The sequence below is a fragment of the Tursiops truncatus genome, chromosome 17 (genome assembly GCF_011762595.2).
Source record: "Tursiops truncatus isolate mTurTru1 chromosome 17, mTurTru1.mat.Y, whole genome shotgun sequence".
In the NCBI taxonomy this organism is placed as follows: Eukaryota; Metazoa; Chordata; class Mammalia; order Artiodactyla; family Delphinidae; genus Tursiops; species Tursiops truncatus.
In genome coordinates, this window is record NC_047050.1 from 26,188 (window position 1) to 1,179,620 (window position 1,153,433).

At 46.6% G+C, this 1,153,433-nt stretch overlaps 9 protein-coding genes, 7 long non-coding RNA genes and 4 pseudogenes across 49 annotated transcripts; 11 read left to right on the forward strand and 9 right to left on the reverse strand.

Annotated features, from left to right (window-relative positions):
* The first annotated feature begins 29,151 nt into the window (after positions 1-29,151).
* SPIDR (scaffold protein involved in DNA repair) lies at positions 29,152-413,110 on the forward strand. 13 transcript variants are annotated; one of them, XM_033842931.2, is made up of 24 exons: positions 29,152-29,256; positions 69,380-69,535; positions 70,185-70,251; positions 76,679-76,858; positions 79,360-79,517; positions 151,445-151,695; positions 164,575-164,675; positions 187,408-187,621; positions 278,371-278,566; positions 280,008-280,237; positions 337,908-338,048; positions 357,918-358,002; positions 358,948-359,091; positions 359,183-359,242; positions 360,598-360,802; positions 362,118-362,264; positions 374,962-375,055; positions 375,750-375,874; positions 376,124-376,177; positions 376,368-376,426; positions 380,336-400,983; positions 401,092-401,252; positions 407,243-407,531; positions 407,751-413,110. In XM_033842931.2, exons 1-21 carry the CDS (start codon positions 29,224-29,226, stop codon positions 380,498-380,500), a joined length of 2,865 nt encoding a protein of 954 aa, XP_033698822.1. In that variant the 5' UTR covers positions 29,152-29,223; the 3' UTR covers positions 380,501-400,983; positions 401,092-401,252; positions 407,243-407,531; positions 407,751-413,110. The 13 variants fall into 13 exon arrangements, with proteins under 13 accessions (XP_033698822.1, XP_073650477.1, XP_033698826.1 ...); XM_073794376.1 differs by lacking the exons at positions 376,368-376,426; positions 401,092-401,252; positions 407,243-407,531; positions 407,751-413,110 and adding an exon at positions 378,093-378,309 and having other exon boundaries at positions 380,336-380,495; XM_033842935.2 differs by lacking the exons at positions 376,368-376,426; positions 401,092-401,252; positions 407,243-407,531; positions 407,751-413,110 and adding an exon at positions 378,148-378,309 and having other exon boundaries at positions 375,750-375,864; positions 380,336-380,476.
* On the forward strand, positions 58,254-58,704 carry LOC109548328 (protein FAM136A pseudogene; annotated as a pseudogene).
* On the forward strand, positions 68,847-69,247 carry LOC101336130 (small ribosomal subunit protein eS26 pseudogene; annotated as a pseudogene).
* LOC109548329 (uncharacterized) lies at positions 121,774-132,497 on the reverse strand. The gene is made up of 3 exons (XR_002174426.3): positions 132,310-132,497; positions 129,494-131,017; positions 121,774-125,275 (listed from the first exon to the last, which is right to left on the reverse strand). It is a non-coding gene; the product is annotated as an uncharacterized lncRNA (long non-coding RNA).
* Positions 336,455-336,555, forward strand: LOC117308784 (U6 spliceosomal RNA; annotated as a pseudogene).
* LOC109548333 (mortality factor 4-like protein 1 pseudogene) lies at positions 353,454-355,770 on the reverse strand (annotated as a pseudogene).
* On the reverse strand, positions 381,774-382,818 carry CEBPD (CCAAT enhancer binding protein delta). The gene has a single exon (XM_019925379.3). The coding sequence runs from the start codon at positions 382,816-382,818 to the stop codon at positions 382,048-382,050; it is 771 nt and encodes a 256-aa protein (XP_019780938.1). The 3' UTR covers positions 381,774-382,047.
* Positions 412,195-562,727, reverse strand: PRKDC (protein kinase, DNA-activated, catalytic subunit). Of its 8 annotated transcripts, none has more exons than XM_033843197.2 (86): positions 562,557-562,725; positions 560,681-560,757; positions 560,486-560,578; positions 560,115-560,189; positions 559,257-559,365; positions 558,726-558,838; positions 558,535-558,634; positions 547,092-547,147; positions 546,980-547,010; positions 546,370-546,527; positions 543,070-543,216; positions 541,606-541,770; positions 540,769-540,937; positions 540,347-540,396; positions 539,616-539,741; positions 538,167-538,319; positions 536,655-536,770; positions 536,143-536,302; positions 535,358-535,444; positions 534,503-534,622; positions 533,976-534,135; positions 526,992-527,098; positions 525,064-525,154; positions 523,982-524,142; positions 523,171-523,323; positions 518,562-518,669; positions 515,954-516,180; positions 507,130-507,224; positions 505,652-505,751; positions 504,386-504,519; positions 500,508-500,759; positions 498,642-498,865; positions 497,867-498,075; positions 497,436-497,568; positions 496,855-497,013; positions 495,920-496,123; positions 489,866-490,051; positions 489,374-489,478; positions 488,400-488,567; positions 485,561-485,688; positions 482,207-482,414; positions 479,212-479,390; positions 477,818-477,986; positions 477,576-477,641; positions 476,456-476,528; positions 475,338-475,486; positions 473,654-473,788; positions 473,257-473,376; positions 471,238-471,381; positions 469,809-469,960; positions 469,176-469,307; positions 468,123-468,234; positions 466,201-466,325; positions 465,945-466,094; positions 464,706-464,879; positions 464,098-464,196; positions 462,885-463,092; positions 460,852-461,041; positions 459,818-460,036; positions 456,429-456,541; positions 454,474-454,605; positions 452,562-452,741; positions 450,003-450,208; positions 448,000-448,138; positions 446,999-447,187; positions 446,207-446,431; positions 445,342-445,450; positions 443,844-443,955; positions 433,845-434,019; positions 431,072-431,246; positions 429,694-429,887; positions 428,888-429,071; positions 428,114-428,274; positions 426,037-426,248; positions 425,019-425,106; positions 424,788-424,931; positions 421,373-421,577; positions 420,455-420,522; positions 419,738-419,958; positions 419,412-419,504; positions 417,308-417,397; positions 417,050-417,121; positions 416,769-416,970; positions 416,143-416,331; positions 415,405-415,544; positions 412,195-413,745 (listed from the first exon to the last, which is right to left on the reverse strand). In XM_033843197.2, exons 1-86 carry the CDS (start codon positions 562,708-562,710, stop codon positions 413,541-413,543), a joined length of 12,390 nt encoding a protein of 4,129 aa, XP_033699088.1. In that variant the 5' UTR covers positions 562,711-562,725; the 3' UTR covers positions 412,195-413,540. The 8 variants fall into 8 exon arrangements, 7 of the variants coding, with proteins under 7 accessions (XP_033699088.1, XP_033699087.1, XP_033699086.1 ...); XM_033843196.2 differs by having other exon boundaries at positions 429,694-429,884; positions 523,982-524,145; XM_033843195.2 differs by having other exon boundaries at positions 523,982-524,145.
* A 624-nt stretch (positions 562,728-563,351) lies between these two features.
* MCM4 (minichromosome maintenance complex component 4) lies at positions 563,352-575,650 on the forward strand. Its single transcript, XM_033843200.2, has 17 exons — positions 563,352-563,601; positions 563,752-563,821; positions 563,946-564,035; positions 564,158-564,321; positions 564,408-564,509; positions 565,361-565,456; positions 565,539-565,634; positions 566,995-567,133; positions 568,091-568,311; positions 569,801-569,921; positions 570,359-570,618; positions 570,935-571,300; positions 571,757-571,884; positions 572,596-572,803; positions 573,628-573,856; positions 574,243-574,376; positions 574,996-575,650. The coding sequence occupies exons 2-17, from the start codon at positions 563,758-563,760 to the stop codon at positions 575,086-575,088; spliced, it is 2,511 nt and encodes an 836-aa protein (XP_033699091.1). The 5' UTR covers positions 563,352-563,601; positions 563,752-563,757; the 3' UTR covers positions 575,089-575,650.
* A 17,893-nt stretch (positions 575,651-593,543) lies between these two features.
* Positions 593,544-596,224, reverse strand: LOC141276880 (uncharacterized). Its single transcript, XR_012327133.1, has 2 exons — positions 594,399-596,224; positions 593,544-594,277 (listed from the first exon to the last, which is right to left on the reverse strand). It is a non-coding gene; the product is annotated as an uncharacterized lncRNA (long non-coding RNA).
* UBE2V2 (ubiquitin conjugating enzyme E2 V2) lies at positions 596,101-629,331 on the forward strand. Of its 9 annotated transcripts, XR_012327132.1 has the most exons (6): positions 603,241-603,337; positions 612,866-613,014; positions 617,576-617,701; positions 624,567-625,121; positions 626,651-626,735; positions 628,368-629,331. XR_012327132.1 is itself a non-coding variant. In XM_004317586.4 (4 exons), exons 1-4 carry the CDS (start codon positions 596,214-596,216, stop codon positions 624,711-624,713), a joined length of 438 nt encoding a protein of 145 aa, XP_004317634.3. In that variant the 5' UTR covers positions 596,101-596,213; the 3' UTR covers positions 624,714-626,457. The 9 variants fall into 9 exon arrangements, 6 of the variants coding, with proteins under 6 accessions (XP_004317634.3, XP_033699092.1, XP_033699093.1 ...); XR_004522900.2 differs by having other exon boundaries at positions 626,651-629,331; XR_004522901.2 differs by lacking the exon at positions 626,651-626,735.
* A 91,483-nt stretch (positions 629,332-720,814) lies between these two features.
* Positions 720,815-734,000, forward strand: LOC141276881 (uncharacterized). Its single transcript, XM_073794383.1, has 2 exons — positions 720,815-720,892; positions 722,554-734,000. Exon 2 carries the CDS (start codon positions 726,200-726,202, stop codon positions 727,205-727,207), a length of 1,008 nt encoding a protein of 335 aa, XP_073650484.1. The 5' UTR covers positions 720,815-720,892; positions 722,554-726,199; the 3' UTR covers positions 727,208-734,000.
* A 19,043-nt stretch (positions 734,001-753,043) lies between these two features.
* Positions 753,044-759,684, reverse strand: LOC109548352 (uncharacterized). Its single transcript, XR_002174439.3, has 3 exons — positions 757,910-759,684; positions 755,205-755,319; positions 753,044-754,436 (listed from the first exon to the last, which is right to left on the reverse strand). It is a non-coding gene; the product is annotated as an uncharacterized lncRNA (long non-coding RNA).
* A 29,538-nt stretch (positions 759,685-789,222) lies between these two features.
* Positions 789,223-801,872, forward strand: LOC141276882 (uncharacterized). 2 transcript variants are annotated; one of them, XR_012327134.1, is made up of 4 exons: positions 789,223-790,202; positions 790,391-790,565; positions 791,523-791,584; positions 801,565-801,872. It is a non-coding gene; the product is annotated as an uncharacterized lncRNA (long non-coding RNA). The 2 variants fall into 2 exon arrangements; XR_012327135.1 differs by having other exon boundaries at positions 790,391-790,509.
* Positions 801,873-895,446: 93,574 nt separating this feature from the next.
* On the reverse strand, positions 895,447-913,387 carry LOC109548320 (uncharacterized). Of its 5 annotated transcripts, none has more exons than XR_012327137.1 (3): positions 909,722-913,387; positions 898,331-909,535; positions 895,447-897,505 (listed from the first exon to the last, which is right to left on the reverse strand). It is a non-coding gene; the product is annotated as an uncharacterized lncRNA (long non-coding RNA). The 5 variants fall into 5 exon arrangements; XR_002174414.3 differs by lacking the exon at positions 895,447-897,505 and having other exon boundaries at positions 901,201-909,535; positions 909,722-909,864; positions 909,952-913,387; XR_004522834.2 differs by lacking the exon at positions 895,447-897,505 and having other exon boundaries at positions 901,201-909,535; positions 909,722-909,864; positions 912,723-913,242.
* Positions 901,092-1,025,464, forward strand: LOC109548321 (uncharacterized). Its single transcript, XR_012327136.1, has 6 exons — positions 901,092-901,206; positions 972,262-972,348; positions 972,625-972,740; positions 973,360-977,692; positions 986,679-1,008,568; positions 1,009,470-1,025,464. It is a non-coding gene; the product is annotated as an uncharacterized lncRNA (long non-coding RNA).
* On the reverse strand, positions 915,022-924,781 carry CLXN (calaxin). 2 transcript variants are annotated; one of them, XM_019925371.3, is made up of 6 exons: positions 924,604-924,777; positions 920,477-920,635; positions 919,645-919,749; positions 918,826-918,977; positions 918,454-918,558; positions 915,022-915,584 (listed from the first exon to the last, which is right to left on the reverse strand). In XM_019925371.3, exons 1-6 carry the CDS (start codon positions 924,659-924,661, stop codon positions 915,525-915,527), a joined length of 639 nt encoding a protein of 212 aa, XP_019780930.2. In that variant the 5' UTR covers positions 924,662-924,777; the 3' UTR covers positions 915,022-915,524. The 2 variants fall into 2 exon arrangements, 1 of the variants encoding a protein (XP_019780930.2); XR_004522833.2 differs by having other exon boundaries at positions 915,542-915,584; positions 918,454-918,670; positions 924,604-924,781.
* Positions 977,846-982,210, forward strand: LOC109548322 (uncharacterized). Its single transcript, XR_002174419.3, has 2 exons — positions 977,846-981,240; positions 981,322-982,210. It is a non-coding gene; the product is annotated as an uncharacterized lncRNA (long non-coding RNA).
* Positions 1,025,465-1,042,598: 17,134 nt separating the features above from the next.
* Positions 1,042,599-1,046,192, reverse strand: SNAI2 (snail family transcriptional repressor 2). The gene is made up of 3 exons (XM_033843066.2): positions 1,046,060-1,046,192; positions 1,044,826-1,045,371; positions 1,042,599-1,043,886 (listed from the first exon to the last, which is right to left on the reverse strand). Exons 1-3 carry the CDS (start codon positions 1,046,136-1,046,138, stop codon positions 1,043,705-1,043,707), a joined length of 807 nt encoding a protein of 268 aa, XP_033698957.1. The 5' UTR covers positions 1,046,139-1,046,192; the 3' UTR covers positions 1,042,599-1,043,704.
* A 33,382-nt stretch (positions 1,046,193-1,079,574) lies between these two features.
* PPDPFL (pancreatic progenitor cell differentiation and proliferation factor like) lies at positions 1,079,575-1,089,057 on the forward strand. The gene is given in 6 exon segments (XM_033843067.2): positions 1,079,575-1,079,599; positions 1,079,602-1,079,628; positions 1,080,753-1,080,830; positions 1,080,933-1,081,016; positions 1,081,333-1,081,404; positions 1,084,780-1,089,057. Coding segments are annotated over 6 exon segments (291 nt in total). The 3' UTR covers positions 1,084,785-1,089,057.
* Positions 1,089,058-1,153,433: the final 64,376 nt, after the last annotated feature.

The window sequence follows — 1,153,433 nt, forward strand, 5'->3', positions numbered from 1 at the left end:
CGGCCTACACAGAGTGACTCCGAAGGGCTACAAGCCTGGATGTTGCTTAGCAACTAAGACCCTACTGCTGATCCAACAAAGGCCCTGATGCTGCTGCTACATCATGCCCTTACAGTGTCCCCAGCTAAGGGCCTGACGCTAGGCCTCACTCAGGCCCTGTCACTCTCCCTAAGTCAGGCTCTGACGCTGTCCCTACCTGAATCCTTGATACTGGTTCTAATTAAGGCCCTGATACTCTCAGTGACTAAGGTCTTGACACTATCCCTAGGTCATTTCCTGACATGATCCATAAACTTTACCCTAACCCTGTCCCTAGCAACTGTCCTGCCTCTTATGCTAACTGAAGCCCTTACTGTGCCTAACACAGACACTGAATTTAGGCCCAAGGCCAGGACACTGTCCCTAACTAAGGCCTAGATGCTCGTCCTAAATCCAGCCCAGAACTGTCCCTCACTAATGCCCTAACACTATTCCTAACTCAGGCCCTGACACGGTACCTAACAGAGGCTCTGATGCTAGTCCTAACGCAGGCCCTGACACTGTCTCTAACTAAGGCCCTGCTGCCCTCAATATCTAATGTCCTAACACTATCCTGAGCTACTATCCTGACCCACGTCTTACCAAGGTCCTGAAACTGTCCCTAAGTAAGCCCTGACGCTGTCCCTAAGTGAGGCCCTGAGGATGTCCCTAACAGAGGCCCTGAGAATGGCTTTTACGAAGACCCTAAGGCTGATCCTACAGAGGCCCTTATACTACTCCTACGTCATGCCCTGACACTGTCCCTCACTCAGGCCCTAAAGATAGGCCTCACGGGGCCCTGTCGCCATACCTTAATTAGGCTCTGATGCTGTCCCTACATCAAGACCTGACACTGATCCTGATTAAGGCCCTGACACTGTTCCTAACTAAGGCCCTGATGCTCTCAATAACTAAGGTCTTCACGCTATCCCTAGCTCATTTCCTGACACTATCCCTGGCCTGGAAGCTGACTCTATCCCGAGCTAACTTCCTGCCTCTTATCCTCAATGAAGTCCTAATGCTCTCCCTAAATAAGGCCCAGAGTAGTCCTAACTAAGGCCCTGACACTGTCTCTAACTAAGGCCCGGAATCTGTCCCTAATATAGGCCCTGCTACCGGTAATAACTAAAATCCGGACACTATCCGGAGCTAATATCCTGACCCATTCCTAACCAAGGGCCTGACACTGTCCCTAAGAAAGTCCTGTCGCTGTCCCTAAGTGAAGACCTAAGGCTGTGCCTAACTCAGGCCCTGAAGCTATGCCTACCTGAGGCCTTGTCGCTGTGACTACCTCAGGCCCTGATCATGTCTTTAACTAAGACCCTATTGCTGATCCAACAAAGGCCCTGATGCAGCTCCTACATCATGCCCTGACAGTGTCCCCAGCTAAGGGCCTGACGCTAGGCCTCACTCAGGCCCTGTCGCTCTCCCTAAGTCAGGCTCTGACGCTGTCCCTACCTGAAGCCATGATACTGGTTTTAAATAAGGCCCTGATACTCTCAGTGACTAAGGTCTTGACACTATCCCTAGGTCATTTCCTGACACGATCCATAAACTTTACGCTAACCCTGTCCCTAGCAACTGTCCTGCCTCTTACGCTAACTGAAGACCTTACACTGTGCTTAACACTGACCCTGAATTTAGGCCCAAGGCCCTGACACTGTCCCTAACTAAGGCCTAGATGCTCGTCCTAAATCCGGCCCAGAACTGTCCCTCACTAAAGCCCTAACACTATTCCTAACTCAGGCCCTGACACGGTACCTAACAGAGGCTCTTATGCTAGTCCTAACGCAGGCCCTGACACTGTCTCTAACTAAGGCCCTGCTGCCCTCAATATCTAATGTCCTGACACTATCCTGAACTAATTTCCTGACCAATCTCTTACCAAGGTCCTGAAACTGTCCCCAAGTAAGCCCTGACGCTGTCCCTAAGTGAGGCCCTGAGGCTGTCCCTAACAGAGGCCCTGATAATGGCTTTAGCAAAGCTCCTGAGGCTGATCCCACCGAGGCCCTTATGCTGCTCCTAAGTCATGCCCTGATACTGTCCCTAGCTAAGGCCCTGACGCTAGGCCTCACTCAAGCCCTGTCACTCTTCCTAAGTCCGGCTGTGAGGCTGTCCCTACCTGAAGCCCTGACACTGGTCCTAAATTCGACCCTGATGCTCTAAGTAACTAAGATCTTGGCACTATCCCTAGGTCATGTCCTGACACTATCCCTAGACCTTAACCTAACCTTGCCTTTAACTAAGGTCGAGTCTCCTATACTAACTATATCCCTGATGCTGTCCCTAACTATGGCCCCGAAATTGGTCCCGAGGCCGTGAACCTGTCCCTAACTGAGGCCTGGAGGCTGGTCCTAACTTAGGCCCTGACACAACACCTAACTCAGTACCTGACACTGTACCTTACAAAGGCTCTGATGCTCGTCCTAAGTCAGGCCCTGACACTGTCTCTAAGGCCCTGCGGCCATCAATATCTAAAGTCCTGACATTATCCTGAGCTAATATCCTGACCCATGTCTTACCAAGGTCCTGAAACTGTCCCAGAGTAAGCCCTGACCCTGTCCCTAAGTGACACCCTGAGGATGTCCCTAACAGACGCCCTGAGAATGTCTTTAACGAAGATCCCAATGCTGATCCTACAGAGGCCCTTATCCTGCTCCTAGGTCTTGCCCTGACACTGTCCCTCACTCAGGCCCTAGAGATAGGCCTCACTTAGGCCCTGTTGCCGTACCATAGTTAGGCTCTGACGCTACCCCTACATCAAGCCCTGACACTGGTCCTAACTAAGGCCCTGATGCTCTCAGTAACTAACATCCTCATGCTACCCCTAGCTCATTTCCTGACACTATCCCTGGCCTGGAAGCTGACTCTGTCCTGAGCTAATTTCCTGCCTCTTATCCTCACTGAAGCCTTAACGCTCTCCTTAACTAAGGCCCAGACTAGTCCTAACTAAGGCCCTGACACTGTCTCAAACTAAGGCCCGGAATCTGTCCCTAATATAGGCCCTGCTACCAGCAATAACTAAAATCCGGACACTATCCGGAGCTAATATCCTGACCCATTTCTAACCAAGGGCCTGACACTTTCCCTAAGAAAGCCCTGTCGCCGTCCCTAAGTGAAGGCCTGAGGCTGTGTCTAACTCAGGCCCTGAAGCTATGCCTACCTGAGGCCTTGTCGCTGTGACTACCTCAGGCCCTGATCATGTCTTTAACTAAGACCCTATTGCTGATCCAACAAAGGCCCTGAGTCTGCTCCTACATCATGCCCTGACAGTGTCTCCAGCTAAGGGCCTGACGCTAGGCCTCACTCAGGCCCTGTCGCTCTCCCTAAGTCAGGCTCTGACGCTGTCCCTACCTAAAGCCCTGACACTGGTCCTAAATTAGACAATGATGCTCTAAGTAGCTATTGCCTTGACACTATCCCTAGGTCATTTCCTGACGCTATCGCTAGACCTCAACCTAACCTTGTCTTTAGCTAATGTCGAGCCTCTTATGATAACTAAATCCCTGATGCTGTCCCTAACTAAGGCCCTGAGTTTAGTCCCGAGGCTGTGAACCTGTCCCTAACTGAGGCCTGGAGGCTGTCCTTAACAAAGGCCCTCAACTTATCTTTAACTGAGGCCCTTACACTCCCCCTAATTAAGGACTGAGGCTGTCTCTAACTAAGGCCCTGAGTCTGTCTTTAACTAGTGGCCTCACTCTTTCCCTAACAAAGGTCCTGACACAGTCCCTAACCAAGACCCTGATACGGTCCCTATAACTTGAGCTGTCCCTCATTAATGCCCTGATGCGGCCCGTAAATGATGTACTGAAGATGGCACTAAGGTCCAGACAATGTCACTAATGACCCAAAATGTCTCTTACTAAGGCCCTCAAATTACCTCTAACTGAGGCCCTAATGATGTCCATAACTAAGTCCCTGACACTATCTCTAACTAAGACCCTCAAGTTATCTTTAACTGAGGCCATGACAGTGTCCCTAATGAAGAACCTGTCACTGTCTCTAACTAAGGCCCTGAGTCTGTCTTTACCTAACGGCCTCACTCTTTCCCCAACTACTCCGTGACGCTGCCCCTACCCAAGGCCCTGACGGTGTGCCTAATTGCCTGAGCTGTCTTTCACTAATACCCTGACCCTGTCCATAACTAACGCCCTGATGATGTCCCTAATGAACAGCCTGAAGTGTCTCTTACTAAGGCCCTCAAGTTTTTCTCTGAGTCCCTGACACTCTCCCTAATTAAGGCCTTGACACTGTCTTTAAGAAACGGCCTGATACAGCTCCTACCTGAGATGCTGATGCCCTAAGACCTTGAAGTCTCTATCTGAGAAGCTGACACTGTCCGTAACTAATTTCCTGACTTTTTCCTTAACTAACATCCTAATTTTGTCCCTAAATAACGCCCTGACACTGGTCCTAACTACGGCCATGACGCTGACCGTATCTGACGATGTCCCTAATAGACTTAGATGTCCCTCACTGGGGTCCTGATCCTGTCCATTACTAAGGCCCTGAATATGTGCCTGAGGACGTCTCTGACCCTGTCCTAAGGCCCTGACCCTCTTCCTAACTAAGGGCCTTGATGCTGTCTCTACAGAAGGCCCTGACACTGCCCCTAAATAACGGCCTGACACTGGTCCCAAGTATGGACCTGATCCTGTCCATAACTAAGGCCCTGAAGATGTCCCTCATTAAGTCTCTGACACTGCCCTTAATAAGCCCCTGACACTGTCCCTAGCTAATGGCCTAAGCTGTAACTTACAAAGTCTCTAACACTATCCCCAAGACGCTGACACCCTCCCTAACTTAGGCTTTGATGCTGTCCCTTAGTGCCTAAGCGGTCACAAAATAACACCCTGATTCTCTTCCTAAGGCCCTGAATATACCCCTAAGAAAGTCTCTGTAGTGTCCCTAACTAACGGCCTACGCTGTCTCTTACGATGGCCCTCAAGTGATCGCTGAGGGCCTGACAACACTGTCCCTAACTAAGGCCCTGTTGCTGGCCCTAACTTACGTCCTGATGCTGAACCTAACTGAGGCCCTGATGCTCTTCCTAACTAAGGCCTTGATGCTGATTCTACCTGAGGCCCTAAAACTGTCCGTAACTAATGACCTGACTCTTACCCTAACTAACACCCTAATTCTGTCCTTCATTAATGCCCTGACACTGGTCGACACTACAGCCCTGATGCTGGCCCAATCTAAGGCCTTGACGATGTCCCTAATAGCCTTAGATGTCCCTCACTGTTGGCCTGACCCTGTCCCTCCCCAAGGCCCTGACCCTCTTCCTAACAAAGGCTGTGATGATGTCTCTACCTGAGGCACTGTCACTGTCTATAATAACGGCCGACTCTTTCCCTAACACCCTGATGCTGTCCCTAATTGAAGCCCTGAAGATGTCCTTAATACCCTTAGGTGTTCCTCTGTATCACCCTGATCCTGTCCATAACTAAGGCCCTGAATATGTCCCTAGGTAAGTCTCTGATGTTGTCCCTAACTAAGGCCCTGATGCTGTCTCTACCTCAGAATCTGAAATTCTAATGTCCTGACTCTCCCTAACTAACATCCTGACGCTGCCCCTAAGTGAGGCCTCACACCTTAACTAAGGACTTGCCGCTGTCCCTACCTAAAACCCTGACACTGTAACTAATGACCTCTTTCCCTAACTAACACCCTAGTTTTGGCCCTAACTAACGCCCTGACACTGGTTCTAATTATGGCCATGATGCTGGCTCTAAGGCCCTGAAGATATCCCTAAGTAACAGCCTGAACTGTGTCTAACTAAGGCTCTCACGTTATCTCTAAGTGAAGCACTGACACTGTCCCTAACTTAGGCCCTGATGCTGTCCCTTATAGTCTAAGCTGTCACTAAATAATGCCCTGATCCTGTCCATAACTAAGGCCCTGAATATGTCCCTAAGTGCATCTCTGACGATGTCCTTAACAGCCTGAACTCTCTTCAAGTTATCTCTGACACTGGCCCTTCCTAAGGCCTCACCCCAGGGCTGTCCCAGGCTGCTGGGCAGTTTTCTCTTGTCCGCATCTCTAGCCAGCTGCCTGCCATAAGCTACTCTAAGATTCTGCGATGCAGTGGTCCCACGTGGGATGTGCCTGTGTGGGCTCACCTGCGGGAGGAGAGTCATGGCCACTCCGCCCTCCAGGGGACTGCGGCTCACGGTAGGAGCCTCTCAGCCAGTGTCTGGACACAGGGTTCTGTGTCCTTGTTTGTTCTAAATCCCTTGGAGTTACCTCTAACATTTTTTAAATGGATATCCCCCTCAGCATATTTATAATTTAAATTATTTACCACATTAAAATCCAGGAATGACATTATTAGAATGAGCAGGAGAACACTGGATGTCCACCCCCCACAATGATCTATTACTTGGAGGATTTAAAATTCTAATGAGAAAACACTGACTCTCCTCACCCTCTTGGGCGTCAGCACAAGGCGGGAATCAGCTGCATCCTTTATTTATTCCTCTGATTTTCCAGAACCTTTCCTTCCAGGAGAAATCTCTGGGCTCTGCGGGAGCTGTGAGTGGTGGCCGTCAGATAAACCTGAGACTGAAAAGCAAGAGGAAGGGAGACAGAGGAAGAGATGAGAATAGGTGATGGGGAGAAGCAGGGGCATCCACGTTCAATCGCAGGCTGAGAGTCTGGGTTAGTCTCCAGCGAAGCTAAGGACCACCAGGGTCTGGCCCCACTGGCCTTGTCACCTGGTGTGGGGACTGGGGACAGCCAAACCACCATGGCCACTCTCAGAGAAATCAGGGAGGTGGGAGGGCACCCCTGAGAGCCAGATTGAAAATGGTCATGCTGTGAAATAATAAGATGCCCTTTCCGAAAAGTGAAGACGGTTCTCTTGGTTCTCAAAGACTTGCAAATACTGTGTCCTTCTGGAGGCATGATGAAGCCTTCAGCATTTGAGGGCAGTAATGGGAGTGCATCTGGGCTCAAAACCATCCAGCACTCACTCCCTGAGGGTGCTGAGGATGACCCGTGTCCACCCCTCGGGTGCTGTGGGGCCTGAAATCCCCTGATCACCGAGGACGGGAGGGGCCGCACAGACACTCCCCTGGACCACCGGGGGCTTGGCTGCTGGGCTAGTCCTTTATCAGATACATGGTTTGCAAACATCTTGGGCCATTTTGGATGGTGGATTATCTTATTCCTTGCTCCTTTTATACACAACTGTTTTTCACTTTGAGGAAATCCAATTCATCTATTTTGTCTTTTGTTGCTTGTGCTTTTGGTAGATCTAAGAAATCATGACCAAATCCAAGGTCATGAAGATTTACTCTCATGTTTTCTTCTAAGAGTTTTATAATTTTGGTGCTTGCATCTAGGCCTTTGGTCCATTTTGCATTAATTTTGTATATGGGGTGGGGGGAGGTAAGGGTCCAACTTTATTCTTCTGCATGTGGGTATCCTGTTGTTCCAGAACTTGTGCTCACTGTTTGGGTGAAAATACCTGCAAATGACGTGACCAACAAGGGCTTAATTCTAAAATATACAAAGAGCTCATACAACTCAAAAAAGAAAAAACATTAAAAAATAGGCAGAAGGTCTAAATAGACATTTCTCCAAAGACATACAGATTGCCAAGAGGCACCTGAAAAGACGCTCCACATCGCTAATCATTAGAGAATGCAAATCAAAGCTACAGTGAGTTATCACCTCGTAGTGGTCAGAATGGCCATAATTAAAATGTCTAGAAATAAATGCTGGAAGGGGTGTGGAGAAAAGGGGACCCTCCTACACTATTGGTGGGAATGTAAATTGATGCAGCCACTATGGAAAACAGTATGGAGGTTCCTCAAAAACTAAAAACAGAACTACCATATGAACCAGCAATCCCACTCCTGGGCACATATCCAGAAAAAACTATAATTTGAAAAGATACATGCACCCCAGCATTCACAGCAGCAGTATTCACAATAGCCAAGACATGGAAGCAACCTGAATGTCCCTCAGTAGATGAATGGATATAGAAGATGTGGTACATATATACAATGGAATATTATTCAGCCATAAACAGAATGAAATAATGCCATTTGCAGCTACATGGATGGACCTAGAGATTATCATACAAAGTGAAGTAAGTCAGACAGAGAACAACAAACACCATATGATATCACTTATATGTGGATTATAAAATGAGGCCCAAATGAACCTATCTACAGAACAGAAACAGACTCACAAATATAGAAAACAGACTTGCGGTTGTCAAGGGGAAGACAGGGGAGAGGGATGGATTGGGAGTATGGGATTAGTAGATGCAAATTATTATTTATAGGATGGATAAACAAGGTCTTACTGTACAGCACAGAGAACTGTATTCAATACCCTGTAATAAACCATAATGGAAAATAATATGAAAAATATGTATATATGAATCACTTTGCTGTACAGTAGAAATTAACACAACTTTGTAGGTCAACTATACTTCAGTATCAATTAGTTTGAAGGCACTTTTATAAATTAGGCCTTATTTCTCTTGTCCTTTCATCCTGGGACAAATGTGTAACAGAAACTAACCTGGATTACTCCGGGATGAACTCATATCACACAGAACTTTGTTGAACAAACCATGAATACCAGTTACACGATGGGATGTCCTGATCCAATATGAAGTTTGTAAACCTTGCATCAAGCCTGCAGAATCCACTAAATTTGGAAATTCAAACTGAAATGGAGCCACCTGTCGCATGACTTCTCCACAACTAGTTATACAACATCAATTGGAAACCATATACAATCAAATGGATGTAGACAGAAACAACTATAGCCTTTCTTTTTTTTCCTTTTAGATGAAGACGGTATTTAAGGTGATGTCTTGGGCCATTTCAGGATGTTACTCAATTTCCTGGGTATCTGCCATGCACACAGGAGGTACACATGTTAGTTAACTTGTTTGTGCAACTATATGAAGGTAGTTAATACCACAAAACTGTATACGTAAAGTGAATTAAATGCTAAAGTCGTGTTTTGTATTTTTAATGAAAATGAAAAAAAAGTGTAGCGCTGATATTTGTTACAAAAATAAACATTAAAAACATTCTTAGTGAACAAAGCCATACAGAAAAGGCCACCTAGATCCCATATTCATCTTGCCTGCTTCAAATCCATCACGGTCGTCCAAATGAGGGGGAAACTCAGTAATGGGTCCAGAAAAAGAAAACTGGATCAGGATGGAAAAAGACATTTTCATACAGTTGGGAGAGTAGGTGAAAGTTGAAGTGGGGCTGAGTATTAAATTATAATGTGGACATCAGGATTTCTTCATTTAGCGGTTATGTGCTGGTTCCGTGGGCAAAACACACTGAGCATTTTGTGTGAAGTGGCAAATGTGAGTACTTTTTGCCATTATTGCAATTTTTCTGTACATTTTAAATTACTGGAAAGTAAATTACTTTTCTAGACAACCATGTCAGTATCATGACAGAAAATCAGATAAGACAGACATCAAATTTTGTTATAGAGGCCAAGACTTACCCAGATCAAGTTCAACCAAAGTTGTGATACTTATTTCCCCTGTAGGAGTCTGCATGGTATTAAGAGGCACCGTGGGAAGAGTATATTAGTAGCTACCATGTCTTGGGTCCTGGGGATTACCTGGGGTACAGTAGAAACTGTGAGATTTTGGTATTGCAATTTTTCACATTACTTCAAAAAATATGTTAAAAGATAAATTCAGGGCTTCCCTGGTGGCGCAGTAGTTGAGAGTCCGCCTGCCGATGCAGGGGACACGGGTTCGTGCCCCAGTCCGGGAAGATCCCACGTGCCACGGAGTGGCTGGGCCCGTGAGCCATGGCCGCTGAGCCTGCGCCTCCGGAGCCTGTGCTCCGCAACGGGAGAGGCCACAACAGTGAGAGGTCCAAGTACCGAAATAAATAAATAAAATAAATTCAGTAAAGTTGCAAAATATGGAATCAATATACACAAATCAGCTTTGTTTCTATACACTAATAATGAACCACCAACAAGAAAAATTAAGAAAACAATCCCATTTACAATTCCATCAAAAAGAACGAACTATTTAGGAATAAATTTAACCAAGGACATGAAAGACCTATACTCAGAAAGCTATAAAGCATTGATAAAGAAACTGAAGACACAATGGAAAAGAATAAACTCAAGATGCTGGTGGATGCACGTACAACCAACTTTGGAAGACAGCTTGGCAGTTTTTTCCAAATCAAAAAGTCTCACCTTAGGATCCAGGAAGTGTACCTCTTGTATTTAGGCAACTGCTTTGAAAAACTGTGTTCAAACCAAAACTAGCATCAAGTAATGCACAGCAGCTCTATTCATAATCGCTAAAAACTTAGATATCAGGATGTCCTTCTGTAGATGAATTCATAAGCAAATTAGGGCACATACATGTCAAGGGGAGCAGAATACACCACCCCAAAATATGCTGCCCATTTGAAAACAGGATTATTTTGGACTGATTAATTTGAGAAACAGCAGACCCAGGAGAATCTTTCAAAACCAAGTGGAAAATACTCTTTTAGGAGAAAAATTTACATTTATTAAGGATATCTCCATTTGTAAGGGTATGTCCCTCTCTGGACCAGGAATTGAATGATGACTAAATATCAAGAAAAGCTTGTTGGGACTTCCCTGCTGGTCCTGTGGTTAAGACTCCATGCTCCCAATGCAGGGGACCAGGGTTCAATCCCTGATCAGGGAACTAGATCCCGCATGCTGCAATTAAGAGCCCGCATGCCGCAACTAAAGATTCCACAGGCCGCAACTAAGACCCGGCGCAGCCAAATAAATAAATGTTTAAAAAAAACAAAAAAGCTTGTCAATGAAATAGGCCTGGATGTAAATCTTTGTAACAACCAAACCCTTGTTTACTGGGCTTTGCCTAATAATATCCCTTAAATGGCTGCCTCCATTCCCTAACATCTTTCTTTTCTTCTCAGCAGAAGATAGCATTTAAGGTAGCAGCTTGGGCCATTTCAGTGACTCAGTTTTCCTGGGTATCTTTCAAGTATACAGGAGGTACACATGGTATATATTAAACTTCTGATTGTTTTCTCCAGTTTGTCTCTTTTTCATTACAAAGGAGATCTCAATAAAGAACATAGAAGTGTAGAGGGAAAATTATTTTTCCTCTCATATACATGCAGTGCGATAGTATTCAGAGATATAAAGGAATGGACCATCAACCCGTGCAAAAAAAAAACAATAGATGCACCTAACACATTGCTAAGTGAAAGATCCAGTCTGAAGAGCTACACACTGTATGACCTCCTTTATATGACATTCTAGAAAAGGCAAAACTGACATGGTAAGCAGTTTATGGAATATGTGGTTGAAATAGTCCATATGATACCTCAGTGGTGAATACCTGTCACTGCATTTGGCTACACCCACAGATTTTTACAACCCAACAAGTAAGTTACAATCTATCCAAACTTAGCTACCTAGGATATGGGAGTGTCAAAGACTGGAATACAGAATGTAACAAAGAAGCTAACTGATTCAGAAATGTATGAAAAAACTCGCTGTTGGTAGTGGGACAAATGGGCTGACCTAAGTTAACTTTGGAAATGTACAGAATCTGTAGGCCAAAGACAAAATGTGCCATACACACACAGTGGACTCTATGTTCTTTCCCAGGAGGGGTAGCAGCTAACAGTACTGAAACTACGATATCAGTCGTCAGATGGAACAAGCACTGAATGTAATAAATGACAAATGGTGGAAGCCAGGTTTCTTACCACTGGAGTTGGATGTTACAGTCAAACAAAGGGAGAAGGTTACAATATCCATGTCATAACAGATCCGGTTGGAGATATCAGTATAAACTCTCTTTAGCCTACACATAGTTCCACATGGAAATCTTTATAATTATGTGTATATGCAGCACAGGCTGGGATACATGCATATATTTCTATGTACTGTCAGCTGAGCATATTTAGCTCCCACATGTAAGTTTTTAATACCATTCGCTAATAAAAGGAACAAGGGCTCTTTGAAGAAAGGGCTGATGGTAGGACTGAGACAGTAAACATATGAAGCAGGATAATCTTAAAATATCAGAAAGTAAAGAAGTACCAAAAATTTTTAAAACCCACAAAAGGAAAATTATGTAAAATGAAAACAAGAGCAAATGGAGAAAGCTCTCAACAGCCAAAGCAAGAATGAACTAAGCAGTCTAATAATGTAGTGCTGGATTATAACCAAAAGTTTACAATAATTATTCACGTGTCCAAACTGGTAAAAATAAATTACATAGTTTTTGAAGAATGGTGTTAAATAGAAATCTCCTATGCAGAAAGCTTCTAAACAATGTATATAGCCACTCAGCTGTCCATCAAGGATGTGAAGCTAACCCTTCTCTCCTCAAGTGTGGCTTCTGCATTATGACTTCCTCCTACGTAAGACACACAGGATGGACATGGGAAAAAATTAACCTCACTGTGGTAAAACCTGACAAACGTTACCTCAGCTGGGTGACCAAAATTAAGAATATAAGGGAGAAGTTCCCTTAAGAGCCCGTCCTCTTGATATATAGTGAAGAGGAAGCACTTCACCTCTGTGGCCTGCTTTTTCAAAGCCAAGTCTAACCACGACAAAGCCACCAAGCAAATCCCAGCGCCCAGCAGTCTATACAATACCTGAGCAGCCCTCCTCCACGCTGTCAAGGTCATGGAAACAAGGAGAGTCTGAGCAACTGTCACAGCCCAGAAGAGACTAAACACACATGATGACCCCATGTCCTCTGAGATCCTGGAACAAGGAAAGGTATAACAAAGGGAACGTGAATAGGGACTTCAGTGAATAGTAAAGTATCAGTATTTGTTCATTATTTGTCATGGTTCTGTAGAAAATTAGACAGGAAAAATTAAACATCAAATAAGAGAAACCTACTGTAACAAACTGGAAATCTAGAGGAGAAGGGGGATTTCTTTGTAAAAACACATTACCAAAATGGACCCTAAATTAAGGAAAACACAAAAAGGCCAATTAACCACTGAGGAACCTCTTCCCCTACTGGCTATCCTATCACTGTTCCAGGCTTTCCCTCTCCCGGGACAGGGAAGGAGCAGGGACAGAGCTGTTTGCCAGCTCCCCTAGTATATGACCCCACCCAGGGTCTTCACCTCCCACAGCCACACCTACCCAGTGAGGACACCTGAGGAAGGGTCAGGGATTATTGACTCAGATGTATCAACCAGGACTTTTTCTTTTCCCGGCGACTGGACACACTTATGAAAGCAAAATAAATTAGTATTTATTGTAAGGGTAGAAATACATTAATACTTGCAAGTGGCAAGTTGAAGAATGGGTTTGGACCTGGCAGGTCCAGTGGATCACACTCTCTCAGAGTGACCTTGCTTCTCTCCAAACCTTTGTCCCGCTCAGTGCCTTTGGGGGACCCCATTCACAGGCACAGGCTCTCTCACTGCACTTGGGCCAACAGCAGTTCTAGGCTGACAACCACTCACCATCCATTTTCCGAGAAAGAGTTTCTCCTTTTCTTGGATTCCAAGAAAGTCATGGTTTTAAATGCCTTTGGTCTGGCTTGAGTTGCCTTCTCATCCTTGACCAATCACCAGAAGATGGAAAATGGGACTGGCTAGATGTGGGTTGTAAACCCATCTTCGAGCTGGGTGGAACATGGGGTCATCCTTCTGCAACTGTTTGGACTGGAAGCAGGTGAGATGTAATTCCCAAAGGAAAACTGAGGCCCTTGGGCCTGAGAACAGATGCTGGCCGGGAGAAAGCAACAGATTCTATGTCAATGACAGCTCACTGCACAGCACAGAATCTGACACAAAAGAAAGAAAGAGGTTCACTTAGGGTCAGGGGCTGCAGCGACTCATCCAGTGCTCTTACTGTCCCTCCCAAGACTGCAAGAAGTTCTTTCGCTTGCTGAAAAGTCAGGATCATTGGTGGTGGTAAACTCAAGTCTCTTTCCTTGGGCATCAGGTCCTCACATCTCAGAGGCTGGCCCAGAACAGCCCATGTGCCGTCAGAAGACACACACAACTCATTCCTGCCCCTGAGAGGTGGGAGCCCTGAGTTATGCCATCTCCCTGGTCATATTAATTGCCCATCCCTGAAAAACAATACTGCTCCTTTTCCAGTTTCTTCTCTCTCCTTTACTAAGAGGAAGAAACCAAATGCTAGGGTGGTAAGGAAACTCTTGTGCAATGAAGTAACGGGAGGCTCGAGAATTCTTCCATGCCATGGAACCCATAGTCGGCAGGCTTTCCAGAGGCCACATGGATGCATATGGCTCTTCAAGACAATGGCAGTGGCAGTGTAAACCTCACACTGGGAGGTCCAGTGGCTCCCATATCTTTGATTCTTAATGAATATGCATGTCAAAAGTTAGTAACGACTGAAAGGACAGAGGATTGCAGGGCCATGGTCTGCTGCATGGGTGTTGTGTCAGGGCCACACTCCAATGTCTAGAGGATTATTACCTCTCTTGGCAGCCTGTGAGGCCATGAGCAGGAGGCCTTTTTCTCAGCCACAGGCATGTTGGTAGTTGAAACTTCTCAAAGGAATGTCTACACTGCCCAGGTAGCTCTTGAATTGCCCGGCATCATGCTCAGCTCCGTAACTGTACATGAGGGCCTGACAATGCCCAGGCTGGACTGAGCTAGAGGACCACAGATGCCTGCCTGGATAGTCAGAGGTCGAGGGCTGTCCTGCCTGAGACTTGATCATCTATTCATGCCCACTCAGATGGGACAAAGGATGCCTCCAGTGCCAGGAGGGCCCCACCAGCCCTCAAGAGGGCAGCATCCGGGGGCTGGCAGGTCACTGCACCCAGTCCTGTATAAATCCACACATGTCCACTGAGTGCCCTCCTGTCTGGGCTGTGCTGGAACCTGGGACTGCCCAGGCAGAGTAGGGCCAGCATCACCCTTCCCAAGTAGGAGGGCAGAAGGAAACCATGCATGACTTCTGACACCCTCCCCAATCCTTGACAGAGGTTGAGGTGGATAAGAAACAGTCCGAGACAAGAACAGACATTTCATTCTTCTCTCAGAGCCCAGGACTTGGGGAAGGGAGGCCAGAAAAACAGTTATTCACCTCAGCTCCCTGACTCCTGTTTGACCCTGGGCAAGTCCTATCCATTCTGGAGGCTTCACAGAGAAGGAGAGGGGAGGGCAATGAGGGCCAACTGTGCTTAAACCTAACTCTAACCTTTACCCTAAGAACCCTAACCTCTAACCGTAACCCCCTAACAACCCTAGCCCCAGACCCCTAGACCCTCGCCACTGACCCCTAAACTCTCATCCCTGACCCTTTAACCACAACCCTCTACCCTGACTCTCCAACGATGACCCATAACCCTAAACCGTGACCGCTGAACCGTCACACTGACTCAGCCCCAGGCCTGAAGTCTGGCCTAGTGGGCGCCGAGGGATGACTGAATGAACTCTCAAATAAACCAAGGAATTACATCTTCCCGACCATGAATTTAGCAATGGTTTCTTAGATTTGACAGTAAAGCATAAGAAATGAAAGAAAAAATAGATACATTGGATTTCCTCAAAATTACAAACCTTTGTGCATCAAAAGAGGCTATCCAGAAAGTAAAGAGACAGCCCACAGAATGGAAGACAATATTGGCACATGATATATCTCATAAGACTCTTTACCTAGAATATACCCGGGACTTTTCCAACTCATCAACAGAAAGACAAACAATGAAATTTTTGAAACAGACAAATGGCTTGCATGGACTGCTCTCCAGGCAAGACATACAAACGGTCAACAAGGACATGAAAAGATGTCAAACATCAGTAGTCATAATGAAAATGCAAATTAAAGCCACAGTGTGATGCCCCTTCACACACACTAGAATAAAAACAAATTTTAAAATAAATTTTAAAATACGTAAATAAAAATAACAAATGTTGGCAACAATGTAGAGAAATTGGAACCCTTAAAAGTTACTTGTGGAGATGTACAATGGTGCATTCTATGTGTACAAACCTTTAGCATTTACTCAAAAATATAAAATATAATTACCATGTGGTTCAACAACTCCACCCCTAGATATATACCCCAAAAATGGAAAACAGGTGTTCAAACAAAAATTTGTACACCAGTTATTCATAGCAGCACTGTTCACAATAGCCCAGGGCAGGAAAGATTTAAATGTCCGTCAGCAGGTAAACGGATAAGCAAAATAAGGTAGATCCAGAAGCTGCATTATTCTGTCATGTAAAGGAATAAAGTAAGATTATACAGCCGCTGTGGAAAACTGTATGGTGGCTCCTCAGAAACATGGAAAATGTATGACCCCTTGATTCCACTCCAGGGTGTACATCCACAATATTAGAAAGCAAAGACTGGAACAGACATTTGTACCCCATATTCATAGCAACATTACTCACAATAGCCAAAAGGTGGAAGCAACACAACACATCCTTCAACAGATGAATGGATAAGTACAGTGTAGTATATACGCAATGGAATATGATTCAACCTTTAAAACTAAGGTAATTCTCAACATGCTACAATGTGGATGAACCTTGAAGTCATTATGCTAAGTGAAACCAGCCAGACACAAAAAGGACAAACGTTCTATGATTCTACTAGTATGAGGTATCCAGATAAGTCCAATCCAAAGACAAAGTAGAATAAGGTTGCCAGGGGTGGAGGGGAGTCAGTGTTTAATGGCTACGGTTTCACATGCGGAAAATAAAGTTCTGGAGGTGGATGGTGAGGATATTTTTACAACAATGTGAATGTACTTAAGGCCATAGAACTGTATACTTACAAATGGTTTAAATGGGGCTTCCCTCGTGGCACAGTGATTAAGAATCCGCCTGCCAATTGCAGGGGACACGGGTTCAAGCGCTGGTCCTGGAAGATCCTGAATACCGCAGAGCAACTAAGCCCACGAGCCACAGCTACTGAGCCCTCATGCCACAACTACTGAAACCCGTGCGCCTAGAGCCCGTGCTCCGTAACAAGAGAAGCCACCGCAATGAGAAGCCTGCACACGGCAACAAATAGTCCCGCTCGCCGCAACTAGAGAAAGCCTGTGTGCAGCAACAAAGACCCGACACAGTCAAAAAATAGAAAATAAAATAATTTTTTAAAAAGGTTTTAAAAAATGGTTTAAATGGCAAATGTTATGTGTTTTTAATCCCAATGGAAAAAATGAATGAAATAATGATCAATGTTACAAGGCGGATAAACAGTGAAAACGTCCCAAGTGAAAGAAGCCATACAGAAAACCCACCCAGATCATGCTCATCTTGTACATTTTCAATCCAGCCAGGTTTTTAAAGTGAGAAGCCCCAGTGATGGTTCCAAGAAGAGAAAACTGGATTCGAATGGAAAAATACATTTCCACAAAGCTGGGGCAGCTGGTGAAAGTTGAAGTGGGTCTGTGGATAGGATTATAATGTGGAAACCATAATTATTCCTCATTGTGGGGTTATGTGCTGGTTCCCTGGGATAGTGGCCCTCCCACTCTCACAGGGTAAAACAAATTGGAATATTTTGTGAATGTGGAAAACTTTATACTGCTATTTAAAGTTTTTTATACACTTGAAATTTACTAGAAAATAAAGTACTTATCAAAACAACCATGTCATACCAAGCCAGAAATACAGACATCAAACTCTGTTATAGAGGCCGAGCCCTACCCAGATCCAGTTCACCCACAGTGGGGATGCTAATCACCCTTGTAGGAGTCCACATACCACAAGAGGCACCATGGGAAGATTGTATTCGGAGCCACTATGTCGGGTGCTGTGGATGACCTGGATGTAGATGAAACAGTGGGATTTCTGAATTCTAGTTTTCCACATTCAACCACCAAATAACTGTTACAACTAAAAAATGAATTCAGTAAAGCTGCAGGATACAAAAAAAAAATCAATGCACAAAAATCATTTGTGATTCTATACACTGATAATGAACCATCAGAAAAAGAATTAAAAAAAAAAATCCTGGGCTTCCCTGGTGGCGCGGTGGTTGAGAGTCCGCCTGCCGATGCAGGGGACACGGGTTCGTGCCCCGGTCCGGGAAGATCCCACATGCCGCGGAGCAGCTGGGCCCATGAGCCATGGCCACTGAGCCTGCGCGTCCGGAGCCTGTGCTCCACAACGAGAGAGGCCACAACAGTGAGAGGCCCGCGTACCGCAAAAAAAAAAAAAAAAAAAAAAGAATACTGTGAAAATATGCATTCTAAGGCGGGACTTCCCTGGCCGTCCAGGGGTTGGAACTCTGCGCTCCCACTGCAGGGGGCGTGGGTTCGATCCCTGGTTGGGGAACTAAGATCCCGCATCCTGCATGCTACATGGTGTGGGCCAAAATTTTTTTTAATTTAAAAAAATATGCATTCTAGACAAATTAATGTACACATTCAACGCAATCCTTACCAAAAGTCCAATGACATTTTCCATAGAAACAGAACAAATAATCTTAAGTTGTGTGTGGAACCACAAAGGACCCAGAAGAGCCAAAGCGACCCTGAGGAAGGAGAACGGGCTGCAGGCGTCTCCCTCCCTGATTTCACACTAGATTACAAGGCTACAGTCCCCCAAAAAAGTGTGGAATTGGCACAAAAACAGGCACACAGACCAGAGGAACAGAGCAGAGAACCCAGGAATCAACCTACAGGTATGTGGTCAGTTAATTCACAAGGAAGGAGCCAAGAACATACACCAGGGCAAGGACAGTCCCCTCAATAAACGGTGCTGGGAAAACCAGACGCCACACGCCAAAGAACACCGCACTCTGTCTACACCACACACAAAAGGGGCCCAAAACCCAGTTTTCCACATCAAGCCCTTCCTCTCCTGGGTCCTCTGAAGACAGACACCCTCAGCGGTCAGCCACGCACAGGAACCTTCTGCCCACTTTTCCTCACCTTCTCCCTCAGCGGCATCACCTCCCGGCAGGTCCTAAGGAGACCAGGCTCCTGTCAGCATGAACTGGACCCCACAGTGTCCCAAAGCTGAAGCCCCAGCGGGTCCTGAGGAGACCCGGCTTCTGTTAGTGTGGACTCGACCCCGGCTTGTCCCGAAGCCTGGCCGTCAGCGTGGACTCAGCCCAGCGTGTTCTAGAAGCCAAAGCCCCAGCAGGTCCTGAGGAGACAGGGCTCCTCTCAGCATGAACATGAACAGTATGATCTGAACAGACATCCCGCCGAAAAAGATAAACAGATAGTAAAAGTCATACAGAAACAAGCTCAACATCATACCATTAGGGAACTACAAATTAAAATCATGAGCTATCACAGCACACCTATTAGGACTGCTAAGCTCCAAAAATATGACAATACCAATTGCTAGAGGGCGAGGAACAAAAGGAACTCTCCCTCATAGCTGGGGGGATGCATGTGCTGCCACTTTGTAAGACAATTTGGCAGTTTTTTCCAAAGCTAAACAAGTCTCACGTTGGGATCCAACAATCACACTTCCAGTATTTAGCCAACTGCTTTGAAAATCTATGTCCAAATGCAAACAAGGATGCAATTATGCACAGCAGCACTTCCATAATGGCTAAAAACTTGAAGAAATCAGGATACCCTTCAAAAGATGAATGCAGTAGAATATGCCACCCCAAAATATGTCTCTCTGGCATAAGGATTATTGGTCTGCTTTAAAAAAAAAAAAAAAAAGGGCTTCCCTGGTGGCTCAGTTGTTAAGAGTCCGCCTGCCGATTCAGGGGACACAGGTTTGAGCCCTGGTCTGGGAAGATCCCACATGCCGCAGAGCAACTAAGCCTGTGAGCCACAACTACTGAGCCTGTGCTCTAGAGCCCACGAGCCACAACTACTGAGCCCATGTGCCACAACTACTGAAGCCCGCACGCCTACAGCCTGTGCTCCGCGACAAGCAAATCCACCACAATGAGAAGCCCGCGCACCGCAATGAAGAGTAGCCCCTGCTTGCCACAACCAGAGAAAAGCCTGCACACAGCAACGAAGACCCAATGCAGCCAAAAATAAAATAAATTTTTAAAAAAATCTCAGAAAACTGAGATTGCCGTTTTATGAAGGACATTCACAACAGAGAAATCTCCATTTATGAGGGTATGTCCCTCTTTGCACCAAAAGTAGAGGAATAATCTTAAGTAACTCTTTCCAATGGGGAAGTCCTGACTTAAATGTGCAAACAGTCATACTCTTGTTTACTGTGCTGTGCATGATAACCTGCCATAACTGGCCTTCCCCCCTTCCCCAGCATCTTTCTTCTGTTTTTAGCTGAAGATGGTATTTAAAGGGATGGTTTTGGTCATTTCAGGGAGTGACTCAGTTTTCCGTGGTATCCCCCCCTGTATTCAGAAGGTATACATGTTATTAAACTTCTGCTTTTCTCCTGGTAATCTGTCTTTTATTGCAGGGGCAGGGGGGCCTCAACCAAAAACCTAGAAAAGTAGAGGGAAAATTGTTTTCCCTCCCATACACGTGTAGTGGAATACTACTCAGCAGAAAAGAATGCACCACCAACCTATGGAAAGACATGGATAAATCTTCACTATGTACTGCTAAGTGAAAGAATCCAGTCTGCGGAGGCTGCACACAGTATGACTCCATTGATGACATTCCGGGAAAGGCAAAGCTACGTAGATGATAAGCAGATCATGGGGTGGGGGTTTGAAGTAGTCCATGTGATACTCTAGGGTGGATACCTGTCACTATGCATTTGTCTAAGCCCACAGATGTGCATAGCCCAAGGGGCCAATCATAATCTATTCAAATTTAGTTATTTAGGATGTAGGAGTGTTGCAGGATGGAATACATAATGTCACAGAATCCAACTGTATTAGAAATATATGGAAACAACTCACTGTAGGGGATGGGATAAAAGGTGCTGACCTAAGTCACCTTTGGAAATGAATGGAATCTGCAGACTGAAGGCAAAATGGACCATATATAAACAGTGGGCTTTATTCTACGAAGTTCTTTCCAGGGTGTAGTAGCCAACAATTCTGAAACCTCTGCACATGTAACCTGGAAAGGAGCAATGCACAGATAAATGGCAGATGGTGGGAGCCATGTTCCTTGCTGTGGGAGTGGGAGGTTACAGATAAGCAAGGGGAGAGCCTCTGCCCTCGTAATCCTGGATCTGGGCTTCCTGGGAGGATGTTGACTGGCTGGGGGAAACACACAGATCTTCATGCTGGGAAGACCCTGCAGACATAGGAACTTCATGCCCCATCTTTCCACCCATACCTGCTGGAAACACTCAGCCCTCCATAATCAGTCAATTGCAGCGTTTAAGACATTCTCACCCCCAGGCAGATAAAGGAGCATGAGGGTCTTGCTTACCCCTAAGCCGTCCCAGAATCCAGGCCCTGGGGGTGGAGCTAGGTTGGGGGTTCCTGGGCCTCTGACCAGCAGGTGAGAGGAGGGAGGAACACTGGTTCTGAAGACAGAGGTTCCCCCAAGTCTGTGAGCCCAGGAGCCCCGGTGGGGTTCATTCCCAGTGCGGACATGGACGGGGCCTGCAGTGGTTCTCTGTTCCCCCTGGGCCCTTTGATGAAGCCGTGGCAACACTGGGCCCTGACGTCTCCTGGCGGTGTCTCAAACTCTGACACAGCGGTTTTACAAAGGAACAGGAGAATGGAGCTGAGCCCCTGATGGCCACTCCTTTCTGGATCTGAGTTGCTCCCAACAGGACCGCAGTCACCTGCATGTAGTCTGCTGTGACCTACCTGCCCCCACTGGCCTTTCCTCTCCCTCCCTGCGATGATTCCAGTGACATTTCCAGCCTGGATCCCTCTCCTAGGCCAGACACCTCTGTCCAGCCACTGCATCCCCATCTCCCTTGGGGGCTAACAGGCCCCTCAGAGGACTGGGCCAGCAGCTCCCCACACCCAGGAGCAGCCCCACCTTCCCAGGTTGCTGAGCCCAGGCACCGGGTGTAACCAAGCAGGACCCTACGGGGCCTTCCCAGGACAGACCCCTCCCCCATACCCTCTGCTGCAGGTCCTCTCTGAAGTACCTGGATAACAGTGTCTGATGCACGCTTCCTCCACCACCAAGTGGAAGAAATTAACTACTTGATGATCATGAACAGGTAGCCCCAGAGCTTCTGGCGCCTAAGAATTTATAATGTTAACCGCCTGTTACCTCACCATCAACCAGAGAATTGTGCACCAGCTGATCACATACCCTGCGACGCCCCTCCTTCACCTGGCCTTTAAAATTGCTTTGCTGAAATCCTTCAGGGTGTTTGCGGCTTTAGAGCACAAGCCACCTGGCCTCCTTGTATTGGCACTTTTACAATTAAAGCTGCACTTTCCTTCACCACACCTGGGGTCAGTAGACTGGCTTTACTGCACTCGGGCAAGCGGACCCAAGTTTGTTCGGTAACACTGGGGTCTCCCCAGCTCCCACTCTCCTTGTGCCCCAGTGACTTTCACCTGCTCCTCCAGAGTCTTCTTGCAGCAAAACTAGAAATGAAGTTTTCCCTCCCCTGAGAACAAGGAACAGCGAAGAGGCTAGAGAAGAAACATAACCTGGCCTGAAAGAGTTCATCACTCCTTGTTTTACTTTGTCACTCATTTGTAGTAACTAGATTTGTACTTTACAAGACTAACCTCACTCCCTGACACTATGTAATTTACATTCGGCTCCCATCACCCCTAACTCTGTGTGAGTTACATCCCCTGCCTCTCAATCCCTAACCTTATTATGTCCAGCACTTACATTCTATACGCCCCTCATAACAAATCACCCCTTATGGTTTTTGCATTTCAGAAACGAGGTTACCGCCAATAAACCAGAGGCAAACGGACGCAATTACAGACTGCCGGGCGGCCTGATGCCAACTGTGACTGTTTTGAAATGATGCAAAGGAAAGGAGGAATGCAAGACCTTCACTACTTTGATCCTTATCCTATACCCCGGACTGCGAGAGCCCCACATATAAAATCTTCCCTGATTCTCAAGGAGGGGGTGCCCAGTTCTTGAGGCGCTAGCCGGCTTTGTCTTCCTTTCTGCCTGGCAGAAAAATAAAGCCATCTCTCTCTTCCTCCAAAACCCATCTCCGTATTTCTGTTCAGCCTCGGTGCACAGGGAAGCCGAGATTTCGACAACAGTCTGTGGCCAGTTCCCACACTAATTCCCCTCTACACCCACAGCCCTGGCCCAAGCCCAAGCCCGATCTGGTGCCTGGTTCCTCCATCAGGCCTGACAAAGCTCCCTGCCCCACGGTGCGTCTCACATCCCACCCCAACGTGGTCTTTCTGAAGCATAAACGAGACTGACTCTTTCCCGCCTGTAATCCCCCAAATGTTTCCCCACTTTCACTAGGGTATCTGCCGGGAGGACATCTGCCAAGGCCCTGAGAGTCCCCGGCATCCCCACTAGGCTGCTGGCTCCTGAGTTCCCTGACAATGGGCACCTCAGCAGGCCGGGAGACATGGCAGGAAACCCCAGAACTGCTCACCTCAGGACGGGGCAGCAACTGCCATGGCCTCATCCAAGAGAGCAGAGGAGGCTTCCCCAGCTGGGACACAAACTCTGCACGAGTGGCCTCTCCTTGAGCCATTACATCACCTCGTGTGACTTGAGGGAAGGAAGGACCGAAGCACACTTGGTTCCTAAGGAGGATGGTATAGGCTCAGTCACGTCCCCCCAGATTCACATGCTGAATCCCTAACCCCCAGGACCCCAGGATGTGGCTGTATCTGGAGATAGGATTTTTAAAGAGGTGATCAACATAAAAATGAGGTCAGTAGGGTGGATCCTAATCCAATAGGATTGATGTCCTACGAGAAGAGATTAGGACACAGATGGGCACAGGGGGAGACCATGTGAGGACCTGGGGAGAAGATGGCTGTCTAAGCACCAAGGAGAGAGGCCTCAGGAGAAGCCTGAGCGTGCACACACCTTGATCTCTGACAGCATCCAGGACTGGGAGATAGGTCTGTTACCCAAGCTGCCCTGTCTGTGCTATTTGTTACGGCGGTCCTGAGCAGACTCACATGCAGGGTAACTCAGGGCTCAGACTGGACAGAGCCCACTCTCCATCCCCTGTACGTGAGTTACAGGAACCCCAGGAACTGAGGAGGGGGTCCCTGAGGGGAGGCACAAGATAGAAGATGCTAGGCATTAACATGGCTGCATTCACGTTAAACGTGCCTGAAGTCCAATCCCACGAGATGCTTTTGTCCTGTATGTACATCGGCACCTTCGGTCTGAACTGCAGATCTTGGGCTTCACCAGCTCCACTGAGAGCATTAGCTTCACCTGCTGTGGACTGTCTCCTATAGGATTTCCAGAGCCACAAAGCATCGAAGCTTCACAGGACCCAGTGTCTGTGAGCTACCGTCCAGGTGACCCTCACAACAGGGCCGCGCAGCTGCCCATCAGAACCCATTTCCCTTTTTCCTGTTCACAGCTACCCTGCACCTCCCAGCTTTCCCACCCCTTACAGCTGGGGCGCAGTTTCTCGCGTTACCAAGGGGAAGGGGTGAAGGTGGTGAGGGCCTTAGCCAGCCTGCATCCTAGGACGGAGGGCATGATGCCCACCTGGTCACCCCACCCTGCTGGTTGGAGCCCTCACCTGGAAGCAGGGAGGAGAAACAAGGGGGACAGAGCCTGGGACCTGACACCCACCTGCCCTGGAATCTCACAAGAAGGGGACAGAGACATCTTGAACTTCAGCCCAGTTCTGGGAGACACTTTGTTCCAGCAACAAACTTTTGCCTTAAAAGCCAAGGTGCTTTACAGACCCCTCCCCAGCTGTCACAGAAAGTCAGGCTTCATCTCATCACACTTTTCTCAAACCCCAGCTCACACTGAGACCTCCTCTCGGGTGATGGTGCTTCAGAGCAGCCTCTTTAAAAGATCCCTGGAGTTCAGCTCTCCCAGCCCTGCCTTCAGTTTAAGGGAGAAATTTCCTTGGCAAACCTTCTCAGTTTCCTTGACAACCAAGCTTCACAATGTCCCAAACTCTTCCCCTTCAAACATTCTTATTCTAGGCTGGATGAGCTTAAAGAGACAGTGCTGTCATCACGTGCCAGAAACCGATTCCCCCAAGCCCGTAGTTACTGGTTACATGATGCTATTGATGATAAAATCCCAGAAGAGCCAGCTTTGCAATATAACCATTTCTGGACTCGGCACTGGGTCCCTTTCAACGGACCGAGTGGAGTGGCTGTTTCCACGTGCCCCGTGTTGGAAGAGCTCACCTAATGCAGCCAGGACTTCATCCTTTCCAGGTGATTCCAGGGTCCTCACTCTGCCCAGACCCCACCCACATGGCTGCTGTCTGTGCCAGTCTATACGGGACCTTGGTAATCTCCTAAAATGAGGGTTATTTTATACACAGGTAATGGGTTGAATGCTGGCCCCAAAAGATGTGCCCCCCCAGAACACATGAACAGGACCATATCTGGGAAAAGCGTCTTTCTATATGTACTTAAGGATCTAGAGGTGAGGTCATCTTGGGTTAGGGTGGCCCTCAATCCAATTGAGAGAGTCCTTATGAGAGACAAAAGAGAAGAAACACAGACACAGAGGAGAAGCCATGTGAAGACAGAGGCAGAGATGGGAGGGATGCAGCCGCAAGCCTGGGAATGCCTGGAGACCCCAAAAGCTGGAAAAGGCAGGAAGAACCCTATCCTGGAGCCTTTGGAGAGACTTCTGTCCTGCAACACCTTGACCTCAGATGTCTGGTCTCCAGGACTGGGGGAGGATGAATTCCTGTTGTTTTAAACCACCCAGCTTGTGGTCATTTTTTACAGAAGCCACAGAACGGTCACACAGACCCTACTCTGTAGGATCCTGGAGTGCGGGTCTCATTAAAGACCGACAGAGGCTGGATTGCAGAACCCTTAGAGTCAGCATTGGGCCCCAGAAATCATAAAGCAGAGGCTGGACACCAGAATGATGAGGGGTCAGTCGGAAGCCCATCCCTAAGGGTGCTGGCTGCACATGGCCTCCCCAGGTTTTTATGCCTGTACATGTTGGGGATAAGTATTTCCATCCTGATTCAGGACCTCTGATGTCACCGTTCACATTGCTAATTAAGAACCCACTAGTTACACAGATGAAAACCCTATCAGAACACTTGCTCCAGTGGTAAACAATTCGGAAGTTGGTCAGAGGTGGGGAATCGTCTCCCATGCAGCCAGCAGCCCCCCCGCAAGGAGCATCCTCTTTGCAAAGCTGGGGGACCGTGCCGAGTAGTCTCTGAGTAAACGTGAGCTTGAGCCCCAGGCCAGCTGCTGCTGAACTGTTCCCACCCTTCCCAGGTAAAACACCTGAACGCGTGCAAGGACTTGAAAGCCTACAGGAAGGGCCGTGGAGCCACCCCACCACAGCACGCCGGCCGACTTGGTGTCTGCAGGCCAGCCAGGATGGTCCTGGCCCTGGGTGCTCTTCTGGAAGCTTTCCATTTCCCTGCCTGAGATACCCGTCCTGTCCCGGCCCCCACTGCTTTTTTCCTTCCTCACCTCTGCCCTGAGAGAAATTCCAACGGCAGTTACGGGTGACACACCCTCTTCTTTAGCAGGTGGCAGCCCGGCAACTCCTGCGGAAAGTCCAGCAGAGCCCCACTCACACGGAGCCACCCACAGAGCCGTGGGCCCTACTCCCTCCCACCATCCCAGCAGCAAAACTGCTGATAGGGCAGAGACTATGGCGTCAGGCACAGCTGCAGGGGCTCCTGCAGCCTGGAGCGGTGTTTATATTGACTTCAACCCAGGCACACCTGGGGAGGGCTGGCTGGCCGGGTCAGGCTGCCCAGGTCAGCCAATCCTCGCCCCTCAGGGGCTCAGAGTTGTAGAAAATGGGCCTTGCTGCACCGGCCAGGTCCAAGGAACAGGTGTTGCGTCCTGAAGGTCAGGATACACACGGGGCTGCAGCTCTGCTTGTTTTCTAATCATTTATTCTGGTCCATGAGTGGGAGAGAAAGTCAAGACCCTCTCCTAATGAGAGGAACCCAGGAGTCAGGGAGAGGAGGGGTGGTGGGTGAAAACAGAGGCCTGGTGCCCCAGCTGCAGTGGAAGCCTCTGGAAGACCCGGTGGAAGGAGGCCGCACAGAGTGAAGCCCAGGGTCACAGACCTGTCGGAGCGGCTGTTTGTTAGTTCAGGTCCTGCTCTGAGGTGCTCAGGGTCAGCTCTGACCAACAGGTGGGCTTGGGGTGCTCTGCAATGAGGGCTACGTGTACGGTTCCTGTGTGCCCAGCCTTGCTGGGTGCCTGCCCAGGTGAGCTCCATATCCAGGGAGGGGCCTGACCATGAGAGCCCCGTGGGCTGCTGGGTGCCTGCCCAGGTGAGCTCCATACCCTGGGAGGGGCCTGACCACGAGAGCCCCGTGGGCTGCTGGGTGCCTGCCCAGGTGAGCTCCATACCCTGGGAGGGGCCTGACCACGAGAGCCCCGTGGGCTGCTGGGTGCCTGCCCAGGTGAGCTCCATACCCTGGGAGGGGCCTGACCACGAGAGCCCCGTGGGCTGCTGGGTGCCTGCCCAGGTGAGCTCTGTACCCTGGGAGGGGCCTGACCACGAGAGCCCCGTGTTCTGGGAGGGGGAGGTGTGTATGGGCGTCCTCTCTGTACAGCCGGCACAGAGTTGCTTGGCTACTTTCCTGTGGGCAGCGCTGGGATGAGATGAGAACCAGGACATGCTGCGGGCTCCCTGAACCCCCATCCATCCAGGGTAATGAGGTCAGTAGGTGGGTGCTGGCCACTGTGCTGCGTGAGGGACGCCCCACGGGTACCTCTTGTTTCTTCCACCTGACACCACGGAGGCCTCCCCAGGACAGAGCAGACAGCCTGCCTGGGGCAGGTGGGAGCTCCTGGTGACCCTGCAGGGGACATGAGAGGGACGGACCAGGCAGGAGGGGGTGGGATCCCAGACAGAGCCATAGGGCTGGGGTCTGAGCTGAGAGTGGACGTGCAGGTGGTGCGTGTGATCCAGGAAAGCTGCCCTGGTGACATGAGGCTGATCCTGCTTCAGAGTGACAAGCCTTCCGGATGACCCCAGAACAGGATAGTGAGACGGATCCTGTTAGAAGAAGGTAAGTGAATCCCCCCAAGAGGAGGCTCTGCGAACTCGTCCTGGGAGGTGGGTGAAGGGAACAGGTGTGGAAGCTGCGGGGAGTGGGCAGTCCCCCTGGGCGGGCGGTGGGTGCAGACCCCACTCCGTGGCCTCACATCTGTGCTTCTGGCTGGATTACCTGGCTTCTCGGAGCCTCAGCTTCCCGGTCTGCTCATGGGGTGATGGTAGCATAGATTGACTAGTGATTTGCTCAGAACAGGGTAGAAAGGGGTCTAGTGGAAATTCCACAGAACACTGTCAGTATGGGTATCCAGGCCCTGTCAGTATGGGGATCCCCAGTCTTCAGGATCAGTCCGAGCAGACTTGCAGCAGAGCCTGGGGATGGGCTCCGTTTGGTGGGTCCCCCCGTTTCCTGAATCTCGGTAGAGGCAGCTCCACTGTGCAGTGGCAGGTTCATCCCACACCTGGAAGCATCCAGGCCTCAAGGTTCAGCAGTCCACGAGCCCTGTCTCTGGGCCCCCAGGAGGCAGAGGGGACAGGCCAGCGTCCTCTTCGATCCTCTTCCTGCCCAGAACATTCGAGGACCAGGCCGTCATTAGGGAGAAGCAGCGATTCTGGCGTCTCTGAACTTGAAAACTTCTGCTCTAGATACTAACCCCCAGCGCTCAAGTAGATGGGGAAATAACACCCCTGTCTCCGGTTATCCACGGCTGCAACCATTCCCTAAGCACGGTTTGCTGAATTCATAGCCCACTTCGGGTTACCGTTTATTTTTAAGGCCGGTCCTTGTCTGACAAAGCACACCACGTACGAGCTTTATTTGAAAAACCCCGCGCGGGTTTTTCAGCAGCTCCCTGACCAGGAGGCTACGGCAGCACTGCGGCCACTCCAGCGCGTGCTCTGCCGGACCCCGGCCCAGTTACAGGCAGGCCGAGCAGCGAAGGACAACCCGGACCTACGACTGGTGCCGGCGCCCGGTTCTCAGCGGCCGCAGTGTAGATCAGTGCCAGGAAGCGTGGGTAGCAGGGAAACCACGCCCCCGCGCGAGTGTCCGCCAATCGCAGAGTGCAGTGAGGCGCGGCGCGCTGGGAGGGCGGTGCGTCCGGAGAATCCCCGCCCCCAGCCCGAGCGTCCGCCAATCGCAGAACGTGGTGTGTCGCGGCGCGCCGAGTTGGTACGGGGACGCGCGGCCTTCCGGCGGCCTGAGGGGGTGGCACGCTCTGGAGGAGGCGGCGCGCGCGGAGATGCCCCGCGGAGACCAGTCTCGTGGCTCGAAGGTAGGCTGTGGGTCTCTGGGCGCCGTCTCCTTGGTTCCCCCACGTCGGCTTCGCCCGCGGGGCGCGTGTGGCTGGCCCCGGGCTGGTGGGCGGCCGGGGCGTCTGTGGCGTGGACGCAGCCCGCGTTGGAGGCGGGGCGGGAGGGGCCGCCTCCCTGGAGGGCGAGGGTCGCGGCTGCGGGGCGGCCGGAGCGAGTGAGCCCGGCCGTGTGGCCCGAGTCCACCTGGTGCTCGCGGGTCTCTGCTGGGCCGCAGGGCGACAGCGGCGTCCTGGGGTCCGGGAGGGCCTGCGTAGCCGCCGCGTCTGCGCCGCGCTGCCTCCCCTGCCACTTCCGACGCCGGAGCGGGAGCGTCTCGGCCGAGTCGGGCGCGGGGTCCGCCTGGTGACCACGCTGAGAGCGGCGCAGCTGCGTTCTGAGTGTCTTACGTTTGTCCTGCGTGTGCCCTTTACCTTTTGAAAGCGATTTCTGAGCTCCATGCTTACCGACATGCTTGTCTCGTCGTACTGAAAACTGAATGAAAGCAGACACTGACTCCTTTCTTGACTCCTCTTTTCTTACCAAAAAAGTTCCTGAAAAAATAGTCCGCGCACGCTGGTTCAGCCGCCGTCTCACTGCTGTGTCTCCTTGCCCCTGGAATATCATTGGTTGTCACACACGCTGTCAGTTTTGTGACTACCCATTTACGAAGTCCAGGAAGCCCATGACAAGCATACCTAACCCTGATTTCAAAAATACTAAAATGTGAAGAAAGAAAAAACCAAGGAATCAAGGAAGTATGTTAAATTGTTGAAGCCCATGTAACTTGTGAACTTGGTCACTGTAGCATTTGACACATTTGCCACTTGATTCTTTCCCTGTATTGCAACTGCTCATTTATTTCTCCTTTGCTGCCTTCCTGCCAGGTTCTGACTTCTGACTTTGCGCCTTTTTCCTCACTTTCCAAGTTTGTTCTGGGAAGTCTCACACATTGATGTTAGCTGTCCCTCTGTATGGACGATTTTCAGATGTGTATTTGACCTTTCCCTTGAGCGCGGTTTAAACGCAGTGCACCATGAAGTTGTCATTTTCTCGCCCTTAGTCCCCTGGGTGCCAGCACTTCCTCCTGTGTTGTGCTGCTCTCAGCCTGTTGACACTGATGCTCTCTAATTGCGATTGCAGGGTGCACTTCAGCAGAAACCGTCAGGAGACTTGGAGGAGCAAGGTTCATTCCTCACAGGTCCTGGAGGGTGCATGGTACACCCAAGGACCTCACGGTGAGGTTGGGGGGCGAGACACAGAGAGGGACGGCACACCTGGGGTCTGCCTTTATTAGGGTCTGGGGGTTAGGTGTCTAGAATTTCGGGGATTCATTCTTCGTTGGCTAATTTAAAGCAATAGCAGGGAGGGGGAAGCACGGTCACTCAAATGGTCAGTTATTTAGGTTACCAGGACTTGTTGAAAGAGGAACCTTCATGGGTGAGGGCAGCCTAGTTCCTTACCTGGTTGTTTTGCAAGTAGCTCTGGCATACAGCTGTAGATGCTTTTATTCAAGGTGGATTTCTTCTAAAGTGGATGCCACCTGGCAATCAGATGCTTAATGTCAGGCACTTACACTACATCCTCAGTTAGAAATCTTCATGTTTTTGACTTGATACTCACTTTTCCCTTCGTCATTCTATCAGTTTTCAAGACCTTATCACAGCACCTGTCATAATCCTTTGAACATATTAGATACTTAATAGATATCTGATGAATGAATGAAAGGAGAACTAGTATAGAAGGTTTGCAAGTATTGTAGGTATGAAGAAACATGGAGAAATACCCTGGTCAGAAGACTTGGGTACCAGTCTCAGCTCTACAGCTAACTAATTTTATAATTCTGGGCAAGCCATGTAGATCTTTCTGGACTCTTAAAATGGAAGTTGATATGTGCCTGAACTAACATCGTAGAATTGGGAATAGTATTGGGAAAGGACTGAGTTGATAGATAATAAAAGGAAGATGAGACTTAAGTACCTGAAATTGAAAGATGAAGAGGGAAGAGTCAGTGGTGACGCAAAACTTGAACCTGTGAAAAATGGGAAGCTTGGGGAGAGTTAGTTGCTTCTTACCTGATGTTAGGGAACTTAAGGCCCAGGGAGAGATTAGGCTCCAAGTTGCTCCACGGCTGGGTGTATTTTATTTCTTTCTTCCCTCCTGCCTTTGCCCCCTCACTGTCCTTTCAAGTGCTATGATTCTTATTCCCTTTAAGCTTTGTCTTCTCCCTTTGATAAATAGCCAGGAACGACCACAGGTACTCCCTTTACCTATCAGTTGCTTACCTTCTGAGATTTCCTGGTCCTCCCCTCACTCTCACAGTTCCTTCTGCCTCCTCAGACTGAATTATAGCTCTCCCCCTTCTCTTTCTCACTGAAAGGAAAACTATCTTGGTAAGGTCATAAAAGAAATAAAGGAACATCATATCTTTCTGATGACACCCTCCTTCTCTACTCCTTTGGGTCCCCATCAGAAAACCTTATTTTATTTCTGGTGCTTCTTTCATAATAACAAGGACATAGTAATTTTTAATTAAATGCAGTGTACGTGTCATTTCAAAGAAGTTGTTTATTTTTCAAGAAAGGGAAACATTGCTTCTTTGAAGCAGGATGGGGAGGAGCCAAGGATAGAATGAGGACCTGGCTTCTGTTACAGAAAGGGGCTAGTATTAGGTAATAGGAGTATTTTTCCTCTGAGACTATAGGGAAGAAGGAGAGCGCAGTAGATGGGAGGTCTGCTGAGTTTTATAGTGGCTTATTTTAACCTTAGAGAAGATGTGACGGCTTGCGCTATGATGGTGACAAGGAGAGGTAAAGGCAAGCACGGGTGTGGAACTTGTGTATGTAAGTGTGTGTGTGAGAGTAGAGGGGTAGGGAATGGTAAGAGTGTTTACCAGCATTGACCAAGGACAAGTAATAAGAAAATATGAAGAGGGCCACTCTCATTTGTGGGTCTTTTTATCCTAGCCTTGTGGGTTGGTGATTGGTAAAGTGAATTGGTAGAAGGGTAGGAGTCTTAATGCTTGAAAGGAAACACTGACGTACTTGGCCATAAGCATGCAGAATGGCAGGTGAGACATCATGATTAGGAGGAGGCTAGTGGCTGATACCGTGACTGGGCTTGAGACTTAGAAGTTCCAGTGATATTCCCAGGTTCTCAACCCGGTCGGAAAGCTCAGCTGCTGTTATGTGCCTTTGAGTTGAAGGTGCACGTGACAGTTATCGCTAGACACTTTTGTTAAAGTGAGATAATGCAGAATCAGTGGCTAGAATCTTTATTTCTGGAATTAGACATACTTGGGAGAAAATCCTGACATGTTGCTTACTAGCTCTCTGACCAGCACAATATACACAGCATTTCTAAGTTGTAGCTGCTTTGTCTATCAAATGGGGATAAGATAATACCGATCTTGCAAGGTTGGTATGAGGGTTAAATGATGAGAACTGCATGAAATGATGTACTGAGCGTATAGGCACTCGATTAATGTTAGTGATAATGAAAGCAATTAATAATAAAACACTATGATAATGAAAGAAATTTCTAGATGAGGACAGAGCTATTGTTCATCCTCTACTGTTTTGCCTTTAGATTTCTCCAGAATTGCTTCACTCAATTTGTTGAACAAGGAATAGGAAGAGGGCTTAGTTTTAAAGTTGTTCAGTGGTGGAGAGAGATTCTCTCATAGTTACCTTGGTAGGAGTATATTATGGTTCCAGTTTTAGCCCTTGGTAATCCCATTGGATGATTTACCAGTGGCTCTGCTTCTCAGAGTTGGACTCCTTAGTACTGATATCCTAGTCTAGACGTTGTCTTATCCTTAAAATGGAAGGAAAGGAGAACTAACATTTATTGAAGACTTTTCGTATGTCAGGTACTTCACATATATATTTCCTGTAAGGGGAAAAATATTTTCTTTTAAATCAAAATAATATGTGCTCATAGATAAAAAAAAGTAGTATGAAAAAATTTCTCATGAAAACCAGCAATTGTTGCCCTGCTCCTTCCTGCACTTAATCATGTTCCTGAAGGCAATCCCTGTTTAAAATTGAGGTAATCGTAGAATCACATAACAGTTGTAAGGAATTACAGACATCTCACGTATTCTTTATCTAGTTGGCCACAATGGTAACATTCTGCAAAACTGTAGTACGATATCACCACCAATGTATTGACATTAATACAATACAACCGTCTTATTCAAATCTCCCCAGGTGTGCATCTGTGTGTGTGTGTGTTTAGTTCTGTACAGTTGTATCACGTGTAGGTTCATGTATCTACTACCACAGTCAAGATACTGAACAGTTTCATCAGCATAGGATCCTTTTTATAATCACACCGACTCCCATTAACTCCCACCCCAAGCCCCTGGCAATCATTCATCTATTCATTATTTAAAAGTTTTTGTCATTTCAAAAATGTTATTGGGGGCTTTCCTGGTGGCGCAGTGGTTGAGAGTCCGCCTGCCGATGCAGGGAACACGGGTTCGTGCCCCAGTCCGGGAAGATCCCACATGCCGCGGAGCAACTAGGCCCGTGAGCCATGGCCACTGAGCCTGCGCGTCCGGAGCCTGTGCTCCGCAACGGGAGATGACACGACAGGGAGAGGCCCACGTATCGCAAACCAAACCAAACCGAACCAAACCAAACAAAACAAAACAAAAATGTTATTGGGATAGGATCATACAGTTTATAACCTTTTGACATTGTTTTCCTTATTTTTCTTCCCACTCAGCTTGTCTAGGTTGTGTATATCAGTAGCTTCTTCACTTTTATTGCTGAGTCGTAGTCCATGGAATGGACTACCACAGAATGGATGTACCACAGTTTCACTTAGCATTTTACCTGTTGAAGTACATCTGGGCTGTTTCCAGTTTCTGGCTATTAGAATAAAGCTGCTGTGAACACTTGTGTACAGGTGTTTTGGGGAACATATGTTTTTATTTCTCTAAGGTAAATGCCCAAGAGTGTAATTGCTGGGTCATATTGTAATTTGATGTTTAGTTTTATAAGAAACTAACAAACTTTTCTAGAGTGGCTGTACAATATTACACTGGCAATGTATGAGTGATTCAATTTCATAGATAATAAATTCATGCTTTTAGAGTACAGAATTCAGTGGTTTTTAGTATATTCACAAAGTTGTACAAATATTTCTTATTAGAGAATATTCTCATCACACTGAAAAGGAACTCCATGGCTGTTAGCAGTCATTCCACATTCTCTCCTTCCCCATCCCCCTGGCAACCACTAAGCTACTTTCCATCTGTATAGATTTGCCTATTCTGGACATTGCATATAAATGGAATAACATGGTCTTTTGAGACTGGCTTATTTCACTTAGCCTAACATTTTCAAGGTTCATCCATTGTTGTAGCATGTATCAGTACTTCATTCCCCTTTATGGTTGAATAATTTTTCATTGTATGGTATACGACATTAAAAAAATTCCATTCATCAGTTGATGGATATTTGGATTATTTACACTTTTTGGTTGTTATGAATGATGCTGCTATGATCGTTTGTGTACCAATTTTTGTGAAGATGAAAGTTTTCATTTACCTTGGATGTAAACCTACCAGTGGAATTGATGAGTCATATGGTAATTGTATGTTTAAATTTTGAGGAACTGCCAAACTGTTTTCCAAGTGGTTACATTTTTTAGTCTCACCAGCAAGGAATGAGGATTCTAATTTCTCCGCATGCTTGTCAATACTTGTTATTGCGTTCTTTTGACTTTAGCCATCTTAATGGGTAGAAAGTGGTATTTTATTGTTTTGGTTTTGATTTGCGTTTCCCTAATGACTAATTATGTTGAGTATCTTTTCACGTGCTTATTGGTCATTTGTGTATCTTCTTTGAAGAAATGTGTATTCAAATTACTTGCCCATGTTTTTTTTTAAATTTGGCCGTGTTGGATCTTCGTTGCTGCATGTGGGCTTTCTCAAGTTGTGGCAAGCAGGGGCTACTTTTCGTTGCGGTCTGCGGGCTTCTCATTGTGGCGGCTTCTCTTGCTGGGGAGCACAGGCTGTAGGTGCACGGGCTCTAGAGCGCAGGCTCAGTAGTTGTGGCGCACGGGCTTAGTTGCTTCGCGGCATGTGGGATCTTCCCGGACCAGGGCTCGAACCTGTGTCCCCTGCATTGGCAGGCGGATTCTTAACCACTGCGCCACCAAGGAAGCCCTTGCCCGTGTTTTAGTTGGATTTGTCTTTTTATTGTTGAATTGTAAGGGTTCTTTATAAATTCTCTATACAGTTTCCTTATCAGATATGTGGTTTGCAAATATTTTCTCCCACTCGGTGGGCTTGCTTTTCATTTTCTTAATGAGGTCATTTGAAGCACAAATGTTTAAAAGTTTTGATGAAGTCCAGTCTTTTTACTTTCGTTGCTTATGCTTTTGGTGCATATCTAAGAAATCACTTAGGTCATAAGTCATAAAGGTTTATTTGTATGTTTTTTTCTAAGAGTTTCTAGTTTTAGCTCTTACATTTAGGTCTGTGGTTCATTTGGAGTTAATTTTTGTATGTGGTGTAAGGAAAGGGTCTACCTTCATTCTTTTTTTTTTTTTGCGGTACACGGGCCTCTCACTGTTGTGGCCTCTCCCGTTGCGGAGCACAGGCTCCGGACGCTCAGGCTCAGCGGCCATGGCTCACGGGCCTAGCCGCTCCGCGGCATGTGGGATCTTCCCGGACCGGGGCACGAACCCGTGTCCCCTGCATCGGCAGGCGGACTCTCAACCACTGCGCCACCAGGGAAGCCCTACCTTCATTCTTTTGCATGTGGATATTCAGTTGTGCCAGTACCATTTGTTGAAAAGATTATTCTTTCTCCATTGAATTGTTTTTGCATTTTAAAATCAATTGACCACAAATGTAAGGATTTATTTCTTAAGTATGAATTCTGTTCCATTCATTTAGGTATTACCCTTATGCCGCTACCATACTTTCTTAATTACTGTAGCTTGGTAGTAAGTTTTGAAGTTAGGAAATGTCTAGCTTGAGTTCTGTTTCAAGATTGTTTAAATTATTCTGGGTTCCTAGCATTTTCATGTGAATAGTAACATCAGTCAATTTCTGCAAACAGCCATGTGGGATTTTTATTAGGTAACTCTGTAGGGAAATTGGAGAGTATTGCTGTCTTAACAGTATTAAGCTTTCCAAGCCACGAACGTGGGGTGTCTTTCCATTTTATTTAGCTCTTTCATTTCTTTTAACTATGTTTTGTAGTTTTCACTGTAGAAGTCTTGCACTTCCTTGATTAAACTTATTTCTAAGCATTCTATTCTTTTTGTTGCTATTAATGGAATTTTTAAAAAATTCGTTTTTTGTGTTGGTCATTGCTAGTGTATATAATTACACTTGATTTTTTTTAATATTCAGATTGTGTCTTGCAACTTTGCTGAAGTCATTTGTTCTAATTGTGTGTGTGTTTCTTAGGATTGTTTATATATAAGACCATATCATCTCTAAGGATTCAGAGATAGTTTTACCTCTTCCTTTCCAGTTTGGATGTCTTATTTCTTCTCCTTGCCTAATTGCCGTGGCTAGAACCTCTAGTACAATCTTGAATATAAGTGGTGAGAGCTCACATCCTTTTCTTGATCCTTATCTTAGGGAGAAAACATTCAGTAATTTATTATGTATGATGTTAGCTGTGAGTTCTATTTAGATATTCTTTATCGGATTGAGGAACTACTGTTCCATTGCAGGTATGTTGAGAATTACTATGGAAGGGTGTTGGCTTTTGTAAGTTTTTTTTCTGTTGATCCAATTTTTTCCTTTGTCCTTTATTAATATGGTATATTTATTGAGTTTTGGATGTTACATCAATCTTGCATTGCTGGAGGGAAAATCCCTATTGGCCGTGGTGTATAACCCTTTGCATATATTGCTGGATTCAGTATGCTAATATTTTGTTGAGGATTTTTGCAACTGTATTCATAAGTAATAATGGTCTAGTTTTTTCTTTTTGATGTCTTTGGTTTTGTTATAAGGATGTTTGGTTTCATAGTATGAGTTAGGAGTTTGTGAAGCATGGATATTAATGCATTTTTACGTTTGGCATAAGTTATTAGTGTAGTCGTCTGAGTCTTGCTTTTTCTTTGTGATAAGTTTCCAAATTACTGATTCAATCCATTTGTTATGTCTATTAAGTTTTTTAAAAAATTAATTAATTTATTTTGGCTGCGTTGGGTCTTCGTTGCTGAGTGCTGACTTTCTCCAGTTGCGGCGAGCGGGGGCTACTCTTCGTTGTGATGTGTGGGCTTCTCATTGTGGTGGCTTCTCATTGTGGTGGCTTCTCATTGCAGAGCACGGGCTCTAGGTGTGCGGGCTTCACTAGTTGTGGTACGCAGGCTCAGTAATTGTGTCTCACGGGCTCTAGAACACAGGCTCAGTAGTTGTGGCGCACAGGCTTAGTTGCTCTGCGGCATGTGGGATCTTCCCGGACCAGGGCTCGAACCCGTGTCCCCTGCATTGGCAGGTGGATTCTTAACCACTGCGCCACCAGGGAAGCCCTATTCAGTTTTTTAATTTCTACTTGAGTCAGTTTTGCTAGTTTGTGTCTTTCTTGGAGTGTGTGTATTGTATGGTAGTTACCTAATTTGTTGGCGTACAGTTTTTCATATTATTCCCTTATAGGGTTTCCTATAATCCTTTAGTGCTTTTTCTCTTTCATTTCTTGGTTTTGCAATTTGAATCTTCTCTCTTTCCCTCTTTTTTTTTCTTTTTGTGAGTTTAGCTAAAGGTTTGTCCGTTTTGGTCTTTTCAAGGAACCAACTTTTGGTTATATTTATATTCTTCATTATTTTGTTTTCTATTTTATTTCTGTCCTCATTTCCTTCCTTCTGCTTGCTTTGGGTTAGTTGCTCTTATCTTTCTAGTTTTCTAAGATTAGCGGTTAAGCTATTAATTTGAGGCCTTTTTAAAAATAGATATTTACAGCTATAAGTTTTTTTGTAAGCATTGCTTTTTTCTGCCTCTGCAAGTTTAATATATCTTATTTTTTTCATTTTTCTCATAATATCTTCTAATTTTTCTTGTTATTCTGTCTTTGATCCACTCGATATTTAGGAGTGTGTTGTTTAATTTCCATATTTTTGTGATTTTTGCAGTTGTATTTTTGTTGTTAGTTTCATTGTATTGTTGTGTAAGAATAGTAATATGCTCTCACTCCTTTACAATGTATTGAGGCTTGTTCTATTTACAAGAAGGTTTCATATGTATGTAAGGAGAATGTGTATTCTGCTCTTGTTTGTTTGAGGGGGTCTTCATGATTTCTTGTGGGTAGTCAGCTATTTTATTGGGGATCCTTTTACATGACGAGTCTTTTTTCTCTTGCTGCTTTTATGATTTCTCTTTGTCTTTTAGTAGACATGATGTGTTCAGGGTTGGTCTCTGAGTTTATCCTCAGAGTTTTTTGAGTTTCTTGGGTGTATAATCAACATTTCATCAAATTTGGGAAGTTTTTGGTCTGTATTTTTTCAGATACTCTTTCTACATCTTCCTTTTTTTCTGGGACTCATGCATATATTTGTATACCTGATGGTGTCCCACAGGTCTGTGAGGTTCTGTTCATTCTTTTTTTTTCTGCTCTTCATCTTGGATACTCTCAATTGTCCTGTTGTAAAGTTTGCTGACTTTTTCTTCTGCTAGCTCAAATCTGCTATAGAGCCTCTCTAGAGAACTTTTCATTTCAGTTATTGTACTATTCAGTTCTTGAATTTCTATTTGAGTGTAGTGGTTTCTTGCTTTCTTTCTAAAAAATAATTATGTCTTTATATTCTCTATTTGCTGGGCTATTTTATTTTAACTTTTTTAGACAATTTCCTTTTTTTTCTTTGAGCATATTTACAGAAGCTGATTTAAAGTCTTTGGTGAATCCAGCTTCTGGCCTCCCTCAGGTACAGTTTTTCTTGACTGCATTTTTCTTGTTATACCTTTCTGTTTCTTTGTATCTTACGATTTTTGGTTGAAACCAGACATTTAAAATATAATGCAACAACTCTGGACATTAAGTTCCCATCCCCTCCCCAGAGGTTTTTTAATTTGTTTGTTTTGCTATTTGTTTGTTTAATGACTTTCCTAAAGTTTCTTAAAGTTTGTAAAGTTCCTGTTTTCTGTAGGAAAAGGGGCATCTCCAACTTTTCCTGCTACCTCTAGGAGATGGGTCCATTAAGGGGCAAGGGGTGGATTGCCATCAAAGAGCTGGAAGTAAAGGAGCCTTGCTGTCCCAGCCCATGCCCTGCCCTGTGAACCCGGACCCATAAACTGCATAAAATGGAGTGTTGGTGGCTATTTGAGGCTTACAGTAAATGCCAAAAATTTGAGGAAAAAAATATTTCCTGTTTGTAGCTGCTGAACACACTACAGTGTTTGTTTACTTGTCTGTGAATTATTGGACAGATATTTCTTTAGATGCTTTGAGCCAATAAGTCTTTCATTCTTTACTGAAGAGCTCTGTGTGTGTTGAGGCGTGCCTGCTATAGTCTGGCAGTTTATAACTGACTTAACTTTCTCCTTGTGCAGGGCCTTGACATTATCCAGAGCTGAGATAGTGGGGCCTTCTCAGGTTTTTCCTGGGCATACACACAGCCCTGCAGATCAGGTAGCATTCCAGATCCCCTGGAACATGTCAGATCTTTTCAGTGCTGCCTGTGGACATCTTATTCTAAAGATATTCCTTCGTTAGCACTTTTGACTCTTTGGTCCCTGAAACGACTATTGCTGCCGCAGGCAGCTATAATATGAATTGCTGTCAATTGTTTTAGACAAATGCCCTGGTGATAGGACTTTCCCATTGAGTGAGCTGTGAGTCAGGTCGAACTAAGTTCTGTGAATAAGTTTTTTTTCTCAGGAGCTGCCAGGCAGTTCAGATAGTGATAATACTCTGTGGATAGGGCCTTTTGAGGACCTACAAACCCAGTTTGCTCTCTCCTCTGACTGCTGGGCTGCCAGTTTACACAGCTTATCCTGGTTATGAGGCTGCTGTTTTTCAAGGCTACTATGGAGCTAGAGAGGGGGCATGAGATGAGGGCAAATTAAAACACCAAAAAGTTCACTGTTCTTGTCGATATTAAGCTCCTTTTCTTGAGTGAATGCTGTTCAGATTATGAGCCTATGGTTAATTTCCAAAGTTTTGAAAAATTAAACTTTGACTATTTTTTCCCGCTGTTATTATTTCTTTTATGAAGGAGCAAGTTATTAGAGGTTCTTATTCTCTTATTCTGGAAGTTTGCTCATCAGGTTTTTTATTTTAGCCATTATGATAGGTGTGTGCTGATAACTCATTGTGGTTTTAATTTGTATTTCCATGATGGCTAATGATGTTGAACATGTTTTTATGTGATTATTTGCTATCTGTCTATCTTCTTTGGCAAAATACCTGTTCGTTTCTTTTACCAATTTTTAAATTGGATTTTTTGGGGTTATTGCTGAATTTTGAGAGCTTAAAAAATATTCTAGGTACTAGTCCCTTGTTGGACATGTTGTTGCCAAATATCTTCTGGCAGCAACATTTTAAAATTTTTACCATGTTCATTTGATAGTTGGTGCATTTGCTATCAAATCTGTAACAACTCTTTGCCTAGCTCTGGAACTCAAAAATTTTCTGTTTTTTTCTAACAGCTTTATAGTTTAATGTTTTACATTTAAATTTATGACATATTTTGAGTTAATTTTCATATAAGGTGTGAGGTTTAGGTTGAGGTTTTTTTTTTTTTCTTTTTTTGGTCTATGGACTTTCAGTTGTCCACTACCATTTATTGAAAGTCTGTTCCTTCTGCCATTGAATTGCTTTTGCATGTTTGTCATAAACCAATTGTGCAAATATGTGTGGGTTTATTTCTGGGTTTCTGAAGTGGTCCAGTCATCTATGTGTCTATCTCTTTGCCTACTAAGCCTTAACATTGGATAGAGTGACTTTCCACTTTATTCTTCTTCAAAACAGTTTTAGCTCTTCTAGGGCCTGTGGCTTTACCTGTAAGTTTTAAAATAGTTTGGCTATGTCTACAAAATACTTTCTGGAATTTTGATAGGAAATGAATTAAAGCTATCTGTCAATCTGGGGCAGATAGACATCTGTGAGTCTCCTAGTCCATGTCTCTCCATTTGTTAATCTTTGGGTTCTTTCATCAGCATTTTGAAATTTGTAGCATGCAGGTGCCATACATGTTTTGGTAACTTTATACTTAAGTATTTCATTTATTTTGGTGTGATTGTAAATTGTATTGTGCTTTTAATTCTAGTTTCTACATGTTTATTGTTAGTATTTAGAAATGGATTGGTTTTCGTGCATTCATGTTATATTCTGTAGCCTTGCTGAACTCAGCAAGGCTGGCTAGTACTTATTAGTACTAGCCATTTTTTTTGGTTAGATTTCTTGGGATTTTCTGTGTAGACTATCATATCTTTGTAGTTTTGTTTTATCTTTTTCAAGCTGTATATTCTCAAATCCACTGTTGTCCACTGCCGCCCCCCCACCCCTGTCCCATCTCCCTGCCTTATTGTAGCAGCTAGAACTTCCAGTACCATGTTGGATAAGAGTTATGAGAGTGGACATCCTTACTTGTTACTGATCTTAGGGGGAAAGCATTCATTCTTTCCTGGTTCAGTATGATGTGAGCTGAGGGTTTTTGGTAGTTGGTCTTAAGTTGAGAAAGTTTACTTTTATTTGTAGTTAGATTACAGTTTTATAATGAATTGGTATTGGATTTTATTATATGCATTTTTTGTGTGCCAGATGCTGCAGTTTGTCTTTTCAGCTTGTTGATATATGGTAGATTACATTGGGTGATTTTAAAAAAAATTGATCCATATATATTTTTTAATTAGTTAATTTATTCTTTTTGGCTGTGTTGGGTCTTTGTTGCTGCGTGTGGGCTTTTTCTAGTTGCGGCGAGCGGGAGCTACTCTTCGTTGAGGTGCTTGGGCTTCTCATTGCTGTGACTTCTCTTGTTCTGGAGCATGGGCTGTAGGTGCACAGGCTTCAGTAGTTGTGGCACGTGGGCTCAGCAGTTGTGGCTTGTGGGCTCTAGAGCACAGGCTCAGTAGTTGTGGTATGGGCTTAGTTGCAGGCTCACTAGTTGTGGTGCATGGGCTTAGTTGCGCTGCGGTGTGTGGGATCTTCCCGGAGCAGGGATCGAACCTGTGTCCCCTGCATTGGCAGGCGGATTCTCATACATTGGTTGATTTTTGAATGTTGAATCAGCCGTGCACACCTGAAATAAACCCCACTTGGCCTTGGTGTACATTTCTTTGTAAATGTTATTAGATTCCTTTTGCTGATATTCTGTTGAGTTTTTTTTGCATTTAAATTCATAAGAGACATTTGGTCTGTAGTTTTCTTTTTTATATTGTCTTTGCCTTACTCTTATCAGGGTAATGTTAGTTTCCTAAAATGAGTTTGGAAGTGTTCTTTCTTGTTTTATTTTCTGGAAGTTATTATAAAAAGTCGATGTTAATTCTTTGTTGAAGGTTTGTTAGAATTGTGTAATGAAATCACTTGGGCCTAGTGGTTTGTTTTCTGGGACTTTTAAACTTCAAATTCAATTTATTTGATGATTATAAGGTCTGTTTACATTATCTATTCTTGGTTGAGTTTTGGAAGTTGTGGTTTTTGAGGAATTGGTTGACTTATAAATTATTGAGTTTATGAGTGCAAAGTTTGTAGTGTTCCTTTATCTTTTTAATGGCTGTAGGATTTGTAGGGATATATTTTTTCAATGGCTGTAGGATTTGTAGTGATATCCCCTATTTCAAACTCATATTTGTCATTTGTGTCTTCTCTGTTTCTGTTTTTTGTCAGTCCTCATAGATGTGTATTAATTGTAATAATCTCTTGAAGGACTAGCTCTTGGTTTTATTGCTTTAAAAAATAGTTGTTTTCCTATTTTGAATTGAATTGATTCCTACTATTCTCTTCCTTTTGCTTGCTTTAGTTATTTTTTGTTCTTCTAGTTTCTTGAGGTTGGAATTTAGGTTATTGATTTGAGTTTTTTTCATTTCCAATGAAAATAAGTTGACCCTTGAACAGTGAGGAGTTTAGGAGGCTGATACCCTGTGCAGTTGAAAGTCCATGTATAACTTCACAGTTAGCCCTCTGTATCTGTGGTTCCACATCCATGGATTCCGCCACTTGTGGATCATGTGGTACTGGAGTAGGTATTTATTGAAAAAAATCCATGTGTAAGTGGACCCATGCAGTTCAAACCTCTGTTGTTCAAGGGTCAACTGTATTTAATGTTATGAATTTCCCTCTCAGATCTGTTTTAGCTGCATCCCATATATTTTGATTGCTGTTTCTTTTTTCATTTAATTTTGTATGTTTAAAAAAATCTGTTGAAGACTGTTTTACTCATGAATCAGAAACTTGTTATTTATTCATGTTTTTATCATTTATCTGTTTTGTTTTCATTATTGGTTTCTAATTTAATTCATTTATGATTAAGCCACACATTCTGTATGATTTCATTAAATTTATTCTCTGAATATGCTACATTTGGGTGAGTGTTCCTTTGTGTTTGGAAAAATAATATGTATTTTGTTTTTGTTGGGTGGTGTGCTCTCTTTGTGTCAGTTAGGTATTGTTAGGGTTTTTTTGTTTGTTTTGTTTTTTTGGTGAGATCTTGTATGACTTATATTGTTTTCTACCTAGAAGTTCTATCAGTTGCTGAGCATGGTGGGCAGGTGTCGAAATCCCCAACTGTAGTGGTGGATTTGTGTATTTATTCTTTCGGCTCTATCAGTTTTGTTTTATGCATTTTGAGGCTCTGTTGTTTGGTGTTTATAAAATTAGTAGTGTTGTATCTTTCTGTTGAATTTATTCTTTTATTGTTACATAATTTCTTTGTTTCTAGAAATTTCTTTTTGACCTGAGGTCTACTTTACTAGATACTAATATAGCCACTTTTGTTGTCAGTGTTTACTTGGCATATGTTTCTATTCATTTACTTTCAACCTCCCTATAGTGTTGAACTTGAAATTAGTTTCTTCCAAATAGCATGTGGTTGGTTCATGTTTTTTAATCTATGCTGCGAGGCTCTGTCTTTTGATGGATGTATTTAAGTCATTTACATGTAAGAGAAAATTATTGATATGTTAGTGTTCAAGTTTGCCATTTTGTTGTTTTCTTCCTGTTCTTTCCTTTCTCTTTTCTTCCGTTTTTGGAGTTACTTAAAAAATTTTAGGTTTCCATTTTGATTTATATATAGTTTTTCTTAGCTTTTTTGGTTGTATCATTTTCTCAATGGTTTTTCTAGATATACAGTAATATATGTGTAGCGTATCACAGTTTACATATGCAGCATTTTATCACTTCTAGTAAAATGTGGAAGCTTCACTTTCCATTTAGGCACCTTTAATGTAACCTAGTATTGTGGCTTTTATTTCATATTTCATATTCATTGACTATGATTTATACAGCTCTTGAGAAGGATTGTCTTTTGTATTTATCCATACTCCTGCAGTTTCTGTTTTTCCTTTTTCCACACTGCTCACAAGGTTTAAAAAAAATCATTTTCTACTGTTTGAGTACTTTCTTTCACCAATCTTTAAGTGTGTAACTGCTGGTTTCCAAATTCTTAAGTGGTTTTTCTTGGGGGGGGGGGCGGGTCTAAAATATCTTTATTTGATTGTTGAGCAGTTTACTGGATATCAGATTCTGGGTTGCTGTTATTTTCTTTAAGAACTGAAAAATAATTGCCCCACTTCATTCTGGCTCTAAGATTTCAGATGAGAATTCTGTCACTAGAATTGATGTCCCTGTATAGGCAGTATGTTATCATGGTTCTTTTCCAAACTTTTCTTTATCTTTAGAAGTTTAATTTTGATGTCTTGCTGTTGGTTTCTTTGGGTTTATCCTGTTTGGGGTTCTTTCAGCTTACTGTAGAAATATTATATCTTTTACCCAATGTAGGAAATTTTGAGCTGATATGTTTTAAAATACTTTGTCAGTTTAATTTCTTTTTCTTTGCCTCTTGGAACAGTGATATGAATGAAGAATCCTTTGTTATTGTCTCACAGGTCCCTGAGGCTCTATTCATTTTTCTTCACTATATTTTGTCTGAATCTGTTGTTCAGATTAGTTGAATTGTATTGATTGGCCTACAAATTATTGATTCTATCTTCTGTAGTTATGATTTTACTGTTGAGTCTACCCAGTAGGTTTTTTATTTTGGTAATTGTATTTTTCAGTTCTATAATTTCCATTTGGTCCTTTTTTATAATTTTTTCCTTTTTTTCTAGTTTTTCATTGTTTCAAGAGAACTTGCAGTTGATTATTGAAGTATTTTTATGACAGGTATTAAAAAATTCTTGTTAGATAGTTCCAGCACCAGATTGATTTGCTTGTTGGCATCAGTTGATTGTTTCTTTTTATTTGTTTTTTGATAGTATTGGTTCTTAGTATGAAGAACAATATTCAATTGTATTCTGGACATTTAGTCTATCTTAGGAGATGCTGGGTTCTACTTAAGTGTTTTATTGTTGCAGTATGCTGCTAAGATCAAGCACACAGGTCCTGACCTACTTTTGTGGATTGTGGTTCTAATGATAGTTTAATTTTTAGAGCCTTTGTGATGTTGTTTTGGTCTGCTCGGCATATCTAGTGCCAGTAACCTTAGGGAACAGAAGGGGGTTCCCCAGGCTGACCTGCTAGGGTCTCTTGGTGAAGGAGCAGAGAATCTCAGGCACACAGTGACCAAGAAGCTTCCCTTGTCAGGTTACTGCTATGTTGGGATCCCCCATGCCTCTGAGAGACAGAGAGTGATTCTTGGGTAATGTGTGAGTTGTCAAGAGATCTATCCTACTGACACCTAATCTCTCCACCTCTCTTCACTCTCTTCCTTGTCCTGGAATCTCTAATGGAAGGAGATCTGGGTCCATTGGGATTCCCTTGATCATTTATTATTGGCAGTGTTCCCAATTGCTCTCTCCCTCTGGTGGTGCTGGGCTTAGTTGATACTGTCAGAGAGATTCCTGTTTGATCAAGAGGAGGAATGAGCTAGGTTGGGGATGGGGAAACATGGGGTCTGGGTTACCTTCTATTGGGTGCTCGGACATAAGTCACCTTGTTACTCTGTTATTCCTTCAGTCTTGGGCTCCCAAACCAGCTTGCTATTTCTAGAATTCTTACCAGTCTCTATGTTATTTTCAGGGATTATAGTTGTTTTTAGTGGGGAGAAGCTGGGAGAAACAGATCTGTATCATCTTGTTTAGATCACAAGTTTGGAAATAACTAATTTTTAGCTGTTTTTCTCTGGCGTTTTATTTTCTTATTTTAAAAAACACATTAATTATCGGGTTGGCCAGAAGTTCCTTCAGTTTTTAAGTAAAAATAAAAGACACCTTTTTTATTTCACCAAGTACTTTACTGAACAACGTGTTCACCATTTTGTTCCACTACTTTCTGCCATTTTTCAGCCAACTTCATAATTCCTTCTTCCCACAACTTTTTATCTTTTTGAGCAGAGATCTGCTCCAGGTGCCTTTTTTTTTTTTTAAACCCCACATTTGTTTTTGTTTTTTTGTTTTTTTTGAGGTACGCGGGCCTCTCACTGTTGTGGCCTCTTCCGCTGCGGAGCACAGGCTCCGGACGCGCAGGCTCAGCGGCCATGGCTCACGGGCCCAGCCCCTCCGCGGCATGTGGGATCTTCCCGGACCGGGGCACGAACCCATGTCCCCTGCATCGGCAGGCGGACTCTCAACCACTGCGCCACCAGGGAAGCCCCCAACATTTGTTTATTTATTTTTGGCTGTGTTGAGTCTTTGTTTCTGTGTGTGGGCTTTCTCTAGTTGTGGCAAGCGGGGGCCACTCTTCATCGCGGTGCGTGGGCCTCTCACTATCGCGGCCTCTCTTGTTGCAGAGCACAGGCTCCAGACACGCAGGCTCAGTAGTTATGGCTCACGGGCCTAGTTGCTCCGCGGCATGTGTGATCTTCCCAGACCAGGGCTCGAACCTGTGTCCCCTGCATTAGCAGGCAGATTCTCAACGACTGCCTCATCAGGGAAGCCCTCCAGGTGCCTTTTACAGTCTTCCAGGGAATTGAAATTTTTTCTGTTAAGAGAATTTTGTGAAGACTAAAATAATTGGAAAGCCAAAGGTGCAATGTCTAGTAAACACAGTGGGTGTATTAGAACTTCCCAGCCGAACTTTAACAGTTTTTGCCTGTCATTAAAGAAATATGTGGTCTTGCGTTATCTTGAAGATTATGCTTTTTCTGTAGACTAATTCCAGACACTTTTCGTAGAGTGCTGCTTTCAGTTGGTCTCATGGGGAGCAGTACTTGTTGGAATTAATTGTTTGGTTTTCCAGAAGGAGGTTGTAGTAGAGGACTCCCTTCCAATCCCACTATATACACCATCTCATCTTCTTTGGATGAAGACCAGCCTTTAGTGTGGTTGGTGGAGGTTCATTTCAGTTGCCCTACTATCTCTTCTGTTCCACATCACTGTACAGTATCCATTTTCCATCACCCATCACAATTTGTTTTAAAAATGGAACTTTTTTTTACGTTTCAGTAGAAAATCGAATGTGGGAATATAGTTAAGAAAGTTTTTTTTTTACTTACGTGGAATCCAAACATCAAAGCAACTAACATAACCAAGCTGGTACAAATGCTTTTAACACTTGAATTGGATATTTTGAGTATGTCGGCTATCTCCCGCATGGTATAATGTTGATCTCAATTAATGTCTCGATTTCATCGCTGTCAACTGCAGCTGGTCTACCCATCTGTGGAGCGTCGTCCAGTGAGAAATCTCCAGCATGAAACTTCGCAAACCACTTTTGACACGTTCAATGAGTCACAGCACCTCTTCCATACACTACACAAATCTGTTCTTGCATTTCAGTTGAGTTTTTACCTTTATTGAAATAAAGCATAATATGCTGAAAATGTTGCTTTTTTCTTCTGTCTTCAATATTAAGATGGCTACACAAAAATTCACCAACTTTGGAAAGCTTTTTTTTTAATGCATGCTGATAGGACAACTGTTACAATACAGTCTAACAAAATTGTTTCAGATGAAGTTAAAGACAACTAAGTGCTACTACAGCCATTTTATGGAAGAAAACAAATGCACTTGGGCCCAACCCAAGATTTAATCTGTTGATTACCTAGTATGGCAGATGAGGACTTAGCTGTCTTATGTGAGCATTCCATATCTCTGTTATCCTTTGTTATTGTTACAGGTTTTTGCTAAACCAGAAATAAATATTACTACTATGATCACATAAATGTGGCCCATTGAAGACTGAAGTAGTGTACTTTGTTTCCTTCTTGTGCAACCATTATTTTAATGTAGTAAATCATTGCTACATGTTTTTCTTTACATCATTTTTTACTTAATTATAGGTAATTAAATTTTTTTTTTTTTTTTTTTTGCGGTACACGGGCCTCTCACTGTTGTAGCCTCTCCCGCTACGGAGCACAGGCTCCGGACGCGCAGGCTGAATGGCCATGGCTCACAGGCCCAGCCACTCGGCGGCATGTGGGATCCTCCCAGACCAGGGCACGAACCCGTGTCCCCTGCATCGGCAGGCGGACTCTCAACCCCTGCACCACCAGGGAAGCCTGTAATTAAAAATTTTTTATGCCTGTCCTTAGTCAGGCAATATGGCTTATTTCCTCCTTTTGCATGATATATTCTCCAGTATCTTCCTAATAAAGAGTGTGTTAAGAGTTTTTTTGAGTTCTGCATGTCTGAAAATTTCTTTATTTTGTTCCCATAGTTGATTAATAATTTGGCTGAGTAGAGAAATCTAGATTGAAAATCAGTTTTCCTCCGAATTTTTAAGGCATTGTTCCAGTGTCTTCTTATGTCCATTTCATCTTAAGTGACTCAATTTAATTAAAATATAAGTGCAGATGGAGTTGGAGCTAGATATATTCAAGGCCCACATACGTATTTAGGAAAAGCAAGTTAAAACTTGATTCAGTACTCTTAATGCTTGCTTCATAATTTGGGTTTTGATCAGGAAAGCTAATGGGTTGGGATGTAGGGAGAAAAGTTTGGAAGTGTGGAAGACATTCGGTGAAAGAGGTAGCTAAAGAAACTTAGGGAAGAAAAAGTATGAAGTGAGTAGTTAGGTTGTTTTCTTATGTTTGTTAACTTGCTCTGAAGTTCATAGTACAAGCATCATTGTATTTTTTTTCTTTTTAAAATTTATTTATTTATTTTAATATCTTTATTGGGGTATAATTGCTTTACAGTGTTGCGTTAGTTTCTGATGTATAACAAAGTGAAAGAGCTATATGTATACATATATCCCCATATCCCCTCCCTCTTGCGTCTGCCTCCCACCCTCCCTATCCACCCCCCAGGTGGTCACAAAGCACGGAGCTGATGTCCCTGTGCTCTGCGGCTGCTTCCCACTAGCTAGTTATTTTGCATTTGGTAGTATATATATGTCCATGCCACTCTCTCACTTCATCCCATCTTACCCTTCCCCTTCCCCATGTCCTCAAGTCCATTATCTACGTCTGCATCTTTATTCCTGTCTTGCCCCTAGGTTCTTCAGAACCATTTTTCTTTTTTCTTAGCTTCCATATATGTGTGTTAGCATCCGGTGTTTGATTTTTTCTTTCTGTCTTACTTCACTCTGTATAACAGACTCTAGGTCCATCTGTCTCACTAGAAATAACTCAGTTTTGTTTTTGTTTTTTTTCTAACTTACTTCACTCTGTACGTATGACAGACTCTAGGTCCATCCACCTAACTACAAATAACAATTTCATTTCTTTCTATGGCTGAGTAATATTCCATTGTATATATGTGCCACATCTTCTTTATTCATCTGTTGATGAACACTTAGGTTGCTTCCATGTCCTGGTTATTGTAAATAGTGCTGCAGTGAACACTGTGGTACATGACTCTTTCTGAATTATGGTTTTCTCAGGGTATATGCCCAGGAGTGGGATTGCTGGGTCATATGGTAGTTCTGTTTTTAGTTTTTTAAGGAACCTCCATACTATTCTCCATAGTGGCTGTATCAATTTACATTCCCACCAACAGTGCAAGAGGGTTCCCTTTTCTCCACACCCTCTCCAGCATTTATTGTTTCTAGATTTTCTGATGATGGCCCTTCTGACTGGTGTGAGGTGATTCCTCATTGTAGTTTTGATTTGCATTTCTCTGATGGTTAGTGATGTTGAGCATTCTTCATGTGTTTGTTGGCAATCTGTATATCTTCTTTGGAGAAATGTTTATTTAGGTCTTCTGCCCATTTTTGGATTGGGTTGTGTTTTTGATATTGAGCTGCATGAGGTGCTTGTATATTTTGGAGATTAATCCTTTGTCAGTTGCTTTGTTTGCAGATATTTTCTCATGCTTTGATTTAAAATCTTCATTAGCTTCTAGACGCTGCTCTTAGTTTGGGGGAACTATTTAAATAACCAGCAGGGGGAGTACTCAGTTCCTTTTGCAACAGGGACTCAAGCTGGAAAGATAGTTGGGATTTTAATATGTGCAGTTTAGAACAACAGTTTAAAATTTTTTTTGTTTTTTCTGATATTAAAAATAATATGCACCTATTGTAGAATAGCTATAAAAGAAAGAATACAATATAAAATAACACATGTAAATCTACAATCAGGTGATATAGGCACTTTCATGTATTTCCTGTTAAACTTTTTTCTCTCAATGCTTTTTTTTAAAGTTATTTTATAGATTTATTTATTTTTGGCTGCTTTGGGTCTTCATTTTTGTGCGCGGGCTTTCTCTAGTTGTGGCGAGTGGGGGCTATGCTCACTGCGGGCTTCTCATTGCAGTGGCTTCTCTTGTTTTGGAGCACGGGCTTTCGTAGTTGTGACATGAGGGCTCGAGAGCACAGAACTCAGTAGATGTGGCGCACGAGCTTAGTTGCTCCTTGGCATGTGGGATCTTTTTGGACCAGGGCTCAAACCCATGTCCCCTGCTTGGCAGGCGGATTCTTAACCACTGTACCACCAGGGAAGTCCTCAATGCTTATATCTACTGCAAAATTGATGTTAGTTTTAAAACTTAGGGTCGTTAGTATTACATAGATACTCTTTTGAAAATCAATCTGAATATTCTTTTCCATCCTGGTAAGGTCAGAAACAGAACATTTATTCTTGTGTATAAATAAGATTTCTATTGGTTTCTCATAAAGTTGTAGATTTTAATTTCTGTTCTTCTAAGGAGCAGAACCTCTAGAGCATCAGAAAATTCCTATTAAGCAAAGAAAGGCAGCAGAATACAATGTTGTCTATCTTAAGGATACAACTAAAACATATATAATCAGAAGATGCAAATAGGGCAGCAGTATATTAAAACAGTTGTGTCAGGTTGCTGGCTTGGTGCCTGGTACATAATTTAGTACTCAGTTTTTGGAATGGACAAATAGTGGAATAGGGTGATGCTTTTAAAAAATTTATTGTAATGTTAAGACAAATAAAAATGGAGTACTTTTGTAAAGATTGAAACACACATGAACAATTTCTTAAAAAGTTATGTGTAAGAAAGGTTGTCCAGTTGGTGTAGCTCTAGATTATCTCCTCTTAAAAGCTATGACCGAGAAAAACAGTACGTATTATCTACCCAATCTAATTTATTTATAGAAAGAAGAGAAACATACTTAGTGCCTGAGTTCTGGCCACAATTTTACTAAGATCTCAAAAATATTTATCTTTGAACATTCTGTATAAGTCTCTCCTTATTTTGAACCAGTTTTCTTGAATTCTGCATTCAGTTCTTGTCACTTACGCATTAAAATAACAGGTAACAAATGGACACTTATGAGTGTGGAGAAATCCATTAATCAAAGGGAAAACAGTTTTGAGGAGAGGTTAATGAAGAAATCAGATTGCAGTAGTTGAAGAAGAAAATCTTTGTGTTGACAAATCTCTATGTAAGTGTGCTGGGGAAGAGAAGGAGCAAGGGATAGCATGATGGGGTGAGAGAGAGTTAAAAAAAAAAAGTTAATGAGAAACTTGTGCGTGGTTGAATGATGGCCTAAGGGGTGGAACAGATTAAGATAGGAAACTTTGGAATCCTGAATGCAGTGTCTCATGACTGGCATCCTGTTCTTCATGTTGAGGATTTTCTTTTTATAGCCTCAAGCCACTGGGATGTAAAGCTTTCTGTTTCTTCCTCAGCCTTTTAAAAAATTCAGTAGAGACTATAGCATTTTTACTTTTTTACCCAACGTTGTGTATTTTACTGCAGCAGAATATTCCAGGCATGTGCAGAGAAGTTTGTTCTGTGTTTAGTTTCCCTGTATGGTAAAGCCATACAGGTTGGATTTTTTTTTTGGCTGCATTGGGTCTTCGTTGCTGTGCGTGGGCTTTCTCTAGTTGCGGTTAGCGGGGGCTTCTCTTGTTGCATAGCGTGGGTTCTAGGCGTTCAGGCTTCAGTAGTTGCGGCGCCTGGGCTCAGTAGTTGTGGCTCGTAGGCTCTAGACCGCAGGCTTAGTAGTTGTGGTGCACGGGCTTAGTTGCTCCATGGCATGTGGGATCTTCCCAGACCAGAGCTCGAACCTGTGTCCGCTGCATTGGCAGGTGGATTCTTAACCACTGCACCACCAGGGAAGTCCCTAGATGTTGGATTTTAATCCATTGTTCTTGGTGGTGGTTCTCAAACTTTAATAGTGCCTAACTCACCGGGGTGGTTGGTGGGCCTCTCATCACTTAAGATTCTAATTTGAGGTTTGAGTATCTACTATCTCTAAAAGCATACGTGGTGATTCTGATGTGCATCGCCCTTGATTGCATTTTAAAAATTGTGGTCAAATAGAATGAAATTAACTTTTTTAACAATTTTTAAGTCTATGGTCTGTGACATTAAGTACTTTCATGTTGTTCCGAAACTATCACCACCATCCATCTCCAGAACTTTCATCATCCCAAACTGAAATTATACCCATTAAACAACAACTCCTCATTTTCCCCTCCCCGCAGCCCCTGGGAACCACCATTCTACTTTATGTCTCTGAGTTTGATGACTCAAGGGACCTAATATAAGTGGAATCATAATTTTTGTCCTTTTGTGTCTGGCTTATTTCATTTAGCTTAATGTCTTGAAGGTTCTTCCATGTTGTATTGTGTGTCAGAATTTTTTTCTTTCTTCTGTTTTTTTTTTTTGTGGTACGCGGGCCTCTCACTGCTATGGCCTCTCCCGCTGCAGAGCACAGGGTCCGGACGCGCAGGCTCAGCGGCCATGGCTCATGGGCCCAGACGCTCTGTGGCATGTGGGATCCTCCCGGACCGGGGCACGAGCCCGCGTCCCCTGCATCGGCAGGCGGACTCTCAACCACTGCGCCACCAGGGAAGCCCCGAATTTTTTTCTTTCTTTAAGGCTGAATGTAGTCCATTGTATGTATATACCACATTTTGTTTATCATTCATCCATTGATGGACGTTTGGGTTGTTTCAGCCTTTTGGCTCTTGTGAATATGGCACTCTGAACATTGTTGGGGAAATATCTGTTTGAGTCTCTGCTTTCAATTCTTTTGGGTATATGCTGGATCATATGGTAATTATATTTTTAACTTTTGAGTAGCCACCATACTTTTATCCACAGTGACTGCATCGTTTTGCATTTCTGTCAGAATGTACCAGGGTTTCAGTTTTTCCATGTCCTTGCTAGGACTTCCTATTTTCTGTTTTTTTTTTAAAATTTTTTAAATTTTAACTTTTTTTAATAGTAGTCATTCCTAATGGGTGTGAAGTGGTATCTCATTGTGGTTTTGATTCACAATTCTCTCATGAATAATGATGTTGGGCACCTTTTCATGTGCTTATTAGCCATTTGTATATCTGCTTTGGAGAAATGTCTCTTTCAGGTCCTTTGCCCACTTAAAAATTGAGTTGTTGGTCTTTTTGTTGTTGAGTTGTTAGGCGTTCTTTATGTATTTTGGATATTAGTTCCTCATCAGATCTTGGATTGCATCTTAAGAAATGCTGGCTTGGGGTAAGGAGTTTGAATTGTGGAGTCAAACCAGCCTGTGTGTGAATCTTGGCTTGTGTGTAAGTTCCCTTGCATATTAAAACTGCCAGCTACCAATCTGGAGTGATCTACCTCTTTCTTTGGTCTCTCCTTGTCCTCTATGCATGGGCACCAGTTTCAGACTTCACTTGGGGACTCCTGAGGTCGCAAACCTACAATGTGTCAGGATTTCATTGCTTTTTAAGGCTGTGAATAGTTTTTATTTACATGTACATGCTTATTTTGTTTATCCGTTCATCCATTGGTGGACATTTGGGTTGTTTCCAGTTTTTAGTTATTGTGAATAATGTTATTTTGAACTTTGACATTTAAACATACATTTGAGGGACTTCCCTGGTGGTCCAGGGGGTACGACTGCACGCTCCCAACCCAGGGGGCCTGGGTTCGATCCCTGGTCAGGGAACTAGATCCTGCATGCATGCCGCGACAAAGGGTTCGCATGCGGCAACTAAGAAGTCTGTGCGCTGCAACTAAGGAGTCTGCATGTCACAGAGAAGATCCCGTGTGCTGCAGCTAAGACCTGGCACAGCCAAAATAAATAAGTAAATATTTAATTAAAAAAACCCAAACATCCATTTGAGTCCCTGCTTTCAGTTCTTTTGGGAAATCGAATTGCTCAGAAGTAGAATTGGTAGATCCTATGGTAATTCTATGTTTAATTTTTTGGAGGATCCACTGTACCATTTTCTATAGCAACTGTATCATATTGTACTTCTACCAGCAATGCACAGGGGTTCCAGTTTTTTCCATATCCTTGCCAATACTTATTACTTATTTATTTTTTGACAGTAACTATTATAATGGGTGGGAGTTGGTATCTCACATTGTGGTTTTGATTTGTGTTTCCCTAATGACTAATGATATCAAGCATCTTTTTATGTGACTGTTGGTCATTTGTATGCCCTCTTTGGAGAAATGTCTATCAGACTTTTACCGAGTTTTAAACTGAGTTGTTGAGTTGTGGGAGTTCTTCATATATTTTGGGTACTAGATTCTTAGTTGGATATGTGATTTGCAAATATTTTCTCCCATTATATGAATTGTCCTTCTGCTTTCTGAAAATATCTTTTGAAATTCATAAGTTTTAAATATTGATGAAGTTTAGTTTATTCATTTTTTGTTAACTGGTCCTTTTGTGTCATGTCTGAAACCGCTGCTTAGTAACTTCTGTTACTTTTTGTCAGACCCTTGACAGAAATCGTTTGACCACAGATGTATGGGTTTTTCTGGACTATGAATTCTGTTCCATTGACTGGGTGTGTTGTTATGCCTGTACCACAGTGATTTGATTACTGTTATTTTGTCATAAGTTTTGAAATTGGGATATGAGTTCCAGTCATGGAACTTTTGTGGTTTTCTCATAGAGTCAGGATGAGTTACATGTTTGGTATCAATGTGTGACTGTATAGGTGGGTTATTGTCAAGGAGGGAACCTCACCTGAGCCTTGGTGTCCAGAGTTTTTACTGGGGCTTTGCTATGGACTGCATATTTGTGTTCTCTATTCCCAGCCGCCATTCATATGTTGAAACCTAATCCTCAATGTGGTAGTATTTGGAGGTGGAGTCTTTGAAAAGTAAATAGGTCATGAGGGTGGAGCTCTCATGAATGGGATTAGTGCCCTTATAAAAGAGGTTCCAGAGAGATCCCTCCTCTCTTTAGCATCAGTGAGGAAGTGAGCCTTTGCCAGATTTCACCACTAACACTGAATCTGCTGACACCTTGATCTTGGACTTCCCAGCTCCTAGAACTTGAGAAGTGTTTGTTGTTTATAGGCTACCTACTTTATGGCATTTTGTTATAGTAGCCCGAACAGACTAAGGCTCCATTACGTAGACATAAATGGCTGATCTCAGTCTCCAGTTCTTCTGTGTGTGACTTAAAGCCTCCACTCTAAATCATACTGTCTTTCTGGTGTCACCAGCCCCCATGCTAACAGTATGGGGTGTGATTAGCCACCACCCTAAATCATATTATTGGACTGTCTGGTGTAACTGAAGCTCTCAGGCAAAGAAAGACACTTCTGTCAGCCATGGTATTCCAAGGGCATAGACATTACTTTCCAGAAGCCAAGGACAAAGGCTAAACTTGTTTGTTTGTTTGTTTTTTGGCCGCTCCGTGCAGCTTACAGGATCTTAGTTCTCTGAGTATAGATCAAACTCAGGCCCCAGCAGTGGAAGCACTGAGTCCTAATCACTGGACCACCAGGGAATTAATTCCCTAGCCTTCCTTTTAGGTGAGGTTAGATTCTTTACTCCATGTTTACTTTTTCAGTCTTTCCCTAATAGGTCTTTTACCCATGGTTGTCTTTCTTTTCACACCTTAAGAGCCCATGTTTATGACAAACACAAATCCTCTTCTCAGTCTGCAAATGTCTCTCCCTAATTCACATTCATGTGCCCTCATTTTGAAGTGAATTTGTGATTGCTGCCTTAACTCACAGAGTTACTATAAGGCTTCAGTGAGGGAAAGAAATTAAAAAGTGGTTTTTAGAATTAATTTCTGCAATCTTCGTACTGCCTCTGCATGTTTATACTAACTTCTGTTATTTTACTTCTCTGTATTGTGTTTTGTGACAGGTCTAATGATCATACTGATTTCTTGAGGACAGGGTTCATGATATTTCTCTGTGTTTTCTGTGCTTAAGTGATGACAAGCACTGGTTTGTTGAATTTAGTTTTCAATAATGCTAAAAATATATTGAAATTCCATTTGTTTTTAACCACCAGAGTGGCTGCATTTGGTTGTGCAGGTTGAAAACCACAGTGCCCGCAGAGGCCCTGTTCATAGTCATGTCCTGCAAAATTTGTATATTTATTATGCTACTCTTTCAGTAGATGGCAATAAAGCACCTTTTCTAATAAAATCAGTACGTTATGACAATTTCCAAATATATGGAAGTACAGTGACTTGATAAGGGAGTGTCTTTTTCTCCTTTGCAGAAAAATGTAGCCCTATTAAGAATATGGTCCTTGGGCTTAAACTAGCTTGAATTTTGATCCTGGCTTTACTATTTACAGATACATGGTCTTGAAAAATGTCTTCAACAGTTAGTTTCTTTGTCTGTGAAATGGAATTAATACTACTCATTTCAGCATAAAATATCACCTAGGATCTATATGAGGTAATAGACATGAAACATTTGCAGTGATGTCTGGCAGCTACTGAATTATCTTAGTCTGTTCAGGCTGCTGTAACAAAAATGCCATAGGCTAATGGTTTATAAACAACACAAATGTGTCACAGTTCTGGAGGCTGGGAAGTTCAAATTTAAGGTGCCAGTACATTCAGTGTTTGTTGAGGGCCCACTTCATGGTTCATAGCCATCTTCTTTTTGTCCACACATAGTGGATCTCTCTAGTACCTCTTATATAAGGGCACTAATCCCATTCGTGAGGGTTCCATCCTTGTGAACTAAGCACCTCCCGAAGTCCTCACCTCCAAATACCATCACATTGGGGATTAGGTTTCAACATATGAATTATAGGGGGGACACAGACATTCCATCTGTAGCATAAATATTCAGTTTGTGATAGCTAAACGATTTGCTTCTTTTCATTGGAGCTGGTTTTACTTTAGTAGTGTGTGATTACAGAGTTATATCTGAGGTGGTTTACAATTAGGTAAAAGTAATTTATTTACTTATTCGGTTGCATGAGGTCTTAGTTGTGGCAGGTGGGCTCCTTAGTTGCAGCTTGAGGGCTCCTTAGTTGTGGCTTGCCAGCTCCTTAGCTGTGGCATGCGAACTCTTAGTTGTGGCATGCATGTGGGGTCTAGTCCCCGGACCAGGGATCGAACCTGGGCCCCCTGCATTGGGAGCGCAGAGTCTTAATCACTGCACCACCAGGGAAGTCCCATAATTAGGTAAAATCTTAATTCGGGGGGGCGGGCTTGTGCGTGGGAGTCCATGTGGGCGCCTGCGTGGCAGGGAGCAGTGCAGGGTCGCTGTGGCGGAGCTGCAGCAGCTCTGGGTGCAGGAGGCAGTGGACTCTATGGTGATAAGTCTGGAGAGAGAACATCCGGAAGATGCAGGGCCTCATGTTCCGGTGCAGCGCTGCCTGCTGTGAGGACAACCAGGCATCCATGCAGCAAGCGCACCAGTGTATTGAGCGCTGCCATGCACCTCTGTCTCAAGCCCAGGCCCTGGTGACCAGCGAGTTGGAGAAGTTCCAGGAGCGCCTGGCCCGGTGCACAATGTATTGCAACAACAAAACCAAAGATTCAATGGATGTGGGGAGTAAATAGGTTCAGGTGAAGGGGCAGCTGGAGAGTTGCATGACCACGTGTGTGAATAGCCACGTGAACCTCATTCCAACCATGACCAAGAAGGTGAAGGAGTCTCTCTCATCCATTGGGAAATAGATGTCTGCTATTGGCCATTGGGGCTGAAGGCAGCAATCTATTTAAAAAGAGGAATGGGGATTTGGGTTTTCTAAGGAAAGTTTATGAATGAGGAAATTAAGGATGGCAGCAAGTTTAAGGCCTATATCACTTGCCTTTGGTCACTGGTTCCTTTGTGTTTGAAACCTAGAAAGTGAAGAAAACTGGTGCTAAAATTGGGGTCAGAGATAGCAAGGGAGAGTTTTTGTGAGCCTGAATTTCACGTGGCAAGTGCTTATCCTGGCAGCGGGGCGTCTCCCTTGTACCAAATCAGAGCCCTCCAAGGTACCAGATTCTCATAGTACACAGATACCAACAGGCTGGCACGTTTATCTGACCGGATTATGATCCAGTAGAGTGTGAGGAGAGGTGTTTCTATTTGTTGCCAATCTCCTGTTTACCGGAAGGATCACTACCACATTTTACACAAACTGGAAATAAAACAAAATCCACGAGGTCACTAATTTAGAATGGGAAAGGGGGCTTCCGGGGCTTTGTTTTGCGTGGTTTTGTCTTATATACAAGGGCATGAAGTTACTTTAAGATGTAGAGTTGGTAGAGGTGGTTTGGATAAAAGCTTTGAAAGGGTGCTTGTGGATGTTCATTTCTGGCCGTCAGGATGTGGATGCGCATTTCTTAAAATTCTCACACATGACATCTTTCAGCCTGGAGACGCTGCTAAATTATAAGAAGCGCTGTCACACTGGTAGGGGAAGCATGTTGCTGCAAATGGCATTATTTTATACTTTTTTAATGACTGAGTAGTATTTCATTGTAATTATATACCACATCTTCTTTATCTATTTGTCAGTGGACATTTAGGTTGCTTCCATGTCTTGGCTGTTGTAAATAGTGCTGCTATGAACACTGGGGTGCATGTATCTTTTTGAATTAGAATTTTCTCTGGATATATGTCCAGGAGTGGGATTGTTGGATCATATGGTAACTCTATTTTTAGTTTTTTAAGGCACCTCCATACTGTTTTCCATAGTGGCTGTACCAATTTACATTCCCACCAACAATGTAAGAGGGTTCCCTTTTCTCCACACCCCTCCAGCATTTATTATTTGTAGACTTTTTAATGGGATGGCCATTCTGAGCAGAGTGAGGTGATACCTTATTGTAGTTTTGATTTGCATTTCTCTGATAATTAGCAACGTTGAGCATCTTTTCATGTGCCTATCGGTCATCTGTATATCTTCTTAGGAGAAATGTCTATTTAGGTCTTCTGCCTGTTTTTTTTGATTGGGTTGTTTGGTTTTTTTGTTACTGAGTTATATGAGCCAATTGTATATTTTGGAAATTAAGCCCTTGTTGGTTGCATCGTTTGCAAATATTTTCTCCCTGCCCATAGTTTGTCTTTTCGTTTTGTTTATGGTTTCCTTTGCTGTGCAAAAGCTCATAAGTTTGATTAGGTCCCATTTGTTGATTTTTGTTTTTATTTGTATTGCCTTGGGAGACTGACCTAAGAAAACATTGCTACAGTTTATGTTAGAGAATGTTTTGCGTGTGTTCTCTTGTAGGAGTTTTGTGGTGTCCTATCTTAAGTATTTAAGACATTTTGAGTTCATTTTTGTGTATTGTGTGAGAGAGTGCTCTCACTTATTGGTTTACATGCGGCTGTCCAGCTTAACCAACGCCATTTGCCAAAGAGACTGTCTTTTTTCTGTTGTATATTCTTGCTTCCTTTGTCAAAGATTAAATGACCGTAGGTGTGTGGGTTTAATTCTGGGCTCTCCGTTCTGTTCCACTAATCCATATGTCTGTTTTTGTGGCAGTACCACGCTGTTTGATTACTGTAGTTTTGTGGTATTGTTTGAAGCCCGGGAGGGTTATGCCTCCAGCTTTGTTCTTTTTCCTCAGGATTGCTTTGGCAGTTCTGGGTCTTTCATGGTTCCATATAAATTTTAGGATTATTTGTTTTAGTTCTGTGAAGAATGTCACAGGTAATTTGATGGTAATCGCATTAAATCTGTAGATTGCTTCGGGTAGTATGGCCATTTTAACGATATTAATTCTTCCAATCCAAGAGCGTGGTGTATCTTTCAATTATCTTTAGCTTTCTTTATCAGTGTTTTATAGTTCTCAGTGTATAAGTCTTTCACTTCCTTGGTCAGTTTTATTCTAAGTATTTTATTATTTTTAATGAGATTTTAAAAGGGATTTTTTTTTTTTACTTTCCCTTTTTGATATTTCATTGTTAGTATAAAGAAATACAGTCAATTCCTGAATGTTAATTTTGTATCCTGCTACCTTGCTGAATTTATCATTTCTAGTGGTTTTTTTGTGGAGTCTTTAGCGTTTTCTACATATAGTATCATGTCATTTGCATAAAATGACAGTTTTATCTCTTCTCTTCCAGTTTGGTTACCTTTTGTTTCTTTTTCTTGTCTGATTGTTGTGGCTAGGACTTCCAATACTATGTTGAATAGAAGTGGTGAGAGTGGCCATTCTTGTCTTATTCCAGGAATCAGCAAAAAGGCTTTCAACTTTTCACCATTGAGTATTATGTTGGCTCTAGGTTTGTCACAAATAGCTTTTATTAAGCACCTTTTTAACTAATTGCTTTTAAGTTAAAGTCTATTATAATTTTATTCAGACTTCCATTTTCTGAAGAGTAGGCGGGTTAGGGTTGAACTGTAAGTGGAGATTTGGTTAGAGGGCTGTGAGGGAAGGAGGGACAAAGACTTGAATCTGTAGCCTTTGAAGGGGTCTTGCTGATAATCCTGCCTTTGCATGAGAATAAATTTATCACAGTTGGAGTTTATAGGTTGCTGTGCTTCAACTTCTCAACAGTGAGGAAGCAGGAATGGGAAAGAACCAACGCAAACTCATTGTTTGCTTTTGAGTGGGGAGCGATCAGTAAAATAAAATTGGACCCAGAGTGTGATATATTAGCAGCTGTCATTGTTTTATGTCTTTTAAGTCCTTAGATTAAGAGTAACGTCAGTGGAGCCATGTCAGTGGAGCCAAGAGTGGTTTTAGGCAGCCTGGCATGGGAACTTGGAAACCTCTGTTTCCAGCAGAGGAATTTTCCATTTCAGAAAAAAATAAGTTTCAGACTAATGGTATTCTGAGCTGGTGTACAGGGCTAGTGGAAAATAATTCTGCTTTTCTTTTCAAGTGTTGAAAATTAAATACATCACCATATTTCCAACATTGTTACGTTAAGAAGTTCCGGATTGTTGAGAAGAATGAGAAAAAGAGGGCTAGATTGCTAGAGATTAGGATTCTAGCATCAGAGTCTTATTAGAATAGCTGTAGTAAATTAGTCTGGTTTGTTTGAACAGTTTAGGTGTTTGATGACACCCAAACTAGGTGATTATTGTACTGTAAGTTTAAGCATAATTGTACATTCCAGACATTTACTACTTAGCCAAAGTACTCTTAAGTTTGAAAGTATATGAAAATTATACAAAATGTGGCAACCGTTTCCTTTATTTTCTCTGATGACAGAAGAAGAAATGAATTTAAACTGCTACATGATTTAATGCCTTTCTGACCGAAAACTTTAAAACACTGGAATGGCTATGGATTCTTTCCTGAAAAAACTCTTCCATGAATGGAAAAGATAGTATAGATATGAACTTCCTTAAATGAAGCAATGATTTAGGTGACTCCTAAACTTATTTAGCATATGCTGAAATTATTTAGCACACAAGGGATAAACCAGTAAGTTCTGGAAGCTAGCACTTTTAGAGTTTGCCACTTGTAGAGCGTAAGTTATAAGTGAATCCTGGTTTTGGGGTCATAGAAGACATAAACACATGAAAATAGCATTCTCTATTGTGGCAGTGGAGGTGCTATTGGAAGTGCTGATTTCCAAACGAGTGGTTCAAGGAGGATGACTGAGGGCTATAACAGTACAGGAGGATTCGTGAAGAAGGTAGTCCTTAGGCCAAATCCTGAGGGGTCCAGCAGGTCAGACTGAAAGAGAGTTGGAAAGACAGCCTGGCAGGAAACAAAGGAAAGGGCGAAGTTGTCTTGAACCTTATAGGCAGTTTTCAAAAATTTTGTTATGCTTTGTGAAAATTTATTTTACTTACATGTTTTTTCTCGGACTTGTTCTAATACCCTTTATTTTCTTATTTATTAACGTCTGTTGTCCCCACATCAGGAGGGTCGGTCTTTCTTAATCGGCATTGCCTGACTGTGAGAAAGATAAGAATGCTAGAGCACTGGTTATGGGGGCAGCTCATGGAATAGTGACTTTGACTCTGCAATAAACTGACCTTTTCCAATGAGTCATTTAATTCCCTTCTTCTTTATTTTTAATGTTTTTTTGAAATATTTATTTGGTTGCGCCGGATCTAAGTTGAGGCAGGCGGGCTCCTTAGTTGTGGCCTGTGAACTCTTAGTCGTGGCGTGCATGTGGGATCTACTTCCCTGACCAGGGATAGAACCCGGGCCCCCTGCATTGGGAGCATAGAATCTTATCCACTGCGCCACCAGGAAAGTCGCTTAATTCCCTTCTGCTCCTTAAACTGTCTGAGAGGCTGTAGAGTTCTAATCAGTAAGCTGCTTTTTGTTATTTTTCGAGGTTTGAAATATTATAGTTGGTCATTAGATTAAGACAGTATTTTATGAATCCTAGTGTATGAAAATATAAGCATCTTTATAAAAAATGTCTAAAGTACTTTCTCATATTAACTCTGCTGAATGTTAATCAGCTCTTCTTCTACCTTCCGTTATGGTGGTCTGTGGTACTACTATTTCACAGTATTGTCATTAGTGTCAGTTTTATCTTGGTAGTCATCTTGAGGTAAGTATATTTATTATTCTCATTTTACTGATACAGAAACTGGATCTTGGGAAGTGTCAGTGTAGCCAACCAGTAGCTCAGCGGTGACTCAGGCCAGGTCAGTCTGACGGCACAGCTTGAAGATGGGAGCTGAAAGGATTTGTGTGCTGCTTGTGGAATTTCCTGGATGTTTCTAAGCTTGAGGAGGATAATAACTCAGGACATTTGGAATTAGGACTAGCCTGGGAAATTGAGGATCTATGGGTAGCCATCACCAAAGTACATTTCTTCCTTTGTTCAAGTCCAAGACAGCTTTCTCCAGGAAACATCCTCTCAATCTATTTTTGAGCTCATTAGCCCAATTTAGGTCTGTTTCTTCCTCCACTCTAATTATATCCTTAGAACCCACGGTCTTTGAAGATGGAAACTGTCTTTAGCTGTATACCTTCAGAGGGCTCAGTGAATCGTTTCAGCTCAGTACGAATATTTACTGAGTATTGTGGTCCAGCTCTTTCAGTAGCTGGTGATTGAAGGCCAACTTCAGCTGGACAGAGGCACAGAAGATTGATGGGTTGGCTTGCAGTTGACAGCATCTGGGCACCTGGGCAGCTCAGGGACCTGACTTACAGCCTGGAGCATGATTTGTGCCTCTTTCTTTCTCAGGTTTCTTCATATTATAGGTTACAAGGTGGCTCACTGCTTTGGGGTCACACCCTTGGCCAAGTTGGGAAGAAGAGACTCTTCTCCAGTAGCCCCAGTTAGAAAAGTCCTGGAGAGGGCCTCTGACTGCCTCAACTTGGGTCCCATGGCATCCCTGGACCAGTTACTATGGCCAGGCTGATGTCCTATGATTATCCTTGGCCAGGTTGGGCGCCCAAAACTGTGGTGCTGGGAGTGTGTTTTGTCACTAGAAATGTGGATGGATGAGAAGGCTGAGTAGTGAAGTCGCCCTGTAAGCACCTGCTCTGTGGCTGAGTAAACACTGTGGAGAGAGAAATACACATGTTCTAGAGAGCTGTGGCAGAGGTATTGTTTATAAGGATAAGTAGATGAAATGGAAATGAGTTTAACACAGCTTAAGGGCTGTGTTTACGCTTAGGTTTATACTTGCTGACTTATTTACTTTAGATATTTTAGATTTTGTGACAGGTGTGGTAATAGTCAAGAAATTTGCATATTCATTCAAGAGTCATTTAGTGAGTACCTCAGTGGGGAGTGCTGTGCACTGGGGATAAGATGAAGAGGCATGAGACTCCTGCCCTCAGGAGCTCTTATTCTAGGGAAAGGAGTAGATGGGGCAGGAAACAGGCTGTTGTCCCAGAGGGAGGGATTAAGTGGAGGCATTGAGGGATAGTTCATGGAAAAGATGAGCCGGGATCCATGGCAGAGTTGGAGAGGCTAAAGGAAGAGGAGAGGTGATTTCTGGCAAAGAGTTCCATGGACGCAGGTGTGGTGTTGGAAATGCTCCACTTGGCAGCAGCAAGGGGAGTGGAACAGATTGGCTGGGGAAGCAGAAGGGGAGGCTGAAGAGTGCTGTTGAAGGCCAGGATAGTAGGTATCAGAACTTGGGCTCAGGACCTCGTGTCAGTGAATTTGTGGGAGGGTCTCTGTTGCCACTGCCTGAGCTGCTGGAGGGCAGAGTCTTTCTTGTTCGTCTTATATCCCTGGGGCCTGGCGGAGTGTCTGCCTGCAGTGGGCACTCAGTACATGTTTACTGACAGACTGAAGATGAGGACATTAGAATTCTGTCTTTTATGTTAAGTTAGAGGGTTCTAGTCCCTAAAGAATCTGAGTATGGATGAAATCCAGAGAAGCAAAGGATAAGTCAGATGCAACCAAAGCAGTGACAGGCCTGAGAAACGTTCTGTTGCCAGAGAGAAGGAGAAAACAAATGTGCAATTAACTTGAAAGGACAGGCTCTGAGCATCACAGTGCCTACCGACTAGCTGATGTGGTTAAAACTTTACATCTGTTCCTCATATTTGACAGGAACAGATTTGAGAGCCCACGGAGTCATTGTCTCTGCTTAATGTAGTTCAATTTCTGGGTGAAAAAGGGTTGACATCCTTCAAGTATGTGGCTAGAGCCATTGGGATACATTGGGATACATATATTATTCAGATACCCAAGGAAACTTCCTTTTTGGATTGTTAGATATCAGATTTGTTCCCCAAATTTATTACATGATATCCAAAACAATATTTAGAAATTTTCACTTCTTTCCAAGGGGAGTATCCCACAAATGTATAGTGGAATGCATTTGGTTTTATAGGGAGTAAAGTTTCAAAATGAGTAAATAAAATGCATAAGCATGGTGTACTTGAGAAATGAAAAATTGAGCGGAGCACCAATAAGAAGGAAAAGTGGTCTCTGAGGGGCTGATGTGGATAGTAAAGCAGTGAAGCAGAGTTTAACCATTTTGTGTTTTAATTGGTTGCTTTTTTCTGAAGTATGGTCTATTCAAAGTACAGTCAATCCTCATTTTTCAAAGATTCTGCATTTATGAAATCGCCTACTTGCTCAAATTTATTTGTAATCCCCAAATCAGTGCTCTTGGTGCTTTTATAGTCATTTGCAGGCATATGTAGAGCAGGGAAAATTTTGAGTCACCTGACACCCGTGTTTCCAACCGAGGTCCAAGGCCCCACTCTGTCTACTTGTTCTAGCTCTCACACTCTAAACGAGGGCCCTTTTCTTGGTCTTTTTAGTGCCACGTTTTTCACATTTTTGTGCTTCGTGTTGGTGATGTCACTGTTTAAAATGGCCCCCAAACATAGTGCTGTCTAGTGTTCCTAAGCGCAGGACATCTGTGATGTGCATTATGGAGAAAGTATGTGTGTTAGATAAGCTTTGTTCAGGCATGAGTTATAGTGCTGTTAGCCGTGAGTTCAATGTTAATGAATAAGCTGTATATATTAAATAAGGTGTCTTTAAACAGAAACACACAAAAAGTAAAGTTTCATATTGACAGGAACTATGCTGTATTCCCCGAGGAGCAGTGGTTCAGGATCTGCCAATTCGTTGTTTTTGGCAACTTTATAGAACATTAACTACTTTGAATAATGAGAATTGACTGTATTTGTTTCCTATTCTTCTTCCTGGCCTCAACCTGGGCTTATATAGTTATTTTGTGTGTGTGTGTGTGTGTGTGTGTGTGTGTGTGTGTGTGTGGAGGGTCGGGATAACTTTTTATTTTGACAAAATTTCAAACTTACAGGAAACTTGCAAGAATAACATAATGAGGTTCTTTCTAGTGGAACTATAAGTGGGTTAATAGTGTCCCCTGCAAAATTCATGTCCAGCCGGAACTTCAGAATATGACCTTATTTGGAGATGGGTGTTGGAAGATGTAATTAGTTACTATGAAGTCATACTGCATTAGGGTGGGCCCTAAATCCAGTGACTGGTGTCCTTATAAGAAGGGGAGAGGACACACAGAGATACACACAGGAGAGAATACCATGTGATGATGGAGGTGGAGATTGGCGTGATGCAGCTACAAGCCAAGGAACGCCAAGGATTGCTTAGAGCCACCAGAAACTAGAAAGAGGCAAGGAAAGATTCTTCCCTAGAGCCCCCAGAGGGACTAACACGTTCATTTTTGGACTTGAAGCCTCTAGAATTGTGAGAATAAATTTGTTGTCTCAAGCCACTGAGTTTGTGGTAACTGGTTATGTCAAACCCTAGGAAACTAGTACAGTAACCCTTTATTCTGATTCACCAATTTGTTATTATTGGTCTCTCTGTCTGTTTCCCTTTCTCTACATGTGTATATCTAATTTTTTTCTGTACTATTTCAGAGGAATTGAGAGACATAGTGAACCTGTACCCCAGAATGTTTAGTTCCTAGGTTAAGGACAGCTCTTACATAAGCATAGTATAATTACAAAACTAGGAAATTAAAAATTGATGAAATACTGTTATCTGATCAGTCGTATATGCTCAAATTTTATCAGTTGCCTAATAATGATCTGTTTTCCCTGGTCCAAGATCCAGTCCATGATCATATGTTCATTTTCTTTTCATGCCTCTTTAGCCCTGCATTAATCTGGGATAGTTCCTCAGACTTTCATTGTGTTTCTTGACCTTGCCATTGTTGAGGTGTATAGGCCAGTTATTGTGGGCTTGTTTGATATTTTCTCTGTTTAGATTTAGGGTATGCATTTTTGGTAGTAATACAGTGGAGGTTGTCCTGTATTCTGGTTGTTGCCTCATATTAAGAAGCATTTGATGCTGGTTTACATCAACATTCATGACTTGATTAAGATGGTGTCTGACAGGTTTCTCCACTGTAAAGTCACTGTTTTTCCCTTTGGAATTAATAAGTAATTTGAGGGGAATCATTTTGTGATCATGTATATATCCTCTTCATCCTCAAACTTTTACCCACTAGTTTTAGCATTCATTGATAATTTTGTAAATCCATCATTTATTTATTTGTTTATATCAATGTAGACTTACAGTCTTGTTTTATTCAGTAGGTTATAATCCTTTACTGTCATTATTTATTTGATGCTGGAATGTCCCACATTTGGCCAGTGAGAGCCCCTTCATTCAGGCTCATGTGTCCTTTTTACATGTTCTCATTATTCCTTGGGCACTTTCTCACTCTCTGGCTCAAGATATTTCAGGCTCATTTTGTCCTTCCCTGTCCCATCCCTGGTATCACCCACTTGGTTAAAGAGCTGACCTGGGCTGATTTAATGTATTAAAGAGGTATTCTGGAGTTAAAATGATATTTTCCACCTTCTTGAGGATAGATACCTCTTCCTCTTGCAGTCCTGTCCCACCATAGGAATTTCTGCATGAGAAGGAACATGCTTAGACCTGTTAAGTATTAAAATACCATCTATGTTATGGCTGAATTTATTTTTATGAATTTGTTCCCTTCTTCCTAGTTAAGAAAGTTTTAATGGTATATTTTAATCTTAATTTATTTTTTTAAACTACAATGGCACTGGATGAGGGATTTTATTTCTGATTCGGTGGTCAGCTCATAGTAGTTGACCTTAATTTGATTCCCAATGCAAATATAAAATTTTCCTTAAAATGCAAATTTAAAAACTTACAAAGTGAGTATTTGTCTGTCATAGACATTTAAAAAAACAAAATGGCTTGAGGAAAGAAGTCAGTGTTGTCACTGTTCCTGGATATAAACTCCTTGGCTCCTTTGGGTCTTCTAGGGTGGATCCCTTGCCCTTTCTATTTCTGGTGCATTCTCAGGCTGCCTGCTCCCCTTCCTGGTGAACACCAGATGTCTGTGCTCAGTCCTCCTTTGCTCCCTTGCTTCTCTCAGCTTCTTTCCTCTCAGATATGATACCATGCAGAACTTTGGAGTGTTCATTGTTTGTCCTCACACGCTTGTATTTTGGAGTTTGTTGTCTAGTTGTGTTGTCCACGTGCTTGTGGTTTTGCTATCTTGTGACTCTTTCTTTCTGTGGCGGTTCAGAGACATTTAAAAACTCTGCCAGTCCTCTCTTGCCTTCTCACTTCCAGGATGACCAAGAAAAGAAGGAACAATGGTCATGCCTAAAAGGGCCACAGACATGTGCAGCCTGTTCGCTGCACAACTGTTCGCGACGTGTGCCCAAGGACAAGGCTGTTAAGAAATTCGTCATTTGGAACATAGTAGAGGCCAAAGCTTTCAGGGACATTTCTGAAGCCAGTGTTTTTGATGCGTGTGCACTTCCCAGACTGTATGTGAAAGTACATAACTGCACGAGTTGTGCCATTCACTGCAAGGTAGTCAGAAATCATTCTCAGAAAGTCTGGAAGGACTAAACATCGTCACCTTGTTTTAGATCTGGGGGTGCTGCCCCACAGCCTCCACCAAAGCCCATGTAAGGAGCTAAGTCCTTAAAGACTGAAGAAATACTGTTCTTTGAAAAGACAATAAAATGGAAATTATACTTAAAATAAAATAAAAGCTATGCTGCCACCGATGCCATTTCTGGGCTTCCACAGTGTTACTGTATATTTAGTGAAGTTGATTTCACTGGTTTTTTTTTTCTTTGAAAACCATTTCTACAGAGAAAAAGAAATTGGGATGTAGAATACCCATCCTTTCCAGGAGAGAGTCCACTGCAGTGCAGACGAGCAGGTCTCAGGACCGTGGGGGCAGAAGCTTCCCTCTCTGAAGCATGGCTCAGGTGTGGAGAAGGATTTCAGGAGACTCCTGAGACTCTGGTAAAGTCATAATATTTTTTTCCCTGAAATGCTGAAGGGCAAATCTGAGATTCCTGAGAGTTCAGGCCCCTGTAATTATATTTCTTCAGAATTCCCTTCCTTATTTTCTTTCAGAACACTGTAATTGGTGTGTTACTTTTTTCTCCTCATCCTTGAATTCCTTAAAAATTGTGGCATAGCAGTATTCACCTCTTTCTGTCATGCAGAACCTTTGTACTTCTTTGTAAGTGAAGGATACATACTGAAAATGTTCTCAGAAGATGAAACTGTTGAGCATCCTTCTCTTTAAAAGAAGTATTTATGAAATGCTTACATATTTAGAATCTAATGGCAGCGAGATATTCTGGTTAATTTTGGTGTATGTGGTAACTTTGAAGTACTCAGCATAAGAAGGAGTACTCACCACTAAAGGTTAGACAGCTCAAGGTTAGATAGCTCTCTGTTTAGATTCTGGAAAAATACAAAAATGCACTGTAAGTATTTGCTTTGGGACTACTTGTTGGTAAATAAAGGAAAACAGGGGAATATGTTAAAGGGGTGTAGTGTAAGTTCTTGAATATTTTATGTAATATTGTTGGTTTTTAGCCCTGTCACATAAACTGCTACATCATCACTAATTATCATTATTGTTGTCATTATCTGCCTGCAGTCATTAACAGCTGAAAAGAAGACTACTACAGAAAAACACCTTGAATTATCCTCTGGACCCAAGACAGGTAATATTTTGTTGATTTCTTGGCAGAAAAGGTATAAGGCTAATGTATCCTCCTTTGATTTATTTGCTTTCTTTTAAAAAGATGTTTACATAGTTTGGGTAGGCTATATATTCATGGTTAAGAAAACACCCAAACAATGTAAAAAGGTATTGTTTTGAAAAAATCTCTCATCTTTGTCACCATCCACCCCATTTTTTCTGTGTCATGTAGGTAATTATTAAAATTTTTTGTCTCTTTCCTGGGTTCACTGTTATCAACAGAGCCCAGTAGGCAAGCTCAGGTTCATAGCTCCAGGGTTTTAAAAAGAATAATAAGATCATAATAAAGTTATGATCTATGATATAAGGACTATACTACTTAGTCAATGAAATTCTTACTTGGCAAATTAGTTAGGGAAGGCTTTCAGTTACAGATAGTAGGAAGTTGTATTGGAGTGTTTGAAGAGATGGGTTGAATTTATCCCCTGCAACAAGAAGGACAGGGGGCCAGACTCATTTTGAGTTCTGCTGCCTTAGTGTAGGGTTTGTTTTTGCAGTCGTGAGGTAGAGGCTGAATTCTCCAGGCTCAATTCTCAGGAAAAGTATAGGCTTGGAGGATTTTCTCCAAATGAACTTTTTCTCTGAGAAGGAGTACTCTCCCTAGGACCTCTGCCTTGGCCAGAGCCTTTTACATAGGGTCACCTCCACTAAAGGGACATCAGTGAAATTAAGGATTTTTAAACATGTATGTTGCTGCTCAAAGAAAATTGGGATTTTGTTAGGAAGAAGAGGGAGTGGATATCAGGGAGGCCACTGGTTCTGCTGCTACACTCAGTTACCCTCTGGGCAGGAAGGATGAGGGCTTGAGACTTCAGGGATCTCATCTGACCCTGAAGTGGCCTGACTGTATCTTGAGTGTGGGGTCTTGAGATAGCAAGCTAAACATGCTGAGCCTCAGTTTCTGCATCTGGAAAATAGGCCTAAGAATTGTGTATCTCATTGCGTTATTGTGAGTTTAAAAAATAATAATAATCAAAACGCCTAGTTCAAAGGTTTACACTTAGTAGGTGCTTAATGGCAGCAATTGCTGTTGTGTTTGATGGCAGAGTGGGAGAGCCGCTCAGAGTCCTGCGGGGTGGGGAAGCTTTCTGTGAGTAAGAGACTCAACACTTTAAGCTGTATTATTACTTCACTAACATTTAAGGGGGTTCTTTTTATGCAATTGAAGAATAAAATTCCCCTAATCTTTTTGATTCATAAAATGCTGTATTATAAAATACCATAGTCTTCTGATGGCGCTACAGAATTTAATTTTTAATATTATTAGTGCTGAATGTTGTGATTTTCAAAGATCAATTTAATTCTGATTTCTAAACTGTCATAATGTATGGAGAGAATAGTATAGTTGATCCTTGAATGACTGACATGGGGGGCTGGGGCGCTGACCCTCCACACAGTCAGAAATACGCCTGTAACTAACTTTACAGTCAGCTTTCCTTGTCCGCAGTTCTGCATCAGCGGATTCAACCTACTGCGGGTCATGCCGTACCGTAGTGCATATTTATCGAAAAAAATCTGTGTGTAAGTGGATCTGCGCAGGTCAAACCTGTGTTGTTCAAGGGTCAACTAACTATTTTCTTTTACAGATGTGGCTTCTATCTTTTTTTGGAGACTTAAAATTGGTGTAGTCAAATTTAACTTGGGGAGAGAGAAATATTAAATAAGCTGCTACCTTGTATTTAATTTCAAAAGGATCTTTTGAGATGATTTCCCATGCCAATATATTCAACCTAAAACCTACTCTGCTGTGCTCTCGATTCTGTGGAATGATCAGTAGATTCTCATGGGCTGAAAGAGCTTGTATCCATGTATAATTAATTTATTTACAGCATAAGCAGGTGGTTAAGAACAGAAAGTATTGTTAATAACTTAACAGAAGCTTACAAATAGAAATTGATAGAAAAGGGGACTCAAGGCATTTCCTAGAACTGGTTCATTTTAAAAACAGTAACTTCTAACATATTAGTTTAAGACAGGCTATTAACAAAACTTCTAGGATGTGGAAGTAATATTTTTATGAGAGCTGGGAAGCAGAAGTGGGGGAACATACTTTTGCAAAGTGTGCAAAAAAGGGGGAGACTCCATTTCCTTGTTTCCGCATCTCTATTTCCTTACCTGTAAGGCACTGAGAACCAGAGAAGGAAAGGGGAGGAAATGGAGGAGAAGAGAAGGGGTGAGAGAAGTGAGCAAATGAATGTTGGCAAAGGATCTCGCCAGAAGGTTTGAGGGACGTGGAAGAAGATAAAAACTTGAAATGAAAGAGGCTGGAACCTTTGTAGTTAGTGATTTTCTTTAAAAGGCAAAACTTTAAAAAAGTGTATTTACCAAGCAAAATGAAACTATGTAATAAAAAGAAGACAGTGTTTATTTTTTTTCTTGAAATACCCTGCAAAATATGTTCTCAAAATATTTATTTGTTATGGAGTCAGAAATCTCCTTGAGAAGCATTAGTAAATTTTTATGTATGTATTTATTATTATTATTTAAAAAAAATGTCTAGTCAGGTCTTCTGCCCATTTTTTAAAAAAATTCTTTTTTTTTTATTATTATATCTTTTTTTGGCTGCATCAGGTCTTAGTTGTGGCACGTGGGCTTCTCTGCAGTGTGGCGTGTGGGCTCTGTAGTTTGCGGCACGCAGGCTCTCTCATTGAGGTCCGCGAGCTCGGTGGTTGTGGCACGTGGGTTTAGTTGGCCCACGGCATGTGGGAATCTTAGTTCCCCAGCCAGGGATCAAACCTGCATCCCCTGCATTGGAAGGCAGATTCTTTACCACTGAACCACCAGGGAAGTCCCGCATTAGTAAATTTTTAAATTATTATTTCTTGATGTGCTTTTCTCCCTGTTGGACCATAGATTTTTTCAGGGCAGACCCTCCTCTATTGCTCATCTTTATATCCTAGGTGGCTAGGGCTAGGATATGGCTAGGGCTGCCATAATAAAATGCTACAAACTGGGTGTGTTTGTTTGTTTGTTGGGTTTTTTTTTTTGCAGTACGCGGGCCTCTCACTGTTGTGGCGTCTCCCGTTGCGGAGCACAGGCTCCGGATGCACAGGCTCAGCGGCCATGGCTCACGGGCCCAGCCGCTCCGCGGCATGTGGGATCTTTCCGGACTGGGGAACGAACCCGTGTCCCCTGCATCGGCAGGCGGACTCTCAACCACTGCGCCACCAGGGAAGCCCCAAACTGGGTGTTTTTAACAACAAAAACTTCTTATCTTGCAGTTGTGGAGGCTAGAAGTCTAAAGTGAAGGTATTGGCAGGGTTGCTTCCTTCTAGGATGTGCTCCAGGCTTCTTTCCTTGACTTGTAGGTGGCTGTCTTCTCCAAGTGTCTCTTTACTGTGTTTTCGCTCTCTGCATGTATGGTTCTGTGTTCAAATTTCTCCTTTTTGCAAGGACAGGTGTCATATTAGATTAGGGCCCACACTAATAATATCGCTTTAGACCCTATCTTCAAATAAGTTCCCATTCTTAGATGCTGGGGGTTAGAATTTTAACATATGAATGAGTTTTGGGGGGACACAATTCAGCCTATAACACCAAGTCCTAGCATAGTGCCTAGCACACGTTGGTCACCCAGAAATGTTTATAAATACATGGTAACTATTCTCATAGTCTGGCTGATGTTGTTCCTGGAATTTCGTTGGAATGAGCCTTGATTTCAAGGGCAACCCCTTTTTAGCAAGTAAAATGAATTACTGAGTAATAAATTCCTGGTAGAGGTTAACTATATAAATTATACAGTTAGGTGCCTATAATTTATAGGTTTATGAATTTGTTATATAATCTGAAAATAGTGATAACTTCCTGTCTTACTCCATTCAGGCTCTTATTGTATATAAGAAAAATACTGTAGACTGGGTGGCTTATAAACAAAAGAAATTTATTTCTCACAGTTCTGGGGGCGGAAAGTCAGGACATTGATTTAATGTCTGGCGAGGACTCGCTTCCTGGTTCATAGCACCTCCCTGCTGCATCCTCATAGGGTAGAAGAGGCTGGGGATCTCTCTGGGGCTTCTTTTGTAGGGCACTAATTCCATTCATGAGGGCTCCACCCTCATGATCTAATTACCCCCTAAAGGCCACACCTCTTAATACCATAACACTGGGATTTGGCTTCAATATGTGAGTTTTAGGGGAACACAAACATTCAGTCTGTAGCATTCTACTTTTTCTTTTTTGATTTACTTGTCCAGATGCATAATAATGAAAAAGATTGATAATGTCTTTGGCAAGTAAGTACACAGCTTAGTTTTATTAGCTCTTTAAATCAATATGAGTTCTTAGGTTATTGTGAATAGTTTATATTTAATTTTTTATTTTGAAGGATAGACAACTTTAGTAATTCTAGATGTTCATGGAACAAAGTAAGTGTTCAGTAAGTGTTTACTATTATTTCATGTTTTTGTGCCTTTGTAAATGTTGATTTTCCAGACATCGTTTTGTCAGTGAATCTTCCTTTCCTGATCAACATAAAGTGGAGCATCCACCTTTTTGGCGCCATCATCATTATACTGTGACATATCTCTAATACAGTATTTAATTTTTCTTTTCATGATCAACTAGTGTTGCCTTTCAGATCATGCATTCCTTGAGGGCAGGAATTTTCTTTCTTTTTTTTTTTTTTTTGTTTCCTCAAGGTTTACTATATCAGAGGTGTTATATAAATAGGTATTTAATGAAGTCATTTAACTTTTGAGCCTGTTTCCTCTTCTGTAAAACTCGAGTTATAATATCTAATCTCTAAACTTTATACTGTATTGAAATGTGACTAAGAGAGTTTTTTTTTTTTTGGTTTTAGCATTATAACTCACCTATCTACTCAATAGGAATAGAAAATTTGATTTTTATTAGATACCTATTCCTTTTCTGATCAAAATCAGTAAAATTTTCTGTTGGACTGCTGGTTCCATCGAGATAGAGTCGCCCTGTTCCTTCTAGGTTTCCTGTCTATCAGAATGGCTAAAATAAAATATAGTGACCACACCAAGTGCTGCTGCTGATGTGAAAAACTGGATCAGTCACACATTGCTGGTGGGACTATAAAATGGCACAGCCGCCCTGGAAAACAGTTCGGCAGTTCATTAACAAGACTAAACGCACAATTACCATACAGCCCAACAATTGCACCCTTAGACATTTATTCTGGAGAATGAAAGTTACAGTCACATAAAATGCTGTACACAGTGTTCATAGTGGCTTCATTTGTCATAGCCCCAAACTGGAAACAACCCAGATGTCCTTCCAGGGTAACTGATTAAACAAGCTGTGGTTCATCCACACCACAGAACACTGCTCAGTAATAAAAAGAAAGTGACTGGTGATACACACAACAGTCTGGTGAATGTCCAGGGAATAATGCTGAGCACAAAAAGCCTGTCCTAAAAGGTAACACAGGTGATTCCATTTATATATTATTCTTGAAATGACAAAATTATAGAAGTGCAAAACTGCCTTGTGGTTGCTAGGGATTGGGAATTGAGGTGGGGAGGGGAGTTATCCTCACAGGGATGGCAGTGTAAGATATCCTCACAGGGATGGAGTTCTCTATCTTGACTATCAGTATCGACATTCTGTGTTGTACTGTGGTGTTCATAATGTTACCATTGGAGGGATTGGGTGAAGCATACACGGGCCCTCTCTGTTATTTCTGACAGCTGTATGTGAACCAACTATTACCTCAAAATAAGTTTAATTAATTAAAATAGTTTGCTGTTAAGTATTTTAAGCAAACTGCTGTTACCAGGGCTCCTAGTATGGCAAAGGAAGCACACAGAAGCATTCCGATTACAGATAATTATTGGTGTGGTTTGTTTTGTGGTTTTTTTTTTTTTTTTTTTTTTTTGCGGTACGCGGGCCTCTCACTGTTGTGGCCTCTCCCGTTGCAGAGCACAGGCTCCGGACGCGCAGGCTCAGCGGCCATGGCTCACGGGCCCAGCCGCTCCGCGGCATGTGGGATCTTCCTGGACCAGGGCACGAACCCACGTCCCCTGCATCGGCAGGTGGACTCTCAACCACTGTGCCACTAGGGAAGCCCTGTTTTGTGTTTCCTTATGGCTTGATGAAATATTCTACGAAGTTTTATAGTTTTGTAATTATTCGAAGGTTATTTTTGAGTTTTCATTTGTGCTCCAGTCATTTTCCTTGTCTTTTATGACTTTTCTCAATCATTTTGACTTCTTTTTCTTCTTGTAATTTGGCTTTAATTCAAAGAATCTTAGCCAGGTTGTACATAGACCTTCAGTTCGGAAGATTTGAAATAAGACATTGCTTTCACTATCAGCAGAATATTGTATATTTGTGACTTCAGCAAAGTAACATGTATAAAACTTCATTTTGATCAATAACTGTATCAATTGGCCATTTTTATATTTTCCCTTTTTCTTTTGCAGAACCTACCACATCTAAGAGTACCAGTGGGCTTACAGCTATAACATGGAGTTCCAGTGGAAGTGATCTGTCAGATGAAGATAAAACAATTTTGAAATCACAGAGAGAGAATGGACATGGTTCTAGAATAGGCAGGTTTTATAGCAGGAATATTTTCTCTCCAGAAGATGGGGCCAGTGAAGGTAAATTGATAATTTTGTAAGAAATTTAGTTTCTGTTATAGATTAGATTTTAATAATGGAAGAAACTTACACTCATTTTCTAATATTGATACTTAGCATTTTTAAAAATAATACTGAGTCGCAGCCTCCCAGCCTTTTAGAAACATTTTCTCATAATATTTATCACAATAACTCTAAGAGATAAGTATTACCAGTATTATTTTTACAGTTAACAACTTAAGCTTGAACATGTTAGAACTGGTTGGATTCCACTTTGGGTCTCTTTGACCAAGCCAGTTCTCTGAAGTACAGGTACATGTTAGAGATATTGCAGGTTTGGTTCCCGACCACCGCAATAAAGTGAAAGTTGCAGCAAACCGAGTCACATGAATGTTTGGGTTCGCAGTGCACATACAAGTTATATTTACGTACTACTGTAGTCTATTAAGTGTGCAGCAGCATTATATCTAAAAAGAAATGCACGTACCCTAATTAAAAGGTACTTTATTGCAGAAAAAATGCTAACCATCATCGGAGCCTTCATTCAGCAAGTCGTGTATTTTTGCTGGTGGAGGATCTCGCTTTAGTGTTGACGGCTACTCACTGAAGGCTGGGGTTGGTGTGGCAGTTTCTTGAAATGAGGCAACAATGAAGTTTGCTGCATCGATCGACTCTTTCTTTCATAAACGATTTCTCTGGAGCTTGCTATGCTGCTCGATAGCATTTTAGCCACAGGAGAACTTCTTTCAAAATTGAAGTCAGTCCTCTCAAACCTTGCTGCTGGCTTTATCAACTAAGTTTTTGTAATGTTCTAAATCCTTTGTTGCCATTTCAACAGTCTTCACAGCCTCTTCACCAGGAGTAGATTCCATCTCAAGAAATCACTTTCTTTGCAGATCCATAAGCAGCAGCTCCTCACCTGTTAAGAGTTTTATCCTGAACTTGCAGCAATTCAGTCACATCTTCAGGCTCCACTTCTAGTTCTACTTCTCTTGTTATTTTCACCACATCTGCAGTCCTTCCTCCACTGAAGTCTTGAACCCCTCAAAGTCATCCATGAGGGTCAGAATCCACTTCTTCCAAACTCCTGTTACTGTGGACATTTTGACCTCTTCCCACTGAATGAATCACAGGTGTTGTTTTTTTTTTTTTTTTTTTTTTGCGGTACGCAGGCCTCTCACTGTTGTGGCCTCTCCTGTTGCGGAGCACAGGCTCTGGATGCGCAGGCTCAGCGGCCATGGCTCACGGGCCTAGCTGCTCCGCGGTATGTGGGATCTTCCCCGACCGGGGCACGAACCTGTGTCCCCTGCATCGGCAGGCGGACTTTCAACCACTGCGCCACCAGGGAAGCCCCACAGATGTTCTTAATGGCATCTAGAATGGAGAATCCTTTTCAGAAGGTTTTCAGGTGACTTTGCCCAGATCCATCAGAGGAATCACTGTCAATAGCAGCTATAGCCTTGCAAAATGAACTTCTTAAATAATAAGACTAGAAAGTTAAAATTATTCCTTGATCCATGGGCTGCAGAGTGGATGTTGTGTTAGCAGGCATGAAAACAACATTCATTCCATTGTACACCATCTTCATCAGAGCTCTTGGGTGACCAGGTGCATTGTCGATGAATATTAATATTTTGAGAGGAATCATTTTTTCTGAGGAGTAGGTCTCAACAGTGGACTTAAAATATTCAGTAAACTATGTTGTAAACAGATGTGCTGTCATCCAGACTTTGTTCTGTTTATAGAGCACAGGCAGAGTAGATTTAGCATAATTCTGAAGCGCCTTAGGATTTTCAGAATGGTCGATGCGCATTGGCTTAACTTCAAGTCACCAGCTGTTTTAGCCCGTAACAAGACAGTCAGCCTGTCCTTTGTAGCTTTGAAGCCAGGCACTGATTTCTCCTCTTTAGCTATGAATGTCCTAGATGGCATCTTCTTCTAGTAGAAGGCTGTTTCATCTGCGTTAAAAATCTGTTATTTAGTGTAACCACCGTCATGAATTATCTTTGCTAGATCATCTGGATGACCTGGTGCAGCCTCTACATCAACAGTCACTGCTTGACCTTGCACTTTTATGTCATGGAGATGACTTCTCTCCTTAAGCCTCATGAACCAACCTCTGCTAGCTTTAAACTTTTCTTCTGCACCTTCCTCACCTGTATCGGCCTTCATAGAATTGAGGAGAGTTAGGACCTTGCTCTGGATTAGGCTTTGGCTTAAGGGAATGTTGTTTCTGGTTTGATCTTCTATCCAGACCATTAAAACTTTCTCCATATCAACAATAATGCTGGAGAAACTCTAGAAGAATACAAAAACAACTAACAGAAGTAGTTACCTGAGAACTGGGGTAGGGGTAAGAGTTGGGAGAAATGGGATGTTTATAGATAAGAGTAGGAGTATACTTTCTGCTGTCTTTTAATATATTTTAAAACTGTTGAACAACATGGATCTTTTACAGCTATAGAGGAAGAATAGATTTCAAACACATTAAAGATATTTAAAATTAAAATTGTATTTTTTAGATGATCTCCAGGTTATTGACTGGGAGATTGACAGTGACAGGGAAGATACATGTGATGAATTTGAAGACCGTGAGAGTGTGGTGGAAATATCTGACCATGCTTCTTGTACAAGCAGTCGTTCTTTGACACCTCCAGAGATGCTGCTTGAACTTCCTAAGGTAAGAACGAATTGTTTCCAACTTTCCATTCTGTCTATGGCATTTGTTAGTCACAGCCTTTGGTGTTTTGTTTGAAACTCCTTCCTCAGGGACTACCACTTTGGACTCTGTGGATTATTTTGTTCTTTACCTCCTTTTCTCTAAATAACATGCTTGTAATGTGCTTTTTAAAAAAAATATATATTTATTTTACTTTTGGCTGCCTTGGGTCTTAGTTGCGGCCTGTGAGATCTTTTGTTGTGGTGCACCGGCTTCTCTCTAGTTGTGGCACATGGGCTCCAGAGTGCATGGGCTCTGTAGTTGTGGTGCACAGGCTCACTAGTTGCGGCTCGTGGACTTTAGTTGCCCCGCGGCATATGGGATCTTAGTTCCCTGACCAGGGATCAAACCCGTGTCCCCTGCATTGGAAGGCAGATTGCTAACCATTGGACCACCAGGGAAGTCCCTGTAATGTGCTTTTAAACGTGGATAAATACTGAGTACTTTTCTCCTCACCCACTCTCGCCTCTGCTACACATGGGACTTTCCCATCCCTCTGTTCCCCCAGGACAGATGTCTCATGGTCTGGTTACATTAGATTCAGCATTATGCAATTCTGAATAATAATATTCATAACAAGACAACTATTAATTGTGATTTTCCTTCCCACCTTTTCGTTTTTGTTGGAGTTAATCATTTGGGTTTTTGTTTGCCTAATTTTACTTATCATGAATAAAACTCTTAATTTTACTTATCATGAATAAAACTCTGATTTTTCACCATTGTTCAGTTCTCCCATTAAGATTTTCACACATAGCAGGCATTCTACTAGTTCTTTAAAAAAAAGTTTAAAAAATATTTTATTGAAGTATAGTTGATTTACAGTGTTGTGTTAATTTCTGCTGTATAGTAAAGTGATTCAGTTATATGTATTCTTTTTCATGTTCTTTTCCATTATGGTTTATCACAAGATACTGAATAGAGTTCCCTGTGCTCTACAGTAGGACCTTGTTGTTTATCCATCCTATATGTAACAGTTTGCCCCTGCTAATCCCAAACTCCCAATCCTTCCCTCCCCCACCCCTCCCCCTTGGCAACCACAGGTCTGTCCTCTATGTTTGTGAGTCTGTTTCTGTTTTGTAGATATGTTGATTTGTGTCATAGTTCGGATTCCACCTATAAGTGATATCATATGGTATTTGTCTTTGTCTGACTTACTTCACTTAGCATGATAATCTCTAGGTCCATCCATGTAGCTGCAAATGGCATTATTTCATTCTTTCTTATGGCTGAGTAGTATTCCATTGTAATTATATACCACATCTTCTTTATCCTTTCAGCATTCTATTCGTTTTGTTTTTATGGAGAACTGTTTCCCACAACCTCCTAGCCGCTCTAATTTCAACTCAGAGTCCTCTGTGCTTTGTGAATGTAGCCACCCTTGAGTCACCCTTCACCGTCTTTTGGGGGAATTCCCTTCACCTCGCTCCTGCATGGAGCAACTTTATCCTGGACTCCTCTTTCTTGGTTCTTACTCTCATTTTGATTGAGCACATCTTCCACTAGCTTCCAAGAAAGGATTTATGGAAGATAATTTTTTGAGACTTGTCATGTCAGAAGATGCATTCATCACACTTTAATGTGTGATTGAAAATTTATATAGAATTTTAGGTTGGAAATTATTTTTCTTTAGAATTTTGAAGGCATTGCTTCATTGTCTTCTAGTTCCAGAGTTGCTATCAAGAAGCCTGAAGCTCTTCTCACTCTTGATCTTTTAAGTTTTTCTTATTCCTTGTTTTAAACTGTTTGATTGTGATATGCCTATAGGTGTGGTTTTCTGCTTGGAGTTCGTCAAGCTTCTTGGATCTGTGGTTTGTCTGGGATCCCCAAGCTCACTTCTGGGTTCAGTGATTTGCTAGGAGGACACTCAGAACTTAGCATACAGTCATACTCACAGCTATGATTTATTACAGTGAAAAGATACAAAAGTAAAATCATCACTCTTCCAAGAGTCTTTTTCCAGTGGCGTCATACAGGGGATGCTTAACTGCTCCAGCAGAGAGTTTTGACAGTATATGTGCAGTGTTGTCTGCCGGGGGTGCTCATCGGTGACTCAGTGCCAACGGTTTTTATCAGGGGAGCTCTCTGCCTAACATGCGCCAGAATTTCAGTTTTCAGGATGGAAAACAGGTATTCAACATAAGCCATATTGTTTGCACAGGTTAGGCACAGGGAGATACTCTTATCATTGGGGAATGGTGGGAATCATCCTGAAATCTAAGTTCCCAGAGGTAGGCAAGGACCAACATTGTAAGCGGGGCTTTCTAGGGATACCTGTCTCGGGTCTGCTAAGTTAACTCTCCTCTTCACATGGGTTCAAAGGTTTCATCACATTTGGAGAGTTTTTTGCCTTTATTCAACACTTTTTTTTCTGACTCCCTTTTCCTTTCCTTCTGTGACAAATTATACGTATGTTATTTAGGCTCCTTGATATCGCGTCATGTATTATCGACACTGTGCTCATTTTTTCCCCTCTCTGTTTCATTTTGAGTGGTTTCTATTGCTATACCTTCAAGTTTGATAATCTTTTCTTCCTGTAGTGTCTAATCTGCTGTTAATACTATCCAGTGTATTTGTCAGCTCTAAAAGTTTGATATGTCATTTTATCTTGTCCATGTCTCTCCTTAACACGATCATACATTTGTCTGTGTTTTGAACATAAAGAGTATAATAGTTGTTTTAACGGCTTTTTCGGTAAATCTGTCATCTGTGTAATTTCTGTGTCTGTTTCTATTGATTGGTATTTCTTTTCATTATGGGTTGTATTTTTCTGCTTCTTTGTTTACATGCCTGGAAATTTTTCAGTAGATACCAAATATTTTGAATTCTATGTTGTTGGGTGCCGGATTTTTTTAAAAAATTATTTTAATTTTGGCTTTGTTCTGTGGTGCAGTTACCTGGAAACAGTTTCATCCTTTTAGGTGTTGCTTTATGATTTATTAGGTGGGTCTGGGGAAGTACACAGTCTTATATCCCACTACTGAAGCAAGACCTTCCTGAGGTCTGTGTAATTCTCTGAATTATGGGTTTTTTCCAGTCAGGTTAACGGTTACGGTTTCCTGACCCTGTGTGAATAGTGGGCACTGTTCTTCTAATACTTCCAAATGGTTCTTTCGCTGGTCTAGTGTTGTTTCTTTATATGCACATGCTGATCAGTACTCTTCTGTACACTTGAGGGGGATGATTGGGGTTCTCTGTGCAACTCTGGCTTTTCTGGTACTCTGTGCTATGAACTCTAGCTGCTTTTGTCTCCAGGGACTCTCAGCTCTGTCTCTTCAACTCAGGGAGCTCACCAGGTTCCACCTCAGTTCTCCCTCCCTACTGTGTGGTTTGGAAATTCTCTCAAGAAAGTAAGCTGGGGCAATTATAGAGCTCAGTTCGTTGTTTCCCAGCTTTCAGGGGTTAGTGTTCTTCTTGCCTGATGTCCCATGTCTTGAAAACCATTGTTTCAAGTATTTTGTCTCTTTTCTTTTCTTTTCTTTTTGATTGTTTCAGGCAGGAGGATAAATCCATTCCCTGTTATTCCATCATGGCCATCAACCTGATCTTTCCAGGCAGTCGAGCACATGAAAAGGTGCTCATCATCATTAGTCATTAGGGACATGCAAATCAAAACCATAATGAGATCTTACTATGTACCCATTAGTATGGCTGTTACCCATAAATGGGAAAAAAAGTGTTGAGGATGTGGAGAAATTGGAACCCTTGTGCACTACTGGTGGGAATGTAAAGTGATGCAGCCACTGTGGAAAACAGTTCGGTGGTTTCTCAAAAGTTAAAAATAGAATTACCATATGACCTAGTAATTTTGCTTCTGGACATATACCCAAAAGAATTGAAAGCAGGGACTCAGACACTTGTACATTGATGTTCATAGCAGCATTATTCACAATGGCCAAATGGTGGAAACAACCCAGATATCCATCAACAGATGAACGAATAAACAAAATGTGTGTGTATGTATATTGTCTACTAAAGAAATATTCACAGCATAAAAGTTGAGAGTTATGTTTTATTCGGCACGAATTTTTAGGACTTCAAGCCCGGGAGGCAGCATCTCAGGTAACCCTGAGAGAACTGCTCCGAGGAGGCGAGGGGGGGAGCCTGGTTATATCGGAGTTTTGCAACCAAGGGCAGGTGGTTAGAACGTCAAAAGATTATTTTTAATTAAAGTAAACTAGGCATCTCATGTAAAGGAATTTAACACTTTTCTATGTATGGGAAGATGAAAGAGTCTGGGCACACTGAAATCGTTCCTTTGATATATACCTCAGCTGTCTGGGGCCGGTATCCTGTGTTTTCATATCCTGAGTTCCCTCAGGGCTCACCACCTCACCGTAGGCTGGTGGCTGCAATCACTGATGACTGTGACATCCTTTGTTTACTGATATGCAGTCAGTATTCCATTTCTCAACATGTATGTATATTTTTGTATATATATCTACATATATGTATATGTATGTATATATGTATGTTACTGAACCAAACTTGGGTCCACTTGCCCACGTGTACTAAAGCCAATCTATTGACACTGGCTTGTGGTGAGGGAAAGTACAGTGTTTATTGCATGGCGCCCCAACATGGGGCTGAGCAAGGAGAACAGGTGGCTCATGCTCAAAAGACCCAGAGTCCCCAAAGGCTTTCGGGGAAAAGTTTTTAAAGACAGGGTGAGTGAGAGGGTTGCAGGGTGCCTGATCAGCTTGTGGACATTTTTCTGATTGGTTGGTGGTGAAGTAATCAGGAGTCACCATCATCACCCTTCTGGTTCCGTCCAGTCTGGGGCCTGTGTGCTTGTGGTCAGCATGCAGCTCACTTATTCCACCTGGTGGGGGTTTCAGTGTCAGCAGAACAGGTCAAGGACATGGCTCAGCATGTTATCTATAGCTGATGCGGAAGAACTAAAGGCCCTTCACTTTGTTTAATGGCTAAACTATTATTATTTTATCTTGCCTGACTGTTTTGCTTTGTTTCTTCGTTATCTCACATCTCGAATTAAATTTGTTCTTTGGAACTCGGGGAAGTCCTAGGAGGCTGAAGCTTTCCTACAAACAAGAGGCCGGGTACTCAGCAGTGTCCTGCTCTGTTTCGCCTACAGCAGGCTATTATTCAGCATTCAAAAGGAATGAAATTCTGATACATGGTACAATGTGGATGAAACTTGAAAACATTAAGCTATGTAAATTTTTTTTTTTTTTTTGCGGTACACGGGCCTCTCACCTTTGCAGCCTCTCCCGTTGCGGAGCACAGGCTCCGGACGCGCGGGCCCAGCGGCCATGGCTCACGGGCCCAGCCACTCCGTGGCATGTGGGATCCTCCCGGACCGGGGCACGAACCCGTGTCCCCTGCATCGGTAGGCGGACTCCCAACCGCTGCGCCACCAGGGAAGCCCTATGTAGATTTTTTTCTTGGCTTGTTTTTAGGGGAAATATTCTGTCACTTAAGGATATACTTATCCTTTGAAAGCTGCTGTAAATAACCACTTCTGAAGGACTGTAATGCTACATGGTAGAGATGCCGGGTGCTAGACTGAGTTTACTAACTCAGCAAACTCTTGCATACAGGTTTTGTAGTGCTTGCAATTCAAGTTTATACCTTGTTAAAATTACAAATTACAGTATGACACAGACTTTTCAGGGTTGCTCTTCAATAATAGAGTTGAGTTATAAGAAGTGAGTGGCAAGCCTCCATAGTTCTCCAAAAGTGTGTCTCTGGGTGGTAGGATTATTGGAGAAGTTTATTTTCTTTTTTGCTATATTTATTTCATAAATAAAAAAACAAAAGCACAACAGTCATTGGTTTTTCCCTCAAGGAAGACAGAGAATCAAATCACGTATAGTGAACATATACTGGGCCTTACATTGTACTAATTGCTTTATGTAAGTGTATTAGTCCCTTTGAGCTGCTGTAGCAAAAATACTACAGACTGGGTGGCTTAAGCAACAGAAATTTATTTCTGACAGTTTTGGAGGCTGGGAAGTTCCGCCATCTAGGAGCCAGCAGATACGGTTTCTGTTGAGGATCCATAGTTGTCTTCTCACTGTGTCCTCAAATGATGGAGTGGGTGAGGGGTCTCCCTGGGTCCTTTTAATAAGGGCATTAATCCCATTCAGGAGGGCTACACCTAAAGGCTTCACTTCCAAATACCATCACATTGGGGATTAGGTTTCAACATGCAGTTTATAGCAGTACATTTTCCATTTGAGCCTTAAAACAATCTTGTGAAGTCAATGCTGTTATGCCCAATTTTCAGACAGGAAACTGTTAGAAAATTATGTGACTGTGACCAAGTTATGTAGTAAACAAGGCAGCTGTGAAACCTTGCAACAAAAATATTCAGGTGTTGTTTGAATGCCTCAGAATCTACATAGATTGCTTTCTTATGTTGGAAGAAGCTTGCGCAGGGGCAGAACTTTGAAAGATATGGTCATAGAAAAGAGAAGACCTTGGCTTACTTTGTATTTAAAAATTCAAGACTTCTCTATGTAGTTTCTCATCAAGTACATTTGTCTTTATTAATAGTCATGTATGTTAAAAATATAACATACTACGTTGTCATTGAAAACTGACTCAAAAAATGGATTTCTCCAAGCAGGCATTGGGAGGCATTCCTATAATGTGGGAATTGTGGTTTGCCTAATCATAGCAGTGTTCTCTAGACCTTAACTCCTGCCTCCTTTTCTTCCTTTCTTTCCTCATACAGGAACAAAGATTCAATTATTTTCCTTATTTTCTTCAAGCTGTTCTTAAATCTTTTTCTAATGCTCTTGCTGTCCTGAATTCCATGGGGGTTTCCAGCTGCCTGATGACATCTTTGTGTGGATGTCCTAAAGTTACTGCAAGTCTAAGAGTCCGAAGTCCTGTCCCTCTTCCTTTTAACCCAGGCTCATCCTCTTCATGCGTTTTTGGGCCTAGTTCATCGTTTTTCTTTTTCACTGCCCAAATCTATTCATTATCAGGTCATGCAGATTTGGCCTCAAAACCACAGCATCCCCACCACTTCTGCCCTAAATTGGGCCCTTTCATCTGTTGTCCGTTTTGTTTCAGTTGCTTCATAACTGATTTCTTAGCTTACATCTTTTTGTTAGATTCATCTTAATAAACATTATGACCTTATCATTCACTTACTGAAACACTTTTCAATGGTACCCCATTGCCTGAAAGTCAAGGTCCATGTAACTCGACCTTTACAGTTTAGCCTCAGGCCCTTAAAATGAATGAGGTGGAGTATATACTATATGATTGTCTTTATATAAAATTCTAAAAAGTGCAGATGATTCTATAGTGAGAAAGCAGGTCAGTGGTTTATTGGGAATGAGGGTGGAGGAGACGGATGGATTACAATGGGACATGAGGAAAGTTCTGGGGGTGATGGAAATGTTTATCTTGATAATGGTAGTATTTTCACAGGAGTGTACATATGTCAAAACATTGAATAAATATGTGTAGTTTAGTGTGCTTAAGTTTTATACTTCATTAAAATTGATAAAACATTTTGTAAAGTATAAGAAAGATGTAGGTCTATGTGCTTATGAAATAATATTCAAAATACTTTGTTAAATGACAAAAACAGGATATAGAATACTTGTGTAGAAAAATGGAAAGAATGTATGTTTATATGGACTGTCTCTGGATTGAGGAAACTTTTTTCTTGTATGTTGTTTTGAATTTTGAACCATGTACATATATTGCTTGCATTAAAAAAAATTTTAAAGGACAGTTTACACTTCTATCCAGAATATAGTGAGAACTTCTACAGAACAGTAAAGAAAAGATAAATAGCCCAGTTGAAAATCAGGTGAAGGATAGGAAAGGGAAACCTGAATGACTAATGAGCATGTGAAAAGATGCTCAGTGTCACTAGTTGTATGAGAAGTGCAAATTAAAAATGAGATACTACATTTTCATCAGATTGCCAAAAAAAAAAGTCTGACAGTGCCTAATGTCAGGAGTGTGGCTCAATAGGAATAGTTGCTGTTGGAATGTAAATTGGTACAGCCATTAGTAAAGCTGAAGATGTTCATATTTTATCACCCCACAATTTTGTCTTAGATAAATATCCTTGATTTTTTTCAAAATGGCTTATGACCCATCAGTGGATGCTGTAATTGATTCAATGACTTAAAAATAGAGTGGAATAAAATAGACTACATTAGAATGTATGACAGTAAGAGTATTTTTTGTGAAACTCTAGGTTCAGATTTATTAGTATACATGTGTTGGATCACAATATGAATGTATGTTTTACTGTGGTTCTTGACCAAAAAGTTTGAAAGCCACTGTTCAGAGAAATTTTCACATATGCCCAAAGAAGATATGTACAAGAATATATGTTCAAGGACATTTATTTTAGTATTGTTTATAAGAGAAAGAAATGTAGGAAAGTAACCTAATTTTCTGTGAACACATGCAAATTGTGGTACATTTGTATAGTGGAGAGCTGTAGCTACCATCATGGTTAATGCTGAGGAAGTTAGCCAGCTTGCCGAAGGCTATGTGTAGTTTGATGCTACGTTACTTGAAGTTTACAAACATGCAGAACTGTAGTTCATACTGATAACGGGACAACCTTGGAGAAGAGGGAGGTTTTCGCTAGACCCATTTTTCAATCCTAAGGTAAGGTCACTTTGCACCATCATTCCCTACAGTGCAGCTATGGAAATGGGCTTGTACTGTACTTGTGTCTGTACTGGGACCATGCTTCCCATGGGCTGGTCCCAGCCATTGACTGAATATACCAGGGTTGTGACAACAGTCACACAGAACCGCTCGAGGGATGACTTTGAATTGAAGACAGCATCAGCTAAGCTAAAATCTCCTAGAGCTGTGCTGCAGTCAGAGACTCTTCTACCCTGTCCTCTTTCCTTCTCCTCCTCCTTTCATAGTTGTCAGACCTGCATTGTGGTCTTAAAGTTCTCCTTGACTCCTGCTTTCTCCCCTTTGTCCTTCACAGGTGTTTCCTCCAATAAATCTCTTCTGTAGCTGTTGCTGTCTTGGCATCTACCTTTCAAGAGACTTTAACTCATATATCTGCATACCCTCTGCCCAGTATCTTGCAGTCACATCAGCAGTTATTTCCTAATACTTCCCTATACTGATACCTAAAGCCATTCTCTTCTGTTCATTGACTATTTCAAGGAGGTCGAAAGAAGTAAAATGTGATGTGCAGTTTTTGTAGACTTGCGTCTACTTAACGTTTGTTTGTCTTTGAATTTCTGTAGCAGCATGCCCTGAGAACATCTGGTGGTGAAGTGGGCCAGTGAGCCTGGGAAGGGATGGCAGCCAATCAAGGCATCAATATCAACAAGTTACCATTGTGGGTAACTTAGTACTGCTGGAAACCTCTGGAAGCATCAGAATTATCCCACCAGAGGGGCAGGGAAGCTGGGGTATTTATGTACAGATGCCTTCATTCCTTGGCTGAGGGCTGCTCCGTGGTGGAGTTGGGGGATAGGAGTTTTTCCTAATTTTTACAGACTACTGAACAGGTGGAAAAAATGGGTTCCAGCAGCCAGATGAAGCCCTGATGCAAAGAAATGGGGGTGTTGGAAGTTGGAAATAGGGCCAGCATCACTGAAGACATAGGGGAGGAGTTGGGCGTTGACAGGGTCAGCTACAGTGTTAAAATGAGCCATGCACATTGATTAACACGGAGGGGGAAGACTTATACCATAATTAGGAATTTTATAACTATTACTTAGCTCTTCAGAAACAAAACCTCCCTTATATAACTCATGAGGCTATTACTTTTGCCTCTCATGCATGCTTGTAGAAATGGAATATATGGGGGGTGGGAGGATACTTACTCTACAGAAGAACTGTATTTTAACTGAGTGGGAAGCCTTGATTGTAATTCAGGTCTATCTTGAATTCCTTTCCCTGGGCGGAGTGAGGGATGTTTTTGAACTAGGAAACATATGCCTGTAAGCTTGATTCCACCAGTTCTCTGGAATAGAGTTCTACTAGTCCTATGTAAAGGTGACTGAACTCATAACAACAGCAGCAGCTAATATTGTGAGTGCTTCTGATGTGGGGCTCTCCTCTAAGTGCTTTGCTATATACATTAGCTTATTTAAACCTCACCATAACTCCGTGAGCTGGGAGCTATTATCATTCCTGTTTTCCAGATGAGGATTCTGAAGCACGGAGAGATTAAGTAATTTTCCTGTGGCTATAAGTGACTGAACCTAGATTCTAACTCAGGCACTCTGGCTTCAGAGCTCTGGTCCTGACATTGTTACAGTGTCAATTATAGTAGTAGCAATGATAACATTAATAACAATACAGTAACGCTGAGTTATTACTATATGCGAGGCCCTTTGGTAAGTGCTGATCATGTTGTGTAGATGTAGTTATTAGCCCCATTTTACAGATGAGGGAATCGAGACATAGCCAGTAAATAGCAGAATGAGGTTCCAACTAATGTAGTCTGATCCCAAATTCTCTTAATTACTTATGTTGTTTTTCTTGCAATATAGCGTACTTACATAACTTGGAAGAAAAGCATGATGAAAATCAAAGACCATAACTTCTGTTTCTAATGTTGCCCTTTAGGACATTTGACAAATGTGGTTGATTACTGGTGTTGCTTCCTATTGTTCAGTATTGCTGTCTGGGTTTTCAATTTATGTGTCTTTCAAGAACCATTCCTATAGAGGGCAGCAGAGATGCAGCAGTGGGTTTTCTATGTAATGCACATTTTTCTGGAAGTGTGAAGAAAATTGGATTTAGGTGAGCTTTGTTATGTAATTCTCTTGTACTTTATGTAGTGAGTCCTATGCAAATACAGGCTTGCAGACTTCATAAATATCAGATAACCCGAGTGAGGTTTGGGTTTTTGTTGAAGATGCGCAATAGAAGCTGAGTGGCTCAAACAAGATCTGAAAGCTGTAGTTTTAAGAGAAAGCAAATTTGTTTTTCAAATTTGAAATATGGATTCATTGTTATAAAACAGATGTTTTCTTTGTACTCTTAACAATAGGGGCAGAACAGATGATTCAGTATCTCACAGAATATGGAATATGGAAAAGTTTTAACAAAATTAGAATAAGCAAAATTTTATATTCTTACATGGGAGGATATTGAGAAAGTGATCTGGCAAACTTCAAATATATTTGTAAATTGAATGAGCATATTTGTAATTCTTTATATTTGTATGAAAGTTTGAAAGTAATACATTTAATTTCACTTTTAATCATTTTTAATGATGAATTAGAATAAAATGATGACTAAATATGTACTAACTGTTAATGTCTGAGAACTGTCCAATGTATACAACATGTATAGAGTTGAAATAATTAATCAAGATCAAAAGCACACATTTTAGAAACCCTCTCTAAAATATAATTATGTTTGTATAAAAATGACAATTTAGTGCTTGTAAAGGGAAATATATGGAGTTTTTAGTCTTGATGTTGTTTGATTATATTTTAAAGATTTCATTGTAGAAACATTACACTTAAGAAACAAATTCATACTGCAGTGTGTTCTTGTGGTAAAAAAAGGAGGACCCTTAGGAGTTGTATTGAGGAGCAGGTATCTTTTTTTGTTGTTACTTAATATTACAATTTTATGTGCATATATCTGTGATCTATCTGTTCATGATCTGAAAACATTATAGCATATTTTGGCTTTTATTCTCTTTAAGAAAGTGAGTATGTGCCAATATCATTTGTAGCATCTGTTTCAGAACTTAACATCCTTATTTTTCCACATCTCCCTTCTTAATTGGCTAAACTTGAGCTTATGACATAGCAGGACAGGGACTTCGTCATTTTTTTTTTTTTTTTTTTTTACTATAAATCTTCCTCCTATTTCGCTGTCACCCTGTCATCCCATTTCCCTTCATTTTCCTTTCATTGCCCAAATTCATTTGTTTTCTGGTATAAGAAGGAGCAGAATAGAAAAAGGACTGCTGTAGGAATTAATATTACACCTGTATAAATTTAAAAATAGTGAGTCATCATAGCGTGACTTTTATAGTCCTCTAGTTTTCTAATTAAAAAAAAAATCCTTAGGAGTTCCACTTTCAGTAATGACAGAGCAGCATGTGTCAGATTACTTTTCTTGCAAATAACAGTGACAAATTCTGGACATACAACGTGTATTAAATGTATTTTTGAAATAGAGTTTATAAAAATATAAAAAGAATATAAAAATATTTGAAGACACAGTAGAAGGGGAAGACAGCTTGCAGAAACTGGAGGGGTTGACACTTTGAAGATGAGAATGGCACAAACCAGGAGAGTTTTTCATTTTTCACTGCTTTTCACCCAGGGGCAGGCCCCCATCAGTGTTGTTCAGGGTGGCTAAACTTGGATAGAAATCACAACACAGAGTTTGGGGTGGCTGCAGGAGCTTAAAAGGTAGAGAGTGTAAAGTAGAACCTCCCAGCGAGAACTACAAATGCATATAAATCTTACAGGATATAAGAACTGCACAGATTTCAGTTGCTTTCCACCACATGGGAGAAAGCAGTGTGCAGAGTGAGTACAGCCGAGTTAACTGACATTTTAGCAAAAAAGTAAATACTCTTCAGAAGAGCATAATAGAACCCAGAGTCTAAAATAACCACTAATAATGACCAGGATACACTCCACATTTATTAGACAAACACAGATACATACACATGTAAACCAAGAAACATGTGACTTATACTTAAGTGAAAAGGCAATTAATTGAGACAGACCCTGATATGACTCATATATTAGAATTAGCAAGTCTTGTAATTCTGTTCTGGGACATAAAGAAAAATATGCACATGATGAATGCACAGACCAAAAAACTTGGCAGAAAAATAGGAATTGGAAAAAAGGAACCAAATGAAAATTCTATAATTAAATGTACAATACCTGAAATAAAACTTCCATTAGATGAGATTACAGAAGATTGGGAAAAAATAAAAGTCAGTGATCTTGATAGATCAGTGGAAATTATTCAATCTGAAAAAGTGGAAAAGGAGATTTTAGAAAATGAAGCTAGTCTCAGTGACTGGTAGGACAATGTAAAAAGGTCCAACAACACATGTTTAATGGAGTCCTTAAAGTGGCAGAGAGGAAAAATTGGAGCAAAAATTTTTGGAAAAATGATGGCTGATAATTTCCCCAAATTGGGGAAAGGCATATATTTACATATTCAAGATGCTCAGTGAATTTCAAACAAGATAAATACAAGAAAATACATTTAGTCACTTCATAGTCAAGATGTTGAAAATGATAGAGGAAATATCTTGAAAGCATCCTGAGAAATGGTACAGTGATAACAAATGGTCTCTACTACTTATCAGAAACAGTGCAGGCCAGCAGGCTACAGAACACGTTTAACGTGCTGGAAAAACAAAAGTCAACCCAAAATTCTATAATCAGTGAAAATAATCATTCAAGAATGAAGGCAGAGACCTTCAAGATGGAGGAGTAAGACGTGGAGATCACCTTCCTCCCCACAAATACATCAGAAATACATCTACATGTGGAACAACTCCTACAGAACACCTACTGAACGGTGGCAGAAGACCTCAGACTTCCCAAAAGGCAAGAAACTCCCCACATACCTGGGGAGGGCAAAAGAAAAAAGATAAAACAGAGACAAAAGAATAGGGGGGACGGAACCTGCACTTTGGAGAGGGAGCTGTGAAGGAGGAAAAGTTTCCACACACTAGGAAGCCCCTTCACTGGCAGAGATGGGGATGGGGCGGGGGGAAGCTTTGGAGCCATGAAGGAGAGCGCAGCAACAAGGGTGCAGAGGACAAAGCGGAGAGATTCCCACACACAGGATCGGTGCCGACCGGCACTCACCAGCCAGAGAGGCTTGTCTGCTCACCAGCCAGGACGGGTGGGGGCTGGGAGCTGAGGCTCGGGCTTTGGAGGTCAGATCCTAAAGAGAGGACTGGGATTGGATGCGTGAACACAGCCTGAAGGGGGCGAGTGCACCATAGCTAGCCGGGAGGGTGTCTGGGAAAGAGCCTGGACCTGCCAAAGAGGCAACAGACCATTGTTTTGGGGTGCGCGAGGAGAGGGGATTGAGAGCACCACCTAAATGAGCGGGAGCCGTGGCTATCAGCACGGACACCGGAGACAGGCATGAAACGCTAATGCTGCTGCTGCCGCCACAAAGAAGCCTGTGTGTGAGCACAGGTCACATCCACACCTCCCTTCGGGGGACCCTGTGCAGCCCGCCACTGCCAGGGTCCCGGGATCCAGGGACAACTTGCCTGGGAGAACACACGGCACGCCTCAGGCTGTTGCACCGTTACGTCAGCCTCTGCTGCAGCAGGCTCACCCCACATTCCGTACCCCTCCCTCCCCCCAGCCTGAGTGAGCCAGAGCCCTTGAATCAGCCACTCCTTTAACCCCCTTCTGTCTGGGTGAAGAACAAATGCCCTCAGGCGACCTACATGCAGAGGCGGGGCCAAATCCAAAGCTGAGCCCCGGGAGCTGTGAGAACAAAGAAGAGAAAGGGCAATCTCTCCCAGCAGCCTCAGGAGCAGTGGATTAAATCTCCACAGTCAACTTGATGTACCCTGCATCTGTGGAATGCCTGAATAGACAATGAATCATCCTAAAAATGAGGCGGTGGACTTTGGGAGCAACTACAGACTTGGGGTTTGTCTTCTGCATCTAATACGTTTCTAGTTTTATGTTTACCTTAGTTTAATACTTAGAGCTTATTATCATTGGTAGATTTGTTTACTGATTTGGGTGCTCTCAATTTTATATATATATTTTTTTCCTTTTTCTCTTTTTGTGTGTATGTGTATGCTTCTTTATGTGATTTTGTCTGTATAGGTTTGCTTTTATCATTTGTCCTAGGGTTCTGTCTATCGTTTTTTTTGGGGGGGGATAGTTTTTAGTGCTTGCTATCATTGGTGGATTTGTTTTTTGGTTTGGTTGCTCTCTTCTTTCTTTCATTTTTTAATTACTTTTTTATTTTTAACACTATTTTTTAATTTTTCATTTTAGGAACTTTATTTTATTTTTATTTATTTATTCATTTTTCTTTCTTTCTTTCTTTTTTCCCTCCCTTTTCTACTGAGCCGTGTGGCTGACAGGGTCTTGGTGCCCTGGCTGGGTGTCAGGCTTGAGCCTCTGAGGTGGGAGAGCCGAGTTCAGGACATTGGACCACCAGAGACCTCCCGGGCCCATGTAATATCAATCGGCCACAGCTCTCCCAGAGATCACCATCCCAATGCTAAGACCCAGCTCCACTCAATGACAAGCAACTTACAGTGCTACACACCCTATACCAAACAACTAACAGCCCCACACATTAGCAGAGGCTGCCTAAAATCATAGTAAGTTCACAGACACCCCAAAACACATCACCGGACATGGTCCTGCCCACCAGAAAGACAAGATCCAGCCTCATCCACCAGAACACAGGTACCAGTCCCCTCCACCAGAAAGCCTACCCAACCCACTAAACCAACCTTACCCACTGCGGGCAGACACCAAAAACAGTGGGAACTATGAACCTGAAACCTACAAAAAGAAGACCCCAAACACAGTAAGTTGGGCAAAATGAGAGGACAGAGAAATACACACCAGATGAAGGAGCAAGGTAAAAACCCACCAGACCAAACAAATGAAGAGGAAATAGGCAGTCTACCTGAAAAAGAGTTCAGAATAATGATAGTAAAGATGATGCAAAATCTTGGAAATAGAATGGATAAAATATAAGAAACGTTTAACAAGGACCTAGAAGAACTAAAGAGCAAACAAACAATGATGAACAACACAATAAATGAAATTAAAAATTCTCTAGTAGAAACCAGTAGCAGAGTAACTGAGGCAGAAGAATAGATAAGTAACCTGGAAGATAAAATAGTGGAAATAAGTACTACAGAGCAGAATAAAGAAAAAATAATGAAAAGAATTGACAGTCTCAGAGACCTCTGGGACAACATTAAACGCAACAACATTTGAATTATAGGGGTCCCAGAAGAAGAAGAGAAAAAGAAAGGGACTGAGAAAACATTTGAAGAGATTATAGTTGAAAACTTCCCTAATATAGTTGAAAACTTCCCTAATAAAGTTGGAAAAGAAATAGTCAAGTCCAGGAAGTGCAGAGTCCCATACATGATAAATCCAAGGAGAAACACACCAAGACGCATATTAATCAAACTATCAAAGATTAAATACAAAGTATTAACAGCAGCAAGAGAAAAGCAACAAATAACATACAAGGGAATCCCCATAAGGTTAACAGCTGATCTTTCAGCAGAAAGTCTGCAAGCTAGAAGGGAGCGGCAGGACATATTTAAAGTGATGAAAGGGAAAAACCTACAACCAAGATTACTCTACCCAGCAAGGATGTCATTCAGATTCGATGGAGAAATTAAAACCTTTACAGGAAAGCAAAGCTAAGACAATTCAGCACCACCAAAGCAGCTTTACAGCAAATGCTAAAGGAACTTCTCTAGGCAGGAAATACAAGAGAAGGAAAAGGCCTACAATAACAAACCCAAAACAGTTAAGAAGGTAGTAATAGAAACATACATATCGATAACTACCCTAAATGTAAATGGATTAAATGCTCCAACCAAAAGACATAGACTGGCTGAATGGTTACAAAAACAAGACCCATATATATGTTGTCTACAAGAGACCCACTTCTGACCTAGGGACACATACAGACTGAAAGTGAGGGGATGGAAAAATATATTCCATGCAAATAGAAATCAAAAAAAGGCTGGAGTAGCAATTCCCATATCAGACAAAGTAGACTTTAAAGACTATTACAAGAGACAGAGAAGGACGGTACATAATGATCAAGGGATCAATCCAAGAAGAAGATATAACAATTGTAAATATTTATGCACCCAACATAGGAACACCTCAGTACATAAGGCAAATGCTAACAGCCATAAAAGGGGAAATCGACAGTAACACAATCATAGTAGGGGACTTTAACACCCCACTTTCACCAATGGACATACCATCCCAAAGGAAAGTAAATAAGGAAACACAAGCTTTAAATTATACATTAAACAAGATGGACTTAATTGATATTTGTAGGACATTCCATCCAAAAACAACAGAAATAAACTTTCTTCTAAAGTGCTCATGGAACATTCTCCAGGATAGACCATATCTTGCGTCACAAATTAAGCCTTGGTAAATTTAAGAAAATGGAAGTATCTTTTCCTACCACAACACTATAAGACTAGATATCAATTACAGGAAAGAAACTGTAAAAAATACAAGCACATGGAGGCTAAAGAATACACTACTAAATAACCAAGAGATCACTGAAGAAATCAAAGAGGAAATTAAAAAATACCTTGAAAAAAAAATACCTTGAAACAAATAACAATGAAAACACGATAACCCAAAACCTATGGGATGCAGCAAAAGCAGTTCTAAGAAGGAAGTTTATAGTAATGCCATCCTACTTCAGGAAACAAGAAACATCTCAAGTAAACAATCTAACCTTACACCTAAAGCAGTTAGAGAAAGAAGAAAGAAAAAAACCCCAATGTTAGCAGAAGGAAAGCAATACTCAGTCCAGAAATAAATGAAACAGAAATGAAGGAAATAGCAAAGAGCAATAAAACTAAAAGCTGGTTCTTTGAGAAGATAAACAAAATTGATAAACCATTAATCAGACTCATCAAGAAAAAAAGAGAGAAGACTCAAATCAACAGAATTAGAAATGAAAAAAGAGAAGTTACAACTGACAGTGACTAAATACAAAAGATCATGAGAGACTACTACAAGTAGCTGTACGCCAATGAAATGGACAACCTGGAAGAAATGGACAAATTCTTAGAAAAGCACAAGCTTCTGAGACTGAACCAGGAAGAAATAGAAAATATAATTAGTTTGTTAGGGATTGCATTGAATCTGTGGATTGCTTTGGGTAATGTAGTCATTTTCACAATGTTGATTCTTCCAATCCAAGAACATGGTATCTCTCTCCATCTGTTTGTATCATTAATTTCTTTCATCAGTGTTTTAGAGTTTTCTGCATACAGGTCTTTTGTCTCCTTAGATAGGTTTATCCCTAGGTATTTTATTCTTTTTGTTGCAGTGGTAAATGGGAGTGTTTCCTTAATTTCTGTTTCAGATTTTTCATCATTAGTGTGTAGGAATGCAAGAGATTCCTGTGCATTAATTTTGTATCCTGCAACTTTACCAAGTACATTGATTAGCTCTAGTAGTTTTCCGGTGGCATCTTTAGGATTCTCTATGTATAGTATCATGTCATCTGCTAATAGTAACAGTTTTACTTCTTCTTTTCCAATTTGTATTCCCTTTATTTCTTTTTCTTCTCTGACTGCTGTGGCTAGGACTTCCAAAGCTATGTTGAATAAGAGTGGTGAGAGTGGACATCCTTGTCTTGTTCCTGGTCTTAGTGGAAATGCTTTCAGTTTTCCACCATTGAGTATGATGCTTGCTGTGGGTTTGTCATATATGGCCTTTATTATGTTGAGGTAGGTTCCCTCTGTGCCCATTTTCTGGAGAGTTTTTATCATAAATCAGTGTTCAGTTCTGTCAAAAGCTTTTTCTGCATCTATTGAAATGACCATATGGTTTTTACTCCTTAATTTGTTAATGTGGTGTATCACATTGATTAATTTGTGTATATTGAAGAATCCTTGCATCCCTGGGATAAATCCCACTTGATCATGGTGTATGATCCTTGTAATGGGCTGTTGGATTTTGTTTGCTAGTATTTTCTTCAGGATTTTTCCATCTGTGTTCATCAGTGTTAGTGGTCTATAGTTTTCATTTTTTGTGATATCTTTTTCTGGTTTTGGTATCAGGGTGATGGTGGCTTTGTAGAATGAATTTGGGAGTGTTTCTCCCTCTGCAATTTTTTGGAAGAGTTTGAGAAGGATTGGTGTTAGCTGTTTTCTAAATGTTTGATAGAAGTAGCCTCTGAAGCCATCTGGTCCTAGACTTCTGTTTTTTGGAAGATTTTAAATTATGGTTTCAATTTCATTACTTGTGATAGGTCTGTTTATATTTTCTAACTCTTCCTGGATCAGTCTTGGAAAATTTTACCTTTCCAAGAATTTGTCCATTTCTTTGTGGTTGTCCATTTTATTGGCATATAGCTGTTTGTAGTAGTCTCTTATAATCCTTTGTATTTCTGCAGTGTCAGTTGTGATTTCTCCTTTTTCATTTCTAATTTTATTGATTTGCATCATCTCCCTTGTTTTCTTGATGAGTCAGGCTAAGGGTTTATCAATTTGGTTTATCTTCTCAGAGAACCAGCTTTTAGTTTTATTGATCTTTGGTATTGTTTTCTTCATTTCTATTTCATTTATTTCTGCTCTGATCTTTATGATTTCTTTCCTTCTACTGACTTTGGGTTTTCTTTGTTCTTCTTTCTCTAGTTTTTAAGTGTATGGTTAGATTGTTTATTTGAGATTTTTCTTGTTTCTTGAGGTGAGCTTGAATTGCTATAAACTTCTCTCTTAGAACTGCTTTTGCTGTGTCCCATTGGTTTTGGGTCGTCCTGTTTTCGTTGTCATTTGTTTCTATGTTCTTTTTAAATTCTTCTTTGATTTCTTCAGTGATCTCTTGCTTATTTAGTAGTGCACTGTTTATTAGCTCCATGTATTTGTGTTTTTTACAGTTTTTTTTCCTGTAATTGATATCTAGTCTCATAGCATTGTGGTCAGAAAAGATGCTTGATGCTATTTCAATTTTCTTAAATTTTCCGAAGCTTGATTTGTGACCCAAGATGTGATCTATCCTGGAGAATGTTCCGTGTGCACTTGAGAAGAAAGAGTATTCTGCCACTTTTGGGTGGAATGTCCTATAAATATCAATTAATTCCATATTGTTTAATGTGTCACTTAAAGCTTATGTTTCCTTATTTATTTTCTGTTTGGTCTGTCCATTGGTGTAAGTGGGGTGTTAAAGTCCCCTACTGTTACTGTGTTACTGTCGATTTCCCCTTTTATGGCTGTTAGCATTTGCCTTATGTATTGAGGTGCTCCTGTGTTGGGCTCATAAACATTTATAATTGTTATATCTTCTTCTTGGATTGATCCTTTGATCATTATGTAATGTCCTTTTTTTTTATCTCTGATAACAATCTTTAAAGTCTATTTTATCTGATATAAGTATTGCTACTCCAGCTTTCTTTTGATTTCCATTTGCATGGAATATCTTTTTCCATCCCTTCACTTTCAGTCTGTATGTGTCCCTAGGTCTGAAGTGGGTCCCTTGTAGACAGCATATATATGGGTCTTGCTTTTGTATCCATTCAGCCAGTCTGTGTCTTTTGGTTGGGGCATTTAATCCATTTACATTCAGGGTGATTATCCATATGTATGTTCCTATTACCGTTTACTTAATTGTTTTGGGTTGTCTTTGTAGGTCTTTTCTTTCTCCTGTATTTCCTGCCTAGAGAAGTTCGTTTAGCATTTGTTGTAAAGCTTGTTTGGTGGTGCTGAATTCTCTTAACTTTTGTTTGTCTGAAAAGTTTTTGATTTCTCCATCAAATCTGAATGAGATCCTTCCTGGGTAGAGTAATGTTGGTTGTAGGTTTTTCTCTTTCATCACTTTAGGCATATCCTGCCACTCCCTTCTCGCCTGCAGAGTTTCTGCTGAAAAATCAGCTGATAACCTCATGGGGATTCCTTTGTATGTTATTTTTTGGTTTTCCTTTGCTGCTTTTAATATTTTTTCTTTGAATTTAATTTTTGTTAGTTTGATTAATATGTGTCTTGGTGTGTTTTTCCAAGAGTTTATCCTCTGTGTGACTCTCTCTACTTCCTGGACTTGGGTGACTATTTCCTTTCCCATAATAGGGAAGTTTGTTTGTTTTTTTTGTGTGTTTTTTTTTTTTTTTTTCAGTATACGGGCCTCTCACTGTTGTGGCCTCTCCCGTTGCCGAGCACAGGCTCCGGATGTGCAGGCTCAGCAGCCATGGCTCACGGGTCCAGCTGCTCCGCGGCATGTGGGATCTTCCCGGACCGGGGCACGAACCCGTGTCCCCTGCATCGGCAGGCGGACTCTCAACCACTGCACCACCAGGGAAGCCCCTAGGGAAGTTTTTGGCTATAATCTCTTTAAATATTTTCTCAGACTGTTTCTTTTTCTCTTCTTCTTCTGGGACCCCTATAGTTTGAATGTTGGTGTGTTTAGTGTTGTCCCTGAGGTCTCTGAGATTGTCTTCAGTTCTTTTCATTCTTTTTTCTTTATTCTGCTTCTTGGCAGTTATTTCCACCATTTTGTCTTCCAGCTCACTTATTCGTTCCTCTGCCTCAGTTATTCTGTTATTGACTCCTTCTAGTGTATTTTTCGTTTCACTTATTGTGTTGTTCATCTGTTTGTTTGTTCTTTAGTTCTTTTAGTTCTTTGTTAAACATTTCTTGTATTTTCTCAATCCATTCCTCCATTCTACTTTTGAGATTCTGGATCATCTTTACTATCATTACTCTGAATTCTTTTTCAGGTAGATTTCCTTTTTCCTCTTCATTTATTTGGTCTTGCAGGTTTTTACCTTGCTCCTTCATCTGTGACATATTTTTTTACCGTTTCATTTTTCTTTGTTGTTTTGTTTTTTTTTGTGAGTGGGATTGTGTTCCTGTCGTACTGTTTGTTTGGCTTGAGGCTTCCAACACTGGATTTTGTAGGCTATTGGGTAGAGCTCGGTCTTGGTGCTGAGATGAGGAACTCCATAAGACCTCACTTCAGTGAATATTCCCTGGGGTCTGAGGTTTTCTGTTAGTCCAGTGGTTTGGACTCGGAGCTCCCACTGCAGGAGCTCAGGCCAGCCCTGGGCTTATGAACCAAGATCCGTCAAGCCATGTGGGGCAGCAAAAAAAAAATAAAATTACACTAGGAAACTAACAGTTATGTTAGAAAGGATATAAAAATAATAATGTAGACGAATCGACAACTGGAAAGTACATCAGTACCACAATAGTAAAACAGAGGAGGAGGGAGAAGAAAAAACAAGCGGGGGAGGGGGAAAGGCCTTCGCTCTGGAGGTTGGGGCCTAAGCAAGGGTGAGGTCTGGGCAGTGGGCAGGGCCTATGCTTAGGACCCACAGGGCTGGAAAAGACCCTGGGGGCTGTGGGCGGTGGGGCTTAGGCTCAAGGAAAAGAAGGGGCCCAGGTATGCCCCCCACCCCTGGTCTCAGAGGGCAGGGGACCTCACCTGCGAGCCCAGCTTGCTTCCTGGGCTCGAGTGCTTGGGGCAGATACCCTCCTCTCCTCTCCTGCTCCTCTGGTCTGGGAGGATCCCTCTCACCTGCCTCTCCTGATCTCCCTCCTATGCCCCAAGGACCAGTGCAGTGGTGGGGTGGGGGGGGGGCTTGGAGGGCAGGGGACCCGCCTGGGAGCTCAGCAGGCTCCCTGGCCTGAGTGGGCGGGCCTATGCCCCTCTGCTCCTCTCCCGCTCCTCCTGGATGGCCCCTCCCACCTGCCTGTCCTGACCTCCCTCCTATGCGCCCAAGGACCCATGCGGCCTCGAGGGGGCTTTGGAGGGCAGGGTATCTGCCTGGGAGCTCAGCAGGCTCCCTGTGCCTGAGTGGGCAGGGCAATCGCCCTCTGCTCCTCTCCCATTCCTCCCAGAGGGCCCCTCCTGCCTGCGTCTCCTAATCTTCCCGGCCTCCCTCCTTTGCCCCCGGGACCCACGTGGCCTGGATGGGGCTTTGGGGGGATGGGTTACTGGCTTGGGAGCTCAGCATGCTCCCCGGCCCGAGTGGGTCAGGCAATTGCCCTCTGCTCCTCTCCCACTCTTCCCGGAGAGTCCCTCCCACCTGCTTCTGCTGATCTCCCTGGCCTCAGGGGCGCAGATCCTGTGTGGCCTCCACTTCTCCTCCCCTGTCAGTCCCCGTACGTACTACCAGTTCACTTTGGGGTTCTTCCCATCTCCTTGGGCGTCAGAGTCCCCACCCAGTGGCCAGCAGGTGCCCTAGTTTTGGGGAGAAGCTAACTCCTTATTCTTTTTATAGCTGAGTAGTATTCCATTGTGTGTGTGTGTACCACATCTTCTTTATCCATTCATCTGTTGATGGACACTTTGGTTGTTTACATGTCTTGGCAATTGTAAATAATGCTGCTATGAACATTGGGGTACATTATCTTTTTGCATTGGTGTTTTTGTTTTTTTCCGGATATATACCCAGGAGTGGAATTACTGGTCACACGGTAATTCTATTTTTAGTTTTTCTGAAACCTCCATACTGTTTTCCACAGTGGCTGTACCAATTTACATTCCTACGAACAGTGTACAAGGGTTCCCTTTTCTCTACATCCTCGGCAACATTTGTTATTTGTAGACTTATTGATGACAGCTATTCTGATAGGCGTGAGGTGATGTTTCATTGTGGTTTTGATTTGCATTTCCCTGATGATTAAGTGATGTTGAGCATCTTTTCATGTGCCTGTTGGCCATCTTCATCACCTTGTGACGAGGACTTTTTAAAAGATCTAGTCAACTTTCAGGTATGCAATACAGTATTTTTAACTACAGTCACCATGCTCTACATTATATCCCCATGACTTAATTATTTTATTACTGGAATTTTGTACCTTTGAACTCTGTTTATCCATTTCTCCCTCCCTCTGCTCCCCCTCCTTCAGCCCCTGCCTCTGATAACCACCAGTGTATTCTCTGTATCTGCAGCTTGGATTTTTTTTGTTCTTGTTGATGCTTTTAAACTACACATGTAAGTTAGATCCATAGTATTTGTCTTCCTGTAAGTTATTTAACTTAACTTACTGCCCTCAAGGTCCATGCATCTTGTTGCAGATGGCCACATTTCATTCTTTTTTAATGGAAGAATAGTATTCTGTTGTATATGTGTGTGTGTATAAACATATCACATCTTTTTAATGTATTCATGCATTGATGGATGCTTAGGTAGTTTCAATATCTTGACTATTGTAAATAATGCTGCAGTGAATGGGGCGGGGGGTGTATGTGTGCATATATCTTCTCAAATTAGTGTTTTTGTTTTCTTTGGATAGATACCCAGACGTGGGATTGCTGTAACTTTTAATTCCTTTCATGACTTTTTTACTATGTATTTTTTAGCTTCTCAGAGATTGCTCTAAAGCTTAACATGTACATCTTAATTTAGCTGACTCTTTCTCAGGTTATACCAATTTTATTCCAATGAGATATGGAAACATTACTTCTATGTAATTATTCTCTTTTACTCTTCTTGTGCTATTATTGTCATACATATTATATCTGTATATGTTATAAATCCATTAATAAATTGGTATAATTATTCATATAATTTATGTCTTTTACAGAAGTGGAGAGAAGAAAGGAGAGTGTATATTTATAGAGTGTTATGTGATCTTTCTTAGTTATCGTTTTTTGTCCTTTTCATTTGTTCTCATGGAATCACATTACCATCTAGTAACATTTCCTTGGTCATTGCAGCTTAGTTCCCACCTGCCTCCTTTGTATTATTGACAGGTATATTACATTTCTATATGTTATAGGTGCGATACAATTATATACGTACTATTTTATGCAGTTGGTTTTTATATCAGCTAAGAGAAAGAATACACATTATACTTTGAAAAAAATAAGTAATTACTTTCGTTGACACTGTTTTTTTCATGTGGATTTGTGTGGATTCTGAGGTCACTTGCTTTCAGCCTTAAAACCTTCCGTTAGTATATTTTATAAGGTGAGTCTGATACTGTTCATCAGTTTTTGTTTTCTGGGAATATTTTATTTTGCTTACATTTTTTTTTTTAGCAGATATTCATTTTAAATTATTTATTTATTTATTTATGGCTGTGTTGGGTCCTCGTCTCTGTGCGAGGGCTTTCTCCAGTTGCGGCAAGCTGGGGCCACTCTTCATTGTGGTGCGCGGGCCTCTCACTACCGTGGCCTCTCCCGTTGAGGAGCACAGGCTCCAGACGCGCAGGCTCAGCAGTTGTGGCTCACTGGCCCAGTTGCTTCACGGCACGTGGGATCCTCCCAGACCAGGGCTTGAACCCATGTCCCCTGCATCGGCAGGCAGACTGTCAACCACTGCGCCACCAGGGAAGCCCCTCACTTACGTTTTTGATAGTTATACTGTAGATAAAAATTTTGGTTGACAGTTGTTTTTTGTTTTTTTGTTTTTAACTCAACACTTTGAATATGTCATCTCTCAAAAGTCAGCTGTTAATCTTATGAAATTTCCCTTGTACATGACAAGTCATTTTCCTTTTGCTGCTTTTAGGATTTTTGTTTTTCTTTTTCTTTCAGCATTTTTATTACGATGTGTCTGGATGTGGATCCCTTTGTGTTTATCCTACTTGGAGTGTTGAGCTTCTTACATGTGTAGGTTTATGTTTTTAGTTAAATTTGAGAGATTAATGGCCATCACTTCTTGGAATTTTTTTCTGCTTCTCCCTCTTTTCTCTCTTCGTATTCCCATTACATGTATTTTGGTACATTTAATGGTATCCCACATTTCTCAGAGAGTTTGTTCATTTTTATTTTTTATCTCTGTTCTTCATATTGCATAATCTCTATTCATCAGTTTCTTCTTCTTCCAGTTTATATTTGCTATTAAGCTATTCTGGTGAATTTTTCATTTTAGCTATTGAACTTTTCAACCTCAAGATTTCTGTTTGGTTCTTTTTTCATCATACCTATCTTTACACTTAAAAACATGAGATATAACTGAAAGGCCCCAAATTTACCCATTGAAAATGTACAATTCAGTGATGTTTAGTTATATTAACAAGGTTGTGCAATTATCACCACTTTTTTCGTTTGTTTTTTGTTTTTTTTTTTTTGCGGTAGGCAGGCCTCTCACTGTTGTGGCCTCTCCCGCTGCGGAGCACAGGCCCTGGACGTGCAGGCTCAGCAGCCATGGCTCACGGGCCCAGCCGCTGCGCGGCATGTGGGATCTTCCCGGACCGGGGCACGAACCCGTGTCCCCTGCATCGGCAGGCGGACTCTCAACCACTGCGCCACCAGGGAAGCCCTTATCACCACTTTTTAATTCCAGAACATTTTTATTGTCTCAGAAAGAAAGTCTGCATTGATTAGCAGTCAGTCCCATTCCACCCCTCTCACATCCCCTAGAACTTTCTAATCTACATTCAGTCTCCAGGGATTTTCCTATTCTAAACTTTTTGTATAAATGGAGTCATAAATATTTGACCTTTTGTGTCTGGATTTTTTCACTAAGTACAATGTTTTCAAGGTTCACTCATGTTGTAGCATTGTCAGTATTTCATTATTTTTTATGGCTGAATAATATTCCATTGCACTGATATACCACATCAGTTGATAGACATTTGGATTTTTTCCACCTTTTGGCTGTTTATGAATACTGCTTGTCTATAATTAAAGTACAGGTTTTTCTGTGATCATGTTTTTGGTTCTCTTATGTATATACCTAGAAGTAGAATTGCTTGATCACATGGTCACTCTGGTTTGACTTTTGGGGGAACTGTCAGACTGCTTCCATAGTGGCTGCACATTTTACATCCCCACCAGCAATTTATGGACACTCCAGTTTCTCCATATCCTTGCCAACACAGCCATGTCCCTGAATTTTTTTCTTTTTTTTAATTTCTTTTAATAGCCACCCAGATGGGTGTGAAGTGGTATCTCATTTTGGTTTTTATTTGCACTTCTCTAATGGCTAATGGTTTTGAGCATCATTTCATGTGCTTATTGGCTATTTGTATATCTTTTTAATAATTTCTGTATTCAGTTTCTTTATTCCCTATTTCACTATTCTTTGGAATTTCTATTCAGATCCTTTATGCATTTTTCACTTGGCTTATTTGGGGTTTTTTTACTGTTGAGCTATGAGTTCTATATATATTGTATATGTAAGTGTTATCAGATACATGATTGGAAATATTTTCTCCCATATGTGAGTTATCTTTTCACTTCCTTGATACTGTCCTTGGTTGCATAAAGGTTTTTATTTTGAGGAAGTTCAGTTTATTATTTTTTTTTGATTCCTTGTGCTTTTTGTATCATATATAAAAAATGGTGTAATATAGTCATGAAGATTTGCACCTATGTTTTCTTCTTAGAATTTCTATAGTTTTACCTTTTAAATATTGATGTATGATCCTTTTTGAGTAAATTGTTCAGTTGGTGTTAGGTAGGGACAGATTTGTTCTTCTTCATGTGCATGTGCAATTGTCCCAGCAACATGTGTTGAAATACTATTCTTTCTCCATTTAAAGGTCATGGTATCCCTATCAAAAATCAGTTGAGGGCTTCCCTGGTGGCGCAGTGGTTGAGAGTCCGCCTGCCAATGCAGGGAACGCGGGATCGTGCCCCGGTCTGGGAAGTTCCCACATGCCGCGGAGCGGCTGGGCCCGTGAGCCATGGCCGCTGAGCCTGTGCGTCTGGAGCCTGTGCTCCGCAACGGGAGAGGCCACAACAGTGAGAGGCCCATGTACTGCCAAAAAAAAAAAAAAAAATCAGTTGACTATATATGTGTGGGTTTTATTCTGGATCTTAAATCCTTTTCTATTGGTCTGTATGTCCATCCTTATGACAGTTCCATCCTCTCTTGATTAGTGTAGTTTTGTAGTAGATTTTGAAATTGAGAAGTTGGAGTTCCTTAACTCTTTTCCTTTTTCAAGATTGTCCTGGCTATTCTGGGTCTGTTGCATCTCCATAGGTATTTTAAAGTGAGCTTTTCTATTTCTGTACTCTTCTGCCCCACTGCTCCCTGGGCAGGAGGGCCTGTTTCCCCATTCCGCTACTGATGTATGAGAGCAGAGGAGTGTTCCACATTGAAAGAGGTTACATCCTAGTAATGATTCACTAGTGATCAGGACCTGAAGATTTCAGGAGAGGGCATAGTTGGAAGATGTGTTGTTCTGCTCTTACGCCATGAAATTCCTAACAGTAAATTTCATGTGACCACAAAGTAGATTATCCATACATTCTCTTACAATGGTTATGACTTGAGGTCTTCAAACAAACAAACAAAATCTAACAACCTTTGAGAGAGTCATTGGAAGTTAGTGTTCACAAGCATTATAATGGAAGAAAAGTGTCATTAGTAGTGATATAACCGACATTAAACGGCATCAAGGAACCACAGCAGATGTATATTTTCTCAATACAATGTCCTAAGACCGTTGTGAGTAATAGCAGTATTGTTACCTTTCTCTTGGGTGGGCGTTATGAAATTAGTTATGCACGTATGACAGTAAAAACCACAGATATGATGTCTATGTTACACCGTGAAGAATGTTTATGTGCATGATTAGACAATCAATAAACACTAATTATCTGTTTTCTACCCCATTTTCGAAAACTTCGTGAATAAATGACTATAGCTCTCATGGGCCCAAGAATTTTGTAAAATCAATTATTTATTCAGACAGATGCCTTACAAAAATTATATGCTGAGGACCTTCACATATCCTAGTAGTGGCTCTGCTCAAGGGTACATTTGTAGGTGGAATCCCAGTTGTTGGTGGGATATCAGCCTTGGCATTCTTTTATTATGATCGATAGCTTACGTGAGAATAGGGAATGTTTTCATGAGTAAAGGACAGACAGTAATATCAGTTGAGCTTGCATTGTTTTACTTTAAATAACAATATTATTTATAGTGTATCTTCATGGGCACTGTGAGGAGTATGAGTGAAAATTTTCCTTAACTAGATCCGTGAACCTTGTCTCAGTATGACTGCCTATGAAGGGCCTGGACTGGGTAGAGAAGAGGAACTAGTGTTATGACGTTAATAATTACAACCTTGAATAGATAGGACTTATAGATTTAACACAAATAAACAGTAAAGTAGTTTAAAATGTAGTATTTACTTTTCATTTCTGTTTTAAATATTATTTGTAAGAAATGATTCACCACTCATAATTAATACTGGAGACAAATCATGGGATTACAGTTTTGGAACCTTAGAGATTTCGTTGGTGCCTTTCTTTTTTTTAAATAAAAAACAAACCAAAAGGGACTTCCCTGGTGGTGCAGTGGTTAAGAATCCACCTGCCAATGCAGGGGACAAGGGTTCGAGCCCTGGTCTCGGAATATCCCACATGCTGCAAAGCAACTAAGCCCATGAGCCACAACTACTGAGCCTGCGAGCCACAGGTATTGAGCCCACGTGCCACAATTACTGAAGCCAGTGTGCCTAGAGCCCATGCTCTGCAACAGTAGAAGCCACCTCAATGAGAAGCTCGTGCACTGCAATGAAGAGTAGCCCCCACTCGCTGCAACTAGAGAAAGCCCGTTCACAGCAACGAAGACCCAACACAACGAAAACTAAATAAATAAAATAAAATAATTTAAAAAAAAAACCAAAAATATTTGAGATTGGGCTTTGATAAGATTACTCCTTGTGTCTAATTTACCATGGTCCTATTTAGAATTCACCTACCATATTCCTATCAACTAATGTCTCATGCTCTTATTGAGAACTAATCTACCATGTGCCTATCAAGAACTAATTTACCGTTTCAATTTCAGTGCTTGTGATTGGTTTGTTCATATTTTCTATTTCTTGCTGGTTCAGTCTCGGAAGGTTGTTGAAACTGTGATTAAAAATCTTCCAACAAACAAAAGCCCAGGACCAGATGGCTTCATAGGCGAATTCTGTCAAACATTTAGAGAAGAGTTAACACCTGTCCTTCTCGAACTCTTCCAAAATATAGCAGAGGGAGGAACACTCCCAAACTCATTCTACGAGGCCACCATCACTCTGATACCAAAACCAGACAAAGATGTCACAAAGAAAGAAAACTATAGGCCAATATCACTGATGAACATAGATGCAAAAATCCTCAACAAAATACTAGCAAACAGAATCCAACAGAACATTAAAAGGATCATACACTATGATCAAGTGGGGTTTATCCCAGGAATGCAAGGATTCTTCAATATACATAAATCGAACACAATACACCACATTAACAAATTGAAGGATAAAAACCATAAGATCATCTCAATAGATGCAGAGAAAACTTTTGACAAAATTCAACACCGATTTATTATAAAAAGCCCTCCGTAAAGTAGGCATAGAGGGAACTTTCCTCAACATAATAAAGGCCGTATATGACAAACCCACAGCCAACATCGTCCTCAGTGGTGAAAAACAGAAAGCATTCCACTAAGATCAGGAACAAGACAAGGTTGCCCATTCTCACCACTGTTATTCAACATAGTTTTGGAAGCTTTAGCCACAGCAATCAGAGAAGAAAAAGAAATAAAAGGAATCCAAATCAGAAAAGAAGAAGTAAAGCTGTCACTGTTTGCAGATGACATGATACTATACATAGAGAATCCTAAAGATGCTACCAGAAAACTACTAGAGCTAATCAATGAATTTGGTAAAGTAGCAGGATACAAAGTTAATGCACAGAAATCTCTTGCATTCCTATACACTAATGATGAAAAATCTGAAAGTGAAATTAAGAAAACACTCCCACTTACCATTGCAACAAAAAGAATAAAATATCTAGGAATAAACCTACCTAAGGAGACAAAAGACCTGTATGCAGAAAATTGTAAGACACTGGCGAATGAAATTAAAGATGATACAAACAGATGGAGAGATATACCATGTTCTTGGATTGGAAGAATCAGCATTGTGAAAATGACTCCACTACCCAAAGCAATCTACAGATTCAATGCAAGCCCTATCAAACTACCACTGGCATTTTTCACAAAACTAGAACAAAAAAATTCACAATTTGTGTGGAAACACAAAATACCCCAAATAGCCAAAGCAATCTTGAGAAAGAAAAACAGAGCTGGAGGAATCAGGCTCCCTGACTTCAGACTATACTACAAAGCTACAGTAATCAAGACAGTATGGTACTGACACAAAAACAGAAATATAGATCAATGGAATAGGATAGAAAGCCCAGAGATAAACCCACACACATATGGTCACCTTATCTTTGATAAAGCAAGCAAGAATATACAGTGGAGAAAAGACAGCCTATTCAGTAAGTGGTGCTGGGAAAACTGGACAGCTACATGTAAAAGAATGAAATTAGAACACTCCCGAACACTATACACAAAAATGAACTCAAAATGGATTAAAGACCTAAATGTAAGGCCAGACACCATCAAACTCTTAGAGGATAACATAGGCAGAACCCTCTGTGACATAAATTGCAGCAAGATCCTTTTTGACCCACCTCCTAGAGAAATGGAAATAAAAACAAAAATAAACAAATGAGACCTAATGAAACTTAAAGGCTTTTGCACAGCAAAGGAAACCATAAGCAAGACCAAAAGACAACCCTCAGAATGGGAGAAAATATTTGCAAATGAAGCAACTGACAAAGGATTAATCTCCAAAACATACAAGCAACTCATGCAGCTCAATATCAAAAAAACAACCCATTCCAGAAATGGGCAGAAGACCTAAATAGACGTTTCTCCAAAGAAGATATACAGGTTGCCAACAAACACATGAAAGAATGGTCAGCATCATTAATCATTAGAAAAATGCAAATCAAAACTGCAGTGAGATATCATCTCACACTGGTCAGAATGGCCATCATCAAAAAATCTACAAACAAATGCTGGAGAGGGTGTGGAGAAAAGGGAACCCTCTTGCCCTGTTGGTGGGAATGTAAATTGATACAGCCACTATGGAGAACAGTACGGAGGTTCCTTAAAAAGCTAAAAATAGAACTATCATACGACCCAGCAATCCCACTACTGGGCATATACCCTGAGAAAACCATAATTTAAAAAGAGTCATGTACCAGAATGTTCATTGCAGCTCTATTTACAATAGCCAGGACATGGAAGCAACCTAAGTGTCCATCGACAGATGAATGGATAAAGAAGATGTGGCACATATATACAATGGAATATTACTCAGCCATAAAAAGGAACGAAACTGAGTTATTTACAGTGAGGTGGATGGACTTAGAGTCTGTCATACAGAGTGAAGTAAGTCAGAAAGAGAAAAACAAATACCGTATGCTAACACATATATATGGAATCTAAAAAAGAAAAAAGTGGTCAGAAGAACCTAGGGGCAAGACAGGAATAACGATGCAGACCTAGTAGAGAATGGACTTGAGGATACGGGGAGGGGGAAGGGTAAGCTGGGACAAAGTGATAGAGTGGCACGGACATAATATACACTACCAAACAAAAACAGATAGCTAGTGGGAAGCAGCCGCATAGCACAGGGAGACCAGCTCCGGTGCTTTGTGACCACCTAGAGTGGTGGGATAGGGAGAGTGGGAGGGAGGGAGATGCAAGAGGGAAGAGATATGGGGACATATGTATATGTATAGCTGATTCACTTTGTTATAAAGCAGAAACTAACACACCATTGTGAAGCAGTTATACTCCAATAAAGATGTTAAAAAAAACAAAAAAAACAAAAAAACTAATTTACCATGTTTCTATGAAGGTAGCCCAAGAAAAACAAATATTTGAAGGTGAAAAATTATCCACCATACTTTATATAAAGTTAAGCTATATTTTTCTTAATAATTTCCACACTTTTCTCATTTGTCTGCAGCAGATCAGTAGGTCTAGTACGGGGGGGCCTGTGAAAATGGATATTTATTTAAACAACCTACAAAATATAGTCTTTGCCATTTTTTGGACTTACTTAGAGAGATGAAATAAACAACCCATTGTTTTTATTTAAAACAGAACCAAAAAAAAAGCTTAAGTTCTATAATTCTTGATGATAACATAACTCTTCACATTCTTCTATTGCTGTTTTAATTATTATCCATGGATAAATATAGTTTTTGCATAGTTATAATCTAGTTGTGGTATCATTTTATGGTTTTTTTTCCAGTTTTTCATGTTTATCATTTTTAGTGATAGTTTTATATTACACCTTCTTTCTTTGCTTTCCAGCTGGATAAACAGTTTCTAACAAAGGGGGCTTGATCAGTGAATGCATATGTTTGTGGCATTGTCCTGTATGGCTGGAAGTTCTGAAGGGAAGATAAAACCATGTGTCTCAAAGAAGTTCAGTTTTTGACTTCTTAAAAACATGTGTATTATACATTAATAAAGCAATATTTAACCATTGTTTTCTTATTATAATTAGGAAATTATTATAAAATGTCTGTTTTTCCATGTAGAATGGAAGTTTCATAACTGGGGAAATTTGTCCTTTTTCATTCAGTACCTTGTTCCCAACCCCAAGTACAGGTACTTGATAAATACTTGCTAAATTATTATTTGTTGGATTGAATTAGCCAGTTTTTTGCTGTTATTAAAAGTGCCTGCATGTAGATGTGCATGTGTGTATATATACTATATATGCATATATGTGTACATACGAAATATATGCTTATCTTTTTTCTTTTTAATTATTTCCTTAACGGTAAAACCAATGAGAATAGAGACAGGACTGTGAATGAACTTATGCCTTAAAATATTGAACACATTATAAGTGTTTTCTGTAACCTCTCCTTGTTTTTTTTTTTTTTCCTGTCATCCATTTGTGTTTTTCACACATCTCATTTGGCATCTTGACTTTGCTAATAAGTGTTGTCAGAGATGAATGATACACAGACTGTTGTTAGGGAGCTTATGTCAAGTGAGAGATGTAGAAAAATTGACCCAAGCAAGCACTTAGGAGGAATATTTCATTTAGATTGAGAGTGGATTCCAGAGAAGGGGACTTCAGATCCAAGGCAAAGATAAACAGGTAGTAACCAATTGCACATCTTTGACAAAGAATGTGCTGTGTGTTTGCCAGAAGGCAGTGGCCCTCTTACTTTTGATCAACCAAATATTACAGAAGTCTAACTATTCGTATTGAAATCTTGCTCATGAGAAGGGTGATTTTGTATAGTTAGGGAGAGATTTCTGTGTTCTTATTTTTATGTAGAATAATCTGAATCTTAAAAAAGTTAAAGGGGTGGGGGCTTCCCTGGTGGCGCAGTGGTTGAGAATCTGCCTGCTAATGCAGGGGACACGGGTTCGAGCGCTGGTCTGGGAAGATCCCACATGCTGCGGAGCAGCTAAGCCCGTGCACCACAACTACTGAGCCTGGGCATCTGGAGCCTGTGCTCTGCAACAAGAGAGGCCGCGATAGTGAGAGGCCCATGCACCGCAATAGGGAGAGGCCCGCGCACCGCGATGAAGAGTGGCCCCCGCTTGCCACAACTAGAGAAAGCTCTCGCACAGAAACAAAGACCCAACCAACACAGCCAAAAATAAATTAGTTAATTTTTTTAAAAAAGCGTTAAAAAAAAAAGTTAAAGGGGCCCACTAATGTATGCTAGTCCCACTTAGGTTAAATGTTAATCATTCCATACCTTCAGCAAAGGAAATCTCTGGTGGTAAGAGGGCAAGACCAGGAAGCATCATGGATCAGCCCTATTCCTGAAGATTGGAAGTGGCAGCGTGAATAATTTTCTTTCTTTACATTTTACAGAATGGAGCAATAGTTGTTTTGATAAGTATTTAAAATTTTTAGTGAACTTGAATTTCTTGTTTACTTTTTGATTTCTTTTGCTTATATTTCTATATACTCATTTGGGGATATATAACATGGAGGAGTTTGCCAGACATTTATGGAGATACTTAAAAAATTATAAGTGCTTTTATAAAAGTATGCACACTGGGGACACGAAAAGTTGTTTTTCTGTGGGAGTTCTTTTATACTTTTTATATTAGTCAAAGTAATTATTGTTGAGATAAACATTCTATTCTGTTGTTTTAGAAAATAGAACATTTAAAATCCTTTACTATAGATACGTTACAATTTTTCCAAAGACAGCAACTTTGACTTAGAGAATAAAAGATTAGCTGCGGTTACATAGCTAATTAGTGGTAGAACCTGATTTGAATCCTGGACTGACTTAAAGCTTCTGCTCATTCGGCTGTGCCTGGCATCTTTTTGCTTATCCCACTTAATTCTCACTATAGTTGCACAAGGTATCTAGTAGTATTGTTGTTCTACAGAGAACTAAGCTGAAGACTTGAAAAACAATTTATCTAAGGATTTGGAGCTAGTAGGTGGAAGAGGTAGGTTTTAAATTCAGGTCTGTCTGTGTTCAGTATAATAAAAAATGTATCTGGTCCTTGTCCCCAGTTCCTGCTACAAAGCTTTAAAAAGCCTTGGAATTTTGAATGATAGGAGGATCTTTTTTATAGTAATGAGGTAGGCCTCTACATAGCTTTAGGTTGGAGACTGTTCACCAGAAGGACCACCATGCCTGGAGAGGATTGAGACTTTCAGCTGCCTGACCTTTAGTGGGACCAGTGATTTAATCAGTCATTCCTAAGTAATGAAATTCCAAAAAGCTTCTGGACACTGAAGCTAAGAGGCTCTTCCTGGTTAGTGAACACATCAATATGCTGGGAGGATGTCAGGCCCTGATCCCTCAGGGGCAGAGAATGGAAAATGCATCTGGTACCCTCCCAGGCTTCTCCTGATGTGTATCCTTTATAATAAAACTATAGTTGTTAAGTGTCATACTTTCCCTGAGTTCTGTAAGTTGTTGTAATGAATTATCGCATGTGAGGGGGTTGCAGGAATCCCTGAATTTGTAGTGAGTCAGCTCGATGATACCTGGAACTAGCAGCTCGTGTCAGGAGTACAGTCTTGTGGAGGACTAGCCCTCAAGGTGCGGGGTCTGGGCTGTCTTGGGTAGTTAGTATCAGAACTGAATTGCAGTGCACCATGTTGGAATAGTGGAGTTGAAACTGTGCTGATACACAGCTTTGCCCTGACATGTTTGCAAACATAATTTCATTGCAAGGCTGTGAAGTAGTGCAGTGTTCTCTTTCCAACTGTAAGTTTTATGTTCTTAAAGATCTCTCACAGGAGAAGAGTTTTTGTTTAAGTAACTTAAAACCTATAGGAAAAACAATACTGGCATGACTTCGGTTGCAGTTTAGGGCTTTTGGGGTATGTAGACATACCTGTTTTTTTGTTTATTTTAAAAAACCTTGAAGCAAAATAAAATATTTCACACATTTAAATTAGTATAATAATATGTTTTGTAATGCTAAGTTCTGTTTTCTTTTCCATTTTCAAAACTTTCTCAGTTAAAAAATGTTTTACTTTATTACAGGTAATTTTTATGCAAAGCAGAATTTTATTTTTCTACACGTGAACCTTCATCCCTGGTTTGTTTTTTGTCTAAGTTTTAAATTACTGTTACCAGCAAACTGTTTCCAGAGTCTCCAGTAACTTTTGTCTCTCATATTGCCAACTTAAGGGAATACTGTTATGTGCATCCAGGGAGTTTTTCCAAATTCCTTTTCTAAAGTTACATTGCCACCCATGATAACTTCCTGTCACAGCATATAGAAAGTATCAGTATTGTCTCACATGGCTTTATCAGCAGTTCCTATATGAATCTCTTATTCTCCAGTCCCTCCCCACCCCCCTTCTCTATCCTGCCTGCTACCATGGCAAAAAGGACATAAGAAAATCCTTCTTAGAGGTAGGTATACTTTGCTGTATCTTCCTCTGTCATTTCCAGATAGTGTTACCAATACGTTTTTTGCACTCTGCCTTCTATTTCATCCTCCCCCGCCACCCCATTTCTCACCCTCCATTCCTATTTCTAATGATCCTGAAAAGGATATTTTATATGAAATTTTGTATTTAGAGAAATTGTTATAGAAGTCTAACTATTTGTACTAAAATTTAGCATAAGGGGCTTTTGCTTAGCTTTGGAGATGTTTCTGTATGTTTATTTTCATACAGAATCATGAATCTTAGAGAAGTGAAAGCTCATGGATCCATGGTTGATAAGTGGAGGAGTTGTCTGGACAGAGAGAAGATGTACGGTTAGAAACAGCAGCCAGCTGCCAGCTCAGGGCTATTTCTTTGGCCTCACTGCTTTCCTCTCTGTAGAATTTCTGCCATATGTTATCTAATTATGATGGTAACGTAAGTTAGATTTTCTTCCTCATATTTCTGATTTGTCCTCTGTTGTGCTTTGAAGTAAGTCTGGATTTTGTATTTTTGAAGATAGTTTTTGGTATGCATTGTAAACTCTCTTTCTTACTATTACCTATCTTATGCCCACTGGTATTTCATCATTTACTTATCTTTAGTGCAGGTATCTATCTCGGCTGCCTTTCCTTTTCCTCCAGTAGGCTGTACTATACTAACATACTTACTGTGGGCATGATCCCTGCATGTGCTTGAAATCTGGTCACATTTTGAAAGAAACATTTCAGAATATATAGGTAATTTGTAAAAACCATATTTCTCAGTTTCATCTAAAGTTCAGTTGGATTGGAAATTGTTAAGACATACACACTTCAAGATCATTATCTAGCTGTCCTAACTTTATTGTACTAGTAAATATTAGGAATAATTATTAGGAATATTATTAGGAATAATTAATAAAAAAATAATAATGATATTAGGAATAATTAAGTGGATGCTATGTTATATGTTGACTTTACACCTAGGAAAAATTTTGAATTGTAGTCTTGTTTTGTTCATTGTTCAGTATGTCTTTTTCTTTTTCCTTTAAAAAAATTACCTAATGCAAATACTAGTATTTGAGGAGATAGAGCTCAGCTTTCCTCAGCTGGTTTCCCTAAAAAATTTATTTCCAATATAAAGATGATGGTACTAAAGTTAAGAAACAAATAGGAAAATCAAAGGTTTCCTTATTATTTCTAGTATTTTTGGCTCCAGGTATCTGAGAGTTGGATTTTCTCATATTCAAGAAGAGACTGAGAATGCCTTCATTAGTCTGAGATTTGGTTTATCATTCTTGATACCTAGCTCAGAGATTGGCATGTGATAAGTCTTCACCAAATGTTGACTGAATCAGGGAATTAATGAAGTTAGAACCAAGTATGTTACAAATCTCTCATGATGGAAACAAATCAGTGGTTGACCAGATTGGGGTAAGGGATTGACTACAAAGGAGAAACGTGAGTTTTCAAGGTGAGGGAGCTGTCCTTCCTGTACTGTGGCAATGCATACACAACTCGGCATTTGTTACAACCTATAGAACTGTGAACCCCAAAACGAATTTTACTCTGCACATTTAAATAAATCAGATAAATCAGGTTGTCAGGGGAACCCAAGACAGAATGCAGACTGTGGTGAATTATGTAACTTCACTCAAGGGTTTGAGGAAGAGTGTACTGATCTAAGTAACTTTGGCTGAATACCCTAAGGCTAAAAACAAAAAGAACTGGATACATACATTGTACTCTAGTCTATGTTTGTTTCTCACAGCTATGACTTAGCAGTTTTGAAAATACTTTGCATGTGTACTGTTGTTGAGCACATAAGTAAATATAACTCATATTGTAGATACTGAGAGCTGGGGGAGAATGAAGTTACAAATAAGCAGTGGGAAATGCTGACATGAACTCCATGGCTCCGTATTGGAGTTGAGTGTATCAGTTTGAACTTATGTGCTTTCTTTTAAAAAAAAAGTATAGATAGGTAGATAGATGCAAGAAGGAAGTATAGAAGTGTGTGTGTGTGTGTGTGTGTGTGTGTGTGTGTGTGTGTGTGTGTGTGTGTGTGTGTGTGTGTGTGTGTGTGTGTGTGTGTGTGTGTGTGTGTGTGTGTGTGTGTGTGTGTGTGTGTGTGTGTGTGTGTGTGTGTGAGAGATTTCCTGTCTCTTCCACTGAGGGGGCCCAGAAGCAGTGAGCAACAAGTAAACCTAGCGGCCCAGGTCATGGTTTTCAATACCGCACTCCAATAAAAGGAATCAGGACTCTTTAGAAAAAGTGGCTGAATCTGTGGCCAGGGCAGAGAAAACATAAGGTGAGCCTGGGGCATCTTTGGTTGTCAGAAAATAAGAAAGTATTCAAAAAAGAGTGTTGGGAGGAATGTCCAAAGGACATATTCACTCTGTAGTTAAAGCTGGAACAATTGGAGCAGTGAGGTAAGGAATGATAATATTGAATTATAACCCAAAGAATAAAATAAATATCCATGAGTCCATACTGGTACAGACACATGATCGAGTAAATAAATACATAAATAAATAAATAGAGAAAGAACAACTTAGAAAAGAATTTCAACAAATGTAGAAGGAATGAGGGAAATAGGAAGTCATCTTTAGACCAGAACAATAATAATTGCTGAGGGCAAGATCCATCAGAAAGTGTTAAAATCAGTGGGCAAGCTTTATGAGAAACAGGATAAATTTGTATGACTTTAAAATATTTCCCCCAAATATTTCTTAATTACACAGGGGAAAATAGTACTTTACATGTTGAACCCTGGCAGGCACCCCCTTAACCAAGTGATCAGTGTTACTGACATTGATATTATGTACCCTCTGATGTGATGAACTGAGGGCACACCACCACAAAGTTCCTGACTTCTGTCTAATCATGAGAAAATATTATGCAAATCCAAGTTGATTGACATTCTACAAAATAGCTGAACAATACTTCTCTAAGGTGCCAAGTTTGAAAGACAAGGAGAGAAGAACCATCACAGATGGGAGGAGAATTGGGAGACATGACAGTTAAATGCTGTGTGCGATCCTGGATTGGATCCTGAAACAGAAAGACTGGAGGAATCTGATTAAAGCCTGTAGTTTAATTAATAGGATGGTACCAATGTTAATTATTATTTTCCTAATTGTAGCATGGTTATATAAGATGTTAACCTTAGGGGAAGCTGGGTGAAGACTACATAGAAACTCTGTGTTATCTTTGTAACTCTCCTGTATGTCTAAAGTTTTATCAAAGCAGGAAGTTTAAAAAAAAATCCTTCCATTTAAAACGTTCTTCTTTTAATTGAGGTTGTCATCATCTTTTTATATTCATGTATATTTTCTAAGCACTGCCCTCATAGTTAGGTATAGATGTAGACACGTGCGTGTGTGCACGCGTGCGTGCACACACACAAGCAGGGAGGTTCATTTCTCTATCATTCTGTGTAGATGGAATAGTTTCTGAAGGATTATCAGAAGGTCTTTGCATAGAAATTTTATAATTTTTATGCCAAGGCTGTCTAAATTGTTGAAGTGCTTCTGTATAACATGGTGGAATGCCATAAGAGAGTGTACATCCTTATAGCAAATGTATAATATAAATGGTGATTTTATATAAAGTTAACTAATGTGTTTTAATTTGTTGGTTAGATGGTCATATCATAGAAATACAGAGTAGAACTGACTTTTTAATTATAGCAAAATTTTAAGCCTAGGCCTACTTCTAGATGCATTTTTGGTCCATGTATACTTAGTTATCAGTTAGTATCAAGATATTTAGATTAGTTTTAATATTCATCTGAGTCAGTCATATTTGGTTGAAAAAAGAAGCGTTTATTTGAAGGTAAACCATGCATATTTAAATTCTTTTTCTTTGACTTCCTGGGTTAGTATTAACTACAACTTACTTTAAACATAATTTGAAATAATTATGAACAAATAATTATGTTATAATTTTGAAAAAGTAAGGTTTAAAATACATTATAATTTTAAGACAGTAAGTGTTCAATATTCTTTAACGTTTTACTATGTTGAGAAAAATCATTTGACTATGTAATTCTGTTTTTATCTGGAGTCTAGGCCATAAAAATATCAGCATCAGAGCTAAAGACTTTATATGCTTGTTTGCTTTGACTTAGACATGGGATATGTGCTGCTGTAAGATGAGAGATCTATAAAAGTAGTAAATAATTAAGACTAAAAGCTAAAGGTTTAAGGGTGAATAAACATCTGTCATTTCATTGTTGACTTCTGCCAGTGTAGACTGCTGAATGTTTGTGGTTTGAATCTTGTTCACTCTGAGCATTCTAGGACTTGTGTGGGTTTCCCCCATATTAGGAGGTGATTGTGAACTGCTGTAGTTCGCGGTGAGATTGAACTATCCTAATGTTAGACCAAGGATGGCCTTTTTGGAGTAGGAGAAAAGGAGGATGGCAAAAACTAAAGGAAGACTAGTGTTTTTTTCTGAAAGAAAGTATATAGACTCGCTGCCACATTGTGTGTTCCTTGCCTTCTCATTTGCATCTTACCTTTGTGGATGAGTTAACGTAACCTGTATGGGAATGACATAACTTTAGTACCTCTTACCTGTTCTGACAGCATCGCGTAAGACGACTGAACCGTGGCCCACATTTTTCTCCAGGGCTTTCTGCGGAAGTGAGTCAATGCATTGTTTCTGGCTTTACTTGCTGTCCCTCCTACCATTGCCAGTGCAGGGTGCATTGGAATTTTCCAGGTAAATCATTAGAGGAGGAGGCACAGAGGAGGGCCAGAGTGGGGATTCACAGTGTTCTGGGAGGGGCCCAGAGGAAGTGTTGTGAAAGTGAACCAAATGGAGTAGGGGTTAAAAATTATCTGAATTTAAAATGTACCAAACACTGAAAAGCCCTCATCATATTTATCTTTTATCATCATATTTAAAAACCGATTAAAATGTGAGCTGAGATTATTTTTAGCGTGGATTTCAACACCTTTCTTTGTGCTTGTGCCAAGAACACAGTGTTCTGTTAAGTCTTCAGTGACGAAGGTTACTGGCTTGCTGCCAGCCAGGGTCAAGTTCATTCAGATAAGTTTCAGTGTAGATTCTAAACTGAGTGAGGAACACTCCTCTGTCTTGGCATGTTAGGTGGGTCTGGAGAATTAGTTGTTTTAAAACAAGATTATTAATATTTTTGTCTTTCAGAGGTGTGGTTTTTATGGCTTCATATACAAACAATGCTTTTGACACCGATATCACGTTCTTGTCTGTTTATTGACTCTCCGTGTCTGAATTGGTGAACTATCACTGCTCTCTTAACCATACCAGACACGTATCTAGTAGGTGCCACATGAAGTCTACTGTGCCATGGAAGGTGTTGCACTATGCCACTGAAGAAAGCACACAGTGTTCAGAAAGTGCTTTTCTCAGTCACATATGCAAATTAAAGCTGGAAGAGGTGGATTAGAAGCAAGAAAAATACTATCAAATATCCATCTTTAAGGATTTTATTCATCCTTTCACTCATTGGAATGAATGGTTCTTGCTTAGTTTCTTGGGTTTTTTCTCACTTACCAACTTTGTTTTCCACTGTCAGAAATGCCCTGACCCTTTTGTATTAAAAATGCAGTAAGTATACAGAAAGCTAATGATTAGAGCAGTTTTGTCTGAAAATTATACGTTTAAACAATTTTTTTCCAAAACTAATTTGCGTATGTGTAAGTGAGTGAGCAAACGTATCTTGCCTTATACTAGCTCACTAGATCCTCGGAAGTTTACTTTTTTTCTTTTTCATTCTAGTACTTAACCAAGGATATGAAGTTTCTGTTGATACTGATAAAGGTTTTAAAGAAGTCTTGCATTACTGTCGGAATATGTGATTTTGGGGGGTGATGTCTGCTAATATTTCTTTTTTTGTGATTGATCACTGCCCTATTCATTAATGCCTTTCTGGAATCTGGCAGGTTGCCTTGTCCTCAGCTGCTCACCATGTACTAACAGCTTGGCCAGTTAATGGATGACAGTCACATCACACATCAGACTTATGATGATGGGGCATTTAGGTATGGGAACATATTTTATATCAAAAAATAATCAAACAAAGCAAATAAATCATAAACATATGCTTTTACAGGCTTATATTAAGTATTTAAAACCAAACATGTTAGCAAAAGCTATAATATAAACATTTCTTTCAGGCATTTTTCTGCATGGGTTACTTTCGCTGGGCTTCCAGTAAAGCTTGAACAGAAGAAACTTTTTTTCCCCCATCAAATCTTCCTTTGGCAAAAATACTAATTTATTGCTCTTCCAAGGACCTTTGAACAGTATTAAATACTGTTAATGCAGATTGAATACACATAAATTTCTCAGAAAGCCTTAGAATGTTGAATGCTGGAAGGAGTATACTACTTCCTTCCCCTCCTTCCTCAGGAGACACGTCGTAGCGCTAGTCGAAAGCTAGGGTTTGGGTATCACGTCACCACAGTGCCCTTCTTGCTCCCAGTGTGTCCTTTGTCATAGCTCCCAGTAAGCACTGCCTTACGCGTCTTTCTCCCCAACTGGACTGAAGTTTCCTGAGGGCCTGGATCATCGTGAATGAGTGAGTAGAGGTAAGACAGGCAGATGGGTAGTGGCAGGGATTTTTTGAAAACACTGCTGGCAAGACTCATATACTCATGAGTTAAATACCTGTATCTGTGGTGAAAGCAGAACTAAATATAACTGTTTAAACATTCAATTCTCATGAAAATAGAATCGGTGATATTATATTTTTTATTCTGTATTTATTCCCTTAAATTTCTCTACTTTTATCAGACAGTTTTACGCCTATAATGAGGGTGACAGGATGAAGTTGAGGGATCAGAGCATGATTTCTCACTCTGAGTATCTGTCAGTACTGAAACTTTCATATCGTAGTGGAGGATGCTTAACAAAATATGTGTCCTGATACCATCGGAATTTTCATCTGTGAGAAAAACTAAGTGAAGAAAGATTCTGTACTTAATTAAGGAAAAGAGTTAAAGAAATGACTGTGTAATAAGCATGCATGATCACATGGCTTGGCCATTTGAAAATGTATTACCAAAATTTCATATGATAATTAAATTCCAAGTAGAGAGCTCATTAACAAAGCTAATGCGTCCCATAGGTTGAACGTGTGGTAATGATCTGTATAACGTATATTTCCAGGAGAAGTTGTAATGAAAAATATTCCTGAGTAGACAACACATTTGAGGTAGGTGGGGGCAGGGAAGGGTTGCATCTGATACCTAAAATAAGACCAGTATATACATAAAGCCCTAGAAAATTTGGATGTTGAACTTCAGTTTTTAAAACTTGTACAGTGAGGACATCTGCTGTTATGTGGGTTTCTAACTGATATGCAGAGTCCTAGAGGATCTTGCTTATGTATATTTTTGTCATTCAGTTTCCACAGTGGCCCTGTTGAGGTGGGCATTACTGTCTCTATTGTGCCTGTGGGAAAATTTGGCTGAGTCTCAAATTAAAACCTTGCCCAGCATTACTCTGCTGGTAAAGGGCAGATGAGGACAACAATGGAATCTTTGATTTAGATCCTAAGAGAAGAAGAATCTCCTTGTATTCTCATCAGTTTAAGTTGAGTGCTCATGTAAAAGGTTTTGATTCTTAAATAAGTAGGAAATTAAGGAATGGGGGAAATGTGAATTGATCAACGGGGATTGTAAGGGAACACATTAAACTTTCTATACTAACATGTTTCTTGTTCATCTTTTACTTAGAGTCTTCCATCCAAATTTCTGGGCCTTGACACACCTTGCTATTTGGATCTAAGGGAGGGAAAATCATTCCACTGTGTTTCCACGTCCCAACACCCACTCCCTAGCCACCAGTCAGAACTTGTGCTTATCTTGCCTGTGTTGGAGACGTCAGTGCACTGCTCTGCTCAGTGTGTATCTTATAGTTCTTAAAGATATCCCACTAGGTTCTAGGATGTCTACGTGAAAAAAGCACTGAGTGTGGAGGGGTTTAGGAAGGCCAAGAGAAGGAGGGCATTTGCTTAAGTCAAACTTCTTTCCTTTATCTTATTTTTACTGTATCATTTCACTTTGGTATGGGTTGCATTCTTTCTGTGGTATGATGGAGCAAGATAGCATTTATTTTCCTCACCATATGATTTCTGCTTCTTTTACTGAGCTGAGCTTCTAAGAAGGAAGGCTCAAAGAGCCTCAAACTCATTTCCATAAATATGTGCCTTTGTTTTTTTACTTATAAGAAAGAGATTTGAAATCTGGAATTTGGAGTTCTGAAAAAAATTTGGGGAGGAAATGAGAAAGGAAAGGCGATTTCTTATGTGTTGAGGATGTAGTGTTTTAAAGCTGCATTAAGGTTAGTAAATGATATTAGAGGACACTAAACATAAATACGCGTATCTGTGATTCAGTGCATTTGTGTTTACTCACTAAAATGTTCGTGGCTTACACGCATCTTATGCTGACAGTCTTTGCTCTCCACCCTGGTAAGAATCGCCATCCTTATTTATCAGATCTGTTAACAAGTAAACTGGGCTTTGGGCAGACCATTTCATTTTATTTTTTAATTTTAAAGAAATAAATATTGAGTGATTATCTTATTTTGTTCCCAAATAACTGTATGTCCAAAATGATAGGTTTACAGGTACGTTCACTCCTGAGTTTGGCCCATTTTCCTGTGGTGGCAGGAGACAGGACCTAACACAGATTTTCTTAATTTAAGATGAAGGTTTAAGGCTAAGATCTCCTTATATCTGCCTCACAGCAATCTTGTGAAGAGAAGATGATTAAATACATTCACACCTGTGCTCTCTGTAGTTGTCTGTAAATATGGAATGTCATTGGCTTAGATTGTCTCATAAGAATTTCTCAGTTCTAGAGCACTTTCTCACCTTTATATCAGTAGGAAATTTTTAAAGATTTTGTTGTCATGTAATATATTTCTTTCTTTTTTATGGGTTTTTGTCCTGCCCATAGTTATTTACGTTTAAGAAGTTAGGATGTAGGATACACACACACCTCTTTTTTTTGAGTTTTCTCTGCATTATTAACTGATAATCACAACTTTTCTATAGTCTCTCTAGCTGGAGGTAATTAGAATTAACATTTTTGTACAATTTATTTTCATCTTAAGACATTAACTCAGTGTGAGTGGGGTTTCCTGGACATCTGGTAATGAGAGTGAGGCATTTTACTTCTATAGATTTTTAGTAGAGTTCTGTTTTTATATTATTTGTGGCACATTAGATGAAGTATTCATATCACCTCTGTTATCATTGTGTTGGAACACTGTTAGTCCCAAACGTTGACAGCATCTCTCCTTTGGAAAGTACCACAGTCAAGGCGTCTGCTTGTTGGGAGCCCCAGGTCCCAGTTCTGTACGTCAGAGCGTGTGAAGGAGTCTGAGATGGCCTTCCTTTTTGGCTGTACGCACAGGGGCAAAATGGAAAAGAGACTTAATGAATACAGTATAGTGATTTTATGTCTTGCCTTTTCTTCAAGGATGAAGGTGGGGTATGAATTTAATTCTTTCTGTTTTCCTCGAAAATCAACTTAACCACTGCAGATAAACTTGAGATTAAATCTCAACTTTATGCCTTATAGAGTTTGTAAGTGTCCTACAGTTTAGTGTAGAGAGCATCCCACCTCTGAAGAAAGTACAGTAATTGTGGGTGTGTGTGTTTCATGTGTTTTTTTGTGTCTCAAGAATATATCATAAATGGTAGTTCTCATTTTGGAATGTACCACTAGCTTTCTCCTCCCAGGTATTCTTCCTTCTTCGAAATAACAAACCATAACAGTGTGATCAGGATTGGCTTTCATACTGAATCATATGGATGTATGTATATGTGTAAAACTGTTTGAAAGAGCCTGGAACACCTTTTTACAGAAATGGAGAGTGGCTTTCCCGGAAAACAGGCAACAAGAATCATTGCTGTGTGGCTGGTTATTTCTCATTAGTCCTTAAGCAGCCAAAGGATGTCACTGTCAAGCTGTGAATCAGTTTACTCTGCTCGTTCTGCTCACCTTGGAGCCTGGAGTCATTGATTCATCTGTATAGGAACAAGTCCCAGGGTGGGAGGCCTGTGGATGCTTGTGGACCAGGCAAGTGATACAAACCATTAGGCCCAGAGGGCCTGGCTGAGCACAAGAACTGTTAGTAAAGCTCTGGCCAGCTGTTGCCTTGCAGGAGTGTGACTGCAGCATTGCCAGATCCTCTCAGTTTCAAGAGAAGCTATCAGTCAGATCTGCCTGTGAAATCTCCCAATTTCTACATGTAGGCAACTAGTTCAAAGAAAAATAAAAACGAAAAATGAAAAACTCTGTAGGGCAAAAAGCAAAAATGAAAACTTCTCTGCTGGCTGCCGGTTTGCCTCCTGTGCTTTAAAGTATCTTCACAAGTTTGGCTTGTTTAGATTCCACATATAAGTGTGACGCCATGCAGTACTTGTCTTTGTCTGCCTGACTTATTTCACTTAGTGTAATGGCCTCAAGCTCCATCCATGTTGTCGCAAATGGCAAGATTGCATGGTCTTTATTGAGGCGTGGGCAGCCTCCTGTGTGCAGTTGCCACTTGTCTGCCCTCGTTGCAGGCCTGTGGCTGTTCTACTGGATGTGTCTTTGCTGTGTACAGCGCAGCGCTTCTGGCAAAAGAAGGAGTCCACAAATGTTTGGGCATGTTACCTCTAAAACTTTTCTTCTGCCAGAGAAGATCAGGTAAACACATATGGGTATTTCTGGAAGCATGAAGCTTCTTCTGGAGCATAGAGCTTTACAACAAGCTGTGGATGAATCTGCTCCATTCCGGCAATTACAGAGGTGGCTCTGCCTGGCCTCTTTCAGTACCAGGTTCACACAGTCCACATACCACAGGCAAGGACGGAAGCCTCCTCAATCCCAGAGTTCCCTTCCCCCAATCAGCAAACACTACTATTAAATTCTTCCAGAGATGTAAGTAAATGTATATGAAGATATGTCCCCTGACCTCTGTAAACAAATGACAGCATACTTGACACATAGCTCTGCACACGAAGTAACACACTTAGTGTGCCCAGACCCTTCCATAGTAGCTCAGGAAGTCTCCTTTTTACCGCTGTGGCACAGTGTCCGCACGTGGTGATACCGTCATCTATTTAGCTATTCCCCTGTGGGTGGACTTTCAGATTGTCTCCCATCTTTTACTTACGAAACAAAGCAACCCTTGTGCACATGCAATTTTGCACATGAAAATGCACATTTTTCCAAGTTCTATTTCTCTCCCTACTTCAAAACCTCTTTTACTATGTGTCCTCGATGTCTAGAAGAAGTAGTTTATTTTCCTAGAGTCGTTTTTCCATTTACTCCTATTTTAAGAGTCTTAAATATTATTCAGTGTAAACATTAAATAAATTGACTTGTCTGCCACTCTGGATTGTTAATGATGCTCTTACCTCATTCCTACAGAGACCAGAATGGATGGCCTGCTGTATTAACCTGTGTTTTAAAGATGTTCTTCCAGGCAAGGCACTGGAACTGGAGATGTAGATTGGATCGTGGGGAAAATTGACTGAATTCTGTAGCGCTGAGGGAGCGAACACACACACACACAGACACACACACACACACAGAGACACACACACACACACACACAGACACACACACACACAGAGACACACACACACACACACACACACACACACACACACACACACACACACCCTTGATAAAGTGGCAGAGGTACAGTGCCCCTGTAAAAAAACTTGATAGGAGCCAGAGCAAGATAAGCTACTGCCAGGCGGTATGGATGGAGAGGTCCTTGAGGCAGGTGGTAGCATGACAGTCATCAGAAAAGCCTTTGTGCAGCTGGCGCCACAAGGCTAAGGCACGTCTGCATGAGAGAGCAGTACACAGAGCCTGAGGTGGGACTAGACGGTGAGGAGTGCAGGCAGCTGACTCTCTGGTGTGGAGCTGGATTACGGGGTTTGAAGTATGAGTTCAGGGCCCAGGGAATGCTAAGTATTGGCCGTGAGCACTGGCACCAGGAGCTCCTGTATCCGGGACTGGGACAAGCGGCTGCTCTGGTTCCCGAGTGGGAGTTCCTGAGTCGGCCGAGTGGGGTGTTGGGGACTTCACTGGCATGTGCAGAGTGGGGCCAGTGTGTGCGTGGACAGAAGGGGAAGAAAAGAAAGCTCCAGGGAGGGGAGGTCAGGTTGGGAGACCAGTGTTTCTAATGACCCTGTTCTAGACAGAGTGTGCTTGGGAATGGAGAGAGGGAGGAGTATTAAGATTTATTGATGAATTAGTTTCAGTTTGGCTTGATGTCAAAGAGAACACAGAGTAAAAGATAAAATCATCATGCTGAGGCTGATACCCTGGAACACTGGCTGCCTGCGGGTGTAATGGAAATCTCAGAACGGGGTAACTCTGAAGGGGAAGGCTGTTAGTTCAGTCTTACCATGTGAGGTTGAGTGAGATATTCAAATATAAATGTCTCAGGCATTTGTAAAGATGAGTGAATTAGGGATAAAAAAGCAGGAGGCATAGATTTGGGAGTTGTCTATAATTTTTTGGTTCTTGGAATCTCAGGATTGAAAACTAAAATCTTTATATAGAGAGAACCCAAGTACCCAGTTTCTGATCAGTGCCATAAAATTCTTCCTTGATGACAAGTATCTTAATGCCAAGTTTTTGTGTTTTCTTTATAAATTGTGGTAGGTAGAATTCTAAAATGACCTCTGACATCCCCATTCCCGGCAGTACCCTGCATCATCCCTGCGACTGTGACTAGGATGGTATTTGCTCCCATGATTAGGTTTTGTTATGTAGCACAGTGGACTTGAAGACAAGAGTTGATCCTCAGTGGGCCTGACCTGATCCCATGAGCCCTTTAAATCTGGGTCTAGATGTCAGAGACTGAGGAAGTCAGAATTGGAAGCAGGAAAGGGATTTATGTAATATTGCTGGTTCACAGTTGGACGAGGCCACAGGGCAAGGTATGTGGCAGCATCTAGGAGCTCAGAGTGGACCCCGGCCAACAGCCAGCAAGGAAATAGAGACCTCAGTCATAAAGCCGAAAGGACCTGAATTCTGCCAACAAGAAAATGAGCTTAGAATTGGGTTTTTCTCCAGAGCCTCCAGGGGAGAAGTAAGCCCAGGCATACCTTGATTTCAGCTTTGTGAGCAGAGGACTCAGTTAAAGCAAGCAAGGGACTTCCCTGGCAGTCCAGTAGTTAGGACTCTGTGCTTCCACCGCAGGGGGCATGGGTTCGATCCCTGGTCGGGGAACTAAGATCCCACATGCCATGCGGTGCAGCCACAAGAAAACAAACCAAAAAAACCAAGCAAGACTTCTGGCCTGCAGAACTACTAGCTGATAAGCCTGTGTGACTACAGTCTCCTCAGTTTGTGGAAACTTGTTACACACGATAGAAAACTAACCTAAAGCTCGTGGACAGCATTCACAGGGCACAGGTAGTGTATGTTGTTACGTAAACCCACACGTTTAAGTGAGTGGGAGTATGTCAACATAAGGAAGTTAAATAGCTGGCAGAAACTCTGCTGCCGGCATCCCAGCACAGCGAAGGGTCATCTTCACTCTCCCTCCCTCCGGGAGCCCTCGCTGGCCCCCACCCCTGGGTCTGGTTTCGTGCCCTTCTTACATACCTTATAGCACTTTGTCCTTCCTCCTTCCATGGCATGTAGCACACTCTGTTGTAACAGATGATTCCCTGTCCATAACTAGCCCACGTCTGTCTTCGTGTTTGTGCTGCAGCGTCGAGCAGAGCACTTGTTGTTCACCAGTGTTTGTTAAGTGAATGAAGGTGAGAAAGGCAGGTGGAGATTGTAAGAACACAGTGATTCCAAAGCCAAATTAGAAATTCTAGGATGGTGATATCAGTGGTTATTAACAGAGTCAAAAGGAATTGAGACGTCGGAAAGGTGGTTTTGTGAGGGAGATCTCACTCTTGAGTGCAGGTCATTTAGAGTGAAATAGTATCAAACAAGATTTCGGAAATTAGGGTAAAAAGCAGGTCCTTGGTGCCTCACATCGTCTTGCAGAGGTGAACATGCTGTGGGTCTTGATAGAAAATCGACGTGGTCACACACTCTAGATACAGGAAAAGTCACATGTGGTCTTTTATGAAAAACTTAATACTCTCCTTCTTGTTAATACCACTATTAAATATTTTTAAAGCCTATTATTGACTAAAAACATATGCAATACTGTTTCTTGCTTAATGGTGGAAAAGGTCTGTTGTGCGAATATTTCTAAGCATCAGGAAAAGAATTCTGGACATGGTAAAAAAAAATTAAAAAGAGAGATGGGGGGGTGGGATATGAAGTTTCCATTGAGTTTCTGTTGTTTACAGATGGAGGAGATAGGATGATAATTTGTGTTAATTCATTTAATGCCAAGGAACTGACTAGTAGTGTGGTCTTTGTGACTTGGGTACATTTTACGGGCAAGTGGAAATAAACTCTAGAAGTTGCCATTTATTACAGAGACTAGACGCTTATTGTGTGAGGGTTTGTGTGTGAAGAGGGCAATGCAGGGCATTGTAAAATGAAGAGGAATCTGACCAGGACTCTTAACTGCCTAGGGGCAGATGAGTGAGAGTGGTCTTCCTCTGTCCCTTCAGTCAATATCATCACCATACATTTTTCCAGAAGAGCTTTCTGCAAGGAATAGAGGAGAACAGCAGCCCCTAACAGACATGATTTGACTTCTGTGGGTGAGCTTTACCCTAAACTGCATTGGCAAAGTTTCAAATTTATAACTAATGATAACCTGAATATACTATGTAAGGCTTTAAATAGATGTGAGACCACAAGTAGTTTCTTCAGTATTTTCTCAAGTTCTTAAGACACTTAATTCTCCCTCTTGACTTCCTCTTCATCTTAGAAACTGCAATTTCCTTTGTAGGAACAACTTCTTGCTGGGCACCACTGTCTTTGGCCACTTCTATCTTGGATGCCCTGTGTTTTCACCCAAAGTCATAACTGCATTGCAACACCAGGCCATTTCATCATCCTGTGAGTTGAGAAAGTCTAGCAGGAAATCACCAGTTGACTGTCCCCAGCACAAGCTTTTGTGTTTCTTGGTTGCTGTGTCATGATAGGCAGTTATGAAGGGGATGCTTTGTAGAAAGAACTTCTTTTCTAGGGTATATTTAAGAGTCTCATCATCTGAGGAACAAAATACATGTGGAAAGAAAATATTTTCACCATAGTCTGAAAAAGATCCCGTTCAGGGCTGTTTTCCTGTGGTCATATTAAATTCACTCATATTTAACAGTGACTCTTTTGGTTTGTCTATCTGTTTTTATGTTTTAAGGTATGTTACGTACACCCCCTGCCCCCTGCCATTATATGAGTGTCTTTTCCTTTAATAGAATGGAAGGTAGTCTCTATTTGTTTTATCTCCCATTCTCTTCTGTTTTCTACACTTCAAGTCTGCTGCGTTCTGTTAATCTCATCTTCTTTGCACAGGAGCTGATTTCACGATTATCTCCTGAAAAGGTGGTTTCCTAGATGTAACAATGGGTCAGAACAGAAGTGGTTAGCCTATCCTATGAGTAGTATCTAAAAATTTGGTTGCGGTCTCCTGGAGGGTCTTTTTGTGTGTGTGACATCTAATTTAGAAAGAAATCTGCTCTCCCCCCAAAGCAGAAGGAACCTCTTTAGTTTCCTTCTCTATTAACTGCAGAAGTGGTGCAAAGTTTATTTCCCCTTTGTTGCTGTTCAGATGGAACAGTTGCACCTAGGGCTCCCAACACTTCAGGGAAAGGTATATAGTGAAAAAAAATTGATTTCTGCTGTTGTTATTTAGAGGTCAAATAAAGAGAAGTTTTCAGTGAGTGAAGTGGTCAGAACTTACTTATTTCATATTCTCTCGCAGGAAATTTCTTTATGCCAGTCTGTACTCTTGGAGCCATGCATACAAAAACCAGGTTAGGCTTTCAAGCTCACAGTCTCAAAGAAGGACAGACATGTATACAAATAGTACATAGAAATAGAACTGGGTACAATATGTAGTGGTGGCAAAATGAAAAGCCCTTTGTGGGTTAGGAAGAACTCCATTGTAGGTACAAGCTAAAGCAATATGGGAACTGTTACTGGTGGACTCGCCGTGGTGGGTGTGTGGGTGCTCACTCATGATAGACGGTTGGGGTGGGGAGAAGGGTTTCATGGATGATGGATGCTGTAACAAAGTCTTCAGCATTGAATGAGAGTTTGCCAGGTAGAAAGGAAGGAGCAGGGGCATTCCAGGTAAAATAAATAGTATATTAAAGGAAGAAAGAAAAGAAAAGAATTCAGTAATTTGGTGTAGCTGAGTTAGGCTTTTTTATGAAAGAGCAATAGGAAATGAGCTTAGAGAATTAGGATCATGAGGGTATTGAATGCCAAATTATTTATTTGCCTTTTACTTATGTTTGCAAAAGACAGATTTCTTCATCAAAACAAAACAAAACTCTCACCTTTCTTGACTGTACTTCCCCTGCAGCCTCTGCCTCAACTCCTGTGTAAAGCAGAACTCCTTGAGACGTGTCTTTATGTTTCTGTCTCTAATGCCTCTTCTGTGCCTCTGGTCCAGCTTCTGCCCCTGGGCATGGTGCTCTTCCCCAGGGCCGCAAAGGTTCAGTCCAAAGGCAGACTTCACTCTCAGCCCACATGACTTAGCAGCGGCACTGGCACTGCTGACCACTTGCTCCTTCTTAAAAGCTACAACCAGAGATTTTCTTAAAAGGGACGAGAAAGGAAACCATTACAAGAGTATATATGTTGCTTCGTAAAATAGTTGTTTCAGTTGTAGACATACATGTCTTGCCAATTGAAATTTATGTTGTAGTCAAAAGTTTGAAATCATTTGCAAAATTAGACAGAGCATGAGAGTTAAGAACGTGGTGGACAGCATGGTTTCAGATGGGCCAGGCTGGGGTCCCAGTTGTCATTGTTCTACCTAGAAGCAACTTAACCTCTTTGGGCCTTCTCTGGAAAAGAATAGGAATAACTATCTCATAGGCATATAACAAGGATCAAAAGAGATCATGAAGATAAAGCCTCTGGGTTTTCTTCCCAAAAAAGCCAAAAGAGATCGGGAGAGCTGCTAAATAGATGGCGGTTAGAAATGCTCTGCCTAGAGCTTTCTGGGATGTGGTGGTCATATTTTTATCCCCGCTGCTTGTATCGTTGGCCCTCTGGCTCTGCTGTGCTGACCACAGGACAACTCCCCACAGATGGAGGGCTCCTTATTCCATCATATTTCTGCCTCCTGCTGTTGTCTTTGCTTAGAATTCACTCTTCTTTCCCACCTCCATCCCTGCCTGTGAAGTATCTACTCAATTTCAAGTCACCTTTTCTGGGAACACTTTCCCATCAACCTTCCTTGCCCATAAACTTGAGCCGTCGCTCCCTGTGAATCCTCCCATGACCCACACCTACTTTAACGCCTGTCACTCTTTATGTTACTAATGTTTGTCTTTCTGTTCCTTCTTCTATATTGCAGGTTTCTTGAGGCGAAGAAAAATGTTTTATTTATCCTTTGTCCCCAGCCCAGAACAATGCCTGGTACATGTTATTAATGTTTGTTGAGTGAGTAGGGATAGGAAGGCTTGTAATTTGCTAAGGCAGTGCTGGCCATTGGGATAAGTAAGATAATATACTATTTCTGTTCCTAAGAATCTTTTTTTTTTAAAGGAGTTCTCATTAGCTGCACTCTTTATTTTTTATTTTTATTTTTGGCTGTGTTGGGTCTTCGTTGCTGTGCACGGGCTTTCTCTAGTTGCAGCAAGCGGGGGCTACTCTTCGTTGAGGTGCACGGGCTTCTCATTGCGGTGGCTTCTCTTTGTTGCGGAGTACAGGCTCTAGGCGTGAGGGCTTCAGTAGTTGTAGCACGCGGGCTCAGTAGTTGTGGTGCATGGGCCTAGTTGCTCTGCGGCATGTGAGATCTTCCCAGACCAGGGCTCGAACCCGTGTCCCCTGCATTGGCAGGCGGATTCTTAACCACTGCGCCACCAGGGAAGCCCTATTCCTAAGAATCTTATAGTGCTTTTTATATTTCTTCATTTAATTCTCAAGGTAACATTGTGAAGTAGGTATTATTATTCCTCTTTTATAGTTTGAGATATTGAGGCTCAGAATGGTTAAAAAACTTGTCTAGGTTATACCACTAGTAGATACCGAAGCTAGAATTTACAACCGGGTCTCTCTGATTCAAGTGCCAGTTTTTTGTCTGCTGCATCAATATAAAGATGTCTTGTTCACATTTGTATTTCCTATATTGCCTAGAGCATTTCTTTGTATGTATGTGACAGTGAATTAAAATTTTTAAACTGAGTTTAGTGTCAAAAGTGAGCCATTTTGTGCCAGGAACAATAATTTTCCAAATCATATGTGATTTGAAAGAATTAACACAATGTCTAAAATTATTAGCTGGTGCTAGGTACTATGCTATGCACAAAGGAGATGAAAAGGAAGAGATACAATGGCTAGAATTGGAATAAGGGTCTTCGAGAACTTATTCATTAATTATCAAGCTCTAGTGACCTAACTATGGAAAATGGAGGTAAACATGACAGTATTCACATCACTGCTATGGAATGTATTCCTGAAATGGTATCATAAAACTTGATTAAAAATCTGCAGCTCATCAGAAAAAGAGTATTTCAAGTAGTGTTTCAGATAGTGCTGCTTGTTTCAAAGATAAATGAAGAAGATCACAACCTTCTCATAATCAGAAGGCTTAATTAAAAAAATCACGTTTGTTAAAAATTCCATAGACTGAAGGGTTTGGCCAAGATGGCGGAGTAGGAAGATCCTGAGCTCACCTCCTCCCACAGGCACTCCAACATTACAACTGTTTACGGAGCAGCTGTCGATGAGGACCATCTAAAGACTAGTGGAAAAGACTTTTCACAGCTAAAGGTAATAGAGAGAGAACCACACAAGGCTGGTAGGAGGGGTGGAGTCACGGTATAGTCCAGGCCCACAGCCCTGGGAGGGCAGCCACAGTCAGGAGGATAATCACAGTTGCAGCGGTTCTCCTCAAGGAGCTCCCCAGCTGGGGGTCCTGCACCAAGAAGGCAAGTCCCCAGAGTGCCTCTCTTTGAGGGACAGTGGAGCTTACTTTTGGGAGAGCCAGAGGGCTGTAGGAAACAGAGACTCTGCTCTTTAAGGGCACACACAAAATCTCATGTGCTGTGAGACCCAGTGCAGGGGCGGTAATTTGAAAGGAGCCTGGGTCAGACCCACTTGCTGATACTGGAGAGCCTCCTGTAGAGGCAGGAGGCAACTGGGATTCCTCCTGGGAACATAGATGCTGGTGGAAGCCCTTTTTGGGAGTGCATTCTCCCACGAGGACACTTGGTGCTGGCAGGGGCCATTTTGGAATCTTCCCTTTAGCTCATCAGTGCCAGAGGCTTACCTACCCATGAACCTGTCAGCACAAGCCCTGGGACCAAGCAGCAAGCTGCATGAGGACCCAGTCCTGTCCACCAGCAAGCCCAGGACTTGGCCTCACCCACTAGTGGGCTAGCAGCAGCCCCAGGGCTCCTGGGGCCTGCAGTCAGCCACCTGGGACCCAACCCCACCCACCAGGGAGCTGGCAGCAGCCCCAGGAACCCCCAGGCCATGCAGCCAGTCATTCCAGCACCCAGCCCCAGCTACCAGGATGCTGGCAGCCACTGCCAGTGCAGGACCTAGCAGCCAGCTGGGCCAGGGACCAGCTCCACCTACCAGTGTGCCCACAGTATTCACCTGCCATAACAGAAGGGCCCACACAGCTCACATAGGGGCCACCTCTAGAGCATATAGCTCTGGTGACCGGAGGAGGTGTGCTTCAGGGCCCCCCCCACAGGACATGTTCAACCTAAGGCCATTCATCCAAGATTAGGAAGCCTAACCAGCCTTTCTACTTAATACAAAGAAATAAAGAGAATTAGGCAAAATGAGAAGACAAAGGAAAATGTTCCAAACGAAGGAACCTCGGAAGAACTTAATGAAGTGGAGATAAGCAATCTACCCACTTAAGAGTTCAAGGTAATGATTATAAAGATGCTTACAGAACTGAGGAGAAGAATGGATGGACACAGGGAGTTTAACAAAGAGTTAGAAAATTTAAGGGAGAACCAAGCAGAGTTGAAGAATGTAATAGCTGAAATAAAAAATAGGCTAGAAGGAATCAACAGTAGATTATAGGATGCAGAGGAATGGATCAGTGAACTGGAAGACAGAGTAGTGGAAATCACTCAAGCTGAACAGAAAAAACATAATTTAAATGAGGATAGTTTAAGAGACCTCTGGAACAACATCACGTGTACTAACATTGTACACATTTGCATTTTAGGGATTCTAGAAGAAGAGAGAGAACTTATTTGAAGAAGTAGTAGCTGAAAACCCTCCTAACCTGGGAAAGGAGAGAGACATCTAGGTCCTGGAAGCAGAGTCCCAAACAAGATGAAGCCAAAGAGGTCCACACTATAACCTGTAGCAATTAAAATGACAAAAAAATAGAGAATATTAAAATCAGCAAGTGAAAAGTAACTAGTATGTACAAAGGAACTCCCATAAGATTATAAGTTGAGTTTCAGCATAAATTTGCAGGCCAGCGGAGAATGGCACATACATTCAAAATGATCAAAGGAAGAAACCTGACAACCAAGAGTACTCTACCCGGCAAGGTTTTCATTGAGATTTGAAGGAAAGGCAAAGAGTTTTACAGACAAGCAAAAGCTAATAGAATTCAGCACCACGAAAACAGTTTTACAAGAAATATTAAAGGTACTTCTCTAAGCAAAAAAAGGCCACAACTAAAAATATGAAAATTATGAAAGGAAGAAATAAAAAAAGATATAAACTGGCCCACTTTGAATATATTTCCGAATTGTTTAGATTTAATTATTTTGCCTTGTTTGTGCAGTTTTGAAGTCTAAGTGTCTAAGTTCTCTTTTGTTTTCCTTCTTTTTATGTCTGTCCAGCAAAAAGAGGATGTTTTCCTGTTTGTCTCCACCTTGGGCCTCTTTGTGATAGTTTACTTTTAGATGCTGTCCTCATTTTTAGCTGAGATTTAATCTTCTGATTTGTTCTGGACAACTCAGCTTTCCATTGTACCTAATTTAATCAAGGAGACAAGAAAGGCCATTTAAACAATAGACAACGCCTAATTTTAATAGATATGGTCAGGCGGATTTGTAGCTAAAACTGGTAGAAAATTCGCAAGGTATGTAATTCTCTTTATTTTGCTTTGTCTAGTTTAGAAGTTGTATATTTTTCTTTCTTTTTTACTTTGGTAAAATAGATCAAGACTTAATAGCTATTAAGAAAACAAACAAAAAAATTTTTTAGGGGCCTTTAAGAAAATAGCTGTAATTGTTTTATGTTTTCAAGCTGTTATAAATTTCTTGTTTTGCTTAGTTTCTTTTAGGATAGTTGTCATTAAATCAGTAAGTTGTGGATGATGAAGAAAGGAATTTATATAGATTTGGGGCACTTACAAGTATGGTTAAGAACTTCACACGATAGAAAAGCTTTTTTGTTTGACCTCATTCGAGGTCATGTATTACCTGAATGGTTAAGGTTCATGTTAATGCTGGTCCAGTGTCTCAGAAATTTGGATTAAATGTTTTTAATGTAGGACCCTTTCTATAAAAAAGCTCATTTCAAAACCTCTCAGTGATTTTTAGGGGCTTTAATTTTGTTAGGCATACTTTGAGATATTCATTGAGCAATACTGAATCCAGTTATTGGCTAAATTAAATGTTCTAAACTCTGATTGTAAGAACCAGTTGCAGGAAGTTATATGAGGATTCCACAGGAAAAAGATTATCTGTTGCTGGCTCTGAAGATGGGGGAGGCCATGTGGAAAGTCATGTAGGCTGGCAGTAGCCCCCAGCTGACTGCCAGCAAAAATTCAGGGACCTCAGTCCAAAAACTGCAAGGAACTGAATCTTCCACAACCATGCAAGCTGGGAAGAGGACCCTGAGCTCCATACGAGAAGCAGCCAGCCAGCATCTTGATTTACCCTTGGGGAACTCTGAGTAGAGAACTCAGCCTGCCATTCCTGGACTCTCTAAGTTGGTAGTGATTTGTTACGACGCAGTAGAAAACCCAGTGTAGGGGTATGTCAGCCAGTCTAGGGATGCCCAGTGCCAGTGAGCCAGCTTACCCTTGGATTTTCTCTTCATAACTTTTGGTATTATACTGAGGTCAGAGTGGGTATCAGCAAATACTAATTGAGTTTTAAAATTTATTTCTACTTCTAATTTAGGTGATTTGAGTTTTACTTTTATTATAGCATATTAAGGTACATTGAGTGATGAGGAAAGAGTTTTGGTATTCTCCTTGGTTTACTTTTTGTTTTATTATTTTTTAAATCCGTGGTTGTCTTTACCTAGAAAAGAAATTGAGAAAAACTATTTTTATTGAAGCTCAGTTGTTCTGGAATGGGATTGGCAGACTGTAGCTTGCAGGCGACGTCAAGCCCCTTGCCTGTCTTTGCAAATGAAGATTGATTGGAACGCAGCCGCCCTCACTGGCTTATGTGTTGTCTGTGGTGGTTCTCTAAGTCTTGAATATACATTATTAAAAGAAATATATCCAGGGGACTTCCTGGCGGTCCAGTAGTTAAGACTCCACCCTTCCAATGCAGAGGACGCATGTTTGATCCCTCGTCGGGGAACTAAGATCCCACATGCCACACAGTACAGCCAAAAAAAAAAACAAGAAAATCCAGCCACATCTGATTACCAGGATTGTGTAGACTAGTTTGTACCTCTTACTCTACTCAAATAATGGAAAGTGTATTAAAATTAATAAAATTCTATAAACTGTGTGTCTGGAGTCCCTAAGACCATCCCCAGATTTAGTGATTTGTTGGGAGGAATCATTGGGCTTGGAAGTTGTTATACTTGAGGCTAAGGTTTATTACAGCAAATGATCCCAAGCACAGTCCACAGGGGAAAGGTGTGTCAGGAGCATTTGGGGGAACCAGCTATGAGCTTCCAAGAGTGCTCACCCAGAGGCTGCACAGGACACGCTTAGTCCTCAAGCAGTGACTGTAGCAGCACGTGCAGAGTGTAGTAAGCTCACTGGTTCCTGGTGGGGTTTGGTCATGCTGGTAACCATGCTTGGTGACTGACTGTAGTGACCAAACCCAGTCGCTCAGAAGGAAAGCAGTGCTCACCATAAATTACATGGTTTGCAGAGACTGTCTATACACAGAATAGTACAGTGTGGCCAAGGTACTGAGTGTGCAGAATACTTCTACCAATTTGAATATTCCAAGAGATCAGTTCTCAGGTGCCAGTGAAGGGCCAGTGAGGAAAGCAGCCCTTCTGAGTGCACGTGGTTGGTTCAGCTCGACCGCTGACTTAATACTCCTGCACACTCCATAGTAAGTGTTCAGAAACATCCACAAAACTTTTGCTGGTTGTCAGTGTTCTGCTATACAGTGTTTTATATATATAGTTTCATGTATATATAAAATATTCTGCTAGTTCAACTGTATTTCAGATATGTTCTTTTAGTGAATTGATTATTTTGTCAGCATTATCTTTATTTTTCAAGTAAGAAAACCTACATGACTTCATGAATCAAGCCCAGCATAACTTTATAGTATCATGGGTCTTTAAAACTTCACCAAGATAAACATTGTTTTGTTTGAATTTACAGTTTAAACCAAGTGTCTTCTTAAGAGTGGACTACTTTGTTGTTTCTAGCTTTTAGAGACTGAAACAACCTGGTACTTCTTTTTCATAGTTCATGTTCTTGCATGAATGTTAAAGAGTAATCATTTTCAGAGCTGACTTATCTCCATAATATTGTTTTAGCTCATTGTGGTCAATAAAATTCCCAACAGTATGTTAAACATTATCTTTTAGTTATTGAAATAATGATGAAATGAGCATTATAAAACATTACACCTTTTAAAATCCTTGATATTAATATAAAGTGCTTGCTGTATCACCTTTATTGACCCTCATGTTATGGAAAAATACACAGGGCAAATTTCTTCTTTAGAGAGAATTCATTTTGCCTTTCTTCACTTCAGTAGCTGTTGAAATTAAATATGTGGACATATATATGTATGTGTATCTGTGTGTGTGTATATATGTTTTCCTCTATTCTTTTGGCTGGCATTATTTTCTAGACAGAGCCTGGTGTAGTGTGTTTAGAATCCTGTGTGGATAGTGGGGATTCCTGAGATTATTCACTTAACTTGTTGTGTGACTCTGGACGACTACATATAAATCATTTTATCTTCCTCTGTTTCAGTTTACCTAGTTTGCCCTCTTTCATCATGTTATATAAGATGTGGTCAGATGCTACCTGCCTGAAGTCTGATTGGGACCTTTTCAGCTAACCTCTGAAATAATTACTTTTAATTAATTAATTAATTAATTAATTTTTGGCTGCATTGGGTCTTCATTGCTGCGCGCAGGCTTTCTCTAGTTGTGGCGAGTTGGGGCTACTCTTTGTTGCGGTGCGCGGGCCTCTCATTGTGGTGGCTTCTCTTGTTGTGGAGCACGGGCTCTAGGCTCATGGGCTTCAGTAGTTGCAGCATGTGGGCTCAGTAGTTGTGGCGTGCAGGCTCAGTAGTTGTGGTGCATGGGCCTAGTTGCTCTGCAGCATGTGGGATCTTCCTGGACCAGGGCTGGAACCTGTGTCCCCTGCATTGGTAGGCGGATTCTTAACCACTGTGCCACCGGGGAAGTCCCTAAAATAATTGCTTTTAGATTTTCTTTACAGTGAGTGTTTTTGGCTTCACTGAATTGTGAACAAGTAGCTAGGTACAAATGTCTAAAGAGCAGAATCTATATTTTATTAATCTTTATAGTCCTCCTGTTGTCCAACACTGAGCCTTGCTGTTTCCTGGTTTAAACCCAAAGCAAACAAGGAGTGTGTGACTTTGATAGTCAATCAGAAATGCAGCTAGGAGCAGACTTGGGCATCACAGGTTTGAGACCAGCCAGCAGCCTTGTAAGTGGTGGGAAAGGAAGCCCATCTGGCACATGCAGAACTGCATACGTCCAAGTCCAAAATAATGGTTATCCACGAGAATAATTGTGAGTTGTCAAGAAAATATTAAACTCTCTTCAGCATATGATATTTTAGAAGATAGAAGTAGAAGAAATTATGGAAAACTACGGCCTCCTCCTAGAGATCACAGTATGGAAGGATGTATTAAAGGCCCCTGAGAAATCTCAGCACTTAATTTTATTCAACCATGTTTATTCAAATGGATTTGACTATGGAGCTCCCTTTTCTCTGAATGCCTGTTAACACCTCCTGGAACCCATGTTTGGAAGGTACGCCTTGGGCCCTGTGAGGCTGTGTAGTTGCTTTTCAGTGTTCTTGCTTTTGTTTATTCCCTTGTTCCTTAGGGCACTTACCTGGCTTATTTCCTTTGAAGCCTTCTACCGTCTCTAGGATCCTCCCTCCATTTCTTACAACCCATCTCCCCCCCCCCCCATTCTGCATTGTGTAGGATTTTATTTTGTTTTAGTTTAGTTTTTTTAAATTGAAGTGTGGTTGCTGTACAATATTATATAAGTTACAGGTATACGATGTAGTGATTGACAGTTTTTAAACGGTATACTCCATTTATAGTTATCATAACATATTGGCTATATTCCCCGTGCTGTACAGTATATCCTTATAGCTTATTTTAAACCTAATAGTCTGTGTAGGATTTTAATTCTTTGCCTTGAATAAAAGCAAAGCCTGACTCATAACCAGCAACAACCTGTGTCTTGCCTCTGGTTCTGTTTGCACAAATGAACAGATTAATCTTTTTGAGTATGCTGTCCTTTTTGCTTCCCTGTTAATTTTGAAGCCCCAGTTTTGAGTGTAGGTTTGAGTTGGATGCCCCTTAGCCTCCAGCTGACCAGGGATATGTGTGCCACCCCTGCCTGGGTCTGCCAGAAGGCCGTGTTGCAGAAAGACGTGAGCTGTGTCTTTCTCTGAACATATTTGAAACAGAGAGAATGGTCAGACAGGTTGTGTCACAGACTGCATCCATATTCCAGTCATATACTGTCTTCCTTGGAGGAAGGGTGCTTTTCTTTCTTCTCCTGTACTCACCCGCTGGGCCATGTGGTCCTGGTTCTGGGCGGATCTTTGCTGCGGGGCCCTCCTGGACCTGGGCCTGCAGGCAGGCGCTTCTCCACGCTCAGCTGCTACTCAGTGAACTTTGACTGACCCAGCAGGTTCCTTCTTGAGTGCTGCAGTTTCTCTTTCTTGCTCTTTGTCTTAGGATGAGCCTTTGCCCTGCTGTTTCTCATTTCCTCCTTGGGCTCCTCAGAGCAGGCACTTTGGACGTTAAGATGAGGTGGAATGGTGCTTTTGTGAACCCGTAAGATGAGGTGGAATGGTGCTTCTGTGAACCCATGTCGGTGTTCTGTCGTTCTCATTGGGCTGGAATTGGAGGTTGGAAACATTTGGTTTGGGGAAGGCAAGCCAAGTGGTTTACAGAGGTGTAACCATGGGTGTAGCTTGTTAAACCTGTTTACCTCAGAAAATATTTTTTTTCTTGAATGTGTGGGAAAATCTGTAGCTTTTGTTTCCCTCTTACTCGCTGGCAGTGCTTTTCATGGATAAAGTTTCAGTCACAAAAAGCTCACCGAGTAAACAGTGAAAGTGTATCCCCTATCAGTACTTTAAGACTCTGTTGTCTAGAATTTTGTTGCTTTTATTGAGTTTTAATCCCAGAAGAAAATAAAATACTGTTAGGAGCTGGGATTCTGATACACTCCTTCCATTCCTGGTGGTTTTGCTGCCCTTTTTCACACAACCAGTGTAGTTCTTGATAAATAGCCGGTGAACAGCCCACTGTTAATTACGGAGTGTGTGTGTGTGAGTGTGTGTGTGTGCGTGTTACGATTCTGCGGGAATTTAAAGACCACACAGATAAGGATTCTGGTGTCCCAGCCCCGCCCCCAGTACATCCACTGCACCCAGAATGATTTCTGATATTGACACGCAGCAGCATTCAACTACTTTGTTAAACAAATGAATTCCATTTTATAATTATGAGTGGAAATGAGAGCATTTGCTAACTAAATTTGTTGGCTTATCAGCTACCAGTACTCTTCATTCCCCTTAATTTTTAAGAGCACTCTTGGTTTTGGCGCTGTTACTTGTCACGGCTGCCATGGCGTACCTTCTTCAGCATATTTGCTGTTGCCCCCACCTTTTTTTTTTTGCGGTAGGCGGGCCTCTCACTGTTGTGGCCTCTCCCGTTGCGGAGCACAGGCTCCGGACGCGCAGGCTCAGCGGCCATGGCTCACGGGCCCAGCCACTCCGCGGCATGTGGGATCTTCCCAGACCGGGGCACGAACCCGTGTCCCCTGCATCGGCAGGTGAACTCTCAACCACTGCGCCACCAGGGCAGCCCCTGCCCCCACCGTTTAACCTTCTTAAAAACCTGGTGGTTGTTAGATTTAAAAGCTGCTCAGCAGGCAGGACCTTATACTTCTCTTGTTCTTTCCTTAAAATTCCCCTGGCTGTTCTCATTTGTACTGAGTTGAAGAAAGGGAGGCCCAACCAGGATAAACATGGTGAACTGGTCATAGCCTGGCCCTCGCTGATCCTCCCAGGGCAGGTCTGGGCTGGCCAGTAATTGGGTGGGAAGCCTCGGAGAGCAGAGGCAGTGCTGTCGGGTGTGGTTCTGCCACTTTGCAGGGCTAGCAGGCGCACAAGGTGCTTCCCTGGCCCCACTGGGGATGCCTTCTTGCCTGGGCTGAGACCAGGGCTCGAGGCTTGTGTTTTTATTTGAGCTGTTTTCTGTCCTGTAATTGGTTATCTCAAGGAATGATTTTAGTTTAGTTACCATCTTCCTTTTGTTTTACTAGCTGGGTGAGGCAAGTATTTAGCTACAGAGGCGTCATCTCAAAATGAAGAGGTTATCATTTATTATTGATATTCCACTGTTGCTCTTGGTGTGACCTTTCTATAAAGTTTAGAATTAAAAGCTTTAATTTCTGAAAGTTAGAGTGGTGTTTCATCTGGCTGATTGGTTTCATTTGCTTTACCCCAGAGGGTCCGCTTAATCTTGCAGTTAACTTCTTAACTTTGTTAGTGGATGCAATTTTTATCCAGGAGGACCCTACACATGTAGACGTTTATACATGGATTTAGATAAAGATTTGATGTATAGGAATTAGGACGCTTCAATTCAGGGGTAGCTCTTTACTTACAAAACCCTTTCCTGACCATTTCATGAAGAAAATTTGTAGATGGGATTATAGGTAGTAACTTCAGCGTAAAGAGTATCAGATGAATTGCATAGAATATGATGCTAATTAATTTTTTAAATTAAAAATTTATGATACTTATTTAAAATCTATTTTTTAAAGAAAAAGACAGTGATATTGTTGAATATCCACCTATTTAGAAAATTGTAGAATTTTTTTATTCCTGGTTTTCCAGCTGATTACAGCTCACATTTTATCCTTGTGAGCTGTGTGCTTCCCATTTTATCCTTGCTCTCCGCATCGCTCAGATGTTGTATGCACTGCCAGATAACTGGCAGATTTTTAGGGAGAGACAGTGGGGTCTTTTTATCATCTTGGCTGCACGGTATTATAGATTATTAAAATAAAGAATCCCTAAAAGTAATGGAAGTCGTGGAGCCATTGTGATTCCTACCATACAGTCTGTGGGAGGTTGTCTACGATGAGGTGGAAGTCATAAATGCACCTTAACTGGGTTCAAGGAGCCCAGAAATTAGAGTGCTGGCGGCCAGCTTGTCCTCACGCGTGTCCTCCATGAGGGCATCTTACAGGTCAATACCTTGGATTGTTTCTTCTCCAGTGGCCTCTTTGCCAAGCAGCTGAATTTCCAGCCTCCTGCTAGGTGGCTCTCTGTGTCTGTGCTAGTCCTGTGATTGTTTAAAACTCCGTGTATTCCAAAGAATTACCTTCTTTCTGCTGTTCTTTGTTCTTGAATGTGTCCTCTATTTCAGTTGGTAGCACCACTACCTTGACTGTCATGAAATTTGGCCTTTCCTAGTGCGTTACTTTAACCAACTGATTCTTAATCTGAAGTATTTCCAGTAGTGCTGTTTGGTTACCAAACAGTTTTAGAATAATAATTATTAAAGTAGTAGGCTGGGAATGAATTAACACTTGCCGGTGTGCTGAATTACTTTCAGCACATTAAAACGCTATAGTAACTTAATTTGCTAGAGCACTTCATCAGTGGGGCTGGGAATGGAAACAGGTCTGAAGGCATGGACTTCATCATTGACTCAGAGCAGTCACTGGTACCAAGAAGCCACATTGGAAGGATGTGAGTGAATTTGCCCCAGTTCATCATTATTCCAAGAAATAAATTTAGAACCTATTTCCCATTGATGATGGGTCATCTGATTTATCTTTTTGTAAGAGAACGTGTGTGCTCTGTCTATACACACACCCAATCTGTAGGGTTATGTTGCTATTGTCTCTTGCCTCCCAACATGAACTCTAAACTTCCATTTGTCTAGACTTGTCTGTGTATCTTGAATATCTATGGTACTTTGCTGCCTTATGTGCTTTCTTTTCTCTTTTCTCATCTTTATCTGTTAAGAATTTTTAAGAAATATCTCTTTATTTGATTTCAGGGTCTTTATGGAACTCTGTCCCATTAAACGTTCTCTCTTGCATAACACCTTACATGTAGTGTGTAGTTAATACATATTTGTTTAATGGAACATTTTCTGTACTTGGAGATATTTAGCAGATAGTTAATTTTCTTAGATGCAAGTAACAGAAAACAAACGAAGCTAGTTTAAGAGGAAAAGTAAATTTTTTGAAATTATGCTAGTATATCCTGTGGAATCTAAGGTAAAGCTGAAGGGTCTGAGCCGCAGGGAGATCGGGGAACCTCACTAGCAGGAACTCACGGATCTTTCCTTTAGAGAATTGTCAGTAGTGTGTCTCAGCTTCTACCTGTCAGACTCTGTATTTCTCAATTCAAGATCTGCAGAATCTGCTTGCCTCAGATCTGGTCAGTTGCCTACCTAAGGCCAGTCATAGTAGACACATGACTGTTCAGACATGGGAGGCCATCCCTGTGGCTGCTTGGAGGTGGATGGCTGTCCCCCGGTAGAAAGGCAGTTGTTCTCTGAAAGGAGGGGTCAGAAATAAATTGTAACGGATGTCTCCTACAATGGTATTTCTGACTTGTGGAAACTGAGCCAGTATGGGTTTGGTAGATTGCAGGTGACTTCAGCTGTGGTCAGGTTAGGGTGTTGTCCTTGCCTTTGCTGACTGATTTCATAGGAACTACTCGCTCATGTCTTAATCTTGTCACTTGTGATACTTAATCACTAATTCAGGAGACTCCTAGTTCTGAAGTTCATTGGGTCAGAGGAGAGAAAAAGTCATAATACTAATAATTTTGTTATGTTTTAAACATTAGCAAATTATGATCATAGCTACATAGTCACTCTTTGGTTCTGTGAATTTGACCACTGCAGTATTTTTTCTACTGCAAAGGATCCTAATTTTCTCTTCTGTATTATTTCTGTAAATGGGCTGTAAACCTGAAGGAAGTAATTGTGTATGAAAATTTTCAGAGGGCACCAGTTGGTTTCTTTCTTTCCAAAGAAAGCAGGAGAAAATCAGCCTCTCCGTCTGTCTCTCTGTGTCTTTCTCTCTCTCTCTCTCTCTCTCTCTCTCTCTCTCTCTCTCTCTCTCTCTCTCTCGTATTTTGCTGTGGCAGCCTGAGCAGACCAATACAGAGGGTGGTGCTGAGAAGTGTGGTGCTGCTGTAACAAATATCTTAAAATGGGGAAGTGGCTTTGGAACTGGCTGTGGGTAGAGGCTGGGAGAGTTTTGAGGTGCACAGAAGCAAAAACCGGGATTGCTGTGAAGGGACTGCTAAAGATGATTCTGGTGACAACTGAGAAAGGAGAAATGATTATAGTTTTGATACATTTGGTTAAATAATATATTAATTTCATCTGTTTCTTTTTATTTTCTTAATATGGCTACTAGAAATTTTAAAACTACATAACTTTCTTTCATTGGGCAACACTGAAATAGAGCTAACGTGTATGAACATGGATAAATATAAAAAAAAGATAATATTGATAGAAAAGTAGGTCATTCAGAGCTGTGCTCACAGGATACTGTTTAAAAATTTTATATGAAGTTTTGGGCTTCCCTGGTGGCGCGGTGGTTGAGAGTCCGCCTGCCGATGCAGGGGACGCGGGTTCGTGCCCCGGTCCGGGAAGATCCCACATGCTGCGGAGCGGCTGGGCCCATGAGCCATGGCCGCTGAGCCTGCGCGTCTGGAGCCTGTGCTCCGCAACGGGAGAGGCCACAACAGTGAGAGGCCCGTGTACCACAAAAAAAAAAAAAAAAAAAAAAAAATTATATAAAGTTTAAAAGCTTGCAAAATAATACTATAAAGTATTTATGTGTGTGTGTGGTAGAAAAAGGATAAAAACAAGATGTTAATGAAATGCCAAATTCAGGAGAGAGTTACCTCTAGGAAGGAGGAAAACTAGAACAGGAAGAGAGATATAGGAAATTACAACCGCATCATTAAAAAAACTGAAGAAAAATTTGTATTGTGTTAATATTTGGTGAAGGGTGATTGGGTAATGAAAACATGTATTTTTTATTATACTTTTCCATGTACTTAAATTATTTCATAATAAATAGTAAGTATCTCTAATTCTTGAAATATTTCTAGTAGAATTTTTCCATTTAACTAAGCGATGGGAGAGCCAGTGAAGTAACTTGTGCAACTGCAAAACAATAAAATAGCTGCGCTGTGATTGAGAACCAAGTCTTTCTTGGTCCAAAACTCATAGCCCTCCTTTCTCATTAATCAGATTCTACAGTATAAAGATAAAATGTAAACTGAAGCTTCTGAACCTGCAGGCTCCTCTGACCTGTCTTTGATTCTTCCCTTCTCCTCTCATCCCAGGTACATGCACCTCCGCATCCCTGCACACAGACACACCATGCACGAGCATTCATGCACACATTTGCACATGTGCACACCATCTTTGTGAAAGAATGTGAGTTCCTTACTGTCAGGCTGTGGCTAAGACAGCTAGTGTCTGGTGAGCTGTAGTTCCTCTCTGTGTCCATGTGAGGAAAGTTCCTCCACGTTCATCAGGATTTCAGGCTTGGGGGAGCAGTTCTAAAATAAAATATGCTGAAGTGTTGCCTCTTGCTCTCTTTTGCTAAAGATATTTGTTATGGCCTTTTGCTTCCTGTTAGAAATTAGAAATGCCTATGTGAAGAATACATGGTTTCCTTTGCTGGCTAAGGCATTAGTTGTCTTTTTGATTGGCTGCTGAAGACATTATTTGTTGTCTTCCTCATTGTCCTTTACATAGAGATCCTCTTAGGAATCAAGAAAAAAAACTTTCCAGAAAATAAATACAAAATTTAAAAATACAAAATTTGAAACATTTACCAGATGCTTAATGTGTTAGATGTGATTATTTCTCCAAATTGAAGATGAGGAAACAGGCATGGGAAAGTTAAATAAATTGCTTAAGATAACCTGCTGTTGAGGGCAGGGCTGAGCTTGAGATGATGTTGGGGTCATGTCTGTGCAATCTCTTTTTTCTCAAATCCAATCCACTTTTCTGTCTCTTCCCACCCGAATACAGGTTTAATGTTGGTGATATTCGTAAGGTTCCAATCTGAACCTTGTCTTCTTACTTTTACATAATTTCCACGGACAGTCTTTTCTAACTCTCATACCTTCATGCACTGTTTCTGTTCTTATGATTCCTGAACTTGTATTTCCGTGTCATATCCCTTTCTTAAAGCTCCAGACCCATAGAGCCGCTGCCTCTTGGTCAGTTTTACCTCAACTATTTCATAGGCATTGCAATATTAACATATCAAAGCCATATTTAGTATTAGCAACTATCCCTCTGCAGATATATTGGACATATAATATTTCCTGAATTCCCGTTCTTGATAAATGTACCTCTCTTGTTGCTCAAACCAGGTGCTTGGGGTCTCCTTTGACTCTGCTTTCACTTTCATTTCTAACATCTGGGAGTCCTTAAGTATTGTTATATCTCCTTCCTTATGTTCTTCCTAGTCCACTTCTCTCTACTCCCACTTCCCTCACATCTTCTTTATCTCTTGCTTTAATTATGGAAGAGCCTTCTAGCTAGCTGCTTTCCCTACTTGCCCATAGTAGAGTCAGTTCTTCAGATTGTTGTTTGGATGATCATTCCATATCAACATGTGACTTGGTTAGCCCCTGTTAAAACTGCCCGTGGCTCCCCCAGTGCCTCAGAATGAAGCTGCATGCCCTGCTCTGGTCTGCAAGGTGTTCAACAGCCCTCTCTCTTCTGCTGCTTGTAGATGTTCCTGCATGTGCTCTGTTCTCTCTGGCCTCATATTTGTGGTCTTCCTGTTCCTAGCCCCGAATGTACTTCCTTCTCTCTCTGCCTAATAACCTACACTTAGCATTCAGCTTTAGGTGGCAGATCCTGATTCAGGTGGTAGTTCTTTCCTTCTTCCCTTCTCCCTGTGCCCCACCTGGCTTTGTTTTCCTCTTGTTCCCGTAGAGCCTGAACAACACTTCAATTGCAGTACTTCCACCACATTGTTTTATGACTATTTCATTTTGACCTCCCCATCCCCACAAAGCCCTGTGTCCCCTTTGCTTCTGCATGTGAGTCCCCAGAACAGGCCACGTGTAGCTGGTTATTTGTTGACATTTTTCTAGGACAGTGGTTCTCAACTGGGGATGATTTTGCCCCCCAGAGGACATTTGGCAATGCCTGGAGACATTTTTGATAGTCATGATTGGTGGGGCATTGCTAATACATCTAGTGGGTAGTGGCCAGGGATGCTGCTAAACACCCTACAATGCACAGGACAGGACCCCACGTTATCCGGTGTGAAACGGCAACAGTGCTGAGGTTGAGAAGCCCTGCTCTAGCAGGAAGCGCAAAACTTCAGAGTACTAAAATAAAAGACATTCCATAACAAAAAGATGAAATTAAATTTGGAGTTCTCAAGTAATATATAAAACTTTTCAGTGTTGAGGAACTTAATTTTCAATGTAAACGACCCTGGTTCTTTTTGTGGCCTATTGTTAATATTTATTCGGAAGCTGTGTTTGGGGGGAAACGTGACCCTTGAGCTTATTAATGGGTTAGCAGTATTTAGTAATTAAACACTTTAGTAATGCAGTAATGTAGGCATGCAACTGAGATTGTGAAAAGGATAGTGGAACTAAGCTCTTCTTTTGAGAATTTTTTTCATTTACTTTTTCGTATTCTAAATGCGCCTGGTAACAGGTGACTACCCAAGCTGGTTTTTGGAGGAGATGTGGGGACGGGTGATGTCCTTTTTAAGCTCTTAAAAAGGTTTTAACTATAAAATCCTCAAAAAAAGACCAAATGTGGTAAACCTTTTGCCTTGCGTGTAGATTAGGAAATGATGAAAACCATAGTGCTAACCAACCTCCACACACGCACACACCCACACCCATGCACACACATATCCCCACAAATGATAACCCTCACCCACTTGTATCCTCTTCACTTGTTCTAGCCAAGTGCCTGCTATAATGCCAGTGACACAGTCCATGCTGACCATCAGTAGAAAGGGCGCCTCATGAGGGTCCCCATAGCTACACCATGAATTAACCGGGTAGAGAATCCATTCAACTAACTGTACAATTTACATTTAGTAAATTTAAAATTTAGTGTAGGTATTAAATTAGGAGGGGCTACTGATATACTGGAAAATTAGAATGTTGAAGGGTAAATTGTTGCTGACATTAGAACAATACGGGACTGACTTGCAAAACCAAATAATGGGAAAATAAAATACCTACCACACTTGAAAGTTTTAGCATGTGTCTGGGCAAAGACAGCAAACATTACAGAAGAATGTTTTCATTCTTTCCTCCAGGATTGGCTGTTGATATGACTTCTGTTTTATAATCTGGTTTTCAAAAAAAATTCTTATTTGGTAGTTCAGAAATTTGAGTAAAAGAAAGAATAGGAAATGTTAGGAAGAAGACTCAGTGATTCATTCTTTAAGTAGTTCCTGTTGATATTAGCAATTTCAAATTAGCCTCTTGAAAATATAATATTGTATTGGAATTGTGTGGGAAAAGTCCATTTTTCATCTTTATCGTTGGAGACTTCTTTGTTAAATTAAGTGGTTTTCACCTGAAGAGGCAATTTTCTTTATAGTTGGCTTTTAACAAATAGTGAATATTATTTACCCCACATTAAAATCAAAACAATACTTTTTTTCCAATAGGTGTTAGATTACAATGGCTAATGGCTATTCAGGTTGGTGTTAGGAGTTCAGTTTTTGAGACTGACATATGTGCGGCACATTTCTTTTAGTTTGTTGAAGGAAGATTGAGATATTTGTACTGAATTTGGTGGATTCTGTGAGATAGTGCCTGGCTTACAATTGATTTAATCTCTTGTCTTTGGGTATATGGCTTACTTAGTTTGGATTTTGTGTCAAAATAGAAGTTTAAGCTACAGATACTATATCTGCAAAGTTATTTCAATGAATATAGTCATAAGGGAATAGAATAATAGGCATGTATAAATGTGAATTTTAATAAAGAGGTCTCCAAATTTAATTGCATTTCTCTTAATTTTTTTTTTTCAGACAAATCCTACAGAAATTTTAGAGTATTCATCAGATAGTGAAAAAGATGATGAGTCGGAGAATGTCTTGTTCATTGATTCAGAATCCTCTCACAAATACCACATGGATTTCGGATCAGATGGAAGACAGGTTATGGAGAGACCGATAAACCCTAGGGTAAAATCTACAGAGGCCATTTTGCATACACCTCAGAAAGAGACAAAGCTTCCCAAGACTCCAGAAAATTCAGCAAAGAAGAAGAAGCTTTTAAGGTTATATTACACCTTTTTAAATACTTTTTTTTAAAAAAGTTTTTCTCTTTCTTAAAAAGCCCAAATACCTACAATGTTAATTTAAAAATACTTATTTACTTGGGAAGGAAGATTGACAGAATAGAATTATAATTCTGATAAGCAGTTATGAGTCCTAATTTCTGGAGATTGTTTATGGAATTGTTCATCCAAGTTGAGCATTCACTGTTTCAGTCATAACCAGCTTATGTGACTGCTTTCCTTAATGGAGATTGGTTGGTTGGGTTTATCAGATTTTATTGAGCACCCGTGTTCCAAGTGCTATCTTAGACAATTAAGACAAGTAAATGACTGTTCCTGTTTTTGAGTAAATTAGGTCTAAAAGAGGGAAATAGAAATATAGACTATTGAGATCACTTTTGTGATTGTGGTTGGCCAGGGAAACACTTAGAAATGCAAAGACTTACGGGCAAAGATTCATGGGCAAGAAACTGGCTGGTGTGTGTGTGAAGAACCATAGGGGCCAGGTCATGGAGGGCCCAGCAAGACGTGTGAAGGGGCCTGGGGTGTGCCATGTAGGGGGACGTGTCCCAACCCTGCGTTGTACATCATCTCTTTGTGTTTTAAATTAGAACAAAACAGTGAAAACAAAACCCCAGTGAAAGTGAGAAGGAGAACTTGTGGGAAACAGTGCCACAAAAGCAGACTCAGTGGACAGTTTCAAGGAAAAAGGAGTGTAGTAGAAAGTGTAAACATGGCGATGAAGAACACGGTTTTAGATCTGTTTAGGGTATGTCTGCGTCAAGGAGGGCAAGTACGATGCACACCAAGGAGAGCCCAATGACAGTGTCGGACAGTGTTGGTGGACTGGTCAGGGAGGAGGCGAGGGGCTCGAGTTGTGGAGATGGTGCTGTGACCCCTCTGCTAGAAGCTGGGATTCAAGGCAGGAGAGGGGTGGGGAGCTTAGGTTGCAAGTTTGATCAGGCTTGATTGGAATCCATTGTCTAAAGAGATCTCAGAGAAAAGGTGAGATGGATTTAGAGAATAATAGGGAAGACCCAGTGGAGGCAGAGAGGTTAGGAAGAATTACTCTCAGTGTCCAGGAAAGGAAGTGGGAGAGGGAGGCCTGTCTTGAATAAAGGAGTGGAGAGGAGAGTAAAAGGATGTGACCAAGTCTAGTGGGATGGACACAGCATGGTGAGTCAATTGATGCCTGTTCACTGTTTTGTTTTGTTTTTTTTAACATAAAACAAGACAGAAGGCCTTATGCCCGAAGTGAAGAAGTTACAGCCTCAAATGAATATGGTGATGGTTTGTAATAGCCTCTGGAGAAAACAGGAAAGGAAGCAAATAAAAGGGATTCGAATGTCTTTGTTGAAGTTGATCCTTTGCAATTAGAGAAGGTCATGTTCCCAACCCTGTTGGGGGCCTGCTGTGTGCCAAGCACTGTTTCATGTCCTGGAGGCACAGCAGTGAACAAAGGCAGTGAAAGCTCTACCTGTCCTGAGGGGAAGGCTGATGAGGAGCCAAGAAGTAAAGTAGACATCATGTCAAAAGGAAATAAACTGTATGGAGAAAAAGCAGAAAAAGAGGGACAGATGGCCAGGAGGAAGGGGAGGACGTTTCTATTTTAAACAGGGGATCAGGAAAGCCTCTGAGAATGTGACTTATTGAGCAGCTGGAGGAACAGAGCTGACATTTCCTGAGTTGAGGTAGGAGGCGGGTGAGGGGATCATATGGTTTGGTTTGGTTTTCCTTGGTGGGAATATCATGAGGCTTTTTTTAGGGAGATGAGGTTATTCGTCTTTTGCTTTCTCTGTACATTGACTGTACAAGTTCTTTTCACAGTTACTTGGGGTTTGAGTTTTTCATACTTCCAAACAAAAATTGGAGTTTCCCCACCATCTTTGCTGTTTGGCCTCAAATGCTTTTATACTTGTATGTATACATTTTGGGGGAGTGTATAAAAGTTTATATTTGTGTGGTCAATTCTGTAGGTCGGTCTTATTGTGTCAAGTTGCCTCCCAATTACTTTTTAAACTCATCATGAATTGAGTTTGAGACTGACTAGTCAGCATGGATTGAACCGTGGGGCTGCAGATGTGGAACAGAGTGTGGGATTGTCCACTGAGTATGATGAACCCCGTCAATAGAAGTCCTGAGAGTGATTGTGATATTGGACCATGAAATCTCGACTGGGTGAGGTCAGAATGAGAGCATGCAGGGTGTAGAGCACAAAGAGATGGGGTTGTGCCACCTGATTGTGAACTGGGGAGAGGTTGGCCAAACACTTCTGAAGTCATGACGCTAGAGGTCATGAGCTGAACAGGTAAGAATGACTGGTGCTCAGAAGTGAATTAATGGAGGGAGGCGGTTTGTAACCTTGAGGTTTAGAGGATGACCATGGGCGATGAGTGGCTGAGGTGAGGTGGAGGACACACAGTCTTGGAGGAGAGGACTTCAAGGAATGAGGAGGTTGAGGTATCAGAAGCCTGGCAGGGAACTGATATCGACAAGAATGGTGGCCTGCAGCCAGAAGATAAGGCCTCCAAAGAGTTGCTGGCACAGCTGTGGAGGTGCCTTCCCTGGGGTGAAGATGGTCTCTGTCCTGTCCTCCCCGCTTCCTGGAATATAAGGGGGGTGCAAGATGGCCTGGAATCCTCAGCGAGGAGCAGGCCTGCCCCTTCCAGGCCCTTCATGCCTGTCAGGTGGAGGGGAGGGAGAAAAGACAGCTGCTTTTTAAGGTCCCTGTCTCAGGGGAGGATCAGGAAGGTAAAGAGAACATGCGGAGAGGTTGAGGACACGGGTTTTGCTGGTGACTGAAGCAGCTCCAGCAATATGCACATGATTGTTTTCTTCTTGTGATTTCTAAGCGATAACTAAGAGATGTCTATTTTGTGGTTATTCTTTTAAAGTTACTGTGTTGAAGTACTAAAAGAGAGGTTGGTGTGATTTGGGTTGTCTGTCTCAGGCATCAAACTGGAAGACTTTCTGTTGACAGTAGGAGGAGCTTTACTGAACTGACCAAAAGGCCCATGATTGCCACAGGATCGCTGTTTGATGACCTGCTTCAGAAGCAGGGGAAAGGGTTACATGTTTTGGCTCATATGTGTTTAGAGCATCATGTTTTAGAGAGTTAAGAAAATCTCTTAGCTTGTTGTCTAGTAATGATTGAAGAAAGAGTTTCGCATTAAGTGTTTGATTTGTTGACGTGAAGTCTTATGAAAGTGCTGAGAATACAGACATCTTGATAATCCTCCCAGGGAAAGATCACCAACTTTTGTCATAGAAGTTCAACAGGGGGCCTGAGGAAAATAACACTGCTACTAAGGAGAAAAGCAGGTGTAGGTTATAGATTTTCATTATGTAGCATGAATATAGCAGTGATTAAAAGATTTTTTTTTTTTAACCTGATAAGGACTGGCTAGCAAGGATCAAGTTAAGTAGTTGGCATTTCAAGGCTGGAGAACACTCGTCCTCTCTCCCTGTGGTTTGCCCCACAGGGAAATATTAATTCAGTCTCTTTGGGCTTTCTTCCTTGTTTATTTTTATTTTTGATTCATGGCACTGTTTGAGGCATAACTAATGAAAGTCAGTGCAACATTGTTTTGCTATTTGAGTTATGTTGTCAGTAATAAAGCCATATTACCACAGTCGTACGATCAAGTTTTTTTTTCACAGTGTCTAATATATCTGACAGAGAGCAAAACTTGAAAATATTGTATACTATATTTATTTATTTTTTCTTCACCTATTCTTTACCTATTATAGCTTATTAAAAATATTATAATGATTTTTTTTTCTGGAACTTAGAATGTTTTTGAATCTTTATTCTTTTTCACTTCATACATTGTAGAAATGTTTAGCCTTGTTGAATTGATGCCAGTAATCTTCTCAGATACAGTACCAATCTGTTTATTTTATATAAAAGATAGACTATCTTAATTTGGTTAGTGAATTTATCTTTTTTTTTTCCCCACTCCACTGGTGTTTTGGATTTTATCTGTGACTAACTTAGCAGACTATATTGAAAAGAGTTAATTTGGAGGTTCCAGTCCAAGATGGCGGCATAGGAAGCTCCTGAACTCACTTTCTCCCATAGACATATTGAATCTACAGCTATACTCAAGGCAGTTCCCTCTAAAAGAAATCCAGAAATGGAGAGATTGTTATACATTGGGCAAATGAGAAAGTACGCCCGTTGAAATGGGTAGGAAAGGCTAAGACATGAGACACCCTCTCACCATAAACCCCACCCCAGTGACATACAATCAGTAGGGAACTTGTAACTCCTAGCTTCTCCGTGAGGAGCAAAGAATTTGGATCCAATATCTAGCACCCCAGCTTTTAAGACTTTCACTGGAGGCACTAGCCCCCATAACACCCAGCTCTGAAAGCCAAAGGGGCTTGTGTCCATGAGACCCACCAGACTATAGCAAACATAGAAACAGTTCTTAATGGGCTTGCTAGGACTCCCCGTGGCTATTCCTCCAGGGCTCAGCACACAGAGCTGACAGAAACACTCATCTCCCAGTCTTTGCCCAGAAGAGACCTATTTGCATATGTTAAAAGCTGCTGCCTGAGGATCAGGTTCTCATTTAGCACACATCTAGGGTGCTGACTGCCAGTCTCCTCAGAGGCGAGGGAGGCAGCGGGTACCATCTTCTTGCTGTCCCTCTACATCACGGTGGGTTGATGGTGTCTCCTAGAAGAGGCTTTTTCACATGTCTGGCATTCTGGTAGCAGCTTTTGCTGCTACCACCCAGGAGAAACACTTCTTGATTGCCTGTCTCTGATGGCTAGCAGGGCTGGCATTTGTGGATCCCACAGGAAAGTAGCAAACAAAGAAGCAGTTCTTTTCTGGCTATTCCCAAAGGGCTCCGCTTAGAGGGAGTAGGCAGAAATGCCCAGCTCCCAGTATTTTCTTTAAATAGGTTTCCCTGCCTACTTTAAAAACTGCTGACTGAGATTCTACCCTTTGGGACACTGATAGGTTTTGGTATACTCTCAACTTCTGGGAGCCACTGAGAACAAAGAAGGCAGCTTGGATGTTCACAAACGTTTCAGAGAACCAAGAACTCAGGCCAAGCTGAAGAATAAGGTTGTTCTCCTAAACACATAGAGTCAAGGAAAATGAAGAATAAGAGGAATATGTTCCAAAAAAAAAAAAAAAAAAAGAACAAGGAAAAACTCCAGAAACAGAGCTAATGAAAGAGAGATAAGTGATTTACCTGAAAAGAGTTCAAAATAATAGTCATAAAGATGCTCACTGAGGTTGGCAGAGTAATGCATCAACAAAGTGAGAATTGTAAGAGATAGAAGATAAAGTACCAAACAGAAATCACAAACCTGAAGAATGCAGTAACTGCACTGAAAAATTCAGTAGAGGTGTTCAACAGCAGACTAGATTAAGTGGAAGAATGGATTAGTGAACTCAAAGACAGGGCAGCAGAATTCATCCAAACAGAGGACCAAAAAGAGAAGGGAATGAAAAAGACTGAAGATACCTTCAGGGACTTAAAAGACACCATCAAGTGGACCAATATTTGCATTATAGGGGTCTCAGAAGGAGGAGAGAGAGAGAAACAGGCAGAAAGTTTATTCAAAGAAATAATGGCTGAAAACTTCCCTATTACAGGGAAAGAAACAGACACCTAGATCCAGGAAGTCCAGAAAGTTTTTAGTATGTTGACTCCAAACAGACTCACACCAAGACACATAAGTAAATTATTAAAAGTTAAAGAAGATCATCTTAAAAGCAGCAAGAGAAAATGAACATGTTACGTACCAGGGAACCCCAGTAACACCATCAGTGGATTTTTAGCACAATGTTGGCAGACAAGAAGGGTGTGGCATGATATATCCAATGTGCTAAAAGGGGGAAAAAATGCCAACCGAGAATACTTTACCCAGCAAAGTTGTCCTTCAGAGTTGAAGGAGAGATGAAGAGTTTTACAGATATGTAAAAGCTGAAGGAGTTCATCAACACTAATCTAGCCTTATAAGAAATGCTAAGGGACTTCTTCAAGCTGAAAAGAAGAGATGCTAAAGGTAACAGGAAACATGACAGAATAAATCTCACTGGTAAATGTAAATATATAGTTACATTCAGAATATTCTAATGATGTTATGGTGGAGGGTAAATCACTTCTAAATATAGTATGAAGATTAAAAGACAAAAATATTTAACTATAACTACAATAATTTGTTAATGGACAAATAAGGTAAAAGATGTAAATTGTGACATCAAAAACAAAATGTCAGAGTGGGGGAGAGTAAATATATAGAATTCTAGTATGCATTTGAACTTAAGTTGTTTTCAGCTTTAAGTAGACTGTTATAAATATAAGGTATATTATATAGCCTTGTGGTAACCACAGAGTAAAAACATATAATAGGTAACAAAAAAGTTAAAGAGAAAGGAATCAAAACACACCAGTATAGAAAATCAACAAATTAAAATGGAAGAGACAAAGAGAAGAAGAAAGGAACAAAGGTGTTACAGAAAGCCAAAAAGCAATTAACAAAATGGCAACAGTAAATCCATATTTATCAGTAATTATTTTAGATATAAATGGACTAAATTCTCCAATCAAAAGACAAAGGGTAGCTGAATGGACTTTTTTAAAAAGAGGCCCAACTAAGTGCTGCTTATAAGAGACTCACTTCACCCTTAAGGCCAGAAACAGACTGAAAATGAAGGGATGGAAAAACATATTCCATGAAAATGGAAACCTTAAAGAAAGCAGGGGTAGCTATGTGTATATCAGAGTGTATAGGCTTTGAGCCAAAAACTGTAACAAGAGGCAAGAAAAGTCGTTTCGTAATGATAAAGTCATCATAATGATAAAGTCATCAATTCATCAAGAGGATATAATAATTGTAAATACTTATGCACCAAGCATAGATATATAATGCAAATTTAACATACCTGAAGGGAGTTAGAAATACAATAATAGTAGGGGACATCAGTACCCCACTTTCAACAATGGATGGATCATCCAGAGAATCAATAAGGAAACATTGGACTTGGACATACTACATCACATGCATTTAACGTACATTTACAGGACATTCCATCCAAAAACAGCAGAATATACATACTTCTTAAAGCACATGAAACATTTCCAGGATAGATCATATGTTATGCTATAAAACAAGTTTTATTAGGTTTAAGAAGATTGAAATCATGTCAACCATGTTTTCCGACCACAGTGGTTTGAAACAAAACAATTACAGGAAGGAAGGAAACTGGAAAATTCACAAATAGATGGAGATTAAAAAAACATGCTCCTGAACAACCAGCGGATCAAAAAAGATATCAAAAGAGAAATAAAAAATACCTTGAGACAAATAAAAATGGAAAACCACATACCAGAATTAATATGAAGCAGCAAAAGCAGTTCTAAGAGGGAAGTTCATAGAGTTAAATGCCTACATTAAGGAAAAAGAAAGAAAGATACCAAATGAACAACCTAACTTTACACCTCAAAGAATCATGTAAAGAAGAACAAATTAAGCCCAAAGTTAGTAGAAGAAAGGAAATAATAAAAATCAGTTGGGAAATATATGATACAGATTGAAAAGACAATAGAAAAGATTAGTGGAAATGATTAATGATTAATGGTTTTTTGAAAAGCTAAACAAAATAGACAAACCTTTACCTAGATATAACAAAAAAGATAAAAGTCTCAAATAAAATTAGAAATAAGAAGGGAGTCATTACAACTGATATCACATAAATACAAAGGATCATGATAGACTACTATGAACAATTATACACCAACAAATTGGACAACCTAGAAGAAATGGGTAAGTCCTAGAAACATTCAACCTACCAAGACTGAATCAAGATGAAATAAAAAATCTGAACAGACAAACTACTAGTAAGGAGATTGAATCAGTAATCAAAAACCTCACAGCAAAGAAAAGTCTCGGAACAGACGGTTTCACTATTTAATTCTGTTTCATTTTCAATGATGAATTAATGCCAGTATTTCTCAAACTCTTTCAAAAAATAGAAGAGGAGAGAACACCTCCAAACTCAACAGCTCCAAACTCATTTTACATGTCCAGTATTACCCTGATACCAAAACCAGATGAGGACACTTCAAGAAAAGAAAATTACAGACCAATATCCTTAAAGAACATGGGCACAAAAATCCTCAATAAAGTGTTGGCAAACCAAGTTCAACAATATATTAAAAGGATTATATACCATGATCAATTGGGATTGATTCTAGGGATGCAAGGATTGTTCACCTTCCACAAATCAGTCAACACGATACATCATATTAACAAAATGGAGAAAAAAAATCATATGGTCATTTCAATAGATGCAGAAAATGCTTTGACAAATATCCGCATCCACTCATGAAAAAAATTTCAACTGGGTGTTAAGGGAATGTGCCACAACATAATAAAGGCCACAGAGCGCAAGCCCACAGCTGATACCTTACTCAACAGTGAAAAGGTCAACACTTTTCCTGTAATATCAGGAACAACAAGGATGCCACTCGCGTCACTTTTATTTAACATAGTACTGAAAATCCAAGCCAGAGTAATTAGGCGAGAAAGAGAAATAAAAGGCATCCAAATATCAGAATTAAAACTTGTTCACAGATGACATGACATTATACAGGAAAACCTAAAGACTCACCAAAAAACCGTTAGAAGTAATAAATGAATCCAGCAAAGGATACAAAAATCAGTATCGGCATACTTCATTTTATTATGTTTTGCTTCATTGCACTTTGCAAATATTGTGCATTTTTGTTTGTTTGTTTTACAAATTGAAGGTTTGTGGCAACCCTGTGTTTCTATGCCATTTTTCTAATAGCATTATTTTAAAATTAAGGTATGTACATTTTTTAAGACATAGTTGTACACTTAGTAGAGTGTACAGGGAAACCAAAAAGGTCGTGTGATTTGCTTTATTGTGATATTAAATTTATTGTGGTGGTCTGGAACTGAATCCCCAATATCTCTGTATACAAAAATCAGATGCATTTCTATATGCTAACCACAAACCTATCCAAAGTAGAAATTAAGAAAACAATCCTGTTTACAGTTGCATCAAAAAGTACTAAAATACCTGGGAATAAAGGTAAAAAATATCTCTACACTTAAAATTATAAGACATTGCTGAAAAAAATTGAGGAAGACAAAAGTAAATGGAAAGATATTCTGTGCTTATGGATTGAAAGAATTAATATGGTTAAAATGTCCATATTACCCAAAGCCATCTACAGATTGAATGCAACCCCTATCAAAATTCCAGTGGCATTTTTCACAGATATAGAACAAACAATCCTGAAATATATGTGGATCCACAAAGACCCCGAATAGCCAAAGCAATCTTGAGAAAGAACAACAAAGCTAGAGGCACCACACTTCCTAATTTCAAACTATATTACAAAGCAGTAGTAATCGAAAGAGTATGGTATTGGTATAAAACACACATATTTCAATGGAACATAATAGAGAGTCCAGAAATAAACCTGTGCGTATATAGTCAATTAACTTACAACAATGGAGGCGCAAATATACTATGGGTAGATGGTAGTCTCTTCGATAAATAGTGTTGGGAAAATTGTACAGCCACATGCAAAAGAATGAAACTGGACCCCTGTCTTACACCACACACAAAAACAACTCAAAATATATTAGACTTTAATGGACGACCTGAAAACATAAAAATCTTAGATGAAAACATGGGTGGTAATCTCCTTCACCTTGGTCCTGGTGATGAATTTTGGGGATTTAACACCAAAAGCAAAGGCAACAAAAGCAAAAATAAACAAATGGAACTACATCAAACTAAAAGGCTTCTGCACAGCAAAGGAAACCGTCACCAAAATGAAAAAGGCAGCCTATAGAATGGAAGAAACTATCTGCAAATCATATCTGATGAGGTTAATATCCAAAATACATAATGAACTCACACAACTCAATAGCAAAAATATCAAAGTCTGATTTTAAAAATGAGCAGAAGAACTGAATAGACATTTTTCCGAAGAAGACATCCAAGTGACCAAGTGACAGGTATGTGAAAAGGTGTTCAACATCAGTAATAATCACGGAAATGCAAGTCAAAACTCATTGAGATACCACCTCACGTCTGTCAGAATGGGTATCATTAAAAAGACAAGAGATGACAAGTGTTGACCAGGATGTAGAGAAAAGGGAACCCTCGTGTGCTGTTGGTGGGAGTGTAAAATGCTGCAGCTACTATGGAAAGCAGTACAGAGGTCCTAAGAAAATTAAAAATAGATCTGCCATACTATCCAGCAATCCCACTTCTGGGAATATTTTCATACAAAAGGGGTGCAAACTTGTAGTCATAGAGTGAATAAGTTAGGAGGGTCTAATGTACACATGGGGTGATGTTTATTCAGAACACTACCTGTACAACTGAAATTTGCTGAGAGTAGAATTTAAATGTTTACATGAAAAATAAAAAGATAAATATGTGAGGAGGTGGATCTGTCAATTGAGTAAATGGGGGGGGTCCTTTAACATGCACGCATGTATCCAGTGTCCACAGTGTACGCTGTAAATGCTTACAGATTCATTTGTCAAATATATCTCAATAAAATTGAAAAGAAAAAGAAAACAAAAAAAGAGTTAATTTGTATGTATTGTAGCAGAGCCTTCCTGAACCTTTTTTTTTTTTTTTAATGTACGAGAGGTTTTTTACTAGAATTATGATTGTTGACTAGAGGTCATGGTGTTTCCATTCCTAAGTCTGGTGCACCAGCTCAGAATTCCCTGCAGGTTCTTGGAGCAGAGGTATCCTGTGACCCTATGACTAAAACCAAGGTGGAAATGCAGATTCTCTATTGCGGTTTCAGATGCTCCCGCCTGTGGAGAACTCTTCTGCCTTCATTTTTACTCTTGCTCTCTATCTTTCATCCTGTAATTCCTGCAGTTTACTTGTGAGATTCTAGGGCTTGGCATTAACTATATACTTCTTTCAGATTGTATTTTGTCCTTTTTTTTCTTCTCTCTAAAGAAATCTCATAAGATTGAAAACCAACATTTGGCAAATAATTATCTAAACCATAGTTCAAAGAACACAGTGTGTTGCTTTTTTTCTTGTGTTTATTATAATGGGTTGGCCAAAAAGTTCATTCAGGGTTAGGATTAGTTCTTTAAGTAGTAAGTATTCTTTTTTTTTTTTGCAAACAAACTTTCATTATTCTAGTTCAGTCTTTCACAAACATACTATACAGAGTCTTATATGGTATAAAACAAAGGGAAACATCTCTGTCTATTCAATTTAACACAACACCAAAATAAAGCAATTAAGACTTTGGGGAATTAAGTAGTAAGTATTCTTGAAGAGGCAGTAGGTACATCATGAGTCTAAGCTTGTGATCTCTGGGGCCAGACTGCGTGGCATGCATCCAGCTGTGCCCTCAGCAGATGTCTCACCTGCAGTGCTGCGCACTCAGTGTCTCTGTTCATCATCTGTAAAATAAAGATGACAGTAGTACCTCCTTTTGTGGTGTTGTTTAGAGGGGGTGTATAAATGAGTTACTTCATGTAAACAGAATGATAAGAAGGGCTTGCATATATATAAAGTAGAGATTCTTTGGCATTTATGTGATTATGATAATTTTTTAAAAATTGCTGTTATATATACTGCTTGCACACACACGTATTCAGAAATAATTACTGCCTGTAGAAAAACAGCTACCTATAGGAAAACAAAGTAGCTGGTAGTGACAATATATATAATATGTTTTAAAGTAAGATCCTTCAATCATTGTGGAAAGAGCATAGGGTGCAAGTAAAAATCTAACAGAATCAGTAACACCAGTGACGAACATTTTTTGAAGATTTACTAAATGCCATACACTGTGCTCAGTTCTTTCTGTTTTCAAGAATGTTTCCTCATCTGGCTAGTTATACGATATTGGAGAATTTTCTTAACCTCTCTCTAAGCTCTGATTTTATAATGTATGAGGTGGGTATTGATGTCTGTTCTTTCTACCTCAAAGGGATATTATTAGAATAAAACGAGATAATGTAGTGAAATGATCAGTGAACATAATTTTATGAGATAATACATTGATAAATTATATAACATGTAGTCATAATGGTGATTAACAGCTGATCTTGATTTCTCTTAAGATCACAGATGTGTTAGGAGCTGCTGACTTCTGAGTATAGGTAGTTTACGAATTTAAAAAAATATGTGTTTATATGAATTTATAATTTATCTACCTACCTATCTATCTGTCTAGTCATTGATAGGTCAGGGCTCTTGTGAAGTGCCTGTATGTCCATTGTTATGAATTGTCTTCCTGTCATGCATGGAAGTTTTCTTCTTTGTATAATGTTGGTATCCTTGCTGTATGTTTATGATTAATACTCAATTATCTCTGTAGGCCAAGTAATGAGCCCATACCCAAATCCTTATTTGAGTGTTCTACCTATCAACAGTGTACAGGTTTTATTCTTGACTACAACTCTGAACCCATTTTACAATTATCTGTTTGCCCGTCTGCTGATCAGATTGTAAGGCCCACCGTGACATGGCTTATTGCCTTCTTTGTACCCTTGGCACCTGGTGCTTGGCTAGGTAGAGTAGGAAACACGTAATCAGGACATATATATGGAATAAGTAAACTAAGAAAGGATAGTCCGGAAGTCATACTGATCTCAGAGGAGCCCGTATTCCTAAGAATCAGAAAACTGATCTTCCGAGAAATCTTTAAAAAGGAGATTACTAACCTAGAAGGATTTGGCCTCTAGGAAGAGAGTGTATTGCCAAACAAGTTAAAATTTGAATGCTTTATTTGTGCCTGATTGGAGGGTATAAAATATAAATGTACCAACTATTCTGAAGCTTTTCTTTTAACTAAGCTTAATACATTATAATTTGTTGAACAGAGGCGGGCTAGCAGAAAGACTAAATGGACTGCAGAATCGAGAGAGATCTGCCGTTTCTTTGTGGAGACATCAGTATCTTTCTTACCAAAGGACACTTTCAGGTAAGGCTTGCACTGGCATCTGTGAGTAAAGAAAATGCCAGTTAAAAGTATTTTTACATTAAAATATATGAAGTTGATCATCACTATTTTTACACCTTTTTCTCTAGGTGTCCAAAGATCTGAGTGGGAGGGTTCTGTACTATACCTTTTTCTTGCTCTGTCCCAGTAGCTTTCAGACTTTTGTGGCTGTGACCCACAGTAAACAGTACATCTTACAGCATCTCCCAATACACACACGACATTCACACATATCACTCACACACACACACACACACCCCTGAAACAAACATTTAATAAACAACACCAAGCTCAGTGATGTACCAAAATCCTAGGCTCACTAAATTGGTGCAGAACCCTTCTAACGAGTTGCAACATTACAGTGAATGAACCAGATTGTCAAGCACAGAGCTGAGAGAGTGTCTTCTGGAGGCTGGACTAGAAAAATACCAAGACAAACTAGTGTGCCTGGGTGCCTGGACCGAGGGGAAAAGATGACCTTTTGTTTGGCTCATTGGCACCAAATAGCTTATTTGGAATGTTCCTTATGTTTTCTCTTCTTTAATTTGGGAATAGAGGGTATTCGTGATATTTAATTATACCATGAATAAAAGACAAAAAATAAAACAAAAAACCAGAGCCAAAAATTAACCCGTGAATTTGAAAATATGAATGTGACCATCTCTAATAGATTTTTCTGTTAGAAGTCTCTATATTTAGGAACTTGGGTTTTGTTTGTCTCTTACATGAATTTATTTTTCAGATCTGTGAATCCTCCCCTTGATGTCTTGTAATAAGTTGTGTCTTTTTCTTCACTTCTGATATAACTCATTATAAACATATATTAGGAGGAACATTTCACTATTTGATGTTTTGTTTCCTGTGTGGCCTGGCAGAAGAAGTTTCTTCTTTTAACATAAGAAAAGTTTTTTCTCATTTCTGTATGGGTATAGCGACTGAATAAATGAGAGAAAAACTCGAAAATATTAAGTAGAGATAACTCCCTGTCTCCCCAATCCCAAGAACTAAAATTTAGTAAACAGCTGAAATTCAGCGATGGATTTGTTAAAATATCTCTGTAATTAAACTCTCTAATCCTCTTAATTTCCCTGTCAAAAATGCGTATAACTGTAGACCCTTGCCTTATGAACTGTGCTAATAATAAACCAAACTGCATGGGAAGGATGTGCAGCTCTAGGACGGCCCTGGGACTTGGTAGACTGTGGGAACACAGAAGCACTGTCATTCTGAGGTTGGTTTCACTGCTGCCAGAGGATGTGCAGCTCTAGGACGGCCCTGGGACTTGGTAGACTGTGGAAACACAGAAGCACTGTCATTCTGAGGTTGGTTTCACTGCTGCCAGAGGATGTGCAGCTCTAGGACGGCCCTGGGACTTGGTAGACTGTGGGAACACAGAAGCACTGTCATTCTGAGGTTGGTTTCACTGCTGCCAGAGGATGTGCAGCTCTAGGACGGCCCTGGGACTTGGTAGACTGTGGAAACACAGAAGCACTGTCATTCTGAGGTTGGTTTCACTGCTGCCAGAGGATGTGCAGCTCTAGGACGGCCCTGGGACTTGGTAGACTGTGGGAACACAGAAGCACTGTCATTCTGAGGTTGGTTTCACTGCTGCCAGAGGATGTGCAGCTCTAGGACGGCCCTGGGACTTGGTAGACTGTGGAAACACAGAAGCACTGTCATTCTGAGGTTGGTTTCACTGCTGCCAGAGGATGTGCAGCTCTAGGATGGCCCTGGGACTTGGTAGACTGTGGAAACACAGAAGCACTGTCATTCTGAGGTTGGTTTCACTGCTGCCAGATCTGGAAGTTCAGAAGCAACCGAGAGCAGCAGCTTCTCCTCCCCCTTAGGGTGTGGGTGTACCTTTGGGTTTGCACAGTACCGCAGTCAGAATCCCGTCTTCTTCTCTTCAGACTCAAGAGCGTTATTGAGCTTTGGTTAATTTTGAATGACCAGGGCACTGTGTCGGGCTTGATTTTTCCTTCTTCTGATGGGTTTGAGAAGTCTAGGAGTTAGTAGTAATTTATGAACCACATCTTGGTTTTTGTTCTGAATATTAAGTATAGTATATCTCACTGAGTCTACCTTTATATTCCTCAGATATGAGAAATTATGGTTTACAAAATTAATCTGTAATTGTAATAATTTAGCCTGAGGCCTTTCTTCCCAAGTTTCTTAAATTTGAGGAGCATTATCTAATTATTCCACAGTTGAGAGGGACGTGGAGCCTGCTTACTAACTTGAAATATTTGAGTAGATGTCTTCAACACATCTTTCTGCCTTTTTTTTTTGTTTATTGCGGTACGCGGGCCTCCCACTGCCGCGGCCTCCCCCGTAGCGGAGCACAGGTTCCGGGACGCACAGGCTCAGCGGCCATGGCTCACGGGTCCAGCCGTTCTGCGGCATGTGGGATCTTCCCGGACCGGGGCACGAACCCACGTCCCCCACATCGACAGGCGGACTCCCAATCACTGCGCCACCAGGGAAGCCCTTTCTGCCTTTTAAAAAAAAACTTTTCATTTGGAGATAATTGTAGATTCACATTAAACTAATGCCATTCTAAGAAATAACACAGTGGCTGCTTGTGCCCCTCACCTCGTTCCACCAAGGCTGACGTTTTTCCTATGTCTAGTATGCTGGCACAACCAGGAATTGATCCAGATACAATTCACCAACCTTATTCAGGTTTTACCAGCGTATATGCACTCGTGTGTGTGTGTTTTGTTTATGTAATTTTATCACCTGGGTAGATTCATGTGCCCATTACCACAGTCAAGATACAGGACACTCATCATCAGGATCCCGCGGACTCCCTTTTAGCCACCTCTTCCCACCTAAAGCCTCGCAACCACCAGTGTGTTCACCATTGTCATCTCAGAAATGTTCCATAAATGAAATAATATGGTATGTAACCTTTGGGGAATTGACTTCTTCTCACTCAACACCATTCCCTTGAGATTTATCCAAGTTTGTGTGTATATCAGCAGTTAGTTCCTCTTACTCTGTGATATGGATGTACCACACTTTGTGCACCTGTGGAGGGACATTTAGACCTTACAAATAAAGGTGCTGTGAACAAGATTTTGAGTGAACATAGGTGTTTAATTTTCTGGTATAAATGATCAAGGGTGCAGTTGCTGGGTGTTATAGTAAGTGCTTGTCTAGTTTTGTAAGACGTTGCATATTAATATCAGATATTTCAGTGGGTATCTCTAGCACATGTTTCTGGCTTTAAGAAAAAAATTTTTTTAACACCTTTAGTTTGTGGATTTCAACTCTTCTTTTCTTCCCTCATGGATAGCTTACTTTTCTGGGCTGTTTTATAACTCTTACCATTTAATAATCAGTTTTGTTTACCTTGTTAGTACCTTCTAGTACATTTCAATATAAAAGACATACATCTCAAGGTTCTTAAAAGTTGAGTAAATTTTTATGTGTGCCTATTTTCTTGGTTTTTGTTGTAGTTGTTTTTTGATACAACTCAGGAGAGATTGAGCTTTGCTGTTGAAAGAACAGAGAGAAGCATGTGCACTGCACATGAAGGCCAATATAGATGGGTGTGTTGGATGAAACACAGAAGAGAAGGCAGAGGGTAGACCACTCAGGGCTTGGAGGCCACTCTTGGATTTTATTGCAATGTGATGCCTTGCAAATATGCAATTTAAAATATGGCTGTGGAATAGAGAATTGTGATTATAGAAACAAGAGAAAAATATTTCCTAGATTTCTTTTCAGGAACCATTTTATTTCTCTTCTTCCTATTTGAGGGGAAACAGTTTTCCAACACTAGTTTGCCATTTACCTGGATGGCAATGGTCAGTTTCTATTAAGTGATATTCAGAGTATTTCACATGTTTATCATCTCATTTAATCCTCACAGCCGACCTTTCAGTTAGGTTCTCTGATCCTATTTTAGAGACAGAGAGAATCTGGACAGGCAGGGTCCTGTGTCCTGGCTAGCAGGTGGCAGAGTCAGACTTATATCAAACAGTCTCCCTTGCTGGCCCGTGATCGTGGCCCATCTTGTTCTGGGTAGATTGCTGGGAAGGCAGATCCAGGCCCTGAGGACATGAGCCCATATTGTGCCCGACTTCTGTAGATGTGAGTGTAATGATTCCTTTGTCTGACCTCTGTTTAGTAACAGTGCAACAAATATTTTCACAATATGTTTGATATCTATGTTTTTAAGACTAATAATAGTTACAGATATTCTTGGATGAAAAAGAAACTGAACTTCTTATACTGTTCAGGAAGAGTGTAAAGAGAAAAAAAAGAAGAAAGAAGAAGTGCAACAAAAAAAATGATGGGTTTGAGATAAATTATTTTTCACAAGATTTTTGTTCGTAGAAGTTCTCTCTAAACTTCAGAAGGAAGAAGGGGGTGGATAAGAAAGGAGGGAAATCAATGAAGTGCAGTAGCAGTTACTGTCGTCCAAAGCAGAATTCTCTCTGGATTTCCTTGTTCGTCACCTTGCTGCCATTGAACGTGTTGGCAGTGCTCGCTGAGGGCGTGTGTGTGAGCACTGGCCTGTGAGGACAGATGTACTTTAGGTTTCTGTGCACGTGTATGTGTTTCAAAAGCAGTAAATGTGTCACCTCGAATTTAGATTGGTGGTATCAGAGCAAAGCATGAACCTAGTTATTCACATTGACATTAGCATTTAATAGCTTTTGGATTAAAAGGATTTTAATTTTTTTTTTTACCGTTTTGCCACTGAGTTGTGGTCAGCTGAAACTTTGTAAAGTGTAGGCCACAAAATACTGTAAATACCTCTGTCCGTGCCTTTTGCCAGCATTGCTCACCAGCATCCTGATACAACCACATGTGAAATCTTGCGTCCACATACAGTGCTAACCAGCCCTTGGGTGTCCCATATAGTTGGCAAACAGCCCCTGTGGGCTCACCTAGATGAAATACTGAGTTTCCTTAAAATATCAGTAAATTCACACAAGGCTGCCTGTCTGCCAGAGAATAATTATTTCCTTATTTTTCCCACCGTGATTTTTTCAAAATTACATTCACTACCTTACTGTTTTCCAGTGCCACATTTCATTACACACTCCACTGCCAGAGCTTTTGTTGTTGTTTTGTGGGGTGTTTGCTTTTTATTTGTTGTTGTTTCCTCCTCCAGAGAACAATCTCTAAATTCAGGGGAGGGGAGAATTTGCTGTTCATAATTTCTCCTTGGATTTCTGGATGCCAGACTTGAAAGTTTTTCAGAGATGATGCAAGTAGGTGAGACACTGGAGTTTAGACTGATGTAGATAATACAAGTGATGGCTCCCACTGAATGCGCCTCCTGCCAGGCCCTGAGTGAGGAGTGCACACAGCTCTCAGAGCAACCCTGTGGAGCTGCACTATGCCTTCCAAATCCTAAAAGTATCCAGACATTTTATTTTCTAGTCCCTAGAGTCAGAGATGATTTGTTAAGTGAAGAAAGCTGATTTGGAGGCAGGAGACAGGGCCTTACTCTTTAAATGTTAAGTTTTTCACTGCCTATTCTTGATAAAGGCTTTTTGGGGGGGGGTTGTTTAAGGTCACTTCAATTAGCTAATTAAAAAACACTGATTCTGCTCTAAATTGTATTGTAGAAGGTAAGCAACCAAGCAGTTTCAGTGTCTTTTTCTGTGAAATTGTCACGTACATCACTTGTGCAGAGGGACATTTTTTATGTGCCCATATTTCTGTGCTAATTTTAGTTATATGAAATAAATGTTATTCTCCCTCACTGCTAATTTTCTGGTGCTTAGAATCTGGTGGTGGAGATGGGATGGTAGCAAGAGACAGGCACAGGCAAGGAACTGGACACGTCATCTTTCATTTATTCCTTCCACAGGTGTTTATTGAGAGCCTGCTGTGTCCCAGACAATATACACCATTGTCACTACACTCGTGGAACTTTCATTGTGTTGAGTGAGATAGATGATAAGCAAAGGAAAAATATAGGTACAGGTTGGCACAGTGCAGGATCTGTGAGGCATTGTGGAGGGGCGCTGTGCTGGACAGGCCGCGGAGGAGAGCTTCACATTTACAGTGGATGCCTCCAGTCTCTGTCTAGTTTCCAGGCCAGAATATCAAAGAAATGTGGCTAAAGAGTTATGAAATAGTGGTTTTGTTACTTATTAATTTTTGCAAGAAAAATCATAATTTAACTGATTTTGAATAGCCCATATTTTTCTTGTTTCTATCTTTTTTCAGTTTTATCGAGATACAATTTTTTTCAGTTTTATTGAGAGATATTTTTCAGTTTTATTGAGATATAATCACTATAAGTGCAAGGTATAAAGCGTAATGATTTGATACACATATATGTATCATGACAAGTTTAATTAATATCCATCATCTCATATGCATACAAAAGAAAAGAGAAAGAAAAAATACACTTTTTCCCTCGTGATGAGAACTCTCAGGATCTATTAACAACTTCCCTACGTACCACACAGCAGCATTAACTTAGTCACCGTGCTGTACATCACATCCCTAGTACGTACTTATCTTAGAACTGGAAGTTTGTGCCTTTTGACCACCTTCCTCCAATTGCCCCTTCCTCCAACCCTGCTTCTAGTGACCGCAAATCTGATCTCTTTTTCTATCAGTTTGGTTTGTTGGTTTTTTTGTTTTTGTATGTGTGTTTTTTTAGATTAAAGTGAGATCTAAGTGAGATCATACTGTATTTGTCTTTCTCTGACTTAGCATGATGACTTCAGGGTCAATCCGTGTTGTTGGAAATGGCAGAACTTCTCTTTTATGCCTGAATAATAACATTCCTCTGTGTGTGTGTGTGTGTGTGTGTGTGATGTATACACACTGGGATATTTTATATATATGTAGTATATAAATATATATGTATATCTCTCTCACACTTTCTTTATCCATTCATCCATTGATAGATACTTTGGTTATTTCCACATCTTGGCTATTGTCAACAATGCTGCAGTGAACATGAGGGTGCAGCTCTTTGACATCGTGTTTTCATTTCTTTCTGATGTGTTCCCAGAACTAGAATTGCTGGATCATATGGTAGTTCTAATTTTTTGAGGATCCTCCATACTGTTTTCCACAGTGGCTGCACCAGTTTACATTCCCACCAACAGTGCACAAGGGTTCCTTTTTCTCCACATCCTAACCAGCATTTATCTGTCTTCTTGATGATAGCCATTCTGACATGTATGGAGTGATAGCCCATTGTGGTTTTGATTTGCATTTCTGTAATGATTAATGATGTCGAGTATCTTTCCATGTACTCATTGACCTGAATAGCCCATATTTTTTTTGTTTTTGTTTTTGTTTTGTTTTGTTTTGTTTTGTTTTGCGGTACGCAGGCCTCTCACTGCTGTGGCCTCTCCCGCCGCGGAGCACAGGCTCCAGATGCTGAATAGCCCATATTTTAAATATTTTTCCACTTGCACACAATCATTATAATTGAAAGGTTTTTTTTAAAGGTTATTATTGAAATTCAGTAGGGAGCAGTTTATTTGGTATACATTTTATTCAAGCAGAGAAATATAAAAGTACAATTTAAAGCTTTGGAAAATCTGGGATGCAACAGATTTTTTATTTTGAAGAACCTTTACCTTGTGAATATTTGCTTTTCTTAAATTATTATTTTGTGTTGAAATATATCACAAAGAAGATAATATAGAAAACGTAGATATATACCTTAACAAGTACTTGTAAAGCAAGTATCCCTATAACCATCGCTACTCAATAGAAATAGAGGTTTTCTGTTAATTTCAGGGTTTTTAGTTACTAGCGAAATACAGTGTATTGGTGCCTCATCTCTTTGTTTTATCATGACAGGTGGCCTTAATATTTTAACTTGTGTGTATTTGTTTTACTTTGTCTCTTATTTCTTTCATTCAAACTTTTATTAAGCAGCAAATGTGGGTTCATCACTGACAGATCTGACTCTGTCATAATCTTATAATTAATTTTTTCTTGCTTCCTTATTTAAAATTACTATTAAAGATTTATTCTTTAGAAGGAAACAAAACAGTATTTTACACTTGAAGATGTTTTAATAATGTCTATAAAATTTTACTTATTGAAGCACATTTTGGAAAATCAGACAAAAGAAACAAAGCCAAAGGGAATAAGGGTTACTTCGTCAAGCTCTAAAGGAGGGTAATTGCAGTGAGTATTCCTGAAGAATGTTGTATTTATACAGTTTCAAGAAAAATTAAAAGATATCATGTACCATTCCTTATTCTGATGATTATAATAAAATCTTCAGGATAGTGCTCCTGGGTACTTCTAATGCTTTTAGATTTTCTTCACATTATATAATAGTTTGGAAGTCTTAGTAAATACTATAAAATAAGTTGTACAAAAATGTTAACAAAGGTTATCATTGGAAAAGGTGTTGGGACAGGGTTTTAAAAAAATGTTCCTCTTATAAAAGAAGAAATTTGTTAAAATCAAATGTATTATTTTCACAATTAGAGAAGGGAGGAGAATGTGAAATAGAGAGTTCCACCCTGACTTTTCCTCAAGAAGTAGTAAAATTTATACTTTTGTGTCAGGATGTGAAAAGTTCAATAACGAGGCTGATTTTTCCAGTGAGACAGTTTTCACAAGGCAGAGTGTTAGTTGGCCCTTGCCCTCTAGCATAGTTAGCTCTGAGCACTCAGAGGCTTCCATCTCCAAGGCCACAGCGGGTCCCTAGGCACTGTTCCTTCTCTCCCTGCATGAACCTTACGTGGGCATCGCTGTGCCCCTGACACACGGGAAGCTTCTAACCTCCAGTGTAGTGGCGCCCGTGGAGCGGGGCTCACTCGGACTTGCTGGGAATTCGAAGCCAGAAATCTGGCCCCTTGCCTCTTCCTCACTGCTTTGCAGGGGCTCCTCTGAGGCCACGGAGCCCCCTGAAATGGGGTCATGTTCCAGACTCCCCACTTGAGTGGTCAGGAGAGAAAGCAGGAACAGCAGGGCAGCCTTTCCTGTACAGCGACAGCAGTGGAGCAGGAAGAGCCAGGACTTCGTGGAGACGCGCGTGTCTCCTTCCCAGTCACCTAGTTTCTTAATCGCTTTGATGCGGTACTTTCTCATAATGGAAGAGTGTCTTGGGTTAGGAAACGTTAGGCTGATTCTTTCTACCAAAGCAAGTTAGTTGGTAAACTAAGATCCCTCAGTTACTTGAAAAATAATTGTTAAAAAGATATATGATTTAGTCTAAGTCTTCTAATGTTCAGTGTTTAAAGCTAGGACATGAAGCATGTGGTTATCTGTTCATTTAATTTGGCTGACTTTTGTCAATATTTTATGCCTTTTAAATCTTTAGTTTCTGTGGGGACATGGGATTTTTTTTTGACATCTTTATTGGAGTATAATTGCTCCACAATAGTGTGTTAGTTGCTGCTTTAAAACAAAGTGAATCAGCTATACATATACATATGTTCCCATATCTCTTCCCTCTTGCGTCTCCCTCCCTCCCACCCTCCCTATCCCACCCCTCTAGGTGGTCACAAAGCACCGAACTGATCTCCCTGTGCTATGTGGCTGCTTCCCACTAGCTATCTATTTTACGTTTGGTAGTGTATGTAAACGACATGGGATTTTTGACACAATATGACAAGTTTAAAAACAATGCATGTCTGTTTAGATTTATGAAATGAGAATGACATGAAGCGGGTTGTATTTTTTAGTTCAGAGTCTTAGAAAACTCATTTAAAATGTTTTCTTAAACTCCTTGATCTACCTTACTTAACCACCCTTTGCTTCAAGTGAAGGGACACTGCTTGTGACCTACTCAGTGTGGGTCAGCCCCAGGTTGCTGGAGAGGTTTCACGCAGTTCCTTTTCTTAACTTCCCCTTTCCTCTGGGTCAAGGGAGCTGCCTCTGGATTGTCTCCAGCTCCCCTCTGACCAATAAAACCAGAAAGCCAATTAGGGTCTAAGCTTTATTTTCCCCCCTTTTTTTATATCCAGACCCACATTTCGGTACAGCAGTGGTATTTAATATTGTTCTTTGTAGTCATGGGCAGGAGGAATTCACATTAATACTCTTGAGTTATTTAAGTCAGGAAACAAAGTATGATACTAGTTTGCCCACTGTTAGAGATGTGATTTCATGTCCCAAATGACTATAATTTCCAGTGATCATTTTAAGTATAAGTTAACAGAAGAATAAAGAATTCATATGTGAATGAATTTCATAATACCAAGTTATTTCATAATTATGTTAAAAATAATGATGGGACCTGAGGAACAGAGGAAGGGATACTAATACCAAACTCAACTCTCCAGCTAACGTATCTGTCACCCCTTGGCTGCTTCTGCCACATCCATTTTTAATTCTTACGAGTTTTTCTACCTAAAAGTATATAAAATGAGGTTTGGTGATACAGCAGAATTAAATGATGCTTTCAGGTTCCCTCTAAATTTATTTAATCTGTGCTTTCTCCATTTCTTTTTACATGAAAAGAAAAATAGTAATTCTACAGATCGTTTTCTGATAGATCTGAGCTTTAAAAGAATCTTCATTTCTGTTTTCTGTTGTAAATGATCCAAAAATAAGACTGCACAGTTAGCCCATTCTAAATGAATTATACAGTGGGTAAAACGTGGTTCCCGTTGAATTCCACATGTGGTTCAGTGAATCAAAATTCATTCATAGAGTTAAATTGGGACCTCATTAATGACAAAAATTATCTATATGTTCAAAATTCTGGTTTTAACCTTTAGAAGAGTGTTGATATTGGCAAGGCAGGCTTTTCTCTGGCTCGCTCAACCAGTTGTCGTTTTTATTCTCCAGCCTAGTTCAGTATCGCACTGGCCTTTGTCCATGCTGTGAAATCTTGTGTGTGTCATCTTAACCTTTTCACCAGTCTAGTTTTCCACACTCCTTCAGCTCATTTTTACTTTCAAAGGGGTTATAATTTCCACTTGGGACGCTGGTGCCTGAAGGATGGCTGGCGTCAACAGGTGTTCCTCAGACTTCTGTCTTGGCCCTCTTCTCGTCCTGTGTCCCCTTCCTGGGTAATCTGGGGTCTCCATGCCACCTCCGCCAGGACTGCTAGGCGGTCTGGTAAGTCTGTCCTGTGGCCTTTCCTGGCCCAGCCTCAGCACCGCCTGCACCTAAGCGTCCTGCAGACCCAGCAGACTCAACGTGCCCCAGCACCTGCCTGCCCGGGCGCGTGAACTGCGCAGCCTTACATTGGGCTTTCTTGTACATTTTTTCAATCCATCCAGTCCCTAGATGCTAGTGATTCTACCTTAGAACTGCCTCTCAAGTCAGTCTCTCCATTGATCCCATCAACCACTAGTTCAGGCCCCTGTTCCCTTGGGCCTGGATTACTGTGTCAGTCTCCATCTGGTCTCCCTGCCACTGCCCTTTCCTCATTTTCAGACTATCAGAGTCATCTTCCTAAGAGGCAAATCTGATATCACTTGTCTGCTTTAAAAAACTTCCATTGACTGCCTCTTCTGTCAGAGTAAATATCCATCACCGTTAAAGTCTCTGGTGAGCATTCTTGGTCAGGGTCCCAGCCTACCTGACTGGTTATCTCTCACAACCCAACCCCTTGCTGTGCCACCTTGCACCCGTCACAGCGCTACATACCTCCTTCCTGTATCACCTGTGTCTTTCATGACATACACTTGACCACTAGGCCTAGTATACTTTTCTTTGTTTGTAGTTATACTTCTGGTATCCTATTGTATTGTAATTATATAAAGTATAGGTAAATCCTAACTCTGCAAAGTGCTACAAGGAAGTGTAGGGCTGACCTAGCAACCTGAGCCATGCTTGGTGACTCAGGATGTGTTTATGTAGTAAATAAATGGTGTCAGTGGTAAATTTTAAAATTCCACGTGACACCAGAGTGCAGAAATGGTCCCAACTCTGCCGGAAGTGAAGGCCCATGCAGGTCACTTGATCTGTGCCTGTTTCTTTACTGAGAAAATTTGACTTTGTCAACCCTTAGGTGATTTCTACTTTGGGATTCTGTGTTGCTCTTTTACCTGTCCCTGTCCAGTGTTCCTGTGTAAAGTCATTCTCAGAGTGCTTCCCCCTCCGGGTCCCTGAGTGTTTCACTTGTGATTGCACTCTCTGGTCTCTCCCTGCACGCCCTTTGAGAGATGATAACTTTTATGATATCATCTCATTTTCATCCGTGAGTTAATCTCTCTTCTTTTCCCTCTCCTCCCTGTTAGTGTTTGTTACAGTGTCCTTGGGAGGAGATAGCACCCAAGACCAAAATACCTACTTTTGTTTAGTAGTTGTGAATTCACTGTACTCCTCCTGGGACGTGTACTGCTCTGCCTAATTGTAGATTTTGCCTATTTTGACCTAATTTAAATGGACTTAACTGATGAATTAGAAGTTCTTCACTGGAATACCCTTTATTAATAGTTCTTAGAGAGTGAGAGGGGGTTGAGGGTTGATAGTGGAGGAAGTATCAAGAATAACATGGCAGGACTCGCCTGGAGGTGCAGTGGTTAAGAATCCGCCTGGTAACTCAGGGGTCACGGGTTCAAGCCCCGGTCTAGGAAGATCCCACATGCCACAAAGCAACTAAGCCCGTGCGCCACAACTACTGAGCCCGCGTGCCACAGCTGCTGAAGCCTGCACGCCTAGAGCCTGTGCTCCACAGCAAGAGAAGCCACCACAATGAGAAGCCCGTGCATCTCGCAACAAAGAGTAGCCCCTGTTTGCCGCAACTAGAGAAAGCCCGTGCGCAGCAACTAAGACCCAACACAGCCAGAATATAAATAAATAGATAGGTAGATAGATAAATAAATAAATAAAAAAGAATAACATGGCAGTAGGGACACCCTGGATTCTATCAGCACATCAGTAAGTGTATCTACAAGATTTACAGTGTGTTGCCCTGGCAGTGGGTATGCTCTTCTCTACAGATGCACATGCAATTCTGTCCTTCTTCAGGATTGCTTAGAAGAGGGTGGGTATGAGTTCCAAATTCTAGAGGGCTCTACTAACAACCCCCAATTAGTAATTTGCTATTTTGTAATTGGGTTCTTAAAATTTTTCTCATCGCATTTATTTACTTTTCAGCTGATGTTAAATTTATAGAGATATTTAACAGCCATATGACCTTTCTTAAGGTACTTTGGGGTTTTTTGGGGGCTGCGTTGGGTCCTCGTTGCTGCGTGTGGGCTTTCTCTAGTTGCAGTGAGTGGGGGCTACTCTTCATTGTGGTGCACAGGCTTCTCATTGCGGTGGCTTCTTTCATTGCAGAGCACGGGCTCTAGGCGCAGAGGCGTCAGTAGTTGCGGCACATGGGCTCAGTAGTTGCAGTATGCAGGTTCTAGGGAACGTGGGCTTCAGTAGTTGCGGTTCACAAGCTCTAGAGCGCCGGTTCAGTAGTTGTGGCACACGGGCTTAGTTTCTCCGTGGCATGTGGGATCATCCCGGACCAGGGATCGAACTCGTGTCCCCTGCATTGGCAGGCAGATTCTTAACCACTGCGCCACCAGGGAAGTCCCATGTGACCTTTTAAAAGTTGTTTTCAGTGTGATTTTTGGACACCATTTTAATCCTGTTTTCTGAGCCAAAAATATTACCTGCAGTACTATGAAATAAGGTTTTTAAATATGGAAGAGAAGACCTTTCTTTGTACTCAGAGTGGAAGGGGTCAGTTTGCACACTAGGTGGTCCCATACACACCACACCTTGGAAAAAAATTTTTTTTCTTTCTCTGTATAGCACAGGAAACTTTATTTATTTGCATCTTTATTGGGGTATAATTGCTTTACAATGGTGTGTTAGTTTCTGCTGTATAGCAAAGTGAATCAGTTATACGTATACATATATCACCATATCCCCTCTCTCTTGTGTCTCCCTCCCACCCTCCCTATCCCATCCCTCTAGGTGGTCACAAAGCACCGATCTGATCTCCCTGTGCTATGCGGCTGCTTCCCACTAGCTATCTATTTTATATTTACACCTTGGGAAATTTAACGTGTTATAAGCCCCTGTCTCAGCTTGGGCAGCCATAACAAAGTACCACAGACTGGGTGGCTTAAACAGCAGACATTATTGCTTACAGGTCTAGAGGCTGGAATTCTGAGATCAGGGTGCCTGCATGATCTGGTTCTGGTGAGGGCTCTCTTTCTGGCTTGTAGGCAGCTGCCATCTGGCTGTGCGCTCATGCAGAGAGAGAGAGAGAGAGAGAGGAAGAGAGAGAAATCCAGCTCTCTGCTTTCTCTTCTCGTAGGGACACTAATTCTATCGAATCAGTGCCCCTGTCCTTACGAGCTCATTTAACTTTAGTTTCTTCCTTAGAGGCCCCTTCTCTAACTATAGGTAGACTGGGGGGTTGCGGGGGGGGGCTTCAGCATACGAATTTTGAGGGCCAAAACATTCAGTCTATAACATTGTGCCCTTGGCCTTCCATAATTCATGTCCTCTCACATTCAAAATACGTTCATTCTACCCCAGCAGCCCCCAAAGTCTTACTCATTCCAGCATCAACTGTACAGTCCAAAGTTTCATCTAAATATCATCTAAATCAGATATGGGTGAGACTCAGGTCTGATTCATCCTGAGGCAAAATTCCACAACAACTGTGAGCCTGTGAAACCCAAGTTATGTGCTTCCAAATACAATGCTGGGTCAGGTACAGAGTAGACAATCCCGTTCCAAAAAGAAGAAATAGGAAGGAAGAAAGGGGTGATATGTCCCAAGCAAGTCCAAAAACTACCAAGGGAAGTTCTAGTAGATTTTAAGGCTCAAAGACAATGCTCTTTGGTTCCGTGCTCTGGCCTCCAGGTCCACTGGAGGGCAGTGTCGCCCCAGCTCTCTTGGGCCTCACCCAGGGCTCTCTGCAGAGGCGCCACCCCAGGCAGGGAGGGGCGGCCTCGCCCGCCCAAACCCTAGAGGCAGCCCTACCCTTTGAAACCCAGGAGAACATATCAGCCCTGCCCTGGGCCTGTGGCGAGAGTGCCAGCCCTTACGATCTCTGGATTGCCTTTAGGGTCATCCTTCCCTTTTTTGAAGGATGATGCATATTAGCAGAATGGTTCTTTTGCCCTGTTGGAAGTGTAACAGCCTTTCTTCATTTCCTCTGGTTTCTGTCTCCTTCAGTTCAAACTGGCAGTGTTTCTGCTCCTCTAATCACATAATCTCTTTAGTGAGTGATAGTTTAGCTACACCTTTGGCATCCTTTTCCAAACATGCTCTTTCATTTTTTTGCAATATGGACAGGCTGAGAATTTTACAAATCTTCCTTTTTGCAGAACAATTCCTTCTTCAGTCCATCTGTTTTCTTTTGCATTTTATTGTAAGAGGTCAGGAGGACTCAGGCCGTACCTTTAACATTTGCTTAGAAATCTCTTATAACTATCTAATCTCACGACTCACATGTTTCATCATCCATACGACACTAAAAAAAATTCAGTCAAGCTCTTTGCCATTTTATAATAAAAATTGCTGTCTTAGTTTGGGCTGCTGTAATAAAAATACCATAGACTGGGTGACTTAAACAACAGACATTTATTTCTAATAGCTCTGGGGGCTGGGAAGTCCAAATCCAAGGTACCAGCTGATTTGGTTCCTGGTGAGAGCCTCTTCCTAATTTGTAGATGGCTGCCTTCTGCTGTGTCCTCACGTGCTAAGAGAGAGATCCTCTCTCTTGTGTCTCTTCTTATAAGGGCACTAACCCCGTTCATGAGGGCACCACCTTCTTGGCCTAATTATCTCCAAACGGCCCCACCTCCAAACACAGTCAAATTAGGGATTAGGGTCTCAATATATAGATTTGGGGGGGACATAAACATTCAGTCCATAGCAATCACCTTTCCTCCAGTATCCAATAACTTGTTCCTCATTTCCGTTTGATACCTCACCAGAATCACCTTTAACATCCATATTTCTAGCAAGCACCCCAGACTCCTCCAGCCTCTGCCCATTACCCAGTTACAAAGCTCTTTCCACATTTTCAGGTATTTATTACAGCAGCATCCCACTTCATGGTACCAAAATCTGTCTTATTCGGCTTGGGCTGCCATAACAAATTACCATAGATGCGGGGCTTAAACAACAGACATTTATTTTCTCACAGTTCTAGAGGCTGGAAGTTCAAGATTGAGGTGCCACCATGGTCAGTTTCTAGTGAGAGCCCTCTTCCTGGCTTTTAGGTAGCAGCCATCTGGATGTGTGCTCACATGGCCTTTCTTCTGTGCTCAGCAGAGAGATGCAGGGAATCTCTTGGTGTCTCTTCTACTAAGGATACGCACTAATCCTGTCAGGTCAGGGCCCCACCCTGGTGCCCTCCTTCAGCCTTAATTACTTTCTTGGAGGCTCCATCTCCAAATACAGCCACACTGTGGTGACAGGGGTTCAACATGTGGATTTAGCGGGGGCACAGACACTCGGTCCAGAGCACTCCCTCTTCTCTGGTTTTGTATGAACTTTGCTTAGGGATCTGTTGCCTTCCTGGAGCCTTTGTATGCTTTTTCCTTACTTGGATTTCTTAAAAAATGGGACCTTCTGTTGCCCATTCACCCTCTACAGAACAATACAGGCTACCCCTGTAGAGCAAGTCATGGTGACATGCCTGGTGATAGCACTGTGACACTGTGATCCCAGGTGGCTGGTGTGCTCTGCTAAATTCTGTTTGTTCTCCTTGCTAGGGACTCTGATGAACATTACAGTCTCCTGGTTAGTATTATCTAGTCTTTTTTTTTTTTAAGAGTTGGGTTTCGGATTTCTGTTTCATGCTTAGAATTATTGTGGCTTTTGGCAGAGAATATTTTAAACTGGGTGAAAAGGCCAAAAAAAAAAATGTAGAATCAAGAAGTGAAAGCACAATTGTTTACAGTTCAGTAAGCAGTTGTGGTTAAGAAATGTGTCTGTTCATCATTGCCAGATGACTTAAAATTTTATGGGGGAGCATAAATTTTAAACAAAAAAGTGCTTTTACAGGGTAAAGATGTAAATTTCTTCAGAATTTAGTTTTTAGGTATTATAATCTAGACCTCCTGCTTAGAGCTTTATGAATTTTATTGTGAAATTATCTGTGAAATGAATCTCCTGGCAGCTTACAACATTTACTCAGAAACTAAAATTTTGATGTACCAAGCATTAATAATAATATAATAATGCAGTTAATTAGAGAGTCACTAACTGAATACTCACAGGCACATAATATTGCTGGGTGTTTGGGATCATTGGTAAAATTAAGCATAGTTGTAACCTTTCAAAAGAAAAGATAGTATAATTGTGTACAAATAAGTACAATTCAACTTTCAGTGCATAGTAATGAAAAAAAGCAGTGGTACAATACAGTGAATAGAAAAACCATCATTTGGATTTGATTTTGGACTGTATTGTTTATTTTTCTTTTTGGAGCATCACTTGAATTACAGTTTAATTTGCATCCTTTGGGTAAATATCAAAACCAATTGAGGTGAGGGAGGTAGGTCAAAACCATCTTGGTTGGCAGTGAAATCAAGAACAGAAAAATAGTCCCCAAAATTCTTTACATCAGTTTGTATTATTCGAGTTCATTCAGCTCTTATATATTTTATTGGTATTTATCCAAGTACAGCACAGAGTTCATGATTTAATAGACTAAATTATTCATTTCATGTGTTAAAATCTTGGTACAGTGGTACAGTGATGACATAAAGGAGAATGATCAACCCTGCTGAATGGAAAAGCAGAACTGTGGTTAGAGAATTCACCTGGGAGATGGTGGTGAAATGCTTTCTTAAAGTATGGGTATAGAAACAATGTAAAGATACTTGAGTAGAGTTGTGGAATTTGAGGGTAGAGCAGTGAGAAGTAACTGTTAACAAAGGTGTCTCTAAACAGTGGACGGTTGTCTGGATTACTCAGTGGTTGGCGCCTGAAGGATTCAAGAACAGAGGTGGCTGTCGTTAAATTTACATGTACCAGAGGGCCACTCTGGAGGGCCTTGTGTTAGGGCAGAGTAGTCAGGTACCAGACTGCGGAGGTCAGTTAGGGCCAGGCTGTAATAACTAAGAGGTATCTCAGCCTTAATAAATCCAACACTGATATCATGACACCACTGTTACCCCTGTCCCTTGCCCCTAACACACACACACACACACACACACACACACACACACACACACACACACACAGAGAGAGAGAGAGAGAGAGAGAGAGAGAGAGAGAGAGAGAGAGAGAGAGAGAGAAAGAAAGAAACCTGCTCCTCTGTCTGCACAGGAAGCAGGTGTACTTTAAACTCCCCTGATCTCCATCCCTGACCCTTGCTGTGCTGTCTTGCCCTCCTACCCCAATCTGTGTGTGTGTATGTGTGTGTGTACATGATGGGTGAGGACTGAGGAAAAAAGTAATGGTGGGCACCTGTTGATGATTTGGCCTGAAGAAGAGAAAAAGTACCAGTTTCAGAGAATAGTAGGACATATATTTTAAATCACGACGCTTTATGGATTAGCCTGTTAGAATATTTATGAAGATAAAGAGAGTAATCATACAGGGAGGATCCCAAATTACTCTGCAGTCATCGTGTGGATAATGAAGTGGAACAGCTTAAAGTTAGTGCAACAATTATATTATGAAAAGTATTTCATGATAAAAAATTACAGATGTTTCTGTCTCTATAGGAGGATGATTTCAGTATTTCTCCCCCCGTACTAACTTGCTTCACCTGGTACTTTCTTTTATAGTTTTTGTTAATTTCTTGTATAGTATTTTTTGTATAAGTATTCATGAATGTTTTCCTCACAATATATATTAATTCATCAGCATAACCCACTGAGGAGGATTGGAATTAACATGCATATAAATGGACCCTAGCCACCTGTGTATTTCAAATAAGTCATTTAAGCCAGGAATCAAAAATATATTTTATTCTTATATTACTTGCTCAATTCTTTTGTGGCCTCTTGCTCATTTAAAATCAAAGACTTTTTTTTTAGAGAAGTTTCCTGATAAAATAAATCACTCACTCATTCATGCATTCATTCATCAAATGTTAGCCTTTAAGTTAACTATTTGCCATTTTAACTACAGAGTGTTTCATCTGCTCGGCATATGTATGGATAGAAATTACTAGATCCTGTGGTGTATTTCCTCTGTGAATCGTCTGTTCCTGTGTCTTAACCACTTTCGTGCTGTGTTGATATCTGTGCTTTCCATTTGGTCTTCGGGGCACTTCTTCCTCAGCGTTTGGTTTCTGTCAAATTATACTCTTCCTTTTCAGTGTTGAAATCCTGACTGTGCCCAACCAGCGAGAAGCCTCACTTGAGTCCATTTCTCAACCTGGTGTGCTTTTTCTTTTTCTTTTTTTTTAAACATTTAAACAAGTCCGACGTTTGAGCATAATAAAATAGAGAAAAAAAGCATCCTCAGTTTCCTGTCTTTAACTGCCATTTACCCTTGAGACACTTCAAGTATAGGACTTGTGAGAATACTCAGTTTTGAGCATAAAATCTGCCAGTAATCCTCTCTAACCTTAAGAAAGTCATATGAGCAACTAACTTGTTCAGTTTTATTTGTCAAAAAGGGAGATTAATATCTTCCTTACCTATCGCATAGGGTTATTGTGGATCAAGTACCATAATAGATTTGAAAATGCCTTGAAAAGTTGATATTGTGACAGCGACTGATGACAGTGGCAGCCATTATTGTATGGGTGACAGACCAGGCCCTGCACTGTAGGCTTTCCGTTCTCTCTCTCTCAATGTTTGCAGTGTTCTAGACTATAGCTGATACTATCTCCATTTAAAAAGGAGGGTACTTGTAAGTGTAGATAAGGTATTTGAGGATTTCAGAGGGAAGGAATAGTTGCCTCTGGCTGAGATTCGGGAGACACTTCCTTGACAACATGAAACTTTGGCTGAGTCTCACAGCATTTATGGAAAACTTGTCCCACTGTCACAGAATGGCTTTTTTTTTTTTTTTTTTTTTTTTGCGGCACGCAGGCCTCTCACTGTTGTGGCCTCTCCCGTTGCCAAGCACAGGCTCCGGATGCGCAGGCTCAGCGGCCATGGCTTACGGGCCCAGCCGCTCCGCGGCATGTGGGATCTTCCCGGACCGGGGCACGAACCCGTGTCCCCTGCATCGGCAGGTGAACTCTCAACCACTGCGCCACCAGGGAAGCCCCAGAATGGCCTTTTATGTTTCCTCCATCTAACTGCAGAACAGTCTTCTTCGCTTGTAAAACCAGCATCTCTTGTGCTCAGATTGAAAGCTTGCATCGAATGCATAACTTGTCTTGGGTTGTCTCCCTCAGAGGAAGAGGACATTACGCTGCTTACTTTGTGCAGGGAAGGCAGACCACTGGCTTCTCCTCAGGCCTGTGTGGGAGCACATCCTGTGGGAGGGACTTCACGGTGCTTGGTGGAGAAGTGCTGTTCGCAGCCCTGTGTGCATCCAAGATAGCACTCCCAAACCTGTTTAGTCACCAAGCATGCTGTGGTGATGGTCAAATCAGGGTTCATAGTTATTAGATATTGTCAGGAGTTCTCATAAAAATCTTCAAAGAAACTGCAGTCAGTAGCAGTGTGACTCATCATAAATATATAGGTATTTCTGCTGTAATACTATTTATGTGTTTCTGTAGTGTCTTGCCTTTTGTAAAGTCTGTCAGGGTCTATGTGGACTGTAGGGTTGGGGGCAGACCGCTGAAAACCTATATCGCTTTTTAATCAGCCGCACATGCCAGTGATTGGTTACCCAAAGGGAGAACGGTGCTGCCCGGGCACCACTGGCCGCTTGAACTCCAGCAGGACAGTGGGTGCTGGAGAGCACGGGCCATGGGGCTCTGGACAGCGGCCGCTGCTGGTGGCCGAGGATAGTGTTGGGGGTAACCCCTGAGCACAGGTAAAAGTTTTAAAAACTCCTAAAGTATGTCCAGAAATTTGCCTGTGGCTAGTGCAGTCCCTACCACTAGGGCTTTTCCCTTTGCTGCCAGTGAGCTGAACTCTACCCACTGCATTGCTGCCCTGCCCAGGAAAAACGGTGTGCTCACCGCAGTGACCCCCACATATCCTGACTTCTTTTCCTGTTCACCAGCTGAGGTGAGCTGCTTTTAATTAAAAAGACACCTGTCGCGGCAGAGCAGGCTGAGTCTTCACTTCCTAGGCAGCACCGTTCTTTCCAGTGTGTTTTACTCTCCATAGTGACCAGCCCAGCTGAGCCAGCACAGCTTAGGATGTGCTTGGTCACATCCTTGCCCCTTCTGTTTCCTTCTTACCTTGAGAAACAGTCTCACGATAGACACATACTTAGAAATCATAGTTCCAGATAGTGCTCTGGGGAGATGCCATGACCTTGCTTCATACATGAACGCTTGCTGAAGGCACTCAGAGAGAGCAGGGCGTGGAAAACTTGGGGTCCAGGGGAAGATGACTAGAGAAAAGTGAAAGGGAGAAAGAAATGAAAACGAAATTAAACTATATAACTAAGGCGCTGGTACTGTTTAAATGTTAATTTTTATACTCACTGTTAACCAGTTAGCTAAAGTGGTAATGAAAGTCATATTGGTGTCTGTTATTAGCAAGGCACTGTACCGGACACTTCGGTTTTATCTCATTTAATTCATTTATTTTTTTTAACTAAAAAGCGGAGAGTAATAAAAAAAGTGTATTTACTACCTAGAATTAATAACACATATTAATCTTTTATAACAAACAATACGGCAGATAAGTTTGAAATCCCCTGGGTTCCCTTCCTGAGTCACACTCCTCTTTCTCGCGTGATTCAACAGTTACAACGAGTTTTCTGTGTGTCCTGCTAGTCCATATTTATGTACCTGTATGACATATGTACCTGTAACAATATTTTATTCTTTGTGTTCAAGAAAAATAACATTATGGGTGTTAGGCTGTACATACTGTTTACCCCTCTTGTATTTGAGATCTCTCCAAGCTGATATGTACAGATCAGGTCCATTCACATAAGCTTCTGTAGAGTGTCTCTTCCATGAACCCACCACAGTTTACCCATTGGCTATGGACTGATGCTGGGTTTCCTCCTCTTACAAACAACACTGAGATGTGCAGCCTTGTCTAGATCTCCTGGTGCATGTGACAGAGTTCCTGGGTACATCGCTGGGATTTCCAGGTTATAGGCTATGCACACTGTCAACTTTATCTATCTTACTTAATTCTTAAAAATGTTAATCGAGGCAGGTGGCATGATCCCCAGTTTACACATGAGAAAAATGAGGTGTTTAAATGCTGTGTAACTTGGCCAACTTAATTAATAAGAGACCCAGTGATTGAATCCAGATCGAATTCCACCCATTTAAATTTAGAGCCCTAACTCCCATCAGTCCACAGAAATCCTCAACTTTGAACGTCCACGATCGTTAGAATACTTGCAGCCGGCCAGTCATACTGTGTCATTTCAAAGTAGACAATCAGAGCAGGTAATGAGGTGGAGAGGACCCGGTCATACTCCTTCTGTTGTGATTTTTGAAAGGGTTCAAGTTTTGGAGTGAAAACATGCTTTGTGAAGTGATGGATCTGAGTTTCCCGTATGTGCAAGACTGTTTCTTTATGATAGAAAACTGTTTCTTACGTTGCTTAAAATGTACATATTAAATGCAACATGCAGGATATATTGATTTAAAAAAAAGATGTTACCATGAGCATGTTAGAGTCTGTATTTTACTTTTCAAAGTATCAATATATAGACCATTTTCTCCAGGTGAAGAAGGCTATCTGAAAGTGATTCTCTTTTTCATGATAATTTTATTCACACTTGGACCATATGTCTTTTAGACTTCATTTTTGCTTTTGTTCTTTTCTTCACCTTCTAGGTATAAAATCTGGTATATTAACTGTGAAAATTCTAGAGCTTCATGAGGAATGCACCATCCAAGTTGCAATGTGTGAGCAGTTATCGGGGCTGCAGGCTGACAGCTCTTCTCAGGGTGGGGCCCCTGGGACTGGCCTGAGGGTTCTCTTCGCCAAGGAGACTGCACGCTGCCTCCGGGGACTTCCACAAGACATCATCCGCATCTACCCTCCCTGGTGAGTGCAGAGAACTGATCCCCACAGTCCTCAACTGTGAGTTTGTCTCAAAAGACCTTTTTATCAGGAACATTTTTGTCACTTTATTATACAGTAATGCCAGGGGATGGAGCCAGGATTCGACATAGATTTTATGTAACAGAAGCTCTGAACTGTCTCTGATGGCTCGTTTGTATTTCTGGTAGCAAATTTTTGATAATTTGGCGGGGGTGGTGAGGTGGTGAGGGAGAAACAAGCACATCAAGATTCCTGCTTAAGTGGTGTGTTGTTATGAAATCTGGCTGTTTTTGTTTTTATCTTTCTTAGAAATATAATTTTCGTAAGAGTGATTATGTGACAATAGAATAATACACATTAATTTAATACTTCTTTGCTAATTACTTTAGGGGGATAAAAATCACGAATTAAGACATAATAGGGTTTGATCTTCAGGGGCATAAGTGGTCATTAGTGGATCAGAAATTATTTTTGAGGATACCATGTTTGTTTTCTTCTGCATAGGGCATTAATTTTTACCACCAAAAGAAGAGGGAAGGTTTGAGCAGACTTGTTTTAAGGGCTGTTAATTTTATTGACAGTTTTTAAGTTTCATTCATCTGTTAAATTCTTAGGTCTGAATTCAACTTAAAGATATTTAAGTTAAACTTCTTCCCCAGAGGAGGGATCTTTTCATTGTGTCCATAGTGAGTGATCATCAGTCTCTAATTAAATTCTTCCACAGACAGGCTGAGGATATCAGAGGGTAACTTGCATTACTTTATTTTATTTAAATTTCTAATACATTTTTAAATTGAACAATATAATATACAATATAGAATCGTACACAGATTATAAGTATACATTTCATCAAGTAATCACAAAGTGAATACATTTCTGTCCAGTCCAAGAAATAGAATGCAGTCCATACCTGAGACTGCAACACTCTCCCCTTTCCTTCCTCTTCCTCCTGCTCCGGGTGACCATGATCCTGACTTCTGATGCAGTAGACACCTTTGAATGTGGGTTTTGTGCTTCTCAATATATTGTTACCATAATAACTTGTAAAGCTTATAGCTGTTTCCACTGCTGACAGTTTCTCAGCAGTCACGTCAATACCACCGTCAACATTTTCATGACTGCACATTATAATTTCTTTACTCTTTCCATATTCTCAGCATATAGTATATATCCATTCTTTTGCTAACATAAATAACTCTTTAATAGATATTCATATATATGTATTTACATATTTCGGGTTATTTCTCAGAGTAGATTTTAGGAACTATTTTAATGGATTAAAGGATATACCTTTTTTTTTTGCTTTTAATTAATTTTTGTTGGAGTATAGTTGCTTTACAATGTTGTGTTAGTTTCTACTGCACAGCAAAATGAATCAGCTATACATATACATATATCCCCTCTTTTTTGGATTTCCTTCCCATTTAGGTCACCACAGTGCAGTAAGTAGAGTTCCCTGTGCTATATAGTATATTCTCATTAGTTGTCTATTTTATACATAGCATCAGTAGTGTATATGGGTCAATCCCAAAAGGGTATACATTTTGTTGTTGCTGTTACTGCTGTGATTTCTTGATACAGTTAAGTAAACTGTAAACCTCATAGTAGAGTACCTGCTGCTGAATACTCAAACTGAATACTTTCTCTTATATTTATTTACTGTTGACAGCTTCTCTTTTGCAAATTGTTTTTCTTAACTTCTACTCATATATTCATTGGGGCCCGGGGGATATTCTTATCAATTCATATGTCTGTTTTGTATAGTAAAACTTTTCTATTTATACAATTATGTTACTTATGATAACAATTTTGATTTTTCCTTCCTAATACTTATGCTTCTTTACCTGTTTCATGTCTTATTGCATTGGCTAGAACTTCCAAATCAAAACTTTTTCACTACTGTATTCCTAGTGACTAGAATAATGCTTGGCCTATGGTAGACATTCAATAACTATATGATTAATGTTGAGTATTAGATAATCATCAAGATGTTGTCAGTCTTGTTATGTTCCCTGTTTGAATGAGAGGGTGTATCAATGTATTTCATTGATTTGTACATTCGCTAAGAAGCATTTTTTGATGTTTACTTACTGTATAATAAGTCTTGTGCTAAATAATGGGTAAAACAGTATTCAAAATGAATGACAAATCGTCTCTGCCCTTAAGGGACTCACTTTATGGTGGAAGAGAAAGGTAAAATAAACATGTGATAAAGACTCTAGGAAGTATAGTAATAGAGGTCTGTACAAAGGATGTGAGAGCGGTGAAGAGGTAAGCATGACTGATAGGTCGGTAGCGGGGGGAGAGAGAGAGAGAGAGACAGAGAGAGAGAGACAGAGAGAGAGAGAGAGAGAGTGTGTGTGTGTGTGTGTGTGTGTGTATGGAAAGAACCAAAGAAGGGGCTGTGAGGGCATTTGCAGTAGAGGAGGCTGAATTAGCAAAGAACAAGAGGCCAGAGTGGCATGGTGTATGCAGGAATATACATAGTTCATATGGATGAAGGGGAATTCTGCAGCAGGAGTGGCAGCAAGTGAGGATGGAGAACATGTGTACAATGTTAAAGAGCTGGTGTGTTAAATCCTTCCTGCTGTCTAGGAAAGGAAGGATGTGGTCTTACTCACAGTTTGAAATTTGTGCAGGATAACTTAGAAGGAGGCCAGAGTAAAGGCATCCAGGAGACTTTGGGAGTAGCTCAAGTGTGCGGGAAGATGATGACTTGGACTAGGATGGTAAACAGTAGATTCAGTACGTATCTCAGAGTTGGCAGCACCAGGATGTGCTGATGGATTTGATGTGGTTTGTGAAGGAGAGACAAGAAACAAGATTCCTCTGAGTTTCTGGCTTGAGGAAACAAGTGAGTTAGGGCACCATGTAGTAAAATGGGGAGACTTGGGGCAGATTTTGATGGCACAGTCAGCAGTACCTTCTTGACACCAGCAATACCTAAAGCCCTGAGTAAACACAAGAGAGACTGTGGTGCCCAAAGAGAAACTGTCAGCTGGTCTGGTTTTCAGTGTAAGCCATGTGTGGTAACTGCCGAGGTAGAGCCCTCAGGCTTGTTCACAGCTGCTTTTGTTCCTGCTCCATCTTTGCCACCTGGGATTCTGTGAGATGAAGAAATTGCTAGGAGTAAAGCAATGCTGAAGGTGGAAGGTTTGTTTATAGGGTGAGATTATCTTCCTGTTATGACAGCCAGTCTTTTCCCACCAAAATTACAGAGTGTCTTCAGAGGAAATAAATAGAAAATAAATAAATAAATAATAATAAATAAATAAAATTAAAAAAATAATAATAAAATAAAAATAAAATAAATAAAATAAAAATAAATAAAAAATAAAAATAAAAAATAAATAAATAAATAATAAAAAGAAATAAATAGAAAAGGAAATAAATAGAAAACTACTGCAGTGTGAAAATGAAAAAATGAGCACCATGACAGTAATCTGGATAATCTGAAAAACTAGAGGGAGGAAGAGAAGGAAATCTGTCACTCATGCTTACATGAGAAAGAAGGAGAAGCAGGTGTCAGCTCTTGCTCCATGAGGCACTTTTCCATAGGGTCTTCATAGGAATATGACCAGAAGGCCTTGTGCTTAAATAACTTTGGGAAAGGCTGGTTAAATGCGTACTAGTTACTGTATTATAGGAGTGCTCAGAGTATCTAATATGAAAATGTGCATTATGATTCACAGTAGAGGGAAGCAGAAGAAGAGGGGAGCATACAAACAAGTGACCACTGTCTTCCTAGTCTAAGAAGGTGGATCAGGAGGGCAACTAAGGAGAGTGGTGTCTCAGAACATAGAGCAGGGAGTTCCAGGAACCCACACCTCCACCTAAACAGCTGCTGCACAGGCAGGAACCATGTGAAGTATGACTTTAGAATTCTATAGAGTTGAACATTTGTGGTCGAGGGAAGATTTTGGTAAAGAATACAGGGAGGGGGAAGGGTAAGCTGGGACGAAGTGAGAGAGTGGCATGGACATATACAGACTACCAAATGTAAAATAGATAGCTAGTGGGAAGCAGCTGCATAGCACAGGGAGATCAGCTCGGTGCTTTGTGACCACCTAAAGGGGTGGGATAGGGAGGGTGGGAGGGAGGGAGACGCAAGAGGGAGGGGATATGGGGACATATGTGTACATATAGCTGATTCACTTTGTTATAAAGCAGAAACTAACACACCATTGTAAAGCAATTATACTCCAATAAAGGTGTTAAAAAAAATGGGGAATTTCAGCTGCTGGTAGCAGCTACTGTCCCACATCACCCATCTCCACAATCCTGGTGCAGAATGCTAGAGCCAGGGTAGGCAGTATATCAGGGTTTGTACTGATTGCTGAATGAAGCTTTGATCACTGAGGCACTGGCGCAGAGGCTAGTGGACATTTTTCCAGACCCTTCACAGGCTGAAGTGGTTTCCAGGAGAGTTGAAGAGACAGTACATGTCTACCTCCCTGCTGTTTGGAACCAAACATTTAAGTGAATCTTTGTCAGGTCTAGCTGATGACAGAGACAATGAAACAAAAATACCACTTTGCTACACAAGACAAGGAGCACACAACTTACAAAATAGTATGGAAAATTCATAAATGGATGAATCCAGCTCTCAGTAAGTTAAGCTTCAGCAGCCCCTGTGGAATGGAAGAATTAAATTCCCCGAGTTACGCCATAATAATACTGAAATGTCCAATTTTCAACAAAAATTACAAAATATACAGAGAAACAGGGAAGAATTGGTGCATTCACAGGAAAAAAAATTGACATCGCTGAGGAAGCCCAGACATTGGAATTATTAGTCAGGTATGTGAAATCAACTGTCTTAAATATTTCCAGTGAGTTAAAGGTTTACTATATATTAAAAACTAAAGGAAATCAGGAAAATAATGTGTGAGCAAAATGAAAATATAAGTAAAGATAGAAAAATTATAAAAAGCAAAGAGAAATTCTGGAGCTGAAGAGTATTGGGTTGGCCAAAAAGTTTGTTCAGTTTTTTCCATAAGATGGCTCTAGTAGCGCTTAGTTGTCTTTTAACTTCATTCGAAACAATTTTGTTAGACTGTATGGTGATAGCTGTCATATCAGTGCATTTAAAAAAAACCTTACCAAAATTGGTGAGTTTTTGTGTAGCCATTTTAATATTGAAGATGGAGGAAAAAAGCAACATTTTTGGCATATTATGCTTTATCATTTCAAGAAAGGTAAAAACGCAAAAAAAGATTTGTGCAGTGTATGGAGAAGGTGTTGTGACTGATTGAACATGTCAAAGGTGGTTTGCGAAGTTTTGTGTTGGAGATTTCTCTCTGGATGATGCTCCATGGTTGAGTAGACCAGTTGAAGTTGACAGTGATCAAATCAAGAATACATTGTTAAATAAAGTTCTTGGTGAAAATGAAAAAATGTATCTTTTATTTTTACTTAAAAATCAAAGGAACTTTTTGGCCAACCCAAATACAATAACTTAAAATTTAAAACTCACTAGAGAGGTTCTACAACAGATTTAAACAAGTGAAACAAAAGATAAGTGAACTTGAAGATAAGACAATTGAACTTATATAGTCTGAGGAACAAAAAGAAAAATGAAAAGACCCTGAGAGACCTGTGGGATATGTCTTATCAAATAGAGAAACATGTGCATTATAGGAGTACTAGAAGAAGAGAGGAAACATCAGAAAAAGTATTTGAAGAAATAATGGGTGAACCCCCCCCCCGCCCCGACCCACATCTGATGAAAGACATAAATATACATATCCAGGGAGGTAAGTGATCTCCAAACACAATAAAATCAAAGAGATCGACACCAAGACATATTGTAGTGAAATTGTCAAAATCTAAAGACAAAAACTTTTGAAAGCAGAAATATAAAAGGAACTTGTCATGTACAAGGGATCCTCAATAATATTAAGAGCTGATATCTCATTGAAAACTGTGGGGTCATGGATGCGACTAGAGATTATCATACTAAGTAAGGTTAAGTCAGAGAAAGACATACCATATGATATCACTTACATGTGGAATCTAGAATACGGCACAAATGAACCTATTTACAAAACAAGCAAACTCACAGACATAGAGAACAGACTTGTGGTTACCAGGGGGGAGGCAGGGTGGGGGAGGGATGGACTGGGAGTTTGGGGTTAGTAGGTGCAAACTGTTACATACAGAATGGATAAACAGGGTCGTACTTTTTAGCACAGGGAACTGTATTCAATATCCTGTGATAAACCATAATGGAAAAGAACATAAAAAAGAATGTATATATGCGTATAACTGAGTCACTTTGTTGTACAGCAGAAATTAACACAGCATTGTAAGTCAACTAGATTTCAATAAAAAAGTAAGTAAAAAGTCTCATTTTAAATGGCATTTTGTTGATGACTACTAATGCTGAGCCTATGCATACTGTGTTTTTGTATATCATCTTTGAGAATTCCTGGAATAATGCCCACTTATAGGTAATGTATATCATTTTTATGTATTGTTGGAATTAATCTCCTAATATCTAGTTTAGAATTTTTGCATCGTATGCATGAGAGAAATTGGCCTACACTGTCCTTTCTTGTAATGTCCCTATTGGTTTCAAAATTATTAGGGCCTTATAAAATAAATTGGAACATGTTTAAAACAAACAAAAAAAACCCTGTGGGGTCAGAAAGCAGTTGATGACATATTTAAAACCAGAAAGGAAAAAAAAAAAACCAAACCTGTCAACCAAGAATTATCTCTCTGGTAAAACTACCCTTCAAGAATGAAAGAGAAATTAAGACATTTCCAGATATCAATAGCTGAACGGCATTTATTAGCAGTAGACCTACCTTAGGAGAAATACTAAAGGGAGTCCTTCAGGCTGAAACGAAAGGATACTAAACAGCAACTTGAGGACTTCCCTGGTGGTCCAGTGGTTAAGACTTTACCTTCCAATGCAGGGGGTGCGAGTTTGATCCTTGGTCAGAGAGCTACGATCCCACATGCCTCGCAGCCAAAAACCAAAACATAAAACAGAAGCAATATTGTAACAAATTCAGTAAAGACTTAAAAAAATTAAATGGTCCACATCAAAAAAATTCTAAAAAAAAAAAGAGGCAACTTGAACCCAAGAAAAAATGAAGAACATTGGGAAAAGTAACTACAAAGGTAAATATAAAAGGCAATGTTATTGTAATTTTGGTATTGTTTGTAATGTTCTCTTTCTCCTGTATGATTTAAGAGAAATATTCATATACTTTATAAATCTGTGTTAATGAGAATACAAAGTATACAGATGTTCATCTTGGTATTTTCCAAAATAGGTTGTTACACTTAGTAATTGTAATTCTAAGGTAAAAGTTAAGAAAATAACTCAAAAATGTAGACAAAGGGAAGAAATAATTAAAATAGCACAATACCAAAAAAAAAACCCACCTAAGTTAAAAAAAGAAAAGCAGTTATGAAGAAACTGAAGAACAAAAAGTAAAACATATAAGGCATACAGAAAACAATAGCTAAATGGTAGAAATAAAACCTTCCTTATCAGTAATCACATTAAATGTAAAACGATGAAACCGAACTATTAAAAGTTAGAGCCTAGCAGATTGCATTTACAAAAACAAAACAACAACAACAAAAAAACAGGTTTTATCTATGTGCTGTCTACAAGAAACTCGATTTGGATATAGGTCACAAAGTGGTTGAAAGTAAAACAAACAAATATATATCTCATACAAATAGTAACTAAAAGAGAACCTGGGCGGATGTATTATTGTCAGGAAAAATAGATTTTAAATTTAAAAGAAAGGTTATGAGAAATGAAGGATATTATATATTGGTAAAAGATTCAATATAACAATTCTAAACATACATGTACCTAACAAAGGAGCCCCAAAAATATATGAAGCAAAAATTGAAAGAATTGAAAATAGTCAAATCTACAGTAAATAGTTGGAGACTTCAGTATCCCACTTTCAATGATGAACAGAACGAACAGAAGGTCAATAAGGAAACAGAAGACTTGAATGACACAGTAAACCAGTTAGACCTAACAAGTATGTAGAGAGCACTCTTATCTCAAAACAGCAAAATATATATTCTTCTTAACTGTGCATAGAAGGTTCTCCAACTAAACCCAGATGTTAGGCCACAAAAGTTGTTACAGACTGAATTGTGTTCCCTTTAAATTCATATACTGAAGTTCTAACCCCCACTATACCTCACACTGTGACTATACAGCAAGTCCCCTACATATGACACGTTCGTAAGTCCAGTTTGCTCGTAAGTCCAACAAAGTTCGCCTAGGTATCCAAGTAACACAATCTGCTATATAGTACTGTACTTTAATAGGTTTATAATAGTTTTCACACAAATAACACATTAAAAAACGCAAAAAAACACCTTTTTAATCTTACAGTACAGTACCTTAAAAAGTACAGTAGTACAGTACAACAGCTGGCATCCAGGGGCTGGCATCGAGTGAACAGGCAAGAAGAGTTACTGACTGGAGGAGGGAGAGGTGGTGAGAGATGGTAGAGCTGAAGGATCGTCAGCAATAGCAGACGGAGGGCGACCTGCCATTTCATTCACGCCTGACACTGATGGCACAGGTTCTGGTTCCTTGCTGGATTCAATTCTGTCTACCCCATTGAAAAAGCAGTCCAGTGATGTCTGGGGAGTAGCTCTTTTTTTCTCGTCATAGATGATATGGTAGCACTGGATTGCATTCTGAATGGCTGCTGTGATCTTTGTGTACCGTTCTACGTTCGGGTCCTGTGCCTCAAAAACTAACAGTGCCTCCTCAAATAAAGAAAATCCCCTTGCCGTTTCCCGCGTTGCAGATCTCTTCTTAGCACTACCAGCTGCATCACCGCTGCTTTTACTCTTGCTTCCGGACATCCTGGGCTTGAAATAAAGATAGTATACCCTATATAGTACTGTACAGTAAGGTATGCAAAACCACAACCACTTGTAGAGGATGCACCCATATGACAGTGTACACCAGACATGTGAACTAACTTACGTGATTGGACGGACATGCAAATGCACGTTCGCATCTTTGAAAGTTCGCAAACTTGAAGGTTCATATGTAGGGCACTTACTGTACTAATTCCTTGCCCCTCTAGCTCTGTGATGTAGGCTAATTGTAAGTCCAGCCTTCAGGCAGCAGCTGGAAAAGTCAGGATATTAGATATGCAGGGGCAAGCTCTTCGATTGCCATGACCCTCCTTTTCCACAGGTGTGACAGAGCATTCATAGCTATCTCATTGGCTTTTTCAAGGAGACTGTGAAAGTGTCATGTGTAAGCACCCAGAAGGCTGCCAGTACGTAGTAGCAGCTCAAGAAATGGTATCTGAGGTGGAACTGTAATGATTAAGTGGGAAACACCAGTCAGTGGCATCTGAGTTCCCCACTCGTTGCCTTCTCTTTCTCCTCTCTGTTAGGCACCTCACCCCTCACTTATCTTAACTGCCCATCCCTGGACAATCGCCTCTACCCCAGTACTTCTGATTCTTCACGTACCTAAGTCAGCAGTTCACATTTATTTGTTTATGTATTCTGTCTTGTCCAAAATGGATTTTAAGTGGCCTTAAAAGTATAAGGTTTCAATGAATATGGAAATCTACATGCAAGAGAATCAAGCAAGCAGTGGTAAAGGAGGAGACTCACTCAACACTGAGGCTCAAGGCTCTGCATGCAGACTGACCCAGTACACATAAAAAGTACTGCCACGTCTGGCAGTGATCCCTTAGAAAAGTGTTCTTAAAAGGAAAAGGACACAGCTGTAATATAGAAATAAAACTAGAAATTATAGCAAATATAATAACCAGTTGAGTGGGGATTCTTTCTCTTAACATCTGTTTGTGCAAGCTGCCAGCGTAAGAGCTTAGCGCTATTCAGTGAGATTGTGGATTGTATAGTGTTTATCGGCTCTCTTATCTTGGGAATGTTTTGAGCATCTGTGAGCATAGTACCTAAATGAGTGAAATGGAGATAAAGATACCTCAAGGGGTATGTTAAACTTAATGAAACAGTGTGTCTGTTACTAGTGTCAGTAGGGTAGTCGCTCAGTGAATTTTAGCTATTTATTCACATTAATTGCTAGAGCTTTCTACAACACAGATGATTTTTTAAAAATCTGTTAGTGATATACTTAATGCAGGAGTACTTTTTAGGATATCTAGAGGAAAGCATAAAAGAGGAATAATTTTAAGCTAATCCTTGTTTGGCTGTCTCTTGATAAGTATTAGGTCGCAATGAGTTTAAAGTTATGCTGCTGACATATTTTCATTCTTTGTTTCATTCAGCAGATATTTTTAGAGTGGCCAGTGCTGGGGGTACAATCATGTCAGTACCATAACGGAGTTGCCACTGCAGTAGCGGTGACAGTCCTGTAAGCAGCCAGCCACAGCGTGGTGGGTGGGAGAATGTGCAGAGTCACAATCAGGAGCTCAGGAAGGCAGAGGGAGCCCTGAGACAGGCAGCCTCAGGACGGTAGAGCTGCGCAGAGGTCTGAAGCGTGAGCAGGAGGGTCCATCTAACTAGGATTGGGGGCAGTAACTCGCTCGAGGAGCCTGTGGAGGAGGCTGATTGTAGAGAGGAAGGGGTGTGGCGGTGGATGAAGCTAGCAGCATCTGGGCCCTGAAGGGCTTGTACTGCGTGCCAGGTACAGACTTAGTCTGGAAATTAAAGGAGGTAGCAGAGCACTTAATTAGGTCTGCATTTAGAAAATTCACCGGAAATACTGTGAAGAATTAGTTGGAGCAGGGGTGGGGCACTGTGCCTACTGACATGCACACTTCTGAGGAGGTTCTTGCAGTGAGAAGGTGAAGGGCAGTGAAAGGGCTAGCCAGTCCAGACAGCAGCCATGAGGAGAAGCAACTGGGCCCTGAGAGTACCAGGAGGATGAGTGGAGGGGAGACAACTCTCTTAGCCTGAAAATTTGGGTTTTCTAATCTCACAGACGGTAGCACCTGCACAAAGATAGAGAACAGGTGGGACAGACTCAGGATCGTCTCCGTTTCTGGTTAACAGAAATCAGCCAACTGCGTTAAGGTCAGCTGAGCTGAGGTTGATGCAAGTGGGGAGCCTAAGAGAGATGTGCGCCTGAACCGAGTGCCCACTCAGCTCTTCCCCTGCTGCTGTAACAAGTTACCGTAGACCGGGTGGCTAATGAACAACAGAAATACCTATTTCAAGAGTTCTGGGGGCTGGAAGTCCAGGTCAGGGCCTGGCAGATTCAGTGTCTGGTTAGGACTGTTCCCTGGCTCATCGATGGCCATCTTCTCCCTGTATCCTCACACGGCAGAAGGGGCTGGGGAGCTCTCTGGGGTCTCTTTAACAGGGCACTAATCTTATTTATGAGGGGTCCACTCTCATGACCTAATCACCTTTCAAAGATCTCACCTCCATCACTTTGGGCATTAGGAGGCAATGTGTAAATTTGGGAAGGATACAAACATTCAGCCTACAGCGGCACCACAGGCATACCGGCAGCAGAACCACGACTGCCCCAGAAAAGACATTCTGGGTGTACTCTCAACACACAGTCACTGTGGATGAAGTCCTTGAGGTTCTACCTGATAAAGTAGTAACATTTCTGAGTGTTACCAAGCATGTAATCCTCCATTAAAAAAGTGATCACAAAAAATACTCATAAAGTGGGATTGCAGTGTGGCATCAGATGGACCCACCAAGATAAACTCTCTATAAAATGTACAGCTGAATGATTTACCTAAGGTTATCAGCTGTAAACCTGTTGAGTATAGGGAAATATTTACCAAATAAGACAACTTTGGTTTTTCAATAATAGATCTGAAGCCATTTTTAATTAGCAGAGGCAGTAGCTCATCAAGGTCATTCCTAGCTTATGGTAATAAAATAATATGTAATTTGCTTTTGAATAGTTATTTCTATTTATTTTCGTTAGTGCAACATTCATCTCATCCCAAAGTGATATAAAGTCAGTGAGATAAAATCTTTAAAAGGATGTGGAACACAGTTTTGTTTTACGTTGCTAGAATGATCTGATCTGTTAGGAGACTGGTTTCTCCTGGCTTTGATGGCCACGTGGGTACAGCTTCTGTCACTGTGTCATAGACAGGTGTCTTTAATGAGTTCTGCAGCCCATACCACAACTGACTGAGAGGAGGAAAAGCAATGAGAGCTGCAGTTGATGCTCTTGCTGAGATTTCTCCTCCAGGTGGTACAATTCCTGTGCTGAACAGTGACTAGGAAACAGCCTGAAACTGCCTTGCTCTTCCAGAGCAGGAATGTGAGGGGTCTAGGGCAGTTTGTCACGAAGGAATTTGGTACAAATTGTAGCCGGAATTTTTAATAAGCTAATAGAATGTAACATAGGGGAAGTAAGGTTTACCAATTTAAAAAATTGCGCTCAAGAACTGAGCAGCACGTTTATTCCTAGGTATTTTATTCTTTTTGTTGCAATGGTAAATGGGAGTGTTTCCTTAATTTCACTTTCAGATTTTTCATCATTAGTTTGTAGGAATGCAAGAGATTTCTGTGCATTAATTTTATATCCTGCAACTTTACCAAATTCATTGATTAACTCTAGTAGTTTTCTGGTGGCATCTTTAGGATTCTCTATGTATAGTATCATGTCATCTGCAAACAGTGACAGTTTTACTTCTTTTCCAATTTGTATTCCTTTTATTTCTTTTTCTTCTCTGATTGCCGTGGCTAGGACTTCCAAAACGATGTTGAATAATAGTGGTGAGAGTGGACATCCTTTTCTTGTTCCTGATCTTAGAGGAAATGCTTTCAGTTTTTCACCATTGAGAATGATGTTTGCTGTGGGTTTGTCGTATATGGCCTTTATTATGTTGAGGTAGGTTCCCTCTATGCCCACTTTCTGGAGAGTTTTTTTTTTATCGTAAATGGGTGTTGAATTTTGTCAAAAGCTTTTTCTGCATCTATTGAGATGATCATATGGTTTTTCTTCTTCAATTTGTTAATATGGTGTATCACGTTGATTGATTTGCCTATATTGAAGAATCCTTGCATCCCTGGGATAAATCCCACTTGATCATGGTGTATGGTCCTTTTAATGTGTTGTTGGATTCTGTTTGCTAGTATTTTGTTGAGGATTTTTGCATCCATATTCATCAGTGATATTGGTCTGTAATTTTCTTTTTTTGTAGTATCTTTGTCTGGTTTTGGTATCAGGGTGATGGTGGCCTCATAAAATGAGTTTGGGAGTGTTCCTTCCTCTGCACTTTTTTGGAAGAGTTTGAGAAGGATGGGTGTTAGCTCTTCTCTAAATGTTTGATAGAATTCACCTGTGAAGCCATCTGGTCCTGAGCTTTTGTTTGTTGGAAGATTTTTAATCACAGTTTCAGTTTCATTACTTGTGGTTGGTCTGTTCATATTTTCTATTTCCTCCTGGTTCAGTCTTGGAAGGTTATACCTTTCTAAGAATTTGTCCATTTCTTCCAGATTGTCCATTTATTGGCATAGAGTTGCTTGTAGTAGTCTCTTAGGATGCTTTGTATTTCTGTGGTGTCTGTTGTAATTTCTCCTTTTTCATTTCTAATTTTATTGATTTGAGTCCTCTCTTTTTCTTGATGAGTCTGGCTAATGGTTTATCAATTTTGTTTATCTTCTCAAAGAACCAGCTTTTAGTTTTATTGATCTTTGCTATTGTTTTCTTTGTTTCTATTTCATTTATTTCTGCTCTGATCTTTATGATTTCTTTCCTTCTGCTAACTTTGGGTTTTGTTTGTTCTTCTTTCTCTTGTTCCTTTAGGTGTAAGGTTAGATTGTTTATTTGAGATTTTTCTTGTTTCTTGAGGTAGGCTTGTATAGCTATAAACTTCCCTCTTAGAGCTGCTTTTCTGCATCCCATAGGTTTTGGATCGTCGTGTTTTCATTGTCATTTGTCTCTAGGTATTTTTTGATTTCCTCTTTGATTTCTTCAGTGATCTCTTGGTTATTTAGTAACGTATTGTTTAGCCTCCATGTGTTTGTGTTTTTTATGTTTTTTCCCTGTAATTCATTTCTGATCTCATAGCGTTGTGGTCAGAAAAGATGTCTGATAATGATTTCAATTTTTTTAAACTTACTGATGAAAGAAATTAAAGATGATACCAATAGATGGAGAGATATACCATGTTCTTGGATTGGAAGAATCAATATTGTGAAAATGACTATACTACCCAAAGCAATCTACAGATTCAGTGCAATCCTTATCAAATTACCAATGGCATTTTTTGTGGAACTAGAACAAAAAAAATCTTAAAATTTGTATGGAGACACAAAAGACCCCGTATAGCCAAAGCAGTCAAGGGAAAAAAACAGAGCTGGAGGAATCAGACTCCCTGACTTCAGACTATACCGCAAAGCTACAGTATTCAAGACAATATGGTACTGGCACGAAAACAGAAACATAGATCAATGGAACAAGATAGAAAGCCCAGAGATAAACCCACACACCTGTGGTCAACTAATCTGTGACAAAGGAGGCAAGGATATACAATGGAGAAAAGACAGTCTCTTCAACAAGTGGTGCTGGGAAAACTGGACAGCTACATGTAAAAGAATGAAATTAGAACACTCCCTAACACCATACACAAAAATAAACTCAAAATGGATTAGAGACCTAAAGGTAAGACCAGACACCATAAAACCCTTAGAGGAAAACATATGAAGAACACTCTTTGACATAAATCACAGCAAGATCTTTTTTGACACACCTCCTAGAGTAATGGAAATAAAAACAAAAATAAACAAATGGGACCTAATGAAACTTCAAATCTTTTGCACAGCAAAGGAAACCATAAACAAGACAAAAAGACAACCCTCAGAATGGAAGAAAATATTTGCAAACGAATCAACGGACAAAGGATTAATCTCCAAAACATATACACAGCTCATGCAGCTCAATATTAAAAAAACAAAAAACCCAATCCAAAAATGGGCAGAAGACCTAAATAGACATTTCTCCAAAGGAGACATATGGATGGTCAAGAAGTACATGAAAAGCTGCTCAGCATCACTAATTATGAGAGAAATGCAAATCAAAACTACAATGAGGTATCACTTCATACCAGTTAGAATGGGCATCATCAGAAAATCTACAAACAGCAAATGCTGGAGAGGGTGTGGAGAAACGGGGAACCCTCTTGCACTGTTGGTGGGAATGTAAATTGATACAGCCACCATGAAGAGCAGTATGGAGTTTCCTTAAAAAACTAAATATAGAATTACCATATGATCCAGCAATCCCACTACTGGGCATATACCCAGAGAAAACCATAATTCAAAAAGACACATGCACCCCAATGTTCATTGCAGCACTATTTACAATAGCCAGGTCATGGAAGCAACCTAAATGCCCATCAACAGACGAATGGATAAAGAAGATGTACATATATACAATGGAATATTACTCAGCCATAAAAAGGAATGAAATTGGGTCATTTGTAGAGATGTGGATGGATCTAGAGACTGTCGTACAGAGTGAAGTAAGTCAGAAAAAGAAAAACAAATATCGTATATTAACGCATATATGTGGAACCTAGAAAAATGGTACAGGTGAACCGGTTTACAGGGCAGAAATTGAGACACAGATATAGAGAACAAACCTATGGACCCCAATGGGGGAAAGCAGCGGGGGGCTGGGGGTAGTGTGATGAATTGGGCGATTGAGATTGACATGTATACACTGATGTGTATAAAATTGATGACTAATAAGAATCTGCTGTATAAAAATTAAATTAAAAAAATTCAAAACTTCAAAAAAAATTAAATTAAAAAAAGAAACAACCGAGCAGCATTTGGGAAAATGGGTGAAGTCTGTCTAGAGCCCTCTGAGAACTGTGTTAGTTTCTTTAGTGTTTGCCATCTAGTTTCTCTTAGTTTGGTTTTTGTTTTGTTTTTTTTTTTAATGATGTGTGTTGGTCACCTGGCTTTATTCCAAGGCAGAAAGCTTAGGGTATTTCAAATTCCAAAGCATTGTGTCCCACTATGCTTTGAACTTTAAAACGAATCAGAGTAAAAAGAGAATGTGGCCATCAGCTTAAACAGGTGAATTCATTTTCATTTGAGGCTCAGGATGGAAGAAGAAGTAAAATAGTATCTTGGAGAATTTCTCCCCTTGTTTTACCAGTATTTGCGTTTTGAATCTACCTAATGAATTAAAATACATCCATTCACTCTTAATGGGAGCTGCTTGGTGCCAGATATTGTGCTAGGCAGTGAGGATTCAGAGGTCGAATATAAAGAAAGAGAAGTTGGATTTAGTATACAAAGTAGAAGATTAGGAAGAAAGTGATTTAAGCAGTTATTTTCTTTAAAATGTTATCAAACAGTGTTCATAGAATTGCTTAAATTCTATATCTAGATACAAACATGATTGTCTCTTAGTGTGAAAGTTAAATATTTGATTAGATGAGTACGTCCTAATTTAATAATTCAAGGGGGAAATGTCTAACATCCCTAGATGTAATAGCATGTGTCATTTTATTAACATGTAAGACTTGTACTTGAAACTCTCCAGTTCTTACAAAGAGGAAATTCTAAGCATTCTGTGCAGTAGTGTTAGTTGTGAGCTGGTGGATGATGTCAAATGTTAAATGGTCAACAGCTTCGTTCACATATTCCTTATTCTTCATTCTTTTTTTTTAATTGAAATATATTTGATGTATAACATTGTATAAACTTAAGATATACAACATGTTGATTTGATACACTTATATATTGCAGTATGATTGCCATTGTAGCAATAGTTAGCACCTCTGTCACTTCACATAATTATTCTTTCTTTTTAGTGGTAGGAATAATTAAGTTCAAGCCTCTTAGAAAGTTTGATGATTATAATACCATATGGTTGTCTGTAATCACTGTACTGTGCATTACATCTCTAGGATTTATTTACTACTCATTGTAAGTTTGTACCCTTAAACAGCATCTATCCCACCTACCCATTGTCCCCTGGTAACCACCATTTTACTGTCTGTTTTATGAGTTTGGCTTATTAGATTCCACATATAACTGATGTCATACAGTATTTGTCTTTGTTTGACTTATTTCACTTAGCATAATGCCTTCAAGTTTCGTCCCCGTTGTCACAAATGGCAGGATGTTCTTCTTTCTCACAGCTGAATAATGTTCCATTGTGTGTGTGTATGTGTATATATGTGTATGTACCCACCACATCTTCCTTATCCATTCATCTGTTGATGGGCACCTGGGTTGTTTCCACGTATTGGCTTTTGTAAATAATGCTGCAGTAAATATGGGCGTGCTATATTTCTTCAATATCATGTTTTAATTTCTTTGGGGTATATACCCAGAAGTGAAATTGCTGGATCATATGGTAGTTCTGTCTTTAAGTTTTTGAGGAACCTCCATACTGTTCTCCATAGTGCCTGCACCAATTTACATTCCCACAAACAGTGCAGGAGGGTTCGCTTTTCTCCACACCTTCTCCAGCATTTGTTATTTGTAGACTTTTTTTTTTTTTTTTTTTTTTTTTTTTGCGATACGCGGGCCTCTCACTGTTGTGGCCTCTCCCGTTGCAGAGCACAGGCTCTGGACGTGCAGGCTCAGTGGCCATGGCTCACGGGCCCTGCCGCTCCGTGGCATGTGGGATATTCCCAGACCGGGGCACGAACCCGTGTCCCCTGTATCGGCAGGCGGACTCTCAACCACTGCGCCACCAGGGAAGCCCTATTTGTAGACTTTTTAATGATGGCCATTCTGACTGGTGTGACGTGGTACCTTATTGTAGTTTTGATTTGCATTTCTCTAATAATTATCATTGATGAGCATCTTTTCAGGTGCCTATTGGCCCATCTGTATGTCTTCTTTGGAGAAATCTCTATTTAGGCCTTCTGCCCATTTTTTGATTAAGTTTGTTTTTTTGATATTGAGTTGTATGAGCTGTTGTATATTTTGGAAATCATGGGCTTGTCTGATTTTATTTTTTAAGATGTTGGGGGTAGGAGTTTATTAATTTATTTATTTTTGCTGTGTTGGGTCTTCGTTTCTGTGCGAGGGCTTTCTCTAGTTGTGGCAAGCGGGGGCCACTCTTCATTGTGGTGCACGGGCCTCTCTTGTTGTGGAGCGCAGGCTCCAGATGTGCAGGCTCAGTAGTTGTGGCTCACGGGCCTAGCTGCTCCGCGGCATGTGGGATCCTCCCAGACCAGGGCTCGAACCCGTGTCCCCTGCATTAGCAGGCAGATTCTCAAGCACTGCACCACCAGGGAAGCCCCAGGCTTGTCTGATTTTTGAACCGATTTTTAAATTATGTCTTTAGATCTTTGGTCAGTTATTTCCTTTAAAGTAAGCCTTATTATGTGTTGTTTTGTTTTACCTGTTAGAAATTCTTATATCATCTAGCATATATTAACTTTACCCCTTTTACCTCCTACTGTTCAACAGATTTAACAGAAAATGGCAGCATAAAAGATAACCTATGAAGCCAGTCCACACCCCAGACAGGGCAGGGTAATTGCTTCTCCTGATTCAATAAGACCTGAGTAATACTCCCTGTAGTACCAAGTAGTTCCCCTCTGCCGACCCTCAGCTCCCTGTAGCTGCCATCCTGAAAGCAATCAGCCTAGAGGAAGAGATAGACCATTTAGGATAAGTGGTCACACAAATTATTCCCCAAGGAGGTGAGCAAGAAGCTGAACTCTAAAGACAAGGCAAGGGAGTTGATAGACAATATACCATTGTTTTGTCTCTACAGAAGAAATTACGTGAGATGTATGTGTGTGTTCCTTTTTCTAAGGAGAGGATCCCTTTACATCCAGTTGTCATGATGGTCTGTGACCCAAAATAAAATCAACAATTGCTGCTGTAAGGCCATTGAGGCATGTTACAATCGTGACCTAAAACCCTTGCTCTCCTTCCCATCAGTCCAATGGCTCATGTACATTCTTAGAAGAAGTTAGGAGGCTGGTGGGGTAGAGTTGGAGTTTTACCTAGAAAAAGCTGTCAAACCTTGACCCCCCCCCCCGAATTTGAACCTGGTAAATTACCAAATAGAGCCTCCCACTAAAAATGTTGTTGCTTCTTTACCAAGTTATCAAACTATTTCTGTGATTGTCATTTCCAGAATAATTTGATTCAACTGGTTTTCAAGAATGAATTTATGTGGTTGGAAGTACAGGAGTTTGCCACAAAGGGAAGACAGACTGAATGCCTGGCACATGACCTGACACAAAGAAATCATTAGATAAAAGCGTGGAGAAGAAGTTCCGCTTTCTTTTCACCAAAGTCAGGAGCTGGATAGAAACAGTCGTAGTAGTGATAACAGTAACTTTTGGTGAGAGCTTACTTGTCTTGTAAGTTCTTTATATACATTAACACTTTGAGGGAAAAGGATACGTTCCCCCTGCAGCACTCAGTCTGTGGGGTGGGGGGATGGATGTTTGCTTACTGCTCTCTGGAGCTGCTGTGATTGGTTGGTAAGGTTTAAACAAGGTGGCCCATGTCACCTACGGTGAGCTCAGCTGCTCTTGTGTGTTGTGCCCCCATCACTGGCGCTGCCTCCACCCAGAGCAGAACACGGTAGGAGGGGCCATGACCCTGGCCCCTTTGTCCTCCTGTGCCTCCTGCTGTTGAGTCACTCAGAGCTTGATTGCCTCAGACTGGTGTGGCTGGGAGAGAGAGTCTTACAGTTCTAGACATATAGACGCCAAGGAGTCAAAACTAGGGGTCAGAAAACTGGTACTAGACACAGTTGTGATCCTTTATTAGGAAAGATTTGCTCTACTGGACAACGGTAGAAATTTGAATATGGACAACATTTTAGATTATAGTATTGTAGCAATGTCTAATTTCCTTAATATATTCATTGTTCTGTGGTTTTCCAAAGGAATGGCCTTGTTCTTAGGAATGAATACATCCAGTGGTATTTGAAATTAAATGACCATTCAACAAGCTGATTTGACAGTTTATGTAGAGAGGCAAAAGACCCAGAATAGCCAACACAGTATTGAAGGAGGAGAACAAGGTTGGAGGACTGACGCTGCCTGACATCAAGACTTACTTGAAGAACAAAACCTACAGTAATCAAGACAGTGTGGTATTGCTGAAAGAGTAGACAGATACATCAATGGAATGGAATAAAGAGCCCGGAAATAGACCCACAGATATATAGTCTAGTGATCTTTGACAGAGGAGAAAAGACAATACAGTGGAGCAAAGATAATCTCATCAACAAATGGTACTGGAACAACTGGAGATACATATGCAAAAAAAAAATAAATGTAGACACATGGTTTACATCCTTCATGAACGTTAACTAAAAATGAAATATAGACTTAGGTAAAATGTACACACCTCCTAGAAGATGACATAGGAGAAAACGTTGATGACCTTGATGTGGCAGTGACTTTTTAGATGCAACATCAGAGGTACGATCCATGAAAGAAAAAATGGATAAACTGGACATAATTAAAATTAAAAACTTTTGCTCTGTGAGAAACAATATCAAGAGAATGAGAAGATAGGCCACAGATTGGGAGAGAATATTTGCAAGTGACACATCTGATAAAGGACTGTTATCTAAAATTCCAAAGAACTCTTAAAACTCAACAATAAAAAAAAAAACAACCTAACTTAAAAATGGGCCAAAGAACTTAAAAGACACCTCACCAGAGAAAATATATACACAGCTGGCAAATAAATACATGAAAAGATGCTCTACATCATGTCGTCAGGGAAATGCAGATTCAAACAGCAGTGAGACACCACGACACACCTGTTAGACTGGCCAAAGCCCACACACTGACAGCACCCGACGCTGGTGGGGATGCAGAACGGTGCAGAGCCCCTGTGGCCAGTTTGGCAGTTTCTTACAAAATTAAACATAGCTTGGGCTTCCCTGTTGGCGCAGTGGTTAAGAATCTGCCTGCCAGTGCAGGGGACACGGGTTCGAGCCCTGGTCCGGGAAGATGCCACATGCCATGGAGCAACTAACCCCTGTGCCACGACTACTGAGCCTGTGCACCACAACTACTGAAGCCCGCGAGCCACAACTGCTGAAGCCCATGCGCCTAGAGCCCATGCTCTGCAACAAGAGAAGCCACTGCAGTGAGAAGCCTGTGCACCGCAACGAAGAGTAGCCCCTGCTCGCCGCAACTAGAGAAAGCCCGCGTGCAGCAACGAAGACCCAACACAGCCATAAATAAATAAATAAATAAATAAACAAACAAACAAATAAATACACCAATAAATAAATAAAATCTATTTTTTAAAAAAAACTTCTTTAAAAAAAAATTAAACACAGTCTTACCATACAGTCCAGCAGTCATGCTCCATAGTATTGATATTTGCCCAAAAGAGTTGAAAACTTATGTCCACATGAACACCTGCACACGGATGTTCATAGCAGCTTTATTCATAATTACCAAAACTTGGAAACAACCAAGACTTCCTTCAGTAGGTGAATGGATACATAAACTCTGGCTCATCGAGAAAATAGAATATTACTTGACACTAAAAGAATATGAACTATCAAGCCATGAACCTTATTGAGGAAGAACCTTAAATGCATATTACTAAGTGAAAGAAGCCAATTTAAAAAGGCTACAGACTGTATAATTCCAATTCTATGACATTCTGGAAAAGGCAGAAACTGTGGAGGCAGTAAAAAACTCATTGGTTGCCAGGTGTTATGGGAGAATAGGAGGAGCACGGAAGATTTTTAGGGCAGTAAAAATACACTATGTGATGCTGTAATGATGGGTACAGGTCATTCTTTATACCTTTGTCTGAATCCATAGGATATGCAACACCAAGAGTGAACCATACTGTAAGGATGATTATGATGTGTCAGTGTAGGCTGTAGCAAATGTACCACTTTTGCTGTAGCAAAAGTACCACTCTGTTGTAGCAGACGTACCACTCTGTTGGGGGCATGCTGATAATGGGGAAGCTGTGCATGTGTAGGGCCAGTGGGTATATGGAACGTCTCCGAGCTTTCCCTTCAGTTTTGCTATGACCTAAAAGTGATCTAAAAAAATTAAGTCTTAATAAAAAAAATTTTAACGACCATTATGTCTGTAGTTTACTCTCTGTGGTCGAGCAAAATAATTGTAATAGTAACTAACAACTGCAATGGTAGTAATGTGTATGTGCACATGTATTTGGAAAGGGTGACAAAGCAGCTCTGGTGAAAGAAAGGTTCACTGTCCACAAATCTAGGTCAGGAGTGCAAGGGTGTCTTGCATATTTTCTGTAAGTCTGAAAATATTTCAAAGGAAAATATTGAGGCAGAGAGGCTATCATAGAAAGCCACAAAACCTAGTTCCAGAGAGGAAAGAACGTAACTTAAATGGAAGTATGGGAGACTGGGGGTAGCTGCTCAGAGCAGTTTTCTTTGCTGTTTGTCTTGGTGTTCCAGAAGGGCACAGGGCAGGGGCTTACAGAGATTTAAAGTAATTTCATATCAAGGTCTCTGAGCATGCAACCACCTGCAGAGACATGGAAAGAAACTAGGCCACAGAAGGCCAGGCAGTATGGGAGGGGGCAAGGCCTCTCTACCTTTAACCACTGTGACGCCACTCCTGGTTAGTTCCAAGGATTCTTCAAGCCCAGAAGCCCTTGCTCCCTAACCTGGAACACAAGTAACTACACCCCTGTGCATCAGAGTTGTCCCCTCCCCATGCCACACGTGCAGAAACAGGACATGATGTGTTACAAGTGGCCCATGCTGCCCACACTGCTACTTGTATTCCTCCCAAGCTATAAAATCAACATCTTGCAAGACAGATGGGCTTCTCACCAAGGCTCTTTCCTCTAGAGAGGGGTTGGGTTTGAAAATCTCAGCTCTTTCATCTCTGAGAAACGGGTCAGCCACAGTGCATTTTAGCCCTAATGAATTCACCTCTTGCACCTGATGATTGGGGGGCAGTGGTTAGTATGGAGCCCCAAATCATAAGTGACAGGTGCCCGAGTCCTCACAGACTGTCTCTGCAGGATGGCTCTGTGATTCCCTTTCTTTTCAACCTTCACTTATTTTTTTACTCCCTGCCTGAGTTGTACAGAGACTTCCAGCTGGTTACCTGTTCACTTTTGGGTCCTTCTTCCTTCAAGCCGTTTGTGTCCCACTGCTAGCGTTGCCACAGCCCTGAGATAAATTCTGGAAGCATAGCTTTGGCCATGCTGCCCATCTGCCCAGAAATCTCAGGTAGCTCCTTGAGGTGCACAGCAGTAGAGCCTGCCTCTCAGTGTACAGGTTATGATTCCCTCATTCACCTTTTCCAAGTGCATTTTCTGTTGCTCTGCTGCTTGTTCTGTGGCCCATTTAATGAACCAATTCAATATTCCTGGTATTTCCCCTCCTCACTCTGCCTGGAGTGTCTTAACTCTTCATTGAAGACATGCTCATGAAGTTTGTTCTGACTCCTTCCAGCTGGATGGGCTCTTTCCAGTGATGAACCCTTGTGGTTTGTTCGTTTTTCAAAACTAGTGCCTTTCATACAAGATTCATCACATTCTCCTTAATTTAAGAGCTGTTATATAGGTTTGTCCTGTCCTGCTACTTTACGGATTGCTAGTGCTTTCAAGAGTGGGAATGTGGATATGGCACAGTGCTATGCAGAAAACAGATCTTCATTTATAGAATTGGCTAGAATTTGGAATGACATTGTAGAAAGACTCATTCCATTTAGGTTTACAGTTGTTTGTTACTTTTAAATCTATAACCAATAAGAAAATCAGAGTTTATGCCACACATACCACTATTAGCTGTTTTAAGATAGTATTTAAACAGATTTTTTAAATATATTTCCTGGAAAACATTTAAAAAAGAAAATTAATGCTATGGACTCCAAAATCAGGTTGTTCTTTTAAGTATTGTACTTTGTAAACACTTCAGGATCAAACAGGAAAATATTAAATGTGGCCATTTCTTAATAGTAATTTTAAGAAACCTTGCCTTTCTCTCCCTGACATTTTTAAGGCCTATTTATTTTTCAGTATTACTGTAAAATAAAAGGTGAAAACTATGGTACTGGTCCTAGGAGCAGAGGCCTGGAGCCTGGTGAGAGGTCAGCAGGCCCAGTGGTCTGCCCAGTCAGTGTAGGAGTGACGAGGGTCCACTTACTATGCTGAAGATGGCAAAGAAATCCTATTGTTTTTTTCCTCATTGGATTTAAAAATGGTCCATCTAATGACAATTCTTTAAGAATACCTTTTCATCCAGGAGTTGATATTTTAAGATTTTGGTCTTTTTTTATATTATTTTTGTGGTAAGATTTTCTTCCTTTAGTAGATAGATATTTACTATCTGGAGTTAAAAGCGAAAATCTTTTTTTTTTTCCAAGTTAACATAAAGCTTCATTCACTATTAAATAGAACATCCCTTTAAAACAATTTAATGTTCCCTTCAAGAAGCAGACTGGGGAGGAGTAAATTACAGAAGCATTCTTTAAAACGTCATCTTGGAAACATACATAAAATGGAAAATTGTTGTGTATGGTAATATATTGATACATGTGTGTCTTGTAGTCAGCTTTTAGGGTAATTCTTACTTACCAGCATCTGCAACTTGGAGAATGATTTTTTCCAGGTTCTGTTAGGCTGGCTGTAACTTTGCTCTCTGCCTGGCTATTTCCCGCCTGCTCTGCGATTCCCCACTGAGGGAGGGCCCTCTGGGCCAAGCCTCATCCCTGCGCTGGAACCATGTCCCTCTCGTGGTCCCTCCTGGATGCCTCAGTGGTGGTGCTCTCCTTTGCCATTTTGCCACTTGTATGTAGTACCAGGTAGATTAGAAGATTCAGGACATGTGTGTCATGGCATCTCTGAGACCAACTGCTTGGGCTCTGTGGTTCATTTTTAGGTGGTATTTGCTGGTTGCATTGGCCGTTCATTCATTTTCAGTCATTCTCAGATGGCTCTGACTTCAGACATGACTTTTTTGCTACGTCTCTGTAGTTTCATTTTTTAGTGAAAAACACTCTCCAAAAGGCTCCTGTGGGGGCGGGGAGAGGGGGGACGAATAATAAGGGATGAAGTATTTCTTTGCAGTTTTCCTATTTTAGAGGGGGTTTTTTTAGTAAGAATTAAAATTTTCTTTTTAAAGATGTCTTTTAGAATCAGTTGTTTAGTGAGAAGTCCATTTTTAAAAAACACACTTTATTTTTTAGAACAGTTTAGGGTCTATAGCAGAATTAAGCAGGAGATGCAGGGACTTCCCATTCACCACCTCCCCACACGCCCAGCCTCCCTCATGTCTGTTTTCCCCATCAGAGGGGTGCATTTCTTACAGCTGACAAACCTAGACGGACACACTATCGTCTCTCAACATCCACAGTTCATACTTGGGTTCGCTCTGGGTGTTGTACATTCTATAGATTTGAACAAATTTGGAAACTAACAAAATTTTGCAAATTTATATATATCCATATTTTTAGTGTAGTGTTTTCCAGAGATATAATAGACTCTAACCTGTTGTCAGAGTTATCATAAAGTGTCTTGTTTTGATGTTTGGACTATTGGTGAAGGACTTATGACCTGACCTAACTTCTTGTTAGGTTTATATTCCATGCAAATATATATATATATATTTTTTTGCGGTACGCAGGCCCTCTCACTGTTGTGGTCTCTCCCGTTGCGGAGCACAGGCTCCAGACACGCAGGCTCAGCGGCCATGGCTCACTGGCCCAGCCGCTCCACGGCATGTGGGATCTTCCCGGACCGGGGCACAAACCCGTGTCCCCTGCATCGGCAGGCGGACTCTCAACCACTGTGCTACCAGGGAAGCCCTGGATGGGTTTTTGATGAGATTGTGTTGAATCTTTAGATCAATTTGGAGAGCATTGCTATCTTAACAATATTGTCTTCCAATTTATGAATATGAACTGTCTTTCCATTTACTTAAAAATTATTTAGTTTCTCTCAACAGTCTTTTATAATTTTCCAGGTATAAATTTTGCACTTTCTTTAATTTATCCCTAAATATTTTAATTTTTAATGCTATTGTAAAGGAAACTTTTGTTTTTCATTTCATTTTCACATTGTACATTAGTATTGTGCAGAAGTATAATTTTTTTTGTTGACCTTGTATCCTGTAAGCTTGCTGAACTCATTTATTACTCTTAATAGTTTTGTAGAGGAGTCCTTAGAATATACAATATTATGTCATCTTCAAATAGAGAGTTTTACTTCTTTCTTTCCAATCAGGATGTATTTCTTTTTTTTTTTTCCTTCCCCACTTTCTTGACTAGAGCCTCTACTAGAGAGTTGAATAGAAGTGGCAAGAGCAGACATCTTTGTCCTTTTCTGGCTCTTAGGGTGAAACTCTTCACCATTCTATATGATGTAAGTCATAGGGTTTTTATAGACTCTGTTTATCAGATTGAGGAAGTTTTCCTCTTCCGAGTTTAATGAGTGTTTTTATTGTGAAAATGTGTTGGATTTTGTCAAATGCCTTTTCTCTGTCTTTTGAGATGATTGTATGGTTTTTGTCTTCTATTATTTTGATATGGTTGTTGTACATTAATTGATTTTCAGATGTTAAGCCAACCTAGCACTCCTGAGGTTAAGCCTGCTTACTATGGTATCTAATTCTTTTACTGTATTGCTACCAACCTAGCTCTCCTGAGGTTAAGCCTGCTTACTATGGTATCTAATTCTTTCTTTTACTGTATTGCTACCAACCTAGCACTCTGAGGTTAAGCCTGCTTACCTATGGTATATAATTCAACTCTTTTACTGTATTGCTACCAACCTAGCACTCCTGAGGTTGAGCCTGCTTACCTGTGGTATCTAATTCTTTCTTTTACTGTATTGCTACTAACCTAGCACTCCTGAGGTTAAGCCTGCTTACCTATGGTATATAATTCAACTCTTTTACTGTATTGCTGGGTTCACTTTGCTCATATTTTGCTGAGCAGCTTTGCATCTATATCCATAGGTGATATTGGTCTCTAGTTTTCTCTTATTGAAATGTGTTTAATTTTGGTAGGAGGTTACCATGGCCCTCATGGCTTAGGAAACCCCCATGCCAGGCCCCCAGGCTCTGGGGGTAGAGGGAAGCAGATACCACCCCAGCCACCACCTGGAATGCCTCATCCTAGACCTCCAGTGGTCATGTTCCTCCCCTCCCAGGGCCTCCATTTGGTTCTCCCTTGGGTTACCCACATCCGTTGCCTCCACATAGTATTCGTAGATCTCTGCCACTGATGCCCCCTTATAGATACTCTGGTCTTCCACGACCCCCACCCTATAGCTACCAGCGGCGGCCCTCCCTGTACCCAGACCCACTCCCTAGCCTCCACTTCCCCCGCATGGCCCTCTTCCAGGTCCTCTCCCTAAATAATGTCTCATTCTGTTTCCCCCTGTTATATCCTCCCGATATTTTTTTCAATTCTGTGGACCAATCAATGAATAAGCATTTAAATGACACTAGAGAAAATAATTTATGTTGTTGATTTATTGCTGCTATTCTTACAAAAGTGGAAGGATTGTAATCTAGCCTTTAGATACAAAGAATAGCCTTAAATTTCCAAAAAGTGGAACATGAAAGTGGAAAAATATCATGAGAATCATTCATCTATAAAATTAAACATTTGGGATAAATTATGCCATCATTCAGATACAGGTTGAGGAAAATCAATGGAAATCGTAATGATTTCTTTTTACCTGGAATAAATGTGAACTCAAAAAAAAAAGAAGTTTTAATAAATATGGAGTGCCTACTGATTATCAAATTCACTTTTCACATAACTTGTGTAAATATAGGTATGTAGTTTCACACCATTTGAATCCAAAATGGCAAACAAATTTGACATAGAACAAATCAGAAAGTGAAAATATAGAAGTCATAGTCTGGGAAGCCTCACGCTAAATAAAATTATAAAATGTTGGTTATTAAGAACTAAGGTATATTTCAGAATTTACTATATGCTGGGCAGTATTCTAAGTTCCTTTAAGGCATTTCATTTATTCAAGAATTCTATGACGTAAGTATATAAATTTAACTATTTTACAGGAGAGTAAATGTGGCAAGTAGATTTTAAATTTCTAATCTTAGTTCATTCAAGGAAAGATGAAATTTTGAAGCAAAATAGTGGATTAGGTTTTCTCACGTTTAGGGAGGTGGTTTTTGCTCTGACGAATGGCAAGTCTAGATTTCTGTAGGGTCACATTTAGGTGGCAGGCATCTACTGGCCTTATAGATTCAGTTGTAAAGTATTCCCTAATCACTTACTTTCTGGCAGCATTTGTAAAGGGTTGGTATTAACATTTGGTAGAATTTACCAGTGAATCCATCTGGGCCTGGGCTTTTGTTTGTAGGAAGTTTTAAAATTACTGACTCAATCTCCTTATTTGTTATAGCTATTCAAATTTTCTGTTTCTACCTGTAAGTTTTGGTAGTTTGTGACTTTCTGGGAATTTGTTCATATTATTTCATTTGTCTAGTTTATTGTTATAATTGTTCATACTATTCCCTTAGTGCATTCTGTATAATCCCTTTGCTTTCTGTAAAGTTGGTAGTGATTTCCCTGTTTCATTCCTGATTTTTGCCGTTTGAGTCTTCTCTCATTTTTTCATGGTCAGTCTAGCTAATGATTTGTCAATTTGGTCAGTCTTTCCAAGGAACCATCTTTGGGTTTTGCCAATTTAGTTTATTGTTTTTACATTCCCCATTTCACTTATTTGTGCCTAATCCTTGCCATTTTCTTCCTTCTGATTGTTTTGGGTTTAGTTTGCTTTTATTTTTGTTTTTTTAAATGTGGAAGGTGGGGTTGATTTGTATTCTTTTTAATATAGTTATTCACAAGTATAAATATTCCTCTGAACACTGCTTTATTTACATTTCATAAGTTTTGCTGTGTTGTGCTTTCCATTTCATACCTTTCAAAATATTTTCAAATTTCCCTTGTGATTTCTTCATTGAACTGTTGGTTATTTAGGATTGTGTTGTGGAAAATTCACAAATATGTGGAAATTAAACATGTCTTTGTGCTATTGATTTCTAATTTTATTTCATTGTGGTCAAAGAAGTTAGTTTGTATGATTTTGATCTTTTTAAGTTTACTGACCACATAGTTTGTCCTGGAGAATGTCTGTGCACACTTGTAAAGAATACATATTCTGTTGTGAAAGCTTTTATAATTTTTTCATTTAGCATAATTAGAGATTTTAATGGCTTAATCTTTTGGTAAGGCTTACTAGGATCATTAGTTCTGCAAGCGTAAAGGCTGTAGTGTAAATAGACACTGTATGTAAATACAGTGTTTCATGGGGTATTGGAGTATCTTTCTTACAGTCAGTCTGGTCAACAGACACCTGTTGTTCAGGCATCATTCTGTGTCCTAGCTATTGTAAATAGTGCTGCAATGAACCAGGCTAGTAAAGAAACTGCATAAGGCATAGTCTTCATTTGAAGAGCCTGTTCATTATGTTAACTTAACAAAGCGAACTGTGGTAATTACATACAGCACTTCCTTGCTGAAAAAAGGCATACATTTGTACAGCACAATGATTTAGAGGTACCCAAAGGAGAGTGAGTAAGCAAGGTGGGTACTGTTTTCTTTTCTGAATTGACTGTAATGTCAAGAATTAACTGTGACTTTCAGGGTTGAAAGAATAAGGACAAATGTTATGTGTTTACTCATCAAGGCTTGAGGAAGGATTGCTTGCTCTCTCTGACAGTTACAGGCCAAAGGGAGGCATATTGTTGGCCAGCTGATCTAACAGCTCTTCTGTATCATTCCACTAGTGAGGAACAAGCATAGTCATTGTCATGCGTTCCATCTTGAATAGTTGGGGTCAGCAGTTTCTTTATGAAAGCAACCTGGATTAAATGCACTCATCTATGATTAACACATCGTAATATTCAAATTGTAATTTATAAAGGCAAACCAGAACATTATTGAAAGCTAGCTTTTTTTAAAAAACAGCAATAATTCAAAACACTGCTTCAGCTGTGGGTTGCAGTAAATACTTCCAGTGTTTATAAACCTTTCCATACAGTGTCTAGGAAAATTCCCCATGTTCTGACTAATACAATAAGACCAGATTCCTTGACTATCACTGGAGGCGTATCCTAAACATTCTGTGCTGTGTTCTGGGCTCTTCCTCTGCTGCCTAAGGGAGAAAGTGTTATGTCGACCAGTGGAGGCGCGTCTGCCTCACCGATTTCACCTGTGTCGTGAGTGCTCATAGCGTGTGACCTACTCCATTATCTTTGCTGTGAGAGGGACATAATGAGAAGCATATCTTTTAAAAAAAATATTTATTTATTTATTTTGGCTGCGTCAGGTCTTAGGTTGCAGCACGTGGCATCTTTCGCTGTGGTGTGTGGGCTCTCCAGTTGTGACACGCGGGCTTAGTTGCCCCGCGGCACGTGGGATCTTAGTTCCCCGACCTCGAACCGGCGTCCCCTGCATTGCAAGACGGATTCTTAACCACTGGACCACCAGGGAAGTCCCGAGAAGAATATCTTTTGTAGCTGTACTCGTATAATTGCCGTGCCCTTACTTAGCTGGTTCATTCAAGTCCCAAATTCAGTGTCTCTTTATTTAGCATTTTGATAGATTCCAGAATAAATAATTTCTCAGCGTGAACCTCATTTAGTGTATTAAAGAAAACACTTGTATTGACCAGTAGTAGATTTTTAGTTATCATTTAGAAGAGAAGACTTCCATTTTCCTTTAGTAACTTCCAGTATCAGAAATTCCAGCTATTTTATAAGACAAACAACCAAAAAAGCATTTATATGGAGCAGTGAGCACCTTGAAGCTGTCTATCTAGGAGGTAATCAATAAATGCCTGTTGTCTGATGGAAAATCATTTTCATAAGACTAAATACAGGAGATTTGCAGAGCACACGACACATCGTTTGTCTGATGCAGGTATTCGTTGACCCACAACAGGGATATGTAACTAAGGGCGGGAGCTCTTAAAACGTTTTTGACTATTATATTTCTGGAAAATGGATTTATATCATCCATACGATAAGGTATATGTTTGCTTTAGAGCTGACTGAGAAAATGTCTTATAGTTTTAGGATTGCCTGTGAAACACTGTGCCACCCTGGGCCTGTTCTCACTCCTGGGGAGGAGGCTCCAAAGCCTGTGGAGGCTCTAGAACCTCTTCAGCTTCCTTGCCGGCCGTCTGAACATACTTGGAGAGCAAACAAGCCACTGTTGGCTTCCCCACCACTGCGACTAGAAGAAATATCCATGTTACCCCAGAGGTGTATTTCTGTGGCTTTCATCACCAGTTCATTCCAGCCTGTCAATGGCTGATTTGACAGAGCTTGGGAAGAAAATAGCACTGATTAGCCAAGAAAACATACAGTGTTCTGTGACAGTAGACATTGCCCCAACTTTAGCCAACTGTGTGTGGTGCTTACCCAGGAGACTGAGAAAATGTAGCTGGGTCAATGAAAAATTAAAACTTTTTTGGAAAAAGGAATTAAACCATTTACACTAGTAGTGGAGAATTCAGAGAACATTATATAACACTGTTTCAAAAGCATGGACCTGCCATGACCTAAGTGAAAAAGAAGGTCTAGTGACAGAACTAGAATTATGGCCCGGGTTTCCCAGCTGAGAATATTAGCATTTATTCTCTCTGAACCTACAGCTCTTGGTGAATTCCTTTTTTTTTGGCCATACCGTGCAGCATGCGGGGTCTTACTTCCCCAACCAGGGATTGAACCTGTGCCCCCTGCAGTGGAAGTGCAGTGGAATCTATAATTCTGTAACTTGGAGTGAATTGCATGGCTGATAGGCTAATATCACCAACACACCCTATTTAAAATACAGGAAAGGCAGAAGGAATATGATTTAACATGCATAAATATATAATGACACCCTGAGGAAAGAAGTATGCATAGGTATTAAGAGTTCTCACTTCCACAGTGGTTATGACGCACTCCATGGTCCATTTGCCCTGACAGCCAAAGTCTGGTACCTGGTGTGTTGAATATACTGCAGAGGTGCTGGCACAGCATGGCAGATGAGGAGGGCAAAACCAGTGCTGAGTGAATGCATTGTTACGCTTTCCTGACAGAAAGGGTTCCGTGGAATCACCCTGCTGCCCTGTGGCAGGTGATTCCTCAGGGTTGTTGTGGGACCTGGCAAGCGGGACTCTGACAGGGCAGTAGTGGTGTTGTAGCCTTTGCCACCACGATCCTGCTTGTGACCCACCGAACAAGCTCTGGATCAGGCTCTGTAAAGAATCAGACAAGCATTTTTTTTTTATAAGTCTTTATTGAATTTGTTACAATATTGCTTCTGTTTTATGTTTTCGGTTTTCTGGCTGCAAGGCATGTGGGATCTCAGCTCCCCGACCAGGATTGAACCACACCTCCTGCCTTGGAAAGCGAAGTCTTAAGCACTAGACCACCAGGGAAGTCCCCAGACAAGTATTTATAGGTGATTTATCATGTTCTCCTGGTTTTTGAGAGTCTCCTCTTTTCCAGGAAGCATTCAGCTGGGACACAGATATTCTCTGTCATTCTTTGTCCCCCGACCGTCTCTCTCTTGTTTTTTTTTTTTAATAAAATGTACAAATCTCTGTTATTTTAATTTTAATTTAATTTAATTTTTTTATTATTTTTGACTGTATTGGGTTTTCATTGCTGTGCGTGGGCTTTCTCTAGTTGTGGCGAGTGGAGGCTACTCTTTGTTGCGGTATGCAGGCTTCTTATTGCGGTGGCTTTTCTTGTTACGGAGCACAGGCTCTAGGCGCGTGGGCTTCAGTAATTGCGACACGTGGGCCCTAGAGTGCGTGGGCTTCAGTAGTTGTGGCGCGTGGGCCAGTAGTTGTGGCTCGTGGGCTCAGTAGTTGTGGCTCACGGGCTCCAGAACACAGGCTCAGTAGTTGTGGCACATGGGCTTAGTTGCTCCACAACATGTGGGACTTTCCCAGACTAGAGATCGAACCTGTGTCCCCTGCATTGGCAGGCGCATTCTCAACCACTGTACCACCAGGGAAGTCCCCCAATGGTCTCTGTCAGCTCTTCCATCATCTCCCTTTCCCCTTTGTGATCATCCGTCTAATCTTTGGTTCTTCATCAAGCAGTTTGGCTTACACTATTACCTGTCTTTGCTCCTGGGTCAAATGGACGTTGAGATGTGCCCTCGAGGACTAGTCCCAACTACCCAGCTAAGCAGTCATGGCCACCCACGAGTCAGTGTGAGCCATACCTCATGCCATCTCTGGGCACATTGGACCCAAGATGCACATGAAGCTCTGCTCATCTGTCAGGCCTTTTCTGAGGGGAGCTGCAAAGCTATAACACACGTATTTCCAGCTGCTACCCCATGTCATATCAGCCCATCTGAAAACTAGGCTTGACTTTTTTCCCTCCAGATTACTTGTCATGCAGACTTTCCCATGAGGCCATAAGTGTGGGTTGAGGGAAGGATGACAGGTATGGCAGGAGCAGGTAAAGTAAGCATGTGTTGCTTCCAGAATCCAACGGGCGATACTAAGATTTGTGCCCCTTTTTTGGTGGTAGTAGATGAAAAGTGCAACATTTTTTCACTTTGAAGGAAATACCTTAAAATGCCCCAGATCCTAGCACCACTGGAAATTTTACTCAGGAAGCAGCTCCTGAATTTTTCTAGTATTTTTCTTGTATCCACTGGTACACACTTGTATTACCAGCATGTCCTGGGGCCCCTTTTACTTCCTGCTCAAAGATCCTATCAGTATGGTGCCGTCTCACTGTGGGGCAGTGAGATGATGATGTTCCTGCAGACTGAGCTATGGTGCAGCGCCAGCGTTGGCATAGCACTAGGACAACAAGGTGGGAAGCACCCTGCTGCCTGCCAGGTGAAAGCAAGTAGCTTTCTGTTTTCTCTGCTGGTTGGAATAGGAAGACACACATGCACATTCACATTTTTCTCTCAAATCGGTAGCTGGAAATCAGGTCAGGGAATGGGTTGATTTGCTCAAGTATTGATAGAATCCACAACTGGATCTGCAACAGCAGTGGGAATTGCTCCCTGATTAAGCTTGTGATAATCCGCTGTCGTTCTCAAAGCTTGTCTGTCTTCTGCGGAGGCCCGATGCTCACAACAGGTGTGATAGGAATCACCAACCTGTATCTTTCAAGCCTCCAAGGGTGGTATTAATCTTTGTGATTCCTCAGAAGATGCAGTATTTCTTTCATTGTTATTTTGCAGGGAAGAGTTTTGGATTTCTTTCCAGCTCTTCTGATCACAGCAGTTCTCATTACATGAATCAAGGTGCAAAGGTGGAAGTTCTGCCGATTTCTGAGTATATGTTTCATCTACAAACTCAGAATCTGGGCAGATAATCATAAGAAAAACTCCATTTGTGTTTGTCACTCATAAAACCTTCAATTTAACCTGTAGAGCACAGAGGTATTAAGTCCTCAAGGATAAACATTAGATCAGGGACAGTGTCCAATAAATCCTGAAAGGTCTAGATTTCCCTTTCTACAATGCACAGTTGTCCCCAAAAGTTATACTTCAGGGAAGAGTAGTAAGAAGAGTTAAATGACATGATTATGGTATCAGTGAAGGGTTCTTTCCTAAAGGACCCAGCCACTCTTTGAGTTAGGGGCTCTAGGACAGCTCCTGACTCAGGCTGTGACCCAGAAGAGAGGCTCTGGACATTGTCATGCTTGATCAGACAGGACCTCTGTCACTTACCCTACAGATCAGATGGGAGTTTCTTAGGATTCTCAGCTCTTCTGGTCCTAGATATCTCTCATTAACTGTCTTCCACCAAATATCCCTATAGCTCAAATCATAACTTGGGTCCTTTTGGTTCTTACGTGTGCTCTGCCTCTGGATACTTAGCTCCGCTGCCTCAGCTTTTCCTTACCTCATTGAAATCAGGGAGCCTGTTTCAAGGGCAGCCTCTGCAGTACTGACCTTCTTCCCCAAGGCTCCCTGAGGGTAGAGTTAAGAGGTGGGTGAGCAGGACTCATGACAGATCTCCTCAGTCTTCCTCTTTCTGCCCCTGAGACATTTCTGGCAACTAGATATTCTGATTTCTATTCTGGGCTATTGTTGTGCCATGCAGAAGGCAGGAAGTTTGAGTTCCTTTGATTTAAGGCTTTTACAGGACAGTTCCCCTTACAGACAGACACTTGGGCAACTGTAATGAATTCCCAGTTTCATCCTTGGGATGCATTTATTAGTGACATATTACAGCACCTAATAGAAGCTAATCAAGTAACTTCCCTGAGTACTTTCTTGTCTGTTTTCTTATTTCCTCTTCAGATAACCTTCGTGGTATAAGTAGGACTAGATTCTTACAGATGAGGAAACAGATTCAGAAAAGGTAATTAACTTTTCTGGAGGCAGAACTAGGACTAGAACTTACATCCCTTTACTTCTTACCTTGTGCTCTTTCTTTGCAACATGCACCTTAATGAGAGGTGGGTAAGTTCACACATATAATATGGTACTCAGGCACACATGCGCCTCTATCCAGGAACTACAGTTTACAGTCATGCTAGATGTTGGTTGCTCCTAATAACAGCATGTATTATTAAGAATATATTTGCAAATACGATAACAAATACACTTGACAAAAATCTAGGAAGTTACAAATGAAAATTGTAAGAAGATTATATGTATGTTTGTTTTTTCTCTGTAATATTTACACCTTTCAGTTTCTATTTGTATACAATAATTCTCTGTAGAGAAAATGCATCTACTAATTTCTAAAGCATCCTTGAATGGGACTTTCATCTCTTTTTCCTGTGAGAGGGTTTGGAGACAGGTTGTGGGGTTGTTTAATTGAGGAAGGTCTGCTGGTTGAAGCCCAAACTATTTTGTCGTTCATCTTATCCCATGTGCATACTAATGCCTAAGGTGATCGGTCTGCTGGTGATTGTTGTTAAATCACTTTTTCCTTGTTTCTTTCTCCCAAGAAACAAACAAACAAAAATTTTGAACATTAGTGGTAAATATACTTCATAAAGCCAGCTCAGTGCCCCCAGTTCATCTTAACTGTCCATCTTTAAAGCATAACGTGGTGTTCTCAGTGTGATTTAGTGCAGGCCTCAGCTGTTATCTCATTTGAGGGGTTTTGCTGGAGGCTGGAGTTTCCCGACAGCCCTGACCGCAGAGAGGTGGAATGTGGGGCTGACGTCACAGCCGGTCCTGGGAATGTTTTGCATTCCTCTTCCTGGCAGTGGTCAGGTGGCTTCCAGCAAGAATGAAGGATAACAGCTTCCAAAGGAGAAAAAGAAGAGAGGAGGAAAAGAACAGTTTATAATCAGACTGTTGTGGGGGAGGCACTTTTATTCTGAGCCAAAACTGAAATTAGAAGCAGATGTCTTACATTCTGATGCGGCACGAATGTTAAATGCATTTTATTAATGACTGTAATAGCTGAGGTATTTGGCTTTTTATTGAACTAAAGTTTTGAAACTCTCTTTAAGAATTGTGGAAAAACAACTTCTCGTAGCTGACATTTTTAACTGCGAAAGCAGCTTTCTGACCGTAAAGGGGGAAAATGGCACACACAGACACGGGCGCTGTAGTTAATGGACAGGCTGTTTTAAAGTCTGTTAATCTAAAAAATAACTTCTGAAACATAAAATCTCTGTAACCTGTTAATGTATTTTGTGCTAATCAAATAATTTCGATCCACTAATTAGGGGAGAGAGATATTCTATTAAAATATCTGCCAGAAGTTTTTTTCCCCAAAATATTTACACTTCCACTGTTATTTCTGTGTATTATGTTACTGGCCAAGTCAGATATTCAAAACAAAACTTAGCAGACCCTTAATATAATAAACACAGGTTTTCCAAAGTCGTGCAACTCTGCAGTAGTGTGTGCCACAGAAAATTGGACAGTAACTGAGTTGAGTTTTAAATTTAATTTGTGTTTTCCTGTCTTCTAGGTACTGAAGTCTTTGTTCAGATTGGTTGTACTGGATTAGCAAATCACGATTTGTCTATGTGTTTTAAAATAAAATACTTCATTCTTTTTTTTTTTTTTTAACAATGCCTTTCAGTAGATTCTCACTTATTTTGAGGTAACAGCAGTTACATTAAAACAGTTCTCCAGTTTAGGTGAAATGTGTTTGAATACTTCCTGTTATACATTGAAATGGAAAGTTGGCTTCCTGTGTAGGTCATGTTGCTGGTGAGGAATTTCCAGAAATGTGGAGAAGTGCTGACTCATAGTGTACAATGGACTGATCCCACTGCAGTAAGGCTTGAGGGAGTTTTCTGAGCTCCTGGTTGAAGCAAGCAAAATATGCCTGTGTTAATGTGCTACTTTATTTTTAGATGTAGCAGTGGGGGTGGAGGAGAGGCTGTTGGTTGGGGTATGATCCTTGCTAATAGCTTTAAAATGACTAAAAGTTCTAGGGTTAGGTGTGTGTCTAAATGTGTTTTTCTGCAGTCTATTATTAGAGTTTGGAAAACAGGTTGTTTTTGTTATAGTTACCTTCCACTGTGCTCTGGGTGGGGGGGCGTCTTGCCCCACACTTGAACCCCATGCCCTCAGGCTGGGATGGTGACTGGCTGTGGGCTCTATAAAATGTTATGATGGTGGTGCCTGCATTGGGGGGATTGGTCCAGAAAAAGGTCTGTGGTATTGTGACCTTTATGTCCATGATCAGGAGTTCCTGAATCTAATGGTAACAGTTTCTTTAAAACTTTAAATATTAGCTGGCAGGAGTTAAGAGAAGAACTGGGATTTCTTGCGTTTAATGTGCCTGGCTCTGTCCTGGTGGTTTTACATTTGTTAAATTGTCTACATCTGAAGTTACTGGCTGAGATTTATTTTTCATTCATTTGGTATGGAGATGTCTGCTAGATTTGGGGGAGGGGGCTTTCTATAACAAAAATTCACTTCTAAACACAAATCTAATCTTATAAAGTTAATATATCCCAAATGTATTCATCCATCAATTCCACAGACACTCGCTGAATAACTGCTCTGTGCCAGGCTGGTTCTGCTGGGTGCTGGGTGCTGAGTACTGGGTGCTATGGAAAATGTGCTCCTTGTTCCCTTTTTGAGGGAAGAGGGGTGCTGCAGGCCCAGAGCAGGGAACACATGTTCATGATTGTGTGCAGCATTCCTTTATGGCTGTTATGGTAGAATTCTGCAGGTATAGTGAGGCGCACAAGGAAGGGGGATACTCAGATCTGTGCCAAATTCTGTGGGGTTGGTTTCTTTTGATACGGTTCTGAGGATGTCAGAGTTGATGGTTGAAAGTAATTTGAGTAGGCAGTGCGGAGAAAACAATCTGATAAGGGAGGCGAGGGAAATACTAATGTATGTGTGACAGGTACTAAGACTGCTTAAAAGGAAATTTAATAAACATGAATGATATCCTGCAGATCATTTCCTTCGTATACATACATACAGCTCACAGAACAGCATGACTGCCCTTTCTGTCTGAGGTCTGCCTTTCTCACACATTCCTAAGGAGTTTGAATGGCTGTTTGTTAACAAGTAATCATGGAATCATAGAACATGTCTTAAAACTGTTTCCTGTGATTTTGAGGTTTACAAAAGGAAGAACACGTGTTCTTCTTGTGAGCAGAGTCCCTGCCTTCAGGGAGGCACATGCGGCCCGCAGGCTCGGCCCGCAGGCTCGGCCCGCAGGTAAGCCCCACTGAGCAGTTGTTCTGGGTAGCTCTCCTTGTCTCACCTGAACACCACCCAGTATCACCTTCTGCTAAACAACGCAAAAGGAGTCATTGACCTGTTTTGAGGGGTACTTATGAGGAATTACGAACAGAATGAAATTCATATTTCAAAATGCAGGTATAGTCCTCTACCTTTCTAAGTGTGTGTTCTCTCATCACACGGCAGAGAAGACCCTTGCCAACCTCTGCTGGTGGTTGTGTGTGAGAACGGAGCGAGCACCAGCAGGTGCAGCCATCAGCTCTGATGCTGGAAGTGACGCAGGGGCACCTGGGGCCTGTCACACCATCCACACAGGATCCTCGGGTAATCTACAAAGCCCGGGGCCGGAATAATCACATATATAGGACTTCACATGTAATATGCTTTGTGTCCACTGTTCCCAATTACTCCCTGCAAGTCTAGGTACTAAATTGTGTAAACTACTTTTCTATGCATATCTCATAAGTGTGTAGAAGTTTAATGTTTGTTGACTGAATAAATGAAGTTGCTCTACTTTAAGGCAAAAGTACATTTTCTACTCTGTAAACTTTCATGTATATACACACATAATCCATGATATGCTTTTTTTTAAAACTGTGGTAAAATATATGTAACATAAAATTTACCATTTTAATATTTCTAGGTATATTCACTGGTATTAAGTACATTCATAATGTGGTGCAAGCATCTCCAATATATGGAACTTTTTCATCATCTCAAACGGAAACTCAGTACCCATTAAACAATAATTCCACATTCTGTCTCCCCAGCCAACACCTCTCCCCACCCAGCTCCCGGTAACCTCTGTTATACCTTCTGTCTCTGTAAATTTGCCTATTCTAGGTGACTCATATAAGTGGAGTCATACCCTGTTTGTCCCTGTGTGCCTGGCTTGTCTCACTTAGCATAATATATTCAGAGTTCATCCATGTTGTAGCATGTCAACATTTCATTCCTTTCTAAGGTTGAATAATATGCCATTGTATGGATGGACCACGTTTTGTTTATTCGTTCACCTGCTGGTGGACATTGGAGTTCTTTCCACCTTTCAGTTAGTGTGAATAATGCTGCTGTGAACATTGATGTACAACTGTGTTTCAGTCCCTGCTTTCAAGTCTTTTGAGTATATATCTAGGAGTGAAAATGGTAGACCATATGGTAATTCTATGTTTAATTTTTTGAGGAACTATCATAGTTTTGCACAGCAGCTATACCATGTTGCATTCCCACCAGCAATGCACAAGGGTTCCAGTTTCTTGACATCCTCACCAGTATTTGATATTTTCCTTTTTTTTTAAATCGCCATCCCAACAGGTGTGAGGTGGTGTTTCATCCTGGTTTTGATTCGCCTTTCCTTAATGACTAGTGATGTTGAGCACATTATCCACTTTTAAATTCTGAAATAGCCCCAGTAAACAATTAAAAGTCTGCAGCAAAGATGAAGAGTTCCTTATCAGACGTTCTTTACTGCAATTGCAGCCTTCCCAGCCCACAAACACAGTTTCTTGATGTAATTTGCATCTATGACTGAAGGCTGGGGCCACTGCTCTCAGGGCTTAGAAAAATAGAAAAGGTTCTTTTCCAATCAGGTAACTGTTGGACAACATGTTCTTTTGCTGCATTTATATCAAATTCATTAGGTATCCAAAATGATTATGTTCACTTTATACTGACTAGTTTTCTTAGAAAAACCAAGCCTTTAATTTAAAGCTATATGTAGGCATTAAATAATTGGGAAAAAAAGGTGTGTGTAGTGAGGACATACTAAAATCATGAAATCAATGAAATGTTTACTTATTTCTCTAGTAATTTTATGGTTTCATTATTTATATTTAATGCTTTATACATTTATATTTAATACTTTAATGTATTTTGGTGTGTAGTATGAGGTAAAGATCAATTTTAATATTTTCCAAATAATTTTATCAGCTTCACTTCCTGAATAGTTTTCCTCTGCTGACTCTAAATGCTTCTCTTATCACTCGTTATATTCCTGTGTATCCTAGGACTTATTTCTCTGCTCTGTATTCTGTTGTGTTGTGTTGTGTTGTGTTGAGAGCCTGAAAACCTTGCCATAAATCAGTGCCTTGCTTCTGTGTGTGTGAATAATTTATAAATAGATATGCTTGATTGGGGGACAGAATGTTTTAAAATTTAAAAACAAGGTACACAATCGATTTCAAAGACAACAACCAAGCTAGTCCATGAACACAACATCTGGCAGATTTTTGAATTTTACTCCTGCCATTGCACTTGACTCTTGTACTTTCAGCAGCACAGATTTCATCCCACCCTGCAGGAGGGGTAGTTACTGAAGGACAACCTGACTTCATTGCAGATACGTAGCCTCGTGCATGGACTTCACTGTGGAGGATCTACTGCTTGACACTCACTTTTCTTTGTTTCTCAGTTTTCTTGAGAAACTGTAAAAAGGAATTGTAGAGCAATATGCTTCTTGTAACATACAGGGAGACCTTTTTCTTTTTTTTTAAAGTACTGTAGTGATCAACTAGGTCTTTAAGGATCTGCTGGCTTGCTGATGATCAGTTTAACATGTGTAAGCGCCAAGGAAGGCAGGGCCCTGTTCAGGTCATCTTTTTACTTCGTATTGAAACCGGCACACGTTCTTTTAGTGGAGTATAGTTGATTTACAATGTTGTGTTAGTTTTTGCTGTACAGCAAAATGAGTCAGTTATACATATATACTTATTTAGGTCGTTACAGAGTATTGCGAAGAGTTCCCTGTGCTATATACACTACTATATATACTACTACATATGGTGTGTATGTGTCAGTCCCAGTCTCCCAATTTACCCCTCCCCCATTCCCCCTGGTAACCATACGTTTGAAATTGGCACACATTCTAAGGGTTTGGTATGAATGAAACAAAACTTAAATTGTTGAATTTTGTGCTTCTGTCAAGCAAGCTGAAGAGCGGTTTGTTCATTTTAGAATTTATCTTGAGAATCTTTGCTCCCTGAGTTTTTAGTCTCAGGACTTGGTGCTGGTTCCCGCCTCTCCCAGTCTAACCTGTGGCAGCCCAGGACAGCGTGCAGCAGATGGCATGAAAATTCTTGTTCCTTTGAAGAGAAGCTAATCATATGTAATGCTTCATGTGGGTTATTTCCTTTAATCCCTAATAGAAGTGTCAGGGAGACATGACTATCTTAAATTTGCAGATGGGGAAGCTGAAGGCAGGGAGTTGAGATCATTTGCTCAATGCCCAGCGCTAGTGAGGCTTGCAGAGCTGTGTGACAGGGCAGGTCGGAGTCCAGAGTGGAATTCTGGTTACCTGGCTTCAGAAAGGAGCCCCATCTTCGTCTTAGATTTGCTTTAGTGTTGAGCACAAAGAGAGCCTAGAATGTCAAGTTTTCTTGAGCTTTTTGTAGTCTGTTGATGAGAAGGGAAAATGTTAATGACCTTGAGAAAATTTAAACAAACTGGATGAGGCTCAAAGAGTTTTCTAGGGATGTGGCTGCAGCTTTACCTTTTCCTGACAGGCTATGCAATTTCCATATTAATGTGGACGTGGCCTTTTCAAGGCTTTGCTTTTTTAGGGGGAAAATGCATGGGTGGCATTTTGAGAATGACTCTTGGATCCAAGTCGTCTCCCAGCAGAGAGGCTCCTCAGAGTGGGTGTCAAATCAGAGGCAGAGCGGGTAGAATCCAGTAGAGGGCTGGCTCCAGGGACACATTGAGGGTGACCTCATTCAGTTCTGCTGTGGACATTTGATTAAGTTGCTTTGATGAATAAATAGTAATAACTATCTTCCTTGCCTTACTGCTTTCTCCTTAAGAGCAAATAATTAAAACCAGATATTTCTGTCTTGGGTGCTGTGCAACGTGCATTGCTGTAAGTGAAGGAAATACAGAATCTGCGAGGAGGATTTTAGAAAAAAATACCCAGACGTTTCTGTTGTTCTAACAGAGGGGAGATCCATTTTGTATTCGGAAGCATTCCAGTTAGCTTTTGTGGATAGAAATCTAATCGGCAAGATAGGGTAGCATTTTGTGTTAATGAAGGATGCGCCTAGATCTCAGAAATGTATGAGCAGGAGAAGACTTCTAGCCCTAAGAGGGTCGTGCTGTCCCCGCCCGCTCCTCGCTTAGATAAGCACACGCTTTGACTGGTCTGTGTGGCACTGTAACACGTGACTGTATGTACCTACGTGTGTTTACTTGCATGGTCTCTGTCCCCAGATTTGTGAGGAAAATAATAATTTAAAAATTCATTTATTTTCCACATCTGGTTGTCAGCAGCAGGAAGAGCCGCTGAAGGCTTGGTCAGAGCCAGCGTGGAAACGCGAGGGCCTGTGAGCTTTGGAGGGGGTGGGGGCGGGGGCTGTGCCCGGCTGCCAGAGTGGCCTTAGGCCGACCAGTCGCCCCTCCACTGTTTGCAGGGCTGGCTGGGCTGCAGATGTGTTCATGTCAAAAATCACAAAATACCACTGTGTTGTATGCACCATATTCTGTTGTTTTCTTTTTTAAAAAAAAGACAAAACTAGAAAGTATTTATTGAATTTTTAAAACATGATTTAAAAATCCATCTTTATATTATTATTTTTTAATCCTAAAAAGTGTTTTATTTACTGGATGTCCTTGTTTTTGGATAGTTTTTTTTTTCTTCCCTCCAGGTAGTAATGTTCTGTTTCTGACAAAGCTCTTTATTACATATTATTTGTGAAATCTACAGTAACCTAATGATGTTTCTGCCACATTGTTTTAAAAGCAAGATTTAAAATATAGAATCTTTTAAAGTTTTTTTGTTTTTGGTTTTTTTAATTAATTAATTAATTTATTTATTTATGGCTGCCTTGGGTCTTTGTTGCTGTGCACGGGCTTTCTCTAGTTGTGGCAAGCGGGGGCTGCTCTTAGTTGCGGTGCGGGGGCTTCTCACTGCGGTGGCTTCTCTTGCTGCAGAGCACGGGCTCTAGGCATGCGGGCTTCCATAGTTGTGGCTCATGGGCCCTAGAGCGCAGGCTCAGTACTTGTGGCACACGGGCTTAGTTGCTCCACGGCATGTGGGATCTTCCCGGACCAGGGCTCGAACCCCTGTCCCCTGCATTCGCAGGGGGATTCTTAACCACTGCGCCACCAGGGAAGTCCCTCTTTTAAGGTTATAAGGCAATTTTTTCTTTCACAATTTGAACCTTGGTACTAGTTTAGTGTATTTTCACCTAAATTCCATTTTATGAGCTTCCTGGTATTTTATTGAAAACCTGTTTCATTTTATTTGACCCTAACCAGATCAGTAAGATGGAGGCATTGCACACAGCTGGTGTTTGGTAGGATTGTGGCCACAAATGTCAGTTGTGTGACCTGAGAATCTGGCTTGGGAGTATGGAGGTTTGAAGACTGGGCTTAGGGGAAAAGACCTAGTGAACACAGAGACTTGGGAGCTGTGGCTTTAACACTTGAGCTGTTTCGACCCCCTTGGTTCAGCCGCCAGCCTCTGCTGGGGTTGCCAGTCCAGGGGCTGTTGTCCTTGGGCTTCCACTAACTCATGAACATGTTGGTTGGTGCTGCAGATTACTTTGATCCCTGGTGTGAATCAAATTGCAACCAGGTTTGCCACTGTTCTCTCTTTATTACACCATGCTGTGTAGCCTAAAGATGCCTCTCAGTTTTTCTTGTAATAGTAATAACACCATAAGTCGACTCAATAAGTTCTGACTTCCTCAGGAATACAGAAGTGCAGTGTGTGGACACCATCCATAACCTAGTTTCCTGGGGGTTACGGTTTTACTCTTTGACACTATTATGAAGCCTTTGCCAGAATTGTGGGCTCTCTTGTTTTCCTGTAGTTGAGTAAAGAGATGGCATCTTGTCCCATGAGACAGCACAGTGAAGACTGGTGTTGGTCTGATTCACAATCGTGAATCCCAGCAATGAAAGTCATTTTAGGGATCAGCTCACTGGAATTGACGTCTGAGTAGGGTTACCAAATTAGAGAGTACCCAGGTAAGTGTGAATTTCAGGTAAACTACAGGGCATATTCACACTAAAAAATTACTCATCATTTCTCTGAAGTTCACATTTAACTAGCCGTCCTATATTTTATTTGGTAAATCTGGCAACTGTTCACCTGAGGCTGAATTATATAAAATATTAAGAATTCATGCAAAATAATGTCCTTGTGGGGATGAGAAACATTGCCCCCTTCTTAGTCCTCACTTACACCTTGAAGGTAGGGAAGCCTTTACTTCGTGTTATCCCTTCTACACCCCCCTCCTATGCACTCAAGTTAGAATGTTTGTGAGGGGCCCTTGGCCCACTGTTTCACACGCCTGGCTTCTGTAGTCAACAGTGTCATGTAGGTAAGGCCCAGCCTTGGGCATCAGGCTGAGGTCCTGCCCTCTCCTGACCCCTCCTGGAACCGCAGACTCAGCCCTTGGGTTTGTCCCTGCTCAGGGGCTATCCCTGGCCAGCCAGAGGCACAAGAGACAGGCATGTAAACCTCCTGGCACATTTCAGGGGGTGCCTGGACCAAAGTAAGTGGGTGTCTTCCTTCCCTCAGGATCTGAGGGCCCGTATTAAGTTATTCTAGTGACGCAGAGAACGAGGGGGGGGCTGATAAGATGTCAGAGGTGGGTCACAGGCTGGAAGGAGGTTGGCGGAAGTAAGTAATTATTATTACTACCTTCTAAGACTTTGATAATCATTATCCAAAGGGGGAAGAGAGAGCCCCCAGTCCCTACCGGGGGTGCTGTCTGTGGGAATGCAGATGTTCCGCACAGGGTTTCTAGTATCATGTGAGTAAAGTTTAGTCTTTTATATGGACCTTTTACAGAAGGAAACTTTTATTTCCAAAGGCTGTCATTAGAGGTGCAAAGGCCACACTGTGAGTTAAGGTGACGCGCCCTGTTTTGAATTGGATTTCCTGCTACTTCTGATCGCAGGCATTCTTCCCGGACTAGAGTGAATTCAGGTCCAGTGTGTGCTTGTAAAACTGAATCCAGTCATTGTGTTTGTAGTTTGGCTTTGTGCCTGCTATTAAAGTACAGAGCAGACTTCAGCTAGTTACTCCCTCTGGTTCTGTGTTCTCCGCAAAGAGCAGGGAAAGGAAAGGGGAAAACCCAGAGGGTGACTGAGTTCATTTACATACAGAGCCAGAGGGCAGCCGTGTGCTGCCTCGTCATCACATGACTGTGGAGGATCCTGATATTCCGTTTACTGGAAGAGGAGACAGCCTGAAAAAACCCAGAACACAAAAACTGGTCTCTCTCTTTATGGTTCTCGGGTTAGCATTAGCAGCTGAGTAACGCACTTCTACTGTGTAACAAATGTAGGTGAAAAAAATAGAAGGTTTTGTATTTCTCCATCTTTTCAAAGTTTCGTGTATAAAGAAAGAACTGTAAGGGAGAGGTCACAAGGCAGGACGGTGGCACTGCTGGTTGGTCCAACCTGACTCTGCCCACTGAGCTGTCCTGGAGGGGCCCCAGGTCAGCAGGCTACCATCTGGATTTGTGGGTAAGATCTGCAGGGCTCACCCCTTCTACCTGGAGTGACAGAAAATATGATTCAGTCCTTTCAATGTAACTCCAAACAACCCATGATGACACTTGACAAAACTTGGCTGAGTGTGCATTAGAAAGGATTTTTCTTCATTAAATGTGAGGGGATCCAGAAGGACACAACGGCACCAGCCACCCTGGGTCCCCATAGGAATAAAGTATTGAGAGTCATTCCCCTGAGTTAAACTAAGAACCTCCTAATTTGGGGAAAGGACAGAAAGGGAGGATGGGCTGTTCAGCTGCTGCTCCAGATCTGCTCCCTCACTGAGGTGGTACCACATGGAGCTGAAATGAGGGCCGTGGTGACACCATGCTGCCCTGGTGACATTGCAGCCTCTGTATCTCTTGCTGCCCTGATTTTATTTAATTCTGGTCTGGCCCATCGGGCTAGAGCCAGATTACCTTTTCCTTAGACTTACTTTTCTATAAATGGAAGAGATTTGAGTGTTTAATTGAATAAATACCAGTAAATTTTGAGTTTTTTATTAGCGAAGAGCAAAGAGCCCTGCTACGTTTCTGCTACTTTGCTAGGTGCTAAGAGAAAATCAGAACGTCAGAGACACAGATTTTGGCCACTGGGAGCCTATGGTCTTCTTTTGGATAGAAACCCTAAAACACAGCAAACTGTCAGCTAGCAGCAGAATGTGGACAAAAAGCAAAAAACCCAGCTTCCTGCTTGGATGTTTTATGGAGATGGTACATTAAACCAGATGTGCAGAAATGAAGAAAATGGTTGACAAATTTCCCAAAGCTACCGTGGAGTGCTGTAGGGATGGTGCATCTGGATGCCCAGGAAGGATAACAAGATGAGTTTAAAAGGCCAAAATGAAGCAATCAAAAACAGGAATTCTGACTTCGTTTCTGGTCGGACATACAAGGAACTTGGAAGTCATCACTCCCATTTTCACAACAAGAAAAAAGCTGAAGAAACAAAACAACTCTTAGATCCAACAGAGAATTGAAGTCATAGGGCATATACCACTGCCCTCCAAATCAGAGAGACAGACAGGAAGGTGTAGAGACTCGCAGAAGCCCAGGAGCAAAAACATCCACTGGAACCAGAGCTGGGGTAACTGTAGTAGACAGACAGACTGCTGTGGGGACTCAGTGCTTGCGAGTTAAAGACTCCAGGGCCCCTGCCGTGGGTGCAGTTTTGTGAGGTTACCTCCCAGAGTCCTGCCAGGTGCTCACAGTGAAGATCAGAGAAAATTCCCCTCAGGCCCCTGGCATGGAGGGGGAAAGAAACCATTTTGAAAGGTGCCGGGGCACTCTGTACTTCTTAACAATTCCTGCCCTCCGGAAACTATTTAACCAGAGCCTCGCCTGCTGGGGTCTTATCAGAGCCCAGCAGACCTGGCGGGGAAGGGAGATACCCAACTCCAGGTTCCTCCAGTCTTCCTGTCTCACCTGAGGGGGGCAGGGAAGCTGAGAAGCCGTTGTGAAGGTCACAGTCCAGAGGCTCAGGCTTACTAACAGGCTGAGCCCTAATCATAGGCTCTAGAACATTTTCCCTAACCCCACACCTCACTACTTACTACATCAGGGCTCCTGTACAATGTCAGAGGAATAAAACTGAAAGAGCCACACATCTCAGACCTCATTTAAGAAGAAGCCTCCGGACCTCCCTGGTGGTCCAGTGGTTGAGAATCTGCCTTCCAGTGCAGGGGATGCAGGTTTGATCCCTGGTCGGGGAACTAAGATCCCAACATGCCACGGGGCAACTAAGCCCACGTGCCACAACTGGAGAGCCCACGTGCTGCAACTACAGAGCCCACATGCTGTGGCACCCACACGCCGCAACTACTGAACCTGTGTGCTCTGGAGCCTGTGCACTGCAACTAGATGGAAGCCCGCACACCACAAGAAAGAGCCCACGGGCTGCAACAAAAGGTCCTGCCTGCCACAACTGAAACCCGACACAGCCATAATTGAATGAAGAATGAGTGAATGAATGATTGTGTGTGTGTGTGTGTGTGTGTGTGTGTGTGTGTATTAAAAAGAAGAAGAAGCCTCTAGGGAAATGCAAAGACAACAAGGCAGACAAAAACAGCGACACCAGAGAAGGTTTTTGCTTACGGACGACTACAGCTACAGCAAGCAGTAAAGATAATGTAGCTCCTTATCAGGTAAGCATAAAGTCTCACGCTGAAGGCCTGCACACCTCAGTTCCTTTGACCCAGGACATCATATCTGGCTTTCAACAAAAAATTGCAGGGCATTCTAAAAGGCAAAAATCATAGTTTGAAGAAAAACAGAGCAAGCATTAGGACCAGACATAGATGTGGCAGAAATGTTGGAATTAATCAGACTAGGAATGTAAAACAGCAGTGATTAGTATGCTGGGGGGCTGTAAAGGAGAAAGTGGACAACATGCAAGAACAGATGGGTAGTGCAAGCCGAGAGATGGAAACTCGAAGAAAGAATCAAAAGGAGATGCTAGAAATCAGAAGCACTGTAACAGAATGAAGCGTGCCTTTGGTGGGCTCATCAGCCAGCTGAAGGTGGCCAAGGAAGCAGTCCATGAGCTGGAAGCAACGTCAATAGAACTTCCAAAACTGAAATGCAAAGAGAAAAAAGGAATGATAAAAAGGGAATATAATATTCAAGAACTGTGGGACAATGACAAAAGGTGTTTAGGTACAGGTGATGAGAACACCAGAGAAGAAAGAAAGGAAAGAAATATTTGAACCGATGTAATAACTGAGAGTTTTCCAAAATTAGGATAGGCAACCAACTACGGATCCAGGAAGCTCAGAGAACATCAAGCAGGATAAATAAAACGAAATCTATACCTAGGCATATCATATTCAAATGCAGAAAATCAAAGAAAAAAATCTTGAAAGAGTCCAAAGGGGTAAAAACACTTTACCTATAGAGAAGTAAGGATAAGAATTGCATCAGACTCCTTAGAAATTATGCAAGCAGGAAGAGGGTATAGTGAATTGTTTAAAGTATTGAAAGGAAAAAACACCAGTTCCAAATTCTAATCTAACAAAAGTATCCTTCAAAAATAAGAAAGAAATAAACACTAACTCAGACAAGCAAAATCTTAGGGAATTTGTTTACATTAGAGCTGCCTTGCCAGAAATGTTAGAAGAAATTCTTCAGAAAGAAGGAAAATGATATAGGTCAAATACTAGGATCTACATAAAGAAAGTAAGAGCATTAAACGTTCAATAAAATATATTTCTTAATTCATCTAACCGTTAACAGTTTGTTCAAAACAATAACAGAAAACACATATTCCGTGATTTTAGCTTATACGTAGTGAAATGAATGACAGCAATGCTATAAAGGACAGGAGGGTGGAACTGGAAATACTTTGTTATAAGGTATGTGCACCACCCATAAACCAATACTGTGTTATTTGAAAGTAGGTTGAATGAGTTGGAAATGTATATTGCAGACTCCAGGGTAACCACTGAAGTTTAAAAAGGAAGTATAATTAATATGCTAAAAGAAGAGAAAAATGAAATACCCAATTAAAACCACAGAAGGCAGAAAGAGTGCAGACAGTAATAGGAACAAAGGACAAGAGCAGCAAATAGAAAACATATAACAACTGTGGTAGATATTGATCCTATACAGTAGTCACTTCAAACATCAATGGGACTGCCCTGGCGGTCCAGTGGTTAAGACTTCGCCTTCCAATGCAGCGGGTGCGGGTTCGATCTCTGGTCGGGGAGCTAAGATCCCACATGCCTCACAGCCAAAAAACCAAAAGGTAAAACAAAAGCAGTGTTGTAACAAATTCAATAAAGACTTTAAAAAAAAAGGTCCACGTTAAAAAAAAAACAATCTAAAACAAAAAATCAGTGGTCTGAATTCATCAGTTAAAAGCCAGAGACTGACAGAGTGGGAAAAAAATAAGATATAAGTATATGTTGTCTATAAGAAACCCAGTTTAAATATAAAGACAGATTTAAAGTAAAAGGATGGCACTGTTGGTGGGAATGTAAATTGGTACAGCCACTATGGAAGCAGCATGGAGGCTCCTCAAAAAATTAAAGATAGAAATACCATGCAATCCAGCAGTCGTACTTCTGAAGAAAACAAAAACATTAATTTGAAAAGGTATGTGCACCCCAGTGTTCACTGTAGCATTATTTACAAAAGCTAAGACATGGAAGCAACATAAGTCACCATCAGTGGATGAATGGATAAAGAAGACGGGTTTGTGTGGGGGAGAGAGAGAGAGAGAGAGAGAGAGAGAGAGAGAGAGAGAGTGTGTGTGTGTGTGTGTGTGTGTTCCACACAAAATGGAATACTATTCAGCCATAAGAAAAAGAGGAAATCCTGCCATTTGTGAATACATGGGTGGACCTTTCAGATACTATGCTAAATCTGGTCAGACAAAGCAAGATAAATACCATATGATTTCACTTATATGTGGAATTTAAAAAGAACAACAAAACAAGCTCATAGAGAGAACAGATTGGTGGTTACCAGAGGCAGGAGGTGGGAACGGGAGAAAAAGATGGGGAGGGTTAAAATGTACAGACTTCCAGTTATGAAGTACATGAGTCCTGCAGGTGCAATGTACTGGCGTGGCGGCTACGGCTGATAACACTCTGCACCTTTGAAAATTGCTACAAGAGTAGATCATAAAGTTCTTGTCACAAGAACAAAAATTCTGTAACTATGTATGGTGACCAGTGTTAACTAGACTGATTGTGGTGATGATTTTGCAGTGTATATAAATATCTAATCATGTCACACACCTGAAACTAACCTAATGTTATATGTCAGTTATACCTCAATTTTCAAAAAAGTAAATGGATACAAAGAGCTAACACTTTTGAGTAGCTATGTTAATTTCAGACAAAACAGATTTCAACTTGAGGAAAATGATCAGAGATAAAGAGGAGCATCACTGTAGTTATAAAGAGATCAATTCTGCAAGAAGACATAACACTTCTTAAAAATCAAAATATGTAAGGCAAAAACTGACGGAACTGCAAGGGGAAAGAGAGGAATTCATTGTTACAGAGTTGCTGCAACTTAAATACCTGAGTGATACTCAAGAGAAAGCTCCAGGACCTTTGATGGGAGGGAGCACGGGCCAGTGACGGAGTGAGAAGGCCTGTGTTTCCAATGGGCAGTTCTGAAAGCAGCTTGAGGGATGAGCTAGAGGTGGGCAGAGACCATTGGGAAGGCTGTTGTGTGGGATGCCTTGGGGCTGGTATTTAAAGTTGGCAGTACTCCATCAGGGTTGTTTGGATGAGGAAGAGGAAGGGGTCTAAGACAGTTCCCAGATTCTGCATGGACAGCTGCGTGTTGGTGGGACTGTTAAGCAAGATAGGTGATGCTGAGGCCAGAGAAGACTTCTCATTCCATTTTGACAGGTTCATTTGAAATCCACGTGGTCTAGTCAGTTGTTAGAGTCCAATGCACATGAAGTATCCACACTGGAGATGCAAATCAGCAGGTCGGGCCGGAGCTGAGGGGCACGTGGCAGTTATGTGGAGTGAGGCTTATGGGGAAACGTGCAGAGAGGGGAGAGGAAGGAATGAAGGACCTTCAGAGGTGCCAGAGCAGGCGATGGCCGTCCAGTAGCCACGGGAGAGAAAATGGTCAACAGAGAGAGGAAATAAGCAAGTGCCCCTTTAGTCAGGGGTCATTGTGACTGGAGGTGTTTCAGTGGATGCCTTGGGGGAAACTGTACTATTGAAGGTTGAGGCAAACAATTATTCTTTCAAGGAGCTTGGCAAAGAAGAGACCTAAGAAGTGGCTGGTGGCTAGCAGGAATCACAGTAAAAAAGGCTTTTTTCTTTCCTTTAACTGGGAGAACTGTGGACATTTTTCCCCTGGAGGCAAGAAAACTTTGGATAGGAAGGGATTGAAGATAGAGAAGAGGCAGAGTTACGAGAGAAGGTTGGAGACAGAGCCGCATTGAGGTGTTTAGTCTTGGACAAGTGTACCGTCCCTTTTCCAAGTCAGGAGGATGGGGGATAGGAGGCATGTACTTTCTGAGAACAGATGCCATATTTTACTGATCTTTGTATCTCCATCAGCTATGACAGTGCTTGGAACACGATTGGCGTAAAAGTAATATTTGCTTAATGAATGGGTGGATCGGTTGGGTCTGGAGTTTGTAAGTGTTGGGATTTAGAAACCACACTTCATCCCCCTGAGATTGTGTGCAGTGCTTTTGCTAAGAGAAGGGGCTTGAGGGAAACGGTAAAGCCCAATAGAGCCTGTGGGGGATTTGCAAAGGGAGCTGAGGAGACATAAAAGGAGGTAATTTTGCTACATTGTCTCACTGTGTGACTTTTCTCTAGCACAGTCCAGATGTAAGGACAGAAACGGTAACAAAGTTGAGGGCTGGGTGGGGACTTTGCAGGGAGGAGCAGGGGCTGAGGACACCCAGCAGAAGCGACTGCGGACTGCCGGAGTCCAGGCAAAGCGAGGAGAGGGAGGCACCGGAAGCAGGCGCTCTGGGCTGGGCGAGCCGCCTCGAGGGCTGGGGTGGGGGGCGGGGGCTGCAGAGGCGGGCGGTAGCGCTGCGGCTGCGGCGTGGGCGCTTTGACAGCAGGCTTTTAGATGGTCATGCGCCTGGCAGTACTTGAGAATGAAAGACTGGATCAGGTGTAAGAACAAAGGTGGGAATCCTGGGCATATACCCTGAGAAAACCATCGTTCAAAACGAGTCATGTACCACGGTGTTCACTGCAGCTCTGTTTACAATCGCCAGGACGTGGGAGCAACCCAGGTGTCCATCGACAGACGAATGGATAAAGAAGATGTGGCACATACATACAATGGAATATTACCCAGCCATAGAAAGGAACGAAACTGAGTTATTTGTAGTGAGGTGGATGGACCTAGAGTCCATCAGACAGAGTGAAGTAAGTCAGAAAGAGAAAAACAAATACCATATGCTAACACACATATATGGAATCTAGGAAAAAAAAAAAAAGGTTATGCAGAACCTAGGGGCAGGACAGGAATAAAGACGCAGATGTAGAGAGTGGACTTGAGGACACGGGGAGGGAGAAGGGTAAGCTGGGACGAAGTGAGAGTGGCAGGGACATATATACACTACCAAACGTAAAATAGCTAGCTAGTGGGAAGCAGCCGCATAGCACAGGGAGATCAGCTCGGTGCTTTGTGACCACCTAGAGGGGTGGGATAGGGAGGGTGGGAGGGAGACGCAAGAGGGAGGGGATATGGGGACATATGTGTACATATAGCTGATTCACTTTGTTAGTCAGCAGAAACTAACATACCACTGTAAAGCAATTGTACTCCAATAAAGATGTTAAAAAAAAAAAAAGAATAAAGGTGGGAAAGTGATTGCAAGGCTGGAAAGAGATCTGACCCCAGAGAAGATTGTGAAGTCCTTCCTCACCTCCCTCCGCCTTGCTGTATGATATCTCACCCCACTTCACCCCTGTCACAGGACAAAGGGTCCGATAGTTGTTGAACTTGTCGATTGATTGAAGAAACTATGTACACTGAGCCATTACCTCCACTGTATAGTCACCTTTTATAACCGCAAATTATGAAATGACTAATTATGAAATGCAAGAGCTGTGTTCTGGCTGAACTCCCTGCTTTTTAAAAAATGGATTTCTACAAGTCTTAAGGGTCAAAGTGCGAGGAGTTCATGGCAGCTCTTTGGAGATCATTCCGATTCCTGCCCTGCAGTCCAGTGAAGTGGGGTTTGGTATTTTAACAGGCTAAGGGCCTTTGCTTTCCTCCTAAAGAATCCCTTTTTCCCAAGGGAAGCTGTCTGTTGGTGGTTTGATTGTTTATTCTCAGACCTTGAGCCCAGTTAGGACTGTCTGCCAGCAGCTGCATTTTCCCTCCAGGGTGGGGACCCTTCCCCTGCTAGTGCCCTAGACCAGCTTCCTCCTTCTCCTAATCCAGCTTCTAAAGGAAGCAGTTAAAAATTCTGTAGGCCTAAGACAGAGACTAAGAGGGAGAAGAGCACCCATGTTTTAGGGACGAGATAAGAAGAGAGTCAGAGGAATTGTGCAGAACGTAGCGCTCCAAACTGACTGCTTCATTCCCCCGGGTTAACGCTTGATAGCAGGTAAATAAACCCCGGAACTTGTTTGGCTCACTGAATGAGGGACTGTGCTGTGCTGAGATAAGGTTTGAATTTTAAACACTTTTATGGATAATATCATAAAAAGGTCATAAGGATAGCTTACGACCACAATTTTCTAATGAAACAGAGCCAGTAAAATTGTTCTCTAGGTTTCTCCTTTGAGAAAGCCAGCCTTCAGCAGAGGGGAAAATAAATGTTGGCATTACCCAAAAACCGTTGTGCTGACTTCTTGTAGTCAAATAGGGAAAGAAAACAGAGGAGTTATTTAAATTTATTTTTAAGTTTTACTTTAAAAAAGTATTCTTAGGGCTTCCCTGGTGGCGCAGTGGTTGAGAGTCCGCCTGCTGATGCAGGGGACACGGGTTCGTGCCCTGGGTCTGGGCGGATCCCACATGCCGCGGAGCGGCTGGGCCCGTGAGCCATGGCCGCTGAGCCTGCGCATCCGGAGCCTGTGCTCCACACCGGGAGAGGCCACAACAGTGAGAGCCCTGCGTACCGCAAAAAATAAAAAAATAAAAAAGTATTCTTAATTAGTATTTCTGTTACTACAGGATGATTTTTTTGAAAGCTCGCATTCCCAGAAAATGTCTTCAAACAGTGTCACAATCGTGAAGCTACAGGGAAGTCTTCTGAGCTCTGTTAGGCCCCAGCTCTCCCTGCCCCTGCAGCCGGGCGAGCGTCTGCTGCTTCCCACGGCTGAGGCCTGCCGCTGCCGCCGCCTCCGCATCAGGGCCTTCAGAACCAGAGCACCACTCCCAAGACACACCTCTCACCTGCACGGCTTACAGCCGCACCTGGACCACTTGCCATAGTCTATGGCAAGTCTCTGGCCTGTCTTTCCCCTCAGGGTCCCTAGAAAGTAGGTACCTTCAAGTCAGGAACCATCTTAGGAAACTTTGTGTCTGGGAAACAGTAGGTATTCATGAAGTAGTTATTAGGTGAATTAACGGGTAATGGAAATTAATTCTGATGAAATTAAATTGACACTTAACATTTAAATTAATGCTTTTGAAAGAAAATACTACAAACCTATCTTTGTACTGAATTGCATGAATGATCTCATTTAATCTTCACAGTAACCCTATGAGTTAGAAACGGGCATTACCCCTTTCTAGTAAGAGAGGAGCTTGCTCAAGCTGGTGCTGCCAATAGGAGGCGACCTGGGCTTCTGTCACAGTACTGTTTTTGAAGCAGTTTTCAAGTAGAATGAGCAGGAGAATTTTATAATACTGCACTTAAAGTGCTTTTCTTTATGTGAGTGTAAGCGACATTCAGAACCAGATGTTTGGCAGTTCGTGAGCACTTCAGTAAAAGCTCTGAAATGCAGCAATTTTATCTTATTTTTTCACAGTAATTAAAATTATTAGAAGAAAATGTGTTTGTGTATATATGTACAGATGCACGGGCATCACATGCATGCATCTGATCTTAACTGACAGGGGCCCGTGCATATTGTAGAAACCCCTCTCAAATCAGTTACACTCACGTGTTACATTGGTACAAAGAGCCCTCTTATCAAATGCAGGGGGTTAGAAAGATCTCAACAAGAAACTGAAGCAAAGTTTTCTTAATTTCTTTAGGAAGGAAATTTCTGTAAGCTTATCATGACTGTCATTTTCTAATGATCAAGGCTATTACAGAGGAATTGAGGGGTGGAGTGGGTGGGGTCTCAGTTGAGAGTGCGGGTGAGTGCAGACAAGGGGAGGCTCAGGAGACCTCCTGTGAGTTAGAGGAGGGCCCAGTGGTTGGAGGTGAGCAGGGTCCGCGGTTGGGGAAGGCTCACCTTTCCCTTGGAATGCGCAGGGCTGTTCTTCTCATTCCCACACAGTGGCCAGCGACATTTTTTGAAATGTAAATCAGATCATGTCTCTCCCCTGCTTAAAAACCTGGAGGCCTGGAGCTGATGAGAGAAGCACAGGGCAGAGATTTTCAAAGTTGCCTGTGTAAAGATAGTAGCTGAAGACTTGCCGGGGGAAGGAGATTGGGAGAGAAAAAGGTTTTGTGGAGACAGCACTTCTGCCTTATCAGCAGTGACTTTTGTATGAGAACCTGGATTGCTATCCTTTGGTTTATTCTTATATTTTTTGTACCTTCTTTTAAAAATTTACTTTTAATTAAACCTTCTGTATTTTGCAATCATTGTAGATTCAGAAGCCGTCGTAAGAAGTAATAGAGAGAAATTCAGTTTCCCCTAAGGGTAACATCTTGCCAAACTACAGTACAGTATAAACCAAGGCTATTGTTATTGATGCAGTCAAGATGCGGGACAGCTCCAGGACCCTCCCGTTTCTTTTACCCCAGTCCTCTCCTTAACCACTGGCAATTGCTAATCTGCTTTCCATTCTTACTATTTCTCATTTCAACAACATTATATAAATTGAATCATATTTCACTCACATGATTCTCTAGAGGTGCGTCCAAGTTGTTGCCTGTGTCGATATTTCCTTCGTTTTTACTTCTGAGGGGTCTTCCCTTGTGAGGGTGCACCAGAGTTGTTTATCCACCTGTTGAGGGTATCTGGCTCTTGTGAATGAAGCTGTTGTGAACATTGGTATACCAGTTTTTGTGTAAACATATGCATTCATCTCTCTGGGGTGAATATCAGAGTGTAATTATGGGATCTTATAAGTACTTATATGTTTAGTTTTTTTAATAAACTGAAAACTTTTTCAGACTGGCTGTGCCATTGTACATTCCCACCAGAAATGCATGAGTGGTCCAGTTTCTCCACATCCTGTCCAGTGTATCATGTTATCACTATTTTTATTTTAGCCATGTGCATAGTGATAGCTAATGTGGTTTAAATGTGCATTTCACTAATGACACTGAACATCTTTTGATGTGCTTGTTTTTGCCTCTTGGTGAAATGTATTCGTATCTTTTGCCTGTGTTCCAATTGGAATGTTTTCTAGTTACTGTTAAGATTTGAAGCTTCATCATATAGTCTAGGACTGCAAATCCTTAATCTCAGTTTCTAGTTTATCTTTTCAGCCTCTTAACACGGTCTTTCACAGAACAAAAATTTTTTATCTTAATGAAGTCCAGATTACCAAATTTTCCCTTTTCTGAATTGTGCTTTTCATGTCAAGTTTAACAAGTTTTTGCCTAGCCCTAGATTCCAAATATTTTCTCCTATGTTGTTTTATATTTAATTCAATGATATATTTGGAGTTATTTTTTATATAAGGTATGACACTTATAGTGGAGGTTCTTTTTTTGCCTATGGATGTCTAATTACTTCAGAACCAGTTGTTGAAAAGCTATCGTTTCTCCGTTGAATTATTTTTGCACCATTGTCAAAAATAACTTGAACATATGTGTGTGGATCTATTCCTGGGTTCTCTGTTCTGTTCACTGAGCTGTGTGTATGTCCCTCTGCCAGTACCATACAATCTTGACTACAGAAGCTCCATGATGTCTTGAAATCAGGGAGATCAGTTGTTAGCACTGCATTTTCCTTTTCCAAAACTACTTCAGCTGTTCTAGATAAACATTGCCTTTCCGCATAACTTTTAGAATAATTTTTGTCTGTATCTTTGAAAAACCTTGCCAGGATTTCAATAGGATTTATGTTGAACACGTATATCAATTTGGGAAGAGTTGACATCATTACTCTATGAAGTCTTTTAATCAGTGAACATAGTATGTCTCTGCATTTGTTTAATACTCCTTTGATTTCTTTCATCAGCATTTTGTAGCTTCAGCATGTAAGTCTTATACATGCTTTGTTAGATTTACACTGAAATATTTCTCTTTTTTTAGCAACTGTAAATAGTATTATATTTTATAATTTTAGTGTTATTACTAGTACATAGAAATACAATTAATGTTTGTATGTTGGTTTTGTGTCCTACAGCATTGCTAAGCTCATTTATTAGTCCTAGAATTTTTTTGTAAAATCCTTGGGAATTTATACATAGGCGGTCATGTCATCTGCAAGTAGGAACAGTTTGTCTTCCTTTATGATCTGTATGCCTTTTTTTCCTTTCCTTCCCTTATTGCAGTGGCTACAACCACTAGTGCTATGTTGCAAAAGAGCAGTAAGAGCATACATCCTTGCTTGTTCCTAATCTTAAGGGAAAACTTTTAGTTTTTCCCCGTTAAGTATAATGTTACCTATAGGTTTTTTGTTGATGCTCTTTATCAAGTTGAGGAAATTTCCCTTTATTTCTACTTTTCTGAGACTTTTCATCCTGAATGAGTGTTGAATCTTACCAGGTGGGTTTTCTGTATTGATCTATATGATCATGTGATTTTTCTTCTTTAGCATTTAATGTAGTAAATTATACTGATTGATTTTCAAGTGTTGAACCAGCTTTGCATCCCTGGAATAACCTCTGCTTGGTCATGGGGTGTATGTATTTGTGTGTGTGTGGTGTGTGTGTTTGTGTCTGTGTGTGTATAAATTTTTTGTTACATATTGCTGAATTCTATTTGCTATTAATTTGTTAAGAATTTTTACAGCTGTATTTATAAAGCATATTGGTCGGTAGTTTTCTTTTTTGTGTGTGTGCTGTGTTTGTTTTGTTCGTAGTATCAGGGTGATTCTACCTTCATGAAATGATTGAGAAGTGTTTCCCTCTACTCTTTTCTGAAAGATCGTGTAGAATAGGTGTTAATTTGTCTTCATATATTTGGTAGAATTCTCCAGTGAAACTGTCCAGATTTAGAGAGGTATTTTGGGGAGTTTTAAAATTACATTTTCAATTTTCTTACTCGTTATAAGTCTATTCAAATAATTATTTCATACTATCTGAGTTGTAGTAGTTTGTGTTTTCTCAAGGAATTGGTTAATCTCATTGAATCTGTCACACTTATGTGTGTAGAGTTGTGTGTAGTGTTCCCTTCCTCTCCTTTTGATGTCTGCTGAGTTATGTGCAGTCCCCTATTTCATTTCTGATACTGGTTAAGTTGTGTCTCCTCTGTTTGTCAGTTTTGCCTAAGGGTTTATTAACTTCATTGATTTTGTCCATGAACCAGTTCTTTGTTTTATTGATTTTCTCTTATTAAAAAATTTCAACGTCATTGATTTCTATTCTTATCTTGATTATTTCCTTTCCTCTGCTTGCTTGGGTTTATTTCGCTCTTCTTTTTGTAAGTCATTGAGGAGGGAGTTTTGATTATTGATTTGAAACTTTACTCATGTATGCGTTTGATGCTATAAAATTCCGTCTCGGCACTGCCTTAGCTGCATCTCACCAATTTTGTTGTGTAGTATTTTCATTTTTGTTCAGTAGAGCGTATTTTTCAGTCTCCCTTGAGACTTCCTGTTTAACTCATGGATTTTCTGGAAGTATGTTTGGTTTCCAAATGTTTGGAGATTTCCCTGTTATTTTTCTATTATTAATTAGAAGACGGAAGAAGTAGCTTTTGCTTTTGCCTTAAATTAAACTCCAGTAATCAATATGATAAAGGACAGATGCATGACACATGAAGTATACAGATTAAGTAAAATTGATAATTAAGTATATATTGCTTAGATCTGCTGTGCACATTAACACAAAGAGGGGAAGAATGTAGCTTAAAACATCAACTTTTTACATTATTCTGTTTAACAAAAATGATAAAAAGACTGATTAAAATTATTTTAAGAAACGCACGCCATCGTGTGTGTTGAAATATCCTAACTGTACTTTGTGTTTAAATATACATTGCCCAGGTTAAATTTCAAATGCATGCATCCCATAATTTTGATCATTCAGAAATACGAGGCTCCTATCTTCCAGCCCTTGGTTTAGAAACGTTAGATGGTCATGATCTAATCTAGGGAACTTATTACTTCCCTTTTTATTATCTTTTCTCTCCGCTTTGCTTTGACGTTCTCCCACTCTGTCCTTGGGATCATTATTTTATTGTCCTGAAGCACAGATTTCAGAAGACATTGTGTATACACTCTTAAGGAACAAAACTAGAAAATGAATCCAGCCATAGCACTCCATTACGTAAAATAACCATTCCGGGATAAGAAAGACTTGCTGAAGGAATTGAGAAAAATTCATTCCAACATGTATCCGTTGATGCGTACTATGTGCCTGGCACTTAGTGCATTCCAAATGAGGTGAAAGAAATAGAAGGCGTCATTCCAGTCCCTCACATCACTAAAATCTCATTGGGGTGCATCCTAGAGAAGGAACTGGGGAGATGGGTGCTTGCCTGTAGTGATGTGGTCTAGTAATTGGTCCCTGAACAGTTTAGTAACATGATAAGAATGTTTTTTTAATTTTGTACCCCTGGTAGCTAGAGTATAATAGGGCTCAGATCCTGTCCTATACACACTGCATTTGCATGGAGGTGACAGTGGCTGGGATTGGGGGTCAGTGCACGTGCACTCTTTGGACTGTGTGTGGTCCCATGAAGGGAGACCCTTGGTTTGCTATGTATAGCCTGTCTCCTCTCAGTGGACAGTGAGGCATTCTTGAGGCGTTGGGCGTCAGGGCGCTCTGTGTATGTGCATGTTTACTACATTTGGTGAAGGTAACAGTAGTATGGAGAGAACATGACCCCGTCACTTAGAGCAAAGCAGTCAGGCACAGTTCTCATCTGTCAAGTAAGAACATAACAGCACCCTCTCCACCTTGATAGGGTTGTTAGGAGAACTAATAGAGGAATAGAAGCAAAAATCTTAGACAAGCAGAGATGGCTCAGCATGTTCATGAGTTTCACGTGACCACATCCTAAAGCTCCCTGAAGACCCCACCCGCTCCTGCTGCATTGTCTGTTGTCAGCCAGGGACAGCTTTTGTCTCTGCTAAGCCAGAGGGGACAGCTAATGAAAACAAACCCCTAGGCCTAGTGACCTCAACTGTGATCTGGGGGCAAGCGGAGATCAGATGGGTTCCGAGGGAGCTGCGCGTGTGTGTGTGTGTGTGTGTGTGTGTGTGTGTGTGTGTGTGTGTGAGAGTCTGGTTCATTCTGCATGATGCTTGTCCCATGTGGGTTCCCAGCCTGCCTCCACCACTCTGCCCCCACTGGCCTTTGTCCTGGGGAGATACTGGGTATAATCTCGTGCTCTAACTGCAGGATGAGCAGCCTCCCAAGCCAGAACTGTCATCTGGGACCTAGATATTTGGGCTGAAAAATCCTGGCTTTTGTTTTCTGGAGCACATGCGTGTTACGTAACATATCTGGCCTTCGCATTACTTGAAGCATGAAGTCCTCTGGTTAGACATAAACAAATAATGTCCACACTACATGTTGTAATTTAAACCTGTAGGTGAGAGTTTGGGACTAGAAATCACAGGTGGTAGGAATAAAGCTTATTAATTTTAAATTAGAGTTTTTGAATGTCCCTGACTTTGCTCTCTCAACCCAAAGTATGCACCCTAAAGTATGAATGGGTTGTTTCCCAAAAGTTCCTGTCTTAGAACTTGGAATGCATTTGCCCAAAGAACAGTAATAGAAATCATGGCTCCATTCCCAGGCCAGCTCCCAAAAGTCTGTTTCACCCTAATGCATTCTAACATTTTACTGATGATGGAACTTGAGCTCCCCTTACCCACATTTATAACATTATTTCTCTGAGAAAAAGAACTTTGAATCCAAGTTCAGACACTATGGACATAAGTCCATGGGAGTGGGGAGAAAAAGAGGGGAAGGAGAGAATCTGGTATCTGAAGGCTGGCATGTCTTAATAAATTGGAGAAACATTTCTGAACACTGAGAGACAGGTCTTTATGCCTTTTCTGAGGGGATACCTGTCCAGACCAGCACTGCTTCTCTGTTCTGAGCTGGTAACAAAAGGGCAGTCTCAGGGCGATGGCAAATGGGAAACGGTGAGGAATAATATCTAAATATTGTCTAAATAGTGGCAGATCTGTACATTTGTTTGGTTATTTCCTAAATTGGAGGCAGCTGAGAAACTGGTTGTACAATCTTTGATGTATGTGTTTCTCATTTTTAAAGCCTGTTGACTGCATCATTGTCACCATATTAATTTGTAAATAATGGAAGGCGGAACAAACATTGGCTTATTAACACTTCCATGTAGCCTGGATGCCACACTACATGACTGTCTTTCAGATTCTTAATTTAGCTTGCTGACCAGCATTGTGTATAGGTTCACTTGTTTGAAGATATGAACCTTTGGTGTATTCCTAGAGACACCTAAGGTCTCTTTAGGTATGTACCAAACTTTTGAATTCTTTAATTGGTTTAAAGAAGCCAGCTTTATACTTTACTTTGATGCTTCTGTTACTGTGTTGGTACATTTCTGATATTCTTAAAAACAGAGATCTTTAACTTTGACACAAATATTCATATCATGCAAATGTAAAAGTTAGATTTTGAGCCTTTACGTAGCTCCAGTTGAACACGAAATATTCTTCCCCCAAAGAGGAAAAGTTCCACAGTGTCTTAATTCTGGTAAGATACTAGTAAATAATGAGCAAGTTAGGGCTACACTCAGCACTTGTCTTTACAAACCCAGTTCTGGATAAGTACAAGCTCTGCTGTTTTTAAACCTAAAGAAGGGTTTGAATTCCACATTAACCTTGTAACAAGCCAGTGAAATATGCACCGGTGTATCTTTGTGCAGCATCTGACCCATATCTATAGATTCTAATATCCTTTGTGGTTGCTGGTGACGTGGTTTGTTTTAGGCTTTGAGGAATGTTTGCTCTTGTTTATTTCTCTAGTCTGGCACTAGTTTACTCTGGAGTGTCCCTTTAAACAATTAGCTGTATAACGTAAAAGGAAAATAAAAGCAATTTGGGCGTAAAGAGGTGAAAAAAGTCACCTGTATGAATAGTGGACATTTTAAAATTATACAGTTTTTTGGAATAATAACAATTCAGTACTGAAAAATGTGTTGCATTTAACTACCTATACCTATATCCTAGTGTGCCATCTGACTAAAACTGCATAGTATTTTTTTAAATCAATTTTACTCTGCCTGGATGTGACTGTCTAACTTAACTTGGCTGTATGCATGCCATTGGAAACAGTTGCTTTGCACAGCCCAGTTGACCTGAGCCCATTCTTCCTGAGCTTTGGGACCCCATGAGCCATCATCTGATCGTCCGGCGCCTCTGCTTCCCCATCTATAAAATGTCTGTAGTGGCATAAAGAAACAATTATGTGTTCTTCTAAGGCAGGGTGAGCTGACAACTGGGGAGATTTTCTGTCTTCTATGCAGTGGTAGTTGAGAAGACAGGGGTCACAGTACGGGTTGACGCAGAAGCATCCCCTGTGCTTGTTTGGAGGGAGTTTAAAGATGAAGCTGGGCGGCAGCAGTATATAGTGTTGCATTGTGAAGAAATAACGTGAAGTAAAATACAAAAGAAGTCTTCATAGCAAAAACTATATGGTAGCATCTTGTATCTTCCATCTGGGACCCAAATCCAAGTTTTCTCTTTCAGATCAGGTTGACTTTACCAAACACAGAAACTGTGGTTCTTGATTTTATGTAGCCAACTTCTGAAGAATAACATTTAATATAATGTTATTTGTTTAAAAGGGAAATGCTTATTCCCTTTGGGGAAAATAGACACAGATATAACTCTCAAAGTGGCAAAATTTCCTTGCTTATGTTGATAGGCCACACCTGATAAAATTGCAGACGATCTTATCAAAAGTGGTCATTCTTGTTGAGTGCACTAAAGAGCACTTCATAATTTCTCCTGGTATTGACACTCTTTCTTGGACTCTGACATGCATATGTCAATGTGAAACGACATTTGTTCAACTCTCCTGGTAGGAACTGTTGCTCTTTTGCCTTGTTGGGTATTGTTACAATCGTGACTGTCGTTTCCAAATCTATCTTTTCACACTTAGTACTGGTGAGCCAAGGGGAAGACCTCTCCACTGGTTGTGCAGATTCTTGGGGCCCAGCGTCTTTTCTAGAAGCCTTCAAGTTAGCCACTCAGAGTTCCATTTCTGTGTCTTTAGGGGCCAGGCAACCACGCTTATTCTTTTTTTTTCTCATCCAACTTGCAGCTCTTCTTGCATTTAGCAGTTTGCTTGGGATTCTCTCTTCCCTGAAAAGCCTTCCAGTTTCAGCCGAGGAGTTCAGACTATATAGGCGTTTTGCCAAAAATCTGGGTTTGCTCTGGGACACATGTTCAAGAAGCCCAGTGTAATTGCTTTTACATATTCCACGAGAATTACAGAATTACACAGCATATTCATATGCCTGCCTGCCTATTAATGATTTTTGTCTTCTTTCTACTTTTCTGGTTTTCCCAAGTTATCTATACGGACCATTTATGATTTTCGTAATCAGACAAAATGACTTTTTTCTTCCTGCTCTCCTGTCCTCCCTTTGTGTGTCTTGGGGTAATCTATCCATTCTTAAGTCTACGGCAGCGCCACATTTTACCACTTGAAGAGTTAATATCTGCGTGTGTTTTCTTTTGTTTTTTTTTTTAAATTAATTTATTTATTTTTGGCTGCGTTGGGTCTCTGTTGCTGCACACGGGATTTCTCTAGTTGCAGCGAGCGGGGGCTACTCTTCGTGCGGTGCGCGGGCTTCTCATTGCGGTGGCTTCTCCTGTTGCCGAGCACAGGCTCTAGGCGCACCGGCTTCAGTAGTTGTGGCGCGTGGGCTCTAGAGTGTAGGCTCAGTAGTTGCGGCACACGGGCTTAGTTGCTCCGCAGCATGTGGGATCCTCCCAGAGCAGGGCTCAAACCCATGTCCCCTGCATTGGCAGGCGGATCCTCAACCACTGCGCCACGGGAAGCCCTCTGCGTGTGTTTTCTTCTAAAGAAATAGGCATTTCACTTTAAATAGTCACTCTGGACTCTGCTGTAAAATGAAACAGCCAATTCTTTTGTGTCCGGAGGGTGTCCTTTCTAGGTCTTGTGTTAGATCCACTTAAGGCAGAATTAGTTCAAACCTAGTTTCTATTCCTGGCTTTGTAATCTTGGTATATTAACCTCTTTCCACCTCCGTTTCTTCACCTTTAAATTTGTGACACTAACAGCACCTCCTTTATAGGATGGGCTTAACAGCTCATCGAGGTGAAGCATGCAGAGTGCCTGGCGCAGTGCCTGGCTGAGGGCAAGTGCTTCATAAAACCTTCGCACTTGGCGGCTTGAACAGTTCATGCATTCAGATCCCACTTGAGGTGACCCCAGGCTGCCCCAGGCTGCACGATTAGGGCCTATGAAGTGTTGATATGCGTGGCTGCATATCAAATATAAGTGTTACTCAGTTCGAGTGTTGTGTTTGTTTTGTAGTTTCCACTTGGAGCATCCAAGCAGAATTACTGTCTCACATCTCGACTTGAGTCCCTACTTTTATCTTTTAACTTTTATACTAGCTTTAAAAGTGATTATTCTAAAAAAATAAAAAATAAAAAAAAAATTAAAAAAGTGATTATTCTACCACTTTGTTTAATTTGGTATCTTAGATATGATATAGAAAAATGATTTTCATAACTTTAAATATTGAAAAAGATACCTAATTATCCCACTATTATATTTAAACTACATAGATTTATTTTATTTTCACATAGTCTTTACTCATTTGTATCTTTTTTACTGTTGCAATTAAATTAACCATGGCATATTACATTTTTTACTTAATATTTCATTAAACATTTATTGTATGATTCTATAGTCTTTATATACAGTTTTAATACTTGTATGCCTTCATGTTTCTATCCCACAGATTATTGTTTAACCTCCTGTTAATATATTAAGGTTTTAGTATTAAATGTTACTAAGAGGAGAATAAAATTTCAAATAGGAAATTCTTTTTTCCATTTGGCTGAAAATTATATAAGCAGTATATACCAGAATGGTATTGATAAGGATCTGATATTTGTACTCGGATTTATTTTTTTCTATCTTGAAACTTTTTTCCCCTTCTAATATTAAATGATTTCCTTCTCTGAGTTTTCACATCCATGCACAGGTACAAATCTGTTTTCTTTTCCTCCTTGCTGGCTAATATGCAGTTTTAAGTGGGTAGTCATAGAATTGTAGGACTAGAAGGGACTTGTGGAGTCCAGCTTCTTGCCTCCAGACTGGGTGACGGTTGCTTGAGGCAGGTGAATATCTTTTTTATATCTTGAAAATCTCCTGGGAAAGAGATGTCAGAGCTCTCTGGAGCCATCGTTACATATTTTAAGTCATTTTTCTGCTTTTTTACATTTATCTTAGATCATATTCACTACAGTTTAAGCCACTATCACTTAGTAATAAATTGAGCACCTGCTACATGCAAGAGCCAAATATTATGTGCTGAGAAATATATAAATTAAAGTTGCAGCCCTGAAAGGCTATGCAAGCCGCTTTTGGAAATTGAATGGGCTCAAATACCCCAGTAAGGACAGTGGACTTTATTCTGTGTATTGGAGCCATCAAGGATATATTAGTGTAGATGTGACACTATGGAAGTTGTATTTTAATCTGTGGTTCTGGGCAGACAGGTTTCATTTATCACTCACTCAGCAAATATTTGTAAGAGACCTGATTTTATTTATACATACATGGATACTATATAAAGGGAAGACAGAATTTCTTTTCTCCTTCAAAGATTTTAAACACATGACTACATAAATAATTGAAGTGTAAGGCACTGAGTTCCATGCAGGTAATATAGACGGAACAGAGACTGCATTTACTGGTTACGATTAACTCTTGATGGCAGGCTTCCTAGAGAAGGTGGGGATTAAGCTGGTTTGGGAGGATAGGCAGTATGTCTAAAGAATGTGAATTCTGGACTCTGCCATTGCTTCCCACCTAGGAAAAGATTTTCATGCAGATTCCAAATGCCTAGGTGCTCAGAGAAATGGGCTGGAAATTGGTAAGCTAAGTTACAGTCATCACTTTGCCGTTAGTAGACTCTTTGTGTGACTTTTGGACAGTTCGCTAACTTCCTTGAAGTTTTGTTTTCTTATTTACGGAATGACTAGCTCAAACCTGATGATTTTTAAGTCAGTTTCTAGCTCTACTGAAGTTCTGTATGCAAAGTATAGTGGTTAAGAGAACAAATTTGATGCTAAACTGCCTCGTGTCCCAGATCAACCATTTCCCATGTCCTTGATTAGGCTCATTACTCTGCCTCTGTTTCCTCATCTGTAAAATGGGGATCCTCATAATACACTCTCACAGAGGGTTGGTATGAAGATGGAGAGTGCTTAGAGTAGTACTTGGCACAGACTAAGTGCTTAGTAAGTATCAGCTAGTTTTGGAGTGCAGTCAGGGAAGATGGCAGAGCAGGAAGCTCCAGGAATGTGTACCTCCACCAAAACAACAACTGAACTTTCGAAAATGTCTGAGGCAACTACTTTGGAACTTTGGGTCTAATAGAACACTTGCAGCATCCAGGGGAGAACTTGATGAAGACGCTTGTAAATTTCAGTAAGTTTTGGTTGAATTCAGCTTTCACACTGTAGCGGCTACCGTCCCCTACCCGCAGTCCCATGACAGTCAGCTGTCGGGTGAGAAGCATTCCTCATACAGCGTGCCGGTGCCACGGCAGGCAGTGAGGACTTTGTCCTCCAAAAATGAGCGTTGTGTGTTTTGATTGTTGATTGCTGCTTTTGATCACTGAGGGCATGACAGAGAGGTCAGCCGTTGTTTCATCCCACTGTGGGCTGAGGTGGCTGTCCAGATACGGGAGGATTTAAGAGACAGAACCTTTTTTCTTTTCCCTTTTTTCCCTCCACTCTTGGGAATCAGACATTTAAAGAATCCTTTGGTTAGGTCAGTGGCTGTCTGCAGAGATAAATGAAGAGAAACTCTATAGTTTCTCATACACAGCAAGAACACACAATTTGCAAAACTAGTTTGGAAGAGTCACAAAAAGATAGCTCGAGCCCTCAACAAACAAAAGTCATTCCTGAGTAGTGGGAAAATTAGATTTCTAGAGTTACAATAGCATAATACTCACAATATCCAGTTCTAAAGAAAAAACATACAAAGAAACAGGAAAGTATGACTCCTTCACAGGAAATAAGAATTTGACAGAAACCATCCCTGAGGAAGCACACACACTGGAATTATAAATCAGACTCTTTAAATCAACTGTCTTAAATATGTTCATTGAGCTACAATAGACCATGAACAAAGAATTAAATGGAAAACTATGTCTGAACAAAATGAAAATATCGATAAAGAGGTAGAAATTATATAAAAGAACCAAGCAGAAATTATGGAGCTGGAAAATACAAAACTGAAATGACAGACTCACCAGAGGAATTAAAGAGCACTTTGGACAAAAGATTAGCAAATTGAAAGGTAAGAAGGTTGGACTTACACAGTCTGAGGAACAGAGAGAAAAAAGAATGAAGAAAAATGAACAGAGCCTAAGAGACCTGTGAGACACCATCAGGTATAGCACCATACACATTATAGGACTATTGAAAGGAAAAGAGAGAAAGAAAGGGGCAGAGAAACATATTGGAAGGGATAATGACCCAAAACTTTCTAAATCTGAGGAAAGACGTGAATACACGTGTTCAAGAGCTCAGTGAACTCCAAGCAGGATATACACAGAGAGAGCCACACTGAAACACATTATAGTCAAATTGTCAAAACCCCAAAATAAAGAATTTTTAAAGCATCAAGAGAGAAGTGACTTATGTACAAGGGATCCTCAATAAGATTGAGAGCTGATTTCTCATCAGAAATAATGGTGCCAGGGGCAGTGAGATGACATTTTTAAAGTCCTGGAAGAAAAAAACTGTCTTTCAGGTATATCCTGAAAGATAGTATATACAACAAAATTATCTTTTAAGAATGAAGGCGAAATTGAGACATTTCCAAATAAACAAAAGCTGAGGGTGTTCATTACCAGTAGACTTGCTCTATAACGAATGCTAAAGTGGCTCCTTCAGGCTGATGTAAAAGGATACTTAACAGCATCTTGAAACCATAAGAAGAGATGAACACTGGTAAAGGTAACTACATAGGTAAATATAAAAGCCAGTATTACTGTATTATTGAAACTAATTTAAGATTATTCAAACCAGGTTGTTACATGTTTAAGATGCTAATTGTAATTTCCAAAGTAACTACTAAGAAGATTAAAAAGCACGGAACAGGAAAGAAGAGAATTAAAATGATACACTCCAAAAAAATCAACTGAACGTTTAAAAAGCAGTAATGGAGGAAATAAAGAATTAAAAAAATACACATAAAAAGAATAAAAAATCATACACATAAAAAGAAGAATAAAAAAACATTAGGAAAACAACTGATAAATGCCAGAAGCAAATCCATCTTTATCAGCAATCACATTAAATGTAAAGAAATGAAACTCAACTATTAAAAGGTAGAGATTGGCGGTCTGAATGTTTTTTAAAAAAGGATCCATCTATATACTGTCTACCAGAGGCTCAACTTAGATATTAAAACACAACGGAATTGAAAGTAAAAGGGTGGAATAAGATATTCCATGCAAATAGTAATCAGATGAGAGTGTGGGTGGCTATATTACTGTGAGACAATGTTGACTTTAAATCAGACAGGTTACAAGAGATAAGGAGAGACAGTATATGTTGATAAAAGTTTCAGTACATCAAGAAGAGATAACAATTATAAACATGTGCACCTAAAAAAATGTTCATGGATTGCACAACTGATAATATTATTAAGATGTCAGTACCACCCATAGCTATCCATAGATTCAGTACAATCCTTACCAAAATCCCACTGGTATTTATTTTTTTATAGAAATAGAAAAAAAATCTTAAAATTCATATGGGCCCTGAATAGCCAAAATAATCCTGAAAAAACTAAGAGGACTCACACTTCTTGATTTCAGAATTACCGCAAAGCTATAATAATCAAAACAGTGTGACGGTGGCATAAAGGTAGACATAGACCATGAGTAGAATAGAATATAAAACCCAAGGTAAACCCTTAAATATACGGTCAGTTGAATTTTGACAAAGGTGCCAAAACCATTCATGTGGAAATGATAGTCTTTTCAACAAACGATGCTGGGAAAACTGGATATCCATATGCAAAAGAATGAAGTTAAAATAGTCAAAGAATATGAATAAACGTTTTTTCAAAGAAGACGTGCAAGTGCCAGTAAGAGTAATGGGAATCAGACTACCTCTACTCAAATCTTGGTCCACCACTTATTAGCTGTGTATTCTTAGGCAATTACTGCACTTCTCTGTGTCTCAGGGGGCCTTCTTTGAGGTTAAAGGAGTTAATGAGTTGGAAAGTGAAATGTTGCCTGTGGTTGGTGCTCTCAGTTGCCATCATAAGCTTGGTCACATCAAGGTGCCAGGGTAGGAGTCTGAGCCTTGGTTCCAGTCCTGCCTTTTCACTCATCTGCTATGCAAATCACAGTCTTCACCTCTAAAATGGAGATGCTTCTGTGTATCCTACTTTTCTCCCAGGGTAGTTATAAGAATCAAATGAGATAATTTAAGGAAAAGTAATTTCTAAAATATTTGTTTAATTAATGTATAAAACATAAACATTATAATAATAAACATTATTATAATTATTAAGCACTACTATAATTAACATAACAACAGTACATGTTATTATTATGGTTTCCCTCTCCTAATAGACTAAGCTTTTTATTGAGTTAATCCTATTCTTATTTGTATCATTTGGTTTACTAATTTCTTGCATAAAATAAGTGCTCAGTAAATGTACTGGAGAAGAATTTAATTGAAATAATATAAAATTTGAAATTATATAAAATACTTGAATGTTATTTTGTTTTCCTGAGGTGATGCTGCAGCCTATTTGGAATTAATGTCAATAACCTATTTGGTCTGTTTTGATAAAGATGACTTAGATAATCTTTACCATTGTATTTATAGCTCATCAGAATGATAGTTTACAACCATAACGTGCAAATATCTTTAACTGTAAATTTTAGGGACTAAGAATTCAGTTGATCGATATTATCAATAATAAACTTGTAAAAGAAGATACAAACACTTGTACAATTGATTCCTATATTGTTTCCTTTGAAGATCCACTTTGCAAATGATAACTGTTTTAGAGACAAAAATGAGATAGGATAAAGGCTTCCATTCAGCCGAGTCTGTTCCCTCTTGCACTCTCATATACACGGACTCAGCATCTCTCCTGGAGCTGGAGCTCTGCCCTCCCGGCCCCCCATAACCCACTCAACAGAGTCCAGAAGGAGCGGAGCGTTAAGCAGTACCCTGTGGACAGAAGGAAATGACCCCATCATTGATGAAAACAAATCCTATGTGCTTGTCTTTGTATTAACAAACAAGAACGGTTTAAGTTTGTTAAGTAGAAGATCATTTATATTAAGTTTTCAGGTAACAAGTTTAACACAGGTTAGCCTGAAATATAAATGACTTGAGGTTCTATTTAAAATATGTCTAAATTGCAAAGTGGAGCTTCTGCACGATGAACTTACTTACTGCTTGTCTTGATCATCCCTCTAGGGCTCACAGAGTGCTGGGTAAGCTTGAGGAGACTTGGGAGTGTGGGTGGGTGTTTGTAGCTAAAAGGTATGTTTCAGGCTGTGTTACTAACCTTTCAGAATGAAGAGTGGATAGGGTAATGGCACAGTGACTGCTCTGTGGCCGTATACTCACCTTCAGGTCAGGCGTGCTCAGGAGTCCTCTGTGCTGACCTGGGAGCAGCCCTCTGACCCTGCCAAACACTCCCCTGCTCTGCAGGCACGTTTGTGGCACCTGAGACCAGGGCCAGGCAGCTCTCAGGAGGACACATTGTCGGATGGACCAAGTCTGGAGGAAGGTAACAGGAGCAAGTCAGAGGAGAAACAAAGGCCAGGAGGTTTTATCCCCTCCCCTGGGTTAATCCTCACCAAGACGGTAGCTTTCAGATAGTTGTAGAGTCTCAAGGGAAGTTTTCCTTTTCCTTTTCACAGTCTTACTTTCTAAGGGCCAGAAATTGTATTTTTTTTGTTTCTGGCTCGAGTTACTTTAGTATTTCTCACGGTTGGGTGAAGCTCACGTTGGGATACTGTTTTGACTTTAGCAGATGACACACCCTGCTCTGGTTTTGCTGTGCCCTGGTTGCTATGTGACATTTTGAGGTTTCTGCCATTCTTGTTGGTCCTAATTTCTTTTCCATGAAGATAAGTTGTGCCATTCAAGAGAAGTTGTGCTGCTGCTTCTTCTAAGAATGTTTTGATCCCAGAACATTCTTATTCCTTTTATGATTTAAAGCATGTCCTTTAACCAGTCTTGCACATTTATCTAGTTCACCTGAGGGTGCTTCTGTTTGAAGCTAGACTAAGTCCTGTTTGTGGTAATAATTAAATCTAGGCTTTGTGATTTTTGAGGACAGTCTTAATTTATTGATTCACTTATTTTAGTAGAGTGTCAGCTTCAGCTCTTCTGTGATCATTGTCTTCCCAAATCTCTTTGTCATTTAGTGTGAATCCTTTTGGTCTGAATTTAATAAATTTTCTACTGAAATTTTAGTTTGGGACATTTTGTGGATTTTATTTTATTTTTTAATTAAAAAATATGTGTTTATTATTTTTTATCATGTGTCTGTGCTTTAATCACATGCTATACATTAATTTAATGACTTGCCTATTTCCAAAGATTGAATGCTTACTTTAATTCTGTATTTGTCAATAATAGATTCCTATCCAATAGAAATTAATCAGTTATAGAGGAAGATGATGTGTTTCCTGGTTGCTTGTGCCACTTTTATATATTTCTAATACGTAAGGTGTTATCGCAATATGCAAATCCCCAACAACAGCTAGGAAAGGTTTTTTTTAAATTTAATTTATTTTTTTATACAGCAGGTTCTTATTAGTCATCAATTTTATACACATCAGTGTATACATGTCAATCCCAACCTCCCAGTTCATCCCACCACCCCCCGCCCCACCGCTTTCCCCCCTTGGTGTCCATACGTTTGTTCTCTACATCTGTGTCTCAAACTTCTGCCCTGCAAACCGGTTCATCTGTACCATTTTTCAAGGTTCCACATATATGCGTTAATATACGATATTTGTTTTTCTCTTTCTGACTTACTTCACTCTGTATGACAGTCTCTAGGTCCATCCACATCTCTACAAATGACCCAATTTCATTCCTTTTATGGCTGAGTAATATTCCATTGTATATATGTACCACATCTTCTTTATCCATTCGTCTGTCGACGGGCATTTAGGTTGCTTCCATGACCTGGCTATTGTAAATAGTGCTGCAGTGAACATTGGGGTGCCTGTGTCTTTTTGAATTATGGTTTTTTCTCTGGGTAAGTGCCCAGTAGTGGGATTGCTGGGTCATATGGTAATTCTATTTTTAGTGTTTTAAGGAACCTCCATACTGTTCTCCATAGTGGCTGTATCAATTTACATTCCCACCAACAGTGCAAGAGGGTTCCCTTTTCTCCACACCCTCTCCAGCATTGGTTGTTTGTAGATTTTCTGATGATGCCCATTCTAACTGGTGTGAGGTGATACCTCATTGTAGTTTTGATTTACATTTCTGTAATGATTAGTGATGTTGAGCAGCTTTTCATGTGCTTCTTGGCCATCTGTATGTCTTCTGCAGAAAAATGTCTGTTTAGGTCTTCTGCCCATTTTTGGATTGGGTTGTTCGTTTTTTTAATATTGAGCTGCATGAGCTGTTTATATTTATTTATTTATTTACTTACTTATTTATTTAGGCTGCGCCAGGTCTTCGTTGTGGCACTCGGGGATCTTTGCTGTGGCATGCAGGATCTTTTAGTTGCGGCACGCATGCAGGACCCGGGCCCCTTACGTTGGGAGCTCGGAGTCTTACCCACTGGACCACCAGGGAAGTCCCCATTTTGTGGATTTTACAAAAACATTTTTCAGTTCATTTGGTTTGTTTTTCTCCCTTTCTTTTCTAGGTATACTCAAATACTGTAATCTGTTCCTCATATTTTGTGCCATCTCAATTTTTATTTCTCTTTGTGAAATCAGAAGATTGAACCATTAAAATTTTTTTTACATATGAACACTGTCAGCTTTTGTTGGGATGACCTATATTATGTATGTATGGTGACCATTATTAGAATTCCTTTTAAAGAATGCTATTACCTTTCTGCCTTTGTTGGTTTTTAGTGATCTGAATCTAGTTGCAGATTATTAAGTTATTTGTATGAATAGGTACTATGATCATTCTTGATAAGGTGGGGTTTTTTAATCAACTTTTTATCTCAGTTGGAATAAAAAACCTAGACAGCAAGACAAGCTTAGCTGTTTTGACTGCTGTGGTTCTTCAGCCTATCCTGAGCCAGGTTTTCCTTCAGAGCTTTAGTGAAGGTGACCGTAAGGAAAAACCCATTCATTCGTCTGACTCCTGGCTTGTCTTGTGTATTGTGGCTTCATCTTTTTGTTTCTAAGTTTCCGTTTTCTTTGAAAGTGGTCTGCACAGTGAGGTTTGTGGTTATAAACATCGTAGAATTGAAGTAGGCTTTGTTACCTGTGCATTTGGAAAGTCATATATTTCTGATTAAAAATCATACACCAAAGATTTCTCAATTTTGATAGTAAAAAAGGCATCAATTTTTTCTTTAAATAACATTAAGTTGCATTTAAATTATAGTTTTAAATGGTTTGTTACTGGAAAGATACTATTTAAAAGTTTTCTAGAATGGACTAATTTTTATAAATCCAAGATCTTTGAAGAATAATAAACACCGTTAATATAAAGCATTTTAATGTACCAAATACTTTCATATCCATTATTGTCTTAAAATGGTCAAACATAAATGTCATTATCCCTCTCTACAAGACAAAAAGGATTCTGTTTAGGTGACGCGATCAAGATCATTTGGCTTTAAGTGACAAAATGGGACTTGAACACAAATCTATAGACTTCACGTTCTTGTTCTACCCGCCGTACCAAACTGCTGCTCTGAATAGACAGTTTTTACCTAGAAAGAAGCGTGGAATGGTGTGTTGAGAATTTCTGAAAAAGTGCATATTACTTGCTGACTTGTGACACTGCAGATGAGATGTGAGGGAGGCTCTGTTAACTCAGTCAGGTGAAGAAAAATGTTTGTCAAATTGTGATTTTCTCTGCAGCAATTGAGCTGTGGGCCCAGAGACATTAGGTATCATTTTTGTCTTTTTTTTCTGCTGCATGGAGTGAGATCTTTATTGTTAATACGAAGGCGAGAAAGCCCAGCCCTACGTGTCAACAAGTTAAAGCATTGAAATGCCACAGCTCACCAGATGTAATGGAGCTCGAACGAGGAAGTGCTGCTTTCCTACCAGTTCTGGCAAAGCCGGAAGGCTCCACCGAGAAGCTGCCTGCCTCTGTGCCAAGTCCTGACAGTGGAGCAGGTGTTCTGTAGGCAGAAAGAGCACGGTGAAGCCTGCCAGGCACTTGAGTAAAGATAAGAAGGTGTAATGGTCATATGTGTTTTTCTAGGAGTAGTAATCCTCAAAGTATCGTGGTGGGACCAGCAGCATCACCTTGGAACCTGTTAAAAATGCCAATTAGGTGGCCCCATCCCAGACCTACTAAATCAGAAACTCTGGGTGTGGGGCCAGCAGTCTGCTTAACGAGCCTGTGATTCTGATTCATGCTGAAGTTTAAAATGTTCTGTTCTGGAGTCACACGAGGAGATAAAGACTGTAAGATAAAGGTTTAAAACTGGCCTAGGAAAAGTAGTGCTGGCAACATATGAATACATTTAGTTTTATATTCAGGAGATACCTTATAACTCAGTGTGGAATGATCCTTAAAGATAGAGACCAGTCATAACTGATACTAAGGCATCTGGTTTCTGTCTGCACTATGCACTTCACTTGTTAATGCATATATTTAGATCTTGTTATAAAGATTTCTATTTCTGATTTTCAAGAAACAGAACTGAGTAGACCAGGTAGAATCCTTTACCCAGAAGCCGTACCTGTAGGAAGCCCAGCCGTAGCATTGTGCTGTGTTACCTAGTGGACTTTAATGAAGCAAAGTAGCTGAAAGCTGATAGTCTCCCTTCTGAATACTAGACTCACAGCCAACTCTGTAGAGATGATACTGTCATGGCACAAATCTAAACTTAGAGATAGGTAGACAGACGATAGAATTGGGATGCTGAGGAAGAGATGTGATGAGGGCATGTTGACTCTCAGCTAGTTGGGTTGGATGGATGGATAGATGGATGGAAGGAAAGATGGATGGATAGATAACAGAGGGAGGGAGAGAAGGAAGGAAGGAAAGGAAAGGGAGGGAGGGAGGGAGATGACAGAATTGAGATGCTGAGGAGGGATGAGGAACATGTCAACTTGTATTAGTTGGGTCAGTTTGGGCATATTTGAGAGTACTCATAGGGAAGTGGTCATCGCTTAGTTTCTTCAAGTAATGAGGCAGTTTATTGTTAAAGAAAAGATTGATTTAAGTGCTTATTTGTATCTATTAAAGAATACATTTTTATTGTGGAAAAAAAGACACAATAATAGAAGAAAATTAAAACTTAGCTGTATATATATAATCCTTTCATTTAAGGATAAATTGCTTAATATTCTGGTACAGTTCATTCCAGCACTTTCTCCTTATAAGAATATTATATTAATAATATATATGGTCCTACCATCTTGGAATCTCATAAGTCATATAGGCCTGAGTTTGTTTCTCTAATTCAACAATATAACAGGAGCTCCACCCACAGTGTCATTAAATACATTTTTTTGAATTAGGATTTTTAATGCTATCATTTGTATAGTGTTTTCTTGATTTATTTTTCTACTTTTTGTTAGAAAGTTAGATTCTTTGCTATATTTTGCTATAATAAATGAGTATGATTAATATTTTAGTGTGTAAGTGTTTTTCTCCACATCTCTGATTATTTCATTGGTATAGATGAAATAACATCTATACCAATAACAGTGACTTTGTCGAGTAAAAATGTATGAACATTTTTAAGGCCTTTAATTACCCAGTTGTGTATAGAAGTGAATATACTACCATGAACCCAGAGAAAACTGAATTTTTCTAAGGTATCCGATCTTCTACTGGGAAAATTGTTAACCTCTAGAGATTTTAAAAATAGTTAATGTATTAGGTACTATTTTATTTTATTTTAAAATTAAATTTCTTTTTTAAATATTTTATTTTATTTTATTTATTTATTTGGTTGTTCCGGGTCTTAGTTGTGGCCGGTGGGCTCCTTAGTTGCAGCTCACCAGCTCAGTTGCAGCACGTGTGCTCCTTAGATGCAGCAAGTGAACTCTTAGCTGCAGCATGCGAACTCTTAGTTGCGGCATACATGTTGGAACTAGTTCTCTGACCAGGGATTGAACCCGCGCCCCCTGTGTTGGGAGCATGGAGTCTTAACCACTGTGCCACCAGAGAAGTCCCTTAGGTACTACTTTAAATAGTAGCTAGTGTGTATGCCAAGCAGTGTATGTACTTGTCTCTTTGTGTGGCTTGTATATTGGAACATATATGTACCTAATCTCGCAGTAACAACATTAGGTAGGCATGATACCCATTTTAGCTATGAAAAAGTTAAAGTTCAGAAATTCAAAGTAATTTGGTGGAGATAAAATAGGCAATAGGTAGCAGAGCTAGAATTTAAACCCAGGTCAGTGTGACATCAGACTGTACTTCTCCTGCCTTGTTCTCCTTCTTTGCATTTTCTGTTACATTTTGGCAGAAGTTTTGTTACTGAATAAAAGTATGGGATTTGTGCCTTGAAAATAAACTTTACAGATTTTTCCCCTTTAAGTCAGTTAGGGCGGCTGGGAAGAGACTAGCAAAAACTATGAAAGAAAAGCCTTAGTGCGAAGGGATCTGCAACCTCACCCCCAACTCCTACCACAACTCTACTCCCACCCCAGGGGGAAAGCACCTCTGACTTCCTCCCATAGAGAGTCCAAACGGTGCTAAGAGACACCCAGAAGGTGGTGGTGACAAGAAGCAGAGAACTGGGGTAAGGAGATGAGAAACTCACCAACCGAAGCAACGCAAATCAGTCTTTGAAGGTCATCAAACAGTCCTAAGAGTTGGAGGCAGTGCTGGATGAAAACAGGCAAATGTCTTTCAGGGGGACCTTCAAGATGGCAGAGGAGTAAGATATGGAGATCACCTTCCTCCCCACAGATATATCAGAAATACTTCTACACGTGGAACAACGCCTACAGAACACTCACTGAATGCTGGCAGAAGACCTCAGACTTCCCAAAAGGCAAGAAACTCCCCACGTACCTGACTGTGTGGCTGACCGGCTCTTAGTGCTCCAGCCGGGTGTCAGGCCTGAGCCTCTGAGGTGGGAGAGCCAAGTTCAGGACATCGGACCACCGGAGACCTCGCGGCCCCATGTAATATCCATCGGTGAGAGCCCTCCCAGAGATCTCCGTCTCAACACTAAGACCCAGCTCCACCCAACAGCCAGCAAGCTCCAGTGCTGGAGAGCCCATGCCAAACAACTAGCAAGGCAGGAACACAACCCCACCCATTAGCAGAGAGGCTGCCTAAAATCATACTAAGTTCAGAGACTCCCCAAACCCGCCACCAGATGCGGCCCTGCCCACCAGAAAGACAAGATGCAGCCCCACCCACCAGAACACAGGCACTAGTCCCCTCCACCAGGAAGCCTACACAACCCACTGAACCAGCCTTAGCCACTGGGGGCAGACACCAAAAACAACGGGAACTGCAAACCTGCAGCCTGCGAAAAGAAGACCCCAAACACAGTAAGTTAAGCAAAATGGGAAGACAGAGAAATATGCAGTAGATGAAGGAGCAAGGTAAAAACCCAGCAGACCTAACAAATGAAGAGGAAGTAGGCAGTCTACCTGAAAAAGAATTCAGAGTAATGATAGTAAAGATGATCCAAAGTCTTGGAAATAGAATGGAGAAAATACAAGAAACGTTTAACAAGGACCTAGAAGAACTAAAGAGCAGACAAACATTGATGAACAACACAATAAATGAAATTAAAAGTTCTCTGGAAGGAAACAACAGCAGAATAACTGAGGCAGAAGAACGGATAAGTGACCTGGAAGATAAAATAGTGGAAATAACTACTGCAGAGCAGAATAAAGAAAAAAGAATGAAAAGAATTGAGGACAGTCTCAGAGACCTCTGGGACAACATTAAACGTACCAACATTTGGATTATAGGGATCCCAGAAGAAGAAGAGAAATAGAAAGGGACTGAGAACACACTTGAAGAGATTATAGTTGAAAACTTCACTAACATGGGAAAGGAAATCGTCAAGTCCAGGAAGCACAGAGAGTCCCATACAGGATAAATCCAAGGAGAAACACGCCAAGACATATTAATCAAACTATCAGAAGTTAAATACAAAGAAAAAATATTAAAAGCAGCAAGGGAAAAGCAACAAATAACATACAAGGGAATCCCCATAACGTTAACAGCTGATCTTTCAGCAGAAAGTCTGCAAGCCAGAAGGGAGCGGCAGGACATATTTAAAGTGATGAAAGGGAAAAACCTACAACCAAGATTACTCTACCCAACAAGGATCTCATTCAGATTTGACAGGGAAATTGAAACCTTTACAGACAAGCAAAAGTTATGAGAATTCAGCACCACCAAAGCAGCTTTACAGCAAATGCTAAAGGAACTTCTCTAGGCAGGAAACACAAGAGAAGGAAAAGACCTACAAAAACAAACCCATAACAATTAAGAAAATGGTAATAGGAGCATACATATCGATAATTACCTTAAATGTAAATGGGTTAAATGCTCCAACCAAAAGACATAGACTGGCTGAATGGATACAAAAACAACACCTATATATATTCTGTCTACAAGAGACCCACTTCAGACTTAGGGACACATACAGACTGAAAGTGAGGGGATGGAAAAAGATATTCCATGCAACTGGAAATCAGAAGAAAGCTGGAATAGCAATTCTCATATCAGACAAAATAGACTTTAAAATAAAGAATGTTACAAGAGACACGGAAGAACACTCCATAATGATCAAGGGATCAGTCCAAGAAGAAAATATAACAATTGAAAATATTTATGCACCCAACACAGGAGCCCCTCAATACATAAGGCAGATGCTAACAGCCATAAATGGGGAAATGGACAGTAACACAATCATAGTAGGGGACCTTAACACCCCACTTTCACCAATGGACAGTTCATCCAAAATGAAAATAAATAAGGAAACGCAAGCTATAAATGGCACATTAAATAAGATGGACTTAATTGATATTTACAGGTCATTCCATCCAAGAACAACAGAATACACATTCTTCTCAAGCTCTCATGGAACATTATCCAGGATAGATCATATCTTGGGTTACAAATCAAGCCTTGGTAAATTTAAGAAAATTGAAATCGTATCAAGTATCTTTTCCGACCACAACACTGTAAGACTGCATATCAGTTACAGGAAGAAAACTGTAAAAAATACAAGCACATGGAGGCTAAACAATACACTACTAAATAACCAAGAGATCATTGAAGAAATCAAAGAGGAAATCAAAAAATACCTAGAAACAAATGACAGTGAAAACACGACAACCCAAAACCTATGGGATGCAGCAAAAGCAGTTCTAAGAGGGAAGTTTATATCAATACAGTCCTACCTCAGGAAGCAAGAAAAATTTCAAATAAACAACCTAACCTTAAACCTAAAGCAATTATAGAAAGAAGAAGAAGAAAAAAAAACCCAACATTAGCAGAAGGAAAGAAATCATAAAGATTAGATCAGAAATAAATGAAAAAGAAATGAAGGAAACAGTAGCAAAGATCAGTAAAACTAAAAGCTGGTTCTTTGAGAAGATAAAATTGATAAACCATTAGCCAGACTCATCAAGACAAAAAGGGAGAAGACTCAAATCAATAGAATTAGAAATGAAAAAGGAGAAGTAACAGCTGACACTGCAGAAGTACAAAGGATCATGAGAGATTACTACAAGCAACTATATATGCCAATAAAATGGACAACTTGGAAGAAATGGACGAATTCTTACAAGAGCACAACCTTCCGAGACTGAACCAGGAAGAAATAGAAAATATGAACAGACCAATCACAAACACTGAAATTGAAACTGTGATTAAAAATCTTCCAACAAACAAAAGCCCAGGACCAGATGGCTTCACAGGCAAATTCTATCAAACATTTAGAGAAGAGCTAACACCTATCCTTCTCAAACTCTTCCAAAATATAGCAGAGGGAGGAACACTCCCAAACTCATTCTATGAGGCCACCATCACCCTGATACCAAAACCAGACAAAGAGGTCACAAAAAAGAAAACTACAGGCCAATATCACTGATAAGCACAGATGCAAAAATCCTCAGCAAAATACTAGCAAACAGAATCCAACAGCACATTAAAAGGATCATACACCATGATCAAGTGGGGTTTATCCCAAGAAGTCAAGGATTCTTCCAATATACGCAAATCAGTCAGTGTGATACACCATATTAACAAATTGAAGGAGAAAAACCATATGATAATATCAGTAGATGCAGAAAAAGCTTTCGACAAAATTCAACACCCATTTATGATAAAAACTCTCCAGAAAGTAGGCGTAGAGGGAACCTACCTCAACATAATAAAGGCCATATATGACAGACCCACAGCCAACATTGTTCTCAATGGTGAAAGACTGAAACCATTTCCTCTAAGATCAGAAAGAAGAAAAGGTTGCCCACTCTCACCATTGTTATTCAACATAGTTTTGGAAGTTTTAGCCACAGCAGTCAGAGAAGAAGAAGAAATAATAGGAATCCAAATTGGAAAAGAAGAAGTAAAATTGTCACGGTTTGCAGGTGACATGATACTATACATGGAGAATCCTAAAGATGCCACCAGAAAACTCCTAGAGCTAATCAGTGAATTTGGTGAAGTAGAAGGATGCAAAATTAATGCACAGAAACCTCTTGCATTTCTGTACACTAACAACGAAAAATCTGAAAGAGAAATTAAGGAAGCACCCCCTATATGCCACTGCAACAAAAAGAATAGAATACCTAGGAATAAACCTACCTATGGAGACAAAAAACCTGTATGCATAAAACTGTAAGGCACTGGTGAAAGAAATTAAAGATGATACCAACAGATGGAGAGATATACCATGTTCTGGGATTGGAAGAATCAATATTGTGAAAATGACTCCACTACCCAAAGCAATCTACAGATTTAGTGCAGTCCCTATCAAACTACCAACGGCTTTGTTCACAGTAGAACAAAAAATTTCACAATTTGTATGGAAACACAAAAGACCCCGAATAGCCAAAGATTGCTTTCTCAAAGCAATCTTGAGAAAGAAAAACGGAGCTGTAGGAATCAGACACCCTGACTTCAGACTCTACTACAAAGCTACAGGAATCAAGACAGTATGGTACTGGCACAGAAACAGAAATATAGATCAATGGACAGGATAGAAAGCCCAGAGATAAACCCAAGCACATATGGTCACCTATCTTTGCTAAAGGAGGCAAGGATATACAATGGAGAAAAGACAGCCTTTTCAATAAGTGGTGCTGGGAAAACTGGACAGCTACATATAAAAGAATGAAATCAGAACAATTCCTAACACCATACACAAAAGTAAACTCAAAATGGATTAAAGACCTAAATGTAAGGCCAGACGCTATAGAACTCTTAGAGGAAAACATAGGCAGAACCCTCTGTGACATAAATCACAGCAAGATCCTTTTTTTGACCCACCTCCTAGAGAAATGGAAATAAAAACAAAAGTAAACAGATGGGACCTAATGAAACTTAAAAGCTTTTGCACGGCAAAGGAAACTATAAACAAGACGAAAAGAGAACCGTCAGAATGGGAGAAAATCTTTGCAAACGAAGCAACTGACAAAGGATTAATCTCCAAAATTTACAAGCAGCTCATGCAGCTCAATATCAAAAAAACAAGCAACCCAATCCAAAAATGGGCAGAAGACCTAAATAGACTTTTCTCCAAAGAAGATATACAGTTTGCCAACAAACACATGAAAGGATGTTCAACATCACTAATCATTAGAGAAATGCAAATCGAAACTACAATGAGGGCTTCCCTGGTGGCGCAGTGGTTGAGAGTCCGCCTGCCGATGCAGGGGACACGGGTTTGTGCCCCGGTCTAGGAAGATCCCACATGCCGCGGAGTGTCTAGGCCTGTGAGCCATGGCCGCTGAGCCTGTGCGTCCGGAGCCTGTGCTCCGCAACGGGAGAGGCCACAGCAGTGAGAGGCCTGCGTACTCCAAAAAACAAACAAACAAACAAAAAAACTACAATGAGATATCGTCTCACACTGGTCAGAATGGCCATCATCAAAAATCTACAAACAATAAATGCTGGAGAGGGTGTGGAGAAAAGGGAACCGTCCTGCACTGTTGAGGGGAATGTAAATTGATACAGCCATTATGGAGAACAGTATGGAGGTTCCTTAAGAAACTAAAAGCAGAACTACCATACGACCCAGCAATCCCACTACTGGGCATATTCCCTGAGAAAACCATAATTCAAAAAGAGTCATTTGGGCTTCCCTGGTGGCGCAGTGGTTGAGAGCCTGCCTGCCGATGCAGGGGACGTGGGTTCATGCCCCGGTCTGGAAAGATCCCTCATGCCGTGGAGCGGCAGGGCCCGTGAGCCATGGCCGCTGAGCCTGCGCGTCCGGAACCTGTGCTCTGCAATGGGAGGGGCTGCAACAGTAAGAGGCACGCGTACCTCAAAAAAAAAAAAAAGAGTTATGTTCCACAATGTTCGTTGCAGCTCTATTCACAATAGCCAGGACGTGGAAGCAACCTACATGTCCATCAACAGATGAATGGATAAAGAAAATGTGGCACATATATACAATGGAATATTACTCAGCCATAAAAAGGAACGAAACTGAGTTATTTGTAGTGGGGTGGATGGACCTAGAGTCTATCTTACAGAGTGAAGTAAGTCAGAAAGAGAAAAACAAATACCATATGCTAACATGTATATATGGAATCCAAAAAAAAAAGTACTGAAAAACCTAGGGGCAGGACAGGAATAAAGATGCAGACATAGAGAATGGACTTGAGGACACAGGGAGGTGTAAGGGGAAGCTGGGATGAAGTGAGAGAGTGGCATGGACATATATACACTACCAGCTGTAAAACAGGTAGCTAGTGGGAAGCAGCCGCATGGCACAGGGAGATCAGTTCGGTGCTTTGTGACCACCTAGAGGGGTGGGATAGGGAGGGTGGGAGGGAGATGCAAGAGGGAGGAGATATGGGAATATATGTATATGTACAGGTGATTAACTTTGTTATACATCAGAAACTAAACATTGTTAAGCAACTATACTCCAGTAAAGATGTTAAAAAAAAAAAAAAGGAAAGTAAAGTTTACAACCACTCCCAGATATGTGATGGTTCTTTCTTTAAATTGCAATTTCCAGTGACCTGTGCCTGAGAAAGGAAATGGTCAAGTCAGAGACTTTTGTTAATCTAGAGAATTAGACTCCTGGTTTATAGAGGAAGTCTATTTCACATTTTATATTCTTCAGTGAATTCATCTTCAGTGTAGTTTACTGTTCACTTTTGAACGGAAATAAAGTGTTCCTCAACAATGTGTTTATTTGGATAAAAAGGGAATTAGACAGAGTCTACTCTGGGAATTTAAAATAACACACACAGTTATAAATGTCAGTGTTTTTATCAATTTTTTTAGATAAGGTGGGTATTTTTTGGGTAGGAAGCTAAAAGAAACAAAGTTGAACCTGGGAGATAAACCTTGGCAAATAAGAAGTTGAAAATAAAGGAAGTATAAACCTTGAACTTCTTATTTCTGAAATTGGCTTAATTCTTCATTTTAGAGATATTTTTTAGGACTTACGGTTTTAAATTTTTCTTAGAATAAATCTGACTTTTGGTGAGAGGAGGAGTGCCTGTTCACTCTGTAAGTAATTGAGAATGTGGGCAGGATAGTTGGTATTTTTAAAAATTCACGACAAACACTGTTAACATTGTCTTGTCACTGACTTGAGTTTCATGCAGGGGTTCAGATGCCGGTGTCTGGAGGAGGGAACTCAGATGGTTCAAAGCTTGTGCAGTTGCCTCAGAAGTCACTGGGGCATAATAGCCTTTTTCAAATCCTACGAGTTGATCAATCAGAAAGGGTTTACGAAGTAACTAGAATGTGGTTTACTGTCTGCCCTGAGAATCAAAATTCTCAGATAGCTGCATGGAACTTTCTGCAGTGATGGAAGCGTTCTCTGTGCTGCCCACTGTGGTACTGACCACATCAAATACTAGAAATGTGGCTTCTACAACTCAGGAAATGCATTTTAAGTTTTATTTTACTTCTTTTTATTTAAAATCAGTTAGCTACAAGGGCTACCTTAAAAGCACAGGTGTAGAAGGTGGCTCTGATGTTCTGTTTTCACCAGGGACCTTTTTGCATTAAATTTAACGTCCCTCCATTGCAGCTTGTCACACCGGCCTCCCACATCTCACGCTGTCCTGGTAGCTTCATCTGATCCTGTGGGCCAGCGACCGCCTGGCAGTTGTCACTCCCTTTCCCGCGCACTGGTCCCTCCAGGAAGGATGCAGGACCTTTCTTGCTGTATCCAAGTGGTGGGTCCCATCCTCCTTCCAGGGAAGAGAACAGACTGGCTTCATTTTTTACTTTTTAATTCTTTACACCGTTTTTTTCCTATAAATTAATTTTATTTATTTATTTATTTATTCATGTATGTATGTATGTATGGCTGCATTGGTTCTACTGCAGCACCAATGATGTTTTACTGCACTTAGTTGTTTCCTTCGTGTGTGTCCCTGTATGGACTGTAAGCCCTCTCAACTAGCCCCACACAATGGCTTGGCCTCCCGTGTCCGGAAGATGTGTGTACTAGACAGCTTTGTCCTCAGGCCAGTGGGGCTTCGAGTTGAGACTAAATTGTAAACAAAATTGATTGGTTTATCCCAAGTATGTCTTCAGTGGAAAGAAGAATTAAGTCTAGGTTACGTTTTTTTGACAACTACAGTTCTTAGTCTGACGTCTTTAGCTGACTAGCCATTAAAGGAGGGAAGGAAAGGAAGGAAAGAAAATACCTTCTATTTGTCTTGGTTTAGGTCACTGCATTTAATCCCTTAGTCATCCTTGCCACCTGCCAAATTTGGACACGTTCTTCCTAGACAGTAAACAAGCAAACTGATCTGATTTGTGATGTGAAATAAATATTGTTTGTTTTATGAGCTGATAATGGGGTATTTAACACTTTGGCAGTGTTGACAAGTGATAGCAAATGAAAAGATATTTCACTTGGTTTTCCTCTCTGCCCTTGGTGACATTAAAAGAAACAGTCTTGTTTCTTGTTTTACCTGAGTTCTGTATATAACACTCTCAGTAAAGAGCAGTGGAAATGGTTCTTCATGAAAGCAAACATTTGGACAAATTGTCATTTGTATTGAACATACAGGATTCTCTTTTTTTTCTTTTTTTTTCAAGTTTCCAAGAGAAACCATAGTGCTTGGACTCCACGGAAGACTGTTACTGTCTAGTTTTTTGTGTATTTTACCATGTGTGTGACTGTCCCACGTTGCAGCCCATCCTATTGCCATGGCTGCTGACTTGTCAAGGATGCTCTGAGAGTTTACTAGAAAGTAAACACACACTCTTCAACTTCCTTAACAGAAGAATCACTGTGAGTCCAGCATCATGATGATGTTCACTGGTGGTGTTGGTTGTGATGTGATTTATCAAGTGAGGTTTAACATCTTAAGTTTGTCTTATTTATTTGTTTGTGTTTGTTTATTTATGGCTTGTTGTGTCTTCTTTGCTGAGCGTGGGCTTTTCCTAGTTGCGGCGAGTGGGGGCTACTCTGTTGAGGTGCGCGGGCTTCTCATTGCGTTGGCTTCTCTTGTTGCGGAGCACGGGCTCTGGGTGCATGGGCTTCAGTAGTTGTGGCACACGGGCTCAGTAGTTGTGGCTCGTGGCCTCTAGAGCGCAGACTCAGTAGTTGTGGCCCACGGGCTTAGTTGCTCTGCAGCATGTGGGATCTTCCCAGACCAGGGCTCAAACCCATGTCCCCTGCATTGGCAGGCGGATTCTTACCTCTGCGCCACCAGGTAAGCCCCTTAGGTTTGTCTTTATTTTTAGTTAGATCTTCAGAAAAACTGGTTAAACTTGTTATAATATTAATCTGAATACATGCTCTGTAAACTTGCTTTTTGGTCATCACATAACATTTGTGGCAATAAGATAAGTAGAGAGGTGATAGTAGAGTCCACAGCAGTTAACACTGGCCTGCAGCATAAAAAGAAATAAAGAGGTCACACTCCCTAGGAGCATGACGCTGGTGCCATGTATATGGATGTTGAAAGGCTGTGACGTCCTTGGCCTCCTAACGAAGGAAACAGCATCTGTGTTTCTTCTGCAGAAGCTCAGTGAGGTAGTACTGAGAACTCTGCTTGTCACATGGAATTTGAGTTGTGGTCATTGCCACCAGGCAGCCCCGCAGGTGCCCCACCATCCCCTTCCCTGTGCCTTCACACACCCTCACCCAGGCAGCCCTTACCTGGTTACCTCTCCTGGGAAACCTTCCCTGTCTCCAGAGGGTCCTCCCTCGGGGTATCATATAACACCCTTTTCCTTTGCAGTAAACCTGTCCTCTCAGCCTTCTTGTCTCAGACTGGATTCCCAGTCCCCTGCCCCTTGCCTGGAATGTCATAGGTGTTGAGTAAAAACAGCAAAATGAACCAAATGGACCTAGATATGGGTTTTAAGGTCTATCCCAAATCCACTAGCCTTGCACATCTATTTGGTATAGGTATGTTTTTAATTTGGTTTAACCTTAATAGCCTCAAACAGGACTTTGAATTTGGCAGAACAGAGTTCTAATGTTAATATGTCTCTCTGTAAACTGTAAGGTTCTAAATACACACAGAAATCTTGTGCTATGTTCTTAACTTAGCAGTTAAAATAATATTACTTGATCGGGCTTCCCTGGTGGCACAGTGGTTGAGAGCCTGCCTGCCGATGCAGGGGATGCGGGTTCATGCCCCGGTCCGGGAAGATCCCACATGCCGCGGAGCGGCTGGGCCCGTGAGCCATGGCCGCTGAGCCTGCGCGTCCAGAGCCTGTGCTCCGCAACGGGAGGGGCCGCGGCGGTGAGAGGCCCGCGTACCGCAAAAAAAAAAGAATATTACTTGATCATATTTTTCAAATTAACTTGAAAGAAAAGGCTGGGCACGTATGACATCTTTCATCCATCCTGCTGTATCAGGACCTTCACAGTTGAGCCCAGTGGTACCCGATGCTGTGCCCCACCCCTGCCCTCTTGCTTTCTTGAACCTCTTCTTGCTGACTGTCACTCTGTGTCTGGCTTGCCTCTGTCTCTCCATGTCTCCTAATTGTTATTTCTAAGTTACCATACGTGTAGTCTATCGGCTTAAAATATTACCATTGCAAATTTGTCTTCTTGGTGGATTGTCCCTTTTAATCATTGTGTGATGTCCCTCTCTATCCCTGATAATTTTCTTTGCTCTAAAGCCTGCTTCATCTGATAGTAATTTCAACCATATTTATGTTAATGTTACATGATGGTTTTTCCCCCAGCCTTTTACTTTCATCCTACCTGTATCTTTATATTTGAAGTGAATTTCTTGTAGACAGCATAAAGATGGACCGTATTTTTTAATACACTCTGCTAATCTGTCTTTTAATTGCTTTTTTAGACCATATACACTTAATGTAATTATTGATATATTAAGACTTAAGTCTCCCTTTTTATTTCTCGTTTTCTCTGTGTTGTTCTCTGTTTTTCATTTCTCTGGGTTTTTCTTTTTCTCCTGGCATTATGTGGGTTGCTTGAACATGTTTTAGAATTTCATTTTAATTTATTTATAATGTTTTTGTGTTGTTATAGCTATGTTACTGGTTGCTCTAGGCATTACATTTTATATGCATAACTTATCAGTTTATGGGGTCAACATTTTGCCAGTTTGTGTGAAGTGTAGGAACCTTGCCTCTTATGTCCCTTTACTGTCCTCATTTACATGACTGTCTTAAATATTTCCTTTGCATACATTTAGAACCATATCAGACAGTGTTATAATTCTTGCTTCAACTCCAAATATAATTTCAAAAACTCAACAGGAGCAGGAAAGCCTATTTTATTTACCTGTATCTTTCCATTTTTATTTCTTCTTCCTCACACCTCTTGAGGTTCTGTTCATTGGTTTTTTTTGGTCTCTTTTTTCTTTGTTGTTTATATTTGGTAATTTATATTATTTTATCTTCACGTTCACTGATCCTTTTCTCTGCTCCCTTCATTCTGCTGTTGAACCCATCCAGTGAGTTTTATTTTCATTATTTTATTTCCTAGTTATAAAATTTCCGTTTAAGAAAATCTGTATCTTTGCTAAGACTTCCTGTTTCTTTGCTGAGACTTTCTGTTCTTTCATTTGTCTCATGTGCATTTGTAACTGTCACTGAAGCATGTTTGTAATGGCTGCTTTTGAATCTTTGTCAGGTAATTCTGACATCTGCGTCATCTTAACATTGTCATCTAGTCACTGTGTTTTTTCATTCAAGTGAGAATTTTCCTGGTTCTTAGTGTAACAGGTGGTTCTAGATGGTAACCTATACACGTTAGGTATTATGATACAAGATCCTGGATCTTATTTAAACCAGTTTTAGGTGGCTTTGTCTGGCACTGCTCTGAGAAGAGACGTTGGGAGGGTGGGGGGCTTCTTACTACCAGGTGGAGGGAGGCGTCAGGATTTCCTTCGTTACCGCTTCCCACGAGGCTGCCACTCACTGCAGTGGAGGAAGTGGGAGGGCCGGGTAGTGGTGAAAGTACTGACTCTGCTGGGCCACTGGACTCTGCTCCAAGGGGCGGGGAGTGAGACCCGGTTACGGGAGTGATGGGGGTGTGAGGGTGAGTGCCTCGTCTCACACCAGCCCAGCCGGCCTGCACAGACTCTTCATCACAGCCTGTCGAGGGGCATGTCCAGCCCCCACTTGCGCTTTGCCTGCTGTGTGTGGCAGTAGGTCACAGTTTTCCTGTGATATTTGCCAAGAGTAGTGATTTGCCTAGTGATTTCCTAGGACTTTTCTGTCTCGCTGGGCTGCCCCTTCCCTGTCCTTCCTTTCGAGGGTGCCTTTGTCGGCACCCATTGCTGTTTCTAGGCTGCAAAGAGGAAGCTCAGGAACTTGCTGCTCTGTCTGTCCTTGGGTCCCAGCTGGACAGCCTCCTCCTCTCCCCTTTCAGCTTCTTCTGCTCTTTCGTTTCTGTGCAGCACCAGGCATTTCCTTGTGTCTAACGGGAGAAATAGGGGAAAGTGTGTCTACTCCGTCTTCCTGTTAACCTTCCTGTTAAGCAGCGCTGCCTGTGTGAGGAATGAGCATTAGCTAGTCTGAGAGGAACCAGTAGCACATTGTCCTACTTCCACTTGAATGTGGGCCATTTCAGTGACTGTGGTCCGTTTGGTAGTGAAGGTGGAGCTCCTTTGGTGTCTGGTGTCATGTTTTCTGAAAGATGAGAGCTGTGAAGTGTCCGAAGGTCTTTCTTGTAACATTCACTTCAGTGTCGGGCAGCTGTGTGCCCCCCACCCCCCCGGCCAAGTACTTTCCCCGAGGGGCCCTGAGGCCACTGTCCAGCAGCCTGGGAGGCCCCGGGGGACCTCCAGCTCGAGCACTGCCGCCCCTTCCACCCCCACTCCTGACACAAGACTTGCTCAGAAGAGCAGAACCAGATGCACTGGCAGCTGCTCTAGGGCCTGTGTCCTTAGCCAGCAAGTCGTTGTCCTTTGTGATTTAGCAAGAAGGTGAGGGGAATCCAGCATTGCAGATAAACTTGTATTTGTATTTCTTTCCCTTTCCAGGCAAAAGCTTATTATCCCAAATGGAAGTTGCCCTGTTATTCTGAATACTTATTTTTGTCAGAAAGTTGTTGCCAAAGAAGATTCAAAAACAACACATGAAGTGCACAGTTGGGACACACCCCTTCCAAGAAGAAGCATCATTTTGGCCCAGATGTTTAGATTTAAGAGCCTGACAAATAACTCACCTGAAAACCAGGTAAACTATCACTGACTTAGAGGTTTTTTGCTTTGTAGTAATACTGCGTTTAAAGGCTTTGGAATTTATAGAGGTGATTACCTTTGGTCCTTTCCAAATATTCAGCAACTATATATGTAATCTTTAATTTATTAAAATATGAGTTTTCTTTTTTTTTCTCTTCTCATAATTGCCTAAGAATTTTATTTAAGCCTCTTTTATTTATTAAAAAAATCATGTTTTTCTTTTTCATAACATCTGTATCCCTTGGGATAAAAAGAGCTGCATAAACTTGAGGTTATACACTGGAGATTGCTTTTGGGAATTTTAGTGGCCCTGAGCCATGGTCATCCACCAAGATGAACTTGGGGAACCACTAAACTTCACTTGCGGCGGGCACAAAGGACACCCCCGGGACCACTCGGGCTCCAAGTGTCTGACTTCAGTGCGCCTGCCTCAGGGTCGCCTAGTTATCCCAGTCAGCGCAGAGCGGAATACTGAAGCTGACAGTGTGAAGGGACATCGGAAAGGAAAGGAAACGGACTTTGAACCTACTTGGTAGGTGTGGAGTTGAGCGGGAGCTCCCTTTGACTGTCAGAGCGTGTGTCTGGAGAGGATTATGTGAAAAGGAGGGCTGTCTAATCAATTTAATTGAACAGATGTAAAACACAGCTCAAAGTGCATTACTGCTTTAATGTACAGTTTTAGACAGCTATGTGATGTTCAATTCATGAGGTGTGTCTTCGTCTCACGTCAGTGCTAGCGGAGCGGCAGTAGGCTTAGTGGTTAAGCGTGTGGACTTTGGAACTAGGTGCCTAGTTCGGGTCCTGCCTCAGCCACTTGCTGTTGGGTGACCTTGGGTAAGACGCTGAACTCCTGTCTCAACATTCTCATCTGGCAAACAGTGGTAACTATGCAGCCTGCCTCCTTGGGTTGTGAGGTTAAATGTGTTTGTTACACAGCACCGTATGTAAAGAAAAGTGCTGCAATGTAGGAAGCATGGAGCACTCTAGAGGATGTTTATTTACTAGGATGTTTACTGGGATCATAAAGGTGTCGCGTGTTGCTCACGGGTGTGCAGAGTGCTAGCGCTTCATAATAACCCTAGTCATTCTTTTATTCTGTTTTGTAGTTTGTGCTATTGAGAGCGTTACCTCATAAAAGAAAATTTTTTAAATCACCATAAGGTGTTTTAATAGCAGTACTTTCTCCATGTTTTCAAATCCCCGAGGTGGTCTGTCCTCCTGCCGCTCCCCTGTTCCTCGACTCACCAGGCCTCCTCGGTCACGTTGGTGGCCCACGGATGGGAGCCCCGCGCCGTGGGCGTGCATCTGTCCTTGTCATTCCTTGAGTGTCCTGCAATCACACCCGATGCTTAGGGTTCCCCAAGCACGTTGGGATTTGGTATGTAGTGTGCCCTCGTGGGTCAGACTGGAATTGTTTCCTTTGCGTGTCTTGCCAGGTTATGTGTGGTGGTCACACCACCGTGGGCACAGACTGGACCCTCAGACACGAACAAGCAGAGCTGGGCTTCCCCGCCCGAGCTCCCCTGAGGGATTCTCTGCTGGATGCAGTCGAAAGCCAAGGAGTTGCCACCTGGTCGGGAGCCGGGGTCCGGGTGGTGGTGCAGAGAGTTTACTCTCTTCGCTGCAGGTGTCAGCAGGCAGATGGCACAGACCCTCCTGGAGTTCGGTGAGTGACGAAACACAGGTGCAGGCGCCCAGACTCACCTGGAGAAAGTGGAGGCTCTTCTCAGAGCAATTTCTTCACTGTATTCACCATGTACATGGGTTGTATTTGTTTGGTTGGTTTTTATTTACATCAGAATTTGGGACACATGGTATGACAGAGGATTTTGTCTGTTTGTAAAAAAAAGTCCTTACTGAAAAAGTTAGTCGCATTCACTTTTACCTTTAATAGTTCATGTTACTGAAAGTAATACAAGCACAAATGGTATTGTTATAAGAAAGCCAAGGCATGGTTACGTACTTAAAAAGACCACTGCAATAGCTATCGAGTTTTATGTCTTAAACACCTGAATAAGTAAGTGGCAGCTGGTAAATCTGTGGCTCCCAGATGGTGCTGTCACGTCTGCATCAGAGCTCTTGGCAGAACTTCTGCTGTGATGCAGACATTTTTTTACTGCCCTAACCAGTGAGGTGACCACTGACCACCACGTAGGAAATATGGCTAGTGGGACCGAGGAACTACATTTTAAATTTTATTTAAGTTTAGTTAACTTTATTTTAAAGTTTATGTGGATAGTGGCTGCCTTGGTACACAGGATGGCTAGGTAGCTACGAAAGCGAGGGCAAACCTGTGATTCAGAGTACTTTGCTCCAACAGATTGTGGGAATGGCATCTTTTCTACTGAGACTTAGGCTCCTCCTGGTTTTATTTGTTTTCAAATAGCTAGAGACACATCGCTGACTGGGAGTTTATTTATTTATGTCAGACTCTTCTGAGGTTATCTTTCTGTGTTAAATTGCCCTCGAAGCAGTAGGACAGATTTATAACAGAAGAGAAATGACAAGCTTAGACGCCAGTTCATCAAACAGTCATTTCGTCTCTCTACTATTAGGAGAACACTACTGAAGAAATAGTAATTCACAGTCATCCTATCCTTACAGTGCCTTCTGATATTTTTCAGAAAGAGCAAGCAGGAAGCACTGCCCTGTTAACCGTGAGTCCTCTTCTAGTGGACAGCAACTTATTTTAAAGTACCATGAATTTGAAAAAAGTCCCTTCAGGTGTAGAGTTAGAGAATGTTTCTTTTGGAATTATAGAAAAAATTTATTTTTATTTTGTTTGGAATATGCGTGTGTGTGAAACCATTCTATCCATCTTTAGGTCTCAACATGACCTGTAGCTGTCGACCAGTTTTGTGCTAGACTTAAACTTGTGTAGCTCTAAATAGGATCACCTGAGACAGTTACAGGCTAGACAGAGGGTTAGTCTTGCTTAGCTTTTTCCGCGGTCGGTAGCCGTGCTGGGCTCTAAGGCGGGAGTACCAAGTGAGCAGGGCGCGGGGCACCGCTGCAGGGGGGCGGGCACAGCCGGAGCTGAGGCGGCACAGCTGGCACTGAGCATCGCGCTCCTTGGAGGCCGTCCTCCAGCTCTGCGGCGGCACCTGTTTTACTTGTTGAGCAAAGAGAAGAAATTGGAAGGTAAGCTGCTGCCAGTGGTCGGCGTGTGAGTGCTTTGGGTTTGTGCCTTGTAATACACCTGGGACATATTGAATGAGACTGTGCTCGTGGTGGATTGAAGGCAGGGCAGGCATACCTCAAAAATAAGAAAACAGCATTGAGTTATTCAGATGGAATGCGCCTGCATCGTGGTGGGGGGCTTCTCGTTGCACACGTGAGGCTGTAAACAGAGGCTGGAGGACCTTAGCGCCATTTCACAGGTGAGGAAACGGGACCTCAGAGAGGTTCTTACTGCTGATAGTCATACAGGTGGATGATAGAAAAACATCACGAGGTATAGAATCCCCAAATGACAGTATTGTAGAGAATACGGGAGCTAAAAGAAAGGGAAGAATATTGAGTTAGAACCAAGCTGTGTTTAGAATACAGCTGACCCAGGGCTTAAGTCATCCTGGAAAGCCACTGCGGGAGCTGTGCATGAAAAGGAACCTTTGGACAGAGGCCATAGCGTTTGGCCTTGGGTTTGAGACAAGGCTTCTGAGATGTCTTTGGGGTACAAAAAGGTCTTATTGTATAACTGATCATTAGTTTTTTCTAGATTCATTTGCTATAATAATGATCAGGGTCTCCAGTTTACAAATCACATTAAGATAGAAGTAACATTACACTTAGCACCCTAGTGATTCTTTGCTGGTGTGTATAAGGCATCTCCTTGGGGAGTCCCTCAGCAGCACGTGTCCTGGTGTGGACCTTTACACCTGCATGTGCAACACGATACAAGAGGAGACACCATCAGAAGACTTAGGCGTATCGCCTAGGTCACCCTTTTCTACTTGAATTCTGCCTGTAACTTCCTGCCCGTCGGTAACTTGGGGCAGCTGTGCAGTGCACAGAGTCAGTCTTGTCCAGAGGCCCGAGCACAGCCAGCGCAGGAGGGAGGTTGAACAGTGAGGGCCGCTGACCTGCCGTCCCCTGCGTTACCTCACCTGCTTTACCTCAGAGACCTCTCTAGCCAGCAGTGAGCTGAAGACTACTCTGATCACTGTGTGTTTTCTACAGTCAGAAATGGCCGTGTCAGAATACATTAAGGCCTGTGCAAAGAGAGACGGCGCTGTCTTATGAGACTCTGCAGCCACGGTGATTCTCCCTTCCTGCCCAGAGCAGGCCAGGTGCCTCCCGAGGAAGCTGTGGTGACTTTTCGGTCTAACTTGGCACCTTGATCGTATCAAGCTAGTGCTCTAGCCGTGTCACTTTTATGAGATCAGTAAGAGCTTGTCTTCTGGCAGATAGCCCAATTTTTGTTAGCTTTGAAATCAAAAGAAATCTGAAGCCTGCCAGTCCTGAAGGGGGTCAGATAGATTCTGTCAAAAGGTTCATATTCTCTGAGCTGTGAAACAGTATCAGAAATACACTTCAGGTTTCAGAAATATAATAAGTAGGAGTCTCCGGTCCGTTGTTCTTCAGGATGACGTCCTTTAACTCAAGCTATTACAGAAAACATTTCTACTTGGTTTCTCAAGGTGTTATAGGTCAGCGTAACCAACACGAACTGAAGTTTTATAAACCCCTAAATCAAAGGTAACAAAAAACCAGTCCAGAGAACACTCCCTAAACAGTAAGCAAGGCAGTCTGTTCAGAGGCAAAACACACCTTTATCTAGATCCACTGCATATTGAATGAATATTATATAAACGCATGACTAATAAGACCATAGGCTTTTTAGCCCAAAGGGAGCACTGGTTTATACTGATGGAAACTGGGGCCAAGAAAAAGTACGTGGACTCCCTAGTGACCCCCTCCCTCCTGGCAGAGTGGAATCTAGACGGAACGGCCTTGCTCCAGGTCCATGGGGTTCGCCGTTAAACATTGCCTGTTTTCCTCCTTTCTGTGAAACCTTCACTTCCTTTGTCCTTGAGATATTTAACTTATTTTATCCCTCAGAGACGCACATTCTTTCTAGCCTGTCATTGCAGAAATACTTATTATGGGGGAGTTAGTCTTTTGTGAGGGCGTTGAATTCATAAAAATGGTCATGCATTTGGACAAACGCCTGGAGGGGACAGAACCTTCTTATTTAACTATTTTCTAGTTATCTTGCACTTCAGTTTTATGGAAATTCATTGAGCTGAACTCAGGAAAAATAGGCACATTTTCCTTCCTCTATACCTTGATGTTATTCTCTTTTCATCTTTTGACCCTTCCTTTAGTCTGTTGTCTTAATATTTCTTCTTCTTTTCACTAAGGAAAAAAAAAAAATCCACCGTTACCCTGGGCCAGATTCTGGGTCTGCATGGTTGACAAAAACAGGCATCATGCTGTGCTCATGGGGCATAGTCTGGTGAGGGTGTCCCACACAAAACAATTGAAAACAAATACATTTATGGTTTTAAGTTGTGGTCAGTGCTCTGGTGAGGAAAAAGTGGGATACTATGAGAGACAAGTGGAGAAGGGAAAGAGTTTACTTTGTGGATTCAAGCGCAGGTGTTCTAAGGCAGTACTATTTAAGTGACACTTGAAAGCTAAGTGGATGTTAGGTGAAAAGCAGATGAAATAGAGGGAGTGCCTTTGAGAGCTCCAAACAGGAGGGAGATGGTGGAGTGGCCAGCGTGCGTGGGCCATGGGCAGGAGCCAGCCCCAAACGAGGTGTACCCATCTGACAGACACTTCAGCTGTGGGATGGAAAGTGGTTTGGGGAAGAGGGGTTGTGGAGCAGGGCCCCAGTGGAAGCAGAGAGGCCGGGAAGAGGCGACTGCTGCATCCAGCACAGCCCAGGCTCCAAGTGTCACGCGGCACCACGGCAAAATGGAGGAACGTTTCTGATGCGTGTGGTGACTTGAGTGGAGGTAGGGGATTGAGTGGGGGCAGGGGGGATCGAGTGGGGGCAGGGGGGATCGAGTGGGGGTAGGGGGGATTGAGTGGGGGCAGGGGGGATCGAGTGGGGGCAGGGGGATCGAGTGGGGGCAGGGGGGATCGAGTGGGGGTAGGGGGGATCGAGTGGGGGTAGGGGGGATTGAGTGGGGGTAGGGGGGAAGGAAATATTAAGACCGATCCTCAGTTTGAGTGCTTGGTTGAGTGATGGGCCATTTACTGAGGTGAGAAAACTGGTTTGGAGGGAAGCTTGAGAATTCAGTTTGGGGCCTGTTTAGTTTGAGATTCCTATGAGACATGCAAGAAAGGATGTCAGATGAAAAGTCTGGATCTACAGATCTCACATTCAGAGAAGATTTTAGGTTGGAAATAAATATTGGGGGGTTTTCAGCCTACAGCTGGTCGGTCTGTATATTTGTATGTGCATTCGTTTTGTTGGCTAATTTGAAGAGGTTACGGTTGTCCATGGTGCTAAGTTCCAAAGGCCCTGGAGGGCCTGTAGTGAGAGGCAGATGCCCCAGCCCTCCTCCCTTTACCCCCTTCACAGCTGTTCTGTCCCAGCTGGAAACTGTCTAAAGCCAGGGCAGTGGATGAGAGCACATTAGGGAAATAGTAGACACAAAAGAAGGAAGAGGTGTAGCGTCAAGATCTAAGGTCCTGTAGCATTAGAGAATGGGTAGAAGAGGGACCACAGAGGAGCCTGGAGAGGAAGGGCTAGTCATGGCAGGCACTCAGCATGGTGGAGTGCCATGTGTGGTAGAGGGCAGCTGACGGGGTGCCTCAGAGAAGCCTAATAAGGTGACGGATGAAGCCGTGTGAAGTTCCTGGATGACTTTATGCACAGGAGTTGCTGGGGGTGGAGGTGGATGCTAGCTCCCTGGGCACGCAGGAGTGGGTGGGAAGTGGGGAGCGTGGACAGGTTTTGACAGCAAAGTTTTGTTGACGCAGAAGGGAGTGAGAATGCCCAGCATTCAACAGCACAGCAGAACCACAGTGCAGGCATTCTGTCTCTTGCTTCCAATGTTGGGACCAGTTTTCTTTCTTCTTTTTTTTTTTTAATTGAAGTATAGTTGATTTACAATGGTGTTAGTTTCAGGTATACAGCACAGTGATTCAGTTTTGTGTATATATATTCTTTTCCATATTCTTTTCCATTATGGTTTATTACAAGATACTGAATATAGTTCCCTGTGCTCTACAGTAGGTCCTTGTTGTTTATCTATTTTCTCTAGTGGTATGTATCTGTTAATTCCAAATTCCTAATGTTTCCCTCCCCCGCTTTCCCCTTTGGTAACCATAAATTTGTTTTGTATGTCTGTCTGTTTCTGTTTTGTAAATAAGTTCATTTGTATCATTTTTTTTAGATTTCAGTAGAACCAGTGTTCATAGTGGCACTATTTACAATAGTCAAGACTTGGAAGCAACCTAAATGTCTGTCAACAGATGAATGGATAAAGAAGGTGTGGTATATGTATACACAATGGAATACTACTCAGCCATAAAATAGAGTGAAATATTGCTATTTGCAGCAACATGGATGGACCTGGAGAATATCATACTAAGTGAAGTAAGTCAGACAGAGAAAGGCAAATACCATTTGTCTTTTGAAAATGCGTTGAGGTAGAGGCAGGTCGTCAGTGGAAGGAGCAGAAGGTCTAGATTCAGACTAGTCTTGGTTCAAATGCTGACTCCCCCACTTAGCAGGGAGACTTGGAGCAAATTGTGTTTCCTTATTTCTGAAATTGGAATTATAATACTGTCCATAATACAGGTTCATGATGAGGATTAAATGAGATCACATATGTAAAGCATTTACCACGATGCTTCCCATATACTAATAGCGCTCAGAGGGTGGCTCACTAGCTCTTGAAAAGCAAGCGTGAATACTTTAAAATTGTAAAATACTGATAAACAACATTGTACAGTAATAGAAACCTAACATAAGCAAAGAAAAGACATCTAGTTACGAATCAGCATTTGTGTTACTTTTGTGTCTGTTGTCTAGCTGCAGGGGAAGCTTGATTAAAGTGGTTTTACTTCCATGCTTTTGGCCACCCTCACCCTACTCATCAGCAAGGAGTTGAAGCTCATTTACTTTAGAAAACAAACATGTATGTGTATTCATATGTGAACTGTGACCCCTGCCTCTCAGTGATGGAAGTATAGAAGTTCCTCTGTAATAAACACATTCCAGCAATTGCCCGAGTGCCGCGTCCCCTGTTGGATGGTGCTGTTAACTACAGCTGGTCTAGTTTTGTCTTTTATCTGGAGCAACTAAAGACATCCCAGACTGCTGATGGTGGAAATGCAGAATGAGGAACTAGCAGGTAGTGGGTGGGATGATTCGAGCCCTTTGTTTGTGTTTGGACAGTAGAGAACGATTCTTGTCTCCAGCTTGCCAGGGCTCCGTTGAAAAGAAAGTCATCAGCTGTGTGCTCACCAGCTAGGTCTCCAGCTCTTATGAATTTTCACTTTCTTCCTGTTACCTGGTTGGATGATATGCTGGATTCATGTCTCTTGTGTGTGTGTATCAAGATGGAATGGCGTGGTGTTCTTCCTCCAGAACAGCAGTTATACATGTCAGCGGTGGAAGAGCCCAAAGGGAGGACGACAGTTCCTGCTCATCAGAGGCACACAGGCCACCCCACCTGCCCTCCTTTTGTGCCTGCCACACCCACCAGACTGTGCAGTGATTGCATTGATTGACCCGCTCAGCATCACATTTCTAAGGTTGTGATTTTACTTGTACTTTATTTCTTCATATTGTAGAAAAATTGGAATCACTCCTCTTCAATGATTTGAGTATTTTTATCGTGATGCAAAGGTATTTTAAGAGGAGAGCATCATTTTTTTAACGTGTCCTCATAAATGATGTCATAGCCCATTCCTCAGGTTTTTCTTAAGGTTTTTCTTGTTAGTCATTAACTCTGTGTTCATGAGTCTTAAATAAACCCTTTAATCTCAGCTTCCCAGCTCTTAACTTTTGCTTATTTCCTCTCTAAAATACCTCTTTTGTGATATCCCAAGGTCATTCAGCCCCATTTTCTTCTCAGTCCTCTCTTATTGCTGGTAATTCTGCTAATTGACATCCAGATCTTTTACATTCTTTGCCGTTCCTCCTGTCCACACTCTGAATTACTGTGAGGGGTAAAAATAGCATCAAGTCCATGGAATTACAGTTCTAGTCCTAGCTGTTCTTTAATGCGTACACAAACAGCTGTCAAAATTGGAAGTTGAAAAGAAGCTGAAAGAATCTGTCTTACTTCTACCTCTTTTTTAAAGAGCTTTATCAATACATAATTCACATGCTGTAAAAATTCACCCTTTTAAAGTGTACAGGTCAACAGTTTTTATTATATTTACAGAGTTGTTCAATCATGACCATATTCTAATGTTAGAACATTTTTGTGACCTCAAAAAGAAACTCCATACCAATTGGCTGCTGACTCCCCTTCTCCATGGCAACCACTACTCTGCTTTCTGTCTCTGGATTTATCTGTTTTGGAATAGTGCTGCTATGAACATTTGTGTCCAAGTTTTTTCTGTGGATGTAATTTTTCAGTTTTCTTGAGTATATATCTAGGAGTGGAATTGCTGGGTCATATGGTAACTCCTTTCTTTTTTAATTCTTTGAGGAATTAAAGTGTTTTCCAAAGAAACTGCACCATTTTACATTCCCACCAGCAATGTATGAGGGCTCCAATTTCTCCACGTCCTCTCGACACTTGTGATTGTCTTTTTTATTCTAGCCGTCCTAGTGGATATGAAGTAGTATCTCATTGTGGCTGTGATTTACATTTCCCTAAGGATTAATGATGTTGAGCATCTTCTCATATGCTTCTTGGCCATTTGCATACTTCTTTGGAGAAATGCCTGTTTAAGTCCTTTGCCCATTTTCTTAACTGGGTTATTTGTCCTTTTTTGTTGAATTATAAGCGTTCTTTAGTCTCATATATATGAGGTATGAGTCTCATATATGATTTGCACATATAAGTCTCATGTCATATATATGATTTGCAAATATTAATTCTGTAGTGGGTTTTTTTTCACTTTTTTTTATAGTGTTCTTTGAAGCACAAAGGTTTATAATTTTGGCGATGTCCAATTTATCTTTTTGTTCATTTGGTTGCTTGTGTCATATCTAAGCAACTGGTGTCATATCTAAGAAACTGTTTGGTGTCATATCTAAGAAATTGCCTAATCCAAGGTTATGAAGGTTTACTCCTGTATTTTCTTCAGAGTTTTATAGTTTTTACGCTTACATTTAGGTCTGTAGTCCATTTGAGAAATTTTTGTGTATGATGTAAGGCGGGGGTCCAGCCTCATTTTATTATTATTATTTTTTTTTTTATGCAGTACGCGGGCTTCTCACTGTTGTGGCCTGTCCCGTTGCGGAGCACAGGCTCTGGACGCGCAGTCTCAGCGGCCATGGCTCGCAGGCCCAGCCGCTCCACGGCATGTGGGATCTTCCCGGACCGGGGCACGAACCCGTGTCCCCTGCATCGGCAGGCAGACTCTCAACCACTGTGCCGCCAGGGAGGCCCTCCAGCCTCATTTTTACATGTGTGTATCCAGTTGTCCTAGCACTGTTTGCTAAAATGACTACTCTTTCTCCATGGAATTTTCTTGGCACCCTTGTCAAAAATCAATTGACCATACATAGAAGTGTTTTGACTCTCAGTTCTCCTCTATTGCTCTATCTGCATGTCTTTATGCCAGCACCACAATGATCTTAATTATCAATGCTATACCTTTATAGTATGTTTGGAAATCAGGGAGTGTGAGTCCTCTAACTTTATTTTTTCCAAGATTATGTTTGGAATTGTGAGCCTTTTATATTAACACATGACTTTTAGAATCAGCTTGTTAATTTTTATTTATTTTGCAGTAAACAAACTGGGTTTTTGATAGAGATTGTGTTGAATGTGTATGTCAATTTGAAGAGAATTGCTGTCTTATCAATACTTAGTCTTTGGATCCATAAACAAGGGATGTCTTCTCATTTAATTAGATCTTTAATTTCTTTCATCAGTGCTTTGTAGCTTTCAGCCTGCAAATCTTGCATTTCTTTTGTTAAATTTATACCTATTCTCTTTTTTTATGCTATTGTAAATGCAGTTGCTTCCTTAATTTCACTTCTGATTGTTTATTGCTAATGTGTAGATACGCAAGTGATTTTTATATATTGGCCTGTGTTCTAAAGTCTTGTTGAATTTGCTGTATTCGCTCTCATAGTCTTTTAGTGGATTCCTTAGGATTTTTCACACATAAAATCATGCAGTCTTCAGATAAAGATAGTTTTACTTCAAGATAGTTTTACTTCTTCATTTCCAATCTGGTTGTATCTTATTTCTTTTTCTTTCTTAATTGTCCTGGAAGCGCTTTTAATTGTCTTGAGGCAGAAAAATAGAAATGGCTATTTGAAGCTGTGGTGTTTTCACAGTAGCTCATCTTCCTACCCATTTTCCTCAGTCTCTTGAGGTCCTGTGGGGACTTCACTACCATCTTACACTACTTGCCTTGTGAAGTCTCTCTTGATCTCCCCCGTAGAAATAGCCTCTTCTTCAATGTGGTAGGATGAAAAAAAACCAAATTTTGGAAGCAGACAAACTTGGGTTTGAATCTGAACTCTGCCACCTGCTAGCTCTATGTTCTTGGTTAGAGATCGGTAGGCAGGTAGCTAGGTAGGCAGATAGATAGGTAGGTAGATAGGTAATCTTAACTCTCTTCATTTTCGTAACAGCCCCATGCAGTTAGCACCGTCACTGTCAGCCTTGCATGGTTGTTTTGAAGATTCAGTGAGATAACATTTATAAAATGCTTGATGCCAAGTAGACACTCTTAACACTATTTGCTTTATGATTATTACGGTCATTTGTATTGTGGTTAGGTATAGAGGTGTCAGTCTTTAAGGTTGTCAGCTCCTTGCAGGTAGGGGTTACGTGTAGGAGTATTTATTATTGCATCTTGTGCAAATATTGTGCCTATTATATATCCCTAAATATAGTTCAGTTTGATGTATTTCTTTTTGGTATTTATGGTAGTTTGTCTTTGTGTATCATTTCTCCCCTTCTAGATGAAACAAAATGGATCCATTTTCCTACGCTTTATCTCTTTTTTAAGCTTTTATCATTTTATTGGTCTGGTATCAGGTTACAGCTAGCTGATTGAAATTTGAAAGGTTTCAGAGTAAAATCAGAGCTGTGGATGATCTGAAAGCAGTATGTTCATGTTCTTTAAACACTGTGTAATACCAACCCCTATCATTGATCCAATTCATATTTGCTTATGAGATTATTTAATGCATATTTAATGAGCTTATTGATAGTATGAAATGGCAATGAAAGTTCCCTTGTTCTTTTTTTATGTATTAAACCAGTGATACACTTGAAAAAATCAAAAGGAATGGCAACAGCCTAGTGATGTGAGTACAGAAAATTATGAAAATAAAATTTTCATAACAGTATGAAGATAGCAAGAGTAATTTTCCAGATTCACAGCCAGATGACTATGCTGTGTGTATCCATAGTTCTGAGTTTGCATCTTAATCTGGCCTTGGTGATTTTCCAGCACCTGTTATCCATCAAGATCAAGAATGGTTTCAAGGTGGCCCTATATAAAAGGCATGGAATTTTCTGCCTGTTTCTGACCTCCTTTCCCTGGAAACTTTTGTTCCTAAAAGCGTCTGGAGACCTCTAATGGTCTGCACCGCCACCCTCCCGTGCCTGGAGCTGTGACCTGGAGCAGTACTGTGGTCACACTAGAACTTTCCTATGAGTCAGGTTGCGGCTCTAATGTGTGCTCTGAGACGACAGCACAGAGCAGAGCCACGGGAGACAGTGACAGCCTGCAGCTTGGGGTGGGGGGGGGGCGGCGGTGGTAGGCAGCCAAATGCAAGCACTGAGCACCACGTGCCTCGGCAGCCAAAGATGCGCAGACGGGTGAGGTCAAGAGTGAGAGCCAGCTGGGCTGCCGCAGTTCGCTGCCCCTTTCTCCCTGTTCGCGTCTGTCACGTGGACCTGTCTGCCCTGCCTCCCGGCTGCTGCTGGACCCAGAGCTGCTTGGGGCAGCCAGCTGGCAGTCTTGGCAGGCTTACCCTCGTTGTGCTCATTGCTTGGCCCTGAAGTTCTAATTAGCTTGAGCCTCATCAGCCCCATGTGCCACAGAAAATTGCAGCAAACATATCCTCCAAAACCATTCTTTGGAGGAGAGACTGTGATACATGAACAGGGACCCTTGTTTCTTCCAGACCATTGGCCTGGCAGCGATATCAGTGTTCTGAACCTTCACCCAGAAAGAGAGGGGCAGATGCAAGGGCATCTAGACAGGCGCTTGTCGTATAGTGAGGATGATGGCCAGGTGTTGTGCATTCTCTAGTACTTGTCAGTGCTTTCAGAAGCAGCCCATACATACCGTTTTTGAATGTCGCTTCTCTCGTTTAACCATCTGAGGTCAAGGACTGTGACTCATCTGGTTTTGGTACAGGACCACGAAGGTAGTGGACACACAGCAGTACGTGTGGATGGGGAAATGGAGTGGCGGGTGGGGACCTGAGGACATAGTATGTGGTTGTGTCCCCTTCCTTACTCAGGACTCACCAGGCTGTGGGGAGGTACCACATGTGCTGTCATTCCTCTAAGGAGACCGACAGGGAGGCTGGTGAGGTCAGAATCGCCAGGAACTCTGTGCTTTAAGAAAGATGGAAGGTGAGACGCTTGGACTCCGGGCCCCTGCAGGGTGGTCAGCGAGTGTAAAGGAGCAGGCGGAGGGCAAAGCAGAAGGGCCCTCAGGGAGGAGGCAAGGCGGGAATAAGAGCTGCGCTGGGGCGAGAATGTCCATAAAGAGAGAAAGAGTCCAGTTGAGAACGACTGAAAGGTTTCAAAGCATTTGTTACAATTCCTGCAGCGCTAAGGGAAATCAAGAAGAAATCAAGCGGCCACAGGTAGAAGATGAAAGGATGAAAACAGTATTTAACTAAATGAAACTTAATTAGCTGAGGAGGAAGGGACCCATGATATGAATTAAAGAAAGAAGAAGGTCTGCATTGTGCAGGGAAAGCTGGCGGGGTAAGGTGTCCCTGGTCTGGAGTAGCTCTGATTGTCTCACAGATGCTCTGTGGGGTCCTCGGCTGTGTCCTGGCCTGTCCCTCCTCTCTCTGCTGTGGAATCTGAATGCAGGTGTCAGAAGTTCCTGCAGGAGGGGACGAGCAGAGAGGACCAGGCTGGTTAAATGTTGGGGAGTGGAAAGAGAAGAGCGAAATAAGCGCCAGATTTCCCGATGTCTCACCACTTACACAGCCTTTTGGAACACTAAGAGGCGGCTTAGGCAGCTTTGCCCACGAATAAGTGACAGTGGAACACTGGCTGTGCAGGAGAACCACAGGCGTTCTTGGAAGGCCTGTCTTTCTGTGAGCTGTAGAGAAGTGGAAAACTGCAGTGACGGCAGAGACACCAGAAAAAGTTCCCTTTAAATCTTTTGCAAGCAAGTAATTCCAATTTTTATTCTGCTCATTAAGGCATCATCTTCTCTTCAGAAAAGATGAGAACGAGAGATTTCGTACGATGATGTACTTTGCACACCAGGGTTACTACATTTTGGGTAGCAAGTGCATTCATCGTGGTAGACTATCTGCCAATGTTCGTTTATGTTTAAATTTTGAATTTCTTCCAGGTGCTTCCTAAAGAAGAGTATCTGGTCTGTTTTGGAGGGTGGGTGGAAAGTAGGAGAGAGACTGACCCAAGGATTGAGGTGCAGCAATGATGCCCCATCCCAGGGGGCTGTCTGCCTTTTTTCCTGGCCATGTGACATCTGCAACTCTCCTGTCCCTTCTGGTTGGAGAGAGCATGCTCAGTTAACATTTAGTAAAAACAACACAAAGAGTGCATATTTGCATAGGGACATGCGTAAATGCCCCCGTAATAAACAGACTACCTGGAAGTTTACATGAGGAGAGGCTGTTTCCATCACTGCCTGGGGAGGAATTTGACATTGTGGGACCGGTACCCTGAATGCCTGTTAGAACAGGTGGACATCACCTTTTCTTTGAAAAGTTTTTTTGATTAAGGCGAAATTCACATAACATAAAATTAACCATTTTAAAGTGTACAACTCAGTGATATTTAGTACATTCACAGTGTTGTGCAGCCACTGTTTCTATTTAGTTCCAACACATTTTTTTTTAACGCAGATGGAAACCCTGCACCCATTAGCGGTCCCTCCCCGTAAACCTCCCCAACCCGGCCAGCCCCTGGCAACTGCAGGTCTGCTTTCTGTCTCTCCATCTCTACCTGTTCTGGACATTTCATGTAAATGGAGTCGTACAGTGTGTGGATTTTTGTGTCTGGTGTCTTTCACTCAGCATCATGTTTTCAAAGTTTGTCCATGATGGAGCCTTTGTCAGGGCTTCTTTCCTTTTTATGGCTGAATAATATTCCATTGTATAGATATATCAAATTTCATTTATCCATTCATCAGCTGATGGGCATTTGGGTTGTTTCCACTTTGGGCTATTATGAATGATGCTGCTGTGAACATCTTTCTAGAAGTCTTTCTGTGAACACGTTTTCATTTTTCTTGGGTATATCCCTAGGAGTTGAATTGCTGGGTTATATGGTAATTCTATGTTTAACTTTTTGAGGAACCACCAGAATATTCTCTGCAGCAGATGCACCATTTCATATTCCCTCCAGCTACGTATCAGGGCTGCAATTTCTCCACATCCTCCCTGACACTTGTTATTTTCTTTCTTTTAATAACAACTGTTTTAACTAGTGTGAAGAGATATTTTTACTTCTTCCTTTGCAATGTATTTGTCATTTGTTTCTCGTTCTTACCTAATTGCTCTGGGTAGAATTTCCAGTACAGCCTTAAACGCAGACAGCAGGAGAAGGTATCTTCATCGTGTTCCTGATCTTAGGGGAACTTCATCTTGCGCCACCAAGTCTGATGTTGTTTGTGGATTTTTCACGTATGTCCCGTGTCAGGTTGAGGAAGTTCCCTTCTGTTCCTAGTTTGTTGAGTGCTTTTATCATAAAAGAGTGTCGGATTTTGTCAAATGCTTTTTCTGCACAGCCTAATCCAACTTTTTTGGGATTACACATCATACGGTTAGGGATCAGAGAAGTTTACTAACATGGTGATTCTTAGTAGAGAAGGTGTTGTAACCAAATTATTAAAATAATTGCTTTGAGTCACCAGGTTATGGGACTACTTCTATTCCACTTGATCCTTCTTGGCAATAATCTTCTCTGTAATAGGAGTTTACAAACATGCACTTATCGTTGCTTTTTTAAAAATTGATTTTAATATACTTTTTATTTTAGAATAGTTTTAGATTTACAAAGATAATACAGAGAGTTCCACATACCCCATACCCAGTTTCCCCTATTTTTTTATTCAAGTATAGTTGATTGATAATATTGTATAAGTTTCAGGTGTGATTTCCCCTATCTTTAACATCATATATTATTATGATACAGTATCACATTTATTGAATCAATATTGATACTATTATTATCAACTGAAACTTATACTTTATTCACATTTCTTCAGATTTTCCCTAATGTCCTTTTTCTGTTCTAGGGTCCCATCCGCAGACCATACTACATTTAGTCGTCATGTCTTCTTAGGCTACTTTGGACTGTCAGTTTCATAGATCTGCTTTCTTTTGGTGACCTTGCCAGTTGTGAGGATTACTGGCTAGGTATTTTGTAGAATATCCCGTAATTTGTGTTTTTCTGATATTTAGGGTGGTATGAGTTTGGGAGAGGAAGATCACAGGTGAAGAGCCATTTTCGCCACATCATGCCAAGGGCACGTCCCGTCAGCACGACTTATCTCTGCTCTTGCTGACTTGATTACTGGTTAAGGTAGTGTTTATCAGGTCTCTACACTGTAACGTTACTTTTTAAAAAATTAACTTATGTTTTAACTCCTGTTCGATAATGTCCTGGGGACAGAGCTAGAGCATTCACTGTACGTCCCTTGGTATCTAAGGGAGTCTGAAGCAAGAGCATTTGTGACTTTGACAAGCTCAGGGCAGAGTGATGTACGAGCAAGATTCCCGAGTTGTCTTTGAAGTCATTTATTATTCGTGTTCACTTCTGCATCGAAGGTACTGAGTTGGGATTCTTCGCCCACAAACATAGTTGTATGGTGAGAAGAGCATTACTCTGGCCGTCAGAAGACCCGTTATCTCCCTTTAGAAGGTCAGGTGGGAACAGTGGGCCCGTGTTGCCAGGGTGCTGTTCAGTTAGGCAACCTTTATCAAGCCTCGTGTGGTACATCACCCTGCAGCGCAAAAAACGGCATTAACAGGAAAGAAACTAGAGCCCCGTCCTAAAATAACTACATGAACAAAAGTCACCTCCGTGCCCAGACTTGCCCTGGATGATCCTCAATGCATGTGGGGTAGGAAACTCTAAGGAGATGAGTGTCACGCCTGTGTCAGGGCATCTGCGCGCACACTCTCGGTGCCAGGAGCCTGCGTGGTTGAAGTATGCAGAGCCACGCGTGGTCCTCGGGGCAACTGTAGCATCTTCAGGGTGCGTGACAATCCTCAGAGGTTTCCTTTAGGCCACAGTGGACCTTAATGTCACAAGGAAGCTGTAAAAGTTGAGAGTGTGTGATGAAGGCAGGAGTTGGAGGAAGGAGATCATGCAGAGTTCGGGCTTTTATGTTTGAGATTTGTGTTTGAATCAGAATTCCTCCCATGTGTCATTTCTAGTTGATTTGTCCAGCTGGGCTTGGGTTTTTTTTAGTTAATAAAATATCTTCCTTTTCTTTATCTTCTGTAGCAGAGGTTTATGTATCAGTGACATCTTTTCTTGTCATCCAATTCAACCAAAATAATTTAGTTGTTTTTATTTAGTCTTGAAGGAAAACTAAACTGAGTTTATTCAAAATCTGAGTCACTTGAATTAAAGGTTTTTTTTCCTTCAGGTGCATACATTAACCCAAACTGTAATAAAATACGGCCAAGGATGATAGGCTGGGCAGTGAACATTTTCTAAATTTTAACAGGAGTTAATTTTTCTTTATATATCTATATTTTTTCATAGTTTAATTTTGTAAACGTGTTAGTACTTTTGCAAAAGAACATAAATAAATGTGTTGCTTTTCCATAATTACCTGGGAAGCAATTTATTACTCTACACAAAGTGTTATTTTTTAAAACCCATATGTATTGTATAAGAATTTTTATTTAGTTTAGGTGCTGTTTATTTTGTTGTTTAGTTGTTTTTTAAGAACAACTAAGTAAGTGACTTCAAAAGTAATGGTAATTATTTGATTCCGTTGGTCTTCAGCTTCATTCATGAGGACTTACCAGTTAGTTTGGGAGCCATCTCAGTGTCAGAAGTGGAACACTGTGCTGTCGTTTAAAAATAAGGACTGTGAAAGCTCTTTTGTATTAATATGGACTCATCTTCAGCATGCACTATTAAAACAAATGAACGAAGTCCAAAACAATATACAAAATGTACTACCATTTGGTTAAAACAAGTTTGGCGGGGGGTGCAGTATGCACCTAAATGTTTTATATGGATAAACTATTTCCGGAAGGATCCTCAAGAAGGGAGTAACTTTAGTTGTCCCAGGAGGAGAACTAGGTGGTCGGGGAAGGAAGGAGAGGTTTGAATTTGAATCATGTGAATGTATTACCTGATGTAAAATAAAACTCTTTTGATAAATTATCTAAGACAAAAGTTAGGGCCAGCTTTAGGTTTTGTTAATGGTTGAACCTCACCTTCATTTCTTCTAAGTAATGGAGTCAGTTTCATGTGGCTCTAAGACAAACTCGCACAGATGGGTCTTTGAATATTTCTTTCCAGGTGGTAGGAGTATTCAGCTTTGGTTTGGTTAATTTGTGTTTTCTGGTTTACATGTCTTTAAATAAAAATGTTATAGACTCATGGAGTCTTAAGAGTTGGATTGGCCCTTAGATACCAGTTGTAGATCATTGACTTGATGTTTTAGCCTTAGCTGTAGAGCGTTTGAGCTCTCATGGGGCAGACACATTGCTCTGCCTCAGCCATTCATGCATGTGAAGTTCTGTTCCAAGAAAGTTCTCTCCTATCTTGAGCCTAAATTTGTCCTCCTGCATCTTCTAACCCTTGGAACTGATGCGTCCTCTCAGGGTCCTGTAAAATTGATCTGTTTGCTTTTATGCACGACAGCCCCAAATGTGAAAATTACACACAAAAAACGTGCTTCTCATCATAATCATAGTTGTTTTCCTACATTAAAGCCTGGGAAGTTGTTGATGAGCTTCTCTGTCCTTGCTTTTTTTAAAAAAAAATTATTTCTGGCTGCGTTGGGTCTTTGTTGCTGCGCGCGGGCTTTCTCTAATTGTGGCGAGTGGGGGCTACTTTTCGGTGCGGTGTGTGGGCTTCTCCTTGTGGCGGCTTCTCTTGTTGCGGAGCACGGGCTCTAGGCGCGTGGGCTTCAGTAGTTGTGGCGCACGGGCTTAGTTGCTCCGCATCATGTGGGATCTTCCAGGACCACGGCGTGAACCCATGTCCCCTGCATTGGGAGGCGGGTTCTTAACCATTGCGCCACCAGGGAAGTCCTATGTCCTTGCTTTTGAAGTTGATTTTTTTTTGACCCAAATGCAACACCTTGTATTTATCTCTGTTAAGTTTCACTTTGGCAGATTCAGCCCATGAACCAATTCATTGTTTTAATCCTGATTCTGTCAACTAAAAATTATGTTATTTCTCCCCACTTTCTCTTTTAAGACTGATTTTTTTAGATCAGTTTTGGTTTTACAGCAAAATTGAGAGGAGAGTGCAGAGATTTCCTTTATACCTCTTTCCTCACATACATGTAGCCTCCTCCATATCAACATCATTCACCAGATGGTGCGTTTTTATCAAGGATGAACCTGCATTGACATGTCATAATCACCCAGAGTCCAGAGTTTACATTCAGGTTCACTCTTGGTGATGTACATTCATGGGTTCAAACAAAAGTATCATGACCTATATCCGTCATTATAATACACAGAATATTTTCACTGCTCTGAATATCCTCTGTGCTCTACCTGTTCATCTCCTCTGCCACACCCCTGACAACCACCAATCTTTTTATTGTCTCCATAGTTTTGTCTTTTCCAGAATGTCACATACAGTCTGCCCTTCTGTATCTGTAGGATGTAGAACCCGTGGATACAGAGGATCAGCTCTACTGTGTCATTTTATTTAAGGGACTTAAGCACCTGCAGATTTTGGTATCCATGGGGGTCCTGGAACCAATCCCCTCTTGATACCAAGGGGCAAATGTAGTTGGAATCATACATTATATACCCTTTTCAGATCAGGTTCTTAAACTTAGTAATATGCATTTAAGTTTCCTCTGTGTCTTTTCATGAATTGATAGTTCATTTCCTTTTAGCACTGAATAATATTCCATTGTCTGGATATACCACAGTTTATCCATTCACCTACTGAAGGGTGTCTTGGTTGTTCCCAAGTTTTAGGAATTATGAATAAAGCTGCTATAAACATCCGTGTGCAGGTTTTTTGGGGGGGGGGGGCAATAAATTTTCAGCTTTTTAAGGTAAATACCGAGGAGTATAATTGTTGGATCACGTCATGAAAGTAGGTTTCGTTTTGTAAGAAACTGCCGAACTGCCTCCCAAAGTGGCTGCACTGTCTTCTATTCCCACCAGCGGTGACTGACGACAGTTCCTTTGAGTCCACACACTCACCAGCATACGGTGTCAGTGCTCTGGGTTTTGGCCATTCTAAGAGGTATGTAGTAGTATCTCATTGCTGTCTTAATTTGCATTTCCCTGATGACATATGATGAGGAGCATCTTTCCATATGCTTGTGTGCCATCTGCATGTATATCTTCTCTGGTGAGCTGTTTTGTGTTCTTATTGTCAAGTTTTAATAGTTCTTTGTATATTTTGGATTACAGTCCTTTATCAGATGTGTCTTTTGCAGATATTTTCTCCCAGTCTGTGGCTGCCTTTTCATTCTCTGCATATTGTTTTTCTCAGAGCAGAAATTTTTAATTTTAATCAAGTCCAGCTCATCAGTTATTTCTTTCATGGATCATGTCTATGGTGGTGTATCTGAAAAGGTTATCACCATACCCAAGGACATCTAGATTTTCTCCTATGTTATCTTCTAGGAGTTTTATAGTTTTGCATTTCACATTTAGGCCTATGATCCATTTTGAGTTAATTTTTGTAAAGGGTATAAATTCTTCATCGAGATTCATTCTTTTGCATGTGGATGTCCAGTTGTTTCAGTACCATTTGTTAAAAAGACTGTCTTTGCTCCATTGTATTACCTTTGTTCCTTTGTCAAAGATCAGTTGACTCTATTTATAGGGATCTATCTCTTAGTTCTCTGTTCTGTTCCGTTGATCTATTTGTCCGTTCTTTCACCAGTACCACACTTTCACTAGTACTTAAGGGGGAAACTTAGATCATTTATTTTAGATTATTCTTCGTTTCTGAAATAATATGAAGCTAATACTGTAGCTTTATAGTAAGTCCTAAAGTTGAGTAGTGTCAGTCCTTCAACTTTGTTGTTCTTCAATATTGCGTTGGCTCTTCTAGGTCTTTTGCAGCTATATATAAACTTTAAAATCAGTTTGTCAGTATCCGCAAAATAACTTGCCAGGATTTCAATTGTGATTGCACTGAATCTATAGATCCAGTTGGGAAAAACTGACATCTTGACAATACTGGGTCTTCCTATCTGTGAACTTGGAATATCTCTCCATTTATTTCTTTGATTTCATTCATCAGATATTGGTAGTTTTCTTCATGTAAATCTTGTAATAAATTATTATACCTCAGTGTACCTATATATACCTAAGTATTTCATTTTGGGGGGTGCTGATGTAAATGGTAGTGTGGTTTTTTTGTTTGTTTGTTTTTTGCGGTACGCGGGCCTCTCACTGTTGTGGCCTCTGTCGTTGTGGAGCACAGGCTCCGGACGCGCAGGCTCAGCGGCCATGGCTCACGGGCCCAGCCGCTCCGCGGCATGTGGGATCTTCCCGGACCGGGGCACGAACCCGCGTCCCCTGCATCGGCAGGTGAACTCTCAACCACTGCGCCACCAGGGAAGCCCTCCAGGAGTTTTTGATTGATGCTTTCAGATTTTTTACATAGACGACGGTCAAGTCTGCAAACAAAGACAGTTTTATATCTTTCTTCCCAATCTGTATGCCTTTTATTTCCTTTTCCTGTGTTATGCATTAGCAAGTACTTCCAGCATAATGTTGAAAAGGGAATGGTGAGAGGGGACATCATTGCCTTTTACCTGTTCTTAGTGGGAAAGCTTCTAGTTTCTCACCATTGAGTATGATGTTAGCTGTAGGTTTTTTGAATAATCATCAAGTTGAGAACGTTCCCCTCTATTCCTAGTTTACTAAGAGCTTTTATCATCAGGAAATACCAGGTTTTGTCAAATGTTTATTCTGCATCTATTGATATGATCATGTAATTTTTCTTTTTTAGTCTGTTGATGTGATGGTTTGCATAAATTGACCTTCAAATGTTGAATCAGCCTTGCAAAACTGGGATAAATCCTGCTTGGTCATGGTACATAATTCCTTTTATACACTGTTGAATTTAATTTGCTAATATTTTGTTGAGGATTTTTGCATCTATGTGTTGAAGAGACATATTGGTTGGTAGTTTTCCTTTCTTGTAATACCTTTGTCTGGTTTTGGTATTAGGGTAATGCTGGCCTCATCGAATAAGCTAGGAAGTGTTCCTTCTGCTTTTATCCTCTGAAAAAGATTGCAGAGAATTGATATAATTTTTTTCTTAAATGTTTGGTCAAATTCACCAGTGAACCCATCTGAGCCTAGTGCTTTCTGTTTTGGAAGATTATTAATTATTAGTTCAATGTTTTTAAAAGATATAGGCTTGTTCAAATTATCTACTTCTTGTGTGAGTTTTGGCAGACTGTGTCTTTCAAGAAATTGGTCCATTTCATCTAGGTTATTAGATTTGTGGGCACAGAGTTGATTATAGTATTCCTTTAGTATCCTTTTAATTTTTTGTTTTAAATGGCCCTGACTTTTTTTTTTTTTTTTTTTTTTACGTTGCGTTGGGTCTTTGTTGCTGTGCGTGGGCTTTCCCTATTTGCAGCGAGCGGGAGCTACTCTAACTTGCAGTGCGTGGGCTTCTCATTGCGGTGGCTTCTCTTGTTGTGGAGCATGGGCTGTAGGTGCACGGGCTTCAGTAGTTGTGGCACACAGGCTCAGTAGTTGTGGCTCGTGGACTCTAGAGTGCAGGCTCAGTAGTTGTGGCACACGGGCTTAGTTGCTCCGCGGCATGTGGGATCTTTCCGAACCAGGGCTCGAACCCATGTCCTCTGCATTGGCAAGAAGGTTCTTAACCACTTGTGCCACCAGGGAAACCCTCCTTTTAATTTCCACGGAATATGTAGTGATGTCCCCTCTTTCATTTTGTTTTTTTTAAGTCTCTATTGAATTTGTTACAGTATTGCTTCTGTTTTACATTTTGGTTTTTTGGCTGTGAGGCCTGTGGGGTCTTAGCTCGGCGACCAGGGATCGAACCCACACCCCCTGCGTTGGAAGGCAAAGTCTTAACCACTGGACTGCCAGGGAAGTCCCCCCTCTTTCACTTGTGATATTTAGTCATTTGTGTTCTCTCTTCTTATTAGCCTGCCTAAAGGTTTATAGATTTTTTTTTTTTTTTTTTGGCCGTATGCGGGCCTCTCACTGTTGTGGCCTCTCCTGTTGCGGAGCACAGGCTCCGGATGTGCAGGCTCAGCGGCCATGGCTCACGGGCCTAGCCGCTCCACGGGATCCTCCCGGACCTGGGCACGAACCTGTGTCCCCTGCATCAGCAGGCGGACTCTGAACCACTGCGCCACCAGGGAAGCCCGAGGCTTATAGATTTTATTGATCTTTTCAAAGGATCAGCTTTGGTTTCATTGATTTTCTCTATTGATTTCCTTTCAGTTTCATTGATTTCTACTCTAATCTTTATTCTTTCTTTTATTTATTTATTATTTTTTTCCCCTGCTTACTTTGGATTTAGTTTGGTCTTTTTTTTCTAGTTTCCTAAGGTGGAAACTTAGATTATTGATTTTAGATGATTTTTCTTTTCTAATATATGCGTTCAGTAGTATAAATTTTCCTCTAAGCACTGTTTTTGCTGTATCCTACACATTTTGATAAGTTGTGTTTCCATTTTCATTTATTAAAAATTTTAAAATTTCTCTTGAGATTTCTTCTATGACTCGTGTTTTTTAAAAGTTTGTCTTAACCTATGGAATGGGAGAAAATATTTGCACATTATGCAGCTGACAAGGGATTAATTTCCAAAACATACATGCAGCTCAATATCAAAAAACAACCCAATCCAAAAACGGACAGAAGACCTAAATAGACATTTCTCCAAGGAAGACATACAGATAGCCAGCAGGCACATGAAAAGATGCTCAACATCGCTAATTATTAGAGAAATGCAAATCAGAACTACAATTAAGTATCAGCTCACAACAGTCAGAATGCCTGTCATCAAACAATCTACAGACAATAAATGCTGGAGAGGGTGTGGAGAAAAGGGAACCCTCTTGCACTATTGGTGGGAATGTAAATGTCACTCTGGAGAACAGTATGGAGGTTCCTTAAAAAACTAAAAACAGAGCTACCATATGATCCAGCCATCCCACTCCTGGGCATATATCCAGAAAAGATGAAAACTCTCTTTCGAAGAAATACATGCACCCCAGTGTTCAGAGCAGCACTGTTTACAGCAGCCAAGACACGGAAGCAGCAGATGAATGGATACAGAAGATGTGGTGCACATTACACAATGGGATATTACTTGGCCATAAAAAGATTGAAATAGTGCCATTTGCAGCAACATGGATGGACCTAGAGATTATCATACTAAGTGAAGTAGGTCAGACAAAGACAAATATCATATGATATCACATATATGGAATCTAATAAAAAACTGATACAAATGAACTTATTTATACAAATACACAATACAAAACAGAAATAGACTCACAGACATAGAAAAACAAACATATGGTCACCAGAGGGGGAAGATGGGGGGAGGGGTTTATATTTTTATATATATATATATATATATATATATATATATATATATATATATATATATATATAAAATAGATGAACAACAAGGACCTACTGTATAGCTCCGGGAACTGTCTTCAGTATTTTATAATAACCTATAATAGAAAAAGAATCTGAAAGAGTTATATATTCAGTTATATATAACCCAATCACTTTGCTATACACCTGAAACGTTGTAAATTACTATACTTCAATTTTTAAAAAAAGTTTGTCTTTCATCTCCATGTATTTTGAGATTTTTCGGTTATCTCTTCGCTATTGAATTCTAGTGTAATTCCACTGAGAGCGTACATTGTATAGTTTCTGTTTCTTTAAGCATGTTAAGATGTGTTCTGTGGCCCAGACTGTGGTTTGTCTTGGTGAATGTTCCATGTGGGCTTGAAAAGAATGTGTCCTCTGCAGTTGTGAGATGAAGTAGTCTATAGATACCACTTACGTCCAGTTGATTAACAGTGTTGTTGAGTTCAGCTATGACCTTGCTGATTTTCTACGAGCTGGATCTGTCCATTTCTGAGAGAGAGGTGGTAAAGGGTCCAGCCGTGATAGTGGATTCATCTGTTTCTCTTTGCAGTTCTGTTTTATCCCATGGAGTTTGATGCTCTGTTGTTAGGCACATACACATTAAGGATTGTTGCGTCCTCTTGGAGAATTGACCCCTTTATCGTTGTGAAATGTTCTTTGTCTGTGATAACTTTCCTCTGAAGTCTGCTCCGTCCGGAATTAAAGTCGTTTTTCCCGCTCTCTTTATGTACGTATTAGGGTGTTGTTTTCAGTATTGTGGTAGCATGTTACTATTACTGTGTTATTATGTCAGCATGGAATATTTTTCTTCATCCATTTACTTTTAATCCACTTTATATTTAAAGTGGGTTCTTTTTCTGTCTTTTGTGGCTTAATTGAGCATTTTATATGATAACATTTTCTCTCCTGTTTTTAGCACGTCGGTTATGCTTATATTTTTACTTTTTTTAGTGGTTGCGCTAGAGTTTGCAGTACACATTTACAGCAAATCCAAGTCCACTTTTAAATAACACGGATCACTTCTGGGTAGTGTGAGTACCTTATAAGAACAAGACAATCCTGATTCCATCCCCCACCCCATCCCTTGTATTGTTGCTGTCATTCATTTCACTTATGTGTAAACACACATAGGCATGTGTGTGTATGCGTAAGAAATATACATAAGCATACATAATTGAATACATTGTTGCTATTATTATTTCAAACAAACTGTTATCTGTTAGATCAATTAAGAATTAATATAAAAGTCTTTATTTTTACCTTCACTTATTCCTTCTTCAGTCCTCTTCCTTCATGTAGATCCGAGTTTCTGATCTATATCGTTCTCCTTCTCTCTAAAGAACTTGTATCATTTCTTGCAAGGCAGGTCTACTGGCAGCAGATTGCCCCAATTTTTGTTTGAGAAAGTCTTTATTTCTCCTTCACTTTTTAAGGATAATTTCACAGGGTACAGAATTCTGGGTTGGTGGGGCTTTTTTCTCTCAACACTTTCAATCTTTCACTCCACTCCCTTCTTGTTTGCATGGTTTCTTAGAAGTCAGGTGTAATTCTTACCTTTTTCCCTCTATAGAGAAGGTGGTTTTTTCCTCTAGCTTCTTTTGGGTTTTTTGTTTATTGTTCAGTTTTTGGCATTTATTCCTGCTTGGTGTTCTCTGAACTTCCTGGATCTGTGATTTGGTGCCTGACGTTAATTTGAGTGAGTACGTCAACTGAACGTGGAAATGGAGGTGATGACGGGAGACCCTGGAGGGGTGTCACACAGGCAGATGGAGTGTGGGACTGGGGTTTGGGAGGGGTGGTGATGACATAACGACTCAGAGTCTGTACTGCAGGGTAACATCTCAGGCCCCTAGTGTCAGCCCTGCATGTCCAGGGCAAAAAACCCTTTCATCCAGCAGAATCGTGCATTGAATAACATTTTCAGGGTATTCAAGGACGTGACAAAAAGGCCGGGGCAACACTCCCTAAGTTGTCAGTTGACATTGCAAGTAACCTCATACATTAAAAGGCTGGGTTAGGTCAAAACCTATGATACTATGAAATAATCCAGGCACTGTTTGTTTTATTCTTGGCCATGTTCATTTAGCCACATCTAGCAAAGACGGAGTAGAGAAACAGTTGTGGGTGCCAGACACCCAGATTCTTTATGCCACCAGCCAATGTGGTCTGAGGCGAGCTAAGGATCCTCGGAGCCCCACACAAGTATCTGTGAGATGAAATGATGGAAGGCTTCACCACAGCCCCTTCTAGCACTAACTAAAAGTCTGGGCGTTTTTAGCCGTGTAAAGAATTAAAATAGTGAGCATTTCTTTTTTTTTTTTTTTTTTGCGGTACGCAGGGCTCTCACAGTTGTGGCCTCTCCCGTTGTGGAGCGCAGGCTCAGCGGCCATGGCTCACGGGCCCAGCCGCTCCGCGGCATGTGGGATCTTCCTGGACCGGGGCACGAACCCGTGTCCCCTGCATCGGCAGGCGGACTCTCAACCACTGCACCACCAGGGAAGCCCTGTGAGCATTTCTTTATCAGATGATTGCTTCCTTTTGGAAAGCAGTCAGTAAGGAATTATTTACATTGAATTAAGAATTTAGAATATCTGATAAGGCATTAATTTATCTCAGATTTAATGATACATTTGCATGACAAAAACTTAAGTACTCAAAGTGTGTATGTGTGCTTAAGAAATTGCTCAGAGTACTCTAGCTCTGCTTTTGAAAGTTTTCTCTGCCTCCTATATGTTATAGAGCTAAATTAAAGATCATTCGGAAAATTGGCCTCATGCACTAATAGATCCTGTGGTCCTGCCCTCCCCGCCTCTGCTCAGTGGTCCCTGCACACACATCTCTGCCCATGCTGTTCAGTAAACAACTGAGAGAACCAAGCTCAGCCGGTTCATTCACAGAGTATTTGGAAAGGGCTGTCTGAGCAGCCTTGACACACTGGCTGAAGTGGGGTGAGAGGCAGTGTTGGTGTTTTCATTAGTTCTTTTTATAGCACTGAACCAGCTGTAGCTGGTTAACTCAAGCCTGGGCTCCTATTAGTGTACAGGTCTCTTACGCAGGATAAAGGGCTTCTGATGGAAACAGATTTTGTTACTCATGATACCACCGACTGTGTTTACATGAACTCACCCAGTCTGTCATGAGATGTGATTTAAAAGGGTTCCGTTAAAACACAGGAACTCCCTGAGTGCTCTTCAAATCACCCTTGAAAACAAAAATATAGATAGCTTTCCTTATTAAAGCAGCCATCCTTCACAGATCATGCTTCCCTTGGATGACGCTTTTGAAGAGAGCTAGGATGTTTTCCCATCAGTGTTATAAAAATTGGGTGGAGAAAGTTGTTTCTCCTCTGCCCACAGCAAGGAATCATCATCTTATAGGGGGCAGAGAATAATTTACCCAAGCATTTCTGGATAAGTTAAATAGAAGTGTTTGTATTGCTGTAGCTTTTCAAGGGGTGAACTCTGACTGAAGGCAAAATCTAACTTTTTAGACATCATTAATAGCTAGATGGAAATAGATGTATGTACATATATATTCATTTCTATCTATAGGAGTGGAAATGGGAAATAAAAACATTTTGAATGGAGAGTGTTTATTGGATTCTTGTGTGGCTTGTTTTGGGGATTAAAGGATAAACCAATTTAGCCAGTGTTCCGAAGTAGCCAAGAATCTGTGAGGCTCAGCTACTTCCTGGATCAGTTTCACCAGAAATTAGAAAATATAGTGTTCTGTTAAACCTGATTAATTGGCAGAAGTGAGCTGAGGCATTTGACATGATGAAGTCGTGAAAACACAAGGGCTGAGATTCTTCCTGTAACAGTTGTAGCAGCTGTTTGAGGAGACGCAGCCACCTCTCACAGGATCCAGAATTGTCCTTGATTCCTCCTGATGCTTTCTTCTTCCCCAGAACAAGGGTCTGACAGGCTCAGAGATTCAGTGGTTCCGTTTGTAGGGTGGTGCTAGGGGCTGGACTGTCATCCACCTCACAGGGTTGTTTAGGAGGTTAAATGAAGTAGCAGAGGTGAGGTGCCTGGCTCACGGTGGCGTTTCGTTTTGTTCTCATTTATAGAGCGGGGCTGGCAAGTGCAGTATTTTAGGCTGTCCCAGTCCCTCCCCTCAGCCTTTGTGGTGTGAAAGCAGCTCTGGGCAAGAACGCCTGAACAGATGGGCTGGTCCCAATGAAACTTTATTTACAAAGACAGGTGGCAGGAAGAATTTGGGCCACAGGCCATAGTTTGCCAACCCATGATCTATACAAAGAGGCGAATTTCTTTATGTCTCGCATTTATTTCCTTTGAAGGATAAAAGAGAATTTTCAGCCAGTGTTTACTATAGTTGTAACTTCCCACAGTGCTCATCAAGATAACACGTGAAGGTGTAAGTATATGCTTACGTATTTTTGAACTACATACAGAAAGAATGTGTAAAGTGCTTAATGAAGTAATATATTAATTTTCAGATAAAATGGTTCCTGTCACATGTGGTGAAATGATGTGACTGTAGAAATATCGGGATTCCTCTGTGTACTTGGCCTTCAGACGTTGAATTACAAAATGATAGAGGCAGCATAGCAAACTTAGGAGCCAAAGTAAGGTAAAAAAACCAAACCTTTATACCAGGATTTATGATTTGCCAGTGAGAGAATGAACGCGGGAAAATAGAAAGCCCAAGGAAAAAATGTAAATCAGAGTGTGGGTGGAAGCAGGGCTAATGCAGATTCGGAGAGAAGCAGTGGGGAGTGGGAAGGAGCCCAGGGTTTGTGCTTCCCGCGCCATCCCTGGCGCCCCGCGGTCTCCCGACCCAGGCAGGCGGAGGGCATCGCGGCTTCCTTGCCCTGTGGCGCGCGTGCGGTGTTTCTCGAGCTTCCGCGTCCGCCGGGCCAGGCCGCCGACTCACCTGGTCCACGGGTGGGCCGCGCCCTCCGGAGCACCGGGGCAGGGGGCCGCGCGGCCGCGCGCCACCCACACCGCGTCCGGGCTCACGCGCCGGGTGTGGGGCGGCGGCAGGTCGCAGAGAAGAGGCGCCCTCTCCTGCGCCTCGTTCTCGTCCCGGCGCTGTGGCCCGGCGCCTGGCCGAACGCTCGCAGCTGAGCCGGCACCACTGGTCCGCCCTTCCGGGGATGGAGATCAGCCCACCGCGTGTGCCCCGGGGGCTCAAAGGCAGGAGAGCAGCGGTCACCGCGTGGGAAGTCACCTGCCGCCCTCAGGGGTCGGCAGGGGTCGGAGCAAGCCTGGAGCCGACCCGGCGTCCGGAGGGGAGGGCCCGAGGCAGGGGAGGTGGGCCCGCGCCTCCCCGGCAGCCTCTGCATGACCCACAGGCCTTGAAACAGTGGGGACAGCAAAGGCCGCGGCCCCTGGCTTCAGGCTTTGAACTTACTCATTACGGTAGATTTGAAGGGAGGTCTGTCCTGGGGTCATACAAACAGTTCTTGAAAATAAGAATTTAGGCTTTTGTCTACAATTACATGGGTCTTACCTCCTCATAACTCCATATTTCATGTGCTAGTTAATGGATTTTTACAACCACACAAATAGTACTGCATATTTTTAAACCAGAAAGTAGCACAGAAAAGCACTGGATTCAGGAATCGTCACAATAGATACAGCAGGGCAAACGGTGAAAGACTACCTTTGTATCTCAAAAACAGGTTTAGATTTATTTGTTCCGATCATATGAAAAAGGAATGAAGGGCTGATGAAGAATTCTTACTTGATTTTTCAGGGTTCACAACTCATCAGAAATTCAGAGAATCAACATATGGTTTTCATTTATAATTGTACTTTATTTTCTGGAAGGCCAGTGAAATACAGCTCCTTGATTTATATGAAATTTACTCCGTGACAAGCTAAGTCTTTCTAGTGAGACCAGAATCCAGGATTCAGCCGTTACCTCGGGCTGATCTGAGAGAACTGAAGAGCCAAATGTTTTGTTGCTTTAGATTAGTTAAGTGATGATACCGTGAGCATTTATAATATTATTTTTAAATTGGCCTTGTGAGGTTTTAAGACACAGAACTGAATGTACTGCCAGATATTTTTGCAGGAGTCACAGATGTGAGAGAGAATTCTGCACACACAGCCCCCTCCCCAACACCCAAACAGAACATATTTTGCGTTAAACCCTTTGGAATGGACTATTTTTAGAAAAATGTCAGGGGGGTTAGGAAATGTTTTTTCACAACTTTTTTCATTACATCCCATTAACAAAGAAAAATTTACATTTTAATTTAATTGTGAGATGTCCTGTACTGTGATTGCTTCTACTGCTAGTGAAATGCCAAGTTGAACTACCATCCCATCTTCGTCAAACAAACAGCAGAGTTTTACCTACTCTGAAATTTGAGAGATAACACATGGTACCCAGGCGTGGGCCAGGCTTGGCAGGACTACACCACAAGCAGCATTGCTCAACATTGCACTCTGCACTGCTTGTGCTCACAGCCCATCTTGTGCATGAAATAATGTGACCATGGAAGTGACAGCCTGGTCCATTAATATTTTTGTGTAATTTTAACAGATAAAAGCAACACGGTGACATCTATAGAAAATTTCAAAATTTGCACTAATCGAAAAATTATTCTATTCACTGTATAATCATTTTGTATATTATCTTCTAGTCTTTTTTATAATACGTCTTTTAAGCTGAAGTTATGAAACATTTTGTTCTTAGCCCAAAGAATGTCAGCACACTGTAATCATTTTTACTGCCTCTGTGCAACATTTCAATTTGACTGTGTACACAAGGGAGAAGAAAGGAAACTTGTTTGAGAACCTACAGTATGCCAAGTGCTTGTGTTTTTGTTTGCTTGTTTGAGGGGCTAATTAAGCACATAAAATATCCATGCAGTACCTGCCAGTGGCACTCTGCACAGCAGTGATGGAAAAGGCCAGCACCTGGGAGAGGTGGGTGTGAGTTTTCCCATTGCTCAGAGGAGACCGCTAACAGGGCAGGAGGCCGGAGACTTGTCTGGGGCAGAGCTGGAACTCGGAACCGAGTCTGTGTGCCTCTGAGCAATTTGCTGTTCTAAATGTAGCAGCCAAGGTATTTCACATTCTGTAGCTACCACTGGTTATAGCATAAGCATGGTTACTCTCACTCACTCTGGTGCAGCCTGCACTGGCACTGATAATAGAAAAACTACAGGTAATATTTTTATTTGAAGTGTGAGCAGTTACTGTCAGCTGTCGAAACAGGTGGCTATAATCTGGTATTTGGAAAATTAACGTTGATAACATTGTTTCTTGATGTCTAGAACATTTTTAAACAAAAAGCCGGTCACGTATGCAGTCATAAAATTGCGTAAACTCTTTGATGAAGAAAGAAAGTAAAAGTCCCTGAGCATTTCATGTCACCTCTTGCAGCTTCTGGCCGTGTGGGTGGCAGTGCTTTTCTTAGGAAAGGGACAATAACAGGGCTAACAGCACCATGAAAACAAGGCCAATGCTACTACCTGTTGCTGGACCTCCGTGCCATGCTACCAGATGTGTATGAGATGATTTGAAAGATGGTTTTTTTTTTTTCCTTTTTAAGACTAGACAGGGACATGTTTCTTAAACACACACACACACACACACACACACACACACACGAACAGGTATAAAGATGTGGGAAAGTAGATTTCAAAGATGAAGGAAAAAGAGAGGGAAGAAACATCCCTTCTAGTCAGAGATCACTGTGTAGAACTATTTGTATATTAGGACTAAAATGTTACCACTTAGAGCAAACCCAGAAGAGAGAAAACATAGGCCTTGGCTTGAGTGTGCATGTCCTGTTTTGCCTCCGACGTGCGGATGCGTCTCCCTGACCTTCCTGGGCTGTGTGAGTTAGAGGAGGATGTGGCTGGGAGGCCCGTGCTGTCCTGGGTGAACAGGCACCGTCCCCGGCGGGGGCAGGAAGGTGCTGGTGAGACAGATACTCGGCTTCAGGTCTCACTGCTTCTCGTGTCCTGTGGGTCAGGGTTTATGGTAGAAGTAATGGTCATTTTCCTTATTGTACAGCAGAGCCCACAGGTGTATTTGGGGAGTGAATGCTGTAATTATGTTCAGTAGAGTTTTTCACATTGTGTTATCTCTGGTAGGTTTTTTGTTTTTTTCTTAATTAGAATTTTTGCTGAGATCATTGGAGAGTCACATGGAGTTATAAGAAGTGATGCAGTGTAGGTTCGCGTATGCTCCACACAGTTCCATCGCCACAAAATCCCTTCTGTTGCCCTTCCATAATCACACCCCCTTCCCTCTGTCCCACCTCCCTCCCGCCCCACCCCAGTGCCTGGCAGCCGCCCATCTGTTCTCCCTTTCTATCATGTTCTCCTTTCAAGAATCTTATGTAAGTGTTGTATAGATGTACAGTGTGTAATCTTTGAGGATTGGCCTTTTTCACGCAGCGTGGTTCCCTGGAGGTCCACCTGAGTTGTCTCTGAGTCAGTGGTGTCCGTCCCTATCTGGTGCTGAGTGTGCTCCTGGCTCTGGATGCCCTGCAGTTTGACCTAGCGTCTCACTGTTGGAGGACTTCAGGGCTGTTATGAATAAAGCTTCTGTGAGCGTCCGTGTGTACAGGCTTTTGTGTGAACCTGTTTTCGTTTCTCTGGGACAAACGCCCCGGAGTGCAGTTTCTGGGTGGTAGGTCAGTTACAGGTTCAGTTCGATGAGAAGCTGCCGCACTGTTCCAGAGTGGCTGCAGCATCTGCCTTCCCGCCAGCAGTGTGTGAGGGACCCAGTCTCTGAGCAGTGTCACCAGTGCTTGGCGCTGTCACTGTGTTGTATTCAGCCGTTTTGATTGGTGCTTCTGTGTTGAATTTTAAACCAAGAGTTTTGGATTTTTAGCACCTTTTATTTTCCCATGTTGGGGCATATCATGAACTACTTTAACAAATCTGAGTTTATCTTTCTGTGGGTCCCACTGGACTATAAAGCATCAATATAAGAAATTGTTTCATTCAGGTCTGCATCCCTCACATAGAAAGTGGGGCCAGGCTCAAGTGTGGCTGACGGGAGAGGAGAGGGGACAGAGAGAGCGAGCTGTCTACTGCCTGCATTCACCAGCACTATCAGCTAATATTCACTGAGCACGTTCAAAGTACACAGCAGCATCATGGCTTGAAAAAAGCATAGGGAACTTAAGTTAGAGATGATCACAGCTAGATTCTCCGCTAGAACCTAGATGCAAAAAACAAAGAAAAGAAACTTTTCCACGTACAAAAGTGAGAGAGAAAACTCTTCATGTTCTGAGTCTCTGTAACCCTCCAAGGGAAAACCTCTACTCCTTACCTACCTGAAGTCAGCAGAGGTGTTCACTGCAGGCACTGTTTCTCTTTGAGCGTCATGCTGCCTGCCTGGCACAGGAGAGCGTGCCCTCACCCGCCCGGGACCTGTGCTGGCAGTGCCAGCTGGATCCTGGTCCTGCAGCGTTGGCGGCCTCGTCTTTCACGAGGTATTATTTGTCGACAGGATTGCAGCCTCTGGTTTCTGCTTTGCAGTTTGTTAGCCACAGAAATGAAATAGCGGAGCATTCAATGGCTAGAGGAAAGTTTGCACCATCCATGGGGATAACTAGCAAGTTTCTAGTGAATCTCTTATATTTCTGGCTGTAAAAATTCAACACCTCGCCCCAGGAAAGCATATCTATCATCAGGTAACACTTTACTTGACAGTGGGACCCCAAAGTTTGCTGTGTCATCGGTTAAAAAGAGCTGTGGAAGAACTATAAGCAAGCATCAAATATTAAAAACCAGACTACCCTAAGAAGAGGCTACTTGAGCGAAGATGCCTCTGACCCCTGGGAGGGAGTTAGGAGGCCTGCACGCAGACCCACATCCCAGGGGGTGAAGATCCCAGCGGGGGCAGACACACTCGTGGGCTTTCTGTGCGGCCGCGGGCAAGGTAGCCCGTCCACAAAGGGAGCTGTTTCCCTGTGCGCGTGGAAATTGAGTCAGGAAAGCTTTCTAAGCAATTCGTGAATGCTGTACTGAGAAATGAGGTTAAATCTAAAACTGTAGCAATTTAGAAACATGTACGAGTAACAGAAGAGTAAAATAGTCATGCTAGTCAAGAAAAATATTATCCCATGTTGCTGTATGCTTTCAACTTACACAGTGCTGTATGTCAGTTGTATCTCAATAAAACTGGAAAAAATAAAGCTAAATAAAATGGAAAACTATTATTCCTTCCAGTGTAGCGCTGATCGCCAGATCTCTACCGAAGGCCTCAGCTTGCGGGCGAGGGGTCCTGGAATCCACATAACAGCTATCATTGTCTACATAGACTGAAATAATGTCTGCCACAGATACAAACTACTTTTTGAAAGTATGTAGATGTGACTTTTCTTTTTTTTAATTAACTGAAGTTCTTACTTTACTCACATTTCCTTAGATTTTTCCTTAATGTTTTTATTCTACCCCTGGACCCCATCCAGGGGCCACGTCACATTTAGTGGTCATGTCTCTTTAGCCTCCTCTGGGCTGTGATAGTTTTTCTCAGACTTTGCCAGTTTTTGATGCCTTGACAGTTTCGAGGGGCACCGGTCAGGTATTTTGTAGAATCCCCTGAACCGGAGGTTATCTGATTACTCAGGATTAGGCTGGGGTTTGTGGGTTCAGGGGAGGAAGCGCGCATTTTCGTCACACCGTATCAGGGTGCCTGCCGTCTGCATGCCCTGTCACTGTTGGCCTTGATTGCTGGCTGAGGTGGTCTCCACTGGGAGGTTACACCTCTCCCCTGCTCGCCCTGAAGTCCTTGGAAGGAAGTCAGTCTGTACAGCCGCCCCCTAAGGCGCGAGTTCTGACGTCCTCCGTGCCAGGGGAGTAATGATTCAGAGTTCCTCTGCAGAGCAGATTTCTCTTCTCCCTCACTTATTTTTTCAATTATTTAGATCAGTATGGACTCATGAATTTTTATTTTATATTTGGATTATAATCCAATACTGTTTTACTTACTTTGTTTGCTCAGATTGTTCCAGCTTTGGCCACTGAAGCGCTTTGCGCTGACTCCTGGTCTCTTTGATGTACTCCTGTCATTGTGGGTTTTGGGTTTGGCTTTGCTTTGTTTTCAGCATTTTCTTACTTCCTGACATTACATGATGCTCCAGGCTCATCTTGTTTGTTTCCTGCCCCAGGCCTAGAATCAGCCATATCTCCAAGGAGTTCCTTTTGTTGGAGAATGGTTTTGAGCCACAAAACACAGGAAGATTAAGAAAATACAAGTTCATTTTAAAGCGTTACGGGGTTGTGACCAGCTTCAGTAGTCATGGCCAGATAGAAGCTTCAGAAAGAGGAGCGCTCAGTTCTGGAATGTTTGATGTGTAGCTCTCACCACGGGCAGCATTGTCTGTAGCCCAAGGAAAAGGTCCTTCTCGCAAAATTGTTCTCTACGTAGAGCTTTCTTTAGCTTTTGTCCTCATTTCTGTCTCTGAGACAGTTTTCAGTATCATCCTCGACCTCTCTTTCCGTAGACAACACTTTTCTCACTGCTGTCACAAGGGTTTCTGGAGGAGTCTCGGTGTCTCTGCTGCGGATCCCGGCAGCCCCCCTCCCTGGTCTGCTTTGCTGGGCCTCTTAGCTGCGTGCCAGCGTCACCACGTCCCCGAACCATTTCAGGGTATTTCTGCACAGTAAGTCTCCTCTGAATGGTTTACCGTTTGTTTTATGAGACTCTGGCGCCTAGATGCTATGGTTTCTATGATCTGTGACTATGGTATTAAAAGAATGTGCATTCTCAGATACTTTTTAAAATATTGTTTGGCTGGATAAAAACTAGGTATTTTAGCTACTGGTTGCCAAATAGTAAGAGTCTTTTTTTTTTAGCATCACAAATACTGTTTTCATGAAAATTTGGGATTCTTAGCTGAGATGTATTTAGTGGTGGTTGTCTAATGAAAATTGTAGTAAGCAATAAGTAGAAGGAAAGAAAAAATTATCTGGGTACACCCTTCCTTTGTTGTGTGTGTCACTCATTTTCTCAGGACGTGTTTCCATGTAGATATTCTATAGTTCTTGACACGTAAGTAATGTTTTCTTGTATATTTTCTCCTAAGTCATCCCAACAATTATATATTAAAAGGCCCAGGTCAAAAATAATCACGGGGTCTCTGCTCTCAAGGGACTCCTGGTCTAGATACGTGAACTGGTACAGTCCTGATCTCACCTGTCTCTCAGAAACTTACAGTATTCTACAACAGTGAACACAGGTTTGTTTTGTTCATGCTTTTGTTTTTGCCTTTGTGATGGTCATTGATTTATCCAGGGAAGAGTGTATACCACTCCCTTCCCCCACGATCTACTTCTCGTTGGCATCTGCATAGTTGAAGGAGTTAGGCTCGGTGACAAAGGCATCTACTCAGCTTCACATAGACAGAAAGAGGTTTACCACAGGGTTTAGAAAGCTTATAGAAGCTTTGGGAAAAGTGAAGAAACAGACTCTGTGCTGGACCTTTAGGAAAGACTCTCAAAGCAATGCTGAAGAGCCAGGCCACCGTGAGAGCCGCTGCCCCTCCCGCAGCTGCACGTCTGTGCTCCAGCTCTCCACCAACTCCGCAGCCACTCCTGGTGGTGCCTCTTCTCTGCCTTTTGACCCTTCAGAGCAATTGCCCAGACCCTGAGATCTTTGTTAATGTCATGCTTGGCAGCAGAAGTGGCAAGATCAGACCCCTCTGCCTTGGCATCACTTCTGCCTTTGATTGACAGGTCCTAAGTTGCAGGAGGAACTCTAGCTGCAGGGAACTGGAGATGCATAGAGCTTTCTTCCAGCCTCTGGAGTCTAGGAAAGCCCAAAGAAGGCAATTGGAATCCTTCACATCTACCAAAGGAGTTGCAAAGAATCGAAAAGAGAGAAGTAAAAATGTGTGAAGGAAACACAGGCACACCTCGAAGACACTGAAGGTGCAGTTCCAGACCACCACAGTAAAGCAGATATCACAATAAAGCAAGTCACACGAATGTTTTGGTTTCCCAGTGCGTATAAAAGTTATGTTTACACTACACTGTTGTTTATTAAGTGTGCAACAGCATTATATCTAAAAAGAAATGCACGTACCCTAATTAAAAGGTACTTTATTGCAGAAAAAATGCTAACCATCATCGGAGCCTTCATTCAGCAAGTCGTGTATTTTTGCTGGTGGAGGATCTCGCTTCAGTGTTGACGGCTACTCACTGAAGGCTGGGGTTGGTGTGGCAGTTTCTTGAAATGAGGCAACAATGAAGTTTGCTGCATCGATCGACTCTTTCTTTCATAAACGATTTCTCTGGAGCTTGCTATGCTGCTCGATAGCACTTTAGCCACAGGAGAACTTCTTTCAAAATTGAAGTCAGTCCTCTCAAACCTTGCTGCTGCTTTATCAACTAAGTTTTTGTAATGTTCTAAATCCTTCGTTGCCATTTCAACAGTCTTCACAGCCTCTTCACCAGGAGTAGATTCCATCTCAAGAAATCACTTTCTTTGCAGATCCATAAGCAGCAGCTCCTCACCTGTTAAGAGTTTTATCCTGAGCTTGCAGCAATTCAGTCACATCTTCAGGCTCCACTTCTAGTTCTACCTCTCTTGTTATTTTCACCACATCTGCAGTCCTTCCTCCACTGAAGTCTTGAACCCCTCGAAGTCATCCATGAGGGTCAGAATCCACTTCTTCCAAACTCCTGTTACTGTGGACATTTTGACCTCTTCCCACTGAATGAATCACAGGTGTTGTTTTTTTTTTTTTTTTTTTGCGGTACGCAGGCCTCTCACTGTTGTGGCCTCTCCTGTTGCGGAGCACAGGCTCTGGATGCGCAGGCTCAGCGGCCATGGCTCACGGGCCTAGCTGCTCCGCGGTATGTGGGATCTTCCCCGACCGGGGCACGAACCTGTGTCCCCTGCATCGGCAGGCGGACTTTCAACCACTGCGCCACCAGGGAAGCCCCACAGATGTTCTTAATGGCATCTAGAATGGAGAATCCTTTTCAGAAGGTTTTCAGGTGACTTTGCCCAGATCCATCAGAGGAATCACTGTCAATAGCAGCTATAGCCTTGCAAAATGAACTTCTTAAATAATAAGACTAGAAAGTTAAAATTATTCCTTGATCCATGGGCTGCAGAGTGGATGTTGTGTTAGCAGGCATGAAAACAACATTCATTCCATTGTACACCATCTTCATCAGAGCTCTTGGGTGACCAGGTGCATTGTCGATGAATATTAATATTTTGAGAGGAATCATTTTTTCTGAGGAGTAGGTCTCAACAGTGGACTTAAAATATTCAGTAAACTATGTTGTAAACAGATGTGCTGTCATCCAGACTTTGTTCTGTTTATAGAGCACAGGCAGAGTAGATTTAGCATAATTCTGAAGCGCCTTAGGATTTTCAGAATGGTCGATGCGCATTGGCTTAACTTCAAGTCACCAGCTGTTTTAGCCCGTAACAAGACAGTCAGCCTGTCCTTTGTAGCTTTGAAGCCAGGCACTGATTTCTCCTCTTTAGCTATGAATGTCCTAGATGGCATCTTCTTCTAGTAGAAGGCTGTTTCATCTGCGTTAAAAATCTGTTATTTAGTGTAACCACCGTCATGAATTATCTTTGCTAGATCATCTGGATGACCTGGTGCAGCCTCTACATCAACAGTCACTGCTTGACCTTGCACTTTTATGTCATGGAGATGACTTCTCTCCTTAAGCCTCATGAACCAACCTCTGCTAGCTTTAAACTTTTCTTCTGCACCTTCCTCACCTGTATCAGCCTTCACAGAATTGAGGAGAGTTAAATCAGCAATAAGTCTGTTTCACTTTCTTACCATTTTGTGTGTTCACTGAAGTAGCACTTTTAATTTCCTTCAAGAACTTTTCCTTTGCATTCACAGCTTGGCTGTTTGGCTCAAGAGGCCCAGCTTCTGGCCTGTCTTGGCTTTCGACATGCCTTCCTCACTAAGTGTGATCACTTCTAGCTTTTGACTTGAAGTAAGAGATATGCAACTCTTCCTTTCACTTGAACACTTAGAGGACATTGTAGGGTTATTAACTGGCCTAATTTCAATATTGTTGTATCTCAGGGAAAAGAGAGGCATAAAGAAGGTAGAGAGACCGGGGAAATGGCCGTTGGTGGAGCAGAGTCAGAACACACAACATTTGTTGAATTTTCCATCTCATGGGTGCAGTTCGTGGCACCCCAAAACAACTACGATAGTAACATGAATGACGACTGATCACAGATCACCATAGAATAATACAATAGTAAATGAAAAGTGTGAAATATTACGAGAATTACCAAAAAGTGACACAGAGACACAAAGTGAGCAAATGCTGTTGGCAAGGTGGCACTGATAGATTTGCTTGACACTGGGTTGCTACAGACCTTCAATTTGTTTAAAAAAACGCAATATCTGCAAAGCACAATAAAGGTCAATAAAACGAGGTCTCCCTGTAGAGGAGAATAACAAAGCCCCACAGTCCTAAAATTTCATTTTAGAATGCCATTGCCATGGAATGCAGGGTGGGCAAAAAAAATTCTGTCGTTTAACTTAACGTTCTATCTTTTTAAAAGAATTCAGAGTCCCCAAATTTCTGGATACATTACTTGATAACAAGTATTAAAACTATAAAAATTTGGGACTTCCCTGGTGGTCCAGTGGTTAAGAATCCGCCTTCCAATGCAGGGGATGCGGGTTCGATCCCTGGTCGGGGAACTAAGATCCCACATGCTGCAGGGCAACTAAGCCCACGTGCTGCAAGTACTGAGCCCATGTGCTCTGGAGCCTGGGTGCCACAACTAAAGAGAAGCCCATGCGCTGCAACAAAGAGCCCGCATGCTGCAACAAAGATCCTGTGTGCCGCAACTAAGACCCAATGCAGCCAAAAAATTAATAAATAAAATAAATCTTTAAAAAACTGGAATTTTATGCTATAGACTACAAATGTTGAGCTTTGATGTAAAAGGGGAATTTAATTAGTAGATGCTGTTCATGATAATGGTGGTATGCATAGTTGAGGTTCACTTTAAAATTTTTTTGAAATAAGCAAATCTTAGTACAGACATATTTCATACATTAAGAAATTAAATAAATAAAATTAATCAATTCCCACTTTTCTCTGTGCTACTTGCTGCTCTGGTGCATAAACTTGTGTTATTTCTGAATGTTTTTTTAGTCCTGTGATGTCATAAAGATCATCATAGATTCTTTCCTGCTTTATATTTGAAGGAATATTCAGTGCAACAAATTTACTTGTGTGCCTGTTCTAGGTGAGACATTTTTAAAGATTTAATGCTCAATGGCAGTGGGATTATTAAATAGTTAGTGCTCCAGAGTAATAGTGTTAAGGTTTCATAGCTCTTGAAACTCTAGACTAACCCGTGGCGGCACTAAAGCAGGCACAGTGGGTGCCGCATGTGACTGAGAGCTGCTAGTCAGTGTTTAGCCTCGGGGGGTAGAAACCAACCCTGCAGGGGAGGGACCACGGAAGTGGGAAATCCCAGCCCTGGGGCTGTCTCAGCCTCTGCCAGCCCAGCACGTGCAGGACCTGGGTGAGAAGAATGAATTCCCTAAACGGCTTCTAGTTCAGTGGTGAACAGAAATGGGACACCGGCCTGCACTTTTGGGAGATCAAATCCAACCTGACCACAGCCTTTGGGGCGTAAGATCAGTGGCAGGTCTGTGTGGCAGCGTCAGGCTCAGCGTGGTGGTGTGGCCTACGTGGCATGTGCGCGCACGGATCAGCTTCCGTGGCCCTGGCTGAGGAGGCCCCCAGGCGTGCCCGGGTGTGGTGAGCGGTGACCCTGGGGAGGGCCCTGTGCCCTGAGCCAGCCCCCTGCTCCACCACTCTCAGCACCTCCTGCAGGGCAGCGTTGTTGCATTCTCTGAGACTTCTCATGAACAGTAACTCTTGTAAAATGTTAATGCTTTTCTCATTTTAAAAAAGGTTATTAAGAGAGGAAATTCAGTGAAGGCTGAAAAAGCAGTTGCGAATATGTGAGTCTGTTCATGGAAAACTCTAAAAAAAAATGTAATTTGGTGGAAGGCAAATTGTACAAATATTCCCAGGCTTTGTAATTTGGGAAATTATAAAGGTCTTGGAATGTATCTTATTCATACATGAGGAATCTGGCATATCAAATCTAGAATAGTCTCATTTGTTCTACTTTGTTCTCCTGCAGTGAAAATAACTGCCACGGTGTCGGTCTTCTCAGCCTGCATCTAACAGAGAGATAGCTGTCAAGGTATATAAAGGCCTTAAAACGTGGGTACTATGTACACTACCTGTGGGGGCGCTCCTCCTAAACAGAGTGCGTTATTAAGTCACATTCAGCCCATATATACTTACTTGTGATGGAAAGTACTAATATGCAGATGATTAATAGATACAATACCCTTTATTTTCTGTTCTGCTTTATGTAGTGTTCTCCATGTTTTTATAAGTGTGATCTTCTGTTTTAGAGGAAGCTGCAACTCCGTAGTTGAAATGTGTTTAGTATATTATATACAGAAGAAAAGCATTTGCCATGAAAAAGCTTTGAACTGTGTATTCAAAACATTAATAATGAAGAGTGTTATTCGCAATGGAAAGACTTTCCTTCCTGCCCCAGATGGAATGGTTGGTCAGCTCTATGCTGTCATGACCTGGTGGAGCAATACCTAACACATCCTTTCGGTTTATGAAAGGTTGGTTTTTTCCATGATATGTTTTATTCAACTGTATAAATTTTGGGGGGGGTCCGTCATGATAGTCAGTGACATGCAGACGCTTGTTAATCACACTGTTTAAACTCTAAGCACAGTGTCCGTGGAGTTCACATTTCTGGAACCTGTGGGCTCCACCCTCAGTCTGTCCTGGCAGGTCCTTGGCAGTGACTCCTGATAACACCAGCGCTGAGTCATGGCCAAGCCAGTGCCATGGGGTCACCAGGGAGCCAGGACCCTGGGGATTAAGCCTCCACTGCTGGCCTCCCTGGCCACCTGCTGGCAAGAGGGTGAGAGCACAGCCAAGCACGGTGTAGATCTGCATGGAGGCCGAGGTCGCTTCCCTCCTCTTTGTAGCTAAGGGCTCACAGTTGTTTGCTGTCCTTGCGGGAAGTGACACCGTGCTGTGTACGGAGGAACTTGGGTGGGGCATCAAGGTTACCTGGAGTGACTAGGACGGGAGGCCTAGGCAGAGCCCTTGGAGGAAGGGCCTGAATGAAGAGGCGGAGCCTGCCTGAAAAGCTTCCTGTGCCCCAGGAAGCAGAAAGGGAGCTGGCCTGGCGGGGCGGGGCTCTGCGGCCCCAGGGTCCTGACGGCAGAGCCGCCCTGAGGAGGCAGGCGGCTTCCGGTTCGGGCATGGGGTGGGTGGGCGGGCCTCGTCTGTGCTTAGAGAAGAGCGCTTTGGCTGTCCCGGGTCACAGGGCATGTGGCAGAGCAGGAACCCGAGGAGGTACAAGGCCATCTCAGGAATCCAGACAGGGGAGGCTGTGGTCTGGGCAAGTGTGCTGGTGAGGAAGTGGTGAAAAGTAGAGGGATCCAGGATCTGTTTCAAAGGTGCCGACGGCTGGATGTGCGATGATGGACGGGAGGGGAGTCGGGGATGATGGCGGGGCTGCTGGTTTGACGGCAGCTCGGTTACTGGGGCGGGTGACCCGGCAGGTGCTGGGTGGAAGTGGAGAGTCCCAGTGTGTCATTGGGATCAAGGTGCCCGTGAAACACTGGGCTGGAGAAAAACAGCTGGATGTGAGCACGCAGTGGGGGAGAGGTGAGGACATGAGAGCCAGGCCCTGTGCCCAGGAGGGAGCTATCTTCTTTATTCTTCACAAAAACACCATATGATAGGTAACATCTAGCTGTTAGAAGCAGATATTAATAAGCCGCTTTCTAAAGGTAAAGGGGTTTTCGGGGACTTCCCTGGCAGTCCAGCAGTTAAGGCTCTGCGCTTCCACTGCAGGGGGCGCTGGTTCTATCCCTGGTTGGGGAACTAAGATCCTGCCTGATAAGCAGTGCAGCAAAAAAAAAAATTATAGGGGTTTTCTCCTTTAATGTAACAGACCAATGAAACAGTAGAGAAAATCCCAAATATATATGGGAATTTCATAAATAATATACATATCTCAAAGCAATGGGGAGAGGTGAACCATACAGTAAATGGTGTAAGGACAGTAGATAAGTCATCTGGGGAAAAAAATTTCTTTCAGCCCCCACTAGAATAAACTACAAATGGAGCAAAGATTTTAAACATAAAAATTAAAACTGTAATAGTTCAAAAGAAATCGCAGGAAAATTATCTTCAAGTGGAAGTTTTCTAACTGTGACTTAACATCCAAAGGTCCCAAAAGAAAATAGTAATAAATCCTATTAAATCTGCATGGTAAAGTCAAAAGTTAAAGGGCAAACTGGGAACATGCTTTTGTAATCTGTAATACAGAGCGTCAGTCTCTCTGATAAACAAAGTGTGCACAGAAATTAATAGAGAAAAATCCTCCAACCCAAGAAGCAAAAGGATATGAACACACAGTTCACGGAAAACAAGAAGCAGATGAAAATATATTGTGTCTCATGATTAAAGAAATGCAGATTAACACTTTTATCAAATTCGCAGAAATCCAAAATTTTAGTGACATCTGTTTGGTGAGGCTGAGGGGAAATGTGCCTTTGCTCTAAATGGTGGAGGGAGAATAAGTTGTCACCACTCAGGGTAGAGAGGCCGTGGGGAGTGCGTGCACGTGAGTGTACGTGGTGTGCATGAGCAAAAGCATGGATTTTAAGCATGTTATGTCTTTAACCCAGCACTTCCTCTTCTTGGAATATATCCTACAGGTACACCTGCACACGTATGGAGTACAAGGTTATTCTTTGCCCTGTTGTTTATGATAGCAAATGTGGAAATAGCCTAAGTGGTCAGCACTAGAGGGTTAAAATGAAATCACATACAGTGGGATACTTACTGCATAGCTGTCTATGCTGCTATAAAAAAAAGAATGAGGAAGCACTGTGATCTGATACACAAACATCTATGACATTGGTTAAATACAAAAAGTAAGGAGCAGGGCGGTGTTTAAAACGTGCTGTATTCCTTGGAGATATATATGGGGGGGGGCAGGGGGAGAGAGAGAGAAACTCTGAAAGGACATGTAAAAAACAACAGTTCATTATCTATGAACTAGGGGGATGGAGGACCAGAATGTGGGGGGAAACGGTCTCACACCTCTGTGTACTTTTAAATTTTTAATTATATATTAGGAAAATAATAGGACTTTTTATACACAGTTATTGCTCTTGGAATTTCTAAACATTACAGCTGTTTTGGAAAGCAGTACATAACATATAGCAATGAAGATATATTCTTTAACCCAATAATTCTTAGAAATTTAATCCATGAGAAACACAAAAAAATCACAGATGCACACACTATTCTTCATAGTAGCAATGCCTGTAAGAATGGAAAAATAGAAGCAACGTCAGTATTCAGTATGAGGAGGATTATTTAATTATGACATATTCCATGGTATAATATCAAGCCACTGCATAACATAACGAAGAAGCCCACGTGGAAACACTCATTCAACAAGTATTTTCGTGCCTCCTCTGTCACATGCCGTTCTGGGTGTTAGGGACACAGCAATACGTAAGGCCAAAAAAGAGGAAGTGTATGCACCAATGGCACTTACATTAGATTGGGGAAGACTGGCCGCAATATAAGAAGGTAATAGTGGTTCTGACTTCAAGTAAACCTGGACGAGGGGATAGTGAAGATGGAGCGGTTGCTACTTTTACATAAGAATTGAGGAGAGCCTCGCTGAGAAGATAATATTTGAGTGAAAATCCCAAAGGAGGTGAGAGAACAAGCCATGAGGTGTTTGGGGAGAGTGTCCCAGGCAGCGGGGCGCGCATGCAAGGCTGTGAGGCAGATGAGGCTGTGTGTTTGCCAGATGGGGGAGGCCAGTGCACGAAGGTCTGGGCGGGCGGATCCGGCGAGGGTCTGGTCACGAGAAGGTCTGGAGAGCTATAGCAGGGCCTTTGATTCTTTTGTTTTGTTTTTTTAATATATATATAAGGTGTTTTTGTTTATTTATTTATTTTAATATTTATTTTGGCTGTGCTGGGTCTTAGTTGTGGCACACGGGATCTTCATAGCGGCATGTTTAGTTGCAGTGTGCAGACTCTTAGCTATGGCATGCATGTGGAATCTAGTCCCCCAGGGATTGAGCCCAGGGGGCCCCCCTGCATTGGGAGTATGGAGTCTTACCCCCTGGACCACCAATGAATGAATTGAAAATTTGACAAGGAATAGGATATTTACATGGTTTGAAAGTATCTCCCACACAATGTTTTTTTAATTTCAAAAGGAAAAAGTAACTTACAGTTGAGAAGCCTGACAGGCATTGCCTCAATTAAGTAATAAAACTGAACATCGTCACTATTGGGACCTACTGAAATAGCATGCCAACTGCTTAGAAGAATACAGCACCACTTCTGTGTTATCCTTACCAGTAATACATGAGCTGGATCTCATTATGAGAAAATATCAGAGAAACCCAAAGTGAGAGTTTGTGTACCACAAAATTACTGGCCTGTGTCCTTGGAGAATGTCAAGGTCATGAAAGTCAAGGAAGCCAAGGAGCCTTCTGGATCGCAGAGGATTAGAGGGGATGGCAGCTAAATGCAGCACGCAGTTCTGAGTTGTCTTCTGCTGCAAAGGGTGCGATGGACACAAACGGGTGAAGCACAGACGGGCCTGAGAGCTAGGAGGAGGGTAGACAGTGTTCATTTCCTCCCCTTTGTGGTCGTGTAGTGGTTGTTTATGCAGGAGAATTACATACGTAAATAACCTGTTTATTTATTACATACACAAATAACCTACATAAATAGGTTATTTATGTAGGAGAAAGTCCTTGTTTGTAGGATTGACCCTCACTTGAGAGTGAGTTGGGGGATAAGTGAGAGGAACAAGACCACAGTCTGCCCAGGGCTGCTGAATTGATTTGGTACATGTTGAGTAAAAACTTTCTTGGCTAAGATCCCTCCTTCCCTTCATTTATCTTGTTCTAATTTAGAACTTCACTAAGACACTGATGATTCAGGGGGAAAAAATGCTTTGTACTGTATTTAGACTTTTAGTAAATTTGAGATTGTGAGGCCTGTACTTTCTCGAAGACGACAGGAAAGTGGGCTGCAGAGCAGCAGCTGGGAGGAGACCACGCTGCGCTTCCAGGGTGCTCGTCTGCTGGTCCACACGCGAGAGCTGGTGCATGGAGGCGGCATAGACGCAGGAGGGATGCTCATCAGGGTGGGGCTGGGCGGTGGGTGTCCTGGCGCCCCGCCAGGTGGGACACTGAGGCTGGGAGGAGAGCCAGGTGTGGCTCACAGTCCTGCCACGAGGTGGATTCATACCTGAGCACCTTCCTTCCCTCTGGTATAAAGTTGTCTTCTGAAAGTGGTCCCTCGTCTGCTTTCTTGAGTACAGTAAACTGAATGTGGTTTAGTCTTTGAAATTGAAATGATGTCACTATCAAATATCCTAAAACAATTTTCTGTTGCTCAGTCATGGATGTTGTGTTCTTAGGATTGAGAACTTACAAAATCAACATTGATCTTTGAAAAACAAGAAAGCCTTTCATGGATGCCTTTTGCCGAGGTAGTTTGTGTTTTATTTGGTAAGGTCAGAGCAGGTAGAACATGTACCTCTGCTTCACAAACACAGATGATTTACAAGCTGCTGCATTAGACGGGACTGGTTTCTAGGCCAGTTAGTCAGCTTCTAGTGTGAAACCCTGACTCAGAAGCCCATCATCTAAGAATGAGTATGCTGTTCCTGCTGCGTCATGAGGCCCGATGCAGGTTGATTGACTCTCAGCTGGCTCCCTCACTTGAACCACAGAACCCTGAGGGTATTCCAGACTCTTCTCTTTCCTCCCAAGTCTGCACGTAACTAGTGTCACCTAGATGCACAGGAGGGTCGGATCTGTTGCATACAGTGCAGTCTTAGAGTGTCAGGGCTTCGCCCCCCACAGAGAACCCAGGTTAAGAAAGGCTGTGATGACTCTTGGTTGGTCAACATGCCATATGGCGATCCAGGGAAAGCCGTAAGATATGTGACTTACCTCGGCACTCCCAAAACATGTGCCCCACCTGGGCGCCTTCTTCCTTACTGTGCACTCAGTCACAGACCCTAGGCTCTTCAGGTTCAGTGGTGGATGGCCGTGGAAAAGTGGGAATACCAAATGACCCTCGTTTGAGAGTGATTAGGGGATAAATGAGAGAAAACGAGACCACAGTCTCCCCAGGGCTGTTCAGTTGATTTGGCACATTTTGAGTAAAAACTTTCTTAGCCAAGATCCCTTTTTCCCTTCGTATATCTTGTTCTAATTTAGAACTTGACCAGGACACTAAAACTCCTATCCTTTGTAGCAGTGTAAAGATCTCACCTTGTAAATTACCTGTATAAAGCATCTTAATACTGATTGTTGTCCATAAGAGTAGGAGCTACTTCTTATACCTTTTGTTCCTACAAAGCCTGAATAAATGCCTGTCAATTAATTCAACTTAGTGCACCAAGCACATATTGATCATCTATAATGCACAGCTAAGGGCTGCGATGGGTACATAGGGAATAAAAAGTATGATCCCATCCTCGAGAAACTTCCAGTCAAAAAGGAGAGAGAAGAGATCTACTCAAGTTTTTATAAGATAGAGTAGAATGTGATAGAAACTAAAATAAAGGCAAAAAATAAACCATTTTGCATACAAAGAAAAAGGAAGAATTGTTTACACTATGGAATGAGAAAAATCGTGAAAGAAATGGAATTTGAGTTTGACTTTGAAAAATGAGCGTCCTTAGACAAGTGGGGTGGTAGGGAACATCAGATTCGTTTAGAGGAAGGAATGGGAACCAGGTCTCAGGTGGGGCTGAGGCTGCAGGAGCTTGGTCTTGGACTCACACATGCATGCATCCGGAGACACGCAGGAATCACTGGGGTGCCCTGGAAGGCCCGTGACTAGTTGAGTGACATGACCAACTCTGTCCCTTAAGAAAGATTACTTTAGCAGCAACCTGCAGGAGTGGCCAGAGGGAAGAATGAGGTTAAAAGATGAGTTGGGAAACACCTGCCTAATCCGTGTAATAAGCAGAACAAGACAGCAAAACAGGAATGAGAAGGATGGATGATGTTAAGAAGATAAATATGGAGCAGATGGATTGGCTGCAGCAACTGGATGTGGAAAAACGGAAATAAAGATCACTGTCAAGTTTTGGAAGAGAGTGACCGGGAGAATGGTGGGGCCCAGTTACACAAAGAGGGAACACGCAGGAAGAGCCACAGGTTTGGACCAGAAGGTACAGAGCTTTAGGAGTCCTCTGCAGGATGATGGTAAAGTAATAGAACTAGATTAGAGGCGATTCTGGCCAGTTACCCTTGCTCAGTATTCATTGGACCTAAATAAATATAGCAGCAACTTTAGTCTGTATATCCTGGGAAGAATAGATGCATTTACACAACTCTTTGCTAATGATAGACCAAAACTCTGATTAAATCCTCTCGTTTGGTGAGTTCAGACTCTTTCTTTCTTTTTAAGACCTACACTCATATACTTCATTATTTTTTTAGATATCACTGGCATGATGTATATGTTCTTTTAAAATTTATAATACCTTATATTTGTGGTCAGCAGATTTTTGACAAGGGAGACAGACATTTCAACTGTAAAAGAATAGTAATTCCAACAGAAAGCACTGAGACAACTGGATATTCCCATTCAAAAGAGTTAAGTTGACCCCTGCCTCACACCATACACAAGAATTAATTCAAAATAGATCCTAGGCCTAAACCTAAGAACTAAAACTATAAAACTCAAAAGAAAACATAGGGATATCTTCATAAACATACATATTAGGTAATTGTTTCTTACCTATGGCACCAAAAGCATATATAACAAAAGAAAAATCCATAAATGGGGCTTCGTCAAAATAAAAACTTCCGTGCTTCAAAGGACATTGTCAAGAAAGTAATAGACGAGCCAGAGAACAGGAGAAACTGTTTTTTTTTTTTTTTTTTGGTGGTACGCGGGCCTCTCACTGCTGTGGCCTCTCTCGTTGCGGAGCACAGGCTCTGGACGCGCAGGCTCAGCGGCCGTGGCTCACGGGCCCAGCCGCTCCGCGGCATGTGGGATCTTCCCAGACCCGGGCTCGAACCCGTGTCCCCTGCATCGGCAGGCGGACTCTCAACCACTGCACCACCAGGGAAGCCCAGGAGAAACTTTTTGCAAATCACATATCTGATAGGGGACTTGTATCCAGAGTATATAAAAACTAATACCACTCAATATAAAAAGATAACCCAAATTAAAAAAATAGAGGATTTGAATGGACACTTCTCCAAAGAAGATGGCCACGAATCACTTGGTAATCAACATCATTAGCCATCTGGGAAATGCAAATCAAAACCACAGCGGCTACCACTTCACACCACTAGGATGGCTGTAATAAAAAAGACAGACAATAATAAGTGACGACAAGGATTTGGAGAAATTGGAGCCCCTCATACTGGCTGGTAAAATGGTACAGACACTTTGGAAAACAGCCTGGCAGTTCCTCGAAAAGCTAAACATAGCATTACCACATGATCCAGCAGTTCTACTCCTAGGTATAAACCCAAGAAAATTGAAAACATATATCTACATAACTTCTGCACTGACATTCATAGCAGTATTATTTATAAATGCAAAAGAGTGGAAACAACCCAAATGTTCATCACCTGATGGATGGATAAACAAAATGTGACATATCCATACAGTGGAATATTATTCAGCAACAGGCAGGAGTGCAGTGCTGGCACCTGCTACACCTTGGATGCAACTTGAAAATGTTATGCTGAGTAAAAGAAGCTAGTCTCAAAAGGCCACAACTTTCATGATTCCACTTATGTGACATATTCAGAACAGGCAAATCCGTAGAGACAGAAAGTAGATGGGTGTGTTGCCAGGTGCTTGGGGGAGAGGAGAACAGGGAGGCTGCATAACAGGTTGGGGTTTCCTTTTAGGGAAATATTCTGGGACTAGATAGTGCTGGTGGTTGCAGAACACATGCGTGTACTTAACGCCACCAAATTATACACTTGAAAATGGTGAAACTGGAAATTTTATGTGTATTTTGCCGCAGTATTTTTATTTGGATGAGTTTTATGGTATGTAAGTTAGGTCTCAAGCTGTTATAAAAATAAAAGGCATAGTAGCTTGATTATTACCAGGGAGCTATGCTGAGGGAAAAAATTCAAACCCAGAGATCATATACTAGATGATTCCATTTTTATAACATTTCAAAAGTGGCCACATTTAGAAATGGAAGACAGATTAGTGGCTTCTAGATGCTGGGGATGGAGGGTAGGGAGACAGAGGGAGGTGCGTGATAAAAGGCAGCCTGAGGGGTCCTTGTGGCGGTGGATACAGGATCCTCCACAGGTGATAAAACTTCACGGCACCACACACACACATACAGCCACCAGTGGGGTGGGTGAGACCTGAACCAGGTGGTGCTTGCAGCTGTGAGGTGTCTGGTGTGATGTCTTACTGTGCCAGTCAGGGCACAGTGTGCCACTGGGGGAAAGGGGCAGAGTGTGTGAGGGTCTCACACCTGCACGTGAAACTGCACTTCCCTCCGTCGAAATTTCAATTAACAAAAATGTGTAAGAGTAGCTATGTATCTTTGAAAACTTGTTCCGGAGGCAAACTTGTGTGAATGTATAAAACGTCCTCTTCTGACCTGTCTCGGCCCAGTCAAGTCTTATCTCCAGGAGTGGTAAAACCACAGTCCGAGTGCAGGACGCCAGTTATGTCCACATTATTTGTGTCCTCCTCAAAAGACCACGCTTGCAGCAGGGTTTGTTGTTTGGTTAATTTCAGCAATGCAGTATTTTCCAAAAATAAAGAGGAAGTGTAAGTGTGGAAAAGGCCTTTCTCAGGCTTCTTGCCATCCTTTAGTTAAGTGAGTTTTAGCAAAGAACGACTGTTAACTCCTTCTTGTTCACTGGTATTAGAAAGTTTCCGTGTCACACTTTTATTTTAGCAAAGAGGAAATATGATTTTTTTAATGAATAAAAACCCCATTTCTGTGCAGTAGAGATCATCCTGCTAACAGCTCATGTTAGAAAGATAAACAGGATTAGCTGTTTACTTTAGGAGCGTGGTCTGCTTGTTTTTCAGGAGGACACAGTGTCCTGCTGTATCTGGTTTCCCGTCTGCGCGCGGCTTGGAGCTGGGAAAGGCCCTGCCCCCTCCGCGCACCCTGCTCTTCGCCCTCTCCTCCCCTTCGGGGTCAGGTCCAAGCTCCCCTCCCAGTCTCTCTTCCCCTTTCTCTCTCTCCTGCTTCTTTTTCTCACTTCATCCTCGAATTTCTTCTGTTTCTTCCTTAGATTAGGGCTTAGTAAGGGCTTATAACATGGAGAGAAAGATCCTTGTTGATCTTCAGAGGCTGCTTCGGTTGACACTGACCTAGAATAAAACAGCCAGGCCTGACTCTGATTCCGGGAATTCTTGGTGGACTGCTCAGAACTGCTTCCATGACTCGTGTAAACATCCCACATGTCACTTCGTCTGCTTCTCTCTCGGAACACAAGCGTTCACAGACACACACGCACACATACCCATGTTCGCTGCTTCTTTCTTGCTTTTCTTAATTTATGTATCTATGATATTGAGCCAATGAATGAAAGGAGGGAAAGTAAATATTTTTGAAAAGTTGGGGAGGGGCATTTAAAGCTTCAAAGAGGGATTATCGTCTCACTAAAACCCCCTCTGTGAATCAACAGTTTTGTTTTCCTTATTTCTTGTGCTTTGTTCTGGTACTTTCACAGCCTAACAATACATGCATTTTTAGAATTTTTAAAATGTTCTTTAATTAGCATGATGAGGCGTTCAGCTGGTAAGAGAAGGAAGGAAGCATTCTTAAAGATAAACATTAACTGCACGATGGACTTTATACTTCCATCGTGATGTGGCCGGATGGAACCGTGCACCTCTTATCTGTATTGTTTTATGCTGCTGGGCATGTGCTGTGGAGTGTGGCTTCACTTGGCATCAGTTTTAGTCAGTTCTTCCAGCCTCACCCTCGTGGCTCAGAAATGCACAGAGTCGAGGAGCTGCAGCCGAGGGCTCTGGGGCCACGCGAGGTGTTGGTGATTCTCCATCGCTTTACCCAGAGAGGAGCTTTACTTACCATGACACTGGGGAGCTGGGTGGTGAGGACGGCACCACGAGGCGGATCACAAGCTGGTGTCAGGAGTGACGACGTCACGTCTGTGGCGGTGGGCCCTCTGCTGCTTCGAGCACGTTCCTCTGAGCCCCTTCACGCAGGAGATCAGCCCTTTTACAGAGGTGCACACACCTCCTACGGGCTCAGGAGAGCTGACAAGTGATGTGACGGGAAAAAACCACCTTCTTGTCGATTAAGTGTGTTTGTAACGAAGTGGATTTGCCTGGTGGGTGAAGGAAAGCACGACGCTGAGCGCAGATTAGGTGCAGGCTCTTCGCTAGGTGCCGAGCAGATAAAGTTGCCTGGATTTAAGGGTTCCAGAGCCGAAGCTCCCAGCAGCTGGCCACGTCCCCCAGCCGCAGAGCTGAGGCAGCCCCTCCCAGGCCGCTGCCGCCCAGCACCATGTGCTGAAAACCATGAACGTGGGTGAGGGGTTTTATTTGGTGACGGTCAGTGTTTTAGGCGTGGGTGGAACACTGATCTGAAATAAGTGGTGTTCGCCTGCCAGACTGTTACTGCGAGAGGTTTGAGCGGCGAACTCTCTCTCAGGGAGCGAAGTAGTTCTGAGGCTCTTACTCTTAACCACGGACATCCCCCTTCCTCCCTGGAGACGTTCTCTCTGTGCTGGTCTAGCGTTTACCTAAGCTGACCACTTCTGAAGACAGCAGTGTCCCTGTCAGGCGAGGCGTGGGACTCCCGGCACCAGGGCTCAGTATGTGCGGAAAGTCACCTGCAGCCAGAGCCCGAGGTTGCCCGTCGCCAGCAGCCCGGGCTGTGGAGTTGCTGGGGATCCTTGGCGTCCTGGCCGGAGGGCGAACGGACGCACCCAGCCTGCTTCCCCGAGCCGAGACCCCATCTTGTGAGCGCCGACCCCTGACGTGATCTTAAAATGTCGGGTCTCCTCGTCTCCATGTGGCTAGGCCGCAGCTCATCCAGTATTTCAGAGATACTTAGGGGCAGTGCTCGTGTCGGCTGCGTGTCCTGCTGGGCTCGGCCACTCTGCTACCTCAGGGCGGGGCCCGAGCGCCTCCCGTGTGGAACTGGAACCGTTTCACCTGGCGCAGACGAGGTAACTGACGTGGCGTCCAGAGCCGGCCCCCCGTGTCCACGGGGACGGGCAGCCAGGAGCTGGCTGGTGCTGGGGCAGGGCCAGGCCCAGCCCTCCGTGCCCTGCGGCGAGCCCTGTCCTCCCCCGGGCCCGTGTCGGTCAGCTCTGTCCGTGACCTCCCGGCTCAAGTCACTTGGCTGGTCTGGATTCCCTGGCTCCTCCGCTCTGAAATGAGACCCACGTCTGGGCTGCCCACACCCGGGGCTGCGCTTCATTCTCCACTCCACTCACCTCTTCAGAAATCTTAGGCCAGTGTAGACTCTTCCGGTCCCTTGTCCATCCCCCAAGACTGTGTGCTTCAGTCTCTGCCCTGAGATGTTGCCCTCACGCAGGCCCACCTGCTGACCGAGGCCAACGGGACGCACTCGCGTGACGGCTGGGGGGCGGGTGGGGCCACGTGATGACCGGACAGGCTGGTGCCTGACGATGAGTGTCGGCCACCCAGTACTGCCAGAGCCGCAGGCTTCTTAGGAAAACAGGAAACGAATTTTATATAAAATCCCTTAATTTTTAATATTTGCTGCTAATTTTTTAAAAAAATTTAACACTTTATAAACTAAAGAAAACACATGAGCCATTGGAGCTCAGCCTGTGAGTAGCACTTTGCAGGCCCCCTGTTTCCATCGATTAGGGCAGCGAACTCACACGCGGACCGCCGAGGCTCTGAAAGTGCTCGGTTCAAGCCAGCCTCCTGCCTGTGCCAGCGGTTGTATCTCTGAAACGGAGCATTTGGTCTAACGCCTGTTAGTGTCCCCCATGACTCGCCCGTGGCGGGAGGCGGGGGTGCTGGCTGGACCGGGCCAGCGATTCACCACTTGGGCCCAGGCAGCCCCCCACCGCCCACAAACAGGGAGCCCCCGGCACGGGCCTTTGCGCACAGCAGAGGCGCCCCTCCAGGGAGATGCCCTTGCCTCCTCCCCGTTCCCCATCCCGCCCCTTTACAAGTGCCTCGAGTTTTTAATTTTTCATAAACATAACTTTGATTTTAAATCAGGAGCAATGCATGGAAATACCCACAGAGTACATAGTCTTTCCCCTTATTACCACTTTCTCCCTGTCTTCTTTTTCTTTCTTTTGTATTATTTTCCAGCCTTCTTTCAACTTCTCAAACATGGAAAAGCTCGTTGCCATCCCAGGTTCTGTGTGTGCTGTGCTCTCTGCTCTAAGTGTGCTTCTTTCAACCCTGTGCAGGGTGGGCTTCTCTTTCTTCAGGACACAGCTTAAAGATCACCTCTTGTAAGGAGCCTTCCCTAACCACCTGGCCAGGCCATTCCACCCCAGTGCTTTCTCACAGGCTCTCTGTTATTTCCCTCCTGTAATCCCACAGCCTGTGATTGTATGTTTACCTGTGCCAGGCCTTTCCCTAGGGAGGTTCAGAGGGCACCTGCACAGGCCTGGGTCCGCAGCAGTCCTGCTGTGTTTAGCACATAAATAGACACCCCTAAGGCCAGGGCACTGTTTGGGGTACATTGACAACCCCGTATGTGCCACTGTTACTCAAAATCTTGTGACACTGATTTTGAGGCTCTGCAGCCCTCTAGACCTCGCTACATCAAGCGCTTCTGTGTCTGACCCAGTAATTTTGTATTTGGCTCAGTTCTTGTGTTCAAGCAAATCAAGATGTCTTTTAAGAAAAAAAGAACAGCTCTCACGTAAGTCTACAAACTCAGAGAGTTTCCAGATACTCTCAGAACCTGGAAATAATGGCTACAGAGCCATTGTGTTTTCTTACATGGCGCATGCTAACTATCCAGAGGATCTCTGCTTACACAGTGGATTCTCCCCTTCGCGGAGTTTCAACTGGAGAAAGCTGTAAAAAACAGTCATGTGAAGCCTCTGGAAATTGTCCTAAGGGCATACAGCAAATGGGGAAACATTCCTTCAATGGAACCAAGAAAATCTGATAAATCTCACTAAGAACAGTGAGTCTGTGGCCCTTGAGCCCTGACCGCCCCCCCAACCACTGCTACTCTGAGGCTTTACTCCAGGGAGTGCAGTCAAGAAGACAACCCCCTCCCCTCAACTCCCAGTCCAGGGCACATTTCACTCTAGGAGGGCTGCCCACTAGCATCCCTTATCCTCAGGCCCCTGTTGCAGAAGCTCAACCCCAGGTGTGGTGGGCCAAGAATACTGGCCCAGTTGTCCTACCCCAGCCCGCCACAGGATAGATGCACCACGCAGAGAGGCTAGCGTAGAAGACCAGCGCCACCCCCCCCCCCCCCGCACCCACTCTAGAGCAGAGGTGTCAGTCCAGGCAAAGGGGGCACTGCCCAGAGGGAGACAGGTTATGGCGAAGAAGAAGAGCTCTGTAGGGCTGCATGAGATGGCGGGAGAATTCCATGCCCATGAGTGTTGTTGAAAACAATGAGGATCTTGGTGGAGAGAGGTTCAGAGAGTGCTTGTAATTTCCTGACTCTTTATCAACAAGCAAAGAACAGAGCAATGAAAAGTTAGCAGAGAGAATCAGGGAAAAGAGACCACCAAGAGCCCTCCTGGAATCACAGTCAGACTTGAGAGACAGGAAGGGTGTGCTCTCAGGAGCACTGACAGCCCGCATGGGAAGGTTGGGGTACGAGCCTCACTTCCCCGAAGGCCTCAGGACCACCTCCAACCACACTAGATGAACAGTTGGCTGCTTTGAACCAGGGGCAGCTCTGGGAAGCCAGACTTTAAAATCGCACACAGGTCTGGCCGTCTGACCTGCCCAAGGCCACATCTTCACAGGTGTGATTAGGGAGGGGAAATATGAGCTCTGGCCAAAGGAGAGGGATGAGGACAAAAACCTGCACTCCTTGAACTATGAGATCAACCTCCAAGACACACATGTCCAGTGGTAAAGATTAAAAGTCTGACTGGCTAAGGATGCTCAAGCACAGCCTCTCACTAATAAGTGGCTTCGCTGACCTAGGGGCAGCCTCTGGGTAGCCATGTGAAAAGATGAAAACAAGAAGACAATCTGAGCAGGACCATCAGAGACTGCAGCCTGCAGGGAAGAGCTGTGCAGACAGTCACTGAGCAAGTGAGTAAACTACATCATCAACCCTTGGCGGAGAGGAGTCAAGGATCCAGAGTTGCCGCAATTTACTACCCAGCACGCCCAGTTGTCAACCAAAAATTGCAAGGTTTGCAGAGAAACAGGGAAGCATGACCTGTACATGAGGGAAAAAGCAGATGATAGAAGCCGCTTCTGAAGGGCCCAGTTGTTGGACTTAGCAGACAGAGATTTTAAAACAGCCATTATAAATACATTCAAAGAGCAGAGGGAACCATGTCTCCAGACTACAGTGTGTAGGTGACAGAGTCTAATCAAAAGGAGGATATCAGTAAAAAGACACAAACTGGAAAGAACCAAATGGAAACTCTGGAGTTGGAAAGTATAATAACTGATATGAAAAATTCACTAGATAGGCTCAACAGTAGATTTGAGCTGGAAGAAGAAAGAATCCATGGACTTGGATCTAGAATAATGGAGCTAGTGCAGCCCGAAGGAGAGACAGAATGAAAAGTGCTCACTTTGACAGCACTTACACCAAAATTGGAACATACAGAGAGTAGCATAGCCCCTGTGCACATGACATGCAGATTTGGGAAGCATTGCACATTTGTAAGCCCTTTGTCAAGCTTAAAACTCTGCCCCAAGAAAAGAGGATTGTAATTTCAATAGGATGTTAAAACTTAATCTCAAATTGATGACCGCAGAGTATTTTAGCAATTAAAAGAATGCGTGTGAAGACTTTTTAATAACTTAGTCTTTATGAAGAATTAAAACATACCATGATTATCTCTGCACTATTATGGAAATCTCACAAATGACAAATAAATATTCTAAGGGGAGAAAAGAATGAAGAACCTCAGAAATGTGGAACACCATTAAGTGCACCAATACACATGTAATGGGAGCGCCAGAAGGGCAGGGGAGTGGGGGAGGGAACAGAAAAGATATTTGGAGTAATAATGGCTGAAGATGGCTCAAATTGGACTGGAAAACTTTACACATCCAAGAAACTCTATGAACTTGTAGTAGGATAAACCTAAAAAGACCCGTACCCAAATGCGTCATAGTCAAAATGTTGAAAGCCAAAGATAAAGTCTTGAAAGCAGCAAGTGAAAAGTGACTCCTCGTGTAACAAGGGACTTCTCGTTAGAAACAGTGGAAGACTAGAAGGCAGTGGGACAATATTCAGAATTCTGGAAGAAACAAATAACTTACATCCCACTTTCTTTTTGACCTTTAAATCCTGAGGTTAAGTCAGTAGGATTGAACATTAATTTTTCTACTTTAGGCAACTCAGCTCCTCATTTTTGTAAAATCCAAAGGCCACCATTGTTCATCTTCATTTTGAAGTATTCTAGCTTTTCACTTGTTTGATCCAGACCTAATTATAAGCCACAGAACCCTACTCTTTGTGTAAAATTTTCTTTTTCCAGTCAACCATGAGAAATGAGTTTGTACTATATAAATGTCTTATAGCTACAACATATTAAATAATGTCACACATATGGAAATGTTAAGACTAATATATTTAAGATAGATAGGACATTCTTCTGGGTACCACCTGCTACATATTGCTCCTGAACAGACTAAAACCGTATGGGCATCAGGCGAGCAGTCAGGGATATTTCCTGGTGTTCTTGGGTATAAAATATCGTATTGCAAGAAGAATTGAACATAGTAATAATTGTATGTGATTTCAATGTATTTTTTTCTCCATAGATCTGATGAAGTAAATTTTAGAAAAGTTATTGCTAGCAACATTTTGGTGATAATTTTCAAGGAATACCTATTAATATCTTTGAATATTAGTGTTTGATAAAACATAATTTGAAATGTTTTAAATGGAAGTAGATTTCTGCGGTGGATCTACAGTGGATTTCTAGTGAAGGAGAAGGAAATTCTGGTCTCTGTACTGAATCAAAAACTGTCTCCTAAAAGAGCAAATGTGGATCCTTTTTTGTAGAGTCTGCCTTCTCGTGCAAGATGCCCTTGGACTCTTCAGTGAGGTGCACTCGGAGGGCGCCGTCCTGAAGGACAGGGAGTTGGAGGGCAAGTCCTGCAGGCTGGCGGGAATGAAGGTTCTGCAAAAGGTCACCAGAGGAAGGTGAGGACACCACAGTAGCATCCAGTTTGCTACAGTAACATCTGTAATTTCATTTTTAAAGACAATAAACTAGGATCCTAGAGTCTGCCTCTAAGACAAGGCCACGAGTTGGGTGGAGCCCATAAAGTACTTATGGAAGAAAAATTATCATTGACAACAAAAATAATTATGCAGGTTTAGTGATTCACAATTTTATTAAAATTAGGATTAAAAATGTCATATATATGTATTTTAATTCTAAAGTTTTTTCTTTATTTTTCCTTATCTGTACTAATAAGGCAGCTTTGCATGAGTCAGTTATGTAAGTGAAAATATAACTGAGTGAAAAGGCATTTTATAAGTGTTAAGCAAAACTCTTAATTTGTCACGTTTTTTGCTTTCCATAGCAAGAAAGCTTGTTTTCTGTCACGTTTCGTGGCTCCTCGCGCTAGATGTTTTGGGTGGCGGTGGTACATAGATCTGGCCCCAGCGTGGGTTGTTCCATTCCAGTGAGCATCTTAATCTATGAATTAGGGAGCAGAAGAAACCTTTTCGGTGGAACGATCCAGTCGTATAGAGAATTAGTGTAAACGGTGAATTTGGGTTTCTCTCATCATAGCCTCTTTCCTCAAGCAGTGTGTAATTTTAGCTGTCTTAATGCTACTGTCTTACTTAGAGCAACGTCTGAGCTTGTAACAGTGCGGGTGGGAGGAGCCCTTGGGAGGCTCTGTTGGGAGGCGCCGTTGGGCGTATGCGCTGCTCCTAGTCCAGTGGTCTGCATACCGGCCCTTCCGGCCGTGCTCCGTCCAAACTGACTGGCAGCCCGCTTTCCCCGGCCCCGCCCTGTGCCGCATGTGTCTCTCACGTGCCGCTGAGTGGCGGCTCCACCCAGGACCCTGTTTTCCTGAAGGACAGGCCCCTGTGAGCCCTGCATTGATTCATGTACACTCGGCTCGTAACAAATGCTTCGTTTTGCTTACAGGGAGGCTGTGTTACAGTGTAATTGCCTTATGGATTAGGGAGGGAGCTGCCCAGATATTTGGAAAGCTTAAGTGGGTCACATGAACCTTATCGTTTCGAAGGCTGAACCCCATGTAGTCCTCAGTTTCAGAATCACAGGCATCTGGAAAGACCGCGTGTAGTGGTGGTAAGTGAGGTGCTGCTGTGGCGTTGGCCTGACGGCGTTAACCCCACCGGGGCCGTGTAGACCTCCCTGACATACATTCGGCACCAGCCTCGCACCTGAGCACGCCGGGGTACTGGGGCTCCCCATCTCGGGCGCCTCAGTGGAGCCCCTCCAGCTGGCAGGTGTCCTGGTGTCCTGCAGGCCAGAGGAGTCCACTCCTGGGGACGTACTTCCTGCTGGCGACTGGGGGACCCAACTCCAGGGAAATACTCCTGGGGACTGACAGAGCCAGGAGGGGTCCAGGGGCTTTGCTCTAAAAAGTACATGCTTTGCTACCATGATGCTGTACAGCCATATGTGTACCTAATGTTTAATCTGGTTTTTGTGGGCTACACTGGAAGCCTTGCTACTATCTACAACATTGCCATAGGAAATGTTTTTTCCACGGGAAATGCACTGACTATTCTGAATAATTCATTTACAAACTTTTGGAACCCATCCATTTTTAAGTTGGACTAAAATTTGACTAAGTATTGGATACTTTTTTAGGTTGGAATTAATTTCTTTATCCTATGTGTTTAACTTTATTTTAGCATGCAACTATCCAAATAAATACTAAGATTGTCTTTTTGTTCTTTTGGAAGCTGTATTTCTTCAAAACAAATTATTAAATAGTTTTGGAATGCTGAATGTTATAATTGCCTATTAGTGACATCATCCACTGTCAGTCATCCATCCACGGCCCAGTAAACACAAATTGTCTCTTTTCTTCCCCCCCAATTATTGTGTTTCATAGCAACTCTCATAAACCTTAACAAAATACATTTCTGATAAACCTTAATGAAATACACTTAGTTCCCAGAATTCAAGCTAAAATGATTAATTATAATTATATAATTCCAATATCTAATATAGAAAATTATTTTTTGCCATTTGGAAGATAGTTTTACGTTTGGGCTGATCGTGGAGCCTTTGAAATCTTAACTCCCCGGTCTCATCTGGTCCACAGTCACAGTGACGGAAGTCACTGCTCCCTGTGGCGCTTTGGGTGGACTGGCGGCCTTGGGGCTGGGCCTGTGCAGGGCGTCCCACCCTGTTCACCTGCCGCCTTGGGAAGAGTTGCAGGAAAACAGCTGTCATGTCTGTCGCATTTCTCTGACCGCTTTTTGGAGTTGTGTGTCCATACTGACTCGTTAGGGTGAGAAGAGTCAGAAAAATACCCTGGATGTAAAGGAAAAGACCATTTTAAAACCACACTGCTGAGGCATGTGCCTCTCCCTGGCTCTCTGCGTCCCTGGAGGACTCCAGGCTGTTTGTCCAGGGGCTGAGGCGTGTCCCCTGACCTTTGTCCTCCCAGGTGGCCTCTGCAACAGTTTAGAGGTCAGACAGGCTGAAAACTCACTTTACTTTTGTGTCTTAGTTCTGTGTATGAGCTTTATCTTTTTATTGCTGATTATTATGTGCTCTTTTTTTTTATGTGATAGGGTAATACTGAGGGAAAAAAGATTTTCTGCAACATCTTAATCCTATAAGTATGGAAAATATAGTTAGCATATTTTTGGCGGGGGAGAGGAACCTCTTTCAATTCAAAGTCCTGCTAATACTGACGTTCCTACTTGTTAAAACAAAAGCCACTAATCTGTCTAAAATACATTATTAATGTATAAGTGACTATTTTATTTAGATCTCTTTAAGAGTAACGTACTGGAGAAGACTGTTGCAGAGCATTTAGTCAGCACTCACCGTATACAGAGGGGTCTATCTGAGTGCTGAGAATGACAGGGAAGCAACTAACAAGATCTTTGACCATGAATTGCCTCCTTTTGAACTGGAGACTAGACCTGCCCAGGGATCCTGGGCGGTTGTTGCTTTAAGTGATGGGGCCTTAAATGGCTGGTCTTTTCCTCAAATTGGTAAGATGTTATCTGTGAAGACATAAAAGTAGGATTAGGAGAAAGTATAATTCAGTCATCTGTTCGTTAAATATTTAGGACCTCTTTGTGCTATGCCCCTGGCTGGTTGCTGCTGTGCTAGAGTTTTGGGATTTATCTGAAACCACAATATACTGAAATAAAAAGTCAGCTAGACAAAGCCTTAAATCCTATTATTAGGGATTCTGCATTGATCCAAGAGAAAATTAGGGCCCCTAGGAGTTTTTGAGAGAAGAAGAGGTAATAAAAATGAAAATAGAGTTAAGATTATTCTACTCTTGTACTTTTAATAGATTTGAAATAGAAGGAGGGATTGGGCAGGGGTGCAGATTTGGAAACTTCTGCAGCAGTTGAGGGCAGGAGAAGGAAGAACGCATCACCACTGATTTTTAACTTCCAGTAGCTTCGGGGGCCAGGGGGGTGGGTGGCGCTCTCCTGGGAGCTGTGGTGATGCCAGGAGTGTAAAATAGCCCCTTTCTCCCAGAGCTCATGGACCAGCAGGAGAGCCAGGAGGAGGTCTCGAAAGACACCAACCGGCGAGTGCCAGTTACAGAGCAGCCACTTTGCCCGGCTCAGAGGGCGGGTTCAGATTTGGGAACCCTGGAGAGAACGGGAGGGGCCTGGGGCTGAGGACAGGAGGGCGGGAGGACACGCCCCCTGATCTAGCCGTCCACTCACCCCCTGGAGCGGGTCCATCTGGTCAGCTTTGAGGATAGAGTGAGGGGTTGGGCACGTCGAGGGGGGTGTATTTCAGAGAATGGTCCGATTAATAGTTACTGTTTAAATGCCAGCTTTTGTTTTAAAGGTAACAGATTAAGTACTGATAAACTTTAAGTTAGAAACCAGGCTTAGTTAGCATGATCACAAACTAACCCCATGGTCAGGAAACAGAAGGCCGTCGAAGCCCCCATGCTGCTCCCCAGCCCGGTGCCCTTAGGGCTGTTGGTCTGGCCCGGGGTTGGGGGGGGCGGGGGGGGGGGGGACAGAGCACTCTCCCGTTCTCCGGGTGGCGCCTTTGTCTCTTGCAGCCGCTGCTTTGGGTCCAGTGCTCAGGGCTGTGTGGGATTCTCAGGACCTGTGTCCCACCAGAGGGGTATATTGTCATGTAAACTTGAGTGACATTTTAGCAATAATACACAAGCGTTAACAGTGGTCTGAGGAGCCCTGGGATGGCTCCCCCAGCTGGCCTGTGCTGTGTCCCAGCTGCTCAGCTCTGAGTCCCAGCGGTTTCTTGACATGCAGACCTGGTCTTGCCCCTCTGCATGGTGTAGACCATTGTGGATTAGGACGCCTCGTGGCCAGTGTCTGAGGCTGGCCTTCCCATCATAACGCTCTGTTTCTCGCTCACCATTGTGTTTCCTGTATGTGGCTCAATTCCTGGCACTCGAGAGGCTCATAATAAGTATTTGTGGAATGCACATTCGTTGTCTGCTTGGGTTCATCTTAGATTCTCCTCAACGAGATTTGAATGTGTACACTTGTACTTTCTGAGCAGTAATTATTGGTGCTCAATTTTAGTGGGAAGAATAGAGACTAAGTTGGTCCCAAGACCAGTGTCCAGTGCAGGGTGAGGACCACGCCTTTTGTGCACCTTGGACTCAAGACCCTGGGTCCTCCTCACTAATAAGTCTAGTGGGTAACGCCTGAGGTTGTGAAAGCACTTTATCCAGGATGGGATCCCATCTTATGGAGGAGGGCCTGGATCAGGTGAGGGTGACTGGTCAGAGGTCAGGCTCCACTGTGACTTTGGGCACCAGGGCGTTGGTCTCCTGGGAGACCCTGTGTGACCCACGTACATGGAGGTACAGCAGAGGGAGTTTTTAGGGATCGTCCAGCACAAGTCGATGCGTGTGGGTTAGGGTCGTTGTGGAGGGATCATCTCAGTTGCTCCTTTAACAGGAAATAAGCAGTGGTGAGAGCTCTCCTGGGGAAAGAAACTTCAGTGGCAATTTCCTTCCTTTGATTTCCCCTCTTCAGAAAGGCTGCCTCTTAAAGAGACAGAATTCCCTTGGGGTTTGAGGTCCAGAATCTTTTTGCTCATTGCTGTGGTTGGAAATCCTCTTTTAAGGGGACATACTTAAGAATTCTTTCATCATTTTGAAAAATAAAATTGTTGCCGGTAGGTTCACCACCCAAGTTAATGGCAGGAGAGTAAAATGTCACCGAAAGAGAATGTACTAAATCCTGAAACCAGTGATGCTCAAAGAACTGCCCGAAAAGAACGAAGCACTGACCCGTGTGAAACATGGTGCTGAGTGAAAGAAGCCCACACAATAGGCCACACATTGTAGGATCCCGTTTATATGAAACGAACAGAACAGACAAGCCCATGGTGACAGGACGCAGGTTGGTGGTGGCCAGGAGGAGGGGAGCAGGGAGTGACCGCTGACGGGCACAGGGTCTGATGGGGTGATGGCGACATTCTGGGGCTAGACAGCACTGTGCATGTGCTAAATGCCGCTGAACTGTGCACTTCAAAATGGTTAATTTTATGTTGAGTGAATTTCACCTCAGTCCTTAAAGGGGGCGGGGATGAACTGACTGCCTAAAAAGTGTTTACACTGAGTTATAAAAACAACTACAAATGTTTCATAAGTCCAGTTGGAGAAGAACTGTTTCTAAATGAAACATCTGGGCATAATTTCACATATCTCAAAAAGACCCAACTAGGGAATAGGGGCTCAGAAAGCAAATGCCGATTATTTAACCTTAACCATAAGGGTTATTTTGGGGAAATTAGGATATATGTTTAGTAAAATGGGCACCCCTCTAAATCAGTCATTACCTTTATTGTTCAATGAACAATCCTTAAGAAAACTATTGTATATCTATCTACCTAATCAGTGGTAGAGACATTGACAAAGGGGAAAACCAGCAGATTACAAAAGGCCTGACACACCCACCAGGTTGATCACAGGAAGAGGAGGGAAGAGAACCGCAGACCTCCTGAAAGAGACCTTTGAGCTGTGTAGGCCAAGCGTTAACTGTTGTCAAGATTACTGATCTAATAGTGTTTCAAAAACTATCCAGGAAAAATAAATTCACCCTTCCCTCAGTTAGGTAAAGAAGTTCTGCTCTGACTGGTCCTTGCATGTCTCTCTCCATCAGTCATTCGTTAACACAGCACCTGGGTGTGGACGCAGGGATGAACTCACAGTTCAGTCTGACTTTCCAGTGGGGAAGCACTGACAGTCTAAGAAGATTTTTGCTGGAGTGGGTGGGGCTTCGCCGAGAAGACCTTCAGGGTGTGACTTGTAGGTTCATCTGGTTGCTAGGCAGACACCCATGGAAGAGCACGTTCCCACCCATAAGTTCATTCCTGTTATCTTCTGACCAAAAATAGACTGTCATGCTGGAGCCAAGTGTTATCTAGCCTGGTGTCCTCATGTCCTCCGTAGCAGTTAATAGAGCATTCAGTAAATACCTGACTAAGAAATGAAGTCTGAACCAAAGCAAACTGTGCCAGTAGCTCTTGGCCACATAAGACTTCTTTCAGTAGCAATCTCAGAAGCGGCTCAGGGCCACCCCCTTGCTCCACCACCTTCCCCCAGTGACTGGGGGACGGAGTAGAACCCAGTTCACTTGGGGTGATTTGGCTGTGTCGGCCTGGCTGACGCGAGGGGACTTGCTGTTCAGAAGCAAACCCAAAGCTTCTGGAGGGAGCGTCGCTGGTCACTGAACGGAGGCATCAGAGGGGAAGTTGGGGGCCTTGGAACCACTGCCCCTGAGTCGCATCTTGACCCTAAGTGGTCAGCAGGACGAGTAGCTCTGCCTCCCCCCGGGGTTGGGTGGTTTGATGAGCTCACACGCGGAAGCGGCCCTGCACACCCTAAAACATGCAGAAGTAGTGGTTCTTCCCTCCCTCCTCCTCCTCTGTTTCTCTTTTCTAATTAACTGAAAAGTAAAACTCTGGCCAACATTGATGTAAGTCTTTCTTGTCTTGTTTTTACAAATAAAACAGGAAGAGAAAGATGAGTAACTTAGAAGAACTATATAACTAGAAGTTGGGAGTGTTCCATTTTTTTCCAGGAAAGAAAATAAATCCAGTTGGAAATTGCTGGCCTTGTCAATTATCTGATGATAATGGGAGAGAATGGGTAATGAAGCCATTACCCAGTGGAGTTAAAAAGTACAGAGAGATTTAGTTAAAACAGGGATCAAAGAAACCAGAAGGAAGATCTGCTGATACAAGAACATAAAAGCAACTGCTCCCTGTCCCTCCAGGTTAGTAATTTATCTGGTGAATTCACCTGGCAGCACAGTAAGCCTGGAATTCAGCAAATGGGCAGGAATTTTTTTTTTTTTTTTTGCTTTTTCATTCATTCCTTCTCTTACAAATCTCAATACTCCCCCTCTCCCTGCACTATTCTCACAAAAATCATAATTACCTACCAGTAGGGGACCAGTAGTTTTAAAACTTTTGAACTTAAAAAAAATAGAATCCAAAGAGGAAGCTCCGTGTTAATAACAAACCAGTGTGGAGCTATTCTGTTCAAAATTGGGAGGTGGTGTGTCGGGCCACCCAGCCCCCAGCCAGCTCCTAGGGCCACGTGATTGGAAAGTAAGCATTGAGGACTGATTGCAGCTCTGAACATTGCACACATCAGTAAGGTTCTTTCTCTCCCTCTCTCGGGGTAACAGCCTGTGGCAGTAGCCGTTATTGTGAGGGCCCTGGGCCATGTGATTCAGAAGCTAAGTGGGGTGTTCCTTGTTAATCTCACATATGCAGTGCAAATACCTAATTATGCTTCATTAAGCGCCTTCTCAAATGTGCAGAGTCTTACGCATTTTATCATAGGTAGAGTACTCTTAAATCTTTATAAGTTGGCCAGTGAAATGCCTGTCTTTTCATGCGGGACACGGAAGAGGAAAGAAAAGAAGTTTCACTGTCACTGTAGCCCCTCTTTCCTTTCCTTCAACTCTCCAACTAGATGGCAGATTAGGTGGTGGCATCGTTCACTATAGTTCACTACAGGCATCACCCGTGATGCCACCGCCAAATTCAGGACAAAATAAATTAGTCTTTATTGAAAAACAAATTATTGTGTTGTTAAATAAAGACCCTCAAGCTCCTGAAACTAAGTAATAACTTGGCTGCACGTCTGTGAGGTGGGCCTGGAGCCCGGTCCGTCAGAGTCCAGCGCCTGCATCTTTGGTGCTACAGCCTACACGTAATTACTTACAGTTTTAGGGGAATTCATTTCTGTAAATTTCCCATTTGCTTTATAGTCATAATCCCCGGCCCTCAAGTCAGAAATCTGACCATTTCTTGTCAGGGGTGTTGATGTTAGATTCTTGGTGTTTTCCATTGTTTTTGTTAAGCAACAGCAGTGAGCCATCTGTGCTGGAATTATCTTGAGTGGCCAGGAGGAGCATCAGATCCGTAGGAAATAAGGACACTGGGGGCCTCAGGTCCAGTTCGGCATTTTTCTTTTCTGTTTACTTAGACACTTATTAATGAAAATACGACTTTTAAGAAAGATCATTTTCATTACTGTTTTTTTTTAAAGCAAGAGAATTTGCTCCTCTCCCTAGAATCACTGACAGTGGAGAGGATGGTCCCGAAGGCCCCTGGACCTGGACCGGGACTGCGTGTTGTGAGCAGCCTCAGATCAGGCACTTCAGCATTATGTGCAAGGGAGGTAGTAGGACAGCCGCTGCTCTCACTGGTTGCTGCTGTAAAAATAAGTCACACGAAGAGTAAAGGCAATTTAATACTCCCCTCTCCACTGGTGTTCACTCCACATCTTTCTCATGAACGTAGGCATGTCTGTAAACAAAGAAGAATGGTTGCTTTTCCCTTTGGTATCTTTAAGGGTGTCCCTTTCCAGTTTCTGCCTCTTCGCAGCAACAGACGTCAGTGTGTGCGCTCCTGTCTCCTTCTTTACGGTTCTTTATGGGGAAACACGACAGACGTATGGGCGATCCCCAGTTGCAGAGTGCAGTGAACGACTGGTAGGGCCACCCATGAAGCCACCACCAAATTCAAGGAACAAAATGTGCTGGGTGTCCAGGCATCACCCCCAGCGTGCTCCTCCTGGTGACGCCCCGTCCCCCCAAGATCACTGCAGTCCTCTGGTTTCCTCCGTGGTTTTCTTTATAGCGTTCCCAATGGGAACAGCAGGCTGTCTTTGGAAGAGTGCATGAAGGGAGGCTACTTCACATGTGAGCTCATGGTAATAGAATAGACTGAGAAGACAGGTTTGTCTCAGGTATCAGAGCGCACTGGTGATAGCGTTTGGTCGAAAGTATACGCATCTATCAGAAAACCTGGGCTGACAGATTTTATGTGGAATGTGGCTGTTCCTGCTTCCACACTGGTGAGTAGATCATGTGACACTTTTGAAATGATAAGGACCACCTGGGAATGAGACCAGCCTAAGAACTATCTGCAGTTCCAGATAGCAGCATGCAGCAAGAATTCCTTCCTTCCCTTGTAGCTGAGTGTGTGTGTGTGTGTGTGTGTGTGTGTGTGTGTGTGTGTGTGTGTGTGTCATTTCCTGCCGAGGTAGAACAGAAATGTGCAAAGAACTTGTTTTATGGGCTTCCCTGGTGGCGCAGTGGTTGAGAGTCCGCCTGCCGATGCAGGGGACATGGGTTCGTGCCCCAGTCCGGGAAGATCCCACATGCCGCGGAGCGGCTGGGCCCGTGAGCCATGGCCGCTGAGCCTGCGCGTCCGGAGCCTGTGCTCCGCAACGGGAGAGGCCACAACGGTGAGAGGCCCACGTACCTCAAAAAAAAAAAGAACTTGTTTTATAATACAAAGTTGCACTAGTTAATATTTTTATATCCTAGATCTTGAGGAAAGAATCTAGATTAGGAAAGATATTTTTTAATATTACTAGCAGATAGCCTACAAAATGTGAGGCCTTCCAAAGTTACAAATTTATCTTTTATAGTTATATAATTTAAGCAGTGGTTCAAAGAAATAGTGCAGAAGGCTTAATTTCAGGTGTGTGTCTTTAATTTCCTTTCTTCAGTTTCTCTATCTGTTGAATAAAATTTGAAAAATATTGTCCTGAAATTCATTGAACTAGCCTTGGAAAATGTTTAGTAATTCCCCACATCTATAAGGTATTTGTGGGATATTCTTAGCAGAGAGTGGTCCCTGAGGTCAGAATGCCTGACCGACATGATGCCATCACTGTCTAATTCAGAAACAGTGTCATCACCCCCAAAAGAAACGCCTTCCCCACGAGCAGTCACTCCCCACCCTCCAGCCCCTGGCAACCACTAATCTGCACTCTGTCTCTGTGAATTTGCATATACTGAACACTTCGTATAAAGGAATCATCCTGGCTTCTTCCACTGCGCATCATGTTTTCCAGGTTCATCCATGTTGTATCGTGTGTCAGTGCTTCACTCCTTTTTATGGCTGCCTGATGCTCTGTTGTATGGATGTACCAGACTTATCTATCCATTCATCAGTTGATGCACATTTGGCTTGCTTCCATGTTACTTTCTGGCTGTCATGAATAGTAATACTGCTATGAACATTCACGATGCACATATGGACATAAGTCTTCGGTTCTCTTGGGTAGATAGCTAGAAGTGGGATTGCTGGGTCGATGCCAAAGTGTTTTCCAAAGTGACTGCCCCATTTTCCTGTCTCACCAGCATAATGATGTAGTTTAGTCGCTGATTATCTAACCTCCTCAGGATCTCAAGGTTGCCATGGCTCCCATCAGTTTGCTCATGATCTCCTGGGCCATCTGGTAGTGTCTGCTCTGGCAGCCAAACCTCTGAAGGAAATGCATTTCAGTATCAAGGCAAAAGTTTGTTTAGTTGATTCGAGGTTGTCTCGTGTGTGTATGAGGGTGACATAAAAGGACGTAAGGTGACACAAGCTACCTTCTGGAAGACAGTCGAGGGCACAGAGGGAGACGGAGGGAGGGAGGCAGATGGTAGAGAGTGGATCTTGAGTGGCACACTTCCGGGCTTCATGGTCTCCAGGACTCCTTAATACTCGTCAAAATTACTGAGACCCCCAAGGAGATTTTTTAAATGTGGTTATATTGATCAATAACTACTATATTAGAAAATAAAATGGAAAAAATTAAATATTTATTAGTTCACCTAAAAATCCTAAAAATAAACCCATTAAATAATAACAAATAGAATTTTTATGAAAAATATTTTCTAAACCAAGACAACCTTAGTGAGAAGAGTAGCCTTATTTTATGTTCTCTGCAGATCTCTTTAATGTCTGGACTAACAGAAAACGATGGATTGTCATCTCTGCTCTGCATTCAGTCAGTCCTGTATTGTACATAGTGTAGCCTCTAGAAAACTCCACTGTACACTCACGAGAGAAGGGGAAGTAAGGTCTCAGGACATAGTTCTGGCCTTGCGGGTCCCTTGAAAGGGTCTTACAGACCCAGGGGTCTCCAGACCCCACTTTCAGAATCCCTGGTCTGAAATATTCCATCTCCAGGTAATCTGTCTTATTAGAAAGCCATGAGTACTACATAACAGTAGGTACAGAGAAATTAGCAACTGCACGGAAAAATTTTAGGAACATTTTACAACCAATATAAATGCTTCGTTTAAAAAAAATATTCTGAGATCTCTGAGGATGAATTAACTCAGTGAACAGGTTGCGTCCCATCTTGAGGGTGACGTCACCATTGTGGTTTAAATCTTCTGCAGCAAATTCCACCCCACCCACACCCAAAAGAAAGTGATTCAGGCAGTCTTAGATTATCCGGTGAAGATTTGGGAGTAGTTAGATGAGGCAGTATCAGATGGAAAAATAACTCAATAACATAGAAAACAGGCCTGGTGAGCAGGCGTGTCGGGGAACAACCTGGTGAGCTCAGGGAGAGCTCTCCGCCGGGCTTCCTCCCCATGGGCTGCAGCCGGGGGCCTGCTTCCAGGTGACACTGGCCGTCGCCCTCGGTACAGGGAGGCTGCGCCGGTCTATAAAATCAGTGTGAAATATGTGCATTCAGCATCCTTTCGGGTAGTGGTGAGGCCAGAGCCCCTGCTCCTTCCCCGTCTATCTCTGATGTTCCTAGAACTCCTCTTGCTGTCGTCCTCAGGCACACTCTGTTCTCGTGGCCTCTCCTTTGCGCCAGGCAGCCCTGCCGTGGCTGCCCCAGGACTAGCCCCGGTCCTCTTCCTCTTGTCAGAGCAGTCGAGAGCGTCGGGTTAAGGGTTAGAGGCTGCCTTTCTCAGCCAGAAATTCAGCAGTTGATGTGGGGTCTCGGCTTGATCGTTTTCCCTGGAGGGCAAACCTGGGCTCTCGTCCGTCCAGGAGAGACACCTGCATGTGGGCCTCATTTCAGACTCTTACGCTGAATTTGTGAGACTTTTTTCGGAGATGGCCTCAAGTCGGTCTCCTCCCTTTGTGACTCATTTGTGTATTTTCTACTTAGATTTTTACAGCTTCCAGAATATCCCACAAACAACAAAATGCAGGCAACAGAATGGGTTTTCTCATTCTAAGAAATCAGTAACTTTGCTCCAGGTAAGTATCTCTATCTGTGTACTAACACTTAATAATCTTTGCAGCACTTTTTTCTCTCTTAGGGAGCTGGTAATTATTAAAACAACAAATCAGGGCTTCCCTGGTGGCACAGTGGTTGGGAGTCCGCCTGCCGGTGCGGGGGACACGGGTTCGTGCCCCGGTCCGGGAAGATCCCACATGCCGCGGAGCGGCTGGGCCCGTGAGCCATGGCCGCTGGGCCTGCGCATCCGGAGCCTGTGCTCCGCAGCGGGAGGGGCCGCAGCAGTGAGAGGCCCGCGTACCACAAAAAAACAACAAAATAGAAAATGTTTTTGAAGTTAACTACAGTGCTCTGTATTTGTAATTTTTTTACTTGCAAATGAGTTGGAAAATGTTGTCTTGTTTTGTTTTAATCAATACCCCAAGGCCTTTGCGCATGAACAAGGTATTCAGCCAGCCAGGCTTGTGTCCCAGCCTGTAGAAGGCATGTGTCCCAGACGGCTGGCTGTTTCTAGCTACCTCGTGCTGCTGCACCCTCCCAGAAGGCCTGCTCCGCTCCCACCCGCCTCAGCCGCTGCAGGTTTAGAAGTGGGAGCATCAGAGTCCTGCAGGGAGCACAGCGGGGCCAGGAGGTTTCAGGACTCACCTGCAGTGCAGATGAAGGCGTCCGCTCTGCGCCCCATCAGGCTCCAGGCCCCCCAGAGCGAACACCCAGCTCCAGAAGCACGGGGAGTGGGAGCCCCGAGGCCTGGCCCTGAGGAGCAGTATTCCCGCTGACCTGCCACCTCTGCTGCGGTCCCAAGTCTCAAGCAGTCCGGTTAGATTCAAAGAGTGTGGTGCGGCCAGCCTCCTCCGGCTCTCCTGGGGGGTCTCCCCAAGTGAAGATGTGCGAGAAGGCACCTCTTAACACTTGCAGCAGCTGGTCACACTCAGAGGCGGCCTTTGCCTTGGAGAGAGTGGAAGAGCTGAGCCCGCCCTAGAGGAGGCCCTGGGTCCTGGGCCACAGGGACTGTCTGGGGGAGTGTGCTCGGCTCCCTCCAGGGCACTCCAGTCACCAGCCGCGTTTGCCTTCGCAAAGGTCACTTTTCAAGTTTACCCACCTTTCCCACTAGGAAAGTTCATCTTTAGGTAATTTTTCTAAAAGTCTAAGATTTAGTGAAGGCAGCTGCAGTAAAAGCCTGTTGGCAGATAGATTATGACCTGTTTCTTGAGGAAATTAAGGTATCCTTTCTCCATTATTTGCTCACAAGGTTATATGGAAGACAAAGAGTATTTGAAATTTAGACTTTCCCAGACTTAGCAAATAGATAATAAAAGTCTGACTCTCTCTCAGTAGTATTCTACCACTTTCTGAAGTCACCAAGACGGCCAGTCCAGTTGGTAAAAGCAGGCGTTTAGCTTCAAGCAGATGTGCAGAGAATGACTAGGGGGTGTGTTTGTTTTTTCTCTGCAAGTCCACCTGGATTAGTAGTTTTTGTTGTCCTGGCCCAGCTTTTCTTTGAGTAGTTTCATCATCGGGCTGGGGGGTGGGGAGGAAGACGGAAGAAATGAGAGAAATTGGTCTGCACGTGACCTTTAAGTGTCAGCCTTTTTCTCTTCAGCTTTGCCAGCGTTCTGTCGCCAGCATCACACCCTGACACTCTTCACGTGCTGTTTATCGTATTTGCTGTCCTGGATGTCCTCTCAGAGTTTTTTTTTCTATATCAGTGTGTTTGAAGTTAAATGTTAGATTCTGGTAGGGTACTTTAAAAGTACTAAATAGACTAACCATCGCAATAAGGCAAGGAAAAGGAAAAAGACAGAAAGGAAGAAATAAAACTGTCTCTACTTTGGATGACATGATGGTCTATGTCGAAAATCCCAAGGAATCTACAAAAGAAAAAAAAAATTCCTAAAACTAGTAAGTCAGTTCAGCAAAGTAGCAGCATACAAGATTAACATTCACAAGTCAGTCACATTTCTATATACTGGCAATGAACCCTTGAAAACCAAAATTAAAAATACAGCATTTACAGTTGCCCAAAAAGGAGTATTTAGGTATAAATCTAACAAAACATGTCAGGACTTGTATGCTGCAAACTACAAAACACTGATTAAAGAAATCAGAGAAGATCTAAATAAATGGAAAGGTGTCAATGTGCGTGGAGTGGAAGACTCAACATTGTAAAGATGCTATAGTTCTCCCCAAAAGATGGTATAGGCTTGACGCAAAACCCATTAAAGTCTCAGCAAAAATTTTCGTAGATATATCCAGGCCTACTCTAAACTTTTTTTTTCTTTTTGAAATTTAAGGAAAAAATTTATTGAAGATCTGAAAAACAATTTCTAAAATATTGACTTTTCCAGAAAACTAGCTACACAATGCATTGTGTCTATCATGTTAAAACGTGATTAGACACAAATATAAAAACCATGAAACAAGCCACCATTCTTTGACAATCTGAGCAAAGATAAAATGCCTAAGGAACAACATGAATGACTTGCAAAGGATGGGCTCTTCACTGTAAGCACCATGAAAAAGCGGGGAGCACAAATGGATGAGTGTTTTCAGTTATACACACTGAATTGAACTTTTGGCACTAGGAATCAGAGCATTTTGTCATATAGCATTAACACATATTGTAAAAGCGCGTAGTGTCAAAGGAATAGAACCACCAGCATTCAGACGCAGCTTTGGCAGCTAAGCAGTGAAACACTCTACAGTACGTCTCTCTGTTGTCCGTCATTGAAAACACTGGTAGCAACTTTGAAATAAAAAAAGAAAAAAAAAAAGAAAAAAAGGAGCTGTAACCCCTTTTATTTTCTGTTTAAAATCAAACAGAAAACAAACATCATTTCTGTTATACACTAACGTTTCCAAAGTACGTCATTTGTACAAGAGAAGGACTGACAAAAATGTGTTTACAGAGATCCAAACATGAGGGCGTACAAGCACCTCACACAGGTTTCCACTCGTACTCAGGAGGAGCCACTTCATAATCACTGGCACTAAACAGAGTTCTTTGCCAGGTGTTCTAGGAAATCATGAAGATAATTCAGTAATAAAGCAAGGCTCTTCTCATCCAGAGGTGTGTAGGCCAGCATTGCTCCAACACGTACAAATAATCTCAGTAGATGTGGCACTGCATGCACCTTGGACATGGCGCATCAGGGTGATCTGCAAGGATTTCAGCATACTGCGGTCTCTCATGTTTGCAGAGCAGCTGAGTGCCCAGCATTACACTGAAGTATTCCTTGATCCCTGCCACAACTTCATTAACAGCATACTCCTTATTTTCTGTGTTTCTTCAAGATGTCTTGTAGTTTGCAGAATCCTCTAGAATGGAATCCACATTCTTCTTGTCAGGAAGATAAAAGAGCTCTTTTTGCCAGGTAATTAAGTCCCGGTCTTCAACAAGCCATGGTTTTAGTTCTTCAGGAATCTTTACTTTAACTTCAACTCTGTTCATGAATGTTTCCTCATTTTCAACAGTAGAAGCTACTCGGGCCCTTTCCTCGCGAGGAGACTGAGGTGTCTCACTCGTACTACCACCGTCTCCATTTCCAGGTGTTTTCTGTTTGTTCTTTTTTGTTTTCACGCCAACATTTTTCTGTTGCAAACCAGAAGTCTTCCTTCCGGGGCAGCCCCTCTCATCTTGCCCTCTGCGTACTGCTTCTGATTGGCTTTGCTTGGAAATGCAAAGGAACTAGAGTAGATAAAACAGCTTTGAAAACAGGATAAAGTGGGAGAAATCACACCCAATTTCAAAACTTATGATATGGCTACAAGAAACTGCGGCATTGGTGGAGGGATGACTCTCTGATCAGTGGAGAGAACTTGGGAAGCGGCCTGTGGGATTATGGCCAAATGATTCCTGACCGAGGTGCAAACAAAGCAATTTGGTGGAGGAAGGATAGTCTTCAACTAACTGGACATATATGGGCAAAAAATTAATCTCAGCCTAAATCTCATACCTCACAATAGATCTTAGGTTTAAATATAAAACATAAAACTATAAAGAAAACCTTTGGGACTTATCGAGTAAAGAGTTCTGAGATGACAACAAAAAGCAAGACAAGCTACAGACCGTGAGAAAATACTTGCAAACCTTGTATCGTAGACTGTATAATGAAGTCTCAAAGCTCAACAGTAAACACACACACACACACACACACACACACACACACAAGCAGTCCAGGTAGAAAATGGGCAAAGGACATGAAGAGACGTTTCCAAAGAGGACATCACATGGCAGATAAACACATGGAAAGGTGTTCGACGTCACTGTTCTTAAGAAAAAGCACGTCAAGACCATGGTGAGATGTTACCATGCTCCTAAACAACTAAATGTGAAAACCTAAAGTGAACAACAGTGAGAGCACCGGGTGCCAGTGAGGATGTGAAGAAACCATCTCTCATATGTTGCAGGTGGGCGTGTAAGGTGGTGTGGCCCCCCAGGAGCAGAGTTGGCAGTTCCTTTAAAAACTGAACATACTTATCAGAGCAGCTGCACTCCTGGGCATTTATCCAGAGAAACAAATACCTGCATTCACACAAAAATCTGTACCCAAGTGTTTGTAATAGCCACAAACTGGAAACAGCCCAGATGTTCCTCAAAGGTGAATGGTAAACGAGCTGTGTCACATCCACACCATGGATAGCGCTCAGCAGTAAAAAGGGACAAGCTGCTGATGCCACAGCAGCTGGATGGATCTCAGATACATTGTGCTGAATGACAAAAGCCAACTCAACATGCCATGCACCACACGACTCTGTTTATGCAAGGTTCTCAGAAGTTGTGTGGGTGTGTATGAGACTGTATGAGTGCTGGTTATTCGTTCACCGAGTCTCCAACCCCTCATGTGGGCTGGCGCTTCGGTGCCTATCCTTCAGCGAGCTGTGTGGAAAGAAGCAGGATGTTCAGGGCAGGAGCGGGTGGATGATCCCCGGAAGAGAGGCGCAGCGGGCCCCCAGCGTCCACCCAGTGTCCAGCCAGCTGCCTCTGAACCTCAACTGGCCCTGGTCGCCCAGCCCTGTCCAGTCACCCACACAAAGAGCTGCTGTCAGGAGAGGGAGAGAGTGAATTTCCCTCGTGTGTCCCCCTTCGCTTACCACTTTTGTGCTTGATTTGGACCCAGAATCTTGGTGTTCGCTGTAGGCCACGCCCTGTGGGCCACAATTCTGTTGTGTTTGGTGTGAGGGGCTGAAAGACCGTGGGAAGCTTTGAGTCTTGTTCTCCGTGATGCTGAGACCCTCATTCTCAGTTCTGAGTGTTTCGACTTTGTTAACCGCTGGATCCTAAGCACTTAAAATAGTACTTGCTCTTAGGGCTTCCCTGGTGGCGCAGTGGTTGAGAGCCCGCCTGCCGATGCAGGGGACACAGGTTTGTGCCCCGGTCCCGGAGGATCCCGCATACCGCGGAGCGGCTGGGCCTGTGAGCCATGGCCGCTGAGCCTGCGCGTCTGGAGCCTGTGCTCCACAACGGGAGAGGCCACAGCAGTGAGAGGCCCGTGTACCACAAAAAAAAAAAATAGTACTTGCTCTTAAATGTTGAGAGAAATAAGAATATGTAACATTAATTATTAAGGCCACAAGCTTTTTAAAAAGTAAACAACATTATTATATATAAACATTGTTAAGGGACTTCCCTGGTAGTGCAGTGGTTAAGAATCTGCCTGCCAATGCAGGGGACACGCGTTCGAGCCCAGGTCCAGGAAGATCCCACATGCCGCGGAGCAACTAAGCCTGTGTGCCACAACTACTGAGCCTGCACTCTAGAGCCCGCAAGCCACAACTACTGAGCCCACGTGCCTAGAGCCCGTGCTCCGCAACAAGAGAAGCCACTGCAATGAGAAGCCCGCGCACAACGAAGAGTAGCCCCCGCTCGCTGCAACTAGAGAAAGCCACGTGCAGCAACAAAGACCCAACGATGAAGACCCAGTGCAGCCAAAAATAAAAATAAATAAATAAATAAATTGATTAAACATTGCTGAAACTTAAGGCAAAGTCTAAGAAGTCTTTATGATGTATATTCTTTTTTTTTTTTGCAACTAAAACAGGATTTTTAAAATTGTGGTAAAATGTACATTACATAAAATTTTCCACCTTAGCTATTTTTAAGTGGCACTAAGTACCTTCACATTGTTGTGCGACCGTCACTACCATCCACCTCCAGAACTTTCTCATCTTCCCAAAGTGAAGCTGTGTCCCCAGGAAGTACTAGCTCCCCAGCCCGTTAACCACTGTGTGTCTCTGTGAATTTGTTTGGTGTAGGGACCTCGTATAAGTGGACTCATACACTATTTGTCTTTTTGTGTCTGGCTATATTCTTTATTTTAGATAACTTATTGATAACTTTTTTATTCTATGAGTGACACATATCTGTTTTGCAAAATATAGGAAATACATAAACCAAAGGAAGAAAATAGACGTCACCTTTAAGTTCTACTCAGATAACCACTAACAACATTTTTTTATCTTTTAGAGAGAGAGAGACATTATAATTTGTTGTCTGCTTTTCACTTAGCAGGGTATCATGAATATGTTTCCATGTCCTTAAATATTTTCTGTGTAACCATTTCTCTTCCGCCTCTCTTCCAGGTATCACCTCATAATTTTTTATAGTTTTTTTAGTTGAAGTATAGTTGATTTACAGGTTTCAGGTGTACAGCAAAATGGTTCAGTTATACATGTACAGATATGTATATATTCTTTTTCAGATTTTTTCCATTATAGTTACTACAATATACTGAGTGTAGTTTCCTGTGCTATACCATAGGTCCTTGTTGTTTATTTTATATATAGTAGTGTGTGTCTGTCAGTCCCAAACTCCTAATTTATACCTCTCCCTTTCCTTTCTGGTAACCGTAAGCTTGTTGTCTATGTCTGTGAGTCTATTTCTGTTTTGTAAATAAGTTCATTTGTATCATTTTTTTACATTCCACATATAAGTGATATCATATGATATTTGTCCTTCTGTTTGTGACTTCCTTCACTTAGTATGTTGATTTCTAGGTCCATCCACGTTGCTGCAAATGGCATTATTTCATTCTTTTTTGTGCCTGAGTAGTATTCCATTGTATATGAGCACCACAGCTTCTTTATCCACTCCTCCATCGATGGACATTTAAGTTGCTTCCATGTCTTGGCTATTGTAAATTGTGCTGCGGTGAACATTGGGATGCATGTGTCTTTTCAAATTAGAGTTTTCTCCAGGTATATCAGAGGCATCATAATTTAATGAACAGTCTCCTTCCTGTTCTCGTGCAGTCAGGTTCCAAGGTCTGTCTGTCTGTGTGCCCGACTTCACCGTCCTGAATGGTGGCTCCTTGACGTTTGGCCTGGTGTCTGTGGAGCAGGTCTGCCTGTGAGCAGCTCACTGACCAGGCATCTCTTCTTTTTCCAGGATGACAGAGCTTTTCAGTTTGATTGACACCATGTGGCCTCCAGTGGCGCCTCTGAAAGCACCAGGCCACGGGCCAGCCTTCGAGGTAAGCCCAGCATTGCAGCGTCCCCCAACCCCACACCCCCCATCGCACCTGCTCTGTGGCCACCAGGCGCTGAGCCAGTGCCAGCCCACAGCGCACATCCCCAAGAAGCCCAGGTCCAGAGGGTACGAGCCGGTACAGAGATCCAGACCCACTCGCCTCGCTCACAGGCTGCGGCCTGGCTGCCTTCCACACGGTGCCGCGCGCATGCCTCCTGAGGTTACTTTACGTGACGCCTCTCGACCCCCATCGTCGAGGGCCACTGTGCACTGAGGGTCTCAGCCTCGTACCGAATAAGAAGCAGGTGGCTTCCCCGCCACCTTCCTGTCAGTAGTAGAACCAACACTTAGTTACCAATTAGAGCAAAAACTCAGTAAACAAAACCCATGGGTATCGGTTCAGCCGCCAGCTCAGCCAGGGGTTTCCCTTTCCTTCCTCATCACATTGCTTATGGCAGCCAGTTGCTCCCAGGTAGCAAAATCGAGCGATGAAAATGTGCCCCTACTCCCCGCCCTGAGCCCTGTCCAGCAGGCTGGCAGCGGCTGCTTTGGGCTTTAGTCCCCAAGCTGAGAACGGGGCTGCCGTGCTTGTGTGGTAGCTGACTTCCCCGCACAGGCCGAGACGGTGGCTGTGTCCTGTGCTAGGCCAGCAGCCTCGTGGTCAGGAATGCCATTTCTAGGTTACTTCCAGGGAGGACGTTTCTAAATGGTGTCTTCAGTGTACTCTGAAGAATAAACTTCTAAAATGAAATCTTGAATTGGTAATAAACTCAAAAGCACAGACGTTCTTATGCTTGTTTCCAGAGAGAAACAACATAACCCGTCTCTTACAGAGCCTTCCAGAGAAACAGCCTGCATCTGTGAATAAAGAGGTCTTTATTAAAGAGTAGATTTATATTAATAGTGTATTTGAGTCTTTTAACAACACATTCGCCTTCATTTTAAACAGGAAAAAACTCATCTGCCTCCTCCTAGCTTCTGTTACGTCCTCACTGCTCATCCAAACCTGGGACAAATTGATGCAATTGAAGAAGACTCTATTTCGAAGCTTTACCAGCCTCCGATTCCCCGCTTCTTAAGAGAAATTCTCCAGGTGGCGTCTTTGTTTGTACCCTGGTCTCAGTTACTTTGCTGTGTCCGTGAGCTTGGGGAGACATTCCTCTCTGTTTTCAATACCTTTCCAGACTGATGGCCCCTGTACCCGTTGCAGTTTCTATGCCAGAGTGATTTACCAAAGACCACAGGTAATCCATCTCTCTTTTCTCAAATCGTGTTGCATAGCTTATTAAAGGATAATCCCTCTCAGAAACTGCTGCAGTACCAAAAGAGAAAAACACTGTTGAACTTGAGCTGGGTGCACTCTGTGCTGACACGGTGGTCAGTCCATTCCTTGTGCAGGTGGGGCTGCAGCCCCTGGTGAAGCGCTGGGTGTGCAGCCGCCAGGGGGAACCCACCCGGCTCTCAGCCCGGGCATGTCGGCCCCTTTCTGACACAGGCAGGCTGTAGAAAGGAAGGAGCAGCTGAAGCCTCCTTTCCGGGGTGAAAGTAGGCGTCTCAGGATGGAGCTCAGCCATTTCTAAGGTCTCTTTCTTCCGCAGTCGAGAGGAGCCTGTGGTCTCTGGGAGACCTTAGGCAGCTCTCTGGGGCAGCACCCAAGTCAGAGGGCCGAGGCCAGGGGAGGGGTGCTCTCGGCCCACGAGTGCATGCCCTCAGTCCTGCAGGAGCCTCCACTGGACCTTAGCTCAGAGCTGGACAGCCGCGTGCCACAGCCACTCCCTGTTCGCTTGTAGGCACTCGAGAGAGAATCAGCACCTGTCCCGGAACTCGAGGGCTCTCATCTTCCTCCCTGTAACTTTCTCTAACTTCCTGTGTGTAATCACCCTCTCAACCACGTGAGCACTCTGCCCCACCCAAGTCACAGCTCCTGACCGTGCCGCCACCTCCTCCGCCCGGTCGTGTCAGCCGCCATGCCACGTGGGATCCGCAGCCTTCCTACAGGGGCCTTCCCAGCCAAACCCTTGTCCCCATTTGCATCTACTGGATCCTAATGGCAGAGTGGCATTATGTCCTAATCACCTCCCGAAGGCCCCATCTCCCATTACCATCACGTCACATTGGCGTGTAGGACTCCAACATATGAACTGGTGGGGCGGGGAGAGGCAGAGGAGGGGGACATAAACATTCAGTTCGTAACTATTCCTAACCCTTGGGAAGCTTGTATCTAGCAGGAAAGAAGAGTGTGTGTGCTGACGGTAAGGCAATGTGATGATACGTGAACACGTGGCATTGGGAGGAAGGGCATGGCTTCTTCCTGGTGGGTCAGAGGGCAGGCAGAGTGGAGCCAGGGACGGGCAGGTCTCCCCCCGCAAAGGAGCCCTTAAGCCAGCTGCAAGGTGGGAGCTCACGGGGCTCAGCCGTGTCCTGGGGGCTGCTGACCAAGACACACAAAGGGTATTGCATGTTTTGAAATACTTATTGAAATGATATCAGAAATTGTTAGTGTTAATAATACTCATCTAAGATTATTGCTTTTAAAAAATAATTTTGGCTCTAAGAAAAGCTTCTAAGTTAACAGCCTGACTGTGTCTTTGAATTATAGGTAAACAGTTCGCTTCTGGAGCCAAGGGAGCTGTGGCTGGTGGTGACCGACGTTACTCTGCAAACACAGGACGAGGGCTCGGGTCTCCCCAAAACCATGCCTGTGCGCGTGGCCCCCTCATGCGTGCTGGGCCAGGAAGTCCGGGACGCGCTCTCTGAGGCCACCTCCAAGAGCTTCTTCTTCAGGGATGCTCTCCGAGACCAGGGTATGCTTTCCTCTTGCTGACGGCTCTGATGTGGTGACTGAGAGATGCCAGAAAATGGCTTTGTGGATTCTTGATGTCTCTGTCTTGCTCTGGAAATGCAGGCCCCATCCCGAAGTCCACTGCGGACAAGACCCCTGTGATGGCCACATGGACAGAACCAGAACCCCCTGCATGCAGTGCCGGCACAGCAGCAGGAGATGCCAGTGGTCACTCAAGGGTGGTCTGTTGGGGTCACACTTTACAGGTGCAGAAGCCACCTGAAGCCGCTGCCTGGCGCATCACTTTTTAAAACAAATGAAAAGCTAGAACATTTAAATGCGTGCTTTCGTCCCTCAGTATCCACCCCTCTGCGGACACCAAGACCTGCAGGTGCTCAGGTCCCTTCTGTAAAATGGTGGTATCTGCATATGAGCTGCACACATCCTCCCATTTTTTTAAAAAAATAAATTTATTTATTTATTTTTGGCTGTGTTGGGTCTTCGTTGCTGTGCACGGGCTTTCTCTAGTTGCGGCGAGCGGGGGCTACCCTTTGTTGCCGTGCGTGGGCTTCTCATTGCGGTGGCTTCTCTTGTTGTGGAGCACGGGCTTTAGTAGTTGTGGCACATGGGCTCAGTAGTTGCTGCACACGGGCTCTAGAGTGCAGGCTCAGTAGTTGTGACCCATGGGCTTAGTTGCTCTGCAGCTTGTGGGATCTTCCCGGCCCAGGGCTCGAACCCGTGTCCCCTGCATTGGCAGGCAGATTCTTAACCACTGCGCCACCAGGGAAGCCCTCCTCCCACACTTTAAATCTTCTCCAGATCACTTACGATACCTAATACGATGTCAGTGCTGTGTAAATACTTGCCGGTGTGCAGCAAATTCAGATTTTGCTTTCTGGAACTTTTTTTCCAAATATTTTCCATCCACCGTTGTTTGAATCTGTGCTAGTTTGAATCTGCAGATGCAGAACCTGCAGATACAGAGACCTAACTGTATGCTTAGATTAGTCAGTACTTTTTTCCAGGAATCAAAGTAGGGTCCTGCTTAGACTGTATATTTTTCAGTGTATGTAACTTGCATGACACAGGATTTGCCTTTAGGAATGGAATTTGAACGCAGTGTTTGTGTGCTCTTACAGCTTAGTGCACAAGGCTTTGGGCTTCCTTTCTGCACGGTGCCGTGTCTCTGGACACACGGGGGCCGCACAGTGGTGCCCTTGGCTCCCCCAGTCCCCCCAGCTCCCAGGTGGCTGGCAGAGGACACATCTCTACTGGCAGGAGAACTCGCTTGTTTCGAACCTCAGAGCTGCAATAATCTGAAGTGTCTCTGTTGGCAGGTCAGCTTGTTTGTGTTGCTCGAACTGTCCTCCTGCTTCCAAAGCCCCAGCTGGGTGTGGCCTCTGGTGCCTGGGAGCTGACGAGCCCTGTGAGCCTCGATGAGCTGGATTCTGTCACTCGGGTCAACTCCATTTGCAGCGTCCAAGGTGGGTAGTCGATTTTGATGGAAGAGGTATTTGTATTTCCTTAAGTATCACACTTACCTTATATTCATTTGCTCATTTGTTCATCGAGTACTTGTTGCGTGCCTGACATTGGATGCGTGACAAAGACGCGACCAGAGACAGGACGGCAGCCTGCCGTGCTCTGAGTGCCTGTCGCCAGGACCTCACCTGTAGGAGGCACGGACAGGAGCCCTGAGCTGAGACGGCAGGGGAGGGGGGCTGGTCAGGTGCAGGGTGGGGGCAGGAGGAGAGCAGGGCTTACAAAGGCTGCTGACAGGGCAGGTGGATAAGCGCCAGAGTCTGGGAAGAGGCTGCAGGGGCATCTGGAGGGGCCGGAGGGGCTGCGGCCTCAGGTAGCACGCAGGGTGGGGGGCGAAACAGGGCAAGGAAGTAGATCTGCAGGTGGATTAGTCAGGAGGGAAACTGACAGGTAGGGTAACAAATTCAGTACAGGGGAGTGAGCCGTGGACGGAGGGCAGGAATGTCTGTGAAAGCAATTTGCTGAATTAATTTCCAAAAAGTACAGAAATTCCAAAAGTAACATTGATGGCCTGTCTCTTCCACCCTTGGACCACTAGATTCCTGAACCCCACTGTGGTTTTTATGAACAGCAAAAGCTGTGATGCCACTGATGCTTGAATCCACGGTCCCTGTGTGCTTGTGAGATTGAGCACGTGTTCATTGTGTTGAGGCCCTTTGGATTTTCCCTTCTTTGCGTTTCCTTTTACCGTTAGTACCGAAACATAACTGCTACAGCCTGGTGATCCTGAAGAAGGCAGGCTCTGTCACCTGTGTCCGGGTCCCCACTTTCTCATCTCTGCAACAGGGATAACAGGACTGACCCCAAAGCCTTGCTGAGGAGTAAATGAGCTGGTGGCGAAGGCGGACATTCAGTGCTCCGGGCGGCAGGCGGCCGGCCGGGGGCTGGAGGCAGTGACGGCAGGGCTGGGGCGCCAGGGCCCTCAGGATTGCTCTGGCAGAGTTGGTCAAGGCCTTCCAGACGGGTGAGGGCACGTGGAGAACGCCGGGCAGCCGTGAGAGCTTCGTGTGCTGGCGGCGCGGGGCTGTCGTGGGCAGGCTGGCCCTGTGCTGTGCTGCCGTCCCCGGCCGTGTTAACGAGGTGGGATGGTCAGATTTTTGTCTTAAATGAAGCGATTCTCTCAGCACCACGGATGGATCGACTGTGGTGCAAAGCGGGGGCTGGCTGTTGGCAGGAAGATGATTGCGCTGCTGTTTGGAGGAGCACGGGGGAGGTTGGCCGCGAGGCTGGAGGCCGAGAGGGCCGAACTCGAGCAGTCTCAGGCAGCCTGTCCACGGCCTGTGGTTTCCAGCCGCCCGCCGAGAGGCTCCCATCCCCTCACCTCTCTCAGAGCGGGGTCGCTCCCGGGCGCAGAGCAGGGAAGGATGAGGAAGCAGCCCCCAAGTGACAGTGCCCACCCCTCCCACTTTGGCTTTAGGAGACCACAGGCATCGCCACCACCCGAAACACCATTTTATGAGAAAGTGCACCTGAAGAGCTGGCTTCCTGAGGAGGGTTTGGAACCTGACCCACTCTTACCTGCAGCCAGGGAGTAAGAAGCACAGAGGTGCAAGCAGAGGAGAATGTGTAGACACTTGTAGGGACAGAGAGAAGACCCGAGTTTTCTGAAGACCCTAATATTTTTTGTTTTTGTTTTTTGGGGGTTTTTTTGCGGTACGCGGGCCTCTCACTGCTGTGGCCTCTCCCGTTGCGGAGCACAGGCTCCGGACGCGCAGGCTCAGCGGCCATGGCTCACGGGTCCAGCCGCTCCGCGGCATGTGGGATCTTCCCGGACCAGGGCACGAACCCGTGTCCCCTGCATCGTCAGGCGGACTCCCAACCACTGCGCCACCAGGGAAGCCCCTAATATTTTTAAAAAATAATAATTTATAGTGAGATTTACAGAACACAGACTTAACCATTTTAAAGTGAGAAGCTCAGTGGCAGTCCATTTACAGGGTTGTGCAACCACCTCCTATTTTACATTTTGGCTTTTGTCATCTGAGTGGCTTTGAAAACAAAGTGGCAGTCTGGTTTTCAATCACAGTGTCACTGAGATGAAACTCACCCTTTTAAAGTGTACAGCTCGCTGTTTCTAGTGTGCTCACACAGTTGTGCAAGCACGCCCACTGACTAGCCCCAGAGAGGAACCCGTGTCTGTCCGCAGTCATGCCCCGTCCCCGCCCAGCCCCTGGCTTCTGCTTCTCTACCTTCAGTCTCATGGACACGCAGATGAATCCTGCACTGTGTGCGCCTTGGTTTCTGGCTGCTTTCACTCAGCAGAACATTTTCGAGGCATTTCTCAGGCTGCATTCCTTTCTGTGGCTGAATATTCCATTGTATGGGTAGACCCTGTTTTGTTTAAACATTCATCAGTTGATGCACATTTTTTTTGATACTGTGATTCATGCTGCTGTGAATATTCATGTAAGGCCTTTGGGTGGACGTGTATTTTCCGCTCTTTGGGTGTATTCCTGTTGTTTCAGATGGTGTTCATGTGGGCCATGATCATAAGTAGAGAACAGCGGCAGAACCAGGAAGAAGCTGTGCTCCCTCCAGAGAAGGTAACCCTTCCGAGGGACAGAACTGAGGCTGAGATTGGGCCCTCCCGGCGCAGACAGCATGACCACAGGGCAGTGTCGGGGAAGCGTGGCCCACGGTGAGAGATCCAGTGTCCACTGTGGCCTCTCTGGAGAAGGGCAGTGTTGATGGAGGGTCTCTGGCCAGCAGCACCCGTGGAGCGACACCTGGGCAGTGGAGGGAGAGCTGGGCCAGCAAAGTCCTCCTCGTGCCCCCAGAGCAGAGCTCTGCGACAGGTCGCATCCCCTGTGCTTCACGTCCTCACCAGCATTTGGTGTTCGCAGGGCTTTAGATTTTAGATTGTCAGCCATTCTGACAGGTGTGTGATGGTGCCTCATTGCTATTTTAGTTTGCGTTTCCCTGACCACACGTGACGTGGAGCGACTTTCACGTGCTCATTTGCCATGCGTATATCTTCTGTGGTGAGGTGTCTGTGAAGCACTTTGGTCCATTTTTTATTCGGGTTGTTCATTTTCTTATTGTTGAGTTTTAAGAGTTTTTTCATATATTTTGGATAACAGCCCTTTGTCAGATAGGTCTTTTGCAAATATTTTTTCCTGTCCTTGGCTTGTCTCTTCATTTTCTTAACAGCGTCTGCAGACCAGTTTTAATTTTAATGAAGTCCAACATCAACTTGTTTTTTTCATGAATTGTGCTTTTGGTGAATCTAAACACTTGTTGTCTGATCCAAGGTCACCCAGATTTTCTCCTGTTTTCTTCTAGGAGTTGTACAGTTTTGCATTTTACACTTAAGTCTATGATCCATTTTCAGTTAAATTTTGTGAAAGGTGTAAGGTCTTTCTGGATTCATTTTTTTCCCATGTGTTTTGTCAGTTGTTCTGTCACTGTTGAAAAGGCTGTCCTTTCTCTATTGAAATGTCAAAGATCAGTCGACTATATTTATGTGGGTCTATTTCTAGGCTCTCTATTCTGTTGCACTGACTTATTTGTTCTCTCACTGCTACAACACTGTCCTGATTACGGCAGCGCTGGTGTGTGTAGTCCTCCAGCGTGTTCTTCATTATTGTCTTGGCTATTCTAGGTCTTTGTCTCTTCCACATAAACTTTAAAATCGGTTTGTTGGGGGCTTCCCTGGTGGCGCAGTGGTTGAGAGTCTGCCTGCCGATGCAGGGGACACGGGTTCGTGCCCCGGTCCGGGAAGATCCCACATGCCGCGGAGCGGCCGGGCCCGTGAGCCATGGCCGCTGGGCCTGCGCGTACGGAGCCTGTGCTCCACAACGGGAGAGGCCACAACGGTGAGAGGCCCGCGTACCGCAAAAAAAACACGGTTTGTTGGTATCCACAGAATAACTTGCTGGGATTTTGATTGGGATTGTGTCGAATCTGTAGAGCAACTTAGAGAAAATGTACATCTTAACGCTGTTGAGTCTCCGGTGCGTAAACATGGAGTATCTCACTGTTGATTTCTTTCAGCAGAGTTTTGTACTTTTCCTCATATAGATCTTGTACATATTTTGCTACACTTATACCTAAGTATTTCATTTATTTTAGCTAATGTAAATGGTGTTGTGTGTTTTTAATTTCAAATTCCCTCGTTTATTGTTAGTATATAGGAAAGCAATTGACTTTTGTATTTTAACCTTGTATCCTACAACCTAGCTACAAACATGTTTGTAGTTCTAGATTTTTTTGTTGTTGATTCTTTGGGATATTCTACAGAGAAAACTGTCATCTGTGGACAGGAGAGTGTTTTTCTTCATTCCCGACCTGTATACATTTTATTTCCTTTTCTGGCCTCTGGCATAAACTGGGACTCCCAGCACCAGGTTGCATAGAAGCAGTGAGAGGGGACTTCCTTGCCCTGTTGCTCATCTTAAGGAGAAAGCGTCAACTTTCTTTCTCACCATTAGGTAATGATGTTAGCTGTAGGGGGTTTGTTTGTTTGTTGTCTTTTCTGCTAAAGGTAATCTCTTTATTCCACACATTGAAGGAAAAGAACCCTGCTCTTCTCCTACTGCTCTCTTCCTTCCCCTGCAGTTGGTTCTGTGTGTTGCTAAGGTCAATACTGTCCTGTAGCTATAAAGCCTTGCACTTCGTCTACAGGTTGATCCTCAAAGATGAAAATCAATAAATGGTATTTTGGGACTTCCCTTGGTGGTTAAGACTTCGCCTTCCAGTGCAAGGGGTGTGGGTTCAATCCCTGGTTGGGGAGCTAAGATCCCACATGCCTCACTGCCAAAAAAACAAAACGTAACTCAGAAGCAATATTGTAACAAATTAAATAATGACTTTAAAAATGGTCCACATGAAAAAAATCTTTAAAAATGGTATTATGATTATATAAATACTTTTAGCTGAATGGGAAACTAGTCTACACACTCTAGTTCCTTTCTTCTATGGTTTTTTTCATGGAGTTTTATGTTGACTTTTATTTTCCTAGCACTGCCTGCCCTACACCCTAATTTTCTCCCAAATTCTCAAAAAACGGTGACAAATCTTTGGAGTCATCCTTTTCCTTTGTAATCTCCCTCCTGGAGCCTTCTGTCCCTCTGAACCAATCTTGACTAGTTGCTCTGTTGTCAGCTATTGTCCTGGGCCTCCCTTCTATTTATCATTTAGGTTCGATTCATTCTTTCCTAAATCACATAACTTCTTTATTGGTTTATTCTGTCTGTAGGTTTTTTGTAAATTTCTTTACCAAGTTGTGGAAACCCCCTCTAGGCTACTGGGAGTTTTTATCATGAATGGGTGTTGGATTTTCTCCAGCACTTTTTCTGCATCTATTGATATGATCATATGATTTTTCTTTAGTCTGTTGATATGATAAATTACAGTAATTGATTTTTTAAATACTGAACCAGCCTTATAAACCTGTAATAAATCCCATTTGGTCATGGTATAATCCTTTTTTTATATAGTTGGATTAGATTGCTAATATCTTGTTAAGGGCTTTTGTAACTATGTTCATGAGAGATATTGGTCTGTAGTTTTCCTTTCATGTAATGTCTTTATCTAGATTTGATACTAGGTGAATGCTGTCCTCAGAGGATGAGTTAGGAAGTATTCCTTCTGCTACTATCTTCATGGAAGAAATTATAGAGTATTGGTATAATTCCTTTCTTAAACGTTTGATAGAATTTATCAGTGAACCCATCTGGGCCTGGTGCTTTCTGTTTTGGAAGGTTATGCATTATTGATTCAATTGCTTTAATATAGGCCTACCTTGTTTTATTGAGCTTGGTAGATCCTGCATTTTTCACAAATTGAAGTTCTGTGGCATCCCTGTGTCAAGCGAGTCTTTCAGTGCTATTTTTCAACAGCATTTTGCTCACTTTGTGTCTTGGTGTCACGTTTTGGTAATTTGTGCAATATTTCAGATTTTTTCATTATGACTACGTTTGCTGTGGCGATCTGTGGTCAGTGATGTTTGATGCTACTGTTACAAAAACATCATGACTTGCTGAAGGCTCAGATGATGGTTAGCATAGTTTAGCAATTAAGTATTCTTTAATTAAGTGGGGTTTTTTAGACATAATGTATTTATTGCACACTTAATAGGCTACAGTATAGTGTAGACATAACTTTTATATGCACTGGGAACCTCCCAGATCCATGTGACTCGCTTTATGGCAGTATTCGCTTTATTGTGGTGAGTGGTCTGGATCCGAGCCCACAGTATCTCTGAGGTGTGCCCGTAGGTCTCGGCCTATTCAGATCACTAGTTTCTTCTTGTGGGAGTTTTTGCAGATTGTGTCTTTCAGGGAATTGGTCCATTTCACTTAAGTTATTGAATTTGGGTGCATAGAGTTATTTCTGACATTCCTTTATTATCCTTTTAATTATTCCTTTATTGTCCTTTTATTACTGATCCACGGGATCAGTAATGATGGCCCCTCTTTCATTTCTGATATAAATAATTTGTTTCTTCTCTCTTTTATCCTTGGTTATCCTAGCTAGAAGTTTATTAATTTTTATTGACCTTTTCAAAGAACCAACTTTTGGGTTTCTTGATTTTTTCCTACTGATTTCCTGTTTTCAATGTCATTGATTTCTGCTCTAATTTTTGTTATTGCTTATGTTCTCCCTACTTTGTGTTTTAGTTTGCTTATCTTTTTCTTGTTTCTTAAGATGAAAGCTTAGACTATCTATTTTAGATGTTTTCAAATATTTACATTTAGTGCTGTAAACTTCTCTAAGCACCGCTTTTGCTGCATCCCACAAGTTTTGATGTGTTTTTGTTTTCATTTAGTTCAAGGTATTTTTAAATTTCTCTTGAGATTTTTTCTTTGACCCACGTGTTATTTAGAAGTACATTGTTTAATCTCCAAATATTTGGGGGGTTTCCAGTTGTCTTTCTGTTATTGATTTCTGTTTAATTCCATCGTGGTTTAGGAGCATATTTAGTATGATTTTTATGCCTTTAAATGTGTTAAGGTGTGTTTGTGGCCCAGAATGTGGTCTGTCTGGATGAATGTCCCATGAGAGCTTGAGAGGAAGGTGTGTCCTTCTCTTGTCGGATGGAGGTGTCTGTAAACATCAGTCAGAACCGGGGAAGGTGCTACTCAGTTCAACTATGTCTTTATGATTTTCTGCCTGTGGATCTGTCGGTCACTGGTAAGGGGACTTGAAGTCTCCAAACACAATATATACAATACAGCCGTGGGCTTCCCTGGTGGCACAGTGGTTGAGAGTCCGCCTGCCGATGCGGGGGACACAGGTTTGTGCCCCGGTCCGGGAAGATCCCACGTGCCGCGGAGCGGCTGGGCCTGTGAGCCATGGCCGCTGAGCCTGCATGTCGGGCCTGTGCTCCGCTGAGCCTGTGCTCCGCAATGGGAGAGGACACAACGGTGAGAGGCCCGTGTACCGCAAAAAAAAAAAAAAAAAAAAACAATAAAATACAGCCATGGGTCTCTTTGTCTCCTCGCAGTTCTGTCAGTTGGCTTCACGTGGTTTTAGCAGCCTGTTGTCAGGCAGACACACATTAAGGACAGATACGTCTCCTGGGAGAACAGACCCCTTTCCCATGAGGTAACGCCCCTCTCGATCCCTGATGCCTTTCCTTGCTCCGAAGTCGGCTGTGTCTGAAATTAATGTGGCTCCAGTTTTCTCTTATTAGCATGAGCATAATATACCTTTTTCTGTCCCTTTGCTTTTCATCTCTGTGTGTCTTTGTGTTTGAAGCAGATTTCTTGTAGACACCGTAGAGATGGCTCACATTTTTTGTCCGCTCTTAAGAGGCTATTTCTTACATTTAGACCATTCACATTTAAAGTGAATATTTATATCATGGGGTTAAGATCTGTCACACGTATATTGTTTTCTGTTCCTGGCTCTTGTTTCTGTTTTCCATTCTCTTCCTGCCTTTTCTCATTCTTTTTTCCCGCATGGCTGCACCAGGCGGGATCTTAGTTCCCCGACCAGGGATGAAACCCAGGCCCTCGGCAGTGGAAGTGCCAGGTCCTAACCACTGGATGCCAGGGAAGTCCCTGCCATTTCTCATCTTGACTGAGCATTCTGTGTGATTCCATTTTCTCCTCTCAGTATGTCAGTTATACTTCTAGAAAAAATTTTTAGTAGTTGCCCTAGAGTTTGCAATGTACACTTAGAACCAGTCAAATCCACTTTCAGATAACACTGCCTGCTTCAGGGTGTAGCCACATTATCAGTCTCTCCCTCAGTCCCTTATAACAGCTGTCATTCACTTCACTTACAAGGCATAACACTGAACATCCTTGTTATAGATCAGTTTAGAACCACAAAGGTTAAAGATTTTACTTTACCCCCATTTATTCCTTTTCCAGTGCCCTTCTTTTCCTTTATGTAGGTCCAATTTCTGACCTGTATCATTTCATTACCTTCATTACCATTTTAACGTTGAGCAGTCTGGGGGTCTCTCTGAAGCTGTCCTGCAGGCGTGCAGGTGGGTCAGATGGATGTGTACAGACTGTTATCACAGCGCAGCCAGGTCCTCCGAGAAGGCCCAGCTAACTAGGGATTAAGAGAAGACGAAGCCCAGCTGCAAAAACCAGGGATTGGCCCAGCCTCCCACACAGGAGCCCCCAGCCAAGGCAGAGGCCATGCAGGAACCAGCTCCCAGATGGACACAGGGACGGGACCCCCTGCCCTCCAGCCAGCCGTGGGCTGGCCCAGACTGGATTCCATCAAATCCAGGATAGCCCCTCAGCCGTGCTGTGCTCTGCCCTGCCCAGCCTGCCTCAGGAGGGGCTCTCAGCTGGCCTCAGGGTCTCCCTCGGCCGCCTGGACCTGGCAGGACAGCAGGCGTGTTCCCTGAGCAGAGCTGGGATGGACGCAGGGAGTGGCCTGTGCGTCAGTCACTCGCTGAGAACCCGCAACACCTGCCAGGAAGACGTCTCCAGGAGGTGACGGCGCCCATGGCCTCCCTGCCCAAAAGGCGGCTCCAGAGCCGCGGGGACTTCCTTGCAGTCTCTTTTTGGGGACAGCTTTGCAGTTGGTTTTATCTTCCTTGCCCCACTTGACACTTTGTATCTGCCGCTTGCTGGTGGGCGGTGATCTTCCCTGCACTGTGCAGGGGGTGCGGTCACGCAGGGGGCAGAGTCCTGTCCTCAAACTGGGTGTCGACCTTGACCTAGTAGAAGGTCCTGAGCCCCAACTTCTTTCAGCCAGAAAGAAGGGTGGGGACAGTGTGGCAGAGAGCTGGCCGCCCACGAAGGATGGGCCGGAGTGCTTCCCATAGGACCCTCAGGAAGGACCTTTCACAAAGTCGTTTTCATAAACATGGGATACACCTTCCCAAGCCTAATTACAAGAGGTTTCTGTAAATGAGACAAAGAATGTAAAGGCTTTTAACAGCAAACTGCAGCAATTTGCCAGAATTCTCAAACCCTAACAACAGTTGTTGTTTTCCTTCTGATGCTTCTTTAAGTGAATGTCCTAGATACTAAAGGTTAATAGTACAATTCCCAGCTGTCCCCTGGGTTGCCAGGAGGGATTGCCAGTGGTGTGGAGACCCCAGGTGAAATGTATTTCCTCAGCCCGTGCCTCGTTCCCTAATTGGAAGGAAATTGCTTAATCCCATGTAAGTGTAAATGCTGTTAACACCCAAAGATATTCTAGGGTAAAGGGAACTGTGGTTTGTAGCAGTCTTCTTTTTCTTAATTCATTTAGCAGACCTGCCAAGGACTGTGTGAGCCTCTGTGCTGACACCCCCTGGGGTGGGAGCCCTCCCCGCAACCTGGACTCTTGACATTCATGAAGACACACCTTCGGCTGTATTATAAGCTCTTATTGGCTTAACTTTTCATTGCTTTGACTCAATCTTGATTAGATTTGCAAGAACAATGAAATTAGCTGGGCAGCCTTTTTAAAATCAAGCTGTATTATTTTCATTTTGCAAAAGCCATTCAAGGATGCACTGCATGAATGCATTTTGATAAACTGAGCCTACTTAGTTCTCATCATTCTGTTTTATTCTCTACAAATAAATTTTCTCCTAATGTTTGTTCTAGTGGAGAATGAAATTCTTTGCTCCAAGAGTGTGAAGGATGACTCTTCTATCTTTCTGGAAACTTAGGTCACATCTTACTTTTTTTAAAATGTCTAATTTCACCACTTTTCAACAAGGATGGTCTGTGATTTGCAGTGAATCTTGATGGTATGTACAATGCTTCACATTCCAAGAAAATCAGACCAACTCAGTCCCCTGTTTAAAATTCCTTTCTGTCTCCTCATCCCTTCCAAGACCAAGTCTGGAATCCCCAGCGAGACCCTGGATGGTCCTGGCCTGCCAGCCTGTGGACTTCACAGCGGTCTCACCTGCCTCTTTTTTCTGCCTGTTTGGCCTCCAGCCCCACCTCAGGGTGAAGAGTGGGCCTGTGCCTCTCCCTACCTGCAGCCCCTCCTCGGGTCCATTCTTTCGGGAAGTCTCCCCTGACACTTAGGCCAGCCTAGAGGCCTCTCTTTTGCACCTCTGAGGGGTCTTTTCCATTTCTCAATTTAGCATGTATTCCATGGTTTTCTTTAATAAACTGATTTTTTTTAGAGCAGTTTTGGGTTCACAGCAAAACCGAGCAGAAGGTACAGCGCTTTTCCGCGTTCCCCCACCCCCATACACACACAGCCTCGCCCGCTGTCAGCATCCCCCCTGGATCGTTGATGACCGTGATCGACACGCCATCATCATCCAGAGTCCATAGTTTACAGCAGGGTTCACTCTTGGTGTTGTCATTTTATGGATCTAGACACACTTCGGACATGTAGCCATCATTACAGCGTCATACAGAACAGTTTCCCTGGCCTAAAACCCTCTGCGCTCCACCTCCTCAGCCCTCTCTCCCGCTTAATACCCGGAAACCACTGATCTTTTCACCATCTGTATAGCTTTGCCTTTTCCAGTATGTCCTGTAGTTGGAATCATACAGTGTGTAGCCTTTTGAGCTTGGCTTTTTTCACTTAGTAATACGCATTTAAGGTCCCTTCATGTCTTTTCATGGCTCAAGAACTCATTTTTTAAAAATCATTGAATAACATTCCACTTTCTAGATAAACCAGAGCTTATGTATCCATCCAGCTACTGAAGGACATCTTGGTTGCTTCCATGTTTGGTAATCCTGAATAAAGCTGCTGTAAACATCACGTGCCGGTGTTGATGTGGACACACATTTTCAGCTCCTTTGTGTAAATACCAAGGAGCGAGATTGTTTGATTGTATGGTAAGACTGTGTTTAATTTTGTAAGAAGTTGCCAAACTGTCTTCCAAAGTGGCTGCACCATTTGCCTCCCCGCCAGCAGTGATGAGAGTTCCTGTTGCTCCACATCCTCACCAGCATTCGGTGCTGTCAGTGTGTGGGCTTTGGCCGTTCTCATAGGTGTGTCGCGGTGTCTCATTGCTGTGTTCATTTGCATGTCCCTCAAGACGTGATGCTGAACATCTTTTCACATGCTTTTCTCCTGTCTCTGTATCTTCTCTGGTGAGGTGTCTGTTCAAGTCTTTGGCCCAATTTTTAATCAGGTTATTCTGATTCTTATTGTTGAGGTTTTTTTGTTGTTGTTTTTTTTGGGGGGGGGGGGCTGTGCTGCGCGGCATATGGGATCTTAGTTTCCCAACCAGGGCTCGAACCCGTGCTCCCTGTATTGGAAAGAGGATTCTTAACCACTGGACCACCAGGGAAGTCCCTTTACTGTTGAGTTTTAAAAGTTCTACTATACTTTGGATGGCAGTCCTTGATCAGAGTGTCTTCTGCAGATATTTTCTCCCATATTTCATGATCTTTTTACTTGTTATTTATCTGCTTTTCCAGCCTGACTGTGGCATCCATGAAAGTGTAGATTGTGGCATCTACCCTATGTTCAAAGTGCTATGTGTCTGTCCCACACTAAAGAGCATTGTATATGTATTTGTTTGTTGAATAAATAAATCACAAACGTTGGAGTAAAAAAGAAATGAGGGAACCAGAGAAATCACATAAGAAGAGATACTGACAAACCAATAAGCATATTTCTCTTTCCATGTCGAAGAAGTGGAGCCTAAGCTGTGGAGTTCCAGCCTTACCGTCCAGCAGGCAGTGCTGCCTGTGAGCGTCAGTGCAGTGGGCGGGAGTGGGCGGCAGGGGTCGCAGGTTCTGTGGGAAGCACCTCTGAAAGGGGTCCCGCCATCTCTGTGCTCACGCGCTTGGACGCAGTAACCCCACCCCATGAGCGCATCCTAAGAGAAGGGTCCAGCACAGAAGGAGCCAGGTGGACAAATGCCCACCGCCTCGGGCTAGGCCAGTTTGGAGACCTGGTGTCCAGTCAGGAGAGTGGCCGAGAGAACCAGGACCTAAGGGGACAGCCATGCAGCAGCCTAAGGGCAGGACGAGACGGAGCAGGGATGGGGTGCTCGTCACGGCCTCAGAACATGCACGTTGGAAAAAGGCAAAAACGAAAATACTTGGTTAGTAATATGCCTGAGCTTTAAAACCTGCTCTTTGTTGTAATTTTGTGCCATGAATGGAAATTATAAAAAGCTTAGGAACATTTATATAAACTCACAAATGAGAAGCAAACCTGGAGCACCTCATGTTACCGTCTGTGACCTGAGGGGCAAAGAGAAGTTGGGGGACAGAGCCGCCTCTGAGCCCGGGTCTGCTTCCCTGGGCCTAGGCGCTGTGGTCGCCGTGGACGAGAGCACCGCCTGCTCGTGGCCTGCGTGTGACCTGTGTGGCGGTGAGAGACTGGAACGGAGGCCGGAAGACAGGTAGGGGCAGCAGCAGCAGCAGCCCAGGACCCCACTGCCTTGTGCCTCGGGCCAGGGGCCGGGCCCAGGGCACACGGAGGAGGCCGGGCGCCGTGTTTTCTCTCCTCACGACTGGGGTTCTGCGGTTCCCCGAGGCTCTTCCTGTCTTAAAAGAGAGAAGAGCCAGGTTTCCTCAGCTTCTTTGTTATCAGGCGGGAGAAAAAGAACTTGGGGCTAACACGAACGTGAGACACACTTGGTGACGGCACAGCCGACCTCTGCAAGCAGACATCCCTGCCCAGCCTTACCGCCCCCCACCCCGGGGCCCGTCCTCGGCACCGGTCCTCCGGCCCCCCCGTGACTGTCGGAGGCACGTGCACAGGGCGTGTCATCACGTTCCTGCTTCTTGACGCCTCACAGGTGGTGGCCTGGACAGGCCTACCTTGGAAGCAGGAAGAAGCAGAGACACTGGTGGTGGGAGCAGGTTTGCCGTCCGGCCCTTCCCCTTGTTGGCTGCGTGGCTCAGCCGGGGGGGGCCCCCACGCCAGGCGCTGCGACCGCGGAGCCCAGGCTGCTTGGGGCCTGTTCTAGGAGCCGGGTTTCTGAGCCCCCCTCTAACACGGCAGACGGACACTCGCTCGCGTGCAGGGAATGTCTGTGTGTCTGCCCGCCACCAGGCTCCCACGCTCTGTGCCTTCTTGTTTCCAAACAACAGGGGCGCCTTCTCCTGTGGGGACTGCTCCCGCGTGGTCACCTCTCCCCTCCTCAGAAGGCACCTGCAGGTCTTCCTGGACTGCCCCTTGCGACCCCAGTGCACAGTGAGGGTCAAGGTAGGAACAGGTGGGAGCTCGTGCATCCGCGTCCACCTACTGCGTGCCCCCTTCACCCGCGGCCGGGCCGGGGTGGCATCTCCTGCTCTTTTCCTGGGAAAGGGGACAGGGCTCCCCCGAGGGGCCGCAGCCCTCCCCTGTCTGACTTAAGGCTCTGCGATGGAAGCTGGTGGCTTCGAGTCACACATCAGGTCTCGGTGGGGGATCCTTCCGGTGAGCGGGGTGGGGGTCCTGACTCCGCCCGTGGCTGTTCTTGCAGCTGCTGCAGCACAGTATCTCTTCGCTCCTGAGGTTTGCCGCCTGCGAGGACGGGGTAAGTTGGGGCGCCCAGCCCAGGTGCGTGTCCTTACTCTCCTCCCCCGTGTCCCCTGGCTGCAAGGGCCCTCCATGTGCCACATGGAGCTGAGAGTCCGGACTCTCCCGAGACTCGGCTAGGCCTTCTGCTCCCTCTTCTGACTCACGCCCGCGTCTGCTAACAAGATCCTTTCCCTTTTGGAATCGAGGTTGTTTTCTGATCGGTCTTGCAGTAGACATACGAATCTGTCCCCCAGCTTTGATTATGGTAAGTCGGTCTTGAGGTTTCAGGTTAAACCTCCTGCCATGGTTTCACGTTAATAGGACAATTACCTGAGATGCACGTTTTTCTAAATTGCTGGGTCTCTAGTCTGAGTGCCTGGAAACTTGACTTTCACTTCTCACATCTGCCCTGTTACTGTGGTGAGCTTTGTAAAGAGGTGTGAGGTGTGCTCCTCAAAGAAAGCACCGCCTGAGCACACATACCTTACCTTTGGTCCTCACATAAACGAGAGAGGTCTGTCCTTGTCAGAGCCATTTGAAAGCCCCGCAAGTGGCCTGTGGAATCGCTGAGCCCTGGAGAGAGTGCTGTGTCTGTGCCCTGCTGGTATCCACATCCAGGTGGCAGATATGGGCCAGCTTGTGAGACTGCTGTGAAAGGGGAGGCTCACACTCGCAGAACTTTGTGATGGGTTCCCGAAGCGAAATGCCAGCTCTGATGCCAGCCCGAATTTGGAGGCTCCCAGGCTGCTCTCCCGGCCACTTGCCAGTCCTGTCCCAGCCCGTCCTGGGCTTGGGGTGTCGGGGGAGAAGCAGCCCTTAACACTCTTTCATGTGCACCGGATGTCAGAGTTCGGAGTAAATTGGAATGTGGACAAATCTGTGCACAGAACCTTTAAGGATCCCTGGTCTGACTGTGGTTCCAGCTCTCATTTCTGGCCTCGCGCATCTCTTGAGAGCAACTCGGTGACCCCCGCAGCGCAAACCTTTGTCCGGGGGGCTGCTGCGTGGTGGGGATTGATGTTTGAACCCTGCTGTAGGAGGGCTTATAGACACATGTGCCTGACTGTGTGACAGTCCGTGTCAGTAAGCGTGTGTGATGCCTGGGCACGGTGCTGCCCGCTGTCCCCGTGCTGCCTCACCTCCTCCCCAGCATCCCCGTGGGCGCAGCCCATGCTGCCCGGGAGGCGTCGGGGTAGGCCCGCGGCACGCTCCCTGCCGGATGCAGAGACACTGCAGAGCGGGGCCATCGCTCTGCTCACCACCTGCAGGGTAGCCAGCCCGGGTAGGGCCCCCAGGGGCCTTGTGTGTGTTGCGCTCTCGTGGAGTCCTGCGTTTCACGGGTGGCGAGGCCGCGGTTCCTGGGACTGCGGGTGCTTGGGTGAGGCCGATGGAGTGGGTTCCAAGGTGGGGCTGCAAACGGGCACTAAAGCCGGCAGATCCGGGTCATCGGAGAACACGTTCCTCTGGAGGATGCTGGGGGAGTGCTGCTTAAGAACAGAGCGAAACGAACCCAGCAGAGCGCGTGGCTGAACGCCTGGGGACGGCACCCAGAGCACCTGCCAGCCCTGCGGTTACTCAGGCACCTGCCTCCCCTGGGCCCCCAGCTCCAGGAGGGTGGCCCTCAGCCACCTGCTCCATCCAGGGACCTGGCAGGAACCCGCGTTCACGTGTCGCTTCGGGTGGAGGCAGGCTCTGCCTCCCCCACAGTAAACTCCTGCTGCTCCTAGAGACACAAGAGGCGGGCGTGCGGCCCAGTTGGCGAGCGCCTCGGTGACCCTGCGTGGCTGCCCTACTGTCAGAGGCGAGGCCGGTAGGACTGGGGGGGCGCCGAGCTCCTAACCCCCCGCTACCGCCCCCCGGTCTATGCCCGGTGGATTCTCAGGCTTTACGCTGACCTGGAGGGAAGCGGACACCTTCCTTCCTACCTGTAGGAGACCTCCCGGGGGCATCGGCCACGAGGCTCATCTGGATTCTGTCGGTTTTCAGGATGAGAAGGTACATCCGCCAAAATCCAGAGAATCAGATGACTTTACACGAGAACCGCGGCTCCACTCCCGGAACAAAATGTGCTGCTTCCGGGCCGGCACACACACGTGCCTTTAAAATAGAGGCACATTTTACACACGTGCGTTCGCATGACCGGCACATGTGAGTTTACTGGTGTGATTGTTTTAACTTCTCCGTCTTAACTTCTCCCCAATATAATGTATAGTGTAATGTCCATTTATAAACGAGACAGTTATTATCAAAAACTGTAGTTGCCAACCCTGACACTTTAAAAAGAGGGTTTCTGCAGACTTTTCTTCCAACGCCAAGGCCCGTGCTCGTACCCAGCCGCCTGGGCCCACACCCACGCGCAGGTGCAGCCCTCAGTAGCCAGCCCGGGTAGAAGCCCTGGGAGTGACCTTGACGTCTTGGCCGCGGGAGGCCTCCCCACTGTCCAGTCGCATCCTCTCCTTCCCTCTCTCTGCCTGCCTGGACTGGCGACTCTCAGCCCTGCTTCACCTGGCGTGCCACCAGGAAAGCCGCAGCTCCCTGCGAGCCACGGTGGGGAGGCCGTGCCTGTCTCGTACGCGGGAAGACAGCCACGGCGGTGAGCTGGCTTTAGGGCAGCGTCCACATCCCAGACCGATCTGGACACTTACTGCTTCAGAATGAGCCGTCTCAAGGCTCGGTGCCTCCACACCGACTCTGCACATAGACCTGCAGTCTGGACGAGGCTCCATGGGGCAGCAGCTGGTGCCCCAAAGCTGGGCTGGTGTCCCAGGAGGCCCTTCAGTCCCCGGCTGGCTGCTGTGCTCCTGTCGGCTGGGACCTTCCTGGGCTCTGGCCAGACACCCACACGGCCTGGACGCCCTCACAGCATGTGACTGGGTCCCGAGCCGGGCAGAAGATGGGCCCCGGTCCTGACAGAGCCTGGGACACACTCAGTGCCCCTCCCCTCCCACTCTGTTCACAAGAAGCCAGTTGGCCGCCCAGCCTGGATCCAGGGGTAGGGCAGCGAGGTGCCTGTCAAGGAGCTACAGACGTGCCAGCTTTGGCCATGTTGTCTGACACCCGCCCGCCCCCACCGAGTCCCCTCTGCCAAGACACTAATGGTGGAGGGGCGAGTTAGCAGTGAGCTCAGTCACCACAGACGCCCGTCAAGTGTCTGGCACAGAGGAGGGCTGAGAGGTACTCCTGACGTTACTCTGCAAGTGGCAGCAAAGGAGTTTCCGAAAGAACACGTGACCTTCTAGGGCTTCAGTCTCCAAAGACCAATAAACCTCTATTTTCAGCCCCACCCCCAAAAGAAACTGTTCTGAGGTGTGATCCACGGAGGCCAGGAGGGCACAGCACACCTTCCCAGCCTGCTCACCTGGGGCCCCTGCCGCCCGTGGCTCTACATTCCCGTGTAGAGATGAAACTTGCCCACAATTCACCAGTTCCCTAAGACAATTCGTCCAACAATGTGAAGGAAAGGCTTTCTGTGGCATAGGAAGAGGTGTTCAGCTCAGTGCAACTCTGGGAGAAATGGGATCCTGTTAAGGAGGGAAGTTTGGGGCAAAGGAAGTCCTTTGACCAGAAGTGTTGCTCAAGTGGGGAAGTGGGATGCAGCAGCAGGCGTGATGTGTGCCTCCTGCTGGGACGCAGGGCACGGCCCTTCCCATGTGTTTCCCCCCCGCCCCGTTTCTCTCCTAGGACGGCCAGCTGGGAGATGCACATCCTTGCACCCACTAACAAACATCGATCACAGATACTTTTAATGTTCTTGTGTAAAAACTAGCTCGGGGGCTTCCCTGGTGGTGCGGTGGTTGGGAATCCGCCTGCCGATGCGGGGGACACGGGTTTGTGCCCCGGTCCAGGAAGATCCCACATGCTGCGGAGCGGCTGGGCCCGTGAGCCATGGCCGCTGAGCCTGCGCGTCCAGAGCCTGTGCTCCGCAACGGGAGAGGCCACAACAGGGAGAGGCCCGCGTACCGCAAAAAAAAAAAAAAAAAAAAAAAACTCGGCTACCAGAAAAAAGCACTTCCTTCCTTTGCTTTTGCTGCAGCCTGTTCTCTCCTCTGGAGAGGGGTGGAGAGGGGTCATGGGCCGGGGAAGGGCCTAATGCTCTGTCTTTGGTGTCCTTAGCCGATGGGAACAGCACGCCCAGGGATGTTTGCTTTAACCAGCCTGCCTCTTATCCCTGCAGAGTTACGAGGTGAGGAGTGTCCTTGGAAAGGAGGTGGGGCCGATGACCTGTTTCGTCCGGTCCATCACCACCCGCCCGGCCAGCTGCGTGGGATTGGAGGAGGTGGAACTCCTGAGCGAGGGGGGAGCCTCTTCAGCACACGGGTGGCAGCCGCAGGATCCGTGAACTTTACAAAGTGGCTGCCAGTGGTGGTGGTTCGGTAGTTATTTGTTAACTCTAGGCAGAGTGAATGTCCTTTATGATCTTGAAGTGGAACTTCGATTGGGGCAAATGTTAGTAAAATGGCTTTGTAAACTGTAAATCAAAGTACTTCTTTCTGCAATGATATATATTTTTATTGCCTTTCTGCAAATTTAGAAACACGATAGAGCTTAAATAAGCTTGAGGTTTTCATTTTGTATTTACCTTAGACAATAATATAGTAGAAAAAGTTATTTTGTTCTACTGTAATTCTAAAGTGTTCAAATTTTACAATGATTCAACGTGTTTTTCTTATATTTCTTTTAACATTTCCCCAAAGAATTACCCTGCCGAGTGTAAACCTTTGTCCTCTATCGTCATATTACTGCTCTGCACAGTGTCCAGCCTAAGCGTTCTGCAGCTCAGTATTTTTTGGAAAATGTTCTGGGGAACTATGTCAGAGGTAAAACTGTTTCCCATAAAGTAGAGATAAAGTGACTGGCCTGATGGTAGCTCCTTACGGAGAGACTGACAGGTCTGGTTAGTCCTGCCGGGCACTGCGCAGGACTACGCTGCCGCAGGAGAGCTGGGGAATCGTTCACCTTGTTGGCAGAGATCTGAGTTAAAACTAAAACCACGGATTAATCTGGACACTACAAAGATTTCGCGTTTCCTCCCTTATGACAGTGTAATAATGACAGGCCACGGTTAACTAATTACATAATATAGACGTAGCAGCCCAGACCAAGGGAGGCTGCCTAGTACCCACTCTCATGGGGGAAAGGCAACGGCTTTATTTATTCGTCCAGATTCAGCCTTGAAGCATTACCAGTACCGGGAAGGTAGCCGATTTTAAGTAGCTTTGTGACCGTCCTTTCCATCTCCTATATGACTTCTGTACTTTATGCACTTTGAAAATCTACTTGAAGCTGTCTACAGGACTGAGGGAAGCGAAAGCAAATCCCATGAAAGCCAGAATGAGTGGGACTGGTTTTCGGATAACCTGAGCCCTCCTCTCCTTGCCCCCGACTCGAGGTGGGACCCGCTCCGGCCGGTTTCCGACACGTTCCCGGGGCGCCTTCCACCCGAGCGGGTCTCGCTCGGCAAGTTAACCGGCACGTCCGCAGGTGGAGTTTGGCCTGTTGGAGAAGCAAAGCGACGGTCCTTCCAGGAACCCGGCCCCGGGGCGCACACCAGCCAGACGCGCCCTCGCGCCCTCCCCGGCCAGTCCGGAGGGCCGCGAGGGCAGGAATCAAGGTGGGTCTAACACGCCTTTATTCTTACAAATACTGTAAAAATCAGTATAAAAAAGTGAGCATGCTCAGTCTTTTCCTCGTATCTACAGTACAAAGGTTTGTCCGAAAAGTCTCTCTAACGAATGTACCTTAGCTGCCTCCTCGGGCGTAGGATGCAGAGAAGCTGCCGTCACAGTAACTTAGGGTCCACGCGGCAGCTGTCCGAGTCCCGGCCCCGCCCGGGGGTCCGGCACGGCGGTTCCAGGCACTGCGGCCGCAGCCCGCACGCCCCCCGCGTCACCGCGCGTCCGCCGCCCCCGCGCCGGGCAAAAAGGGCGCGCCGGGCAGCTGCTTGAAGAAGCGCCGCAGGCCGGCCAGGTCCCGCGTGAGCTGCTCCACGCGCTGCTGTAGCTTCTCGTTCTCGGCCGAAAGCTCCACCAGCTTCTGCTGCATCTCCTGGTTGCGCCGCTTAGCCTTGTCGCGGCTCTTGCGCACGGCGATGTTGTTGCGCTCCCGCCGCTGCCGGTACTCGGGGCTGCCGCGGTCCGGGCCCCGCTTGCCCGCTGCCTTGTCGCGCGCCGCCCCGGGAGCTGGGGGCGCGGGGCTGCGGCGCGGCGGCTCGGGCGACGCGGGCGGAGTGGGCTGCGCGGCGGCCGCCAGGCTCACCACTGTCTGCGCGCACGCGGCCACCTGCGCGGGCAGCAGCGAGCCGGGCGCGTCGCCGTCGCCCCAGTCGGGCTCGCGCTTGAGCGGTCGCGGCGCGGGGCCGGGGCCCGCGGGGCGCGCGGGGCCCCCGGGCAGCAGCTCCAGGGCGCCCGCCTTGTGGTTGCTGTTGAAGAGGTCGGCGAAGAGCTCATCGTGGCACAGCTCCAGGGTGGGCACGGCGGCCATGGAGTCGATGTAGGCGCTGAAGTCGATAGCGCTCTCGTCGTCGTACATGGCGGGCGCGGCCGGCTCCGCTCCGCGACCCAGCTTCCCCGCGCGGCCGGGCTCGTAGAAGGCGGCGGGCTCCGCAGTCCAGGGCGCGCCGCGCGCCGGGCCGTCCAGGCTGAAGAGCGCGGCGCTCATGGCGGCGTCGGGCCGACGGCGAGCGCGGTCCTCGGGCGGGCCGGGCGCCGCCTTTTCTAGCCGGACTGACGCGCACGCCCCGCCCCGCCCCGGCCGCGGACCGCGGGACCCCCGCCCGCGCGCCTCCCCCGTGCTTCCTGCCCGCCGGCCCGGCCCGCGCGGCGCTGCCGGGAACGACCCTCCCTCGGCCGCGCCTCCTCCTTCCTGCTGGTGGGTCGGGGCCTCTGCGCCCGCGGAGTCGGGGCGGAACCAGAACGGGGCCCGGGCCAGCGCGCGGACTAGGGCCCGGGGGCGCTCCCCCGCGGCTTCAGGGAATTAGGGTCTCGCGGCTTCCGGATGGCGGGGTTGGAGACGCTGCCCCGCGGGGTTCCGCCGGGTCCGGGGGTCGCTCTCCAACCCCGCGCGCCTAGGGCCGGGGGAAGCCGGGAACCACGAGCGCGCGAGAGCTCCGCGCCCCCGGAAAGCCCACGAACGCCCGGGAGCTCCACACTCAGAGCCCCGGGAGCCCCGCGACCCCGACGCTGCTTCCAGGGACACTAGAGCAGTGCCATCTTGCGGTGATGTCTTACTTCAGTCCTGTCTTTAGTTCTAGGCTCTTTTTTTTTTTTAATGCTGTTCAGTATTATTCCAAAAAGAAGTGCCTTTGGATCCAAAGCAGTGGGGTGGGTCCCCTTTAGGAGGAAAATAAGCTTTATACTAGCAGCTCTGACACGGTGTTAACTCGCTAGCTCTTCACATTGTAAAATGCAGGTAAAGACTGAACTGGCTTTGTTGGTTAACGTTTCCTACAATTTGGGTCAGGCATTTCGGGTCACTTCTATTTTTCACATCACCGTCCCTGTTCGGACCTGGTCTCTGTCCACATCCTTTCTCATTTCGTTGCTTCCCGACACCAAACGCTCCACAAGCTCCACAGTGTTCCAGAGGTGACTTCTGATGACGGCACCATGGTATATACTGAATAGGTTTTCTAGGAGGACAGACATAATACGCTAGAATTACTCAGGAGCCGTGATGTGGATGTCACACGATTAATTATCTATTAAAGGTAAAACCCAGGAACACTTAGAGTGTGGTTCATGCACACCCAGAGGAAAGACATATCTATTTTGGAAGCCATAAAAACACTACTAAAGCCCTCCCCAGTCAGGGATTGCAAAATAAATACACAGAGAACCATATTCTCATGAAAATAATTCAGTGAGATGATTAGTAGATTCAGATGTCAAATTGGGATTGAGCTTGAAAGATGCTACGCCCATCTTTTTTTCAATGTATTAACTAGTAATGATAATGTTTAGATTTAAGAGTTTTCTTCCCTTTTACTGAAAAAGAGAAAGGAGAGGTCGTAGACCAGCAAAGTAGAGATTTGTCATGACGTTTAATGGCAAGTGAAAGACTATTAAAAATACAATAAAACAATTTAAAGTTTAGTTCTGTGACAGCAGTTGTCCATAGTCATTTCTTGAATGTCTCCACTTATTGTCTTTTCCTAACTCTACTGTTAATTTATCCGAGATAAATACAAAGTTGGTCATGATTCCTCATTGTTAGGAGTCTTGAGCCTGTGTTCTGAAAACTGTCTAAAGGAAGCAGTCAAATAAGAAAGTATTCCTTAAAAACGTCGGAGCCTTGGATTCACCCGTGTTTATGAGGACGTTGCTATGTTGAGCTTAGTTGAGTTGTTCAAATGCAGCACTTCACGTGGACTTTCTAAACACGTCCGTCCTTTAGAAACTCAGGAGGCTGGATGTGCTCCAGCTGTGGGACACTGTCGGGGTTAGGAAATCGGGCCGGCTCACTCATAACACGAAGGGGCCATACCTCAGTCCTCAAGAGGGACCACTTTCGGATGCTTCATACGGTGCAAGATATGGGGCAACAACAGTTCTCCAAATGAAAGTCTGGAACAGTGAAAATGTTTTTGAGCAATGCCAGTGTCAAGAGGAGGGAAATTGTGACTCTAGCGCCCTCTTCAGATGATGATTCTCAACTATCAGATTAGATACTTTTGTTCATCTTCTGGCTCAGGAATAATTTTAACTGTATGATATGTTCTCATGTGTTTTGTGTCAGACAATAGTGAGGTTACAAATACAGGCTTTTCGGATAAACCTGATTTCCAGTATTTTTTGTGTGTGTGGGAAAGGAAATATGAGGGCCAAAAGAATAAAGCCCCTGGGAATTAGGGTCACACATCCTTGGCAGTGCTTTATAAAGCCTGTGTATTTTACTAAAAGCCTACTGTGATGGGTAGAAAATTCTGCATTCACTTCAGCCTCTGGAATTTAAGAGACAGATCTCCCAGATTACAAAGTAGCCAGAGCTGAAAACAGTTATTTGATTCTGTGAGTCAGGTGTCCAACCTGCCATACAGTTGCACATGTTCCCAGTAATAGAACACAAGGAGGAGCGATTTGCCTTCCCAGCCTGTTATTCCTGTGAAGTGGATTCAGTCTCTCAGGCACACCTGTCAGCCCTGCCACAGCTCATTGGTAGTTTGATAGGAATGGTGCTGAATCTGTAGATTGCCTTGGGTAGTATGGTCATTTTAACAATACTGATTCTTCCCATCTGAGAACAAGGTACATCTTTCCATCTGTTTACGTCATCATCACATTCTTTCATCAACGTCTTACTTTTCAGATTATATGCCTTTTGCCTCCTTAGGTAGGTTTATTCCTAAGTATTTTATTCTTTTTGATGTGATGGTAAATGGGATTGTTTCTTTAATTTCTCTGAGATTTCATTGTTAGTGTATAGAACTGTAGCAGATTTCCATATATTTATTTTGTATCCTGTAACTTTACCAGATTCTTTGGTGAACTCTAAGAGTTTTCTGGTGGCATCTTTAGGATTTTCTCTGTATAGCAAATCGTGTCATTAGCAAACAGTGACAGTTTTGCTTCTTCCTTTCCTATTTGGACTCTTTCTTTTCTTTTTCTTCTCTGATTGCAGCGGGTAGGACTTCCAAAACTACGTTGAATAAAAGTGGTGAGAGTGGGCATCCTTGTCTTGTTCCTCATCTTAGAGGGAATGCTTTCATATCTCATAGTTGAGTGTGATGTTAACTGTGGGTTTGTCATATATGGCCTTTATTATGTTGAGGTAGGTTCCCTCTATGCCCGCTTTCTGGAGAGTTTTATCATAAATGGGTGTTGAATTTTATCAGAATCTTTTTCTGCATCTACTGAGATGATCGTATGGTTCTTCTTCTTCAATTTGTTAACCATGTTGATTTGTGGATATTGAAAAATCCTCGTATCCCTGGAATAAATCCCACTTGATCATGGTGTATGATCTTTTTAATATATTGTTGAATATGGTTTGCTGGTATTTTGTTGAGAATTTTTGCATCTGTGTTCATCAGTGATACTGGTTTTGTGATGTCTTTGGTTTTGGTGTCAGGGTGATGGTGGCCTCATAGAATGGGTTCGGAAGTGTTTCTTCCTCTGCAATTGTTCCTCTGCAATAGTTTCAGAAGGATAGGTGTTAACTCTTCTCTAAATGTTTGGTAGAATTTGCCTGTGAAGCCATCTGGTCCTGGACTTCTATTTGTTGGGAGTTTTTATTTTTTATTTATTCATTTTCTTAAATCTATTGTTTTGGCTGCATTGGGTCTTCGTTGCTGTGCTAGGGCTTTCTCTAGTTGCAGCGAGCGGGGGCTACTGTTCATTGCAGTGTGCAGGCTTGCGGTGGCTTCTCGTGTTGTGGAGCATGGGCTCTAGGCGCATGGGCTTCAGTAGTTGCAGCATGCGGGCTCAGTAGTTGTGGCACGTGGGCCTTAGAGTGCGTGAGCTTCATTAGTCGTGGTGCCTGGGCTCTAGGGCATGTGGGCTTTAGTAGTTGTGGCTCACGGGCTCTAGAACACAGGCTCAGTAGTTGTGGTGCACGGGCTTAGTTGCTCCGTGGCATGTGGGCTCTTCCCGGATGAGGGATCGAACCCGTGTCCCCTGCATTAACGGGTGGATTCTTAACCACTGGGCCACCAGGGAAGTCCCTGTTGAGAGTTTTTAAATCACAGTTTCAATTTCAGTACTTGTGACTGGTCTGTTCGTATTTTCTATTTCTTCCTGGTTCAGTCTTGGGAGAATTTATGAATTCTGGGTTGTCCATTTTATGGACGTATATTTGCTCATTGTAGTCTCTTACAATCTTTTCTATTTCTGTGGTGTCAATTGTAACTTCTCTTTTTCATTTCTGATCTTATTGATTTGGGCCTTCTCCCTTTTTTTCTTGAGGAGTCTGGCTAAAGGTTTATCAATTTTGTTTAGTTTTTCAGAGAACCAGCTTTTAGTTTCATTGATCTTTTCTGTTCTTTTTTTTAAATATTTTTATTGGAGTATAATTGCTTTACAATGGTGTGTGTGTTAGTTTCTGCTTTATAACAGAATGAATTAGTTATACATATACATATATCCTTGTATCCCCTCCATCCCCTCCCTCTTGCATCTCCCTCCCACCCTCCCTATCCCACCTCTCTAGGTGGTCACAAAGCATTGAGCTGATCTCCCTGTGCTATGTGGCTGCTTCCCACTAGCTACCTGTTTTACATTTGGTAGTGTATATATGTCCATGCCACTCTCTCACTTCGTCCCAGGTTACCCTTCCCCCTCCCCATGTCCTCAAATCCATTCTCTATGTCTGCATCTTTATTCCTGTCCTGCCCCTAGCTTCTTCAGAACCTTTTTTTTTTTTTAAGATTCTATATATATGTGGTCGTTAGCATATAGTATTTGTTTTTCTCTTTCTGACTTACTTCACTCTGTATGACAGACTCTGGGGTCCATCCACCTCACTACAAATAACTCAATTTCATTTCTTTTTATTGCTGAGTAATATGCCATTGTATATATGTGCCACATCTTCTTTATCCCTTTATCTGTCGATGGACACTTAGGTTGCTTCCATCTCCTGGCTATTGTAAATAGAGCTGCAATGAACATTTTGGTACATGATTCTTTTTGAATTATGGTTTTCTCAGGGTATGTGCCCAGTAGTGGGATTGCTGGGTCATATGGTAGTTTTATTTTTAGTTTCTTAAGGAACCTCCATACTGTTCTCCATAGTGGCTGTATCAGTTTACATTCCCACCAACAGTGCAAGAGGGTTCCCTTTGCTCCACACCCTCTCCAGCATTGGTTGTTTGTAGATTTTTTGATGATGGCCATTCTGACTGGTGTGAGGTGATACCTCATTGTAGTTTTGATTTGCATTTCTCTAATGATTAATGATGTTGAGCATCCTTTCATGTGTTTGTTGGCAATCTGTATACCTTCTTTGGAGAAATGTCTATTTAGGTCTTCTGCCCATTTTTGGATTGGGTTGTTTGTTTTTTTGATATTGAGCTGCATGAGCTGCTTGTAAATTTTGGAGATTAATCCTTTGTCATTTGCTTCATTTGCAAGTATTTTCTCCCATGCTAAGGGTTGTCTTTTCGTCCTGTTTATGATGTCCTTTGCTGTGCAAAAGCTGTGCCTATTTCCTCTTCATTTGTTTGGTCTGGTGGGTTTTTACCTTGCTCCTTCATCTGCTGTGTGTTTCTCTGTCTTCTCATTTGCTTAACTTACTGTGTTTGGGGTCTCCTTTTCACAGGCTGCAGGTTCATACTTCCCGTTGTTTTTGGTGTCTGCCCCCAGTGGCTAAGGTTGGTTCAGTGGGTTGTGTAGGCTTCCTGGTGAAGGGGTGCCTTCCTGGTGGAGGGGTGCCTTCTGGTGGATCAGGCTGGATCTTGTCTTTCTGTTGGGCAGGACCACTTCTGGTGGTGTGTTTTGGGGTGTCTGTGAACTTATTATGATTTTAGGCAGCCTCTCTGCTAATGGGTGGTGGTGTGTTCCTGTCTTGCTAGTTGTTTGGCATAGGGTGTCCTGCACCGTAGCTTGCTGGTTGTTGAGTGGAGCTGCGTCCTAGTGTTGAGATGGAGATCTCTGGGAGAGCTTTTGCTGTTTGATATTACGTGGAGCTGGGAGGTCTCTTGTGGACCAATGTCCTGAACTTGGCTCTCCCACCTCAGAGGCACAGCCCTGACGCCCAGCTGGAGCACGAAGACCCTGTCAGCCACATGGCTCAGAAAAGGGAGAAAGAAAGAGAGAAAGGGAGGAAGGAGGAAGGAAATAATAAAGTTATTAAAATAAAAAATAATTATTAAAAAAATTTTAATAAAAAAAGAAAAAACAAATGGACAGACAGAACCCTAGGGAAAATGGTAAAAGCAAACCTATACAGATAAAATCACACAAAGAAGCATACACATACACACAAAAAGAGAAAAAGGGGAAAAAAATATATATATATATATGTATCATTGCTCCCAAAGTCCACCTCCTCAATTTGGGATGATTCGTTGTCTATTCATGTATTCCACAGATGCGGGTACATCAAGTTGATTGTGGGGATTTAATCCGCTGCTCCTGAGGCTTCTGGGAGGGATTTCCCTTTCTCTTCTTTGTTCTCACAGCTCCCGGGGCTCAGCTTTGGATTTGGCCCAACCTCTGTGTAGGTCGCCGGAGGGCGTCTGTTCTTTGCTCAGACAGGACGGGGTTAAAGGAGCCACTGATTCGGGGGCTCTGGCTCACTCAGGCCGGGGGGAGGGAGGGGTATGGGTGCGGGGTGAGCCTGTGGCAGCAGAGGCCAGCGTGACGTTGCCCCAGCCTGAGGCGCGCCGTGCGCTCTCCTGGGGAAGTTGTCCCTGGATCCCGGGACCCTGGCAGTGGCGGGCTGCACAGGCTCCCCGGAAGGGGGGGTGTGAGAGTGACCTGTGCTCGCACACAGGCTTCTTGGTGGTGGCAGCAGCAGCCTTAGTGTCTCATGCCCGTCTCTGGGGTCTGCGCTGTTAGCCGCGGCTCGTGCCCGTCTCTGGAGCTCGTTTATGCGGTGCTCTGAACCCCCTCTCCTCGTGCACCCCGAAACAATGGTCTCTTGCCTCTTTGGCAGGTCCAGACTTTTCCTGGACTCCCTCCCGGCTAGCCGTGGCGCACTAACCCCCTGCAGGCTGTGTTCACGCCGCCAACCCCAGTCCTCTCCCTGCGCTCCGACCGAAGCCCGAGCCTCAGCTCCCAGTCCCGCCCGCCCCGGCGGGTGAGCAGACAAGCCTCTCGGGCTGGTGAGTGCCGGCTGGCACCCATCCTCTGTGCGGGAATCTCTCCGCTCTGCCCTCTGCACCCCTGTGACTGCACTCTCCTCCGCGGCTCTGAAGCTCCCCCCGCCAACCCCCGTCTCCACCAGTGATGGGGTTTCCTAGTGTATGGAAACCTTTCCTCCTTCACAGCTCCCTCCCGGAAGTGCAGGTCCCGTCCCTATTCTTTTGTCTCTGTTTATTCGTTTTTCTTTTGCCCTCTCCAGGTATGTGGGGAGTCTCTTGCCTTTTGGGAGGTCTGAGGTCTTCTGCCAGCGTTCAGTAGGTGTTCTGTAGGAGTTGTTCCACGTGTAGATGTATTTCTGATGTATGTGAGGGGAGGAAGGTGGTCTCCACGTCTTACTCCTCCATCTTGAAGGTCTCGTCTGTTGTTTTCTTCGTCTCTGCTTCATTTATTTCTGCTCTGATCTTTATGATTTCTTTCCTTCTGCTGACTTGGGTTTTGTTTGTTCTTCTTTCTCTAGTTGCTTTAGGTGTAAGGTTAGGTTGTTTATTTGAGATTTTCCTTGTTCTCTGAGGTAAGCTGTATCACTATAAGCTTCCCTCTTAGAACCACTTTTGCTGCGTTCCACAGGTTTTGGATCGTTGTGTTTTTGTTTTGTCTGTAGGTAGTTTTGATTTCCTCTTTAATCTATTCAATGATCCACTGGTTGTTTAGCAGCATAGTGTTTAGCTTCCACATGTTTGTGTTTTTTGCAATTTTTTTTCCTGTAGTTGATTTCTGGTCTCTGTACTGTTGCGTTTGGAAAAGATGCTTGATATGATTTCAGTTGTCTTAAATTTACCAAGGCTTATTTTGTGGCCTAGCATGTAATCTATCCTGGAGAATTTTCCATATGCACTTGAAAAGAATATGTATTCTGCTGCTTTAGGATGGAATGCTCTCTATATATGAATTAAGTCCATGTGGTCTAATGTGTTATTTAAGGCCTGTGTTTCCTGATGGATTTTCTGTCTGGATGATCTGTCCATTAATATAAGTGGGGTGTTAAAGTCCCCCACTAGTATTGTGTTACCATCAATTTCTCCTTTTATGTCTCTTAATATTTGCCTTATATTTAGGTGCCTCCCATATGTATATACAATTGTTGTATCTTCCTGGATGATCCCTTGATCATTATGTAGTGTCCCTCCTTGTCTCTTACAACAGTCTTTATCTTAAAGTCGATTTTGTCTCATGTAAGTATTACTACTCTGGCTTTCGATTGATTTCCACTTGCATGGAATACCTTTTTCCACTCCCTCACTTTCAGTCTGTATGTCTCTAGATCTGAAGTGAGTCTCTTGTAGGCAGAATATCAAGGGGTCTTGTTTTTGTGTCCATCAGCCACTCTGTGTCTTTTAGTTGGAGCATTTACTCTGTTGACATTTAAGGTAATCATCGATATGTATGTTCTCACTGCCATTTTGTTAATTGTTTTGGATTTGTGTAGGGTCGTTTTTCCCTTCTTTTGTTCTCTCTCATTTGATGACTAGCTTTACTGTTATGTTTGGTTTCCTTTTTCTTTTTTGGGTACATATCTATTATAGAGTTTGGGTTTGCAGTCACTGTGAGGTTTTGTATAGCAGTCTGTATGTATACATGATTGTTTTAAGTTGCTGATGGCTTAATTTCAAATGCATTTTGAAAACCCTGCATTTGTACTCTCCTCCCCTCCCAATTACTGTTTCTGCTTGCATATTTTATGTCTCATTGTTTTGTGTATCCCTTAACTGCTTACTGTGGAATAGAGACAGTCTTACTACTTTTTTCTTTTAACCTCCCTACTAGCTTGGTGTGTGGAGATTTCCTACCTTCACTGTATGTTTGCCTTTACTGGTGAGCTTTTTCATTTTGTAATTTTCTTGTTTCTAGTTGTGGCCTTTTCCTTTTCACCTAGAGAAGTTCTTTTAACATTTGTTGTAAAGCCAGTTTGATGGTACTGAACTCTTTCGGCTTTTGACTTCTCCATCAAATTTGAATGAGGGCCTTCCTGGATACATTATTCTTGGTTGTATTTTTTCCCCTTTCATCGCTTTAAATATATCCTGCCCCTCCCTTTTGGCCAGTAGAGTTTCTGCTGAAAAACGGGCTGTCAGCCTTATGGGAATTCCCTTGTATGTTATTTCTTATCCTCTTGCTGTTTTTAATATTCTCTCTTTATCTCTTTGTCACTTTATTTAGAGTGTGTCTTGTTGTCTTACTCTTTGGGTTCATCCTGTGTGGCAGTCTCTGTGCTTCCTGGACTTGGGTGACTTGTTCCTTTCCCAGGTTAGGGATGTTTTCAGCTATTATGTCTTAAACGTATGTTCTCAGGCTCTTTCTCTTATCTCCTTCTGGGGCCTCTATAATGCAAATATTAGTGTGTTTGATGTTGTCCCAGAGGTCTCTCAAACTGTCATTTCTTTTCATACTTTTTTTTTTTTGTTCAGTGGCAGTGATTTCCACTACTCTGTCTTCCAGCTCACTGATTTGCCCTTCTGTACTATTGATTTCTTCCAGTGTATTTTTCATTTCAGTTATCGTATTCTCCGTCTGTTTGGTTACTCTTTATGTTTTCTAACTCTTTGCTCAAAACCTCTAATTTCTCACTCTGTGCATTCTTTTCCCAAATTCTTTGATCATCTTTATGATTCTCACTCTGAACCCTTTCTTGGGTAGATTGCCTGTCTCTACAACACTTAGTTTTTCTTCTGGGGTTTTTTATCTTGTTCCTTCATCTGGAACATATTCCTCTGCTACCTCATTTTGTCCAAGTTGCTATTTGTATTTTTATGTTTGTGGTAAGTTACTTACATTTCTCAACCTTGGAGAAGTGGCCCTCTGTAGGAGACATCTTGTGTGTCCCAGCAGTGCACTGTCCTGCAGTGTCCTCCCATTACCTATATGTTCTAAGGGTTCCCCTAAGAGGGCTGCATGGGTCCTTCTGTTATGGTGGGCTGTGTGGGTGGTCTGGTGGGCTTGGTTGGCCCCTAGCCCGGTTGGTTGCCAGGACCTGCCTTGTGCAGAAGCTGCTGGCTGCCGTTTAGCGGGGCCTGGTCACGAGGCAGCTGGCTGCAGAACCCTAAGGGGCCCTGAGGCTAGTGCCGGCTCAGTGATGGGTACAGTCAGAGTCGCAAAGATTTAGGCCTGCCCATTGGAAACGGGCAGAGTTCACCCAATGGCAGGTGAACCCAGGTCCTGAGGTTAGTGCTGGACTATTGGGGTGGGGGGCAGGGGGGCTCCTGGTTCGTCAGTCACACAGTTAAGTATGCGGTGCAGGGTATGCATTGGCCTGTTGGTGGACAGGGCTGGGGCCAGATGGTCTCAGAGTAAGGTCTGGCCTGCTGTGGGCAGGCTGGGTCTGCAGGATTGAGGTTTTCTTTTGTCTGCCCCCTGGTGGATAAGGCTGGTCAAGAGGCTGGTGCAGGCTTCCTGGAGAGAAGGCCTAGTGCCTGCCTGCTGGTGGTGGAGCTGGGTCTTGGCCCTCTGGTGGGCAGGGCCATGGTTAGGCATGGCTGTGGGCTCAGGAAGTCTTCAGGCAACCTGTCTGCTGATGGGTGGGGCTATGTGCCCACCCAGTTAGTTGTCTGGCCTGAGGTGTCCCAGCACTGGAGCCTACAGGCTGTTGGGGCCAGGTCTCGGTGCTGATGAGCCAAGATGGCAACCACCAGCAGCAGTTCACACGGCAGAATGTTCCCAAATGTCTGCCACCAGTGTGTGTGTCCCATGGTGAGCCACACCCACCCCCCACCTCTGCAGGAGACTCTCCAAGACTGGCAGATGGGTCTGACCCAGGGTCCTCTCCGATTACTGCTTTTGCCCTGGTTCCTGGTATGTGTGAGACTTCGTGTGTGCCCTTTAAGAATGAAGTAATGAAGTCTCTGTTTTCCCCAGTCCTGTGGGGCTCCCAAAATTAAGCCCCTCTGGTCTTCAAAGCCAAAATGCTCTGGGGGCTTGTCTTCCTAGTGCAGGACGCCCGGGCTGGGGAGCCTGATGTAGGGCTCAGAACTCTCACTCCTGTGGGGGAACCTCTGTAATATAATTATTCTCCAGTTTGTGGGTCGCCCACCCAGGTGTGTGGGATTTGATTATATTCGTGAGTCCGTCCCTCCTATCCATCTGTCTCATTGTGGTTCCATCTTTGTCTTTAGTTGTAGAAGATCTTTTTTGGTAGCTTCCATTCTTCTTCATTGTTGGTGGCTCTGCAGATAGTTGTGATTCTGGAGTGCTCCTGAGAGGAGGGGAGCTCAGGGTCTTTGTACTCTGCCATCTCGGCCAGTCCCTCTACTGTAGTTTTTTGGTTTGTAGTTTCCGTGGGGTTCATATATGATGACCTGTAACTATACTTAAACAGGTAGTCCTTTTAAAGTTCATACGCATTCTAAAACATCTACATCTACATCCTTCCCCCACACTTTTTTAGATTTATTATTTATTATATTTTTATTTTTGGCTGTGTCAGGTCTTAGTTGCGGTACATGGGATCTTCATTGAGGCATGTGGGGTCTTTTGTGTGGTGCACGGGCTTCTCTCTACCTGTAGCGTGCAGGTTTTCTCTCTCTAGTCGTGGTGTGCCGGCTGCAGGGTGCACTGGCTCTGTAGTTGTGACGTGCGGGCTCCAGAGCACGTGGGTTCTGTAGTTTGTGGCATGTGGGCTCCAGGTGAGGCGTGCAAGCTCAGTAGCTGTGGCATGCGGGCTTAGTCGCACAGCGGCATGTGGGATCTTAAATCCCTGACCAGGGATCAAACCCGCATCTCCTGCATTTGTAAGCGGATTCTTTACCACTGGACCACCAGGGAAGTCCCAACACTTTGTGTTTTTGATGCCATATTTTACATCTTCATTTTTATCTTTACTGATTATTGTAGTTATACTTGATTTTACAAGTTTTTGTCTTTTAATCTTTGTACTAGCTTATTTAAGTGATTGATCCTCAGCCTGTAAATATATATTTGCCTTCACTAGTGGGATTTTTCCTTTCCTATAGATACTTACTCTTGTTATATAGCCTTTTCTTTCCCACTTAGAGAAGACCCTTTAACATTTCTTTTAGGGTTGCTTAGTATTGGTGAACTTTTTTAGTTTCTGCTTCTCTGGGAAGTGCTTTATCTCTCCTTCTGTTCTCAATGATAATGTTGCTGGGTAGAGTACCCTAGGTTGCATGTTTTTCCCTTTCAGCACTTTAAATATATCATGCCATTCCCTTCTGGCCACAGTTTCTGCAGAAAAATCAGCTGATAGCCTTATGGTGGTTCCCTTGTATATGCCTCTTTTTCTATTGCTGCCTTTAGATCTCTCTCTTTAACTTATTCCATTTCAATTATGATATGTCTTGGCATCAATCTATTTGTGTTCATCTTAATTGACACGCACTGTGCTTCCCATAACTGATTATGTTTCATTTCTCAGGCTTGTGAAGTTTTCAGCCATAATTTTATTAAGTGCATTTTGGACCCCCTTCTATCTCTCGCTCCTCCTTCAGGGGTGTGACCTGTATAACGTGAATGTTGGAAACACTTGATGTTATCCGAAATTCCCTTTCAGGTTTTTCTTTTTGTTGTTCTGATTGGGTTATTTCCATCTTCCAGCTCACTTATGCATTCTTCTGTATCACCTAATCTGCCGTTTATTCCTTCTGTTTTTCCTTTTAGTTACTGAATTATTAATTTCTCATTTTAAAAAATAATTTTCTAGTTAAAATTCTGTGTTCATCTCTTCTTTTTTGTTGGTTATCTGTTTTATACACACATCAGTGTATACATGTCCATCCCAATCTCCCAGTTCATCCCACCACCACACCCACCCCGCTTTCCCACCTCGGTGTCCATACGTTCTCTACGTCTGTGTCTCTATTTCTGCCCTGCAAACCAGTTCATCTATACCATTTTTCTAGATTCCACATATATGCTTTCATATACAATATTTGTTTTGCTTTTTCTGACTTCACTCTGTATGACAGTCTCTAGGTCCATCCACATCTCTACAAATGACCCAATTTCGTTCCTTTTTAGGGCTGAGTAATATTCCATTGTATATACGTACCACATCTTCCTAATCCATTTGCCATCGATGGGCAACCTGGTTGCTTCCATGACCTGGCTATTGTAAATACTGCTGCAGTGAATATTGGGGTGCGACTTTTTGAATTATGGTTTTCTCTGGGTATATGCCCAGTATTGGGAGTGCTGCGTCATGTGGTAGTTCTATTTTTAGTTTTTTAAGGAACCCTCCATACTGTTCTCTATAGTGGCTGTATCAATTTACATTCCCAACAGTGCAAGAGGGTTCCCTTTTCACCACACCCTCTCCAGCATTTGTTGTTTGTAGATTTTCTGATGATGCCCATTCTAACTGGTGTGAGGTGATACCTCACTGTAGTTTTGATTTGCATTTCTCTAATAATTAGTGGCGTTGAGCAGCTTTTCATGTGCCTCTTGGCCATCTGTATGTCTTCTTTGGAGAAATGTCTGTTTAGGTCTTCTGCCCATTTTTGGATTGGGGATTTTGTTTGTTTGTTTGTTTTTAATATTGAGCTTCATGAGTTGTGTATATATTTTGGAGGTTAATGCTCTGTCCGTTGATTCGTCTGCAGATATTTTCTCCCGTTCGGTAGGGCAGTCTTTTTCTCTTCTTTAGAGTTTCCTTTGCTGTGGAAAAGATTTTAAGTTTCATTAGGTCCCACTTGTTTATTTTTGGTTTTATATCCATTACTTTCGGAGGTGGGTCAAAAAAGATCTTGCTGTGATTTATGTCAGAGAGTTCTATGTTTTCCTCTAAGAGTTTTATAGTGTCCGGTCTTATATTTAGGTCTCTAATCCACTTTGAGTTGATTTTTGTGTATGGTGTTAGAGAGTGTTCTAATTTCATTCTTTTACATGTGGCTGTCCAGTTTTCCAAGCACCACTTATACAAGAGGCTGTCTTTTCTCCTTTGTATATCCTTGTCTCCTTTGTCATAGATTAGTTGACCACAGGTGCGTGGGTGTATCTCTGGGCTTTCTATCCTGTGCTATTGATCTGTATTTCTGTTTTTGTGCCAGTACCATATTGTCTTGATTACTGTAGCTTTGTAGTATAGTATGAAGTTAGGGAGTCTTGTTCTTCCAGCTCCGTTTTTTTCCCCTCAAGATTGCTTTGGCTACTCGGGGTCTCTTGTGTCTCCATACAGATTTTTAAGATTTTTTTGTTGTAGCTCTGTAAAAAAAAAAAAAAAAAAAAAAAAAAAATGCCATTGGTAATTTGATAGGGATTGCACTGAATCTGTAGATTGCTGTGGGTAGTAGAGTCATTTTCACAATATTGATTCTTCCAGTCCAAGAACGTGGTATATCTCTCCATCTGTGTCATCTTTGATTTCTTTCATCAGTGTCTTATACTTTTCTGAGTACAGGTCTTTTACCTCCTTAGGTAGGTTTATTCCTAGGTATTTTATTCTTTTTGCTGCAATGGTGAATAGGATTGTTTCCTTAATTTCCCTATCTGATCTTTCGTTGTTAGTGTATAGGGATGCAAGAGATTTCTGTGCATTAATTTTGTATCCTGCAACTTTACCAAATTCATTGATTAGCTCTAGTAGTTTTCTGGTGGCATCTTTATGACTCTACGTATAGAATCATGTCATCTGCAAACAGTGACAGTTTTACTTCTTTGTTTCCAATTTGGATTCTTTTCATTTCTTTTTCTTCTCTGATTGCCGTGGCTAGGACTTCCAAAACTATGTTGAATAATAGTGGCGAGAGTGGACATCCTTGTCTTGTTCCTGATCTTAGAGGAAATGCTTTCAGTTTTTCACTATTGAGGATGATGTTTGCTGTGGGTTTGTCGTACATGGCCTTTATTATGTTGAGGTAGGTTCCCTCTGTGTCCACTTTCTGGAGAGTTTTTATCGTAAATGGGTGTTGAATTTTGTTACAAGCTTTTTCTGCATCTACTGAGATGATCATATGGTTTTTATTCTTCAATTTGTTAATATGGTGTATCACATTGATTGATTTGAGTATATTGAAGAATCCTTGCATCCCTGGGATAAACCCCACTTGATCATGGTGTATGATCCGTTTAATGTGCTGTTGGATTCTGTTTGCTAGTATTTTTTGAGGATTTTTGCATCTATGTTCATCAGTGATATTGGCCTGTAGTTTTCTTTCTTTGTGACATCCTTGTCTGGTTTTGGTTTCAGCGTGATGGTGGCCTCGTAGAATGAGTTTGGGAGTCTTCCTCCCTAGGCAATTTTTTGGAAGAGTTTGAGAAGGATGGCTGTTAGCTCTTCTCTAAATGTTTGATAGAATTCACCTGTGAAGCCATCTGGTCCTGGACTTCTGTTTGCTGGAAGATCTTTAATCACTGTTTCAGCTTCATTACTTGTGACTGGTCTGTTCATATTTTCTATGGTCCAGTCTTGGAAGATTATACCTTTCTAAGAATTTGTCCATTTCTTCCAGGTTGTCCATTTTATTGGCATAGAGTTGCCTGTAGTAGTCTCTTAGGATGCTTTGTATTTCTGCGGTGTCTGTTGTAACGTTTCCTTTTTCATTTCTAATTTTATTGATTTGAGTCCTCTCTTTTTCTTGATGAGTCTGGCTAATGGTTTACCAATTTTGTTTATCTTCTCAAAGTACCAGCTTTTAGTTTTATTGATCTTTCCTATTGTTTTCTTTGTTTCTATTTCATTTATTTCTGCTCTGATCTTTATGATTTCTTTACTTTTGCTAACTTTGGGTTTTGTTTGTTCTTCTTTCTGTAGTTCCTTTAGGTGTAACGTCCAATTATTTATTTGAGATTTTTCTTGTTTCCTGAGGTAGGCTTGTATAGCTATAAACTTCCATCTTAGAACTGCTTTTGTTGCATCCCATAGGTTTTGGGTTGTCATGTTTCATTGTCATTTGTCTCTAGGTATTTTTTTGATTTCCTCTGATTTCTTCAGTGATCTCTTGGTTATTTAGTAATGCACTGTTCGGCCTCCATGTGTTTGTGTTTTTTATGTTTTTTTCCCCCTGTAATTGATATCTAATCTCATAGCGCTGTGGTCAGAAAAGATGCTTGATACGATTTCAATTTTCTTAAATTTACTGAGGCTTGATTTGTGGCCCAAGATATGATCTATCCTGGAGAATGTTCCTTGTGCACTTGAGAAGAAAGTGTAATCCGCTGTTTTAGGATAGAATGCCCTATAAATATCAATTAAATCTACCTGGTCTGTAGTGTCATTTAAAGCTTGTGTTTCCTTGTTAATTTTCTGTCCACTGGTGTAAGTGAGGTGTTAAAAGTCACCCACTATTACTGTGTTACTGTCGATTTCCTCTTTTATAGCTGTTAGCATTTGCGTTATGTATTGAGGTGCTCCTGTGTTGGGTGCATATATAATTGTTATATTTTCTTCTTGGATTGATCCCTTGATCATTATGTAGTGTCCTTCCTTGTCTCTTGTAACATTCTTTATTTGGAAGTCTATTTTATCTGATATGAGTATAGCTACTCCAGCTTTCTTTTGATGTCCGTTTGCCTGGAATATCTTTTTCCATCCCCTCACTTTGTCTTTATGTGTCCCTAGGTCTGAAGTGGGTCTCTTGTAGACAGCATATATATGGGTCTTGTTTTTGTATCTATTCAGCGAGCCTGTGTCTTTTGGTTGGAGCAATTAATCCGTTCACACTTAAGGTAATTATCGATACGTATGTTCCTATTACCATTTTCTTCATTGTTTTGGGTTTGTTTTTGTAGGTCCGTTTCTTCTCTTGTGTTTCCCACTTAGAGAAGTTCCTTTAGCATTTGTTGTGGAGCTGGTTTGGTGGTGCTGAATTCTTTTAGCTTTTGCTTGTTTGTAAAGCTTCTGATTTCTCCGTCAAGTTTGAATGAAATCCTTGCTGAGTAGAGTAATCTTGGTTGTAGGTTCTTCCCTTTCATCACTTTAAATGTATCCTGCCACTCCCTTCTGGTTTGTAGAGTTTCTGCTGAGAAATCAGGGGGTAACCTTATGGGACTCCTCTTGTATGTTGTCATTTTCCCCTTGTTGCTTTTAATAATTTTTCTTTAATTCTTGTCAGTCTGATTACTGTGTGTCTCAGCATGTTTCTCTTTGGGTTTGTCCTGCCTGGGACTCTGCGCTTCCTGGACTTGGGTGGCTGTTTCCTTTCCCAAGTCAGGGAAGTTTTTGACTATAATCTCTTCAAATCCCTCTCCCTCTCCCTCTCCCCCTCTCTCCCTCTTCTCCCTCTCTCCCCTCCTCCTCTGGGACCCCTATAATGCGAATATTGGTACATTTAATATTGTCCTAGAGGTTTCTCAGGCGGTCATTTCTTCTCATTCTTTTTTCTCTATTCTGTTCTGCAGCAGTGATTTCCACCATTCTGTCTTCCAGGTCACTTATCCTTTCTTCTGCCTCAGTTATTCTGCTGTTGATTCCTTCTAGTGTAGTTTTCAGTTATTGTATTGTTCATCTCTCTCTGTTTGTTTGTTCTTTAATTCTTCTAGGTCTTTGTTAAACGTTTCTTGCATCTTCTTGATCTTTGCCTCCATTCTTTTTCCGAGGTCCTGGATCATCTTCACTATCATTATTCTGAATTCTTTTTCTGAAAGGTTGCCTATCTCCACTTCATTTAGCTGTTTTCTGGGGTTTTGTCTTGTTCCTTCATCTGGTACATAGCCCTCTGCCTTTTCATCTTGTCTGTCTTTCTGTGAATGTGGTTTTCGTTCCACAGGCTGCAGGATTGTAGTTCTTCTTACTCCTGCCGTCTGCCCTCTGGTGGGTGAGGCTATCTAAGAGGCTTTTGCCAGCTTCCTCATGGGAGGGACTGGTGGTGGGTAGAGCTGGATGTTGCTCTGGTGGGCAGAGCTCAGTAAAACTTTAATACCCGTCTGCTGATGGGTGGGGCTGGGTTCCCTCGCTTTTGGTTGTTTGGCCTGAGGTGACCCAGCACTGGAGCCTAGGCTCTTCGGTGGGGCTAATGGTGGACTCTGGGAGGGCTCATGCCAAGGAGTACTTCCCAGAACTTCTGCCGCCAGTGTCCTTGTCCCCACAGTGAGCCACAGCCACCCCCCGCCTCTGCAGGAGACCCTCCAACACTAGCAGGTAGGTCTGGTTCAGTCTCCCCCAGGGTCACTGCTCCTTCCCCTGGGTCCCGATGCGCACACTACTTTGTGTGAGCCCTCCACGAGTGGAGTCTCTTGTTTCCCCCAGTCCTGTTGAAGTCCTGCAATCAAATTCCACGAACCTTCGAAGTCTGATTCTCTGAGAAATCCTCCTCCTGGTGCTGGACCCCCAGGTTGGGAAGCCTGACGTGGGGCTCAGAACCTTCACTCCAGTGGGTGGACTTCTGTGGTCTAAGTGTTCTCCAGTTGGTGAGTTGCCCACCCAGCAGTTATGGGATTTCATTTTATCATGATTGCACCCCTCCTACCGTCTCACTGCAGCTTCTCCTTTGTCTTTGGATGTGGGGTATCTTTTTTGGTGAGTTCCAGCGTCTTCCTGTCGATGATTGTTCAGCAGTTAGTTGTGATTCCGGTGCTCTCGTGAGAGTGAGTGCGCGTGCGTCCTTCTACTCTGCCATCTTGAACCAATCTCTGTTAGCATCCTTGCTCTTGATGCATTGAATCCTTGCTCTTTCTTTCAACTGAGATAAACTCTTCTGCTCATTTTGCTCATCTCTCTCTGTCTCTGTTAAATTAGGTGAAACGGTTACCTCTGGCGGTCTTGAAGAGGTGTCTTTATGTGGGACGCGCCCCTGGTACAGTTTGTGTGTGTCCAGTGGCTTTGGTGGGGGAGCTGAATTTGACTGGAACCTAAGCCATGTACTCTCTCACCGTGTGCTTAGCAGCTGTCAACTTGGTAGGTGGTGGGGCTTGAGACAGAGGAGCTGGAGCTGGAGCCAGGGGTGGGGTGAGGCCTGCGCTGGCTCAGCTCCCACTGAGTGCTCTCTCCCCTCCCAGTATTGGTACCCTCAGTCCCGGAGGGGACCAGTGTGGACCAAGCGGGGCTGGTGTGTGTGTGTGTGTGTGTGTGTGTGTGTGTGTGGCGGGGGGGCGGGGGGGCGGTTGGCAAGGGCCAGGGCATGGGGTGTGTGGTCTGGCTGCCGTCAGAGATCTGGTCTGCGTCTGATGCGCTGCCTTGTGCAATTGCCAGTAATGGCTGCCCCTTCCCTGCTCAGATGCCACTTAGGGTTTGAGCCACCACAGCAGTTTGTGGCCAGGCTTCTTCCTTGGTCGTGGCAGCTCTCACTCCATTGTGGAGCTGCAACACAATGCAGATGCTACTGGAGTGTTAGCTTGGTTCAGGCTGGGGTGCACACTGGGTTGGTCACAGGAAACCAGTCAGCCAGCAGTGCAGTTTCAATCTGCCGTCTCTGCCCAGCTTTGGGAGCCAGTAAAAATCCATGCACTCCGTACCAGCAGAGTTCCAGGCTTCCCACAGCCTTCCAGCCAGCCAAGGAGACTCGTCTTCCTGTTGCTGGACCCCAGGGCTGGGCACCCAATAGGTGGCTCCAACTTCCCACTCCCCAGGGAGGGTGTCTGCCCGAGTGAATCTCCCTTTTCCTCTGAGTCCCCTCCCACGGGCACAGGTCACCTGATCACGTCTCTTCCCTTCCCACCTGAAGAGTCACGGGGATCTTTCTTACAGACTTGGGTTGCACAGGAGTCTTTCTGCCAGTCTCCAGCTAGTTTCCAGTGACAGCTGCTCCACATGTAGATGCATTTTTGATGTGTTCACGAGGGGAGGGGAGCTCTGTGTCCTCCTCGTTCAGCATCTTGATTCGAGTCACTAGTATCAGCTTAAACTGTACTGTTCTACCTCTGAGATGTTTTATGTAAGCCCCATGGTAACCACAAAAGACAAAGAAAGAAAGGGGAAACAGAATATACCACCACAGAGAATAACAAATTTACAAAGGTAGGCAGAGATGGGCGGGGGGTGGGGGTGGGGGGTGCGCGGGGCACTGGGAGAGAAGCAACAGAAACACAAATCAACCAGAAAGCAAATGTTAAGGTGGCAGGAGTTAAGTCCTTACATATCAACAAATACTCTAAATGCAGATGGGCTGAACTCACCAATCAAAAGGCACCGAGTGGCTGGATATATTTTTAAAAAGACTCAACTGTATGCTGCCTACAAGAGTCCACTTGAGCCTTCAGGACGCATGTAGACTCAAAGTGACAGGACAGGAAGACGTATTCTGTGCAAGTGGAAACCAAAAGAAAACAAGGGTATCTATACTCTTATCAGACAAAACACTTACTTTATGACAAAATGGTAACAAGAGTCAAAGAAGGTCATCATTGTAAATGCTGTAAAGAGATCAATCCATCAAGTAGATGTAACAGTCATACGTATAAAGTATGTACGCACCCAGCATGGGAGGACCTGAATATGTTAGGCAAATACTAACAGAAATGAAGGGAAACCAGACAATAATACAATAATCATAGGAGACCTCAGTACCACACTTTGAACAAAGGATAGATAACCCAGAAAGAAATTCAACAAGGAAATAATGGACTTGAACCAAACATTAAGCCAAATGGACCTAAGAGATAGATAGATACCTCTAGAATATTCCATCCAACAGCAGCAGGATACGTTCTTATCAATGGCACATGGTACCCTCTCAAGGACATCATGTGACAGGGCATAAAACAAGTCTTAGAAAACCTACGATGACTGAAATCATATGAAGTATGTTTTCTGACCACCATGGTATGAAACTAGAAATCGAAAACATGAGAAGAGCTGAAAAATCTAGAAATATGTAGAAACTAAACAACACACTCCTGAACAAAGATTATCTCAAAACAAATGAAAATGGAAACAGCATACCCAAACGTACGGGACACTGCCAAAGCAGTTCAGTGAGGGAAGTTTAGTTAAAAATGCATATATTAACATTTTAAGATCACAAATAAACAGTACAACTTTATACCTTAAAGAACTAGAAAAAGAAGAATAAGAGCAAAGTTAACATAAGGAAGGAAATAATAAAGATCACAGCCAAAATAAAAGAAATAGAAATGAGTAAAATGATAGAAAAGATCAATAAGAGCTGGTTTTCCAAAAAGATAAAATTGACAAATCCTTAGTGGAACAAAGAAAAAAAGGGAGAAGACTCAAAATCAGAAATGTAAGAGAAGAAATTCAAATGGACACTAAAGAAATACACAGGATCATAAGGGACTACTAAGAACAAGTATACACCAACAAATTGGACAACCTAGAAGAAGCGGGTAAGTTCCTAGATTGATTCAACTTATCAAGACTGAACCAGAAAGAAAAAGTCTGAACAAGCCAATAATGAGTAAGGAGCTTGTATGAGTAATCAGAAATCTCCCAATACAGAAAACACCAGGACCAGATGGTTTCATTGGAGAATTCTACCAAACGTTTAGCGAAGAATTACCACCTACCATTCTCAAACGCTCCTGAAAAACTGAAGAGCAGGGAGCACTTCCAAACACATTCTACGAGGCCCAGCATTGCTCCGATACCATAGCCAGATAAGGACACTTCAAGAAAAGAGAACTCTAGACTAATACTCCTGATGAACACAGATGCAAAATTCCTCAACAAAATATTAGCAAACCAAATTCAAGAACTTATTAAAAGGATTATAAACCATGATCAAGTGAGATTTTTCCCTAGGATACAGGGCTGGTTCAACATACACAAATCAATCAATGCGATAAAACCACATTAACAGAATGAAAGGGAGCAGTCACACGCTCATCTCAACAGATGGGGATAGTGCACTTAACAAAATGCAGCATCATTTTATAATAGTAGACAGCTTCAGCATATTGGGGGTAGAAGGAAAATACCGCAACCTAATAAAAGCCATATGCAGTAAACCCACAGCTAAAATTGTGCTCAATGCGTAAAAAAAATTAAAGCCTTTACTCAAGATCAGTAACAAGACAAGGGTATCCACTCTCACAAATTGTTCAACGCAGTCCTAGCAGTCCTAGCTAGAGGAATCAAAGCAAGACCAAGAAAAGCTATCCAAATCTGAAAGAGAGCAGCAAAATTGTCACTGTTTGCAGGTGATATAATCTTATCTATTAAAAACCCCACAGACTCAACTTTAGAAACTACTGATATAATAAATGAACTCAGTAAATTTGCAAGATATAAAAATCAATACATAGAAATAAGCTTCATTTCTATACACTGAGAATGAAACATCAAAAACAATAAAATGCCTGGGAATAAATTTAACCAAGGAAGTGAATGAAAGATGTACAATGAAAATCAAAATTATAACTTTGCTGAAAGAAACCGAAGAAGACACGAACAAGTGGAGGGACATCCTGTGTTCATTCATCAGTTGGAAGAGTTCATATCGGTAGAATTTTCACGCTACCCAAAGCCGTCCATTCATTCAATGCAATCTCTATACAAATCTCAATGGCATTTTTCACAGAAAAAGGAAAAGATCCTAAAATTTGTATGAAACCACAAAAGACCCCAAATAGTGAAAGCAGTGATGAAAAAGAAAAACAAAACCAGATGTATCACACTTCCTGATTTCAAAGTATACTAGAAAGCAACAGTAAGTAAAACACTATGGGACTGGCATAAAAAGAGACACACAGACCAGTGGAACACAACAGTGACCTCAGAATTAACCCCCCACATATATGGTCAACTAATATTTGCTAAGGGAGCCAAGAATGTCCAATGGGAAAAGGAAAGTCTTTTCAACAAATAGTGTTGAGAAAAGTTAACAAACACATAAGAAAAATGAAACGGGACACCTATCTTACGCCACTCACAAAAATTAACTTGAAGTAGATTGAATACTCAAATGTTAAGACCTAAAATCATAAAACACTTAGAAGAAAACATAGGTGGTAAGCTCCTTGACAGCAGTCTTGGATTTGGCGACAAAAGCAAAAATAAACAAGTGAAACTACATTAAACTAAAAAGCTTCTGCACAGCAAAGGAAACCATCAACAAAAAAAGAGGCAACCTACCAAATGGGAGAAGTTATTTGCAAATTATATATTTGATCAGGGGCTAACATCCAAAATATGTAAAGAACTCATACAATTCAACAGCAGAAGAACAAACAATACAGTTTAAAGTGGGCAGAGGGAACCCTTGTGCACTGCTGGTGGGAATGTAAATTGGTGCAGCCACTGTAGAAAACAATATGGAGCTTCCTCAAATAACTAAAAACAGAGCTACCATACGATCCAGCAATTCAATTCTGGGTATTTATTAAAAGGAAATAAAACATTACCTTGAAAAGACGTACACACCCCCGTGTTTATCGTAGCATTATTTACAATAGCCAACACATGGAATATCCCATTAACGGACAAATGGATAAAGAAAAAGTGGTACAGGTACTCCCTGCTTTCCAAAAGTTTGCCTTATACCACTTTGCTTTTACAAAAGACTTACATCAGTACAGTAATGGCTTTTTTCATAAAGGCGAAAATCTTCTTTGGATTTCTTTTGGTTAGTGAAAACAGGTACTAATGTGGGACTTCTGTAAAAGCGGCATAATTTGAACTTCAGAAAAGCGGGGGATGCTCTTCTCTTTATACCATTTTGCTTAGGAAAGTTTTCACAGGAACGCTCTACTTTCGGATAGCAGGGCAAACTGTGTGTGCACGAATATTATTCAGCTGTAAAAAAGGAAATCTTGCCATTTGCGACAACACGGATGGACCTTGAGGGCACTACACTAAGTGAAATAAGTCAGACGTGGAAAGACAACCGTATGACCTCACTTACATGTGGCATGTAAAGCGAAACAAAACAAACTCCTATGTCAAACACACGCAGATTTGTGGTTGTCAGAGGTGGGGATCAAGGGATGGGCAAAATGGGTGAGTGGTCAAAAGGCACAAACTTGCAGTTATAAAGTCAGCCAGTCCCAGGGATGTAACACATGGCACGACAATAATAACACACGCAAACAAGGCTATGTACTGATCAGTCAACGAAACTGTTGTGACCAGAGGCCCCCAATAATCTAAACTATTTCCCCCTGGAGCACTGGTTCAGTATTCACCAGTTCAGTGTCTGTGTTGATGTTACAGAACGTCACTAGTGTGAGGAAAAAGAATCAACTATAATTTAAATAACTTAAAATCCAGGTGTTCAGTCACATCAGCCACATCTAAAGGGCTTGATGGCCAATGTGGCAGCCATACTGCACAGATTCAGAACATTTCCATCACTGCACGAAGTGGGTGTCAAGCAGTGCTGTTGTAGCGCATTACTCCTCTGGGCCTGGCCACAGGCAGCCTCTTCCTAGCGCCCTGGGTGCTGGTTCTCTCACTGTACACTGCGGACCTTTATATACAAACAAACATCGCCTTCCCTTCTCAGCTGGAAAGTCCTCGTGGCCGGCCTCTCATACAGTGCACGTCTGTGCCTCGCCCAGGGATCTGCAAATAGTAGTTCCACACAGGAGCTCTACAAGTTCCTGACAACCATGAGTCAGAGGAGATCACCTGAGCCATGTCATGGAGGATGGCAGAGTAGGGCCCTCTGAGAATCAGTACCTCCACTGAAGCTACCAACAAGCTGGCAGAATAATGGCAGAACCAACGTCTTTGGAATGCTGGATTCAGATCAGATACTTACAGAAGCCAGGGGAAGGAGCTGGGAAAACTCGGTGAGTGCAGTGGCGCTGTTGTGTACTCGCCTGCCACCCCAGCTCCCAGCTGCCAGCAGAGACCATGCCCCTGGTGTGGGTTGCCGGTTCTGGGCACAAGGGGTGGGGTGGCCATAGGGACCTTGCTCTTCTAAATGCACAAAAGTCGTTGTGCATTTGACCTGTCTGGTAGTGACCTGAGGGGCCGGCACAGAGCCTTCCCTTGCTTTGCTCTTTCAGCTCCAGCCACTTCCAGGAGGCACGAATCAAAAGCGTTTAAAGACTACCCATGCTATCCACGGGCAGCTGGGGCGAGCAGCAGACGGAACAACCACCTAGACGGGAGGAGGCTACGGAGGAGGGTCCTTGGGGGAACGAGGGCTTCAAAGGCTGCCTAGTGCATTTGCACGCCAAACCCTGACACGCGCTCAGAAGAGAACTGACAACACTGACGCTTACACCACTCCTTGGGCTCCAAGGTGAAAGCTGGAGTGGAGTCGCAGGCAGCCTGGCTGAGCACTGAAGGAGCAGCCCAAAACCAACCTGCAAAGTGCGGGAGGAGATCTTTTTGGTGCTGGGTGTTTAAGGAAATCTCGTAACTATATAAATAAATCTTGGTGTGTTACTCCTCTTTTTATTTATATGATTTAAAAGACAAGTGCATAAAACTAATTATAAATCTAATGTTAATGGGGATACAGTATTCTAAGATGTCACTTGTGATGGCAACAATAACAGCATCAAGTGGGGGAGAGGACGGAGCTGCACAGGAGCAGGGTTTTTGCGAAGCTGTTGGAACCAGTATCAATTCAAACTATATTGTTATCAATTCAGGATGTTAATTACAGTCATCAGAATAACCACTAAGAAAAAACTTAAAAACACACAGAAAAGGAAACAAGGTGGGAATTGAAATGATACATTAGCAAAACCGAATCAAACACAAAAGGAAACAGTTTTGGAAGAAATTGGGGGGAAAAGATGAAACTCGTAGAAAACAAATGGAAATAAGATAGAAATAGGTACTCCCTAATTTAGAAGTTGCTTTATATTTAAGCAGATTAAATTCACCAGAGGTACTGGCAACATGGATTATAAAAGCATAAGCCAATTATATACTATCTACAAGCGACTCATTTTAGAGCCAAAGTCACAAACGGATTGAAAGTACGGAAACATGTTTTCCACGCATTAATAACCAGTAGAAAGCTGGCATGATATGTATATAGCTGATTCACTGTTATACAGCAGAAACTAACAAACACACACCATTGTAAAGCAATTATACTCTAATAAAGATGTTTAAAAAACTAATAAAATAAAATGAAAACAAAACAAAAAAAGAAAGCTGGCATGGCTACTAGTATCAGGAAATAGACTCTTAAGTCACAACCTGTTACAGGAGACCAAAAAGGGGCATTATATACTGATAAAGTCAATCCATCAAGAAGACATCGCAATTATAAAGATACACACACCAAACAGCAGGACCCACCCCCACCCAAATCCAGGAAGCAAAGCTTGACAGAACTGAAGGGAGAAACAGACCTACATTAACAGCTGAAGACCTCAACACCCCAATTTCAATACTGGGCACACAGAACATCTAGACAGAAGAATAAGGGAAACAGGGGACCTGAACCCCACATACCAGCCAGACCTAACAGACACGCACAGAACTCTCCACCCACGACCACAGAGCACACTCCTCTCAGTGCACTGGAACATTCTCCAGGATAGACCACATGTTAGGCCACCAAACAAGTCTCCATAAATTGAGAAAGATTAAAATCTTACGAAATATCTTCTCTAACCAAATGCAATAAAGCTAGAGATCCATAAAGAAGGAAAAGTGAAAGATTCCAAATATGTGGAAATTAAACAACATAGTCTTAAGACAACCAAATCAAAAATGAAATCACGAGGAAAATTAGAAAACACTTTGAGACAAAGGAAAACAAAAACACAGCATACCAAAATTTAAGGAATGTAGCAAAAACAATGGTCAGACTTGTTGACAAAAATTCAGTCAACAATCAAATGAAGAAAGAAAAAAGGGAATTTTATTCAAGCCAAACTGAGGATTCTGAGAACTGTTCCACCTGTTTAGAAATCCAAGGCACAGTCAGACATTTTTGAGACGAAGGATCGTGTATATAACAATGACATACTGGTATTTTATAGAAACGCCACCACAATACATAGTCCAGGTAAGCACGTACAAAGGAGCAGCGTGTCACCGTGACCCCAACAGAGCTGGGAAAGAGTGCTATTCTTTCAAGAAGTTACACTGCTAGCATCAGAAGGAAAGGAACAGTGATCTCTGTGGTTGAGCGGCCGCTCCGCCTTTGAGGAGCTCTGGTCAATGTGCAATGCGACACGCACTGCACGTCAGGGGCGCACGGAGGAGACCCGGACACACACACAAGAAGAATTTTTACATCTTTCTTGTCCTGCCTTAAAATATAAATTGCATTTCACCACACTTTAGTGCCTACATTAAAAAAGAAAGATTGCAAATGAGTAACCTAACGCTACTCCTTTAGGAACTAAGGAAAGGAAGAGCAAACTCAACTCAATGCCAGTAAACTGAGAAAATAGTCAAGATTAGAAGCACAGATAAAACAGAGCACAGAAAAAGAGATGCAACAAAACCAAACATTGGTGCCTTGAAGAGCTCAACAAAATTGACACACCTCTTTCCAGACTGATTCAGAAAAAAAAGGAAAAAAAAAACCTCAAATAACTAATATCAAAAATGAAAGTGGGGGGCTTCCCTGGTGGCGCAGTGGTTGAGAGTCTGCCTGCTGATGCAGGGGACATGGGTTCGTGCCCCAGTCCGGGAAGATCCCACATGCCGCGGAGCGGCTGGGCCCGTAAGCCATGGCCGCTGAGCCTGCGCGTCTGGAGCCTGTGCTCTGCAACGGGAGAGGCCACAACGGTGAGAGGCCCGCATACCACCAAAAAAAAAAAAAAAGAAAAAAGTGGGGACATCATCTACCTTACAGAAATAAAAATGCCAACTTATCAAAAGTTCCTAGAAACATAAATCACCAAAACTGTCTCAAGTAATAGAAAATTTGAAGAGATCTGCAACAAGAGACTTCATCAGTAATAGAAAAAACCTCCCCAAAACAAAAGGATGGCTTTACTGGTGAATTGTACCAAACCCTGAAAGAATTAACACCAATCCTTCTCAAACTCTTCCAGAAAATATCAGAGAAGGGAACACTCCCGAACTCGTTCTATGAACCCAGCATTACCCTGATACCAAAGCCAGACAGACAGGCTCCGTAAGAGAATTATAGACTAATAACCCTTATGGGCACTGATGCAAAGATCCTCAACAAAATACGAGGAAATGGACTCCAACCTCAGAGTAAAAGGATTTCTCACCATGGCCAGGTGGGATTTGTCCCAGCACTGCAAGGGTGATTCAACATCTAGCATCAGGCTTCCCTGGTGGCGCAGCGGTTAAGAATCTGCCTGCCAATGCAGGGGACGCGGGTTCGAGCCCTGGCCTGGAAAGATCCAACATGCCACGGAGCAACTAAGCCCCTGCGCCACAACTACTGAGCCTGCGCTCTAGAGCCCACGAGCCACAACTACTGAGCCCATGCACCTAGAGCCCGTGCTCCGCAACAAAGAGTAGCCCCTGCTCGCCACAACCAGAGAAAAGCCCGCGTGCAGCAACGAAGACCCAACGCGGCCAAAAATTAAATTAAAAAGAAAATCTAGTATCGAATGTTGTAATATACAACTTTAACAAAGGAGAAAAAACACAGGTTCATCTCAACTGATGCAAAAAAAGTATTTGACAAAATTCAACACCATTTCACGATAAAAACACACAGCAAACTAAGACTAGAAGAGAACTTCTTCAGCACAACAAAGGACATTGCTGAAAACCCACAGATGACATCACACTCACTGGTGAAAGGTGAAAACGTTCCCCTGAGATCAGAAACAAGACAAGGATGCCCTCTTTCACCACTGCTATTCAACACTGTACTGGATGTTCTAGCCAGAGCAATCAGGCAAGAAAAAAAGAAAAAATATTCAAATTGGAAAAGCAGAAGTAAAACCGTCTCTATCATAGACAACATGATCCTGTATACGAGACGTCCCAAAGATAACAGAGAATAAGTACTAGAGCTAATAAATTAATCCAGCAAAGTTTCAAGAGAAAAGATCACCACACAAAGGCAGCTGTGTTCCTCTACACCAGCAATGACAATCCAAAAAGGAAACTGGGAAACTCTGTAAATACATAATATCTACAAATATACAGCAGCATCCAAAAGAATACTAAGAATAAATTTAAACAAGGAAACTGAAAAGTAGAAACATCAAAAACCAGTAAAAATGACAAAACACTGCTGAAAGAAATTAAAGACAAATAAAAGGAAAGACACTGTGTTCATGGACTGGAAGCCTTAATATTGTTAAATAGCAAAACTACCTAAAGCCACCTACAGATTCAGTGCAATCCCTATCAAAATTCCAATGGCCTTTGCTTTTTTGAAAAGCCAGTCCTTAAATTCTTCAATTTCATGATGTTCAAAGAGAATACGTACAAACCCCACAGCTGTGCTGTCACTTCAATATACAGACAATATTTCAAAGTTCACAAACACCTATCTTAGTGGAAGTTACTGGTCATTAATCAACAGCACTTCAAAAATTCTTGCAAGTTGATGAAATAATTTTTATTTTAGAAAGTGTTTACAGTTTACATCTTTACTCTTTCTCCACGATTTTATTTTGTCGATTGGAAGCTGTGTGTAGGCGTCCCGTCCTAAGGGAACTTGGAATTTTTTTGTTTTTTTTTCTTTAAATGTTTCAGGCACGCTGCGCAGCATGCTGGACGTCTCAGTTCCCCGACCAGGGATCGAACCCAAGCCCCCTGCAGTGGAAGCACGGAGTCTTAACCACTGGACCACTGGGGAAGTCCCCATAAACGTTTCTTATTAATGCCATAATGCATTCAACCTGTATCTATCAGAATAAGTTTGTCAAGTAATACAATGAAATAATTACAAGATGAAGTGTTTGCTTGTGAAACTGCATAAAAGCTATACACTACTTTGGGAAAAAAAACTTTTAATGTTCCTTAGTCTTAAGATTTACTATTTCCCAAAATCATACAAGAGTTTCTAACTAGAAATGTTTGAAAAAACAGTAACAAAAAGCTCAAAGCCCACCTGAAATCGGCTCCGGGTGAGGACAGAGGCCCTTCAAGTGCAGAGGAAGCTGCTTCTGTAACTTGGTCTGGCTGCTCTAGAACGCATGTGTTATCTCCAAATAAGGATTCATTTCAAACAGGGATTTCTTTTATTTTCCTAGAACCCAAATGCTTAGTGCTATCCCTACTTTCATACTTGGAATTTCTGAAGCTTTCCTGAGTCTGGGATGCAAAGCTCTTTCATCCACCTTCCCGTTGTGATCAGAGTAGCAAAAGTGAGTGCTGAGACCAAGGTTTTTCCCTCTCCTAAACACTTTCCCTTCTAGAGAACAGTTCTGTCATAAAATGTCAAAAATAGAAGAGAAAAATGTGAAAGGGAAAAACCTACAAAAATATCCTAAAATGTCAAATACAATCATTTCTAAATGTAATAAGCCATAATCATAGCCTGACCTTATTCCTGTGCTGCTAATATGACTCTCACAGAGTCTCCGGGACGAAGTCTTCCGGGTGTGATTTCCATGGCGCCGTGAGGCAGGTCGCAGAACGCTCACGTGCACAATGAACTACCACAGCTCTTGGTCCGCTCACAGCACTCGCGATCTGCTCCGGTCTTGATTCCGTGCTCTGCACAAGTCTGCCCTTCTACATCCATTTTAACCCTAACCTGATCTATGATTATGGCCTAGTCATTCACCCATGCCAGCATTCACTTCATCATGACCTGGATTAAACTCGGGATACAACTCTGGTGCTTCGGGACGATGAGCCCACTGATTGCCTGGATCAAAGTTTAGGACACTCTCTCCACACGCATGCCCCTTCTCTGCTGACTCCCCAGGACCTCACATCCAGGGCTCCCACCCTTCCCAAGTTCTGCCAAGGATGTTGGGGTCCGTTGCCTGGTCAATCAAGCACTTCACCTGGGCCTCTTCTGAAAGTCCACTGCCTGGCTCCTGGGCACGGATGTTGTGATCTCTGCTTCCTTGCGCTACAGCGATGTAATGCTCAAAGGCAGGCACCTTCTCATGGCCCAGAAGTAACTCATCACTGGAAAAAAGATTAAACAAACATGAAGACACAAACCACATATGATTTTTCCTGTCCAAACCAGACATTCCCTCTCACCACGCAGAATATTTTGTTGCTCATAACCTTAAAGCCAAGAGATTCGATCTGCAGGAAACCAGAACATGATAGATGCTGGGAACGCCTGTCTTCACGTGTCTGTGTGGACTCACTTTTACTTCGCTTGGGTTAGTACCCAGAATGGAATGCAGGGTCCTATGGTACCCCACGTTTAACTCTTTGAGGAACTGCCACACCTCCCCACAGTGGCTGCAGCATTTTACCTTCCCAGCAGAAACACCGAGGGCTTCGACTTCTCCAGCCCTCACAACAACTCGCTATGTTCCATTTTTTGATTCCAACAGTTCTAGTGGGTGTGAAGTGGAATCCCACTGCATTTATCTGATGACTAATGATGGTCAGCATCTTGCCATGTGCTTGTTGGCCATCTGTGTGTCTTCTTTAGAGCAACGTCCGTTCAGGTACTATGGTCATTTTTTAATTGGGTGGTCTTTTTATTATTCAGCGGTAAGGGTTTTTTTATGTATTCTGTACACAAGTCCCTTAGCAGCTGTATGACTTTCAAATGTTTTCTCCCATTCTGTGGGCTGTATTTTTACTTTCCTGATGGTAAGCACTAAAGTTTTCAATTTTGATTAATTTATCTGTTTTTTCCTTTTCTTGTTTGTGCTTTTCCTGTTATACTTAAGAGTGCCAAATTGTCACTGCCAAATCCCAGGTCCTAAAGATTTACCCGTGTTTCTTCCTAAGTATTTTACAGTTTTAGCTCTTACAGTTAGCTCTTTGATCCACTTTGAATTAACTTTGTATGTGGTGGGAGGTGGAGGTTCCACCTTCATTCCTTTGCCATTTGTTGGAAAGACCACCGAATGGTCTCGGCACCTTTGTCGAAAAACAACTGACCACAGACAGCCTTTTATTGTTAATTAAATGGGAAAGTCCAACTCTTTTTCCTTCTTGTGAATCATTTCTACAAATTCCTGTTTGTTTTAGACCTCAACCAGAAAAATGTGAAAGCTGTGTCAAAGGTAACCCGATTTGCACACTTGTTAGTGAGCCGCCACCGTGCTCTCCGCACCTCGGGGCTATGCCGCCAGGGTCCCATTTGTCCTGAGAAAGGACAAGAGTAAGTTTATTCTTGCTTTTTTTTTTTTTTTGTGGTACGCGGGTCTCTCGCTGTTGTGGCCTCTCCCGTTGCGGAGCACAGGTTCCGGATGCGCAGGCTCAGCGGCCATGGCTCACGGACCCAGCCGCTCCGCGGCATGTGGGATCTTCCCGGACCGGAGCACGAACCCGCGTCCCCTGCATCGGCAGGCGGACTCTCAACCACTGCGCCACCAGGGAAGCCCAAGAGTAAGTTTAAAACCTAAATCTCCTCGGGCAGGTAAAGATATTCATGCAACAGTCTAGGAATGCGGTGCAGGGACCCCAGGCAGACTGGGAAGGGCTCCAGAGTTAGGACCTTGCAGGGCGGTGGAGAGGCTGGCCTCCTCAGGCCGTGGCCCTCCGTCTGTCAGTGCCGACACCACAGGCCGAGGATAAACATATGGTGTTCATTGATTCTTCTGGAAACGCCAGCGTGTTGGTGTGTGTTTGTTTCTTCCACAAATAACGTCTTACCAGGTAATAACTGCTGGATTGGCACCTGCTAACTTTCTCTTAGCATGATGTATCTTCTGCCGGGGATACCAGTTTTTTTCAGTTACATTTATTTCTTGAATCCATGATCCTCCTTTTCTTAGCATTTTCTGTTCAAAATTCTAAAGGAAAGGAACATGATTGTTTTTTCTCTGCTTAACAGTATACATGATCACATTCACACAGATTCAACAAGTAACGATCTTAAAATAAACAGAATCTCTGACTGCGGAGGGCGCCGCAGCTTTTTACGCAAACTCTCACGGCAGCACAGATAACAGTGACCACGACCGTGAGGGTCTTACCCTTAGGCTTAAAGGATCCCTCCCTGTGGAGGGTGCCATTGCTGTGCTCCCTTTTGGGGGGCAATATCGTGATGAACCCTTGAGATTTAAGAAAGCACGATCTGTCTTTATGATCAAGGAGGACTTTGTGTGGAACAGATTTTAAACTAAAACTTGTCTCAGAGAAACCAAACCCACCATCACCAAAGGGTTAAAAATACTCTCAAGTCAGTTTCCTCCAAACAAAAGGAACGTCTCATCTGCTTTTCAAGCCAAGCCAATGATCCCAAGTGTTCCTTCTGAGAAAGTGCTGTACAAAACAGTAAGTATTTTAGTAATAAACACAACGCGACACATTCCCACCAGGTAACAGGAGATGTGGGTCAATCACAGGCACGCTGTAACAAAGGCACAAAGTGCGAAGAGACCACCGCACCTTCCAGTCAAAGGACGGCTCCTTCACAAACACGTCCATGGCGGTGGTGAGCAGGTCTGGGCGCGAGCGGAAAGCCCTCAGCGCACACACCATGGTGCTGCCCACGAGCCCCGTTTCTTTCAGTGGTAGCATCAGGGTGATGAACTGGCGAGTCAGACGGAAAGGCATCAGCTCAGGAACCGGCAGAAACTACAGAGAAAAGGACATGTGAGAAGCAGTGGATGCGAGGGAGGGCCCTTCCACGGCTGTCGCTCACGCGTGGGGAGCACACCAGCTCCTGCCACACGGATGTGAAGTCACTGTGCCCACGAGCAATGACACGGCCATGGAGACGGAGACTCGGAGCTTGATGTCAGGGAGGGTGTGCTTCACATCCACGCAGGATGTTTCCATGACGGGGCTTCATAGAACCTCCTCCCTTTTTACAGGATCACGTTTCTCTTAGCTCCGATTATCTAATCTATCAGCACACCTTCCACAACCTGTCTGCACAAGGCTGAAACACAGCTGAGATTTTCCCTTTCCACAAGAATGACAACGTCAACGACCATGCAAACCGACTGTATGCAGAGCGGTCGCAAAGCCCAAGGGCAACTCCAGCCCAGAGCGGAGAAGGGCACACTCACCTGGGTGGCTGATCCGAAAGCATGTCCGAAGTCGATCCCGATCACGCCGCCCGTCTCCAAGCTCACCATGAAGTTGTTCAGGTGCCTGTCTCCGATGCCCAAGATCCAGTGGCTGACGCACAGGAGCGCGTGGGAGCTGGCAAAGTGGTTGCGGAGAGCCAGGAAGGCCTCGGGGCCGGTGCTCATCTTCAGGAAGGCCCGCCTGCAGGGGGACAGCCGTGTGGCCTCTGCCCTCTGCCCCCGCCCCCAGCCCCCGTGAGCAAAGTCGGGAATACTCTTACTTTAAGAGATCGGCCGGCACTTTACTTTCTCTTTTTCTAAAAGATGTGACTGTTTCAGTGCGACTAGCTCCCCTATGATTTAATAATAGGAAATGTCCGATTAGAACGTCTCATGACTTGAAATTTAAACCTCTTTGTTATATTGAAGCTCGAATATCAGATAACAGCTAGATTTTGATGATCTGAGGCAACACTTGCTAAGAAACAAAAGTGAATACGCAACTTTGAGAAGGGTGAACTGGTCAGTGCAACACATACTTGAACATGAGCGCGTAGGCCCCAGGGTCACACCTTCCCGACATCCTCCTCAGCCAGTCTCTATACTCAGACGCTGGTGCCCGGGCGTCACTAACAAGTAGGGAAGAGAAATCAGCATTAGGAAGATGTCCAGGGTTGCTGATTTCAGAGGCAAACATCACCAGGAATTCACTGAAAAGTAGTGAAGAGTCAGGGAAAATAAACGTGACTTTAATCATATTTAATATTAGCACTGAACTCCAGCTACTCTGGGTCTAGGATTTCCACACACCATTATCCATTCTTAATCACTCCTCAAGAACCATGGCTATCTCCTGTGCAAAAGTTCAGGCGCAGAACCACCAGATACAATGAACGTCCCACTTCACACACAGGAACAAGATGAGCTGACGACGCAGGCATAGGGTCCCACACGCCTGACCCTGGGCGGGACCCCTCGCAGCAGGACAGCACCACGTGCAACTTGTTTAAAGCACGTAAATCACTAAAGAAGCAAAATGACCACAAGCTACTTGTTGAAGACAGCCTGTCTGCTTCTGTCATTAAACACTGCCACGCTTGTTTTTTCTTTTAAACCATTTCCAGTATGCAGACACAGACAAAATCCACAGCGAGTGCCAAAAAGTATCTTCTTCAATGACGATGGGTTTGAATTGAATTTGAAAAGCTTGTTTGCAATAACGTTTCACAGGCAAAAGGCAGTGTGGGGACAGGTGGAAACACTGTGTTACTTGTATGTTTAGCCACTTTTGCGTTTGCATCAAAAGTTTTAACAAGTTTTCCTTAAAAAAAAAAATAATAATAATAATCACTAAAGACAGAACAACTTCACAATATGTTTACTTAGTAGTTAAATCCCTTAAGGTGAATCTTTTCTGAGTTGCTACTATGTTAATTTCACAGAGACCACTCCATTTCCATCTAAATTCTCTCCTAGTTTCAACCGGATAAAAGTCTTTAGGTTGGAAAACTGCAACATGTAAATTAAGAAAAAAACAGCAATGATCTTAGGAATGGGGGCTTGAAGTGCCTTGTTTTAAAAAGGTAGTGGGAAGTAATGTATACAATTCCATATGTGAAAAGCACTTTATACTCCTTGGACACCTGTGTTTACCGGATGCCTTTCACTCTCTCCCATCTTACAAGTGGGAGGCGGGGGGCGGGGGCCGTGGGAACCGGGAAGGTCACTTGTGCGAGTGGCTCGGGCCCCCTGGGCGTCAGCACAAGCACAAGCGAGAGGGGGGACTCCTGGCCCCAGGGTGCCGGTGCTGCAGGGGCAGCAGGAACAACTTTAGGCAAAAGACTCAAGTGAATGGAAGTAACGGTAAACACTGCCCCACGTAGCAACTACTGTCCAGGAACGAGAGCGTGACCGATGAGAACCCGCGCAGGCGCTCTCAGGAAGGGGCAGGGGTCCAGTAAGGAGAATCTCCTCGCCCGCCAGCCTAACGCTGGTCCCCCAAACGTGCCAACCCTTGCTTCAAAACGGCTGTAAGCCATGCTGTCCTTAGTTTTCTTTACAGAAACAAGGAACAAATTTTGTTAAAAACTTCCTGATTGAAAAATAACATGCTCATCGTAGCAAACCTGGAAAATAAAAAAGGATAAAGGAAAACAGAAAAAGCACCTGATTCATGACCTGGACCTACTCGCCCACCTGCGCCCCCCACAGGCCGGGGCAGCCTCGCCTCTCCAGCCTCAGCTGCCTCGTCTGTACAAAGGTGACAAGGATACTCACCTTCTTGCTTTTTGTAAGAAATAAATGACTTCATACACATTAAGAACTGAGACTAGTGCCACAGAAAATGTATAATTAAATGTTAGCTGCTAACCTTACTGTTTTATTTTCCTCGAAGAGTCTTCTTCCCCAAAGTTAATCCTTTTTTAAAAATTGTGATAAAATATATGCAACTACTGTTTAGAACCCTGGACTCCATTTCCTTTGTTCACCCATGGAGAGGCAGATTAAAGTACAGGCCAGGTGGCGGCCAAGGGCGCCAATGAAAGGGCCTGAAAATTCAGGTCCCTGGAGGCGGGGTGGAGGTGACCTGTGGGCTGGGGCGGCCGGGCAGGGCCGGGGCAGGGCCCTGGGACTCCAGGTCACCTGGTGTAGGCCGCCTTCTCCTCCCGTGACATGCTGCTCAGAAGGAGTTCCTTCAAGGTGCAGGTGCTTTCGATCCATTCAATTAGCCCCAACCTGAAAGGAGAGAACAGTCATGAACACCCCTGCCCTCGCTTCTCTAGAACACAGTTCTTCCCTTTCTCCACAAGGATGAACATCATGGGCTGAGCAGCGTCTGTGCTGTTGGCCTCTGTCCCGTGACACCTAGAACCCGAACCGTCACGGGACCCCCTCCTCCCCTTCCCAACAAAACCCCTTCCGGTCCTGTGCCCCCTGCGCCCCCATCGCCCGCAGGGGGCTCTGCGCACCTGGAGGTCATGGGCACCACGCGGTAGGTGGTCACCTGCAGGCCCCTCTGGCCACAGGCGGCGTCGCGGGCGAGCACCCCGTTCATGACCTGCAGCAGCTGGCAGACGCGCTGGTCCTGCCGCAGGTCCTCCCCGCCCTTCACCAGGAAGGCGTACTCGCGCTCGTCGTGCCCGCGGACCACGATGCGCATTGGTCTCCTGAGCGAGGCCATCACTTTCACCTTTAAAGGTCAAACGAAACAGCGTTTTCAGATGGGCCCGGGTCTCATCACCAGAGGGGAGACGAGGCCTGGGGCACGCCCTCCAGGGACACAGGAGGGCAACAGAGCAAAGGACAAGCGAGGGCACTGAGTCTCCTGGTCCCTGTTCCTGCCCGGCTGCAGTGCCAAGAGGTGCCAGGTTCCCGGTGACAAGTGAAGAGCTTATAGACACGCGTCCTCGGGGACAAGCCACACACGACATGTCCACTCGCTACAGGCACTTAAGACTCGTACGTTTGTCACACACACACACACACACACACACACACAGAGTTTATTCTGCGAGTTCACTAGGTCCTTCAACATGACTGATGTTGAAAGACTGGAAACATTAAGGTCAGTAAATTCCCATCAGAAAACTTGTAACACAACCCTCAGAGAACCCCGTGCGCTTGAGACCGACATGGGGAGTGAGCTGCCTCTCCTGGAACCTGAGGAGCTGACGCCCAGCACCTACCCGCTCGTCGAAGCCGGCGATGCGGGCGTGGTACTCGGGCATCGGCTTCCCTCTGCCGTCGTACTGACCTGGGACAAACCACAGAAGCCTGACTCAGAGGCTGCACCCTGCATTTAAAACACACCCACTGGTCTAACAGGAGGGGAGTTTTAACTCCAAGTTTTCACTGGACGTATTTTTTTAAATGCTGCCATTTCTCAGTTTGACAGGCTAGTGGACGCCGCTTCCCGTTCGGGTGGAGCAGACAAAGGCAAACAGGGACGGCAGCGCCCCAGGCGAACACCCGTGCTGTTTCCAGCGGAGTCAAGCTGCATGTCAGGAGGCTCTGTTTTCGGTGGTTTTTTTGAAACTCATGGTATGTGATGCGCAGCTGTTAATAATAACAAAGGAAACTGTTTCTCCAAATCCCTTTCTCCCCACTGGAATAAGGACCTAAGTGACCACAGTGAAACACTCGGTCTGGCAAATTCCACGGTGAAGACAGGGCGGGTCCTCAGTGCCACTCTAGCGTCCCTCCTGCCGGCAGGTCGTGTACCATCATCTCGCTGCTTTAGGTGCGACCAGCGCACACCCCACAAAGCCGTGTGCAGGCACACCGCGTTTTACTGCACTTCTCAGATGCTGCAGTTCCTACCATGCGCGGGTAGGTTCAGAGGACATTACCAGCTACCGTTATTAGTAGGTGGACGTCTGAGCACTTGTCTTAACCAGGAATATGACTAGACGTTTAATAAGCGTACTACTCACAGTAATTATAGATTTTCCTAATGATGAAAAATATGTGGAATTTAAAATTCTTTTTAAAGAAAGAAAACTGTCAAGATCCCGATTTCACCATCTCAGAATCAAAAGTGCCGGCTGCAGCACGACTCTCCTCCAAGCACCCTCCTGCCCACCCCCGCCGCGCGGTGAACTCACCAGGAACCTCTAGCTCGGCCCTCAGGAACTCCGCCCTGAAGCTGCTCATCCAGGGCGAGCACTCCTTCAGGTTCCCTGGCGCCTTCGAGGCCCTGCTCATCCTCCCAAGCAGCGAGCTGGTGATGCTGCGGAAGTCCTGGAGCCTCATGCCAGGGAGCTTAGAGCCTCCTCTGCCGAAGTGGTCATCAAATTCTTTCCCAAAAGCCTGAAATTAATGATAATTTACCTGAAATATTAATGTTTAGCTGAACTTCTGAAAAAGTTCCAGGCTCACGAATCTTCATAATAAACAGGTGCTCAAGTTGTATTGGGTTTTTTCCTGCACTTTTAACTGACAGTTTCACTCTCCTTGAATGTTTCAACACTCTTAAAGCACAGTAGGCTGCCTTTGTTTTTGTCTTTGTGCGCCTTTGAGAAGATGGAAAGGATGACAGTCAGCGGTGACTTCTGAGCATAAATTCTTAATAAGGGCTTTAAACACATGGGGAAATCCTTTCACCTCTTGTGTCCGTTGTACAGCTGCTGATCTGCACCATCATGACAATGGGAGTAAGTAGGAACAAAGTACAAAATAAAGGACATAATTCAATGGAAATGAACAGCCCAGGGACTGCCCTGCTGGCGCGGTGGTTAAGAATCCGCCTGCTGATGCAGGGGACACGGATTCGAGCCCTGGTCCGGGAAGATCCCACATGCCGCGGAGCAACTAAGCCCGTGCACCACCACTACTGAGCCTGCACTCTAGAGCCCGTGCTCCACAACAAGAGAAGCCACCGCAATGAAAAGCCCGCGCACCGCAACAAAGAGCAGCGCCCGCTCACGACAACTCGAGAAAGCCCGCGCGCAACAACAAAGACCCAAACACAGCCAAAAACAAATAAACAAATTTTTAAAAAATGAACAGCCCAAAGTTCTTCCTCACAGCAAAGAGAAAAACATAAGAAAAAAACACTTTCCCTTAGTGAGGGTCTTTCAAGCCATTATTTTGGATCAAGAACCAGTATAAATAGCATTTGGGTAAGTTGTATTTCTAGAAGCGATTATTATTAGAAGTTCCCTATCCTGGAATATATCAAATCATTCTTTGTATTAGTTTCTACTCAAATATTTATTTAAATTATAACCCTGATATCAAAATTTAAAAAACAAGAAACAAGAGTATTACTAACAGTGACCTAAGGTGTCAAGATTCACCTGATCATCTATCTTTAATTAGAAATGTTTTCCCAAATGTAGAACTAACCCCACATCATGAGCCTGGGATAAATGAAATATAAGCTCTGTTTTAGACAATCCACTACAGGAAAATTAACATATATAAAACACAGTTCTTCCTTGGTCTATAAATGGACTGAAAGTATAGAAACAGTCTGCAATCCTTAGAATGAAGGGAAAGATCAATCCGCATTTCCCAGCATAACCAGCACCAGCACTGATCCAGACGGCACAACACCCCTAAGGGCCCCCTAGACTGAAACCTGAGGCAGTTCTGCTTTAGCGGATTAATATTTTAATTAACCGATGCAAACTGTGTGCTGATGTGGTGCGAAGCAGAAAGTTCCAGATGGACTGTCCCGGGTACTAGGAAGCAAGCTCTGGACAAACCGCGGCTGCAGCTGTGGGGGCACTTCTGCCGGGCTCGGCCCTGCTGGGCGCGCGGAGGGCTGAGCTTGGCCGGGACAAAGCCCGCCAGGCTGCGGTTTCCAGGGTGGGGCCAACAGGCAGGCCCCCACCCCCCCTCCGCAGGAAGCTCACGGCGACCCCTCTGCCGCCCTCTCGGTTGGCCCTGGGCCGGCCACGTGCTTAGCACAAGCGGCGTGGCTCAGAACAAGGCCTGGCGAGCCCCAGACCCTGGCCGATTTCACACGTCAAGCCTGTTGAGGCCGCCATCCCTGCTGCCCGCCCGCTGCCCGCCGCGGCTGCTCCTGCGCTGTGACCACAGAGGCTGGCGCGGCCCCAGCTGGGGACAGGGCGGACGCAAGCGCCTTCCCATCGACGGTTCCCGCTGTGGCCGCGGGCCCGCCGCCCTTCAGTACCTTCTCGGGACGTGGGTTGCCCGCTGGGGACCTGCAGTCACTGGGCAGCAGTGCTGTGAGGCTGACCTGATAGGACATGGGGTCGAACACGCGTCATAAAATGCAGTACGTGCCGAGGTTTAGGGTTTTACTGTCACTTGAGACACAGCCCGGGACACATTAGGCAGCAGGTAGTCCTGTCTGTTCCCACATTCAGACAGTTAAGGGAAGCTCCCCCAAGCAGGGACGACTCCCCCAGCCCTCCCTCTGGAGGTCAGAACCGTCCCCCGCCCGCGTATCCAGACAGAGACGCCAGAGGTGGGCTCCGCGGGCAGAGGTGAGTGGAGTCAGCCCTGCCCCCAAGTCTGACTCAGGAGGGCGCCCCGGAGTCACTGTGCCTACTGCACAGGAGCATCGCTCAGTGGACGAGGGACACACAGGCTGTGGAGCAACCCCCAGCACCCAGAGGGGAGGCACCGACACAGGCTGCAGCACGCGTGGCGCCGAGTGAAAGAAGCCGGGCCCCGCGGGACTTGTCCACGTGGAAGGTTGGGCAGGCGAGCCCCCGGGGGCCGGCAGAGCAGGGAGCGGCGGGAAAACAGCGAACCCTCGGGCATCGCACACTGACTGCACGCGCAACAGGGCGTGTGACCTATGTCTCGCTGAAGCACTTGGTACACCCCCAAGGGACAGAGACGCTCCTCTGCACCAGAGACGCGCGACTGGTGAGCACCGGGGCTCCTACACGCTCTAAAGCTTCTTGAGGTTTCGTGAACAGAAGCGGTTTCACCAAATTGTCAAAGCGAACTCAGCGTGACAAACGCAGGAGAGGTGCACACAGGTGCAGACGGAGGAGGCCCACCCCCGTCCCGGGGGTGGGGGGGCGGGGGTGGGGGTGGGAGGGGCCAGACCGGGGCAGGCGGGGAGCACCGCGTGCGTTCTCTCCCTTCCAAGTCTGGAGCAACTCTGAAACTGGAGCTCACGCTGACGCCACAGCTCTGTCCACACAGCACGTGTCAGGTGGCCCCGTGAACTCTCCGAGCCTTGGACAGAACTAAGTGCTCACAAAATGGTTACAACCTGCGGCAAATACAAACGTTTTCCTGGTCCGATACCCAAATCACTCTGAGGATTAAAAACATTAAACTACACACAACCTTCATATCTAAGAATCTGGCCATGAAGAACAGAATGTAACAGAAACCCTGAGGTTTTACCTGTGCCCCACTTGCCACTGTCTGACCTAACACACGCCATCAATATCTAACAGACACAAATCTAAGGGAAGTTTACAAATTCAACAGACATTTTAAAACCAGAAGTATTAACACACCAGCAAATAGAAGCCCTCGTCTTCATAAAGACTGTAATCACCAAGCGGCTGCCGCCCCCCCCCGCACCTGGATAAACCTCCTTCGAAAACTCCCGAGACCTGGAGCCTGTGGGTCTCCCAAGGCTGCGTACATTCTCTCATACATCTTCTCAAGGTTCTTCTTATTTACAGGGTTCTTTTCTAGTTCAAGCTTGACGTCCTCCGTCCAGTCCTGTGCAGAAAAAAAGACACGTCAAGTTGGACTGCAGGCAGGTTGCACTGAGCCCGTGTCTTACGTGCGGGAAGCTGTTAACGCTACCTTAAAGAGCATCTCAGGGCTGGAGAGCTGCTCCAGGGCGTTAATGAAGTCCTGAACCACTCCTTCTCGATCTAACTTAGCTTTAATCCTACAAAAAATGACCAGGTTTAGGTGCTCAAACATCTTCCAAAGATCAAGGCCTATAATTTTTATGCATATATAATTATATTTATATATAAAACAATACATAACCAACCACACAGTCTAGGGAAGGAGCAATTTAAAAATTATCTCCAAAACAGATGAAGCACAAAGTGTGTCCTGTATCAAGAGATGAGATGAAAGCAAATTCTCAACATTTTGGCGCCCACGATCTCAAGTTCAAAAGGCCCCGCTTCTCAACAAACTTTCAACATTTCTCTTTGCTTTCTTTCTTTCTAAGGAAGCGATCACGCGGCAGCTGCCTCTGCTGAGACACAGGAGGGCACCACAGGGTGGGTGGGTTGCACGGCTGGCCCATCGGCGAGCCGGGATGAGGGCTGTGCCCCCCAGCCTTGTCCCACTCTAAATAATGAGGCAAATCAGCTCTTGACAGAGAAGGGCAACTAAAATGCCGTGCATTTACCAAGGATTCTTTCTGAAGTAAAACACTGCTGCCGGCTCTGGCAACTGTCCTCACTTACAAATCAACTGAAGAAGCGAAAAGGACACCTGGGCAGTTTACTGACTTAACGAAGAAGGGGGGGCTTCCCGGAGATTTTAAATTACAGAACAATTTCAGGAACTGATTCCAAAAAGCATCTCATCTAGTCCGTCTCAACCAACAGATTACTAATGGTTAGCACAACCATCTCATGAATAACATTTTAAGATGAACTGTGTTTACAAAAGGAAATAAATTCTACAGCAAATAACACACCAGGGCAGATGCACCCAACAGACAGACATCTAGGCCTCCTGCCCTCCACGGCAGCTCTAATTCATCTGAGGACACACATAAGCGTCCCTGTGTCTGCTTTGACCACAGACGTTTCGATAACCTTTCAGTGTTGGATGGACCTAATTTTTCTTGTGTCACCTGGCCACAAAGTCCTTGTTCTTATGGCCAGCAGAAGTGTCTCTGAAGGCATAGCTTTCACTGCTTATCATGAACGGGTACACGATGGCCTGCGGGTAGTGGTCGGCGATGTCCGCTACGGTGCGCTGGACGGCGACCCCCTCCTCCTTGTCTAGCAAGGCCACCATGTGGCTGACCCAGCCGATGAAGTGCCAGCAAGGAATGGAAGAAATCTGAAACGGAGAGAAGTGAGTGATGAGCGGCACATGCAGCGCCCTCCCTTACAGAAGTGCGCTGTGTCCAGTATCAAAGCACAGCTGTATCTGCTACCGGCACTATAAAAACCGACAGACGTGTAGACAGAAAGTCTTCTCAGCCCTCTCGGTTCCGACCCACTGGGAACCATCGATTCTTCTGGGCCTTTTCAGGGCGTGTGCACGTGGACCCTTTCTTCAGAAGAATGGACCTGGAGGAGACTCGCTGTTGCTGGCTTTTCTTAGGTCTGCCTCACTCCTTTTAACAGCTGTACCATATTCTGCTTCATTTCACAAGGGCTCTATGATGAACTTTTAGGGTATCTGCAATTTTTGCTATCCAGATACTACAATGCACAACCCTATGTTTATCTCTTTGTACTTGTGCTATATACCCATAGGAGAAATTCCTAAATGAGTTCCTAAATTCCTTTTTACTTTTAATGTGAACCTTAACAACTGTAAAAAACATTGCTAAACTTCCCTCCAAGAAGATTTTTCAAATTTCCACTTCTAAAAGCGTAGTAGATCGACTACTTTCCAAAATCCTTTCCGACACTTGACGTGATCCATTTTTAAAATCTATTTTCAATCTGAGAAGTGAAAGACACCTGACTTTAACTTGCGCGTCTCATCACTAGCGAGGCTGGGCAGTCAGCGTTTACCTGCATTACGTGCTTTAACCACACGTGCGACGCCCCTTGCTACGAGTCTGTCTGTTGCAGACAGCGGAGACGCCTGCTCTCCATCTCCAGTATGTGTTGCAAATTTTTTCTCCCAGTTTTTTTTCTTAACTTTGTATATAGCATTTTTTTAACAATAGAAGCGTCAAGTTATTTTCCTCTATAGCTCCTGGGTTTTGTCTCGTAACTCCAAGACCATTTTCAGATTTTGCTCAGGTTTTCCTCTAATGCTTTTCCAGGTGTTTATTTCAAGATAAACTCCGCTGCACTTGGAATGCTGGTATAAAGCCAGGAAGGACGGGAGGCTTGGGGGCCCTCAGTGCAAGGCCAGCTGCCCATCTCAAGGGTCATGACAACATCAACCCACCACTCCGTTCGTTTCCACACAAACTCAAAATGCTATCTTTATCATATACAAGTATGATTTGGGGGAAGAAAAGAACCATAACTTACTGAAATATTTCTTTACTTATCTTTGACGAAAATGCATGTGTACCGCATTTCATACCGAATTTACTTTAATCTCCTGTATAGGACCTACTGAAAACCCTCACCTGTCCAAGCACACAGAGAACTGACTGCGGGCTCGGCGACCAGCACCGTCTACAGACCTGCTGTGCACCCCTTCCGAGCTATTACGTCATCAACTCAAAGCCTGGCCCTGTCTTCCAGTTAAACATCCACGAAGTCGCTAAGGAGGCTTTCTGATAACCCTCCCCTTTTTCCCCAATGCAGCCCCAGTGGAGAGGCCGGGATGGGGTGAGAGCGGGCAAGCGGGACGTGGGGCAGGAGCCCTGGGGGTTCCCGAGATGTGGAGCGTCGGGGGATGGCACCTGAAACGTCCCCCTTTTCTTGCTGCTGAACAGTGACCTGAGCATAAGGCCCCTGGACGTACAGACGCAGCTCAGCCCTGAGGGGCAGCCAGCTCCGGGTGGAGGGCTCGCCTCCTCCCGTCTCGGTCCTCGTTCAGACGCGGCCTTCGCGTCAACACCCACAGAGCAAAGTGGGTGCATGGGAACACTCCTTTACACGGTTTTCAATGACACATGTTGTTGGGATGGAGCAAAACTCAGTGGTTATGAAAAGCCATTAACACACGCACCCCACACAACACATCTGTTAGTTCGGTCAAGTCCCCTCCGCCAGAAGGAAGACACCGACCTCTCTGGTCATGAGGCTCAGGGTCTCCTCTGGATACAGCTCAACGATCTGGAGGAGTCTGGGGAACTTCAGCCTGGCCTCGCTGGAGTGTAACTTCAGAGCTTTCAGCATCTTGTCCACCACGAGGGCCGGATACGTGCGCAGTTCTGCAGCGTCCAGGACTACCGGGGACAGGAGAGGAGAGACGTGGTCACTACCCACACATAGACACGAGTGGCATGCTCAGCGCTGGCTGCTCTCCCCCGGGCTTCCTTTCTAACAACTACTGCAGCTCAGCAGACGGTCTCGGACTGCACGTAAGAGCTCCTCTCTGGGGCTTCCCTGGTGGCGCAGTGGTTGAGAGTCTGCCTGCCGATGCAGGAGACACAGGTTCGTGCGGTCCAGGAAGATCCCACATGCCGCGGAGCGGCTGGGCCCGTGAGCCTGCGCTCCGCAACGGAAGAGGCCGCAACAGTGAGAGGCCCGTGTACCGCAAAAAAAAAAAAAAAAGAGCTCCTCTCTGACGCTGACCTCTGCTACCGGGTGAAGTAGTTTGCTTCCTGGGCTGGAACACGAGGGGTGGCCACAGGAGCTGGTCAGACACGCACCAGGGAAGCAGAGGGAGGGAGGGACGGAGACGCCCAACTCCGGTCCCACACCGGCCGTGGGGCATGGCCATGCCACAGCCTCTTAAACAGACAAGCCGTCTCTTAGAACACATGCCATTGAAAAACACACAGGAGAGCACAGGACCCACAAGACCCTACATCTCCGGCGGGCATGAGCGGGGCTCACCGGGGGGGCCCTCCTCCTGCTTGCGGAGCCGCTGGTCACAGAACTCCCCCAGCGCCAGGTAAGCCGCCACCAGCCCGCATGCAGGCTCCTGGCCCCGCGCCGAGCACCCGGCCTCCTCCTGTGCTGCCGTCCGCACGGCCTCAGAAAGGTGGTGGAACGCTCCCTGGTACAGGCCTGCCGCAACCTGGAACGCAGAGACCCCGGCAGGCTGTGAGCGAGACCAAGCTTCCTGAAGACCCTGCCCCCCTGGGACCCGTCAGCCACCGGTAAACAGAAAGCCGCTCGAGGGCAGAGCCAGGTCTGCCTGGACTGGGAAAGAGACGCCGGCCCTACGCCATCTCGGCGCCTGAACACCAACACGCAGGGCGTGGCTCAGGAAGGGCTGGAGGCTGGGGACACAAGTGGCGCGGGGAGCACGTGGGAACTCACAAACACACAGAACCACCTGAGCAGTGCCAACAAAGCAGGTGCTACACAAAAAAGCAGAAAAGCTGGTTCTGCCCATAAGCTGGCGGGGCGTCTGAATGGCGGCCGGTGGTGAGATTCCACTAACAAGAGTCACGGGAGAACCGTCCACATCGAGCCAACACAGACTTCTCACTATTAACACTAAAAGAAGGGTGTCGTTCAAATCAACAGGAAACACGGGGAGTAGGTCATTTTTCCAATAAGAAACCTGACTGCGTGTAACTGTCGAATGTGTCTTGAAAACACAAAGCGAGACTTGTCATTTCTTTCATGTAGCGGAGCCTGCGCGGTCGAGACAAACACACGGCACGAAGCGCTCAGGCTCCCAGCGTCACTACCTTCTCTGCATCCTCTGAACTGGATCCCGAGAGCTCCACGACGCTCCTGGCCTTGCTCTCCTCGATCCCAGCGAGGCAGGTGGGCTCACTACTAAGAGCGTCGGCCATGATCTTGTACGCTGTGCCCACGAGAATGTAATGGTCACGGGACGCCACGACGTTTCTGCTCAAGTAGCTTGATGTGTTCTCACCTGCTGGATTACACACACGCACACAGGATTTTTTGAGAACTGAGTGAGTGACGTAAGTTACAAAGAAGATATTCATAGTGTTCAAAGGTTGTTTTCTATTAAACTAAAAGAAATCTTAAAGGTATAAGAAACTGACTTCAAACGTTGACTCGAGAATCTCTTGAACTCACATTAACGAACAATGTTCTTTGTCACCAGCGACCACGGCCCACCGAGGCTCAACAATTAAAACACCAAATAAACTTTCATTCAAGCATCACCCTTCTGCATTTTGTCCAAGCACTTCTTTGTGTTAGCAGAGAACAGAAAGTGTGCTTTCTAATGCATTCGTGCATGTACATCAGTAACGCTGATTTCTAAACTGATGCTGTGACCTACAGCTGACAAAGCAACAGAGACCACCGCAGTCCAAGGTCTAGTACTATGTCCGGCCGTGTGGCTCTGGGCAAGCCTACAGCGTGCAGAGGTCGAGAAGAGAAAGGGCCGTCACCCGGCAAGTCCTGCACGCACACCACCTGCCCCTCCAGGAGACGCTTACTTCACAGGGCCGTGACCGACGGCAGCCAGTCATTATCACGAGAACCGAGCGCCGTCTTCACGGCAGCAAACTCCTCCTGCCCCCCCCAGAAAAGCCTATAAAAAGAGCTGAGCAGTCACGGCGTCATTTTCCGATCCTGGGATCAACGTGGAAAATGCTTCCCCATCCTGCCCACGAGTCGGGCTCGGGACCAGCGGGAGGCCGCAGGAAAGCCCTGCCGTGCACCTGGGACGTGCACACGAGAGCCGGGACCCACACACGGGGTTCCCGCTCAGCCTTACAGGCCACGTCATCACAGACAGAAGAACTGAGGAGGAAAAAGGCTCTCATGGCTAATTGTTTGAGGCAGTTCTTGTATGTAAACATAAAGTTTTCAAAATAATTAAACTGTTACACCCAAAATTTGGCTAAGTCTTAAAGAGAACATTTTAGAACTTCAACTTTAGTTTACAGATGAAGAAACAAAAGCTCCAGGAGTCCCATGCGGTAGCATTACTGGACACACGGCACCTTGGCGCCGCATGTTCAATAAATACTTAATAAAAGTTTTACAAATTTAATTCCCAACTGTCAGATAAAGCAGCACAAAGGATACTGCGAGAAGACACACAGCCACAACACAAACTGTGGGAGGAGAAGAGCCTCGTACTCAGCAGGGGCACCGTCTTCAGCGCCGCGCAGAGCTGCTCGGGCGGGCGCTGGGCCCGGGCCCGGCCGTGGCTGAGCCGGCAGTAGCTCTGCACCCACTTCACGAGCCAGTCCTCCCGTGTTTTTGACTCTCTGTGCAGCTCCTTCAGCAGTTTCAAGGCAAGCGAGAAATTATTCTACACGGCGGAAGAGAGAAAGCAGAAAGATGACACAGGAGGATGATGAGAAGTCAAGTCGCTCTACGAGAGGAGCTTCTCGCTGGCCCGCAGTGACCCATCACCTTAGCTTTATCGTGGGGACAGATACACAGTCCAGAGTCTCCGGGACACTCACGCAGCAGGGCACCCACGGCTGCCGTCTGATTCCGGGACTCTGTCGTCCGCCAAGAAACCCTCCATCCACAGGCATCTGCTCCCCTCCCCCAGCCTCCAGAGACTACAGCCTTCTGCCCCGGGTCTGCCCATTCTGGACACTTCCTACCCAGGGAGTCAGCTGTGCTCTGACTTTGTGCCTGGTGGTGTGTATCAGAACTTCACCCCTTGCTGTGGCTGCGTAACACGCTACTGCATGCATAAACCACAGTTTATTTATCTGTTTATCTACTGATAAACCTTCGCATTGTTGCCACCTTTTGGCTATTCTGAATAATGCTCTTTTTTCTAATTTCAATGAACATAAAGGATCTGTATACAGATTTCTGTGTGGACGTTAAGTTTTCATTTCTCTTGGGTATATACCGAGGAGGGGCACTGCTGAGTCAAACGGTAACCCTCTGGCTTTTGGAGGAGCTGCCAGACTGATTTCCACGGTGGCTGCACTGCTCACCTCCCTGCACGGAGGGCCGTCCCTCTACTCCAGCCGTCCTGTGGGTGTGCGGCGGGACCTGGCTGTGGTTTGACCTACATCCTCCTGATGACTCGTGGTGCTGAGTGTCTTTTCTTTCCTTCTTTCTCCCTCTCTCCCTCTCTTTCTTTCTTTCTTTCGCCATGCCACACGGCTTGCGGGATCTTAAGTTCCCCAACCAGGGATCGAACCCGTGCCCCCTGCAGTGGAAGTGCGGAGTCCTAACCACTGGACCGCCAGCGAAGTGCCCTGAGTGTCTTTTCATGTGCGTACTGGCCACTTGTGTGTCTTCTTGTGAGAAATGTCTATTCAGATCCTTTGCCTGTTTTCTCACTGGGTTGTTTGACTTTGTGTTGTTTGGTTGTAAAGAGTTATTTATGTATTCTGGATAAGCGGACCCCTACCAGATACATGATTTCCAAATACTTTTTCCCATCATATGGGTTCTCTCTTCACTTTCTTGAGTGTGCCATTTGAGGCACAGAAGTTTTTAGTTTTAATATACGTGTCTCTGTTTTTTATTTAGTTGGTTGTTTGGGGATGTCTTTTACATCTGATTCTCTGCTGAGCTTCGAGGACACTGACGTCAGTCCTATGCGTCCTTGTTGCGACCCTTCCCACCACTCAGGCCGGAAGCCCAGCCACCCTGTCCTCCCTGCAGTCTCTGGCCTTATTACATCTGCGTATACGAGTGCGCATTCCACACAGTTCTCATGCCCACCAGCACGTCCAAGACGTTCGCTGACCTCCTAGTCTCCAGTCCCTAGTTCTGGGCCACATGCTCTACAACCCACCTCAAGCCAGCATCACGAGACCAGCCGTCCGCCCACGGCGGCGTCCACAATTCCCAGTTTCTCCCCTTGGGATTCTGTTTAAACGTATCTCCGTACCTTCCTCTCCTACCACCCCCAAATGCCCCCCCATGGGGCCCTCCTGCCCCCAGCAGCGGGGAGCACCCACTGCACCCCCGCCCCGGGATGCGCCCCTCGCTTCCTGCTGAGAGGCCACATGCACCGCCTCAGCCCCGGGCCCCGGCCACTCCCTGCTGCACCCGGAGCTGAGGGCATGGAGGGCGAAATGGCCAGGCCTGCTGGAAAACCAGCATCTCCTTTTTCTCTGCAGGAAACAGTGAGGGAAGACACTACCTGAGTCCAGAAAGTGGGGAGGGGGCACGACTTGAGACACCCACAGCATCCACAACTTCAAGGGGAGAGCCTGGGGAGACCAGGCGAGGGGGCAGGGCCTCCTCGGTGGAGCATCTGAGAGCATCTGAAGGCCAGCTCGTCCAGAACTGAACGCAGGGAACTGACAGAGTTATTACTTCCTTTATTCACTTAGGCTGCTGTTATGGGAAATATAAAAATTCCTGATACAAGACCCATCTCAAAGAAACACCTATAAATGAGCCTTTAAACCCACAAAACAAATATTAGTTATTTGTACTAGAATAATATTCTTTGCTTTATAATAGCAATCAATATAGGGTCATTAAAGCAGCAAGCTCCCCTAGTATATCCAAATATGATTTAATTACATGAAAAATATAATTTAATACAGTTGAAATGCTTATATGCGACTTTTAAGCAAACCACACTTTTATCAAGAAAGGACCTTATTATCAAACGATAGATTTCCACAAACTAAACCTAAATATAATTTGTTACTACCTGGCAAGCATTCATTTTGTTAAACAAGAGAAAACCTTTTCTTTATAAGTGAAGCAGAGAATAATCATTTTGAAATGATTAACAAGTGTATAATAAACTTTAGAGGCTTTCTGGAAATTTTTAAGTAAGTATTTCTTCAAGTGTACTTCCTTATAGAGAAAAAAAAATACTAACTACTCAACTATCTCTAAGCTTCAGATTTTAAAGAAAAGCTAAGTTTAAAGAACGCCAGTTTTGGATCGTCCGTGACCCGGGCGCGCCCACCTGCTTCCGTGCGCTCTCCACCATCTGCAGCCTCATGGAGAACCTGCAGCTGGCGATCAGAGACCGAGCAGCTTCCTCCGGAGCCTGCACGCCCGTCCCGTCCGCATCCTCACTCACACCACCATCGTCCGGAAGGAGAGTGAGCTTCTCCTCTATTTTGCTGAGAAAGAAACATCTACATGAAACGAAGAAAAATAAGAATTAATGCCGGACTCATAAAAGAAATCTCTGACATTCAGGAAGCTGCCGGACAGCATTCAGACAGAAATTCTACAGTTGTTAAAATTTTGCTCATTTTTTAGACTATAAATATACACTCTCAGAACTGGACTTAACCCCCATTTTAATTAACCAGCTCTTGGAAGATCACTGAGGGTATTTCAACACAATTTTCCAGACAGCATCTACTGCTTCCACCTCCACAAAGTAAAGTAGTCACACTCGCAACCTGCTCTCTTAACAAATGGACAGCACACCCCATGTTGAGTCAACACCATTTTTCTCCTTTCATCTCTGAATCTAAAGTCTTCGTCACATACGTGGACAGTGTCAAGCAGCGGGCAGGTTACCACCACCGAGAACAACGGCTGTATCACATGGACGACCAGAAGGTTATTCTTATTTGTATCATGATTTACATATTTGACTTGGTTCCCATGATTCTAGTTTCATTATTTTCATTGTCAGTAACACGGACAAAGGACCTGAACATACAAAATTCACCCCAATTAATAATCAACTAACTTTCTGTGCATCTGCGGACTAATTTCAATTTCTTAGAAACACTGTAGCCAGATAAACTAGCAAGTCTCACACCTCTCTTGCTTGTTTTTTTCATTTTTTCCCAACAAGCAGCCTCCCCAGCCACGGATCTGCTCCTGTGCTCCTGACCCCATGACCACCACGCAAGTGCCCACTTCCTTCCCAAGAGCTAAACAAGCAAAGGTGGTGGACCCTGGGTGCTGGGTAAACACCTGGAGAAGCAACGCGTGAACAGGAATGTCACCCTGCGGCGTGAACGAGGGCCTGGGCTCCCAGAAAGTGGGGCAGCAGGGGACAAGGACATGCCGTCACCAGCGAGAAGAGTGCATTCCACTCCACGAGGCAGAGTAGCCAGGAAGTCCCAGAGGGAGGGCACAGGTGAAACAAAGGTGGTATCCGCCATGCTCTTGTGTCAGCCCTTGGAGGAAGGAGCCCGGAAAGAGCCATCTTGGTAAAAGTGACAGAGCCCTGGCTCTGGTGAGGCCACAGGAGGCGCCACAGCCGCCCTTCCGCTGGTGACGGCTAGAAACGGGGTAGTATGCAATCACAACCACCCAGGGGTCTGAGGGTCAGCAAGAGACGGCCACCTTCAAGGACGCGGAGACCAGGAGAAGGTTCTGCCACCGTGGTGAGTGTCCTGCTTTTCTCTGTCTTCTCCCAGTTCTGCCACAAGGACAACCACAACGTGGAGCGTGGCAGCCTGAGTACGAAGACTCTGAAAGAAGCAAGCCCTGTTGTGTTGTGCCCGGAGGAACCAAAGGCTGCAAAGGGAACCCTGCAGGGGAGAGAGTGGACAAGGGAGCCTCTAGCTCCAAACAAGAAGCCGCGTGGGCCGTGGCTACCCCGCGACGGGCACGTGTGCAGGACTGACTTGAGAGCTGAACTGAAACCTGAGCCAGGAGAAAGCGAGAGCCCAGGTGCAAGTCTAAGGGGCTGGCTGCTGCAGGGTCAGAACAGCCCACGTCCCCTGGGAGCTGTAAAGGGGCTCAGTCTACACACTTTCTAGGACACAAGCCAAAATTCACCGAAATCCAAAGAACCCAAGAAAATGTGCCTGTTTTCAGTGACAAGGACAGTAAGCAGATGTCGACTCTGAGAAGACCAATAGGTCGGCAAAGGTCATACAAGGACCTTTAAACAGCTATTTTAACCATCTCTAAGGGGTCTAGAAAAATACACATGGAATAAACGAAAAGTAGGTATCTCAGCAGAGAGGGAGTGTAAAAAGAGCCAAATAGAAATTTTACTGAAAAGTACCTGGAATAAAACATTCACTAGACAGAATTAAAAGAGGAAACGACAGTGAGTTTGAAGACAGATCAATAGAAATGATCTAATCTGAAGAATAAAGAGAAAAAAGATTGAATGAAAGTGAACCTGTGGGACAATGCCAAAAGGGCTAATACATGTGTAACTGGCATCCCACAAACAAGAAAAATTGGGGCAAAAAAAATACTTGAAGAAACAATAACAGAAAATTTCCCAAATTTGGTGACATATATGTACAGATTCAAGAAGCTTGGTGAAGCTCAAACTGGATAAATTCAAAGAAAACCATACACAGACACATCATAATTAAACTGATAACCAACAATTAAAAAAACAATCTTGACACTGGCCCCCAAATATGACACATTACATATTGGGGAATAACCATTTGAACAAGCATGACCTTCCCTTTTGAAACATAGAGGACAAATGATCCCCCAGTACTCTATACCCCGAGAAAATATTCTTCAGGAATGAAGTGAAATAAAGACATCTCAGGCAAAGGAAAAGCAAGAGAATTCATCACAGGCAGACCTGAATTCCAAGAACTGCTAAAGGAAAATCTTCAGCTGAAGGGAAATATTAGAGGAAAACTTGGATCTTCAGGAACAAATGATAAGCATCAAAAATGGTGAGTGCAGGGCCTTCCCTGGTGGTCCAGTGGTTAAGACTCCGCCCTTCCACTGCAGGGGGCACGGGTTCAATCCTGGTTGGGGAACTAAGATCCCACATGCCATGCAGCATGGCCCGTCCGCAAAAAAAAAAAGGAAAGGAAAGGAAAGGAAAAAAGAAAGAGAGAGAGAGAGAAAGAAAGAAAAAGAAATGGTGAGTATAAAAGACTGTTCCTTGTAAGTTCTGAATCATGTTAGACTATTTAGAGCAAAAATATATTATCTGTTAATATTTTCACTGTTACTTCATGTATATATATATATACACACATATACACATGAAGTATATATATATATACACACACACATATACACATGAAGTATATATATATATACACACACATATACACACATATACACATGAAGTACACACGTCAATATGTCTTTACTGCAACATAAGCTAAAGTGCACATTTCATCAGGAAGACACAGCAATTATCAACATGTATGTGCCTAATAACTGATTATTAGGCAAACAGACAATTCTACAATCACAGTAGGAGGTTTTGAAATCCCAATCTCAACAGCAGATGGAACTAAACAAAAAAATCACTAAAGACATGGAAGACCTGAAAAACACAATTGACCACCTCGATCTAAATGAAAATTATAAACATTCTGCAGTCCAAGAACTGCAGAATACAGAGGATTTTCAAGTGCACATGGTATATTTACTAAAGTAGACCATACACTTGGTCATAAAACAAGTCTCAATAAATTTAAAAAGGCTGAAACCATACAGTGTGTGTTTATAACCACAAGGAGTTAATTCAGAAATCAATAAATAAGAGACACAGAAAACTCACTTCTAACTATTTCATGGATCAAAAACCGTGTGCCACAACTACTGAGCCTGCGCTCTAGAGCCTGCAAGCCACATCTACTGAAGCCACTAGGAGAAGCCACTGCAATGAGAAGCCCGCGCACCACAACGAAGAGTAGCCCCCGCTCGCCACAACTAGAGAAAGCCTGTGCACAGCAACAAAGACCCAACACAGCCAAAAATAAATAAATTTTTTAAAAAAGCAACATATTACATCATGAACACAGCAAAGACAAGTGATGTCACCACACCACAAACAGCAAAGATAAGTGACATCATCCAGATCGTGACACAGGTCATTCTCGACCTCGGTCCCCCTCACAGGAAAACCAACCAACAACTCTCAAGGACAAGACAGCACTGGGAAAATCCCACAACATGGGGATGAGGTGAAAACAGCCCCACACCCCAGGGACTGGGAGGGACCCCACTTGAAGGGTGCGAGAAGCCGCACTGGGACCGCAGCCAGGGCCCCCGAGTCTACGGTTTCTCCAGTGGGAAGAGGAAAGCCCAGGGCTGTGGGTCTCACCTCCCAGGCATCGCGGGGCTCAGGGTATGACAGAAGACGGGGTGGGGCTTACAGCTACCAGGGCTGGGATCCTGCCAGGCAGTCCCAGCAGAGCCCGAGCAGAAATGCTGACCAGTGGCTTCACGTGCCTGAGCCGACACGGTGGCCCAGTCTGACCAGGGAGCTGGGCAGGACGCGCGTCTGCCCAATTCAGGACCCAAACAACGAGCCTTGCTGGCCTGCAGCGTGTTCTGCCCTCTGCCTGGGCAGGGAGCTAATTCACAGCCCCACCCACCTGACTGGGAAACCCAGCTGGAGCTCGGGGTACCTGCATAGCCCACCCTGCGACCCTGCTCACAGCAGCACGTGCTCAGAGCGCCTGCCGGTGGACACAGCCAGGACTCCGGCCCAGCAGTCCAGGGAGCTTGGCTCACGGTTCTGCTCCATTTGGTTCCCAAACAAGAGTCTGGCCAGCCGGGGGCCTGCATGGTGGCCCCTCGCGCACGGGCAAGGAAACCAACCTGCCAAAGAGCCTTCAGCTCGCCTAGCCGGGGAACCTCACCAGAGCACGTGGGGAAACCCCACAGCCCAGTGTACAGTGGTGCTGGAGCCTCTCCCTTCCCGTCTGCAGAGTCAAACCGGTGGCCTGCCTAGCCAGGGAATTCGCTGTGCGGTCCCGCCTGATCTGGGTCCCCAAACGATGAGTTATGCTGGCCCTGGGGCCAGCTTGGCTGCCTCCCCCGAACCCCCGGGGCAGTACCCCACCTACTGCTGAGCATAGCACCCAGTCCCGGCCACCTAGGAAGCCTGACCAGAGAATGCAGGCAACACAGAGCCATGCTACAGCTGCGCTGGGGCAGGACCCCAGTCCTACCCAACTGTCCTGGGCCAGCGGCACCCTGACCCCCAACCTCAGAGCTCAGGCAGCAGCCTCACCCCAAATACACAACAGCAGGTCCCACCTGCCCAAGGAAGCTACCAGCTGGCACGTCCAGAGCCCCAGGCTGAGCTGACTGGTGAAAGACTATCTCTGCAAAGTCTGAACAAGACCATTTACTCAGATGCGTAGATACCAACATAGGGAACCAAGGATCACGAAAAATCAGCTAACTGTGATGCCACCCAAGGAGACTAACGAAGCTCCGTACCTGACCCTAAAGAATGGAGCTCTGTGAGCTGTGGACAAGAGTTCAGAATAGCCCACTTACAGAAGCTAGTGAGCTACAGGAAAGCACAGACGACTACGTGCCATTAGGAAAACAATGCATGAACAAAACGAGAGTTTAACAAAAAGACAAAAACCATCAAAAAACAGAAACAGGAATCCTGGAACTGAAGAATTCAACAGAGAGCTTCAAAAGCAGATTCAACCATGCAGCAGATTCAATGAAATTATCCAGTCAGGGGAGCAAAAGAAAACAGAATGAAAAAGAGTGTAGCAGCGTGTAAGAGAAACAACACACCCATTATAAAAATCCCAGAAGGAGAAGAGATAAAGAAAAAGACAAAGTACATTTAAAGCAATAATGGTTGAAAACTTCCCTAACCTGAGGAGAGATATGGACACCCACATCCTTGAATCCCAAAAGACCCCAACAATGCAGGGGGCCAGGGTTCGATCCCTGGTCAGGGAACTAGGTCCCACATGCTTGTGGCAATTAAGAGTTCGCGAGCCACAACTAAGGAGCCCACATGCTGCCACTAAGGAGCCCTCGAGCTGCAACTAAGAAGCCTGCCTGCCGTAACTAAGGAGCCTGCCTGCCGCAACTAAGGAGCCCACCTGCCGCAACTAAGGAGCCCACCTGCTGCAACGAAGACTCAGTGCAACCAAATAAATAAATAAATATTTGGAGGGGAAAAAAAAAAGAACCCAACTAGGTTGAATCCAAACAGGGGTACACCGAGACACATTACAACTGAAGTGTCCAAAGTCCAAGACAAAGACTTTTGGAAGCAGCAAGAGAAAGGCGACATGTCACACAAGGGAACCCTCCCACCCTCCACCCAGTAAGACTATAGGCAAAGTCCTCAAAAGAAACATTTCAGGACAGGAGAGAATGGGGTGATACATTCAAAATATTGAAAGAAAGAAAGAATTGTCAACCAAGAATACTGTATCTGGCAAAGCTGTCCTTCAGAAATGAAGAAGAGATAAACAAAAGCTGAGGGAGTCCATTACCAGACCTGCCTGCCTTACAAGAAAGCTAAAGGGAGTTCTTCAAGCAGAACTGTGATGTTAATTAACATCACAGAAACATATGAAGTTAGTATATAAGTCACTGGTAATGGCAAATATAAAACCAAAGTCGAATTCTCTAATATGGCAGTGGTGGTGTGTAATTCACTGACAACTCTAGTTTAAAACTTAAAAAACAAATGTATTAAATATAAACATAACTTCAATAATCTGGTATTGGATGCATGATATAAAAATATGTAGACTGTAACATCAATATCCTAAAATGTAAGAGGACACAAAAGCATAATAAAGTTTAAGAATGTTACCACAGTTAAGTTGTTATCAGCTTAAAATCAGGTGTTACAAGATAGTTTACGTGAGCCTTGTGGTAAACACAGGAAAAAACTATAGTAGTCACACAAAAGATCACGATAAAGAAGTCAAAGCACACCAAACAAAAAGTCATCCATCAAATCACACAAAAAGAGAACAGGGTAAGCAACAAGGGGTAATGAACCCACAAAACTGTCAGAGAACAATTAACAACAAAAATAGCAACAGTAAGCCTTACCTACTGATAATTACTTCAAATGTAAATGGTTTAGATTCTCCAAGCGATTAAAAAAAACAAGATCCAGGGAGTTACGTCTCGGTCCAGTGGTTAGGACCCCCAGCACTTTCACTGCCGTAGCCCAGGTTCAATCCCTGGTCAGGAACAAAGATCCCACAGGCCATGAGGCACGGGGCCGGAAGAAAAAAGAAAAAAAAAAGATCTCCAACGATATGCTGCCTACAATACACTCACTTTCGCTCTGAAGACACACTGACAAGAGTGGGAGAAATATTTCAAGCAAATGGTAACCTAAAAAAAGCAGGGGTAGCTATACTATACCAGACAAAATAGATTTTAAGCTAACAATGGTAAAAAGATACAAGGAAGGTAATTACATGATGATAAAGGGGCCAACTGCCAATCTGTCAAGAAAATACAACGATTGTAAATATTTATGCACCAAACAACGAAGTACCTAGGTATATAGGGCAAATACTAATAGAGCTAAAAGGAGAAATAAACAGCAATACAACAATAGTTGGGGGTTTTAATACCACTGTCAACAATGGACAGATCACCCAGACAGAAAATCAATAAGGAAATAGCAGATTTGAACAATATTATAGACACACACACACAATAAAACACAAAAACAACATGATCAGTTAAATAGATGCAGAAAAAGCATTTGGCAAAATTCAACACCATTCATGATAAAACAAAACTTTCAGAAAATCAGTATATGAACAGCAAATAACCAGAAAATACAATGCAAAAAACAACCCTCCGTTCACAACAGTGCTGAAAATACATACATACTCAGGAGCAAATCTAACAAAAGACAGCTAAGATCTCCAGATGGAAAAAATACAAATCTCTGAAATTAAAGAGGACCTAAATAAACGGAGAGACATGAATTGGAGAACTCTACACTGTTAAGACAGCAATTCCCAAAGTTGATCTAGAGGCAACAAAATCCCAAACTCTGTTTTTCTTTTTTCTCTGGTAGAAATTGATAAGCAGATACTCAAATGTATATAAAAATGTAAGCAACCTAAAATAAACAAAGCAGTTTTCATAAAGGAAACAAAGTTGGAGAACTCACCCTATCTGATTTAAGACTTACTATAAAGCATCAGTAATGAAGACAGTGTGATACTGTGAACAGATATGCATATAAATCAAGGAACAGAACAGAGCATTCAAACAGACCCACAGACATAACCGTCACTGACTTCCAGAAAAGGTGCCAAGGCAATTCAGTGACACAAAGTAAGACTTCTGAACAAACGGGACTGGACAACTAGCTGTCCATATGGAAAAAGTGAACATGGATCCCTACCTCATACCATCTACAAGAATTATCTTCCACGTGGGGCTTCCCTGGTGGCGCAGTGGTTGAGAGTCCACCTGCCGATGCAGGGGACGCGGGTTCATGCCCCGGTCCGGGAGGATCCCACATGCTGCGGAGCGGCTGGGCCCGTGAGCCATGGCCGCTGGGCCTGCGCGTCCAGAGCCTGTGCTCCGCAACGGGAGAGGGCGCAATGGTGAGAGGCCCGCGTACCGCAAAAAAAAAAAAAAAATCTTCCACTGGATCATAGACCTAAATGTAAGAACTAAAACTACAACATTTCTAGAAGGAAACACAGGAGGATAATTTTGCAAGATGAGCCTGGAGGGACTTCCCTGGTGGCACAGTGGTTAAGACCCCGTGCTCCCAATGCAGGGGGCTCGGGGTTTGATCCCTGGTCAGGGAACTAGATCCCACATGCATGCTGCAACTAAGGAGCTGGAAAGCCACAACTAAGGAGCCCACCTGCCGCAATAAGACCCGGCACAAGGCTGGTCTGGGCTAAAGTCATCCACAGACACAGAACACGGAGGAGTAGGTCTCATCAGAAGCAGGATACAGGCATGTCTCAAAACATCTCCCACACTGCTTGTTAGCTGCAGAGGAGAAAACAGGGCTTGTACACCAGCAAGACCAGACATAGTATTAACCAGGCAATCAACACCGCTACCACCAGTAAAAGGCAGGTGGACACTCTGCGCTTCCAGACGTGAAACCGCAGGACGAATACTCCATGTCAGTGGCATTCTGGCCATGGGTATTTCACCTGAAGATAATCAGGAGGACACACAGCCAAACCCAAACTGAAGAAGAGTCCCCAGAAGTGTCAGTGTCATGAGGACCTGTCCAGATTAGGGGAGACCAAAAAGATACATCAACTAGATGTGTACATGACTCTGCACTGGATCCTGTCTTAAAAGACAAATTGCTTTAAAGGACGTTAATGGGACAACTGACAGAACTGAAATTGAGGCTGTGGATTAAAATGAAAACAGAGAAGCTACTGTCGCACTGTGGTTCTAAGAATATACTCTTCTTCTTAGGAAAGGTACACCGATAAACAAAGAGGTAAAGAAACAGATGTATGCAACTTACCCTCAAATGGTTCCGAAAATAAATATATGTATGTGGAGAGAAAGAAAAAAATGCTAACGCGGCAACATGTTAAAAAATGTTAAAAAAAAAAAAGTGTATCTGGGTAAAAGGTACACAGGAGAGTTCTACTTTTCTTGTAACCTTTTTTATAGGTAAGAACTTGTCTCAAAATAAAAAGTAAAAAATTTGAAAAATAAAAAGTATAAAAAGTAAAATTTTAAAAAGCTGTAGTATCAGAGGAAACAGGGTCCAACGGCAAGAATGCCAAACGTGGGATCACAGTCCTTCAGTCCTACTGACTGTGTGTTTTTGAATAAAATAACTCACAACCGCTCTGGCTCTATTACCTCTTCTCCGACACATATAGTTAATACCTGCCTAGGATTAACCAGGGCCGTTACAGGTGAGGAAAAGAATCTCAGATCCGGCGAAGTGATGAATACAGCACGTAACAGAGCTGGGAGGTAGGAGGTGGGAGTGTCAAAAGTCCAGGTTATAATAACAGAATAACAAGAAGTTGTTAAGCAGTATCTTCTTTGCCGCCATGTCACTCGCCCACATTCAGCCCTGAGACAGGAGCAGAGGGGACGCCCCTGCCTTCTCTCCCCGCCCAGCACGGAATGGACCAGGGCACAAAGACGCACGGAGAGTACTGCCAGGACAACCTCAGTGCAAACTGGCCCACGAGGCTCAGACCCCACATTTGTCTAAACCACAGTTTGGGAGAAAAGCTATTCTGGCAACTTCAAAAAAGAAACCACCTTCAACTCAGAAGGCTCAGCATCTCACCGATTCGTGATGATGTCATCCCAGACGTTCATGGGGTCCATTTTAGCATCCGGGTATCTGCTTGTCCAGGTTTTTAGAAGCCTCTTAAGGGGAAGGTGAGATGACAAATTGCCTAAAAATAATATCAGAGTGTGACTATGTCCACGGCTCAGTGACCAGTCCACCTTACAAAGCGCAGCTGTCAAGTTTCTTGTCCAAATTTAAACGTTTTGTCTTATCTTTCACAACAGGAGCAAAAGCTACCATATTTTAAATATTCTGGCATTAAAACTCAATTTCTTCGGGCCATAGAGGGAAGATGAGGAAATAAACATACACAATTTTTACATTTAGCACAGCTCCACAATCCTCCATCCACGATTCCAAAATCTAAAAAGCACTGAAAACTGACATGTTTTTCACAGAGTTGCAGCCAATTTTCCTGTGTGCAAAATCTGATCTGAATCATCACAGGGCAACTTACAGTCTGTTTACGCCACTCGTGGCAACACCCACCCAGGCGGTGGACAGCCATCAGTCGTGGGCTGACGGGCCACTGCACACAAGGCCCAACCCAGTATGCACACTAGGTCGCTGGAGATAACCCCCAAAAGACCTGGCCTCGAGGGCTTCGGTAAAGGGATTCATGATAACCCTCATGAAATTTAAATTTCACACTGCTAATGTTTAAAGCTTTGGTTTTCTTTCAGCTTAAATCACAGTCCTGAGCTCAGAATCTGGATCCTTCATGTATTAGCTTAGGCAAGTTATTTAATCTCTGATGCCCTACAAAACGAGAAGAAAGGATCTACATCTCATAAGGCTGTTATAAAAACTAGAAAATGTAGAGAAAAGAGATCAACGTAGCTCCTGGGATAGTACATTGTTAATAATAGTGTACTTGAAACATCATTCTCCAAATTTAAAACAGAGAACAGCTAGGTAGATAGTTCTGAATACCAATTCTTATTAGTACTCTGAAAAGCCTACAAAACTGAAATTCAGATTTACAGTCAAGACGTTACCTCTGACTCTGGGTGGCCTCCCATCAGCACCAGGATAAAACCTACTCGTCGGCGGCACAAAGGCCTTCCAGGTCCGGGCATTGCCGCCCTCGGCCTCACCGTACCAGCTGGCACCCAGGACAGAAGCTCTGGCACCTCAGGGTCAGGCCGGTCCTCTGCGAGCTCCTCTCTCCCGACCACGCCCAACTCGGGGTCCTGCCGGCCGGGTGCTGTCACCCCAGTTTCTCATGGGGCCCTGGACCTGCCTCTGTCTCTGTGGGTGCCATGCGTCAGACCACTACTCCTTGGAAGCTTCTCCAGTGCCCAGAATCGCGCTTGACCATGTTAAACACTTACCTCAACAATCCCAAATACGTACATTTGTAAAATAAACCCAACGCAGTTTCTAACCCATACAGTAAGAAACATGTACTATCACTAGGCAAACAGATCAGAAGCCAAAGCTCTTCCGAAATTGTAAAAGAAAACCAAGGTAGGTATAAACTGAACGTTACCTTGTTTGCTAACAAAGCTGATGAACTCCTGGATTTCTATGAACGTCTGCACAGACTGCAACTTGGTGAGTCTACTTCTGTGTAAGAGGACATCAATACTAGCATAATTCTGAAAGAAGGTAGTTAGCACTGGTTACAAGTCAACTTACTGCGTTAGATTTTAACACAGTTCTCAACATGAAACAGCAGCTACCCTATAAACACATCAGTTACACAGGACGTCTCAGAGTGGTTAATAATTAGGTCATGGGAGCAATTAACAAGTGGTGTAATTTTCTTTTTTAATTTAGGTTTTCAACTGCATTTCAGTTCAACAAAATCAATAAAAGTAATACAATCGGGTACTGCTGCCTCTATTTGCCACCAATTCTTAAAAATCACAACATCCTATAATGTAAAACTGCCAACTACAGAAGCCAATCTTTCTTCTTCGATAAACTTCGAGTGTACTACTCAACCTCAAACACATTTGAAAAGTAGAATAAAGACAGTGACCGTCCATATATGGCAACGACAGATGTTCACAGACTCTACACAAGACACGGCTTTCACAACAGAACGAGCCGACACCAAAGGAGAACACAGAGCCGGGACTGGCGGGGCCTCTGCTCTCAGGCGCTCGTCCACAGAGAAAGGAAACCCCACGGGGACACAAGACGCGGAACTTTCTAAAACAGAGAAAGGCACTAAAAGGCCCCAGCACCAAGGCCGGTGTGCACAGGCCTCAGGGGAACAAGGACGCGAGGAGGGTGGGCCCGTCGCGCGGTCGGTCAGGGGAACCTGCTGCTGTGATTCCCACCCAGGAGTTTACCGATGTCAGAAAGGTCACAGAGGTGGCACACCCCCGGCTGGGATGTCATATTACCTGCAAAAACATCTGAATGCAGTTTCTGATGTAATACTCGGCCCTGTCGACGTCATCTTGCAGGAGGTAGAGGAGACTCAGCTCCTGGCTGTAGCGGAGCTCGAGCAGGGCCCTCCGCAGCTCCGAGGTCACCGCCTCGTCCACGAAGGTCAGCAGGGCCTGGTCACCCTCCCCACGGAGCAGGGCCTTGAGCCTGCTGCGGATCATGTGTGGCAGGCAGGTCTCCTGAGGAGCAAGAATCTCATCACCACGGCATCTCTGGTGTCATTTTATGGGTCCAGGTGCCGAAGTGACGGTGCTGAATGCGTCAAATGTTAAAGCACCTAAGGCTACAAACTTTAAAACAAGCTCATCTAAAGTGGTTCATTTTATAACCACAGAACACACAGGAACACGGTCTGCAGAAAATGGCAGCTACTCGTAGCTGAAAGACAACCGGACGTCTGGTACGAAGAGAGGGACCTCCAGGCACAGCCGAGGAGAGCAGTGCGGACGGGCAGGCGGGCCCAGCGAGACTGCAATGCCGCGCAGACACAACAGGAAATGTTCTCCTGGTGGTCACGCCAGGGATGCTGACGTTCATTTTTAAAGGCCTCCGCTCACTCTGAAAGGCTGAGCTAAAAGCGGTGAGCAGTTTATTATGCAGTTTGGGGGGTGTCTGGTCGTATAAATACCCTAATGCTGCACAACTACTGCCCTGTTTTTGAACACTTCTAAACAACCTGACTAATGAGAGCACACCTGACCATCTAAAACATTTATTTCCGTGACCTCAGACATGACCCCACACACCTGATAGAAGGGTTCACTCCACATCCTGCTGAGATCCGGGGCACCCTCGCCGTCAGCACTGGCCGTGGAGCAGTACGCCAGCGATTTCCATTCGGCAAGCTGGTTGTAACACTCGAGGGATGCAAGTTCCCAGAAGTCCTTCTCGGCTTCCGTGGGCTCACCGTCTGCCCACTCTTGTTTATTGAGGGCCTGGTAAGATTATTTTACAAAGTTGCAAACAGTACAAATGAAAACATTTGCACTGTAGGCTGTGTAACATTCGTACTAAGAACAACCATTTTCAGATTTATGACAAGAGGAGAAAAAAGGGAAAACAGAGTAACTTGAGTGGAATCTAATAGTCAAATGAGTATTAAAAACCCCAGCCAAGAGGGAACCACGTCTCTGGGAAACTTAACAATGAAGCCAGTGAATAAGCTGAAGACTTTAAATGACCCATAATTTGATGTAAATACTGTAGATTATTTACTACTTACAGAGTTCTTAGAATGGAAATTAGAAAATAAGACGTTTACAGAAAATTGCAGAAGATTCCACCACCTGGATCTCTCGCACAGGCCGCAGACCTGAACTCCAAGTATGTACCTGCTACACATCCACACTCGGCCACCGGTAGCTCAAACACAAACCTGAACTTCAGTCATGTTCCCAAAACCAACTCTTACCTACCTCTTTATAAATTTTTTACTTCCTGAATGAACACAATCTACTCAAATGGCAATTACATAATACCAGATACTGAAGTAACATCTTACAATTTTATCGTACTTGGTAAAACATGCTTTCTTTTATTCAGTGATGCTTTCTTAAAAAGAGTAAGGGATAACAATACTTAGCTCACATGCGGTTATTATGAAGCCATTTTCTGATGCTAATCTTTGTGTAAATTCTAAGGAATAAAAGCTGGAATACTTGAAGCTCTAAATTCTAAAGCTAACAATTTTTCCATTCAGAGAACGAAAGTGTTTAAGCAACTAGCACTTGCTAGAGACCAACTCTACCTCGTTATACAGCCGCGCAGCTTCAGAATAATCACTTCTCGCTTCTGCTAGTAACGCGTCCTGTGTGATCTGCTTTGTTCCTATCTCACTGCTGAAAATACCACGGAGGGTGTCATACTCTCCAATCGACCTGTACAGCCTATAAAACAAACCAAAAGAAGAAAAAAAGTCCAAATCAATGAATGCCCCAGTATTTTTTAAGTCTTTACTCTAATGAAATGATATTAAATCAAGATGTCATATGTTATAATTAACCAAAAAAGATACGTTATTCTTGTTTTGTAAAAATATGAAATCTTAAAAGTTTTGAAGTTACCATTAAGTTTTACTACTTTAGCCGTACTGAAGGCAGGAGTTATTCTACAGCGCATTTAAAGTAAAATCTGAAAATTACAGCTTTACAATGCGTAAGTTGACTCATTAAATGCGCCTGTTCTGTGTTAATTCATTGCTGAGACACTGCTCTTATCTGTGGTAACCTATCTGGAATCCTTGTCTAGTCCTAAAATTTGGAATGTAGTTAAGAACCCCAAAGCAGGTAAATTAGTCCTGGTCCTAGAGATGCCACGTTTTACTCCACGTTCTATGGTCTTCTCGATTCTACTGACAGCCTGGACACGGGCTAGAGCATTCATCTCTGCCGTTAACACAAACCTGCTGGTCCGTCAGCCAAGCTCCCCCTTTAAGGTAGTCTCAAGTGTTCAGTAAGTTCGTTCCCTTCTCTCTAGAGACTTCTTCCCACCTTCTGAGTCTCCACACAAATGTCCTCTCTTCCTAACCCTGCAGTCGCCTGACCACCGAGCTGAGGACCACTCCCCTCCTGGTCTTCCTGAGTTTGGTGCTTCCCTGGGTATGAAATTTCACGTGTTTATTACATCAAAAAAGCCCCACGGGTTCTCTTTCAGAGCCCACTGACTCCAAATTTAGACCAAAAAAATCTAATAGCTATAGCTCTCTTACTGCCCTGCTCATGGGGAGGTAAAGGTAACAAATCAGAGGCAGAGGTAGGGAGGTGGGAAAATAGCCCACGGCCCAGGAGTCCAAGAGGAGACGAAGCTACCAGCATTCTCCAGGAATTCAGAAAACACACCAGCCTTAGGTCCACCCTACACTGGCCCCCGGTCCCTGGACCACATACGCTGTACCGTGGTCAAAACAATGATGTGGGACTTCCCTGGTGGTCCAGTGGCAAAGACCCCGTGCTCCCAATGCACGGGGCCCGTGTTCAACCCCTGGTCTGGGAACTAGATCCCACATGCACGTCGCAACTAAGAGCGGGTTCGCATGCCACAACTAAAGATCCCGCACACTACAACGAAGAGCCGGCACAGCCAAATGAACCATTAAAAGTAAATAAATATTAAAAAAAAAAATTCTGTTTGAAAGGAATGCACAAACATAATATAAAAAGTGTGAGGAAGCATTAATAAAGCTAGAAAAAAAATGTTTAAAAGTTTAGGCCCTTAAAAGCTGTGTGCTTCGTTTATCCAGACAACACCCAAGACCCGAGACTCTGCCCCCTGAAATTCCCAAGCGCACAAGGCGTCACTACTGCCCATGGCCATGCCAGACACAAGAGGGTAAGAACGCCCACGGGCAGAAGCAGCCCCCGCAGAGGCCCTTCCTCCTGCCCAGGGTGCCGCCCGCGCCGCTGGCGGTGTCTAACCCGCGCTGTGCTGCTGCCGGCACCCGGCGCAGCGCCTCGCTACCCACCACGGCACTCAGTTCAGAGAGACAGGAGCGACCATGCAACAGCGGCGAGGCAAGAAACCCCGCTCTCACTTCCACTCTTACACCCAGAACCCGAAGACCTAAAAACCAGTGTTACAGAAAAGAAGCGCAAGTGAAATTTCACCCGAATCCAGCATCCTCAGAATTAGGCACTGGCTTTCTTATGATAAAGCCTCACGTAACCGAAACAGAATTTGTTTTTCCCAAATAAACGAAGTAACTGTATCAGATATATCGGCCTCGGCCCCAGCGGGGTCGGGGCCCAGGCGTACCTGGCGAGCTCCATCCATCTGCCGACGGTGGGGGAGAGGCCGGGCCTGCCCCGAGCGCGCTTGGCAGGAGGCTCCTGGGGCAGCAGGTGCAGCAGCGCTTCCTCCAGCAGGTGGATGGCCCCCGGCTGCTGCAGGCCCGCCAGGCCGGCGCTGCCGACCACGGCCGGGTCCAGGCTCAGCAGGTCGGTGTGTCTGCAGCTGACCTCCTGCGAAGACAGACACAGCAGCCCTCTAGCCCACGGCTCCCCAGCCACCTCTGCCAGCGAGGACCTCGTTCTGCTAAGCACGAAGGTCTGACATTCGTGGTGGAGAAAGCACAAGCTCCTCTGTGTGATTCTGTTAAGCCTTCCCCCACTTGCTCAGAGGAGGAAATGATCTCTCCTTACTGCACACTTCCAATCCAGGATTAATTGAGAGCAACAATGTCACTAGCGGACAGTGAGAGTTTTACACATTTGCTGTATGTCCAGACCACAACCGCAGCTTCCCGGAACGTATACCCTGGAGAGACGAGGAGAGCATCTGAGACACAAAGATCGCACACCCAGTCACTGCAGAGTAGGTGCGCTCACCCCCACTAGCTGGCAGCCTCCTCACGTCTCCCCACCCCGGGGGCTCACGTGCTCAGCAACACGGAATGGAGGGCTTCGGGAATTATCATGTTGACCTTTACTTTGTAACTCTCAATTTCAGAGTTCTGTATACGCAAAAATAACGAAAAGTGAGCCCCAAACCAATAGAGAGAACAGTATGGCTAGTAGGACAGCATCTCATGACGACAGACCTGCGTCTGCATGGACATGTGGAAGGGCACCTGCCTCCCGCCCTGCGAAGCTGCTGGGCCCGGAACCCTCACTGAGACTGACCGGCTACCACCGACCCAACTTGCATTCAACACCAGGGGTCTTGGAAGAACACAGATTCTCCAAAGCAAGCAAACAAACAAAAATGCTTGTCACTCTTAGCAGGAGCTAGTGGTACAGGAAAGAAAATCCAAACAAAATTCTATTTCCATGAACAACACAGCAGGACTTCCCTGCTGGCGCAGTGGTTAAGAATCCGCCTGCCAATGCAGGGGACACGGGTTCGAGCCCTGGTCCGGGAGGATCCCACGTGCCACGGAGCAACTAAGTCCGTGCACCACAACTACTCAGCCTGCGCTCTAGAGCCCGTGAGCCACAACTACTGAAGCCTGTGTGCTCCAGGGCCCGCGTGCTGCAACTACTGAAGCCTGCACGCCTACAGCCTGTGCTCCGCAACAAGAGAAGCCACTGCAATGAGAAGCCCACGCACCACAACTACTGAGCCTGCGCTCTAGAGCCTGCACGCCACAACTACTGAGCCCGCGCACCACAACTACTGAGCCCACTCACCACAACTACTGAAGCCCGCGCACCTAGAGCCCGTGCTCCACAACAAGAGAAGCCACCGCAATGAGCAGCCCGTGCACCTCAACCAAGAGTAGCTCCCCGCTCGCCGCAACTTGAGACAGCCCGCACGCAGCAACAAAGACCCAACACAGCAAAAAATAAATAAAATTAAATCTTTAAAAATCAAAATTGCTTCGGGATAAAATGTAAAGAGAAACTTATTTTGAAATACCGGCTGATTCAATATAACTTCTCAAGTCTTGTCTTTGGCATCACCAGGAGAAAACCAATGAAGGAATTCTACTTGTAAATTATAAACCAATAAAAATAGAGTATATAAAAACAAACTGTATTAACAGTTTCACGCTACAACAAAAAAGTACGAAGTAAGAATACTAAGTACTTCATCTCCGGATTTATTACCCAATCAGTTTGCAAACCAAAGCTACTGATAAATAACACTAAAGAATGTAATTTTTAAATTACTCCAGGGAGGTAACTAGTTACAAAAATACTGAAATGAATCCAACGGATTTTCTATTAGGGACTTTTGTAACGATCCATGGTTTGAACAGCAAAGAAAACATTTCTTACATGAAAGAGTAATCTTCCAGTAAGTGTGTTTAGTCCTACAAAAGTCTGTCTACACTAGTTCTCTGCTCGAAGAGCACAGCCTTCAAAGCCTTCTCTGAGGGCGGCCTCACAGCGCCCATGACAGTGCACAGCCCACCCCGGCCGAGAGGCGGCCTGCCGACCTGCCTCTCCTCGGCCTGCACCACCCCGGGCTTCTGCATCACTTGGCCCTCGTGCCCTTCCGCCTCTGCCTGTTTACCGCCTGGCCCGAGCCCGCCTGTGCCTCCGTCCCCTGCCCACAGCCAGGCACGGGCTGCACCCATGTCCCCAGAGGCCGGCAGGAGGACTGGGCGCCGCGCGACACGCAGGTGCGAGCAGAACACTGAGGGGACTGGCTGGTTTAAGACCTGAACAATTTTATGTCAAGTTTGATTTCATCACTCCATCATATGTAAGTTTTTTTTTAATACAAATAAATTGCGTCTAACCATCTGGGAGGAAGCGGCCCCATCACAGGACACGTGCTCTGTTAAAACCCTCGTTTCAACTAAGAAGCCAACGGAGTCGCTAGATGCCGGCGTGTGAAGGGCGGGAGACAGTGCGCGTGCGGCCTCACCTGGATACAGGACACAAGCGGAGGGAAGAAGAGGAAGGTGGTGCTGAGCAAGTGAGTGAAGTCCTGCAGCAGCTTCTGGGTGGCGCCACGCCTCTCAGACGCGGTCCTGTGCTTGTCCGTCTCCTTCAGGATCCCGGAGCACAGGCTGCTGAAGAGCTGCTTCGCGACGAGCGGATCCCTCTGTAGGACATTCCGGAGGAGCACAGACCGGGGTGACTCACCCACAGCACCGGAGCCGAACCCAAACACACAAGCCGCTGCCCACACGGCCACGCCGACAGCCGCAGCCGTCGACGGGGAGGATTCGGAACTTAACCCAGCACATCTGTTTGACACGTCTTATAAAAGGCACGATGGCACGGATTCCGGACCCAGAGTACAGACTCAGAAGCTGGCTCAAGTCCTGCGTGAGTCTGGACCTGCGGGTCCCTGCCCCGGGCCAGGGGGACATAGGGCTGTCCCTGGGGACTGACAGCAGCCTGGAGACATTGGAAAACGGCCCTGAGCTTAGACGACAGGCCAGAGCCCCGTCACCGTGGCCATTTAATCCCTTGACGCCAGCAGGAGCCGCCTCCGTCCTGCGTGGTGGGTGGCCAGACTGACGGACACAGCCCGTCCCTCCCGCTGTTCCCGGGCACAGACCCCAGTGCTGAGAATGGCTCCCAGCAGGCAGCGTCTACATTTTTAAAATGAAGGCATGAAAGCAAGAATAAATAAAATTTTAAAATTATTTTGTTTGGTAAAAGCTGTTTCTGAATAAAAACTATAATTTGATTTTTCTTTATTTTATGTTGGTCATTACTCTATTTTAGGTAATGTATTTGTCTTATAAAAAGTCATAATGGTTCTCATATAAAATTTTAGAAAATACGCATCAGGAAACAAGAAGAAAATAAATATTGCCCGTCGTTACACTCCACAGAGACGGTTACTGCCAGGTGGGCCTCTCACTCTGCTACGTGGGGTCCACTTAGTCTGTCAGGGGGCTTCCACGTCTACACCCACTGACTCTTGTGCACAAATTCCTTCCTCTACACGTGAATCTGCACGTGGGACAAGCGGCCCAGAACCTCACACACACACACAACAGTGCTGCAGCGAAGTGGTGGGACTCGCGCGTCTGTGATCCGGTCACACTGGGGGTTCACTCAGGTGCTCCGGTGACGTGAGCCGTCCCCACGGAGGGAAGCTGGGGGAGGGGACGCAGGACTTGGGCTATTTTTGCAAATTCCTGTCACTCTGTAATTATTTAAACAAAAATCTTACCAAGCAGTAATGGGCTACACAGACATAATCTATCACTATCATCAACATTAGTACTGCCAGTTAAGTGCTAAGGCATCATGTTTCAGCACCTATAGCATAGTCATATATTACATGATATATATGATACCCTTCGATTATAAACAGTACTTCAATTAAAGTCAAAGAAACCTTAATCAGACTTTGCAGGGATAAATATCCTGCTTCTGTCAGAGAATTCAGTGAGAAAACTTCACTCACTCCCAGTACACTTATCCCCTAATGTCTGAGAAAAGTACTCCCCGTCCCCGGCTAATAAGAGAATTACCAGAGAAGGATACTGATCCCACTGTCGCTCTCTCGATCCTCCCCCGAAAGAGGATTTTGTATAATCAATGATTTAAGTGACTTAGCAACTTACACACTGTTTCATTCCCACTGACATTACTGGTGAGAAAAACAGACTCAGTGTGTGACTGGCACACAGAGACACTGGGCCCAGAGCAAAGTGTCTCGATGGTACCCCGTGTCAGGGTCTCACAGAGCTAGGAAGCGGCAGAGCCATGACTCGGGACAAGGCCCTTCACTGAGCCCACCGTGTGGGACAAATCAGCACCTCTGCCCTGCACAGAGGCAGCCCTGCGAGCATGAGGTGGGTTCCAGCACCGACCTGGGCCACTGCCTGCAAGGGGGTGATAAGGCTGCTGTGCGGAATCTGGATGTCAGGAAGGTCTCCACGACGGTAACTTCTGTACAGGATGACGTGGGCCTCATGCTTCATTTTTAACTCACTCTTCATCTCCTATAGTCGTTAGCAACGGAGGAGGATTAGAATTCTCAGTTAAGAATACCAGTAGCCGGCTTCCCTGGTGGCGCAGTGGTTGGGAGTCCGCCTGCCGATGCAGGGGACGCGGGTTCGTGCCCCGGTCCGGGAAGATCCCACATGCCGCAGAGCGGCTGGGCCCGTGAGCCATGGCCGCTGAGCCTGCACGTCCGGAGCCTGTGCTCCGCAACGGGAGAGGCCACAGAAGTGAGAGGCCCGCATACCGCAAAAAAAAAAAGAATACCAGTAGCGTGTGAGCTATGAAACTGTCAGCGCCCACCACTAACAGAAAAGTGAATCAGGGACTTCCCTGGCGGTCCAGCGGTTAAGACTTTGCCTTCCAATGCAGGGGGTGCAGGTTCGATCCCTGGTCCCACATGCCTCGTGGCCAAAAAACCAAAACAGAAAACAGAAGCAATATTGTAATGAATTCAATAAAGACTTTAAAAATGGTCCTCATCAAAAAATCTCTTGCAAAAAAAAAAAGTGAATCAATGACAATTTCTAACCAAGACGGTTTAGTCACTACGCTTTACCAGTCTGGCAAATGATAAATCCAGAACAAAAACCACTGTCAGATGAACAGTGAAGATTATTTAAATATTTATTACAAAGAAATCTGAGTTTCTCTGAAATCAGAGAACTTGATTTAAAACTTTTTAAAGCCATAAACGAGAGGCTGTGTTTCCAGTCTGACAAACCTCGCGATGAGCCCCACCCTGCCGGCCCTGCTCTCCCCACACGGGGCCCACGCGACGCTGCCGGGAACGCACCTCTGCAGCTGCTCCCTCCGCAGGGACCGTCTCTGCGGAGCGCCCCGCCCCGGCCTCTTTAACAGGCTCCCCAGCGTGCTCATCTCCTGGTTAGTTTCCGGTGCTGCCCCTGCTTTCTGTCTGCTGTATGCACCGGACCACAGCTCTGCCATCAAGCACTCAGGTGACACGCCCCCAGCTGGCGAGCGCGCCCAACACCGAGCGCGGGTCATCCCCACCCTCTCCCTGAGACCCTCGGGGGTCAGCCCAGTGCCTATGCCCCCAAGCCCGCTCCTGGCTCCCCAGAAGCCCAGGCAGGATTCAGACTGAACGAGGGGCTCGCAGCTCAAACGCCTCCAGTGGAATGGGATTGGCGACAGGCCTGAAGTGTTGCATTAGTTGCGCTGGTTGCCACAGTTACAGGGATGAGAGGGAGGTGAAAGCACGTTTTCTTTCCACAGGAGACCCAGGGGAACCATTCGACCACCCCGTGCTCAAATTTGGAAGTTAAGTGGCTGAGGATTTAAGCTGAGTTAGAACAAGACAGGGCTTTCACTCAGAATCTGGCCCTGTAACAGCTGGGCATCATCACTGATCTGTATCTCGCACTGGAGCCAGGGCTACAAACTCTCCCGTCACATCCACATTTTGAGGAACGTCCAGCCACCGGTTCGTGCCACACGCGTGGCTGCAGCGGGCAGCTCAGCCCCAGCCCTTCTCCTCGCCCACCCCCGTGGCACCTCCAGCAGCACACCCCCTGCTCACAACGGCTTGCTGGTCCCGAGCTGGGTCAGGGCTCCGGCCTCGGCGTCGAGAGGGGCTGAAGCTGGGAGGCGGGACCCCAGGGGGACGGGCGGTCCCGTGAGGAGAAAGCCCGTCTGTCCAGAGAGAGCAGCCCCCGAGGGGAGGGCAGACCGGAGCAGCTCAGGGGACCCCCAGTGGGCTGCCGCCACAGTCGGACTCTAGACCGACAGGGAGCCTGTGTCCTTGGCACACGTCCTCTGACAGACAACAGCCATTTCTGATCAAATGCTAGAAAGAGACACAAACCTTCTCTCGCTTTTGCTCAGCCACACCTTTCCTGGCATAAATCAAACTCAGTTTTTCTCGGTCCTTTAGAAACCGTCTGCGTAATCGCAATATTTCTGCCCGATTGTCTGGACCTGAAGAACAGAAAACAGGCTGGTTATTCGCGGCCGACTTTGTCCTCCTCCCCAGAATCCCTGACACAAAAGCGAGGCTGTCTCTGAGCTCCATCTTTTACCTCCCCTTAGTTTTGTTCTCAAAACAAAGCCGCACAGGAAACCGCTGACCACTTCGGGAAGCTGGCGAACAGCAAGTCGTGCCGCCTCGGTGCCGACCGAGGGCCGTGCGGAGAGAACCGGCAGAGGCCAGACAGCACCCGGGGACAGCGGAGGGGGCTCGGGGACGCAAGGCTGGGGCAGAAACCCTGGGGGCTGTGAGGACTCCTGGAACCCGGGGCCGCCCCGGCACCAGGCCCTGGGCCTGCAGGCAGGAGGGTGGAGATCTGGCCTCTAGGGAACCAACCAGCACAAAAGGGGGGCTTCTGCGCCATGGTGGAGGCCAGTCAGCACACACCCAACATGCAGCTACCACTCCAGACACTGTTTATCGCCCTGGCTGGAACACAGCAAAAAGCCGAAAGTCACCAGTCGCTTGAGGAAAGCTTCAAATAGGAAAAACAGAACCAAACTATAGCAAAACAGCAAAAGCTGAAAGCAGGCCGTCTAGGAAAGAAATTCAAAAAATGATCTTTTATCAGAAAGAGTACATATTGCAACAGTGGACTGATGGGATGTTCAGAGACCAAAAAGGCTCATGGAAACTAAAAACAGGATGTCATCACTTGAAAGTATAGGTTAGAAGATAAGGTTAAAGACATGCCCCAGAATACAGAACGAAAAGGGTAAAAACAGGGACTTCCCTGGTGGTCCAGTGGTAAAGAATCCACCTTCCATGGCAGGGGACGCAGGTTCGATCCCTGGTCGGGGAACTAAGATCCTACATGTCGGGGCGGGGGGGTGGGCAACTAAGCCCACGCGCCTCAACAAGAGATCCCGTGTGCCTCAACGTCCCACATGCCACAACCAAGACCCAACGCAGCCAAAATTTAAAAATAAATAAATAAATAAAATATATTTTTTAAAAAGGGTAAAAACAGAAAATTGGATAATCCATTAGGTCTGATAGTCAAACAGAATCCCAAAAAGAGAAAACTGACACTTGGAAATCATCATCAAAATCATCCACGGGAGAGGACGGAACCCTTTTCATAATGGAAAAGAACACGAAAAAGAACGCATATACATACTTATACATGCGTAACTGAATCACTCTGCTGTACAGTAGAAATTAATGCAACGTTGTAAATCAACTATACTTCAATAAATTTTTTTAAAAAATAAATAAAATGTCTAGAGCAATGAAAAACAAAAACAAAACAAACAAAAAAAATCACCCAAGCAAAAATATTCCAGAACCGGAAACAGGAGTTAGCAGCCTGAAAGGGCCTTCCTCAGCCCAGGAAAATGGACTAAAACAGACCTGCACCTAAGGACCCTTTTGTGACGTTTCCTAAAACTGGTCTTAAAGAGAAGATCCTGAGAGCATCTCCAGAGTAAATATCCTGTCCTCACAAAGGACCATGACGAAGCCACACCAGGCTCCTCAGAGCCCAGAGCTCTGTCCCCACAAGCACCAGTGCCTGCAAAGCAGTGCATAGCATCGCGTCACAAGAGCCACCGTGCTGACCCCTACCCTGGAAGGTCTCCGGGGAGGTGCCCCCCAGGAGGACCAGACCGAGGAAGGACAGTCCGGGGCCAGCAGCCTGGACGCAGTACTCGGAGGCTCAAGGGAGATTTCACATAGACAACAGCTGTGCAACTCAGAGGACACTAGGGGACAAATATGTAGAAAGCCAAACATCTAAAGAAAATAGTCATGTACACAAGAAGCTGCTCCTGTAACTTTGTTTGAAATAATGAGCTAAAGAAAAAAAGAAAAGAAAAAAAAAGGAAAGGGGAAGAAAAGAAAAAAAAAAAACCCAAAATGTCAATAAACAGAGTATTGACAGTCTCTTGCATATTCATTCTACTGAATCCTATGCAATGATTTAAAATAAACTTGTGCCATGTGTATCAATATGGATAAACAATATTGAACAAAAAGTGTGCATGTAGAAAATAGAAACATTTTATAATATTTTATAAAACATGCAGAGCAATGCCTTACTTTTTTATGAATATAAGTTATGAATAAAAGTACATAAATTATCTGTGGAAATGAGCTACACAAAATTCAGGATTGAAGATTACCTCTGGGAAGATTATGGAGGGGAGTGAAATACAATTTGGGAGAGTTTTTCTTTAGGGTTTTTTTTTTAACTGAAGTAATTGTGGCAAAAGTTAAATTTGGTAAAGCCTGGCTGTGGATACAGGGATGTCAAATATATTATTTTTATTTTGTCTATATCTGAAATATTTCATAATTATAAAAATATAAATATGAAAAGAAGTCTGTTGGTTTAGAAACCTGAATGGCTGACACCTGGCAAATAAAGTTGGTAGAAGTAAAAAAAGAAAAAGAAAACAGTCATACACTCAATACCCTGTGATAGGCCATAACGGAAAAGAATATAAAAAAAGAGCATCTCTGTGTGTGTAAGCGAGTCACTGTGCCGTACAGCAGAGACCGGTGCAACACTGTAAATCAACTACACTTCAATAAAAAAGAAAGAAAGAAAGAAAGAAAGTAGCCATTAATACCCAGGAAAAATTACTGCACAAGAAAGGAAAACAGGCCCACGTGACCCCAGCTCAGGCGTGAACTGCTCAGGCACGTGCGTGAGCCCAGGGCTAGGGCACGCGCTTCCCACAAGTGGGTGCGGGGCGGGCGAGGGCTGGGGACGCAGAGCCAGAGAGAGTGACTGAGACCCAAAGGAAAGGGGCAATAAAAACGCCAACCGGAGCTGTAGAAGCCGCACGAGAGACCTGACCGAGGGCGGATGCCATCGCTTCCCGCGAGTCTGGGGCGGCTGGCCTGTCTGCTGGCTCCCCGCCTGAGCCGGGGCTCCTCCCAGGGCCCCCAGCCCACCCCGTCAGCCTCCTTACCTGCCCCCGCCCCGGCCCCGAGCTGACCGCCTGTGTCCTCACTCCCCACCGCCCAGGCCTGGCCTGACCCCTCTCCACCCCACCCGGACCTCAACTCTCTGAGGCTCAGCCTCTACACCCTACCTCCTCTTGTGACCCCTAAACTTCCAGAAAGTCACTAAGCGACGGAGCTGTGCCCACTTTACTCAACCACTTTCTGGACCCCGAACCGTGCTTCCACAGTGCTGGGCGCCACGCGGGGGCCGGGACGCGGGGACAGCCATAGGCTCACGGAGGCGCGCGTTTCAACACACCTCGGCGACCGCCTACCTTTTGCTCCGTTGTCCACCTCGTCCCCTGGGAGGCACAGCCTTTTCTTCCCGAAGTCGGGTCCCACTGACTTCGGGGCTGCCCCGCGCAACCCCTCAGGCCTCTTGTGGGCAAACAGCAAGGACGAGGACGAGGGCGATGACTCGGTGGCGGGGGCCGAGCCGTCCCCCAGCGGGTCAATGCTGCCCCCCGTCAGCCAGTGGCAGGAGCCTCTTCCCCCTGCAAACAGGCGTGACAGGCACGTCAGGGCAGCGGGGACACGCCGGGGACATGCCGCTCGAGAGCAGAGGCCGCCGCCTGGCAGCAGCGACCAAGACGGGAGCCGGCCAGGTCCCCGCGGGAAGACCCGGGCGGCGGGCTCCCGTGTCCTCAACGTGAGAAGCGGGAGACATGTCACCTGCTCCTAAGAATGATACTGTGTCTGCGACAAGGTACTAAGGTCCGTGATTTCTAGCATCAGTGTCGTAAAAGTTCCACACTAACTGTCCAAATCACTCCTATTTCTAGAACCAACAGAATGTGAAGAAATCCCATGAAGGAAAAGCACTGAAGAATTTACATAAAACCACTTGGGGATTTCACTCTACAACTTGTACTCTGCTGATCAAAGGAACCAGCTGACTCATTTGAGAAAGGAAAGTTTAATGAACTACAAACACAGTAGATGAATTTGGTTCAGCTCTGCTTTGCTTCTGAGGTAATAAGGGGTTTTAAACATGATGCACTGAACGAAACCAAAACGTATATGTACTAAGACTTTTCCTGCTTTCTCCAATCAGAAATAACCCTTTTCTTCCCTTTCTTGGCTGTGGTGGACACAGGACGGCCATCGGACTCCACGCTTCCAAGCGCCCAGCATGCCTGCTGGCTGAGCAGCCGTCCCCACCTCCACCCCCAGGACTGTCCCCACGGGACTCCTGCCCCCGCCCACCCCCCGAGTCTGCCCTCAGGAACTCAGCCCCCCTCCTCCTTCACGTCTTCTGGGGGGGGCCCCTGCTGCCCCGACGGCCGGCACCCCGCGGCAGACGCGTTACCTGCACTCTGTGTGGGTGTGAAGTCGAGCTGCTGCTGGGTGGCCCGGACCTGCCCGGCCAGCCCCCGCCGAGCCGAGAGGGGCCCATCCTGCGTCCAGGTCTGGAGCGCACTCTGGGAGGCCTGGGTCTCCAGGAACATCGGAGTGAGGACCGCGCTCCGACAGCGCCAGTCGGGATCAACAGAATACTCCTGCACAGGAGAGTTTCAGGTGAAGCAGTGGCCCTTCTCAGCAACACTCAAATGCTTTATTTAAAATCTAATGGTCCCATCAGCACATACGTACTATAACTTCGTGTGTCTCCGTGAGAAGTAGCTTAAGAACCTTTTCAAACTGAGTTTTAACGGAACAGTTATCTGCCAACTAGACAAGCCCATCAGTACTGGGGAGGAAAAAACCCTTTCCTACTCCTCCGCACTCTGCATCCAGAGGCTCACTCCCACCCTCGGGAAACGCCTCAGCTCCTCTGAGCACCCAGACCCGACCCGGCACCCAGACCGCCAGGCACTGGGGACACGGGGGTGGCAGGGCGGGCTCTGCTCCAGGAGCTCTGAGTCAACGTGCAAATCGCCACCGGGGCTGCTGGGCCGAGGCGCCAACGGGCATCTACGGGGGTGGCGGGAGGGGAGAGAGGAACAGCTACGTGGAGGCTGAAGGGACGAGGGTGCGCCGCGCGCAGGGTGACGCACAGGCGGTGTCTCAGGAAGAACGTGCGTGGATTCCAAATAACACCAGGAAGCCAGCACGCTGGTCGTCAGGGCAACGCTGACCAAAGCACAGCGAGACATCACCTTGCACCTGTCAGGATGGCTGTCATCAGAAGGGGGCCCTGTGCACTGCTGTTGGGGCTGTAAGCTGGTGCAGCCACCGTGGAAAACAGTGTGGAGCTTCCTCAGGAAACTAAAAATACAACTACCATACGATCCAGCAATTCCACGCCTGTGTATTTATCCAAAGAGAACAAAAACACTAATTTGAAAAGATACAGGCACCCTAGGACTTCCCTGGTGGCACAGTGGTTAAGAATCCGCCGGCCAGTGCAGGGAACACGGGTTTGAGCCCTGGTCCGGGAAGACCCCACATGCCGTGGAGCAACTAAGCCCGCGAGCCACAGCTACTGAGTCCGTGTGCCACAACTACTGAAGCCCGCGGGCCTAGAGCCCGTGCTCCGCAACGAGACACCACCGCAATGAGAAGCCCGCGCACCACAACAAAGAGTAGGCCCCACTCACCGCAATTAGAGAAAGACTGCGCGTGGCAACAAAGACCCAACGCAGCAAAAAAAAAAAAAAAAAAAAAAAAAGATACAGGCACCCTAACGTTCATAGCAGCACTATTTACAATAGCCTAGACATGGGAACAACCTAAGGGTCCATCGCCAGATGAATGGATAAAGAAGATGTGGTGTACGTACACACACACACACACACACACAGACACGCACACACAATGGAATACTGCTCAGCCCTGAAAAACAATGACATCCTGCCATTTGTCAACAACATGGATGGACCTTGAAGGCTACACGAAATAAGTCAGAGAGAAAGACAAATACTGTATGGTCTTATTCATATGTAGAATCTGGAACAAAAAACAAACCAAGCTTATAAAAACAGAGAGCAGACTGGTGGTGGTGAAGGGTAGGGGGTGGGAGAAATGGGTAAAGGGGGTCAAAAGATACAAACCTCCAGTTATAAAAGAAGTAAGTCCTAGGGTGCGATGTACACATGGTGACTACTGTTAACAACACTGTGCTGCGTATTTGAAAGCTGCTGAGAGAGTAGAGCTTGCAAGTTCTCATCACAAGAAGAAAATGTGTAACTGGGAGGTGACGGATGTTAACTGGATTTATTGTGGTGATGACTTTGTAATACATAGAAGCACCGAATCATTACCACATACACCTGAAACTAATCCAATGCTATACTTCATTTATACCTCAATTAAAGAAAAGAGAAAGACGTTTAACACTAGTGGACAATGTCTGCTGAGCAACAGGCAGGGAAAGCTCAGATCACAGGGGTGAGAGCTCACCTGAAACTCACACTCCGACAGAGGGTGCTCGAACACGGGACTGCGGAAGTCGGGGCTCACGCTGGTCATTTCAAGCAGAAAATCTGTCGCTAAACTTAAGAAGCGCACTTCTATCTTCGGAGAATATAAGGAATTTAGGGCCAGCAAGCGGTCCAAGGTGTTTGACGGCAACCTAGTTTCATGGCTCCAGAAGTTCCGAATCATTAATCTGAAGGGCAGAGAGGAAAGAAGAGAAGGAGGCCTGTACGTGTGCCCGGCAGGGAAGGCATCTCCCGCCGCCCCCCCCCCGCCCCCGCCAGAGCTCAACGCAGGGCAACCATAGGCAAAACTGTGTCAACAGGGTAAGCTGACTTACAAACAATGTATGTGCTGAAGGGGAGAAATATTCCAAAATGTTAGCATTATTTAGCAAGAGGTGAGACTAGGTGATGTTATTCTCATCTCTCTTACCTGGGAAGTTTTCAAAGATGAGAATACAACATTAGATATATTGAAACTGAGAAAACATTGAAAGAAATTACATATATAGTCCTTCATTGCCTTGCTAATAAGACAATTCACTCCAAAAGTCAGCGCTATACAATATTCAAAACATAATATGAATATAAAATATTCAAACCATTCTGGTTAAAAACCAGATTAGGCTTTATAATTTGTGAAGGTTTAAGAAATCCAAATACAATTTTTAATGAATTAAAAATTCCAACACAGTTAAAAGTCAGTTGATATACAGAATCATACAAAAAAGTCTACACTGCTCCTTGTGCAATGTAATGTAATTAGCCCTCGGGGAGAACAACTGCCCTCTCTCCACGTGTGATTACACTGTAGCATCCTCCAATCTCCAAGGTTTCAAACATGTCATCCGATACTGATACATACAGTGAGATCTCACTCTGGGTTAAACGGGAAACAATAACCCACTTTTTATTACAGATTTCTCATCTTGAAATGCTGTATGTCACGGCACAGCAGAGAGAGTGTGAACCCATGCCACTTTTTCAAGGCTTTTATGTTAAAGTAACGTGTCAGGATTTTTAGGTCTTAATATGATTTGAAATACATTTTTATTACACATTATGGAAGCAAGAGGCAGAGAAAACGCTGATACTGCAAATGTGCTTCCAACACCTCTGAAAGACCCCACACTGGCCAAGAACGAGACCCCCTGAGTACGCCCGCCCAGCCCAGCTGTTGCAGGAGGGGCACATACTGAAGGCCGGGATTCTCGTCGGTCAATCCTTGGATCAACACGTCTTTCGCCAACTTGAATACTTCTTGGGAGTCATCATCTGCCTGGCTCTCTGGATCTCTGAGAAAAGTAACAAAACGACAAATCCATTGATGCTCCTTCTGTTGCTTTTGTTCAACCCCAAGAGCACTGTCCAGAATTGAAGAAACAAAACCTGCCTCTTCCCGCGAACTTCCAAACCCACCCTCCAGCACCTGCACCCTGACACGGGCCCTTGGTGCGGCTGGGGGAACAGGGCCACAGAGACCCCATGAGGAATGGCGTGGTCGCAGCCCCAAAGGAGGAAACATCCCAGCAGCCCCTTTCCTTAATCTTGTCAGACTGTAAAGGGATAACTATGGAAACAAGTTACACTTTCAGCTCAACCCATAATGCCACGCTGTGAACATTTCCCACAGATAACACAAAATCAATTAAGGTAAGGATATATTTCAATACACTAAACTTGTTTCAGTTATTAATGACATATTTTTAAATACTTTATCATTCATCTTAATCGTTCCAGACTGCTAAAGGCACCCAAACGGTCCCCCAAAAACAGCGCCGTAAACTGTCAGAGCGGAGCTCACCGGTAGTTGTCGTGAACCCACATGAGGATACTGTACATCTGCTCCCGGCACAGAGCGGAGGGGTGAGACAGGAACTCCGCCACAGGGCTCAGGAGTCCCCGGAGCTCCACGGGCTTCAATCTTGCCATCAGCTTGTAAATTATGTCCAAACACACTTTCTGTCTCTCGTCGTCTCTACGGTAAGAGGGATTTTTAAAAACACACAAATTCGACAGTTGTTATTACTAGACTTTCAGATATGACAGGTAACTTTTTCTTTTTTGTGATGTTCTGTGTTTCAAAATATGATATTAGGGCTTCCCTGGTGGCACAGTGGTTGAGAGCCCGCCTGCCAATGCAGGGGACGCGGGTTTGTGCCCTGGTCCGGGAAGATCCCACATGCCGCGGAGCGGCTGGGCCCGTGAGCCATGGCCGCTGAGCCTGCACGTCCGGAGCCTGTGCTCCGCAACGGGAGAGGCCACAACAGTGAGAGGCCCGCGTACCGCAAAAAAACAAACAAAAATATATATATTATAGGTAATACTACACTTATATAAAAATTACATTCTTGAAAATAATTATCGCGGGCTAGATTATTAAAAGTGAATTAACAACATGGTATCTTGCCTGGATCCTAGAATAGAAAAAGGGCGTCAGTGAGGAAACTGCTGAATGCAAATAAAGTCCAGCCTTGTTCACAGATATGTACTAACGTTAACTCCTTGGTTGTGACAAACTCACCGTGATTATGTAAGATGGGGAACCTGGTGAAAGGTGTGTGGGAATCCTACGTACTATCTCTTACCTTTTCTGTAAAAATAAAATTATTCCAAAATAAAAAGTTCATTTTCAAAAACCCGGCGATGTCAAACAAAATAAGCTAAACAGAAAGGATGTTATGACTTTAAAAAATGGCTTCAAGTGCTAGTCACGCATTGGCGTGTCAAGCAGGGGGTTAAGTGCAGCCTGGGTCCTGACGGGGTGCACACCTGCTTCCTCGTGTGTCTTCCTGCTTAAATAAGCACCAGCTGAATGCTCTATACACAGCAGATACTTAGCAAGCACTGAATGGAGAAAATCAGGACACAACGACACGGTTCATCACTATGTAAAAACGTGCACACAGGCAAGACGAGAAAAGACGCAGATGCAGAGGGAACACACACCCACGTAGCGACAACCTACAAGTGCCTTGAGTGGAGGGGAACGGCTGAGCAAAGGGACGTTTTACGAGCCAGCTGCATCCGAGGACGCACTCACCTGTGCCTCATGAGCTGCGCGAAACCCCTGCTCTCTAACTGCAGGTACAGGTCCGCCCTCTCGTCTGCACGACACAGCACCACCTCCAGGCAGAGCGTCTTCATCACGCCGTGGGCCCGCGGCAGCAGGAGAAGCACGGAGCTCATGAACCTGGGCAGCGGGCAAGGTCGGTGAGGAGAGGTGGCGCTGACCCCCACCACCACCCCCATACCCCCCCGCCCCGAGGCAGGAGCAGGGAGGCGGCGCTGACCCCCACCTGTCGGCAAGAGGAGGGAAGTTCTTGGCGGCTCTGTTCAAGCACACGATGAATTTGTCCTCCGCCGTGTGCTGATGCCGCTTCAACTGCTTCACCACCATTTCACACACAGACTCCTCCAGCGTCTGAAAGATTAAGCTTTGTCTCAAATACACACCAGGTGGGAACTTCGGTTAAGTACAGCGGCACAAGGTGGAGGCCCCGGGGGGCTCTGAGCACTGGGCACCTCCGGAGGCTAGGGGGCTGTGGCCACATGCCAGGCATCAGAACGATCAAGATTATACTTCCTTCTGACACCAGAACGCTGCCAGCAAGTCATTTGAGAAGCTGAATGAAAACCAGTGACTCAACGGTGCTTAGTGTTCACGTCTCTGGTCAAACCAGTTTCAGAGAACTCGAGCTGCACGCGCCCTGCCCATCCCCCTGCACCTGCCTTCCCCCGCCACAGGTCCCCGGCTCCCCCACAGCCTGTGCCCACCAGGGAGCAAGTGCCCAGCCATAGAACACGGCACCCTGACGGCATGGAACAACGAGGGAGCACAAGGGGTGCTCGGGACCGGAGCCCACGGTCCAGGGGCCAGGCTGGTCAGTGGTCAGAACACGAGTGACCCCTACTTCTGTGTTCCACTCTGCTTTCCAAACTTCTACACTAAATCAATGATGCCATTTTATATTCAGAAAAGAACTATGTAAAACAAGAGGGTTTATCATTCCCATTAAGTTGAAATTTAAGTCATGAGAGATCAAGCCTGGACTCTGCCGTAATGTGCTCCACCCATGGTGAAAATTAAGCGTATTATGTAAATTGAAACCCACCATTAAAGGACATTAGAATCTTATCGTTACAAGATTGTGAATTTGAATACGTTTTTATTTTACAAAAATAGCTAGTAGTCCCCAAAATAAATTATAAGTGAAGTTTGATTTTCTTGGTGGGGGGAGGGCGTTCTATTTCCTTTTAGCTTAATTTAATTTTGCTAAATGTTCTAAATCCAAATAAATGCCTTACTGGTGAAATGGGCAGGGGTCCAATATACTGTGGGCGGTCTTGGTGCCCTCGGGACGCCCTGGCTTCTCCCAGGTCGCTCCTCGCCCTGGCTCCTTGCAGGAGGGGAGGGGACTGGAGACAGGAATTTGGGGACCACGAGCAAAGGCAGTTCTCAAGCCGTGAGGCCGGGGGAGCAGACACGGCAGTGAAGGAGAGGGCAGAGTGTCCTGCAGGCAGTGACAAAGGGCCGAGGACTGGTCCAGCGTGCCGTCCTGGGCAGGCTGCAACCCGGCGTCCTGTCACCGTGGGGGACAGCTCTGCAGGCCCAGCATGCTAAGCCACGGGGGACAGACACACGGTAGTAAGTCACAGCCTGCCATTTCCATACACGGCCCATGCGGTTCCACGCACGTCTTCATGATAACTTATGGAGAATGTGTGCCGTGCTTAAGAGACGCAACCAGGCCCTTCCCACAGTCGTGCAGAGTGGGCAGGGCAGAGATGGAGAGCCCTTCCCTGAGAAGCCCTCTCCTACCCAACAGCTACATTACGTCCAAAAGTACAAGGGGAGGGCTCTACCCGTTTACTTCGCCTGAACCACAGCAAGGCTCTACCAGGGCAGTTTCTCCAAAAGGGACTCCTGAGGCCAAGTTCAGAGGAGTGAAAGCTGCTTACATACTCATATCCTGATTTTTACAATAAAAAGAAAGTTACCACCTTCACATGCTTTGCCAAGTTTCCAAGAGTCCAAAATAAAAAAAAATCACGTCTTTTTAAAAAACTGAGCACTGTACATAGTAGGAAAGAGAGTAAAATCATAATAAATCCAGAATGCCCACTTTGGTTTCCTAGTGTAGAGGCTACAAGTATCAAGGGCCATGTCAAGTCAAAACTGAAAAACAAGTATTTATATAAAAGTGCACAACACACTCACCTTTTCTTTCCCGGTAAGGTATCGAAGAATAAGTCCCAGAACTTCTGCTGCTGCCGCGTACACCTCTTTATATTTGACAAAGGACATGTTATTGACCAAAGGTTGGAAGTATCTACGACAAATGTAGAAAGTAAGTAAGCATACCACCACCCATCCCGTTGTCTGACAGAAGCGTATCACGACTTCACTCCCCACACCCAGAGATGAATGGCACCTGAACAGCGGGCCCAGAACACCTGTGCGGCTCCAGGTGCAGAGGCATAGAAGCTCTGACACGGCCGTGGAGGCTCGGCCTGCCGGGCCTGCAGTGAAATCAGCTGCGACCTGAGATCTGACCCCGTTAGAAGTGTCTATACCACAGGAGAAGGACATGCAGAGACTCGGGGGTGGGGGGATGCTCCCCAGCCTCATGACAGCAGGACGTGAACTCAGAGAAGTCACTTGTCCAAAAAGTTAACCACTTCCCGTTGACCCTGTGTTGGGCCACACGTCCATCCGTGACACCAGGCGACTGGCGCCCCCAGTGCCGCAGAGGCTGACCCTGGAGCACCAATGAGAGAGCAAGAACTTCCAAAGAGACGGGAAACGTCGGCAGACAGGAACTCGACCAAGCAGCCAGCTCCTCTCTGTGCAGTTAGGACTGTCCCGCTAAAGCCCCTCCACGTGGACCCCCCGGGCGATGAGGGGCCGGAGGCTGCAGCGGTGGCAGAGCCACAGCGAAGGGCAGCAGGGCCCGGCCACCGGCTTCGCGGCCATGACCCTGACGTGAAGCTCTCCAGAGCTCATGCTGCTTTCAGGAATCAAGGGGGAAAATGTCGCTTTAGAAAGTAACAGAAAGAGCTAACACCGTGTCTGCCAAAACTGCGGGAAAAAATTACACTCATTGTTGAAAACTCACTTCCCTCATTCACTCCACTAACATATTTCTTCAAAATATTTTTAACATGGGTCCGAGTCCTTAAATTTACCAACATTAAACAATATTCCAGTCTCCAGTCCGATTCAGGTACACTCTAACCAAAAAAAAAAACAAGCCGAAAACACAATACTTACTTTACACTTTCTATGCCACATTTTGGGTCGTATGGAGGCAAGTCATTGGCCATTACAATTCCTAATAACTGAATTCCTATGGAATTGTCTTTAGAATTAGGGTCTTTACTGGAAAACTTTTCAAACATTAACCTGAAACATGAGCATAAAGGAACAGTATAACTCGTCACACATAAGAAGCCGGAAGACAAACATAAAACTTTCTGTGGCTAATTTTCAGGGTAAGAAATACTCCTTTTCCCACCCTCTTTGTTCACACCCAGGTTACTCTGCCTTTGCAACACAGGCACTAAGTACTAATTACCATCTAATTACTGGTCCTAATCTCCCCTCGGTTGACACCTTTCGGCAGTTTTAGTTTGCCCCAGGTTGTGCCGGCAGGAATCACCCCTGGGGGGCAGTGAAGGGCAGGGTAAACCCCACACCTGCAGACGATGGCCGCCCAGAGGTGCTTCTAGTAAGGAACGCGGAGCCTGCATTCATTAGTGGCAACATTCCACCTACCTGTAGATTCCACTTCGGATCACATTCCTCCTTCTACCCATTCAAGTAATTTTCACTGTAATCATCGCGCACAACGTGCTAGGTGTAAAAGATCTTTAAACGACACTGCAAAATCTAGTAGATTTATACCTGTAAGGGATGGATAAACAATCCTTCCAGCACTCAACAAGCGTCTTTATAATTTCAAGGTTATGTCGAAACACAGCTCTTTTTTGATGAAAAACGTGTTTCATTAGAAAATGAAGCAATCGATTTGCTAACACTTCATCTTTGGGGACCCCCTAAAAAGGTATAGAAATTCTATGTAAATACATAGCACTGCATTCTGGGAAAGCATTTTTTGACCCGAAAGTCGATTTATAAAAGAAAGCTGGCATTCAACGAGGAGTCTGCTTCATGGTTAAAAGCCACCTGTGCGACTGTAACTCGAAGGCTTTACCTAGCGGGCCTCCACCCAGCAGGCGGAGAGGCCACCAGGGCCCTGCAGCACCCCTGCCCCCACCAGACACTCGTACCCTCCCCAGGGCCTCTGCTGGGACCTCCCTATGGGGAAGATGCCCCCCACCCACCCACTGCGTTCCTCCCAACCCCAGGGTCCCACCAAACTGCTGGAGCCTTTCCGCTGGGGCTCCCTCTACCATGAGATGACACCCACATCTGTGCTGGCCCCCTGACCCTTGACCGGGGAGGCTGTTCCATGGGGTACAGGGAATGGGTGTCGTGGGGAGGGAAGACGCGCTTCCTCTGGTTTCAGCCTCTTGCTCAGACTACTGCAACGAGTGGTGAAAGGTTCACTGTGACTTTCACCCTGGCTGGTGCTCTAATCAGTTATCCTGACACCTGGCAGCTCACTCTCCTAGCCCAGCTGAACGCCTGACGTCTGAATCAACCTCTTTCAATGGCTCCTCAGTTAGACTTGGTTTGCTGCGAAATGAGACGGGCACATCCCGACACAAACACGTGGGACAGCTCCGTGGACACACGTTATGCTTAATTAGGGCCATTCCAAGACATCTTTCCATGAGGACTCTGGACACTATTAGTGCTGATGTCTTTAAGCCAGCGGGCAGAGCTCCAGCACACAGACCCACACTGCGCCAGGACTGGCCGGTGCCCTTCTCCAGGGGCACCTCCTTAGCAATCTCAGCCATCACAGGCCACCGTCACACTCTGGGAGTAGGGAGGCTGGCAAGACGAATGCCAGAGGCTCATGACCTCAGTCAGAGGAGGCGTTTTCAGAACCTCACACTCAGGGTCTACAGACGTTTATTTTACACGTACTTTTAATAAACCAATGATCAGTTTCCAAGTTCCTAGCAAGTTAAAGCAATGAGCAAAACAGCACAAATACCTGATAGCTTAAAACTAAAAGCAAGGCTGGAGGAATTAACGAAAGCCGACCAAACAAGACACAACTGAGGCAGTAAAACGAAGCCGCCTGGGACAGCAGCAGCGCAGACGGGCATGACCCAGGCTGGAAACACCGAGGACGGACAGGAGCCTGGATCACGCCCAGCGCTGCTCTGGGAGAGGACACCAAAGACGCATCTGCTCTCACCACAGGAGTTGCTACTCCCGTCCATGAAAGAACCGTGGCCACGATCTCAACCACCATGTAGTGGATCCCGCCCCCAACGTTGTTTTCAGAGACCACCAGCTGCAGCAGGGGGCCGATCCAGTGCTTTGCGTGAGGCCGGAAGACCTAGGTGAGAGTTCAAAGGTCACATGTCACAGGAATGCCCTGAGTAACCAAGACGTGAGTTCAGGAACATCATTCTACGTTACGACTCGACCTAAATTCAAAACAGGTGTAAATGCCAACAAGTATGCTGCTTAATTTGATTAGATTCTCAGCTGAAGCCTTTCCTCATGGGTCCTGAAAGCACAGCTCAAAGGAAATGGATTCTTACAGATCTGCTCTCTGCTTAAAACCCTTCTGCTATACCTACGCTCGGAGAAATAAAAACGAAGGCATTCTACACCAACCTCTCCCCATCTGAGCAACATGCAGCCCTGGAGGATCCGACTTTTACCGGCTGCAAATGCACAGGGTAAATTAGAAAGGAGAATATAAAAATTAGGTGCATGAGGCTAATTTGTTTTTTCATTTCTTCCCATGCTGTAGAAGTCGTTCTGCTACATCCTACACATGCCCAAGATCTCTGAGATCCTAAGCGTCTCCATACACTCAATTCCATTTAATCTATTTCAGAAATTGCAGACTGAAGCGTAACTCAGACTAGCAACCTTCTTCCCCTCTGCCACCTTCTTTTTCCAAATGTTTTCTCATCTGCTCTCACAGCTTAAATCTGTGTGGTCGCAAATTGTTTCTGCTCATGTACTCCATAGGTGTAAAAAAAGTTTACACTCTCCACGTATGTCTACTGGCTTATTTATAAATTTAAAATATAAACTTCTTTCCTATATTATTAAACTGTAAGAAAAGGACAAATTTAAGGCTCAAGCTTTAAAAACAGCTGTAAACACAAGTTCTCATCTTTCCTTCCACAGGACAATGGGCCCCCGCCGGTCCCGAGCTCTGGGAGTGTGCGATGCTGCAGCGCCACCTGCAGTGATTCCAGAGGCACCCCATGCCACACGTGTAAGCACAGCCTAGCAGCCCCCTTATCGAACCAAAAACCAGACACCAGCTCCCTTCTGCCAGCCATCAAGTCAGCACCTACAGCAGCACCAGCTGGAAATCATGTGTGAACCCCAAGTACTGTGGGCTGAACTGTGAGCCCCAAAAGGATGCCGAGGTCCTCCTAACTCCCCGTATCTGTAAATGTGACCTTATTTAGAAACGGGGTCTTGGAAGATCGTCGAGTTAAAAAGAAAGTCATCAGGGTGGGCCTTAACCCTAAGTAACAGCGTCTTTATGAAAAGGGAAACTTTTACACATGAGGCAGGTGTGCACACTGAGGGAGAATTCTCGACCACCCACAGGCCAAGAGATGCCCGCAGCCCCCAGCGGCTGGGAGAGGCCCAGTCACAGCTTCAGCAGCAACGACCCAGCCGACACCCTGGCCTTGGGCTTCTGGCTCCAGCGCAAATGGGCTCGTGGTTTCTGTTGCCTGAGCCCCGCAGCTAGAAATCAAGTGTTACCCTGAGGGAGGGGCCCTGCTGCAGCCCCAGGCCAGGCCTCTTCTCCGCTCGAGGGCCTTGAGGGCCTTGCCGTCTGCTGCCTGGGAGGGCCCTCCTCCCAGCCCCCTTCAGCGGCTCCCTCTGCCTTTGCACAGTCCCCTCTCCAAGGGATAAACACAGCAATGATATGCGTTACCGGGAATCTTTCCCCACTTTCTTTGCTGCTGTAAACCAGGAAGGCTGGCAGCCATAAGAAAACTGCCAACACATATACTTCCTAACACAGGTCACTTCTAACTCGAAAGAAGTTAATTTACGTGTTTTACAAGAAAATGATAGAAGAATGATGCTGCGCAAATAACACAAGTTGGCAAACTGATTCAGAGGATAACGCCATGCTCTGACCCTTTACATCTTTCTTCACTGTGGGTATTTTTTTTAAGTAGATGCATGTAATTGCAAAGAATTTTTAAAGAAATCATAAATTACTTACTTCCTCTGTATTAATAACAAGCTTGGCTAAGAAGAGACGGATATTTAATGATACTGATGGATTTCCTAGTTTGTCGTGAAGAAATTTCATCCATGGAGGAAGACTTCTTGGCACTGAACCCTGAAATAATACACTCAAAATTACTTCAGTTAAAAAAAAAAAAAAAATTACTTCAGTAAGGAAGTGGAACCAAACAGCTTCGTATTTTGACACTATGAGACAACAATGACAGGGCAGGAGACGAGTGACAAGACATCACGTGTCTGAGACGGAACCCGGTTTAGGCTTCGATGTGAACCGCTCGCTCTCAGCGTGACAGGGCGAGCAGCGGTGAGCGAGACCGGGAAGATCAGTGCGCCTGCGAACCCACACTGCAGCCCCGGCTCAGCCCAGGCACCTCTTCTGGCCGAGTGGCCTGCAGCCTCTGCATGTGCCGGACCAGGGCCGCCATGGGGGCCATGCACTCGTGCCGATTTAGCTCGTCCATCTCCAGCTCCAGCACGTCGCCTGGGACCTCGGGGTCTGGACGCTCCTGGGGAGGGAGAGGCCGGTGAGGTGGCGGCCCACAGCGCGCTGCTCCGAGAAGAGCTCTCACGCAGGGGACCTCACGTCTCCGCATGTCCTCGGGAAGTACCCCATCCCCCCGCCCCCGGCCACACTGGCTCTCCTCCAGGCTCGCGCTCAGGTCAGGGTGTCACTGCAGACACTGCTGCTTCGGACCAAGTTCAGTCGTGTGAGTCCCGACGGGCCCAGACCCTCTACATCTTGAGAGCCGCAGCCTGCATCATTCTTCGTTGCCACTTTATGTAGGAAGTAGAGCTACTGAAGTAGAATTATAGAATAAATTTTTACCGATTTTTCTCAGTACTTTGAAAAACTTTGTAAACTCCTTAATTTGCCCTAAAATTTCAATCAATAATAGAACAAAACTTTTAAAACATTCTTGATCCTTTTTAAGAAAAAAGAGCAGGAATAATCATTTTATAAGTGTGATGCTGAACTGAGGTTTTACATACACGTATGGTGTATTTCACACACACACAACTGATCTGGGTGGTTCCTAGCACAGATCGCTTCCAGGAAAGAACAGCGTAAGAAACGCTGAGAGCACAGTTTGGATAAAGGTCGGCCTAGGCTACTAAATGCTTGTGGAGAGTGGGCAGAAAAAGGAATAAAAAAGGCCCTAGTGAATTCCGTCATTCTGTCTGCCCTGGTGGCAGTAACTACTCCAGAACATCTCCCAAGACGGACAGCCCTGGACACGTACTCCTCTCACAACCTCCGTGCCCGTGGTGTCTGGCCCCAGGCGATGGGTAACGTCTACAAACTGGGGCAGAAGAGAGAGGCGGGGTGTCACGGGTTAGTGACAGCAGGCTCACTCAGCACCGAACAGTAACCGACACACAACCAGGGTCACGGGAGATGAGAGAGACAGGCGCACCCAGCAAGCCCCCCGGAGAGGCGGGAAAGGAGTGCGTGGCCACGGACGGCCGTACCTGGGCCCACTCAGCACGTGGGCGGCCAGAGCCACCGCCACGCGAGGGGCCGCTCACGGGGCAGGCTGCCTGCAGAGCTGGCACGGGGCAGGGGGTGGGAGGCGGGGTGGGGTGGGGGGGAGGGTTCCCTCTGAAAGAATGACCAGCGTGAGGTCAGCCCAAGCTAGAAACGGAGTGCTGTGCCGGAAAAGCGGCTCTGTGAGCTGTGGACGACCCCGCGAGCTGCTGGACCCCGGAAGAGAGACTGAGCTCAACCTCTCAAAGCAGCCGTCAGACCCAGTGCACCCCCTGCCCGTCACCAGAGCCCACCCTTCAGGGAGGAGGCTCTGCTCAGGCCGGGGCACTGACAGCAAACACCCCTCCCGGGGGCGGGAACGGACAACAGTCAGCCAGCGCGGTCAGCTCTCTCGGGAGGGCCTCACGCAGCTCTGATGCAAACACTGACCTGACCGCGGGAGGAGCCCGGCTAACGTGAACCCGCCCTGCATGCTGGCGGGGTCAGACGCTGAACCCCAGGACGAGAGGCCGGCGCCCTGCCGCCCCGAGGCTCCCCTTGCCCCCCAGACAACAATGTTCAGTAATCACCCGTCTCCAGAAACGGCCGGTGGTGGACTGAGGGTCTTGGGAGCCATACGAGTAGCTCTGAACTCCAGTACAAAAGTCGAACTGACTCATCTCCTCACTCAGGCTACTGTCTGCCAGATACGACAAGGAAGACATATAACACGGGCCGCCTGAAGCAAAAAAAGAAGGAACTACATTTACTCAAACTAGTAAGAAATGGGTTTCTCTACGCTCAAGTGATACCCGGATACCTGCACCGAAGGCGTTCATCAAACCTGCGGCTCTCACTCACCACCCGGATCCACAAGCAAAAGAGCCTGGGGGGACCTCCTTGCACTCTGTCCCCACTGAGCAGTTACTCTCTGCGGCAAACAAAGGCATGAAGTCGAACTAGATCCAGTTTTTGGATGTGATGCTAACAGAACTTCTTGCACTGAAAATTCTGATGATGTGCACTCTGCCCACAAAGCCTGACGTAAACGCTGCAAGAGATGCTGCTGAGAGCTAACTAATTCAAAGTATGTAAGGGACTTAACTGGTCCAGATTTTATCCTCAAATCAAGAAGAAAAAAAAAGCTATGAAGAAAATGAAGCAAAAAATTGAAACTAGGAGCGTGTGGAGGGAGAGAGAGTTGATTCTAAACAGGGAGGCTAGGAGAACTTCCTTCAGAGGAAGGGGCCATGCTGGCCTCTGGGGCCGAGATTAGTCCAGCTAGGGGAACAGCACAGCAAACGCCCTGGGGCGCAGGGAGCAGACATGGGTATAGCCGGGAGGTGGGAGCCGACGGGAGGTTTGGAGGAGAGGAGGGGCAGGATGGGACTGTACTTTCACACAGGGTTCTGAAAGTATCTAAATAACACACAAACATAATCCAAACACAAGCAAGTAAATGCAGGTCAATCTTGCTTTTGCTAAAAAAGCGTACCACATCTGAGCCCCCTCTGGCCACCTCGAGATGTTTCTGTGCTGTTAAAGTTTAACTAACTAACTGCATTTCTTTCAAAGTACAATTCCATTTGCCACTTGAAAATAAAAATTTTCAAATTCAGTTTCAACGTTGGGGTATTTAAAGTATTGTCTATTTATATAACAAATACCAACTACTGGAATCTTTCTCATCATTTTAAAAACGTCCTACCTGAGTCCCCATTTGCTGCTTCCCTGGCTTCTCTCCTAATTTCAATGTACCTCTTCTTTCTTTCCATAGGAACCTATTAGGCAAAAACAGACAATTTAAGATTTCTTAGAATCGTGGTCACATATTTCCTATTTTAGTAGCAATCTGGCAAAAATCACAAATATTAACTTTTAAGCAAAAACTTTAACCAAACTTAAAAGCACTGAAAACCCCCTACAAAGACAGGCGGGCGCCCTTCAGGAAGGCCCCCCACCCCAGCCGGGTGCCAGGAGCTGGTGCCCCCCTCGGGCTCTGGGACCCGCGTGGGCTGCACCCCTCCAGCCACAGGCCTGGGGACCCACCGTCTGCACTTATGAGCCTCAGCTCCCTGGACTGCACAGTCGTAACAGGTCACAGCACCTCACGGCTGCGGCGGAGTTCACAAGTAATGCACGGTTAAGTGTCTGAAGGCTTAACGGACGTGTGTGTTTATTATTTCATGTCTTTAGTTCTTTGAACACAGGCCTAGAAAGAACTTGCCAGTCTTGTTCCAAAAGGGCTCAAGGCGGGAAGCAAGCACTGGCCTGAACCTGTGAGCCACCAGGCAGATTACGAGGGGCGGAGGCCAGAACACCAGCCCGCCCCCCAGGCCCCGCTCGCTCTGCCCACCCTCCCGCCCACCGGGCTGTGAAAGGCTGCTGCCCCCCAGCCTCTGCTGAGCTTGACTGAGCCTGAGCTTGGCTCCTTTGCCAGAGCATCTTCCCAGCAAGACGTCTGCTCCCGGCGCCCGAGATGTGCCGACCCTCCCACCAGGGCCCCTAGGGCCTAACCCTGTATCGGGGTGGATCTCAACATCACTGACCAGAGGAACTTCAGAAAACAACTTCAGGGATGTGTCCTAAGAGCTCCTTTCAGTGGCATTTTCTCTCCTTTACAAGTTGAGGGAAAACCCGAGTCATGACCAATTTTTTGTAGTTGCCTGAGATTGTATCTCCGGTCAAACTGTAAGAAGCTGCCAGTGTTTACAGTGTACAGCAGACTTGAGTACTGGGCAGTTAATGTTCAGCGCAATGTGTGTGTTTCTCTATAAGCATTTGCTAAGTGTTCGTAGCCTGGAAACACCACGAAAACTTTCACTCACCTCCACTTCTATGGGAAACGTGTAGCAGCGCTTCAGGTCTATCAGATTTTCAAAAATGAGCAAGTTCTGTGAATGCAAAGCCCCACATGAAGATGCCTGAGTGCCAGGTGGTGATGCCGGGCGCTGACGCCACCCCGGGGTCCCGCCCTCCGCGTCCGCATGCAGGGCTGGAGGAGCACACCCACCGCGGCTCGGGCGGCGCAGACCCCGGGCAGCCCGGCCGGCAGTCGGGAGGGGCCTACCTTCTCCGGCTTCTCACTGAACAGGAAGCCCTGGTAAAACTTGAGCTCGGTGAAGACACAGCGGATGGCCGCGATGGCGCAGTTGTAGGCGGCACAGTGGTACAGCCGCCTGCGCTCCAGCAGCTGGGCCTCCCCCGCCATGTTCTCCGTGAAGGCGTCGTGGCACAGCCTGCGGGCAGCCGGGCGAGTGTCAGTCCATCCAGGGGGGTGAGCCGGTCCCACGGGCGCCCACACCCACACCTACCGGGGCTGCAACAAGCCGGGTGGGCAGTGGCCCAGCCTGAGGGGCAGGAAGGGCTCTACCAGGCGGGGCCTGAACTGACCCTGGGGAAGCAGCATACGGGCACTGTGAGGGCATGGAGGGGTGGCAGCGGCGGAGGCAGGGGTGGCTGCCACACCCAGGAGCCCGGTCTCGCCCTGCCAGCTGCGGCCAGCCACCGTGAGCACGTGAGCACGGTGTGCACGTGAGCACGGTGCAGTCAGAACACGGCCACCCCACATCTACGCTGCTGCCAGCTGCTCCACGGGGCCCAGGAAGCCGGAGCAGTTACTGCCCAGCCCTCGAGGGGAGAAGCCTGCCGGCCCCTGCTACTAGGACGCGGTCCCTCTGAAGGGCTTCAGGCTGGGAAACAAAACAATCAGGTTCCTGTAACATATGGACGGTCACTCTGGCAGCAGGGCTGAGAGCGGCAGGCCTCGGGGTGGGGAGACTTATTACGCAGGAGGCCACTGAGGCGCTTCACCAGCAACCCCAGTGCCACACGAGCCACTGGTTCCAGGAGCCCCGCGGACATAATCCACCAGCTCTGGGGCCGGCAGGGTGTGTGCAGAGGTTGAAGAGATTCAGAAGGAAAAATAACACGACCCCCAAGACGCTCATGGTGACAACGTCACCCACTGAGGAGGACATGCGAGGAGAGGGTTGGAGGAGCTGAAGGTGAGCCTGCAGAGACCTGGCACACCGGTGCCCGACACTCAGAGGAGCCTCACCAGAAGGCCGGCTTCGGAGGAAATGGATCTGACTACTCTGTGCGTTACGAAATGTCTGCTTAGAAGTATGTGACACTCCTTTAATTTTGAATGACAGAAAAAATAAAATACACTAAATCCCTCCTTACTGTGAATCATACCACTAGAAACATATCAAGCTATTGAGGGAGAAAAGACAGTAGGAAAAAACAGTAAAAGAAAAAGCTTTAATCTGCATAGAAGATGTGTCTAGGATAGAACGTTACCCAATAACATGCTGAATTAACGTCCATCTAAGTAGTCTGTACATAGGAAAACTATAAAAATTCGTTTAAACATTTATTCACATTATATACATGCATAAAAATATACGCATCACAGATATTAACAAATTAAATACAATCCGAAATTAAGTAAACCCTTACTTGATGAGGGTCTTTGTAAGCTCATTTCCTTCTGGGACACGCGAGCCGTGGAACACCTGATTAATTTTAGATTCCTTGGAGTGAACATCACCTTTCGGAAGACGAGAGTACATCACATCGAGCAGCTTATAGTAGCCCATCTTCTTGGTGATTTGAGTATCAAAGGAAGATTCATTCAGCTAAGAAAAGATAACATGAAAAGTATTTTACTGACTAAATGAAATTTAATACTCAACGCCCTTTACATTGAAAATAATTTTAACAAAGATGTTAAACCACTTCAACAAGAGGTAGCCCAAGAGCTAAAACGTGGATGCAAGTGTTGATGTGTTCTACTTAGTGTGGCAGCAAGTACTGACTTCATCTCAGTGAAACTCATTTGGGACTTCTGGCCTCCAAAGCTGTGAGAGGATAAACTTGTGCTCTAGGCCACCAAGCTTATGGTGATTTATTACGGCAGGTTAAGGAAACTAATACACATTTTGGTACCAAGAGCTGGAGCTCTACTGCAACAAATGAAAAAAATACGTTAAGTGGCTTTGGAATTGAGCAGAGGGTAGAGGTAGAAAAAATTTTTGCCACGCGTGACAGAAAAGGCCTAGCTTGCCCTGTAGAGACCACTGTTAGGAAATATCGACATTAAAGGCACTGCTGGCGAGGGCTCAGAAGGAAGTGAACAGAAAGCCAATGTTGTCTTAGGGAATGCCCGTCACCATAAACATATTTTTATTAGAAATATGGACATTAAAGTAGTTGCTGGTGAGGTCTCAAAAGGAAATAAGTACCAGATTTTTGGAAACTGGAGGACAGAGGATCCTTGTTAGGCGGCTAACAAGAAAACTTAGCTGAACAGTGTTCTGCAGTGCAGAAGGCAGAACTTGCAGGCTGTGCACTTGAACACTGAGCTGAGAGGATTTCCAAGTAAATTTGCTGGAGGTACTGCCTGGCTTCTCCTTTGCCGCTTATAATAGAATGTGAGGTGTGAGAAATTACTTGAGACAAAAACAGTCAAGCAAAAAGAACCAGAACTCGATGACCTGGGAAGTTCTCAGCCCGTGCAGACCGCAGAAGATGCTAGCATCAGGAGACTGGCTGCTGGGAAAGCATGCTTCGGCGAGAAGCCTGAGGGCATGGCTGAAGAAACGAAGCCTGTGGCTCACAGCTGCGCTCGGCCACCTCACAGAAGCCACGCACAGGGAAGGGACTCTCCTATCTCACAGAGGGAATCTCCAGAATAAGCATGAAAGAGACAGAAGGTTTCTGAGAATGTTACACCAGATGAACTGAAAGGGACAGAGACAAAATGAAATGGAAAAAAGGATGTTGTACTCCCCAAATTCTACAGGCAACAAACAAAGCTACTCAGCTGCAAACACCTGCTAACCTTCAAGAAAAAAGAAGAATGACTCCAAGGATGGAGTCTCTGCCCAGAAGGCAGAGCACCAGGCCACAGAGCATTATTCCCAGGTCTTGAAACCTAATGGATTTGCCCAGCCGGATTTTAAACTTGCTTTGGAAAACAGACTCCTTCCTTCCATTTCTCCTATTTGGAACAGGAATGTCTATAATTACCATCCTATGCCTGTCCCACCACTGTGTTTTGGAAGCAAATAATCTGTTTTCTAGTTTCACAGGTCCAAAAATGGAGAGAGGTTGGCCCCAAGATGGATCACACCCAAAACCTACCCATATCTGGTTTATATGATTTAGATGATGAGATTTGGGACTTTGTGCTAATAATATTTAGATGAGGTTTTGGACTTATAAGTTGATGTTGTAATGGGTTTAGACTGTGTCAGGCTGAATAAAGCCCCAAAAAGATACCCACATTCCAATGCCTCAGACCTGTGACTGTTACCTTGTACAACAGAAGGGATGAGACAGGTGAAATGAAGCAAAGGATTCTGAGAAGATTATCCAAGTGGGCCCGAAATGCAATCATATTTACAGGCAGGAGGCAGAGAGAGACTAGACAGAACTGCGGAAGCTGGAAGCACCTAAATGTCCATCGACAGAGGAGTGGATAGAGAAGCTGAAGCTGTGGTGCACAGATACGATGGAATACTACTCAGCCATGAAAAGAATGAAATAATGCCATTTGCAGCAACACGGATGGACCCAGACATAATCATACTAAGTGAAGTCAGACAAAGACAAACACCATGTGTATCACTTATATGTGGAATCTAAAGTATGACACAAATGAACTTAGTTACAAATCAGAAACAGACTCACAGGCACAGAGAACAGACTGGTGGTTACCAAGGGGGAGGGGAGGCGGAGCGGATAAATTGGGAGTTTGGGATTAGCAGATACAAACCACTACACATACAACAGATAAACAACAAGGACCTACTGTATAGCACAGGAAACATTCAGTACCTTGCAATAAACCATAATGGAAAAGAATTTGAAAAAGAATAGACACATGTACATGTATAACTGAAACACTTTGGTGTGCACCTGAAACTAACACAACACTGTAAGTCAACTACACTTCAATAAAAGAAGAAAAATGGCGGACTGTTTAAAACAGAAGAGGAGGACGACGAAGCCAAGTGACCTGAGAAGCACGGGAAGGGGCACCGTGGCCACGAGCCAAGGGGTGCTGGTGCCTCTGGAGGCTGTTGGCAGGGTGAGCAGTCTCCTCCCCAGAGCCTCCGGAGCAAGTGCAGCCCCAGGAAACGGTTTCTGATTTCTGGTCTCCAGAGAAGATACAGATTTTCTGATTTCTATTTCTATTCAGGTTCTGATTTCTATTTCTCCAGAGAAAATAAAGGCCTGTGGCTCTAAGCCACATCTGTGGTCCCCTGTGACAGCAGCCTGAGGAAACTAACGCAGACACCACGTGCCTGCAGGCTGAGACCAGGACATGGAGGCGACGCTCCCTGAGCTGCAGACGCCCCTGACTGAACACATGGCAGTTTCTAACGACACTGACCATGGAGACCTGTCAACTCTTATTAACATTCAATTTAATAACAGACTACGATACCTTTACAAATCTGGACTTCAACACATCAATGGCATCCACCACAATGCTGCTAAAGAAGTCTCTCAAAGCACTCAAGTCACAGTGCCACAACAGAGTGAGGAGAACGCGGTCCACAGTCGCTTGGCGGGTGACGCTGGGAAGGAGGTCATCCCTCCTGAACATCCCGTACACACTATCCAGAAGCCCTAACTGTGTTGCACATGAACTCCTAAGAAAAAGAGAAAATTACATGCACATTCAGGCTTGCAACAAATATTTCATGACGGCCTACTACATTCCAAGCAAAGTGAACACCAATGACTATGAATCAGAAAAATACCTTTAAAGATCATATGTATAAAAACCAGGAAATACAAGAAGCATTTATACATAGGTCATGTTATTTTACTCATCCCCAGAAATCCTCATGCCTATTTAGACATTAGGAAAAAGAATTTTTTTCATTTACTTTCAATATGGTCTTTCTGGAAGGCTTTGGAAGAGACTCAGCCTCGACACCATCATGTATCCCAGAACCTGAAACTCATGAATCCTGATCAGACAATTCCAGCCTCTTCCTCAGTAATGAACCACCATTCCTACTTGCCAGGCAGAGAAAATTCAGCTGGCCCTTTGTTTTCTCATCTGGGTAACACGGTATATGAATGATCACCTATACGATTCCGTCTATACATCTATTAATTAAGAATAGCGTTAGCTTCCCCGCCTATAAAAATAAGAGGTTAGGACTGAATGATCATTAAAATCCTTTCCAGTTCTAAAATCTCGATGCTCAGAAGTTAGCTATGACCCAGAGCAAAAATACTGGATTTGAACGTCATTCAGTCACAAAAATTTGAGGTTGCAGGACACCCCTAGATCTACATGGGCTCTGCAATATTCATCTGGACACTGTCCTAGATTTCAATTCTCTCAAGGAGCATCCTGCTTTGAGCACAGTGGAGATGCACAGCCCTTACACAGAAACCTAAAGGAAAGAGGAGGAAAAGGAAAAGAGCATAAATGGGCCAACAGATGGGTTTACTGAAAAATAAATGCAAATGAGCATTAAATATATGAATATATGTTCCATTTTACTCATAATAAAAGAAATACAAATTAGAGCAACACTGAGAAATCCTTTCTCCCCTATTAACGCTGGAGAAAATCCAAATGTTTGACAATATACTCTATTGGCAAGACTGTGATGAAACATACTTTCATCCACTGCTGGAAGGAATGCAAATAATACAGCCTCCAAAAGGGGATGTGGTGATATCTAGCAAAGTCACAAATGCATTTACCTTTTCACTCACATTTACAAATCCACTCCAAAGCTACACTGGCAAAATACAACATGACATGTGCACAGGGCTATTCGCTATGCCATTACTCTCATCAGCAAAAGACTGACCAAAAGCCCATCAGTAGGGGCTGCTTCAAAATACTTGGTATTTCCACACAGTGAATAATTACACAGTTGTTTAAAAAAAAAAAAAGGAAAGCAGAAGATCTCCACGTGCTGATTTAGCATGATCTGCAGAAAACATGAAGTAGAAAGAAAGGTGAAAGGACAGAAGACGATAGGAGAGGGAAGCAAGGCTCCTGAATGTAGCGCATTACGTACTTCTAACGTTCGAATCACGTATGTATTTTACATATTCAATAAGAAAATTAAGTCAAAAAAAAAAACACAAAAACTTCTAAGATCTGAAAATGAATTAAAGCATACCTAATGAATTGGTATAATAACTGCACATTGAAAAACACTTTCAAGTGATTCTGGAACACAAAATTTGACTGTATATCCTCAGAGAATATATTCTAAGTAAATTATAAATAAAATTTAAAATGTTAACTTCTTCCAGCTATGATTATTCTTAGTAGTAATACTGGTAGTGTTAGTTTTGAAAATATTTTATGTGTATTATAGGATAAAGCAATTAAATACTGGTGAAATGTTATTAAAAACAACACTGAACAGAAAATAATTAAAATCTACAATGTAAGGGAAAAATAATAAAAGTAATAAGAAACCCATAACGTTAAGATTGAAAGGAAAGTATCAGGATATTTTTCTTTTCCTTAAAACAAACAAAACTATTCCTCAGTACAGCACTAACCAGTAGTAGTGCTATAACCCAGTAGCACTAAGTTCGCCGAGGACCCAGCCTGTGGTCTCTAGGTGCCGTTTCACGGGGCTCTCTAGAGAAACAGCTTGACTCTGGGTCAAGGTGAGCCTGCGGTGATCTGCTGAGCCAGAAGACATGTATAAGACATCAGAGATTAAGGAAGGCTGCCCAAGAACCTAGGAGCCGGCCGCCATGGACTCCCACTGCCACAGATGGGAACGGTGTGAACATAAAAAAGAATAACAACTGCCACTGATTGAAATTTACTTGTTTTGTTTTTAAAAGTTCTAAAACTGAAAAATATTAACTAATTTTCACAGAGACAACTGTAGCATTGGAGTAAGTTTTAGAACTGGGATGTGGAAAATCCTCCAATTTTGTCTCTCTTTTTCAAAATTGTTTTGGCTGTTAAGGGGTATTTTGCATTTCCATATAAATATTAGGAACTGCCAGTCAATTCCTGTACCCGAAAAATGAGGCTTGCTGGAATCTGGATATGGAGTGCATTAAACCTAGCAATTTGAATAGAACTGCCATGTTAACAATATTGCATCTTCCAACTCATGAGCATGGACTATCTCTCCATTTACTTAGATCTTTAATTTTTTAATTTCCTTCAGCAATAGGTTGTAATTTTTGCTGTACAAGTCTTGTGCTTCTTGTGTCAAGTTTATTCCCAAGTGTTTTATTCTTTTTGGTGCCATTATGAATGGTATTACATTTGTAATTATAGTGTCAAACGTTCTCTGTTCATAAACAGAACTACCACTGACATTAGAATACTATGTATTCTGAATCCGACAAATTTTCTATGATTGTTTATTGGTTCGAACAGTTTCTTGTAGATCTTTAGGATTCTCTGCCTTGTGCCATCTGTGAGTAGAAACAGTTATACTTCTTTCTTTCCAAATTGACTGCCTTTTATTTCTTTTGCTTGCCTGACTGCAATGGCTAGAACCTCCAGGACTATGTTGGATAGAAAAGAACAGACGTCCTCGCCTTGTTCCCAACTTTGGAGGAAAATTCAGCCTTTCACTATTAACTATTTTGTTGGCTACTGGTTTTTCATAGATGATCTTTTGCAAGTTTTATCATCGATGAGTAAATGAGCACTGGATTTTGTCAAAACTTTATCTGCATCTACTGAAATAATGCACTCATCGTTTTCAAGAACAGAGATGATAATCTCCCACAGAAATAAAACACATATGGTTCCTGGAATCCCAGACGAGGAATGACTCACTTTCTGGCTATCTTCCTGAAAGTGGATTGAAATAACTCTTCCATAACATGCTGTTGCTCCCGACAAAGAATTTCTGTCATCAGCTCCAACAACACGGGACTCTGCGATAACTCCAATGCATCCAGAAGCTAGAGAAGAAACACACACCAATAATAATGACGATGATGATGATAATAATTGCATTGGATTTGTTTTTTGACAGTTCAAATAAAAAGGGAAAGCAAATTATAACAATTTCACAAAGATTAACAAATGCTAATATATGTCATTTTTGCAGCTATGGAATGCCTGGCATATAACAATGTTCGTTAAATATTTGAGTTTTGATTCTCTCAAAGTTTTGCAGATATTCTTCCTCCAACCGTGTTTGGGGCCCTCTCTTCACCTCCACAAGGCCTCTCCTCGGCTCTGGGCCCTCTGGGGGCGGCAGCGTGCGCCCTTCACACCACCCTCACTGCAGAGCACACACACTCCAGGCTGTGGGTCCAGTGTTCTCATCTCACCTCCCATCTTCCATCTCCATGTCCTTTTGCTCTACTCTCTAGGAGACAGCTGCAATCTTATCTTCCATTTGGTGAAGGTTTTTAAATTTTTCTTTTGTGTATCTAATTTCCAAGAGCGCTTTCTTGTTCTAGTTCATGCACTTGATATACTGTCTCTCCTCTCTGAAGCTGCTCTGAACAGTCTCTTCGACGTTCTTATCTCGACTTGTTGCCTCTGCTCCCTCTGAGTTCCTTTCTCCTGTTGGTTTACACCTTTCTTAGACTGGAATCTTTCTTCAAAGGTGCCGCGACTGTCTGCACTTGCATTTACGTTAAGGGAAAGTACTAAAGATCTACCCAGAACCTTTGTGGACGTGACAACCATCTGCTGGCAGATTGCTGGGGAGCAGGAAACTCAGATGGTACCAGCATGATGGTGCAGAAAGAACACACCATTCGACAGAGAAATGAGGAGGCTACCACGTCAACCAGGCCACCAGATGCGAGGTCGCTCACAAGGGGACGTGCACGACACCTGCCTCCAGGTGTGGGGTTGTTGCCAGAAGGGTTAGCCTGAATCTCACAGCCAAGCTTGAAGCCTAACTTCCAGTTTAGAGGAAACACAGAGGGTGAGGAAAGCCAAAACGCACCTCAAGGGAGCAATCAGACAAACAGGACAGCATCCGAGAGACGCGCTCGGGCTACTTCCAAAACCCAGTGTCGCAGAGAAATAAAAGGGATGGGGGTGAAGCAGTCCTGGATTTAAAGACACCAGAGACATGACATTCGAGCCAATCGTTAATTAGATCCTGGTTTGAAAAATCCAGCCAAACACAGGGACATCTGGAGAAACGTGACCGTGCACGAAACAGCACAGGGTCTGAGAGCAGCGAGAATTTTCTTGGGCCTGGTATCAGCGTGGTGCCTGCCTCCCAGGAACGGCTGCTGCAACATTCAGGAGTGAAGCACCAGGATGTCTGCAGCTAACTCGCAAGCGTTTCAGTCAGAACACACACGCACACACAGACAAAGCAAACCGGACAAAGAGTTAACTGCTGAATACAAGAGGCGGTTATATGGATGCTTGTTGACTATTCTTCCAACTTCTCTGCATGTTGGAAAGAAAAAAGTCACATCAGGGTAGGGAGGAGACAACCCACGTGGATGGGTGGTTTGTAAACAGCCTTTCCGTGTGGCTGCGTGGCTTCTGTACAGGATGGTGACTGGGTCCCACAGACCAGAGACCCAGGAATGAGCTGGAAACCTTTTAAGGCTAGACTCAGAATCACAAGCATCACTTCCACTGCATTATTTTCTTGTTACTAGTGAGTCCTTAAGGACAACCCATATGCAACAGGAGAAAAATCAGACTACGTTGCTCAAAATGTATGACGTCTCTTTTTTCCCCATGTGACGGAAAGTCACACCATAAAAACATGTGGACGGGATACACTGGTGCAGACATCCTTGGAGAGTATGTGTATCTCTACCCTGGCACTTATTACAGTGTGTTTTAATCATCGTTTCTTCCTTACTTTACTATAAGCTCCTTGAAAACAAGACAGTATCTTTATTATTGTTGAGGCCATCACGAGTATGGGCGACCACCACCTACCCTCTCTCCAATGGTGATTCTCTCGTTTTCCCTGCTGGCTGGCCCCTGAGTTTTAGCTGAGTATACTGCTGCCCAAAATAAGAACATTCACAGTCTCACTCGCTTGTATGTGGCAAGTGGGTTATCAGCAGAATTAATACGTGCAAGGTCTGGATTAAGCCCTTAAAGGAAAGGGATGCTCTCTCCTGCCCTCTCCTCCCTCCTGTTGGCTAGAACGGACAAGATAGGAGCTGGATCAGCCAACCTGGACAAGGTAGATGCTACGTGTGGGGGACAACAGAAAAGAAGAAGGTAAAGGAGACGGGGTCCCTGTAGAGGATCTAGAACTGTACAGGAGGGAGAGAACCTAGCTTCTTGGCTAAGCCCCCGGTGTTTCGGGAACTTACGCTGTATATTAACTAAGTGATACCCACTAGATATTTCTCAAATGACCACTAGTCAACTAAACTTCAGAAACTGCACCATAGGTGATATTCTATTTCTTAGCTCTCTTCGGTATTATTCTTCAAAGCTTATACATTACACATAAAATATTTCACAATTTTTAAATGGGAGAAAAATTAGCCCTAAAGGATTCAGGTACACATCGGCCCCCACAGACAAGCTTTCAAAATGAGTTAAAATGAATCCTTCGAGTTAGAACACTCTCTGACTCTGAATATTTCACTAACTTCTTTTCACCAAGAAATGTTAACAGGAAACAAGCAGTGCTTAATTTTAGTTGCAACTACTAAAAACTAACCTTTTTCATACAGTCCGCGTAGTTATTGTATCGCAGAGTCCCCGGGGGAAACTCTTCAGACTTCATAGGGAAATTAGAAACAATGAACTTCCCGAGAACGTGCTTCAGCTCCTGCAGATGGCCTCCAGTGAGACTGGTGAAGAATGGGAGCAGAATCACAGCCTGGCCCTGCAGAGCGAGCGCAACATGAGACTGGCTTAGGGATTCCACACAACGAGTGCAACGACTGCTTTCTAAAGACTGCGCCAAGAAAGCACCACACGTGTGCACTCCGGGCCCACTTCAGGACACCTCCTCGGCAGCGTCAAACCCACCAGCAAGACGCGGCCTGGCCCTCGGCTTCCACTCTCGGGCTCGCGGGCTGAGGCAGGGCTGTCCCGTGTGAGCACAGGACAGGGCAGCCTGACTCTGCGTGTGGATCTCCTCTGCAAACGCAGCCTCTACTAGAAGCGCGCTGCCTGAGTTCTGTGAGAAAAGACTATTGTGAATACCCTACGGGGCGACTGCGGAACTCAGGGCTTCAGAGCACTCGGTGTGCTTCCTTCCTCCCTTGGGTAGCAGGTCAGTTCCCAGACCTCCTCATGTTGAGAAATGTGAAACCTGACTAATCACATACAGCAGAAAATTCCAAAGAAATACCCTCATGATCCACTACAAAGATGGTTTTCAGGAAGGCCACACTTTACTGGAGTGTAAAATCTAATTACTACAGGACTTTAAAATTACAAAATCTGTTAAGTTCTTGACCCTAAAAGTAAGAGAGATATTTTCTGTTATTAATTAACAGAAAGATGACTGAGGGCCACAGAAGCTGGTGACGGGTACCCGGGCGTCACTGTGCTGGTCTCTCTGCTTCTGAATATGTCTGAAATTTTCCATAATAAGAAAACAGAAAATATCACAAATACACAAAAATACAGAACAGGAAAAAAAATGGAGAACATAATCTGAAAAACATCTTTTCAACCACTTACCTTTAAATGTAGACCCAAATTCGGATCAGCAAGTAGACTAACATACGTTGTAAAAACTTCTGGGAACGCACTGTGATTTGTATTAAAAGATACAGATGAATCAATCTAAAGGAGGGAAAATGAAAACACATTTCTACATTATGCCTCTAATTTCCTTTAATACATTTTTCCGTTTTTAAATTTCAGAAATGACCTATACATTTGTTCTTGGGCGCCAACAGCATTTCAACAATTCCTGTTCTGAAATATTTTAAAACTATCTGCTAAGACAATGCACGTAAAGCTACACTGAGAAGATAAAGAATAAGAAATGAAAATAAGAATAAAAGATAATTACGTAAAATAATGGAAAAGTATAAAATATAAAGTAATCAGCAATTGTCCAAGTTATTTTTTATTTGTCAAACCAATGAGCTTTTCAAGAAGCCTCCATCGAATTTTTAAAGACATAAGCGACAGACGCAGCTACATTTTCCAGGTCTCTCAGAATACCTGCAGAATTTTTGCCAGCAAGGTCAGCACGGCCATTTTGCTGTCCGGGGCAGCATCCCTGGCCCACCACGGGCCGCAGCTCCTCCAGCTCTGCAGGATGGCACCCACCAGTTCCAGGCCTTGGTGCTTCTGACTGGCTCGGTCCCGGAAGCTCTGATCCAACAGGCCATTCAGAACGGCGCTCACCTGAGACAGCGCGGGGTGAAGCAAGAACTCTTACCATCAAGGCTGACAGACACGCAACAGAATTTACTGTCATTTTTCAAAGCTATTCTTGGAAAATGAAGATGCTATTCCTAGAACAGCTGTTTACTTCACAACTCCTCATATCTGAAAACAGCACTTTAACATGTAAATTTTCCCACAAAGGCATACGGTGGTCCCCTTTATGAAATAATGCTTAAACTGCTATCTGTTGTTTTCTTGGTCGGGGCCATTCTCCATGGCAGGGGAAATCAGCTCTCTCTGGTCACCATCACCACCAGATGCACTCATACATGCACACACACACAGGCACGCACACAGGGACACACACACGCTTAGAAACAGCACACACACACGCACACACGGAAACGCACAGAGTGAAACACACACATGTACACGCACACAGGGACACATGGACACGGGCACACAAGGGCACAGGGAGGTACATGCACATCTCCTGTCCTACTGCCTTCCCAACAGTGATCTCCTAAATTCGGTTAGATTAATTCAATATTCCTGCTGTTGTGACAGGTAGCTCCGCTCACAGATGATCCGAGCTGAGTACTAGCACACATTTCCTTCCTCACATAACATTTTGATCTCCCTGAAGTGAGTACCTGACGCTTGAACAACTCGGGTTTGAACTGCGTGGGTGCACTTAACGTGGAAACGCGCGCTACGGCGCCGCGCCGTCTGCAGGAGGGGGATCCGTGGACACGAGGGCCGACTGTACAGACAGTTGTACGTGGACGTTCGCCTGGCAGAGGGACAGCACCCCAGCTCCCCCACCCCTTAGCTGTTCTCAACGTGACTGTCACTGTTGTCATCAAACTCTCCCAAATTCACTACGTCTTCTCTAGACGTGCAAACGCATCAGGGAGGCTGTGAGCCATCTCTGGGGCACCACCTCGGGAGGGTCAGGGACACCAGTCCGGGTCTTGAGTGGAGGTCACCACCCCCCGCCCCCAGGAGACTCGTCGGCAAACTTCCCGGACCCCACGCCCTCCTTTTTCCCAGCTTCTGCTCCATCTCGGTGGAGAACTTCCCCCGGCAGCTTCCCAGCAAGAGGAGCACAGGACACAGACCCCCATGGGGACCTGGCACACCTGAAACACCTGCACTCGGCTCTCACTCATAATCGTTAATCCTTCCCACTCAGGTGAGAAGTACTCTTTCCGAAACTGTGCACGAAATCTGGCTCACTGTCTCCCAGGCTGCACTCTGCTGTTGCAAACACAACCGTCATCCAGGTTCCTAATCCTTTTGAAAGACCTTTGGGTTTTTTCTCTTGTAGAAACTTTTCAGCATCTTCTCTCCTGGGGAACCCCTAAGGTTTCAAATTTTCAAGAAGTGTGCTCCGTGTGGAGCTGTTTCCATACAATGCACTGGACATTCGATGGCCTTTTCCATCTGAAACTCAGAATGGTCATTCCTGAAACGTTATCCATGAAGCCTCTACTTGGCTCGTCCTCTGTCAGGGGTGGAGGCCATGGAGCTGGACCTTGTAGATAGATTCCAAGTTTCCTCATCGCTTCTCCATTTTCTGATTTGTAACCTTACTCTACTCTCCATGAGAGTTCCTGAATTTTATCTTCCAAATCCACTTCATCCTTAATTTGTGATATGTATGTTTAATTCACAAATTTTCTTTCTTGTTCTCTGATATTCTTTCTCAATAGCGATTCTTGTTTCACGGATACAGTGTCTTCTCTCACCTCTGAAGTTTCTTTCTTTTTACACCCCATCTCACTGAATAATCTCTGTTTCAGGTGCCTTTTCCCTGCCCGTCCTTTCAGAAGCCCTGTCCTGAATAATCTCTGTTTCAAGTGCCTTTTCCCTGCCTGTCCTTTCAGAAGCCCTTTCCTGAATAATCTCTGTTTCAAGTGCTTTCTCCCTGCCTGTCCTTTCAGAAGCCCTTTCCTGGAGCGCCTGGTGCTTCACAGTGGTCGGTACCCACTGAGGAACGGACAGAAGCGTGAGCAGCGGGCAGGGCTCACCAGCAGCGAGGACACTGGAAGTAGATCTAGTTGGGCTGGGATAACGGTATCTTGATTTTCTCTTAGGCTTTTCAGCACAGTCTGAAATCCTGCCTGAGGGTGTATCTAGCTGACTGTGTTCTGAGAGCCAAATTGAAGAAAATGGCCTAACGCCTCAAGGTTCAGAACTTGGACGGGCTTTCACTTAATTCCCCAGAAGGTATCCTTACATCACAAAGGATCATAAAAAGACCACTAGTAACAATTATACACCAACAAACTGGACAACCTGGAAGAAACAAATAAATTCCTAGAAACAAACAACCTATCAAGGCAGAATCATGGAGAAATAATCTGAACAGACCAATTACTAGCAAGGAGACTGAATCAGTAATCAAAACATCCCAACAAACAAAAGTCCAGAATCAGATGGCTTCAATAGCGAATTCTACCGAAACAATCAAAGAAGAACACACACCTTCTCAAATTCTGCCAAAGAAGTGGGCGGGGAGGGGGGCACGGAGGAAGCACTTTCAAACTCATTTTACATGGCCAGCGTCACCCTGACACCAACACCAGACGAGGACACCTCAAGAAAAGAAAATTACAGGGAAATATCCCTGAGGAACACAGACGCAAATATCCTCAACAGAGTGTGAGCAAAGCAAATTCCACAGCACATTAGAAGGGCCACACACCGTGATCAAGCGGGGTTTACCCCAGGTACGCAAGGATGGTCCAGTGTCTGCAAATCAATCAAGGTGATACACCACAGTAACAAAACAGAGGTTAAAAATCATCGGATCATCTCAACAGATGCAGAAAAAGCATTTGACAAAACTCAACGTCCATTCATGATAAAAACTCTCAACAAACAGGTATAGAGGTAATGTACCTCAGCGTAATAAAGGCCATATATGACAAGTCCACAGCTAACATCATACTCAACAGTGGAAAGCTGTAAGCTTTTCCCCTAAGATCAGGAAAAAGACTAGGATGCCCACTCTCGCCACTTTCATTCAACACAATTTCAACATAATATTGGAAGTTCTAGTCATAGCAGTCAGACAAGAAAAAGAAATAAAAGGTATCCTTTCACTCAGAAAAAGCAGAACAGTCTCTATCTGGAGATGATAGGATATATAGAAAACCCTCAAGACTACCAAAAAACTGTTAAAACTAATCTAAAAATGTAGTGAAGATACAGGATACAAAATCAATATACAATTATAACATTCTACATAATAGTATGAATACATAATAGTTCTCAAAAAGATTTGAGAACATGAATAAATGTTTGGATAAATTGAGAGACATACTATAGAAAACGTGGCTTAATTTTTTTAAAGAGGTCACCTTGGTTTAAATATGCTCTATACACATTGTATCACCACTCAAAATCCCTGTATGTTGTGGAGAGGGCTGTAGGAAACTTGGCAAAATGATTCTAAATTTCACTTTAAAGAAAATGTGTAAGTATAGCTTGAAGAATTCTGAAAAACAAAGATACTAAGAAGGAACACTGCCTTACCAGATGTTAAAGTGTATTTTAAAATTGCTGAAATTAAAACAACGTGGTACTGGCTGAAAAACAGATAGGTAAGTAACAAATTAAACAACCTCCGACCTAAATTTGTATAGAGATTCGGATCTGAAAAAGTTAGAAACTTGAATTAATGAGGAAAATATCCATTTGTGAATGAATGTTTGTCCAATATATATCTATTTAGGAAAAAATATTTCTACAGTGCTGTTTGCATTACTTCCATTTGTTTAAAAAAGAAATTATAAAAGTAACAGAAGAAAACATGGGCAGATAGATTTTAGGGATAATACTGGGATGGAGAAAGGCTTTCTAAGTATGACATGAAAAACAGATCAACTGAAAAGAAGACTGGTATCTTCTTTAACTATAAAAAACCAAATACTTCTGTACGGAATAAACACTCCAACTGAGAAAGACAAATGGTCAGTAGGAAAAAGGACTTTCTGCATACATGACAGACAGAGGTCTGCTACACTTAGTATACAGAAATTTTACAAATTAATAAGAAAATACAGGGCTCCCCTGGTGGCGCAGTGGTTGAGAGTCCGCCTGCCAATGCAGGCAACGCGGGTTCGTGCCCTGGTCCGGGAGGATCCCGCATGCCGCGGAGCGGCTGGGCCCGTGAGCCATGGCCGCTGAGCCTGCGCATCCGGAGCCCGTGGTCCGCAACGGGAGAGGCCACAGCAGTGAGAGGCCCGCGCACCGCAAAAAAAAAAAAAAGAAAGAAAATACAACCCAAGAGAAAAATGGCAAAACACAAAACTACGGCATATACCAGAAACACGCTGGCTGCTCAAAAAAAATCAGTGTGAAACCAAGATCAGAAGAATTGAGGAACTAACGTTAAACTTGGGGATAAAAGTACAAAGTGGGATTCTCACCACTGGAGTAGTACAGTGCTTTTGCTATGGTTCAAAGCATTTCAAACTTCACTACGTTGCTTAAAGAAATACCTAGGTTATATACTTGATTCTAATCTTCACTAAAGATGTTTCTTTAGAAAAAAGGTATCTTTACCCTCAACTATGCCCAGGGTCCCCCAGACAAGAGGGTCTGCGCCTCCAGCCTCCTGCACCTCGCAAGGACAGGGAGAGCCCACGGGAGCCGGCTAACAGTCACCCGATTCCCCCACTGCTCCAGGCCGCCTGCACACCAAGGCCTCACTGCAGCCTTCTCGGACTCTGAAGTCTGTTACTGCTTGTCCTTTTGCTTTCTAGCTTCCAAAATGTTGTCACTCTTGTCTTTTCTCCTTTTCTGTATCCTTTAAGACTGTGCTTTCAAAAAAACAAAAAAACAAACCACACTGTAGAGGGAGCTAGGGAGGAGGTGGCGATAAATGAGTATGGTTTCTTCCCCGTAAGTCTGAAGAGCTTACAAGCTCGAAATGCTGTATTTCCTGAGTGTTGTGGGTCTACTGCGATTTTATTTCAAACTTCTAAAAATACAAACTTCTAGCGCAATCTACAAAATCTCCCCACAAGAGACAACAGCACCGCTCGGAACAAAGCTTATTAGCTCAGCAGGACATCATGCCTCTCCCTTAGGATGATCATTCCAACAGTTAGTTTTTGATTGTCTACCGACCAAGTTAAATTTCAAAATTTTGTGTTTAGCAAACAAATCAACTATATACTAAATACTGATCTGGAATTCCTTGGCGCAGTGGTTAAGAATCCGCCAGCCAATGCAGGGGACCCAGGTTCGAGCCCTAGTCCAGGAAGATCCCACACACCGCGGAACAACTAAGCCCACGCGCCACAACTACTCAGCCTGTGCTCTAGAGCCTGCGCGCCACAACTACTGGAGCCCACGCACCACAACTACTGAAGCCCACGGGCCTAGAGCCCGTGCTCTGCAACAAGAGAGGCCACCGCAATGAGAAGCCCGCGCACCGCTACAAAGAGTAGCCCCCGCTCGCCGCAACTAGAGAAAGCCCGCACACAGCAATGAAGACCCAACACAGCCATAAATAAATAAATAAATGTATTAAAAAAATATATTGATCTGCACAGGTTCAATCTGAGGGGGCAAAGGGACTACAGCAGGAACACGTGGGAAATGAGGACTCAGCCTCGAGACCATGGAAGCCATGAACAGGGAGGACTGCGGCACATCAGGACCAGCCGCGGCCGGTGGGAATGAAAAGGCAGGCCGGCCTTTCCAGGGATGGAACCCGTACCCCCTGCATTTGAATGCGAAGTCTTAACCACTGGACCAGCAGGGAAGTCCCTCACTTTGTTTTACTGATGTATTATTTCAGGCATACAGCAACCCTTTTATAAGCATTACTAAAGAAAATATACTGTATTAAAAGGAAAAATCCATTACCATTTTGGGATTATCCACAGATGATTTCATGAGCTCCAATACAGCAACATCTAGATTTTTCAACAGTTCAGTGTTGATTGTTTCTGAGAACAAGCTGTAGAAATACTGTCCGTGAGAGAAGCTGATGATGTTCCTCTGGGACCCTCCTGAGGATGGCATGGACACCACCGCCGTGTCCAGGAGAAGACCCACCAGGTGCTCACACTGTAAAGAGGAAAGAGAAGGGCTGTGGCACACGACTCCCCGGGCGGCTGTGAGCTCCGACAGCAGAGAACAGAGTCAGCAGGGGCCTGGTCCTGGGAGGCCTGGGTTGGTCTAACTGTAGGCGTTCAACATGGCTCCACTTTCCAGGTCTTACTTTGGGCGAGAACTCTCTCCCTGACCCACGTGTCTCCCAGTGCTCCACAGAATCTCGTGGCTGTGGCTTTGAGGGGAGAGTCTAGGAAGGCTGAGGATTGTTTGTACTCAGTGGACAAAGGGGCACGAGAAGGGGAGGTGGGTGCATTGCGGAACCACAGCTAGAGAGACTGTGAGGCCAGCCCTGCACAGCTCAGAAGGCCCTGAGCACTTTGTGGGGTGTCTGGAATGCTCCTCCAGGGCCTCTCCCACATCAGCCTCTGAAGAGTTGCCCAGGATGGAGGAAGCAGAGGCCACTGTGTCAACACAGGTCGGCTTTGCAGTCACAAATTGCTCTCTGCCTGAAGGCCTTTTGGAAATAAACTGGGATAGACAAAACTTCAGCTTAAGAAGGTCATTCTACTCCTTTTATATTAAAAATAAAAAAAAACTTTTAGAAAGTCATCTCTGGTAAATCAGGTAAAGTCCTTTTGCAGCTAGGAAGTTACCCAGCTAAATTCCCGTTTGCAGAGACGCTGCATGTGAGTGATGCCCGACATCACTGGGACCGCACACGTGCACACAGCTGTTTTTCCTACCTGTCCTCCACAAGCAAAGGCCAACTCCAGAAGTCCATTGGCGAGCCGCTTGCAGCTGGGGTCCAGTGAGGGCAGGCACTGCCCTTCGACTCCAGGTGCGATGCTTTTATAAACCAGGGAGAGAAGCTTTGTGCCGAGAGAATGCGGCTGATCTGCAGACTAGAATAAAGCAACACTGAAATACCCAACAGTGAGGTATGACATAGAAAAACACAATCTCACACCTTTCATTAATACAAATCCACGCTCACCAACACTGACCACTGCCTTCCAACTGTCAGGGACACTTTCACGCACCTCTGACTCCCGGCCACACAGGCACAAGAGCAGCTCGTGCCTAAAGGTCTTCAGAAGGTGCTGGAAATATTCAAGTGGCCTTTATTTTCATTTTACATGAATAAACTTTTACACTTACTGTCATATTTACACTCTAGGCAACACTGCCATGTGTGGAGCAAGTATTTCTCTAATTTCTATCTCGGCATGCTCTGTACGTTAACCGATATTTTAAAAAGGCTATAAATAAATCGACAACTGGCATAATGAGCTAAGAGAAACGTAAAACAAACTGGCACAGTTACCTGCGACGGCGCCATAACACGCAGAAAGCCAGCCCTGTGAAGCTGCTTCCAGGCCGACACGACGGACGCCAGCTCGGCCCGACTAGCGTGAGCGTCCAGGCCATAAAGGTCAACAGTGCAGAGCTCCTCAATGCTGGCCGTGCAGGGAAAACACAAGGAAACCAGGTGAGTGCCGGTCTCATGACGTTACAGGACACTGAAGACTGTGTGCGTCCTGCTGCAATGTATTTACTAGCTTCCCGGTGCCCCAGTCCACCGCAAGGTCCTGGACAGCAAACCCAGGTTAAGCAAACTAGGGTGCGTGCCAATGCCGCAGGGACCACTCGGTGCCACCCGCAGGCTGTCTGCTGCCCTGAGGGCTAAGCCATGGAGGGGCCTCTGTGCCCCGCCCTCACCCCCACCCCGCCCCGAGGCTGCCCTGGAAGCCCCACCTCCGTGTCGTGACCTCCTCCCTGAGGCATGCCTCCAGCGCAGCGCAGTGCGGGGACGTCTTCAGGGCCTTCAGAAGGCCCACGCACACACTGGGGAGGTGGTCCATCACCGGGAAGTCCCCGACGTTGAAGCCCACGCTCGAGGGCGCACACAGTGTTCTCACCAGGAGCTTCGTAAGGTCTGCGCTGCACGAATCCTTCCCAAGGAGCTGCACAGACACACCCATCGGTCAGCGTTGGGACTTTCACCGCAGTGGACGGCCCAACAAGCGGGAAGGATGGGGTGGGGCTCAGACAGCACACAGTTCAGGCTCTGCGGTCCCTAGGTCTCCGCCACGTGGACCTGACTGCCGTCACGGCGGAAGAGCAACCGTGGACCACACGTGGACAGGAGGGCCTGGAGGTGCCCCAGAGAAACCTTCACAGGGTGGCGCCGTGGGCTTCCAGCCCTGGCAGAGGCAGGGCCTGGCGCATAGCAGGCGCTGAGCGGGCACTGACGGGATGCGGGTCTCAGCCTCACAGACACATCTACAAATGCTGGCTGATGCGCATCTCGTCAGGCAGGTGCTTGATCACAGCATGACACACAGTAGCCAATGAACATCTAGGAAAACTGTGTCTTATGTGCACAGGGAGAATCTGAAGCACATGCAGAGTTTTATCGTTATTTTCAAGAAGAGACAACTCCTATAGCAAGGGAAAGTTCTAAGAAGGCCAGAACCACCAGTGGGTAGCCAAGCACAGGCCCCTTGATCAGGGCAGCGGGCGGGCCTACCTTCCAGCTGTCTGGGGAGGTGCCAAGCAGCGTTGTGGAGAACTCCAGGACCCGGACCACCACCGTGCATTTGCTGTAATTGTATCTTTCTGCCTCCTGTGGGCTGGGTCTGTCACCTGCGGCCCCGGCACCAAAGCACTTTTCTGCCGCCGTGATATCATGCAGAGCAATGCTTTCTAAGAAGAAAGCCACTGCTTTCCAAAGTGAAGACTGTGTTTCAGCACCTAGAAAAAATTGTATTAAAATGTTAACATACACTTCCTTCTAAACCCACTAAGATTAACGTAAAGTTCCGTCTTTAAGTATAGGTGTGATATACTTTCAGTCAAAATTTTAAAAGTTTTAATAAAAGCTGAATAAAACAGCACTTATTTCTTCTCATTTCAAAACACCACCTGAACAGAACTCAACTGCAGACTCGTACAGTAAGAACACACCTACGGAAGGTTAGGTCTTGGCTCTCAAACACTACCATGGGACCATAAATTAACATGATCTTTCTGAAGGGCTATTTGCCAAATCGTACTAAAAGCTTAAAAACACGTGCACACCAATTTCTATCAAAGGCTTAAAAGCTCATATGCTTTGATCCAGCACTGAAATTGTATCCTCGGGAAATAATGGCAGAATTGCAAAGATGTGCTTTGAAGATGTTAATTTTAGCATTGTTCTTAATAATAAAAAAATAGGAGCAGCCTAAATGTCCTTCAGAGGGCAACGGAGAGACACGCCACGGCAGTGGCCTTTACGCAGGAGGCTGCGACTGGCGTCCTATGGGATCAATTTCAGATCAACTCCCCAGCGGGTTTCTCCCAGAACTCGCGAGTGTGAGACACGCTCCGCCACAGGAAGGACGGACATGCTGTTCTCCACTCCGCAATCCGAGCACAGCTCACCGTTCTGGGGTAAAGGCAGGGGACACGTGACAACAATGGTGCACAAGCCAGGGGAGTGAACAAAGGTGGCGGCTGGTTAGGTCCTCTAGGGGACGGCTTCCAGGTCTTTGTTCTCCTTAGATTTAAGGAAGGCGATCAAACTGTCAACTGACAGGTCATTATGTATTCAAAAAACTGGGAGAAAATGTGTTCAGAACTGCATTCTCAAACACCAGAGACCCTGAACCCAACAGGCCAGGGGCCGTCTGACTCCTCCCAACCCCGTCACCTCTGACAGGCCTGCGGAGAGAAGAGCAGGCCCTCTGCTCAGACGCCGCCCCGGCTGGAAGGGAGACCCCCCCGCCCCGCCCCGCCCCCCCCCCCCACAAACAGTCATGCAAAGAGCACAGCCCATTCTGAGGGCAAGTCTGAGGCTCCGCCCACAGTACGGGGCGGCAGGAGAACGGCCAGCTGCTCCGAGAACCCTGAAGCAGAGAGCACACCTGCCAGGCGACAGCCAGCTCCAGGTGCTGCTTCCCAGGGGACACCATTCCCAGAGCCAGCGCCTGCCCTCGTGGGCCACCGGGGGCCCCAGGGGGACAGAGCCTGCCCAGCACTCACATCCCACCCGCCTGACGTCCTTTGCAAACAACACCGTCACTACAGCACTACAACAGAGAAGCTCCAGGGACAGAAAGATGCGAGAAAACTAAAGACCCGCTCCACAGAGACATGGCACAAGACCAGAGGGCCTCAGGAAAACCTCAGAAGGTTACTTTGCACAAGGGTCACTGAGAACCTGTGCACAGGGCAAGAAAGCAGCACAGACTCCGGGCGGGGAGCCCCCCACCCTCACTGTGAGCTCGGAGACGCAGGCAGAGCTGAAGAAATGACACCCCGTGATCCTGTCCAACCAAAACCCCACCCATCTTGGCCCCGGCATGGTTCCAGGCAGAGCCGGACGGTGCTGACCCAGGGAGGCTCTACCCACCCAGGAGCTGGGCGGCACCAAGGGTCCCTGCGCCCAGGAAGGTGTTGTAGCACTCCAGCGCAGCCAGCAGCACGTCCATCCACTGCAGCGTGGCACGCAGGCTGAACGGCCCGCGCAGCTGGCGGAGGGTGGGCTGGGTGAGGATGCCGGCTGGCGGACCGCAGGCTCCTCCGCCCTCAAATGCGTTTATGAGGAAGGAAATGCCTTCCTTCTGGATCAGGTCTCTCAGCCACAGGGAAGGGGATTTGTTGCCTTAAAAGAGAAATAAGATTAAAACACACATATAAATCACTTTCATGTAGTTAAAATCACTTGATCTAATCACTGTACCTAATTAAAAACAGCATCTCCCAATAATAAGAAACAAAAATTAAAAGTGTGGTATGCTAAAAATGTAATCAGACCAGAACAAGACAGGCAATATCACAATATTTCAAATAGTTTTCCATAAATGTCCCACATAAACGACCTACCAGTGCACTGAAATTCCAAAATGATCCAGGATAGTCTTATTTTGACCACAGCACTCACAACTTGCTCACTGTACTTACTGTCAAGAAAGTATTTCCACCAAAAGCCATTCTCTTCAGTTTCTTTAAACATTATTAACATAGTCGGATACCACCTGAATACCTATAAACTTCATACTCTTTCTCTTGCCTTTTCTCTTGAAAGTCATTATTGCTTTTTTTACGGAATAAACACAGAGCAGTCAGACACTCCAGCCCCTCTGCCTGTGCCACTGGCGGCCGCGGGGACCAGGCCTCGCCAGGCTGCTTCCTCGTCCACGGTGAGACGCACACAGTATCTACCTCTGAGGTTGTCACCAAGGCGAAGTGAACTGAAGCAGTTAATATCTGAAAAAGCACTTAGAATAGCATCTACCACGTGGTAAGTGCCGTGCTTATTAAATAAAAGAGTCAAATGATCTGCTTTTGAAAAGATATTTTTCTTTTAGGTATTAATCATTTTCTAAATTAAAGAAAAAAACATTAAAGTGTATTTTGTATGCTCTGAAATCAGTGGCTGTGAAAAGGTCAAGTCATTCTGACCCTAATGAAGGTACAGAAGAATCCAAAACAGTAATGTAATTCTGATGCAAAAGAAGAACTGGGGGCTCCCCTGGTGGTGCAGTGGTTAAGAATCCACCTGCCGATGCAGGGGACGTGCGTTCGAGCCCTGGTCTGGGAAGATCCCACGTGCCACGGAGCAACTAAGCCCATGAGCCACAACTACTGAGCCTGCGTCCTGGAGCCCGTGCACCACAACTACTGAGCCCGCGCTCTAGAGCCCGTGAGCCACAACTACTGAAGCCCGTGCGCCTAGAGCCCGTGCTCCACAACAGGAGAAGCCACCGCAATGAGAAGCCCGCGCACCACAACGAAGAGTAGCCCCCACTCTCCACAACTAGAGAAAGCCTGCACGCAGCAACAAAGACCCAATGTAGCCAAAAATAAATAAATAAATAAATTTATTTTAAAAAAAAGAAGAAATTTTTTTTTACTGTGTCAAAAATACCTCTCACAAGCTATATAAGTAAAAGACTAGTACCATGTTTTCAGGGGTTGTTTTAGAAGAAATATTAAACTTTCCATTATTTTCACTAAGAAGAAATGAATAAAACTGTAACCATGAGTGAAGAACACTACTATATTTAAATTCTACGTCGAATGCTAGCTAAGAGCAGCAGAAGAGGACGTGCAGAAAGGAAGGACCTGGGCAGACAGGTCTAGAGGGAAGCAAGACAAGCCGAGGATTGGGGGGGGGCCCTCCCCACTGTGAGGTGGTCTCTGTCTCTCTGCCTCTCCACCCAATCCGCCCCCACTCCCCGGTGTCGGCATCGGAAGGCCCCGACACGCAGCGGGGACACACCTGCACCTGTCATAACGTCCCATGGGTCTGGGTGTCCACATACCCGGCCCGACCACGCACACGGTACTACTGCAGGACACGGGACCTTGAAAATCACAGGGGCAAAGTCAAAGAAGAGGGCAGACACCCCACTGGAAGACACAGAAGAGGTGAGTCACGGTGGTAGCAGGGCAAGGTTCACCAGTACTCAGCATCCTGTGCTTACTAACAAAGACCACTCTGAGAGGCAGAGCGCTATTACTTCCCTGAAAGTATGTAGCAGGCAGCTACGAAGAAGAGCAGCGGAAACGTCTGCGATCAGCCAAGCTGACGCCGCTGGAACCGCGGGGCCTGCAGCCAGCAGTGCTACCTCCGCAGTCTGGGCCTTAGTTTCCTCTAAAAATAAGGAGAAGATGCCCCGCCCTCCATCCCATCCACTCTTCACTGACTTCGTTGTGAGAATGACAACAGGTAAAGCAAACTTGTTAACTAAAAGCAGTAAGCGTATATAAAATACTAATAATGTTTTTAAAACAATTCTCTACATTAAAAAACACAAATATACATTTCTACCATATACGTAAAATTATAGTCTAGTAGATAATTACATCCTCTGTATTTATATGGTATACGTAATGCATAGTATGAATACAATCACAACATACAGTATGCAGAATATATAGTATTTAACATAACGCATTCCACAGCATACATCATGTTCGAGCACAACACATGCAGCACCCTTCTAAGTCTCAGAATGACATGCAGTCATTTCCACCTGCTGCCCCTGAAGCAGCCCCGCAGAGGCCCTCCAAGCCCCTTGCTCAAGAGAACCAGCTCACGGTCCGCTGTGTGCGGGCACCTCCTCACCCAGATGCACATGCCCTGGTTCTGGACTAGTGCCCAGTGCACGTGAAGGGGAGCCAGGGCCGGAGTCTGTCCTGGGGCACAGCTTCCCCATGCCTGAGCTACCGAACCCCACACCTGAGCTACCAATACATTTATTCCTGAGAAATTTAGAAATTGTCTCAAGTCTCTTAAGTAGTTTAATGGTTTAGTACAGTAACGACTGAAAAGCATAGGTCCATTGCTTTCCTTTAATACCAAATGATCTGAGATCATTCAGACTTAGGAGTCTGGCAATTCCTTATTAATTACAGGCCAAAAAACACAACTGCATTACTTCATTAACTATTTTTTTAATATATATAACTGTTTTTTTTAAATTTATACTTGGCTGCATTGAGTCTGCTGCTGCACGTGGCTTGCTCTAGTTGTGGCGAGCAGGGGCTACTCTTCCTTGCGGTGCGTGGGCTTCTCATTGCGGTGGCTTCTCTTGTTGAGGAGCATGGGCTCTAGGCATGAGGGCTTCAGTAGTTGCAGCACGCAGGCTCAGCAGTTGTGGCTCGCAGGCTCTAGAGCACAAGCTCAGTAGTTGCGGCACACGGGCTCAGTAGTTGTGTCTTGCGAGCTCTAGAGCACAGGCTCAGTAGTTGTGGCGCACGGGCTTAGTTGCTCTGCGGCATGCGGGATCTTCCCGGACCAGGGCTCGAACCCGTGTCCCCTGCACTGGCAGGCAGATTCTTCACCACTGCGCCACCAGGGAAGTCCCGCTTCATTAACTATTAATAAGATCTCTAAACCTTAATTGAATATCGTGTTAACTACTATGGTCATCCAATCCTTCCTTCTTTCTTTTAAGTGGGACAGAAAAGCAAAGATGCGGAATAAAAGGTACTAGGAAATTCTAAGTTCACCTCTTCTGTATCGTCTAACATCAAAAGCATTTTTTTCTTTCCTTCTATAAATCTTTGAGAAATGTACAGCCATAATTTATCACCTGTCTTACAAATGATCTGTAATGATTATTTTTTGTACTTATTCTTTGTATGTATTAGAACGTACTTATTTTTTATATTTATTAGAACATATTACATTTATCTAAATAATGGAAATATCATGTTTTATATAAGTGCGTCTCTAAACTACTAGCAAAAGTCATTTATAGGGCATAAAGACCATCATACCTGGCAACAAAGGAACAAACTTATAAAAGAGTTCTATGGACTTGTGTCGACATTCTGTCTGGGGCCTCCCACAATTGGAGAAAAGCCACTGGACCACGTCTGATAAACACAAGGGTGCCGTAGGTGGAAAGCCTCTGCATGGAGAATACATGTATTTAATATTCACACTCCAACATTCAGCATTTAGCTGGCCCCAGAGTCTAAAAACCATACATTCAATTTTGCTACCCTGATACATGTAGAAACCATATTTAAAGGCATTCAATTTATTTTTAGTGTATTATCATTAGAATACAATCAAAACGTCACAGGTGAAATAGGTCCTAAATGCTGCCTTCCTTTTATTTTTTTAATTGAGGGAAAATTAAAAAGCATTTCTTAAAAGATCAGCACCAAGTCTTTGCATGTTCCCTTTTCAATGCACTGTAAACTGAAAGGGGGTTTAGGTTCTGAAGTAGTGCTTCTCAAACTGTGGTCCCTGGACCAGCTACATCAGTATTAGCTTGGCAGAAAGGCAAATTCTCAGCCCCACCCTAAACCTACTGAAGCCAATTCCAGAGCAAGGCCCAGCGACCTGTACTGTATGTAACCAGACCCCAAGGTAATTCTACTGCTCAAGTGTGAGCATGAATGACCTGGAGAGATGTCATACTCGCGGCAGAATCTGGAAGAATCAATTTTAAAACCACAGAGGGAGTATTAATGTCCAGTCTACAGGCTATGCTTCTGCAGAGTGGTGGGCGCCAGCAGACACCAGAGCCCCCAGACCCCTGCACAGACCTGGGGGAAGAGGCATGGCACACCCGCACCCCGTCTGAGAAAGAGACCTTGCCGGGATGGAAATGGGAGCAAAGACTGGAAACCACTGGGCAATAAGCCAGCCTTGGTTTTGAGTGGCTTTATTTCATAATCTGCAACCTCATTCTGTCAAAATCCTACTATTTCAATATTTTAGTTCTTACATTTCAAATCTACTCCATAACAAACAGCTCATGCAGATTCCAAGCAAATAATTCCACACCAAATTCGTATTCAGAATTAGTGCAGACAAATGTCTCAGTTACAAAGCTGATTTTCAAGTTGTATCCACTATCCCAACCAAGATGACACCTTAAACAAAGCACTTTCAAACATAAAACTTTTAAGTTACTTTGGAAAATTGACTCTTTATACTTCCACAAATTCCTCCTGGATTCTCCTGTGTTAACTGAGAATTAGTTTTATGTTCGGGGGAAAGAAAAAGAAAAAGGAAGCAACATCACCTACCGGGGACAGCGTCGCTTTTTTGCTTTGTTTAAAGAAACGTGCTTCTTCTCGACGATGCGCCCCAGGTGATCGATAGCATCGCAGCATTGCTGAACTGTACCTGCTCTCAACACAAACAGAGATTGCTGAAGGAGGTCTACAGCTGATCATCATTAACAAAGTAGTACTACAGGCTTATTGGCCTAGTTTTGTAATTAAAAAGGTGATTTTACAAAAGAGTGTTTTTCATCCCTCAAAATACAACACTGCACATCCAAATACAAAACCCATGTTTAAGATCGCAGGACAGCAAGGCACAGCCTTGCGTACAGGTCTGAGATGGAAGGGCTCTGCAGGTGTTACAAAACCCACAAAGCAGGCCAGAGCCCGTGCACCCCGCTGAAGGCTATTATTTCAGGGGGTCAGTTCCTTGACCCGCACTTTTCTCATGTAGGTTAAACTATATTACAGTTAATAATACAGCCACTGCAGGAGAAGAAGAGAAATAAAATAGTAAAACCATCTACAGGCGTCTAGGGTTATTCAGGAAAGGGGCCTCACACAGCCTATTTTGACCTCTGTTACCAAGGAAGTTTTCTTTCTACACTTTTTAACTATGGCAGTGATTTTTTAAAGAGTAAAATTTCATCTACGCCTTTTAGCTATGGCAGTGATTTTAAAAGAGTAAAATTTCACTTGTTGAGAAAATTCCCCTATATACGATGTCAAGATAAGGCAATTTTAAGCTAATGACGGCTGACGGCAGGACTGAATTTTAAGTGTTTTTGCTCATGAGTAGGGCTATCACCATGGAGGACAACAGAGCTTCAATCTGTCAAAAAATGAGAGACACCACCATTTGGCAAGTGAGAGGGGGTCCCCACGGCACCCGCTGCGAGAGCCACATCAGGGTCCACACGCCCCGGGCCAGACGCCCTGCAGACTGAGCGGGGAGATGCCAGGAAGTTTTCCAGCCCCAGAACTCCTGGGTAGTCCCGACAGCTTCTGGACAGAAGTTAACTGCAAAGACGATCATTTATTACTCTCTTTGCCACTTCAGCATATTTCTGACTTAGTATTTTAAAATGACGTCTTAGTTACTGTCAAAATAGCCTTATTACAATTCTGTAAGGAAACCTACTTTCTACCTTCTAGGTGTCATTAGTGAATTCAGAGACAAGGGCCAGCTTTCTTTAGCTCGTGTCAGCTGTGCCCTTTCACTGGAGCTTCACAGCAGGGCTGCCCCACCTGCCCTGGCCAGGATCCCTGACCAACCAGGGGTCAAGCTGAGTGGATGCCAGGGGACACGGCGAGTCGTAGAGGAGGCACTGAAGCCTCTTGTAACAAGCGGGTTTGAGGCAGCAGAGGGCCCCACCTCCCCTTCACTTATCACCCTAAACGGGGATGTGAGGAGAAGACAGCACCTTACGAGGGGGTGACCCAGGCCCCCGCATGGACAGGCTCGCTGCGCACACACAGAGAGCCCGAATGGGACCTACCCAAGGACCTCTCATCCGCATGTGCTAAGGCCAGGCTTTCCACGTATGTAACCAAGGCTTCAAACACAAACTGTTCTACCAGAGACTCTTCCTCCCTGAAAAATAAAGAATATTGAGCCTTATCTGAGAAGACAATAAAACAGAAACAATGACGGGAAAAAGTTATGTTATTAAAGAATACATACCTTAATGAAATTTGTCTTTAAAAATGCCGCAAATCTTTTAAAACATAAAACCTAAAACACTTCTGAAAGAAGAAAACCTGGTCAAAAACAGACCAAGAGGCACGGGCTTTTTTACTGTTACAAGCACCCTCCTCACCTGTGGACCTGCTCACAGCACATAACCTAAAACCTAAAGCCACTGTTCTGACCACACTCCACACACCTCATCAAAATTACATGTAGCAGAAAAGAAGACCTGGTACTACGTCCACATTTTTTTAAATAACGGAATTTTAAAAGTTCTCTACCGGGGCTTCCCTGGTGGCACAGTGGTTGAGGGTCTGCCTGCTAATGCAGGGGACGCGGGTTCGGGCCCTGGTCTGGGAGGATCCCACGTGCCGCGGAGCAACTAGGCCCGTGAGCCACAACTACTGAGCCTGTGCGTCTGAAGCCTGTGTTGCGCAACGGGAGAGGCCACAATAGTGAGAGGCCCACGCGCTGCGATGAAGAGTGGTCCCCGCTTGCCACAACTAGAGAGAGCCCTCGCACAGAAACTGAAACCCAACACAGCAAAAATAAATAAATTAAAAAAAAAAAAGTTCTCTACCTATCCAAAAGTAAGTTAACATCAACAGTCATCTCTGGGCCTTTTACAAGCATATCCGCCACATGTGAACAACTACCTGGACCACAATATCTGTGGACCAACCACTGACGTCACACTCATGGGTAGGTCACAGGCACAGGCCAGCCTCTCCCTGGAAAATCTGTTCCTCAGTGACACAAGACAGTGAATGATTAAGCACACAACGCCAGGCAGGGGCACTAAGGCTCATGGGCGCTCTAGCTGTGTGACCAAGTGCAGGGTCACTGCTCCACCTCTGAGGTGGTGATTTCCTGAAACAGGACCAGAGTGAGGAACCAGCAGGCGCTGGAGGGTGGGGGGGACTGAGAACAGGACCGCACACCGCTGTTTGGTTTGGGAGGACTATCACCCTAATTTTTTAAATTTGAATCCTAGAGGGGGACCCACAAGCTCCAAGTGCCCGCCACGACACCCCACCACACACCCAGATGTGACACTGACACTAAAGGGCATCGCGCTGTGGGCCACGAAGGCGGATGCAGCACAGGAGTCGGAGCGAGGGGCCAAGGCTCACCTGGAAGAGCGACGTGCGGCCAGACCATAGCAGGGGGGTTGGGGTCAGAGTCCCAGGCTGGCTACAGTAGCTTGTATCTTAGATGCCAAAACCATTTGAAGTAGCAAGGAGGAAATGACATGACCAAATGATACTCCAAATCCACGATCCCCAAGGAAAGCTCTCCAAAACAGTTCACGAGCTTGCAGGATGGAAGCACCCTAACTTGTACTTACATCACTCAACACACAATCCCTCGAACACGGTTCCCTCGGGCATCATTTCTCAAAGCCACCCGGAATGTAGTCCAGCAAATCCGAGCATCCGAGAAAGACGGCAACAGGGGAAAGGCAACAAGGCCCAACAGGACGGAGGGGGGAGCGCGCGGGCGCACAGTCGGGTCAGACAGGGTGGGCGAGTGGGGCGGAGAGGAGCTCTCCACCCCGACAGACCCAAAGGAGCCAGGCCCAACGACCCCCTGCGTGACGCTGCCCTCCAGCCCAGGTTCAGCCTGGACTGTCGACTGCGCTCACTGACCCCACGAGAGAATTCTGCTCTGACCTGCTCCTGACACCCAAGTCAGGCCACTGGGGTCTCAGAAGCAGAAACTAAAGGGCAGTCCACATTCTTGGACGGTACTTCTCCCCAATGTCAGTTGTGGGTCCACTTCACACATTTCTAGAGAGCTCGGCTTCCCAGGACTAACGATGGACTTTGTCAACCTAATTCCTTGGACCAGGCTCCTGTCCTCTGAGAAGCTGAAGCCAGTCTCTGTTCAGCAGTTTCCCAGGATCCTTTACCTGACAGTGAAAACACTGACCCAAACTTCCCTGGCCGTGTCTATGCCTAACAGCTGCTTTCCGAAACCAAGAGCACACCGATTAGGGTACATACCAATATACAGAGAATGAAACAAAACAGCAAAGCGAGGGAACAAGTGACATCCAAGTCAGGAGAAGGATTACCTTAGGGCAGGGCGGATCTAAAATACTGATAATGCTCCACTTCTAAAGCTAGGTGGTCAATATGCGGGCACTTCTGTTGCTATTATTATTATACAAACTTTACACATTTTAGGGCTCTCAAATTGAGGCATAACTGACATACGTTGCATCAGTTTCAGGTGCACAACGTAGCAGTTCGCTATTTGTACATGTTACACAACCATCACTGCGAGCCTAGTCAACCTCAGTCACCACACCTACTTACAACATGTTGTACCTTGTGATGAGAACTTTTAATATCTTCTCTCTCAGCAACTGCCATATATAGGATACAGTGTTATTAACTGTAGTCATCATGCTGTGCATTACTCCACCAGGACTGACTTCTTTTATAACTTAAAATTTGTAGCTTTTGATCCCCTTCACCCATTTCTCTGAGCCCCCAGCCCTGGCTTTAGCAACCACCAATCTGTTCTCTGTATCTATGAGCTTGTTTGTTTGCTGTTGTTGTTTACAATTTCATATATAAGTGAGATCACACAGTATCTGTCTTATTCTGTCTGACTTATCTCACTTAGCATAATGCCCACTAGGTCCATCCATGTTGTCACAAATGGCAAGATTTTCTTCTTTTTTCTGGCTGAGTAATATTCGTGTGTGTGTGTGTGTGCGTGTGTGTGTGTGTGTGTGTGTGTGTGTGTGTGTGTGAGATATTCTATATCCATTCATCTCTCAATAGGCGCTTAGGTGGCTTCCATGTCTTGCCTATTACAAATAATGCTGCAATGAACATGGGGGGCATAAATCTCCTCAAATTAGCGTTTTCATTTTCTTTGGATAAATACCCAGGGGTGGAATTGCTGCATTGTATGGTAGTTCTATTTTCAATTTTTTGAGGAACCTCCACACTATTTTCCACAGTGGCTACACAAATTTACATTCCCGTCAACAGTGCACAAGGGTTCCCTTTTCTCCACACCCTCACTAGCATTTGGTATTTGTAGACTTTTTGATGACGGCCATTCTGACCAGTGTGAGGTGATACCTCATTGTGGTTTTGATCTGCATTTCCCTGATGATTAGTGATGTTAAGCATCTTTTCACGTACCTGTTGGCCATTTCTATGTCTTTTTTGGGAAAATGTCTTGTCAGATATTTCTGCTCATTTTTCTAATCAGATTTTTTGCCATTGAGCTCTCTATATATTTTGGATATTAACCCTTTATTAGATATATGATTTGCAACTATATTCTCCCATTCAGTAGGTTGCCTTTTCATTTTGTTGACCGTTTGCTGTGCAGAAGTTTTTAGTTGGATGTAATCCCACTTGTCTATTTTTGCTTTTGGTGTCAGATTCAAAAAATCATCCCTAAGACCTATGTCAGGAAGCTTACCAGACCTACGTCAGGGAGCTTACCACCTATGTTTTCTTCTAGGAGTTTTATGGTTTCAGGTCTTACGTTCAAATCTTTACTCCATTTTGAGTTAGTTTTTGTGAATGGTGTAAGACAGGGGTCCAGTTCTCGCAACACCGTTTATTGAAGAGGCTGTCTTTCTCCACTGTGTATTCCTGGCTCCTCTGTCATAAAATTAATTGACCATAAGTGTGTGGATTTATTTCTGGGCATTCTGTTCTGTTCCAATGATCTATGTGACTGTATTTCTGCCAACACCATGTTGTTTTGATTACTATAACTTTGTACAGTAGTTGGAAATCAGGAAGTGTGATGCTTCCAGCCTTGTTCTTTTTCAGGATTGCTTTGACTTTTCAGGGTCTTTGTGGTTCCATACAAATTTTAGGACTGTTTGCCCTATTTCTGTGAAAAAAGCCATTGGAATTTTGATAGGGATTGCACTCAATCTGAAGATTGCTTTGGGTAGTGTGGAAATTTTAACAATATTAATTCTTCCAATCCATGAGCACAGAATATCTATTTATTTGTGTCTTCTTCAATTTCTGTCATCAATGTCTTACAGTTGTCAGTGTACAGGTCTTTCACCCCCTTGGTTAAATTTATCCCTAGGTATTTTATTCCTCTTGATACAGCTGTAAATGAGATTGTTTTCTTTTTCTTTTTCTTTTTTTTTTTTTTTTGGCTGCGTTGGGTCTTCTTTGTTGCTGCGCGTGGGCTTTCTCTAGTTGCGGTGAGCGGGGACTATTCTCTGTTGCGGTGCGCAGGCTTCTCACTGCAGTGGCTTCTCTTGTTGCAGAGCACAGGCTGTAGGCGTGCAGGCTTCAGTGGTTACAGCACGCAGGCCCTAGAGCACACAGGCTTCAGTAGTTGTGGCTCACGGGCTCTAGAGCACAAGCTCAGTAGTTGTGGCGCACAGGCTTAGTTGCTCCGCAGCATGTCGGATCTTCCCGGACTAGGGCTCGAACCCATGTCCCCTGCATTGGCAGGCGGATTCTTAACCACTGTGCCACTGGGGAAGTCCTGAGATTGTTTTCTTAATTTCAATTTCTGACTGTTCATTATGAGTACATAGACAGGCAACAGACTTTTGTATACTGATTTTGTATCCTGCAATTTTACTGAGTTTATTAGTTCTAACAGTTTTATTGGTGGAGTCTTTAGGGTTTTCTATCTGTAATATCATGTCATCTGCAAATAGTGACAATTTTACATGTTTTTAAACATTCTTCTATACACACAGGTTTCACAATTTAAAAAACTAAAAGGAAAAAACGTATCAAAATACCAAGGGCATTTTTCACAGGACTAGAATAATTTTAAATTTTGTATGGAAATACAAAAGACGCCAAATAGCCAAAACAATCTTGAGAAAGAATAACAGAGCTGGAGGCATCACGCTCCCTGACTTCAGACTATACCGTATGGTAATCAAAACAGCATGGTATTAGCACAAAACAGATGTATAGATCAATGGAACAGAGCAGAGAGCCCAGAAATAAGCTCACGCACTTATAGTCAATTAATCTATGACAAAGGAGGCAAGAATATACAATGCAGAAAAGACAGTCTCTTCAATAACTGGTGCTGGGAAAACCGGACAGCTACACGTAGAAGAATGAAATTAGAACATTCATTCTCTAACGGCATACAAAAAAATAAACTCAAAATGGATTAAACACCTAAGCGTACGACTGGAAACCTTAAAACTCCTAGAAGAAAATACAGACAGAACACTCTCTGACATAAATTGTAGCAATGTTTTCTGTCTCCTAAAGCAAAGAAAACAAAAAGAAACAAAGGAGGCCTAATTAAACCTAAAAACTTCTGCACAGCAAAGGAAACCATCAACAAAACAAAATGACAACCTACTGAACGGGAGAAAATATCTGCAAATGATAAGATGAATATAGGGCTAATATCCAAAATATACAAACAGCTCAAACAGCTCAGTATCAAAAAAACAAAGACCTGAATAGACATTTTTGCAAAGAAGACACACAGATAGCCAACAGGCATATGAAAAGACACTCAACATGGTTAATCATCAGGGAAGTACAATCAAAACCACAATGAGACATCACCTCACACGTGGCAGATGACTATCACCAAAAAGACCGCAAATAACAAGTACTGGCGAGGAAGCGGAGAAAAGTGCGCCTCATGCGCTGTGCGTGGGAATGTAAATTAGTGCAGCCACTGCGGAGAACAGTGTGGAGATTCCTCAAAAAACTAAAAATAGAGCTACCATACAGCCCAGCAATTCCACTCCTGGGTATTTATCCAAAAAACCCAAAAACACTTATTTGAAAAACTACATGCACCCCACTGTTCATAGCAGCACTATTCACAATTGCCAAGACATGGAAACAACCTAAGTGTCCATCAACAATGTGTCCAACAATGGATAAAGACGATGTGGTAAGGGACTTCCCTGGCAGTCCAGTGGTTAGGACTCCGTGCTTCCACTGCAGGGGGCACAGGTTAGATCCCTGGTCAGGCCGAAGAAATAAATAAATAAAAGATGTGGTAAATATATACAATGAATGTTACTCAGCCATAAAAAAGAATGAAAATAATTCCATTTGCAGCTACATGGATGGACCTACAGAGTATTATGCTTAGTGAAATACACCAGATGAATACTGTATGATACCACTTGTATGAGAACTCTAAAAAATAAAACAAACATATGTATATAACAAAACAGAACCAGACTCACAGATATAAAGAACAAATTAGTGGTTACCAGAGGGAAGGAGGAGGGGCAAAAAAGGGGTAGGGGACTTAGAGACACAAACTACTATGCATAAAACAGATAAGCAACAAGGATATAATGTACAGCACAGGAAAACAGCCAATATTTTATAATAACTATAAATGGAGCATAACCTTTAAAAATTGTGAATCACTACACTGTACACCTGAAACATACATTTTACATCAACTATACCTCAACTAAAAAAATCAACACAGTGGCTTCAAACTCCAGTCGATTTTTTTTTTCTTTGCGGCACGCGGGCCCCTCACCACTGCGGCCTGCCCCCCGCTGCCGTGTAGCACAGGCTCCGGACACGCAGGCCCAGTGGCCACGGCCCACGGGCCCAGTCGCTCGGCGGCAGGCAGGATCCCCCCAGACCGGGGCACGAACCCACGCCCCCTACATCAGCAGGGGGACCCCCAACCACTGCGCCACCAGGGAAGCCCTCCAGTCGATTTTCATACAAACGTGCACATGCCCACACACATGCAGAGACAGATTCCTATCCATCCAGCTATCCTCTCTCTATCCATCTACCACCGATCTATCCATCCATCCATCTAAAATCTATCTACTTATCATCCACCTACCTCTCCAACCATCATCCACCCATCCATCCATCATCCATCCATTGTCCGTCCACCCATCCATCTATCCACCCATCCATCATCCATCCATCCATCCACCATCCATCCATCTATCCACCCATCCATCCAACTAAAATCTATCTACTTATCATCCACCTACCTCTCCAACCATCATCCACCCATCCATCCATCATCCATCCATCTATCCACCCATCCATCATCCATCCATCCATCCACCCATCCATCCAACTAAAATCTATCTACTTATCATCCACCTACCTCTCCAACCATCATCCACCCATCCATCCATCATCCATCCATCTATCCACCCATCCATCATCCATCCATCCATCCACCCATCCATCCAACTAAAATCTATCTACTTATCATCCACCTACCTCTCCATCCATCATCCATCCCTCCATCATCCATCCATCATCTTATTTTCACAACTGCTCCCCTCATCACTAACCCAACTGCCAATTCCTGAGAGAAGCTATTCTGACCAAATGAGGTCAGATTCCTCATTATAAGGTTCCTTAGTAATCATGTACCACTACTTAATTTTTTTTTTCCCATGCTGCACAGTAGTGGGATCTTAGTTCCCCGACCAGGTATTGAACCCGGGCAGCCGGCAATGAAAGTGCAGTGTCCTAACCACTGGACCGCCAGGGAATTCCCTGTACCGCTACTTAAAAGCACTAATTCCAGCTACAGATTTTACCTTTATCTTTGTGATTGGTTGAATATTATCTACCTGTCTTTTTAAAATGCAGCCCTCACGAAGGGCTACATCTTTGTATCTCCAGCATTCGGCATGATGCCTGGCACATAACAGTCTGACCTAGCAAACAGTACTAAATGAACAAACGAACAAACACTACTACAACCTTACGTCAGGGACTATCTTGTTCTTGGACTGTGAAACCACCCCGTCACTGGTGTCCTGGCCCTCAGACCCACTCCCCACACAGCTACTGGCAGGAGAATTTGGGGAGGAGTCTAACCGTGCCGCTCCCTGCTCCCACTATCCAGGACTCGCTGTCTCTGGAAGTGGCCTTCACATCTTAACTCCACAAAGAGAGGCTCCTGGCCAGTCTCATTTCACTCCCTTCCAAACCTCAAACTCCACAGCAAGGAGTAGAAAATGACTTCGTCTCCGTACATACTGTCCTCTTAACTCTGCCCTGTCCCTCTGACCTGAAATGCTTGGGCCAGTTTCCACTCATCCCCTAAGCCTCATCCCAAGTATAAATGGGAACAGGAGGCCAGGAGGTACGGGGGCCAGGAGGTACGGGAGGCCAGGAGGTACAGGAGGCCAGGAGGTACAGGAGGCCAGGAGGTACAGGAAACCTCCCCCAACCTACTCAAACCATGTCAGACACCCCTCTTCTGTGCTTCAAAAGACTGTGCATTATGGCTCTTGCTGCACTTTCCAGACTGTGCACTATTGTGCTTCAATGTAGATCTCAACACGTTCTGAGCCTCTTCTTGAATGCAAACATCATTTTAATTCATTATTTAATCCCCAGAAAATAGCACAGCATCCAGCATGTTAACTATTTACTAAATGCTTGATATATGACTACATGGATACATAAACAGTGAGTCACTTTACAAAATCACTATTGAATATTTAGAGATCTTAGACCGCATGCCGTAACGAAAAGATCCCACAGGCCCCAACAAAGATCCCGTTTGCTGCAACTAAGACCCGACACAGCCAAAAAAAGAAAAGGAAAATAAATAAATATTTAAAAACAAAAAAAAGAAAATTTAAAGATCTTTACACCTTCCCTGTCAGGTAACTTACGTACCTGAATTCCCTGTAGATATTATTAAAAGCAAGTGATGCTCCCAGTCTCTTGAAAGCATTGGGGTGAAGTGCAAAGCTGTACAGTCGCTTGAAAAGTGATTTGGTGTTTACGGGACTGTTTTCCTGCTGCTGCGGTGTTGTCTGCTTAATGGACCATTTGAGGAATTCTTGAATACACCGACCACAAAAATCTCTTAAAGTACTGTCAAAGGGGTCCACAATTCCATCCTGAAACAAAGCATAAAATGACAACTGAATACCTTGGTCTGCCTCTGAGCATAAATGAAGTATGTTATGAAAATTAATTTAGAGCATTATTAAGGAAAAAAACAGACATTAGTCAAACCAATCTGTCTAGAATCTAGACTCTAATAACAAATTCCTTGTGACATAATGAAAAGTTTCTTCTAAACAAAGTAAGAAACTGAAAAATACATGAAAAAAAGAGAATACTTTAATTGTACAGCAACAAAGCAGACTTTCCTTCCCCTGAAGAAACACAGTGATTATATCCTAAAAACTTCTGTTGATTCTACCTCATAACATTATCTGAAATGCTTTATTTATTGAGGATAAATAGAGTAAGACCCTTGCAAGTTTCAAGGAAACTGTAACGCTACACAAAGAAAAATCATAGAGGTGTGGTTCTAAAAGTAGGACCTTCTATCAGAGCAGTCTCCAGAAAGGCACAGTCTCTAAATACTTGAAAAAACAGCTAAGGAAATTTGAGTGCTTTTGTTTCTCTCTTAGATCCACAAAGGAAAAGTTTAACTTGAGAAAGTACACGGAAACTGAAATAAGGGGATTCTTTCTAACATGCCTGGTTCCTTGCTACATGCAAAATCTTTGATCACAGTGCAAATTAGAATTCACGGAGGTGATGGTAATGCACCGCGGAAACGGGCAGAGGAGCGGACAGCAGGGACACAAGTGCACTGGAGTGCACCAGCCTCCACCTCCGCCTTCACCTTTTCTTTTCTTTCCGTAAACCCTCTCATGTTACATTTCCATTCCCACCTGCTTTTTTCCTGAAGCTCTGACTTAAGCTACCTTCAAGGATCAAAAGGGGAAAAGGAACAGCTAAGATAGAAACTTCAGAACAGAAACATTAGAATAAATCCGTCTGAATGAAATAAGCCACAAGTTAAATTTAATTAAATGGATCTGTCATAGACAGGTTTCACACTAGACACTGCAGGGAATTAAACCACAGGTACAATGATGTCATCATCCTAATTACAAATGTTCAGTAACTCCCACTGCCCACAAGTGGCAGCCAGTTAGGCAACCTCTGAGAGGGAAAGGAGCCGTGTTAGTAACTACACACACAACAGGGGCAACAGGGACAACAGGGCTGGCCTGGGCAAACTGCAACAGATAGTGGTCCTACATGCAACGACACACCTCATTTCAAACTTAACAGAAAGTGACCCACAGATTCAAACAAATCAGTCTGCAAAAACATGGGATTAAAGGATGTTTGTTTGCACAAACTTGCTATGTGTTCAACTGGGCATTTTTTTAAAAAATTTATTTATCTATTTTTGGCTGTGTTGGGTCTTTGTTGCTGCGCGCGGGCTTTCTCTAGTTGTGGCGAGCAGGGGCTACTCTTCCTTGCGGCGCATGGGCTTCTCGTTGCGGTGGCTTCTCTTGTTGCAGAGCATGGGCTCTAGGCACTCGGGCTTCAGTAGTTGTGGCTCGCAGGCTCAGTAGTTGTGGCTCGTGGGCTCTAGAGCGCAGGCTCAGTAGTTGTGGCACACGGGCTTAGTTGCTCTGCGGCATGTGGTATCTTCCTGGACCAGGGCTCGAACCCGTGTCCCCTGCGTTGGCAGGCGGATTCTGAACCACTGCACCACCAGGGAAGTCCCTCAACTGGGGATTTTGATTCCAAAGTCAGTATATGCCAAAACAAAAGTACGGGTTGAAATAATAGGTAAATATCAATTAAGATGATATTTAAAGAAATCAAATGTAGTTATTTGCACGAGTTCAGAATATTAAAATCAAATCAGTGTGGAAAGACAGTAAGGCTTTAGCCGACCTCACTGCCTCTGCCCGCAGTGAGCCAGTGACCCCACCCTAACAATTCCACCTCTGCTGTCTCAGGATAGTTCTATGTACACGGTGAACTGCGATGTCTAGGAGTTTTGAGTTGCTGAATCTGAATGCGGGAGAAAACAGAACCAGCTCAAAAAATTCCTTTTACTCTGAACTAGTATACTATAGTTAAAAAAAAAAAAAAAAGAGGATACTGCAACTCTGATAGAAGTCCAAGAACATTCTTATTCACCCTTTCCACCCTCAACACACACACACACACACCCACACCCACACAGCCTTAATGTAGATGAAGTTTGTCAAATTTATAACCATCCTCCCAAAAGGAACAAAACAAAAACATCTATGTGCTTGTAGCTATTTAAAAGTATCCCTTAATAAACAGCACCTTGTTCATTAAATGCCATCTCACCAAAACAAAAGAAAAGAGATGATCCAATCTAGCTAGATGTTACATTTTGATACCTTGACAGGCAGCTTTTCTCAAAGTTCTGAGTATTGATCACATATAACCAGTTGATGGGAATGGCAGGACAGGAACCATTACTCACCAGTATTGTTTCTAGTAAGGCAACAGTGTCCTGACTCTCAAATTTCTTATTGTTGGTGAACCAGTGAATCAGCTGCATAACTAGAGGTTCATACAGTTGCCTTGGCACCTGAAGGAGTAATAACATCAGAATTTACTTTTTTCATGTAAATTTTATATCAGAGACAGTTCCATTTATACGACAGGAGCAAAATTAAGCATAATACTACTGTGGTTATATTAGTTTCCTTCTCTAGTTAAATTCTGTGACGAACATGGTCTAACTTCTTCCTAAGAGTCCGGCAAAGAAAAAATACGCATCCCCAAACTTACTGTTCCTCTAACGAGGAGGGCAATTAGGGTCGACAGTGATGGTATTTATCATTCATCCTGATTAACCTGATCCTGAGCTAAACAGAAGGCATTCTGTTCACAACCCCGTGGGGACAAAGCAGAAAGCCAGGTCAGGGCTTCCCTCCGCGCAATAGTTGAGAGTCCGCCTGCCGATGCAGGGGACACGGGTTCGTGCCCCGGTCCGGGAAGATCCCACATGCCGCGGAGTGGCTGGGCCCGTGAGCCATGGCCGCTGAGCCTGCGCGTCCGGAGCCTGTGCTCCACAACGGGAGAGGCCACAGCAGTGAGAGGCCCGTGTACCGCAAAAAAAAAAAAAAAAAAAAAAAAAAGCCAGGTCAGCGTCCTCTGCATAGAGACTTCCAGGCTGTATCACAGAACAAGAGAAGAGGCACCTCCCCCTCGGCTGCCTGCCGAGAAAGAAGGGAAACTAGTCTTTACTCCGTGGAGATGCGGGTTCTCACCCTAACCTTCTCAGATGTAAATACAGTCTCTCCAGGGCCCAGAGAGCCCTGTGGGTGTCTGGCTCCTACAGTCTAGGGTGGCTCCCAGGCCTGGAGAGTTTTACTGTCCTTTTGGATCAGAGCAATTTCCTGAGACAAACGGTTATGCCTCTAACCCTCATTCTCTATGAACAGTAAATGTTCACAGCCCAAGTGAAGGGGAACATTCCCGATCTTCATGTCTCACAAGGCTGGCCCTACAGGAGCACTGAGAAATCCAGGGGAGTTCTACTTCCCCGCTGATACTCAGCTTAAGAACAAAGCACGTGGTACGGACACCACATCAAAAATCACGTGAGGGAGGTCCCTGGCAGTCCAGTGGGGGACCATGTACTTCCACTGCAGTGGGTGTGGGTTCCATCACTGGTCAGGGAACTAGGATCCCACATAACGCCTGCTGCGGCCAAAAAATAAAATAAAATTTAAAAATTAAAAAACAACAACAAAAATCACGTGAAATGTCTGGGGCTCAGACTAAACAACAAGTTCTCTTACACCTGGGTATTTCTCCAAAAAATATCTTTCTAAACTTTGAAGCAACTTTTAGACTTAATCAAAGTAAAAGAATCTTACCTTTTAGTTTGAAAATTTAACCTGGTCTTAAAGCATCACTTTTTTTCCCCCAAAAGAATTATTTTGTATTCTCAGAACATAAATTATATATATGTACACACACACCATTTATAGAACATGTAGAAAACCATCCAACTACAATCCTACATCCAAAAGGTAACCACTGTTAACATTCAAAACCACTGTTAACTCAGTGTATTTATACACATTTAAATATATGTATACACGTGTGTAAAAATATACACTTTTGTAACCACTTTTCTGCCCCTTAATTTTGAATACTTTTCATGTAAATACATAAGCTATATCAGCATCTTTATTAGATGCCTGCTATCTCATATATGGATAAACCATGGTCCAGTTTCCCAATCCTGTTGTTAGAAATGCAGTATTTCTAGTTTATGTCTGTCTTATACACACCACTCTGAACACCTCTCTGGACAAGGGCTGCTGTCCACACTCCCCCCTGCCAGGACTCACAAGCCCCTTTCCCTACAAGCTTGGCAGCACTAAACACTGCCAATTTTTAAAATATTTGACAACTGCTGCAATCCATACCATTTTAATTTGAATTTCCTTATCTACTAAAAAGGTTGAATATTTAAAACATATTTAATTGGCCATATGTACTTCTGTGTTCACGAGCTGCCCACTTTTGTTCTCTATCCATTTGCCCATTTTAAAATCTTATCATCTTCAGCACAACGTGGGAAAAAAAAAAATTTCCCTACATCATGTATATGTCAAAACTGTGGGTTTGTGCCATTCAGTGGTTTTAAATACTTATAAAGTCAGAACTATCAACACACTAACAGTTTTCTTCCACAGATCTCCCTTCAATACCTTGTATGAAAATTTCCCTTTCTACACAAACTGTATGGAAAGACACCTATAATGTAATGATAAAATCCACCCAAGCAGAAATCACATTTTACATAAAAGAAAGCATTTTTGAATGCTATAATCCTTTTTATCTGTAAAACAAAATTTATATGTATGCTTTTAAAAAATTTATATAAAATTTATACGTATGCTATGTTTTACAAAGATCTAGGAGTATATTCACCAAACTTTCGGCAGAGGATACACTGGCTTTTCCTGAGGAATAATGGTGGGAAAGGGGTGATGACATGGAGGTTCACTTTTAGCATCATATGTTTCTATATTAATTAGTATATTTTACCAATGAAAAAGACCATCCAAATCCAAAGACACAAACAGACATGCTATAATTCATCACATTTTTCTATAATATTTTTAGAGTTTATTTTTCCTTCTAAATCTTTTTAATTTGAAATTAACCTCTCATGTTAGTCAAATGCTATAATAGAATTTATTAAATGTTCCATTTCTCACTAACTTAAAAAGCTCCTTTTACCACACATACAGTATTTATGTGTACACATGGGTCCACTTGCCAACTGCCAGACAGTCCCACTGACGTATCTGTGCCCAAGTTCAATCCCATTATAATTAACGTGACTACTTCTTAATATCTGTTAGGGCAAGACACCCTTCAGTACCTGACCCTGCCAAAATTTTTCTTGGTTAGGCTCTAGCAATTATTCTTCCAGATTACTTTTGACGTTCAAAATGAAATTAATTCTGGGCTTTGCTGGAACAATACCAAACTTACTGAACGATTTGGAAAGAGCTCGAATTTTTTCAATACTGGTTCTTTTTTTTTTTTGGCCACGCCACCCAGCTTGCGGGATCTCAGTTCCCTGACCAGGGATCAAACCCGGGCTACCTGCAGGGGAAGTACCAAGTCCTAACCACTGGACTGCCAGGGAATTCCCTCAATATTGATTCTTCAGGTACACAGCACTTTCATTTTATATTCATAAAATATGTGTTTGCCTGGCACACTAAAGTTTATTCCTAGATGCTTTATTTTACTTTTTATTTTTTACACTGTGCCATGCAGCTTGCAGGATCTCAGTTCCCCAACCAGGGACTGAACCTGGGCCATAGCAGTGAAAGCCCAGAATCCTATCCACTAGGCCACAAGGGAACTCCCCCAGATGTTTTATTATTATTACATTTTTTGATGCTGTTATGAATGCTATGTTGTAAACACATTTTCCAAGTGGTCAAAGCTACAATAGAATATAAGACGTATTAGAACACTGATATATGAGAATTCTATTTTGTAATTCATCAGCTTTCTCCTTTATTAATTCTTAGATTTATCAGTTGATACTCTGGGCTTTCCATATTTTTTTAAAACTATATTCAAAATAATTTTTTTCCTTCCTTTCTCCGACGTCCCTGACCTCAGGGACCTCATGGCCTGATGAGAGACCCAGAGGTTAACCAGTGCAAATTAACTTATGAAACACAGACGAAGCCATTCTGAGCAACCACTCCATGCACAGGCCCGGGTCGGGGCTGGAGGTGCCTGTGAACAGGCCACGCCACGTCTCACCCCAGCACCCACCTCAGCCGAAGCACGAGGCGGCATCACTGCATCACGGCTGGGCAGGATTTGGCTGTGATATTCAGGTAAACATTCTTCATCATTTTTTTAAAGACAAAATTAAACGATTCCTGATTTACCAAAACAAAATACCTTCTTGGCCTATATGAAGAGAATCGTTGCTTATGAAACCTATTTCTGTGGTAAATTTCCAGTTTTACCCCAAAATCCTATTTAATCATGGTGCATTTTAAGGCACTACTGGATTCGTTCACATATATACTGAAGGATATTCCATGTATATTTATAGGTGAGTTTTTCATTTAGTTTTCTTTTTTATGCGTGCACCCTTATATCAGGGTTCTGCCAGCTTCATAAAATAAAGAATCTGAATGTCTTCCGTGTCCCAGCAGCAAAGGAGAATTCTGTCCAAAAAGCCCCGAGGAAGAGATGACCTGCTGACATCTCCAAGCGCCCCCGACTGCTGGCCACGGCCCCTCCTCTCTTCTTCACCCCTAAGTGACAGAGCCGGTAGTAAAATCAGCCTTAGGGGCTAGACTCTCGTAATTAATTCCTTAATTCCTTAATTAATTACTCTCCTAACTTAATTCCTTAGGGCCTATCCCTGAGGAATTAAGCCAGAGTCGGAAGGGCAGCAGCCAGGTAGCAGGTTTTCAAAGACCCCAGAGTGGTCCCAATGTGCAGCAAGCCTTGACCATCACTGAACTAGACAGGACTTTCTAACAAATGCTGCAACTGTTTCAAACTCAAAGTCATGCACTTACCTGATCTACATCACATGCCAGTCGAAGCAGCACAGGAAAAGTGCGCTTATAGAGCTGGTACATGGGTGGGGGGCCCAGGCCACTGTCAGGCATCTGAGTGGCTTTTCCCAGCATAAACATGACAATGCTGTGCAGAAGTTCACAGGCCGCAACCTGAAACAGGCCAGGGTGGACTTAACAAAGGTTAAGAGCATTTTGAAATGCTACACAATGTAGCCCTTTAGAAAGGAAACCTTCTGCAGCAGATAACTATCCCACCCAAAATAAATGAACGGCAAGTGGTACTTCTTGTGTAAAGTTCATGCTTCCGTTCACTTTGAGCTGGAGCCAACAGTGAAGAACTGAGATTTAAAAGATTTAGACATCAGGACTAGTACACCCCTAAGAAACATATCCATGCTGCCGTAACACAGAACTCTGCTTCATGTGTTAGCACATTTTCAACTGTCACTTTCAGTAAATACATTTTTAAAGCACGAATTTTGGAAATGTACAGATTAATATAAAGACTTGAGATAATCTGTTTCTAATCTCCCAGGTTGAAGAGAGAATCAAGCACAGACTAAAAATCACTTTTCAATGCCCTTTGTACTATTTTCTATTATGAAGAGTTCTGGTATATTAATGTTTTGCCAGGTTATCATCTATTATTCAGATAATTTATGTTTAACTTCCATTTTCCAAGGACACGTACTTCTGATAACTGAACAGTTTCCTGATTACTATACTAGAGAAAATACAAAATCCGTGAAACACAATACGTGTTTCCTAATGAATACACGTCTAACCACAGCAGGTGATCAGTGAGTACTTTGGTTTGTCTGTCAGCGGCCGAGAGCGCCAGCTCTGTGACACGTGGCAGGAATGGGTCCAGGTGGATGATGGGCTTCATGTCCGCGAAGGGCACCGCGAAGCCAAGCCTCCTCTCTCTGTCCCAGGCCACACAGCGCCTGGCTCTCTCCTCGGGGGACACTGCTGTCAGAGAGATGCAGAGCGCTTTCGGTCAGTCCCTCCTCGCTCCAGGACAGCCCCTGGCTCACCCCCTCCTGCTCTGTTTACCACACGTGTACAAACCACTACACACTGTTTCTGAATTTGACTTAAAGGCAAACTATTTTTAAACAAGTCTAATAGTCTGCAATGTTTAATTTCCAATTTCAGTAAGAGTTACTCTTCTGTGGAAAAATGATAAATGAACAATACTTTAATTAAGTATCTCCTCTTTATAGCACTTATTTTCCTAACAGCGGTTCTGACTTCTAAAATGCCAAAATCACCAATACATTTAATATGAAATTTTAAAGGTAAAAGTACCAATTTTTACTAATCAAACATGCTAATTCCGGGCTTCCCTGGTGGTGCAGTGTTTGAGAGTACACCTGCCAATGCAGGGGACACAGGTTCGTGCCCCGGTCCGGGAAGATCCCACATGCCGCGGAGCGGCTGGGCCCGTAAGCCATGGCCGCTGAGCCTGTGGGTCCGGAGCCTGTGCTCCGCAACGAGAGAGGCCACAACAGTGAGAGGCCTGCGTACCGCAAAAAAAAAAAAAAAAAAGCTAATTCCAATCAAAAACAACTTAAATTATCCAAATATTAAGGATATCAGGTTAAAAAAGATAACTTTGAACTCCTGACACAATGTTTAATATAAAGGTGCATCAAGCTAGATTCTGCTTCAAAAAGGAAAAGACATCAGACTCCAGTGAGCGAGCACAAAGAACCACACAGGCTGCAGGGCACAGTGGAAGTATCCACTCCATCAGGCAAAATATGGCTCTTCATAATCTTACCTGAAAACACATAAATGATATATAGGAGAAAATATCAGAACACACCATGACCTGTATGCATCCAAATACATCCATGGGGTTAATGTGCTTTAAGGAAAGGTCACCTGTTATGAGGTTTTTGCTGATCTGTCCCCCAAGACGGCCAAGCACTTGCACAACCTGAACCCGTATTTCTTCTAAGGACAGCGCTTCATGCTGCAAACATGGTGACAAGTTAAACATTAGAGAGAGTCATGAGCTGAAAGAAAAACTGCTCTACCACCCTCTCCATTGTTGACGCCTCCAATGGCTCATTATATCCTACACGGCACTGCAGTTAATTTTATTTTAAATTCATGAAAAGAAGCCACAGCTCTTCCAATTTTGCAGTTCTGTCCGTTTCCTAGACCATCGGTTCCAAAGTTTTGGCAAGAGCCTTCACACCCTTAAAAAATACTGACGCTCCCCAAAGAACTTCTGTTTATGTAGGTCGTATTTACCAGTATTTATCATAAGTTGAAACTTAGATATTATTTAAATAGTTATCATTTTATTTAAAAACACTGAACCCATGACATGTTAACAAACGATATGCTTTTAGGAAAAGTAACGATATATTCCAAATAAACAACCTCAGGCAAGTGGTACTGTTTCCCATTTTCACATTTGTGACAGACTTGCTGTTGGGCTGTAACTGGAAAAGGAGGAGTATTTTAGTAGTCTTTCTAGATAACTGGGGTTTTTCTCTGATACGGCTCCACAACTGCAGTGGAAGTTTCTTAAAGGCTGGTCACAAAGCAGACTCTGAGACCACAGCAGCGAAGACTATGGAGCCTCTACTACGTTAAAACCCACGGGCTTATCTTGCTCTCTGTGGATTTTCACCCACACGCAATTTGGGAAGATAACGTACTGTTCATCTGACAACAATGGTTCCCTGGGTCATGCAGATCTTCCACATGTTGATGCATTTCACTGTACATGTGAAAACATCACAGTCGTTAAGTACTGAGAAGCTGCCCAGCTCATGATGGTTACAAGTCTTGCAAAATTTTAATTTTCACTTAAAAGCTTGAATTGTGTCACTGGCAACCAATACTCTCAGAAGTTTTCTCTGAAGTGACAGGCTCGCTCTCTGTCTTGGAGAAAACGCCTGCGAGATACTGAGCAGCCAGGCTGTCTACCCCAGTAAACGGTGTTCACAAGGGAAGGGCTGCTCGGCGCACCCCTGCTCCAGCACACGGGATGGCACACAACGTGTGCTCAAGGGTCGAGGCTTAAGGAGGCGCTAGGGAACCAACGCACCACCCACCACTGCACAGTGCAAACGTCGACGCGTGAAAATACTGATAGTTCTGGCCTTGCACCCGGGGACCCCAGGGCCCACCTAGGGAAATGGGGTCCTGTGTCTGTAAAGAAATGTGCAAAACTAGAGGCACGCTCAAGTAACTTTACCTTCCTTTACTTATATGTGATAAGATAATTTAAAACCTTTAGACACCATTTCTAGTTTCATCCAGGTCTCCCCATCAAAAGCTGTCAAAAATATCGAGATGGGAGGAACTTTCCCTAGAGCTTGCAATATCAGTTCTAGATATTAAAAGTTTTTCAAATTTCCTTTTTCACATCATACTTAAAAATATTTTCCCTACACTAACTCAATTTTCTCTGTTTACATCATTTTTATCTGTCACATTATGTGCCACATCTAAAAAACTGGTCTCAAGAAATTATCACTGGAAAAAAAACATAAAACCTGCCATGAACTGAACTTGACAATATGTATTTCAGATTTAATCAGTAAATGAGTCAATCTTACATATCCATAATATCACTACTGCAATTGCTTATTCCAAACAAGAAAACAAGACAATAAACCCGTTAATATAGTTTACATTTTTACTGTAAATATATATTGAAATTATTTCTATATTGTACTCTAATTGATACGTAAGAACAACTAATATTTTAAGTGAAGACTTTTCCTTTTCACGAGCATTAGAATCTGGTCTCTCCGTTATTTAAGGTAAAGAGGATACAAAAGATTTCTTACCGATGAAACGTTCTTTGCCCTTTTCAGATGCTTTAACACATCTCTAGTAAATCCTTTCTGGGCGGCCCGAGAGAGTGCTGACACTTCCCAGTTATTCCTGGTCTCATCTATCAACAGTAAACAAAAGTCAATTTTAAACAGCACCATTCATTTATTTAATTAATACAAGGGAAAACACACTACACTGCTATAGAAAGACATTAAAATGCTAAAGTGAGATTAAAAATGAAATTTCTAGAACAACAATATTAACAGTGGTTATCTTAGTTTTAAATACCACTGCTGACTAAAAGAAACACAGTTCCTTGGAGAAGTGGCTGACTCCCAGGCTGGGTAGACTGTGCCGGTGAGAAGCGCCAGGAGGGGGCACTGCTCAGGGAGGGGCACACTCCCACGAGTCCCACACAAGTCACATCTGGGACAGGCTGTGCGCAGATATCAGTGGGAGCAGGAAAGGGCTGGACCCACTGAGAGTATAAGGATCCACAAGTCCCTCCTGACAGGCAGAAATAATGGGTGAAAAAAGTTACTTCTCACCGCAGAGTGCCAACTAGATAAAAGGAATCATGGAGCTGGAACATCACCATTGTGCCACTTTTAGAGTAATAATCAACTCAGAAGAATCACCAATGGACAGACACTAAAACCATCACGGTGAGACATCCCTGAGGAATCAGAACACTTACAGCTGTGAAGGAGCTGCCATTCGACAATCATAAACTTCTACAGAACTTGCACGTTTAGCACAAAACTTTCCCTCCCGAACCACTTCATGGTAAGGTACCGATCTGACGCCACCGCCCCTGAACGGTGCGGGTCCTAAAGGAGCCGGTCCCACGTGACAGCCACACCACAGCCCAGATGAGGGTGCCAAGCTGCAGACGCGGCCCCCAATCACCCCCACCCCCAGTCAGGCTCCACTCGGCCCTAACAACGTCTCAGCTTAGAACCACAGGTTACACTTAGTTGTCTTGTCTTTTTCATCTCCTTTAAGGGAAACAGTTCTTCAGTTTCCTGGAGTTTCATGACTTGGACATTTACAAAATTAGATGCCTCCATCTAGGTTTGTCTGATGTTTTATCATGACTGCGTTCAGGTTATAGAAACCATTTGCAGCGTCTCGCTAGTCCTTTATTAATAAAGCCCTTGCACCTGCACACTTTCTCTCAGTGGAGTCACACTTCTCCCAGTGCTGAGACAGCCTGGGAGGACCCTCACAGGGGCTATACCCCAGCACGCCTCTCCTGACCCCCAGAAGTGACACCCGCTGACAGCAGAGCCTGACTCCCCTCTGCTTTCTGTTTCCCATCTGTGAGTCTGCGGTGCAGGTTTGCTGCCCATGCCCCATGAGCTAGGCCCCAGGTGGGAACAATCACTAAGAACTGGGGTTTTGGTCTTGGACCTTCTGCAGGTGGATATTAGAAATCTACCCTCTGGTGGCCCCAGATGAAAAGAGGATCTGGTTTTTATTTAGTCTTTATTAAAATGTTTTGGAGCTCAAATTAGTTAAGAATTTTGTACACTGGGAAAAACAACTCTCTGAGATGTGGACTGGTCAAGTGTTTTTTATCTGTCTATGACTCAAACTGTGGGACTGAAGCCATAAACCCTCATGTGTCTGCGTGTCACCTAAGCCCCGAATTGAGAACAACCTGACTTCTCCTTGTGAGTGTGCTGTTCTCCTGTATTTGGAAAGTATTAAGAAATTAGATTATTAAGTCTCTTAAAGGAGCTCTGTTCTTATTTATACAGATAAATAAGCTTATATAAAATGAATATTCCTAAAATTATCTGAAAATTTAAAAATTGGACTTATAATACTTTAAATGTGCCAAACTTTAAAAAAAATGCTATACTCACTAACTCAGAAGCATTTCAGAAATCCATATTCACATAATAAAGGCACATCTTCAGTAAATGAGACAAATTTCATGATTTTAGTTTAAATAAATGTGTTTTCCTATCAGGGTTAAGTACAATACAAGCATACGTCTTATTCTACTTGGGTTTGTTTTTCCTATACTTACTTACATACTTATTATACTTATCCAGGCTTACAAAGCCAACAAGCTTTGTTATTATGGTACAAGACACACAAAATAACACCACCAACCGTCTACAGAATTTTTTCTTCATCTCAAACAGCCCTACATAACTTTTTTTTTTCTGGCGGTACGCGGGCCTCTCACCACTGTGGCCTTTTCTGTCGCAGAGCACAGGCTCCGGACACGCAGGCTCAGCGGCCATGGCTCACGGTCCCAGCCGCTCCGCAGCATGTGGGATCTTCCCGGACCGGGGCACGAACCCGTGTCCCCTGCATCGGCAGGCGGACTCTCAACCACTGCGCCACCACGGAAGCCCCCTACATAACTTTTAAGATCATGATAAATGCAGTAAGTTTATGTTCAACTAAACGGAATCACTGGACAAACTTTTTACTTCCCCAGTAATTACGTTTTGTAGCATGTCAACTGGAAGATAATTTCTATGATCTGCAGCCTTGAAACCTTGGACTGAGTTAATTAGTAAATCATCATTGAACACCCACGTAATTTCTAAGTAAAACAGAATACCGAAACACTGATTGCTAAGCAACATTTTTTTTTCTTTCTTTTTTTTGGCTATGCCGCGCAATTGGTGGGATCTTAGTTCCCCAACTGGGAATTGAACCCAGGCCCCCCTGCAGTGGAAGCGCCAAGTCCTAACCACTGGACTGTCAGGGAAGTCCCACTAGGCATCATTTCTAAGTCTGTGTGCTCTGCTTCCTGCTTTCTAGGCCATGAGGAGATGAGGCATGCTGCGTGTGGTACCACGCCGGATGGATGCAGCTGCAGGTGGGTGTCACGTGTGCTCACAAGCTCCGAGCCTGAGAAACTCCAAGACCTCAGCAGACACTTCTCAAAACCATCCAGTCCGCGTTTCCTCAGTCCAAGAGAAGTCTGGCAGAGAGTTGTAACTGATAAGCGGATGAGGCTGCAGTAGAAGTAGGAGGGCACGCTTCTGACTTTCAGGGAGGGTGAGCTGCTCTGCTGCTCACGAAGCAGCGAGTCTCGGCTTCTTGGTGTCCGGCCGTCTTTCCACAACCGGGACTCACTAAGACCTCACAGATTTTTGCTTTTGTGGGTTACAACTAGCAACAGTCAGCATACTGGAAGCAGAACCTACTTTTGTAAAGACCTACTGATCTATTTGAAGACTGCATGTTAACACACACGACACCTTAGTATTCCTCTGAAAACAGCTGGATCTCATGGACTCCCTGCAAGACCCGCTGTTTCAAGTTGTGTCAGTGGGTCCCAGAACATGACAAAACTTGGAAAGGTAACACCTGAGTCTGAGAAGAGGCTATGAAATGTGTTACATTCTTAGCAAAGTTCACTCAGTCTTAAAGGACGTGCTTCTCTGCCTTACTGATCAATGCCTTTGTCTGTAACAGGCAAAGTTACTCTTTACTTTCTGTGGAATCCACAAGGGAGCAAGGCTTGAATCTTATCAGAAGCACTTTGAGCGAAAGGCTCAGGCCTTGCACCTCTGTCAGAAGCGGCACAGAGCGGCACTGGGCTCTCAGCAAAGCACGTAAGGAGGCGTGCTGGCCACTGGCCCCACTGCTGGCCAGCAGGCTGACGACTGTCTGCCAGGGTCTCCACTGTAAAGCTGCCATCTGCACCCTTGGTGAGTAACATGTGTTGTGGGGTGAGGTAGGCAGGATTTTAAGGTAGCCCCATGACCCTCCCCAGTGTTACCCCTGTGACTGTGTTTCCTTACAGAACAAAGGCAGGTCTAATCTAATCACACGAGCCTCTTAAAAGCAGAGTTTCCTCCAGCGGATGCAGGAGGAAGGGGCACAGCCTCAGAGCCTAAGGATTCAAGGTGCACCGCTGGCTGTGAAGGTGGAGGGCCAAAGGCAAGGGGCGGGCCAAGCCGGGACCACCAGCCAGCAAGGAAATGGGGCCTTGGACGCCGCCGACACCCTGCATGAACCTGAGGGCCCTCCCCAGAGTGCCCGGAGAAGGGCCAGGCCGGCCCAGCCGGCCCCGAGCAGAGGAGCGGCTAAGCCCACCTAGGCTTCTGACCCAGAGGACGGGGAAACGACAGATGGTGTTTCAGCCGCTGGCCCCGTGGTGACTTGTTACACAGCGAGAAGAAGCACACGACGAGGCTTTCCGTCTACTCGCTGACTTGTAACTGTACACACGCAAGAGTCCTACAAGATTCAATGGATCTCGATCTCTTTCTGGGACACTCTGCCTCGATGCTCAGATTATCCCAAGTTGGCCCGTGACATTTCCCATCATTCTTAGAACACTTCCTTGATTTCTGCATGTTTCAGAAAACATAATATTCTAGGTTCCTCTTATACTTTCCCTGTGCAGGCTGGAAGCAGCCATTTCTCCAAAGCCACAACCTGGGGACTGGTTTTCTCGCTGCTACAAAGGTACCACTAGCCCCAGGCAGCCCCTTCCAACGGACAGAAGGACAACAGGTGTGCACCTTGCACGTTCCACTTCACCCACCCACACAGGTGTGCGGGCGCCTGTGCACATGTGCAGAAGCAGTGAGGCCCGGGACGGGAGGCAGGGCCCTTTAGCTCTTTCTCCCTCTCCCCTCATTGTCCTTGATCCAGCTGTTAATGTGGCTGACGTCCCGTATGCCGCCCTCCTCGCCTGCTTGGATACCCTGCCCCCCCGGTGCCCACCCTCCTCGGCACCGACCACTGGAGGAGGACCTCACTGGGAAGACGGCCACTCGCAATCAGAGAACGGAGCGGCTCCCGCTAACCACAGGCCCGTGGGCATGACCGTGACGGCACCACCTGCCATTGGTCCTGGGGGCCCCTCACGTTTGAGGACATCAGACAAGCCCAGCTGGAAGGACCTCCTCCCAAATCACGGCCCGCAACCTTCAACAACATCAACGTCATGAGAACTGTCCCACACGAAAGGACGCCCAGAGGCACGACAACTAAACGCAAGGCCCAGGCTGAATTCTGGCCCCGGAAAAACGCAGCTGGAAGCACAGCTACGAAGGAAGTTAATGGGGCAGCCGAGCCATGTGCACACGGGCTGCAGAGGAGGAGAGTGAGGCATCCATGTCACCCTTCCTGACCTTGACCACGACGACGCTGTGGTCACGCACAGGAAACACACATCGCAGTATTCAGGCATACACGTCTGTGATGCCTGCAACTTACTCACAAAAGGTTCGGGAAAAAACATCACGTATAAACACGCACACATATTGTCACACGATACAGAGAAAGCACATACAGTGACAAAGCAAGCGGGACACAATTGAGCTGCTAAACCTGCAGACAGAGCAGACAGGAGCTCTCTTCACTATGAATGCCACTGTTCTGGAAGTTTAGTATCGTATCAAAGAAAACATTTCTAAAAACAGTCTTTCAGGTTGTGGATTTTCTGCTGTTAGTTTACTTACTCTCTGCTTTTCCCTATCTCCTAATTACCTGGAAAACGACCATTTCTCAATAACTAAATTCTCTGCTTAAAGGATCACAGTAATGTCCCATATTAACTGAAAAGAAATACAAATCTTTTCAATGAGCTCACTGACAGAACTAAATTCAAAAGAGCAAATGAAAGGACCACAAAGATACCTACTAACAGATACATTCAATTCCTTTAACCATGTCCACGTGTGTTCAGTGAACTACTCAAATAGCAGCACTCCTTATAAGAAGTGAATTTTAAAAGCCTAAATAAGAGACAAACATCAACTAGTTTTTTTTCCCTAAATACTTATCCCGAAACTGTGACTCTTTCTTCATGAACTCTGAATATGCATTGAGGTGTCATAAAAACCAGACACAGTGAATGAAATTTGTCACACACTTTTCATTTACGGTTTCTAAACCAACAGTATTTGAGCTGAACAATAAAATAATGATTTACGTAGATGGAATTTTACGAATTAACACTTGATTTTCTACTTTGCTGGCAGGGGCATTTCAATTCTTACCAGTATTTCAGGGTTCTTCTCCAACATGAACCCTTCTTTTTGCTCATCTGATCACAATGTCCATTTCCACTCTGGTTCAAGGAAATTTGACCCCCCTCAATTCTATGTAATACTGTTCTTGGCTAGTACAACTTTGGCCTGGGGACTTCCCTGGTGACACAGTGAGTAGCAATCCACCTGCCAACAAAGGGGACATGGGTCGAGCCCTGGTCTGGGAAGATCCCACATGCCGTGGAGCAACTAAGCCCATGTGCCACAACTACTGAGCCTGCGCTCTAGAGCCCGCGAGCCACAACTACTGATGCCCCTGCGCCTAGAGCCCGTGCTCCGCAACAAGAGAAGCCACTGCAATGAGAAGCCCGCACATAGCAACGAAGGGTAGCTACTGCTCGCTGCAACCAGAGAAAGCCTGCACACAGCAATGAAGACCAACGCAGCCAAAAATAAATTAATTTTTTAAAAACCTCCAATCCATTAAAAAAAAAGAAAAGAAAAAAATTTTGCCTGGCCAGATGAATTTTTTCTTTGAATCTTTTCCCAAACCTACTTCTTGTATGACAATTCTTCTGAACTAACATTAGTACTAAATCAGTTATATCTGAAAAACCAATAAAAAATCAGGTGAGATTAGGTCAAAATACAAAATTACTATTGGATTTCCTTATAGTTTTGATTCCTGTTTGATTTGTCAAACAAAAGTGTCTTTGCAAGGCAGTATGTTAGAATCTATAAGGAGCTCAAAATATTTAAGACTGACTTCTTGCCCTTGGAAGATTTTATAAATCTTGGTAGGATGTAAGTGACTAAAATAAAAAGTAGGTTTAATACCTCAGTTATACTTCTTATGTCCCAATTATATTGAAATGAATTGGGGAGATCACAAAAATATCAAACATATTTTGAATATGTTGGGTTCAAATTTCAGAAGTTGCAAAAATGAAAATATGTAGTCTTATAGGTATCACATTGCCATGTTAAGATACATGTCAAAATTCTTCTAAACCTTACCTGATAAGGCTGAAGTTTTCAGATATCCATCAAGGCTGGGTAAAATGTCCTTATAATAGGGCTGAATTACATGTTTGCCGATGTAAACTGACCATTCTTCTAGGGCATTCAGGCCGACTTCTGCCAATGGGGTATAGCTCAGGCCCAGTTTAAAAGCCATCTGTATGTGAGTACAAACAAGGTAATGAAACACAAGGAATATGAGATTCAAAGAGGGTTTCTAACGGCAAGCCTTTCCTCTGCCAGAACCAGACAGGCTGGAGGGAAGGGTACACTGAGGCCCCCTCAGGAAGGCCTGCCGGGGGGTGTCACTGCACACCTGCAGCACAGAGAGGGCTGAATCCTCACCCCCCACCCCCAGGGGCCCTCAGAGAGGACCAGCCAGGGTCCCTCCCCAAAGCTGCTCAGTGGCAGAAGCAGAACATGAACCAGGGTGTCTGACGGGTGAGCGCCTGCTGGGACTGCCATGCTTTCCAGGAAACAGGACACTGCACAAGAGATGCGTCTGCTCGGGACGATGCACCCACCTGCAAGGCAGGGACATAGGCTCTGACATCAAGTTCGATGATGTCGTGTGGCAGGGACAGGACAAAGGTCAAACAGGAGGCCAGGAGTTCATCTTTGTACTGCTTCATTTTAACTGACACCTTAGCAAGAAAGACGACAAGAACATCAGTGCTGCACACCTGAAGAGAGCCTTCAATTTCACAATCAACTACAAGAAACCCTATTCGCAAATAGGGAAAATGATCACGGGGCCTTTATCTGACACAGCCACGTTCATTTAAAAAGTAAGCACTGATCTCCAGGAAAAGTTCATTTGTTGAGTACTTAATTTCCATTATGTGGAAGAGCTAAAGAATCTATTAACTTTGAGTTGTCATCACTCAATTTTAAGAAACCTCAGGGGACTCTGGAAGCACAGAGATATCCTCTGTTAGTGATTTTAACCCCTTAATCCCCACATGGATTAAGCAGCCCATTTTTAAGTAATTAGACCATTTATAGGATTTTTCTCAACATACATTTTTTTTAAACATCTTTATTGCATTATAACTGCTCTACAATGGTGTGTTAGTTTCTGCTGTGTAACAAAGTGAATCAGCTATACGTATACATCTATCCCCATATCTCCTCCCTCTTGCGTCTCCCTCCCACCCTCCCTATCCCACCCCTCTAGGTGGTCACAAAGCACCGAGCTGATCTCCCTGTGCTATGCGGCTGCTTCCCACTAGCTATCTATTTTACATTTGGTAGTGTATACATATGTCCATGCCACTCTCTCACTTCGTCCCAGCTTCCCCTTCCCCCTCCCTGTGTCCTCAAGTCCATTCAATTTTAAATAACCCATGACAACACTGGATAAATCATTTGAAAATTACCTCTTTACCAAATTTTGCAAACAAAGCAAAGCAAAAAGACTTTTCTGGGTCCTCAGAAGACTGTTTCTGACTCTTTGGACCAACACCCTGTCAAACAAAACAGGGAATTAGTTCAGTGAATGATAACCAGGTAATCCTGTGTCCTAATCCGGCAGTTCCCAGCCTTCCTTCCAAGGGGAACCCATTTTCATGTTGCTCAGGCCTCATGCAGAGGGGAAGTGAAATCAGCCCTGAAAACGTTTCAGGCGGAGGCCAGCGAGAAACCGAGTGGGAGGTGGGGGGGCTTGCCGGTCAAGACCCAAGGCCTAAGTCTGCTCCCTGCCCCGGGGTTCTGATGCGCACACCTGTGGGCTGAAACACTGCTCACGCCCAGAGCCCCCAGACACAAACCCAGGTCCTCTCCAACCTCACGTGCCACCAGATCCCCTGGGCGGCCTGGGCACAGGCTGCTGGGCGGCGGCCCAGAGCTCCTGACGAGGTGAGCCTGGAGAGGGTGTGAGTGGTGCTAGTGATGCCGGAGCCCCAGCACTCAGCACCCCATGAGAGCCCCTGCAGAGCCAACGTCATCAGCCAGGTGTTGTAAATCAAAACAGAAAATGCTACTGGTTAAACTTTAAAGAGTGTCATCCAATTGCCACTCACATTATGTCTTTCAAAATACAAATAAAATTAGTAGACTTTAAAACTGCAATATGCTATCATGTTGCATTTTAGAAGGTATTTACACACACTCATGCAACCTAAGAAACACAGGAATATTCAGTGTCCTTCAAAAAAACACTTACCTCAAAATATTTTATTTTCTTGGCATTTCTCACAGCGATAGATAGCAATTTGTAGAAACCACTAATGAATGGCAACCGTGTAGACTGCAGAATTAATTCATATGCAAAGGGGTATACCCATGGCTCAAAAAATTCTACATGTTTCTCAGGAAGAATCTCCCTGTAAAAACAAATGTAAAGCTCAATGTAGAAATTCTCATCATGTACTATTTTTATTCAGCTTTGGATATAAGAGACATAATCAAAACAAAATCATAATCTATGATTCCATTATATATCATTTTCAAGTATATCTATATTCTTTGTTTTCCCCACCTGAGGACCTTTTAAATGTATTTTTTTAAATAGATAAATCTCAGCTGCTACATTTAAATATATTTTAAGTTTCATACAAGCAATTTTAGATTTTAAGTCCTACTATTTCATTTCTTATATCTACATAAGTGATTTTCCTATATTACAGCCAATAATTGATAATTTCCACTCTTGAACAAATAGCATTTTTTAAATACCTGCAAAATTCCACCAGGTTGATGAAAGCTAAAAAATCTTTAGGTTTAGCAGGATGCAAGTTAGCAGCTGGATCTGAAGTCGGGCTCACCCAAAGGCCAGCAGCTTCATTTTCATGCTTAAAAATTAATGGCACCAAAAAAACACTGTTAACATTCAATCGTTCAACAAATGACTCAGCAAGTGACTCCACAGCCAAGGCCTGAGTCTTTGAGGAAGGAATGCAAAACTGAGGAGGTACAGACGGGCCTCGGAAGCTCACAGTAGGATCAAAATGACGGGACCACAGAACGCGTGGCACGGGCGGCCACAGGGGACACCGACGGGGGAATAAAGGTGCACACACAGAGAGACAGGGTAGGTGGGGACTACAACTTCTCACAGGAGCAGTGACGCCGGACAGAGGCAGAAGCTCACAACACAGAAAGGGTCAGTAATGACGTGTAGCTTTCAAAATGAGAAACAGAGGAACAGTTACTACTATTAGGTAACACAGAAATATTAACATGTTCAGTCTGTGTTTCAGATTCAGGTGGAAATGTCAAGGGCAAGGCTGGAGTCTAGACCCATTTGGGAAATGCTAATCTCAGACGCGACAGCTGACCCGGCGGACAGTGCAAGGGGAGCAGAAGACACAGAGACTAGGACATGTGCTCCAAAAGCAGGTGTGTGGCCGACAGTCTCGGGGAGGCCCTCTGGGCATGTTTATGAAATTATTTTAGACGTAAATAAATAAAAAGCCTTAAAGAGCAACAGACCACCCCCAGTGTCCCCTTCTCGTGTAAAGGCATCACGAGTGCAGCCAGGCTGACGAGGCCCAGGGCCCACCTCTGCCCCTGCAGGAACCCCTGACCAAGTGGCCTCGGGCTCGGCCATGGAAGCCAACAGGCAAAGTCGACTGAAGGAACCGTGGGCTCAGCAGCGAACTGAGTGTGTTCCACAGAGTCCACGCCCACTGACTCTAGCTTCATCACCTGAGTGTCTTATGATGAGGACTCCTCAGAGCGGACAGCAGCTCTGAGCCGGCAGCTTCACGCCAGGTCCCATCTTTGAGCCGGCCAGGAAAACTGCCTTAAGAACACAGGAGCAGGGAGTCTTCCCTGTCCGCCCTGGCCTACCTTCTACTGACTCCAGAGCACAGAGCTTGGAGCCTCCTCGGGTATCAACCAGAGGAACGCCAGGTTTCCCGATCCTACTGCAAAAGGCCACCTCTACACTAAGTAAGACTTGACTCTGCTATTGCTGAGGAATGAGTAACAATCCTAACAACTTTTTCCAAAGAGTCGCTTTAACTTACTAAACATATAAACTACTATCTAGTAGTTCTGAACAATCTAGTACAGAATATTTTCTACGCATTAGGCAATGCAAATAAAAAAGTATCAAGGACACGTATTAATGCTAATAAACCAATGTCCTGCGATGTCCACAGGTGTGAGATTTGCTCATACTGCAGCGGCAGAGGGAGTTAGTACAAAAAGGATACAAAATTATTACTGACAAGCCCTTCTAACCTCTTGTTCCCCAACACTCTGCTTTTCCAGTGTAAGATCCAATTTCTCGATAATCTTCAAAACTGATTTTACAAATTCATCATACAGCAAACGATTCAGACTTGGAAGGGAGGAATTCACAAAGAGAAATGCTTCATCTGCTAAAAGAGAATCCTTAAAATAAAGAAAATAATAAATTTCAACATACTGTGCCAAAAAGTATCAGTACCAGTATTAAATAAGCATTATGATACATAAAGATGTGTACGTATATTTAGGTATTATGGAAACTCCTGTGTAAACTATAGCAGATTTACCTCAAAGTTTTCAAGCTGGAAAATGTAGATTCCTTCCTAAATTATTAGGACAATACCATTTCAGTCAGATACGACTTACGCAGTCATGTAACAAACACAAACAGTAGTAAATGAGAAGATTTAGGCCAATCCTTGTCAAAGTATTTACCACATTAATGTGTGTGTGTGTGCGTGTGTGTGTGTACACACATCTGTATACTATACATGGTGTGTCTATGTGCAACTGCACATGCATGTACATACGCACATATACACGTGTGCACATATAAATACGCATGTACTCACAGATACATGCATGCATACATATGTACAAATATATATCTATTCTCAGAATGGATTTAAAGTATTATAATCTATTATTTCTTTAAAACTGAAATACTCTACCTTTCCAAAAATATGGACCAATTACTCTGCCTTTACTCAAATAGTCTATGAAACTTAACCTCAAAATGTATCTAACATCACATATAAGAAAGCATATTTTAGGTAAAATTATTAACACTGTTACACTATTTTACCTCAATAAGAAAAACTCCTAAGATTTTTCACAGGATAGGAACCATCTATTGACAAACACTGCTTTTCCTAGTCTATGAATGCTTTGTCAAAGACCATGTTAAACGGTGGCCAGAACCTGGCTTAGAGCAGACACCGCTGAAACACCTGCCAGAAACGTAGGAGGCGTGATTCTGACCGTGACAAACAGCCGTGCACCCACCTCCTTTGTACCTACTACATCAACCGGATTCACCTTCAGCTTTAGCAAATAAAAAGAGCACAGCTCTCCCGCGGTGATAACACTGCCTGCCATGTTCTTTTTATCCACCAGCCTGGGTCTGTCTGAAAGAACAACTCTGCACCAATTACACTCTGTATGCTGCTTCTTTGCTGAAACGAGGACTCAGCTATGGTAATTCATTAATTTTAAATGAGTTCTATGATTTTGTTCTTTTTATTTGATTTTTTTCAAGTCTCACTTTAACTATCCTAACTTACACTGTTTTAATTTTTCATTACCTGAAGTACTTAAAAAAAAAAAGCCCTATTGAAAGTTAGTAAAATACACTTCTGAAGTAATTCTTAGGTGTAAAACTATGGAAACTAGTAAAGAGGAACTAAGGTACTTCTGTGGCTTTAAAATGGTCGTTTTTACCATCATCTGGTCACAGCTCAGGAGATTTCTAAAAAGATCCAAATAGTCTCTGTAGGTGGGCACCCGCCATTTGCCGGTTCTAGCTTCCCCTGACACACGACAGTCCTCAGACTCGGGCTCAGCACCCTGGTGGAAAGACAAACATCCAACACTGAGGGCGGATCGGAGAACAGCAGCACTGCTGCACTTCTGCTTTCTGCTGTCAGAGTTCTCTAAGCTAAAAGAGCCCCCAGCTGCAGACCCTAATTTGCTTGAGGAAGATAGTATATTATGAAAGCATAATAAAAAGGCTGGGAAAAAGTCACAATTTTCTAACTAGGACTAAAACAGTGACGCACTAACAAGTGTTTCAAAACAATATCCAAGGTATGTGTTATGAATAATTTACCTCAACTTCTTATACAGAGCTCTCATCTCATCCTATTTCCTGTTAACTTAAAGTAACTAAGACATGCCTCCCATAATATACCTAAGTATTTTGTCCTACAGCTTCAAGAGAAAAAGATCCCTTTTTGTAAAAATGTATTTATAGTAGTAAGGTTATGTTTAAGGATGTCTCATAACCATCACCGGAAAAAGTACTTAGGTATTACAGCCTATACTTTCAAAATGTAGCTAATGGCTAATAACAAAAAAACCACTTTTGTATATTTAGACTAAAAACTCCAGCAACATCTTTAGCTTTCAAGATGACAAAAGACTAACTTTCAAATCATACATTCAGAATTTACCTTTTGAAGGATCACTGGTTTAGAACATATTCTGATTAAACCTTGATGCACTATAAAAAGAAAATGAAAACAAAAAAGAAAAATACACTGAAAAATATAACCACTCAATTAAAATGACAGCCATTATCTTTTTGAACATAACTTACCTCTCAAATTTTTCTCTAAGTTTGGTAATATCTTTAGTTTTAATTTTTTTTTCTTTTGTTTTAAATTTTAGACTATTAAGATTCAAAATCAAAAGAAAGGAAAAAAATTCAAAAAATGGATAGAAAAAGGATATTTTGGTCCACCAAAATATTAGGAGTTCTCCAAGAGGCATCAAAAGATACAAAAGAATTTGGCAACCAGATGTTCTTTATATCAAACAACATGTTAAGTATTAACCATTCATCATCCTCAAAACAAGTAAATTCCAAACTCACCCATAGTACTAATGCAATTCCAGAGAACTGGTCCTTTTTCTGCCAAGGCCAGGAAAACTTTCACTATGGCTTTACAACACACCAACTGCATTTTTGGACCGTACTGGGGGAAACTGTCTATCTGCACGACCACGAGGTGCTCCAGAACTGGCATGTGCACCTCAGGAACCTGCCAGAAAGGAGAGCACACGAAGAGCGAGGGCAGGCAATGAATAACTACAGGGACCATACAGACAGTCACAGTAAACACAATGCCATTAGACACGTATCAGATGAATGAAAAACCAGGATTATTACCTAATCTGCTAATTTGTTGCTGTAATTATCTAAAAAAAAAATCAGAGTAACTGTCTAAATGATACTTAAGGTGCAATTCTACCCCAAGCAGCAATCTTAATCTTTTAGAAAGATAAAAAGTAACAAATAATTTTTCCTACTTTGGGAACAAAAAGTCAAGTTTCATGGCAAAAACCGTACCGATACAAAATACTAGCTAAAAATGTCACCTGGGGGACTTCCCTGGTGCTCCAGTGGATAAGACTCCGTGCTCCCAATGCAAGGGGCCCAGGTTCAATCCCTATTCGGGGAACTAGACCCTACAGGCATGCCACAACTAGGGAGCCCGCCTGCTACAACTAAGGAGCCCACGTGCCACAACTAAGACCCGGTACAACCCAATAAATAAATATAAATAAAGATATTAGGAAAAAAAGGTCACCCTGCCCACAATGTGCCCCTACTGAATGCATATTAACTCCTGCTGCGCCATCAAATTACCTGAAGAACGGAGGTTAAACAGTCACAACTGTGCTCCGTTTAACCAACTATCTCACTCACCGTATCAAGGTGAAGCAAGACACTGGCAACAGACTGGAGGAAACTGGGCATCTGGTAGACGTGGTCCTCGGCCGTGTCTGTCTCGGTGAGGAACAGCTGCCGGCAGCGCTGAACAAGCTCCACGAACATGAAGCCAACGTCTTCTGCGTTTATAACCTTGCAAGGCTTTAGGGAAGGAAAACAAGCCTCTGTCAACCTTACCAACTTCAAAATAATGGTGTTTAAGGTGTCGTGTTAAGCCATGTTGTTATAAACTGAACGTTAACAAGCTTTTTAATGGAGAAGAAATGCAGATATAAAATACAGTGTATGTTCTACAGATGCTTTCTGAAATATCTGTAAGTACATTCTGCACAGCTATTAATACACAACACACCTACTGAACCCTGTGTTCTAGGCACTGGGAAGACAGTAGTTATCAAAGACAACTGGGTGCAGGCCCTCCCCAGAGGCCAGTCGCCCAGAGGAAGGGACAGACCCAAACCACGGAGGCACAGCACACGGCACCCAGAGGCACCTTCCTCACTCACGCACCCGGCTGTGCCGTCCTCCGCCCGGCCGCGTGCTCCCGAGGCCCCTTAGACTTCGGCTCGAGTCCCTCCTCCACGAGACTCTGGCCCCTGTATCTTTGCCGCGTCCTCTCCCTTCCTCCCTGTTGGCCATGCTCTGGCTACACTACGTCACCACAACGAACAAGTCCCAGCTGGCCAGACCTCAGGGTCTGAAGCTGTGAAGCCCAGGCTCTCGGTCACCTCTGAGCCTTCTCACACACTGTTTCTTCTGCCCTAAGTACACTGAAAGGAGCCGCAGAGACAAGTGGAGATAAAGGTTTATTTTTAAGGGGAAAGGATCATCTGGAAACAAATGAGGAAGCACGAGGGAAGGAGTGAGGAGTGGTGTGGAGGGCTGGAAACAGACGCACAGACCCTACAGCAGGGAAGCAGCCCTGGGAGGCAGATCTGCAGAGGCAGGGAGTGACGCCCTCTGTCGAGTGGAAGCACCCAAGGCGACGGTCAATGTCCCTAAACAGACCTCACGCAGGCACAGGGAGGGGTTCTCGCTAGCGCGCCAAGCGTCACCACCAAACTGCACCTCATCAACAACAGGCAGCGTGGCAGTGGGTAAAACGTGCTGTTTCTCATCTTCAGGTCGGAGTTATGTCTTGGTTCTGTCAACTGTTCGCTGTGTGCCCTTTCACGAGTTACCTAATTTCTCTGGGCCTCAGTTTCCTCACCAGTAAAGTGGAATCATATTCCTAAAAGCTTGTGGGAGAGTTATGAGTATTTGAGATAATACACATACAGAATCCTATTACAGAGCAGGCACTGAAAAAAACAAGTTAATAACAAAGCAAGTAAGAACAATATTTTCACAAGTGTGAGATGCTATTCAAAATACAATAAAGTACATTCCTTTAAACACTCAAGTGAAACTAAAAAGACAAGAGTAAATTAATGGGCATACCCCTGCAAAGAGTCCATATCCTCGAACGGCGATGGACAAGTCCTTGCTGTTTGCGTCCACGTTTCTGATGATGCCATAGAACTGCTCCATGAAGTACCGCAGCTTACTTCTGTGCGTCTCTGCGTTGTTCGCTACCATAAAAGAAAGCTGCAATGGCATAATGTTTACTTTAGAGACACTTTTACGAAAACAAAGGAATCTATCCAAATGTGAAAAGGCTAGAACTGCTGAGTAAGACATTACCAATGTGTTGTCACAGTTCCACAGTTGTTTTTACTCATAAAGAACCATTTCTTCCATCTGCTTGCTTAGTCTCCAACAGCTTCAGAAAAGGCACTTTCTCAAGTAAGCCTTTATTATACATGATGCTTTTACTAGAAAAAGGGACTGAAAGAGACCAGGAAGATGCAGGAAGACGTTTGCACAAAACACAGGCTCCGGACGAAAGCTCCCTGATGAAGCAGAAGGCATCTTTAGACTCATCTGTGACTCATGGTGACACAGAGCTGGGCAGCCCAGCGGCCGGTGAGTTCAGTCACCAACAGACTGGGACCCACAGGAGAGAACATGGGGATGGCTCAAAACTAAAAATCAGAAAGACAAGTGTCTTATGTGCCTTTCTGAGTACAGGTTTTTTACCTCCTTAGGTAGGTTTATTCTTCCTTAGGTAGGTATTTTATTCTTTTTGTTGCAATGCTGAATGGTATTGTTTCCTTAATTTCTCTTTCTGATCTTTTGTTGTTAGTGTATAGGAATGCAAGAGATTTCTGTGCATTAATTTTGTATCCTGCAACTTCACCAAATTCATTGATTAGCTCTAGTAGTTTTCTGGTGGCATCTTTAGGATTCTCTATGTATAGTATCATGTCATCTGCAAACAGTGACAGTTTTACTTCTTTTCCAATTTGTATACCTTTTATTTCCTTTTCTTCTCTGACTGCCGTGGCTAGAACTTCCAAAACTATGTTGAATAATAGTGGTGAGAGTGGACATGCTTGTCTTGTTCCTGATCTTAGAGGAAATGCTTTCAGTTTTTCACCGAGAATGACGTTTCCTGTGGGTTTGTCGTATATGGCCTTTATTATGTTGAGGTATGTTCCCTCTATACCCACTTTCTGGAGAGTTTTTATCATAAATAGGTGTTGAATTCTATCAAAAGCTTTTTCTGCATCTATTGAGATGATCATATGGTTTTTATTCTTCAATCTGTTAATGTGGTTTATCACATTGATTGATTTGCGTATACTGAAAAATCCTTGCATCCCTGGGATAAATCCCACTTCATCATGGTGTATGACACAAACAGATGGAGAGATATACCATGTTCTTGGATTGGAAGAATCAATATTGTGAAAATGACTATACTACCCAAAGCATTCTACAGATTCAATGCAATCCCTATCAAATTACCAGTGGCATTTTTTACAAAATTAGAACAAAAAAATCTTAAAATTTGTATGGAGACATAAAAGACCCCAAAGAGCCAAAACAGTCTTGAGAGAAAAAAAAACGGAGCTGGAGGAATCAGACTCCCAGACTTCAGACTATACTACAAAGCTACAGTAATCAAGATAATATGGTACTGGCACAAAAACAGAAATACAGATCAATGGAACAGGATAGAAAGCCCAGAGATAAACCCACGCACCTATGGTCAACTAATCTATGACAAAAGAGGCAAGAATATACAATGGAAAAAAGACAGTCTCTTCAATAAGTGGTGCTGGGAAAACTGGACAGCCACATGTATAAGAATGAAATTAGAACACTCCCTAACACCATACACAAAAATAAACTGGAAATGGATTAAAGACCGAAATATAAGACCAGACACTATAAAACTCTTGGAGGAAAACATAGGAAGAACACTCTTTGACATAAATCACAGCAAGATCTTTTTTGACCCACCTCCTAGAGTAATGGAAATAAAAACAAAAATAAACAAATGGGACCTAACGAAACTTAAAAGCTTTTGCACAGGGCTTCCCTGGTGGCGCAGTGGTTGAGGGTCCGCCTGCCGATGCAGGGGACACGGGTTTGTGCCCTGGTCTGGAAAGATCCGACATGCCCCGGAGCAGTTGGGCCTGTGAGCCATGGCCACTGAGCCCATGCGTCTGGAGCCTGTGCTCCGCAGCGGGAGAGGCCACAACAGTGAGAGGTACCACAAAAAAAAAAAAAAAAGAATGGCAAACCACTACAGGAAAAAAAGATCATCAACAGTCACCACAGAAATTCAAATTAAAATCACAGTAGGGTAACACTGTACACCCATCAGACGGGCTGAAATTAAAGACTGGCAATACTAGGTGCTGGCAAGATCGTGGGGTGGCTGGAACTTACCGGTGGGGATGGAAAACGGTGCAAACGGTTTGAAAAGGAGTTTAGCAGTCGCTCATAAACTGCAACCTATGCCTACCATGCACCCCAGCAAAGCCCCTTCTAGGTGTCTGCTCCAGAGCCATGAGAACAGTCGGCAAGGGTGCTGCTCACCAATGCCCTCAGCTGCTCCCGCTACAAGAGCCCCCGCAGCCCAACCCCTGGTAGCCATGCGTCTGCTGCTGCATCTGGGACTCTATTTCTGTTTTGTGGATGGGTTCATTTGTACCCTTTTTTAGATTCCACATGTAAGTGCTATTTTATGAAAAAATAAAATAAAATAAAATAAAGCAGTAAAACGCCCCAGGAGTCCCTACAGGAGCTGTGGGATATGCCTACAGCAGGACAGCAGCTGTGCCCCAGGTGTGTGAGGACTCCCAATGCCGCTCTTCAGAATGTCCATCAGCGCCGCCCCAGCCAGTCTCATTCCCACCACCAGCCCACCCCTTGGGTGTTTCCAGCTGCCACTGGGCACTCAGAACCACAGCACCTGCTCCTTGGCCAATGGAGACACCCAGCCACCTGCAGGCTCCCCCTGCACCCACACCCCGGCTGGACCTGGACCCCAGGGCAGGTGGGCTCATCTCCGTCACGAAGCCACAGAGACACAAGCATCTTGTCTTAACATGGCAGCTGACGCTGACCCCCACCCTCACTGGGCCACCGGCTCCAGGCAGCCCTGGCCTCCCAACCGTCTCTCCCTGCCGCCACTTCTTCTATCCAACCTTGGCTCTGAGGCCCTGATCCGATCTGGCATCTTCTGAGCTTTCTTCCAGACCTGCTGCCACCCATGCGGCTGACGGATAAGCATGCTTTTTCTTTAAGTACCACGGAAGCCAATGGATCAACTTGTATTTACTTTTCAAACGTTCACGCACAAGATTGGAATTTAATTTTGTGCATAGAAAGAATTTTAAACAGTACCTGTTTCAGGAAAGATTCCAAAGCTGAATATGCAGCTTTTTTCAATTCTGTATTTGTGTGGCTACACCATTTCGACAGTATTTCAAATAAGGAAACGTAGTTGTCCAGGAGGCAGGTGCTAAACTGAGATGCATGCAGGGTAAATATGGACAGGCCAGCTGCAAATGCAAAATACATCACGTTTAAAATAAGACGACAAAGGGCGGAACAAAGAGCTAAGAAAAAGCTTCAGGCACACGTCAAATTAAAACTGTGCTCACAAAGGAGGCTCCAGTGGTCCCCGAGACCTCTGATGCCTCCATCCTCCATCTGAATCGACAGGCCCGTGACTCCCAAAACAAAGGTCGGAAGTAGGATCAGGGTTTATTCAGATGAAGTCAGAATCAAACAATCTGGATCCCCTGAGAGTTGCTCTGAAGAGATTTTTTTCTGCAATCATGTGATCTAAGTGTGACCATCTCAACCAGCGCCCAAGAGGCCCCGTCATAACCACGTGGGAGCCTCACAGGTGTCATTGCACTGACTTTCACTCACAGTTTAAGCAAACATTCACTCAATGCACTAACTTAATAATCTGAAACATTCCACCTCATTAAATAAAGGATCTTACCCAAAGGCACCGCGTATCTCTTCAGATCAATCTATTAAAAAAAAAATTTACCATCAATGTTTGACAATCACAAGGCTCAGCTAAAAAGAATTAGAGGAACATTAAATCTCACCTGAGGACAGATTGCCTTTAGTGCAAAATCAAAAATCTCCCTTGAAGTCTGGGGATCTGGGGAAAAACAGAAAGCAGCCCTGTCACACAGCATCATCGTATCATCTGACCAAGCTCACAAGGTATTAAGACTAACAGCTCTGTTTCAGACAGCACGGCCTCCTCCTCCCTCACCTGGCTTCATCCGACGGACCCTTAAACACTCTGTCCCGCTTGTGCTCTGACAGCGACCGGCGCTGCCTGTGCTGAGCTGGACTCTGCTCTGGTCTCTTGGCATCAGCCTCCTCCAGAGGAGCCCCCCATCAGGCATCCTGCGGGCCTCTCTGCCCAGGCTCCCGAGCTGACCCTGCCCACACACACAGCTGTACACATCGCGTCTCGGGAGGCTGCCAAGGCCGCGTCCTGAGATCTCCTTTCTCCCACAGGACCCAGGCCTACGTGGTGCACGCACGCTAAGTGTGGGTGCTGCACAGCGGCCACAGCTACACACGTCCAGGACGAAAAGCCAGGTTCTGGCCTGCAGCTCAGTAAACAGTGCACGGACTTCAGCTGCTCACTGCCACCAAGAATCATGGCTCTCGGCGCTGCACTAACGCACACCTCAGCCGAAGAAGGCAGGCAGACCTCATAAACATCAAGGCCCAGACCTGTTCCTCACAGAAAAATCACCGCGCGGAAGCCCCTCTCACACTGACCCCGCATTCTATGCGACCTCACCCCTCCCCAGCACTCTGCAGCAGGCAGCCCAGCTCTCGTGACCCCGACCACAGCCGGCAGCCTGGACGCCCGGGAACCCACTGCTCCCGCTGCCCGGAACGTCCTCCCCAGCCCCTCCCCAGCCGGCCCCTCGCCACCCTGCAGGCCTTTGCCTCTCGTCACCTCCCCAGAAAGAACCGTGGGCTGTGCACCTCCTCCATCTCTCCATGCTCCAGATTCCCACCCACAGCACCCGGCGTGCATGCACAAATGAACCCTGAAATCTGCGGAGCTTGTGCTCCTCGTCTGTCTTCTCACCACGCTGAGCTCGCGATGGCAGGAACCCGGGGATTCCCATCTCTGAGCCCAGCACCCAATCCATCACTCTTCAGACAGAAGACACCCAGGAAAGACGTGCTCTATGAACAAATGTATTAGTACTGAGTACTAATACTAACCGCCTGAAGTTACATAATCACAGCGTGACCATAAACTGCAAATTTTAGCCTCATACCAAGGCTTAAATCCCAGTCCTGCCACGTGCTGGTTACATTAGTTTCCTGTCGCTGCTGTAACCAATTATCACAAACTCAGAGGCTTAAAACTACACAAACTTATTACCACACAGTTCTGGAGGTGAGAAATCTGAAACCAAGATCACAGCTACAAGTAGAAAACTCTCTGAAAACGCCCTGGGACCAGCAGGACAGACCATGCACAGCTGAAGGCAGAAAGGAGCACCCACGCAGAGGAGCCGGCGCAGCGTGGCCTCTGCTCCCCCAGCACTGCGACCGCAGGGTCCGGACCCACATCGGGCTCCCCAGCTGGAGACCCTGCACCCGCATGACGAGCCCCCAGAACATCCGGAGAGCCAGGGGACTGCAGGGAACGAGAGCCGCTCCCCCCGAGGCCCACAGCACAGGGGCTGCAGCTCGAAAAGCGCCTGGGTCTCCTCTCCCATGAAGGAGTGGCATGGACTCACTCCAAATCGTGTGCCAGAGGGGCAGGACTCTGCTGGCACGTTCTCAGGGTCCCCAGGGGCTGGCGGGCACCAGATGCTAGCTGTGGGAGCCCTGCCCTCCACCGAGCTGGCTGGGTACCACCAGCCCCTTTCTGACTCCCCATCTTACCCGTCAGCCCCGCTCACCCCACCCGGTTTCAGTTGCGGACCCACCATGGCCTGCGCTCCTCCCAAGCAGCCCCCGCCCCACCAGTCCTGGTGCATGCCCTCGGCCGGCACCAGAGCCCCTCCAAATCCACCCCTGCCTGGCCAGACACCTCTGGCCAGCACCAGCATCCCCCAACATGGCTCCTGCCCCAAAGGCTGGCCGCACACACCGGAGCACCAGCAACAGCTGCATCCGGGCCTCAGAGCCCAGCGCACACGGTAGCGCACGGGAGGCCAGCCTGGCCCGGCCACACAGGGGACGCTCCTGGGGCACCCGGCTCCAATGCAGTCTGGCGGCACTGCACTACCGGGCCCCACAGGGCACCTTCTATACCAAGACCAGGAAATGCAGCTGACCTACCAAATACACAGAAACAAACACACAGAATCAGGCAAGATGAGGAGCCGAAGGAACGTGTCCCCTCCTGCCCTGCTGACGGGAAAGTAAACTGCTGCAGCCACTGAGGAAAACTGTGCGGCGGCTCCCCAAAACTCAAAAATAAAACTACCACATGATCGAACTACAATCCTGCAGCCTGTGGAAGGAAAACCACATTCACAGAAAGACAGACAAAATGAAAAGGCAGAGAACTTTGTACCAGATGAAGAAACAAGACAAGACCCCAGGAAAACCACTAAATGAAGTGGAGATAGGCAACCTTCCAGAATAAAAATTCAAAATTATGACAGTGAAGATGACCCAGAAGCTCAGAAAAAGAATGGAGGCAAAGATGGAGAAGATGCAAGACATGTTTAACAAAGACGTAGAGCAATTAAAGAACAGAACCTAAAAGAATTAAAGAGCAAACAGACAGGGATGAGCAATACAGCAAGTGAAGTGGAAGGTACACTAGAAGGAATGAATAGCAGAATAACTGAGACAGAAGAACGGTAAGTGACCTGGAAGACAGAATGGTGGAATTCACTGCCACAGAACAGAACAAAGACAAAAGAATGAAAAGAAATGAAGACAGCCTAAGAGACCTCTGGGACAACATTAAATGCACCAACATTCACATAATAGGGGTCCCAGAAGGAGAAGAGAGAGAGAAAGGACCCGAGAAAATATCTGAAGAGATTGTAGTCGAAAACATCCCTAACATCGAAAAGGAAACAGCCACCCAATTCCAGGAAACGCACAGAGTCCCAGGCAGGATAAACCCAAGGAGAAACGTGCCGAGATTCATAGTAATCAAATGGACAAAAATTAAAGACAAAGAAAAATTATTGAAAGAAACAAGGGAAACCAACAAATAATATACAAGGGAACTCCCATAAGGTTAACAGCTGATTTCTCAGCAGAAACTCTACAAGCCAGAAGGGAGCGGCATGATATATTTACAGTGATGAAAAGGAAGAACCTACAACGAAGATTACTCTACCCAACAAGGATCTCATTCAGATTCGACGGAGAAATCAAAAGCTTTACAGACAAGCAAAAGCTAAGAGAATTTGGCATCACCAAACCAGCTGTACAACAAAGGCTAGAGGAACTTCTCTAAGTGGGAAACACAAGAGAAGAAGAGGACCTACAAAAACAAACCCATAACAAATAAGAAAATGGTTAAAGAACATGCATATCAATAATTACCTTAAGTGTGAATGGATTAAATGCTCCAACCAAAAGACACAGGCTCGCTAAATAGATACAAAAACAAGACCCATATATAAGCTGTCTACAAGAGACCCACCTCAGACCTAGGGATACATACAGACTGAAAGTGAGGGGATGTAAAAAGATATTCCATGCAAATGGAAATCGAAAGAAAACTGGGGTAGTAATACTCATATCAGATAAAATAGACTTTAAAATAAAGAATGTTACAAAGGACAAGGAAGGACACTACATAATGATCAAGGAATCAAACCAAGAAAAAGATATAACAATTATAAATATGTATGCACCCAACATAGGAGCACCTCAATCCATATGGCAAATGCTAAATAACAACCATGAAAAGAGAAATCGACAATATCACAGTAATAGTAGGGGACTTTAACACCCCACTTACACCAATGGGCAGATCAAACAGAAAATAAATAAGGAAACACAAGCTTTAAATGATACATTAAACAAGAGGGACTTAACTGATATTTATAGGAAATTCCATCCAAAAACAGCAGATTACACTTTCTTCTCAAGTGCACACGTAACATTCTCCAGGATAGATCACATCTTGGGTCACAAATCAAGCCTCGGTAAATTTAAGAAAACTGAAATAATATCAATCATCTTTTCTGACCGCAACTTTATGAGATTAGAAATCAATTACAGGGAAAAGAAACATAAAAAACACAAACACATGGAGATTGAACAATACATTACTAAATAACCAAGAGATCACTGAAGAAATCAAAGAGGAAATCAAAAAATACCTAGAGACAAATGACAGTGAAAACATGATGATCCAAAACCTATGGGATGCAGCTAAAGCAGTTCTAAGGGGGAAGTTTATAGCAATACAGGCCTACCCAGGAAACAAGAAAATTTTCAAATAAACAATCTAACCTTACACCTAAAGGAACTAGAGGAAGAACAAACAGAACCCAAAGTTAGTAGAAGGAAAGAAATCATAAAGATCAGAGTGGAAATAAATGAAACAGGAACAAAGAAAACAATAACAAAGATCAAGAAAACTAAAAGCTGGTTCTTTGAGAAGATAAACAAAATTGATAAACCTTTAGCCAGACTCATCAAAAAAAAGAGGAAGAAGACTCAAATCAATAAAATTAGAAATGAAAAAGCAGAAGTAACAACAGAAACAGCAGAAATACAAAGCATCATAAGAGACTACTACAAGCAACTCTATGCCAATAAAATGGACAACCTAGAAGAAATGGACAAATTCTCAGAAAGGTATAAACTTCCAAGACTGAACCAAGAAGCAATAGAAAATACGAACAGACCAATCACAAGTAATGAAACTGAAACTGTGATTAAAAATTTTCCAACAAACAAAAGTCCAGGACCAGATGGCTTCATAGGTGAATTCTATCAAACATTTAGAGAAGCGCTAACACCCATCCTTCTCAAACTCTTCCAAAAAACTGCAGAGGGAGGAAGACTTCCAAACTCATTCTATGAGGCCACCATCATGCTGATACCAAAACCAGACAAAGACACTACAAAAAAAGAAAATTACAGGCCAATATCACCGATGAATATAAATGCAAAAGTTCTCAACAAAATACTAGCAAACAGAATCCAACAACATATTGAAAGGATCATACACCATGATCAACTGGGATTTATCCCAGGGATGCAAGGATTCTTCAATATATGCAAATCTATCAATGTGATACACCATATCAACAAACTGAAGAATAAAAACCACATGATCATCTCAATAGATGCAGACAAAGCTTGTAACAAAATTCAACACTCATTTATGATAAAAACTCTCCAGAAAGTGGGCACAGAGGGAACCTACCTCAACATAATAAAGGCCATATATGACAAACCCACAGCAAACAGCTTTCTCAATGGTGAAAAACTGAAAGCATTTCCTCTAAGATCAGGAAAAAGACAAGAATGTCCATTCTCACCACTATTATTCAACATAGTTTGGAAGTCCTAGCCACAGCAATCAGAGAAGAAAAAATAAATAAAAGGAATACAAATTGGAAAAGAAGTAAAACTGTCACTGTTTGCAAATGACATCATACTATACATAGAGAATCCTAAAGATGCCACCAGAAAACTACTAGAGCTAATCAATGAATGTGGCAAAGTTGCAGGATATAAAATTAATACACAGAAATCTCTTGCATTCCTATATACTAACAACAAAAGGTCAGATAGAGAAGTCAAGGAAACAACACCATTCACCACTGCAACAAAAAGAATAAAATACCTAGGAATGAACCTGCCTAAGGAGGTAAAAGACCTGGTGTCAGAAAACTATAAGACACTGATGAAAGGACAAAGATGACACAAACAGATGGAGACATATATCACATTCTTGGATTAGAAGAATCAATATTGTGAAAATGACTACTACACCCAAAGCAATCTACAGATTCAATGCAACCCCTATCAAATTACCAGTGGCATTTTTTACAAAACTAGAACAAAAAATCTTAAAATGTGTATGGAGACATAAAAGACCCCGAATAGCCGAAGTAGTCTTGAGGGAAAAAAACTGAGCTGGAGGAATCAGGCTCCCGGACTTCAGACTATATTACAAAGCTACAGTAATCAAGACAATATGGTACTGGCACAAAAACAGAAATATAGGTCAATGCAACAGGATAGAAAGCCCAGAGATAAACACACACACCTATGGTCAACTAATATATAACAAAGGAGGCAAGGATATACAATGGAGAAAAGACAGCCTCTTCAATAAGTGGTGCTGGGAAAACTGGACAGCTACATGTAAAAGAATGAAATTAGAACACTCCCTAACACCATATACACAAATAAACTCAAAATGGATTAGAGACCTAAATGTAAAACCAGACACTAGAAAACTCTTAGAGAAAAACATCGGAAGAACACTCTTTGACATAAATCACAGCAAAATCTTTTTTGATCCACCTCCTAGAGTAATGGAAATAAAAACAAAAATAAACAAATGGGGCGTAATGAAACTTAAAAGCTTTTGCAAAACAAAGGAAACTACAAACAAGATGAAAAGACAACCCTCAGAATGGAAGAAAATATTTGCAAACGAATCAACAGACGAAGAGCATTAATCTCCAAAATATATAAACAGCTCATGCAGCTCAATACTTAAAAAAAATGAAAAACCCAATCCAAAAATGGGCAGAAGACCTAAATAAACATTTCTCCAAAGAAGACACACAGATGGCCAAGAGGCACATGAAAAGCTGCTCAATATCACTAATTATTAGAGAAATGTAAATCAAAACTACAATGAGGTATCACCTCACAACAATTAGAATGGGCACCATCAAAAAATCTACAAACAACAAATGCTGATGAGGGTGTGGAGAAAAGGGAACCCTCTTGCACTGTTGGTGGGAATGTAAATTGATACAGCCACTATGGAGAACAGTATGGAGGTGTCTTAAAAACTGAAAACAGAATTACCATATAAACCAGCAATCCCACTACTGGGCATATACCCAGAGAAAGCCATAATTCAAAAAGACACATGCACCCCAATGTTCATTGCAGCACTACTTACAATAGCCAGGTCATGGAAGCAACCTAAATGCTCATTGACAGACAAATGGATAAAGAAGATGTGGGGGCTTCCCTGGTGGCACAGTGGTTGAGAGCCCGCCTGCCAATGCAGGGGACACGGGTTTGTGCCCCGGTCCGGGAAGATCTCACATGCCGTGGAGTGGCTGGGCCTGTGAGCCACGGACGCTGAGCCTGGGTGTCCGGAGCCTGTGCGCCGCAACGGGAGAGGCCACAGCAGTGAGAGGCCCACGTACCGCAAAAAAAAAAAAAGAAAAAAGAAAAAAGATGTGGTACATATATATGAAATATTACTCAGCCATAAAAAGGAACAAACTTGGGTCATTTGTAGAGACGTGGATGGATCTAGAGACTGTCATACAGAGTGAAGTAAGTCAGAAAGAGAAAAACAAATATAGTATATTAATGCATATATGTGAACCTAGAAAAATGGTACAGATGAACTGGTTTGCAGGGCAGAAAGAGATAAAGACAGAGAACAAACGTACGGACACCAAGGGGGTACAGTGGCAGCGGGGTGGTGGTGGTGGTGGGATGAATTGGGAGATTGGGATTGACACATATACACCAATATGTATTAAATAGATAACTAATAAGAACCTGCTGTATAAAAAAATAAAATGCAAAAATTCAAAAAATAAATAACCACCACAGGATCCAGCAATTTCACTTCTGTGTATTTACCCAAAGAAAACGAAAATACTAATTAGAAAAAATATATGCACTCCAGTGTTCAAAACAGCATTATTTACAACAGCAAAATATGGAAGCAATCTAAGTGCCCATGGATAAATGAATGGATTAAAAAAAAGTGAATATTTATGTATATATACATATTTGTAGGAATACTATTCAGCCATAAGAAACAAAGAAGTCTTGCCATCTGCAACTACATGGATGGGCCTAGAGAGTATTATGCTAAGTGAAGTAAGTCACACAGAAAGACAAACACCACGTATTTGTCTCACTTATATGTGGAATCTAAAAAACAAATGAACAAACAAAACAGAAACAGACAGATACAGAGAGCAAACCGCATGTTGCCAGAGGGAACAGAGGTGGGAGGATGAGTGAAACAGGTGAAGGAGATTAAGAGCCACAAACTTCCCATTGTGAAGTCAGTCAGTCTCGAGGATGTGACACACAACATGGGGAATACAGTCAATAATATCATAATAGCTTCATTTGGTGACATATGGTTACTAGACTCGTCGAGGTGATCATTTCCAAAGGTATTTCATCGTCAGATCACTATGCTGTATGCCTGAAACTAACATAATATTGTATTGCAACTATACTTCATTTAAAAAAATAAAATAGGGAATTCCCTGACGGTTCAGCGGTTAGGACTCAGCACTTTCACTGCCAGGGCCCGAGTTCAATCCCTGGTCAGGGAACTTAGATGCTGCAAGCCATGAGGCACGGCCGGAAAAAAAAAAAAAAGGAAAAAATAAAATATAACATAAAGTCAAGGTGTCATCAGGATGTGTTCTTTCCTAGAGGCTTTCAGGGCTACCTTCACCTGACTCTAGAGGCCGCTCGCTCTCCTTGGCTCCAGGCCCCTTCTCCATCCTCAAAGCCAGCTTCTCCCGACACAGGGACCATGCAGCCTCCCTCACCCCTGTTTAAGTACCTTTGTGATCATACTGGGTCCACCTGGATAACCTCATGTCACAGTCAGGTGATGACCAACCTTAATCCCGTGTGCCACCTGACTCCCCTTTGTGATATAACCTAAGTCACAGGTGCTGCGATTAGAATGAGGACGTCTTTGGAAGCCATTATTCTGCCCACCTTGCTACTTGAGTGACTTTGGAGAAGTTTCTTAGTTCTAGTTTTCTGATCTATGAAAGAAAGATATTATCACCTACCTTAGTGAGTTATTTCAGGAATTTTCCTTGCAGTATGAATAGAATAATCTTTAGCACACGGTAAATAAGCAGTAAGTGCTATTATTTTTCTTGTTAGCCAAACGTCAATTAATATAGGAAGCAAGGACAAAAAGAAATAAGCAACATTACCTGCCACCACGGTCAAGTGACAAAATAAACATACAACCTGGTAGATTAAAAATACGCCACAGGGGCTTCCCTGGTGGCGCAGTGGTTGAGGGTCCGCCTGCCAATGCAGGGAACACGGGTTTGTGCCCCGGTCCAGGAGGATCCCACATGCCGCGGAGCGGCTGGGCCCGTGAGCCATGGCCGCTGGGCCTGCACGTCCGGAGCCTGTGCTCCACAGCAGGAGAGGCCACAACGGTGAGAGGCCCGCGTACCGAGAAAAATAAATAAATAAAATAAAATAAAATAAAATAAAATAAAATAAAATAAATAAATAAATAAAAATACGTCACAGAAAGTGCTGTCACAGAGAGGACTACAGAAGCCCAAGAAGTTACCCACACAGGGGGAGCATAAAGCCTTCAGAAAACAGATCTTTGAGCAGGAACCTGACAGGGTGGGAAGCTGGCCACAGACATGGATCAAAGAGAGAGGAGACCGAGGAAGGGAAAGCAGGTGGAGCTGCGCCAGTGTACCGGGTCAGAGGCAACAGAGACGGGGTGAACAGGAACACTAGGTGGAAACATCTGGAACTGCTGTTTTCACAGGCCAAAATCACTGGATACTGGCAATTTCTTAAGTTTCAATTTAATAAAAGCAAACACATGCTGGAGGTAGAAAAATTTGGCAATTATCTGAACAAAACACGGTAAGGAAGGGCAAACAGATTTTTTTCTTGTGAAGAATTTATGGGGTTTTGTCTTATAAAAAGAAATGAATTTCCTAAAGCTTACAATGCTGTCATAGCTAGATTATCCTCTAAACTTTTAATTTTGAGATACTATAGAACACTACTGACGGCTACGTAGAAAATTGTATTAAACACAGTTTAAAATCAATGGGTAAGGATGTCCCGCATAAGAATTACAAAATGCTAATGAAGGAAATCTGCGCTAAACAAGCGAAGAGGTGCACTGTGCTCTTGGACTGGAAGATTCAACGTGGTAAAGATATCAACTCTCCCCTAAGTGATCTACCGGTTTAGCACAACGACCATCAAAATCCAAGCAAGGCTTTTCAGACACAGACCAACTCATTTTAAGACTGACGTGGAAAAGCACAGACTTTATAACACCAAAATGATTTTTAGAAGGAAGAATAAAATGCGAGGACTTAACGGCACCCGACATTTAAGGCTCACTATATAGTTATATCAAAAAGACAGTGTGCTGTTGGCAGGGGAACAGACACACAGACCAACAGAAAAGAGAACCAAGGATTGACCCACACGAACTATTTTCTACACAGGCACGCAACGATTCAGTGACCTGGCAACGATCTCCTGGAGATGCCACCAAAATCACAGGCAACCCAAGAAAAAACAGATGAACTGGACTTCATCAAAATAAACAACTTTTGCACATCAAATGGCACAATCAACAGAGTGAAAAGGCAATCCATGGAACAGGAGAAAATATTTGCAAATCATGTATCTGATAAGGAACTGATATGCAGAATATACAAATAACCCCTACAACTCAGTAACAAAAAGTCAAATGATCTGACTCTTTAAATGGGCAAAGAACTTGAACAGACATCTCTCCCAAGAAGAGAGAGGGAGTGCAACGGGCACTTGTGAAAAAACTCAACACCATCAGCCATCAGGGAGATGCAGTGAGATACCACCGCACACCCACTACGATGGCTATGATCAAACAACAGAAAACAACAAGTACTGGTGAGGATGCAGAGAAACTGTGCATTGCTGGTGGGAACGTAAATTAGTGCAGCCCCTGTGGAAAACACTAAGGCGATTACTCGAAAAATTAAATATAGAACTACCACATGGTCCAGCAAGCCCACTTCTGGGGATATACCCCCAAAATGAAAGCAGGGACTTTAGGTATTTGCACACCCATTTTCCGGCAGCATTATTCACAAGTCAAAAAGTAGAAGCAACCCAAGTGTTCACTGAGAGGGGAGGAAGGAGGGGGAGGGGAGGAGGGAGCAGGGGGAGGGGAGGGGGGAGCAGGGGGAGGTGGCTGTGGCCATAAAAGGGGAGCATGAAGGATCCTCCTGGCGACGGGCTGCTCAGTATCCTGGCTGCCATGGTGCATACACGAGTCCACACCTGCTAAAACTGCACAAAACTAAACCCAACACACAAATGTCTGCACACCAAGCATGTGGAATCTGAGCAAGGCCCACAGATTTTATCAGGCTGTGCTATCGTGCTACAGCTATGACAGACGTCATCAGGAGACGCCGGGTGAAGGACACATGGAATCTCTCTACTGTCTCTCCCAGCCGCATGCGAATCCACATCTGGTATAAACGTTCAAAAACATACACAGTAATTCATTTTAGACCAGTAGCTTCTGAATAAAGAAACTCAAGCACCATCAAGCGATACCTTCTTCCATGGATTTAGTGAAGTTACACAGAAGCGAAGCCAGTCCCTTCAGACACCCTGCCAGAACCGGAAGTTTGGGCTCTCTCACTGTTGATGTCATCTGAAAGGAGAGTTTTAACACGATATCATTAAAAGAGAAAAATTCACCAGATATATGTAAGCAGAAAAGAAGATCATAAAGTTTATCATACCTGGGTCTTAAGTTCACCCAGAAAAGCCCGGAAGAGTTTATCTGAATTATTTACCATCTCACTAGGATGAACTTCGCCTAATACTCCTAGGAGTTCATATATCTTTTCTAAAACTGAAAGATAAATTTTAGACAAATTTAGGCCTAAAATCACTTAAATAAATTAAACAAAAATGCACAAATAAGAAAATGAAAGGATGTTCAGTTCAAAATAATTTCACGATAAGCCACACAAAATATCTAGTTTTATGTACTGAATCTTCCGTGATATGTTTTATGCAAATTTATTATTATAAACTAAATTACATTTGACACGCGTTGTGAGTTTTCCATTAAAAGAAATCTTTTGTAAAGATTACAATTTTTATAAGACTTCACACATTGTTTCTTGTCTCCATTTTGGTTTGTTTTCAGTAAAAAGAATTCATCTGTAAAGCACATAAATACCATGGCAGAGAAAACCTACGTTTTATGCTAATAACTGTTTAATTTGTTAAAATATTTTTTTAAATAACATTTAAACACAGCTCACCTGTATCTGGTATTTTTGTTTTCAATGCAAGTTCTCCATAGAACTTGCTAAATAACTCTCCAACTCTAAATTCATCCATGAGGCTCGAACTTCTCAAAGTCTGAAGTAACTGAAAGAACACAAGGTAGCTGAGTGTACAGAGGCAGCAGCAAAAAGGCTTCCATCTACCGCACCTGCTCATACACAGCGGACCTACACACCCACGTGTCTCTAGGGCACTCACTCTCCGCCTCTCAGGGCTCTTATCCAGCCACGTTATTTGGGAGGACGGGTTGAGGTGGGTGGTGAAAACACAGGGGCTACAAAGGGGAAGGGGAGGTAGAGTTAATTTCACCTTCCCAAGAAAGGTATACTATGACTAGACACATGTTCTCAGAGACATATTAAGACAAGGACCAACAAGACCCAAAGAAATTCTAAAAGAGAGACACATCTAAACAGATACCTAGATGAGAGTGAGCCCAATGACCACTTACACAGAACACACAGACCCATCCCAGTGTAAGGTTTTAGGAAAACATTCAAAGACACAATGAGATGAACTTTCGCAATTCTTAGCAGCGGTTAGGTTTTCACAGTAAGGGTAAGAGTAATGGAGGGGCAGTCAATTCCTTACACTCCGCGCTACCTTCCCTTCATACCCCTCACAACCGAACTTCTCCCTTTGCTACCCAGAAGGGTGTGAGGGCAAAATACCAAGGTTGTTACTGGGTGATGGCTGGGAAACATGCATCTTCTCCACACATCAATGTGATTCTACAACATCTCTCACCCAAAACACAACCCAAAACTCCAATTTTCAGCTCAAGATATATATTTAATAGAAAACACAAGCGCTTAGAAATATGTTTTAATTACCTTAATAAGAAGTTCTAGGGCTGGAATTTTACACTTAGCAGCTTTATCTTTTGTATAAACACTGGTACAAGTATTCTAGGTTTTAAAAGGAGACATAACAAAATCATCAATAAGACCTTAGTTCTTATAACTAAGACTTAACAGCTAAAACTACGCCTGGGAGGAGCAATACCCGTATATATTACAATTTAATACTTTCCACAAGGGCCTTAGCTCATTAAATTTTTTAAAAAATAGCCACTTAATTTCTAACACAATCAAGCAAAAATAAACTCCCCAACAAGAAAGGCAGAAATAAAATTAAGTTGAACTTAACATCATAAGTTAAAAAGGACATTGGTATATGACGAGGTATGTTTTTTCCCCCTTACCTTAACATCGAGAGAATAATGTGTGACCTTCTGGCCAATTTTCTCTAAGAAAACACATAAAAACTTTAGGGCTTCTTCTCTACAATCACGAAACTATAATAAAAAAATAAACATTACAGAAACACGGCTAAGAAAAAAAGTCACCTCAACGTGAAGGAATATACTAGAAGAGTAAAGTGAAAATCTTCAACTTACTTCATCAACGCTAAGTGATTTCCGAACAAATACAAGCAAACCAAAATCTTTGGAAAAAACTAAGGACGTGTGTAATGCTGGAAAAAACAAACAAACAAAACAAATAAGAGAGCTGCCAAGGTACTCCATAAACCCACCCTAAAGGTGTTGCTTGTTTCTCAATTCAGCCTCTTAAGTGATAAAACACTAGCCTAAGGCTGTCGTATTTTGACAAGGAAAATGGGAAATTCTAGATGTTCCACAGCAAAGAGGTAGGCAGAATAATGGCCCCAAAGATGGCAGAACCCTAATTCCTAGTGTCACACCTGTGAATATGCTACCTTTACATGGCGAATGAAAATCAGGTTGCTAATCAGCTGACCCTAAACTGGTGAGCACCCTGGGCCATCAGGTGGGCCCAATGCAATCACAAGGGCCCTCACAAGTGGGAGAGGGAGTAAGGAGAGGGAGTACAGGAAAGCAGGACAGATTCCAAGCATGTCACTTGACCCTCTGCTGCTGGCTTTGAAGATGGAGGAAGGGGGAGGGGGGCAGCGTAATCCAAGAAATGCAGGGGTCTTCCAGAAGCAAGGAACGCCAGCAAGGAAAAAGGGACCTCAGTGCTGCAACTGCAAGGAACTGAAGTCTGCTAACAACCTGAATGAAAAAGGGAAAGAATTCTCCCTCAGAGCCTTCAGAAAAAGGAAAGTGGCCCTACCTGCTGCCTTGGTTTCAGCTTGATGAGACCCGTGCTGGGCTTCCAACCACACAACTATAAGACTGACAAACCTGCGCTGTTGTAAACACCAAGCCAGTGGCACGTTTTAGCACCAACAGAAAACTAGTACACTCCCCTATAATCTCTCAAGTGAAAGGACACAGCCTGAATATGCAGAGTGAACCTGGGACTGCTTTACGAAACGTTACTAAAGGAACAAAAGTGAACTCCTAGAACTCAGACTAGAAAGCATTTACACGATGATGCTGCTGTTCGGTCATTAATTTCCCCATTAATACACCCCTGACAACATATAAGCACTGCACAGCATCTTCTTCAAGACTTTGCTTACTGTATTTCTCCACCTTATTCAACAATGACTTTCTTAGGAAGAAAATCTCATCTACCTTCTAATTAAGCGGACACAACATGAAGAGTCTGCTTACTTGCGGCTTTAAAAGGGAATAACACTGGGACTTCCCTGGTGGCGCAGTGGTCAAGCATCCGCCTGCCGACGCGGGTTCGAGCCCTGGGCCGGCCCGTGCGCCACAACTACTGAGCCTGCGCTCTAGAGCCCGCGCTCCACAACAAGAGAAGCCACCGCAGTGAGAAGCCCGTGCACAGCAACGAAGAGCAGCCCCCGCTCGCTGCAACTACAGAAAGCCCGCGCGCAGCAACGAAGACCCAACGCAGCCAAAAATAAAGAAATAAAAAATTAAGATTCACTTTCCCTTTTTTTAAAAAAAGGGAATATCACAGATGTTTTCACGCGATGACACATTTAAAAATGCTGAAATGAGGCACTTTTGCTGCAAAAGTAAAAGTTCTCATCTAGGTATTGCTAAAGAATTAAAAGAACAGCATGGCTTGCTTCTCAGCAAACACAGGGGTTTGGAAAAGGTGCTGGTGGGTTTAAGCGACACTGAGGTGGAAGAAAATACTCTCCTCTCGTTGTCCCTCCCCACCGCGGATAGCAATGATACCAAATTCGGATCATTTTCACCACCTTTGGTTTTAAAATACCTTTCCTCCGCCGTTAAGAAAAGAAGAAGCTGACAAACCACTTTTACACACGTCACGAATTCCGACCAGCCCGTTCAAGCACCGCCCGAGGCGCCCACGCCGGACCCGCAAGGGCTGCCGGGCTACGGGCTGTCGGAAGCCCGGAGCCGTACCCACCCAGCAGCGCAGGGCCGGAGCTCAGCACGCACTCCTGCCCCAGGCCCCGCAGCAGCTGACAACTGGCCATTGCCGCTCCGCAGCGGTCGGCCGCGGACAAGGACTCCTGTAACTGAAGCAGAGTACCCCTCACGCCAGACCCGGCGTCCGCCATGACGCCCAGCAACACCCACGCGTGCGCACACGACACCCGGGCCTTAAGTGCCTAGTGGAACGGGGCGGGGGCGGAACTTCCGGTGCGTGAGCACAGCTGTCCGGCCCGGAAGTGTCCCTGAGGCAGGGGGCGGGGTCCTGCGAGGGGCGGGGCCTTAGCGGGCTGAAGGGAGCGGGGTCCTCGGCGAGTGAGCACATCCGGCCCGGGCGCAGACGTGCCCCGGGGGCGAGCGCGGGCGCGAGCGCTGGAACCTTGTCGAAGACCATCGCGGAGGGAGCCCTCCCTGCAGGATCAACGGCTTAGACGTGCATTAAGATAGAGGCAGGCTTATGAATGTGTGGCCCACAGTACACTTAGCACAATACGTCAAAACTCGGGGAGAATCAGGAATCCAACCGCTCGACCTCCGGAAATAGATGCGGAGGACAGGTGGCGAATTGGAGTTGACTGAGTGCCCGAGGCAGAAAGAAACAGGCTACGGCTCGGGTCGGGAGCCACAGCTAGCACTTGATAAGGAGGGCCGGGGGCGGGGGGGGGGGGTGTCGTTTGGATTCCCAAGGAACACAGGAGCGGCTCCTCCTTAGGCACGCCCTGTAGAGGCCGGCCCCCGAACGCTGTCCGGCGGCCTCCGCAGATTTCCCGCGAAATCGCATTCCGGCTTTGGACAAGACCACCGGAGCGGGGGAGCCCCGAGCGAGTTGTGCGTCGGTGTCCCGCGAGGCGCGGGGCGGCCGTCAGGTCCCCCCTGCCGCTGCACAGTGGTGCCTCCCGGAAGCGGGGCTGCGCGAGGGCGCTGCTGCGATTGGTGGGCCGCCGCTGGGGGCGGAAACAACGGTGCCGCCGGCGGGAAACCTGGCCCCTGCTGAAGCGGAGCGGGAGCGCGACCCTTAGGTGGGGCTGGGTCCGGCCGGCTCGGAAGGCGGGGGTCTGCCGGGGTCGGCGGTGCTGGGGGGAGGGCCGAGGGGTGGGGGGCCGGAGCGAGGGGAGACGGGCGGGGGTCTTCAGGGAGCGCCCCCGCGAGCCCGCGTCTCTGTCGCGCAGCCCGCCATGTCGTCCCCGGCGTCCACTCCGAGCCGCCGCGGCTCCCGGCGGGCCGCCCCCGCTCAGCCACGTGAGTGTCCGCGTTCGGCCGTTCCCCGCGGGGTCCTCGGGGAGGCAGGGCGGGCGGTGCCGTGTTAGCCCCGTTCGGCCCCAGTGCCGCCCGCACCGACGCCGCCGTGCCCGTTCCCCCACAGGTCAGGACCCGCTGTCGTCGGGAGAGCCTCGGCCGCTGCCCGCGTCGCCCGGCGCAGAGCCCCGCAGCCCACCCCGCGCGCCGCCCGCAGGTGCGCTGCCCGCTCGGGCATGGGGGGCCCGCAGGGCCGGGGGGGCGGGGGGGGCCGGGCGGGGGGAGCGGACGTCCCGCAGGGGTCCTCGCCGTGCTCACCCCCGTGGACGCGGTCCCCAGCCGCCCCCTTGGACCTGGACGTGAGCTCGCCGCTGACCTACGGCACCCCCAGCTCACGGGTGGAGGGCACTCCGAGAAGCGGCGTGCGCGGCACGCCTGTGCGGCAGAGGCCCGACCTGGGCTCGGCGCGGAAAGGGCTGCAGGTGGACCTGCACTCGGACGGGGTGAGTGCGGGGCCGCTCGGGGCGCGGTGGGCCGCGCGAGGTGGGTCGTCCCCCGCAAACCTGCTCCCGTCGCCTTTCCTGTGCAGCCGGCCGCAGAGGATATAGTGGCGAGCGAGCAGTCTTTGGGCCAAAAACTCGTGATTTGGGGAACAGATGTAAATGTGGCAACGTGCAAAGAAAACTTTCAGGTGAGGTTCCATTCCTCGGGGCTCCGGAGATGAGGGGGAAAGTACTTGTCACCTCCATCCAAGTGACCCCGGTATTTAGGAGCAGATCTTCACGTGGCTCAGAATTGGTGGTGTCTTTTTCAGTTTTTAGGAAAAAGAAAAACACCTACGTTTGTCTCCAAATTCTGACATCGTTCCTAGTTCCTAGTTTCGTTTTTTTGAAGTATAGTTGACTTATAGTAATGCGGTAGTTTCGTGTGTACAGCAAAGTGACGTACAGCAAAGTGATTTGGTTATACTTCTCTTTCTGATTATGTCCCATTATAGGTTATTATAAGATTTTGAATGTAATTCTTCGGGCTGTACAGTAAATTCCTGTTGCTTTTCTACTTTACAGCTGGTAGTTTGTGTCTGTTAATCCCATACTTCTAATTGATCCCTCCTTCCCTCCCTCCCTCCCCCCTCCCCCTGCTCTTTGGTAACCATAAGTTTGTTTCCTGTGTCTGTGAGTCTGTATTGTATATGGATTCATTTGTGTTACTTTTTAGATTCCACGTGAAAATGATATATAGTATTTGCCTTCATCTGACCTATGTCACTAAGTATAATATCGTCTAGGTGCACCCATGTTACTGCAGATGGCAAATTTCATTCTCTTTTATGGCTGAGTAATATTCCATTATGTGTATACATATACAAATCTGTATATATCACACGTTCTTAAGCTAATTGTCTATAAATGGGCACTTGGGCTGTTTCCAGGTCTTAGCTAACTTGAAAAGATGAGTGGCCCCCAGCATTCATAACTTTTATTTTGAGTAGTTGCTGGTTCCTAACTGCATTAAGCTTACTGTTTCTCTCCCCACGCTAAGAGATTTCTTCAGCGTTTCATCGATCCTCTGGCTAGAGAAGAAGAAAGCATTGGCATAGACGTGACTGAGCCTCTGTACATGCAGCGACTTGGGGAGGTAATGAAATACACTAACCTGAATATTCAAACTAGGGGTTGAAATGGTTAGCAGGATATAATTTGTTTGTTCTGCCCTGTAGATTAACATTATTGGAGAGCCGTTTTTAAACGTAAACTGTGAACATATAAGATCATTCGACACAAATCTATACAGACAGCTCATCTGCTACCCACAGGTAACAATTTGCCGTTGAACTTGGGGGTCTGCAGTAAACATCTAGAAGATCTGCAGGGTTTCTGGACAGTAGGGTTTCCTTAGTAACAGAGAATATGCCTCCAAAGCACCTTTTGGGGGGCGGGGGTTGCCGCATGGCATGTGGGATCTTAGTTCCCCAACCAAGGATCGAACCCATGCCCTCTGCAGTGGAAGCGAGGAGCCCTGACCACTGGACCGCCAGGGAAGTCCCCCCAAACCTCTTAAAACCATGTTCTGTCTTCTTTAAGATGAACACTTTTCCACACGTTAACATTAGAAATCGGGGTGTGTGTTACTGTTGACGGCATGTCATCGTTTGGTTGGCAGCGTTTTTTAGTACATAAAACAGTGGTGACTCACAATTGACAGCTTGTTGGGTTTGATGACTTAAAACATATTAAACAAAAACACACACACCTGCCTTCTCTAACAGGTTGTGTTAACCATACTGCAGTCTGCTCTGGGCTTAAGCTCAGGCTTTATCAACAAAGCATCAGCTACGTTGATTCTAGCTTTAGGCTTTGGAGGCAGGCAGACTTGGTTTTAAATCTTGATTTTGCTGCTTAATAGCTGTGTAACCTTGGTCCCGTTCCTCAGCTTCCCAGAGGCTGTTTCCTTATCTGCAAAATGGGGAACAGGTGTTAACAAGTTGGAATAATTATGATTTAACCCATTTTGATATCATTCTGTTATGGAAGAAAAGTAAGACCTGAAAGTATGAGCTTCTGTTGCCAATTAAAAGCCTACAGTCATGCCAGCACATCCTGAAGGCACGATTATATGTCTTATCTCATTTTTTTTAATTAATGTATTTATTTTTGGCTGCATTGGGTCTTCATTGCTACGTGCAGGCTTTCTCTAGTTGAGGAGAGCGGGAGCTACTCTTGGTTGCGGTACGCAGGCTTCTCACTGCGGTGGCTCCTCTTGCTGTGGAGCACGGGCTCTAGGGGCGCGGGCTTCAGTAGTTGTGGCTCGTGGGCTCTAGAGCGCAGGCTCAGTAGTTGTGGTGCACGGGCTTAGTTGCTCCGCGGCACATGGGATCTTCCTGGACCAGGGCTCGAACCCGTGTCCCCTGCATTGGCAGGGGCATTCTTAAGCACTGCGCCACCAGGGAAGTCCATGTCTCATCTCATTTAACTCTAGTGAGAAGATGCAGAGGTGAGAGATTTCAGTGTGCCCAAGGGTTTACAAATATCATGTGTGATTTTACAGGGTAATGCTTTTGGATTATGCCATATTCTCTTTGTCTTTATGCCTTGCTAACATGAATTGCTTTATTAGATTTAACCCTAAGATAAAAATACAGACACAGCTTGGCACCGTTATATTTGTTTTTAAAGGAAGTTATCCCAACTTTCGACATGGCTGTCAATGAGATCTTCTTTGACCGCTATCCTGACTCAATCTTAGAACATCAGATTCAAGTAAGACCGTTCAACGCATTGAAGACTAAGAATATGAGGAACCTGAATCCAGAAGGTAATATTTTTTTCCAATTTAATGAGATATAGTTGACATATAGAAGATAACGTTTGTAATAGGCAGAGAGCACATTCCGTGAAAGTCACTTCATCAAGGAACTTTAAAGAAGTTGGTGACAGCGACGGTGGCGGACTGTGGGTTGACAGGAGCCAGTTGCAGGCTCAGTTACCCCATATGCTTCTGAACCCACCATACCTTTTTAACTAAACTGAAATTATATAAAAGGTGCTGTAACTCTTGATACTTTTCTATCTTAAGATGAACTGATCCAGTTATGATAGTTTTACAGTTATTTTACTAAGAAGGCAGTCCCTCAGAATCAAAGTAGAAGACAAGTATAAAATGTGATCCGTGCCTTGAAGCATAAGGAGGAAATCTAGTCTGGAAAGGAAGAGAAGAGGCAGAAGAACAGAGCAGGAGTGTCTCAGCCCAGGGAGAGACGGAGCGTGCTGGGCCCCAGTGGGAGGACTTTGTGGTGAAAGATTTGGAAAGCAGACTTGAAACATCCTATTACGTTATTTATTGGGGGAAATGCTATGTCAGGGGCCCCGGTTACTACTGGGACAGGTAAGTCTCTGAACCCTCCACGTATAGTGGGCGTGACTATGGAGAAGATTATCACGAGTGCGTGGGCTGTGACAGCCACTTCACAGGTCCGGTCGTCCCCAGGCAGCCTCGGGTCGGCCTAGCTCGGCAAGGGTCAGTAGACTTAAGGGGTTGAGAGGGAGCACACTGGTCACAGGAGGGACATCCCAGGCCAGAGCTGAGGGTACCCAGCGAGATGTTCGTGCTCTGGCCGTAGCGTCTCCCTGTGACCCCCGCCATCCCAGCACCTCCATTCCTCCAGTGAGGTTCTCCCAGGCTGGACAGCAGAGCCAGACCCGCCCCAGCTGGCCTCCAGCTTGGGGAGGCCCACGCCCAGCCGGGACAAGCTGCCCTCTCCCCGCCTTGCAGACATCGACCAGCTCATCGCCATCAGCGGCATGGTGATCAGGACGTCCCAGCTGATTCCAGAGATGCAGGAGGCCTTCTTCCAGTGCCAGGTGTGCGCCCAAACGGCCCGGGTGGAGATAGACCGCGGTCGCATCGCCGAGCCCTGCGTGTGTGAGCGCTGCCACACCAGCCACAGCATGGCGCTCATCCACAACCGCTCCGTCTTCTCCGACAAGCAAATGGTGCGTGGCCCCTGCCCCCCTCCACGTGCCCCATCCTCATTCTGCCCCAGCCAGGTCCTCAAAAGCCAGGTGTAACTTGTCCACTCATGCAGCCCTGAAACCATGCTTCCTGGTGGGTTGAGCAGCTTCATTCCTCCTCGGAGAGCAGGTGTGTTAGAGGGCGAAGCTGGGCACTCGGTGTGCCTGAGGCCCCAGCCTTGGGCCAGCAGCACTGCTGTACCGCCCATGGGCACCCGTGCGCTGTGTTCCACGCTTGTCATAGGGGAGGAGTGCATTCTCCAACTGAATATCTTAAGTTCAGTGTCATTCGTGATTTATTAAGTCAAATTTAACACGAGATGCTTCTACGGGAAATACTTAAGATTGTAGAATGTAAGGGTGTATACATTAAGAACAGTAAACGCCATTTGATTAAATTCTGACACTTGGCAGTTCTACCACGGGTAAAGAATGGACTGAGAAGTTTTGCCAAAGTTTTTCTCACAAACTATTGCCTAGGGAGTTCGACCTTCTAGCTCTTTATTCATGAAAAATTTTAAGATGCAGATTAAAATGCCAGAGAAAGGCAGAAAACCATTTATTTACTGCGATTGTAATGGTATAAAGGATGCATAAGGAGTGAAGAATTTTTTGATTTGTTTTAGTGTTTAAGTAATCTTAACTTTAAGTGGAGAGAATGAGTTCAAAGTATAGGACAAGAGATAGTTTCCCTTATTGGGAGTCATTAGGAGAACACTAACGCGTGTGAAAAGCGTCCACTTCCTTGCTGATGGAAGGGTCATCGAGGTGAGAAGCTTTCTCCGCACGTGGGCACCAGTTCCTGGGCCTGGGTGCTCCGAGGCTCTGCCGGCAGACTCGCTGCCGTCCTCCGGCTCCTCCAGGCCGCCTCGGGGCCCTTGCACTTGCTGTCCTGTTGCTGAGAGCACGTGGCCCCTCCCTGACAGCCTCCCCTCTGCCCGGTGGTCACCTGGTTTGAGAACGGCCTTCCCTGCCCTTGACGGTGGGAAGCGCAGCCTCCACCCCCGCCCCTTGCTCCCTCCTGTCTTCTGCCACCACGCCTGGCACTGCCAGGACTGTGTGTGTCCCTCCACTCTGGGGCAGAGTCCCCAGCACCCGGGACGGAGTGCTGTGGGTGAGTCGATGTCACCAGGAGGACAGGCAAGAGTTTGGGAGGCACGGTGACCTGAACGGGGGGTGCTTCTCCACCCAGAAGCGCACTGGGGGCAGCGTCCAGAAGGAACTAGAAACGCAAGCCGACGCAGATGCAGACATGCCCGCCACAGCCTTAATACGGGGAAAAACAGCCCTGGCATCCCCGCCCCCACACGGGGCAGCCTCTAAACGAACAACCGCCTCAGAATGCACGCCCTGGGTTTCCAGAGGTGGAAACAGAGCGAGGTCCCAGGGGCAGCAGAGGCGCTGCTGTCGGAGTGGCTGGGTGGGCAGAGCTCTGGGCCTATCCTGAGGCATCTGCCCCCCACCCTCTCAGATCAAGCTCCAGGAGTCCCCTGAAGACATGCCCGCGGGGCAGACGCCGCACACGGTCGTCCTCGCCGCTCACAATGACCTCGTGGACAAGGTCCAGCCTGGGGACAGAGTGCACGTCACAGGTGAGGGGCTCCAGAGTCAGCCCTGTGACCTGGTCGGGGATGCCTGGCCTGGGGCTGCTGTTCCCAGCGCCTGCCTTTGACCTCCGACATGGCCCCTGCCCAGACGGTAGGCAGTCTCCCTGTTATTGTCTGAAATAACTTGTGAGCGACCTTCAGTATTTGAGCTCTTCAGGTTTCCTTTCTAGAATAGGTTTTTGGTACGGGATTTAGGTACTTTCTTTCAGGTAGTTATTGGTAATTCCTTACATTCGGTTTAAGAGAAATGAAACTTCTGTTTCAAACTGCGATGCATCGAACACAGAGGTGAGCAGGTGGCGTGTGGAGGCAGTGGTCCCGGGTCAACCTCACTGGCTCTGCTCGGAGCCCCCTGGAGCCCTGCCTCCCCCGTGCTCCAGGCCGAGGTCGGGCAGGTGAGAGTGTGTCCTTTGTGCCCTCAGGCATCTACCGAGCGGTCCCCATTCGCGTCAATCCCAGAGTGAGCAACGTGAAGTCTGTCTACAAAACCCACATCGACGTTATTCACTATCGGAAAACCGACTCGAAGCGTCTGCACGGCCTCGACGAAGAAGCAGAGCAGAAACTTTTTTCAGAGAAGCGTGTGGAATTGCTTAAGGAGCTTTCCAGAAAACCAGACATTTATGAGAGACTCGCTTCCGCCTTGGCTCCGAGCATTTATGAGCATGAAGATATAAAGAAGGTAACAGACTGATGGGCTTCTCACTTGCGGCTGGGCTTGAGAGCTCTCGGGTCAGACAGTGTGGACACCCCGGAAAGGATGAGCCTCGGCCCGTTGGGCCGAGCAGGGCCCGCCGCCTGCCTTGGCTGTTGGTGCTGAGAATGGTCGGCATCCTCGTGTCGTTTCCAGGCACAGAAGCCGCCATGGGGTGGGTGGGGTCCGGGCCCCTATGGCATCCGTGCCCCAGAGCTGACTCGCAGCTGCTCCCGTCCTCTGATCTCTTCATTGTCGCCCTTTGTCCATCTGAGCACTGAGATCTGTCTGTCCGCCCGTCCAGGGAATCCTGCTTCAGCTCTTTGGCGGGACAAGAAAGGATTTCAGTCACACAGGAAGGGGCAAGTTCCGCGCCGAGATCAACATCCTGCTTTGCGGGGACCCAGGGACCAGCAAGTCCCAGCTGCTGCAGTACGTGTACAACCTGGTCCCCCGGGGCCAGTACACGTCCGGGAAGGGCTCAAGCGCCGTGGGCCTCACCGCCTACGTCATGAAGGACCCTGAGACACGGCAGCTCGTGCTGCAGACCGGCGCCCTGGTGCTGAGTGACAACGGCATCTGCTGCATCGATGAGTTCGACAAGATGAACGAGAGCACACGCTCTGTCCTGCACGAGGTCATGGAGCAGCAGACGCTCTCCATCGCCAAGGTCAGTCGCCCGTTCTGTCCCGGCGTGGACACAGTTGGGGTGTCGGGGGGCTTGAACCTCAGCATCTGTGGAACCTGCAGCTTGGGAAACTGGCCAACACTTCTCCTGTTAGGTCCCAGCTCCGTCTCAGTATTTTCCACAGGATCCTCTTTCCTCCTTTGTGCTGTCCTAACTCTCTCATGTGTGGTACTCGTAGAACTTGAGTTTGTCTTAATGCAAGGGGTTTGGTTACTGAAAAAGACGCAGTCGCAGCAAACGTTCATCTACAGCTCGGTCCTTGGCTTAACTCAGTGCTCAGGGCTGTCCCCTGGGGGACGCCTGTGCAGAAGTCACCTGTGCCGGGTGACGTGGCTCGTGGTGACGGCAGATCCCTGGCAGAGGGCACACGGGCGGAGGTGGCTCACAGTTCCTGCTGGCCTCGGGGCGAGGTTTCTAACCACACTGTCCCTCCACCAGGCTGGGATTATTTGTCAGCTTAACGCCCGCACCTCCATCCTGGCAGCCGCAAACCCTATCGAGTCTCAGTGGAATCCGAAAAAAACCACCATTGAGAACATCCAGCTGCCCCACACACTGTTGTCAAGGTACGAAAACACGTTTTCATAGAATAGATGGTCTCACTTTGCTCATCTGTGGAACGTTCAGGGTGAGCTTGAGAAGGAAATACAAGGCAGAGCCCAGCTGATGTCGTAAACTCTTCAGGCCAGCACAAAGCCTGCACATCTGCTTGGTCACGGGTTTTCCAGGCAAGGACGGTGTGTTTTTCTGCTCACCTTGATGCGTACTTGTTTTTTGGAGCAATTAGGGCCTTTCAGCTTCATCCTTTCAGAAACCCACCTCTCGCTGCTCTCGGTCTTAAAGCTGCTGTAGAGAATCAACAAAGTGCAGAGAGCGGTTTTACACAGTAGATAAGGGTCTGAAAATTAAACTTGTGGAAGGGGAGTCACGTAGTCCATACTTTTTCCTCAAAGATAGATATGTTTAGACTTTGATTACTTGACTGTTCTAACAGATAGTTCCTTCTCCCCAAAAGAGTTGAATGTATTTTCATTCGTATCTTCCGGTCTTCAGAATTACAGCAGCGTTTCCCTTGGGAGCATCTTGCTTCTGGCTCAGCTTTCAGTGCCCGGTATTCCCGGGCAGAAGGGGCCTGCGGGGCCGGGGTAGGGGAACCGGAGGCCCGGGCTCCTCAGGCCGCCTGGGCAGGACACGCCTGCCTCCCTTGCAGACCCCGGGGTCCACGCACAGGTACGTGGGTGTCCCAGTTGGGAAAACTGTTCACAATGTTTTCTCAGGTTTGACTTGATCTTCCTCATGCTGGACCCTCAGGACGAAGCGTATGACCGGCGTCTGGCTCACCACCTGGTGTCCCTGTACTTCCGGAGCGAGGAGCAGGCACAGGAGGAGGTCATGGACATGGCGGTGCTCAGGGACTACATCGCCTACGCGCGCAGTGCCGTCCTGCCGCGGCTGAGCCAGGACGCCAGCCAGGCCCTCATCGAGGTACCTGCGGCCCAGAGCGCAGCGGGGGGCTGCTCAGCCTCTAAAACAGCCTCTGAAACTTCTATGACTGTCTTCCCTCCTGTGTTGCAAAGTCGACTTTTCCAGATGTAGAAAGGGGGAGGATTCATTTCCACGCATTGTGCGCACTCTGTTTATATTTAAATACTTGTAAGCACAGTGTATTTAAGACCAGGGTGCCTGAGTTGAAATATAGGTGATGCTACTTAGTGACCTTGTAATTCTGGTCTATGGGCTGCATTTGCTCGTTTCTAAAAAATTAAGTATTTTAAGTACACTTCTTAGTACCTTTTAAGTGGGCAGCAGTGCATGATGACATATACCCAGTAGACATTGTGACACTAAGAAGGTTCCTGGTGCTTTGATGGGCTTTACATCCTGACAAAGCCCTGAAGATGCTCAAGTGAAAGTTACAAGTGATAACGCGGTTTTCCGTCTCTGTCATCTTGAAGGAGTTACGCCATCCACGTATGGGTTTAGACAATTTACCTCCTGCGTGTTGCCCCGCTAATCCTTGGCCTGCTCCTCGCAGGGGTGTAAACAAACAGACCAGAGTCCTCAGCTGCCCTTCCCAACGCCGTGTCCTCTGGGTGCCGGGCTTCGCACACCCTTGCTGCCCGGTCCCGTCCTGAAGCTTCACCCGCGCCTCCCCCAGACGAGGCTCGAGGCCCAAGGCTGCACCCGCTCTCGCTCCCCTCAGGACCTACCTGCCCAGGGGGTTATTTAACGGGAGCCCGACTGGCCAGAGTCCAGGCGCGACCCTCAGGTCATCGTGTGAGGAGTTGGCGTGTCCCCTGTCTCGCCAGGCTTACGTGGACATGAGGAAGGTGGGCAGCAGCCGAGGGATGGTGTCTGCGTACCCCCGACAGCTGGAGTCGCTGACCCGCTTGGCCGAAGCCCACGCCAAGGTGCGGTTTTCCAGCAAGGTGGAGGCGATCGACGTCGAGGAGGCCAAGCGCCTGCACCGGGAGGCCCTGAAGCAGTCGGCGACCGACCCGCGGACGGGCATCGTGGACATCTCCATCCTCACCACAGGTGGGGCTGCGCGGGCCCTCTGAGCACGTGACGGGGGTGCCGAGGAGGTAGATGTTGGCGCACGTGACCTGGTCCTGTCCTGCCCGCCCTCCAGGCACCAGGCCCCTGGAGGAGCGGTTCTTCCCCAGCGAGCGCGGCTCGCTTCTGTGCTCATTGCCTGGACTGTCTCAGTGGAAAGGAGCAGCTATAAATAAGCTCTTCAGAAACTGGGAACAGAATTCAGAACTTGCTCCGACTGTCCCCTAACCTTATTTGCTGACATGACTAAACATTTTTTTTTTTTTTAAGAGTATAGTTGATTTATGACTAAAGAAATATTAATGGAAGTTTGAAACACTTTTGCTTCCTTAGAGCAAAAACGTCTTCACTAATTTCTTTTAAATCAGGAATGAGTGCCACCTCTCGTAAACGGAAAGAAGAGTTAGCTGAAGCTTTGAAAAAGCTTATTTTATCCAAGGGCAGAACGCCAGCCCTGAAATACCAGCAACTTTTTGAAGATATTCGGGGACAGTCTGATATAGTAAGTGTTTATGTGTATATTTTGTTTAATAGAGTTTTCTTTTCCCTTGATGCTGCTTTAAAGTTTTTTTCTAATTTTTTTCCTTCGTTTGTAGTTTAAGTAATAAACTGTTTAAGTAGTTACAGATAAAGAAGAGAAGTGAGATCACCACCCACCATCAGGGAATGATTGCGATGAGAATTTTGTCGGGCTTTCAGTTTTCTGTGTGGATGTGGATGCATGGTTTTGAGCCGTGTCAGTTAGTACTCTTAGCTTCATCTGTGACGCAGAATCCACTTCACGACTTACGCACTTTATTTACCTCATGCCTCCCCCGTGAGTTACTTAACCATTTGGTGGGCACTTAGAGCATTTGCAGTCTCTTGCTGTTACAAGGAAAGCTGAGTTCATGGCAAGAGCTCTGCTGGTCGGGTCCAGCCTTGCCTGCTGCCCTAACGCCCTCCCTTCCTGGCCCTTCGCAGGAAACGTTTGCCACTCCCAAGACGGAACGTTAAGACGTGTGTACAGCCACCAGGAAGGAAGGAGACTCCGGTGGTTCTTTAACTTGGAAACCATTGTGTCTCTAAGTGGGGAGGGCAGCTCCACGTGTCCAATTCTTTTTCTCTTCTCTTCCCCAAAGGCAATCACCAAGGATATGTTTGAAGAAGCGCTGCGTGCCTTGGCGGATGATGACTTCTTGACGGTAACTGGGAAGACGGTGCGCCTGCTCTGAAGCCCCACGAGCAGCGCCGGTCACCGCCCCGCCGCCGGCGGGAGAAAGAGCCTCAAAGTCATTACTTGGCTGCATAAAAATTTTCTAACCGGGGTTCCGTTTTCTAGGGAAGCGTGTATGTTCATCTTTTTAACATTTTAAGTGAAGAGCACTGTGCCAGCTTATGAGCATGATACAGTACGACTGTTTTCTTCAAGTGCCGTTTGTTTAGCACCAGGTTTGAGCTGTGTGTAGGCACAGACAGCAGGGTGCCATCTTCTCTGGAGACAGCGGTCTGGGTCATGGTTTTGTGCTGGACTTTGTCGTGGCCATTGGAGATGCTCGGGTGTTCACATCCCTCCTGTGGGGAGGTGCACGCCAGCGCTGTCCCCACTGAGTCCTCAAGGCTTGTTCTCTTGGCGACATGAGGCTGGAAATGATGGGGTTCCGTGTCACTGCTTTCTACTGCTTCACCCTAATATGTAAAACTTTTTCCTCAATAAATGATAGAATGTAATACTTGGTTATCAGGCATTATTTTTCATTAAGAAAAAAGCTTTAATAAACACTGTTTTCATGGAAATCATGACAGTAAGTATTTTGTGTAAGTCATAAACTCACTAAGATATAATACATTTCATCTTATTCAAAAGTTATTTCAATTCTAGCAGTCATTCTCATAAAACCACCATAGGCTGAAATCTCAGGTGGAGGTAACTATGGTAACAAGTAATCCCTGGAACATTCAAGTCTCCATGAGTTTGGCCTTTTTTAGAATCAACATTCATTAGCAAAGCATTCATGGAAAGTGATAGATCTGAGTGTTTGAACAGCCTTAAAATGCTAATGTGGGCGTGGGATTCCGAGGTCATCTGAGCAGCTCCGGCGGTCCCCATTCTGTCCTGGGGGTCACGGTGCCTCAGCAGCAGTCAGGCTGGGGCATCACCAGAGGGTGCGAGAGACGAGTCTGAAATGAAAACCGCTGAATCTTCTGAGTAGAACTCTGTCCGGTGTGTGTGTGGACGCTGCTCACGCTTCCAGAATTGGGCCGAGAAGGGAGACCGTTGGGGAGAGGAGTCTGAGGCCACGCGCTGAGCGGTTCCCAGCCCGAGTTGCTCAAGGTGGCTGGTTCTCAGGCCACTGACGAGCTGTGGACAGCACACACTACACCGGGGCCCACAGTGTGCAGGGCGTTGTGAGGCCAAGTTCCCTGAACCAACTGGGAAATGTCTCAGGGCCACGGCGAGAGCTGATCTTTCCCCCAAACTGCATTCTGAGTAAGGTCACAAGAAGAGTGCCTTCTTGCACAATTACAAGCTAAGTGAGAGAGCACTGCTGCAGACTTCCCAGGTGGTCCAGTGGCTAAGACTTCCAGGTTCCCAATGCAGGGGGCCCGGGTTCGACCCCTGGTTGGGGAATTGGATCCCACATGCATGCCGCAACTGAAGATTCCCACACACGGCAAATGAAGATCCCGCGTGTCGCAACTAAGACCTGGCACGGTCAAAATAAATACTAAAAAAACCCAAAACAAACAGCATTGCTGCCATCAGGTTCTGGAGCTGCTTCCTTTACACAGTTCTGTAGATCATAGACGAGTGATACGGGAAATAAAGACAGGCTTTCACCAAAGTGAACCCTCCGCCTGCAGTCATGGCTAGAACATAGGAAGTTAAGTGACGAGTATGCTCAGTACCCGAACCTTCTGGGGCGCTCCTATCTGGTGACTAAGATGCTTTCCCCCTGAGGTAACACAGTAGTGATATTTTTTTAAACCTTGTTATTCAATACCAACATGGAACTTACGGCTGCAAATAAAGTTTGATTTTACGGGAATCTGAGTTGAATTAACATAATGAGGCTTCCGTTATGGTGGATCTAAACTTATTCAATTGGGTGCATTTCCGGTCACTTGTGGAATTGCGACGTGGTCTGGGGGGGCTCCGAGAGCCAGGAGGGGCTCATCCTGTCAGGGCAGAGCCGACAGATGCCTGTTGGGTGTCTGTAGGCAGCGGAGCAGGAGAGGAAGAGGGTGAGTCACGGGAGAGCTCTGCCCTTGGAGGCCGAGCCTCCGCACTTACCCTCAGGAGTATCGGGGCAGGAAAGATGGCACCTTCCCCGGCACCTTCCCGTTTGTAGAAGGTGGTTTGTTGGCACAGATGTGGGCTGCCCAGGCCAGATCCTGGCTCCTCTTCCTCCCAGTCTTCAGTGCTTACGACTGGCACATGGTCAGTGCCCGACCACGTTCCTGTGAACAAAATAAGTAGAATGTAGGTTTTTCTTATGAGGACAATACAATTCAGCTCAATTCCTACAAATATATGTTTTAAATGTTACAGTATAATGTAATTGCATTTAAATTTTTCCCTCCAATTTTGACCCTGAAAGATACCCAGACCTGCTAGTTGGAGCAGCCTTACCTGATTCACACACATACACAAGCCACTGTGCTCCCAGTATCCATCATAAATATAACCAACTCCACCCGAGGAATCAAACACCAGCAAGAATGAAGAAACCCAGAAGGTAATGACTCACTCTTAGCACAAGGTTAGGAAATATTTAGTTTAAGAAAGTGCTGTTACTTATTAAATTTGAGGTCATTTCTTAAAATGCCTCTGCAATTTAATTTTTTAAACTTTTTGAAATAAGTTTCAGGCTTACAAAAAAGGTTAGTAAAATTCCCATTTACCTTTCACTCAAATTCCTTTGTTACATTTCCTCGAACCTGCTTTTATCATTATCTATAAAGTTTTTTTAATTATTCGAGACTAACTTATAGACAGGATGCCCCTTTACTTATAAATACTTCCTAAAAACCATGCATATCCTAAAACAAGTAACCTTACTTTATATAATAACCACAAAATAATTTCATAACGATCGAAAAATTAAGGGATTTCCCTGGCTGTCCAGTGGTTAAGAATCATGCTTCCACTGCAGAGGGCACAGTTTCGATCCCTGGTTGGGGAACTAAGATCCCGCATGCCGCGTGGTGGCACGGCCAAAAAACATGAAATAATTTTTTTTTTAATTAATACTGTTACCCAATCTACAGACATTCCTATTTCATCAATTGTCTCAATGATGCTCATAGCAAAACTAAAAAAATACATGTTTCTGCTTCAGGATCACAAGCCACATTTTAAAAAAATATTTATTTATTTGTTTGCACTGGGTCTTAGTTGTGGCAGGTGGGCTCCTCAGTTGAGGCTCGAGGGCTCCTTTGTTGCGGCATGCGTGTGGGATCTAGTTCCCCGACCAGGGCTCGAACCCAGGCCCCCTGCACTGGGACCGTGGAGTCTGACCCACTGCACCACCAGGGAGGCCCCACAAGTTGCCCTCCTCAGCTGCCCGCTGCTGCCTGGGCCCCTTCAGGGCTTCCTACAACACCTGCCCCATGATCTGAGCTGCGACCCTTTCCTAAAGGGGCCCCTCCCTAACCACCTGCCCCAAAGAACAGAGCCAGCGGCCACCTGTGCCGCTCTTATTGTTACCCTGTTTGCTTTTCAGCACTTATCATGGTGGGAAATCGTCTCATATATGTATTTAAGAGTTTGCTGTTCGTCTGCTTCCATTAGCACAGAAGCTCCATGAAGGCAGGGACTTTTTCCAAGGCAACTACAAATTTTCCAGATAAAAAGAGAAATCTGTAAAACCTCCTGGGCCCCGTGGTCATTGCAGCATTATTCACGGCAGCAAGACATGGAGACAACCCGTGTGTCCACTGATGGATGACTGGGTAAAAAAGACGCGAAATTTCATATATATATACATATTTATATATATGTATGTGACTATACACACAACGGAATATTATTCAGCCATAAAAAGGAAGGAAATCCTGCCATTTGTGACAACATGGATGGACCTAGAGGGTATTATGCTAAGTGAGATAAGTCAGACAGACAAAGACTAATGCTGTTATGATCTCACTTACATGTGGAATCTAAAAACAAAAAACCTCAGGGGTGTTTATCCTTTGGATTCTCCTCTCACTGCTCTCTATTGTTGCAAATGGCAAGTTATAAACTTTAAAATCTGTTTCCCTTTCTTCCCAGGCTTTATCAGCCTCTGCAGAGACGGAGCGATGGACTCCGTGTTTTATTTAACAAACACGCCTCGCTCAGCCACGTGCCGTGTCCTCCCTTCCCAGCAGCCCCGCGGGGAAGTGCTGCTCCCATTCCACAGGCACATCTCTGCGGCCCCCAAACTGGGAGGGCTGGAGGAAGACACCGGTCCAGCTCTTTCCCCCGCGAAAGAGAATCCGCTGATGCAGCCGCCTCCCCTTGGCGGTGTCCTCGCGCTGAGGGCTGAAATGCAGGGCCGACCTCTGCAAGGGTAGGAGGCTGTCTGCCGGGAAGGCGCAGCCTTCCGCAGCGTCTGTTCCAGAACCACCTGGGAGCAGTGGGACAGGTGGGCCCTGCTTTGCCCCAACAGAACAGCATAGCCTTTACATGGAAGCATCTGATTCGGCGACGTTTTCGGCTTGTGACGTTCAGCAGCCCCCGACTTCTCTCCTGCTGCTCAGATGCCTGGGCTTCTGGCACAGGCTCTTCAACCTTCAGTGGGATTTCACAGGCAAAGTGTGTGATCTGATGGCTTGAAGTACTGTGAACCCTAAACACACAATCTCACAAAAATGAAAACAGTCTTTCCTTAGTTGGAAAATTATATTGTAACACAATATTATATAACATACAGCATCTGTGCTAAGGCTTCCTATAAGCTATCTGCTGTGATTATTTCAAACAGGGTTTACAGTAAAAGATCCCTGAAAACTGTTTCTACCTGATCAGATACATTCTGAACTTTTGAGGAACCAGAGGGCCAAACTCAAGCTCGGCGATGTGTATTTTAAGTGCATGAAACCTCTTCCCCTGAACCGTGGAGCTTTGCAAAGGGCTAAAGCGCTAGAGAATAATGATTTAATTGGCAACATGCTCCTCCTCAGGACTTGGGCATTATTATAGCAAAACCACGTTGGACTCAGGAATAAACTTTAATGACTGTTTCTTACAAGACTCCTGGAAATTAAAGAAGGATACAGTAAAGGCAGGCAAAGAAGTAGAAATTATGGTCACAGCGGAGAGCTCCAGCACCAGGCACAGCCCATCCTCGGTTACTCAGTAACCGTCGCCAAGCGTTGATAACATCGCTCCTTGTGACCCTACCCAATCCTCCCAGCTGCTCTGTCCCAGAACCTACACTTGCCGAATTATCCCAGCTGGCACTGTAACTCTGGAGTTTGCTGTCAAGATGCAAAATATCTGGAAGGACTTATACATCAAAACACTGTCAAATGTGAAATTTTGCTCAGAATGAACTTGTAAGTGAGAAGTGCCTTCAGAAGAAAAGATGCCAGGTTGGCGAATTATCAAGCGTGTGAAACACTCTGCTCACTTATTCTCAGTATCAGATTTCCAGATTGTAGATAATCCTACATAAACTCAACTTCTCATGGATAAAGAACAGACAGTTCCATGAAATAGGCTTTGACTGTGGGGTCCAGGTGCTTTCCAAACTGTTGATTTTACACATTAATGATTCTTTTAGAACAAGGTTAATGTCATGGTAAACTATTCTGTTGCTTAATTAGTAGCAGTTATTAAAGAAAATAGAACTTCATCCACCAAGGAAAGACTGATTCATGTTGTTGATAAGCCCGTGTGTTTAAAATAATAATAATTTGCTTTTACATCTTGTGCCCTCTGCATATTAACAACTAGATATGAAGGTTGCACAGATATATCAAATTTTTTATTGAGGTACAGTTGATTTACAATATCATTTTACCTTCAGGTGCACAACATAGTGATTCACAATTTTTAGAGGTTATGCTCCATTTATAGTTATTATAAAATACTGGCTATGTTCCTGTGCTGTACAGTATAATGTTAGCCTATTTACACATAGTAGTTTATGCCTCTAACTCTTCCATGACCCCTACTATGCCCCCCTCACTGGTAACCACTGGTTTGTTCTCTACATCTGTGAGTCTGTTTCTTTTTTGTTATAGTCACTAGTTTGTTTTACTTTTTAGAGTCATATAAATATCTCTGACTTATTTCACTCAGCATAAAACCCTCCAGGTCCATCCATGTTGCTGCAAATGGCAAGCTTTCATTCTTTTTCATAGCTGAGTAATACTCAATTGTCTGTTGAACGACACTTAGGTTGCTTCCATATCTTGGCTATTGTAAATAATGCTGTAGTGAATATTGGGGTGCATGTATCTTTTTCAATTAGTGTTTTTGTTTTCTTTTCAGGATATGTACCTGGAAGTGGAATTGCAGGCAGCTCTATGTTTAGTTTTTTGAGGCACCTCCAGGCTGTTTTCCACAGCAGCTGCACCAAGTTGCACTCCTACCAACAGTGCGCGGGGGCTTCTTTTCTCCACATCTTCACCAGCACTTGGCCGTTTGTTGTCTTTTTGATGACAGCCATTCTGACAGGTGTGAGGTGGTGTCTCGTTGTGGTTTTGATTGCATTTCCCTGATGATTAACCATGTCGAGCATCTTCTCATGTGCCTGTTGGCCATCTGTGTGTCTTCTTTGGAAAAATGTCTCAGATAAACTTAAGATGAAATATACATCAAAGAGGAGCAAAATAGAATTTTTTCCACTTTGTCCAACTCCAACGCCACTTAGGAGCAGAGCTCTTTGCCCCTGAATTTCAGATAATACTACAGACGCAGAAGCAGCAGCTGATCCGTGCGGGCAGCAAGGCACTCTCCTTCCCTGACTCTAAGGACAGAGCAGCATCTCTTCCTGCAGAAACAGCTTCCTGTTTGTGGGACCTACCACGTGCAGTCCTTCAATGACCCCCAAAGTTGCTTAGTAGGACCTTCATTCCTCAGGCTGGCAGGGGCCCGTGTCCAGCTCCCCAGCTGCTGTGGGCTGAATGTTGAGTCTCCCTAAAATTCCTACATTGAAGCTTAATGCCCAAAGTGATGGTATTAGCGGGTGGGCATATGGGAGGTGATTGCAGAGCCCCACAATGGGAGTACTGCCCTCATAACAGAGACCCGAGAGCGACCATCCCAAGAGGATACAGTTGGCTTTCTGCAACCCTGGGAGAGGGCTCTCACCAGCCCCTGAACCTGCTGGTGCCACGATCCTGGACTTGCCAGCCCCCAGAACCATGAAAGATAAGCTTCTGTCGCGTATAAGCCACCCATTCTCTGGTACTTTATTTTGTGATAGCAGTCCAAGTGGACGAAGGTGCCAACCTTCCTTCAGCTGCCCCCCATTCACCTCTGGGTGTGTCATGCTCCCCCTCACTTGGTGCTTCTGCACAAAATGCCTTCTCTGACCAACTCCCACCTGTTCTACAAAATCAGGAACCTTCTCCGGTCCTCCCACTGCCCTGCATCCTCCTCTCTGGGACGTTTGCTCTGCAGCACCGTGCTTTCTGTACCTGCTGCTGTGGGTCTCATCTTTCCTCCCCAGGACCCAGTGCAGGGCCTGAGTGCTTGATGGAAGTGGAATAAATACATAAATACGACTGGAATGCCATGAGCTCTTACTGAAATTCACTGTATGGAATATAAATAAAGCTCCTTGCTGTTGGTAAAAATTTTTAAAAGATGTAATCAAGACACCGAGACAGATAAAATGACAGTGTCAAAGGTTTTAACTTACTAGTTAATCAGAGAATCAATAAGAAATTACGACTGGGTCAAGTAAAAAATGGAAGAAAATTGGTATTAATTTATAAACTGAAGCAAAATGGGACTATACACAGGGAATAATCTATGGGAATCACTGGACACAATTTGTATTTCTATGGACAAAAATCATGGCCATTATTACCAGTTTTTTACAAATTAATGAGTTGTAAAATAGCTCAAAGACAGAAAAAAGAGCAGAGAACCTGCAGAATCAGGTCACCCAGACAACGTTTCCTTCACATACACCCAGTGCACTTCTCAGTTCATTTCAAAGTCTTTTACAATTTTTCCTTTTACTTCTTTAAGTCTGAAACTGTCAGAAGCATTAAAAAATTTCAAGTGTTGGGACTTCCCTGGTGGTCCAGTGGCTAGGACTCAGCACTCCCAATGCAGGGGGCCTGGGTGTGATCCCAGGTCAGGGAACTAGATCTCGCATGCATGCCACAACTATGAGCCTGTGTGCCACAACTACAGGCCTGCATGCCACAACTACAAGCCCACGTGCCACAACTATGAGCCCGCATGCCGCAAGTAAAAAAAAAAGAACGATCCCGCACACGGCAATAAAGATCCCACATGCCACAAATAAGACCCAGTGCAGTCAAATAAATAAATGAATTAATATTTTTTTAAAAAGTTGTTTAAAAAAAATTTCAAGTGTTGTATAAATGGCAAGAGCAGAGACAGTAATCGAAACATCTATTTCAACCATCAGAAGATACACTTAGTTCTGAAAATAGCATGTGAAAAAAGTACTCTACTTTAGATCAAGGTGGAAAAGAGAAAGCAAAGAGTGAAGTCACTGTAAGTTCAGAAGTATCTAAAATAATTAGACATATATACATACACATTACCCCTATGAAAGCCATTTATGAACTGGAAATAATCTAAAATATGTTTCATAAATCCTGCTGACATATCTTCAAGCATAAAATTATGGTTTGAATGGTAAAAAGAGGCTCTGTGCAAACCAACATGATGAGTGTCCTCAACTGTGCACGTTGAATTCTTAGACAGACAACAGGCAGGAGACGTCATTTGTGCTCAAAATTAGAGCACAGTCCAGTGACCTCACATGAGCATTCACAGCCTCCTGACTTGCCAACAAACAGACTATTCAGTTAGTTCTCGGGTTGTAAGTATTCTGTACGTGTGGTGGCTGTGTTTGCTGTCAGCCTGGTCAAGCTGGAACTGTGTTTCGTGGAATTCCGTTCCCTGGATTGTCTGGGCTGGGCTGGCCCAGGAGGCGTCTGCCGGAGACCAAGGGGCAGTAAGGGAGCAGCCGTTCCGTCAGCAGGTGCACTCCCCCCTGGGCCCAGAGCTGCCTGCTCACCTGTTGGCGGAGGAAGGCCCCTCCCCCAGGAGCAGCTGTGAGCACAGCCCCGATGGCAAGGGCACCGCCTTCCCCGCAGGTCCTGGCAACGCCCGTCTGCCCAAGCTGCTCTGCTGTCTGCTGACCTGCAGGGACACCACTGTATTTCCATCTTAAGGCTGCGTCTTCCAATCCATGAGCATGGGCTGACTTTCCATTTATGCATGTCTTCTTTAGTTTCTTTCAGCAATGTTTTCAACACTGCTCAGCGTACAAGCTTTTCTCCTCCTTGGTTAAATTTATTCCTATTTCTTATGCCATTATAAATGAAATGGTTTTCATAATTTCATCACAAATTGTTCACTGTTAGTGTATAGAAATGCAACTGACTTTTGTGTGTTGATTTTGTATCCTGCCACTTTGCTGAATTAGGTTCTTAGTTCCAAAAGTTTTTTTGTGTGTGGAAGTTTTAGGATTTTCTACAAGATCATGTCATCAGCAAACAGAGATAATTTTATTTATTTTTTTCCAATTTGGATAAGTTTTACCCCTTTATCTTGCCTAACTGTTCTAAAACTTCCAATAATGCATTAAATGGAAGCAGCAAAGTGAGCAACCTTATTGCTGATCTTATGGGAAAAGCTTTCAGTCTTTCACCACTGAGAATGTTGTTAGCTACAAGTTTTTCATATATGGCCTTATGATCTTGAGGAAGTTTCCTTCTATTTCTAGTTTTTTTGAGTGTTTTTATCACGGAAGGGTGTTAAATTTTGTCAAATGCTTTCACTGCATGAATAAGGATTACAATGTGATTTTTTTCCTTCATTCTATTAATGTGGTGTATCATGTGAACAAACTTTGCATTACTGGAATATAACCCAGTTAGTCATGGTGTATAATCCTTGTACTATGCTGCTGATTTCAGCTTATGGTATTTTGTTGAGAATTTTTACATCAATATCCGTAAGGGTTAATGGTCTGCCGTTTCCTATTCTTGCTGTCTTTGTCTGGCTTTGGTATCGTGTAATGCTGACATCACAGAATGCATTAGAAAGTGTTCCCTCCTCTTTAATTTTTGGGAAGCATTTGAGAGGATCGGCATTAATTCTTTAGATGTTTGGTAAAATTCACCAGTGAAGCCATCTGATCCAGGGCTTTTCTTTGTTAGGAAATTTTTTTATTACTGATTCAATCTTCTTACTGGTTACAGGTTTATTCAGAGTTTCTATTTCTTCATAATTCAGTTTCAGGAGATTGTGTGTTTCTAGGAATCTGTCCATTTCCTCTAGGTTACCTCATTTGTTAGTGTACAATTGTTCATAGCAGTCTCTTACAATCCTTTCTTATCTCTGTATAATCATTAGTTATATCCCCACTTTTATTTCTGATTTTAGTCATTTGAGTCTTCTTTTTTCCTTAGTCAGTCTAGCTAAAGTTTTGTCAGTTTTGTTTATCTTCTCAAAGAGCCATCTTCAGATTTCATTGGTTTTATTGTCTTCCTAGTCTCTATTTTGTTTTCCTACACTCTAATCTTTATTGTTTTGTTCCTGTTTCTTTCCTCTGTTAGCTTTGGGCTTAGTTTGCGCTTCCTTTGCTAGTCCCTTAAGCTGTATAATTGGGTTATTAATCTGAGATCTTTCTTCTTTTTTAATGTATGTGTTTACAGCTATACATTTCCCTCTTTACACCGCTTTCACCACATCCCGTTAAGTTTTGCTATACTGTATTCTTGGGAAATTAAAAAATTTCCCTTGTGATTGCTCTTTTGACACACTGGTTGTTTCAGAGTGTATTGTTTAATTTCTACATATTTGTGAATTATCCAGTTTTCCTTCTGTTAATGATTTAAGTTTCATTTCATTGTGATAAGAAAAGATACTCAGCATGATTCCAATCTTTTAAAAATTTGTTTGACTTATTTTGTGACAGACAGTCTATCCTGCAGACTGTTCCATGTGCATTTGAGAAAACCATGGGTGATGCTGTTGTTGAGTGAAGTGTCCTACTCGTCCACAGTATTGTTCAGTCTTCTATTTCTTTCCTGATCTTTTGCTTGGTGGTTGTCTCCATTATCAGAAGTGGTGTACTGAAGACTCCAACTGTTATACAGAACTGTTATTTCTGCTTTTAAGACACAAAGGAGGAGCTAGTGATGTAAACTTGATGCCCACTCAAAGAATGAGGAAGAAGGTGGTCTTCTCCCCCTCCCCACTTTTCCTTTGATGGTAAAAATGTAGCTCACTTAGTTCTCAGGGTGGAGCCCTCTTGCCTGCCCACTTGTAGCCTTCACAAGTGTCCTATACTAATCAGATCCACTGCTTACCTCCCACTCTGTCCCTCACTGAATTCTTTCTGTGCTGGGACATGAAGAACATGAGCTGCATTAATTCCTGAGACCAGTTGTGTGGTTTCAGTTGGAATGAGAAGACTGATGATTAATATTCCCCCAACATCACCCTGTTACCTCATCACCAGTCAGAAGAATGTCCATGAGCTGATCCCACACCCTGCAACCCTCACCCCTAATGTTGCCTTAAAAACCCTTCCCTGAGAGTCCTCAGGGAGTTTGGGTCCTTTGAGCACTAGCTGGCTGTTCTCCTTGCTTGGCGCCTGTGAGTAAACACTGTACTTTCCTTCACCACAACCAGGTAGATTGGCTTTGCTGCACATCAGGTGAGCAAACCAGAGTTCGGTTCAGTAACATAAGGATTAATTTAGGCTGATTTTTTTTTAAAATATTTTTTTGGCTGTGTTGGGTCTTAGTTGCAGCACGTGGGATCTTTGTCGAGGCATGCGAGATCTTTCATTGTGGCGTGCGGGTTTTCTCTCTCTAGTCGTGGTGTGCAGGCTCCAGGGCTCATGGGCTCGTAGTTGTGGTGTGCAGCCTCCAGAGCACGTGGGCTCTGTAATTTGCAGCATGCAGGCTCTCTCACTGAGGTGCGCAAGCTCAGTAGTTGTGGCGCATGGGATTAGTTGCCCTGCAGCATGTGGGATCTTAGTTCCCTGACCAGGGATCAAATCCATGTCCCCTGTATTGGGAGGCAGATTCTTTACCACTGGACCACCAGGGAAGTCCCTAGGATGATTATTTTTAAGGCCCAAAAGACTCAGGAAGAACCTCTGGCCTTTCCCCTAACTGCCTAAAGATATAGATAGAGGAACTTGTTCTAGGAAGAGTCCTGGAAGCAGACAAATGTCCAAAATTAAGAGAATGGCTTGATAATGTGATAAATATTTTAAAGCCTTTAAAATTATAATTATGAAGATTGAGTGGAAAAATATTTTTTACTGAAAGTAGTAAATAATATATAGAATATAAGAAGAATTATAAAAATGTTTATCTGAAAGGTGTATAAGAAACTAAAAGTAGGGACTTCCCTGGTAGCACAGTGGTTAAGACTCTGCGCTCCCAATGCAGGGGGCCCGGGTTTGATCCCTGGTCAGGGAACTAGATCCTGAATGCATGCTGCAGCTAAGAGTTCGCAAGCCACAACTAAGGAGCTGGCGAGCCACAACTAAGGAGCCCGCCTGCCACAACTAAGACCTGGTGCAACCGAATTGAAAAAAAAAAAAGAAACTAAAAGTGGATGTGTTAAAGAAATAGTCATGAATAAATTATTACAGAATTATTAACAAAATATTTTATGTTGCTATCTCTTTTCTTTAAAAAAGAAAAAGAGGGCTTCCCTGATGGCACAGTGGTTGAGAGTCTGCCTGCCGATGCAGGGGACGTGGGTTCGTGACCCAGTCCGGGAAGATCCCACATGCCGTGGAGCGGCTGGGCCCGTGAGCCATGGCTGCTGAGCCTGCACATCCGGAGCCTGTGCTCCGCAACGGGAGAGGCCACAACAGTGAGAGGCCCGCATAGCACACACACACAAAAAAAAAACAGAAAAAAAAAAAAGGAATTTACATATCTAGGAAATTTATGACTTTATGTCAGATCCTCCCTCTCAAGGAGTTCTATGTAACCCCGAGTCACCTCCCTACTTTTAGCATATGCAGTTCACATTATTTCAGTGGTTGTCCGTTCTTCCCAGCTATGGACTTAAAACTTCAAACATTACCAATGTTCCTCAGAATCCCCTTCATAGAAAAAAAAAAAAACAAGGGAGTAACAACAAATTCCATCTGTATTATCTTGGTTTTCATTACCTCCTGTTTATTTAGATTTAAGAATGCTCCAGCTGCTGAATGTGAGGAAGAAGAATGGACCCACTGAATGTGGACTTAACACCATGACAACCAGTCAGTATTCTAACAGGAGGAGGAGAATTGAGAGCGCCGACACGTTAATCTTGGCACTGTCGTGAAAACGCTTACTTACGGGGTTCTGGGTTTGAACAGTCAGCTCTCAGTACACAGTGAATAATGAGTCTACTTTCACCCTACCACTTTGCCTGCCAGGACACTTCAGAAAGGATGCACTACGTCTGGGGGTGGCTGGAATGGATAGCAGAAATTTGTAGTCCTTCCCCTGGGAGGTTGCTCTAGCAGAGCATAGCCAGCAATAATCCCTGTCCAAATCCCAGGTGATGGGATCTGATCAGCCTGACTGAGAACAGGGGAACCTCTAGAGGTACTGGCAAGAGACTGCAAGAAGCGGGCAGGGATGATGTTCAGCTGAGATGTACTGGGAAGGAAAGAGGTCCAAGTAGAAGCAATGGCCAGTGACAAGACCCTGGAGTGGTTGTGAATCTTCATTGTTGGAGGGATAGTGAGGAAGCACACGGGTTGGGTAAGAAAGAGCGAAGAGGAGAGGAGTAGGAGGTGAAGATGGGAGATAAGGGAGCAGACATGGCAATAGACCATGTAGAGCCTTCCAGGCCATTGCAAGAACTTCAGCTGAGTATGACGAAAGCCACTGGAGAATTTTTATTTTAAATAGTTTTTTTTTAAAGCAGTCTAGGTTCATAGCAAAACTGAGTGATTTCCCATATATGTCCCTCCCCCACACATGCATAGTGTCCCCCATTATCAACACCCCTGACCAGATGGTAAACTTGTTACAATAAACCTACACTGATGCATCATAATCACCCAAAGCCCACAGTTTATATTATGGTTCACTCTCTGTGTTGTACACTCCATGGGCTTGGACAAATGTATAATGACATGTATCCACCATTATAACATCATACAGAGTAGTTCCACTGCACTAAAAGTCCTCTGTGCTCTGCGTACTCATCCCTCCCTCTCCCGTAACTCCTAGCAACCACTGATCTTTTTATTGTCTCCTCAGTTGTGACTTTTCCAGAATGTCCTACAGTATGTAGCCTTTTTCAGATTAGCTTCCTTCACTTAATATACAGTAATATGCATTTGTTTCTTCCCTGTCTTTTCATGACTTCATAGCTCATTTTTTAAAGCACTGAATAATATTCCACTGTCTATATACTGTACATCACAGTTTATGTATCCATTCACCTACTAACATCTTGGCTGCTTCCAAGTTTTGGCAATCATGAATAAAGCTACTATAAACATTAATGTGTACGTTTTGAGTGAACATAAGTTTTCAACTCCTTTGGGTAAATATCAAGGAGCAAAACTGCTGGATTATATAGGAAGAGTATATTTAGTTTTGTAAGAAACTGCCAGACTGCTTCCAAAGTGACTGCACCAGTTTAAAATTTTTATTTATTTATTTACTTACTTGGCTGCATCGGGTCCTAGTTGTGGCATGTGGGCTCTTTGTTGCTGTGTGTGGGATCTTCCTTGCTGCATGCAGGATCTTTAGTTGTGGCATGCGAACGCTTAGTTGCATCATGCGGGATCTAGTTCCCCAACCAGGGATCAAACCCTGGCCCCCTGCGATGGGAGCACGGAGTCTTAACCACTGTGCCACCAGGGAAGCCCCGGATGCACCATTTTTCATCCTCACCAGCAACAAATGAGAATTCCTGTGGCTCCACATCCTCACTGGCATCTGGTGCTATCAGTGCTCTGGGTTTGGCCATTCTAATAGGTGTGTAGCAATATCTCATTACTGTTTTAGTTTGCCTTTCCCTGATGACATATGTTCTGCATCTTTTCATGTGCTATCTGCCATCAGTATTTCTTCTTTGGTGAGGTGTCTGCTAAGGTCTTTAGCTCACTTTTCAATCAGATTGTTTGTTTTCTTATTGTTGAGTTTTAAAAGTTCTTATAATTTGATAAGAGTCCTTTATGAGATGGGTCTTTTATAAATATTTCTCCTGTCTGTGGCTTGTCTTTTCATTCTCTTGACAGTGTTTTTTTTGCAAAGCAGAAAATTTTAACTTAAGTCCAGCTTATCAGTTCTTTCATGGATGGTACCTTCAGTGTCTTACCTAAAAAGTCATTGCCAAGCCCAAGGTCATCTAGGCTTTTTCCTATGTTAACTTCTAGGAATTTTATGGTATTGCATTATATACTTCAGTCTGTGATCCATTTCAAGTTAATATTTGTGAAGGGCATAAGGTCTGTGTCTAGAATCTTTTCTTTTTTTTGCACCTGGATGTTCAGTTGCTCAAGTATCATTTGTTGAAAAGACTACCTTTGCTCCATTGTATTGCCTTTGCTGCCTGTCAAAGATCAGTTGACTCTATTTATATAGGTCTATTTATGGACTCTCTATTCTGTTCGATTTATCAATTCTTTCACCAATACGATTTTGTCTTTGTCACAGAAGCTTCGTAGAAAGTCTTGAATTCAAACAGGGTCAGTCCTCCAACTTTGCTCTTTTCCTTTAATATTTTGTTGGCTACCCTGGGTCTTTGCCTCTTGGTATAAACTTTAGAATCAGGATACATACTGGGATTTTGATTGGGATCACACTGAATCTATAGATTAATTTGGAAAGAACTGACATCCTGATGATATTGAGTTTTCCTATCCAAGAACATGAAATATCTCTCCATTTATTTATTTCTTCTTTGATTTTGTTTATCAGAGTTTTGTAAGTTTACTCAGATAGACCTTATATGTAGTTAGGTTTGTAACTAAGTAATTTTGGGGGTGCTTATATTAGCACTGTTTTTAATTTCAAACTCCACTTGATCATTACTGATACATAGAAAAGTGATAGACTTTTGTATGATAACTTTGTATCCTGCAACCTTTCTATAATTGCTTATTAGTTCCAGATTTTCTTGTTGATTCTTTCAGATATTCTACATAGGAAATCATGTCATTGGCAAACAAATAAGTTTCTTTCTTTCTTCTCCAGTACAGTGTTGAAAAGGAGTGGTGAGAAGGGGCATCCTTGTCTTTTTCTTGATCTTAGTGGAAAATCTAGTTTGTTAGCTTTATCATGTCAGCTGTTGGCTTTTTGCAGATATTCTTCATCAGGTTGAGGAAGTCCCCTCTATTCCTATTTTACTGATAACTTTTGTCATGAATGAGTGTTGGATTTTATCATATGCTTTTCTGTATCTATTGATATGATCATGTGGCTTTTGTTTATAACCTATTGATATGATGAATTACATTGATTTTTGAATGTTGAAATAGCCTTGCATCCCTGAGATAAATCCCACTTGGTTATGGTGTGTAATTCTTTTTATACATTGTTGAATTCTATTTGCTAATTTTTTTTTTGTTTTTTGTTTGTTTGTTTTTGTGGCACACGGGCCTCTCACTGCTGTGGCCTCTTCCATTACGGTGCACAGGCTCTGGACACGCAGGCTCAGCGGCCATGGCTCACGGGCCCAGCCGCTCCGTGGCATGTGGGATCTTCCCAGACCGGGGCACGAGCCCGTGTCCCCTGCATCGGCAGGCGGACTCTCAACCACTGCGCCACCAGGGAAGCCCTATTTGCTAATATTTTGTTGAGGATTTTTGCATCTATGTTGAAGAGATAGATTGGTTTGTAGTTTTCTTTTCTTATAATGTCTTTGGTTTTGCTAGTAGGGTAATGCTGACCTCACAGAATGAGGTAGGAAGTATTCCCTCTGTTCTATCTTCTGAAAGAGTTTGTAGAGAATTGGTATAATTTTTTCCTTAAATGTCTGATAGAATTGACCAGTAAAATTGGTGGGCCTGGTGCTTTGTTTTGGAAAGTTACCGATTGTTGATTTTTCTTCTTTAGTGTATAGGTCTATAATATATAGAGAGACCTATGCGTACTATTTTGTCTGTAAGCTTTGGCAAATTGTATCTTTCAAGGAATTGGTCCATTTCATCTGGGTTGTAAAATTTGGGGCATAGATTTGTTCATAGTCTTCCTTTATTATCCTTTTAATGTCAATAGGATTTGTAGTGATGTGCCCTCTTTCATTTCTGGTATTAGTAATATGTGTCTTCTGTCTGTCTTGTTAGCCTGGCTAGAGGCTTATTGATCTTTTCAAAGAACCAGATTTTGGTTTTGTTGATTTTCTCTATGGATTTCCTGTTTTCAATTTCATTGCTTTCTACTCTTAATTTTTATTATTTCTTTACTTCTGCTTACTTTGGATTTAATTGGCTCTTTTTCTGGTTTCCTAAGGTGGAAGCTTAGATGAATGATTTCACTTCTCTCTTCTTTTCTAACATTGCATGCAATGCTCAAAATTTCCCTCTAAGTACTGCTTTCACTGTATCCCACAAATTTTGACAAGTTCTGTTTTCATTTTTTAAAAAGCTTTATAGCAATCCCAGGAATTCTCTGGCATTACAGTGGTTAGGACTCAGTACTTTCACTGCCAGGGCCTGGGTTCAATCCCTGGTCAGGGCACTGAGATCCCACAAGCCTCACAGCATTGCCAAAAAAAAAAAAAAAAAAGCTTTATACCAATCCGTATCAAAATACCAATGGCATTTTTCACAGAACTAGAATAATTCTAAAATTTGTATGGAATCAAAAAAAGACCTTGAATAGCCAAAGCAATCTTGAGAAAGAAGAACAGAGCTGGAGGCATCACACTCCTAGACTTCAGACTATACTACAGAGCTACATTAGTCAAAACAGTATGATGCTATCATTCAGTCCTCACCCATCAGTTGCTGATGAGGCAACTAAGATCTACAGAGGGCTGCACAGTTAGATAATGAAGACAGGATTAGTCCAGGTCTAACAATTTCCATTAAATGAGCTGTGTGGAAACACCAGTGTATGCGAGTAAGGTTTCCCTTTCTCCTGGACTGTCATCTGTCTCTCTGGTTTCCTCCTCTGTCCCTAACCCAGGGTCCACAAGGTAAAGGCACTTACAAACACCACTGGCTTACCAGTAGGCTGATGTACAGATGCTTCTGCCAAAACAGTGAGTCCAAATAAACTTTTTGACAAAACAAACACCAAAAACAGTATGAAATGAGCACAAAAACACGCACATAGATCCATGGGACAGAATGGAGAGCCCAGAAATAAACCATGCATTTGTGGTCAATTAATCTACAACAAAGAAGGTAAGAATATAACTGATTACCGTAATTGTACATTAGCTAACCTTACAAATACTGAGTAACCATTACCATGCATCAATAAGCTTCACTGACTCCCAAAATATGTGTAGACTGAATTACACACTTCTAAATGATACCAGAGACAAAGATGAAATCTCAAGAGAAATTTACAAAGTTTTCTTTTTTTAATTGAGGTATAGCTGATTTACAATATTGTATTAGTTTCAGGTGTACAACACAGTGATTCTAAATTTGTACATTATATGCCATTTAAAGTTATTATAAAACATTGGGTGTATTCCCTGTCCTGTACAATATTTGTACCTCTTAATCCCCTCCATCTTCTCTCTCCTCCCTCCTTCTCACCACTGGTAACCACTAGTTTGTTCTCTACATGTGAGAGTCTGTTTCTATTTTGTTACATTAATTCGTTTGTTTCATATTTTATTTTATTTTATTTTATTTGTAGTATGTGAGCCCCCACTGTTGTGGCCTCTCCCGTTGCGGAGCACAAGCTCCGGACGCGCAGGCTCAGCGGCCATGGCTCACGGGCCCAGCCGCTCCGCGGCATGTGGGATCTTCCTGAACTGGGGCACGAACCCATGTCCCCTGCATCGGCAGGCAGACTCTCAACCACTGCGCCACCAGGGAAGCCCTGTTTCATATTTTAGATTCCACACGCAAGTGAAAACATCAGAATATTTGTCTTTCTCTGTCTCGCTTCACTTAGCATAATACCCCCAAGTCCAACCATGTAGTTGACAACGCTAAAATTTCATTCTTTTTAACGGCTGAGTACTATTCCATTGTGTATATATATTCCACGTCTTCTTTATCCACTCATCTGCTGATGGGCACTTAGGCTGCTTCCACACCTTGGCGACTGTAAGAGAGTGTATTAGTTTCCCGCTGCTGCAGAACAAATGATGCCAAAACGTAGTGGCCGAAAACAACAAACATGTGTTATCTCATTTTCGGAGGGTCAGGAATCAGGCAACCTTTACCTGGGGTGCTCTGCCTCAAGGACTCTAGCAGAGTGGCCCTTAAGGTGTTGCCTGGGCCAAAGTGTCACCCGAAGACCTGAGTGGGGCGGATCTGCTTTCGAGCTCACCCCGCCATGTCTGTTGACAGGATTCAGCTCCTCAGGCTGTTGAACTGAGTGCTTCACTTCCTCAAGATTAGTTATTGGCCAGAGGCTGATGTTCCTCGCCATGTGGGCTTCTCTGTAAGGTAGCTGTCAAGATGAGAGCTGGCTTCCCTCAGAGGGAGCAAGAGAGCAAGGTATGCAAGCTAGCAGTCGTTTTTTACTTTCTGTTTTTTTCGGGGGCCTCACCACGCGGCTTGTGGGATGATCTTAGTTCCCCCACCCGGGATCCAACCCGGGCCCTGGGCAGTGGAAGTGCCGGGTCCTAACCCCTGGATCACCAGGGAAGTCCTTGCAATGTAGTCTTCTTAAACAAAATCTCAGAAGCAATACCCCACACTTCTATCTTATTTTATTCTTTCTTTTAAAATTGATTTTTATTGGCGTAGAGTCACTTTACCGTGTTGTTGGTTCCTTGCTGCACAGCAAGCTGAGTCAGTCATACGTACACGGATACCCACTCTTGCTTAGATTTCTGTAAGACATGGGCTGCTTCAGGAATTTGCGTGCATCCTGGCAGGGGCCACGCTAATCCTCCCTGCTCTGGTCCAATCTTAGGGTATGTGCCGCCGCAGTGGACACTGCCTTATCTTATTCACTGGAAGCTGGTCAGTAAACACAGCTCCCACAAAAGGCAGAGGAATATTAAAGAGCAAGGCATGAGGCCAAGAGAGGGCCACCGGGAGCCGCGGCAGAGGCTTCCCATCGCAGAGAGCAAACCGAACAGCGCCCGCTCAGCCGCTTCATTTTAGGGGGTGTGGCTGGGACCAAGCACTGACACCCCTTCCACGTTCAGAACCGAGCGGAGGGTCTGTCTCGTCCCCAAGCCTCCGCAGAGTGCAAGGGACGGGTAAACAGGGGTGCAGGACGGAGAGCAGCAGCCCACCCAGCAGGCCCACCGCCCGGCCACAGAACGAGCCCCACTAATGCGGGCCGGGGCGGGGAGAGGTCCGCGCGCCCCGGGGACGTCGTGGCCTCGGGGGTCGTCCCGGTCGTCCCCGCGGCCGCCCGAGCCGCGTGGGCAGCTCCGCCCTCTGGACGCAGTGATGCTCCCCAATCACTCACAAGCGGAAGGAACTTTCTAGACTCAGGCACAGACTTCTATCACGTTTCTCTCGCGAGCCTATCTCAAAGAAAGCACGAACAAGGTGGTTTAATTCTAGCGGCTCCTTAAACTTTTTGTCACTCCTTGAATCATTTTCAACGGAACCGTCAATGCCCCTGTCTGGTCAGGGCCTCATTTCCACACGCACTTCGTCGAACTCCACACAGACGCCACCCTCCCCCACGACCGAGGACGGCCCTCTGGGCGACGCTAGCGCACCTGCTCCGACGCACGCCTATGACGTCAGAGCCGGCGCGGGCTCTCGGAGCACGTTCCCCGCCTGGAGCATTCTGGCCTCGCGCTCTTCCTCTCTGTCATGGTGACTGACTCAAGTCTGTTCCCTGAGCTTAACCTGCACCCTCGCACTCTGATTTAGCGGGCCCGTCCCAGGAAGCCGGAAGCCGGAAGCCGGAAGCCGGAAGCCGGAAGCCGCGGGGCGGGTCCGCGTTGACGCGCCGGAAGCTGCGGGGCGGGAGCCTGGGGCCGGAAGCCGCGGGGCGGGCGGCGGCGCTCCCGGAGGTAGCGCGGACGTCGCGTGCGTCCGGGCGGTGCGTCGGGCTGCAGGAGAAGATGGCGGTCTCCACAGGTCAGTACGCTGCCGGGCCGCCTGCTTTTCCATCCCAGACCTCGCTGCGCCTCTGCGCACAGGTGGCGGCCGGCCTGGCGGTGTGGGAGAAGCCGGAGTAAGGGCCCCCGGCCGCCGGACTTTCCGCGGAGCGCAGCCGGAGCAGGGAGGGTCCTGGCGGCCGTCGGGGCGGCGGTCGTGCCCGCGCGTCGGCTACGTGCCTGGGGGCTGGGCTGGGCCGGGCCGGCTGGCCCGGGGCTCTGGCGGGCGGTGCGGGAGCGAGGAGGGGAGCCCGGGCGGGCCGCGTCCACCAGGGCGCGCGAGGCCTCGCGTGAGGGTCCTGGATGGAGCGGGTCCGACCCCCCGGCTCGCCCTGACGTGGGCGGAGGACAGGGCCGTTCTTACCGACTGAATGCGTGTGGTCTTTCTTTCGCTAGAGTGAAAAACTGAGGTGCAGACTAAATAGAAGCAAGGAGCTAGGTGAACGCTAATTGAAGAAAAAGCGGTTTCTTAGATTAGCTGTTCCGCTCTTCTCGTACTGAATACAGTTTTAGTTTCCTCTGAGCACAGACGTTGAAATTCGGTATTAACACTAAGGTTTTAGAAATTTGACCATTACAGAATGTTTAAAGGGGGACAGTTTTATTACTTAAAACGTTAAGACGTATGGTCTTTAATTTTTCTAATCATTATTGAACCGTGGCTGTGGAACAGTGTGGTTTTGTATTTCATGCCATCATTGCATAATAACACGAATTTTCAAGTCTTTGTGTACTTACGTGGAAGGCTTCGGTGTATGTTGTGATGGGTATTTTTAAGGTAGTGCCGTTCTCCCTTCATTTTAATGAAGAATTGCGTCTTTTGTATCGCATCTTTATTACGTACAGGTGTCAGGATAAGCTGTTTAACGATTTTAGCGTTGGGGAGCTATTTCGGTACACTTGAGGTCAGAGCTAGCTAGTAAAGCGTGGATGATTTAAAAAGTGACATTTTAGTGTTAAAACTTCACTGTCCTTGCTATTTGAAATCGAGTGTGCTTGTGCATTAAAACTCCATGTCTTTTTAAGAGTTGTGCTTCGTACCTGAAGGTTCTTGAAAATTTAGTAGTAAAGTGGTGTGTTTCAGTTTGACTGATAATCTTCATTTTGTGGATTTCACTTTTTTATTTAAATACAATTTTTCTCCCCTCTAACGTTGTACCTGTGAGAGAGTGTGGAAATATTTTGAAAAGACCAATGATTAGATTATGTTAATGGCAGGTGCCCTTTGCTAACCACAGTGAGTCATTTTTGGAAGTTGACTATGAATTATAAAGAAGTTGCTGAGAGATTACTAGCACGTTTATTGTACATTGGAAGCCTGTATTTTCTAGTTTATATTTCAGCATTCTAATTGTTACATTTACGCTGCTTTTAAATTTATGAGATTTGAAACCTGAGCATAATCAGAAAGAATATCTTTTAGGCAGTTAGTTGATGCTTTCTTAAATCACTGAAATTTGTTTTGAAACTGTTGTTAAAAATTGCCTTGGCGAATTTCATATACCGTTTATTCCTTTTCTGTGCTTTACAACATTGACACTATCGTCCAGCTTGGGGAGAGGGGAGTGCAGAAGCAGTTTTGGACTATGTTTCGAAACTATTTTTAAATTATATTTTCTCTTAGTTCTACTTTTGTATTGTTTGCCTCTTGGTAGCAAGGGAGGGAAACAGTACCCGTGTATTTGTGAAATAAATGTGATAAAGCTTGAAATTTTAAAATTAGGGTGTACTGTACATGTTTTTTTTGTTTTTTGTTTTTGCGGTACGCAGGCCTCTCCCTGCCGTGGCCTCTCCCGTTGTGGAGCACAGGCTCTGGACGCACAGGCCCAGCGGCCATGGCTCACGGGCCCAGCTGCTTCGCGGCATGTGGGATCCTCCCTGACTGGGGCACAAACCCGCGTCCCCTGCATCGGCAGGCGGACCCTCAACCACTGCGCCACCAGGGAAGTCCCATGATTTTTTATTTAAGCCAAAATAATCTTGATAAAAATAGCTCTTTAATAGTCCAAAAAGAAAAAGACACCTCACAGATATTTTTTAAAATTTTAACTAAAGCATTATATTTTAACTTGCATTTCCTAAATCATATGCTTTTAGTCTTTCTGTTACTGGAAGAAAAATTGGCAGGAAGAATTCTAACTAGACTGAGACCTCTAAGCTGACCATACCATTTGGTCCTCTTTGTTATGCAGTTGAGTAAACTGAGGCCTGAGGAAATATAAGGTTTTACATAGTTGGTTAGCAGTAGAGTCCAGATCAGAATCAGGTTTTTTACTCTCAGTCTAGTGCTTTTTCCATCATGAGCAGTTATGAATTTGGAATAATCCTGAAATCAGGAATCTTACTTCCTTTTAGGCTTGAGAGTGGCTTTCATACTTCTCTTCCTAGCAGAATCCTTGTTTCAGACTGTCAGATGCTTCTCGTGGACAGAAGTAGGGCTGTGGTGGAGACCCCACTGGCTAGGTTCCTCTTTCCCAAGAGACAGTCACCTCGGGGGTCAAGATGATTTCATAGGACACGGCTTAAGAAACACGACTCTTTGGGATAGAAATTTGTTAGTATATTTAGTACCTGTGATTCAAAAATTTAATCACATCTCAGCACTAAAAGAAGTATTAATGTTAGATTAAAAAGTGTGGTAAGTCTACGTAAGCCATATAGGTGGAAAACAACCACAGTGAAGCCTAATTACCTTTTTCAGAAGTGGGAAGCATTATGTTTACTGGAACAGGAACTGGGTTGGCTGTGTTTTGATTCCCCTGCTGCCCTGGTAGATTGCCATGCTAGGCGTGCAGTGAGTCTCATAAGCCTTGCTTTTCCGTCCCTTCTATGAAAAGTTTGGACTACATGATTTTGTTTGTTTTCCCCATCTTCGGGATGAAGATTTGTGGATATGGGCAGAACTTGGGAGTAGTAATAGAAGAAGAGATTTGCAGGTGTAAATCATAGAACCTGGAAATTAAACAATACAAGAGCTGAACTGTAATAGTCCAGGGTATTTCCCTCTTGAGACTTTAATAACAGGCCTGGTAGATTTGTCTATGTGAGTTAGGAACCTGGGTGCTCTTGATGTATGTTTGCTCTTGGTAATATCGTCAGGCAATACAACCTATCAGCAGTCCTCCCTTTGCGTGGTAGTTTGGGTGGCATACTGAAACTGTTCAGGGCAATCTTACTAAGTAAGAAGAATTATGATTATTCTGTGACCTTTGAAAATGTTTGCTGAAACATTGAAAATTCCTGGGGTTGCAAGCATATAGGAAAAATGGAAAAAATAGTAAAACTAACATTTGTTTAGCACACTGTAGTTTAAACGTGAGAGATTAAGAACTAGTGTTTTTGGTTATAAAACGCTTGTCAAGATTAGTTTGAACAATGCTTGCCTTATCTTTTTATCGTATAACTTATGTGGAACAAGTATCTTTTCTGTGCTTTGGTGAATTGTCATACTCCAAAATTTGGATCTGCTTCCAGTATTTTGTCATTTGTGCTTTCAGTGTTAGGAAATATCTCTGAGAGTTTCTTTATTGTGAAGTTTTTCACTTCCTCTGGGACACGGTCATCCTTTTCCTACATCTCTTTTCCTCATTTATGTCAATAAGCTCATGTTCACAGAATTCCTCTGCCTGCTCTTCCGGAGTCTCTCCAATGTTCCCACGGTCAAATTTCTTCTGTGGCTCTCTTTACATTTGTTCAGATTTCACTTCCCGTGTTGCCAGTTCTTGTTTCTTTGCTGGACTTTCACCTTTGTTGGCTATTTTTATGGACTGTCACTGGTAGACAAGGAGGCAACTCTATTCCATGCTTTGCTCTCTGTTAACTGAGTAAGAGAAGCGCAGTGAGCCTCAGGTACACACTGAAAGCTGTGAAGTGCTGGCTGCTGGTCGGGACTGCTCGTCTGTCACTCACATGGTGACCTGTGGACTGAGGAGCTAGCAGCCACGTGTGAGCTCTGTGCGCGTACTCATTGCGTACCATGGAGACTGGAGTCTGAACCCTGTTGTTGGGGGACTGGTGTCTCGCTAAACCGTGGTAACTGAAAGTCACGCGTGTGGAAACCATGAAAAGCGGAGATTGCCCATATGTGGAAACATCCACTTAGCAAGTATTTGGGGAGCTGTTTGACGCAAAACTTCAAAATGGATGTGAGGTATGTAGACTAGAACAAATGGAATGAAATCCAGTGTTCAAAAGTTTGTTTCAGGGGCTTCCCTGGTGGCGCAGTGGTTGAGAGTCCGCCTGCCGATGCAGGGGACGCGGGTTCGTGCCCCGGTCCAGGAAGATCCCACATGCCCTGCGCGTCCGGAGCCTGTGCTCCGCAACGGGAGAGGCCACAACAGTGAGAGGCCCGCGTATAAAAAAGTTTGTTTCAAAAATAGTTAACTGTTTTAAAAGAGCAGATGTATTTATAAGTAAATCTTTGAGATATTATTGTAAGATGGGACTTCAGGACTGGGTTTGGAAGTGTATTCTTGTTTACACAGTCTTTGCTGACTTGTGTAAGAGCAGATGTTATTTTCAGTTTAAGTTGGAACTCAGCAAAGTTTGAAACTACAGAAGGGGAGAGAGGTCCTTATGGCTTGTATAGGTCCTTACACATATATGGGAATAGTAGTGCTCATGGAAAGTACATTATGAATCATTTAGGCTCTAGGCAAAGTATATTTTATAGATGAGCGCTATCTAGATATGAAATGACTTTCACAAGATTATTTAGCTAGATGCTGAGTCCAGAGCTAGTTTCGTGATTACAGGTTCTTTGATTCTGCTTCTGTATCACGCTGTGTTCTATAAACTTTTTGGTTGCTTCATGTAAGTGGAATCATACAGCATTTGTCTTTGTGACTTATTTCTCACCATAATACTCTCTAGGTCCATCCATGTTGTCGCAGATGGCAAGATTTCATTCTTTTTTATGGCTGAATGGTATTACAGTGTATTTGTGTGTGTGTGTGTGTGTGTGTGCACGCACGTGTGTGCACCTTCCACATCATCTTTATCCATTCATGTATTGATGGGAACTTACGTTGCTTGCATATCTTGGCTATTGTGCATAATGCTGCAGTGAACATAAGGGTGCATATATCTTTTTGAAATAGTGCTTTTGTTCTCTTCGGATAAATAGCCAGGAGTAGAATTGCTGAATTGTATGGTAGCTCTATTTTTAATTTTTTGAGGGCCTTCCGTACTGTTTTCCATAGTGGCTGCACCAATTTACATTCCCACCAACAGTGCACAAGGGTTCCGTTTTCTCCACATTCTTGACAACTTGTTTTTTGTTGTCTTTTTGATGACAGCAGTTCTGACAGGTGTGAGGTGGTGTCTCATTGTGGTTTTGATTTGCATTTCCCTGATGATTAGTGATGTTGAGCACCGTCTTTTCACGTGCCTGTTGGCCATCTGTGTGTCTTTGGAAAGATGTCTTATTCAGATCCTCTGCCCATTTTTTAAATCAGGTTGCTTTTTTGGATGTTGAGTAGTATGAGTTCTTTGTATATTTTGGATATTAATCCCTTATCAGACGTAGTGTTTGCCAATGTCTTCTCCCATCCTGTTGGCTTCCTTTGTGTTATGTTGATAGTTTCCTCCACCGTGCCAAGCTTTTAGTTTGATGTAGTCTCATTTGCTTATTTTTGCTTTTTTTCCCCTTGCCTGAGGAGACATCCAAAAAATTATTGCTAAGACTGGTGTCAAAGAGCATACTGCCTAAGTTTTCTTCTAGAAATTTTAAGGCTTCAGGTGTTACATTTAAGTCGTTGATGGATTTTGAGTTTACTTTTGTGTGTGGTGTGAGGGAGTAGTCTGGTTTGATTCTTGTGCATGTAGCTGTCTGGTTTCCCCAGCACCATTTATTGAAGTCACTGTCTTCATTGTATGTTCTTGTCTCCTTTGTTGTAGATTAATTGCCCACATAAGTGTGGGTTCATTTCTGGTTTGCCCGTCTTAAAAAATTTGCGTTATTTGTCTCTTTATTGTTGAGTAGTAAGAGTTCTTATATATTCTAGATACAAGTTCCTTATTAGATGTACGGTTTGTAAATATTTTCTCTCTGTAGGTTTTTTGGTTTTTTTGATGGTATCCTTTGAAACCCCAAAGTTTTAAATTTTGATAAAGTCCAATTTATCTATTTTTTTCTACTTTATTAAGATGAAAAGTCTGGCTTTTGGTATGTACTTCATCGTCTACCTGACTCTTTGTTTTAAAAACATCATGTTGACATATGTAAGTTCTAAGTGATGGTCTGGTTATGATTATTATACAGGATTACCACATGACAGAGGGTAGGAGTCTAAGCCCTGCCTTGCCAGGTGTGAGGTTTAATGTTACATTAACAGAGTTATATAGCCAGATAGCAGGCATGCTTCAAGCAGTTTATTCTTTGTATGTAATTATGCCATAGATTTTTTTCAGTCTAGTGACTGGAATGTTACTGAAAAGTACCAACAATGCATAGCTTGGTTTACTGTTTGTTATTCATGGTAGTGTCACCTGCTAACTAAATTATCAGTTACAGCTTACTAAACAGTATTGATGTAAGTGGTTGTTTCCTGAGAGGATATACTTAAGTTATTGAAAAGTTTTAAATTTTCTCAAGTGTTCACCCTGCCAGCAGTGACTTGGCGGGATACTTCCTTTGCTTCTAACTGCAGCTCCCTGGTGCCACAGGAGAGCCCCTGTACCCTGTAGGTGGTCTCCGGGAGGGAGAGGGGGAGGTGTGCCAGTCCTCACTCCACTTGGAAGTTCCTGCTGGAGAGGAAGCAGAGTATGTTGTGGTTCACCTAGCTTTCTGCCACTCCCGAGCTTATTCTCAGGGAGGCATTCCTTCTGAGTTCTGAAGTAAACATTGCTCGCAGGTTTCCTGGAGAATATTAAGTAACTCGGTTCTCCCTGGTTAGTCTGCCTCATTGAGATAGCAGTAGTGTTCTGAGCAAAATCTCTTGAGGTAGCTTATTGCATTTGAATGCGTCCGCCTACGTGGTTGTCCTCACCCATCACCACCGCCAAGATGCTGGGGAAAGGATTCAGTGTTCAGAATCGGCATCACCTGCTTCAGGACTGGCCCGTGTGTGTCGACAGAAAGGTTGAAAGTAAGCGTCTGCCATAAACGCACCACGTGTTTATTGAGTGCCTCCGATGTTGTCATTTCCTTATGGTGCAGTTTCTATGTGAGTGATTTAATAATGAGAAAACAAATGGCTCAAGTCAAATCTAGCTTTCCCCCTTTGTGTATGATGATGTTTTACTTTTAAATTTTGTTTTGAGTTTACTTTTCTGAAGTGGAGCGGTACTAAAAGGGTATTTTGTGTTCAAATACTTTCATTAAATAAACACATGAAGCTGCATATTTTCTCCTTATCTGAGTTAGTATACAGCACATAGGCCGTAAGAAGAGTTGCAGAATTTTGGGAGAGTGGCTGGGGACAGAGTGGTTTTGGCTGTCACCTAAAGAGTACCAGTAGCATGGTTCACATTCTACTGCACATAATGCAGCTTCCATACCACGGGTTCGAGGCACTTTGCAAATCCTTTAATCCAGAGGATTTGTGTTTGAAGGTATAGTACAGATGCTTCAGATGTACGTTTGATTTGAAATTTTTTTCAGATTTATTTTCATCTGCCATATTTCATCAATTCTAAGACAAATTTTAATATCTGAAATGGATATATGGCTTCAAACAGTGATTTATTCCCATGATTTGGGGGCTGACTTTGTGGTTTTGCCAGTCTCCCTTCACCTGACGGTGGGCTGGGCCTTGTGCCCAGGTGCCTTGGTTCTAGTCCACATGGCCACTCCAGGTGCTCTGTTTGGACTTCCTCGCATCCCAGTAGTGTCTGGGAGGTCAGAATTTGTATGGTGGTTGGCTTCCAAGAAAACCAAACAGAAGCTATAGGGCTCTGACGAGGCTCGTCCCAGCCCAGAACCGCACTAGCATTGCGTTCTGTCAAACAAGTGGCAAGGCCAGCCCAGAGTCGGGGGGAGGGGAGTAGCCCTGGCCTCTGACCAGGAGGGCGCGTGCCTGGAGACAGGAGACAGGTTGTTCACAGCTGGCTACACTCCCTGTGCTTTGTTCTTGAGGGTGGATTTCACAGACTGGAGTATAAATCAAAGTGTATAAATATTTTAAAATTCTTGTTATATTTTGTCAAATTCCCTCTTCAGCAAGGTGTAGTCAATTTCCAGTGATGTGTAAGGATGGATAAATGTAGTCTATCCACTGTCTTGCCGGCATTGTGTTTACTGTGCTTTTAATTTTATTTTTTGATGGGAGTACAGTAATGTCATTTTTTTTTTAAAGGCTGCATGTTTTTCTTATTTTCTCTTTTGGTTCATTTTCTTTTTTTTTTTTAACATCTTTATTGGGGTATAATTGCTTTACAATGGTGTGTTAGTTTCTGCTGTATAACAAAGTGAATCAGTTATACATATACATATGTTCCCATATCGTTCCCTCTTGTGTCTCCCTCCCTCTGGTTCATTTTCTTGTTGGATTATCAGTTGTATTTCATATCTGTCTATGAAATACATATTATCCATTTACTACTTCAGTGTAACTGGTTATTGATGATATAGAGTTTTAATATTTTAAAAATCAACTTAAAATTTTTATACCTTATGTTTATTACTTTTTCCCTTTTGCTTTTTTTGCTTTTTGTTTTTGACTTCTTAGGAAAGGGTCATGTCTGATGTTCTGAAACAGTCCTCCAGATGGAATTCAGGAATCCTAAACTTGGGAGGAGCTTTAGGAATAACGTGGTTCCGCAAGGGTTCTGAAGCTGAGGATGGAGGTGGGGCAGAGACGTGGGGACAGGATTTCTCCTTTCTCTCCAGTCCAGCCGGACCCCTCCTGAAGTAGGCTTCGATGTGTGGGTCAGTGAGCTGGGTTGGGGTGGGCTCATGTAGTTTAGTCCCGCATTTTACATCAAAGTACGCAGAGTGGAAGAAAAAGACACTTTACCCAAAGTCACCTGTCTAGTTTTGTGATAGAGCAAAACTACTGCTTTAGGAAACTTTCCTGTTGCTTTTGTCATCTAAATGCCTCTCATACGCTGTGATTTCTGTGTCTTGCTGCCCTGATAGGCTGTCGACTCCATGAGGGCTGGGACTGTCAGTGTGAGATCCCACGGCCTAGCACAGTTTCTAGCTCGTGCTTGATGTTTAGTTTTGGTTATTGGAAATAAATAAAATCACAGAATTACAACAATAAAACGAACCACATTTTTCTTAGTGGAGGCATTTAAAGTTTTTTTCCCTGATTGCTCTTTCATCACAGCCGATGTTGTTCTCCCCTCTGCCCTCCTGTCCTTGAAGTCTGTGCTTAAACCCCTCCCTTGGTCTTCACCGCCGCAGGTGAAGTCTGAATTTGCAAGCACACCTGCCCTTCCAGGCAGTTTCTGGCTCTTTGCTCATTTATCCTCAACTGCCAGGATCTCCGTGAATGTTACCAGTTTCCTCCCAGAGTTGTACCAGTTTATGCCAACCTCAGCAGTGAATGAGCCTCCATCTCTACATCTTCGTCAAACCAAGTATTGCCAGACTTAATATTTGTCAGTCTGGTGGAGAGTCATTATGGTTTAATTCATGTTTCCCCTGATTACTGTTGAGGTTGAGCACCCTTTTTATATGTTTATTGTACATCCCTGTTTCCACTCCTGTGAACCTCCTTATTCACTGTTTTGTTTTCCTCGTTGAATCATAGGATGAATTCTTTGTATATTTTGGATGCTGACATTTCCTGGTTATGTTCCTCATAACAGTTTGTGGCTCTTTTGTCAAGTTGGTTTTTAAATTTTAGTCAAGTTTATCAATCTTCTGGTTTGTGCTTTTTTAAAAGAAATCCTTTCTTATATCCCAAGGTCGGAGGATATCATATATTTTCCTAAAGTCTTATGTTTTGCTCTTCACATTTAGGCATTTAATATGCCTAGGATTGATTTTCATGTATGCTGTGAGATAGGGATCGAATTTATTTTTCCATGTGGATAAAATTTTCTAACATCATTTACCGAACAGTCCAGTCCATTCTTTCCCTATTTTTTTGTTTTGAAATAATTTCAGGTTTGCAGAAAAGTTACATGAACAGTATGAGGAAATCCTACCCCATGCTAATTAAGATTTTTGCATGTGCTTGCGTGTGTACTCTCTTTCCCTCTTTCCCCGCCCCGCCACAGACACATTTTTTTTAATGAACCATTTGAGAATAAGTTATAGACATGCCCCTCTTCGCTGCTAAATACTTCACTGTGTATGTACTGAAGTCCAGGACGTTCTCTTACTTGACAATATAATTATCAAAATCAAAAAATTAACTTTGATACCGAACTTTTATCTCTGGGCCCTGTTCAGACTGCCAGTTTTCCGCTAATGTTCTTTAAAGCAAAATAATTACATATATATTTTTCTGGTACATGATTCAAGATTGGTCTTCTTTTAGTGTGGATTCCTGCTGACTCTTTCTTTCTTTCTTTCTTTTTTTTGATGTGGACCATTTTTTAAAGTTTTTATTGAATTTATTGCAGTATTGCTTCTGTTTTATGTTTTGGTTTTTTGGCCACAAGGTGTGTGGGATCCTAGCTCTGACCAGGGACCGAACCTGCACCCCCTGCTTTGGAAGGCAAAGTCTCAACCTCTGGATTGCCAGGAAAGTCCCCCTGCCGACTCTTAATGCTGCCTTTGTTACATATCCTGTTTTCATACATGGATGTATCTGTTTGGGGGCTTTCTTTTTCATTAGTTTGTCGATTCTTGCACTGACTTCACATTATCTTAATTACTTTCTTTGGCTGATGGGGAAGTCTTAATATCTAGGGAAGTTATCCCCTCTGTTTTCTTTTTCTTTAAAAGTTTTCTCCAAACTCCTGCTCCTTAAGTTTTCCATAAGAATATTAGGACTCTTTGTTCTGTTCCAAGAACAGTGCTATTGGAATTTCAGTTTAAATTGTAAGAATCTGTGGATTAGTTTGAGGAGAACTTATGTATTTGCAGTGAGTTTCTCATGTAGGCAGATGGCTCTGTTTATTCAGTTTTTTGACATTCTTTGCTTATGTTTTTTAATTTTCCCCACTGATGTCCTGAATATTTTCACCTACTCTCTTCCTGAATGGTTTCTTTTATGTTGCACCTGGAGAGTTTCTTCTTCAAGGAGACCTTCCTCGTCTGTTCTTTGGGGTTGGTTGTCCTTCCTAGGTGTCCCCAGAGGATGTTTTACTTTGTGTTGTTCTATCTCTTTAACTGTCCTCCTCTCATAGACTGTAAACTTCTTGAGGGCAAACAAAGGTTTTGGTCCTCCTGGTATCAAGTGCCTAGCATAGTAACTACGTCCAGTAGTCAAAGGTTTATTGAGTGAAGGGATGAATTAATGTAGAAGTAATGGATATGATCAAATAGGTTTCCCAGTGCTTTGATGCCTAATGCATGTTCCTCTACATGTGGTGTTTTCCTAATTTTGTTTCATCCCATTAAGGAAGAAAAGAATGTTAAAACCAAACAAATAATTTGAGTCTTAAATTTCTGAAAAATTAGAAAATATTATTCACAGAGAGCTTTTATAAATGCTTCTGTTAATATATAATTTTAAGCAATGCAAAATCAGAAGGTAAGTCCCTATTTCTTAGACTTGAATTTTAAAACTCTCTTTATGATGTTTTTGTTTATATAGTGAATTTCAACAGTATGTATATTTTGAAAAATATGTGTTTTAAGTCGTACACATTCTGAAGTTTCCCTGCTTTCTTTTTTATTTTCTGAAGTATGCAGTATACAGTAATGGAAACAGTTGTACTCATGCTGAGAAATGTGAATTTCACTTTTGACTCAGCTACTGGCTTGCCATGATCCTGAGTGAGTTACTTCATGTCTTTGATCTTTGTGAAAATGTGGATATATCTGCCCATCATACCTCAAAAGATATTTCCCTTATTCAGTTAGATGACTGTATGGGAAAGTACTTTGAAAAATACAAAATGACAGTTATATTATTTCCCTGGGTAGGGAAATATTTGCCTTCGCGCACACCCAGGTGTGTGATACATGGAAAGGCTCTTTTTACCAGCGTTCAGAGCAGGATTTATTTTTGGCAGTTGCCCCCACAGCTGGTCATGACATGTTCCTCCTCCCATCAGATTTGCAGGGCCAGGGATGTGCGTGCCATCCAGGACTGAGGGGAGGGAGTGAGAGTAATGGCGGGCAGCTTGGGCTTTGAGACTTGTTCCCTCCTCGCCTCCCCCACTTGCTCTCCATGTTTTCAGGGTGAACCTTGCAAAATCACTTTCTGTTGATCACAGAGATGCCTGAACATCAGCAGTTTCACTCGTGTGGCCCAACCTAGTAGTTTAAGCCTTAATTTTCTTACTTAGTGAAATGGTGATGTTAAAACAACATAAGGTAAAATTTAATGCTTCTGCCTGTAAAGCTTTTAGCAAATGTCTGTCACATAGGAGGTGCTCAATAAATATGTCCATTTTAACTAAGTCAGCCTGCTGGGAGTTTGCGGGGACTCCGAACTCCCAGAGTGGGATGGGAAGCAAGCACTCAGATTACAAGTGGGACTGTTCAGGAGTTCCATCTTAGCAGCGTGCCTCCTCAGGTGTGTCGAAGGGTGACAGAAGCCCAAGGGCCTAAGAGAACTCTGCAGGGGCAGTTACGCAGCCTGGCCGGCCCATAAGCTGGGCGCCCCGACACTGCCTCCCCTAACCTACCACCGCCACTCTGGGCGTGTAGTGCGGGGAGCTGGGGTGTTCGTGAGGACCAGCTACCTAGGGCTGGAAAGCAGATAAGATGGAAGAAATTCATTCTGTTTGTATGGGGGTTTTCCTTTCATTTCTGTAGGTGATGATGATTCACCTGGTCAAACAGTGTGAAAGGGTGTCCAGTGAAGTCCTGCCCACCCCGTTCCCCAACATGACTAATATTATTCGCCAGGACATTTAAAAATGGTACTTGATTATGCTTATATAGAAACATGTTTGTAAGTGAGGAAAAGAGCAAGTTACAAAATTATGAGTCATGATATCATTTGGGAAAAAACACAGAAACCATATATTACTATATATCAAAAGTAATCTGGAAAGAAAGAACACTGAAATGTTCATAGTTATTTATTTTGGGGTTTGCTACATCCCAGAGTGTAGAACTGGAATTCACCTGGCCCTCTTCAAAACTATACCACCTCATCTTTTTTTTTTTTTTTTTTTTAGTGTTATCAGAGCTTTCTTAATTTAGATGGTTGGTTGCAAAGTGATGTTAAATTTGCTTTGCTGTTATTTCTTATGTTTGTGTGGATAGATTGACAGATTTATTACTGTTTAAGGTTTTATTTGGGCTTTTTTCCTTATAACTGAAAAAAGTAAAAATATTTATGAGTTATAATTGGGAAATCCATGTTCCTAATAAACAGCATTTCAAGACTCATTCTAGTTTTTATTTGGCAGTGTTTATGCCTTTACTTTTGGTATTGTGGGAATTAAAGTTACATTTTTAGGAATCGGATAGCCTTGAGATTAAAAACTGGAAGCATGTTTTCTAGGTTGTTTGCATTCAGCATTTTGCTTTTGAATAATATTATTTTGGGTCTTACGTCTTATGAATGGAGGTTCATTGTAATGTAGTAAGGAGGAGACTAGATTAGTGGATGCCTGGAGACTTGGGTTTTTGACTTGGTTTGGTAACTAACTGGTAGTTAAGTGACTTTAGGATTATCACCTAACTTTTCCTGGTGAGAATTTTCTTTTCTCTAAAGAGTTAGGTTTTGGACTGGATGGTCTCTGAGGATTTTTTTCTTTTAATGAAGATCCCAGACTAAGGGATTAAAGTATTTAAAACTATTAAACAACAACAGTAATAACAACAACATGCACACATATACACGCATAGGAAAAAGGCAAGCAGAACTAATAGAAGGCGGCTCAGACATGGCAAGAGATCCAGAGGGCAGCTTATGTACACACTGCAACACTCACAGACCAACATCCCCATCTCGTGGTGTTTTCTCTTCACAGACATTAGTGCTTGGTTGAAATAAAACCAGAGTACTCTAGCCCTGAATTTAAAAATATAGCTCACTGGTGTTTGTTTTGAGTCTTATACTTTAAAAACAAAATAATCTTAGCTGCTATAATCTTTTAAATGTTAACATTGCCAATAACTGATCCATTAATCTTGGAACTGTTTCCCCAAATGCAGCATAGAGAAATGGTGAAAAGTTTAGCAGTCACTAGGTTTATCACTTTTATGGCACTTATGTAAAAAGAAACATTACTTTTACATTGTTTACTTTGTAGTTTTGGATGCGCATAAAGCTCACCTGACTGAATTGTTAATAAAAAGGAGGCAACAAAATTCAACACAAATTTAGAATTTTTCTTCGGGAATGACTTCATAATGGTAAGGGTAATCAGGGTCCTTTAAGAAGCCTTTAAAAAGCAAGTCAGTAGCAATAGATGGTGGAGATTCTGACTGTGCAGCTGCAGGGAAGAGCAGTTGTCCCAGTGTTATGTGCATAGAAACTTAGAGCTCAGGGGACTGTTTCCTGGGGGCCAACCTTCAGGACTGTACAGAGAGCTTGAATTCTCCCAAAACGTAGATGGAGGTGAATGGAAGTTTTTTGTAATTTTATTTAATATGGACACTAAACTGGTCATAGTCAACATTTATTCTGTTTAAGATAGATACCTTGTTTAATTTTCACAGTGGTTCTTTGGAGCAGAAGCCACCGTGGTCTCCCTTTTATAGATGAGAAAACGGGGCCGGGGCCCTTGTCTGGGAGGCAGCGGCTCTGGGAGCTGGCCTTGGGCAGCACCCACGATGCTGCCGGGATGGCTCGCTGTATAACCCACCGGTTAAGAGAGTGACTTTGGTCTAGAAACTGGGTTTTAATACTGGATCTGCCGCTTGTATGTGTGTGTGTGTGACCTTGGGTAGGTCACTTACTCTTCCAAACTTCAGTTTCTATAACTGTAAAATGAGTGCTTTTAGGATCAAATGGGATAATTTATTTAAAATAGCACACAGTGTACCCTGAACAAATGGTTATTACTAGTTATTGTAGTTGTGATAATGAGTACTCTTGTTTTTGTGATTTATAACAGCCCCATATTTCTGTGACCTAAGATTTTCAAGCCTTTTTTATGAAGCACAGTACATTAAGTGGCTAGTTTTTTTTTAATATAATTTATTTTATTTTTGGCTGCGTTGGGTCTTCATTGCGGTGCGCAGGCTTCTCATTGCGGTGGCTTCTCTTGTTGCGGAACACAGGCTCTAGGCGCACGGGCTTCAGTAGTTGTGGCTCGCAGGCTCAGTAGTTGTGGCGCACGGGCTTAGTTGCTCTGTGGCATGTGGGATCTTCCCGGACCAGGGATCGAACCCGTGTCCCCTGCATTGGCAGGCGGATTCATAACCACTGCACCACCAGGGAAGCCCCGTGGCTAGTGTTTTTAAGTTACAGTACTTATTGGCTTTCCATTATTTGTCCAGAAGCATTACTACAAATTAGTAACTGAAAGAGATGTTTTAGTTTCAGCAAGAGAGATAAGTTATACAAAATGACAGTCGCCTTAAAAGAGACGTCACTTTTTTTCCTGCCTCATGATTGTCTGTGTGCTTGCATGTGAGAGGGAGGGAAGGAGGGAGAGAGGCGGTGCTCCAGAGCCAGAAGGAGAGGGTCCTGATTTTTTTCAAGACTTGTGCAGTGGGCCTGGAGGGTGTTTCATGCTAGATGCTACTGAGAACACAGAAAACCACAGGGTCCATCCTCTAGAGAGGCCAGGCCAGTGATCCTAGGATAGGTTGTGATAAAGTGCACAAATCATGGTTGGTTCCAGGGGTTGGAGGTCAGAATGGTGGCAAAGACCAGGTTCAGTGAGAGTGAGGGAGTAGGGACCGTGAAAGGCTGGGGGTTCTAGGCAGAGAGGAACATTTCTGTGGTAAGACTTTAGAAATAAGTAGAATGAGGAGGTCTAAAGAAGTGGAGGTGTGAGAAAGGCTGTTGGATTGTGAAACTGTTGCTGGGTTGGGCCCAGATGAGAAGGACGTGTCTTAGGAAACATCCAGGAGGCTGGCTTTCCAGCCTCCAGCCTGCTGACGGGGGAGACGGGGCCCCCTGGTTATTAGGCAGCCAGCAGACTGGCTCAAGACCGAGGGTGGGGTCAGCATTCTCAAAATAGTACCTCTTAGTGCGTTTTTACAGATGGAACATAATTCTCTTCTTTGAAGATTACTGGAGAGTACATGCTAATGAAATGGAGCTTTTATGGACTTCCTGGTCACGCCTGTTTATTCGATGTCGTGTTCTTGGCTGAGGAACAGGAGTCTCAGTTATGGAAAAATAATGACTTACGATGATTCCCTTATGATTGATTTATGTCAGTTTAAAACTGATTGCTTAGGAATTTATATACATGTTCTGTACTGCTGTTAATGTTTGGAACAGTGCTTTCTTTAGCGTTTTCATTTTGAAGGGTTTTTAGAGTCAGCATTTTTGGGGGCAGAATGCTTTTTAAAGGGAATTTTGTCTTTTTGGGAAATAATTTTTAAAGGTTAATTTGGGAAAAGCTGAATTTGAATATGTGTAGCCCTTATAATTATGAGCTTTTTACATTTACATTGACATTCTTTTGTATAGGCGTTAAAGTTCCTCGTAATTTTCGCTTGTTGGAAGAACTTGAAGAAGGACAAAAAGGAGTAGGCGATGGTACGGTTAGCTGGGGCCTGGAAGATGATGAAGATATGACACTTACAAGGTGGACAGGCATGATTATTGGGCCACCAAGGGTCAGTGCTATAAATTACATATTTTTTTCTATTAATATTTATTGTCACTTTAGAGTAAGCATTTTATTTTATAATATTGATATTAAAATAAATAATTATGATAACTTTAACTGAAACACTTCCTCACCTTTTACTTATTTTGTATACATTTATTGATGCTTGATTTTCTGGAGGATTGGGGGGAAAAGACCGATACAATCATTGCTGCCAAAGTGTTTGCAGTTGAGTAGAGGAGAAGAAATGAAGACAAATGATAGATTCTGAATACGGCAGAGAAAGTTCACTGCGGGACTTTAGAATATGTTTCTTCTAGCTGGAATAATTGAGGAAAGCTGAACAGTGGAGGAAGTTGCCTTTGGAATGAGCCTTAAAGGACTGGCTGGTAGGATTTCAGAAGGTGGTGATGGGGATGGAGAACATTCCAGATAGAGAGGAGAAAAGGTGAGGAAATGGAGGGGTATTTGGGAAGAGCAAAGAGTGTATTTTGATGTAACATGTTACTAACCCGCTGTGTGTGTCATCAGGGTTTCTAAATTGGTTTGTGTTGAGTGCACATTGCTGTTGGCCAGTGACAGTTGACTCGCCATGGAAATGTTCTGGCCTCCATGTTTTCATCTATAAAATATGTAGACGAGGCTGATTCTTGCATGTTTTCTAGCATTGCTGGCAACAGACCTGTTGTTTTATTCTTAGGTCTTTCTCAAGTTTATGACTTTCTATTTTTACTCAAAATCTTTTTCAGACTCTGGGAAATTTTTTTCTGCGTTGCATTCCTTTACTCAAAGGCCCCATTTACTGCGCACCCTGCAGTGACTCTTGGAAATATGTATTGTATGTTTTTTGACTTGTTGGAAAGAACACAAATATGAAGGTTTTCTTAGTCTTTGGTTTTGTATATTGTTTGCTGCCTGTGATGGGAGCATTTCAACTGTTTTGCTGTTAGGTAGAGTTTAGATTTCCTCTTTATTTTTTCTAAAAGGAAAATGGTCAGGTAATTAGCAATGTTAACTTTAGAGAATGAATTAATGTATGTTTTGCATTTTCTGGTATTCCTTTGCAGAATTTGTGCACTCTGCTAAACTAACAAGTTGCCTCTTCCCTCCAGTGCTCTGATTTTTCCATAAGACATGTGAGGAAGGAAATAAAATCCTGATGGTTAGAATTCTTGATGTTTTATAACTTGGTATTTGTAATGAAAACCTTGATTTTCACTGCCTGTGAACAGTATCACCATATGGTCTTTTTGGTAAAAGTAAGTGCTTATAATAATGAGCATTCTTATCTAATGAACAGCTTGAAGATTGGACAGTCTGAACTGGGTGGAGTATACATTCGAAATGATTTACATTTGGTTTTTCTCCAGTCGCTACCTCTAAGAGACTTTAAGAGTGTTTTGGAGTTTGTGCATAAGACCCCCCATGATTTTGTGGGCTGCCCTGTAACCTAGTTCACAAGTCTCTCTCACCCGGTTGGGGTCATCAGCAGAACCCCCGAACTAGCTGTTTCCTGGTGTCACTGAACCACAGGAAGCTCGCTGGGTTGCTGTGCCCAGTGGGAGCCAAGGCTGCTGTAGGGTCGGATGGGGCTAGGCCTGCTTGCAGGGGGCGCAGAGACAGGATGCTGCCCCCTGCCGCTTTCTGCTGGTGGGGGTTGTCTTGGAGCCCCTTCCCCTTTCTGTGGAGCGGGAGGCACCCCTGAGAGGCCCTGTCCTTCCAGCCAGGCTTTCCAGCCAGGCTTCCCCGCCTGCTGAGGCCTGGGGGGCTGGGTGAGAGTGGGCGGTCCCAGCACTCATTCAGCTGCTCAGCTGCCTTTTAATAAAACCTGCAGGGGCGGCATCTCGGCTTAGTTGGTTTTTCTTTGGAAGGTGCCAGATTCAGAACAATTTTGTCCCCAGCTTTAGGGTAACAGGAGAATTCCTACCTCAGCATTCTGTTACTTGGTTAGTTGTTTCTCGGTTTTTTATATGTTTTTTATATGTTACTAAGATCCCTGGTTTTTTATGTTTTTCCACTATTTATTTGGATTTATATAATTAGCGATTTTGTTTTTCCATATATGTTTGTGTATTAAATTTTCTAAGCAGTATTTTTTAGCATTAGATGTTTAGTAACATTTCCAAGTTTCCTTATATGTATACTTACTTTAGAAGTTTTGAGAATTAAATGAATTAATAATTAGACAATAAGAGAGTATGTGTAGTACATAATTAATAAACATTAGTTCCTTTTACTACTCTCTTTGCTGTCACTCTTTTGTTAGACAACAGAAAGACTTGGCTGTTAATTTAAAATTCAAGGGTGATGAAATTAATCAAAGGTACCAAAAGTTAGGATGTTTAATCATTGTAGGCTAGCTTAGATTGAGGTATAATTTGCATATAGTGAAATGCATAGATATTACCATGATTTTCGACAAATGGAGCCTGTTACCCGCACCCATGTCAAGATACAGAACATGTCTGTGCCGCCAGAAATTCCCTGTGCCCCTCCCCGCCCTGCCCCAGTCACTACTCCCTACCTCCTAGAGTAGTCTTGTGTGTTGTAGGACTTCGTGCCAGTGGAATCGTGCAGTGTGTGTGCTTAGAGGCCCGCTTCTTTTGACTTGGCATATAACGTCTCGGGATCAGCTGTGTTGTTCCAAGAAGTGGGTAGTGGTGTGTTTCACAGAGATGCCACAGTGTGCTTATCGCTTCTCCTGATCACAGTACTCCCTGCCCATTACAAGTAAAGCTGCTGTGATTACAAGTCTTCTTGTGAACATAGGTTTGTTTCCATTTCTCTTGGATAAAATGCCTAGGAATGGAATTCCTACTTGGTGGGGGAGGTGTGTGCTTATTTATCTTTATAAGAAAATGCCATATTGTTTCCAAAATGATTATACCATTCCCTACAACCAGCAAAGTATGAGAGTTCTAGTTGTTTCCATGTACTTTGAGTATTTTTAACAATATGGAATTTGTCAGGGGCTATTTAAGAAAAATTTTTTTCCTTTTATTTCTTTTTTTATTGAAGTATAGTTTACAATGTTGTGTTAGTTTCAGGTGCACAGCAAAGTGATTCAGTTATACATACATATGTATCTATTTTTTTTCAGATTCTTTTCCCTGGTAGGTTATTACAAAATATTGAGTATCGTTTTCCCTGTGCTCTACAGTAGGTCCTTGTTGGTTATCTATTTTATGTATAGTAGTGTGTATCTGTTAACCCCAAACTCCTAATTTACCCCTCCCCCTGCCACTTTCCCCTTCGGTGACCATAAGTTTGCTTTTTATGTCTGTGAGTCTGTTTCTGTTTTGTATATAAGTTCATTTGTATCATTTAAAAAATTATTATTATTTTTAACGCAAGTTTTCTAGAGAGGCTGCTGTGCATGTGATTGGAGAACGACAGACCAGATGATTTCCTTGACCTTTAGTCCTGTTTAAACCTCTCCAGGTCCTGGGCATATTATTAATATATGTTTGCTGTTAAACTTGGATGAGTTTTATCCAGCTGTTTCTTTTTTAAAATATTGAAATATATAATAATATATGTATAAGATTGTTGTATACATTTTAAATTACGGTAGTTTAATAACCCAGACCTGACCTCCGCTTGGGAGAACTCTTACTTAAGGGAGAGGAAGCTGTGGATCAGTTGGGGTAAGTGAAATCTATAGATGGTTAACTTCTTTTTTCCCATGTTTATACAGGAATCAACAGGTATGAAATTTGTCACTTCCATTTATTTTTTTACTTTCTTGTTTTAATTGAACACTAATAAGTTTACCTAGTGAACAGAAGCCATAAGGATAAAGAAGAGTTAATTATAGGCATGAAAGTAAGCCTTGAAAAATCTAAAAGCATTAAGTCTGGTAGCTTTAAAGTGGCTGTTTTATAATATGGTAATGTTCAACTTCTCGATTAAGAAACCCTGTTTTTAAATGATGTGGAAAAATAAAAGTTGGGTATTGTATCTCTGAATTTAGATAATGGAATTTAATGGACAACAAAATTAATGAAGTAGTAATGTAAATGTAACTAACAAGAGGCATGAATTAATTGTTCTAGTGCTGGACAATGGTATAATATGGTGTTTATACCAGAAGATATATTGATTGCTGTATAAATGGGGTAACCATATAATTTATTGTCCAGCCAGACCCTTTTGAGAATGAAATGAAGTATTATTAATAATTAATACAGGAGCAGTAAGAATAAACAGAATTGTCCTGGAAAAATGGGAACCTTTATATATGTGTGACACAGGTCAAGCCACAATATGGACTTTTTAGTAAAATCTGAATTTAAGTGGTCTGTTTTTTCCTTTTAATTTGTTATAGGCATTGTCTGTGCCACAGAAGCAAGTTCTGATCATTTTGATGTTACTTTGTAGAATTATTTAATTTTGTGAAATCTCTACTTTTAAGTGTGCTTGCTGCCTTTTTTCTAGCCATATAGATCAAATAAATGCATAGAAAAGTAAATTCTTGGCCATACAAGTGGCCATATTAAGTACATTTACATTGTACTTTCCCTCTTGATCAGCACTTCAATATTATTATTATTATTTTTGCCTTCCAGACAAATTATGAAAACAGAATATATAGCCTGAAAGTAGAATGTGGACCTAAATACCCAGAAGCACCTCCATCAGTTAGATTTGTAACCAAAATTAATATGAACGGAGTAAATAATTCCAGTGGAATGGTAAGTTAAAGTAGTCATTTTATTCTTACATAACCTATAAATATATAGTCAGGAGAATGTTAAAACAACAACAACAAAAGGACCTTTGTTTAGCGGAAAGTCTAAAACAGTTTATCTCATGTTGTTTTTCTCTTTTGAATGGACCTTTCCTTAAGAACCTTTATGTACTAGCCTAGATAGAGGTGAGGGTTTTATTAATTGCTTCAGTAGTCATATTTCAGCTGAATCCTTGTTTGGTGATAAGAAAGTCATTATTTCTCTTTGAATTAACATTTTTCTTTAGGGTTAAGGTACATTGGTGAGATTAAAAGGATGGATATTCATGAAGAGGAGGTTTTTCTTTGAGGAACAAGTATGTCTGTACGGGAACAGACAGTCGTGGTTGAGCATGGTTGTTTAAAGCAAATAAATCAAAATGATGTGCTCTGCCTGACTCACAGAAGGAAGTGAGCGGAAATAATTTCCAGTACGAGTCTTAGGTTCATACGAGTACTAGAACTTGAAGCGAAGGCTCTTGAGGTGCCGTGTTGAGAGCACCCTCACATGCAGAATACGTGTTAGGAAGCATGATAACGTGATGATAGCATGAACATCATCTGTCATAGGAACAGAACGTTACCTTAACTTCTGTGTGCGCCTACTCATCCCATCCCCGTGTTCCCTTTCCCCAGCAATGGTAATTAACACCTGGAGCATTTCTTTTGTGTTCTGTCACTTTTTCTTTATAGTTTTAGCCCAGGTGTCACATCTGTACAGCTAGCCTTCCTTCCTCTCTCCCTCTTTCCTTCTCTTTCGTCCATCATCCATCCCACACCATGAGTTTATACCATCATCTCCAGTTCTGTTCCAACACTGCAGGGTGTTTTTCAGATTTCATCCTTTCTAAGCTTGTAGTTCTTGCCTTCAGTGGTGAGAAACCTGCTTTCTGTTGCCCAGTGTGTTTACCTGCATGTGCTCAGTCCCCCTGTGTGAAAGCACACTTCCAGCAGCAGGCTGGGTCCTGGACACACAGCTGGCCGTCCGGCCCCCACCCCACCCCAGGGCTCCAGGTGGGCTGGCTCCTCCCTGCTGGGTGCACCGGACAAAAGCATGACCCTGACTGGAGGAGCGCTATTGGGCATCTCAGCCCTGGACCTGCTGGGCCACTCCCATACCTCCCTGCGTGCGGTGCGTGCGGGGCGCCAGCCGGTGCTGGGCCCTGAGAGTCCTCCCTGCCCTGCCTGCTAGGGCATCAGTCCATGGACATTTATTGTACAATGTGTTGATGCGTTCAGGTGTATAATCATCTTATCTTGTGGTTTCTATCTTTACACGTGTTTCTTGTTTCTTGCCTACTTTTGAAATGGCCATTCTCGATTCTTTTCATTGTTTCTGTTCTTCCAGTGGTTATTCTAGAAATTACAGCATGCATGCTTAACTATTTCTGTGTCAGTAATATTAGGAGATGTGATGGAAGGAGGATTACAAAACAGTTTGAATTTACAGAAGGGATATTGTTTAGGGAATTTCTTTTATGACATACAATTTTGCCTTTATGAGGAAGACATTTTTGTGAAATTTCTTTACCAGGAATAGCTGTTCTTCACAACTGCTGGTTTGTTTTCATATTATAGACTCTGCAAATTAGGTAATTCATAGTGAGTTCTACATTGTTGTGGGAACTAGGAAATTCAGGATTAAATTTCAGACCTGCCTTACGAGCTCATCTGATCTCATTTTGGACATTATGCGTCCTTCTCTGCCTCTCCTCCTTAAACCCTCTAGCATTAAGGTCTGTTAGTCTTTGTTGAAAATGTAACTCGAGTCCGATTTTACTTTTCTCCTTACGTTGCCACCGAGTGAATATTAGCCATCATCTCTTGTCTGGGCCCTGCACAGCCTCTCTGATTCTCCTGCTTTACCTCCCCCAGTCTTTACAAAGCAAGCAGCAGAGGGATCTTTCTGAGGCACAGGTTGTGTCCTGTCGCTTCTGTGCTTTAAAATCCTGCAGTGGCTTCAGCCACACGTGCACACTCTCTGCCCTGGCTCCCTGGGGGCTCACGGTGCTCGCGGCCCTGCACACCTTTCCTTTCGCCTCAAGACCGTTGCACTTTCTGTGCTTCCAGGGTGGACATCCTTACGGACTCTTTCTTCACTTCGCTGTGTAAGTGTCACTCTCAGAGAGTTCTGTCCTGACTCCCAGTCTGAACTGTGTCTGTTTTGTTACTCTGCTACAGTCACTCTTTTATTCTTCCCCTTTGTAGCAGTTACTGTAAATTATCATTTTTCTCTTTGTTTTTATTTTTGGCGTTTTTAAAAGAATTGTTTCTAACACACAGGCAGGTTTTAGAGAATGATGTAACCAACATCCTCCACTTACCCTCCTCAAATCTTAACCTTTTTGTCTTATTTGTAACAGGTCTTTTTTTAAAGAAAGACTGCATTATACAGAGTTAACTTTGTGCCTTTCCCGGTTTCCCCTTTCTCTTTCCTCAGAGGTGGTTCCATCTCAGATTTGGCATTTATCGTTTCACGCATGGTTGTGTTTTTACTGTGCACGTTTGTGTATGCTTCTATGTTGTATCCCTTTTGTGTGGACTCATATGTCAGTGACTTTTTTTTTTTTTTTTTGCGGTACGCGGGCCTCTCACCGTTGTGGCCTCTCCCGCCGCGGAGCACAGGCTCCGGACGCGCAGGCTCAGCGGCCGCGGCTCACGGGCCCAGCTACTCCGCGGCATGTGGGATCTTCCCGGACTGGGGCACGAACCCGTGTCCCCTGCATCGGCAGGTGGACCCTCAACCACTGCGCCACCAGGGAGGCCCAAGCTCAGATTTTTTAAGATAAAAGTTTCTCCGTTAAATTGCTGTAGAACTCTCTAAAGGCTGCTCTGAATTTCTGTGTTTATCTTGTGGTGGACCAGTAAAAATCAGTGCAAGGCCTTGGGCTGTTCCGTGAAAGGTGATTTCAGTGGCCCTGCTCTAGGACGTTCACGTACAAGTAGGATGTCTGCTGAGGTGGGGTCTGGGTGAGGCTTGTCTTCAGCTTGACTGACTTCCGCCCGGGCTCTTCCAGGGTTGTCCATGTCTGTCATGCTCACTGTGTGTAAGTGCCTGGACTGTCCATCCCTACCAACGCTTCATATAGTCAGGCTGGAGTGGGGACCTGGAAGCAGAGAAATTAAGTCCTGGTTTAATTATTGGAGTGTAGGTGTTTGTATAGAGTGACTGGATTAGGCATCAGGTTTTCTTTTGATTGATATTCATTGTGGTTTGATTTGCATTCCCCTAGTTAGGCACCTTTTCACCTGCTTATTGGCCATTTTTTTTTACCCTCTTTGGAGAAATGTCTATTCAGAACTGTCTAAAACGACAAGGATTTATTGTCTCACAGTCTTTGTGGGCTGGGACTGTGGCCCAGGGCCTTTCACAGGGCTGCAGCCCACATGCCAGCCTGTGCTGTGGTCTCTGCTGAAAGCTCGACTGAGGAAGGATGCAGCCCTGGCCTCACTCACGTAGGTGTTGGCAGTAGTCAGGTTCTCAGTCAGCCTTCAGTTCCTTATACACTATAGCCAGAGGCCACAGAGCAGTTCACAGCACAGCAGCTGGTTTCCGTCTGCAAAGCAGGGGAGTGAAAGCAAGAAAGAGCAGGATGGAAGCTGGAGTATTTTTGTAGCTTAACGTCAGAAGTCATATCCCAGCGTTCTGTCCAGCCCACACTCCAGGGAGGGGTCACATAGGACGTGAATGTCAGGAGTTGAAGATCTTCGGGAACCATCACAAAAGCTGCTGTCTTAGTTTGACTGCTGTCACAGAAAGACCCTAAACTGGGGCTAGTTTGGACAGCAGAGATTATTTCTCACAGGCTGGAGGCTGGGAAGTCTGAGATCAGGGTTCCCACGTGGTTGGGTTCTGGTGAGGACCCTCCTTCTGGGCTGCAGATGACTGACTTCTTGCTGGGTCTTCACGGGGAGGACAGAGCAAGTTCCAGTCTCGTTCTCTCCTAATCCCATCGTGGTGGCTCCACCCTTGGGTCCTCACCTAAACCTATTGATAATTACTTCCCAAGGTCCTCAGCTCCTGGTACCTTCCCATGGTGGTCAGGGTTTCAGCGCATGAGTTTTGGGGGACACAAACATGCAGTCCATAACAGTTGTCTGCCGCGATCCACTTTGCCCACATTTTAATTGAGATATTGAGCCTTTATTATTAAGTTCTAAGAGTTCTTAGTTTACTGAACAAGAGCCCCTTGTCAGGTATATGATTTGCATGAATTTTGTTTCATTCTGTGGGTTGTCTCTTTGTTTTCTTGATGTTTTCAACACAAAAATTAAAAAATTTATATAGCCAATTTGTCTACTTTTTCTTTCATTGAAAGTATTTAGTTGTTATATCTAAGAAACCATTGTCAAATCCAATGTCACAGAGATTTACTCCTGTTTTTTTCTAAGAGTTTTATTGTTTCAGCTGTTAATTTAGGCCTTTGATCCATTTTGAGTTAAGGGTCCAGCTCCATTCCTTTGCATGTGAATGTCCAGTTGTCCCAACACCGTCTATTGAAGGGACTGTCCTTTCCCCATGGTTGACACACTTGTCAGAGATCTTTTGACTGTACGTGCATGGATTTACTTCTGGGTTCTCAGTTGTATTCCATTCCATTGATCTGCATTCTCAGTCGTTTTCCATTCCATTGATCTGTATGTCCATCCTTGTGTGAACACCACCCTTTGTTTTTGTTTGGTTTGGTTTGTTTGTTTGTTTTGGCCACCTGCGCGGCATGCGGGATCTTAGTTCACTGACCAGGGATCGAACCCATGCCCCCTGCAATGGAAGTGCAGTGTCTTAACCACTGGACCGCCAGGGAAGTCCCACACCCTTCTTGATTACTGTAGCTTTGTAGTAAGTGTTCTTTTTCATATTGTTTCGGCTATTCTGGGTTCCTTGCATTTCCATATGAATTAAAGGATCAGCTTGTCCAGCTCTGCAAAAAAGAAAAGAAAAGAAAGGGCAGTTGAAATTTTGATAGGGATTGTGTGAAATCTGTAGATCAATTTGAGGAGGATTGTCGACGACTTTAAGCGTTCTGATCCATGTACATGGGATACTTTTGTCAACAGTTTTTTTTTACAGTATTCAGTGTGCATGGCCTACACTTCTGTTTCTTATCCTGTTGTAAATGGCATTGTTTCCTTGAGTTGCTTTGCAGATCATTCATTGCAAGCACACAGATGAGGTTTTGTTTGTGGATCCTGTACCCTGCAGCCTTGCTCTACTCGTTTATTCCCTCCAGCAGGTGCAGTTCCTTTAATGGCTGCCTTAGGATCTGTGTACAAGGCCACGGCATCTGCGCATAGAGATGGTTTCACTTCTTTCTTTTCAAAACCTTTAATTTCATCTTCTTGCCTAGTTGCCTGGCCAGAGCCTCCAGTTCAGTGTTGAGTAGCAGTGATGGCAGCAGATGTCCTTGTCTTGTCTTATCGCAGGAGGAAAGCTTTCAGTCCTTCACCATTGAGTGTGCTGTTAGCTGTATATTTTTTGTAGGTGCTCTGTATTGGGTTGATATACCTAGTTTGTTGAGTGTTTTTATCATGAAAGGTTGTTGGATTTTGTCAAAGCTATTTTGTGTCTGTTGAGATAATCATGGTTTTTGCTCTCTGTTCTGTTAATATGGTGTATTACATTGATTGATTTTTATATATTGAACCAACCTTGCCCTACTGGGATAAATCCCACTTGGTTATGGTGCATAATCAAATTCTTTATATGTTGCTCAAGGTCAGCCATAGGTGAGAGTTTATGGCCTTCTCAGGTCTTTTGAGCCTGTACAGCCCTGCACATGTGTGTCTTCTAGATTCACAGGCGTGTGTTGGAACTTTTCAAAGCCTCACTGGACATCTCATTTCCCAGCTTTCCTGTGAAGTATTTGGTCACCTTCCTGCTTTCCTCTTACCACCTCCTCGCCCAGCAGAGGTGTAAACAGTTTAAGCAATTTCTTTAATTTAAAAATTTTTTTATTTTTTATTGAAGTATATAGTTGATTTACAGTATTATATTTGTTTCAGATGTACAACATAGTGATTCAGTGTTTTTATAAATTATACTACATTTAAAGTTATTACAATATAATGGTTATCTTTCCCTGTGTCGTGCAGTACATCCTTGTTGCTTATTTTGTACATAGTAGTTTGTGTCTCCGAGGTGTCACACAATTGACACTGGTTATTTTTGGCAAACACCAGGTGGAGGGGTGGGCCGGTGACTAGGTGGTCCTCCGTGGGTGAGTTCTGAGGTCAGACAAAGAGAAACCCCATGGGAGGGCTTTTCCAGGGAAACCGAGAGATGGCAGGCCGAGAGATGGCAGGTAGCTGGGGGTGAGGCTTTGAAGGAGCTCCAGCCCCATCCTGCCAGTTTCCTGCAGTGGAAGATGAATTTAGCACAGTGCGGAGAACACACGGGAGAGAGAGCTCTGAAAGCAGAGGTCAGGGTTCGCAGTTCTTTCCTTAATCCTGGTGGAGGTCATTGCCCAGACTTTGGGTCGTGGCATTGGGAATGGAGAGAGACCTCTGACCTTATCAAGAAGGAATTGGTAAATATGTTTACGTGTAGTTATTTTATATAACATTTGTTTATTTCTGGTGACCGAAGTTCCCTACACGTTTACAGAAAAGCACCACACGAAAAGGACACAATTTTTTAGGAAACACCTGTTGAAGAAGGAATATTTTCCCTAAGTATTATATGAACCAGTAGTTTCATAATGTTCGCTTTGTGAAAATAGAGCCAAGCTATGAATTTTTAGAAGTACTTCTCATCAAAGTGCGTCTAGTGAGTTGGTGGCCGACCCCGCTACACTCGGCAGCTGACTTTCCTCTTCTTCCCCTCCTTTCAGGTGGATGCACGGAGCATACCAGTGTTAGCAAAATGGCAGAACTCATACAGCATTAAAGTTGTACTTCAAGAGCTAAGACGTCTAATGATGTCCAAAGAAAATATGAAGCTTCCACAGCCACCAGAAGGACAAACATACAACAATTAATTTTAGTGGATTTAAAACTTGTCTTAAATCAACAACCTTCTATTCATGTTAATGTCTTGATTAAATATCACAATGCAAAATACCCACACATTAAGTAAGATAATTCCAGCTGGTAAACATGACCTGGACATCTGTAAGAGTATATTTAATATATGTACACCCATTATGTTTTCAGGTAACAGGAGGAAAATTCAGCACAGTTTTTTTTCTTGTTAAGGCACCGTCATTTAAGCATGAACCTGGAGTACTCAGAGTGGAACTCAGGTTTCCAGGTGGAAGAACAGCAAGAAGTGTCAGATGGCTGTGCAAGCAGATGTGTTTCTGAAGAGAAAGCCCAAGAAGGAAAACCCAGAATGGCGTGCTCTCGCTTAGTGAAAGAGCTTCCGTTGAAATGGTCTAAAGTGGCAGGTACAATGAATATTGTCACAAAACGTGTTCATTTTCGAAGCGGTATAGGTGCTGACTACTAGTAGTATCAAAAATACGTTCAGGATTGTTTTGATACCTGTATTTATAATAAAATTGTTGTGGGGAGGTGGACGGATTTCCGTTACAAGCTGTTCCTGGGTGTTCCATGTACCAGACGCGGTGAAGAGTTGTTTACAGTCTTTGTTGGACAAACCATGCATTTACATTTAAATGAAATCAACAAAAAGGAAATAGATATATGGATATGTGATTTTGAGATTAACGTTAGTCTTAAATTGTAAATAAAATGTGGAATGTGTCCTCAGAAACTGTGCCATTTCTGTTATATTGATGTGGTATGTATACAGTAACTTGCTGAGGTAGCAGAAATTGGAATTATTGTAGCCTTCCCCTATACACACCTTTTATTATTTATCCTATATTGTATACTTCTTGCAAATTGGAATTTGTGGAGTATTTAACAGTACAGATTACCTAATAAGTTTAATTTCTTGTTAGGAGAAGGAGGAATCCCAGGTATTATGTTTTGAAGTTGATTTCACCAGAAATATTGTTAAGAAAGATGTTTGAGTTCTAGCAGTTTTTATAGAATTAGAGAGCGCAAATTATCCAAACATACGTTCCAGTTTTTCTTCATAATATCTGCCCCCAGTGCTCTTCGCACTAGCTGGGGTTAGTTTTGTTCACTTATCCTTTGCCTTGGCAGCTACATAATTCTGAATTGAAAGTCCACCTGTGCTCCGCTTTACCAGAGTGACGAGGCTTTCGGATGCCGTTTTTCATCTCACAGCGCTTGGGTGTACTACTTTGTTGAAAATACTTCTCTCTTATGGGTTCTGTTTTCTGAATAAAATAGTAAGGTGGTCATGTAACAAGGACAGATTTCTCAACCCTGACATGTTTTTATCAAGTGCATTCAAAGTTAAAGCTCTGAGCTACCTTTTCTTGGCCAGTAATACTTTAAAGTCAGTGGCAGTTTATCTAAATTTGCTAATTTCAATATGGCTTTTTTTTTTTTTTGGCGGTACGCGGGCCTCTCACTGTTGTGGCCTCTCCCATTGCGGAGCACAGGCTCTGGACGTGCAGGCTCAGTGGCCACGGCTCACGGGCCCAGCCGCTCCGCGGCATGTGGGATCCTCCCGGACCGGGGCACGAACCCGTGTCCCCTGCATCGGCAGGCGGACTCTCAACCACTGCGCCACCAAGGAAGCCCTCAATATGGCTTTAATTATCAAAGATGTTTAAAGTGACACATAGAGAATGTATACATACAAATTAGTGCATGTGTAATTTATTAAAATAGGTTTGAAATGAACTATTACCTTGGCATACATTCTTAAAAATTTTAAGTGGTTGAGATTAAGTGGAATTACACTGATATCCTATGTGAGAGTGGTGGTTCCTGACAGTCTAAATCGGTCTCTAGTGACCCCTTCCCCACTGGGAGAGCGTGTCCTGTCATATGTGGGCGCTGATAACCATCTGAGTGCTGTACATTGTTTCTACAGTGGTGGGCTGAGAGCCTGGGCACCTTGACCTCTGGTCCACTCTCCTTTCCCCGCACCCGCTCTTGTGAAGGACTCCCCCCCACAGGTGTGTGTTGCCTTCGAAATTTGTTTGAAAGGCTAGCAGGTGAGACTGTAGGGGATGATCGTGTGTGAATAAAGATTGCAAAAGTAAAATATTTGTCCTGTTAGGTCAGTGTTATGCTTTAATGGTTTTAATTACTAATTTTCAGAATCCCTCCTTTAAAAATATTTTTTCTAGTATTTTAAAGTAATGGCATTTGTTGTTACAGGTTTATGTGTGACTTTTCAGGATTTTGGAACATAAACATTTATAAGAGGTGGTCAATGGTATTTGAGTTTTTTGGGTGTAAAATTTTTTTAAAAATTATAATTTTAAATTATCTTTTTAAAAGAATTTATCACACTTCAAATTTGAGTAAGTGCCTGGGGAGTGAATTAGTTTGACTTGCATATGGTTTATTAGTCTGGATTACTTAATACCAATTCATTAATTTAGCTTCTTCCCACTAAGTATATATTGTTATTGATGAATATGCATGAAATTCATATTGTTTTGAAAATTTAGAGTACATGGCTGGAAAATAGCAATGTGTTTCCCACCCTGGATTTGGTGGGAGACCATGTGGGCGGCTCTGGAAGACGCATCGTGGGGTATAGACTTTGGTCAAAGCTGTGCTCACTCTTCTCGTGGGTACACAGCCGTGCTTGCATGTACACGTTAAAGAGTGTAAATGCAGATGATGCTGTCTAGTGTCATGAATAACAATTTGGGGAGTTACTTAAGGAATTTTTTTCCCCCAGATTTTCTCGGTAAGTATATTTTTTAGACATATATGTGAAGCATTATAGTATAATTAATTGCTGGGAAGGATCTAAAAGGCACTGATTTCACTTTTCTGAGAAGTAACAATATGATTTTCCAGTAACAACTTGATTGGCTTTTGGTTGTGTTCACAAAAAGATTGCAGCTCCGAAGATTTTGGAAAGCATTTGTATTTTGTATATAAAACAGAAACATTATGAAAAGCAGTGGATGCAGCGTATTAACGGGCTTGATAGGAGCGTTAGCAGTTAATTCCTACCCAGTACTGTGTTTATTGACAAGCAAAATGTATGGAAATAGAATATCTTTTATGCTAAAATTAATATGCCTCTTTGAAGTTACTGAACAGTAGATGGAAATGTTATCATAGGTCATACTGAAAATGTTGGTTATTTTAAAAGTATAGTGGAATACTGAAAAGATACACCATAAGTATTTTCTGAAGAGAAAATTATTGAGGTATTTGCTGACACAGAAAATAAATGACAAGTCAAAACTGTCATCCTGTGAAATAAGGGAGTTTGAGGGAATCATGGAGTGAGTACGTGATTTTAAAGAATCACTGGATGTGAAGAGGTTGCCCATTGTGTTTACGTACATCTCTAACGGGACATTCTCACCTAAAAAATTCCTAAAGGTCCTCTGCATTTCATTTTTACATGTAGTCTAAAGATCAGTACAGAATTTTTTCTGCAACTTCATTTATGAAATCAGTGATAAAAGCCAGATAGATTTCACTTTCTTAACTTAGAAACATTCCAGGAATCATCCTTTCTCCAGTGGGTAGCTGACCAGATACCATGTAAGGATTGTGCAGTGGCCCCTCTGCTCCAGATGTAGACTTACCGTGTGAATTCTTTTATCTTGTCTTAGTTGAGTACTGAGCAGCTGCTTACATCTGTCTGAGATTTTGGCAGCCAAAAGATTATACAAAAGTAAAGGTAATATTCCACCTCCAAAGGAAGACTAATCTCTGGCACTGAGAAACCAATGAAGTGAGAAACGCCGTGGTCAGTAAAGAAGCAAATCTTTGAATTCATTGAGAGTGAAAACTGTTCCTTGTTTGTTCAGTGCAGTTGAGTAATTAAAATATTGTTCAGAGATTATGGGGAAACATTAAACAATGGAGTGTGTGTATTCTTCCTTCATCTGATATAATAGCTTTTTTTTTTTTAAACAGGCTTTTAACAATAGATAATTTTACAGAGTAATCTGGAAAATTAACAGTGTAATGTAAAGTGAGGTTTCGACAGGACACCTACATTAAAATGTAGTAAAATTAGTTATAATACTTAATGTCATGTTTTTTGGGTCCAAAGACTCTTCCAATCAACAAGCATGGTAATTGTGAATGCTTTATTACACAGGGTGAGATTTTATAGCCTTTGTAGTTTGTCAGCCCTTAATTTGAGGGAAAAAGGTAGATTTTCTCCACAGTGGATAACTGACAAAGAGAAATGTATTGTTTTACTGCTTCTCAAGCCACATTGTCCAAATAAGTAGTGATTGCCAGATGTCCAGATTATATCCACTATCATAAATTATCTTTTTATTGCTGTAATTTAAAAAATCATCTTAATACTCAAGTAAAAGTAATTGAGTTCACAAGAAAAGTAAAATATCTAATTGCCTGGGTTTCTTAATCTTGAGTAACATACGGACTTCTTTAAGGAGAACAATAATTCTTTTGGACTCAGTATTGTCTTGAATTATTTTTGTTAAAACATTGTTTAATGCATAAAATTGTATCAATGCAAATGTATAAACTTCTTAGCCCTATAAAATTATAAAGCAAATTAACACAATTACATAGTAATTAAAATGTAAAAGACTTTAATATTGAGGATGTTTTATTGAATTACTCTCTACTTGAAATGTAAATATTTTCGTCTCTTCTTGGCTTTTTGTTGTTGCCATGTCTATATTAGAGTGTGCGGCTGGACCTCAGATTTTTCTTACCTTTTCTCTCTTGACAAACTGGTACAAAAAACCTTTGTTGTGTTATCTGACCTTCATTTGGTATAAATACAGTTCCCTCATTAGGTCCCCCTCTGTTCTGTTCTGTTAACCAGAGAACTAAAATTCCTGAGTCTTGATTCAACTTTGAGACCACAGTTGTCTTAAACCCTTGATTCTTGAGAATTACTGTGCTACTCACTTTGCTGTGTTTGTGGCCCTGTATAGAAATAAAAATGATTTATGATTGGTGATGGTAGGTAAACTGATATAGTAAGATCATTTTAAATTTGGGTGACACATTTTAATCCGTTGGGTTTTAAAGCTTAGTGCTAAGAGGTGCTGAATACATTTATTGGTTTAGAAAATAAACTGCGGTTGAAAGTGGCTCCTTTCTCCGTTTGTGCCTCTGTACTGTCCATCGTCCTCTGGTGAATCTCCCGCACCTGTCGTCTCTCTAGCTCCCTTCTGTCAGCCTATGGCCACTGCTGTTCTTACGTTCTGTTGCTCTTTGAATGGATCCCTTTAAACCCCTTTTCCCCATCATTCTGGATGTGGTCCCCTCACATCAGCCCCAACCATGAATTTGAAGACTGCTTATGAGAGGTAGCTCGCCCGCTTGCTGTGCTCTGGCTCCTTCCTGCCTGTGCCCTTTGTTTACCACCTGTGCCCTCACTACCTGGGTCCTCTCCAACCTTCTCTATCCCTGATTTGCAGATCTTCTCCTCACCTGTCACCGTTGTCCTCCTTGACACAGTGTCCTTGTGTGTGATATTTTTGCTTCATTTGCCTCTGAGAGTTGATGTCCAAGCTGCCCATCACAGTAATAAAATTTTAATATTATTTATAAATGTATTCTAAGCATTTAATATTCTTTGAATTTAAAAATATCCCCAGAGTATATTTTTTGAAGCTAAACATCAGAATTTGGATGTTTTCTTATTTGAGATATTTAAGATTATGAGAAATACCATTTTTGAAAACAATGTATTTGTCTACAAAGAAGTGTTAGAATCATTTATTTGTATTAAAAATTGTTAAAATGACTGCCAGAAACTAGGTGACTTTTTATGCGATGCAGAATCTACTGAGTTCTGCTCAGCAGGCAGGTTGGAGTGTTTTCTTCAACCCTCCCTGTGTTAAGTCCTTGTGAGACTGCTGCTTTAGGACATAAAGGTAGACAATACCATGGAGGTGATAGGTAGGCGCCAGTTCTGTCAGCCTTGGTGATCGAGTGGGTGACAGAGTCTGTGGTCCTCCTCTGGGGCTCCTCACTGGCAGAACCCAAGCGCCGTTAGCAATGAGGTTCTAAGCCGAACCGGGTCTGTAAATTGATCAACGAAGAGCAGCAGAGAGGAAGCTGATGGAAATCCTAGGGCCCTCCACCCCGTGGCTTTGGACCACTTAGCCCTGTACCCTTCAGTTCCTTCTGAGAAGGTCATGCTTACCCCATAGAGTTGTGGTGTCATGAAACAATATGAATGGTTTTAATCACAATCAGAATGATTAATCAGTAAGTGGTAGCTTTTAAAAATGTTATTAATCGAAGAACATTCACTTAAATTATGTCAAGATATGCATTTGCATCAGGTTTGTCCTCCTGTGTAAAGGGTGGGCTAACTTTCCAAGAGGTTACGTGAGGTCATATAGGAGGCTTCATTAAGCCGCTTGTGCTTTCTGGACGAAATTAATTTCTGCTCCTGGTTGAAGGCAGACAGATGGGCTTCTGGGTGCTAGTGAGACCTGGCTTGCCTGTCACCCCTCCCCTGTCCAGCTGGGTGCAGTGGCCCTGGTGGATCCACCCCTGGATGGGCACCACTCCTGCCCTCCCACAGTCATGAGTGTTATCAGTGCATTTACGATTGTTTGCATTGTTGTTCTGACCAGTGCACGTTACAGGTGGTCCTGGAGGTGGTGTTGGTGTAGTTCATTCACGCACTCGTCTCACACAGGTGGGGCATACACCTCGCTGGCCCACCAGAAACACACACCTTGACCTGAATCTCAGAGTAGCCCTGCGGAGGCTGGACAGTCCCCCTTTGAGCTGACTTGGTGTGAAACGCTGCCGGGCTCCTTACGGGGGAGGTGGTGACCAACACCTCAGTTGCATCCTCTCGTGCCCCCGGGGAGGGTGCTTCTTGGAGCTGAAGCTCTGCTGCTCCCAGTGGCCCGCTGTATCCTAGCCTGGAGGTGTGGGGCCCAAGGCCAGCAGAGCCAGGAGAGGAGGTTCTGTCATACCTACACGTTCCTTGTTAAGTCGAGATGTAAATGACATACCATAAAATTCACCTTTTAAACTGTTCAGCCCAGTGGTTTTTACCATATCCACAAGATTGTGCAAACATCACCACTAATTCTAGAACATTCCAGAATGATGGCTATTTGGGCTGTTTCCGTATTTTGGCTGTGATAAGTAATGCTGTTACAAACATTTGTATATGTTTTTATGAGGACATATGTTTTCATTTCTCTTGGAATTGCCAAGTCATAAGGTAGCTGTGTTTAGTCATTTGAGGAGCTACCTGGCTGTTTTCCAAAGTAGTTGTGCCATTTTACATCTCTACCAGCAGTTCTCCGCATCCTCACCAGCACATTATTGTTTGGCTGTGATTCTAGCCATCCTAGTAGGTGTAAAGTGGTATTTCGCTGCGGTTTTCCCCAGTCACTAATGATGCTGAGCATCTTTTTACAAGATCACTGGCTATTTGTGTATTTAGAGAAATGTCTACTCAGGTCCTTTGCCCATATAAAAAATTGGTTTATTTGTAGTTTTATTGTTGAGTTGTAAGAGGTCTCATATATTCTGGATATTAGACCTGTATCAGATATATGGTTTGCAAATATTTTCTCCTGTTCTCTGGCCTGTCTTTTCACGTTTTTAAAATATTTATTTATTTACTTACTTTTGGCTGCATTTTTGGTCTTTGTTGCTGCGCGCGGCCTTTCTCTTGTTGCAGCGAGTGGGGGTTACTCTTTGTTGCAGTGCGCGGGCTTCTCGTTGCGGTGGCTTCTCTTGTTGCGGAGCACGGGCTCTAGGCTCGCAGGCTTCAGTAGTTGTGGCTCACGGGCTCCAGAGCGCAGGCTCAGTAGTTGTGGCGCACGGGCTCAGTAGTTGTGCCTCGTGGCCTCTAGAGCACAGACTCAGTAGTTGTGGCACACGGGCTTAGTTGCTCCATGGCATGTGGGATCTTCCCAGACCAGGGCTCGAACCCGTGTCCCCTGCGTTTGGCAGGCGGATTCTTAACCACTGCGCCACCGGGGAAGCCCCTCTTTTCACTTTTTTTGATACTATTTCTTTGATGCACAGATTTTTAAATTTTTATGCAACGTAATTTTTCTGTTGTTTTCTTTCGTTACTTGTAATTTTGATATTATGTCTAAGAAATCATTGCCTTGTCCAAGGTCATTGTGATGGTTAGTTGTGTTAACTGGGCTAGACTGTAGTAACCAGTTACTAAATCAAACACTAATCTGGGTCCTTTCAAGATATTTTGTAGATGTGATTAACATCTACGATCGTTGACGTTAAGTAGAGGAGCTTGCCCTCAATAATGTGACGAGACCTGATCCAGTCAATTGAAGGCCTCAAGAGCAAAAACTGAGGTTTCCTGGAGGAAAGTAAGTTCTGCTTCAAGACTGCAGTCAAGTCCTGCCTGAATTTCCCGCCTGCTGGCCTGTCCCCACAATTACTTAAGCCAATTCCTTAAAATAAATATCTATCTCTGTGTCTTATTCTTTCTTTATCTGCCTATCATTTATCTATGATCTCCTGTTGGTTCGTTCTGATACAGTGACAAAAATTTACATCTGTGTTTTCTTCTAAGAATTTATACTTTTAGCTTTTACATTTAGGCCTTTGATCTGTTTTGAGTTAATTTTTGTATTTTTGTATGTATAAATTTTGCACGTATATATATCCAGTCATCTCAGCACCATTTGTTGAATGGTCTTGTATGCTTGTCAAAAATCAGTTGACCATATTTATATATGGTTTTTTTTTTAACATCTTTATTGGGGTATAATTGCTTTACAATGGTGTGTTAGTTTCTGCTTTATAACGAAGTGAAATCAGTTATACATATTTATATGTTCCCATATCTCTTCCCTGTTGCATCTCCCTCCCTCCCACCCTCCCTATCCCACCCCTCCAGGCGGTCACAAAGCACCGAGCTGATATCCCTGTGCTATGCAGCCGCTTCCCACTAGCTACCTACCTTATGTTTGTTAGTGTATATATGTCCATGCCTCTCTCTCGCTTTGTCACAGCTCATCCTTCCCCTTCCCCATATCCTCAAGTCCATTCTCCAGTAGGTCTGTGTCTTTATTCCTGTTTTACCCCTAGGTTCTTCATGACATTTTTTTTTCTTAAATTCCATATATATGTGTTAGCATACGGTATTTGTCTTTCTCTTTCTGACTTACTTCAGTCTGTATGACAGTCTGTAGGTCCATCCACGTCTCTGCAAATGGCCCAATTTCATTTCTTTTTGTGGCTGGTTAATATTCCATTGTATGTATGTACCACATCTTTATCCATTCCTCTGTTGATGGACATTTAGGTTGCTGTCCTGGCTATTGTAAATAGTGCTGCAGTAAACATTGGGGTTGCATGTGTCTTTGAATTATGTATGGTTTTCTTTGGTTATATGCCCAGTAGTGGGATGGCTGGGTCGTATGGTAGTTCTATTTTTAGTTTTTGAAGGAACCTCCATACTGTTCTCCATAGTGGCTGTATCAACTTACATTCCCATTTTCATCCTTTTTTTAAAAAATTTTATTTAATTTTATTTATTTGGCTGCGTCAGGTCTTAGTCGCGGCACGCGGGATCTTCATCGTGGCATGCGAAATCTTTTGTTGCGGCGCATGGGCTTCCCTCTAGTTGTGGCGCTTGGGCTTAGTTGCCCTGCAGCATGTGGGATCTTAGTTCCCGGACGAGGGATGGAACCCGTGTCCCCTGCATTGTAAGGTGGATTCTGAACCACTGGACCACCAGGGAAGTCTCTCTTCCTTTTCTTATTAAAAAAAATATTTTTTTGGAGATCTAGATTTTACTGTGAGCAGTTATAGCGATTGTCAGGTTTTGTACCAATTATTTCTAGCAGTAACAATTCATTAAGAATTGGATAAAAGACCAGTTTGTATTTATGTTTTAACTAATCCAAGGGGGAATATTCTTGAAATGCTGTGTTATCCAGAACTGGTCCATGGGATTTTGTTCCTTCAGTCCTCAGTATACTTCTGAGCAGTGCATACTAACTTTCCATGAACTTGGTGGAGCTAATAAACTGTGGAGATCCAGTTGTTTCTAAGAGTCCAGTCAGTCTGAAAAAGCTACATACTGTATGATCCCAACTGTATGGCTTTCTGGTAAAGGCGAACAGTAAAAAGGTGAGTGGTTGCCAAGGGACTGGGGAGTGGCGGGGAGGTAGAGGGACGCCTAGGCGGAGCACAGGAGGTTTTTATGGCAGTCATACTGTCCGTAATGGTGTAGCCACGTCATTGTGTGTTTGTCACAGGCCATGAAATGTACAACACAGAGTGAACCCTCATGTAAACTTCGGACTTTAGTAAGTAATAATTAGGAGTGGTTCATCAGTTGTAGCAGATGTGCCACACTACCTAAGGCAAGATGCTAGTAATAGGAGAAACTGGGCTTCCCTGGTGGCGCAGTGGTTGAGAGTCCATCTGCCGATGCAGGGGACACGGGGTTGTGCCCCAGTCCGGGAAGATCCCGCATGCCGCGGAGCGGCTGGGCCCGTGAGCCATGGCCACTGAGCCTGCACATCCAGAGCCTGTGCTCCGCAGTGGGAGAGGCCTGCGTATCAAAAAAAAAAAAAAAAAAATAGAAACTGCAGGGAGAGCGGAAGTACACGGGTATTGTCTGTACATAAAAGTCCTAAGATTAGAGAAGAGAGATTGCAGGGAAAAATATCAAGTGTTTATTATAGTAAGATATAAATAATAAAACCAAACTTTTAGAGAGTAATTTTTTGAGATCCTTGTAATGTACGTGAGATTGATGTCTGGGAACTTCGCAGGTGAAGTCAGCAGTGGTAGAGACATACGTATTTTGTGGGTGTGTTTTAATTTGTATGTGAAGGTGTGGATTTTCTGAGTCACCGAGTGCAGCAGAGCTGCACCCTTGGCCACCACAGTAGCTCCTTGGCAGGGAGCCAGTCAGGCTCGCACAGTCCGAGGCCACAGCCAGGGGTGTGGGGTCCCCCAGCTGCATGTCCCCAGAGCCCAAGGCAGGAGTCCTGTACGAACCCTGCCCCTTGGGTGTCAGGCTGCAGAGGAAGGCATGAGGTTACTGCTGAAGCCAGAGCTGACTGGGTTCTGGAATAGGGAAGTGGCAGAGACAGTAAGAATATAGAGGCAGATAGCACGCTATACTGCTTGTCACGGTTAATAGCCTGGGCACTGTGTACTGTTGACCTTAGTGGGGAGTGGGGAGTGAATTGGCAGTGCTCAGGGTGGAGGGCCACTTAGAGAAAACCTGTTTTCTCTGTCCTGGTGGAGTTTGTAACAGCTGACAGTGACCACACTGACTTGACAATAAGGCTGGCGCAAGGCTCCCAGAGAGAAATCATCTGACATAACCCATCTTCATGTGCTACTTTCCAGAAAACTGCTCTGCTGTTCACAGGCACATGTGCTATCTTGGCCCTCTGGGAGCAAAGTTCGTTCACTTGACCAGAGGAGTTTTGCTAGTAGGCAGTTTTCTAAGAGAAATAGGACATTTGTTTATTTGTTTTACTGTTAGTTTAGCTAAATAAAAGCTGACAATTTGCAAACAGCAAAGTTGTTTCGTATCAGATACTTTATAGTTGTAAAAATGTGCAGACGTGTTTCATTACAATTGTCTGTCGTCATGTAGCACAGTAGAAACCAGGGAAGGGAGTCCAGACTGGGCAAAGCCAGTGTGTGTGTAAGAAACAAGGTGTCCTGAAAGATCAATTACAGGCCAAGTTCACATCCTCAGAGCATTTAGAGGCATTCCCTTTTTGACTCTGAAGGAGCACGGGTACCAACCTAGGTACCTAGAGCCCGGCTCACTTCCTTCCTAGCTCTGAGTTTGCTGGCGGAAGATCGAGGTGGATTCAACAGGGGAGCAGGGTGGGAATATGAAAGGTGAAGCCAGCCTTCTCCAGAGTGGAATGGGCCCAGTGGGCGCCCAAAGTGTCTGGTTGACCTTGTCAAGGGTGGTGTTGCAGCTGGAAGAAGACTGACCTTGCTGAGCAGAAGCCCACGTTGCTGGGCCCACGTACAGTCCTCACCCACTACAGTGGATGCTGCCTGCACACACCCACTGTCTGCACTGAGGTGGTGATGGCAGGCTAGCTGACCATTCTGTCTGCTTGGGTGTTTGGGCAATGTTCTCTGCTGGGCATTAACCTGTGATCAGTGATCTTCACGCCTTGTGCCCGCTCCCAGAGGTCCATCTACACGCCTCTCCTGACCCCTTGTCTGTGACCTCCTGTTGTGCTCCTGCCAGGCTCATCACCGGCCAGCGGGGCCCTTTGTCACTTCCCATAATCTTTTCAACAGAAGATTCTGGAACGATTGGTTACCCTTATGCAAAACTTCAACCCATACCTCACACCTAGAAGAAAGTTAATTCAAAATGGATCATAGAACGTGAAACCTATCAAACTTTCAGAAGAAAAAGTAGGAGAAAATCTTTAACTTTTGGGTGGACTAGGCAAAGTTTTCTTAGGTAACAAACCAAAAGCAGGATCCATAGAACAGAAGTTAAGAACTGAACTTCACTGAAATGAATAACTTATGCTTTTTGGAAGACTCTGTTAGAGAATGAAAAGACCAGCCATAGACTAGAAGAAAATATTTGCAAGTCACACATCTAATTGTGGTCCCCCAAAGATGTCTGTCCTCATCCCCCAAACTTGTGAAGATGTAATGTTACAAGGCAAAGGGGAGTCAGGTTGCAGACGGGATGAAGGTTGCTCATCAGCTGACTGTGAGATGAGGTTATCCTGGTGGGCCCATTATGATCACAAAGGTACTGAAACGTGGGTGAGGGAGGCAACACAGTCCCTGTGACAGGAGAGGCTGGCTTTGAGGATGGAGAAGGGGCCCGAGGCCAAGGAGAGCGAGCGGCCTCTAGAAGCTGGAAAAAGTAAGAAGACGGCTCCCTTAGAGCCTGCAGGAAACCTTGATTAAGCGCTCCCGAAACCTTAATTTTAGCCAAACAGTGAGACATTTCAGGCTTCTGACCTTCAGAACTGTAAGATAATAAACTTGTGTTGTTTTAAGCCCCTAAGTTTGTGGTGGTTTTGACAACAATTGGGAACTAATACACATATAAGACGTTAGTCCAGAAAATATATAGAACTCAAAACTTGCCAGTAAGAAAACAAACAACCCAATAAAAAGGCAAAAACTGAACAGACACTTCAGTAACAAAGAAATACAGATGGAAAATAAGCACATGATAAGATGGTCAACATCATTAATCATTAGGGAAATGCAAATAAAAACCAAATTGAGATACCGCTGTACACCTGTGAACGTCTTGAATTAAGATGCCCCAGGTGTTGGGGCAGACGTCAGTGAACTGGAGTTCTCATACGTTGCTGGTGGGTCTAAAATGGTGCATCTACTTCTGAAAATAGCTTGGCGGTTTCTTTAAAAGTTAAACACACATCTGCTATCTGACCTAGCGTTCCCATCCCTACGTATGTACTCAAGACAATGAAAAGCATATGTCCATACAAAGACATGAATACTCAGAATATTTGTAAGAGTCAAAAGCTGGAAACACCCAAATGTGTATCATCAAGTGAATGGGTGAACAAACTGTGTGTAACACCCATATGGTGGAATGCTATTCAGCAGTAAAAAGGAATTTCAAAATAATTAGGCTGAGTGAAAGAAGACAGAGTACATATCATATGTTTTTTTTTTTTAACATCTTTATTGGGGTATAATTGCTTTACAATGGTGTGTTAGTTTCTGCTTTATAACAAAGTGAATCAGTCATACATAAACATATGTTCCCATATGTCTTCCCATATGATTTTATTATATGAGGTTCTAGAAAATGCACTAATCTACCTTGACTACAGACCGACGGTTGCCTCGTGACGGGAGCATGAAGGAACTTGGGGATAATAGACATATTGTCTTGATTGTGGGGTGGTTTCATGTACGTACATGTGAGATTTACCAACTCGAACAACTCAGATGTGTGCTGTTTAACTTTATCCTCAATAAAGCTGTGAAAAGATGCAGAAAGGTTGAAAATAAAAGGAGGAAGACAATGCAAACAGTATACAAAGACAACTTGCTGAAGGTAAAGCAACCTGATCACTGGGAAACATCAACATCCTACATTTATACCCAGTTAAGCATAGCCTTGAAATAGGCACAGAAAAAAATTACAGAAAATTATAGCTCTTTACGAAAACAAAAGACATTCACGCTAACATATATCTCTCCCTGCAACCGATAGCACAGGCCATTAAGTTTATGGAAGATTTGAACATGACTAGCAAATGACCTAAAGGGCAAATGTAGAAAAGTGCACCCACCAACTGCAGGATAAACACTCCTTGGAAGCACCTCTTTGCCACTGAGTGTGCTCTTCAAGCACCGTGGAAATCATAACAGAATGATAGCCAGAGAATGATGAGATTAGACACTAGGTAACACTTGTGTAAATAACTGATGGGTGAATGGAAAAATCACAATGGAAAGTGGAAATATTTTGAGTTGAGTGATGACTAAAATACAAGTTAAAATCTGAGGGATGAAGCAAAACATTGCTAAGAAGAAAATATAGATTTAAAACATGTAAATTATGAACAGGTGAAACTTGATCATCTCAGCATTCATCTCAAGAAGTCATAGAAAGCAAAATTAAACTCAAGGAAAGCAGAAGGGAGGAAATAAAGATAAAAATAGACGTCAATAAATGAGAAAATAGAACCAACAAATCTAAGTTTGGTTCATTGTTAAGATGTCTAAAATTGGCAAGTCCTCATAAAGACAAAAGGGAAGGCACAAATAATATTAGAAATCAAAAAGAAGAAATCACCAGAGATCATGTGGATAAAGAAGATGATAAGGGATTTATGAACAACTTTATGCCAAGAAATTTGAAAACAAAAAATTTCTTTAAAAAAACCTTGATATCTACCTCACATTATGGAAGATTTAAATATGAAAGCCACGCAAATCTTGGGATAGGAAATGATTTCTTAAACGTTACACAAAAAAACACCATCCTTAAGAGATTGATAAATTTTATCTATTATGATTCTGGTTTATTAAAAGATACCATTAAGAAAATGAAAAGCCTGGCCATCATCAAAAAGTCCACAAATAATAAATGCTGGAGGGGGTGTGGAGTAACGGGAACCCTCCTACAATGTTGGTGGGAATGTAAATGCCACTATGGAAAACACCATGGAGGTTCCTCAAAAACTAAAAACAGAACTACCATATGAACCAGCAGTCCCCACTCCTGGGCATATATCTAGAAAAGACGAAAATGCTAATTTGAAAAGATACAGGCACCCCAGTGTTCATAGCAGCACTAAATAAATAGCCAAGACATTGAAGCAACCCAAGTGTCCTTCGACAGATGAACGGACAAAGGAGATGATGTAGCTAAATAAATAAATAGAGTATAACTGCCATAAAAAAGAATGAATTATTGCCATTTGCGGCAACATGGATGGACCTAGAGATGATCATACCAAGTGAAGCCAGAAAGACAGATACATGTGGAATCTAAAAACAATACAAATGAATTTATTTACAAAACAAAAACAGACTCACAGACATAAAAATCAAATTTATGGCTACCAAAGGAGAAGGGCAGGAGAGGGATAAATTAGGAGTTTGGGATCAACAGATACACACTACTATATAAAATAGATAAAAAGGATTTACCGTATAGCAGGGAACTATATTCAGTATCTTTTAATAGCCTGTAATGGAAAAGAATCAAAAAATATATATATAACCGAGTGTACTGTGTTGTACACCTGAAACACAATATTGTAAATGAACTATACTTCAATTAAAAAAAAAAAAGGCAAACTGAGTAGATGTTTGCATTGCAAATACTTAGAAAAAGAACTCAAATCTATAAGTAAAAATCCTATCAAATCAGTAAGAAAAAGACAACCCAATAGAAAAATGGGTATTAATCAACAAGTCACAAATGAGGACATCCAAATGGCCAAGAGAGTTATGAAAAGGTGCTTAACGAGTTATCACTGATACTTCCAGAGTGGTCAGAATTAAAAAGGGTGAGGTTGCAAAGCTCCCAGAAGTCTTACCCGCTGAGGGCGGGAACCCGCTGAGAGCAGAAGCGTGAACAGTCCCACTGGAAACTGCTTGGCATCATCTGTTGAAGTCAAGGCTACACCTACCCCAAGTCCCAGTCACTCATTCCTAAATATAAACCCAACAGCCGGGGAACAGGAAGGGGGGGAGGCGTGCATGGCGGATGAGCCCTGGGCAGAAAACACCCTGTGGTGCTTTCCTCCAAACTGTGCTCGGCACACACAAGAACGTGGATGAAGATACAAAAGTGTCGAATGAGAGAAGCAGGCCAGGAGTTCACATACTGTGTGATTCTATTTATGTTGTTCAAAAAAAAAAAAAAACAAAACCAAAGCTGACCTGTATTGTTTGACTCGTGATTATGTGGTAAAACTCTAAAGAAAAGCATGAATCTGGTTGTCATGTAGGTCAAGAGACGGTCATTGTGAACGGAGAAGTGATAATTCACTGAGCTGTAATGTTTGTTCTGTGTACTTTCTATGATTTTGATGTTTCACGATAGAAAAGCCTTTTTGAAAAAGGCTTTTACTCAATTAAGGGTTTTACTCAATTAAGAATTTACTTAATTCTGCACAGGTGCAAACGTAGTTGAGTGCTGCGTCTACGACGGCAAGCGTGCCACCTGTCCTGGTGGGCGAGGGATGGTGTGTGGTCACTGTCATGGGACAGTTTTCCCTAGGAGGCCACGGAGGCTGAGCAGGGGTCGTCGCTGGGAGCTCGAGGGCGTGCAGGTGCGAGGCCGAGCCCTCACTGCCGCCTGCATGTATTCAGCAGGCGTTCACGAGAGGCTGCGGATACAGATGGTGCCGTGGCGCCGAGCGAGGGGCGGGCAGGTGCGACAGAGGGTCTTGGGCATTTCCTGACCCTGTCCCCGGCCGGGTCGGCCGCTGTGCCTCAGCGCAGCCCAGGCTGGGAGGGCAGGTACACGTCGGGTCCAGGCCCAGCCGATGCTCCAGAAGAGTGGCCAGGAGGTGGGGGCCGGCTGCTCCGGTGCCCGTGACCTGAAGTTTGATTGAGGGGACGCTGATCAGGGTGACTCCCCGTGGCTTAGACCAGGGCCCAGAGGAAGCATCGTGCTGAGAGCCGGCTCTGCCGGTGTTCTCCAGGCTTGTGCGACCTAAAGGTCTTGAGCTGCTTCCGCAGATGCTTTGCAGTCAGGTGGCCTGCCGAGAAGTTTTATTTCTTCCAAATAGGGACAAACACAAAGTGAAGTCAGTGCTTTTGGGTATGGGGGTAAGGAGGACACAGATAATTAAATGCAAAACAGGGATCGCTACGTGGATTAACTGCCACGGCTTAAGGGGAGCTCAAGAAATAAAAGGGTTTTTTGGTACTGTTCTTCCAAGGAAAGAATTTGTAGTAATTTAATCATGTTCTGAAATGTTAATTTGAGCCCACTCATCAGACATCAAACTCATTTTAACAGATCCATTTATTAAATATTAGTACGTGGTTTCTAAACACCATTCTATACTTAGAAAATAAAAACAAAACACGGGCTCCTTAGAGACGCAGAGAAGATCCTTTCTTGTTGTGTTTACATACTATAAAGCCACATAAGTGTATTTAAAAGCCTACTATCGTGCGTTATTTGGTTTTCCATGTCAGACCGTACTGGTGCAGCCCATTCTGTAAGGGGCTCGATGCTCTCAACACATTCAGGTCGAGTTCTCATTCTGTCCATTGCTGGCAAAGCTGCAAAGAGTAAATCCGTGCAGGTACCTTCACGCGCGTGTGTGGCTGTGGAAGGGGCTCCCGTGGAAGTTCATGTCTCAGGATGGACCTGAGTCCCTCACGAGTGGGGGCTTTGGGCTCCTCTTCATGGCCGTCACCTTGGGGGTTTCTTCTGGGTATTCCCCTGTGTTTTTCTTTTTTAATCCTTTGCTTGTGTGTGTGTCTTTTTTTCATAGTGATTTGTAGGAACTGTTTATAAACGCATGGCTGCTAATCCACTGGTTTGACGGCCCTCCCTCTGCTGGCATCTGGTTGTCCACCAGACCTTAGCTGTCTGTCCAGCCCAGCATTTTTCTCTGACCTCTTGGTCCCACTGTCGCCCAGGTTTCCCCTCACACGGAGGATGGAGCGGGTGGTAGCTCTCCGGTGCCCACTTCCCAGGGCTGGCCCTTCCAGCCAAGGAGCTCTGTTCTCACACGGTTAGTTTGGTCACATTGTGGCTAAATGTTGGGGTGAGGAATAAATCCTGCTTTGACTTGAATGCGGACTCCTTTGTGGGAGGCCTGTGTCTGACGTGTCTCAGGCTCCGCGAGCCGGGGAAGATGGGTCAGGTGATGCGTGTTGTCTTCGCTTTCCGCGGGGGTCCCGTCCAGGAGGAACCCCAGCCCCTGAACTCTGTCCAGGATCGGGTTTCATCTCCTTGAGGACCAGGGTCCCTGGGCCTGGAAGCAGAGCAGGACTCGGGCCGTCGAGGGTGGATCCGCAGACTCACCAGCGGCCCTTTCTCCCTCTCCACGCGGCCTCTGAGTTCAGGATTAACCCGCATGCCCATGCTCTCCGCAGACACCTGTCCCCGCCCGCTGGGCGCCTGGGGCACCGGTGATGCCGCCGCCTGAGGCCCGAGACCCCCCCCCCCCGGCCCCACACTGTACCTTCTGAGGAAAATGTTGTCCTTTTTAGAATTCATAAACACCATTTTGGTCTCGTTTTGCTTTTTAATGGGGGTTACAAGAAATATGGCGTAAAGCTGGGAGTGCCGCAGGGTTAGGCCTGGCGCAGGGGTCCCGGTCCCTGTGGACACTGGGCCCTGGGGACCGGGAGGGGCCTTCCCGCTCACGCACCTGCCACCTGAGCCCGGGGGGTGACAGCTCTCGGGCAGGGGGTCCCGTTTAGTGCTGTGACTTGGAGAGCCTGACTCATCCCCCGGCGTCCCGGGGAGGAGCAAGGACACGGCAAGGTCACGCTGTCTTCACCACCGCCCCTGGGGCTCAGGAGTTGGAATCTGAGCTGGGGGAGGTCTTGGGCCCAGGTTTCCCGTCCTGGTGACCGGTCCCTGGGCTGAAGGTCGGGCCGAGGTCACGAGGATGGCCCCGCGGGGAGGGCGGTGACTAGGAACCAGCTGCAATGGGGGCGAGGCTTTCCGAAGCTCTCAGGGCACCTGTTCGCACATCCAGACTGTTTCTGCCTTTACTCTCAGGCTTGTGTGGAGCCGACAGAAACACGAGGTCTCAGGAACAGGCTTCAAAGTATGACGTGAATGAAACATGCCTTGTTTTAACAACTCTCTTAGTTCTTGTCATTGTAAATACTTGAGGGAACTTTTTTCAAACTGAGTTTCATCACATCTGGAAGCGGATTTCTTCTGTGTGTTAGGGGGCTCTTAGGATCAAGCTACTTTGAGAATGTGGAGGAGAAAGGTGATCTGCTGGAGTGGTGGGATGGTGAGTTGAAAGTTACTGTCATTCATGTTGGTTTTATTAGGGCAGGACTAATAAGACTGACAGCTTGAGAAATTGCGTTTTTCTTCTGTTTTAAAGGCAAGCGCTTTGTCTTGGCTGTATCAGGTGAGAATGTAGATCATCCCCCATAGTCTCCCTAACCCCCATGCTCCACATCATCTGTAACATTTTTATTTAATACTTAACAAAATATATCTAAATAGAAAAATGTCACTTTCATCGCATAACAAGTACCTTGAGACTTTTTCTCTCAGGTTACATTTAGTGTTAATGTTTGTTAAGTTCTGTTTGTCTCTTAATATGAAGTTGTGCTGTACTGGAATGTATTCCATAGAGGGGGTAGGATTTTCAGCAATAATTTAACCCTTTTTTCTTTTTTTAAAGAAGGATATTTATTTATTTTTGCTGTGTTGGGTCTTCGTTTCTGTGTTTGTTTCTCTAGTTGTGGCAACCGGGGGCCACTCTTCATTGCGGTGCGCGGGCCTCACTATCGCGGCCTCTCTTGTTGCGGAGCACAGGCTCCAGACGCGCAGGCTCAGTAGTTGTGGCTCACGGGCCAAGTTGCTACGCGGCATGTGGGATCCTCCCAGACCAGGGCTCGAACCCATGTCCCCTGCATCAGCAGGCAGATTCTCAACCACTGCGCCACCAGGGAAGCCCCTAACCCTTTTCTTAAGGCTTGTATGACATTGTGTTAACTGACAGATTCATTTTTGTATCAGAAAAGTGACAGTATTGATGTGCTTTTAAAATACTTTATATATGATTTTAAAAATCGAACTCATTATTTTCCAAATTACCACAGGAAAGAACACTTTGTGATCGGACTCAGTCAGTCAATGCTTGGATTTCAGGAACTTTTTTTGAGTTGGAGGAGAGGTATTTGTGTTTTGTTGACGTGGACATTTCTTTGAAATATTTTACTGTATTTGACAAACTCATACATTGTAAAGTTATCCATCCTCTGCAAACACCCAATTTCCCCAAAGGGTTTTACCAGAATGTTCCCACTTCCCAGCATGCGAATACGTGGGAGGGGACGAGCAGAGGACATTTTATATCGAGGAATGATTTTCTTCATTGTTTTATTCCTGAACGTGAGGCTTTTCTCTGTGATACCTACACCCTCCCTGGCTCCACAGGGCTGTCTGGGAGTCAGTGCAGGATAGAATCCTGTGCCTGGACGCACGTCCAGCTCTGTCCTGTGTCCACTGGACCAGGAAAGAAAGCGGGGACACGCAGAGCACTGCTGGGCAGTGGGGGCGATGTGGACCCTCAGACTCTGCAGCCCTTTCCGCCCACCAGTGCCCTTGGCTGAAGGAGGCTCCCCTATGGCCTCGATGTAAGTGGAATAGAAGCTAGTCTTTGTCTGTCTGAAGATTCTGAGGTTGAGTGTTAAATTCCTGGGTAAAAATGATGGAGACTGTCGGCCAGGAAAGCGTGTCTACACGTCAGCGGCAGCAGCAGCGACAGCGCAGGAGTCGGGATCCTCTTCATCCTTCGCTGGGTCACGTGAAGGGGGAGCAGCTTAGACATCGCGAACAGCACTCCCGTTTCTCGGATGAGGAAGGACAGTCGTGCGTTTCGCAGATAACAGTGTTTTAAATGAATTATTCCCTTTTAGGGGAATGTCGGGTGGCTGGAGCCCTTTGCCCTTAAACAAGGCCATGGGCCCCTCTGCCGACACCCCGCCCTCCTCACCCCCGGGCCTCAAGGAACAGGCCTCCCCGTCTGGCTCCTCTCCTTGCTAAGGCCTCCGCGTCTGGATTCCGACCCTCCGTCTAGGGAGACAGCTTTTCTAGAACAGCAGGGTGTTGACAGTCGAGTTCTCACAGAGCAAGCGTCCTCTGGACACCAAGGGTCCTGTGAGCAGTTCTAGTCTGTGGACTTGGTCCCCAAGGCTGCAGGCACCGCTGGGAAGTGCCCACGACCCCCGGGGACCCCTCGTAGGCCCAGTTCTGTGCCCTGGATTGAGACTGGGAAAGAGTCCAGAGCCACGTTAGAGAACTTTCGATTCTTCTCTAAGTCCCAACTTTCAGTCCCCAGGAAGCATTCTTAGGACCTGGGCTCAACCTCGCCCAAGACCAGAGGGTTCGGGAAGATGCCTTGGGTGTTTGCCTCAGCCCTGACGTATTTTGTTGTTGCTGGAGTGGGTATTCCTCCGAGATACTCACTGTATCAGACACACTCCCATCGTGGTCTCTGCTTCCCAGCACAGCCTGGGCTCCAGGGCTTCTGCTGGCAGCTTGCGGTGCCCTGGGCTGTGCAGCCACCAGCCCCGGGGTGGGCCCACGGGCAGTGACCCCCAGGCAGGGCCAGTGGGGGTCAGGCCACCGCGTGGAGGCCCGGGCCGACGCCACCCCCGGACGCCCGTTGGCCTGAGGGGCTGGGTGGTCGTTTAGCGTTGGCAGTCGGGTCTGAGAGCGGTGACCCCGGGCGACGCCCTCAGGCCCGCCCTGTGGAAGCAGCGTGGCACACACGGTGTCTGCGGAGGGCTCTGAGGCCGCCGGGGGACAGAGCCTCCGGACTAACCAGCTGCGGCACTTCTGCCCACAGGAGCGTCTCCCTGGCAGTTATGCTCAGGCTCCGGGATGGACCCCTTTCCCGTGCAGGGACACTGACCGAGCGTGTTGCATCGAGTGAACACATGGGAGGCCCGTGGGTGGTTCCGGGAAAGTGTTTGTCGTTTTCAGTTTTGCTATGGAGTCTCTGCCCCTGGAGAACCGCCACCCTGTCCTGGGTGGGGCTGTCAGCCCACGGGACCTGGTGGAAACAGAACCAGGCGTCTAAAGGGGGTTGAGTTCTGTGTTTGTTTACGCGGTTGGCTGATTTCAGTGTTCAGAGTCACGTGTTTTCGGTTGTGTTTTTAGAAAGCTTCAAGGTGCTTACTTGATTCAAAGGGAGATTTCAGCGAATGCTGTCACTACAGTGAAATCAGGGACCTTTTCTCTGCTTTGTCATCTTTTTACAGAAGTCACCCTGTAAAGTTTATTGAGCTGTTTCTGCCCAGGAATAGCTGTTTGGTTTAAGCTCCGGTCCTGTTGGTGTAGCTCTTGGGTGGGAGTCCCTCGGCACAAGGCCACGTTGGGGGGGCTCGGAGCTGGTAGCCCTGCCCCTCCTCGGGCCGTGGAGAGGGCTGTCACTCCTGTAGAGGAGCTGGGTGACGAGCTTTTCCCCCGTGTGGGACGGGTTCCTCTCCGGTGCCAGCTTGCAGGGGGACCATGTGCGTGGCCGTGACCTTGGGGGTGGTGGTTTGCCCCTGGACTCCCCGTTCCCTTTGAGGACTCGGGTCCCCGACGCATCTGTGATTAGGTGTCTCCCTCGTGACCCTAAACTTTGCAGGGACCAAGGTCTGGTTTGTCAGGGGTGTTGCAGGCTGGACTCCACCTTGTGGGTCTGCCTGCCTGCCCCCCCCCCCCGCCCCGCCCCGGGAGCAAGTTGGAGGGAGACGTCTGCACTGCCTGCACCAGGCCGCTGTCCTCCCCTGGCTTTGAGTCATCAGCAGAGGGCAGTACCTACCCTCGTAAAGAATGAAGGACCCAGTTCTGCAGGAAAGGCCGCCCATTCCACGTGGACAGATGCATCCAGATGGAGCTGGGGTGTTGCTGGTCTCACCTGCTCAGAAAACACCGTGCGGTTACACTCACTACGCTAACCTGCGGACGTGGGCCTCTCCTCACTAACCCTGTCTGCAGCTCTGGAGGGACGCCGCAGTGTCTCCACATAGAAACATGGGTGAAGCGCAGAGGGATCACACCAGTGTGGCTGAAGGTGGTCCTGAGGTGCAGCAGGAGGGTCCTGGTAAGTGAAGACTCTGACTCTCTCTAAAGGGTGGCTCAGACAAGTAGAGACCTGGGGGCCGCCCGCCCAGCCTGCTGGTGGCCAGGCTCTGAGGTCGGAGTGGGATCGGCTGGGGTGATGGGGGGACACCAGCCGCCATGGGGACTAAGCAGGCAATGTGCCGGTCGCTCTGCCTTCTCCACGCTTAGGACGACGCGTGCCCTCCTGTCCGGACGCTGGTCCCGGTGGCTGGGAGGGGACAGGACTGCCCATGGGGGCCCTGACCCGTCGGCCTTCACCCTCGCCTCCGTTCCAGTAACGCTTCTCACCTGGCTCTCAGTTCTCTTCCTTCCACGTGTGAAAGAGGCCCAGAGCGGGGGGAGGGGAGGGTCCCTGACCCGTTGGGCATCTCAGCTCTGCAACTGAGCTGTCGTCGGCGTGGAAACCGGGGCACTGCCTTCCTGCCCCTTTAGCCGCGCTGCAGGGGCCCGGCCCGCAGGTCTGAGTGGCCAGCGCTCGGGTGGGCCTCGCGGGAGCCCTTCGGGTGCCAGCCTGGCCGCACCGCGTTCCCCATCGGGAGTGACTCCGGGGTCTGGGAGCCGCCCTGCCTGCTGTGTCCCTGCCCCTGAGCCGGGCTGAGCACCGCCCATGGGGACAGGCCTGGCTTCCCACGTGGCGGACACGCCGCGAGGCCGAGAGTCAGCCAGTCGTGTGACATCATCAGTCACCCACATGGACACGGACGTATCTGGTTTTTCCCTGAGAGGACGTTTATGTCTTTTTATCTGAAGCCCAAGTGTGCCTGAGGCTCTCACACCATTTTATAAACCGGACTAGTTCCCTCCGTCTCCTGCACATGCTCCCGTGTTAATTCAGTTCCCAGACGTGACAGTCAGGGCGCAGCCCCGCCCGGGTGACACGGCCCCAGGAGCCCAGCCTCCCCCCACAGCTGTCCGCACACCTCTGCGTGTCGTCCACACTGCCTGCTGAGCACGGAGCGAGGTTTTCATTGGTATCTTTTCACATAGAAAAAATAATGAATTTGTCTCCGATCTTTCAAAAATGCCCGAGCTGCTTAAGCAACTGACACGCACTTTGGGCCTCCGTGCTTTTATGTGCAAAGTGAGGAGATGGGCTTCAGATCTTCTCGGGACCCAGGGGTTCAGTACCTCCCTGGAAGGGCTGTGGGGAGCAGGGCTGAGCGCCCAGGGCCCAGAGAAATCCTGCGTTTGCCTCTTCACACTTGAGCATCCAAGATGTTTCCCTGGAGGAAGGAAAGTGACTAGGTGGTTTCTGACATTGTATCAACATGCAATTAGAATGCTTTCTTAAAAAACTGAGGTGAAGTTCTGTACCACATCATTAACCATTTAAAAATGGACATTCAGCGGCATTTAGTACATTCACAGTGTTGTGCAGCCACCACCCCTACTTAGTCCCCAAATACTTCAGTCACCCCAGAGAAAACCCGGCCCACCTGCAGGCACTGTCCGTTGCCCTGGCAACCACCCGAGCACTTTCTGCCCCTGTGCCTTCCTTCACCGGCTCTGGATGTTCCGTATAACTGGGGTCATGCTGTATGAGGCCTTCTGTGTCTGACTTCCTTCCCCTGGCACCATGTTCAGGGTTCATCCGTGCTGTGCTGTGTCAGCCCGTTATTCCCTTTGTGGCTGAGTGATACTCCACCGTATGGACGGACCACGTTTGTTATCCGTCCGTCCATCGAGGGGCATCTGGGCTGCTTCCATCTTTGGATTACTGAGAGTGCTGCTGTGAACACGTGTGCACAGGAGTGTCTGCCCGTTTCCAGTTCTTTGGGGGCATCGGAACTGCAGTTTGCAAGTGAGTCCCTTGAGGGAGGGACCTGCCCATTTTGCCGGGTGCGTCACCCAGCGCAGGACACGCCCTTCTCCACTTGCTTGGTGCGCGCTCTTTAATCCATCTGCCTCGGTCTCACTGCTTCATTGGTCCTTCCTGGAAGGATCCTTTTGTGTTTCCAGTTACCAAATTTGCTGTCTTGTAGAAGCGCTCCTCTTAGCTGATGTATTTCCCCCAAATGCCTCACATTTCTAGTCTCGTTCGGAACTGTTTAAAGACAGTGACACCACCTAAGTTACTCTGGCCAGAGTGTTGGGCACACAGACCTCAGTCCCTCCAAGCTTTGGACACCCTGTCTTGCTTTCTTCTGGTAACTTGACCTTATTGTTCTTCTAAGCAATGAAAAAAAAGGTGGCTCAACAAATCTGGTGACTATTCGGACACTGAGTTTCAAGTTTCAGAAGCTCCCTTGGTTTCCTGTTTGGTCAGCTTGGAGGCCACCAAGGCAGAATAGAAACAACTGTTACAGATGCTCTTTCACATATTTATGGACGATTGTTTCTTGGGAGAGAATTGGAACCTCTCGGATGCACTCGTACTGGCGGATTTACTCTGTCCCGTCCTCCGTTCTTCTCTGAAGAGAGAAGTGGGAGAGGAGAGAGGAAGACTCGAGGACCCGGGGCTGCTGTCCTGAGAAGGTACTGGGCTCCTTCTTTTCCAGGGCTGCTGCCAGGCGCTATGAGGGTCTGGCCCGGACGCACAGCGAATTCACAGCCTGTCTGTTTACGTGCTGCATGCGGTCCCCACCAGACAGGAGAGGCGCCAGCAGCTACTTTCACGAGAGGTCGGAGGGCAAATGGCTGAGAAAGGCCACCTGACAGACCCCAGACCCCTGTGCCCACGCAGAGCAGATCAGGGAGGCCTGGGGAGGCCCGGACCTAAGAGGGGAACTTTCCCGTTGGAGACGCAGCCGGGCCGTTAGGAGGGCAGGGCTTTAGGACCCACAGCCCCGGGGGGGTCCCCCGCCCTCAGCTGGGAAAGGCCCGGCAGCGAAGAGTGAGGTGGGGGGCAGTGGGGGGTGACCAGAAACAGACTTCTGGGCCGTAAACTAACTGTAGGCCTCTTCCCCGCTGCAGCCTTGTCACCTCCAGCCCCTCGAGCTGGCGAAGAGCCAGTGGGGGGGCTGGAGATGGAGCCTCGCGGTCAGCTGCCCACAGCGGTGGAGGGCACCGGAGGAGGGTGGTCCTCACCCGACGTGTTCTGTCTCGGGGTGCTGCCCCATTCCTGGTCCCCTCGCCGGGGGCAGCAGGCCCTTCTGGGTGCTTTCTGCTCTGTGCCCACCATCTTCCCCAGCACCCAGCCTGGGGAAGGAGGCTGAGAAAGAACCCGAACCACTGTTGTGTGGGTCCAGGTGTCCCAGGGAGTTGCTTCCTTTCTACACCTTTCAGAGTCTTTTGTTTGTTTTACAGATAACGCCCAGGATTTGGGGCTTTCCTTAATGGGAGGGATAGGAAAAAGTATGTCTACTCCTTCTTTCTGAAAGAGGAAGTCTTAGAAAAGGATTTTTAAAAACTGAATTTGTACCCAAAAGTCTTACTAATCTCTGCAATTAATTATGATTATTTACCTGTAGATTCTTTGGAATTTTCTATGTAGACAACTCTTATCATTTGTACATATGAATAATCATCGTTTTGTCCTTCCTTTCTGCTTCTCTTACCTTTCTCTTTTTCCAGCTGTGCTGTGCTAAGATTTCTAGTTTGGTGTGGTAGAGCGGGCAGATCTTATTTCCCATCTTCAATTAAGTATCAATTAAGTGTCTTGTATGCTGTAGGTTTTTTGAAGAGACCCTTTATTGGATCAAGAAGTTTCTAGCATGTTCAGAATTTTATTTTGTTTTAAAATCATGAATAGATGTTGTTCTTACGAAAGTTTCCCCAGCATTTGTAGAGATGATCATATACCATTCTGTTGTTGGCTGATGTGGTAAATTACATCAATTGATTTTCTAATAATACATCAATCCTACATTATAGTTATAAACCCATATTATCTTTTATCTGAAGTAGTTTGTGTAGCCTTCGAATTTTTTATCCCTTTAATGTTTGCTCGAGCTTGCTGGTAAAAACTTACAGGTCTGGTGTTTTCACTATGAGAAGATTTTGAACTGTTCTTTCAATCTCTCTCTGCAGGCTATGTGGGGTGAATCAGATGGAGATGCTCACATCGCTTTTCACTTCAGACGTCCAGCCCTGAGAAGCTCTGCCCACTCTCCCAAAGCTCGTGTGAAAACACAAGATAGGGTAAGTGCTGGAAACGGAAGCGTTACCTCTGCATGACCCCTCTTGGTTTCCTCTACTGGGGGCAGAGCTTGACTGAGGTTAGGGCTGACCTCCCTTTCCTAGTCAACTTCTGTAACCTAGCAATGTGCGTTCCAATGGTGCTTTTGTTCTAAGAAAATTCTACCAGAGCAGAAAAGTTCGAGTTCTCAACACTATAATTTTCTTTTCATTTCGGGGGTTCCTAACTCCTTTCAAAATAAGAACTGCTTTGAGAGTTTTATCAGCTATGGGCTGCTTCCTAGAAAAACGCACACACATACACAAAATTCTGCATAGCAGGATTGATCACTGCTGGGGCTCCAAGGCGGCTGTGTGTTTCCTGTTCTCCCCCTTTCTCAGCGGGAGTGAGGTTTTATTTCTCTTTGGCATGCTGCATGTGTTAAGGGGGAAGATAGATGTCTAGGTCATGCATTCATAGGTCTCTGGGCCCTGAGAAGCCACACCTGCACCCGATGGCAAGGATGTCACCCAGGGGTGCTGGAGTTAAAGCTGATGGGGTGGCAGGTGAGTCCTCAGGGCTGCTCTCCCATGGGGAGGGGCTGCGGTATTCCCTCTGTTGGAAGGGGGTGGGTGTGGGTACCACTCATCCCCTGGCTGTTACACTGTATTCCTGCTTGTTAGATATGCTAGTTTTCCTCCCGACAAGCCTCTCACGGTGGGAAGCTACACGTCACTGCATGTGTAAGCTCAAGAGTGGGCGTGTGATGTGCTCTAGCCAGTGAAGTTAGGACGGAAGTGCCCCAGACAGACGCTTTTGCAGCGGGCCTGGGATCACCACCCTTATTCTTTGCCACGAAGTTGGACGTGCTTTGGGTGGTGGGCTCCACTGGCCTCAGTTCTGGGGCAGGATGGTGTGGAGCACGGCTGCAGCCAGTTCATCCCTGGATGAACACGTGGCCGTTACTGAAAGCCACTGGGATTTGGGGCTGTTTGTTGCTGCAGGAACATTTGTTTTTTATGAATGACACATCCTTCTTCTTCAATATCCAAGTCACTGCATTTCCAACTTTGCCGCCATGCTCTGCGCTCTGGGGACAGATCTCTGATCTCCGCTGACTGCCATCCACCAGGCTTCCTTGCCTTCAGCCGATGGGAGGTGCCGGCAGGATGTTGAAGGGCAGAGGCGAGAGAGCTTGGGCGTGTGTTCCCGGCTCCCTCCTTGCTAGGCGAGGCTGGAGATGCCTGTGTTTCTCCCCCTAAGACCTCGGCAGCCTGGTCACTGCGCCTCCCCGTGTCTTCAGAGCCCCCTGCTCTTCTGTGTCCGGTCACATCTTCTCGTTTCCCTTTGCCTCATCTCTTCACGGAGCTCTCTTGAGTCGTCCCCAAGCCCCGCCGGGCACGCTCGGGACGGGTGGAGCAGGTGGGAGCGAGGGCAGAGGCCACCCTCACTCCCGGGAAGGGCGGGAAGGGCGTCCGGGACGCCACCCCTGTCGGGGGAAGGGCTGGCCCCGACAGCGTCATCTTCGTGTGTATGTTATACCTCTGAGGACGTGTGCTGCAGCGATGAAATAGTCACAAATAAACGTTTGCCTGGAATTTGCAGTCATCCTCGTGGTGTTCTAAGTCCTGAAAAAGGGTCATTATCCCAAATTCTCAGGAAAGGAAACCGCCAGTTTGGGCACTTAATGACACGCAGGCCACCTGGAGTGCCCGCGTGTGGGCGGTGTTTACCGCCGTGGGAGCAGAATGTGAGCTGGCCGCTGGCCTCCGACGTCCCATCTGCTCCCCGAACCTGTCAGTGCGATGAGGTTTCACCCCCTTGGTTGTCTTCTGTTACGTGGCACGGTGGACCTTGAAATGAGGAGACTGGATGATCTGGGTGGTCCAGAGCTGGAGGTGCTGGGGTACCTATGCTGCTGGCTTCGGGGGCCTGGAGAGGGGCCGCCCCCCTCGTGGGTGCTGGGCCGACTGGGGACCAGCGAACCCACAGACACGGAGGGCAGCCTCCGGCGAGGAGCAGCCTGAGGGAAGGATGCCCGTCGTCCTTTCGGACTCGGGACTCTCCTCCGGGAAGCGAGCCTCCGCGGCCCCCGCTCCCCACTCGGGGCCACTTGGGGCGTGGCACCCGCCGCTGAAGAAGCCCGACAGGGGGAGCCGCACTCTGAGAAACTGCGGCGCACCTGGCCTCTGGGTCGGACAGGGTGTGCAGCCTCCTGTCCTGAGCTCCGAGCTCCGAGCCCTCGCTCAGTGGGGTCCAGGCCGTCGGCCCTTTGTCGCCGCGATGGGCCTTCCGCAGGGAGAGGCTGAGCCTCGCTTCAGCCGGTTCTCGTGAGAGAGGCTCGCCGTCTACACTGGCGAAGTCACTCGGAAGTCTGCGTCCTGCAGACGGCGGGCGGGTTTGTGAGGTTCTGGAACTTGGCATTTCTGACTTTTCCGGCTCGATAGCGGTTTGCACCGTTTGTGCACTTGGCTGTTTTGGACCCGTGCTGTGTCAGAGGTCTGCAGGAAGGGGCTCGTTTGAATCATTTGTTCAGATTCGTGTGTGTTGTCTGGTTGGTGGCAGGTCTTTTAAAGACGGTCTAATGCACACACAGAGGCCTCGGACACGGCCCAGGCACGTGAGAAATTAAAAATCCACAGTAAAAACAAACAGAAGCGTGACTGTGTCAGCTGTACGAATGGAATCTGGGGCCGAGTGATTGGCCTGCTCTGTGGAAGCACACGTGGGCTGTTGGCTGTGAGGTGGAACCTCGCCAGATGGCAGTCACATCAGGACGGCTACCAAACAGGAGTGAACCACGCACGTCGGTTTGATCTACCAAAGCAGTTTGCAGTGATACAGTGTTTTCTTTTCTTTTGAAAAAGTAACGAAAGCCATGTCACCCCCAGAATACTACGATTGGCTAATCTCTCGCAACTTTCTTGACTGTTCTTGGGAAGGAGAGCTCCTCTCTTGAAAGACCCCCTTTCCTGCATGAAGCCCGGATAAATCGCCACCATCAGGGAAAGCACAAAAGCGCTTTACAGAGAAGCTGCCTTGGAGGGGCCGCTGGTGGGGACGCGGCCATTCCCCAGCCCCTCCTCTGTGCGGGGCAACCGGCCGTCTCCCCAGCCGTGTTTTCTAGTAGGAGAAGGAGATTCCAGGCCGCAGGAAAGCTGACAGGGTTGGGAAACCAGTGGTGGACTTGTAGTAAGTCTTGGAAATACATTTATATCCTGGAAACGTTTCTGTTCACTGAAACTCTTTCAAAATGATGTGGCTAAAAGGCCGCCACACGCGTGTAATTGGATGTAGGGAAACCAGTCCCGGGACCATATAGGACTGTCACGGAGTCAGTTCTGATGGCGCGTGCTTCTCAGGTGGAGGCCCGGAAACTTTAAAAGGTGCTGAAGAAACTGTGGGGTGTTTGCATAACCTTGGGGTCGTGAAACGTTTGCTAAGCGAAACACAAAACCCAAAAACCGTCCAGGAATTGACGGACAGGCCTGACCGACAAAAACAAAACAAACCCAAAACACAAAGCACTGCTTGTTAGTGAGAAACACCACAAAGTTAAAACACCAGCCAAAGAGCAAGAGAAAATATCTGCCACACACAGTACAGAAAGAGAGTTACAGTCGTAATGTTCAAAGCGTTCACACAAACCAATCAGAAAAGGGCAAATAACAGAAGGAAGGGCAACATAAACTCCCAGAAAAAAAAAAACGAACGACCTACAAATACTGAAAAGATGCTTAAGCTTCCAGGTAATTAGGGAACTAACTGTAAATTAAAAATTCAGCATGATGCCATGTGGGACTGGTTAGATTGGTGGAAATTAAGAAGATAGAAATTATATCTGGGGTTGGTGGGGACACTCATATCCTGGCCATCACAATTTGGCAGGATCTAGAAAAATTAAAAATGTACATTTTTGACCCAGCCATCCCATGTTTGGAATACAGCTTGTGTGAATACCTGCATATGGACACGAGATGAACAAAAACTTAACTGTCCCCTGCAGGGTTACACAGTGAACGTTGGAATCAACCTCAGTGTCCGTTAGAGAATAGGCAGCAGCTTTCAGTGCACACATGTATCTTATGAAATACTATGGGGCACTGCAAAATGTCAATTAGAGATATAGATGCAAACATAGAAGATTCTCTACTGTATATTCAGTGAAATTCTTATTTACCTCAAAAACAGCACCCCAAACTGTAATGCACAAAGGATCTGGCAGCTGTAGGCGCTCAGTAATTATTGAATGAAACGTGTGTCAGTGGACGGTGGGCATCTGGGTGCGCACAGCCGCCACCCAGGGATGGGGTGGGACCCTTCGCACCGCATGCACTTCTGTGGTTCTCACGTTTCTGCTGTGAACGTTTTAAAAAAGTTGTGCCCTCCCAGTGAAGTGCTTTCACTGCAAAGATGGCTGCGTCAACGTGCAATATTAAGTTGTCTTTTTGGTAGCTTTTTAAAGTAATGGTGCCAGTGAACTCTGAGCAAATGTTATTTATTTTCCGTACCTCGGAGCTGGAAGGGTTGGGGTTAGGGCGCTGTTTCCTACTGTCTCCCCTTCCTCCCCTGCTCCCAGAGTCCCCTGAGGTCGTTTTGCTAAGATTCCCGACAGCTTCCCGGCCCCTGGGAGTGGCACGGGAGCTTCGAAGCAGGATGGTCGGCTGCGTCTCTACCCTTCTCGAAACCTTCTCTTGCCGTCCTCAAAAGCCCACATCCTGGTTTCTGTCTCTCTGCTGCTTTTCCTGTCCCTTTGCTGCTACTCTTTCCTGCTCCTTGGGTGTTAGTTTTCTTTAGGATTTGTGTTCAGACTCCTCTTACTTTCTGTGTTCTCTACACCCTTCCTGCATGACCCCATCCACTCTCATGGCTTAAATCCAATCTACGTGCTGTGTTTCCAGCCCAAACTATTCTGAGCGCCAAGCCTGGGCCTCCAGCTGTAACCGGCCGCCGTCACGTGGGTATGTCAGATTCAGCGTTTTCAGAATCAGACTCATTTTCTCCGAACCTGGACCAGGGCTCCCTTCTGTAAGCCCTGCTTTATGACGGGCAGCCCCCTCTGTCTGTTCAGAAACCTGGAATTTGCCCTCGATTTGTCCCTTCTGTTGCACGTCGCATCCAGTGGGAGATGAAGCCCAGCCCGGCCTCTGTGACTGACGGCGTGTGAACCAGCCTATGCTGTGCTCTCTGATCCCGAAGCCGCCGCCTTGGTTTAGGCCACGTGCTTGGCCTGGACAGCGGAGCGGTTTTCTCAGCCTTCCCTCTGCCTCCGGCCTCGCTTCTCGGGAACGCTTTTACTCCTTCCGCAAACCCATAGGTGCTTTTCACTTGGTTCAGGACGAAGCCCAAGGCTCGCCCCGCCGGGCGTCTGCATCGACTACCACCCGCGCGCCCTGCCGTGTCTTCGTTGCCTCCTCACCTTCACGCGGAAGATACCGCGGCTCCCTGACAGGCCATGTTCTCGGGCCACGCTTGTTCGTCCAGGGAGGCTTGTTGAACAACTGCCAAGCGCCAGGCTCTCGTCCTCGTGCTGCCCCGTGGGCGGGACCGTGTTCCCGGTCGGATTCTCATTAGAGAGACCCTGGCTCTCTCACTCGTCCCGAGGCGGGCTTGGCACCAGGTCTAGACGTGGCCCCGACCAAGGCCATGGGGTGCCCAGAGCCATGAGCAGGCAGGTCCTCGTGGAGGCGCCCGCTGCGTGTGTTCCGTGCTCGCGGCGCTGGGGGCTGAGACAGCGCACGGCCCGTGGGGTGAGGGCTGGCGCCTGAGGCCCGGGCAGGGGTGAGGTCGCCTTGCTGGACCTGGCACAGCTGCCTGTGGCGTCGGTGTTTTGGCCACTGTGGGGGAGCCTTTGGAGTCCTGAAGGGGCAGTTGGACTGTCACTGCTGCAGGGAGAGGGCTGCGGGGCGTAGGGACCCCTGGGGGGCTCTGTATTTATCTGCTTGGTTCACAGTGTCTGCAGGGTGTCAGCGGGAGTGACAGGGTCCAGCTGTGGGTGGAGCCGAGTGGAGGGACAGGGATAGAGATGCTGGGGATCCCAGCGGGCGGGGGGCGGAGGTGGAGGGACAGGGATGGAGATGGTGGGGGTCCCAGCAGGTGGGGGGTCGGGGAGGTGGAGGGACAGGGATGGAGATGCTGGGGGTCCCAGCGGGCGGGGGGAGGGGAGGGAGCGGCCAGAGGGGGGCGAGACCCGGGATCACCGCACCCACGCCACGGGTAGAGCACTCAGACCTTCGGAGGAGAAGGTGGGGAGAGGACAGCAGCGTACAAACAGGCAGGGGGCAGAGAGAACGAGGGGAAACGGGTGTGCGCGTGCGTGTCAGTGCTTCCAGATGCTGCTGAGATGCACGGTCGGCAGCCACAGATAACAGGCCACAGCGCTGGGGGTCCCAAGGCTGCAGGTGACCTTAAGGTTCTCCGTGGAGAAGTGGGGTGCGGGGCAGAGAGTGGACGTGAGCAAGCCCACACAGTGTGCAGGTCCGGGTCCGTCTGGGATGCAGCGCCCGGTGACATGAAGAAGACACCTCGTGGGGAAAGCTGGGAGGGAGAGGCCTGGCGGGTCCTGGGAGACGGGCCGAGGTCGGGGAGGCGGTCCACCTGCGGAGGTTTCCAGCTCCCCACCCTCGTGGAACTGCTTCTAATCATCCTGTAAGCCCCATTAGGCATTGCTGCCCCAGAAGCCTTTCTGGGTCCTTCCAGGCCCTCCCTGAGCTTCGCACACCTGTCACAGCGCCTGACACAGCGCCTGACAGCGCCTGGGCGTCCCCAGCATGGCTTCGGGCAGTTACCAGGTGCTCACGTGTGTGCAGGTCACCTCAACTCTGTTTCTCCTGAGATCCTGAACTCCTTGGGGCCAGGGCTGTGCTAGTGCAAACCCATTCGCTGCCCAGACACCAGGTTAGCTGGGTGGGGAGTGCACGGGTGGGTGGGCCCGCACTCCGAGTGAGCGCCCGGGGTCCCCACCGCACAGACGGTGTGTTTGCTCTCCCCACTGCGTCCTAGGCAGGGCGGGTGTTCGCAGGGCGCCCTCGTCCCAGGGAGTCCGGGGCTCCTGTTGGCTCCTCCCACCCTTGTGACATGACATAGGTTGGTCATTTGTGCTCTGTCCTCATTTTTCCAAATTATTCTCGTGTGAATGCCCCTCCCCGCACTTCACCTGGCCTCCCTGGGATGTTTCCAGCTTTGCTACGCCTTTCTTCGCGTGCAGAGCGTGGGCAGTAGCGAGGCAAGTGTGTGAGGGTGTTATGCAAGGTTGAGATTTCGCCTTGGGTACATTATGGAGAGATTGGTCAAAGGAGCAACTTGTAAATGAATTATGCTGAGTGTATGTAGTTAACGAAGGCGACCTGAAGGACCCTCTGACCCTGCAGGGACCAGAGGCACATCCTCGGCCTCCTAAAATGGGATCACGTCTCTGCTGGCCCACGATATCCTGAAGGTTGCTCTTCGTGCCCAGTTTTCTGATGTCGTGGAGGACCTTGCTGTGATCCCGAGGTGCCAGTTCGGCCAAGTGAAGACAAAGAGACATTTCAGTACAGCCTCCAGACGTTTATTTAGACTCAGAACTGCTTCTCCAAATTTGCGCGCTGTGTAACTCTGCAGATCTTCGAATGTATTTCTGTCACTGGCTCCCATAAGCCTGTGTTGTAACTTCTCTTCTTGTCCTGGGGAAGGAGTTGGGAAGGGCTTAGTTCTCTTTTTTGCCCCTTCCAGAGAACTGCCAAAATATTTTGACTCTCGCAGATGAAGTCAGTTTTAAATTGTGCTTCTCCTGAGGCTCGTTTGGAAGAAGACACAGCAGTTCTGAGAAACCAGCGGTAGGGCTGCCAAGTTGCCCTGTTTCCCTGGCCACGGCTTCGGCTTCCTCGCCTTGGGGTCGGTGAGAACCAAGCCCGTCTCCGCTGCCTGGAGAGGCTGGTCCAGCCCTTGGCCTTGCCCACCTAAGGCCTCTCCTCACCCGGCATCCTGGCTTCAGTTCGCTGGCAGCGGTCCGGGTCCAGGCCGAGCGTCTCTGTGGAGCCCGGGTTCTGCCGCCGCCTCTGTCCTTCCCAGGGTGCCCGGCCCTGCTGGCTGGGGGCACGTGGACGGCAGGGCTGCGTCCGGCTCTGGCTGGTCACACACGAGCAGAGGAGGTCAGAGCCGCCAGGACGGAGTGGCCGAGCAAAGAAACAGAGGCCTGACCTGGAGGCCGGACGGCCCTCGCGGGGCTGAGGGGGGGCGACGGTCTTGAAGGAAGTCTGCTGACGTTCAGGAAAGGGGAGGGAGGCCTCGCGGTGCCCGAGGTGTGGTCACCTGGTTTCCGACACAGGCAGGACACGTGTCCTCACACCCCAGACACACCTCTCGCTGAGAGAGAAACACACCAAAGCCCAGAAAGGTTAGATGCTGTGCACAGGGGCGGTGGCAGAACTCGAGGACAGACCCCTCCAGACCCCCCGGGAGCCCTTTTCCCGTCTCACCCCTGCACTTCACATCTCTTGGTTGAGTCCTGACAAAAGAGTAAAATGAAGTGTTTTGATTAAAATTTCTCATGAGTGTCCTTCGACAACAAAGTAATTTAAGTGTGAACACGAGCAGTCTCGTGGGTGAGCCTCTGCAGGCTGGGGGCCGTGGCACCGTCCACGGGGCTGCTCTGCACCCGTCCCCTGGGCTTGGCGCTGGGAACAAAGGGGGAAGGTCACTGTTCACTGTCTCCTGGGGGCAGGTCCGGAAGCGGGTCCTGGGTGCTGGGTGCTGGCACAGAGTTGGAGGGTTGGCAGAACGTACCAAGAGCATATCAAGAAGCAAAAGTAAAAGCACTTCAGTGTGTTTTGTGTAGTGTTTCCTCTGTTTTGGTAAGAACGCAATACACGAGCAGTATGAGCTACAAAATGCAGATTGTGTAATTTCTGTGGTTCCACATATGAATTAAATGCTCCTCTATTTGCAGGTAAAACTGGTATTCCACAATAAAAGGTAAGCAGTAAAATCCACGCGAATGATCAAAGTTGTAATGTTTGTTTACCTAGAATAACTTTAAATAGTAAATAACAAACATCATGACTAGTTGAGAGGGAGACTGTGGACAAAGGAAAAAGGTTGCCTATTTTAGTTCCTTTCGTGGCATTTTCCTTTTTCACCGGGGGTCTGCACAGTATGGAGCTGGCCCTGAGTGGACGGGTTTGCGGAAGGAAGAGGAGGCATTTATGTTTTGTTTGTGGACGTGTTGATTTTGAACTTGAGCAGTCTGGATTTTAGGAAAAAAGGTCTAGATTTGGGAGCCAGCAACAGTGTAGTTGGCAGTCAGGACCACGGGCTGGGATTATCCAGACCCCCTGTGGAGGGTGTGAGCCCGAGGCGGTGGCGCAGGAGCGGGACGCTGCCCTGGTGCGTGGCCCACGGAGCAGACAGCGCGGGCAGCTGGACAGCGAGCCGGGGGTGCCCTGAGAGGCCGTGGGTTCTCTGTCCAAGACTAGACTCTGCTCTAGTCTTTTAAGCAGGAAAAGAAGGATCCCTGAGTACCCATGGCTTGAGTAAAGTATCGCCCACCCATTCCAGGCAAGGAGGTAACTTCCTTCAGTCACCTGGAAGTGACCAGACTGGAGAACATCATCAGTTGTTATTAGAAATTCATTTGTTGCTGGACACTTAGGACGTTTCCACGTCTTGGCTGTTGTGAATAACACTGCTGTGAACCTGGGGGTGCGTGTATCTCTTTGAGATACTGATTTCGTTTCCTTTGGTAGATCTGCTTTTAATTTTTTGAGGAACCTCCATACTGTTCTCCATAGCAGCTGCACCAGTTTTACATTCCCACCAACAGTGCACAAGGGTTCCCGTTTTTCCACATTCTCACCAATACTTGTTATTTGTGGTTAACAGGTGTGAGGTGATATCTCATTGTGGTTTTCATTTGCGTTTCCCTGGTGATGAGTGATGTTGAGCACCTTTTCATATACTTGTTGGCTATTTGTGTGTCTTCTGTGGAAAAATGTCTATTCAGTTCCTTTGCTCATTTTTAAATCAGCTTGTTTAAACATTTTTTTGGCAGTTGAGTTGTATGAGTACCATATATATTTTGGATATTAACTCTTCATCAGATATATGGTTTGCAAATGTTTTCTCCCATTCTTTATGTTGCCTTTTCATTTTGTAGATGGCTTCCCTTGCTTTGCAGAAGCTTTTTAGTTTGATGTAGTCCCACTTGTTTATTTTTGCTTTTGTTGCCTGTGCTTTTGGTGTCATATCAAAAAAATCATTACCAAGACCAGTTTCAAGCTTTTAATTTATGTTTTCTTCTAGGAGTTTTCAGATTTCAGGTTCTACATTCAGGGGTCTTTAACACATTTTTGAGTTAATTTTGTGTATGGTGGTCCAGTTTCATTCTTTTTCATTTGCATGTGAATATCCAGTTTCCCCAACCCCATTTATTGAAGAGGGTACCCCTTCTACATTGTGTATTCTTGGCACCTTTGTTAACAATTAGCTGACCATGTAAGTGTGGGTTTATTTCTGGGCTCTCTATTCTGTTGCATTGGTCTATGTGTTTTTATGCCAGTACCATACTGTTTTGATTAATATAGCTTTGTAAGATGAATGGATAAAGAAAAGGTGGTATATATACACATTCAACAGAATATTGTTCAGGAATGAAAAATAAAGAAATCCTGCCATTTGCGACAACATGGATGGACTTGGAAGACATTACTCTAAGTGATATAAGCCAGACACAGAAAGACAAATATTTTTTTGACCTAACTTATATGTAGAATCTAAAAAAGTCTAACTCATAGAAGCAGGGAGCAGAATGGTGGATGCCAGGGACAGGGGATGAGGAAAAAGGGCACAAACTTTCAGTTATAAGATGAACAAGTTTTGAGGCTCTAATATAAAACATGATGACTATATTTGATAACACTGTATTAAAAAATTGAAATTTACTGAGAGTAGAACTTAAATGTTTTCACTGTAAAAAAAAAAAACACGTGAGGTGATGGCTGCGTTAATTAGCCTTACTGTAATAATCATTTCACAGTGTATACATATGTCATCACATTGTACACCTTAAATATATAGAATTTTTATTTGTCCATTATTCCTTAGTAAAGCTGGAAAAAATATGAAATGCTTAAAATACACATAAATAAGCCACAAAGTTTTATAAATCTAAAATGATGTCATACCATAGCACAATTAAAAAATGATTTTATGCTTGTGAAAAATGTTGTTATGAACAAATAGTATATTAGGCAGAAAGCTTCTTCCCCCTCACTCGACTGAGGACGAATGTGAGCCCCCCCAGGAATGAACTGATGTCTGTAAACTCGACCCAGCACAGGGCTTGACCCACGGCAGATGCTCAATAAATGACAGTTACTTTTGAGTGACTTGCACAGGGTTACATGACTATCGGTGCAAGACAGGGCTGGAGCCAGGCACCCCGTTTCTGTGCCATGCAGCATGACCTTCCTGGTTTGCTGAGGCTGAAAGGGAAAACAAGGTTGAGAAATCATGATGAGTAATACGTTAACCACACACTTTAGAGATTGCCAGGAACTCTTATTTGGATCATAGAGGTTAGGGACACAGACTCCAGAATCAGATTTTCTGAGCTTAAGTCCTGACTCTGTTGCTTCCTGGCTATATGTTGTTGGGAAAGTTACTAAACCTCTCTAGGATCTAGTAGATCATCTTTATAACAACGATAGTAATAGCACCTACTTCAACAGATGAGAGAGGTAATACTTGGAAAGTTCCTAGAAATATTGTTCAGCACAGAATAAGGAAATAATTAATGTTAGTCATTGTTGTTACTATATTCATTATTTCTTTTGTTCCTTACCCCATCCAGTGAGATAGGCAGGGTGTGTATTATTGCTCTCATTTTGCAGGTGGTTACATAACTTGCTCAAGGTCGTGAAGCCATAAAGGAAGGGCAGTCTCCTGACTCTTAATTCAGTGTCACAAATATTTTGGTGTTTGACTCTCTAAAGACAAGAGATAGATGGTGTGTCTCACTAAGGTGAGAGTAAACACAAAGTGTCGAGTGTTGAGTTTCCTTCTCTTCCAGGAACCATGCCCTCCCCGGGCCATGAGTTCCAGTTTCTCTCAAGCTGGGTGAACTTTCTGCTCGTCACGTTGTTCCTGCCAGACTCAGTCGTGAAACTAGTGCCGTAAGTTATACCCTGAAAAATGGTACTGTAGTCAGATGATTCGGGAAATAGAGCTCCAAGATTCCTATCTAGAAGTTCTAACAGTGCGTGTCAGTAAACCATAGGTTGAAAGTCATGTGGAATTTCATTAAACCCGGGGTTTCTCTGAGTCACTTGTCCACAGGACTCTGTTCCACGTTACGTCTGTTATTATCCTGCTAAACTAGTGCTGAGTGGCGTACGCCTTGGGAGAAGCAGTAGGCCTGATTCACCTCGTGTGCCGGAACCCAGATGTGCATGTTCATCCAACCGGCCGTTCATTCTGTGAAAGGTTGTGGCCAGTCTGCCACGTGCTAGGCCCCGTTCTAGACACCGGGAATGCTGCCGGGTGATGCGGGCATAGTCGCCGATGATAGGACACTCACAGCCTCATGGGCTTTCCAGGCACTGATAAGTAATCAAATAGAGTAAATGTACAATTAGGAACTTAGATCAGAATTACAGAGAACTATGTCCTATGGTAATTCTCCACAAAGGAAGTCAGTATATATGAGAGGGCAGGAGAGTGTTTTGGGAAGAGCGAGCCTTCTGGGCAAGAGAGGAACGTGGGCAGAGGAAGGCTGGTGGGGGCCGCGGTGACTGGAGCACGGGGGTGAGGTCGCGGCACTTGGGGTGGGGTGGGCACGTTGGAGTCACCTGGAAGGCCTTTAAAGTTCCTGATGTCCAGGCACTGCTCCAGACCAGTTAAGGTGGGATCCGGGCAGAGATATTTTTAAAAGCTTCCCAGGGACTTCTGCTTCCTGGAAGGTGGAGTAGGTGTACTTTCCCTTATTCCTCCTGTTAATTGCAACTGGGTATTTCAAAGGTGGCCTGATGACGAGTCAGGGCCTCCACTGTGGCCCAGTGGTCGCGAGCACCCTCCCTTGGTGTGGTGGAGACAGTGAGCCAGAACTCCCACCCCTCCAACAGCAGTGAGGACCCCTGCCTGCCGTGGGTGTCCATGGTAACCAGGTAGGGAGCCTGGGCTTCTAACTTTGTCTCCCAGCAATCGGACAGCACCCCGCACCGGCCCCCCTCCCCGGCTGGGATGGGGTCAGAGACGCCCAGCTGAAGTAGAGGCTCCCACAGGACCCAGGGGCTTCAGTAAAACATCATTCATCGTACCAGCTACCAGATGATCTCAAAGTGAACGGAAAATCAATGTGTGGCAAAACCAAGGTGATAAAGGTGTTAGAGTTATCTGTCAGAGAGGTGATGCCAGCAAGATGGGGGGCTGGGAATCCTGCCCAACTCCGCCCCACGCCCCACCCATCCACACACACGGATTCAACAGCACACGGGCAGATTCCCTTTTAAGAAATCTGGAAACTCATTGAGAGGCTTCTGTACCCTGGACAAGTATGAAATTGGCCACCTCAAAGCTGGAAGGGAAGTTTGAGACATCCTTGGGCCATCATCCCTCCCTGAACCCTGTGCTGTGCAGGAAGAAGGGACCCCCAGCTCCCAGCTGCTTCCCGCAGTGGGAGGCCTGGCGCAGATGTCCAGCTTCCCTGGGGCTGCCGGGCCTGGCTTCTGTCCTGCCTGCCTGGGAGTGTGGATGGGACCAGCATGCTCCAGCTGCCTGGGCGCTAGTGAGAAGAAGGTTTGGGTTAGCATGAAGGTTCAAGAGGCCCCCAGAGTCTCCGGCCAGGCTGGTGGCCGAGGGTCCTCTCTGTACTCTGGGTGCGGTCAGGCTGCGAAGACCAGGAGAGGCGACTGTTTTTTCTAATTCCAGATACCAACCAAGAGAGTCAAGGAGAGTGGAGAAGCAGGAACATGCGTCCCCAACAGAGGACCCAGATAAATCTTGCCGTCCGTAGCAGAGCCGTGCCAGAAGGTATTCTCACAAAGCAGCTCTAGGGTCTGCGGAGCCCCCCGAGTGGTGTGGGAGGCTGGCGGGAGTGAGGACCCTCCGGCACTCAGAGGATGCTCAGCGGCCGCCCTCCTCATGCCGACGGCATTTTATAACGAGCTCTCACCAGGGGTTTAATGAATAAGATGAATGACTTAATTACTCATGCAGCTCTCACTCAAGCTGTCACTTTTAAAATGGGGAGAAATCCACTTTTACCGTAAATTGGATAAACGGGGACATCAGCCTCTGGAACTATTGTGGAATTTTTCCTGCACATTTCACATGAAGCACAACAGAAAAGATTTAAAGATAAATGGTGGGACTAGCCTTGTTCTGAGTTGGCTGGGTTCCTGTCTTCCCCGTACTCTGAGCCTCCACTTGACTCTGAAAAATGGAAATTATAATACTTGTTCTATGTACAGGACGGTTGTGAAGGTCAAATAAGATAACGTGTGAAAATGCTTTGCAGACTATAAAAGTCATCTGCAGAGTCAGCTTTGCAATATCAGATCCCAGTTTGCATCGTGCATTTCCTTTTCTGTTAGTTACTTTCAAAGAATATGTCTGGAAGCGTATCAGAGAGCACGCTCAGTTTCTCAAATCCAGATGCATTTATTTTCTCATCATGCGGAGAAATGGCGTCTGATCCTTTACTCTCGCTGCGAGGGTGCCAGAGGGGTGCTGCCCCTGCTGTGTGTCTTCGCCGAGGGATGCAGTGTGTGCGGTAGGGGCTGTGAAGAGTGATAGGGTCAGAGCCAGCCTGCAGGGACCCTGGGGCTGATTTGGGAATTTAGTGCAGAAGCATGTTGGGCTGGATGGGGGAAGGGAGGAGGGGAGGTTGTGTGTGTGTGTGTGTGGTGCGTGCATATGTGAGCATGTGTGTGTGTGTGGTGTGTGTGTGTGTGAGGTGTGCTTATGTGAGCGTGTGGCTGTGTGTGGTGTGTAGTGTATACTTGTGTGTGTGTCCCTGTGCATGTGATGTGTGTGTGGTATTGGTGGTGGACATGATCCTGTAACTTAATTGAGCACTGAGACCTTAAGGCTCAGGTACCCAGATTCGTTTCCAGAAGGGTCCCCGTGATGGGCACACACGCCTCTGCCAGTTGGGCCCTTGGTGGCCCCAGCACGTTGCCTTGGTGACTTTCGCCGCATCAGTAACTACCGTACAGGGCCGGGTGCCCCACAAGCCCAGGGCTGCCCAGGGAAGATGCCCAGGTCTCTGGGGGGCATCAGGAAGGCTGCTCAGGGCAGGACCCCCACCCCAGGGAGGAGCTGGTCCCGTGGCGACTGTCACTCCACTTCGAGGCATGTGGGGAAGGGCGAGGGGGGGAAGAGGGGCCGGGTCCGCAGGCAGCGGTGGTGAGGCTGGCCTGCGGTGGCAGCGCCAGCTTGTGGGAGAGAGGGAATGAGTGGAGGGGAGGGTGGGCGGCCCAGTCCGGGGTCCTGCGCTTGGGAGGTGGAGGCTGGAGCCCAGCTCAGAGTCTGCGTTATCAAAACACCCTTAAACTGCTCCATGGCCCAACTATTTAATTTATGTTTGCTAATCCGCGTTCTAAATCTCCTTCTTTCTGGTGGGGGAGCTTTGAACAGACAGAAACCGTTTGCTCGGTCCTGCGGCACTGGATACAGGGCCCTGGGGAGACCGCAGCCTCATTTTTATCCTGACTTGAACGCTCACTGCAGTTACTGAAGCATGTTGACTCCCGCAGTGTTTGGTGAAGTATTGGGGTTGGTTGAATAATTTTCTCTGGCTGAAAGGGTTGGCTCTTAGGTACCACCTAGGTTCCTAATATCCTTATGAAAATGCACGAGAGTTTACTGTACAGCTGTTAATTTTTTAATCAAAAGACTTTGTTTTTATTTTGTTATTTAAAATAGAAAAAGCAGTTTGATCCCTTGCGGCCTGTTTGCCAAACATAACTTGTTTCCAAACTGCGATGATCTTGGAGCTGAACTACCACAAACAGTGTTTGGAACCAGTAAACTGTATTTATTTTTAGCTTTTAAACAGCCAAATAGTTTGCCCTCAATTTTCAGAGGAAAAAAATTCCCTTCTGGGCGAAGCTCTGTGCTTAGTGTCTCTGTGCCTGACTCTTCCCGTCCAGGCTCCAAATCATGGAAACAGAGGTTCCTAGTGATTCAGCCTTAATAACAGTGCTGGTGCTTATGAAATATCAGTTCCTGAAATTACAGCGAAGGATGTAGTTAGACTGGCCAAGTTTAGACAAGCCCATGAGACCACAGCCGCAGCACACGGTGTGAGCCGCACTGGGTCAGGGCAGCACCCCTCTGGTCGGGGTCCGTGCAGGCGTGCTCTCCGTGATGCTGGGTGCGTGGACTTGCACAAGACTTGCGCAAACAGGGCCATTGGTCAGAGCAGAAGCACTGCATGTCCTGAGCAGTCCTGAGCACCGTGGTCTAGACCCGTCCACGCGTGTCCATCCTTCAGCCGTGAGAGTGGGTGGGGACTGCAGGCTGATTTATTTGGGGACGGATGAGGCTGCGTTTACTCATGGGTGAGTTACCCCATCTCTCTGAGCCTCGGTTTTCTCATTTGTAAAAGTAATAATAGTACCTGCCTCATAGGGCTGTTGTGAAAAATAAAGTGTAAGTCTCTCCGGAAAGTATCAGGCACATACGCAACTATAAATTGCTGAGTATTTTTACTTCTGTTGTATCACACATCTTTTAGTTCACGCTAGCCTACTTATTTCTTGAAGGCTTCATGCAGAAGATAAGGAAGATCATGATTTTGAGCTTTAATGGTCCTGCTGGCCTCTTCCATGACTCAGAGAAACTTCTTAGCATCTCTGGTTCAACTTCAGCACCTGCCACATCATCTTGTCTGGAATTTGGGCGCTGAGCGTCAGTCAGGGTTCTGAGGGCTCCCCTGCAGGACGGCCCCAGCTCTTCTCATTTCTAGCACCAGGGCTTGGTACCAAGCAGGGGCATCTCCTCAGGGGCACCAGAAGGAGAGCCATCTGCGAGGTTCTCATCAGATGCAGAGGAGCAGGGACCCAGCAATGCCACTGGGGTTTCCATGGCTGCTTCCTGTTGTGACCGGGAGACCTCAGTGTGCTGGCGTGCCCTGCAGGAGATGCAAGGGACTGAGGTCAGGACCCAGGCTCGCCGTCTGCCAGGGCCTGGGTGACTGCCGGGGCTTGGCCTCCTGCTGGCCCCTGGGCTGCCGGTCTCGGCCCGAATGCCGGAGCCTCTGATGCTGCTGGGCCTGGGCCCGCTGCGGGCAGAGGCCCAGAGGCAGGGCGGGTGCGGTTACTGGAGTCACGCAGCTCCTCCTCTCCCGGAGCCTTTAACTACCCCAAGAACGATCCCAGCGAGCTGCTGTGACTCTGTTGCTGCGGCTGCAGCTCCAGCAGACTGTGCCCCGGGCAGCGTGTCAGCTGCTGGGCAGGATGACACGGCCAAGGCCAAAGTCGCACAGCTCGCGGCGGGGATGCCATGACTGCGGGTCTGCCTGGTTCCGACTGGTCAGGCCTTGAGCGAGGTGGTCGGGACCACCTGCTGGGGGAAGCCCCGTCCCTCGTGGTCCGAGCTCTGGGTCTAGGGCTGCCCGGCCCTGGGCGCAGAGGCGTCTGTGGGAGGGTGGCCTTCGTGTCTCAGTTGTGGGAGTGAGCGTGGTTGTGCACTGGTGATGTACAAGCTCTGGCTTTCCTTCTTATTTTCCCTTTTCCTGCTCTTGAAAATAAGAGTAAAGACAAGGATTTCGTCCTGGCAGCGTCCGCTGTGGTCACCCGAGTTCTGCGGTGGAGGTGAGACCTGGACCCTGATTTTCAAGGTCAACAGAGTGCGTGTGTCCGAACGCGTGTGTGCACGGTGTAGTGTGTGCGTGCGTGTATGCGTGCACATGGTATAATGTGTGAACACGTGTGAACGTGTATGCATGTGCATGGGTGTAATGTGTGTGCACGCGTGTGTGTGTGCCTGGTAAAGTTTGAGTTGTTGCCTGGCCCCTGTGGTGGTTCACGTTACGTGTAGTAAATACGTGTCTCTTAATACAGCCAAGCTGAGGCGCGTGGGTCTCCGGGGCTGTGAATGTAGTGGCATCTGGGTCGGATAAACAGCCCACGGGAAGGGGAACAGCTGGAGTTTGGGAAGACAGACCTCTTGAAATTGGGTGGGAGAAGCCAGTTTAGAAACCCCTGGGGAGCCCCTGGTCACGTCCCATGGCCCCCTGTCCTCTGGGACCTCTGTCAGCAGTGCATCAGGTATGCCTTTGTCTGCGTATCTGTGTGCGCGGTTCCCCCAACATTTTTTTTCTGCCTTGAATTACATGAAATCTCATCCTGTTGTAGATTTTTCACAGGTGTAGCTACATCTTTCTCTTCAAGTCCTTGGAAACTAGTCGTGTATGTCAGGAATGTCTCTGATTGGTCACGACCCTTTCTGTCCCTCTTCAACGCACAATTATTTCCTGTCGCTTTCTGGGATTAGCTCCTGTGAATAAAGGGTCTCTAGTGTAAAAGCAGAGTATTTACCTGAAGAAAACAAATGTGGATGAAAGGTGAGGTGGGGACCTTTCCCGCCGGACCATCGGTGTTTTACGGCGTCTGCGGTCTTGCTCTGGACGTGCAAGGCTCGTGCCGTCTTAGGAGCCCTGGGAAGGGGAGTAGTGTTCGGTTTCCGCTTCTGGTTCGGACCCTCCTCAGCTCCAGAGCAGACAGACTCCTGAGCAACTGCAGAAGTGCGTGCGCCGCGCTGTGGCCGGGGTCCCGCCTTGCCCGTCGCCGGTCCCTTGGCTGAGGGCGGGGCGGGGCGGGGGTGGGAGGGGGGCCTCGGTCTGGCCCCGCCCCGTGCCCTCTTTCTGGAGGACGATGTCCTGGGTTGAGATTCCGTGTTGACTGCACGTGAGGTTAGAACCGGCCATCATTACGAAGGCCGAGGGGACACTTCTGCTCGTGCCCTTTCCTGTGCCTGCGACTGAACGTCAGATTCCAAGGCCTTGCTCCTGCCAGACCTTTAGGGCTGAGGATTTGACGGAATTTTCCACGCACCCCTCCTCCAGAGCGCGCGCCCTCCCCCGTCCCTCCTGCAGGGGCTGTGGAGCCGGCGGTGGGCAAGGGCACTCCTGCCAGCCCCCCCTTCCCACAGCGACTCTGGGTGACAGCCGAGATGACCCACCATGCACTACAGCCGATGGCATGTGAAATGATTCTGTACCATTATTTATTCTCGTCGTGGGAAAATAGTTACGTTTGTTTCAGGAAGGCCTTGACATCTCTTACAAATTAATTTTTGTCTTTTATGCAGAAAACTATGTTTTGTTTTCAGTAAAGGCTTAAACTGGAGCTCACAGCTTGGCTCTCTGCTGTGACATTTGAGACTTGAGAAGTATAAATATTTTTTAAGGATATAACCAAGATAAGAAGAGTGCAGTTAAATGCACCATTAATGCTAGGAACAAAAAACCAGAGAGAAAAACACTTAATAAATCTTCTAATTGTTTGTGGTGACATGTGTCTAAAGAGCTTTTCTTCAGCCTTGACTTGTTTTATTACATTTGATTTAGTCAAAGCTGCATAGTTAGCCTAACCAAAGTGGGGGGAAAAAAAAACACTGCAAAGGACATGATGAAGAAAATGATTTTTTATAAAGCAGGCTTGAGGGACTTCCCTGGTGGTCCAGTGGTAAAGAATCCACCTTCCAATGCAGGGGATGTAGGTTCGATCCCTGGTTGGGGAACTAAGATCGCACATGCCGCGGGGCAACTAAGCCCGTGTGCCACAGCTACTGAGCTCACACGCCTCAATGAGAGAGACCACGTGCCGCAAACTACAGAACCCATGTGCCCTGGAGCTCGCATGCCACAACTTCAGAGCCCGTGTGCTGCAACTACTGAGCCCGTGTGCTCTGGTACCCAGGTGCCACAACTAGAGAGAGAAAGCCTGCACGCCACAACTAGAGAGAAGCCTGAGAGCCACAACTAGAGAGAAACCTGAGCAGACTGCGTGCCGTCACAAAAACATCCCTCGTGCCTCAACAAAGATCCCGTGTGCTGCAACTAAGACCAGATGCAGCTAAAAAAAAAAAGAAAAGCAGGCTTGAATAAAAGAAGACAAAATAACGTCATTTGCAGCAACACAGATGGACCTAGAGATTCTCATACTGAGTGAAGTAAGTCAGATAAAGACAAATATCATATTATATCGCTTATATGTGGGATCTATAAAAAGGGTACAAGTGAACTTATTTACAAAATAGAAATAGAGTCACAGATGTGGAAAACAAACTTATGGTTACGGGGGGTAAGGCTGGGAGAGGGATAAATTGGGAGATTGGGATTGACATATACACACTACCATATATAAAATAGATAACTAATAAGGACCTCCTGTATAGCACAGGGAACTCTACTCAGTACTCTGTAATGACCCATATGGGAAAAGAATCTAAAAAAGAGTGGATGTATGTATATGTATAACTGATTCACTTTGCTGCACACCTGAAACTAACAATATTGTAAATCAACTCTACTCCAATAAAAATAAAATAAAATAAAATTGGACTTTTGACTAAAAGAAAAAAAAGCAGGCTTGAAAAAATTCTTTTCATTATAAGAGAAGTTTTAATGCATAAGAGTTTGCTTTGATGCAAATATCTATTACAATTTTTTTAAAATAGAAAGTGGTTATTACATTGTATGTTCATAATAAAGAATTCAAAGGCTACCAATGAACAGAGAATTAACTAGGTCAAACCAAAAAAGCAGTCAAAGTGGTTCTGTTCCCAAGGTCCAGGAAATTTGAGAGAACCACTTATGACAGCTTTCCATTTTGTGGTCTTTCAGCTTAACCTCAAATTACAGCTCAGAACCAACATGGAAAGTAGAGCAGGATGGCTAAGAGGAGGGAAAGGGGAAAAATTAGGAATGACAACTACCATATTCTTGCAACTTATACTATTGAAAAGTTTTATGAATAATCAGGAAAACCAGGATAGAATCTGAAAAACTTTTTAAAAAGTATTTCTCAAAATGTTTATTTTATGCTATAGAGTTAATTATTGTGGCATCATATTATCACAGTTTCCCACTGCTGCTCTAACAGATTATCACAAACTGAGTGGTTTCAAACAACACAGATTCTCTTCCATTTCTATATGTCAGAAGCCAACAGGGCTCTTCCTGGGTATCCCATCTGGGAAGAGCTGTGTGTTTTGAGGGTAGTTTTTAGTCTATTTCTCATTCATTCATTCTTCCCCCACATTGAATGGAGATGTTCTGTGTGCCAGGCACCACGTTACCGAGGGTTCTGGAAGCACAGAGATGAATGGGATATACTCGAGGACCATTGCCTGTTGATGGGGCCTGTGAACACATGATTTCCCTGGAGCTTGCAGTAAATATTTGTTGAACCCTTGTTCTGTGCTCAGCACTGCTCTAGGTGTTGGGGATACAGCAGAGAACAAAATGGACATTTAACGTTTCTGTCTTCATAGAACTTACACTGTAGTCAGCAGTTACAACGTGAGGCCACAGGACACCGCCAGGTTGCCTGCTTCTGTCGGGAGGGGTTTCACAGAGGAGGCATCTCAACTTAAATGATTAGTAGGTCTGCCTTCTGTCTCTATATTTGGCCATTCTGGACATTTTCTATAAATAGAATCATACAATATGTGGTCTTCTATGGCTGGCTTCTTCCATGGAGCATAGTGCTTCAGAGGTTCATTTATGCTGTGGCATGGTACTTCACTCCTTTTTATGGCCGAATAATATTGTATAGATTTACCACAGTTTTGTGTATCCATTCATGAGTTAATGAGTGTTTGATCCGGTTCCACATTTTGGCTATTTTGCTACTGCTGCTATGAATATTCCTGTACAAGTTTTTGTGTGGATATATTTTCAGTTCTTGTGGGTATACACCAAGAGTGGAACTGCTGGGTCATGTGGTAATTCTATGCTTAGCATTTTGGGGAACTGCCAGACTGTTTTCCAAACTGACTGCACCATTTTGCATTCGTACCAGCAATGCACTGAGACTCCAGTTTCCCCACATCCTTGACAACACTTGTGATTGTCTGTCTTTTTCATTTTAGCCATCCTGATGGGTGTGTCCTGGTATCTCATTGTGGTTTGATTTGCATTTCCCTAATGACTAATGCTGTTGGGTACCTTTTCATGTGCTAATTGGCCGTTTGCATTTTTGCTTTGGAGAAGGATCTATTCAAATCCTTTGCCCATTTTGAAAATTGGGTTATTCATCAACTTCTTATTGCATTCTAAAAGTTTTTGTATATTCTGGATACATGTCCCTTATCAGATACATGATTTGCAAATGTTTTCTCTCAGTCTGTGGGCTGTCTTTTCACTTTCTTGATGGCGTCATTCGAAGCACAGAATTTGTTGATTTTGGTGAAGTCTAGTTTAGCGATCTTCTCTTTTCCCAGTTGTGCTTTTGATGTCAGACCTAAGAAATTACTGCTCCGTTCAAGATTATGATGATTTACTCTGATGTTTTAACAGTTTTATAGCATAATCTCTCATACTTAGGTCTGTGGTTCACTTGAGGTGGTTTTTGGTGGATGGTGTGAGATATGTCCTATTATTTTACCTAACATACTACATGATTTACTTGATTATTATGTTTATTGTGTATTGTGTATTATTGTGTATAGATGCTTTCCCATAGTAACTGCTTTTCCCCTCTTTGTTGCTGTTAGATCCTCAGTACCTAGAACATTGCTTGAAGTAAGTGCTCAGTCAGTATATATTTAATTTCTAAGCGACAATCTATGGGTAACAACACGATATTTTAGAAGAGGGGCTAGTGATAGTGCCAGGAAGGAGAGTCTGGCTGTAGTGAGAGGTTCTTATGAAGACCATTTGTTGCTCACTGAAGGGATTTATCTTGAACAGGAATCAGCAACTCAGACAAAGCCCCGGTGGAGGTACAGATTTCTGGAGGATAAACTTGTTTGGGGAAGAGGGCTTTTATCTGGTGGATTCTTTGTTCCACATTTATTTCTTTGAGTTTTTTTGTTATTTGAGTTTTTATGGATTCATTAGCACATACATGGATGGAGAGGGTAAGAGTATGGTACTCATCTTACTATACCGTATAGCTTCCTGGAAATTCTCTGAGGGGTATCTCCTTTAACTATAATGGACAACCGTAGAACCCTGAAAACTGGGTATTTTTCAAAAGACGCAGGGGATGGTATGCAAATTTTTCAGTTTTCCAGAGATGGACAATTAACGATTAAAGTTGATCTGTGACATTCAGCAGTTGTTTTCTGTGTATAAGGATGTTGAGGAGAGGCTTCTAGGGATAGAGAGGGGAGAGGTACATGTTCTCTGCCCTCAAAGAGCTCAGTCCCTTGAGAGAAGTATCTGCTGCTGTGATGCCACGCAGGGTTTGCTTATGCACAGAGGAGGTATAATACGTTATTGGTATTTATAGGATGAAGAAATACAGTCTCGGAAGGAACTCGAGAAAGCTTTCTGGAAAGTTCTTATTTGAGATGAACTTTGAAGAATGAGTAGCGTCACCTCCACAGAGTGGTGAAGAAGCAAGCGTGAGGATAAGGACCCAGTAGGGCCGGTGTGAGAGATGCCTGTGTGTGTGTGTGTGTGTGTGTGTGTGTGTGTGTGTGAGAGATGCCTGTGTGTGTGTGTGTGTGTGTGAGAGATGCCTGTGTGTGTGTGTGTGTGTGTGGGTGGGTGTGATGCCTGTGTGTGTGTGAGATGCCTGCGTGTGTGACACTTGGGATGCCGGCCACTGTCACATGCTAGGAATCACCTTTAAATTTTAGCCAGACGTTGAGGGTTTTCTAGGAAGATGCCTCCCTCAGAGGTGAGACCTTGGGTCTCGTCAGAGACCTGTTGGAAGGGTATGTTGGTAGGGACTCACAAATGTCTTAGGACGAAGACCCTTGAGCCGCCTTTGAGGCTACCAAAACCGAGGTCCAGCTGAAGAAGCCACGTTTCCCGAGGGAGGTGTCCTGGCCTGGCCCTCCTGTCCCTGTCCCCAGGGGCTTCCGGGTCCCTCGTGAAGGTTCCGCCCCAGCGTGTGTTATGTGGAAAGCAGGGAGCCCTGAAGGGCAGGCGGGCGGGATTCACATCAGCGCCTCTTCTGCTCATTTCTATGTCCCTGCGCGGGCTCCCCCGGTGGCAGGAGGGGGCAGCAGGCATCTGACCGCAGGTAGGAAGCTCGACTCTGCGAGGGGCCTGGGCGGAGAGGGGAGCCAGCCCGCAGGGGAGGGTGGGGCTGGAAGGAGGTGACGAAGGACAGGTGCCCAGGGCGGGGCTGTGGCGGCGTCGGGGGTGGGCAGCGGGCTGCAGTCCCCGAGGCCGGCAACCCTGTCGGGCTACGCGGCCTGCAGCTGCTCCAGCCCTGGTCCAAGGGGAGTGAGTCGGGCACTTTTCAGCTTCCTCTGCTATGTCCTAGGCCGTGTGATGGCCTCTCCTGGGATTGAAGGCAAGCAGAGGGGCGGGCACAGCACACAGCCTTGAAGTACCTGCGGGGTCACCCCGACGTGGTCAGCGCTTCTCCGGGTGGGGGGCTCCCTCTGACCCCGGACTCCTCTCCCGGGGCTCCCTGCGTTTTCCGGTACCTTCTCACGTCTGCAGAACATGTAAGGAAGAACTTCTCTTGCGAATAATCTTCCTTTGAAAATAGCTTGTATGTTGGGGTTCCCTGAAAGCGAGGTGCGGTTCCTTTCCTTTTCCTTTTGATGAAGGAGCCGACTGGGGCAGCACCAGAGAACAGGAAACTGCAGTTCTGAGGGGCTGGGAGGGCATACGGTGGCTGTTCAAAATTTAGAACATTGGTCATCCAATCTGAAGGCTTTACTGTAAATGGTGTATAAACGTGCAGCTTAATAGAGTTGAAACTGGGGACTGAGGGCTTAAGGGGATTCCAGGTAAGGTAATTCCTTCTTGGTGGAATGTCGTATGAATGTTCACAGCCACCTTCCAGAAGCTATCTCACCCTGTAGTCTCCCTCCAAAGACAATAATAATTTCCAGTCAGCAGAGCAGTGATTTAAAACATGATACGTAAATAAGTCATTACAAGCTAGACCAAGACCGCTGGCTGAAATGCACGTTCCCTAAGAAAATAGACTGGGAAAACTTTAAATAAAATACTTACCAGTCTTTTTAATGTTTTAATTGTTGGTTTGGTGCCAGTGTTTTTTTTCACTAGACAAACATTCAACCGTTAAAAATATGGTACCAGGGCTGTGCCTGGATGCGGGCCAGTAAACGTTTACAGGGCACCGCCGACGGGGCAGTGCTCCCAGGGTGGTTACGAGCGCGTTGCCTCGGCTTTGCGTTTTGAGGAGTTACAGGGCTGTCTCAGCCTTAGCTCCCCTCCCCCTTCCCCCGTTCTCTCCACTCCCCCCTCCCCCTTTCTTCCACGTGTTTGTTGAGTACTCACCACATCAGAGCAAGGAAGGTAAGGCCCCGCCTCCTTGGAGCTTACCTTCTGGAGAGTGAGAGAGAAAATTGGGTCAAGAAGTACATTCCAGGGCTTCCCTGGTGGCGCAGTGGTTGAGAGTCCGCCTGCCGATGCAGCGAACACGGGTTCGAGCCCCGGTCTGGGAAGATCCCACATGCCGCGGAGCAACTAGGCCCGTGAGCCACAACTACTGAGCCTGCGCATCTGGAGCCTGTGCTCCGCAACGAGAGGCCGCGATAGTGAGAGGCCCACGCACCGCGATGAAGAGCGGCCCCCGCTCGCCACAACTGGAGAAAGCCCTCGCACAGAAACGAAGACCCAACACAGCCAAATAAATAAATTAATTAATTATTTTTTTTTAAAAAGAAGTCATTCCAGACAGCGAGTGATGCTCTGATGACAAGGGGTGTAGAGAGATGGGAACCTCCCCCAGGTAGGCGGTGTGGGAATCATCCTCGTGGAATGTCCTGGAAGGGTTTCAAGGCTGTCCAGGCTGCCCCTCGAACAAGGCATGGTCTGCGTGAGGACAGCCCCCCCGATTTCTCCTCTGCCCTTCCTGCCACAGAGCCTGGTTTACTTCGGGGACAGGTGTGTCCTTTCCCACGTGGTGGAGGCCCCTATAGGTTTCCTGGTCGAGAAGTGGTACAGTTATCATCCCCACTCGACGCTGAGGAAACAGACTCAGGGACACCAGCCCCCACCCAGACAGCCGGGCTCCAAGGCGGCCGTGTCCACCCTCCGCCTCGGTCCCTTCACTCTTCAGATTCCTGACGCCCAGTCGCCGCAGGGTCCTCTGCGCTGGCATTTCTCCTGTGCTTATGTGGGGTGACCGTTCGGGACCGAATGGGAACAAAACCACGTCTAAGCGTCTGCAGACGTTCTCAGACCCGTTACTCACCCCAGAATCGGTGCGGCTGGACCGTGCAGGACTGGGGGTGGGAGGGGGCGGGTGATGGGAAGCCCGCATTCCCAGGGTGATGTGGAGGGAAGTTGTGTGCAAATCCGAGACCTGAGTCAGCAGCTGTGCGATTCTGCCCCACGTTCAGAGGGTGTGCTGGTGGGTGACCCGTGGGCCCACGTGATGAGCCGCGTGTGCTCTGGACGGGGCGGAAGGCCGGGTGGGGCCGTGTTTCTGCAGGATCCGCCACATCTGGGTCCTCCTGCGTCACAGAGCTGCGGGAATTGGGGTGACTGAAGTCTCCAGGTCCAGCGCCTGACAAGCCAGAGGCCCGCAGGCCCTGTCGGCACCTGGACGTTTGCATCCTTTGCCTCCCTTAAGAAAAGTTGGGGTCGTGCTATTTCTGAACCACACACTGTGGGCTGCACTGCACTGGGCTGATGATAAAACGTCGCCTGGGCAGTGTGGCTGCCGTCCGGGGTGGGATGCACTCTCACTCAGCCGAGGGGATTTATCCAAAGGTTGTGTTAAACGTCCTCCGAGCAGGACTGAGGTGGGTCCACAAGTCATCTGATTGAGGGGGGCCTGGTCTTGTAGCTGCTGCTTTGAGCTGAGCACACAGCAAAGTTGTTTGGGGGCATTTTATTTAAAAATGGAAATCTCGGGGAGGGTCATGCCCACATTCCCCCCCAATCACTCGGGCCAAGCGCGTCCCTATTCACACAGGGCAGGTGCGCCCTGGGTCAGCTGCTTGCTTTGGGTGGAGTCTAGACCCCTCCTCACTTAACGCACAGCCTTAGTTATGAAGGGCAGCACCGAGGCAGCACATCTGGACCGAATTAGCGAGGCTCCCGACATCGTCAGCTCTCCCTCATCAAGTCCCCGAGGAAGGAGAAGGCCTCCTTTTGTTGTTTATCAATTTGGTTATTATTTACTGTCTGCTCTTCAGGTGTCAGACTCTGGTGACATGAAAGCACAGTTTTCATGATCTACCCTGTGGGTGGATGTTTCTAATCGATACGAGAGAGTTTCCAAGTTTGTTTAGGGGCATTTCAGAGCTTTTACTTTGTCCACTTGAGTTTTTTAAAAAAGAAGTTTATTTATTTATTTGGTTGCACTGGGTCTTAGTTGTGGCTATCAGTCTCCTTAGTTGTGGCATGCGAACTCTTAGTTGTGGCATGCATGTGGGATCTAGTTTCCTGACCAGGGATCGAACCCGGGCCCCCTGCATTGGGAGCACGGAGTCTTATCCACTGCGCCACCAGGGAAGTCCCCACTTGATTTTTTATTAGCGCAGCATATGAAATCTTTGACCCGTCTCAACATTTTAAGTAAGGAAGTTTTCACGTCGCATGATGGACTGAAAAAAAACTAAAAGAGCCTAAATGCCTTTAAAAATGGCTTCCTAATATTATATGAAGACATATGAGCTCTTTTAGTGAAGGTGTTTCAGGTAAGCAATTTCGTAATTTGTCTTCTCCAAAGTAATAATTTCAGAAGAAGGTAAGTGAACTTATTTTTTGAACATTGGGCTATCTAAACGTGCTCCAGTGATGGAAACCCAGGCCATTAGACTCAGGACAGAAGTGAGAGCTGGACACAGCTGAGGGGGACACAGGCTGGTGTGGACAGAGGCAGGAAGGTCTCAGGTCCTGCTCACCAGATGCAGGGGACGCTGTCAGCAGCTGCTGGATGCCATGTCTGGCTCAGGACGCCGTGAGTCATCCAGATACGGCAGTTACCCCTTGGGCCCGAGTGGACGGCCCACCACTTCCGGGACTTCCTTTGGGTTATTCAGTTCCAAAGTTCTTTTCCCCTTTTCTTGGTCTAACTTTTAAATCCAAGTTTTTTATTACAAGTAATAATTCCTGTTAACAGTTTTAGATTATGTATTCATTCATCACATTAAAAAAAGAACTCAAAATTCTTTGCCAGGCAAGACATGTTTGTGTTTTATAGCTTTTGTTCTTGTGGTAGAAAACATGTAACATTAAGTTTGCCGTCTTAACCATTTTTCAATGTTCGGTTCAGTAGTGTTAAGTATATTCACAGTGTTGTGCAACAGATCTCCAGAACGTCTTCGTCTTGCAAAACAAACTCTGCCCACTAGACACTTACTCCCCTGCCCCAGCCCCGGCACCCACCGCTCTCCTTTCTGTTCCTATGAACCGGCACTTTGCAGACTTCACATAAATGGAAACGTACAGCAACTGTGCTTTTGTGTCTGGCTAATGTCACTGAGCATGGTGTCCTCAAGGTCCATCCACACTGCGGCGTGTGTCGGGATTCCCTTCCTTTCTAAGGCTGAGCAATACGCTGCCGTGTGTTCAGCCCACATTTCTTTAATCCGCGGCCCGCACCCGCCTCTTGGGGTGGGCACGGCCGTGCAGGCATCTCTGTAGCGATCAGGAGGCTGAGAGGCCGTGGTGCGTGGTAGGGCCAGTTTTGTCTGTGGGCCGTTTTCGTGCCCGTTCAGTTCAGTTAGGTCTTATTAACAAAAAAGTCAGCTTCTCGAGGACATTTTGTGCGGAGCGGTCAGCCTAGGTCCCCTAGACGCTTTCCCCAAACAGATCAAATCAAGGAAGCTGTGCTTGGGGACAGGAACTCGAAGACCGGGGCCGGCTCTGAGCAGTGGGTGGAGGCCCACGCCCCATGGCTGCGACACGAGGGCAGGGCGCGGGCGCCTCCACTCCCGCGCCACTTGTCTCGCTGGCGGCGTCAGGCGTTGGCCCATCCACTGCCCATGGGCGTCTTGCTCTGGTGCTGCTGGGTTTCACTGGGCCCTCTGGTAACGAATGTGGTGTTGTCCCTACCGCTGGTGGTCTGCCTGCAGCGATTCCGGGGAGTTTATTCCCGGCTTGCGCTGTGTTTGTAAACACTGGCCACTCCAAGGGGGTCACCCTGCGTGGAGAGGATGTCTTTACGCGGGTCATTGGGTGGCGTGTGCTGGGACCGCTTGCCTTTCCCGAGCCCCTGGGGCTCAGCTTGGCTGGCTCGTCCCTGGGTTTCACCTCCTGGTGGTCTGAATCCTAAGTTGCTTATTACGGCAGAATTGAGATATGTCTAAATGTTCGCAAAGCGCATTGTTTTGGAAGTTTTGGGTAGAAGAGGGACTTCTCTGTTTCTTTTTGTAATTTAATATTTTTCAGGCCACATGGTCTAGGGGTAGAAATGGTCACAAGGAGAGAAACTCAGTGAAACTTCCTATATATTTTCCGCACAATTACGGTGTGGGTTCTAGTTCATCCCCAATTCCCCAGCTGTTTCTGGGAGTCTCGTGGGCTGGGGTGCTGTGCTCTGAGCTGTCATTTCCCAGTTTCCTGCTCTGGTTTAGGGAGTTCCTCCCTCGGAGGTTCTGGGCCTGGGGCGTTTCTGGGCCCCTCCATCCAGCCTGCCCCAGACGGTTGTGGCCCACATGCCACGTGTAATATTAAAGGTCTAAATCAAAGCAACAGACAGGTACCAAATGTGCATGTTCTATTGTTTTATCCTGATAAATGTCTTCATAATGACAAGATAAAAATATATGTAAAGCTACAATTCTTATATGACTGAAAGAAAAATATCAAGGATGAATTTAATTATTCCACATAATAATATGTGGAATAATAATTATTATTATGTATGGGTGTTCTGTAGATGTTTGAATGAATAATCGAATAAAACATACACAATTAATACATAGCACAGGGCTTCCCTGGTGGCGCAGTGGTTAAGAATCTGCCTGCCAGTGCAGGGGACATGGGTTCGGGCCCTGGTCCGGGAAGATCCCACATGCCGCGGAGCAACTAAGCCCGTGCGCCACAACTACTGAGCCTGTGTTCTAGAGCCCACGAGCCACAACTACTGAGCCCGTGTTCACAACTACTGAAGCTTGTGCTCTAGAGCCCGCGAGCCACAACTACTGAGCCCGTGTGCTGCAACTACTGAAGGCCACGTGCTCTAGAGCCCGTGCTCTGCAACAAGAGAAGCCACCACAATGAGAAGCCCGTGCACTGCAACGAAGAGTAGCCCCCGCTCGCCACAACTAGAGAAAGCCCTTGCGCAGCAACAAAGACCCTACGCAGCCAAAAATAAATAAATACTTTTAAAAAGTAACACTGATTTAAAAAAAATACATATATATAACACATAAAATTTATTTTCTCTTGCCTAATTTCAGCTAAATCACGAATTATATACATCTAATAAATATTTTTACATAATTTGTGTTCAATTGACAGTAATGCTCTAAATGATTAAAATGGAAATATTTTATAAAAATATAAAACAAGTGTAAAATTATTAAAAATTAATATTTTCATGTTTTTGAAAAATCTTTTTTCTTTAAAATATTAAAGTGCAAATTTTAAAAATGAATATTCATCTTAAATCAAAATTATTGAAATGAAACTGAAAATTTAATTTTCAAAAGCCTGATGATGTTTTACGTACTTTTTGTCATATTTGTATTTTCATGAACATGAAACAATTTGTATTTCTAGCATTAAATGTCATCTCGTTGCTGATGTAAAGAATTGGTATTATGCTCGTGTGTTGTGTCTAGACCAACATGCATACGTTTACGAGTAATTTAAATGGTTTAAGATTGCGAGCTGTTTCTCAGTCACTGTGGTTTCTCAGCAGCGGTTGTGAGTACCATGCTGACATGTGGACCCCTCAGGATCTGTGAATAGACACCACAAGAAAAGCAAGAGAAGGGGCTCTTGGCGACCTGGGTGCTGCTGGGAATCTCTGCCATGTAAGGGTCTGCTGCGTTTATGCTGAGGCAGGATTGAAAAGGTAGGTTAACTTTCCACACGTGTGTGTAAAGTGTAAAGCGTTCTCACATCCAAGTGTCCCCCCTGTGTGCAAGGGCAGCCCCAAGCTGAGGGCAGCGGTCCAACCCGCAGACCGGCACAGCACCTGGACACAGCTGCCCTTCGTGCTGAGGTTGGTGGGCTGGAGCTGGGGAAGTGGCGACTGGGTCTGGCGGCACTGCATCCCTGGGGGACGGCGCTGGGCTGGACCTCGTGTGAATGATGTGGCCTCGGCGCTCGTCCTTCTTCAGTTTGTTTGCTGTTCACGATGGGCAGAGGTGGGTGCAGGCCCCTCTTGCCTGGTCTAGCTCCTGAGCGCTCGGTCTGAGGCTGTGCCAGAGTGGGGGAGGGTCTCCCTCCTTGACTGGTGTTTCATTCCTTTATAGACCAGTGTGGACGTGTGCCCTTGATGTCCTGAGGGAGTTGGACGAAACAGCTTTCGTTTCTACTTGGTCTGTGTTTCATTCCTCTCTCCCTGGGAGTCAGACATGAGCTGGGGAGCGGAGTGGAGGTACTGTGAGTAGCGTACATCGCTGTGCTGTCTGTACTCAAAGAAAGCTCACCTTCAACGTGTACTCGCTAGATTTGGGCCACCTCTGTGGACCTTGACTCTCTCCTCTCTTAAGAAGAAATCTTTCTTGGGCATCTTGACTCCTCAGGCAAATATCCCCCATGGGCTCTTCCATCTGTCTTCCCAAAATACACTAGACACCCACCCTAGAACTGCCTGATATGCCGCATCACATTTATATGCTGTTATAGCAATGGAAACCAGAGAGCATATAAACCAACAGTCTGGCATCCATGTAATATTTCTTTAATAAAATTCGTTAGAATTCTTAGCTTCGGGGAAATTTTCATTGTCTGTCTTCTTTTTCCTAGCGAAGGGATCTTTATATTCAGTATTAAGACTTTATATGTGCTATTTTATTTAATTTTCATGTTATCCCTGCAAGATAGTTGTGGTTTTCTCTACTTTACTTTTTTAGATGAGAAAATGAGTTTTATAGAACTTAAGTAATTTGCTGTTAGTAAGTGCCGACATGAGCATTTGAATACTGGTCTGTTTGATTTCAAAGTCTTTGTTTTTTGTGATAAACTACCTCCTGGTTTTCACTGCTGCAAGTAAAATTCTACTTAAACATTTTAAATGGGAACCAAAATGATTTCTTGTGATGGACTTTGGGGAGTGGACGAGCATCTGTAATTATCACCTTTGCCTCTTAGTGCTTCTGGCATCTGCAGGGCTCTTGGCATCTGTTGGCTGTTTTCCCTGGGGAGATATCATGGCTTGGGAACCTTAGTTTATGATTCATTAAAAACCAAAATAGCCATAATACAGGGTTCTGATTATGGGATAGATGCTGGTGAGAACATTAAGAGGACAGGACAGAAGACTGGGAGAACGCGATGATTGGTTGACTGTGCTATTCTTTTATTTTATTTTTATTATATATATATATATATATTTATTTATTTATTTATTTATTTATTGGCTGTGTTGGGTCTTCACGGCTGTGCGTGGCAAGTGGGGGCTACTCTTCCTTGCGGTGCCCAGGCTTCTCATTGTGGTGGCTTCTCTTGTCGTGGAGCACGGGCTGTAGGCGTGTGGGCTGCAGAAGTTGTGGCACGTAGGCTCAGTAGTTGTGGCTCGTGGGCTCTAGAGCCCAGGCTCAGTAGTTGTGGCACATGGGCCTAGTTGCTCCGCAGCATGTGGGATCTTCCTGGACCAGGGCTCGAACCCGTGTCCCCTGCATTGGCAGGCGGATTCTTAACCACTGCACCACCAGGGAAGTCCCCGTGCTATTCTTTTAAAACTCTAAATAGAGACTTGAAGAACAGTGAAGGGTTTGCTTATTTGGTTGTGGACGACAGGAAGCTGGTGGAGATATGGGTCATGTTGGACGAGATCATCTGAAAGGTAGTGTGATGAAAATCCAATAGGCCAAATTGGTAAATATTGTACTTTGTTTCAAAAGGTCGCTACACTAGAAGAAGTTCAAGAAATGTGAATGAAAGTGGTAAAATAAAAACAAGGACTGGGAGAGGGCTTACTAGTAGCAAAATGGTGGTCTGAGAAGCTCTGAGCTTCTGCTTCCCCATGGAAACACTGAAAGAAACAAACAGAAACTGTCTCAACCAGCTTTGTCAGGGCTCTGGAAAACAGCCAGTTTACAGCCACCAAGCAAACACCCAGTCAAGAAAAAGCCATATTCAAAGTGGTCAGGAAGTTTTGTGGTGTTCTTACTTACTGTTACCCGACTCCTTCCCTGGGGTGGTGGCAGGTTTGAAGCTGCAGCAGCCTAGTTCCCAGGTCCCTCCCTTAAACTGGAGGGAGAGAGCAGACTTTATTGGGAAATTACTGTTTGTCTATTCTAAACTGTGTGTGGGATACCTAAAAGACAAGGTGCCCATCTGTTTTGCCTAACTCAGAACTTAGAAGGAAAAACTGTGGGCAGTGCCCCCAACAGCCACACAGGTTCACAGATGCCTAGGGCAAGACATACAGTAGACAGTCTAGGGCCTGGGGGAGAAGGTGGAGTGAGACTCTGGAAATCAGGGCATTCAAAAGCAGCTGTGTAGGCAGGAGCATTAGAAATCCAAACGCATACCTTGGCGAGATGTGTGTTCAGAAAAGACACGAGAAGACATTAAGCTTTCACCTTGGGCGACTCCTAGGCTAAAGCAAGCCTGACTGAGTGTTGAAGGAGCTCCCCAGACAGAGCCAACTGATAAAGACTTGTGACATTCAAGGAAGACTCTCACGTTAGCTGAACACAGTGTAAAGGACAGACTCAGGTGATCACATGGGACGAAGACTAGTCTTTGCAAAAATAGTTTGGGAAAGTTTCAGAACTAATGGTCTACTGCAGGGTCAACACACAAAAAATTCCTGGAGAACGAGCGCAATCTTATTTCCAGAGATACTACACTGTAATATTAAAGGGCCCAGTTTTTAAGAAAAAATCACAAGGCATACAAAGAAACAGGAAAACATGGCATGTTCAGAGGGAAAACATTGACAGAAACTGTCTCTGAGGAAGCTCAAACATTGGACTTACTAGACAAAGACTTTAAAAAACTCTCCTAAATGTAGTCAAAGACCTAGAGGAAAACATGGAAAAAGAACTGAAAGAAATCAGGAAAATGGTGTGTGAACAAAATGAGAATATCCACAAGGAAGTAGAAATTATAAAAAAGACCAAACAGAAGTACCGGAGGTAAAAAGTACAATAAATGAAATGAAAAGTTTACTGCAGGAGTTCAATAATAGATTTGAGCAGGCAGAAGAATCAGTGAACTTGCAATAGGACAATTGAAATTATGGAGTCTGAGGAACAGGCAGAAAAGAGAATTTTAAAAAGTGAACAGAATCTAAGGGATCTATGTGATACTATAAGCAGAGCAATGTTTGCATTATGGAGGTCCCCAAATGAGAGAGTGAGAGAGAGAGACTACTTGAAGAAATAATGGCCAAACTCCCCAAGTTTAATGAAAGATGTGAATCTACAAATAAGAGAGCTCAATAACTCTGAGTTAGATAAACTCAGAGTGACTCACTGGGGATACACTGTAATCAAACTGTCAAAAGACACGGCAAAGAGTATCTTGAAAGCAGCAAGAAGAAAGCGACTCATTACGTACAAGGTATCCTCCATAAGATGATCAGCCTATTTCTCAGAAGAACTTTGGAGTCAGAAGGCAGTGGGATGATAAAGTGCTGAAAGAGAACTGTCAACCAAGAATGCTCTGTTTGGTAAAACTGTCCTTCCGAATGGGGAAGAAACTAACACATTCCCACACAAACAGAAGCTGAGGAGGTTCATTACAACTAGACCTGCCCCACCAGCAATGCTGATGGGATCTCAGGTTGAAATGCAAGGATGTTTGACAGTAAATTGTAGTCACAGGAAGATATAAAGATCTCTGGTACAGGTAAATACATGGCAAATGTGAACACCAGTATTACTGTAATTTTGGTTTATAACTCCACTATTTTCTACAGGGTTTAAAAGATAAATGCATAAGAATAAAAATCTATGTAAGTCATCACATGATGTATAAAGATGTAGTTTGTGACCTCAATAATCTGGAACTGTGGGGGGTAGAGTTTTTGTAGTGATTGAAGTTGATACCAAAATTTCAGATTTGATTGTCGTCACTTTAGGGTGCTAAATGTAATCCCCATGATAACCACAAAGAAAACAGCATAAAATATACAGAAAAGGAATCGAGAAAAGAATCAAAATGTCACTACAAAGAATCAACTAAACACAAAAGGCAGTAATGGAGGAAATGGGGGACAAAAAGTGATACGCGGTTTATAGGCACTAACGGCAAAATGGCAGAAGCAAGTCTTTCCTTATAAGCAACGACTTAAAATTTAAATGGACTAAACTTTCCAAACAGAAGGCAGAGATCAGCAGGATGAATTAAAAAAACAAAAACATGATCCAACTACATGCTCCCTTCCTGGGGCTCACTTTGGCTGTAAGGCCACACATAGGTTCGATGTGAAAGGATGGGGTGGGGTCAGTGTCATGGCAGCGTGAGTCATTCCTTTCTTCTCTCCCCGTTGATTTACAGTTAACTGGCCCCCCATGACTGAGCCTAACCGGCACATTACCCCAGGACACCTGGAAGCTTCTACCCACCTGTGCAAATGAAAGTCAGCAGACAGGCCTCAGTGGGGCCGTGGATCCAAGGGAGGGGGTGCGCCTGCCGCACTGCCGCATGTCATGATGGGGAAGGGCAGCCTCGGACTGTAGACCTGGGCAGCCATCTGTGGCTGACAGAGGATCCCTGGGGGTCCAGCCTGCCGCTGGGAAGTCGGGCCCCCCTTCAGGGCAGGGTAGAGATGGGCTTTGAGGGAGAGGGGGTGGAGGAACTCACCCCGTCAGCTTCCCTCCCCAGGGTGACGCTGCAAGGTGTCGGAGGTGACCTCTCTGGCCGAGAAGGTGGAAAGCGTGAGTGACCGTCTGGCTGACCCAGCTGTGCGGTTGCAGCTGGAGGGACCCGTTTCTCTCCTGCAGCACCTGGGTTTCTGAGGAGGGACGTCTGACTGGGGACGGAGAGAGACAGTATCAAACGGCACTGAAGGGGCGTGTCTCCTGCTCTCTGCTCCGGGATTCCGGCAGGAGGTCCACCCACTGGACCTCTGGCAGGGCTACTCGAGGGTCCCCTACTGGGCCCGTGGGGACCCCCAAAGCCCAGTGCCAAGTCCACTCCTATCCCCACTCCATGCCAGCTCCTGTGCACCACCCTCAGTGTATCCGCGGAGCTCCTCCAGGAGAAGCTGCAAGCCTGAGCTATAGCGCCACCTTCTGGGACACAAAAGAAAGGGTTCTAATTGCCAGCCTGTCGAATTGAGAGCAACAGTAAATATAGATTCTTAACTAAGAAAGGTGTCTGCTACTTCAAATGCGAAAGCAGAGGCACGTATAGTCAAGCACTATGAAAAACCAAGATAATATGGTATTAGGAAAAGAAAATGATGGGACTTCCCTGGTGGCACAGTGGCTAAGATTCCGCCTGCCAACGCAGGAGACACGGGTTCGAGCCCTGGTCCGGGAAGATCCCACATGCCGTGGAGCAACTAAGCCTGTGCTCCACAACTACTGAGCCTGTGTGCCACAACTATGGAAGCCTGCACACCTAGAGCCCACGAACCACAACTACTGAGCCTGTGCACCTAGATCCCGTGCTCCACAACAAAGAGAAGCCACTGCAATGAGAAGCCTGCGCACAGCGACGAAGAGTAGCCCCTGCTCGCCGCAACTAGAGAAAGCCCGTGAGCATCAACAAAGACCCAACTCAGCCAAAAATAAAGAAAGAAAGAAAAGAAAAGGAAAATGATAATTCTTCAGCAACTGAACTCAAGGGGTAGAATATTGCAATCTACCTGATAAAGAATTCAAAATAGCTGTTATTAAGAAATTCCATGAGCAACAAGAAAACCCAGGGAGGCAATTCAGTGAACTCAGGAATAAAATTAACAGAGGGTATCTTTACCAAAGACATTGGAATTATAAAAAAGAACCAAACAGAAATTCTGGAGCTGAAGAATTCAGTGAATGAGATGGAAGGGATAGCTGAGAGCTTCCCAAGCCTGGCGAGGAATTAGACGGCTCAGTGCGAGTCCATTAAGCTGGTAGAACACCTTACTATCTCAATACAAAAAGACCTTCTCGTTAGACACATTCTCATGAAACTCAAAAAGTCAATGATAAAGAAAGAATCTTGAAGGCAGCCAGTGAGAAAAAGAAAGTAACCTACACACGAGCCCCTGTTAGGCCAGGAGCAGATTTCTCAGCAGAAACCCCACAGGCCGGGAGAGAGTGGAATGACTTACTCAGAGTTGAAAGATAAAAGTTGCTAACCAAGAATACTTTATCAGGCAATGTTATTTTTCAGATATGAGGAGAAATAAAGGTTTTCCCAGAAGAACAAAAGCTGAGGGAGCTCACCACCACTAGACCTGCCCTGCAAGAAAGGCTGACAGGAGTTTTTCAAGCTAAAATGAAAAGACACTGAACAGTGACTTAAAAACACATGAAAGTACACGACACTGCAGTATAGGTGAAAAATAGGCCTTCAGAATTAGAAAACTGTAATTCTATGTTAGAATGGTGCATTAACCACTCAACTATTGTATAAAGATTAAAGAAACAGCATGAAAAATAACTACGGCTACTGTAATTTGTTAATGAATTCACAGCATAAAAAGATGTAAGTTGTGACATCAAAAAATATAAAAGGGTAAGAGTAAAAGGGTGGAGCCTTTATAGGTGAGTGAAGATGAATTGCTATCAGCATAAAATGCAGGGTTTTACCTATGAGGTGTTTTACGGTAACCACAGAGCCGTGCCCGCCGAGCCTCCCCAGGGGGCCACCTCCGGGTCCTGCCTCACGTCCCCGTGGATGGACCCATGGACAGACGCACAGATGGACTGTGCCACTGAGGCAGGGCAGCAGCTGGAAGCCTTGTGGGCGCTCCCTGCCCCACCCCAGTGAGAAGCACCCCCGTGCCCGGGCCTCCTGTCCCGGGGGCTCTGGGTCTGTCTCCACCTGCTTCGGGGCGGTGGTGAGACCAGCGTCGGCGGGGACAGGACAGTTGCCGTCAGCTGTACAGCCGCCCTGCGCCCATATTCCAGCCGCACAGAGCAGGCCGGAAAGGGCCCTCTGCCCTCCTCCTTCCTGGTCACCCCACCTCGGTTGTGGGCAGTGGGCTCCATGCTGGGCTACACCTGCGTAGGAATGGCCGCAGGGAATGACCGATTACACGGCCGGACTCTGGAGCCTCAGGCCACACATTTGAACTTGTCTCCTTCTGAGCAACTCCTCATTCCCGACTTTCTGGGATTTACTGTTTGCCTTTCAGCCACCGTTGCCGGGGGGTGGATAGCCGCTTGGGGGCAGGGCTGTCAGTCCTAGCTGACAAAGGCGCGCATGCGTGTATACACAGTGCGCATGTGCCTGCAGAGCCCCACGTGCACGTGCACACACGTGCGGCCGGGCCCGCGGCTGCGGAGCCGCCCTCGGTGTGGCCGGCCTCCAGCACCTGTACGCGTCTCGCTGCTCCGATGCGCCCGAGCACGCGGCCGTTCCGGCGAGGGGCAGCGTGCTGAGGACGCCCAGATGGCGGCTGCTTCTCACAGTGGACCCAGTCTGGGTCTTTCAGGGACGACGTCAGAGCGAGCTTCGCCGGCTGCGGGCTCGTTGGAGGCCTGGGGATGGATGAAGACCCTCCGCAGCAGCAGGACACGTGCCCGGGAGGTGATGGCTGGTCCTGTCCCAGTTTCAGGCTCCGAGGCCAGCGATGGGTGTGGCTGTGACTGTAGCTGAGCGCCTGACACGTGTAGTGGAACTTCTGGAACCGATCCAGGTTCAGGGTCTGGCTGATGAGGCCTCAGAACAGGCAGGTTTTCTTAATCAGCTGGAGTTGCACTTGACAGAAGTACCAGAAGTTCAGTCAGTCACCATGGGACAGCGGCTGTTTTTCCCTTTTCTCAAGACGTCCAGAGAGAGGCAGTCTGGGGCTGGCGTGGGCGCCGCGTCCTCTGCTCGCCCGTCCCCAGCCCCGCCCAGCGTGCGGTTTTTGTCCTGGTTCCAAGGATGCCGGCTGCATATCCAGACATCCCTTCTGTGCTCCAGGCAAGGGAGGAGGGCAGAAGGTGTTTGCCCGCTGGGCCCCTTTTCTTAGGAAAATGATGGCTTTATTGGAAGGGCCACTGAGTGGAATTCCATCTAATCACCCTGACAGGTCCCAGCCGACCCGGCTGCAAAGCGCTCTTCTGTTAGGATGGAAGGACAAAAGGACGGTGCTGAATTCCAGCAGGGTTCCTGACACATCCTTTAAATGCAGGCGCTGACCCAGGAAGTGGCGGCCTGTCCTTTCACATGTCAATTACACACTGACGTGAGTATATCAGTTATACATTACATATAATACTCTTCTGTGAGGACCCTCTAGTAAGTGCTAGCGACTGAAAATCTTTGCCGACCTCAGTGGGCCAGGCTGGGGGCTCCACGGGACAGAGGGGCAGGGCTCTCGGATGAGTAGGCAGGGCCGTTTTGGCAGAGACTGGGTGAGCATCGCCCGTGGTCCAGAGAAGGGGAGGTGGGCACGGCTTCGGGGGCTGGTGACTATTCCTGAGGTTCTAAAAAACGCAGCCATAAAGTTACTCAGTTTTCCGTCTGGCACAACCTAGAGGTAGAGGTGATTTCATTAAATGCATGGCCTTACAGGTTTCCAGGTGAAAGCGCGTTTGGACGAGCAGACAGAGGTTTGGGAATTGTCATCGACTATGTCGTTGCTGGTCACTCAGCAGCCGGACCAGATCTAAGCCCAGGTCTTTGGATTCTAAATTCAGGCCCCACTTCCATCCCAAGTGCCTCCTGCTTTAATTCACCCCTCTTGTCCTGCATCTCCATTTAATCCTTTAGGATTGGGAATTTGGAGCAGTTTTGAGAGAGAAAACGGCAAAAAGGAGGGCATTTTGTAACTCGGGAAGAGGCTGCCCTCTGCGTGTGCGGCCCTGAGGCCTGGGTGCTCATCCCCTCAGCTTCCCTCTGAGCCCCCCGCCCCTTCGTCCTCACATGCGTTGCTCCTTTTGAAAAAATATTCATTGTTCATTGTAAAGCTTATATTTTGCATGTTGAGCGTATTTTTTGTATCTGTCTCGAGAGAACGTCAGGTAAGGAGATCAAAGTTAGACAAGATCCCACTGTTTAGAAATAATCACTCAATTTGTTGACTGAACACTAGAACCTTCCTGTGTGTATATAAAATACGCAAATGCAGGCAGATAGATATTTACATACATAAGGTTATACCGTATTAGGTCTTGTTTCCTAGTTTTTCGTGCACCATCATGGCATGGACCTCCATCGGTGCCCACAGACCAGCTCTGCGCCATGAGTTTCTGGTGGTTGGGAGCCGAGCTGCCTGCTGCTTGGACCGGTTCCCGCACACCGGGTCCTAACTCACCTGGGCGTGGACGCACCTGCCCGCCCGTCCACTGGGCAGTGAACAGGGGTGGACCACGAGGGGGGTGGGCAGTGGCAGTGAGGACAGAGGTTTTCACGGACGCCTGGGAACACTGAGTCCTGACCACACTGTTTAGCTTTCCCTCCGGGGAGGGCGAGGGCCACAGTCCTAAAGTAAATGGAAGAGACTGGAGTTTAGAAAATATGACAGAGTTGAAAACTTAAAGCTGGATCACACAGGAACATCCCTTAGAAAAGAGCTGTTGGGACGAGGAGGTGTGTATACATTTCCGCAGCAGTTTACGATTTGGAGTCCCCCAGAGCCTGAATCCAGCCGGGGGTTGGGGGTGCCCCAGGCAGCGCTGTCGGGACTGGGGCTCAGCCGACGGGCATGGGGGCGCGTTGGGCCCTGAGAACCCGCGTTCACACGTCTGCTTCCGTTCAGTGTTTGTTTCAGGCTGACGTCAATGCCACGCGTGGAGCTTGGGCCCCTGACATCGACACGTGCCGCATCCCTGCTTTTCCTGTGGGTTGAAAAGCCACTGCAAACACAGCGCAGGGGCTCGGTTCATAGAGGCCAGAGCAGGCGTGGGGAAGCCGGTGGCCGGCTGCGAGGAGCGTCCTCCCCGCCCCCGGCAGCAGGGAGGGTCTGTGGCTCAGGGACCCCCTCGCCAGGGCCCTGGGACCTCGGGATGGTCCTGGGTGGAGAGGAAGCCGGGTTGCTGCCTGCAAACCTTCGTTCGTAAGCATTTCTGGTAAGGGCTTTCACAAGAAAGGATCTGAGTCCCCGGAGCTCACTTAATTGGTTGTGGTTTCTTTCTTCATTCTGGTAAAGTTTCAGCGTCATTTCATATTTGTAACTGTGTATTCTTTTTCTTAAGGAAGGGTCCCCACCTGCCTAAGATTCTAATCCCACAGAACCTGGAGCCCAGTGGCATGCGATGTTTGGCCAGTGCCATCCGTGCACGCCGCCCGGTGCCCCTCGGGCCCCTTGGGGTCCGGCACGGGGTTGCACACGGTGGGGAGCGGCCCACGTGCGCTGCTCGAGGAGATGAGCCCCCGGAACCCTCTTACCGAGCCTCGCCGGGTGCCCTCTGCTCTGGTGAAGCGTTTGCTCAGGAGAAGGAAGGATGGAGGGGGCGGTGTCTGGGGCTCCTGCTGGCGCTTGGGCCGAGGGCAGCGGGGACACCGCGGGAGTGGCCTTGGCCCCCGAGCTGAGGGGCTGGGTGCTCACAGCTGCCAGCACTTGAAGGGCTGATCTCTCCTGTGGCTCAGCCTTTCGGGTCACAGATCAGAAAACAGGTCCCGAGAGGTCACTGCCGGCTGGGGGCCAGGCAATTGGAAGCACGAGGGGCGGGTGGGTGCCGGCCAACGAGGACGAGCCCCCGCTTGTGGATTTCCGCTTTTATGTGGCAGCCCCGGGGATGCGGGGGGCCCCCGGGGGCGGGTGTGCGTGTCGCACACAGGCCAGGTGGGTCTCATGGTGCCCCTGTGCCCCTGTGCACCTTGCCCCGGCCCGCCCTCCCAGCCACGTGAACACGCATTGTCCTCGGCCCTATTTTCTGGCCACGGCGCCGAGGCTCCGAGTCCGGCGCGTGAGCCCAAGTGGCAGGGCTGGAAGCTGCGGCCTCGGCCGTGTCCCCAGCTCCCGCCTCACTCACCGTGGCCCCAGGAGCACCCCTCCCCTTGAGATGCGGTTATCGTGTTGACTGTGTCAGGAAGGAGCCAGCTGAAGGAGGCCCTTTCCAGGCCCACTGCTGAGAAGCCCCGGCTCCCCCTGAGTGGCCTGGTCGGTTTGCGCTGGGGAGCCTGTGATCAGATATATATCACAGGGTGTAGTGTGATGATAAGTAAGCTATTTTAGATAAATGTTTTCTAACTGCTCAGTGTGATCCAAGCAGCTCTTCTTTGCAAGAATTGGCAGGGCACAAAGGTGTTTTTAGTGTTCATCTTCTGTTTAAATAAGGTTAAAAATATTTTCTGAAATTTTTACTTGGAGGCCAAGAAATAAGTCCAGCTGTAGTAGAAAAAGGTCTTTTCTCCCTTCTGGGTGTGTCTTCATGAGAAGACTCCTGGGGCTTCTGAAGCTGGGGAGCCTGACTGGGCCTCAAGCCGGGCCGGGCCGTCAGGGACCCGCAGCAGGGCCTCCGTGCGGCCCGAGGCTCACGCTCGGTTCGTGTAAGATCGCGCACTTGCCATAAGAATGATGATGCCCGTGAGTAGCAGCCCCTGGATTGTGCTTCAAACGCCTGTGCCCTCTGTCAGGCCGGCAACGTGAGTGGATCCTCCAGGAGTCCCGCCGTCTTCTGGAAGCTTCTGGGCTACCTCCAGCTGACGCTTTGGGTAGACAACGCAGAGAGGGGCATTTGAGACATTCTTAGGGCCTCGGTTCCACCTGGTCAGCCGTCAGGGCCCCCGTGGGAAGCGTGGCTCTGGTGGCAGGAGAGATATTTCGGGTTCTGCCGTTTCCCCGGAGTGTGGTACGGAGGGGCCTCTCTGTGTTGGTCTGGTCACCATGGTAGCCGGCCGCCCCCACATCTGGACGTCTGGAACTCGTCACCCAAGAAGAGATAGAGCTTTTGGACGTTTCCAAGGTGGTCATCTGGTGAGTAATCCATCCTCTGGAACCGCGGCTAATCTTGACTGCAAAGCGATCAGGTTTGATCTTCTTACTGAGGAGACGTGAATTTCGGCCCCCGAGTGGGAGGCAGTTCTGTGCTGGTGGACCCTCCGGGCACGGCCCTCCGCCTGCCCCTCTGGGTCTGGCCTGCGGGGCAGTGGTCCCACAGCTCCAGGCTGGTCTGTGACGCCAGGTGACTCGTGTGTTCTGGTCCCAGACAGCGGCCTGTGGTGTGGACGGAGGTGCCCAGGGCAGTGGGCTCGTCCTCACTCTGACGTTCCATGGCCTGTGACGGGGGTGAATAAACTGCTTCGGGTCTGCTCCCTCTTTTGTGAAATGAGGGGCTTGAAGTGTCTCTGGGTTCATTTCTAACTACAGGTCTGCGTGCCTGATGAGGTGCCCTGTGCTGGGAGCTTTTGCTCAGTCAGTGTGATCTGCGTCCTTTCTGTGCTGCCACTGGGCCAGGGAATCTTCTGGGGTCCAGGTGACACAGCTAGACTGAGCACCAGAGGGTCTGAACCCATGTCTCGGCAGTGCTGGAGGGGGCTGAGGGCTGAGGGTCTCTCCAGCAGCCCGAGCATCTGCCTCCTGGTCCTGCGGGTGAGCTGGGCCCCCGCCGAGCGCCAGAAACCTCGACCTCGCAGCCCCACCCGTGTCCAGGGGCGTCTGGGCGCGTCTCTCCCGCAGAACCTGCTCGGTAGATCGACTTTCGAGGTCTCATCAAGTTGTGTCCCACGTGAGCCAGGCTGTCACCTTCCTTCAGGAGGGGCTGTGAGTAGGACGCACAGTGGGGAACGGGAGAACCTACGGTGAGCAGAGCACAGTGTCGTCATACAGCACAGGGCAGGAGGGTCGTGCAGGACAGCCAAGCACAGCCCCGTGCATGAGGACAGGACGGCGTAGAACGGTGGCCCGTGGCTCTGCGCCGCACTGCATGCGAGGGCCTCCTATACTGTGCTGCACTGCACTGGGCTGTACTGCCCCGCAGGACGCGGCCCGCACTGCACCGCACCAGCTTCCGCTGTGCTGCGTCATCCCGGACCATCTGGGCGGCGTGCGCTGCGTCGTGCTGTACTGTGCCGCACTGTGTGCACTGCACCGCAGTGGCCTGCACCACACTGCTGTGCTGCAGCCGTGCAGCATTACAGTAGACAGTGAAGCGCAGCCCAGTGTAGCAGGGCGCAGAGTCCCATACAGTCCAGGACAGCGGAGGAGAGGGCGGGACACTGTGTAGCGCAGCCCAGTGTAGCAGAGCGCAGTTAGTATATCGTCCGGGACAGGAGAGCACAGCTCACACAGGAAGCGCAGTGTGTGTGTGTGTGTGTGTGTGTGTGTGACACATCTCAACAGTGCACTGCGCGGTGTGTACTCTCAGGGCTCCCGCTCTCTCACGGCTGCATTAGCCGGTGAACCAGGTTCCTCCTGGTGGACCCCCAGGCTGCTCGTATGAAGAGCCCAGTCTGTGTGTGTCTGCACGTGTGAGTGATGGTTCCCCTGCACCCTGTCTCCCGAATGAGCACGAGGGCCTGGGGTCAGAAGGGCCTTCCTGGAAACCTCTCCAGCCCGGGTGCCGCGTGATGGGGGGCAGCTGGTGGGGTCCCGGGGCCGGAGAGGGTGCCCCATGGCCCAGCACGCAGGGCCACGTCCCACTCGGAGAACCTCAGTGGCCCCTTGGTGGGCCAGGCCCGTCCCGTCCTGTGCGGCCGCGGGCACAGCCTGGGTGCAGGGAGCCCAGATCTGCCATGTCAGCAGCTGCTCATCGGTCTGCCGAGAGCAAAGCCAGCTCTCAGGCAAACATTTCCTGCGCGGCCCGCGTGTTTGTTATACTTCCCTCGTCTGTTTATGAAGGCTGTGTCAGCCACACTGATTTACATAAACACTGCCGAGCTGGGGGTGGGTCTCCCCCCACGGGCAGCTGAGTACAAACAGCATTCTGCGGCTCTTACTCTTATTGTCTAAACACAGCAGATGTTGCTGAAATGACCCAACGAGGAAATACAACAAAGGAGACCATTTCAAGGGGGCTTTTGATTAAAATGCATTCCAGATTGACACAATGTTACGATATGATGGAATGGATCATTTAAATGTCAGAGTTGGCTCCTACGGAAAGCAAGCCCGATGCAAACTTTTGCAGCTTCCAGACCGTAAATGCCCGGGATGAGCGCCGCGCAGCTGTAAGCGAACCAGCTCTGTCAGGTGCCCTGCCCTCACCTATTTAGTTGTTTATTTGCACGTCCTGCGCTGCTGCCCTGGGGCAGCCTCCATCCTGGGCTCAATGGGGACGCAGAGCCCTGCCTGCCCCGGGGAGGCCCTTTGCCTTCCTTCCTCTGGGCCAGGCGGGTCCCCGGGTATAAGATGTGGTCTTGCTCCAGTGGGCCGCATGGCTAATTTGGAACTTCTCACTGATGCGATTCTGAGAATCAGGTGTTACAGTCTGAGGGGCTGTGGTTGGAGATGGTAGACAAGGGTCTGACCGATCCCTTGAGCTTTATTTTGGCCACCAGGGAATGTCTTTCAAAGAGTGTTGGCAAAATCCTGCCATTTCAGTCAGCAGAGGAGCAGCAGGGTTAACCCTTCCGTCGTGAGGGGCGACGTAATCCGCTTGGAGGCTGAGAGCGAGCCTCTGTACCATGGGTCCCAGGAAGCAGTGAAATGGAATACTTGGATTAGAGAAGGAGCCCTTGGCACGAGCTGGGGTGCCATGGGGACACTGGGCTGGTGAGCCCTGGTGGCGGCAGACCACCTAGTGCAAGGACCGCTGAGGTCCTTCCTGGGCTTCTGTGTCCGAGAGTGGCCTGAGCTGGAGACCTCGGGCCACTGCAGGTCGGGGCTGGCTGGGGATGGCCTCGCGTCCTGGTGTCGCTGTGTTTGCATCCTGTGTGTGGACAGGGCTTCTCGCTGCCGCTTGGGTTGTTGTGTCCAGATTTGAAATCGGGCTGCTTTTAAAAATTAAACTCTGCCAAGCTCTTAAAACAGCTTATCACATAGGAAATACCCTGTACCTGTGGCTGCTGTCTCTGAGTTTGTTTCTCACCACGTCACTCAGTCGCGTTTGTCACTGTGGATCAGAGCCGTCGGGAAGGCAGGACCAGCCCGGCATCTGTCTGAAGCCCTTCCGGCCGCAGAGGGCGTGGGGCTTGGTCTGGGGGCAGAGACCAGCGCCTAGATGTGCGGAGCCTTTGCAAAAGGAGACTCTGCAAAGGAAACAGGATTCATTCCTTTGGCTCAGGGCTCGTAAAGATGGCGGTGGGAACAGGACTCCTGATAGGTTAAAGGTTAGCCTACAACCTTTCTATAAGTTAATTCTATAGAATTTGGTGTTTGGTGCAGTGGCACGTTCGGGTCCATTTTGTAGGTGGAGAAATAAAGACCAGAGAGGCTAAGTGATTTTTCCAAGGTCATGCAGGCTGGGTTTGGCTCCTGTCCATACTGCCTTTTTCAGTGGACTCTGTGTGATCTCTGCTCCACTGCTGAGAAGAAAGACTATGGTATTTATCCCAAGCACACAGTTGGTTCAGTAGCTTTATGGAATGTTTATGAAGGATGAACAATTTCCAGCTGGAGGAAAGAGTAAGGAAGCAGTAAAAATGGCAAAATGCTTTTTTTTCCCCTGTATTCCCATTAGACTTTGGGCACCGATGAATTGTCATTAACTTTTTAAAAACTAAACTTCTTATTTTGAGATAATTGTAGGTTCACATGCACCCTTTACCCAGTTTCCCCCAATGGTGACATCTTGCAAAACTATAGAGCAATGTCGCACCCAAGATATTGACATTGATGCAAAATACAGAACGTCTCCATTGCCATAAAGACCCCTTGTCTCTCCATTTATAGCCGCATCTACAACCTTCCCCTATGCACTCACCTGAAAGGCGGTAACCACCCATCTGTTCTGTTTGCATAATTTTGTCATCAAGAATGTTATATAAATGGAATCGTATGGTGTGTAACATGTCTCCACTCTGAATTATTTCTAGGGGTTCATACAGGTTGCTATGTGCCCGAGTAGCTCATTCCCTTTTATGACTGAGCATTATTCCGTGATGTGAAAGGACCACATTTCCCTGGACTGTTCACCCAGTGAATGACACCTGGGTTACTTTCATGTTGGCTATTATAGATAAAGGTGTACATTTCTGTACGCTTGTACATTTCTCTAGAATGAGTGCCCAGGAGAGCAACTAAGTCATATGGTGGTTGCATGTTTAGTTTTGATGACAAGTGAAATTACAATGGAGCAATCAGTTCAGACGTACAAACATTGAGTCGGGTGGCCATTGGGGATCTGGTCTCAGACAGGTCTCTGCCCCACTGAGAAGCTGAACTTTCTCTGAACTGCACCAGGTCCAAGGACACCACCAGCCGTATTCAGAAGAGCACCCGCCAGCTGCACCCGTATGATCTCAAGGTGACTTGTGACTATGCGACCATTTCAGACCCCAGCCGACCCTGGCTTGACAAGCTGCCTTGCTTCTGACAAGCTCCAGTTGTAACTCTTCATGAACAGCTCATGGAACCAACTGGAACCTTGCTGTTTTTCCTTTATAAGCCTCCCCCATTTTGAAGTCAGGGGAACACGATTCAAGTGCTTCTTTTTTAAAATTAATTTTTATTGGAGTTTAGTTGATTTACAATGTTGTGTTAGTTTCAGGTGTACAGCAAAGTGAATCAGTTATGCATACACGTATATCCACTCTTTTTTAGATTCTATTCCCATATAGGTCAGTATTGAGTAGAGTTCCCTGTGCTGTCCAGTAGGTTCTTATTAGTTCTCTATTTTATGTATAGTAGTGCCTGTATGTCAATTCCAGTCTCCCAGTCTTGAACCTGTGTCTTGCAGGCTGCAGTCCTGCTAAACCTCAGAGAAACACCTGTTTATTTCAATCAGATCTCCATTTCTCAGATCTTGGCTAACAGTTTTTATTGTCAAACTCCTTTCCAGAGTGACTGTCGTTTTACGTCTCACCAGCAACATGTCAGTGGGCCAGTTTCTTGATACTCTTCCCAGCATTTAGCGTTATTGCTATTTAAAAAAAATTTTTTTAGCCATTCTGATAGGTGTGTAAAGCTGTGTCATTATAGTTGTTGATTTTTTTATTTTTTATTTTTATTTATTTTTGTGGTACGTGGGCCTCTCACTGTTGTGCCCTCTCCCGTTACGGAGCACAGGCTCCGGATGCGCAGGCTCAGTGGCCATGGCTCATGGGCCCAGCCGCTCCACGGCATGTGGGATCTTCCCGGACCGGGGCACGAACCCGCGTCGCCTGCATCGGCAGGCGGACTCTCAACCACTGCGCCACCAGGGAAGCCCGTTGTTGTTTTTTTAAAAAAATATATTTATTTATTTGACTGTGCCGGGCCTTAGTTGCAGTACGTGGGATCTTCACTGCGGCATGTGGGATCTTTAGTTGCAGCATGTGGACTCTTAATTGCGGCATGCCTGTGTTCCCCGACCAGGGATTGAACCCGGGCCCCCTGCATTGGGAGCGTGGAGTCTTACCCACTGGACCACCAGGAAAGTCCCTCTCATTATAGCTGTAACTTGCATTTCCCTGCTTTCTAATGATGTAGAACATTTTTCATGTGCTTATTTGCCGCTTCTGTATCTTCTTCAGTGAAATGTCTTTGTGTCTTTTGTGCATGTTCTGATGGATTTAAAATTTTTCTTTCTTTTTTTTAAACTGCTAAATTTTTTGACTTTAATATTCTTTCTCTCTTCTTTATATACCCTTTGACAGATATGCAGTTTGCAAATATTTTCTCCCAGTCTATAACTTGATTTTTCATTCTCTTATCAGTGTCTTTCACAGAGAAGAAGTTTTAAATTTTGATGCAGTCCAATTTAACACTGTCTAAATTGACCATGCTTTTGATATCAAGTTTGAGAACTCTTTGCCGAATACTAGATCATGAATACGTTCTCGTACGTTTTTCCTAAAAGTTTTATAGTTTTACACTTTAAGTCCACAACATATTCTGAGTTGGTTTTTGTATAAGGTATGAGACTTGAGTCTAGGCTCATTTCTTAGCAATGGACGCCCAATTGCCCCAACACCATCTGTGGATAAGCTGTGTTTATGCCATTTTGCAACTTGGTCAGAAATCAGTTGGACACAATTGTGTGGGTCTACTTCTGGGTTCTTCAGTCTGTCCCATTCATCTGTGTGTCTGTCCCTTCACTGACACCACACAGACTTGCTGACTGTAGTTATAAATCTTGAAACTGGGTACTGATTCCTCCCACCTGATTTTTCTTTTCCAAAACTGTAGCTATTCTGGTTCTTTTGTCTGTTCATATACATTTCTGAATGACTTTGTTTATATCTACAAAATATCTTGGTGAGATTATAATAGGAATCATTAAACCTGTATATCAGTTTTGGGGAGAATTGGCATCTTTTAACATTTGATTCTTCCAGTCCATCAACACCGTTATTTCTCTGTTTATTTAAATTTTGTTTGATTTCTTCATCAGCCGTTGTAATTTCTCTCATACAAGTCCTGTACATTTTTTGCTACATTAACACCTGAATATTTCTCTTTTTTTTTTGACCAATTGTAAATGGTATTGTATTTATAATTTAAGGGTCCTTGTGTTTATTGCTATTATGTAGAAATATAATTGATTTCTCTACGTTTATTCTATATCCAGTGACCTTGCTGAACTCACTTATTAATTCTAGGAATTTGTTTCTTTTCTTCAGATTCTTTGGGGTTTTCTATGTAGACCACCATGTCATCTGCAGGTAGGAACATTTTTATTTTTTCTTCTCTGATCTGTGTGCCTTTTAATTTTCTTTTCTTGACTTATTGCACTGGCTGTAACTTCAAGCACTGTGTTGACTAAGAGCATTAGAGTGGACATCTTTGTTCTGTTTACAATCTTAGGAAGAAAATGTTCGGTCATTTACTGTTAAGTGTAATATTAGCTGCAGGGTTTTGTAGATCTTCTTTATCAAGTAGAGAAAGTTTCTCTCTAGTCCTATTTTTCTGAGATTTAAAAAAAAATCATGAATGGGTATTGAATTTTATCAACTGATTTTTCTGCATTGATTGATACAATCATGTGATTTTTCTTGTTTAGTCTATGAATATGGTAGATTACAATGATTGATTTAAAAATACTGAACCAGCTTTTCATCCTTGAGGTAAAACCCACTTGGTCATTGTGTATAATTCTTTTTACATATTGCAGAATTCTATTTGCTGGTATTTTTAAAGGATTTTTACACTTATATTCATGAGAGATGTTAGTCTCTAGTTTTCTTTTTTTGTATGATGTTTGTCTACTTTTGAATTCAGAAGTATTCCCTTCTCTTCTATTTTCTGGAATGATTATGTAGAATTGGTAGTAATTCTTTAAGTATTTGGTAGAATTCTCCAGTGACACCATCTGAACCTGGAGATTTCTTTTTTGGGAGTTGCTAATTATAAATTAAAATTTCTTAATAGTTAAAGGGCTATTTGGAATAGTTATTTAATATTGAGTGAGTTGTGGTAGCTTGTGTTTTTCAAGAAAATGCTCCATTTCATCTAATTTGTCAGATGTATGCCTGTAGAGCTGTATTCCCTGATTATCCTCTAGATGTCTGCAGGGAAAGTGATATCTCCACCTCCTTCCTCATTTTGCTGTTTTGTGCTTTCTCCCTTTCTTCTTTATAAGTTTTGCTAGAGGTTTGCTAATTTTGTTGATGTTTTCAGAGTACCAACTCTTTGTTTCATTGATGTTATCTATTATTAAAAAACAATTTCACTGATTTCTGCTCTTATCATGATTATGTCCTTCCTTCTGCTTACTTTCAGTTTATTTTTTTCTTCTTCTAGGTTCTTGAGGTGAGAGATTAAACTATTGATTTGAAACTTTCCTTTTTTCTAATGTATGCATCTAGTGGTGTATATTTCCCTTCCGGCCCTGCTTTAGCTGTGTCCCACAAATTTTGATATATTGTAGTCTCAGTTTCACTGGGTTCAATGTATTATTTGATTTCCCTTGAGATTTCCTCTTTGACCCATGAGTTTTTAAAGGTGTTTTACAGGGTTTTTCATTTCTGAGCATTTGGATATTTTCTTGTTAATGATTTCTTGTCTTTTAACATTGGGATCAAAGAATATATGATTTCAATTCTTTAAAATTTGTTGAATTTTTTAAAATGGCACAGAATGTGGTCTCTCTTGGTGTATTTTCTCTGGGTCCTTAAAAAAATATGTGTTCTGGGGCTTCCCTGGTGGCGCAGTGGTTGAGAGTCCGCCTGCCGATGCAGGGGACACGGGTTCGTGCCCCGGTCTGGGAAGATCCCACATGCCGCGGAGCGGCTGGGCCCGTGAGCCATGACCACTGAGCCTGCGCGTCTGGAGCCTGTGCTCCGCAACGGGAGAGACCACAACGGTGAGAGGCCCGCGTACCGCAAAAAAATAAAAGTGTATTCTGTTGTTGTTGGGTGAAGTGTTCTACAAATGTTGATTAGAAACTGTATTAATGATGATCTTGATTTATTCCTTATCTTTGATGATTTTCTAATTCTTTTAACAATTGTTGAGAGACAGGTGTTGAAGTCTCCAACTATAATTATGGATTCGTTTATTTCTTTTCTCAGTTTGTCAGTTTTTGCTTCACATATTTTGTATCTGTATTGTTTGGTGCACACACACTTTTTCATGTCTTCTTGGTGGAGTGACCCTTTTATCATTACATAATGTCCCTCTTTGTCTCTGGTAATTTTCTTTGCTCTGAAGGCTACTTTATTGGAAATTAATATAGCCACTCCTACATTCTTTTGATTAATGTTTGCATGATATACCTTTGTACATCCTTTTACTTTCAATCTGACTGTATCATTAAGTTTGAAATGAGTTTCTTGTAGACAGGATATAGTTATGTTTAGACCATTTATGTTTAGACAAATAATAAGGTATTTATTAATATGTTAGAGTTTAAGACTGTCATTATTTTTGGTTGGTTTCTGTTTGTTCTCTCTGTTTTTTATTTCTCTGTTTTGTTTTTGCTTCCTTTCTGTGGGCTACCTGAACATTTTTTAGAATTCTATTTTGATTATCTATAGTGTTTTTGAGTGTATCCCTTTATATAGCATTTTAACTGCTTTGCACTATGTATTACATTTCATAACTTATCCCAATTTACTGGCTGTCATTTTGCCAGTGGAATGACTTGTGGAAATCTGCTTCCAATCCTTTCATCTTCCCATTTTTATAACACAATTATCTTAAAAATTTCCTCTGCATACATTTAGAGCCACATCAGACTGTTATAATTTTTGCTTCAATTGCATGATATGATATAATATAATATAATATTATATATAATATACTCAAGAGAAGAAAAGGTTGTTGTGTTTTCCCGTATTTGTGCTTAATGTGCTCTTTCTTCCTTCCTGACGTCCCAGGATTCCTTCTTTTATCATTTCCTTTCTGTTCAGAGAAATTCATTTAGCCATTCTTTCAGGGCAGGGCTGCTGATGACAACTTGTCTTGGTCTTCCTTCATTGGAGGGTTTTTGGTTTCCCTTCCATTCCTCAAGAACGTTTCACTGGATATAGAATTCCATTTGACAGTTATTTTCTTTCAGTTCTTGAATCATTTTGTGCCCTTTGCTCTGACTCCTCTGGTTTCTGATGAGAAATCTGTGATCATTTGGATTCCTTCCCACTATTGGTGAGGTGTGTTTTTTTCTGGATTCTTTCAAGGATTTTCTTTGCCTTAGTTTTCAGAAGTTTAATGCTGAGATGTCTTGGGTTTATCTTGTTTGGGATTTGCTTAGCTTCTTGTATCTGTAGGCTATGTCTTCTGCAAAATTTAAGACATTTTCAGCCATTTTCTTTGGGTATTTTTCAGGCCCACCCACTTTCTCCTCTGCTTCTCCAGTGACACAAATGTTAGATTTTTCGCTATAGTCTGAGGCTCTTACCTCTTTCCAGTCTGTGTTCTCTGTTATTCAGATGGGTGAATGCTGGTGATCTGTCCTCTGGTTCACGGACTCTTTCCTCCGTCCCCTCCATGTTGCTGTTGAGCACATTCATTGAGTTTTTAAATTTCAGTCACATTTTGCAGGCCTAAACTTTCCATTTGGTTCTTCTTTCTTCTGTTTCTTGCTGTGACTTACTGTCTCTTTGCTGAGACTATTTTTAATTGTTTCGAGCATGTTTCTATTTGCTCATTGAAGTATTTTTATGTTGGCTGCTTTAAAGTCTTTGCCAGAGAATTCTAACGTGTGTCATCTCTAGATGACATCTAGAGATTGACTTTCTTCATTCAGTCTGAGATCCTCTGCTTCTTGGTGTGAGGAGAGAATTAGATTGGAGCCTGAACACTGGTGGTCATGTTCGAGCCCTTTGGTTGCTGTGTGTTTCCTGACACTGGTCCAGTGGGGGCAGGAGGGTGCTTCCTCATTATTGTCAGGTGGGGTGATGTCCTGCATCCCCGCTCACTCTCCCTTGACACTGAGGGACATCCCATTATTGCTCTGGGAGAGGCCCAACTCCCCCGGGCCTCCATGGGTGTGTCGCCGGCTGTGAGGGGTAGGACTTCCCTCCCCACGCCCTGCCTTGACACCAGAGCAGGGGTGACTCCATTACTGCTGGGCTGTGGTGAAAGTCCTACTGTCCCCTGGGCCTCTTCTGGCACTAACCCACCTGGCAGAGGGAAGGTCCCTGGGACTGCAGGTCGGGGTGGAGGTCCAGGCTCCCCATGTGGTCTCCACTGACACCAACCTGGGGGCTGAGGTCCTGGGGTATCTCCTGGCAGCCAGGAGTGGGGAGCGTAGGCTCCTGACAGCCTAGGAGGGGGAGTGTAGCTCCTGACTAGGCCTCTGCTGGCATGGTATTGTGGAGGGACCATAGATTTTCCTGTGGTGCTTGGCTGGAACACAGTGGTTATTTTCTAAAAGTTCTCCTTCTTGCTGGGCTGCCCTTTGCCTGGCCCTTTGCCCAGAAAGAGCAGCTTCTGCGGAGGCTTCTTTGTCTGTGTCCGTTGGTATTCCCAGGTCACCAGCTTCTCTAGCTCCAACTCTGTGACATACGAGGCAGAGAGCAAAGCCAGGGACTCGGCGTGGTCATCCCTCAGGTCCCGAGGTCGCCGGCCAGTCTGGCCACTCCTCTCACTTCTCAGTTTCTTATACATAATGCCCAGTGTTTCCATCATACTTAGTGGGAGCAGGAGAGGAAAGTACACCTACTCCGTCTTCCCAGAAGCAGACGTCCTGTCATTAACTTTGAAATGTCTTTGCCAAATAACATAAACAGCAAGTGGAAAGCAGAAAGTCTGGGACTTTGTATGCAAATTCGTCACCGCAATCCAACGAGACCCACCTCCAGAGAGGACTTTGGATTCCTTTCTGGTTGCTTGTGGCGCTGAGGGTGCTGACGTTCTCTGGCTGTAGGCACTGAATTTCCACAGACTTAATTTATGTTGGGTTATTCTGGGACCCTTGCATTGAATTTCATCAGGATGGCCAAGGTGGCCAAAAGTGAATACAGGATCTGCAGCAAAGGGTGGCGACTTTCTGGGGCAGGGAGCCCAGGCCGTCAAGGCTCCAGGAAGGGCAGGGTCTGAGTTCTGAGCACAGAGATTTCCCAGTTAACATCATTACAGAGATGGGCTTAAGTGGCTGTTGCTGGAAGAGACGCATCAGTGGATTTCCTGTGGCGCCTCGTAATGAGCAGTGAGCTTGAGCCTGCTCAAAGGACAGCGTGGTCCTGGCTGGCGGACCGGCCCAGTGTTCAGGGAATCGCTACAGTGACAGATGCGGTTATAAAGTATCCGAGCAAAGAGATTAGTAAGTGCCCTCGGGTGATGAGGTGTTGCCGGATCCCTCCTGACGGGGAAGTGGTGTGAAGACAAGGGCACCTCCTGATGACTCTGCTAACAAGCTCCTGAGCCCGACTTTTCCGTTTGTGAGTTGTTTCTAACGGGGGATAGAAATGGAAACTATTTTTGGATCCAAAGGCTAGACAGATTTAGGAGTTCAGAATTCCTAAAAGCAAGACTAAGAGCTGGTTGAAGTAACAGTAGAAACGTAGATTATTTTAAAAGTCACCAATCCATCCGACCCACAGCAGCAAACACTCTGCTTCAAACTACTGCCTCCTTCACTCTGATGCTTCACCAGCCAGAAAACTTATACTTGGCGCATAAACGTCCCGAAGGCCCCAGTCCAAGCTGGCTCTGCTCACTCGTGACGTGGAATAAGGCTTTCTGGAACCACAGGCTCCCCTGATGTTCCAGGGCCTGGCCAGGGTCTGGCCCGGGGTAGGTGCTCAGGGGTGTTTATGAAGTGAATTGGCTGTGCTGGTACCTTTCCTCTATGTCCCTAAATCAATAGGAAGCTTCGAGTCTGTTTATATTTAATGGCTCTTGAAATTGGGTTGGCCTTGAGATGAGTAAAGACGTTTATTCAAGTTCAAGATCCTAGGTTTACTTTGCAGATAAGATCTGAGCTTTGGAAGTGACCTTGCATTATGGGACGTTATGGCTTGGCCTTAGAAGGACATTAAACCATGAACAATCCAATGTACGTATAACTAGCGGCCCCTCTTCGGCTGGATGTGTGTCACTGCTTACGGTGGCACATTAGACACTGTGTTAAATCCTATTTCAGCATCTTCTTGTATAATGTGCCTCGTGGTTTAAGTTGAGTTGCGTGTGTGGACATAAGTGGCCCTCTTTGTGGGTCAGTTGGAATTGGGTTCCACTGTGGACAAGGGGGCCATGCGGTCTCATTAACCGCACAGAGGGTTGTGAACGTGTCTCAGGGCTGCACCTGCTGTGAAGGAGGCTGAGGGCAGGGAGTGTTTGTAATTTGGCCTGTTGCTGCCCCCGGTGATATGGGGGTATGCTGATAAAAAAGAAGAGACGGTGATCCTCGGTGGGCAGTCTGCATTTTCTGCTACTTCCGCAGTGTGTGTTTACGTGCACCGTGTACACTGTCTGCGCCGGATTCCTTTCTTACAGCTTCTCAGCGTTCGTGCTGTGCGGGGCTCTGGTGGGACATCTCTGAATTTGCTTTTGTGATCAACCAAGACAGGAACATTAACTTGTTTGTACAGTTGTACGTCAACATCAGACTGAAAAACGGTCCTAGAGATACGTATTCTCAGAGAAACAGGACTTACCACACTCGATGCTGCGTCCCAGCTCACGCAGGTTGGAAGGGAGGTGGTGGGCACCAGGAAACACGGTCCATGCTGGTGCGTGTGGGGCCCTCTCCAACTGCACTGCAGGGACGTGACCTCGTCCCGGGGGCGGCGGTGTGCGGGACCCGTACATGGGAAGGGATCTGAAAACAAGGGCCTGACCAGGGCGCACTCAGGGCTGGTGCGCCTGCCTCTGGAGTGAGGTTTCCTTGTCTTTCTGAATCCTCCCCCCAGCCCCTCCCGACAGTGGCTTCTTTACCCCTTTCCTGTGTCTGATCTCATGGAGACCATGTGTGTGAGCATTTAAGCCCAAAGAAACGAGGTATAAAGAAAGTGGTCCCGCACCCCATCCCAGATCTCTGAGTTCTGCTGGTACCATCCAGTCCAATCCCGTGTTTCTCGGTGATGCGAGAATCTGCTGTGCTCACCAGCTGTCTCCTCCGTTTCCACGTCCTGCACCTTCCATATGAAGTGGGGTGGCTCGGGATGTCTGCCACAGCCGGATGGAAAGCATTTGTTGAAGTTGGCTACTTAAACCAAATGATGTGATCTCTTCTTTGTAGTTATAAGGCGTGTGAAGACAGACCATTGTACGTGTATAGATTTCAGGTTTGTGTGTTAGACGAGAATCTATGTTTTTAAATTTTTGCCGTGATGGAAAAAATAACTGCTAGTATCATTGAACACTGAAAAACCTGTCAGTGGAAAGCTTTACATGTGTTTGCAAACAGCCTCCGAATGTATTGGCTCAAACCAAGGGCCATTCGTCACTGGTCACGAGCCTCTGGGTTGGGCCCGGCTCGGCCGGTCTTGGGCTGGCTTGCTCGTGTGTCCGAGGTCCGCTGGTCCAGGAGGGGTCCACGTGGATGTCTACGGTTGACCAGCTGATGGCCAGGGCCGTGAGGCGGCGGGGCCACTGGGTGCTGGTCGTGCAGCAGGCCGGCCTCGGCATGTTCCCAGCACGGCGAGCGACGGGGCTTCTGGGGGGATACGAAGGTGCTACTCCCACCACTTTGTATTGGCTGGAAAGTCACAGGGCAGCCCAGATGCGGGAGGGGGCCGCCACCTCCCGGAGAGGGGGCCGCAGAGACACAGTGCGAAGGCCGATGTCCTGGGAGGGCAGCCGATGGTCATGTTTTTGCATCTGCCGCGCACGGGTAAGCTCTCTCAATCCGACCATCCTATGAGGAGCACCACTCGTATCCCTGTTTTACACACAAGGAAACGAAGGCTTACAGGGTGAAGTGAGTTTAAGTTTGTTCCAGATCCTACCTCTGAAAAATGGCAGAGCCGGGCCTCCCACTCGGGCGTTGTTGTTCCAGAGCCCTTCTCTCAGCTGTTCCCTCCAGCTTTAAACTAGGTATCGAGGGCGAGGGCAGCTCAGGTTGGGCTCACCGTCACAGAGCGAATTCCAGGTAGCGACGGGCAGGTCCTGCCGGTGTCAACGCCTGCCCGTTGGAAAGGGTCTTAGGAAACTAGGTGGCATGGAGGGTGAGCTGCGCGTGGCTCGCTGGGACACGGGGACACAGCCGTGTCCCTCCAGCACCGTCTCCAGGAGGAGCATCAGACACACTGAACACGGCTGGGTCCCGAGCGCCAAAACTGCGACCGTTTCAAATACCAAGGATCCCAAACGTGTGTCACCCAACAGATGTGCTCCGAGACTGTTCTGCATGTTGGTGGCGGGTCCGGTGATGCCCGTGGGCACAGATGGGACTTGAGAAGTAAACTGTCACCGGTAGCCAAGCCCGGACCCTGAGAACAGAGCGAACCCACTGAGGAAAGGTGGGGTGAGAGGGCGGCCATCTCCCCGGGGAGGCGGCCACCTGCCACCCGGTGTGTCTGGTCAGGGCCGGTGAGGCTCTGGTGAGGCCACCTGGTTTCACAAAGGTCCTGAGACTCAGAGAAACATGAGGACAGGAAGTCTCTGGCATCTTGGAGAAAACAAGCAAAGGGATGGATCTGTCTTTAGGGTGCCCGCGAGGCCAGCACAGCCCACCTGAAACGCACAGAAGGAGGAAGGGAGCATCCTCCCTCAGCCCCGGCTCTGCGCTGGTCCTGGGGGGTTGGAGCAGAGCCGCCACCCCTGCCCCACGCCTCCGGGCCTGGAGCCCCGGGATGAGGGTGCAGTCGTGGTGGTCGGGAGGGGGAGGGGCGTGATGGGGCTGAGCGGTGTCATCCCACCCGTCTGGGAGAGGACAAGCCGTGACCTTCGCGGAACGGTGACTGGCGGACAGGCGGGGTCATCGGTGTGAGTGTTTGTGTCCTGGGAGGACTGAGGACATCCCGGCCGGTGGCCACCAGGTGCCGACAGGCAATCGTGCCGAGACCTTCTCTCCACACTTGGCGGCTGGAAGCACCGCAGGGTTCCAGCGAGGCTCCCGCGGGTGCCAGGCGGCCTGGGCAGGGCGAGAGGATGCAGACGAGGCACGGGGGACCCTGTGCTCCGTGGCACCCCCTGCCCCCGCCCCACGTGCCTGACCTGCCCTCAACCTGAAACGGCTCTGGAGGGAGTGACTTTCTCAAACTTCTTCTGACTCAGATGAAACAACCTCCCTCCAGTAGTGTGATTTGAAAGAAGGGCTGCCCGAGAGTTCTTCCTGGGCCACAGGTGACCCGGGAGGGCGGGATGGGCTGGCGGCTGAGCCTGTGGACGAGACACGGTGGCAGACACGACCAAGTGGATCCGACTCGCCAGGCCAGATCCCGGGCGTCGGGGCAGGAGGTGTGGGGAGGGCTTGGCCCGGGGGAGCGTGAGCCCCAGCTGGGAGCCAGCCCCGGGGCCGGGGCATGCTGCACACCTTGCCCGCCGAGGGCTCAAGCTGCCCGGTGCCGCGGGCCCTTTTCCTTTCCCCCAGGACCGTCTTTGGGCACAAGGTTCTCTATCTACCGAGAGCTCGGTAAGAACTCCTGCGCAGTTCTTAAGAAAATCGGGACCTGAAGTGTTAGCGTTGCTATTTTCGTCTTAGTAACACCATGTCTTCAGTGCCCAGCACTCTCACCTGGAGAAGTGCTAGAACAGGTGAACGCACACAGAGCTCTGCTGACCGCAGCGTGTTGGGAGCTGGGTCGGTGTAGATGGACCAGGAAACCCTGGGGCTCAGGGGAACTTGTAGCCAAAGTGAAGCTAGAGGTGAAAATGAAGCTTCTCTGAGGAAAGGAACTTACTCACCATGAGTTTCCCTGTAGCATCACATGACAAAGTATATCACTGAAGCTGGAAAAGTGGGTGGAGGGGTGAACCCCAAGGGCGTCAGAAAGCAGAGCCCTGTGGCAATGTGTTTGGGGAGTGTTGGGTTGAGCAGATTGGGTCCCTTTTCTGTGGACACTCCCGCCCTCAGGTACATCGCGCCTTTTGGGAGGGGACATGGGATATGGCCCCGGGCCAGGGATGAGTGTAGGGGTACTGGATCAGTCCGTCTGCTTACGTCCAGGGTCTCCGGCCTCTGAGCTAGGTGGCCTTAGACAAGTGCTTTGATCCGAGCCCCGGTTTCCTTGTCCGTGAAAGGAGCGCAGCCGCAGCACTTACTTACGAAGGTCAGGTTGTGCGGAATTACTCCCTGCCTGGAGGTGGCGGAAGGCCTCGGTACCAAGTGCCCTGAGGGGTGAGTGCTCAGAGCTACCAAGTGCCCTGAGGGGTGAGTGCTCAGAGCTCCGTGAGTGGACGCCGTGCTGGCCCCAGCCAGAGAGCTGGGTGTGGCTGGTCTGAGGAGCGGGGCTTGGGAGTGTCCGTTGCTGGCTGGGGAGGGCCGATGGGGGTGTGGTGGCCCTGGGCGCTTCACTGTAACGAGATGGGTGAGCCTGGGGAGGAATCGGGACAGAGGGTGCCTTCCTCCAGCACTGAGCTGACCCTCCCCGGGCTGTTCGGTCAGAGAGCCTGTAAATTCCTTGCAGCTTAAGTAAGTCTGAGTAAGGCTTTCTGTTTCTGGCCGTGAGCGCCTTCGAGGATGGAGTGCTGGGGCAGAGTGGCTGGAGGGGTGCTGGGTGCTGGCAGTGGCCGGGCAGAAACACAGCCTGGCTCCCGGGTGGGGACACATGACCTCCGTCACTGCTTGACCTCTCTGCTTCTTAGCGCCCTCAAGGACAAAAGGGGGGAATCCACATCTTCTCTACCCCAACCTCACGGTTAGAGGAGGTACAGAGGAGAGAAGGGGTGTGAAAACACTCGGGAAGCAATCAGGTGTTCTGTAAAAGCAGGGCAGACACATTTATAGAATAGTGGAAACTCGACCACTTGATTTAAAGCCGGTGGTACATGATTTTTGGCTAATGCTAAAATAAGAACGTAAAAGCCAGCTGTCAAAATATTATAATTGGTTTCCGCCTAAAACTAAGGCCTTCAATTCTGTGGTGCTGTAGGTTTCAGGGCTTATCTGTGGATTTCTGCCATCCCGGAATACTGTATCCTAGTTAAAATCCTATAGTCCTGAGCATTTCAAAAGAGGCTCTGGAAAGTATTCGTGTATAAGCAGCAGCTTCACTGCTGGTAATTTTATTTCATGCTTTACATTTCCAAACTTTGTAAAATATTAGTCCTCATTTACAATCGACCAAGTGGACCAGGTACCATTTGATAAAAGGTAGTGAAATATTTACTTCAAGGTTTAAAGAGAAATAAATAGTTTTAGTGAACAGCGTGGTAGAAAGTTTTAAAAAGGAGAGCATCTACAAAAAACAGGAGGAAATTATGCGATGGCTTTAATGAAATTGGAGCTTTAAATTATTAGCAGGAATAATGATACCGTCTTTGGTGAGGACAACAGTTCTCCATGGGTTTTGTACTTCTACATGTCTTGCCAGGACACTCAGAGCCAGACCTGGCTGTCCTCCAGCTGGGCCATTTCTCTGCGTGGTCCACGCGAGTTACCTCAGCAGAGGGGCGGGGTCTCCCTCCAGGACTGAGAGGGGGCCGTACCGGGTGGGCCCCTACACCCAGTGGCTTCAGCCGCTGCAGAAGCCAGCACGTGTAAGACGTCCTTCCCCCACCCCTGTGGTCCTGGGGCTCGGGGGCCGCAACTGGGCTGCTGGCCGCATCCCGGGTGTTAGAGCCGGTGTCTCTGACCCCAGAGCTCAGGTCTTCTCAGCATCCCTGGGACGGAAACTTCTAAGGAGGTGAAACAGCTGTCCCTGACTCTCCACAGGTCTTGACAGTTTCCGCGACGTTGTGTTTGGTTGATTTCCATGAAAACTTCCTTGTGCAGGATTCAGTCCTGTGGCGTCTGTGGGCTCCTGGTGCTGGAAACCAGCAGAGGGAGCCCCGCTGATGACTGAGCTTCCCTGGCGGTGCCGGGCCTCTGCCCCGCACGTACGGTTGTCCCGCTGAGGGAGGCGTGGGCAGGGAACACTGGCCTCATTGACCTGGGCTTCAGGGCATCAAAGGTAAGAACGTCACATTTTCCGAGGGCACCTCCCAGGAAGGAGGAAGCCAGGGAACGGGCACGACCAACGCAGGAGCAGCTCAGAGTGGTGTTTTATCAATAAAGGGTTGTTCTGAAGTCGATAGCGCCCGACTTGTGAAAGGAGAGGTCCCGAATATAATAGAATATTTATCTTTGGAACTCTAGAACTTTCTCTTTCCTTGGACACCCCGCATGCTGTTAAGAAATGAGCTCCTGACTTGGGAATTATCTGACCTTGACTACGTCTAAAAACTTCAAAAGGGAAGTATGAGCGGGTCCGTGCGCTTTGCCTTGATGTCTTCTTGTCTGTACCGTCACCTGTCAGCTCTTCAGGTGACCAGCGCGTCCGGGGCTGACCGTCTGCCTGAGGCGAGGCCGGTTTCCCGGGAACGAGTCTCAGCTTCAGTATGTGACAATCTCAGAACCTTCTGTTTGTTTCTATAATAAAGCTTCGCTAGGTGGAAGCACAAAAGAAATACGTTCATTAAAATGAAGGAGAAATAGTTAACAACAGTTCAAAATTGTGTTTAAAACTTGCCGTATGGAGGGAAACCAAGCGGAGTATTATCAGTAAGGACGGTGACGATGACAGTTATTTCCACAGTGTCTGTTGTCGCTTGGATTTTCCTCGGAAGCCGGGGAGTCAGGTAGATTGTGCAGTGACATTACTCAGCTTCCAAAACCGGCTTTTCACTTCGCTCGTGAAGCAGCAGCTGCAACGAGGTGGCCTCTCGCCTGCGTGCCTTTCCGTTTTATCATTAGCTTTAATTTCCCACTCTACTTATCACGACTACCATCTTGTGTAAAAATACGGGACTCACATGGTAGAAGAATAAGAAAATACAGCCGGTCCCTAGGCAGGCTCAAATCTAATTTTCCCGCACACACAGTGTTATGAATAAAGGACTGTTTCCCTAGAAGAGGGCCTATGCCTAAAGTTTAAAGGGGAATGCCTTAGATTCCCGATAGACTCAGAAGCCATAGAGCTTTCAGAGGCACAGGCAGATCAGTCAAGGAGGGCAGTGCAGAGCTGGTTGTATATTGTTCGTTGTCATTTGACTTGTTCAGGTAGGGCTGCAGTATCCCCAGCAGAGAGGCTGGTCTTAATCCAGGAACTTTAGGAAACCCTGGGCGGGGCTGGTGGTCGAGCTAAGGAGTGGGCGGTGTGGCCAAGAAGAGTCATGAGGTGCCCTGAGCCCTGGGCTGCTCAGCGAGGGGCAGAATTAGGAGTGAGTCGTTGGAGGGTCCGGGGAGGCCGGTGTTGGTTTTACACAGACCCCCAGAGGGAGTCGGGCCGCGCAGATGTGGAGGGCCAAGGAGACAGGGAGGCCCCTCTCCTGGGTGGAGAATCCTCTGGAAAACTCCTGACTGCACGGCGAGCGTCCTGCAGACACGCTAAGTCGCCACCACGTTGGTGGTGCTGTGCTGGGTCCTCCCAGTGAGATACACAGGGATGCGGGGCTGCCCTTGGGGCTCTCAGGACGCCTCCTCCTGGTGAGCCACTGTGATTTGACATGAGGTTTTTTTCTCTCCACCACTTTGCTCCAACAGTTTCTGATATTTTCCACTCCTCTTAGTTTTGTCACCCAAAAGATACGTTTCCCTGACAGTAGAAGCTGTGTATCAGAAATTTGGCTTTTGTATTTTACCCCCAGCCACTTGCCATGGGACACACACACGCATGTTGTGACATTGGGAAAGTGCAGGTGAGCGCAACGTCACATGGCCCCCTGGGGATGGGGGACCGGCCTGGAGGCAGTCACAGGACTTGCGTGGCCAGTCTGAATTCCGAATTGGGTGCTTCGAGGTCCGGGTTGGGCTAGTTCAGAGGCATCGTGACCCCGGCCGGGTGCGGGGGTGGATCTCGGAAAGCCTCCCGCCTGGGGCTCAGCCACCCCGGCTGCACGACCGTAAACCACGCGAAGGGCACCACGGAGCCTTATTTACCGGCTCGTGTTTTTGGAAGAAAGGCGCAGAGCCTGGAAGTCAGCGGTGAGATGACGACCTCATGACGGCGTTTATCATTTCGGGTTAGATTGGCTTCTCCCAGCTCCCGGGGCACAGGCAGGACTCTGCATCTGCGGAAGTCTCCCCTTCCCCCGAAGCTGGATCACCGGTGGCGCGAGGCACGCGGCTTCCCGGGGGTGCCGGAGGGGGGAATAAAGACGCACTTGACTCCCATTTCACTTCATTCTCACCCCTTCCTCTCCCTCGGAGTTGAGTGGGTTAATTTTTACGGGGCTCCGGCTGGGTCCGGCTGGCACGTGGGCCCTCCCAGTGGCCTCCACGCAGGACCCTGGGGTGAGAACCATCTCAGGACCCTGCCCCCAGCGCCTCCTTTGGGGCCAGAAATTCCCGTCGTACCCAGGCCTCTGGGTTCAAGCTTTCAAGGGCTCCATTAACGCGTATTATCAGTTTATTTGAGAGACGTGACATACAGAATTCTTAACATTTAGCAAAGATTAACTGAGCACATCAGTCGGCCCTGGGAAGGTTGAGCAAAGGGGCCTGGTGAGTGTCCATGGGTGACGCAGCTCTGCCCACGGGCGCGTCCGTGTGCTAATGGACGGACACATGAGTGCTCATGTGTGAACGTGTGGGTGGGTGCCTGCGTGTGAATGTATGCATGTGTGCGTGTTGTGTGTACATGTGTGCGTGTGCACAAGTGCGTGCATGTGTGCATGGGTGTGAGTGTATACATGTGTGCCTGTGCCTGCAGGTGAACGTGTGTGTGTGTGAGTACACGTGTGTGCACGTGGGTGTGTACAGAGCAGTTGAGGTGGGTGGGAGAGATGGGGATGGAAGTGCTTCTAGGCTACAAAAGGCTTGAGATGTTTGATGCAAGTTAGGACTTGAGAGATTAAAAAAATCATAAATATATAGTTTTAAACAAAATCCAGAAAGTCAGAAAGTCGTGCGAGAGTAATCTTGGTGATCACCTGACCACCCGGGCTGGATACGGGAAAATTCCAGGGCTCTAGACGCTCACAGGGCCTTTATTTATTTTTTCCCAGAGTGAAGGCTGCTCTTGGCTCGGGGGACGTGAACAGCCCCCGGCCGCCTGGGGAGCCTCTCTCCTCCTCTGCAGTGTGGCGTCCCTGCCTTCACAGTTGCTCTCCCTGTCTCACAGCAGCTGCATCGTTACACTAACCCGGCGCCTGGAAAGAAGGATCAATCTACTGTGAGATTAACGATAATGCACTTGAATTTACATAACACGTCAAGTCGGCAGGGATCCCGCGGCGCCTCGCGCACCCTGCCCCCGCGGCCGCAGGGCGGGGGCACGCCGACTTCTGTTTACTTCGGGGCCACAGCAGCACGGGTCCCGACTCGACGGCCAAGGAGGACGAGATGCTCGACAGACTCTGGTCGTGGTTGAGCGTTTGCAGCACGCCAGCTCGGCAGCTTAGGAGATGTTCTTGTGCCTCAGTTTTGCAGATGAGGGTGGAGGCCGTGGAGTGCCACACGGGAGACCACGACCTCTGTGTAGGAAGGTCGCAGCCTGGCCTTTGTGGCCACAAGGAGCTGCTGCACAGCCCCGGGTGGCGGGCGGGCAGGAGACCACCCCCGGCTGGCCCTCCCCTGCTCCCCTGGTCAGGCACGCATCTTTCTGCTGTTTCCCCGGCTCACCATGTCCAGCTGCTCTGGGGCGGCGCATTCTGTTCTCTGCCTGGGGTTGTTTTGCCCAGAACTCACCCTCCACACGTCCCCTGGGCCACAAGCCAAGTGTCAGCTCGGTAGGAGGGCCTCCCCGACACCTGACCTCAGAGCTGGGAGCGACCTGAAATTATCTTGCTGCTACTGGTACACTGTGGTCCGTTTGCCCCACTAGAGCAGACAGGAGTCAGGGCTTCTGTCCCCTCCCTGCTGTGTCCTCAGTGCCTGGAACGGGTCTGAGGCATAGGAAGTGCTGGGTGCCTCACCTTTGCTGGAGGGGCGTGTGTGAGGTGACGGGGGTCTAGATGTGGCCGCTCGGGCCCTAGTCCGATGACACATTACTGGAGTAAATCGATTTTGTCTCAGAGAGGCCTGGCTTAGTTTAGGGTGTTTTGTTGTCGGGCCCTCGAGAGATGGAACCTCTCCTTTCCTTTCCCTTCGAGGAGGCGTTCTGATGTTTGCCGGGCGCGGGCAGGTGAGATAGGCCAGCCGCTCTGACGGGCTGGGGCAGCCAGCTCCCGACCCTGTTCGGAAACCCCCTCCACCCCAGATGGAGTCAGCCATGTGGCACGGTGTCCAGCCCAGACCTCCGGACAACAAGGCGGACAGGTGGAGGACACGTGCAAGCAGGTGGGCGGTGTTATATGGGGCTGTGCAGGTGCAGGGGGTCCTGGGGCGGCTTTGCGGTCCCCGCTGGGAAAAGGGGAGGGGGCTCCAGGCTGGGGGACAGCAGGAGGAGACAGGAACCCAGTGGCGCGTGAGCGCGCAGCGGGCAGGCTCTGGGTCCCTGCCGTCGAGAGGTGCGGAGGGGGGTCCGTGCCCTGGGCTGTGATCTCATGAGCAAGGCAGGGCCGGGCCTGGCCAGGAATTTTACGGAGGACCTCCCGGGAGCACCCGGGGTGCACAGGAAAGAGGCCGGTGATTCACTCTCTGGGAAGTCTTCCCTGACTCATTGTTGAGTCAGTGCTCCAGGACACAGCGTGGGGGGGTGTTTGCTCGCGTGTGAGTGGGAACGGCTCACTCTCTGGGAAAAGCAGAGGACGGAGTCCCTCTCACCCTCAGAGCGCTTGGTGGACGATACCCTCCTGCGGGTGCCCACGCGACCCCCTCTAGAAGAAGCGTTCAGCCGCCTGCTTCCCTGGAAATGCTCTCCTGGACCCTGCGTTCTGAGACGATGCTGGCCGCGTTTACATCACGGGGAAGCACACGCCTAGCTGTTTCTCTGCCCTGGGATACCTCTTGGTGGGGGGGGCAAGGTCACGTGCAATGGGATGCTTCTCAACAAATAAAACCCTTCGGAGCAAAGTGAGGGTGTCCAGCTGTCCACAGGAGGGTGCGCTGGGCCAGTGAGGGGAGGTGGCCTGGAGGAGAGGTGGGAGACAGGCCCTGCTAAAGGTCACAGCGTGGGGGGCCGTCCCTCTGTCTCCTGTTCTGCTTCTGCCTCTGTGAGCCCCGCATCTGAGCCGAAGCAGAGCCCTCTCTCTAACAAAGGTATTTCTTGATTATGTTGGTGAAGGTGACTCTGGCTGTGTCAGGAAAGCGCTCTGTAGTCAAGCCGTCTCTCCTCTGGGCTCGGCTGCCTCGGGCTTCACTGTGGACAGGCAGCCTCTGCGGGCATGCCTCGTCCTCTGGCCACGTAGCGGTGCGTGACGTTCAGCCCCCGCTGGGTGGTGAGCCTGCTTCCTGTGTTCTCAGCACTAGGGCGAGGGTGGGAGTGGGCACAGCTGGCCCCCACCTGAATCACGTCAGTCTGGAGGCCGCGGGTAACTTGTCTCTTTGACTCACTGGTCATCTCAGGGGAAGGAGTGAGATGGAAGTTTTTTACGGGTCCTGTCTTCAGTCAGCCAGCTTTTCCTGCTTGTTTTTTGTCTCTTTTTCTCCCTTAAATAAGGACGTATGCTTCATATCTTATCATGAAATAGTTTGATGTGCTCATTACTGGTAGGCATGTAACTAAGACTCACACGGCGGTGGTCACTTTTAGAGTGAACTGAAGAATCATCCTGGGACTCAGGATGCTAGATGCTGCAGATCACGGGCACGCGTGGGCGCGTGGTTGCGCTTCCCAGTGACTCTTCCTTCCTAAAGACCAGTCGCCCTCAAAGCCAAAATCAGGGAAGCGCAAGGCTCCAGAGCACCGTCTATGTTCAAGCGCAAGCAGATCGGTTCTCAGATGCAGATGGGACTTTCCTGGGACATCACCCAGCTGTGTACGGATACAGGCACTTGACGGTCCGCTGCATGGTTTTCACTCTGGTTTTTGTACGCCAAGTATCCGTAAGTCACGTTAGGGAGTTGGTGGTAAAAAATGAGTTTTCCACATTTCTTGACTTTTGTATGTTTGAATTGTGACTGTGTGATGAATATTCTTATCCATATGGAGAAATATCGAGAATTCTGCCTGTGGTAACTGGGCAAGTGTATGCAAACTTTCTGACACGCCAAGTCATAAATCTCTGCAAATTGAAACTGCGTGAAGCGTGGTCTAAGGCTCGGGTTTTACTTCCGCATTTTTACTCAGTGTTGTGACTCTGTCCTGGTGGGAGGTGCGCAGTCCTCAGCTCTGCCAGGTTCCTGGCGTAGAGGCTGCACGTGGAGATGCTGGTCAGTGTGGGGAGGGGTCCCGTCTGACAAGGGCAGCGCTGGGCGGTGAGAGGAACGCAGGGCCCAGCCCCGCTGACTGTGGGGCGGATCCTGCCTCCCCGCTCCCCGGTCCCACCAGCCCGCCCGCCCGCCCGCCCGCCTGCTCGGAGCCGAGGCCCACTGCCTGCAGCGAACCTATTTTGCAAACAGGACCTGGGGGAAAAGCCAGACGCGCCCAGGCCCTGCAGCGCGAGACGCAGAGCACAGGCTGCCCACAGCCCTTTTCTTAACGCTCGGGGGTTGCCCAGGCTGCACGTAGCCTCTCCGAAATTTCTTTCCTGCTCCTCATACAGAAAAACGTGTGTCTGTCAGGGTGGGTACCGCCCAGGGCCACCAGATGTCACTGCCACCAACCGGCTGCGCTCCGGGTGAGCGGGGCGCCAGGCGGGGCTGGAGCGCTTCCCGCGTGGCTTCGCGGGTGGACGCTTCGGGGACCGGGCGCCGGGGTGCGCCCCGCACCTGCCCCCGCGCCCCTGAGTCCGCGCCTGCCCCTCGCATTCGAGTCCCACCGCCAGTTTCCACTTTGCAGGAACGAAATGCAGGGCGGGAGTCAGCGAAGGGTCAGGGCTCGTTCTTCCTCCAGAGCCGGAAGGCTGAAGGCGCGGTGCCCTGGGTGGGGCCGTGGGCAGGTCCAGGGGTGGGTGCAGCGAAGCAGGGGGGCCTTAGAAGCCACAGTTAGTGTCACACAGCTGCAGGAGGCACACGGCCCCAGGGGAAGCCTTAGAAGGAGTAAGGTGAGGAACGACCAATCTTTTGGAAACACCTTCCCTTGGGACTAGGGTGGCGCCTCCGGGGAAGCGCGCTGTGGCCCTGGATGGTTGCAGGGGTTGCATGGGCCAGGGTTTGAATGAATTTTTCTGATAATTGTTTATATTTCCTGACTACATTCATTTTCTTTCTGGGTGCCACACAGCTTAGAATTTGTCCCTATCGTGTGCGCACAAACGCCCGCAGCTCGTACTGGAAGCGGTAGTTTGTGTGGGGGAGCGAACAGCCGCTTCCGTCCAGCTGCGCTGGGAAGCTCAGAGCTGCCAGGGCGGCGGCAGTGAAGCAGCAGCTCTGCATTTCCGTCCATGCGCTTAGTGCCCAGGGAGACGCTCGCTGTGTTTGGGACCCGAGGGTGGCGACTTCCGGTCTGTGATCTCAGGACCGTGAGGAAAGCCTGTCAGCGTGCTGGAGCGGCTCTTTCCCTTGGGAGCAAGCCTTTTGCTGCGGAGGAAGGAGACCCTTTTCTCCTGCCTGCCCCGCTGGGAGAGCAGGCCCCTGGGCTCGCGAGGCTTCAGTCTCCCATGGGCACGTGTGGAACGATTCCTTTTTTTCCGGTCCTGCTTGAAGGAGTTAGTTAGTCGGATGACGGCGTTCGGAGGTTTTACCCACGGTCGGTGTCTGAGCTGTGGCTAAGATGGTCTAAGTGGCCAGGGCGGAGAGGATGCCACAGGGAGAGGCGCCCTGGCCCAGAGCGAGGCTGTGGAGTAGCTCACTGGATGGGGAACAGCAAGAGTGGGGCTCAGGGATTAGCCAGTGCGGGGCGCTGACCACGGCCAGGTGACGCTTGAGGCTGGGGACACACCAGTGCCCACAGCAGACCGAGTCGCGGGCCTCCGTGGACTGCGTCTTCTGTGGGAAGAGACACGAGCCATGTAGGTGATGGTGGTGAGACACACCAGGGAGAGATGAAGCGGGAAGGGGCGGGAGTGTGGATGCCCCGGTCAGGGACAGTGTCCCTGCGGGACCTGAGAGAGTCAGCCCTGGAGGTGGCCTCGGGACCGCGCAGCCCAGGCGCCGAGGCAGGAGCCCGCTGGTGTCCCCGGGGGACCGCAGGAGGCCGAGATGGGGAGGCCGCCCAGATGGCCGCAAGCTCGCCGTGGTGCAGGCTCACTGGCTGTCACCCTGCTGGGACGGGCTCGGCAAAGGGCTGTGATGCTCTGGCTTCGGCCTGAAAACGTTAAAGTCATGTTGAGGACAGTCAAGGAGACAGAGGCCGAGGAAGCTGGCAAGGAGGCTGTGGCAACGGCCCAGGTGTGAGACGGTCAAACCGGGAGGTGGTGCTGAGAAGTGGTCGCTCTCCGGACGTATTTGGGCTGAATGTGGGCCGGGCCGGCCAGGACCAGCTCGAGAGGGTGGGTGGTGAGAAATTCATGAGCTCTGTCCCCAGAGGTTAAGCATCAGGGCTTGAATTCGTCCCGGGTGTGAGTATTTACGCCACGGAAATGAGCAAACCTACAAATCCAGGCGCTTTCCTGTCGGAGAGTGGGTCTCTTGGCCCGTTGTGGCGTGAGAGGGCAGGTGGCCGCCCGGGACCGCAGTCACCGGAGGGCTGAGGCAGGAGAGCCCGCAGGTGCGGGGCTCAGACGATGCAGGTGCTCGTCATGGGATAACCGTCCTTTCCACTCAGGTTGATGCCATCCTTTCTGGTCCGGGATTAAGAGCCAGCCCCGCTGCTGGGCCCACTTGCCCTCCCCTTGACACGCCAGTGACAGCCCGACCGTAGTTCTTCCAGCAGGGCAGCCGGTGCAGCCGGCCCACGGGGGCGTCTCTACAAATGCCCCCTCTGCGCACATTCTCACCTGCCTCTCGCCCTCCTCCATCCGACTCCGTCCTCCCGAGGGCACCAGTGTATCTAACGCTCTGCTCCCCAGCATTGCGGAGAATACCGCCCAGCGCCCCGCACAGCCCAGAGGGAGCGGTTTGGGCGCTGGCTGTGATTTGACTCGGACGCATCTGGTTTTCTCGGTTCGGCCTCTTTGTCATCGTGGACGCCAAGGTTAAGTTCTCGTCAGGCTGTACGGGCGGGCAGGCCTCAGCATCTAGGACAGCCCCGCTGCCCGGTCGCACGGGCAGAGCTGCAGCAACTCGGCGCACACAGCCTCCCTGTGGAGCTGACAGAAACACACTGGAAACTTTACAAGAGCTGACTTTTCTGTGAAGCGTCCAGACTTTCACCTGCTAGGCGGTCTGGCGCCATCCGTGGGGCCGTTCCAGCCCGAGCCGGAGCTCAGAGGTGCGGATCTGCAGGGAGGCGGCCAGGCCAGGAGCCGCGGAGGCCAGGCGCTGACTCACCCGTCTGGCCTTGACTCACTCGTGGACGGCAAATCCGTCTGAGAGTCTTGTGGGGATTGGGCACTGCCTTCTCGGGGAGCCCTGGCTGCTGGTCCTCGTCCCTTGAGGGGTGTTTGGGGAGGTGTGGGCGCGTGCTTGCTGTTCCTGATGCTGGGACAGTGCTGCTGCCATCAGCGGGCAGGCCGGGGGGGCACGCAGGGCCCTGCCCGCTGCGGCTTCAGCAGGAGCCCGGGCCCCGGCGGAGGGCGCGGGAGTGGACCCCGTGCATCGGCGCGGTGACAGCTCCATGGCGAGGGATGGGGACTGAAGGGTCCTGGAGCCCCCCCCCCGGTCTCTCGGGGGGAGGGGGGCTGTGCTTGGATCTCTCGGTGGTCATGGTCGGGCGGCTCAACCCCTCGGGCCTCCACGACGGCTGCACGGCCAAGAGGTCGGCGCACGCTCCCGAGGCCCAGCCTGTTGGGGCTTCTGAGCGGATGCAGGACGGAGGGCCAAGCATCCTCCTGGTGGGGCAGGAGGTGGGGCAGCTGCGGGTTCCTGCGGAGCCGACGCTGGGGACTCTCGAGGGAGCCGGGGGGCGGGCGGCTGTGCCCCCGGCCGGGGGGACTGGCCCTCCTGGGGTGGACGGCAGCCCCGGCGTTCGCGGGCGGGGATTCCAGCTCGTCTGAGTGGAGACTTGGGCCCCGAGAGGAAATCTGCTCGAGCATCTCGGGGGCCTGGGCTCTGCCATGGCCTCCGATGGTTCAGGGGAGGACCGAGCACCCTGGGCACCGGCCCTCTTGAGCTGCCCTGGGAGCCCTTCTGCCTGGTGTGCACCGGGGGTGATGGTTTGCTCTGTGTCAGCGTGACTGGGCCCCGGGGCCCCAGGTACCTGGTCAAACCTTGTTCTGAGCGTTCCTGGGCGGGGGTGTGTTTGGAGAGGTTAACATTTGAATCCTTTGAGTAATCAGATGGTTCTTCCGGAGGGTGGACCTCGTCAATCAGTAGAAAGAATAGAACAGAGGGCTGGCCTCCCCCGAGTAAGAGAAAATTCTCCTGCCTGGTGGCCTTTGGGTGTGGGGGGTCTTCCCTTCCTTGTTCCCCATCTGTTCGGCCCGTGGCCTTGAACTGGGACATTAGCTGTCTTCTCTGCAGGTTTGGGGCTCGCCAGCAGCTATAGTCACGTGAGCCAATTCCTTATAATTAATCTCTCTCGTTGTTATTATATATTAATATCAGCATTGGCATCGATACATGCATAGATACGTAGAGCGGATGTAGGTGCAGACAGCCTCCTGGCTCTGTCTCCTCGAGTTCCCTGACTGCTACGGCGTTCCGTTATCTCGCACGTGGGGGCCCCTTAGGGGGTGGGAGGCCGATGTGTCAAGTCCGTGGAGCCCTCAGCCTGGAAGGGCAGAAGCTGCTTTCAGGGCTTCACAGAGGGAGGGAGCTGCCAGCAGAACAGAGTGACCGCCCAGGCAGTGCTGTGAGCGGCTGCAGGTGCCGAGCGGTGCACAGGGCCACGTCCCCCTCCTCCCCACGACAGGGGCGCGATGAAGGCCACACCCCTCAGCTCGCCTTCCCTTGCTCGACAGAGAGGTCCTGGGTGGGGGGCACGCAGGTTCATCTGTGTGTGCAGGCTCGGGGCTTGTGAAAGAAAGATTCCGGAAGAGTATTTCGTATTACGTATCATTGCCACTATTATTTCTGTGTTTCATTCTACCTGTATTTAAAGAAAAGAGGACATAGGATTCAATGATCTGCATGTTTTCAGCAAAAGCACTTAAAATTTCCCCGTCTCTCAAATTGAAAATAGCTTTCACAATTCTCAGGTCAGAATATAATTACTCTGAACAAAACCTCACTTGTTCTGCCCAGCCCACCGTCTCTTGAGTTAAGCCTGGCGAATCTGGAGGTCGATGCAGCTGCAGGAAAGGTCACCTGGAGCCGCTGGCCCCTTGCACTTATGCAGAGCCTGTCATGCAGCCGGTAGCAAAGCTGCCTGCAGCCTGCGCACACGTAGATCCCCCCACCCCAGGCAAGGGCAGCATCTCTCAGGCACCGCATGACCAGAACACCACCCCACAGTCTCTTGGTTGAGAGAGGACAGGGGAGACTGTTTTCTCCGTTTCGAACTGAGAGGTGTTTCCTCACAGCCGTCAGTTCTCTGATTCTCTGACACCAGCTGGGCCAACAACTCAGTTCTGATGCCAATTCCTGTAGCGCGAGCAGACCCCGCGGGTAGGGGCTCAGTCCCACCAGGGCCCCCAGTGCAGACACAGGTTCAAAGGTGGCGCCCAGGCCCCCTCACTTCTGCCTGGACGACTTCAGATTTGGTGTTTCTGGCCACACCCGCCTCCCGAAATTGCCCAGGGCCTCACCAGAGTCACCTCATTAGCATAAATTTAGCTTTGCTCTAAAGGGCCTTGTTATGAATAACGAAAGACGCTCCCATCACTCAGGAAATTCCAAGGGTTTTCAGAGCTCTGTGCCAGGAACCTGGAAGGAGACCAGATGTGTGTTTCCTATTATACACCCAAACGAAGGCCGTTTCCCTTGCCCGGCACTGGTCACGATGGAATGAGGCCAGAGCCCTGGCTGGGGTGAGCAGGTCACTGCTCAGGGGAGGGGTTCTGGGGGGCCGTAAATGGCCTCCTCACGTTTTCTCGTCCCACAGAACGTACCCTCTGTATCTTCACTGACCAGTAAGATTTGTGTGAAGATGAAGTGTTCCAGTATGGCAGCCGCTGACCACGTGTGGTCACTGAGCACTGGATGTGTGGCTGGTGCACTGCAATGTTGTTATTTATCAGGATGACCGATTTATTTAATTCCAACCAGCTCAAGCCCCTGTAGCTCGTGGCTGTGTTATAAAGCTCTACACACAGACCCTCTGGAAATGACCCGAGACCTCATGGGGAGGGGACAGCTCCCCTGGGTCAGGAACAGCTCCATGCCCCTCATCTCTTACCTCGCTCCCTGGAACTGTAACCCAAAGTGAAGAGATGCCGGCATCCCTGGGCATGCTAAGTGTTGGACCCATCCATCTACTCATCCATTTATCCGTCCATCCATCGATCCATCCACCCACCCATCCATCCATTTATCCATCTGTCCGTCCTTCCATCCATCCATCCATTTATCCATCCATCCATCGATCCATCCACCCACCCATCCATCCATTTATCCATCTGTCCGTCCTTCCATCCATCCATCCATTTATCCATCCATCCATCGATCCATCCACCCACCCATCCATCCATTTATCCATCTGTCCGTCCTTCCATCCATCCATCCATCCATCCATCCATCCATCCACCCATCCATCCATCCATCCATCCATCCATCCATCCACCCATCCATCCATCCATCCACTTATCCATCTGTCCATCCATCCATCCATCCATCCATCCATCCATCCATCCACCCATCCATCCATCCATCCACCCATCCATCCATCCATCCATTTATCCATCCATCCACCCATCCATCCACCCATCCATTTATCCACCCACTCACCCATCCATTTATCCATCTATCCTTCCTTCCATCCATTTATCCATCCATCCATCCATCCACCCACCCATCCATCCATTTATCCATCTGTCCTTCCTTCCATCCATCCATCCATTTATCCATCCATCCATTTATCCATCCATCCGTCCATCCATCCATTCATCCATCCATTTACCCATCCATCCATTTATCCATCTATCCTTCCTTCCATCCATCCATCCATTTACCCATCCATCCATTTATCCATCCATCCACCCACCCATCCATCCATTTATCCATCTATCCTTCCTTCCATCCATCCATCCATTTATCCATCCATCCATCCATCCATTTACCCATCCATCCATTTATCCATCCATCCATCCATCCATCCATTTATCCATCTATCCTTCCTTCCATCCATCCATCCATTTATCCATCCACCCATCCATCCATTTATCCATCCATCCATCCATCCATCTATCCATCCATCCATCCACCCATCCATCCATCTTTGATATATGGGTGGGTAAATGGATGGATGGATAAATGGATCCATCTTTCAAATATTTCTTGAGCATATTCAACACTTGGTCAGATTCAGCACTTTTCCAGGTACATGAAGATTTTTAATTTAGAGTCACCCAGCAATTCTTGGTATAGATACAGAATCAAATTTCGTATAAGAGCAGAGTTAATAACTAAAATTATGTTTAAAAGTTCTCCTTCCCAAAGTGATGCCAATTGAGAGGGTGAGTCCAAGTGGGAGGAGGTAGGTGAGAAACAGGGTGAAGTGATGACACCAAGCGTTAAATGTGTGAAGGGCCCTCCCTGAGCGAGGTGGTGGCTGCCTGTAGCCTGGAGTCCTGTACCTGCAGCCTGAGTAAATGAGGTTCTCCCTCCACAGAGGAACGGGTGACTCTTGCCAAAGAGAGTGTGTTGGTGATGGAGGGCAGATTTAAGAAGCCAAGTTACTTCCCTCAAGTGAAAGTGTGGGTTAGAAGAGGCCGAGCAGGGGCCCTGGTGTGGAGTTCAGGAGGTGGACTGAAACGGAAGTCTCAGAGCAGTGAAAACGGAGACAGAAGAAGCCGTCAGACAGAGTCGGGCCACAGCACCCAGTGAGCGGCAGGCAGCCCTGGCCGGGGTCCCCTCCCGTCGGAGGTGTTTCTCCAGGGAGGAGCGGCTCAGAGGTCAGAAGGAGGCGGGCCAGGGCTGGGAGGGCTGGGGGAGCATTGCCCAGGGACTGCCTGGAGGAAGCACGTGCTGTGAGCCTGAGCCGGCTCCCCCCTGCCTGGCCGGGAACGGGGTCTTGCGGGGCGGGAACAGCTCTTCCCAGGAGGAGAAGCCGGGTGCAAGTGTAGCTGCACATTCTGTTCTGCGTGGTGGCCGGCGCTGGCCCGGGTCTAAATGAGCCGTGAGAAGGTGCTGGGCCAGGGCCCTTTGTGGGCGTCTTACCCTGTTCCTGCTGCTGCAACAAGTTAGCACAGACGGGGGTCTTGTAGACAGCAGAACCTTATGGCTCGCAGTCTGGAGGCTGCACGTCCATGGATAGATGTTACATCTAACGTACTAAATACATACACAGAGATATCTGTAAGTACATATAAAAATAGATAACGTTTGGAATGGAATACGTATATATCTCCAAGCAAAGTGCACTTCTCTCTGTGTAAGAAGCAGAGCCGGGTGTGTGGGTGGTTCGGCAGCTCCACACGCTGCCCGGAAACGGTTTGTCTGCAGTGGAATTCATGGATTCTTATATTTGCGTAGATTTTTTTGGTCTGATTTTTTCTAAACCTTTACAAGTTTACATAAGTATTTTGATCTAAGTCCCTTGAAGTCCCACTGTCATCAGAGTGCCTGCAGTTCCAGCTGCCCCCCCAGGTGGGGAGCCCTCCTCCCTCCAGCGCGTGCAGGCAGGGGGGGCAGGACGCATCAGGCCTCGGGGCTGTGACCCCAGCAAGCGGGCCGGGCTTCAGTGCCCAGATCTGGACGGATGGCAAGGGCAGGGGCGGGGAGCCTGTGCGCGAGAGGTTGGGGGGTGGACCCACAGGCAGGTGGCGGCAGGCGTGCAGCCGAGCTCCCGGCTGGTGCTGGGCCCCAGCTCCTGGGAAACAGATGGCCACAGGGAGGGGTCTCCGGGGGACGAGGGGTCTGCAAGGGCAGAGGTTCAGTCTTTCCTGGGGGCCAGGTTCTCAGCCTCTGATTCCTGACTTTCACAATCATGCTTCTTTTCTCACACGAGGCCCTTTCAAGTTGATTTCCATCCAAGAGGGAATGAAGGCAGTTAATGGTAATTTAGCAAAATGTTTAACTTCACGTGTGGGAGTGGAGTTTTAACGCCGGGGTTCCCGCTGGTTTCGGGGGTGGACTTCTGCCTGTCTGCACACACGCGCTTCTGGCCAGCCCACAGGTGCCTGCAGGACGAAACTTGTGCCTCGGCGATATTAACTGGGGGAGAATGCCCGGCTCCTCAAGGAATGTTTACTTGGGGGTCGGCTCGACTCTTTTTCCAGCAAACGGGGAAATGGGGGATGTGGGGTGGCCCAGGCAGCTGAGATCGGGGGCTCCTGAGGCCGCGGTCCAGGCCCTCTGCCAGCCAGGGTGGGGCTGCATCCCCCGCAGGCTCCCCGGGAACCCATGCCAGCGCTTTGTCAGCACCTGGGGGGAAGGGCTATTGATCGTGCTCTGCCTCTGTGGGTGGCCTGTCCCACAGGGGGCCTGTCCCGTCCAGGGCCAAAGCCCGTGTGAGTGAAAACACGCCAGCGCGGCTGTAGGAGAGGAGGCCAGGCGGCCTCTGGGGTCCCCGCCACAGCGTGGGACCATGGCTTCCCAGGGTGGAGGTGGCCCCCTTCCCCGGCATGGGGGCCTTGCCCTGGGCCTGGCCTGGACCTGCGCTTCTGGGAAGGGCCCTGTGGCTTTCCTTGCAGCTCGCGGCCGGGCCTGAGCTTTGACCGGCAGGGGAGCGTGGGGCCAGGAGCCCCTCCCCCGACATGCTCGCTGAGGCTGGAAATTCCTCTGGGGAAGAGTCCTTTCCAAGGAGCCCCACTTGGAGCCCTCAGGCTTCCTCTGGTAACTCATGAGAAATTTGTTACTGGATCTGCCCCCTCAGGGTTTTGAGTGTTAATGAAAAGGTTTTATTCTCAACCTTAAAATTATAAAACAGTCGCTAATTTTGTTTCAGGAAGCTTATGACTTTTAAGGATGAAGAGTCTTTCCTAAGAGTCGTGTGTCTGTGTGATCTGAGCACGTTGTGATCTTTCTGGACCTGAGATCACACTTCTGTAAGGAAGCAACCGTCCCAGATCCCTGCTTAGATGAACCGGGCCCAGACGTCGTGGACGCGTCTGCGGTTAGAGAGACAGTGCACACGTGACACTGCAGGAGAGAGGCTGATGGAGGACCACACAGAGTATAAATGGCTGGGATCAGGTGCTCTGAGAGCATCGCCGATGAAGGGTGGGATCCTGGAAAGATGAGCAGCAAAGCAAACAAACAGAAAAAGCTCTGCTCTGGCTGGGCAGGATTCCAGCCTCCCCGCTGCACTCGGTCTGTGTGGCCTCAGGGCAGGGCTGCACCTCTCTGATCCTGACGCACGGGGCCGGCGGCTTGTCAGGGGGCTCAGAGCAGTTATGAGGGTGTCGGGCTCACGGAAGGGGCCCCTACTTTTGCTAACGAGGTTTTCACCAGCCAATCCTGGTTCGCAGCAGTTTGGGTGACCCTTCCCTTAATGCAGGCTCAGTGCCGGCTCCAGATCCGGAAGCGGATCCGGGATGGCGGTGGAGGGCAGTCTGGCTCGCAGGTCGGGGGGACCACGGCCACGGTCCTCGGTCCCAGGAGAAGCCCGTGACTGCACAACACTGTGAGAAGCAAACAACCTGCTTCTTTTCTGTTGGCTCTGAAATCTGTGTGGATTTCGACAGAAGCACTAAATTTGAAAAAAGAAAAGAGGCACGTTATGTATTTTCAGGGTTTCAATGATTTACACATTTTTTTAAAAGGATTTAAAAAAGGTTCTGTTTTAAGGTGACCTTGGTTGGCATCATCGTCTCAAATGTTTCTGGTCTGAATGCAGCTTGAAAACACAAGATAGTCTGTAAAGCCTTCGGTGCCTGTCAGTCACCCCCCACCAACCTGGCCTGGAGCCCAGGACCCTGCATCGCCCTCGCCTTGGCCTCCGCAGCCGGCCTGGAGCTGCTGAGGTCAGAGCCTCTCGCACGGCGGCCTTGCCATCCTTGCAGGGGCCTCAGGGCAGGGGTAAAGCTACCCACGATTTCTTCCTTCTGCTCTCTAGACCTCTGCCGCTACTGTCTGCAGGTTCATACTTTGCAAACGTACCAAATAATGTAATCATTACATACTGCTTATTTTAACAGAAGAATTTGAAGTTGCCTAGGTTAAAGCTCACATACGACAGGACCATTCAAACAAGGGTAAGGACGGAGAAGCCAAAGGATGGGAAGGAGGACATCGCCATAATCGGAGACCTGTGCTGCTCTGAGCCTTAACTCAACTTTGAAACCGCTGGCAACCTGGGCAGATAGAGAGAGAGAGAGAAAAATTAACGAAAACACTGTGAGTCACGTGCTTTCCATCATATCATGTTACAAGGAGACCTGTTTGAGTCTTGACTTGCGTCCTCTCAGCTCTGAGAGGAATGTGTCACGTGCATCTCTATATAGGGGACGTTGATCACGTCCTGTTGAGTCTTCATGGGGATGATACAAGTGTTTCAGGGACTTTATTCTTCACATACCACTTTCTTACATGTTCCTTTGTCCGTCGCACTGAGAAGAGATGAGTGTGATCCTGGGGCCGCCTGATGCGTGAGCACAGCCCTGGTCCCCACCCGCCGATCTGCCCGGCACTGTCTGCTCCAATGCTTCACTGAGCAGGGTCTGCGATCGCCCCGACCTCTGACGGAGCTCCTCTGCTGTGTGGGATGCACCCTGTGTTGCAGCAGATGATCCCCAGAAGTGCAGCCCGTCAGCCACACCTGCACTGCGGGACCCACGAGTCCCGGCGCCCCCAACCTCGTGGTGCGAGCCCCAGGCAGGGGTGAGGCCGGGGGGCGTCTGTGCGGGCGGGGCGGGGGGGAGATCTGTTTGATGAGGGTACAGCCTGGCCCGTCCACGGTGCGACCAAGAGGGCTGGCTTTCTCAAAAAGCTGTGATTTACGAGAATTCAGATTTCGGTGGTTAACTCTGCTCTTGTGGATCCAGTATAGTGGGCTCACTTATTTTTCTTTCATACGACAAAACCCGTTCTCTACTTTGGAGGGATCCAGCCACCTGGTCCAAGGGAGCCGGTGGGCTGTTTAGAATAATTAAAAACAACTCCGTGGTGTGAGCTGCCCGAACCCCTGGCTGTCGGCCTGTCCCCAGCGCCCCCCTTCTGACCAGGCCCGCATGAGGGCAGCGGCTCACCGAGCCCACGCGGACTTGCCTGCCCCCTGGGTTCCCTGGGTGGGTCGCTCACACAGTCAGCTCTGTGCTCTGGAAACACCGCCACTTCACTGAGGGGCTGAGGGGCTCCCTAAAGCAGCTGCTGGTCACGCACCAGACCTGCCGGGGAGGAGGGGCGGGAGGCCGCGTGTGCAAAGCCCTGACCTTGAACCTCGGATTCGGTCGGCTGTGACTGACCACTGTGGTTCCTGCCCGACACGGGCCTCCTGACGTGCCCTCCGGAAATGGGACCCTGCTTCTGGGGGTGCCGCAGGGAGTGTGTGGGACTGGATGCTTCGGCGAAGACAGCACCAGCCATAAGAAGGCTGATCTCCACAACCCCAGGGCCTGCCTGATGGCCAGGGCACCTCTCAAGCCAACTGTGCCCTCAGACACATGGGGTCTGCAGTGGGCGAGCAGCCTGCTCCCAGGGTCTCTCCATGTGTCTGGAGCTGCTGCACCGGCGCAGAGGAAAGCCGTCCTCTATACCGTCCCCGCCAGCCCTTTCGGTAAAACTTTTACTGTGGTAAATATTTTAGGTTTTTCGAGCCAAGATGCAACTTTGAGGATATTATATAACTGCTTATATAAGGAGAGAGAAAACAAACGTCCACGATTTTTTTATTGACAAAATTCAAAATATAATCTTTGTGTACAATATTTTATAAGAAGGTCTGCTAACGAGAAGAACAGACTTCTTTCGTGGGAGGATAGCATTTCACCTGATGAGCTCACGGTCCGGGTTCTCTGCCACCAAAACTGACGGCAAGTGTCCATCTAGTTATGCAGACCTGGGATGAGATTTCACATATCTGGCCTTTGAAAATGTCTTTTCACACAGTCACTGACAAGTATTGATATTAATCCATGAGCACATGACTTCAATTGAACATATTCATTACTTGGAATGCATTTATTGAATTCAATTAAGTTCTTCTCTTGATTATGCTTGTATATTGCAGATTTATCACTTCCTATTGAAGTTGGGTGGAAGGCTCTCAGTTGCATAGTTTAATAGGTTTTAAAAAATAATTAATTTATTTATTTTGGCTGTGTTGGGTCTTTGTTGCTGCACACGGGCTTTCTCTACTTGTGGCAAGCGGGGGCTACTCTTTGTTGCAGTGTGTGGGTTTCTCTGTGGCGGCTTCTCTTGTTGCAGAGCACGGGCTCTAAGCACATGGGCTTCAGTAGCTGTGGCACGTGGGCTCAGCATTTGTGGCACATGGGCCCTAGAGCACAGGCTCAGTAGTTGTGGCGCACGGGGCTAGTTGCTCCGCGGCATGTGGGATCTTCCCAGACCAGGGCTCGAACCTGTGTCCCCTGCATTGGCAGGCGGATTCTTAACCACTGCGCCAACAAACCCTAATAGGTTTTTTAGAAGAAAATTATTTAATGAATATTTTCAAACATCACACAAAAATAAAGAAAATAATATAACAAACCACATTTATCTAGATTCTAAAATTATCAAAACTTTGCCATGTTTCCTTCCCTTATCATTTCTCTTCTTTTTCCTTTTCCTTTTCTTTTTAAAACATTTGGGAGCAAATCCCGAGCATCATGTCACTTTAATTCCCATGTATTTCAGTATTCATCTATAAAAATATAAAAATATATTCATCTATAAAAAATATGGCCCTTGTGTAGCTATTCTTTTAAACCAGGAAAAATAGAAATACTTCAAATCAGAAAACATATTATTTTCCTCTCTTGATATCAGTAATGTGGAGATTAAAGCAAGATCACAGTAGTTAAGAAAAGAATGAAGCTATATTTTCCTTGCATATCTGAGTGTATAAAGAATCAATCCCATTACCTTTATATGTCTTTTTAAAAATAATTTTTTATTTTGAAATAATTATAGATTCACAGGAAGTTGCATGGAAATGTGGAGATGTCCCCCGCACCCTTGATCCAGCCTCCTCCGATGCTGTCTTTATGCATAAATACAGTACAGTGTCAAACCCAGGAAGTCGTTGTGGGAACCATCTGTGAAGCTTATTCAGATTTCATTGGTTACATACACACTTGTGTGTGGGTATGTGTGTTTGGCTCTGTGCAATTTGATCATGTGTGTAGCTTTGTGTAACCACCACCACAATCAAGATGTCATCTTGTGTCATCACTGCAAGGCTGTCTTGTGCTATCCCATAATAGGCACAGCTACACGTCTATTTCTATCTCTAATCCTTAGCGACCACCATTCTCCCTCTCTGTAATTATTTCACAAATTTTCTATAAATGGGTTCATGCAATATGTATTTTTTTGAGACTGGCTTTTTTTACTCAACATCATGTCTTTGAGGTTCATTCTGACTGAGTGGTTTAATGGTTCTCTGTATTGTGGGTCAGTATCCCACAGTATTGATGTACTGCAGTTCATTGAACCACTCACCCATTGAAGGATATTGGGATAATGTTGAGTTTTGGACTACTATGAATAGAGCTGCTATCATTATTCACGTGCAAGTTTCTGTGTGAAAATAAATTTTCATTGTTCTTGGATACGTGCCCAAGAATGCACTTTGGGTCATGTGGTAATTTCACTTCTAGGTTCAAAAGGAACTGCCAATGCGTTTTCCAGAGTGGCCATACCATTTTGCATTCCCACCAGCAATGCATCAGTGACCCAGGTTCTCTGTATCTTTGCCAGCATTTGATGTTCACACCATTTTTACTGAGTCTTCTGAGAAGTAGGTAGTGATATCTCATGTTTTTACTTTGCATTTCTCTAGCGGCTAATGGTGATGAAAAACTTTTCATGGGCCTATTCACCATCTGTATGGCCGCTTCGGTGAAATGCTTCTTCATGTCTATTGAAGAAAACATTCCTATTGGAAATGTCTAATTTTCTAGTTGGATATTTCATTTTATTTAAGTTGAGGCTTGAGAGTTCTTTAGATAATCTAGGTACCAGTCCTTTGTTGATTATATGTTTTGTAAATATTTTCTCCCTTCTGTAGCTTGTCTTTTCATCCTTTTAACAGAATCTTCTGCAGAGCAAATGTTTGAAATGTCGATGAGGTCTATTTTATCAATTCTTTTTCCTTTTACACGTGACACTGTTGGGGTTAAGGGTAAGACAACTTTGCCTAGCACAAGGTCCTCCAAAATTTTCCCTAGAAGTTTTATAGTCCTATATTTTATATTTAAGTCCATGATCCATTCTAAGTTGACTTTTGTGTAAGGTGTTATGTTTTTGCCTATAGATGTCTAAATGCTCCAGCAATATTTGTTGAAAAGGCTTTCCTGGGACTTCCCTGGTGGTTCAGTGGTTAAGAATCTGCCTGCCAATGCACGGACACGGGTTTGATCCCTGGTCTGGGAAGATCCCACATGCCGCAAAGCAGTTAAGCCCGTGCGCCACAACTACTGAGCCTGCACTCTAGAGCCTGTGCTCCACAACAAGAGAAGTCACTGCCACGAGAAGCCCGCGCACTGCAACGAAGAGTAGCCCCTACTCGCCACAACTAGAGAAAGCCTGCGCACAGCAACAAAGACCCAACACAGTCAATAAATAAATAAATAAAATTAATAAAAAATAAGGAAATAAAAGAAAAAGTTAAAAAAAAAGGCTTTCCTTCCCTTGTTGAATTGCTTTTGCTCCTTTGCCAAGTATCAACTAGGAGTATTTGTGTGAATTTATTTCTGTGTTCTCTATTCTGTCCCACTGACGTATGTGTCTATCCCTCAGCCAACACCACACTCTCTTGATTGCTGTGGCTGTAGAGTGACCCCTAACATGGGGAAGAGTGATTCTTCTTACTTTATTCTACTTTTTGAAAATGAATTTGGCTCTTCTAGAACCAATCCTTGTTCGTATAATTTTGTCTATCTCTAAAACAAACCTTCCTGAGATTTTGTTGAAATTGCATTAAACCTGTATATAAATTTAGGAAAATTGACAACTTCTCTATGTTGAGTCCTTGTCTATGAGCACAATATGTCTATTCAAGTATTTATGACTTTTAAAATTTCTTTCATCATTACTTTCCAATTTTCATCATAACCCTATTCATGTTTTGTTGGATTTGTAGCTACGTGTTTAATTTTCTTTGAAGATATTATAATTGGCAGTGTTTTTAAAATTTTGATTTCAATTTGTTTGCTTTCAGTAGATAAAGGTGAAACTGATTTTTGTGTGCTGGTTTTGTATCCTGAAAGCTTATCAAAACTCACTTATTAGTTCTGTGAGTTCTCTTGGTAGATTCCTTAGGGTATTTACATAGACAGTCATGTCATCTGCAAATAGACACAGTTTTATTTCTTCCTTTCCAATCTGTACATCTTCTATTTCTTTGTCTTGCCTTATTGCATTGGCTGGAATGTGCAGAACTATGTTAAATGAGTGCTGAGATGAGGCATCCTGCATCGCCTCTGATCTTAGAGGGAAAGTGCTCAGTTTTTCAATAGGTATGATGTTAGTTGTAATATTCTACAGCTCTATCAGTTTCTGAGAGTGTGTGTTGTGGTCCCCAACTATAATTAGTTTATTTTTTTTCTTTCAGCTCTATTAGTTGAAGCTCTGGTGTTTCATGTATACAGGTTTAGAATTTCTATATATTCTTGAAGGATTGATGTAATGTTCCTCTTTTTACCCTAGTAATCTTCTTTGCTCTGAAATCTACTTTATCTGATATTAATGTAAGCTTTCCTATTTCTTAAAAATTCATGTTGCATCATATGTCCTTTCCTATCTTTTTCTTTTTTACGTCTTTATTGGAGTATAATTGCTTTACAATGGTGTGTTTCTGCTTTATAACAAAGTGAATCAGCTATACATATGCATATATCCCCGTATCTCTTCCCTCTCCTACCCTTTTAATTTAAACATACCTATGTTGTTATGTTTCAAGAGAGTGTGTTGTACTCATTTATTTGGGTCATGTTTCTTTTTTTTTAATCCAACATGTCAACCTGTGTGCTTTTCTTGGTGTATTTAGACGATTTACATTTAAAGTAACTATTGGGACTTCCCTGGTGGCACAGTGGTGAAGACTCTGCGCTCCCAATGCAGGGGGCCCATGTTCAATCACTGGTCAGGGAACTAGATCCCACATGCATGCTGCAACTAAGAGTTTGCATGCTGAGCCTGCCTGCCACAACTAAGGAGTCCTTGAGCCACAACTAAAGGACCTACAAGCTGCAACTAAGGAGCCCACCTGCCACAACAAAGACCCGGCACAGCCAAAAAAAAAAAAATTATTAATATGGTAGGGCCTAGGTCTGCTCTTTATTATTTCTTTCCTGTTTATTCTCTCTGTTTCTCACTTCTTTTGATTTATTGCTTTCCTATGTCTAATTTTAACATTTTTTTAGAATTCCTTGTTGACCTCTTTATAACATTTTTTTTATTTATAACATTTTTGAGCATATAACTTTGTACAGTGTTATTTCTTTTCTTTTTTAAAAAGCATGCTTATTGCCAGAAGAGAGACAGTTTATTTTTGATTCTCTGACTATTTATTTATTTTTGGCTGCATTGGGTCTTAGATGCGGCATGTGGGATCTTTCATTGCAGTGCGCCAGCTTCTCTCTAGTTGCGGTGTGTGGGCTTAGTTGCTCCGTGGCATGTGGCATCTTGGTTCCCTGACCAGCGATTGAACCCGCATCCCCTGCATTGGAAGGCGGGTTCTTAACCACTGGACCACCAGGGAAGCCCCTACAGTGTTATTTCTGATTGTTCTATGTATTACCGTATACTCATGTGACGTCACTGCTTACTGGTATTGACATTTTATCACTTTGAATGAAGCATAGACCTTACTTCAGTTAAGGTCCCTTTTCTTTCTCCAGTTTTAAAATATATTTGGCTTAAATATTTCCTTTACATACATTAGCACCATATCAAATGGTGTTATAAATTTTGCTTCAATAAAATATGATTAAAGTATCTCATCAAAAAATAGTCTATCATATTTACTTTTACTTTCAGTCTTTCTATTGCTCCTTTTTTTTCCTTGAAATTTCCAGCCTTCTTTTATTATCATTCTCTTTACTTTTGTAGAGCTTCATTTTGCCCGTCTTTAAAATAGGTCTGCTAGTGACAAATTATCTTAGTTTTCCTTTGTCTAAGAATTTTTTATTTCCTCTTCATTCTTTAAGTGTAGTTTACTCAGATATAAGATTCCAGTTGACAGTTCTTTCCTCTCAGCACTTGAAAATTGTTGTGCTTCTTCTTTCTGGTCTCCTAGGTTTCAGATGAGAAATCTGCTGCCGTAAATTCTTGTTCTTTCATAAGTAATGTGTCATTTCTCTCTGGCGGTTTTTAAGACTTTTTCTTCGTCTTTAGAAATTCCATTTTGATGTACTTGTGTGGATTTCTTTGGTTCATTACATTTAGGTTTCTCTCATCTTCTTGAATCTATAGTTTTATGTATTTTACCAAATTTGGAAAGTTTTTAGTCCCACATTCCCACCTCCCCTCCTTTGGGACTCTAATGATATAAATGTTGGATCTTTTAGAATCCCACAGACTCCGATAATCTGTTCATTTTTGAAGCCTATTTTTTCTCTGTTCAGATTGAGTAAATTCTAATGATTTGTCTTCAAGTTCACTGAGTGTGTTATCTCATTTCACCATTCAACTATTGAGTTTATCAACTAGTTTCAACATTTTGATTATTGTGTTTTTCTTTTCTGCTCTTTCCATTTAATTCTTTTTTATAACTTCATTTCTTTGCTGAGAATGTCTACGTTTGCATTTGTTTCAGGAGATTGTTTAGCAGGTAGTTTTCTGTTTAGGGTTAGCACATGGTGCTGGCCTACTGGTTCCGACATCAATTCACCTTTCAGAACGCTTGCTGTGCTCCTCTGGTCTGACATTCTTCTGGCACCGCTGGGGCTCCCTTTCAATCCCTGTTGGTGTTGCCCACAGGGATGGACAGCATTCTTCTGGGTTGCCTTGTGTTGCTGGGGCAGAAGCTCAGGAGCAGCTGGAGTGAGATTCCTCATGCAGTTGGGGGAGGGCTGGCCCTGCAGGTGGGCTGGCTTGGGGAGAGGAACTTGGGTTTCCTCTTTCCCAGGCCTCTGGCTAAAGAGAGAAGTGAGAAATGTTTTTCGTCCTTGCCTCTTGGTGGTTCTGAGTTGCAGTCTTCTCTGGCCCCTTAGTCCGAGACCTATGGCAGATAAAGGGAGCCTGGGGAGTCATATTGCTTTTCCTCAAGTCTCCAGTCAGCCCCCTTCTTTCTTTCCAGGCTTTAGGGTCCTTTTATCATTCTCTGTTGATAATTTCCAGGGTTATTTAGTTGCAGTTAGAGGACATAGCAGAGAAAAGTAGGCTTACACCATCCTGTTCCAGACCCAGAAAGCCTAAGTTGATTTTGTAATATGGAAATTTCCTTTACACTTGCAACAGGAATTGCTGCCATGGCTGTAGTGAGGGTCGAGAAGATGCACCTCCCTGGCGATACGTATGGGAATGGAGATTGTTTCTGGTTTTAAATTTTAACAACACAGAAAGTGTATAAAGCACCTTGACACTACTTGTGATTCCAACAACGTTAGCTGTTGATGAGATGACTTTACCGCATTACGAGTGTTATATATGAGCAGGGTTTTGCCGTGTAACTTTAGGTTGAATTTATTTAAAACATTATGAAACCTGCAGCAAGAGCTCATTTCCAAGACCATTCAGCGTTTGATAACAGTGCTTGTGGATGGTTCTTCCAACCATTAAGAAACTCCAGAACCCTTCCTGGCTCGAGCCCCAGGTCAGGCAGAGGCCCTTTTCCGTCTATTTCTGCTCCACAGCCTCATTTTCCCAGTGGGGCTGCTGGATGGTTGACAGGTCTCTGGGGATCAGAAGCCCTGGGTGTAAGGTCTGTTGGCTTCCATGGTGGGACACCCCCTGCATGGCTGATCTAAGCTCCCAGCGTGCTGTCACTCAGGAGGGCCATGAAGAGGTGGGCAGAGTAATCTGTCCCGGGTGGGAGAGAGAGCTGGCTTCAGCAAACTGTTGACCAAGACCCTCTGAGGAAACCTGGCTTCCGTGCCACACACATCAAACAGCTGCTGTGGGCATCGTGCTTCGAGGGCTGTTCACTTGCAGTCTGCCTCACCTTATAAGACGTGCACACATATGGGAAAGCTGCTTTCTGCATGATTTCACTTTAATAGAACAGAACAGGGGAAGAAATAAATCAGAGTTTTACTTTTCTGCACTGGGCCTGAAAAACTGGCTTAACCAATCCCACCGTTTTCTTTATATGCCAATATTTACTTTTGGAAGGACGAGCCCTGCACCCCGTGCGGTAGACAGTACCACCTATTAAGTAATGTTTCCTTATGGTATTTGCAGAGACATTAGCCTGGTTTGGGTTCCGAAAAAATGGCAAGTCTTCTTTTAAATGTCTTTTGTGCAGGCATTTGTGAATATATCAAAGTGATAAAGAAATCTGCTTCTTTGAAAGTTAGCATTACTCAGTCAACCGTGTGCTCCCCTGCCCACGAACAGATGCTCGTGGTGGCCCTGGAACATGCTTGCTGTGACCCGCACTCTCCGAACCTCCCCATTTTCGGTCCGCACGCCGCCCCCCAGCCGTCCCCCCTCCGTGCTCCTGCATGGTGGTCTGCACGTTTCACGGAGCAGGCCCCTCTGGGCTCTGGGTTTTGTGGGTCCTGCTATGCCCACTGCCCGCGCCTGCCCTCTGGGTTGGTGGAGGCCAGCGGGACCGGTGCCTGCCGGCCCAGATCAAAGGTGGCTATGGTCTCATGCCACTGGGGCCACCGTTCAGAGGCTCGAATCCAGATCAGGGTCTCTGAGTTCTGAGACCAGTTCCGAGTGGGAGGGGGTTCCTCACACCCACCAGCAATGCTCAGACACCAGCCGATGTCCTACAACTCAACTCAGTTCTGACACCACCTCCCCAGAGACAGAATCAGGGCCCACAGCTTGAGGCCCCCAAGGCAGACCCTCCCCACCTCAGGTGCCAGTCTCAGTGCAGGGTGTCACCTGTGCTTTTGACCCACTGTCTGTAAATACAAGTCAAGGGCTCCCAGGACCTCCTTCTCCATCCCCGTTAGCTGTGTGTTAACCTGCGGGGCCGGCGGCAAAGCTGGCCAGCCCAGAGCTGTCCAGCCCCCTCTCTTATTTTATTATTTCTTTTATTACTTCCCTGCGTTTATGTTAGGATGAGTGCACCACAGCCTGCTGCCCCATAGACACAGCCGTGGGGGAAGCTAACTGTATAGGCCAAGAGGTCGGGATCTGCTGCTGGCCGGGGAGCAGGGTCACCCCAGGCTGGGGGCCCTGAGCAAAGAGGACGAGCAATGCCCCCTCCCCAAACCGCGACCACCACAGCTGCACAGACGGGGCAGCTTCCAAAGGCTTCCTCTCCTCTTGTGGGATCTCTGGCCTTTAGACCTGGTGTCACTCCAGCTTTCCCGGCACAGGATGGGGCTGCCACTCCCCAGGGGCGAAGGCAGAGGACTGCTGGGCCCGCAGCCGATCTGGGTCCGCTCTTGCCTCTCCACCTTCGTCCCCTCATCCCGTCAAGGCCCCTCCCTTCACACCCCGTCCCTAGACCAGCACTGGAGGAGGAGTCTGGGGTTGTCAAAGTAGCCCCTAGGGTGTGGGGTCCAGATGGGGCTGCCGGGGGGTCCAGGAGGGAGGCTGGGGGCCAGGCTGAGCCCTGTGTGGGCACATGGCCCTGTCAGAGCCCGGCACGTGGAACCCTTGGTGTGATTTGAGGTGTAGCGAGGCTTTACCCAGGAATCCTCCCCTTGACCAGACATTCCTTTAACAAGACACAAAGCTTTCATTTCATAATTGGAGATAAAAATCTGAAACTGCAAATGCTTAGAGAATTACTGCCCTGGCCTGAAGGGGTTTGAGCTCCAGGATAAATATGTTGTTTTAATTTTAGAAAGGAGTTAGGAAGCAGGAAGCCCGTGGAGACAGGAGAGGGCAGGAGGGAGAAGCCTTTCAGAGGGAAGGAGGTGGGGTCGGGCCTGAGTTAAGTGCCCGTGTCTGCCCAAACCCCTGCTTTTCTAGACCTGCTCCCGGCCAACGGGAGCTGTGATTCAGGCTGTGTGGTGCTGGGTGGCCTCGGGACCGGGGTCACCGCGGGACTGGCCCCTCTGCCAGGAGAAGCCTCTGAGAAGAGTGCTTCTCGGTAGAAAAAGCCCCCAGGGCTACAAACAGTGAGGTTATAGGTGCAAGGGAGCCGCAGACACGCGGGCAGCGCATGTCAGAGCAACTACAGGGCCGGGGGTGGAGTTTGGGGCGTCCGGCCAAAGCGCGGCTGCCTCCCAGCCACCCAAGGGGATTGGTTCGTGCTGAGAAGCGCGGGAGGCGGCCGGGGGCTTCCAGGGAGGTGGAGCTGGCCGCAGCGCACAGCCTCGCGGGGCTGGACGGGGGCGAGCGCGGCCTGCATCCCGGCTGCGGGGGCAGCTGCAGGGCCGCCTCGACGCCCCGCCCCGAGGGGAGGCCGAGGCTGAGGCCAGAGCAGACGTTTCTAAGGACCCCAGCGAAACAAACAGAGGCTCCAGCCGACGTGCCCCTTATCAGGGGCCCTCAGGAAGGCAGAATCACGGACCTCGGGGTCAGGCTGGTCTCTGCGGGCGGCAACACCCCGGAAAGAAACTAAAGACACATGGTGCACGCTGAATCACATTTTTCTCAGACAGCACTTAACGTCAAAGAAAGTGGGAAAAAACAGGACCGGGTTAGTCTGATGCAGCACATTCTCTCGTCGTGATTGTCTCGGTTTCCTGGACTTCTCTTCTTACTTGGGACACGATGCTAAATGCTGTCATTTAGGATTCATTTCACAACAGAAACCTAAGTTCTCATCCGACCCAACTTCTTCCACCAGACAGAGTAACATGTGTTTCTCATAAAGTTGTACATATTTATCAAATATGTAAATTAACAAATAAATACCATACCCACTGTGCATTATATAAATGTGCATCAAATATCTTATATCCGATAGAGAACGCTCTCAGCAGAACGTGGGGAGAGGGCGGTGCCCAGGTCTGGGTCGGAGGACCCCGTCCCGCCCCCGTCCAGGCTGCTGGCCACTGGTTCCCTTGTCAGTGGGGGGTGGCTGGGACAGGTCACAGAGACCTCGAGTAGGCAGGACGCGCGGAGGGCAGGTGGGCGTGTGATCTCTGAGAGGCCCCAGCCCACCCGAGGAGTCCCACACCTGTTACTATTCACAGGGCGGAGCCTAGTGGGAAGGTTGACATAGTGCTTGAGACGGATGACCCACCGGTTAGGGTTGGTGTCGGGTCTGTTGGTAACTCGTAAGTAAACACAGAGTTCGATCCTGTCATCTGTGACCATTTCCTGATCAGTCCCCTCTGCACACTGCTGCTAAGGATTTCCTCCCTGGGGGAGCGCAGCCCCTGCCCCCAGGCCTCGCTAAACGCTGTCAGGAGCCCCACCCCTGCCCAGCCCCCTCTCCCCATTCCGTGGGTTTTCTCAGCCACTGCGGTCGGTTCTGCGTCATGGAACTCACATGTCAGAGTGAAGCCGTGATGAACCCCACCCAGTGCTCACAACAGCCGCTTTCTGTTCCAAAGGCTTTTCAAACGTTAACTTGCTCCACCTGCACAAAGCCCTGCAGGATGACGCCCTTATCACCCTCCTTCTGCACATGAAGGGAGCAAAGCCCGGAGAGGGCCCACCGCCTCAGGGCCAGAGCCACGAAGCAAAGCAGGGCGCCTGGCCAGCCCCCCTCCTGGGCTCACATCGAGGATGAGCGGCCCCGGGGAGGTCGGCGGCTCCTGGCTGCACGGCAGAGTGACCCCAGGAGACTCTGCAAATGAAACCTCCTGGGCCTCCAGCTGCGAGCCTGACTTAGTGGATCAGGGAATCTCGTCAGCATCCCTACTGTGTGCCCAGGACCGTGCTCTCTGCAGCACGATTCTGGGTGCACGGTAGGCTTCTGTGCACATGTGTGCAGACGGCCCAGCGGAGGCCTCGACCGCAGAGCCTCAGATGAGTCTGCGTCTGCAGATCAGATGACAAGCCCCGGCCAAGAGCTGTCACCGATCTTATCAGATACGGAAAGTTTCGACAATGGCGGGTGACTAATTTTAGGGAAACTTATTGTAATTTAAAAGGAAAACTTCTAAGCGCAAGGGCGGTTTCTTCCCAAGCACGTGCTTCCACGTTTGCCACCAGCCTGGTTACTGAATCCACACGCAGGGCGGGTGTGCCCGGCGTCCTCACTCCAGATCTCTCCTAGTGGGGAAGTGGCCTCAGAGTCACTTAAATCAACTCCCTCACCGAGCATCTAAATCGGATTCAAACTCTTTCCACCAAGGGCAGCAGCCGGTCCTCTCGGCGGCCCTGGCCTCCCCAGCGTGTGAGGGTTCTCGCTCCCGCCCCCCCTCCCCCGGCCAGAGCTGGACAAGACATTTAATGTAAATTCCTGCTCCCGGCACGTTTCCAGAGTTCGCATCTTTCTCTCTAACATCAGAGTAAAACCCCAAAAGCAAGAAAATCCCAGGGTAGCAGCTACCCAAGATTAATTTCCCCTTTGTGCTGGCCGTTCCCTCTGCCTCCAAGGGTTAAGTGTGTGGAGGGAAGGGTTGCTAGACTTTGTGTCTGTGCTTGGTGGGAACCATTAAATTACCGCGGGATGTTTTTGATTACACTACACATCAGTGCCTCGGCCGGCGGCCTGGAAGCCACATGTGCCCGCCGGCCGGCCCGCACCCCCCGTCCCTGCCCACGCTGGCTTGCGGGGGCCCCTCTGTGGCACTGAAACGCCGAGAATGGAGCTGGTGCCGGCCCAGGGAGAGGAAACGGCAGTAAAACCCAGAGCCACGCGGCTTCCTGGAGCCGGGACGCTGGGGTTGGCTTAACTGCTCTGAAATGAAAAGGATTCGGGGGGTTTTCAAGACGTCCCAGAGGTACACTTGCCAAGCCTAAAGTATCAGATTGAATTACAGTCTCTGATCCCGCCTCGCCCCGAGCTGGTCTGCTCTTTCCTCCTGGAGGTTTGTCCTCGGCTCCCGGCTGGGAGGAGGGAGGTGAGCGGTGGCGGGGGGGGGGGGCGCAGCTGAGGGCCCCCACCATGTGGAGGGGCCTGGGAGAGGGCATCGCCGAGGCCCCGGGGCCCCGAGGCTGCCCTTCCTCTGGGGCGGCATCCGTGTCGTTCGTCAGAGTCTCGGGGGGTCCCCGAAAGAACTGAGAAGCACCGATAGGGAAAACAGGAGTATGATCTCACCCTCAGTGGTTCTCCTGGGGGAGCGCATGGCTTTGGGAAGTGACTGAAGGGGCACAGGGAGGGTCTGAGCTCACTCAGGACCCGCCTGCCTCACTGAGTAACCGGCAGGGAAGCCGGGCCGAGGGCAGAGAGGACGCAGCGTGAGAAGCAGCACTGAGTCATGCGGGGAACCCTGGCCGCGATCAGTGCAAGGGATTGTTGGGGGCAGGCAGGGGAAGAGTCCCCCACACTGGGGAGGCGGTGCTGCCCCAGCTCACAGGGTGGGCGCTTCTCAGGCCAGCCCAGGGGACCAGGCTCACCTCGTCCGGGCCTCCCGAACGCCCGAGACTTTAGGCTCCTTTGCTGCCTCGTGGAACGGTGTCCTGGCGTGGCTCTGAAGGCCCCGGCCCCGGGGCGGGGGGGGGGGCACCTGAGGGTGCGTCCCTGCTGTGTGATGGACACTCAGAGTCTTCGAAGCATTTGTAGGGAAAGACAGCACTGAGATCTGTTTTGAGGACACTGGCAAGAAAAGTGATAGGAAGACAGAATCTCTGCCACCTGGGGTGCAATGAAGGCTCCTGGAGCCGTCAAGGTCAAGATGTAAGGAAAACGGGGCGAGTCCACGGGGCACGAGCCACCGTCGCGGCACGGGCTGTGCTGGGAGATGGTGTCCTTCCTGCACGCACGCTGATGACCAAGCTCGCGGACTCTCCTGTGGTGGGAGAATCATTGGCGCTTGGTGGTGGCCCTGTGACACGTGCGCCTTTGCCCGGGGACGGTCGTCTTGTCTCCCGTGTCCTCCTGCCTGATCTCTGGCTCTGCTCACCTCTGTAACCATGGGTTTGCCCCAGTGGGCCGCGAGGTCCCTTATGGTTTTGTTGTTGGTGGAGGTGTCACCGTGGTGGCAGCAGGAGGGTCCAGGTTCAACGCGTGCTGCCCCTGCTTCCGTGCAGACACAGGACACAGGGACCACGGTCGTCACGGGATGATGATCGATCCCAGGGCACAGCGTGGTTGTCAGGGTGAGGGCAGCAGTTGAACCGCACACGAGGGAAAGCACTGGGGTGAGTGTGTGTGGGGGTGGACGAAGCTTATGGGGTGACCTGGGTGCAGGAGGAACACTCACGTCACCGCCCCCGTTCCTGGCCTGTGCCGCATGGGTGAGGCTGCACCCACATGGCTCCTGGGGACACAGGCTGATGACCTCGTGGAGCACAGCTTCACTCCTGCCCACGTGGCCAGAAAGGGGCTCTGTGTCCTCCCCCTGCAGCAGGGCAGGGGGACAGAGCCAAAGGTGCCACCTGCTCCCTGGGGCTCGCAGTGGGCCTTTCACACACGTTGTTCAATGTAAACTGCACAAAAATTTCCTAGAGGATAATTATTATTCTCATTCTTTTAAATGATGGAACTAAAGCCCAGAAGTGTATTAGTTAACAGCAGCTGCTGTAATAATTAAGCCACTGAATGTATAAAGGTTTTAAAATGACAAAGGTTTATTTCTCATCTGTTTAAATCCCAAATGGGTATTCCTTCTCGAGGGAACTCTCTTCCAAGCCACACTTCAGAGACATGGCTCTCTTTGCTTGGGACCTGCCATTTTCTTTTAAGGTGCTTTGACCCCTAGGGTGAGATTGATTTAAAATTTGGTGAAAATGGCATTTTAGACCTGGAATGAACCATAGCAACAAATAGTCCAAACTCCATATTTTACTGATTAAGAAACAGGCACTTAAGGAGACTGAGAGATTGACCAAGGTCTCAGAATTAGGTTTTATAAAAATCAGCTCCTCAAAGCAGGAGGCATCACACTTCCTGATTTCAAGCTATACTGTAAAGCTATAGTAATCAAAACAGTATGGTATTGGCATAAAAACAGTCACATAGATCAATGAGACAAAATTGAGAGCCTGGAAATAAACTCAAGCATATAAAGTCAATTAATATTTGACAAGGGAGCCAAGAATGCTCACTGGAGAAAAGACAGTCTCTTTGATAAATGGTGCTGGGAAAATTGGATATTCACATGCAAAAGAATGAAACTAGACCTCAATCTTACACCAGTCACAAAAATTTACTCAAAATGAATTAAAGACTTAAACATAAGTCTCAAAACTGTGAAACTCCTAGAAGAAAACATAGGGAAAGATCTCCTTGACATGGGTCTTGGTAATGATTTCTTGAAGATCACACCTAAATCAGAAGCAACAAAATAAAAAAAGAAACAAGTGGGACTAAATCAAACTAAAGAGCTTCTGCACAGCAAAGGAAACCATCAACAAAGTAAAAAGGCAGCCTATGAAACGGGAAAAATATTTGCAAACCATATATCCGATAAGGGTTAATATCCAAAATATATAAAGAACTCATACATCTCAATAGCATCAAACCAAATAATCCAATTAAAAAATGGGCAGAGGATCTGAATAGACATTTTTGCAAAGAAGGCAGATGGCCAGCAGGTACCTGCACAGATGCCAACATCACCAATCACTAGGGAAATGCAAATCAATACCACGATGAACTATCACCTCACACCTGTCAGAATGGTTATCATCAAAAAGACAAGAAATAAAAAGTGTTGGCGAGGAAGTGGAGAAAAGGGAAGTCTTGTACAACTTTGGTGGGAATGTAAATTGGTGCAGTGACTGTGGAAAACAGTGTGGAGGTTCCTCAAAAGTGAAAAATAGCACTACCATATGATTCAACAATTCCACTTCTGGGTATTTATCCAAAGGCAATAGAAACAATAACTTAAAAATACATAAGCACCCCCATGTTCATTGTAACAGTATTTACAACTGCCAAGACGTGGAAGCTACCCAAGTGTCCACTGGTGGATGAGTGGATAAAGAAGTATTTATATATATATAATACAGTGGAATACTACTCAGCTATAAAAAATAGGAAATCCTACCATTTGCTACAAGACAGATGGACCTTGAGGGCATGATACCCAGTGAGACAAGTCAGAGAAAGGCAAATGCTGTGTGATGTTTCTTATACGTGGAATTTTAAAACAACAACAGCGACGATGACAACCCCCAACCCACCAAGCTGATAGAAAAAGAGATGAGACTGGGGGTCACCAGAGGCAGGGGGGAGGTGGAGGAAGGTGGTCCAAATGTACCAGCTTCAGTTCCAAGGTGAATAAGGACCAGGCGTGTGGTGCCTGCATGGGGACTACAGTTAGGGCTGCTCTGTGGTGTACAGGAAGGTGAGAGGGGACACCCTAACAGTCCTCGCCACAAGGAGAAATGTCTTTCTTTTCTCTTTATTGTATCTGTAGGGGATGATGGACTTTAGCTGAAGGAACTGTGATCACTTCACAGTGTATATAAGTCAAACCACTGTGCTGTACACCTTAAACATATGCGGTGCTGTAAGCCAATTATTTCTCAAGAAAACTGGAAAAATAGTCCTCTCAGATACAATTTAAAAATAAGACTCTTAGGTCTCTCTTTTTTTTAAAAAATAAATTTATTTATTTATTTTATTTTTGGCTGCGTTGGGTCTTTGTTGCTGCACGCGGGCTTTCTCTAGTTGCAGCGAGCGGGGGCTACTCTTCGGTGCAGTGCGCGGGCTTCTCATTGCAGTGGCTTCTCTTGTTGCGGAGCACGGGCTCTAGGCGCGCAGGCTTCAGCAGTTGTGGCACGTGGGCTTCAGTAGTTGTGGCACACAGGCTCAGTAGCTGTGGCGCACGGGCTTAGTTGCTCCCCAGCATGTGGGATCTTTCCAGACCAGGGATCGAATCCAAGTCTCCTGCATTGGCAGGCGGATTCTTAACCACTGTGCCACCAGGGAAGTCCTTAGGTCTCTTTTTTTAAAAAAATCAGTTCATGCATTTGGTTCTACAGATGCTAGTGAAAATTTGCTGAATGGGCCAAAATATAGATCAGATTTTTTCCTTCCTCAGTAAATTAAAAAACAGAGAACCACAAATTCAAATCAGCTCCTCTTTGTAGACATAAAGTGTGGGTTCAGAGCTCTTCAGGGCGGTGTGAATATCCCATAAGGAAGGGCAGTGCACGAGGCTGAAGGTGGTGATGACTTTCAAGAAGAAAATAGTGGGTGCTCTTGCCTCCCTAAATTTTCACCTTTCAAAATAGATGTTTCTGTCTGTCGACTAACAATGAGTGTTCCCAGTAGGTGGCAAGTGAGTTTTCTGATTAACGATCCAGAGGCAGATATGAGGCTGTGTCCCTTTGGTGCTCCGGCGGAGCCTGGGGCAGGCGGGGGGAGGGGGCCAGCAGGCCTCATCAGCTCCCAGGCCACCGCTTTGCGCACAGGAGGTGATGCCTGGCTTGCAGAACAGAGGTTGGTGAAGGAGAGGAGCTCGGCGCTTCTCAACAGAAAACAAGCGAAAAGATGAGTCACGGCGGTGCTGGTGCAAAGGCTGCACTCGGGGAGGGATGAAGGGGTGGCAGGCTGAATCTCACCCTCTGATTCACGTCCCGCTGAAACCAGTCCTCTCCTCAGGAGATTACAGCCCAGGCTCGCCGTCTCCACTGTGGAACGTGTGCTCGCTCACCAGCTGGACTTGAGCACGTGGTGCGGGTGACAGCGGCCCAGGGCCGGGAGTGACCAGAACCAAGGTCAGGTCGTGGCCTCCCAGCAGCGAGTCTATTTTTTATCCACACTCTCAACACCCACTTCCTACCGTCAAACAAAAGGTAGAAGAAAGAATACCACAGCTCAGAACCTTCACAACAGCAGCGTGGGATACCCACTAAAGCCCTGGAAACGGTCATCGCCGCCGTCACCGCACTGCGGACCAGCGTCTCCCTGCCAGGGCCGTGTGGCGGGCAGCCCTCCTGAAATCCGGCCTCGTGCTCAGAAGGCTGTCACCAAAGCGGATGTGTGCTTACGTTACTGGTGCAGACAGAAAGGCTGGTTTGCAGAATGAGTTTTTTAAGTGAGAGAAGTAATTTGTAAGAGGAAAAGTCACTGCTTTGAGCACGACTTTTGTTGTCATTTGTTGTGGTTGTCAAATCTACAGAAGTGCAAAAACTTGCAAAAACCCATGTTGAGCTGAGCTCTCCTGGAGGATGCGCAGCCTCCAGAAAGCCCTGTGTTTCCCTTTGCGCTAAGTGACAGATGGCCCTGCAGCCTCCGTTGGCAGAGGGGAGTGCACGTCTGAAGTTTGAAGCACTTGATTCTTATCAATTGTGTAGAGCAAAGTGGAAATAAATTACATGGATCTCAAGTAACTTCGTTTCCTGAGTTCTTTGGAGACGAGTGATTTCAGTGGAAATCTGAGGCTCTCCAGCCCAGCAAAGACAAGAAGCAGACACGCCACGGCTGAGGTGGAGAAGCCCAAGTACAGTGGAGTTTTTAGAGGGCTGTCTTTAGACAACACCAAAATTTCATTCTCACGTTCAGATCAGCTTCCTGGAAAAGGCAGCTGCTTTGCCGACAGTGAAGTCAGAGTAAAACACAGGTAGAGAGCAGGTGAGACACACGGCATCTTTCTCCTCAACTGTGAAAGTCTGGTGACCGATTGCCTTGTTGCTTTACTTACTTTTTACGATTTTATTTGGTTGGTGATATTATTTTCCTGGGGCTTGTTACAGTAAATGTACAATACTTTTTGTTTCTTTGGAGAATAAAATGCAAAACCCTTAGTTTCTAGACAGGAAAAAACAGGACGGCAGCAAAAGGCTGAGGTGTCATTTGACCCTCACGGGCTGGCGGCTTGTGGTCAAGAGCGCCTGGTGTGGGGCGGGTGCTGTTTCTGTCTCCACCCCCCCCCCCACCAACTTCTCCCAAACCGTACAAGCTTCAGAGGAATCCCTGGAGCTAAGGGACCAAGTCCTGGGGGCTTGGCAGTGGGGTGAAACTCTGGGAAAACCTCACAACAGGGCAGGCGGCCGCGTCCAGAAACAGCTCCACGGGGAGAGGGCTCCGGGGATGTTTTCTAATGTTGTCACAGACTTGGAATCAGCAAAACATGTCCTTTAAAGCAGATAATCTCTGGCTGCTGCGCTGTTTTTCATACAAAAACATTTTTATATGAAAAACTTCCTTTCATAAAAAAGTTACATATTTTCTCCAATAGTGCAAACAAGTAGCTGAGGTGTGAGCAGCAACAAACCCATATTTATTCTAAGAACTAATGTCGCTTCTCTTCACTTCCCTCCTTCTATTATAAAAGGACATCCATGATGACCGCCTGGGCCTGGGTATGTTTTTTTTAAAAAAAGATCCTTTTGCCTTAAATTCCATTAGTTTTTGAACCTCTGGAATTTCACAAGAGGTGTCAAATTCAGCTGACCCCAAACTTTTCACTTGAACAGAAATAGAGCCTGGAGGAGAAAGCCCTGCTGTGTGCGGGGTACACGACCCGTAAGAGGAATGACAAGAGGGTATTTTAAATGATCTTGTCCAAGCCCGGGGCCCTCGGGGTCTGCTTTTCCTCTGAGAGGGGCAGACAGGGCTTTGTTTTAGATTTGCCGTGGCTGCCGCATCATCATGCAAAACCAAACCTGACACAAGTTTCTTATTTACCAACAACGCTGGCCGACGGTGTGTGTGTGTGTGTGTGTGTGTGTGTGTGTGTGTGTGCGCGCGCGCGCGCACCCCACGACGGATCGGACCGGCCACTGTTTGCACGCCTTGCCTGCCCCGAGCAGGGATGGAGGCCGGCGCTCCAGGGCGGACGCGGCTGCTCCGACAGCCTTTTGAGACCCTTGCTTGGAGGACGCTTTCCGGTCTGAAGCGTCTGCTCAGAATGACCCCGGATGTGTCTGCTTCTTGGCCCGGCGCTTCTCGGCGACGCCGGGGGCGTGGAGGACAGGCTTCCTCCCTCGGGGCCGCGGGGACGGAAAGCTGCCTCGGTGCTCCGGAGCCGTCCAGCATCACGGGGGCCTGGGGGGGCGGCGCGCCGTGTGGGAAGCTCTGCGCCAAGGCCGCGAGCGGGTGCCCGGGGAGCACACGTGGTGGGACCGAGGAGGGGCGGGGTGAACTGGCCGCCGGCGTCTGGGCATGCTTAGCGGGGGAGCTGCCTCCGCAGCAGGCCCGGCACGTGTACTCTTCACCAAAGCGGCTCGGGGGCGGCACGCGCGAGCCTGCGCCCCAGGGAGGGCGGGGTGAGGGCCGCCCGCCTGGAGACGCCCCAGAGCTTTGGGGAGCTGGCCTGGGACTCCAGGGCTCCGCCAGCTGACCTCTGCGCTCGGAGGGCAGAGACGATTTTCTTTCCTCCTCCAAGAGAATGCTGCCTTCCTCGTATCTGCACAGAGACCGAGAGGGACCCTGCTAACCCGCCGCAGCTGTGCGGGGTCAGCCCTGCCTGAGGGGTCTGCCCGGGGCCAGGCTGGAAGGCGTGTGGCCCAGGTCTTGCGACCCCCTGTCCTCTGTGCCACATCCGTCTGACTTGTTGGGAGTTGCCTTTTCATACAGGGACATTCTTATGATTATGCAGAATATTCCGTGGCTTCCCGGGGCCTCCTGCCCCTCCCGGGATCTGAAATTGCACCTTGAGGGTCTCTTCCTCCAGCGAGTCTCCCCGCGACAGCTGTGCACGGGGAGGTGCCTGGAGGCTCTCGCAGAGCTGGCTGGGACCGGGGGCTGTGGAGGCATCACCCCGCTGTCACCGGCAGCCGAGGGTGGACACAGCTGCGGCACCGTGGGGAGAGCGCAGGGTGTGGGAACCACTCACCCATCACAGGCCTCTGTTGGGCCGTGCGTGCGTGCGTGTGTGCGTGCGTGTGTGTGTGCGTGTGTGTGTGTTACCGAACCCAGGTCCCGCTGCTCGCCGCTTGAAAGCCAATTCTCGAGAGACAAGGGTTGCTCGGAAAGGAAAGTTTGCTTTATTTCGGAGTCCGGCAGCCGGGGCAGAGGGTGGGCTCCTGTCTGAGAACCAGCTCCCGATGGCTGCTCAGGGGCCAGGGGCTTTTAAAGGGCAGTTTCGGGGTGTGCAGGCGGAGCGGGGGGCAGGACAGCGCAGTCAGCTCCTACAGTCGTCTTGAAATCGGGGATATGGTGGTCTGATCGGTGTCACCTTGGCTGTTTTAAGAACAGTTAACCCTTAGCTGCAGGGTTTGTTCCCGTTTCTTTGAGGCCAGTTCTCGGAATCGTGTGAAGTGGGACAGCGTATGGCGTGGCTTCAGTGTGGTCGTGATGCAGTCGACCTCCTCCACCTGGCGGGGGCTTCGGTGCAGCTCACGGGATGCGGCTCAGAATATGACCTGCAGCGCTTAAAGCAGAGCTAAAGGCCCTTGGCTGTGCTTGATGACTAAGCCATGATTGTTCGGTCTCCTCTGACTGTTTTCCTTCGTTTCTGCATTTTCTCCCTTCTCGGATTAAACTTACTCTTTGGCTAAAGGTTTCCCGCGGAGGACGTAGTGGTGGGGACAAGGGCCGTGGGGCCCTGCTCTGGTTCATGCGGACTCTGCCCCTCCGGTTCTCCAGCCAAGGTTTGGCACCCTGTGACGCGGGTGCTTGGAGGTGCCTGGTCGCGTGGCCCCGTTGCTGCTGCTCCGGGGAGATCCTGGGCAGCTGAAGGTGGGCCACGTCGGCTGCCCGTTCCCAGAGCCACCTGCCCCGTGAACCGGGACAGAGTTAATGGATAACGGCGCCCTTCCCCACCCTAATTCAGACGTTCCGCCACGAGCCTTCAGAGCTGGGCTGAGCTGGTCCACATATCGCTGTGTTTACCTGACCTAGTTAAACGGCTTGTGTTTTTAAAGGAGGAGCTGAATTCAAAGCTCTTCACCCCAGAATCACTGCACGTGAGGTGGGGAGGGATCCTCGGACTCCTTCTGGCTTTGTTCTGCAGCAGAGCCGTGCACCCCGGTGGCCAGAGCACAGGTGGAAGCCCACAGCGCCGGGGTCTGGTTCTCAGGTCTTAGCTGTGTGAACACCAAAGCACCTGCCATCTGTTTCTTTCTTTCTACACAGGGAATCGAGGCACTGGCCCCGGCTGCTCTAATGACCGCACGAGGCGGTGGGAGGGCCCGGCGCTGGCATCGTTGCCGCAGGATTACCATCTCTGGCGCACGCGAGTCTGCCGCCCTGTCTGGGCTCAGAGAGACGGGTGCAGGGCTGGCCTGGCCGCTCTGTGCTGTGTGCCCTGGAAGACGCCCTCAGGTCCTGCCCTTGGTGCTGTGATGGGACCAGATCACGGCACGAGCTGCCTCTTCTTCCTGTAGGAAGAAAACAAGTTTTAAAAAACTCAAGACCTGACATGATTTTGAAGCCAGGCTCTGCCCTGTCCTGTGAGACCCGTGGAATGTCCTGTGAGGTCTCGGCTTCCTCTTCTATAAAATGGGGGTCATGGCAGCCTCTTCCTGGGGGGTTGGCAGGAGTGGACCATTCCTGGGGCGGCCAGAGTCACTGTCTTTCCGGCAGCGTCCCCATCGTCTGCGGTGGGGCTCTGGGAGCTCCTGGCTCCTGGGGCATCAGCGCTCGGCTTCCTCGGGCTACACGGGGCCACAGTCTCAATCGGTTGGTCACTCTGTCACTTGGGTGCTGCCGCGGCTCCCACCCCCTCCCGCCCCATAGGCAGGAGGCCGGTCCCAGCCTCTCCTTCTTGGGTCCTGGCTCCTGACCAGGTGCTCAATAAATATTTGGTGAACGATGAATACGGAGGGAAAAGCCACTCCTGCTGCGTTTCTGGACTGTCCTCCATGCTGTAGCCTTGGGTCCATATCGCAGGCACTGGCTACGTGGCCCTCAGGCCTAGGGCCCCTGACGTGAGGTGGCCGCGCTGCCCCACCGTTCCAGTGATCTTCCTCTCTTATCAGGATGTGGTACAGGAATCTCACTGGCATGTTATCGTTTTCTTAATCACTACATCGTAATTCTAATGCCTTTTCCAAAGGGAGAAGTTTTTCACTGGCTGTGTCTGTATGAACGTGTGTATTGACATAAATAAGCTAAAGTTAAAGTTAAATCAGCTATTAAAAACTTACAAAAGCTCAGGCATGCCAGCTTGTATCCAGCCTTTAGAAGGTCTGCAAACTGAGGTGACGGGCTCTGCTCGCAGCTCACATCGCCGGGCTGCAGAGATGGCCCGTGGGAAAGCGCCTGAAAAAAATGTTAGGGCCTTTCTACCGGTGGAGAAAGGAGTGTGGACCCAGGAAGCCAGTTTGCACGCTCCCCTACCCACTGTCCCTGGAGCCCTCCCGCACCCCCCAAAGGTCCTGCTCCCCGCGTCCGCGGGCAACTGGAGGCCTGGCCAGTCACCCCACCTTCCCAGCACCCGGGGGACCTGGGATGTGCCGCACCGGCCTCACCCAGGAAGCCCAACACCTTCGCTCCCGGGCTCAGGGCTTCCCATGCGACTGCTGCGCACCTGACCTGACGCTCACCTGTGAGCACCGAGGCGCGGGCCTCCCTCCCCTTCCCCCTCCGCCCGGGTGAGCCCCCCACGCCGTGTCCCCCTGCGCCGGTCCCGTCGTCCGCCGGCGCCCCACAGCCGGGGGCCAGGGCCCCGCCGGCCTCCCCGCACCTGTCCCGGGACCGCCGCCCCCCGCCCGCCCGCCCGCCCGTGTCGCTGGCGCCGAGGCGCTCCTGGCTCTTGCACTCGGATGACTTGCGTTAACAGCTCATTTAGCGCCGCGGCCACGCGTGCCCGCGCTGCCTCCGCCCCCGTGGGCGCTGCAACCCGCGCCTTTACGAGACCGTTTCAAGGGCTCGCAGGCCCGGCCTCCCCCTCCGCCCGGCCCCTCCGCAGGCCTATCTGCGCTGCGATCTTGAGTCCTTGCAGGAAAGGAGCTATTTCTGGCCACCGGTCACTCCACCCAGGGCACTGGTCTCATCTAAGATTTACGGTGCTTTCCTGTGTGCGCCTGGGGATCAGGAAATCTGTTTGCTGTCACAGCAGACGCCTGGCTGCTGCCATGACATACTTGGCAGAGTTTTGGGACAACAATTTCTGTAGAATGTTGAGACACACATACAGGACATTTCTGATGCCCATGGACACATGCAACGCGCCCTTCATCCCTGGGATCTGACGTCTCCCAGGCTCCTCTGAGATGCTTCTTGGTGCTAACGCTGCGTCCGTGTCAGGAGCCTGTGTTTTGGGTTTGGGCCCCTTCCTGAGTTCTAACAGGGGAGGGTGCCTGCAGCTGGGGGACGGGGTGGCCCCTCCAGAGAATGGCAGAGAAGAGGGCTTTGACATCTGTCGGAGTTCTGTAAACTCTAGCTCTTCTCTCCTTTTGAAGAATTCCATGTCCCCCTTGCTTAGATTTCTAATATAGACGATGTTCCAGGATAACAGTAATACTCGGGCTTCTGCTTACAGAGAGGAGGCTAATCCCCGCGTGCAGAAGATGTGGAACGGGCGGACCTGGCGTGGGGCGGGAACTTGTGAGCCACGTGTGTGGACTCAGAAAGGGGCCCCAGATGAGCCCAAGCAGAGGGCTCGGGGGCGAGGGGTGGGGACCTGGGGGAGGGCAGGTCTTTTCTGGGCCGGCTTAGTGCAACCCGGGGGTTCCCATCTGCATCCCCACCAGCCCAGAGTAGCTCAGACCAGGATTGCCTGGACGGGGCCCGAATTCCTGCCTCCTCCGGCGCCTCACTGCGTCCTGGGGGGCTGGAAGCTGGCCCCTCCTGCGCCCCGGGAGACTAGCCCCGTCAGCAGTGGACTCCCTTGCGGGGTGGCCTGGGGGCACGGTCACCACCGTGTGCTTTGTTCTGCTGGCCGGTCATCTCCACGTTCTCTGACCACTTATCCACTCAAACCGAATGTCCCACCATGAGGTCACCTACCATTTGGCGAAAACCCCTGATTGTGCCCTCAAAATGAGTGTCTTTGGGGTGACCCCAACCCCTGAGGAGAGAGACAGAGGTGCCTGTTTCTCTGTGACGATGTAAACATGTTCCTGAGCCCGAGCTTGTGTCCCTGAGCTGACTAGCGGCGGCGCAGCACCCACCGGTGGCCTCGGTGTCACCGTCAGTGACCTGGTCCTCCTTCCCAGTGAGCTCTCAAGAGCTTTTGGCAAAACTGCCGCGTCAGCTCCGTCTCTGGGGCCCCGAGCCACCCTCTCTGCCCCTGCTTCCCACTCGGCCTCTTGGCTGGAGGCCGCCTCCTGTGCAGGTGCTTCCAAGGTGGGGCCACTTGACCCTCAGGCCAGGCTGTGTTTCTAACCGAGGAGTCGTCTACAAGTGGCTGAACGGCTGTCATCTACAGTGTCACCTGCTGAGAGCCTGGTGGTCTGTGCTCCTTGTATTGGGGACATAGCCGGGCAAACACCGGTGGGGTCTCTGGCCTGATGCGCAGGGGTCCAAGCTCCCAGGACCACCCAGCTCCTGTCTCCGGGGGTGAACGCTTGGAGTCCCTTTCACGGCCCCTCGCGTTTATTTTTCATGCTCTGTTAAGGCATATCGGTTCTTTCTGACCCATTCTTCCCTTTTCGCCCTCCTTCTCCTGCTGCCCTGGTCTGAACTCCTAACTGCTTCTCATCTCTTCACACCGCCCTCCCCCGTAACTCCCATCGCCTCTGCCCCGGCAGCTGGATGACTTCTCAGAAAGGGCAGATATGATCAACTTAACTATTTGGTCAGCAAGCGTGTACTGAGCACCTACTGTATGCCGGACACAGGGAAAAGTGCTGGGGCTGCAGAGAGAAGGAGCCAGCCTTAGACACCCCCAGAGACCCCCAGAGCTCACCATCTCCTCCACAGCGACCTGGACTAAAACACAGAGCGATCAACAGGTGCTGGGAGACAGAAACGCTGTGTCCTCTCGTCTGCCAGGTTAAACTCCCGTTCACCGTGGACCCCGAGCTCCCGCCACCTGGGCCCAGCCTGGCTTCCCGGCTTCCTCTGATCTGCTTCCTGTCTCTTCCTGAGCGGCCGCCCTTCCTGCCGTTCCGCTTCTGCCTTTTCTCTGCGTCGGCGATGCCCCACCCTGACCGCCACCGTCGGTTCAAGTTCTGTCTCGCCTCTAAACCGGAGCTTGTATTCAGAATCCCCCCACCTGTCTTCCTCAGACTTCCTGGCCTTTCGTTTGGGTCTCCTCCACGACATCGTCAGACACCATCAGCGCTGGAGCCGAGGGCCTCGTGCACCCACACGCCGTGGGCTCCCTAAGCACCAGGCCCCGTTCCTCACTGGGCAGCACTTTCGAGGGAATGGCTGATTCCAGGGCAAGGCTCCAGAGGGAGGAACCATCTCTGGGGCTGGTGGGGGGCTCACATCCAGGGTCCTTTCCAAGAAGAGGGTTCTGGACAGGACCCACGGTCCGAGAGAAGACAGGGCAGTGCAGCTGGAACGAGAGGCTGGTGCCTCTAACTGAGCGTATTTCCAGTGAGAATTCAGATATGGCTGCGTCTGGGACCCCAGAAGAAAAAGACCTTATTTTAAGTCGGTAAAGGGAATGACTCAACCCTGGTCTCAGGGTGAAAGGAGAATAGACCAGCCCAGGAGTGGAGGGAAGTGATGACCGGGTGACTTCTGGGACTCAGCTGAATTCTTTTAACCATCTACCTGAGTAAGGCAGTGTGGCCTTTCGCAGTCTCTGCTGTGTGCAGTATGTGTCCTGGCTTTTCTTCTCGCTCCTGGAGAAGGAGGTGGTAGAAAGCTGGGCCCCGGGGAGAGTGACACTGGAAAGGGTGGAGGTCATAGGGGTCATAGGAGCACAGAGGCGACCTCCTCACAGCTGGCTGGGAACCGGGTCCTCAGGACCTTCTAGGATGCATTTGGTTGCAAGTAATTGAAAGCCCACCTCAAAGTGGCGGGAAGAGTAAAGACAGGCATTTCTCATACTCTGAAAGGCCAAGGCAAGGGGCCCCATGTGGCAACTCCACTCCCTGGGCTTGACCCCGAACGGCAGCCAACCTGGGTGCCCACCTGGATGTGCGGGCGGCTGAAGGGAGTGGGTCAGCGCCTGTAGCCCGGCAGCGAGGCCTCGGTGTCTTCTAGCTGCTCCTCGGTCACAGGTTCAGTGCAGGCTGTCCTGGCATAGGGCACTCTGTGCAGGTTTGGAGAGATCGGGGGCCCCCTGTGCTGCTGGCCTGTTTCTGCACGTGGGTAGAGACACCATGGCCTGCCACAGAGGTGGTGTCCTCAGGGCTGGGCGTCCAGGGCCCGGACACCACCGTCGGGAGGGAGGGGAGGTGCCCAGGCCTCTGTGGCTGATGAGCAGAGAAGGCAGGGAAGGGGCCGAAGGCTGTGCCCCAGGCCGGCAGAGACGCGGGGCTGGGCCCTGCGGTGCTGTCCCCAGAGGCTGGCCCGGTCACCGTGCTGGGATAAACAGCTGTCCACGCAGTGCACTTATCTGCACACAGAGGGAGGCAGGCCCTGGGTGGGTGGAGCCAGACCTGCAGGTGGGCGGCTAAGAGCCGTCCAGAGGGCTGGCCTGTGGGAGGAGGTGGGACCACTGGGGCCTGGGAGCCGCTGGCCCGAGGCGCCGTAGGCGTGACTCCCGAGCTGAGCGGGGCCTCCTGTCGTGTGGGCGCGGGGGCGGGCCCTGCTGCTCTTCCTCTGGGCTGCGTGACTTGCTAAACTGCCTCTGGTTCAATCTGTATGAAGATAAACCACTGTTCCCAGGAAGCCTCACAAGGGGCGGAGGCAGTGGTGAGGGCCCCGTGGAGGCTTTGGGAAGCTGCTGGCCTCCTGCAGGCACCAGGCTCCCCCGGGGACACCACCCGGGCTCCGGGCTCCAGGCCTGACTCCGCGGCCAGTACAGCCCCTCCCAAGTGTGCCTCACCAGACGGTGCCCGTGGGGCCTGTGTTTCCTCTTTGGCATGCCGTCCCCTGTCCGTCTGCTTCCTGGGGTAAGGCCCCCCGGGGCTCCTGCAGCCGGCACTCGGGGGACCCACACCCCAGCCGCTTGCTGTCACATCCACTGGCTGAGCCGCCTGCTGTGCCTGGACATCACACCCCGTGCCCTGCATGGAGCCCGGCCTGTCGTCCTCGGGACCCTCTGGGCGCAGAGACCCCGGGGATCTCCGCGGAGGCTGTAGAGTGGCCCAGCTGCACGGTGTCCCCTGCTATGTTCTCAACCCCCATACGGTCACCTTGGGTCCACGGTCATCTGCCGTGATGGCTGTGGTGACGGCAGCATCAGTGAGCGATGAGGAGAGACCAGAGGCGCAGGAAACAATGACTAACGCGGGAAGAGCCGGTGGTGTCTGGACAGGCGGTGACCCACTGTCTTCTCAGGAACCTCAGTTGGCTTTGCGCGGGGACTGGCGCACTCACTTCTTCTCCAGGCTGGTGGGGCATCTGGGCCTGGAGGTCTGTGTGCAGGCGCTCCCGGGCAGTGCTGTCTGTTCCAAGCCCAGGGCCACCGTGCAGGCTGCGCTGTGTGTGTGTGAGACCTGCGCCCTGGCTGGGCGCCAAGGCCTCGCCTGGCCTGGGGGCACCCCCAGGAGTCTCATCCCCAGCTGCTGTCGGGAGGCTGACTCACTGGAGAAGCAGGAACCTGGGTGCACCTGCCTCTCGGGGGGCTCCTCCCTGTGTCTTCATCTGGGCCAGGTCAGGCCACACCTCCTTGGTGCAGGGCTGAGGCCACAATCTCAAGGGGTCATTCCCAAAGGACACCTACAAATGTCTAGGAACGTCTAGGAAGGTCTAGGAAGGTCTAGGAAGAAATGAACATTTACAGTGAGAAAACTTACAGGATCCTGATGTAGAAAAATTGAAATTCGTTTCAAAGTTGAATTTGGTTTAAGAATGCAAGGGAAGAAAGAGAAATGACAATCTCTCTCTGTCTCTTTGCCGTCTCTGTCCCTGCACACACATACATACAAATCCTACCCTCGAGTGCACGCACGCATGCACGCACGGACACAGACAGCTCCCCGTTGCAGGCCAGGCTGCGTGAGCGCTCACACCAGCCTTGGTGGTGAAGCCATGAGATGCTGTGCCCCCAGAGGCCACAGGGATTGCAGAAGGACGTGTGTGAGCACCTCACGCGTTCTTGTGACCTGAGGTTTATGGAAATGGAAACCACAGTCGAAAAGCCAATGTCACACTCATTCCTCCTTCCTTTTCTCCTTTAGAATAAATTCTTAGAATGTTTCATGGAGTAGCTGAGAAAATAAATGATTTCAATTTTATTTCCAGGAGGACAGAATGCACAGCAGGGGCGTCCAGGCTGCATGGGATCTGCCTGGGGGGTCCGGTCCCCCCCGGGCCAGAGCTCTGAGACGAGGCTCTGCGACGTCTTTTGTCTGTGACCGTTTTGGGCAACTGTGTGGATCCTCTGTCACTTGCCCATGTGACAGCTTCATTCACTGGTCCACTCCCATAAGGTGGTCAGATGTGCGTGCTCTACCGGGCTTCCTGCTCAAAGTGGACCCTCTGCTGGAGTGAAGGTGGCTGTGTATTTGGGGACAAAACCTTCCAAGGAAGCCAACAGTGAAGTGTTTGGCGTCTAAGGATCTCCTGCTCAGCGGTCTCCGCTGGGAAAGCCTCTCTGGCCATCCTGCCGGAGAGGGTCACGTGAAAACTGGTCCATGAGGGGCTGCTCTACTCCTGGGACTACCTGGACACAACCAGATTGAGGAGGCCGGGCCCCTGCCCTGGCGGTAGATGGTACGAGCATTCACTCAAGGCGCGTTCAGTGAGTCACTGCTGGCGCGGTGCTCTCGCGTAAACAGTGAATCCGCAGCACACGGCAGATGGACCAAAGTCTGTCCTTTTCAAACACAGCCGCCCTGTGCGGTGAGGCTGGGGTCGCAGGGCCCAGGCCTGCTGGGGCGGCCCCTCTTCCATCCAGGTCACTCTGATCCAGGCTCTGGCCTCCAGAGCTTGGTCCTCAGGGCAAGAGCCAGATGGGAACTCCGTACCTGACTGACTCAGCGCGGACGTCAGCCAGGGCGCTGCCTCCAGGACCGGCTTCGGGCAGGAATCTTCACGAGGCGCCGGCGAGCTCCGTCCTTGGCCGAGGCTCTGGGGCCAGAAGGCCTGGCATTTCCTGGGTCCGTTCACCAAGGGATCTGGCCGTCGGTTCACACTGATGGCCCCTCCTGTGCAGAAGGGCTGGAAGTTGGAGACGCGGTGCACGTCGAGCACTCTGAGCTCTGGGGGAGGCTGCTCTGCTCTCCTGACCCGAGTTCAGCGGCCTGTCGCTTATTTTATCTCCCCAAACAAAACAAATTTCTCTCCATTTTGTCCGATTTCCTACCAGATAGAATCTTTTGTTTTCACTTGCGGCCTCGACGGCTTCCAAGAATTTTTTCTTCTCCAGCCGCCCAGGGTTCCCGGCCCGTGGGCCGGCTCCAGCTGAGGGTGGGGATTCCCTCCTCTTCCTTCCCGGCTTTGTCCAGCTTCCTGCGGTCGGCTCGGGGCCTCGGCGTCTGGGGCGCGGCCGCACGTGCTCCAGCCCTGCGGAGGGGGTGCGGGAGGCCTCCTCCGATCCCTGCCCTCTGGCCGGAGCAGGTTGGCGCCGCGGGACCTCGCTCGGACTGCAGCGTCACCTGCTGTGGGAGGGAACTCCATCCAATTCTAGGGGGATGCCCGGGAAGATACCCAAGAAAATTAGGAGCCGCAGCCTTGTTCCAGCATCTTTTCAAATAGAGAGAGGGTTTCTCCCTTACAGTCCTTCCTCCAGACTGAGTTTTCATCCTAAATGAAATCTAATCGACTTGGGAACAAAAATCTTAAAACTCGACATGGCGACCGTCTTAACCACCAGCATCAAGTTTGAGGAAGGTGCCTTGGGACGGGAGCTGGGACCTGGCACCCCTCGGCCCTGCCTGTTCATCCATTCAAACAGCACTGGCTTCGTTCCCGCTGATGTCGGGCCAGAGCGTGAGGATCTTACAGAGAGAGAAAGATACAGTCGCTAGCCCTGTGGGCTGCTGTCCAGCGGGGAAGACAAGGTACTGAATAAGAAAAGCCAGGCTCGGCACAGGGCCTCCATCGAGGGCTGGAGAGCGAGTCCTCGAGGCTCCGCAGCCTCACGCGCCGGCCTGACCGCCCGGGGCCGCCGTGGACACGTGCGCGGATGCACAGCCTACCCAGCCGTGCCCGGTGGCACTTCGCTTACAGAGGTGGGTGGCAGGTGGGTTTACACTGTGGGCTGGAGCTTTGCCAGCCCCGATCAAAACAGCACAGGCGACTGAGAGAAGCGGGGCGTGTGTGCAGGCTGAGCACATGGAAAGGAATTTGATACTTTGCAGATCTGGGTGATGGGAAGAAAGTAGGTAAAGAGGGAGAAAAGAGCATCTGATTCAGGACGTGTTCCGAGGTGAAGCTGGACTGTTGTCTCTATTCCGGGAACGATGGAGCGTGTCTCATTGGGAAGCACAGCACAGGTGTGTTTGGGGCCTCCCCGCTGGCCGTGCTGTGGGCCTGGGTGGGCGCTGGGAGGCCAGTGCGGCTGTCCTGGGGGGGGGGCTGGCAACAGTGGACAAAGGCCATGGCTGTGCAGGTGGATGGAAGATCAAACCCAGGCAGTTCTCAGCATCAAACCATCAAGATCTGGGTGAGGGCGCAGGACGTGTCAGGATGACCCCCGGGGCCTGGCCTGCCCGGTGGGTGTGTCATTTCTGAGATAGAAAACAGAAGGGGGGCGTGGAGAATGGGGAGGCCTTGAGGTCCATATGGGGGTGCTGAGTTGGGTGGCTTCTGTTTATCCAAGGAGGCAAGAATGGGGGGAGGAGGGCGCCCCAGGAGGCCGCCCCCCGACCTCCTGTTCCAAGGTGGGTCCACCTCTACTTGGGACACTCGCCCCCTTCAGACTCCTCCCCCACACGCAGTTCGTGACCCAGTGACAGTAGCAGACTGAGACATCCCACCAGTGTGACCGAAACTCCCAATCCTCGCCTCTGCTATGGTTTCTCATTAGAAAATGGCTTTTGACATATATTTTGGGGAGGTTTGGCCTTTTGGAGTCAATCTCAGGCGCCGTCGGTTTCCGGGATAAGAGAGTGACAGGAAGACGGGCATCAGCCACGTGGTGTTCAGGACACGAAAGGCGGCATGACTTCCCTGGACCAAGGAGGCTGCTGAGACCGCCTGTGCACTCCATCCTTTCACACTGAGATCTGAATTCTGACCTGTTCAGAGGCTCAGCCTTCGGACACGATCTCCTCCCGCAGTCTCCTCCGCCTGGGAGCCCTCCGGCACCTGCACTGCAAATGGGACAGCATTCCGGATGGGCCAGGCGCCCTCCAGCCAGGTCAAGGGAGGGTGGCCCGGCGACCCGTGACGGGCTCCACGGGGGCCCCAGGCGGACCCCTGAGGTATCCGTCTGCAGGTGCGGTGTTGGGGTCAGGGGCTGGAGCCACCTGGGAGGGGTGGGGAGTGTGTGTGTGTTTGTGTGGTGATGTGGACCCCTGAAAACACAGTACTTGCCTAAAAACAGGAACTGCAACAAGAAACATTCCACCATCCACATACACAGAGAATAGATGTGCATAAAAAACATGAAATGCACTGTGTAAGAACACATTCAAGTAAGAAGAAATGCATTTTAGAGACACTGTCTTTGAAGGGAAAGGGGATGGGAGTGGGCAGGGGATACAGTGGGATTTAATAATCCCAGCCACGGGGCCTCGCATGGACCCAGTATGCTAATGTGCGGAGAAGAGGACACGACTGACTCCGCCCTCCCCCCCCAACCCCCGACACTGGAGAAACCCGTCCAGGCTTTTCTCCCGGGAATCTAATCCTTGCAGCAGGTGCTGGCGAGGATGTGGTGTGCTGTCCGTGGGAGCGTAAAACGATGCAGCTGCTGTGGAAAACAGTGTGGAGGCTCCTCAAAAACTAAAGGTGGAATCACCGTTTCCGTGGATCCAGCTACCCCGCTTCCGGAGATGTGCCCCTAAGAACCGAGAGCAGGGTCTAGAACAGAGGCTCCGCCCGCCGCTGCGTCCACAGCAGCACCGTTCACAGGGGCAAGCGGGGAGGAACCCTCTGCCCGCTAGGGACGAGCAGAACGTGGTCGATACGGGCGACGGAGTACCATTCAGCCCAGAAAGGAGGGGAGTGTGACGGGCTACAACACAGACGCCCCTCGGGGACGAGGGTGAAACCACCCAGGCATAGAGGGACAGATACTGTGTAATTCCACTTACAGGAGGTCCTGAGAGTCAAAACCACAGAGCCAGGAAGTGGGGCGGGGTGAGGGCTGCCGGGGATGGGAAGGGAGTGTTTCCTGGGGACACGGCTTCACTTCGGGAAGATGAGAAAGTCCTGGAGGTGGATGGTGGTGACGGCTGCACGACAGTGTGAAGGTACTTAGTGCCCCGTAGCCGTGCCCTTAACCTGGTTAAAATGGTGGACGTTACATCCTCCGTCCGTGGCCAGTGTAGTAAAACACTTGAACCAAAAGGCCCACCCCAAGCGTGCTTCACTGTTCCGGCGACGGCGTTCGGTCACCGCCCCTGCAGATCCCGGCGGATCCCAGGCCCCGAGTGACCGGTGGCCCCTTTGCCTGGAGCTCATTCGGGTCTGAGTGTGGGTGCCGCTTGCCACAGCTGGGCAGACGGCCCCCACCCTCTCCACTCCCCTGGGGCTCACGGACACTCCTGGCCCCGGCTGGCCCCCCAAAGCGGGACCCCCGGTGGCCGTCAGTAGGCGTCCTCTGTCGCAGGGCTGTTTTATTTTCTGAGGAAGCTCAGACTTTCAGCTGTTTAGGATGATAATAATCTTGCTTTCTGATACGTTCTCAGGGGAAAAAAATAATTTTGGCTATTTCTTTTCAACTTGGAATTTCTTTTGAAAAGTAGCCTCTGTAGCTGGCCCCGTTCCTCTGTGTGGGTAGAACCGTTTCACATCTGTCATGCTCTGTGCTGCGCTCCACTGGGACCGAGTGATTTATGAAGAACAGCCTGCAGCTCTGGGGCCTCCTCCGCGGAAGTGTGCAGAATAGGAGGCTGTTCTCCCCGAGGACCACGTGGGCACGGCATCCGCTCTCCTCCCTCCCCTACAGGTTGGGACCAAGCCCCTGGGAGGGGCCGTCCTGGGGGGAAGATGGAGAGAGTTGAAAGGAAGCCAAGATTCGAATTAGCGGAGCCCCGTCCCTGGTTGCTGCCTTTGTCTGGCTTGTGCCCAGCGGGGCCTGGGGTCCGGGGCTGCGCCCGCCGTGGGGAAGAAGTTCCGCTCCTGGAGGCTGTCACGTGGCGGCCTCGTTTCCAGGCTGCGCACCCACTGGCCTGCCCCAGGGCTGCCTGCTCCCACACCCACACCTCTGGGTGAACCCCAGGGACGCTCGTGGCTGTGTTGAGGGCCCGGGGCCCCTCTCCCCTCTTTGCGACGGCACCTGGCTTGGGCCCTCCTTCCCTGAGACCCTGTGCCGCATCTCAGAGGTGAGAGCAGAAGCCACTGGCCCTCCTGTGTCCTCCCGTCACCCGCCAGCAGCCGGGTGGCCAGGCGTCCTGAACTGGCTGCCGCTCGGGGGCGGCAGGCGCCCGCCCCCCGGCTCTCATCTCTGCGGCCAAAGCCAGAAAGGAAGGGCCCTGCTGGCCGCAGAAGGCCGTCAGCTTCAGCTAATTCGGGTCCTTTTTTGAACACATGGGAACCGAGGATCGCCAGGCCTGGCAGTTCTGAAAGAAGACTTTCTTTCCATTTTGGCAACTTGTCTGTTTAAAGACACTGCACTCTCGCTATTGGATAGGAAATAACTTCACAAAAACGCTTCTCCTGGGTCAATGAGCCCCAGCCTGGCCCTCCACCACCCACCTCTCAACAGAATTGGCCTCTTATCGATTTTCCCTTGGCCTCGGGTGTTAATTGTCACTAGGTCAGAGTATAAACTCTCTGGGGGACCCTGGCCTTGTAGGGATTTGACTGAAGATCAGAAACAAATTGCAGCGAAGTGCGAACTCCGGGCCGTGGCACCGAGGCTGGGCGTCAGGGGCGCCATCTCTGCCGCGGGGCGGCTGGCGCCTGGGCGGCCCGGCTGGGCGGCCTGTCGTCCTCGGGCTGTGTTTTCCTTGGGGGGTGGGAGGCCAGGGGAGGGGGGTTGCCCTTTGCCTCGTGATTTATACTTGGTCGGAGCAGCCTGGTTGCGCTTTCTTCCGGCTGGAATGTCTCTGATGCTGTTTCACTGCGAGGCCATCGGCTGGGCCACTGCAGAATGGCCCCAGGGACGCGGCGACCTCCCAGTCGGGTCATTTGTTCAGTAGAATTCTAAGCGTCTCTCTAACATCTGGGTCCTATTAATACCTTCAGAATATTGCCGTCAGCTTCGGGAAATCAGGAGATGCTTGGAGACAGGCTCAGCCCCAAATCCTGGGGTAGTTTTGACTCTTCTCCTTGCGATTCTTTTGGGTTTTGTGGGAGCATTCTCCCCCGCTCCCTGCTCTGTCCTGTCTCCTCTGCCGTCACACAGGTGGATATTCACCTCCCTCGGTGAACCCAGGGCCAGCTGGAGGCCCGCAGTGGACGGTGGGTCTGTGAGTACACAGAGAGGACAGGGTGCAGCACAGACACCCCGGCTGCACATGCCGGGCGGCGGGCAGGAGAAGGGCCGCCCTGCAAGGGCCCCGGAGCGCTGGGCTTCCAAGCCCCCATGAAGGTTTCCCAGCCTGCTGCGGGCCCTGGCCTGCCCTCCGAGGGCTGGAAGGCTGGCAGGAAGGACGGAGGGAGGGAGGAAAGGGCTTGAAGAGTTGGGTGCAGAGAAGTGATGGAAGTGAGGAGAATTTCTTAAAGAAAAGCAAAAACCTTTTGCAACATCTGGTCAGATGGAAACAAACTTGCATCAGTGAAAAGTGTGGTGTCTGGGGCAGGGTCTGCACGGAGACCTCAGGGGGTCGGGGAGGGGGCAGGGTGCAGGGTGCTGGGTGGGAAGTCAAGGGAGAAAAGCGTGAACCTGTGAATCCCACGAAGTGAATTAATCCACGGAGCCCCTTGGGGGCAGTCCCTGCGCGCAGACACAAGCCAGGCGTGATCGACCTGCAGGACCCAGGTTCCAGGAGGTTCTGTCTGCCGAGCGCCGGCTGCCGGCTGGGCCAGGAGAGCCTCCAGGCCCCAACTGAAAAAAATCTGTCTGTAATTATCTTTTTTTCTTTTTTTTTTTTTTTTGCGGTACGCGGGCCTCTCACTGTTGTGGCCTCTCCCGTTGCGGAGCACAGGCTCCGGACGCGCAGGCTCAGCGGCCATGGCTCACGGGCCCAGCCACTCTGCAGCATGTGGGATCTTCCCGGACCGGGGCACGAACCCGTGTCCCCTGCATCGGCAGGCGAACTCTCAACCACTGCACCACCAGGGAGGCCCCTGTCTATAATTATCTTAAAGGGGTAGAAGATAAATCTCTGCCTCTGAAAAGTACTGGGAACAATTCTGCCGACACGAGCGTCATCACTTGAAATTCTAATTCTCAGGGCTTGACCGGAGAATTGCAAGTCTGGGTAAAACCGAAGAGCAGTTTTCTCGTAAGTTCAGAGGAATGCCAGGCTCAGACAAGAACGGCTCCCCCAGCCCGGCACCCTGGACCAGGTCCGGGCAGCGCCCTGGACCGAGGACCGCCCCCTGCCCAGCCTCAGACAGCCTGCCGCCCCGTGGCCCAGCCGGGCCCTCAGACCCACCCTCCACCAGCGTCTGTCCTGTGAGCAAAAGCTTAAAAACCCCATCCACCGCGTGTTTGGGTTTATATCTTCTTTGCCTTTGTCAAAATTATGCAAAATCGCTCGGAGGACAAATAAGCAAATACAACTAACTGGGTGGGTCCTCGGGTCAGGAAATTCCTGAGCTCACGTGTCTGCTGGGAGGAGGGTCCCCAAAGGACGCTCTCGCACACGCTGCGTGCAGGCCCTGTGTTCGCCGGCTACAGCCCCACGCCCGTGCTGGGCCGTGTCTGCAGGCTGGATGCCCCACTCGGAGCCGGCAGACGTTCCGTGTCCCAGCAGCAAGCGACCCTCTGCTCACTTCCTCCCGGCGGGATGAGCCGACTGCCGGCATCTACTGCTCGCTCGGCGGGGTTTAGATGAGACTGAGATTCCTCCCACCTCCCTTCCAAGAGGCCGACGCTGGTGCAAGCTGTTTCCAGGCCAGGAGCTCCTGGGCTGGCGGGCGGTGCAGGTGAAGCGGAGAGGCAGCAGGGACGCCCATCACCTCGTGTGGTTTCCTGATCTTGGCACCCGAGGAAGCCCTCCCCCTCCCTCAGGGTCCTTACACCACGGAGAAGACGAGACAAGCCTGCAAGATTAAAAGGCAGCTTGCGTTCATTTGCAAAATGCACAAATTCTGGGCAGGGTCCCGCAAAGGCACACAGAGGCTGTTCTGCTGGGACAGGGGTGGCCCGTTTCTTCCACATGTGGTGGCTACCCCGTGACTCTGCCTGGAAAATGTGGGTCTGCCGTCCCAGCTGAGGAGCTCCCTGGGCTGAAACCCCAGGTGTCCACTCCCGTTAGCAGCTGGGGGGCCAGGAGCCCACGGGGGCCGCCGCTTTGGGTGTGGCCCCGTCTGATTCTCACAACACTGTGCTGTGCCCATGTCACTGACCAGGACACCGAGGCTCAGAAAGGTCGGGTGGCGGCTCAAAGGTCACCTGGGAGCAGGTGTAGCTGGGATTCGAAATGAGACCTCCAAGCCCACAAGGCTGTGCTCTGTGCAGACAGGCGTCCAGAGTTCTCCAGAGCAGGGGCTGGGAACGGCCACGTGGGACTTCAGGGGTTGTTGCGTTTTGCCCTTTGAGAGAATTGGGCTGTTTTTCACGTGCTCTCCTTCCTGCCACGTGATTTCTTTCGGTCAACGGCCCCTGTCCTCCCGGACATGGCCCCTATGACACGGCTGCTCCAGGCCCCGCATGCGCTCGGCCAGGCAGAGCTGCGGGGCGACTGCGGCCTCCACCCCCGACACACGTGCAAAGGCAGAACCGGCTCAGAAAGCGCCGGAGCTCGCCGTACAGGGCGTGAGCTGGACAGGGGCTGGGCCGGGATTCCTCAGCAGGTGGGCTGGCTGCTTCCTGGTCACTGTTGAAGTGACCCATCTCACGAGTCTTAAGGTCCACGGGTGTGTGTCTGTGGTCCTTTAACAGTGGCTCTGGGCCATCCCGTAGCGGAGCCTCTCACCTTGGCCCGTCTGAGCTTTCAGCTCGCTGTCTGCTCCGGTCTCACAGACCGGCGGGCAGCTCTGCGCGGTCACGGGCGGGGCGGGGACAGGCCTGCGGGCTTCTCTGCATCTCCGAGGCCAGTCTCAGGGGGACCCCTTCCCGGCCCCACCCAGCAGGCCCGGGGGATGCTGGCCGCCAGGTCCGCAGGCAGCCGTCCTGCAGGGACCTATTAATAGCTGGTTTCCAGCACATTCCCTGTAAAGTCGGGCCTCATTTTTAGCAGCCCCCCGTTACTCACAATTCTAGGAAAAGTTCCCTTTCACCGTCTTCCTGCCAGCGGACGGCTCAGCCCCCGCCCCCGCGCTCGGGGAGGGCGGCCCCTCCACAGGCTCCTCCCGGGGCACAGTCTGCCTGGGAGCCGCCCGGCTGAGCATCTGGGGGTGGTACCGGCCGGAGCCGGGCCTGCCCTGCCCAAGGTCACGTGGACTCCCCTGGAGTCCGGCTCATCGCACCTTCAGGCCCATCTGGGGACCAGCCCCTGCCCCGCCCAGTGCCCCCCCGCCCCCCGCTCTTAAGGCATAAGCCGGGTTAAGTCCCATTCGGATCAACAGCTCCCAGGGCCGGGCGTCTTGTGCCGAGCAAGTGTGGCCTCTGCGGCGCCGTGTCCAGCCGCGCTGACCTCAGCCCTGCTCTGGCGCCCGGCCCGGCTCTCCTGCTGTCCCCTCCATCTGGGGAGTTATCCCTCCACACAGCTGGGTTCTTTCCGGGCTCTGCTCTCAGGTCCCCTCTGAGAGAAGCCCCGGGACCCCCTGAAGCACAGGGGTGGCCCTCGGCCCTGGCACCCCTGCGCCTGCCGCTGGGCATCCGGCTTTGCCATCTGGCTCCCTGACACCACAGCACCCAAGCCGTCAAGGCGAGCCAGGGTCCCGCTGGGTCCCCAGGACACAGAGCTGTGCCCGCCTAGACATTTGATCCGGGACAGTTGATGAGCGCGCAGGAATGTGCCCGCGAGGGAGGGGGAGGGCAGTGTTTGCAGAGGGGCCGAGGCAGATGTGGGCTTCACACACACGCTGCCCCGAGGCAGGGCTTCCCGGCTCTGCCCTCACGCGATAGGACTTCCCTGGATTTGTCTTTGGTTTGCGTCGTGGTGGGCACTCATTAAAGAAGAGGACAGAATCCCCTGGAGCTGACGGGAAGGAGGGTGATTCCCCAACGTCTATGACGGCATCAGTCGAGCACCAGACGTGGCGTCAGACGCAAATCAATCTGACGTAGGTTTTAGGGGGCGGGGGACCCTGCTTTACTTCTAGCTCCGCTCTTGGGCCCCCAGATCCCCAGAAGGACTGAAGGACAGGAAACGTGGCGTCAGTAACTCGGTGTTACCGTCGGAGGGACCGGAGGCCGCGAGGCAGCTGTGCCTGTCACCGGCACCGCTCACAGCCACGCCACGGGCTGCAACGCTAGGACACGGAGGGCGGTTTTCCCAGGTCCCCCCCCAGCCTGAGCCCCCTGGGGCTGGAGCCACCGGCTGCCTGGGACGCTCTTCCCTGACTGCGAGGGAAGGGACACCAGCGTGGTCATCGGGGTCCTCGTCTCCGTGCCAAGGTGAGCCAGCATCGTCCCACACGCTCTTGAGAAGGGACGCGTTTCTGTATCAAGACACCACCTTCTCTTTTCAGGCAGCTAAAAGTGATCAACGTTAGAACGTCTCAAAAATACTGAGTAAAACCTTAGTGCTTTTACTCAATGCCCCTGTTTTCCTTTCTGGGTTAGCGAAGAACAAGCTTGCTCTCTCTCTCACTAATACTCGTGGCAGCTTTGTTGGGCCAGCTGCCAAGTCTGCTGGGACTGCAGATTGCTACGGAGTTTAGCAGTTACTAAGAAAGCGGCCATAGCGAGACGGGATGGGGTCCCGGGCGCTAGGACAACACTCGCCTTTTCTTCCAGGACGTCGTCTCCACGTCACGTGGACAAGCCTCTGGGGTTGAGTCAGGGGGAGCCGCCCACGGACGGAAGGCACAGCCTGGGGACCGTCCGAGCACTCGCACAGCCCCCAACGTGGACGTCCTCCCGCTGCGTTGAGGAAGGAGATCCTCGCCAGGCGCGGCAGGGGGCGGGGGGCAGCGCTGCCCCAGTGTCCGGGGGGCGTCTCTGCGGCCTCTGCAGGAGTTGAGGGCCGCTTCCCAGGCCTCCCAGGGCTACGGCTGGGTCGTCAGCTTAGCGGTGACGCTAAGTGGGGACGCTCCTCTGCAGGTGTGCTCAGGCCTCGTGGGGACTCATGGCCTGGGTTCCGCCTGCTGAGCCTCCCGGAGTCTGCGGGGCATCCCCTGCTCTCGGCCGACACACCAGGAGCCCCGACGGGAAACAAACAAGGCCAGAGCCGAGGGCGGGCGCTCTGACTCCTTGTCTCCTGCATTTAGGACCAGATGAGAGGCGCCTCTTCTGCCAACGCTGCTTCTGGCCAAAGGGACCCAAAGCTGTCGCTGGAATCAGACTCAGATGCAACGGCCGCTGCTGACACTGCCTTGACGGACGGCTAAGGCCAGCGAGGGAAGACCCTGGGCACTGAGTGATGGGCCAACGGGGCGTCACAACAGCGCCGGTCCCCTTACAAGCCGCCCACCCCTGTGCTTGTGTCCCTTTCCTCCTCCTTCCCCTGGAACTTGGACGCTTGGGCTCTGGAGACAGCAGATGTGGCTTTGACCCCAACGTGGCCCTTGTGGCCTTGGGCTGCTCTGCCCACCTCTCCAAGCCCCGGCTTTCTCACGGGTCACCTGCAGCGGCACCAGTGCCCCTCCCTCATGGCTAGGCGAGGCCGTCCCTGTAAATGTTCAGCACAGGCCAGGCACGTGCCAAGCATGCAGTGAGCATTGACTCGAGCCTAGTCTGGGGGCCGCACCTAAATCCACTTCACGAAATCTGAGCAACGATAAGCGAATCTCAAGGCACAAAGGAAACTCACAGTCGGGATGTATCAGCTATTCCTCATCGTAGGAAACACGGAGACGTTGCCAAATGGAATGCCGTTTGTCCAGGATCGTAATGAATAAACTTCTAGGAAAGTGGTTTTTGGAAGGTGGAGCTTGTAGCTCTTTATACAGCAACTTTACATTTGGACGTGTTTGGTGACGAGCTTTCTGGAATATGCTGTCCAGTTTCCTGCCTTCTTATGCACAGTGTCTGGGCCACAATCCGTCCGTTTCCTTCCGTCCGGGCGTGTCACCGGCACGTTCCTTTCAGTGCTCTGTGATCGGATGGAGGTGTGTGGAGTGCAGGGCTTGCTGCAAGCTCCGCTCATCTCCCCGCTTCTCCTCGAGGCGAGCTCCTCCCACCTGCTCTGAGCGGCCGGGGCTCGGGCTTGTACCTCCAAGGCTCCTTCCGGACGCGGCAGGCGAGCCTGCGTTGCCCCCAATGCTGTGACACACAAGAGGGCTCTGCAGAAGCAGGAAGATGTGAGGTCCTCTGGGGGGACTGCAGACATTTGGGAGATGCGAGAACGCAGGTCTCTGGGCCACTGACATTGTACTTTCCTCTTTTGCATCATTTTTAACCTTATATTTTCCAATTTTAATTTACTTCTTATCTTTCTTCACAAACACTTGGGAGGGACTAAACCTTCACTAAATGATGTGCTCTTAATGGATCTCAGGGTCTCTGTGGGCGGCGGGGACGGTTCGTCCTCAGCACCTGTGGGTGGACGTGAGGAGCAGAGTCGGGACTTGAAGCGCCCTGGACCAGTCCTGCAGGGGTTCTCTGGGCCACAGCAGCACTTACTTCGGCTCAGCCACACGAACACTTGACCCAAGGGTGACAGGCATGAGGGGCTCCGACACTTCCTCCAAATACGAACTGAGGGGTGAATCTGGGGGAGCTGAGTCAGACTTGCCCAGGGCTCTCTCTGCTCCCACATTGTTCAAACTCAAGGATGTTCAGAAAAAGTCATAGGAACGGCACCAACATTTTGTACTTAAAATAGAATCACGTATGCAATTACTGCAGAGTTTCTACATGTGTCCGATTTCCGACCCCTAGAATGGCCCAAATAGTAACTGTTAATTCAACATTAAATTCTCAACTTTGGAAGCATGAGTAAAATGCTCATATATAAGGAAGAAGCTTTGCCAGGAGGGGCTAGTCCACGATGGCGGCCCAGGAAAACCCTGAGCTCAGCTCCTTCACAGACCCCCCAGACCTGCAGCTTCACGGGGAACAGTTCCCTCTGAAAACGACCCGAGGGCAGCTCTTCCACAGCGAGGGGTAGAAGGACCCCTCCAGGCAGGTAGGCGGCGCAGAGCCTGGGCCTCGTTAGAACCCCCACACGTGGCTTGGCCGCCGAACGCCGGGAGGCCTTGCACGAATCTGTGGCTTTTCCCCAAGAGACGCGAGGGGCTCGTGCCCCGTGCCAGGCACCCTGGCCCTCGGGACCTGCGTGCAGAGACGGGCCCTGAAGACACCTGCCTGGGCTCTCGTGCAGGGGACCTGAGGGGCTGTGGGGAGCAGAGACTCCCTCACCCAGGACCAGCGCACGAGCAGCTGTTGGAAGAGCGCCTGGTCCATATGTGAGGGGGGTCATCGCTGAGCTCAGTGTCTGCCAACAGGCCTGCTGGGACTCTCTCCAGGGACGGAGGCGCCGGAGGGCACTTGTACCCTGAGCCTCCCCTCTGCTCCACGATGGCCGGAGGGACCACGCCGTCCACACCGGGATGCTCTGGGGGTCGGGGGGTGGCATTCCTGGGTCTCACGGCACCGGAACAATCAGAGATAGTTGTTGGCAGGCTCCCACCCCCGGGCACTGCACACACCCCCGTCTTCCTGTGAAAAAGGCCTGTTTACTTGTCCTGGAGCTTCAGCCCGAGGGGCTTCACTTTTGCCACCATGTAGGAGCTGAGAGGGCCCCCCATCCGTGTGCTCTCCCTTGGCCTCGCTGCAGTTCACGGTGCCTCCCAGACAGAAGTCCTGATCGTCCCACCTGTTCCCAGGGAACACTCCGGATCTCCGGGCCTGGAGGCCAGCAGAGATTCCACCTGCGACCCAACACGGACGCCTGGATTTGCAGCCTTTAAAAGCTGCTGCCTGAGAAACTGGCTTCTAATCGGCCCGAAACTACGTGCTGACTGAGATCCTCCCCCGGACACTGAGAGGTCTCGGCTCAGCCTTGACCCTGGACCTGTCAAGAATAAACCAGGCTACTTAGACAATCACACAGGTTCAGGAAACAACCAAGAACTGGGCAAGGTTCATCCCCCACGTGAGCCTCTCCTTCAAGACGGGGAGACGTGGCTGTCCTGTCTAACATGTAGAAACAAACAGAGAGATGATCAAAATGAGGAAACAGGGGAATGTGTTCCAAATGAAGGAACAAGATAAAACCTTAGAAAAACCTGTAATGAAATGGAGATAAGTAATTTACCTGATAAAAATTTCAAAGTAATGGTCATAAAGACGCTCACCAAACTCAGGAGAAGAACGGGTGACACTGTGAGAACTTCAACAAAGAGTGAGAAAATATAAGACAGTGCCACAGAGAAGTCCCAGAACTTGATAATTCCATAACTGAACTGAAAGATACACCAGAGGGGTTCAACAGCAGATGAGATGAAGCAGAAGACGTGACCAGTAAACGTGAAAGCAGGGCAGTGGAACTCACCCAATCAGAGCAGCAAAAAGAAAGAAGAAGAAAAAAGTGAAGATAACTTAAGGGGCTTACAGGACAGCAGCAAGTGGAATAATGTTCATATTATAGGAGCCCCAGAAGATGAAGAGAGAGAGAAACGGGCAGAAAATTATTTTAAGAAATAATGGCTGAAAATTTCCCTAACCTGGGGAGGGAAATAGATATCCAGGTACCAGAAGCACAGAGTTTCAAAAAATGAACCCAAAGAGACTCACAACAAGGCACATTATAAGTAAAGTGTCAAGAGTTAAAGATAGAGAATCTTAAAAGCCTGTAAGAGAAAAACAACTCGTTACATACAAGGGGACTCCCATAAAGCTATAAGTAGATTTTTCAGCAGAAACTCTGTAGGCCAAGAAAGGTGACAAGATATATTCAAAGTGCTGAAAGAAAGAAGCTCCCAACCAAGAATACTCTACCTAGCAAGGTTATCATTCAAAACTGAAGGAGAGAGAGAGAGTTTTCTAGACAAGCAAAAACCAAAGGAGTTCATCACCACTAAACCGACTGTACAGGAAATGTTAAAGGGAATTCTTCAAGCTGAAAAGAAAGGGCATTAATTAAATACAAGAAATACATGAAATTAAAAATCTCACTGGTAAATATACAGTAAAGGAAGTTTACCATCACTTATAAAGCTAGTATGAAGGTTAAAAGACAAGAGTAGTAAAAATAGCTATAACTATAATAATTAATTAAGGAATCCACAAAATAAAAAGATGTAAAATGTGACATCAGAAACATTAAAATGGGGTGGGGAGGAGTAAAAATGTAGAGGTTTAGAATAAGTTCAAGCTTAAATTGCTATCAACTAAAAACAGACTGTTATACATACAGGCTGTTTTATGTAAGCCTCATGGTAACCACAAGGTACACGCCTGTAGGAGATCCCCCAAAGATAACGAGGAACTTCTCTTGGAACTGCTTCTGCCGCACCCGTAAGTTTTGGTATGTTGTGTTTTCCTTTTCATTTGTCTCGAGATACTTTTTATTTCTCTTTTCATTTCTTCTTTGACCCGTGGGCTGTTCAGGAGCACATTGTTTCATCTGCACATGTTTGTGAATTTTCTAGTTTTCATCTTATAATTGATTCCTAGTTTCATACCACTGTGGTCAGAAAAGATGCTTGATATGATTTTGGTCTTCTTGTTTATTAAGACTTGTTCTGTGACCTAACACATAATCTATCCCAGAGAATGTTCCATTTGTCCTTGAAAGAATGTGAATTCTGCCGATATTGAATGGAATGTTCTGCAAATGTCTATAAGGTCTATCTGATCTAACGTGTAGTTTACATCTTACTGATTTTCTGTCTGGGTGACCTAGCTATTGTTGAAAGGGGCTATTGACATCCCCTATTATTATTGTACTTCTGTCTATTGCTGCCTTCATATCAATTAAAATTTGCTTTTTATATTTAGGTGCCCCTATGTTGGATGCATAAATGTTTAGCAAAGGTATATCCTATTGATGAATCGACCCCTTTGTTATGACCTTCCTATATAATGACCTTCTTTGTCTCTCATTACAGTCTTTGGTTTTAAAGTCTGTTTTGTCTGATATAAGTATAGTTACCCCTGCTTTATATTGGTTTCCATTGCAACCAGTTCTGTGATTTCTGTTTGGTTCTTTTTTATATTTCCTGTCTCTTTGTTTGAAATTCTCACTTTGCTCATCATGCATTGGTCTCCTGATCTTGATAAGCATCTTTATGATAGTTATTTTTTTATTATTATTTTTTTGCGGTAAGCGGGCCTCTCACTGTTGTGGCCTCTCCCGTTGCGGAGCACAGGCTCCGGACGCGCAAGCTCAGCGGCCATGGCTCACGGGCCCAGCCGCTCCGCGGCATGTGGGATCTTCTCCGACCGGGGCACGAACCCGCGTCCCCTGCATCGGCAGGCGGACTCTCCACCACTGCGCCCCCAGGGCAGCCCTATGATGGCCATTTTGAAGTCTCTATCGGGTAAGTCACTTGCCTCCATTTCATTAAGATCTGTTTCTGGATGTTTATGTTGTGCTTCTGTTTGAAACACATTCTCTTTTCTTCACGTTCCTTGACTCTCTGTGTTGGTTTCTGCTCGCTAGATAAAGCAGCCTCCCTCCCAGTCTTGACAGAATAGTCTAGTGTAGGAATTGAATTTCAGCAGTGAACTCAGCCCAAGCTCTTGTCTGCCTCTCGAACCTTTGTGATTGTCCTAACCACCTTCTTTATTCTCAGTCACTCCCAATAGTTGAGGGGGTGCCAAGACCCACTGGTGTCGCCAAGTAGAGAATCACATACCGCGCCTAGACACAAGCTGACTGGGAAGCAGACCCTCCGGCAGCAGCTGGGAATGTCCGTAGTTGAGCCCCTCCTGGGCAGCAAGTGGAAGGTGGGCATTTGGGGCTGCTCCCTCTGCACTGCACCCTGGGATGTGGCTGTGGGGAGTGGAGGTGGCCCTGTGCCAATAACTGCTTCTTTGTTACTGCCTGTGGGGCTCCTGAATGGAAGCCCCATTTCCACCAGACCCAGGGGATCGGGGGCCGTCTCTGGGGCAGCCGCAATCACTGAGGAGTCAGACGTGTACAAAGTCCTTCCAGGGAGACACTGAGGTCTTGGTGGGGAGGGCAGGGAGGCGTCTGCCGCTTCCCTGTTTCTGGGGAGGTTCGTAGCAGCCAGTCCCTATATGAGTGCCTAATTAGAAGCTCGACAAGTGTGCAGATGAGTCCCTTTCAGGGAGACACTGGGACACGGGTGTTTCTGTCAGCTGAGCCCTGGGGGCACAGCTCTGGTGAATGCTCACATGCAGTTAATTACTCCTTCCTTGTTTGTTACCGTCTTAACGATGCAATCCTCACTGCCTTCAGAGCAGGTGTTTTGGGGCCCGCCCCTTGGTGGGAGTCTTAAAAGTTGGGGTTCTAAATGTGGGGTCCCAACCCTTCCCTGCTCGGAAGGAGCTGGGCACTGGGGTCACCTCCTGATGTCACAGCCCGGGCTGTGGGGGTTCGTGGCATCTCAGCCTTTCCTACGCATCTCAGTGTGGGTGTTTCTTATTCGAGTGATGGTAGGAGTCGCTCGGCTGGTTTCTGTGTTTGATTCAGAGGAAGTTACTCCGTGTATAGCTGTTCCTTCAGTGGGTCTATGGGGGCAGGGCACTCAGGAGGCTCCGTGTTATCGCTTTGGTCGAAACCCTAACGTTCTCATACTAAACAGGGGTTACTTCTCCCTTCAAGGGGCTCACTGTGAAGCTGATGCCCGTGGAGACCGCCTGCTCCCTGGGCCCCACGGGGCAGCATACGTGTGGAACGATTTCTTGTGTGTTTTACTTAAGGGCTTTCCCTTGTGAGTTTTGGAGTGTTTGTGGATAAATGCAAGCCTGATGGGCCCTTTATATTTCAATAATGCAAGTAGCTGAGAAAGAAGGGCTGTAGCCGAGAAGCAGCAGATGAAAACTTGCAGACAAAGGGAATTGAATAGTCAATTCTTTCTCATGATTTCCCAAGCTAAGTAATGAGTGAAAGATAAACATAGTGTGCAAACAGTGAAAACCAAATTAGATTTGAGATTCCTGCCCCTTCTGATTTAATAATAAGTAATCCAAGCAGTTATCATTTGGGGGAGTAACGAAGCGACACTACAAAAACAAACGCTTTCTCCGGCCAGAGTCCTTTGTCCCCAGGCCACTGCGGTGAGGGCAGGGCTGCTGCCTGAGCCTCCAAGGAAACGACCACGCCTGGGAAATGACAGCCCTCCAGCAGGGAAGGAGGTCCTTGCAGCATCAGCATCCCCGCGAGGACAAGAAACTCGGAAAGCATTAGACACTCTGTGTCCCTAGGGGCTGGGGATCTGTGTCCAAAATCACCCCCAGGTCTTTTTCCTTTAAGCTCTTTTGAAAATGAAGAATAGGGCTTCCCTGGTGGCTCAGTGGTTAAGAATCCGCCTGCCAGTGCAGGGGAAACGGGTTCGAGCCTTGGGCTGGGAAGATCCCACGTGCCGTGGAGCAACTAAAGCCCGTGCGCCACAACTACTGAGCCTGCGCTCTAGAGCCCGCGAGCCACAACTACTGAGCCCGTGTGCTGCAGCTACTGAAGCCCACGTGCCTAGAGCCCGTGCTCCACAATAAGAGAAGCCACCGCAGTGAGAAGCCCGCGCACTGCAACAAACAGTAGCCCCTGCTCGCTGCAACTAGAGAAAGCCTGCGTGCAGCAACGAAGACCCAACGCAGTCAAAAATAAATAAATAAAAATTTTATAAAAAGAAAATGAAGAATAGATTTGCTTTTATTTTTCGCTTATTAGTATTTTTGTCTATGAAAGTGACTTTCTGAATGAAGATTGCGTGTCAGGTGTAGTTACGAGTCAAATTCCACATGATATCCTGTCGTTAGCTTACCCTGCAAGGTTCAGGCGACTTTGGAACGTGACAAAGCCCCTGGATCCAGGTTTGCTCTCTCCTACCTGTGTCCTGCCCCGTGGTCCTGTGTCCTGGCCGGGAAACAGCTCCGACGGCACCGCAGGCTGTCCTGGGAATTCAGCTGAGCCTCCAGCCCAGCCGGACCTGTGTGGAGGCCCAGGGATGTTAATCCGCGCAGGCCGCTGTCAGCGGATACAGAGCAAAAGCCGACTGCAGTGGTTTCCTGACGGCTCCTGCAAAGCTATCCCTGGGAAAATGAAACAGTGACCATTCTCATCTTGAGAAATAATCATCTCTGCTTCCTGACAGTGAAACACAGCCACCAGAACTGTGCTGTTGGAACTGTGGTTAAACAGAAAGTACTCCTTCTTTCATGGGCCTCTTCCCCTGCTGCAGGGCACAGTCTATGGCTATAATTTTTTTCAGGAGGGACAATTTGTCCAATTAATGCAATCTGATTAGGATAGAAGAATTTGCCACTGCCCTTAACAAGTACCGTTTAAATTAGCTGAGACTTTACTTTCCATACAGCTGCCGTATTTATACATCATCCACAGTTTACAGATTCGGGAACTGAGGTTCAGGCGGGCCGGGAGGCTGGGAGGCAGCAGAGGTGGGGTTTGAACCCCTGGCTCGGTCACACCGCCACGTTCCTTTGAGGGAGCCAGAAACTCAGGGCCCACGGGTCAGCCCTGGGCAGTGCCCACAGCTCAGAGCCTCCGGGCGGGGGTCCGGAGCCGCAGGTCCGCCAGGTGACCTGGGAATACTTTAGCGCCTTTCAATTTTGCTCAGACCTGAGAAGACGCACACCCCAAACGAGGCGAGTCCCGCGCGGTCTTCTGTCGGTTCTTTCCAGGGCGTCCTTCTGTCACTTGCACACGTGGGTGTTTAACAAACGCTCAGGAGCACAGGCTCGACGCCGCCCCGCCTGCGCGTCAGGCTGTGGAGGTGGTAAGGCCGCGTGCTGGGTGTCAGGCTGGGGACGGGGTGTGGGCAGGGTCAGGGCCGCAGAGGGTGAGGACCAAGTGGACGCCCCGCAGGCTGTGGGTCGGGAGTGGAAGGACAACTGGGCCGGGGGTTCTTTCAGGGGGAGCTGGTGATGGAGCGGATGCAGGACCGAGGGCAACGGCCACGGGGACTCCCAGGCTCTTTCTGCCGAGGTCAGGAAACGCTTTGGATGGGGTCATGGGCGGGGCGGGGCCGCGGTGCGCGGGGCGGGGCGGCGCGTGTCCAGGAGCGGCTGTGTATGAGGTCCCGGAGCTCCGCCTTCAGATGCAAGTTAACGATCTCACACTCCGCCCTTCTCAGTCGGGACAGCAAATAAAGCATGAGTGGGTGGACCAGGTGTGGACCAAGTGTGGAGGGTGTAGCTCAGAGCCCCCCCCACTCCTTTGTGATGCTGAGAAGCGCGGGCACGGAGCGCGTCTCCGCACGGTGTGTCCCGCGCGACTGCGCCCCGTCAGGCACTTTGGTGGCCACCGAGGCCTCTGCTGGAGGGAAATCCTCTTGTCCCCGCACTCGGACATGCTGTCAGCTCTGCGTCCCCGTCCCCAGCCTCACGCCAGGAGCCGCGAGCCTGTGCCTGCTTTCCTGTCGACCACACGGCCTCAGAGGGAGCCCCTGGGTGGTTAGAGACGAGGACCCTCCCGTCTGCGCAGCGCCTCGTCTGTGACCTTAGGCTCTGCCTTAAAACTGAGAACTAGCAAAAAAGAAAACGAAACAAGGCCTGGCAGCAAATGCCCAGCTGGACGAAGAGGGAGAGAGAAGGCGACCCAGCCGAGTCTGGCCCCAGCAGCGACCGCTCTACGAGCCAGGCCCCCTTCCCTGGCCCGGTTCCCCTGGAAGCTGGTTCCCGTCCTTCCCTGGAGGAGGAGACTGCCCACCGCGGGCAGGGCGGCGGGGGTTCCCGCTGAGCCTCCTGCTGCTTGGCTGGTGCCCCCCCCCCCCCCCGCCCGTTCACCACCGTTTGCAGGGAGATAAGCTGCCTTTTGTTAAGATGCAGGGGTGAGGATTTTGTTTAAAGGCGCTTTGTGAGAAATTGGTTTTGGTTTTCCTGCGAATGTTTGTCCACGTCCAGGGTGTGCTCCGTGGCACAGAGGAGGGCCCCGAGGAGCAGATCGCAGTTACAGCCATGAAATGAGCTAACCTCGGGTCAAGAAGTATAAATAAATATCCAGGCCCATGGCCTAGACCAGCCCTGAAACGACTGAATTACACATAAAGACTTCATTCAAGCCTTTCAGGACAAGATTGCAAAACCCCAAGTTTGCAGAGCCGCGAAGGGAGTCCAGTAAACAAACGCTGGGACAACACGGGCCCCGCGGCCCCCGCCTGCCTGACCGCTGGCCTCAGCTGGTTCCCAGTCCACAGCAGTGTCCAGGGTTTAGAACAAGATGTTTTGGGGAAGAATAAGAAACACTGATTTTAATCAGCCCGGGGGAAGGCAGGCAGCAGCGATGCTGCTTCTCCCGCAGCCTGTCCTGACGTCGGGGTGGGGGCCGTCTGGCTGCCCCCAGGCCCAGAGTCTGGACGCGCCTGTCCACCCCGGGCCGGTGGTTTCCAGAGACCCTCTAAGACGCCACTGGTCGAGATGCTTTGCTGGGGAGACGCCAGAGGACAAGACTCAGAGATTCTCATGGAGTTTGGGCAAATCTTAGAAATTAGGAAAGGACGTCTGAGGATTGGGCGGCAGGAAGAGGAAGATGGGATTTAAAGTATCTTGGGTCGTCATTGTGTTTGCTTAGGATTTGGGGTCACATCTTCAATCATAAGTTCAAGCTCTGTTCCGAGGACTTGGTCGGTGTTCAGTGTCTCAGGAATGGCTTTGTAAATGTTGACGGGGTGGGAAAGAAATGGTTCTGGAAAAAGGTCCATAAGCGAGTCTGTCACTGGATGTAAAGCGCATGTGTGGTTCATCCAGGCGACCCCTCATGGGTGCCGAGCCCGCCCCTCCTGGGCCTCTGTGGATGGTGACCCCTCCCCTGCTTCCCCGGGGAACCGTGTCCTGTGCTGCCTGCAGGGCCAAGGGGGGCAGGGGGTGCCCTGGGCAGCAGCTCAGCCTCAAGTGGGATGGGGGGGTGCTTCAGTCCGCGTCACCCTCGGGGAAGCAGCGCTGCGGTCGGAGCCCGCTGGGCTGCTGGCATTAACAGCTGAGGGTTGTGTCCTTGAAGTGAAATTAGAGCGAGAACTAAGGGTCTTCTGATCCACGTTTGAAGAATTAGAGACCATGCTTTCAGAAGTCCGCACAGAGCCCGCTGCCGCTCACGGGGTGTCCCACTTCCTGAAAGGTTATAACTCACGGCTTCTTGAAACACCGGTTTTGCATTTCTAATTTACTTCTCAACCGTTGATTTTGGAAAACAATATTGGAGAGAGAAATTTAAACTGATGTAAAGTATGGAAGAGTTTGTATTTGTGTCTAAAGATTTGTGATGTCACGTGCATATGTATTTAACTGAAATTTAAGACATTATCTGCGTGTCTGTCCGTCGGTCTGCCCATGTGTTTGTCCGTCTGGCTGTCTGTCTCACATACATACGCTCAAATGTGTTTGTAAAATGTAATTCTCAACCATTTAAACACAGCCAAACGATTTCACCAGTCACAAGCAAAAACGAGAAAGAGAGAGAGACGTTTAGCGTAAACTTTTATTTAGGAGCCATTTGGAACGTAGCCAGAGTTGCACCAATGCCCCGTTCAAACGTGTCCACGTGTCACAGCAACAGCCTTTACCGGGAAGGTGTGGAACCCAGGCCCACTTCATCCTCGTCGTGGCTCTTCACCACCTTTGATCTGGAGCAGTGTCTCTGTGTTGCCTTGACTTTTGGGGCCTTGACATTTAAAAAGAATGACTGCTAGTCATTTTCTAGAATTCCCCTCCGTTTGGGGTGATCCAGAGTTCCCTCGTGATTAGACCTGGTTTGTACATATTTTGGCCGGAATACCAAAGCAATGGTCCTATCCGGGGGCAGTCGATGTTGATTTTTCTCGTTACCAGTGACGGTGAGTTTGACCACGTAGTTAAGAAGCTCTATGCCAGCTTCCTCCCTTCTGGCTCTCTTTGTAGTGCTAAGTATTTGGTGTGGAGATGCCTTTGAAACTACTTAAAGTCTCACGCCTCACACACTGATGTTTCTTGCCAGGATAGCCGACAGGCGAGGGGTCTTTTTAATTCTTCCTGCATTTAGTAGCTGCTGTTCTGCTGCAAGGGAGTGCTTCCTCTTTCATGTAAGGTTTTTATTACGAAGGTGAGACCACACGGACTCCTGTTTCAGTCCGAGGGTTGTAGTTCATCACCATCACTTTTGTTCTGATGTTCAGATTGGCCCCCGTTTGGCCACTGAGAGCCCCGTCAAGGCGGCTTCCGCGTCCTTACCAAACGCCCGCACTTCCGCTCACCTTGTGCTTTCCCGGCCCTGCCCCCAGCCAGCCGCGTCTCCAGGGAGCCTGGTGCCCTTCAGGTGGAGAATTACATTTGGGGCCAAGAGCTGGGATTGGGGGTCGTCCTTGTCACCAGGGGTGACGGTGTGCAGACCCTTTTTGTGGGTGGCGTCACAGAGCCTCCACACACGCGTGTGTGTGCACGCGCTCATCGTACCCTTCCTGCGTTTGTCAGCTTGTGTTGGAACCCATGAGCTATGCTGATGCCTCACCTTTCAGGTTTTACGAGCCGTGTCTACATTGATAAACTGTCTCAATGAAAATTTCACACAATGTGATGGAAAACTTGTCACCCAGTGAAGAAGCCCTCTCGTGGGTGTCATGAGTGGGAAGTTTAAGAAGGAGAAGCTCATGACAGAGTTTTTCTCCTGTCTTTTGTTACATTATGTACATTGAAAACCCCTCAACATTATTGTGGTTAGACAGTTAGGGCGTGGTTGCCGTGGGGACGAGGGTCGTTGGCGGGGGTGTCTCGAGAAAGGGGAAGGTCTGCAGTCGTGGGGCGGGTGACAGCGAGCAGGGCCAGGCCTGAAGGACCTCGGGGTGTGCTCGGGTTTCTATGGAAACACAACATTTGTCTCCACAGTGTTTATGATTTTAAAGATTTTATGATCTAATTTGCTAACACCGTCGGGAGGTAGCCGGTGTTCCGTACACACACAGGAGAGGGGAAGGCCTTTCTGAATCACAGACACATAAACGCACTACATGGAGAGACAGAGACAGCTTAGAGCTTCAGTCTGAAATCTAGTCTGGAATCAAGGACAGACACAGACTTACAAATCCCGCTGGCCCACACTGGAGAGCTGTCGGTTCCCAGTGGGTGGGGGTCCTTCCCGGTCACCCTGAGCACAACATTGGGTGCTAGACCCCCTTTGGGTCTCCGGACCACCTGTCAGGATGGACACCAAGAGCCCTGAAGCCCGTAACCTGGGGGGGCATGGGGGCTCGGGGACACGAGAGGTCGGATCCAGGTCGAGAAGCTGGAACTGGGGGGCAGGGTCGTGGGGCAGTCAGGGGGCGATTCCACACGGCTGGGGCAGCAGGGAGGCAGGGGGGCGGATATCTGTGGAGGAAGGTGGACATGGTCCTGGTGTGAGAAGGGGGCAGGTCTCACCGAGTCCCCAGGGGAGGAAGGAGGAGAGGCGGCTCCAATCAGGACACGGGTGCTGTCGTGGATCCGTGTCCTGGAACACAAAAGCGGGAGGCATTTCTCAGGTGCCTCCAGGAGATGATGCCTGACGCTGTCATTATCTTCCAAACAAGGAAGACGTGGTAAAAGCGGAAGTCATCTTCATGCTAAGTCAAGACTTCAGCATTTTTCATTGATCCTTGAATTCTTTGCGATGTTATAAACTACTTGTGATTAATCCTCTTGTGTGAGAATAGAAACAGAATTTGGAAAAGTACTCACTGAATCCGCAACAGCAGTTTCTCTGTTGAAACAATATTGTCATTTATTGAGAAATTTGTTGCCTTGAGTGAAAGGATCGCAATCTGATGCAAAGCTGTGACTCCCCATTGCTAGATCTGGAGTCAGCCCTTCTTCTGGGTAATGAGAGTCTGACCTACTTTACATCATCCCCAAGAGACCCCACACACCCCAGCACTCAGCACAGCTCAGACCTTCAAAGGAAAACCACATCTCATAGTATGTACATTTCTGGGCATACATCTAGCTATTCAGAAGTGAACCTGACTTCGTAAGTAGCAAGGTCGTTTTTCCACAATATAACTTCCCCACCAGAAAGCTTTTCATCATTATTTTTCCTTAAGGGATTTCGTAACCAGATTAAATTATAGAAGCTCTTGATTTTGGGCAGCTGAACCTCTTCTGGATAAGAGGTTACATTAGAGGAACTCACAGGGAGAGACGTGGAAGGACGAATTCTGGGAAAGGGACCGTCTGAGGGCAGTGTCTGGGTTTAGAAAGGAAAGCATTTGTGAACCATTGGACCCGTAAACAGCACTGAAACCGTTCAGGAATAGTTTCTCCATTGACATTCGTGTGCCAACGAGGGGCAGTAAGTGCCCTTGCCCAGGGGCTGTCACCAGAGCTACAAGTGGCCATTGTGGAGTATGGGGAGCCCTGACGCAGCCAGCTCCACTCTGGTGGCCTCCCTGGAGGGCTGGCGCGATCCTCAGAGCTCTGTGGGACCAGCATCATCGTTTCAGTAAGGACGCAGAGCCTCAGGGCTTGGAGGCGACCCGGCCCAGGTTCCTGGGCCCAGTGCAGGTGTCAGGGTGCAGCTTCTTACCCCCAGCCCAGAGCTCTTCCCACCCCTGGGAGTTTGCCTGTGGGAGGAAGACCTCTGATGTTTGAAATGAGACATTGTAACTGAAGATTTAAAGGAAAGTTTGAAGTAATGAAGAAAGAGATCTCTGCCTTTCCCAGTGAGTGGGACGGGCAGCAGCTGTTACACTAGAGCAGAGAAGCAGGGATGGCGTTTCTTTATCTAGAAGAAGCGTGGCTCATCAGCGCCCAAGAGGCAAAGTCACCTGGCCAGCTGGGTGGCAGGTGTGGCAGGTGTGAGGGTGCAGACACTGTAGACCCCGGGCTGCCTGCCTGTCTTAACTACAGACCTTGGTGTGGCGTGGGGAGACCAGGTGCAGATCAGGGAGTGGGCGGGGCTTACAGTCTGGAGGGAGCTCCTGTACTGTGATTTGGTGGGAAGGACCTGGCCGGGCAGAACAGCAGCCGTAGGATGGCAGGCGTGACGACCGCAGTGGGCTCTGGGCGCAGGGGCTGTCCAGGCTGGCCCTGGTGGGCGAGGGCGGGTGGAGTAGCCCCGAGAGTGAGAGCCCTTTAGAGGAGGGGTCGGGGGTGGGTGTGCCAGGCGTTGGGCTGCCCCCAGAACAGGGTGCAGCACGTTGAGGACCCCGTCCTGCATGGCCCTGGGTGTTCCTCCTGCACACGCCCTGGGTGCAGCCTGACTGCACCGCCCGCTGCTTCCCTCCCGCTCCTCCCGTGAGTCCAGAGTTGCCAGGCGTCCCAGCGGTGCCCAGGACCCCACGCGGCCGCGGCGCCCCCCGGGTGCCTCCGCGCCCTTCACGCGCGCGGCTCGCAGCTGTAACCGCAGGAAGGAGGTGCAGGTTTGGGTCTTAGCAAGGCTAAAGGACATTGTTTGGCCAGTTCTTACCTGCTTTGTCCTTCTCTCTTTTCCACTTGACCTACAAAACTGGCGGCAAATCTACAGTGTGTAGGCAGAAGAAGAATCACCTTCCAAATGGTTGTGATGGGGATGGTGCCCCTGAGTCCCGCCGCCTGGGGATCAGTGTGAACGAGGCCATCGCTGGTCTTCCTAGGAGTGCAGGGTGGACAGGAAATGCCCCCACACTCTTCCAGGGAAGGAACCGGGTCGACGGCTGAACACCTACCTGGGTCTCGGCAGCCCTCAGGTAATGGGGAACTAAAACCTCTTGTTTTCTCTCTAGAGGCTTCCTTATAAAACTTTGTTACCTCTCATGCTGGCTGATCGTTGATGGTCGGAGAAGACCTTCACGGACACAACCAACCCAGTGTTGGGCCTGAGCTGTTAGGATTTCAGAACTTCCTGCAGCGCCCTTTCCGGGGGCTTCCCAGCAGAACGCTGTGACCTGACTGCGGTCAGTTAGACTCACTTGTTCGTGCATGCCCACTTTTTATTTTCCTTTACATGTGCCCGGGGAGGGGGCACAAGGCCAGGTCATGCAGTCTCCCCCTCCCCCTCCCCCTCCCTCCGGCTGACGCTTCCGCTTTCCCTATGAATATATTTTTCTCAGTATTACTTTCCATTTAGATTTTTCATTAAGTTTTTTTTTCTTTTTCTTTCTTTTAAAAATGTATCTTTCCTTTGACTCTTCTGGAGTACTTTACAGAGGAAAGCCAGGGAAACAGCAACATCTGTCAACAGGTCTTGAATTCTGAAGAATTTACTTTTCTTTCTTTCCTAAAATTTTATTGAAAGGACAATAGCAACGCTGATGATTTATTAGAAAAATACACGGATCACTTTTGGTGAAGGTTCCCATAGCCTCCTGCTTGATAAAGCTGTGGGGTGAAGCTCTGCGCAGGAGAATGTTTTGTTAGTAACCGAGAGTCAGAATTAAAGGGCTGAGTTGATCCTGAGGAAGAATCCAGCTTTATTTTTCCTTCTTCTCCCCACCCCCCATGAAGAGTTCATTCATTATAGCACTTCTTTGTAAAGTGATCTTTGTGTTCTTTTGAGCTTGAAATTATACTCGAATGTTCTTCTGGAATGTTTTCATTTTCCTTTAAAATAATAAATTTATTGACTCTCTGGAACTAAACTAAATTAGGCAGCATGGCTGGGGGGCGGGGGAGGGGCAGGGGGGCAAGCTGGATGTCGCGCCGGCCCTGGGGTTGTTGTTGCCGTAGTGAAGGCCCTGCCCCTGCTGGTGCTGCTTGGATGGGCTGCTTCAAACACCCCAAGCTCCCTCAGCAGCTGTGACGTGGCCTAGTCCACCCTTCAACCTCTGATGCGTTAGCTTTTTCCTCTGCGAAATGGGGATAATAATGATATCTAATCCACGGGATTGTTGGATCCGAAATAAATGCCCAGCATCTGATGAGCGCTCAGAGCTCACGGCTGTTTATTGAAGCGTGGCGGGGGTGCACCTGCACGGTTCACCAGGGAACCACACCCGTCATGGCAGGAAAACATGGCCTGTTCCATTCCATTCTAAGGTTATGCTATGTTATTCCAGAAAACCAGGGTCTGGCCGAGATGAGATCTTCTGCTGTGTGTGAAGGTAGAAAACGACAGGGAACCCGAGAATCGTGCCTGTGATGAAGGGAGGGGCTGCCTTCAAAATGCCCTACGTCACCTGTGTCACCTCCATCTCCTGCAACACCTGCGTGGTCCCCTGGCAGCCCAGCTGGCCCCTGAGGGTGTTTGCGCCCCACTGGGTGAATCCAGATGCTCTAGCGGGGGCTGGAGTTACTGGGCAGGGCCAGGTGTGTCCACGCCTGAGTCCCCATGGCCAGGGCTGGCCGCGGTCCTCCCCTCCGTGGACAGCAATGTTGCCCGTCTCCAGCAGTGTACCTGGAGGGGAACCGGAAACCCCTCTCTGTTGTGCCTCTTCTCCCGAGACATCCGAACGTCAGAGGGTGAGGGATCAATCTGTTTAAGCTCACCCTCTAGTGTACCCAGAGATTAAATAGTGCACAGAACGTACACCGGCCTTTCCAGCTAAAATAGATTTTAATATTTACAATGTTTGTCATGGAAGTTAAGATATAGGAATATTATGGAAGCAAATGTTAAACATCTTCAACATCAGCTTCTGTGCCTCTTTGCAGATGAGGTTCTGTTACAAGCTGACAACTTTACAGCTGCTCCTGTGAGCCGCCCATCGCCCCGGATGACCTCTCTCAAGGCACCATTCGCCTCTGGCCCCGATGCTCCGTGGGCGCCTCATGACTCACAGGGCTACACCTCGGCCACTGTGATGTCACTTTTAGGTCCCATTCTCAGGAGGTGTGGCCTAATTGGGAAGACAAGTAGGTGAGCCTGGTGACACAGAAGTATTACAGGAACAAAGGTCGGGGAAATGGTGGACATCACCGGGAGGGGACCACCAGGGGGACGTGCCGGGAGCTGGGGGTGGAGTTTGGGGCAGGGATGCTGGCGAGGGGACCATACCATTCCCGTCCCCACATCGTTCTGCCTCACTTGTGTGCCATCTTGTCCAGTGACAGGTGCAGGACACAGGAAGGGACCTGTTGGTGCCAGCACCCTGATGCTACCCTGCACCTGGGACTGAGCAGTACGGCCCTGACGCCCAGGCTTCTCGGGAGGGGCAGGAGGCCAGGTCAGTGTGGAGAGGCTGTGCTTTGCTCCCTCCTGCCGGGAAGATTAAAGGGCAAGGTAAATGCTGAAGTTCTCCAGGCCACGAACGCACCACCTGTTGTTAACACAGTTCCACCTCTGAGCTTCCAGACAACGTTCCCGTCTTCGGCGGCCAATGGAATGTGTCACCAACATGGGAACCATGTTATGTGTTTTATTGTAATGAGAAAACCTTCTGTTTCCCCAGAGAGTCCCAGGGAAACTGACAGAGATACAGTTTGTCTTTCCATTTGTGTGTCATCTTCAGTTTCTTTCTTTAGTGTTTCATCAGTCTTCCTAGTACAGGTCTTTTACCGCCTTACTTAGATTTATTCCCAGGTATTTTATTCTCTTTGGTACAACTGTAAATGGGATTCTTTTCTTAATTTCTCTTTCTGATAGTTCATTGTGTATAGAAACACAACAGATCTCTTGATATTAAGTTTGTATCCTGCAACTTTACCAAGTTCATTGACGAGTCCTGATAGTTTTTTGGTGGCATCTTTGGGATTTTCTATATATAGTAAGTACCATGTCATCTGCAAATAGTGACACTTTAAATTCTTACTTTCCAGTTTGGATTCCTTTTATTTCTTTTTCTTCTCTGATTGCTATGGCTGGGACTCCCAATACTAATTTGAATAAAAGTGGCCCACTGTCATCACTTTTACTCCATATCACTGGAAGTTCTAGCCACAGAAGCCAGACGAGACAGGCTTTCTGTCAAGTTGTTTTCCAAAAAGGTGCTACCATTTTACAATCCCACAGGTAGTGCGCGAGGCCCAGCTTCCCCACACCCTCACCTACACCTGTCATTGTCTGCCTTATTGATTTACCATCTTTGTGGTGTGAAATGATACCTCATTATGATTTCAGTTTATATTTTTCTTATGACTAATCATGTTGAGCATCTTTTTTTTTTTACATGTGCTTATTGGCTGTTTGCTTATTTTCTTTAGAGGAATATCTACTCAAACTTGTCTTGTTACTATTTAGATTCGAGAGTTCCCGACTTCAGCTGCCAATGGACCGTCTCATCAACTTGGAAACCATGTTATGTAAGTAAATATATATAAATCCTTGATATAAGTGCCTTATCACATTCAGGATTTGGAAATATTTTCTCTCTCTGTGGGCTGTCTTTTCACTTTTTGGCACACAAATGCTTTTGAAGCACGAGAGTTTTCAATTTTGATGAAGTTCAATGTACCTATTTTTTCTTTGTCACTCGTGCTTTTGGCATTATATCCAAGTCACAGACATCACAAGGAAAGAAAGGAACCACAGGCCTAACCAAGGTCATGAAGACTTGCTCCTCTGTTTTATTCTAGGAGTTTTGTAGTGTTAGCTCTCACATGTAGGTGTGTGATCCATTCTGAGACGATTTTTGTGTGTTGTGATGTAGAGGTCCTAGTCCATTTTTTTGATGTGTATATTCAGTTCCAGCAACAGTTGTTGAAAGGACTATTTATTCCCCCATTTAATTGTCTTGGCACCATGTCAAAAAACATTTGACCAAAAAACCCCACAAAAAAAACAAAAAACCCCAAAACCCAATTGACCATAGTTGTATGGGTCAAATTTTGCTTTCTCACTTCTATTCCATTATTCTATATGTCCACTATGCCAACATCACACTTGCTTCGTTATTGTAGCTTTGCAGTACGTTTTAAAATCAGGAAGTGTGATACTTTTAACTTTGTTCTACTTTTTCAACACTGTTTTGGCTATATTGCATCCCTTGCTTTGACATATACATTTTATGGTGAACTTGTCAATTTCTTCAAGAATCAAGCCGGGATTTTGTTGGGTATTGCAGTGAGTCTGCGGGTCCATCATTTTACTTTAAATTTATTGGTATTTTTGAATCTGAAGTGTGTCTCTTGCAGGCAGCATATAATTGGATCATGTTTTTTTTATTTCACTCTACCAGTGTCTTTCTTATGATTGATCTATTTGCATTTAATGCAGTTAATAATAAGGTAGACTTTACAGCTTCCATTTTGCTATTTATTTTCTTTATGTGTTATGTGCTTTTTGCTCTTTTTCTCCATTAATTTTAATTATTCACACAGTTGAAAACCACGTAGTCCAGAAATGTACCAACTTAATTTCAAAAGAATACAAAAGCTTTGCTCCAATATAACGATATGTCTTCCATCCTCCTTTGTGCCATTGCTGTCATATAAATTGCATCTTTATACATTACAAGCCCATCAGCACATTTTAGTAATTATTGCTTTATACAATTATCTTTTAAATCGTATGGTAAAGAAAAGAGTTACAAACAAAAATATATTTACACTGTCTTTTTAAAAATTTATTTATTTTTTGGCTGTGTTGGGTCTTTGTTGCTGTGCACGGGCTTTCTCTAGTTGCGGCGAGCAGGGGCTGCTCTTTGTTGCAGTGCATGGGCTTCTCACTGTGGTGGCTTCTCCTGTTGCGGAGCACGGGCTTTAGGTGCGCGGGCTTCTGTAGTTGTGGCACGTGGGGCCAGTAGTTGTGGCTCACGGGCTCTAGAGCACAGGCTCAGTAGTTGTGGCACACGGGCTTAGTTGCTCCGCAGCATGTGGGATCTTCCCGGACCAGGGCTTGAACCCGTATTCCCTGCATTGGCAGGCAGAGTCTTTACCACTGCACCACCAGGGAAGTCCCTACAATGTCTTTTATATTTACCAGTGTAGTTGACTTTTAATGTGCTCTTTTTTTCTTAATATGCCTTTGAGTTACCATCTCATGTCTTTTCATTTCAGCTTGGAACACTTCTTTTAGTATTTCTTGTAAGGCGGGACTGCTAGTGACAGATTCTCTCATTTATTGTTTATCTGGGAATGTCTTAATTTCTCCTTCATTTCTGAGGAATAGTTTTGCAGATGGAATTGAGTTTGCTAACTAGCTGATCTTAAAAAGGGTTGTTCTGAGCTGTCTGTGTGGTCCCCATGTAATCACACGGGTCCTTAAAAGTGGGTGAGGAGTAAAGAGAAGGTTGCGTGATGTGATGTAGGAAGGACCCAAACCTGCACTGCTGGCCTTGAGGATGGAGGGGCCGTGAGCCAAGGATGAGGGCAACCTGACCACAGATGGTCCCTAGATCCTGCAGAGAGAAATGCAGTGCTCCCACCATCTTGACTTTAACCCAGTGAGACCCGTGTCAAACTTCTGACCCGCAGAAATGTAAGATGATAAATTTGTGCAGTTTTAAGGCACTGGGTACGTGGTAATTTATTACAGAAGCAATAAGAAACGAATACAAGGGAGACTGGAATAGGCCAAGTTAAAACGCCACAAAGCTCACTGTTTTTACTGAAATTCAGCCATTTTTCTTGAATAAACACTCCCTGGATTGTTGTAATCCTTTGGATAATTTCCAGAGTTCTGAAAAGGTTGAGTTTGCACTTTTTCCCAGTGTTCTTGTTGCTTTTATGAAAGAGTGGATCTTTGGAGGTTCCTGTTGGCCTTTCCATAATTGGCTTTTATCAGGATAACAGTTTTAAAGTGGTGTTTGTTGAAGTGCTAGGAGGTCTGCAAGAAGTTTACAAAGGGCATTCGTTATAGGAGGTAAAGGATGATCAAGTGAGACTCCAGGCCTTTATCCAAAAACTAACTTAAAGCAACTCTGTTTTTATCTGTTTAACACACTGGGCTTCCATTTAAATTTTGTTTGAGCAGTTTTTTGTTAATTGAAAACAAACAAACAAATTTGAAAACCCTGCTCTATCCTCTTTCCCCATCTTTTCACTCACTCCTTGTAACCACAAATGAGACATGTTAAAAACTTGCAGGACAATCACTTCCTCTGCGGTGGCTGAGCTAGCTCACGGTGAGCTCTAAGCAGAGCTGCTGACAGCTGGCTCCAGATACGGGGATGCGGATACAAACAGGTCATCCCATGGAGCTGCCAGTCAGCATGACGGAGACGAAACTAGGATGTGCTAGGGTGAGAAATACCGACCCGAGTTGAAGCGGCGAGATAATAACGTGAGAAAAACAACAACTCCGAGATGTCAGGAACAATGGTCACATCCTACAAAATTCTAAAACCAGAGTCACTCACACGTGGAATGTTAGGGCTAATGGGTCCACAGAGGTCATGTGGTCCAGCCCCCAGGTTGCAGAACGAGGTGTGTGTTTTTAAGTCCATAATGAGTGGTGGTTTAACACAGCTCCACGAATTCCTGGAATGATTACAAAGAACCAGGCCAGAGTCCATGGTGAGGTGGAGAGCCTGCAGCTGAGGGTCTCGGGCAGGACAGGAGGGCTGAAGGCACCGCCCTGGAAGCAGATGTCTGTGACCAGGAGAAATATGGGACTGTGGCATTGTGGTCCATGAATTTCACCCTCAAACCTATTTAAATTCCATTTCTAATCAGCAGCTGTGTGACCTTGGGGCAACATAATTTAACATCTCTGAGCCTTGTTTTACTATTCTGAAAAGAAAGCAATACCTGTCTCTCAGGAGCAGGTGGGATAACACGTAGAAGTCTGGGCTGGGCACACAGTAGGGCTTCCTTTTCCGGTTGGATGATGTTTTGGTCAAAAATCCAATCACCGAAATTAGTGTCTGCTAGAAGAAGTGATGTGACATCATCTATGGTATCTATATATCTAGCCATTCCATTCAGGTAATAACTTCTGGATGGATTTCAGAGGAGTCTTTTATTTTCATAAGAATTAAGAGTTCGACTATCTGAAAAGATCACTGAAATAAGGTGTAAAAAAATCAATAAACAAGCCAATGATTCTCCTTCTCAACACGAGCCCAGGTGATGTTGGCTGGTTGATGCTTCCTGTGCTCACAGGGCTTCTCAACTGTGCCCTGCACCACCTTAGGGACACCTGGCAACGCACGGAGACACTTTTGGTTGTCGCAGCAGGGCAGGGGGTGAGCCTTCAGTGCTCGGGGCAGCCCCTCAACAAGGAGTTCTCTGGCCTGGAGCATCAGGAGAGCTGCTGTGAAGAAACCCAACCCCAGGGTCACCTAAGTTAATGGGACTGAGCGCCCGTATCACATGGTCCTCTTTGCTCCAACCCCCAGGCCTTTCCATCTGCAGCATCTTGAGCTCTCTGGACACCTGGGGAATCTATCAAACGCTCTGCCCCTCCGCCCTCCTGCAGCAGGTTGCTGAATTGGCTCATTAATTGACTCCGATTGTCTAGACAGCAAAACACCTCCTCGGGCCAGACCCACAGCCCCGTTAGGACTGGGGGCAGATCACCATCCCGCCAGCTTCTCTGTCCTCAGTTGGTGTAACATGATTGGGGTGGCTGGCTGGAGTAGGGAGGGGCCAGAGTCCTTGTCATCGGGGCTACAGGTCATAGGGAAGGGGTGGCTCGTGGTGAGGGGTTACTTTCTTCCTTTCCTGCGACACCTTCTCCTCCCAGCAGACGGGGACGAGCGAGGAACCGGATCTTTCAGCAGGTCTGGCACGTCCGTTCCGTGTCCCAGGTCAGCGCCTGCTGGGGCAGAAGCTCCATGACGCGCTCCCGTCCCACACGGACACTGGGGGCCGGCGGGGGCTGTAGGCAGGGAGACGCCGACCTCGAAGAGCTGGGGGTGGGAGCTGAGGGGAGGGAGGTCAGGCCTCGCGCGGCAGGAATGTCCCCGTCGGGGAGTCGTGCGAGGACATCGCCCACGTCCCCCGAGGGGCCCCCGGGGAGGCACGCGCGGGCCGTCTGAAGAACACAGGGGCCCGGCCCGCTGGTGCCCAGGACCTCGTCCCGTTCCCCAAACGGCGGAGGGGCGCAGAGGCAGGAGGGAGCCGCTCAGACGACACACGTGAGCCCGGCCTGCGGCTCTCCCGAGGCCGCGGCTCCCAGAGCTTCCGATTCCTGGCGGCGGCGCCGCCCAGCTCCCCGCGCGCAGGCGCCGCTGCGTCTCAGTAGGACGGGGTCTCCGAGCCGCAGCAGGAGGGTCCCGCCGCCCGGGCCCCACCGAAGGGCGGAGGCTGCCCCGGGAGCGAAGACGGGTGGGGTCAGGCCGCTGCAGGGGGCGGGGCTTCGGCTGGGCTCTGCAACACGCTGGCTGGATTGAATGAAAGAGCAGCGGAGCGAGGGGCTGAGCGCGCGCCCCTCCCCCGCCTCACCTGCGTGGGCGGCGGCCGAGGGGGGCGGATGCCCTTCTCTGCAGAACCTCCCGCTTCGCCTGTCTCGCCCTCACCCCCACTGTTCCCTGAAACAGGCCCGCGAGGAGCCCCCTCCCAGGACATTCCAGGGAATGTCCTGCTTTTGAAGGAATTTTAAGATTTCCTGTAATTCCAGCCATAAACCTGCTTCCCCATGGAGACTACGGCACCAGAAAAAGCTTCTTTATCTGGACGACAGAAAGCCTCGGGCTCCCCAGGGGACGCGGCTTCTCTTTCAGTTGTAAGGGTCACAGGGGACGTGAACTTGGTTAAGAACCACCGAACAGAGCGAGGTTCTCTCAGGAGGAGAAAGCCCAGGAGAACAGCTGCCTGTTCACAGCAAATACGTTCCTGAGAGATTGTCTCAAAGACGAACGCAAAGTATTATTTTCTGGCGTGAAGCCTTTGGACCACTGCCCAGATTTTCCGTAAAAGGTGTTTCTTTTTCAGTCTTAATCATTAGAACGGGAAGCAGGTCTATTAGCAGCTCGTAGAGTTATTGACACCGAGGCGACTGCGACTCCTTCTTTCAGCCTAGAGGACGTGTCCCTGACTTGGGAGTCGCACGTTCTAGGATGCGGGGTCGGGGTGGGTAAACCTTAGCTCTTCCGAAGAGCAGACACCAGGGCGTTGGGAAGGATCTAAGGGGACCCTCACTCTGTCTCCAAACGCACAAGACCCACAGGGAACCTTGTTGAAAACGTGGGCCCCGGGATGCCCCCCGACTCGAGACGCCGGGTTGCGTCCTCTGCTGAAATGCTCTGGGATTCGTCTTTTGAACAAGCTCCCAGGCCTGTGTCCCAGGTGGTACAGAGCCACCCAGGGAGGAGCCTGGAAGGCCCACGGCCTCACCCGACACCTTGCTTTACGTGGACATTGCTGCGGGCTGGGACGCCAGGCCATCGTGAGGGGACAGTCCATCCTCAGACCCGGCACGCTGCTCATTGTTTCATCCTGCCTCCCAGGAAGATTCCGTCTCATTTGTATTTTGAGGAGAAGAAGCTTAAAGCAGAATTTGAAGAAAGTTCCCAAGCTGATAACTTTGCAAAGAAGAAGAATTTTTTTTTTTTTTTTGCGGTACGCGGGCCTCTCGCTGTTGTGGCCTCTCCCGTTGCGGAGCACAGGCTCCGGACGCGCAGGCTCAGCGGCCATGGCTCACGGGCCCAGCCGCTCTGCGGCATGTGGGATCTGCGTCCCCTGCATCGGCAGGCAGACTCTCAACCACTGCGCCACCAGGGAAGCCCGAAGAAGAAGAATTTTTTAAACATAACTGTGATGCGCCGATTGAAGGCCTGCACTGATTCCTTGCAGGTTGGCAGCAGAGACCGGGTAGGGGGACTGCACCCCACCCACTGCAGGGCGGCCTTGGGGCCCCTCGGAGGCTGCATCCTGGACCTACTGACCTGTCCGGCTGGCACAGGGCCCGTCGGGGGGCCGCCCTCCAGACTCCCCCAGAGGCAGGCCTGTTGCTGAAGCGCTGCCGTCGGCAGTGGAGTCAAGACCCTGACTGGGCTCGGGCTGGGCTTTGTACCCGCCTTTCTGTTCTGAAATGACTTTTCTCCCCGCTGGTTTGGTCTTAATTCTGAAAATCGACATTTTCAACAGCAGAGGACAAAATAGGAAGAACAAAATATAAACAGTTACCATACTGGGTAAAGACGTTATTCTGGCGAGACTTAAATCAGAAGTTAGTTATCATTTTTAGAAAGCTGAGAAAAGTGGCTTTGACGGGAGAAGCTAACAGCAGTTTAGTTCGTTCCCTTCCTGAAGGCTCAGTCAAAACCTGCAGGACGTCGGCTGTGTGAACACTGGTGCCCCTGATGAACCGGAGCGTCCACGGGGTCGCTCCGTCCCCGCCGGGTCCCACAGCAGCCCGCCCCGCTTCTCACGGGGTCTGGATCTTTCCGGAGTGACCACCTGCTGGGCCGGCCTCCCTCTCAGCCCCATCAGCCTCAGCTCAGGATGCAGGGCCCGACTAGGCTGCTGCTCTGATCTGGGCCCAGCGGCCAGGGATGGGGGCGCCGTGCCTGCCCCCTCCTTTCGCTGCGGTAACGCTTTGCTAGCAGCCGGTATCTCGAAGTGTGGCAGAGCCGAGATTCAAGAATGATTCATAAAAAGAATCCCAGGCTGGGGCCGGTTCCCGTGGGAGTCCTGCGCTGTGTGGGAAAGTGCGGGGTGCCGGGCAGGGAGGGGTGTGAGGACCTGGCGGCAGCGAGGCCCAGACCTTTCTCGGCCGTCCTTGAATCTTGTCATCAAAAACGTTGGGGAACGTCCAAGCTGGGTATATCCAACACGTATCACAGTCAACATGTTGCAAGACAGGCACACAGAGGGGCTTTGGGAGCATTGTGGCAATCCATCCTTTAGAGACGGCTGTGTGCTTTAAGAATGAGTTTTTAGGGCTTCCCTGGTGGCGCAGTGGTTGAGAGTCCGCCTGCCGATGCAGGGGACGCGGGTTCGTGCCCTGGTCCGGGAGGATCCCACATGCCGCGGAGCGGCTGGGCCCGTGAGCCATGGCCGCTGAGCCTGCGCGTCCGGGGCCGGCCACAACAGTGAGAGGCCCGTGTACAGGAAAAAAAAAGAAAGAGTTTTTAAAGTTGCCATCAGGATGTGCTGGAAAACGGGCAGTGGTGGAAATTTGTTTTGTTTTATATTAAACATTTTTTATATTTAAAAATATATTTTAAATTTCAGCTGTTTGGTTCTTACTGTGAGATTTGGAACCTAGATGGTGGTTCTCTGAATAAAGATACTTTCCTGAGTTCCTAATTTCAGATTTGCTTTCACTTTGTTGTCATGCATGTGTTGGCAGAAATAACAGATGTTGATTAATTTTTATAAAAGAAATTAAACTGATTTTGCTTTCCTCTAAAGGCTTAGAATGATATTAAAACGTGGCTTACTATCCTCTGCACTTAAATAATAATACTTTATTGTCAGTGGGGAGCACTGCCTTGATCTGTCGTATGCGTCTGGCTTTTGTTATAAATTAATTTTGATTATGAGCTATGTGGGAAAGATCTAATTTTTTTCTCTATCTACTGTTCTGAATCCATCTTACTGACACTCTATAAATAAAACTGAATGGTGGGCCAATACCAGTGGAATTGCCATGTAAAACAATCCCAGCTCTCCTCTTACCTTAGCCTGGTTCCAGGGATAAACATCCTGGTTCACGTCCAAGTCTGTTCTCTCCTTTTTTGTGGCAACAGACACTTCACACATACATTTAAAGCGCGGGGTGTTTATTTATGCTAAGGTTCTGGGGAGTGCGTGGACTTGGGGGTCCCACTTGGCCCCGTGAGGGGTCCTCAGGGCAGCAGAGGGCCCCTCAGTCCAGCCCTTGGCCTACAGTCCTCGCCACACAGCAGATGCCCAGTAATATTTGTGGAGCAATTAGATGTAACGGTTGATGATTTCGTCCTGCAATCTGTCAGGTGATGGAGAAGTCGGGAACTTTGGGAAAAGTGGCTTAGTGAGCAGGCGGCTGGGGGCTCAGGTCTCTGCCTCTGCTCCCCCCCTCCCAGGCGCCCCCCTAGAGGAGGATTTCAAAGTGCTATTGAAGCCAACCTTAGTCTCTTTCTCTTTAAATAGCATGTACCTATATGTGTATGTATGCAGGTATGTCTGTAACACATGTGTAATGAAATAATATGCCCTATTTGCGTATCGCCTCTTGGAAAAGCCCCCCACGAGGGACACAAGAGAAGTCAGGGGCACAGCAGCCAGGGACCCGCTTTCTTTCAGGCCCCAGATTCTTCGGTTGAGGCTCATTTAAAAAATCCAGATGGACGACTTGGTTACTTTCGAAACTTAAAAAGGCTTAGGTTGCCTGCTCCTATGATCCTACTTTTCAAAAAAAAAAAATGCCCTAAAGAAAATAGAATGGTCTAACCATCAAGTTTTTTGTTGCGTTGCTATGTATTTTTTCATTCTATGAAACAGTATTAAATGTGATTGCTTTTATGCACTGCGATTACTTAGGCATCTTGACCCAATAAGTGTCATTTCTCAGGATGGACTCAGGCTGCGAGCCCAGCTTCCCTGCCTCTTGATAGCGTGAGAACGTTTCCCAGGGTGTTGGGCTGGGAGCCTCACCTGCTGTGCGCGCGTCACCTGGTGGCCGAGGCCCAGAGGTGGGGGAACCTGTTTATCGGGTGAGCTTCTAGGCAGGTGTGGACCGTGCTTTTCCCACGAAGCCGGCCCGGTCTGTGCAGGTGGATAATTAGTTCACAGGGTTGAATTTGGCTTCGGCACCTGCCAGGCTTTGAACTCTCGCTTCCCGAGGGCCTCTTGTCCTGGGATCAGATGCAGCGGAGGCTCTGTCCCCCGTGACTGTTTAACGAACTCACAGATCCAAACACCTTCTAGAAACATTCTGCGGAGGATGGAGCCAGGATGAGACGAAGGCCTCTGCCCTCCCAGGGCATCTGTGCTGCTCCGAGGAGGGGCCCGGCCTCAGGAGGTCCCAGCCTGTGCACGCGTGCGGCTGTCCTTGTGGTCCGTGAGGCATCTGTTTGTCCTGTGAAAATGCAGAAGAGTGTGGGGAGAACGCCCTGTTTGGGGAGCCTTTTTGCTCTCTTCCAAACTCGCGTTGCTGGGACAAGGGCTCAGCTCTGGGTCGTGATGGAGAGGACGAGGCTTTGCCTTGAGAACCCACACTTCTGGGGCTTCCAGGGGGTCTCAGCGAGAAAGACGACGCCCAGCACCAGCCGGAATGCCCCGTCCCAGAAACAGTCGGCCTCCGGTGGTTGGGGCCCTGGCTGCCCTGGGCTGAGGGATGCAGGTGGGGAGGCCAGAGCCTCTGGGGCCTCGCGGGGCCTCGCGGGCACTCGGGCTGCTGGTGCGTTTGGTTACTATGTTCCAACGTGTGTTGGAGAAAAGGACCCAAGTGAGATAACGTGACACCTTTGCAGGTGAACATCGGCTGAGACCCTTTTGTGTGTAGAATGTGAATTCCTTCATCACCCGGCTTTCCTGTGATGGCTACGTGATCTGTGTACGCCGATCGGGTCCCAACAAGCTGGCTGGGAAGTAGCCCGGGACAGAGTTCCTCCTCAAACCAAGTGTCTGGGGGCTTGGGTCCTTATCTTGTTTTGTTTTGGTCACACTGTGTTCTGTTTTTTAATAGCTGTGCTCTTGTGAGAAAAGCTATTTACCGAGGTCCTGGGCTTCTACAAAGCACCATTAAATGAATTATCTTATTAAAATCTCATAAGGAAACCCACGGAATAAGTACTTTTTAATTTCCCTGTTCTACGGGTGAAGGAACCTAGGCTAAAGGACTTCGATGGCCCAAGGCCACAGAGCCGACTCGTCTGGGCCAGACCCCACGTCGGGCTCAGCTCCCAGGGGCTCAGGCTGGGCCAGCCGGCCAACGAGGGGGGCTGCCCAGTGACGGCTCAGCTGGTTGGTGCCTCCCGGCCTCCTTTTCTACTCAAACAAACTAAATTTCAAACAGATATTTTGGGTGTATTTGATGCACATTTCTGTTCCTCTTGGTATTTATCTCCATTTCTTCGTGAGACCCTGACGGAGGAGGCTGATTCCTGGTGAGAAGGAGCCCGTGCCCGGAGCAGAATGTCCTGAAACCTCGGGTTTGGTTTTCCCGGGAGCGGGTGCAGAAGCCTTGCTCTGGGGTGGCTGCAGCTGCAGAATTGTCCCCCGTCCCCCTCTTCCTGTCCCCTCCCTGCCAAACACACTTGCTGAAGCCCTAACTCCCGGGTGACGGCATGTGCACATAACTTCCCCCTGGAGATGGTCTCTCCAGATGCATCGTGGGGGTGAGGCTTCGACAGTGGGCTTGGAGGAGGGACACACGTTCCGTCCATAGCGTGCTCCTTATGCTCTAAGTAGGTGGCTTTCTGAGGATCTGGGTTGGGTTCAGTAAGTCTCGCTCAGCAAACGTGTATGAAGCAGCCCACATGCCAGGCGAGGTATCGGGTAGCAGGCAGACGAGGGGAGAAGGCCGGTCCTCCCCGAGCTCATCCCCAGCAGTGGCCCCGTCGGACCACAGGCAGAGCTCGCCTCAGGCAGGTCAGCGATTCCCAGCCCCCCAAGCCCTGCCTACCCTTTAGAGAGGAGCTGGTCATCTGTCCTTTTATAGAAGAGGCCCGGGTGGTTTGGGCCCACGCGTGTGGGGTGTTTTCAGGCTGACTTAGGGTCAGGGTCAGCACCCTTCGACGAGTCCTGTAGTTTTAACCACGAGCCGCGTGTCAGGGCAGAGCCCTCAGCGCAGAACCAGGAAGCCCGGATTTACTCACTCGTCAGCTCTGTGACTTGGGCCAAGGACTGAATCAGCCCGAACATCTGTGTCCTCACGTGTTAAGTGGGGACAGAACACCTATCAGGAGGCAGTTTATGGGTCGAGTGGGGCCTGACGCCCAAAGAGCCATCCCCGTGGTCTCAGGTCAGCCCTGGGCACCGGCCCTGGTGCGAGGAACGGGGTATAGAAGGAAAACGTCTGTTCTTGTTTTACCTTCCCACGTTCCTGGTAGACTAGTCACAAGTGGGGTGCTGGGAGCAGATGTTATTTGGTGATACTCAGCATAGGTCTACCAACCCTTAGCGGCTCAACTGAAATCCTGTGAAATACTTTCTCGTTCGATTTCACTTTTCCTATTCAATGTTATGCGGGTAGGAACTCAAAGCAAAGGATGGAAGAGCCAGATGGGCTGTTTAATATCCTTGGAGCTCAGAAACGCCTTTGTCCTCAAAGCAAAGATTTTCCTGGACCGTTGGTTAGCAGAGAACAGAGACAGGGCCTTTGAGTATTCTGAGCAGTTTGAAGGAGATCAGCCCCGTAAATTTACTTTCCCTCAACCAAGCATTTGCTGACTCAGTTTTCCGTATAAACCTATTCCCACAAGAGTTAATGTCTTCTGTTTCTCCTGAATGCAAGCAATTCTACCATCAGTAAAGTAACAATGAGATTTTCACAGAGTCAGCGGCTTGTACATGTGGACCAATGGACTCCCGTGTCCAGGGGGCTGTGGGCATAGCTCTCTGACCCGAGCTCCTGGGCCTGGGTGGCAGGAGGGTCAGGGCTGCTGGTGTCTGGGGTGAGAGGGGCAGGTCGCAGCCCTCAAGGCACATTTGAGCGAGTCCAAAACTCACCCCTGGTCAGAGGGCATGTGCAGGGCAGACACCAGCCCTAAGCACGCCTGCTTGGGGTTCAGAGAACAGCAGAGGGTACACATAAGATGGGCACACTCTGTCCAAGAAGTCGTATGACTTTGAAGTCCCAGCTGCACTGATGAACAGACACAACAAGAGTGCAGGGCCGTGCTCTGGGATCGAGACACCCAGGAGGGCCTGGGCGGGGTCAGGGACCCCAGCCTCTCGGCCCTGCTGTCGCATCCGGCACCCCCAGACCAGCGGGGCACAGCCGGCACTCCCTGGTTTCTGACCGTGCGTCTCCACGCTGGCCCTGGAGTCGGCCGGGACTTGTTCGGGAGGCTGCCCAGCAGATCCCGGGGTTGTTTTGCCGCTGCTGTTTCCAGGAGAGCAGGCGGGCAGGTGCCCGTGCCCCTGGATGGCTCCAGGCCCTTGGGGCCCCTGTGGAACCTGCTGGTCCGCGTCAGGCTCTCCTGGCTCAGTCCGTCCCAGCCGGGCCACGCGGCCCTTGTGACGCCACAGCAGCACCTCCAGAGGGTTGCCCCCTGACCCCTCACCTGCGGCAGAGGGGGGGTCGTGGTCCTGGGGGACCTGGGACAGCTGTGTTCGGGAGTGTCTGCACCTCTGGCCCGAGTCCCCCTGCTCCCCGTACCCCCCAAGCCTGTTTCCCAGCCCGGGTTGGGGTCAGGGAGGGGTACACAGGGGGACCCCGCTGCCATCCACATCCTTCACCCCCCAGTTCACACGGGGTCCCCCGGCCCTGACCCCACCTTTCCGGGAGTGGCAGCAGGGGTCCTCCACCTGCACGGCCTCGGCCACTGGGGACGCAGGGACCTGGGGACACTAGCCGTGGGGAGATGGCTCCCGGAGAAGCTAGAGAGAGCCATTGGTTTCATGACGAACCTGAGGGAAAGTTGGCCGTTTTCCCCTTAAAACGGGCTTCGCTGGTGACCCTGAGCTGAGCATCTCTTGGGGCACTTTCTCTCTCTCTCTGTTTTTGAACGATGAATCCTCGCCGACCCTGTTCAGGACACAGGCCGCTGCTGCTGCCCGCCGCTGTCCCGGCCACCTCCCCGGGGCCCGACCCGCGGCAGCACCACAGTCCCCTGCGCCCCTCTCGCAGGAGGTGTCTGAGGCCGCGGGGTGGTGGGAGGCCCCGGGGGCAGCCCAGTGGGCTCCCCCGCCCCAGCTGCCCGAGGTCTCCAAAGACGCTGCCTGGCCCCGGGCCCTCCCTCACACAGCCTTGCGGTTTGAGGACAGCTGCGTTTTATTTAAACTTTAAATATAACTTCCCTCATGAACTGAAAGGGGAGTGATGAAGCAATGCAGTAGGTTTGAGTCCCGGCGTCGGGGGGCTATGAACTGAAAGGGAAGGGATGAAGCAGTCCCGGCATCGGGGGGCAGTGAGAGTGACCAGGATGCTCCCTGGAACCCAGAGTCCTGGCGGCCCCGTGGAGCAAAAGTCCCCCCCGCCCCCATAAAACCCACTTTCCCCGAGGTTTCCAGCAGGTGGCTTGGGACCTCGGGGTCACCGTGGGCTGCACCTGCTCTGAGAGGCGCCTCTGGGTTGCGGGCCCTGAGGCGGGAGAAGGCGTGGCCGGGGTGCTGGACTTGTCCCCGCGGGCTCTGTCCTCATCTTCAGAGCCGTTGTGACGCCTCCGCGTGGTACGTCAAATATTACTGGGGTCCAACTCTGGTGGGACACGAGGATTTTTGTTAGTTTCCCCCGAATACACTCTTCAGCGTTTCAGTTGATGAGACAAATTCTGAATTGCCTAATGCAACTTACCTAACACAAATTTTCTATCATGTGACAAAAATGAAAGAGAATGAAGAATTCCAATTTGCATATACAAACACATAACATTTACATAATATGGTTTTTAGAGTATATTAGACATTACAGAAAACCTACAATATAGAAACTCTTGATAAGAAAAAAATGTTATGACTTATTTTACCTTAGGGATTGAAAGATTAGGGTTCTTTTCATCTGCCTTGATTTGTCTGAAAGGCCTTGTACCCAAGAGCACAAAAGACACCGGAGTCTGAAGCCAACCCCTCGTGAAGTTGCTGGGCGAGCGCAGTCTCCAGATCAGACGTGCTCAGGAGGCCCCCGAGGTGGAGCCAAAAGTGAGAATTCCCCCCAGCTCCCTGTCTCCTCCCCCTTTGTATTAAGTATCGTTTAAAACCATCAGCAGCTTTTCCGGGCAACAAGTCAGCACGAAGCAGAAGGAGCCGTTTGGGAACCAGGGAAGGAAAACGTCCCTGTGACTCCTCCTGCATCCTCACCGGGAGAAGCCGGTCTCTGAAGTGTCGCTGTGTCACCGAGCCCCTCCCCACATGCGGCCCGGGGCCGGCCTCCAGCTCTCCGGACCCACAGGGCCTGACCTTTGCTGGGAGCACGGTGGGATGGGGAGGGTGTGGCAGCAGCCCTTCCCGGAGCCGCGGAAGGACGAGTCAGAGGACGGGACAGCGGGCGGTGCAGACATGTCTCAGAGGAAAGGCTGTTTCCAGCAGGTGTCGGTGCCCCTGCCTCGATGCGTAGGGGAACACAGTGTGCCTTTGTGAAGGGGAAACACTGCACCTTTATGCAGACCCGCCGGTCCAGAGGTCTGAGACGTATGGAAACAACGAGGGATTTAAACGAGAAGAAGAAGCCGCAGCCCCGGGGCCCGGCGGCAGGTGCAGGGCGGGGGGCTCCTTGCCCCCCGTGGCTGGGAGGCCTGCCTCCTGGGGGTCGGCCCTTCTGCAGGACCTCATCTGACCCTCTGTATTGGGATCAAGGCCCAGGCAGGGGCCAGGGCCCCACTGGGAAAGGGCAGGCTCGCTGTCCACAGCAGAGTAGGGGTGCAGAGCCTTTGGGGGCCTTGAAGGGCTGCATTTGGGTCGCAGCCACTCCTGGAGCCCACCCTCTGAGCCTGTGTCTCCCTGGGCCTCAGCTTGACACAAAGGAGGGCCGCTGGGTGCGGTGGACCCAGGTGACGGCCCCACCAGAGCTGCTTGGGCGAGTTGCTGGGCTCGGAGTCCGATGGCGTCAGCCGTGTCCTCTCGGGTCAGGCTCCTACCCTCTCTGCGCCCTAGTTTCTCGCCTGTGACCCGGTGCGGTGAGAGCGTGAGATGAGAAGATGCTGTGGCACAGCTGGAGCGGTGGGTCTAGACAGTGAACGGGAACAAAGGAGGAAGATTCCAGGGCCCGGCTGGGGGGCAGGACGCCAGGCACCGGGGCTGTGTTGGGGGAAGTGGGGCTCAAGCCCCGAACAGGGGGAAGATTCAGACGCTGAGCAGCTAATCAGGAAGGCGTCCGCCAGGGCTCAGGGCACGTGGGGCAAAGCCATGCCAGGAGCCCCCTGGACTCAGGGTCGTCACAGCGACGCTCGCCCAGGTTGCAGGAAGCGGTCATGATGGGAAAGACGCGACTATCTTGTGACCCAGCTCAGCACACAGCTGTACGTGCTGGTGTGACGATGAGCAAAGCTCAGGGAGTGAAATTCACAGAGAAATTAAAATACTTCAGTGCGATCAATAGCTTCACAAGTCATGAAAAATCCCTAAAAGAGCGAATGAGCCAAGTTCCCTCTTCTGCTTCACCGTGACACCCCCTTGTTCCAGCCCCACTTCACAGGAGAGAAAGTATTTGCTGAATCTGAGTTTTCTCTGAAAGTCAAGTCCTAATGAAAAATGGACACAGGACACAGAAGCAGCATTTATTCGTTTCCACTCAGGTTTCTGAGTCTTGGGCGAATGTTTTCTTTTAACTCAGAGGAATGTATACTGCCTTGGAAAAACATGTAAATGATGTCACTTTGCAGAATTTTTCAAAACACTGGAATTCTGCATGTGAGCGATTTTCTTAGGTTTTAGGTGAGAGCAAATTAACAATGAAAGATTTTAGGTATCTGATGTATTTCTTCAGCTCCCTATTAAAAATGTAGTGTGTTCCGGGCAGGGGTCAACCCCAGAGGGGAGGAGGGTCTGTGTGTGTCTCGTGTCGGGAGGCCCACCAGGCTGGGCTGTGGAAGCTGTGGTGGTGCGTAGCCTCGGGCCCTCAGCCCTACTGGGGCTTCACTCGATGGCCTGGCCGTCAGATGGGCCGTTTCCTTGCTGTGTGACCTGTGCCCGACCTCAACGTTCTGGCCTCACCTGTAACGTCGGAGGTGATGGCGTCCTCTGCCCCATAAGGTCCCTATGGGCTTAAGGAGGTGATGCGGGCCAACTGCCCTGGACGACAGCGGGCTGTGGTCCCGGAGGAGCTCGTCCCGGCCGGGGGCAGAGAGTGGACCTGTCCACCCACGTTGGGGGGGACCCTTAAGACCACTTGAGACCCACTGACGGGTCAAGGCCACTGGCAAATGGCCCATTGGAGATGCGCCGTGGGAGACTCAGGGCTTGGGGTGAGTCCTGGAGACACAGGGGACCACGCAGCGGTGGAGTCTTGCGGCCCGCGTGCTGCCCGGGGGCTCAGAGATGCGCGAGCTGATGCAGCGCTCATGGGAGAGCAAGCCCGCAAGCCCGGGGCTTCCGAGCACCCTGCACCCTCCCTTGGGAGCGGGGAGCGGTGGAGGGAAGCCTGGGAACAGGGAAGCTGACGTCCTCGCTCGCTGTTGCCGGTGGGCTTGGATCCCTGCGCGCACGGCTCCCCTTTCACGGAGCTGTCACCATTTCAAGGCGCTAATTAAGGTTTTACGAGTAGACGCGTTGGCCCTGAAGCCCTAGGGTAAAGCGCTGTCTGCGGGAAACCCAGGTCCGGGTTCAGACTTGGCTGCTCGGCCGCAGGCCCCCTCCCCCCAGGCCCAGGGCTCCTTTGAGTCCACATGCCGTTTCCGTCCACTCAAAGCAGCCGAGGGCGGGAGGTGGATGGAGTCTCCGTGGCACAGCTCACTGCCCCGGAACCCGCACGGCAGGGCGGGCGGCAGTCCTCCCCTGGGGGACGCGTGCTCGGCCGAGGGCCCAGGGGGCCTGTGCTCATGCGCCCACGGCGCTCACACCCGCCTGCTTTCTGAGGTGATCCGTGGGTTCAGTCTGTCTGAGAGTCTGGGTCTCCTGTTTTCTTGCCACTGTTGCCTACTACTCTGAGCATCGTTGGGGAGGTCAAGTGAAACCCTCCAGCCGATGGCTTAGTTCCAACATTTTTCACTATTTTCTTTGCATTGTGACTGCAGGAAGTGGGCTTTGGGCCTCTGTGTGCCGACGCCAGAAGGAAAGTTGGCTGAGCTATGTTTATAGGTCGTCTACTGGCTCTAGAAAAGTCTTTCGGGGGAGGGGAAGTGGCAGGAAGGTGGCATGGTTATCGATGGCATCTTTGTGGGCTAAAGCTCCAGGGGAAACCACAACACCGACCGCATGGGTGGGCCTGCAGACCACAGACCGAGAATAGACAGCCGACCGCTTCCTGACACGGCGGTTTGCCTCCTGGGGCTGGCGGGGGGGCTGGGCGGCCATGGACAGAAGGGCAGGGTCCACCTGGGCTTCCGCCTGCGCGGCATGCATGCTGACACCTGGGTCTCAGATTCCTCACGGGAGCCGCTGTGCGTGCCCAGCGGGAAGGAAGGTTCTGGGGCCCCGTCTCACCCACACTTCCAACCCAGAGAAGGAGGAGGCAGCCGGCTGCATGTGAAGAGCCCTCCGGAGATTTCCCTCCGTCAGGAGGACGTCTACTCTCTGTTCCGTTCCCGTCGTGACCCAGCGCGTAGGACACAGGTGCCGCCCCTGCTGCCTGTGCCTGATACGTCGTCGCCCTCAAGCGTGGGGCAGTGAGAGCGATCCTTCCCCTTGATCCGAACGCTAACGCAGCGTCCCTGTGCAGTCAGACTCGGCGCGAGGCGGGGGCTCACTTCTCAGCAGGCTCGCCCAGTGGATTCCTTTCTCATCTCTGCTCCCGGGAGGGGTCCTTTCCCGGTGGCGGAGATGCTGCCCCGGAGGAGGAGGTGAGGTGCCCCGGCCTGGCTCCCAGGTCCGTTTCCTTTTCCGCTGTTTGGCACACAGAAGCATTAGGAGTAAAACTCTGAAGCCGGTTGCTTTCAAATAAAGAGGGTTCAAAGCACGTCGGCCGTGGAAATCCACGCTCACTCATGTGTGCTGTCTCCCCCCGGATGACTGGTCCCCCATCAGGCTTTCAAGGCCCACGGGGCGTCTCCCCCGTGGTAAGAGTCTGAGAACCAGGCATTCTTTGTGAATGAGACAGGGAGCATCGTCCAGAACACAGCTGGCTTACAAACACCTGCCCTCCCTTCCACATCCTGCATGCAGGTACAAGTGAAGCTTTCAGCAAGCACAGAGCTATTTCCCAACAGCTGCGACAGGTAAAAACTGGCAGAATTTCCTGGCATGACTTGCCCCCTAATTGTCCTTCTAGCTGATACCTGTTCTGAGTTGCTCCAGGTGGATTTAGGAGAAAGCCCTCCTATGATCCTCCAACTACGAGGCATTCCAGTGGGCTTGCTTTTAAGCTTGGTGGTTGCACAGACCATACAGAGGGAATCAGAGAATCACAGGCCAAGTCGGAGGAGGCTTCCCAACACCCCGGGCAGAACAGGTGTATGCAAAGGTGGCTCTGACTTCCAGGAGACAGTGTCCGGGACCTGCAGGTCACAGCACGTAGTGAGATTTTCAAGAGTGAGGTGTAAAATTCCAAAGGTCTGGGTTCAGTTCAGATAAGCACCCACACGTTTGCATCTTCGGTTGAAACCTGCCTGAGACGTCTCAAACAGCCAGTTAAGTTGGGCTGGAAACCTCGCAGGAGCTCCATTTCTCCTGAGGCTTTTGGTGTTTCCTGTAAGAGTCAGCCCAGAACAGCCGTTCCAAGTCTGAGCCAAAGATGAAAAAGTCATGAAGCAGTGTCTCACTTTCTATTGTCTTGTGTTCAGAGGCTGTGCTCACTGGAGGGTCGGGGTGCTCTGTGCAGAGAGGAAGCCATAGCTCAGCCCGCAGGCTCCTGGCTGGGCTGGGAGCGGGCCCTCGCTTCCCCCAGGCCTCCCTGCCACGTGGTTATTTTCATTCCGAGAAAGGGAAAAAGTGGCCGGGCTGTGCAGCAGACCCTGATCGGTGCTGGGGGCCCTGTCTCTAGAAGTCCAGGGAATGACGGTGCTGGGCTGGGAATCCCCAGCACCTCCGGGCAGCTAGAGCGGACCGTGAATCACCCCTCAGGGCTGCGGAACGCAGCTCCTGGGTACTATACAGCAGTTCGCGGGGGTGGGGTGGGGGCAGGAGAGGACAGGAGGGGCCAGGGGTGCAGGGTCAGAGGCCCTCCTCTGTGCGACGGGCTGCTGTGAATTTGTGAGCAAAAGTCGTGAGTTTTCAGAGGTCATACAAACCCCAGAGGGACAGATGGTGAAACGTCTCCCGTAAAGCGTGTTCTTTCTCTCGAGTTTCTCGGGGGCTGGAGAGGGTGGGAGGGGAGTCAGAGGCTCCTGAGGTCGGGGTCTGGGCGGCAGCCACCAGGGCTGGCGGGGTCCAGGCTTGGCCATCGGGGACGCTCTGTGGCTGGACTCAGGGGGTCGTCCTGACTGATTCCCTGCCCTGGGGAGACGCTGACCCACCGCGGAGCAGACGCGTGTCCCGGGGTCGCCGTGGGCTGTGGCCTCTGCTGCCGGACGGAATCGACACCTGGCGCTTTGTCGACAGTGGGAACACTCAGCCCCCGTGAGGGAGCCGGGCGGGCTCCGAGGCTGGGCTCTGTGAGGCTGTCCTCGGCTTTGCAGAGAGCTTGGAGAGCACACGGACCCACAGGTTTTGGCCAGTGACTATCAGTAAGAGTAAAAGCCGCCCTGATTTTTGTTGGCGTGGACCAGCCATTCAGGAGATGCTAAGCCTGTGTCATTTTGAGTCTCTGGATAAAATGAGTGAGGCTGGGCCTGCCTGTAATTCCCACGTTGCTCGGGGTCCACAGGGCGGGGGGCAGCCGGGCTGGGAAGGCACTGCCTGACCCCCTCGCTTTCTAAAGCCCTGTTTGTTTACCCTTCACACATGGGTCTGTGCTGAGGCAGCCAGAGTGCGGTCTCACTTCTTTTTGCTGGAGAGTAAAAAGGGCCGACCTCACATGTTTATTATTGTGGAATTTTTCTCAGCAAAGCTGAAGAAATACATCAAGATAGTTTGCTCTCAGGGGACAGAGTTCAGACGTTTCACAACATATAAATAATTGTCCTTAACGCGAGCCACTTATTCTATGTCTTCTTTGTTTACGGAGAGTTTTCCTTATTGAATGATAAGACGACCAATGCTCAGCGTGTGGACTCCACGTCCAATCCTAGATTCTTGACCTCCCCTCCCGCATCTCGGGGCTGAGAAAATTCCTTGAAGGTGGTGACAAGATCTTTGCTGAGCCCACTGCGTGCCCACCACACACCGCAGGGCCCGGGTCAGGACAGGCCAGCGATGCCCACCTGGGCTGGCCCTCAGCACGTCCGGCCCCTGAACTCGGGTAACAGCTATTCCACTGTGCCACTTGAATTTGGAAGCCGAGGGGCCCCCAAGGAGTAGATGCCGTGAATTACTTTCTCCTGGAGACCCTTAATCCCAGGTCTTTTATAACTCACTGGCCATTTAGTCCCTGACTTGGAGCTTCTGTCAGCTTTTCTCACACTTTCTGGAAAAAGGCTGTTCCGTGGCCACTCCAGCCTCCCAGATTCCTGCGTCTCACAACGCCCAGAGGCGAGTCTGAACCGGCAGAGTCTCCGTGTCAGAGGCAGGCCGGTTCCCCCAGAACTCACATGTTCTCTCCGAAGATGTGCAGTATCTCTATGAGTCAGCAATTTTGCAAAAGTCGTGATTTAATTTAACAACATTGACTTTGGTTGCCCTGCCCACATAAAATGAACATTTTCTGAGCTCTGAAACGATTCTGGAGGTGGTTTCCTCTTTGCCTTATTTCACTAACCTTTCAGACTCAGATTTGGCACCGAGTAAGTTGCCCCGAAAGGCGGTGCTTCGGACAAGGAAACCCAGGAGGCATCCCTAAGCGCTTAGGGTCTACAGGCTCCAGGTTCTAAACAACCGATTACTTAGAAACGTTTCGGAACCGATCAGACTTGGTCCCACTGTCGCCAGCTCCCTGTCGTGTCCCTGTCTTATCCTGGTGTCCTCTGGAAACATGGAGCAAATCGCCCAACTCCCAGGACTGGTCTGCAGCACCACCTGGTGCACAGTAGGCGCTCAGCGTGGGCACACGGTAGGCGCTCAGCGTGGGCGCACGGTAGGCGCTCAGCGTGTGCACAGGGTAGGCGCTCAGCGTGGGCACACGGTAGGCGCTCAGTGTGGGCGCACGGTAGGTGCTCAGAGTGGGCACAGGATAGGCGCTCGGCGTGTGCACAGGGTAGGCGCTCAGCGTGGGCACAAGGTAGGCGCTCAGCGTGGGCACAAGGTAGGCGCTCAGCGTGGGCACACGGTAGGCGCTCGGCGTGGGCACAGGGTAGGCGCTCGGCGTGTGCACAGGATAGGCGCTCGGCGTGGGCACAGGGTAGGCGCTCGGCGTGGGCACAGGATAGGCGCTCGGCGTGGGCGCACGGTAGGCGCTCGGCGTGGGCGCAGGGTAGGCGCTCGGCGTGGGCGCACGGTAGGCGCTCAGCGTGGGCACAGGGTAGGCGCTCAGCGTGGGTGCACGGTAGGCGCTCAGCGTGGGCGCATGGTAGGCGCTCAGCGTGGGCACAGGGTAGGCGCTCGGCAGGGGCAATCTGACACGCTGCGCCGTTTACGCCCTGCCCTTTCTGCCCTCCCCGTGTTCCACCAGATCTAGGAAGTCGGATTCCTCCACCGTCAGTCCCAGCGTGCTCACAGTCAGCTGACTTTTCCTCCAAGAAGGAAGGGAGAACGGGGACAGTTGGATCCCAAGGTTTGGGACAAGGCTGCAGGGAGCAGAGCTGGGTCAGGCTGAATTTCCTGACGGGGCCACTGAGCAGGGACCCTGCACCTAATCCACAGCCCGGGAAGTCGGGGGCTCTGAGGTCTGTGCCTGGCTGGCTGATCTGGGCACAGAAGCCGGCTGACGGCGAGAGAATGGGAGTGTCCGGCCCCCAGGTTTAATAGGAGCAAGGGGCTCAGAGGCTCAGGGGGCTGGAGGGTTGGGGGGGATTTGTCCTGAGAGACCCTGGGAAGGCCCAGAGACCTGCTTTCCCCACGACGTGAGGAGTGGGCTTGTGAGGGGACCCCAGCATCCTTGAAGTCCCCACGGTGGCTCCTCTCTAAGGCTGGATCTCGCAGAGGGGACTGCAGCCCCTCAATTGGGAAACCTACATGTACGGGAGAAACTGGACTGGGGACCTCGGGGCCAAGCGGGGTGCATCTCCCAGTGCAGTGGAGCCCAAGCAGCAGTCAGAGCAGGTGGAACCTGTGGGCCTGGGTGCCCTGAGCTTCTGGATGCGAACGGGGGGAGGGGGATGCCAACAGAACTGCCCCTGATCTATGTAGGTTTTCCCACTCGAGCAGGCCGGGCGCCCAGGCACGCGGGACCACCAGCCCTCTGGGCCACCCACGGTGGCTGCGCTGCCACCCTGCCGTACGAGGTCCCTCCCGGCTCTGGCCCCCCTGCCCCCTCAGGGTGCCCCACGAGGTCACTTGTCCTGGGCTGGCTCTGACTGTGCACCTGCCCCTGGGGGTCTCCTCCTTTCTCTTCTTGCCCCGTTATTTTCACAGCGGATGTCACCGTCTGACATGCTGGGCACGTTTCCTGGTACTGACCACAGACTCTATGCTCGAGGAAGGTAGAATTCTTGTTTTGTTCACTGCTCTAAACAGTGCTGGATACATTCAAGGTGTCCACGATTAAATGAAGAAATCCTCACCTGTAATGGTAATTCCTCTCAACCAGAGAACAAAGCCTCTTTCCTTTAAAAAAAATATCCCAGGCTTTTCCCTCGAGATGAGCTTCTTATGTAGGACAGTCTTTGTCTCTTTTCTTTCTTTGGCCTTTAGTAGGTCTTTGATCCCAGCTCTCAGGGAACCAAAATGCAGACATTGGCAAAGAAGGAGGGCACACAGGGCTCAGAATGGCTGTTATCTCAGAGTTGAGGGCTAGCAAGTGCTGGTGAGGATGTGGGCAAAGGTGAGCCCTGGGTGCTGCTGGTGGGAATGTCAGTGTTGCAGCCACTGTGGAAACAGTACGGAGGATCCTCAGAGAACTAGAACTAGAACCACCATATGACCCAGCAGTTCCACTCCTGAGTTATCCTAAGGAAATGAAAACACCCACTCAAAAATATATCTCTTCATCGCAGCATCATTTACAATAGTCAAGACAGGGAAACAACCTAAGTGTCATAAATAGATGAATCAATAAAGAAAATGTGATACACACACACACACACACACACACACACACACACACACACTGAAATATTACTCAGCCAGAAAAAGAATGAAATCTTGCCACTTGCGACATCGTGGTTGGACCTTGAGGGTGTGATGCTAAGTGAAATAAGTCAGACACAAAGACAAATACTATGTGATCTCACTTACATGTGGAATCTAAAAAGCAAACCAAACCAAAACCCCAAAACCACCAAAAAAAAAAAAAAGAAGGAAAACCAAGCTGATAGAAAAAGAGATGAGACTGGGGGTCACCAGAGGCGGGGGAGGTGGAGGAAGGTGGTCCAAATGTACCAGCTTCAGTTCCAAGGTGAATAAGGACCAGGGCTATGATGCCAGCACGGCGGCTACAGTTAGGGCTGCTCTGTGGTGTACAGGAAGGTGAGAGGGGAAACCCTAACAGTTCTTGCCACAAGGAGAAAGTATTATTTTCTTTTTCTTTTTTTGGTATCTCTATGAAATGATAGATGTTAAGTAATTGGTAATTATTTCCCAATATATGCACGTCATGTCACTACTCTGTGCACCTTAACCTTATATGGTGCTGTATGTCAGTCACATCTCACTAAAACTGGAAAAAAAAACAAGATGAATATAGCAAAGCTTTGTAACTCTTTCTTTCTAGGGGTATTTCCTGGTGACACCTAACCTATTAACACTTGTTAAAAATCATCCCCATCGCACAAAGTTTCAGCTATGTCTCTATACACTAACAATAAACGATCTGCAAAGGAAATAAAGAAAATTCTATTTATAATAGCATCAGCAAGAATCAAATTACTTAGGGAAAACTTAAGTAAGGAGGAGAAAGTCTTGAACAGTGAAAACTACAAAATACTGTTAGAGGAAATTAAAGAACTCAGAAATAAATGGAAAGGTTCTGTGTTCGTGGGTTAGGAGACAATATTATTAAAGTAACAATTTATTGTTAATAAGTCAAATAAAATATGTCAATTCTACCCAAAGTATACGATGCAATCTCTATCAAACTCCCAGTAACTCTGCAGAATGAATAAACAAAATGCGGTATATACACCTGCTGGACTATTATTCAGCCATGAAAAGGAATGAAATCCTGACATGTACCATGGCATGGATGAAGCTCGAAGACATTTTGTTGGGTGAAATAAGCTGATGTTTGTACAAAACACAAATAGTTTATAATTTCATGTATAGGAAATATCTAGAAGAAACACTCACAGAGACAGAAAGTAGAGGGTGGGTGCCAGGGTCTGGAGAAGGGGGAGGGGGAGCTTGTGTTTACCGGGACAGAGGGTCAGTTTGGGCAGACGAGAAGTTCTGGGAATGGAGGCTGGTGACGGCTGCCCAACACTGTGAGTGTACTTCAGGCCCCTGAGCCGTGCACTTAAAAACTGTAAGTTTTCTGCGATGTGTGTTTGACCACAGTTAGAAAGAAATCATCTCGTCCCTGCATGGGAACCACGGGACCCGTGTGTGGGGAGTTCCACCCATGACCGCTGGGAAGTCGGTCCACATGGAGCCCCGCCACACGGGCTGCAGGGGAGCCCTGGGGCTGCTGGAGCCTCGGCCGTTCTAAATAAAGCAGATTCACTCAAGGGAAAAAAATGAGCTGCAATTGCAGAAAATTTTCCTGAACACACGATTACTGTATTAAGTTCCCCCCAACCATGAGCTCTTATTACGTGAGTCCTTTGCCCACGTCTGGAACTCTATCTTGTGGTCAAAAGGGGAAAATTTTGTTAAACGTTTGAGGCTATATATTGCATATAGGGAGAAAGAGGCCAACTTTTAAGAAGGGTCTCAAATCACTTAAAAAGTCACTATTCCTCACCCTCAGAGACACTGGGCAGAAATCGCCGAGTGGCTTTGACCGAGGCCCCCTCTTTCCCGGGGGGGCTCCGTTTTAAACCGCGTGGCCTCGGGGTTGCAGAGTGGGCGGGGCTTATAAACACCCACATTGCAGCGGCGTGTGCGTGAGGGAGCGCTTCCCCTCTGTGATAACAGCGGCGGGCCTGCTGTGAAGCCGGGCTCCGTAGGGGATTGGAAGTGCTTCTCACAGGGGAACCGCCTCCAGCCAGGGCCTTCGGAGTGCCATTCCCATGTACTCGCTGGAACCTTCCGGAAACCGCATTCCTCTTCGGTTGGGTTGAGCAATGTGATCTCTCCCAGCCAGAACGCTTCCCAGACCACCTCATCGCAGCCTGGGAACGGAATGTGACCAGGACGGGTTAACTCGCTGGGGCTCAGGGCTCCATTCCAGGCTGGGCCTGCAAGAGAGGAAAGGAAGGGTTTTTCTCCTGAGAGCAGTGTGGCAGGCCCCAGCGTATTTCAAAGGATTCAAACTCTAATCTGGGGACTAGGGGCTGGATTAGGAACACAATGACATCACCTCTCCCACAGCGTGGCTGGAGCTGGCCTGGATTTTAGGTGAGGCGGCATTTGACAAGTGTCAGAAAAATCCACAGGACTCTTACTGTCACTTTCGGAAAAGCTCAGACCAAAGGAAAGTAACTGTGAAAGAATGAGATGGTGACCCTGTGTTTTAAAATGCAATGGGAGAAAAAGGGAGGGAGGGAGGGAGGGAGAAAAAGAATACTCTTTGAGAAGCAAGGTAGGGATTTTGAATATCGCATGGTTTTGGATAAATGACTTTATTTATTTTAAACAATGCAGTGAAGCGAGGCTCCACCCCATCCCATGGCACGGCAGACGAGGCCAGGCAGGGCCCGGCACCAGGCCAGGGGCTCGGTGGGCGAGCCTCTGATCCTGGGTTGTCCTCATGTACTTGGTTGAGGATACGTGGGGAAGTTCCATAAGATGGAGGAGGGACAGTTCAAAGCTGGGTGGTCTCTGAAGGTCAGAGGTCCCACAGGTTTTATTTTTTCAGGGTATATTTGATCCAACTTCTATATAGTGTCAATTACAATTATTTCTCCCTGGACTGAATTGTAAACTGAAATCACGTTGGTTGTCAAAGATTTCTAGCCCAGAAGCCATGGAGAAAGCCCCGTTAGGGCCCGACATCCCCTGCGGTTGGTACTTTGACTTTGCGATCCGCTTCCTAGAATAATAACTGGAGACAGACAGGACGTCTGTGTGTAGAGTGACCGAGTCCAGCATGAGCTGGAAAGAACATGGCAGAGGGCAGCTGCTTCAGCCGCCAGCTCGGTCGGGTTTCCGCACAGGTCTTCCTCTATGATTTGGAGTTAGCCATTACTTATATTTACTCATGTCTCTCGGCGTCTCGGTCAGGGATGCGTCCTGCGTTTTTCTCGCTTTATCTCAGCGTCTCGGTCAGGGATGCGTCCTGCGTGTTTCTCGCTTTATCTCTCAGCGTCTCGGTCAGGGATGCGTCCTGCGTGTTTCTCGCTTTATCTCTCAGCGTCTCGGTCAGGGATGCGTCCTGTGTGTTTCTCGCTTTATCTCCCATCTTTTGAATGTAAGTCCTTTGGCAGTCATTTCAGCGAAGGCCTGTAGCCTCGTCTGAAAAAGCCTGTATCTCGCCCTCACTCCTGAATAATAGTTTAGCTACGCATGGAATTCGGGCCGATCATTTTCTCACAACACCTTGAGGATGTGACTCTGTCCACTTCCGGTGTCTTTCTTCTGAGGAATGTGCTCCTATTGCAGCATCTCTTCTCCGTGGCTACTTTGGACAATTTCTTCCTCTCCTTCGTCTTTTGAACATGGCGAAGCGTGGATTTCTTGTTCACCTTTCTGGGTGGATGTGGTGAGATTCTTCCCCCTGAGTGTTTTCCTTTGGAGTTGAAAGCTCTCGGGGACCTTCTCTGTAAAATACTGTCTTACCTCCACTCTCCGTGCCTTCCCCCCCGCCTCCTCTGATCTCGTTTTATCAGCGGAGAGATGGCATCCAGATGCGTCAGATGAAACACAGCCCGACTGCAGCCCGAATGAAGGAGAGGCAGTCATTCTTTCTCGTGGGACCGAGTGTCTGGGAGAGGGCAGGCCCATCCCGTTTCACTTTCTGCTTCGTCCTTCATGTGTTTGGAGACGCCAGCTCCGGCTGTGTCCACAGCCACATGGGAGGAGCTGGGAGGAGAATCCTGGGACCTTCGGCTGGCAGTCCTGCTTCTGCCTCATTGGACAGAGCTGGCCCCTGGGTCACCGCTTCGCTGAGGGAGGCTGGAGGGCATTTCCAGCTGGGCACATCGTGACCCCAACAAATGCGGACTCTGTGAGTAAGGACAGCAGAAGGGGAACTGTGTCTGCAACAAGCAAACCCTCCCAGGTGCATCAGGGTCTGGACTCCAACTCGGGGCTGACGACGCTGCTTTACATGACCGTCTTCTGTCTCTCGGCCCTGGGTGACGTCCTCGGACATGCGTTCAAGCTCACCAATTCTTTCTTCACCTACCTCTAACGTGGTTTAACCATGAATTTTACATTTTAATGACTGTTTCCCCACCGCCCCCCAAGGTTCTATTCTTTTAAATCTACCTATTCTTCTTTTAAAGTATCTTGTTATTTCTCTGTGGCTTCTATTCTTTCTGTGAAATTTTAAAACTATTTTTAACATTTAAAATATTTATTCTATAAGTTACTTGAGAAGATTGTTCTATCACTTCAGGTCTGCTGACTTGCTGTGATAAATACCTTCTCGTGTGTCGTGAGACGCTCCCGACGGAGCTTCTCTCTGCTGCCACCTGTGTGGTCTCGACGGAAAGCTTGTCCTTCTGAGCAGTCTTGTGCTTCTCGAGTCCTCAGGTTCTTGGACGTGTGGACCCCAGACCACAAAGGCCCTGTCACGAGGCCTCGTGGAACACCCAGAGTCCAGGCTGCGGGTGGGGCTGGGCGGGATTGCAGCTCATTTTGGCCCCTGTGTGGGGGCCCCCGATCCCCTCACATTGCCGCTAGCCCGTGACGATCTGAGTCAGCTGGGGCACAGAGGCTGGGGGGTTCTCAGGGAGAAAAAGTGCCGCAGAACATGGATCCAGTGGTGTATTCTGGGGAACAAAGTGAAGATGAGGTGAGGGACACGGAGCTGCAAACCAAAGGGGGCCAGGACACTCCCTCGTTTAGGCCCTGCACTCGGGACCAAGTTCCTGAACCGTCTCCTGCAGGGAGACATCTCAGGGATGCACAAGTAAGGGTTAATGCCCAGAATGAAAAATGAGGAACGTTTCGTCACCGTGACTTCCCTGTGTCTCTCCGAGCCTGTGACGGGCCCTCACCCCTGCCTCTGCCCTCTGACCACCCCCATGTCTGAGGCACCTGATGGTGTGCAAACACACAGCAAGTCAGCACGACACGACCAGAGGGCTTGGGGGCCTGGGAGGGGGCCTTGGCTTTCACAGAGCCCTTCATGGGGACGGGACCCGGGCTGTGTCTGCAAAGACAAGCTCTGCTCCCACATGCTTCCTTAGCCCCTGCTGGCCTCCAGCCTGGACATCTGCTGACTTCTTTTTTTTACAGAAAGGAGATACACAATCTTTTTCTTTTAATGTTTACACATAATATCTCCAGAATTTATCCTCTCTGTCTTGAATGACTTGCGAAGCAAAGCAGCTGTCCCTGGCGCCCTCCTGGGTTGTGTCACTCGCTCTGGCTCTCTTCACCAGAAGAACCTCTGAGTCACTCAGCTCATGTCGCTTTTGTTTTGTATCATGCAGATGTGGAAGCATCTTTGAGAGAGAGAGAGAGAGAGAAGGAAGGAAGAAAGAGAGAGAAAGAGAAAGGAAGGAAGAAAGGAGAGACGGAGGGAGGGAGGAAGTTTCCACATTCAGAACAGCTGAATCCTTCCCGCTCCCACCGTGCCTCCGTGTCCATCACGTAACTAAGAAACAAGGTGACGCTTAGATCCCTCACGATTTCCTAGAAGACAAAGCGGGCGTCCCTGTCAAGCACCGACCCCTGGGGGTAGCCCTGAGGGCCTTGCTAGCAGTGAGTACTGAGTCTGCACGTGAGCAGGGGCCTCACTTTGTCACCCCACGTGTGTCTTCAGAAGCTGCTAGATCTGCAGTAGAGACGAGGGAAGTTCGAGGTGGAGACGAGGGGGATTTGAGCTGAGGTGTGGGCAATGCTCACGAGGCCCCAACGCTGCTCAGAGGGACCTGGTTCCGGGCGTCTGTCCCCAGGGGCGTCCTGGCTTCAGGAGACCAGGTGGGTTCCCTGGCTCATCGGAGAATCTGGTGGGACGTGGTCATTCGTGTGGCTCAAAGGCTCCATCGATCCCTCTGCCTGAGAAAAAACAAACCCACCCTAATCACCTGGACCTAGAAGCAGGAGCTCCCGGAAGGAGAAAAGCAAAAGGCTGGTGTCCTCCACTCCCAGGAGAAAATCGTGGTCAGTCCCTTTCTCCTCCTTCACTGTCTTTCTTCCCGGGATCGTCCGCAGGTGAGCACATTTTAGGTCCCCTTGGCCAGAGGGCAATGGGGCCTTTTCAGTGTGGCTGGGGGAGAAGCGGCAGCAGCTGAGTAAGCCTGGGAGTCTCTGCTGGTGGAGGAGCTGGAAACGAACACGGACGCGATGGCAGGTGCCCCTGCGTCTCCTCCCCACCTGTTCAACAACCCAACCAATTTGTTTAAAGGAATATTTGGCAATTCACAAAGGAAATGTTTTACTTTGTCTACAGCTTAAAATGTACCTTCCCCCTGCCCCGGGAATGTGAGGTTCAGAGCCATCTTTGCCCGATGTGCACGTGTCATGATGGGTTTCCTAGAAGACAAAGGGCAGGGGCTGTGTCGTCTTCTGGGAGAAGAAATAATTCACGCTCCTGCATCCACCTGGCTGGACCCGGCGGGCATCGTGCTCAGAGAAGTAAGTCAGACAGGAAGACAAGCGCCCTGTGATCTCACGTATACGTGGAACCTAAATCACACAGCAAACTGGCGAACGTGACAAGTCAGAAGCAGACTCCCAGATATTTATTGTCCTTAGAGAATAAGCTAGTGGCTCCCAGCGGGGAGGAGGCGATGGGCAGTACGGGGCTAGGGCAGTTAAGAGCTGCAAACACTATGTACGAAATAAACAAGCTCCAAGGACACGCTGCACAGCAACGTGGGGAATGCAGCCAGCATTTTATAATAACTGTACATGGAGTAAATCTTGAAAAGCTGTGAATCACTGTCTTGTACAGCGATAACTTACAGGACACTGTACGCCAACGACACGCCAATGAGAACCCTCACCCTCTAGCTCCTCGGCCTTGGGAGGGTGCAGAGCCCAGGCTTCACGGGAGGAGCGTCACGATGTAAATGGGAGACACACGGCCGAGGAGACTCCCAGATGAAAGGAAGGCGAAACAGGAAATTCTAGCGCAAAGCTCTGTTCTCAAGCCCCATTGAAGGAAAACAGCCCAGTTAATGAGAGAGCTGAGCCTGCTTCATCCTGTATTTATCTTGGCCAGACACCAGTCCTCTTCTCTGCAGAGATCGGAGGAATCTGGGGAACTCCAATTACGGGCTGAGGCCCCGTCGGATGGCCGAGGCCACGCTGGGCCCAGCCTCTGTTCACAGCTCATGAAACAATTTCTTCCACATTCAATATTTTCATTTCGTGGTCCTTGAAAATGAAGTATGTTTTAATATAATTCTAGGCCTCGAGTTCAACAGATATGTTCTCAGTCTACAATGAAGGGATTGGATTCTCCGTGGAGCTGGTTGTAAGCAAGCATGTCCTTTACTGCACTTTAAAAAATATGACTTCTCTCCACCGAAGGGTGGCGAGTAAGGCATCACTCCTGGTGATTCGATGAGCTGTCTTATCTACCACGATTTCAAAGTGCTCAGAAGTACCATGTTGAACCAAAGGAAAAGAAAACAATATTGTATCTTCGAAAAGTTTTTATATGCGATGCAACCTCATTCCAGCTGACCATCTCAAGGCTCCTGAAGTGCAGGTGGCAAACCGCGCTCCTACGATCCTATGATAAATGGGGCTGTGAGTTAGAGAGAATAAAAGAATTTTCCTGAAGTCACATAATGGGAGCTCTGCCACTAGAACTTCCTGTTTCATTTCACATATTTCAAGCCCAAGGGGAGAGCCAATCCCCAGCACACAGATGACTTGTGCAGAGGAAATTTTGTCTATAAATACGATCCTTTAGAATTTCCCTCTCAGTTCTTGGTTTCTGTGTTTTTGTTACCAAACAATATAGAGATCAGTGGACAGAAAGTGTTGGTGACAAGAAGGCTGATTTTGGTCGTGTGACGCAGCCCTGCACGGGCCCAGGCTGCCCGAGGCCAAAGGCCCGCTCGCAGGAATGCATGAATGGCCACAAGGCCACGCCCGGGGCGTCGGTGCAGGGGGCCGTCCTCTGACACTGGAGACAGCAGCACGTCGTGGGAGGCCCTGGGAGGCTGACGCCACAGAGGCAGTGGGGGACGAGACGAACAGGTCACAAGGTGCTTGTGCTCACGGGGCAGCCCAGGGGCCCCTGCCGTCCCTGTGCCCTTCGTGTCCCGGGGATGCTGGGCCCATCCTGCTTCCGTCCCAGCCTTCGTCCCCTTGCGAGCGCAGAAGGAGGGGTTAGCGATGACGGGGCAGAGCGCCAGCCCGGCCTCAGGGAGGCCCCTGCAGGACCGGAGGGCTGGGCAGGGCGGGTGGGTGTCCTGCAGAGGCGCTGGACAGTGGGCGGGCCGGGTGGGTGCCACAGGTGACCTGCTGGGGAAGCCGGGGTGCCCCAGCACTGTGGGTACTGGCCCCAATCCCCCAACTCAGAGCGAGGCCCTGGCTACCGGGGGCTGGCAGGAAACAGTGCGGCATTCTGGGGAGAGTCTGGGTTTGGACTTTGGCCGCTTTCAATCTGGTCTCTGCCGTGGCAGTCTGTCCAGGTCTCCTTTGTAAACGGGGCTGACGGTGACGACCCCACAGGGTCGCTTGGACTCGAACGAGACGTGGGAAAGCCCAGCTTGCACAAGCGTCCTGTGAACGCTGGACCCTCCCCATGGTCGGGGTGGGGTCTGCCGGTGCTTGGCGAGGCTCTCGGCCTAGGGGGACCACAGTCCAGCAGGGCTGGGGGGTCAGGACCGACGTGGCCCGTGGGTGGTCCTTCCTGCCCTGACCTCCTTGCTAACCCTGCAAGGCCAGCATGGTCCTCGGGACCCGTGTGGAGGCTGTCCTGGTGGGGGAGGGCATGGGTGGCAGGAAATGCTGTGCTGGGGGCCGTGCGGTTAGGGCTGAGTGTGGAGCTGGGACCCTCCCGGGAACCGAAGGGCCCACGATCGGGGAGGGGAGGGGAGGGTCCTGTCAGCCTTCCTTCTCAGTGCCTGGAAATGCTCAGAGGGGCTGGTCTCTGGGTCCACAGCCCATCACTCGTAGCGTCGTCTTTGGTGCAGACTCTCCCTGGAAGCGCACGACCCTTTTAAATGTCATGTGCGGTTTGTCCAGAGACGGGCTGAGCAACGCTCTTTCCAGCTAATGACCAGGTTGAAGATGCCATCGCATGGCACGAGGACACACCTGCTCGGCCTGCAGGGCGCGGCCTTCCCCTGCAGCCCGGGAGAGGAGCAGGTGGGGCCGGCTCCTCCCTCACCCGTCACATCCTCCTGTTTGTGCCCACACGGCCCTCCTCCTCCCTGTAGGATCTGTTCTGCACGTGTTTACTGTCTGCCCACCTCCACTGGGGCGCAAGCTCTGTCCCACGGCGTAAGCGACATTTTCTGTTGTATTCAATGCTCAGACAGGACCCTGTCCAAAGTAGGAGGTCGACAAATATGAGCTGCATTTAAATGGTTTATGATGACCACTGGACACACAGTGGTGACGTGCAGCAAGGCATCGATCACCTAGGTGTCTAGGTTCGGGAGCAAGTCCTCCGGAAGAGGCCTCTGAGTCTGGGAGTGAAAAGCGCTCAGTGTCTGAAGTTCAGGAAGATGCTCTGTGCACGTGAAGCTCGACAGTGGGCGACTGGCTTCCAGGGGCAGGAACGTGCTGCGGCAGGTGTTGGGTCTGCTCCAGATGGTGGACAAGTCGGCAGAGGAGTCTCCAAGACGCACAGGATTGGGGGGTGACTTCAGCTGGATTGGGGGGTGCCCTGGGCTCCTGGGTGGGAGGCCCGGCTGGACAGGACGTGAGGGTTGGCTTCCTCCCCCTCCCCCAGGGGCTGCTCAGCTCTTCCATTTTGTCCTGAAGAGGCAAAGTGGTGCTGCCTTCAAAGTCCCACAGGAATCGATTTCTTTTTTAATATTTCCATATTACGCTTCCGCTAAGTTCCTTAGACAGCACGTGTGGATTCTTTCCCGCTCATAGACGGTTGCACTGGGAATATGCCTGCCTTTCCAAGAGAGACCCACACGTTTTCATCTTGTCACAGGGCTCTGAGCGTCTGGCACGCACACGGCTGCTCTTAGTTTCAAGTGCTTTTGTGTGAGAACACGAAGCGCAAATGCTACATGGAGAACAGGGTGTTTCGAGCCCGCTTCTGCTGTGTTACCTAAACTGCACTTGCAGATCTCGTAAGAGAGTCATCGGAAGGTGTTGGGAGCATCAGACACGTACGTGATTCCGCTTTACTTCTGGTGACAGAGCAAAGTCGGAAACGCAGGTGACATTGGAGGAGGCGGCCGAGGTAGGTCACGTGCCATTGTGGGCCGGGTGACGGCTCTGACCCGGCGCAGACGGGTTAGTTCCGGGGTGTCTCCTAACCGTGCCACCCTGGTTTCCACATTCGTGACCCAGGGAAGCCGAGTGTCTGATTGTGACGCAGGGTGGCTGCAGTCAATTGAGGGGCTGGACGGAGAGACCCGGGACCGGCCCGTGTGACAGTTACTCACGTTTGTTCCTGGATTTTGACGTAAAGCACATCCTCCCCTTTGATGCAATTGTGGCCACAACCCCGAGGGGCCCGCATCTCACTTCCAAAGCCAACTTGGTGGGAAGTGGATTTGGAACCCGCCCCTCAGAGCCCCTTTGAATCCTTCATTCTCAAAACACAGGCTTAAGGCACAAATTGAACGTGGTGCGGCCCAGGGCTGTCCCCTCAGAAGGACATAAATGCTCTCTTCATCAGAAGATGGCAAAGCCTAGGCTTCCTAGCACTCAGACGACATCCCGGACGTCGCACATCCCGGCTAGGACACGTCGGCACGAGGGGCGGGCTCCTCCGTGGGAGGGACGGGCTTTGCCAGCCTCGTGCCCACCCCGGGCCTCACGGTGCATCCAGGGAGCGGCTCCGACCCGACGGTGGACCCGCGAGAGGGACGCCCTGTTTTATCCCATGATGCACGTCTCCGTCTCGCTGCTCCCTCAGCCGACTCAGGAGGTTCACAGAGAGGGAACCAGATGTAACCTTCCTGATTTACCTGTGGAGCAAGCGTGGCTTCACCTCCTCTTCCAGGGAGCCCGTCCAGCAACAGGGCTGACGGAGGAGAGACGCCGGCCTGGCTGAGGTCCCGCTCCCCGCGCCCTGGGTGGCGCTGTCCTTCAGTCCCCTGGTCTGTGACAGGCCGTCAGGCAGGTGTGGGGCTGGTGAGTTTGGGCCTGCGGCACGTGCTCCGTTAACCTGGGCAGGTCACGGGCGAGGAAAGGGCTCAGGATGCGAAATGACGGCCAGAATCACAGACTGGGCAGCTGGGCCCCCATCCTTGTCTTAGACGCGGTGCCAGGCTCCCGGCAGGAGGAGCCTGACGCTGCGAGCAGGACCCGCGGTCGCCGTGTCAGGGCTGTCGTTCATTCCGACCTCGGTCCTGGAGTCTTTGCAGCTGAGCCAGAGACAAAGGCAGACACAGATGGACGTGGTAAAGGGGGAAGTGCCTCCCTTTGTACCCCATATAAAACCCACCAAGATAAAACACGTTTATTAAAATCACATGTCTATATCTCTCCCTAAGCACTAACTCGCTCTGAGGGTGAGTTCACAGCTCCTCGGGCTCATGTCTGGAGGGTCTGGGCCCCTGCCCCGCCCCTCGAGGTGCACGGGGCTCCCGTCCGGGTCAGCGGGCCCGGCAGCTGGTTTCTCAGCCCCGAGGTCATGGCCTCCACGCCGGTCTCTCCCTCCCTGGAAGCTATGAGGTCAGGGAAGGTCAAGGGGGGGGCTCGGCCCTGTGCTGGGAGCGCCCTGGCCTCCGCCCACCGGGTGCCGGCAGTACCCCCAGCCCTGGCGGGGACAAAATGTGTCCAGACTTTGCTAAGATTCCCGGGGCAAGGTCACCCAGAACTGAGAGCCCCGTGTTCAGAGTTTGGGGTCCCTGGCCTTTCCAGGGAGACTGGGGTGGAGGCCCAGCCTGGTGTGCAGGTGTGGGGAGGGTACAAGCGTGTATTTGAACATGAACAGAGCCCACGGCGCTGCGTTGCCTGCACGGTTGTTCACGTGGTCTGGAACACGGCTAACGTAGCGCGTTTGCAGCGGTCTTGCGCATCCACGGGCGTGTGGGACGCTGTTCTCACTTTTGTGTGTGATGCATCTAGTCCTTAGCCGTGTCCCCACCACCTCTCTAGAAAGAAGCTTCGCAGAAGGGGAAGATGACGGGTGTGAAGGAGGCCGCGTCCCTCACGGCCCCCAGCGCCCTGCTGTGGCTTCCCTGCAGCCTGGGGCATGTGTGCAGGGCTGGGCCCACCTCCCTCCACGGCTCCCGGGCACAAACAGGATGAGCAATGGGCACGAGGTGGGAAGGGGAGGAGGGCAGGTGCCCCAGAGTCAAAGCACTGCCCGGGATCCCTGTGCCAGCGCTGGGCCTCTGGTATGTGTGTCCCTGTGTGTGCACGTGTGTCTATGTGTCTGTGTCGATGTGTGTGTGCGTCTGTGTGTGCGTGTCTGTGTCCGTGTGCGTCTGTATGTCTCTCTCAGTGTGTGTGTGTGTCCTTGTGTGTAGGTCTGTGTGTGTGTGTCCATGTGTGTATATGTGTGTGTGTGTCCGTGTGTGTGTGTACACGCGTGTGCATGGTTTGGACCTGGCTGTGTAGGTTCTGGGCGGGCCTTCCCGTGCCCTCTGGGATCCAGAACAGAAAGGTGCCCTTGGGAACCACACGTAACTCGCTGGGAGGCAGAGCTGCTTTGTGGAGCTCCTTTCAAATGGGTTTTGTTTTGAATCTACAAGTTCATTCACATCCAATGACAGCAAATTCATAGATTGTGATGTCATGCGATTGAAACCAAAGGGCTGGAGAGGATGCTTCCTCCAGATGTGCTCCTGGCCGCAGGAGGCCCCTCCCCAGCTTCTTGGCTTTGCTCTTGGGCAGGGCTCCGGGCTGCACTGACAGCCTCACTTCCCTGGACGGGTTCTTCTCTATTTGACGGCCCCCCAGCCCAAGGCAGCCCTTGGTGACTACTCACACTGATAGCGTCAATTTATTTTCACACTGAAAAGGGAATGTGTCCTTCCAGTTCTAGAGACACCTACGTCGTCTGGGGCGGGCGGGGGGACGATGGGGGGAGCTGGTAGATCAGGAGCTCAGGGACGTGGCTCATCGCTCAGGGACGTGGCTCATCGCTTATGGTTTTAAAGTCTCTCTCAGCCTGCAGGGGCAGGCCCCCCCCAGCCTCGGCACTGACGTCCCCTGGCCCCTCAGCAGACTGCCGGCCTCTTCTCGTCACCGAGGATGGGGCTGTACTTCAGTGGCCCAGCGTCAGCATCCTTCATTCAGGCAGCTAAAGGAAGGATGTGCTTGAGGCCGATTTAGGGCTGGGGTGGGGGCACACTGGGCCTCGGGCCATTTTGCTACAAGAAGGGGACTTCGAACCCCGAGGACGGGAGGGCGTGCACCCCGCACCCCCGAGTCCACGGCTAGCCTGGCGTCCATGCTGCGCTCTGTGGACAGCACCACCCCCTCTCGGGCCTGCCTCGGGACCACGGTCACATCCAGTTTCCAGTGCGGAGTATTTTACGGCCAGAGAAAACCAGAGCCCGCCTCCCCCTGGTGTGATTCCCGAAGGACACCAACGTGTGGGTGTGTGAGCTCAACCACCAGACACGCGGGGTGGGATCTCATGATCCCATTAGGACACCAACAGAGAAGTGGCTTAGGAGTCAGACCCACTTCACGTGTGTCTCAGGGTGGACCCGGTGAGCTGAGTTCCCGGGAGGCCCAGCTGCACGCGCGCTCCGCACGCGGGGCCTCGCTGCCCGGAGCCCGCGGCCGGCTGGCCCCCTGCTTGCAGGCACCGCGGACGGCGTCCCTGTGCTTCTGCTCCGGTGCTGCCCGTCTGCACTAAACGGCTTGTCCTCCCGAAGGAAGACGGGACTTCTTGGGATCTGCCTGCACGTTCAGCTCTCGGACTGATGACGGACTCGATGACTTGCTGGTGAAAACCTGCTGAGAAAAGAATGAAGAGAGAAGCGAGGATGAGTCCCTCCCGTGAGAGCGTCCTGGCCGCTCCCGCCAGAGTCTCCGTGTGAAGAGCTGCGTGGTGATGAACCCGAGCAACCCGGGCACAGCGGAGATGCGGCGACTTCCAAACACAGAACGACACGATGGGTGACGGCGCCGTGGTCCAATCGGAGCACATCTTCCGCCTCGTCCTCTTTCCCCCCGGCTCCCGTTTTCCACTTCTTCCCGCAGGAAGGATGATGCTCCGCCTTTCGAGAACTCAGCTTTATTTAATGGACAGCTACTGCGCTCCTGCCGTGAGGTGCACACCACGTGCTCCGTGGGAGGCTGAACACCGTACAGGCTTCGGAAAGTTACACGAAGCTCGGCCTCAAGCTGTGTGCCCGCTCACTTGCTCACTCACACCTCCGACGCCCGTGTCAGCCGCCCGCTGGGCCAGGAGCTGTCACAGGCCCCGAAGACACACAGCTCCATGATTCGGGGCTCTGTCCGTTTTCCAGGCAGAAAGTCCTCTCCCCCGGGAGGCCGAGGCCGAGTCCACAAGGGCTGTTTGCAGGTCTGGGCCTGTTAGGAGAGCAGCAAGGGACAGCAGGGGCCCGGGGAGGTGGGGGGCAGAGGACCCTCAGCCGGCAGCCCCCGGCCAGCAGGAGGACAGGAGCCCAGCTCCGGGAGTGGGGCGGGCGGGGCATTCAGAAGGGCACCCTGGTCACGGCAGCAGGGTGACTGGCCTGGGGACGTATACTTGCCAGTGCGGCCCTGGCCTGGTGACCCCAGAGGCAGAGGAGGTGGGACCGGGCTGAGGGGACGTCCGACTGGAGGATGGAGAAGAAGCTGCAGGGGTGCCCAGGTGTTTCATTTGGCTGAGAAGAGACCGAAAATAGTGGGGCGACAAAAGGATGGAGGGATTCTGAGGGCAAGCTCTTCAGTCTGCAGTGCCCTGAGATGTCGGGAGTCACGGCAGCTCAACGGGGCTGGAGTCCTGGGAGGGAAGGTGAGGCTCCCCCAGCTGCTACCGACAAGTGGGCGTGGGCCAGGGGTCCTTGGGGAGGCTGGGAGGTCACTGGGGAGGCTGGGGGCGTCCCTCAGGAGGCCGTGGGTCGCTGGGGAGGGCGATAGACTTGCTTTGATTTTAAGGTTTGCCTAGAATTTACCTACTGAGAACAGGGAGAAGTTTACGCCTCCATCTAGGAATCAGGATCTGTAGAAGGACCACTGTCCAGGGCAAGATCTCAGAGAGGCTGCCCCCCGGGACACGGGGTCCCCCCCCAGGGCACAGAGTCCCCCCCAAAACAAAGTGCCCCCAGGACACAGTCCCCCCAGGACACAGAGTCCCCCCCAGGGCACAGAGTCCCCCCCCAGGGCACGGGGTCCCCCCCAGGACACAGAGTCCCCCCCAGGGCACAGAATTCCCCCCCCAGGACATGGAGTCCCTCCCCAGGGCACAGAGTCCCCCCCCAGGGCACAGAATCCCCCCCCAGGGCACAGAGTCCCCCCCCAGCACACGGAGTTCCCCCCAGGGCACGGAGTCCCCCCCCAGGGCACAGAATCCCCCCCAGGGCACAGAGTCCCCCCCCCAGGGCACAGAGTCCCCCCCCAGGACACAGAGTCCCCCTCAGGGCACAGAGTCCCCCCCAGGGCACAGAACCCCCCCCAGGACATGGGGTCCCCCCCCAGGGCACAGAACCCCCCCGGGTCACAGGGTTCCTCCTGGAGCGGGGATCTGTCTGCAGGTGAGGCTGTGATGGACAGGCCGTGGTGCTGAGGCTGCAGTGGCCCCACATGTCTCAACCGTGGGCAGGGCTGCCGCCCAGAGGTCTGTGATGGAAATCAGAGCAGACCCCTGAGAAGAGGAGGGAGTTAACTGGCTCTGAGCCTCGGGTCTGTGTCCTGGAGAGAGTAGTGTCGGTAGCCACTGCAGGGTCCAGTGGGCTGAGTGAGCTGAGTTTGGGAAGGAAGAGAATGCATTTGCTTGTCAAGGTCCTGCCTTTGCAACGATGTCTCTTTGCACCTGGAATAAAGCACCTGGGGCCCCAGGAAATGTCAAGATCACAGCTTTAAGTTTAAAGTCTTCAGTGTGAGCGGTTACACAAGATAATTGTGGAAGAGGACCGTGTGAGGGGGACAGACACCAGGATCTTAGCCTCAGGGTACGGCCACCATCGGGCGGGAGGGGAGCGAGAACCTTTAAAGGAAGGGTTGGGCCCACAGGAAGTGGCGTCGGGTAGAGACGGAGGTGGGGTGATGGCCAGCTCCGCACACAGAGACATAACAGGAGGCAGCACAGGCTTGCCAGCCGAAGTGCGGTGTTATATTTGAGTCCTGACTTCGGAGGAGACACAATCATCCCCTGGGAACCCTGAGCTGTGGGCTAAGGCAGCAGAGCAGGCAGGGCAGACAGGGACCAGCTCACGGGATTCTCCCATGAGGCTCTCCGGTAACCTTTCCACCGATGGACTCCAGAGCTCTGTGTTAGGAAGGGAAAGTCCTGCTGCCTAAAGAGTTTTTACTCTTTAGTTTCTATCTCAGAAGAAGGCACAGATAGAAGCAAGTGCCTTTCTTTAACTTCCGGGGTAATCTTCAGGTGCCCCGGACACACGCATGGGGATGTTTTGGGCTGAGGGGTAGGGCCTGTTCTTGGTGGTTCTATGAGAATTCCTCATCTCTTGTCTGGTTTAATGTTATTTTAAAATAGTGTTTGTGTTTAATCATGTTTCTGAGCTCTTGCTACCAGATTTTAACAGTCTGCTGCTATGAGCCAAGATAATTTGCTCAGATAATTGTTTCTGAAGCAGATCTTGTGCAAGACAGTTTGTGCTGGTGAAGCTGAGCTGTGCCTCTGCTGACTCGTGGCCAGACACCAAGAAGGACCCCAGCTGATGAGCAAAGTTGCACCCTTGCCAGGGACTGGATCTGAGGCCCATGTGGCCGTCCTCATGACTCAGAGGAGGTGGGACTCAGCGCTCGTGGGCGGCAGGGCTGGCGGGGCGCCGGCTCTCTGCTGCTGAGATAAGCAGTTCCTCTCTGGCCGGCAACATGTGCCTCCGGTCCCCGGGAAGGGGGCCCAGCTTCCTCTCCGGCACCCCTCCTCCCGGGCCCACTTCGTGGAGGCTCTTCCCTGGAAGAAGCACCGTCCACCCTGGGCTTTTGCTGCAGCCTTACCACTGGGGCCGCCCTAACTCGTCACCATTGGGTTGAGTCTGGAGCAGGGACAATAAAATTACTGAAGGAGGCCTGGGGGGCTCACCCAGACCCATCTCAGCTTGTGATGTTACAAGTTCTTGGAGTCGTGAATCTGGCAAAAAGCAGGGGAAAAAAAGAGATTTTAATCGGAACTACCATCAAGTTAAAAACAGTTTTCACCAAGCATGGCCACAGTCTGCTTGAAGCTGGTGGCTGGTAGGGACTTGTGCGAAAAAGAAACGGGATCCTGTCTTCTTTTTATTACAACTCGGCAGCGAGGACTGTGTAGGCGGCCGGCGATCAGAAATAAATGTCTGACTTGGATTCCGCACAACTGGGTCCGTCTCCAAAACACACTGCCTGCCCACTGGCCCAGCTCAGGTCCTGCAGGCACAGCAGAGGGGTGCAGTTTGGGGACTGGCCGCAGGGGCCCTCCAGGGCTGCGCTGGGAACCTGCTGGTGTGCAGGTCCCCTTGGTGAGCGGCGGCCTGCTCCGGTTCATTGTATTCCAGGAACACCACAACAGCACATCTAGTTTCTTTCATGTTTTTTCTGGGGCATTTTATTCTTTTATTCCTTCTGCTCCCCCTCTTTCTCTTTCCCTTGTTTTTACAATCTCCCTGTAATGACTAATTGGCAGTGTTTCCCGGCTTTTTTTTATGTTTCTCTTGCTCTGGTTACAAGTCGTACTAACCCAGCAATATCCGCAGGGACCAATAGACAGCCAACATTCCCGGTGATATACTGCTCTCCCTCTTCTTTAAAGTGTAGCACATTTACAAGGAAATGCACACGGCACGGGGCCCACTCCCGGGGTCGCCTGAGCTGCGCGCCCGCCGTCCCTGCTCTGCGCCCCCCTCCGCGCCCCCCTCCCCGCGCGCCCGCGGTCCCTCCTCCGCGCGCCGCCTCCGTGCGCCCGCGGGGCCGCCTCGGTGCCCGTTTACTGCGCGCGGCAGCCACTCTGGAGCCGCCGCACATCTGGATGAAGTCAGGCCCGCGCCCGGGCCGGCGCCCAGCCAGTCCCCACCCGCTGGATTTCCTGATGTAAACAGAGCGAGAGCACAGCAACTCTGCTGAATGTGTCATGCCGCGCGCTTTATCTGCTTGGGGTCAAAACGGAGACTTGGAAAAACAGAAGTGTTGCTTTGAATTTAAACAGCTAAGAGCCAGAGCCGAGACTGGTCTGCAGGGGGGAGGGCCAGCGCCTCCAGACCCCCCTCCCGCTTGTGTGCCTACTTGTTCCACTTTATGGTGATTTGGGGCTAATTTCATTATCTACAGCCAAATTGGAAACAAGATGCTGTTTCTGTTAATGGTGCCGAAGGCATGTGTGAATCTCTGTGCAGCGGGGAGAACTTTCCGACCGCCTCCCCAGCCCCACCCGCGGCCCCGGGAGCCTGCCGGCCCGCACTGCTCTGAAAGCGCGTTAAGACGCCGATTTTCCCAGACGGAAGCCCCCTGCCCCGTTTCTGAGAGAACGGCGTTGCTTTCTGTCGCTGAGCGCCGGCCAAGAATGCATTTCCTTCCTGGGTTCCCAGAAAGGCTCAGGGCTTGGGGCTGAAAGCACAGGTTTCCGACGCTGCACAGCGGGATGGGTGTGCTTCCTCTCCCGGTTTCTCCAGGAGGGAACTGCTCGCCTTACGCTGTTGTCTGCGCCAGCGTGTCTGGCTGGGGTCCTCATCTTCTCCCAGAGCTTTTGGTTCCTTCGCTCCTTCTCTGGCAGGGGATGAAGTCTTAAGGATTTGGGGTTCTGAACGTTCCTTAACTAGAAATCAGCCAACTGTGAACCAAGCCAAAGTCATTTTGAAAAGATGGTAAGGAGGGAAAATAGAAAACGATGGCGGAGCTTGTGTTGTCATCACCAGCAATTAAAATGAAATGCAGCCGGTTTCCACCTCAGTCCCGAACCATTTCAGCTGCAGCATAGGAAGATCTCCATCCCGGCCCTGAAGCAGGGACTCGTTTTGCAAAGTCTTTCGGTGGAACCGAGGAGGGGCCTGCTGGCATGTCTGAGGGCAGAGCGGGCGAGGCTGGGGCTGTCCAGGTAGGATTCCTCAGAGCAGCTTCGTGGGGAGGTTGGTCTAAATGTTTGAGGTCATCGGGACCCAGATGGCTGGACGTCAGGGCACCGGAATGTTGAAGGAGCCTCCGGTGCATCACTGTGCTTTGAGTAGGCTACCAGGGCGCTCCTTTTCCGCCCACAGACTGTATCTTGATGAAGTTGCCAGAAATTGGGCCAAGACTCGTGGAGAGAACCGAGGTCCAATTTGGCAAGGTGGCTGTTAGCGGCTCTGCCTGGTGGTTTGGTAAGGAGAAGGGGCCAAAACCCAGAGTGAAAACGAGGTTTGTTTAGAGCCTCCAAAGGCAAATGTAGGGTTTGCCCCACCCCTGTGCTCTCTTTATATGTTGAAATGCTGAGGGTAGGAATCTTCGGTGACTTCCTGCGATCACGGGGGTGTCCTGGGTTGAGGAGGCCTGGCTGGCAGTGCAGGACCTCTCAGTATAAAACAATTGCTTCTCCCTTTTCACACCGTTGGAGTTTTACAGAAGTACCACGGGACAGGCAGCAGGTTCAAAAGAGAAGAGACCAGCTTGGCCCCCCGGTTACCTACCTACTCCAGCCTCAGTTTGCTCATCTCTGATGTGGGATAACAAAATCTGCTTCTCCAGGCCAGTAGACGTTAAACTAGGTAATGCGTGTGAGGGCCTATATCAGTGCCTGTTAACCAGGGTTACCACACAAAGGCTTGCAGGGAGACTTCTATCCTGCAACTCTATTTTGTGTTTCTGTCTTTGTACTTCCTGACTATTACAGACACGGGACTTGAGAAGACATTTTGACCTCTTGTCCTTGAAGAGATTTCTTCCAAATCATTCCAAACACCCATCTTGCATTTTCTAGGAGCTCCTTGATTTCAGTTTGTTCCATCAACAAACCCGTCGTCAGACCGTCATCCTGATTCTTAGAGCCGGGACCCGTTCACTGTAAGCATAGCCTTGTCTGTGTGACGGGCTGGAGGTCCTCACCGAGCCCGTGGAGCTGCTGATCACGCTCGTCACACCCTCCTGCTGTGCACACGGGCCAGCAGGGACTGCTGTGTGCGGCGCCCGCGTGTGTGTGTGCCCGTCGAGGCCAATCGCACGGACACTCTCACGGCCACAGCTGTTTTTCTTTAATTGAATTTTTTATTAAGATGGTTGCAGACTCACGCGAAGCTGAGGGAGGCCACGTACTCTTTACCTGGTTTCCGCCAACGGTAACATTTTGCAAAACTACAGAAGGATACTCAGCTCGGACATGGATATCGACACAACTCACTCACTGCACTCCTGTGACTTGCACTCAGCGTGTGTTTATTTGTGCTACACGTAGTTTTATCCTGTGTGTGGGTCCTGTGGACACCGCTGCAGTCTGGACGCTAAAACATTTCCATCAACACAGGGCCCCTCCCTCTCTCCCTGCCCCTCCCCTCCTCCTGTCCCAATCTTTGGCAACCACTAATCTGTTCTCTATTTCTAAAATTCTGCCATGTGTATGATCTTTTCGGGATTGCTTCTCTCACTCAGTGAGAATTCCTTGGAGATTCACCCAAGTTGTTACATGTATCAGTAGTTTGTTCCTTTTTGTTGCTGAAGAATATTCCATGGTATGACTGTTCTGCAGTTTTTTATCCATTCACCTGCTGAAGGACATCTGGGCTGATTCCAGTTTTGGGCTATTACAAATAAAACTGGTATAATATTTCTGTACAGGATTTTGTGTGAACGTAAGTTTTCATTTCTCTGGTAAAAATGTCCAAAAGGACCACTGATGACTTGTATGGTAGTTCAATGCTTAATTTCATAAGAAAGTACCACATTGTTCTCAGGACTGGCTGCACCATTTTACATCCCTGCCAGCAATGTATGAATGACTCTGAGTTTCTCCACGTCCTGGCCAACATTTTAGCGTTCTGATAAGTGTGCGTGACCTCACTGTGGTTTAAATGTTCATCTCCCTAATGGCTAGTGACGTTGACTATCTTTTCATGTGCTTGTTTGCCATGTGTATATGCTCTTCAGTGAAACGTCTCTATGCCTTGTGCTCATTTTCTAATTGCATTGTTAGTTTTTTACTGTTAGGTTTTGAAAATTCTTTCCATATTCTAGATACTGATCCTTTGTCACATGCCGGATTTGCCAATGCCTCAGCCCCATCTGTAGCTCAGCTTTCCATCCTCTTCACATGGACTTTCACAGAGCAAAAATTTTTAATTTTGATGAGGTCCAGTGTACCCAATCTTCCTTTTATGGCAGTGCTTTTGGTGTCAAGTCTAAGAACTCGTTGCCTAACCTTAGATCCTGAAGATTTTCTCCTATGTCTTTTTATGAAAGTTTTATAGTTGTGCCTTTTACACTTAGGTCTATGATCGAGTTGGAATTAACTTCTGTATGAGTCCCCTCCCCTCCTGTCCAGTTTCATCAGTAGCACTTCTTGAGAAGGCCAGCTTTCCTTCATTGAATTACTTTTGCACCTTTGTCAAAACTCAGCTGAGAATATTTATCTGGCTCTATTTCTGTGCTCTCTCTTCTGGTCCATTGATCCACGCGTCTTCCCCTCTGCCAATACCACACTGTGATTTCTGTAGCTGTGTTATAAGACTTAATGTCAGATAAAGTGCTTCCTCCCTTCTTCTTCTTCTTTTTTAAGATTATTTTACCTTTGCCTGTGCCTTCCTATAACAATTTTAGAATAAGGTTGTCTATCTACAAAAAGTCTTGCTAGATTTGGATAGGAATTGCATTAAACCTGTGGACTCATTTGGGGACTTGACATCTTTGGTACGTTGAATTTTCCAATCCATGAACATGGTATGTCTCTCCATTTATTTATGTCTTCTTTTATTGGTTTCATTAGCATTTTTAATTTTTAGCATACCCTTTCTGTACATGTTTTGTTAAGTATATATCTAAGTGTTGCATTTTCTTTGCAGTGATTACAAATGGTAATTTGTTTTAAATTTAGTTAATTAATGTTCATTGTTACTATGTAGAAATGTGATTGCTTTTTGTGGGCTGATCTTGTATCCTGTAACCTTGCCGAACTTATTTTTTACTTCTAGGAATTTTTTTGTAGATTCTTTTGGATTTCTACAATAGACAGTCATGTCATCTACAAATACAGTTTAACTCTTCCTTCCTAATATGTATATCTTTTATTTTTCTTGCTATTGCAGTGGCAGAACTTCCAGTGCTATGCTGAATGCAAGTGGTAGAGCCTTGCCTTAGTCCTGATTTTAGTGGGAAAACATCCATTCTTTCATCATTAAGAATGTTAGCTGTAGATGCTCTTTATCATGTTGAGATAATTTCCCTCTATTTCTAACTTTCCTCTATTTTTATCATAAATGAGTGTAATGTTTTATTGAATGCTTTCTCTGCATCAAGTAATATGATTGTTTTTCTTTTGCTTGTTGATATGGTAGAATATATTGATTGATTTTCAAATACTGACTAGCCTTGCATACTTGGAATGATCCCACTTGGTCACTTTGTATCATTCTTTCTATATATTATTGGATTTAATTTGCTGATATTTCAGTGAGGATTTTTTTGTGTCTAAGTTCATTAGATATACTGATCTATAGTCTTATTTTATTTTCACTGTCTTTGTCTAGTTTTGGTTTCAGGATAATACTGGTATCAGAAAATGAGTTGGGAAGTGTTTCTTCCTTTTTCATTGTCTGGAAGAGATTGTGTACGATTAGTTTTAATTTTTCTTTAAGTGTTTGGTAGAATTCCTCCTAGTGAAACCATTTGTGAGGGAGATTGCTTTTTTTGTGTGTGTGGGGTGCAGCTTTTTAATTGTGAATTCAGTCTTTAATGGTTATAAGATTATTCAGATTGCCTATTTTGTCTTGGATGGCTTTTGGTGGTTTATAGTTTTCAAGGTCTATTTCTTCAAAGTCATAGAATTTATTTATATAAATTTGTTTAACAGTATTCCCTTATTATCTTTTAAATGACCACAGGATCTGTATTAATATTCCCTGTTTGTGATTTGTGTCTTCACTCTATTTTTTGTCAGTCTTGCTATAGGTTTGTCAGTTTTATTAGTTTTTTTCAATCAAATTAACTTTTTGTTTCATTGATTTTCTCTGTGTTTTCCTATTTTCAATTTCATTGATTTCTGTTTTTATATTATTTCCTTCCTCTTCTTCCTTCCTTCCTTTCTTTTCTTTCTTTCTTTCTCTTTTTCTCTTTCTTTCTTTCTTTCTTTCCTTCCTTCCTTCCTTCTCTCTCTCTCTCTCTCTCTCTCTTTCTTTCTTCTCTTTCCCTAGTTTCTTGAGGTAGACACTTAGGCATTTTCTGGTTTCTAATGTAAGTATGTAGTGCTATATATTTCCCTCTCATCACTGCCTTAACTGCATCCTACTGTTTTGAAATATTGTGTTTTTGTTTTCATTCTGTTCTACGGTTTTAAAAATAATTTCCTTTAAGACTTGTTTTGACCCATGGATTATTTAGAAGGTTTTTTTTTTGAGAGTTCCCTGTTGTCTTTGTGTTATTGGTTTCTAGTTTGTTTCTATTGGGGTGAAAGAATAGACTCTGTATGATTTTAGTTCTAAATTTGATTTTTTTTTTTTTTGCCCAACATATGGATTATCTTGGTGAATGTTCCATGTATATATAAAAATTTGTGTTCTACTGTTGTTATGTAGTTTGTTCTATAGAAGTCAGTTAGATCGTGGTAGACTTTATTGATCAGATCCTGTATATCCTTTCAGAATTTCTGCCCAGTGTTACTACCATCTGCTGAAACTGTCAACCATGTCTCTGGATTAGTGCATTTTCCCCGTCAGTTCTATCAACTGTTGTTTCATATATTTTGAGGCTCTGTTGTTTGCTGCAAATGTAATTAGTATTATTATTCTTTCCTGGTAGATTGATCTTCTTATCAATATATAGTGTCTTTGTCTCTAGTAACTTCCTTTGCTCTGAAGTCTACATTATCAGATATTAATAGAGCTACTACTGTTTTTTTTTAAAAAAATAATGTTTATATGTCTATTTTGATAGTTTTTGCTTTCAACCTGCCTATGTCATTAAATAAGAGAGGTTTTTTGTTAAGCAGCATACAGTTGGAGCATGTTTATTTTTCCAGTCTGCTAATCTATATCTTTTGATTAGTGTATTTGGACAATTTACATTTAAGGTGGTTATTGGTATGTAAGTGCTTAAAAGGACCATTTTATTATTTGTTTTCTCCAGCTCTGATCCTCTGTTTCTTTCTTCCTTTTTTTTCTGGTACATTAGCACTATTGTAGGATCCAAACTTGACTTATCTTTATTATTTTACTGCGCCTCTGTGTATAGTTTTTGTAGTGGTTGTTCTGGGTATTCAGATACACATATGTGACTTACAGTGCTCGACTGGTATCAATATTTTACCATTTTCAGTAGTGGAAACATCACTTCCATTTAGTCCCTTTTTCCTTCCTTGCTTTTAAATATTGTTTTCTTATGACTGAGAACGTGTTATGATTTCTGTTTTCTTATCAAACATCATTTATAAAACCCATTAGGAAAAGGATAATCTGTTGTTTGTACCCACTTCTACTCTTTCTGTTGCTCCTTCTTGCTTCCTGATCCTTTCTTCTGTCATTTCCTATCTGTGTGAAGTACCTTCTTTAGCCAGTTTTTAAGGGTAGGCCTGTTAATGACAAATTATTTAATTTTCCTATATTTGTTTTTATTTCTCTTCCATTCCTGAAGGAAAATTTTGCTGGGTACAGATTTAATGGTTGACAGTTCTTTTCTTTTGTCCTTTAAAAATATGATTTGAGGTTTGTTCAGCTTTTTGGATCTGTAGGCTTGTGTTCTTTGACAGATTTGTGAAGTTTTCAGTTATTATTTCTTTAAATATTCTTCAGCCACCTCCCTCCCTCCCCATCATTTTCCTGTGGGACTTTGTTGATACGAATGCTGGGTCTTTTGTCTCACAAGACCTTGAGGCTCTGTTCACTTTTTGTTTTTAAATCTGTTTTTTCTCTATTGTTCATTTTGGGTGAATTCTCTTGTTCTGTCCTAAAGTTACTGATTCAATCCTCTTTATCCCTGCTTTACTATTGAGCCCATCAAGCTAATTTTCATTTCTATTATTCTGTTTTTCAGTTGTATCATTTCCATTTGTTTTTTCTTTTTTATAACTGAATTATCAGTTTTTTTGGTTTTGTTTTGTTTTAATTTCTTTATTTTATTTATTTTTTGGCTGCGTTGGGTCTTCATTGCTGCAGGCAGGCTTTCTCTAGTTTAGCGCGCAGGGGCTACTCTTCGTTGTGGTGCACAGGCTTCTCATTGTGGTGGCTTCTCTTGTTGTGGAGCATGGGCTCTAGGTGTGCAGGCTTCAGTAGTTGCAGCATGTGGGCTCAGTAGTTGTGGCTCACGGGCTTAGTTGCCCTGTGGCATGTGGGATCTTCCCAGATCAGGGATTGAACCCGTGTCCCCTGCATTGGCAGGCAGATTCTTAACCACTGCGGCACCAGGGAATTCCATTTGGTTCTTTTTTATAACCTTTTTTCTTTTCCGAGATTTGTTTTTTCATTTGTTTCACGAGAATTTGTAATTGATTGTTGAAATAGTTTGACGACTGCTTTGAAGTCCTGGTCAGATGGTTCTATTTTCTGATTAATATCCTTGTTAGCGTCAGTCTACTGGTTTTTTCCCTTCAAGCTGTGTTTTCCTGGTTCTTGATGTGACAGGTGAGCTGCAGTTGCATCCCGGATGTTTTGTGTGTTACACAAGGAGTCTCTGGGCACCATTTAAGCCTTAGTTTCAGCAGACAATTGTGCTTTTAGGTTTGCCACAGAGTCTTACACTACCGTGGACTGAGGCTCCAATGGCAGCTTCATTTTCGCAGTCTTTGCAGTGTTGTTTGGCGAGGTGCATGGGGACCTGTTGGCAGGGCTGCCGTGAGGGGTCAAGGCATCACCCACGCTGAAGCCTCAGGACATGTCTCCTACTGTCATTATTGTGTGAATCTTTCTTCCAAAGTGTAATATGTTATATGTGTCCTACACTCAACCACCTATTAGATATTAAGAAAACTCTCTTTCCTCGTCTTGTTCAATAAAAAGAAATATAAACAAAAGTGCTAATCCTTCCTTCCATGCTCGACTGGACTTTCTGGTGGGAGAAGTCCCTGGGCTGGCTGGCCCTGAGGTTGGGAACCGGGGGTTTGAGGCTGACCGGTGAGCAGGGCCAGACAAGGGGGAACGGACAACTGAGGATAACGTAACAGGACGACGCAGGGTGTGGGGTCCGCCTCTCCCCATTAACTCCTCACCTCGGAGGTTATCCCGACGCTCTTGGATAAGGTGGGAGCCGGGTGGGACTCAGCTCAGGTACCTGGATGTTGGAGAAGGTTGGGAGAAAAATTGAAAATACGTACACTAGAACATGAGTTATAGCGGGTTGGGCATTCCATTCTTAGTTATGCCATCTTATCACTGTGCCAGGGAGACACAGAGGCCGTCCTACTGCTTCAAGCCCAGTGAATTACTAATTCTGCCTGGTGCAGAAAGATCAGAAACCACCGATCAGAAAATAACAAAGTTTAACGGAAGTAGTGGGAGATTAGATCAAATAGTAACAACTTCACATCCTGCCTAAGAGAAGTATTGACTGCAGCATCTTTTCTCATAGGTTCTGCTCTCAGAACCGTGTCCTGCCGGGCCCAGTGGACGGCGGGGGCCTGTCCTCAGGGGAGTGGAGGAAGGGGCTTCACACTGTGGCTTTGCCAGCAACAAGCCACGAGTGCGGGCAACTGGCATCTCACTAGAGGCAGGGCAGATGGGCATCTGAGAAAGGCGGCAGATTCCGCCCCTCTGGTAAGGATTCAGAATTTCTTTATTAAAAGTATTAGTAACAGCTAAACGAGGCCACATGTAAGGCTCTGACCCGAGATGCTCATTAGATGATGTAAGGTCCTCACTGTTACTGCTTTTGCTGGTGACTCAGCTGCTTCCCACGAGGAAGGAGGGGAGCTCTTCCGGCTGCGCCCGAGCAGGGGATGAGGAAGGGCCCTCGAGGCTCTGTGGCCATTCCCTGGAGGAAGGTGCTTCCTGCCCGATTGGTGACTGAAGCCTTGCAAATGCTCCCGCAGCCTGAGAGGCGGAGGCAGCGCAAGGGACTCCTCTGAGCCTCCTCGTCGTCACGATGAGATGACGTGTAGGTTTCAGACGCGAGCGTTCGGGCGCTGCGAGCGTTCGGGCGCTGCGAGCTCGTGGAAGGGTGAGTGGGGCAGCCCCGACTCCACGGCTCCCCACGGCTCAGGGTGGACTCACTGGCTGTGTGCATTGGCCAAACCCGGAGGAGCCCTGGGTGGTCGAGGACAGGCCCATCCATGCGTCCCCGGGGCCGGCTCAGGTATGGCTCGAAACTCAGGAGAAGGCAGAAGACGCAGCTTGCCCTGGGGGTATCCCGGGGGCGCTGGCAACCACGGTCTTCTCCCTGAAACCCGGAGGCTCCCAGGGTCGAACCCGAGGAGGAAGCGCCTCTCACCCTCGGGCTGCAGCCTGGCACGGGGCCCAGAGATGCTGCTTACAGCGTGAGGCGGGGGGCGCACAGCGGCGGCCGCCGGTCCCTGCGGCCCTGGGGCCGAGGGCCGTTGCCGGGGGCAGGGGTGCCGCATTCAGCAGCCCCACGTCCAGCCTGGTGAGGAAGGAGCCCTGGACTTACACACCGGGCCCACTGGCGGGCCTGGGCCACCCGGCTCGGGGTGTCCGTTCGGGTGACCCCTGCTCTACTCACTCAGCCAGCCTCTCCCTTTGTGGGCTCCTTGCATCTGGAGGTGGTTCTGGGACAGTGAGCTGGGTTCGGAGCACGAGTCCTGGGTCCTGGGTGTGGACCGAGGCCCCTCACTGCCTAACGGCCCCGCCTCGGAAACTCCAGCTTCAGCCGCCAGAAAGAGGAATTGGGGGGAAATTTGTAAAATTGTCTGACACTGAGGAAGTGCTCAATGAAAGCAAATTAATTGTTTTGACCCTGCCAACCCCCAGTGTTGCTACGAGGTCTTCTAGAAGTTTAATTCCCAACTCCTGTTAAATAGTATGTTTATCACCTTTATCATTATCATGTTATTTGTATGTTATTTACAACAGTTTCTTATTTGAGACGCTCCGCCCTGTCCGGACACAGAACTGAAGCCAGCATGATTTCGTGCTAGTCCTCTGATTTCACAGGATCATTTTATTTTTCCAGGAATCTCTTGCCCAAGCAAATGGCTTGACCATTCCTCCCGGGAACTTCCATGGAAGCGTCCACAGTCTCGCCCCGAGGGTCAGAGATCCGTCTCTGAAAGGCCTGGTCCTGCTGGGCCATTTATGGACAAATCCCACGTGGTCTCTCATCCTCACCGTCCCTGACCTGGGGACCAGGTCACACCTTCATTCACACCTGGGGACCCGGCCCTCTGGCCAAAGGACTCAGCTGGACAGGCCAGGCCAGCCCACCTGTCACCCTTGGCCTCTTCACAGACACACGCCTCCCGAGCTAGGGTCTCAAGGGGTCTGCAGCCTCCTGCCCTGGACGGTGGGGAAGCTCTGGGGGCCAGGCCAGGGGCCCAGCCCGAGTCTGACTCGGGGTCTCCTCTCCTGGGCCTTCAGAGGCACCCCCTGCTGGCGCTCCGTCTTCCTGGTGACGGTGAGAGACTGTTGTCCATGGCTGTGACCCCAGAGCCCCCAGATCGAGGAAGGGCTGCTTCACAGCCTCCCTGAGGGTTTCTCATGAAGCTCGTGGGCTGCAGCCCCTTCTCAGGCTGGCTGCCACAGGGCAGGTGTCCTGTAGGTGCCGGCGTGTCCCATCCCCAATAGCCTGCTCTCAGGAAGTTTCTTTTCCACCAGGAGGGACGTGCTGGCCCCACAGAGGTTGCCCAGTCTTCCTCCTCATGGCTTCTCCCGAGGAAGCACCGCATCTTCGTGCCAGAGGACGTCTGCCAGCTCCTCGTGTCTCCTGAGTCCCTGAGGGGAGGTGTGGGTCGGGCTGGGATCCTTGGCGCCTGCCTGACATGACCTGATTCGCTGACACGTGTTCAGCTGTTACGCAGGTGGCCTTTCTTGCAATGATGAAAGCATCCACACTGTCCTTCCTCTGTCTGTCTCTCCGTCCCTCTCCTTCTCTGTATTTTCCCGAGTCTTGTGCCATCAGGTAGCTATTAGGAAATCTGCTTGAGGAAAGCAGGCCCTTCTCAACTGTCATGAGTTTTATTTGGGTTACGTAACTTTTACTTGGGTCTTGGCCAAAGATCGCTTTTATTGGGAATAAGTTATTACCGCTAAGTAGTGCTTTCCTAATGCTTTTGGATACGTAAGAATCTTTATCAGAAGCAAACAGGACACCAGTAACTTTTGGTCCTTTCCAAATAAAATAACTTTGTCCAATTGTAGCAAGAATTTATTTCAGTGTTAGGACAAATTTTAATTGTGTTCTTTATAATTCGCTTATTTGTCCCTCAGAAGGGGTGATGGCCTGCAAGGACGTGTCACTAAATCAGATGTGGAAAACGTCTCCAGGTTTCGGGACAAAGGCATTTCCCACCCTGTTGGCATCAGGACCAAGGTGGGAATTTCGAGATGGGGTGACAGCAGGGAGGTCCTTGCTGGGCTCCTGGGGATGTAGAGAAGGGCCGTGTGAGCTCACCAGCTGGGACTCGACACCACAAACAGCGCATCCACCCAACAAAAACAAATCTCTGCTTTTGGAAACATCCTAAGTTATAGAAGCTCCGTGGCACTGAAAGCGAATAAAAATCCTTTAAAGAACAGAAGGAAATGAAGTTTTTCCAAATAATATCTCACATGATATCATCTAAACATGCTGGGTTGGGTTGTTCTCCTTGGCAATGGAGTTAATTTTAGTTTTTAAAATTCGTGGTTCATCTCCGGATCCCTTTCTGTCAGTTCAGGGTATCATCCCTTTGATTGCTACAGAATTTCTAAGATTCTTCATTTCCGATTCCAGGAGTTCTGGTTTTATTGCTGTAGAACAAAACAGCATTTGATGGATTTTTTCTTTCAAGAAATGTACAACCCATACTACATTCTTCCCCCTCATGAGTACATTCTCAGTACTTTGAGTTCAATGGCTGGGACTCTCTGAGTTGGAGGGAGCGGGGGCCCAGGTCAGCTGTGCCCGGGGTCCCTCCGGTGCAGGGTCAGAGGCCTGTTTCCCCGCCCACGCACTCACCACCCCTGGGGGATTAGATGTGGTGTCTGGCCGAGGCCTTGGCTACACGCGCACAGCAGAGCCCCTGCGCTGGCTGCTAAATGGAGGGCACCCCGGAAGGTTTACACTGACTGTGTGACCATCACACACGAGGTGCGTTGCTGAGAGCGAGGTCTGACTCACCAGCAGAGGCGTGGAGTCGGAAGCCTTTTCTCGGCGGCTTTGGACGGTCGCTTCGAAGGCAGCGTGACTGGGCAGCGTTGAAAGGTGCAGCCCCAAATGGCCGGACTGCGAGTTTGAAAGTGCCGCCCCCGCGGGACGGTGCCTGTTCAGATACACTCGACTGCTCCGTGACTGTTTGTGGCCAGTGTTGGATGGACTGTACCCACGTCCCTGTCTTTACCCACAGCCCCGTCGGGCACAGGCTGAAGTGATGCCCTGACTACAATTCTGTCTTTCCTGCTCCAGTGAAGGGGCAGATTCGGCCACGCTGCACACCTGGAGGTGAAGATGGAAAGGAAGTGCGCTGGCGCACAGCCCCTGAAACCCCGACTCCAGCAGGAGTGACGGGCGGAGGCTGGGTGTGCTGGGGCCTCTGCTGGGGCCACGTCCTTCCGGCTGTGGGTCAGGGTGCTTGGCTCTGCCGGGGTCTTTGCCCGGCAAGAGACCCCTGTGGCTCCGCGTCCCTCCCCGCTGGCGCCCCGGCAGCCCGAGAGGCGGCAGGTGGGGGCGGCCGGTGACTTCTGTCTGGGAGGACACAGCATAACTGCGCAGCGGGACAGGCTTTCGGCAAAGCAGAGGGAGGGCTGGCGTGGAGGGGTGAACGCTTAGGACCAAACGTAGTGGAAAGGGTGTGCTTATCACCCACACTTCACGGCCCCGACTGCCTCCTCACATCTAAGCTGGGGGCTGACAAACGCTCCATTGTGCGGGAATCTGGGTTAAGTCACCGCGGGCAGCTGACTTGGCTTCAGGACTTGGAAATGGCATTTCTCACCTCCTCCACACTGGTCTTTTCAGTTGCTTGCCAAGTTTAAGGGGGAAAAAAATCCCTTAATTCTGGTTAGAAGTGTTTCAAACGTTACATAAAGAGGCGCTTGGCTGGTTAACTGGCTAACTTCTGCCTAAGTTTCATCTCAGGAAGCATCTGAGCGAGCTCCCTAGGGCAGCGCTGCTAGGAAGCACTGAAGCCCCTCTGCACACTCAGGCCTCCGCAGGCCTGCTTTACGGCCTCGTTATTCTGCCTAAGAACCACCAGCATAAAAAATTACAAACACATTGTGTTTGCTGAAATATTCTGGTCTACGTTTGAAAAGGAGCAATAAATTCCAGTTTGCAAAATAAAGTTCTCTGAAGAGGATAGTTCTCTTCCTGTGTTTCAGGTTCCGCACTTTGGCCGCAAGTGAAGCTCAGAGTCGCGTTGGCGCGTGGGAAAAGCCAGCTCACGCCCGCGGTGCGACACTTCTGACCCTAACACGTGAACTGTTTTCATTTGTCTGTGAAATTAGGAAGCGCCGTGCCACTTTCTAATGGTTTTTTTTTTGGCTTCATATTTATGATTGTGTAGACGGAGAGGACAAATTCTACTCTCCGCTAACCATCTAGAGACCACGTTGAGATTTTAAACTATGAAAGTAGCTTTCAGTTTAGCCTGGTACCTGCAATTTGCAGGAAGAGTTGTGTGCCCTGTTCTGGTGAATTCAGGGGGTGCCACGATGGTGGGGAACACGGTTCTACGCCCGGCCTCAGAGCACGAGTGGAGAAGTTCTGCCTATAAAGAGGGTGGTCCCCTTGGAGGATGCCGCGTGACTGCCTCAAGTCGCAGGGTGAGCTCACCAGGTGCTGGGGTGAACCGCGCTGTGTCGGGGGAACGCTCTCTGGCTGCTGGGGCTTCGTGTCTGGGGCAGAGCCTGCTCCCGGGTGACGATGCCGGGATGCTCTCGCTGTGACGGACCCCATGCTTTCTGATACTCCTGAGCGGGGGGCAGGGGGCCGCCGTGTTTACACTCGGGGCGCCTGTCTCTCGCGGACCTGCCCGGCCACGCCCCGGAAGCTGCTCTGGAGCCACACCCTCCCGAGGCGCCGACTTCACCAGAGACTGTGAGGCTGGGGTGCGGCTGGTCCTCAGCCCCGCCTGCCCCTCCCCCTGCTCTCCCCTCCCCTCCCCCTCCCCTCCCCTCCCCTCCCCCTCCTCTCCCCTCCCCTCCCCTCCTCTCCCCCCTCCCCTCCCCTCCTCTCCCCCCTCCCCTCCCCTCCTCTCCCCCCTCCCCTCCCCTCCTCTCCCCCTCCCCTCCCCCTCCTCTCCCCCCTCCCCTCCCCCTGCCCCGTTCACCCTCCCAGTCGGGAGTTCACTCCCTCTAACTCGTTTTCTTGCTCTTTCGTTTAAAGCATGATTTGTTTTCTTAAGAATTCCTTCTGTAATGCTTGCAGCCTTGCGGCTAAAGCATCAGGCAGTGACTGCCGTGTGGAAAACTAGCGAAGGTAATTAAAGGCACACGAGTTTGTATTCTTTCCTCATAAAGACCAAATTATCCAGGCCCCTCTCTTTGGAGTCCCTGCATTTTCCTGCGGAGCAGAATATTACACTGCAGCTCCGCAGGGCCTTCCGGTGAGTCGGGCCTGGGCCGGGGCCTGGGCGGGTGGATGGACCCCTGGGCACCCGCGTCCTGTCAGTTCAGATAAACTGCTAGGTCCTGGTCCCAGACCCCGCATCTTCAAAGCGCAGTGTCGGGTTACATTTTATAAGTAGAAAGTCAGATTCAAAGACTTGCAGAAGATAGCCCAGTCTTAACTCGACACTTAAAGACGCGCTTTTGATATGCTTCGTTTTCACAGGCGCTCTCTGTAGGTCAGGGATTTAAACCCGGGACGGTTCCCGCCGGAGCCAGCCTGGATTCTAGCTGGGGTCACGGGCTCGGCCTTGCCACCCTCAGGGGCCCTGGGTTGGCCTGGGGACCCTGCGACTCGGAGCCCGTCCCCTCGTGGGAGCCGCTGCAGGGCCTGCGGGGTGAGCTCGTCTGAGCAGAGGCGTCTGAGGCGTCTTTACTGAAAGCCCATTTCACCCCAGCCCCCGGCTGGCCTCTCCACGGGGACAGAGACTGTTCTGTGGCCGAAGGGTCTCCCAGGGCAGACTTCCTTCACTTGGACGGATTCGGACTCCAGCCCAGCCCCTCCTGTTGGATCCTTGAGCAGCGTAATGGGATTGGATTGTGTGGTCCATCCTCTTCCAGAGAATCATGAGGCATTTCCCAGAACACTTGCTAAGACGAGCTTCCCCCTTAGCAGTGCCGTGGGCTAAGGACAGAACTGGGGGGGCCGGGCACCCCGCCAAGCCCCTCCTCCCGCGGGCCCAGCCGGCTCTGATGCAGGGAGCCTGCCCCGCCCTCTCCTCCCCCAGCCCCCGCCCTCATTAGGGAAATGCCGTGTTTTCTTTGCATTCCACCCCCCCCACCCCCCCCCCCACCCCCGCCTTGTCCATTTGAGCATTTTGGAAATCTGTCGGGGACTGTGGCAGATGGGGCTGAGGGCTGCGAGGGGAAGAAGAAGTAAAGGGAGTAAGTGTCAAGGAACTCATTGTCTGCTCTCCACCTGTTGTTACTCTGCTCCCAATCAACCTGCTCGCCAGGCTGGAGCCTGCGGCCATCTGGAAGCTCTGCTCTGTTTATAAACTTGGCACACGGCAAAGCACTCCCGGGCCTGACCTCCCACACGGATCTGGAAACAATTAGAGCAAAGATGACAGGCAGGCGGGGACGGCCCAGGGAGGGAGGGCGGCCGGAGGCCTAGGTCCCGGCGGAGCCGCCCGGGGTTGGGGAGAGGGGTGCTGGGGTGTGCGAGGCCAGGGTGGGTAGGGAGGCCTGGGTGGGGGAGGGAACCCGGGGCGGGGGCGGAGCTGGGAAGCCGCCGGCGGCTGTTTGCAGCCCCCCTGCCCCCAGCCCGCCCCTCACTGGGAGCTCGGAACCAGCCCATCGTGCAGGCAGAGCAGCAGGCCTTTCTGGTCCTCGTGAGAAAAACGTTGCACAGTCTCAGGTCATTTTTTAATTTCAGAAACACGTTCTTGAAAAGCACTTTTTAACCACAGGAAGTTTAAGCAGTGTGCAGTTTTGCCGCGGAAAAACTAAGAGATGCTCAAAGTGCAGGGGGCCGTTCTCTAACGGGCAGCCCTGGCAGGTCCCCTGTTGGGAGCTTCGAGTCCGGGAGCCGATTCAGGCCGGAGTCTGGGCCTCACGAGATGAATGAGTCTCTTCCTCTTCACTCAAGAAACACTTTTTTTCTCTCTCTTTCCCCCGCAGTTTTGAAATGTGATTCCGGCTCTGAGTGGATGCTCTTTTCACTCTCAGCTGGGTCTCTAACTCCTGAAACATTAATCTGTGGGAGCTGCTGGCAAACCAGTCACTGGCACAATTAACAAGCTCCTGGTTGGCCAGACGGCCTTGAGGAGGGGAGGTCCGGGCTGGGGGGCTCTGCCGAGCAGCGGGCACCAGGAGAGGTGGCCTCCCGCCTGGCCTCGGGGCCTGCTTCTGCAGCACCGGATCGCCTGGTCTCCCTGGATCCTGGGCCCCGAGGGCGTTCGCTAAGATCTCTGAAAATCGATCCATCCTGGAGGCGGTGTCAGCCCACGCCCAGGCCCCCTCTCCTCTCCACCTGCAGACCGTCCCCGCCATCCACGCTCCCTGCGCTGTCTTCTTTGCATAAGCGTGTTCTTTCGCACGCCCTGCTTCTGAACCGCTGTAGGACATGCACTGTCCCACGATGTGAAAAGACCATCCCGTGAGGCCCTGAGTGGAGTGCCCTGCTGCCCAAGGGCTGCCCCTCCGGGCAGGCTCCATGAGGCCCTGGAGACGGCCGATTTCATAAGCCAATTTTAGACTCTGAGTCTTGCTGCAAGTAGATTCATTGGAACTATAATATAAAATACTGTGTTTAGTTAACCCCTGTAAGCCGATCTCCTTGGTCTTTGTGAACTGGCTGGGCAGCTAAGGACCCACATTCCTTCCACAGTTAATAAAACTCCATATTTTTCTCTGTATTCATAAATTTAATCACACTCAGACCCACTTAATCTACGTTAGTTTTTGAAACTTTACCTAGATTAAAACACACATAGCCGCCCTCACCCCACCATGCAACACAATCGTCGTCTTTAGGGTAAAAGACATAAATTGGAAATTTTGCCAGTTTTTTCCTCCAGAAATCTTTGCAATTTTCTGACCTGGGGATCGTAGAGATGTAAATTGACCTGGTTACAATTCTTCCCAAGAAATACATTTACACTTTAAGTGCCTATATTTGTTCAACTTTATTAAAACAAAACAAAATACCCACCCCAACCAAAACAAACAAACAAAAAAACCAACCAACCAACCAAACATAAAAACCCAAGCCAGATCTAACTAACTTCATGCAGGACCCTTTGTAAATTCTTTGTAAATTCTTCACGACGCTCGCGTGTACCTGGGGAGAAACACCTTCTCAGAGACTGGAGGAGGTGGGCTGCCCATGGCCACCACGATGCTTCTTTCTGCTTCCTCTGCCCTCTCGGGGTGGATTTTGAAAATTAATGACATTTCTGTAAATCGTTTTGCTCTTTTTGATAGAAATAAATGCGGCTTCTCAGCATGAGAGCCTGGTCACCCAGCCAGCAGCCGACACCCCCTGCACTGCGGCCTTTCCTTGTCTGGAATCTTCTCCAAACAACAGTTATTCAAATGGTGCCTTAAAACCATCTTCCTGCTTGTAATTAGGAACACCAAGCGCCCTCTTCGTTAAAACGTTTATTTTCATTTCGAAGCGTGGTCGTCTGTCCTTCCCGTCTGAGCCCTTTGGGAGTCGGAGTCATTCCCGCTCACGGATGCGTTTGCCAGCCTCCCTCCTGGCTACATCTTCTTGCACTACTTGCCTTCACCGTCTTTTTTCCTGCCAAAATGAAAAACAAACAAACAACATGAAACCCGGACATATATTCTAAAGAGTTACTTTTTTCGATTTGATTGTTTCTTCAAATTTATAATACATTCTTACGATAACACTTTCCTTGAATGTTTGGTCCAAGGAAACCTTTAAGAAAGAGAGAGTTTTTGCAGCTTTCTCCTCCGGAATTAGCTGGTTTTCAAGTATCTGCTGGATCTGCAGAGGGAAGTGGCTCTGAAGCGACATCTCTTCCCCAGACACGCAGGTGAGCAGTGGGGACTAAGCTTCTAGAGCTGCGACCAAGCTTCTGTCTAGAACCTGGACCACGTTCTGGGCCTGCCGCATTTTCCCAGAGACGTTGCAGGGAGAAAGGTGGGTCCCGTCCCCTGTGTGTCCTGCGTGGTCTCTAGGGGATGTTTAGCCTTGAGATCATTTGACAGAGGATAGTCGTGCGCTCGTTCCTCGGCTGGGGTGTGAAGCGGTGACCGGGCCTCTGCCCGGATGGACTGGACGTGGCCTGGGTCATTGCCACGCCGGCCGTGCAGCCCCCTTAGACTTGCCTGTGATGCTGACGAAGACGTCCGAGGGCTCGTGTAAGCGTGGTCGGGGCCTGGCTGGCACCGAGCGCCAGGGACACCCCAGACGAGAGGGGGCGCCGGTGGTTACAGCAGGTGCAGCAGAGCCGTGTGAAGATGCCGACACAATGACTAGTGTGTCTCCTTGTCTGCCCTTCCGGAGGGTCCACGTCACGTCCGTGTGTCTGCACCGCCTGTTGTGGTCCCAGCACATGACCTGGGGAACCGCAGGCATTTACTGGGTATATATATATGCTCCAGGGACAAATGAATGGAGGGTCAGGTAACAGAAACTGGGGAGTATCTTACAGCTAAGGCAGCAGGGGAAGGCTGGGTGTCCTAGAGGGACCGTGCGTTCCAATAATAACCCCCTGCGCCAGCAAAGGAGCTGAAACACAGTCATGGATGCTACTTTCTTTGGAAGCAGAGTCAGGCCCACTGCTTGTGGTGGGCCTGAGGAGTTTTGTAACCGGGACAAGTTTCCCAGATATATTGTCATATCTACAAGCCTTACAACCTTAGAAGACGCTGCTTTAGATTCTGCAGGAAAAGAGCAGCCCCTGAACGAGAAGACGTCTTATTTTTGACAGTCAAATCCAAGTTTTATTTGGCAACTTAATTTGCTGAAAGCCAAGCTTTGTGGAGCGCGTGGGGGTGGGGTTGGAATCCCATAAGTTCTAAGTGCCTCAGCGCATCAAGGGTGGACGGCTCGGAGCTCAGGGTGTTGCCCGCAGTGAGGACGGTCAGGGTGCGGCAGCTCCCAGGAAAAGAGGGACCTTGCCCGGAGGTGAGGTAGCCTGGAAGCCGTGGGCTGGGTTTTCCTTGGAGCCCAGGGCCTCCCTCGGGTCGGCGGCTTTGGACATCCCCCCACGAGCAGAAGCCGCACGGCACATCCACGGGGACATGGGTGCTGCCCCTGGCCTGGCTGAGTCTTGCTGGAGGAGGGAGGGAGGGAGAGGGGGCAAGACCAGAAGGACTGACACCCCTGCCCCGAGCCCCAGTCACCCAGTTGGGAATGTTTTGAACAGCCCTGGTGGAGGTGCGCGTCAGCGGTCACAGACAGTGCTGTCGGTACTTCCCTGCTCACTGCTCTGGCCTTGACACCTTCTCACCCAGAGGGTGGGTCTCGCAGGGCAGGGACGGGCCAGCACGTGGGGGGGGCTGCTCAGAGAACAAAGGCCACATCCAAGCTCCTGGGGAAATGCTGGACGCATGTCTGTGGGAACCAGCGAGGCCCCGACCGGCCCAGCGATTCCCTTGGTCTGGTGCCGTTCTCGGGGCCGCAGTCAGGCTTCCAGCATCCTCGTGCATTTCCGGTCTGTTTTCCCTGCCCCTCCTTTATCAGGCCAGTCATGGCTTAGATTATGTGTGTTTGAACTTCTGGAGTCGGGTGGGCGTCTGCTCAGAGCCTGCCTGTCTCACAAGCCACAGTCCCTTTGGGAGAAGCGGCTCCAGTTCGCTGCCCTCCCCGAGAAGGTGGCTGTACCACTTGCCGCGTGACTCTAGTTTTCCCACTGGACGGTGGATCTGTGTCCCCACTGTCTGCGTCTGGGCTGTCCAGTGACTTGCTTGGTCTAATAGAATGTGTGCAATGTCCCAGTTCCAGGCCCAGCCCTCAAGGGTCTTGCGTGCATCCGCTCTCTGTCTTGGGACCCTGCCTTTGCCGTGAAGAAAAGGCCAGGCTGACCCACTGGAGCACAGGAGGCTACGTGGAGCTGAGCTGAGCCTGCCCGGCCCAGGGGACCCTCAGCTGACCGGCAGTGACAACAGATCGTGAGCCCACATTGAATCAGCTGAGCTCTGCCCGTGTCAGCAGCGTTCCAGCCACTCTGTGCACCCGTGACAAATGTGACTTGTTGCCTTTTGAAAGCATGGCGTTTTGGGGTGGCTGTCAGGCAGCGATAGCTGGCCGGTACAGTCAATAAACATCTTGTGCGGCTAAATCAGAAGGATCCTTCTCTCAGTCCTTGTAGCAGAGACTGTTATGTGTGCCCTTGTCATCGCGACGGTACAGCAGACGTTTCTCTCACCTCCTGGGCCACGTGACTGGTTCCAGCTCGTGGGATGCAGGCAGGAGGAATGTGGGCTCACCCACGCTTTCGGCCCCTGGGCTGGATGGAGAGGACACGTGGAGGGCGGCTGCTCCTCGGGGCGTGTGCCGCGGGCGGGGTGCGGGCAGGACGCTCACTCGGGCTGTGTCAAGTCGCTGAGCTCCTGGGCTGGATGGAGAGGACACGTGGGGGGCGGCTGCTCCTCGGGGCGTCTGCCGCGGGCAGGGTGCGGGCAGGACGCTCACTCGGACTGTGTCAAGTCGCTGAGCCCCGGGCTCTGCTGAGCAGCTGGGGCTGCCCCTCCCCGGCCCTGACCTCCTGGAACCTTGGAAGGCTCCCCCTCCTTGGTCACCCCCCGCCCCCTTGTTTCCGGGCCCGTACGCTGCAGTTTCCCCCGACACACGTGCTGGTGTGTCTCCATCGCTCTCGAGGAGATGAGGTCCAGAGGCCTTCTCTCGCTTTCCTGGACCATTTCCTGACGGCCCGCCTGACCCTCTGGCCCCCGCAGCCCCCACACTCCGTGCGTTTACAGAAACGCCCTCCTTCACTCTGACGGGTTCCGTCCGCTGTTCTCTCTGCTGGAAATACTCTTTCCGCTTTTGCTACCACTTTGGGTCGGGTCTGTCACCCATTTCAAGAACGCTGGCCCCGAGGTCGGGTGAAGAGCTGCCCGCAGGCTCCTGTGTCTGCCCCCATCAGAAGACTTCCTGCCGTCACGGCCCCGATCTCTCAGCAGCCGACCCCGGGCTCTAGCTGCGTCAGCCCGTGTGCTCGCATGCGTCTAAGTGCACACACGGGCGCATCTTCGGGGGGGAGCCTTGTAAGAGTGGGGAGCGAGAGTGCGTGACGTCCAGAATCAAACTCACCTTCAATGCCTGTAACTAAGGAGGACGGCGACCGGAAGGGTGGCCTGGCTCGATCCTCCTCGGAGATTCTCGGCACTCGGCCCCTCTGACGATTAGCTACTGACGGTTACAGGTAGGGAACAGCCCTCCTTCCAACGATGTTTCCTTCTATTATCATTAGTGATGAAAACTGGGTCTATCTCGCATATCACAGTGCAGGATCTGATGTTGTTTTCATGTGCACATAACCGCTCCGCAAAACCTCAAGCATTTTCTCTGCTCGAGTTGGCAGGTGAGAGGTTACATAAACTTGTGCCGGTGGAGAGGTTCCCAAAACAGCGTTGTTGACGCAGGGGGAACAGAGGGCAGGAGCGTGGGTGTCCGAGTTCCTTCTGCGGATGGAGTGGGCCCGCTGGTGTCTGGCCTTTATTACAGGCTGCTCTCCACCCGCAGGATAGCTCAGGAAGGTCCGGCGTTCTGCCCAAGGTCACACAGCAACTTGGGCCTGACTCTGTCTGAGAGCAGGTGTGGTGGTCTTTGCCAGGACCCCCCCCCCCCCATCTCTTGCACACCTTGTGCTCCTGGACGTGGGGACAGATCCCTGCTCACTCACCCTGACCAGTCCGGTGGTGACCACATGCCCAGAGGGTCTGGAGGGAGAGCATGGGCGCCCATCCTGTGGGGGGACTGTCCGGGCATCTGCCTCCCTGTGTGAGCCTGTCCTGCCTGTGTGCCGCCGCCCTGATTTCTGACCCCGCGGGGAGTGTCTGGGCACAGGGAATGGGGGTGGGGCGGGGGTCCCGCCGTCTCCGATGACAACGAGAGCAGCGGGGACCGATTGAGGGCTTCCTGTGCTCCCAGCGCGTCACCCGAACGGCCTCATCTAATCCCTGGGGGCACCACCAGGCAGGGGCAGGGGGTACGGGGTTCCAGGACCCCCCAGAACCCCCGCCCTCCTGCTCCCCTCCGGGTACCTGTCCGGGGGGGCTGTACCAGCGTTGACCCCCAGGTGGGCCCTGTGCGCGGAGCCCGGCCCCTTCCGCCCCCTGACGCCGGCTACTTCAGCTCCTCTGGAGACCACGTCTCACACCCTGTTGGGGCGGGCGTGTCGGCTGGAAGACACAGCAGGAGGCGGGACTGATCACGCGTGGAGTAAGGGACTCATCCTCGTGACCACAGACACGTGTGCTGGTGTCCAGTCATTGGTTTTTACTCCTAAATTCCTCACCACGTGTCTGTGTTGGTCACAGGCAGCGAAGGGCTTGGGAAGCGGAGGGTGAAGAGGCAGGGCCGCCCCCGGGGCCTGTGCATCCATCCTGCACGGGGAGGGCATGACCCCACCGCCATCCTTCCACTCTCGGCAGGCGGCCCTACGCCCCACGCGTCCTGTGCAGAGTCAGCTGAGATCCTGCAGAGTTTTCCTCTGCTTTTCAGCCACAGAACGTGAGGCGGAGGCCAGGAGCTGCCTGTCGGCCCACGGGGTTGTGGGGAGGCCTGGCTGCTGTCTGCAGAGAGGGGAGGAGGCCGGGCCAGCCCTCGGGCTGCCCACCGCCTGCCCGGCCGCCCGGCCGCCCTGTGTGTGTGGCCGCGGCGGGCGAGCTACTGGAGCCGCGGTCCCGCGGGCACCTGGGCACCGGTCGTGCCCCTTGGGCCCGGCCGCCAGGCAGCGCTGCTCCCGGATGGGTCCGGCTCCTCCCTGGGGATGGGCCTGACCCGAGGTCTCTCATCAGGACAACCTAGTGGCTCCTCACACGGGCTCAGGGCCCCTGGGCACCAAGCGGGTGACCTCGAGGAGTGATGCTCTCCAAGACTGGGCTTGGTCCGAGCATCCACACCGGCTCTGGGTCACGGCGGGGTCCGCGGAGAGAGCAGGGGCCACGGCTACGAGGAGCCTGGACACGCTGGGCCTGGCTCCGCCCCCAAGAGGCCGCTGCGAGGGTCCGGGAGGGCGCAGCGGCGTTGTGCACGGGGGCTGTTGCTGGAGATGGCGAGGTGCCTGAACGATGCTTATGGAAGATGTAGCTGGCGGACTTTGTCGATGGAGTCGTCGTGGAGGATGAGATGGGAGAAACCAGGGTGACCGGGGCGAGGCTGGGGGATGGGCCGTTCCCAGCAGGCTGCGTCAGGGCCCCAGTGAGAGCTTAGTAGGAATGGGGTACGTGGATCTGGGGTTTGGGGAGGGGTGGGGCTGGAGGTACCACGTTCACCATGGAATAGTTTTAAGGACGTGTAGACGGACTGGTAGGCGTGCGTCCTGCCTTTGCTCAGGCATCTCCAATCAATCATCAGTTCAACTGTCCAGTCATCGAGCACCTAGTACATGCAGTAATATTCCAGGAGCCCCCAAACTACTGTGGAATGAAGTTACATGCCAGTAACTTATAACATAACTCTTCCGCTCCTCAAAATAGCTTTACTTGGAACCCAGAAGTATCTCAGCAGTCTCAGTAAGGAGGGAAGTTTTCTCATCACGTAAACGTAGACACACAGGCGCGCAGGACAGCCCACCGCGAGGGCTTCCCGGCAGCCGGGGAGGTCGGGCGTGAACGGCACGACGAGCCACACGCACGGGACAAAGCGAGGGCCTGGGGTCGGGGGCGCTGCCTCGGGACCGACCTGGCACCAGTGGAGCTGGACTGGCCTGGCTCTGCCCCCTGCACTCGGATGCTCTTTACTGATAAAAAGAGAGGCTGGCCGACCATATAGGAAGCTGGCCATCACGCGGGCATGAGCCCTGGGTCACAGATTTTTCCGCAAAGAATACGTTTTTAAACGTTTTATTTTGGGATAATTAAAGAGTCACGTGCAATTGTGAGATAAAAGGCAGAAAACCCGTGCACCAGGGTAACGCCCCGTGAAACTATGGCCCCACAACTCCACGTCACAACATAAATACTGAGCTGTGCAGCTACTGATGTGCCCATCACCAGGGTTTGTTTATCTCTTTGTTTATCCCGTCACCAGGATCCCCGGGCTTCCCTTTGGGGTCACCGCCACCCCTGTCCCTGGCAACGGCCATCGCTTCTCCGTCTCTGTACGTTATACAGCAGGCATGGGACGTGTCCTCACTGAGCGTGATTCCGTGAGGCCCGTCCTCTTTGCCTGGATCTGCGCATCCTTTTCGTCTGAGCGCCTTCCGCGGTCTGGATGGAGCATCTTTTCTGCAACCACCATCTGCTGAAGGACCCCTGAGTTTGCTCCTGTTTTAGGCTCTTACAAAGAAAGCCTCTGTAAACATTCACGTACCAGTTTTCGTGTGAACATAAGTTTTCTAGGATTGAAAAAAGAAATCCTTTAAAACTCCTGAATACATGGTGGACGGGGCCCCCAGGGCACTACGGGAGGAGCGTGGAACCTGCCCAGGAGGGTCTACCTGCAGAGCCGCCGTCACAGGGAGCGGCCCCGTGAGCGCGTGCCTCTCAGCTTCTCTTCCTGTTGCCGAGACACCGTCCCCGGTGTCAACTGCGGACAGTCGGCCTGTGCTCCCAGGGCCCACGCGGAGAGTCAGCGGCCGAAGAGGCTCTTATTTCTGACTGCTCTGAGCTGGCACTGTCTTCAGAATGCCCTCAGGGTGGCAGAATCAAGTTATCACCTGAGGAAATAGTTCCTCTTTCCTGTGGCTCAAAAGTTTGAAATGTACCAACTTGAGAGAGTAGAACGTTGGGGACGTGGCCTTTCGGATTCTGCTATATTTGTAACAAAAGAGCCGTATTATTTTATTATTTTATTTTATAGTCACACCTGAGGCAAACATCCTTCTCTTCCCTGACGATGGCATTCAGACGAGATGACCCTCACTGCTGCTCAGACCACGAGGTGAGTGTCAGCGTCATTCCCATTTCACAGGGGACGTGGAGTCACTTTCGGAGTCACAGAGCTGGAGCAGGTGGGGGTGAGCTGGACCTGGGCGGCTTAAGGAAGGTCCAGGGAAGCCTTCCGTCCATGTGATGCCGGCTAGGACTTGCCGTTTGGATCCAGTGGTGGGATTCGCTGTGTAGGCGCTGCTGGGTGGCTGGTGTGCACCCGGCAGCGGGATCAGCCCCCTCCTGCTTTAGGACCAGGTCACCTCTCAGTAGTGGTCCTGAAAGCACAGCTACTTACATACCTACTGATACACAGGGCTCTTTGTCTGCCGAAAGGATATGAAAGTCAAAATACTTTTCCTGGAGCCGTCTGGTGGGTCGGCGTGGAGCGCACTGTGTCTCAGGACACGGTTCAGAGTTGCTTCCTCTCCCCTCTTGCCCCCATGCTGACCGCACACTTTCCTTCTCACTCACAGGAGGGGCTTCCTTCATGACCCGCCACTGCCCGTGGCATCCCCACAGCGTCCTCCTCCCGAGAGGGTTGCGGGCCCCCCCCAGGGGACTGCTTTTCTTGGAAATGGCTTCCACCTCGATTCTTGCTTCCCTGTTCCTCTGCTGTGTTGAGAGGATGGTAAGGGAGCCCTGGAGGGTGGGGCTCTGCTCTTAGGATGCTGCACGGCCTCGGGTCCGTGGCCTCTGCGTTTTTGCTCATCTGTCTGGGGCACAGGTACCTCCGCCCTGACCCGCAGTACCTGGGGCGGCTTTTGGTAGCCACAGGCCAGTGCTTGCGAGCCCGGACGTGGGCAGAGGGGACCACCCTCCCCTCGCCTCGTGGTCCAAGCACACACCCATGCAGCCTTTCCACGCTGCCCTTCACGTGGACACTCTTGCCCCTGGCTTCTGCACAGAGGTGAGTAAACGGTCTGTTAGTGTTTGTCGGTAGAAATTAGCTACTTTCCACCCTGAGATGTGGCCTCAGGAGAATAAATACCCTTTATCTCCAGATCGTAAGAGAATGGGTCCCTGCTGCATGGGAGGAATTTAGGGCCCCGTCCTGGAGGACCGGGCGGCGAACGAGCCCCCATGCTGCCCTTCTCACGGTTTCTCGGAGGCTCTTCTATCCCCGACTGTCCCGGGTGTGTCAGCGCTGAGCCTGGACACGGTTCTAACGTGGAGAACATGAAAAAAAAAGTTCTTGGCCAGATTAGTTTCCCAAATCCCTCTTTCCATGATTGAGAATAGTTTTGCTTTAACAAGCATTCTTTGCTCACGGCTCTGCTTCTCATCTGGCCCAGCCTCCCATGAAGTCATAACGTTGTGATATGGCGGTGGTTACCAAGATGGAAATGATTATGATATCGCAGGGGCGGCGAGCGTGCCCGCAGCGGCCAAGGCCACTGCGCCCTCAGCCACATCCCTCCCGTCTTCCCAGCCTGCCTCTGTCCGGAGCAGCTCGGGAAAGTTGCTCAGCCTCCCTTGATTCGGTTCCTGCAGTTTGACGGTTGTGACCTCAAAAGTTTGGACGACGGTTTCTGGACCAGCTGTTATCTGTCGTCTCTGGGGATTCTGGGCTCCCTCTGGGAACGGGATGAGACAAGCCTTTCTGGGACACCTTTCAAGTAGGGAAACTGGAGCACATGCTCTGAGGGAAGCCAGCTGCAGGGAATCTGGCAGAAGTGACCGTGTGCTTTGCTGAGAACAGGAACGGGGCCTGGCCGTGTGCTTGGATGAGTGGGAAAGGAAGGACAAGCAGGGAGAATGGAGGAGGGCGTTTCTATATTTAAGGTTAACCTTGGGGGAAAGGCCGCAGAGGAAGGAGACTGTGGCCACCGCACATTCAAGTCATTAAACTTTCTAGGAGATAGTTTAGCTCAACAAATTGAACCTGTTGGACGATAGTCCTTAAAAGAAAACAAAAGATGAGGTTTTCTTCATGAAGTAACAAGCAATGGAAGACGTTGCCGCTCTTACTGTTCTAACCCGATCTGTTCCCACACCGTTGTCACCATCGCCCTGGGCGACCGAAAACAAAAGCGGGCTGCTCTTCTCCTGGCCCCTGGGGTCTCCTTGCTCGAAGCCCCTCCGGTGGGTCTCCCTCCCGCCTCCTGGGCGAGGGCGCTGGGCGCCCACGGCTGCCTGAGCTCACAGCGAGGCTGGTTGTCCCAGCTCCTGGTAGAGCCCCAGGGCCACCTTCACACGAGGCTATTGCCCTGTACACGCCCCGCAGCCGTCGGAGACTTTCACAGAAACATCCAACTTGTTATCGACTGACTTCAGTTGGATGAGAGGGGGGTTGGGACCACTGTGGACACACATTTGCTTCTCAGGTGTCCACTGAAGGGAACGCACAACCTGCGAGTTTGAGCTATGTTTTATCCTGGGACCTTCCTGAGGACATAAGCCTGGGAAGCAGCCTCTCAGTAGGTGGGAAGGACGCTCCAAAGAGGTCAGGGAGGAGCCAGGATGTAGAGGAGTCTTTGGTGAAAGAAGTCTAGTCAGACAGCAAAAGATTTCTGCTAATCGCTGAAAACAGACATCCCCAGTTAATGATTTTAGTGCTTTTCTAGGTATGGGAAGGTGTGAGGGTCTGGGCTCATTGGAATTACTCTTGAGATGTGCCTCTTCACTTTCTAGGGCCAGTATCTGGAGCACAGAACGCTTCCTGTTTTTCTCCATCCTGGGTTCCCCTCGGGAATTCACGCACTTTGGGGACCCGACGGCAGGCGGCACGTGGTGTTTACTGGAAGGGCAGGCAACATTCTTTGTCCGCACAAGTAAAGGGACATCAACAAGACTGTAGGACAGGAGCTTTGGGGGCGTCAGGCCTGGTTCGGGATGTTCGATGACTGTCCCCGTGGAAGGTTCTTTAAACCATACCGTGAAGGCACGTGGGGAGAGTTCCACTCATTTCACCTCACATGAGAGTGAGTTTGGAGAAAATAACAGCCCTGGCGTGAGAAAACTGAAACATTGCTCAAGGACGTGGCAGATCTGTTTTCTGCATTGTCCTGTTGGCATATTTTGGTTCACATAGGCGGGATGTTAGGACTCTACCCTGTTGCCTGTGGGCTTGCGTTTATTGAGCCCACTGCCTTGGCACTGGGGGGCCTCGTGGGGTGCAGGAGGTCAGGGTCTGGGGGCTGTGAGTTGCGAGCCTTACTTCATGCTAACGGATCACTGGTAGCCTCCGTAGAGAAGACTCACGTTGTCCACGTGAGTGGACACAGCGGTGGCTCCACATCGCCGTTGGGCGGGAGAAGCTGACCAGGAGGCCAGCCCCCAGCGTGGCTCACAGGCCCGGCTACGTTTGGGAGCTGCTGATGGGGGCAGGCCGTGTCCATCCTGGAGCTGCTGGGGCGCGTGTGCTGAGGGAGCCTGACCGCTGCTATGGTTCACGTGCTTGGTGTCTTCCTGAATGTCCGTCTGCCACGAACAAGTGGATTTGACTTCCACTTTGCAAGACGCTCCCTGTGTCAAAAATCATTGCTGCTTCCCATTCGGTGGCCCCGAGGGTCAAACTGAATTTCTCCTGGGGGGGGAGAGTTTGAACCATCTGAATATTTTCTGCCCGGTGGTCCTGAAGCCTTCAAGGACAGGGATGCTGTGACGGCCAGCCTGTCCTTCCCAAGGCATGTTGATGGCCAGATGGGAGGTGGCCAGAGGTTGTGGAAAAGCCCCCAATGGCAGAAATGCAGTTGGGGGTCCGATCACGGTGGTGGGAGTGATTTCACAGCCAGTGGCCGGCCTCTCCTGCTCAGCTCTTCCCGTAGCCAGGTGGGGACACCTGGCGGGAACACGACACGGGCTGGTGTTGAGGCTAGGCTCTTCCCGAGTGAACAGAGAAGGGAGTGGATTTCGCCTTGAGTTCAGCCTCAAGGGGTGGGCTGGGCTCGGGGGCAGAGGTCCGGGCGTCAGCAGCGTCTGCCGGGCGGCCAGGGGCTGGACCTGCCATTCCTGCCCATGTGCAGTTCCCAAGGCTGCCCTTTATGCCTTCGGGGCATTTCTCCTTTCCCTCAGAGTAGCCTGTGGCCACCCCGTGCTGCACCATTGGCCCGGGCCGAGCAGCCCCTGTGCCCGTGGGGGCTGGGCACTCGGAGAAGCCCAGCGGATGAGCCTGGCTTCTCTGAGGACCCAGGCTGCCGGCTGGCCGGACGCAGAGCCCGAGGTGAGTGTCGCTCCCTGGGGCTGGACACGCAGTTCAGTGTCCAGAGACGGAAAGCGCAAAGTGACCTGTTCTACGCAGCATGTAGTCCGCTGCTCAGGCTGAGGCGTTAGTGCTTTAATGCCTCACTGTTTTACACCATTCGATGTCCACCTTCCCAGTGAGAAGCCACGGCCTGTATTCAGCCATTTCTTCCCGTGGTCACAGGTGAGACGACCAGTTGACCGAGGACGGATGTGGTTAGAAGGGCTCGTCTGCCACGTGGCTTCTCGAGGAAGGCCGTGCGTTGCTCACCTCCGTGGGAGCGTTGGGACCCCAGACGGTAGGATCGCAGGCCCTCCAGCTCTCGTGCGTCCGCGGTGGTTCTGGAAGCCGCGCTGTGAATCTCAGCCGCGCGCACGCTCTCTGGCCCTGCTCCAGGCCCACTTTTCTTCCATCCCTCCCCGTCCACATAGGCAAGTGCACAGATATGCAGTGGAGGTCGGCACCCGGCAATGACCTCTGATGCCATTTTAGTTAATCCCTGGCCTGGGAGGGTGCTGGTGCCTCACGTGGGTCCGTCTCCTGCCCGGAGCTCGGCCGAACCTGCTCAGGACAGTGTCCCACACGGGCTGTCTTTCCAGTTCTTTTTTTTCCCTAAAAATATATTTCAAGCATCTCCTCCTTCAAATCTAAGGGGAGTAGCAGTTACATTTTTTCACAGTGTGCACGTCTTAGTTGTGTTCCAGCTGTGGACGATCTCAGAAAAGAGCACCACGTCCTCCAGACGAGCCTGTGCCTTTGTCACCCCCTCCACCCACTGGTTGCTGTCCTGAAATTACTGCTCCGTGGGTGTCAGTTTCCCGCAGCACCAGGTCCGCACCCCCCTCTCGGCATCAGTCACCCTGGGAGGGGTGTGCCTTGTTTTCTCTCTTTTCAGAGGTGAGTTAAACACCCGGGAGCAGCTCACCAGGACGTTAAAGACCATCCTTCTGGGGTCATCAGCTCATCACCCGCCCACTACCACCTTTCTTGGTTTTCTTTCCTGGAAAGCAGCCAGGGGTGGGCAGCCAGCCACGGCCCCGCGAACGAGTGGGTGTCCATGCTGGGGTCCCGGCTGCCGGCACAGTCACCCTCCTGCAGCCTGTCCCCAGAGCCCCGTGTCCCCGGCAGGCGCCCACCTCTGTGCCTCCACTACATCAGATCTGACAGGGTCTCGGTCAGGTTCAGGGTCTCAGGGCCGACCCGAGGGCACCTGAGCGCGTTCGTGCGAGGGTCCGGACCAGGCGCTGGCGTGCGCACTGCCTGAGGAGGTGTGACGTGATGCCGGGAACCGTCGGTGCCTGCGTCGTTCCTGCTCGGCCCCTCCCCTGTCCTAACAGGCCGCACACACGCCCTGACTGCGTTGGCTGTCGGTCCCACTGGAAGTTCAGTCCCACTGGGGAGAGGCCTTGTCTCTGTGGCCACGGTGCCCAACAGCATGAGCCACGGCAGGCGCCCGGGACGGCTCTGGACAGAACAGATCCTGCCACATGGTACCAGGACCGCTGGGAAGGACCAGGCGACTCTGAACAGGGTCCAGGCAGAGGCTGGAGGACGGTTTTCTCAGGCGAGGGCAGCGCCTGGATGTCGTAGGTTGTGTGTTGAGACTTCTGGGGATGGGCGGGGCCTGGGGGGCTTTTCAGAGTCAGTTCTGGGGGGACATTGGCAACACCTTCGGTGTTAGTTGGAGACACAGAAGCTGGACGAAAGTCCCCCCAGGAATTCACGCCTGAGAGGAGCCAAGGGTGCAGGCAGAGCGAGATCCCAGGAGAAAGATGTTGCTGTCCATTCAAACCTGCATCGCGCCTGTGGCGGGCACGGAGGTCACGGGGCTTAGACAGGGTGCCCCCCACCCCAGGTGCTTATGGCCGACGTGGGAGAAATAGGTCAGTCACAGCCAATGACTGAGACGCAGCTTGAGAAGAACGTCTCATAATTCTGCAAAAACTCTGCACCCTCCTCCCAGAAGATGCACCTGTGAATGTGGATTTGTAGGCTATACGGGATTTCAGGGCCTCAGCCACACCCTGAAGGGTGTCCGGGCAGCTCGGGGCTGTGACAATGCAGCTTAATTCACGCCCCAAAGGCTCAGAGCAGCCCTGGGTCTCAGAGCCTCCTCGGGGCAGAGGGAAGGCCTGGTCGGAAGAGCTCACTGCGACCAGATGACCGGCCAGGTGCCACCCTGGGGGTGGACACCGCAGGGCATCCGGGGGAAATGGCCTCTGGCAGGGGCTCCACCGCACACAAAGGACGCCTCTGCGGAGGGCAGTCTGCTGGGCCTACCTGGTTCTTGGGAGCTGCTCACCCGCGGTCTCCCCTTCCAGGCGCCGGGCTGGCTCCCTGGAGACCCCAGGGCAACATCTCAGGCCCGGGTGTCCCGCGCTGCCTCTGCTCACCCTGTGTTCCTGGCCTGGCTCACGTGCCCACTACGTGGAGGGGCCCAGCCAGGTGGCATCTAGAAGCCCCCGTTCGTCCCCTGCCATCCTCAGAGCCCACCCACAGCCCACCTGCCCTCTTGGCGTGTCCACCAGGACACCTGACGGGAATTTCAGAGGTGGTCCCCCCCCCGGAATTCCCATTTCAGGAAATGAGACCACCACCCACTCAGTCCGAGCAGAGACAATAGGGCAGCTGTGAGCCCTTCCGTCCCCACCCTGCACGCCCAGCCGCTGACCGACCCGTTTCCTCTCCCTGCCGGTCCCCCCGCGCATCCTCACCGCCCGTCCGCTGCTGTCCGCGGGCTCACCCCGCCGGGCCTGGCCTGGCCGGCCCCCGCCCCCGCCCGGGGGTCTCCCTGCTTCCCTCCGGCCATCCACACCTCACGTCCGCACCCTGCAGAGGGACCTTCCGAAGCCCTCCCTGATCACAGACCCCGCAGTCGGCCCACGTTTCCTGACGGCACTCGGCCTCCTTGGTGGCCTTTGTCCTGGCTTCCGAGCTCGGCACAGCCCCCGCTTCCCTGCCCAACCGCACGCCCGTTTCCTTCCCCGGAGCATCAGCTGGTCCACCTCAGGCCCCGACGGCCCTGCTCTGCCCGGCCCTTCGTGTCCCCAGGAGCCGCCTCCTGGGAGCGCTGCTCTGAGCCCCCGGGGCCCCGTCCATGCTCTGCCCGGCAGCTCAGCACGTTCTTGCTGACTCTGCTCCGTTAGCATCTGCTCCCCGACGAGCATCCGCGCACGCGGTCCTATGCCAGCCCCGCCCCAGGACGGCACCTGGCCTTTCTAGAAGGGATGGCGAACGCCCCCCAGAGGCCCACGTGCCCACCTGCTCGCCGGCTGCAGCAGGCTCCTCCCGTGGCTGGCCGGCTGGAGCCCGAGGCCTCTGAGGAACCGGTTCCGGGGCCCCCAGGCCCAGGCCCCACATGGCCATGTGGTGGTGGCTGGCGTGGGCTGCAGGGTCCACACTGCCACCAGTGGGTCTGGGGGGGGCAGGCAGTATCTGTCTCCTCTGGCCCCCAGCAGTCAGGACGCAGTCCAGAGAGCCCAGGAGAAGCCCCCCTGGCCCCAGTCCACTTTGTGAGCAGGCATTTACATCTGGGGCTTGTTCCCCACTGGGATGAAGTGCTGACAAGGGAAGACCCGAGTTTGAAACTGGGCGCCAGCCCTGTGCGTGTGCTCCTGTGCACGTGTGCATGTGTGTGTGCATGTGTCCATGTGTGTATGCATGTGTGCTGGTGTGCATGCTTGTGTGCATGTGTGTGTGCATGTGTCCATGTGTGCTGGTGTGCATGCTTGTGTGCATGTGTGTGTCCATGTGTGTATGCATGTGTGCTGGTGTGCATGCTTGTGTGCATGTGTGTGTGCATGTGTCCATGTGTGCTGGTGTGCATGTGTGTGTGCATGTGTGTGTCCATGTGTCCATGTGTGTATGCATGTGTGCTCGTGTGCTGCCTGTGTGCATATGAGTGTGTCCATGTGTCCATGTGTGTATGCATGTGTGCTGGTGTGCATGCGTGTGTGCATGTGTGTGTCCATGTGTGCTCGTGTGCATGCGTGTGTGCATGTGTGTGTCCATGTGTGTGTGCATGTGTGCTCGTGTGCATGCTTGTGTGCATATGAGTGTGTCCATGTGTGTGCGCACATGTGCTCCTGTGTATGCATGTGTCTGAGTGTGAGCACGTGTGCCACGTGATGGGTGAGGACTGCGGGGAGGGAAGGGGAGTGGACAGCACAGGAAGCAGGGCTCTGGGCACTGAGGGAGGCCAGGCCTTGACGAGGGGCATCTGTGGGCGTCTGTGGGAGCCCAGGGGAGGACATAGGGGGCGGGGGAGGGAGGGGATGGCATAGACCCTGTCCTCCCCCCTCCCGCATGCCTGCCTCCAGCTTCCCCCCCTTCCCCCGGCTTCATGGTCCCCAGGCATGCTTCGTGCTTTTCTACCTCCTCCTCTCCGCCTCCATGGACTTCATTCGATTTTATTAATCACATCCCTGGAATGTAATTTTCAGTAACTCGTTGACTCAGATCTTATCAAACATGGCACATCCTAACTTCACAGCTGTTACAAGAAGGTGCAGTTTAGAGCCCGTGAGGTGGAGTGGAGAGGTCTGGGGTGGACGCCGGGGGCTGCCCACTCGCTCTGACCGGTGGTGAAGCCTCCAGGTGGGGTCTGCTGGCAGCGATGGACGGAAGGGCCCAGAGTCTCGTAGGCGAAAGGCTTTTGCCACCAGTGGGCTCTTTAGAATGTCCAGTGAGCGGAGAAGGTTCCGGGGGCTCCCAGATTGTTCCAAGCAAGAGCAGGTTTCACCGTATCCCCTGGCATCTCCTGTCCACGTGGCTCTCGCACAGTCTGGTCGCTGAGCCACCCCCGGCGCCCTGCAGAGTCGTAGACGCAGCCGTCTCTCCAGCGAGCCCTGATCCTGTCCTGGAGATGGCATTTAAGGCCAAGGTCTGGGGCCACTGGGGGACCTCTGCTTCTAACCCCTCTGCCCCCAGAGCAGGAAGAGTTGTCCGCAGTGACCCACGTACACGTGCTTGTCTGTAGGTGTGGCTGTGGGTGACCAGCTGTATCGTAGCGAGCAGAATGGGAGCTGCTGCTGGCCTGTCCAATTCCCACCCCCGTCACCTGCAGCCTCCTGAGATCCGGGTTCCCACGGTCTGCCGCCGGGCTCCTTAGCTGTGCTCCCCACACTGGATCCACCAAACTCCTGCAGACGTTTCGGCCTCAGGGTTTGTGTCTTCCCAGCTCTTTCTCCTTCTCATTGGCCCTGATTCCAGCCTCTTTCAAATCAAGCACCTCACCCACTCGTGCTCCCCACGTTTCCCGCGACTCGCTCACGAGATGGTTCACTTCTCCAGCCTCTTTGACACTCCCTTCTGCCCCCCAGGCTGTGGCCCTGGAGCTCTCCGTCCAGTGCAGGCCCCCGGCCATGGCGCCTGCGGAGACCTGACGCATAGCTGATCCAAACGGAGGTGCTCTGTGGGTGTAAAGATGGTAAAATGGCTCACCTGTAATCTTTCTATTGGTTACCTGCTGAAATGGTAACATTTTAGACACACGGGGTGAATAACACTTAAAGCGGATTTCACCTATTATGTTTTCGCTGTTTAGCGTGGCTACTGGAAAGCTTAGGTTACACCCGTGGCTTGTGTGTGGCTCACGTGAGATTCTGCTGGACAGAACCGCGTCTATCAGGCTGGACACGTCGGCCACCTCCTCCTTCGACACTTCCATTCTCAGTACCCCCTCTGCTCGAAACACACTCCCAACCGTTATTTATTTATGCACTTTGGCCTGAATTGCTTATCTTCCTAGGTTAAGTCAAGTAACCCCGTCTGAGTTTCCAGAGGTTGCGTGCTTACCTTCATCGTAGCACTTACAGCACGAAGTATTTTAACATGTTTGTCTTTCCTGTGAACAGGAACAGGGATTGTTTTGTTTATTTTTATCCCTCACACCTGCTGCATGCACCTGACAGGCAGCAGTACGTGTTGCAGAACTGAATTGTGGAGCACAGCCCCGGGTCTTAAGCAGGAAGCGGGCAGCCCGCTATCACTTTGAAGGTCGTAAAAGTTAAACACCGAAGCAATTGAACTTCACTATCGTATTAGCTCCGGCGTGTAAATACATACTCGCAGACTCATGAAAAATCAGTGAGAATTGATGATCCAGTGCGTGAACTAAGGCGTAGGTCTTGTTTACTTAATAAGTTAAGTCAGGCACCAGCCTTTGTCGAGAATCTACGCTGTACACGGGGCACTCACTGGCCCATTTCACCTACTTTTTGCAATCCTTCTGCTTAGAGCTGTAGTCAATTGTGTGGGCTGATTATTCCTTAAGATAATCTTAATTCCTTTATTATGTAAAGCCTAGTTGCTATTATTTAATAACTATGTAATAAAATTTGGAATTCTTGGTAAGGTAAATGTCCAAACATATGAAAAATATTTAAGCACACAAAGCTGGTATTTTGTTAAAAGTCGCAGACCGCTAGGTGCGCACGGGAGTCTGCTACAAGGTGGGCTTCGCTGCCATTGAGTCTCCTGTGAAGCACCTTTGCTTCTCTCCTGCCCGTCCTTCTGCCTGACCTTTGGACGAGCCCCTCCAGCTTTCTGACGGGGAGGCTGCCTTCCCCCACTCCTGTCCTTTTGGGGCCAGCCTTGACTTGGGGGGATAACAACCTCAGACCTCCCCCATCACCACATTTTGTTTGGGGATGGGCAGAGGGCTCGAGTGTGACTCGTACACATCTGACCCCGAACTGGCATCGCAAACTCTGAGGGTCAGCTTGGGGCACCTTCAGCTGCTGTCCTTGCTGTTTACGCCACCTTGAGTTGGGTTTCTGTCACGTGCATTCAAAGAAGGCCTGTGTCCTTCAAGCACAGGGACGGGGTCGCAGACAGACAGCAGAGCAGTCAAGTTTCAGGTCTCAGACTCGGGCAGTGTCCTCGTCTCTAAACGGGGAGCAATCACAGAAGCTGCTTCACGGGTTTTCCTGGGGGTTAAAGGAGCCGATGGGTGTAGGTGCTCAGCAATGCTGGCTGCAGAGGTGACGACGGTGGTGACGTTCTGATCACTCCTAGGGCCATTTCTAGGGTCTCTGAAGACCCCGAATTTCCTGGTCCAGCGTGGAGACTGTGGAAGCGTCAGGCGTGTCTTTTATAGTTTTTTGTCCCCAAGCACCCCCGTATGCCGCGAATCAAGGCCGACAGCCCGTCAGCACATAGGTCTGGAAGTTCACGCGCACCGCGGGTCGAGGCTCAGGTGGCGAACAGGACAATCTTTAAAGTCCCTATGATGATTCTCGCTGCAAAATCCAAGCCCAGAGCGATGTTTTGGTCATACGGACCACCTTCTGAAGATACTGAGTTGTAAAGTCTCACAAGTGACCGATGGTTCTGGCTTCTGTAACGAAAGGTTTATATATAAACTGCCGGGTGGGTTTTGGGGACGTGAAGTCCTTTCTCCTTTTGCAGGGTCCCACCCTGAAGACAGGCAGCCGCTCCCTGCCTGTGGATGGGTGACGGTTCGCATCTTCTTTGGGTGCAAGGTCTCTGCAGTACCGGGAGCTGGTGCAGCACAGGGATGAAGGACATTTTTGCTTTAAAACGTCCAGTTAGACAACAGCTGCCTTATCACAGGGGAGGCCCGGGGACTGACTGTGGGCAAGTAGCTGCGAAACGCGCCCTTTGGAGACAGAACCGTTGCATCATCCCTGCTGACGGCGACCTGAACGAAAGCTCTAGAAACCGCTTGGTTTGAGAAAGACCAGCCCCCTCCCCAAAGCTGCTGAACTGCCTCTTTGTCTTAAGTCTGTCGTCTTGATAAAGCTAAGCAGGAATTCAGACTTTTCGAGAGTTTCGTGTTTTTATCTTTCGAGTGATTGGAAGCCCTCTGGAGCGTATGCCTGGCCTTGCTCTTTGAAGGCTCCACGAAGCCTTTCCTCTGCTTATCTCCCTGGGAAATGTCAGCTGGATTTCTCTGGGCTCTGGGATCCCTCAACGTCCGCCAGGCACCAGGCAGAACGTCCAACGCTGCAGGCTCTGGGCTCTGCTCTTAATCCCGTGGGGCCGGGAGCGCCAGCCCCGAGGGGCCGTGGCAGCACCACGTGGCTCCGGGCCGTCCCCGGGTTTGGACCTGGGCTAACATGGCGGCATCGTCCTGTGACCCCCTCATTCCTCGGCCGCGAGGTGGGCGCCTGGCAGACGTGCTGGGCACAGCTCCCGGTTTCAGGGCCAGCCCGCTCCCCGGACGAGGCTTTAGGGACGTTTCCTGATGAGCAGAAACAAAGGGGGACGGAAAGAAAATACACAAAGGGGAGTTGAGACTTTGGCAAAGGACAGATGCTCTTCGCAGAATGAGAAGGAGACAGCTACCATTTCCCCTTGAACCTGCAGTGGTGCGGACACTGGTGCCTCTTTCACTTTCCAGACCAGGAGTGCGTCTTCTCCCCCCGTGGACATGTGAGCAGAGAGCGGCCGGGCAGGAGTCCCCAGGTCCGCGCAGCCCCGCGTGTTTCTGTGTGCAGGACACAAGTTACCTTACTCCTATGCACCTCATGCTAAAAGTTAATTCACCTTATCAGATTCTGTTTTCTGCTTTTTTTTAAAATTATTATTAATACAGCTGTTGGGACAGAAATTACATTTGCTCAAGCTCTGAATTCATTTAAACTTCACGAAGAAAGTCTAGAACTAAAGTGAGAATAAAATTACAGTTTTAAAATTCTTAAGACGGTAGAGCAAATAGGGGATCTCCTGGAAGCTGGGCCCCTGGTTTCTGAGACAGAAACCAACTTAGGGAAGAATGAATGACAATTGTACATGATTCCGATGACTGGCCCTTGGTGTGAGAAGTCTGATGAATGAGCCGCGATTTCAGTGAGTGCCTAAGGCATGAATGAGGTCCGCTGGGTGAAGCCCCAAACGGAGGAGGTTTCAAGCGCAGAGGGAAGGCTGCTGCTGTCTGTTTTACACTTGATTCCTCCCTGGTTTCCTTTTCTTTTTTTTTCCAAACCAGATTACTTTTGCATCCTTACTTGACTCTCGGTTATGGTAACAATGCTTGCAAAACTACAATTTTCATTTTATAGAATACTTCCACGTATATTATTTACTTAATTCTTACAGGGGTTGTATAATGCAGGTAGTTTAAATCTTATTTGACAGATTAAAAGCCAAATTCAAAGAAAAGCGCAGGTTAAAAGCCCAAGACACAGAGTCGTACACTCCTCACTTTCTGGGCTGGTCAGGGGATTCGGTTGTTCAAGACCTCCATTTCCGCATCCGTAAGGTGGGCGTCACAACACTGCTTCCATCCTGGGCAGCTTAGGGGCGGTGAACCAGACAAGCGGCTGCCTGGCTGTCCTTGTCCACACGCGTCACTGTCCTTTAAGAAGATGTCCTGCACGACGTCCAGGTCCAAGGCTGGGCTCCTTCCGGCGAGGTGCTTTCCCCCGACCCCCCGCTTCCGTGTCCTGGACCCTGGGGCTGACCTTCCTCTTCCTCTGCCCTGGGAGAGGGTGTGTGTGTCTGTGGCGGCCACACTCCTCTGGAGACCTTTGCTGCGAATAACTTGTGGGATAGACCCCACGGGCAGCAAGGCAGGGTTTTGAACACAGGCGGCGCTTTTAGGACTCGGGGTCCCTCCTGGGGCTTGGCTCGCCCTGTGGGTGGGTGGGCTTCCTGTCGCATCTGTGTCCTGGCCTTGGGGGGAGCCCAGGCCTGGGTGGGGGGCAGAGACACCCCACCTGGACATGTTTATGTGGAGACGATTCAACTCCTATCCAGCGGCTTATGTCCTCACAGACGAGGACGGTGCACAGGGACACCTTAGCAGCTGAATGATCGCATTTCGCTCGGGGCCTGGTCTCAGAAGGGATCCGTTCCCGCTGACGTCAGAGGAGGAAGTTAGGGCAACGGGGAGCACATGACGCACACCCCTGCCCGTCTGTCCCCCAGGGTCCTCGCGGGGATGGCACAAGGCTGTTCCCAGGACAGACGCAGCTCATCCGCGGTTTCTGGAACCTCCCCCGCCCCAGCCCATCTCTCCCAGGACTCAGCTCTGCGTGGGTGCTGTTTGCACAAGCTGCCCGCCTTCCACACGGAGGGAGGTTAAAGCCGGGTCACGGGAGGGGCTGGGCCTTAAACCCGCTTGCATCAGAGCAGTGCCGTCCCCGAAGTGTGGAGGAGAGCGGTCATCTGACCTTCCTGATGCCCAAGGAGAATGGCGGGAGGTGGAGGCTGGCGAGCCTCCCTCCTCCAGACTCGGCTCAGGCCCGTCCAGCCCCCGAGCAGGGGGCGTCGTGTGCCCAAGCTGGTGTGCGGGGTGAGATGCCCCAGGCCCCCTTCTCCTGCCCAGCCCTCGCCCCAGCCTGAACCCTTAGGCAGCGACGACGGCCCTCTGACCCTCTGTCCCTACATCGGTCCGCCTTGGTCCCAAGCCTGGGTGGGCAGCTTTGAACGTCCAGCTGTCGGCATGGTGCCCGGCCCACAGCTCGTCCTGGAAGGTGTGGACAGAAGGAGTGTGGCCAAGTGACCGACAGGTCGCCCAGGGGGATGAGGCCACCTGGCTGGTGTGGCAGGTAAGAAGGGGCTGGCACAGGTGCAGCCATTCCTCTGGGGACCTGGTCCCCTCTTCCTCGGGAAGGTGACCAGAAGAAGGTGCGGCAGGTGCCCGTCGTTCGAGGTGTCCCTCCCGCCGCCCCCCCGGCCCACCACTAACCCCCACACAAACCCCTGTGAGCGTTGGTGACGCCCTGGCATCCTCAGGGCCGCATCTGGGCTGTGGGGAGTGCACGTGTGTGTACGTGCACGGGTAGGTACACGAGGCGAGGCCATGGGACAAGGGGAAGGTCGCAAAACTGGTGAGTTTTCACTTCTCTTCTGATTCCTCCGCTTTCCTCTGACTCTGGGCCATTCTTGGGTGTGCAGGTGTCCCTCTGCCCTGGCGGGACTGTGGCCCCTGGAGCCTCAGGTCAGGCAGGTTCCCTGCCTCTCCTGGGTCTGGCCCACTCGGTGGCCTGGGGCGAGCTGTCCCCCCGACCTTCCCTCCGTCAGGGTTGACGTGTCCACCGCACGTGTGGTTCTGAGAGATCTGCCCTCCCCTGTGTAAGCAGCGACGTGCGGTGCACATTCACACAGAGAACCTGCACAAAGGCTTCAAGACCAGGCTCGGGTTTTGCACGTGAATTCTTTTCTGATGTTGTAGCATGTGACGTGTGCAGCTGCTGTTATATTTAGAAGGTGACGCCACGTTTGCAGGACCCTCTGCAATAGGGTGGCTGTAAGGAGGTGCAGCCAGGGGGAGGTGGCGGCGTCTTAGGACGCGGGTGAGGACAGAGGGACACGCTGGCGGTGGTCCTGGGTCCTGAGGAAGCTGGTCCCCTCCTGTCCCTGACGGGACGCCCGAACCATCTTGACTCCAGTTTCAACTTCCGCTCTTTCTTGCTGGTTTCAGGTGGTCAATCGCAGAGATCCAAAATTCACCCCAGAAATGCCAGGAAAAAAGCTGGGGGGAGGCTCACTGGCCAGTTCATCGCCGGCTGGTCATGGCAAGAATGTGGGCGAGGGGTGCAGTTCCAGGACTCTTTCAGACTTCAGGATTCATTGAAAAGTTTAAAATCACACGAGAAGCCTGCTTATGGGAAAAGCCTGTCTCACGCCGACGCCAGCTCCAGCCAGGAGCCGAGGGGAGCCGGGGATGGGGGGCGACTGCTCCTCTGTGTTCCGGGTCTTCCTCACACACACGCGGTGGGCAGGGGTGTCCCGGACACTGTGCTTCTGAGAACAGACACAGGAGGCAGGGCGGGTGCTGCGTGGCTGTGGAATCCAGAATACAGGCCGCTGTGTCGGCTGCTAAGTCTGTACACTGTGGTCCTGCAGGCGGGAAGGGCCGTCCTCCATCCCTGGTGGGGTTGGCGGGGGGGTCCACACCTTGTGATGACGGATGGAGCTGAGTATAAAGAGTTTCCCCCTCTTCCCTCCCTCCTGCCCGGAGCCCGGGGGCGGGTGGCCGGAGAGGGAGTCCCGGGGCTGCAGGTGGTGGGACTTTATCTGCTTCCTGAGTCAAGGACAGCAGGTGGCCTCCTCCTGCACAGATACTGGAGCCCAAATATTTCTTTTTAAGGAAAGCTTTCAAAGCCAAGCCGATTTGCTTCCGTCCCCCCGAAGGCCGGCGCCCTGAGTGCGTTTGCTACAGACTTTAATCCCACAGCCTCACGACAGCAGCACAATCCCTCGATTTGTTTTGGCTCAAACGTCCCCCTCAGTCAATAGTCTGAATCTTGGCAAGGAAAAGGGAGCCGGAGTCCAAGCCCTACGATTCGTAGTTTGCCACGCGAGGAGATGTGAGGTCTGTGTGCACGCCATGTGCGTGCGAGTGTGCGTGCACGTGTGAGTGTGCCCACTTACCTGCCGCCTTTCAAACAGCTCTGGAAACTGGGTTAGAAAATGCCTACCTTGAATATCTTTGGGGGGACGTGGGGGACAGGATGAGGAAGGACCAGGTGTCTACACTGGCTGCAGCAGGAGTGACCCTTGCATCAGGCTGGTGGGACTGGGCCCCCCCGAGCAGGGGGACTGAGGCATCGAGGGGAGAGGAGGTCCACACCCTCTGGGGTCCTTCACTCCTGCCATCAGCTCTCCAAGTCCCGCTGTCACCTGCCGACCTCTGTGCCGGTCAGACTCTGATAGGGACACGATTGCAGCCGATACTGGATTAGTTCCCTGAGCACTCGATCCAGCCACCGGATCCAGGAGAGCAGAGACGCTGTGGATGCACTCGCCACTGGGATGGAAGTCAGGGACGCTGGTCCAGACCCACCTTCATGAGGACCAGCGGCTCAGCCAGACTCAGGGACCGAGGCCACGCAGAAAGGCGTTTGATGGAGAATTGACGGTGTGACAATTACGACGGCCTTGGCTTTTTAGTGCCTCAAGTCATCAGCAAGCTTTTATTATCTGGACTGTTTGCACATGCCGAAGTACCTTTGAGGGAGCAAAACAAAACTTGCAAAGAGCTGAGGTTTGGTGCGAAATTACTAAAAGTGAAAAATACTTGGGGATTTTAGAAGACCCGTCAGAAAGCGGTCCTGTAACAACTGGTTTTATAAACTACCTTTGATCAGAAAGAAATAAGTATATAGAAATCTCAAGAATAAATTCGTTATTTTGAAATAATTTAAGGTCTCCATACCTACTTCTAAAATGTATCCAAAGATAAGAAACAATGTCCTCCAGTGAGATGAGAGGGTCAGGAAGGATTTCAAAACACCCATGGCTGAGTAGACCCACTAAAATCAAAGTAAAGACTGAATAATAAAATCACTATTACTTGCATTCCACTTTAAAGTTAAACATTCTTTAACATGCAAGTAAACTTGGGTCCCGAAACCAAAATTAAGTGGCGGCCCCACTTCTCTCGCTTTGTGAAGCCGTTTTTGGTGGTGTTGTTCTTTCTGATTGTAAAGAAGTAACATGTGCTATTGAAAGTTTAGGAAAGGCAGCATCAAAAGTAAGTTCAAATTCACTTCATCATTTTGAGAAAATGCACATTAGTCACACTCGGGGGATATTAATTCTGGACACACACACACGCACATTTTATTTGTGCCGAAGCGTGAACAAGCGTGTGTGTGTCTAACTATGGAATAGGAGTCCCTGCTTTGTCCACTACATCAGGCACAGTGTTTCCCGGGTCACTAGGTCCTGCTGAAGGCCGGAAGTGGGAAGTGGAGAGTCAGGACTCTGGTTTGTGGTGAGACGGAGGCCAAGCCCCCCCTCCCCACCGCTCTGCGTCCCCTGCGTCCAGCGTCCTTGTGACGGGGCCTTGTCCGTGGAGGTTGGGGAGACGTGGTGCGGATGGGCATGAGAGGCTCAGACCAAGCCTTGGACACTTGGTCCGGACGCTTGGCTGCGGCGACAGGGTCGGGGGCTGCACAAGGCCTCCCGTGCTGCACGGGCGTCGCTCACTCTTCCTTCTCCAAACCCCTCTCGCTTTCTGATATTTTTCTCTAAAACAAACAACACGCTCGCTGCTTTGTTTCCTTTACTGACCCAGAATGGATTCTGACACAGACCCACCGCAGGGAATCATCTTCGCTGAGCGTCCTCAGGTCACCTGCGTGGACAGTTCTTGTGTGACGACCGACTCGGACTAGCCTGCTGCCTCCCGTTACATTCCTGACCCTGCGTTTTAACAGCCTCACCCCTCTTCCACAGGGCCTGCTGGGCTGCTAGGGCTACATTCCTGCGATTTACACCTGGTTTCAGAAGCCGTTGGTGAGTTTCCTAACCCTGTGGACACAACACCGAGTTGGGGTCAGAGGTTTGTCCCGAGGGGAGTGCTGTGACCCCGTGGAATGGGTTCTGCAGCCGTGTGGGAGACGCCTAAAGGCCTGACCCGACGTTTGTGCGCCGTAACCTTGCACTTTACTTTCCAGACGAGGATTTCCGGGATGAAGGAAATCCAGTCAGTATCTACCATGACTTAACCCTTGGAACTGTGTCATCTGAAGAGATCCGAGTCTAGTATGAGATTCTCACTGATGGTGAAACAAACAAAGGCTGAAGCAAATAGATGCTTAATAATATTAACCAATTGATCATTATTAAGAATATTGATAAGAAATACTAAATAACAATAAATACAAAATAATTGATATTGGTAATAAATAACATGCTAAGCACTGTTCTTTTGAAAATAATTATTCTTTTCATAAATTTTTTATTTTAGAAAGGTCTAGTCTTAAGTTTACAGAAAAGTTTCCAGCTGGGTCTCGATGACCCCGTAGACCCTGCACGTGGCACCCCGTCACTAACACTGAGCTGATGTTGGCGCGTTCTTCTCTGAAGCCCGTACTTTATGCAGGTTCTCTTAGCTTTTGCGTAATGCCCTCCCGTCTACAAGACCCCAGTTGCTCAGACGCCCCTTGTTTGCTGGCAGCTCTGGGGAGGGCTAGTCAGGTATTTTTGTAGACTGTCCCTCTTTCTGGATTTGTCAGGTGTCTTTCTCATGATTAGGCTGGGGTTGTGGATTTTGGGAGGAAGACACAGCAGGAAAGGGTCCGTCTCGTCCCGTAACACCAAGGGCACACCTGCGGGATGACGGACAGGCCGCCCCTGAGGTTGAGCTGAGTGCATGGGGGGGCGTCTTTGTTGAGTTCTCTGCTGTGAGGTTAACTCCCCAAGTTCTGCACTTTCCATCCCGTGCTCTCTGGAGGGAACTCACTCTGCAAAGCCCCCGGGAAAGGATGGGGATCTACCCCACCCCACTGAGGGGGAGGTACCTGCATAAATTCCTGGCAGTTCTTGTCTATGAGGCGTCCATCTGTTCTCCACTTACTTAGACCTGCAACCACTTTTTTACATCATTGGGGGTCACGGACGTTTGGTTTCTGCTTTGAGTTGTTCTGTGGTTTGAATCGTTCTGGCCACTGGGACTGTCCACGGGCTCCTGTGTTTCTTTCTTCATAGCCCGTCATTGTGTCTTTTGTGCTGTCTTTTGTTGTTTTCTCACTTCACATGTCCTTACTCTCTGGGACACAAGAAGCTCGTGGCCTCGAGGCAGCGTTTCTGACGATCTCTGGCTCTTTCACTGAGATGTGAGAAACCAAGGTCTAGGCTCTAGGTGCACCCGGTGCTCCTGGGAGGTTACTGCTTCCAAACCCTCAGCTGCAGAGTAAGGAAGTGTGAGTGTGTAGTAACCCATGTCTGCAGACACGCATATTTCTATATGAAAGGGTCTGCATCTCGTTAAGCTAAACATGAGCCCATACTTAGGTCTCAGTCGGTCATCCTTTACCGTATGGAACATTCTAGGCTTCTCCCCTTGCTTGTCCAGTGGTGAGAAACCAGCCCCACGTCTGCCACCCACACTGTTCAGCTCCAGGCTCTGTGTGTAGCGGTTTCAGAGCTGTTAACCCGTCTGGGCTTCACTTCATCAACCAGAGCTCAGTTCTGTAACCAGAGAGTGTCTTCTACATTTTGTCTTACGGTCTCCGCTCGTTAATTAGGTGAATTATGTGAGCGCCACTTTTTCCTAAGCTCCTTTCACTGAAGTTGTTTTATACGTTCATAAAACACTTAGATTTGGGGGTCACATTCTGTATTTTGCCCTGAGATTCCCTGACCTCCTAAAGAGATTTTTCAAACTTCGCATAAACATTGCCGTGTGAATGTTCACTCCTGGTGCTATGAAATTCTGTGGGTTTTGATAAGTGGAGAGGATCATACACCCATCAACGTGGCACCATGGAGAATTCGTTCTCCACCTCACAGCACCCCTCCCAGGATCCACAGGCTCACCTTCCTACGGTTCCTCCTCCCAAACAGCTGGGATGACTGACTTGCTTTCTGGGGCTGTAGGATTACTGCCTTCGAATTGCATGTAAAAGGAACTCCAAAGTCTACAGAGTTTTCAAGCTGGCTTTTGTCACTTAGAAACTCGAGTTTCATCCATGCTGCCGTGTGGGTTGATACTCCGTTTCTTTTATCACAAGTAGTGTTCCCTCGGGTGTTTGCACCACGTCACTTTGAGGAGCATCTTGGCTGCTTCCATTTTTGGCGATTATGGTTAAAGCTGCTGTAAATGCTTGTGTGCACGTTTCTGTGGGCACAGGTTTCAGTTCAGTAGGAGAACAGTTGCTGGATTGTCCATAATGCTGTGTTTACGTTTATACGAAGTTGCCAACTGTCTTCCACCGTGGCTGCGTCGCTCGCATCTGTGACGTGTGACGTGGAATTCTTGTTGCTCCGCAACCTAACCCTGAGTTGTTACTGTTAGTTTTTGTTTCTTGTTTTTTTGGGGGTTTTAACCATTTAAATATGTGTGTAGTGGTGTTTCGTTCCTGCTTTAATTTTCAGTTTCCTAATGAGAAAAGATATAGAACATCTCTCCAGCACTTATTTGCCATTTGAGTATCTTCTTTGGTGAAGTGTTCAGTTGTTTGTTTGTTTATTGTTGAATTTTAAGAGTTCTTGGTGTACTTCGGGAACAGGCCTCTGTCAGACACGCATTTTGCAAAGATTTTCTCCTAGTCTGTGGCTTGACTTGTTATTCCCTTCACAGAGTATTTTGCAGAGAAAAGGTAATTAATGTTGATAAAGTCCAGTTTCAAAAATTTTTCTTTCATGAATCATCTTGCATGTCTATTGGGTTTTGTCTCATGTATGTTAAAGCCCTTTTACTAGGTCCGTAAGTATTTGGGATTGCAATGTTCCCTTGATGAACTGAGCGACTGAAGAACATTCTTTATCATTTCTTGTGAGGCAAGTTGGTTGGTGATGAGTTCTTTCAGGTTTTGTAGGTCTTAAAAGTCTTTGTTTAGCTTTTATTTTTGAAAGGCTGCCCTCCCCTCCCCTGAATAGAATTCTACGATGACAGTCTTTTGTTTCAGTATTTTAAATATGTTGCTTCACTGTCTTTTGCTTGCATTGCTTTTGGTTAGAAATCTGCTCTCATACTTATCTTTGGTCCTCAAAGTAACATGCCTTTTTTTTTTCTTTCTCAGTGCTTTGAAGATTTTCTCTTTATCAGGCAGCTGGGGGGCAGGTGGCAGCTGGGCCTTGGTCCTAATGGCCACACATGGCCACGGGAGCTGGGGCATCTCGCGATCCATGGCCTTTAAATTCAGTGAGTCGTGGTGTGTGCAGTGCACGTGGGGCAGCAGCGGCATCTCCCTGCTTGGTCTCAAGGAGGAAACGCTCGCTCCCCCGGGACTGGAGAGGAGCCCGAGAGAACCGGGGGGTGAAGCTGCTGGGCTGCAGCGTGGGTGCAGAGCTGTGCCCTCTCTCCCCGTTTCTTCGCGTTGCCTCCAGGGATGCCATTTTGTTTAACTGTATGATTTTGGAAACTAAACATCCCATGTAAAATTGGAGTCTCTTTTATCCCTTTTAAAATATTGAATTTTGAACCTCTAGCATCCAGTCTGTGATCTGTAAATACTATTTCCTAACAAAGGAGACCAGAGTTTCTTGGAGGATCAGCTGATTCCAGGTCTGGGGCAGGAAGAGCATGAGGTGAGGCCAGAAGACGTTGTCACTGAGGAAATCAAGGACATAAAGTCCCCTGGGATTGTATTGAGGGGCCCAGGGTCCAACCTGAAGATGGATGGTCCTTGGGTGGTTAGGGGTAGTAACTGTGACAGATAGGACCTTACCAGGCACTGCTCACGCCTCCTCCCCGACACCTGGGCTGTGACAGAAAGTCCTACTTGTTCTCTCAGTGGCTGAGCTCACTCCCCATCCTCTCTTGCCACCTGTGTCCCCAGATCAGCCCAAGAGCCCTGAAGGCGGGGATCCATCACTGGACCCTACATAGTCACTCAGCATATATGAGCTGAATGATAAGTAAGGCACAGAATAAGCCAGGATGCCCTGAGATGGTGACACCGAAGGGTCGAGGGGCTCTCACCCTTCCTTCAGGTCAGGGGACCCCTGGAGAGTGTCAGGGAGAAGCAGTCCTTTCCCTGCAGAAACAGTCACATGTTCACAGCGCAGACACGAAGCTCCCTCTGCACCCACGGAAGGGTCAGGACTCACTGTGATCCGTTCCCAGCACGGACCCACCAGCCACTTTCATAAAGCAAGAGTCACTGTGGCAGAGCTCTGCTACCCAGTCAAGCTGACACGTTAAAAAATTACCAAAAGAGAAAGAACCTGTGGAAGCGAATCTCTTAGGGTACGATTAGAAAGCATCTGATAAAAATGTCCTACTTTACCTTACGTGGTCCATAGTTTTGTCACATTTTGATGGATAGGTTAAAACTTGGAGCCTCTTTAAGTAACAGAAATCCCCGCTGATCTAGTGTCTTTATTTTTTTGCAATAAGATTTACTTAATTAAGCCTAAAGTTAAAATATGAAGGCTTGTCCAGAAAGCTTTAGCACGTTCCATTTCAGCGAGGTTTTTTAAGCTACAAAATGCTCATGTCTTAAGTACATTTGCAGCCAGCTTTTCAACACACACTTAGAAAAGGGTGTGGTGTAACCCCAAGAGAAGCAGACTCATTCAGTCTAAATACACACCATTCCTACTCTTTCACCCACATCTTGCCCAGCTTTTCCCTTTTTCTCTTGCATCCGATGGTTTATTGCTTAATTTTGATCTTGAGGTGTCAGCTGTGTCTGACAGCTGAGTCTTTCCATGTGCAAAACTGAAAGTGTATCTCGTTGCCAGGTTTGAACTCACAGAACTTTATCTATTGAATACATTCTAGCTGCTGTTAACTGCTATGGAAGTGACATCAGAGAGAAGGGGCTTATTCACATCGCAGAGACTCAAAGTAGGATGATTACACGAAGCCGGATGACCCTCTGGGTGTCTGTGCAACACCCAGCAGCTGGGCCCTCGGGTTTACATTTCATTTACATCAAAGGCCTAGACAAACCCAGAGCGATGTTCCCGGATGGATGGCTATCCTTTGATAAGGGCGTGTGGGGCGTGTCCTTGGCTGTTACAGAGTGTGTTTCAGGGTGGTTTTATGGAAGAAAATTGTATTAGAATGTTAGAGGACGTGGTTTCAAGTCACATTAGAAGATTGTGACTTTTCCCGTTAAAGCTGGTGAAGGCCTTGGGCGGCCCTGAACCCAGGTGGGAGGTGCTGCTTCGGTGACCCGTTCACACAGAACAGTGACCTTGACCTTCACCCACTCAGTATCCAGGTCACTTGTGTTCGGTTCTCTGTCACAGCGTCACCTACAGACAGTCCCGGGAAGACACACAATGTGTTGAAGGAGAAAACTCAGCACGGTGATGTCCCGTTGCTCTTTTGTTTGGGGGAGGGGCGGGGGTCAGATCAGCGAGACCCCCCGCCCCAGTGTCTGAGGCTGTCGTGTGTTGGGGGGAGGACGGAAGCCGGTATGAGACACCTACCTGCGCGTGGCTGCCTTTGACAGAGGGGGAGGGTCTCCTGAGCCTCACGACCGTGCCTGGGCCTGGGGGTTACTCCCCCCGTCCCCCGACTTGTCCGTCCTGCTCTTAGAGGCAAACTTTGAATCTGCACGAGATTAGCGACGTGCAGTCCGAGCGCTGAGCCTTGAGGGTTGTTTTCTGACTGTTTCTCTCATGCTGCACCTCCGTGCTGGGCCCAGCAGTGCGGCCCCTCACGTAGTGCCTCTGCCCTCCGGCCCTGCGATGCTATGGGAAAGAACCAACATTCTTCCCGTTATTTTAATTTTTTCTTTCATGTTCAGCATGAAGATTATGTTAGCTTTCGTTTTGCCTTTGCAAAATGAGCCTTTCTGTTTTCCTTCAAGGAAGATGTGTTACAGTTGGAAGTAAACTGATTTCTCATCATGTCGCCTTTCTTTTGAGAAGGGGGACTGTGGAAATTTTCAGTTATTTATTTGCTTGGGCAACTTTCAGTCTTTCCTCTTCCCCCCATGTCTCCCACAGAGAAGGCTGACAAACTCTAGGGAAAAGACACATAAAACTTTTAACATTAAATTTCTGAGTTTTTCCCCTGCACTTAAAAATCTTAGGATTGTTGTTCTTCGTGGGTTGATGGCCAAACAGTTCTTTAAAATTATAGCCTTTGCTTCCTGTTTTCCAGGGTTATCTGAAATCAACTCCTCAAATATAGACCAGTTGCAAAACACAGGCTTAAATTAGTCGGCTCGGGGCCCAGGGACGGTACTGTCCCAGGCAGGTGGCCCCGCTCGTGTGCGCAGATGCTGGACCACGTGGAACGGCCCGTGACCTGCCGAGGGCTGCGTCTCTGGTCCTGAAGCTGTAGCCGACTCCCCCCACCTGGAAGGGGGGCATCCCCTCCTTCCTTGACAGTCGTCCTGTCTGGTACAAAGAAGGAGGGTGTGGGAGTCCCTTCCACGTGCTCCCTGTGACGTGACCCTCCCTGGGCTGGAGGCGTCCTGGGGGTCCCCTCCGTGATATGTGTTCGTGGGGCCTCCTGCTGTGTCGGTGCCGCGGGCAGGACACATTTCCATGTCACTAGACGCCCCCAGGCACAGTCTCAGTCCCGTCCGAATACAGTAGCTGAACAAGTTCCTGTGCGGACGACGCCAGAGACGAGAGGGAGAAGCGGCCGCGTGCAGGGGAAGCCCGAGGACGCGGCTGGGGGTGAAGCCGTGCTCTGGCCTGCCTCTATAGCCAGACACCAAAGAGCCAGCCGGTTACCTTCCTCCACTGGACACGAGAGCACTGGCGGGCTGGCGGAGTGGATGGGCCCACACCACTCGTGGCAGCTCCCTTCCCTGATCGCACGGCCACTGGTCCAGCTGCAGACGGACACCGCCGACCAGGGACGGAAATGCACCTGCGGCCTTGCGGGCTCCTCGCCGCTGGTCTGCAGCACTTTGCTGCTCTGCGTCACGGGCCGCGTGCACCTGGCTGGGTGGTCCTCACACCAGACCCCGCCTGCCCATCACCAGGCTCAGGGCTCGGCGTGATGTGTGGAGGGTCCACTGGGCCACTGCCTACCCAGCACCCCTCAGCTCGGACACCCCACCCCCAGAGGGACGTCCGTGTCCCTCACGGTCACAGAGCTGCGTGTGTCACAATGAGCCATCCTCAGCGGGGCTCTCGGCTAATTCTGGGAGATGGCGCTCAGCTGGGGACTTTTGGCAAGGCCAATGGCCGTGCCGGTGGCCCGATGGCCGTGTTGGTGACCCCATGGCCGTGCCGGGGGCCCGATGGCCGTGCCGGTGACCCGATACCCGTGTCGGTGACCTGGTGGCTTGATGGCCATGCTGGTGGCCCGATGGCCGTGCTGGTGGCCTGATGGCCGTGTTGGTGACCCCATGGCCGTGCCGGTGGCCCGATGGCCATGCCGGTGGCCCGATTGCCATGCCGGTGGCCGATGACCGGAGTGCCCCTGACTCTGCCCCTCGGTGCCCACTGGTGACATTTCCACTTATTTCCATGATCTTGGAATCTAGCAACGGAATGCTTGTGTCTAAGTCTTTGCTTCCGATCCCTGGTTCATTTCTAGCTGAAAGTCTCAGGCCAGGAAGCCAGCAATAAACTCTCATGGTTCTGGGGGTCGCTTGGCCATGGGCGTGCCTGGCCCACCCTGCAGATGTGGCCTCCCACGACGGGGGTCGTCAGGAGCTGGCTGCCCCCCGAGGGCTGCCGGGAGGAGGAGGCATCTCCTTCCCTCCATTTCCCTCTCACCTGCCGGCCTTTGTGCCGCCTCTCAGGTCCCAGCCCAGGGGGACTCGGGGCCTAGGGAGGTGAGGCTGGGAGGGCCTCGCAGAAGAATTAGGAAGCCCTTGTCACCTCTCATCACTTTTAAGTAGTCCATTTCCCTGGAAACCCACGCATGTTGGACCAGACAAGCTGTCAGCCTCTGAGGGGCCTTTCTCTGATGCGCACGGCCTCTCCGCTGTTTACTTAGACCCTGCCCGACGGTCAGATTCTGTCAGACCCAGTGGTTCACGGGTTGTCTGCAAACCCTGCCACTCCCCTCAGGGGCATCACTGAAAGAAATAATGGTGAGAAAACACTCAAGGATGTGCAGGTTGACTGACCCCACAGCCGGGAGGGAAGGGGGCTGTGGCGTCCGGGACGAGCCGCCCTGCCACCCCGGGACCGGCCATCTTCTGCAGATGGAGGGGGGCATCCAGCGTCTGGGAGGAGAAGCAGGCCATTTGCCGTGTTTACATGGAGGCAGGAGGTCCACCTAAAGGAGCACGTGTGTCTGGAAAGAGAAGGAGTCGCTTCTGAGTACCACGGCAGCGTCACTATAGTTAAAATGTCTGGCAGAATTTCCACTATAAACTTATTTTCAGGGGTTTAGAACTCTGCCATAAAGACTTCAGGCTAGAGCTTGGCATCCCGGGTGCACCTGGGAACAAAGCTCGCTCCCTGCCGTGTCCTTGCAGCCCAGCTTCTGCTCTGCTCCCACCCTGTCTGCATCCTGGGGAGCCAGGGGCAGGCCAGAGTCCCCAGGGCAGTGAGAGGGCTCCGGTGCCCAGGAAGGAGAGTCTGGCCAGCAGCCCTTTACTGGATGTGAAGCTTGGTCTGCATACGACGCTTTCTCAGACGGTGTAAGTGGCTCCTGGGATCCCAGGGACTAAGGTCCAGATACCACTGGACACGGACATAGGTGGGAAAATGCAATTAGCCCCAAAGGCTGGTGTCTGGGAGCTGACACTTGGTACAGCCAGCGCCTCCGCGGCCCGTCCCCAGCAAGGCTGCCGCCCCGAGAGACTGAGCTCCCCGAGGAAAGAGCGGCGCTTTGTCTTTGATCCAGAAAGTGAACGATCAAAACAAAATTAGCAAATTCGGCACAGGGTTACAGGAAAATGGTCAGAATACGAGCAGAGCGCTTCCAGAGTTACTCTGCAGACAATCTTAGGCTAACAAAGCAAATTTCGAGGGAAATGTTTTTCTCTCATTTAATAAGAGCAGCACGTGGGGAATTTAATCAGCAAACACTCACGTTTGATGACCATCAGCCTAAACTGAGGGCCAGTCTGACGGTGAGCAAACCCTCGGCTGGTCTCCGGGACCAGCCCCCCCACCCCCGGGTGGGGCCCCTGAGGTGGTGCTAGTGTGTGAGACCGCATCTCTTCTGGTCCCAGCAGCTTCTGCTCTCCCACCATTAGATCGTCTCCGCTTCTGTTGCGTTCCCGCACCAGCTACAAATGGCGCCTTTTCCTTGAGTAATGGGCTGTCACCAGAGACATCCTGAGTAGTTACGGAAGAAGAAAGATTCTTCAGACAATACATCAGGAAGGTGAACAGAGCCTAGAAAATAGAGCCGAGGGCTTTGAAATTAGAAAAGAAAGCCACGGGGAACTCGAGGCCGTGCCCAGCTGGACGGACGTGCCCAGCTGGACGGAGTTGAGGGTCCCGGCCGTCCACGGGTTCAGCGGCCGTGGTGAGTGGTCGGGGTGAGTCCAGAGGTTAAGGAAGGGCCTCAGTCCTCAGTCACGGGTCGTGCTGGTCTCCAGCTAGTGTCACCTCAGCATCACCGTGTCGTTCCTACACTGGTCGATTGAATCTTACCAAAGGGAAAATGACTAGCCATCACCACTCACTCAATTTTGTCAGAAACAGGCCTGGCCTGATGTGCAGGACACAGGCTGGGCTCCCTAAGGAAGCAAGTCGCTGAGGAAATTGGCCCTTCGGTCTCAGCGGAGCCCAGAGCCTAAGAAAGGAAGAAACAAGAGGCGGGTCTGCTCTCCACGGCCCCGGCCTCAGCGTGGATCCCAGGGAGCAACGAGGGCTGGAGATGTCGTTTTAATTGCACGTTTACCTTCCTCCCAGGGCGTGTAAACCAGGTGAGCTTGAAAACAGTGACATTCACAGTTCCCTTCCAGGCCAGGGTGTGATGGTCGGATGAATCAGAATATTTTAAAAGAAATTAAGTGCATTGAAACACCCTCCTTATCTCATCAGGCACAAGGCTTTCTGGAGCAGTGAGACGTTGGTCGAGTGTCTGTTTAGTTTTGGAGACGAGTAGACACCCAAGGGGGTGCCCTGGGGAGTTGGCCGGACCCTCCCCTCCGACGACGCCTCCCGCACAGGGGCAGCTTCCTTGCCCTTCTCTCTGCTCTGCAGGCCCCTCAACATCCCGTAGGCACCATGGGCAGCAAGACCCATAAAGGCCCAGTAACTGTTACTTACAAGTGAAACAACAAGCCAGTGGACGAGGAGACGCCAGGCCGCGCCGGGGTGCTCGGCCACTTTACAGCTTGAACTGTTTCCTTCCCCGGTGTTAGAGGCCTGGACTTGAAGAGACCCAGCAGTTTGCAGACGCTGCCCTGATTCGGAAAGACAGCATCGCTGCACTTCCTTTGCACGTAACGATTGGTTCAGAAGCTTGCGGCTCATTCTGAACGAAGAGTCTTCAAGAGGGACATTAGAAACCTTTGATTTCATCTTTAAGTCCCACAGATTTATATCAGCTCCTTGCAGCCAGTAATCCTTCTCTCCCAGATTAAATGGGACATGTGTGCCTTACTCAGCAGAGCGGCCGAGAACACACAGAGCTCCTCCTATGAGCGGGAGATTAACAGCTTCCAACAACGCCTGCATTGACTTTTCCTCTTATTGACGTTGCTGGTTAAGCTCAGTCACCGTTGGTTTCTTTTTCTGTTTGGCTTTAATCCTGAGGTGTCCAGGCCCTCAGGCCATCCACAGTGGGGAAATCCACTTAGGATTTTTTTTTTTTTTTTTTTGTGGTTCGCGGGCCTCTCACTGTTGCGGCCTCTCCCGTTGCGGAGCACAGGCTCCGGACGCGCAGGCTCAGCGGCCATGGCTCACGGGCCCAGCCGCTCCGCGGCATGTGGGATCTTCCCGGACCGGGGCACAAACCTGTGTCCCCTGCATCAGCAGGCGGACTCTCAAGCACTGCACCACCAGGGAAGCCCAGGATGGGTTTTAAATACATTTTTTCTTGTTAAGTCACCAAGCTGGGCACAGGGTGGGTAGTTTCATCGGGGGTAAAGTTTTAGCAGTTGTACATCTGCACCCAGTCATGGGTAGTGACTTCATGGGTGGTAGTGGGTAGTGACTTCTCTCCGAGTAGGATGACGGGGTGGGGAGAGCTGTCTTGCTTTCAGGTAGAACTGACTGACTTTGGGATTGGATAAGAGTCCACATTTTTCACCCAAGAGCTGGGAGGGTGAGGAGGGGACGGGTGGGACATCCCAGTGCTTGACCAGAGGGGGCTTGTGGGTGTCAAGTTCCCACTGTGTTTTCTTTTCAATTTTAATGATTCTTATTTCTACTACACAACACGTCCCGTTTCACTTTGAGAACCGACCTGTAATTCTGTAATAAAGTGAAGCCCTTGTCCCAGGAAGGTGGCCTTGATTCCCAGAGCCCACCCCAAGCCCCCAGGGGCTGTGTCCCCTGCTCAGGACCCCGGCCTGTAACACAAGGGTCGCGCCACCCCCCGCTCGGCAGGCGTGGCCCAGCACCATCCTGGATCCCCCTCGTGACACCCGGACGCTCTGGTCCCCACAGGGCACGTGGCCCTGCAGCACACTGGCTCCACCAAAGCCGCCATGCAGTTATCTCCAGGGGCAGGTCCCCGGTGCCCAGGGCATGGTTCTCACGCCGGTGCCAGTGCTTCCTTGTATCTGGACGGGACCGTCCGCCACTGTTCTCCCAGGCTCACCTCCCCCTGTCCCAGCGCTGACTGGTGGCCATGCCACCTGTTCGCCTGTCTCTCCCCGACACACAGGCTCCCAGGCACTGATGGCAACTTGGGCAGTCACAGTCCTGCCGCAGTTAATTTTGTGCGGGTTTCTCTCCATCGCTGCCACACAGCCATCCTGTGCCCAATGCTTTGTGGTCACTGTCACCTGTCCAAGACACAGCGTGCATTTGTGGAGCAGGTGTGGAAGGGACTTCTGGGCGGGACGGGATGTGGGAGCTGGGTCCCACGTCAGTGATGGAGGCGCTGAACCTGGAAGGTTGAGTTCAGGTGCTCAGGCCCTGGGGAGCTCTGGGCTGCGTTGTGCGGACGTTGTCGATAAATGTCTCAGCAGAGCTGGCCGCACCCGTGAGCTTCGTTTTCTCCTCTTCTCGGACCCAGGCCTAAGTAGGGCAGACGCTCGGTTGGTTCAGCTGCATCTCTAGGAAGAAATGGTCCACACACACCTATAGAAAATTACAACATAAATGCTTTAAGTTTTCAGATATGAAATGTAAATTGCTTCCCTGGGAATCAGAGTTGAGATTAAGGATTGCATATTGCTAAAATATTGTGTTGTACCATGAATGTTTAATAATAGCTAATAATAGTTATCATTTATTTAGCCCCCTTTTTTTTTTGGTGCGGTGGGACTTTTTTCTTTATATAACATCTTTATTGGAGTATAATTGCTTTACAATGGTGTGTTAGTTTCTGCTTTATAACAAAGTTAATCAGTTATACATATACATATGTCCCTATATCTCTTCCCTCTTGCGTCTCCCTCCCTCCCACCCTCCCTATCCCACCCCTCTAGGTGGTCACAAAGCACCAAGCTGATCTCCCTGTGCTATGCGGCTGCTTCCCACTAGCTAGCTATTTTACGTTTGGTAGTGTATATATGTCCATGCCACTCTCTCACTTTGTCACAGCTTACCCTTCCCCCTCCCCATGTCCTCAAGTCCATTCTCTAGTAGGTCTGTGTCTTTATTCCCGTCTTGCCCCTAGGTTCTTCATGACCTTTTTTTTTTAGATACCATATATATGTGTTAGCATACGGTATTTGTTTTTCTCTTTCTGACTTACTTCACTCTGTATGACAGACTCTAGGTCCATCCACCTCACTACAAATAACTCAATTTCGTTTCTTTTTATGGCTGAGTAATATTCCATTGTATATATGTGCCACATCTTCTTTATCCATTCATCTGTTGATGGACACTTAGGTTGCTTCCATGTCCTGGCTATTGTAAATAGAGCTGCAATGAACATTGTGGTACATGACTCGTTTTGAATTATGGTTTCCTCAGGGTATATGCCCAGTAGTGGGATTGCTGGGTCATATGGTAGTTCTATTTTTAGCTTTTTAAGGAACCTCCGTACTGTTCTCCACAGTGGCTGTATCAATTTACATTCCCACCAACAGTTCAAGAGGGTTCCCTTTTCTCCCCACCCTCTCCAGCATTTATTGTTTGTAGATTTTTTGGTGATGGCCATTCTGACCGGTGTGAGATGATATCTCATTGTAGTTTTGATTTGCATTTCTCTAATGATTAGTGATGTTGAGCATCCTTTCATGTGTTTGTTGGCAATCTGTATACCTTCTTTGGAGAAATGTCTATTTAGGTCTTCTGCCCGTTTTTGGATTGGGTTGCTTGTTTTTTTGATATTGAGCTGCATGAGCTGCTTGTAAATTTTGGAGATTAATCCTTTGTCAGTTGCTTCATTTGCAAATATTTTCTCCCATTCTGAGGGTTGTCTTTTTGTCTTGTTTATGGTTTGCTATGCTGTGCAAAAGCGTTTAAGTTTCATTAGGTCCCATTTGTTTATTTTTGTTTTTATTTCCATTTCTCTAGGAGGTGGGAGGTGGTTCAAAAAGGATCTTGCTGTGATTTATGTCATACAGTGTTCTGCTATGTTTTCCTCTAAGAGTTTGATAGTGTCTGGCTTTACATTTAGGTCTTTAATCCATTTTGAGTTTACTTTTGTGTATGGTGTTAGGGAGTGTTCTAATTTCATTCTTTTACATGTAGCTGTTCAGTTTTCCCAGCACCATTTATTGAAGAGGCTCTCTTTTCTGCACTGAATATTCTTGCCTCTTTTATCAAAGATAAGGTGACCATATGTGCATGGGCTTATCTCTGGGCTTTCAATCCTGTTCCATTGATCTATGTTTCTGTTTTTGTGCCAGTACCATACTGTCTTGATTACTGTAGGTTTGAAGTATAGTCTGAAGTCAGGGAGCCTGATTCCTCCAGCTCCATTTTTCTTTTTCAAGATTACTTTGGCTATTCGGGGTCTTTTGTGTTTCCATACAAATTGTGAAATTTTTTGTTCTAGTTCTGTGAAAAATGCCATTGGTAGTTTGATATGGATTGCATTGAATCTGTAGATTGTTTTGGGTAATATAATCATTTTCACAATGTTGATTCTTCCAATCCAAGAACATGGTATATCTCTCCATCTATTTGTATCATCTTTAATTTCTTTCATTGGTGTCTTATAATTTTCTGTATACAGGTCTTTTGACTCCTTAGGTAGGTTTATTCCTAGATATTTTATTCTTTTTGTTGTAATGGTAAATGGGAGTGTTTTCTTAATTTCACTTTCAGATTCTTCATCCTTAGTGTATAGAAATGCAAGAGATTTCTGTGCATTAATTTTGTATCCTGCTACTTTACCAAATTCATCGATTAGCTCCAGTAGTTTTCTGGTAGCATCTTTAGGATTCTCTATGTATAGTATCATGTCATCTGCAAACAGTGACAGTTTTACTTCTTGTTTTCCAATTTGGATTCCTTTTATTTCTTTTTCTTCTCAGATTATTGTGGCTAAAACTTCCAAAACTATGTTGAATAATAGTGGTGAGAGTGGGCAACCTTGTCTTGTTCCTGATCTTAGTGGAAATGGTTTCAGTTTTTCACCATTGAGGATGATGTTGGCTGTGGGTTTGTCATATATGGCCTTTATTATGTTGAGGAAAGTTCCCTCTATGCCTACTTTCTGGAGAGTTTTTATCATAAATGGGTGTTGAATTTTGTCAAAAGCTTTCTCTGCATCTGTTGAGATGATCATACGTTTTTCTCCTTCAATTTGTTAATATGGTGTATCACATTGATTGATTTGTGTATATTGAAGAATCCTTGCATTCCTGGGATAAATCCCACTTGATCATGGTGTGTGATCCTTTTAATATGCTGTTGGATCCTGTTTGCTAGTATTTTGTTGTGGATTTTTGCATCTATGTTCATCAGGGATATTGGCCTGTAGTTTTCTTTCTTTGTGACATCCTTGTCTGGTTTTGGTATCAAGGTGATGGTGGCCTCGTAGAATGAGTTTGGGAGTGTTCCTCCCTCTGCTATATTTTGGAAGAGTTTGAGAACGATAGGTGTTAGATCTTCTCTAAAGTTTGATAGAATGCGCCTGTGAAGCCATCTGGTCCTGGGCTTTTGTTTGTTGGAAGATTTTTAATCACAGTTTCAATTTCAGTGCTGTGATTGGTCTGTTCATATTTTCTATTTCTTCCTGGTTCAGTCTCAGAAAGTTGTGCATTTCTAAGAATTTGTCCATTTTTTCCAGGTTGTCCATTTTATTGGCATATAGTTGCTTGTAGAAATCTCTCACGATTGTTTGTATTTTTGCAGTGTCAGTTGTTACTTCTCCTTTTTTATTTCTAATTCTATTGATTTGAGTCTTCTCTCTTTTTTCTTGATGATTCTGGGTAATGGTTTATCAATTTTGTTTATGCGTGTAGGTTACCTGAGGGCATCTGTTCTTCACTCAGACGGGACGGGGTTAAAGGAGCAGCTGCTTCGGGGGCTCTGGCTCACTCAGGCCGGGGGGAGGGAGGGGTGCGGATGCGGGGCAAACCTGCGTGACGTTGCACCAGCCTGAGGCTCACCGTGCGTCCTTCCGGGGAAGTTGTCCCTGGATGCCGGGACCCTGGCGGTGGCGGGCTGCTCAGGCTCCCCGGAAGAGGGGTGTGGAGAGTGACCTGTGCTCCCACACAGGCTTCTTGGTGGCGGCAGCAGCAGCCTTAGCATCTCATGCCCGTCTCTGGGGTCCGCGCTGTTAGCCGTGGCTCGCACCCGCCTCTGGAGCTCGTTTAGATGGTGCTCTGAACCCCCTCTCCTCCCGCACCCCGAAACAATTGTCTCTTGCCTATTTGGCAGGGCCAGACTTTTCCCTGGACTCCCTCCCGGCTAGCCGTGGTGCACTAACCCCTTCAGGCTATGTTCAAGCAGCCAACCCCAGTCCTCTCCCTGCGCTCCGACCGAAACCCGAGCCTCAGCTCCCAGCCCCGCCCACCCCGGCGGGTGAGCAGACAAGCCTCTCGGGCTGGTGAGTGCCGGTTGGCACCGATCCTCTGGGCGGGAATCTCTCCGCTTTGCCCTCCGCACCCCTGTGGCTGCACTCTCCTCCGCAGCCCCCAAGCTCCCCACTCCGCCACCCTCAGTGTCCGCCCGCGAAGGGGCTCCTAGTGTGTGGAAACCTTTCCTCCTTCACGGCTCCCTCCCAGAGGTGCAGGTCCCGTCCCTATCCTTTTGTCTCTGTTTATTCTTTTTTCTTTTGCCCTACCCAGGTATGGGGGGAGTTTCTTGCCTTTTGGGAGGTCTGAGGTCTTCTGCCAGTGTTCAGTAGTTGTTCTGTAGGAGTTGTTCCACGTGTAGATGTATTTCTGGTGTATCTGTGGGGAGGAAGGTGATCTCCGCGTCTTACTCTTCCGCCATCTTGAAGCTCCTCTCCCAGGTGGGACTTTTTAGCTCATTTTTACACAAGAAAATTGAAGCTTTTTCTGGGTAGAAACTGCTTAATCAACTTTTTGCCCAGAATGGTGCTTGACATACGTAAGGTGCTCAGTAAGGTAGTTAAACAAAGGATGGGATTTTTAATCACTGTTGATCCTGATGTACTGTAAGAATTGAATTTTTTTTCCCTTGAAGTCTGCCTGTGTCTCCAGATAGATGGCCTCTTTGTAACATCTCAGGCCCTAGTTCTTGGAGTAGAAATTCAGTATTGATCTTCAAGTTTTATGAAAGATATGTAAAAAGTAGAGAAGATTATCAAAGAAAATCATAAGGTAATACGAATATTAGTAATCTGAATATTGGAATGTAGGTTGAGCTAATTGGAGTTGTTTTAACCTAAAGGAGGAAAGGCTAAGGTTGCTTTCAAATATATGGATAACAAAGTAATTTATTTTTTGCAGAAAGTAGATTAAAAGAGAGAAGAACAGATCAAAAATTAAAACAGATTGTTTAAGAAAATCTGGTGGGGCTTCCCTGGTGGCGCTGTGGTTGAGAGTCCGCCTGCCGATGCAGGGGACGCGGGTTCGTGCCCTGGTCCGGGAAGATCCCACATGCCGTGGAGCGGCTGGGCCCGTGAGCCATGGCCGCTGAGCCTGCGCATCTGGAGTCTGTGCTCCACAACGGGAGAGGCCACAACAGTGAGAGGCCCGCATACTGCAAAAAAAAAAAAAAAAAGAAAGTCTGGTGGAATCTTCAACCTGGGCCGTAAGAAGAGAAGATACGCGATGGTTTGTCATTCTGATGAGGCCTTTCTGAGGTCTGTTCCAATACTAGAATTTGAAGATAGTTTTTGGTAAAATATTTTTTCCAGAAGAACGAATACAGTTTTCTTACATGTGGGTCACAGGCGATGATAAGTATTTGGTGGTTTCAAGACACAACCACAGTTACATTAGTAATAGTGGAAAAGTACACTTTTCTTACCCGAGTCATAAAAGCTGGAAAACTGCCAAGTACCTGTTAGCTGAGGAGGGAAGCTGATCCCAGGGCTCACTTCCTGCCGCCGGTGCCGTTTCCTACAGAAACAGAGGGCGCTGCCGCCTGCACGGCTCCTGGGCTGTCACATCAAGTCCGGGGCGGAAACAAAGACGATGCGCTGTTTGTTGATTTCTCTCCACCATCAAATGGCCAGTGGCCAGAAGGCGGCCCTGGCGAGCACGAGGAAAGGTTTGTGGTAAATAGTCCGCTTCCCTGCCCTGTTCTGACAACAGCACTCGCTGGGTTAGCTGGGGACGCTCAGATGAATAAGGTGTGCGGTCTGAACCGCTTTGAGTTTGTCCGAGGAATGCCACAAAAGTAAACTCTTGCTTAGTTGTTGTTGCTGTTTTTTTTTTTTTTTTTTTTTTGCGGTACGCGGGCCTCTCACTGTTGTGGCCTCTCCCGTTGCGGAGCACAGGCTCCGGACGCGCAGGCTCAGCGGCCATGGCTCACGGGCCCGTGAGCTGCTCCGCGGCATGTGGGATCTTCCCGGACCGGGGCACAAACGCACATCCCCTGCATCGGCAGGCGGACTCTCAACCACTGCGCCACCAGGGAAGCCCATTGCTTAGTTTTTAAACATTTTAAAAATTGACAACAAAATTTAAAACATAATACCTACCTTAAAGTATACAGAAATCACCCACAATTTCAACATCCCATAACATTTTCTTTTTTTAAAAAACTTTAATGTCAGATATTAAGTTCTGAAGAAAAAAGATAATAAAATAGCTCAATGTTGGAGAAAGATTGCATAGACATTCAATGGATATGGATGTGGAAGGTTCAGGGCAAGAGAGACTCTGGCCAGTGTTGTGTCCTGCTCTCAGCAGCTTCCCGGGCTGGGTGGGTGGCCACCCTCCAACCTCGGGTGCTGCTGGGCTCACCCAGGCGTCGGGGCCGTGACGGAACGTGAGTGGATGAGGAGCCGTCAGGGGACAGAGAGCCGTCCAGATCCAGGCTGGCCTAAGGCCACACTGAGGCTGCACAGCTGGCCCTCAGCATCTGTCCCAGGGGATTCACAGACCACCTTTGACTAAAGAAACAGGGGCAAGACGGAGCGCCTGGCACGTGGTGCTCGGGAGTGACTTACAAAGAGTATCACATGTAAGGAGAAAAACTCAAGGTCTCATACAAATACGTTTCCATTTAGGCTCAATTACTTTACATAATTGCCTTTCTTGTCGAGGCATGTGAAGAAGTCATTGGTTTTCTTTACCGTTTAGGGACCTGAAGTTACAATGAGTCAATAGCTTTCAGGGACAAGAATATTGTCTTGTGCTCCCTCCACTTCTCTCCTCCCTAAAAGCCAAAGCCCTCGAACAGATGTTACTCAGATTTTTCCAAAATGTAAATAAGTGACCCCTGGAGAAGGAGAAAATCATAGCATGGAAAGTTTTCAGGGAAAACGCTTTGTTTTTCAGAAAATTATACATGAAGGAAAATAATAAATGGGATTTAGGGTGAAAATATTTATGCAACTTTATAACATTCTCTTCCCGGCAGTACCGTAATAATGCTGATTTATCCTTTTGCCATTTTTGCTTTTGGTCACATCAGAAACTAGTCTGTGATCATTTGTTTCTGGCTTGAAACTCTGTTTTACTTTATATTAAAAGACTTGAAAAAACTCTCTTGCTTCTCACCATATTCCTGTTTCCATGACTACATCAGATGTTTTTTTAAGAAGTACCAGTATTTCTGAAAGTTGTACAGTGTTTTCAGTTGCACACCTAGGAAGCAATTATTGTTTTGGGAGAGGATTTGAAGCTTAAACTACCTTAATATTTGCCAGTAGGCTTTAAAATCTATGAATTCACTAAAAACCTTAGATATTATTTCCTCCTTCCTGAACATATAATTTTATTTTATTATTAGTATTTTTTAAATATTTATTTATTTGGCTGCACTGGGTCTTAGTTGCGGCCTGTGGGATTTTTTTTTTTTTTCAGTTGCGGCCTGCAGGATCTAGTTCCCCGACCGGGGATCGAACTGGGGCCCCCTGAATTGGGAGCATGGAGTCTTAACCACTAGCCCACCAGGTAAGTCCCCTGAACATATAACTTTAAACTGTAGTCAAACTCATGTTCTCTATAACCTGCCTGCATGTGTGTCAGCATCTTACCTGTGGAGAGATGCCGGCTTGTAATAGGGAAATAGGAACTCGGAAAGACAAGCCGTGGTGAGGGAACCTGTGACTAATCTGTAGCAAAGTGAGTCTGATGGTTTGAGCTAACTTGTGTCTGTCCTCCCACTGCCCCGAGAGTTGGGCCACCAGGAGACGAAGACAGTGGGTCCAATCAGGAGGCAGGAACTCGGCGCTGGACCCTGACCACGCTGCCCTCACGGTGGGTGGTGTGCGCCCCTCAGGGGGGAAGTTGGAGGGACGGAGGGGAAGTAAAAGAAAGACACAGAGATACAAGAAGGGAGGAACCAGTGCAAACGAGCTGCAGATCACGCTGGCCGTCCCGGGTCTCGCTGACCTCGGCAGACTCAGAGAGTCATATTTTATGTAGACGAACGTTTTCAACTTCTCCTGCGTCTCAGGAACAGGCAAATGTTTTTCCTTGAGGCTTGGTCAAGGCATTCTTTATATTCCTCAAAGTTTTATCATATTAATAGATGTCTTGTGGTGTGCTTGAGTTAATTGCGACGCTGTATTTTTCATTGTTAAAGAAAAAGGCATCTTTAGTTTTTGTCTGAACGTTTGACCCTCTGGCCTCTGATGCGGAAGCTTTCCTGACGCAGTCTGCACACAGCCCCGCTATATTTCAGAAGTAGAAGAGCATAACCAATTGAGTGGATGGGAAGTCACCGCGTCAAATATCATTATTAAACTGGATGGAGTGCCCTGCGTGCCCCTTTACTGGTGGATTCCTGTAGGGAGGGGGTCACCCTGGCGGTGAGTCCACATCTGCACCAGGCAGGCATCGTGGTGATACCCTTGTCCTGACCTCACTTTCCCAGTCCTTATTGAGGGTTTTATTGATTTAGAAAAGCACACTCAGATGGAGTTAAAGATAAAGCGAGGGGATGGAAACACACTGCTCAGAGCTGCTCTCGTGATGACGGGTGGGACGGGGCAGCTCCCCACACGTCGGGCGGCCCTGGGCCCTCGTCCCCCTGTGTGGCCCCGGGAGCCCCAGTGAGGTCGCAGGGACCCCGGTCACCTGCCTCTCAGGCTGAGAGCACTTGCCGGACAGTAACAGACAAAACCCGCAAATCTAAACACCGGCACCAAGCTCGGGCACCCAGCACGCGCAGGTCTCCGAGGCCCTGCAGGGTCATCTCACGGGGCAGTGGCCACATTTCATTCAATGACTGTGGTGTTTAAGTGGGACCAATAAAAAGAAAGTTTGATTACTTAAAGTCGGGCCAAACGTAGAATTAACAACCTTCCCATGAAAACAACATGAAGGTATAGAAACAGTGTCGAAGGAACTAAAACAGAGCAGAGAAAATGATATCAGAAAAGGATACACTGCTAACATCAGTCGTAACACAGATGAGAGCTAACAGCAGGCGCTGTGCTGAGGACACACCAAACCACGTGTATCACTGACTCTCCCCACAAAACAATCCTGGCAGCTCAATTCCACCTTCCCCAAGGTGGAGGCCCTCGCGGGGAGAGGAGATGGGGGCGGAGGGAGGGTCCTGGAGACACGGCCTTGGGCCCGGGCAGCTGTTTCAAGGCTCTTTCCAGGTGTGTCACCTTCTTTCTGTCCTCAGGTAGGGGCTGCAACAGACCGTCCTCTGGTGCAAAGCTGGCCCTGCCAACGTGCTGGTTGTTAATATTTTGATGGTTATTTAATTTTTTTTATTGTGTTTGCTTATTTTTTAATTGATGTACTTCCAGAGTCTTCTTGAGTTCTGCAGGTTTTCTCAAGTTCCTGTCCCTCTTCCTGAGCTAAGAACGAGGTCCTTGGACTCCATTCCTGCCTAGATTTTCTTTTACGTCTCCACGTGGAAAAAAGAGCAAAGCATGGAAGCCAGGAACCCCTCACTAAGTCCGATTCTCCACGACGTGCTGCTGTGGAGCAAGCCCCACCCCCCGTCCACTCCCGGGTGCCCCGTGTGGCAGCGGGTCTCAGCTCTGTTCAAACAGAATCTGCTCTCCTCTCGCGATTGTGGCAGGGTGTTTTTCACTTAAAAAAGCCTGGGAAGCGTTCGCTGCAGTTTTGGGGGAGATGCTCCTCTGCGCTGGCGGCTGTGAGAAGAGAAGCTGCTCTGAGTAAGCGGGCAGAGACTTTGTCAGGAGGACGGTTTCTGCAGAGAAGCCTCGTCTTCCAGGCCTCTCCTTCCAGCAGGCTGCTTAGTAAAGAGACAGGTGTGTGTGTGCACGTGTATAGGAAACAAACTGAGCCTTGGAGACCCCGCTTCCAGGAAACCTCCTTGCTGTGCTCGATGCCGAGAGAAAGTGACCTCTGATCACCTCTGCGGCGGATTTTTCAGCTCCCAGTGTCTGAGTGCTGGTAATAACGAAGCAGCCAGTTCTCAGCCTTGAACTCCCCACAGCCCTTTGAGTCTTCCTGGCTGCTCCTTGCCGGGCGGGAGAGAGGAATGCGGGCAGGCTGGTGCCTGCTCTGTGCGCTGAGGTCTGCGCAATGGCAGCCGCGCCGTGCAGCCCCTTCTCTGCGGCTTCCTGGTGGTGGCAGCAAGAAGCTGGACGGGCTTCTGGGCACATCTTGCGCTCCAGTCAAATGAGTGATTCCCTTCCAGCCCTGTAGGTTTTCAGGCAGCTCCCGACACCGGCTCTGGGTCTGGATGGGAGCTGTCCATCTGTGTGAAGCTGGGCAGCCCGTCCCTCTGCTCTGGGGGCAGCTCTGCCTGGTCCGTCCGGGAGCTGGGAGCGGGCGCCGTCTGCCCTGCTGCCCCGCCTCCCAGACACCTCCAGGCACCTGGGCTCTGATGTCCTGGGACACATGGGGAGCGCTCCTGGTGGGAGCTGTTGCTGCTTTTGACGTGTCCTTGTGGCCCGGTGGGCCGATGGCCGGGAGACGTGACTTTATAACATCTGGTGTCGTCTCTGCCGGGTGGGCACTAATGGCCGCGCTGGAATCGTTGAGCCTTTGTACCGGAGCACACGCTGCGCCATTAAAGCAAACCTGATGATCCAGCGCACGTCCCCAAGCCCCTGTCGCCCCAGAAGCTGCGGCGCTCGGGAAGCCCTGTGTCTCTTGCCCTTGAGCCAGACCCCTCCCAGTGGCCTCCACGCTCCCACATGGTTGCCTGTGAATGTCGTGGATCCTACGAAGCTGCAGTGACTCCAGGCCAGCGCCGGGACCCTGTCCGTGGGCGCCTCCCCGCGTGGCCCTTGCAGCTGAGGTCTGACCTGTCCGTGCCTCGGTTTACTCACCATTAATCATACCGTCTGCCTGTCCACTTCTGGGAAGGCTGTAAGATCACACGAAGTCGTGGGTGTAAAAGTGATTTGCAAAGTATAAAAGTGCCACTCAAATAACAAAAACCCTGCAGGTGCTGGGGTCAGGGCACAGGGTCAGGGAACCAGCCCCGCCGACTGTGACTGAGTGTGTGGGGCCTCAGTGAGCACTTCGGGGAACAGGCTTGGTTTCCTGCTGGCCGAGGCACCTGTGTAAGGAGCGTAGGTGCAGGGTGCTTGGACCACAGCGTCCTCAGACCAGCAGCGGTGCGCCCTCCTCACCAACACACACTGGACGCCTGTTACCTGGACGGCAGGTGCCTGTCGGTGCTGAAGCCGGTGAATACCAGCCCCTCACAGCCCTGTGTCCACCAGGCAGCGCCAATCTGGGAGTCAGGACAAAGGTGGTGTCAGGGATGCAAAGGACGGAGAAGGGAATCCCTGCCCACTTTCACTTTCAGTTTTGGTTCTTACTGATGCCTCTAGGGCCGCGGACCGTATCTGACGCATATCGTCGCGGACGGGTCGACCCTCCGTGGACAGAGGGAAGGTGGGTGAGCTTGGAGGATGGCTCACTGCCAGTGCCGATGTGAGTCACACTTTGGGGTGTGCCCAGGACGCCCTATTGCTTTGCAGTGTGCTCTGTACCCATAGTGCATGAGATGCGCATGCGTGTTGACTGTCGTTGCGGGAAAACCCCAGATCAACCTTAGATGCAACGTGGTCTTCAGGGAGCTGGTGGCCGCCTTGCGCTGCAGGTGGACGTGGTGGAGGTGACTTCCTCACGCGCATCAGCTCCTGAACGAAGATGTGGCTGGTTCTCCCATTTGGAGTTTGAAGCCTGTAGGGAAGGACCCAAATGGGTTTGGTTTTCTTTAGATCATAGCAATACTCGGGGGTCCGACTTTCCGAGGATCCAGACAACTCGCTACCGTCCGCGAGCCCTGCCAGGCTGCTTCTAGAACCTTCATACCAGGTGAGAGATTAACACAGTCACTTACCGGCCTGGGGTTGCAGGCGAATGAGGTACCTTTTGTCCTTGGGGAGCCTGTCTTTTGTCGGGTATGGGCACATACCAGCAAGAACTTGAACTCTGTCGGGTTGCCGGTGACGGGGTGATGGGGGCCCCCAGAGTTGCCTGAGAGACCCGGACAGAAGCAGGTCTGGGCATGAGATGGAGTGACGCAGGTGGAGCAAGGGCGAGGGAGGAAGAGAGTAGACGGTAAGGTCAGAACCAGCTGGTGACCTGGGAGAAAAGGAGGCAGTAGGATGCGGTAGCAGATGTATGTGCAGCGTGGAAGGTAAAGTGTAACGAGACGCGGTCTGAGAGGCAGGCCCTCAGGAGGCCGTGTGCGGAGGTTGAAACAGGTGAGGTGAAGACTCCGGAGGAGGGGTGGGGGCGCTGCTCCCCGAGAGGGCGAGAGGCTGGCGGAGACAGACCGTCCACACGAATGTCTGTCATTCTTGGGGCAGGAGATCTGGATTCTGGGAACATTGGGGGAAATGTTAGAGCCCCCCGGAGTCCGCGAGTTTGGTCTGAGAACAGTGTTCACGCATCCGTCACGTCACTGGGGGTGGCCACCCCCAGATGAGTGCGCTGCCGTGAGTTACGGGCCCAGGGAAGTCAGTTGGCAGACGAGGGCAAAGCTGAGGAGTGGGCCAGGCAGCGGCTCGGGGCTGACCCCTCTGCAGGACCGGGTAGGTCCACAGGGAGGGGGACCCCGGCGGGAAGGGAGGGGAGGAGGCGTGAGGCCCCGCAGGCCCGCAGGGGTGTCAGCTCCAGGGGCCCCTCGTCCTGGCAAAGCCCTGCCGGGTGGCCTCTCGGGTGCCCCAAGTTGCCGGAACACCTTCTAACCGGCCACAACAGTGCGTGTTTCTGAGAGAGTAACACACCCGCCAAGGAAGGGAGGCTGTTCTCAGGACGTGTGGCTTCTACCAGGTGATTTCGTATCTTGTTTACCTGCACATTCTCTGCCTTTAAAAGTTAAGATTTTGTGGCCAGCCGCGTGCTGAAAACGTGTGAGTTTGAAGCCCTTGACCTCATAACTTTACCCGGGGCCTGGATCAGTGGGATCACCGCCCTGGCGGCATAAATCCTGCAGTGCCCTCCCGCCAGCGGCAAGGCCTTTAAGTTTCCTAAGGATGCTAGTTTCTTAGCAGATTGTCCTAGGTTGTTCTAGTCCATAGAATAATCTTTATTGAACTCAAGTCTTACTTACTATGTACTTTACTTGGAGTCTATTTACTTTTGCTCCATTTGTGAAGATGTATTCCATGTAATAAACTTACACTGTGAACGTCAAATAAAGGCACTCAATCAGCTAGTATTCTTCTCTGGGCAAAGACATACATACTCATCCTAGTGAATTTTCCAGGTGCCCAAGTGTCCCTGGTTTACTGCTTTTTGTCTCTGAGGGACCATTTTTTAATAGATTAAAAAAATTTTATTTACTTATTTATTTATTTATGGCCGTGTTGGGTCTCCGTTGCTGTGCAGACTTTCTCTAGTTGCAGCGAGCGGGGGCTACTCTTCGTTGCGGTGCGCGGGCTTCTCATTGTGGCGGCTTCTCTTGTCATGGAGCACGGGCTGTAGGCACGTGGGCTTCAGTGGTTGTGGCACACGGGCTCAGTAGTTGTGGCTCGCGGGCTCTAGAGTGCAGGCTCAGTAGTTGTGGCTTGAAGGCTCTAGAGCACGGGCTCAGTAGTTGTGGTGCACGGGCTTAGTTGCTCCGTGGCATGTGGGATCTTCCCAGACCAGAGATAGAACCCATGTCCCCTGCATTGGCAGGTGGATTCTTAACCACTGTGCCACCAGGGAAGTCCACGAGTGACCATTTTTAATTTTGTTTGGTGACCACCATGAAAGGTCGCTGCTGACACCCCTGAAATGATGGGCAGAATTAACCACTGACCTCTGGTCCTGATCTCCCACAGTGAGTTGTGGGCTGTCAGGGCTGCCTTGGACCTCAGGGAGATAATTCTGTCATACTTTATGCTGTTGGGTACGTACTGGTGTCCCAACGACTTTCTCAGGAATCAGCGTCACCCTGGGCACACAAACTCACACAGAAAGAGGTTTTCCAACAACACAGGCCTTGGGATTCAGTCATCGACTCATTCAGCAGATATTTATTAAGCGCCAACTCTCTGAAAAGCCAGGAGGACAAGAGTGAATAAGACTGGTGAGATCTATGTGTTCATGGACGTACATTCTTGTAGAATGAAAAAAACCGTCAGATAATTAAATAGGAAATTAGAGAAAAGCAGAGACGGGCGGTGCGGTGGTGTGCGGTGCACTAAGCCCTGGCTTCCCTTCGGGGCGCTGAGGGGGGTTAGTAACTAGTGAGGCTGCAGCAAAGGGGTGGCTGATGGGACACTGTCTTCTAGGCTTTCATCCCTCCACTTAGCGCCACGTCTCCCATTTTCTCACAGCATAACTGATAGAAATGGGAAATCCTGCCCGAGGATCAAAGGCCTTTTGGAGGCAGCAGAGGGCTGGATGCGCATGTGCGTCAGGAACACGGGTCTCTGTCTGGTTTCTGATGTCACATCAGGGAGAGGAGAGCCCTCCCAGAGGGCTGAGCGGCCCTTCAACAAAGAACCACGACTCCCCCCCCAGGGTGGGTGGGTGTGAACACGCGGTGGCTCCTGGGTCCGCCAAGGGGACTCGGGTGGCAGCTGGAGGCTCTGGGGCTTCTGAGCACGGGGCCGGGAGGCTGGGGGAGCCGCGTGCCCAGGGATGGCCAAGGGTGGACAGGAGGGTGCCGGTGCGAGGGCTGGGCGGGTAGCGCCGGGGGTCCGGAGAGGCCTCTGCCGAGAGGAGCCCCGGGCACGCCTCCGCCCACGCCCCGTCCCGGAGCCGCCGCGGGCGTCACCCCCGCTGCACCCCGGGACCTGCGGGCGGAGGGCGCTCGGCTGTTCGGCAGCCGCGTGGCTTTCCTGCAGAGCCGGGACGTGTCCCGACCGCACCTGCAGGGCTCCCGTCCCGGGGCCGCGGCACTGGCTGCGCTGCACCTGCCGTGGGCGCGCCTGCCGCGGGGCCGCATACCTGGCGCTGGGCTGCAGGCCCCGGCCTGCTCTGCATCCTGCTGTGCCCGCGGTGGCGAGACTCTGCACGGCCAGGATTTCCTAGCCGGCACGGAAGCGGGGGGGGGGGGGGGTTCCCCCTCTGCCTCCCCCCGTGCATGGCCCATCGTGACCTCACCTTCGTCCTTCTGCTGCTGTCAGCTCCTCTGCTTATCGCGGCTTCTCAAGAGCGAACTGCTCAGACCCTAGAGGGTGGCCCTGGAGGAGGGGACACCAATCGCCAGGGAAGCAGGGCTTTGCTGAGGCTCTTTGGGGGCAGCTAGTCGTGCTTTCCTATCAGAACCCACACACAAGCTTTATGCAAAGTCAAGTGCTGTTTGCTCCTGGACCTTGAACGTTTTGGTAGTTTTTCTGGGCTCTGAGAGACATCTCCAGGCATGGGCTTGTTCGGGGCGACCGGGGGAGGGGTGCTGAGATGGAAGGAACAGCACACACCCGGGGGCAGCGTGCATGGCCGGAGGGGAGCGGGGACGCCGCTGAGGCTCCGAGGCCACTCCGAGCGCCTGTCCCGTGGACCAGGATTTGGCTGCAGGGTTTTCTGTCGTCCTGCTTCTGTGATGTGCCACAGTGACAGAGCAGCGGGAAGGCTTTCTGCTGAGGACAGAGCACCTGCCACTAGCTCTTCTGACCACAGCGGTGACTGCCTTGCACACAGTATTCGCCAGTGGTGGGAGTTTAACACCTCGTTTCCTGGTTGCAATTTTCCATGTGGGCATTTGTATGTCCTTCGTGCTCGTTGGATTTGTGGGGGCTGCAGGGCGCTAGAGCCCGCGGGGGCTGGGCGGGAGCTGGGGCGGAGCCGTGGAGGAAGCGTCCTATTTCACCCCTTTCTCCAAACGTCCTCTTGCTGGTAACCCCTCACACAGGGACCCTGTGTGTGTGTGTGTGTTTGTGTGTGTGTGTGCTGTGTGTGTGCATGCGTGTGCGTGTGTGCGTGTGTGGCTGGGCCATGTGGTGGGGACCGTGCAGGCCGATGAGGCTGGAGGGGGTGAAAGTTGACACCATGATGTGTGTCTTGGGGGAGGAGCATTTTCTTGCGGGATTAAATCTCGGCTGGAGGACACAGCAAACGCAGGGCCCTGTGGCTCGGCTCCCAGGGGAGGTCGGGACAGTGTGGGGACGTCAAGACACACGAGGGGTTTCTGGGGCGTCTGCAGAGGCCCCAGCATCTCCGTGCTCTTCTGTGGCTGCACCTGCGGGTGAGTGGCCGCCGGGCCACCTGGTCCATGTGGTGCTCTATTGGGGTGAAGCTTCCCAGTGTCGGGTTTACTGGCAGCCCCTCGAGGGCACAGCAGCTCCACCCTCCCCTGTCATAAGCCCCCATCCCCCCACATTCCAGTCCATCAGGACCATTCTCTTCGCTGTGTCTTTATTTTTGGCTGCGTTGGGTCTTCGTTGCTGTGCACGGGCTTTCTCTAGTTGTGGCGAGCGGGGGCTACTCTTTGTTGCGGTGCACGGGCTTCTCATTGCGGTGGCTTCTCTTGTTGCGGAGCACGGGCTCTAGGCTCACAGGCTTCAGTAGTTGTGGCACACGGGCTCAGTAGTTGTGGCACGTGGGCTCAGTAGTTGTGGCTCACGGGCTCAGTAGTTGTGGCTCATGGGCTCTAGAGCACAGGCTCAGTAGTTGTGGCACACGGGCTTAGTTGCTCTGTGGCATGTGGGATCTTCCTGGACCAGGGCTCAAATCCGTGTCCCCTGCATTGGCAGGCGGATTCTTAACCACCGTGCAGGGAAGTCCCCTCGCTGTGTCTTGACATAATTTCTGGCTGCAATCGATGCCGTTTTGCTTTTCAGAAAACGCCTTTGCGTGTGTGTACACTTAGGTTAATGTCTGGATGACTGTCCCCCGCCCACATTTTCTTGTTGCTGTTCTTTTAGGGCCCCTGCGATCAAATCAAACCTCAGTTTTCACTTCTCCAGGCCAAATACGTGATTCCTTTTGCTGCCTGTGGTGTGTTGTGAAATCCCCCCGGGGCCCCACTGGTCTCCAGGCGTGAAGCCGAGCGAGCTGCCCACACCTCGTGCGTCACTGTGGGACCAGCCCGGCGCGGCCGCGCGTCTGCATCCTAAGCAGCTTCCTGAGCTGTGGCCGCACCGGGGGCCATGCAGATGCTCTGCGGCCTCATTCCCCTTGCAGGCAGAGGGGCCGCCTCCCTCAGACCGGCGTTCGCTGGACCCTGGATGAGCCCCCGGGCCCCACACATGGCTCCCCGCACGGCCAGGCGCTCTGTCGTGCTTACCTGGGCCACTGCCCGTCACTCCTGCTGGCGCCGAGGGAGGGGCACGTCCACCCGAGAGATCTGTGCCACCTGCCCTGGGTTATAAGACGTGTGCCCGGGCTGGGGGGCCTGGGACCCCACTGAGCCAGGTGGCCCCGTCCTGCTCCCCGGAGCCTGTGCTCAGCTGCCCCTTCATGTCCCCCAGGACACGCATGTCCTCAACTGCCTGGCGGCCCCTTCCCCCGTTGTTCTCATCACTCAGTCCTTCCCTCCTGCCTCCCCCTCCCCCCATTCATCCTGCCCCCTGTGGGCTCTGGGGGATGGCTGTGCCCCCCCCCCCCCCGGACCTGTTCACACTTTTCAGGGCTGAGGATTCTTCCAAGCAGAGGAATTCAAGGGACCAGCTCAGGACGACCCTGCTTGTGAGCCTCACTGCACGGGGTTGCCTTGTCCGTCCTCTCTGAGATCGGCAGCTCTGGGTCCTCGCGGGGCGGGACCTCCACCCGGGGGTAGAGCCGCTTCCGCGGGATGGCCTTGAGGGTGGAGGCTGAGCCCCAGCCCCCTCGCCCTCACCCTCTCCTGGGGGGACACAGAGAAAGGCGGGAGGGGATGCCTCTCCTCACACCTGGAGGTGCCCCCAGGACGCCAGGCGAGGGCACAGCAGGCGGGGCCGAGGGCGAGCGTGCCAGCGTCTGAGGGAGGAGGCCTGCTGGGGGGCGCAGGTGCACGTGCGTGAACAGGCATGCCTGCACACACAAACACGCGTACACACAGACACATGCACACACGCATACGCAAGGCCACAGCTCACACTGGGACCAGAGACAAGCGCTCAGACCCACTCAGCAGTGACAGGGTCGGAGGTCAACGGCAGGTGCAGGAGGTTGTCCCTGGACGTCACCTGTCACCTGTGTGCTCCTGGGACGTGGCAGTGCTGAGGAGGGAGCTTGGGGAAGGAGAGTGTATCACCGTGTCGCCGAGTCACGTGCGGGGAAGGCATTTTCCATCCTGTCCGAGGATCCCACTGCCCCCGACACCGGCTCCTCCAGGCACCCCCCCGAGACGCCCACCCCTGCGGGGGCCCCTGCGAATGGGTCTGCCTGCTGAGGGTGACCGAGGAGCCCCGGCCTCACGGCCCCTCCCGAGAGCCCGGCGGGTCCAAGTCCCGCGTGGCTGAGTCCAGGGCCGACCTGGATGGAGCGTCTGTCCTGTGCCCGGTGCTCTCCAGGTACACCCCATCTGCCGCCTCCCTGGGTATCCACGCCCTGCGGGCGGGCATCCCTGTGGCCCAAATGCGTGCGTGGGGTGAAGTGAGGCCCGGAGGGACCTGGGGCCCTGGGACCGGGTGCGCAGAGGGGCTCCTGCCCGGTGCCCGACCAGAAGCGCATCTGCTGACCCTGGGGACGCAGGGGAGCCCCGGAGCTGGCAGGGCGGGGGCTCAGTGCCCCTCCAGCTCACCTGCACACCCCCCCCTCCCAGGCCCAGGCGCAGGGCTGCACCGCCTGCAGCTCTGTGTACTCCGGGAGAAAAGCCTCAGATCACAACCTCTGGATCCCGGGTCCCAGAATCGTCCCGATTTTGATTTTCTGTGACTACTCACCCCATCTGTACCTGAGGGACGTGACCACCTGGCATTCCTCCCCCGCAGCAGCAGGTCCCGACAGGGCTCGCCTGGAGCAGCCGCCCGGGTGGACCGCGGGCACCAAGATCACAGGGGGCGGGTGGGGCTGCCGGGAGACAGTCACCCGGCGGGGATGCAGCCCACCACCCCCGCCCTCCGGGGGTGCCGCACTGCCCAGCTGCCCAGGTGCAGCCCGCCGCCGGGAGCTCAGGGGAGGCGTGGCGTCAGAGGAGAGACCCAAGAGGAGCGTGAGGCCTCCCCGGCCGGCGGGCCGCAGGGCGCGGGGCCTGTGAGGGGCCGGCTCTGCCCCCCCTCCTGCAGGCCCCCTCTGCCCAGCAGGCCTGCCCCTCTCCTGGGCCTCTCCCGACACGGCAGACACAGGGCTCTGGGGCCCCGAGCTGGGCCACTCGGGTGGTTTGAAGGTCCGGCGGCTCCTGCCGCCTCGTCGTCACTCGCTGCCGTTGGGCGCCTTCTTTGCGCCCACACTTCCCTTCCCAGCCACTCCGTCCTGCCGGGGCCCTGGACCCAGCCCTGGAGCAGTTCCGCAGCCTCAGAGCCCCGTGGGATTTTTGACGGTGTAAGGTGCCCTGGCCATGCCCGCACCCTGCCCTTAGAGTCTAGCAGCCTCACCCCGGGGGGCTGGGAGCCCCCCTTCCAAGCGCTGGGGGCCTGAAGACGTCCCGCGCCTCCATTTCTGCCTCCTGTCCCCAGCTGTACTCGGTAGTTGCTTGTTTGCAAAACGGCCTCTGATTACAGGTCGGGATCGGGGCTGAGCGGCCCTTCAACAAAGAACCACGACTCCCCCCCCAGGGTGGGTGGGTGTGAACACGCGGTGGCTCCTGGGCCCGCCAAGGGGACTCGGGTGGCAGCTGGAGGCTCTGGGGCTTCTCAGCACGGGGCCGGGAGGCTGGGGGAGCCGCGTGCCCAGGGATGGCCAAGGGTGGATGGGAGGGTGCCGGTGCGAGGGCTGGGCGGGCAGCGCCGGGGGTCCGGTGAGGCCTCTGCCGAGAGGAGCCCCGGGCACGCCTCCGCCCACGCCCCGTCCCGGAGCCGCCGCGGGCGTCACCCCCGCTGCACCCCGGGACCTGCGGGCGGAGGGCGCTCGGCTGTTCGGCAGCCGCGTGGCTTTCCTGCAGAGCCGGGACGTGTCCCGACCGCACCTGCAGGGCTCCCGTCCCGGGGCCGCGGCACTGGCTGCGCTGCACCTGCCGTGGGCGCGCCTGCCGCGGGGCCGCATACCTGGCGCTGGGCTGCAGGCCCCGGCCTGCTCTGCATCCTGCTGTGCCCGCGGTGGCGAGACTCTGCACGGCCAGGATTTCCTAGCCGGCACGGAGCGGGGGGGGACGTGCCGCCCCTTAACTCTCCATCTTACCTGTTTTCTTTAAAACAAATTCACGCGGTGAAAACGGTGCTCCCAGTCAGGGAATGCCCTCCCCCAGCCCCTTCCTCCTGGCCCTCCTATCCCTCCATCGCCCCCTCCCCTCCTCCTTCTTTCTGAGACAACAGCGGCTCCGATTTCCTGGACTCTGTGCTCCCTGCAGGTGGGACAGTGGGACTCTTCTCACCTGGCTTGTGGTCTGCAGACACCGGACCTGGGGCACCGTGCCCAAATCCAGCAGGATGCTTTTCAGAGTCCTCGGCAAGAAGGAGGTGCATCCGCTTCCCAGCTGATGACTGACCCTAGTTTCTAGGGCTGCTGTGTTCTTTCCTGAATTTTACGAGTCAGAATCAGCATCAAGTCATATTTAGAAATGCAAGGAGGCAAGAAGCCTGTTCTGCACTTAATCAAACTTACCCTGTCCCAGTTAGGAACGTGGCAAGCAGCCCCAGGTGTGAACTTGGCCGGCTCGAGCTCACATAACTTGGACGCAGCTCGTGTTTACTCAGTGGGCTTTTGGGCTCTTGTGCTTTCATGCAGACCCTACAGCCTGTTAGTTCCTCTGTGATATCAGCACCTTAGAGCCGGCACCACAAGCACACTGAGCGCTGAGTGCGGTTTGTCAGGAAGAGACGTTAGCCGGACAGTGCTTGCTGTTTGGGGCTGGTGGCGTCTTGGGGTGAGAGGAAAATTCAAGGGGCTCGAATGTTCCTCTTGAAGGGAATGAAGTGCTGTATGTTTCTGTGAGTCTGTGATGAGGGTGGTGTGTGTGTGTGTGTTAATGGGGGGCAGTTTCGTTAAAACAGACTCCAAGCGTGTCATGTTCGTGAAAATCCTAGTGACGCTTCCTCTGGAGTTTTATCCTGGCTCCATGAGATTCATTTCTCTAAATACGTTAGATTATTGAAGGCATTTCTAGAGACATCCTTCATCTGCCTTTGGCTCCGTCACTTAAGCGATGCCCCACATTTGTCCACAGGGAGGACCCAGAGCTGGGTTCTTCAAGTCAAGGCTGCCTGTATTTTTTTTTTTTATAAATTTATTTATTTATTTGTTTTTATTTTTGGCTGTGTTGGGTCTTTGTTGCTGTGCGCGGGCTTTCTCTCCTTGTGGCGAGCAGGGGCTACTCTTCGTTGTGGTGCACAGGCTTCTCATTGCAGTGGCTTCTCTTGTTGCAGAACACGGGCTCTAGGCGCGCGGGCTTCAGTAGTTGTGGCTGACGGGCTCAGTACTTGTGGCTCGCGGGCTCAGTAGTTGTGGCGCACAGGTTTAGTTGCTCCGCGGCATGTGGGATCTTCCCAGACCAGGGCTAGAACCCGTCTCCCCTGCGTTGGCAGGCGGATTCTTAACCACTGCGCCACCAGGGAAGCCCTGCCTGTGCTCTTATTTATTCATCACCTACGAGCCCCTGGTGAGAACACTGGCCCTCATGTCCACCACATACCTTTATTAACCTCGTATTCATATCACACTTTACAGTTTACAGAACGGCACTGTAGGCTGATCCTTACTCATTCTCAAAGACCCTGTGAGGTGAAATGGAGGCAGAGAGAGTAGGCGCTGCTCCCGCTTTACCTGAGATGCACTTGTGGGGTAATGTGTAGCCTGAGATGCACCTGTGGGGTAATCTGTAGCCTGTGGGTCGGGAGACCGTGGGCCCAGCTTTGCAGGACAGCCCCAATCACACGGGCCTGATAGGACCACAGCTTCCCCTCTCAGTCTCGATGCACGGTGCACACTCTGGCCCCACCGTCCACAAACCACTCTGCGCTTCTGTCAGACGTTCAAGTCCACGTGGCCCGTGTCGGGCCGTCAGAGCATGACCGCAGGCGGGGCCTGGCGCAAACCCGCCCTTCCCCACAGCTGGGGTCCTTGGGCTGCTTCCCGGCCCTTGGCGAGAGCCACGTCACCACGTCTGCGTTTGCTGCTGGGTCCCGTGGCCTCGGCTCCTGACATCTGCTTCTCCGGATGGAAACCTCTCTACGCCGCCCTGGCCTCCGTGAGGGGCCCAGCCCCCCCATCCCAGAGGACTTCTGCCATCGCCCCCAGCAGCCCACAGTGGCCTCACCTCTCCTCCCACCCCGCCTTGTGCGTGGCTGCCCTCGTGACTGGGCGGGGCCCAGCCTAGTGTCCTGACTGCTCTTTGTTCCGGAAACGGGTGCCTTTACATGCAAATTGGAAATTCAATGAAAGAAAGAACATTCCCAGGTGTTTCTGACGTGAAGAGCCCTGGAGAGGCCCAGCGGTCCCCTCTGCGCGCATAAACCACGTGGCGGCCCGGTCGCCAGGAAGGGAAGCAGGAAGCCCCTGCAGGGAGCTGTCCTCGGTCACCCTGAGCAGCAAGGAGAGTGGACGTCCCCTTCCGCGACCGTGAGGGAAGGTTTACCCTTAGATCCAGGCAAGGGCTGAGTGTGGCCTGGCTCTGTATCACTTCGGTGCGCGGAGGAAGTTTCTTGATTTCCCTAAACCCTGACTCCCTCCATTGGAGGGACAGTGGATCTCGGATGAGACGGGAGGTCATGCCCTTGGTTGCCCCCAGGACTGAGTGGGAAGCGTGGGGTGATCGCGTAGCATTTAGCGTGACACCTCAAGCAAAAGTGCTCGTTGGGGTTTTGTGTGACGTGTCACTGAGATCACAGGGACTGTTATTCCTCTTCTGACCCCGTTGTATTCTAAAGGTTATTAAGGACCAGATGGATTCCATTAGCCTCTGGACGGGCCTGAGCTCCAGGCTGACCGCTCCCACTAGGAGGCGGTGGCTCGGCCCCTGCTGCCACTGGAGACAGGACGTGCCCATCTTTCTGCCTGCTCCGTCCCTGCTTGCCGCCCTGGGCTCTGAGCCACTGTGCCGTCGTCCACACCGAGACTTGGGGGTGGGGACAGGAAACGGGTGCACAAGGTCCAGGGCAGGATGACCTGGACGCCACCCAATTTTGTCAAATGCCCTCTGGGTGGACAGCCTCTCCCGCAGGGGTGCCGAGTCCGGCCAGGCAGCAGGAAGTGGAGACAGACAGGGGATGCGGGTCTCGGGGGAGGAGCGTTTTCCTGGCGGATTCAGTGGGCGGCACAGGGCACAGGAAGCCACGCTTGGGATGCAGGGACCTTGAGCGCTGCATGCCTTGGGGATGCGATGTGGAGTCCCCAGCCCGTCCCCAGCCCGTCCCCAGCCCGGCCGCCCCTCCTCTTACTGGAAAGTGGGCACCTCCTGGCTGGCTCTCAGGTGTGTTTGGGGACGGCTCCTCCTTCAGGGGTGACCGAGACTGGCGACGCTCCAGGAGGTCCTGTGCTCCACCTGGATGGAGCGCGGCCCCTGAGGTGGGGGACACATGCGACTTCAGCCCTTCTGGGCATTGCCAGGCGATTGCACAGTCAGTGCGTCGTAACGAGCGCTAGTCTGGGGACAAGCCTATTCCGTTGTGTATCTTTTACGGCAGCTGCATGTGAACCTTGACAACTGGGAGGGTTGGGGGCGGTGAGAAAACACATCAGGAAAGATACACTTGGAGGAACCTTCTCTAGACGCGGCTGTCTTCACAGTTTCCGAGCGTATGCGGTGGGAATTCCCTTGAACAATCTCCTTTCATTCAGTGACATAACTCGTGCTGGGCCGGGGGGAGGGGCTGTCGCAGGGATGCCTGGTGCTGTGGGGGCGGCAGGGGCGGCGCAGGGCGCGGAGCCCTCGTCGACACTGCGGACCGGGTGAGGCCAGGGGCTGACTTAGTCTTAGGCTGGGTTACCCCCCCTTCCCGGCTTAGCCCGAGGTGGGACTCGCAGGCAATTGCAGGCTTGACTTCTCACAAGTGCAATCTTGTTCCCAAAGATATTTGCAGGTTAAGAATGCAGGACTACCAGTTTTCAGTGATAGCTTTCAAATCCTGTAGTTGAAAAACAAAAGGATTGTTTCCCAAACAGAATCTCTCTGTGCTGCGTGGAGGCCACGCAGCCCCCCAGAGGGGCCTCCCACGGCGCGGGGGGCTGGTGGGAGGGGAGGGAAGCCCCACTCAGAGGAGCCAGTGAGAGGAAGGCTGCGTTCAACTCTCCAGGTTATGACCGCTTCCCGCAGCCTGACCCTGCCGCCCGAGGCAGGCACCGTGCCGAGCGGGCAGGATGGGCTGAGCCTGGGCGGAGGTCGGCAGCGGGGCCCAGCGCGGAGCTCGAGGACACAGGGGTCCTCAGAGGGACGCGGGTACTCGGATGAGCTGCCCCGGAGTCGAGTGACTCCTTGGTGCTAAACTCCTCTGAGTTACCACAGTGGTGGCATGAAGAGAGGCCGGGACTCTCGAGCAAGGTGCAGGGGGAGGCGACTGGGGCACATCTTGAAGAGGGGTTCAGGAGGCAGGGCATGCTCTGAGCTGCCCGGGGAGGCTGTGGCTTCTCCCTCAGGTGCTGGCATCCTCTTCAGTTCCACCACAGTTACGGAGAATTGTTTTAAAGGTTTTTTTAGTTTTAAATAAAGTCAAGTAATAAACAGGGTTATCCACGTGGAAGTCAATTTGTACCCAACCTACAACACGATGTTTAGGGACAGATGCAAAGCATTAGTTCTTTGCATCATGAGTTCAAATCACGGTCAGTTAGGGCCCACGCGTTGGCAAAGAAGTTAAAAGACGGTGCGGCACAGGGACGGGATCTGTCCTCACGCGTTGGCCCAGCCGGTCTTCCCGGAGGGTGTGAGGTCACATGTGCTGGAAATCTCAAAATGATGCAGGCCTGAAAGCCAGCATTCCTACTTCTACAAAGTTACCCCAAGTAAGTAAGCGACGATGCACGTGAAGAGATTTATCTACAAGGACAGTTCATTTCGGGAAGTATCTGTAACAGCAAAAATGTGGCCATATCCAAGCGCGAAGGGCAGGGAAAGAGCCTCACAAGCCCTTCTTTCTCAAGCTGCTACCTGACGCCCAGGGGCACCTGCTGGAGAGTGGGGGGCAGGGGGAAGGCAGGGCTGTCTCCAGGGCTTCCTGGCCAGTGGGTGCAGTGGGATGTGACCCCAGACGAGGGGCTGCACAAGGGGAGTCCCAGGTGTGGGGGGAATGCACTGAGGGGCAGGGCGGGGGATGGGGACCAAGAATGGGGTCCAGGTGGAGACACAGCGGAGCCAGACAGAGAGCGAGCTCCTCATCCGCTGGCAAGGGCGGCCTCCGGCTGACTCCAGAGGGAAGCTGAGAGCCGCACCCGGGCCTCACCCCTCAGGTCCAGGGAAGAGCACTCTTGCCTCTGCCCACCCACAGGTGGGTTTGCCTCCTGGTGCCTCGTGGTACTGTGCATCCCTGGTGTTTACCCAGGGCCGCTCTGGGCAGCGGGCTGTGCCCTCAGACGCCTCAAACAGTAACACAGATCGTATGCACACAGGCTCCGTGTCTCTGAGTCTCCCTCAGGGCCCAGCAGAAAGACGTTTCAACGCTAAATGCCAGAACCGTTGTGCTCTGGGTGCCACCTTGATCATTTCCTGCTCCAGAGGAAACTCAGTAGTTTCAGTGATTTTGTTTTAACATCTTTATTGGAGTATAATTGCTTTACAATGGTGTGTTCGCTTCTGCTTTATAACAGAGTGAATCAGCTGTACGTATACATATGTCTCCGTTGGACAGGGAGGGTGGGAGGAAGACACAGAGTTTCAGTGATTTTTAAACGCGTGCCCAGCATCTTTCTGACGTGAGGAAAATAACTCATGATGATATAGTCTCTCTATTCATTTCATTCATACAAACATTTTATGACAGTTATGTGTCAACAGACAGTCTAGGTGATACCTTGTCTCCGCAGTGTTCACTCGTCTGGCCAAACCCAACCACAGCTAATAAGGAACCCCTTGTCTTCGTCTATCTTAGTGGCGTCTTACGCCAAAGTTGAATGATACACGTTAGTCAGCCCTGACCCCTCTCACCAAACACGCAATTCACAACCACGTTCCGAGCTAAGCAGGAAAAATACACAACACGGATGAGGCTCCTTTTCTACTCACTTGAGACAACAAGACATTTAGGAATTCACACCTCGTTGAACTCGTTTGGATCTTTGAATACTTGGGCTTCAAATTCTTTCTGGTTCTGCAAAATGAAAGTGTTCAAATTAGTACAGACTTTCAAAAAAATAAACAAAAAATGTTCCTTAGGCCTCCTAACATCCGAAGAGACGGGCAGTGACCAAGGAGGAGTGGGGTCGGGGACCTGGGAGGGGCTGCGTGTTCACCCGCAGGCGTGGACTCTGCTCCAGCCCAGCGCTGGTTCTGGGCCCACAGGGTGGGCGAGACCACATGGCCTGGCTCCCAGGAGCCCCTGCCATGAGCTTAGGCTCTCAGCCAGGAGCCGGGAGCTCAGCTCACTGCAGTGGGGGCTGCAGGAGTGTGAGCGCATCAGGGGTCCAGGGGGCTCAGCACGAAAGGGAGATGCCTCCTGGCTCGGGAGGCTCTGGATGGAGAGCAGGGGGTGGGGGAGGGACGAGGTCGAGCGAGACAAGAACCCAAGGGCCTACCGCCTGGGCTTTCTCAGCAAGGTGGGGGTGACCTTGGCAAGAGCAGTTGCAAGAGGGGACGGGAAGAAGCGATGGTCGTGTAGGTCATAAACATGGACAATTCTTCCAAGACGCTTGGCTATGACAAAACAAGCCTTGGACAGGAAATAGAAGCAGGTGTGGAACTAGGGGAAGTTCTCTCCTTTGCTTCCCTCCCTCCCTCCCTTCCTTCCCTTTTGTTTGTCACATGTGACAGGTTTAGGTCTGTTTAAATTCTGATGGGAAGGTTTTAGTAGTGAGGAAGGAGGTTGAAGATGTAGGGTAAAGATGAAGGTAAATGATGGAGTTTCTGAGGAGATGGAAGGACATAGATCCAGGACTCTCCCTCAGGCACTTCTGAGATCTCTCCACCCATCCATCCACCCACCTTCCATCCAACTATCCACCTGTCCATCCACCCATCCACCCACCCATCCATCCACCCATCCACCCACCCGTCCACCCATCCACCCATCCATCCATCCACCCACCCTTCCATCCAGCTATCCATCTGTCCATCCACCCATCCACCCATCCATCCATCCATCCACCCATCCATCCATCCACCCATCCACCCACCCGTCCATCCATCCACCCGTCTATCCATCCACCCATCCACCCATCCATCCATCCACCCATCCACCCGTCCACCCATCCACGCACCCGTCCATCCATCCACCCATCCATCCATCCATCCACCCACCCGTCCATCCATCCACCCATCCATCCATCCACCCATCCACCCGTCCATCCATCCATCCACCCATCCACCTGTCCATCCATCCACCCGTCCACCCGTCCACCCATCCACCCACCCGTCCATCCATCCACCCATCCACCCGTCCATCCATCCACCCACCCGTCCACCCACCCACCCGTCCACCCATCCACCCGTCCACCCGTCCACCCACCCACCCGTCCATCCATCCACCCGTCCATCCATCCACCCATCCACCCGTCCATCCATCCACCCACCCGTCCATCCACCCACCCGTCCATCCACCCACCCGTCCATCCATCCACCCATCCACCCTTCCATCCACCCACCTGTCCATCCATCCATCCACTCAACATTTACTAGGGACCCACCATGTGCTACACACTACATGTGAGGAAATATGGTGAAAACCTCCCAAGTTCCTGCTTTAGGGACCTTACATCTACATGTCAAGACAGACAATAAGTGAGTAAATATATTCTGTGTGACGATAAGAACTGTGAAGAGAAAGAAGCAGGGTCGGGGATGGAGGGGAGGAGAAGTTAAGATGATCAACAGCATCTGAGCAGAGACTGAACGAGGCGAGGTCTGGAGGGAACATTCTGGACAGAGGTCACGGCGAGCACAAGGGCATCAGGGAGGCAGGGCAGGTGGCCGGGGGGGGGCTCCAGGGGAAGAGAGGACAGGACACAGCAGGAGACGTGGCTGGAAAGAGAGAAAGGGGCCTCGTGCAGACTTCAGGGCCCGCCGGGGAGGGGCTCGAGCACCAGAGGGGCCTGAGAGCCTTTGTGTTTTTACATATCCTGGATATTGTGGAGGGCAGTCAGTAGGGGGACAGCAGTGGAAGCATGACCTGGGCTGGGTGACTGATGACAGCGACTTGATGGGGGCTGGTGGCCAACAGACGTGGGAGAAGAGATTATATTCAAGGGTTTATTTTGAAAGAGTAGCGAAAAGTGTTACGAGAGAGAGGTTAAGGATGACTCCTAGGGTTTTGACTGAACACCTGAGTGCGGGGGGTGTCATTTATTGAGTTAGGGAAGACTGGGGGAGGGGCAAGTTTGGGAGAAAATCAAGAGTTTATTGAGATCATTTACTCCGTATGTTGAGAAGGCAGCTGGAGATACAGACTAGAGACTGGGGTGGGTGGGTATAGGGTAATATTTATATATCACATCCCTCCATCTGCCTAAAATCTTCCAACAAAACCTCGTGATCTTCAAGACAAAATCCAGCTCCGAGCTCCATGGACTTGGCCCTCTGTGTCTTCCCGCTTCATCATCAGTCTCATGAACCTAATACAGGTTCCTTTGTATCCCCCGCTTCCCTCGCTCATGCATGTCATTCTCTCTGCTTGGGCCCTTCTCCCCGGCTGACCGCTGTGTCCGCAAAGACCCGGGGACACTTCCTTGTCCTTCCAGCCATACCCCCATCTCCCTGCAGCCTGTTTCCGTGCTCCTTATTTATTTTTTTGGTTACACAGGCCTCTCACTGTTGTGGCCTCTCCCGTTGCGGAGCACAGGCTCCGGACGCACAGGCTCAGTGGCCATGGCTCACAGCCCAGCCACTCCGCGGCATGTGGGATCCTCCCGGACCGGGGCACGAACCCGTGTCCCCTGCACCGGCAGACGGACTCTCAACCACTGCGCCACCAGGGAAGCCCCCTACGTGACATTTTGGTCACTGTTCTGTGAATGTAGTGCCGTTACCTTTGGGTCAGGAAGACACGGTCCAAATGCTTCCAGCAGAAGAGTCTCCTCCCTCACAGCCTGTTCATAGTCTGCGAAGGACAGCTTCCCGTCGTGGTCGTGGTCCTGGGGGCAACCGGCCACACCGCAGTTAACATGGAAAACATCACAAACACACACTGTCTTCTCATGGCCCAGTGTTCACAAAGAAGACGTCAGAAAAGTATGAGGCTAAGTACTGAAATTGAAAGGAACTGTCATATTATGATAAAAGAGCACAGTCCGAGTGCTGTCTTTCACCAGGCAGGAAACTGAGAGTTACTCTGATTTGAGTTCTTATTTCTACCCCACATCTGTGGATTTCACGAGAAAACTCTAAATTACCCATCGTACCATTTTCTTCAGGGTTATTTCCACCAGGTCTTTGATTCCTTCGTCGGGGTCCTCCTCGGACGGCTGCTTCAGGAGGCTATCCTTCAGCATGTGGAACATCTCCTCCTTCGAGATGAAGCCGTCGCCGTTCAAGTCAAACACGTCAAAGCAATCTTCAAGAAAGAACCGGTACGAATGTGCTGCGGCCAGGAAGGCGGCCTTGGTTCTGATGGTGTTCAAGGCCCAGGGCTCCAGTGGTGTTTACATCAAGCCTCGGGCCTCAGGGCAATCAATTCCCCTAACAAATGCCTGATGTCCGCTTACTGAACATACTCAACAATCCTTAGAAAGTTTCCTACACTTAGCTTCAAAGAGCAGGCCAAGGAGCAACGACTTAACATTCTCATCGTGAAAACCTTGGAAAACGGATTGAACTGCGCCTCTTAAACAGAGTTCATTGGGATGAATTAGGAATTAACTAAGAATCAGAAACTTGAATCGATGTTGTATGATGACAATTTGAGTAACAAAATATGTAAAGCACTTACCACCTTCATACGTAAACGCATGCGTACATGGTCCGCACGTGCACCACCTGCCTGTGCGGTCTGGCTTGGCATGGATTCCGCCTCAGAACTTCTTGATTTGCCTTTTTATTAATTTTTTTCAACCCTTATTATTGACCTGAATTTGCTCTGTAAAAGAGGCTGATGGGAATTCACACCAAGCAAACAACACACAAACCCACCCCACTGGCTGGGCTGGAAGACATTGATGATTTTCACTCTTTCGAGGTACTTATCGTAAAGTGCAAACCAATAGGATAACACGAAGTCTTACATTTCATTTTCTCTTCCAGAGTTCCCCGAAGAAACACGGATAATCCATACACCCACTCTGATACAGCTATGCAACCATCATTGTCTTTGTCAAACCCTCGGAATACTAAAAAAAAAGAGAGAAGTAAAAAATGTGACACTTGTGCTGCGTTTCTATTCTCGGTGACGGACCCGCACAGGGCTACGCACTTCTGAAATTTAGGCGAAACCTCACGCCCATATGGTCCCATGTTCTCATTTGATAAAGGAGGAAACTAAGATGTCGTAACATCGGAAAACTCTTTTACTTAAGCGTTCACGTTTCCCTTCATACTTTGTGGGAACAAGTAAATTCTGAATAGCTAAATACATGAATCAACAGTGAACGTATACACATACAGGTACATTAAATTTGTTGATATATTAACATAAAACATATAATTTTATATTTTGTTACCCAAGAAAAGTACTGCTATTACATGATAGATAAGATTATATGTTAACTTTTATTGGAATACTCTTGATGATGTAAGGAAGTTTAAATGTCCTTTTAAAACGATTATTTATTGTTCTATTTACTAAGTAGGAATATAAATAGCTCGGGTTTTCTGATGTAAAGAAAGGAAACCTAGTTATTCAAGTTGACTTTGTCCTCTTCCTAAATCCACAGAAAGAGTGGTTGCTACCTTCTTCCCTACCGTGCTTCCCTATGAATGTAAAAATTAAACTTTTATGTTCAAATGGATTTGGAAACACAGAACGTGAAGCTTCCCGCCCAGAGTTTGTCCAAACTCCAAACTGTTTTTCCCAGTTATGGCTGGATTTGGCCCGTCTAGACACTGACGTCCGCTCACCTCTGTCCATGATCATGTCGTCCGTCATCCCAAATGTCACGTGCAGGATGTTCCGAAAGGCGTTCCGATCCAGCCCGACGTCCAAACCCTGCCGCTCTGTCACATCACCCACCAAGTTATAGAAAAGATTGATAAGGCATTTCACTTCAAATTTATTAACTGTGAAAGAATGAAATTGAGATGTAACAAAAACGCCTTTTAATCTTTAATGTCCAACTTAAACTTTGCACAAATGAGTTTTGTAGACAAACAACACTGGAATCATGAATGGGCAGCTGTCAACAGGAGACGGTTCTCTTTTGAGATTCATGACCCTCGAGTTACCAGAGGATGGTCACTACCCAGAAGTTCCCACTGAAGTGAGGGCAGCAGCCGTCCCTCCAAACAGATGTAAGTGCAGTCACAGTTAGAAAAAGGACGATAATGTTAGCCAGGTCGCCTGAATGCGGATTGTGGGGTCTGATTCTGAGTAACCATGGCGATGTTAAAAATGGTAGCTTTCCCCCAGCATTTTGATTACAGGCATTCGTGAGATTTGCAGTTTAACTCTTCCCTGGAAATAGATACCAGCCTCCCCCAAACCAGGCAACGACTTTCCTCTCACATTAGCCTTCGTGAAGCCGTGCGCCAGAGTTTGGAAAGCAGAGTCACCTGTTTTCCAATAAGGAAGGAGTTAAGCATATCCAGCACCCAGGAAGGTTCTCGCTGTGAGGGCTGGAAATGAACAGGCAGCCGTGCAGCAGCACTTCGGAGGAAGGACTTTTGTGTCTAAGGGGTGTGCACGCACAGGCCTGCTTGCACACACACGACTGCAGAGAGGGTGGTGCTGTTCACACTGAGCTAATTGTGTCCCATCGCTGTCCGAGGTGTGTAGGTGGAAGGATCAGTGTCTGGCATTAGAACATGAAGGTGAGTTTCAATACGAGGTAAAGGTGGAAGATGGGGAAGATCTTAGTTCAAAACAAGACAAAATTAAGGTTGAGTATTTTTAAAAGCAAGGACGGAAGCTGTGTGCATGTAAAGGAAAACAGCCCAAAGAAATGGATAAATCCCACCTCATCTTACAGGCCAGGAGAGGCTTGAGGGCGAGTTCCAGTTTCGGGTGCCACAATTTAAGACGAACATTGAAAACGTTGGAAAACAAATGATTTAGTAAATAAATTGATAAATAGTAGAAATAGTGTAATGGTTATAATTTTAAAAAGAGCCTTTACTTGCCACAGAAAACGGTATGAATGGTATGTCACTTCAAAAAAAAATTACACATAGAAATACTACAGAATCCAGTGATTCCACTTCTGGGTATTTGCCCCAAAGGATTGAAAGCAGGGACTCTGATACTTGTACACCATTATTCATAGCAGCAGTCGTCACAACAGCCAGAAGGTGGGAGCAATCCAGGTGTCCATGGGTGGATGAGTGGATGAATAAGATGTGGTCCATCCATACAATGGACCATGAGTCAGCATTAAAAAGGGAGGAAATCGTGACTCCTGCTACAACTTGCCTGACTCCTGACTACATCATGCTGAGTGAAACAAGCCAGATGAAAAAGGACAAATATTATTTGATTTCACTTATATGATGTACCCAGAGTGGTGAGATTCATAGAGACAAAAAGTAGACGGTGGGTGCCAGGGGCTGCGGGAGGGGGAAGTGGGGAGCAACAGTTTAATGGGGACAGAGTTTCAGCTGGAAAGATGAGAAAGTTCTGGAGATGGATGGTGGTGACAGCTGCACAATGTGAATGGACTTAGTGCCCCTGAGCGGTGCACTTAAAATAATTAAAATGGTCAATTTTATGTCATGTCTATGTAACCACAATAAAAAACTCTAAAAATAAAAAGTGATGTTAATGGCTGGGGAAGAAAACCTTGCATGAAGAATGATGCAGTCTGATCACATATATGAAATGCTAGCTGAGGGGATGTTGATTAGCCATTTCCCATCTCAGCTGAAATAAAAATGAAAGAGTATTAGCTCAATTTATTCCCCAAAAGATCCAAGATGGGTAATTTTTCCACAGGAAAAATTCTCTTGCTGAAATGTTTCTTATATCATGCCGCAACTAAAAGATCCACGTGCCGCAACTAAGACCCAGCGCAGCCAAATAAATAAATAAATAAATATTGGGAAAAAAGAATACTAAATGAAATTAAGGAAATTCGAGAATGGATTTTCATCTTTTTGTAAGGTGTAAGTCTGCTGTGCAGATCAGATCTGCAGAATGGTGGATTAACTAGACAAACATTTAAGATACTTTCTTCTTTGATTCTACAAAATCTATCCATTTCATCTTGGTGGGATTATCACCTGGCAACTAAAAGGAAATCTGACTTTAGAAGAAAGGTCCTCTGTTTAAAGAAACTCAAAATTATTATAATGCCCATGATTAGTCACTATTTCTATAGAATTTAACTGGTAATCATCAAGGTTCTTAAGGTTCACTTTAAAATTTTTATGTAGGACAAAAATCAAAAGAGTTGACTGGTTTTCTTGCTGTGTTTTCGCTTATCTTTTCCTTTTATAAATTTATTTTATTTTTGGCTGCGTTGGGTCTTCGTTGCTGTGCACAGGCTTTCTCTAGTTGCGGCGAGCAAGGGCTACTCTTCGTTGCAGTGCACGGGCTTCTCATTTCAGTGGATTCTCTTGTTGCGGAGCACAGGCTCTAGGTGCGCGGGCTTCAGTAGTCACGGCGCGAGGGCTCAGTAGTTGTGGCTCGCAGGCTCTAGAGCGCAGGCTCAGTAGTTGTGGCGCACGGGCTTAGTTGCTCCGCATGTGGGATCTTCCCGGACCAGGGCTTGAACCAGTGTCTCCTGCATTGGCAGGCAGATTCTTAACCACTGAGCCACCAGGGAAGCCCTCACATCTTTTAATATGTTCACAGAATATCTGCAATACATTGCAAACTCACTTGAACAGGAACTAAATCAAATTCAGTGTTCGTTGTGTATAGCAGTTATTGCACTGTTTATTTAAAATGTTTACTAGATGTTTAAGATCTGGCCTTTTCCCACAAATGAAAGTATTTTAAGAAAAACAACAGAACAAAACTCTCATCAGATTGTAATAACCATGATAATATCTTAAATTATAGGATGACTTTTTTTAGACGTAACTTTTATTTCCAGCACCATCCTGACAGGATTTCCTACCACTCATCATATAAGCTACTGAGTATGATTAGAAGGCACTAGATCCCATAATCTCTAGGACTACATGAGAACATGTTTGTTCTTTCTTTGCACAGTGGGAGCAGTCTTGGGATTATGGCTGTGGGATTATTGCAATAAGCACTCAACTTCTAAGATTTCTCGTCACATACCTCCCTCATCTAAGCCATATCCACAGCTTCCTTGCCCAAGCACAGTCCTGTTTTTCAGTCTGAATATAATTCTAAGGTTACCTGTGAAATTCTAGGACCACTTTTCAGACTATGTGTGAGATGGGAGCAGATGTCTTCAACAGGTGTCCATCTTGCCACCTGCCAAGTCTAATCCTTCACTTTGCTGGAAAGTTGGGTCTAGAGTTGGGAACAGATCCTTTACTGTGTGTTTAGCTTTGCTGAGCTTCTTGGACTCCAGGCACATTTCCTTGCTCTGAGATACAAGTTTCTGGGCCACTTCACCGTGTCTGTCCTAAGGATGTTCAACCCCTGATAACCACTTTCCCTTATAGGTCTCTTGGTAATTCCCAAAACTTGGACCTTGCCAGTTGATTTGCTCTAAGAAGAGCTGTTGGTTGGGCTACTTTTCTTGAGTTCGGTGGCTTTTAGTGCTTGTTTTCCACCTGTGTCTGAAGCTAAATCCACATGTGTCTCCAGGGTACATAAATCCCGTTTCTATAGCGTAAGGGTAAGTTAAGAGAAGGTTTGAGAAGCAAGTATGTGCGTGCGTGCGGGTACAGCACTAGATACCTGGATACTGGAAATGCGCCTTAAGATCATGGGCGCCAGGAGTGCCCGCCCCAAGGAGCTGATGTTGGTGTTCCCTTCCAGACTCCTCTTTAGGGTCGGGCGTGGAGAGGGCTCCGACTGCGCTCGGGCTCTGCAGGCGGAACAGTAGCACCGGGCAGGACAGGACCTGGCCCAGGAGCCTCTGCACACCCGGCACCTGATTCTTACTTACAGTGCTTGCAATTTTTAGTTAAGGAGTCCGTTAGCTTCTGCAGCTTCTTGCGGTTCATGCCGGCCGCTCAGGGAACCGGGTCGCGGCCCGTGTCCAGTGGGGCGGCTGCCGGGACCCTCGCGAGGCCTGGGCCTGGGGCTGCCGGCGAGTCTCCCCTGTGCGCGTGCGCGGTCCTAACACACGACGCGGCCATGGCAACGGCTTGGCGGCCGCCGATTGGCTGCCGGGCTGGGGTGGGCGTGATCCTAACCGGGCGACGAGCCATGGCAACGCCTGGGCGGCAGCTGATTGGCTCCCGGGCCGGCCGGCACTGTCTCCCTGGGAGGGCCGGCCAGGCGCGCTGCGACCGCGTTCCGACTGTGACGTCGGCGGGTGACCCTCCAGGTGTGGCTGGCTCGAGTTCACAACCCCTTTCATGAGATGCACCGTGAGTCCTCAGGGCTGAATTCTGTGGGGATGTCTTGGGTGGTGAGCGCGACACCAGGGAGGCTTCAGATCCTCAGCGAGGTCTGGGAACCCGGGGGTTGCAGGAATGAGCACGTGTGGTCCAGACGACGGCTTTTCGGGCGCGGGAGGGTGAGGGGCTCGCTCTCAGGTTGCCAGTCCTTTTGCCAGGAGGGAGTCTGCCACAGGATATCTTCAAGTTTTTGGTGATGCTGCAGAGACCAAGAGGCGCTTGGAGTAGTTCCCCGCCCCCTCATTCATTCTTGAGGTGGGGCTGGAGGCTGTCCGTGGAGTCTGGGGAGAGCCCCTGGCAACTTTTCAGCTTGTTAAAGAGGCAACCTCCCAAATAAAGACGAGCTGACAGCTGACACTAGCTCTGGGGTACAGCCTGACCTTGCTTTTCTGGAAAATATCTCAGTAAAATGGATCTTCTACTTATTTGAAAGACAGGTTCTTTGACTGCAAAGGCTAGTCCTTACGTCTTTACTATGAGAGGACTTTCTGCTCTTAACACAGATGAAACACCCTCTTTGAATTAAGACAGCGATAACATGGGTCAGCTCAGCCAGGAGCAAAAAACCTACAATATTCTCCCACATGTCACTTGTTTCGCTTCAGAAGGCAAAATGCTTTTGAATACAAATTATTCTATAGTGTGTGTACTGTCATTGTTAAACTGAAAGCAGAAAAATTCTGCCAGCGGTATGTAACAACCCCACATGAGGTCTCTGATTCTCTTTCCTTGTTTCATTTGTTTGTTGAATGGAGGACTGGGGTGCTGCTTGAATCCAGGGTCGAGGATGCTTGGGGAAGGCAGGCAGGCACTGTATGATCCTGAAGCAGGTTCCCTGAGAACTGTTAATTAATATGAAGTGATAGTGAATGTGAGATGGCCACCGTTAACGGTTAAGCGGTATTCCTGTTCGTGCCCTTGTCCGGCAGGTGCGGCGTTTCTAACAGGACTGTAGGGGACAGATGGAGATGGATGTATTCTGACACACGCACTGCGAGACCTTAGTGATCTGTCAGATGCCAGAGCCGTGGCAAATATTTAGTCCTTAGAGATCGTTGGGGTGCTCGTTAGAAAGGCAAGCAGCCCAAAGCGTGGCTGTCTGGGGCTAATAAGGGGAGCCGCTCCCGTCCCTACCAGGTGTGCTGAACAGACTCCCTGCCGGCGTGTCTGGGGAGCAACCTCCTCTCTGGGCGAGTTCAGGCGTCTGGGCAGACCTCATGCACTGGAAGCTTCTCGAGCACCTTTGGGGAGCAAATCCATTCTTCCTTCCTAAGCTTCAGGCCTGGGCCCCGCCATCTGTGTTCCCTTAAAGTGGAAAAGCCAGTGGAAGGGCAGAGCCACAGAAGGCTGATTAGGAGTCAGATCTGTTCTAGCAGCAGAGACCCTGCGCCTGCCGAGAAACCTTGGTGACCGTCCTACTCCCAGCTCCGCCTCCCCCCGGTCTTCCTTCTATGTTATTCTTTTAGCCAAAACTTTACAAATTCACCATAGCGTCTCTCTCATGTCTCTGAGAGCATTGTGGAACTGGCCTCACCATACGGTCTTGCAAACCTTTCTCAGGGAAAGCAGGCATTTACTAGGGGCGTCTTTTGTCCACATACTGGCAAACCTCAGAGCGTTCTCTACATTCTTGTGACATCCTGAACTTAATATTTTTAGACCCCAGAACGAGCTGTGGGCCTGATAGAGCCTGCTGAGTGCATCTCAGAGCCGGTGGTAATTTCTGTCCATAGACTTTGTTGCTTGTGGGGAGGAGATGCAGCATTGCGTCCCAAGGGCTTTTTCCAAGAGAGGCAATTAGGCCTGAACAGTTACCTCATATCGAATCAATCAGTAATAGAATAATCAAAAACTGGGCTGAATTTGTGCTGTGCATGAAGTGATCATAGAACTTTCCAAAGTTCAAGCAGCTTTGAGATGGGTGCTTTCGTGAACACAAAAGTACGTGAAAGTGACTATGAAAGTTATAACTGCTTCCTTTAATTTTGTGTGCAAACAGTTTTCTCTTAGACTCACAATTAATTGGAATTTTGCCATAATAAAGAGCTTGGACGTCGAATTGATGAAAGTGTTTCCCTCAGTGTGGACCTTTTATGATGGAGGCGTTTGGAAGCTGTGGGAAATGACATCACAGAATTGATTTCCAAGTACATTACAAGTCTATTATGAAATTACTTTAATGAAAGGAAAATAAAAGGTTAGTTATCTACATAATTTTTATTCATTTGTACCAGTTTTATGTTGTAGGGCGAGTAATGGGAAGTTCTGTGGGGACTTGAGCCAACCTTTCGGGCAGGTGACCCTCCTCTGGTCCCTCACCGCTTTCTCTCCCCTGTGCCGCTCCCCCAGCCCCCTGACAGCGCAAGGGGCGTCTCCCTCCAGGACTGCTGCCAGGCCTTCACTCCATCCCCTGAGGCCCCTCTTGTGAGTGAATCCCTCCTGCCTCTGTCCTCCTGCTTTGCCTCGGGACTACCCTTCCAGCGCTTGCCACGCTGAGTGATGACTCTCCTTCTCTGATCTCTCCTCCCCACTGGACTGTGAAGTACATGATCCCTCTCTCCTCACATTTGTGTCTGTTTTTATCTCTGAATCCCTTTGTCTGGCACCTGTCTGTCATCCTTCTGCATTTGCCAGTACAGCCCAGGCTCCGTGGTCCACACCCAGGGAGAGGAGTCGCCTGAGTGGGAGGAACCCCGAGCCCCTTCCTCCGCAGCCCCCGTCCTGGAGACCCCTGTGAATGTACAGCAGGGCCTTGTACAGAGGGCTGGGGAGCGAAGAAGACATTTTCCCAGTATACACACCAAACACTCACTGCTCTTAACACGTCTCTAGGTAATTTTTGGGAACCTTAAGCAAGTGAATGGTGGGGAAGGCAGACACCCGAGGTCTACTGAGGTTGGGGCCCTCACGTCTTACATATGCTTCTGATGCTGGAAACTACGGAGTGGCCTGTGATAAGTAAGTACTGTGACAGCAGTAATCAGTCAGCAGGTTGAGTAAGGGAGCTGACCCTCCAAGCCTCACGGAGCTGCCCATGATGTCCTGAGGAACCCACTGGGCTTCCTCCTGTGGCCCGCTGGGTCCCGGGCCCAGAGCCTGGCTCTGGCCACTGTGCTGTCTGAATCACCCTCCAGGGACTTGGGATCTGCCCAGGGCTCCCTTGCACCCGGTCCTACTGGGTCAGGATTGCCATCCTTCTTAAGTTTGGTCATTAGTGGGTGTGTAGTGCAGACCCCTTGTGGTTTTCATTTGCATTTCCCAATGACTACTGAATTGAATTTCTTTTTAATAGTAGGTTGTAAGTGTTCTTTATGTATTAGGAATGGAACACCGTTATCAGAATAGAGTCTGTGACTTTTATTCTTTTACTAGTGGCCTTTGAAAAGCGAAAGTTTTGAGTTTTGGTGAAGTTCAGTCTACCACAATTTAATTTTGTGGTTCATGCTTTTTGTGTGCTGCTTAAAAATATTTTCCTAATCCAAAACCGTAACGAGTTTTGTCCTGTATTGTTTACGTGGTTTATGGTTTTACCTCGTACATTTAGACCGCTGGTTTCCTTCAGTTAATTTTCGTATGTGTCTGAGGTAAGGGTTAATGTTCCCTATTTTTCATATGGGCACCTGATTTTTATAAAAGACTCTTCCTTTTCCATTGAATTATTCTGGCATTTTTGTCAAATACATCTCGTGGGCTTAGTTTTGGACTATCTATTCTGTTCCATTGATCACTGTGGCTGTTCTTTGGCCAGTATCACACTGTGTTCATTTCTGTAGTTTTATAGTGAATCTTCAAATCAGGGGGTGTAAATTCTGTAATGTTGTTCTTTTTCAAAATTGTTTTGATTAATTAACATTCTTTTCATTTCATATGACTTTTAGAATCAGCTTGTCAATTTCCAAAGAAACAAAATCCTGCTGAGGTGTTGCATCACACCTATTTGCATCACATCTATTTGCATCTATTGCATCTATTTGCATCTATTTGCATCACATCAATTTGGGTAGAATTGACGTCTTCACTAAGCTATTGCTTTTTCTGATCCATGGGCATGGTACGTCTCTCCATTTATGTAGGTCTTCATTACTTTCTCTCAGCATTGTTTTGAGGTTTTAAGTGTACACATCGGAGCATGTGTACATGTATTTATAGTATTTTTGATGCTAATATAAATGCAATGTTTAATATTGCAACTGTTCTTTGATAGTACATAAAATATAACTGATATGTGTACACGGATCTTGTATGCTGGAAACATGCTACACTCGTATATTCTTCCACTAGATTTTTTTTAGATTATTTAAGATTTTCTACATTGATGATCGTGTTCTCTACAAATAAAGGCATTTTTACTTCTTCTTTTCCAATCTGTATGCCTTTTTAAATCAGCATTGGGCACGTTCCCTCCAACACAGGGAACAAAGGGAGGTCCCTGCTTTTGCCCCCTTCCAGCGTGATGCTGAGGAGCGGTGGCGAGAGCGGACCCTCGCTTTGCTTCCTGTGTTGGAGGGAAGGTGCCCATTGTTCCGCATCACACGTGCTGTTTGCTGTAGCTTTCTCACAGATGTCCTACATTAGATTAGGAAGCGGTCATCTATTCCAAATTTCCTGAGCGTGTTTGTCATCAGTGGGTTGCTGAGTTTTTACTGCCCATCCACACCTCCCCCTGCCGGAAGTGGCACCAGCATCTGTTAGTTGAGCTGCACATCACAGAAAACGCAGGCAAAGCTGGAATGCCTGTCTCTGAGGAAAATAGATGACTCACAGCTCATCCTGGACCTTGAGAGTGTTTGCATTCTCTGCAGTGCTCTGAGCAGTAAGCATCAGTGCAGCACAGAAGGGTCCACCATCATGTCCCCACCCTCCCTCGTTGTGAATTATTGTCAAAGTTCCGTAGCATTTTAAGTCTCCGTTTTTATAAAGTTGACTACACTACTGACTTCGGTCATTTTGAACTGACTTCCTCACTGAAGCCTACAAATGACTGGCTTACTTGTCTGGTGCTGTCTCTATAGCCTCACTCAGGGGCTCTTGTTTTGTTTTTTCACTGTGGTCAGAGCTTCACAGCTTCACATTTTATTTTCAGTAGAACAGTCTTTTCATTTATTACTTCCTTTTGTGTGAGAATATACTTTCTTTGGCATTTCTATTATTTAGAGACTCAGCATTTTTCTCTTGAAACACAGTGGATCAAGCACCATAAGCTTAGACGTGTTAGACGTACATGGTGATGGTTAGCAGTGCACCCTTAATATTCCTCCTGGTCCTGTGGGGAGACCACCCTTCTCAGCCCTTCGCATCAAGACAGGACCATATCACCGGGTCCTGGCTAGCGGGACGCGGACAGAAGTGAGAGGGGCTGCCCCGGCCTGGCCACACCACTGATCTCTGCGTGGTCCCCTTCGAGCAGCTGGGCGGGGGTGGGGTACACATTTCCGGAGCCTGGGGCTCCGCGGTAAATCCTTGGAGGACAGACACTGCTTAGAGCGTCCTGGTCAGGGGCACCTTGTGTGGACACTGAGTGAGTGGAAGGTCTTCACTGCTCTACAGCGTTGGAGCTTGGGGTCGCATGTTACAGATCGCCTACCCTGAGCAATACACACCATCCAGCAAAGTGGGGCAGCCAGTCCCCCGACGGGAACGGGGTGCACGCCATCTTTAATGCTTCAACGAACATAGCTACTTTATGTGCATCTTCTGGTTGCGTTTGCTGAAGAATGAATGATTTATAATCTTGACATCCTGTCTCCAGAAGGAGCAAGTGTTGCCCCAAAGCTATTTGGCTTTTTTTCTCTTACTATGAAGCAATAGACCCCAAGTGAGATTTACAAATATTTCTCGTTAAGTTCATTAAAAATAAAGTACTCTGTTGAGTATTCCCAACCCTTAAATATCTTAAAAAATTGTAAATATTATTCTCTCCATTGTACGCGCTTACTTTTAATTGTCTTACGCTCATGCTGTCATTAGTTTATATTGTAAATCCCAGCGCACTGTCAGTTCAAGCTTCCTCTCCAACGATTCATTCGTAATCTCATAAATGGGAGAATCTTTCTAGTTTATAAATGTGTTTCTTTGTGGCCAGCTTCTTGCAGATCTGACCAGATCGTCCTACTCTCGGTGGGAGAGCTCCATGGGAGGGGGCCGGGCTCCTCTGTTCCCTGCTCGTGGGCTTGTGCCTTTTGTGTCACTGTTACCCTCAGATCGGGGTTTCTGCGAAGAAATGATTTCAACCTACTCGTCCTTTTTTTCAGGGCTAGTTCAGTCAAAACCAGAGAATTTAATCCCCAACTCCGCTTAACCAGGCTCATGTTTAAGGGCAATGCCCGTGACACTCTGGAAGCAGGGAAACAAATAAAGGGTCACATCCTCTCCCGCACGTCTCAGAATACTGCTCTTAGGACACGCATGTGACTGTCCTACAAACAGGAGAGCACATGGCCTTGAGAGCCTGCCCTGGAATACACGTTGTCACTTAAACAACAGCAACAAAAACTCATTCTAGTAATAACTCACGGTGGGACAGTTGTTTCTCAGTGACTTGTGAGAGCTGTTGCTACTTTTCTTTGTCCCTCTCGATGCTCTGAGGTGTCACACCTGAGCATGTAGCCTCGCCTATTACTTCAGACAGAAAATAGAGGTCATCCTTCACGAACTTTCTAAATTTTCACATCTTCCCCAGCTACCGTCAGGGAGTCCACCTACCCTTCCTTCCTGTGTCAGCAGAGGAAGTGTTTTCTCTTGGACAAGAAGAATCTTTATAATGTTTCCAAAAAGCACACCAAATTCCCTTCAGTTTTTTTAGCTTAAACTCACGTGTCCTTTTCAATGACATCCTTGAAAGTTTGGAAATAGGTTTTCTATTTTTTTCATCCCCATTGTTTCTGAGCATCTGCCTACCTTGAACCGTATTGTATTCTGCGAGGTGATATCACATCCTGTGCTGAAGAGAGATCCAGTTAAACAATAAAGAGTCCCAGCTAGAGCTTCAGTTATAATGACATCATGCGACATGTCAAAGTTTGGTTCGAGTTTGTAGATAATTAGTTTCCTACAATTTTCTGGCTGTTCGTCATCACTTTTTAGAGCTCGGTGGATTTCAGCCTCAAGATGAGAAGAACCTTCACTTTCTCTTTTACATCCCACAGTGGGTTTTACACCGAGTAGAAATAGCACAGCTTGCTACACTCGGAGGGTTAGAGCCAACGGATTCTTTCCTTTAATAAGATTTTACACATTTGAATTTACTTTGTGCAGGGAGCGCTTAGGAGGAATCAAATACATCCTTCTTCTCCTTCTTCTCCCCCTTCTCCTTCTCCTCCTCCTCCTTCGTCTTTGTTCATCCCTGGTGAAATCAGTTCCTGATTGAGGGCAAGTTCTGCTGCTGGCAGATCTCTTATAGCTCGCCTGACTGTTTGGGACTCACTGTAGGCAAAGGGCTCACGGGACCAAGCCTGCTGTTGATTCTGCTCCTTTCCCCAACGTCTCCAGCATTCGCCTATCAACTGACTCCATGTCAGTGAAACTTCACGATTGTTGTACTTTTTTGGATTCCCCTGAAACAGAACCATTCGGTTCAGACCTGGGAACCTATGAAACGAAGTGTGACTAACACTGATCTTAGAGCATGTGGTTAATGAGACCACTGTCTTAGGAGAGACAGGCTAAATCCCCGACTAAGAGCATTGTCTTATAATCACCGCGGCACTGACGGATTGGTTTTCTGAGGAAGGCAATGCTGCATTTGAGAAGCCGGCTTTGTGGCTGGGAGTGTCGATGCTGCTGGGAGTAGGGATGGGATGGGACCAGCAGGAGCTCAGGAGAGGAGAGGAGACGTCAGTCTCAGTAGAAAGAGAGTGATTCAGGTCGTCTCCTTGCGGTGGATGGAGGGCTGCTCTCAGGGATCGGCCGAGCTCTGGCGCATTCATTTCTCATTCAGTCTGAGGACTGAGACGTGGCCTCTCTTCGGTGGTCGGAGAACCTTGCATTTAGACAAAAGTGAGCCGGTTTGCAGAGCCTTGCACATTGATTCAGTTCTGCAGTGCTCCTTCTTGTTCTGGAAATCAAGTTCTTAAAAGTCTCTGTTTCAAAGTCTTGTTTCAGTCGTGGATGTGTATCGTTACGTGTGTGTGTCCACATAATCTGGTAATAGATGGTCAAGTCAGTCCGTATTTAGATTTAAAAATGGTTCATCTCCCCACTTCCTTTCTATGAGTAAAGCTCTGGGTCATGGAGAAATGCAGTGCAGGGAAGGGACTCGGAAACGCCCTTGGTGATGCCAGGGTCCTGGTCCCAACTTTGCGGAAGGTCTGGTGTGAGGCTTTGCTGCACCAACAATGCCAGCCCTAGTAGGAGAACTGTGAGTTTCGTATAAACAAATATATTTTGAGGCACTTTCGGAGTTATTCTCTTAAGAGTTGCTGAAAAATTGCTCTTTGATGAGAACCGCAAAGGGCAGTCTCTGCTCCCACCAGAGGGGTGTCCTCTCCAGCTGGCCCTGGGCGCCCTCACCGTCTCCCTCTCACGACAGGGCCCCGGCTTTCCTTCCAAGTGGGCGGTGGGTTGAACCCGGCTGGTCCCCCGTTCCCCTGCCACCTCTGACTTGCCGGGTCATCTCTGGGACAGAACTGCTTGGATGCGGGCCCTGGTCCTTCTCCTCTGAGGCCGCAGCCTTCTGAGCCTGCTGGGTCTTTGCGAGGCATCGCACAGATGTGTTTACATTTACAGCAGCGTTGGAAAGAGAGAAACTGTGAAACAGTCCAAATGTTGCCTCTAAGATGGTCACGAAATGCCTGGGTTTATTTTTCTCCTTGGCTCACTCAGAGAAACACAGATTTCCCCCAACCCGTGTGCCCTGAGCTGGGGCTCGGTGCCTCCTTTGTCTGGCCCGGGTCACAGCCACGTTCCTACAGCCCCTGGACCCCAGTCTGCTTCCTAGTCATTACTTTATTCCCTCCTCAGCGGTACCCTCGGAAGCATTTCCTGATCTTCTGGGGGGAGAAGCCCATGGTCAGAATAATGCACAAACCAGCCAATCAGAGGCAGGGCTGGACCTGAGCCAGGACTGCTCTGCATCCGCTACGCTGTCCCCGGGGCCACAGCTCTGTCATCCCGACTTCCTGCCGGACGCAAGGTCGGAGGCTCGCGTCCCCTCTGCTGACCTCAGCTGGCCCCTGTGTGGTGTGGACCCATCAGCCACTCCTTCACGGCTCAGCTGAGCCTGGGAGGCCCCCCAGAAAGTGGTGCACGCACAGCCCCCGTCTCTCCTCTTTACTCCTTTTCTGGGATGGAGAGTCTTCCTGTTGCCCGGACCCAGCTCTGTGGGGACGGAGGGGAATTCACGTGGAGGGTCTCAAGTCTGAAGGGTCCCAGCTCTGCGGGGACGGCGGGGAATTCACGTGGAGGGTCTCAGTCTCTGAAGTGTCCCGTGGAGCAGAGCCGCCCGCGGCTGGGAGCTCACCTCGGATCCAAGGGAAACCACCGTGTCTGTTTTAACCCGGCGGGTTGTTTCTGGGTCTCTGCCAGCTCAGCGTGCGGGTGGTGCTCTAAGACCTGCAGGAGACCAGCCACAAGTCACACGTGCACCATGTGAGAGCCTGACGGGCACCAGGGGTCAGGGGAGAGGCCTCCCGGGAAAAGAGGCCCCAGGGAACAGGGAAGGCGTCTGGAGGACACTGCAGAGAGGGGCAGCGGCGGCCGAGGCCCAGGCCTGTGGGGAGCGCTGCCCGGGGGCCGTGGGTGACAGCGGGGCTGAGCCAGCTGTGCCCACGACACCTTGCCCACGTCGCCATGGCTGAGAGCCGCAGCCCGCTGTCAGCTCCCGGGGCTGCGTTTGGTGATCTGGGCTCAGCTCAGCTCAGCATCCTCCCCCGTTTGCAAGAGCGGGAATGGGCGCCGCTGCCCCCAGCCCCGGCCACCCTGTCGCAGCAGGTCCGCGGCAGCACAGACCCGGAGGAGAAGTGGTACCTCCTTCCAGGGGACTTGGCCCTGCGGGGAGGGAGGAGGCAGGCTGGTGGCTTCCAGGGACCCCGCGGGATGTGGTCCCCTGGGGCTCGGCCACGCACGTTAGGAAACCCCCGAGGGCGAGGGGAGATAGGCGGCCTGGGTGACTCTTACATACAGGGCGCTGGGCGGCTGCCCTCCCCCAGGACCGTGTCCAGGGCTGAGACCCTTTCGGCCGCGTCCCGTGGTGCAGACCCGCTCGCCGGGCGGGAGACTGATTCCCGCGCCGCCCTGTGACCCCCTGGGACCGTGTGGCCGCAGGAGCCGTGAGGTCACACCGTCGCCCTGGGGACACGCTCACTTCCTCCCGCTGTGGGCTGGTGCGGAGAGAGGAACTGCTGAAAATAACCGGGAGGGAGGTCACCGAGGGAGAGTCGGCAGGCGGTCCCCGTGCTTCTACTAATGTGGACTTTCTCGGGCTCGAGGAAGTACTTGGTCTCAAAAATAGCCGGTGCTTTTCCAGGAGGAGCCTTGGAGCAGAGCGGTCCCCTGGGCCTGTGAGGCATCGCTCTCGCGGCCGGGCTGCCTCGGCCCTGCCCTGCGCTGCCCAGCTATTTGTGCCTGGGGCAGGGGACAGGGACCAGCAGGAAGGGAGAGCCCTTCCTCTCCTTGAGGAGGAATCAAGGGTGTTGAGCATCTGGAAACACAGCCGAGGGCCTGGACACGTCGGTTAAGGATAAAGGTTTCCTGAGAACAAATTCTGAGCTTGACTAATCGGAGTTTGCCAGCACTTATAACCAGGGCAGCGTGTTTTGACAGGTAGAAGCCTGGAGGTGGAGGGTAGGCACCAGAAAGGTGGCAGGAAACATCTACATCTTGCTTTCAAGAACAAGCTACGGTTATTCAATACTGACCGTGTGCCAGACAGCACTCTTGGCATTTTATCTGTTTTACAGCATCCGACCTCAGGTGAGCCCTGGGCGGTAGGTTGTTTTCCCCTCTGAGCTGCACTGGAGGAAGCTGAGGCCCGGAGAGGTGTGGTTGCTTCACGCCGGGGGCAAAGGGTGAGCTTCACCTCACAGGGGCTTTGTGTCCTTTCCAAGCGCACTGGTGGCTGTTCCTGTGCCACACGCGCGTGCGTACCTGTGCGTGTGTGCACGTGGATGCGTGTGTGTGTGCATGGTGCACTCTTGTATGATGCTTCTGATGGGCGTGCCTATGCCGGCATGACTGCAGGCGTGGTTTCACTGGCTCGCCCATCCCCAGGGGCCGCTTGTTCTCTGGTGCTGGTGCCTCGTGTGTCACCTGCCATTTCTTACTGGCCTGTGGTCTCTGGAAAGCCTTTCCCCTGGGAGACGGATGTGGTGGATGGCGCCTTCTGGGTAGAGAATGCTGTTTCCACAGGACGCACCGTGGAGTGTTTCCAGCGTGGGGGCTCACGGTGCAGCCCGGGTCCTGCTCCGAGCTGCTCTGTGGAGCCTTTGAGTTCTCGGCCGAGGGCAGGTTTAGTTTATGCTATTATATGCCTTGTCGAGCAGACTTCTTCCTGCCAGAGACGTTCAAGGCGAAGACCAGAATCTGAAAAGTAAACATCTATTTGTGAGGGCACATGAGCACACTTGATTACTTTGTATAGTTGATCACATTTTATATGATGTTTTAGACTCGACCTCACTTCGTGGCAAGGAATCCTCTTTTCTCAAACAGATCAAAAATTCATTGGTGTTTATAGCAAAACCTCATCGAGTCAGGCTGCCCCATGTCACACATCCTACGCAGTTACAATTTAAATTTCTAAAGATATGAAGAATTATTTGCTTAAAATGAACAACACACCCAAGGCTTGGGGCTACATAGACGCGTTTCTGTGTTCAGTTATGCTTTACGTGCAAATCTATGTGCTAATTACAGCACAGACTTAGTTCTTCATTCATATCCTCCAACCTTTTAATGGTTCAGATTACTACATGTGCAATTCCTGAAAAGATCTGACAGGAAAGCACTTTAAAGTTTATTATAATCCAAAATGTTTGTGTTTGGTATCTTACCCCTGCCTGTGGCCTCATCAGTGCCATTCATATGTCTGCTTTGGAATGCTTATCAGGTTCTATATTAATTATTTTCTTCTTATCTGCTTTCTCATAAACACTGTGACTCCATCAGTTATTCAGAAGGCCTAGCACAGTCCTCCCAGATGCTGGGGGACTCAGGGATCCTGCATCTTCCTGGCCCCTGGCAGTTGCTCAGACTTGGCTATTCATTCCGCCTGGAGGTGTAATTTGGTGCTTCTAGTTTCCAGAATAGATTTTATACAATCAATGTTAATTCTTCTATAAAGGTTTGGTAGCATTCCTCAGGGAAACTATCTGTGCCTGAAGAGTAACTTTTGGGGATGCTTTTAGTTACAAATTGGATTTCCTTAATAGTTAAGGAATAGCTTCCTTAAAAAGCTACTCAAATTCCATATGTCATAATGGGTAAGTTGTGGTCGTTTGTGCTTTTCAAGGAATCAGTCCACTCATCTAAGTTGTCACATTTATGTGTTTAGACTTGTCCATGTTACTCCCTTATTATCATTTTCATGTCTGCAGGATCTGTAGTAACATCCCCATTTCATGCCTGATTGGTAATTTGTGACCTCTCTCTCTCTCTCTCTCTCTCTCTTTTATTTTTTGTAAGTCTTATAGGAGGTTTGTCATGGTTGTTGATTTTTCAAAAAAACAAAACTTCTTATTTCATGGGTGTGCTCTATTGTTTTCATGCTTCTAATTTCTTTGGTTTCTGTCCTTGTCCTTCCATTTGCTTTGTTTACTTTGCCAGATTCTCGAGGTGGAAGCTTAGATCATTGACTTGGAAATTTCCCTCTTTTCTGAGGTAAGCATTTAGTGCTATGAATGTCCCTCCCAGCACTGCTTTAGCCACATCCCACACATTTTATTATGTGGCATTTTCATTCAGTTCAATGGACATTTTATTTGTCCTGAGATTTCCTCTTTGACCCATGGACTATTTAAAAGTGCATTGGTTAGTTTCCAAGTGTTTGGAGGTTATTTTCCATTTTGAATTTCTAGTTTGGCTCCATTGTGAACAGCAAGCATTCTGTATGATTTTAATTCTGTTAGATTTGTTGGCTTTGTTTTCTGACCAAGATATGGTCTCTCTTGATGTGTTGACTAGATCCTGTTGGTTGATGGTGCTGCTGAGTACTTCCGTATTCTTGGTGGTTTTCTGAATAGCTTTTCCATCAAGTGCACAGAGAGGTATGTTGAAGTCTCCAAATACTGTTGTGGGTTTGCTCTTTCTCCTTTCAGTTCTATCAGGTTTGTTTAAAAAATTATGCAGCCCTGTTGTTTGGTGCATACACATTTGGGATTGCTGTGTCTTCTTGGAGGCCTGACCCTTTTATCGTATTGCGCTATTCCTCTCTGTCACTCGTCATTTTCTTTGCTCTGACATCTCCATTAGCTGATATGAATATAGCTTTTGAGAGCTCCTTTCTTTTGATTAATGTTTGCATGATACATCTTTTTCTATATAGTTTCTTGAAGGCAATATATAGTTGTGTCACAATTTTCAATCCACTGGGCCAATCTTTGTCTCTTAAGTGCTGTATTTACATCATTTCACTTAATGTAATTATTAATTGTTATGGTTTAAACCTACCATTTCATTTTTCTTTTCAACTTATGTATATTTTTTCTTTTCTCTGTGTCCTTTTTTTCTGGCTTTCTCTGGGTTAGTTGAACATATTTTGGAGTTCCATTTTGATTTATCTCAGTGTTTTTAAATGTATCGCTTTCTGCAAGTTGTTGTCATTGTTGTTTTAATCCCTGTCTACGGGTGTCAATATTTTCCAGTTTGAATAAAGTCTGGAAACTTTACCTCCCTTTATATCCCATTTATAACCTTGTTTAAAATACAATTGTATTGTATATTTTCTCTACATATTTTTAGAGGCACATCAGAAAGTGTTACAACTTTTTGTTTTAACCATCAAGGGTAATTTAGAAAACTCAGTAGGAGAAGGATATGTATTGTCTAGATACATATTTTTACTCTTTGCATTGTTCTCATTTCCTGCCCTTCCAAGTTTCCCTCTTTCAGAAATTCCTTTCTGTCTAGAGAACTTCACTTAGCTCTTCTGTTGGGTTAGTTCTGCTAGCAGCAATTTTTTTCTTTATCTGAGAAAGTCTTTGAATTCCCTTCATTCTTGAAGGGTATTTTATGAGTATAGGAATCTAGGTTGATAGTTCTTTTACATCTTAAAAAATATTGTGGACTCTAATTTCTGGAGAGAACTTCACTCTCATTCAAATTGTTTTTCCCCTAGAGAAAAAGTGTTCTTTCTCCTGCTATTTTCAAGATTTTTTTCTTTGTCTTCACATTTTAGTAATGTGAATATGATGTTTCTTGGAATGGATGTCTTAGGGCTTATCCTGTTTGGGATTTTCTCAGCTTCTTGAATCTGTAGGATTATGTCTTTTGCCAGATTTGGAGATTTTGGAGTCATTATTTCATTGAATAGTTTTCCAGACACTTTCTTCCCCCTTTCTTTCAGGGACTCATGCCATGAATGTGAGAATTTTCTTTTAAATCTGCCTACAGTTCCCTGTGACTTTGTTCATCTTTTTCTTTTCTTTTTTCTACTTTTTTTGGTATTGTTCAGATTGGGTAATTTCTGTTGTTTACTGTCCAGTTAATGGATTCTTCCTTTGTCCTCATGTTGTTGAGTCCATATACTGAGTTTAAAATTTTTTTTTCAGTTATTGTATTTTTCTATTCTAAATTTCCTTTTGTTTTACTTTGTATCTTCTATTTGCTAAGACTTTCTGTTCTTTCATTTGTTTCCAGTGTGTTTGTACTTGCTCATTGAAGCACGTTTATGGTGGCTGCTTAAAAATCTTTGTCAGATAATTCTAACATCTTGGCATGTTGGTGTTGGTGTCTGTTGACTGTCTTATTTTTTATTCAGGTTGAAATTTTCTTGATTCTTGGTATAATGAGTGATTTTCAACTGAAATTTGGACATTTTGGGTATTATGTTATGAGATCTGAATTTTATTTAAACCTTCCATTTTAGCTGCATCACTCCAGCAGGGGGAAAGGGCCTCTGCCTGGGTCCTGCCAGATGAGGTTAGAAGTTCAGGGTCCCCCCTTGGCCTTCACTGGCACCTTCACTGGCACCAAGGGGGGAAAGGCTCCTTGTACAGCTGGTTAAATGTGGGAGTCTGGCTCCCACTAGGCCTCCAGCGACACCAGCCTGGCCTGGATGCTGAGGGTGCCTTGTTACTGCTCCCCACTTGGCTACACTGGCATCACCCCACTGGGGAGTGGGGGGGGTCTTCATACCCCCATTCAGGATGCAATTCCCAGCCCACTCATTACTTGGCCTTTTGTGACACACCCTGGCAAGGTGTCCAAGGCATCTCATTACACTTGGATGGAACAGGGAGCAGGCCCCTCCCTGTGCCTTTGCTGGTGGGGTTGGGGCCACAGTTTTCCTCTGGTGTTTGGCAAGAGTGGAGCACTTGTTGTCCAAACACTTTCCTTATTGACAGGCTGCCCCTTTTCCAGCCCCTTGGCTGGAGATGGCAGGCTTTCCTTGGGGCTTTTCTGGTTTGTGCCTGTTCACACTTCTGGGTGGCCAGTTCTTCAGCTCCGGGGCTGGGATACAAGGCAAAAAGGAAACCCATGGAATTCGCCACCGTCTCCCTTGGGTCCTGAGTTCTTGAGCGGCGTACCTTCTCCGCTCTACCTTTAGGTTTGTGTTGTATATACTGTTTATTTTTATTTGTACTTAGCAGGAAGAAAAGGGAAAAACATGTCTATTACATCTTTCTGGAAGCAGAAGTCCAATGGAAGGCTGCTAGATTTTTAGTTTCTATTTTAAAAATTTTACAAGCATCTTACTTATAGAAAGATTTTAGGACTCAGTATATTTGTGCGGTTTTCATAAAATGGCAACTCTCTTTTTCACACTCATATTTCCTCTGTGTGTACATTTAATATCATGCTATGTAATGCATATAGTATTATATTACATAATGTATTACTCTATATGTATTACATAAATTTAATGTATTATATACATTATAATACATAATATATAATTATAATATGTTATACATTAATTATATAATACATAGCTGTATTACTTTATATAATTCTGTATGTATTTTATGTAATACATACGCCACTACATGTATTTACATTATTGTGTATTATATATAGCAAACTGAGTCACCAATAAGCAGGTTTTGAGTCCTCCTTTGCCCGAGCTAGGAGCTGGGTGTCACAGAGCATGAGAGGCAGTTTGTTTGCCGGGAGGCCGTAACAATTGTCACAGACGTGTGTTTTCTCGCAGTTCTGGAGGCAGGAGTCTGAGATAAAGGGTTGGCGGGGCAGGTTTCTCCTGGGCTCATGGCTGGCCGTGTCCTCCTGCATCTTTACACGTCTCCCTCTGTATGTCTGGGTCCGAATCTCGTCTTCTTACAAGGACACGGTTCATGTTGTGTCAGGACCCACCCCCAGTGACCTCACTCTACCTTAATCATCTCTTTAAAGGCCTGTCTCCAAGTCATCCTCTTTGAGGTCCTGGGGTCAGGACTTCAGCACTGAGTGTCCAGGGCACCCCCGTCGGCCCCTGACGGGAGCCTGGGACACAGACAGCACAGGGAAGGCCGCAGCCTAGCCTGCCCACTGCTCCTGACTTGGACGCGGCGGCCAGGCCCGGGCTGCAGACAGGCTCCTGGCGGAGGTGGCCGTCAGGGCCGGGGCTCGAGGGAGGCTGGGCTGGCGTCACGAAGGGGCGAATTCCAGGCTGGAAGGGGCCTCTGCTCTCACTTGGTTCCACTTCCTGCTCCAAACAAACCACGACTTCTAACCTCCAGAGAAGGGAGCTGAGCCCCCAGGGGGTGTCCCCCCTACGGCGAAGGCTTCTGGAGTCCTTGCCTGTCCAGCAGCGCTCACGAGTGTGTTTCATGAAAGAATGATGGCTTCTTTTCACAGATTTTTAAGGAAATCGATTCTTACATTTTAATGAAAGAGAAAACAAATGATATGGTACATTTCAATAGACCTTCGTGTTAAGAATTCACATATCCTGGAGATATATTCTTGGTTGGTTTTTTTAATTGTTGTTTTTTATACTTAACATATGCTCTGAGATTTACCAATTGAATTTTCTTTGACCTCAAAAACCCACGTAAACCAAGACTCCGAGCACGAACTGCTTTTCTTCCTCCCCACTTCAAACAAATACACATCTTCTGTTGAATTCCAGCAGCCCAGTGGATTCTCCGAGCAGCAGTTGGTAGGAAAAAAAGAGCGGCATGAAAGCCTCCTACCAGACATGTTTAGCAAATGCTTTCTTATTTTAATTTCATCATGATTTATTGAAGCGTTCAAAGTTTGTCCTGGCGATGGGTCCCAGCCACCCCGGCCCAGGAGATAGGTGTCCTTGCTGACTCCCCCTGCATTTGGCAACCTGGTCGTGGCTCAGTTCTACTGCCCACCCTGCCCCCACCAAGGAAATAAGAGCACTGTGTATTCTAGGAAAAAAACACTCCTTTCAGAGTCTCCTCCTCCTGCGGCCTGTGCAGCGCGGGTGCTCTCGGGGGCCGGGAACAGAGTGGCCTTCTGTGGGCCACCAGCCGCAGACTGGCTGTCTGCGTGGGGAGTTCCTGCTGCTCCGGCCCAGCTGCCAGGCCCCTCCTGCTTGGCTGGGGAGCTGAACTGGCAACTCGGGAGCCCATAGCAGGAAGAGAGGGGCTTTCACTCCCTCCCTGATTGGACACACAGCTCGGCCTCTGGACGCGTGCTTCCCTGACGGCTCTCCGAGCAGCGACGGAGCAGCAGGCCTTCCTCCTGAACCAGCTGCCTGGGGAAGCAGATCCCAGAGGCGGGGCCGTGGCTGGGGGACTGTGCGCGTGCCTCCCCCTTGCTGGGGGTTCTGGGCACCGGTGGGGCCTTCTTCACGTTGGGTCTGCACGGTCCACCCTGGAGCCTCGGCCTGATTTCCAGGGCTGGCCGCCTGCGTGAGGATGCGGGGCTGCAGGGATGCGGGGCTGCAGGGATGCGGGGATGCAGGGCTGTGGGGATAGGGAGACACAAGGATGCGGGCATGTGGGCCCTGAACGCGGCCCTGCTCCATCTCCATGCCTGGGGCTGGGGATGAAGCCCCGCCAGCCCCTCTGCAGATGCCCGGCTCTGGGACTGGACCTCAACCCCGATGGCTACGGCTCTGAGCTGCCACTGGTGCTTAGCTGGCAGCTCCCCGGATTCTAAGGAGCTGGTGGGACCTGCATCAGAGCCTTCCTCGCTCCTTAGAACCGTCAAGGCCCCCAAGCCCTGACCCAGCAGGAGCTGCCTCTCACTGGTGCTGGGGAAGCCTCGGGAAGGGCATGTCTTGAAGGCTCCAGGTGTGGTTCTGGAAGCATTTATTTGGTGAATTCTGGTGTTCCGTGTGGCTCTGATACACGGGTGACTGGGAAGGAAAAGGCCAGAAGAGGAATACTGAGTCCAGCCTTGCATCTTCCTACTTGTGACGACACCGGAGCCCCACGGGGTGTGACCTTCGTTCCCACGGGACCCTCTCTGTCTGGACCTGAGGCCGGAGGAGGAACCAGAGGCAGGACCCTCAGCATAAAGGCTGAGCACCTTCACGGCTCAGCTAACAGTGCACCCCAAGGAGTCTTTATCCTGCCAGCCTGAGAGACCTAAATTCCAGAATTCTCTGCAGAGCCTGACACCTTGAGTGTCGAAAACACCTTTGTTAAAGTGAGTTCTTCCCCTAATCTCGCTCACGCACGCTCTGGGGAGGCACCCACGTCACATGTGCTGGACATTTCTCTTACCTGCACGTGGAGATGAGGTTGTGTCTTGGGCAGGAGCCTCGTTGTTGGATGTGAATAAGCACATATGATGTTCACTGGTCAAATTTTAGTAGGAAACAGAGTCATTTATACCTGCCCTTGAATGCCCAGGCAAAAATAAAAGAGGCAGACAAGGTGGCCCTGACCAGGCATGTTACCTGTGAGGCCCGCTGGTACGTGGGGACCCCAGACCTAGGGCATCTTGGCTCAAGTGTTTCACTTATTTATTCATTTTCTCTTTGTTTATTTGCATATTGCTTATGTGACTTGTTTGTTTAGGGGAGCTGGGCTGAGCTAATAATGACTTTGAATCATTTATTTAGGATAGATTGGTTGAATTATTAGCTTATTTACATGATGCCTCTCTGCTTCACTCAGAAAATCGGGAATTCATTCTGAGACTGGGAAAATATTAAGTCTTTACTTCTCAGAAATGCTGTGATTCTTGTTTGCAAAAGAACAAACTAAACCAGACAATCAAAAAGCAAAACCAAAACCCGCCCTGACTGTGACCAGAGGAGAAGGGTGGAGAGAGGAGGAGGCACTTTTGCTTTCAGGATAAATTAGACGCACTTTTCCTGTTCCTCCCACAAAGTACAGCTGAAATCGATGGGCTTTAAATGTCTAATACGTGAAGGGAGACTGAAAGTTGGAGACAGGTGGGTGGACAGGTAGGGACTTGGCATCAAGTCTTGAGAGCATCAGGGAGCAGGGGCCCCTGGTTTCCCTTCTCCTCGTATCCCAGACCTGGGGCAGAATAATCCAGAACCTGAGATGCAGATGAGGATCAGGGATGAGAGCCTTGCAGAACAGAGAGCTTTTAGAGGGCAACCACTGATTCCGCCCACACCCACACACACCAGCAAATGCTGAGAAGGGAGTCCAGTTGGAGGGGCCAGTTCTGAGTCATCAGAGTCCCAGGAGGACTGAGAAGCAGGGCAGGATGGAGGAGAAAGAGTGAAAATGTGAAAATACAGTGTGTTTTCCTTCTCTTATTGAGTTCTCCAAATTGTATTTGACAGTCTAAGCAAAAGTTATAAAACTTCTGCATGTGGCATTAAATGTGAGAAGAAGAAATATTTAAGATGATTATATTTTTAGTGAGGGAGGAAAGGGGATATAAAAATGATGTGACCTTTTTACACGTCACTCAAAAGTAAAACATCTACCCCGGGAGACTGTGGGAATTTCTATACGCCCACCACTGAAGGGCATACAAAGGGATACACTCCCACTGGAATTCTAAAATTAGGTTTAAGTGACCTACAGGAAGGCAGAAAAGGGAAAAAAAAAAAAAAAAAAAAAGAAAGAAAAACAGAATAAACTGAAAGAAATAAAATAACAGGCTTAAGGCTTAACAGTTCAATAATTGCATTAAATTTAAATGATCTAAGTGCATGAATTAAAAGAGATTGACACAGTGATTTTTTAAATGATCTAATTATATAATCCCTGCAAGAAACTCATTTCAAATGGGTGATATAGGTAAATTGAAAGAAAAAAGATGTATCATGCAAACATTAATCAAAAGGAGCTATCAAAGCTATATTCATATCAGTTAATGGAGATGTCAGAGCAAAGAAAATGACCAGTGACAGAGATAGTGCACTATGATAAAAGGGTCAGGCCACCAAGAAGACACAGCAATCCCAAATGTGTAAGCACCAAACAACAGGGCTGCATAATTTGTGAAACAAACTTGATAGAACTGAAGGGAGAAACAACAACCCCACAACGGTATTTGGAGACTTCAACATGCCTCTCTCTGCACTTGATGGAAAAGCTATTCAGAAAACCACCAAGAATATGGAAGTACTCAGCAGCACCATCAACCAACAGGATCTAGTCAACACATCAAGAGAAACCATATCTTGGTCAGAAAACAAAGCCAACAAATCTAACAGAATTAAAATCATACAGAATGCTTGCTGCCCACAATGGAGCCAAACTAGAAATCCAAAATGGGGGATATCTCCAAACACTTGGAAACTAACCAGTGTACTTTCAAATAGTCCATGGGTCAAAGAGGAAGTCTCAGGAGAAATAAAATGTCCATTGAACTGAATGAAAATGCCACATAATAAAATGTGTGGGATGTGGCTAAAGCAGCGCTGGGAGGGACATTCATAGCACGAAATGCTTACCTCAGAAAAGAGGGAAATTTCCAATTAGTGGACTAATTTCCACTTAGTCAGTGATCTAAGCTTCCACCTCAAGAACCTGGCAAAGTAAACAAAGCAAATGGAAGGAAAATGACAGAAACCAATGAAATTAGAAGCACGAAAACAATAAAGAAAACCCATGAAACAAGAAGGTTTTTCTTTGAAAAGATCAACAATCCTGACAAACCTCTAATAAGTCTTACCAAAAAAAAGAGAGAGAGAGAGCACAAATTACCAATATCAGGCATGAAATGGGGATGTTACTACAGATCCTGCAGACATCAGGATGATAATAAGGGAGTAACATGGACAAGTCTACACACATAAATGTGACAACTTAGATGAGTGGACTGATGCCTTGAAAAGCACAAATGACCACAACTTACCCTTATGACATATGGAATTTGAGTAGCCTTTCAACTATTAAAGAAGTCCAATTTCTAACTAAAAGCATCCCCAAAAGGTAATCTTCAGGCGTAAATAGTTTCCCTGAGGAATGCTACCAAACCTTTAGAGAAGAATTAACATTAATTGTTTAAACTCTATTCTGGAAAATAGAGGAGGAAAAAATTCTTCCCAATTCATCATACTTAAATCAAAACCAGACAAAACAGTACAACAAAAGAAAACTACAGACCCATATCCTTCATGGATACAGACTGAAAAAATCCTCAACAAAACTGTAGTAAATAAAATCAGAATTACATAAAATGAATTATACACCATAACATAGTGGAGAGGCAGAGCTGGTTCAGTATTCAAAAATAGATCTGGATTATACACCATACTAACAGGCTAAAGAAGAAAAATCACGTGTATATTAGTTGATATATTTAGAAAAAGTGGTGGTTTTGTGCTTTGGTTTTCCAAGATGTTGCGTTGGAGGGACTGCCTAAAGGTGCACGAGAACCTCCACGTTATTCCTCAGAACTGCATGTGAAGCGACACTTATTTCAAAATAAATATTGGCATTTAGTCAAAGACTGGTACTCTGATCAGTGCCAGTCCTTCAAACTCTGCTTTCTGGAGAAGCTCGGACTCACGTGTCCGGTGCAGGTACCTTGGCCGCAGGGACAGTGCGTGTTTTCTGAGTCATTAGGGAGCTTTTGCGTGCAAGTTAACCCTTGATTCAACCCTCATACGATGAGAATTCCAGAGGTCAGCTGCACTGACACTGCAGGTGTACCAATATCCAGGCCGTTTCCTTCTCCCTGATCATTCTCAGCATTCGTGTTACAACGTTCATCTTGAGCTGTCAGGTCCGGAGGGAGTCAAGGGCTGATGCGCCCTCCCAGTGTCTTTCCCTTAGGAGACAAACTCCTGTTTCCAGAAGCTGCCCCCGACCTGCACCCAGTGGCCGCTACGGGGTCCCGAGCCCTTGCCGGATTAGGCCAGCGGCCGTGTGCAGGAGGGTGGATGTCAGAAGTGCCTCCTGGGTAGGCCAAGGAGGAGTTTGACGAGAGAGGGGCCTTCCCCGGCCATGGCCCCGGTGCACGCTAAGCGCCTTGCCTTTGGGCCTGCAGCAGTTTCGTGGGTGAGCAGGTGAACCGCCCAGTTTAGGCAGGAGAGTGAGTGTCACCGTGGGTAATGCAACAGCCTCCTGGGGCCAGTGAGTGCAGGGCTGGGGTCTGAAGAGAATTTAAAAGCAGAACCGTCTTTTCTTTCAAAAGCCTCACTTTTGACAGGGGTTATTTTGTGGATCTGCACTGTCCAAGTAGCTGTTTTATTATATTAATTAGTTTGTTTGTTACTTATTATTTAACGGAAGGTAAGGCTTTCGGCTAGTGGGACTACTTGCTCTGGTGTTGGGACGGCGTTCAGATGCCTGGCCGGGTCCTGGGATGCTCAGCTGTTCGGAACCCAGGCTTGTCCTCTGGCCCGTGAGTAGCCCGGCAGCACGCACACGGGGCCAGGAGTCTGGCTGGGGCTACCTGCCCTGCAGAATCTCCATTTCCCTCTTGGTCTTTGAGATTTGTGGGCAGGGCCCTGACCACCCACGGATTCCCACACAGAAGTCCCTTTGTGGGCAAATAGCTAGTTATTTATAACTGTGGTCACAGATTTCTCAAAGAAGAATGCCAAGCTGTAGGACCCCTGTCTGGAAGAGAGAAAGGAAGCTGGGAAGCATGGGAAACGTGGTGAAAACCGTTTCCTTACACTGCATGTTAAGCAGAATATTGCATTTTATCCCACCTGTATCCCACCTGTCTGAGAGACCCCCGAGGAGTTGCTGGTCGGTTGGTTTGTGCATGGTATGCAGTAGGCACTCAATAAATGTTTGCCAGGCAGCTTGGGGGTGGGCCTGGCGTTTTCTCATGGCACCTAGTTATTATGGGGACTCAGAAGTGCAGACACGGCAGACTAACCATCATTTAAAAGCAGCAAAAGCCAAAGTTAACCCAGTTTTCTCCTATTATGCTCTTCAAAGCAGTTCTGGTTTGGCATCCGCATCTCTTATGGGAAAGGGTTTGGATGAAATCGTATTTTATCTGTAATTCTCCCCCATCTTAGGTTTGCAGGCAGGGCCCCCAGTCCCTGTGGGTCTCTGCCAGCCTAGCCTAAATAGGGCCTATTGTAGGTTTAAAACATGCATCAGAGCTTCAAATACAAGAGGAGCAGGAGAGACGCTTCTAAATTCTCATCAGTGTCTAAATGCATTTCAGTTTTTAAAAATAAATATAACGTGCGTGTGCGTGCGTGCGTGCGTATGTGTGTGTGTGAGCTTGTGCGCGCGTGCGTGCACCTGAGGAAGGGGCGGAAGGGACAGCCCCGAGACTTTCCGTCATTGGATCAGTCACCATTCCGTGTACCTGGTGATTAAACTATCACAGCACGACCCGTAGGGCGAACGCTCACGTCAACGTCACAGCAGTTTCTTTCTGAAAGTTTTCATACAAGGAAAAGTTGTTTAAGGCTGAGCCAGGTTGCCCGGCATGTTATGTATGTCTTCAGTTTTATTTATTTGTTTTGAATTTCATAGCTCCAGGGACCTCAGGCATTGAGCTAATTCCTAAGAAGGCCAGTGTGTTTCTCTGAGGGTTATTTCATGGTGGGAGAAGATTCTTAATAAATGGCGCACTCTGTGAAGTGTCTATGTTGTTGGTGGGCATTGAATAGTATTTTCACCCTCCTCAGAACTTGTTTCTCGTTTCAAAGCTGCAGGTCAGGCGATGTGCCTGATTCTCTCATCCTTTCACTCGTCTCCCTGCTTCTCAGGTAACACACAGGGGCCTTTGTCTTTGTCCTGTTGGTCCTTATCAGCACCTTAATTATTTAAATGAGGAACAGCAGTGTTATCTGGAAGGGACTCGTCAGGGTGCAATTCTTAGGCAAACCAAGGAAGGACAAACACTTCAGGGTCCTGGCCTAAGACTAATTTTACACAAAGAAATGTTTCTAGTCAAAGAATAGAAAAGGTATGTGTATGTATTTTCAAAGACACATGATTGTTTTTAAGATTTAAAAATAATTTTTAATTAATCTATAAAAGGACAGTGGTTCCATTTTACAAATACAGAGTGTGGGCAGCGTGATGTCATGTGACTTGCAGAAGGTCAAGCACGCACCAGCCCTGAGGGGGCGGCCGCTGGGTCTGTGCCCACCTGCACCTGCCAGGACCCTGACTTCCTCAGGTTTGCTACCCTCTGTGTAGAATGCCGAGTCCCTGATTTTGTCCTAAGAGCTGTCACTTCTACCGTAGGGGCGTTTATTGAAAAGGCCCACATTGCACCCAGAGCGCAGCCGGGGCTTCAGATGCCGCCTGAGCCCAGGTGACCGGCGTCCGTCCACAGCCCGCCCCGTCCACCCAGTACCTGGGGATCTGTGCCGCCGGTGGCTCCCCACTGCCTGTGTTCCGCCTGCTTTTCTGCTGCGACACACAGAGCCCCCTGTCACTGGGAAGGCTGAGCTGCTGTGGATGGTTCCCCGCCTGAGTCCTCAGCTGCAGAGCAGGGGAACTGCTCATTCCTGCTCCTCAGACTTGGGGTCACTCACGGAGTGACCAGCACAGGACCTGGAGCCCAGTGAGTGACTGACACGCAGCCCATCGCACCTGGAGGCCCTCAGCTCACCTCGCAAAGAAATGCTTCAGGCGGTGACATTCCATTCCAGAGATACTGCAATTCAAGTTCTAAACGGCTTCAAACTTCTCAGCATCCGTAGCCTCTTTATTGCCAAACAAAAACATTACACACGGAAAAGTATGAAATTGAAAGACCATAGCCAATAAAAATGACAATTTGTATGTCATTATTCAATAGTTTCGAAAGATGCTATCATTTTAACAGTCAGTGTTTAAAAATATCTTTCTATATACAGAGAACTCAATTTTCCTAGAGGTTTTAAAAGGACCCATAACTACAGTTTCTTCCTTATGTGGCTTCATCAGCTATGTTTTGGTCAACTTATAGATGATGTTTTTCAAATTCTCATAAATTCTTAAAATTGTTTCTTCTCTTGTATGTATGTCAGAAGTTTAGCAAAATAATGCATATTCAAGTTTGTGTGTGTGTGAATTTGTATAGAAATGCCAGGAAGGAGACATCTGTGTGTGTGTGCCCTTTTGAATTGTAAAGATGTCACATGAGCTTAAACCTCAAACTAACTCAGCAGGTGTTATAACTTTTGGATTATTCAGAACTCTGACTGCACTTGTAAGCCGTCTGATCCATCGTTATACTCGTTACAACATCCCAGTAGAAGCTTTAATAAGCTCTGTATAACCTGACTCATTTCTTTCTTAAGGGCTATGCAGCGAATCGGAACAATCTTCCAAACTCATTTTGACGAGGTTTGAATTTTGTATACATTTTCAATAATATTAAGCCGTGACTTCTTTGCACATTAGAAAAGTGTTTTAAAAACTTTTTACACACCCCAGGCAGATACCCTGGAACTATTTTGTAAACTTTCACAGTACACATTGCCGCGAGGACTAGGGTTTTTTTCCTCCCATCTTCGGGTATGTTTTGCCATCCTTTCTTGCCGTTGACTTGGCTGGAAGGCCAGCATCCAGCCTGTCATTTCACATGTTGTCACTGTGGTCCACAGCGCAAACATTTAATTTAGTTAATTTAATGCAGTTAATTTCATATTAAGCTAGTCGAGAGCATCATGTCTGTTTTTATAATGTCTCTTAAATATTGTTTTTAACCAGCAATTTATTACTAGTTTCCAAAGGAATTATTTTGCACCCAAATTGACGACACATTTCTTTTTTCTTCCTTGCTGGTAAGTATTTATTTATTGCAGTTTAGTTGATTTACAATGTCGTGTTAGTCTCAGGTGCACAGCAAAGTGAGTCAGTTATGCATAAACATATATCCATTCGTTTTTAGATTCTTTGCCCAAGTAGGTTATTACCGAGTATTGAATAGAGTTCCCTGTGCTTTCCAGTAGGTCCTTACCAGTTACCTATTTTATATAATGTAGTTGTGTTTATATGTTGATCCTGATCTCCTAATTTTTCCCTCCCCCGTTTCGCCTTTGGTAACCATAAGTTTGTTTTCTACGTCTGTGACTTGATTTATGTTTTGTAAATAAGTTCATTTGTACCATTTTTTTAAGATTCCACATGTAAGTGACATCCTATATTTGTCTTTCTCTTTTTACTTCACTTAGTATGATAATCTCTAGGTCCATCCATGTTGCGGCAAATGGCATTATTTCATTCTATTTTATGGCTGAGTAATATTCCATTGTATATATGTACCACATCTTCTTTATCCATTCATCTGTTGATGGACAGTTAGGTTGCTTCCGTGTCTTGACTATTGTAAATGGTGCTGCTATGAACATTGGGGTGCATGTATCATTTCGAATTATGGTTTTCTCCAGATATATGCCCAGGAGTAGAAATGCTGGATCACATGGTAGTTCTATTTTTAATTTTTCACGATACATTAAAAGTGCCTTGCATTTGATCTTGATTTACTCTAGAAGGTTGTGTGTCGGCTGGTTATTACACAGACCGCTGCTCAGAACATGCCCGGAGAAGGTTTCACTCCTGAGAGCAGCAGGGTGAGGACGTAGACTCTCAGTGCCTGGGTGTCCTCCTGGCGGGCAAGTGGGCAGTGAGGCTGAGCTGGGCAGGGACTGAGGGCCTCCAGGGGCCCAGGGCAACCCACCAGGGTCCCCAGCCTAACCTACCAGGGTCCCAGGGCAGTGCACCAGGGAAATGCACTGTCTGAAAATTGTAACCGGAGTATATCAATTTGTTTCAACATGGCAACTAAGAAAAACAACGGGTTCTACTGGAATCAGCAAAGGCTGGGGCATCAGATCCAGGTTCAAATCCTGCCTCTGTCACTTCTAAATACAACAAAATGTTTATATTATTATAATTGTTTTAGTTGGTGGATTGCATTTACCAGCCCATCCGAAATTTACAGGGTTTGGAGTATCAATTGAAGGCTGGCTATTCAAAACAATAAACAAAAACCATAAAGTTAGAGTGGTTTGTTACTAGTAAACAGAACTTTTGATTTTATTGATAGCCAGGTCTCTCTAAATACAACTGCTTCTTGTAGATACTTTGTCTTAAGACAAGCATTTAGGTTGTTTACATTTTGTGGGTTATTTTCTTTCCATTTTAGACTTGAGTTTATCATAGAAACAGAGCTAGAATGGTGGTTACTAGGGACCAGGAAAGTAGGGGAACAGGGAGAGGCTGGTGAAGGGCATAAACTTCCAGCTAAAAGCAGAATAATTTCTGAGGATTGAATGTAAAGCGTGGTGACTACCGTTGATCACGGTTTTGTATCGTTGAAATTTGCTAAGAGAGCAGAACTTAAAAGTCCTCACACACGAAGATACACGTGAGGTGACGGTTGCTAGTTAACCGCGTGCCGGAAGTCCTTTCACAGTGTACACGTGTATCAAATCACCACAGCGCACACTTTCAATATCTTACAGTTGCGTTAATTGTACCTCAATAAAGCTGAAATTTAAAAGACCAAGTTTAAACATCAAAAGAGAGACGAGCAGTATTGAAGCTCCTTCAAAGAATCGATGTTTTACGTGAGACCCTCACTCTACAGAACGGCTTGTAAACACCAGCTAAAGCAGGAGGCGTCTCTTTCAATTATTCCAAAAATTGTCTTCTTTGTTGTTTTTGCTCTTCATTTCCAAATTCTGTCCTCTGGACCGACCAAGGTCAAAGAGCACCAGGGAACAGACCAGCACTGGGAACTGGCTGGAGGAGAAGGCCTTTCCTGGGCACGGCTCGGTCCCAAGATTCACGGGAAGCTTTGGTTTCTTACACCTCTGTCACCCTCTCTGTCTTTCTTCAAGTGCTACCGTAAACACTTTAAACCCTGTGTCCTTCCTTCTCAAGTTTGCCCAGTTCCCACAGTTTGTCACCTTCTGCGCTTGTTTTGCTGTTGACCTTTGTCTCCTGGACTTGGGAACAAGAATCTAGGAACTCGAAGAAAGAACACAGATACTTTATTTTGCATCTTTCATTAAAAAAAACCCCTCAAAACATAATCTACTCTGTTGTTACCTTAAAAGCTTAAGGTGCAGTTACTATAATTGAATTTATGTAATTTAAATTAATCAATAGATTGGTTTTTCAGAACGTAGTCCATCTAAGTGGCATGTGGTCTGCAAGGCACTAAAGGAAATGGACATTTATCTTTCAAATGCTGTGTAATGTTCCCCTGTAACAGCTGAGGAGTGGCCCCGGGCAGGGCTCCTGCGGCCGTGTTTAATGCCTGGGCCCTCAGATATACCTCTTCTACTATGCGGCAGAAGAAACACTGGAAAATTCACGTCTAGTTTCGGGGGGACTACGAAATGGAAACTGTGTCTAACCGTTCCTCTTATTCAACCACAAAGGGTGTGGATCGCTATTTCATAACGGTCTGTTTGTTGGGTCAGAATCCCGTCTCCGGCAAGGGAAACATAAAATAAGAGCCATGGAGCATAGCCACGGAGCTGATGTGTTTATTCTGTGTAATACAATCAGTTCAACAAGAATTTTGAGCTGTTTTGTAAAATGTGGCCACTGTTTTCTTCTATTCCAAGTCTTCACTTCGGGGCTCTGTTTCCCCTCTAGCCGGGGTGGGGATGGAGTCTCTGCCGGGGGACCTTGGGCGCGTCACAGTGCTGTCCGAGGCTCTGAGCCCCTTCCCAGTTTCCCGTGTATCCGCGCGCCCTTGCGCATCTGCCCTGTCTCGCGGCGGCGGGCACCCTGGCCTCTGCGGTCGCCACCGCCGCCCCCAGAACAGTTTCTCCTGCATTTCCTCAATCCTGGAATGAATCCAGGGGACCTTGGGAGCCCTGGGAGCCGCTGTCCTCACAGCCGCTGCTCTCTCCAAATCAGGAAGGCTCCCCATGGCCACACCCCACACCTGGCGCGGCCACTGCCGCGCCTGGCAGGAGCCCCCAGGGTCCCCTTCGGAAGCTCCCTCTGCCCAGCCCGCCCGCTCCCTGCAGCTGTGCTCCGGCTCCGAGCTGGCATGGCTTCCCCAGGCCACGCTCTGCCGGGCCGCCTGGGGTCCCCTGGCCCCGCGGAGCTGCGCCCCTACTCCTGCAACCGAAGTGCCTCACGTGAAGGACGCTGGGAGCACCGCCCTGACCACCGGAGCAGGCAGAGTTCCTGGTAATTTGGTCCATCTGCCTCTCTTCTTACAATGAACGTACCCATTTGGAATAATCGGATGGTCTGCTCTCTTGCTGAGATTAGATCTGCTGGGGTGCTGGGCGGCTCTCAGTGCAGTTTGGATTTTCCAGGTGGTGGATAAGGAGACTCCAGGCGCTGTGGAGTCTGGGAGTTTGGTGGACGGGGTGGTACTGGCAGGTGCCAGAGGCGCTGAGGGCTGGGCTGCGGCTACGGGGCGTGAAGGAGGCTGCCGACCCCCTGAGGTCAGGGAAAAAGGCTAGCAGGTCCTGCTTTTTCTCCAGGGCCCCCACCTCCCCGGGGGACCCAGCTGCCAGGGAAAGTCAGGGGTCCAGGCGCTCGGTTAAGGCACGCAGTTGTGGCCTTTCCCGAGCCACGATGTCTGTCCTTCGAAGGTGAAACGGCAAAGGGAGTGGAGGCCTGAATGGAAGGCAGCTCTGCTCCTCAGAGAGCGGGGCCCAAAGGATTCGCCAGCTCGAGGGGACACAGGCGTCTTAGCTAGAAAGGAAACGTATGGTTAGAGGTTTGCCTGGCGAGTCCTCTTACAGTGGGAAGCACATTTATTTCACGCTCAGGATTTCTCATTTTACTGTCCGTAGAGATTTTTCACAATGACCTGATGTAATCGTGGTCATACTTTCCTAGCGTGTTGGCGCCTGGAGTGAAGTTGCGCACAGAATCATGTGTTGACTTATGCGTTCTCTCCAGATTTCTCATTTGACAAACTCCCACTTACAAAAAGACTATTCTTTTGCCCAAAGAGCCAGATACTCTTCGAAATACCACATTTTCTGTCCTAATCACAGACAACCGGTCTTCAGGAAGAGGCAAGAGAAATTAGTGGAGACTTTACTTGTTTCCCAGATAGAGACACACACTTAGGGCTTTGCAGTGTTCAAGGACGCAATGCCTGGCAGCAGTGTGTGCATCGTAAGCGTAACCCTGAGTTGCTTTCATGCCAGGGCTGTCTTCCAAGTCACTGTGTGTTGACCATCCATCCTGCTTCATATTTGTTCTGCTAGTTTTAAAGCAACATCCTCCTTGGAACACGCACTCGAACATTTAAAAGTCAAAGGACATGTGCAAAGGAGAAAGCCGCTGATCTGGATCGTCATAAGGAAAACAGCATGCACGTCACAGCCATGACACGGGCAGAGGCTGGGAGCCTGGGCTGAACACGTGACCTGCACGTTCCGAGTGCGAATTCAGCTCTCGGCCCGGGGAAGGCAGCATCGCAGCCTCAGCCTGTATCCCAGGACAGGTGTGCGTGAATCTTCTCGCTCGGGGGGTGCTACAGAAGCAGTTTTCTTCTCAATGGAGACTTAAAAAAAGAGGCAGATTTTCTCCCCTTGTCACAGAAAGACACTGCTGACATGTGACTTTTGGAATTAGGACCCAGAAGAATGAACAGAGGTCAAATGAATGGAACTGGAAGATTCCATTCTGGCCTTTTTGCCGCCTGAGCCATTAAAACAAATCCTTTTTTCTTAAAATTATTTGCAATAATCCACTGACTTCATGGAAGTTCAGCTGCTCACAGGCTTTATGGTGCTGTAAGAAAACAAGTTCATCACCTTCCTCCTTCAATATCACCTCACTTCCAGGGTCTTGTTTTCTTTTTCCAAACCTCCAGAGTGACCCAGGCAGAGATGTTTGTACTTTGCTAGGTCACGTGCAGCCTCTCTTTAGCTCTGTGGTGCGTTGTTACTTTCAAAGGCAATGTGTTGTAATTTCCTGCCTAATTCAAGTTGTATGAACTTTTCGCAGTCTTACTCTTTTGTTTCTCAGATATTTCAAGTGTTTCTCAAATAAATAATGTTAGAAAAAGAGAGCATGCGCAAACTTAGCTCCTTTACTGTCGCCGTGGTGCGTTCCTGCTGCAAGTGCAGCTCTCAACCCGGAGCAGCTTCTCTTTCTCGTCTGGAGAGAAAACCTGAAAATCTCCAGGTCTGAGAAACTTCAGGTCAAACATTTAAGAAAGAGTTTCCGTAAATATATTTTGATGAAGAGTTTCTCAAAGCTCTTTATACGTTTTCGAGAGAACCATTTCTTACAGTCACTAAGGCAGACTTTGTTCAAAGCTCCTCATAACTTTGCAAGACAAGGAAGTCGCTTTCACAGCCACGGAGGGAGCTCCCGGAAAGGCCTCTGACTTGGAGAGTATCACAGGGGCTTACTGGGCACTGGTTGAGGGCTCTGGTTTTAAGTGGACTCAGACAGGGCAGCCGGCTTCATCCCAGGTGCACACTCTCCCTCTACCTGTCCCCCACCTGTGTGGCAGCAGTATTTCGTTTGCTGGTTCATTATTTTACCTGGTTCCAGCGGGGGCTAAGGCGGACAGGCAGGCCCCGGCAGGGCAGGTGGAGGGGCCCGATGGGCTGGCCTCTCGTGCCCTGCTCACTGGCGATCGCTTCTCGGACCTGGGCTGGACTGGACTCTTGACTGAAGCCACCAATAGGGCACAGACCTAAGAAGCCAGTGATGAGAAAACGAGTCCAGCCCGGCAGACGGCAGCAGCCACGGTGGAGATGGGACTGAGTCAGCCTGCGACCTGCCGCCGTCTCCCGGCCATGGGACCACGGAGCTCAGGCTGGGAGAAAAGTCTGCTCAGACATTGATTTTGCTTTTCTCCCCAGTACTTTTTTTCTTCTTTTTCACGTCGTAGATTTAATTCAGGGGAAACACATGTAAAAGTTCCATGAGATAATTTATTATACAATATGCAAAACAGATACTATGTTCTTTTTCTTGCTGAAGCGCTTGCGTCTCTTATCTAGACTCACTGAAGATCCTCTGCAGTGTAATAAGTAATTACTTTTTAAGAATCTGCAAGTGATCGTCTACAGCTGCATAGTTGCACATATGTACCTATATGTATATAGAGTTAATATCTGCATGCGTGTAATTTCAAGGAAGAAGAATCTTCTAATCACGTTTATAAATTGAAGGCAGTAAAAGATGTTTAGCTAAGTTATCAGAGTGTCTGGCTCACCATACAGGAGCCACTTCAGAAGGACTTATGAAATGAATAAATATAGTCACCGGTGGGGATGAGACAAAGCATAAGCATTTCTGTTTTCAATTGAAATTTTTCTGTGGTGTTTATTTGGTGACATAGGAAAGCTTTTATGCTAGAATAAACAGTTAAGGGGGTATATTTGCAGGAAGAAAAAACATTCTACTTATTAAATGATTTTCAAGGGTCTGGAATCTCACAGGATGAAAAGCATAGAGACTGTTATTCAAGAAAGACACCCACACCCTCTACGTTATGTGTTTGCTGAACAGCTTCTTTCTGACATTAAAATAAAATCAAGCAAAAAACACGTGTAACAAAAGAGAGCGGAAAAGCAGGCAGACGGAGAACAAGACGCCACCTGTTGCTTAGGGAGCTGTTTCTGTGCGTTTAGCCCAGAGCACGTCTGCTGAGCTCGACTGCGTGTGACAAAAGTTAGAAAGATGCAAGTTCACTGCCTGGCTGCTGTACTTTGTATAAATGTGCCACTTGTGTTGGAATCTCAGGATTCTGCATGAAAAGGGACCTAAAATATGAATGAAAAGCTTTGACGTGGAGGCCTGTCTGGCACAGGGCTTGGTGCCTTCAAGCATGAATGAGATACTTACCGAGTGACGGAAGGAAGGAACGGCCGGGCTGCCCTCCTTTCACTCCGTCCACCTGCTGCCCCTGCGTGTGGACGTCACCCCCGCAGCCCCCCACCAAGCCTGGCGGTCATCCTGGGCGTCTGCGTCCCCAAACCCTCTGCCACCTTCAAGTTCCCCCAGAGAATTCCTCCCCTCCCATTGCCCAGCCTGGTCGGGAGCTGCTGTGATGCTTTCCTGCAGAGCACAGATCACACTTTGCAGTGAGGCGTGATGTCCGTGTCATTCGAATAATGCCATTTTACGAGCATGCGAGTCTCACGAAGGCAGGATGCTTTGCTCTCTGTTGTTTCTCTGGCACTTAGCACAGAGCTAGGCACATAGATCGTGCTCAATACGTATTTAAGAACGAATGAATGAATAAGATTGCTGTACCATTAGGGTCAAATTACAGTGGCCTGAGGCTCTTGCTTTCCCAGGCCCCTGGCAGGGCTACCTCAGCTCGTGGGTCTTAGCCCTCAAGTCTGTAAAAAATATCGACTGAAAAACAAGTTACAGGGCTTCCCTGGTGGTGCAGTGGTTAAGAATCCACCTGCCAATGCAGGGGACATGGGTTCGAGCCCTGGTCCAGGAAGATCCCACATGCCGCGGAGCAACTAAGCCCATGAGCCACAACTACTGAGCCTGTGCTCTAGAGCCCACGAGCCACAGCTACTGAGCCCACGTGCCACAACTGCTGAAGCCTGTGCGCCTAGAGCCCATGCTCTGCAATAAGAGAAGCCACCGCAGTCAGCCTGCGCACCGCAAAGAAGAGTAGCCCCCGCTCGCCACAACTAGAGAAAGCCCACACGCAGCAATAAAGACCCAATGCAGCCAAAAATAAAATAAATAAATTTATATAAAAAAAAACAAGCTACAGCTAACACCATACTTAGTGGTGAAACATTAAATGCCTTCTTCCAACGATTGAGACTAACATGAGGATATCTACTCTCATTACTTATATTCAACCTATTATTGGAGGTTGTAGCCAGTGCAGTAAGAAATATAAACACAAGGCGTATGATTGGAAAGGAAGAAGTAAAATTATTTCATTTGCAGGTGATGTGATGGTGGTTTACACAGATATACTAAACCTTCTCTGGAACCCATAGTGAATTCAGCAAGGTCACAGGATAACGCCTGGTTTTCAAAAATCAATTACATTATTTACCAGTAAGCAAAGAACTGGAAAACAGAACACAGATATCCCGTGTACACCACCAACACACCAAATACGACACAAGAGTAAGTTTAGGAAAAGACATGTGAATCCACCGCTGAGAGGAATGACAGAAGCCCTAAGTAAGTGGAGAATAATGCTCATGTTCATTGATTGGAGGACATTCTGTTGTTGATTTTCCTCAAATTGATATAGCGATCACACAGTCACAATCAAAATCTCAGGGGGCACTTTTCAAAAGAAATAGATCAGCTGATTCTAAAGTATATTTGGGAAAACACAGCACCTAAGAAAATCAGCACAAAGCCGACACGTGAAAACCATTGGAGGACTGACACTGTCTGATACGACTTTTCCTGTAGCTCTGTATTAATCGCGGTGGTGTGCTGTTGGCTTAAGAGTAGGCAGTCAGTGAAGACAGCAGAGAATTCAGGAGTGCGTCCGCCTGCACATGTCAACTGCTGTTTGACAGAGATGTCGAGAATATTCAGTGGGGGAAGTGAGCACTGGGGAGGGGTCTCCCGCAGGGTGGGCAGTTTTCTTCCTTTCCACCGTTCAGCCTGCCCCGTGGGGGAAGTGAGCACTGGGGAGGGGTCTCCTGCAGGGACGGGCAGTTTTCTTCCTTTCCACCGTTCAGCCCTACCCGTGGGGGAAGTGAGCACTGGGGAGGGGTCTCTTGCAGGGTGGGCAGTCTTCTTCCTTTCCACCGTTCAGCCCGCCCCCAAGCGCTCACGCCAGCCGTGGGGCTGCTCGGGAGATTTGGGCCGGAGGCAAAGCGAACCGTCAGACCTGTTTCCGTTCTGTTCTCCTTCCGTGTTGCTGACTAGGGCAGGTCTGGGGGTGCTGGTCACCCCTCTAACGGGGTCCTAAGCAGAGGCCAGGACGTGTTACTCTTTTCCTCTTTCTAAAATTCATCAGATTCTGACGGTTTTATTTATTTATTTATTTTATTAAATTTTTTGATTGAAGTGTAGTTGATTTACAATGCTGTGTTAGTTTCAGGTGTACAGCAAAGTGATTAAGGTATACATAGACATATATTTTTCAGGTTCTTTTCCATAATAGGTTATTGCAAAATACTGAGTATCGCTCCCTGTGCTCTAGATTCTGAGAGGTCTGATCTCATAACTTTCCTGCCTGGGCTGTGTATGCCCGTTCCATGTGCTTCCATGACCCCAAGCTGCTCCTTTTGGTGAAAATCCTTACGTTCCTGCTTCCTCTGAAAATATCACCCTGATTATATTTCTCTAAATACAACTTTATTTATCCTGCTTTCTTTTTAAAAAACTGTATCTTTTTTCTAAATGCAACTCAGAATATCATGTCTGTCAAATCCACGTGATCCAGAGTCAAGCTGGCGTCCATTGCATTCACTGCTTTGCCCCCAGCACCTCGACTGCCTCCCCGACATCTCCTCTCCTGGTCACTCACCCACTCCCTCACCCGTCACCTGCGAGTCCGTTCCATCCTCACCGCACACACCCCCCGTCACCCAGGTGGCGACGGGGTGCCTGTCTTTGTGCAGAATCTCAGCTTTCTCGGGATAGACCAAGCCGTGATGACTTCATTAGCAGGCACCTGCCGTCGTGTAAACAGTTAATGAGTCTTCACTGAAGGAAGGAAGGCAGGCAGAGTACTCAGCCGACACCACCGGCGCTGCCGGTGGCAAAGCCCTGGTGTCCTGTCCTGTGTGTAGCACGAGCTGGCGGCCCCTCTGTCCCTCCCTTAGAGGCCAGGTCTAGGCTCCTCTGGGGTCAGTGCCAGGCTCTGCATAACCCCGAGAGCCTGGCATGGTGTGGATTTGCCCAGAGGCCAACGCCCTTGTGCAGCCCCGGAGTCAGCTCGTCCCGTGTGGGGAGAAGGAAGGATGCTGACCATCTTCCAGGGAGCACGGGGGCCTGCGGGGAGACCCGCCAGGTGAGGAACAACGACGGGCACTTGGTAGAAGCTAACGTCTCCTGAGATGCCGAGGAGGCTGCTGAAAGGTAGCTGGCGGCTTCTGAAGCAGCTTTGGCCGCTCCCCCAGGTCGTCCGTTAGACTGAAAAATGAGGATGTTCACCCGTCGTCGACTCGCCAAAATGGCAATTTTGTAGACTTTACCCTCATTTTTACTTTCTATTTTTAAACATATTTGTAAATAAACTCATTGACTGTAATTGATTGATTGAAGTAGAGTTGACTTACAATATTCTATTAGTTTTTACTCTAATGTTTACTTTTCAGGGGTGAAACGACTCACAGAGTACCTGAGCTATTTTAAGGCTTAAGATATAAAAGTCCCTTTATCTTAGAAAGAAAAAAAAAAAGAGAAGGAAAGAAAAGACAAAAGAAAGAATGAAAGTGAATCGTTAGAACAGGAGGGAGCTCTGGCCCTTTTCCTGCGTGTGGCTTGGAGTGAGCTTCGAGCTGAGGCAGGAAGCTCTAGCGCAGGCTCTAGGGCTGGGGCACACGCGGCCTCCCTGCTTTCCCCGCCGCCCTCCTGGGCCCCAGCGTCCAGGAGGATGTGTGTCCTGTCTTCACATCTGAACTGTTTCCTCGAGTCTAGGGGCCCGAGCAGGGTGGCTGGGAGTGGGCAGAAGTACCAGGCCAGCCAGGACCCGGGTGGCGGCAGGGCCTGGGTGTGCCCGGCATGTTCCCTGACGGCTCCTGCCACGGGGCCTGCTCGCACAGCCAGGACCCGGGTGGCGGCGAGGCCTGGGTGTGCCCGGCATGTTCCCTGACGGCTCCTGCCATGGGGCCTGCTCTCGGTGGGTTACCCTGAACTGCGCCATCCTGGCTCACCCTGCAGTTTCCTTTTTGAGTCACTTTTCAGCTCAGAATGAATCACTCTCCTCCCTGCTTTCTCAGCCTTCCGTGCCTGCAGGCTCCGTGGCCAGTGGGAGGCAGAGAGTTTTCTGTGCGAGGAGAGCAGTTCAGCCAGGAGCCCCGTCCTCAGCTGCCAGCCGTCCAGGCCCCTGCGCACACGCCGTCCATGCACGGGGGTCAGCCTGGGGACAGTGCAGGGGCGGGTGGCCCAGCAGGCTCTGGGCGGACAGGAACACTCCCCTTCCCGTCTGCGTTTTTCTCTCAACTGAAAAGTCAGAAGCTCGTCCCCTGGGCTTTGTGAGAGGCGCTTTCAGTATCCTGGTGCCCCCGGGTGCTGGCTGTGCTCTGTCATCAGAAAAACGAGATGTCCCTAAAGTCAGTGGTCACTGGATTTGACCACAGGAATCTCCAAAAGCCTTGTCCATTTTCTCATAGTTTTGAAAAGTACATACTTACGAAGAATTTGGCTTTGAGTTGTTGCGTCCAGCTGCCTTTCTTTTATTCTGTTTCCCTCAGCTTTTAGCCCACAGACCCTGGTCAAAACTAAAAGTGCTGTTTCTACAAGGCAACTGCAGACAGGGTGCTCGCGGCCGGGAGCACAGAGGGCTCTTTGTGGGTCCCCGGCTCGGGTGGGTGTGACGGGGCGGCAGAGCCGGGACGGGCCTGGCCCTGGCTCGGCCCGCGGCAGCTCTTCCAGCGCCAGCGTCCTCAGGGAGCAGGGCCGGGGCCTCGGGCCTGAGAGAGGATGTGACTCATCCTTGGATCTGGAAGCTGGTGCCTCTGCCCTGTTGTTTGGCCAGTTCACGGGCTTTGGGGCTTCCCAGGGGAGCCGTCGGTGCTGAGAGGGAAGCGTTCTCGTGCTCTCGGCCCCGGCTTTCTCTTCCGAGTAACTGGGGACCCCCAGGAGGAAGGCAGCCTGCAGCCGCTGGGAGGGGAGCAGGGCACAGAGTGTCCAGGCCAGGCTCCCTCTCCTCTCCCATCACCCGACGACACTCTCTGGGTCCTGGGGAATGCTCCATTTGGGCAGGTCTCCAGGGGTTGTGTGCTGAGCGTGGGGCAGGCTGACCCCCAGGTGGGAAAGCCCGGGACACAGTGCCCCAGGGACTCTGAGTCTCGCTTCCAGCGGGTCCAGATCATCTCCAGTGCCTGTGCCCCCCAGCAGACCCTCCGCGACCCCAGCGCCGGAGGCAGAGTTGATTCACGTTCGCTGGACTGGACGGGAGCTCTGCGTGCCTGCGTCCTCGTCTCCTCCCTGCCCCTCATTCTTCGGGCCTGACTTCCTTTCCAGTTATTTCCATGCCCCCCCTCCTTTGCCAGTTGTTGAGATCTTAACCATTTTCCAAAGCCCATCTACTTCACAAGACTGTTGCCATCGCTCGGGTCAACGCGATCCCGTATTTGTTTCTTCCCCTTGGCGCCCGGGGTGGCCGTGCTCGCATGGGGGCAGGTGCGCCGCAGTCAGCTAGGTGAGGCCCCACGTACCCACCTCCTCTGTTGCTTGGAGCACAGGGCCCGGAACCTGGGAAGAGCTCCATCAGTGAGCATCCACGTGCCGGCCCAGGTGGCAGCATCCCGAGGACCCCCCAAGGAAAGACCAGATTTTAGCCTCAAAGAGGCAGCTCAGAGGCAAAACGAGCCTCAGGGAGCTAAGAGCGAGGGACCAGATCCTAAAGTGGCCTCCTGGCCGGAGGTGGGATGCTCACACGCACACACACGTGAGCACACGGCCCCCAGGCTCCTCCCTGGCTCTGAGATCCGTGGTGGAGGACCCCTGTGTAGGAGGCACATGGTCCAGCTGAGTGTCACCCGCTGGGATCTGGGATCTGCCATTTGTCTTGAAAGGCCAACACGATAGAGGCCTGGACCCCTGAACTTCGGGGGGCCCGACAGCAGGGGCACCGAGTGGAACAAAGGGCCTCCAGACGTGTGCGGGGGCTGCGTTTTGCCCACCTGGTGTCACGTTCCAGCCGCAGCAGGACAGACAGATGCCCGGCCAGGTGAGGAGATGCAATCTGCTCCCCTGGTGCGTCTGTTCCTGGATCGTGTGATGGGAGCAGATGCTGAGGCAACACGGCCGCAGGTGCAGAGAAAGGGGGAAAGCCCAGGCTCCGGAGTGAGTGCTACGGAGCCCAGGGCCTCCAGGGGTGGCTCGGTTTTCTAAGTGACGGATCTGAACTTTCTCGTGGCATAAACCCTCATCTGAGGGGCACTGTGTGTAAGAGGAAGCCTGGGCGGACCTTGGCGTCTGCAGACAGTGGCCCCCCCGGACCCCTAGTCTTTGCATCCTCCTGCGCGAGGGGTCTGCCCTGAGGCTGCCCCGCTCACCCTGATGCTGACGCTGATACTGTTGCTGTGGGCGGTGCCTGGCCGGACCCCACTGGCAGACGGCCTCGGTCAGGCAGGGCTGGGGGCTTATGATTCCTCACGCATCTCACCTGCACAGGAGGCCTGAATTTGCTCCTGAAGCAAGCCCACGGTTGCGTCCATGAGGGGTTTCACGCCCTGCCCTTTCCCTCGAGACGGCCCAGTGTCAACTGGACTGCACAGCCCTCGGGATCAGAGTTCAAAAGTTCCCTGATTGTCTCTCTAGTTGCTTTAATTCAAAAATTATTATTTAGCATCCTCTGCCGCTAGTCAGCACACTGTACGCTTAGGTGAGACGGCTTGCCTCTTGCATCACTTAAAAATACGAATGAAATTATTGAAAATAAGAAGCTGTTCCCGAGGTGAACCCTGGCCTCCAGCAGCTGCCGGGGACCCTCAGAGGGGAGATTCTAGCTCCGCAGAGGTGTTGCGTCTGGTCCCAGCAGGAGCGCGGCCGCCTCCTCCTGCGTCTCCGCATCCTGCTTCTGTTTATGAGGGTCATTGCTCTGCTGCGATGAACTGGCCCGTCCTTCCACCGTGAATGTGCCCTGGTTCACGTAAAGGCCGCGCTCAGGGCCCGAGGCTGCTCCCGCCTGCCTTCCTTGCTGCTCCCGAGGGCATGCTCTGAGGAGCTGCTCAAGATTTTTAAATGAAAATTCTTATTTCCATGATTGTAGACTCGCATCGTAGGCCTTATCCGGTTTCCCTCAACTTATAACATTTTGCAAGCTCTAGTTCTGCGACATCACAACCAGGGTGGTGACATTGATACAACCCACCAATCCTATTCAGATTTCTCCAGTTTTACTTCTACTCGTGTATGTGTGTGTCTGTCTGTATGTGCATGTGTGCATGGCGTGCGTGTGCATGTATATATGTGTGTATATGTGTGTATGTGTGTGTGTGTGTGGCTGTATACGTGTATGTGTGTATATGCATGTGTATGTGTGTGTGTTTGTTTAGGTCAGGTTCAAAAAGGTCACACCCGTGAGTAGAGAGATGACATGAACAAGGACAAATATAAAGAAGGACAGGACATAGAACGTCAGATTTGAAGGTGACACATACACCGAGGGAAGAAAACAGGAGAAACGTCAGACAGAGTCCTTAAACAAATACGTGAATCAAAGTGGCTCATGAACCGCACTTACGGGCGTCCACCAGCGCCATTCTGCAGTGGGTTTGCGTCATCACCCCCATTCTTCAGAGCAGAAGATGGAGGCCGGGAGAGCCAGGTCTGCCCATTGGGTTCACTTCGAGCCCAGTTCTGCTGCTCTAATGCGGTTCTAAAGCTGCCGTCTAAGGACCAGAAGAGCCATAGGAGAGCTCAGCCAGGGTTCAAGGTCCTCTGTGGTCCACCTGGTCGTCCTTCCCTCTCCCTAGCCCCTGATACTTTTACCGTCTCCATAGTTTTCACCTTTCCCAGGATATCATATTGTTGGAACCGTACCGTGTGTCGTCTTTTCAAATTGGCTTCTTTCCTCTGTGTCTTGCCACGGCTTGAGAGCGCCTTTCTTTTTAGCGCTGAATCACATTCCATTGTGTGGACGCCCCATGGTTTATTTATCTCCTCACCTCCTGAAGTTCAGTGAACATCCATCATCTCATATAGAGCCGGAAAAAAAGTACTTCTTTTTCCCCGTGATCAGAACTCTTAGGATTTACTTTCTTAACAGTCTTCATGTTCCATACCGCAGTGTTAACTGTAGTCACCACGCCGTGCATCCCCCGTCCTTATTCATCGCATAACTGGGCGTTCGTGCCCTTTGACCACCTTCCTTCAATTACCCTCCCCCCTCCCACCTCTGATAACCACGGATCTGAGGTTCGGATCTCTTTTTCTGTGGATTTGGTTTGTCTTTCTTTTCTTCCATTTTTTCAAGACTCCACATATAAATGAGATCATACAGTGTCTGTCTTTTTCTATCTGACATTTCATTTAGCATAAAGCCCTCCAGGTCCATCTGTGTTGTCACAGATAGCAGGATTTCCTTTTGTATGGCTGAATAATATTCTGACACACACTATCATCTATCTGTCTATCTCACATCTTCTTTGTCCATTCATCTGTTGATGGACACTTAGGTTGTTTCCGTGTCTTGGCTCTTGTGATTCATTTTGAGTTAATTTTCATGATGGTTATAAAGTCTGTGTCTGGAATCTTTTTTTTTTTTTTTGGCACACGGATGTCCAGTTGTTCCAGGACCATTTGTGAAAAGACTATCTTTTCTCACTGAATTGCCTTTGCCCCTTTGTCAAGGATCAGTTGACCACATTCATGTGGGTCTATTTCTGGGCTCTCTAACCTGTTCCAATTCATCTATCTGCCTGTTCTTTCACCAATACCACACTGTCTTGATTACTGTAGCTTCACAGTAAATCTTGAAGTCAGGTAGTGTCTATTCCCAGACTTGGCTCTCCTTCCGCACTGAGGTGTTATGTCAGATCTTTTGTCTTTCCATATAAACTTTAGAATCAGTCTGTGAATATCCACAAAATATCTTGTTGGGATTTTGCTTGGGACTGTATTTGGCATGGCCTTTGTCAAGTGCTGAAAAAAAGAATTGTCATCTGCAAATTCTATATCAACCAACTACTCTTCAAGAATGAAAGCACATGTTCAGATATATCAAGACATATTGGAAGAAGTAAAGCCTAGAAGAATATGTTTCCAAAATATAGTGGCCACAACCACTGTGGAAAACAGTCTGGAGGCTCTTCAAACATTTAAAAATAGAACTACCTTAAGACCTAGCAATCCCACTTGTTGGTATAAACCCAAAGGAAACGAAAACGGTGTTTCAAAGAGGTATCTGTGCCCTCAGGTTCATTGCAGCATTATTCACAATAGGCAAGATATGGAAACAACCTCAGTGCAGCCAGTGGATGGATGGACGGATAAAGAAGATGTGGTGTGTATACAATAGAACATCAGCCATGAGAAAGGAGGAAATCCCAGCTTTTGCCACAGCATGCAAGGACCTTGAGGACGTTATACGTCCTCAAGGTGCAATAAGACCGACAGAGAAAGACAAATACTGTGTGATATCACTTATACATGAAATCTGAGAAAGCTACACTCACAGAAATAGAGTCTGGAATAGTGGTTTCCAGGGACTGGGTTTGGGGTGAATGGGGAGATGTAGGTCAAAGTGTGCAAACTTCTAGTTTGAAGGTGAATAAGTTCTGGGGATCTAGTATACAGCACAGGGATTATAGTTAAGGATACTGTAGTATCCTTAACTATAAGGATAGTTATAGTTAAGGATAGACTTGAAAGTTAAGGATAGTTAGGAAAGTTAAGGAAAGTTAAGGATTAGTTAAGGATAGACTTGAAAGTTTCTAAGAGAGTAGATCTTTAATGCTCTCACCACAGAAGAGAAATGGTAGTTATGAAACATGATGGAGGTGACGGCTGGCACTATGGTGGTTGTCATTTTGCCACATGTAAGTGCATCAAATCAACACGTTCTACACCTGAAATGTATGCAATGTTATATACCAATTATGTCTCAGTAAACTGGGGGAAAAAGGCATATCTTGAAGCATAAAACTAGAAGAATATGTTTTCAAAAGACATATCCTAAGGAACGACTATTAGGAAATTCTCTAAACAGAAAGGAAATGATAAGGAAGGAAACTTGGGACATCAGGAAGGAAAGTAGAGCACGGTAAGAGCAAAACTATGGGTACGTACTGTAGGCTTTCCTTCTCGTCTTGAATTTTGTAAATTACGTTTGATGGTTGAAGCGAAGACTTTACCACTATCTTATGTGGTTCTAATTTTATGTAGAGTACACACATCAGATTATTCAATTGTGGAAATTAACACAACATTGTAAGTCAACAATACTTCAGTAAAATTTAAGAAAATAATTAAATTGTAAACGTGGGAGGATAAATGGAAGCGACGTGAAGCAAGCTTTCTCCACATCACGGAACTGGGCAGGTAATGGCACCAGCAAACTGGGACGGTGTGCAGTATGACACCTGCAATGACCATTAAATAGATACACTCAAAGCCACTAAAGATAAATAAAACTGGATTCCTAAAAAATGCCCAAGTAACCCAGCGGAACTCAGGAAAAAGAAAACAGAGAAACGGGCTGTTGTGGACCGAGTGTTTGTGTCCCCACTGGCCCCAAATTCATACGTTGAGATCTAATCTGCACCGTAATGGTATTTGGAGGTGGGGCCTCTAGCGGGAAAAGAAGTCATGGCTGTGGGGACTCCTGGTGGGATTAGTGCCCTTGTAAGAAGAGGCAGACAACCTGCTCCCTCTGCTCCTCCCTGGTAGGCACACAGAGGGAAGCTGGCCGTCTGCACCCTGGAAGAGGGTCCTCACTGGAAGATCACCATGCTGGCACCCTGATTTTGGCTTCCCCGCCATCAGGACTGTGAGAAGTAAACAAACAAATAAGCCACCCAGCCTATGGGACTTTGTTATACCAGCCTGAACCTACTAAAACACAGACAGTCACCAATGACAACAGGTAACCAGAGAGAACAAACAGAAAATAAAATGTCAGACTTACCCCAAGAACAGAAATTACATTACAGTTGATTGGTCTAAATACACCAAAGACAGACATTGACAACGTAGATGAAAAAACATGACCAAACTATACACTGGATATAAGAAACCTACTTCAAATATAGCAATATAGGCAGGTTGAAAGTAAAATGATAGTAAAGATATATCATGCAAATAGTATCTGAAAGAAATGAGGTTATATTAGCGACAGATATTATACTAATATCAGATTATATTATATTACTATCAGATATATCAGACTTCAGAACAAAGAAGATTACCTGAGGTAGAGGGAGTCACTATGTGACAGAAGAACCACCAGAAGTCCACCAGGAACACATCTCAATTCTGAATTTGTTTTCAATTTCACCAGTGTTGCTAATAATCACATAGCATGTCTTTTTCTTGTCAAAGAGAACTGAAACCCTTTTTTCTTCTCCCTCCCTCCCTCTCTCTCTCTCTCTATATATATGCATATGTAGATATGTAGTCTTCTATATATGTATCAGGATAAGCCCGTTTTTTATGGAGGAAGTAGGCATAAATATTAGCTCAGTGATCTGTATATACTTAGTGTGTTTAAATAATTTTGAGCTCTGGCTTTACATCTTTAGAAAATGGTATTGTTTCTGTAGACCAGCATTTTTTTTTGGCTCCAAGTATTAGTATAAGATATTTCTACTACTTCAGTCCTGTATGGGGGTATGGTGTGCACATGCACACACTCTCACACCCACATATTGGAGAATTCTTTGAGTTCCACGGTTGCTACCAAGATCCAGGGTCCAGACCACACGGGGTCTATATTATGCTGGCCAAGTGGATTGCTGTCTCTGACAGTAGGAAGATTGACTTTTAAAGAGAAAGACATCAAAAGGCATGTGGTCCCCTTCTCTCAAAACATGTTGAATATAGTTAGTGCACAAGGGATGAATGGAAATGAGTTTCGGGACTGATTTACCTTCAGTCTTTCTAGAAAAAGAGACATTTCGGCCATATTTGAATTGAAGTTAAATCAGCCCCACTCCCAAAACTCATTCATCTCACACACACACACACACACACACACACACACACACATTTTTATCCTCTTAACAAAGATTTATACACCATAAGCCTTCTTACCTAACAACTAACCTTGTCATAGTTTCCTAGTCATTTATTTGTGGATCAGGTTACCTGTTCAAGGTAAGACTGGACCAGGATGTCTTGATGAAAAATTGAAACTTGACTCGATGTATTTGAATCAATAAAGGAACAGGCATCAACGAGAATGTTGATACCTGATGTCACTGCAATTTTACGTAATTTTCCTCCTAAAATGCCACTAATAACTTGATAAGTATGTCATATTATGTGATGACAATGATGTCCTTACTTTCATTAAAAACAACCAAACTTCTTTATTATGGAATTGTCGTCATAGTGCCATTGTTGCTTTTACCTCTTGATCCCCCTCCCCCGTCTCTCTCCTCCCCTTCCCCCGTCTCTCTCCTCCCCTCCCCCCCCCGTCTCTCTCCTCCCCTCCCCCCCTCTCTGTTTCTGCTCTGCTATGTTTGCTCGCTGCTTTTATCTCTTAGATTCCACGTGTAAGTGAGATCACACAGTATTCGTCTTCCTCTCTGACTTATTTCACTCAGCATAATACCCTCTAGGTCCATCCATGTTGTTGCAAATGGCAAGGTGTCAGTCTTTTTTATGGCTGGGTAATATTCCATTGTGTATTTATACACCACATCTTCTTTATCCATTCATCCACTGATGGACACTTAGGTTGCTCCCATGTCTTGGTTATTACAAATAATGCTGCTATAGGGGTCCACGTATCTTTTCAAATTAGTATTTTCATTTTCTTTGGAAAAATACCCAGAAGAGGAACTGTTGGATCGTATTACGGTAGCTCTATTTTTAACTTTTTGAGGAACCTCCACACTGTTTTCCACAGCGGCTGCACCAATTTACATTCCCACCCACAGTGCACGAAGGTTCTCCTTTCTCCACACCCTCGGCGACATTTGTTGTTTGTTGTCTTTTTGATGACAGCCGTTCTGACAGGTGTGAGGTGGTGTCTCATTGTGCTTTTGACTTGCATTTCCCCTGATGATTAGTGATGTTGAGCATCTTCTCATGGGTCTCTTGCCATCTGTGTGTCATCTTTGGAAAGATGTCTATTCAGGTCCTATGCCCACTTTTAAAATGTATTCTGTACACGGTTCACTAACAACAAACTATCAGAAAGAGGAGTAAAGAAAACAATCCCATTTACAATCATACTGACGGGAAAAAATTACCCAGGAGTAAATCTAACTAAGGCGGTAAAAACCTGTACTTGGAAAAGGATAAGACACTGACGAGAGAAATTGAAGGCAACCCTAATGGAAAGATATACTGTGCTCAGATTTTGGCATTTATTGTTGTTATTAAAAATGTGAGAAGAAACAAAACTGGAAGGAGTATTTCTTTCATCTTTTGAAGAGAAAGGTGATATTAACCTGCAGAACAACCCAGAGTTGGAGTTGACGTCAAGAACCGCCTTCCCCCTCCCCCTTGTGTGACCTTGACCTTGTGCAGGTCACCTGACCCTGTAGGTGACAGTGACGGTGCTGAGGACGCAGACAGGACAACCATGAGGACTGAGAGAGGCCGGGCAGCCCTCATCACCAGATTTATCACCACTTTGAGATGTGCAAAGATTGGTCCTTCTTTCACCTATTTCTACCCAAGCAACTATGGTGGCAAAACACCTTACTTTATGTTTTCACCATTTTTACCTAATTCAGGGTGGCTTTACCTGATTGTATTCCAGCTTTCTGTAGACTTGTAATTTTCATTTCCGGTACTGCTTACATATTCTTCACCCTCTTGGCTTCGCCATGCATTTAATGGCTACCTGACTGGAAACAGAACAATCGTCCAGGGAACGGTAAAGTGGATGGTCAAGCAGTTTAGAGACTGACTTTCTACTGCATTACCCTGGTAAAATGTCAGATTTTCTCAAGACACGCAACACCTCCATTTCATGGACTATTAAAAAGGAAAATGTGCTTTCACTCATCCAGTTTCCTGTGTCCTCTCGTGCAGGCATGTCGAGCCATCGATCATTCCCTGCGGACGATCCCGGGTGGAAAGACTCGTGGGCGCTCGGGGACGTCCATCAGGCCGTCAAGGGTGAGGAGGAGGTGGGGGAGATGAGGGCCCGGCACCCTCCGCTTTGTAACAGGGTATGACTTCTCACGGTGTAACAGCGCACATTCATCCTGGGATGAATTTAACTCTGCTCTTTGTAGCAAAGAGGAAAGATAACCGTGGCGTGCCCCTCGCGTCTCCAGTTCCCAGACAAGGATGAGGCTGGCAGCTCGGGCGGGAATGTGGTTTCCTGGCCCCTTTGCCTCGACTCTAGGGAGTAACAGGAACGTGGTGTCTTATTCACACCCCGTCATCCAGGTTGTAGCAGGAGATTTCTTCCGTAGAGACGGCTCCTGGAGGAGCCCTGACCCATCAGCTGCCCTCTGGAAGAGCTGAGTGAGCGGAGAGTGAGCTGCCGGCTGGAAGGCTCCTAGGTGAGCCGTCGGGACCCTCCGACGTCAGCGCCGGGGTGGCGCCTGGTGGCCCCTGGTATGTGTGTGCCCCATGGACAGAGACGGATTTCCTGGTGTGCGGCACCCAGCGTGGTGCTGGCTGCTGGGGCCGCGCGTGCCTTTCCTGCGTGTCCCTGAGGAGTCTGAACGATTGGAGTGGAATTAGGGTCCAGGGGCCAGGGACCTGCTCATCCTCTCCCAGAAGCTTATACGCTCATCAGAAAGGTGGAACAATGTGAATGGTTAGAGATCTTCAACTTTCAAAGCCTCCCGTCCTCAGCAAGGTCAAGCGAGGCTGTGACAGACACCGGCATCTCCAGCTGGCCCGGCACCCACCAGTGCTGTCCACACCTCCCCGGGAAAGGTGTCCTGGGAGGAGAGGGCAGAATTGGCTGCGTGCCCTACAGCCCTGTCCCATTCCCCTCAGCCCTTCCCTGCCTGGGACAGGGAAGTGGTCCCGGAGGTGCTGAGTCATCACGAGGTGCCGCGGTGCAGGGGCGGAGGGTGCAGGTGGCCCAGGGGTATCGATCCCACCCTTTTCCCGTGAGAAGTAAGTTCATGTTTGCGTGGCCAGCTTGCCTTGTCTTTCTCTTCCTTGCAGCCAGACGCCTTCCTAAGGGTACCAGGGTCCTGCCTCAGCTGCTGCTTGCCCTCCTGTCCATGCTGTCTTACTGCAGTGTAGACGATGTGAGTTGTGCACGTGCATATACACTCACTGCCCTCCATCCTGCTGCAGGGTTCCCAGTGTGGACAATGTGGGCTGTGCAGAGCCCTTGCCCAGTGGTGTCTGGTGGCGCTGCCAGCCACTCTGGCCTTGGTTCTGTGCCGTTTGCAAGCCCATCTCGGGCGATGTCTTCACACACTCCTCTGCTGTCTTGGAACGGCTTCTTCCCGCCCCTCTCACCCCCACCCAGCCAGCACTTTGTGGCCTGGACGACTTCTCCTGATTCCCCGGAGCCTCAGTTTCCCTGTTGCTGTCAGGAAACGTAGACACAGAGCTCCCCGTGACCCTTGCTTTAAACTCTCACAGCAACATTTATTTTCCTTCAACATGTTCATCGTAGTTATAAGCAAATAATCCTTTGCGTGGTGGAAAGGTGATTTTTTTCCTTGTGCTTGGCTGCAAGAGAGCATGGGGCACGTGCTTTCGTGGGTGTGTTCGTCTGGCATGTGGCAGGGCACAGGGCACGTGAGGGGGACTTGAGAAGTGCATCAACCGGGGAGTAGTGGATCAGCTCGTGTGCAGTGAACTCGGCCACGTGTTCCTTAAACGCAGGGACCGCTGGGCGGACCTAAGAGCAGGAAACCAGCGCGAGTCACTCGGGCTGTGACGTTCCTAGTCTGCCCCCAGCGGGGCAGCTGACCTTGCCAGAGGCCGGCAGCCTGGGCACAGGGACAGGGCTCTGGCGGCAGGGAGGCCAGGGAGCGTGGGCCAGGGAGCTTCACGGGTGCAGTGGAGGAACACTAGACCCGGGCAGGTTCTCACGTGCTCACCTTGCGCCCGGTGGCCCCCTCCTTCCTGCTTCCTTGCTGACGCCTCCACAGCTGGGGCCGCCGTCTGCACTCTCAGCTCAGCTGGCCAGGGGGCCGCAGGGCTGCCCCAGGGCCACCACCGTGATTTACACCGCCACACATTCGTTCCACCTTCCAGGGAAAGTGGGATAGGATGAGACATAAAGAAACATTATTTCCCGAAGGTGGACTCCATTTCTTTAACCATGCCTAAGTGTCAAAAAATAACTTACGACCCCTCGGGGGCTGGTATTGTATTTCAGTGACTCTCCCGCTGTGACTGCTGTGTACACCCTAGAGCATCCCCCTCCCCCATGGGCGCACCCTGTGCACACACAGCTGTGTCCGCGAGCGGCAGGGCGGCGGGACGCCGTCACGCCGGGGGAGTGTCAGCGCGCGCCGCACGGGGTGAGGAAACCGTCCCGTTCGTGTTGTTCTTGTGATTGATTAAATCTGGCTTTTGTGAGCGCATAAAAAGTGAGGCAGTCGGGGGACTCTGGGCTCAGTGCAAATGTGAACTACCTCTGGCAGGTGCTTTCAGCCCTGAGAAGTCTGCCCGTTAACACGCAGGACGGCCATCCTGTGATGCCGCGATGCTCTGTCTGGGCCCCGGGGGCAGAGAACGGGGCCTCCGAGCATCCAAACAGGCGTGGGGACCACGGCGAGTCCTCCGCTTCCCCACATGCAGGAGCTGTCAGGGAAGCACGAGGTAAGATAAAATTGCATGTTTATTCGTTATTAAAAGAGACCAAAGAGTCTAGTCGCCGACTGTAGTTTCTATTATGGTATGGCAGTATCGTTTAGCCTTATTGTATCCGCTAATTAAAAGTTTTCTTACGTTTTCCGAAGGGGCAGCCCCAGAGAGTGCCTGGCCTGGATGTGAGACCCCAGGGGAGGCCTGGGGTTGTGGAGGGATGGGGGGGTCACGCGGTGTGCCCGGACAAGGGTGAGGCATGGTATTTAAGGGGACCCCAAAGAACAGACGACCCCCCTCAAACCTGGAGCCAAGATAAATAATAGTTAATGCAGTATTTAAAAAAAAATTCACGTAGGCAAACTACGGTGCGCTGGCCAGTCGCCTGTGGGTTTTTTTGTATTTTTATTTATTTATTTTTTTCAGTCATCTGTTTTTGTAAATAAAGTTTACTTGGAGCCCCAGGGCTGGGATGAGGGTGAGGCAGGGCCCTGAAAATGCAAGATGGGAGCCTGTCTTTATTCTAAGTAAATAGAAAAAAGTTTTCTTACATTTTCTGCTCTGATGGTGTTGAAAACAGGGGCTCTTCTGAAATTTTTGTGATTTACTTTAAAATAACCACGGGACAGAATCAAGAGCCCAGAAATAAACCCTAAGCACCTATAGACACAACTAGTGTTTGATAAGGGAGACAAGAACACTCAATGGAGAAAAGGCAGTCTCTTCTGTAGATGGTGCTAGGAAAATTGGATATTCACATGTAAAAGAAGGACCCCATCTTACACAAAAATTAACTAAAAATGGATTAAAGACTTAAATGTAAGACTCGACACCGTGAAACTCAGAAGAAAACATAGGAAAAAAATCTCCTTGACATGGGTCTTGGTAATGATTTCTTGGAAATCACACCTAAATCACAAGCAACAAAATAAAAAAGAAACAAGTGGTACTACATGAAACTAAAAAGCTTCTGCACAGCAAAGGAAACCATCAACAAAGTAAAAAGACAGCCTACCAAATGGGAAAAATATTTGCAAACCATATATTTGATATGGGATCATATCCAAAATATATAGAGAACTCATACAACTCAATAGCAACAAGTGAAATAATCCAATTAAAACATGGGCAGAAGATCGGAAGAGACATTCTTCCAAAGAAGGCATGCAGATGGCCAATAGGTACCTGCAAGGACGCTCAGCATCACTAATCATTAGGGAAATGCAAGTCAAGACCATCATGAGCTGGCACCGCACACCTGTCAGGATGCTCATCGTCAGAAAGACAAGAAATAACAAGGGCTGGCGAGGAAGTAGAGAAGAGGGAAGTCTTGTACAACGTTGGCGCAGCGACTGTGGAAAACAGTGTGGAAGTTCCTCGAAAAGTTAAAAATAGAGCTGCCTTAGGAGCCAGCAGCCCCACTTTGGGGTATTTATCCAAAGGAAAGGAAAGCACTACGTCGAAAATATATACGCACCCTGATGTTCACTGCAGCACCGTTTACAATAGCCGAGACATACAAACAGCCTAAGTGTCCCTCAGTGGATGAGTGGATAAAGAGGGTGTGTGGAGAGCACGTACACAACGGGACGCTGTTCCGCCACGAGGCAAAAGGAAATATTGCTGTTTGTCACAACATGGATGGGCCTTGAGGGAATTGTGTGAAACTAAGTGAAATAAGTCAGAGAGAAAGACAAATACTGTGTGACATCACTATATGTAGAATCTAAAAAATAAAAATTAAAAACCTCGCCGAACTGCTAGTGAGATGAGATTTGCAGTCTCCAGAGGCAGGGGAGAGGAGAGGGGTAACATTGGAGGAAGGTGGTCGGAATGAACAGACGTCCGGTTGCAGGAAGAATAGGACGAAGGCTGTGATGCCCAGCGCCGTGACCATAGTTTACACTCTGCCCTACGGTGTAGAGGAAAGCTGCTAAGAGAGGACATCCTAAGAGCTCTCATCACAAGGAGAAATGTAGTTTTTCTTTTTCTTCCTTTTCTATGTCTGTATGAGATGCTGACTGTTCAGTAAACTTACGTGATGATCATTTCACAATCTACGTAAGTCAGGTCATCACGTTGTACACCTCAAACTTACACAGCAATGCGCGTCAACGATTTCCCAGTAAAACTGGAAAAAGTAAGATAAAAAGGAAATCTGTCCTGTCCCCACATCTAGTCCCTTCCTCTCTCCGCAAAGCGTCAGACCCGGTCCCCTCCTCCGTCAGCCCCGCCAGTCCTCCGCGCGCCCTGAGCAACCCCAGGAGGCCCAGGCCCCTCTGAGGATGCGCACCGGCAGGCTTGCGCCCTGAATCTCTGAAAGCTCCACATCTTATCTAACTTTCACAGAACACGAAATATCACGTGGCTGTGAACTTGGGTCTGAGCCACAGCCCTGGCGTTAGGGATTCCACGCCGTGACAGAGGGAGAGAATTCCACCGTGAACGCGCGGATTCTGAGCAGATGCGGGAACAGCTGACCCGGGAGCCCGGGCTCCGAGCAGGTGGCGGATGCTCTGGACGCAGGGAGCCCGGTCGGAGGCACAGTGAGAGCAGCGGGTCAGGCCCTGCAGCGCCGGACGGCTGAGTCCACGCCTGCAAGCCGCTCCCCAGTGGAGCCCGGCCAGGGCGGATGGCTGCCAGACAGCCGGGCGGATGAGTCAGCCCCGGAAATAATCCGGCTGGGACCCAGTGGGACAGCAGAGAACAGAAGGGTCAGGAGCAACAGGTGGGCCGGCCCTCAGGAAGGGTTCAGGGACTCACAGCAGGTGGCGGGGGAATGAGGGCAGGGGGATGGGCACGTGGTGGGACCCCAGGAGGGGGGATGGGCAGGCGGCGGGGGGTGGGGGGGGTGGCAGGTGGGCGGGCCCAGCGGGTGTGGGACCTGCAGGCTTTCCTCGTGATTCTGGCTGCAGGTGCCTTCCCGGCACGTGAAGGCCAGTGGGGCCAAAGTGCACCTCATTCTTCCAGGTTATTGATCTGCTTTTAAAGGAAGGGGCTTGGGACACTGGACCGATATTCACTTTAAATTAACAGTTTAGGGCTTCTCTGTGTGATTTTCAAAGTGTCAAAGGGAAGCGCAGAGGATCAAGTTGTTCCAAAGAATGATGGGGCACCAGAAGAGCATAGGAAGGGCGGCCTGGACGGCGGCGGGGGTGGGCACTGCGCGCAGGTGCGCTGGCCGCTGGGCGGGCCGGGACCGTCCCGCGTGGGCTGGAGCTCGGGCGAGCACTCCGGTCTGCCTTCCACCCGAGCGGCTGCACGTGGCTGAGGCCCCCAGGCTCACTCTGGGGAGGGGCTGGCCCCGCCTGGCCCCATCGGGCAGGCCCTGCCTCGCCCTGGGGGGCGCGGGGCTGGGCAGGAGTTCGGGGCACACGGCCCTCAGCGGTGCTGTCTGCTCCGCCCCTGGAGCCCTTCCACGACCTGCTCAGCCCTGACTATGGGGCAAGAGTTAGTCTGCACCCGAGTCCCGGCATTTGTTCAGGCTTGCGACCTGCATGAGCTCCCCTGTCCTGGGCTGACTCCGTCTCTGCACTACAGTCGGGGCAGAGGAAGGGCTGGTGTTACTGGAAAGAAACCCTTTCCGGATGCCCAGCCCCGGCCCAGAGATGGTGCTGGTGTTCTTTCCTCCGCCTCGAGTTCCATCCACTTCAGCACGTGGCCCCTGGGGGCGGTCCAGGCCCCTCTGCATCCCTGTTGTAGCGTCGTCAGCACTGCCCAGGGGGCAGGGGGAGACAGGGTGAGGACGGTGGGAGAGCTGGTCCTGGGGTCGGGAGAAGGGGAGCGGCAGGAAGGGATGTGGGCGTGCACACATCTGCCAGAGGTGTGTGTCCTGTCTTCCAGACGCCTTGAGTCTGTGTTATCCCCATGGTGCCGGGCGAGGGCTCCTGCTTCAGGCCTCACTGACCAAAGGGTTTGAAGGATGCTGCAGCCCAAAGAAGGCCACTTTTCCAAGGAAGAATGAGAGGACTTGGGTGGCCAGCAGCGTCTGGAGTCAGGGGTGTCAGAAATGGCACCTGGGGGGCTTCCCCGGTGGTGCAGTGGTTGAGAATCTGCCTGCTAATGCAGGGGACACGGGTTCGAGCCCTGGTCTGGGAGGATCTCACATGCCGCGGAGCAACTAGGCCCGTGAGCCACAACTACTGAGCCTGCGCATCTGGAGCCTGTGCTCCGCAACAAGAGGGGCCGCGATAGTGAGAGGCCTGCGCACCGCGATGAAGAGTGGCCCCCACTTGCCGCACCTGGAGAAAGCCTGCACGCAGCAACAAAGACCCAACGCAGCCAAAAATAAATAAATAAATTTATTTTTTTAAAAAAGAAATGGCAGCCGGACCAGGACTCCAGGGAAGCTCTGGACAGAGGCCGGGTCTGGGTGGCCCAGAGGGAGGAGTGGCCCGCAGGGCTTGGCCGGGGCGCAGGCAGGGCCAGAGCCATCTCCTGGGGCAGCGCTGGGCCAGCTCTGTCTCGGGCCCGCCTGCAGATCCAAGTTTGCATTTTGACGGAACACAGGCCATCTCCTCCACCACGCAGTCTTCAAGGTCCCGTCCTCTTCACGGGTGTCCTTTCCACGCGCTCTGTCCCTGTGTCTGGCTTGTATTTACTCCTTGGACCCATCCTGGTGATGAGTGAGCTCAGCGAGGTGGTGGAGCTTCCATCCTCTTTCTTTGCTTTTCCTGCGTGAGGCGGAGTTGGCGTTCAGCTTGGACCCGCGCGGCTCTGCGTGACTTTCTCCAGGTGATCGTAGCTAGGCTTGTGGGATATCGGAGAAGGTTGGAGAAAGACAGAAAATCCGTGTGGAGTCCCGAGGTGCGTTCTGGGCTGCGATGCCGGCGGCGGTGCCACTTCTGTCCCTGAAGCCGCGGAAGGTGTTACAGAGCCTCTTCCTCCCCCTTGTTCCCGCCTGCTCACGGCCGCGTCAGTTGTTTCTGAAGCATCTTTCCACTTATGACCCCTCGTCCCGAAGCCTGTGGAAGGGGTTTGACGGAATTAATCTTCCTTTGTGTTTTGAAGGTTTCCGCCCTTTCCTGTCTTGTTTCCTGTTCTGGGTCCACGTCTCTCTCCCCCCTTCTTGCCTTCGGCGTCTTCTAGGCGGTTTTCGGCAATTCGTCTTTGCTTCCCAGTCTTAGCGAGCGTGACAGCGCACGGGGGGATGTTCAGGGAGACTTCGGGGTGGAGGGGAAGAGGCTGGAGGAAGGAGGGATGAGGCGTGGCCACCGCGGGTGGCAGAGGAGGGACGGCCTTCCGGGTTTGCCACGTCTGGTCGCAGAGTCACGTCGGGGTCCTGTGGGCCGTGGGCTCAGCCCCGGGTGAGGTGGGGGACTGGCACCTGCCAACGTTCCCTTTGTTCCTGCTGCCGACTCCATCTCCAACCGTAAGAAACACAAATTTTTAATTAGAAAGAACTGCATTAAGTAATGATCCTTGTGGGGGAAAATATCCGACTTTTGATTTTCATACATTTTCCAGAAGCTTAATTATAAGGAGTGTTAGCTCTTCGGGAAAAAACTTAGCAAAAATTTGAAAATATACCGAGTTTGCTCCCAAAGGCCCGGATGGAAGGGGCAGGGACCTCAGCTCACCCTGACGGCCCCTCCCACCCCCGGGGGCCTGTCCGAGATTTCCGCCTTCTCGGTGCTCCGGGGGCAACCCGGAGAGAGGAGCCTTCTAGACCAGCTTATAAAATGTGGATCCGCGTTACTGATCGATGAGTTTAAGGATTTTCTGACCGCCCGCGTCGAGCGTTGAGACCGCGTTTTCACGCCGGTGGTGGGTGGTGACTCACGCAGGCACAGGGGGGCGGCTCCAGGACGACAGCTGGCTGAGCCGTATTCCGCAGGGACACCGCGCGGGTCCATCTGGAGCGCGGCTCAAGCCGAAGTGGAGGGAGCCAGGTGTGGCTGTGCCTGGGAGCCAAGCCCCACGTTCACACGTGTCCGTGAGCTCCGGACTGGAGCGGGCAAGCTTCCTTCCCACCACACCTGGCTACGGGGCACAGGAAAAGCTGCACCTTGTCGCACAGCTGGGAGGTGGCGGCCCGTGCAGTTGCAGGACGTGGACCCGGCAGCGGCCACCTGGTCATCCCTGACCGCAGGGGGTCTCTGTTAGACTCTCCGCAGTTATGACACAGTGACTTCCCGGGCCAAACTTGATGCCAGAAATGTTCAAAATAAAGGGTCTGGAAGAGCCAGAATTTGATTTAAAAAGACCCGTGAGATCCGGTGGAGAGCACTGAGCAGGGACCTAAACGCCCCTAGACTTCTCCTCCGGCTGCCCACGGTGAGCTTTCCTAATAAACGAGTGTATGTAGCAGTGCCGTTCCATGATTTTACCTTAAAGTCTTAAATGTATTTTGTGTAGCGATGCACATGAAAGACACCTTGACAGAGGAAGGTGACCTAGTGGAGGATCCGTGAGGAAAGGCGGGGAGACGCTGTGCAGACGTGTCATCTCGCGCGGGCGTGTGTACCTGCAGGACTACTGGGCTTCTGTCGCCTGAGATGGGGGAACCGACAGGCTGTGTCCTGTCACCCCTCCCCTCGTGGCACCGAATGCACGTGACTGTCCCCGCAGGACAGAGAAAAGCCCCCCGACCCAGGGCACCTGCCTGCAGAGTGACAAGGCCACGCTGAAGGGCCCCCGGCAGGATAATCCCCCGCAGGGCGACATCCCCGCTTCCTCCCCTGAGCCCGCTGCTGCCGGAGGAGATGCTGGGTTACGCAGGGGTTCGGTACGATGTCCTGACACCTTGCTCTGAAGGCTTACTGGCCCCTGGCCGCTGCAGGTGGCTGGGAGGATGTGGGTCAGGCAGGGACAGGCATTTACCGCAAGACAGCGAGGGTGATGTGGACGGAAACGTGGGCGGAAAGGGGCTGCGCGACATGGAGGACATTGATTTTGCCTGCTCCAGAGGCTGCAGCGTGGCCCTGGTGGGCGGGGGCAGTGGCCCCAGCAAAGCCCATTCTGGGAAAATGTCCCGTCCTCTCCAGAGTCACCGGCGTGCCGGCAGGTCTCAGAGCAGTGCCCTGGCCAGCGCCCAGCCTTGCGGCTAGACCAGCAACGTGGCTGCGACCTCCTGTGCGTTTGTACTGGGTCCCACTGACTTGCCATCCAAGATCGGGTTTGAAAATGTATTTTTACATAATATCATCCAATCACTGTCTTCTTAAAGGTATGCGGCATCAAAGAATGCCATTGACTGTGATTTATAGCATGACGTTGAAAAAATGCAAATGTATTTGTACCTCTACTACTGGCTTGCTCTTTTCCTTTACACATAACGAGGGGTTCCGGGGGTAAGTGAGGGGGAGTCGGAACAAGAGACGGACCTCAAGGGAAGCAGAGTTTTCTTGATAACCAGAAATATTAGAACTTGGATCTGGGATTAATTATCTGAATCTTTTGAAAAATTATCGTTTTGATTCCTCATCTGAAAATCCTGAAATTCTACGGTCCCTTGAGGGTGTGAATCAAATAAGCAAAATGAAGTGGGTAAAACTCTTCGGATTTCTTGGGGAGAGAGGGCTGAGAAGGGCCTGCTTCCTGAAGACTCAGCCCCTCGGGGAGCGGCAGCCCTAATTCACAGCTGCCCTGCACCTGCCCCCAGCTGTTTGTGCTGGAAATGGTATGAACTAGTGACACTCAGATTTGTAACCTGGGGACTCGGGGGTGGGGGGTTAATTCTGTCCCTTGAGGGCTGCAGACACGCCTTTTTCTCATCTCCTAGCTTCCTTTACACTTAAGAGAAGATCACCATGTGCTTCTTTAAAGGAACCCTGGTCCAGGCGACGTAGCAGCTTCCCATTATGTGGCATCCTTCTCTGAGGCTTCTGTATCCCGTCATCATTGTATCTCTAACCTGATGACTTGATGCCAAACTTCCTAAAATGTGGCTTTACTCCCAGAATTTCAATGCAGTTGAGGCACTTAGTATCTCTTAACTCTGTTTCTACCATCTTCTTGTTCATCTGTTTTTGCCAGTATTTAGGAATAACAAAGGGTAATTCGAACGAGTGATGCTTGGTGTATACACATGCGGGGGAGGAGAACTGGAAAATAAATAGAACATGGACAAGAGGTGACAGGAACAGAAACATCATTCTTTACCTCATGTGACGGTTTTGGACACCAGCGGCATCAGTCTGAGACCTTGGACTGAGGTCTTGGATTCAAGGTTCTGTCTGCAGTTTCTAGACATTTGGATAGGTTTTATGATGTTATACTCTTCAAGGAATCGGGTCAAATTTCTTTCTATGCCACAGAGTCTATGTGGGAGTAGTTTATTCCCAAATACTTGCAGAGTGCCCAAGACAGCCCTTTCTTTTACATCTTAGAGCTGGCATTTGTATCCTAGAGATGGGTGCGTTGAGGAAGGACAGAGAGGAAAGTCCAGCTGATTGGCCTTCGTGTGAGCGCGTACAGCCTGTGTTGGGAGGAGACACATGTACGTGAAGCTATAAATATTCATGGTTTTTAAGTTTATGCCGTTTTTTTGTTTGTTTGGATTTTCCACATAGTTGATCATGTCAACTGTGAACAAGGTGGTCTTATTTCTTCCTTCCTAATCTGGATTTATTTCCCCAGCCCCTTGGGGTCAGGCTGGCTGGAGCTGGCTGGATTTGGGTCTTTCCCTTCCCCCGGGGCAGTTGGTCTCTGATAAACCCCAGCTGGTTAGACTCTGGTTAACTAGTTTTCCTTGAGGCCAGGCCTTGTTGAGAAGAACAGGGTGCTCTGGTGTTTTTCAGAGAGCTTTCGCCTCCCCCTTCCAGAAGCCCAGGGGACTTTTCTCTGCTTTTTACCGTGGGAACCCGGCCAGGATTCCACCACATCATGAGGCCTGGGGCTGGGGCCCCCTGGAGCGTTAACTCTCAGACTTGCCCACGTGGGGCCCCGGCTGTCCTTTCCTTGCGATCCAGGTCCTACTCTGGATCCACGGCAGTGTCTGCTCCTGTGCTCTGCTCCGGGAAAGAATGACCACCACGCTGGCCTGGACTCGCGCCGATGCCGTGTCCCCGCGAGGGATCCACGAGTACTTGCCATCCTTCAGTCTGTTCGGGTTGTCACTTGTACTGAGGATGGAGCCATGGCTTCCAAGGTCCTCACGTGGGAACCTGAAGCTGGAGGCCCGGGGGGCGGGGGGTTTACGTGGATTCCTGCAGCTGGTTAGTTTTCTGGACCTCACCCAGGTGACGCTCCCCTTCCCCAGAATTTCTAGGTGTGTGTCAAGTGCAGGACTGGTTCTTTCCCCACGGAAGCATGATAACAAGTTCAGTTAACACAGTGCTGAGCACACGTTCCTTCCTTCCTTCCTCCATCCGTGGAATGTGGCTCCTAAGTGCAGGCGCCGTTCTGGGTTCTGGAGTCATTGTGAGCAGGACAAACACAACTTTGCCCTCCAGAGGGGTCGCCCTGGTGGGTGGTGGGCAGCAATCACGGTGAATGAGGAAACACAGAGCGTGTTAGGTAGTGACACCTGCTGCGAAGCAGAATGAATCACGGGGAGAAGAGCAGGTTGGAGACCAGGGCTGTTCGGACCAGCCAGCCAGTGGCACTCTGTCCACAGGATGGCTCAAGCCACTCCTGAGAGCACGGAGGGGAGTGGGTGTGGGTGGGGGGAGATCGGTCATGAGGCCCATGGCCGGTGCCAAGACAGCCCGTGCAGGCTTGGAGCAGAGCGGAAGCAGTGATGGTTGTAGGAAGAGGACAGACTCTGGACGAACGCTGGTGGTGAGGATGGTTGTCAGGGATGCAGCTGCCGGCAGGGGCAAAGCCGTGCAGGTAGGGATGGGCAGGGACGGACTGCCTGTTACACACCTGCTCAGGTGGAGGCTGCGTGGCGATCGGAACTTTGGAGAATTCTGCCCTTAAACAGCCGTCCAGTCACGCAGACCCGTGGACGGCAGGCCTCTCCTTGGATCCACGTGCAGGATCATTTCAGACGACGTGACCAGCCGGGGTCAGGATGCCCCTCCGGAAACCGGCTTCAGCGTGAGTTCTCCAGGATGTAGCTATCGTCTTCTTGTTCTGCACGCCCTGCTGTCCTCAGCGTCTGCCCAGGACCAGCAGATCTGGCTGGCTCTGAGTCCTGCTGCCAACGAGGCTGCAGCCTTTTCCCTCATCTTAGAGGGACTGGTGTGGGGGGGGCATTTGTCCCCAGGGCATTGTGTCAGCTTGAGTGACGAGCCCGGGGGATGGTGACCTCAGAGGAGGACCCTGTGCTTGCCGGCTTGGACCGGGGTGATTCCGCCGCAGGCATGTCTGGGGTTGTCGCAGCTGGTGAGGGCTGGCGCCAGAGCACAGAGGCTGAGGACGCTGCTGACCCCGCTGAGACGCAGGACAACCCCCTTGAAGCATTACCTGCCCCAAAGGCCAGAAGGGACGAACCTGAGAAAATCAGGGCTGACCTGAGACGAGGTCCCTGCTGACCCCCTCGGAGGACAGACGGACACCTGAGACTAGATCCTATCTGGGAGGAGGGCAGAAGGGGGGCACCCACGTCTCCCACAGGCCTTCCTGCTGCTCCTGGCCACGCAGTCATCACTTCTCTCCAGACCACTGGGCAGCCTCCACTGGGCCCCCCTTATGCCCACCCCATAGGTGCCCGACGTCCACCTAGGAGGCAGGGGGAGACTCCCTCAGGTGCAGCTGAGAAACATTGAATAGCCTTCCTTTGAAGCTTCGAGCTTGGTTTAATGTCTACTGTGGAAAAGTGCAAGACAGAGACTCGGACCTTCAGCACCTAGGGCGTCTGTAGATGTTCCCAGGGGGATTCTCTCCAATCCAGGGGACACAGTCAAATTCCCGAGGGCTGATTTTGACCCATCCCTCGCTGGATGTGACTCCACCAAAGCCAGGAAACAGCTGCTGCCTGTGGTGCCTGGTGCCTGGGGAGCTCTGGAGAGCAGTGGGGAGCAGTGGGGAGCTCTAGGGAGCAGTGGGGAGCTCTGGGGAGGAGTAGGGAGCTCTGGGGAGCTCTGAGGAGCAGTGGGGAGCTCTGGAGAGCAGTGGGGAGCAGTGGGGAGCTCTAGGGAGCAGTGGGGAGCTCTGGGGAGCTCTGGGGAGCAGTGGGGAGCTCTGGGGAGCAGTGGGGAACTCTGGGGAGCTCTGAGGAGCAGTGGGGAGCAGTGGGGAGCTCTGGGGAGCAGTGGGGAGCTCTGGGGGGCTCTGGGGAGCAGTGGGGAGCTCTGGGGGACTCTGGGGAGCTCTGGGGAGCAGTGGGGAGCTCTGGGGAGCAGTGGGGAGCTCTGGGGGCTCTGGGGAGCAGTGGGGAGCAGTGGGGAGCTCTGGGGGGCTCTGGGGAGCAGTGGGGAGCTCTGGGGGTTCTGGGTAGCTCTGGGGGACTCTGGGGAGCTCTGGGGAGCAGTGGGGAGCAGTGAGGAACTCTGGGGAGCAGTGGGGAACTCTGGGGGCTCTGGGGAGCAGTGGGGTGACCAACTTCACCTCCTCTTCAGCACTTAAAGGTTAAAACCTGTAAATGGCAAGATTTTTCTTTCTTTCTCCTTCTGCTTATTTTTGAAGTGATGCCATGATGGGCACGCGGGGCCTGGGAGAGGCTGCTGGCTGGAGGCCGAGGGCGTCTCTGATGCAAACCTGAGGGCCTCCAGCACCTCACGCCCTTCTGCAAACATCAGCGCATGTCCAGGGCCATGTGCCCTTGTTGGCTGGCTCTCTGTGTTTGTACTTTCTCCCTCTCGACTGTGTTTTCTGTTCTGCTGCAGGCACGGGGCTCTTACTAGCCGAAATGGAAGAAAACTATTTAGTAAGCGTTTCTACCCCGGTTCTTCCAGAAGCAATTTGCGTCTCTGTGCTATTAGCTCGAATTCAGCTGAAGTCATTTGCCATCGGGGTTATTTTCCTGTTAACTCAAGAGAAACCCAACACTCCGGCCCCTCTGGGCTCTACACACCCCACTCCCTTGTTCCATGTTTAAAGATGTCAGATAAATCGTCCCGAGATCAAGAGAAATCAGCTGATGAAAACAACTCGATTTTGGTGAATCAATCTGTATGAATGACACAGAGAAAAATGCTAGACTTGAACATTTCTTTTCAGGATTTCATGATTCTTCCCTTTTTCATTTCCTGGGACTTCTCATCATGCTCTCGCTGCCGTAACATCATGATAATCGTTCTCATAGAGATGAGGTTTTATATCCAGGTCAGCCAAGACTCCCAAGCCAGTTGTAAATGCAGATGTTGCCCAAATTGTAATAGATACAAAAATAATTAGAAGACGAAGCATAAGGTCTCGAAGGCAGAAAAGAGGAGTGCGGAGGACACAGTGGGCAAGAAGGGAAGGCTTCTGGAGAGTGTGCGAGCTCTGTCTCTCATCGTCGCATCCTGGGTTTCCAACATCTGGAGGAAAGCTACTTTTCAGAGATTTATGTCTCTCCCTCTTTCTCTCTCTCCCTTTCTTCCCCTCTCTCTCTCTGTCTCCGTTTTTATATATATAAAAAAGAATTAAAAAGGACTTGAACATCTGGGTTTCCAACATCTGGAGGAAAGCTACTTTTCAGAGATTTATGTCTCTCTCTCTCTTTCTCTCTCTCCCTTTCTTCCTCTCTCTCTCTGTCTCCTTTTTTATATATATAAAAAAGAATTAAAAAGGACTTGAGATGACACTTTCTTTAAATAGTTTTATTTGTTACTTTGGATTTGAAAAGAAGTGCTGTGCTAAGCAGGACTGGACAGCATCTTGGAACAGGTGTCAGAGGCCGTAAAGGGAGAAGGTTCACAGCAGTCTGATGGGCAGCGCGGGGCCCCATTGGGAAAGAACAGGGAGGAATTGTTTAAAATCCCAAGAAAAAAAATAAACCTACCTATCTCAGAGGACTCAGGGCAAGTATTTCATTAGCTTTTTTTGTTCAGAAATATTACTTCTCACTCGATTTCATTCCCACCACTTTATTTTTGTTCAAAGTTGAAAGCAAACGAGTGCCTCTCAGTGTAGAGAAATGGAGTAGAGTGTAAGTCCCTGGATCCTGAAACAGTGCAGGTGGATTTCTCCTCCGATGAACTGTTCAGAAGAACACTGACACCTCACCAGGACTCAGCGGGTCCCCGTGAGCCCCGAGGGCATCAGAGCCGCGGACGAGGGCTCTCTGACCCTCAAACTGTCATGTGACCACTGGATCAAGGAAATCCTTCAGAGACATTCATTTAATAGCTGTAATTACAACTTAAAATGCAATAACACTGGGATAGTTTCCTAAGAGACTCAGTTAAACGTATGCTAAATTAATTGCATAAGTTGTAAGACTCTGAGTGCAGACTTTTATGTCAAATCCCAGTGCTAGGAATTTTGGGGTGATGGTGGACAGATGCAAAGAAAAAAGGCATAATGTCTCTCATTGAAGGAAGTTGGGTCCAGCAGGCTCAGGCCTGGCGAGGGGCTTCAGGGGCCTGGCAGGAAGAGACCCTCCCTTTCTGCTCTGTCCTGGGACAGCGTCCCACCCAGAGGCGGGTGGACGGGAGTAAAGGCCGGAGGTAAAGGCAGGAGGTCTGCACAGGGCAGTTGTCAGCCCCTTTCAGCCCCCCGTGTGCTGTCCTCCTTGGCTGGGAAAATAAAGCCTCAGAACGGCTGGAAATGAACACTTGGCCATCGAGTTGAATGAGAACTCTGCTGAAACATTGCCATTTTCCTCAATAATGGAGATTCCAAGTTATAATAAATGACTTTCCATTGCATACGTCAGTGGGAATGCACTGGTAGAAACTGGGTACAATAAATAAGCCACTGAGGAGGGACGTTTGACAGTCAGGCCCCAAACTGAAGAATCGTTTCACCACACTGCAATTCCGTTCTGTGCAGACATTGTAGATTTGTGCAAATTATGATGATAAAAAGTGCTGAATGAGACACCTTCAAATTTGTGTAAAGCAAGCACATCACGAAAAGAAAGTTTTGGGGAGTTTTGAAATTGTCTTTGTGAACAATGACTAATGACAGGAAAAGGAAAATGGCGGTCGGAAGGAAATACCCTCATTTGCCCGGTGATGTTTCTTTTTGGTTTGGCTTGAAATGTTTCCTTAGTATCACCTATAAGATGTTAGAAAATATCTACGTCTGGTTAAATTCAGATTTATTCGTGTGTTCTTCTTCAGTTTCCATGAGAATCCGTGTATGTAGAGAAATGCGTGTTTTCCTAGGCACGCATCACATCCGCTCTCCGCGAGGTCTGTTTCTCAGCGATCTGCTTTAACTACGCGACTAAAAGTGGGAGGTTTCAGAGCAAGAGACTCAAAATTTCCTCCTCTTGACCTTGTCCCTCGACGAAGGCCTTCGTGGTCTGTCTACCAACCAGCATCCTCGTCTGGTCTTTAGAACATCACATGGTTCACATTAGGACCCTTGACAATGTTCCTGAAGCCTGAGAACTCTTAGGCCTGGGTGTTTCTCTGAAAAGCAATACACAGCCACCTCCCAGAAAGGCCCTTAGTAACTTGGGGCAAAACTGAGCTCGGATAGGGACCGCTCTCTCTGTCTCTACCAGGCCAGATGCCGCTGGGGAGCCTGAGCCAGTTCTGATGCAGAAAAGTGAGACCCCTGAGGACAGTCCCCGCCCCCCCCAACAACTGAGCTTTTAATTGCTGTTACCCAGGGTCACCCAGCAAAAGGCAACCGCTTCCCCTCAGATGCTGCACACTTCCCTCTCCATGGTCCCTCCCCCTCTGGAATAACCCCCTCAAGGTTTTACACATGCTGTCTATAAATCTTGTTTTATTAGTTACAGTAACTAACATGTTTTTACTTTAATTGGATTTTTTATAGCGATAATTATAGATTCAAATCTGGCTGCAAGAAACAGTACAGAGAGATCCTTTCCACACATTTGTTTTTCCCCAGTGGTACCATTTTGGGAACTATAGTCTCTTATCCCAAGCAGGAGAGAGTGACGTGGATGCAGTCACCCATCTTACTCCCACTTCCCAGCTTCACCCGTGTTCCTGGTGTGTGTGCGCTAGGCTCCGTCCCATCCTATCGCTTGTGCGGCTTCTCAGCCCCACTCCTACCTGCCCAGCACCGTCATGGACCCACACGACCCCTCCTGTGGCTCTCACAGAGCCCGCATGACACCCACAGCCTCCTGCACTCCCCACTTCTGGCTCAGCCTGGGAAACAGCCATGTGCCCCACATTTTTCAGGGCTATAAAAACGGAATAGATAAATGCCTTGTGCACGTGGGTTGTATGATAGCTGAAGGTCCGGTTTTATAAGAAGCCGACACGCTGTGCCCCGAGTGGCTGCACATCCTCACGTTCCAGTAGCAACGTGTGAGGGGAGCGCCCTCCCTGGGGCTTGGGGCTGTCACTGGTTTTTATTTTAGCCACTCTGGTAGGTGACCTCTCACTACGGTTTTAATGTGCGTTTCCCTGAGGGCTAGGGATGGGCTGATCTACCATCTGTAGGTGGTCTTCAGTGGAATGTTTGTTCACGTCTCTCACCCAAACAACTTGGACTGTTTGCTTTAACATTGAGTTTCGAGAGCTTTTTATATATTCTGGATACAATCGTTTGTGGGTTATGTGTCAACATTGCTTCCAAGTCTTTACCTTACTGTTGTCAGCTCCCTCCTGGCTGATTGTAACTCGCCTTACAAGCTGAGTTAGGCATGACCTCTCCAGAGAAGCCTTCCCTGACCCTCCAGGCTGGGGAGGTGCCCCTTCTCAGGGCTCTCCCGACGCCGAGCCCACCGTGGTCTCTGAGCCCCGCCGACGTGGCCGGCTCCCCCAGGGCCGGTGCCACAGCCGTCATCCCCGTCGTGTCAGTTGCTTATTCGCTTATTTCCTCACTTAGATGATAAACTTTCCGAAGGCAGAAATTATGATTGACTCATTCCTACATCCCCAGAACTCTTTAACTATCAGACATGTAATCTTTGTTGAATGGCTAACTGGATTAATATAACCTCTCATTCAGCTTTTTTCTTCCCTTTCAAATTTCTGTCTTTTCCTGATTTGTTCTTTTCTTTTTGAATCTATTTCCTTTTATTTCCTCGTTACTGAATAAGGAATTCAAGAGAAGAATGAGATAGATATTTTTTTGAAAACCATTCTTCCTGTAGGAACTTGATTCAGGGAATGTATTTCCCAAAGATATACTTCCATTTACACACAATGAACAGTGTTCGCACCGTTCAGATAGGAAAGCTGGATTCCACTGGAGACCTTCTCAGGGACAGTCATCCAGGTGGGAAGGGGGTCTGCGAAGAGGCATAGCCACGCGTCCACGTCAGATGTGGATGTAACGTAAGTCCGTTTACTCAGAAGTACTTGCTGAGCGCCTTGGAAAAGTGGAGGTTAGAAAGGAAACGGATATATACATTGTCTATTAATGACACTTATAATGACTAAGTCAACTTCAAGCAAGTTTTACAGTCATATTCTTCAAATATGCATAAAGTCAGGTTAATTTCTCACCACGTCACATAAATTATGCCCAGAGGTCTAATAGGCTAGTTCTTACTAAGACATAGCTAAGAAAAGCAATAAAAGAAAACAAGGTTCTCTCACACAATAAGTAAGTTTAAACGATAAACTTAAGCTGTCCTTTGTTTTCCTCAGGAAGGTCAAGGAGTGATGATTTGAATCTCCTCTCTCGTGCCCCTTAAGTGTTCCCTTTATCTGTGGAAATGTTCTGGAAAATGACTATAGCCAGTCATGGAGGGCACTCGAGGGTGGTTTGTGCTACTTCAGTGAAGAACCTGATTGGTAAACTTCAAGGGAGGACCCTGGCCCAGAACTTTGAGGGCCGACACTTCCCGGCCTCCTGACCTGCTGGGGCAGTGGGTCCAGGAGGCCCAAAGCCAGCTCTGGGCAGATGGGAGACAGTCCCAGAATCCAGGGCTCCAACCGGGCTTGTGGGCCCTTGGGGACCTCCCAGCCCCGTCCTCGCGCCCGTCAGCTGAGTGTCATCAAACGCTGGCGGGGGGCGGGCTCTCCAGGGTGGCGGCGTGGAGGGGGCATTCCTGCTGCTCACGTGAGGCCCTGCCGGCCGGAGCCCCGGCCCCTACACCAGCTGTCGGCTGTTCTGAATTAAACTCACGCACGATGTTCCATAGACGCTCAGGGACCCCGGACAAAGTCGAGTTTGGGGGACTCGTCTCTTGATTTTGCAGTTGGAAGCATTTTGCAAACGTAATTTAAAACTGCAAGAAGCAGGCGATCCCTTCCTAACAAGCCTGAAGCTGTGCTGCTCCAGGGGACGCAAGATTCCACTAATGACAGAGGAATTCTGGCATCGCTTGCGGTATTTTTCAGATTTTTGGACTTGGAGCGAATTCCTAACAATTTGCTAACCTATTGATTGTTCGCATCCTGCCGTTCAGGAGAGAAATCCCTCCAGAGCACCACCCTGGCCGTCCGGGCCCCGTGGACACGGCGTGGTGTTTGTCGCTGGCGCCTTCCTTCCACGGGCCCGGGGCCAGTCCCCCAGAGTTCGCCGGCCGGGCGCTGGCCGCCCCACCTGTCACCCGGAGGCGTCCTTGGAGAGAAGCTGTCAGTGCACCTGCCCCTCCCCCCAACCCTCCCGGTAATTCACCTCCTAACCCAGCAAGAAAGGGCCTGAACCAACCGCCAGACATGCCTGCAGGCCATGGCCCCTGTCCTAACACAGGCTTTGAAACGATTCCCTGACACAGGGTTCCCAGGCTGGAACACAGCCAAGTGACTAAATTCATATAATTTAAAGAGCAGCGTGAATGACTAAGTGCAACAGAGGTCGGAAGACAGCAGCCCACACTGAGCTGCAAAATCCAGTGAGAGTCCACTTCCTGGGTGAGTGAAGCGAGCATCCTCGGGCAGGGCTGGCCTGCCGCCGCTGGGCTCTGAGAAGCATCAGGAAGGTCTGGGGCAGACGGGCCGGTGACGGGGCCCAGGGCCTCCCGGCCACATGGGCACCTTCCTCCAGGGAATCACCACCCTGTCGGGATCTGCTCAATGGCTCTTCCCGCCCAGCGATAGTAAAATAGCTGAGAATTATTTTCTAAAGCGTTTAGGTGGAATTGAGCATAAGTCGTTCTCGTGCTTTTAAAGGATAATAAGCGATTTGATTTTGTGTTGGACGTCGGGCTGTCGTCACCCCGAGATGCCCCCTGCTTGGGCACCTGAAGCTTGTGCGTTCTGCCTCGTGTTCCCGTCTACTATAGAAGGCCTTTCATTTTCCCGAAGTAGGCTTCCCTCCCCTTTTCAGGCAGGTTGAGACTTTCCCCTTCTCCGTTCCCCAAAGGCCTTGCAGGTACCACGTGTCAGCACCTTCCCCTGTGCCCTCCCACCCACCCAGGAGGGATTTGGTATCTGCAACAGTCAGCAGTGTTCAAACACTGAAGAAAGGGAAAACGCTGACATCTGATCCTTAAATATTGATACTCACTTGTTGATTCTACCTAGATTTCATAGTCTTTAAACTTCAAACCCAGAGAACCAGAATAGACTCCCAAAGAAGACATACAGATGGCCAACAGGCACATAACAAGATGCTCAACATTAATCATCAGGGAAATGCAGTCAAAACCACACTCAGACACCACCTCACGCCTGTCAGAATGGCTGTCATCAAAAAGACAACAAACAACAAGTGTAGGTGAGGCTGTGGCCCTGTGCACTGTTGGTGGGAATGTAAACCGGTGCAGCCGCTGTGGAAAACAGTGTAGAGGTGCCCCAAAAAGTTACAGCTAGAGCTACCATACCGTCCAGCAACTCCACCCCGGGTATTCATCCGAAGGACATGAAAACACTGTCTCAGAGAGACGTCTGTATCTTTGTGTTCCCTGCAGCATTATTCACAATAGCCAAGGTATGGGGACAACCTAAATAGTACTTCCCAAAGTGAAAATGAAAAAACTTGGAAGCATAACTTTTACACAGAAGTCATTTTATGAGCTGCGAAGCGAGTTCACCACGGGACCACCGACCTCTAAGACTGTAGACTGAATTTGAAGTCATCTCTTACTTATGTAGTACTTTCATAACATCTCAAACACATTAGGAGAATGAAATTAAAATGGAATCAAAGCTTCAGTGATCGCCCAGCTGTTTGAATACATCTAAACCACGTGCTCCTTCATTCCTGGTAACAGAAGGGTGAAGGCTGCTCGGTTTTGGCCTCGGAGGAGGGGGGTTGCTCCAGCTGAAAAGCAGGGGCTGTGAGCAGAGCGGAAGGGGATGGGCTCTGGTTTTGGACTCGTCAGCTTCGAGGTCTCTGCAGGCACGTGCTCTGGGTGGTCGGAGGCCCAGCTGGTTGGGGTGGAGCTGGCCGCAGCCCAAGGAGACAGACAGGCGCCTGGGGGCTTTGTCAAGACAGAGCGGACAGAACAGAGACTCGAATTGGAATTTGCATACACTGAGAAATTTGACAGGGACGTGGAAAACAATTCACTTTCCACAGATTGCACTGTCCATGAAGAAAGGAAACTGAAAGAGCGTCAGGAGTTTATTCGTCGAAAGTGGAGGCCGGTGTCCTGGATTCACTCCCTGGGGGACAGTTCTAACCTCCCTGCAGGTCCAGCTCGTTGTGCGAACTGACCGGTGTGTGGCCAAGACGAGATCTCCGTCAACCTGTGCCTCTAATCAGTGATATACTGTGGGGTTTCCGGGGGAAACTGAAAGAGAGAAGGTGGAGACTGTAATATTTTAAATGCATCAGAAAACTAGGCCTAGGGATCTCACTGATGGTCTCAATAGTCTGCTTCCTCTGACCAAGGAAGCAATTCTCTAATCCCTCAGTGGCTCATGAATGTAACAAGAAATCTAAACTTGACATTGCAGAGAAAAAAAGGCATTTTTAAAGGAAACACAGGAATTATGCTTTTTATAATACTGGACTTACTCGCTAATATATTGTTTAAAATCTTTGTGTCTGTCCATGGGAGAGATTGGTCTGAAAATGGCAACACATTTGTCGGCTTTTGGTATGAGATTTATGCTGGTCTCATAAGATGAGTTGACCGCTAGTCTCTGTTCTCTATTCTTTGAGAAAGTTTATGTAAAAACTGATGTTACTGCTCCCTGAAACATTTGCAAGAAATTACCGGTAAGTGGAATAACCATCAATCTCAACTTGGGCCCTACCTGGTTCTTTGCACTGAAGGAATTTGCCTAATTTCTGTGAGCCTCTGTCTCCGTATCTGCAAAGTTGATTTGATACCTAGTCAATTTCTGTTTAGACTCGTTGTGGAGATAATAAGTCCCTCTAGCTTTCCCTTACCTGTGGAAGCTTGCAGAGTGCCACGGAAACATGTCATAAACCTCTGTGAGGTCCTTGACAGTGTTTTGTTTTTAAACATCTTTATTGGAGTATAATTGCTTTACAAAGGTGTGTTAGTTGCTGCTGTATAACAAGGTGAATCAGCTATACGTATACATATATTCCCATATCTCCTCCCTCTTGCATCTCCCTCCCACCCTCCCTATCCCACCCTCTAGGTGGTCACAAAGCACCGAGCTGATCTCCCTGTGCTGTGCGGCTGCTTCCCACTAGCTATCTATTTTACATTTGGAAGTGTATATATGTCCATGCCACTCTCTCACTTCATCCCAGCTTACCCTTCCCCCTCCCCGTGTCCTCAAGCCCATTCTCTACGTCTGTGTCTTTATTCCCTGACAGTGTTTTACACAAGAAGGCAAGTGAGTAGACAGCAGAGGTCAGGAAGTCGACTCACAATCTACGGAGGGAAAATGCGTCCTCGGAAGGAGACAAATAGGAGTCGAAAGGGACCCTTGGCGGCAGTTGGCTGAGGACGCCGACGGCCTCCTTGCAGGGAACTGAGCCGGGTCCCCACTGTCCTGCTGGGTTCCTGAAGCCGGCGCCATCCCCTCCCGCCAAGAAAGGGGCCCGTGGGGACGCGTCCAGCCTCCGCGGCCCTCACGGGCGCTGAGCTGTCTGTCCCCCGGGGTCTGCGCGGAGGTGACCCCAGGACCACCGGCTGCTTCCTCTTTTGTGACTCTCCTCTTTTTTCTGACTCGACTTCCTACCTCCTCAGCATGTGTGGGGATCACATCCGAAGTCAACTCCACGCCCCGGCCCCGGCTCTGGGTCCGCCTCTGCGGGACCCGGGGTAGGATGTGCGTCCGCGCAGGGCAGGGCCGCCTTGGGCTGGGGACAGGGCGCCCCGCGTGGCCTTGCCGGCGGCTCAGGATTTCCTACTCTCTGCTCCGAGGCCACCCGAATGAAGGCGGCCGACTCGGGCGAAGCCTTGGTTGTTAAGGGATGTTTAGATTGAGCTCAGACTTGATTTCAGTTGGAGTGCCCCATCTTTAAACAAGTAACAGCTGAAAAATTTCCAAATGGATTGTTTTCAATAACTTGTAAACTATATCTCACAAATGCAGTTTGCAAAGGAATTTGCTAAACAGAGGTCTCTTTTGTTACCTCGGGAAAAGCATAGAGTTCACTCTGTAGAGTGTAAGATCCGTGAAATCGAAGCACGCCCCCCCCAAGTTTCCCTGCGAAGAGCTGCCCTTTCCACCAGCTGCCATGATTCAGCCCAAGAGGGATTATTCCAGAAAGCGCGTGCTGGAGGGGAGAGGCTGCAGGGAGCACATCGAGGATATCTGCTCACTCAGTTGTTCATCTGTTCACAGGGCATTAACTGAACTCCGAGTGTATGAAAGGTTTGGTTTCACTCAGATTGTGGGAAGATGGTGTGACGTAGTTTTGGGGACTCAGCTGGTTTGATTTATGCTGTCTGTTTTGTTTCGTTCTGTCTTATTTTCTGACCCACTAGTAAGCTGACTTGGAGGACCAGTCGTCCTGCAATTTGTCGCTGGACCGGAGAAGGGAAGGGGGGCCCTTGGCCCACCAGTTAGTGAGAGGGCATGAAAAGGGACCCTGCTGCGAGGACCGCCCCTTCCACTGTCGGGGTACGTGTGCCTGCCTGTATGCACGGTGCCCTTCTGTGGTAGGGTGGCATCGCAGAGCAAGCCACGTACGAGTTCTCGTGAGTTTGGGGCTGGGGTTGAGAGGATGCGGTTGGTGCCCTGCAGACCCGGCACCAGACTAGACTGGGGGGCCACCCGGCTGTCCCCGGTGCAGGGGTGCAGGGGCTGGGAAAACGGCCAGCTCGGCTCACAGCCCGGGAGGTGGCAGCTTGCCCCAGACAGGCCGGGGAGGTCCCCAGGGGCCCTGCCACGCTGGGCGCTGGGGCCAGCAGCGTCCTGAGATGTCAGCTGTGGGTGACAGGGAGGGAGAGCCCTGGCAGGTCTTGTCCTAACAGTTACATGTTTGTCTGGGACTCATGACTCAGAGGGTAGAACAATTACGAGGTCTCATCCGCCTAAGAGAGTGTCAAAAGTGCTCTCCTCTAAGGGGCAAATAGTAAGGACCACACCAGAGAGCTCTCTCTCTCTCTCTCTCTCTCTCTGTCTTTTCTGGGGGGTGGTGCTGCGAACTTGACCAGAATTGTTGGGCACCTGTTACCATGAGGGTGCACGTTACAAAAGGTTTTCCTCTCTGACCTCTGGAAAGATGGTATCTGTTGATAATACAGAGTTTCTGGAAGCATCTAGATCATTCATTTGAAGAACACTTGGATATGAGCAAGATATGTAAGAATGTTAGAATTTTTATTCCTGTACATTTTTCCTTTTAAAGGTGAATAAGAAAGTCTCACTGTTCTAAGGGAAAGAACAATGTTTGCTTTCAGTAATTTGATAAAATCGCTTGATTCCTTTTTCAGTGCTGAGCTAGACAACATGCCAAGAAGCGTAATTAACTGAATCAAGGGACACAAAGGGAAAGAATAAACATTTGTTCTGAGCAGGTGTTACGCAATCTGGACGCGTGCTGTCCACCAGGCGGGCGTGATGCGTCTTGTTGAGGTGGGTGCAAGGAACAGACTGTGGGTCACCCCGAGAATGCTGCTGCGCTCACACTCCAAAAACTGCAAGTATTTGCAAGGTACCACTCGGGCTGCGTACGTAGCAGCAGCATAGCTAGACTTGGAATGGAAATAAACCCTTATCACACAAGTACGCGTTAGTAAGGCCCAAACATGTTGTCGCGCGTTTATTTGGTTTTGAGTCAGTGTGTGTGTGTGTGTGTGTGTGTGTTCGTAGGATCTGAGATTGCCTGACAACCTTTGGAGATTTAGACTTTTCCCAGCACGTTCTGTAGCCGCGCTCGTTCGAAGCAATGGCTTGCTTTCTTAAAGAGATGCCTTTCTGCTGGTTGTGCTGTAAGTTGAGCCCGGAGGACCTCAGCGCAATTGTTCTGTCCTGCAGGGTTACATCCAGGCTTTTCCTTGCAGGACATTTTGTGTGCAGACCTTGTGTTGGAGAGCAGCCCGCACAGGACCAGGCTCCTGGCTCCTGAAGGCCGGGGGGGCTGCCGCAGACGCCCCGTCTGAAGGAGGCCTCACGACTTGGCGTTGGAGCTGCCCCTGGCCCCGGATGAGTCGACGGGACCTGGCAGAGTGTTTTGAGCGGCCCCCGTGTCTCTGTCCCGGTCGGCTGTGAAGCGTTCATTTCAGGACGGAGAGCCTTGCTCCTGAGCAGCTCTTTCCAAAATGTCTTTTAGTGTTTGGCAGGTGGTTGTACTGACTCAGGGCCCTCGTAAGAAAGTCGTCACCGACCCAGGGCGAGTCCCAAATGGAACCGAAGCGTGTTTCAGCATTGTTCTCCTTCCAAGAGGAGCTGGACGGCCTAGCACACGCATGTGGACAGCAGCTTGAGAGCTGAGCCCGGGAGGGAGCTGGGGTCCCGGCGGCCGCGCCCTGTGCCTGGCCTCTGACATAGCCTCTCCCCGGGCAGGTACCACCCAGGTCCCTCACCCAGCGTTTAACACTTCAGGTGCTGGATGTGACGAGCAGCTTCCCCCTTTACTCGCTGAGGAATGGAAACACGGTTTTAGCCTCACCTATGCCTCTGCGTCCTTATCTGAAGAATGGGTACGATGACAGCATCCAGCTGATAGGACGGAAGGGCTGGTGACGAATATTATTTATATCATTATTCTAGGGAGAAATGTAGTGTGATGACTGATAATGGGCTGCAAACACATTCAGTAAATAGATAATCCCCGATTCGTGATGATGTGACTTAGGACTTTTTGACTTTATGAGGGTGTGCAAGTGATAGACATTCAGTAGAAACCGTGCTTCAAATTTTGCTCTTTTCCAGGGTTACTAACGTTCTGTGGATGCTCTCACGTGAAGCCGGGCGGTGGCGGCCACGGCTCCCAGGCAGCCCGCAGCCGCTTCGGATGCTCTGAGCACAGTTCACGCAGCCGAGCTGAGCTACGAGGTCCAGGAGGTCGGGTAGTAAATGCATTTTTGACTTACAGTGTTTTCAACCTTTGATGGGTCGGTCGAGATGTAACCTCATCGTTAGTTGAGGGAGATCTGTACAACTAATTATGACCTTTTCCAAAGCTCACTCTGCACTGCCAATCTTTAGACCTTGTAATAGATAACATCTAAGTTCAAACATGCATTTATATTTTAAAAAATACTTCATACTGATGGGGCAACATATAATAACTTTCAGATGATTAGACTGTTCTGCTCGATCTAATAGATTTACAAACTATACATGAATCTTGCATTCTATCAGTCTGAAATGTCAAAGGAAATTCAGAGAGATTCGCACCTGAACTAATCTAAAATTTCATTGTTTTGAAAGGTAAGATATACTAGTTGGAACTAATACTAACTACACACGTACAGTTAGTACTCCACTGATGATAACTCTACTAATACTAAATTCAATTGGAGGATTAAAAGATAAAAGTTAGTATGAGGGCTTCCCTGGTGGCGCAGTGGTTGAGGGTCCGCGTGCCGATGCAGGGGACACGGGTTCGTGCCCCGGTCCGGGAAGATCCCACGTGCCGCGGAGCGGCTGGGCCCGTGAGCCATGGCCGCTGAGCCTGCGTGTCCGGAGCCTGTGCTCCGCAACGGGAGAGGCCACGACAGTGAGAGGCCCACGTACCGCAAAAAAAAAAGTTAGTATGAATACTTTGACACCAGAAATTATTTTCTTTTCCTTTCTCCTGGAGTCCTGAAAGCTCTGGATTGACTTCTTTATATAGAACTAATCTTAACTCCTGGAGGCGATGGAAATTGCAGCAGAAACGTGAGACGTGGAAGGTGAGGGGACACGGTTTGAAGCAGCAGAGAGGGTACTGCTTCCGTGTCCCCGAGGCCGCAGCACAGGGTGGGCAGAGGCGGCGAGAGGAGCAGAGGAGATGATGAGGTCTGTGGGGCACACCGGCCACTGCAAACAGGAGCTCAGTGAGTTTGCCCGGATGGGAAGCGGGTGTGTGGGGAGGGCGCAGAACAGCCCACGATCTCCGCCAGACGGGCAGAGCCCAGGGCTTCAAGTCAGCAGGTGCACAGATGATGTGGACCCAGGTGTGGGAGAGGAAACCTCCCACAGGTGAGAGCCCTGACCTGACGGACTCGCCCGGCTGTCATCATAGAAAGCACTGCTTTCCAAACCATTGTCATTGCTACTCCTTACTTGTATGTGTCTGTTTATACCTGGATGGTCACCATGAAGTGAAACAACAGCAATTCACACAAGAGGATGTGAATTAAGAGGATTTAAGTTGTAGGCTTTTTTCTCGCGGGTTCTGGGTTGTGTAAGGGTCTTACTTTATAATTCCTACACGTTGACTTTTATAATGACAAAAATCTACTATGGGGATTAAATCAGTGTGGGACATATATGGTAGGTTTCAGAAGAATCCAGTTCCTCGATCTTTAAATATATATTCAAATCTAATACGTGAACGGGGGACCCTCTGTTCTGACAGCCTCCCAGTTATGGGATGGGAATGTCTACTGTGTAGAAAAGACATTAGATTAACGAGTGACATTTTTTCTCGCTCTATTTCCTTTCCTCTAACTCCTCTGTCATGGAGATGCTGACAGGATATAGTGATGTCTTGTGATGGGAAACAACCAGGGCTAACGTTATCTCTCGTCCTGAAATACAACAGAAAAATCTCACCGTGGAGCCTTTCGGAGCAGAGCTTTGGGGCCGTGTCCACGCAGCAGAGAATGTGACTCCTGGGGGGGATTTCCAGCCCGGGGACATAGCAGTGCTGACCCCCTGCCCTGCGGGTGACCGGGGCCACCGGGTGATAAGACAGTCGCTCTGCACAGAGCTCTCTCCTCTGTACCCACCTCTGGACTGTCCCCTGTCACCCTTTGTGCTCTTTGCTTGGAGAATTTTGAACCCAGAGCAATTTCCTTTTAGCGGAAGTTCCCTGAACCCCTCTCTCTCTTTCACTCCTGAGTTGCCTCCTGAGGCAGAGGTGGGGACACTCTGGCCACGTGTGTTCCTGTCTCGCTGCCCCCCTCAGGGCCAGCAGCTTCTACCCACAGCTTTTTTTTTTTTTTTTTTTTTTGCAGGGGCCTCTCACTGTCGTGGCCTCTCTTGTTGCGGAGCACAGGCTCCAGACGTGCAGGCTCAGTAGTTGTGGCTCACGGGTCCAGTTGCTCCATGGCATGTGTGATCCTCCCAGACCAGGGCTGGAACCCATGTCCCCCGCATTGGCAGGCAGATTCTCAACCACTGTGCCACCAGGGAAGCCCGACCCACAGCTTTTAAAATAAATTCTCATTAATGTTTTGATAGAAGCTCCAAAAGGAGGAGGTTGGTGTCACCAGCAGAGAACATCCGTATCTGGTGAAGGAAATAGTTGGATTTTTCTTTGTAAAAATTGTTTTGATGGTCTAGCGAAAAACATGTTACTATCTTAAGAGAATTCATTATGTTTTTCATATCATGGGCTAGTTTTGTTAAAGCACGACGTGTATCAGGGGTTTTTTTCCTGATATGACACCGTTGTTAAAAGCACAGCCTGCAGGTCTGCATGGATCTGAGTTCAGTTCCTGGAGCACCTGCTTATGTCTTGTGTGAACGTGGGCAAGTCACTTCCATTCTGAAATGGGATGATAAGAGATTTTATCCTGCTGGGTTTTAGGAAATGAAACAAGATAATATCTCTAAATTGTTCAGCACGGATACTGGCGCATCATAAGCCGTAATCAATGTGAGACAACAACAGAACAGGTTTCCCTTTCCTGCCTTTTCAGTAATAGCCTGTATCTCCACAAGATGCTTCGCAATGACAAGCATTGTCATTATGATGCTGCTTTGCCTCCAGAGCAAGTTACCATGACACCGCTCATCTCTCCCTTTTATCTCCTGCGGTGACAAACTACAGCCGGGAAACCTGAGACATTTTCCATTGATTTCTGAGAGTCTAGGGTAGAAAGAAAACGTGAACTGAGTACTTATGAAAGGGGAGGTACGTCTGGATTTAGGGTCGTGCCCACCAAGCCGCATCTCCATCAGCTGGGTGACCCCAGCAGCTTCACACTCTGAGCTTTAACTTCTTCATCTGTGAGAACAGAGGAGAAGACCTCTTTTTCCAAATAAATGAAATTACATACATGAAAGCAGTCAGCATCACACTAAGGCACAGGGGGATTTTAATAAAACTTTCTTCCGTCCATCCACCTACCTATCCACGTATCTGCTGAGGGACCTCGGTGGTATTCAGGGAATATCAGGGACTCTGGAGGACATCTGTGCCCCGTCATCCCACCCCCACCGTGAATCAGAGGCTGAAGCCGCCTGAAAAGACACATCAGAGAACAAGAAGGTAAAACAGACTGTGACAGGCAGAGCGACGGCCCAACTGTGCCCACATCCTGATGCCCTGAACCAGGGAATATGTTATCCTACCTGGCAGAGGGCCTTGTAAAATGTGAGGGAGGATCCTGAGATGGAGAGATTCTCCTGGGCTGTCCTGGGGAGCCCAGTCTAATCACAGCCCCTTCAAAAGCAGGGCCTCTTCCCCAGCTGCCGTCAGAGAGAGACATGGGGAAACAGAGAGCCCGGCAGGAGCAGCGTGAAGCGCGAAGGGCTCGACTCACCATTGCAGACACCTGGTCAAACCCAGCCTTGATGTCCTGTGGAGATGTTTTAAAAATGTGATCTATAAATGCCCCTCCGCCACGTGGGTGGGCCTCGTCCAATCAGGTGAAGGCCTGACGAGAGAAAAGACTGAGGGCCCCCCTCGGGCAGCAGCAGCAGCTCCTCCCTGGGTCTCCAGGCTGCCGCCAGCCCCACACAACCAGGACTAAACAGCCTGTCCCTTACAGCACGCCTGCCTTCCTGCAAGCGAGAAGGATGCCCCTGGTCCTGCTTCCCGAGAACCGGAAAGGGGGCGTGGTCTGGGGGAGCAGGGATGCCTTCTCCCCGTCCGGGTCACAGGAGAACCAGAGCCGGAGTGCAGGCTCGGAAGCCCGGGGCGTCCAGCGAGGTGAGCACCATGGGTGGGAACAACAGGGCCTGAAGTCCCAGAGGGAGTGTGGGCGCAGCCTGGGGCCACGCACGTCCAAGCTGCTGGCCCCCAGACGGCCCCGTAGGGGTCGGGGCCCCCAGAGATGCTGGGGAGCTGACCCAGTCCCGCGGCGAGTCCTGGTGCCCGGTACGGCGTGGCGTTAGCACGAGGCACCTGTCCCGGAGCCACCCGCCGCCCCATGGCCACAGAGAAGGGTCCCAGCACAGTTCAGTGGCTGGCTTTGCACTTGGAGCTGTTTGGGGCAAATGAGAGCTTGCCCCCAAGGCTTTTAAGAGGCCCGGGGCGGGGCCACCTTCCCACGGGAGGCCTTCCCCACAGAACAGCCAGGCCAAGGGGTCAGCGCAAAGCCCAAGGCCTGGGGACAGCACGCAGTGTGCAGGGCTCTGGGACCACGGACCACGGACCACAGACGGCAGCCCGATTTCTCCCACCAACACGCCCGGCCCAGACACCCCACGCTGCCTCAGGGCACAGAGGCCTCAGGGCACTCAGGCCAGGCCCGCCTGCTTCCAGTGTGGCCCCGGGGGCAGAAGGGCTTGGCGGGGCCAGGTCGGCTCTGGGGGACTGTTGCGGTGAGGAAGCCGCAGTGCCCCCCCACCCCGGGCACAGGACATGTTCCACCCGCCGACAGCACCCTGGATGCGGCCGCACGGAGACTCTGCTCGGGGACGTCTTGTTTAAGGTCTCAGTGATGCCCCAGGAGGTTTGAAGAGAGTGGCCGGAATGTGCTTTCTCCACCCAGGCTCTATATCCACCCAGGAAAATGGCCTTTGACATTTACCAGCATAAAGATTTGTTCAACAAATAGCTGGAAAAAAATGAGATGTGAGGGCAACGCTGAAGTTCATGCAAAGATGATGTTGGCGGCAGGCTGGGGGCCCGGGGTCTCCCTGCAGAGGGTGGCTCGGTCCAGCCCTCACTCTCCGCCGTCACCCCGCTCCCAGCACCATCAGGGCACCGCCCCCCGGGATCTCCACACCCCCCTGCACCCACCTGCCTGAGGGGAGAGGAGGGCACGTCCTCCTCAGAGCTGCCCAGGCTCTGGGTGGGTGACCCCACCACTGTCCTTCTGTCCTTCTGTCCCTCCCTCTGCACACAAGTCAGGCACCTTCTGGAGACTCGCATGGGGTTGCTTGAAGCCATAGGAGTGTGTGTGTGTGCACGTGTCTGTGCATGTGTGTGCCATGTATGTACGCACACATATGTGTTTGCACGTGCATGTGTGTTTACACGTGTATGCGTGTGCACATGTGATTGCACGTGTGTATGTGTGTGCGTTTGCGCATGCATGTTTACGTGTGTGTGCTGTGTGCGTGCGTGTGTGTTTACGTGTGCGCTGTGTGTGCACACGTTTACGTGCATGTCGTGTGTGCGTGTGTTTACATGTGCACGTGTGTATGAATGCATGTGTGCCTGGGGAGGGCCCCGTGCCATGTCCATGACAGAGGGGCTCTGGGCGGATGCACTGGGCCGAGACCGTGGCAGCCCCTTGGCTGCCTCTCCCGGTCCTGCTTTAGCTGCTTCCATCCTGACTCTTTTCCTGGAGGAAAGGTGGAGCCCAAAGTGTCAGATTCCTTGTGGGCAACAGAGCAGCACTTTTTAAACAGGTGACACGGTATCACCATTCAAACCAACAACAGGGGATGATGGTCCTGCCGTGACATCGGCACATGGGAGGAGGGTCCAGTAGGGAGGACCTGGCCACTGGGGGGATCGCATCCTACCCGCAGGGGCCAGCTTCCTGCCACAATCCCGGGGCCAGAGCCAGGCCCAGCCGTGACCACACCCCCTTCCCACCTGGAAGATCAGGTGACAGGTGACTGTTCTTCTCCGCTCTGGCCTTCCCAGGGGCCTGCATTCCTCAGCACTGTGTCACCTCCTGGGCCAGGTAGGGTGGCCGCCCTGCTCTGTCTGGGCTGAGTCAGCGCTGGGCCCGCCCTGTGGCCTCCTGTCCCAGCCAGGCAGACTCAGGCATGAAGACCCGGGGGTTCAGGTGAGCTCTCTGAGAAGGACCAAAGTCTGCCCCCTTGGACTCTGATGACAGTCTTTAAAGTTTCAGAGGACATTAGCATAAAATGCCGGTGACCTTTCATGCAAACCTGTCTGAGGGTCGGTGGTCTGTACACGCCTTCTAGGAAGTTGGGGTCCTGGGGGTCCTCCACGTCCCGGCAGCCCCTCCCTCGACGACTGTGTGAAAGCAGCAGGTGCACTGTGTCCCCCCAGAAGGAGCTGACAGTGGCACCAGCCCCTCGCTCTGAGCTCTGGTCGTCAGCGAGCTGCCCCTCGTCTTTCCGGGGGGCGTCTTCCGGGGTCTCCACGCTGGATGGCCCATCCACCACTGTCAACACCCGGCTCAGCGCCCACGACCGACCACGTCCTTTCCTCGGTCCATGAGAAGATGCTGCCTGCTGCCCGGAGGGACGGGGAACCTTCTTTATTGCTGCGCCTGGGCAGTGCCCTGATCACACAGAAGCAAAGGCAACGGTAGGAAAGGGAGGGCTGCAAGGACCAGCCTTCCAAATGGCTACACAAGAAACGTCCCACTGCCCCAGTGTGGCATCCAGGCCGTGCACTGCCTGGTCACCTGTCCCCAGCCTTCCAGCCCACCTGTTCCCCCGCCTTCCAGCCCACCTGTTACCCCCTTCCAGCCCACCTGTCCCCCACCTTCCAACCCACCTGTTACCCCCTTTCCAGCCCACCTGTTACCCCCTTCCAGCCCACCTCTTACCCCCACTTCCAGCCCACCTCTCGCTTCCCTGCACCCTCTCCCGCCCACTCTGCTCCGTTCTGCTCTCTGAAACCCTTCGCACCACATCTTGGTCACGTCCCTCTTAACCATCTGAGATGTTTTCTTAATAGTCTTTATTATTTAGAGCAGTTTTAGATTCACACCAAAATTGAAAGGAAGGTGCAGAGATTTCCCAGGTGCCTCCCACCTCCTGCATCCCCCCCTGACCACATTATCCCCCAGTGTCAACATCCCCCCTAGGTGGTACATCTGTTACAATCCATTGACAGGTCATCATCGCCCAGATCTGTAGTTTACACTACACGAGGGCTCACTGTCGGTGGTGCACAGTCAGAGTTAAAACACCATGGCCTGGGACGTGCTTCAGGGCACCTCAGCTGTCATCTGCGCCAAGTGTCAGCAAGTGTTTGTTAGTTTGACTTTACTCTGTCTGCCCGCACCTTCCCCACACCTCCTGCTGTTTCTCCTTCCACACACAGTGTTGTCACTTGGGCCATCCAGATCTTAATCCCTTCCGTAACCCCATCGCACTCCGTAGATGAACTCTCTAGTGTGGTGGCCACTTGCCATAGGTGCTATCTCACTCCAAATAAATTAAAATTGAATTAAATCAACAATCTATCTCCTCAGTGGGACCAGCTGCATTTCATGTGGTCAACAGGTATGCGTGTAACAGCTACCGCATTGGTCAGACCATTCACATCACTGCAGAAACTTCTGTGGGGCAGCTTGCCATATATATATATATATATATCTCTTTTTAAATTTATTTATTTTATTATTTGTTTATTTATTTATTTTTGGCTGCGTTGGGTCTTCGTTGCTGCATGTGGGCTTCTTCTCGTTGGAGTGAGCGGGGGCTACTCTTCGTTTTGGTGTGTGAGCTTCTCACGCGGCGGCTTCTCTTATGGAGCACGGGCTCTAGGTGTGTGGGCTTCAGTAGTTGCTGCATGCAGGCTCAGTAGTCGTGGCTCATGGGCTTATTTGCTCCGCAGCATGTAGGATCTTCCCAGACCAGGGCTCAAACCCATGTCCCCTGCATTGGCAGGCGGATTCTTAACCACTGCACCACCAGGGAAGCCCAGGTTGCCATATATTTAAAGGTTACTATATATCATGATCTCTTAAAGGTGGCAGACAGATCAAAGTTTCCACATTCACCACCCTAGACAATGCATTTTAATATATTCACTTTCCTTTTTAATGTTACATAGTTAATAGATTGCCTGACAGCAGAATTTTTCTGGTGAGAGAGTGACCCTTCCATTTTGGTAGCATTTTCTTTCTTTCTTTTTTTCCTTCTTCTTGTTTATCAAACTAAATGAAGAGTGGTAAAACCTAAACGGTGTTTGTGCATTAAGTCCATACTTTAGAGCAGATGAAAGTTCTCTCCTAAAAAATGGGAAGACCAACTAGGAGCAGAGGCCATGGACGGATGCCGGGGCTTCGGGGCTGGAGAGGAAAGTTCAGACGTGTTTATTATCAGTTTGTAATTATTTGACTTCTGCTTTCACAGAGAAGTAGAAAGCAGCCCCCTTTTAAAGGAAGATGTAATTCACTGCAAGCTCTAAACTCTACCAAGCAGAAACAGCTGTGTCCACATGTTGCTTAAAAAGTATTTTCTAAGTAGTGACGCTAAAATTAAACTTTACGTTGGAAAGAAACCCACAGATGACTGAGGACCCTGGGCTTCCTCCACGCAGAGATGCCTTTGATTCCGCGAGAGCCATGAGGTGGGGAAGGGGCTCGCGTTGGCCACGGTGCCATCGGCCTTCCAGAGGTGGGAGATCGTGGTGGTCAGTGCAGAGTGAAGGGGATGGGTCCTCTTACTGGCGGTATCGCCAGCCTGACAGACCCCCTTACTGCAGGGGAAAGTCAGTAAATTTCTGAAAACTAGCTAGCACTCTTCTTATACTTGACATCTTAAGAGTTAGGAGACTGGGGCCATTTTTTGTAGTTTTTCTTCATTAAGATTAAAGTTACTTTCCTTGGGCTTTTGTACTGGGTTTGCTGCTTGTACGGGGAGGCTGGCTTTAGGAAGCACTGATCAAACGTGCTCAAAGGAGTGGATTCTTCGCCCCGTCTGCAAAGTGCTTCCCCAGGTCATATGGGAATAAACAGGTTTCGGTTGAGCAGCAAAGTGGCCAGGACGTGATATCATCTCTCCCTTTCACATCAGTGGCCCGGCAGCCACTTGTATTTTCTGTGGTTCTGCAGGGACTTACGAAGACCAGCAGAGCCGGGGTTACGTCACGTGTGGTCACTTAATGGACGATAATTTGTGGGGTTTGCAGGGCAAGGGCTTCACATGAAGATTGAAGCCCAGCTTTTTTCTTTTACTTTTTTTTGAGGTTACCAGTCCAGGGACTTGGTATTTCCAGACATACTTAATCCCGTCTTTTCTATTCCTGCCCGATTCACACACAGACGGCACGTTTAGCCTCTGCTGGCAGTAACTCGGCTCCTTTCGGCGTTTCCAGATAGTCTCAGAGGAGGACAGAGACAGAGGCATAGAGACCTGGTTTCCCAGGAAAACAGCTAAAACACGTAAGAATTAGCAAAGAAAATACACCCAGAACACCTGCTCCTCCAGGGTGGGTCCTCGCTCCCACCAGTGATATTCCGTAAGCAGCAACTTTGCTGAGACAAAATCATTATTCACCGAGTTTTAATCACTGGGATTTCGCAGTTGATGAACTCGTCGTGATCTCAAAGCTGAGTCGTGAGTTGGTTGTTTAAAGTCAGGGTTCTTTTCCTCGTGGAAATGAGGTTGCCAGTGGGCCCAGTGTACCCCCCAGTGAAGCAGGACTGGGCTCCCAGCTGCGCCCAGGGCCCCGCCACCAGGGAGCACCCCTCCTCTGAGCGCCAGGCCGGCAGCGGACTGGGCTGGGAAAGGGGGACCAGACGGGAGTCCTGAGGCCAGGCCCCTTCCAAGCGCTCCCAGAGCCGGATCCTGGGGAGGGGACCGTGGCGGGCTCCCTGGTGGCACTGACTTGGGGCTGGGTCTTGCCTGAATGGGTCCCTCCATGAAATGAGCTCCTAGGCCGGGTGGCCCGGGCCCCTGGGGGAAGAGGCAGCGTCCCCAAATCCCTCTCTGTCCCCTCCTGTCCCTCCCATGCCTCCGGCACTCCCTCAGAGCACCCTTCTGAAGCAGGCAGGGGAGGGGTGGACCCTGGCATCACACACCCCTCCCCCAACTCCAGCCACAAAGACTAAGAAAGTGTTAGAGAGAAAAGACGAAAATGAGCTTATTTGCCAGAAGGTTAAGGCAAAATCTTCATCCAGTGTACATGAGAAGCATATTTTAAGACGGCAGCTACAAAAATTCTACGATGAGTATTCCTTGTCATACTCCGATTGATTAGAAACCAATGTGATGACCACGGCACTGACTGCTCGCATGTAGAAGGGATGCTCTGTACTTTCTTACACATCACTCTCTCTACAGGGGTTGCCTTGGCTCTTCCAGGTAAGAGTGGAAATGATTCCAGGTATGAAGGTTTCCAGGCAGCTCTCTGAGCCCACAAGCAGGACAGGGAGGTCCCTGACATGGGAGCCCACCTGTGCTCAGACGTCCAAGGTGGGTGCGGACTGGCTGGGCCACCACCCTCGGGCCTGTGGGAGGAGAGGGTCCTGAGTCGGCCTGTCACGATGAGGCAGGAGCCACATCCACGACCTGACTGGGGGCAGGTGAGAAGGTGGGGTTTACAAGGGCCAGCTGACACCCTGGTCCGCTTGGCCGCTCTCTAGGGACTGCAGCCCGTGCGAGTGGATGGACAGGAGAAGAGAGCCGTGCGTGCTTAGAAATGCGCTTACGTCTTCCCGTTTCCTTTATAACTGGCTTTCTGGATGAAATCCACCCGCACTGTGGAGGAGAAGCACGGAGGGGGCTCGGGGCCCCTCCCCAAAGGAGGAGACCCAGGTGTGCTTATTCCCCCCGGGATGACACAGGCAGAAGGAGTGGCAGAAGTCCTGCCGACACCAAGAGGCCAGGGTGGGGCTGTCCTTCCCTCCCGCTGCCCCGGCGGAGACACCGTCAGAACGGTGCTCGCCCGTGCGTGCGCTGTGTCTTCACAGGGCGGAGACCCCTTCCCCACCTAGAGGCACGTGGGACCTCGCAGACCCTCCGACAGGCGCCCAGACCTGGCAGTGCTCTGCAGGTCCCAGCGCAGGAGCTGCCCCGGCACCTGCACACAGCGGGCCATACATTCAGCCACAAGCTACCACTCACCCCGGGACACGTCCCCTCTTTAGGGACAGCGACAGCGGGGCAGCAGCTGGGCTGTCTCGCCACAGTGCTTGTTGGCCTGGGACGCGTCCTCTGTCCCAGAATCCCTGAGGCCCCTCCCGTGCGGGGGCCCCTTCTGCACCCTCAGCCGCCCCAGACGGGTCGGGGCCCCAGTCGCCCCAGGCAGACCAACCAGACCAAACAAAGGCCACAGGGGCTCTGAGCTTAAACTGTCCTTGGAGCCAGAGCCAAGGACCTACTCAGGACCTGCTAGAACGCAGGGCTTGAACAGGACCCAGAGACTCCTGGTACCACAGACAAAACTCCAGGGAACAGTCCAAAGTCACCTGTCACACAAGAACCAAGAAACGCCACAAACCGAGGGAGGAAGGATGACCGACAGAGGCCGACACAGAGCAGAGGCCGACGTGGGGAGCAGCTGAGGAGAGATTAAAGTTGTCACCCTGAAAGCGCTTCCTGGGCAATTTCAAATCCTTCTGAAACTGATGAAAGGTAGAAATGGAAATTCTAGAAACAAAGAAAGAGAAGTTCTCAGTGGAAATTAGGAAGCCGAAAAGTGCAAGCAGCAAAAAGGTAAACCCCCCCCCGAGTGGGCAGAGCAGCACGGAGGCGACAGAGGGTAGAGGAGCCGCCGGACTTCGTGACGGATCAATAGTATTTGCCCATCTGCTCAGAGGAGCGAAAACAAATAGAAGAAACGCAGAGAGTCTCGGGAACCAGAGAACACAGCAAAAGGTCCAACATCCATACTATCCGGGCCCCGGAAGGAGAGGAGGAGAGCGGGGCTGGGAGAGTTGCAAAGCAATAACGGTGCAAACTTCCCAAATGTGAAAAGTGAAAGACATAAACCTACATTTTCAAAAAGCCGGGAAAACCTGAAATCGGAGGAATGCGTGGAAACCAATGCCGGGACAGATCACGTTATCAGTTTATATCACGTTAAACTGCTGAAAACAAAAAGCAAAGAAAAGAGTCCTAAAAGCCGCCAGAGGGAAAAACCAACTGGCACGAGAGCAGATTTCTGATCCGAAGTCCTGGAGACCGAGGGGAGCTGCACAGGCTCCTGTAATTGCTGAGAGAAAAGAGCGGAGACTACAACTTCTGTTATCTGCCAAAATGTCTTTCAGGAATGAAGGGGGATGGGAAGAAAACTCAGAGCACGTGTTGCTAGCAAACCAGTCCCTCGAGAGTGGACACTGAAAGTTCCCCAAGCGGAAGGGAAACGGTATTAAGAAATACTCAGAGCTTTAGAAGGAGGGGGTGAACCTCAGAATGGGTCAAAATGGAGGTAAATGGAGTAGATAATTCTTCTTGTGATTTACCTAAATCATACTTAATGATCGAGGCAAATTTTATCAAACCATCTGACAGGTTGAAGTAACACCTATGAGAACTGCATTGAAAGAGTGAGTGAGTCAAGGGGCCTGGGTGGAAGTGTGGCTTCCCCACTTCCCTGGAATTGGTACATTGTTGCCTCTGGCTGTGGCTGAGACAGCTTACCCGTGCAGATCGTGAGACTTGACGGGCACCCCCGAGAAAGACGTACAAGACAAAATCCTAAAAGTCACTCTGAAGAAATCAAGAGGAATTGATAAATTAGGCTTAGTCAAAATTAAGAACTTTTTTCTCTGTCAGAGACCCTGTGAAAAGCAATAAAAGACAGGATAACAATTTGGGGAAAATATTTGCCGCAAATGTTAGTATCTCGAATAGATGAAGAATTCTCAAAGCTCAACAGTAAAAACATAACTAATCAGATTAGACAACTGGTAGAAGATATGAAAACACCGATTCAGGGAAGACAAATTTGCACATGACAAGATGTCCCACATCACTAGCTATTGTGGAAATCAAACCACAGTGAGGTTCCCTATGAACGCGTTAGAATGGCTAGAACACACACCTGTGAGGACGTGGGGAGGCTGGCCCCTCACGCATCGCTGGTGGGAAAGTCCAGCGGCGCAGCCCCTCTGGAAACAGTGTAGCGGCTTCTTATGGAACTAAGCTTTCAACTGCCAGGCCGCCCAGCAAAGCCGCTCTTGGAGAAATGAAAACTTTTATCCACAAAAAATCTGTACCTGAATGTTTATAGCAACTTTACCTGCAATAGCTGAAAACAGGAACATCCCAGATGTCCTTCAATGGGTGAATGATTAAACGCACCATGATCCGTCTATACTGTGGAATTCCACTCAGCCGTGGAGGAGAATGAGCCACTGGTACGTAGAGTAGCTTGGATGGGTCCCCAGGGAATTGTGCTGAGTGAAAAAGGCGAATCCCAGCAGATTACACACTGTGTGATTCTATTCCTAAAACGTTCCCGAAATGGCAAACGTATGGAGATAGAAATATGTTAGTGATGGCATTGGGCCAGGGTAGGGGCAGGCGGAGTGTGGGGCGCGTATACAGATTACATGGTGACGGGAGGCAGTGTCCCTTCAGTGAGGGAACGTCTGCGTCTGCACGGTACTGGTGTCGGCATCCTGGTCCTGACACAGTATCTCAGTTTTGCAAGCGGTCACCTTTGGAAGAAACAGAGCCAAGTGTCCATGGGAACTTCCTGTATTATTTTCACAACTGCACATGAATCTACAATTATGCAAAATATTTAAGAAAAAGGATAGACCCAAATTTAATCCCAACTTAATAAAATTAATGGACCCAAAGGTTCGAACGCCATTAAGCATCTGGCTAGTATTTGCATCTTCTGTTAAAATCTGAATGCTTGAATTAATTTCTAAGCTGGTCGTATATAGCAACACATTAAGACTTGTTTGCTGTTTAGAAAACTACATTTTGTTTATAGATTTTTATATTAGTAACTCATCCACTTGGGCAACATGCCACATGAAAATTACACCTACAAGACAGCACTTAGAACAAGGATGGAAACAGTTAAATGTATCAAACTGTGCGTGGTCAGGGTGGTCAGTAGAATAAATATTGGGGTCTGAATTTCTTTTTTACAAGAGAAACACTTTAAATAAAAGAGGAAATTTAATTCGATTTGGAAAATATGTATCTCTTCAGTAAGATCCGTGCTGTTTAAAGCAAGAGTAAGGTTTCACTGGAAGGATTTTTTTCCTGCTTTGGCCCCATGACATTCAGTTGAAAGCATGACACACAGTATGTGGCAGTCTCGGAATCCAATGTGCTGTTTCTTTAAGCAACATACGTACGGGAGAAGGATTTGGCTAGTTGACAGTGAACCGAGGTAACAGTCAGTATAGTTTTGTTTATAGATGGAAACAGAAAACTTAAAGTGATCATTCGGTTGATGGAGTTTAATCAGTGTCTGAGGCTCACGTTTAGCTCTGGTCACTCCTTCAACCTCATTGGTCAACAGTGGCTGTACCTGGGGTCACACCATCCTCAGGCCCAGGGGTGGGCAGACAGGGGCTCACCCTCAAGTGCCCAGTGTTTCCAAGCTCATGTCAGCAATTTGTGTCACACACACACACACACACACACACACACACACACACAGTCGTGTCTCGGCCGACTTTCCTCTTCCAGCCAGCTCCACCACCAAACATTTGAAGACCGTGGCTACCGTAATTGAAAAGAACAGACTGGATGTATCAACTCAATGGGTTTTTATTCTAAACTGAGCAGTTAGCATATTACTCCAACCTCTTGTAGGTAAAAAGAAGCTATTTTTATATATAACGGTTACTGTTATAACTGTTGCATAACTGTTACTATTGACTCTTATTCGTAAGGTCTTTGCCCAGGAGGACTCAAAGGCTCAAGGAGAACGATCTATAGCAAGTTACATGCAAATCCAGCTGGCGAGTCTCACTGATTAACCAGGACCTCACCAAGGAAGCTTCCTCAACTTAGCAGCCAAGATTTAAAAAGAAAAAACATGTATACATAGCACAAATTCTTGCAGCATAGAATAAATATTATTTTAAAAATAATTTAGAATTTACCCCTTTAGCTCCATTCCCAAATGCATTAACTTTGAACCAAAATCATTAAACCTTCCAAAGTGATACGTAAACTAAAGATAACAGGAATTGGGCTGATTTGTAATCATACGCATCTGGGGATTTTCCCTGAGTCTTTAGTATACACTGACTTGGAAAGAAAGGAGAAGGGCCACCCAAAGAAGGATTTTCACGTTTAGACCCAACTTGCCTATTGGCTTTTCTATCCAGCATTCGTTCTTAATATTTTATCTTTAAGGTAAAGAATAGTTTTGACTACTTCGGGCCCCTCTATGAGTTTTTGTCCCTGCACCCTCTCCTGACCCACTATTTCGTGTTATCATAAGAGGTGAAATGAGTGGAGCGATTGATGAAGTGTCTGGACATCCTCCTTCTGTCCATGACTGCATCTCAGCGCTCAACACCTGCTCAGGAGAAGCCAAGGGACAGAGACGGAGGGCTTGGCCGGGGTCACTGGCTGCTCTCAGTGTCTGGAAAGCAGCATGGGTCCCGAGACCATCTTCTGATATCCGCCACTGAGCCCACAATTATTTTACATGGAAAACGTTTACGTGGCGCCCTGGCTTTGGGGTCTGGGAGCACACACAAGGGGCCTGTCCCCACCACCAGGTGTCTGCAGCATAGGTGACATGACGGCCCAGCAAGGACGCATCCCACACCCTGGGTCTTGAAGACGATGGAAAAATGGTCAAAACTCCCATAAGTTGCAAGGAATGCTACTTTTCCTTTTAATCTTCCCACCCATTCTTCAAAGGGAGGTGGGTGATGACCTGACCAGAAAGGATGCCGAAACCTCAGGGGTCCCCAGGCCCAGGCAGGCAGAAGGCGCCAGTGACGGAGGTTGGAGTGACACCCCGGGAAGGTCAGGGCCTCCGGGGCCGGGAGCTCACGCCGCTCTGAAAACTCTTTCAGTGACGTTTCGTAACAGTGTAGAGTCCAAGCAAATCGTGACTCCGAACAAGATTTCATATGTGGCCCTCACACGACCAAATCTCGATCCCTGTTTTAAGCAAAAACAGAGCAGAGAACAGTTTCACTGCCTTCGTTCACTCTCCCCACGAAGCAGCCCTGTATCATCACCGGCACTTTTACGTTTAATCCGAACAAAGTCTGAGAATGAAATACCGCCGTCCCCCTTCTACTGATGCAGAAACCAAGGCTCACAGGTAGGCGCGTGGCCTCGGTCCTACAGCGAGGAAGAAGGAGCTCACCCAGCGCAGCCTCCACGTTCTGGGCTCCGTGCTCTGCCTCAGCTCCACAGAGCCCCGGCACAGGGCTCGGCGGCTCGCAGGCACTGACCTGCTGCTTTTAAGGGGGGCAGTCTCAGAGGGGGACTGGGTCCTTGGGGTCCTGAACCAGAACCGGATGGCCCGGAGCTCCCACCCCAAGCCTGGCTGCCTGGAGGCCAGGCACGTATTTATCCCTCAGCATCTCATGCACAGGTGAGGGCCTTGGTCCAGGGCAGCCCGTGGACCCGCTGCCACCTGGCCATGACCTCTGCGGCCTTTGAAGAGCTGTGGGTACGGCCTGGGCTGCTCCTGGGGCGCCAACCAGAATCAGCTTTGGTCCATGCTTTTCTACCTCAACACTGAGTGCTGGAGTCCAGGGGACCCAGGATGGGCTCTGAGCTCTGCTCTTTACTTGCTGTGCGACTTTGGACAGTTTAGTCAAATACTTAAAATCTCGATGCTCTCAGGTAAAGTGGGCCTAGTTATATTTCCGACTTCCTTGGGTTGTCGTAAGGGTGAAATGAGATAATGCTTACGTTACTGGACCCAGGGCAGGGACAACCCCGTGCGGGTATAACCCAGAGCAGGTACGTAGCTCAAATAGGGTTTTCTGTAAACTTGATTCATAATAACAAGCATCAATAGAATTGATTTTATTTCACAGCCCATTCGGATCAAAGTCAGTCTAATTTAAGACCTATCTGCATCTACTCTGTTTCATAAGTAAAAGAAAATAAACCTGAATTGTATTAAGCATCTTACGGGAAAATGGTATCAGACATAAAAATGAATGCAGCTAGTTCTTGTTTTCACTCCACAAATCTTAGTTTGCACACTCAGGCCTCAGCGGTCTCTATTCCGACAGTGTTTGCTCCTTGACAGGTACGCCCATCACCCCAGCCCCTACCTCTGCTGCCATGTGGGCTTCTCCCTGTGTGTCCGTCTGTGTCCAAATGTCCCGCTTCTTATAAAGACACCAGGCATATTGGATTAGATCCTGCATGACCCAGAAAGACCTCATCGTAACTTGATTACGTCTGCAAAGACCCTGTTTCCACCAAGGTCCCAGCCACAGTTTCAGCGTTAGGATGGGCACACATCTTCCTGGGGTCACAGCTCGACCCACAAGCAGCAGACGCCCGACCCTCTTGGCCTCTAGAAGCTGTCGTTTCCCCTGAAGTGCGCCTTGTTAGGTGTTGAGACAGCCATGCCTGCTTGCTCCTTTTATTATTAATGTCGCATGGCCTGCCTTCTCCCACCTTTTAAGTTTCACGTGCCCGGGTCGCTGTATTTGGAGTGAACTCGTTACTGTTAGTCTGGGGGCTTACAGTGATGAAGGTTACCCATCACTCCTCACACGTCTGGCTGGGGGCCGGGGCGTTGCTCCGTGGGCTCCACACAGAATAGGGCACGTGGTCATCAACATGAGAGCGGCCCGGAGGCGCACCGGCCACTTCTCTGCACGGTGCCCGGCTGACGCACGCGCGTCCGAACAGCAACAAGGTTGGATGGTCTCATCCCTGCCCTGTGGGCTGCAGGGCAGCTGTGCTCTGCTCCCCACGTCGTCTCCGTCCTGGGGTCCGGGCTGAAGGGGCAGCCTCTCCCGACACCTGCACGCCACCCTCCAGGCCTGGATGTTGCAGCGAGCTGACGTCTCACCTCCTGCCCCGCACCTGGACGTGTGTATCCAGTTCCTCGGGATAACTCCAGGGCTGTTGGCCCTCTGTGCTCTCCAGGCCTGGTCGGTGTGCCGAGCAGCCCTCCTCTGCGATCGGGAGCTTGGCGGGTTCTCTGAGAATCCTCTGTAGGCCTCTCTCCCCTGCTGTTTGCTGGATGTGAACAGACACGGCTCTGTTTCGGTGAGTGGCTGGATCCCCCTGCAGCAGCACGGGCAGGCGGTGGACCGTCTCCTGGCTTCCTGCTGAGGCTCCACCGGCCCGGCAGGCGGCTTTCCACCCAGGAGACAGGACCCCGGACCAGCTGCCTCCTCACACAGCCTGTACCTGCTCTGGGGAAGCCACTGGCAGCCTCGCCCCAGAACATTCTGGGGGCGTGAGGAGAATTTCTTGTAGATGGCATATTGTTGGATTCTCTCTGTATCCTTTCTCGCCAATTCTGTCTTTTGTTGGGACCCTCAGAACCCCTAAGGGCTGTCATCCATGTGTAGGGCTCGGTGTGCCATTGCATCTGTTTCTCGTTCCTTGGTTTGCCTTTTCTTGCCTTTCTGTGGGTCACAAGAACACTTATAGGACTCCACTTTGATTTATTTATACTGCTCTTGAGTGTGTGTTAATTGCTGTAGTTATCACTGTACACGTAACAGATCGCGCCCACTGGCATCGATCTTTCAGCACCAAGGTGAAGTGTAGGCTTCCACGTGGGTCCCATCCACTGGCCTCCGCACTTTCACCCAACAGTTGTCTTCAGTATCACCTCCACACAGCCACTCAGCACCATATCACATGGAGGTTAGCAGACACGATTTAGGATCCCTGTGCTTACTCATTCCGGTGCTTTCTTCCCTTTCTGGTGTTACGAGCAGCCCGGTCCTGCCGCACTGTTTAGAGAACGTTCTTTACCTCTTCTTCAAGGGCTGGTTTGCTAACAGTCGTTTCCCTATGTTAGAGAAAACCTAAGTTGTTTCCCCTTCATTCCTGAAGGCTGTTTTCACTGGACATTGAATTCACGGTTCACATTTATTTTTTTCCGGTACTAAAAAAGGTTGTGTCAGTTCCTCTGACCCCCACGGTTCTGGACAAGAAGTCCGCTGTCATTGGAAATGTTGATACTTTGTAGACACTGTTCCCTCCTCTGCCGGCATCCACATTGTTTCATTCCTCTACTCTTCAGCAGTTTAACGTGATCTGTCCCGGCATTGGTTTCCACGCATTCCTCCGATTTCAGGTTTTCCCGGCTTTTTGAAAATGTAGGTTTATGTCTTTCACTATTCACATTTGGGAAGTTTGCACCGTTATTGCTTTGCAACTCTCCCAGCCCCGCTCTCCTCCTCTCCTTCCGGGGCCCGGATAGTATGGATGTTGGACCTTTTGCTGTGTTCTCTGGTTCCCGAGACTCTCTGCGTTTCTTCTATTTGTTTTCGCTCCTCTGAGCAGATGGGCAAATACTATTGATCCGTCACGAAGTCCGGCGGCTCCTCTACCCTCTGTCGCCTCCGTGCTGCTCTCTGCCCACTCGGGGTAGTTTTAGCTTTTTGCTGCTTGCACTTTTCGGCTTCCTAATTTCCACTGAGAACTTCTCTTTCTTCGTTTCTAGAATTTCCATTTCTACCTTTCATCAGTTTCAGAAGGATTTGAAATTGCCCAGGAAGCGCTTTCAGGGTGACAACTTTAATCTCTCCTCAGCTGCTCCCCACGTCGGCCTCTGCTCTGTGTCGGCCTCTGTCGGTCATCCTTCCTCCCTCGGTTTGTGGCGTTTCTTGGTTCTTGTGTGACAGGTGACTTTGGACTGTTCCCTGGAGTTTTGTCTGTGGTACCAGGAGTCTCTGGGTCCTGTTCAAGCCCTGCGTTCTAGCAGGTCCTGAGTAGGTCCTTGGCTCTGGCTCCAAGGACAGTTTAAGCTCAGAGCCCCTGTGGCCTTTGTTTGGTCTGGTTGGTCTGCCTGGGGCGACTGGGGCCCCGACCCGTCTGGGGCGGCTGAGGGTGCAGAAGGGGCCCCCGCACGGGAGGGGCCTAGGGACAGGGCCCTGGTGGGGAAGGAAGCCAGCTCCCTGCTCAGTCCTGTGGCCCCTCCCAGCCCCACAGGCAGGATGGGATGTGGAAGACCAAACGCCCTTTTGGCCAACTGGAAACACAGAGACGGACGGGGAGAAAGTGGTGTGTCCTCTGTTGGTGTTTGCCCGCCCTGGAGGACACGTTTCCAAAATGGTTTTCCGTCGTTTGGCCACCCCCTTCCAGGTTCTTGGCCGGGAGAAACCAGCCTTTACTGGAATTCCTTTTGTGCTGGTGGTGGTCCTGGACTGGAGGCCTCAGAAGCACCCTTTCTCAGAGGCTTGGGAGGCAGCGAGGGGGCCCAGGGGACTCCTGCCGTGTTGCCCTCGGGTCCTGAGCTTCTGGGCCGAATTCCTTCTTCCTTTCACCTCTCAGAGTCCTCATAGGCTTGTTTTTTGTGTAATGGCTTGTTTTTACCGGTGGGAGGGAGGGTCTGGTAGGAACAGGGCTTCTCTCCCTCTCTCTCTCTCTCTGCCTCAGAACCACTGACATCCCTGGGGCCGTTTTGTCCTGTTTTGCTCTGACAACCAACTATCCTGACATCCTTTGAGATGCCCTTCGCTCAGGTAACCGGGCAACAGCGCTCGAGTCTGGGAGGTGCGTGGCTGTGTTGGGGTCAGGTGGGGAGCCGTTCATCCTGAGGTCTTTCTGGGGGGAGCAGACGCTTCCTGTCTGCCAAGTGCTGGCTGCGGGGAGATCTCGTTAACGGAGGGAAATGAAGCCCTGACCACACACAGCTCACGAAGGGCTCATGCAAACCAAGAGTGTGACCCGATGCAGCCGGCAAAAAGTGAGTCGGGAAGAAAATAAGTAGGAAGGGGCTTTGGGCTTGGGCATCTCCTGAGGGCTGGAGATGACGCCGTGTGGCTGAGTTGCGTAAAAGGAAAATGCATGTTCTGCCCTCTGGTACTAGGCCTGTGCCACTGAGCACAGCGGCTCCAAGCCCTTTGGGACTTAGGAAGAGAGAGACATTTACACAGGACCGTCTGGTAAGGACACACTACGCGCTTGGGACCAAGTGAAATAACCAAGCACAGGGAGCTCAGGCGCTGTGTCCCTCCGGCCGCCACTTGTCACTGGTCCTCCCCGGGCTGAGGCTGTTCCTCTACAGGGAGCCTCTTGGTGGGGCAGAAGAGGAGGAAAGCTAAGTGAAGGGTAGACACCCACACGGCGATGGACAGATGCCCGTCGGCTTGTCGAGGGCTCGCTCACCTCTCCCAGCTTTCAGCAGCGTTGCCTGTTGAAGTCCTCAGGGATGTCCCCAGTGGTCTGGGCTTAGACACCGCACAGGACACGAGGACACAGGAGAGAGTGCTGGGGCCTCCATGAACTGGACCATATACTTATGCTCTAAAATGACAGGCCTACACTATCTAAAAACTTGCCTTATTGCACCTATAGCCAGTGCTTGGAAGTCACTCAGAACTCCTGCAGCGATTTGCATGATTAACTTCGCAGTATCTGTGACGCACATTTGCTGTGATTGTTTGATTTCAAAGCTGGGAAAGGAGCGGCCTCAGGAGGATTCAACGCTGCCTCTGTTCTTCAGGTGGCCTTTCCTGAAAGTGAGAATGACTGATTTCATGTCATGCAGGGTACAAGTTACCAGAGAGTAAAGGAAATGCTACTGTGAGCATAAATGTCATTAAGCATAGTGGCCATAGTGTGTTTATTGCCTGCAGGCCACTTTACATACATCTCTAATTCTCATAATTACTGTGCAAAAATAGTCATTTTTATGCTTAGTAAACAAATTCGGAAACAAGGTTTTGGGGAGAGTCAGTTACCTGCACAACAGCTAACAAGTGTTCAGACCGCAGCTCCAACCCGTGCATTTCTGACTCACTCCCGCTGTCCACACCCCAGCCGGCCCCTCCTTCCCTTCCTTCTTCTCTCCCCTCCTTCTCTCCCCTCCTTTCCAGCAAATCAACCAATCAATCAGCGAAAATCTACTGAATTGCTGATGTGATCCAAACACCACGTCAGACTCTTGGGATAAAAAACGACGACTACAGTCTCACTTTATCTCTCAATGAATTCTCACTCTAGTAGAGGACACACATGAAGGATAATAATTTCATTAAAATATCCACGTTAAAAAAAGGATAAAGTAGGGTGGTGGCTCAAAGAGGATCCCAGGTGGACAAGGAGAGGCGTGAGGAGGGTCCAGGGAGACCAGCTGCGGAGGGGAAGGCGCCAGCCTCACAGGAAGAAGGGGAGCGAGAGGCGGCGAGTGGGCGGGGGCAGTGGCGCGGCGCACGGCGGGTGGGAGCGAGCCTGGCCCACGTGGAACGGGCTGGGGTGCCCCGCCCCGTCCCCGCCTGTGACCAGAGGCATCTTCCTCCTCGTGCTTCAGTTTCCTCATCTGTCCAGAGGGGACTGTGAACAGCGGCGCCCGCCTCACAGGCCGACACAAAGATAAGCGAGTATCCGTAACTCCCTTGGAAGGGGCACATGGTACTTCGCGCAGAGAGCTTGGATTGAAAGGGTCTCGGCGGTCTGCAGAGGCTTTGTGGGCCGGGCACGGGCACAAGCACTCAGACTTGGACCTGGAAGAAAGGGGAGCCACGGAAGGGCTTATCCAGCGGGCTCAAGGCTCAGCCCTGCGTTTCGAAGACGGCAGGCCCGGGCGCTGGGAGTGGGTGTGGGCTGCCGGCCTTCCCAGTGCCCACCCGGAGGCTGCGCCCATCGTTACTTAGTTGAGAGTCTCCTCTTTTTGTAAATGCCCAAGTTTCCCCAAAATGGCCAGTTTAAAGGACGGCAGCCGTTTGGATGTGTGACTTAAACGCCACTTCGCGTACCCGTGTGGTTTCATGCCTCTCAACATCTGGAAAGGAAAGCTTGCCCGAAGACATGTTCGCCCTATTACAAACCTCCCCGGGCTTCAGAGTGTAGCAGAGAATTCAATCACATCCACGCTGAGACAGTGTAAGAACCTCTCTTTCATAGTGATGCATTTCAATGGAAAAATATATTCGTAAAGGAAAAGTTTGCTTCTTAAGCAAGTTACACTCGGCTTAGTTTTTAAAGTCAATTCTCAAACGAGTGTCCTGGTTCTTCTGAGTCTGTAAGCCCGAGTTGCTCTATGTCTTTCTTTTAACAGGGACCACTTTCAGAAAAAGTTTGGTATTACCTACAAAAAATGTCTCCCCTTTGCATATACACCCCACAGAAATGCATCCACACGGCAGCGAGAGATTTGTTCAAGGATATTCGTAGCACCGGCGTTTGTAGCAGCTCCTGGTTGGAAATAGCTCAGAAGTCCATTACAGCAAAATGGATATGTGCTTTGTGGGATCTGCACGCAGTGAGGTCTAAAAAAGCACTGAAATAGAATGAACAATAGCTACATTCAGGAGCGGGGTGAATCACAAACTGCATGTTGAAATAAGGAAGGCAGACACACACCAGAGAATATATACAGTACGATTCTATTTATATAAAGTAACAAACCAGGCAAACAAACTGGTGTTATAAATGTGGATTGCGGTTCCTTTTCGCGAGAAGGAGGTCGTCGTGATGGGGCAAATCACAGCGGGGGTTTCGGGCTTCTTGCTCTGCTCGGGGTCTGGATCCAGGCAGTGGTCACGTGGCTTTTCACTCTGTCCTCCCCGCTGACTCTGTCTCTCCCTGCGTCTCCCTCCGTCTTCATCCCCATCCCCACCCCGGTCCCATCTCCATCTCCATACCTTATCTACATCTGTATCTTTATCTGTATCTGTATCCATATCTGTGTTGTCACTCTTCTGTGCTTTATTTCAACGTTTTTTAAAGATAACATTCTAGTGATTTTATGCACATTTTTTAAGATTGTGAAAATGAAACCTGTATACACAGTGTTAGAAGATTAGAAAAAAGTCATAATTACTGAGCTCAAAGAATATTTTAACTTGATAGTTCAACATAAATTGTCAGCTCTCGAATGGCTGTAATGTACTGTAATTATACAGGAACTTTAGAATTGTCATAGTTCAGCATTCGACTCCATCTCCTTTCTTTCTTAGGCAACATTCTTTGAATAGAAAACAAATTCCGTAAACTGCTGGTGACTTATTACATTTTAAGTAAATGAACTAAAAAATATGAAAACATCCATCGCTCAGAGCTGAGACATATGAACTCTTTCCGTGTATGCAGGTCTGAAGTGTTAATATAGAGATCTCCGGTGTATACAGTGGTACATGGACGTCTATGATGTGTACACTGTGGTGACAGTGTTGTGACAGTATGTGTCGTGTTGCTCAGGTCACAATTACATCAAAGTTGCCCGCCCATCACAAGTTTTGGGCTAGTCTTTTTTTTTTTTTTTTTGCGGTATGCGGGCCTCTCACTGTTGTGGTCTCTCCTGTTGCGGAGCACAGGCTCCGGACATGCAGGCTTAGTGGCCATGGCTCACGGGCCCAGCCGCTCCGCGGCATGTGGGATCTTCCCAGACCGGGGCACGAACCCGTGTCCCCTGCATCGGCAGGCGGACTCTCAACCACTGCGCCACCAGGGAAGCCCAGGCTAGTCTTATACTGTTTGTAGTCTAAGCCAAATTAATCACATCTAGAAAGGATGAGAGGACTTGAATTTTGTGTGATCAGTTTTACACACACACACACACACACACACACACACACACACAGAGGAAAACCATCTCCAAATAAATGTACACGTGATTTAAACACAAGCGTTTGTCCAGGCATGAAAAGATTTAGGCTGTGGCATAGATAAAAAACCCATAAAGTTTCTATCCAATCCATGTTTTAAAATACAGGCTTCACTATAAAGAGCGTTTGTCTCCTAGACGGATTTGGTTCGCTCGAGGGTTCTCAGAGTGCCACATCTGGACCACTTTTGGTGTTCCTGATCTTTTTTAGAGCCATTTTGAGAGGTGGAGAATAGTAGCTCACTGAGTGATTAGTTTTGTGCTTTTATTTTTTAAACATGTATTATGGAAATTTTTAAGCATACACTGAAGTAGAGAAAACAGTATAATGAACTCGATTTTCCCAGCATGCAGCTTCAACGATTTTCAATATGTTGCCCATTTTATTTCCTGTGTGCCCCCTCCTCTTCGCCTGCCCGGGTTGCTGTCCCAGACCTCAGGAACGCCACCCTTCAGCTCCGGCATACGAGGCACCCTGTGCTCGCGGCTGCTTCTACCTCATCTCCTGAGTAATCCACTACGTGTTCTGTGAATATGCTCCAACACGAACAACTTCAGACCTGTATGCATTTGTAGGAAAATACAAATCAGGAACTTTAGAAACCTCCCAAAATATTGAGTCTCAAAATTTTTTTTCACATTAATAGAAAGTGTTTCTGGATTCTTGCTCGGTAACTTGGTTGCTAAGTCCAGCATATGCCCTTTGTAATGGTCTTCACACAGAGCTGATAGATTTAAAAAACTGACTTTTTTTCTAGGCTAAAAGTGAATGATGCGCATTTCACAGCATGGAAATAACAAATTACCCGTGGCTCCCTTTGGCAATATCCAGTGTTCACTCTTTATTATGTTTCCCTTCAGTTTTTTTTGTGAATGCATTTTACATAGTTAAGATCAGACTTCGTGTTCTATTATTTTTCAAAACTTGGATAATACCCAAGTTCTCCCTTTTAAAGGAAAAATGTGAGCCACCCACGGTATGCAGAGCCCCCACGCCGGGGCCCTAACCCTAATTACTTAAAAAACTAATTTGAGAGTAATTTACTTTAGAAACTAAATTTTTACCCTATGAATGTATCTTTCAAGTCAAAATTTCACTACGACAAAGAAGTTTTTATAACAGCGAGCATATGTTTTTAGACTCTAATCAGAAGTGAACTTCACTGAAGGGTGCCGGGCTCAGCAAAGCGCGCTTTGGAGACACTGGACGAGCCGCCGGGTAACTCATCACAGATGATTAAAGTTTATCTCCACCTTGAACCTGACCTTCTTCTCCTCAAGTAAACTCTTAGCCAGGCAGAAAACACGGCAAAGTGCCCTGTCCCGGGGCTGGGGGTCCGTGGAGGACCACGCCAGGAGGCGATGCCTCGCTGGGTCGTGGAGGGGCGGGGCTGCCGGTCGGGAAAGGCCGGTGGTGGGCCAGGCTGGCCGAGGTCAGCGCCTGGGACGGGCGCCATCAGCCAGCCCGCGCGCGGGGCGAGGTGGGGCTGGGCACCCGCTGGCAGGCGAGGCGTCCTGCACTTTCCTCCGAGCCGACGCAGCGGCTGACTAGCTTCGCGAGAGCGTGGTGGCCCCCGGCAGGGGTGGTGAGGGCGCTCCCCCCAGAGCCCCGCCCCGCCCGGCCCGGCCTGGGGTGGGGGGGGGCGGCCGGGGGGGTCGGTTGGAGTCACACCCGCCCCGGGGTGCCCACAGCGCTCCGCGGAGGCGCAGCAGCAGGGCCGGGCCGGGCGGGGCGGGGCCCGCGCGCCTCCTTCCCAGCCGCTGCCCCGAGCGGGGGGCGGAGCCGCGTGAGCTCGCGAGAACTCAGGCTTGCGAAGCTCTGGGCCCCAAGGCGAGAGCCCGCCGCAGCGTGGGGCTGGGGCTGCGGTTGGGGCTGCGGCGGGCAGGGCGCTCCTCCCCGGTGGGTGGGTCACTGGTCCCTCCGGCTCAAGCACACGGCCGCTGTAGTGGGGGAAGCAACGCGCGGGCCTGAAGAGCGAGCAACTGGCTTCGCACAACGCCTCCCGCGTCGCGGGCGCCCCTGGGCCCTTGCTGTCGGGGGCCGCCGTCTGGCACGTGCTGGAGCCGGGCTGCACCGCTCCTGGGGACAGAAGCCCTAGTTTGAACGAGCGGCGCATGCTTCACCATTTTCAAGGTTGTTTGCGTCCGAAGACTTTGAAAGGACCCTCTGTTGGGTCACGGGGGTGACTCGGTGTAAACGCCGTGTGGGGCTCAGCAGTGTGGCCGCATCTTCCTGGGCCGTCCTCCTGATGGCGTCAAAGCAGAGCCGGGAACAGCGTGGCCGTTGGGAACGGGCCTGCCTCTGGCCCCGGGTGGCCCGGCGGGAGGACACCGGCAGTCCCGGGGCGGGGGTCTTGTTGGTTCCGCGTGCCGGTCAGCAGAGCTCCCGTCCGTCCGCAGGCCTCGGGGTGGGGGGGCGGCTCCCACCCCACCGCCCACCCCAGCTCTGTGGGCCCGTCCTGGGATGATGGCCGTCCCCACAGCGAGGTTGTAAAGGGGCACAGTCACCGTGGAAAACAGTGTGGGGCGCCTCAGATGTTACAAACAGGCCTCCCACGCCGTCCAGCAGCTCCGCGCCTAGGCACATGCGCAAAGGAGGCGAACCCTCTCCCTCAGAAAGTGTGTCTGCCGCACCCCGTGTTCCCAACAACCTGTGTGGAAATACCTGTGTCCACTGGCGGATGAATGGGCACAGAAGGGACGGTATATATATCATGGTATATAGATATATCATGGAGTATTCTCAGCCATGAAAAGGATGATGGACACAGAAGGGACGGTATATATATATCATGGCGTATTCTCAGCCATGTAAAGGATGATGGGCACAGAAGGGGTGGTATATATATTTCATGGAATATTTTCAGCCATGTAAAGGAAGGAAACCTTGTCATCTGCGATAGCATAGAAGAACCTTGAGAACATTATGCTCAGTGAAATAAGTCAGAGAAAGACAAATACCTACGATCTCACTTATATGTGGAATCTAAACAAAACAAAAAAAACACCAAACTCATAGAAAAAGAGATCAGACTTGTGGTCACCAGAGGTAAGGGGTGGAAGGAGGGGGGTTGGATGAAGGTGGTCAAAAGGCACAAACTTCCAGTTACCAGGTAAAAAAGTTCTAGGGAAGTGACGTCCCACATGATAGACAGAATTAACACTGCTCTGTGTTATATGTGAAAGTCGGAAAGAGGGTAGCTCCCAAGAGTCCTCATCACAAGGAGAAAGTATTTTTCCTCTTTTCTTCTTTCTTTTTTATTGTATCTATATGAGGCGAGGGATGTTAGCTAACCCTGCTGTGATCATTTCACAACGTGTGTGAATCAAACCCTCAGGCTGAACGCCTCAAGCGTATGCTGAACGTATACAGTAATGCACGTCAGTTATTTCTCAATGAAACAGAAAAAGGGCTGCTGTGTTGTAAAGCTCTGCAGCCACACGTGGTGCTAACGTGGCAGGGATGCTGGAGCCAAGGGAGGGGCCGAGGCACTCCCCACCCCACCCCCCCACCCCCCACCCCCGTTTCCACCTCCCACTGAGAGGCGTGAGGAAAAGGAGCGCATGGGCCCCAGTGTAGCCAAGTGCAGATTCCCATGGGACCGGGACCAGGGAGCCTCTGCGGATGTGGATCTGCAGTCAGACGTCCCTCTGCAAAGACGTGTCCCGAGAACAGTCATGTCACGTGTGCAAACGCACTGACCCCTCATCAGCCCATCACCTTGTTCTTGCTTCTTGTCAGCGGAGAGATTCACTGAGATGTGTAATTCAGTATCAGACGCAAAGATAAGGTATAAGGACAAGCCCACCAGCTTTTGGGCTCTGCAAACTAAGGAAGATCATTTCCAAATAGCAATCTTGCCACTATTTATACTGAAAAAAAGCGCATTCTAAAGAATGAAGGCAGCTATGCGCTGGATAATCTTTCCGTTAGGTAAACAGTGTATTAAATTTAGGGTGAAAATATCAGGAAGGACATGCAGTCTGCTTCTGTAGAAAACGAAGGTAGAACACAGCTTCTTTTTAACGAGCTGCAGACACAAATTCGGCTGTTACGATATTGCACTTTGATGGTGCTGTTGCTTTATAGGGTTATGAGTTGATCCATGTCACATGTGACTCCGTGTAGAAAGTGACCTGTGCAGACAGGCTTCCAAGGGGCCGGATGAAGCTCCGTGCAGGGTCCTGCCATCCGCATTCTGTGCAGAGCTCACTCTGAAGGCGATCAATGGAATGCAGGACAGCCTCCGAGCCTAGATGCCTGGTGAGAACCGTGCTGGTTGAAAGTTTAGGAAGTTACTGAAGGGTTTCCTCAGAATTAGAATGTGGACAGGAGGAGGGGATAAGGTGAAGAGGAGAGATTTACCTCTGAGGTTGTGTTCTGCACTCCTTGGTGTCACTGTGTTCCCAGGCGCTGCCTCAAAGCAGCTTTAACACGGTCCCACACCAGCCTGTTACTCTCAGGGCACCTTTCAAAGTGAGAGTCACAAAGGAGATGTCCCACCTGCGTTCGGTTCACAGAGATTGCAGCCAGTTGGCCAGTTGGATTCCGTAACTAACAATTTCCTGGAAAAAAAAAGAGCCATGTTAGTATGTAAGAACAGTTGTCCTGTAAAAACACTGATGACAACAGGAATCTTCGGAAAGCGCATGTTAATTCTCTCAGAGTAGTAATTGCAGGGGGTTGTCTGTACATCATTCACTATTAGGTTTGGAAAAGTATCTCCCAGGAGGGATGGATACCCAACAGGGGCTGGAAGCTCCCTACGACACTTCAGTCTGGGGCTGTGATAGAAAAGCCCGGGAAGGTCTTTTGCTTTTACATCTAGGATTTTAGCAGGTTTGTCTCTGGCTCAGGCTTTTAGAGTGTAAAAAAATGTTTCTCAAGTGAATCTAAGTATCTACCAATCTAGTTCTAGTTCTAAAATGTTATCAAATTTCTTATAGATACATAGATAAAGTTAAATTATTTGTCTTTTACCATCTAACAAATGAAAGCCTGATGTGAAAAGAGGAGGTTAAGTAAGCCTTCTCCATCTGCATATGAAGACTAGCCTTGGCACGAAATTCCTTTCCCTTTAAAGGTTTCCCGGGGCAGGTCTCTCCTCCCTCCAGCTTCGTGTGGCCAGGCAGGCAGGAGCTAGGAGACCACAGGCAGGTGGCAGTTCACTTCTGTCTTTGGTAGAGTCCCAAGCCCCACAGGGTGCAGGGGTCCAGGAAAAAATGTAAAACCAGCCACCCAAGTCGAATGGAAAATTTCAGGAGGGTCGAAAACCATCAAGATGCAGACAGTCGACGGCTGAGGTGATGACTCAGAATGATCTTTCTGTTTACCTGTTTACCCAAAGCATTTTACCCATTCCTTAAGAAAAAGAAGAAAAAGGAAAATTCACAGGAAAAAAAAACAGTTGTTGATCTATTTGACAGACTGGATAGAGTATCAATTTGTTTAATTTACATCCATAGATTTAGCACGACCTATGTGAGCCGTGTGACACGATCTTGAAAGTTTCTTTTTTCCACTCCTTTTTCTTTGTGTCCTTTCTCAGAAATCATTAAAATGCCCATATTTACAAGGAAGTGGAAGCCATTATAGAACTCGAAATTGACTGGAGGGTAAATATTCAGATTCATTTGAGAAATATGTGTTCCCAGCGAGGAAGAGATACCCGTCATTCAGTTGCTGTGCGCTGTCATTCTGCTGAGGGATGCAGGAGGTGATGGCAGGATGTCAGCAGAGCTTCTGTGTTGGATTCTTGGGCTGCAGAGAGTGCCCAGGCACTGGCATTTACTCTTACGGACCTCATCGCTGGAAACGACCCAACGTAAATGTACGTGGGTTACTCACATCCCTACCCTCCCCCAGCCTCACGTGGGCCCCGAGTTACTGTCCTTCCTCCCCACCTTCCCAGCACCCCTCTTCCTGCAGGCAGTGGTCAGATAGGTCAGGGGTTGTTCTCCCTGAGGTCTTTCCCCGGGGAGAGCAGGGGCTGGCAGCCTACAGGACATCTCATCTGGCAGTGACCGTGACCCAGAGAGGCCGTGGGGTGTCCAGATCTCTGGTGTAAGAACTCCTGTCCAATACAGTAAAGAGACCATGAGAAGATTCAGTCTACATCGACGGGCCTGGGACCAGTGGAGTCTTTGTGAAGCATCTGAAGACACCTACTTTCTGGAGCACAGTGTGGGGGCCAGGAGGCGGTGTCAGTCTTGCCCGATGAACTCCAGGGGGGCGTCTGGAAAGAAGTGCAGGCAGCATCCGGGCCCATTTCAAGGAGAATCTTTCTCACTTGTTTCTCACACAGCTGGCTCTTCAATGACTAAGCTTTTCTTTGAAGAAAGGTTTCCTTGACCAAAAAAAAAAAAAAAAAAGATTCTAGAAATATTTGTGGATGCTTGGGACTGAATCTCAATGTCAGCTATTTTTTCCCCCTGGCTTTGCTGCTCCTCAGACTTTCTTATGGTATTTTTGGAATGAAACCACAGAGTCAGACTCCAGTGTGAAATCTCAAAGCCAAAATCGTCTGATACTTTTTCCCACAAGTGCGTTAGAACCACAGCAAATGAAAGGACTGCTCTTAGCAGGAGATGACCGAGGTAGTGGGACAGAATGTGAGGAAGATGAAGGTAGCTCGATGCCCCAGGGAGTTTGTCAGCTGGACGCCAGGCTGTCCTGGGCAGAGCCTGGGCTCCTGAATCCCCTGCGAGGGGCACCTGCAGGCGCAGCAGCTGCGGTTCTGTGAAAATGCACTGCTGTCTCCCTGGAAGGAGGACGCATGGAAAGCTGTGATATTTAATCACAGGCCCAAGAAGACAATCAAGTGTGAAGTTAGAACATCAGCCTGAAACCTTGTGTTGATACTGCATTACCTAAGCGTGCAGACCACAGACTTGCATTATTAGGCGTAGGTCTAAATTATTATTTGAATTTAGCAAAGGGAAACCAACAACGGCTGGTCAGTGTGCCTGCCCAGGGCCCCTGCCTGCCATGGTCCTTGCCGCTCTCCTGGCCCGAGTTACCCCGGAAGCCCACCCACTGGGCCTGGTGGGAGGGGTAGTTAAGAGAACTCCTGGTAGAATGCTACAAAATCTGTTTTTTTCCTTAAAAAGTTTTTTTTTTCTTCTTTAGTTCCTTTCTCTATAACTTGCTCTGGGCAAAATCCTCTCGTCAGGCTGTGGGATACATTCAAAATGAGCAGCAGAAATGACAACTTATCTTTATTTCAACATGGAAATGTGGTTTCTCCAGATGTTTCTAATGTTCCAAATAGGGATTTTCAAAGACTGAACGTTGCATCAAGGCTGCCAGCCTGAGAGACTCTACACAGTGACGGCGCTTCTGCAACACACACACACACGCACACACACTCATACACACGTGCGCACACACACGTACACGCCCCTGAAATGTAGATAGGAACTTAGATCTGTGCGCAAGTAGAGATGACTTGAGGGAGACACACTTTTTCTTCCTGGATGTAGTTCGACACAGACACTGGGCAGCTGCATTTTTTGAAGAACCATTAAGTGCACGAAAGAGCCTTAAACAATCCGGAGCATGTAGTGCTGGGTGAATCATCCCGAAAGCTGGTTTCCGAGACCACAGAAGGCAGGGGGACAAGCTGGGAGAGGCGCAGAGAGCCTGCAGCACACCACAGGAAAGTCCCATCTGCGGTCCCGCCCCCGCATGTACGGGGGAAGGAAAAGGTGGCAAGAGGGAGAGGCTGGAGACAGGGAGATAGAGCAGGCACGCGGGGCTGGAAACATGGCTTTAGTTAGAGCGTTTGCCGTTGTTTAATCATGATGAACTTTTCTGCCGGGGGCAGACCTGGAAACGGTGACCAGAGTGTGAGGGTTTGAAAAATGCACTGAGGTTGTGACAGCTGTTGGCTTCCCTGCCCCACGGGAGACAGCCGCTGATCGTACGTCGATGTTCATCTGTGATCTGCGCTGCTTGGCTTCAAGGTGTCTTAGAATACCTTTCCGGGCTTACAGTGAGAAGCTAAGTTATTCTCACAATCACCAGGTCACGGCTACCTTGGGACAAAATAGTCCTCCGTGCAGTAAAAACTTTCTGCTCATCTATTCGGCCCCAGGAACACGTAGGGTGTTGGGAGGTAAAAATGTGGTCCCAGTGTCGACCCTTAAAGAATTCACAGTCCGGTGAGGAGACGGGCACAGAGGCAAACAACTGTTGCGTGAACTGTGTGCGGTGTGCCGTGGGGATAAGAGCCCCGTGCAGGTCTGGGAAAGTCAGAGGAAGCTCTTTGGAAGAGGAGGCAGTTGAACTGGGTTCCAAGAACATGTGGGAATGAGCCAATGGACACAAGGTAGGAGGGGGACCAGCGGCAGGAGGTACAGGACGTTGCAGGGTTTAGTCTGTTTAGGAAACTATAGGAAACTGTTCAGTATTTCTGGAGCACACAAACATAACATCAATCATTTAGCCACTGAGCAATCAGTACAAGCTTATGGCTTTGGGTCGTGTCTCATGTTAAGAAGTTGCCTTTGGTGTCACGTGCTGAGGAAAGGTTTTCTTTTTCATGACTGTATTTTGCTATATCAGAGGCAGATAGAGAGCCTTCTCTGCCATCCTTTCCCCTGGTTAAAGAGCAGGGTGGGCTCTTTCCATGAGAGCATGGCAAACACATGATTGCTCATTCAATGAACTCATGTTTCCCCTGGAGTTGGGCCAGTGGGCCAGAACTGCTCTCATGTTAATTTTTCCTCATTCATGAGGATGGCGCCTAAAGCCACAGCCGTATCACATAGTCCCCGTTAGAGGGGTCCAGGCTTGGGTCAGAATTACTTGAATGTCCCCACATGATCCCCAAGTAGACAGTTGCTGGATTTTCGAAGATTCACTGATCTTGGGGTACAGGGTCTCCCATCCTCTTTCGGTGAGTTGGGATTCTGTGAACTATTGACAGATTATCCAACATGGCTGGTGAATTGGCCATGGTGTTCTTGTGGTAGAAATGTCAGTTTCCTGGGATCTCTTTATATATATTTAGTAAAAGCTATTTGTGACGACATATGAATTAAACAGCAGCTCACCACTTCTTCATGGTCTTCTGAGTGTTTACTTATTACTTGACAAAATGCAATATTGTGATTACTGGATAGAAAAAGCTCGTTTGGCCAATAAGAAACGGTATTGACGTGTTGATACGGTTTATCATATCATGAGCCCTTCTTTTAGCTGACGTCTTCTACAGATGCGTCTGGGGTTCGGATCCCACTGTGTTTGGTGGGATTCATGGCTGATAATGTTGAGCATTGGCTAATCTCAGTGTAAAAGCCATGAATAGTTTTATTTTTTTAAAGATTTATTTTATTCAGGTATAGTTGATTTACAATATTGTGTTAATTTCTACTGTACAGCAAAGTGATTCCGTTATACATTGATATACATTCTTTTCCATATTCTTTTATTTAGTTTTAACTTGTTATTGGAAAGAGAGTAAAACAGGGACCTGAACAGGTACGCGTCACGTTGTTTCTTCTCTTGTGAACAGTAAGGGTGGGAGGATGTCACTTCGCTGGATTAAGCAGGTTGGCTTTTAGGAAAAAGCCCAAATGGACACCAAGGATCACAGTATGTCAAACTCCAAGTAGGTTTGCTGCCAATGGTCAGCTCAGCTCCGCTGGTGAAGGGTGTGCTTGGCTTGGGAGGGACTCAGAGTGAAGCCCGTGGCCCGTGGGGCCTGTCGACCACCTCCGGAAAGCAAGCGGGCCAGCCCTCAGCCCTGCCTTCTCCTGGTTGGGGTTTTCTGGCGCCGGAAATGAATAAAGACTTTCTGAAGATGGAGTCATCTTCGTTGCCATGGCAGCTGCGCACGTGCTTCACTTCCAACCCAAGTGTCAGTATGTGCTGGTAACTCACTGCCCTTGTGCGGCGTCCAGCAAAGGCGGGGGAGGGTTGTCAGGTGGAATTCACACATTTGTGAAAAAAATAAGTGAGAAACCCATTTCTAATCTTCCTTTTCAACTCTGCTTCAAAATACTTCTCTCCTGCACATCATTTTAATCCTCCTGATTGAACGAAAATGATTTTGGTATTAAAAATCACTTTATCTTTTTTTTTTTTTTTTTTTTGCGTTACACGGGCCTCTCACTGTTGTGGCCTCTCCCGTTGCGGAGCACAGGCTCCGGACGCGCAGGCTCAGCGGCCACGGCTCACGGGCCCAGCCGCTCCGCGGCATGTGGGATCTTCCCGGACCGGGGCACGAACCCGCGTCCCCTGCATCGGCAGGTGGACTCTCAACCACTGCGCCACCAGGGAAGCCCTAAAAAAATCACTTTATCTTTGACATAGACCCAGATAACAGGTAAAGCACATGGAGAGAAAACACAACAGGAAGAGTCAGACTCGGTCACAGTGTTCTGTCCTTTGATTTTCCAAAGTGTTGATTTCTTCCCTGTTTGCAGAAGTCATCTATTCTCACATATAAGTGTGCACATTATATAAGGGTATCAGACAGGAGGTGAAAAGTTTCAAAGCTCTTGCCAAGCTCATTGGATGAAGAGCTTTTTGTATGTTTCTGTGGTTTTAAAGTCTGAGAAACCTCATCTTGACTTCTCAGCTTCTGGCGTTATTGTGGGTGGGGCTTTGAGGCTGGTGGGCCACTAGCTAGAGACTGATCCGTGATGATAAAAGGGTAGGTGCTCTGATCACATCCCTCTAAGGTGACTTTATTAACAGTGACAAGAGCAGGTGAGAAAGGCTGATGAAGAGGGAGGAGTGTCTCTCTCTAACAGACCCAGAGAGAATCACATTCTCGTTGACTTTCTTCTTCAAGTTCAACTCGAAGAAAAAAATGTGCTGAATCCGCTGTGCGCTCCTTACCCATCCGGACTCAGGAGCAGTCCACGCCGCAGCGAGGCCACATGTGGAGCCTGGACAGCCGGGCCCAGAGCCCCGGGAGCCCCACTGTGCTCTGTGCTGGGACCACGGACCAGAACGGCCTCGATTACAACGGGGCTGTGGCCGTCAGTTCTTTTTAAAACGTCATAACATTGATGTTTATGTTGTCCAACATCAATTTCCGAAGGACAAATGAAAAGGCAGCCCCTTCCTTGTTTAAGATCTGAAATTGAAAAAAGAGAATGGCTGTCTTTAAAATGGATCAGGACACCTTCCTGGAAAGTCGCCTGGGCTGTTCCACGTTGGCAGGAGAGAGGACCAAGCTGGCGTCCCCTGACGAGGCTCCCGCCCTGGGTCCGGCCAGCACCCTAGCAGCAGCTCCACCCCGGAGGCCTCCAGATCTTCCTAAATTGTAAAACTCCAAAAGTTACACTTTAGAATTGCCTTTTCTTCTAATTCTTTTTTATTGCCTCAGGAAAGCAGTAACACAAAAGATCCTTTTACATCTTCGATTTAAAACACAGAATCTAAGAGGGGCTTGTCTGGCTGGGTTCATGGAGGGAAATCTGTAGCTGATCAGTGTTTATCCCACCAGTAAAAGCCCAATTATTCCAAACGAGTTCATTCATTGTAGCTTATAAACGCAAGAAAATGATTTAAAAATACTAATACATGGGGAAAGATGCCTGGACTCTCACCCAGTTTAATTTTATAAGGAAATCTTTGCAGCGATGGTAGCTATCCTTTTCTTTCTCTTTCATTCCGTAAAATCGTTGCTATCGTGCAGGGAAGCTCTGCTCCCACCTCTCCTCCACTCTGAATTTTATACCGTATCTTTTCAGCTTGATTTCAAACTCTTTGAGAGCCGCTATGCTGTAGAGGAATTTATAAAGAGTTTGGAATCGTTCAGAACAGGTGTGTGCTGTTTCCTTCTCAGCTTTTCACTGGGAGGTCTTCTCCGATCCCCCTTTCTGTCAAGTGCCTAGTCCCTGCATTGCTCGGCGAATTGTAGGACGCAGTGAACGGCAGTGAGAGAGAGGATTCTGAACTCGTCCACGACCTGCAGCAGCCGGGCCTCTGACCCCTCCCTTCCCGGGACCCTGCCCTCCTCAGAGGTGGTCCCAGACCACCTGCCCCAGCCTCACCTGGGAGCCTGGGAGAAATGCAGGCTCTTGGGTCCCCTGCCAGCCCGCTGATGCCGAGCTCTGGGGGTGGGACCAGCAGTTTGTGTTTCCACCTACCTGATTCCGATGCTCTCTCAAGTCTGAGAGCCACCAAGCAGCCTGTGCTCCCCCAACCCTGCCACGGCCCCTGGAGGTTCCTTCCGCTCTGTCCACCTCACCCCCGATGCTGCGGAGACACGGGCTGGGCCTCTCCGTCTGTTGGTCTTCAGGACACGCGGAGGCTGGAAGGGCCTCTAGTTCCCCCAGAGCTATGGCAGATCCAGACATCACCCCCATTCCTGCTGCAGGAGACGGGAAGGGGGGCCGTGGTCAGCGTGCTTCAGTGGGGGACCAGGTGTGCGTTTTAGACCTGGACTCAGCAGAATGCCTTTACCCACAGTGCGTATAACTTACGATTGCGAGCAGGGCAGAGGAGCAAAGCCCGACGCGCACGCGGGACAAGCACAACTGGAGAAGGGCAGAACCGCGCAGCTCCACGGACGTGCTAACACCCAGGCGCCCTCTCTGCCTCTGCCCCTGGGTCAGCCCGCGGTGTCTGTCCCACCATCGGGGGGCAGACCTCCTAGCGACCAAGCAAAGCTCAGGTTAAGCAAGATGGGGCTGTCTGGACCCGACTGATGGCCACCTTGAAGAGGACGCCCACACTGGGCCAGTGCGGCGCCTGGTGATGCTTTACGGCATTTTGCACGGTATCACCCCCCGAACCTGATGTTGGTTCTTACCTATTTCTTTAGGTAATTCCTGCTGAATTTGCCCTGTTATGATTCAAACCTTACTTCATTTACATTCTATAGGCTTAGGACGACGTGATCTCCATTCTATGTGTTTTGACAAATAAGGTTTTAAAACAAGTTTACTCTATAAAATAAGAGAACCCAAGGTCATCAGTACATTGTCAATAATATGAAATTTCTTCACCAAACAGTAACTAACGTAAGAAATAGGGAATCCTTCATTACGCATACAGCTAACCCTTGAACAACGTGGGTGGAGGTGAGGGGTGCCGAACGCCCCACAGGTGAAAAATCTGTGTGTAACTTCACAGGTGGCCCCAGTACCTGTGGATTCAACCAGCCGCAGATCGTACGGTGCTGCAGTGTTTAGTGAAAACTATTCACTAATAAATGGACCCGTACAGCTCAAGCCCGTGTGCTTCAAGGATCAGCTGACTACTGTTACACGTTACTCATTCCACGAGACACTTCGCAAGGAAAACAATCCTCAACTTAATTATCTATCATCCTTTTATTGTATTTTGGATAAGTTTGGGTATTATGAAAGAAAAACATTTAAGAGAGGAAAGGGTTACTTGTCATCAGTTCAGAGAAAATACTTTTCTCCTAAGAATGTCTATTTGCAATTTTACATAAACATTAATCAGTAATACAGAATTAACTTAAAATGACATAGTAAAGGTAACGAGAGAAAACTAGAGAAAAAAATCCGTCAACTAATTTCCACTTGGCAGAAAGTCAAATACTTTTCAAAGATACAAGGTAATCAGGCAGGAAACGCCTCCGCAGCTGCTCCCCGAGGTGGCCACGGGCATCCCGGGAGGAGGCCCGGGGAGCTGCTGGGTGCTGAGGGCGCCCAGGCTGGACCCCACCTCTGGGTCCCGGGGGCCACCCCCAGGTCAGCCTTGCCAGTGTGGTTGCTTTTCTCCCTTTGGGGTGAAAGCACAGTTAGAAGCCTCTCTGCAGAGAGCAGGGCCCAGCCTTGGGGCGTGAGTGGAAGGAGCCGGTGTGTGCTTCTGGGCCCAAAGGTGGAGGAGGACTGAAGCCATAGTCAGAGCGTTAGAGCGTCACTCGCTGTGCAGATCAGGGGGCAGGTGGGTGGTATGGGCAGGGCGGCCGGGAGGAGAGGCGCCGCTTCCGTGGACGTCGTCTGCCGCCCTCAGCTTGTGCGGGGAGCGGGCGGGCCGGGAGCTGAGCGTGGTCACAGCCCGGCTCCTCGGGGTGAGGTTCCAGGATCAGCCTCGTGTCCATCACCTGGAAGCTGGCTCGAAATGCTCAGGCCCGCTCCCGACGCCCCACTGAGAGCCAGGGTGACCCCCCGCACACGGAGGTCTGACAGGTGGGGGCTCTGATGGGCCTCGGGGCCTGCAGCTCCGCGAGATTGTGTGGCCCGAGTGGTGGCCTCTTTCACCGTCTTTTCTGCCGGATCTGAATAAAAGCGCCGCACGCCACCGGAGAGCGCTAACCCTCTACGCGTCTGGTGGGTCGCTCAGAACTATAATGACCATTCGCTGTCTTTGTTAAAAGAGTGTCTCGCAATTTCACCTCATTTGAGTCTTTCCTTCCCACTTTTTAGAACCAGCCCTTGCTCCCTCCTGACTACGTAGGGGCACAAGTCCTTCCCTGGGAGGGCGGGTGTGGGGAGGTAAGTTCCAGCCCAGAATAAACCCCTGGAGAAAGTCATCCATCCTTCCCTGCCGCCCTAACTGTCCCTCGGCCGTTGTCTAAGAAAACTAGTTAGTGATAACTCGCAAATCGTCTCTACAGGTCATCTTCCCAAGCAACTGGCCGAGAGGGTTATAAGCACAGGAGCCTAATTAAGTGAGGGAGCGCCCAGAACATATAAGCACGCCGTCTCCTGCTGGCAGAAGACCTTCCACTCACGACTATAAATGCTTCGCCAGCCCCTCTGGGGTCCCGGGACGGGGACGTGGCGCCACGTCCTCCGCTGAAGCGCTCATTGTCTGCGGCCTGGACGAGGGCCAGGGCGGAAGGGTTGCCATGCGCGCTGCTTTTGACGCGCACCCGCCCACAGGGTAGCGATTACTTCCTGGACGCCCGAGGGGCCGGCCCCTCGCTTCGCACATAGCTCTGGCCCTGTGCTCGTGGACACACATTTATCCCTGAAAATTAAACCAGAGGGTTTCCCGTCCACCTGTGTCCGTCTCAGGTGAGTGGAATGCTTCTGTTCTCCATCTGCCTCTGGTGAGAAGATAAGAATGGGGGAGAAGCCGTCTCACTGGAGAACTCTTGCTTCCCGTGATGACAGAACACTCATGCGTAAGTGAATTTTGCTCGCAGTGTTTCCAGTATCCGAACCAGGGACAACTCCTCGGAAGTGGCTCTTAGCCAGAAGAGCCTTAGACTTTTCACAATTATAACTGCCTCATTACCCCAGAGTGTGCACATTTTAGTGGTGAAAGAAATGGTGCTTGACTTGGAAGCCTTTCTCGTCTGGGGAGATAAAAGCCGGGGTAAGGAACGTGGGTGTATGAGGGAACGGCCGTGGCCTTCAGAAGATGAAGTGTTAATGGCCCAGGATGGAGGCCAGCTGCCTCTCAGCTCGGGCGAGAGAGGAAACGGGCTTGCGGGGCCCCAGGAGGGCGCAGGGGAGCCGTCGGGGAGCGGGGCCTGCCGGCGGCCCTGGAAGAAAGGGGCCAGCAGGGCTTCTCGAACGGAGCTAGACGTGGTTGGGTAATTCCTGAATTACACCGGCTCCTAAAGGCAGCCCTGCACTGTTGAATCTGGGGGCCACGTCATCTTGGTCTTCTCAGTGGCCTCTGCTGTGTGCCTGCATCGTGGTGGCCATGGCCTGTGTGGCCCAGCGGGCCCTCCCTCCCCACAAGCAGCGGAAGAAGCAGGGTCTTGGGAGCCGGAAGAATCTGGGTTTGGATTTCAGTTTTGCAGCTCAAGGCCTCTTCTAACCCTGGCTCCATTTTCCAAACTCTCTGAGTTCAGTCTCTTTACCCGTAAAAGACCAGCAGCACCGAGAACCCGTGGCCGTTGGATGTGACCCAGGTGAGGTGGCATCAGGCTCGGGAGCAGGTGTAGCTCAATGCTGAGTAATAGCATCATGGGCTTGACCCTGTGCTGTACAAGGCCTGTCCGTGTCCGGCACTGTCAGTCCTGAGCGGGGACGCTAAGGATCCCGTCCTCTTATACACTTTAGGAAACAGGGCACTGAGGGGTTAAGTAAGTTGCATAAGGACATAAAGCCGATAATACAAACATATATGTTGCTTTTTAAAGCTGGAGCTCTTCCTACTGCACCACCCTGTCTCGTATTATAGGAAACAAATTCCAGACACTGAGTAGGCTTATTAGAACACGTCCCTATTACTAAAACCACAGTTTCCAAAGCTCAGGCTCTCAGAATGTCTATCAGACCTGGTCCCTGTGCCCTGCATTTGCCCTTTATCCACTGTTTGGCGCATCCTCCCTACTGGCAGCAGGATGTCATCACTAAGTTAGGAGACACACCAGCATATTTGCTTAGAGGAGCTCTCAAAAATTATCAAGACTCTTTGCAATAAAGGGGAATATGTTAAATTTAGTTTAGATCTGCAGGCTATATGTCACCAATTTCTATTATTTTATTCATTTATTCATTCAACAAACATGTGTTGATGTCTGTGTTCCAGCAGATGTGCTGGTTACTGGGAAATTATGCTTTAAGATGTTCTGTCTAGGGCTTCCCTGGTGGCACAGTGGTTGAGAGTCTGCCTGCCGATGCAGGGGACACGGGTTCGTGCCCCGGTCCAGGAAGATCCCACGTGCCGCAGAGCAGCTGGGCCCGTGAGCCATGGCTGCTGAGCCTGCGGGTCTGGAGCCTGTGCTCCGCAACGGGAGAGGCCACAACAGTCAGAGGCCCGCGTACCGCAAAAAAAAAAAAAAAAAAAAAATTCCTATTCGGGACTCCCCTGGTGGCACAGTGGTTAAGAATCTGCCTGCCAATGCAGGGGACATGGGTCCGATCCCTGGTCCGGGAAGATCCCACGTGCCGTGGAGCGATTAAGCCCATGCACCACAACTACTGAGCCCACGTGCCACAACTACTGAAGCCCACACGCCTAGAGCCCGTGCTCCACAACAAGAGAAGCCACCGCAGTGAGAAACCCGCACATCGCAACAAAGAGCAGCCCCCACTCGCCGCAACTAGAGAAAGCCTGCGTGCAGCAACAAAGACCCAACGCAGCCAAAAATAAATAAAAAATTAAATCTTTAAAAAAAAAAAGAACAAAACTGCCACGCAGTGAGATAAGCACCACATCGTAAATGATATAAATCTCTCAGAAAGGGTGAATTTGGAAAAGTATTCAAAGTATGTGACATCTGAGCCACGTCTTATGTATTAGAGGACGTGTAGTCAAAGACCTTGCAAAAATGCTAAAAGATCTAAAAAATGACTGAGCTGTATTTGTAGAAAATCTCAGTGTCTGATTGATGTCCCGTAATTCAGACTCATGTGACCTTAATGAAAGTAGAATATTTAAATCATGAATGAAGTGAGAATGGTGAGGACAAAGCAGAAATATATTGCAAAAATATTACCACTAATGCTTCACTAGGAAATTAAACGAATGAACAGACTTTTCCCTTTAGAAAATTATCTGTTTGCGTTTTGGACACTAAGAAACGACTTGCCTGTAGCTCTACTGACGAGGAAAGGAAAGTGGGCTGATGTGGTTCCTGGGAGGACGAACCAGATGTCTGCAGGGATGTGACTCACCCACACGTGTCCCTTGTGGGATATTTCTACGTATTACCTGGCCTGCAAACTTCCAGGTATCATTTATATGCCATATACACTAACTAAAGCCGTCTCTTTTTGACTTTAGATTGTCCCAGACAAGCTACCAGCCATTTCTTTTACATTTATAAATTGCTCTCCAAATAATTTTGTCTTTGAGATATATATCCTGAGATATGAAAAAAATTAAGCATAGAGTATTAAATTGAGGGGGTTTTTTTTTTAGTCACATGCACCCTCCTTATATATGTTGACTAAAATTTAAATGTAACACATAGTGGAATGTGTGTGAACATTAAGGGAATATATTGGTATTGCTAACATCTTTGAGATACTAGTTCTAGCTTTTATTTGCATCACAAGAACATTAGAAGGAAAAATAATTCTCCAAGTTCTGAGCAAACCAGAGAGAAGTGATTAATAGTGAAATAACCACACCACAGGTTTGGAGTTTGGGTTTAAACACACAGCTTGGTGGTTGTCACAGTGCCTGCGACACTTGGTTAACATCTTGACTTGTGAGTTCGTCCACGGCGTTTGGTAAGCATGTGCTTGTATGTGGTCTGGCTGGTCCTGCCCTGTTTGATTCAGTGCACGTTGGGTGTGGGTGGTGCCTCTTCAAAATACCATAAAGGGAAACTTAGCTCTGCACCGCTCAGACTGCAGCTTAGCTCATCCCACTAGACGTGGGGTTTCTTTGCACGGTTTAATCTTCCAACTTGTATAATTTATAATAAATCCATTTTTTCCTGATCTTTTCAAGCAGAAGTTCTATTTTTCTTCTTATATATCATTAAATATTTCTTTTAAAATCCTTAAACTGTTCTAGTGGCCTATGTGACAAGCACTGATTACAACAAGTAATTGTAATCTGATTTCATAAAGCCAAAACAATCAAGTCATCAAGAAGAAAAATTTTTGAAAAATATTCTTGACTATTAATAAGGAGAATATTTTTAGCACTCAGAAAGCATGATTTTTGTTAAAGAGATACTGCTAACAAACTCCCATTAGGACGTGGTCTTTCTGAATGTAACAGTATTATCTTAAGAGTAAAGAAAAAATACTGACCGATTGCTTTGCTATAATCAAACACATAAAACGACACTCACATGCATAATGAACACTATTCACTTTTTCTCTTATTAACAAACGAAACAGTTCTTCATGCAGCTCTTTGGTGGTACTAATCATGAAGTAAGCAAAGTCTCTGAAAGTATACAAACAATAGATTTTAAATCAAAAATGTTTATTGTAAAAAAGAACCTTGAAAATTGTTTTTTAAAAAAGAAACGTGAATTTCACAAGTCTTCAGGTTGTTTATAGGCATTAGCTATAGACAACTTCTCACTTTCATACAAAACTCATTCAATCATATAAAAATAAACACAAATTTACATGGACTCATCAACTATACAATTAATTAAAAAGGCAGTTGCAAAGAGTGCTGTGTGGATTGCATTTCTTGTATGCGTTTAAAATAGTTTAAGTACATCACAGAGTTTCTAAAAATCCTTTGTTGCACTTATTCCCATCGTTAGAAAATCATTAAAATTTAAAAAATTAAAATTTTTAGAAAATCATCAAAAATTCTTTAAAAAAGTATGACATGGAGCATATGCACCAGGAATGTTCAAAGCTAGTCTTTCCCGTCTCCCCCAAGGCACGTATAGTTATTGGCAAAAAAAAAAAAAAAAGAACAAAAACCCCCACTTTTAATACATTCTCCTGTGTTTTTTCTTCTTGTTCTTTCTTCCTCTCTCCCCCCCTCTCTCCCCCTCCCTCCCTCCCTTAAAAACACAGTTTAAAGCATGACCAGTAATCAAAACAGGCTTTAGCTCGAGGATGGTGACCTGACATCAGACACGTAATGAAGTAAACTCGGAATACTTTCTAAGGCACCTGAGATAGGGTCTGGCAGATTCTCCTCCTATAGGAAGTTCTATTACAAATTCCATTACAAGGCAACACTGTTCTTTTCAGTGAAATGATTTGGCAGCGATGTAAATCTTTGAATTCTTTCTTAGTAAGAAAAGATGCACAATGTGCTTTTTGCTTCATCTCTGAAGAGAAAGATTCTTGTCTTTTATCCTCTCCATCTAGCTGTCAGTAAATATATAGTAATGTTAAACTTCACATGGAAAGGATCAACTTGACACACATGGATGCCCGTGCTCTTGAAGCTCTGTGTGTGTGTGTGCGTGGGCGTGTGTGTGTGTGTGTGTATACATATTCTTTGGTCGGTAAGCACAAGAGAAAATGCCTTTGGACTTTTACTTGTCATTCGGAGGCGGAGTGAAGAAATGCCTTCTGCTTGAGTAAACATGGGTTGTGCCACTCAGTGTACCACACAGCAGCCCGATTCCTCGTGTTTGTGCAGAAGAGACATTCGGGAGAAGGTTTTGGAGCAGTTCTTGCACTGGTATTTCTTGACGTCCGAGTGTGTCTGCAGATGAGCCCTCAGATTTGACCTGTCTGCAAAGGCCCTGCTGCAGTGAGAGCAGGAGAAAGGCTTCTCCCCTGGGGAGTGGGACGGGGTGGGGGGGCGGGCGGGGGGAGAAAGAAAGACAATCAGTGTTTTCAGAGGAAACGCAAAGCCAGATAACGCTTATGAGCAACCACCACCTTTAGCCCAAAGCACGAGAAACAGCCACACTTGGTTCAAACCCTCCAGAACAGATACTTGTTTTAATATCTGGCCCTTTAAGACAAATGTGACTGTTGCATTAAAAAAAAAAAATCAAATTAAAAATAACTTAAGAATATGATTCCTGCCACCAGTCACGCAGGAATAATTCCTGTCGTCCCAGGGCTTCGCTTGTCAAGGCTCTCTGCTTCAGCAGGTGCAGCTAACGGTCAGCTCCTCCCCAAATTTCCCAACCTTTCCCCTTTTCCCTCCTTTCTTGTATGACAAAGCCTGGATAAACGCCTCGACTCCCTGAAGGGTAATTTTGTGCTAGGAATAGAAAATTCGGCAGCAAAAACAAAACAAAAGCAAACAACGGAAAGCAGTTCAGCTCTAACCATCCAGCTTGCTGTGGGGCGAGAGACAGCACAGCAAGAATGAAACCATCCAAACCCCAAACCCAACGCCTTCATCTCTCTGTCCCCCTGATCAATTGAGCGGGATAGCGCCGTTTGTACTTGCTGACTCTCGGGAGCCATTTCACAGAACACACATTCAAGCACATCTTTCCTGTTTTGCTAACTGATCTTTGAGACCAAACCTCCTGGATCTACTTTCCAAAGTCTAAATGCTTGTTTGCGGTCCCGGGAGCGGAGGGTGTTAGCAAGCAATGGAGCCCTTGGTGCTCTGACGATTTTTCGAGGCGTCAGGCAGTAGCTAAAAATGACCATCCATCATTAAAGGCCCCGTGTCGCCACTTAATGCAAATCCGACAGCCAGCCCAGAGCTTCCTTCGATCCATCAGTAACGTCCCTGACTAGGTTTTCTCTTACCAGTGTGAGTTCTAATGTGCCCTTGAAGTAGCCAGGGTCTGGAGAACGCCTTGCCGCAGATCTTGCAGACACAAGGTAACGTGTGGGTCCGGATGTGCATCTTGAGGGCGCCCAGGCTCACATACTCCTTGTCACAGTATTTGCAGCTGAAAGACTTCCTTGACTGGGCGTCACAGTGCAGCTGCTTGTGTTTGCCCAGCCCAGAGAAGGTCGAATAGGTTTTACTGCATAAATTGCACTGAAACTTTTCAGCTTCGATGGCATGGGGGTCTGAAAGCTTGGATTGTAATCTTTCCTCTTCATCGCTAATGGGACTTTCGGAGCCGCTGTGGTCCTTGGAAGAGGTGTCAGATGGCGGAGGGGGGCTCACTCGCCCCAAGGATGAGGGGTATCCCGACAGAGGAGAGAGGCCGGTGGGCAGCGGGGCGTGGAAGGGAGCTGCTGTGGTCCACACGGTGATGGGGCTGTAGGCTCCCGAGCTGAGGATCTCCGGCTGGGGGATGACAGGCACGGGGTAGCCCTCATAGAGATACGGGGAGATAATCACTGGGGAGGAGAGAGGAGGGGAGAGGAGAGTGAGCTGAAACGTAGCTTCAAAAACGCACGAAGAATCTGCTTGGCCACACGCGCGGGGCGTGCTTATGAGAAGACAGACTCTGTAAGAGGCGCAGGCGTTGGGAGGACATTTCTTTTCCACCGTTGCTGCTCGCGGCCACTGTCCTTAAGGCACGTCTGTGTCCCCGGCACACTGCGGTCAGCGAGCGCAGCCCAGCGAGGGGAAAACCTACCCACTCTTTTCAGAGATACAGAAAAGCTCTCTTCCATTTTATGCGTGGGCTGGTCGCAGGGCTTACGCCTGTGAGTACAAAGATCGGCGTAAATCACGCCGCTTTCTGCAGGAAAGGAGCCTTATTACATGGGGGAAAAAGCAGTAATTCAACGTTTACGCAGCGCTTCACCCACCCTCCACGTACTCATTATGCAAGTATGTACACGCTTTGGAACAGGACGATGGACGAGCCCAAGGAAGTTCTCCTAGCCAGTTCAGAGTTTGAAAGTTTTGAATTAAACCTGAGCCTGGATGATCAGAGGAATGACCGCTGTTTCGCGACCCTGTTTCGAGGCAAACAGCTCGGTCTCCAGCTCTTTTGTAACAGAAGCTGAGCGGACGCGCGCCCCTGCGTTTACCTATTTATAGATAGATGGAGATGCAGACATCGGGCCCCCCCTTTACCTGTGTGTGTGTCTAGCTCGCTGTAGTTGGGCTTCTTGGAGGCGTTGAAATGCTTCTTGACCAGGAATGAGCGCGGCATCCTGGCGGCGGCGCGGGGCGCGGGGCGCGGGACGCGCGGTCCTACAGCATCGCGGCCCCGGCAGGTGCGCGTGCGGCGCCGCCAGGTCGCGGGCTCCTCGCGGACTGAGCCCGCGGTGGCGGCGGGGAGGCCTTTTTTTCCTCTCTTTTGCGAGAAGGGTCCAATCACAGCCGAGAGGTTCAGATTTCAGCTCCTCCCTCTGGGACAGCTGTGAACAGAGGAAGAATCTGTTGTCAGACTAAGTTATTCTGGTTCCAAACGGGCTGTGCCCCGGATTTCAGTGGAGAGGAAAAAAGTGCTCGAGTCTTTTCAGCAGAAGTCATTTTCCTTCTTGCGCGCTAAGCCGGGCGTCCGTGCTCCGGGCGCGCCGGGTCCGCCTGGCCGGGCCTGACTTCCAGATGTGGGCTCCGCGCTGGCCGGGGAGGCCGGCCCCCGGGCCCTGGAGAGGTCCAGCTAGCCCGGGGACGGAACAGTTCGCTCCTGGCTTTTGAAAAGGGAAGGTAGCGGCGAGGACAAAGCCCCAGTGAGTGAGCGGCGGGCCCCGTAGGGGGCTTCCCGGGGCCTCGCGCTGAGGATGCGCTTCGCGTCTCGGAGGCTCTGCCGAGCCGGACGCGGCGCTTCCTCGGGAAATGGAGCGGCCGTGTCACCATGTTAGCCTCGGTGCCTGAAAGAAGCGCTCTGTAGCCCCTGAAGGACCCGCGTTCGGGGAGAAGTGGGGGCACCGCAGGGATGAGAGGGAAGGATGGGTGAATCTTAACATCTCCACAAAGATACATCTCTTGTATCTTTTCATGCATCACTATGTTTTTTTATGGAAAAAAAAAAAAGCCTGAATGGGCCCTTAGAGACAATTGTTTCAAACATTTACCTGCTTTTATATGGTGCTGTTTCTTTCAGTATAAAGCCATCAAACTTCATGTCTGCTGCTCCGCTGCATGGTGCTTTTAAAGAAAGGGTGCTTTCATGAGTACTGCTTGGTTAAGCTTTTAAGCTGGTCTAGTAACCAGCAAAAATACCTTGATTTTGTGTATGGTATTCAATCTGAAAATACTCTAAGGTGGCTCATTGTAAAAATGACATTTCAACCGTATTTTCAAACATCTCTGTCCCTTCCAGATTTTCTCCCCACCTTTTGCTTAGAGATTAAGGAAGGAACAAATTTGCAATCAGACCACCCTACTCCTGATTCGAACAGGTGCCAGGAGAAAAAAAAAGTGAAAAAATAACAGTGTGAAGTCAAGACTTGTAAGAGGGAAGCGCGTGGCAGGCCGCATAACTTCTTAATCTCGGGGCGAGGCAGCCGTGTGCGGGGCGGGGCGGGCACTCCGGATGCAGGAGCCCATTTTCAATGATCCCCCCCTCTTTTTTTTTCTCTCCCGACAGTCACTAGTTTAAACGCCAGAGAAAGGAATTTAGATGAATCTTTATGTTAGAAGGAGCGGTGTTCGTAGGCGCCAGGAAAATGTGAACATGCCTCAGATTTCTGCACAAACGGTAGACTGGAGGGGCCCTCACAGCACCGTTTCTGAGCCTCTGCTTTGGGGAGGGCCTGGTTTATTGGGGCAGGGGCCCTCCTCGCCCTTCCCAGCTGGTTCCTGCAGAAGCACTTGTGTTAGAGATGCGACCCCCTCGGGAAAACGCAGATGCCACGTGCTCTCCCGTCCTCACCGAGCTGCAGGTAGAGCCCGCGCACAACACTGAGCTGCGAAGGGCATCCGGTGTTTGTTTGCTGGTAATTACAGCACGAGATAACCTGCTAAAGTTGTGTATTCGAAGAATCCATTTTAAAAGCTGAGCAGCAATTCACTCCGCTAGGAACCCCCTGGAAGCTGGGTTACAGAAGCCTCATCGCGCGGACACCAGGCAGAGTCGGGAAGCGTTCCCGCACCCACTGGCAGGGAGTAGGGGTGTCAGGACCATCTGAGGAGCATCCTTACGCAGGTCTGCGGGCCCCGTGAGGCGGGGCCGCGCTCAGGTGAGTCAGGGCACAGGTGCTCCGCTCACACACCCACCGAGGGGCCAGCGGCGCCAGGCGAGGCAGTGAGGATGGAAGGATGGAGGCAGGCTGCCGGGACCCCCCCCCAAAGAACAGGACCCCCTAACAAGGAACCCGCTGCGGGGCTCTGCCACACCTGTGAAAGGTCCCCTCCTGTCGGCCAGCATCTGGCCTCGGTCACTGGCTAAAGGTGCTCTGGCCCAGGCATGGACTCTGGGCTTAAATGTGTCACTGGGGCAGCACACGCCCAAGTGGGTTTTGTTCTGCAAGAAAGCAGTCCTGGGTGGACGGCTCAGACTCTTGGGAGGAGGAGGAAAGACACTGGGGCTGAGATGTTACTGGGCCCAACAGTGTGTGTGTGGGGAGCTGGGGGCACATGTCAGCCCTTTGTGGGGCAGACACGTGAGGGGAGAAAGGACGGCCTGGGGGCAGCTTCTAGGCTCCCGGGCCCGACTCCCCCCAGGATCACGGTTCTCCTGGAGGAAGTGGGCCCTTAAAAATACCCCTCCCTGCGACTGAGCCCGCCGGGGGGGCTGCGCCTTCCCTGTGGTCTGTGGGACACGTGGGACCTTGGAAGCCCACGTGATCTAGTTTCTTAATTGTCGGGAAGGTTATTAGGATGGGCCCTGATGTGACTTACCTGACAGTCTCTTCTTTGCTCTGTTTTCTGAAGATGCTGACAGAGGTGACTTGTAGACCGCTTTGTAAAGGACAGGTCTGCGACCCCACGGTAGGGCCAGCCCTTCCCCGCAGGCTCCCCGTGCGGGTGGGACTTCTCCCGGACCCCGTCTTTTCCATGAAAGACATATTCTTGCCTCGCCAGATTGGGGAATAAATCAGATTCCTGAGGTTTGGGAACGCACCTCCGGTGTGTTAACTTTGCACAGGGACTTGTGCACATGGAGGTACGTAGGCATGTGGGGAGCAGTGCAGATCTGACTGAGTTTAGGAAACAAGTCCGGCACCAGAGGAAACCATGCTGGGCCGAGGCAGAGAACGGGCTCCGGAGACGGTCGTGTGTCTCCTGGCTTCGGTTTGTGGCCGGCACCCTGGAGCGGGTGGGGGAGGGATAATCTCCCTTGAAAGATATGCAGTCATGGAATGTCGTTGGTTTGACTGTGCTCTCTGGAGAATATGATCGTGCCTAGCTAATTTCTTAACTATTTAGATAGCAACAAAGTGGCTGTGATATGGAACTTTGAAGTCTGAATGACAAAGGCGTGAGGCCGCTCCTGGTTCGGCACGTACCTGTGTTTGTACACAGATGTGTATGCATTTGTGGTCCTAATTCATAATTTAACTCAGCTTCAGATAAAGTCAACCAGCCCCTGAAAGAGAAATAAGTATTTCCTTGGGTACCTGGGTATCTCTGTCTGTAAATTATGTTCGATACTCTTTCCTTATTTCTTTTCCAATGATATGGGGACAAATATTTCCCAGTGCAGAAGGGGAAATAATCAGAGTGAGTGTAGGATTCTGCTAATAGGTTCTGAGCTTCATGACATCCTCTGGGGATGTGGATAAAACTCATGTACACACGTATGTCTGCTCAGCGAGGTCAGCATGAGCCTCTGTGTGTGTGTGTGTGTGTGTGTGTGTGTGTGTGTGTGTGAAGGCAAGCTGTCAGGGTGTGCTGTATGGTGTGATGGCGCTCGTTCTTCCTGGGTGTCTCACAGCCGCGGGTTGTGTGTGTGTCCGCCTGGCTCCAATGCGGTGAGGTCAGAAGGGGCGCGCATCTAACACCGAACACAAAACCGTGCTGAACGCGGGAGCAGCTTTTAATGAGATGTATTGAATACTTTGTGTCGAATAACTTGTATGCAGCACCTCGTCTCAAGGCGCGGTTTTCGAACCCCCTTTACCTCTGGTGGCTGCACTGCAGTTAATGTGCCATTCAAGGTCAAAGACATCCACGCCCGCAGCGTCCTATCCGTACCTGCGGACGGGGCAGTTAGAGGAGCAGGAAGGACGGCAGAGAGCACGCTGGGGCTCCAGGATCTGTGGGCGCAGAGAGACACCTACTGGTGGAGTTGGGGAGACGCCCGGTTTCCTTTCCGATCGTCCTTTTCCATAATTCTCTGACAAGGCTGCCACCTCGGGGAAGGTGGACGCTTGGTCCGCACACCCAGGGCCTGAACCGAACTTCATTTTGCAGTTGCCCCAATTTCAGGCGAACATTATCTAAACCCTGAGTTTTTAATCTGTTCTTAATTAACAGTGACTTATTTGTGTTTGTAGAAACGCAGGTGATATTTACAAACGCACTATGCCGCTTAAAGGATGGTGAGTGACGGGGGAAGACTTTCATCAGGCTGGGCCGTCGTGAGGAAAGCATCGTATTGGAAACTCAGGGGCACCTCGGATGGTTGTTCGCTGGGCCCCTGATGACCCACAGGCAGAGGCTCAAAGGCGGGAACGAGCATCCCAGGGCATCAATGGCCACGATGGGGCAGATTCCCACTGTGCGTCCTCCTTCACGGCTGGGCACTCCGCTACCCACCTGGTCTGCTAAGTGGGCGAGACCCTGAGGCCAGGCAGTCTGTGGAGTGGAGGGTGATATACAGGCCGCGGTTCTAGAAGGTTCCATGTGAGCTGCCCACCGTGCTGGGCACTGCACACGCATGGCTCAGTTATTCCCCAAAGTAGCCAGCCCTGCAAGGGCAAGTGAGGAGAGGGAGATGCAGGGGTCAGGTCACACTGCTACTAGGGAACTGGGGCGGGGGTGGGCACTCGTCTCTAACGTGCTTACGTTCAAGCCCTACCTATCCCACTGCTCGGTTGTAACCATTTCTATCACAGGACTGAGTCAGAGCACGAAGAGTGTCTTCCCACAGTCTTCCTCCCTAGGGAATGTTTATAATCTTCCTATTTATCATCTTCCTGTGTCCGTTCCACCCACCACAGTCTGCGCTGTGCGTCTCCCTTTTTTCCTAAGTAACACCGGGGGCACAGTTGCTTCATTTCAAACTTGATATCATTTACCCCAGGCCTTGGGTGTGGCTTCTGGGAAGACATTGGACCAGAGTCCTGAGCACTTAGCTAAGGAGCTGCCGTGGTCTTTGCCCAAAAAGGAGACAACACTGATCGTCATTCTTATCCTATAAGCACCACGTGGCTTTCAAAACTGGAAGTGCCTGGAAGGGACTCCAGTCTTTAATGGGACTTTGTTGGGGAAATAAGCCCACCCGTAAAGAAACAGTGTTTCCAGCTATAATGGGGGTGCCCCACAGCCGGGAAGTCCTCTTTCTCTCCCTAAGTGTGCGCGCACGGGAGTGACACGCCCTCCTTGCCCCCAGCGTGGGGCGCTGCCGTGTCGTGGACATGGCTTGCTTGTACACGTGTGGGCAGGTTGGTCTGCACCCGCTTACTAGAAGGACTGAGGTGCTTCCTCGGGGACAACAGGGAGCCGGGCTCCCACTGGGAGCCTGTAAGAAACCCTGGGTCCCCGGGGAGGCTTCCGGCCACAGCCCAGTGCCAGCCAGGCCGCAGGAGAAGTGGGGGAGCCTGGTGGGTGGACCTGGAGAGGGACGGACTGGGAGGCCCTGGGCTCCTGAGGGAGGCGGAGCTGCTCCGGACCCCCCAGCGCAGAGCAGTTGAGGAGGTGTGAGCCCCGCTCCCGGGTCTGGCCGAGGACCCCACGGTGTCCACGCCTGAAGGGGTCTGGGCGCCGACTCCAGTGGGGGCCCGGTGGGAGTGCAGGCGCAGCTGGGGAACGAGGGTCTACCGGCTCTGGGGGCTGAAGTTGTCCCCAGCAGAGGCGGCGGCGAACAGACAGGCTCAGGGAGCCAGAGGGGGAGCAACCCGAGTCCCCTGGGCACCCACCCTGGCCCCGCAGAGCACACAGTAGGTCCGCAGAACGCCTTCCAGGTGCTCAGGTCCTGGATCAGTGCCGGTGTCACTGACATACTGAGCAGGAAGGGGGCAGTATGTGAGTGTCGCTGCCCGCCCGCCCCTGTGCCCAGATGCCCTGGCTTAGCCCCGGACCCGAGTCGCCCAGACATCCACCTGGGTATTCACGCCAAATCCTTTCAAAGAGCAGACTTTTCAAGACGATTAGAGACGCAAAGTCTAAATCACGCTCTGCTTATGATTTTCTCCCTTAATCGAGATCTGGGCCCACCTCCTGGCGAGCCATTTCCCAGAAACACGCGTCTGTCAGATCACGCGGTTGACACGAGGGTCCCGCCAGCTTCCCTGACACCTGTCCTCTGCGCCAGGACAGTGGCCGTCGCCAGCCAGGAAGACCCGGGCACACTGTTTGCAAGCCCCTGGGAAAGACACGTAGAGCCTTGTGGGCACTTGGGTCCACTGCTGACCAACTAGTTTGCCCGGATGGAAACCTCATTTCATATGCGGTGATTTTTTCAAAGTAGACATTTTCTTAAGTTATACCTGTTTCAAAAGAAACACACACATACCACGGGCAGAGCAATCTTTTCTAAACGTGCTCTGTGACCTGCGTTTAAAAGTAAAAGTCTTATCCTGAAGCCAGCATCATAATGGTGCTCCCTCCTCACCTTCAGACCTCGGGTGGAAACCTCTCGCTGGCGCTACGGAGTGACCGGTCCCCGTCGCCCACTGCCAGGGCAGGTGGTGGTCCAGTTCACGGGCAGCAGGAGAGCGTTAGCATCTATTATTAACTAGTATTAACACTGGAGCCTCCTTACTGCGACTCTGCCGCGGCTAGAGACCAACAGCTGATTGAAGAAGCCTAAGGCCTCTTAGAAGCCGGGTGGGTGGGGTTCTGCCCTCCAGCCCCTGGGCAGCCACACGGACCCGGACTCTACGGGGGGGATACATCACGAGGCAGAGGCACTGCGCAACCATCTAAGGTGATTATGGGTGGACGTCAAGGGCGTGAGAGTAATCCCGAGACGCCATGTTGTCGCGAACCTTTGGAATTCTGTTGTTGATGCTGAGTGATGACCCAGACCAGGAGCTGTGCTTCGGAAGGGTGACGGGAACTGAGGCTAGAGAGGAAGTTGAGGCGGAGACTCAGGGTCAGGGCAGAGCCTCGGGGATGGGGGGCCGCGCGCGCCCTCTGACTCTGGCCGGGAAGGCGAGGAGAGGTGTGAACCTTCTCAGCGTCACAGGGGATGAGGTCTGACACTACTGCTTCCTGGGGTAAAGCCCTGGCGGCAGCCTCCACAGCGCTGGGGGACAGGCCACCTTCTGCTGGGAAATGTAAGCTAGCAGCCTTTGCAGACTCTCCTCGAAAGCCGCTAAAGGCGTCAAAGTAGAAAGAAGGAACCGTTCTCTACTTCCAGGCTCTGGTGAAATCAGTGTCCTGGCCTCTGCTGCCTTCTCCGTCCCGGAAGCCGTCCAGTTTAATGCCTCTGCGTGGGCATCCCCTGCACATTTAATGTTGGTTTCATCCTTCCGCTCCCGTACATCAGGACAGATGTCCCCGTGCTTCGCGGAGACTGTGGGAAACAGCAGGTTCCGCTTAAAATGGCAAATGCATCCTCCGCCCCAGGAGAGACCCTCACTCATGGAAAGGGGAGGACAGAAGGTACAGGATGTCTTGGTTTCAGTAGTTTTAGGCCAAAGTGCAAAGGGAGACTTGGATCCCACACGCTGGAACATCCTCCACCTGGGGGAGAACTTACACAAGAAGGACCACAGTTCAACCTGGTTCCCCCGATGCTCGGTTTTCTCTCTGTGGTCGACTGAAAGGTGGCTCCCCTTGGCTCTAAGCTGCATTGGGGGAGCTCTGGAAACGGCCTGGTGGGTCTCCCCAGTCGGTGATACTCCCTGGTGTCAGCGAACGTGGGGATGAGGGTGATCGCAGAGGTGTGGGCGTGGTCCTGCTTCCCGCCACAGAGCACCCGACAAACCTGCGACTTTACAGGAACAGCCACTGGCCACGTGAGCCGGGGCGCATCCTCCCATCGACGGGACCCCCTCCGCCCAGTCCCTCCTGGGGGGACCGTCGGGCACCTGCAACCGTGCTGACTTCCCCGGGTACAGCACAATTCTCCCTCGTTTCCAAGATGAGGGTCAGCGTTTGTCAAGTTGCAGTAAGGAAGAAAAAGGACACAGGTCCCTGGGAGCCACGATCTTTAAACACACAGGCTGAGGCGGGGCGCCCTGAAACGGGAGGGCTCAGAGCCAGTGGTCCACGTCGTTCCCACGACAAGGATCCAAGCCACCCGTGTGTCAGGATAGAGACTCTGCACTGGAGGAAGATCACCCTGAGCCCCAGGAAGGCCCTGACTTGACACAACAATGTTGAAAATCAACATGGGTGACGCCCCAGGATTAAGTGTCGGACGGGAGGGGTGGGTGCCGTGCATGGAAGGTCCCCAGGACACAGAGCCCAGGGAGGCCTTCCCTGGAGGAGCCGGGGGGTGGGACCCCTCCCACAGGGAGTGGAAACCCAGCCACTGAAGGGCGGTACAGGGAACTTGAACGCACCGCTCAGCTGATGGCAGAGAACAAGTTTGGAAGCTGTGTACTGTGTGTTGTCTTCTGAGGGTGGGATTTTGCTGCTTTTTTTCCCTTTCTTTGTACTTGGAATAGAAATGTTGGCTACTTCCATCAGAAGTGAGTCAATGGATTCCAAAGTGAACTAAAAAATAATAATCTGGAAATTATAGGAAATGCTGTGCTCATCACCGTCATTTTCCCATGAGAACACGTGAATTGGTATGTTTTCAGGCGATTTCACCAGATACACCCACAATCAGCTCAGGCAGATGAACCGTTCAAACGAAGTATCAGCGTGACCGCTGGCACGTTAGGGTGAGGAGAGGCTCAGTTTTTGACTTGAAAAGGACGATTAAAGACGATTCATTATAACCCTTTGTTTTTAGGGGGATTATATTTTCTTAAGCTGTGTCAGCCTGGGGAGAAAAAGGGGTTTGAACAGAAGCACTTGAAGAGCGGTTCTCCTGCTTTGTCTCTCAAGCTATGTAGACAGGCTTCCTCTTGGAGAGCCCAGCTCCTGCCCGGAGTCCTGGGGCGCCTTCTTGTGCCTCCGTCTTGGTGGCCGTGTCCATGCCTCCAGTGTCCACCGAGGCCACTGACCACGCCTGCAGGTTGTGGAAGATATGGTGAAACTCCCTGGATGCCCCCGGCTCCCCTCCTGTCCGAGCCAGACGCGTCCCATTAGACGGCATCCAGCCTTCTCCAGTCCCAGTCCCGAACCTGGCCTCGTCTCCGCTGCGCAGACGACACAGCACTGGACGCAGCAGCCCCGGGCCTGGGGTTCCCCGCAGCCTCCCGTTTTCCATGCCCTTGACCCAGGCTGGAGAGGTGAGGGCGCGGGGGCTGCTCAGAGGACAAGCAGCTGACACACGCAGTGCCCAGCGCCAGATGTCCTTTCCTCCAGCGCACTGCACCGGCGCCTGCAGGTTCGCATCCTTCAGTTCTCTGTTCCCTGGAGGCTTCTTGTCCTTGATGCAAACAGACACCTGGAGGCATCCCTCCCGCCAGCAGGCAACTCCTGGTGATTGAGTGCCAAGATGGACAGAGCCCAGGGCCCTGAATCCCGCCTGCCGTCCCTCCTTCCTTCCTTCCCTCCTCCCTCTATCCCTCCCTATCTTTCCTTCCTTCCTTCCTTCTTTCTTTTTTTCTTCCTTCCTTCCTTTCTTTTTCTTTCTTTCCTTCTTTCTTTCCTTCCTTCCTTCTTTCTTTCTTTCTCTCTCTTTCTTTCTTTCTTTCTTCCTTCCTTCCTTCCTTCCTTTCTTTCTCTCTTTCTTTCCCTTCCTCCCTCTCTCCCTTCCTTCCTTCCTTCTTTCCTGCCTTCCTTCCTTCCTTCCTTCCTTCCTTCCTTCCTTCCTTCCCTCCTGGCTTCCTTCCTTCCTTCCCTCTTCCCTCCATCCCTCCCTATCTCTCTCCCCTTCTCTCTTTCTTTCTTTCTCTTTCTTTCTTCCTTCCTTTCCTTCCTTCCTTCTTTCATTCTTTCTCTTTCTTTCTTATGGATTTTATATCCTTATAAGAACCTGTGTATATATACATGCATATGTATTCTTTTTTTTAATAAGCACTTACTGAGTGCCTACCTTTAGCCAAGAACTGCACTAACTATATTTGTGAATCTTATTTAAATCTCCTAACAACTCTCTAGGACGGGTATATTTTACTACTTCACAGCTGATGACATTGAGAACTAGACTTCATACATATGGCCGCTGTTTTAAGTCTACTGGTTTGTATATTGCATGTTAGCAGAACGACCATTTATTGACCTCCAAGTATTTGGAAATCAGACAATAATAGCCCTCATGCAGACTGGGGTAACTGTGTTTGGTTAAGCGTGTAATAAAGGGTAATATGACCCAGCCTGAGTGCCCATTAAATGATGCAGTTTTTGAGTTCAAAAATGACTGCGGACTCTGAAGTTCAGTAGGTCTGGATCTGAATAGTGACTAGTGTACATACTAGCTGAGCGGCCTCGAGCTAGTTGTTTAATTCCCATTTACTCTTTGGTGAAATGGGAATATTGATGATTCTCTCTCAGAGTTGTTGTAAGGACTTGAGATGGTGCAGGTAAGGTGCTCACACAGTATTCAGCACATAGCAGTAATAACAAGGAAGGTCCTTTATTAAGTGGTTACCATGAGCTAGATATTGTGGAAGCCATTCAGCAGGTTTTATTTTGGTGAACCCTCTCCTAATCCCTTTAATCTCATCCTGATAAAGTCAGGATAAAACCCATTTTGCACATGGGTTGCCCAACAACCCATTGGTCCCGTAGGCAAGACTCGAATCCAGTTAGTCTGGCACGCCCTATGCTTCTCCTACCGTGAGACCCGCTACGGAGCAGTCGAATGAACAACCACTGCTGTTGTTAGAGCTCACAGTGCAGCACGCTTAAAAATGACATCACTTTTTGTTATAAAAACATTTTTAAAAGGAACTACTCTGGCCGTTCAAAACTCCAGCAACAGCAGTTTTGTTTTAGAAACACGATCATTGACCTTTTGGTGCCGTGACTCTAGGGTGACCCTGGGTTCCTTTTGGTTTTGTTTTGTTCTGTTTTGAAGCATCTTCTGACAGGCTGTGGTAGAAGTAATTCTGGGGCTTCTTTTAAATAAGGTCCTGCCTCCACTCCTACCGCCTTGGGTTCTCAGGTTGGTGTTTTTCTTACTGCACAAGAGGGCAGTGGATCTGAGCCAAGGAAAGCTATGGAGACCTCTGTCATTTCCCAGCCAAATCTGAACAGTACAGTAGATCCTTGTTACGACATGACTCATCCATGGATTTGGATATATTGCTGGTCAAGCTAAGTCTTCCAAACATAACAACGATACCTGCCAACGTCTCAAATAATACGGTTAGTCTATGATTCAATTATTAGTCCTATTTACTGGGGCTGGAGGTGTGACAGCCCTGAATGCATTGTTGGAATAGAGTTTCTTACACTGTAATAAGTAAGGTGGAGGGGGTAAGGGAGGGATAAATTTAATTTCCCCTTTGCTCTAACTTTCAAGGATGGAATTTATACTTTCTACATGAAGAGGTGTGTGGGGCTTCAGAAAGCTTGATGGATATATTAGTTCCTTACTTATTCAACGACTATGGCTTAGATGGCCAACATGTGCAGGGCCAGGTGTGAACAGTGGGGAGCAGAGAGCAGAGCTGATGGATCCCTGATCTCATGGGGCTTACGGTTTAGAGGGGGAGGGGTATCTCTTGCCCCTCAAGCATGAACTACAGATGAGGGCAGTTGTGGTGGGTGAAGGATGCTACAAGATTATTTAGCAGGAAATCAGATCTTCTTGGGAGTCGAGATACTTCTCTGCTGAGGTGATGTTTGAACTGAGTTCAGAGGGTCGAGGGGTGCCAGCTAAGTGAGACAGGGAAGGGGAGGAGGACATTCTGGAAGGACTAATAAGTGGCAGGGAGCAGACTGAACATCCAAAAACCAAAAGAGGCCCCTGTGTTGGAGGAAGGGACAGAAGAAAAAGCTGCAGATGAGGCCGAGTCTAGGACCATTGTCCTGAAAGGATCATCTATATTCTGAGATAAATGGTACGGCATTGGAGGAAAATTTGTGTGTAAATATGTATGTTGACATTTCGATAAACTATAAAATGGTCTTATGTTTAGAAATAAGCCACATTTCCAGCAGGCTAGCTTGATTAAAAATGAAAAGTAAAAGCCACCACCCCGACTTCTCTCTTCCACCTGCGCTTGTTTTTCTGTGTTGTTGGACATTCTGTCTGTGAGAGATGTCTTCCCAGCATCACTCATTGAAGAGGCTGTTCTTACCCCATTGTACATTCTTGGTTTCTCTTTCATAAATTAATTGACCATATATGCATGTGTTTATTTCTGGACTCTTTACTCTGTTCCATTGATATATATGTCTGTTTTTTTATGCCAATACCATGTTGTTTTGATTACTATATATCTAGAATATAGTTTGAAATCAAGGAGTGTGATACTGCAAGCTTTGTTCTTCTTTCTCAGGATTGCTTTAGCTATTCAGTGTCTTTTGTGGTTCCATACAAATTTTACAATTGTTTTTTCTCTTCCTGTGAAGAAAGCCATTGGAATTTTGATATTAATTGCACTGAATCTATAGATTGCTTTGGATAATATGGGCATTTTAACAGTATTAATTCTCCTAATCCATGGACATGGAATGTCTTTCAATTTCTTTCATCAGTGTCTTATAGTTCTCATTGTACAGCTCTTTTACCTTGTTAGTTAAACTTATTCCCAGATATTTTATTCTTTTCAATGCAATTCATCTACTCTAGTTTGAATGGCATTCATGCTGTGCATGTAATTCTATGTTGACAGGTTTTTTTTCCTCTCTGTTTTTTAGTAACTTACAGTTGTCTTTTTTGTTTGTTTGTTTACTAGTCAGATAGAGAGAAATAAACACCTGTGGTGTTGTTTATATTTTTAATACATCAAGCTAAACATACTCTTAACTAACAGTGAATATATTATTGATACAATGAACCAGTTCAGTTCAGTTAAAGGGTAAAGAAATGACAAGGCTGGTGGAAGGAAAACTCAGACGACTTGATACTTTGAAGTCTTTTAAGATTTAAGAACAGGTCTAGGGAGTCAAATGGGTAAGAAGTTGAAGGGATGGGGGTTATACTCAGAGGGGGGAAGCTTGGGTTAGTGATTGTGGAGAGGGGTCTCCATGCCATAGTGTCCTCTCCGTGGGGTGGGGTGTGAGCACAGTGAGGAACTGGGGGGGGGGGGGTGGGCAGACTCCCTGTGCAGCAGGAGGTGATGGGATTATTTGAGAGTTTTGAGATTTTGATTCTCTTGCTGTTTATTATTTTGTACAAAGAATGACAGTAGCATCTACCAGGCAGACATTTGGATAGATTTGAGTTTTCTACCATGCTGTAGTTTTCTCTTTCTTTTGGTAAGTCTGTTGTTTCACTAATCAATTTTTTTTTAAGCTGCCTTACCATCATAAAGTCCTCAAGGGAGTAAAGGAATCACTGCCAACACAACTACTTTTTTTCCTCTTTTTCTTGAGAAATATTTTTGGAAGGAGATACCTAGAAGGGAGGTTGTAGGTATTTTCCATCTTTCCATAGATGCATGTAGCTTTTGCTTTTTTAAAAAAACAGTTTTATTGAGGTATATATTTTACATCTCATAAAATTCAGCCATTCAAGGACTTTTAATAATCTTGCTGAGTGCTGCAGCCTCCGCCAGAAATCAGGCTTGCTTACAGCGTTTCCACACTCCCAGTAAGGTCTCTCGTGCTCCTGCCCACACCCACGGCTCCAGGCAGCCCCCAAGCTGCTTTCTGTCTCTAAGTTTTCCTTTCATGGGCATTTCGTAGACAGGGAACCACACCATATGCTGACTCTCGTATTTGCTTCTGTCACTTCACATAACTGTCTCGGAGGTTCATCAGTCTCGTAGCATGTGTCAGTACTTCATTCCTTTTTATTGCCAGATAATATTTCACTGTAAGGATACAACAAATTATTTAGCCATTCATCAATATGCTAATGGGGAACAGCTTACATCACTGTTTTGGGAACACTCTTTTCTAATATGGGCATTTAAAGCTAGATTCGAAAGCTAAGCCCTGTTTCAGTGTTTATCATAAATGCTGGTATGTTGTATTTTCATTCAGATCTACGTTGGCCGTTCGTTCACCTGTGTGTGGTGTGTGCTGTTTAGCAATCTATTGTTTGATTTCCAAATATTTGTGCTTTCCCTAAATTACCTTCGCTTTTTGATTTCTAATTTAACTCCATTGTGGTCAGAGAATATACTTTGTGTGATTTCAGTCCTTCTACCTTTATTAGGACTTGGTTTATGGCCGAGTCTAGGGTCTGTCTACTCTGCGACTCTTCCACGTGCGCTTGAAAACAATCTGTTCTAAGGTGTCTGCTCCTTCAAGCTGGTGTTCCTCTGCTATAGCTTTGCCAACTGTTAATTTTGCTGTGTGTGGGACAGAGTGTCCTGTTCCTTTGTGCGTCTTAAAATGTCTTGGTGAAAGCTGGACGTTTAGATATGTCAACTGAAAAAAAAAGCATAACCTAAAAGTTGAGAAATACGTTTTATTCAGTGGGCTTTCTGAGGACTATAGCCCGGCAGGCAGCCTCTCGCTAGCTCTGAGCGTCGGCTCGAAGAGGTCAGGGAGGAACCAGACATCTCAGGTTTTCTGTGCACGGGAAGAGAAAATCTGCTGTGATTTTAAAATCTGCTTTTAAAATCTGCTGTTTCCCTGCTTCCTGGAGCCTTGTCTTCCACTTTCTCAACGGAGCCACAGTTACTTATGATCTTATTTCCCTGAGACATTTTGTCCACATAAGAAGATTTATTTGGTGCCAACGGTTTCATCGGTCATTTTACTCTAAACACCTCACTCCGTCCTGATACTTAACAGCTCATGCGGCATCTATGCATTGACATAGTTTTGTGTAATGTTCACAGTCTGGGCTCGTCAGCAGATTCCGAGAACATTTCTGGTGGGAGTGCTGCCGAGGGGGTTTGCAGCCGTCCAATGGCAGCAAATCAGGAGATATAACACCCGTTTGTCTCATTAGTGATACTGAGTTTGATCACTTGATAATCATGTCACCATTTTAAAAACACCTTTCTCACTTGGTGGGCATCTGTAGGGGGCTCTCTGTGCAGAGGGCAGGGAAAGGAAAATGTCTTCCCTCTGCTCTCCTGGGTTCAATGACTGGGGCCTGCAAATCAAACTGATATAAGACAGATTAGCAATAGAGTTAATAGTTTTAATCGTTTTAATTACGTGTGTGCACCAAGAGTGAGCGGCTGGAGCTTGGGGCCTTTTGTGGCATCTGAGGCTGCACGATGGAGGGGCATTTTGGACTCTGGTCGGGGAAGGGAGGTCAGTTACTGGATGGGGTCAGGAACTGTGTGACAAACAAGAATTTTTTAGTAAGGTTTGTTATGCAGATTTGAGCGTGTGCTTTCCATGAATATCCCTTAAAAAAGGAAACTTAGGCTCTGTTTTCAGAGCTTCTCCTGCATCTGCTGTTTCTCAAAATAATCAGCTTAAAATAATCCTTATGCCAAAGAGGCATATTTTGGGGGACATATTCTGGTCCCCTTCAAGGGGGGCCATTCTTGATTAAAGGAAAGCAGAAGTATCCACCCATATGTGAGCGTGTGACTTCACATGTACAACCTTCATGGCTGATGGGTGGTGAGCTGGTGGGTGTGCGCCATCCTGGCTGCAGCGACAGCTCCCAGCTGGCCAGCCTGGGGCTTTGTGACAGGGCAGGGGCTCACGAGAGGAGACTTAGGTGCACAAGCACTTTCCAAGGCTCTGCCTGGGTGTAGTTTGCTACGGTCTCATACAACATGATATATCTAATCAAGTCAACACTAATATTAAATATGAATGGAGTAAATAATCCAATCCAAAGACAGACATTGCCAGAAAGGATAAGAAAATATTTAACCGTGCTCTCTAGAGAAGACGCCCTCAGATTCAAATGTGTGTAGAGGTTGGAATCTAAAAGATGGGAAAAAATACAGGATGCAAACAGCACCCATAAGAAAACTGGAGTGGCTACACAACCATCAGACAACATAGGCTTTAAAACAAAGACAGATGTTACTGGATATAAAGACGGAAGTTTTATTATAGAAGTGGTCCATCCATGCAGAAGTTATAGGAATTATAAATATATATGTACCTACCAACAGAGCCTTTACAGAAGAAGTGAAAGCACTTGACAAAATCCAACACCTTCTTATGATGAAGACATGCCACAAGCTAGACATGGATGGGATTTTCCTCAACACGATAAAGGAAATCTATTAAAAACCCCACAGCGAACATACTTAGGATGAGAGAATGGCTGTTTTTCCCGTAAGATCAGGAGCAATACAAGGGTGTCCACTCTCCTCACTTCCGCCCAACGTTGTATGGAGGTTCTGGCCGGGAAATTAGGCGAGAACAAGGCATCAGGATTAGAGAGGAAGAATTAAAACTGTCTCTACTTTGAGATGACATGATTTTGCTCCTAAAAAAATCCTAAGGAGTCCACCACAAAATAATTACAACTAGTAAACATGTTTGGCAAGCGTGCAGGACACAAGATCAATATACAAATATCGGTTGTCAATATACAAATAGTCTGTCTGTGAACCATGTGAAAATGAAGTTAACTTCATATTAGCATCAAAATGAATAAAATACTTGAGAATAAATAAACAAACAAACAAAAGACCTACAAAACGTTTACTCTGAAAATTACAAAACATTTTTGAAAAACAGAAAATCCCTCAATAAATGGACAGGTATTTTACTGTGAAACCATGAAAAGAAATATCTATTTGCGTGATATGTCTAAGCAAATGTCTGAGGACAGAAGATACACTTCCTAGGGCTGGAGGGCTTGAGGGTCGGGGATGACTGGTAACGAGAAGAGATGGTTGGGGACAGTGCTGTAAAGTGGACCATGGCTGCACAACCTGTGAATACGCTAAAAATCATTAAACAGGACACTCTGCATGGGTGAATTGTGTGACATAGGAATGACATCTCCCTAAAGCTACTATGCATTTTTTCTATATTATAAAAAAAGGTCACTCTAAACTAAAAATTTTTAGTAAGGAAATGTTACGTATAAATAAAAAAACTATTGAATATTTATATATAGGGTTATAAACTCATGCTGGGAACATGCTTATTTTATTTAAAATGGTCTTGAAAATTTGAAAAGTACAGGAAACTTAAAATACGTATGATGAACATAACTTGTAATTTCTCTCTTCTCTCGTGCTCTGCACTTTCCAGAATAAACTAGGAACCAGGATCAGGGATGCTATTCTGTCTCAGGGTGTCCATGTCTGAATTAGTTTTTCTGAATACATAAATAGATTTAGGAACAAATGGAAATCTCAACTGATACCAAAAAACAGCACTTGAGAAAATCAACACGTTACCATGATAGAAACTCAGGACGGACTGGGCTAGAGGGAGGTCTCTTCGCCCTGGTAATCATCAACCATGGGAAACCACAGCTGACGGCGTACCTGATGGCAGATGACTGAGGGCTTCCCCTAAGAACAAGAATGCAGGGCCTGAAGCGTTTCCTTAGCACCCGGACGCGGCTGACCCACAGACCTGCATTTGGCAACTTCCGTAAGATGAGAAAAGAGTAGAATTTCTCGATTTCACGATTGAGCCACAGTGTTGATCCTGATTGTAATTTATTCACAACCTACTAAGTTCTGTCAGGATTTAAATTATGTCCTAAGAGAAGGGCAGATGTACTCAGATGGAGACTTTGTCATGTGTTTCTGCGTTTCATCCCATGGGGGCCCCTGCAACCGGCACGGGAAGCCTTCCCTCGGGGTCCAGCCCGCCCAAAGGTCCTTCAACCACTGGACATGGCCAAAGGAATCAATTCCAATCCGATTTTCTTCCAGTTAAGATACGTTTTGTTTTTGAGTTTATTCTGAACTTTAAAAATCTTCCTACAGGATCAAGGCTGTGTTACAAATGCAAATATCACAAATATCACACGCAGGCAGGTGCTGTAGGGCTGGCGTCCAGGGACCAGAGCCACTTAGGTTCAGATGGAGTCAACGCAGTCCTTCCCACTGTTGGGTCTAATCCTGGTACCTCGTTGCTTTTGAGGGTTGTTCAAGGGAGACTGAAAGAATAGTGAAATCTTCGCAGGTACATCACATCAGAAGGGATGGGAGTTTTGTATAGAAGCAATGGGCTCCCCAAACACTTTGCACATTATTTTCAGCTTATCAGCTGGACGCACGGCAGGCTTAGCAAAACCGCCAGCCCTGGAGTTTCCCTGTTTGCCTTTAAAACAAATAAGTAACTACCAAGTGGGTTTCAGCTGGATGTCACTACTGTGACGAAGGCTGTCCCAAGTGTTTAATACGAAATCATCTGTCCTTCAAAAGGCTGGAGGACAGTAACATTTTAAAAGTAACCATTTTCCTTTTACGTTTTGGTGTATTTATTCTTTTATTTTGTTGTAATCTCTTGATGTATTAAGAAACCCTAAATTAATTGATTCCGATGTTAAGCAGCCCGGTGATATGTTTTCTGGATGTACTGTTTTTTGTTTATTTATTTGATGTTTTGTTAAAGGCTAAAAAATACCAGCTTTTAATGTTTTCCCCTAAAGCTAATAGTTTTACTGGGGATTCTTAGAAAAGAAAAAAATGCTACAGTCTATTATATTTATAAAAGATAAACTGTATTACATTTTTTTAAAGCATTGGCATTTTTTGAAAAATCTGAGAAATGGAGAAAAAATCTGTTACATTGCTACTAGCAGGCTAACAGAGCCTTTGTTAAATGTTTTGTTTTTTTTTTTTTTTTTTTTTTTTTTTTTTTTTGCGGTACGCGGGCCTCTCACTGTTGTGGCCTCTCCCGTTGCGGAGCACAGGCTCCGGACGCGCAGGCTCAGCGGCCATGGCTCACGGGCCCAGCCGCTGCGCGGCACGTGGGATGTTCCCGGACCGGGGCATGAACCCGTGTCCCCTGCATCGGCAGGTGGACTCTCAACCACTGCGCCACCAGGGAAGCCCTAAAATTTTATTGTATTAATTTTCAAACTCCTTTCTATGCACAATTTATACATGTTGAAATAATGCTGTCCAGGCAGAATTGTGTTCTGCTCTTTCCTTTAGCATCGCATCCTAAGGCTTTTCCTGCTATTCAGTCACCCTCAGGATCATAATTATAAATAAGAACACAAGATTCCATCATGTGGACGGATCCTAATGTGTTTTAGTATCTTCTGTCTCTGGAAATTTTGTTCTTTCCAGATGTTCACTGTTACAAATGATGCTACAATAAATATGTTTGATGACGTAGAAAATAGTCCTGGAAATGAAATTATTAGGCCACAGGCTATAAACATTTTCGTGGCTCATGATACAAATGTCATTTCCAGATACAAAACTGAAGCCATCTGTGTTCAGAGATGCAGCTTGTGGGCAAGTTCCTGCAGCCACACCGCCGTCCATGTGGGACAGTGTTGCTTTACAGCTGATGCTTCTTTAGTATACAAAAAATGCATATCGTGGTTTAAATTTTTATCAGATTCATTTAAGATGTCCAAGGCCATCAGCTAGTAGCAAAGTCGAGAATAGAACCCGGGTGTTTCTGATCACAGGGCTTATTTTATTGAAAACCATGCTGTATTTCTTCTGTGATCATTTCTATCCTCATGGATGAAATTGAAATAATAAACCTCGCCAGGCTGTGATAAGATGCACGAGGTGATATGTGTGGGGCTTTAGGGAGGGTCTAGGGCATGGAAATCCCTCAAACGATGGCACTGATTATTATTTTTGTGTGCAGCCCACTCTCATGAATATGTATATTTTCAATTTTCTCTATTTGTTCCAAAGAAGTTAGAAGCCCTTTGTTATAGATCTCTTTTATTATTTTTTTTATTAAAAAAAATTTTTAACATCTTTATTGGAGTATAGTTGCTTTACAATGGTGCGTTAGTTTCTGCTGTATAACGAAGTGAATCAGCTATACGTATACATATATCCCCATATCTCCTCCCTCTTGCATCTCCCTCCCACCTTCCCTATCCCACCCCTCTAGATGGTCACAAAGCACTGAGCTGATCTCCCTGTGCTGTGCGGCTGCTTCCCACTAGCTATCTATTTTACATTTGGTAGTGTACATATGTCCATGTCACTCTCTCACTTCGTCCCAGCTTACCAATCCCCCTCCCTGTGTCCTCAAGTCCATTCTCTAGTACGTCTGTGTCTTTATTCCTGTTCTGCCTCTATGTTCTGCATAACCATTTCGTTTTTAGAGTCCATATACATGTGTTAACTATGCAATGGAGCCAATGTTTATTGAATGTCTGCTCTGTGACCTTTCCCTGGAGACCTCAGACTCCACAGCTGGGCCACGTGCTTCTGTATCCTGCACTTCCCCTCCATGTGAGAGCCCTGCCTCCTGCCTGTGTGAAGTGAAAATATGAACAGACCAATAACAAGCACTGAAATTGAAACTGTGATTAAAAATCTTCCAAAAAACAAAAGCCCAGCACCAGATGGCTTCACAGGTGAATTCTATCAAACATTTAGAGAAGAGCTAACACGTATCCTTCTCAAACTCTTCCGAAATATAGCAGAGGGAGGAACACTCTCAAACTCATTCTACGAGGCCACCATCACCCTGATACCAAAACCAGACAAAGATGTCATAAAGAAAGAAAACTACAGGCCAATATCACTGATGAACATACATGCAAAAATCCTCAACAAAATACTAGCAAACAAAATCCAACAGCACATTAAAGGGATCATACACCATGATCAAGTGGGGTTTATCCCAGGAATGCAAGGATTCTTCAGTATATGTAAATCAATCAATGTGATACACCATGTTAACAAAATGAAGGATAAAAACCATATGATAGTCTCAATAGATGCAGAAAAAGCTTTTGACAAATTCAACACCAATTTGTGCTAAAAACCCTCCAGAAAGTAGGCATAGAGGGAACTTACGTCAACATAATAAAGGCCATATATGACAAACCCACAACCGGCATCATTCTCAATGGTGAAAAACTGAAACCATTTCCTCTAAGATCAGGAAGAAGACAAGGGTGCCCACTCTCACCACTGTTATTCAACATAGTTTTGGAAGTTTTAGCCACAGCAATCAGAGAAGAAAATAAATAAAAGGAATCCAAATCGGAAAAGAAGAAGTAAAATTGTCACTGTTTGCAGATGACATGATACTATATATAGAGAATCCTAAAGATGCCACCAGAAAACTACTAGAGCTAATCAATGAACTTGGTAAAGTTGCAGCATACAAAATTAATGCACAGAAATCTCTTGCATTCCTATACACTAATGATGAAAAATCTGAAAGAGAAATTAAGGAAACACTCCCATTTACCACTGCAACAAAAAGAATAAAATACCTAGGAATAAACCTACCTAAGGAGACAAAAGACCTGTATGCAGAAAACTATGACACTGATGGAAGAAATTAAAGATGACACAAACAGATGGAGAGATATACCATGTTCTTGGATTGGAAGAATTAACATTGTGAAAATGACTATACTACCAAAAGCAATCTACAGATTCAATGCAATCCCTGTCAAGCTACCAATGGCATTTTTCACAGAAGTAGAACAAAAAATTTCACAATTTGTATAGAAACACAAAAGACCCTGAATAGCCAAAGCAATCATGAGAAAGAAAAACGGAGCTGGAGGGATCTGGCTCCCAGACTATACTACAAAGCTACAGTAATCAAGACATTATGGTACTGGCACAAAAATAGAAATATAGATAAATGGAACAGGATAGAAAGCCCAGAGATAAACCCACACACATATGGTCACCTTATTTTTGATAAAGGATGTAAGAATATACAATGGAGAAAAGACAGCCTCTTCAATAAATGGTGCTTGGAAAACTGGACAGCTAGATGTAAAAGAATGAAATTAGAACACTCCCTAACACCATACACAAAAATAAACTCTAAGTGGATTAAAGACCTAAATGTAAGGCCAGACACTATAAAACTCTTAGAGGAAAACATAGGCAGGACACTCTATGACATAAATCACAGCAAGATCTTTTTTGACCCACATCCTAGAGAAATGGAAATAAAAACAAAAATAAACAAATAGGACCCAATGAAGCTTAAATGCTTTTGCACAGCAAAGGAAACCATAAACAAGACAAAAAGACAACTCTCAGAATGGAAGAAAGTATTTGTAAATGAAGCAACTGACAAAGGATTAATCTCCAAAATTTACAAGCAGCTCATGAGGCTCAATATCATAAAAACAAGCAACCCAATCCAAAAATGGGCAGAAGACCTAAATAGACTTTTCTCCAAAGAGGATATACAGTTTGCCAACAAACACATGAAAGGATGTTCAACATCACTAATCATTAGAGAAATGCAAATCAAAACTACAATGAGGGAGGTATCACCCCACACCAATCAGAGTGGCCATCATCAAAAAATCTACAAACCATAAATGCTGGAGAGGGTGTGGAGAAGAGGGAACCCTCTTGCACTGTTGGTGGGAATGTAAATTGATACAGCCACTATGGAGAACAGTATGGAGGGTCCTTAAAAAACAAAAAACAGAATTACCATACACCCAGCAATCCCACTGCTGGGCATATACCCTGAGGAAACCATAATTCAAAAAAAGTCATGTACCATAATGTTCATTGAGCACTATTTACAATAGCCATGTCATGGAAACAACCTAAGTGACCATCGACAGATGAATGGATAAAGAAGATGTGGCACATATATACAATGGAATATTACTCAGCCATAAAACGAAATGAAACTGAGTTATTTGTAGTGAAGTGGATGGACCTAGAGTCTGTTATACAGAGTGAAGTAAGTCAGAAAGAGAAAAACAAATACCGTATGCTAACACATATATATGGAATCTAAAAAAAAAAAAAAGTTTCCGGAGAACCTAGTGGCAGGACAGGAATAAAGATGCAGATGTAGAGAATGGACTTGAGGATACAGGGAGGGGGAATGGTAAGCTGGGACAAAGTGAGATAGTGGCATGGACATATATACACTACCAGCTGTAAAACAGATAGCTAGTGGGAAGCAGCCGCATAGCACAGGGAGATCAGCTCGGTGCTTTGTGACCACCTAGAGGGGTGGGATAGGGAGGGTGGGAGGGAGACGCAAGAGGGAGGGGGTATGGGGATATATGTATATGTATAGCTGATTCATTTCGTTATACAGCAGAAACTAACACAACAATGTAAGGCAACTACACTCCAATAAAGATGTTAAAAAAACAAAAACAAAACCAAAAAAAAAAACCCTCACCTTCCAAAGCAGTTTCCATGGAACCAAACAAAGAATAAGAAAGGATGCATATATACTCAGCTGCTTTCGGGGACAATGTCATAAGTCCACAGTTTTATATTCTGTTTCAAGTTAGAACTCTTTTAATATGTTGACTAGGAAAAGCATTCGGGCCAGATACAGACCCTAGAATATGCTAACATGTCTCCACTTGCAGCCATCATGTGCTAAAGATATTCATTCACTAACAAATATTATTGAGAACCCAATACATGCCAGTGTTTGAAGGTACATCGGTGAGAACTGTTGCTCAGAGAAGAAGGAAGAGAGAGGAAGGGACGGCCTGTGAACCCGAGCTGCGCCCACCAGGAGGCTGGGTGACCCGCGGGCAGCGTCTTGCTCCGTGAAATATGTGTCATTAGGCACACGTTGTAAGGATCCCGTGTCACCTGCGGTTTGGAGATGAGGACGCTGAAGGTGAGTTACAGAAAATATTTGCCCGAGGTCGTGTTTTCAGAAAGCAAGCTGACCTACGAGTTTCAAATCCCAGCTGCCCGTCACCTTCTCTTTCAACTGTCCTGTGACATCTGTATCAAACTCTAAATCAGTGAATGAAATCTCCATCCTTTTTGGTGGATGCAATCCATCTGGCGAATCAGTGGAATATAGGGCACATCTTGGTGATAGACCTTATCTTATAATTATATAAAATGTATAAATTTTTGTATATGAAAATATATTAAATGGAAAATAAAAAACATGAAGTAAAAAAGTGACTTAAAATATATGTGTAATTTGGGGGCAGTTCTTCCATTGCACATATTTTGTTATTTTAACTTTACATCAGTGACATTTTGACAAAAAATATCCTAAGAAATATACTAAAGACTGCCTTTAAGTAAGTAGCCCTGCTTAAAAATTAAAGAAATAAAAAGATAAAAATTAAAAAATTGAAAGTTTTCTTTATTGGAAAGCAAATGTCAGAAAAAAACCGTCATTCACTAGGGGAACAAAAGTTTATTTTCTGGGGAATGTTGGGTTCTTCACAGACTCTGCAGGTTCACATCCATTTTTAATGTCAGGCACACAGTGGCCAGAAGAGGGAGGTATGGGTCTACAATTAGTCCCAAACCAATAAAAATTAAGGGAAAATATTCTCACTCCCTTAATCCAAAAATCCATGCTGTAGTAGGTGAAATCTTTAAAAATATTTGTATTATATATATTGGGATCCACGATATTTGATTACTTTATTATGACAACGTATAGGAAATTTTTTTATAAACATGGATAACCTGTGTTTTAGGAAAAAATTAGGAAATGAGTGAGCTGGAAGAAAATGCTCTCTTTGATTTCTACAAGAAAAAATCCACTTTAATCCGGCTTTCAGGGCTTCAAGAGGCTTTCATTCCTGACTATTTCTGATAAAGTATATTTCTATGAACAAAACAGTTCTGCGTTTGGTGATTCTAAGCTAAGCAAGTGTGTCGAAAGTTGTAGAGAAGAAAACTGTCATAGCGTCATTTTATTTTTGAAGAGAAGAAGGAAGAAAACAAGAGGAACTTGGTCTCTGTGGTGATTCCTGCTTAGGCCCTGCGATGGGACGATGGGACGTCACCGTGGGGTCTGCCTGGGGCTGCAGCTCTGCTGCAGTAGCGTCCGTCACCAGCCCCTGGGGGCCCTTCACTTCACCCACTCAGCCCCAACATCCGGAACTGTGTCCTGAGCACAGACACACGTGGCAGCGGCCAGGACTCACCAATAAACAAAAACGGACCTGCCGGCCTGTATGACTCCATCCTCAGCCTCAAGCCTCAAGTTAAAACAGAAAAAAATCAGGTAGAGGGCAGGAAAAATCCATTGTTTTAACAGTGTATATGCAGACTGTGTATATGCAGATGTGTATATGTAGATGTGTATATGCAGACTGTATATGCAGATGTGTATATGCAGATGTGTATATGCAGATGTGTATATGCAGATGTGTATATGCAGACTGTGTATATGCAGATGTGTATATGCAGACTGTGTATATGCAGATGTGTATATGCAGACTGTGTATATGCAGATGTGTATATGCAGGCTGATGACGTCAGGTTGGCAGTTATTTGCTCAATATACAGAAATAAGAAACAGTTATGAAACTGGAGCCTTTTACAAACAACAGCTTCAGGGAGCATAAGGCAAAATGACGATGGATGGTCGGACCACTTAAACTGGTCATTTTCTTCCTTTAATTTACAGAAATAGCATTTTCATTATGTGATAAAATGGACTTCCTCTGTTTTCAACTTTAGAAATCATTATCTTCTGAAGGGTTAATATAAAAATAATTTAAGGTCCTGGATATGTTTTCACCATGGTGTAAAATAACAAGAAATGGTTTGTAGATTGTATATATTTCAGATGATAAACTTAGGTTTCCTCTGAAGTCTGTGGTTGAATCTGTATTTCTTCAGACACTGTAAATAGATTCCAAAGGGAGAAGCGTTAAAGATACAATTACTCATCACTAATCATCAAATATACATATTCATGTAGCTCTTTTGAGAAGCTCCAAGCACTTCATTCATAATATTTTTTATAGTTTTTGATGTTACTTAAAGTTTTGAGAAGTACTAATGTGAGACACAGGTTGCTTTTTTTTTTTTTTAATTTCAAAGATACAAAGTGAAATATTTTCTAATCCAATCACATCTCAGTTTACAAGGCAACCAGTCAACTGGGTACGATTAGAAATGTGTCTGTTCCAAAGCGATATCATATTTCAGACCCCAAATTGCACACTGAGTCATAAACATCATTTTATCATAAGACATTTAAAGATTTAACCACCAAAGAGAATCCAGAATGTCTGAAAGTACATCGTTTAAAATTAATGTTTATTATAAAAATAACTTTGGATGGATCTTACATCTAAATGTGAAATGTAAAGGTATAATACACCTAAATAAAAAAATATCTTTACAACCTTGGGATAGGCAAAGATTTCTTAGTGGGAGTACAAAAAGCACAAAACATAATTTTCTTAAATGATTAATTAGTCTTCAACAAAATTAAAACCTTCAGCCCACCAAAAGACATGATTAAGAAAAATTGGAAGGCAGCACAGAATGGAAGAAAATATTCACAAAGGAGAGAAGAATGTGTTCAAAATTTAAAAAGAGCTCCTACAAATCAATAATGAAGGGCAAACAACCCAATTACAAAGGAGCAATACACTTGAACAGACACTTTCTTTTCAGAAAAGAAAATACGGGGCCCATAAGCACAGGGAAAGGTGCTCAGCATCATCAATCATTAGGGAAATACAAACGCAAAGCATAATTGATACCATTTCACACCCAGTAGAATGGATAATATTAAAACCCCCGCCAATAACAAACACAAGGAAGTCAGCAGTTACTGGGCTCTCAGGTGTCGGAGAGAGTGTGAAATTTTACAGCTAGTTTAGAAAACTGGCTGCTTCTTATAAAATCAAACACGTACCTATTCCATGACCTGGCAATTCCGCTCCTAAGTATTTAGCCAAGAGAAATGAAAACACTGATCTACAAAAAGACTTGTAAACGTGCGTTCTTAGCAACTTCACTCATAACAGCTCAAAACTGGAAACCCCGAAAAGTCTGTCTACAGGAGAATGGACAAACACACTGTGATCAAATCACAGAAGGGAATGCTCCTCGGCAAGAAAAAGAATAAAGAATAATAAAGAAAACAAATAAAAGAATAAACTAGTTACACATGCAACAAAGTGGATGCATAAAAAAAGTGCTGAGTGATAAAAGCCATACACAAGAGAATACTTTATGTATGTCTCCATTTATATGAAATTAAAAATTATATGAAATTAAAAACAGGTGTCGCTAGTCTGTGGCGATGTCATTCTGAGCAATGGCTGTTTTGGGAGGATAGGATCAATTTGGGATGAAGGAACTTCCTGGGGTGATGGAAATACTGTATGTCTGGTTGGAATGGTGCTTACACACGTGTATACATTTACCCAAACTCACCCATTATGCACTTAAGGTATGTGCATTCCACTGTACATACATTTTACCTCAATACAAAGTAATGAAACTGAAAATAACAAAAACAATGAACATGCATCATTTCAACTTTCCCCAACTATAACTGTTAAAATTTAAAAACAGGTTTGAAAACATAATTATGCTCTTGAGCTTAGATTTGATTGGAGCAGAAGGTCTTCAAAATACCCTACAGGAGGGACAGGAAGGAAATGGCTATTTCTTAGCATTTATGCACCAAGTACCATGGTGGAACTTTTACGTACACCATCATGAGTCGTGTTTGCAGTAACCCAGGGCAGTTCCTTTGCTGACCCTCCACCCACAGATGAGAGGTAGCATCATGATGAGGTCACCTGCCAGAGACCAGCCGGCCAACGAGGGAACATTGGAATTCCACCTCACACCCCATCTCCTTTCCACGACACCAACGCCAGCTCCTTCCTGCTCCAAATAAGCCGCAGTTGTCGGAATCGCTGTGTTCCAAGAGAAAAAATATGTGTCCTTACATCCCTCTAGAACTCCTTCCTTTCTCTCTCTTTGGACCACCGTGAAACATTAATCTACCCGATCTCCTTGCACAGATTTGGAGCCATGCTGAAGACGTTCGGGAGAAGCTAAGACCAGAACCTTCAACGTAACTCACCGTCATCATTCAAGAAGCAGGTGTCACGTGGATGCCAATGGATTCTCCCAGCTTTCCTCCTAATTTTCTGGGGCAGGTTCCTTTCGTCCAGTGCGTTCTTTGAATGTTGGTGCTGGTGTCGCCTGTGTGCGTCCTTCCAGCCCTGGCTGGAGGCCCGTTACCCGTCTCCTGCCGGTGCCCTGTGTGCTCCAGGCACCTCCATACAAATATGTTTAAAACTGAACTCATCGAATTTTCCTAAAATGAGATGGTTTCTTTGTGTTTTCTACTTGGGAAATGTCTCGTCCTGTGAGCCATCCTTGGCTCCGTGGCCCGTTGGTTTCTGAGCCCCACAAACTTCACTTGTTAAAATGCTCTCATATTACTTCCCTCCTGAACACCCCCATCGCTGTTCTCATTTCCCTACCGAGCCCCCGCCAAGCCTCGCCCGGACCTCCGGGCACAGCCATCAGTGGCATCTGTACTGCAAACTTGTGGTTTCTGTTCTGAAGCCATGGACACATCCTCTTTCTTCCCACCTTTCTTTTACTTTGCTCCTCAAAAGCCACATCTTCTACATTCTTCTACTGTGCTGCTGGCACAGAGCCCTTCGGCTGGATTTCTAAGTGTGGACAGAGCTTGCCCTGGGCTCAGCCCTCCACATGCTTTGCGCCTCTCTGCACACATGTCACCAGGTAACCCCAGGCAGGCTCTTGGTGTTAAGTACCGTCTTCCATGAGTGACATCCTGAACTAGCCTCTCCAGCCCCAGCTCTGGCTCTGTCCTGAGCTCTGAATGACTGTGTCCCTCTGCAGTCGATTGTGCAACAGGCATCTCAGGGTTGTCCGGACTAGAATCCGAGCACAGGTGTGACGGAGATTGGAGCACTTCATCCCCCTGGCTCCATACTTTACAGTTAGCATGTTGCTTCCAGTGACTTCTAAAAAGTTACTTCAGCTACAAAGGTTTTGTCCTGTCATCACATGAGAAGGAGCTAGAAAAGAAAAACATTTTTATAATGTAATAAAGAGCCTTAAAGAAATCGCAGCCTCAGAAACCCCTTTATTCCAGAAAATTCCCTTCATGGGCTCCAGGGCGAGACACTCCCTCTGCATCTCCTCACACGATGAACCAAGGGTCTTCATCCTGAGCTTCCGTGAATGAGATGATCTCGACCCGTTGGACCATAAATAACCTTGGAGATATTCCTTCATCTCCTCACTGTGTCTCGTTGCCCAGTCGGAGTAATGATGTCGACAGAACAGCTATTATTGCGGCTCCGTCAGAAATGGACACGGTCCCGAGGACAGTGTCTTTCACCTGCTTTGAGTTGCATGAAGGTGGTGCAGACTCTATTTCCTGTCTCACTTTGACCCCTACACTTGTCCTCCTGTTCCCGGGTCCAGGTATATCCCATGCTGCTGGGGGAAGGGAGAGAGGGCAGAGTAAAATAGAAGGAAAACACTAACAACTTCGGCCCTAAATAAAGTGTGGATAAGCGTAGAGTGGTCACGAGGGAATGAGTCAGTGAGAGCAAAGGGGCCTTGACCAGAATTATGGAAACCTCAAAACATCTGCACACTTCCACTGGTAATCTGAAATGAGTGTGGATTCATGAAGGAGTCCAGAGTTTACCTTTGAGTTCAGTATTATAGATGCAAAACTAGAAGTTGTACCATAGATTGAAGCAATTCTGTTTTCAGCAAAAGTTTCACCAATATTTTCCCGAGATTGCAGGTAACACTATTGTTTTACAAACATTTACTATATAAGCACCTATAAGTCCACAACCTCTGCATGTTTTTGTGATTGAGGGCCTGCGTTTAAACACATACAGATGTAATACTTTAGAAAAACACTCTGTGACTCACATAACATTAACCGCTTGCGCCTTTCCGTATTTAATTATTTATAAATTGCCTTGAACGACAGATCTTGATTACATAAAACACTGTTATAATGTCATGATGGATTTGCAATGCAAGTAAGTTTTCTATGGCTCCTGGCAACGGCTTGGGAAAGTTCTGCCAACAGTACTTTTTTTCTCCCCTTCCTTTCTGGTGATGAAATTCATCAAAATACTTTGCCTTCCTTGGCTGAAATTCAAAATCCACTTGAGCTTTGGATCATCTGATAAAAGTTAATACTTCATCTGAAAGTTCAACAGAGTTTATTCTCATAAGAGAAAAAAAAAACAAAAACAAATGAGAAGTGAAAAAACACCATATTTGGAAACTATATCCTCAATTAGGCATGAAGAGTGAAAAGTACAATAAAATAAATACCACTGTTAAAACTATTCTTTCTTTTTAGGTGTAATTCTCAGAGTTAAAATTTTTATTTCAGGTAAAGAATACACAATCTAATACTTTCAACATGCTGTGTTCATTTGGACCCTTTGATAATTACTATGAGATGATTAAAATTGTATCTTTCGTCTCTACCTCTAAAGCTCATTGCTTCTCTGGTTTTAATTCTAAATAAGAAACTGTTTTGTCTGAGTTTAGTTGAAGGATCAGTGAAAAAATGACTGTAGTGTATGAAATTTTATGTCAGAAACTATGTATATTCTACTCCAGCAACAGCAGTGCCCAGATTTATGGGTAAAGATAAATCAAAATTGATATAATTCAGGATATTCAATTAAAGAGATAATTCATTCCATGTCTGAAATTAAAATTTTAGCGCTCAGCATACACTTTGTGTCTGGAATCTCACTTCACCTGGTAAGTTGTCTGAATGATCTCGTGATGTAATTGATGAGACTGATGGTTTGAACAGGTGATGCTCAAGGCTTCCTTCTGCCCCAGAATTGTCCCCATGTGAGTCTCAGTGTCTGCTTCCCAGGGAATCCAGCCAAGGGCAGGACGCCAGCAGGGCTGGGATTTCAGAGCTGGACCCCCCTTCAGCTGGCAGGCAGCTGTCTGGACCCCGTCTTTGGTGATGGGTGGAGCGCCCACATCACCTGGGAAACTCTTGCAGGTTGATATGGGCTGAGCTGTGTTCTCCCAGAATGCACATGTTGAAGTTCTAACCCCCAGGACCTCAGAGCATGATTGCATTTGGAGACAGAGTCTTTAAAGAAGTAACTAAGTTCAAATGTTGTCTTTAGGATGGGACCCTCATCCAATATGAGTGAGTTCTTATAAGAGAGCAGATTAGGACACAGGCACACATGGAGGAAGACCCTGTGAAGACACAGAGAGAAGCCGGCTGTCTACAAACTAAGGACAGAGGCCTCAGAAGAAACCAATGCTGCCCCCAGAACTGGGAGAAAATAAAGTATAAATTTCTATTGTTTAAGCCACCCTGTCTGTGGTGCTTTGTTACAGCGAGTCCAGCAGACTGAGACCTAGGGCAACTGTTACAGCCTCTACCTGTGAGGACCTGGTTGGGGGGCCGTGTGGAAGGTGAAGCTCTAGCATCCCTGGCAGTAGATTGTTGGACCTCGGAATGAGCTGACTGCAGCCGGATGTCATTCATATGTTGGGGAAACTCTGTGAAAGGAGGAGAGTGACTATTAACCAGTGTAAGTGGGATGGTAACAGGCAGCATGTGAAGGGTGTATCATCTTCTGCAACCGCCAGGCAGAGGGAGCTGAGGTGGCCGGGGGTAGGACGCTGGTGGCCCTGGTCCACAGCCCTTCTCCGGCACCACTAGACTCCGATGCTGTGAACTGTAAGCTCATCCTTCAGGGACTCAGGTAGGTTTCTTTTCCCGGGAAAACTCACAGGAGGAAGGTGAGGGGAATGGAGGATGATTCCCACCACGGCCAGGACCCACGCAGACTGCGTGCCTTTGGGAAGCACCTGCTGCACGTGTTCATTTGCAGCTATAGTTGTCAGAGGTGCCCAGTGTGTTTAATATGACATGTTCAATGGCCTGGATGTTACCGCGTGTTTGAGATCCCTCAAACATTTCATATTTCATGGCTGCAGCCGGGAATGAGGCAGAGGCGGTGGAGTCGCCCAGGTCTGCTCTCACGCTGCGCACTTGGTCAACCGTCTGACAGCGCAGCGTGGTAGGAAATCATCTACCAGCAAAACTCTCTTTCTTGCCACGAATTTCCATGCTCTACAGAGCAGCAATCAGATATCTATCTACTACTTCATCCATCGTCAATAAACCCAGGAGGAGTAATAGTGTCTCCCATGTGATAAATAGGTCACCTTTCAGAGAGGCTGCCGTTGACTTTAATTAGTACTTACTCTTTCTTAAGCCTCCCTTTCTCTTCCCTTAGTGAGGCATCCATTAGGTTTGAAGGGTGTCCTCAGAGTCGGGCTCTCTTCTTGTTATGATCGAAGAGAAATGTTTGCATAACTTAATTCTAGGACAAAAGACTTAGTGAAAATGTGGATGGACCTCACTTTAATACTGAGCTATTGAAAAACGACGTGACTCAGAAAACAGTCGGGTAAAAATTAGTCTTGTTACGTCATGCTTATGGTGTGGAAATCTGAGCCCTGTTATAGCATTTTAATTATTAGCCAAGGATGTAATTCTCATTACCATGCACAGGAGGAATAATACATTATTTTTTATCAGGTTTTCAGAACACGAACTGCTGTATGTGTCAGGTTTTGTACTGGGTGTTGCTAAAGGGAAAACGAATAGGGTACTCCCTGTCTTTGAGAAACTCGCATTCTAACAAATAACTCAATAAAGTGTGAGTGGTGTTACAATAGAAAGTTACAAAAACTAGTGTCAGGTGGGTAAAACCTTGGTGCCGCCAGCCAGGAGAGGGGCGCAGCGTAGTGGCCGGGGTGGTGCAGAGCTGGTGAGGAAAATGAGAGTTATCTCCCACTCACGTGTCTGTGACGGCGTCCAGTCCCCCGCAGAGCCCGGCGGGGTGCTGTCCCCAGAGGGGCTACTACCCGCCCCGCCCCCGTCAGACCAGCAGAGCCGAGGGCAGCGCCACATCCGGGCCCAGTCCTGCCGGGCCCAGGCCCACCTGGCAGGCTGGCATGGGCAAGGGGGGGGCCGGCGTGCAGGGCTCCTGCGGCTCCGCCTGCGGTGGCCTGGTGCCCACCTGCGTGTGCTCGCAGCTCCGCTCTATGCCTTGCAGGCGGTGAACACCCCTTCCCCTGCCGGGCAGCTGGTCTGTCCCGGATCTCGGCCAGTCGGCCCTTCCACGGTGTGCCTTTTCTGAAGAAGCTTTAGAACCACGTTTACCGTAAAGAAAGGTTGGAGAAGGCAGGCGGGTGAGTGATTGTCACAGCTGTGTTCACACTTCTTCTCTGACCTTTAGTGTTTCAGGTGGAGCAAGCTGTAGGCGTTGTTATGGTACTTGGTTATGTATTTTTTTCTTGTCTTTGCAAAGCAATTGCATGTTTTGTTCATTGCAATGTATTGGCAAGTTTGTGTAAACTCTTTAATTCTCTTTATGAGATTTATTACGTGGTAAATTATGCTGCGTTTTACACACACACACACACACACACACACACACACACACTCATGGGAAAAGGAAATTTCAGCGTTTTGTCACTGCCCCTGTTTTGCAGGCTGCTGGTCACCACTTCACTGGCCCTGCTCAGGGGACAATGGCATCGGCGCCTTCCATTGGATGCCTCTGGCCCCAAACCAGTATTATCGAAGTAAGTTGTACCAGCACCGGAGGGTACCCCCAGAGAATATGATCTGAGGAGATGTTTGTGGGATATTATTAACCTATGTATCATGTCCTGCTCAGAACTTAAGGGAGAAGAATGACAATTATTTGTCACAGTGAAGAAAACAGGAATAGACCTCATCAGAGACGGATCCGAATCAATGCGGTCAAGCCCCACTGCTTGCTTCAACTATGTTATGTTACGTCCATGAAACCACTGACACATAAATAAGTGACAATAAGCTTTTACTTCATAATTATGTTTTAATTTCATGTACCTTGCATTTAATAGGATATGTTAAAAACGGAAAATTTCACATAAATAAAATATTCATTTCTTAGAAAAGAGGAGTCACGTGACTCTGCCTCAGAGATTTTCTCATTTCCATTTTCTGCTGTGGGTAATAGGGCAGCTTCTACCTGACCAGTTTTTTTTTTTTATTTATCTATCCATCTGCGATTATTTATAGCTAAATAGAACATTGTAGCTTCTTAAAGAAATTTCAGAAATTTCATAAAATGAAACAATCATTTCAGAACCAAATTATCATTTAAGGGATGTATCCCAGCATGTAGAAAACTCTTATTTCAAGGGTTGTTTGTAGATAAGAGTTGGACACATTTATTGATTTATTCTTTTCACGGACAATAAATTTACATCCTTAGAAATTATTTTTATATCCTGATCTTTTAAAAGACTTACAGGTTTAAAATACAAGTATGATATGACAAATAAAATGTATATACCGTACAAATTAGTGTATATAATATACAAGAAATATTCCTAATATAGTACAATAATATTCATTCTTCATTTTGTGCTTCCTAAGATTTTGATTTTGATAACATTTATGATATATTTTAAATTCTACGTTTAATCTGTGGAGAGAGAGAGAGTTGTCCACCATGGAAAGAAATTTACTTTATGAATACAAATGTAATACGCATTATTCTGGAAGACTTTTAATAGGCTGATAATTTAATCAGATTTTCAATTCATGAATTCATGATCAGGATTAAATGATTTCAAACCATGCTGCTTGAGCGTTTATATATAAAAATTTGTGTTTGTTGTTTACTTGCTTGTTTATTATCCTCTGTTTCCTACAGAATCCAGTGTTTCTTCAGGCACCTCTCTAACTGGCTCTGATTCTGTTCACTTCGTAGATGATGACAAATCCCAGCAAGGTATGTCGTTTATTTCTTATCAGCATCACCCTCATTATTTCCCTTCGTTTTTCATCTCTCAAATGTGTTTGATAAGGGAGTAATGTGAATTTTATTTCATAGGGTTACCTGAAGTGGCAGAATCCACCTGGTAGTTTAAATCCTTTTTCCAGTCTGAACAGGCAGAGAAGACCAGTTTGCTTGTGGGTAAGTTTTAGCCTTTTCTGATAAGGATATTTCCTTTTCAGAATAGAACAATACGTGTCATAATTATCATGATAACCAATAAGGATAAAACCTAGTTGTCTCCTGGAAGGTAGTGAAGGCTTTGATATGAAGCGTACTTGAGGGTAAAGGTGGGGAAACCGTTTCTCCCTCCTTCTAGTTAAGCATCAGTCAGATCAGAGCACACTTTCTAATTCTATCTGTAGAGAAAAAACTGAAAACTCATATGCCGATTACCATGGTTTAGTGGGAATGGATCGGAGGCAAGGTTCTAAATTTGTTTTTCCAATACCTACAGGAACAAATAACAATTATCTACTCCAATATAAGGAATCACAGCTCCTCGGGGAAATGGCTGATCCCAGGACAGGTAAGAAAGAGTAAGAGACAAGCCTGGACTATTTCATGATGCCAAAAAGATAGAAATGCCCCTGAGATGATGGGGATGTGTCAAAATGACACAGGAATGAACTGGGTAAATCTGGGACTATTTCAGCAGTAAAATAATGATAATAATAGACAATTGCCTGTAGAATAAAATAAAGTCCACTTATCTATTTAGATATAAAAAATACTTGAATGAACAAATGAGAATGAACAAATGAGATATAAAAAATACTTGAATGAACAAATGAGAGAGAAAGAAAAGCTCTTTCTTGCAGTGGAATTCCAGTTTATAAACGTAGAAGGAATGATGGAGAATCGTTACATGACAAACACACCAGCAACAGTTGTTCCAGGCAAGAATTACCCCAGGGCTCTAAAATAAATGGGCACAAATGTGAGAAACAAGATATCACAGGCTCTCAGAGTATCTCCCCATAAAGTACCTAAGAATCACAAAGGGGAAAAATAGTAACTTTCTAACGGAAAAACCTGTCAGACGAGCCTCAACAAAAACAAACAGAAAACAGTGAGCCAGTTGCTGGCTGTCCTAGACAGTCCTGCTAGGTCCCACTGCTGGTCTGGACTGGGCTCTGGGCGCCAATTACCAGCCAGAAGATGGAATTTGTGCGTTTGTACACAACACGTTTTGAACTACTCTACTGAATAGCACAGTTGTTATTCTCATGGTTTCTAAAAAGTGACTGTGTTGATTTTTACACCCTTTACTAATGACTAGCTACTAATTGGGGTAAAAAGAGTAAGTAACAAGGCAGTCCATAGATTCTAATGTTAAAACATCAGTGTCTTGATACATTTTCCACAGAATCAACTAAAGAGGATACTTTGTAAAATCAAAGTAAGGCCAGTTGTTGAAAAGATGTATTCTTTACTCTATCAAGTATAGTGACTTGAATTATTTAGGTAAGAGTTTCATTTATTTTACGGTTTACCTCAATTGTAAAGACAACTTACAAAGAAGCTTTTCTCAGCTAATCACCTTTGACTTTGCAATTGAGTGGGCATTGTTGTAATAGCTGACTCTTCTAGGCAAAGAATTACTGTTCTTTGTAATTCTATGTAACAGCTAATGGGTGTTCCATCTGGCCGGCAGACCCCTCTCCTGGTCTTCTGACCAGATCAAGCAGATTCTCCTGGGGCTTTTTGTTTATTTGTTTATCCCCATTGGTGCTTCCTGACCGCTGTTCCCTCCAGTATTCAGTTTAGGATATATTAGGGAAAAATAAAACCAAGGGAACTCAGCTCTGTGTCCTTCCTACCATCTGAGGACCCCAGCCATTCCTCTCTTAGAGACTTCCGGTGCCTTTTCAATATATAATGTCAGGGGTTTTAGTTTTACTTACATCTATTCCATCAGAAATCTTTCTCTCTGTACTTTTGTCTTCAGAAATTTTCTACTTTTGCTTTTTATGTCTCCATATGAAGTTTGAAAATCTAGCCTTTTCCCCCTTATTTTTTCCAAAATGTTGTTGCTCTTCCATTGTGACTGCATAACTTTCAAGATTAACTTAGGGGGAACATCCATTCCTGTTGAATTAATTATTTTCCCCAAGATTAATGTGCTTTTCCACTGCTCGGGGCTTCATCTGCACCTCAGCTTTGTCTCAAAATTTTCCTCACATCGATCTGCATTTTGGGGGATGGTTGTGTTCGTAGATGTTTTATAATGTGTTTCCTTCCATCTCCGCCTCTCAATGCTTGTGTTTAGTGTGTTGCAGACTAAAGATTTCTGTATATTAATTTTCTATCTAGGTATGTTATGAATTCTCTTGTCACTTATAATAGTATTTCAGTAGATTTTTTTAAATTAACAATAAACAGTCATATAACCTGCAAATAAATTATTGTTTTGCCTTCTACCTTCTGGTTTTCGTATCCCATTTCTCCCTCATGTCCCGTTGTGTCGGCGGGTATATCCAGAGCAGTGCCAAATAACACGACCTTTACAGCTGAACTGCATGAGCTGGGGAGAGGATCTTTCACACTGTGTCCTTGAAAACACACTGACTTGCAACACTAGAACCCTTGGAGTGGCCATCAGGAAGCTTGTGGGCCTGTGACGGCCTGTGCCAAATGCTTTCTCACTAAGAGGGGAAAAAGCAAGAGACAGCCTTTCAGGAAAGCATGTCTGTATTTAATTGCTTTTTTAAAAGAAAAATGGATGCTAATGGTTTAAGTGCATTTCAAAATCCATGGAGTTAATTTTAATCCATGAGCGTATGACTCAGTTCATTTAATTATAAAATTGATCTATAATTTTCTTCTCTTGTGATACCATTTTGGAGTCCTAATGTTGGCCTTATGTCTTGTAAAGAATTTGCGATATTCTTTCTTTTTCTAAGTTCTGGAAAAGGTTAAAAGTGTTGGCATAATCTTTTCCCTAACGATTTGGTGTAATTATCCAGTAAAACCACCAGAAAGTGCAGCTTTTCAGAAACCACGTGAGGTTGCCAGGGGGCAGCTCTCAGAACAGTTTCTGCATGTCTATCCTCACTTCATCATCCTTACCCACTTCATACAGGTCATCACATTTATTTGCAGACAATTGATCAAAATAATCTCTTGGAATTCTTTTTTTTTTAAGTTAATTTATTTAATTTATTTATATTTGGCTGCGTTGGGTCTTCGTTGCTGCGCGTGGGCTTTCTCTAGTTGCGGCGAGTAGGGCCTACTCTTTGTTGAGGTGCGCGGGCTTCTCATTGAGGTGGCTTCTCTTGTTGCGGAGCACGGGCTCTAGGCATGTGGGCTTCAGTAGATGTGGCTCATGGGCTCAGTAGTTGTGGCTGGCAGGCTCTAGAGCACAGGCTGAGTAGTTGTGGCGCACGGGCTCCGTGGCATGTGGGATCTTCCCAGAACAGGGCTCGAACTCCTGTCCCCTGCACTGGCAGGTGGGTTTTAACCACTGTGCCACCAGGGAAGCCCTCTTGGAATTCTTTTAATTTGCAGGGTTGTCATACTCTCTCCATCATAATATGCCTTATTTTTAAGTATTTTATCCTTGTTTTCTTCACTGGATGGTAGATATTTGTATATTTTGTTGTTTATCACAAATAACCAGCTTGCATTAGGATTTTTAGTCCTACCCTTTCTATGATGATCTTGAATTCAGAAATATTTTCGCTCGTATTAATTATTGTTTTGATTTCCTTGTATTTATTTTGTTGTTCTGCTTTTTAAAAAAATTCTTCTGTTGGCACTTAGCTTATTTATTTTCATTCCATAAGAAAATTTTAAATATGGTGAGTATTTTTTAAAACTAAATTTATTTATTTATGCCTGCATTGGGTCTTCTTTGCTGTGAGCAACTGTGTAACGTATTGCTTTCATTTTTCTCTTGCAGCATAAACGTTACCACAAGTTTGGCAGCTAAAGCAACACCAACTCAGGACGTCCCAGTTTTCTGGGGGGGCAGGGGTCTCGGCAGTAGGTCCAGTGTCAGGGTCTCACAGGTGGGCCGTCCGCACTTCTGGAATCCTCCAAGCTGATGGAGACGCTTGGCAGAACCAGGCTCCTGTGGCTACAGCACGGCGGGGCCCCGTCCTGAAGCCACCTGTAGGCTGCGGCTCCATTTCCTGGTCCCTGGCTCCCGACAGCCCGTGAGCCTCACCCGCTTTGGGCCCCGTGCTCTGCGCCCCGGGCGAGCGGACACAAGAGTCCTCACTCAGTCCCGCCCTCATCACAACAAGGCCCTGGTCCCGGCTGTCTGAGGCTCTTTCCCACCAGCTGGGGACGCTTGTCCCGTTGAGAAAGGCTCTTGATGACCAAAGGCTCGATGACGTGGGTGACTGATAAACCTTTTCCTACCCTCGTGGTGGGTGTCATCTTGTGGCTGATGGGGGCTCATCCTACTGGTCCAGGTGGTGGCAGAGGGCGCCGTTAGCAGGTTGCTGAGTCAATGACCACTGCTGGTTTTTTCTGATCCTGCTTTGGCAGCGGACAGGCTCTGCCGTCTGAAGTGGTTTGTGCCTTGAGCGGGCGGTGCTGCGTTGGTCCAGCCCTTCCAAACCCCTATCGTAGCTTTAGCCCACTTATGTTGGGGGTTCAGTAATTCACTGGGATTTAGGGACAGAAGTATGGAACCAGGACCCCCCTCCCAGAAGCCCTGGGTCACGTCTCCTGGTCTAGAACTGTCTGTGTGTCTGTGATGCTTGACTTCACGTGCAGTTTGACTGGGATGTGGGGTAGTTTGCGGTTACCCGTTATTTGGTCAAACATTATTCTGGCTGATCCGTGAGGGTGTTTCTGGATGAGATGAACATTTTAACTGATAGACTGAGTAGAGCATCTGCCTCTCCCCCATGCGTGTGGCCTCACCCAACACACTGAGGGCCTGAGAGGAACAGAGGACCAGGAAGAGAGAATCCTCTCCCCTCCTGCCCTGGCCTCAGACGCTGGTCTTTTCCTGCCTTCAGACTCTGACTCACATGGGAATGTACGCCGTGGCCTCTGGGGCCTCCAGCCGACCCACCTGCAGGTCCTGGGACTTCTCAGCCTCCATATTCAGGGGGCCAGTTCCTTATTATAAGGAAATAGATGTTAAAAATCCTTTGCTGCTTCTTTTTTTTTTTTTTTTTGGCTGCGTTGGGTCTTAGCTGAGACACGCAGGATGTTCGTTGAGGCATGTGGGATCTTTCCACTGAGGTCCATGGGCTCCTCTGTAGTTGCAGCACGTGGGCTCAGTGGTTGTGGCACGCAGGCTTTGTTGCCCCTCAGCATGCAGGATCTTAGTTCCCTGACCAGGGATCAAGCCCATGTCCCCTGCATTGGAAGGTGGATTCTCTACCTCTGGACCAACAGGGAAGTCCCATAAATCCTTTGCTTCTGTTTCCCTGCGGAGCTCTGACCAGTACAGGACTCTCAGCAGGCTCAGGGGAAAACTCTTACCGTGTGACCAGCTGCTCGTGTGTCCTAACCGGGTGTTGGCCCGTCCACACAGTGAGCAGGGGACAGACTACGCTCTGTGGAAGGTACTGGGGGTGGCTTGTGAAAGAGCAGTCTTGCTGGGACCCTAAATGCCTCTGCAGTGGCCTGTGCCTGGGTCCTGACCCTCAGGGTTACAGGGTCACAGAAACACCCTTGGCATCCTGTGGTGCAGCAAAGGGGTTCATTCAAGGCTGACTCAAGCCCAGGGTCCTTTAACCCTATAAAGTACCCACTGCCTTTGGGGACACGTCTAACCTTGGGGACACGTCTAACCTTGACGACACTCATTTGAGGTTCTTGTTGAGTAGAGAGAAATCCTCCTGAAATATACGAATAACAACAACCACCGAAAAATTTAAAAGAGGGAAGAAAGAACAATGAAAGAAGGGAAGACACCTGGGTTCAGCAAGGAAAGCAAAATACTGAAACAGGTCCACATTTTGACTCAGTTAAAAACACAAAACTTATTAAAAGTCTTTGCTGAAAAGATCAAAAGCCTCTTCCGGGCTCCTGCGCCCCGCCCCCCGTGACGCAGATTCTGAATGAGATTTAATACGCGGTCCTATGCATCCAGCCTTCTTTCTGGGTCCACTTCAGTGCTCAGACTTACGGCGCTCCCTAAAACTTTAGGGGAGCTCCTGAATACAAAGTAGAAGACAAAGAGGATGCTCGTCTTAACCGTCGGGACTGTCCCCGTGGCTATGACACGCACGCCCCTGAAATCCCCCGCAGTGGGCATGGTTGCTCCCATGCAGTGAGTAATGAATAAAAATTAAACTAAGTCTTTGGCTGGAAAAACACAGGCGCCTTACAGCGGCGCACCGTAACCTCAGCACTGCAGCCCCTCGGGAAGGCCTCAAACACAGTGTTACTGAACTACTGACTCGGGTCCATCAGCGAGGGAAGATGTTCTGCTCTCACTGCCTCTCTCAGCCTCCCAGAGGCAGCCGCCTTCACCACTGAGCACACACCTGCGTGGTACCCACGGGAGCCCCCAGCTGGCACGGTGTTGCAGCAAGGTCCTACCTGCATCCACTGTTCAGACAAACAAATAAGAGGAGCTCATTGTCACTGTAAAGTGCCCTTTGTAACAGATATTTGTTTTCTTATTTCCAATCCTGAATTCAACCACTTATTTTATTAAGGTTACAATGCCTGTAGTTTTGTTTGTTTTCATTTGTGTGGAATGTTTTTTGTGCAAAACTTTTTGAGTTTCTTTGTTTTATGGGTATTGCTTATCTACCACTTAAAGGTAGATTTTACTTTGAATTCCAATTTGTCTTTTACCATATGAGCTTAGCCCAGTTACTTTTTTTTTTTTTCTTTGCGGTACGCGGGCCTGTCACTGTTGTGGCCTCTCCCGTTGCGGAGCACAGGCTCTGGACGCGCAGGCTCAGCGGCCATGGCTCACGGGCCCAGCCGCTCCGCGGCACGTGGGATCTTCCCGGACCGGGTCACGAACCCGCGTCCCCTGCACCGGCAGGCGGACTCTCAACCCCTGCGCCACCGGGGAAGCCCTACATTTGTTTATATACAGTGGATAGTTCGATGTTATTTCTTAGCTCACACGTTGGGCTGTGACTCCTGCTTTCCTAGATTTTAAAATAAATTTTACGTCAGTGGCTCACCGGATTCCCTTCTGTAAAAGTCTGCTCTGTGTCACTCCTTGCTCTAACGGCTAGCTAAGGCAATCGCAACTTTCACTGATGCTGTTTAGATGATACCTATTTGCTTTCTACTCTATGCAATGATGGAACTCATATAAATCTTCCTTAGTTAAAACCCGTGGGGCCACATGTTCAGAATTCAGCATTTTTAGAATTTTAGATGATGGCATAATGCTTACCTATGCATTGTATGCCAACATACAGACCTGAGCACGTTAATATTACAGCACGATCACACAGTGCAGGAAAAATGAGATTATAAGTAGCATCCCATTCAGATCAAGTTCTGAACTGAATGATTATCTAAGTAAGTTAGTATCTTGAGAATCAGGAATTAAGAATTTCAGAAAAAGGATTGTAGACCTTTGTACAATATCTTCTTCTGTTCTTCCCACCAAATGTATTTAACTGATTATGCTATTTTTCTTTGGTTTATCTTTATAATGTCAAATATACCTATATTTCTACCGTAGGCTTAGCAGCATTTAACTATATCTCTGTCAGTCAGCTATTTCTAAACATTGAGAAAACCAGAGCTATACAGAAACTCCTACATTCTTTCTCTTTCCGATTTTAGCCATTTTATATCATTTCTACATTGCTAAGATTACAATTCTTACATTTTTTTTTCTGTAACCATAATTACCAAATTTATTTCAGACTTTAGTCAAACAATTCACGGACTCAATTCTCAATGCTGGAATTTTGCCCTAATAACTTAATTCACTAATTGGTTGGCTGAAGTTCGTTCTCTGATAGTTTTCTGAAGATTGACTTGTAGGAAAAATGTTCCCTGGGCACTCGCACGCCTGTTTGTAACTCCGCCTTCGCACTTCCACTATCGTTTGTCTGTGCTTGGAATTCTTGGACCATTTTCCTTTCCCTGAGGACTCTGGCCATTGCTCTGAGGTGGCCTAGGCTTGAAGAATGTATGTATAGCTGAATCCTGCCTGTCTCTTTCTTTATAGGAAGGGTAACATTTTATGTAACTGTTCAAATTACTGTTTTTAAGTAAATTCATGAAGATATTTTTACAGTTGCTTGTTTTGTGTCATTTTACCCTCCTACATACACAGGGTTTATTTTAAATGTAAAGATTCCGGTAGTTCTTTACATCTGGAGATTGTTTTCTCATGGCTTATGAAATCGTGTTTTTGTTTCATTGTTCTAGTTCTTTCCTTGGACACACATGGATATTTGAGTTCCATTTTCCCCATTATTTTCATATTTTCTCATAATGCTTTTCCAAGATCAAAATATAACTTATATACCGTAAAATCTTCCCTTTTAAATTGTACAGTGAATTTTAGTATATTGACAAAGTTGTGTGACCATCACCACTCCCTAGTTCAAATTTCGTCACCCCCAAAATAAACCCCATACACGTTAGCACTCATCTCTCCTCACCCCGTCCACCCAGACCTTGGTACCTACAAATCTACCCTCTGTCCCGATGGATTTGCTTATTGGGGACATTATAAATGAGGGATACAATATATGAACTTCTGTGTCTGGCTTCTTTTGCTTCTCATAATGCTTTAAAGATTCTTCTGTATGGTTAGATGTATTTGTACTTTCTTCCTTTTTATGGCTGAATGTTACTCTATTTATGGATGGAGATACCAGTTTGTTTATTCATTCATCTGGGCTGTTTGCACTTTTTGATTATGAAAACACTACTATGAACATGCACGTACACATTTTTGTGCAAATATATGTTTTCATTTCTCTTGGTCACATGCCTAGGAATAGAATTGCTGGATCATATGATAACCCTATGTGAAGTGGTATCTCATTATAATTTTGATTTGCATTTCCCTAAAGACTAATGATGTCAACCATCTATTCACATGCTTGTTGGCCATTTTTGTATTGTTTTTGGAGAAATTTCTATTTAAATTCTTTATACACTTTTAATCGGGTTGTCTTTTTTTTATTGCTGAGTTGTAGCATCCTTTATGTATTTTGGTTACTAAGATTTGCAAATATATTCTCCCATTCTGTAGGTTGTCTTTTTACTTTGTTGATAATATCCTTTGAAGCACAAAAGTTTTATTTTAATAAAGTCCAATTTATCTTTAAAATGCTTTCTTGTTGCTAGTGGTTTTGGTGTCACGTGTAAGAGCTCATTGCATGATGAAGATTTATACCTGTGCTGCTTCTAAGAGCTGTGTGTCTTCTCAGGTCTTTCCTAGGCATGTGCTCTTATACACACAGCCTTCTAGCCTCCCAGGGACATAGCAAAGCTTTTCAAACATCTATAAACCCCTCTTTCCCCAGCTTTTCCTTTTAAGCTTTTTGGTGTTACTCTATTTTTCCCCCAACTATTATTCCCTGCCTCTGGTGGCTGCAATATTAAACAATGGCTTCTGATTCTTTTTGTCAAACAACTCCAAGGAAACTACTTCACACTGGGTGACGTCCTGCAGGGCAAGCTCTGAATCAGATCGACAGCCTTGGAAGTAGGGTCCTCCAGAGAACCAACAGACAATTAAAATCATCCCAATTCTTTGGAAATTCAGCTTTGAAGGACCTCAAAGTCTGTTGTATCTTCTCTCGTCACTGCAAGGCTTCTGGTTTTCCCCACGATGGCAGGTGTTTTCAAGGCTCGTACGGAACCTGGGAGAGGAATATGGGAATAAACTTCCACAAGTTCACATTCTTACCAATATTCAGTCTTTCTTTAAAAAAAATAAATGTTCTAGAGTGTTGCAAGCCTTTGGTTAATTTCCAAAGTTCTGAAAAAGTTGATTGGACCACTTTTGTGATTTTCCCATTGCTTTCACGAAAGTGAGTATTTTTGGAACTCCCTCATCTGCCATTTTCTCTGGCCTCACTTTGTACGTTGTTCCATGTAATGTCTGTTGCCATTTCATTTGCTTGTTTCTCTTCTTCTTCCCCTCCATGTTTTTTACTGTTTTTGTCACTTTTACTCTCCTTTAAGCTGTAACTAATTTGGTCTTGATTACCATCATGATTTTAATTTTTTCTTTCACCTGTGTTGATTTTGTTTCCTCTCTTTTGTTACATCTCTTAGCATCCTCAGCTCTTTTATCTGCTTTATCATGCTGCTATGGAGGACATATTTTCTTTTCTTTCTTTTTCCTTTCCTTTCCTCTTTCTTCTTTCTTTCACTTTTATTCATGTCAATAGATTTGGTCAAAATTTTCATCTGCCTTTTGGTGACATTGTTGCGGTTGTTGTATATTCTCAGACTACAATTTGTTTACAATACTCCTTTATTTCTTGGAGAAGATTTCAGATATTCTGAGCTTGTTCCTTTATATATTCTTACTCACTTTGGACAAATTAAGTTATTTCTAAACAAGTTTTTTGGGTTCATTTTTGGGGGCTTTGGGCAAGAGCTTCATGTGTGAATTGTGTGCTCTGGACAAACAGGAATTCTCCTTTATTCACCAGGTTTCGGATACGTGCGTGAGTCCTTAAAGCCATATTCTCCAACTTAAAATTCTCCCTGCAGCGCTGTTTGCGATACAAAGTATCTCTCCTCCATCCATGTTGTACCAACATGTTGTTCTTTCAAAATATGGCCTTTCCAGGTGATCTTTCCTTTGTCTGTCTCTGCTTTTTGAGACTCTGCACTAAAGATCAGGGACCTAATCCTTAACAGCCTCACGTCTATGACAGTTATTATTACAGTCAACATTTGCTGGTCTTGGACCCCAGGCTGCAACATTTCCCAGGCACAGAGGTGATCAGTTGACTTTTTCTGAAATTCCTGGCCCTCCTCTGAGTGTCTCCATGCACTTCTATTTCATCTTCACTAGTTTTTACTTTTTACCTTTCTTTCCTCGTTTTTTGTGGTCCCCGTGTTAAAAAGTGTCTTAATTTTACTGGAGACTGCTTATTCAGTTCTGTTGTTTCTCTGTCCTGTTTACCTTAGACAAATTCCGGGAGGACTATTGTAAGAGCATGACATCATGTTGCCACATTAAAACTGGCATTTCCATTCCCAGCTCATCTTAACTTCCTATACAACTGGAACAAGGATAATTAATTTTAGAATTTGCAATAAACATATGCATTTGCAATAAATATATGCATTTGCAATAAACATATGCAATATCATCACACTAGAATGCATGCTTAAAATACGGTTCACCACAGGATTAATTAATTGGAATTATCGGCTTAAAATATTTTGCTAGGTCCCTTAGGACCAATGATAATTATTTATAGAACATCTTTTCCAGGATAGAAGTTAAGGTTGCAATTAGACATTAAGTGGTTTACATGAAGACAAAACATATAAATCTAAGCTTATAGCACAGTTTGGCTTTGGATTTATAAATCTATAAATTCAGAATGCAGGGGTTGAATTTTCACCTTTAACACAATCTACGTAACTTGGAAGAATTTTCTGAACTTTATATCTCACTTCTCTAATCTTCAGGATAGGAGTAATTAAAAACAAACACCAAAACTGTCTTTTGGGTTTATTGTAATGATGTAATGAAATAGTGTACGCAAAGCTTCCAACACAGTGGCTGGCATGAAATAAATACTTCATGCATGTTAGTTGACTTATAGTTAGCTATTTTAATATACGTAGAACATACATAACAAGAGCATGTTCTAACCAAGTGGATTAATTAGCTAAAGAGAATTTTAGGTATGGAGTTTTCTATTTTTTTAATGGAAATATTTTTTAAATGTCATAAAATATTCTGAATATTTGAAGGAAGGCAATAGTGCTTTATTTCTTGCAGAGGCCTTGCTCATACATCCTTTGATCTCCATAGCAACCCAATGAGGTATGCAGATCAGATGGGAAGAGAAACAGTAGGAATACTAATATATTTCCCCATTTCTCTGTATGAAGCAGCTTGTGCTGACGAGCCCTTACCAGCATCACCTGAAGCTGGAGTCAACGTGGTGAAGAGGAGAATATTCTTGCTTTGGAGGCAGACAGACCCAGACCTGGAGTTTTCAGTCGTAGCTATGAGACCTTCAGCAGGTTCCCTGACACTTCTCCAGTGGTAACAAGACCATCTCATCCCAAAGGTTGTTCTGGGGATTGAGAAAATGATCAGTTACTTCCCCTTATTCCTCTGTGTTTTGGGCTGTTGATGGTTCCAAGGGAAACATATTTAAGTGATAATGTTCTTTACTGCCCCTAAGACTAGAGAAGCCATAGCTGAAGTGATTAGATGGATGGTGTCAGAGAATGTTAAGAGTTGCTCAGTACTTTTTAAATGTTATTGGTAATGCAGCCTGGGAGCTTCCTGAAGGGTGTTCACTGTTTCATGCCACTCTCAAGAGCTGGGTGGTGTCTAGTGAATGCTGTGGAATTAATACACTTGTGTGTAAGGGCCAAGGTTAGCTCAAGGTCATGACTAGGTTGAGGAAGCACAACTCCCAGGTGCTTCTACGTAGACGTTGAGTCTGGTGGGTGGTGGGTTTCACCTTGGAATAGCTGTTGGTTACTTCTGTGTGGGCGCGGGGAGGAAGGAGGGATTTCCTGGGCTTGTTTCCTATGGCTCCCTGACTAATTACCGCAGACTGGTGGTTTAAAACAACACAGACTTAGGGCTTCCCTGGTGGCGCAGTGGTTGAGGGTCCACCTGCTGATACAGGGGACACGGGTTCGTGCCCCGGTCCGGGAAGATCCCATGTGCCGCGGAGCGGCTGGGCCCATGAGCCATGGCCGCTGAGCCTGCGTGTCCGGAGCCTGTGCTCCGCAACGGGAGAGGCCACAGCAGTGAGAGGCCCGTGTACCGCAAAAATAATAAAAACAACAACAACAACAACAAAAACACAGACTTATACACTTATGGTTCTAGGGGTCAGAGGTCCAGAGCTAAACTCAAGAGGCTGGCAGGACTGTATTCCTTCTGGAGGCTCTGGGGAAGAATGGCTTCCTTGCCCTTTCAGCTCCTAGAGGCGTCCCCGTGCCTCAGCCCTGGCCGCCCTTCCCTGTGTCCAAACACAGCAGCAACGTGTTGAGGACTCACTAGGTATCATCTGCTCTCCCTCTCTGCATTCCGCTTCCAAGCGCCAGGACCCTTGTGATCACGTTAGAACCACGTGAACAATCCAGGACATTTTCCCATCTCCAGGTATTTAACTGAATCACATCTGCAAAGTCTCTTTCTGCCAATAAAGTCGCCTATTTTCAGGTCCCAGGGATCAGGATGTGAAGATCTTTAGGGGTCATCATCCTGCCTACCACAGAGCTCGCTGGCAAAGATGAATTACCTTAGAACACAGTCTGGGAGCAAGGTTAGGGCACTTTTGGCTCGACAGCAGGTACGGCCAGCTGCCTCCCCCTGCTTCTGGGAGACCCTCATTTATTTTCCTCCAAACAAAAGCTGCCGTGGTCAAGCTCTGAACCTCCTCATACACTTAAGAATCTGTGCTGCTGACACCCCTCACCTGCCAATGTATTTCTTCCAGTGGCCCAGGTTTAGCAAGTGGTTTATTCTTAAAGGGAGTTTAAAGGCAGTTGGAAGCAATTACCTCCTTGCAGTACTTTTCAGGAATATAATACCTTGAACAAAAAGAGGGGAGGGGAGGTTCTAGGGAAAAGAATGGTCTTTTAGGGCAGAGTCCTCTGTGGCGCGGTCTACCTTACTGTAGTAAGCGTCTCTCACCGAGTTCCGGATGGCTTGTCAATCGCCCTGTAAATTTAGCATCTTGCAGACTGCCAATCCCCCACGGAACACTGTCAATCAAGACAAGTGTGCCAGCTGCGCTTCTGCTTATGCCTCCTTCTCAGGTTGGCGCTTCCCGGTGATTAAACATGGTCAGAGCTGAGGATCTCTCAGCACTGAGCGTTCCAGTAACCGGGTAGGAAGCAAGCGCTTTCAGGATTCCTGGGAGAGTCTGAGACCCGGCATCAGCTTCTCTGCATGAAAAGCTGTCCAGAGCACACAGTTAAAGTACCATGTTTTCCCTTCTGTGCATCTGCCTTAGACCCTTGCAACCTCCTTCCTACTCGCGTTTCATTTCGTATGTATGTAGCATCCATGTCTGTATATGTGTATTCCACTGAGTCTGCTCAGACCTGCTCACACACACACACACACACACACACACACACACACAGCCATTCTCTCTCTCTTTAAAAAGCAGTGCTTTTAAGTCTCACTCCTTTTGCTTTACATCATAAAAAACAAGGTCAGGTTCAAGTTCCTGTGGAATGAAGCGTTTCTTTTCCCCTTATGTCAGGATCAACTCCAAGAATTCAAGGAGATTGGAGCTTAAGGCAGTTAGTCTGGGTGCACATAGTAAATTCCCCATGAGGCTAGTAATCGTGTTTGTTTGTTTAGCGTCAGAGAGTAAAGGAGGCAAGAGAAAACCAAACTGCTCTCCAGCGAGTAAGTTAACCCGACGGTTCTGCTTAATCTATCAAGGAAGACAGACTGTGTTACTCTGACCTGTTGCTTCTTTTTGCCAAAATGAGTTAACAATCCAATTACAAATCATCTGAAGTCAGTTTAAATGTGCTTTGCAAATGAGGTCAACACACTTTCAGTTTTGGGGGCGTTACAGGTACTCATTACGTCCAGACGGCTTTGGACTATATCAACTGCTAAGCTGTTTTATCTTAACCAGCCTTAAAATGATTAAAAGGAAATTTTCAAGGAATCTAAGAAAACCAAACTAAAAAAACAGAGCGTAAAATGGTGGTTACAGGGAGTTGTAGCTGGGGCAAGAGGAGAGATGCTTTAAGAGGACAAACTTGCAATGGGTAGTAGATAAGCCCTAGACATCTATGCCCAGCATAGTGAATACAGACGGCAGTACTGTATTAGAATCATCAGACTTGCCAAGAGAAGTGACCTTCATTGTTCCCACCACAAAAGAACTGATAATTATGTAACTTGATAGAAGTACTAATTACCGCTACAGTGGCAATCATACTATTATATATCTATCAAATCAACATGGTATGCACCTTAAACTTACCCAACATTTTACGTCAAATGTATTACAATAAAAAACAAATTGAAAGAATGTCAAGTCATTTTTTCAATTTTTCCTTCCTTCCAGAAGAATTTATTTCCCTTTTTATAAAAACCTGAAAACTCCCCTTATGTCTTTTCTTTCCCTTTCTTTTTCTTCATTCCTTCCTCCCTCCCTCCCTCCCTTTCTTTCTTTCTCTCCTTCTCTCTTCCTTTCTTCCTTCCTTCCTTTCTACCTTCCTTCCTTCCTTCCTTTCTTTCTTTCTTTGTTTTTCTCCTTCTCTCTTCCTTTCTTCCTTCCTTCCTTTCTTTCTACCTTCCTTCCTTTCTTTCTTTCTTTCTTTCTTTCTTTCTTTCTTTCTCTCTCTCTCTCTTTCCCTCCCTCCCTCCATCCCTCCCTCCCTCCCTCCTTCCCTCTCTTTCTTTCTTTACCACCTACTCTAAGACGTGCGCTGTATTAGCTTCTGAGAATAGAGAACTGAAGATACAACTTCAGGCTTTCAGGAGCTCCTATTCCAACTCTCAGTGGAGACAAATGTCGAAAAGCTAACTCAGGCTATGGTGGTTAATTTTACATGTGAACTTGACAGGATCGCAGATATTTGGCTACACGGTACTTCTGAGTGTGTCTGTGTCCTGGATGAACTTGGCATTTGCATGGGTGGGCTAAGTAAAAGTTTGCCTTCTCAGCGAGGGTGGGCCTCGTCCAATCTGCTGAAGGCCCAAGTGGAACGAAAAGACAGAGGAAGGGAGAATGCGGCCTTTACTTACTGACTGTGAAGCTGCCATTGGTGCCCCTGGATTCCAGGCCTTTGGACTCAAAATGAATTACACTCTGGCTTTCCTGGGCCACCAGCTTGCAGAAAGCAGACGGTGGGACTGCTTACCCTCCTTAATTGCAAGAGCCAGTTCCTTATAATAAACCTCTTCACAGTCAATCAATCCATCCATCCATCCATCTATCTATCTATCCTAGAGCAGTAGGGATAAATCAAAGACCCTCCTTGAGTTTTAACCTGCACAGAACATCCTCTCATGCTGTCTTCACATCTCAGGTCTTGCTTCTCAGTGTGGAGGCTTGGCCTCTTCTGTTTCCTCCTCTGAGGGAAGCCATTCTTCAGTCTGTCCCCACCCGCCTGTTCTTTACACCTGTTCCCATGGGTCCACCCCCTCTGTCTGGACTCTGTAATCTGAGCAGCACTTTTCCAAACTTCTCTGGGACAAGACAGTTGACGGAGGGCTTTGACCTTCCGAACAAGGTCCCAGTGGGGTGCTTCTGTCAGCAGGAGGGGACACACCACTTCCTTAGCTCCTGGCAGGGAATAAATGGAGTAAATGCATTCACACATGTTCCCTACCTGCCAGTCTGAGTATCGTTGCTGATCTGCAGACACAGGACAGTTCACACACAGATTATTAAAGGAAAAATTTCCTGAACAATCTTCAGAGATTCCAAGGCTCTATGTATAAAATAAGCAACAAAGACCTACTGTATAGCACAGGGAACTATATTCAATATCTTATAATGGAAAAGAAACTGAAAAATCACTTTGCTGTACACCTGAAACTAACACAACATTGTAAAGAAGCTATTCTTCCATTTAAAACGTATATGAAAAAGTATTTTCATTCAGTATAACACTTGCTACTCCTTTCTTGCTTCCAGACAAGGGCCTGAACCACTTGGCTGCGTGAGAAACAAGACCTAAAACGTTCCTTTGTGAACTAATTAAAGCACCTCTGCTTGGGGAGCATCTTTAATTTCACAAAGACCCGGTAGAAGCTCAGGAAGTTCAGTTTTTCCTGAGGTGGGAGCCCGCCCACCTTCTCTATCAGGTTGTCATTTTCATTTCTTCCCCTCTCTAGGCCGGAGGATTTGGAAGCTAAAAGGGTTAATAATAGCACTGGCCAGGTTCAACCTCCAGAAGCCAGGGAGAGGAGGTGGTGAAATGGTGATTTTCTTTATTTTAATGTAATTGACACATTTGATGTTACTAGTTTGTTTGAACTTTTCCAGACCGTTTACAAATAAACACTTTTTCTTTGGTAATGAATCTTGGAATAATTATATATTTCATCACTGCTCCACATTGCACACGGTGGGGTACCGCTTTTATAGGATATAATATGAAGGATGACTCCTGGGGTTCCTGCATGTATTATATTATGTAATCATTTATTTAAACATATTCATGCAGTTAAAAATGTATATTTAAAACATAAATAAGTACCAGTGGCAACATTCCTGGGGACGTTTGTTTGGCATTAACATTTAATAGTCTTCGGGGTTTTATTTCAGGTTTTTCTGTTTACTCTGATTTGTTTGTGTGCCAAAACTCCAAATAGTTCATAAAAGCATTGATCATGGGCCCTACTTCAGCTATTTTCAATATTTTAAAAATTACAGAATATGCGCAAGCCAAAAGCTCATTTGATATCTAGAGTTTGTATATTGCCAAAAATAACAGCAGATAGGATCAGCTAGGCTGGAGAAGCTCTGGAAAAGATGACGCCACCAAGCACAGATGAGTCGTTAAGGGCAGTTTACGATACAAGATTGTGTGATACCACAAGTTTTTAAAAATGGACGTAAGGGCACGGAGCACCGGGCAGAAGCTGTGTTCTGTTAACTTTCGTTAGGATGTTGCACTAGTCCTTGAACTTTTCGGGTCCACATTCCCCATTTGGTAAAAGGCAGAGTTCACGTTTTAATCTCCAGTGTCTCTTTTATTCTTAGCTTCTCAGGGTCGTGGGTAGCTCTCCTGGGTGGGGAGCTTTGTGGAGATAGCCTGGAGTAGCACATGGGAGCAGGGGCAGGGGGACCCTCTCTCTGGGAAGAACCGGGATGGAGAAAGGGGTTAGGGAGGAAGGGTTGTAGATGCAAAGGAGTGGACGTGTTTGGAGTCAAAGCATTGACCAGACATGGGCAGAAGTATACAGGGAGAGAAGGGACACAGTAACTGAAATCCATTTCTGAGGTAGGAATTAAATGAGAAGAGACATGAAGGAATCAGTGTACAAGGTTCAAGTTAATTCTAGCGCAGTTTTGACTTGGAGCTGAGCCCTTGAGTAACTATCTCATAGTGACTTCAGATGCAAAAATGAAGGGTTGGCACATAAATTTCAAAGTATCTAAGAATCACAAAGACTACTTATTAACAGAGGATATTTCAGGATCCCAGGACCAGGGATTCGGATTCAGCAGACCCAGGGGTAGGCTCAGGAATCTTCTCACATGACATCACATAATATTATATGTTGAGTTTAGAGCAAGGAAATTGGAGGAACCATTAGGGCTGACTTACGGGAGTATGAAATGTCCTTTGGCCCAAGCTGCTGAAGTGCTACTCATGGTTGTGATCATTACCTCTAGTATTTAAGGACACATGCTCGATTCTGTCCATATACACGTAGCTCTGTAATAGTCTCTGTACTTCTTTAAAAGATGTTAACATTGTCTAAACAAGTTAGAATGGGGAGATATTTCATAAAGGTAAAGCAAAAATCAAATCATTATTTTAATATCCTTTGACAAAGTCTCACATATCAAAATGACATTATTCTCTCAAATGTTGTAACTAAATTAGCGTGAACCAGTGTCACTGAGACACCTGTAGGTACTCCTCACTGTTTCAGTATCATTCTTCATCTTGTTCTTAGAATGCATTGTTACTGGAGCGTTTACTAAAGAGCTGCCGTACTCGTGTGTATCTCTGAAATGACTTCATATTTACGAAATAGTTATTTCTGGAATTAAAATCATGCGAAATTACGTAAGAGATAACCTCAAATGACTTCAGAATTCAGCTGGTCCAATTTAGCAAACGTGAGTTGACTTCTAACAGTTTGAGGGAAAGATGCGCTAAACACAAAAGAAAACACTGCTGGGCTCAAGTGCCCTCCTTCTTATCCTCTAGCCCAGAGAGTGAACCATAAAAGGATCGCTTCCACCGCTGATTGAAGAATGCAAGGCTGGTGATGCCTGGCACGTCCTATTCAATTTCCTGTACGTCTCCTGCAAAAGTCAGGTGAGTCCCGGTGAAAGACTGAACAGTTGCCGTAGTCGAAGCCACTGCAGGAACGCGCTGTGCCACTGAGGGGGCCTCTGATTTGTGCTACTGGTCTGGCCATCTTCTGGGTACTCATTACCAACGGTAAGGTTGATCAAGCGCGGGTTTCACCTGAGAAGGGTAAACATTCTGTTACATAGACTGAAGGTATGTCGATCGTTCTGACGTCCACAGGAAGCCCTGCTGGTTCATGGACATTTTGCTAAATGGACATGGTGAGCAGGAAGTGTTAGGTCCTGTGAACGCCTCAGAAAGCATGCAGGTAAACCCCAGTAAGATGCAAACACTTCATTAGTGAAGATCAGTGAAGATTAGAAGCCCAAAGATCTTAGGCAATTTAGGATAACCCTCTGAGGCAGGGGACAGCAAATCACAGCTCACGGGCAAGACTCTTATTTGGTGAATAAAGTTTTATTGGAACACAGCCATGCTCATCGACACATTATCTATGGCTCCTTTCAAGCTGTAAGAGCAGAGTTAAATGGTCGTGGCAGAGAACACATAGCCCACAATAGTAAAATATGTACTATGTGGTCCTGTAAGAAAAAAATTTGCTGGACCTTCCTATAAGATAAAGGACAGCTAGTTGTACCTGACATCCGCATTGGTGTGAAAAATTCAAAGCATTTAGAGAGCTTCTTTGGAATTTAGAGGTAGCATACAATGTATTTGGAAACATGGCTCTGATCTGTTTGTCAGAAGATATAAAAAGATTCAAGTTTTAGGAGGAGCGCAAGACAAGAATGGGCCCTATAGCAGGTCTGGGTTGCAATGCAAACTCTTCTGCCCCTTGGGTCACGAGAGTAGGCAGAAGACGCCAAGGTAAATCTAGAAACTCCCCTTTGATGGACAGTGATGCTTTGTGAAGCTCGGATGGAACAATTGGCGGGAGTTCTGGAGCTCTTTCAAAAGTAGCTGCTGCCACCATGCTACCGAAACTCGTGGAGACCGAGACATGGCTGGGCAACTCAAGGAGAAGCGCAGTGGAGCTAACCCTCATGAACTGGATATTATCGGATCCAACGATCCGTAAGCTTGAGTCAGTGCGGCGATAACCCGTCACATGACGGGTTAGGAATAGTGGTGTCAGGCCCATGCGGGTCTAGTGCTACTTTTCCTCTGAGGTACGTTCAAATCATAACCGTAGCAACAGACAGCTATCAACTGTATTTCCATATACAGGAAATGAACAATCTGAAAATGAAATGACGTAAACAATTTGGGGACGGGACCACGGAAAATAACAAGCACGTCTCATAATAAGTGTGAGGAGAAAAGAATACATTACTCTCAAAATCTTTTGGACCAAAACAAATTCCTTGAGTAAGAAGATAATATTAACAGATAATTGGGGATCAATAGTTATATCACTTGTTTCCAATTACATCTTGCAAAAATGGTGTTCCAAATCATGTCCTAAAAAAATGTATTTTCAAATCCAGTTAAAAGGTAGAGATACTTCTGCTGAAATTCACCCATGATTTCAAATTCATTGTAAACAGAGAAAACATTTCTCTCCTAAGGACTAAATAATTCCAAACTAATGATGCAATATTCTTTGTATCTCAAATTATACATGTTTTCAATTTTATTTTATTTAAATGTATTTATTTTTAGAGTTTTGTTGAAGAATAGCTGGCATACAATATACTGCACATACTTAAGATGAACAATTTGATGACCACTGACATGACTATTTGTTGTTGAAACCATCACTTTGGTCAGGTGAGTGAAGGTAACCATTTCTGTCACCACAGATTAACTTGCATTTTCTCAGTTTATGAACATGGGATCATAAAATATGTACTCCTTTTAGGGGGAGGGGGCCTGGGTTTTTTCATTCATCATCATTAACTTAAGATGTGTCCATATTGTTGAGTGAATCCATAGTTCATTCTATTTTATTGCTGAGTGATATTCTTTTGTATGAATTCACTGCAGTTTGGTTATTCATTCACCCACTGGTGGGCCCCTGAGTTGTTTTCAATTTGGGGCTGTTGTTCTTATAAATAATGCTGACATGAACATTTCTGTACAAATGTATTTTCCATCCTTCTGGATAAATACTCAGGAGCAGAATGGCTGGATCATGTGGTAGGTGACTAACATTTTAAAGAAATTTCTAAATTGGTTTCCAAAGTGGCTGTAACACTTTGCATCCCCACCAGCTCTGTGTGAGATGTCCCCTTCCTCATTTGTACGGTCAGACTTTGAACACTGGCCCTTCTAGTGAGTATGTAGTTGTATCACATCTTGGTTTGCATTTGTATCATGACTAAGGACGGTCAGCATCTTTTCATGTGCTTATTTGTATGCACATATCTTTTAAACTCTAGTGTTATTTATGTATTTTGTGTATTTTCATGGGTTGTTTATTTTTCATTGAAATTTGAGAGGATATATGTATGTGTGTATATATATATATATATATATATATATATATGTTTTTCTGAATACAAATCTTTAATAAGATATATCTGTTACAACTATTTTTTTTCAGTCCATGGCTTTTCTTTTCATTCTCTTAAGTGTCTTTTAAAGAGTAGAAGTTCCTAAGTGTAATGAAGTCCAAGTTACCCGTTGTTTCATTTTGTGGGTTGCGTCTTGGTGTACTTTCTAAAAAAAAGTTGCCAACTCCAGGTCATACATAATTTATCCCACATTTTCTTGTGAAAAGCTTTATAGTTCTTGGTTTTGCATTTTGTTCTATGACAATATTCTGGACATCAGTAATTAAAAGGATGTCTTGGCAAAATAGTCAAGTTTTCCTGACCTTTGATTTAATGTAAGATGCTTCTGGAAATGACTGGTAAATGCTGCCTATTACAGGCTTGATTTTAGAAATACTGACCCTTAGATAGTGTAGCATTGGGTTTGGTTTGTTGTTCTTATTTTTTTAATAAATAAAATAAAGCAAAACCCAAAACATACTTAACGGCTGTAGGTCGCTGTGAGTGTAAATGAACTAGTCAGGCAAAAACCTGCTACGCTTATGAAAATAAACACTCTACTGTTGCTCTCCAAAAATAGGTGTCTGAAAATGACACCTAGAAGGAAAAATAATCCAAAGAAAGGCAATCGAAATTACATCAATATCAATATCATAGACGCTTCTATGATTTAATTAAAACAGAGCTAATCTGTTTTATCCGGTTATACCGACTAGTAAAGGGACCAGAATGATCCAAGTTCTACCAAATAACTTCTTGTTAACTTATTCATTTCTAAAATTTTACTTAATGTGGTAGTAATGTACTCTTTTTAAAATGAAATAGTCCACAGAGGAAAAAAAAAAAAAGTCACCCTCTATTATATTCTAGGTGCAAATATGGACTTGGAGTAAAAAAAAAATCATCTAACATGGAAAGAAAGAGACTGAATAATGTAAATGAAAGTATAGAACCCAAATCGAGACCAAGGGACTAAAGTTTCACAAAATTCATGATTTTATGAAATGTGATACCACATGGAATTCTGCTGGTTAATCAGACCAATTTTTTCTTTAGCTTTATTTTTAAAATTATCCTTTAATTGCCTTAGTAGAAGGCATTTTGTATCGTTATAAAGTTAATTAACTTTTAGTGTCACGTAATTCAAAAATAGATGGTATTCTTTGCTTGCAGGAATATATTCCACGTAGTTGGAAAGATAGTAAACCACAGTTCAGCTTCCACTCCTCCTTTCCAGTCCACATAGGGGATTATTTTGGGGTTTCTAGTTTATCAACTCCTATTAAAAAAACCAAAGGTATCAACAGTATCCTGTATGGTGGTGACGGGGGCCGTCTCTGGCATCATTTTCATCTTAGAAAGCATCAGAGCCTTCAGATCCAAGTGCCTGTGCTTCCCTTGGCACTCGGCCATCGTCACCCTGGAAGAGAAGGTCGTCCAGCTTGTTTCATCTAGACTTTGAGGAAACAACGTGTTCACCTAGAAGTTTTAGGCAACACGGGCAATTCTCTGCGTGGTGTGGCTTGAGCCACCTTTGCCACATTGACTCAATGGTTGTAGGACCAAAGCCCCAGAACGAGGGCAAAGCACAGCTGGGCATGGAGCTCAGTGGGCTCCAAACCGTGCTCCTCAGACCGCAGTCACACCTGGAGGATCATCGGAAGCGCAGACCCTCAGACCTCCACCCACATCTAACAGATCGAGTCTGAATCTGCACTGCCAGGATCTGCCCTATAACCCGTGTGGGGTATTCTCACAGGCAAATGAGTGGGAGGAGAAGTTTCTTCCTGAGACCGGTCTGGCTTTATTAGGGGAGGTAGAAGCTATGTTTCTGTGACTCTTTCAGTGAGTCAGAAGCTGCTCAGTGTTTTCAAGGACCACTGGGCAGCAGTGGGGTTACAGCCTCGGGGCGACAGCCAGCATCTGTCGGGACTGTGGGCTCTGAGCCTGCGCTCGCCCTCCTTCCTATGCGGCGGCCCGCCCCACGCCGCCCAAGAGAGAAAAGTGGGGTTATTTAACCCAGAAATTCTTCCCTCGCTAGCAGAGTGAACACAGTAACAGCTATCACTTTAGTTTTTGTACGTGCCCGAGAAAATGTGAATTAAAGCTGGATGAACGTAACTTAGGAGAGTAATCGTTTCATATACATAAAAACCATGCTTACAGGGTGATATGTAAACACACCTTCTGCAGTTTCATGTGTTAATTTTTCATCTTTGGGGCACAGTCTTTTTAAAATAATGATCAGCTTTTGAAGTAGATTCTGATGCTTCGTCAGCAGGTTTTTGTTTTCCGGTTTCCAAAAGATTCGTGTCATCACTACTGTCTCATGGTGGATAATAATGGTGAAAACATATCTTGCGCAGGTTATACACAAATCATCAATATTTTGAGTACTCTAATATCTAATTTCTCATTAATATACACTTGAATTTTTGAGCTCTCTGACGCGCATCTTTTTATCCTTTAAAAGGGTTATCAAACTAAATGAAATAAATACAAAGTTACAGATTTTTAAAATAATTGAAAAAAACTGCTGTACCAAGAGTGTTCACTTTCCATCTTTTCTATGACAGGATTACTCAACTTCTATTACACACGTATTTTATGTGCCTATAAACCATAATTCCCAAGGATTCCCGTTGCCCGTCCCCCCACCCCACTTGTGCCCTGGCCCTTCACGCGGGCCAAGGCACAGCCCATGGAGCTGGAAGGGAACAGGCAGTGTCGTCAGCATCTCACTTGTCTCCTGCCTGCCACAAAGGCTAGAAGAAGCAAACCGTCTCTACAAACTACTTCCAACTGCTTATCATTTAATCAGCAAATGGGCCAGATGGGAAGGGTTAGCAAAAGAGGGTGAACGATCATTGTTTGTATTTCAGAATTAACCACATATTGAAACGAGATCTCTGATCACTGTACCTGCAGTTCATATACTCCTACATGAGACTCAGCAGAAGGAAAATACAAAATGGAGGTAATATATGAAACTAGCCTAGCCTTGAATATAATCATTATTAATAATATTATAAATATTATCATCCAAGAAGTGCGAGGCTGGTCATGATTCCAGAACAGTTGTGTAAAATGGGGCTATCGCAAGGAAGCACGGGAACCTGTCACCCTACTGACACCAACGCTAAGTCACGGCTGATTTTGGTCCAGTTACTGGTCCCCAGCACGAATCCTAAGCCCGGGTGATCTGACCTCAACGTAAACCACTTTCAGCTACCAAAGCAGCCCATTAAAAGACAGGGTGTCCTTGAAACTCAGCATGTTCCTATCTACTTCCTCCTTCACGGCGTCTTGGAAACCTGGAGCCGCTGAGCCTGATGGGCACTGTCCTTTGCAGCAATTAAACAGCACGTGAAGCCGTGGCTCACGTCCCTTTGACACACGTTACCCTGGTCATGAGTTCTTGGTGATTCATGTAAAACACTAAATATGCCTGCTGGTTTTAATTTTTAAACAAACCTATTCTGGCCAAGATTATTCTAACAGGATATAATATTTTCATGCCATATAAGAGCTTTACAATCAATGTGGCTTCAGAAGGTAGGCAGAATGTCCCATGTCTCATGAATGATATAAATAAATAAACGATCTATATAAATAAATGATATACATAAATAAATTACCTACCTCAAATAAAGAGTAAACTATTTCAAGGAAAGAAGGATTGCCACCTCCTTTCCAAAACTGTGGCTGCCAGTGTGAGTGCTACATATTGGTCAATGGACTCTGATGCTTTGTCATGTTTGGTCATTGCTTTACTTTGCATTTCTTTACAGATAAGCGAAGCTGAACAGCTTTTTATTTTGGTTTATGGGCCCCTTTTAAATGGCATCTTAGTATTTTCAATAATTAATTTGTAACAAGTTTTTTTTATTATTAAGGAAATCAAAGCGTATCATCTATGTTCTGTAAACGATTTTTCTCTAGTGTTTTCTTCTTCGTCTAGCTACCTTTACAGTTGGCAGAAGGCTAACATTTAGGTGTTCTACGTGGAGATTCTTCGTTGTGATTCTGAGTTTATATTTTAATGGGCCACTCTTCCCCTCGTATTAGAAATAGTCAAGAAAACTTTGTATTTTATTATCGTTGTGTCTTCAAGGTGTTACATTGCAATCTTTGATTAATTTGGAATATTTTCTCCCCCTTTAAGGGGAAAAAGCCTAGTTATTTTCTTCAATTTATTTGCAGAGCATGTTTATATTTAACATAACTTAATATGTTAAATTTATATTTAATATAATTATAAATATAACAGTTTATTTAATAAACCATAGATATTTGCAGTATACCTGCATCGTCTGACAAATCCCTGCCCGTATTTGTGTCTCTTTCAGATGCTCAAGGATGTTGTGCCACTTATGGGCCTGGTCCTGGACCACTGCCAAGACCACTACCATGAAGTACGTACGATTTTGCTTTTTTTTTCTTTTTTTTTTGAGGCACGCGGGCTTCTCACTGTTGTGGCCTCTCCCACTGTGGAGCACAGGCTCCGGACGCGCAGGCTCAGCGGCCATGGCTCACGGGCCCAGCCGCTCCGCGGCATGCGGGATCCTCCCGGACCGGGGCACGAACCCGTGTCCCCTGCATTGGCAGGCGGACTCTCAACCACTGCGCCACCAGGGAAGTCCTGTATGACCCCTTTTTAAACCTCGGGGAGATTTAAGGCGGCACCTGATCAAAGCTTTCGGAAAGACAAAGGCCTCTGAAGGACTCACGTGTGTGCCTCGTGACGTTCTGTTTAGAAATACACTTGTAAGCGTGTTAGGTGGAGCCCTACAGGAGCTCAAAGTAGAGAAGGCACATCTCAAAGCCATTTGTCCTTGGACCTTTGTTCTATTGGCATAAACCCCAATGCAATTCATAGAAAATTCACACAATTTCTAAGAGAATTGTTCTGATGGCAACTCCACTGCCTTGAACTTAAAAGCACAGGGAAGGTGCAAAGTGCAGAGAGGCCCTTGGAGCCCCAGCTGTTGATGGTCAGGAAGCAGGATGTGACTCCCAGAGAGAGACAGAAACAGAGAGAGATAGAGCCTAAGAAAGTCACATCATGCAGTCCTGGGCCCTAAGGCCCTAATCAAACACTGGTTTGATAAGGTCTTTGAACTAATCGAGCTGGAGGCCCTTGAGCTCCAGGCATGTTGACAGTGAGGTGCTCCTATGAAGCCTCCAGAAAAAGCAATTATAAAAGTGGATTTAAAAAAACATTTAAAGATGCTGGAGAGCATCCAAGAGAAAAAAAGAAAGAAACAAAGAAAGAAAGCCAAAGCAGTGTTTATTCTCAGAAGTGCACATGGAAGGAACCAGAGCTGTGAGTTTCTGGCTTTTTGGTGTAAGGCTGCTCCCAGGGCTCAGGCCTCTGGGCGAAGAAAACTGCAGCTCCCTGTCCAACGCTGGGAAAACAGTTAACATTCAAAGAGCAAGTATTAGCAGTGAGAGACCGCGTACGGCATGAAGCTTGAACTTGCTCAGAGGCGCAGAGGCGCTTCCAGAGGGCCCAGCAGAGAAGAGCCAGAAGCCGGGGGAAATGCAACGTAAAGCACAGTAACAGAAGGCTTGTGACTTTGCTGTCTTAAAATCAACTTTACTGAGGTATAATGTAAAACAAGAATATGTTCTATTTTAAATATAGCTCATCAACTTTAACAAATGCACACAGTCTAAATCGCTACCATCGACAGGATATGCAACATTTCCACCCCCCCAATTTCCTGTTGCTCCTTTACTCTGTGCCCACAAGGTCCTGGCCAGGTCTGATCTGCTTTATGTCACCATTGCTTTGTTTTTTTCTAGATTTCACAGATATACAGTCGTACACGGTTAGTAGTTTTTGGGTGTGGCGTCTGTAAGTTACTGTGATCCTTTTGAGACGTATGCGTGTCGTTGACTGTGTCAGTAGTTCATTCTTTTTATTCCTGTGGGTTTGTGTGCTGACATTGACTTACCCATTCATCAGTCTATGACACACTGGTGTTTTTTCTAGCTTTCTCTCATTTGAATAAACATTTGGGTACAAGTCATTACGTGGGCATGTTTTTATATCTCTCGGGTGAGTGGCTAGGAGCGTGAATACTGAGTCACGTGGAAAGTGTAGATCTAACTTTATAAAAACACAGCAATACAAGATGAACCACTACCACCACCTACCAAACTGCTTTCTCAAGTTGCTGAACCCTCTGGAATTCTCACAAACAATATACTAGAATTCCTGTTGCCCCACATTTTTGCCAACACTTGGTATTATCAGGTTTTTTTAGTCATTGTAATAAGTATTTAATTGCATCTCACTGTGGTTTTAATTTGTATTTCCCTTATGACTAATGATGTTGAATATTTTTTCATGTACTTCTTGTCCATTTGTATATCTTCTATGATGACATGTCTATTCAAACCTATTACACATGGAAAAATATTTTTGATTTTTTTTTTTGGAGGGGAGAGGATAAATGTACTAAAACTAATATAGAAATAACTTCCTGCTCTAACAATAGCTATGCTTTTTGCAGTGAGTACCTGGGATGTGTAAAAATGTTAAAGTTATCTTTTTCAAATAGAAAATATAAATATGTTAAACATTTTGAGCTGAACAAGGTCACCCAGGCTTAAACTTGTGTTTGTCACACTCCACTTGTAACTTTTCTACTGGATCCAAAGCCAATTGCCATGGACGGTGGCCTTTATCTGCTCAGTTAATATTGTTCAGTTCACGTTGGGAAAGGGCTTGGCCTGACTTATTGCCACGTTTTCATCATCTTTGTGTAATAACGGTGGTCAATCCCCCATGTTTTGCTGCTAGGAAAGTAACTGGAGATTAAAAGCAAAACTAAACAACAATCCCGAGGTATCTCCAGAGCCCTTAGTACTTTACTCTAGGAGGTGACAGTCCCCAGAGGGGGCGAGAGTCTGGAGCCCAGGGAGCTCTGGACCCTCCCGTCCTCCTGGGGCAGCCGGGTCACTGCCTGGGCCAGAGCAGGAGTCTGGCAGCACCTCCCTGGAGGAGGGGACCCGTGTGGCGTGAGGAGGGAAGAGAGGGGCTGGGGCCTGCGTGGTGGGTGAGGGCACAGGGAGGAGGCTGGAGCTTGGTGCGCGCCCAGGGCAGGTGTCTGGGTACACGGGTCTGAGCGGAGAGACTGGTGAGCAATGCACAGAGTGAGGAATGAACATTCATACGGGGCTACTGGGCATCGCACAGGGAGAGGAGAATGATTTTTGTTATTCTTATTTTTTTTAATTTTTATTTTAGATTGGGGTATAGTTGATTTACAATGTTGTGTTAGTTTCAGGTATACAGCAAAGCGGTTCAGTTATACATATACATGTATCTGTTCTTTTTCAAATTCTTTTCGCGTTTGGGTTATTAGAGAATATTGAGTAGAGCTCCCTGTGCTGCACAGCAGTAGGTCCTTGCTGGTTATCTATTTTATATATAGTAGTGTGTATATGTCAATGGACTGGGCTTCTTCAAATGCAAATTTATGCAGAGACTGAACGCTGTGGAGCTTGGCAATTCACGTGGGTGACGAGCAAGATGAACTATGTTGTTTCTCTTTTCCTGGTCCTTAAACACTATGGCTATCAGCGTTTTCACTTGTTTCAACCAGCACCAATATAAGCTTATATATATATATTTCTATCTCCTTTTGTTCTTAATTTCTCCACTGAATTTAAAGTGTATACATCCCACTCCTGCCAACCATGCTTTGCTTTTACTCACTGCAGACGTGTCATCTGACCCACAGCTGGATGGAAGTCAGCATTTCACACTGGAGCTGTTCTTTGTCTGAGGCTCTGTCCCGGTCAGCGGGTCCCCATCTGCCGTCTGCCGAGGCCGGAATTCAAGGGACTTCTTCACCTCCGACCCTCAGCCAGTCACATCTCCCCGGCTTTACTTCTAAGCCTCCCACCGCCTGTTCTCAACCTTTCCTGTCCAGGCCCTGCCCCTCTCCCCCAGATGCCTTGCCCTCGTTCTGTCCTCCTAAAATCTCCAACCTTGGACAAGTGACCATCTTTCTGTATCTCATTTTTAAAAATCTATAAAAAACAGAGACCGTTTACTCTAGTTTTCCTTGAAAGTCATGGCTGGTACGTGTTGTTTCAGCATAATTATTAAACGGCATCCCCTTCCCCTCTCAAATGGATGGTACGTGGTGCTGTCACTCTAAGCACTGATAGTTAAAGTAAAGGACTCCGGGCTGCACCAGGCAAACGGCAAGCGCTCTGCAAATGTCGTCTGTCACAGTCACAAAGGATTGTTACAATGTCAGCCTCTCCTGCAAGGCTTGCTCCCACCCCAGGTTCTAGGAGATGCCATCCCTGCACACATCTTGATCCACCTGCAACCTGCCCCCCCGCCATCCCCCCACCCCCATCCCCACACACACACACACACACACACACTTAGGTAATACCGAGTCATCCTTAAACCCGCAGGCGTCTTCTCTAGGATGGACCCCAGGGATGCTTTTTATGCACTGCCTTTGCCTGCACATCTCTTTTGGAGATCACTATGCTCTCTTTGTGTCTACTCCAGTTGATATTAGCTCCTTAAAGAGGGCGATTGTGCTTTGTTTCCTTTGGGGGCCCATGGCCTTGCATGAGTGCTGACCACAGGGCACACCCCCCGTACCTGGCGCTGGCCCCAACGTCTGTCCTCAGTGCTGAGAAAGCAGTCAGCACCTCCCCTGAGCGCAGGGGCGGCACGCGTGGGATTCTTCCCCATCCCCTTCCTCTGACTAGGAGTTTCCCTGGCAACCCATCTTTATGCGGTCCTCTAACTTCCCTGTTCCACCTCAGAATGTCTAATTTATTTTCAAAGACTTGGCTTCATGGCTAAAAACTGCAGGAATCTGCCAATTTTAGACCTCAAATTTGCAGGAGCCTAAAAAGGGCCAGTTTGTTTCTATTTCTTCATTTTAAAATACACTAAAACACAACCTGAAACAGAACCTAGAATGGTTTCTTTAAAGAGCGTGTACCACTTAATGGGAATGAATTTGTTCTTTTAATTGAGATTGCATGAGTTCACTGGGGGCTTGAAGGTGAGGATGGGAAGCAAGAGAAAGAACTGCTCTAGCTGACGTGAGCTTTATTTCCTGTTGTGACAGAGAGAGTCTGTCGCCTTTAATTTTTCTGTCTAATGCGATGTGCTCTGAGCTCCCCTACCCTGCTGATCGGATAGGGGTTCTGTGTCATCATTTACTTTGGACGCCTTCTTCTTCCTGCTCAGTTCCCCGTGGCCACCTGAAGGGGACCCTACCTGCTCTATAACATTCGGGAACTTTGGTCCAAGCATGGTCGTCATGGGTGGTACGCTCTTGGAGAAGGTGGCCGCCTGCTCTGGGGTCAGCTTTGGGGAGAAGGGCCTTTCCCAGCTTCTTGGGCTGGGGGTTTTAAATTAATCCACAGAAATTCACTTTTAAGGCTCTTGCCTCTCCTGCATCCTGAAGTTGTGTGGTGGGTGGACTCTGTGATGAAAAACATTAGCCTCCCGTCACCTTCCCAATCCTGGGAGAAACTGCCTCAGGCAGCTACGTGCCCCTCCCCCCCCTCTTCTCCCACTAATTCTAAACTTCTTACTTTTAGGACAATTCAGTTCTTTCTGAAAACAAGAGTTCTTCACTCTGAAGGGGGCTATGGAAAGGAAGTTCCAGAAATTCACATCTCAAGCCTGTTATATTGAAATCTCTCCTCACCCTGGGGTTGGGGAGGGCAGGAAAAGGCCCATGGAAAGACACAATATTCATTTTTTTTTTTTACATCTTTATTGGAGTATAATTGCTTTACAATGGTGTGTTAGTTTCTGCTTTATAACAAAGTGAATCAGCTATACCTATACTTATGTTCCCATATCCCTTCCCTCTTGCACCTCCTTCCCACCCTCCCTGTCCCACCCCTCCAGGCAGTCACAAAGCACCGAGCTGATCTCCCTGTGCTATGCGGCTGCTTCCCACTAGCTATCTACCTTATATACAATGCAATATTACTCAGCCATAAAAGGAAACGAAACTGAGCTATTTGTAATGAGGTGGATAGACCTAGAGTCTGTCATACAGAATGAAGTAAGTCAGAAAGAGAAAGACAAATACCGTATGCTAACATATATTTAAGAAAAAGATGTCACAATATTCATTTTTCAATTCTTTCTGATATTTCTATGTCAGGAGGGATTAGTCTTGTTTTGAGATACTAGATACCAGTCACATGATTACTTACTGAACACACGTGCCAGTGGTTTCCTTAAGTATTTTATTTTACTTGTATCTTACTTAAGGTACATAACAAACTAAAGAAAGTGCCTATTTTGCTGGTGAATAAACTGAGATTTTAAGAGGTAAAATTGGCAAGACGTCACAGGTAGTTGTCACTGGTCAATCCAGGATTTAAATCATGGCTTTCGAATTTGAAATCTTATAAATGTAAGCACTGTGGTACGTAGAAGTCTGCTGAACTTGGAAATAACGTATTTTTGTGTGTATGAAGTGAGTATCGAGTGGTGGGGTAATAGCACAGTCAGCCCTCCTTATGGAGTTTCTATCCGCGGTTAGCTGAATCCGCGGATGTGGAGCTCCCGGGTACCGAGGGCCGGCTGTTTTCACTGGACTCCACCGTTTTATGCAAGGGACTTGAGCGCGTGTGGATTTTGGCGTCCCTGGGGGTCCTGGAATTGATCGCCCGTGGATGCTGAGGGAGGACTGCCATGCCGTCTGTACATTCCCCAGGCAAAGGTTTTCCCTCTTTTAGTGCTGAAGACACTGAAATTTGAGGAGGGGAATTTCCATTTAAGATACACTGTTTATATGTTTCGCAGCATCTTTCCCAGAATCCTGGGCATTATAAGCGTTCGGTGTTTATATACGTGCATAAACAGTATTTTTATTGAGGAAGCTTATCTTCACAAGTAAAAGTTACATTAAATGGTGGTAAAATGATAGAATTTCAGGTTACTTGGGTCTCAACAGAGACAAAGTTTTAATGGAAAGAGCAGATGTTTTAAATCTCCTTCTCTTGAATTCTGGCTCCACTACTAGGTAACCACATCCGAATTACTTTGTAGTTCTGAATTAAATTTCCAACTCTGTGGAATGGAATAAATAATTCTTGTCTATTAAGTGTTGTGAGGATTTAATGCTCAGTCCGTGTAAGCTGGATGTATGGCCAGGGTCTGGGTAGTTGCTTTTATCTTTTCCTGTTTCTCCTGCCTTCCCACCTATTGTGCTCACAGGCAATCACATCTGGCCACTTGTAATCAAATAGATTCACAAGATAATCTGCCTTCATGTAGTTTTTCAAGGTGCCTTCATCTTCTGATAACACATTGTCAGTATGTGAATTCTACCTGCCCTAAGCCAACCCCAATCACTTACGACTGAAGGCACTTTGGTTAGACTCTGGGAGGAATTCCAAGAAAACTGCAGGCCAGGGTTTTGCTGTCTGATGGCAAATCACCTGATAGCTGAAGGAGGGTAATTTATTTCAATAGCAAAAATTACATAAGAGAAGTGGATGGAGTTGAAGCTAGCTGCCTATAAAGTGCCAAAATAGCTCACAGCACAGAGAGAAAAGAGTCCCATTTGAAGTTTCACTCATGGTTTTGTGGGAAGGACAGCCTTCCAGCTGGGTCTTGTCATGAGGGAGAGGTCAGAAAAAAAGTTATAAAAAAAAAGGAAAAAGTATAAAGGATAAATATATCTGTTATTGCTGAGCTAAAATATTCTCTATAAAAATCAACTTTAAAAGACCAGGTAATTGCCAGAAATTAACCTCTGTACTCACACGTTTCACATTATCCCATTCAACGCTGAAGCCTATTCCAGTCATCATAGTTTCTGCCTACAGTGAATTTATTGGGCATATGATCTAGACTCGTCCACCGCCCCAAACTAGACCCACAGGCCTGAAAACACCCTCTGTGACACGTAAATACATCCTAGGGGGTATTCCTGTAGGAGTAAAAATAATCAAGCTAAATTTCCTTGAAGCCAATATTGACGTCGAGTTTTCTAGACGCAGGATGTGTGGGAGGGGCTGGAAGGAGTAGAGAAGCAGGATGGGAAAGAACAGCGGCCCTGGCACAGACATGGCTCCAGCAGAGTGTGCCTCGTCCCGAGGCGGGTGGACCAGGTCAGAGCGGGTGGGGCGCATAATATAATGTAATGTGATGTCAATAATACGAAGATCCCACCTTGAGCAAAGTGGGTCACACTTAGAACCACAGCATCAGCAGCTGTGGAGCCCCGGGGCGTGAGGGGGCCTCTGACGTACGCACCCAGGTTTTGGGGGTGGGTGGGCTCCCCTCAGCAGTGGCGACTCTCCAAGGAGGGCTGTGTCCGGATCTGCAGCAGCCCGGCCACGCGGGCCCAGGAAGGATCTGGACGGATTCCAGCAGCCTCCGTCGCGGTCCCCTCCTCCAGCCTCTCGGGACCACCTGTTCCTCACGTTAGGTTCACTCTCTCCAGGGGGAGCCCGCCCAGGATTTCAGGACACAGAGGCCAGGGCCTCCCCTGCCTTCTCCCCAGGTTTCTCTTCTTCCGTCGGAGCCGGAGCCTCATCCTGGAGGGTCAGAGCCTCTGATGAACATGCACGTGCTGGCTGGGGTCGCTGCACTTGTCCAGTCAAAACAGGGCCCGGGAGGACCAGAGATGCCAGGGTGCACAACTCCTCTGCCTTCTTGCAAACGGCTGTGAGTGGCCGGCGCTCTCAGCGTGGAAGGAGAGGCATGAAATCAGCGCCTCACCAAATGGCCTTTGGTCGCCTCTGCCAATCTACTGTGGGAAACCTATGCCATCCAGTGTCTGAGCAGCAGTGGACGGTGACGATTTACTGTCACCTGCCCTCTTCCGTCTCTAGTAGAAACTATCTCATGATTTGCTGTGTTTTCCGATGAGAAAATGCTAAACAGTTCATTAAGCATTCGTGGTGAGATATTAAGGTATACCAGCCTAATATCTTAACCAAGCAGTAAATGAAATAAAAGGGACAAAATGAAACTGAAAGATAATATCACTCAGGCTGATTTTACATGTTTTAGAGATTACCCATGTATCGTGCCTTGTATATTTCATAGACTATGACAGCAAAATTTAATTGCTTAAAATGCTTATTAAAGTCTGTGCTAAAGCATTAAGTCACTTTGTTGGGGCTTCTTGACAACACATTTCCTACTAGAAAAATGTTCATGCTCTTTATATCTTTGAGGAGAAAGTTACAGTCTCGCTCTGAGAGTTTGTCCTGTGCTCTGCTCCTTCCAGGGGTTCATGTAGCTCGTAGGAGGGCCAGAGAGCATTTACATCAATGCCATTGAGGAGATAAAGTTTAACAGCAGTGAAACAGCGTGTACCGCGATCAGACGGTTCAGCACAGACAGCAGCTGCTATTTCAATTCCAGAGAATATTTAACAGAGGAAATAATGCAAACGTTGATCCTGATAAGAACCCGTGAGGACAATTGCACAGGTATTACTTGTGTTAGAAACGGAACCTTAGATGAATTAAAGTGTTAACTGACCGACAGCCTACAAACGACAAGTCACAGGATTTTAGAGTTGATGCCTGTATCTTCCAGATGAAGAAACTGACATGAAGCTGCATCGAGTTTTGTACCAAAGCAAAAGACTAGTTAATAGGAAGATGAGATGTTCCGGTTTACTAGTGCTACTTTGCCCGCTGTCTCTCCTTAGCAGGAGGTGGGCTCACGATGACGCGGCGATCACAGGTGATCAACCTGCCACTGGGCTGGTTTTCGGCCATGACCATGAACAAGTAATTTGGGCCAAAATCTCTTTTAGACTTAATTTTTAAACAACTTTATTTAGGGTGTCTGGCATATGATAAATGTCACGTGTTTAAAATGTACCATTTGATAGGTTTTGATACATGTGGAACTGTGAAAGCATCATCGTATTCAAGATAACAAATGTCACAGCCATCATCGCCAGGAGTCCTCCTGGCCTTTGGTGGTCTCCTCTTCTTGTCTCTCCTTGGGCCCCCTCCCCATGTCCACCACTTTAGATAAGTTGGCATTTTCCAGAATTTGATGTAGAGAGTACAATATGTATTCTTTTTGTTTGTTTGTTTATCTTCTTTAACTAAACAATTATTTTAAGATTGATCTCTGAAGTCGCTTGTTCAATGAATTTTTCCTTCTTACTGCTGAGTAGTATTCCACTGCATGAATATACAGCAATTTATTTCTCCATTCACATGTTGAGGGGCATTTGGGTAGTTTCCAGTTTTTGGTGATTATAAATTAAATGGCTTTGGACCTTTGTCTACAGGTCTTTGTATGTCTACACAATTTAATTTTTCTTGGGTGAACACCTAAGGGCACGGGTTATGCTGTGGGAGTGTGTTGAATATTTTAAGACAATGTCACTTTTTTGGAAGCGGTCATACCCTCCGTGGTCCCACCAGCAGAGTGTGTGTGCCTCATACCCCTGACAGCATTTCTTGCGGTGACTGAGGCTTTAGGCGTCCTCATGGGGTTAGCGGTATCTCACTGTGCATGTTCAACGTACTTTCATGTGTTTCTTGCAATCTATATGTCTTTTCTCATGAAGGACCTATTCAAATATTTTCTTCATTTAAAAAATTATGTTGGTTGTTTCTTCGTATTGAGTTTTGAGAGTTTTAAAATATATTTTGAATACAAGTTCTTTATCCTACAGGCATATTTTGGAGACACTGAGGGTTTGGTTCCAGACCACCACCATGAAGTGAATATGGCGATAAAGAGAGTCACGTGAATTTTTTGGTTTCCCAGTGCACGTAAAAGTTACACTTACACTATACTGTAGTCTATTAAGTGTACAATAGCATTATGTCTAAAAAATGTACATACCTTAATTAAAAATACTTTATTGCTAAAAAATGCAAACCATTACTTGACGGTACAAGGTTGCCACACACCTTTGCTTTGTAAGGAATGTAATATCTGTGAAGTACCATAGAGTGTAAATGGTATATAAGATATTTTTAATGTCATACAACAGTGAAACATTATAGCTTCAGTAATTCAACTGTATAATGAATACTTATTGTCTACGATGTGTCACACAATTTGAATTGCTAAGATGAGCAGAAAAGTAGTGTAATTGAGTGTTTATAGATATTACCATAGAAATATATATTGCACGTATTGATGCTACAAAACCTAGATGGAACCAGGCAGTTTATTTTATAAAAAGAAATAAAAACACATGAAAGTTACCCTGATTGGAAAGACAGCAGTAAAACTATCTCCATCTGCAGCTGCTATGATCTTGTACATGGAAAACTCCAAGGCCGCCACACGCAAACAAAAACATCTACGGAGTCAATAGGGTGTAGGATACTCAGTCAATATACAAAACTCAGTTGTACTTTTATACACTAGCAATATGAAATTTTAATTAAGGAAATGTTTTCGTTTACAATAGCCTCAAAAATAATAAGATACTTAAGAGTAAATTGAACAAAACAAGTGCAAACTGTGTCCACCTAGACGCCCTTGTGCCGGGGAGGGAGTGATGCAAGCATTAGGAGGACATTCATTCTGTAGACACACGAGGAAGATGCTTACGGCTGAAGGGAAGCTATTTACTCCTCAGGGGTTTTAAGAGCAATTCGTTCATCTGAAATATAGATAGAATGTTCCTATTTGATATAAATATGTAAATTAATTAAAGTGAGATGTTAATGTTCCCAATTTTCACGTATGTGCTTTTGTCTGAGAGTATTTTAAGGTTCTACTAAGTCCCCACAGCACTCAGAAAAGAAAAAAATCACACATGATGATTATTGGATACTTAGAACTTCCAGGTTCAAATGTGACAAAAATCACTTAAAAAAGACATGGTGAGGCCTTGAATTTTTTAGTTTTCTTTTGTTATTGCTTCAAATCCTAAGATCCAAGCCTTGCTTCCTGGTTGATAAAGGCTAAAAACAATTAAGATAGATTCTTTTAGAGCACATTCTAGCATCACTGCCTCTGAATGGATTTCAAATGAAATGTCTCAAATACAGGGGTTATCTTAGTACAGACAGATGTTGATGTTTCATAGTATCAAGCTCTATGGTACATTTAATTCACTTTGTATGATAGTGGAAAAGTTATGACATTTCATCTGTTTTATAAATAATTTCCCACAAGCTGAGAACCATTTATGGTAATAAATATATATACGCATACATACGTAATAAACGCTATCTGATATTGTCTGGGAATAATACTTCCTGAAGAGCCCCCTTTCAGAATGAACAGGGATTTTCCCCTTTAAGCTCTGAAAACAAAATAAGTAAAAAATCAAGTAACACAACCATATTTAGAAAAAGTTTTCTCAAATTATTTCATGGTTCTCTGACTCCTCATGTCACAGAAAGCTTTTAAAATTTTGTCCTCATAAGAAATGTCAATTATTATGTTTTGAGCTTAAACACATTAATACTCCAAGTATTATTAGAAGTAACTATCAAAACAAATCCACACAGAACCAGACCAAACTCTGGCAGCAATTTTTCAATAAAGTATGTGGCCTTTGTGGCCTGAATGTTTACTTTGCATAATCTTTTCCTTACTTCCAGATTTCTAACTGCATTGCTAATGGGCCAACTCGCCCAATGGCTCAGGTGTCTGCCCTTTGGGAGCTGCAGGTGACCACCCAGCCTCCCCAAATAATGGACTACTCCATCCACGGCCTAGGCACGAGGAAGGTCCCAGCACTCAAAAAGCTCTTCATTTTTTCCCCAGCTCCTGTTAATATTTTTAAATTATTGCTTCATAGAGAAACTAGCTACAGTGAAAAATGTTAACACCAAATTATCGAGTTTATGAGGACGGAGTGGGGATAAAATCACTTTGGAGCGAATGGTAAATAGAGAAATTTGGGGGAATACCTTAGACTTGGATTAAAAACCTAACTGCTGATTTCCCCTGCTTGGAGGGTTGTCACATGGATGAGAACTTGATATGTAATTGCTCCAAAGACATAGCACAGGAATCCAGACACAACTGGCTTTTGAAAGCAACCCAGTGAACAGGAAGGTCCTATGCTCTCAGGGGTCAGGTCTGGGAATCATCAATGGAAGTTTTAAAGGATGGAGATGTGGGCTCCAGGAAGGAAGGAAATTCTAAGGACAGATGTACGGTAACAGGTGAGTAAAACGTTTGGGAAGACGTGGGAGTTGGGGACAGTAAGTGTTGAGCACGGCTCCATGTCAGGGGGCTTGCGTCTTTTCCCGGGGATCTCTGACCAACTTTCCACCGACACCCCGTAGGGCATCGACAGAGAGAAGCCATCTCCACGTGTTTGGCAGGTACCAAACTTTTCTCCCAGCAGCCCTGGAGAGCACCTGTTAATAGCTAAGGAGGTGGCCCAGTAGCGGGAGTTCTAGTAACACACAAACCAACAAGCAAAAACAGATGATGGAGATTCTGTCTATAACTTTACACCTAGAACATTTGCAGACAGAAAAACTGAGAATTCGCTGCAATTAAAATAAGGCCAGAGTCAAAGTTGTGACCACGCTAATGCAACAGCTGCGGAACATAGGGGCTGTTTGACAAACTCTTCTCTCTAAGAGTTGCAACAGGTCCTGAATAGGATGGGGCAAGACTGACCACCTCACCGCCTATAGCATATGGGTAGAGATGCATGTCTATGTAGTCAGTTCACCTGTGGGCTCAGGCATTTGAGACTGAGCTCGTCTGGAAAACTGTGGTCTGAGCTGTGGTGTCAGATGGGCGAGTAGGTTAGCAGGTGTCTCCAGGTGGAGGCTGATGGCCCTGCTCCCATCCCGGGGGAAGTGGTTTTCCTCCTGGCTGGACTGTGGCTGGTCCTCTCCCTTCAATGTTTGTGGAGGCGAGAAGCCGGGGAAAGTGAAGAACCAGGATGAACAGTTCTTTTCCAGCCTTTCCCAGCCCCGGGAGGTGCCTTGTAGGAAAGGATAAATGATGCTATGCTCAAGGATTCTAGTCTCTGTGACCCCTTACAGCTTCTGTACAAACCTTTGCATTGGAGAGCACATGGAGTTGGGGAAGAATCAAAGCTATTTCCAGAACGTTAGGAGTAAACTAAAGAAATATGAGTTTCAGGGTGATGTTTTTTCTTTTTAAGTAGAAGACACATAGGAAATTTCCAGCCAAGCTAATCACACTGGGCGTTCTGACCTACTTCTTTGCAAAACACACACAGCCCTGCATAATTAGACTGCAGGGCGCCCGGCGACCTTGCAGAATGTGCTCAGAAGCCACTTGGGAACTGATTACTTCCTGACCCAAATGAGTGCCCTGGTTCCTTTAGTCTTCGCAGAATACTTAGCCAGGCTGCTCAACGAATGAATGCGGATGGTGGTGACGCCAGGACTGAGGTTCCACGAGCCGAGTGCCCACTGATCTCCAGTCCTACACCTATTCACACCCCGCGGGCCCCGGAACTGTGCTCAGGCTTACTTCTCTGTATCCTAATCAGGAGGGTGTTGAACACACTAAAGCAGGATCTAAGTGCTCATAACCATCTGACTCAGGAGAGGGTTTAAAAAGCACAAATGACATCACTGGAGAACAGTTATGGGCCAAGCCCTTGTCACCATGTAAAAGGTAAGTGGAGGTTCAGGGCAGGGAGCGGCCCTGCGGGCTGGGCGCCCGGAGCCCTTGCAGGCACTGGAGACCCTCCCTGGGTCAGCCTCCCCTGATTCTCACGCCCCAGGGACTGGCCCACGCTTCTCCATAGTGAGCAGGTTCTACTGCCCAGTGGATTTGTTCGGGTTACCCTGCCGTGAAGATCTGGGCCACCGAATTCTTTTCTTTCATTGTGTCCTTTACCCCTTCAAGTGCTCTACCAGGTGAGTGGAGGAGAGGGTCCACTGAAGAGGGTCCAGTGAGGGTCCCAGGCTCACACAGATCCCCCCACTGGTGTCAGCAGGACAGTGAGACCCAGGTCTGCCCGCCCCAGCCCCACGCTGCCTCCTCTCAAAGCCTCAATCATCTGTTTCCTTTGGGCCTGAATCAAGTCCTTGCTCATCCAAGGAGCCTTTTCTACAACTGCTGACGAGGGTGAGCCCGACTTTGTCTCCAGGCTTTAAACGTTCCTGCTGGGAGGTCTTGGATAATCACTCTCCTATTCTGAGATGCCGTTTGTCACTATAAAATAGTGACATAAAATAGGTAAATAAAGTAAAGAAAATAGGTAAATGAAGAAAAAATAAAGAACCCAGTCATTGTTAAATGGATACCTTGTCGTCACAGTGAAAAATAAAGGTGGAATCACAGTTGTAAAATCCGTGTCCCGGTTTGCATTTCCAAAGTAGTTCTCAATTATATTCAAGTTGCCAGGAGCCAAGTCATGGAGATGGAATTAAAGAAAACAAATGTATGGGGAAAAAAGAAGGGAAAAACGTGAAAGTAAATAGTTTGTGCAGAATTTTGGAAGGGAGCTTCTTTTCCTAGCCATGATCACAAAACTTGGGGGTCCCCCCCCCCAGCCCCATGGATAACGGAGTAAAAGTTTAACATTGTACTAACGCATTTAAGATCTTTTGTTACTTGACCTCAACTCTCCTTGTCTGACTTTTCTCTCATTCTATACCTTTGATCTCAGAGTGGCCACTGCTCCCCAAACACCCAGTTTCTCCCTTCTCTGCCTTTTATACCCTCGATCCTCACCCTGCGAATATTTGCTCTCCATCTCAGTTTATAATCTCCAATCTCACTTGCAAAGTGTCGTCCAGTTCTAAATCCTAGACCATTCTTTTTAACGGAATTAACCTTAGTCTGGCTAACGTCTTGATTCAAGCGCTCTCAAAATATGTCACAGAAACTGATTTGAACAAAATCAAAACCAGGGACTTTATTAGAGAAATAGTGGACGTCTGAGAAAATGCAGCCAGGTCTTAGAAAAGAGTCAGAAATCTGAAATTATGAGTCAGGGACACAGGTGTGCTCTCTCCATTTCTCTTGTCCACTTCTTTTTCCTTGGCTAGAATTTTCAGCAATAAAATGTCAGTTTTATATATTTTTTTGAAGTATAGTTGATTTACAATATTTTATTAGTTTCATGTGTATGGCACAGTGACTCATTTCTACAGATACGGTCCATTGCAAGTTCTTACAGGACAATGGCTGCAACCCCTGTCCACGTCCCATGGCTACTGCTCTGTCCACAGCACGGTGACAAGACAGCAGTTGGTCACATCATCGCTCCTGTTGCTGCATCTCTGTCAAGAGATCAGTTCACACTGTGTCTGAAGTCTCTTAGTCTAATTTCAACTCCCAAGGAAAGGACTGTAATTTGGGTCAAGTCCAATCAGCTGTTACCATGGGTATAGGTCACAGTGCAGACACACATTTCTTTGGGGGATGGTAGTTACTGTAGGCACAAGGACTGAAAGGCTGCCTCAGGTTCTTCAGTGGAGAGGTCTTCTTTTCTTTCTCTTCTAAACCACAAAACGCTGATTTAGAATAAGGTTTCTTCTGGTTTCTAGAACGGCGATACTGATAGTAAGAAGACTTGACGGTTTGGTGCTTGTCATTGCTGTAGTTCTCACTGCAGTGGCAACCTCTGATCTCATTACTGCCACCACAGTTTTGCCTTTTCCAGAAGCTCATCTAGTTGGAATCACACAGTCTGTACCCTTTTCAGACTGGCTATTTCACTCAGTAACATGTATTTAAGTTTCCTCTACGTCTTTTCATGGTTTGATGACTCATTTCTTTTCAGTGTTGAATAATGATCCATTGTCTGGATGAATCACAGTGTATCCATTCACCTACTGAAGGGCATCTTGGTTGCAAGTTTTGGTATTATCAATAAAGCCACCAGAAACATCCATGTGCAGGTTTTTGTGTGGACGTAACTTTTCAGTTCATTTGGATAAATACCAAGGAGCATGATTACTGACTCATATGGTGAGAGTATGCTTACTTTCCTGAGAAACCACCAAGCTGTCTCCCGAAGTGGCCACACCATATACTGCATTCCCCTCAGCGGTGGAATTCTTCACCAGCATTTGGTGTTGTCAGTTTTGGTCATTCTCATAGGTGTGTTGTGGTATCTCATTGTTTTAATTTGCATTTCCCTGATGACATATGATGCCTATTTGCCATCAGTATATCTTCTCTGGTGAGATGTCTGTGAAGGTCTTTGGCTCATTTTCAAATCTGATTGTTGGTTTTCTTATTGTTGAATTTCAAGTGTTCTTTGTATATTGTAGAAAACAGTCCTTTGTCAGATACCTTTTGCAAATATTTTTTCTCATCTGTGGCTTGCCTTTTAAGTCTCTTGATATTGTCTTTCACAGAGCAGAAGTTTTTAATTTTGATAAAGTCCAGCTTATTAATTCTTTCTTTCATGGGTCTTGTCTTTGATATTATATCTAAAATGGTATCACCATATCCAAGGTCATCTAGGTTTTCTCCTATGTTATCTTCCGGGAATTTTATAGTTTTGTGTTTCACATTTAAGTCTATGATCCATTTTGGATTAATGTTTGTAAGGGGCACAAGGTCTGTGTCTGTATTCTTTTTTTTATATGTGGATGCCCAGTTGACTATATTTATATGGAGGGATATTCTTCTGGACTCTCTGCTCTGTTTCACTTGGTCTATTTGTTTGCTCTTTCACCTATACCATGATGAGTAACTTTTACGTATTTAAACATGTAGATGTATTTCAAAGATGTACATACAATACAGAGAAAAATAGCTGATCTTGTTTAATTTTGAAGGTGACTTGAGGTAATTAAAGCACTTTTGAGAGCTTCAGTTTTTTTTTTGTATTATAAAGTTTTACCTGAAATAGAGCATGACTGATATTCTCTCCTCCATATTCTGGATCATTATTTAAAAGTGTGGTACTAGGGGAGCATGTGGATGCTTGTTGAAGATGGGATCCTTCCTCCCTATGTCCCATGCCAGTATTCGCTTTATCAATCCATTCCTAAGTATGAACAGGCTACTTAGGCAGGGAGTGAATTATTAAGCTGCAGTAATTTGTTTCCATCACATGGTAGATAAGTAAATCCTCTTCTAAAAATTATGCAAAGTAATCATACTGCTGTCCTAGAGCCTGTAGTGTGTGTGGTGTTCACACACAGGCATGTGGCAGACAGGGAAGCCATGGTGACACATTTCATGGTTTGTAACTTTAAAATATAAAAATATATATATATTTTAAATATAAAAAATGTCAGATTTCAAAACGAGACATGACCATAGGATTTATGTTGGTAACTGAGCAAGAATCTTCCTTAGGAAAGTACAGCTCAAATTGCTAGGAATGAATCTGGATATCAGGTTCATCATGGGTTGAAAAGAATTAGGTTATTAATGTTCCTGCTTCTAATGGTACCTGTGATTTACAAAACTTGCAAAATGTTCCATGCTGGGTGTAAGTACTTTAAATGTATTATTTCCAACACTTCCATCAGTCTTGCGAGTGGCTCCATTAATCTTTATTTTACAAAAAGGAAGTGGAGGCTTGGAAGGCTTAATGATTTGCCCGTCTCAGCAGATGAACAAGCCTGACGCGCAATTCCATTCTGCTGGTGTCCGGTCGGAGCTGGGAGTCCAACCACACCCAGGTCTCCATTCCCTGTGTGTCTCCAAGTGCAGAGTGACTTCGGAATTGCACAGGGCCAATCTCCTTTCATCTTTGTGGACAGCCCTGAGAGCCCAGGAGCCTTTCTCTACCCCATTGCCCAGGGACCACAGCACCGTCTGCTCCAGGTCCAGCAGTAGAATTGAGTTGACCATCAGGGCAGCCTTGGTCACATTGATGCACCTTGACTGTCCACGGGTGTTAGGAAGGATAGGATACTTCAGAACACGTGTCCCTGTTCCTTACAAGTCCCCTGGATGTGCCTCAGGTGGTCACATCTTCCAACCCAGCTGCCACAGTTCAGGTGGGTGACTTCCTGTGACCAAAGTAGAGGTGTGCTCCGCAGCTTAGAACGGCTGGAGTACTTAACGCTCCTGCATTTTCTGGATCATTTGGGATCGATAATAATGACATAAAAGTTCTGGGAGTTTTACAGGGGCTTCCCTGGTGGCGCAGTGGTTGAGAGTCCGCCTGCCGATGCAGGGGAAACGGGTTCGTGCCCCGATCCGGGAAGATCCCACATGCCGCGGAGCGGCTGGGCCCGTGAGCCATGGCCGCTGAGCCTGCGCTCCGCAGCGGGAGAGGCCACAACAGTGAGAGACCCACGTACCGCAAAGAAAAAAAAAGTTCTGGGAGTTTTATGAATAAGAAGCTAATTTAAATTTCATCCTGTGCTTACCTTGTATTTTCCATAGACTATCCTTTAATTATAAATCATCATCACAGACTAACTTAGGTGTCCATGCATCTTACATTATTAGTGATTTCCTAATCTTTCGTGTGCTTTCATAGTGTCGGTGTTATAAGAGCATTTTATGTAGACATTTTATTTTAAAATGCAATCTTTTATTTATCCAACAGATGTCTACTGAACATCTATTTTGTTCTAAGCCCATAGTTCAGACCGTGGGGAACAGACACACCCAGGGTAACCCACTTCTGACTCCAAGTTTCTGTGGGCACCTCAGCTCTTATCCACGAGTCCCCGTGGAAGACAGCTCTCTCCACGTTCAGGCTGGTCCTTCCACCCCTCCCCCATTGTCCCTGTGCTCCCCAAGTTACAACTTCTCCTTCCTCCTGTATGTTCCTTCTCTTGTTGTCACTGGGATCTGCCCGGGCTGCGAGATGCTCTCCTGTCTCTTATTCTAAAGCCCGTATCCACATGAGGATTGTTCCTCTCCAGTTCATTGCTGTGTGCCCGTAGCTCCTCAATGAATATTTATTGAGTTTAATATAATGTTACCTCACTATAATGTTACCTAAATTTTTACCAGCTTTTTCCAAGGTAGATTGATTACTTGAACTCTTTGAGGGCATGGACATAACGAATTTGGTTTTGTGTTCCCACTCTCTAAGTGGTTTCTAGTCACAGAGTAGGCATTCAACAAATATTTTTCAAATGGTTGCATTTGGATTATTACTCACTTTTAAATATTCTCCTTGACATGACATTATGAGCCCGAATGCTGAAGAATGAATCAATTCCCTGCAGCTACTCTTGGACTAGAAATGTAAATCACGCAGTTACGCTTTTCCTCCGATAACTGATAACCGAGTGCCATGACGACAGGACACCTACCTGCACTCAGGGGCTGCCTTGTTACCAGGAAGGCCCCTGGGCCAGGCCCACACTTGTGTTTCTTGCTGTTCTCTTGTGTTTATTTGGCATCTTGGGCTGTGGGTGGCTGGGACCTACAGCCCCATGGTTCTTTCATTCATACCATTAGCTCCTACTTGTTGCAAAGTCTTACAAACACATATAACTAGTTTCCTCCACAGCCTTTAGAGGACTACCTTTAGCATAAAAACAAAACAAAATAAGCTAAGTATTTGTGAGCTCTTTAAAAATTAGTAAAAACAATTAGATGTAACATTTATGTAACATTGGGGTTTATCTCATATACTTTGCTAAGGATTTTATAAGGAAAGTAATATAAATTTTTTTAATGTAGTATTACTAGTGAATGAAGTTTCAAACTAAAGGAAGGATGAGATTCCATTTTGTCTCTTAAATTTTAAATAAAAATCGTAATACCTGATTATTATGAGGGGCTAGGAAACCAGCTAAATGAGTAGATTGGATGTGTAACAAATTTATAGGATTGTATATTAAAATTGGGAAAAATGTATGTTTGCAAACATATATAATATATGTAACATGCTGTACACACACACACACACACACACACACACACCTATTCCACTCTTGGCTGTGTACTCTAAGAAAGTAATTCAAAGGAACAGTAAACCTTTACCCTACAAGATGTGTGATGTTTGGTGTTTTGGTTATTATAGAAGAAAAGAACTACTCGTGTGTAGAGTGGAGCTGGGCAGTTATCGCTGGGCTCCCCAGGAAGCTGGCTGTGAGACAGTGCAGTGTTTGGGGAGTACAGGGGTGCTGAGGGGGGAGGAAAGGACAGCTCTGGCGTTGGGAGGACCCGTCACATTCTCCCCTTTTCACATTTCTGCTCTTCTTCTATGATATGGAGGCTTATATTATTGATTTTCAGCCTTTCTTGTTTTCCTCAATATATGCATTTAACCCTACAAATTTCACACTAAAACATTGCTTTCGCTTTGTCCAACAAGTCTTGATATGTTGTGCTTTGATTAGAATGTAGTTCAAAATATTTCTTTTTTAGAAATTAGATTTATATAGATTATTGTTGTAAATTGTAAATTATTTAGAAATGGGTTGATTAATATTCAAGAAGTTTGGGGGACTTCCCTGGCAGTCCAGTGGTTAAGACTTCGCCTTCCAATGCAGGAGGTGCGGGTTCGATCCCTGGTTGGGGAGCTAAGATCCCACATGCCTCGGGGCCAGAAAAAAAACAAAAACATAAAACAGAAGCAATATTGTAACAAATTCAATAAAGACTTAGAAAAAATATTTAAGAAGTTTGGGATCTTCATTAGTTTTCCTTTTTTAAAATAATTTTTAGCTTAATTCCCCTCTAGTCCGAGAACACACTCTGGATGAAATCAACCCTTTGAAATTCATGGAGGCTCTCTATTTATGGCCCAGCACGTGGTCATTGTTAATATTCAATATGTGCTTCAAAAGACTATGAATTCTGCAGTGGTTCAGGGCTGTGTTCTATGTATACAAATTAGATCATGTCTCTTAATCACATATTCATAGTTATGTTACACAATTTCTTAATGTGTTATTCAATTTCTTAATTATGTTACTCAGGTTTTTTCTGTTTTTTTTTTTTTTGTTTTTTTAATAAATTTATTTATTTATTTTGGCTGTGTTGAGTCTTTGTTTCTGTGCGAGGGCTTTCTCTAGTTGCGGCGAGCGGGGGCCACTCTTCATCGCAGTGCGCGGGCCTCTCACTGTCGCGGCCTCTCTTGTTGCGGAGCACAGGCTCCAGACGCGCAGGCTCTGTAGCTGTGGCTCACGGGCCCAGTTGCTCCGCGGCATGTGGGATCTTCCCAGACCAGGGCTCGAACCCGTGTCCCCTGCATTGGCAGGCAGATTCTCAACCCCTGCGCCACCAGGGAAGCCCTCAGGTTTTTTAATCAGTGAAGACTGGTTTTTCCGTCCGCTTATTTTCTCAATTATTCTGAGACATGTTAAATCTCCCGTGAACTTTTCCCTTCTTTGAATTCTCTCATTTTTTGCTTTATCTATTTTAAAACTATATTAGTCGGATTTAGAATTATTATATTTATTTTTCTGAAATTTATTATACAGATTAAGAGCAATATAGCTTTTTGTTGAATTGAACGATTCATTGTTTAGACAGATCCCTATTTATTTCTAGAAAATTTTCTAACCTTAAAATATATTTTTATTATCAGTATAGTGACATAAGCCCTTTTAAGTACTTTTATTATATTTGTAATGATTTAATTTTCAAACTGTGTTCTATGTCACATACGTATCATAGTTAGATCCCCAAATAATCCTAGGACTTTAGAACATGCTGACACCACTACTCTTCTCCTGACTTCAACGTAATTGACATTATGCATTGAAATTTTACATCATCTTAAGTCTCCCAAATATTGCTATTATTGTTCTATGCCATATTCAGTTAATTTTCCTCTACTTCTCCATTCAACTCCTCTTTATTGATTTCTGAAATCCCTTCCTTTGCTCTGGAGCTATTTTCTCTGTGTCTCAGTGTTTTCATTTCTAATGAGCTGTCTTCCAGAGCTGAAATCCCGCTTTCTGTTCTGTCAAAGCTGCTGTGCAAACTCTTTAGGGATTTAGGGATTTCATAACTTCACATATACTATGTTTTCAGATTTTAGAATTTCTATTTAAAAAAAATAAATTCTAATTAACTGATGAAAATCTGTATCTTTTCATATACTGAGTACAGATTTTCTTCTATTTTTTAAGTGTTCATCGTAGCCTTTTAAAGTCCTTGGTAGCTTACATCAATGGTGGGATCAAACCTGGGTTTGATCTGGAGTTTTAGCTGGAGCCCCACCTCTCCCCTTTGTGCCCCGGACGGACCCTCAAGCCCTCAGGGAAGGTGTGGTTCCCCGGGTGGGCCACATCCCTCAGTCCTCCCCTCTGCCTGCTCCCCTGTCTCAGCAGCTCTCTCTCGAGTTTGAATAGATGTTTTCTGTCTGACTTGTTTCTCCCAAGAGTGCTGGTTTCCTGTCAACTGCTCTGTCTTCATGAGGACGTGCAGGTCTACGTTTACGCTATGAATATTCTGTTTGCACTGTATCATCACTGCTGTTCACTTAACAATGTGCAGTCAGGCAACTTAAACTTGAGTTTGGCAGGTAGTTAGCTAGATGCCTTTACCGGTTTTCTAGTAAGGAGAATTTCATTGTCTGTACTCTCTAAGTATGTGTTTAATTATTTTAATATAATTTTTATAAAGTGTGGATTAAATTATTGATAACATTTTTTTTTTAATTTTTAGGTTAAAAAAGATTATCTCAAAGGGTGCTTTTATTTAGGTGTCTGAACCAGGGAAATCCCAAGCAACAGTGGTGTTATAGAACTCTCAAATTTAAGAGTATTTATACGAAGAAATTCTGTTTAAACAAGACTTGTTGGGGAAGTGCTGATAAGGAGGGTGAAAGTGAGAAACTGAAGAGGGTGGTTTTTTTATTTTTAAGGAATTAAGAAAATCAGAATAAGAAGCACCAGGATGGAGAGTATTGCATAAGACTGAAGATAATAGAAATTTATTGCATCCGAGAAGATGTTTTAACAAAAAAAAGTATATAAATTGTATTCTGTTCAAGGCTTTAGAGAGTGTAATTAGATGATTTTGGGAAGGTTGTAAATATTCTCTATGATCAAGGTATAATCTACTAAGTCAGTGAATTTAGGTTAAGTCCAATTTGTGACAGTTTAGGGGCTGCCTTCTGATTTTAGTGACCATATAATGAAAAATGCATGCACCAATATAGTAGTAAGTAGGAGAAAATGGTCTTAGGAGAAGTGAGGGAAGGTTTTATGCAGTGGGTAATTATGACACTATAAGGAATGGACATGTGTATTAATTACACAGGTTGCTTTGAATCACTGAGCGCTAGGATTTTCTGATTAAAGGAGATACTCTATCTTTCCCACTCCTGTGGTTATAATCTACGTGAATTAACTATGTGTTTGTGAACCCACACATACTAGCTTTTCTTCTTGACGTCTTACTTCTTGGAAGCGAACGTGAACTGGAAAAGAAAGGTCATAATAATAATCACTGCAAAACAGCAATGGTTAATTTCAGTGATGCTCCTGGTTATGGATACTGCTGTGTCATATGCATTTTGTAACAACTTTTCTCCTCACAACAACCCCGTGAGTTAATGCTATTATTACCTCACTTTTACAGATGAGGAGACTCAAGCGTAGAGAGGTTAAAACTAGTCCAGGGGTGCCGGTTAATAGAAGCACTGATGTCCCCTCTGCTAGAAATGACACATTCAGTCTCAGCTGGGGCACCAATGTTCCCGGCCAACTTCTGCAATCACAGTCCGGAGTAGCTGCCTGTCACATGCTATTCAAGTTCTCCGCATAGCACCGCCAGTGACACAATTTTCTTTTCACCTGTTTACTTATGTTTGTGGGTATCCTGTGTCCTCTTTATTCATTGTTATGGAAGATGAGACATCTCATTTTTCATGTCCTTCTGTATCCACAGCATCTGTTACAATGCTGGGGTGTAAGAGGTGCTCAGTACTCAAGAAATATTTGTTTAAGGGATGTCCAGTTTGTGAACTGGTCTAAGCTGTAAAAGCTGCTCCTCACTGCCATGAGCATCATCCTTAGTGGTCACTGTTGTGAGGAAAGCAAAGTCCACCCAAAGGAGCTGAGGAAAGTAGACGGGGGTTCAGAAGGACCTTTCCTGTCCAGGTGTCCACCATGCTGTGAATAACTCACTGTCGAACCACACTGGTACAGATACCTCTCCTGTGGGATCAGGAGATGGGGAGACATGCGTACAAAGCCAGAATAATATGAAGGGTTTAGAACAAGATATATTTTTTGAATGAGCAATTGTAATCTTTTCACTACATTTGAAAACAAGATATGGATCACCAGAGAGGCAGTAGCACCACAACTAGGAGGGTCCAGGTCAGGCAGTCTAGCCAGCATCAGAGTTTCCTGAGGGTGTGACCTTGGTCGGGTCCCCTCATCCCCTAATTACACCTTGTGAGTTAGCAGATGCTCTTCACAGGCTGCCCTTACCTGCTACACTGTGAGTTTTTCACAACCTGCAGCAGACATTTCAGGAAAGGTTAGGGTTGAGACATAGCTTGGTAAATGACACTGAGCTAAGAAGACTAAGCATCCCTCAGCCACTTGTCCATGGGGTGAGACAGGGATTCCGGTGCCGAGAGCCCAGTTAGCTGAGTGGCTGACAGGGTCTTGGTGCTCCAGCAGGGTGTCAGGCCAGAGCCACTGAGGTGGGAAAGCCGAGTTCAGGACATTGGACCACCAGAGACATCCAGGCTCCACGTAATATTAAACAGTGAAAGTTCTCCCAGAGATCTCCATCTCAATGCTAAGACCCAGCTCCAATCAATGGCTGGCAAGCTACAGTGCTGGACACCCCATGCCAAACAACTACCAAGACAGGAACACAACACCACCCATTAGCAAAGAGCCTGCCTAAAATCATAATAAGTTCACAGATGTCCCAAACACACCACTGGACGTGGTCCTGCCCACCAGAAAGACAAGATTCAGCCTCATCCACCAGAACACAGGCACTAGTCCCCTCCACCAAGAAGCCTACACAACCCACTGAACCAAACTTACCCACTGGGGGCAGACACCAAAAACAAAGGGAGCTGCAAACCTGCAGCCTGTGAAAAGGAGACCCCAAACACAGTAAGTTAAACAAAATGAGAAGACAGAGAAACACACAGCAAATGAAGGAGTAAGGTAAAAACCCACCAGACCAAACAAATGACGAGGAAATAGGCAGTCTACCTGAAAAAGAATTCAGAGTAATGATAGTAAAGATGATCCAAAATCTTGGAAATAGAATGGAGAAAATACGAAAAGAGTTTAAGAAGGGCCTAGAAGAACTAAAGAGCAAACAAACAATGGTGAACAACACAATAAATAAAATTAAAAATTCTCTAGAAGGAATCAATAGCAGAATAACGGAGGCAGAAGAATGGTTAAGTGACCTGGAAGATAAAATAGAGGAAATAACTACCACAGAGAAGAATAAAGGAAAAAGAATGAAAAGAATTGAGGACAGCCTCAGAGACCTCTGGGACCATATTAAATGCACCAACATTCAAATTATAGGGGTCCCAGAAGAAGAACAGAAAAAGAAAGGGAGTGAGAAAATATTTGAAGAAATTATAGTTGAAAACTTCCCTAGTATGGGAAAAGCAAGAGTCAATCAAGTCCAGGAAGCACAGAGTCCCATACAGGATAAATCCAAGGAGAAACACACCAAGACACATATTAATCAAACTATCAAAAATTAAATACAAAGAAAAAATATTAATAGCAGCAAGGGAAAAGCAACAAATAACATACAAGGAGACCCCCATAAGGTTAACAGCTGATTTTTCAGCAGAAACTCTGCAAGCCAGAAGGGAAAGGCAGGACATATTTAAAGTGATAAAAGGGAAAAACCTAGAACCAAGATTACTCTACCCGGCAAGGATCTCATTCAGATTCGTTGGAGAAATTAAAACCTTTACAGATAAGCGAAGACTAAGAGAACTCAGCACCACCAAACCAGCTTTACAACAAATGCTAAAGGAACTTCTCTAAGCAGGAGACACAAGAAAAGAAAAAAAGACTTACAATAACAAACCCAAAACAATTAAGAATATGATAATAGGAAGATACATATCAATAACTACCTTAAAGGTAAATAGATTAAATGCTCCAACCAAAGGGCACAGACTGGCTGAATGGATACAAAAAAGATCCATATATATGCTGTTTACAAGAGACCCACTTTAGACCTAGGGACACTTACAGACTGAAAGCGAGGGGATGGAAAAAGACATTCCATGCAAATGGAAATTGAAAGAAAGCTGGCATAGCAATACTCATATCAGACAAAATAGACTTAAATAAAGAATGTTACAAGAGACAAAGAAGGACACTACATAATGATCAAGGGATCAATCTAAGAAGAAGATATAACAATTGTAAATATTTATGCACCCAACATAGGAGCACCTCAATACATAAGGCAAATGCTAACAACCATAAAAGGGGAAATCAACAGTAACACATTCATAGTAGGGGACTTTAACACCCCACTTTCACCAATGGACCGATCATCCAAAATGAGAATAAATAAACACAGTTTTAAATGATACATTAAACAAGATGGACTTAACTGATATTTATAGGACATTCTATCCAAAAACAGCAGAATGCACTTTCTTCTCAAGTGCTCACGGAACATTCTCCAGGATAGATCACATCTTGGGTCACAAATCAAGCCTTGGTAAATTTAAGAAAATTGAAATCATATCAAGCATCTTTTCTGACCACACCGCTGTGAGACTAGATATCAATTACAGGAAAAAATCTGTAAAAAAAACAAACACATGGAGGCTAAACAATACACTACTAAATAACCAAGAGATCACTGAAGAAATCAAAGAGGAAATCAAAAAATACCTCGAAACAAATAACAATGAAAACACGATGACCCAAAATCTATGGGATGAGGCAAAAGCAGTTCTAAGAGGGAAATTTATAGCAATACAATCCTACCTCCAGAAACAAGAAACATCTCAAATAAACAACCTAAACGTACACCTAAAGCAATTAGAGAAAGAAGAACAAAAAACACCAAAGTTAGCAGAAGAAGGAAATCATGAAGATAAGGTCAGAAATAAATGAAAAAGAAATGAAGGAAACAATAGCAAAGAGCAATAAAACTAAAAGCTGGTTCTTTGAGAAGATAAACAAAATTGATAAACCATTAGCCAGACTCATCAAGAAAAAAAGGGAGAAGACTCAAATCAATAGAATTAGAAATGAAAAAGGAGAAGTAACAACTGACACTGCGGAAATACAAAGGATCATGAGAGATTACTACAAGCCACTATATGCCAATAAAATGGACAACCTTGAAGAAATAGACAAATTCTTAGAAAAACACAACCTTCTGTGGCTGAACCAGGAAGAAATAGAAAATATGAACAGACCAATCACAAGCACTGAAATTGAGCCTGTGATTAAAAATCTTGCAACAAACAAAAGCTCAGGACCAGATGGCTTCACAGGAGAATTCTATCAAACATTTAGAGAAGAGCTAACACTTATCCCTCTCAAACTCTTCCAAATTATAGCAGAGGGAAGAACACTCCCAAACTCATTCTACGAGGCCACCATCACCCTGATACCAAAATCAGACAAAGACGTCACAAAGAAAGAAAACTACAGGCCAGTATCACTGATGAACATAGATGCAAAAATCCTCGACAAAATACTAGCGAACAGAATCCAACAGCACATTAAAGTGATCATACACCACAATCAACTGGGGTTTATCCCAGCAATGCAAGGATTCTTCAATATACACAAAGCAAGCAATGTGATACACCATATTAACATATCGAAGGAGAAAAACCATATGATCATCTCAATAGATGCAGAAAAATCTTTCAACAAAATTCAACACCCATTTTTGATAAAAACCCTCCAGAAAGTAGGCATAGAGGGAACTTTCCTCAACATAATAAAGGCCATATATGACAAACCCACAGCCGACATCGTCCTCAATGGTGAAAAACTGAAAGCATTTCCACTAAGATCAGGAACAAGACAAGGTTGCCCACTCTCACAACTATTTTTCAACATAGTTTTGGAAGTTTTAGCCATAGCAATCAGAGAAGAAAAAGAAATAGAAGGAATCCAAATCGGAAAAGAAGAAGTAAAATTGTCACTGTTTGCAGATGACATGATACTATACATAGAGAATCCTAAAGATGCTACCGGAAAACTACTAGAGCTAATCAATGAACTTGGTAAAGTTGCAGGATACAAAATTAATGCACACAAATCTCTTGCATTCCTATACACTAATGATGAAAAATCTGAAAGAGAAATTAAGGAAAGACACCCATTTACCATTGCAACAAAAAGAATAAAATACCTAGGAGTAAACCTACCTAAGGAGACAAAAGACCTGTATATGGAAAACTATAAGACACTGATGAAAGAAATTAAAGATGATACAAACAGATGGAGAGATATACCATGTTCTTGGACTGGAAGAATTAACATTGTGAAAATGACTATACTACCTAAAGCAATCTACAGATTCAATGCAATCCCTATCAAACTACCAATGGCATTTTTCACAGAACAAGAACAAATAATTGCACAATTTGTATGGAAACACAAAAGACACCAAATAGCCAATGCAATCTTGAGAAAGAAAAATGGAGCTGGAGGAATCAGGCTTCCTGACTTCAGACTATACTACAAAGCTACAGTAACCAAGACAGTATTGTACTGGAATGAAAACAGAAATATAGATCAATGGAACAGGATAGAAAGCCCAGAGATAAACCCATGTACATATGGTCACCTTATCTTTGATAAAGGAGGCAGGAATACACAGTGGAGAAAAGACAGCTTCTTCAATAAGTGGTGCTGGGAAAACTGGACAACTACAGGTAAAAGAATGAAATTAGAACACTCCTTAACACCATACACAAAAATATACTCAAAATGGATTAAAGACCTAGATGTTAGGCCAGACCGTATAAAACTCTTAGAGGAAATCATAGGCAGAACACTCTATGACATAAATCACAGCAAGATCCCTTACGACCCACCTCCCCTAGAGAAATGGAAATAAACCCAAAAATAAACAACTGAGATCTAATGAAACTTAAAAGCTTTTGCACAGCAAAGGAAACCATAAACAAGATGAAAAGACAACCCTCAGAATGGGAGAAAATATTTGCAGACGAAGCAACTGACAAAGGATTAATCTCCAAAATATACAAGCAGCTCATGCAGCTCAATATCAGAAAAACAAGCAACCCAATCCAAAAACGGGCAGAAGACCTAAATAGACATTTCTCCAAAGAAGATATACAGACTGCCAACAAACACATGAAAGGATGTTCAACATCACTAATCATTAGAGAAATGCAAATCAAAACTACAATGAGATCACCTCACACTGGTCAGAATGGCCATCATCAAAAATCTACAAACAATAAATGCTGTAATGGGTGCGGAGAAAAGGGAAGCCTCTTGCACTGTTGGTGGAAATGTAAATTGATCCAGCCACTATTTCACTCAAAGAGCATCCCAAATGAGAAAAAATGAGAAAAAAGATGCTTTCACCTCTTCCCATCACTCTGCCAGAGGGAAAGTGATGTCTCCTGAAACTGCAAATGGAAAATCACATACCCTGTCAGGCTCGGTTAGGTATTGGGCACTCAAAAATCTTCTCAAAATATTTATCTTAGAGCATTTCCTATTGATTTATTTCTCAGAAAAATCTCATGTGTAGTAAAATAAAAAAACGTTGTCTCTTGTTATAAATAAAAGTTCTCTCTTATTTAGCACCTTTATGTCTTCCATTTTGCTGCTATTTCTCTAGGTCTTTTATGTCTTAGTCCTCTATGTTTTATATGTAATATCCCTGAACTCGGTAATTGAATGTATTCATATATGTTTTAGCATGACCTTGTAGTCAAGATTGTGCTGTCTGTTGGTATAGCATGAAAAGAAAGCTTATGGCTGACACTAAGGACCTACAGAATAAAGTTCAGGCTTCACAAGTTGTCTCTGGACATTCACACACCATAGTGGGAATTTAAAATGATGTGTCATCCTTGGAAAACAGCCTGGCGATTTCTCCGATGATTAAACATACGGTTACTATATGACCCAGAAACTCCACTCCCAGGTACACAGGCAAGAAGCGGAAACATACGTTCTCACGCTTCCACGTCCCGTCAGCGCCTGTCTCTGGGGGATCTTTTCCTAAGTTTCCTGGAAACTCTTCCCTCCTTCCAGTCTGTGTCTCTTTGTTGGACTCTGCCTGGCATCAGGCTGCCTCCACGCTGACCTTAGCTTCGTCCTGCAGCCTTTATTTTTTGTGATTCTTAGAGAGGTCTCTCGTTTAGACCTCTGACAATAGCCAAAGGTGGCAAGCGGGACAAATCCCCTTATTATCTAAGTGACCTTGAGAACCGTGTTTAACTCTACAGGCTTCAGCTTCCTGGGCTTTAATAAAATTGTGGGCGCTTCAAACGCTAGAGTACAGTTGAGGAATGGAATTCTGCACAGTAATTTTCTGGATATTTGCCATATTTACACTGATGCACTGCTCCCAGCATCCCTGAGATTGAAATATAGACTTTAGTGCATTTGTTTTTTTTTTTTTTTTTTTTTTTTTTTTTTAACATCTTTATTGGGGTATAATTGCTTTACAATGGTGTGTTAGTTTCTGCTTTATAACAAAGTGAATCAGTCATAAGTGCATTTGTTTTAAAAGAAGAAAGAATTTTACAAGTCTGACCTATATCAAATATGGAAGTGATCTATTTCCATTTATTTCCTTTATAATTTATGGAAGCAGCCTTTCCGGAATTCACTGTCAACCCCAAATACTAGAAGTAACGTGGGAAAGCTTCCTACCTTTCTTCCTTCTTTCTCCGCAATCCTGTGACCCAAAATGTTAGCCAGTGTAGAGATTACATTTCAAATAAACTGTTAATATGCAGAAGTTGCAAATGCTCACCTGTGGTCCAGTGAGAAAGCCTGGGTAATAAAGTAATAATGTGCGAGCCTCTGGTGACCCCAGATAAGGTAACCTGTTTGTTAGAAAGAGGGAGGCAGGGACACAGGTGCTGATGTCCACCTTTCCTATCCGCCTGTGGAAGGGGCCACGCAATATGCATCTCTCCCTGTGGAGCACCAGCTGGGAAATAAATGTGTAATTGATCTTTTCCTTTGAAACAGTGTATTTGCCCAAGTCCCCAAGGCAGTGTGTGCATAAATCCGCCATCAGAACCACTTCTGACTTGACTCATTTGCTAATGAAAGCTAAGTCACCCAGTGAAGGTCTGGGATGCTTACAGACTCCTGTTACTCATGAATGTTGATTCTGCCCATTTTTCAAAGTTGTATTTAACCGCAAGCGGGTCCCTTGATGGTTTCGCCTGAGTGAAGCAATTTATCTGCGACCTTTCTGTGCTCAGAGAGCAGCGTCAACCCTCTCTTGCTTATTTAGTCCCAAATGGGATTTATGCAAATCCCTCATCTGTGTACAAATCTAATGGTTTTAGGGTGTCAGTACTTCTAGCCTTTTGTGTTCATTATACTGGTTGCTGAAAAAATAAATGCCTAACCAAGCATGCTTTTCTTCAAGATTGATTTTTTTTCCTTAAGTAACCATGAAGTGTATCGTATTGCAATACAGCCTCTTCTTAAGTGCATTATTGAAGTGCTATTTTCCTGAATCACCCCGAGAAGCACCTCGCTTTCAAACCCCCCAGGCAGTGAATATGAGACCAAATCATTCCTTCAGGACAATGGTCTCCTATGCTCGAGACCTGGCTGAGAAAGGGGAGCCCCGAGGCCATCGGTGGAGGGGGGCCATGTCACATGCAGTGCTCCAGTGGACTTAATGACGTGATTGTGTGGGAACATCTCCAGTGGTCTCAAGCGGGTTATAACACGCAGAGATCAGCTCAGAAAGGCTCAGAGAGGCCTCGGACTCCTCAGAGCTGTGCATCTCTGTTTTCTTTTGCATGTTTCTAGGATATACATTATACTGCACAATTAAAAGTTTGGACAAAATAATCAATGTGTTCTAGTCACAATCGTGTGGTTGAATCCACCTTCTCCCTCCCGTTTCTCCTCCTTTTCTCCTTTTTTATCTTCAATTTTTCCTCCTGGTCTTTCCTGCCTTCTCTCTTCCCTTTGCTTCCTCCCTCCCTCGTTCCCTCCTTCTCCTTTTCCTTCCTGTCTCTAACTTCCCACCTGGTCCATCTGACACGTGTTTACACCACAGTACAGGCATCGTAGTAAGAGGTGGGGAAACAAAGCCAAGCAAGGTACCGACTGTCCGATCTTGCCTCTCCGTCCACGGAAGCATCTCTCGGAAGCATTCCCGGAAGCACCCATGGAGGCACGCCTCTCCTGAGGCACCTAGAGAATTTCCTCTGTGGGCTGCTCTGCTGTGAAACCAAACACGGACCAACAGGTGAGGCGGGTCTCAAGTGCCCGTCCCCTGGATCTTCATGGTTCTCATGAGCAAGCTCAGATCTCTGAGAAGCCTGCACTGAGGATGGACGGCGCCCCAGGGTTTCATAAACTTATTTGACCTTGAAGCTTTTTTTTATCCTAAACAATTCTTAGGAGCATTCCAAGGATTTTTTTTTTTTTTTTTTTTCGGTACGTGGGCCTCTCCCTGTCGTGGCCTCTCCCGTTGCGGAGCACAGGCTCCGGACGCGCAGGCTCAGCGGCCATGGCTCACGGGCCCAGCCGCTCCACGGCATGTGGGATCCTCCCGGACCGAGGCACGAACCCGCGTCCCCTGCATCGGCAGGCGGACTCCCAACCACTGCGCCACCAGGGAAGCCCCAAGGACATGGTTTTGATGGAATATTTTTGGAAAGTTTCATTGTGACTCTGTCTCCTAAGAACAATAGAACGAAGAGGCATCCGTCCTGGTTCTCAGCACGTCATCCAAGAGAGGGAACACTTTCCAACACAAGGCAGTGTGTCCTGAATTCTCCAAAGTTTGAAATTTGTTTTTCAAATTGAGCTGAAATTCTGCTTCTTAAAATGACTATTCATCTCATGCTTCAACTTTTGTTTACACCTCCTAAATATATATAGTCTCTTTTCCACATGGAAATTATTCATGCATATAAAAGCTATTATGTCATCATTTCACTGAATGAAATCTCCTCTTGGCAAAACATTCCCGATTTCTTCATCTGTGCTACATATGGCTTGGTTTAAACTTTCCTCACCACATTTCCACTTTCCTGTTATGAAAACATTCTTTTTAAGAATATGTATATTCCCCCAGCTGTAATTATTTTCACCCAATCTATCAATTCAATGAAAGAAATATTTATTTAGTGTCCTCTAGATAACGAGCATTTTGCTACATTTGTGGACACTGCCACTGTGATGTCCACATACACGAGCATGGGTGACGGACAAGGACCCTTGTTTACAGCCCGGAGCGTGTGGTGTAGACGATCTCTCTGCATTCTCATCCACCTCATGTCTTCTCCAAGGTGTTTGTCTGCTGAGGAACACGGAAAGCAAACACAGACACTTTCCATATTTTTCTGCAGCACAAGCTCCCAGTGAAAACGAGGTCTCGACAGTTGGATGTGCTCTGTGGGATCTGAGAGGTGAGGACGAAGAGAAGACCATGCTTCGCCTCCCTGGCAGCTGTGGGAAGGGTCACAGGTCTCACTGCTGAGCATCACGGGCGAAGGGGCCACACTCAGATTTCCGCTGCTGGTGGGCAGTTTCACCAGCACCAGAGGAACTTGTGTTTACAGCCGGGGAGGCTCCCTGACTCTGCCGTCTCGTCCTTGGGGGTCAGTTCGGTCTTTGCTCTGGACCTCGGCTGCCCCAGCTGTGGTCTCCAGAGCCCTAGGCTTCACCACAGTGTCACAGGAAGTAACTCTCCTGATGGGTCAGGCTGGGGAGACTTTCTTGCCCAGCCTGGAGCCTGGTCGTATGTTTCTTCTCAGGAATTTGCAAGAACAAATGTGTTACATTATGTTCTGCTTGAAATACCCAGAATGAATTTCGTTTCTAGCACAAGACTTTGATTTATCAAGTCCTTGCTACCAAACGTGGCTAATAGCCAATTCCTTGAACGAGGGAAATCTGAGGTGGTGACCCAATAGAAATGGGGGAAGGTAGTGAAGATTTATAAACTATTGAATAATCGGAGTTATTCATCAGGTCATGACACACAGTGAAAAAATTAACTCAGAATATTGCGATGGTTTCTCCAGGATAAATCTGCTACTGAAGATAAGATTTTAAGAGAACAATAGGCTACTGGAATCGAAATAAAATGTAAAAATCTGGACGTAACTCTAAAGTGGTTTTTTGTTTGTTTGTTTGTTTGTTTTAAGACGTGACCATGAACCCACGCCCATGGTACCCTGGCCGCAGGTTACATCAAGGCTCAACATCACTGACTTCCTGGACCCCAGGATGATCTGGCTGATGCAACTGCTGTTGTGCAAATTGCCAAGAGATGAGACCAATGCTGAGACCCCAGCCTGAAAGTTAAAAATATAATTTATCTCCAAATCAAGAAGCTTTCAAAAAGAAAAGTTCGACTTAATCATTCTACCAGAACAGCTGAGCCTCTTTCCTGCCGAGTGGAATGGTCAGAGGTGCCCATCAATGGGCATCACTACTATTAAACGGAGCCCTTTATGTCCTGAAGAGTGCAGGAGTCCTCGTGCACTGAGACGCATGCTTTCTGGGCACGGATTTGCCTTCCTGGGTGTGTCCACAGAGGTCCCGGAACAGGCGTTCGTCTCCACGGGGTGCCCACATCCTCACCTCTGTCCTGAGGATACGTTACAGAAGGAGTGAGGCTGTGGGTCCAGAGCCATCACGTACAAGGTTTTACGTACGGGGGCCTTGGAGAGAGATGGAGTGGGATATTCAGGACTCAGTCGTTGTACCAGCTGGGAGGTAGTGCCTTCTGAGATGAGGGTTCCATCCCACATGTTTCTCTAAAATATCCTGTGGTTTCTCTTACGGTCAGAGGACCACAGTTCTGGATCAGAAAGCTGGAGGTGACATGGCCACTATTACACTGAATGACCTGCAACCAAACATTTTTCTTCGTATATCTTTGAACTTAGGTTCTATTTGTTTAGAGATTGTAACATCTAAGAACAGAATGCTTCCTTCAGGGAAAACTGTCATGCTTCCACTGAAAAGGAATTCTAATACCTGACCAACAAATAAAAAAGTGTATTCCTCTGTTATCTGAGTGCTGGATTTGTAACATCAAGGAAGATACGATCATAGGTACAGAATGCAGTTATGGGGGAATCCTCTGGGCTTCCCCTGAACGCTGACTCTTTGGTAGTAAAAGGTAATGGGAAATGAGAGCAACCCTGTTAAGGAAAGTCAGACCCCTTAAAAATGAGGGCTTAGGGACTTCCCTGGTGGTCCAGTGGTTAAGACTTCACCTTCCAATGCAGGGGGTGAGGGTTTGATCCCTGGTCGGGGAACTCAGATCCCATACCTCGTGGCCAAAAAACCAAAACATAAAACAGAAGCAATATTGTAACAAATTCAATAAAGACTTTAAAAATTGTCCACATCAAAAAATCTTTTTAAAAGAATGAGGGCTTAATAGGCCACTTGTGAAAAAATGATGCTGGCTTACTTCCTGGATGAGGGCAAAGGACACAAGGACTCGAGGGGGGAGAAAGGAAGGGTTAGAAACATCGTGTGGCCATGGGAGGCAAAGAGGCATTAGCCGTCCCTGGGTCTTCTTGGTGTGTCAGGCCCAGATTTACTAATGTCAACTCCTTTCATTCCTTTTCTCTTTTTGCCATTATTCTAGACAAGGTCTGTAGGTAGTGATTCATGTAAAGTTTAGTTCTTAAGTGACAGGACATTAATATGGAGTTAACTAGAAAAGTAATAAACACCACCCAAGAAAGGGCACAGAGACCCTGGTGCTTTGGGGAGGAGGTGATCACGGTTCATTTATAAACAGGAAACGGGCATTATGTTAGATGAACGATGAAGCTGACGTTACTAATAGGGTTTTTATTGTGATAATATCGGCAAAATATAATATTTATCATTTAAACTGTTTGAAACTGTACGATTCAGTGGCATTAAACGCATTCACAGTGTTCTGTAACCATTACTACTATCTATCTACTATACCCCAAACTTCAGGATCCACAACGTAACCCTGTGCCCACTAGACAGTAACACCTGTCCCCCTCGCCCAGCCTCCAGAAACCCTATTCTACTTTCTCTCTCTGCGAACTTACCTCTTCTAGGTGTTCCATTTAAGTGCAATAATACAGCATTGGCCCTTCTGTCTCTAGCTTGTTTCCCTTAGCGTGATATTTTCAAGGTCTGCACGTGTAGAATATGTCACAATGGCTTTCCTTTCCACGGATGTATATTATTCCCTTGTACGTATTCACCCCATGTTGTTTATCCATTTCAGAAACCACTGGTGTTTTTCACTTTCTTATAAATTGGGAAAGATAATGGAGGTTGATGATCAGAGTTGCTTGCTTTCTAATTTTACATTTGGAAGCCCACAGTTTGTGCCCAAAGGGCTTGGTGTAAAACCTGCATGTCCTGAGCTGCTGTAGTCACTGTGGGGATGTAAGAAAGTGGAGTGGTTGGGTAGAGCCTAGGAATTCCTCTTGGCTGTTACCTGATGCAGGCTCTGTTCTCTCCAGCCTGTTTCTTCTCTGAGGGCTTTTGTGCTGGATTGAGTATAACTTTGAGACTGAGTTTCCCTGACTGTGTGTGTTATACAGAGATTGTATACTTATAGTGAAATTTGGATCATATAATATTCTTTTTGATAGACTGCCTTATATTTCCTTTTTTTATTTCGTTCTCCCAGCAACTCTGTAACATCACTAAGCCAGTTATTCACTAGCATCTCAACTTCACCATGAAGACAGTAAAGTCTGTACAATGAGTGATTCACGCAAGGTCACACAACTCAGTCTGAGGGTCGGACCCTGGCCCTCAACCCTGACTCCCAGCCCAGCGCTTCCTTTAGTCACGCATCCTCCTGGGAGCTCCTGGGCTAAATGTACTGCCCCCCTCAACCCGCCCCGCAAAGAAAGAGGCCGGGGCAGGGGGGTGAGGCTCTCAACAGGTTGCGAGCACCAGAGCTTCTCCCCGCTCCTCTCCAAGGGCACAGAGCAGCACCTATCAGGGCACAGGAAGAAAGGAGAGAGCGAAAACGGAAGACGTTAAGTAGAACCCGACGTGACGGTGCCTGGAGAGACACGGCTCCCTCCGCTGAGCCTGAGTATACGCGTTCCGACAGAGAAAGAAGGTGTTTGTATAAAACATTATCTTTTCAAAGATACGTATTAACACCTATATGTCTTAAGGTCATTTCAGGCTAAGGACCATCCTTCTGAAATAACACGGTGAAAATTAAAGAAAAAATGTCTCTCAGTGAAAACTAAGAGTAGGTCTATTTCCCAGTTTCCAAGATTTATCCAGTACGAAGGCATTAATACACGCAGGCCTTTCCCCGCACACCTGCGCTTCCATCGGAGCTGTCAGGTAGGCGTCCTCACCGCTCGCTTGTTCCGCACTGTGTGATTCACATGCGCAACTTCTTCCTTCAGGCATCATCATATTTGCTCCAATCAATTCAATTCAAAAAGGCCTAGAGAACAAAGAAGACCTTCGTAGACTAATTATTTGTCAACATTTACTATACATGTATGTATACGTATCCTTTACTGTATATGTACCTGTATAGGTATATGTGACATATGTGTTATACGTGATCTATATTATTCCTTTTCTTGTCAGTTTTTAAATTTTATACTTAATTTCACATAGAAAAGATATTTTGATCATGTTCTAACAGTGTTATTTATATGGTCGCCATACAAAATTCTTTTTCGTTATGATTCGTTGCCTTTTCGGTCCTTTCCTATCTCCTTCGGTTCTTCTGCATCTATTGCTTCCCTCTTCGTCGTAAACATTTCAGCAAATGCCTTCATATTTTTGCTCATATTCTCCGTTCTGCGTTGTAGGCAGAGCTGTTTGTGTGGAGATGCTGGTTTTGGAGGAGAGCACGCCTGATGTGGGAACGATCGGATGACGGGGCTGGGGCGCGGGCCTTGCTGGCGTCCACATGCGTGTGCTTTGTGCGGGCAGTGCGTGGACAGGCCCTGGGACTTTCTACAGACGTGTGAGGCATGACCATCCTGAGGGTCGGGAGGCCGGGCGTGCTACCCATTCCACGATGGTGACCGTGATGGTGGTTCTGGTGCTGGCTGACCTTCTAAGCTAAACTTTCTTCTCTCCACCCTCGGTGGGAATATCTAGGTCTTGAGGAGGAACATGAAAGCCGATGTTAATTACATGGACAAAAGGTTCTCAGGCCTTTGTATCAGGGAAGTTCCAGACCTCAGGGTTAGCCTGCTTTGTTGAAAAGGCATTTTTAGTCAAAAGAATGCGTGCCAAGTGCATTACCAAAGAGACTTTCCTTGGACAACTTTTATTCCAAATAAGCATGTAAGACAGGAGCCTCACCCGGGTCTGATGGAGGACCTGGGTTCCGGTTAGTCATATGCTTCCACGGCGCTTTGATGATCTGCAAACTGCTTCCGCTGTAACAGACAGCATCCTGAAATAGAGGCATAGATCCAGCACATTTTCTATTCTATCTTTGAACTTGTATAAATTAAAGCTGCCAGAATGGCTTTCATTCTTTTTTAATTTAAGCTAGATGTCCTCTAGCTTCAATTTTGTATAGTTCTGTATCAAATTACATTTTCCAGTGAAATTACTATAAAACCCTAAAAATAGAAGCTTATAATAGGAAGCGCCAGTGTAATTCATGAAAAGCCACAGAAGCGCAATAATGTGAATCTATTCAGTGGATTAGACGCGGCAGCTGAAAGCACACGCGAAGCAAAGGAGTGCGGAGGAACGGCGTTTCTTCTGGAAAAGCGCACACACTGTTCCTGCAACTCTGGCTACAAAAATCCCTTGTAGGGTTTGGCTAAATTACTTGTACTGTTCTTCTGTTCATGTTTATCATTGTTATCGTGGCTGGGAAAATTGAGGACAAGTGGATGCTGAAAAAAAACGAAGCTACACCTTGTAAAGTTGATAAAAATCATGGTAGGGTTTCAAACAGCTAGACGATAGAACCTAGTCAAAATTAGGTCTTCTGGTTTGAGTTCATGATTTCCTTTCCAAATAAGTATTTTTACTTAAATATTTAAAACACCAATGTCTATGACATACATACACTACTATGTATAAAATAGATAACTAAATGAGAACATACCACGTAACACAGGGAACCCTACTCAACGCTCTGTGGTGACCTAAATGGGAAGGAAATCCAAAAAAGAGGGGATGTACGTTTACGTATAGCTGATTCACTTTTCTGAACAGCAGAAACTAACACAACATTGTAAAGCAATTATACTCCAATAAAAATTAATTTTAAAAAATCAGTGTCTGTGGGTTTGAAGGAATAAGCAAGTAATCTGCAGCTACAAGTTTAATGTGAAATATAAACCCACAAAATGTGAATATAGAAAGATATGGGATCAGGAAATTCAAAGGGTGGGTGATGTTTTCTGGCATAAGGTTCTTCTTCTAATCTGGAAAATGGATGTTTAAAACAGAATGTTTATTTAAATGGATGACGTTTCCTTGTTTAAGTGTCACTGGAATTAGTTCCACCCTTGGGGGCCAGAGAAAGGTTAACACAAATGGAGAAGGCTATTGGGTAGGACGTTAACTCTAATTGTAATGGGATCTACTGGCTTGTTGAAATGTTAACTTCACAGTTATTATTTTCCTGAGTCAATCAAACACTTACTTTGCATCTACTGTGTGCTTTTGCCAGAGAGTGAAAATGTGGTTGATGTTCCGACCCGGCGTCTACACTATTTTGTTTTTATTTTTGCGGTGCGCGGGCCTCTCACTGTTGCAGCCTCTCCCGTTGCGGAGCACAGGCTCCGGACGCTCAGGCTCAGCGGCCATGGCTCACGGGCCCAGCCGCTCCGCGGCATGTGGGATCCTCCTGGACCGGGGCACGAACCCGCATCGCCTGCATCCGCAGGCGGGCTCCCAACCACTGCGCCACCAGGGAAGCCCCCCGGTGTCTACACTGTAACGTGTTTAGTGAGACAGACCTTGCTTGTGCTGCTGTTACTGCCCGAGCTTAGTCTGTGGTCCATAAGTGTTCAGTTGAATAAATGGACTTGTGGTTTGGTCAACCTTCCGCTTTATTACATATTTTCCACTTTTAATTTCTTTTAGGGGCTTAATATTTTCATCCACATTCTTATTCTCTGACAGTCTATTTTTTAGAATACCTCCATCCATTCTTCACCCCTTCTCCATCCTTTTATTAGTTCAAGGTTTATTGAGCTTCAGCGAACCATGTTTAATATGGCGCCCACACAAATAAGACAGCATCTGTCTAAAAGCACACAGTGCCATGAAAAAGTGGACGCTCGAGCATGAGTCCAGATCACATTATTATGGGGACGGAGGTGAGGCGCTGCACCCACCCTGGGGTGAGGGGGTCGGGAACTTCCTCTGTGTGGAGCTGATTACAAACTGAGTTTTAGAAGATGAACAAAAGAGGGTCCATCTGTGAACTCTCCACCTTCGGGGTCATGTCTCATGGATGCCGTTTGCGGCTTTCTACGAATTAGTTAGTGAATGCTTCTCAGATCATGAGATTCCTTTATGGCATTTGTCTGCCCCTCTTGTATGGCACCTGCCATATGTATGTGACGTACATCTGTCATTGCAATACTCATAAATTTCCCTTCGGGACAGCTGGCCATCTTACTATTTTCTGCTGCACCCTGAGGTCCTTTTCAAGGTAACTCTTGAGCTGGGTAGTCTGTGCTTTGTTCACATGGGAAGAGGAAGGGTCTGCACAAAATAATGCAGTTCCGAGCTGTCGGGATTGCTTCCTGCTCCCACAGTCTCTTCTGGAGATCTCCAAAATGGAATAGCACTGTTGGTGCATATTTGATTCTGTTTCAATACTTGCTAAGATACCCCTATAGGGCTTTTGTAAGATCATATAGATTCTTGAATTTACTAAATATCTTTTGGCTTTCATAACCCATCTAATTGCTTTTCCGTTTGAGGATAAACCTTCGGGACACGTCTCGAGACAAGATAACCTGTGTGTGATAAAATACTTAATTGGCCCTTCATACATGGAAGGTTATTGAATAGGTTCACTACTTGCAATCCGGATTGAAATTTCTATTATCATTCCAAAACAGCATATTATCAAGGTCATAATAGAAATATCACTGTGTACAACAGGGAGGATGTAACGTTCTCCCTCCAGATAGAATGTACTCTATTTTTCCTTTGCAGGTGCTTTCTGATAATGTGCATGTAAATAAAAAGCAAATCACATGTATTAATTGCTGTTGCGTCTGTAAATATTTAAACAGGAAGGTCTATACAAAAGACATCTGCTAGCTTAGGTGACTCTGTTTTATTTTTAAACCTGTAGCTTGGATTAACACTGCTGTTTTAAAAGCATGTCCATTTTCCTAAAGCTTTTAATGCTAGAGACACATTTCTAAGCATGTATTGTTCTGCTTTAAATGAACATTTTGAGTTTTATATGTGGGTATTCATGCATATGTAAGTATAATGTACTCATATATGCATGAGTTTAAATAAAACTGAAGATTGCTATTACTGTCTTTTGAAAATCTAAATGTAAATTTCATTGCATAATGTATGTTCAGAAGTGCATGGGCTGGTTTTTGGTGTTTCCTTGTTTTTCTTTCTTGTAAAACATTGACGGTGGTAATTTACAACCACCAAAACCAGTAATTGGAAGAAATTGAAAGGGCCTCTGAGCTAGCAGACTTCTTAATACTGCTGTTAGAGCAGGAGTTCTCATGGAAGAAGCGCCAGAAAAAAGCCTGAAGTTAGAGTGTAAGTGACATTACTGCGAGATGGAAAACACCATTTACTTGGTCTCAGCAAAGTTAGAAAACGTCCTTCTCAGGGACTCTATGAGGTCTATTCCTGTACAAATTTCTCATTGAGTTTTCCAGTGGGGAAACAGTGACTTGAAATGAAATCTTATTGAAAGAAATTCAATTCTGTGCATCCCCAGAGGAACGAAATATAAACAGAAACATGATTAATTAGTTAATTTTAGCACCACTGAGATAAAATTCTTGAACAAGCGGTTGTATTAAATTTGAATGGGCTGTTATAACAGGATAACAATCAGGGCCGTTTAAGTCTCTCCCCCTTGGTGACTTTCGGCAGCATTCTGACGGCTACACTCTTCAAGTCCTTGATTGTCTCCTGTATTTGTTATTGAATAAGGATGAAGTGAAACTGAATGAAGAACCAAGAGGTGACTGGACCTTCTTTGGCAACTGCAAGTCTTAGTAAACTGAATTGCACGCCTGCTGTGGGCCTTCCAAAAACATCAGAACTTACCAGCTCCCTGCAGCATGAAAAGTTGGAAAAGCTGAAAGCATGACCATTTACATTTTGCCATTAATGGAGAAGGAAAACATACAATGATGCCCCCATTACGTGTATTAGTCATTTATTTTAAAAAATTTAATCTAGAAACACAGTCAAAATTTCCCACAGACAGCAATTGCTTTCTTTTGTACCTCGGTCTCTGTAGGCAAGTTCATTTGGGGATTCTTCTAGAAGGCGGGGGTGGGGAGGGTTTTCTGTTAGGATGCTGAGAGGCATGTGCTATGCTGCAGGCACGTAGCAGACTCCTCAGGGGAGAAGGTCCTGAGCTGGGTGTGGATGGAGAGAATGACTGGCTCAGAAATGGAGGTTTTTCTAATGTACAAGTTCTAACCCTGTCATGAGAGCACCTCCAACTCAAATGGTTACTTAAATGGTGAGATTCTCCCTGGAGTCAACAATTGTTCTGTAACTGGAATCTCTAGTCCACTAATATTTTAACCTAATTATTAACAAGGTGGTGTTGATGCTACAGTTTCATGCATGCTCTCGTCCATGGCGCTGAAAATCAGGAACGACAGGGAACATGAAAAGTTATTGGTAGTCAGACATCCTGTTTTAGACATTATTTATCACTCTTGCATCATACTATTGCATTGTGTTTTTCAAATAAATATTATTCTGAGAGGGTATAAATTATTCTGGCTTTACCAACATTTAATGGCCCTGCACTTGGTAAATCACAAACCGAGGGTCAGTGTCCTTTTAAAGTGGGATTACTACGGAAATTAAAGTAGAAATGAAAGCTCCAAGGGCAGTGTTTAATGCGTCAGGTTGTAGAAGTGCTTTTTATTACCACGGTGTCAATCAAAGCCCAGAGAATTTCAATAAATTGGCTGAAATGGCGGAGTTTTAGTGGTGGGAGTATTTTTAGAATTTAGGTCACTGGCTGTATTTCTCTTCTCTTTGCCCGTAATTACTCACTGAGTTACAAGACAATGGAGAGAGGAAGCTAAGCATAGGCTTCTCTCAGGGAAAAGAGGGGGAAAAAGGAAAAAAGGACGTAAACTCGGATTATCTACAGATAATCTGGGGGAGCTGGGAACCGACATCCACACACCTGAGAATAGAATGGGGCCCAGGAGGTGAAAGGTCACAGCGAGTGGCGTGAGGCCTGGTCCTGGAACGGGAACACTTTCCTGAAAAGGAATAAATGTCATTCCATCCGTAGTACAGATCTCACAGCATCTCAGGTGCTCACTACGGAGGCTGCAGACGTCTCTGCTCTGGCGAGACTTGTCTTGGTTAGAATCATGTGGAAGCAGTCGAGCCGGGATTTTCCCAGTTGGGGGCCAGCACACCGTCACCTGCAGCCTCATGGCTCCAGCAGGACACAGAACTTGCCCCCCAGGCCCAGACCTGGACGGACTTGTTCCAGAAACACTAGAATCCACCCAGCTCCAGAGGCTGCTGTTAACCCACATTTTAGGGTTCCTGGGATGTTTGCCAAGGTTTCCAGGTTTGTAGAACGTCTGGACACCTCGCACACGGCCGGGTTCGCTGGAGGAGTCCAGAGCGTAAAACTTGTCCCCTGGACGCAGAACTTAGGAGATCCAGGGTGAGCTTTCAGTATCTTTCCATTAACAATGTATCCTAAAGCCAGATTATGGTGTGTAAGTTCCTGTAGGAATTTAACCAAAGATGGGTTACAAATTGCCTCCTGGAGAGAACCAACTTATATAAATTAAATGCATGTAAAGAAGCGGGGAGGCTGGAAGGAGCCGGGAAAGCCTGCGGATGACATTCTTAGAGGTTAACCTGATAAATCCCTGCCCAACGCCTGCCTTAGCGCTCTAGAGCGTCCTACACGACTGCCCACTTTTTAAAAGGGGTTACTACACCCATCCTTATGAGAGAGAACAAAAAGTAAATAATCAAATTCATTTCATGACATTAGCAGTGCATTGCATTTTTGCAGTTGACTATACTGCAAATGTACGCCAATGTGGGTGAAAATTCAACATCTTCTAATAATTTCCTTGTTTTGAGTTTAGCCAGGAGATAAAATGTTTCAGAGGGTATTTGCTAAAATACTCTTAAAGGGAAAGATGTATTTCTAACCCAATTATTTAACTTTAAAAATTCCTCAGTTTATTAAGAAGAGATTTATTGTATCAATATAGCTTTATAGCCTGGGTGTTCCCATTACTTGGACCATTGATGAAAGTGATTTTATTGAAGAAAAGGTTTTCCTTTGACTACAAACGTGCTCTTTCCTATTTTATGACTAATCAATTCTCTAGTTAATTTAATTAAAAGGCCTATAAAATAGCTTTATCAAAGTCCAAGTGTTGAACTGTATGTCAATTAAGAAGGAACTCAGTGAATTCACATAATGCATTTCTTTACAATCTAAAATGATCGTTTGAGGTGCTTCAAACTCCATCAACAGCATTCAGTTAGAGATCAGTGTGGAACAAACTGACTAAACTTCTTCGACAAACTCTGGACTGGGTATCACGTTATCTTATGAGGGGCCACTGTCCTAACACACCCCGTACAAACACCCAAACCAGCAATTTGACAACAGCTACAAAATCAAATAACAAAATGGTCAGTGAGAGAGGCATCGGTAGGATCCGTGTGGCAGGGAGCCTGAAAGGTTGAATTTTAAGTACATTTTTAGAATAAAGTGTTTTCTTTTAAAAGTTAGCAAAGTTGTTCCTAGGGCAACAAAACAGTTGCTGTTATTGACAAAGGCCACCTTTCTCCAAAACTCTGGCTCTAAATGTTTGCGGAAAGTGGTGAGAACATTCTCACAGGAGCTGAGACTCCCTCGAGTGAGAAGCGGAATCAAGGCTTTGACTGATTCCAGCTGCCGAGTCCAGCCGTGTTTGAAGGAATCCGTGGCTTCGTGCAGCCTGACCGAGGTCACCGGGCACCGGAGTGACACTTCACCTTAAAGAGAAACTCACTGCAATTGTTTTCTTCTCTTTTTGCTCCCGGGGTGTTCTGTGTCGCTGCCCTAGGAGCCCCTGACGGATGTCGGGGAGGAAGCAGCTCTGTCTGTGTGTTGGGGGGTGTTTATGAGAGAGAAAGAGCTGAATCCTAACGGAGCAGCGTTATGATGAATCAGGTCGGTTCTGCCCGATAGCATCTAGAACTGTGAGGGGTCCCACGGGGATTTCCCAGGGTTCATTTGCCCCAAACCCGCCTCCAGTGTTTCTGGGCAAACAGTGAGGCAGGATGTCCCGGAGGCTCAGGGCCAGGCCCGATGGGGCACTTTTTAGCCCCCAGGGTGGGCGGGGCTGGCCTGAATTCTGGCTCCAAGGACAAGGTACAGGACACCTGGAGCCCTGGCTTGAGTGGTTTTCTAACATATATATATTTAATTATTGAAGTTTATCTTTTACTTTATTCTCTGTTTTTTTTATTGAAGAATAGTCAATTTACAAGATTGTGTTAGTTTCGGGTGTATAGCACAGTGATTGAGTTATACATATACATATACTATGTGTTTAAATATTCTGCTTCAGATCCTCTTCCCTTACAGGTTATTACAAATATTGAGTATATTTCCCTGAGCTATACAGCAAGTCCTTGTTGGTCATCTATCGATATTTTGTATATAGTAGTGGGCGTATGTCTAATATTTTTTAATGTCACAGACAGGCTCTGGGAAAGGAGAAATAAATCAGAATATTAAATGAAATGCAGCCCTATTATTCATCCCAGGCTG

Bases quoted from the DNA above. Each gene is read 5' to 3' on its own strand.
- SPIDR (XM_073794376.1), top strand. From the start codon at position 29,224: ATGCCCCGCGGAGACCAGTCTCGTGGCTCGAAG. The intron at 69,536-70,184 runs GTAAAGTCATAA...ATCTGCCTGCAG, and splicing joins AGGAGACTCCTGAGACTCTG to TCATTAACAGCTGAAAAGAA. The intron at 76,859-79,359 runs GTAAATTGATAA...TGTATTTTTTAG, and splicing joins AGAAGATGGGGCCAGTGAAG to ATGATCTCCAGGTTATTGAC.
- CEBPD (XM_019925379.3), bottom strand. From the start codon at position 382,818: ATGAGCGCCGCGCTCTTCAGCCTGGACGGCCCGGCGCGCGGCGCGCCC.
- PRKDC (XM_033843195.2), bottom strand. From the start codon at position 562,710: ATGGCGGACGCCGGGTCTGGCGTGAGGGGTACTCTGCTTCAGTTACAG. The intron at 464,197-464,705 runs GTGAGCTCCGCT...TACTTTTCTCAG, and splicing joins TGGGTTCACGACAACTACCG to AGATCCAGAGAGCCAGGCAG. The intron at 413,746-415,404 runs GTAAGACGTTAT...TCTTTTTTCCAG, and splicing joins AATCCAGCAGTTATTACCTG to TGATGAGTTACTTCTGGGCC.
- MCM4 (XM_033843200.2), top strand. From the start codon at position 563,758: ATGTCGTCCCCGGCGTCCACTCCGAGCCGCCGCGGCTCCCGGCGGGCC. The intron at 565,635-566,994 runs GTAACAATTTGC...TTGTTTTTAAAG, and splicing joins AGCTCATCTGCTACCCACAG to GAAGTTATCCCAACTTTCGA. The intron at 571,885-572,595 runs GTACGAAAACAC...ATGTTTTCTCAG, and splicing joins CCCCACACACTGTTGTCAAG to GTTTGACTTGATCTTCCTCA.
- UBE2V2 (XM_033843202.2), top strand. From the start codon at position 604,928: ATGTCTGATGTTCTGAAACAGTCCTCCAGATGGAATTCAGGAATCCTA. The intron at 605,037-612,865 runs GTGGGGCAGAGA...TCTTTTGTATAG, and splicing joins TTCTGAAGCTGAGGATGGAG to GCGTTAAAGTTCCTCGTAAT. The intron at 617,702-624,566 runs GTAAGTTAAAGT...CCCTCCTTTCAG, and splicing joins TAAATAATTCCAGTGGAATG to GTGGATGCACGGAGCATACC.
- LOC141276881 (XM_073794383.1), top strand. From the start codon at position 726,200: ATGCCGGCATCCCTGGGCATGCTAAGTGTTGGACCCATCCATCTACTC.
- CLXN (XM_019925371.3), bottom strand. From the start codon at position 924,661: ATGAACCGCAAGAAGCTGCAGAAGCTAACGGACTCCTTAACTAAAAAT. The intron at 918,978-919,644 runs GTAAGACTTCGT...TCTTTCTTGAAG, and splicing joins TCTGGAAGAGAAAATGAAAT to ATTGCTTTGACGTGTTTGAC. The intron at 915,585-918,453 runs GTAACGGCACTA...TTCATTTTGCAG, and splicing joins CGTGTCTTCCTGACCCAAAG to AACCAGAAAGAATTTGAAGC.
- SNAI2 (XM_033843066.2), bottom strand. From the start codon at position 1,046,138: ATGCCGCGCTCATTCCTGGTCAAGAAGCATTTCAACGCCTCCAAGAAG. The intron at 1,045,372-1,046,059 runs GTAAAGGGGGGG...TCTCCTCCCCAG, and splicing joins CGAGCTAGACACACACACAG to TGATTATCTCCCCGTATCTC. The intron at 1,043,887-1,044,825 runs GTAAGAGAAAAC...CCCACTCCCCAG, and splicing joins GCACATTAGAACTCACACTG to GGGAGAAGCCTTTCTCCTGC.